This window comes from Bos indicus, chromosome 1 (assembly GCF_029378745.1).
Source record: "Bos indicus isolate NIAB-ARS_2022 breed Sahiwal x Tharparkar chromosome 1, NIAB-ARS_B.indTharparkar_mat_pri_1.0, whole genome shotgun sequence".
NCBI classification, from domain to species: domain Eukaryota; kingdom Metazoa; phylum Chordata; class Mammalia; order Artiodactyla; family Bovidae; genus Bos; species Bos indicus.
This window is the reverse complement of record NC_091760.1, coordinates 66555368-67627702: the sequence shown is the minus strand read 5'-3', so window position 1 is coordinate 67627702 and position 1072335 is coordinate 66555368. Positions and strand designations below refer to the sequence as shown.

At 39.5% G+C, this 1072335-nt stretch overlaps 21 protein-coding genes, 1 long non-coding RNA gene, 1 other non-coding gene and 3 pseudogenes across 75 annotated transcripts; 13 read left to right on the top strand and 13 right to left on the bottom strand.

The window, feature by feature from the left end:
* Window positions 1-11753: 11753 nt before the first annotated feature.
* Window positions 11754-21558, bottom strand: DTX3L (deltex E3 ubiquitin ligase 3L). Its single transcript, XM_019956218.2, has 5 exons — window positions 21369-21558; window positions 20143-20348; window positions 15399-16934; window positions 14778-14995; window positions 11754-13917 (listed from the first exon to the last, which is right to left on the bottom strand). The coding sequence occupies exons 1-5, from the start codon at window positions 21556-21558 to the stop codon at window positions 13848-13850; spliced, it is 2220 nt and encodes a 739-aa protein (XP_019811777.1). The 3' UTR covers window positions 11754-13847.
* Window positions 21559-21616: 58 nt separating this feature from the next.
* PARP9 (poly(ADP-ribose) polymerase family member 9) lies at window positions 21617-51246 on the top strand. 8 transcript variants are annotated; one of them, XM_019956097.2, is made up of 11 exons: window positions 21617-21726; window positions 27317-27396; window positions 28355-28388; window positions 30331-31181; window positions 33871-34098; window positions 35356-35571; window positions 39003-39066; window positions 42809-43174; window positions 46559-46695; window positions 47355-47529; window positions 50431-51246. In XM_019956097.2, exons 2-11 carry the CDS (start codon window positions 27382-27384, stop codon window positions 50799-50801), a joined length of 2457 nt encoding a protein of 818 aa, XP_019811656.2. In that variant the 5' UTR covers window positions 21617-21726; window positions 27317-27381; the 3' UTR covers window positions 50802-51246. The 8 variants fall into 8 exon arrangements, with proteins under 8 accessions (XP_019811656.2, XP_019811484.2, XP_070655400.1 ...); XM_019955925.2 differs by having other exon boundaries at window positions 28355-28496; XM_070799299.1 differs by having other exon boundaries at window positions 21619-21726; window positions 27320-27396.
* Window positions 51247-62966: 11720 nt separating this feature from the next.
* Window positions 62967-66223, bottom strand: LOC139177626 (uncharacterized). The gene is made up of 4 exons (XM_070774265.1): window positions 65206-66223; window positions 64686-64805; window positions 63796-63825; window positions 62967-63315 (listed from the first exon to the last, which is right to left on the bottom strand). The coding sequence occupies exon 1, from the start codon at window positions 66221-66223 to the stop codon at window positions 65450-65452; it is 774 nt and encodes a 257-aa protein (XP_070630366.1). The 3' UTR covers window positions 62967-63315; window positions 63796-63825; window positions 64686-64805; window positions 65206-65449.
* Window positions 65460-136417, top strand: KPNA1 (karyopherin subunit alpha 1). The gene is made up of 14 exons (XM_019955797.2): window positions 65460-65615; window positions 93513-93646; window positions 99497-99604; window positions 104585-104684; window positions 106925-107019; window positions 115023-115154; window positions 116159-116247; window positions 116594-116693; window positions 117244-117407; window positions 118829-118907; window positions 124230-124355; window positions 126282-126409; window positions 131397-131575; window positions 132933-136417. Exons 2-14 carry the CDS (start codon window positions 93518-93520, stop codon window positions 133118-133120), a joined length of 1617 nt encoding a protein of 538 aa, XP_019811356.1. The 5' UTR covers window positions 65460-65615; window positions 93513-93517; the 3' UTR covers window positions 133121-136417.
* Window positions 100098-100204, top strand: LOC139185254 (U6 spliceosomal RNA). The gene has a single exon (XR_011568852.1). It is a non-coding gene; the product is annotated as a U6 spliceosomal RNA (small nuclear RNA).
* A 6921-nt stretch (window positions 136418-143338) lies between the features above and the next one.
* WDR5B (WD repeat domain 5B) lies at window positions 143339-147782 on the top strand. Its single transcript, XM_019955689.2, has 2 exons — window positions 143339-143405; window positions 143838-147782. The coding sequence occupies exon 2, from the start codon at window positions 143939-143941 to the stop codon at window positions 144929-144931; it is 993 nt and encodes a 330-aa protein (XP_019811248.2). The 5' UTR covers window positions 143339-143405; window positions 143838-143938; the 3' UTR covers window positions 144932-147782.
* Window positions 147783-148227: 445 nt separating this feature from the next.
* On the bottom strand, window positions 148228-189463 carry FAM162A (family with sequence similarity 162 member A). Its single transcript, XM_019955507.2, has 5 exons — window positions 189307-189463; window positions 168668-168793; window positions 164524-164632; window positions 150934-151042; window positions 148228-148450 (listed from the first exon to the last, which is right to left on the bottom strand). Exons 1-5 carry the CDS (start codon window positions 189338-189340, stop codon window positions 148358-148360), a joined length of 471 nt encoding a protein of 156 aa, XP_019811066.2. The 5' UTR covers window positions 189341-189463; the 3' UTR covers window positions 148228-148357.
* LOC109555003 (small ribosomal subunit protein uS8-like) lies at window positions 162105-162565 on the bottom strand. The gene has a single exon (XM_070799768.1). The coding sequence runs from the start codon at window positions 162527-162529 to the stop codon at window positions 162137-162139; it is 393 nt and encodes a 130-aa protein (XP_070655869.1). The 5' UTR covers window positions 162530-162565; the 3' UTR covers window positions 162105-162136.
* A 1113-nt stretch (window positions 189464-190576) lies between the features above and the next one.
* On the top strand, window positions 190577-211381 carry MIX23 (mitochondrial matrix import factor 23). Of its 2 annotated transcripts, XR_011566480.1 has the most exons (6): window positions 190577-190681; window positions 199645-199770; window positions 202640-202786; window positions 204692-204808; window positions 207373-207432; window positions 211080-211381. XR_011566480.1 is itself a non-coding variant. In XM_019955445.2 (5 exons), the coding sequence occupies exons 1-5, from the start codon at window positions 190631-190633 to the stop codon at window positions 211128-211130; spliced, it is 435 nt and encodes a 144-aa protein (XP_019811004.1). In that variant the 5' UTR covers window positions 190577-190630; the 3' UTR covers window positions 211131-211381. The 2 variants fall into 2 exon arrangements, 1 of the variants encoding a protein (XP_019811004.1); XM_019955445.2 differs by lacking the exon at window positions 204692-204808.
* A 14563-nt stretch (window positions 211382-225944) lies between these two features.
* On the bottom strand, window positions 225945-236734 carry CSTA (cystatin A). The gene is made up of 3 exons (XM_019967704.2): window positions 236523-236734; window positions 227559-227660; window positions 225945-226194 (listed from the first exon to the last, which is right to left on the bottom strand). Exons 1-3 carry the CDS (start codon window positions 236586-236588, stop codon window positions 226066-226068), a joined length of 297 nt encoding a protein of 98 aa, XP_019823263.1. The 5' UTR covers window positions 236589-236734; the 3' UTR covers window positions 225945-226065.
* A 1075-nt stretch (window positions 236735-237809) lies between these two features.
* LOC109562555 (SRA stem-loop-interacting RNA-binding protein, mitochondrial pseudogene) lies at window positions 237810-238148 on the bottom strand (annotated as a pseudogene).
* Window positions 238149-252235: 14087 nt separating this feature from the next.
* Window positions 252236-535812, top strand: ILDR1 (immunoglobulin like domain containing receptor 1). 13 transcript variants are annotated; one of them, XM_070797854.1, is made up of 14 exons: window positions 252249-252324; window positions 253522-253564; window positions 299292-299452; window positions 310235-310294; window positions 349599-349656; window positions 401386-401481; window positions 464686-464831; window positions 507878-508048; window positions 509356-509505; window positions 515674-515793; window positions 516066-516212; window positions 522960-523091; window positions 523310-524145; window positions 528588-535812. In XM_070797854.1, exons 8-14 carry the CDS (start codon window positions 507883-507885, stop codon window positions 528627-528629), a joined length of 1593 nt encoding a protein of 530 aa, XP_070653955.1. In that variant the 5' UTR covers window positions 252249-252324; window positions 253522-253564; window positions 299292-299452; window positions 310235-310294; window positions 349599-349656; window positions 401386-401481; window positions 464686-464831; window positions 507878-507882; the 3' UTR covers window positions 528630-535812. The 13 variants fall into 13 exon arrangements, with proteins under 13 accessions (XP_070653896.1, XP_019810239.2, XP_070654111.1 ...); XM_070797795.1 differs by lacking the exon at window positions 299292-299452 and having other exon boundaries at window positions 252236-252324; XM_070797893.1 differs by lacking the exon at window positions 310235-310294.
* On the bottom strand, window positions 265565-354918 carry CASR (calcium sensing receptor). 3 transcript variants are annotated; one of them, XM_019954497.2, is made up of 7 exons: window positions 354363-354918; window positions 297374-297797; window positions 294629-294935; window positions 289607-290491; window positions 275937-276167; window positions 270201-270324; window positions 265565-267982 (listed from the first exon to the last, which is right to left on the bottom strand). In XM_019954497.2, exons 2-7 carry the CDS (start codon window positions 297559-297561, stop codon window positions 266460-266462), a joined length of 3258 nt encoding a protein of 1085 aa, XP_019810056.2. In that variant the 5' UTR covers window positions 297562-297797; window positions 354363-354918; the 3' UTR covers window positions 265565-266459. The 3 variants fall into 3 exon arrangements, with proteins under 3 accessions (XP_019810056.2, XP_070652999.1, XP_070653057.1); XM_070796898.1 differs by having other exon boundaries at window positions 354697-354918; XM_070796956.1 differs by lacking the exon at window positions 354363-354918 and adding an exon at window positions 354048-354210.
* CD86 (CD86 molecule) lies at window positions 399298-466169 on the bottom strand. 8 transcript variants are annotated; one of them, XM_070798507.1, is made up of 8 exons: window positions 466009-466166; window positions 451095-451154; window positions 429915-429964; window positions 415843-416178; window positions 413725-414030; window positions 410681-410827; window positions 403326-403371; window positions 399298-401155 (listed from the first exon to the last, which is right to left on the bottom strand). In XM_070798507.1, exons 3-8 carry the CDS (start codon window positions 429958-429960, stop codon window positions 401059-401061), a joined length of 978 nt encoding a protein of 325 aa, XP_070654608.1. In that variant the 5' UTR covers window positions 429961-429964; window positions 451095-451154; window positions 466009-466166; the 3' UTR covers window positions 399298-401058. The 8 variants fall into 8 exon arrangements, with proteins under 8 accessions (XP_070654608.1, XP_070654487.1, XP_019810789.2 ...); XM_070798386.1 differs by having other exon boundaries at window positions 415843-416199; window positions 466009-466165; XM_019955230.2 differs by lacking the exon at window positions 451095-451154 and having other exon boundaries at window positions 466009-466169.
* Window positions 535813-535937: 125 nt separating the features above from the next.
* LOC109554059 (solute carrier family 15 member 2-like) lies at window positions 535938-604213 on the bottom strand. The gene is given in 23 exon segments (XM_070797235.1): window positions 535938-538690; window positions 538692-538814; window positions 539145-539249; window positions 541896-542042; window positions 544984-545080; window positions 548437-548547; window positions 550383-550429; window positions 550581-550745; window positions 551695-551829; window positions 552402-552483; window positions 553808-553896; window positions 554606-554638; window positions 556092-556136; window positions 556226-556315; window positions 556486-556572; window positions 556985-557067; window positions 565029-565106; window positions 565382-565472; window positions 567849-567948; window positions 569584-569725; window positions 570391-570478; window positions 572521-572694; window positions 604119-604213. Coding segments are annotated over 22 exon segments (2130 nt in total). The 5' UTR covers window positions 572659-572694; window positions 604119-604213; the 3' UTR covers window positions 535938-538636.
* Window positions 601852-645180, bottom strand: SLC15A2 (solute carrier family 15 member 2). 2 transcript variants are annotated; one of them, XM_070797039.1, is made up of 22 exons: window positions 644986-645172; window positions 643065-643152; window positions 642115-642256; window positions 634709-634801; window positions 631841-631940; window positions 629684-629774; window positions 629328-629405; window positions 624503-624585; window positions 623738-623824; window positions 623475-623564; window positions 623341-623385; window positions 622029-622061; window positions 621222-621310; window positions 619814-619895; window positions 617397-617531; window positions 616308-616472; window positions 616110-616156; window positions 614358-614468; window positions 613588-613684; window positions 605035-605181; window positions 604119-604223; window positions 601852-603787 (listed from the first exon to the last, which is right to left on the bottom strand). In XM_070797039.1, the coding sequence occupies exons 1-22, from the start codon at window positions 645088-645090 to the stop codon at window positions 603611-603613; spliced, it is 2190 nt and encodes a 729-aa protein (XP_070653140.1). In that variant the 5' UTR covers window positions 645091-645172; the 3' UTR covers window positions 601852-603610. The 2 variants fall into 2 exon arrangements, with proteins under 2 accessions (XP_070653140.1, XP_070653186.1); XM_070797085.1 differs by lacking the exon at window positions 634709-634801 and having other exon boundaries at window positions 644986-645180.
* On the top strand, window positions 643754-668192 carry LOC139185802 (uncharacterized). The gene is made up of 2 exons (XR_011569326.1): window positions 643754-645044; window positions 666992-668192. It is a non-coding gene; the product is annotated as an uncharacterized lncRNA (long non-coding RNA).
* Window positions 656163-717470, bottom strand: EAF2 (ELL associated factor 2). 2 transcript variants are annotated; one of them, XM_070798740.1, is made up of 6 exons: window positions 717266-717470; window positions 704248-704342; window positions 694227-694363; window positions 692041-692186; window positions 682441-682698; window positions 656163-657266 (listed from the first exon to the last, which is right to left on the bottom strand). In XM_070798740.1, exons 1-6 carry the CDS (start codon window positions 717369-717371, stop codon window positions 657259-657261), a joined length of 750 nt encoding a protein of 249 aa, XP_070654841.1. In that variant the 5' UTR covers window positions 717372-717470; the 3' UTR covers window positions 656163-657258. The 2 variants fall into 2 exon arrangements, with proteins under 2 accessions (XP_070654841.1, XP_019809633.1); XM_019954074.2 differs by lacking the exon at window positions 656163-657266 and adding an exon at window positions 661748-662175 and having other exon boundaries at window positions 717266-717468.
* A 95-nt stretch (window positions 717471-717565) lies between these two features.
* On the top strand, window positions 717566-763131 carry IQCB1 (IQ motif containing B1). 8 transcript variants are annotated; one of them, XM_019953477.2, is made up of 15 exons: window positions 717566-717684; window positions 718164-718245; window positions 722885-722996; window positions 723222-723384; window positions 725755-725884; window positions 729454-729547; window positions 734490-734589; window positions 740692-740870; window positions 743589-743698; window positions 744296-744405; window positions 748618-748760; window positions 750372-750520; window positions 759995-760126; window positions 761563-761719; window positions 762559-763131. In XM_019953477.2, exons 3-15 carry the CDS (start codon window positions 722897-722899, stop codon window positions 762786-762788), a joined length of 1797 nt encoding a protein of 598 aa, XP_019809036.2. In that variant the 5' UTR covers window positions 717566-717684; window positions 718164-718245; window positions 722885-722896; the 3' UTR covers window positions 762789-763131. The 8 variants fall into 8 exon arrangements, with proteins under 8 accessions (XP_019809036.2, XP_070653458.1, XP_019809184.2 ...); XM_070797357.1 differs by having other exon boundaries at window positions 718164-718397; XM_019953625.2 differs by having other exon boundaries at window positions 759995-760130; window positions 762559-762787.
* LOC109553769 (pirin pseudogene) lies at window positions 752662-758578 on the top strand (annotated as a pseudogene).
* Window positions 763132-781492: 18361 nt separating the features above from the next.
* On the top strand, window positions 781493-857855 carry GOLGB1 (golgin B1). 11 transcript variants are annotated; one of them, XM_070796579.1, is made up of 22 exons: window positions 781493-781640; window positions 793130-793224; window positions 794626-794778; window positions 794977-795129; window positions 797112-797240; window positions 799980-800105; window positions 802801-802905; window positions 804012-804125; window positions 805173-805575; window positions 806625-806740; window positions 817550-817664; window positions 820246-820319; window positions 823322-828519; window positions 829370-831281; window positions 838503-838681; window positions 848576-848741; window positions 848929-849066; window positions 851539-851694; window positions 852591-852688; window positions 853134-853268; window positions 856097-856202; window positions 856462-857855. In XM_070796579.1, exons 2-22 carry the CDS (start codon window positions 793132-793134, stop codon window positions 856594-856596), a joined length of 9804 nt encoding a protein of 3267 aa, XP_070652680.1. In that variant the 5' UTR covers window positions 781493-781640; window positions 793130-793131; the 3' UTR covers window positions 856597-857855. The 11 variants fall into 11 exon arrangements, with proteins under 11 accessions (XP_070652680.1, XP_070652607.1, XP_070652502.1 ...); XM_070796506.1 differs by having other exon boundaries at window positions 802783-802905; window positions 851539-851682; XM_070796401.1 differs by having other exon boundaries at window positions 802783-802905.
* Window positions 857856-862602: 4747 nt separating this feature from the next.
* Window positions 862603-897805, top strand: HCLS1 (hematopoietic cell-specific Lyn substrate 1). The gene is made up of 14 exons (XM_019952977.2): window positions 862603-862761; window positions 865650-865733; window positions 866290-866363; window positions 873243-873372; window positions 875556-875666; window positions 877473-877527; window positions 890716-890826; window positions 891679-891734; window positions 892346-892415; window positions 893008-893219; window positions 893649-893753; window positions 894263-894506; window positions 894607-894675; window positions 894874-897805. The coding sequence occupies exons 2-14, from the start codon at window positions 865650-865652 to the stop codon at window positions 895008-895010; spliced, it is 1458 nt and encodes a 485-aa protein (XP_019808536.2). The 5' UTR covers window positions 862603-862761; the 3' UTR covers window positions 895011-897805.
* On the bottom strand, window positions 896902-916320 carry FBXO40 (F-box protein 40). Of its 2 annotated transcripts, none has more exons than XM_070797136.1 (6): window positions 916069-916320; window positions 915847-915957; window positions 912453-912574; window positions 906026-906063; window positions 903095-905017; window positions 896902-900433 (listed from the first exon to the last, which is right to left on the bottom strand). In XM_070797136.1, exons 4-6 carry the CDS (start codon window positions 906026-906028, stop codon window positions 900215-900217), a joined length of 2145 nt encoding a protein of 714 aa, XP_070653237.1. In that variant the 5' UTR covers window positions 906029-906063; window positions 912453-912574; window positions 915847-915957; window positions 916069-916320; the 3' UTR covers window positions 896902-900214. The 2 variants fall into 2 exon arrangements, with proteins under 2 accessions (XP_070653237.1, XP_019808402.2); XM_019952843.2 differs by having other exon boundaries at window positions 915852-915957.
* A 4428-nt stretch (window positions 916321-920748) lies between these two features.
* Window positions 920749-928959, bottom strand: ARGFX (arginine-fifty homeobox). Its single transcript, XM_019988687.2, is given in 4 exon segments — window positions 920749-921084; window positions 921087-921498; window positions 922759-923011; window positions 928853-928959. Coding segments are annotated over 4 exon segments (930 nt in total). The 3' UTR covers window positions 920749-920926.
* A 254-nt stretch (window positions 928960-929213) lies between these two features.
* Window positions 929214-929915, top strand: LOC139178981 (ras-related protein Rap-1b-like; annotated as a pseudogene).
* A 28168-nt stretch (window positions 929916-958083) lies between these two features.
* POLQ (DNA polymerase theta) lies at window positions 958084-1063858 on the top strand. 4 transcript variants are annotated; one of them, XM_019988416.2, is made up of 30 exons: window positions 958087-958900; window positions 959363-959542; window positions 963620-963750; window positions 965215-965371; window positions 967440-967548; window positions 972762-972981; window positions 976084-976231; window positions 978324-978470; window positions 979787-979999; window positions 988468-988610; window positions 989673-989877; window positions 990165-990307; window positions 999171-999364; window positions 1000242-1000366; window positions 1001621-1001864; window positions 1013596-1016693; window positions 1019454-1019597; window positions 1022204-1022400; window positions 1025982-1026222; window positions 1032801-1032994; window positions 1034753-1034890; window positions 1036205-1036379; window positions 1039190-1039316; window positions 1039954-1040075; window positions 1042530-1042714; window positions 1047519-1047630; window positions 1052635-1052759; window positions 1059738-1059891; window positions 1062247-1062362; window positions 1062848-1063858. In XM_019988416.2, exons 1-30 carry the CDS (start codon window positions 958720-958722, stop codon window positions 1062959-1062961), a joined length of 7782 nt encoding a protein of 2593 aa, XP_019843975.2. In that variant the 5' UTR covers window positions 958087-958719; the 3' UTR covers window positions 1062962-1063858. The 4 variants fall into 4 exon arrangements, with proteins under 4 accessions (XP_070644786.1, XP_070644770.1, XP_019843975.2 ...); XM_070788669.1 differs by lacking the exon at window positions 978324-978470 and having other exon boundaries at window positions 958086-958900; XM_019988470.2 differs by lacking the exons at window positions 958087-958900; window positions 959363-959542 and adding an exon at window positions 964609-964704 and having other exon boundaries at window positions 959573-963750.
* The last annotated feature ends 8477 nt before the right edge of the window (window positions 1063859-1072335 follow it).

The window sequence follows — 1072335 nt, the reverse complement described above, 5'->3', positions numbered from 1 at the left end:
AAAAGGAGACACCACATGTCCAACCACCTCCCAGAATCCTCCTCTCTGCCATCCATCTTGGCTGAACAAGGTGTGCACCACCAGGAAGGACTCTGAGTCAGAATGATTGGCTAAAGACAACCAGGAAACTAATCCCATCACCATGAAACCGGAGACTTTGAGCCACGTGGCAGAGCAGTTCTCTTAGGTTCCCTTACCCTACTGCGCTCTGCCCAGGCACCCTTTCCCAATAAAATCTCTTGCTTTGACAGCACATGTGTTTCCTCAGACAATTCATTTCCAAGGGTTAGACAAGAGCCCAGTTTCAGGTCCTGGAAGGGGTCCCTCTTCCTGCAACACAGTGGTGACTGTTTCCTTTCAGGGCATTGGCAGCTTTCACTCCAAACCATAGCTCAAATTAGCACCCTCCTCTAACCAGTTTGGGAATCCAGAACTGGGCAAACAGTTTTATCTTTTTCCTTACACAATCTTTTTACAAAAAATAAAAACAGAGTGAAACTGAAACTGTAGTAGAAGTTGTGGTAAGCCATTTCTGGATTTTTTTCAAGAATTGTTTTAATTATCAGCAGTATATTTTGTCACACAAGGTCTGCTCAGCGTTCCTTCTCTATCATCACTGGAAAAAATCTATCAGAGGAATTAGGATGTCAGATCTTAAAAGACAAGGAAAAAAGTAATTCTAAGAGTAACAACTTGCAAACATCATTAGCCCCTGAAGTACTTTGTCTTTTCTCCTCAGTTGTTTTGCCCACTTCCACTTGTTGAACCCACAGCCTCCCTCCTCCAGCAGTGTGCTTGCTGCTGCTAAGTCACTCTTACTCTCTCTCAATTCTTTGTCCCCATGGGGTGTTTGCTTCCTGAAACTCACTTCCTTCCGAGAAAGCAAGCATCCTGTCAGGGCTGCAGACTCCAGCAGAGATGTGGCCACATTTACATGGCTGTTCTTTGTGTCTCTTGCCAACCAAGAGTCACAGATGATCTTAATAGAACAACCCATATCTGCATTTTGGGCTGAACTTCCCTTTCTCTGCTTCATCTAAGTTCCCACTTTCAACTTCTCTACAAACTTATATAATCTAGCGTCAGCCTCCCCTTTCAAGTTCTCTACAAGCCCGCAGCAGTTCCCCCCGCCGCCCTGCCACCCATTTCTCCCACTGAAGTATATACTGGGAAATGGGTGGCATTCCCATCTGTCCTGAATCAGAGTTGTGAGCACCTCATACCCAACTCTTTGCCTCACTTTTGCTCCCAAAAATGCTTCTCTAAAAAGGATGTGACCTGAGAAGTGAGGTAAGCTACCTTGCCTTCTACCTCTTCAATTTCAGTCCTCAGAGCGTCACCTGATGGACACACACCAGGTGGTGGACTTACTCCCTGTGCTCTGGTCCCTTGTAGAAGTTTCATCTTCAAACTTACACAGGGATGTCTCCAATGCCCCCACTCTCTCAGTATAGTAATTCCTAATGTATATTTTCCCCAAATAAAGTCATTTAAGGAGATCAAGGGCTTCCCTTGTGGCTCAGCTGGTAAAGAATCTGCCTGCAATGTGGGAGACCTGGTTTCGATTCCTGGGTTGGGAGCATCCCCTGGAGAAGGGAAAGGCTACCCACTCCAATATTCTGGAGAATTGGACCGTATAGTCCAATTGGAGACCAATTTGAGACCCCAATGGGGTCTCAAAGAGTTGGACCCTGCTGAATGACTTTCACTTGACTTGAATGGCTAGACCAGTGAAGCTAAGCTCTGCATGCCAGATTGGTGAGGGATACACTGAGGATACACTTCAGTTCAGTTCAGTTCAGTGGCTCAATCATGTCTGACTCTTTGCGACCCCATGGTCTGCAGCACGCCAGGCTTCCCTGTCCATCACCAACTCCCAGAGCCTACTCAAACTCATGTCCATTGAGTCAGTGATACCATCCACCCATCTCATCCTCTGTCATCCCCTTCTCTTCCTGCCTTCAATCTTGCCCAGCATCAGAGTCTTTTCCGGTGAGTGAGTTCTTCGCATCATGTGGCCAAAGTATTGGAGCTTCAGCTTCCGCATCAGTCCTTCTGTCAGGTGAGTGTATGCTCCTCAGTTTTTGTCTTGTCACAACAAAGATTTGGAGTGATGGACATTAAAGCCCCCTCGGCATGTCATAGCTCTCGGGGCTTGGACAGACTGTGTTATAGCTCTCAGGTCTCAAACAGACCATGTTATAGCTCTTAGACAATCAGTGTTACAGCTCAATTTTATTTAGAAGATAGCAGGAGAATCCATCCTAGAAGCGTGAAGTCATGCCAACCCAAAGACACGAAGAGAAGAGAGTTGAGGAGTGTGCCAGTGTGCGTGGGTGGGGGTTGGGGGGGGGAGGGGGGGGGAGAGAGGGAGAGGGAGAGAAAGAAAAAGAGCGCATGCACACAGTTGGGGGGTAGGGGGGGAGCCCTTTGGCTCCTCTTTTTATATATGTTTTTCTTCCCCCTGGGCCTGCCCTATGCAAATTGGGCTTAGTCAGGAGTACTGTTCTACCTGAAGTCCTCACTCCAGTCCTCGGACCTTTCTTTGACCTTCCTCTGTTCTATTTTTGTGGGCTTTTCCCTTCTTTGTCTTTAGCCACCACCATTTTGGACTCCTTTTCCCTATTCTAACTACCTAACACTTCCAATGAATATCCAGGACTGAGTTCCTTTAAGATTGACTGGTTTGATCTCCTTGCAGTCCAAGGGACTCTCAAGAGTCTTCTCCAACACCACAGTTCAAACTTATGTGGTCCAAATAGCAAAGTGTGATAGTGAGGGTGTGAGGGGGAAATGGGATCTCTCATGTGGTGGGTGATATGTTAACTTCCCCTTGTAATTTTGCCACTTTTCCCTTATCTTCTTTTGCTTTTGCTTAATTTAAGGGTATATCAATTCAAGACTTTATATCATCCAAGTAAAGTGTTTCTTTTTGTCATTAATGTGTGCTGTTCTTTCTCCTTTATTAATTCTCATTGCCTTGAAGTCCATTTTGTCTTATACTATAACCACTTTAATTTAGTTAGTCCTTGCTAAGCGTTACAGACATTTTGAGTAGGTTGGCTGCTTTCTCAGAGGCAGTCTCCCCTTCCTTGTTAGGAGCAAAGTGCTTAGGTAAAGCAAATGCCCTTTCAGACACACACTTGACTCATGGTTGGGCTAAGTCAATTTTACTCATCTTATTCCCTTCTTATAGAATTGGTTTAGGCATGACCATTTTATCCAGTTCTAGGCAAAGAGATAGAAAGGGAATTCTGCTTCTAGAAAATACTTTTTTCCCCCCTCCTTATATAGAGACACAATGGGAAATCCCTTGTAAGGGAATCCCTTACATTTTGGGGGATGTAATCAGTTGGGATATGTTGATGGGAGATACTGCAGCCATTTTGTAACCATGAAGGCCAATGCCTCAGAAACACTGAGAATGGCAAATTGGAGAGAGAGAAAGAGTCCAAATCCTTGACGGTGTAATTGAGGTACAGAATCAGCCCTAGAACCACCTACCTCCAGATTTCTTACTGAGTCAGTAAATGTCCTTGTTGTTAAAACTTCTTTTAGTTTTATATTCAGTTGCCTACACCTGAAAACATCACCTAGTCTTGGCAGAGGCAGTTCTCTGCAGGCTCAGATGAACTTCCAGTGAGGGATGCAGCTGTGACCTGTCAGCAGCAGATGTTTCTAGCAACTGAGAGAAAGGTTAGTCATTCCTAAAATGGTGTCTGGATAGACACTCTTGTATCCTCTTCAAGATATTGATAGTTAGGGCAATATGATAATTGAGACCTGGGTCAGACAGACTTGGGTTAAAGACTTATTCTGTATTTTACCAGCTATGTGACCTTGGACAAATTAATAAAAATCTACAAATCTTGGTTTTTTCATCTTTAAAAAATAAATTTAATAGTACTTGCCAGTAAAATTTATTTTCAGGGTTATATAGGATAAAAAGATGAATATATAACCAGTATCACATACTGTCTGACTTCATATGTTTAAATTATGCTGTTATATAGTAAAAAGAAAGGCCTATTAATTTATTGATATTTTCAAAGAACTGGCTTACAGATTTATTGATTTTTTCCTTCTACTCTTTCTATATTTTTTATTGCATTGATTTCTTCTTTTATCTCTATTATTGTCTTTCTTTGGTTTGTTTAAAGAGCAAGGTTTAACTTGCTCTTTTTCTAGTTTCTTAAGACAGAAATTTATACCATTGACTTGAGACCCTTCTTTTTTTATTATAAGCACTAATGTTATGTTATAATTTTCCCGCTAAGCACTGCTTGAGCTGCATCCCATCCTTTGTTTGATGGAGAAGGTAGGGAGAGGGTGATGAGGAGAGGTGAGGTGAAGGCTTCCTTCTGGGGTTCCCTAGAAAATACACTGGCTGGTCCAGTGGTTGACACTTGTTGCTTTCACCACTGGACCTGGGTTCAATCCATGGTTAGGGAACTAAGATCCCACAAGCCACAAAGTGTGGCTGAAAAAAAAAGAAGAAAGAAAGAAGAAAATGCACTGGAAATAATGGTTACCAACTCTTGCTCCAAGATTGTATCAGTTATATACAAATGGTTAATAGTAGATTTTAGCCCTTAAAAGTCTATCCTTTGTCTTCTTGATAAATCACAAAGTTTTCATTCACTTAACTTAATGAGTAAATATGGCTACTTCTGGCTTTAAATAAGGAAAGCATGTAATTGAGAACTGCAGTTTACAGGTGTAGACCATCAGACAGAAGTAAGCACTAGTAGTGTCAGTCATGTCTGACTCTTTGCGACCCCATGGACTGTAGCCTGCCAGGCTCAGCTGTCCATGGAATTCACCAGACAAGAGTACTGGACTGGGTTGCCATTTCCTTCCCTGGTGGCTCGGTAAAGAATCTGCCTTCAGCACAGGAGACTGGGATTCCTCTGGCAAAGGGGATGGCAACCCACTCCAGTATTCTTATCTGGAGAATTACATGGAGAGAGGAGCCTGACCAGTCTATGGGGTCACAAAGAGTCAGACAAAACTGAGCGACTAACACACACACACACACACACACACATAATTGGGTATGACATTTTGAAGCATCTTGTCATTCCATTGAATGAAGGCAGATCAGCAACTGGGAACAAGAGCCGTCTGCTCAATCAATCCATTGTCTTTCATAGCCCAACTAGAGAGCCTTCTGAAGAAATCCGTGGTGTCCTTCCTCCTTGCAGTATCAAATTCAAGGTATTTGGGTATTACATTTTCATTGGTCTGAAAGTACAGTCTTGTGAATTAGTCAACATACAAGAAGGTGTGTATGTTAAAACCCTTACATTCTAGAAGTCTTTGTTCCATCGAACAGGTTTGGTACATTTTTTATTTCTGTTAGTCAGTCATACACCTGAATTAAAATAAATAAAAAATCTCTATCTTCCATATCCATCTTCCCTAATTGACATAACCAGTGAAATCAAGGCACGAATGTAAACAAATTTCAGTCTGTATTACTCCCTTGGGAATTACCTGGTGGTCCAGAAGTTAGGACTCAGCACTTTCACTTCTGAGTGCCCCGGTTCAACCCCTGGTCAGGGAACTAAGATCCCACAAGCTGTGCAGTGTAGCTACAAAATTATTCTATTTTTATATTCAGCAATGAACCTAACTTTTAAAAATTCTTGGCACAGTGAGTGCTGAGTACATTATTCTAGTTATCTTTTGCTGTTTGATAACCCTCCCCAAAATATAGTGATATAAAACAATGACGATCACTTGTTACTATCATCTTGCAAGATTCTGGACTCAGGTAGACAGTCTTCATCAAGGTCTCTCATATGATTGTGGTCAGACTGTGGGTGAGGCTGGAATCATCTCAAAGGCTGTTTTATTCACACAGGTCTGGTCCCTGCTGCTGCTACTGCTAAGTCGCTTCAGTCGTGTCTGACTCTGCGACCCCATAGATGGCAGCCCACCAGGCTCCCCCGTCCCTGGGATTCTCCAGGCAAGAACACCGGAGTAGGTTGCCAGTTCCTTCTCCAATGCATGAAAGTGAAAATTGAAAGTGAAGTCGCTCAGTCGTGTCCAACTCTTAGCGACACCATGGACTGCAGCCAACCAGGCCCCTCCGTCCATGGGATTTTCCAGGCAAGAGTACTGGAGTGGGTTGCCATTGCCTTCTAGGCTGGGATAACTACAAAACTGAGGCTCCTCTGGCATCACCATGAACACGTGATCTCATTACGTGGTCTCTCCGGCCTGGCAGCTTCAGGATCACTGGACTTCTAACGTGGCAGTTTAGCTCCTAAGGCATGTGGAGAGGGACAAGGAGGGAAAGAGAAAGAGAGAAGAGAGAGACCAATGTTGTACCAATTTTTATGACTTAGCCCTCAAGTTATGCAGTGTCTGCTATCCAACATTCTATTCATTAGAAACGAGTCAAAGTGAGTCTCTAAAGCCATCTCACATTCAAGGAAAGGAGAAATAGACTCCACCCCCTTATAGGAGGAGTATTTATAAGAACTTGTCAACATATTTTAAAGCCAAACCTTCTTTTGAGCTGAAAAGCAATTGAACTTCCTTTATTTCTTTCTTAGCTGGTGGTGTATCCTGCCCAAGAGATCCTGTTTCCATGCACATTCCAGAAAACTTACAAGGAAAATGACAAGAATCAACATTTAGTTGGGCTTCCCAGGTGGCTCACTGGTAAAGAATCTGTCTGCCAATGAAGGAGATGTGGGTTCAATACTTGGGTGGATAAGATCCCCTGGAGGAGGAGATGGCAACTCACTCCAGTATTTTTGCCTGGAAAATCCCATACAGAGGAGCCTGGCGGGCTACAGTCCATAGGGTCGCCAAGAGTTGGACATGACTGAAGTAACTTAACACACAGCACATATATAATTTGGTATTATTCCTTTAATGTAACATGTGTGTGTGTGTGTGAAGTCACTCAGTTGTGTCTGACTCTTTGCGACCCCGTGGACTGTAGCCCGCCAGGCTCCTCTGTCCATGGGATTCTCCAGGCAAGAATACTGGAGTGGATTGCCATTTCCTTCTCCAGGGGATCTACCCAACCCAGGGATCGAACCCGGGTATCGAACCCGGGTCTCCTGCATTGCAGGCAGACGCTTTATCCTCTGAGCCACCAGGGAAGCTCTAATGTAACATGATTTAACCAAATGTCTTCTATTTCCTGCATCATCTTTATATCTTCAGTGTATCACTAGAGTATATATGTTATTTTGATATACCACAGATAGTTTCTATATTTCAGCACTGTTGGGATCTTCACTTCTTTTGGTATTTTAATATCATAAAACAAACATTATATATGTCTACTTTTGTTTTTTTATTAAACATTATTTCTTCAGGATAAATCTCATTACTTAGTGGGATGGGGTGCTGGAACATACTCATGATTCTTTCAGTAAAGTGCCATTTTACCCTTCAGAAAGACTGGCTTTCTTTACATTGCTGTCATTAACGCATGGTATCTGCTTTCCTCAAGCCTTGCAGGCTTTGAGTTTTATCACTTTTCAGAAGTTTTTCTTGTTCTATTTTAGGTACAAAATGAAACTTCACAGTAGGTGTATTTTACAGCTATTTTACCAACAAAGTTGGCTGCGTAGTTTTAAAATCATGATTTAAGATCATGTTTCTTCTTGTATGATTGAATTTTAATCGTTTGTTTGATGGGCAGTTAGTATTTTTGCCTATTTATATGCGCTCTTTATTCTTCTCAGTTTGAACTTCTGTGTTTGTGTGCAAACATTTTCTCCATTTCTCTGGATTTTTAAGATCTTAGCTTTATTGATGGATGTTCATTCCATCAAAGCTAAAACTAAGTAATGAACCTGTCCATCTTTTTTTCATTTCTATTCTATCAAAAGTCAAAAAGTGATTTCCCCTAGTGCTAGTCTGTTCACATTCATGAGAGTGTATTTGTTTTGGCTTTTAAGTATTTAACTTTCATTCCACCTGGAATTTTTTGAAGAGTATTGGGGAAAGTGTGAGTCTTTTTAATATTCTCATTATTGATATTTTCTTATACCAGGAGTGTCAAATTGGTTGCTGATAGATTTCAATGTCTGCTAGGACAAATTCTTCTCATAAGTCCTTTTGAATCTAGAATACTTTTTGATATTCTTTTCCATTTATATTTCAACATAAAGCCAAAATCACGTTAATTCTATGAAGCATTTTGTTTCTAATCAGTGGCAGGTCACCTGAATCCAATAATGTCCTAGGCTGAGTTGAGATTGAGTTGCGCCCTGGTAAGGCTCAGTCTACCTCAGTTTTGCTCCTGTCTTTTCAGGATTTTCAGCAGAAATCTCCCTGGTGAGTCCAGAATTCTAATCCTTGTCTCACAAGATTTTGGAAGACTCTGTTCTGCTTCAGAGGCTTTCTGCTTCTGTTTTAAGAGCTCTTGACTCATGCATCCCCAGAATTTAACAGATGCCCTAAAGGAACCTCTCAGATCTCCCATAGCTCTGCTGGTCTGTTTCCCAGCAGTGGTCTTCCCTGGCTGTGAGACATGGAATTATCAGCCTCGGGCCCATGCCCAGAATCAGCAACTAACACCTGGGTGAAGTGGCTGCAAAATTCAGCCCTCCCTCTTCAAAATTCTCCCTTTCTGGGGTCTCAGCCTCTCCAGTTCTTCTTGACTTAGCAGCTCTCTTTTACCTTAAAACAAACGATTTCTCTATTGTGTTTCAATTTTCTGTTTGTTTTAGGTATGAGTGCTGGCTGTCACTGGCTAATCCATCCCACTTGAAAAAAAGTTCATTTCACCTTAAACGTTTTAATTGTTTTTTCTTATATTTTATTTATTTATTTTTGGCTGTGCCATGCAGCATGTGGGGTCTTAGTTACCCAATCAAACCCATATTGATTACCCAATCAAATTTGCCTTGAAAACACGGATTCTTAACCACTGGATTGCCAGGGAAGTCCACCCTCTTATATTTTAAAAACCAAAAAAAAAAAAAAAAAAAAGTTAAATTGAGATATAATCGACCAACAACATTGTATAAGTTTAAGGTGTACAGTGTTATATTTGCTTGGCTTGATACATTTATATACCATGTATTTATTGTACACATATACACACACACACTTATATATGTCTATTATATACATTTGTATATAGACTGTAGGAGCTTTGGGCTTCACTAGTGGCTCAGATGGTAAAGAATCTACCTGCAATGCAGGAGACCTGAGTTTGATCCCGAGGTCAGGAAGATCCCCTGGAGAAGGGAATGGCAACCCACTCCAGTATTCTTGCCTGGAGAATCCTATGGACCAAGGAGCCTGGCAGGCTACAGTCCATGGGATCGCAAAGAGTCAGACGTGACTGAGCAACTAAGCTTACAAGTACACACAGGAGCTTTAGCTAACACCTTTAACATTTACTTATTTGACATACTTCTATTAGGGGAGGAAAAATCTCTTCCTCTACCCATTTGAGGTTCTCTGCCTGGAGCCCTGTAAATAGGACTGATGAAATACAGATTAACAAGAGAAAGGCAAACAGAAGTTTATTAACATGTGCATCACACACGTAACGCATGGGAGTACCCAGAGATGAGAATTTCAAAGATTCGGTTAGAACTTGAGCTTATACAGCATCTTAGCAAAAGAACAATAAATTTTTAGAGGAGTAATAAGTCAAAGGAAAAGGACCTTGAGTCTCTATGGGCAGCAAATCATGGAAGGGCAAATGTATGGGAAAACTAGTGGTAGACAAAGACCAGTTAGTAGAATTTGTTATGAGATTTTTCCAGTGCCATCTCTAGGCTGCTATGGGTCTAAAGTTGTTTCCAGTGATTAAGCTTTGTTCTTCCTGGTAGACAGGGGAGGAGAGACACCATTTTAAATTTATGTCCTAAAAACCATGCTTCTCCTGAGCAAGTCTCAGTGTTATCTGAGGGGTTATATTCTGGGCTATATTCCACAGTTTGGTTCAAATAAAACTCTTTTCTATTCCTATTATAGAGTGTTGATTATTTTGTGGATAGAGGTATGTATCAGATTCTTTTGTGTATCCCTTGAGGAGGAACTAGGACCCTGACCATTACTGTACAACTGTTTCTTGACCTCCTTTCCTTTGTTTCTGCATCCCCTCACACTAATTAGCAACTATTTGACCCTTCCCTTTAGAACACAGGGAAGATCTGGGAGGCTGAAATGTTTTCCTTACCAACAAGAAATGGGGGACACGAAAAGGCTTTTTACCCAAGAGGACCCTACGGTGTTCTGCTCAGTTTTGTGGTGCACCTAGAGAGGGCATGGAAGTTCCATGACCTTTCCCCATATGCATCTCTTCCATCACCAACACAATGGACATAAGTTTGAACAAACTCTAGGAGATGGTGAAGGACAGAGGAGCCTGGAGTGCTGCAGTCTTGGGGTCGCAAAGATTTGGACATGACTGAGCGACTGAACAACAAAATCTCTTCCATCTGGCTGTTCCTGAGTTATATCATTTTATAGTAAACCGTAATCTAGTAAGTAACCTGGATTCCTGACTTCAGTGAGCTGCTCTAGCAAATTAATTGAGCCCAAGGAGGAGGTCTGGGAACCTCTGATTTTATAGCCATTTAGTCAGAAGCACAGGAACAATCTAGACTTGTAATTGGCTCCTGAAAGGGAGGACAGTTTTGTGAGACTGGGCCCTTACCTGTGGAATCTGATGCTATCTCCAGATAGTGTCAGATTTGAGTTGAACTGAAGGACACTCAGCTGGTGTTGGATTGCTTAGGGGAAAATCCCACACACTGAAATTGTGCAGAAACTGTCTTTAGGGAAACATCAACTATCTCAGTATTACTCATAATTCTCTTTTTTTCCTTTGGAGACAAAGGTGTCTTGATTTGCCAGAGCCTAGTGAGCCATCAATGGCACCCCACTCCAGTACTTTTGTCTGGAAAATCCCATGGACGGAGGAGCCTGGTAGGCTGCAGCCCATGGGGTCGCTAGAGTTGGACACGACTGAGCGACTTCATTTTCACTTTTTACTTTCATGCATTGGAGAAGGAAATGGCAACCCACTACAGTGTTCTTGCCTGGAGAATCCCAGGGACGGGGAAGCCTGGTGGGCTGCCGTCTATGGGGTCGCACAGAGTCGGACACGACTGAAGCGACTTAGCAGCAGCAGCAGCAGCAGCAGTGAGCCATCTGGGTAATGCAGTTTTAATGCTGGAAAGGTGAAATGAAAACTGTTGGAGCCAGGAGGGACAAGTGTGCTCTGATAGGTTACTATGTATGCTTTCTTAGGAGAGAAGAGGTGAAACCCTGCAGCTGACTTTTACTTTTGTAGTAACCTATGTGTTAAAGAGGAAAAATAATAAGAAATGTGATTTTTACAGTTGAACATGGCAGCAGTGAAGTTAATAGTAGTTAAGTCTATTGTGATACTACTTAGCAACAGCTACACACACAACTGGGCTTCCCAGGTAGCTCAGTGGGTAAAGAAACTGCCTGCAATGCAGGAGACACAGGAGATATGGGCTTAATGCCTGGGTCGTAAAGATCCCCTGGCGGAAGGCATAGCAACCCACTCCAGTATTGTCTGGAGAATCCCATGGACAGAGGAGCTGGGTGGGCTACAATCCATAGGTCACAAAGAGTTGAACATGACTGAAGCGACTGAGCACACATACACAAAACCAAGCAAAGGCATCTGCCCAAGTGGTATGCTGCACACTGAATGTATTGCAGGAAACACCCAGAATCTCAACCTTAGGAAAAAGAAAAAGGAAATGGAAAAGAACACAGACAATATGTTCCTAAAATGGAAATAACTTTATTTATAGCAAATATTGATAATAATACCTTCCACAGAGCAAAAGCAGTAATCCAAAGGCTCGACAACCACTCACACTATGAAACTTGCACACACGTTGCAATCAAGGATCCAGATCTTAGCAGGAACCAAACTTTTCTTTTTTGAAGCAAATTTAACTAACATACCCACAGACACAAAACAACTAATTATAACTCTATGACTTAAATGAATCACCAAAAACTAAACATCTAATCTGATTTGAAACATCTAATCTGATATATATATACCATTTACCTTAAATTTCCTCAACTCTCTGAACAAAATTTAAAATTTTGGGGTTTAAAATTTTTCAAATAGGATTTCCTCAGAGGAAATCTACTTTGAGTACTGTGCAGGAATCCATTTCTGAGAGAAGCTCAGAATAATGGGAACTCCTCAGGCTTCTCCATGGAGGAGAAGACCCCTATAGGAGGCAGTACAACTCTGGGCACAAAAGCCTTGGAATCACCCTAACTCCTTCAAATTACAGCACCGCTACTTATCATGGGATCTTTGTCAAGGTACTTACCCTTTCTGCACATCAGCTTTCTCAGTTATAAAATGGGGATACTAATAGTATCAACAGCCCAGATACAAAGTTCTTATAAAGGGGACAAAATAAATATACAATATCAACTATTACTGTCTGACCAAAAAATTATATGCATGTATTTTTAAGAAAACAGCATCTCATTCATCATTTTTGGAAAAACACTGGAACATGGATAATGAGATAGTTTGCTATTAAAACTTGTGAGCTGGAAAACCATTTAGAAGTAAATTTTGGCATGTTGACATTTCTTACAGTAGGTGCAACTCGAGCCTTTTCTCTGTTCAGTCATTATGAGAGAGAAATAATTTAAGGGAGAAAGCATGACATGGTGGGACTTAGCAAAAGGAAGGAGAAAGTGCTGTGGGGGCTACAGTTACTGAGAAAATGATAGTCTACGGGCATTTTTGTGATTTATCTGTTAAAACTCAAAGTAGCATAATATAAAAGTACAATAATATCCAGAGAGAAAAAATGCTCAGAGATGTGTAGCATTACTATGGCAGGGGAAGTGCACACCATTTGGCAGATTAGAAGGATCAGCAGGGAGCAAGGACAAAGTTTGGCCAGTCAGAGTTCAGAGGCCATGAGTTCTGGAGTAACAAACTCATTTTCCCCTATAAGTGGTGAGGACTCCAGAAATGGCTTCCAAAGCCAATGGCTTCCAAGAGCTCTGCCAAAGATTTAGGGAATATATATTTCTCTGCTGGGTTATTACCAACTTGAGTCAGGCAGCAAAAATTTATTAAGCATCAACTATACACTAGGTTCTGTGTCCCAAACACTGGTGGCTCAGATGGTAAATCTGCCTGCAGTGCAGGAGATCCAGGCTTGAACCCTGGGTCAGGAAGATCCCTTGGAGAAGGAAATGGCAGCCCACTCCAGTATTCTTGCCTGGAAAATCCCATGAGCAGAGGAGCCTGGAGGGCTATAGTCCATGGGGTTGCAAAGATGTGGACATGACTGAGCAACTTAAAGAGAGAGATTCCATTTATTACCAAAGGTTGCTCAATTTCTGTCCTGGCCATGGGATAGGCAGAGGAATGTGGTTCTCTAATTTTTCACAACCAAAACCTTCCTCCCCTCCCCTGCCTCCATTCAGATTAGGATTTTACTCTTAGGATAGAGTTTAAAGGGCAAACAAACCAAACTAAAGGACTATCACAGAGATAGCAATAAAAGGAGGATCAACTGGCATCGAGTACTTCAGCTGAACAACACAGAAGGTGATTGCAATTCACAGCACTTCACCCCTGTATCCCCAACAGTGATGACATGTGAATGAGGTGCAATACCTCTGCAGCAAAATTACAAAGATCTCTGGGGCTTTTTTCATCCATAAAATATAACACTCCAGAAATGACAACCTTGCATATACAAACCACTTCTTGAGATGAAAAAATGTTTAAGGTGTTTTTACTCAAGGATTTAGATTAGAATTTACTCTACTTCAACTGTGCCTTTTGGAAGCTTGGCTCAAGACATCCTTTTAATACAGTCTTTTTACTCAATTCCTTTATCTTTCAGCTCTTGTTTGACACGTTTCAGATAGTCAGGATCAGGATAACCATACCTGCAGAAGAAAACATGCCCTTAGCTTCACCACAGATGTTTTTTAAAAAATCTGTACAGTAGGTCCTTGGCATTAACATTCAGAGTTGCGGATATTTACAAACCATCCTGAAGGCCAATGACTGATAATCATTTGTAAGTGTGCTGAGGTGAATCATTTAGCTGGTGAATAGGTCTAGCTACCTGCCCAGGATCTGCCTTCTAACAAGACTTTAATTTCAGCTCATGGTTAAGCAATGATTCTCATAAAGTTATAATATACTATATTTCTATGGAGGGTAATCATTTTGCTATAGGAAGATTTTCAAATTTGGGGAATTAAGTCAGGATATATTCCCTTTTGAATACCAAGGGTCTGAGTTATTCTATCTGAATTTCATAAAGAGCAATTGGATTGCCCATGATACAACTTCCATTACCATTAACTAAGACTTTTCTAGAGTTCTATTAGTCAAGTGAATTTAGGATCTCTACTGGACTCATAGGAGAGGAGGGTAGAAGAAAGGGTGATCTTAAAAGAAGGCACAGTGACATTCCTAGGCTCTACCCTTCAAATAGATGTGGAATATTAAAATTATACCAAATTAAATCACCTTGGATACCATTTACTTGCATTCTGAAGATCCACTCCCCTTTGATGCAAAATTTATGAACTGTATGATACTTTGTGGTTGGAAGGTAGAAGGTCATGGGAACCAGTCTTTCTGTCTTTGAGATTATCATCCCTGATTAGCATCTGTCAAAATACTGCATCCAGTCTCACTGATATAAACTGTCTCCTTACAGTCACATCTTCAAATTGCCATGTTTTATGACCTCTAAATTCTATTTAGCAGCCATTCTGTTTCAAAAGGTTCTCACCTTTGTGATCCTCCAGTCCTGGATGTTTTGTGGTGGATATCATTCCATGTAATGACACCTGAGACTCCTAATGTTCGAGACTCCCCCACTGTGAAAATCAGTTTTTGGTCAAAGGCCCTACGAAGCAGACGCAAAACCTCGTTTCCTTCCTTGTTATCAGGCAAGTATGCAGTTCGCCGAATTCCAGAAAATCTCTCCCCTGGGTTTGGGTGTTCTTTCTGTATGAAGGCAAGAAAATGTCACATGAAAACATCCATGTCTAAATTTCACTACATGTGTAGATGTGTTCATATGCAGATAGAGCAAACAAAAAACAAGAGCACTGAAGGTCTGCTCATATTCCCCAGATAATTCATATTTCTCCTCTTTCCCCAAATTCATTCTGGGAATACAATCCTCCTTCCAATGCACAATCACCACCCATCCCTTCTCTGCCTTAATAGACAAGAAAGATACCTGTTATAAGTAAACCAAGTACTTTTTACTACTTAAAAAGTGAACTTTATAAATAAGCATTTAACTGTCTGGGAAATCTTCTGCCAATTGGTAATAGAACAGTCCCTGTTGCTCTGATAATCTCAGTTTACTGGAAAGAAATTCATGGAACTCAGAAACACTTACTGTCTGTATGCCTCCTTCAATATCATAAGTAATTTCAATGGTGCCACAGGATTCATAACCTGGAAGTGAACTTCTTACAACAAAGGTACTCATTCTTCCGTCTGGCTGATTCCCTTTCTGGACACCATAGGAAGTCTGGCACACAGGACAGACTGGCTTATATGAGAAGGCTGCCTGGATACAAGGGCTGCAGAATTTATGCTTGCACTTTGAAAGCACTTGTTTGTTGCTAATGGTGTTCAAACAGATGGCACACATGTCCTGTTCCTCATTCATTTCTGACACCTCAGAACTGGCGGGGTGCTGCAATGTTGGCGGAGCTGTTTTTGAATTATGACTATCAGTGTCCATGAGTGTTTCATTCCATTTCTCTGTAGCTGATGGAGACACCCCACATCTGTTTAAGACATACTGTTTTGCCTTTGTAAGATGATTTGGCAACCCAATCAAAGTCATTGACTCTCGATTTAGCACAAAGTGTATATCTGGATGCCTTTTCCTAAAATCATCAGAGAACTTTGTCCCAAATAAGTGTTTTCTCTCCTTGCCCAAAAGTTTCAGCGAAAGAACTTCTCTCGTAATCTGACAAGAGACATATTGATAGGTGTCGATGAAACTTGAATAAGCATGTATGGATAGATCCAAATCCTTGGTTTTGGGTTCAAATTGAATGCAGGTTTTCTGATTTATCCCCAAAATGTTACTTTGAGTGTTGTACTTTTTTTCTATCTTTGATATCTCCTGGGATAATTCTGCTTCTAAAAGCTTATAGTGAGCGGTATCAACCTCAATTCCCTTCATCATGTGCTTAGGAGTCAATATTTTCACAGGTGGCTTGACAAGACTTTCAAAATTCTTTGAGTCAAGAAAATCTTTGGCAGCTGAAATGTCATCTGCGGTCCCAAGGAGAGTTAATTCTCTTCCTTTCTCCTTTATGAGGAGCTTTGCAAAGTGGTGATTTAACTCCTCCTTGATTTTGGTTGCCTGCTTACTGTCTGCTACGGCAACACATTCCTGCTTCAGAGTCTCTACACACTTCTGAAATTCTCCAACAAAATTCTTGTGAGCTGCTTCGAGGTCACCTGATCGACTGGAGGTGAAGTCTAAATAGACCATATTCGGAGAACTTGCCTGACTTTTTATTTTTGTACCAAATTTTTTCTCTATGGAGGCTATTTTATCAGGGCAGGAGTGTGTAAAGTATTCAAAGAAAGCCAAGGGAACTTCAAAACGGCAGCTTTTTTCTTCTGACCTGCTTTCTGGTTCGAAGGGAGAAACACAGCTGTTCCTGTCCTGCTGACTGAGTGGCTCCCTCTCTGATGTCAAAGGGGAAGATTCATGTTTCTGCTCCCTTTCCAGGAGCAGTTCACTTAAGAAGCCATGTACTTTTTCAATATCTCTGAAGTTACTACAGATTTTCTCAGTTCCATCGTGGTCCTTCACTCGTTTGACGTTGGGGCAGTGAACAGTGATGAGGTCCCTTTGCTCTTTAGAGAACAGTTGACAGTTCAGTTCTGCCGTGACAGTAAGAAAGATCTGAAATTTTAAAAGAGAACAAATAATATATATTAAACATCCAGGTCTATGTTCTCCTCTCAGTAGAATGTCTAGAGATGAGAGAAATAACCACGACGACTTCTTTCAATTCCTTTCTGCAGAGCAGGCAATGTACTGCAGCCCAGAGGCACTCTTGCCCTGATAAAATAGCCAGCCCTGTTTGCACACTGGAATCGCCCAGGGAGGAAAAACAGCTGAGGCCCAGGCCCATCTTCAGAGATTGTGATGTAAATGTAGAATCTGGGCATTAACATTTCTAAAAATCCCAAGGACAGTAAGTCTGGATTCTAGAGCTGCCACTGTTGATTTGACCTTGACGAGTCGGGTGGAAGGTAGGTGAAGTGAGTGAAAAAGTGAAGTCGGTGGAAGGTAGGTGAAGTGAGTGAAAAAGTGAAGTCGCTCAGTCGTGTCCGACTCTCTGGGACCCTGTGGACTGTAGCCCAGCAGGCTCCTCCGTTCATGGGATTCTCCAGGCAAGAATACTGGAGTGGGTTGCCATTTCCTTCTCCAGGGGATCTTCCTGACCCAGGGATCGAACCCGGGTCTCCTGCATTGGAGGTAGACACTTTAACCTCTGAGCCACCAGGGAAGGAGGTTAGGTAGGCACTTCATTTTCTTGGTAAATTGTTATGTTTCTGACTAAAGGGTGTGAGCCTAGGAGGGGGCCATACATGTGAGGATGAAGTTTTTTCCTGTTATTGTTTTTTCTCTCCTATGCTCCTCCTTTAAAAAAACAAAAAACAAAAAACAAAACTAGCCCCCTAACTGCATGCAATGTTGCTAGTCCCTCTAAACCGTGGCCTTTAGAAACTCAAATATGAGAGAAACCCCAGATTAGGCAAAAAAAAAAAAAAAAAAAGGACAGTGGCAAATTGAACATAATATAAAAGCAAGATATTGTTTAATGTTTTGTTCTCCCTCAAAGTCTTTGCATAAGCTGTTCCCTCCTCATGTAACACTTTTCCTCTAGATCTTCCTTCAAAATGTTTTCTGAATCCAGCTACTTCTCACACCTCCATCAGGACCACCCAGAGTCCAAGCCAATGTCATCTGGCACCTGGCTCACTACAGCCCCTCCTAACTGGACTCTGACCTTCCACTTCCGCATTTTCCTAGACTCAGCCCTCCACACAGCAGTCAGAGGGATCCACGAGAAATGTGAATCAGCTCACTCTACCCCCCTGCTCGAAACTACCTAAGGATTCTCCTAATATCTAAGTTGAAATCCGAAGTCCTGACCTTCATCCCTCAAAGACCAGACTTCTGCTACCTCTTCAAGGTCCTCTCTCGCTCTCTTGTTCTCTGCCCTCCAGCCACACTGGCCTCCCTCCTTGAAGCTTCTGGGCTCGGGATATAAGCTCCTGTCTGGGTGTGTTGGGGGTGGGGGTGGCTGTGTCAGCTTTACACTTGTTATTTCCCCTCTGCCTAAAATCTTTTTCCCTTAGAAATCCACTTAGCTAGCTCCCTTACTTTGTTCATGTCTCTACTCAAAAGTCACCTCATTTGAGAGGTTTTTTCCCAATATCCTATTTAAAATAGTAGTCCTTTACTATCATTTATCCGATGGGGAAACAGTGGAAACAGTGTCAGACTTTATTTTTCTGGGCTCCAAAATCACTACAGATGGTGACTGCAGCCATGAAATTAAAAGACACTTACTCCTTGGAAGGAAAGTTATGACCAACCTAGATAGCATATTCAAAAGCAGAGACATTACTTTGCCAACAAAGTTTGTCTAGTCAAGGCTATGGTTTTTCCTGTGGTCATGTATGGATGTGAGAGTTGGACTGTGAAGAAGGCTGAGCGTCGAAGAATTGATGCTTTTGAACTGTGGTGTTGAAGAAGACTCTTGAGAGTCCCTTGGACTGCAAGGAGATCCAACCAGTCCATTCTGAAGGAGATCAGCCCTGGGATTTCTTTGGAAGGAATGATGCTAAAGCTGAAACTCCAGTACTTTGGCCACTTCATGCGAAGAGTTGACTCATTGGAAAAGACTCTGATGCTGGGAGGGATTGGGGGCAGGAGAAGGGGACGACAGAGGATGAGATGGCTGGATGGCATCACTGACTCGATGGACGTGAGTCTGAGCGAACTCCGGGAGATGGTGATGGACAGGGAGGCCTGGCGTGCTGCGATTCATGGGGTTGCAAAGAGTCAGACACGACTGAGTGACTGATCTGATCTGATCCTGCTTTATGGGCTTCCCTGGAGGCTCAGTGGTAAAGAATCTGCCTGCTAATGCAGGAGACGCAGGTTCAATCCCTGGGTCTGGAAGATGCCCTGGAGGAGGGCATGGCAACCCACTCCATGGGATTTTCCCAGCAAAATCCCATGGACAGAGGAGCCTGGTGGGGTACAGACCATGGGGTTGCAAAGAGTCGGACACAACTGAGTGACTAAACAACAACAAATTCTGCTTTGTTCTTCCTAGCAGACATTTATCACTGGTAGATATTTTATTCCCTATCTATATGATTACTATTATTATCTGGTTCCCTAGAACGTAAGGTCCCTGAGGGCAGGGTCTGCTTGTTCCTGGCTGTACCTTTGGCTCCTGTGACAGTGCCTGGCACATAGCAGGCAGTTGATTCTGATTTGTCAAATGTCTCTGCGTGGCTGGTCCCTTCTCATCATTCAATTCTCAAGCCAAAGGTCATCTCCTCAGTGACTTCTGATCAGAAATACCACAAACTCCTTCTCTTTCCTTGCCCCAGCCCTGTCACTCTCTAAGGCAAAATCCCTTATTTTCTTCTTAGCACATATCACTCTCTGAAATGACTTTAGTTATTTTGTTTACTTGCTTATTGTCTATGTACTTCTCCATCCCCAGCAGGGACCTGTCTGTTGTGTTCACCTCTGTGTACCTCTCAGCTTCCCTGGTGGCTCAGATGGTACAGAATCTACCTGCAATGTGGGAGACCTGGGTTTGATCCCTGGGTTGGGAAGATCCCCTGGAGGAGGGCATGGCCACCCACTACAGTATTTTAGCCTGGAGAATCCCTACAAACAGAGGAGCCTGGCAGGGTACAATCCATAGGGTCACAAACAGTCGGATACGACTGAGCAACTAAGCACAGCTGTCTCCCAATGTCTACAGCAGTGCCAGGCTCATAATAAATCCTCAGCAAATGGTCCTTGGACTGGAGAGGAAGTTGCAGGAACATTCATAGCTCCCTTCAATACCTACCTTCGGGAGACAGGAGTCCACAGCATTATGAATGTCCTTTACATTTGGAGGCTTCTCACCGTGCCTTGCCCCTTTTTGTGGCTGTGTTGAAGAAGACATTATGGTCTTCTTCTCTTCTGCATTTTCATTGGGTTCCAGGAAAATAGTCACAGGTTGGTTGTTAACCACAATTTGGTGCTTTCCTTTTTTCAACACGCCATCCTTACCTTCGGTGGAGACATTAAATATACACATACACATAGAAATGAGAGCAATTTCAAATAACCCTCTTACTCATGCATCTGTACCTTGCCCCAGCACCCTCACAGTAAGGGCTGCTCCCTGTATCCTGGAATGGTGGGTTAACTAGAGCATGAGGAGCCTATTCAAAACTCCAAAAAAAAGAAAGTCACTCAGTCGTGTCCAACTTTTTGCCATCCCATGGACCATACAGTTCATGGAATTCTCCAGGCCAGAGTACTCGAGTGGGTAGCCTTTCCCTTCTCCAGGGGAATCTTCCTGACCCAGGAATCAAACTGGGATCTCCTGCATTGCAGGTGGATTCTTAATTGCAGCTGAGTCAGCAGGAAAGTCCCAAAACTCCAAAGAAGGCAGCTTAAGTTATACTGTAGAAAGGAAAGCTTAATGCTAATGGAATATCATCCACTCATTAGAAGTCACATTCCTGAAACTGTCACCAGTTTCCCATTTCAATGTCATGGAATAATGCTCATCATAAATCAAGTGAGAAGAGCAGGAATCAAAGAGTAGATTCAGGTTTATAACTACATATATGTTTGCTGACACTCAGAGGAAAAGGCCAGGAGGAAATACACCAAAATATTCATATTGTTTTTCTCTGGGTGTTTTCTTCTTTATTATTTTCTCCCCTTTTCTTAGTATCTATAACTCTTGCAATTCTAAAAAACAAATCAATGGAATAATGATGAAAAACATCAAAGTGAAATACCTAAGTGACACAGGGGTCTGGGGGCGGCACGGGTGTTCTGTCAACACCGGGACCCCGACAAGTAAAAGCCAGGTCAGAGACTGGGCACTTCAGCGCTGTGTCCTCTGCGTTGGGGTTGCGTCTGTCAGCAGGAGCCCCCACTTACTGGCTCCCACCGAACGGTACCAGACTTTCTCCCACCCTCTGTCCTAGATAAGCTTGAACTGGGTCTGCATGGAACGCCCGGGGGGCCCCTCCAGGGACGGCGGTTGCCACCCAGCCCCGGCCCTCAGCTCACCCGCCCTTTTGTTGAACTGCACCCGGAAGGTGTTCGAGTTGGGGTCGCTGGGGTCCAGGGCCAGGACGGTGCACTCCCCGCCGCCCGATTCCCGGCTCTGGAAGTACTTTTCCAGCTTCCATTGGAGGCGCGTGCAGGGATGGGACGCCCGCACGAGCAGCGGGGACGGCGGGCAGAGGCTCGAAGCCATGGCTGTCGCTCGGGGATGGCGCCGCGAGAGGCGGCGACGCAGCTGGGCTGGGCCGGGGCCGCCCTGGGGCGCAAAGTTTCAGTTTCGCTTTCCCGAAGATCCTTCTCGGTTCCTGGCAGAGCCGCACCCCCTCCTCTCTTCGCCGCCCTCCTGGCCGCGGACTGCCCGGTGAGTAGGTCCCATTCTCTGTTCCCCGGGGGGTGGGCGCAGAGACTTCCCGGGGGTCCTCTCCTGCGGCCTCGCGCCAGGGGCGGGGAGAGGCGCGCGAGGGACTGGCGCCCAGTGCTGGGCTTCCCCTGGGAGGATGGAGACGGGGCAGATGCTCAAGTCAGAGAAAGTTTCTCCTGAGTTTGTGATTCCTTTTAACTCTTATTGTTACTGTTATTTGCAGGGAAAATGTAATTTACATGCTAAGTTCAGATTAAACTTACCTACATTCCAAAAAATTTGAATTTGTTCACCTGAATTATGCCATATCACCTGTTACCTCTCTCTCACGCAGTACTTTAGACTGGCTCTTCCGGCTTTTCCGCCCTCCTTTCTCCATTTAGCCAACAATGCTGAACTTCATGGGGGCTTCCCTGGTGGCTCAGGGTTAAAGAATCCGCCTACCAATACAGGAGACCCAGTGACAAGGGTTCCATCCCTGAGTGGGTAAGATCCCCTGGAATAGCAAATAGCAACCCACTCCAGTATTCTTGCATGGAAAATTCCGTGAACAGAGGATCCTGGTGGACTACAGTCCATGGAGTCGCAAAGAGTCAGACAGGACTGAACTGCAGGGCTGCCCTGTGTACTATGGAATAAAGGCGAGAGCCGAGGTACCACACCTCATCTGCTGGTAACTGGAGTCAGACTTGTGACTCAAGAAGCAAAATCTCTCAAAGCCCTCAAGAGGAAGTCTGAAGTAAAGCAGAATCTTAAAAGAGAGAAGGAGAGGGAGGGATGGGGCTCATCAAAGGCATAGGGACCACCGTATGTGAAGCACAGACGTAGCACGGAGGCTTTGGAAAGGATGTGATGAGTAAGGGAGATGACAGAGGAAGGGTCTAGTGGAATATAATGTGTCTAATAGACATATTGGGCTTCCCTGGTGGCTCAGATGGTAAAGAATCTGCCTGCAATGCAGGAGACCTGAGTTTGATCTCTGGGTTGGGAAGATTCCCCTGGAGAAGGAAATGGCTACCAACTCTAGTACTCCAGTATTCTTGCCTGGAGAGCTCCAAGGACAGAGGAGCAAATATAGTGTGAGCTACATATTAATTTAAGATTTTTCAATAGCTAGAATTTTTAAAGTACACACAGGTGAAAATAATTTTAATTTTATGTTCTTTTGGTCACAATATCCTAAATTAATCATTTCAGCATATAATCAATGTTAAAAACTTACTAAGGAGATATTTTACACTCTTTTTTGTCATCGTAGGTCATTGCAATCCAGTGTTATCTCACATTTGCATCATCTTTCAGTTGTGCTTAGCCACATTGCCACATTTCAAGTGCTCCAAGAGCTGCACGTGGCTAATGGCCCACACTGGACAGCACAGTTCTAAATGTCGAAAAGTCTTGAAGATCAATAGGGAGATATGGAAGACAGATAAGTAGGGCAAACAGGAGAGTGATTCATCAGATGTGCATTTTAGAAAGGTGGTGTTGGCAATGATGTGGAGGACACATTTCCATGCAAGGGTGAATGGAGGTGGAGAGGTCAGAGATAAAGTTTTTGCACATGTCTGGTAAGACTGTAAATGGGTGAGTCTTTATACAGAGCAATTTGGCTGTACTATCAGAATTATGACTGCATATTCATTCTTATTTTGCAGGTCCACTTCTAGGAATTTGTCCTGTTGATTGATTAGCACCTCTGTGAAGTGACCTATGTACTAAGTTGTTCTTTTCAGCCTTTTTTATAATAGCAAAAGATTAGGAACCACTTAAGTGTCCATAAGGGCTTCCCTGATGGTTCAGATGGTAAAGAATCTGCCTGCAATGCAGGAGACCTGGGTTCGATCCCTGGATTGGGAAGATCCCCTGGAGGAGGTCATGGCAACCCACTCTAGTATTCTTGCCTGGAGAATCCCCATGGACAGAAGAGCCTGGTGGGCTACAGTTCATGAGGTTGCACAGAGTTGGACACAACTGAGCAACTAAGCACAGCACATAGCAAGTGTCCATAAAAGGGGTTGCTGCTGCTGCTGCTAAGTCACTTCAGTTGTGTCCGACTCTGCAACTCCATAGATGGCAGCCCACCAGGCTCCCCCGTCCCTGGGATTCTCCAGGCAAGAACACTGGAGTGGGTTGCCATTTCCTTCTCCAAAGCATGAAAGTGAAAAGTGAAAGTGAAGTTGCTTAGTCGTGTCCAACCCTCAGCGACCCCATGGACTACAGCCTACCAGGCTCCTCTGTCCATGGGATTTTACTAGTAGTTGAATAGCTTACAATGCATCTATACGATGGAATATAGGCTAACATGGAAAGATCTCTAGGATACCTTAAATAGAAAAGGTAAGATGCAAAATAGTGCATATTAGATGCTACCTTTTGAGGATGGGCCCAGGCTCTGAGGAGCACTCTGCCCAAAGCTGGTGTCCCAGAGCTTCCTCCCCAAGAGGGCAAAGGCCCAGAGGTGAAGGAGAGTTTGGAGAGCATCAAGTAGTGCCATTTCATAGCACTGAAGTTCTGTGGGAGCGTTAGGTATGTAAAAGGGAGGCAGGGAAACTGAAATTTCAAAGAGATCCTTGGACGCCAGGCTGAAGAGCTTGAGCTTTACCATAGGCAATGGAGTCTGTTGAAGGTTTTGAGCAGACAGTGCTTCTCAATAAATGTATACTTTATGAGAGTTTTTTTTTTTTTTAATGCTACCTTTTGTGTAAAAATGCTCCTGGAAGGATATTGGCGAAGCTAATAGCATTGATTGCCTCTGGGAAGGGGATTTAGTGAGGGGAGTAGGAGGGAGCCGTTTATATGTTCTAAATTTGAACCAGTAAATGTACCTGGTAACTATTCAAACAATAAAGCATAAAATAACGTACATTTAAGTCTTTAAAGAGAATGTATTGCCATAGCTCAGTCAAGGAGCCCTGAAAGCTGTGAAGTGAAGTGTTATCCGTGGGCAAGGAGGGTAGGGCCACATCCTACCGTGATTTAGGTGGACATGGCCCTGTGATGAACTGAATATGAAACAGAAGAGAAGATTCTAGATTTCTGACTTGAGTAGATAAATGGTGTATTGTTTACCAAGCTGTGGAATCCAGGATATAAAGCATGGATTTTGGAGGGATTGGGTGAGGGTAGGTAGCAATGTTGGAGAAGGCAATGGCACCCCACTCCAGTATTCTTGCCTGGAGAATCCCATGGACGGAGGAGCCTGGTGGGCTGCAGTCCATGGGGTTGCTAGGAGTTGGACACGACTGAGTGACTTCACTTTCACTTTTCACTTTCATGCATTGGAGAAGGAAATGGCAACCCACTCCAGTGTTCTTGCCTGGAGAATCCCAGGAACGGGGGAGCCTGGTGGGCTCCCATCTCTGGGGTCACACAGAGTCGGACACGACTGAAGCAACTTAGAAGCAGGTAGCAATGTGGGGAGTGGAGATGAGATTATGGATCCAGATTTTTAGAGGCTATGTTGAGGGAACTATGGGACGTTCAGGTAGACTTGAAAAATTCAGCTCAGGAGAGCCATAGCCTAGAGTTACAGGTATGGGAATCATATTTGCAGCTGGTGAGCTGAAGTCATGAGAGTAGATGAGATCACATTTGGAGAGTATTTAGAAAGAGTTGAGATGTGCCTCTCATAAAATCCTGGGACAGCTGATGAAGGTTGAATCCAGTTGAAAGGTCTGTAAAGGCAAAGTGAGAGGTGACAAGAACCAGGGGAAGATGGCATTGGAGAAGCCTAAAAGCAGAGGTTCAGGAATCAGGTCATGAAATGAATGAAACTATAGAGAAGGGCCAAATAAAGAGTAGGAAAGAGGAGAGGAGAGTCCACTGGGGTTAGCCACCTGGAAAACACTGATGAGCAGTTTCAGAGAAGGCTTGGTGTGAACTGGGAGCCAGACTGCTGTGGGCTGAGCAGGCGGATGGACAGAGAGTCAACTCCTTCAGCCGCCCATGAAGAGAAAGGAACATAGTAGGACCAGCAATGAAAAGTTGGGAAGTCTTTTGTTGCTGTTGTTGCTGTTAAAATAGAAGAGATTGAGTGTTTGGGGCCATATGCTCCTTTCCTTGTTTCTAATTACTTTGGGGTTAAAAGAGTGCCGCCCCATACTGACCAGTCTGTCCCAATGCCTTAAAAACTCCCTGATGCCTCAGCGGCAAAGAACCCGCCTGCAATGCAGAAGATGTCGATTCCATCCCTGGGTCAGGAAGATTCCCTGCAGAAGGAGATGGCAACCCACTCCAGTATTCTTGCCTGGGAAATCCCATGGACTGAGGAGCCTAGTGGTCTACAGTCCACAGGGTCGCAAAAGAGTCGGACACGACTAAGAACTAAGCACAGCATAGCACATCAAAAGCAAAAACCCACCGGAAGCCCACAGCAGAAGCTCTCACTTTTCCTTCTTTTATGAAAACAGCAGTGCCCTCTGGAGGCAAAAATGTGTCCTCTCCTTGCATTTTAGGATAGTACTTGGACTTGCTTTTCCTGACATTTAATAATAGTGCTCTGATACTGCAGGTAGCTGTACAAAATTTTCCTTCTGCAAAAGCATTAGAAATGATTTCAGAGGGCCTCAGGCGACTATGTGGCAACAGGTGTGAGCAGCTGTGTCTTTAAGCACTTTTATTCTTATTCTCCCCAGTCTTTAATTATGTTAGAAAAATCATTAAAATGTGTTTTCCCAGGGTTTCTGATTTTTATCCACATAATCCCCTTTATAATTAGATCAGGGATATTTATCACAAATTCAATGATGTATATCCCCACAGGCACAAATACAGTTTCCTCTTTCTTCAGGCACTGTCCAGGGGTCTTTACTTATTCATAGGCTGGTTTTCTTTTTTCTTTCTCTTTTGACTTTCCCATGTTTTATTAAAAATCTTTTAGGGTTTAAATTTTTTATTTTGCTGTTGTCTTTTTTTCCTGAATGCAATAGTCAAATTGCACAAATTGCAATGTATTCTCAAGTCATTTTTAATTAATTAATTTTAACTGAAGGGTAATTACTTTACAACATTGTGGCAGTTTTTGCCATACCTTGACATGAGTCAGCCATGGGTGCACATGTGTCCCTCCATCCTGGACCCCACTCCCACCTCATCCCCCTGGGTTGTCCTAGAGCACGGGCTTTGAGTGCCCTGCTTCATGCATTGAACCCGCACTGGTCATTGTTTTACATACGATAATATACATGTTTCAATGGTATTCTCTAAATCATCCCACCCTCGCACAGGCTTGTTTTTCCTCATTGCTCTCTGAATGCTATGCTCACGTGTCGTCATCTTTCCTCTTCTAAAAATGTAAAAGCCTGCTTCATCCTTCAAGACCTGGCCCTAGCCTCACCTTCCCCATACAGATTTCCCTGCTGTAGCCCATACAGCTCTTTGCCTTCTCTGAACTGCCATTATAGTTTCAATTGGAAGCTCTCAGTAAAAGATAAAAGGTAAACAACAGAAGCAAAAACAGTGTTTGCATGTTCACCAATGGAATGAAAAATAACTCAAGATCAGAAATCATGTTTGGTCTTCCGGTTGTGTATCCTCACCAAATTCCCTAAGATGCTCATCAGTGCTTATGCATCCTTCTATTCATTCCTAGAAGGGGGCTGCCATATTTGGGAAACGCAAAACAGCAAACACTGAAAAACCTCAGAGACCTGGAGGATGGACTTTTCCAAGGTAAAAAGCATAAATATGTAAGTTATAGACTTTGGTCAGCACATCATAGTTCTTTCTAAGATAGCAAAAATTCTGGGATTTCCAGTTTATACTTGGCAATCTTGTTTGGTTTTAATATCCCAATAAAAGTTTTCTCCTTGCCTCATGTGAGAGATGGGGAACCAAGGATGTGCTAATATAATCAACAGAGTCAACATGAGGATGGGTGATTTTTTCAGAATGTTGCCTCAGTATCATTTTTATTTTCTCTGCTCAGCAATTCTACTTTTGTAGCATGAGGGGTGGTGAAGAAATGGCAATGCACCCCAGTATTCTTGCCTGGAGAATCCCAGGGACAGAGGAGCCTGGTGGGCTGCTGTCTATGGGGTTGCACAGAGTCAGACATGACTGAAGCGACTTAACAGCAGCAGGAGCAGCAGCATGAGGGGAGGAGGTGGAGGGAGGAGAAATAAAAATAAAGGACCAGGAAAAAGGCACCTCATTGGTTTATCCTGAAAAGTCCACATTCAGGCTTATGTCATTATATAAGCCATTGAAAGTGGGTCCTTTCAGGTTGATGGGGAGGTGAAGCTGATAGGCTTTTGTCCCCATTTCTTCTGCTCTGTCTAGAGGAACCCCACAAGGCTTTGGAGATTGGAGTCCTCTCTGAGAGTTTGGGGTCTTTTTGGTCTGTGACCTTTGAGCCTTTTCAGGTGGTAATCTCCAACCCTTCATCTCATCCAGAATTAAAAGTACATTGGCCTCTAGGGAAGAGGGGTAGAGTCAGTGTTGGCTGGAACACTTACTATTTCAAGTATTCCAGACGCATTGATCAAACAAACGTGTTCCCCTTCCCCTCTCCAACCCAGTGCTCTTAGGAAGATTTCTGTTGCTTTGTGTTGATGAAACTGTATTTGTCATCAGTAATCTGTCAATTATTCCGTCTCGATAATTTTGAAACCACTCTTGCTTTTCACAGGGTGTTGGGGCAGCAGCTGACAGTGAGAAACCAGGTAGGATCACCTCACTCTCACTCTTGCCTCAGAAAATCTTTGCTCACATCTTTCCTCAGTGGAGAAAGGGGAATACAGAAGGAGACTATCTCCCCCACCAGCGCTCAGGTGCGTGACTGCAGGGCCTTGTGGGGACCCGGCACATGTGTTCTCTAGGGCTCCTGTTGGTCCTGTCCTTTGCACACAAGATGGGAGACTCTTCTGACAACAGCCCTAGAACTAAAGCTGGCACGAGAGGTGACCCACTGATTGTCTTCTTGCTCAGCAAGGCTTGTAAGAGCCAGCCTAGCCTCACCCTAGGATGAGGCTGACCCCTTCGAGATTTTCAACCATGGCACAAGCCCATAGGCTCTGACAACTCATGTGCTGCTGCTTTGGGGTAATTGAGGCCATTAGAGGTCTTTCTAGATGGCTCAGATTAGAAATGGGAATTGAAGTAAAAAAAATAATCAGTTACTGTTGTTCAGTTGCTAAGTTGTATCTGATTCTTTGGGACCTCATGGACTACAGTAAGCTAGGCTCCTCTGTATTCCACTATCTCCAGGAGTTTCCTCAAATTCATGCCCACTGTATGGGTATGCTATCTAACCATCTCATCCTATGCTGCCTGCTTCCCCTTTTGCCTTCAATCTTTCCCAGTGAAATTACTACATTGTATCTATTTTAGGACACAGATTTTTTTTCAGGTCTCTGAAATAAGGCTGCTCCCTATCCACTGATAGGTTTAGTTGGCATCGTTTTTCCTTTCTTGGTGGCATATAGTAATACTTTAGACCCCATGAACTGTAGTTTCACAGGTCAGGTTCTCCAGGAAGCAGAAAATGAGATGGAGTTAGGGATGCTGAAGGCTTATTGTGAAAGGGAAAGAGAAGAAACCAGATTGGACAGTTGGAGCCATCAGACTGTAATGAAAATCTGGCAAAACTCTGCCAGCCTAAAGATTGCTCATGGGCAAAGTTGTACATCAGTGCCCTTATCCAGCTATTGATGGAGCCCCCTGAGAATAACGTGACCTGGGCTGGAAAGCTGAGGGGCTAACACCTGGAGGCTGTTGGCTAATCATCCTCCCCGCTTCACTAAAGGAGGATATGATCAGTTAGCGCATCATCTTGCTGCCACCTGCGGAAAATACTTTCTAGCCAATCAGTTTTATTTCCACCAAAATCATGCTACAAAACTAGAATATGATGAAGAATTATTTACTGTCCTGTTGTCAGTGCTCCTCCCGTCTCCTGGACCATGCCCCCAGGAGCATCCTTGACCAATGACTGATAGAAGCTGGGTAACCAGCTCTGTCACCCCGGTGATGCAATTCTAAGACGCATGGTCTACACTGCCCCTCTGTGGAGTTAAGCTTCATTTTCTTTGTAACATCCCCTTTATTCATTTCTTTCCTTTCCCTGTCTCACTTTCCCACTTGATTCTCCCCATCCCATGCCCCTGGTGTTTTCTGGGATAACCTCCCAAATAAATTTATACTCAACCCCTACCTCAGAATCAGCTTCTAGCAGAACCCAAGCCAAGATGTTGACAAAGGCAAACAAGTTATAAATAAAGCCTCCACATATTTTTGACTCATAATTAAGTCTAATACTTGTGCCTTAAGAATGGGTCTTCCCAAATGCGCTATTTTTATGTAGGTTTTTAAAATCTATGAACCTTGATAAACAGTTTCATACCACCGTTATTGCATCATGGTAGCTACCACCAAGTGGGTATTTATTGTATGGCAGGCTCACAGCTAAGCACTTTATGGTGATACCATGGAAAACTCTTAGATATCCTTGATCTAAGGAATAAGGGAGAAGCAGGAAGAGGCCTAGAAGTCATCTCTCTTTTTTGCATAGAGGAAGCTCAAACTCCTGGTGTGAAGTAGAATTAGATCCTTTTCAAAGGACCCCTTGCTCATGTCTTTATTTTTTTATCTTCTCTCCTTTTCCAGAGATTGATACTCTCAGAGGAAACTACAGTCAGCAAATTCCCATTAGTCATGACAACTTCAAAATTTTGAAAAATAATGAGAGTCTGCTGTGTGAAGTCCTCCAGAATAAATTTGGCTGTAACTTTACCTTGGTGTCTCCGGCCCCGAAAGGTAACAACGAGTCTCTACGAGTCTTCAGAAAAATGCTGACTCCCAGGGTAGAGTTATCTATCTGGAAGGATGACCTCACCAGACATGCTGTTGATGCTGTGGTGAATGCAGCCAATGAAGAACTCCTGCATGGAGGGGGCTTGGCCCAGGCCCTTGTGAAAGCTGGCGGCTTTGAAATCCAAGAGGAGAGCAGACAAGTGATTTCCAAATACGGCAGAATTTCAACTGGTGAGATAGCTATCACAGGAGCAGGGAAGCTTCCCTGCCAAACAATTATCCATGCTGTTGGCCCTCGGTGGTCATGGATGGATAGCCAGGAATGTATTGATAAACTGAAAACAGCCATTGTAAATATTTTGCGTTTTGTCAGCAGTAAAAATTCTATGAACATTGAGACAGTAGCAATTCCAGCCCTGAGCTCTGGGATTTTCCAGTTCCCTCTGAGTCTGTGTACAGAGATCATTGTGCAAACTATCAAAATGTATTTCCAAAACACGCCAATTGCCAATAATTTTAAAGAAATTCACCTGGTAAGCAATGAGGACCCTACTGTTGCTGCCTTTAAAACCGCTTCAGAAATCATCCTAGGGAGGAATGAGCTTGAATCCCTGGTAAGTCAAGGAGCCACCCAGCCTTTCAATACTATGGTTGTGAACAGCATGACTCTTCACATTGTCCAAGGCCTCATTGAAAGGCAGGAGGTAAGTCTTTATTGTATTCTCTTGCACTGCCAAAGGGGTTCCCTGAACTGTGTATTACCTAGCAAGTATGTTTTGAGCATATACTATTTCAAACATGGTTTAGAAAGTATCTTGTTTAGGTTAAGAGTATGGGTTTCAGAGCCAGACCATCTGGATTTCAATATTAGCTTTGCCATTTACTAACTGGATGACCTGAATTGAGTTACTTTACCTTTTGGTCCTCAGTTTCTTCATCTGAAAAATGAGGATAATAATAGCGCTTTTATCTCAGAGTTGGAATCAGAACACATAAACTGCTTAGAATAGAACTTGGCATGTGATAAGTATTTATAATTATTGTTACCATTATTCTCAAGCACCATGAGAAAATAGAACAATCTTTGATTCTAAAGAAGTAAAAATCTACTGTGTTCTTTTCATATAAAAAGATTCTCTAGTTGAAACGTCTCACTGGGGAGACAAACCATCTAAATATTTCTAAAGCAAGCTATCAGTAATAATAAACAAAAAATCTCAATACAAAGTGAATTCATAATATTTCAGAGTATGTACATTTTTGTCACAAGAGTGGAGTATAGTAGATCAAGAAGGATTATTTCAGAAGATACGAGTTTGAATTTGATCTCAAGTTATGATGGTTATGAATTGGCAGGAGAAGAGGCCTGGGTAGTTAGAATGACTTAGCAGAGAGATACAGAGAAATTGACAGATCAAAAGTTATAGGCTGGACCAGTCAGGAGTACTAGGTGGAGCTGCAAATTGTATGTGAGTATATGGCATCCGGTCCCACCACTTCATGGGAAATAGATGGGGAAACAGTGGAAACAGTGCCAGACTTTATTTTTCTGGGCTCCAAAATCACTACGGATGGTGACTGCAGCCATGAAATTAAAAAACGCTTACTCCTTGGAAGGAAAGTTATGACCAACCTAGATAGCATATTCAAAAGCAGAGACATTACTTTGCCAACAAAGTTCGTCTAGTCAAGGCTATGGTTTTTCCTGTGGTCATGTATGGATGTGAGAGTTGGACTGTGAAGAAGGCTGAGCGCCGAAGAATTGATGCTTTTGAACTGTGGTGTTAGAGAAGACTCTTGAGAGTCCCTTGGACTGCAAGGAGATCCAACCAGTCCATTCTGAAGGAGATCAGCCCTGGGATTTCTTTGGAAGGAATGATGCTAAAGCTGAAACTCCAGTACTTTGGCTACCTCATGCGAAGAGTTGACTCATTGGAAAAGACTCTGATGCTGGGAGGGATTGGGGGCAAGAGGAGAAGGGGACGACAGAGGATGAGATGGCTGGATGGCATCACTGACTCGATGGACATGAGTCTGAGTGAACTCTGGGAGTTGGTGATGGACAGGGAGGCCTGGCGTGCTGCGATTCATGGGGTCGCAAAGAGTCGGACATGACTGAGTGACTGATCTGATCTGATGTGGCTCTGTGCCAGGGGCTGTGGAGGATACAAATTGTAACTTAGCCTTTAGCCAGGGATAGTAGGGCACAAAGGTGAGGGCACTGACAGGGAGGGGATAGAGTCAAGGTAACAGTGAACCAGGTGCTTCTGGATTAGTGCAGCTTCTCTACCAGGCAGAGAGCACCTTGACGGTGGGGATTGTCACTTGTTCATCTCTGTAGCTCTGGAGCTGGTCTCTGGGCATGCATGTTGGTGTCCAACAAGTTACTGACAAATAACTGAAAGGAGGCAGCAGAGAGCAGGGGCTGCAACAGAGGAAGAGAAAGAATATAAGGCTATATTCTCTATTATCCCCATGATCCGTGACTCTCCTGTGGCCATAGTCAAACAGGATTAATCACAAGTGAAAAAATTCCATTTATTGCTTACAAGACAATTAGAAAGAAGACTGAGGGGACCCCAGGAGATGAAATATTTATTTGATAAATCATTAATATGCCAATTTAAAATTAAAGTGGAAACATCCTGGTTGAATAGCTTATTTCTTTAACTAAAATTCTATTATATTTAATTATTACCAACATTAAGAATTTTAAAATTTGTAAAGGGTGCCAGTGCCTCCAACTTGCAAGTTCTGATTGCATTTTCAAAGTGACACATTCATTAATACCCATGAGAAGTACATAAGTTACCCCAAAAGGAGCCAAAGCCATCAAGATGAATTAGGGGGACCTGGGGACCCCCACCAAGAGGGAGACCTACTTCCCACCGTGAACTTTTTCATCTCATTTGTGCTTTCTTTAACCATGTGCCACTTACTTTAAAAAACACGAACTTTAGGGGGTAGAAATTTCCTTATAAATTTTATTTCCACTCTGTAAGACGACATGAACATTCACATAGAAACAGCGAAAAGTGAAGACAGTGGATTATAGAATGAAACCACTTACTGATGAAGCTTAAAACAAATCATCGAGAAGGTTCTGAATCTGGGAATATTGGGAGTATAAGCCAGCAAGGGGCTGACAGATGTTTGCAATAAAAATTGTATCATCTACATGTTTTACGTAATTTCTGATTAGCACGAACAGACTCATGGTAATCAAATGATCACTCTTTGGAAATTTTATATCTGTTATTAAGTGATAGTTTTATGGATTTAGGATCTTCAAAAGTATTTTTCAAAGCTCTTCAGGAAAATAAATATTTAAATTAGTCATTTAAGAAAAAGTAATATAACACTGAACCGTGTTCATTTTTTTTCCCTTTTCAGACAGATGTAATTGTTAATTCTATGTACCCCCGTATTGGTCTTAGAGCTGGGTCTGTGTCAGAATCAATTCTAAAAGCAGCCGGAGATGAAATAGAGTGGGAATTATGCCAAAAAATAACTAAGACAGTACTAGATTCCCAGTTGGTACTGGTCACAAGAGGATTTAAATTGTCTTGCAAATACATATACCATGTGTTATGGACTTCAGAATATTCTGAACAAAAACTGGTAAGGTCAAAATAAATTTATCTTTCTGTGTCTCCAAAGTCTATGTAATAGTCTGTTGAATTTCCATCATGTCATGACATTCATGTTATGTTATTGTCAAGTGGAATATTCCCTATTCTCTACTACTCCTGTGAATACCTGAAATAGTAAACAGATGTTGTGGTCACAAATTGTCTTAAGAAGTTTAATTTAAATTATCGCTTAGTCCATGTCTGAATTTTAAGTGGGCATGCCACAGATAGACACAGAAACATCAGGGCTCCCTATCTGTACCCAGTGGCCCTACAGGCCTCTTCTTACATATGGGCCAGGCACTCAGCCTCTCCCTATCTCCTGCCATCTGTTAAATCCCAGGAGGACCTGGGATCTCTCTTCCAGTACCATTCCAGTCAAATCTGTTACCTGTGAGGGCTTCTCTGTGGTAAAGTACCTGTGATAAAGCTTAGCTTTCTGGCTGACTCTACAACTGAGGGGCATAAATTGTATACGTTAAGGACTAGGGGGAACCCACTGAAATGTAGAGAAAGGGAAACTTAATCTCCTTTTCTGTCTTTGTCCATATTTATTTTATCACCATTTCTGATCTTCTCTTGTCTAGAGAGCCCTCAAATCCCAAATTGGTCATTCAGTCACTCTCTGCTTTTTCCAGTCACTCAGTTTTCCGAGGTCCTTGCACATTGGTATAATCTTGTTACATTAGTATAACTAACATACTAGTATATTAGTATAATGTAAGAAAGTTATCCAATAACCTTCCTACTACAGTGTTCAGTTTGAATGTTGAAATATTGATGGAAGTTTAAATCTGCCAAAAATAAATTACATGACAGATCTTAATGACTTTAAATAAATGTTGATCACTTACTTTAACCTCTCCATCCTTTATTAAAGCTCTTTATGTTGATCCAGAAGTGGCAGGTAAGTGGGGGATAAACTGAAGATTGGCTCTCTAATCTGGGGAGAAGGCTACATAAATTGAGGGCAATCCCGATGCCCAGATGCCCTGAATGGCACAACATGTACCAGTCAGTCACTTCAGTTTCTCAACCCTTTCATTCCTCATCATCTAACCTTACAGCTGTAATGGGTCCCCTACGGAGTGCTACCTTTCCTGTTCTCTGAGGAGGCATGGGCATGGCCCTGAGGAATAGTGGAGGTTGGCGTTATAAAATATGGGCAGGATTAAAGGGTAAGTGGGTAAGTGAAGTCTTATTTTTGACTCAAAATACTAATCTTAAATTTGTGTTTTTCCTAAAGCTATTGAAAGCTGCGATGAAGAAATGCTTGGAAAAATGCCTTGAACTAAATATGACTTCCATTTCCTTTCCTGCCTTTGGGACTGGAATCACTGGTATGAAGAAGAGTGAAATAGCAGAGATTATGTTTAATGAAGTTTTAATATTTGCCAGACAAAGTTTGCAACAATTAGCTGTAAAGTTTGTGATCTTCCCCGAAGAATTGGAGACATATAAGGTAAGTTAATATCTTAGAAGTGTCCTGTGGTTCATTCATATTCATTTACTCAACAACGTCTATTTAGTATCTCCAAAGTAAGATACAGCTTTTGTTAAGTGCTGTGGAGCATGATGATGGTCTAACTTGGTGAAATTTAATTTTTATAGATCATTCACCTCTGACCTAGTAAGGAGTGTCATTGTAGAAGCCATGTCTACCCCACTACCTAGCTTTTCTCTTGTCCTTTGTTGGCATTTATTCTTCCCTCTGCTCCTTAAAGGTATGCAACCTCCTAGTTTTGTGGGGTCCTTTGCTCCTCCCCTTCTCTTTCCCACTTTCCAGCCTGTCTCCATGTGGGTAGTTGCCATTTTCTCTCTCTCTACAAAAAAACAAGCTTAGACTTGTTCTAGTTTGCACTTTCCTGGAACAAGTGTAAATGTTCTTATTCCTCTTGCTGCCTTGCTAGAGGGGGAGGTTTGTAGTGTTAGCTGATTTCCATTGCTGACCTCAAGCTATCTATGTTACATCACTGAAGGAGGAATTGGAAAGAGACATTCACCGTGGAGTCTCATGAGCCAGTGTAAGCCAGCTCTAGAACACCACTGTCTCATCCACAGCTGACCTGCAAAACTGGTGAATTACCCAGTGATGCAGCTTAGCTTCTTGACAAAATTAAACAGCCTGTCATTCCAATGAAGTTCACCAGTTCCACCCACCACCCACTGAAGAGGACTATTACTAGGCCCAGATGGGTGCTCAGAATACATCCCTGGACTGTCCATAAAGCACCATATCCCTATAAGAGGAATTAGCCCCAACTAGAAAAGAAAATGGGGCTTCCCTCGTCAGTAAAGACTCAGTAAAGCTCAGTCAGTAAAGAATCCTCCTGCAATGTAGGAGACCTGGGTTTGATTCCTGGATTGGGAAGATCCCCTGAAGAAGGAAATGGCAACCCACTTCTTGTTCTTGCCTGGAGAATCCCATGGACAGGGGAGCCTGACAGGCTACAGTCCATGGGATCACAGGAGTTGGACACGACTTAGCAACTAAACCACCACCAGAAAAGAAAGTGCTTGTGCTCGTCAACATACAAGCAAAAATGTAAATGGCAGTTCAACAATACAGAAAACCATGGTCTGAGAGCTCCCCTGGGGGCTAATAACAAAAGTAGTTGCCATGAGTTGCATCAGCCAGGTACTGTACCCAGAAGAAGCTAGTCCTTATTGTCATCTCCATCTTACAAGTGGGACCAGAGATTAATATGTACATACCTAGTCCAGTGGCTGAGCCAAGAGTCCAACCTCTGTCTGTTGGTCTGACCCTAAAGCCTGTGTTCTGAAACACTAAACAAAAATATAGGGAAAAAAATATCATGAAGGATGATACAGCTTTCAGTTTTGTGACTCAAAGGAGAAGATTATCTTAAAAAGTAACTTATACTGTACCCTGAACAATGACCATTCCTTCAGGCTTTTTTCAGCGTTAACACTACATTTTAGGGCTTCCCTAGTGGCTCACATGGTAAAGAATCCGCCTGCAATGCAGGAGACTCGTGTTCAATCCCTGGGTTGGGAAGATCCCCTGGAGAAGGGAATGGCAACCACTCTAGTATTCTTGCCTGGGAAATCCCACGGACAGAGGACCCTGGCGGGCTATATAGTCCATGGAGTCGCAAAGAGTCGGACACGATTGAGTGACTAACACTTACTTACTACATAATATCCATGTGGAAGTATGACATGTGCATACACATATGTATACTCCTCTAGTCTTTTTCTAAGCACATCTTTTCCTCGTAAATGAGTCTTTCAACAAGGACTTTATGTTCAGAAAGAACAGAGGGTAGTTTGCACACTTCATGGGGGGCATTACCTTGGCAAGGTCCCTACAATCCAGAGAATGGATTTGTCAGACATCTAGAGTTGACCTGGCTCAGGAAGACCAGCGTATACTGAACTCACAATAAAATGATACTTATGTTCACACACTGATGAATTTCTAATTCATGAATAACAATGAGCAAATAACTCCCCAGCTGACCTATATACTGTGTTCATTAGTATTTCATGATGATAAGGCTCCTGGGTGGTGCTGAGTATGTACAAAAGGCAATGGATAGTCCGTCATTTGGTTATTTAACAAATATGTGTTGCATATCTACCTTGTGCCAGACATTACATCTCAGAATAAGAAACTCCTTACTAGGAACACTCCTCACATTCTTCACACGAGTTGTTGGTCTTTTGTGGACAGAACTGGGAAAACTGCCAAGTTCTTGCCATTTGGATCTGCATTTCCAACCTGCTTGTTATCCACACCTTCTAAATTTTTGGTCCTGATTAAGTTACAGTTTTCTTTCATTTTCAATTCAAAAGGCTTGCCTCATTGATTTCTAACCCAGGAATGCATACTGACTTTAAGTGAATTTGGAAAAAAGCTGGTTTTTATCCATTTTGTGTTTGACAGCTATTGTTAGTCCATTTATCAGCAGATAATATTATCTTGTTTATTTTGGAGGGCAGGGAAGCTCCTCCCTGTTATGACCACTCCAGGTACTAAATAAACATGAGGGCTTTTTTGCTCTGGAAATAGCAATTGCAAATATAATTTTTGAAGAAAAACTGCTACAGGTTAAGAAACTTCATTATTAAAGTTCAGATGAAATGAAGATTCTAGACTTTACCTCATTATCTACCATCTTTTTCAATGAAGAATTACTGCCAATTGCATCAACTTTAAACAAAGAAGACCCTGTGCATGGTGGTTCCAAACCCCAGGAGAGAGTTTTTTCAAATGGATACTATGATAAAGGATCTACATGGCAATATACATAAATCTCTGTGTGCATACTGTCATATAATAATAATTAAAACAATAGCTAACATCTTGAGTATTTACAATAGCCTGGGTACAATTTTAAGCACTTTATAAGAATTGATCATCCAGACTACAGTGTGGTGTGCATATAACTTTTAAAAATGAATTTGTTTTATTGATTACAAGAACATCTGCCACTATTTGTCTTCTTCAGTGATATATCCACACCTTTAGTTCAGTGCCTAATATATAATTTGTCATCGTTGTGGGGTGTGTGTGTGTGCTCAGTCATGTCTGACTCTTTGCAACCCCATGGTAGCAGGGCATTAATATCTATGAATGATTATATTTTGCTTTGGGATGTACATTCTCCTTTTTTATGCCAGATTTTAAGAGTTTTTCCTTTCCATTTTTCCTATACTTGTTTCCCCTATATGTTCTAATAGATTGTAGTGCTGCATTGGCTGTTCCCGAGGACTTTCTTAAAGGTTGCTTTAGATTTGTGACAGTGGGAATAGGGGATGACAGAGTGGGTGAGGTCAGGTATGGCGAGTGCAAGTAAAGAGAGGGATTTTAACGACAGTAGCTAAAAGCCCCACTTAGGACTCTCCGCTCTGTTTTGCTTCTTGCAGGCTTTCAGTGCTGAAATGGAAAAGAATAAGTTCAAGCTGCAGGGTCCCAGCAATTACTCTGGTGGTGAGTAAGAAACTCATGGGTCTAGAAATATAGTCTCCCACCATAGGCTCATTCTATTCTTGATCATCTGAAGTAATGGAGGGGAGAAAATGAATACATAAGCCACATATGTTTCATTGTGCTCCTGTCTGTATACCTGTGTGCTCTATACCTGGCCACGATTCTATTTTTGCTCATTCTAGTTTCATGATATGAACAGAGAGAGGCTAAGTTACAGTCACAGTAGGTAATCCACAGTGTAGGTAGTCCATTCACAAAAAGCTGGCTATATTTTTTCATGAGCTTACTGAACCAGTTAGTCTTTCTGTTTTGAATGGAGTGATGTCTAAATGGGGTTATTCATTAGTAATCATAGAAAATACATCTCAGTAATACCAGATAATAATAAGTAGATTAACCCAATGCTAGTCACCCTGAGTAATCAGTGGGATCATGATGGAAACTTTAAAAAACAAATAAAAATATGTATGGCCCAACTCTACAGATTCTAATTCAGGAACTCAGGGTCTGGGCCAAGCATGTATATTTTTCAGTGCTTCCTGGTCAGTTTGGCTGCTGAACCAGATTTGGGAATCACTGGATTAAACTAGTCCTGGTTGTTGTTGGAGAAGAATTAACTTTGTCTTATAACTTCATTCCTTTAGAGGAGTTTGTGTAGACTGAGATGGAATTGTGTCATGACAATTTAGATACGTAGTTCTGAAATAGTCTTTTTTAAAAAAGTAGATTTATTTATATATTTTTAATTTTTTGGCTGTGCTGGGCAACATGTGGGATCTTATTTCCCTGACCAGGGATCGAACCTGTACCTCCTGCAGTGGAAGAACAGCGTCTTCAAAAATGGACTGCCAGGGAAATCCCCTGAAATAAATTTGTAATCCACAACATTCTATAGATGTTAAGAACCCCAGACATTCAACCAGCAATAGAAACTTTTAGGACATTTTCCATTCAGATCAAGATGATTTGCTTATTCCCTTTAATATAGGAGTTAACTTATGGACGTTCAGTGTCCAGCAGTGTTGAAAATGAAGAAAAGGGAACTTTAAGAGCTCTGGCCTGTGAATGCACCTCTTATGAGCCCATTTATCTATCTGTATAATGATGATAATGACAGTGTGGTGAGAATAACTGGAGATTATATATGTAAAAATGTTCTGTAAATTATGCAGCATTAAACAAAGGCCAGGGGATAAATAATGAATGAGAATCTGATGGACAAACTCTTCAGGTGACCTAGAAGAGGGAGGGATGCCCTGTAGCTGGAAGGGTGCAAGAATGAATTCATGGACAAGACAGTTCTAAGTTGTGCTTTGAGGATGGCAAAATTTTTCTTTTTTCTTACAGAATCTTTTTTATTGTTATTAAACTTTATTTTATTGGAGGATAATTGCTTTACAGTGTTGTGGTGGTTTCTGCTATATGTCAATGTGAATCAGTCATAATTAAATATATACACACACACACACACACACACACACACATATATATATATACACATATCCCCTCCCTTTTTAGCCTCCCTTCCCAACCCTGGCAAGATTTTTCAATGGCCAGAGTTGGGTTGGTGGGGTTAGGGCACCCAAAGTGAAGAAAACTCACAGAAGCAAACAAACATTGTGCATATTTGGGAAACCACGGTGAATGCAGGGAACCTAGATAGGAGGAGTTTTAGGAGACAATAATATGGAAGAGGAACATACAAATGTCCCTATATCATGAATCTGAAAAATGGGGCCAGGCATTGCCATTTACTTCAGTAATTCTTGAGGATATCTGTAAAGGAATTATAGCACAGGTTAATAACTGACATTAATGATGATGATGACCTCAGATAATTAAGGAAAAGTTGGACTATTTAGGGAGGCAGAGAAGTATGCTTCCATTATAAATATTAAACTAACCAATACAATGAAATATGTTTTGGTGCTGAAAGAGACTCCATTAGTGTTTTGAACAATTTAGTTACCTGGAAGAGCAACTCTTCTCTCCTGATAATGATGGATAAATGAAATATCACCATGTATTTTTAAAATTTTCTCCTAAAAAGTAATATAAACTCCCAAATAGAACAAGGGTTTTTTTTTTAAAAAAGTATGTCATTGATTTAAGAATCTCTTGTCATTTCTTACAGTTGTATAAAACTTTGGCTTTTATTGTTACCAGAGGGAGGCCATTCTCCCCCTTCTACTTCTAGGTATGTCCTGGTACTTTTTCATAGCTCCTGATACCAGCCAGTTACTATATGAGTGGAAAAGATGCTAATGACCGCTAATGAGATCCTGAGGTCACTCACTGGGAAGCAAGATTTTGAGCACTGTAGTCAGGTTGCCTGCATCTACAAGCTTCCTGGACACCACTTAGTCCTATAACTATGGGCATGTTACTTAATAATATTTCTGAATCAATTTCCTCATTTGTAATATGGAAACTACGAATAGTACCTACCCATCTCATAGGACTGTGAGAATTGGAAACAGAATACATATAAAGTACTTAGAATAATGCCTAGAAATAGTAAGTGTTCAACTTACTTTTTCCCCCTCAAAATATGTCTCCAAGATTCACCCATGTAGCTAAAAACTCCATTTCATTGCTATGATATTCCATCGTTGAAGGACATCTGGGTAGTTTCTAGTTTTTTGTGAACTCCTTGTGCACATCTTCTGATAAACAGCTGCAAAAGTTTCTTTAAATAATATAATTATAGGAGTGGTTGTCCCAGTTTTACATCTGTCATGAATATATAGGAATTCCAGTTGCTCTATATGTTCTCCCAAACTCTTGATATTGTCAGACTTAGAATTTTTGCCAATCTGGTTATTTTTCATTTCCCTGATTATCAAAGAAGATGGGCATATTTTCACACATATATGGGCCATTTATATTTCCTTTTCTATGAAATTTTTTGCCCAACTGGCTACTGGTGTGCTTGTTTTTCTTAATAATTTGAGGGAATTCTTTATGTATTCTAGATACTGCTTCATCTAGCAATTCCCCCTTAGCTAGTCCACTGGCCCCCTCCTTTTTTTCAGTTTGGATTCAGTCACTCTAATCTATCAAAGATTCTTCTTCGTATAAATCTTTTCTCCTGTGGAGGCAGATTGTGGAGAGAGGTACAGTGGGTGCGTCGGAAATGAGTTCCATTTCCTTTTCCGGTGCAATATATACTGTGTTCAGTAGCAGTAGCTATAAAGCTCCAAATGCTGGTTATGGAGTTGCAAAATGTCCTGTCATAAAACAGATAAGATATAAAAAGGAATCTCAGGTTATGAAATTATGGGTATTTCTTTCTTTCATTATACTCTGATAATTTCCAATTTTTCCATAGTAAACATGTATATTTTTTATAATCAGAAATACATGACATTTTTTAAAAAACAATTTTCATTCTAAGTTCTATGGTTTTCAGAGATGTCTGATTTTAAACCTGGTGGTAATAAGAGTTTATGGAAAATCCTATCTAGTAAGAAATAATTGTTGGTTAACATCTAGGATGAGATTACAAGGTGAGCTCATCTGTAAATTGATCAAAGCAACACAGCAGGGGCAAGACATGATAAACTCTGTGTTCCCAAGGAGACTATAAGCTATGTTTTTAGATTTTCTTTGTACCCAACACAGCTCTCAGAGATAGGTACTTAATTGAAGCTGCTACTGTTAAGGATGCTTAGGGCAAACACTGGCTATGGTGGTTTAAAACCCACCTGCCCTCTGTAGTTTCTTATGATAGTGTTTTCAGTCCCCCAGGAGACCAGAGAGAAGAAAGAAAACAGATTTCCTGTCATCAGTCTGATGGGATCCTACTGGGAAAAGATAGATGAGGCCAAAGCGTGGATCCAGAGGATACTGAGCTCCAAGGAGTGCCACATCATTGAGGACAAGCACATCCTCTACTTTGGAAAAAAGGAACACGATGATTTGTCTGTGCTTCAGAAAACCTTATGCATCTCTATCTCAGAGATTGTCACCCTGGGAAAGGCACATTTAGAGATTAGAGGAGCTCCGGCTAACCTCATTGAGGCAGTTATAAACATTGAACAGATGCTATGTAAAGTTCAAGAGGAAATGGCAAGAACAGAGGAGCAAGTCCTTTGGAGTTTGTCAGGTGAGTAACTTTCTATTAAATTAGAAAGTCAGCTCTTCCAGCTTTTGAGTGTGAGCATTCATATATGTAAGTGGGTGAGAGAAAGAATGGAAGAAGAGAGAGAACAAACTATGCTGGGTCTGTTTTAGGCCATAAACTTTTTTTTTTTGCTTGGTAACCATAAAAGGCCATAAACTTTTATAACCATTTTTTGACTCTACCAGCAAGGTTAATTATTAGTAAATGAAAACACACACACACACACATACACAATTGGATTTACTGATGATGACATGGATTGCCTAAGAGGCAATTACATGCAAAACCCAGGGTATCCCAAGCCCAGGCTCTAGGAAAAAAAGTACATCCCTAATTCTTCAGATGGAACATTCAGATACAAACACATTCCACTTATTTAATTCATTTCTTTGAGTTTTATTGGAGTTATTTATTGTTGGCAGAGTTAAGAGCCCTAAAATTACTTACTCTGAGCCTTCTCACCAGCGTAAATTGTTCATCTGTACTATGAGATCCAGTCAAGCATCACTCATTCAATGGGGCAAAATCCATCAGGATAACTGTGAGAATTTGGGTCTCGAGAGATCCTTTAACTTAGTCCTAGAGCTCACTAGGAAATTATACCATTAAAAATATTGCCTTGGGAGACTGAGGCTAATTTTCTCATTTATTTGACTAATGTAAGCAGGTTAGTTATGAAACAGGAAGGTGAAAGTGCTGTGGACACAACTGGGTGAGGCGCCTGGCCCAGACTTGGGCCGTAAGGGGGAGGTGTTGCAAACGGAGAAGTGAAGACTAGGTGGGAGTTAGTAAACAAAGAAAGAACTTCCAAGAAATCAGACCATCGCTAGGCCTAGGTTATGCAAGACTTTATAAACCACATGAAAATATTCAAAGTTTTTCTTGAAATACGTGGAGAACCTTGAATGATTTTAAGCAAAGACAAGGTCAAACTTGTATTTTAGAAAGATCATTGGTTGTAATGTGGAGAATGAATTTAGTACAAAAATTCAGATGTATAATTTCAAAGAATACCCTATTCTCGCCATGTGTTTGTAAAAATAGTTCAGGCAGATATAGTCGAAGTGAGTGGGAGTTCACAATAAATGTTGAGTCTATATTCCACAGAAAACCCAGTGTCGAAAAACACGGACAAAAGTAATATTCAAGAATGAGACCCAATATTATGATTTCTACTGAGCTTTTGAAATGTAGTGAATGTGGGTCTTTAAACTGACATTGATACTTCTTAAGAGAACAAGATTGAAAATAATACTGATCGCCTATAAAGCTTGTGACATTAAGTTCGTTCATAAAGTTGGCCTACTTTCCCAGCTACTGGCAATTTAGTCATGTAACTCCCCTGCTGTGCTGCAAGGTGGCATTTTTTGGCAGTTGGTGACTAAGCATATTATTCCACAGCAGTGTTTCAGAGGTTCATAAACCCTTAGCCCCTTCTAATCAGATTAAGATCTTCATTAACAAAATGGACAATTTTGAAATGAGTTCTTACTATAGGGAACATCAGCTGTCCACATGAACAGTATGTTTTAAATAATAGAAGTTAGGCACCTCCTCTTTAATGGTGCTCTTCTAATCTTTCCTGGTGAGTGTTCCTGATAGCAGGAGTTTGTGGATCTTTGAGTTTCCAGTGCTCAGCCCAGTGCCTGGCATGTAATAGGAACTCAGTAAATGTTTGCTGAACTCTGAGATGGTTGGATGGCATCACTGACTCAATGAACATGAGTTTGAGCAAACTCGGGGAGATAGTGAAGAACTGGGAAGCCTGGTGTGCTGCAGTCCATGGGGTGGCAAAGAGTAGGACACTAATTAGTGGCTAAACAATGGCAACAATATTATACTTGATAAATGTGAGTCATTACTCTCCAGATTTTTTTTTTGTCATTTGCCACTTAGTGTATTTCATTTTGGAAGTTACCTCAATTTTTAAATAATTGTGTTAATACATAATTTATATACCATGAAGTTCATTCATTTAAAGTATACAATTCAATGGATTTTAGTATATATACAGAGTTGTACAGTGATTGCTATGATCTTATTTTTTTTCATTTTTCACTGGAGAATAATTGCTTTACAGTGTTGTATTGGTTTCTGCTATACAACTCTCCACATTTAACTTACAGACTCTTCCTTTGAAATGTCCTGGCATGGGAGTTCTCTGCTATGGAGTTATATCCCTCCTGCTCTCTTGCTTTCCAGAGTTACAACTTGGCCCTCTCTATGAGTTTCTCTGAATTTATAACATGTTTTTTTTGTGGTTAAATTGAGCATACTCAATTACATAGTGTGCTGGGGATTAGGTCATTTTAGTATATTCAGTCTTACGTCAAAAAGAAAGTAAACTGAAAGAAAAGAAGCCTTTTGGCAGGTTTTCATTTGTTCACTCATGTATAGATATTTAGTCCAATAAGGAGCTCCTTTGGGCAATGAACGGTTGTCCCTTAAATGTAAAATTGGAATGAAGGAAAGAAATTAAGGAAGGAAAGAAGGAAGAAAAAGAGGGGAAAGGAAGGAAGGTAGGAAAGACATTACATCATAAACTCAGTCTCCAAATTTTGTTGTCCTTGGCTGGGTGGCATATGAATAACATATGTACTAAATGTTCTGCCTTGCCCCTTACAGAAAGCACTGGGGAAAGCCAGGTTTATAACCTTAGGTCTGTACTTACTAGCTTTGTGTTATTGAGCAAGTCATTTAACTAATCTGAGTTTCTATTTTCCTCTTTGTAAAATTGTGTTAATTATTTCAGTGGTGGTGTTGTAATACTCAAATGAGGTAGAGATATGAAACTGTTTTGAAAACTTTGAAGTGTTACATAAATGTCTTATTGTTTTCCATCATTCCTTAATATTTTCTTATGTTTGTCTTTTTTTGTTGATTGGCATCCTGGCTAGAAATATAAACATTTCCTATTAGCAAAACAACTATATGTCATCATTACGGCATTGATAGGGAAAATATATATTAATGCTCTTTTTCCTCTTACCCTCTCAACTTCATAATCTAAATCAATCTGGGGACAAATTTATTACCCACCCCCCCATTTTATCCTATGATTTCTCATGGAATTATAGCTGTCATTGCATGCTGTAAATACATGAGGCATACAAATTAAACTGCTAATCTTCTCCTCCAAATTTTTTTATAATTTATTTCATTTAATTTCTGCTTATTTATTTATTTGGCTGGGCTGTGCTGCTTTTGGGATCTTAGTTTCTCAACCAGAAATTGAACCCAGGCCCTGGCAGTAGATACACCGAGTCCTAACCACTGAACCACCAGGAAATTCCCTCATTTAATCTCTTTACAAAACTTTTCCTCTCATAGATCACTGAGACAAAGTTTTATGTTACTTACTTTTAGGGCAGCACACTGATCAGCAACCAGAAAACCAGAATCAAATGAAGGAAAATACATTTCTGAAATGGCTAACGCTTTCAGCTCCAGAAATTCAGGATAAAAAAAAACAGTTTGAAGACTGTGGTTTGCGAGTTATAAAGGTATACTTAATTAAGGGAAGAATTTGACTCATCTTGCTATCATTTGGTTCCACAGCCAGAAGAAAAACTTGCCCACTGATGACTAAGCTAGTTGCTCATTGTCCTGCAATCCTAGGAGTTCGTCTGAAAGGAGGGCAGGGATGGGTAGGGATGAGGGGTATTGTTGGAATCAAGTGGTAGAAATGATGTTAGGATGTATAGAAGCATAGATCAAGACTCAGAGAAAACTATCTGCCTATCTTGAAACAAAATGTTTTATTACATAAAATATATGTGTATATACATCACATAAAATATATATGATAAAAGAAGCATTTATCACACTGTATTGTAATTGTTTACCTATTTTTATCTCTCACTAAACTATAAGCTTTAGGACAGCAAAGACTGTGTCTGCACTTGTCCATTTCATTACTAGTTCCTGGCACATAGCGACAGCTCAGTGAGTTTTTATTAAAGAAGGGATAGGGAATTTTGAAGAGATAGAAGTCAAAATAGGAGAAAGTTGGAGTCAGGAGAGACTCTTCTGCAACTTTATATGAAAAGCATATCACATGCAAAGTAATAAACACATAAATAAATAAATAAACACAGTATCAGGCAATTTAAGTAGCATTTCTCCAGCATCTTTTTCAGTTTTTCATTTCCTTGGGCTGTAGGTAGAGAAGATAGACAATGTGCTTCTCATGGCTGCCTTCCAAGAAAGGAAGAAAATGATGGAAGGGAGACCCTCTGGAAAACCTGTGAGCTACAGGTTGTTTCAGCAAGTCCCACATCAGTTCTGCAAAATGGTATGCAGAGTCGGCTTTCACCGAGTGTACTCCATGCCCTGCGGTAGGTGTCAGCCCCTCATAGTTGGCTTACTGTATGTGGGAGTTGGTGAGCAGACATCAGCAGGTGACTCACCACTAATAGCATTGTTGCTTCAGTGAGGGCGTCATTTACACCTGGGATTTAGTGGTAAAGTCATTTGGAAAGGGTAATATTTAAAATTTATCTTTTATGTATTTCGTGGCTGGTGCGTTTTATTTTGATGAAAGTGTTTGCAGTAAGAACTACAGTTCACTGTTTTTCCCCTTTCTGTGTTTGTGGCCTCTCTACAGAGAGCACCTTGGAGCTTTTTATTCTTCTCTTATCTTGACAAAAAATTATCAACGGTACCAAACCATCTTCCTCCTTAATTAAAAGAGCATTTTTCTGAATTTAATAAAGTTGGTCTTTTCTCTTCCATCCTTTTCATTTCCTGTAGCTGCTAGGGAATGAATTAGGCATCATCTGGCAGGTGAAATGAATATTTTAAGTTCCTTCCCAGTTATGGGAGTCCTATGTATAGTAGCTTCTATGTCTCAGTTATACAAAAATATTGCATATTTTACCTCTGTATTTTCCACTTTAAATCTCTCCAGATGAAGGTAAGAAGTTTTTGTAGCCATCACAGAGGATACCTGGCAATGCAGCTTGGTTTTGCCTGGTCTATTAAAGATGTAGCTCTTGATCTTTACCTTTCAAATATGTAGCATGATCCTTGTTGTAGAGCCTACTCCAAGTCTTGATTTCTGGAAAGCATAGGGTCTGGGAATCATCTTCTCTTTGCCCCACAGAAAACATAAGCAATACCTAGGGTAAAAATTGAATATGAACAATTTTTCACCTAGGAATACAAACTGATAAATGAATCCCCACCAAGAAGTTTTTGAGTATAACCAGGAAAGTGATAATCAGTATGGTCCTTTCATTGGCAAAGTCTTAAAAATTCATGACTCCCATTTCCTTCTAAACCCATTGTAACTGGCTTTTCTGCACTCCACCACTGCTCCTTCTATTTTAACTTAAACTACTCTAAAAACATCAAGATCCTCCTATTTTCCAAATCCAGCAAGTACCTTCTTTTCAGTTCTGTGACAGGTACTGCTAGTTGCCTACCCAATATCTATATATATTTCTTCTCCAAACAGCAAAGACACACACCATTCTCCCAAGGAAGACAGTCCCAGACACTCATCTTGTTTCCTCAGTCTCAAGTTCAGGCAGTCTTCTCTTAAAGCTTGGAGGCAAAGCAATTGTCCTAATACACTCATTGTATAATGATGTGAGAGCGAGCAGGAAAATTGCGATAAGAACTCCCCATTTCTAAAGGGAAGAAGGAAAACACACAAGTCACTGGTCTGTACCACTAACCACATGCTGCTGAACTGGAAGAGTAAGAATTCTATTCGGGGAGTGAAGTAAGACCCTTGTTTGCACTCCGGGGAAATCTTCATTTTGTATGCTGCCTTTGGTCACTTCTAGGTGCACTGCTTACCAGGGCTTGCCCCAGGGGTCTAGAATGCTCCCAGGCTACTGATAGCTGGACTTGTAGGGTTTTTTTTTCAGCCATACAGCTCCTTTAAAAACTAAGCAGCATGAGGCCTGTTTGTTTCTGGCCAAGTTTGTTCTTTTTAATCCAGCCAAAGATCCTGCCTCCATCTAGTCTTTAAGCCTCAAGATACCAGTCTTTTACCTACTGGCCTCTGTGCTCGTCTCCCTAGCCTTTAGCTTAACAGCCACTACCTTGAGGCAAATCAGACAGTAGATTCAGTGGGGAGATACTACTCATAATGTGACTTGTGCCTATGTGTCTGGTGAGAATGCTTAACTGCAGGTGCCTGAAAGAAGTGTCCTCTGCTAGATAAACCACGCTTGTTGTTCAGTTGCTCAGTCATGTCCGACTCTTTGCAACCCCATGGACTGCAGCATGCCAGGATTCCCTGTCCTCCACTATCTCCAGGGTTTGCTCAAATTCATGTCCACTGAGTCAGTGATGCTATCTAACCATCTCATCCTTTCCTGCCCCTTTCTCCTTTTGCCTTTAATGTTTCCCATCATCAGGGTCTTTTCCAATGAGTTGGCTCTTCGCAATCGATAGCCAAAGTATTGGAGCTTCAGCTTCAGTGCCAGTTCATTCAGTAACTGCCTCAGGGCTTGGTCGGAAGTCAAGCTGTGGGGTTGGGATGTGATGGGGTCAGGCTCTGACTGTGTCTGAGGCCCAGTAAACCTGATATTTTTTTTTCTCTAATATTCAGCCATCTTCTCTAACAGACAGGCAGGGTTTTAGCCCCTGGCATTGTATCCAAACTCTAGGACACTTGCTCATACACAGTAAAGTGACTGCAAGCTGCAGATCTAGAGATGTTTCTGTTCCTCACTGTGGGTGTGTCTCGAGGGCCAGAACTAATGGGGCAGGTGAATGATTACATGGCATGATTTCAGGGATACCAGGAAAGCTGCCCTGGGTCTTTGCTGCTGCACAGGCTTTTCTCTAGTTGCAGCAAGCAGGGGCTATTCTCTAGTTGCAGTGCGCAGGCTTCTCATCACGGTGGCTTCTCAGGAGCACAGGCTCTAGGGTGTGTGGGCTTCAGTATTTGCGGCTCCCAGCTCCAGAGCATAGGCTCACAGTTGTGACACACAGGCTTAGTTGCTCTGTGGCATGTGGGGATCTTCCCTGATCAGGGGTCAAACCCATATCTCCTGCATTGGCAGGAGGACTGTTTATCAATGAGCCAGGGGAGAAGCCCTATTAGTGATAATTTGCCACCACTGAACAAAACTTTGGGTGTCTTTGCTTCAGACACAGGGACTTGAGATCAGGAACTGGTGAGTATTTGGAGGACTAGGGAGTGAATACATATTAGTACCCAAATAGGCAATACAGTTTGTCAGATCATAATAATCTTTAAATATTTTTTCTCTTATCAGACCAAAAATATGGAGCTGGAATATACTTCACCAAGAACCTCAAAAACATAGCACACAGGATCAAGAAAACATCTGCCACAGATAAGCTGATCTGTGTGTTTGAAGCTGAAGTACTCACAGGCTTCTTCTGCCAGGGTAGTCAGTTAAATATTGTTCCCCCACCATCGCATCCTGGAGCCATAGATAGCTATGACAGTGTGGTTGACAATGTTTCCAGCCCTGAAACCTTTGTCATTTTTAGTAACACACAGGCTGTGCCCCAGTATTTGTGGACTTGCATCCAGGATCATGTACAGGGTTACTCAGGACAAATGATGCTCTCTCCACAGCAGTCTTACGGGATATTCTCAAGTGGCAGCTCTGTTGATTAACCTCTACATTATTTTAACAACAAATAAGACCTTGCTTTGGAGGAACTAATCAAATAATAACCATCGGTGACTCAAAGAATGGTTTGAATATGTCAAATGGGTTGTCTTTATGGGCTGACTGGGTGATTGAAGGCTCAGCTACAAACCAGCATCTTAGTGCCTTCATCTTTGTCTCTGTCTCTTGGGGTTGGGGTGGATAGATACCAACTAAAACACTTTCAGGACTATTCCCTCTCCTTCAAGTTGTCTTTTCATCTTCTTTACTGTAGGTAACAGCAAATATGCTTTATATGTAATGAAGACATTTTCCAGTATATAATCCAAATCCTTTTATTTTGTAAAATGATAATAGTGTAACATATTAAGACAGCAAGATGATTTCAGATTTTCCAGAAAATCTTACAAAGTGCTTTGGATATCAAAATAAACACCTTTATTAAAGTAACTGGCTCTGAAAATTATGTGTAAAATGAAATTATTTGGAGTGGAAGGATACCAGAAGGCTGATATTCTACTGATCCCCTTTTTGGATCAGTAGAGCTTTTTCAACCAATGCCATGCAAGCACCATGAGGCAAAATTATTAATTCATCCAATAAATCTTGGTCACTAGATGTGTTTCACTTTCCAGGTGCTGGACAAGACAAATGTCTTCCTAAAGCTTCCAACCTAAATAATCATAAAGGCAGCTATGGACAGCTTAACAAGTGTGACTTGGTATAACAAAGAGGAATTACAAATTCTTTGGAAAAATTTGAGGAGGAGAGGGATATATGAATCTGGGGTTGGGAGGAAGTCCTTCTGAAAGAAAATGAAACTTAAGTTGAGACCTGAAGAATTTTTAAGTTAGGTAAATTAAGGATAGAGCACACTGGGAGCAGAGTCGGAAGAGTATCTTGTGCAGAGTTCTTAAAAAGCCTGAATCTACTGACTGCGCTCATACTTGACTTCAGATTTCTGCCATGTAGTAGCCAGCTAATCTCAGCAGGTGTCTCTTTCCTATTCTGAGATCAATATTTCTCTACACTTCCAGACTTTCCTGACCCTCCTATCCTCAACCTCTTATCTAGAATACTTCTTCTTCCTCATCTATGTTAACCAGCATTCTTCATCTTGAAAGAAGCATATCTATCATCTCATATGGTACTGTCCTTGAATTTGGGGCAAGAGGCATCCCACCATGGACTTCCAGTTTGAGAGGATTTCACTCTGACCTCCATCTGGCCATGCCTATCTCCACAAGGTGAGGAATACATGGGGTCAAGAGAATGTATCCATTTGGGACCTGCACACCTCACTTCTAAGCCACCTACTAGGTACCTGGAAATTCTAATTTCCTGGCTAAATATTTAAAGTCTGTTTCCAGGGCCTGATTGGGCCTCTTTCTCAGGTATTTCCTTCCAAGGGTGGACTGTTCCACAGCCTACATCAAGAATGGTCATGGGGTGACTGTTTTCAGGAATGGAGCTTAGACATGAGGGCTGATGTGTTCACAGGTCTATGCATGAGGCTGTGATACAGAGCCAAGGGTGAGAGGACTGATCTGAAAGATCGAGCTTATGTTTAACAGAGATTTCAAAACATGATGGAGAACAGGCAGTGTTCACAAGGATAAGGAAAAAAACAAAATTCATACCAAGAAACATATTGAAACTGTAGGCCACCAAAAAGCTGAACTTAAAAGCAGGCAGAGAGGACAGTCATTCAAGTCACCTACAAACGAACGACAATTAGACCGACAACATATTTCTTATTGTAGGCAGTATAACATCCTCCCTCTGCCCTTGCAAACATGTCCACACCTTAACCTCCTGAATCTGTGAATTTATTACCTTACATGGCAAAAGTCATTTTGCAGATGTGATTAAAGTTACCCTTCAGATGGGAAAAGTTCCCAGGATTCTCCAGCTGGGCCTAATCTAATCACCTAAGTGATGGCAGCATGAGAAGAGTTTGATGCCCTGTGCTTGTTCAGAGATGTAGGGGACCATGTGCAAGGACCAGTGAGAAGCTTCTAGGAGCTAAGGGTGGCCTCTAACTGACAACCAGCAAGGAAACTGAGCTCTTAATCCTTTAACTGCATGGAACTGAATTCTGTCAGTACCTGGAGTGAACAAGGAAATGGACTCAAAAGCTTCCAGAAAGGAGTGAAGCCTGCTAACATTTGATTTTAGCCCAGTGAGTCCTACACATGACTTCTGACCTATAGAACTATGAAGCAGTATAGTTGTGCTCTTTTAAATCCCTGAAGTTGTGCTAATTTGTTATGGCAGTAATAGAAAACTAATCCTGAAGCCTGAAGGCATTAGTGTAATATTTTCAAAGGGCTGAGAAAAATGAACTATTAACCTAGAATTCCATAATTAGCCAAACTTTTATTTTGCCATAATTTTTGCATAAAGACACTCTCAGACCACCAAGAATGGAATTTACCAACAGTAGATAAACTTTCATTAAGGAATTTAATATTTAAAGGATACAATTCAGGGAGGAGGTGGAAAACACATCTAGGCTGCAAAAAGGCAGGATAAACAAAAAATGATAAATATGTAAATGGTAAACAGTCATTGTCTATAAACAACTAATAATTTGCAGATTAAATAAGACTGAAATAGAACACTAAAAAAAAGAACCATGTAAAAAAGTAAAATGGTAAAGTAATGAATACAGTTAAGTAGTTAAAAGGGATTTTAAAGTCCTTGTGTTGTTTAAGAGATTAGTATTATTAAGTTTATTATGTAGATTAAAATTTAAGGACAGCCACTGAATGAAGTAAAGTACCTAACTTCTAAATAGTAGACAAAAACTAAAGTAGTTTAAAAATCCAAAAAAGGGCAAACTGGAAAAAAGGCAAAAAAAAAATCAGAGTTAGTTTAACCATGATACCAAAAAATAGACAACAGTACAAGATAGGAAAAGTACAGATGCTCATTTACATAAATAGATTCACAAATTCTAATCAAAATATTAAGAAATTAATTCAGTTCTGTATAAATTATGGTCGAGTTGGGTTTATTTCAGAAATGTAAATATAGGTTAACTTTAGAATATCTATTGATGTAACTCACTATATAACTATATTAAAGGGTATGTTCATTTGAATATATATGGAGAAATCATCTGATAAAGAATTTATAAAAGGATATCTACCAAAAACCTAGAGCAAGCATCATATTTCACAGTAAAACATTACAGTGATTCCCTACAAAATCAGGAATGAGACAATGCTGCTTCCTATCACCATTTATCTTCAGCAGTGTATTAGAGCTCCTGTCAAGCACAGTAAAGAACAAACCAAAAGACTAAAAATGGAGAAACAAAAATGTCATTAAATCACTGGAAATATGATTGTCTATAGAAAGTCCAAGAAAATCTGGAGACAAATTACTAGAATTAATAAAATCATCCTGCAAAATTCTAAATAGGAATTTATATAAATCAATTTCATTTCTATGCATGAGAAACAGTAAATGTAAAAGCTTTTTTTAAACTTATAGCAACAAAAAATAATACAACTAGAATTAAATTTACAAAAGATATATAAACATTTCATGAAAAAAATGACAAAACATCATTGAAAGGAATCAAAGATGACCTAAATAATGGAGAGATATACTATATCTCATTAAGAGGAAGCCTCAATGTAATAGAGATGTCTATTCTCCAAAAACTTAATCTCATCAATTCAATATAATTTCAATCAAAATCTTAAGAGGTTTGCTTCATAGGAGCCGAAGGAGTAATTATAAAAAATATTAAACAAAAAGGTCCAAGAAGATCCAAGGCAATTTTAATGAAGAAAAACAAAGTGGAGGTGACTTGACCTGTAATGTACTATGACTTATTATACTACTACAGTTATTAAGATTTGTTATTGGTGTAGGGATAGACAAAGATACCAACTGAACAGGATAGAAAGCTCCAAAACAGACCTGTGCCAATATGGAAACTTGAGAATATGTGTATTTTGAATACATATATCAAATATATATGTATTGCTGCTGCTGCTGCTGCTAAGTCGATTCAGTCGTGTCTGACTCTGTGTGATCCCATAGATGGCAGCCCACCAGGCTCCCCCGTCCCTGGGATTCTCCAGGCAAGAACACTGGAGTGGGTTGCCATTTCCTTCTCCAATGCATGAAAGTGAAAAGTGAAAGTGAAGTAGCTCAGTCATGTCCAACTCTTAGAGACCCCATGGATTGCAGCTTACCAAGTTCCTCTGTCCATGGGATTTTCTAGGCAAGAGTACTGGAGTGGGGTGCCATTGCCTTCTCCAGTATATGTATTGACTACCCCCCAAATATGTAAATTTATACGATAGAGAAGAATTACAGTGAAACAAATTAACATGCTGGTTATCCAAAACTGTCTAATAATCATTGAAGAGGCCCAAAGGAGTCTAGAAAAGGATGAACCAACTGAACCTGAATTATTCAATATTATATGCATGTTGTGACAAAACTTCAATAAATAAAAAACCAATTTGTTAGAAATAAGACTGTTTCAGACATTAAAAAAAAAAAAAAATCCTTAGGAAAAAGCAGGGCCTCAGTGGTAAAGAATCTGCCTGCCAATGCAGAAGACACTGATTCAGTCCCTGATTTGGGAAGATCCCACGTGCTGTGCAGCAACTGAGCCCATGTGCCACAACTACTGAGCCTGTGCTCTAGAGCCCTGTGAGACAACTACTCAAGCTCATGTGTCATAGGGCCCGTGCTCTGCAACAAGAGAAGCCACCGCAATGAGAAGCCTGTGCGCCACAACTAGAGAGTAGCCTGCGCCCTGCCACAACTAGAGAAAATCCTGAAGACCTACCTCAGCCAAAAATATTTTTTTAAAAAAGAAAACATAACCAAATTAAACAGAATTTTCTGAATTTCTTCACTAAACTGTAAATTCATTTGGAATCTAACTTCAACTTCACAAGTTCAAATTACTTCTATGCTTTAAAACCATTTTCCCTGCGGAAGAGAGATCTAACTTTTGATGACATACAATGTGCTTCAGAGTGTTTTAAGAACAATGGGCATTTTAGATATGGAGATGGTTAATTTACATGTATGGATGTGAGGGGGAGGGCAATGGCAACCCATTCCAGTACTCTTGCCTGGCAAATCCCATGGACAGAGGAGCCTGGTAGGCTGCAGTCCATGGGTCGCTAAGAGTCGGACACGACTGAGCGACTTCACTTTCACTTTTCACTTTCATGTATTGGAGAAGGAAATGGCAACCCACTCCAGTGTTCTTGCCTGGAGAATCCCAGGGACGGGGGAGCCTGGTGGGCTGCCGTCTGTGGGGCTGCACAGAGTCGGACACGACTGAAGCGACTTAGCCGCAGCAGCAGCACGGATGTGAGAGTTGGACTATAAAGAAAGCTGAGCACCAAAGAATTGATACTTTTGAACTGTGGTGTTGGAGAAGACTCTTGAGAGTCCCTTAGACTGCAAGGAGATCCAATCAGTCCATCACAAAGGAAATCAGTCCTGAATATTCATTGGAAGGAATGATGCTGAAGCTGAAACTCCAGTACTTTGGCCACCTGATTCGAAGAACCAACTCACTGGAAAAGACCCTGATTCTGGGAAAGATTGAAGGAAGGAGGAGAAGGGGATGACAGAGAATGAGACGGTTGGATGGCATCACGGACTCTATGGACATGAGCTTGAGTAAGCTCTGGGAGTTGGTGATGAACAGGGAAGCCTGGTGTGCATGCTGCAGTCCATGGGGTTGCAGAGTCGGACACAACTGAGCGACTGAACTGAATTGAATTTACAGATGCAAAGGACCTGACTGACAAACAGTTGATTTACCAAAGTAAGTCTGTATATACAAAATTGGTAGACATTTGGGAGAACTGGAAGTAAATTCCTACAATTTTAAAAACCTGCTGCACTAATAATTAAAAATCCTAACTCTTCTTTGCTCAAACACTCATTTTGTACCAACAATAGCAAGAATTAGTACTATGCAGGCAGAGGAACAGAGCTGCAAGTCAAAAGTAATCTTATGTTTGGCTATATTCAGTTTTACCATTATGTAAAAGAATAGATATCATAAAGTTTCAGGCAGTTCAGAGAAATATTGATGAAAAAGGAAACAAGAAAGTATAAAAATATTCCATTGTATCACAGGACAAAAACATATCATTGTTTTTAATGAGATAGAATATCTTTTTTTTTAATTTATTTGTTTTAGTTGGAGGCTAATTACTTTACAATATTGTAGTGGTTTTTGCCATACATTGATATGAATCAGCCATGGGTTTACATGTGTTCCCCATCCTGAACCCCCCTCCCACATCCCTCCTCATCCCATCTCTCTGGGTCATCCCAGTGCACGAGCCCTGAGCACCCTGTCTCATGCATCGAACCTGGACTGGTGATCTGTTTCATATATGATAATATACATGTTTCAATGCTATTCTCTCAAATCATCCCACCCTCGCCTTCTCTCACAGAGTCCAAAAGACTGTTCTATACATCTGTGTCTCTTTTGTTGTTTTGCATATAGGGTTATCATTACCATCTTTCTAAATTCCATATATATGCATTAGTATACAGTATTGGTGTTTTTCTTTCTGGCTTACTTCACTCTGTATTATAGGCTCCAGTTTCATCCACCTCATTAGAACGGATTCAAATGTATTCTTTTTAATGGCTGAGTAATATTCCACTGTGTATATGTACCACAGCTTTCTTATCCATTCATCTGCTGATGGATATCTAGGTTGCTTCCATGTCCTGGCTATTATAAACAGTGCTGCAATGAACATTGGGGTACATGTGTCTCTTTCAATTCTGGTTTCCTTGGTGTGTATGCCCAGCAGTGGGATTGCTGGGTCATATGGCAGTTCTATTTCCAGTTTTTTAAGGCATCTCCACATTGTTCTCCACAGTGGCTGTACTAGTTTGCATTCCCACCTACAGAGTAAGAGGGTTCCCTTTTCTCCACACCCTCTCCAGCATTTATTGTCTGTAGATTTTTGGATAGCAGCCATTCTGACCAGAGTGAGATGGTACCTCATTGTGGTTTTGATTTGCATTCTCTGATAATGAGTGATGTTGAGCATCTTTTCATGTGTTTGTTAGCCATCTGTATGTCTTCTTTGGAGAAATGTCTGTTTAGTTCTTTGGCCCATTTTTTGATTGGGTTGTTTATTTTTCTGGAATTGAGCTGCAGGAGTTGCTTGTATATTTTTGAGATTAATTCTTTGTCAGTTGCTTCATTTGCTATTATTTTCTCCCATTCTGAAGGCTGTCTTTTCACTTTGCTTATAGTTTTTTTCATTGTGCAAAAGCTTTTAAGTTTAATTAGGTCCCATTTGTTTATTTTTGCTTTTATTTCCATTACTCTGGGAGGTGGGTCATAGAGGATCCTGCTGTGATTTATGTCGGAGAGTGTTTTGCCTATGTTTTCCTCTAGGAGTTTTATAGTTTCTGGTCTTACAGTTAGATCTTTAATCCATTTTGAGTTTATTTTTGTGTATGGTGTTAGAAAGTGTTCTAGTTTCATTCTTTTACAAGTGGTTGACCAGTTTTCCCAGCACCACTTGTTGAAGAGATTGTTTTCTCCCTTGTATATTCTTGCCTCCTTTGTCAAAGATAAGGTGTCCATAGGTGCGTGGATTTATCTCTGGGCTTTCTATTTTGTTCCATTGAACTATATTTCTGTCTTTGTGTCATTACCAGACTGTCTTGCTGACTGTGGCTTTGTAGTATAGCCTGAAGTCAGGCAGGTTGATTCCTCCTGTTCCATTTTTCTTTCTCAAGATTGCTTTGGGTATTTGAGGTTTTTTGTATTTCCATACAAATTGTGAAATTATTTGTTCTAGTTCTGTGAATAATACCCTTGGTAGCTTGATAGGGATTGCATTGAATCTATAGATTGCTTTGGGTAGTATACTCATTTTCACTGTATTGATTCTTCCAATCCATGAACATGGTATATTTCTCCATCTATTTGTGTCCTCCTTGATTTCTTTCATCAGTGTTTTATAGTTTTCTATATAAAGGTCTTTTGTTTCTTTAGGAAGATATATTCCTTAGTATTTTATTCTTTTTGTTGCAGTGGTGAATGGAATTGTTTCCTTAATTTCTCTTTCTGTTTTCTCATTGTTAGTGTATATGCAGGGGATTTCTGTGTGTTATTTTTATATCCTGCAACTTTACTATATTCATTGATTAGCTCTAGTAATTTTCTGGTGGAGTCTTTAGGGTTTTCTATGTAGAGGATCATGTCATCTGCAAACAGTGAGAGTTTTACTTCTTCTTTTCCAATTTGGATTCCTTTTATTTCTTTTTCTGCTCTGATTGCTGTGGCTAAAACTTTCAAAACTATGTTGAATAGTAGTAGTGAGAGTGGGCACCCTTGCCTTGTTCCTGACTTTAGGGGAAATTCTTTCAATTTTTCACCATTGAAGATAATGTTTGCTGTGGGTTTGTCATAGATAGCTTTTATTATGTTGGGGTATGTTCCTTCTAGTCCTGCTTTCTGGAGACTTTTTATCATAAACGGATGTTGAATTTTGTCAAAGGCTTTCTCTGCATCTATTGAGATAATCATATGGTTTTTATCTTTCAATTTGTCAATGTGGTGTATTACATTGTTGATTTGCGGATATTAAAGAATCCTCGCTTTCCCGGGATAAAGCCCACTTGGTCATGATGTATGATCTTTTTAATATGTTGTTGGGTTCTGTTTGCTAGAATTTTGTTAAGGATTTTTGCATCTATGTTCATCAGTGATATTGGCCTGTAGTTTCCTTTTTTTGTGGCATCTTTGTCTGGTTTTTAGTATCAGGGTGATGGTGGCCTCATAGAATGAGTTTGGAAGTTTACCTTCTTCTGCAATTTTCTGGAAGAGTTTGAGTAAGATAGGTGTTAGCTCTTCTCTAAATTTTTGGTAGAATTCAGCTGTGAAGCCATCTGGTCCTGGGCTTTTGTTTGCTGGAAGATTTCTGATTACAGTTTCGATTTCTGTGCTTGTGATGGGTCTGTTAAGATCTTCTATTTCTTCCTGGTTCAGTTTTGGAAAGTTATACTTTTCTAAGAATCTGTCCATTTCTTCCAAGTTGTCCATTTTATTGGCATATAGATTCTGATAGTAATCTCTTATGATCCTTTGTATTTCTGTGTTGTCTGTTGTGACTTCTCCAATTTCATTTCTAATTTTGTTGATTTGATTCTTCTCCCTTTGTTTCTTGATGAGTCGGGCTAATGGTTTGTCAATTTTATTTATCTTCTCAAAGAACCAGCTTTTAGCTTTGTTGATTTTTGCTATGGTCTCTTTTGTTTCTTTTGCATTTATTTCTGCCCTAATTTTTAAGATTTCTTTTCTTCTACTAACCCTGGGGTTCTTCATTTCTTCCTTTTCTAGTTGCTTTAGGTGTAGAGTTATTTATTTGACTTTTTTCTTGTTTCTGGAGGTAAGCCTGTATTGCTATGAACCTTCCCCTTAGCACTGCTTTTACAGTGTCCCATAGGTTTTGGGTTGTGTTTTCATTTTCATTCATTTCTATGCATATTTTGATTTCTTTTTTGATTTCTTCTATGATTTGTTGGTTATTCAGAAGTGTGTTATTTAGCCTCCATATGTTGAAATTTTTAATAGTTTTTTTTTTTTTTCCTGTAATTGAGATCTAATCTTACCGAATTGTGGTCAGAAAAGATGATTGGAATGATTTCAATTTTTTTGAATTTACCAAGGTTAGATTTATGGCCCAGGATGTGATCTATCCTGGAGAAGGTTCCGTGTGCACTTGAGAAAAAGGTGAAATTGTTTTGGGGTGAAATGTCCTATAGATATCAATTAGGTCTATCTGGTCCATTGTGTCATTTAAAGTTTGTGGTTTCCTGGTTAATTTCTGTTTAGTTGATCTATCCATAGGTGTGAGTGGGGTATTAAAGTCTCCCATTATTATTGTGTTATTGTTAATTTCCCTTTTCATACTAGTTAGCATTTGCCTTACATATTGCGGTGCTCGTATGTTGGGTGCATATATATTTATAATTGTTATATCTTCTCCTCGGATTGATCCTTTGATCATTATGTAGTGTACTTCACTGTCTTTTTTCACAGCCTTTATTTCAAAGTCTATTTTATCTGATATGAGTATTGGTACTCCTGCTTTTTTTTTGGTCTCCATTTGTGTGAAATATCTTTACCAGCCCTTCACTTTCAGTCTGTATGTGTCCCTTGTTTTGAGGTGGGTCTCTTGTAGACAGCATATTTAGGGGGTCTTATTTTTGTATCCATTCAGCCAGTCTTTGTCTTTTGGTTGGGGTATTCAACCTATTTACATTTCAGTTAATTATTGATAAGTACAGTCCCGTTGGCATTTACTTTGTTGTTTTGGGTTCGTGTTTATATACCCTTTCTGTGTTTTCCTGTCTAGAGAAGATCCTTTAGCACTTGTTGAAGAGCTGGTTTGGTGGTACTGAATTCTCTCAGCTTTTGCTTGTCTGTAAAGCTTTTGAATTCTCCTTCATATCTGAATGAGATCCTTGCTGGGTACAGCAATCTGGGTTGTAGGTTTTTCTCTTTCATCACTTTAAGTATGTCCTGCCATTCCCTTCTGGCCTGAAGAGTTTCTATTGAAAGATCAGCTATTATCCTTATGGGAATCCCCTTGTGTGTTATTTGTTGTTTTTCCCTTGCTGCTTTTAATATTTGTTCTTTGTGTTTGATCTTTGTTAATTTGATTAATATGTGTCTTGGGGTGTTTCACCTTGGGTTTATCCTGTTTGGGACTCTCTGGGTTTCTTGGACTTGTGTGACTATTTCCCGGAGAAGGCAATGGTACCCCACTCCAGTACTCTTGCCTGGAAACTCCCATGGACGGAGGAGCCTGGTAGGCTGCAGTCCATGGGGTCTGGAAAGTCGGACACAACTGAGCGACTTCACTTTCACTTTTCACTTTCATGCATTGGAGAAGGAAATGGCAACCCACTCCAGTATTCTTGCCTGGAGAATCCCAGGGACGGGGGAGCCTGGTGGACTGTCGTCTGTGGGGTTGCACAGAGTCAGACACGACTGAAGTGACTTAGCAGCAGCAACAGCAGTGACTATTTCCTTCCCCATTTTAGGGAAGTTTTCAACTATTATCTCCTTGAGTATTTTCTCATGGCCTTTCTTTTTGTCTTCTTCTTCTGGGACTCCTATGATTCAAATGTTGGGGCATTTCACATTGTCCCAGAGGTCTCTGAGGTTGCCTTCATTTCTTTTAATTCTTTTTTCTTTTTTCCTCTCTGCTTCATTTATTTCTACCATTCTGAGACAGAATATCTTTTTAAAGTTCTATCATATTTATATTCTCCTTTACAAAATTCCTTAATTTATGTATCTTAAGAATATATTATAATATTCAGTTCAGTTCAGTCTCTCAGTCATGTCTGACTCTCTGCAACCCCATGAACCGCAGCACGCCAGTCGTCCCTGTCTATCACCAACTGCTGGAGTACACCCAAACCTATGTCCATTGAGCCAGTGATGCCATCCAACCATCTCATCCTCTGTTGTCCCCTTCTCCTCCTGCCCTCAATCTTTGCCAGCATCATGGTCTTTTCCAATGAGTCAACTCTTCACATCAGGTGGCCAAAGTATTGGAGTTTCAGGTTCAACACCGTCCTTCCAGTGAACACCCAGGACTGATCTCCTTTAGGATGGACTGGTTGGATCTCCTTGCAATCCAAGAGACTCTCAAGAGTCTTCTCCAACACCACAATTCAAAAGTATCAATTCTTCAGCACTCAGCTTTCTTCACAGTCCAACTCTCACATCCATACATGACCACTGGAAAAACCATAGCCTTGATATGCTGTCTAGGTTGGTCATAACTTTCCTTCCAAGGAATAAGCATCTTTTAATTTCATGGCTGTAATCACCATCTGGAGTGATTTTGGAGCTATAATATAGCTTACAAAATTTGAATATGCAAGAGTTTCTAAAAAAAGTTAAAATAAGTTGCCAAACCAGACAGAAACAAAAATATTGTTATGAAAAATTGTATTCTTTCTCAAATTATTTTCTTAATTAGTCATGTTCAGAAAAGAGAATTTTACTCCACACTGCTTGTGGAGTAGAAGTAGGCATAACCACTTGTGAAGTAATTGGACAATATCTAGTATATTAGTTTTACATTGCTATGGAACAATTATCAGAAACGCAGTGTCTTAAAACACATTTATTATCTAACAGTTTCTGTGAGCTAGGGTTACAGGCACACTTGAACTGTTTCCTCTATTCAAGGTCTCACAAAGTTGCAATCAAGGTGTTATGTTGTCTTCTCCTCTGGAGGCTTGATTGGGAAAGAATCCACTTCTAAGCTCTTTCAGATTGTTGGCAGAATTCATTTCCTTGTGGCTGAAGTGTTGAGGCTTCTGACTGTTGCACCCAGGTTCTAGAAACCATCTACACTGCCCTGCCACTAGGCCCTCTCCATAGGCAGTTCATGAAAGCTTGAAACGTGAAAGCTTGCTTCTTCAAAGGCCAGTAGCAGTGTGTCTAGCTCCAGTCAGCTAAGATAGTGACATATAATGCAATGTAATCATTTTTACCATATTCTATTGGCCAGAAGTAAGTCATAGGTCCTGCCCACACTCAAAAGGCAGGGCAAAAGCAAGGGGCAAAGACTATGGGGGCCATGTTAGAATTCTGCCTACCACATCTAGTAAAGTTTAAGATGCAGTGTCTTAGGATCTAGCATTTTCCCTGTACCCATGAAGATACATACAAGAACATTCATAACAGCATTGTTTGTAATAGCAAAACCATTGTTCTATAATGTAAACATAAAAAATTTTTAAATACAAAAAGATTTAGTCAGAGAGACATTAGCTAGCAAAACACTATGTATGGTACAATAACATTTTTGTAAAAGTAACATATTTATAGGAATTCTGCTTCAGCAATGGACTACTGTTATCTTGAACAAGTCTTCCCACCACTGATTACAGCTGGGCAAAATATAATAAACATTAAGGCACTGAGGAGCTTACCACAGCAGTCAGAACTTGTAGATCCAAGATCTGGAAGAAAGGAAAGGGAACCCATCAGAAGTGAGCATGATATTTGCCATTATCTTTCCACCTGAAGTTATTGCTAATTCTGAAAGCAGTGGCTGAAAAACTGTGTAGAGTTTTTGGCTGTCTCATGGGGTTGAAGAGCCTGAATCAAAAGGAAGAGTGAAGTGAAAGTCACATTTGACTCTTTGTGACCCTGCAATTCTCCAGGCCAGAATACTGGAGTGGGTAGCCTTTCTGTTTTCCAGGGGATCTTCCCAACCCAGGGATTGAACTCAGGTCTCCCACATTGCAGGCAGATTCTTTACCAGCGGAGCCACCAGGGAAGCCCAAGAATACTGGAGTGGGTAGCCTATCCCTCCTTCAGCAGATCTTCCTGCCCCAGGAATCAAACAGGGGTCTCCTGCATTGCAGGAGGATTCTTTACCAACTGAGCTATCAGGGAAGCCCTGAAAAGGAAGAGTGGCCCTAGTAAATACTCCAGACTTTTGGTCAGGACCCTCATGGGATACCCTAACTAGGAGAAAGGGTGAACTGGAAAGAAACTAGTTTTCACAGACCCTAAACTCCAGCTCTGAATAATATTAATATTAGCTCCTGATTGGAATAAAGTGATCTGTCCTCAGCTCCGCTGTGGTGAGACATTTGTTATTGTTTAGTGGCTAAGTCGTGTCTGACTCTTTTGCAACCCCGGGCCAAGTCTCTCTCTTAGAACACATTCCCTTTCACCAGGGCCCTTGATGGAACTCAACACATCCTAGAAAACACACCTTTAGTGGGAAATACTGATGTGGCAGAAAGACATCCAGGACAAATGAACACTGCATAGTATGGTCCTCTCTCCCGCTCTAATGTTACAGACTTACCCCATTTCTTTCACCCTGCTTCTCCGTGTGTGTTTTAGGTTGATTTGATAAATTGTTATATGTGAGACTTCATATTCTGTGACATCTGCTTGGCTGCTTTCAGTCTTTCTTTAGAAGCCACTGCTCAAAAAGAATCCCCCAAAGAGAATTCCGTCAAATTTAACAGTAATAATTATTTGCCCCAAATTTTCGTTGGAGAGTATTTGTTGAGAGTAAAGCCAGCATTCATGTTTCATTTAATTCCTTAATGAATTCTGGTACTGCTCAGTGCATTACCAGGCAAAGAGGACGGGACAAAACCAAAAAGGATATACCCATAAGTTTTCACAAACGTGCTGCACATGAACGCCTTAGCCATGAGGCGCTGACTTATAACTCTTGTAAAAATCCCTCAGCCTTCATTCATTCCATTATTAATTCAATAAACGTGCATATAGACAGAGGTGAGCGAAGATCGACCCGCCGCCCTGGAAGAGCTTCGAAGACAAGATATAACTTTGCAATTCAGCCTAAGAACTACCGTTTCATTGTCACTCCAGCATGACTCTCCAACCCTTGTCATTAACTGCCAAACTTTTCGATCGGACCTTCTCCCGGACTCCGGACTTTCCACTGGTTCCCAGCTAACCGCCAGAGCCTCCAGAGAAAGAGTTGAAAGACTACATCTCCCGGCAGCCTCTGCAGCAGGGTGGTGGTGAGGCACGCGCAAGTGCGCGGCCCGGCCCCCGCGCGCAGGCGCACTGCGAACGCCGGCTGAGCTAGGTCTAGCTGTGCTGGGTGCGCGGCGGCGGAGGCGACGAGCAAGGCCTGGTGAGCGGCGCGGAGAGAGAGCCAACTCTTTCGAGGTTGTGTAGAAGACGCACGGCAGGCGAGCGAGCGAGGCGGAGGCTCATCCCAGAAGTGGCACCGGGATCGGTTGCCTTGAACCTGGTGAGTGCGGGGCTGTGGCGGCCCCCGACCCCTCCCCCTCCCGCCGGCGGATCCGGCAGTCCTCGGCGGGACCCGGGAGAGGCCCCGCGGCGAGGGCGGGCCGCCGACTGTGCTCGAGCTCGGGTTCCTGGGCCTGGGCACTCGCGGCGCGTCCGTGCGTCACGGCCCGGTTGTCCTAACGGCCGCGCGGCAGGCGGAGGGGACGGTGGGGGTGGGGAGCGCTGGTGTGTTCGCCATCGGGAACGCCGGTGGAGGCGAGGCGGGGCGGGGCGGGCTGGCGCGGCAGCCGGGCTGTTAGCGGCGCCGGGGACTGCGGGGCGCAGAGGCTGCGGGGCGGCGAGGAGGCAGCGCGGAGCCGAGGAGGCAGCGCGGAGCCAGCGCCGCGGCCCCACACAGACGGGCGGGGGGGCGGGGGTGGGCTGCGCAGAGTGTGCGTGACTGAGGCAGGTGAGAGCAGGGGGTGGGGGTGTGTGTAAAAACCGTAACTGAGGCAGTAGGGAACGGTCAGGTCTCGGAAATTGACAAGTTACAGCCAGAGCCGGAGGTTTGGGGCGGGGTGGGGGGGGGCGGGGGAGTGGAGACGGGCGACTGCAGTTTACAGATGTCATAACAACATGGGCCTGAAGCGGCTGACAGGGGTGTGGTAATTATAGGAATGACAGAACTTAGTCTGCACACAGCGTGTGTCAGTGGTGATGCGAGGGAAGCTCAGAATGGGAGGAGAGAACTGAAGGATGACTGGAGTCCGGGAAGCCGTCATGAAGGAATATTTTCGGTTTGAATGGAAGTATTTAATGTTCCGCTTTTAAGCAAACGATGTCAAGATAATTGGATTTTTAAGGTTTAAATTCTGAATAAACAATTTGGAAGTAATTTTTTCTAAGCGTACTATTAAATAACATTTCTAACTTTTTCAGTCCTCTTTTCCTTTAATAAACACTTCCTTAAAAACCTGTTTCTTAACAGTAGATGAGTAAGTGATTTTTCCCCCTTCGTGTTACTTCAGGGCTCATTGTTGACATTTTCCCCTTGTTCTTGCGTTTGTGATATTTTGAAAGTAATTCACAAGCTATTCCTCTTCCATTTTAAAGATTGAAGAGATGAAATTTCAACTTCAAAGGAAAGGAAGGATGAACTCCGTTGTACTTTTACTGAAATAATTTATTCTTTGATGGCACTGTTGTGTTTAACACCGGATTTTTAGTTGGAGAACTTGAGAGAAGTTAAAGGGGTAACTTTTAATGAGCTTTTTTCCAGATACTGTGCTGAATACTTTCTGTAGAGTAAAAGGTTTAATGCTTACAGAACTCTGAAGTGTCTTTTTTTTCCTTTTCTACAGATTAAAGCTTTGAGGGTTAGAGAAGTTAAGTAACTTGCCTAGGTGTTCCAGCTCTTGTTGGAATCAGAATCACTGCCATTTTAGGAATTATTTCTACTCTCCTTTCATACTTATTGGTTGTGTTTTCTGTTTTTGGTCCATTCATATGCTTAGAGACTGGGGATGTGGATGTGATCAAGACATTGTTCCTGTCCTCATGGAATGTATAGTGTTGCAGAGAAGACTAACAGATAATGACTATAAATATTGACTGTGTAACATTTTATTGGTCATTATAATTGAGCGGGAGCTGTACTAAAAAGCAAAGGAAGTTCAAATGGAATCAAACGTAAGCCTTGAGTGTTTACAGTCTGGTAGAGAAGCAAAACATGCATTTTTGAAAACCTAGACTAAGCTAAATGATAGAAATTAACACTTCACCTGAAGTCAGTGTACTTGCATTATGTTACTTTAGATCCTTATAGAAATTCCTTCACAGAACTGTGAATTAATATTTTGTACTTTGACTTTTATCTAGGATTGGGACATGAGAAAAGGAACATGAAAAAACTCTTCCTTGCTACCCAAGACACTGTTTATAATTTATTTACTGATACTTATAAAGTATAAACCTTAAAGAGAAGTTCTTTTAAGCCCTCAGTGACAGGCCTTTTTGTTTTCTTTCTTTGCTTTAAAAAAAAAAAAATTAAATGACTGCTTTTATTAGATCATTTCTATTTGTAAGCCATCCTGTTTCTCTTTATACTTTGGCTGTTAGAAGGCTCAGGGCTGTGTTCAGCTTTGGTAATTTTACTAATTTTCCTTTGCTTTAGCTGTGTTATAAACTATACCAGATAGTCTGGAATTGCTGCTCTCAGTTGTTTCCTGGACTACTTGTTCTCTGTTGCTCTCAATTTTATTTTTACCTTTTCCCTCTCATTTGAGAGTAGGGTTTATTTATTTTATCTACAGTATGTTAGCATAATGTTTGTTGAATTAATGATAAAGTCTTGATGATTTATGAATTTAAGTCTGTCAGATTGTTTCCAGAAGTATGTATGCTTTGTATAAAATCAATTAAGACTTTTGGCCATGCAAGTAAAAGTGACTGACATAATGATAAAGATAATTCCCTGTTAACTCTCTTTAAGGTTTTTGTATTTTGCAGGGTATTCTGAATTCAGCCGTAATAATGGAAGAAAACATTGAAAATGGTAAACAATTCAATTAGCTGATTGGGGCTGATTTCACTCTATTCTTGCTGCAGTAAGCAGGAGGTGGCCCCAAGCCAGCTGGGAGCCAGATAGGACCTTCATTAGAAAATTTTTAAGTCTTTGCAGTGACAGAGCAGGGATGAAGACTGATGGAACATACAATTTTTTGTTTGTTTGTTTTTGAAGTTGATAATGCTCCTACACAACAGACCTTAGTGATAAAATGGTTCTGATCGAATGTATTAGACTAATTGGAACAGTGTTTGAAAGCAGGCAATAATCCAAAATGTGGATAATGAGGATAATCTCCTTCACATAATAAGAATATGCTGCACTTCATATACAAAGATAAGTCTGCTTACTCATCATGATTGATTTTTCAGTGTGAGGAGGGATATGTGCTGAGTTGTCCATGAGTCTTTGTATTCTGTGACCAGCAAGGCAGCTTGGGGTCAAAATGGGGGTTTTTAGCTAGGGAGCAGAAAGACAAGCAAAAGTTGCTCTAACATCTGTTGATGGGTCAAGTACTACATCAGGTGTTTTCACCTGATTATCCTTGCAAAACCACATTGAGAAGGTGGTTACATGTAGAGGATGGTTAAGTAACTTGTCCTACTTCACGGAGTTAAGTGGTGGAGCTGGGATTCAATTACAGGGCTATTTGTACTATGTTCTCATCAATTGTTAAAGCTTGATTTTGTTTTGGTTTGCAGTTCAGTCTTCTGCTCCTCAAACTAGATATAGTTTAACACCAAGAAATAATACTGTGAAGATCTAATTTACTAAAAGCTGAAAGGCCATTGGAATTCCTTGCTTTACTGGCAATAAAAATACAATTTTTAAATTAGAATAGTATCTGTAAAACAACCGTTCCCTGTCCCAGCCTTTACACTTTAGAGGCTACTTATTTATTTCTTTTAGCTGTTTCCTCTTTGATATTTATAAATAACTTGCTTCTATTGCTGTTTCTCGATACAGCAGTTTTAGACATTATCTATTGACTTTCCACATTTACACTTATCCTTTAAATATATTTATTTAGATGTTTATTAAGTCAGCGTTTAGTTATAACTATGTAAATAACTATAGCAGGACAATGCAGTATATTATGATATCATTTATTCTTTTAACCAGTATTTGTTTTTCCAGGAGTAATACCTATTTTCCCTTTTCCATTTTGAGACAGCTGTCCTAGAACCTTCTATCCTTTTAAAGCAATCTGGACTGATTACTTTCTAGGCTTATTGCACAGCTGTCACCCTGAAACTTCTCTTTATGTCACCTTAAAATTTTTGCTCTGATATTGGATCTCCTGTTTTCCATGTTTGTTTTTTTTTCACTTCCAGAGAAAGGGTACCTGGGAAGCAAAAACTTTATGTTTTTAAGATCTTGCATGGCTGAAAAAAAATCTTTATTTTACCTGTACATTTCATCAATCATTTGTCTGAATATAAAAATCCAGGCTTAAAAAGTTTGGAAGTCATAGTTTCATTGTTTTCTGCATTCTAATGTTGCCATTGAAATCCATAGCCATTCTTACTCTTCATTTATATGTGACCTTCCCTGCCTTTTTCCCAATCTCCAGAAGCTTTTAGAGTTTTATTTTAAACCCCAGAAATTCCATGATGTGTCTAGATTTTTTTTTTTTTTTTTTTTTTAAGGGCACTCAGTGGGTCCTTACAAGCTGGGGATTTGTGTCCTTTAGTTTTGGGAAATTAATTATTATTATTAGGGCTTTAGGTAAAAAGAGTTACGCTTAACTATGCTTCCCATTTTTGGACACCATCATCAGACTATAACAGTCCTCTTTCATTTCTGAGCCCTACTTCCATTACCTTTTCTAGTAGGTACCCACTGCATTATGGCTGATATATTCCTTGATTATATATGAATCATGAAATATGTATTGTGTTGTATGTATGTATATTTAGTTTTTGTATTGTGTTATGGGCCTTGTTTGGCTTCTTACTGTTTTTACTCAGCATTGTTTTGGAGACCTTTTTGTTTTGTGTGTACATATAATTCTGTGTAATGTAGAATTCCATAATATGCACATACCACATTTTACTTCTCATTCCCTAATCACTGACACCTGAGTTGCCTTTCTGGCATCACAAGTACACTGTGGTAAATATACTCTTATTTGTACTTCCTTATGGATCTGTGTGAGAAGTTCTCTGGGATATATGGCCAGGAGTGGGATTCTTGGGTTATAGAATAGGAGGACTAGCTTATGTGCCTTCTGGCAGTGAGGAGGCTTCTTGTCTGCCTGTATCTTTGCCAGTATTTGGTTTTATCCAACTTCTTTCTTTTTGCAAATCAGGTATAAAATGATGTCTTGTTTTAATTTACATTCTCTGATAATTAATGAATTTGAGCATCTCATATCCATTCAGGTTTTCCCTTTTGTTGATTGTCTGTTTTGTCCTTTGTCTATCTTTCTTTTGGGTTTTCTTTTCTTTTTTGTTTTGGCTGCACCCTTCTATGCAGCTTGCAGAATCTTAGTTTTCCAAACAAGGATTAAACCCAGGCCAGGGCATTGAAAGCCTAGAATCCTAACCATTAGGCCACCAGGGAACTCCCCTTCCTGTCTTTCTTTTTGGTTTGCAGGAGTTCCTTGTGGAGATTTATTGGTTATAGGATTGAAAAATACCTTCTCTTGGCCTGTCATTTTTCTGTTGGTTTTGTCCATGGTATCTTTTATTGAATGAATATTCTAAATTTGATGCATTGTTTCTTTGATAATCTCTTGCTTATTTGATTTTTTGTCTCTCGGGATTTGCTTTATTTGGGTATTAGAATTTTTTGGTCATTTAAAAAAATTTTTCTTTTCCTTCCTATTTTCCATCACTTAGTCTTTTTGTTGTGTTTCTTGAGAGATTTTTTTTAAAATGTTACCTTCCAACCCTTCTATTGAATTTTAAATTCCTGTTCATATTTTAATTTCTTAGAGCTCGTTGTTATGATATCTTTCTATTTTTTGATAGATATGGGGCTTTCCAGGTGGCAGAGTGGTAAAGAATTTGCCTGCCAGTGCAGGAGATACAGGTTCAATCCCTGGGTCAGGAAGATCCCCTGGAGTAGGAAATGGCAACCCACTCCAGTATTCGTGCCTGGAAAATTTCACGGACACAGGTATCTGACTAGCTGCAGTCCATGGGATTGCGAAGAGTTGAACACGACTAGTGACTGAACACAGCACCTCATTCTACCTTTAGAAATGCCTGCGGGGGCCTCCTGTCTCTGAAACCTCCTGCTTATGGGCTGTATGAATCAGCTTCTTAGAGGTGCTTCAGTTCAGTTCAGTAGCTCAGTCATGTGACCCCATGGACTGCAGCACACCAGGCTTCCCTGTCCATCACCCAACTCCCAGAGCTTGCTCAAACTCGTCCATTGAGTCAGTGATGCCATCCAACCATCTCATCCTCTGTTGTCTCCTACTCCTCCTGCCCTCAATCTTGCCCAGCATCAGGGTCTTTTCCAGTGAGTTATTTTTTTGTATCAGGTGGCCAAAGTTATTGGAGCTTTAGCATCAGTCCTTCCAATGAATAATCAGAACTGATTTTCTTTAGGATTGACTGGTTTGATCTCCCTGCAGTCCAAGGGACTCTCAAGTCTTCTCCGACACCACAGTTGAAAAGTGTCAATTCTTCCATGGTCAGCTTTCTTTATGGTCCAACTAGAACCATGACTAGAAAAAAACATAGCTTTGACTAGACGGACCTTTGTTGGCAAAGTAATGTCTCTGTTTTTTAATATGCTGTCTAGGTTGGTCATAGCTTTTCTTCCAAGGAGCAAGCATCTTTTAGTTTCATGGCTGCAGTCATCATCTGCAGTGATTTTGGAGTCCAAGAAAATCTGTCACTGTTTCCATTGTTTTCCCGTCTATTTGCCATGAAGTGATGGGACTGGATGCCATGATCTTAGTTTTTTGAATGCTGAGTTTTCAGCCAGCTTTTTCACTCTCCTCTTTCACCTTCATCAAGAGGCTCTTTAGTTTCTCTTTGCTTTCTGCTATTAGGGTAGTGTCGTCTTCATATCTGAGGTTATTGATACTTCTGGCAATCTTTTTGATTCTAGCTTGTGCTTCTTCCAGCATAGCATTTCGCATGGTGTACTCTGCATATAAGTTAAATACGCAGGGTGACAGTATATAGGCTTGACATACTCCTTTCCCAATCTGTATACCAGTCCATTGTTCCATGTCTGATTCTAACTGTTGCTTCTTGGCCTGCATACACATTTCTCAGGCGGCAGGTAAGGTGGTCTGGTATTCCCATATCTAAGAACTTTTTACAGTTTTCACAGTCAAAGGCTTTAGCGTAGTTAATAAAGCAGAAGTGGGTGTTTTTCTGGAACTCTCTTGCTTTTTCTATGATCCAGTGGATGTTGGCAATTTGATCTCTGGTTCCACTGCCTTTTCTGAATCCACCTTGAACATCTGAAAGTTCTTGGTTCATGTGCTGTTGAAGCCTATCTTGGACTGCAAAAGATCAGTTTTTATCCCCAAGAAAGGCAGTGCCAAAGAACGTTCAAACTACTGCACAGTTGCACTCATCTCACATGCTAGCAAAGTAATACAGGTGCTTAGGCTTCAGAATTCGCCACTTCACTAGTAAAATATTAGATCACCTGTTTTAAGGCTTCTAAAAAGTTTTTGACATCTCATCTGTGACCTTTGATGCTCTCTTTTTGTGTTCTATCTTTGTAGTTCATCCTTTTTTAAAAAAAGTTATTATTTTGGTATGGATGAGTCTACCAAATCTATCATTTTATTTCTTAAACTCTTTATCTTCTGGTCCCTTCATTCTCTCCATGGTATTTGAGTGTTGTATAATCAGTACTTTAGTGTTGAATAAAATTAAATTTCTGAGCATTAAGATGTTAATATGTTTTGGGAGGAAAGCACATACATCCTAAAGTGATAAATCTTAATTTAAATTTATGAGAACACTTTTAAGTGTATACATAGCAGATATATTAAAATCAGTAATGAATATGAATTGGATAAACACAAGTCCCCCCTGCTCCCATGAAGGAGTCCTTTATGGCTTTTTTGGGGAAAGATTTCTGTTAAAAAAAAATCTAACTTATAAGGGAAGAGGAAGTTTTCACTGTTCATAAAGACCTGAAGTATTCAACCAGAGGGCTTCCCTGGTGTCTCAGATGGTAAAGAATTTGATGAAATAGCAACATGTTGATTAAGTTCTAGCCAAAAGTAAGGAAATTTAATGTTTTAGTTAGGCTGGGAAGCCTTATTGTAGTAAATTATATGTTTCCACCTTTACTTTTTGAAAGTTTTTCTTATTGTATAGTTAGTATATTACCTACTATAGAAAATTTGGAAGATAAAAGAATATTAATTTCCATTTAAGATTTTTATGTTATGAAATATTTTTAAAAATACAGAGAATGGTACAGATTGGGGTTTTGTTCCCACCACCCAGATTCTTCATGTGTTAATATTCTCTTTTTCTTATTTCCCAGTATATTATGATTATGTCTCATAGTCAAGCCCTCATTTTGGAATTTTTAGGTTTACAAGTTTTCAAGTATCAGTCATTCTGCTGTCATCATTCTTATATATAATATTGATTTTATTTCCTTTGGGTACATTCCAAAAGTGGAATTACTAAGTCTTGGGGTGTAAATTCCCAAAATCTTTGGTAAATATTTTCCTTTAAATGTTTGGATATTGAGAATGTCTTCATAGAGCCTTGCACAATGGGAACCCATAGATACTGGAAGGTCGAAGGTTATAGTAAACGTCTCAGTTAAAGAAGGTCTGAAGCTGAGACATGAAAGAAAGGATGGATTTCTATTAGATTAATAGGGTTGAAACTGTAAGATGTAATCAAAGATAAGCAGCTAAGAATTGTATTTGTAGCATTGACTTCTCCCAGAAGAGACTTATTGCAGGGTTTTTTCAAAACTTGCCCCCATTGAACACAAGAATGTTGTCACTAAAATAAGATCCTCTAATGATTTTACAGGGAAGATATGGGTAGGATATTTTAAATTTCATTTTTCTTTCCTAATTTTTATTAAAATATTTTTAAGGGACCTGTTACTACTTGACTCTAGAAGTGAAAATCACTCAGTTGTGTCCGACTCTTTGCAACTCCATGGACCATACAGTCCATGGAATTCTCCAGGCCAGAATACTGGAGTGAGTAGCCTTTCCCTTCTCCAAGGGGCCTTCCCAACCAAGGATTGAACCCAGGTCTCCAGCATTGCAGGTGGATTCTTTACCAGCTGAGCCACAAGGGAAACCCACTTGACTAGACGTTGACAACAAATGAATAATAAATACTTACAAATGGGAGAGCATATACTCTGGAATGCAAACTCACACCTCTCCATTCTCTAATGAAAAAATAGATTCCAAAAATATTCACCAATGAACTGAAAATTTTTTATACTTAAGATTCATTTATGGTTAAATTTATAAATCTGCAACTTGTTTATTTTGTAGTCCTACTTTCTTATAGTTTTGGTTTTTTAATATTAAGTACATGTCATGTTTTCTTATAAAATTATGCTTTATTTATACAATGGAATTAAATATACTAACATTTTATAGTGTTGCACAAAGAATATTGTGAATTTTAAATATTTACAGTGGTTAGCATGTGTTTTGGAGAAGGCAATGGCACCCCACTCCAGTACTCTTGTCTGGCAAATCCCATGGATGGAGGAGCCTGGTAGGCTGCAGTCCATGGGGTCGCTAAGAGTCGGACACGACTGAGTGACTTCACTTTCACTTTTCACTTTCATGCATTGGAGAAGGAAATGGCAACCCACTCCAGTGTTCTTGCCTGGAGAATCCCAGGGACTGGGGAGCCTGGTGGGTTGCTGTCTTTGGGGTCACACAGAGTCAGATACAACTGAAGTGACTTAGCAGCAGCATGTGTTTGGGATTTATTGACTGCTTGGATTGACTCAGGGTACTGAATATAGTGTATACCAATATAATAAAAATGTATCTACACCCAGTGTGTTTTGGGTATAGATTGGTGATGAAGAGTGGTGATGAAGAGTGGAAAAAATATTGAATGAATCAAGGCCAAAGGAACTTGTAGGACAAAGGAGTTCAGATTTGATCTAAGAAGTGCTAAAAACTCATTCTAGGTCCTTTAGTTCAGTTCAGTTAGTCGTGTCCGACTCGTTGCGACCCCATGAATCACAGCACGCCAGGCCTCCCTGTCCATCACCAACTCCCGGAATTCACCCAAACTCATGTCCATCAAGTCAGTGATGCCATCCAACCATCTCATCCTCTGTCGTCCCCTTCTCCTGCCCCCAATCCCTCCCAGCATCAGAGTCTTTTCCAATGAGTCAGCTCTTCGCATGAGGTGGCCAAAATATTGGAGTTTCAGCTTCAGCATCAGTCCTTCCAATGAACACCCAGGACTGATCTCCTTTAGGATGGACTGGTTGGATCTCCTTGCAGTCCAAGGGGCTCTCGAGAGTCTTCTCCAACACCACAGTTCAAAAGCATCAATTCTTCGGCGCTCAGCTTTCTTCACAGTCCAACTCTCAGATCCATACATGAGCACAGGTTCTTAGACATTGAAATTATGCAGTGACAAAGTGTTAAGATTAATTTGAGAGCTGTGTGAAGGATGAATTAAAAAGCAAACAGTCTAAGGTTAAGGAAGGGTGGTTGAGAGCTGTTGCAGTTATGCAGCTGTACAAAATTGGACATGACTTAGCAACTGAACAACTACAAGTTATCTATCTGTATGATAGGCACCTAAATCAGACTGGTGGCAGTGAGAATAGATAGGAATAGATAAACACTTTGGATGGAATAATAGGCAAATTTTGATTATTTTAACTAAATAGACATGAAGGGGAAATTGGTAGATTTCATTTTGAAAGAGTACATTTCTGTTTTACCACCAGTTTTGCATCTTGCTTTTAACTTTATTGCTTTTGGGGCTTTATTTTCCTAGAAAACAAGGAAAATTGGGCATAATGTCTTTAAAGGCTTCTGGTTCCTGAGAGAGTGCAAAGTTACTGACAATAACTTAAGTTTTTAAATTAGTCACTTAGGTGATAATATCCTAAAGATGTTTGCTTAGTATAAAGATAATTTTCTCATTCTATTACATGTTCATTTGATTATAAATCTCTATAGAAATGATTTCACTTCTTTGTTACCTGAGCTTTCTTCAATCCAACTGCAGCTTACATTTCAGTTGTGTTTTGCATTGAAACGAAAAGAGTGTTAGTCGCTAAGTTGTGTCTGACTCTTTGAGACCCTATGGACTGTAGCCCACCAGGTTCCTCTGTCCATGGGATTTTCCAGGCAGGAATACTGGAGTGGGTTGCCCTTCCCTTCTCCAGGGGATCTTCCTGACCCAGGGATTGAACCCTGATCTCCTACATTGCAGGCAAATTCTTTATCCCCTGAGCCATAAGGGAGACAAAATTATTTTGCATCTGTTTCCAGTAAAACTTTTGCTCCCACTATGGAGATTTTCAGTTGCATGCAGATGCGTATCAGAATACACTTGGTAATTTTTGAAAGAAAGAACAGCAATAGAGACCTGGTGTTTGTCAGACCTGTTGCTTCAAATTTTTGAAAGGACAGTTGTGTCTGCTTTTCAAAAAACCTCCCACGCGGCAAATATAATCTCCTCATTCCCATGCTCAGAGAGAACTCAGTCTCATTTATTTCATTTGCAAAGAAATCCTTGATTTTTTTTTTAAAATGTTGACTATTAGAGCAATTTTAGGTTCCCAGCAGAATTGATTGGAAACTACTGAGTTCCCATCTACTGCCTACCCCATATACACACAGTGTCCGTTACCACTTACATTTTCACCAGAGTGGTACATTGGTTGTAATCCAGTGAACATTGATGCATCATTATCACCCAAAGCCAGTAGGCTACATTTAGGTTCATTCTTGGAGTTGTACACTCTGTGTGTGGGTTTTGACAAATGTAAAATGACATATATCAGCTGTTACAGTATCCAACAGAATAGGTTCACTGCCTCCAAAATCCTCTTGCACTCTGCTATTCATCCCTTAAACCCCTGGCAACTGCTGATCTTTTAAATAGTTTTGCCTCTTTCAGAATGTCATAAAACTGGAATCATGTGGTGAATACAATATCCACCCAAAGAGGGAGGAGGGTATTTTATTAAATAATCAATCTCATGTATGGATACCGACATTTTTAAGAAAACTAATAATTATTAAGAATAATACACTGTGACCAAATGTGTTTATTCCAGGAGTCAACAATCATTGTTAAGAAATGTATTAATATCTCGTCATATTTAATGTGTCAGAGGAGATAAACAATGACCATTTTAATAACTGCCAAAAAGACATTTGATCTAATTCAACACACATTCAGGTTTTTAACTTTAATGAAATAGATATGGATGGTTGGTACTTAACATGTGATTTTTTAAAAACTATCTCTACTATGACACAACTGGAGCTATCATAAATTGCTGGTAGAAATGCATGATATTATAGCCACTGTAGAAAGCAGTTTGACAATTTCTTGTGAAGTTAAACTTATACTTAAAATGGTGGTGGTTTAGTCGCTAAGTCGTGTACGACTATTGCAATCCCATGGACTGTAGCCTGCCAGGCTCCTGTCCATGGGATTTTCCAGGCAAGAATACTGGAGTGGGTTGCCATTTCCTTCTTTTTTTTTTTTTCCCCATTTTACAGCCAAGAAAACTATATTTCCTTCTCCAGTGGATCCGTATGACCCAGCAGTCTCACTCTTATGTTTTAACCAAGAACGATGAAATCACTGATCTAAGCAAAAGCTGTATATGAATGTTTATAGTAGTTTATTCATCATCACCCCAAACTGCAATCTAGATGTCCATCACTGGTGAATAGATAAGCATATTGTGAAATACAATGGAATATAATTCAGCAATAAAATGAATCAGTTACTAATAAATACAACAATATGAAGGTAGCTCAAATTAGTTAATACTAAGTGAATGAAGCCACATGCAAAATGCTACATTTTGTATGGCTCCATTTATTTTACATTCTGGAAAATGAAAATTATAGGGACAGTTTGCTTGGGATTGGGGCAAGTGGATTTATTACTGAGGGACCTGACTGAAGTTTTTGTAGGTGCGAAAAATGTTCTCATCTTCATAGTCATGATGTTTACTTAAACAGCAGGTTTTACTGTGTGTAAATTTTGTTGCTGTTGTTCAGCTGCTCAGTCGTGGCTGACTCTCTGTGACTCCATGGACTGCAGCATGCCAGGCTTCCCTGTCCACTACCTCCAGGAGTTTGCTCAAACTCAGCGTCCATTGAGACTCAAGAGTCTTCTGCAATACCACAGTTTGAAAACATCAATTCTTCTATGCTCAGCCTTTACAGTCCAACTCACATATCCATACATGACTACTGGAAAAACCACAGCTTTGACTATATGGACCTTTGTGGGCAAAGTAGTGTCTCTGCTTTTTAATATACTGTCTCAGTTTGTCATAGCTTTCCTTCTAAGGAGCAAGTGTGTTTTAATTTTGTGGCTGCAGTCACCATCTGCAGTGATTTTGGAGCCCAAGAAAATAAAGTCTTTCACTGTTTTTCCATTGTTTTCCCCATCTATGTGCCATGAAGTGATGGGACCAGATGCCATGATCTTAGTTTTTTGAATGTTGAGTTTTAAGCCAGCTTTTTCACTCTCCTCTTTCACCTTCATCAAGAGGCTCTTTAGTCCTCTTCGCTTTCTGCCATAACGGTGGTGTCATGTGCATGTCTGAGGTTATTGATGTTGCTCCCGGCAGTCTTGATTCTAGCTTGTGTTTCATCCAGTCCTGTATTTTGCATGATGTTCCCTGCATATAAGTTAAATAAACAAAAAAATACATCCTTGATGTACTCCTTTCCCAGTCTGTTGTTCCCTGTCCTGTTCTAACTGTTGCTTCTTGACCTGCATACAGGTTTCTCAGGAGGCAGGTAAGGTGGTCTGGTATTCCCATCTCTCTAAGAATTCTCCAGTTTGTATGTAAATTATACCCCAATAAACATAAGCTTTAAAAAAAAAAACCCAAAAAACAGTGTCAAGAATGTCATCTGAAAGTATCAGAAACAGAATTCAGTAGCTGATTTAATTCAGTGGCTGGCTTTAAAAAATGAACATATAATAATGAGTAATTTTCCTATAAACAAACAATGACCAATTAGGATATAATGGAAGGAAACATTACTTTTATCATTGTAACAAAAGAGCTAAGTGGAAATACATAATTTCTGACCAAACAGATACAGTATTGTAAATGTGTTTCCTTAATCTATGAATTGAATGCTGTCTGAATATCAAAGGATTGTTTTCCCCCTCTTAAGACAGAGAAGATTATCTGAACCAAAGATTCTCAATATTTTGGTGTCAGATTTACATGGACTGAGGATGCTGAAAAACTTTTATATTATTGTCTATCTGTTAATATTTATTGTTTTAGAAATAAAGATTACATTTTAAAACATAAGAATATACAACAAACATTCCTTTAGGCACCAGACTGCTGATGCCATCTCATCACCATACCTCTGAATAACTTGTGAGTGAAAGTGAAAAAAGCATATAACTGAGAGTATTATGGAACTAGTGTTCATGAGAAACATTTTTTTTTCACATGTTATCCTGTCAGATATGGAAAATTTTGAATCAGCCTTGGGTAAGTGATGGTGGTGGGGAACTGTTGCACTCATTCACTGGTACGTTGGTGCAGTATTTTAGAGGGAACTTTGACAGTATTAAAATTTTAAATGAACATATTTTTAACCTTGAGATTCCGTTGTTTTTATTTCATTTATGGCTATAATTACAAATACATGAGAGAGAATATTGGTTACAGCATTGTTTGTAATAGAAAATTGAAGTGAAGTGAAAGTTGCTCACAGTTGTGTCCTACTTTTTGCAACTCTATGGACTATACAGTCGATGGAGTTCTCCAGGCCAGAATACTGGAGTGGGTAGCTGTTCCCTTCTCCAGGGGATCTTCCCAACCCAGGGATTGAACCCAGGTCTCCCACATTGCAGGTGGATTCTTTACCAGCTGTGCCACAAGGGAAGCCCAAGAATACTGGAGTGGGTAGCCTATCCCTTCTCCAGCAGATATTCCCAACCCAGAAATCTAACCGGAATCTCCTGCATTGCAGGAGGATTCTTTACCAACTGAGCTATCAGGGAAGCCCCATTGGAAAGTTGAAGTCAGGCTTAATTGTCAGTGATGTGTCTGGTCTAGTTATTATGCTATAAAAATTACTCTGTTGTTAAAAATGATAAAACTCTCTAGGAAAGTTGAAAGTTGACACAGAGTGCAAAACTGGGTATAGAATTGCTCTGTCAGTATACAGTAATAACTGAAAGGGTATGTATGTGTTTGTATAACCAATTCTTGAAAAGATATATGGAAAACTTGATAGTGGCTACCTTTAGAAACAGTGAGGGAGATACACTTTCATTTTTCTTTTTATACCCTTTCATAGTGTTTGGATTTCTTTCTTCTTCTTCTTTTTTTTAACGCTTTGAAATTCAAAGACACAGGTGCAGTATATGAATGGTAGAAATTATCAGAATGTTGGAGTCATTTGTGAGTTCTTTGATACCAAAATTTAACCAAAGAAGTAATAAAGAAAAAACCAAGAGGCCTTTGCATTTCTCATGTGTACTTACTTCTTTTAAAGAACAGTTGCTCTAATGAAACATGACTTAACTACTATTCTTATCAATTCTTTCTAAGGTTGTTCTTTCTAAGGTCTCCACCTTTGTGGGTCTTTGTCTTTTAGCTCCTGTAGTCCTATCTATGCCTCACAGCCTTCCTGAAACACCATCTTGTCTATGAAGCCACCCCTGATCAGTTTAGTCAGATGAGATCTTTTTTTGAACATTTAGAGCTATTTATAGCCATTTCATTACACAAATATCAGGTGTGATCTATATATGGGCCAGACAATCGAAGTATGCTTTCATATGTTACTTCTCTTCACCTTACGAAGTATGATCTCCATAGTGCTAATAAGAAAACCCAGATTCACAGAGTTTTAGTATCTTCTCTACATCTTGGTGCTTAGAAGTAAGTTTGAAAGTAGGGCTTCAGTGCCAGACCTCTTCTCTGGACTTGCTTCTTATGTCACTTTAATAAAAAGCAAGTGAATAATTAAGTTTTGTGTGACCATTTCTTTCCTCTTTAGAATTTTTCTAGCTTAAAATTTTTTTGAAATAATTTAAATCTTATAGATGAAATGTACAAAGCCCACCTGTTTACCTTTCATCCACCTTCCCCAGTTGTTCAGTTCGCCTTCTGCTCCATTTATGTTATCATTTTTTCTCTCTCTGTATGTGTATGCTGTGTTCCCAACTTTGCCTTTCCTTAATTGCTTGCCCTTCCAGCTCCATGTTGAATCTAGGCTTCTAGTTATTTAAATCTAATTGATTTTGCTTGTAAACTTTATCCGGATCTTGCCATGTTTCTATACTACTATATCTTTAACCTGAAACTTCTGATTCTTTAATATGGATGTCATTGCAGCACTGTTGATATTATGCTGTCCTGTGATATTTCAGAACCAAAATGCTACTTGCCTTAAGAATCAACACCATTAGTTATGATTCCTTCAGAATTATTTGCAAATTCTCATCTGCATTGCACCAGTCTTTCAGTCTATCTGACAGAATACCATTGGGTATATGTATTAGTCTGCTTGGGCTGCCATTAAAAAAGTACCACAGATTGGGTGATTTAAACAACAGAAATTTATTTTCTCACAGTTCTGGAGGCTACATGTCTAGGATCAAGGTTCCAACAGGGTTGGCTTCTGGTAAGGCCTCTTTTCCTGACTTGCAGATGGTCACCTTCTGTCTCTTTGCTCATATAACTTCTTGTCTGAGCATGGGGCAGTGGGTGTAGGTAGAGGTCTCTGGTGTCTCTTGCTCTGGTAAGAACACCTACACTATTGGATTAAGGCCCCGTCCTTATGACCTTATTTGACCTTAATTATCTGTGAGCCTCCTGAATCCTTCCCTATAAAGGATGAGAATAATAATTCTTGCCCTGTACGCTTTTTTGTTTTTTAAAGAGATTCAAGTAAAATAGGTGATGTGACATAGGACACTATCAATCAGTGATTCTCAAACCAGGCTTGCATCAAAATCATCTTAAAAATAACTGTTTCTTTGACTTTTAAGTCTGATAGCATAAGAACTCTGCAGACCTGGTCACTAGAACAACAGAGGAAAACTATTAAAAAGCAACTTCTTAGAGATTTGGAAATAGGTCCTAGGGCATACAGTAAATGGGCAACTTCTGCTGGAAGGAATGTTTTCTTCCTAGGAGAAGCAGGATATCAGGATTTCTCATCCTACCCCCAGATGCCTGCTCTTGAGGGTAAGTTTTGGGCAAATGTGTTGGAGAAGTAGGGGGCTACCTTCTGTCTAGCCCCTACTTGTGGAATAAAGGGTTACCTTGGTAACAGAGCTGCTAGGGAATAGATTACCTTTTCTGTAGGTTGTAAAGTGGTAGCTCTATGTCAGGAGAAACAGTCTCTGTTTGCTACCTGTCCCCCACCAAATACTCAATTCTTAAATGGGTGTCACTCCAAAAAATGTGCTGTTGTCCACATCCTCATCTTGAGAGCCTCTATTCAGAGATTTTGCTTGGGGATAGGTTGGAGGAGAAGGGGACCACAGACGATGAGGTGGTTGAATGGCATTACTAACTCAATGGACATGAGTTTGAGTAAACTCCAGGAGTTGGTGATGGACAGGGAGGCCTGGTGTGCTGCAGTCCATGGGGTTGCAGAGTCAGATATGACTGAGTGAACTGAACTGAGAGAAGCAGGTCATAAAACATAGCTCTTAATCTCTGCCTCAAGGAACTGACTTCATTTGCAGTAGAGCTGGAGAAGTTCAAACCTAAGAGTACTTTCACAAACAGTGGAGATTGTTTGTGAAAACTGCCTCCCAAAGGCAGTTGGGACGTTTATAGATTCAAGAAGATACAAACTAAACTTCAGGCCATTGAGTTTGCCAGCAAGAACCTGGGATAAGAGACAGCTGGAAGGGGCCTTTCTGGAGACAGTGAATGTCAAACACTGACTTGAAACTACTCCTTCAAAGGAGCCTGAATCTGACTGGATTCCTCTGTAGCACAATTTGTGCCTGAAGCTGTTGTTTAAAAACAGTAGAGTGATCAGCTGGCAATTAGTGGAGGTTAATATCTGGGAGTAGTCACAGAAAGAGTCCTGACAAATTACTGTTAGGGCAAGATGACTTTGGGCATATCTAGGCTATTTCCCCACTGAGGATCAACGTCAGAGGTTTAACATTCCAAGCGGCTGGGTGTGTGTGGTGGGAAAGTGGACTTCTTTAAAATAAAACAGCAAATTGCTAAACAAGTAAGCAGATAAAAATATAAAACCTCATAGATGGAGGAGTGTACTCAGAGTTGCCACATAGTATTATAAAAGATGGTGAGTTCCCAGTAAAAAGGTAAAAGATGTGCAAACAAAAACAAAGCCCAGGAAAATATGGCTGATACACTGGGAAAAACAGACAATAGAAACTGCCTGTGAGAAAAGATGTTGGATTTAATAGAAATAGGCTTTGAAGTTATCATTATAAATGTATTCAAATAATCAAAGGAAACCTTCATCAAAAAAGTCAAATATGATGACAACCTGTGTCAAATAGATACTAACAATCAAGGGACAGAAATTCTGAAGAAGAACAAAGTGGAAATTCTGGAGTTGAACAGTACTATAACTATGAAAAGTTAGGGGGCTCAATAGTAAGATTTGAACTGGTGGAAAGATAGAATTAGTGAACTGGGAATAGATCTATAGAAATCCAAAGAAAGGAGAGGAAAAAAATGAATAAAATTGAAAAGCACCTCAGAGGAATGTGGGGCACCATTAACTGCATCACAGTGTACATAGAGTACAAGAAGAAAAGGGGAGAAAAAAAGTGGAAAAGTATTCATGGAGATAATGGTTGAAAACATCTCAAACTTATAGAAAAAGAGTGACCTACATATACATCGAAAGAACCCAAAGAACTTCAAGTAGGATCAATGTAAGAAAATCTGCAAATGGACCTGCCACTGTGACTGTTGAAAATAAGAAAAGGAGAGGAAAACAGCCAATTATTTACTTAGAAGAACCCTGATTTAAAAAAAAAAAAAAATAGCTGACTTCTCATCAGAAACAAAGTCCAGAAGGTGGTAGAGTAATAGACAAATACTGTTAACCCCAATTTTTTTATATCTTGCAAAGCTGTCTTTTAAAAATGAAGGTATGATACTTTCCAGATACACCTTCTGAGAGACTTTGCTACTGACACACTTAACTTGCAAGATGGCTATAGGACGTTCTTTAGGCTGAAAGCAAGTGATTGTAGGTGGTAGTTGTGGTCTGCATGAACAAAGAGCACCAGTAAAGGTAATTATGTAATTTTAATGGGAAATAGATGGGGAAACAGTGGAAACAGTGTCAGATTTTATTTTTGGGGGCTCCAAAATCACTGCAGATGGTGACTGCAGCCATGAAATTAAAAGATGCTTACTCCTTGGAAGGAAAGTTATGGCCAACCTAGATAGCATATTCAAAAGCAGAGACATTACTTTGCCAACAAAGGTCCGTCTAGTCAAGGCTATGGTTTTTCCTGTGGTCATGTATGGATGTGAGAGTTGGACTGTGAAGAAGGCTGAGTGCCGAAGAATTGATGCTTTTGAACTGTGGTGTTGGAGAAGACTCTTGAGAGTCCCTTGGACTGCAAGGAGATCCAACCAGTCCATTCTGAAGGAGATCAGCCCTGGGATTTCTTTGGAAGGAATGATGCTAAAGCTGAAACTCCAGTACTTTGGCCACCTCATGTGAAGAGTTGACTCATTGAAAAAAGACTCTGATGCTGGGAGGGATTGGGGGCAGGAGGGGAAGGGGACGACAGAGAATGAGATGGCTGGATGGCATCACTGACTCGATGGACATGAGTCTGAGTGAACTCTGGGAGTTGGTGATGGACAGGGAGGCCTGGCGTGCTGCGATTCATGGGGTCGCAAAGAGTCGGACACGACTGAGCAACTGAACTGAACTGAACTGAACTGAAAAGAGAGTGTAAAAGCACATATTTTTTCCTTCCCTTTTCTTAAAACTGATTTTAAAAGCAGGTGTGTAAAATGTGTGTACAGTAAATCCCCTACATACAAATGAGTTCTGTTCTGATAAGTCCAATTTGTTCATAAGTCCAACAAAGTTAGTCTAGGTACACAATTAACACAACCATCTTTATATCAACAGTACTATACTGTAATACGTTTATAATATTTTTCATAAAAATAATACATGAAAAACAAAAAAAATGAACATTTTTAATCTTCAGTACAGTACCTTGAAAAGTACAATAATAAAGTGCAACAGCTGGCATACGGGCTGGCACTGAGGGAACAGGAAAGAAGAGTTGCTGACTAGAGTAGGGAGAGGAGGTGGGAAATGGTAGAGCTGAAGGATCGTCAGCAGTAGGAGATGGAAAGCATGCTGCAGTTTTACTCACGCCTGACATTGATGGCACAGGTTCTGGTTCCTTGCTGGATTCCATTCAGTCTACCTTCTTAAAAAATTATCCAGTCATGTCTGGGTAGTAGCTCTGTTCTTCTTGTCGTAGGTGACACAGTATCACTGGATTGCATTCTGAACAGCTGTTGCAACCTTCATATGTACTGTTCTACATTCGTGTCCTTGCCTCAAAACCTTAACAGTGCTTTCTCAAATAAAGAAAATCCCCTTGCAGTTTCCTGCATTGTGAATCTCTTCAGTTCTTAAGTTACTTCCTCTGCTCTCTCAGTTATTTTCACTTTTGTTTCTATCATTATTGCTTGGTACTTAGTTTCTTAGCAGTACCAGCTTATGTCACTGCTGCTTTTACATTTGCTTCTGGACATCCTGGGCTTGAAATAAAGATACTAAGAAGAATGAGTGCCAAAGAATTGATGTTTTTGAATTGTGGTGCTAGAGAAGACTCTTGAGAATCTCTTGGACAACAGGAAGAACAGACTAGTAAATCCTTAAGGAAATCAGCCCTTAATGTTCATTGGAAAGACTGATGCTGAAGCTGTAATACTTTGGCCACCTGATGCAAAGAGCCAGCTCTTTGGAAGATAGAATCTTGAGTCTGGTGCCTTAGACCACTTGGCCATCCTGACATGACACTGAGCCAGCTTTTTGGAAAAGACCCTGATACTGGGAAAGATTGAGGGCAGGAGGAGAAGGGGATGACAGAGGACGAGATGTTTGGATGGCATCACTGACTCAATCGATGTGAGTTTGAGCAAATTCCAGGAGGCAGTAAAGGAAAGGGAAGCTTGGCATGCTGCAGGCGATGAGGTCCCATAGAGTTGGAGATGACTTAGCGACTGAACAACAACAACATACAGTACATCTGAACAACAGCAACGTACAGTACAGTACAGTGAAGTACATACACAGAAGCACAACCATTTTTAACAGATGCACACATGTGACAGTGTACACCAGAACGTGAACTAACTTACATGATTGGACATGTGAATACATGTTTGCAGCTTGTAACTTCATGTGTAGGGGCCTTAATGTAATGTATTCTTGGGCCTGTAGAAATGTAATATATTTGAAATGTATCTGCTAATAACAGCTCAGAGTAGGTGAGTGGGAACAAACCTATGTTAAGCTAAGGAAATAACATAGATGATAAAGTAGTAATAACTGTTGTTGGGTTTGTAACATTATATAACAACAGTATGATAAAATGGGAAAAGGGATAGAATTATATAACATAATGTTTCTATATGTCCTTGGAATTTAAAGAGTGTTAAGTCTGAAGCTGATTCTGAGAAGTGAAAGTGTATGGAAAGCCCTTGAGCAACTCTTAGGGGGAAAAAACAAAAAAATACAGTGAAAAATCACTATAGAAATTTTTAAGTGCTTCATTAAAAAGTACTACAAAAGAAAGCAGTAATAGAGGAACAAAAGACATGAGACAGAAAATAAAAAATGAAAAAGCAGTCATCACGCCAACTGTATCAGTAATAACACTAAATATGAATTGATTAAACAGTTTAATTAGAAATGCAGAAATTGTCAGACTGTATCCAACTATATACTGTCTATAAGAGACATACGTTATTTACCTTATATTATTTTTTGGCTGCATCGTGGCACATGGGATCTTAGTTCCTTAACTGGAGATGGAACCCATGCTCCCTACAATGGAAGTGTGGAGTCCTAACCACTGAACTGCTAGGGAAATCCCTGAGACATATTTTAAGTTCAAACATACGGATACATCAAAGGTGTAAGTATGGAAAAAAATAGGAAGAAGCTGGAGTGGCTATACTAATAACAGAATAGATTTTAAAACAAAGAATGAACACGTGTACACCCGTGAGTGGCTATACTAATAACAGAATAGATTTTAAAACAAAGAATGAACACGTGTACACCCGTGGTGGATTCATGTTGATGTATGGCAAAACCAATACAGTGCTGTAATTAGCCTCCAATTAAATAAATTTATAGTAAAAAAAACAATGTTACTAGAGATAAAGAGAGACACTTTATGGTGATAAAAGGGTCAATCCACTAGATAGGTCAAAGTTATTATATGTACCTAATAATAGCATCAAAATACATGAAGCAAAAACACAGAAAAGAAAAGGAAATAGTTCAACAATAGTGGTTGGGAGACTTCAATTACTGTACTTTCAATAATGGACAGAACCACTTAGCATAAGGTCAGCAAAGAAACAACACTATATATGGACATGAGAGGGGTGGAGAGGGTGAGGTGTATGGGAAAAGTAACATGGAGACTTACATTACCATATGTACAATAGATGGTCAACGAGAGTTTGCCATATGGCTCAGGAAACTCAAACAGGGGCTCTGAATCAACCTAGACGGGTGGGATGGGGAGGGAGATGGGAGGGAGGTTCAGAAGGGAGGGAATATATGTATACCTATGGCTGATTCATGTTGAAGTTTGACAGAAAACAACAAAATTCTGTAAAGCAATTATCCTTCAATGCTGCTGCTGCTGCTAAGTCGCTTCAGTCATGTCCGACTCTGTGCGACCCCATAGACGGCAGCCCACCAGGCTCCCCCGTCCCTTGGATTCTCCAAGCAAGAACACTGGAGTGGGTTGCCATTTCCTTCTCCAATGCATGAAAGTAAAGAGTGAAAGTGAAATCGGTAGTCATATCCAACTGTTAGCGACCCCATGGACTGCAGCCTACCAGGCTCCTCTGTCCATGGGATTTGCCAGGCAAGAGTACTGGAGTGGGGTGCCATTGCCTTCTCCATATCCTTCAATAAATAAATTAAAAAAAGAAACAACACTATAAACCAACTAGACCCAGCAGATGTGTATAGAACACATCACCACCTAGCAACAGCAGAACATATATATTCTTCTCTAGTGCGTGTGGGACATATTTTAGGACACACCACGTGCTAGGCCCCAAGACAAACCTAACACATTTAAGAGGATTGAAATAGTACAAAGGATGTTCTCTGACCACCGTGAAAAGAAATTAGAAATGAAAGCAGAAAGGAATTTGGGGAACTCATATGTGGAAGTTAAGGAACATGTTCCTAAATAGTCTGTGGGTCAAAGAAGAAAAAGAAAGGAAAATCAGCAAATACTTTTAAGATAAATGAAAATGAAGTTAGCACCTGAGAAAACTTAGGGACTACAACTAAAGCAGTGCTTAGAGGGAAATTTCTAGCAATAAATGCCTAAATTAAGAAAGAGGAAAGATATCAAATCAATAACCTAACCTTCTTTAGTAAGACACTGGAAAAAGAAGAGCAAAATAGAAGGATGGAAGTAGTAAAAAGGTAAAAATTAATGAGCTGGAATATAGAAAAACAGTAGAGAAAATTAAGGAAGCCAAAAACTGGTTCTTTGAGAAGACCAACAAAATTGAGAAACCTTAGCTAGGTTGAGAAAGAAAACTCAAATTACTAGAGTCAGAGATGAAAGAAGGAACATAACTAAAAATAAGAGGATGATAAAGGAATCTTATGAACAGCTGGTACCAGTGTTACATGCATTTGTGCATGCTTAGTGGTGTCTGACTCTTGGTGACCCCATGGACTGTACCCCATCAGGCTCCTGTGTCCATGAAATTTTCCAGCAAGAATACTGAAGTGGGTTGCCATTTCCTACTCCAGAAAGTTTTATAGCTTAGGAAAAATGGACACATAACTTAGATAAAATGGACACGTTCTTTTGGAAAGACTAAAACTGAAACATAATCTGAGTAGACCTGCAACAAGTGAAGAGATTGGATTAATCATAAAACCTGCAAAGAAAAGCCCTAGCCTGCTGAATTCTGCCAAACGTTTAAAGAATTGACTAATTCTTCACCAACTCTTGGAAAAAACTGAAAGGAGGAATACTTCCCAACATATTTTATAAAGCTAATATTACCCTGGTGCTGAGGACATCATAAGGGGAGTACAGACCAATATCTCTTATGAATATGAACACAAAAATTCTCAATAAAGTACTAGCAAATAAAGTCAGCAACACATAAAAAGATTTATACAGCATGACCAAGTGGCATTTATCCCAGAAATGTAAGGTTCACAAACCAATTATGTAATATATCAGTAAATAAAAAACGAAAGTTTTTGCAACAGATGGAAAAATTTTTTTGACAAAATTCTAATACCCTTTACTGATCAAAACAAAAAGCATGAAAAAAACTACGCATTAAGAAAGAACTTCCAAAAAAAAAAAAAAGAATGAACTTCCTACACGTGATAAAAAGAACATCTATGAAAATTTGGAAGGTGACATCACACTTGGTGTTGAAATACTGGATACATTCTCGTAGGATCGGGAATGTAAGACAAGATTGTCGACTCTCCACTTCTATATGACATTGTATTGGAAGTTCTGATCATGGCAGTTATGCAAGAAGAAGAAAAGGAATTGGAATGAAAGTAGCAAAACTGTCTCTGGCAGATGACATGATCTTGTATGCAAAAAATCCTAAAGAATCCACTAATAAAATACTAGCATTAACAAGTTCAGTTCTGCAAGATTGTGGGATACAAAAATCAACATATATAAATTGATTGTATTTATATAGATTTGTTATGAACAATTCAAAGGTGAAATTAAAATAATTCCATCTACACATAAAAATACTTAGTAAATTTAACAAATGTAATATACTCTGAAAACTACAAGACTTTGTTGAAAGACATTAAATATCTAAATAAAAAAAAAATTGTCTTCATGGGTTGGAAGATTAACATTAAGGTGGCAGTACTCCCCAACTTTTGGAGAAGGGCATGGCAACCCACTCCAGTATTCTTGCCTGGAGAATCCCATGGACTGGGGAACCTGGCAGGCTACAGTCCATGGGGTCACAGAGAGTTGGACACCACTGAGCAACTAACACACACAAACATACACATGCATTTTAGCTCCATGTTAGTATGTCTGTACCTAAAGTAAGCATTAGAGAAATACAGCAACTCTCATGATATTTCTTGGAGAAGGCAATGGCAACCACTTCAGTACTCTTGCTTGGAAAAATCCCGTGGACGGAAGGGCCTGGTAGGCTGCAGTCCATGGGGTCTCGAAGAGTCGGACACGACTGAGGACTTCACTTTACTCACTCCCCAAATTGATTTACTTATTCCATGCAGTTCATATTGGAGTGCCACCTGACTTGTAGAACTTGACAGACTGATTCTAAAAGTCACATGGAATTCTAATAGTCACATGGAATACACTCACAGTGTATCCCTCCGTCCAGGTGAGTCAAAACAGTTTAAAAAAAAAAAATGAATAAAATATGATTCATACTTCATGATGTTAAGACTTACTTTAAAAAAATTGGTAATCAAGGCTTTGTGGAATTGGCACAAGGATACACATACACATCAAGGGAATAGAATTGAAAGGTGAGAAATAATCTGTAATTGACTGATTTTCAGCAAGCGCATCAAGACTATACAAAAGAGAAAGAATGGTTTTTCATTTTTCATTAGTGCTGGAACAACTGGTAGCCATATGCAAAATAATGTAGTTGGATCCTTAATGTCAAACCATACTTAACTCAAAATGGTTGACAAACCTAAATTTAAGAGATAAGACTCTAAAACTCTTAGAATGAAACTGAGGGTTAAGAATTGCTAAGTATGGCACTAAGAACATTAAAAACTTTTGTGCTTCAAAGTATAACATTGGGACTACCCTGGTGGTCCAGTAGTTAAGAACCCACCTTCCATTGCAGGAGATACAGGTTCAATCCCTCATTAGGGAACTGAGGTATCCCACATGCTGCAGGGCAACTAAGTCTGTACTGCCAATAGAGAGAAGCCTGTGTGCTGCAACGGAAGACCTGATGCGGCTAAAAATAAAATTTAAAAAATTACAAAGTATACTATCAAGAAAGTGAAAATTTGACAACCTGTAAAATGGAAGAAAATATTATCAAGTCATATATCTGACAGGGACTTCTATGTAGAATAAAGAACTCTTACAGCTCTGTGGTAAAAACGACAACCCAATTTAAAAATGGGCAAAGAATCTGAATAGAAATTTTTATGGAGGATGTATAATTGGCAAACAGATTTAAAGACATCTATCCCACTAGAATGGCTAGAATCAAAAGGTTGTGATACTTTGCTATATACCCGAAACTAACAAAATTTTGTAAATCAACTATCCTTCAGTTAAGGAAGCAGCAGTTAGAACTGGACATGGAACAACAGACTGGTTCCAAACAGGAAAAGGAGTACGTCAAGGCTGTATATTGTCACCCTGCTTATTTAACTTCTATGCAGAGTACATCATGAGAAATGCTGGGCTGGAAGAAGCACAAGCTGGAATCAAGATTGCCGGAAGAAATATCAATAACCTCGGATATGCAGATGACACCACCCTTATGGCAGAAAGTGAAGAGGAACTAAAAAGCCTCTTGATGAAAGTGAAAGAGGAGAGTGAAAAAGTTGGCTTAAAGCTCAACATTCAGAAAACTAAGATCATGGCATCTCGTCCCATCACTTCATGGGAAACAGATGGGGAAACAGTGTCAGACTTCATTTTTGGGGGCTCCAAAATCACTGCAGATGGTGACTGCAACCATGAAATTAAAAGACGCTTACTCCTTGGAAGGAAAGTTACGACCAACCTAGATAGCATATTCAAAAGCAGAGATATTACTTTGCCAACAAAGGTCCGTCTAGTCAAGGCTATGGTGTTTCCAGTGGTCATGTATGGATGTGAGAGTTGGACTGTGAAGAAAGCTGAGTGTCGAAGAATTGATGCTTTTGAACTGTGGTGTTGGAGAAGACTCTTGAGAGTCCCTTGGACTGCAAGGAGATCCAACCAGTCCATTCTGAAGGAGATCAGCCCTGGGATTTCTTTGGAAGGAATGATGCTAAAGCTGAAACTCCAGTACTTTGGCCACCTCATGTGAAGAGTTGACTCATTGGAATAGACTCTGATGCTGGGAGGGATTGGGGGCAGGAGGAGAAGAGGATGACAGAGGATGAGATGGCTGGATGGCATCACTGACTCGATGGACATGAGTCTGAGTGAACTCCGGGAGTTGGTGATGGACAGGGAGCCCTGGCGTGCTGCAATTCATGGGGTCGCAAAGGGTCGGACACGACTGAGTGACTGAACTGAACTGATCCTTCAGTTTAAAAAAAAAGTTGTGATAGCAGGTGTTGGTGAGGATGTGGAGAAATTGGCAACCCTTGTACACTGCTTTTGTAAATGTAAAATGGTGCAGCCACTTTGGAAAAATAGTTTGGCACTTCTTGAAATGATTAAATGGAGTATATAGATATGTACCCAAGAGAAATGATAACAGATCTGCATAAAAACTTGTCCATAAATGTTTATGGAAGCACTTTTCAGAGTAGCCAAAAAAATGGAAAGAACCCGAATGTCCATCATTTGATGAGTGGATAAATATAATGGAGTATATCTATACAATGGGATATTATTCAGTCAAAAAGGAATAAAGTACTAATATATGCTAAAACTTGGATGAGCTTTGAAAATACTATACTAAGTGGAAGAAACCATTCACAGAAGATCAGACATATTCAATTCATATGAAATATCCAGACTAGAAGCAATAGCTTTTTGAGGTGGTGAAAATCTTTTAAAATTGACTGGTGTTGATTGCATATAATTGTGAATATGCTAAAAGACACTGAATTGCAGACTTTAATAAAGCTGTTTAGCTTTTAGACATTCCTGGGCATTTATATGTTTAAAAAAGTGAACTATTAAAGTAACAGAGCTCTAGGATTCCTAGTAAGCTAAGCTCCTCTCTTTCCTCTCATTTTTGTAGAAATCATGACTACCCCAGGAAAGGAGAACTTTCGCCTGAAAAGTTACAAAAATAAGTCCCTGAATCCTGATGAGATGCGCAGGAGGAGGGAGGAAGAAGGACTACAGTTACGTAAACAGAAAAGAGAAGAGCAGGTAAGTCCTTTACCCATACTAATTTTTCTTAAAGAACTTAATGTTCTGTTTCAATCCTGGCTGCACCTTCCTGTATCTTAATTTTAGTAATGTGTAATATATATGTATATCCCCCTCCCAACAATAAAATCAACTTATTTTAGGGGTATGGGAGTGGAGGTGATGTAAAGTAGAATATAAGAATGAGGTTCTCATGTTCCCAATTACTATTTAATTACTACTTAATATTTTGGCCTGTTTGTTTTATTTTTCTAAAGTTACAATTTCTTTTAAGATTCTGTGTGTGTATTAATGAATTCTCAAGTGACCAATTTGAGAATTAGTCCCTTGCTTTTCCTTCTAAAGTTTAATTTGAAAATTTATCAACATGTACAGAAATAAAGAATAGATAATGAATCTCATAAACCCATTCTTTGGGTTCATTGTTTGTCAACAGTTTGCTGTACTTGCTTTGTGTCTATCTTCATATTTCTTTAGTATCTAGTATTTTAAACAGAATTTCAAGAAGTCAGTCTTTTCACCCCTAAATTCTGTATTATTCATAATGACATTTAGGACAAGGATTTTGATCATTTTTAACCTTAGAACATCTGCAGGAGAATCTGACACTCACCATCATTTTACCTTTCTCTAAAAATCCTTAGGACAAATGGTCCATCACTTTTGGCCAGGAAATTAAAGGTAGAGCACTTAGGTTGTTTTATTTATTTATTTTTTTTGGCTAAGACTTCAGTTTGGAAGGACCATTTGACCCCCACACTATAAAAAGCTCCATAAAAGGAAGGTGAATAGTCAGTACCCTTCATACATGAGAAATAGGTAATCTCATAGGTAATCTGTTATAAATATTTTACAGTTACACTGAGTTATTCAACATACACTATTCTTTTGCATAACACTGCACTGGATAATCCAATTATTTGAAGTCCAGGTACAGCAAATTAAGTTCTTAACAGTCTGCTTTACCATCTTTTGAAAGCAACCACTTATTCATAAAAGAATGCATTTCTCTTGGTTTCTTGTTGCATCTTTATTCATCTCTGTGTCTTATTTGAAGTGGAACCTTTTCTTTGGATGAGCTCTTACTTAGCTTCTATTTTGGGGATAAATTGTACTATTTGGGGGTAACAGCACTGTTACATATTCACATGTAAATATGAATTACATGTATGTATGCACACAAGAACAAGTATAGATCTGAATATAACCAGTAGACTATGCGTTTTATTTAGCATAAAGCCATTTGAAGATGATGTAATGGCAGTCTGCGAATAACAGTATTTATTTTATACTGTTTTCTTCTTGGTGATAGGAACTTCATGTTATTGGACTTCATTGTAAAATTTATATAAACAAAATAAGTTTTTCATATTTAATTGTCTGAAAGCAGATTCTCTGTCAGTGGCAAGTATGATCCCATTTACCTGACTAAAAACCTTTGTAGTTGATGTTCTGTCATCTTCATTGTATGACATCTGGAACTGTGATAGGGCCTTAATACATTTGTATGATAGGGTTTTGGAATATTATTGTATTTAAAATTTTAATTTTGTTGTTTCATATGTGCCATCTTATGTAGGGAGAACTGGTAAAGCAAATTAGGCTTCTTACTATCACAGCAGTACTTGTTTCATGCCTAATTTGTAAAATAGTAAACATCAGTAAAAATTCATTTAAGTACTGTTTCTCTTTCCACAGTTGCTCAGTCATCTATCGGGAAAAGACACAGGCTTTGGCCAGCTGTGCAGCTAGATTTGAGGGTAGGACAGAAATTAATGCTGCCAAGTACACAGAAGATAACAGCAGAGCTGTTAGAGCTTTCCTTTCAGCAGACTAGTACTTAGTATCTGTTATTTAGGAGGCACTATATAAATGACCTTTGTTTATTTGATGCCAGTAGAACAAAATTTTAAATTTATTAGTTGATGTCATTCTGATTGAGCCAGTTTTATATTTTTTTATGTATAAAAAGATGAAATTTATAGTTACTATTAAAATATTTTGAAATAAGCAGAATCTTGCTAACTCAATGTGAGTAGGTAACATAATGCTGCTAAAAAGTTTTAACTGTAATAATAAAGAATGAAGGTTTGCTTGATGTTTTTAAAGAAATATCTTGTAAAGTAAGCAAGTTGATAAAAGTTGTAGACAGCCAACTTTTCCCATGTTGACAATTTCATGGTATATAAGTTTATATGGTATGTACAACTTATATGGTAAATAAATCATGATTGTTTTGGTAGTTTCTTTTTTAAAACTGATTTTTTGAGACAGCAAGGATGGACTTTGAAGGCATTGTGTGGAGTGAGATAAGCCAGAGAAAGACACATATTTATATGTGGAATCTAAAAGACAAAAAACCTGAACTCCTAGAAAAAGAGATCAGACTTGTAGTTACCAGAGGTGGATGATTAGGGGAGGGAGAATTGGAGGAAAGTGATCCAAAGGTACAAACTTCCAGGTCCAAGATACATAAATGCTAGGGATACAGTGTACATCATGACCATAGCTAACATTGGTATATGATATTTGTAGGAAGGATAGATAATTTTTTTTCCATCTGTGAGTCTCTTTCTCCTTTGATATTTGTTTTTTGTTTTAGATTCTACATATAAGTGATAACATAGAGTATCTATTGTCTTTCTTTCTGACTTATTTCACTAAGCATAATCCTCTCTAGGTTCATCCACTTTCTTGCAAATAGCAAAATTTCATTCTTGTTTCATTTTTTGAGGAACTTCTGCAGTGGCTATACCAGAGTCTCTTTTGATACTTTAAATGTGTTTGATCCACACTCAGCGGCTTCCATTGTTTCCAGCAGCAAGTTTTCTGTTGGTCTTACCTTTGTTTCCCTGCTTGTGAAATGTCTTTTACCTTTGGCTACTTTGTCTTTTATCTTTTTATTCCTGAGTGTAAACAGTTTGATATAATGTCCTATCATGTTTTCTTCATATTTCTTCCTGGAGTTCTTAGAGATTTTGGATTTGTGGGTTTGTATTTTTCACAGATTTGGAAAAGTTTTGGCCACTGATTTTCCAAATTTATTCCCCTACCCCCACCTTGAGGCTCCAGTTGCAAGTACAGTAAGTACTTGATGTCACACAGCTGACTTACATTTTGTACATATTTTCTCAGCCTTTTTTTCCATCTCTTTTATTTTGTGATGTCCTTAGATTCCCTAATCTTTTCTTCTACAGTATCTGCTCTTAATCACACCCAAATTGTATTTTTTATATCTAGGTGTTTGATTTGCTTTTTTAAAATATTTTTAAAAAATCTCTCATCATGTTTATACTTTTTTGTAGTGTTGAACATATGGAATATATTTATAACTATTTTAACTCCTTGTCTAGTTCTGCCATCTTTTGCTTTTCTAGGTGATTTTGATTGATATGATTGCCTTTTCTTTTCCTCATAGGTAGTCTTTTCTTCTTGTGTGCTTGTAGTTATTGATTGAATACAGAGCATTGTGATTTTTACCTCCTGTTGTTTGAGTTTTTGTATTCTTTTAATATGTATAATTCTCTGAATTTGTCATTGCATGTAGTTAAGTTACTTGAAACCAGTTTGCATATATAATCTAGGACTAATTTACCTTTCTGCTGAGTCGATACCCTTCTGAGTATTCTACTCAGTGCCCCAAATATTAGGTCTTCCCAACCCAGGGATGGAACTTGGATCTCCAGTATTGCAGGTGAGCTCTTTACCATATGAGCCACCAGGGAATTATTCACTTTTCTATTCCAGCCAGGTGAAACATGAATGATTTCTTAACCTGTGTGACCTCTAAAATTGTTCTGCATGCTCCTTGAAGGCAATTTCTTTTCCAGCTTTTGACTGTTTCCTCATACCACCTGTGCTTGTCAGTACAAAGCTAATTAAGGGGAACCTTCTGCAGGTTTTGGAGTTCTTTCTTTTGGTTGATTTCTTTGTCTTAAATAACCTGCCTTTAGATTGTAGATATCTTGGCCTCCTTGGTTCTGAATGCCATCTCAATTGAGGGGGCTGCTTGACCCTGTTAGGTTCACTCTAACTGCTGTAGCCTAGAAACTCCATCCAGGCAATCTGAGGCAATAGGACTAATCTTGTTTCTCTTCTTCTGAAGGATCACTGCCTCTGTTGCCTGTAATCTGGTGTCTGATAACTATTATTTTAGGGATTTTGTCTGCTTTTTTTAGTCATATAGGGCGAGAGGATAAGTTGTTGTTACTCTACCATGGCTTGATGAATAAGTGTACTTCCTAGTATGTAATGGAAGGCACTGTAGTGGGTTTCTTTTAATTAGAACTATTCTCCTTTGCCTCCACAAATTAATAGGTGCTTTAAAAGTAGCGTTCAAGCAGTCATCATTTGTCATCATTGGTTGCTGGACAGATTGGGAAGGTCAGGAAATCTTTATCCACCATCCATTAGGATTAGGAGGGAGGTATTAAGTTAGGCAATGGCAGCCCACTCCAGTACTCTTGCCTGGAAAATCCCATGGGCAGAGGAGCCTGGTAGGCTGCAGTCCATGGGGTCGTGAAGAGTCGGACGACTGAGCGACTTCACTTTCACTTTTCACTTTCATGCATTGGAGAAGGAAATGGCAACCCACTCCAGTGTTCTTGCCTGGAGAATCCCGAGGACCGGGGAGCCTCGTGGGCTGCCGTCTATGGGGTCGCACAGTCAGACACGAACGACTGAAGCGACTTAGCAGCAGCATTTTTATCCTATTTTTCCTGATGTATTGGTACGTCTGTCCTGTCAACTACTTAAGGAGTGAAATGACCAAGCATGCCCTGCTTCTTTTTCAACTTTACTTTTTTATGTGTCGTGTAGTGTCAGGCCTCTATTGGTAAGTTTTACCTCATCAAGTGTTGGTGATAATATTAAGAGGGTAACAGGCAGGAAGGCCAAGGGTCTCCAAAAGGAGGAAATAGCCTGCAAGTGTCAGACATTTTTATCTCTCTTAAGCGGCAGGAGGAAACAAACTAGCAATATTTTTTCCTTCTCTATACAAATTTAAAAGGAGGTTTCTCTTAAAATACTGTGTTGCCATAAGGACACCTGGTTTCACCTGAAGTTAACTATTCTCAAACCTAGAGATAACCAGTGCCTTTTTCTTATGGAAATGTTTGTCTTAAGCTATGCTAATGTACTATGCATTTATCTCCAAACTCTGTCTTCAAGTCAGAGTTCCGCCTCTTGGCTCAAAACCTACTTGACAAACCAGTATGTTATACTCAGATATTGTTCCCCTAATCTATGTAAATGAAACTATTTATTTGGTGGTCTGCCCTTCTTCAAGATTCAAGTTAATCATTTTATGGCCCAGGATAAACCATTTGGTGCCAAGATTATTCCAAAATGCATCTTATGGGTGAGGGGCCTGGTGCCATTCTGAATTTTAAGACATTCCTTTCTTTCATTAGCAGACTGCTAGTGACTATATAACGTCCAGCTGAAGACTAGCGGGGGGGTACTCTTCTGCCCCCTTCTGATGCCTATGTCAGAAGCTTTCTCTATCTCCTTTATACTTTAATAAAACTTCAAAAGCTCTGAGTAATCAAGGCTCGTCTCTGGCCCCGGATTGAATTCTTCTCCTCCGGGGGCCAAGAATCCCGGTGTCTTTGCGTGATTCAACAACAACCTTTCAATATCTTGTAGTTGTTAATTGCATTAGATTATAAGACTGGAGAATTCTGAAATAGTTCCTCATCAGAAAGGTTGAAGGAGGCACAAACATTAGAATTTTAAAAATGATTTTCAAAAAGCTCCGTCTTTATTGCCTTTTAAAAGTGGGGTGCCTAGTGTTTGAATGTTGAACTACCTTGTGTTATTTTAGTTTAGTAACAATCTTTTATTTTTCAGTTATTCAAGAGAAGAAATGTTGCTACAGCAGAAGAAGAAACAGAAGAAGAAGTTATGTCAGATGGAGGCTTTCATGAGGCTCAGATTAATAACATGGAGATGGCACCAGTAAGTAGGATAATGAAATAAATGCTTTTTACTTTTTTCTGATGAAGATACGAGGTTTAGATCTTTTTTAGAGTTTAAAAAAAAAGGTAGGGGAGTTTCCTGGTGGCCTAGTGATTAGGATTCTGGGCTTTCATGGCTGTGGCCTACATTCAGTCCATGGTTGGGAAACTGAGATCCTGGAAGCCATGAGGTACAGCCAAGAAAAGAATAAAAAAAATAGGTTAGATGGCTACAAAAAGTACTTGGTGTTTCATTTTTAAAAGGAAACTGTATCTGTAAACTCACGGTTCATTAAGTGTTTATTATATTTTGAATAGCATGCAGTTGAACAGAATAACTAAATTATGAGTTAATTCAGCTGTTGAAACTTTAAAAGATAGTTATAAAATTATTCCTTAGAAGTTGATAACAAGGGCTTTGCTATTCACCTGAAACCATCACAATATTGTTTGTTAATCAGCCATACCACAGTACGAAATAAAAAGTTAAAGATGTGTTTGCTTCGGCAGCACATACACTAAAATTGGAACGAGACAGAGAAGATTAGCATGGCCCCTGTGCAAGAAGGACATGCAGATTCGTGAAGCGTTCCATATTTTTTGCATTTGAATCAGTTCTAATGAGGTGGATGAAACTGGAGCCTATTATACAGAGCGAAGTAAGTCAGAAAGAAAAGCACCAATACAGTATATTAACACACATATATGGAATTTAGAAAGATGGTAACGATGAACCTATATGTGAGACAGCAGGACTCACAGATGTAAAGAACAGACTTTTAGACTCTGTGGGAGAAGGCGAGGGTGGGATGATTTGAGAGAATAGCATTGAAACACGTATATTATCATATGTGAAGTACATCAGCAGTCCAGGTTTGATGCATGAGACAGGGTGCTGGTGCACTGGGATGATCCTGAGGGATGGGATGGGGCGGGAGGTGGGAGGGGGTTCAGGATGGGGAACACATGTACACCCATGGCTGATTCCTGTGAATGTTTGGTAGAAACTACCACAATATTGTAAAGTAATTAGCCTCCAATTAAAATAAATGAATTAAAAAAAAAAGTTAAAGAAAAAAGTTGATAACGAGGCATGCTTTAAAGGAATTCCCAATTTGTTACTCATTCAGAGTACAAAATTGGGCATATTCATATGTTTTAAAACATTGATTCTACATCACAACTGTTGAAATTTTCTACTATAACCCATTTTGTAACTTTATTGAGGGTTACATAAACTTATCTGTAAATTATGCTTTACTTATATGGATATAACACTAGTCTAGGTTTTCAGTTTATTTTGATCAATTGTATATAATGTTTTAACAAATCATATATATATATACATGATTTTCAAAAAAAGAAAAATCTTTTTCTCTTCTACCTTACCCAATTTCTTTCCCCGCTGACAGCCACTGTTACTAAATTCTCAACTTATTCCTTTTGAGAAAAATCCCTTTCTTTTTGACAAATAATAGTATATTATGCACAGTATTTTACAGTTTTTTTTTTCTCTTTCAGTTTTTATGGACCAGCTTTCTTTTGGGATTAGAGCAGTTTAAATTGCTTTGAAATCTGTGTAAACGTGTTGCCAACACTATCATTTTGTGGTGAATTCTTACAGACTCTTCAGGAAGTTGAGCTGTCTTTTTTTTTTTTTCCAAGTAGATGTTAAATGATTATGACATATTTTGTGAACTGTATTAGGGTTCTACAGAGTTAATAGAACACATTTGGGGATTGGGAGAGAGGAAGAGAGAGATTGGTTGATCCATTGATTATTTGAGTTTTCAGTAATTGGCTCATGCAATTGTTGGAGCTGGTAAGTCTGAAATTTGTAGGGTAAGCTAGTAGGCTGGAAATTCAGGTAAAAGTTTGAGACTGATTTCCTTCTTTTAAGAAATCTCAATCTTTGCCCTTCAACTAATTGAATAAGGCCCATGCACATTTTGGAGGATAATGTGTATTGATTAAAATGTTAATCACATCTAAAAAATAACCTTTAGACAACATTTAGACAACGGCAACATTTAGACTGGTGTTTGTCCAAATGGCTGGGTACCACAACCTAACCAAGTTAACACATAAAATTAACTATCCCAATCTACTTCTTGTCATTGTGCCATCCATATGCAGGTCTTTAAACTGAGTCTCAGATAAAGACGATGACAAGATCATACATCCTCATAACATAATATAGCTGTCCTTCATGCAGCTAAAGATCTACTAATCTTTTCCTCAGAAGGGGAAAAGTCCTTGAGTGATGGTTATTTCACTCTTTGATATCCTTTAACTTGCTATGATGTAAAGTTAACTGTATTTAAATACTGTGAATGTAAAGTCAATATATCTTACATGATAAAGGGATAAGAGAGGGAAGAAAACAAAGATATTTGTGAAAGCATAGTCTTAACAGGATCATGTAGGCACTTTTGTTTATTCAGGAATCAGACTTATAAGTTTCAAAGTTACTTTGAAAAGTTACTTTTCTGACTCTTAAGAGCAGAATGCTTCATTCTCCCATGGGTTATTCTTGGACTCCCATGGACTGCAGCATGCCAGGCCTCCCTGTCCCTCTCCATCGCCCGGAGTTTGCCTAAGTTCATGTTCATTGCATCAGTGATGCTGACCAGCCATCTCATCCTCTGATGCTCTCTTCTTCTGCCTTCAATCTTTTGCAGCATCAGGGACTTTTCCAATTAGTCGTATGTTCGCATCAGATGACCAAAATACTGGAGCTTCAGCTTTAGCATCAGTCCTTCCAGTGAATATTCAGGATTGATCTCCCTTAAGATTGACTGCTTTGATCTTCTTGCTGTCCAAGGGACTTTCAGAAGACTTCCCCAGCACCACAGTTCGATGGCATCGATTCTTTGGTATTCTGCCTTCTTTATGGTCGAGCTCTCACAGTCATACATGACCACTGGGAAGACCATAGCCTTGACTATACGGATCTTTGTCAGCAGAGTAATGTCTCTGCTTTTCAACACACTGTCTAGGCTTGTCATCACTTCCTGCCAAGAAGCAATCATTTTCTGATATGGCTGCAGTCACCACCTGCAGTGATTTTGGAGCCTAAGAAGAGGAAATCAGTCACTATTTCCACCTTTTCCCCTTCTTTACCGTGCAGTAATGGGCCGGATGCCATGATACTAGTTTTTTAAATTTTTGGTCTTAAGCCGACTCTTTGACTCTCCTCCTTCACCCTCAAAAAGAGGCTCTTTAGTTCCTCTTCACTTTCTGCCATTAGAGTGGTGTCATCCGCATATCTGAGGTTGTTGATGTTTCTCCCACCTATCTTGATTCCAACTTGTAACTCATCCAGCCTGGCATTTCTCCTAAGCGTATAGGTTAAACAAATAGGGTGACAGCAGACAGTCCTATTGTACTCCTTTCTCAATCTTGAACTAATCAGTTTTTCCATATAGGGTTCTAACTATTGCTTCTTGAACCGTATACAGGTTTTTTAGGAGACAAGTAATATGGTCTGGTATTCCCATCTCTCTCAAGAGCTTTCCACAGTTGGTCATGATCTACATAGTCCAAGGATTTAGCGTAGTCGATGAAACATAGATAGATGTTTTTCTGAAATTCCCTTACTTTCTCTATAATCCAGCAAATGTTGGCAATTTGATCTCTAGTTCCTCTTCCTTTTCTGAATCCAGCTTGGACATCTGGAAGTTCTTGGTTTACATAATGCTGATGCCTAGCAGGTAAGATTTTAAGCATGACCTTACTGGCATGGGAGATGAGTGCAATGGTTAGCACTCATCTGATTGTTAGCACATTCTTTGGTACTACCCTTCCTGGAAATTGGACTGAGGATTGACCTTTTCCAGTCCTGTGGCCGCTGCTGGGTCTTCCAGATTTGCTGACATAATGAATGCAAAACCTTGATGGCATCCTCCTTTAGGGATTTGAATAGTTCTGCTGGAATTTCATTGCATCCACTAACTTTATTAACAGCAGTGCTTCTTAAGGCCCACTTGACTTTGCATTTCAGAATGTCTGGCTCTGGGTAACTAATCACACCATTGTAGTAATCTGTTTCATTAAGATCTTTTTTATACAGTTCTTCAGTGTATTCTTTCCATCTTTTCTTGATCTCTTCAACATCTATTAGGTCTCCACCATTTTTATCCTTTATTCGCTATTCTTAAGTGTTAGATATTGCTTACCAACCATCTAGCATTTACAACTTAGTGCAGTTTTCCTCTATTTATCTTATTATTACCTTTCATGAAATGATAAGAACTTTATTTCATTGTGACAAGTGATCCTGAGAAATAAGTTTACTAATGCTGAGGATGGGTTTTGGGAAAGCACTAAAACAGCAAGAGACTAGTGGGAAAGTGAAAGGTTTTTATAAAGCAAGACAATAGAAACTTTAAGAGTCAGCTGTTGAATTTGGTAGTGGCTAGAATCTGTGATTTATACAAGACTACTGTGTATTCATTCAGTAAATATTTGTTGAGCATCTACAGTATGCCAGCCATCAGGGATAAAGTAGTAAGATAGGGTGTTTGGCTTTCGTGAAGCTTATAGAATACTGGGGGACCTAAACAATAAACAGGTAACTAAGAAGAATGATAGTGAAAAGGGCTGGGTATAGGATTAAAGTGGAATGATGTGGTAGAGAGAGAGGAGCTGCTTTAGATTTGGAGGCCAGGAAAAGCCTTGTTTTAGAACTTAACATTTAATCTGAATGCAAGGAACAGCCAGCCATGTGTTGAGCAGGAGAGGAAGAAGAATAAATGCCTTATCTTAGTGTTTACTATTAAGGTTACTTTCTCAACAGTTGTGAGTTTTTTAATGATAGACAAAGATTTTTGGCTTCATTGTATTATTAATCATCTCATGCATTTATACATGCAAAGATTATGCTACCTTTCTGTAACTCAGTAACTTGGCCACTTATCTTTGTTTTCCTTTGAATTTAAGTTAAAATTTTATTATATATGCTTTTTATTTGTGATTCCAGGGTGGTGTTATTACTTCTGACATGATTGAAATGATATTTTCCAATAGCCCAGAGCAACAGCTTTCAGCAACACAGAAATTCAGAAAACTGCTTTCAAAAGGTGAGTTCTGAATATGTTAAGTATTTTTCATTTATGTACAGAATATTACTTTCCCATAATCTATTTTTTACACATAGATAGCTTGCTTTGGAGTATGTCTATCAACAGAATAAAAGGATGCTTATAGACATGGCTAGTTTTTTAATTTCTTTTTTTATTTGTGTGATCTTACCAGTACCAGAAGGTAGCATTATTTTCCTATCTGAGGCATTTTATAAAAGGTCTTAAAGTGATAAGAGTAGCAACATTTCATGTTAATTTAAAATGAGAAACTCCACTCTCTTTTAAGAAAAACTTAAAGTATCACTTGGAAGAGTAGTGATTATTGATTTTAATGTTAGCAGTTTATTGCTGATTTAAGTATGGATTTATTAGTGGAGAGGATAACTGCCTTTTTTTTTTTTTTTTTGGGTATAATTAGAGTAGGATGAGATGTGATACTTCTTGTCTTCTGAGCACGTAAGAACTCTGGAACTCTAAGCCATATGGAAATATTGATAGTAAATACTTAAAATAGTTGGCCTTCCTTCCTGCCCCCCAATAGTAGGTTATGGTTATTTGGAATCATTAGTGATAAATTAATATATCTCTTGAAGATAACCAGAATGAAAACGTAGCACCATGGAAAAAGATAATTGTTTTGTGCACAGCAACCTGTAAAAATACCTCCCTCCCCCCCACCCCCTTCTAAAAATGTCTTACCTCTTTTCAGCATGCTGAAATGATTTTCTCAGACAGTGTGGTTTTCTAAGGCTTTTTGCCACATTGCTCCTTCCCTGCCTGTATTCTGGTTTGCCAGCCATTCTTAAAATGTGATAATTAGAATATGATACTTATTACATTCTTATTACTCTAAAGTGTGTGGGAGATTGTCTTCCTTGTCTTGAAACTATATATGCCAATAATGTACTTCAGGCTAGCATCATTTATTTTGGTGGCCATGGCATAGTAATGTTTCATTGTCTTTTCAACAGTCTATACTCCCTAGTGGAGAAGGCAATGGCACCGCACTCCAGTACCCTTGCCTGGAAAATTCCATGGATGGAGGAGCCTGGTGGGCTGCAGCCCATGGGGTCGCTAAGAGTCAGACACGACTGAGCGACTTCACTTTCACTTTTCAGTTTCATGCATTGGAGAAGGAAATGGCAGCCCACTCCAGTGTTCTTGCCTGGAGAATCCCAGGGACAGGGGAGCCTCGTGGGCTGCCATCTATGGGGTCGCACAGAATCGGACACGACTGAAGTGGCTTAGCAGCAGCAGCATACTCCCTAGTACTTTCCTTTATGAACTGTTTTTAGGTTTTGTCTATGTAGCCATGTGAATTTTTTAAATTGCGTTAAAATATCAATGTTACTTTACCCCTGTTGTTTTATTGCCAGCTTATTGTTGGCTTATTGTTCTTTCTATATGTTGTTTCTATATGTTGTTTCTGTAATCTAGCATATTAATGACTTCATTTTTATTGTAATCATCAAATTTATTTGTTGTGTTTATATGAATGGTTGATAAAAATGTTGAACCAGGCAGAGGATATGTCATTAGAGCTTGCACCAAATTAACATTGAACCATTAGTCATCTCTTTCCAGTGAGTCCATTGACTTGGCTGAGAGTCCCTAGTAGTGCTGTTATCCAGCTTCTTACAGAGCCACATGAATGTCATCAAAAACTTCGTCAGATCTGTTGCTGAAATTACAATGCTAATTGTTTAGGACATTTCTTATCTATTTACCCAATACATTTCTGTTGACTGACTTTATTTATAAGATACTCTGTGTCATAAATGAAAATGAGATTAATTTGGCAAGTCATTCTTATTTTTGCTGGCACCTACTTATCACTATAGCTGTAAAATTAGATCCTGTAAAATCAGAATCTCCTAATCCAGTTTCTTAAGACAATTTATATTAAAAAAAAAAAAAAAAAAAAAGACTTAACAGTGGTTGTCTTTTAATGTTTTCCCCCTACTTTGTAAGTTTTCTAAAATAATAGAGGCAGTAATTTTTAGGAATTCTGCCCATCATTTCATGTTAAGGTGTCCCTTATTTTGAAATCTTTTAAGCAACCCTAGTTTCAGAGTGACCGAACTCAATTTTACATTTTCTTTTTCTTTTTTAGATTTCCAACATGAAAGAGATGCTTAAATTGAGGGAGGGCTATTATGAAGTAAGTTTGAGCTTTATAAAGTCCTTGACTTGAAATCAAAGGATTGTTTTTCTTCTTTTATTTTATGGGGAGACAGAACCTAATCCTCCTATTGATGAAGTCATCAGCACACCAGGAGTAGTGGCCAGGTTTGTGGAGTTCCTCAAACGAAAAGAGAATTGTACACTGCAGGTGCGGACCATTTTCATTTCTTGCCTTATATTTTAATTTCCATTGCAAAGTTATGTTTTGTATACAGATTTGTTACTTATTTTAATCTAGTTGAAGGATTAATTTTTTGATAGTGATGTTCTTGACAACCCATTGCAAGCTGCTTTCATTCCTTGTAAACATCCAGGTCCTTGGTTTTACTGTTTAAAATTCTTGTCATTTTTACTCATGTAAAAGATTATATTTTATGATGACTATGGATCATACTTAGCTGGTAGGGAATTGTTTGCAGTAGAGGACGACCTATTAAGGACCTAATGCGGACTCTGTAAAATTTGGTTTTGAAGGATTTTTAGATTATACTTGTTGGCTTTTTTGGGGCTTTGTAACATGGGCTAGATCAGAGACTCACTGATTCCCAAACCTGGTTCTAATTAATCTTCTCCCCCGCTCACCCCAAAAGAGTTGACAAGAACGTAGCCTTTTTGGGAATCTGGGTGCCTTCTCCTGTGTTAATTTACTCTGTCAGTACTGTTGTATAGGAATTCCAAGAGAAAATTCTATAACTTTGGTGTTAGATAATTTTTACAGTAAAAGAACCATGAACTGACTTGCATCTTGGAAGTTAGCTATAAATTTAAAAATACTATATTGTTTCTGAATAGTCAGATCTTAAGTAAACTGGTAATCTTTCAGTAGCTAGACTTCCTTGTAGTAATTAGCTGAATCAATTTCTGTGTTATTCTTTAACAAATTTATGTGATTCCTAAATTCTCACTTATAGGATCTTTTCTGAGGGATTCAAACCTTTTAGAAAGATTCTGCAACTCTAAAGATCAGTTAGGTCCCATGCAGATTACAAAATGGCTTATTTTTCCAAGTAGATACTTGCTAATAACAAGTTAATCATAAAGATAACTTTCACCCTCTTGTATAATTACCTTTGCCTTACTCTAAGGCTGCAGTAAGGACTGGGGTATTTTTTAATAAGTAATAGCTCCTCTCCCCAGGTTCCTTACTGTCCAGAGCACTATTGATAATTCATAAGCTTGATGCTTTGTCTTGATATTTTCTCTCCTTTCTTCCCATCCCATCTTTGTCTTTCTTTTACTCTTTGTTGCGGTGATGAGTTCCTTCCAGAGGAAAAACAAGAAATCCAGAAAAGGTAGAGTACTTCAGTGTCCCATCAGTTTTCTTCTCCAGTTTGACACTTACTGATTCCCAAGTTCATTTGAATTAAGATTCTGTTTTGCTAGCTGCCTCCTGGATTGTAATTCTGATCCCCATGTAAGGCCAGGATCACCATACACATGGAAAATAATCAGGTTCACCTAGAGAGCAAAGAAAGAGGACTTTTCTCAGGAAAAAAAAGGAAATCCAGACAACCAACACTGCAGAGATCAGAGCCTGAGCCCCTAAGCAACCTGTCAAGAGAACCACAGGGACCAAATGAAGAGCCTTACTGCAGTTTATCATTTGAAAAGCTTTATAGGAAGAGGGAGGTAGGGAAAATTACCATTTTGTTTATGTGAAAATATGTTTCTTTCCTGTCCCTGACAGCAAGAGTAATTTTGAGATCCTAAATTTACTCTTGGACTTGGTTTTTAGTAGATGGTTGAAGAGGTCCAGTTCCTTAATGGATTCATTAAAGGAAGGTGGTACATCTAGTCCTAAGATGAAAAATGTCAGAGAATTGGATCTTTCCCCATTCCTACCCTCTCCAGTCCTCTCTAAAGAGCGCAGTATATTCTCTCAGACAATTCCATCTCCTAGCTAACACTTGTAAATTCTACATCATTTTGATTTTGTAATCCTGGAGTTTGTATCTTAACATATCTGAAGATAAAAGCCTTCAGAAATCTTTAATTTGCTTGTATCAAAATTCTCAGATTCCTCCCTTGTACAGACTATTTATTAAGCTGAAAGATGAAGAAATGATTCCTCTGGAAGTGACCACCTCATGATTTTCACCTTAGCAGTCCAAAGACTGAGAGAGAAAACAAACCTGTCATCATCCTCAGATTTTCTTCTGTGTACATTTAACATAGTATTCTTTCTCCAGTGTGACTAATGGGTAATCTTGACTACCCCAAAAGCAGGAGGAATAAATATATTCCAAGAGGCTTCATGGTCAAATAATTAGGCATACTCTGGGAAACTTGGAGAGTACTCCTTGCTCTGTCTCCTTGGAGAGCACTAGGATGTGAGTTGTCACTGATACTCCTACTGCATATTGGAAATTTGAATAGTGTGTCTTTTGGAATGAGATGTTTGCCATTTCTCTTCCAGAAAGAGAGTAATAATACATAGTCATGATAGCTTAACTCACTAATAAATCCTTGGACAAATGTAATCCCTTCATTCCATATACAAAGAATTGTGAATCTTAGTGAAGGGTCTCTTTACTGTCTTTCTGGCTTTCCTCATCCCCAAACCAATGGGGTGTTGCAAACCAAGGTGATAAAAATGCCTGCTTTTGGCAGTGCTACCTAAATACTCACTTGCCCTCAAATGAGATGATCATGGATGGAATCTAGGACTTTGGAAGCAGACTATGCCATTTAACTAACAGCGTTCTCAAGCTTGGTAACATGTGGGTCTCAGAATACTTGAGCCCTTGACATGAGATTGGTCTGCCTCATGGTGTATTCCCTGGACCCACTTTGTTTGCATTTTTGAGTCCAGGTCCAACATTTTTGTACTATCCTTTGCAGTGCTGAGATGTATTCCCAAACCTTCTTATAGAAACTTACAAAAATAGCTAGAATATAAGTAAATTGCCTCTTAGTTCCAGTCATTAAACAGATATTCCTCTTAAAGTTGTAAATTTGAGTTAAATTAGTTTTCCCATTTCTACCTTTCTTGTTAACACTACAAGCTTAATGTGATAAACTGCAGTAAGCCTTCATCCTCCTATGTTTTTCCCATCTTCATTGAGCCCTCTACCTATCTTGAAAGGTTGCTCAGATGACTCAGGCACTGTTCTCTCCAGAGTTTGATATCTGGGTTTATTTTTCTGATGTGAGCCTCTCTTTTCACTTGCTCTCCAGGTGAGCCTGGCATTTGCTAGGAACCAGAGTGGAACCGGCAAAGTGGCCAGCAACAGAGTCCTGATCCAAATGGAGAAAGGGAGCCAGGCGTACTTCAACCTGGAGTGGGAAACTTGATAGGAGGTCAGAAGTACTTCAGTTTTGGATTCTCATTTTCCTTATTTAAGGAACTGGGCACCAAAAGGTAGAGATTGAGAAGAGAAAGAGAGAACATAACAAATCTTCAGTGTGCCCTTCAGATTTCAGTTGTAGGCTTATTTAGAAATTTCTGGACAGTGAAAAATAAGTGGAATTAAAATTTGTAAGCAGTCACAGCTGAATGACAGGTTGTTTCCTCGCATGATGCCATTCTTAGAACACTAAGAATATAGTAGTTTAGAACAACAAAGAGGAGTAAAGATTATAGTTATTTTGGGTATTACTTCTGATGGTACCATTTCTTGGATTTTTTTCATTTCATCATGTTGCTGAGTTTTTCTTGAGTTGCATGGTTACTTAGATTACCTTTTCTGGCCACTTCTGTATAACTTTATGCAGTTGTTTTTGTTATCAACTCTCGTGTTAGAATCTAGTCTGGGACCTGAGGCTGAAACATTCACCACACTCAAAAAGTAATGACTGTAATACCCAGTGAAAGAGAAACATAGTTCAAAGTTCACCCAGTTTTTTAAAAACATACTTACATATTAAATACATGTAAACACAAGAAGAAAGTTGCTTCTTGCAGCACTTTAATAGGAGTTTAACTCATGGGGAATTCTCAGCCTGTCCCTCCCTTTCTCTCTCTGTTTCTGTCTCTTACATACATACATAGATGTCACACATACACACTGGTGTAGAAAATTGTACAGAGCTTGATAAGTTTTTACAAGGTAAACATCACAGTAATCTTCACCATTTGTGTGTGTGTGTGTGTGTGTGTGTGTGTGTATATTTTAACGCCTCATTAATCCATGAATATGATTTGGTTTTCAATGGCTCTCTGGTTATAGTTATTCATCTCCTTTTGTCTCCAGTAATGGCAAAATTACTTTCTGATTTCCATTCTCACCAAGAGAGTCTTTGACTCTTCTTTGGATTCAGGTTATAATCATTATGTACTTCTTAGTAATAAACACAACTCTGGTACATTCTTTTGTTGAAAAGTCCTAATTTCCAATTTTCTTCCATTCATGTTCTGGCTATTATTTGCTTATTCTCCATTTTACTAATCATTATCACTCTTATTTTTTTTTTCTCCATTTTATTCACTTCATTGGCATCTAGAATTCTTTCTCTGGGAGACCTTTGGTGCTGAACCTCATCAAACAGCAGTTTGAATTTTGGGAGCAATTAGTATTCTGATTTCTTCTCATTGATAACTCTGTGTGTGTTGTGTTCAGTTGCTTCAGTCACGTCTGACTCTTTGTGACCCTATGGACTGTAGCCCGCCAGGCTCCTCTGTCCACGAAATTTTCCAGTAAGAATACTGGAGTGGGTTGCTGTACCCTTCTTCAGGGGATTTTCTCAAGCCAGAGATTGAACCCTCATCTCCTGCATTGCAGGCAGATTCTTTACCACTGAGCCTCCAGGGAAGCCCTGATAACTCTTTAATATATTGTTTATTTACTCAGGTTGTTGTTACCATTTCTTTTGCATCAAAATCTCATTGCAAACCTTTTCTCTCTTTGATATAGATTGCTGTCTGTGCTGATTTTATTCATTTTTTACAGGTTGCTTTTCCTCAGAGTTTTCATTTTTTTGACTTGTTCTCAGATGCTGATGACTCTGTTGAACTTGGAGGCTTCCTTCTTGTAGGAGAGTTTGCTTTTGTACTCACTTCAAATGTCTCTCTTAAACTAGTTAATTTTCCTAGTAAGCAAAAGAAACTACTTTGTAGGTGAACTGTGTTCCTTTCAGCTTTTCCTAAATAATCTGGCATGTCATTAATCGAAATTACTTGCCCTGGATACCAAAACCACAAGCAATTGAAAGGCTCTTGTCATTATTACAGGTTTGTTTCAGAGAGGAAACTGATTTGGTCCATAAGCCTACTATCTATCTATCTTGTTAGTTTCGACTTACATTACTCAAATCATTAGTGATCATTGGATATTTTGCTGATAGTTTCCTCATTAATAAACTAGAAAACCAAGGCGTCTCTGGCTGGGTTGTTGTAAGGAACAGCTAAGAGTATGTGAATAATCCTTTTAAAATATAAAGGCCTGTATAAATGTCAGGTTTCAACTCAGATTGAAAAGGGCTAGAACATTGGTTTGGGTAGTAATTTAATTACAGAGGTGATTTAAAATGAGTTTTTATTTTGTTATATTCAGTGTTTCAAAGTCTCCTGAACTTATCAGTTCAGTTCAGTCGCTCAGTTGTGTCCGACTCTTTGCGACCCCATGAACTGCAGCACGCCAGGCCTCCCTGTCCACCACCAACTCCCGGAGTCCACCCAAACACAGGTCCATTGAGTCAGTGATGCCATCCAACCATCTCATCCTCTGTCTTCCCCTTCTCCTCCTGCCCTCAATCTTTCCCAGCATCAAGGTCTTTTCAAATGAGTCAGCTCTTTGCATCAGGTGGCCAAAGTTTTGGAGTTTCAGCTTCAACATCAGTGCTACCAGTGAACACCCAGGACTGATCTCCTTTAGGATGGACTGGTTGGATCTCCTTGCAGTCCAAGGGACTCTCAAGAGTCTTCTCCAACACCACAGTTCAAAAGCATCAATTCTTCACTCTCAGTTTTCTTTATAGTCCAACTCTCACATCCATACATGACCACTGGAAAAACCATAGCCTTGACTAGACGGACCTTTGTTGGCAAAGTAATATCTCTGTTTTTTAATATGCTGTCTAGGCTGTCATAACTGTCCTTCCAAGGAGTAAGCGTCTTTTAATTTCATGGCTACAATCACCATCTGCAGTGATTTTGAAGCCCCCCAAAAATAAAGTCAGCCACTGTTTCCACTGTTTCCCCATCTATTTGCCATGAAGTGATGGGACCAGATGCCATGATCTTAGTTTTCTGAATGTTGAGCTTTAAGCCAACTGTTTCACTCTCCTCTTTCACTTTCATCAAGAGGCTCTTTAGTACTTCTTCACTTTCTGCCATAAGGGTGGTGTCATCTGCATATCTGAGGTTATTGATATTTCTCCGGGCAATCTTGATTCCAGCTTGTGCTTCCTCCAGCCCAGCGTTTCTCATGATGTACTCTGCATAGAAGTTAAATAAGCAGGGTGACAATATACGCCTTGATGTACTCCCTTTCCTGTTTGGAACCAGTCTGTTGTTCCATGTCCAGTTCTAACTGTTGCTTCCTGACCTGCATACAGGTTTCTCAAGAGGCAGGTCAGGTGGTCTGGTATTTCCATCTCTTTCAGAATTTTCCACAATTTGTTGTGATGCACACAGTCAAAGGCTTTGGCATAGTCAATAAAGCAGAAAGAGATGTTTTTCTGGAACTTTCTTGCTTTTTCCATGATGCAGCAGATGTTAGCAATTTGATCTCTGGTTCCTCTGCCTTTTCTAAAACCAGCTTGAACATCTGGAAGTTCATGGTTTACGTATTGCTGAAGCCTGGCTTGGAGAATTTTGAGCATTACTTTACTAGCGAGTGAGATTATAGTAAGGAGTTATCATGCAAAAAAAAGTCCCTTTAACTGTGGTGCTCCTAGTCTGGCCTCCCTGCTGCTGTAATATCAGTGTCCTAACTGGCTATCAGACCACTTTATTTCACATTTATAGGTTTTTTTTTTAATATCCCCTTCTTTAAGTGTCTTCTGCTATGAATTTACTGACATTCATTCATGTATCTTTGGACTGTGCTAATCAAATTGCTTTCCTGTTTCTTTCATTTTCCCATACCCCAAGTGATTGATTTATTTTTCTATATGACAGCTACCTTTCGGTAGACCCAAAAGCTTGAGAATCACAGCTCCATTTTTTGATGATTTTTAAATTGAGATTCTCATTCAAGTGGCATATCTCTAAATTTTTTTGCCCCCACATGTATGCTTCATTAAAGAATATTAAATAGGAGACAGAACAGGAGAAGGAAGTAAAGCTGAAATTTAATTAAGAACTCTAAATAGGATTTTGAGAGTTCATTCTTGGATTTTAGGAGTTCATTCTTGGATTTCATCTTATTGAGCTTAAGAGTCAAGGTACCATAGAGATGTGTACAATTAATAATGTGCTGTATTTTTTGTTGGCCATAATTTCCTTCATACCTTTTGTTTACCAGTTTATTAACCTTTAGGAATGCTGTTTTTAAAAAAGTCTTACCTCTGTGCCTTGGTTTGAAGGCTGCTCATTTATTGGAATCTCTTATGGTCTAAAGCTGCCATTTCTGTTAGTTGTATGCCTGTTAACTCCTTTTGGTCTGCTTAATCATTTAAATTGTCTTCTGCCTTTTTCACTCTGCCTATATTTTATACATTTTACACTAATATTGTTTCCCCATTTCACTTTTCCTATTTTATAGAAATTATTTAATTTTTTATTAGATAATAAACATGGTATAAGGCTAAAGGTTACATAAAGGTTTTACTCTAATAAGTGTTTATCCTTCCTGTACTTGTTTCTGATTCACCTAGACCTCTCTATGTAAGTAGCAAATATTTACAGTTTATTATGATTCCTTTAAGAGATATCCTGTGCAATAAGTAAATTAATGCATATATTCTTTCTTAACCCTTTTGAAAAATACAGTACGGTACCAAACACTCCCTCATTCTTCTTATGGTCTCATGTCAGCTCTATCTTGATCTGAAATTTTAGACACCCAGAGTTCCTGATGAAGGTTATTTCTTTGGGAATTCTTCTATTAAATTAATATAGTATTTACCTGATAGATTATATTCAAATAATGATCTCAGATTCTTTTTTCATGCATAGAAAACATTCTTTTTTTTTTTAAGAAAACCTTATTGTTGTAAGTAAACCTATTAAATTCTACTAAGATAATGAAATTATTTTTATCTTTATAGTTTGAATCAGCTTGGGTACTGACAAATATTGCTTCAGGAAATTCTCTTCAGACCCGGATTGTGATTCAGGCAGGAGCTGTGCCTATCTTCATAGAGTTGCTCAGCTCAGAGTTTGAAGATGTCCAGGAACAGGTAAAAGATGAAACAAGTAAAGAGAAGCAGGTTAAAGAATACAGTTTTTCCCTGAGTCTTATATTCAAGAGTCTTAGTGTTACCACTTGGATACGACAGTCCATGGTTCTCACATGGAGTGTTCCAGAAATCTAAACGTAACCCAAATAGGACGTTTCATAGTGAATATAGGCAGAACATCTCCTAGAAACATAACCGTTTTTCTATTCCAACCCTGAAATTCTTGAAGTCTTATACATTTAAGACCATGTAAGGTCTTACATTTTTTTTTTGTAATACTCTTTGGTGTTGATTGAAGTAGCAAGTCTTTGTTACTTTTGGCAGAAAATCACTTAGAAAAAATGCATTTTTAATTACTGCAAACTTTGTCAAACTCATAAATACAAATTGTTACTAAATGAGTATGATTTTATTCTACAATTTTATTAAGGTATAATCAACCTACGGTAAACTGCATATGGTTAAAGTGTATAATTTGTAAGTTCTAACATATGTATTTACCCATGAAAGATTATAGTCAAGATTGCTAGTATATCAACCTCCCAAAATTGAGTCAAGTTTTCTGCATTTTTATTGCTCTTAATTTCTTGGCTCACTGTTTTCTTTTGTAAGCAAGGTTAAAATACATTTTAAATCAGCTGAGTAAACCATTTGGATCTCTGCCATGTTCCAAGGGCTGCATGGAGTGTTACTTAACAATAAGACCCCCTAACGTAAAGAATATATATAAGAACTGGTACCTCTTTTTAATGACTTCACTACCATGAGTATATTCACATGTATACTTTTAATATTACTGATCTTCTACCAGTCCCATAACAGTTTCATTTGACTCCCTGATGAGTGATCTTAGAGGTGTTAATAGTTAATGTCCATGTACAATATGTTGATTAGCTACTGTATTATTTTGTAAAGAGTTTTTGTAGTATGTTTGCATCTTTTTTGAAAGAACTATGAAAAGATTAAACTCTGCAGCCTGTCATTAATGAATAATTCTTTCACAGGCCGTCTGGGCTCTTGGCAACATTGCTGGAGATAGTACCATGTGCAGGGACTATGTCTTAGACTGCAATATTCTTCCCCCTCTTCTGCAGTAAGTTTCTTTCTTTTTTGTGGGTAATAAAAATATGGGAAGTTCCTCAGAAACGAGTGCATCTTTGGAAATCATTTTGGATTTCCTAGTGTTGCTTTTCATTACAAATATTTTCTCACTAACTTGTTCAGCTCATTTCCTTGGGCACTCTCTCTTATTCAGGTGTGTAAAAAGAAGTGCCAATATTCTGAATTCTTTGTGTTAGAATTAAACTTTATTGTTCTGGAGAAGAGCTGTTTGAAGACATCTGTCTATCAATAGCATTAAGTGGTTAAATATTTATCATATGCTATCAGAGAATTGATGCCCATTATATCATTTACCAATTGCATCATTATGCTTATAGGTTATTTTCAAAGCAGAACCGCCTGACTATGACCCGGAATGCAGTATGGGCTTTGTCTAATCTCTGTAGAGGGAAAAGTCCACCTCCAGAATTTGCAAAGGTAAGGATTATGCTTGTGGGAAATTGGCAGAAAAAGTACAGTTAAAAGAGTGTAGCAACCAATGTTAATGTGAATAGAAAGAATAATTTTTGATAAACTAAAATGTTAGAATTTTGTTTCTAGAAAACTAGGTCTTTGTTTTTGTTTGAATTTGGAATAAATCTTCACTGCCTGTAGAAAGCTCTGAACTAACCTTAAATGTGGCATTTTTTTTCATAACAAAGTATCTAAAATGTAGAATTTCCTAGCTTTAGCACTTAGGGAAATTACTTTATCTGTGATCCACAGAGAGTATTTTGATAAGGAATCCCACCCTTAGAATTGGTATATATTAAACTTTGCTCTTTGAAATTGTTTTCCTTGGGCATTGACTATTTCATCAAAGTAAACTGCAAGGTGGAAATGTCATTTGGCCACTTATTACGCCATCTCTAGAAGGATTAATCACTCCAGAAGTCACCAGGTGTGTGCCTGGTTGCTTTCTGGATCCCCACTCCTCACTTGCTTTTATTTTATTGAATTTCATAATCGTGTCACCTTTCCTTTACAGGTTTCCCCTTGTCTGAATGTGCTTTCTTGGTTGCTATTTGTCAGTGACACTGATGTACTGGCTGATGCCTGCTGGGCCCTCTCATATCTATCAGATGGACCCAATGATAAAATTCAAGCAGTCATTGATGCAGGAGTATGTAGGAGACTTGTGGAGCTGTTGATGTAAGATATCTTTAAGAAAGTGTGTTCTTTTGTCTCTCCTACTAGTATTCTAGTTGCTGATACTCAAATATTAATGTATTATACTGATTTGTTGTGCTTTGTGCTACTGTCCTTTGTTACTTTGTTATATTCACATTAAATGTTTGTTTTTTTGTTTTGAGGGTTATAAAGAGCCTCTCACTTGTCCTCTGTAAGCAGCCCTTCAGCAAAAACATTTGGAAAACTCTGATCTATTTAATTCTAGCTCATACTTAGTATTCTGAGACAAACCACTGGATGGCAAACATCTTTTGTCTCATGTAGTCTAGGCTCACTTAGTCTAAGCTCTTTAAAGCTTAACCTAGACTAATGTCAGACTTTGACTTTTATTTTGCTATATCTCTTTGGATCCCTTTCATTTATGAAGTAGAAGATATACTGATGGCATAACTAATTTGAGACTGTATTAATCAAATTTTTAGAAAATAACTATTGAAGGAAAAATTAGAGTGATAACATAATGGGGAAATAGTATAATTACAAGCCATGTGAAATTTATTGGAGTAAGTACAAAATAGATGGAAGGAAACATTGTCCCAAAGATGACACATCGAATGGATTAGATAATATAATATATAGAGTATAAAACTCTGGGATGATAGCTGGCTACAGACTGGGTACAGATCAGTAGCATAATGCTTTTGTGTATTAAAAGCAGTGTAATGCTGGAGGAGTCACAAGTACAGCATTCAGAATCTGGGAAGTAATCTTTTGTACTCTTTAATCACTTTTACTATATATTTTTACCATTTCTTGTTGGTCATCATATCTTAAATGTGAAGAAACTGGCATAGTTTTGAGAAGAGTGATCAATCTCATTAAACAGGAGAGAAAAGATATTTAAGGAAAGTTAAAGGATATTAACTTATTTAGCCTGAAGTCAAAACTTAATATCTGTCCTCAGATATGTAAAAGATTTTGGAGGGGGTTTTCAGACCACCAAGTTAGCAGAAGTTTAGTAAAAAGAGTTTAGTATTTGAAGTATGGAGCCTGACTCATTTTCAAGGTAGTTCAACTGTTGACATGTTTTTATTTCTGTGAAAATGAAATAATTTGTAAAACTTTAAAAAGTGGTATATAAATGTTACTGTTGCTGTTATCTCAGCAACCATGGAAACCAAGAGGAAATGAAACCTGTTTTAAAGAATGAGAGGGAAAAGTTGGACTCTAGGTGATGAAATACTTGGGAAAGGTTTTTAGAAAAGATGTGTAGCTTTTATCCAAAAATATTAAATAAGGGAAAGACAGTCCTTCTTGGATACACCAAAAACATTTCCTCATCCTGATAGGGTTCCTTGTACCTTTCTGGTTTTAGCTCTAAGGAAAGGAATTTGCAGATGTTACTGTTGGATATAAGACATCTTTTCTTTTTATGGTTGCAGGCATAATGATTATAAAGTGGTTTCTCCTGCCTTGCGGGCTGTTGGAAACATTGTCACAGGAGATGATGTTCAGACACAGGTATGAATAAATGGTAACTTTTTTTTCCTTCCAAAATAGCACATTGACCACCCCCCCACCCCTCTCCATGAGTATGTTTCTGTTACAGTATTTTTAACTCCCTATTATTGGGGAGAATTGATACTTTGTTTCATTAATGTTTGTTAAATGTTAGCTTTGGCAGCTACTTTCAATACCTTCACTACTTGTATCTCTGTCTTGATCTACTGCTTGTAGCAGTCTTGGGTTCCTGAGGAGCCTGGTGGGCTCCTTGGGGTCACAAAGAATCAGATACAACTGAGGGACTGGCCACACACACAATAGTGCAACTTATCCTTTTGGTTAGGTTTATTTCTCACTACTTCTACTTGAAGGGATTCCTGTGAGCATCAGAAGTTTCCAGTAGCATCCTTTCTTTCAGCTTCATCTCCTCTTCCCTGGTAGCTTCCTCCTTTCTGTACATGGTAAGTTTCCTAAGTGAGGAGGATCTTCCCTCCCAGTTCATAATGTGATCCTCTAATCCACTCAACTTTTATATCAAGATATGTCACTCATGGTGGATTCTTCTAGCTATTTTTATTCTTGATCCCTCAGATGCATTGGCATCATCTTTAAAATTATCTTCCTAGGCTTCTGTGATGTTGAAGTATTTTGGGTCTCCTGCCTCATTGACCATTGGTTTTTCTTTAGCAAGCTCCTTTACCTGTTCTTTTCTCTTTATGGGATTATCCTCTGTAGGGGATTAGGTTTCAGCTTTAGCTCTTTCTTAACCAGCTCTGACTTTCAGCAAGACATTTAATGTCTTTACTTTTCTAATCTATAAAATTAAGGAGACTTTGTTCTCAGTTGTCTTCCAGCTCTTAATATTTACCTTAAAATGATTCTGTCCACAGAGGAACTGTTGTTTTTCCTGGTATATCTGGCCCTCTGCTTATTTACGTTCCTGTCTTGGTGAATGACCCCAGCGGTCACCCAAGCCAAAAACCCGGACATTAGTTTGGTTACTGCCTTTCTTCTATCTTTCTTATCAGTCCCTAATGATGGTCATCTCTACTTACTCCTTGCAGTGCTTAGTTCACACATTTCTTACTGTACTATTCCCATGTCGCCAGAAGGATGCTTGTAACATGCAAATTTGATCGTCTCATTCTCTTAAAATCTTTTTATAGCCCCCGATTGTTCTTGGATAGTGTTCTAATATCCTTTAAAGTCTGGCACCTGTATAATGAAATGCTATGCAACAGAATGAAGAACCTATTAAGCATGTTTTAATACACAGAATGTTTTTCAGGTTCTGTTGTTCAAAAAGGAAAACGAGACACAGAATAGTGTGTAGCATACATTACTATTTGTGTAAGAGTGGTGGAGAGGAGAAAAAAACAATACATGTGTGTTTGTAATTGCATAAAATTTCTCAGGAAGCACACACAGGAAGCTAATAACATGGTTGTCTCTGTGGTTAGCTGGGGTATAGGAATGGAAAGGAAGCTTAAAACTATATAGTCCTTTTTATTTTCTGAATTTTAAAACCATATCAGTGTATTTGCTATTGAAAGTTTGTCTACCCCTTCCCATGCCATGCTCTATGCTTTTGCCATGTCATGTTTATTCCTGTGTAATAGCTGTGACACACCCGGATTCTGAGATTTAACACAGAGCTTGCTTCCCTTGGCATGGAATATATGTCTCCATCCCCCATCCCTGCTCTGACCAGTCCCTCACACAAACTCGCACTCTGCCATTAATGTCTTGTCATTCTTCAAGTCTTGCTATTAATTTTCTCTGAGAAGCTAACTCTTAAATTAGGTACTCCCTCCTTTGTTTCATCTGTCATAGCACTTACCACTGTATAACTGTCTGCTAGATTGTAAGCTTATAGAAGTGGAACTGTGTCAATCTTGTTCACTTTTGTTCTTCTATAATTGTCCCAGGCACAATGTATAGAGACTCAAAAAATATTTACCACATAAATGAAGTTCTGAATCTATATATAGTTCTGATCTCTCTCAAGTTCCAGTAACATGTTTCCAGTACCTGTCTCATTTATCTTCTCACCCACAAAGTGAGTTCCAAGTTTTGATTTTTCCCACTTCAATTAATGGTACGATTTATTCACCCACTCTTGAAACTTTGCAGTCATGTTTGGTGTCTCCATCTCTCATACTTTTATTTGATAGCAAGTCAGCAGGTCTTATGGGTTCTTGCATTTTTATTGAATTTTGGCTGTGCTGGGTCTTTGTTGCTTTGTGTGGTCTTTCCCTAGTTGGAGCACACAGGGGCTGCTCTTCATTTTGGTGTGAGGGCTTCTCATTGCAGTGGTTTCTCTTGTTGTGGAGCACAGGCTCTAGGTGTGCAGGCTTCAGTAGTTGTGACATACAGGCTCAGTAGGTTGCGGCTCGTGGGCCCTAGAACATGCAGGCTTCAGTGATTGCAGCATGCAGGCTCTAGAGCCTGGGCTCAATAGTTGTGCACAGCCTTTGTGGCATATGGAATCTTCCCAACCAGGAATCAGACTCGTATCCCCTGCATCATTGCAGGCAGAATCTTACCCACTGCACCCCCAGGCAAGTCCTTTCATCGTTTCTAGGTCCACACCTGATTACCTTAGTTTGGGCCCTGTTTTCTCACATACAGTGGTTGTTGCTATACCTACCGTATTTATCCTCCTGCTCTCTCAGGCATTTACCCCTCTCGGTGTATTCTTCCTGCTGCTGCTGCTGCTAAGTCACTTCAGTCGTGTCCGACTCTATGCAACCCCATAGACGGCAGCCCACCAGGTTCCCTCGTCTCTGGGATTCTCCAGGCAAGAACACTGGAGTGGGGTGCCATTGCCTTCTCTGGTATTCTTCCTAATAACTGCTTAATCTTTTCTAAAATAACTGTTCACAGTATTTTCCTCCTAGAAACATTGAGCTTTAATGGCTATGAGATAAAGAACCTTGAAAGACTTAGGAATTTGCACTGCAGTGTTTTAGTTTCATTTTTCTTTCTAGCCTCCTGTTAATTTTTTGGGTACAGAACCTTTCCTTAATAGTTTCAATTCAGTACTTTGTGGTAGCCTACCAGATTTCATTTCTAATCCTTCCATATGTTGTATCCTCCCTCTTCTTTGCTTATAAAATTCTGTGTTTCAAAGTGTTTCCCCCCACCCCCTCCCATGAAGTCTTTTTTTTTCTTACTATTCTTTCTCAAGTAATTCTTTAACTTCTGACATACTTGTTTTCCACACCACATCAGCATTTAACATATTGCTTTGTGACTTTTTTATACTGTTATTTGGAATGACGGTACTTGTTAAACTACAAGTTTTGTTACTTTTTGAGTTAATAGGCAAAAATTGGCTTCATTTTAATTTTCATTTCTTTGTGAGGTAATTTGCTATTAAAATTGTAGTTTCTCTTATCAGTTTACATACTAAAGACAGCAACCTTTTCTGTTGCAAAAGCTTTTTCACATTGCTGTGCATTTTAATTTTCATGAATTTCTTGACATACAAAAATTTCTATTTGGTAAAATTTTAATTTTTCCCCTATAATTTCTTTTACTGTTTTTAATGCTTATAAAGTCCTTCACTGTCCTCCAAACCAGCTGTTAACTGCCTAATTTATATTAATATTTTCTTCTGCTTTATGGTTTCTTTTTTATATTTACTCTTTAAATAGGTTGCAAATTTATTTTAGTAACTGTTTGGGGTTAAGGATTGATTTAAAATTTTTTTTCAACTAGTTACCCCTTATTCTAGTTGTCCTTGTTGTTCAGTCTGTCACTTAAATCATGTCCAACTTTTTGTGACCCCATGAATTGCAGCATACCAGTCTTCTCTGTCCTTTACTATCTCCCTGAGTTTGCGCAAACTCATGTCCATTGAGTCAGTGATGCCGTCCACCCATCTCATCCTCTTTCACCCTCTTCTCCTCTTGCCCTCAATCTTTCCCAGCATCAGTGTCTTTTCCAGTGAGTCAGCTCTTCGCATCAGGTGGCCAAAGTATTGGAGCTTCACGTTTAGCATCAGACTTTCCAGTGGATATTCAGGACTGATTTCCTTTAGGATTGACTGGTTTCATCTTCTTGCAGTCCAAGGGAGTCTCAAGTCTTCTCCAACACCAGTTTCAAAGTGTCAGTTCTTTGGCGCTTAGCCTTCTTTATGGTCCAACTCTCACATCCATACATGACTACTGGAAAAACTATGGCTTTGACTATATGGACCTTTGTCGGCAAAGTGATATCTCTGGTTTTAAATACGCTGTCTAGGTTTGTCATAGCTATTCTTCCAAGGAGCAAATGTCTTTTAATTTTGTGGCTGCAGTCACCGTCCGCATTGATTTTGGAACCCAAGAAAATGAAATCTGACAATTTCCACATTTTCCCCATCTATTTACCATGAAGTGATAGGACCAGATGTCATAATCTTAGGTTTTTGCATGTTGAGTTTTAAGCCAGTTTTTTTCACTCTCCTCTTTGATCTTCATCAAGAGGTTCTTTAGTTTTTCTTCACTAGAACCATCTATTAAATAAGACTACTAGTCAGTTAATCCTTTCTTGAAGAAAAAAGTATATATACTTAATTCTTGATAAATACTTGCATTTGTTTCTAGACTAGATATGCTGTTCTCTTCTTTAGGGGCTTCCCTTGTGGCTCAACTGGTAAAGAATCTACCTACAGTGCAGGAGATGTGGGTTCGATCCCTGGGTTGGGAAAATCCCCTGAAGAAGGGAAAGGCTACCTACTTCAGTATTCTGGCCTAGAGAATGCCATGGACTGTATAGTCCGTGGGGTCACAAAGAGTTGGACAGGACTGAGCAACTTTCACTTTTCTTTGATGATTGATTCTTGAGCCTGTCACATATCATTTTAATCATTATAACTATGATTTTAGTTTCCGGTAGAGTAGATTCCCTTGTTCACTTATATTTGTCTTACTTTCTTCACCTTTGTAAGCTGTTTAATAGCTGGGGGCATGTATTTTCAATCTTTGTATCCTGTAAAGCACCTGGTATTCTTAACTAAGTATATATTGATTTCTGAGACCACTTATTAATTTCTGGCCACTTACTGGAAAGATATTTTAATATGCTATAGGCATAGTAAAGTGAATAAGGCACAGTGTGCTATATGTTATGTTTAGCAGTTGTGAGTATATATAATGAAATTGCTTTGATAATCTTAGAAATGAATTCTTATTAGCAGTGAATACTTTTTTACATATATAAAGTTAAGTCTAAAATTTCAAGGAGAGATTATTTTTTTTTTGCCTGTATTTTCCTAAAATAAAGTATGTGAGTTAGAGATTTACTTCTGTTTGGATCAGTACAATAAGTAAACTTTTCAAACTTTTCCTTTAGGTAATTTTGAATTGCTCAGCTCTGCAGAGTTTGTTGCATTTGCTGAGTAGCCCAAAGGAGTCTATCAAAAAGGAGGCGTGTTGGACAATATCTAATATCACAGCTGGAAATAGAGCACAGATCCAGGTAATCTCATATCACGCTTCTTTATTCTATATTTTTATTATTTAAGGGTTTTTTCAGACAGCATTTAAAGTGTATATTTGTGTGTGTGTGTATATATATATATATATTTTTTTTTCATTATTGCCTTGGAGACCACTAATTTCCACTGCTATCTTATTCAGTCTACTACTTAGTTTTTTTATTGCATTGTAGAGGTTAAGTCTTTTGAAACTTACACTTAGGCTTTGGTTTTTTCTCTTTGCCTTAAATATTTGATAATTTGCCAAGATCTGAGACGTAGTATCTTGTATTTTCAAAATGTTTTGATGGACTTTATGCTAAGTAGATTGGCTTTTTACTCTTGCCAGTAAACATTTATTTATTTTTTAATATTTATTTTTTAATGGACTCGTGTTAGATTGCTTCAGTTTTTCACGACTCTTTGGGGACCTAGTTTTCTCTAAATGGTTATCTGCCCTTGATTTTTGTTCTTATATTAGTGGGAGAGTGACCCAACTGAGATACAGTAGGCCAAATGTTTCAGGATAGACCATGAGAAAGGCTGAAACAACAAGGTAGAACAGATGTACCATAGACTTTGAGCTGAGTAGAATTGTAGAAGTCATCTAATCCAACATTCTTGATTAAAGATGAAACTGAGGCTCAGAGAAATAAAATGATTTGCTCACAGATACCTTCAGTAAATGACAGAGCCAAGATGAAGCATCTTTTCACTAAACTTTACTGATTTCCTTCAGTGGTACAATAGAAAGAGTTCTTGACCAGGAAAACATTGTTAGTCATCCCCCAGAAGGCTGTAAGGGACTGAGATTTACAGCTATGGCAATTTATAGCATGTTTTTAGCTGTAGTTTATTGTCTGCTACCATCAAGCTCTCATGTAGAATTCCTCAGTTTTTTGATAAAGGAAATGATAACCCATTTTAGGTTCTTGAACTGAGGAGAAACATGAAGAAAGCAATTTGAGGAAGACTACTTTAGTATATGCTGCTGCTGCTAAGTCGCTTCAGTCGTGTCCGACTCTGTGCGACCCCATAGACGGCAGCCCACCAGGCTCCCCCGTCCCTGGGATTCTCCAGGCAAGAATACTGGAGTGGGTTGCCATTTCCTTCTCCAGTGCGTGAAAGTGAAGTTGCTCAGTCATGTCTGACTCTTCACGACCCCATGGGCTTCAGCCTACCAGGCACCTCCGCCCATTGGATTCTCCAGGCAAGAGTACTGGAGTGGGGTGCCATTGCCTTCTCCTTAGTATATGAGAGGGACTGAATAAAAGTACTCTAACAAAGGGCTCTTCTGGTAATCTGGGTGGGAGGTTGTGGCTTGGAGTAAAATAGTGGCAGTGCTAAAGGAAAAGATGAATTTAGGATGTTCTGAATTGAGAATGTAAGGGAGATTTGGTGACTGATTGAATTTAGAATGAATAAATAAAAACAAAACAGCCTTTTGAACTAGAGAGGTTTGAAAAAAGACCTGATAGAGCAGATGACATGTTTAAGGTGGATAGCAGATGTACACTGAGCCCTCAGCCACCTTGAACTGGGATTCCAGTGAGAAATGGGGACTGGAGCTGTAGAACACACATGTGAGAGTGGATGCTATGAAAGAAAGGAGAATGGCAGAGGAACAGAGAATTGAACCTTTAAAATTTGTTATTGTGAATAGAATAAGAGAGAACAATAAAAGAGAAAAGAACCCATGTAGAAGAGAAAACTAGGAGATTACAGGGTCACAAACTTCAGGGAGGATGTTAGTGTAACTAAGTATAGTCAAAAAGTTTGAGATAATGAGGAATTAACTCCTTCTGGTGTATCTTTAATAGGGGAGGGGCGACATTAGTAAAACTAGCTGAAAAGTTATAAGTAGCATCATGAACATTTTTACAACTCTTGTAATTTCCTTTTCTTTAATTTTTTTTCTTTAATTTCAGACTGTGATAGATGCCAACATTTTCCCTGCCCTCATTAGTATATTACAAACGGCTGAGTTTCGGACAAGGAAAGAAGCTGCTTGGGCCATCACAAATGCAACTTCTGGAGGATCAGCTGAACAGATCAAGTAAGTACTAGCCAAGTAGTGTCTTGTAAAGAAAATCATTCTGTTTCCCAGTTACGAATGCTCAACTCTGGCCTCTTGGAAGATTGTTATCAGTTTCATAATTAGACTGAAATGTATATTTGATTTCTTAATATTTCGCCCATTCTTTATTGCTAAAGATAATTCTGGGATGTGAGAAGGAAGGCATAGTTGAGGTTTGAGGCCATCGAAATACTTATAGGGGTGGCTTGAGCCTACTCTGAAAGCTGCCTAATCAAAAACATTATGGGTAGTCCAGTAGGTTACTTGTAGAATTCTTAAGAGTGCAACTTTAATAGCTAACTTGCTATTTCTTATTTAGATGTCTTAATAATAGAAATGCACAGGCTTGAAAGAGAAGTATGAAAGTGCCAAATTCAGTAGAGGCAAGTCTCCTAAAGTACTATTATTCAGTAAAGGGAGAGATCTGTATTAAATTGAGACTTAAATGGCCCCTAGAGCAGCAACTTAAAACCTTAATGGCTAGAGAATCCATAAATATGGATAGGAATCAATTCCTCTAAAGAATATCATATAATCAAATGCTTAATTATGGATATATCCTGCCTTAATGTACTTTGGGGAATTCAAATGAGGAGAAGATGGTTACCAATGAGTGTTAAACCATTCACCTTTTCTACATATGTAACATGGGAGAAACATAGCTACTTCTGATATTGTTTCTTTGTGGATTAAGTGTAGGTGCTCAGCCAGTGCTGAGTTTTAGTGCTGTGTTGGAATTTCAACAAAGTAGTCCTAAGATTTCAGAAATTGATCAGTTATAGAAAATCAGAAGTATATACCTGAAATAATACAATTTAAATAGATTAACACGTGCAGTAGCTATTTCAGTAAAGTTCATCATGTATAGGTTAGCCAAGGGAACTTCAAATGGTCTTTAGAACGTATTTGTATGAGATTGGGTCTTTTTTAATCTTCAAAATTCTGGTTTGGAGTACTATGATTTTTAAATATGTCACCACCAGATGGCAGTAATATGAAGTAATATAGAAGTTATTAGAACAGTTGATGGGGCTTCCCGGGTGGCTCTCGTGATAAAGAACCTGGCTGCTAGTGCAGGAGACGTAAGAGACGTGGGTTCAATGCTAGGTCGGGAAGATCCCCTAAAGGATAACACAGCAACCCACTCCAGTATTCTTGTCTGGAGAATCCCATGGACGGAGGAGCCTGGTGGGCTACAGTCATGGGGTCGCACAGAATTGGACATGACTGAAGCAACTTAACATGCACACATGCAGAACAGTTGACAGTCAAGTTTTATGTTCAGATTCAGATTTATAATTATTGTCACTATATATTATACCAGTATGTTTTCTTAATTGACATGTATATATTTTAAAGACATTTAAAAAATACTATGGTATCCATCCGGAAGTATTCAGGGTGTTTTGCTCTGTTAGGAATGGAATGGCTTCTATCCCTTTTTAAAATTCAGCATAGGTATTTGTAATAATGAAGTTAATTATCAATCTCCTAGCCATTTTTTCTTAATTAAAGAGTTATATTGAAAGATTATTATGAAAATATTACAGTCTAAATTATAGAAAATAAACTGACTTTATTATTGATAAAAGACATCTATGTGGCTTTTGCTTATTCTTGAGAAGACAAGATTTAGATGCAAGAACCAGTTAAGAATAACTTGGGAAGTATTCATAATTTTAGGTTAAATATAATCAAATGCTAATACATACTACAGTTCTTAAAACTGAAGGATAAATAATGTTGCCTGGAATTAAAGTTTCATAGAAGAGATGAAATTTGCCATTTGAGTAGAAATTTGGTAGTTTTGGAGGAGAGAATATCATGAAGGAATGTGCACAGTAAATGTTATTGGAAGAGGCAAATCAATCTCTCTATAGGGGATGAGGAATTTAATGATAGATAGACTTTGAAAACTGAGATGAAGGCATTAATCTTGGATATTGGGAAGACTTTGGAGTGTCTTTAATATTAAAAGTGATATGAAGAAGACAGTGATTTGAGGAGAGGAAAGACAGCAGTTACGATGCCTTTGTAATATTAATAGTTTAGTACATAGTGATGGCCAAAATTAACGGTAATAGCTGCAAGGACTTGGACTTGCCTCGCAGTCCAGTGGTTAAGACTCCACTGCTTCCACTGCAGGGCATATAGGTTTGATCCCTAGTGGAAACTAAAGATCCCGCATGCTGTGTGAGCAAAATATGTATATAATAGCTGTAGCAGTGAGGTACAGGTCTAAATATAGGAAAGAAAGCTATAGGATTTGGTAATAGATCGAAAAGGAAAGGAAAGAGCCAAAGACTGAAGAAAAAAGTGATGCTTTTGATAAAAATTAGGACACAGAAGAAGCAAAATCCTGTCTTAAGAGAGATGGTTTAAGACACGGTTAAGTTTGTTGCTCATCAGAAATTTTCTTAATGAAAGCCTTTCCTGACACAGAGCCACCTAGCATCAGTGATTGCTTTATCACTGACTGCTTTATCCAAGTGTTTGACATACACCATTCACTGGAGCCAGTTCCAGACTTGAACCATGCTTTTCTCAAAGTGGCATCTCCCAACAGCCCACCTCCCCTGGTCCTCTGTTTTGATGAAGGTTACTTTGGAGAAACTTGTATCAATAGTGAAACACCACTATGGTGGTCTTTAAGTCTCCAAAAATGAGTGATTGCAGCAGAAAATAGCACCTTAAATTCCTCTGATCTTGTAAGGAGGTATAATTTAAATGGCTAGAATTGGGAACCCAGAACTCATTGAATGAACTGTGTCAAAATACAAGAAGTACTAATACCATGCTTTTGCAGATAAAATCTGCTCACATCTTCAAAACTCTGAATTTACTTATTAGCACATTTTTTCATAGTTTTAAAATAGTTTTAGTCAGTATTTATTCATTTAATTATATACAAGTTCTAGAAGTTTTTTTATAACTTAAAATTTGTTTTTAATCCCGAATCAAGTTTTCAGTACACTGGTTTTCATAATAAGAGATTTTACAACCAAACAGTATTACAAAAGTAATGAGGTTTTAAAAGAAAATATAAGGATTAGAGGTCACCGAACTAAGATTTCTAGTGGGGAGAGGAGATCACATCAAACGTAGACCAGGATCAAGCTTGAGGACAGTTTGGAGATTCTGAACAAGTCTCTGAAGTATCCAATTGCTGTTGCCTGTATAGGCCAGTGGAGTTTAATTGCAGACATGTAAGTCATCTGTTTAAGTAACTACTTTTAAAATTTTGCTGGTGTTTAATGACAGACTTAGTGTGGTTCCCAGATTTTTCTACTTGAGGAAACTGAGACACAGAGAGATCAGATAAGTTGTCCAAAGTCATCCTGCTTATATGTAGCACAGCGGGATATAATAGTGGTTATCTATGGATACTTTTTATTTTTCTTTATACTTTTCTATGATTTTTCAAGTTTGCAGCAACTAATATAATCTAAGAAGGCTTTTTTTTTTTTTTTTAAGAGAAACAATTATATAGATATGTTGAAGGAATGGTTAACAGGTTTTAGTGACTAAAAACTGTGCTGTAAAGGAAGGGGAAATGGTCAGAAATGGCTATAGGCCTATGTAGTCTGTATTTGAGTGACCTAGCCTGTCGAAGAACATATCATCTAAATTATCAGTAAATATTTAAGTAAAATTATGCATGATACTATTAAAGTCATTCCATAGTAAATAATAAAGCTAAATATGATATAAATTTAAAACAATTAAGGCTTTTAAAAGAAGAGAAAAATTGAGATGATAGTAAAAGTTCCTGTATACTTTGTAAATTTCTTCTAGTAAAAGCTTGCTTTAGTATGGTTACATTTGTTACAGTAGAACCAGTACTGATACATTATTAGCTTAAATTCATATTTTATATTGAGGATTATTATTTGTGTTGTACAATTACAGATTTTGATGAATTTTCCCACCATTGTGTATCATTCACTGCTCTAAAAGTCCCCTCTTCTTCACCTGTTCATCACTACACCCTTAACCCCATCCCTAAAATCCCTGGCAACCACTATTCTTTTCTGTTGCCTTTATAAAAGTTTTATATTTTCCAGAATGTCATATATTTAGAATCACACAGTATGGAGTCTGTTCAGACTAGTTTCTTTCATTTAGCAATATGCATTTAAGGCTCCTTCACATCTTTTCTTAAAAGATAGCTCGTTTTATTTTTATCACTGAATCCCTGGTGGCTCAGTGGTAAAAAATCCACCTGCCAATGCAGGAGACATGGGTTTGAGCCCTAGGTGGGGAAGATCCCCTGGAGAAGGAAATGGCAACTGACTCCAGTATTCTTGCCTGGGAAATTCCATGGACAGAGGAGCCTGGTGGGCTATAGTCCTTGGAGTTGCAAAAGAGTTGGACACAACTTTGTGATTATATAGGAACAGTATTCCATTGTCTGGATACACTATAGTTTATTCATTCACCTGAGTTAGGAATAAAACTCCTGTAGATATTCTTGTACAGGGTTTTGTGTGGACATAAATTTTCATCACAATTGGGTAAATATCTGGGGGGTGTGATTGCTGGGTCATATGGAAAGCTTTCTTAAAAAAAAAAAACAAACTGTCAAGCTGTTTTTCACTGTGGTTATCTTTTCTGTTCCCACCAGCAAAAAATGAGATGTTGTCTCAAGCAAAAAAAAAAAAAAAAAAAGGATGTTGTTTCTCCACATGCTTGTCAGCCTTTGGTATTATCAGTGTTTTGGATTTTATCCACTTTAACAGATGTGTGGGGTCATCAGTTTTGATTTGCAGCCTCCCGATGACACATGTTGAGTGCCTTTTCATGTTTATTTGCTATCAGTGTCTCTGGACTTTTTTGGACAAGGTGTAGGTTGTATGGTTCAACGAGTGTCTACTTTTATTTCTTGAGTGAATTTGAGGATTTTCCTTCCACCAAAAGTTTTATGAAATTAAAAGCTTTGTTTGACTAAATTGTTCTATCAATTTAGGTACCTTGTAGAACTGGGCTGTATCAAGCCACTCTGTGATCTCCTCACAGTCATGGACTCTAAGATCGTACAGGTTGCCCTGAATGGCTTGGAAAATATCCTGAGGCTTGGAGAACAAGAAGCCAAAAGGAATGGCACTGGCATTAATCCTTACTGTGCTTTGATTGAAGAAGCTTATGGTAAGCGAGATTAATAGATGTCCTGAAATTATTTTTTTCTTTTTCTCCGTACTTTTCTGGCCTGTTCACATCTGTCATTAGCAAACTCATACAAAAAATTTCTCCTATAAATATTTAGTATGCAAGATTGGAAAACATGCATTGTAGATGTGAAGAGAAGCAAGTATCCTAAGTTTAGCCCTTTTTACATTGGACTGTTAGGATCTTCTGTTCCCTGATGCTGCCTGCCATTATGATACTTTTGTATTCTTCTAGTACATCTGAACCTCAAGAGCACCCATATCTACTGTAGACAACACCCCATTCCACTCCTTTTCTAAGATTTTAGACTTCTGATTTTGCATTGCATTTCCCAGTTCCTGTGCTTCTAACTGTAAAGATTTCTAGTTTCATTAGAAGCAGTTGAGTCACGATCTGCCTTTTGGTTTCCTCATTCTTCCAATCTCAGTTCTAACTGTACCTTTAATCATTGGTTTACCATTGTACTTGATAACTTTTACGTTCCCTAAGTGCACTCTAAGGTCTGTTTATTCCTAAGATTGGAATTAGGGGTCATACAGCACAGTCATCTTCAGATTTATCAGATAATGCAGAATTGTTTTCTAAAATGACTTTAACAGTTTACCACTTCGTAAAAGGCTTGATTGTAAAAACTATATTCCTGCATAGTGTAATAAGTTTTGAAATGTATAAAAAGACAAATATTCCTTTACCCAGATATTTTGCTATAGATATCTTGTTAATTTTTGGATGTGTGTGTGTGCGTGTGTGTATGGTTTTTAATATGTATATGTATTTTTTTTTTCCTGAGCACTGTTAACATTTATTTCCAGTATTGCTGTAGCCTTTAGATTGCTTATAAGCTGTAGGTAAAAGAAAGCCTAGCTCAGATGTACTTAAACTTAGTAAAGGGAGTATGTGTTGGCTAGTTCTGCTTGGACTTCTTCCTTAAAGCAATATAAATTGATTCTGGCTGATTGATTTATGGATGTTACACCTTTGTTGAAATGATAATGGTTAGCTCAGAGCCTGGATAGCTAGAACCAGAGCTAAGAATAAACTTAGGCCACAGACATAGTCCAGTAGGAAAACTTCTGCTTCTGGCCTTAGGCGCAGGATGATGTGACTGTTACAGAAACTGCTGCTTCTGGGGACTGGCTGTTGCTTGCACACACATTTAAGATGTCAGTTTGCAATACTTCTTTTCAGTTGTAACTGGAGGAGTATTTTCTGTGTTGTTGCAAAATGCTTATGAGAAGTAAGTAGAGAATCTTCCTTTACATCAGAGAAACAAACATGGCAAAATACAGTTTTATTAAAAATTCCTAACAGATTTTTAAAAAATTCTTCATTTTAGGCCTGGATAAAATTGAATTCTTACAGAGTCATGAAAACCAAGAGATCTACCAGAAGGCCTTTGATCTTATTGAGCATTACTTTGGGACCGAGGATGAGGACAGCAGCATCGCACCGCAGGTTGACCTCAGCCAGCAGCAGTACATCTTCCAGCAGTGTGAGGCGCCTATGGAAGGTTTCCAGCTTTGAAGCAGTCTCTGCTTTCATGTCCCTGTGTCAGCCCAGGCTGCCCAGTCAAGTCCTCTGTGGAGCCCACAGTCCTCATGGAGCTAACTTCTCAAATGTTTTCCATAATACTGTTTGCGCTCATTTGCTTGCCTTGCGCACCTGCTCTCTTACACACATCTGGAAAACCTTTGGCTCTCTGTGGTGGAATACCCTTCTAATAAAAGGGTAATAACCAGAACGGCCCACTCTGTTATGGAAAACCCTAGGCTTTCGAGATCCGCACTTACATATTATAGAGTCATGGGAATATGCACATGTTAATGTGGCTCCCTTTTTTTTTGTGGGGGAAAAAGAGGACTCCTCATTCCCTTTAATGTGGGAAAAAATACTGACATTAAAAGATGAGACTAAATCTTTACTTTGAATTTCACACAACTGCTTGCAACAAGGGAAATGTTTAGACCTGTTGTGTACTTCAGAGTACTTTCAGGAGTTCCTCCACAGTGAACCCTTGGATTAACTGGTGGCTTTTTCTAGCCACATTTGCATTAATCCTTACTGAGATTGGATGGTTTTATTTCCTCTATTGATGCCATTCTCCACAGATAGTAAACCATCCGCTCCCTCACCTTCAGCCTTCAGTGAATGTGCTTCTAGTTGTCAGGAATGCTGAAGAATTAACTTTGACTCTTAAATGTGATACTGGTTTGAAGATTCCCTTAGAGCAGAAAGGAGAGGGGCACATATTAATTTGTATGGCTATTGCTTCTCTTTGGTCTTACATGTCTTAGGATTTGGAAGTGGTACAGTTCTAATACTGGTATGAAGATTTAGAATCCTTAGTGATCAAAACCGTATCCTGTAATTCAATAAAAAAGTTAAAAACAGAAAAAAAAAAAAACCCTCTAATTTTCCCAAACTTAACCAGTGTGACTAGGGCTGTTTCTGCATTAAAACAAATGTTTCAGGCTTTGTGGTCCTGATCAAGGTCCTCATTAAATTGGAGTTCACCCTAGGTGCTGTTCCCTTCTGTGACTGGCAAATAAATACGCTTCTAAAGGTTACTTAGGGATTATTTTTTTTCCTTAGTTAGGTGCAGCTGGATTCTAGTGTATTCATGCTGCACATAAGTAGCATCCTTATTTTCAATGACCATCTTCTGGACAGACCTGTTTAACCCAAATAAGGGCAGTGATCTTTTTCTTATGACCTCATTGTTCCCTAATCATTTCATCTCCTACTAGTACTGCCCAGTCAAGTCCTTTCCATAAAATAAAAAGTTTCTACCTTCTGGCTCATTTAATGACTACAACCTCTACCTGCAAATGGCGCTTCCAGTACTGTCTTCAGTGATCCACATTTGTGCTCGGACTGGAATGAGAAAAATAAGCTTAATTGCCAAGAGAACTGCAACTGAGTTCAATACGATTTCTTGGTGCTAGTTGGCCATCTTGACTCAATGTTGGGACATATTATCAGAGAAGATTTTTTGTTGATGTGCTGTTCAAAATGAATTCTGAAGGAAAGTTGCTCAGTTCTTTTTCAGAGAATATCCTTTTAAACCTCTTTAATCTTGTCCTCTTCTAGAATTCATTATAACCCCAAAGTGTAACTATTTGAAAGTTCCCCTGACAAGCTGTTATATCTCTGGTAAATCCTGCTGAACATTAGGGATATTCAGAGCTTTCATACCTCATCATGTTGTTTAAACCACCAACTTACGTGATCTGATTTAAACTTTAATAAGAAATCCACTTCATTCAAAATAGAAAGATACAAAGACAACATTTATCAGCCAAGTGTGTGACGCATTCTTCGCATCTAGTCTGTAGTTGTGTCTGTGCTCTGGAATGGATACCGTCTGCTGATGTCTGTTACTGATGGAGCAGCCACTGCAAAACTAGTCAACTCCATCTATAACTGTTACTTTTTCTAGTGCTGCTTTGTGCTGAAAGAACATTTTAGTTTACTGCACTTGACCTGTAAAAGACTTTCTTTGTAATTTTAGGGACAAATTAGGTGGTTAATTTAAAGAAAAACTTTCAATGTTGCCTTTACATCACATTAAAATATAACTTCTTTCAGAAGGGTAATAGAAGCACTGAATGATAGTAAAACTCTTGTTTTTAGCTTTGACATTTTTTGTGGCTGAGTTTTTTTAAATTGTAAATTACTGGTAACATCATTTCTCTAGGATGTTTTAAATCATGTCCCTTCTATTAGATAATTTTAAAAATTTCATCTTGTTTTGATAAATCAATTTTAACGGAAAAAATATAAAACGAAGTTTCCCCAAATTAGCAAGCAAAGCATACACTGGGAATTTTTGTTAGCAACTGCAGGTGTCTCAATGAATGAAGTAAAACAAAATCCATTTAACTAATGTGGTCTATTGTCTGTCTGAAACAAGAGGAGTTTATCTTGCTCTGTCCTAGAAGTTCGTGAGCCATGAGATAGCTAATTTTTTCTTGCAGTTAAGTTTTTAAAATATAAAAGTTGGAATTGATTAAAAGTTAAATCCCATCATAACTGTTGGAATTGATAAAGCAGCCTTTTTAGTAACAGAGGGACATTTTAGAAGGTAGCTGTTAAAAAGTCCTGTTTTTAGTTCTCTACCTGGCAGATTGTGTTAATTTACTTTCACTGAGATGTTAGTCATTACAAAAGCATGCTAATTTCAACACAGGAAAACTCTTCTGCAGTTTTATATACCGCTCTGGGGGAAAGTGGCTTCATTTTCCTTTCTCCTTTTTTATTTCCTCCTCTAAACTTTCAAAGTGTATTCTTTGAAATGAGAACTTTATTTGGGGGGGAGGGTGTGGCGGGGAAGCACTGATAACATTTGGGATGTAAAGACACTTTGTATCTGAAGGATCAGCAGGTAGATATGTGTTAGACTGAAAGACACCTAGAAAGGTAAAGGTGATAGGTATGAAGAATGTGAGATTTAGGAGACACAGTTCTCCATGGAACACTTCATGTTGTCACTAAGTAATTAGAACCTTTTTACACTTTGTCAGCTGTACTGTTTTTGAAAATTCTGTTGCCCTAGGATTGTACCTTCCATCTGCCAGATAAAGCTGAATGGACTCTGGGTTGATTTTCATCGTTATTGTCACAGATAAAAACTTTTGAGTTACCCCATAATAAATCTGAATTATCCCAGATTGTTGCTGATTTTGCATAAGAAAAAATATGTTGTATATTTTATTAAGCAGACTTTGTCAGCTATCCTCTGTTGTACATGGCCACCCACGGGCAACTATGAATTTACTTCTCCAGTGCTAAATAAATATTTCAGTTATTTAACCCCCCCAATTTGAGGTTGCATTATGAAAGTTTTCCTCAACTTAAAGAATTTTTCATTTTGTGAACATTTTAATATCAAGAGGCAAGTCATTAAAGGTATTTAAGGGCTTGGGACTTTCTGCATATATTGGAAATTGTGATGTCTAAGGGTGATTTTCAGTAAAGAGGGGATCCACTTGTAGGAAGAAGTATTATTTGCTTTTCATATTTACTGTGTTCTACCTCCTGCATTCCAAAATTTGCTCAGACAGGTGTACCTATTGTGGAAGTCTCATCTGAATTTTTTTGCCATCTGAAGCTGTTAGCTTCTGTTAGAACCATTTTTCTTCTATTATGAGGTAAGCAGAGTAAATATATCTACCCAGTTGAGAAATATTCGTGGCTACCTTTTTCTGTCATCAGAAGTTAAAAACTTTATACATGTGTGTGTATATTTTTAAAGTAATTGAAACCAGATGTGGCACTCCTAGTCCAGGAAGTCTGCTTTGATTTGGGTAGTATTCTGTAACATGCTTTATTGTCAGGAAAAGGCAGTAACAGTGGGTACCAGAGCAGCATAAAGGTGTGATAAAACAAATACCACTGTATGCTGGTTTTTAAAATGTCAGATTGCTACTGGACATAAAACTCATCTGGAAGTTTGGAGTAAGGAGAAAGGATTAAGGGTAGATGAAGCTCCATTCTGTTTTCAGCTAGGAGTAGACAAAGAAATCCTAGCCTGTTTTCTTACAGGTCAGATAAAGGGAACTCATCTTTATTGGAACCTCTCTAGTCTTCCAGGTGCCTGGTTAAGGACTTTCACTTTTTCTCATTTAATCCTCATTTTATCCACCTCTTTGAGGTGGATAATTTGTCATTATGGTGACAAAATCAAGACTTAGGAGAATTTACTTTGCCTCAAGGTCACAACCCTTAGACACTGTCCAAAGGTGGGGGAAAGCCCTGCAGTTTGTGTGTCTTGAAGAAAGCAGCAGTCACAAGTGTTCTGTGCCAAGAATTCCCAGAACAGGACACTGCGGCCACAGCTGGGCCAAGTTACTTGTTTTGTCGGGCCATTCTTTCTTCTTATCAGCACCTTGAAATGACTAAATTGGGTATGAACTGCTTTTAGGCTACACAATCCAGAGTGTAGAGACTCAATCCAAACATCTTTCCTTTTCTGTGGTGCTAAAATTTCCTATGACTTGACAAGTTAAAAATAACATGATTCATTGAGTTTAGTAGCATAACTGCTAAACTCAGAAACGTTTCCATTCAACAAATTCAAATGTAGAAAGCAAAGTACTGACACAGAGGGAAAAGGCTTTGGAATGAAGAATGTTACCATAGAAAGCAGTGCCATCCATGGATGTGAATTTAACACAGCTGACTTCCTAAAGGATTATCAACCCAAGGAGTGTCCAAAGTTTAAAAAATGACCTTTTAATGTATGTTGTTATGTTCTGCTTACCTCGTCATTTTGACCACTCTATGTCCTTTTTCAAAGTGTTTTTACACTTTGATTTGGAATGGTTCTAATGATTCTTTGTACTTGAATGTGGTTGGTCAGGCCATGGATGAGTGCCTTGCACACAGCAGACATTCAATAAATATTAAATGACTGAAGGAATGTGCATCTATGTGATATTAGTAAAGGGTACGGGGCTTCCCTGATAGCTCAGTTGGTAAAGAATCTGCCAGCAATGCAGGAGACTCTGATTCGATTCCTGGGTTGGGAAGATCCCCTGGAGAAGGGATAGGCTACCCACTCCAGTATTATTGGGCTTCTCGTGTGGCTCAGCTGGTAAAGAGTCCACCTGCAAGGTGGGAGACCTGGGTTTGATCCTTGGGTTGGGAAGAAACCCTGGAGAAGGGAAAGGCTACCCATTCCAGTACTCTGGCCTGGAGAGTTCCATGGACTGTATAGTCTATGGGGTCGCAAGGAGTCAGACACGACTGAGTGACTTTCACTTGGTTACAAAAGAAAGCTCAAAGGGATTCTTTTATGCTGCTGTTTGAAACCAGGATGAACAACTCTTAAAGCTAGTGTCTCAGCATGTGTTTTATATGTAGTTCCCTTTCTGGAGACTTAATTTGACCTTAAATTTACAAAACCAAACACTGTCCTAACACAAGTTTTGTTACATAAAGAAAAAAAACTCAAAAATGCCTTCTGAGAAAAGTTAATGGGTATATTTTATAGGGTAACTAATATTACCAACCCCATGTTTATATATACACCAGAAATAGCTCATCAGTCTCTTTTGGCATACTCTTAAGAAAAAAATTTTTGGCCGATTATATCCACTGAATGTGGAAGCTCGTGGTTGCCTTAGACTACTGAATTTTTCATTTTTACACATTGCATATATTGCTGCATGAGAGTATTTTCTTTATGCATTCCTCCAATTTAACTGACAAATCAGTATAAACAGAAAGATGTACTTATTCACTGTGATTGCTTCTCTACCATTTTTGAGAGATTTCACCAGGTATTTTTCTGAAAACAAAAGTCTTAAAACAGTCTTAGTTCCTGCAGGCTACACGTTTATCCACAGTACACACTTGTTGGGTTTACAAATTTATTAAGGCTCCCTTAGATGACTGTTACCCCCATTTCATTCGCCGTTTTGGGAAAAAGTATTCTTCTAATTTTAAAATCAGTATGTGGTCATTTCTGTGATCTTCAATCGTTTTTCAAAGAATAAAATTACTCTCTAAATTCCTTTATCTATACCCACTTAACCTGAGGAAGCCAAAGGAGCCCAGAGGCTCAGTATGGACCACTGCCTTATATAACACACTTGGGCCCAGCATTATTTATGGGTAAATAGAAACGCAGAAGGCCACAATAATGGAGAGGGGTCTGGACAGGCTGGAGTGCAAATTAGCACACACACTGTAGAATCTTTCAAGATTAACTTCTGATGATGAGAGCCCTCTTGGGAAGTCCACATTGAATGTTCTGGTTTGCTGAGGGCAGTCCTGGTTTTTAAATCAACACCTGTTAATTATTTTAGTGCCCTCTTTTACTTTAAAAAAGTTTAGATAAGTTATATGGCCACCCCATATTTAGCCCAAAGAGATTTTCATATATTTAAATTGGTGGTGGTCTTAAGCAACTGGGTATGTTCAGATTTCAATTATGCTTGATTTTTGAGGTCTGGGTTTGGCAATCAGACTTACTATGAAGGAAGTCAATCAAGTTGTTCTGTAGTATAGGAATCACCCCCAGGCAATGTTAAGGTTTAGCACTCATACCTACCCTCCCAATTTTTTTAAATATAAAAAAAAAAATGACCCATCTGTGGTAGTATTTGTGTCTGTCTTTTTAATTAAAAAAAATTCTACAATGTCGTGCTGGGCATGACATGGCAACCTAGTTGTCCATCAACTGACGAACGGATAAAGAAGATGTGGTAAATATATACAATGGAATATTACTCAGTCATTGAACAGATTTAGGTCAGTTCTAGTGAGGTGGATGAACCCAGAGCCTACTATATATAATGAAGTAAGTCAAAAAGAGAAAAACAAATACTGTATATTAACACATATATGTGGCAATATTTCTACTCAGACTAGCTCCAACTTTACTGGATGGCAAGGAGCAAAAACCTTTCAACCACAGATGAGACTTTGAGTTCTAAAACTTTTATGGGAAATTTAAAGAAACTTTAATGGGAGAGAAACTTACAAAATCACTTATCTGGTGAAGACTAAACATAGCAAAAAGAGAAATTAAAAACGGGACCGAGTAAAGAACATTTCTTGTGTGTTAGTCGCTCAGTCATGTCCGACTCTGCGACCCTATGGACCACAGCCCGCCAGGCTTCCTTGTTCATGGGATTCTCCAGGCAAGATACTGGAATGGGTAGCCCTTCCCTTCTCCAGGGGTATCTTCCTAACCCAAGGATTGTACCTGAGTCTCCTGCCTTGCAGGCAGAATTACTGTCTGAACCACCAGGGAAGAACTTGAAGAGTCCCAAATACAAATCTCCAGTTAATGGTTTCAGTCACTTTGGATTTACTTATATTAGTAATCCCTGTTCCTACATACTCCACAGTTGCTGATGCTCCCCTCTTCCCAAGGAAGTAAAGCTATGATACTCTTTGTTCTAATTCATAATGAGTACAGTATCAGAACTATATGTGTTAGAACATGACTAATGAATAAAGATTTAACTATAGTTTTTTCTTTACATGAGTTCTGGATACTATTTATAGAATGTTCCAGATACTGAGAAATGAATAATGGAAATTTCTCCACTGAAATTTTAAGAAAATGATGAAAAATTATTTCTGGATATTCCTGCCAACACATTCTTAATTGTGTGCCCGCTTATCCCTCATGCTTCTGACGTTTCTAGTGGGGTAGATATCCTCAAGTACCAGCACCCATCCTAGCCCTCATACTGTGCGTTTACCTTAATTACTCAACAGACATGAATCTAAGCAAATTCCAGGAGATGGTGAAGGAGGGAAGCCTGGAGTGCTGCAGTCCGTGGAGCTGCAAAGACTCAGACATGACTTAGCAACTAAACAACAATTTCCTTTCTTTACTCTGTGTTGGAAAAATACAGATTTTACTTATATTCTTTGAAACAAAGCCTATGCTTTATTCTGTGAAGTGCTTTTAAATTTTTTTATGAATTTAGAGTGTTTCTAAGCTTCCCAGTAACAATCACACTAACCCTATCAAACAGGAGGAGGAAAGAGGCAGGAGGTGTTTAATCAGTTTAAAATAATGTATAAAAACGGATGCTCCAAACCATTTTAAAGATGCTCTTCCCATTCTCGGCACCTTATTGTGTTTGTACCATTAATTTGCCCTAGCTACGACAACAACTGTCTAAATTCCAAACTAGAGTAGTAGGGTGTTGAAGTAATGAGGTTTTTACTAGTTTACTATAGGTGTAATTATGCTGTGGTGCCTTATAAAAACAAGACCTTCAATTATCCCCAATAAGTATAGATAGGGGACAGTTCTGTTTCCAAATGCTTCAATTCTTGACTGACAGAAAACAACATGAGACATATTTGCCTCTTGACTTCAACCGGCTAGCAGGAAAGCCTTTCAAACAGAACACAAACAGCTTCTCTCGGGCACTCTTTATTGAGCAATTAGGATTGGCCCTCCCTACGGGGGTTACACAGCCTAAGACTCAACCAACCACAGATGAAACATCCTCCCCCCTAATATCCATAAAGTTTCAAAACGCAAAACTTGCTTCATCTTGGCAACTATTTACATAGCATTTATATTAAGTATTTTAAGTAATACAGAGATGACTTATAGGGGAGGATATAAGTAGGCTATATAAAAACACCACATCATTTTATATAAAAGAGGAGCATCCAGTGGATTTTGGTATGCTGTGTGGAGGGAAGGGAAGGGGCGGGGGGGCCCTTGAACCAATAAACCGCAGATACCAAGGGACAGTCTATAAAGGATTGGAGAAACTAGGCAGGCTTTCATTTTGGGTAAACCTGTTCTTGAGCAAAGAATAATTTACACCTGGAAAGCGCTTCCCTGGTGGCTCAATGGTAAAGAATCCGCCTGCCAATGCAGGAGACACAGGTTTGATCCGACCCCAGTATTCTTGCCTAGAAAATCCCATGGACAGAAGAGCCTGAGGGCTACATCTATGGGGTCGCAAGAGTCAGACACGACTTAGCGACTAAACAACATCTGAAAAGCACGTATCCTTCACATATTTCACAGCCACTAATCACTTGTTAAAACTAGGGAGGGCTGGCTAAAGCTTAATTGCTGCTGCTGCTGCTAAGTTGCTTCTGTCGTGTCCGACTCTGTGCGACCCCATAGACGGCAGCCCACCGGGCTCCCCCGTCCCTGGGATTCTCCAGGCAAGAATACTGGAGTGGGTTGCCATTTCCTTCTCCAACAAAGCCTAATTACGAGTAACTTTACACTTTTTTTTTTTGGGACTTCCCTGGTGGCTCAGATAGTAAAGTGTCTGCCTACAATGAGGGAGACCTGGGTTCAATCCCTGGGTCGGGAAGATCCTCTGGAAAAGGATATGGCAATCCACTCCAGGATTCTTGCCTGGAAAATCCCATGGACGGAAAACCTGGTAGGCTACAGTCCACCGGGTCGCAAAGAGTCGGACACGACTGAGCGACTTCACTTTCACTTCACACATTTTTTACTCCATTCCGCCTTTTCTGTTCCAAACACCTAGCAGATCTGAACTTTCCTTGTCTTTGGAAAGTTAAGCCATAGGAAGTGCTAAAACGTTTGCTCATTTCCCCCGGCACTATCATTTCAGGCTACCTAGGCGCTAGCCTTCAAAGGCCTCTAAAACATATTTTTTAGCCTTCCCGAACACTTGGGGAACACATTTACACCTGGGCATAAATTTGGCTACGTTGCCCTCGCCTACTTGCAGGCCTTCGAACCCGCCACCAGGCTCCACATAACTGCTGGAGAAGAGAACGAAAGCCACCTGTGCAGCAAGGAGCTTATACAGAGTCACCGGCGCTGAGTGGGCCCAGGAAGGCTAAGAAACGCGCAGTGTGAATGGCTTACATCCAAATCCATGCCCGCAGGCATCTCAAAATTTAGTTCTTTCTCGTCCCACGGTTTCGCGAAAGTCATGAATAGTCTCCGAAATACAGCGACCCACGCTATCCAGCAAGATCTGGAAGAAGCCCTTCCTGCAGACGCCGGAAGGAAACCCCAGCGTCTGCTTCTGCGCAAGCGTAGTGATGACTGGATGGCATCACTGACTCGATGGCCGTGAGTCTCAGTGAACTCCGGGAGTTGGTGATGGACAGGGAGGCCTGGAGTGCTGCGATTCATGGGGTCGCAAAGAGTCGGACACGACTGAGCGACTGATCTGATCTGAAACAGACTTCTACAAGCCTCCTCGGCTCGGAAGCGGTGGGAGGGGCATCCTCTGCGCATGCGCTCTACGCTCCCTGCGCATGCGCCCAGCTCCCGGCTGTCATGCGCACGCTTCATTCCTTACGCAGCTGTTTGGAGCGTCGGCAGCAGGTGTGGGCGTTAGGAAATCGTGTGTATGCAGGTTTTTGCTTAGCTTCTGAAATCTTGTTTTTAGCGGCGATTATTCATGCTCAAAGTACAATGTCTAAAGTGAGGGAGGTAGGGGTGCTGAGTACTCAGATATTTCAGAGCTGGGGGGAGAAGCGGTGAAAAATATTTTCTGTAGATTTTCCCCCCCACACCCCACCGCTTGCAGCTTTGAAGCGCGTTATGTAGTCACAAAACACCCACCATTAATACCTTACTTGCCGACAGCGCACGGGACCGTTTTAATAGTATTTCTGAAGTGTTTGTTTCCAGAAGAAGCAGCGAGGAAAAAGTGAAGTGGTCCAAGCTGTGCTGCTGAACTAGTGTATACCATCGTTTAAAGACGATCCAGAGATTAGTCACTAAAAGACTTTGTTTGTTTTTGTTTTGAGTCAGATGTTGTTTATCTTCATTTTGCTGTGTACAAAGCCAAAATACGGACTGCTTGGTTCAAAACCGGACATCTAGCCAACCTACAGACTTCGAGCTTCAGAGTCATGACTACAGAGCAGTCAGGAAATGCGAAAGCAGAGCCGGCTCTCCCCTCATCTGCCAATCAGAGCAAGCCAGTGTCTGAAAAACCAAACTACGCTCTGAAATTCACTCTGGAGGGACATACGGAAGCAGTATCATCAGTTAAGTTTAGTCCTAATGGAGAATGGCTAGCAAGTTCTTCTGCTGATAAAGTAATTATAATTTGGGGAGCCTATGATGGAAAATATGAGAAAACACTTAAAGGACACAATCTTGAAATATCAGATGTTGCCTGGTCATCAGATTCCAGTCGTCTTGTTTCTGCCTCAGATGATAAAACTCTAAAAATTTGGGATGTGAGGTCTGGAAAATGTTTGAAAACACTTAAAGGGCACAGTAATTACGTTTTTTGCTGTAATTTCAATCCACCGTCCAACCTCATCATTTCAGGATCTTTTGATGAAAGCGTGAAAATATGGGAGGTGAAAACAGGCAAGTGCCTTAAGACTTTGTCTGCTCATTCTGACCCAGTTTCTGCTGTTCATTTTAATTGTAGTGGGTCATTGATAGTATCAGGTAGCTATGATGGTGTCTGTCGAATCTGGGATGCTGCATCAGGTCAGTGTTTAAAAGCACTTGTTGATGATGATAACCCTCCTGTCTCTTTTGTAAAATTTTCTCCAAACGGTAAATATATTCTCATTGCAACTTTGGACAATACTCTTAAACTGTGGGATTACAGCAGAGGCAGATGCCTGAAAACATATACTGGTCATAAGAATGAGAAGTACTGTGTATTTGCCAGTTTTTCAGTTACTGGTGGAAAATGGATTGTCTCTGGTTCAGAGGATAACCTGGTATACATTTGGAATCTTCAAACTAAAGAGATTGTACAGAAATTGCAAGGTCATACAGATGTGGTAATCTCAGCAGCTTGTCATCCTACAGAAAACATCATTGCGTCAGCAGCATTAGGAAATGACAAAACAGTTAAACTGTGGACAAGTACTTACTAAACCCTTTAGAAATCAAGTGGTAGAGTCAAACTGGCCAAAAAAAGATTAGGTATTTTAAAAGATGGTGTTCTCTCAATTTTGGCATGTATTTTGTTTTGTTTTTTAACATTGTCTTGCATTATAAGAATTTAAGACCTGTTTCAAGATCCAACCAGTCCATTCTAAAGGAGATCAGTCCTGGGTGTTTTGGAGGGACTGATGCTAAAGCTCAAAGTCCAATACTTTGGCCACCTCATGCGAAGAGTTGACTCATTGGAAAAGACCCTGATGCTGGGAGGGTTTGGGGGCAGGAGGAGAAGGGGACGACAGAGGATGAGATGGCTGGATGGCATCACCGACTCAATGGGCGTGGGTTTGGGTGAACTCTGGGAGTTGGTGATGGACAGGCAGGCCTGGCGTGCTGCGATTCATGGGGTCGCAAAGAGTCAGCCATGACTGAGCGACTGAACTGAACCGAGCCTCAGTTTGCAAAGTTAGACAGTTGGAAATGCAAGTTTAGATCCCAGGGTTTCTGACTGGAATCTTGATATCTGTGATTAATCTCTTGTGTCTGTCCTTGAACAGATTCTCATTCTATTCGTTTCAATGACTATTCTAGAGGATCATTGTATTTGGTAAAATTTAGAAGTAAAGCTCACAAAACAGGATGACTGATTAAATGAGGGGAACAAGGGAGTTTGGAATAACTCCAAGGCATTTGGTTTAGGAGATCAGAAGAGAATAAGCCTGGGATGGTGGTGGACTGGAGATTTGTCAGATGCTACTTCCACAGTTTAAGTGACAGCCTCAATGATGGGATGTGAAATGGTCTGTGGAATCGTTTGTAATTTGGGAAAAAACAAGTAATGGTTGTATTTGTTCTGAGTCTTTTTACCAAGATAAAAAGTAAAAATAAACCAAATCAAAATTAATAAAGGCATTTTACTGTGAGAGGCATTTACCTCTCACTACCATGTCAGACTGCCCTCTCCTGATTCTCAGGGCAAGCTCGTCTGAGTAGTAAAGCCTCTTTCTTATTATGTCTGAACTACCCGCTTCTGCCCATGCTACAAACTCAGTTCAGAAATCACCACTTGGTGGAACCATCACTGCCTGCCTGTGCTGTAATGGTTTCACAGGCTATGTGTCCAGTAGATGATGAGCTCTGTAGACTCTAAGTATGTTTATTCATCTTTGAATTCTCAGTTTTTGTATATAAAAGGGACTCAAGTAATGTTTGATTAATGACAATGAATTATACATCCATCACAACTTGTTGCCTGATTTCAATAAATTTTGGAGTCAATTCCCCATACTATTATTTTTATTAAAACTTAACAAGTACCTAGCCATAGCCTCACATGTTAATTCATTCAAACAGGGTTTATAGGAAATATAAATTGGAAAACATTTTCTGCCCCCTTTACCTGTAGAGACATGATAAACATGAAAAAATGATTCAGAAATTAAGCAAAAAATAGTAACAATCACTTAATTGAAAGTGGGTACTATAGAATACAAAAGAAGACAGTTTTGTCCTTGTTGCTTATAACAGTGCTCATGAAATCTGATTTGCTTGAGAAGTAAGCAATATAAGATACTATAATTACTAGTAGAGTATGTGACAGCTCAGAAGTTAATATGTGAGGCTACTGGGAGAAGTGGGATCGGATGGGGGAAGGTCTTAAATTCTGGTCAGAAAATTTATATTCAACCCCCAAAGAGGCAGTCACTATTATAACTTAACTAAAGAGGACAGCTGACACAAAATGATGATATAAATTCTTGCTGCATGGTAGGATTTTTGAGCTTTGACTTAAACATTTTACAACAATAAATCTTCAAGAATACAACACTTAAAAAATTTTTTAAATGCTTCTTTGTAAGTTAAAATGGTATTGTTTTATGAAGAAAAATGACTTAAAAAATACATTAGATTTACCCATATTTAAAATCTACATTTAGATAAAATGTAAGTATTCCAAAATATTAATCAAGGAAGACTAATCTGCTAAAATGTATATAATGTTTTTTGATGATAAATTTGCCAAGTGATAAAAATCAAAGAGCTTGGTATCTAAAAGCTAAGGTCAAAGTACTCTATATAGATAGTTATCAGATGGATTATGAAGCTGTATAGTACATTAGATTTTACTATTTTATTAAACTAAGTTCCCAAATACCTGCATATATCATTTAATCTGATATAACCCTCTGAATGTTTATAAGGACTTGCCATCCCTTAAAACTCATGCAGCATGTGAGAATAAATGAAATACTTAAATAGAAACCAGCATCCATAGCTAAATATGAGACAACTTGGCATCCCCGTCAGACTAAATAAGATATATATGAGGTACAAATGCTTAGTTTTCAACAACAATAAAATACATTTGATAGCTTTTCGTAATTGAGAAATTTAGTGTAAAAGAAGGAAAGGACCAGTTAGGAATTCTAAGCTACAGCACAGAAGAGGCAACTGTGCTGGTCCCAAGTAACTCCATGGTGCTGGGATTTCAAAATCCTCAGAAACTTGTGGCCAGAATGCCATCATCACCTTGCCAGGACCTATCCAAGACTGTTCTCCTAAAAGCCTCTGTTTACCAGAACACCTGACAAAGGCAGAGTGTGGTCTGGCTGCTTCCCAGAGCTCTTGAGAAGCACCAGGGCATTCGGGGAGGTTAGCTCTTCGGCGTGCACTCGGGCAGCGTGCCCCCAGGCAGTGTACTCAGCTGTCCCTCCTAACCTCTCCGGAAATAAGGACACACAAACCATCTGGCTGCTGGGGAGATGTCACTTTGGTAATGGGAATTAAAGTAGGATATGGGACCTGACTATAAAGAAGAGTTAATAATAAAGTTCAAATAAGTCATCTCATTTTTCATTCTTTCATTTTCTTGAAAAAAGCAGGCTGCATTTAACCTAGATCAAACTGTAGTGTTGGAGAAGACTCTTGAGAGTCCCTTGGACTGCAAGGAGATCCAACCAGTCTATCCTAAAGGAAATCAGTCCTGGGTGTTCATTGGAAGGACTGATGCTGAAGCTGAAACTCCAGTATTTTGGCCACCTGATGTGAAGAGCTGACTCATTTGAAAGGACCCTGATGTTGGGAAAGACTGAAAGCAGGAGGAGAAGGGGACAACAGAGGATGAGATGGTTAGATGGCATCACCGACTCAATGGACATGAGTTTGGGTGAACTCCAGGAGTTGGTGATGGACAGGGAGGCCTGGCATGCTGCGGTTCATGGGGTCGCAAAGAGTCAGACACGACTGAGCAACTGAACTGAACTGAAAGTTGTAAAATATAGACAAGTCATTTCTTTAAGAAAATTTATTTGTAGCTCTAGAGTGGAAATAGGGAAGCTCATACACCACATTCTTTTTAGTAAGGCCTATTGCTGCAGCATTATTTCTAGGTCTTCAAAATCCAACCAACGATATATCTGCTACTCTGTTTTGGCCTTCATAGCAGCTTCTTCTCTCAGACGAGCTTTCTTTTCTAGGTTCAAGCTTGTTAAAGTCTCATTTCTTCTGGCAGCCTAAAGTGAAACAAATGTGAACAAGTGATTATTTATGCCGGTTCGGGGAGGATGTCATTACCTGACGTGGCAAGTACAGGCATGGTGGAATGGTTCACTGCTTGTGCGCCAGGCACAGCAGCCCTCTCCATGTGCCTTCTGCCTCCTCTAATGCTCCCAGTATGGCAGTCCATCCATTCACGCACAAGAGAAATGCCATACCTCTGCCTTCTCTTCCTTTCTGGCCTCTCTCTTTAAATCTTCTAGCCTCTCTTCTCCCTTTATAATATATTCCCTTGTCTTTCTCTTTTCCTCTCTTTAGCATTAAACACCTTTTTCTTTGCATTTCTACCCCCTTTCTTCCTCCTCTCACTTTTCTTTGTTGCTACCATTTCTCCATCCCCAACTCATGTGTATACTTTCACACCCTTCTAGTTCCGTATTCCTTTTACCACAAACATTCAGCTTTGGGGATCCCAGATTTCACCAAGTACTACCCTTGATGACTCCCAGCAGTGTCTACCTTGGCACTCCATCCTCTGAGAGTGAAGAGCAGTGGAGGAGATGCAACCTTCTTCCCTTGCTTCCCTCCCTCTGACTTGTTTAATCTCTGAAGCTTACATAAACAGTCTAGTTTCAAATTTTCATATCAAATGAGTGAAACCAGCACCCTATAAGGTGGTGTTTTTCTTCAGAATTAAGTATGGAGAGGGGCGCAGAATCAGAATGGTTAGATGATGAAGAGGACAAAACACAAGGGCTAATTTCTCTCTTCTAAATCACAGTAAGTTCAGAAGTTAGTCATTACAGTAGCATTTACCAACTTTTCAGAAACGGACAGTTCCATAAAAGAGAAATAATATTTTTGGTATAGGACAGGAGAGGAGCTCTTTATACAGTGCATACCCTTTCATGAGGCTGGGGGGATCCCAGGGAGTGATCTGTTTCTGGAATATTTAAACTCAGCTAGCATCAAGTAGACAAAAGCAATGCAGATTTCTCAGAGTTCTTAGAATCCCTATATCCTGTTTTATATGCTTCTGTAGGTTCAGTCTGAGAGCATGAAAAGTCAAAGAGGGAGACAGGAAAAAATACTGAAGTAGGGTAGGAACACATTTGTCAAAAGAACTTCACCCAGGCCTCCACACTTGCCCTTCATGCTGTCATAACATCAGCCTAAATGGTTGGTATTTTCTATTCCAAGACTCTCAAGCGAATCAGAAGTTCACTTTTACTCTGGACTCACTGCGCATAAGGAAGTCAGTTATCACTGGGTTTGCAGAACCTTTGTAGATTCTTGACAATAGATATAAGACATTTCTTTCCATGTGGAAGCTGTGATATATAGCATTAGACATGGGATTTAAATAATGGCTTGGCCAGTACTGCTGCATAGAAAAATATCTGTATTTTAATCACAAGATAGTTGTCGGCACACTTGGCTCTACCTTTTTGTCTTACCACTTACTAGCTATGTGACATTGGAAAAAGTAACGTCTCTAAGTTTTGGTTCTTCTTTTACAAAACATGGATAAGAGAACTGACCTCTTAGGTTCTCACGATTACTGTGGTGATTAGTAAGCTGAACAATGTGCTGTGCTCAGATGCCTCAGTTGTATCAGACTCTGTGCAACCCGATGGACTATAGCCTGCCAGGCTCCTCTGTCAATGGGATTCTCCAGGCAAGAATCCTGGAGCGGGTTGCCGTTTCCAACTCCAGGGGATCATCCCAGCCCAAGGATCGAACCCGGATCTCCTTCACTGGCAGGGGGATTCTTAACCACTAAGCCCAAGTTTAACAATACCTGTTATAAACTGAGCACTCAGTAAGTGGGAATACTTTTCCTGTCACCTCAATTAGGTCAAGATTCAAACTGTGGCTCTGCTATTAGGGAGATGTGTGTGAACTTGGGTAAGTTACTAAGCTTTCTATGCTGTTTCCTCATTTATAAATGAGGTCCTAATAATAGTATCTACCTTGCAGCATTGTTGTAAGATTTAACTGAGACAACAACAAGGTACCTGGAAGACGGTAAGACATAATAATGTCTGGATTTGTGGACCTGAATGCCTGTGTACTGCTTAGGAGCTTAGACAGATGGCCTAGTTGGAACATCCAAGTAGAGAACAGTGCTAAGAACACTTACCAAGACTAAGGCAGAGTGAGGATCAGTAAGTCCATGCACTGTGAGTGCTTTACAGACATACAAGGAGATATCAGTATATATGCCAGTGTCACACATCTTGTTTCACATTCCTTATGACACCTGTGGCAACTAAACCCTTCTAACTATTTTAGTTCTTCAGCATGCCAAAGTTAGGATTTGCTATTTACCTCCAGGCATGATAATCTCAGGTGTGGTCCTACCATATTTTATTTTGTTTCTTATCATTTCCTGTATAGGAAGTGACTTCCTCATCACAGACAATAAAGAGTTAACCCCTGATTTCCTCTAGGTCTTTTGTGGAAAATACATAAAGATAGAGGGGAGGTCCACTCTTACCTTCTTGCCCTCTATAACCATCAATACGCATCCTGCCACTGTCAAGGCAATCATTACATAGCTGATCTTCACCCGGACCTTGTTCTTTGCAGCATCGAGCATCTCAAACCTAGCAATGCAGTGAGATCATGAGAGAGAGTTAAAGTTTCTGAGTTGCCAGAGGATATAAACCTCTGTGTCCCACAAATCAGGAGTGGAGTGGTGCCCATAAATATAAAAAAAGGAGGTGAGACCCAAAGATCTTGTAGGTCTTTGGGGAAGTCTCCCCCAAAGACCTACGAGATCTTTGTGGAAGATGGAGCATTTTCACAATTCACTTTATATTTTTATATAAATCACGATAAAGGGGTGGAGATGAAGATAGTGGGACTGAGGACTTCCAGCTACATACTATGCCAATGATGGGAAAGAATTTAGAGGATCAATTTATCTTCACAGTTTAATAAACCTTGCTTGGACATCAGGAACCAGCTGCACTAGCTTTGGCACTGCAGCTAAATATCAGTTGGATCCTATTGCTTCAGTTTATGCAAAAGTCAACAACTATAGTTTAATTGGAATAGGCTACACTCAGACTTTGAGGCCTGGTATGAAGCCTCCATTGTCTGCTCTGGTAGATGGGAAGAGTATAATGCTGGAGGTCACAAACCTGGGCTTGTTCTGGAGCTGGAGGATGAGAGAAACCTCCAGGAACGGGTATCAGAAGATCTGACTTTAATATATTTGCAGTGTGACCAACAGGAGCCCCATATACCCAAGGTGATCAAAACAAAGGATGATCTAAATAAGAGCTGTATTTTAAATATTTAGATAGTTACTTATTAGTTGGTTTCTAGTTGAAAGGGTTATCTATCTAGTTACCAATGCTGCAGTTGTGCAGTCACCTATACATTGCTATGCTATGCTAAGTCTCTTCAGTCATGTCCAACTCTTTGTGACCCTATGGACTACAGCCCACCAGGCTCCTCTGTCCGTGGGATTCTCCAGGCAAGAATATAGAGTAGGTTGCATGCCCTCCTTCAAAGGATCCTTGCAACCCAGGGATCAAACCCATGTCTCTTGCGTCTCCTGCACTGGCATATGGGTTCTTTACCACCAGCACCACCTGGGAAGCCCATACATTACTTCAATGCATTTAACTGTTAGAGGTGCTATCTGCCAACAATAAAACACACTTTTATGAAAACTGAAAAAAAAAACCACCCAAAACCAAGAAAAATCTCAAACAGCCTAACCAACCACCTAAAAGAACTAGAATATGAAGAACAAACAAAACCATAGCAGAAGAAAGTAAAGATCAGCAAGGAAATAAAATAGAGTTTAAGAAAGACATTGAAAAAAATCATTAAAACCAAGAGCTCATTTTTTGAAAGGATAAAAAAAAATCAAAAAACTTCTGGCTAGGGTAAACAAGAGAAAGGATCCAAATAAGAAATAAAAGGATAAATAATAACCAGTGCCACAGAAATACAAAAAAAAAAAAAAAAAACACCCAACCATTAAGAGTATACTTTAAACAATATATGCCAACAAACTGGATAACCTAGAAGAAATAGACAAGTTCCTAGAAACATACAGCCCAAAAATGAATCAAGCAGAAATAACTAATCTGAACATACTGATCACTGGAATTGAAATAGAGTATGTAGTACTAATAAAACAAAACTCTCTTCAAACAAAAGTCCAGGACCAGATGGCTTCACTGGAGAATTCTACCAAACACAGAACTCACAATGATCTCTCTCAAATTACTCCAAAACATTAAAGAGGGGGGTACGCTCCCAAAGTCATCCCATGAAGCCACCATCACCCTCATACCAGAATCAGACATATAAAAAGAAAACTACAGGCCAATATCTTTGATAACTATAGGTGTAAAAATACTCAACAAAATATTAGGAAACTGGATCCAACAACACATAAAAAGGATCACACACCATGATCAAGTCGGATTCATCCAGGGTCGCAAGCATGGTTCAACATATGCAAATCAATGTGATACACCACGTTAACGAAAGACAAAAACCATGTGATCATTTCAACAGATATAGAAAAAGCATTTGATAAAATTCAGTATTAATTCATGTTAAAAACTCTCACCAAAGTAGGTACAGAGGAAATTTTTAAAAATAATAAAAATGCTTAATAAAAGCATTTATGACAAATCCATAGTCAACCAAATACTCAACAGTGAACAGCTAAAAGTCTTCCCACTAAATTCTAGAACAAGTCAAGGACATTTGACTCACCACTTCTATTTATCATAGTGCAGTCTTGGATTGGAAGAATTAATACTGTTAAAATGGTCATACTACCCAAAGCAGTCTACAGATTTAATGTGATTCCTATCAAACTATGCATACTATTTTTCACAGAATTAGAACAAATAATCCTAAAATTTATATAGAGCCACAAAAGACCCAGAATTGCCAAAGCAATCCTGAAGAGAAAGAACAAAGCTAGGGGCATAACACACCAAGACTTCAGACAATACTACAAAGCTACAGTAATCAAAACAGCATGGTATTGGCACAAAAACAGACATGCAAATCTGTGGAACAGAACATACAAACCCACACACCTATAATCAATTAATCTTGGACAAAGAAGGCAAGAATATACAATGGAGAAAAGTCTATTCAGTAAGTGGTTTGGGAAAGCTAGACAGCCTTATGTACATCAGTGAAGTCAAAACACGCCCTCACACCATACACAAAAATAAACAAACTCAAAATGGCTTAAAGACCTAAATATAAGACATGACACCATAAAACCCCTAGAAGAGAACACAGGCAAAATATTCTTTGACATAAATCTTACCAATGTCTTCTTAGGTCAGTCTCCCAAGGCAAAAGAAAGAAAAGCAAAAATAAATTGGACTGAATTAAATTTATAAGCTTTTGCACAGTAAAGGAAACCACACACAAAACAGAAAGGAAAAAAAAAAAAAAAAAAAACACCCACAGAATGGGAGAAAATATTCACAACTGATGTGATCAACAAAGGCTTAATTTCCCAAATATACAAACAGGACATACAGCTCAATATCTTAAAAACCAACCAATCAAATATGGGCAGAAGACCTAAGTAGAAACTTCTAAAAGAAACCATCAGGCACAGAAAAACACATCAAGAATCATCAAGAAAACCACAATGAGGTATCACTTCAAGCCTGTCAGCATGGCTGACATCAAAAAGACCACAAGTAACAAATGTTGGCAAGGATGCAGAGAAACAGGAAGCCCTCATGCACTGTTGGTGGGAATGAAAACTGATACATCAGTGTCTCTTTTGTTGTCTCGTACCTTGGGTTATTGTTACCATTTTTCTAAATTCCATATATATGCGTTAGTATACTGTATTGATGTTTTTCCTTCTGGCTTACTTGACTCTGTATAATAGGCTCCAGTTTCATCCACCTCATTAGAACTGATTCAAATGGGTGGGAAGATTTGGGAGAATGATATTGAAACATGTAAAATATCATGTAAGAAACGAGTTGCCAGTCCAGGTTCGATACTCGATACTGGATGCTTAGGGCTAGTGCACTGGGACGACCCAGAGGGATGGTATGGGGAGGGAGGAGGGAGGAGGGTTCAGGATGGGGAACACATGTATACCTGTGGCAGATTCATTTTGATATTTGGCAAAACTAATACAATTATGTAAAATTTAAAAATAAAATTAAATTTAAAAAAAATTAAAAAAAAAAAGCAAACAAACAAAAAAAATAATAATAAAAAAAACTGATACAGCCACTAGGGAGAACCATATAGAGGGTCCTTTAAAAACCAAAAAAAAAGTTACTATATGATCTGGCAATCTCACTCCTAAGCATATATCCAGAAGAGACAAAAACTCTAAAAGATACATGCACCCCAGTGTTCACGGCAGCATTTACAACAGCCAAGACATGGATGACACAGTCACACACACACCTATACACATACATAGACACACATGCACACACATAAAATGGAATATTACACAGCTGAAAAAGATAATGGAAGTTGCCATTTGGAGCAACATGAATGGACCTAGAGGTTATCATACTAAGTGAAGTCAGACAGAGGAAGACAAATATCGTATGGTATCACTTAGATGTGGAATATAAAATATGAAATGAACTTACTTACAAAATAGAAATAGATTCACAGACACAGGAAATAATCTTATGGTTACCAAAGAGAATGGAGGGGGAGGGATAAATTCAGTTTGGGATTAACAGATACACACATATATTAGATAAACAACAAGGATCTACTATGTAGCATAGGGAACTATATTCAATCTCTTGTAACATAACAGAAAATAATCTGAAAAAGTATGTATTATGTATAACTGAATCACTTTGCTGTAAACTAAAACACCACACTTAAATCAGCTATACTTGAACTTTAAAAAAAAAACACAGTAAGACTGCACAAATTTAAAGTAGGAAAAATAAGGGGAAAAAAAGTATGAAGATGAAAAATCGAGCCTGGAACAAGGCAAAATAAAGAAAAAAAGCCAAAAAAGGGCAAGACATGGTAATCTACACTTGCCATGGTAGGCCCAGTTTTGGCTCTGTAGATTCACTTTAGCAGCCAGTGCTAAAATGAACCAGTATCTATTTCTCCTTGAGGTTCTTAAGAAAATACTATATGATATAATGACATTCTGAATAATATCCTGACAATGTGCTGTGCTGTGCTTAGTCACTCAGTCATTTCTGACTCTCTGAGACCCCATGGACTGTAGCCCACCAGGCTCCTCTGTCCATGGGGATTCTCCAGGCAAGAATACTGGAGTGGGCTGCCATGCCCTCCTCCAGGGAATCTTCCCAACCCAGGGATCAAACCCAGGTCTCCTGCATTGCAGGTGGATTTTTTTTACCATCTGAGCCACACTGCAATGAGCTTCATAAGGTTCAACACAAAGCGCAGAAAGAAAACAAACATGGGAGAGGTAAACAATGTGCTCTTTATACCCAGCTTTTGCTCTCTGCCTTGAACCAGGAAGAGATTTCAGGATACCTGGCACAGCAGAAAGATCCTTTAGGCAATGCTCCCGTAACATTTATCTTTTAACTAATGTTTTGGTAAAACTGAGTGACAATGAACTTGAGACTGTGCTCTTTGTCAAGTGCCTCCTATAACTGGTCTGCTGAATACAGACCTATGTACCTTGACAGAAAGTTTTGGGTTGGATTACCATTCTTATGTGAAAGCTAAACGGCCTAACAGGGAAGAATCTAAACAGAAGGCTGCTTCACCTTGGTGATTCTGTGGGTAGGCAGTGGGTCCCAGTTCTACTACCTGAGTGTTTGATGAGCATCAGGGCAGGGTATGTGGAGTCCTAATGGGCTCAGGATAGAGAACTAGCCTACTCAGTAGTATGTAGGGAGTGATTATATCTAGATGAATGAATGTGAGTGCTAACTTTTTTTCCCTCCTTATATTACTTTTGAAACTAGAGAGAGGAAAGTACTTCAAAAATGCATGGAAGGAGGTACAGGGTCCAGGGTGTTGCAGATGGTAGGAGAAGAACCCTGAAAGCATATATACACTGATGTAAGAGCTTGGATCCAGTGAGGGAGCAATGTGGATGGAGTCCTCTAGGCACTGAAGGTGGGCCTGCAGGGTGGGAGGAACCAGGGACAACTGCTAAGAACACTGAATTGCTCTATTAAGAGCATCTGAGATCCCACCAGCCACAACTACTCATGTTGACAAATGTTTTATGTGAACTGGTATTTCCAACTGAAGTGTTGTAATCCTCAGGAAAAGTGATGTACTTTCCATTTGAGGGGACATAAAAAAATAAAATGCATTTAAATAAGGCCACAAGGTTGCCCTCCATTCTACAGGGAACAATAAGAACCAGTATGTTAAGCAGTGCCTGTTCAGAATTACCAGCACAAGGGTAAACGGTGGCCCAGGCCCAGAGAAGAGACTGCTAGGGTGACTCGTGAGATCGTGCTTTGGGCTTGATGGTGTCCTGAGACCACCTACAAGTCAGACTATAGCAGGTTTTCCTTAGTAAAGTGTATAAAGCACCTTAATAGGCGCTGAGTACATAATAGGCCATGAGTACATACCAGCCTGATTTCTGCTGGGATATGCACGAAGAAATTACAGTAGAGATAAGAATTTGAAGTCATACTTATTTCCAGCATGCTCTCCCAGAAGAATACAACTGTCACTTGAGCTAAGAAGGACCAAGGCTCTCCTGCTGAAATAATTCTAGTGAATATAATGTGTTATTTAATTTGACAGGCAAAAAGAGAAGGGCGCTGTTAAAGTTGTTGTAAACAGAAAGCAAAACCTACTTATCTTCCTAGAAAAAGATACCCTGAATTAACCCAGAACTTCTTCAATCATGACTTGATTCAGAAGCCAGAAGGCTCCAGAACAATTCCTTACTGGAAGAGAATGAATGTCCAGGAGCTTTGTTCCAAGTACCTGTCTCTGAAGAGGATGATGTCCCATGGGGAGACTGCAACTATTTCTTAGAATCTCTTTTGGCCAAGATGCAAACCATGAGGCAAGAGCAGTGGTTCTCAACTTGGAATGATTCCCAGGTCTGAAATGAACTCTGGGGCTCCTGGGTTGTGTAGCCAGACTCCAGGAATCAGCTCTGCCTACCAGTAGTCTGGTACTAATCCCAGGATCTGCTTCACCTGCCTCTGGGTGGGCAACAGGCTCAGATTTATCAGGACCCTATCACTGGCCAGCAGTGGGCCACCACTAGTGCCAGGGCTCCCCAGGGATCTGCAATCATGTACATACAAATACAATTGGCGACTCAGATAAAAAGAGGCAGCAGAGGAATATGTTCTAGGAGAAGGAATAAGATAAAACCCTAGAAGATGAACTAAGTGGAGATAGCCTACCTACATGAGAAAGACCTCAGAGTAATGATCATAAAGATGAGCAAAGAACTTGGAAGAAGAATGGGTGCACAGAACGAGAAGTTAGAAGTTTTTAAACGAGAAAACACAAAGAATAACCAGATGTGAAAAATACGGTAGCTGAAATGCAAACTACAGTAGAAGGAATCAACAGTAGACTAAATGATACAGAAAAATGGATCACTGAGCTGGGAGACAGAATAGTGAAAACCACTGCCACTGAGCAGAAAAAAATGAAAAGAAATAAGGACAGTTTAAGAGACCTCTGGGTCAACATCAAGCCCATTAAATTCACATTATAGGGGTCCCAGAAGGAGAAGAGCAAGAAAGTGTTTCAGAAATAATTGAAGAGATAATAGCTGAAAAGTTTACTATCCTGAGAAATGAAAGTCATCCAAGTCCAGGAAGCACAGAATCTCATACAGGATTAACCCAAAGAGGAACACACCAAGAATACTGTAATCAAAAATCAAAATGACAAAAATTAAAGATAAACAGAGAATACTAAGAGCAGCAAGAGAAAAGTAACAAATTACATAGAATGACATTCCCACAAGGCTATCAGCTGATTTTCTAGTAGACTCTGCAGGCCAGATGGAAGTGACACGAAATATTTAAAGGAATGAAAGAGAAAAGCCTACAACCAGGAATAGTCTACCCAGCAAGGTTCTTATTCAGACTTGATGAAGAAATCAAAAACTTTACAGACAAGCAAAATCTAAGAGAATTCAGCACCACCAAAGTGGCCTTAACAAGAAATGTTAAACGAACATCTCTAGGCAAAAAAGAAAAGGCCACAGTTACGAAAAAGAAAATTATGGAATGAAAGAGCTCACTGGCAAAGGTAAAGTTAGGAAATCATTCACATACAAAGTTAGTAAAGGTAGGAAATTATACATATACAAAGATAGTAGGGAGATTAAGAGAGACAAGTAGTAAAGATCATCTGTATCTACAGTAAGCAGTTAAGGGATACACAAAACAATCAGATGTAAAATATGGGCTTCCCAGGTGGCACAATGTAAAGAGTCTACCTGCCACGCAGGAAACGCAAGAGACGTGGGTTTGATTCCTGGGTCAGGAAGATCTCCTGGAGAAGGAAATGGAAACCCACTCCAGTATTCTTGCCTGGAGAATTCCAAGGACAGAGAAGCCTGTTGGGTTACAGTCCATGAGGTTGCAAAGAGTCAGACATGACTGAGCTACTGAGCATGCACACATACACACACATGAGATCAAAAACAGTAGTCATTAGGAGAGGAATGTACAAACTCAGGTGTTTTTTTAAAATGTATTTGAAACTAAGAGATGAGCTCCTTAAAACAATCACATATATACGCAGACTGTTACATGAAAACCTCACGGTAACTGCAAACCAAAACTCTATAATAAATATACACACAACAAATAAAAAGGAATACAAAATACACTAATTATACTCATATTAGAAGAGATGAGAACAAAAGAAGAAAGAAAAAAAGACCCACAAAACAAATCCATACTACACATAAAAAACAAACAATAAAGGCTTGTTGTAGAGCATCAGTTCAGTTCAGTTCAGTCACTCAGTTGTGTCCGACTCTTTGCAACCCCATGAATCGCAGCACGCCAGGCCTCCCTGTCCATCACCAACTCCTGGAGTTCACTCAAACTCACATCCATGGAGTTGGTGATGCCATCCAGCCATCTCATCCTCTGTCGTCCCCTTCTCCTCCTGCCCCAAATCCCTCCCAGCATCAGGGTCTTTTCCAATGAGTCAACTCTTTGCATGAGGTGGCCAAAGTATTTGAGTTTCAGCCTCAGCATCAGTCCTTCCAATGAACACCCAGGACTGATCTTCTTTAGGATGGACTGGTTGGACCTCCTTGCAGTCCAAGGGACTCTCAAGGGCCTTTTCCAACACCACAGTTCAAAAGCATCAATTCTTTGGTGCTCAGCTTTCTTCACAGTCCAACTCTCACATCCATACATGACCACTGGAAAAACCATAGCCTTGACTAGATGGACCTTTGTTGGCAAAGTAATGTCTCTGCTTTTGAATATGCTATCTAGGTTGGTCATAACTTTTCCTCTAAGGAGTAAGCGTCTTTTAATTTCATGGCTGCAATCACCATCTGCAGTGATTTTGGAGCCCCCAAAAATAAAGTCTGACACTGTTTCCACTGTTTCCCCATCTATTTGCCATGAAGTGATGGGACCACAGGCCATGATCTTAGTTTTCTGAATGTTGAGCTTTAAGCCAACTTTTTCACTCTCCTCTTTCACTTTCATCAAGAGGTTCTTTAGTTCTTCACTTGCTGCCATAAGGGTGGTGTCATCTGCATATCTGAGGTTATTGATATTTCTCCCGGCAATCTTGATTCCAGCTTGTGCTTCTTCCAGCCCAGCATTTCTCATGATGTACTCTGGATAGAAGTTAAATAAGCAGGGTGACAATATACAGCCTTGATGTACTCCTTTTCCTCTTTGGAACCAGTCTGTTGTTCCATGTCCAGTTCTAACTGTTGCTTCCTGACCTGCATACAGGTTTCTCAAGAGGCAGGTCAGGTGGTCTGATATTCCCATCTCTTGAAGAATTTTCCACAGTTTATTGTGATCCACACAGTCAAAGGCTTTGGCATAGTCAATAAAGCAGAAATAGATGTTTTTCTGGAACTCTCTTGCTTTTTCCATGATGCAGCGGATGTTGGCAATTTGATCTCTGGTTCCTCTGCCTTTTCTAAAACCAGCTTGAACATCTGCAAGTTTGCAGTTCACGTACTGCTGAAGCCTGGCTTGGAGAATTTTGAGCATTACTTTACTAGCGTGTGAGATGAGGGCAATTGTGCAGTAGTTTGAGCATTCTTTGGCATTGCCTTTCTTTGGGATTGGAAAGAAAACTGACCTTTTCCAGTCCTGTGGCCACTGCTGAGTTTTCCAAATTTGCTGGCATATTGAGTGCAGCACTTTCACAGCATCATCTTTCAGGATTTGAAATAGGTCAACTGGAATGCCATCACCTCCACTAGCTTTGTTCCTAGTGATACTTTCTAAGGCCCACTTGACTTCACATTCTAGGATGTCTGGCTCTAGGTGAGTGATCACACCATCATGATTATCTGGGTCATGAAGCTCTTTGTACAGTTCTTCTGTGTATTCTTGCCACCTCTTCTTAATATCTTCTGCTTCTGTTAGGTCCATATCATTTCTGTCCTTTATTGAGCCCATCTTTGCATGAAATGTTCCCTTGGTATCTCTAATTTTCTTGAAGAGATCTCTAGTCTTTCTCATTCTGTTGTTTTCCTCTATTTCTTTGCATTGATCGCTGAGGAAGGCTTTCTTATCTCTCCTTGCTATTCTTTGGAACTCTGCATTCAAATGGGAATATCTTTCCTTTTCTCCTTTGTTTTTCACTTCTCTTTTTCTCCCAGCTATTTGGAAGACCTCCCCCAGCCATTTTGCTTTTTTGCATTTCTTTCCCACGGGGATGGTCTTGATCCCTATCTCCTGTACAATGTCACGAACCTCCATACATAGTTCATCAGGCAGTCTGTCTATCATAAGGAACTATATTCAATATCTTATAATAACTTATAATGGAAAATAATAGATGTGTGTGTGTGTGTATATATATATATATATATATATATATATAACTGAATAACTCTGCTGTATACCTGAAACACTGTAAATTAGATATATGTCAATAAAAAATCTAAAACATTGACAAAAAAGCAGTGAGTATATACATATACATGATTACGTTAAATGTAAATGAACTAAATGCTCCAACCAAAAAATACAGACTGAATGGAAGAAAAACAAGACCCATATATATGCTGCCTAAAGAGACTCATTTCAGATCTAGGGACACATACAGACTGAAAGTGAGAGGATGAAAAAAGGTATTTCATGCATGTGAGTATTGCTACCTAAAGTAGCAATACTCATATCAATCAGACAAAATAGACTTTAAAATACTGTTACAAGTGAAAAAGAGAGACAGTATAATGATCAAGTGATCAATCCAAGAAAACATAACCATTTTAAATATATCTGCACCCAACACAGGAGCTCCTCAATATGTAAGGTAAAAATTAACCGACATAAAAGGAGAAATTGAGAGTAAGACAATATTAGTATGGGACTTTAATATCCCATTTATATCCAGACAGAAAATCAATAAGGAAACACAGACCTTGATAACACATTAGACTAAATGGACTTACTTGATACATTTAGAGTATTCCATATGAAAGCAGCAGAATACAATCTTTCCTTTTCTTTTTTTTTTTTGTCCTCTGAGGCATTTTATTTGTATGTATTACATCCCTAGAAAAAGAATCCAAGGATTTTCCCTCCTGTATGTTTTCGTCTTGCTTCTTCATGGTCCATGATGCCAGCTGAGGTTGTCAGTACAATGAAACCAAACTGACGGGATGGGAGCAGGTTATTCTGCCATTTTTCTAGATCTTTGAGTTGCACATCAAATCTAGGGCTGATCACTCCACACTTATTTAGCCTGCCTGTGAGGTTCACAATAATTTTCCCAGCCCTGTGATCATCAATGATTTCAAATTCGCCAATGTAACTATGCTTCATCATCACTGTTAGAAACCTGACGATGACTTTGGAGCACGGCCTAATAAGGACCTGGCGTTTGCCTCTCTTTTCGGCATTGTTGATACTCTTGAGAGCATCAGCCAGGACATTCATACGCACCATTCTGGCGGCACGGAAAGATGGCGGAAAGAGAGAATACAATCTTTTCAAGTGCACATGGAACATTCTCCACGACAGGTCATATGCTGGGTCACAGAGCCAGTTTCAGTAAATTTAAGAAAACTGAAATCATATCAAGCATCTTTTCCAACCACTATGAGACTAAAAATCAACTATAAGAATAAACTGCAGAAAACACAGACACGTGGAGGCTAAGCAATATGCTACTAAACAACCAATGGATCAGTGAAGAAACCAAACAGAAAATAAAAAAACCTAGAGACAAATGAAAACAAAACCACAACAATCCAAAACCTCTGGGATGCAGCAAAAACAGTTCTAAGAGGGAAGTTTTTAAACAATATAAGTTTGCCTCAGGAAATAAGAAAATCTCAAATAAACAAATTAACCTTACACCTAAAGCAACTAGAGAAAGAACAAACAAAACCAAAAGTTAGTAGAAGGAAAGAAATTATAAACGTCAGAGCAGAAATAAATTAAACAAAGACTAAAAAAAAACAACAGCAAAGATCAATGAAACTAAAAGCTGGTTTTTTGAAAAGATAAACAAAACTGATAAACCTTTAGCCAGACTCATTAGGGAAAAAGAAAAAGTGAGAAGGCCTAAATCAATAAAATCAGAAATGAAAAGGGAGAAGTTACAGCCCACACCACAAAAATACAAAGGATCACAAGAGACTATTATGAAAAACCATATGCAAATAAAATGGGAACCTTGAAGAAATGGACAAATTCTTAGAAAGGTACAATCTCCCAAGACTGAACCAGGAAGAAATAGAATATATTAACAGACCAATAACTAGTATTGAAATTGAACTGTATTTTTAAAACTCCCAACAAATAAAAGTTTAGAACCAGATAGCTCCGTGGGTGAGTTGTAGCAAACATTTAGGGAAGAGTTAACACCTCTCCTGCTGGAACTATTCCAAAAAATTGCACAGGAAGGGATACTTCCTAACTCATTCTATGGGCTACCATCACCCTGATACCAAAACCAGACAAAGATACCAACAACACCAAAAAAATAACAGACCAGTATCATTGATGAACATAGATGCAAAAATCCTCAACAAAATACTAGAAAACCAAATCCAACAATAACTTAAAAGGCCCATACACCATGATCAAATGGGATTTATCCCAGGGATGCAAGGATTTTTCACCACCCACAAATCAATCAGTATGATACACTACATTAGCGAAATGAAGAACAAAAACTATACAATGATCTAAATAGATGCAGAAAAAGCTTTTGATAAAATGTAATATTGGTTATGGTAAAAACTCTCCAAAAAGTGGGCACAGAAAGAACATACCTCAAAACAGTAAAGGCCATATATAAAAAAGCCCACAGCTAACATTACACTAAACAGTGAAAAGCTGAAAGCATTCCCTCTAAGATCAGGAAAAAGACAAGAATGCCCACTCTTGCCACTTTTATTCAATACAGTTTTGGAAGTCCTAGCCATGGCAATCAAAGAAGAGAAAGAAATAAAAGGAATCCAAATTGGAAAGGAAGAAGTAAAACTGTCATTGTTTGCAGATGACATGATACCCATACACAGAAAATCCTAAGGATGCCACCAGGAAAACTACTAGAGTTCATCAGTGAACTGGATAAAGCTGTAGGACCAAAATTAACATATGGAAATGTTGCATTTCTACATGCTAACAAAAAAAATATACAAAAAGAGAAATTAATTTAGTTACTTTCTATAGCTAGGAGAGAAAATCAAACCAGCTGACTTCAGAGTGACTGACAGCTCTTCACTAGGCACTACAGAAGAGCAACGACAATGCACTGATTTTCCAGCACTGTTTTTATTCCAGGTACTTGTCAAGAAGTAAACGTTTAGAAAAGTGGAAACTTTTAAATATGGCTGAAAGGTTTTAAATAGACTCAGAGGAACTGCTTTTCCTTTAAAATAAATTACTGAAAAATAAAAGCTGCTTACAACCCTAAATTCAGCACTCACGAGACAGTCTCTGGAATTTCATCTTCCTTTTTGAAGCGACCTGACCATATTAGAATCTTCTTCTCCCAATCCGTAGGCTTATGCAATGGCACTCTGTGGCTGTAAGTGTCTGAGAAAAACAAGAGAAAATATCTGATTTATATGAGATTGACTCCCAAATTTAGCAACAGAAAAATGCTATTTGTGCTTTTTAGCTATTCACTAAACAGAATTATTGAGAAATCTCAAGTTAATTAGAGCTTTATTTGAATGGAATTTCTTAGGTTGCTCATTTATTTCTTAAATGAAATTCAAAAATTTTCTAAGGACTGAGATGAAATAAAAGCGTTTTTTTCCCAATATAAGCCCCAGCTTATACTGAAAGCTGACAGAACACCATGAACAAAGATACAAAGGTGAGAAGGATGAACTAAGAAGGGAACAGCATGGGAGCCTGTTTGACTTAGGTAGAATTTTTAAGTCTGTAAGGTAAAATCGGATTATAAAAGAACCTGAATGGCAGGCTAAGGCTTTTAGACCTGACTCATGAACTATTGTACTTAGTTTAATCTGCACAGTGGCTGGAAAGAGAAAGGATAGGACAGAGTGGACAAGACCAAATAGGAGATTATAATACAAGCTATTACAATACAAGGGTGAGCTGTTATAGTCTCAACTAGAGTGGTAACAGTGGGAAGAGAGACAAAAAGTCAATCTGAAAGAATTTGGAGATTAACATAAAGACAGATTCATGAAGAACCTCAAACTTGGATGATTAAAACAAAAGCAGTATTGTTAACCAAAATAAGGCAACTGAAAACAACCAGTCAGGAGAGGAAAAAGTACTAATGCCATTTTAGATCTACTGGGTCTAAATTCACGCCATCTGGGTAAGTTTCATTAATGAGTTGGGAGTGGAGACAACCACTGGTGCAAAGAAAGAGCCAGTGAGGATGACAGGCGCAGAAGAGCAGGGGCTGAGCTTTGGTGCATGACCCAGAAAGGACAAAGAAGCAGCAGAGGAAAATGCAGCAGCGGAAACAGGCAGAACCACAGACTATAAAAGAGTCTTTCAAAGGAAGGGGAAGTCATTGAAGACGAGAAGCAGAAAAAGGGGATCACAGAATATCAGAGTTACAAAGGACCTTGGAGATAATCTCATCTAACTTTCATGTACTGCTGACATCTCTCTTGCAGACAGACCATCTCCTTGACTACGTCACCTTTGTTTAAGCTGCACCTTTCACTTAATCAGAAGCCAACAGCAAGAGGAACAGAAAAGTCACTAGGGAAAAAAAATCCATAAAGAACCAAAGGCAAGCAAAGACATTCAGAAGTACAGAAATAGTATTGCTGTAAGGGAGAAGACTCTTGAGAGTCCCTTGGACTGCAAGGAGATCCAACCAGTCCATTCTGAAGGAAATCAGCCCTGGGATTTCTTCGGAAGGAATGATGCTGGGGCTGAGGCTCCAGTACTTTGGCCAGCTCATGCGAAGAGTTGATTCATTGGAAAAAGACTCTGATGCTGGGAGGGATTGGGGGCAGGAGGAGAAGGGGACGACAGAGGATGAGATGGCTAGATGGCATCACTGACTCGATGGACGTGAGTCTGAGTGAACTCCAGGAGTTGGTGATGGACAGTGAGGCCTGGTGTGCTGCAATTCATGGGGTCGCAAAGAGTCAGACACAACTGAGCGATTGAACTGAACTGAACTGAACTGAATCTTTTAGCACTTGGTATTTTCTCTATAGCTTATTTTTACTTTATGTACTACATGCTCATTAAAGACAATTCAGAAAGTACAGATGTAAAAAGAGAAAAAGATAAAAACCATGCTTAATTCTCCTCTCATAGTATGAGCACTATCTTTATTTTGGTATGTTTCCTAAATCTTATCACCATACATAGGTACATATATGTAATTTCTATATGTACCATTCTTGGGCTTACACACAATATAAAATTTTGTACCCTGTCTTGTTCATTAACATTATGACAAAAACTTTCCATGCCAGTATGTTGTATTTATAAGCACCATTTCCAACAGTTGCACAACTCATCAAGTAGATCTAATGTATAATTAATCATTCCCAGATTATTTAACATTTAGACTAATTTCTCATTTTCCTTTACATGTGTGTATAAATATATAGAGATACACATATATATACATATATGTAAACAAATGGGAACAGCTTTACAATCAAAGCTTTTTCCACATAAAGGGATTATTCCTTAGGATAGATCCCCAGAAGTGAAATACCAGGTCAAGGGGTATAAATACTTTTAACTTCTTAATAAATATTCTTTGAGAACAGTTCTTTTCCACCCACCAGTACCTATCTGGCCCTAGTGTAGGGCCCAGAAGAAGCAATTCCCATGAAGAAGCAATGAGCAAGTAGTTCCTGGGGCCATACAGTTTAAATATTATGCTTCTTCCTTCCAGTGCTGACAGTGACAGAACTTGGAGTTAGGGATAGGACTAAACATGGCTGAAGTTAACGTACAAGCCAGTGCATAGCCCTAAGTATATTATACCCAAATGTCATTTTTGATTTGGTTCATCTTTGAGGCTGACCAATCCAATCCCAAAGAAATGCCAAAGAATGCTCAAACTACTGCACAATTGCACTCATCTCACATGCTAGTAAAGTAATGCTCAAAATTCTCCAAGCCAGGCTTCAGCAATATGTAAACCGTGAACTTCCAGATGTTCAAGCTGGTTTTAGAAAACGCAGAGGAACCAGAGATCAAATTGCCAACATCCACTGGATCATGGAAAAAGCAAGAGAGTTCCAGAAAAACATCTCTTGCTGCTTTATTGACTATGCCAAAGCCTTTACTGTGTGGATCACAATAAACTGTGGAAAATTCTGAAAGAGATGGGAATACCAGACCACCTGACCTGCCTCTTGAGAAACCTGTATGCAGGTCAGGAAGCAACAGTTAGAACTGGACATGGAACAACAGACTGGTTCCAAAGAGGAAAAGAAGTACGTCAAGGCTGTATATTGTCACCCTGCTTATTTAACTTATATGCAGAGTACATCATGAGAAATGCTGGGCTGGAAGAAGCACAAGCTGGAATCAAGATTGCCAGGAGAAATATCAATAACCTCAGATATGCAGACGACACCACCCTTATGGAAGAAAGTGAAGAAGAATTAAAAAGCCTCTTGATGAAAGTGAAAGAGGAGAGTGGAAAAAGTTGGCTTAAAGCTCAACATTCAGAAAACTAAGATCATGGCATGTGGTCCCATCACTTCATGGCAAATAGATGGGGAAACAGTGGAAACAGCGTCAGACTTTATTTTTGGGGGCTCCAAAATCACTGCAGATGGTGATTGCAGCCATGAAATTAAAAGACGCTTACTCCTTGGAAGGAAAGTTATGACCAACCTAGACAGCATATTCAAAAGCAGAGACATTAGTTTGCCAACAAAGGTCCATCTAGTCAAGGCTATGGTTTTTCCATTGGTCATGTATGGATGTGAGAGTTGGACTGTGAAGAAAGCTGAGCGCCAAAGAATTGATGCTTTTGAACTGCGGTGTTGGAGAAGACTCTTGAGAGTCCCTTGGACTGCAAGGAGATCCAACCAGTCCATTCTGAAGGAGATCAGTCCTGGGTGTTCTTTGGAAGGACTGATGCTAAAGCTGAAACTCCAATACTTTGGCCACCTCATGCGAAGAGCTGACTCATTGGAAAAGACTCTGATGCTGGGAGGGATTGGGGGCGAGAGGAGAAGGGGACGACAGAGGATGAGATGGCTGGATGGCATCACCGACTTGATGGACATGAGTTTGAGTGAACTCCGGGAGTTGGTGACGGACAGGAAGACCTGGCGTGCTACAATTCATGGGGTTGCAAAGAGTTGGACACGACTGAGCGACTGAACTGAACTGAACTTAATATTTACTTTGGTGCATCTATCATCTACAGAAAGCTCTAGTCAAATCCTTGAGGTAAGAGATGAAAATGACAAACGGGAAAAATGAAGAAATCACTGCCACATGTAAGCACAACTATATTACGTACAATTTGGGAGGCCTGAACTACATGATAGGGACCCCTGTGACCACCTCTCTTAGGTCCTTTTGATTCCAGGTTGTTCTAGTCTTTGGGAGCTGCCTAGTCCATAACTGGAAAGACAAATAAAAACTTACGTTGGTCTGGAGGCTTTGGACTTTCCTGGGGTTTGCTGCAAAATCCATTTGTTCTCTTCAAATCAGAGTTTCTGGTAAGCCTTAAAGATGAGAAAGCGTCTCTTTCACATGACCTAAAACAACTTCCTAGAAAAGAGAAAAAAAATGTTTCAGATAAAGGAAATTTGATATCTTACAATAAAAAATGCCTGCAAAATACATATTTCATTTATAAAAATTAACTCACTTAAAAAATTAATATCCTACTCTATGTAAGATACATGTACTATATTTAAAGCACTATACTTAGTGCTATCTTAAAATATGCATGTTTTGCTGGTTAGGAAATTAGGAATTTACAATATATTTTATTGGCTTTAAGTTTTATAAAAGTACTTCTCACATGTTTTATAACAATAATGATTCTGTTATGAATCATTAGTGTTAGTATAACCCTCAGTGTTAGCATGAACATTTTTAATCAATAATTAATCAGAATTCAAAGCAGAGACAGCCAGAAACAGTTCTGATGAGGGTAAAAGGGGATAATTCTGAGTATGGGGGTGGGGAGTCATACAAGAGGCTAGGGCTGATCCTCAGTCAAAGGATCATCACAAAAGAGCCCTAGGGCCCTAGGATGTGGAAGGGAGCACTACAGAAGAACGAAACAGAAAAGAAAGCTGGAAAGGCAGCAATAATAAATCTGATCAAGATCCTGATGCTCCATGATGCTCTGGGTGACAAAGAATGGGATACCCACCCAAGATTTGCCTTTAGTGTGACAAGAATGAGGCCTCACAGCTTTGTGCTTAAAACTTCACAGAATTCAAGCAGTTTTAAAAAGCTATTTGTTAATGGATAAACACTCTATACCTTTGAAGTTCCAGAAGCCTAACAGAGTGTCATTGTAGCTTCAGAGTTTGAAGCAGTAAGGGGAGGAAAGAGAGGAAAGAGCAGTAAAATGTGGTTACAGGACTGGACCTCCCAAAGTTGGTGAGAATCATAATTACCTTGCTTTTTCTTTCTCTTGCTATTAAGAAAATCTTTAAACATAGCAATCTTAAAAAAAAATCACTGTGGACTTCTCATGGACACGTTTATATTTGTGTAAAGATTTTTAAAAGAACACTTTTATTGATACATAATTTCACATTAAAAATTCATCCTTTTAAATGTGTAAAACAAAGAATCACCTTCTGCTTCAATATTCTGCTAGATAGGAATTAATCAGAGAGAGAAGGGGGTAAAAGATGGAGGAGGGAGTTAGCTTTGCTGTCCACTAACAACTGGACAGAAACTTCCTTAAATGCCTTTCACCAATAAGTTTGCCAGCTTTTGCTGAAGGGCTCTGTGTGCATTTAGGGGGCATGCTATGGGGGTGGGTATGGAAGAAGCTGTTTGCATTGTATTAGCTCTGAGTAAGGTTTTTTTTTTAAAAAAAGGCAAGCCCGCTAAGTGAGGGTTTCCACGGAACAGACAGACCAAACAGTAACAGTCCTCTGGGGGTAGGGGTTTGCAGAGCTCCAAATCCATTCTGCCTTTTTCAGTGTCTGCTATATTTTTCAGAGCTACATGATTTCAAGGTATTGGTTTCAAAGTATTACTGTGAAGCCAAGAGGAGACAGGAATTAACATTCCATGGACCTTGCTGTTCTTACCATGACTGAGTCATTTTCTTGGACAAATGCTACACAGATTGTCACAACTCTCTGGTTATTCCCTAGAGTTCTGAAAAAGTTGACTCTAAGACTATGGTCATATTTTCATTGCTTTTATATAGGGGTGAATTTTCAGAGGTCCTATTTTCAGAGTGAATTGTCAGATTCACTAACATACCTTAAACTGGAACCTCTATTTGTATCAAGATTTGTGGTTGCCTGCAGTCTGATTTCTTTCACAAGAGGCCTCATTTATTTCAGTTTTCCAGGCAGCAGTCCCAGAAAGCTTTGCCTGGGTCTGAGTAACCACACTACCAGTGCCACCTAGTGACAGCACGTGTACGCTGTAAGAAAAGTAGATAAATCATAATTGATCTTAGTTTGTTTCCACATTTTAAATGTAGATAATGTAGTATTTACTTCAACAAGGCTGGATTTCAAGTTTAAATGGAAAATACACGTAAGCGCATTTGGCAAGATGCTTGAAACATGGCAGGTACTCTAAACGTTAAGTTTGCTTCCTTAAACACTAATCTTCAAAACATTTCCAGAGCACTTCAATTTTATCCCTAAGATGGTCAGAATTTCTGACCAAGGTAGTTTTAAATTGTTATCAGGGCACGGATAAATTCCATGAACCTCTTCTAAAGTTCTTCATAGCTTTCAAGATTAAAACCAAAATATTTAATGCTGTGATCTCAAACTTCAGGATGCATCAGAACCACCCAAATGGCTCGGTAAAATGCCAATCATAAGCACACCTATCTCCAGTTTTAGAAACAGTTTTGGGTTGAATCTGCATTTTTAACAAGCTCTTCGGTGAAGCTTCTACTGCTGCTTTGAAACCGCACTTTGATAACTACAGGGTTTTGCATTTTTTTTTTTTTCAGTTCAGTTCAGTCGATCAGTCCTGTCCGACTCTTTGCAACCCCATGAATCACAGCACGCCAGGCCTCCCTGTCCATCACCAACTCCCGGAGTTCACTCAAACTCATGTCCATCGTGTCGGTGATGCCATCCAGCCACCTCATCCTCTGTTGTCCCCTTCTCCTCTTGCCCCTAATCCGTCCCAGCATCAGAGTCTTTTCCAATGAGTCAACTCTTCGCATCAGGTGGCCAAAGTACTGGAGTTTCAGCTTTAGCCTTTAGGATGGACTGGTTGGATCTCCTTGCAGTCCAAGGGACTCTCAAGAGTCTTCTCCAACACCACAGTTCAAAAGCATCAATTCTTCGGTGCTCAGCTTTCTTCACAGTCCAACTCTTACATCATACATGACCACTGGAAAAACCATAGCCTTGATTAGACGGACCTTTGTTGGCAAAGTAATGTCTCTGCTTTTGAATATGCTGTCTAGGTTGGTCATAACTTTCCTTCTAAGGAGTAAGCATCTTTTAATTTCATGGCTGCAATCATTATCTGCAGTGATTTTGGAGCCCCCCAAAATAAAGTCTGACACTGTTTCCCTATCTATTTGCCATGAAGTGATGGGACCACATGCCATGATCTTCGTTTTCTGAACGTTGAGTTTTAGGCCAACATTTTCACTCTCCTCTTTCATCAAGAGGCTTTTTAGTTCTTCAATTTCTTCCATAAGAGTGGTATCATCTGCATATCTGAGGTTATTGATATTTCTCCCGGCAATCTTGATTCCAGCTTGTGCTTCTTCCAGCCCAGCATTTCTCATGATGTACTCTGGATAGAAGTTAAATAAGCAGGGTGACAATATACAGCCTTGATGTACTCCTTTTCCTCTTTGGAAACAGTCTGTTGTTCCATGTCCAGTTCTAACTGTTGCTTCCTGACTTGCATATAGGTTTCTCAAGAGGCAGGTCAGGTGGTCTGGTATTCCCATCTCTTGAAGAATTCTCCACAGTTTATTGTGATCCACACAGTCAAAGGCTTTGGCATAGTCAATAAAGCAGACAAAAGATGTTTTTCTGGAACTCTCTTGCTTTTTCCATGATGCAGCGGATGTTGGCAATTTGATCTCTGGTTCCTCTGCCTTTTCTAAAACCAGCTTGAACATCTGCAAGTTTGCAGTTCACGTATTGCTGAAGCCTGCCTTGGGGAATTTTGAGCATTACTTTACTAGCGTGTGAGATGAGGGCAATTGTGCGGTAGTTTGAGCATTCTTTGGCATTGCCTTTCTTTGGGATTGGAAAGAAAACTGACCTTTTCCAGTCCTGTGGCCACTGCTGAGTTTTCCAAATTTGCTGGCATATTGAGTGCAGCACTTTCACAGCATCATCTTTCAGGATTTGAAATAGCTCAACTGGAATTCCATCATCTCCACTAGCTTTGTTTGTAGTGATGCTTTCTAAGGCCCACTTGACTTCACACTCCAGGATGTCTGGCTCTAGGTCAGTGATCACACCATCATGATTATCTGGATCGTGAATCTCTTTTTTGTACAGTTCTTCTGTGTATTCTTGCCACCTCTTCTTAGTATCTCCTGCTTCTGTTAGGTCCATATCATTTCTGTCCTTTATTGAGCCCATCTTTGAATGAAATGTTCCCTTGGTATCTCTAATTTTCTTGAAGAGATCTCTAGTCTTTCCCATTCTGTTGTTTTCCTCTATTTCTTTGCATTGATCGCTGAGGAAGGCTTTCTTATCTCTCCTTGCTATTCTTTGGAACTCTGCATTCAGATGCTTATATCTTTCCTTTGTTTCCTTTGCTTTTCACTTCTCTTCTTTTCACAGCTATTTGTAAGGCCTCCTCAGATGGCCACTTTGCTTTTTTGCATTTCTTTCCCATGGGGATGGTCTTGATCCCTGTCTCCTGTACAATGTCATGAACCTCCGGCCATAGTTCATCAGGCACTCTGTCTATCAGATCTAGTCCCTTAAATTTTTTTTTTAAACCATGGTAAAAAACATATAACACAAAATTTACCATTTTAACCACTTTTAAGTGTACAGTGCTATGGCATTAAGTACTTCACATTGTTTTGCCACCATCATCACCATCCGGGGCTTCCCAGGTGGCTCAGTGGTAAAGAATTTGCCTTCCAGTGCAGGAGACAGGGGTTTGATCCCTGGGTCAGGAAGATCCACTGGAGGAGGAAATGGCAACCAACCCCAGTATTCTTGCCTGGGAAATCCCATGGGCAGAAGAGCCTGGCAGGCTGCAGTCCATGGGGGTCGCAGAGAGTTGGACATGACTGAGCACGCACACACCACCACCATCCATCTTCAGGACTTTCTCATCTTCCCCAGGGGACCACTAGTTTAATGTGACCCTTCCCACACCATCCTGTCCTATCCCCTTCTGGCAGGTACTGAGACAGAAAGGAACCAAGTTAACTGACAGCGAGCTCTACTGTCTAAAGAGGAAACAGAAAAAGAAACAATACTTATCTCCTTAGGTACCATCCTTTCCCATCCCTCTTAATTAGAACAGAGGAAGTTTAGAAAAATAGAACAGAGACAGTTTAGAAAAGTAAAAGACAAGTTGCCTCTTAGCTCAGTTCAGTTCAGTTCAGTTCAGTTGCTCAGTCGTGGCCGACTCTTCGCAACCCTATGAGCTGTAGCACGCCAGGCCTCCCTGTCCATCACCAACTCCTGGAGTTCACTCAAACTCATGTCCATCGAGTCGGTGGTGCCATCTAGCCATGTCATCCTCTGTTGTCCCTTTCTTCTCCTGCCCCCAACCCCTCCCAGCATCAGAGTCTTTTCCAATGAGTCAGCTCTTCGCATGAGGTGGCCAAAGCATTGGAGTTTCAGCTTCAACATCAGTCCTTCCAATGAACACCCAGGACTGATCTCGTTTAGGATGGACTGGTTGGATCTCCTTGCAATCCAAAGGACTCTCAAGAGTCTTCTCCAAAACCACAGTTCAAAAGCATCAATTCTTCAGAGCTCAGTTTTCTTTAAAGTCCAATTCTCACATCCATACATGACTACTGGAAAAACCATAGCCTTGACTAGACAGACCTTTGTTGACAAAGTAATGTCTCTGCTTTTTAATATGCTGTCTAGGTTGGTTACAACTTTCCTTCCAAGGAGTAAGCGTCTTTTAATTTCATGGCTACAATCACCATCTGCAGTGATTTTGGAGCCCCCAAAAATAAAGTCAGTTCAGGTTAAAACAAAAATGTTACCATGTACACCTACTTACTGTCAGTCACACAAATGCACGTTTGGAGACAGTTATTCATTCAAAAAATAGTACTTGTCAGGTATTATTCTAGGCAATATAAAAAACAGATGAAAATTTATGCCAGATGAGCTTATATTCTACTGGAGGAAGGTGGGGGGGAAGTATATATATAGTTAGATAGTAAATGCCAGAGAGAAAAAATAAACAATGGGGAAACAAAATGTTTGTGTGCTTAAAATGTGGTGTGTGTGTGAGAGAGAGAGATTTTAGATAGGGTAGTAAGAGAAGTTCTCTATGAGAATGGCATGAAGGAAGTCAGGGAGCTAGCATGCAGGTATCTAGTGGAAGGATACTCCAAACAGAAATAACAGTAAGTGCAAAGGCCCTAAAGTGGTTCCAGGGACACAGCGAGGCGGCCAGCATGGCCAGAACAGAGGAATAATGAAGAGAGAGCGGGACTTGAGGTTACAGACACACCTGGGATGGAAGAATAGGGACTTCAAGGCAAGAGAGGTTTACCTAGATCAGAAAATATCTCCCAACCTTTTCTTACTACAACTTCACACTGGATGCCAGTAATTTTTCTCTCCCTAAGGTATAAATGGTATTAAAGCATAAGTAAACATAATATTATACATATTAGAAACAACAGACTATTGGAAAAAATGATTTAAAAACCCAGCATCACTTAAAAAAATATATGAAGTCTTGATGTGATTTTGGTACTTATTCTGCAACTACAATAAAATTGAAGCATAAAAGTTTTACTATCATTATTAAGACTACTTTTCTTTCTCAAAGAGATAAGAATTTATTGCCCCAGACATCCAAGCCAAAAATTTTCCATCCTCTGGTGGATCACAATTAAAAACAAACAAAAAACCCAAAAGAAAAACAGCCCTTTAACCCTCTGGCTTCACTTGCAGCCTGTCCCTGGGTGACCGAATCTGTGTCCCCAAGGCCTTAGCAGGAAGTCAAGCCTCACTGTGCCTGTAAGGCTCTGACTGTCAAATGGCTTGTTAATCTTAAGAGTAGCTGTCCTTAAGCTTTAGTATGCAACACAATCACCCAGAGGACTCGTAATACATTCTACTGGACCCCGTTTCCAGAGTTTCTGATTCAGTAAGTGTATGTGGAGCCCGAGAATTTCCAACAATATCCCAGGTGATGCCAATCCTGTTGGTCTGGGGGCTCACAATTTGTAAATCAGTACCTTAGAGTTATTACTGCTACCTGGAGGCTTTAGCGGGTTAGTCTCAATGAATCTGATTCAAGTACTGACTTCTGTCCTGCTGTTCTTTCCTTTCCATTCTTTTCAACCCCATGAAGGACAGTGTAGAGCAGTGGGAATGCTCTTTTCTTCCCCCTCAGAATCATTCAAGACTCTCCCAGAGAACAGTCAATGATGTTACCTGGAATATGACCAATCTCTGAGAACCAGTGATGATAAATGAAGGTTCAATGAATGCTGGTGGAGAAAGACACTTTTATAAGATTATCTAATTTAGTGTTTCTTAACCTGTGTGAGGGCTTCCCTGGTCGCTCAGCTGGTAAAGAGTCTGCCTGCACTGCGGGAGACCTGGGCTTGGTCCCTGGGTTGGGAAGATCCCCTGGAGAAGGGAATTGGCTACCCACTCCAGTATTCTGGCCTGGAAAATTCCATGGACAGTATAGCCCATGGAATTGGAGTCAGACACGACTGAGCAACTTTCACACACACTAGAACCTGTGTGAAGATCAGCTGCCAGGTCTCTTGCAAGTATGTTGCTAGGTATGAAGTTTGTGTTAATTACTTAGTAATGACAAATGTACTGCGGGTTATGTAAAATGATAAAATTAGAGGTAATTGGGTAAGCAATACACAGAACTCTGTACTATCTTTGTGACTTTTCTGTAAATAAAATTATTCTAAATAAAAATATTTTTAAACATGGGCCTAATTAGATCTTATTGTTTTTACTTTATACAAACTATGAAAAAAATGTATATTTACTTAATATTAAGTATTTTAAAAATTAGAGAAGATTTTATGTAATCTCATTAAAAATGTCAGTCTCACTCATATGCACTCCAGTATGCTCTTGGAATAGGAGAGAAAAGGAAATGGGGTATAATAGGAAATGTGCCCAATTCAGGGTAGACCAAAAATGTGCAGGTGAAGGTCATCTGCCTAGGGTACCTTGGTGGAACTGAGATGAGAAAATGATACATGATGATATATATCTTGTCATACTTTGCTATTTTCAAATGTTGTTGCCATCTCCTGTGAGCTTGTTACAAGTGCAGACTTTCAGCTCGCACCCTAGACCTAATAGAATTTGAATCTGTATTTTTAATGAGATATCCAAGTCATTCATATGAACATTCTATTTCCAGAAGCAAATAGCCACATTCATTCAATATTTTGATGCATACCTATTTTGTGCCGGACATATGGAAACCAATACCATATACTCTAAAGTCTATAATAGTGCTATTCAGCCTCAGCTGGGAGCTTCTTGGAAATACTTCTCAGACACCAACCAAAATTAGAATCTCCTGGGGTGAGGACTAGAAAAATGTTTTCACAAGCCCTTCAAGTGATGTTTATGCACACTAAAATTTGAGAAAGATGGATTTCAAAGTATACTGGAATCATCACAGAAAAACAAACAAACAAAAAACCAACCAACAGGGCCATCCCAGATCAATTAATCCCAATTTCTGTGAACAGGACTCTGGTATTAGTATTCATAAGAAAGATTTTCTAAGTGATTCTAATGCACTGCCATGTTTGAGAACTGCTCTTCAGCACAACTAGCTAGAGTCCCTTCTGAACAAAGGCTACAAGAATGACCAAGGCACACCTGCACACACATGCAGAGCTACATGTCTCTAGCTGTGTTCAAAATCCCTCTTTTCAATGATATAAAGCCACTTTCAATAACATGGATCAAACTAGAGATTATTACACTAAGTGAATAAGACAGAGAAAGACAAATAATCATATGGCATCACTTCTACGTGGAATCTTAAAAATGATACAAATGAATATATTTACGAAACAGAAACAGGCTCACAGACGTAGAAATAAACTTATGGTTACCAAAGGAGAAAGGGTGGAGGAGGGATAAATTAGGAGTTTGGGATTAACAGATACACACTATTATAAATAAAATAGATAAAAAGCAGGGACCTTCTGTATAGCACAGGGAACTATATTCGATGTCTTGTAATAACCTATAAAACACAAGAATCTGAAAAATAACATATATACATATATATACGTACAACTAAATCACTTTGCTGTATGTTTGAAACTAACACATTGTAAATCAACCATATATCAAAAAAAAAAAAGGCTCATAAAATGGATGAGTTATTAAAATTTCATTGTGGAAATCAAAAACATTCCCATTCTCAAATTATTTATGAGGAAACAATGTTCCTTTTTCATGTTTCATGGAAAGATTTTTTTTATCTAAATACTTAGCCGGTTCTCATGCTAGCCCACAAATGCCTATTTAATCCTTCTTGAACTGAAATAGGATACTGCTTGTCCTGAAATGTTTGTTGTGATAGGAAATGGCAAGTCTGAGGAAAGAACTCTGAAAGTTTGTTTTGTGAATCAATTGTAAGTCTCAAGTGGAAAAAACTAAATGTATGTTTATCCTGAGGATGGCAAAGTTTCTAGATGTAAACTATCAATACTACATTTTATATTATGATAAAGTCATATGTCAAATGTTTGTAGCTGCTCAGTAGACCTACTATAAAGAAGAATAAGGTAGTGTAATTATATTACACAGAGAAATTGGAACTCTTATTCCCACTCAGAGCTCATTTAGAATAGAGAACCACAGGACTGGAAAAGGTCAGTTTTCATTCCAATCCCAAAGAAAGGTAATGCCAAAGAATGCTCAAACTACCGCACAATTGCACTCATCTCACACGCTAGTTAAGTAATGCTCAAAATTCTCCAAGCCAGGCTTCAGCAATATGTGAACGGTGAACTTCCTGATGTTCAAGCTGGTTTTAGAAAAGGCAGAGGAACCAGAGATCAAATTGCCAACATCTGCTGGATCATAGAAAAAGCAAGAGAGTTCCAGAAAAATATCTATTTCTGCTTTATTGACTATGCCAAAGCCTTTGACTGTGTGGATCACAATAAACTGTGGAAAATTCTTCAAGAGATGGGAATACCAGACCACCTGATCTGCCTCTTGAGAAATTTGTATGCAAGTCAGGAAGCAACAGTTAGAACTGGACATGGAACAACAGACTGGTTCCAAATAGGAGAAGGAGTTCGTCAAGGCTGTATATTGTCACCCTGCTTATTTAACTTATATGCAGAGTACATCATGAGAAATGCTGGACTGGAAGAAACACAAGCTGGAATCAAGATTGCCGGGAGAAATATCAATAACCTCAGATATGCAGACGACACCACCCTTATGGCAGAAAGTGAAGAGGAACTCAAAAGCCTCTTGATGAAAGTGAAAGAGGAGAGTGAAAAAGTTGGCTTAAAGCTCAACATTCAGAAAATGAAAATCATGGCATCCGGTCCCATCACTTCATGGGAAATAGATGGGGAAACAGTGGAAACAGTGTCAGACTTTATTTTGGGGGGCTCCAAAATCACTACAGATGGTGACTGCAGCCATGAAATTAAAAGACGCTTACTCCTTGGAAGGAAAGTTATGACCAACCTAGATAGCATATTCAAAAGAGAGACATTACTTTGCCAACAAAGGTCTGTCTAGTCAAGGCTATGGTTTTTCCTGTGGTCATGTATGGATGTGAGAGTTGGACTGTGAAGAAGGCTGAGCGCCGAAGAATTGATGCCTTTGAACTGTGGTGTTGGAGAAGACTCTTGAGAGTCCCTTGGACTGCAAAGAGATCCAACCAGTCCATTCTGAAGGAGATCAGCCCTGGGATTTCTTTGGAAGGAATGATGCTAAAGCTGAAACTCCAGTACTTTTGTCACCTGATGCGAAGAGTTGACTCACTGGAAAAGACTCTGATGCTGGGAGGGATTGAGGGAAGGAGGAGAAGGGGACGACAGAGGATGAGATGGCTGGATGGCATCACCGACTTGATGGACATGAGTTTGGGTAGACTCCGGGAGTTGGTGATGGACAGGGAGGCCTGGCGTGCTGCGATTCATGGGGTCGCAAAGAGTCGGACACGACTGAGTGACTGATCGGATCTGATCTGATTTGCTTTCTACATTGGAAGCAAAGCTGGGCTGCCCTAAAAGCTGACCACAACAAAACAAATGAAAAAGACTGAAACACTAACATGCTCTGAGCTTCTTCAGTGATGAGACCTTAACAGCTTGATATCTCATGTCTGCAACTATTCTGACAAATGATGGATTTCTTCTGGCTTCAAACACTGACTTGCCCTATTCTTGTATGTGACATAGAATTTTGGATCTGGCTGCCAGGCAACCAATGCTCACAAGCCTTGCTGCTGACATGCTGATGTTGTGCTGAGAACTTAAGTGATGATAGTGGCCTAATGCACTCTGGTTCAGCACTCTGTGTTTGTCTATGCTTCTCCACAGTGACAGTCCTTTTGTCTGCCAAACCCCAAAAAGATTTTGGGGAACAGGCAAAGCAGTTTTGAGTAGGAAACTAAAACTAACCACGGTGACTCTGGCAGATAAATCTGAGTGCAGAATGCAGGACTGGCTAGGAGTGTGGGAGAAGTAGGACAAAGGGAGCAGAAGTGGGTAGACATAAATGTGGAAACATCCTCTTAAGCGGTGTCACAAGTTCAAGTGGGTTGTGTACAGGAAAGAGGATACCTATAGGTATCAATGGAAAGAAACTAACAGATGTGGAAAATACTAGTAAGGAAAAAATGGGCAAGACACAATGATATCATAAGTTTTGTGGGCTGGCTAGAACTGTAATTAACATTTGAAATGTTACTTTCATAGAAAAAAATTCTTAAAAGTTCAAAAAATAGATTTATAAATAAACCTTTGGAACCTGGCCAGTTTTTAAGCTGAGGTGGTGGAGGTTGCGGGGTGGTGGGGGAGAGTGGGCAGGGACTCTTATGGAAAGAAAAGTATCCATGTATTGGGTGGGCCCAATTATCGGTGATAAGGGGCTACTCCATGGTAATCATTTATCCTCCCATCAACATCTCAGCTAACCCTAACCCTAACCCTAACTCCCAACAGTGGTTATTTGAAATTCTCTCTACCTCAGCTGTTGACCTAAATAGGTTTTGTGACAGAACAGATTCCCTACCTCTGCGTCTGTTTCATCCATCCACACAATTCTTCCTTCATTCTGAACCGTTCCATCTGTGATCCTTCTTGCTGAGAGATGCTGTACCAAAATTCTCATAACCTCTAGATCTATCTTTTCCACTGCCTTTTTCTTGCCAACTACTGTCTCCCCACTCTTAAACAAATCAAAAGAATCTGTTATATTATAAAAGTAATGCTTGCTTATAATGGAAAATTTGGGAAACTAAAAATACACATGAAGAAAAACAAAAGCATCTATAATCACACCATCTGGGGGTAACAACTTGGTGTATTTTTTCCCAGACATCTTCCTATACTTATACACAACATATACATTTTCCATTACCAGATAATTCCATATCTTGCTTATGTCACAAACACTTTACCAAGACATTAATTAAAAAATACTTCTGATACTGCATAATATCCAATGGATATAAACTGAATTCAATCATTCTCTATAGCTGGATTTATTTCTCATTTTTCACTATTACAAGTAATATTCCAATGAATTCAGTTCAGTTCAGTCAGTCAGTCATGTCCAACTCTTTGCGACTCCATGAACCACAGCACATCAAGCCTCCCTGTCCATCATTAACTCCCGGAGTTAACCCAAACTCATGTCCATTGAGTCGGTGATGCCATCCAACCATCTCATTCTCTGTCATCCCCTTCTCCTCCTGCCTTCAATCTTTCCCAACATCAGGGTCTTTTCAAATGAGTCAGCTCTTCGCATCAGGTGGCCAAAATACTGGAGTTTCAGCTTCAACATCAGTCCTTCCAATGAACACCCAGGACTTATTTCCTTTAGGATGGATTGGTTGGATCTCCTTGCAGTCTAAGGGATTCGCAAAAGTCTTCTCCAAAACCACAGATCAAAAGCATCAATAGTTTTCTACATAATCTTTAATGGCATTTCTGGTTATTTTCTTATATAGAATCCTGGTAGTGGAGGGCTAAAGGATACAATGGTTAAAGGACATGAACTCTTTTAAGATTCTTTTTTTTAATATTTTAATTTTATTGGAGTATAGTTGATTTACAATGTTGTGTTAGTTCCAGGTGTACAGCAAAGTGATTCAGTTATACATATACATGTGTGTGTATATTTTTTTTTAGAACCTTTTCTCATATAGGTTATCACAGAATATTGGGTAGAGTCCTTAAATACAGTAGGGTGCGTGTGTTGATTCTAAAACTCCTGATTTATCCCTCCCTCCAACATTTCCCTTTGATAACCCTAACTGTGTTGTTGATATCTATAAGCCTGCTTCTGTTATGGAAATAACATTTGTACTTTTTAAAAAAAATTAGATTCCACATGAGTGATATATTTGTCTTTCTCTGACTTACTTCACCTAGTATGATAATCTCTAGGTCCAACCTTAAGATTCTTAAGTGCTTTCCAGAAAGGCTGAATCAATTTACACATCTGCTGGTAGTTGATGAGAATTCCTGACACATTATACTACAGTGGCCCTGAGGGTCCACTATCTGGAACAAAACATTCACTTGTTCTCAACAGCTCCTATAAATAAAATACCATCTCCTTCCTTTCATAGCTCAAGTGACTGACTAAGTGGCTTGTATTTACTACCCTGACCCCATCAACACACATTAACTACAATGTTCCTTCCCCCATTTACTAAAGTTGCTGTAAACTAGTGATCTCTTTCCAGTCATATGAATATGTCTTTTCGAATCTTATCACTAACCTATTAGACTCTCCTCTTCCCAGCTTTGATCTCATCCTTCTACAAGGCCTCAGTCCTCCTGTGCATTACACTGCCATATTCCCCCCTTCATCTCCGACCTCTGGGGTCTACTTTCTTTAATATCCTCTGCCACTTCCTATTGTCTACACCATGTCAGGCCTCCAGGGTTCAATCTTTGCCTCTATTTCACACTACTTATGGAGGGCTCCTCCATCCTCTTTTAATAATCAGCTCAAAACTGTTGACTCTCATATATTTCTCTAACTCTACTCTTCCTTTGTCTTCAGGTCTTTAATTGAAAGGTTCCATCCTCACCTATAACTCAATGCCATCTCCTACTCAATAGTGCACCATCCTCTCTGCCAAATTCCCAAATTTCCAATTTCCCAAATGCCAAATTCCTTCCCAACTCTCTTATCTCTGACAATGGGGCAATACTCCTTCAGTCCTCCACTTTAGTCTCTATGTCCTTCCTTACATTACTCTATGTCTCAAAGTCATATGAATAGTTTCTTCAAAACACTTCCTAGATAAATTCCTTTTTTATCATTTCCACATTACTTCACCCATGGATTACAGTAATATCTTCACAGGTAGCAGCTACCACGTTAATTTTCCAAAAATGTTTTTTAATGACTTTTGCTTGAAGGTTTCCTTTTTGTCCAAATTCATCTGGTTAAAATCTTCAAAGGCCATACTTTATCTCCTATTACCTCCTGCAATCCAAGATAATCCTTTCTCCCTACTGCCCTTTCTCCTCCAACACCCTTTCCATACTCTCTACTGCCCCTTTGCTCATGTCACTCTTCCATCCCTTTTGTTTCAAAGGAGCCTTCAGTAGATAACCCTAACATACACTACTTTTCCTTTCTCTGAATGCTCGGGAGGGGGCTGGTGGGGAAAAGCCCTGATTTGTAGCTTTTGCCAAAAACCCTCGCCGTGGCAGATGTCTAGGTACCAATGTAACAAGGCTAACTGTGAAACTAGAAAGAGATATGTGTAAAGTTAAAAGGAACCCAATCAGGACACCAGAGCAGCATTTAAAATCTGTTCTGCAATCTAGCACTTAATATCTACTATCTTGTATAGGCTCTCCAGATATATTATATACATCTGTTTATTGCAATAAGCTCTAGCCTAGGAAGAATGGCAGTCCACTCATTCTAGAGCTTTCATAGAGAATAGGGCACACAGTGTTTGCTTGATAAAAACCGTTGGCAAGACTTGGAGGGAGTGATAAGCAAAGCCAAAGACTAGAGGCATAAAATGGTAAAAATGGGCATGTACTCACTTAGGGCTGATTAGCAAGAACAAACAAAAAGTACAATGAAGGAGCAGAATGTACAGTAAGTCCCCAACATAAGAATCTTCAAGTTGTGAACTTTCAAAGATGCAAACATGGCCCTGTAGGCCAGCTGTTGTATTGTACCACTGTACTTTTCAAGGCACTGGACTGTAGTATTAAAAATGTTTTTTTGTGTTTATTTTGTATATATTATTTGTGTGAAAAGTATTATAAACCTATTTCAACAGTATTATATAGCCAATTGTGTTAGATGGGTACCTAGGCTAGCTTTGTTGGGCTTATGGGTAAACTGGACTTGGGACGGAACTCATTTACATGCAGGGGACTTACTGTAGTAGAAATAAAATCAGAATAGGAGCTGGGAGATATTCCCAGCTTTGTACTTGTGTGACCCTTCCCAAGTCAATTTCCTTCTTTGGCCTCATCAGTAAAATTAGGGTACATGACTTCTAAGTTATTTCTTGATTCTAATGCTTTGGCATGAGTTAAACTGACAAGGAGGCTGTTCATGGCCCACTTCATTGGCATAATAATAATAAAAAATTCATTTTTAAATCTCCTATTAAGTCAAAGGAGTTTAGGGCAGCAAATACTTTTTGAAGGTGTGAATAAACATACTTATAAGACCATTTCATTCCTTTGGGGTAGTAATTATTGTATAGAAAGTAAAAACAATTATCTTTAAAATTGTTTTTTTTTTATCTTTAAAAAATAATACAATATTAAAAAATTATTCCAAAAAATATCTACTGTCTATCTACTATGAGCTGGACACTGGTAAGTGGTGAAGACAGAGTAAAAACAGACCCACTTTACCCTCATGGTACCCACAGTAGCATGGGTCACTAGCCACCTAATTACAAATCATCATAGAAGTGCTTTTTACCTTAGCACAGATTGCTCTAAGTAATGGATGCCAGTGATTACACAGTGGAAGTGACAAACAGATTCAAGGGATTAGCTCTGATAAGACAGAGTGCCTGAAGAACTATGGATGAAGTTTGTAACATTGTACAGGAGGCAGTGACTAAAATCACCCCCAAGAAAAAGAAATACAACAAGGCAAAATGGTTGTCTGAGGAGGCCTTACAAATAGCTGAGAAAAGAAGAGAAGCAAAAGGCAAAGGAGAAAACCAAAGATATACCTATCTGAACACAGAGTTCCGAAGAATAGCAAGGAGAGATAAGATAGCCTTAGGGAACAATGCAAAGAAATAGAGGAAAACAATAGAATGGGAAAGACTAAAGATTTCTTTAAGAAAATTAGAGATACTAAGGGAACATTTCATGCAACGATGGACTCAAAGGACAGAACCAGTATGGACCTAACAAAAAGAAAGAAAGTGAAGTCGCTCAGTCGTGTCTGACTCTTTGTGACCCCATGGACACCAGGCTCCTCTGTCCATGGGATTTTCTAGGCAAGAGTACTGGAGTGGGTTGCCATTTCCTTCTCCAGGGAACTTCCCGACCCAGGGATCGAACCCAGGTCTCCCACATTGTAGACAAACGCTTTACCGTCTGAGCCACCAGGGAAGTCATGGACCTAACAGAAGCAGATGATATTAAGAACAGGTGGCAAGAATACACAGAAGAATTGTGCAAGAATACACAGAAGAATTGTACAAGAAAGGTCTTAATGACCTGGATAATCACAATGGTGTGACCACTCACCTAGATCCAGACATCCTGGAGTGTGAAGTCAAGTGGACCTTAGGCAGCATCACTATGAACAAAGCCAGTGGAGGTGATGGAATTCCAGCTTTTAGGTTTTTCATTTCAGGATATTTCAAATCCTAAAAGGTGATTCTGTGAAAGTGCTCCACTCAATATGCCAGCAAATTTGGAAAACTCAGCAGTGGCCACAGGACTGGAAAAGGTCAGTTTTCATTCCAATCCCAAAGAAGGGCAATGCCAAAGAATATTCAAACTACAGCACAACTGCACTCATATCACATGCTAGCAAAGTCATGCTCAAAATCCTTCAAGCTAGACTCCAACAGTATGTGAGCCAAGAACTTTCAGATGCAAAGACAGATTTAGAAAAGGCAGAGGAACCAGAGATCAAATTGCCAACATCCACTGAATCACAGAAAAAGCAAGGGAATTCCAGAAAATATCACTTCTGCTTCACTGACTACACTAAAGCCTTTGACTGTGTGGATCACAACAAACCGTGGAAAATTCTTAAAAAGATGGGAATACTAGACCACCTGATGTGCTTCTGGAGAAATCAGTATGCAGGTCAAGAAGCAACAGTTAGAACTGGACATGCAACAATGGACTGGTTCCAAATTGGGAAAGGAGTACCTCAAGGCTGATACTGTCACCCTGCTTATTTAATTTATATGCAGAGTACATCATGTTAAATCCCAGACTGGATGAAGCTCAAGCTGGAGTCAAGACTGCTGGGAGAAATATCAATAGCCTCAGATATGCAGATGACACCACCCTAATGGCAGAAAAGAAAGAGGACCTCAAGAGTTTCTTGAGGGTGAAAGAAGAGTGTGTAAAAGGTGGCTTAAAACTCAACATTCAAAAAACTAAGTAACTTCATGGAATCCAGTCCCATCACTTTATGGCAAATAGGTAAAAAATGGAAACAGTGACAGACTTAATTTTATTGGGCTCCAAAATCACTGGGGACACGACTGCAGCCATGAAATTAAAAGATGCTTGCTCCTGGGAAGAGAAGCTAGACAGCGTATTAAAAAGCAGAGACGTCACTTTGCCAACAAAGGTCCCTACAGTCAAAGCTATGGTTTTTCCAGTAGTCATATACGGATGTGAGCGCTGGACCATGAAGAAGGCCGAGTGCCAAAGAACCAATGCTTTCGAACTATGGTGCTGGAGAGACTCTTGAGAGTCCCTTGGACTGCAAGGGGATCAAACCAGTCAATCCTAAAGGAAATCAACCCTCAATATTCACTGAAAGCACTGATGCTGAAGCTGAAGCTCCAATACTTTGGCCACCTGTTGCGAAGAGCCAACTCGTTGGAAAAGACCTTGCTACAGGGAAAGATTGAGAGCAGAAGGGGGAGACAGGAAGAGTTGGTTGGATGGCATTATCAACTCAATGGACATGAGTCTGGGCAAACTCCAGGAGATAGTGAAAGACAGGAAGCTTGGTGTACTGCAGTCAATGGAGTCACAAAGAGTCGGATTCAACTGAGTGACTGAACAATAACAAATGGATGCCAGCTATGGATCCTCTCTTCTCCAGACAGGCATACAACCATAAAAATTCGAATGTAATTTCCAAGGTTCATAGGCCCTCTTATCTGTGAAGAGGTCCAAGAACCAAAAGTTAACAACACTGATCTATTTCTACAGCTACATTGACAAAACAAAACCAAGATCATAAAAGTCTACATTCTTTTTGTTTGTTAAAGGAAGTATAGATTTCCAACAGAAATGATTAAAAATAAGGGTCCATCATCTAAAGGATTAAGCTCTGGCTTTTTGAAATTTCATTCACCTAAAGTACTGCTGCTAAGTTGCTTCAATTGTGTCTGACTCTGTGCGATCCCATAGACGGCAGCCCACCAGGCTCCCCTATCCCTGGGACTCTCCAGGCAAGAACACTGGAGTGGGTTGCCATTTCCTTCTCCAATGCATGAAAGTGAAAAGTACAAGTGAAGTCGCTCAATCGTGTTTGACTCTTGGCGATGCCATGGACTGCAGCCTACCAGGCTTCTCCGTCCATGGGATTTTCCAGGCAAAAGTACTGGAGTGGGTTGCCATTGCCTTCCAAACAATATTCTGGATAAGTAAAGTATGCCTAGATTGTGTTTCTATCTGATCTACCATTCCTTTAGTAAGGCTGACAGTTAAATCACTCTTCTTACTTGAAAACTATTTGCATATGAATGACTGCTTCAGTTTCAAAGTAAACCTGCATTTGATCACTCTTCCATTTCACACCAAATAGACCCTGTCAGCCATGAGAAATACATGTACATACATATCTGAACAAGCAGCTCGAACAAAACAAAGAATACAAGTTCCAGAATTTGAGGGCACTGACTCATCTCCTGACTCTAATATTTTATGATGAAGTGAACTGGGACAAGTCATCTAACCCTCAGACCTTTGTTTATTCATTTGTAAAATAGGGAGGGGATGATAAGAGTTACCTAAGAGGGCTACTATGAATAATCAATCATATAAAACAATGCAGGTGAAAGTATTTAGACATAAAATGGGCAAAAGTGAGTGAAAGAGCAGATTGCTTGGAGTTGCTCACAAAATATCAGATATTCAGAGATCCTTTGGAAAGAGTTGCTCATATAACATCCTTAGAGGATCTATCTGGAGTAAAACAAATTGTCCTTAAAGTGCTCAAGGAATTTTATTTTGACTGAGTGCTCAATAGTAAAGTTCTTAAAAGTTTGCAAGAGGTTTTGGAATCCTTATAGTGCATAAATGTATTAATATTCTCAAGGCAAGAACATGAACTAATTAAAAACATTCAGTCTTGGTTCCATAGTCAAAGTCCCTTTTACAAGACATTTTTTAGAGAGCAGAGATTCTTTTGCTTACCTTACTAAAAAGGTTAACTGGATGTATACAAAAGATTTTAAGCAAATTAGTTCATCAAAACTGAACAAATCAATCTTCTTTAGTGGAAAGGGTATTTGTTTTAAAGGAAATAAATAATATTTAGTTTGAAACAAGTTTTCCTGCCTATTCTCCACTGAAATGCGAAATAAGCCATGCAAAGGATAACTTTTTCTACGTTATTTCATTTACATTTGCAATGTTCATTTACATTATCTCAATCACTAAGTTTAAGGCGATTCTCTCTTTAAAATGTGAATTAAACAACTTTTTGGTACTAAGGAATCAATCATTACACATTATCAAAGTTCATGAACAAGACCAAAAGAGTGATTTGCCCCGGTGCTAGAAAACAGTCAAAAGGCAAATACTCTTGATTTCTAAGCCCCTAGTAAGCAAAGGCTCTGTTGGTTCCCAAGAAGGCTAATTAAGTTCTGACTCCCAAAAGTCATTATACAAATGTCTACAAGGAAAACAAAACGCATGTCCTGCGTTTACGTAACACTTTCCTCTAAGAAATTCAAAGTACTTTATTGTAGAATTATTTAAAAGAAATGTGTCCTCTCCCCACTTTAGGAAACCAAATACTACTATGCTGGGAGACCTTAAATCTCTTGCCAAATCAGATACCAAATGGGTAGGAAACCCCAGACTAGAAATTTTCTCTGAGGGATAAACTCTAGAGATGGTTGGGGGTGGGAGTGAGGAGGACACTAAGACTCATGGAAAGCTGAAGCACCAGTTCTAGGAATGGCAGGTGCATTAAGAACTGACTCACAGGGCCTGGGGGGGTCGCGAAACTGATCGTAACGAGGGCTCATTAAGTTGGAGGCAGCTGGGTGAATGTAGAGCCTGGTGCGAGGGTCACTCCTGTCTAGTACGCATGTCTGCTTACCAATTCCGCGCTCAGCCCCTGCTCTCTCCCACTATTACTACCCTGCAAACAGGATCCCGAACTACCTGAGGGGAATGCGTAACAGAACCAAGCAACTACCAGGCCTAATTGGGCTGCAGGCTTCCTTCACCCAAAGCGGCCAAGTTGGCTTCCCGCCCACCCTCAGCGCCGCCCGCGTCTCACCAGCCACCAGGCGCAGGCCGCGGAGGCTCCCCATGGCCGCCTACTCCGCCGACCAGCACAGTGCCCCAAGGCCGGCGGTGGCGCGGGCGAGCTCAATGTCACCGAGCGCCGGGAAAGTGAGGACGAGAGCTCCGTGGGCGGGGTGGTGGGCGGGGCTTGTGGAAGGTGAGGGCAGAGCCGGAGGGCCGTGCGTGGCAGGGTGGCGGGCGGGGCGTGCATGACGTGAGCGTGATTGCCGGCCCCTGTGGGCAGGGCCTTAGCGATGAGCGGAACGTGCGGGTCGTGCGTAGCGCTCAGACCCGGCGGGTAGCTGCCTCGTCCCGCCCCGCACGGTCCAGCGTTTTGGCCGAGGCCTTAAGAATGCTCTTTCGGAGTCTTGGTTTCTAGTGCCATTGCAAAGTAATCTCTGCACCTAGGAAAGTACCCGTTTAAAATAGAAAAAAAAGTAAATGCTTATTGGAGGACTTTTGTGAACTGTAGACCCCGAAGTCACACTGCCTAGATAAACCAGTATTTCAGTACAGTTTTTTCAGTGTTTTCAGTGAATATGTACATGCCTTTCTCAAAACTACATAATTGGGTTCTTAGTGACGAGTGGCTTTGGTCTCTTGTTGGCTTTGGGAATATCAGGCCACCTGAGAAATTCACAAGAAAGTGAAAGTTGCACAATCGTGTCCGACTCGGTGATCCCATAGACTGTAGCCCGCCAGCCTCCTCTGTCCTTGGAATTCTCCAGGCAAGAGTACTGGAGTGGGTTGCCATTTCCCTCTCCATTTTCTTTTTCACATACATGTTTCCTATTTTGTTTTCTATTTGCCTATTTTTATAAAAACATTTTACTATTTCTACACCTAAACATTCACCTCTTACCCCATACTGCCAGAAGTGTCTTTTCTTGACATTTCTTGCTGGAATCAAATTCTTAAAGAACAAAAGCCCCTCTGCTTTAGGGACAGGATAAGAGAGTTAAGAAAAATCTTACTTCTACGTAAGAGTTCCTCCTCGAATCATCTGGTCGGTGGGGTCATTAAACAGTTTCCCTTTTTGTAAGAAAATGGGATTGGCGTCAAATGATCCCTTCAAGTTCTGACATTCTATCTATGCACTGGGGCCAGTTCCAGGAGGACAGGTTCAACGCATAAGAATGAAAAGAATGATAGCAGCGTTACGGGTTTCAGTGTGAATGAGGATAAGCGGAAAAGACAAACCTTGAACTCAGCTTTCTTGCTGAGATTTCCCTCTCAGTATTTTTTGTTAGGCGGCGCCGCGGACACCTTTGCTCCGCGGTGATTGGCTCGGGGCGGGGACCTCGTGTTTGTCCAATATGGCGGCGCCCAGTGGCGGTGTGAACTGTGAGGAGTTCGCCGAGTTCCAGGTGATGGGGTTTTCCTCACGTGGCAGGCGTACCCCTCCTTTTGTCCCCGGACCCTGTTCCCTGCTCTGGCCTGGGAGGGATATGCGGACTAGTTGTGGCTGAAGCGGGCAGTTCAAGACTCCTTTTTCGAGCCATTGGAGGTCATGGGGGCGCGAGCTTGGCCTTAGGGAAAGAAGCTGCCGCGTTGGGGTCATGATTCTCCCTGCTCCTCCCAGTCCTTGAGTAACTGCACCCAGAAACTCTGGTGGTTCTGCGGTGGCAAAGCCGAGCTCGGCCGGGTGGGTAGAGATTGTAACAACCTTCTAGCCATTCTTTGAACTCAGTTCTTAGCTTCTGTCATTCCCCTCCTACTTTAAGCTGAGCATTTGCAAGAAAGAAAGTGAAGGAGAGCTTGTTCACTTGATAAAACAAAACAAAAAAATCTTGTTTTACTATTTTGATGAGGCAGAAGTTTTGGTGTCTTGGAGGGGCGATTAATTCTAGTACCTGCAATGGTGCTCTGCCTTCCTAACCATTAGAGAAAATACATTTAAGAAAAAGGTTGTATCTTTTATATATTAAAACACCAGAGGTCCAGGGCTAATTATTAACCCACGAGTTAAAGAACAAAGGGTCTAGATTTTGACCAAGGTGCTATGAAAGTTCTACTACTGTAGTCAACAATTTGCTGCTGTCTCGATAAACGGTTGAATTTAAGTTATGAAAAGGGTATTTTAAACTGGAGATACTGAAAAATCTGTTCATGTATCATTGACCTCTGTAGTAAGCTTTGTTCTTGGAGCCGTTTTTAGGGAGAGATATTCTGGAAGGTAATCTCAACAGATTGAATTATTTGACAAACATCGTTTGATCAAAGAAGTTTGTGTGGGGTCTTTCCACCATTATATACATCCTTTTCACCACTTAAGCTGCACAGATTAGATCAGCACAACAGCAACAGGCTTCAAATGTGATCAGAGTGCCCAAGAGATACAAAAGTTGTAAAAATATTAAATAAGATAGAAAAAAGACTTGGCTTCTAACATATATGAAATGTTTAAGATTAACTGGCACATTTGTGGTCTTGGTCTTGTCATATTAGCCCTATAATCTAACTTAATGAGCTCAAATAATTGAGCAATGCTAGCCTTCAAGTTTGTTAGAAACAGCCCTGGTTAGGGAATTAAATGTTCCAGGTTCTAGTACTGCTCCTGCAATTAACAGCTTTGGGACCTTGAGCAAATCGCTTAACCCCTTCCATAATTAACTTTTGAATCTGTAAAATAAGATAATGTTAAATAACATTTAAAACTGCTTCCACCTTTGTGTTTATTTGAATCTCTAAAACCAAATTTCTGAGGATATCTTTGAGCTGTTGAAACATCCAACAGTGCTTGAAGTACACTTTTGATTTTCCTTTGGACAGTCAGATTATATATTGTAAGTGGGGCAGAAGCTTAACTGTCTTGGAGAACCATTTTATTTGCAGAGATGATATAAATAAAAACATCATAAAATGAATCTCATTAATGAAACCTGGAGAAGTTTTTAGATTGTTTTTCTTTTTCAAACGTGTGATTTATAATGGAGAATTTGTTGTTCATTTGCTAAGTCATATCCAACTCTTTACAAATAATGGAGAATACCCTTGGTTGAAAGTCAGAAGATTTGGTTTTCCAGATCTGGCCTTGGCATATCATTTTACCTCATATTGAATGAATATAAGAACATTTGCCCCTATTGCTTCAGAGGCACAGAAATGTAAAAAATATATATTTTAAAATGTAAAAGTTTTGTATAACATTTAGGTTTTAATGGATTTTATAAAGTTATAAACTGTGATAACTGGCACAGTCACAAATTATGAATCAAAGTTTATATTTTTAGAACTATGAAACCATTACATTGTGTATGTAAATACCTTATATATGAAAAGCCCTGCACTGAATACTGTGAAAGAGAAAAAGAAAATCATGTATTTTTATTATAAAGATTTAGGTACTTCCCCCCCCCCCCCAGAATTTTATTATGAAGATGTTCAAACACTGTAGAAAAATTGAAAGACGTTTACAATGAATACTCGTGTACCCAGTATCTGGATTTTATAGTGATTCACTGTATCTACTAAATCACATATCTGTCCCTCAATCTATCCATCAATCCACATTTTTAATTTTTTTTGATGCATTTCAAAGTAAGTTGCTAGTTCATCACTATCCTCATATGACCCATTTGTGGCCACAAAGGGAGAGAGGTCTCTGGTGTCTTTTCCTCTTACAGTGACATCAGTTCTATGGGATTAGTGTCCCACGCTTTTTGACCTTATTTAACTTTTTATTGCTTCCCTAAAGGCCCTGTTTCCATGCAGCCACATTGGGTTTTAGGGCTTCAACATATGAAAATGGGGGCAGGTTGGGGGGAGGGCATAGTTCAATCCGTAACAGATATCTGCTAGGTACCAGACACTTGGAGAAATTGAGAGTAAAACATAAAAAGAGCTCAAGTCAGGGTATAAAACATGTAGAAGATGTTTAGACTATGAGCACAGTGTTATAACTGTTCAGAGAGAACTAAGTCAAAGAGATGTTAATTGAACTGGGTCTTTGGTAGATAGAACCAGGGTAATTCTCGGTAGAAGAAACCGTATATAGGCAGAAAGGCAGAAAGTTTTATGTGTTGCGGGGGAAATAGAAAATTGCTGGAATTCTGAATTTGCACAGGGGCATATTTGGATTACACAAAAGATTGGAACCAGGTTAATGCATCTAATTTCAGAATTGTATGACTAGGTGTAAACTACTTAACATAGCATACAAGTCTTTAAAATCCAATCCCAAAGTGATTCTGCTTAGTTAAATCTCTTACCACTGCCCTTATTCATACATATTCTCTCTGCCCAACCCCTGCCACTTCCAATATAGATTTGAACTTTGCTGTCTAGCCATATAGGCCTGCTTTTCCCTGACCACATGATGTTTTGTCATTTGTGCTTTTTTCCCACTTGACACCCTGAAATACCTTCTTCCTGAGACCCAGTGCATGTATTACCTGAGCAGAATCAACTGAGCATTCCTAGGCTATGTAAGTTTTCATATTTCTGATAGGAATATTAACTTACAGGATTAATTTTGAGTTGGTTGGTAATTAAATATAGACTGAATAGGCTATTTTCTAGCATCCATGATGGTTTCTTTTGCAACATGCCTAGCTGCTCTCTGTTCCCGTGCCTGGGAGTGCAGAGGACTGCAGACGATTCTGGCAGTTGCAGGCAAGTCTGTATTTCTGGCTTGCAGGAAGCACACTGTGAACATTGTTGTAAAAATGGAGTTTGAGGAACCACGCACGTCTTCTAAAAAGAGCACCATGTGAATGGGATCTACTTCTGGGTACCTTCAGGCAAAGTGAGGAGAAGAAAGGTTAAATTCCAAATCATTCTATGGAGCACATTTTAATTTTACTGTCATGTAATAGACCTTTTACCTCTCCTTATATACTTTGAAAGCTTCTTAAAACAATAAAATGGATTTACCTAAGAATTAACCTTAGGAATAGAGTGTAGTATAATTGTAATTGTAGGGAGAACAGGAAGTTTTCTCTACCCCTCCTTGCTGCTAGACATGCTAGTCCTTCAGTACTGAAATTGCCTTCCAAGAGGGCGAAATGAATGAAAGATAATGTATGAAATACAATTCCAAGATAAGTGCCAGAATAATTTTAAAGGGTCAGTCTAAAATTAGAGATTCGTGATGTATCAATTTCTTCTTGTTTTGAGGAGGGTGAAAGGAGAAGCTAGAGATACTACAAAGTTTGAAGAGTTATCTTTTTGCTGTGCTTTGACACTTGGAAGCTAATTTAGGGTTCCAGCTCCTATACAGAGAGAGCCACTGAACTGTGTATATTTCTGTATTATCTCTGTGGACTTGTGTTGCAGTTCATTGTACGATGTCTGCTCAAGGGTGTCTTCTTTATATTTTCTTGGCGAATTTGTGAGAAAGAAGGACTGTCATTGGAGCTAGTATCAGGTAGGCAGTCAGTAATTCATTTTGAATGATACACATGGTTTAATGGCAGGATTTATGTGCCTGCATTAACCTTATCTGCTCTCAGCCTGTGAGGTCTGCTCAAGCTTTTCTCTAGACCTTGGAGCTGCCTGAACAGCCCTGGCACTTTTTGTAATAAAGAAATTTGTGCCTAGTGACGTAGTTTATAGTTCTTTTCTTTTTCTTTTTGCAATTTTGAAAGAAATTCCTTCCTAAGTCTTACTCCCTTTCCCCTCCTTGAGCTTTTCTAGTATCTTTTTTCCTATCTTAAAAATAGCTTACGATTCTCAGCAATTCCCGAACGAGTACATTATCAGTTTAGAGATTGTTATTATATCATCTTGAATTCAGTACTGTCCAGTAGAATTTTCTGTGGTAGTGGAAATGTGTCCTGTACAATATGGTAGCCACTAGCAATATGTGGCTCTTGAGTACTTCTTGAAATGTAGCTCATGCAACTAAAAAACTAATTTTAAATTTAATTTTAACTAAAATAACCTCATATGGCTAATGTCTACCGTATTAAAAGCCAAGCACTCGGTCCTATATTGATGAATCTTTAGCACACAGAGAGAGGGCTGATATATTTGAAAATTCACATTTTAGTTTCCATTTGTAAGACTTAAATTGTTTGATTCATTACCTAGTTAATGCTGCTAAATTCACATTGTTAAAAGGAACTTAATAGTATATCCAGATTGTTTTATCAGAGGGAAAGTTGGCTGTATTGCTAATGATTGTACTCAAACCTGAAGTTCAAAGTAAGTCATAATTCTGGGAAATGTGAAGATATATAATCTTTCACCTGCATTACTATACCAATCTCCTAACTAACCTCTTTGTATCTACTCTTATTCCTGTCTAATCCATTTTCCACATGTTAATACTTGAACCTAAGCAGTCATTTCAGAATACAAACCCTATCATACAACTCCACTGTATTTAAACACTTCATTGGTTCTCTATTTGCGCTCAGGAAAAAGACTAACATCCAATAAGGTGACCTATAATGGTGGGCCTCATTTTACACCATACTTTGTCTTACCCTCTATACTTAAGCCATGTTAACTGTTCAGTCCATTAAACACTCTATTTTAATGACTCCTGTAAAGATGACCTGTAATTTCCATCATGTTAAATCTAAGAAGTTAATTTCTGCCCACATCTTTATTTACTTCTAGTAACATTCAACAGGCTTCCCTGGTGGCTTAGATGGTAAAGAACCAACCTGCTGTGCAGGAAACCCGGGTTCCATCCTTGGGTCTGGAAGAGCCCCTGGAGAAGGGAATGGCTACCCAACCCCAGTATTCTTGCCTGGAGAATCCTGTGAACAAAGGAGCCTGGCGGACTACAGTCCATGGGGTTGCAAAGAGTCAGACACAACTGAGTGACTAGCATTCAACACAGTTGACTGTTCCTGCCTTGAAACTTCTCTTCTTTTCAGTTCTGTGACATCACAGTCTTTTTCCTGTAGTTTTATTTTTTAAATTTTATTTCTTTATTATTTTGTTGGTTGGGCTGGGTCTTTGTTGCTGCATGTGAGCTTTCTTCTGCAGTTGTGGCAAGTGGGGGCTACTCTCTAGTTTCAGTGCATGGCTTCTCATTGCCGTAACTTCTCTTGTTGCAGAGCACAGGCTCTAGGTGTGAGGGCTTCAGTAGTTGCAGCACGCAGGCTCAGTAGTTGTGCCTGGCAGGCTCCAGAGTGCGGGCTCAGTAGTTGGTGCAGGAGCTTAGTTTGCTCTGTGGGGTCTTCCTGGACCAGGGATCGAATCCCTGTCTCCTGCCTTAGCAGGCAGGTTCCTATCTACTGTACCACCAGGGAAGTCCTCTTCTGTAGTTTTAGATGCTGGAGTTCCTTCTTGATTGTTAACCCCCTTTATTAGCTATAGTCTCCTTCAGTGATCTCTTCCTGTTTCATGGCGTTAAAGAAATTAATTTGGAGAATTCCCTGGCTGTCCAATGTTTAGGACTCCAGGTTCTCACTGCTGAAGGCCCAGGTTCACCAACCTCTTAATCAAACTATCTTTATCTCTTGCCTGGACCACCATAGTAGTCTGCTCAATGTTTCCATTCTCAACTTAGCAGCTGAAGTTGTCTTTTAAAATACTGTTATATCATTCCCTTGCCTAAAACCCTGTTTCCTTTAGAACAGAATCCTTAATTGTTTCTGTGGTCTCTCCTGTCCTTCACTTTCTCATCAACTCTGCTCTCACCTAATACCACTTTTTCACTTACTCGCTCCCAGACCACTTGCCTTCTTTTTGTTCTTCAAACATCCCCAAGTTTGTTCTTGCCCCTTAATTTTTGCCTTGTTCCCCAAAATGTCCTTTTAGTTGCCTTATTTGTGTCATTCAGATCTCAGTTCAAATGGTATGTCCTGGAGAGGTCTGTCTTGATCTCCCTGTATAATGTATTAGCCCCTCAACCCCACTGTTCATCTCATTACTACAGTTTTCTTTTTTGCAGTACTTTTCTGCACTGAAAGTGTCTTGTTTATTGGGATACTTGTTTATTGTCTGTTTCCCCCATGAGAATTTTGCTCCATAAGAGCAAGGACCTTTTCTGTTTTACTCATCATTATAGCCCTGGTGTTTAGAATGGTGTCTAACATGTGCTAGACATTAGTAAATATTTTTTGAAGGAAGAGTGAGTTAATGAATGAACTCTGTGCTCTCTCTCTCTAATTGCTTCGTATGTTTGAAGAAGAAAGATCGCTGAGGACTCTCATCCAAAGAAAGCTTTATCTGGAAGGTATAAACTTTGTCCTCAGGATCAGTTTGATTTAGACAGGAGGAAAGATGAGAGTTTAAAGGTTTTTTTGTTTTAATAGGCAAGTTGTGGGAGGTAAAGTTTGCCAGGAAGGTCCCTGTCTACTACTTAACCAGTTTTTGCCTCTCTAAATAGTGCTGCCACTGTTTGTTTGGAATTTGCCACTTATTGACGTTATATATCCTCTACTGTGTATAAGACATTATTTAATGTGATGCTTGCTTAGTATGTTGAGATTATCCCCTAAGAATTCCAGATTACAGAGAATCTTGATACCGTTGACCAAAATAGAAAGATACAAGAAGAGGTGATACAAGAAGTTGGTTTTAGACCTGACATTTGCCTCTTTTTATTAGTTTAAATTATGAGCCTTTTACAAGCTGTTTTACTTCAAAATTGGATTCTGGAAAAGGACATTAAACTACTAATTAAAGAATAATAGGCTAGTCAAATAAGTTGTGATATCCCCACTGAATGGAATATTTATGTGTGTATTAAATATATCTTCAAGATAGCAAGGGCAAGTGCTCATGGTATAATTTCATAAAGTAGGACTTTTAAATGTTATATAGTACCACATTTTAATAAAAATATTTGCAGATATGTATAGAAAAAACTAAATAATGGTTAACAATGGATAATTCTATTTTCTTTAAATTTTTTTCTAATTTTCTAAAATGATTATGTAATTAATACTTTAATCATAATAAAAGCTTATTTTAACAAATGGATGATACAGCAAAGGGAATATAGCCAATATTTTATAATAACTTTAAATTTAGTAAAATCTATAAAAATACTGAATCAATACATTATATGTTTGAAATTAATATAATATTATAAATAAACTATAATAAAAAATAAGTTGACATAATCTTATGGTTAAATAATTTGTAAAATTCACACTCGTGCCAATTTTCAGATGAAAAACTGTCATTTTCAGTATGCCCAATAAATAAATTGAGGGAAGAAATGAAGAAGTTGATTTCAATCCTAGATTTAAGTTTGGCAAAGAAATAGGTTCATATATTGAAGGAGGTAGAGAATCAAGCAAAGATGGTTTAATACACATTAATATTAAATGTTAACTTGTTAGATGTTTTCAGTATTATATTGAAAAAAATATATATATATACCTAGTATTATACACTTCTATTTTCTTGATGCTTTTCAGTGATTGTTTTGTGGGGCTGGGGTGAGGTGGGAGTGTATTAAAAGAGAAAGAGAAGGGTATATAGTAGAAATGTTCTAGAGTTGATATTATCTGGAGTCAGGAGGTAGCTGATGCTCAGCCTTCTCTAGTGACAAGTGAGAAGAAGTACCCTAATCAGAATGTGGGGAGAAGGGACTACGCTGGGTTGGGGTACTCATCAGAGTCTTTCTAAGTCCTCTGCCCTTTTGGTGTTTGTACTTTGATGATTGTTTTTTTGAGAGTTGGAGCCTCTTTTAGAGGGGAGAGATTCTTGGGAAATGTGAACCTGGGTAACTGAGAAAAGGTAAAGCTAATTTCTGCTTGTTGTATGAACAAAAAACCACAAAGAGATTTGATTCCTTTGCTAGCAGCATACTTGTTTTTGTTACAAAAATAATATATACTCATAGTAAAAAACTAAAAAACAAAAAGCCTAAAGGTGGGGTGGGGGTGGGGCCTAAGAGAGTATAGATTAATTTCTGCATGTTAATCACTGCTGATGGTTTTTTATATATCTTTATAGAAGTTTTCTATCTAGCACCACATTTTAGAGAGAGCGACAAAGAGGGAATAGAGCAAGCAATTATGTTGGATTGTTTTGGACAAGTTGAAGTAATCAAGTTCCTTAGAATCCTTTTTGGCTGTATGCTAGAGATAGAAAGAACACACAGTATTTGCTAAGCACCATGTGCCAGCAAATGGGGTTTACAAATGAATAAAAAAATCTTTACGCTTAAGACAGTCACATTTGGGCCAAGGAAACAGAGTTGTGCCAAGTGTTAGAATTACTATTACATAAACTACCTGTCAGTCTTTTCATAAAGATTTTTCTGTGGTTGTACTGTATATAGCATGGTTTCCCCACTCCTAATATACAGTGTTGTAACATATCCAAGAGCTTTAATTATTAATTTTTGCTTAACTGGTCTTATCACTTAACTTTCCATTCAAATTATTATTCTTTTATTTTAAATATTATATAGGAATTACTCAAGGTGATGAGGACGATTGATGACAGAATAGTACATGAATTAAACACTACGGTTCCAACAGCTTCCTTTGCAGGGAAAATTGATGCCAGCCAAACCTGTAAACAACTTTATGAGTCAGTAAGTCTATCTTTTGAGTCTTTTGTGCTTCCTTTATGTCTTTCTTTGCAGGCAAAATAAGAAATCAATTGGCATATAATTAAACTGTGGAAAAAGAATGGAATCTTCACGTTTTCTTGCCCACACCTGAAGGTGTGTAAAAGTTTTGATCTGGTTTCTACAAACTAAAGAAAATGTGTGATCTTAAGCAATAGTCTGGGAAGATATGGTTCTAAGAAATGGGGAGATATGGTTCTAAGAAATGAAAACAGTCTCCCCTTGTGGGCAGACTCTAACTTAAGGAAACCTTATAGATCAAAGAAAACAGGAGAGAATGAAACAGTCAAGTAAAACAGTGAGATAAAAGTGGGGTCTTTGAATGAATCAGTGTTAAAAAAGCTAGACAGCTGATATAAGGAAGAATTAAAACCCTTCACACTTTCTGTATCTTCTTTCTTCCCTTACTCATCAGGAAAGGGAAAAGAAACATTTGGCAGGATAGAAGGAAAAGCCACAGATAAATTGTCCTACCAAGGGTACAGGTTCAGTCCCTGGTCAGGGAACAAAGATCTGGCAAGCTGTGCAGCCAAAAAAAAAAAAAAAAGATGAAAAGATGAAAATTTTAGACCGAAAGAAGTTCTCAAAGCTGTGGTAAAATAAAATAAAACTGGGAAGTTCTAGGTATACCCACTTTAGACTCGTTTTGAATCATTCTCGTGCCCCACCCCAAATGTCTTCATTTCAAAATTGCTTTCCCCAAATCAAAGGAAATATGGTTATGATATGATTATCCTTCAGGATTTTTCTCCTCTAACCACAGTTTTACCATACTGAGTTTCTTAATAAATATTATCTCAGTTCCTTTGATAAACACTTTATATATCAGAAATAATTCTCATGTGACCAAATCCTCAAGCATCTGATACTGATGAGCCAATAAGCCTGGTTTTGTGTTATTTTTTTCCTCTGGTAGGTTTATGTCACACCAACTATTACTCTTATCTGGTGTCCTCATTTCTTTGACATACATGCACAGAAGTCCATGAATGTTCCTCTTGCATACTCTTAGGTTTGAATCTTATTGAAGGATGATCTTGAAAATAATTGACAATACTGAGTAAAAGATGATTTACCCCGTCCTTCCTGTTTACATGGTTGTGGGTTCACAGAGGATCTCATGTGAAGGAAAAGTAAGCAGGTGAGGGTAGGAGCATAGTCAGCATCCAGAAATGTATCCACAGGGAAGGTGCCACGTTCAGGAGGGGAACTGGAAGAAAGCCCAAATGCGGAAGGAAACTGATGAGAGACCAAAAGAGAATTCCTGAATATTTAATAAAATGTATACAACCTGGTGGGCTGCCGTCTATGGGGTCGCACAGAGTCGGACACGACTGAAGTGACAGCAGCAGCAGCAGCAGCAGCGTACAATCTGAATTTGATTTTAAAATGTAGATAGAAAAATGAGAATATTGTGTTAGACTTCTAGTTGATGCTAATGCTGTTTGGCCAATTGCTGGCAGAGTTAGACAAAATATCAAAGTAATTAAATAGCATTTAGCATCTGAGTAATATATTGAGTCATGTTGCCTCTAAATTTTAGAGGTGGAAAGGGGTATTAGCAATTATTTACTCATAATTCAATAATTTTACAAAAGAGGGAACTGAAGCCTGTAAAGCTAATTATTTAGCCAGTCTTACACAACCTCAGGGAGAGTTTCTTAACTCTGACGGTTATTCTGTCTGGGGGAGAATAGTTCTGTACCCTCAATGCCTCCTTTAATTTTCTGTAATTATACCTGAAGGAGTTAATAAGTAACAGACGTAGCATACTAGCTAGTAAATATGGGCCTTGAGGCTGTCCTTGTGAATCCTAAATGTTACAATGAAAAGAATTAGCATATTAGAGAAATTTATTATAGGTGGGATTAATGTCTATTAGGCAATTCCTTTTACATGAGTACAACTTATAAGTAATGTACTTTTAGTATTACTCTCTAGAAATATAAAGATTTGTTCTTTCTTGATATCTGTTAGACCAGTAGTTCTTAATCACAGGGTTCCAATATAATCATTCAAGAGATCTATTTCAAATAACTTATGAAGAATGCTTATAGAATGGTTGTCAGTCCTGTGTTTTATATATTTAAGATATATATAATGGTTAGGTTATTTCTATTACAACTGTCACTAGCATAGCATTAAGGTATTCTCCCTTTGGACTGAAAAAGGAATGATACAACGTGATTACCTGGAGCAAGCCAGCATTTAAATTTTAGTTGGAGGTGAACCACTGTTAGCACAATTGATGGAATCAACAATCTCTACTTCATTTACAGTTTTTCCTGGTTGATACTTTAAAATCCTGAAAAGAGTTCTGTCTGACATAGGTAAATGTAGCATTCTTTTTCTTTATTGTAACTAAAGACTTCACTACATCACTTACTTCATAACTTTTTGCACTTGTTGACAATGTGAGGCTGGAAAAAAAAAAGAAAGGACAAAAAAAGAGAAAGAGCAGCAATAGTAAGTGGCTCAGAAAGTGTGTGTGAGTAGGTATAGGGTAGATGAACACACAGATGCAGTAATGGCAGAGAAAGGGGTTCAGAGAGAAGGACACTGAGATGAGAAGCCCAGCAGGAGGAGTGTGGGAAGAGAAGCAGGGAGGCCTGGGAGCATAGTGAGGAAGAGGACAACGCAGCCTCTCACTTCCACCCTCAGAGCTCCTGCCTTTGATCTAGCTCATTCAGCACAAACTTCTCTTCCGTAGACTCAATTTTAAAAAATTATTTTAGAAAGTCTTACATTTCTGTAGTCTAAAATTAAAAAATTCTGAAATGTGACAAATTGGTGTGATTTTTTTCTTTCCCTTTTTCTTTCTTTGTTCTTTTAGTTGATGGAGGCCCATGCCAGTAGGGACAGAGTCATAAAAAACTGTATAGCTCAGACCTCATCAGTAGTAAAACAGCTCCGAGAAGAGAGGGAAAAGAATTTGGATGATTTAACGTTATTAAAGCAACTTAGAAAAGAACAGACAAAGGTAAGTTGAATAAGGTTTACATTTCTAAGGCAAGGTTTCCAAACTTAGCCTTCAAAATAAAAGCAGTTTTTAATATGAAAAATCCAGAGTAAGATATGCTTATTACTTAAAATGACCACGAGGTTAGTACTTCATTCGTAATGGGCTTTATTTTATTGCACTTCAGTATTAATTGGTAAATTAATGTGTATTTCATGATTGTATGTAATGTAGCAGCCTTAGCTAAAAGAAGCACGTAATCATGTTATTTCCATTCCTTTATATATTCTACAGTTAAAGATATAAGGATTAATACAGATCAACATCATGTTAAAATATGTGGAAATCACATCTGTATCTATATTTTGAGTCTTGAATTGAGAAGAAACATTTAAAAAATATATTTACAGTTTAAAAATATTTACCTCTGGTTTCATCTGTAGAAACCTGCTAAATGTAATACAGATGTTTAGCTTCAGGATATTACCCTCTTCAGCTGTAAAAATATAGTACAGTACTATTTAAATATAACCAGGTACACTAGAACCTCCTTATGTTTATTTCTTTGCTATGGAAAAGATGGTATGAGTCTTTGACTCTTTTCAGACTCTCCTTTGTTTCTATTTCATCTCCCATCCCTGCCATTTTCCCTTTTAGGAAAACACCGAGCGTCCACTGAGTGATATGTCAGAGGAAGCCTTATTTTCCTAAAGTCAGCTATAATGTAGATGAGTGTGGACTTCAGAGTAGAGTTAATGAGGCAGAGCAATTTCTTTATAGCCCTTAAATGTGGCATGTCAAGAAAACAGTGGAAATGTATACCATATTTTATTTTCTGGACTGCATTACTGTCTTTTGGTGAGGGAATAGCTCAAGGGGTAACTTTATTCTGATACAATTTCACACTCTCAGAAAAGTTGCACAAAGAGTACAAGGAACTCCTATGTACCCTTTACCTACATTCACCTTTTGTTTACATTTTGCTCCACCTGCTTTACAATTTATTCTCTCCACCCTTCCTACCTTTTCCTCCTTGCCTCCCTTGTTCCCTGTCTTCCTCCCCCTCCCTCCATACACATTTTTTTTTCTTACCATTTGAGAATATACACATTATACTCTTTTACCCCTACATATGTTGGTTATTCCCTAAGAACAGGGGCTTTCTCTTACATGCTGTTGCTGCTGCTTAGTCCTTCAGTCAGGTCCCAACTCTGTGACCCTATGGACTGTAGCCTGCCAGGCTCCTCTGTCCATGGAATTCTCCAGGCAAGAGTACTAGAGTGGGTTGCCATGCCCTCCTCCAGGGGGTCTTCCCAATCTATAGATCAAACCTAGGTCTCCTGCGTTGCAGGCAGATGCTTTACCACCGAACCACCAGAGAAGCCCTTCTCTTAACATGACTGCTGTATAATTACCAAAATCTTGTCTGCATTTTAAGATGGCATAATAGGTGACTTACTGGTCCTTGCATGTTGGGTAACTGAAAATCCAGTGTGAGATAGAATCATGTTTTCATACTGAACAAGTTGTGAAGTTTGCTCTTTGTTTAGTGGATGTAGCGAAGGGGACCTTGCTGTCTCTCTCAAGTCTTGTCTTTTGCTGCACACAGGTGAGTGTGTGCACTTTCTTAGTCATCCTACTGATGCAGTATGTCTCACTGGATACAGGATTCATCTACTACCTTTACTGTTCCCTATGTTCATGATGACTGCTTCAGCCCTATGTTTCACACCTGCTCATTCATTAGTCAGCAGGGGTTTCTTCAGTGAACTTGGGCTGTAAAGGTCATCTTAGGAGGCGTTTTGGAAACCAGCCAGTGAGTTATGAAAGGTAATTTTCTAGCCTGTGACATTGCATGGGACTATAATAGAAGGTAACCATGGGTAGTACTTGAGCAAATAAGGAAACTTGGATTTTTTCTTCAAGTTTGCTATGAAGGTTATGGAATCAGAAAGAGGCAGCTCTTAAAGATGTTCCAGCTCTACCTCATCATTTTCTATATGTGGAAACAGACTCAGAGATACTTCCCAGAGTCACAAACTAGTAAGTAGTGGGACTGGACTTGAATCCATTTCTTCTAACTCTGAATTCAGTCGGTGTTTTTACATTGCTACTGCTAAGTCACTTCAGTCGTGTCCACTCTGTGTGACCCCATAGACGGCAACCCACCAGGCTCCCCCATCCCTGGGATTCTCCAGGCAAGAACACTGGAGTGGGTTGCCATTTCCTTCTCCAATGCATGAAAGTGAAAACTGAAAGTTAAGTCGCTTAGTCGTGTCCGACCCTCAGCGACCCCATGGACTGCAGCCTTCCAGGCTCCTCCGTCCATGGGATTTTCCAGGCAAGAGTACTGGAGTGGGGTGCCATTGCGTTGTGACTAATAATCAAATTCTGATTACTTTAGTGAATAGTTTATTTGCATACACTGCCAATCTGAAAGTTCCCAGTTCTTTACCCTAACTAACCCTTACCTCAAAAAAGCCTTGCTGGAACTATGTATCTGCTGTCACCTGTTCATAGCTTTTGAGAGGAATTTTACCTGTGTAAGACCCAGAGTCTCAAAAACAACTATCTCAAAGGTAGCATTTTGTTGGTGTCACTGAAATTGTATTAGAAGCTGGCTGTAATGTCTGCCATGTTCAAGAATAGAAGAAACATTGATTATAAAGGCAGATTGCTCTGAGGAAATCCATCTACCACTTGGAGGTTTTGTAATCTTGTTAATTAATATGAAACTTCTGAATTTCAGTTTGTAAAATGGAGTTGATACTTAATATCTTTTATTTTATTTTGGAGGGTAAGGATTAAATTGTATAATATATGTAAGAGGTAACATATTGACTGATATGAAGTAGCAGATTCTTTCCTGTTTGAATCTCTGGGACTCCATATTCATTCCATTAATTCTCTCTACAATATCCACCCAACCAGTGGTTTCCACCTTTTGTTTAACCAGTATTAAGAGAATCCAGGGGATGCACAGTCTTATGTGTCAGTACATTCTCTTTTTGGACAGCTGGGATTGTTCAGATATTTTCTTATTGTGAAAATCTGTCTCCTTGTAGCATGTAATTACTGATCCTTAATCATCCCTCTGGATAAGTCTAAACCTATTTCTACAGGACACCCATTTAAATATTTGAGAACAATTCTAAACACTGTCTTAGTGGCCTATTGTAACACTGTTCTTTGAAGTTGTTACTTCTTTGGCAGAAAATCTGGGCTTTGACAGAGCAGTGAAGCTTTAATGATTTCTGTGTCTATATAGCTGATTAAAATCTGAAACTGAGATTGTTCTCGTTGAAGCAGGCAGGCTTCCTCAGGCTTGTTACTACTCCGCAGCACAGCAGACATGCTGTCCTTCCTTGTTCATGGTTTCAATCCTATATTCTGGTGCATACTCCTGATACCAAGTTTTGAATCTAAGAAGGGAGTTGACAAAGAGCATTGAAACAGTACCACATCCAGTCTTATTAGTGTTAGATGCACATTTCTCAAACCTGTCTGAGCTGTACTCCTAATTTATGGTTAGGTGCTTTGGTCTGGGTCCCCACCTCTTTGTTGCCCAAATCTTGTCTAACTTTCTGGCATTCTTTCCCCTAAGTCTCCTGGCCTGAGAACATCATCCTGCTGTTAACTTCTTGGCTGCCTCAACCTGTAGTTCATACTTTTTTTCTGCTAATTTTCCTGTTTTCTGCTAATTTTCCTGAATACTTCAAGGTTCTCCTCCTGGAACTAGTTAGCTTCCTTTCTGTCAAGTCTCTCTGAGCAGAGGTAACTAGGAGTATGATGGGCCCTGCCATCTGGACCTGGCAGTGGGATTAGCTACTTTTTTGATGGAGTTATTAGGTTGGCAGTTAAAAAGAAAGTTAGAAAGACTTTTTAGCATTTTAGACCTCAGACCTCTGGCCGTATGATTAAGGTATGGAAAATCCATCCCTTTCTCAATTACTTGAGCCTTTTATATCCCCCTTCTGTTTTTCTTCCAATTTCTTTTTTCTTTTATTCAAATCAGGTTGCCACCTCCTTGTCCTTTTTTTCTTTTGTTTCTCTGTGCTATCTTTGCAAATCTATACTGTAGGATCAATAAGTCAAACTGGAATTACTGAGTTAAAGGACATGGGAATTTACATTTTTGCTAAGTCTTACCAAATTGCTCTCTATAGAAGTTACAACAATTTGTACTTCTACAAAAAAATATATGTGAGTGTATCTTTCCCCATACCCTCACTAATACTAGGTTTTATTGGAATTATCAGGTTTCTTCTTTAAAAAATGTTTTTGGTCATGTTATGACTTAATTTGCATTTCTTTTTGCATAAGTAAGAGTGTACATTTAAAAATAGGTTTATTGGCCATTTGTTTTTCTTCTGTTTTTCTTATTTTTTTAAAGCTGTCAATAATATGCAGCAGTGCTTGAGAACTAGGGCTTTATAAGATTTTACAATTGATTAAATACAAGAATATCAAAGAAGGTTTTGAAATCTAACCTAAGTATTGACAAAAAATGCAGGAGCAGCAGCTGGTTTTGTTAGGAAAACATTATAGAGTTTGGTTTTAGTTCTTTAAATTTTCATAACTTCATTTTTGTTTTCCTTTTCTTGCAGTTGAAATGGATGCAGTCAGAACTGAATGTTGAAGAAGTGGTAAATGACAGGAGCTGGAAGGTATACAATAATGTTGATTCTTGGAGGGAACTAGGAGGGGAAACAGAACTAGCAAAAGGAAACAAACCAAGGGGAGGAGGGAGTAAAGATAGCCTTGGGCATGTAGGAATAAAGATCCTTCATTTAGAAGCAATTGAAGGTTTTAACTTTTTAGGGGGATGGGAGTTGCAGTTAGAATCCGAATAGAGCCATCTTATAAAAAAATAGCCTTACAGTCTCATGGTAGAATTGCATGGTTGTCATGGTAACATAATTGGAGACATTCTATATGATTCCTAATATTAATTGTGGGCTATTTGATATTTAGAGTTATTAGTTGTTAACTTAGAACCTTCAGTCAGGTTATTTAAGTTAGGTGATTAGTTATTTCCATAAATTTTCATATCATTAACTACCCTTCACAGTTGCTTCTTTTCTAACGTATCTGATCATGAAACTTTTTTTGTATATCGTTTCATATAGTTTCACTGGTTTCCGATAATAGGGCTTTTTATGCCTCCTAGATTCACATGCTCCTTATTACCACCTGCTCCTGCTGCTTAGTTGCTTCAGTCGTGCCCAACTCTGTGTGACCCTATGGACTGTAGCCCACCAGGCTCTTCTGTCCATGGGATTCTCCAGGCAAGAATACTGGAGTAGGGTGCCATGCCCTCCTCCAGGGGATCTTCCCAACCCAGGGATCGAACCGAGGCCACCTGCATTGCAAGCAGATTCTTTACCACTGATCTACCAGGGAAGCCCTATTACCACCTGCTGCTGCTGCTGCTGCTAAGTCGCTTCAGTCGTGTCTGACTGTGTGCGACCCCATAGATGGCAGCCCACCAGGCTCCCCTATCCCTAGGATTCTCCAGGCAAGAACACTGGAGTGGGTTGCCATTTCCTTCTCCAATGCATGAAAGATAAAAGTGAAAGTGAAGTCACCCAGTCGTGTCTGACTCTTAGCGACCCCATGGACTGCAGCCTACCAGGCTCCTCTGTCCATGGGATTTTCCAGGCAAGAGTACGGGAGTGGGGTGCCATTGCCTTCTCCACTATTACCACCTACATGATTCTAATTAGGAATTAGATTGGGGGACCAGGATCCTAGGACTTTACATGTAGTTAAAACCCACAAAATTCTTACTTTTTAGTTTTCTGGAAAAGTATGTTTACATGTCCTCTCTAACACTTCAAAGATTCCCAAAGGGCAAAATCTATTAAATCTGAAAGAATGAACTGAAAATTGTTTTATCCTTTGAAATTAACTGATGGAATTGGGCTGAATCCAAAGGAGGTCAACAGAACCAAAAACTGGAGTGTACCAACTTGCAGAGCCCTGAATAAACTGCAAAATACAAATTGACTTTCTTTGCTTTATCACATTTATTTATCCTATCCTTTTTGCTAAGATTTCGTACTTCTGCCCTTTCCACCTATGTGATAAGATGTTTGCTCCTTGAAAGATTTTGGCAAAATTTGTCCATTTCTATTCTCTAGAGAGATAATATTTACTCTTGGGATGGGATGGGGGTGGGTACAATGAACATCTAGTTTGGAAAACCCAGTGCAGGGATTGATGTATGTAAAATGTAGTAGGAAGAGTGAAGCATTTTTGGATTTGGTATTACTTTAAAAGAAAATATGCTCCATCCACTCCACATATAATGAGGCTATTTGTTTTCAAGGGAAGAAATTGTAGCCATGGTCCAATAGGCCAGCAAAAATGGTTAAGAAGTTATTTAGGAGAAGGATTTGGAGAGGCTCAACCAGGTTGTGTACATCATCCCAACCAGTGTGTCAAAACCACTAATCTGAAGCCTCCTCTGGTCCGAGCATTGGGAACTCCAGGGACATGTCAGAGCTAGGAGCTGTAAGACAAAAAGGCCAGAAAAAGTCTGTATTATTTCTTCATGTTCTAATTGTGAGACACATATGCCAAAGAGCATGTAACATGTCGAATGTAAAGAATATTAGTAAAATGAACATGTATCTACTACCCAGTTTAAGAAATTGAATACCAGTACCCTATATAGATTTTTCTTTTATTTTTTTGCTAGTCCATTTTAGCCAACATGGGTTGGTTTCTTTGGGGGGTTGGTTTCTTTGGGGGGTTTTGGGGTTTTTTTTTTTTAACCTAAAAATGGTTTGTTCCTTACATCAGTAAAGTATGAAGGTAAATTCTGAGAAAAAATTGTTTTAGATTTTTATAATTTTTTTAATTGGAATACAAAATTCTTTAGACACATTAATTTTTTAAAAAATATTAAAAGATATACAGTAAAAATTCTACTCTCATGCCTCTCTAATTTTAACCACCTCCTTTCTCTTTCCTCTGAAAGGATGTATATGCTTTCAGATATTTGTAACTTTAAAATTTTGTTTGTATGTGTACACACATATATGTATATTTTCTCCTTTATCAGACAAATGGAAGTGTGTTTTTCTTAATATATCTTGGAGGTCTTTTCAAATTAGGGTGTAAAGAGATTTCTTATTCTTTTTTTATGTTTGCTTTATATTCCATCAAATGGCTATACCAAAATTTTTATTTAACACAGTCCATATAACAAGTAATCTTAGAATGTTTTTAACATATATATTTGTTTAGTTTTTAGGAAGCAAGGTAAACAGAACAAAACATTACATAAATTTATACAATTTAGTAAAAGACTGGGCTCCCTTCGTAGACTGGACTTCCCTACCTACATGGTAGAAGCATCTGGCACTCATTTAGAAAAGCATGATAGATAGCTAAATAAAATCTACATTATAAAAGAATTCTTAAAACAGTTTTATCTTAATTTAGATATTTTGTCAAACTGTCCAAAATATGTTATATGGAATTAAAATATTTGTGATGTACTAAATAAGCTAACTTGTGATGATTTTTGTCCTTGAATAATTTAAAGTTTATTAAAATAATGAAAATTATTTTATAAATGAATATCAAGGCATTCTGTGCTCTTCACTTCAGTTCAGTCACTCAGTCATATCTGACTCTTTGCACCCCCATAGACTGCAGCACGCCAGGCTTCCCTGTCCATCACCAACTCCCAGAGCTTACTCACACTCATGTCCATCGAGTCAGTGATGCCATCCAACCATCTCATCCAGTCATTCCCTTCTCCTCCCGCCTTCAATCTTTCTCAGCATCAGGGTCTTTTCTAGACTAGGCACTGTGCTTTTAGTGCCTAGTAAGTCAGTTTGAATTGGTGAGGAAACACCTCTGTTTCCTAAACCTGTTGACTTGGGGCAAAGAAGGTTATGAAGTGAAGTGAAAATCACTCAATCGTGTCTGATTCTTTGCGACCCCATGAACTATACAGTCCATGGACTTCTCCAGGCCTGAATACTGGAGTGGGTAGCCTTTCCCTTCTCCAGGGGATTTTCCCAACCCAGGGATTGAACCCAGGTCTCCTGCATTACAGGCAGATTCTTTATCAGCTGAGCCACAAGGGAAGCCCAAGAATATTGGAGTGAGTAGTCTATCCCTTCTTCAGCGGATCTTCCCCACCCAGGAATTGAACCAGAGTCTGCTGCATTGCAAGCAGATTCTTTACCAACTAAACTATTAGGGAAGCCCCAAAGAAGGTTATATTCACCTGAAATTTCAGGTCTAATTTATACAGGATGACTCAGTGACCTTTGTTTCTGTTCACATGTCTTAGGTGTTTAATGAACGCTGCCGAATTCACTTCAAGCCTCCAAAGAATGAATAAAAAGATACTTTTTTTTTAAGATGGACCGGGTCATCTCATAAAGAGTCAAGCATGACAGACGTCAACATGGTGGGCTTCCCAGGAGGATTTCTGAGCCAACAGTCCAAGACCTTTTGTTGATTTCAGCCCCACTTAGCCAAGACCTCACATATAAATAATTCTGATAATTATGGAGAAATCAACTGCTATTTTATACTGATTCTGTAAAAAAAAAAATGTTTTGTAACTATTAAAATAATTTTCTGACTCAATGTACACAATTATTTCATTGTTTTCCCAGTTGAGACAGTAAGTTCTTCTAAGAGTATTTGAATACAATTTCAGTATGTAATTTGATTTATATTGTATCTTTTTGAATTTTACAAATTTATTGATATCAGCGTAGACCTTTTTGGTCGTTGATGGTTTTATCTCTTATTTATTTCTTTAGGTTTATCGCGCATAAGTTAAAGGGCAATAATATGGCCTGGATACTGTTCAAGGAAACTTTCTTAGTACCTTATTTTTATATGCAGAAACTATTGTTGGTGGAAATATTTTCCTGGATAATGTTTCTGTGGACAGTGAAAAGGAAAGCAAAGTAAAGCAAATTCAGAAAATGGAAAAGTAGAAGAGGGCTTGCATGGTGGACTTCTAGTATAGGGTGATTGTATCCATTTTATGTTGCTGTTTAACAAATTTAACAGCTTAAAGTCACTCCTGTTTGTTGTCTTACAGTTGTGTAGGTCAGAAGGCTAGGAAAGCTTGTCTGAGTTCCCTGGCTGGGGTCTCACAGGCTGCAATCAATTTGTGACTGGTTCTTGTCTGGAGTCTCCAAGGGAAGAACCTGCATCCAGGCTCATTCAGTTGGTAGAATTCAGATCCTTTCAGTCCTAAGACTGAAGTTCTTGATACCTTGCTGGTTCTCATCAGCCACTCTGAGCTTCTAAAAGCCATTCACATTTCTTGATGCTATGGCCTCCTCCCTTTTCAAGCTAGCAATGGTGCATTGAACCCTCATTCTTGGAATCTGACTTCCTTTTCTGCTATAAGCCAAACAAAACTGCTTTTAAAGGGTGTATATTAGTTTTACCATAATAATTTTCCTTTGTATTAACTTAAAGTCAACTGATTACAACCTCAATTATATCTGCAAATCCCTTTTTCTGGGTAATGTAACATCACAGATGCAGTGTCTCTTATTCACAGTCTGAGGAATTAGAGTGGGGCATCTTGGAGAGCCATTCTAGGAGTCTGCCTGCTCCTGCTGCTAAGTTGCTTCAGTCGTGTCCAACTCTGTGGGACCCCATAGACAGCAGCCCACCAGGCTCCCCCGTCCCTGGGATTCTCCAGGCAAGAACACTGGAGTGGGTTGCCATTTCCTTATCCAATGCGTGAAAGTGAAGTCACTCAGTAATGTCCGACTCTTAGCGACCCCATGGACTGCAGCGCATCAGGCTCCTCTATCCATGGGATTTTCCAGGCAAGAGTACTGCCTACCACAGTTTAAATGCAAGCCTCCTGGCTCTGGCACAGTTAGATCAACCCTCCCAGCAGGGTTGTGGATAGGCTTGTGTGTTCAGTATGTTGACTGTCGGGTTGTGCACTAGAGCATTTTGAGCATTTACCATGGATCAGATACTGTTTAGTTGTTGAGGATATTACAAAACCTACTTTTGTGAAGATTATATTATAGTCTTTCAACAAGAAAAAAGTTTCCTAGTGCCAGCAATGAAAAGGATTTTCTATAGGACTTGCCTGTTATTGAATGGTACATGACAGAAAAAGTGAAAGAAGTGAAAGTCACTCAGTTGTGTCTGACTCTTTGCAACCCCATGGACTGGAACCCTCCAGACTCTGTCCCTGGAATTCTCCAGCCAAGAATACTGGAGTGGGTTGCCATTCCCTTCTCCAGGGGATCTTCCTGAACCAGGGATTGAACCTGGATCTCCTGCATAGATTCTTTACTGTTTGAGCTACTGAAGAACCCACATGACAGCTGATGTTTAATAATTATTAGATGTATGAGTGAACTGAGTGGATTCATGCAAGAATAAAAATAAGACACAACAAAGATGTCCCCAGGGAATTCAGAACCAGAATCCTTGGAAAAGATTCATAACAGCCTTTCCAGCATTTCACGTCTGCTCTAGCTAATCCAATTTTAGCAGGATGCTTGAATCATTCCAATATTATGAAAATGCAATTATGGTATGGATGACTTTTAGTGTAAATGAATATTAGTGTATTTAGTTTGTGATGAATGGCATTTAAAGCCTCCAGTTTTTAAGAAATGGGTGGTACATTGCTTTTGAAAGTTGATTTGTGTGCTGAAACAGTGTCTTGCATGTAACTGCTGCCTTACAACAATGTATTGATTTTGTTGCTTGAAGGATAGGTAAATGTTAGTCACTCAGTTGTGTCTGACTCTTTGTGATTGCATGGACTATAGCCCTCCAGGATCCTCTCTGCATGGAATTCTCCAGACCAGAATATTGGAGTGGGCAGCCATTCCCTTCTCCAGGGGATCTTCCTGACCCAGGGATCAAACCTGGGTCTCCTGCACTTAAGGCAGATTGTTTACTGTCTGAGCCACCAAGGAAGACCCTGAAGGATAGGTAAGATTTAGCCAGAAAGAGAAAAAACAGAAGGTACAAAAGTTCAGAGAAGAGTTTGGCCCTTTCACTGCAAAATAGAAGATAACCATAGAGGAAATACCGATGATAATCCATTTGAAATTCTTTTAACAAGTATTTGAGTACCTTCCACATCCAAATTCTAGGTACGATTAGTCACTGCTAATAGTGCTAATCAGTTTCACTGCTAATCAGTGAACAAAACAGATTAAAAAATGTTTTGCTCTCAAAGAGCTTTCTTTCTCAAAGAAACTAACAGACTTTATTTTCTTGGGCTCCAAAATCACTGCAGATGGTGACTGCAGCCATGAAATTAAAAACTCTCTTTGGAAGAAAAGCTATGGCAAGCCTAGACAGTATATTAAAAAGCAGAGACATTGCTTTGCTGACAAAGGTCTGTCTAGTCAAAGCTATGGTTTTTCCCGTAGTCATGTATAGATGTGAGAGTTGGACCATAAAAACAGCTGGGCACCAAAGAACTGATGCTTTTGAACTGTGGTGATGGAGAAGACTCTTTAGAGTCCCTTGGACAGCAAGGAGATCAAACCAGTCAATCCTAAAGGAAATCAGTCCTGAATATTCATTGAAAGGACTGATGAGGAAGCTGAAGCCCCAATACTTTGGCTGCCTGATGCAAAGAGCTCAGAAAAGACCCTGATGCTGGGAAAGATTGAAGGCAGGAGGAGAAGAGGACAGAGGACGAGATGGTTGGATGGCACCACCAAGACAATGGACATGAGTTTGAGCAAGCTCCAGGAGATTGTGAAGGACAGGGAAGCCTGGTATGCTGCAGTTCATGGGGCCACAAAGAGTCAGACACAACTGAGTGACTGAACAACAGCAACAAAGCTTACATGTAGTAAGGGGAGACAAACAATAGAAAACAATTACATAGTATGCTAAGGGGTGACAGAAGAAGGCAATGGCACCCCACTCCAGTACTCTTGCCTGGAAAATCCCATGGACGGAGGAGCCTGGTGGGCTGCTGTCTATGGGGTCGCACAGAGTCGGACATGACTGAGCGACTTCACTTTCTCTTTTCACTTTCATGCATTGGAGAAGGAAATGGCAACCCACTCCAGTGTTCTTGCCTGGAGAATCCCAGGGACAGGGGAGCCTGGTGGGCTGCCGTCTATGGGGTCGCACAGAGTCGGACACGACTGAAGCGACTTAGCAGCAAGAGGTGATAAAGTTCCACTCCCTCCCCACCAAAAAGCAAGAAATCAGAAATGGAGATTGCAAATGACTGTTTAGCTAAGAGAATATTATAATGCTGTTGATCTTTGAAAAGTCAATTGATTTAGAGAATGAAATGTATCAAATAAGTATAGTAATAAAAAGGAAGTTTTAGGGAATTCCTTGGCGGACCAGTGGTTAAGACTCTGAGCTTCCACCACAGGGGATGCAGGTTCCATCCCTGGTCAGGGAACTACATCCCACATGTGGTGGTGCAGCGTGGTTAAAAAAAAAAATAAGTTTTCTAATAAGTAAGTCTCTTTTCAAGTTATGCTCCAAAGATACTAGTTTGGGAAACAGAGCGATAATACACCTAGTGCTGCTGCAGTGGACTCTGCTTCCGTGCCACACTACCTAAGTAAGAGCATCCAGGAATAACTTGTAAACTGGGAGATTAGTCAAAGATGTGGTCTCATTTCAAATTAAGAAAAATGAATATTCTGCCTAGAGATGGGTGATCTAATTAAATACATTAGAGATCATTTAGGTTACTCATGATTTCGTGTGCACTTAGCCTTCTAGATAAGCCTTGATAGTTTCTTTAAAAAAAAAAATAAGCTTATTTAGTTGAGTATAAACACTGAAGAGTAAAAAAACCCAAAAGGGTCTAAAGTGATCTCTCCTAATAGTGACAGCATTTCCAGAAAAAGCCTAGTTTACCCACAGCATTATGGTGGGGAGGAAAGTCAAAATGTTAATAAGAGGTTTGAACTCAGCTAGCTCCCAGCTCCTGAGTGCAGTGACTAGTTGAGGGCATCCCTGGGTTGAAGTCCGACCTCATTGAAATATTCCACCATGCAAATACACTTCTCTCTTTGCTCAGTTGTTCAACCTACATTAAGTTTCTCTCTCTTTCCCTAATCGATTGTTCTTTACCTTTCTGAGGACAAAGTGTTCCTGTCTGCCTATCCATCCATCCATCTCCTCGTCTATATACTTGTCATGTGGATCAGATACCATATCAGAGCCCTTTCTAGGGAGGACTCTGGCTCATAGCTCCCACTTACAGAGCACTCCTTGGTAGCTCACTTTATACCATGCTGATTGGACCAGGGCTGAGCGATTGACCCAAGAACTGGCAAACCTTAAGCTAGCCAGTGTCCTGTGACAAGTCCTAGAACAAAAAGTTGATCAGGACAATCAAATTCTTCAAGGCTCTGAACTGATAAATACTGAGAAAATGATGTACTTAGCAGTGGGAGGTGAAGCTTGAAGGAGAGTGGTGATGAGGTACAACAGGGGCCAGGAAAGCCCACTGTTCTGAAAAAGCAGGGGCCCCACGTGGCTCAGTGGTAAAGAACCCGTCTGTCAATGCAGGAGACACCGGAGACAGAGGTTTGATCCCTGGGTCAGGAAGATCTCCTGGAGGAGGAAATGGCAACCCACTCCAGTATTCTTGCCTGGAGATTCCCATGGACAGAGGAACCTGGTGGACTACAGTCCAAGAGTTGCAAAGAGTCGAACATGACAGCACACACACGTATGAGGATGCACGCCATGAAGCGGAGAAAAGGATACAAAATAGAAGAGAGAATGTCAGTTGGAGCTGGCAGAAAGGTGGACAGAAACAGAGAAGCAGAGAGCTTGGGGAATAGCTGAGACCCATGAGTGATCAGCCCCTAGAGTAAAAACCCACCATCACAGCTTCTCAGTTCCTTAGAGCTGCCTTGGATCCCGGTTCTGGCTGTGAGATCCGTTTATATTCGGGTCCCTCTTCTCCATGAGACCATGAGAAAATGCCTGGTTGATTGGCATTTTCTAGATTTCTCGGTAGATGCATCTTTATGATAAATCCCCACATGACATTAAAAAGTTCTTTTGAACCAAAGGAGTCTATCAAGAACATTTCCAGTCAGTCAGTGGCCAAGCAGTATCTTCTTGTTTAAATAGTCCGTTGACATTAGGATATTTTTCTTCATCCAATCAATACTTCATCAAACTGTTGTTGAGAGCACCATGGATGTGCTGGATAGCCTCTTGGGAGAAACTCCCCATGGTGTCTGAACTTCAGTTCCAGCAAGGAAAGATCAGATTAGCTTCCAGGTTGAGTTTTGGCTTTTAAATGAGACACATGCCAGAAATTGATCAATACACTCCCTTAAGTAAGTAAAGCAATCCTGTTTTCCAGGAAAGAACAGGGTAGGCATTGACTACAACCCTGGGTAGCCTCATGCCCTCTGAATCTTCAGTTGACCCAATACATCATTTAACCATGTCTATGGCAGAGAATTCTGGAAATGCCTGACAGATAGCTGGGGTTGAGGCCCTCACCTTTGAAGGCAAGAGTGCATTCTCTCAGTCTCTTTCTTTGGGGTTAGGGAAAATAATTCTCACCATAAAGAACAAATTCTTTAAAAAAAAAAAAAAAGAACAAATTCTTTCTCCCAGATTCCACTTCAAATTTGGCAGGGCAAATGTTTCAGAAATGTAATTTTTTTCCTTTGCTTGCTGTGGTATTGCTAAGAGAAGACATGTCGTTTGGGGGGAAAATCTGATCCTTTATTTGGATAAGGCCTTTAATGAAATGGCCAACCAACTTTTGAACACCCTTTCCATCAACAGTTTATCCAGTTTTAGGTCTCTTTTCCTTTTTGTTACTCTGGGAATCCCAACAATTTTGGAGGAATAAATCTACTTGCTCAAGTACCACCTCCTTAGCCTTTAAATAAGCCACTCCCTTTTCACAAAATCATCTATGTTAAAGCTGATTTTAAACTATTACAGTTGAATACTTTTAAACCAATTTGCAAATTATTATGATACATTTAAATGTGGAGCAATGTATTTTCCTTTCTTTTATATTGATCTTCATTGGAGTTTTACAATGTTGTGTTAATTTCTGTGGGACAGCAAAGTGAATCAGCTGTACATATACACATATCCCCTCTTTTATGGATTTCCTTCCAATTTAGGTCACCACAGATCATTGAGTAGAGTTCCCTGTGCTATATAGTATGTTCTCATTAGTTATCTATTTTATTTGTTGTTGTTGTTCAGTTGCTAAGTCGTGTCCAACTCTTTGGGACCCCATGGACTGAAGCACGCCAGGCTTTCCTGTCCTTCATTATCACCCAGAGTTCGCTCAAACTCATGCCCATTGGGTTGGTGATGCCTTCCAACATCTCATCCTCTGTTGTCCCCTTCTTCTCCTGCCCTCAGTCTTTCCCAGCATCAGGTTCTTTTCTAATGAGTTATCTCTTCGCATCAGGTAGCCAAAGTATTGGAACTTCAGCTTCAATGTCAGTCCTTCCAATGAATATTCAGTACTGATTTCTTTAGGATTGACTGGTTTGATCTCCTTGCTGTCCAAGGGACTCTGAAGAGTCTTCTCCAACACCACAGTTCTAAAGCATCAATTCTTCCAGGCTCAGCCTTCTTTATGGTCCAATTCTCACATCTGTATGTGACTACTGGAAAAACCATAGCTTTGACTATATGGACCTTTGTCTGCAAAGTGATGTCTCTGCTTTTTAATATGCTGTTTAGTTTCATCATAGCTTTTTTTTTCGAGGAGCAAGCATCTTTCAATTTCATGGCTGCAGTCACTGTCCACAGTGATTTTGGAGCCCAAGAAGATAAAGTCTGTCACTGTTCCCATTGTTTCCCCCATTTATTTGCTATAAAGTGATGTGCAGACATTACTTTGCCAACAAAGGTCCGTCTAGTCCAGGCAATGGTATTTCCAGTGGTCATGTATGGATGTGAGAGTTGGACTGTGAAGAAAGCTGAGCGCTGAAGAATTGATGCTTTTGAACTGTGGTGTTGGAGAAGACTCTGGTGAGTCCCTTGGACTGCAAGGAGATCCAACCAGTCCTTTCTGAAGGAGATCAGCCCTGGGTGTTCTTTGGAAGGAATGATGCTAAAGCTGAAACTCCTGTACTTTGGCCACCTGATGCAAAGAGTTGACTCATTGGAAAAGACCCTGATGCTGGGAGGGATTGGGGGCAGGAGAAGAAGGGGATGACAGAGGATGAGATGGCTGGATGACATCACTGACTTGATGGATGTGAGTCTGAGTGAACTCCAGGAGTTGGTGATGGACAGGGAGGCCTGGCGTGCTGCGATTCATGGGGTTGCAAATAGTCGGACACGACTGAGCGACTGAACTGAACTGAACTGATGTAACTGGATGCCGTGATCTTAGCTTTTTGAATGTTCAGTTTTAAGCCAGCTTTTTCACTCTCCTCTTTCACCTTTATCAAGAGGCTCTTTATTTGCTCTTCGCTTTCTGCCATAAGGGTGGTGTCATCTGCATATTAGAGGTTGCTGATATTTCTCCCTGCAATCTAGAAATCTGCTCTCTGGGCTGGTGGCTGCACTGGCTCTACCTCTCTTTCCCTGGCTCAGGAGCTAGCAGCCAGTTGCGACAGTGGTGGGGGCTGGGCCATGGGCTGCACACAACCGCTCACTGCCTCAGCGTGGGCAGCCCAGCCAGTCCCCAGGCGGCAGCTCACATATGGCTAAGCCCAAGCAGCCTGCCTGTGGGGCTCCTGCTCCTGCACTATCCACCAATAAAAGGGAATAAACTGTATCTATTTTATACATAGTATCAATAGTGTATACATGTGAATCCCAGTTTTCAAATTCATCCCACCCGGCTTTCCCCAAAATGTATTTTTCAACATTTCGTGAATAAAAAATTATTTTCATACTATTTTTATTTTACCTGGCTTAGACAGATTTGGATCACACTCCCCTCTGCACCTCCCCCTCCCCCACAAGACTTATGGGATCTTAGTTCCCCAACCAGGGGTGGCTTGTGTCCTTGGCAATGAAAGCACAGAGTCTTAAACACTGGACTGCCAGGGAGATCCCTGGGTCACACTTTCCATTTTCAATTCTATTAAGGCAGGTACTTCAGTTAAACCATTTTCTCTTTTCCTTTATAGCATAGAAGTATTCAACCCTAACTAACATTAGAATCACTTCAACTGTTTTCCAGAGATTCTTATTTACTTGGTCTGCAGTGGGACTCCAACGTAGATTTTTTTTTTAATTTATAAATTAAGTGGTTCTAATATGTAGGCAAGATTGAGAATCACTGCACATATTACTTGATCTTCTTTCCTACTTATTCCTATTTATTATTATGTTCTCTTTAACATAGAGTCTACCTAACCAGCAACATGATATATGTATCCATTTACTCCAGTTTTTTTTTCTAATTTTATTTTATTTTTAAACTTTACATAATTGTATTAGTTTTGCCAAATATCAAAATGAATCCGCCTCCATTTACTCCAGTTTTTAATTTCTGACAGTGAAGTGCAATAATTGTCTTTGCATAGATTCTGTGCGTCCTTCATTAGACTAATTCTTACTTTTTAAAATTTTTATTTATTTATTTGGTTAGTTTTATTTTTGGCTGCACTGGGTCTTCGCTGCCGTGCAGGCTTTTCTCTACTGGTGGCGAGCAGGGGCTGCTCTCTAGTTGCAATGCTTGGCTTCTTGTTGCAATGGCTGTCTTGTTGCAGAGCACAGGCTCTAGGCACACAGGCTTCAGTAGTTGTGGCGCACGGGCCTAATTGCTCCAAGGCGTGTGGGATCTTCCCAGACGAGGGATCGGTCTGGTGTCTCCTGCATTGCAAGGAGGATTCTTACCTCTGGACCACCAGGGAAGCCCCTAGGCCAATTCTTAAACCGGTGGTATAGGCTTTCTATACCAAGATCAGGATAAAGCAAAAATAAATCTAATAAATCTGATTATGGAGTTTCAAATATCTTTGATCAGCTCTTCTGTGTATATAGCTATAGATATTTGTGTCCTTGTTTTCACTGTTCAGAAAATGATTCTTATTATTAGGCAGGTAGAATCATCTGTGGTAACCCTGTTACCTAAGAGCCCTGTGGCATTAATACTAGCCAGGCAGTGGAGATCTTTTAGTTCATTTATTGAACTAAATCTCTATGTAGTAAGAGCTGAAAGCAAAGGAATAGGACAGTTTCCTTATCCAGAAGCATTTAGAGTTGTCAGTGGTTACCAAAAAAAAAAATCGCTGTATTTCAAGTTCTCTCGAACCTCCTTCAGGGTCAGAAGAACTAAGCAAATGAATTCTAAGCTTGTCTTAGTGAAGTGTAGGGATTAAGAGTATTGGTCCTGGAGGCAAACAGCCTGGGATTTTATCCTTACTTTACTTACTAGCCATGAGGCTGTGGGCAAGTAACTTAACCTCTGTATGCTCAGTCTCTGTAAAGGGGAGAAAATAATAATAGTTACCTTATGAGGTTGTTATAAGAATTAAATGAATTATATGTGGAAAGTCTTTAGGGCTCTGGCATATAATAAGCACTTAATACATACTATATTATTATCTGGGGGTGGGGGATTGGCGAGTGGCACTAGCTGAGTAGTGAGCAGAGTGCAGAACACACTGGGAGACATTATTCAGGGCATCTTTATAACAAATACCCTCGTCTCTTTCCCCCTCTTCCTTTTTCTTTTTTCTCCCTCTCATCTCTCTCACTTCTTCCCCTCTCTTTCCTAAACAATTCAGTCCAAAATCCATTAGATAACGCCAAGGAAGGATTACAATGAATAGTTGTATGTCAATAAAGTAGAATATATACATGAAATAGAAAAATTTCTAGAAAGACATAATACTAAAATAAACTCAGGAAGAAATAGTCAGTCTAAATAGATCTATAACAAGTAGAGAGATTCTATTAGTAATCAAAAACTTGCCACAGAGAAAAGCCCAGGCCCAGACAACGTCACTGCTGAATTCTACCAATCATTTAAAGAAGACTTGATACTAATTTCACATAAATTCTTCCAAAAAATAAGAGAGGAACACTTTCCAACTCATTCTATGAGACCAGTATTATCTAGATACCAAAACCAAAGCCATCAGAAGAAACCCACAGACCAGTATCTTTTAAGAATTCAGAAGCAGAAGTCCTAAACAAAATACTGGCAAACCAAATATAGCGTGTAAGAAAGAATTGTACACTATGACCACATGAAATGCATTTCAGAATGCAAAGCTGACTTAACATTCTCAAATCAATTAATGTAACATACTGTATCAGTAGAATAAAAAGACAAAACCACATTGTCATCTCTAGAGGCAAGGAAAAAAGCATCTGACAAAATCTGATGTCCTTTCATCATAAAAAACACAACATATTAGAGAATATCCTCAACTTGATAAAGTGTGTCTACAAAAACCCCTTAGATAACATCATACTTAATGGTAATAGACTGGATGTTTTCCCCGAAAGGTCGAACAAGACAGGGATATTCATTCTCACCACTTCTACTCAACTTTGGAGATTCTAGCAAGTACAATTAGGTACTTAATTAAAATAAAAGGTATCCAATTTGGAAAGGAAGAAGTAAAACTATCTTTCTTTGTGGATGATGTGATCTTGAAGTATATGAAAATCCTAAGGTATCTACCAACAAACAAGTTCAGCAAGTTTGAAGATTTCAAGACCAGTACATAAAAATTAATTGTATTTTTTATACTTGTACAACTAAAAACAAATATGAAATTAAGAGAACAATTCCATTTACAATAGCATCCATAGAATAAATTTAACAAAAAGAAGTATAAAACATATACTCTGAAAACTATAAAACATTCTCAAAAGATATTAAAGAAAGTATAAATAATTGGAGAAGCATCCTTATTTGTGTATTGGTAGGTTTAACATTGTTAAAATTGCACTACTCCCCAAATTGATCTACAGATTCAACACAATTCCTATCAGAATCCTAGCTGACTTTTTTGTAGAAATGTATAAGCTGATTCTAAAATTCATATGGAAGTTCAAAAGATCCAGGGGAACAAAAACATTCTTGAAAAAGAAGAACAAAGTTGGAGAACTCAGCACTTGTTGATTTCAAAACTTACTGCTGCTGCTGCTGCTAAGTCACGTCAGTCTTGTCTGACTCTGCGTGACAAAGCAACAATAATCGAGAAAGTGTGGTGCTGGCATGAGATATACATGTAAATTAGTGAAACAGAATTAAGGTCCAGAAATGAACTCATGTGACTGTAATCAGCTAGTTTTCAACAAGGACACCAAGACTAATGTGGGAAAGAATAATCTTTTCAACACGTCATGCTGCAAAAATTAGATAATCATATGCAAAAGAATGAAATGGAATCCTTACATCATACTATTAATACTTATAAAATTAACTCAAAAGGATCAAAGACTCAAATTAAAAGCTAAAACAACACAACTCTCAGAGGAAAACAGGAGAAAATCATCATGAACTTGAGTTTGACAAAGGATCCTTAGATATGACACCAAATGCAAAAGCAACAAAAGAAAACAAAGATAATTTGAATTTCATTAAAATTAAAGTCTTTTGTGCTTTAAAGAACACTATCAAGAAGTGCAAAGATGGGACTTCCCTGGTGGTCCAGTGGCTAAGACTCCATGCTCCCAAGGAGGGGGCCCAGGTTCAGTCTCTGGTCAGGGAACTAAATCCCACATGCTGCAACTAAGGGTTTGCATGCTGCAGAGATGGTCACCTCAGCTAAGACCCAGTGCAGTCAAATAATAAATAAATACATAAATAGATATTTTAAAAGATTACTTATAAAAAAGGAGTGCAAAGACAACAAGAAAATTGAGAGAAAGTGTTTGCAAATTATATATCTGGTAAGGTACCTAGAGCCAGACATCCTGGAATGTGAAGTCAAGTGGGCCTTAGAAAGCATCACTACAAACAAGGCTAGTGGAGGTGATGGAATTCCAGTTGAGCTCTTTCAAATCCTGAAAGATGATGCTGTGAAAGTGCTGCACTCAATATGCCAGCACATTTGGAAAACTCAGCAGTGGCCACAGGACTGGAAAAGGTCAGTTTTCATTCCAGTCCCAAAGAAAGGCAATGCCAAAGAATGCTCAAACTACTGCACAATTGCACTCATCTCACACCAAGCCAGGCTTCAGCAATACGTGAACTGCAAACTTGCAGATGTTCAAGCTGGTTTTAGAAAAGGCAGAGGAACCAGAGATCAAATTGCCAACATCCGCTGGATCATAGAAAAAGCAAGAGAGTTCCAGAAAAACATCTCTTTCTGCTTTACTGACTATGCCAAAGCCTTTGACTGTGTGGATCACAATGAACTGTGGAAAATTCTTCAAGAGATGGGAATACTAGACCACCTGACCTGCCTCTTGAGAAACCTATATGCAAGTCAGGAAGCAACAGTTAAAACTGGACATGGAACAACAGACTGTTTCCAAAGAGGAAAAGGAGTATGTCAAGGCTGTATATTGTCACCCTGCTTATTTAACTTCTATGCAGAGTACATCAAGAGAAACGCTGGGCTGGAGGAAGCACAAGCTGGAATCAAGATTGCTAGGAGAAATATCAATAACCTCAGATATACAGATGACACCACCCTTATGGCAGAAAGTGAAGAGGAACTAAAAAGCCTCTTGATGAGAGTGAAAGAGGAGAGTGAAAAAGTTGGCTTAAAGCTCAACATTCAGAAAACTAAGATCATGGCATCTGGTCCCATCACTTCATGGGAAATAAATGGGGAAACAGTGGAAACAGTGTCAGACTTTATCTTTTTGGGCTCCAAAATCACTGCAGATGGTGACTGCAGTCATGAAATTAAAAGATGCTTAGTCCTTGGAAGAAGAGTTATGACTAACCTAGATAGCACATTCAAAAGCAGAGACATTATTTTACCAACAAAGGTCCATCTAGTCAAGGCTATGGTTTTTCCAGTGGTCATGGACGGATGTGAGAGTTGGACTGTGAAGAAAGCTGAGCACCGAAGAATTGATGCTTTTGAACTGTGGTGTTGGAGAAGACTCTTGAGAGTCCCTTGGACTGCAAGGAGATCCAACCAGTCCACTTGAAAGGAGATCAGCCCTGGGTGTTCTTTGGAAGGAAAGATGCTAAAGCTGTAACTCCAGTACTTTGGCCACCTCTTGCAAAGAGTTGACTCATTGGAAAAGACCCTGATGCTGGGAGGGATTGGGGGCAGGAGGAGAAGGGGACGACAGAGGATGAGATGGCTGGATGGCATCCCCGACTCAATGGACGTGAGTTTGAGTGAACTCCGGGAGATGGTGATGGACAGAGAGGCCTGGCGTGCTGCAATTCATGGGGTCGCAAAGAGTCGGGCACGACTGAGTGACTGAACTGAACTGAAGGTACCTTATATCCAGAATATGCATAAACTCCTAAAACTCAATAATAAAAAGACACATAGACCAATTTAAAAATAGACAAATGATCTGAATAGACATTTCTCCAAGGAAGGTATACAAGTGAATAATAAACTCAAGAAAAGATGCTTGTCATCATGGAAATGCAAGTAAAAACCATGATAAGAAATCATTTCACACCCAGTAGGAAGAACAGACTCAAAAAGTCAGCTAAACAAATGTTAATGAGGATGTTGGAAAAGTCCAAACTCTCACACACTGCTTTTGGGAGGGTAAAATAAGGCAGCTGCTTTGGAAAGCAGTTCGTAAGTTCTTTGAATGTCACTCTTTGAACACAGAGTTGTCTTGAACCAGTAATTTTACTCTTACGTATATACCCAAGAGAAGTAAAAACATTTGTATACAGAAAAGCATGTAGACACATGTTTGTTGCTGTCTCAGTTGCTGAGTTGTGTCTGACTTTTAGGTCTGTCATAGCTTTTCTTTAAGGAACAAGCATCTTTTAATTTCATGGCTGTAGTCACCGTCTGTAGTGATTTTGGAGGCCAATAAAAGATAAAATCTGTCACTGTTTCCATCTTTTTCCTCATCTGGAGAAGGGAACGGCAAACCACTTCAGTATTCTTGCCTTGAGAACCCCATGATTAGTTGCATTGCTGCTGCTGCTGCTGTTGCTAAGTCGCTTCAGTTGCATTAGGCCTCAGTAATTTTTCTAAGATTTCCAGTTGATATCAGTTTGCATGGAATTTCTTATATCTCAAGATATAAATTGATTTTGAGAAAGAAAAGGTAATTATTATTAAACAAAATAGACGAGAACTAGTTGAAGAGATTAATTTATTGGAAAAGGAATGCTTCTTTGTTGATAGCTACATTTATTCTTAGCAGGAGTCATTAATCAGGTGCCAGAGGAAAGAATCGACCACTTTAGGAACACTCTGCTAGAAGCCAGCCAGCTCATCATCCTTGGTTTTGTCAACTTGGTAGCCAGTAAGTATCAAAGAATGACTTTGTTGAGGAAGGCTTTTGAATACTTTAATGTGAATATAACGATTATCACCTGTTTGTATCTGGAAGTTGAAAAAGAAAAAGGAGATTGATTTATTTGTGTGGATCCATATCAAATGAAAAATCTACAAACCCGTAAAGACTTCGCTGCAATAAATTCTTTGGAATAGCATTCCTGGACCACCATTTTTACACCCTTGGTTCCATGGACAGAGGAGCCTGGCAGGCTACATTCATGGGGTCGCAAAGAGTCAGACAAAACTGAGTGACTAACACTTACATAAACCTACACTTTATTTTATGAGAGAAAGGGCAGGCTAAAGACATGGCAAGAGGCACAGGTCATGTGCACAAACGAAATCCAGAGTTACGTTTTATTTTCAAGGATGCACAGATCAAGAAAACAGGTGGCAGCCTTTTCTGTGATTCTATGTTCTGACTCCCAAATTGGGATACTTTGTCACATAGTTTGAGAAAGAAGAAAATCAGAATTGCCCTAGGAAATTTGGGATGTGTTGTTCCCATATCTATACTAGAACTTGCTTTATAAATGCCCAGAGGTAAAACTGAGCAGGGCCCAGGGATGGAGAGTCTAGTTTTCCTTCTAAAATAAAGGAATCTTCCTGGGAAATCATTTGTATGAAGACTGACATGGTAGTTTGGGCATGAATCTGGGACCTAGAAAACTATGATAAGAATTTCCACTTCTGTTTTTGGTTTGGACAATGAAAGTTCTAAAATATTTATTTATTTGGCTGCCCTGGGTCTTAGTTGCAGTAGGAAGGATCTTCGATCTTCATTGTGACATGCAGGTTTTTCAGTTGTGGCTCACAAACTGTTAGTTGTGGCAGATGGGATCTAGTTCCCTGACCAGGGCTCGAACCTGCGCCCCCTGCATTGGGAGCACAGAGTCTTAGTCACCGGACCATCAGGAAGTCCCCATGTATTTAAATTATATTAATCAAAATGCTTATTTAAAGGGCAAAAGTGGTTTAAATTATTTTCTCAGCTACTGATTCAAACCATTCCATAAATCCATTCAGTTCTGGCACATAGAATCACAAAGCTTTGAGACAGAAAGAGCTTCAAGATAGCATCTGGTCCAGCCCCACATCCTGAAGATCCCATGTGAAGAAGCCATGGTTATGAGCTAAACACACTCTGAATTCTGAATCTTTTTCTTTACATCTTCTGGAAATTAAGAATCAGTAGAAGAAAGCCTTCTAATTTCACAAGAAAAAGATGATATAAATATACCATCATCTGCCAAGTTTGAGAGTTACCACTTGGGAAGTATCATGCTAGGTAGGTGTCCTGATTTAGGACAAGGAGAAGGAACAAATGATAAAGTAAGGGTGACAGGAAACATCACATAAAATGAAAGATACAATATCTTTTAGTGCAAAAGTGAATGTTGAAGTCTAACCTTAATGTAGTAATTTATTCCAGCAACCACTTGAGTTTTATATTCTATAGCTGTAAATTCTTCATATGTCTCATTTGTTTTTTCTTCAAGCTGTGGTTTAACCTTTAGAAAAGAGTATGAAATAGAAGTCATATTTTTATGGCAAGACAAGAGAAATTTAAACAACAAAAAATCTTCTCTGCCCGTTGGCCTCCCTTTTCCTGGCCCACACTGTGCATTGTGTGTCTGCATTATGCATTGCCCAAACCACCGCAATAGCAGGAATACCTGCTCAACCATAAAGAGCAACATTCTCTTAGCATCAACAAGACAACTCCTTCAAAGATAACATTCCTCCTTGATCTTGTAAGGTGTCACATGACATACCATATTGCTGCTTAGATCTGGATTAAATAAACTGTCAACTAAACATCATTTGATGCACAGCCCTTGGTCTCAAAAAACTTATATACCTGTGCCTTGACTTCTAATAGGTGGAACATTAGATGAACTTTCTGAGATGCTCTTCCTGGGTTATAATCCTCAAATTCAGCTCAAATAAAATTTCCATTTTTTTCTTAAATCAGCTGATCAATTTTTTGTCAACAAGAGGGAACAAATTACCAAAGCTGTATTGAACTCCATGTATGTGATTTACAAATTTGTTAAAAATGTGTTTACAAATAGTTGAATACATCTTTGATTAATAAAAGTGGGACACCAGTAATTCCTACTAAGTACAAAATGTTTTTATCTTGAAATAATTTCAGGGACTTTCCTCGTGGTCCAGTAGTTAAGACCTTGGCTTCCAGTGAAGGGGATACAGGTTTGATCCCTGGTTGGGGAACTAAGAACCCACATGCTTTATGATCAAAAAACCAAAACGTAAAACAGAAACAGTGTTGTAACGAACTCAATAAAGACTTCAACAAAAATTGTCCACATTAAAAAAATATCTTAAAAAAAAATTTCAGACTCAAATTTGCAAAAATAGTATAGCATATCTCAAGGTCCTTAGTTTAATCACATCTGCAAGTCCCTTTGCCATGGAAAGTTTCAGGGATTAGAGTGTGGCCATCTTTGAACGCCATCCTTCTGTCTACCAGAAGGGGATACAAGCTTAGATGCCAGCATTCCTGAACCAAGCATGAAAAGGCAGCTAAAGAATCTCAAATGGAATATGTAAGATTTTACTAAGTCCATCAGTTTTCAGTACAGGGTACCCCGATACTGAATTCCTGCTCTCAGCTGGGCATGATACAGTAGTGCCCACGATGGTTTCTCTGACTGTTTCTGCTAAGAGTAGAGTTCTGATCTTCTGTCTGTGTGGAGGACAAGAAACAGCTTGTCTTTCAGGGTGGAGAATAGTGAGAGGGAAGGACCTAGGCACAGTGGAACTGCTTCTCAGCCTTCCATCAGTTCTCGGGGTTTAGCTGCATGCCTCACTCTTGTCTTCCCGTTTCTGGTGTTGCTAGTGCTTGAGCCATTTTGGAGTTCTGCACCATGAATCTGCTTGCTTCTGGCTCAGACATTCCCCTATGTAGCTTAGGCTGTCTAGATGACTCAGGTCATTTTACATTGTTCGTGTTTTCCATCTTTCAAAGTTTTGTTGAAAAAAAAATCCACTAAATATTGTTGATATCTCTGAGGTGTTTGCCTGCCTCTCATTGTCTTCTTATTTGTGGATATGACTTTCCCCTCCAACCCTTTCTTATCACTTAGAGGGAAAGGAAACAAGTGTGTGTGTTTGATATACCTTGTTTATTGGGAAGTTGCCTCCCTGCCCATAACTGAACATTTTATGTGCATATATGGCTTCAATCAGGCCTCCATTGCATCTAGGGTTCTCCCAAGACCATCTGGTCCTTCCTTCAGTGGGCAAATGTTTTGAATCCTTTTCTATTGATGCCTCAGTTTGGATACCAGAACTGTTTTCAAAGACCTAGATATCTGGGGAGTTCCCTGGCAGTGCAGTGGTTAGGACTTGGTGTTCTCATGGCTAGGGCCTGGTTTCAGTCCCTGGTCGGGCAATGAGAGCCTGCAAGCTGCATGGCACAGCCAAAAAAAGACCTAGACATTTGCAAATTCTTTGAGCTCTCAGACCTTTTTTGAAGGGCAAACACTCCATGGACCACCAGCCATTTCTACTGTATAGATGGAAAATCTCCAGAATAGATGGGGAAAATGTGATTGTTTTTGGGGGATGGAAAGTGAGGTTGCAAAGCAGAGAAAGGAAGAAAACAAATAGTGAAGAAAAAAGAGAGAGAGAAATGGGAAGAGATAGGGCACAGGAGAGAGAAGAGAAAAGTGGCCAAGTGTGCAGAGAGAATGAGCTAGGGAAGAGTTCAGTGTCTTATTGCTTCCCCCATCCTCACACTTTGGAGCCAATACTGGGTAACTGTTACGTTAGGAGCTGAGTTGGGAAGGGTTAATCTTGACACTAAACCCTGAATTATCTATTTAAGCTTCACTTTGCGGGTGAGAAACCTGAGACTGTGAGAGAACATGACAGCTAAAGGCTGAAAAATACCTTGAATAGTGAGTATCTGATTTATCTTTTTTTGAACCCTGTATCAGACATTTTTATTTCTTATTGTCCCAGAAACACATCCAAATCTGTAATTTGGGTCTTTCCATCGTATCTATAGGAAAAGGCAATGGCACCCCACTCCAGTACTCTGGCCTGGAAAATCCCATGGATGGAGGAGCCTGGTGGGCTGCAGTTCATGGGGTCGCTAAGAGTCAGACATGACTGAGCGACTTCACTTTCACTTTTCACTTTCATGCATTGGAGAAGGAAATGGCAACCCACTCCAGTGCTGTTGCCTGGAGAATCCTAGGGACGGGTGAGCCTGGTGGGCTGCCGTCTATGGGGTCTCACAGAGTTGGAGACGACTGAAGTGACTTAGCAGCAGCAGCAGCACCCTGACTGCAGGTTCACTGTACTTACAACCTGTAGCCCTGCTCCTTCTTACCAGCAAAACAGATTTGTATTGCTCTATTGTTGGATGCTATGAACCTGAGTGATGGGATATCAGGTGAGGAGGAGGAAAAAGGCAGAGTAGAAAGGAACTGATCATGAAACCTAAAGTTTCAGAAGGCAGGTTGGTGTTGAAAGTCTCAGGTTCCTTGCCTGTGAAGTGAAGCTTAAATAGATAATTCAGGGTTTAGTGTCAAGATTAACTCTTCCCAACTCAGCTCCTAACGTGACAGGTACCCAGTATTGGCTCCAAAGCGTGAGATTGGGAGGGGGGGTGGGTGCTAGGAGAGTGAAGACCAGTGGGGAGTGGTGATCCAATGTGGTGGTAAATAGACAGACCTTAAGCTGTGAATAGTTGCCCCTTACTTTCTTCAATCTGCTATGCATGGTGGTGGTTGAGGTGCTGAAGGGAACAGTATAGGCTGGGGTCCAAACCAGGGGAAGGATGCTATCAGGGAGGAGCAGCTGATAAAGTACAGTCACCCCAGAGCTGTTCAAGCTTTTCTTGTTGCTGCAGAGGATGAATCCTGGTGAGCTGTTAATTCTCTGGGATATGAGGATTTCAGCCTTGCTGCACCAAAGATGCAGGCGTTTCTCCTACCTTCTCCAACCTGTAATCATCCTGCAGAAACACACTTGGGCTATGCATAATTTAGGAAAAATGAATAGAAAGATTATGGTGGCAGCATGGATAGGCCATTTTGGGGATGTTTTAGAGAGTAACAAAGGAGAGTTTGGGTAGCAGCATGAAAGTACAGTGGTTTGGTGAAAGGTGACTTGTGGACATTTGTCGCCTATGTTTTGAGGGCTGGAGAAGTATGGGGCAAGGCAACCAGCATACAAGAAATAATGGCACCTGCCTTAAGAAAGGAGGACAAAGTCTTAGACTAGAGAGAGGCACGCTGTCAGCAAGGAAAAGTAAATCAGAGCGTTCTCACACCAGATGGCTGCAATCTTCTAAGAGAAAGGACTGAAATGCCATCTGGTCAGGCCATGGGGATTGGGAGGACTGAGAACCTGAGGAGAGAGGAGGTCCTGTTCCACTGCTGTGGGGTTTCTAGAAAAGAACCCACAGGATGTGACCGGAAGGCTAGCTGGCAGCCCCAGGGCCCTGCAGCTGTTGTTAACTGGTGTGAATTTGTAGATTTGAAAAGGGGGAGTTTTCTGTGATTCTACATCTTCCTTGAGCAAAGTTCTCTGAAGCTGGAGTGGAAGCTGAGGAGGAAGTGGTGGCAGTGGGAGTGACCTCTGATTGAGGACTGGAATGCCAGAGCTCACGGGGTCATGGAAATCAGGGTGGAGGAGGGGAGGAAACCACCCACGATGGGGTCCAGCTGGGTGAGCCATCGAGTGGGCTGAGGCATGCGCTGATGCAGATGGAAGGGTCAGTGCCTGAAGGGCTCTGGTGTGGCTGAACCGCAGCTTCTCTGTACGTGGGGGCAATGGAAGAGCTGATTGATGAGGAGGCTGTGGTCAGAGAGGAGAACACACATTTGTGAGTGAGTAAGAGCCACAGCATGCTAAGCTCCCGGGTGTGTCCATAATGGTGTGCAGATGGGGTGTTTGTCTGTTGTTTTTGTTGCAGGTTTTGTGTGGTGTCCTGGCAGACAAAAGTTATGATCTGTGGGTATGCCAGGAATGGTATTCAGCAGCCAGGTTTGACCTAGGGGTGTGTGTGCACATGTGTATGTTTTGTGTGTATGCATCTGCCCATGTGTAATAATAGCTCTTATTTCTAAAAATGAAAATTATTGCTATAACATTTCTTTCCTGTATATAAACATACTCAGAATTCTCACCCAGTGATTTTTCACATATAACATAAGGTAATGGATCAGCCAGAATGATCCAGAGGCTCTAGCCAGTGGGCCTTCATTTGATCCTTAATTACATATATTAAGTATTAAGTATTTACATACTAAGTAATTAATCACACATGTTAATAATTTACATCTTAAGTAATTAATTACATATATTAAATACACATATTCAGGGATGGGGCCATGTTCGAGTCTTTGTTTCCTTGTGTGTATCCCTTTTCTCCAATTTATTTTACAAATTTCCCTGAGGGTAGGACCAGGTTAATATCCCTTCTCTTCCTATAGCAATTCACTCAGTACTGTGTATATAATTGATTTTCTCTTTTTTTAAATTTTAATTTTGGCCACACAATGCAACTTGTGGGATCTTAGTTACCCGACCAGAGATTGAACTCAAACCCTCAGCAGTGGGAATGCTGAGTCCTAACCACTGGACCACCAGGGAGTTCTCAAATCAATGTTTTCTGAATGCAGAAACCAGGGTTGTTTTCCCTCATAATAGCTTGTCTCCCCAGATAGGAAAGAAGATAGAAGAGAGGTAGAATATTGACGGAGGGGCTTTATTCCTCTGTACTCTGGAGAAGGAAATGGCAACTCACTCCAGTACTCTTGCCCAGAAAATTCCATGGATGGGGGAGCCTGGTAGGCTACAGTCCATGGGGTCACAAAGAGTCAGACACGACTGAGTGACTTCACTTTCTTTCTTTCTATAGTTCCTTTTGGAGAAGGAAATGGCAACCCAGTCCAGTGTTCTTGCCTGGAGAATCCCATGGACAGAGGAGCCGGGTGGGGCTACAGTCTATAGGGTTGCAAAGAGTCAGACACGACTAAGCAACTAACACACTCTGGACCCAAGTACCATTAACAGCCTTCAATACCTGATACGACCCATTACCATCCAATCTCTCTTATCTTCAGAACAGAGAAAGTCCTTTCTTCTGCCTTCAAAAATGTTCAAGACTTCTCAACCCCAAGCCCTTTGTTTGGCTTTCTTCTCTTTCTGATTCAAGCTCTCTCTTTCATTCTGATGTCAAATTCCTTGAACCTGTGGTCATCATTTTTCTTTGATGCTTTCCCCTTTATGTGTGATGACCTCCCTCTCCCCTCTTTGCCTCCCCAATGGGTGCTTCCTTCAGCTCAAATTCCACTGAGAAGCTCTCTGATAAAAACAGAGAAAGCTGATAAACTTCATTTCCTCCAAGTATATCTAATTTTAATAGGTGAATTTTTAAACTAGAAACACATTAAAACATCAAAGGAATAAGACTTCAAGGTAAATGACAGGAAAGTGGAGGTCTTCCCTGGGACCCCATCAAATCCCATTAAGTATGTGATTACCTACACATACCCATTTTCCTGGCCCAGCCCAGGAACCTAAATAATTCTATAATCTTGGAGAAGGTGTTGATTAAATTTCTTCACCTAAAAACTGGTTGGAGTAATATCTGCCTCTTGGGGTTTTTTTGTGGGGGGAATGAATGATATAATTGAAGTGCCTTCTAAACTCTAAAATGTTTTCTAAGCTGACTATCCCTCAGTCTTCCAGCCCTTAAATGGGAATTGTCGCCTGAGGCTATTTCCTGTAAGCCAGGGAAAGTGAAAGTGAAGTTGCTCAGTCCTGCCAGACTCTTTGCGACCCCATGGATAGTAGCCTGCACCAAGCTCCTCCATCCATGGGATTTTCAAAGCAAGAGTACTGCAGTGGGTTGCCATTTCCTTCTCCAGGGAATCTTCCCAACCCAGGGATCAAACCCAGGTCTCTCACATTGTAGACAGATGCTTTACCACCTGAGCCACCGGGGAAGTCTGTGAGCCAGGGAAGACAAGTGATAATTGGGAGTTTAGTACTGGAGGAACAGAGCTGCCATGCAGGGATTATTCACTTGAAAGTAAGAACGTTTGACCAGTAATCTCTAAAGTTTTTCCTGGTTCCAAACCTATGATTATGAAAAAGCACTTAACTGGAAAATGTTTTATATTATGCTCTAGATTTTTTGACTTCCCTAAATGGGTTGTAAACTTCCTGAGGGCAGGGGCTGTATCTTATAGTCCTTATGGATCTTCTATAACTTTTAACACAATGCTGGACACCTAAGAGATATTCAAGAAATGATTCATTGATATTCATTTCTCCTATTGATTTAAAAGGGAGGCTGGCTGCTTGCACAGAGAAGGCAAGTTTGCAACATTGTCTCCTCCCAGTGTATTCCCCCCACTCCACAAGCTTCATCATGTCTCTGCCATAAATCTGGAGATAGGCTAGCTTCTTGATTAGATGGTTATTAACCTCTTTGAATCTCAGTTTCATCATCTGAAAAACTGATGTGATGTCTTCCCTCCTTGCCCCAGGGATTATAAAAATCATTTAATGAGAGGCTGAATGAGGACAAGGCTATCAAAACTGCAAAACATCTTTCTGGGCTGATGTAGCTACTCAATAACTAACTCTTATTCTACCTCTCTGACAGAGTTGAAGCCCAAGGTGAGCAGGAAGAAACACATTTTCAACTTAATTTATATATTTAAGGTGTGGCTTACTGATAGATATTATTAATAATGCAAGGCCTTCTTATAAGTTGTTACTTAAAAAAATTATACTTGCAAACCAAGATAGGCTTTATAAAAATAATTATAATTTTCTGCACCTTCTATCTTTCTTTTCTTTTTTTTCCCTATATTTCAAATATCTGTTATTCCCAACCCCCTTACAGCTCTGGTCCCTGAAGAGTCTCAGGAATTTTCCCAGGACAGTAATGATCTCAAGCAAAAATCGGAAGTAAACAATTGTGATGCCTCACTTATCCACGTTCATTTCCAAGTCATTTCTTTTTTCACCTGTGCTTCGCTGCATTCAGGATCTTAGTTCTCTGACGAGGGATCAAACCCATGACCCCTGCATTGGAAGCATGGAGTCTTAACCACTGGACCACCAGGGAATTCCCTCCAAGTCTTTTTTATGAGTTGCAAGGCAAGTGGTGTTATTTTTACTTCACAGAAGAAATTGAGAGTCTTTTGCTGCCCTCTGATTTTTGCTGCCCATCTCCTGTCAATTTCTCAGAATACCCTGTATCTCTAGTCCTGCAGGCAAGTGAGGTCATGGACCACAGTCTGGGCATCACCAGAGCTGATTAGAAATGCAGAACCCCAGGCCTACCCTAGATCTACTGAGTCAGAATCTGATCTTTTAACGAGACTTCCAGGTGATCCATGTGCCCATTGAAGTTTAAGAACACTGAAAATATAGGGATTCCAGTGAAGACATTCATGACTTAATATTATCTTCTTCAAGAAAGGATATGTGAGAAGGTATTTACTATTTTAAAAGTACAGTTGAAAGGAAAATACTTAGCCCCACAGAATTCCAAGCAAAAGAGACCGGCTCTGTGCTCCAACATAGAGAATCCCATCTCTTCCATTTACACATAAAGCTAATCTTTACCAGTGTCATAGAATGAAAGGGCAGGAAGGAATGACATAGGAAATAGGGCAATAATTAATAAATCTAAAATAGTAATTTATATATTTTTTATTTTCATAAAAATGCAATATAATTTTTATTTGATAGGTGATAACAAATCAGACAACACTTAGAAAAATATATTAACCTGCTAAACACATTGAGTTCTATTTTCACCATAATTAATTTTGAAATCACCATAGACTATGTCACTTCTCTATTAGTGTAATCTCCCAAATACTAAAACATTGTCCATTGAGACAAATTTGTAGGAAGTTTGTAAGTGGATCATTTTTATGATTTATTCTACATTTAACTCATAAAATTTTTTTTCCTATAGTGCATTTAAAGTTTAGTTCGTCGATAGTTAACAGCCTCAGACTTTAATTACATGTTGGCTACCCTTGGTGAGGAAAGACAAATTTCATCAGAAGCTGAATTAGTAATCCTAGAATCATACATTGTAAGAGCTTTAGAGATGATCCCATAAAGACTCTTCTTTTACAAATGGGGAACCTGAGCCTCAGAGAAGGGATGTGACTTGCTCAAGATTACTCTCAGGATTATCAGAGATTTCATCTGAAAAAATTTTCAGTTGGAAGGAAGTCCAAACAAAACCACTCATTTCCCCACCTTCCAGTTTTCCTGTTCACCGACACATTTAGCCCAGGGCCAACCTAGGAACCAAGATTTGGGATCAAACCTTTCCTTGGGCTGCATTCACTCACCATGTTAGCAATCTCCTGGATTTCTGGAGTGGCAGGTTTGGCTTCAGTTAAACCTCCAGGGATCATTTTGGCTAACTGTGTCTTTTCTGGGCAGGATGCTGGCGCTGAAGTGATCAGGTAAGGGTGGAGATTCTGGTTTTTAAAGAGGCTGTTGTTCACAAGCTCCGCCTATAGAATGTTTTGTTTTCCTCAGAGAGTAAAAAGCACAGGGAAAATGAATATGCCTTGAAGTAAGACTTCTTGCTTCCTCTGTGGAAAACGCTAAGAGGACTTGGGAAGAACGAGGGGCCAGGGAGGAATGAATGGGTGTGTACAGGTGTTGTGTTGGAACAAGAGTCAAACTTTGTGTTCTCATGGTTTCATCCTGTTGCCTCTGAAGTATGAAATCCAAAACCACAACCAGACTTTCCCAGTGCTTAAAACCTCTAACAAAACTTTATTTTTTCAAGGAATACTTTTCCATAATGTCAAGGCCGATTGTTTAAAATGGACTTAACTTTATTAAAAAAAAAAAAGTAAAAGATCTATCTTGAGAACCTTGGCTGGATATTTGTATTTTACTTGTTTTTACATTTCTAGAACTGCTTAAAATACAGAAAAACACAAAGTATAAAACAACAAACACCTTTATTCCTATCATCCAGAATTAAAACTTTTAACATTCGGTCATATTGCTTCCCATCTGTTTTTTTTTTTTTTTTTTGGTAGCTGTTTTCAAGAAATAAACTATCACAATTTGCCACTCCCTTATCCCCAGTCTTGCCCTCTGCACAGGTAAACTACATTTTGAGTTTGGTATCCTTCTAGCCCATTTAAAAAATACTTTTATTTAGTGTGTTTTTAAAAATCTGCTTAAATTTTGTACTGGACGTATGCTCTGTATTATCCCTTTTTGCTATTCAATATGTATTTTTAGTCATTCCATGTTGATACAGGTGATTCTTACCTGATCTTCCCAGGAGTCAGCCATGTGGAAAGCAGCATATCCTCTGTTCTCTTTCTAGAGCTTATGCTCTGTTGCTCTTAGATTCCCTCTTGATTCTCAACAATTGCTTTTAGAAGCAGAAACTTCCTCAAAGCACAGGTTGCTCTTGTCCTACGATTTGTCCTAGTTGTTTTTAAGGTAAAATGAATGCTTCTTATTGACAGGGGAAGAGTCACATAAGGAAGTGCAGAAAAACACAGCAATTAATATCTCTGTGCTAACTGTTTAATTAATTAAACAGAGTTAATTAAATGCATATTTATTTAAGTTTTATTTACCTTGTTTAATAGGCAGTGATGGTCTCAAAAATCTTTCTCTTCATCAGATGTTTGATCCCTTTGTAAATCTTTGGGTTTTTGAGCTTGAACATGGAGCTTTACTCCATCAGTAACATGATTTTCCTGTAGTAGTGTGGTGTGAAGCTCTTCTTCTGAAGAAAATTGAATCCAATCCATACCTCTGTGAAAACCAATCTCGTTGTCAAAAGGTACAGTGCAATTTCCCACGTGGCCAACTTGTACAAAGTGCCCTCTCAGCTCACTCAAGTGGTCCAGGGAATTTATCTGACAAATGCAATGGACCAGCTGATGTTCAATGTTTGTTGGCAGCTCCATAGCTCCCCTCACTGCCCAGGACACCATCTTTAGGTTAATATACATTTATTTTTAAGTACCTTTAAGATAGTATTATTGGATTGGGGGATATCAATTATTCAGGCTATTTTTACAGAACTTGACATACTCATAAGTTTTGTATTTCTTGTCTTCCACAGGAATTATCTTTTATGGGAGATTTCCCTTGATGGGGGCTGGGTTTTGGGTGGTTGTCTCTACTAGGCCACAGTGGGCATATAGTCCCCAGACAAGGTCTTATTTTATTCTAGGCTTAGGACTCTTAACTCATGAAGATATTGAGAATTTGGGCTTATCTCCGGCTTTTGGTATAGGCCTGGGACTCTGGACTTCCTCAGCTAACTCTGCTTCCACCCACGGTTGGGGTGAATGTGTGGATACATCACTTAGTCTACATCCTATCATTTCCACTCCTAGCTATTGACCTAAAAGGAGTGAAAACATATGCCCACACAAGACTTGTGTACAAATGTTCACAGCTGCATTATTCATAATAGTTCAAAACTGAAATGACTCAAATGTTCATCAACTGGTGAATAGATTTAAGAAACTGTAGAGATTATCCAGCCTCACGGTCTCATGAGACACTTGCTTTGTCTCCCTGCTTCAATTTCCAACCAGTAAAACATCTGTAACTGAACAAGGCTTCTTTTTCCCAGCACAATAGGATGCCAGAGAGTCCCAGACATCTGTACATCTAAAAGTGGGTGGACTGAAGTAGATAGAGGAGGTAGGGCTGAGGGGACAGTGGGAGCAGTGTGTGCCATCCCAGACTCCTGGCTGCAAAGGGCTGGGCCCATCGCCCCAGAAAAGCCAGGAGGAGCAGGGGAGGGGGCCACAGGTCTGTGGCCTCCCGACTCCGGCAGTGCTTACAGCCACAGAGAGCTGGGCGGCAGCAGCAGTGGGGCCTCTAATCCTGTCCCTCCAGCCATGGAGGTGCCTGCAAGTCCAGATCCCTGCCTGCAGCTGTGGCACCCCTGAACATCAACCCCCAGAGTGCCTGTGACCCTGGCTCCCCCCACCCCATGTCCCACTGCAGTGGTGAAGCCTACAACCCAGGAAACCCCAGACAAGGTTGAGGCACCAGCCATCCTGGAGCCCCAGTGGCTTCTCTTGTTGCAGAGCACAGGCTCTAGGGGGCTCAAGGCTTCAGTAGTTGCAGCTCACAGGCTTTAGAGCACAGTCTCAGTATTTGTGCACACGGGCTTGTACATCCCCGTGGCATATGTGATCTTCCCGGACCAGGGATTGAACTCATGTCCCCTGCATTGGCAGGCAGATCCTTAACCACTGGTCCACCAGGGAAGTCCTTAACATTTTTCCTTAGGAAAGAATATGCAAACAGGAGAAGCCACTGCAATGAGAAGCCTGTGTACCACAACTAGAGAGTACCCCCACTCCCCACAACTAGAGGAAGCCTTTGCACAGCAATGAAGACCCAGCACAGCCAAAAACTAAATTAATTAATTAAAAATATTTTTTCCAGCTCCTTCTTAAGGTATAACTGGCAAATAAAATTGTAAGATATTTAAAGCATTCATTGTGATGATTTTGTATATGTGTACCTTGTGTAAGGATGGCAGCATGGAGTTAATTAATACATCATACAATACAGAGTTCTCAACAACAGTCCAATATTGCTCATGGATGCTCATGCCCAGTCATCTCGTAACTGACGGTCTACACCCTTCCACCAGCCTCTCCTTGTTTCCTGTGTTCCCAGCTTCTGGCAACCACATTCCATTCTCTGTTCCTATGAGTTCAATTTTTTCCCCTTACATCCCACATACAGGTGATATCATGTTGTATTTGTCTTTCTCTGTTTGACTTTATTTCATTTAGTAAAATGGTTTTTACATTCATCCATGGTATCACAAATGGCAGAATTTCCTTCTTTTTAAAGGTTGAATAATGTTCCATTATATATATCTTAATCTATATCATCTATCTCATATTATCTATCTATATTATCTCTCATAGATATATATATCTATAATATATTATAGATAATATATGATCTTTATTCATCTGTGGGTGAACACTTAGATTGTGACAGTACCATGGTTGCTGTGAATAATGCTGCAATAAATATGGGAGTATGGTTGTCTCGTCGAGACAGTGATTTCATTTCCTTTGACTATACACCCTGAAGTGGACTTCTGTATGTATACATAATGCTGTAATCAACATGGGGATGTAGGTATCCTTTCAACACAGTGATTTTATTTTCTTCAGAAAAGCCCAGAAGTGGAATTGCTGGATCATATGAATTGGAATTCAAGAATAAATCTCTTAGCAACCTGAAGCTTTTCTCACTTCAAAAGGGTTGCAGCATGTCATCTTCTCCTCCTTCTCTGCAGGACAAAGGAACTGATTTCACCAACCACAAAGGCTTTTCAGAACTCTAAACAATGTAGAAAAGCTTGTCTGACCCTTGCTTAAGTAGCCTGATTTCTGAGTTGCACTGTGTTATTGCCCTTTGAGGGGACAGGGAAGGGAACTCTAGGGGTTTACACACCCTGAATATCCGTCAATTGACCTGGCAGTATTGGAGTCGGCTCCGTCAGTTGTTATGACTAACGATAAAAGCCAGGGTGGGGTAATATTATGCAATCAGTGTTATTGCACCTCTCCCTAGGGAGGAAATTCTGTCCTGCCTGACGCACTTGGATCATAGGTGTCTTCCAGCATGGCTTTCCGTCGCTTTACACCTTGTAAAAAATGGCACATACATAAACTTAAGGCTGTGCTCTCAAAGGTTTCTTGATAAATGTTAATTTGTGAGTTTGACTCTGCATGGATTAGTGTTGCGGGTTCAGCTTAGTAGTGACCCTAACACGTAATCTGGGGACCCCTACACCAGAATCCCCTGGGATGCTTGTTCAATGCAGATTCTGAACTCTTTCCCACATTTATTAAATTACACTCTCTAGAGTGAGCCTTAGAATCTGCATTTTAAGAAAGATCCCCAGACAAGACTTGTGAGCTTTAAATTTAGAGACCTAGCAAATAACAGTGTTAGTATGCTTGGTTTACAGGTGTGGTAGGGGGTGAAAAGGTGGAAATCTGGATGGCCAGTCCAGATAAAACAAATGAAAACAGCCCAAGGCAAGAACTAAGGCAGATGATCATGTGTTGTTCAAATTGAATTAGTTGCAAGTTGATTCCGGGTTTCATGTAGTAGCACATTCAGCTGAGGGCATGTTTTGAGCCAGTCCTTAAAAGTGTTTGTTCTTAGACTTCCCGGTGGTTCAGTGGTTAAGAATCTGCCTGCCATTGCAGTGGACATTGGTTTGATCTCTGGTCCAAGAAGATTCCACATGCCACAGGGCAACTAAGCCCATGCGCCCACAACTGCTGATCCTGTGCTCCTAAAGCCTGCGAGCCACAACTACTGAAGCCCTTGAGCCCTAGAGCCTGTGCTAGGCAACAGCAGAAGCCACCGCAATGAGCAGCCTGTGCACAGCAACTAGAGAGTAGTTCCTGCTCACCGCAAATAAAGCAAGCCCGGACGCAGCAATGAAGACCCAGTGCAGACAAAAATAAAATAAATAAATAAAATTATTACAAAATGAGAAAAAAGCGTTTGTCCTAGCTCAAAGGCCATGGCCCCAATCCTAGCTGAGGATTCCATGACTGGGCAGGTAGAGCTATTTAATCAATAGAGGACAGAAGTTGGCCATAGCCCCACCACAGTGTTAATCAAAAGACAAACAATATTTCTCTGCTATCTGTAGAATCCCTTTGCCTTCTATGTCATTTCCATTTTAACCTTCCTAGTATTCCTTTTCTCCTGCACTGAGCCAACCACCTAGGAAAGAAGGTAAGGCAGGGTTAAACATTAAATCTTCTCTTATTTTGCATTCAATGTTATTTAGAAATACTGTATTTTTATAGAGCACTTTCTAATGACTGAAACAGCATTAAAGAGAATGAATGAGGTTTTGCCATAATATTACTGAAGTCTTGGAAACCTCTAACTTAAAGGCTCATTGCACAGAAACCCAGGGGCAATATTGCTAGGAATTACTCAAATACACTGGCAGTTTATGACTTTACAAGGTCTTTCAAATTCACCCTTCACGATACCTGATTTCACAGGAATGACTCTGTTAAAACTGTCACCACCCCCTTACTGGATTATTGCTGATGCTTCCTGGCTGGGTCTTATCCTTCTAGTTCCTCCTGAAAATCAAACTCTTTCTCATTCACTTTAAAAAATGTTGCTCCATAACTTGGGAATTTCCTGTCATCTATCAGTATTAGTTGCCCAGTTACATCCGACTCTTTGCAATCCCATGGACAGTAGCCTGCCAGGCTCCCCTGTCCATGGCATTCTCCAGGCAAGAATATACTGGAGTGGGTAGTCATTTCCTTCTCCAAGGGATCTTCCTGACTTAGGTATTGAACCCAGGGCTCTCACATTGCAGACAGATTCTTTACCATCCAAGCCACCAGGAAAGCCCATCTACCAGGGAAGTTATCTATCAAATCCAGTCTAAATTCTTAAAATTACACTCAAATACTCAAGGTCCTTCTTGAGCCAGCCTCCTCCTTCAGAACTCCCCTCCAGGTGAGTCCTGGTGTCTCTCACTCCTCTTTCTCATCCTCACTTTTGCCTTCATGTTCTTGCTCATACAATGCCCCTTCGCATGGGTATTAATCTTCTTTTTCATAAATTTACATTCAGTACTGCTTTTAAAAGGCTTCCCAGGTGGCGTTAGTGGTAAAGAACCTGCCTGTCAATGCAGGAGACATAAGAGATGAGGGTTCGATCCTTGGGTCAGGAAGATCTCCTGGAGGAGGGCATGGCTAACCCATTCCAGTATTCTTGCCTGGAGAATCCCATGGATGGAGGAGCCTGGTGGGCTACAGTCCATAGGTCACAAAGATTCGGATGCAACTGAAGCAACTTAGCATGCACACACTGTTTTCAAAAACCACACCATCCAGAGCTTTCTGGTTCCCCTTAGGTTTGGGTTGGCACTATATATTCCTGTTATTTCAGGTATTAACACATATTTTGTTTATATTCTCCACAATCTGATTGCAATCTCTTCTATGACAAACACTGTTTTGGCTGCTACCCACTGTATTTCCTAGGTTATCAAACACAGCATCTGCCCAGCAAACATGTGAGAAAATTCATAGGTCTCCCGATTTCCTTTTGGGAGAAGGGGTCAACCATCCAACACAGACATCTGAAGTCCTTGAACATCATTGACCGAACATGTCTTGGTCAAGTTTTCCATTTTTTAGTTGAAATTGCAGCTCACTTTGAGTTCACAGTGCTTGTTAAGCATAGGACTGGGACTAGACTTAACTACCAGTTTATGTGTGTTAGTAGCTCAGTTGTGTTTGACTCTGCAACCCCATGGACTGTAGCATGCCAGGCTCCTCTGTCCATGAAATTCTCCAGGCAAGAATACTGGAGTGGGTTGTCATTTCCTTTTCCAGGGGGTCTTCCTGACCCAGGGATCAAACCCAGGTCTCCTGGGAAGCCCTTAACTACTAGTTTAAATAATTTTAAAAACCCTAAAGAAAGAGAAAATCCAGTCAATCACTTTGCCAGCAGGCTGTAACACCTTCTGGTGTCTGTCTGTTTATTTGTATCTCCCTAATGATAACACCCTGCTTATTTAACTTATATGCAGAGTACATCATGAGAAACGCTGAGCTGGAAGAAGCACAGGTTGGAATCAAGATTGCCGGGAGAAATATCAATAACCTCAGATATGCAGATGACACCACCCTTATGGCAGAAAGTGAAGAACTAAAGAGCCTCTTGATGAAAGAGAAAGAGGAGAGTGAAAAAGTTGGCTTAAAGCTCAACATTCAGAAAATGAAGATGGTGGCATCTGGTCCCATCACTTCATGGGAAATAGATGGGGAAACAGTGGAAACAGTGTCAGACTTTAATTTTGGGCTCCAAAATCACTGCAAATGGTCATTGCAGCCATAAAATTGAAAGACGCTTACTCCTTGGAAGAAAAGTTATGATCAACCTAGATAGCATATTCAAAAGCAGAGATATTACTTTGCCAACAAAGGTCCGTCTAGTCAAGGCTATGGTTTTTCCAGTGGTCGTGTATGGATGTGAGAGTTGGACTGTGAAGAAAGCTGAGTGCTGAAGAATTGATGCTTTTGACGGTGGTGTTGGAGAAGACTCTTGAGAGTCCCTTGGACCGCAAGGAGATCCAACCAGTCCATCCTAAAGGAGACCAGTCCTGAGTGTTCATTGGAAGGACTGATGTTGAGGCTGAAACTCCAATACTTTGGCAACCTCATGCGAAGAGTTGACTCATTGGAAAAGACCCTGATGCTGGGAAGGATTGAGGGAAGGAGAAGGGGACAACAGAGGATGAAATGGCTGGATGGCATCACCGACTCAAGGGACATGAGTTTGGGTGAACTCCGGGAGTTGGTGATGGACAGGGAGGCCTGGCGTGCTGCGATTCATGGGGTCGCAAAGACTCGGACACGACTGAGCGACTGAACTGAACTGAACAATAACACATAGTTTCACATGTACAAGAATGGTAAGGGTCACATTCTTCTTTTCTTGTTTTCCTTTTCTTCTCATCATATGGATAAGCTAGGCTTATACTTTCTGGATAAGCTGAAGATATTTTCTGTGTTTTCATACAGAAAATGGTTGGACTCTAGAGAGATTGACAACTTAATGGCAAGAAAACCAGGGCACCCCTGACAACGAAGGGTAGCCAGAGCCTTGGCAATATCTGTCTTGAGCTGCAACTGAGGATGAGCCAGGAAGCAGGTCAGAACTGAAAAACCTGTGGAACAACTGAAGCATGTTTAGAAATGGCAAATAGAACCCTTGTTTGGCCTTGGTTGTCATTCCTTACATATCTGCGTTTAAATATAATTCATACAACCCTAACCACAGCCTTCAATTTTCCATCTTGAATTGATTCTCTATTCCATCCTGCAATATTCTAAAAAGGATTCCAATCAGCCAGGCCAAGTCCTTACAACATATCAATGAGATAAACGTGTACCATTTGTAACTGAGAAGCCAGGGAATAGAGGAGGGAAGAAAAATAAGGGCAAGAAGAAAAAACAATTGAATCAAAAGTGAGGTGATTACACTAAAAGTTGGCATCTCTAAGGGAGGATTAGTTGCTAGGGACAAAACACAAAATCATATTGTTTCCTTAATTAAAACCCTTTGATAGCATTCCATTGTCCTTAGAACACAGTTGTCACAAGCCCTTTCTGATCTGGCTCCTGTTAAATTCTCGAGTGCCTTCCCTGTTGCCTCTCTGCTCGTGTTGAAAGCCTTTTCCTGTGATTCCATTTGGCTGGCTGATACCTCTTTATCCTTCAGGCCTTTTTTGGGCCAAAGTGTGTCCTCCAAAATTCATGCGAGGTCCTAGTCCCTAGTGCCTCAGAATGCAACTGTATTTGGGGAGAGCATCCTTAAAGAGGTAATTAAGTTAAAGTGAGGTAATTAGGGTGGTCCTTAATCCAATATGACTGGTGTCCTTATGTATGTGGCTAGTCACTCAGTTGTGTGTGACTCTTTGTGACCCCACAGACTGGACAGGCTCCTCTGTCCATGGGGATTCTCCAGGCAAGAATACTGGAGTGGGTTGCCATGCCCTCCTCCAGCCGACCTCCCCAACCCAGGGATCGAACCCAGGTCTCCTGCATTGTAGGTGGATTCTTTACCATCTGAGCCACCAGGGAAGCCCACCATCCCTGATAGAGGAGGACTGGTCTTCTGTCAAGGGTATAGGAGTAGCTGTGCTCCCCTGCTAGAACTTCCAAACAAGCTCTCAAGTTGTCCTTATAAGAAGAGGAAATTAGGATTCAAACATACAGAGGGAAGACCATGTGAAGAAAAATAAGGTGGACATCTACAAGCTAAGGAGAGAAAACGCATTTCTGCTGTTAAGCCATCTTATCTGTAGTCCTGCGTGTGGCAGCGCTGGAAAACTAACACAAGACCTAAGCCCTTGGGACGTAACCTCCTCTAACTTCTCCCCCCACCAACTTCCCCTCCCCTCCCCAGCTTCTTCTCTCCCTACTGCCGACTGTATACTCCTATGGTACATTATGATTGTAACTTCTCCATCAGAACTCTTAGCACAGTGTATTGGAATTGCTGGTTTTGCTTTTGGCAGATTGTTGGCTTTGCTTTTGTTTTTTGGTCTGTGCTTCTAGCTAAACCATAAGCTTCATAAGCAGGGACCTGTCTCTTGTTCACCAGATCATCCCCAGTGCCTAGCATAGCGTCTTACACATTCCAGGCATTCAATAAATAGTTGAATGAATGAATTGAGGATGGTTAAAATCCTACAAGTTAAACTAACTTAATTAAAAGTCACTTAGACCTAGAGGTGATATGTGTGTATGCTCAGTTGTATCCAACTCTTTGTGACCCCATGGACTGTAGCCCACTAGGCTCCTCTGTCCATGTGATTTCCCAGGCAAGAATACTGGAGTGGGTTGCCATTTCCTTCTCCAGGGGATCTTCCTAATCCAGGGACTGAACCCACTTCTCTTTGTGTCTCCTACATTGGCAGGGAGATTCTTTACCACTGTGCTACCTGGGAAGCTCAGGGACTCAGAATGTAATTTTGAGGCTTTCTCTGAAGATTCAGTGTCAGAGATCAGTTAAAGGAACATTAGCCAGTTCTTACACAAGTCGTAGAAATCATCCCCCTCCACCACTCTGGTTACGCAGCAACCCTGAAACCAAGCAGAAGACATCAGAGGATGGCATCACTGATTGACAGAAACTACCCAAATGGAGCTAATAAATGATTCAGCTAGAAAAAAAAAAAGGTGCTTATAGGTGAAGTCAGGCCCAGATTTGGCAAAACAGGTTCTTATCCTCCACATCCATCATTCTTCACCAGACATGTCTCAGCCCAGCACCACTCCTCCTTGGGAACATCACTGCTCATCCTCTGCTCTGCAAGCCTGAGCAAGAGGGTGAGGCTGTCTGACAGCCCGACCAGAGCTCTGAGGGTAGAGTCAGGAGCTAGGAAGTCCAGAACAAGTAGTCAGACTGGATTTTTACCCAACAAGCTCTTGATGACTCACTTAACCTGTGAACCAGGACATACATAACCTGTATGACATATTTTGATTACTTCCTGGTTCTGCAGTCAGTTGTGAAGAGACAGGACAATTTCCTCTTTGGATCAGTAATTACTGTACATATGGTTTGCCCTGGGTTGGAAAGATCCCCTGGAGAAGGGAAAGGCTACCCACTCCAGTATTCTGGCTTAGAGAATTCCATGGACTAAGTTCATGGAGTCTCAAAGAGTCGGACACAATTAAGCGACTTTCACTTTGCCAACTTTGCCAGCTATGGTTTGCAAAATATTTTTCTTAAGCACAGTAATATATGAAAATTTAAAAAATAACCAGGAGCTTGTTTTCCATGGGACAGCCAAGAAATTTAATTAGTACAAGATTTCTTTGGTGAGAAAGGAAGCCCAAACAGGGCTGAGATGATCTCAGGAGATGTTTCTTTTCTTTCTTATTCTTGTTAAAGATCTTTGTTATTTTTTAAAATCTTTTTATTGAGGTATAGCATATGCTTGGTGCACAAATCATAAGCTCAATAAATGTTTTCAGTTTTTTGAGTAACATTATTTATCTGGTTAGGAAAACAACATATGTGAGTTGTAGAAATATTTTAAAATGTGGAAAGAAAATAATTATTGTTAATAATACCATTCACAGTCCCAGAACACAGATCCCTTTTAACTTTCCAGCCTTTTTCCTTAAATAGAGCCTTAAATGGGCTCTATTTAAGTGCGTACTTTACAAAATTGTGATTGTACAGTTCATATTGCCTTTATTATTTTGGTGACTATTTTTCTATATTATCACATATTCTTCTACAACTTGAGATTTAATAGCTTCATAGAATTTTATCATGTGATTCCTCTATTTAAACAATTCTCCATTATTGAGCATTTAGGTCATTTCCATTTTCTGCCTATATAATTAATGCTGCATAAACATTGTTCAGTATAAACTTCTGCCCATGTATGTTTATTGACTAGAGGATGCTAGCATTTCAGTTTCTTTAGTGAAGATGATCAGATGCCCTGATTTCTTGGGTTGGGTTTAGTTTATACTTTTAAGTCCCAGGATGCTTGGTATTAGGGAAATACAGGGCCAAAGTAGAGAGGATATTCAATTGAGAAAAATGGCATTGGAAGTAGAAAGTAAACTTGCAAACTTATTTCAGTAAATGGGATAATGAGAGATACAAAACTTGTGCAAGCAAGGCATGTAAGAGCCTATGTAAATACTTAAAAATAAAACAATGGTCAGATAGTATTTCAGATACTTGTCTGTATTTTTGCTCTTATACATTTCCCTTGCCCATTCAAACTAATGGCCACCCTGTCCTCATTGTCCTAAGGAAGGGATGTTCCGTGGCAGAAAGCAGAAGTCTGCTAGACTTTCTGGCTTCTGTTTCTAAGAGGTTACATTCCAGAACAGGGAGAGGTAGACAAGGCATTTGTCTGAAACCTAAGGGGGACTTGAAAAAGTTGTCCTGGCCAAGGGGAAGGGAAGTGATCAATGAACAGAGATCTCAGGGGTCTGGAGTAAAGGACCGTGGTAGCAAAACCCAAAAGAGGAAGTAACTTCAAGCTGCTTTCAGGCATGTGGGATGCTAGGCAGCCTTGCAGAGATCCGTGTGCCCAGGGGCGGGGTGGCAGCAGAGGGGCAGGCTGACTGGAATGGTGGACAGCTCTGCTTGAGACTTGGAGCCAGATGGTGACCCTTCTTCCCCCACCTTTGTTGTTATATAAGGCTCTAGAACAATGGCACAACCCAAAGTAAGAAAGGGGAGCCCCCAGAGAGCTAAGGCTGTTGCTCTATCAGATGAGAGCTCAAAGTAGAAATAGAAATACAGAAACTCAAGTTATATTTCCTTTGATATTTGGGCTTATGGTTTGAAATTTATATCCACTCATTTGTTTTTTTACTTTCTGTAAAAATTAATAAAAAGTTCCAAAATCCTAACTAATGGGAAACAGTGTCATTCTTAGCTACATTGCTTCAAATCCTGGCATATATTTTTATGGGGCAGAATTGTAGGACATAAGCCACATAAAATCTGATAATATCATGAAGTTATTTTAAAAGTATCTGACATTCCTTCACTATTTCAAGGGAATGAATCAGTGATTTGGGTACTTAATTAATTTATAATAATCAGAAGCTTTAGAACTTTAAAATATGCTTTAATTTTTATTAATGTTCAGTGTGCATTAATGTGTTTTATAATTCAGTGAAGTCAAATAGTGACTTATCAGGGTCTCTATTGTTCTGACATGATCTGTGAGTCAGTCTTGGGGTTTTAAGAGCCTGAGCTCCACTCTCTCTGGCTGTCTTGCAAAAATAACATTACTCATAACCAGCTTTGTGATAAGGATTGGATAGAGAACATTACAGGTAAGATTATCTGGTAAATTCCCAGTAGAAAACTTCTATTTGGAGTCTTTTAACCTGGTTTAATTGGCCAAATAACTCCTTCAGTTCAGTTCAGTCGCTCAGTTGTGTCCGACTCTTTGCGACCCCATGAATCGCAGCGTGCCAGGCCTCCCTGTCCATCACCAACTCCTGGAGTTCACTCAAACTCACGTCCGTCGAGTTGGTGATGCCATCCAGCCATCTCATCCTCTGTCATCCCCTTCTCCTCCTGCCCCCAATCCCTCCCAGCATCAGAGTCTTTTCCAATGAGTCAACGCTTCGCATGAGGTGGCCAAAGTACTGGAGTTTCAGCTTTAGCATCATTCCTTTCAAAGAAATCCCAGGGCTGATCTCCTTCAGAATGGACTGGTTGGATATCCTTGCAGTCCAAGGGACTCTCAAGAGTCTTCTCCAACACCACAGTTCAAAACATCAGTTCTTCGGTGCTCAGCTTTCTTCACAGTCCAACTCTCACATCCATACATGACCACTGGAAAAACCATAGCCTTGACTAGACGGACCTTTGTTGGCAAAGTAATGTCTCTGCTTTTGAATATGCTATCTAGGTTGGTCATAACTTTCCTTCCAAGGAGTAAGCATCTTTTAATTTCATGGCTGCAATCCCCATCCGCAGTGATTTTGGAGCCCAAAAAGATAAAGTCTGACACTATTTCCCCACCTATTTCCCATGAAGTGATGGGACCAGATGCCACGATCTTAGTTTTCTGAATGTTGAGCTTTAAGCCAACTTTTTCACTCTGCACTTTCACTTTCATCAAGAGGCTTTTTAGTTCCTCTTCACTTTCTGCCATAACGGTGGTGTCATCTGCATATCTGAGGTTATTGATATTTCTCCTGGCAATCTTGATTCCAGCTTGTGCTTCTTCCAGCCCAGTGTTTCTCATGATGTACTCTGCATAGTAGTTAAATAAGCAGGCTGACAATATACAGCCTTGACGTACTCCTTTTCCTCTTTGGAACCAGTCTGTTGTTCCATGTCCAGTTCTAACTGTTGCTTCCTGACCTGCATATATGTTTCTCAAGAGGCAGGTCAGGTGGTCTGGTATTCCCATCTCTTTCAGAATTTTCCACAGTTTATTGTGATCCACACAGTCAAAGGCTTTGGCATAGTCAGTAAAGCAGAAATAGATGTTTTTCTGGAACTCACTTGGTTTTTCGATGATCCAGCAGATGTTGGCAATATGATCTCTGGTTCCTCTGCCTTTTCTAAAACCAGCTTGGACATCTAAAAGCAGCTAACTTTTTTCTCTTTCTCAACAATTTAAAGACGTTTTATACAGATGGACCATCACTGTACATTCCCTAAATTTTATTCTTGTATTGATAGCAATTATAACCAGTTACATGGTCATCAAGCTGATTAGATCTTGTCTCATGGTCTTAGGGGAAGTGGAAAGAGGGATAAATGCAGAAACCCTTGCTTTCACTTATGTTGTGGATTCTGACCACGAGGAAGAAAGGACTAAGTTGTAGTCAAGTCCATGTCTTACCTGCAACTCTCTGGTTCACAAAGTAAGCTTAAGTTAGCCAACCTCCCTTACATCGGAGTTCGTGGAAAACTGATGTTCTTTTCCAGCAGAAAAGAGAAGTGAAGCTTTTAGGGGGCTTTCCCACTGGGAGTTTTCAAGTCCAAGAGATTGTAAGGCAGTGATTTTCAAATGCACGAGGACAAGCCTGGGAATCTCCATGTGGTGAGTTGAGAGGAAGGACATGCAAAGTTGAAAACCCATATTTGTGTATGTTTGGAGGACCAAAAATAGCTACATTTAAAATATCTTGAGCTACATATGGTACGTGCTGTGCTTAGTTGCTCAGTCATGTCCAGCTTTTTGTGACACCATGGACTGTAGCCCACAAGGCTCCTCAGTCCATGGGGATTCTCCAGGCAAGAATGCTGGATTGGGTTGACATGCTCTCCTCCAGGGGATCTTCCCAACTCAGGGATTGAACCCAGGTTTCCCACATTGCCGGCAGATTCTTTACCATCTGAGTCAGCAGGGAAGCCCAAGAATACTGGAGTGGGTAGCCAATGGAGTGGGTACCCCAGTTGGGGTAGCCAATCCCTTCTCCGGGGGATCTTCCCGACCCAGGGGTCTCCTGCATTGCAGGCAGATTCTTTACCAGCTGGGCTTCCAGGGAAGCCCACATGTGATATGACATCTTTCTAATTCTTATCTAATGGGATGTGAGTAAATAAAGCTTGAGAAACTGCTTTAGGTTGCAAAAGAAGGTACAAGAAGGTGTAAGAGAGATATAACCCCAGTGTTAGGTAAGTAGGGACTCAAGAGCAGTTGAATCAACAGAGACACAGACCAGGAAGGGAGCTCAGGGATCCTCCAGCCCAGCCCAGCCCAGCCCAGTTTGTAGTCAGCAAACTACAGTTGAAAACAAAAAATCAGAAGAAGAAGAATATTTCATAACATGTGAAAACTATGCAAAATCCAAATTTTCGTGTCCATAAATAAAGTTTTATGAGGACACAAGCCATGCTTATTTTTTTGTGTGTAATGTCTATTGCTGCTTTTGTGCTACAGTGACAGAGTTGAGTGGCTGTGACAATGAGTCGCCCACAAAGCCTAAAACATGTATTATCTGACACTTTACAGGAAATTTGCTGACCCCTGATGTAGCTCAGTGTTCAGGCACAGAAAATGAGGCCAAGACAGGGGAAGTGGCTTGCTCAGATGGCTAAACAGTAAGTAGGCTCTTAATATTACTCATAATACTTCTTTTCAGTCTATATCTTTTTAGTTATTACTTTGTTGACAGTTCTCGTCTCCCTTTAAACCTCTTCTAGCTCTAAAGATCTTTCCTAGTAGGATGTTCTAGAATGTACCCATAACTGTTTTTAACAAAGATAGGATATGTTTTATTTCCTTCTAATGCCCTTTTAAAGGATATTCAGGATTTTGCTAACCTTTCTAACTGAAGCATCTTGTGACCTGCATGAAATGTCTTTATCAATTAGTTTCCAAATCCACCCTTTAAGGACTTTAAGACCATTGGGATCTATTGCCACCAAGTGACTAGTGGCACTTTGGTTATGCTTACCCGGCTGAGCTGTCAGAGAATTATAGTATAACAGGTTTTCATGGTTGGAGCCAATATTAAATTTCAACCACTTAACATTGAACATTGGCTATAGAGATCATAATGTTGTCTAGTCAACTGTTAGAAATAAAAACAGAGGTTTTGTCCCCCCTACCCCCGTCTTGCTTCGTTTCTTAGATAAGCATAGTCCTTAGTGCTTCCTTTGTCACTTTTAAAGCCAGATGTTAAGAAATGCAAAATTAAAAATACAAGTGGGTGCTATTTTCAAGACTTCAATCGTCATTAATCATGACCCTGTTATTAGACTATATCACAGTTTTCTAACTCATTATTTTGTTGTCAATTAAGTATCACTCAAAGGTGTTTGTATAGCAAAAGCCCTTCCAGCTTGCTGGTATTCACTGTTTTATTAAAAGAGAAGTTGGTGACTTCTAACTCTGCTTATAAATCATCAGGATAAGAACCTGCTCGTCTTTACAGCTTTTTCTTTCTCTCATATTTGGGTGAATTGTGTGTTCATATTTTGCTTATTTTTATACTGGGTCTTTGGTCTTTGTTTTCCATGATTTCTAAAAATAATTTATATATTAGAGATACTGCCCATTATCTGTGATAAATGTTGCAAATATTTTCCCCTCAGTTAGTGATTTGTCATTTGATTTTACTTTTGGTGTTCTTTTTTGTGATGTGACAGTTCTCAATTTTTATAGTCAACTTTATCAGTTTTTTACTGAATCTAGATTTCAAATCATATATAGAAAGCCTTTCCCACATTTGGGTTATAAAGGATTTCACCATATATTTCTTCCAGCATTTTTATGATTTTATTTTTTACACTTAGAACTGCTGATCCATTTGGAGATTCTTCTTCTGTATAATCTGAGGTATGATCCAATTTGATCTTTTTAAAAATGGTTACCTAGTTGTCCTCCGATCATATATTTGCCCCAGTCATTTTGAGATGCCACCTTTATCACATTCTAAATTTCCATATGTACATAGGCTTAATTCTGGAGTCTATATTCTATTGCACAGTTCTGTCTACTCACGTGCCAGTATGAAACTTTAATTATAGAAGTTTCATAATTTAATATCTGGTACAGTTTAAGCTACTTTTACCTTATAGTTCTTCTCTTTCCAGTTTTTTTAAAAAGATATTCTTGCACGTTTATTTTTCCACATGAAGTTTAGAGTCATTCAATTTATAAATTGGGAAGAGCAGACATCTTTTTAATGAGAGTTGTTATATTTAAGGGCATGAACTATCTTTCCATTTGTTCAAGTCTATTTTGGGGTGTTTCAGTAGTGTTTTAAAGTTTTTCTCATGTTAATCTTGCACATTTTTGTTAAGTTTATTTCTTAGAGTTTATTTTTTGTTGTTGTTGTTATTGGAAATTGGACTTTCTCCTCTATTATATTTTTGAGCTGTATATTGTTAGTGTACCTAATGACTATTGATTTTTATATGTTAGCTTTATATCCTGCTAACTTTAGAATTCTTTTATTGCATGGTTACTTTTGCCATCGATTCTCTTAAGATTTTGTGACTATAATATTATGTAATGTGGAAGCTCTTGCTTTAGAACTGAGGTTATGTATTTTATTACATTAAGGAAATATCCATTAATTCCTATAGTCTGAGTGCTTTTTTAATGTCAGGAATAGGTGTTGATTTTTGTCAAATATGTTTTCAGCTTTTATGGTGATAATCATAGGATTTTTCTACTTAGATCTATTAATATAGTGAATTATAGTAATGTATTTTCTAATAACAAAACACCCTTGTATTCCCCAGCTAAATTCATTGGGCATGGTGTATTGTTATCTTAATGTGGTACTGCATCCTGTTCAATAACATTTTAAAATTTTTACTTCAGTGTACATAAGTGATATTGCTCTGTCATTTTTCCGGGGTTGCTTTTGTTGGGCTTAGAAATCAACTTGATGCTTAATTCTTGAAAAGAATTTGAACTTTTTCTTGTTTCTAGAATAATGTATTGGGACTATCTGTATTGGAAGATGTGATGGCATTTCCATTTGAAACTGAGTCTGGTGCATTTTTGAGGATCGCTCTTTGATAAATTTCTCTACTTTTTAATATGGACATCAGTCTGTTTAAACTTTTTACCTCAACTAGAGTCAATTTTTTTTTTTTGCCATACCACACAGGTTGTACAATCTTAGTTTCTTGGCGCTTCCCAGGGATTGAACCAGGGCCCTTGGTAATGAAAGCACAGAATCCTAACCACTGGACCATGGGACTCTCATGGAATCAATTTTGATAGACTGTATTTCATCAGACTTTTCAAATGTATTTGCATAATGATGTACAAAGAAGTTGCTTAAATTTTTAAAAAATATTTTGTATGTTTCCATGGTTATTTATCTTCTGTCATCTATCATTTTGTTTGAGTTTTATTAGTTTTTCAGAGAATCAGAATTTTTTTTTTTTTAATGAAGTGAAGTCGCTCAGTCGTGCCGGACTCTTTGCTACCCTGTGGAGTATAGCCCACCAGGCTCCTCTGTCCATGGGGTTTTCCAGGCAAGAATACTGGAATGGGTTGCCATTTCCTTCACCAGGGGATCTTCCCAACCCAGGGATCGAACCCTGGTTTCCCGCATTGCAGGCAGATGCTTTAACCTCTGAGCCACCAGGGAAAGAGCACACCTAGGGCTTTTCCTGTAATTCAGTTATTGTCCACTAGGTGGTAGCAGATGCCTTGGCTCTACAATTCACAAGCTCAAATCAATTTTCTGCTTAAATTCATTGTATTAATAGATTTAAACTATTTTTCAAATAAAAATTAACGTTAATTAACCATTTAAATAAAAACTTAATTAAGTATTTCTTTTGGGATTGGAAAGTAAATTGACCTTTTCCAGTCCCGTGGCTACTGCTGAGTTTTCCAAATTTGCTAGCATATTGAGTGAGCACTTTCACAGCATCATCCTTTAGGATTTGAAACAGCTCAACTGGAATTCCATCACCTCCACTAGCTTTGTTCGTAGTGATGCTTCCTAAGGCCCACTTGACTTCACATTCCAGGATGTCTGGCTTTAGATGAGTGGTCACACCATCATGATTATCTGGGTCGTGAAGCTCTTTTTTGTACAGTTCTGTGTATTCTTGCCACCTCTTCTTAATATCTTCTGCTTCTGTTAGTTCCATACCATTTCTGTCCTTTTTGAGCCTATCTTTGCATGAAATGTTCCCTTGGTATCTCTAATCATCTTGAAGATATCTCTAGTCTTTCCCATTCTATTATTTTCCTCTATTTCTTTGCGCTGATCACTGAGGAAGGCTTTCTTATCTCTCCTTGCTATTCTTTGGAACTCTGCATTAAAATGGGTATATCTTTCCTTTTCTCCTTTGCTTTTTGCTTCTCTTCTTTTCACAGCTATTTGTAAGGCCTCCTCAGACAACCATTTTGCTTTTTTGCATTTCGTTTTCTTGGGGATGGTCTTGCAATGCCAAAGAATGCTCAAACTACTGCACAATTGCATCATCTCACACATTAGCAAAGCAATGCTCAAAATTCTCCAAGCCAGGCTTCAGCAATACGTGAACCGTGAACTTTCAGATTTTCAAGCTGGTTTTAGAAAAGGCAGAGGAACCAGAGATCATATTGCCAACATCCGCTGGATCATCGAAAAAGCAAGAGAGTTCCAAAAAACATCTATTTCTGCTTTATTGACTATGCCAAAGCCTTTGACTGTGTGGATCACAATAAACTGTGGAAAATTCTGAAAGAGATGGGAATACCAGACCACCTGATGTGCCTCTTGAGAAACCTATATGCAGGTCAGGAAGCAACAATTAGAACAGGACATGGAACAACAGACTGGTTCCAAAGAGGAAAAGGAGTTCGTCAAGGCTGTATATTGTCACTCTGCCTATTTAACTTATATGCAGAGTGCATCATGAGAAATGCTGAGCTGGATGAAGCACAAGCTGGAATCAAGATTGCCAGGAGAAATATCAATAACCTCAGATATGCAGATGACACCACCCTTATGGCAGAAAGTGAAGAAGAACTAAAAAGCCTCTTGATAGAAGTGAAAGAGGAGAGTTAAAAAGTTGGCTTAAAGCTCAACACTCAGAAAACTAAGATCATGGCATCTGGTCCCATCACTTCATGGCAAATAGATGGGGAAACAGTGGAAACAGTGTCAGACTTTATTTTGACAAATAAAAATCCAAAATCACTGCAGATGGTGATTGCAGCCATGAAATTAAAAGACGCTTACTCCTTGGAAGGAAAGTTATGACCAACCCAGACAGCATATTAAAAAGCAGAGACATTACTTTGCCAACAAAGGTCCGTCTAGTCAAGGCTATGGTTTTTCCTGTGGTCATGTATGGATGTGAGAGTTGGACTATAAAGAAAGCTGAGCACCGAAGAATTGATGTTTTGAACTGTGGTGTTGGAGAAGACTCTTGAGAGTCCCTTGGACTGCAAGGAGGTCCAACCAGTCCATCCTAAAGGAGATCAGTCCTGGGTATTCATTGGAAGGACTGATGTTGAAGCTGAAACTCCAATACTTTGGCCACCTGATGCAAAGAGCTGACTCATTTGAAAAGACCCTGATGCTGGGTAAGATTGAGGGTGGGAGGAGAAGGGGGCAGTAGAGTATGAGATGGTTGGATGGCATCATGGAGTCAATGGACATGAGTTTGGGTGAACTCCTGGAGTTGGTGATGGACAGGGAGGCCTGGTGTGCTGCAGTCCATGGGGTTGCAAAGAATCAGACACAACTGAACTGAACTGAACTAAGTATTTCTTTATTAGAAACCATATTGACTGTTCACACACATATATATTTTAAAGTCTAAAAGGCAAGCTATACAAAAGTGTTTTTCATTCTACTGTTAGCTAATTCTATTCTTATCTATGGACAGGCTAGAATGCTATTTTTACATTCCTTCTGGTGTTATTTTGTTTTTCCTATCTATCCATAGAAAACTGGGTAACACATGTTTCTTGCAATTTCCTTCTGCTACTGGTTCCAGAGTGGTTCTGGTTCTGGATGTGGGGCCTCCAGGAACAATTTTCGTGCCCACTTTCTTGTCCATAATTTCCATTTCTTATTTTCAAAGTTTCACTTTTATTCCTTCTATTGACAAAATCAAGAAATGAAAATCTCTGACCTGCTGAGACCAAAATCCCCATTCCACCAGGTTACTTTCTTCAATTAGACAGCAGTAACTTTCCACTGATTCATAGGATGACATCAGATTTTTTCCCATCAGCTTTCTAACTGGAAACTCATTTAAACTATTTTACATATGATGATACTTATCTTGCCACATTCTAACCACAAATCTGAATTGCTACAATTAATTTTTGAAAGAAAGTTCTATGCATAGAGAGCATTTTCAGCTAAAATGTAAAGTTTCTGTGCAATAGCTTAACAAACATTTATAAAGTTTAAAAAAATAAATTATTGGGCTTTCCTGGTGGTCCAGTGATAAAGAATCCACCTGCCAATGCAGGGGACATGGGTTTGATCCCTGGTCTAGGAAGAGGCCACATACTGAGGTGCAACTAAGCCTGTGGATTGCAATTACTAAGCTCACATGCCCAGAGCCTCTGCTCTGCAACAAGAGAAGCCACCACAATGAGAAACCCGTGCACTGAAACAAAGAGAGTGTAGCCCCCTCTCCCTGCAGCTAGAGAAAGCCTGCGTGCAGCAATGAAAACCCAGTCCAGCCAAAAATAAATAAGTTCATCAAAAAAATTTCTTACATTTATTGGAAAATTTCTACACACTCAGAAAAATAGTGCAATAAACACCCCACATCACCACTCAGATCAAGCAATTATTATTATTTTGGTGAGCGTTTCAGTATATATCTGTATTTTTCAGTTCAGTTCAGTTCAGTTCTTCAGTCATGTCCGACTCTTTGTGACCCCATGAATCACAGCACGCCAGGCCTCCCTGTCCATCACCAACTCCTGGAGTTCACTCAAACTCACGTCCGTCGAGTTGGTGATGCCATCCAGCCATCTCATCCTCTGTCATCCCCTTCTCCTCCTGCCCCCAATCCCTCCCAGCATCAGAGTCTTTTCCAATGAGTCAACCCTTCCCATGAGGTGGCCAAAGTACTGGAGTTTCAGCTTTAGTATCATTCCTTCCAAAGAAATCCCAGGGCTGATCTCCTTCAGAATGGACTGGTTGGATCTCCTTGCAGTCCAAGGGACTCTCAAGAGTCTTCTCCAACACCACAGTTCAAAACATCAATTCTTCGGTGCTCAGCTTTCTTCACAGTCCAACTCTCACATCCATACATGACCACAGGAAAGACAATAGCCTTGACTAGATGGACTTTTGTTGGCAAAGTAATGTCTCTCTTTTGAATATGCTATCTAGGTTGGTCATAACTTTCCTTCCAAGGAGTAAGCATCTTTTAATTTCATGGCTGCAGTCACCATCTACAGTGATTTTGGAGCCCAAAAAGATAAAGTCTGACACTGTTTCCACTGTTTCCCCATCTATTTGCCATGAAATGATGGGACCAGATGCCATGATCTTAGTTTTCTGAGTGTTGAGCTTTAAGCCAACTTTTTCACTCTCCTCTTTCACTTTCATCAAGAGGCTTTTTAGTTCCTCTTCACTTTCTGCCATAAGGGTGGTGTCATCTGCATATCTGAGGTTATTGATATTTCTCCTGGCAATCTTGATTCTAGCTTGTGCTTCTTCCAGCCCAGTGTCTCTCATGATGTAATATCTGTATTTTTAAGAAACATTTAAAAGTAGTTGCAAACACTGTGCTTATTTACCCTTAAACACTTCAGCCAGCATCCCCTAAAAATAAGAACATTTTCTTACCTATATTATCACCCCTAAGAAAATTAACAATACTTCCTTACTTTCATCTAATAACCAGTTCATATTCTCATTTCCCAAATTTCATTCAAATTCGAATTTCACACACTTACTTTTTGTTTCTTTTTAGAAATTTATAATCTAGAAAGCCCTTTACAAATGATACTGACTTTTCAAAAGGACAAGAAAATTTGTCTTACTTTTCCTTGTCTTACTTTTCATTTAATTCTAAAAGCAGATTGTCACTAAAAGCCCACTTGCCACTGACACGGTAGTAAAGGTAAGTTTAACAGTTTCCTCCTGCTACTGCAGTAAGTTACTCCAAGTGCAGTGGCTTCAAACATCACAAATTTGTTTTTTTCTAATTCTGGATGTCAGGAGTCCAGAAAGGTGTCGACAGGGCTGTATCCCTTTTCTGGAGACCCTAGGGGAAAACCTGTTCCTGATCCTTCTGGCTTACTAGCAGCCACCTACATTCATTGACTTGTGGTCTTCCTCCATCTTCAGAACCAGCAGCAGAACATCTTCGAATCTCTCTTTAAAAAAATTATATATAGTTTTAAAAAATTGGAGCATATAGTTTATTTACAATATTGTGTTAGTTTTAGGTGTACAACATAGTGACTCAGTACCTTTAAAGTTTATACTCCATTTAAAGTTATTATAAAATAATGTCTTTATTCCCTGTACTGAACAATGAATCCTTATAGCTTACTTATTTTATATATAGTAGCATTTTCAAGAGCTTCCCAGGTGGTGCTGGTGGTAAAGAACCCGCCAGCCAATTCAGGAGACATAGGAGATGTGGTTCCATCCCTGGGTTGGGAAGATCCCCTGGAGAAGGAAATGGCAACCCACTCCAGTATTCTTGCCTGAATTATCTCATGGACAGAGGAGCCTGGCAAGCTACGGTCCATGGGGTCACAAAGAGTTGGATACAACTGAAGCAACTTAAGCACAGCACAGCATTTTCAAATTTCTGCCTCTGACCCTAACTTTCTTGCTTTTCTCTTCCATTTATAAGCACTCTTGTGATTACATTGGGCCCACTTGAATAATCCAGAACTCTCCCTATATCAAGATCAGCTGATTAACAATTTTAATTGCATATGCAACTGAATTCTCCCTTGCCATGTAACATAACACATTCACAGGTTCCGAGGGTTAGGTCCCAGATAAAATTGGGGGCCATTATTCTGCCTGTGATAAGAAGTGGCTAGACAAAGATTCATCAGTTACTTGCATGCATCCCACTGCAACCTTAAATATCTGTTTGTTCTGCATTGGAAGTTTTGGGGCTTCCCAGGTGGTGCTAGTGCTAAAGAATTCGCCTGCCAATGCCGAAGCCATAAGAGATGCGGGTTCAATCCCTGGGTTGGGAAGATCCCCTGGAGCGGGAAATGACAACCCACTCCAGTATTCTTGCTTGGAGAATCCCATGGACAGAGGAGCCTGGCAGGCTACAGTCCGTAGGGTCATGAAGAGTCGGACATGACTGAAGTGACATTTAAGCACACACTCCATTGTACCTTGGCTTTACTAGTGCTTAAATCATAGCTAAAGTACTTCAGGTAAGGGTGTGTTTGTTCCTGTTTTCTCTACCTGCCTCTCTGATTTCAATGAAGTTGTGTAACTCTACAAAAGAAAGAAGCAAACAATAAATTATTTTGCTTCCCTGTATTCCCTTCTCTCCAGTGAAACTTAATCCATGTTATTCTGTGTGGACACATGATTCTATGTCCTGCTCTCTTCCTTACTGTTATTTCTAAGTTTGATTACTGCTTTGACCTCATGCACATGCTGTCATATCTGATGTGTGTGGGTGGGCTCTTCTGCAATGGGATCATAGTGTAATTTCCTCTGCCGTCCCCCAGGTGATGGGTGTCTGGACGCTTTCCTGTCTGCATCTGCAGTGCGTCTGTGCTCCCCTGGTTGCAGGCCTCCCTGCACATGACCAGGGGCATAGAGGTCATGTATCCAGAACACATAGGTACTAATTAATTTTGCTGCCTGTTGGCTTATTTCCCTGGGAGTATATTCATAAAAGAAAATTTACTGGCACAAAAGTTAAGAGGGATCTGTTAAACCAATTGCCTGAGGATAATTCAGAAAACTTGAGCAGCCCACAGTTGGTTCAACTAAGGATAAGATCATAATAGATCACTTCAAGATCCAGGAAGACTTGTGTTTCATCAAGCTCCAAGAAGGCCTTTCTGATATGCTCCAAAGAGTTGCTTTTTGAAGCTCATTGTAAAGGTCTTACATTAAATTTTTTTTGGTTTGTTTTTCAACTAAATTTTTAGTTGCTTGGTAGACTTTCAGGTTCCTTTTGTTTGTGTGTTTGATGTACTAGCTTCTCTTGTGATAAAAAACAGCCAAAGGATAAAAAAGAATCCACCAGTCAAGAAACTGTGATGAAAGGGCCACTCAAGTTATTGAAATCTTTGGTGTGATTTTTTTTTTTTAACTGGTGGATTCTTTTTTATACTTTGGCTGTTTTTTTAAATTTAATTTTTTATTATGGAAATTTAGAAACACACAAAAAAATAGGAGTAGAAAACTGAAGCTTTAACAGCCATTGACTTTCTGGTGTTCTTTCTTATCTTTCTCCCTACATACCTGTTTTCTCCCCCATTGTGGTTTTTAAAGCAAACTCCAGGCATCCTATGATCTCACCCCAAAATACTTCAGAGTGCATCATGTTTTGTTAAATGACCACAATGCTGACAACAAATGAGGTAAAATGTTAATAATAAATGAATCTAGGTAGAAGGGGTACAGATGTCTTTTGGACTGCTTATTTTTGCAAAATTTATATAAGCTTGAAATGATTTATAAATAAAAAGTAAAAAAAAGTGCAAACAAAAAATATGACTGTAATATGATCACATTTGATAATCTAAGAAGCAGATTTTTTTCCTTTACTGTAAGTCATGTTCCTAGAAAAAAATCCAGAAAAATATTAAGAAGGAAATAAGTCATTCATAATTCTAACACCCAGTCGTAATCACTGTTAAACAATTGTGTATTATGTATCCAGGCTATTAAACGAACCCAGACACACAAACTTTTGCATATCATTTAAAAAGTCCAACAGTGCTAATGAGTTTATAATCAAATTCCCGCCCTCCCACCCCTCTGCAGTCCCACCCTGGAGTTCTTGCCCCTGCTTGCTCTCTCTTTTATCTGTTAGCAGCCTCTCTTTCATGGCAAAATGCCATCTGCAGTTCTGTCTTCACGTATCTTTCTGATTTACCACAGCTGTTAAGATGAAAGGGAATCAAATTTTGCTTATTTTTTTCTCAGCAAGATGTGTTTTTCATTTTGTGTTTGATCTTAAAAAATGCTTTGTTTGTGGGCAGTGGATACTGCAGACTGGCTCATGCATCACCCACCTTCCTCTAGCACGCCGTCCTGTACTCCAGAGGCTGGAGAGCAAAGGCCACTTTCCCAAACTTCCTGTGGAAGAGTTCTGCATGTGACTGATGGGAATCTTGGAAAGGTGATATGAATGGGGCCAAGCACAGTGGCAGAGAACTTTGGTTCCTCCAGCTGCAATGAAGGTTCCAGTGTCTGGATCCCTGTGTCATGAGTGCTGAGTGCTTGGCAGGTAGTAAGTTATTTTTTGCCAAACAACCCTGTGGAGGAATTAGGAATTTCTTTGGCAGTGGAGGGCAAGGAGAGAAGAGCCTGAGACCTGCCTGGTAATTCCCAGGCCCCAGGGCTTTCTCATGAGAGATCTGGCAGGCCTGGGAGGGGCCTCGTGGTTGGGACAAGGTGATGCAGCCATGAAAATCACTGTGGATTCTATGCCCTGGGGACACAGAAGCCTCAGAGGATGTCAGAATGGAGGCATAACAATTACTTGAGGGCTAGATAAGAATGTTTTCAGAGGGACTTCCCTGGTGGTCCAGTGGTTAAGACTTCACGTTCCAATGCAACGGGTACAGGCGCAATCCCTGGTCAGAGAGCTAAGATCCCACATGCCTCGAGGGCAAAAACTCAGAACATAAAACGGAAGCACTGTTGTAACAAATTCAATAAAGACTTTAAAAATGGTCCACATCTAAAAAAGATAAAAGAAAAAAATGTTCTCAGAGATGTCAACAGGAGCTGTGGATGTTTGGGGAACCCTACCTCCTCACACTATAGAAACCTTCCTGGAAAGGGGAAGGGAGAAACCTCTGAACAGACCCCTAAAAATCTAAATTGATTCAGAAAATTCTGAAATTCGAGAGAAAACCCCAGTTTGACTAAAATGAAGTTTCTGTCATTAGGCTGAACGGGAATTTGAGAAGGAAACCGGGATGTGACAGAAACATAATGCAGATTCATAACCGAGACCCTGACTGTGTGTGAGAGTCGTGTCTGCTACGAAGGACAAAGGACAGTGACGGTCAGCCTCCCTTTTTGACAAGAACCTGGGGGGAGACCACTTTATTTGCAAGCACTCGGTGACGTGGAGCTCACCGTGAATGGTGTGTTTTCCCTGGGAAACCTCTTCCTCCAGCTCAGCCGTGAGGGTGAGCCACTTGTCAAAGCAAACTTGGGAAGGATGAGTGTGTGGCATTTTGCATTGCAAAGTAGCTGTTTCCACTTGGCTGCTTGGACCAGCAAAATAAAAATAAGATAAAAGCTTGTATTTAAAACAACCAAATAGAAAAATTAAAACTAAGGCCATCAAATGTTCAGCCTTTTTTAAAAAAAAGTCCAAGTAAAATGTTAAATGTAAGTCTTCATTCTGCTCTGGGCCTTGCTCAGAGGTGTGATCAGGGTGGGAGTGGCAGGCTGGGTCTGGTTTGGGGAAGCAGATGCCGCAGGTCCTCCTGTGTGAGACCTTCTCTGTGTCTCCTACCTGACGCCCTCTAGTGTCTTTTCATCCAGATTGACAATTGTAATTTCCACAGGTCATTTTTTTTTTTAACTTTCAACTTTAATTTTTTGAATCTTTTGGCCTCGTCGTGTGGCATGTGGGATCTTAGTACCTGACCAGGGATGGAACCTGTGTCTCCTGCATTGGCAGCATGGAATGTTTACCATTGGCCTACCAGGGAAGTCCCTTCCACAATTCATTTTCACTTTAAAAATCAAGGAAAGGTGGCCCTTTTGGAAGAAAATGGTCAGGAAGTCATCAAGAACGGTAGACTTTGTGGTGTCACACAGGTTTGACTGGCTTAAAAGCAGCATTTAGAGAGATCTGAGAGTCAGCTGCCAGACGGGGATGGTCTTCCCTTGGTTGGACATCTTGGTTCTGACACCACAGAGGTGGGGGGAGCATGGGTCCCTTAGGGGACTGATGTTCGGCTTCACCATGAGCTATGGTGTTCAGGACCCCTTGGACTGGGCCGTAGAGTTCTTGGGCTTATTATGGAGAAAGTTAGTGTGATCAGTGGGTTTGTTGTTAAAGTGTGAATGGTTAAATAAATGTGTTGTTTTCTATTTTAAATAAGTGAAAGAAATTACAATATCAGTAATAATATTAACTAATATTTATTGCGTGCTTACTATGGGCTAGGCACCATGCTAAAATACTTTACATACATTTATCTCATTTAACCCACATAAGAGCTCTGCGGGAAAAGGATGATTATTACCTCCATTTTAGACACAAAGAAGCTGGGGCTGAGTGAGGTCAAGGTTCCCTGCCTGTGGTCACCCAACTTGTGAGTGACAAACCCAGCACTTGACCCCAGGCCTCTCTAGCTCCAGAACTGACTGTTCAGCAGTATGCCATTCAACGTTCAATCTTGTAACTACCCATGGGCAGATCCCACTGCTGGAGGGAACCTAAGTATGGCATTGGGGGGTGCCAAGAGTAATATCCCATGAGAGCTCTCTTGGAACCACGTGTTCTTACCCCAGAAACTGGTAGGAGGTCAGAGACTGGGAGCTTATTCTTCACAGGGAAAGGCATGGATCTGACTTCAGGAAGCGTTTGGGGTGGAGAAAGAGGGAGCTTCTGGATCCCTGGGCCCTGAAAGGGCTCATTTAGGGCTTAGCTCATTGGGGTGTGGGTGGTGGGGCGGGCAAAGAAAACGGGACTCAATAATACTGCCTTATATCAACCAGACTGGGACATTTTTTCCAGCTTATATTTTCCACGGACTATTAAAACAAACACATTTTCTTAAGGATAAAGCTACATATGACAATATTAATTACAGATACAGCTCATTGGATTCATGCAGGCTGAGGTGATTCCTGAGATATTGGAATCTAAACGTGGCATCACCATCACACTCTGGACAAGATCAGACATACTGCTGGAGGATGGATGCTAACCTTCTCCATGTCACGTGACAGCAGCAGCAAGTAGGAAACCACATATTTAACATTTTTCATAAATAGGAGGGGACACATTCATCTTACAGCTCTGGACATTTCAAGTTCTTCCCACTGTCAAGGTGTTGGGCAGCGCTGGCGACATTCTGTCTTTCGCACTCAACTCTAGTGGTGCCCATAGGAGGTCCTGTCACTCTGCACAGGTTTGTTTTTGGACCAGGCTGTCTGCAAAGTTCAGGGCAGACGTTTCAACATTAAAAACAAAAATCAAACCAAAACAACAGCAACAAAAACAACAAATAAGACCCTAGGGGGAATAGGTGGGTATCTTAAAGCCATGGTTTTATCTCTGGACTGTTGGATGGGATAGAACAGAAGAGGAGAATGGAAGCAGGGATAGGAAAGGCGAACCTGACTATAGGGATCTCAGCACTCTGATAAACCTAACCACAGAAGCACACCGCTCCCCTCTTTTTAATTTTAAGGGGGACATTATTTCATTCACTGTCGTTTATAGCAGTGCAACTAAGTTCCAAGCATTTGGTGGGTCTTATCCCTCCTTCCTGGAGGAAGGGGGTGGGGGTGGGGGGGCAGTTCCTCATCCCTTTGGAGAAGGTCATCCCGGGGAAACTGCCTGGATTCCCCCTGAACTGGCTTTCTCCTTCCCTTTTAAGAACGCAGCATGTTTTCCGTAACAGTGCTGCCTCCGCCACTGATGACAAAGCTCCGGGAATTAGACACTACAAGTGCCGGGGACATCTCTTCGGGGTCCTCCATCTCTAGCTGGTGGTCCTCACCCACAGGGCCCTGCAGGCCTGTCTCCTGGGAGGTCAATTCTGAGTCCGTCTCTCCGCACTGCAGCGGGAGCAACGCCTGGTGTTTGGTCAGGGCGTCATTGTTTTTCTGGGCCTCCAGGGAGGTCTGGTGCGTGGAATTCCTGTGAGCCACGGCGGTCTTCTGAGGCTCGTCAAAGCTCAGCGAGAAGGTGACGGTGCCGCTGCCGAAGATGACCTTCTGCTTGCATCGGGGCGGCTGCTGCGACTGTGGCTGCGGCTGTGGGGTCGAGGGTGGCCGCGGCTGTGGCTGCTGCGCGTTGTGCGGGCTCAGGGCCAGCGGCTGCGGCTGCTTCTGCCTCTTCGGCTGCTGCTGAGGGAACGGGTCCTCGCTGTTGCTCTTGCTGCTGATGGAGGAGGAGGGGGTGGATCCCGTGGAGCCCCCTAGGCTGCTGGACCGCTGGCGGGAGACGTTGCTGCGGCGCAGCGTGGCTCGGGCGGCCACCTTGAAGGCGTGTGCCGCGGTGCTGCAGCGCACCTCCTCGATGGTGTTCCGGGAAGGCTTGAAGAGGATGATGTAGACCTTGTTGAAGAAGATACAGGCCAGCAAGCCAAAGCTGGCCGCCAGGATGGCGATCACCTCCACGGCAGAGACGAACTTGCCGTAAGTGCTGGCGTAGGCGGGGATGAAAGAGATCCAGACGATGAAGAAGATGAGCATGCTGAAGGTGATGAACTTGGCTTCATTGAAGTTCTCTGGCAGCTTCCGGGACTTGAAGGCGAAGAAGAAGCAGATGGCGGCCAGCAAGCAGGTGTAGCCGATCAGGAAGCCCAGCGCCATGAGCGAGCCCTCGTGGCAGGTGATGAAGATGATCTCGTCCTCCAGCTCGTGGTTGCGGTAGCTCGAGGGGGGCGCTGTATTGAGCCAAATGGCACAGATGACAATCTGCATGAAGGTGCAGAGGAAGACCAGCAGGAACTGCAGGTTGAGCCCCCACCACTTCCGGTGGAAGCTGGTGGGAATCTTGGCCTCAAACACCAGGAGGACCCGATTGGTTTTCACCAGGATGCACGAGATGCAGAGCACGAAGCTGATGCCAAAGGCCGGCTGGCGCAGGCGGCACGTCCAGTCCTGGGGCTCCCCGATGAAGAACAGGGAGCTGGAGAAGCAGCAGAGCAGGGAGAAGAGAAGGAGATAGGAGAGCTCCCGGTTGGTGGCCTTGACGATGGGCGTGTTGCGGAACTTGATGAAGACGCCCAGCACGAAGGCTGTGAGGAAAATGCCCAGCACAGCAAAGAGCGTGAGTGCGATCCCGAAGGGCTCGGTCCACGACAGAAACTCGATCTCCTTGGCGATGCAGGAAGTGTGGTTCTCATTGGACCAGAAGTCATCAGGGCACTTATCACAGGCACTTGCATCTGTAAAGTGTCGCAGTGAAGGGGTTAGTACTGCGTGGCAGAGACTGAAATTTGTGAGTTTGAATGTGGTGATGAGGGAACTTTAAATTTGCTTTATTGATGAAATAATTGTGATTTTTACATTATCAGATAATGTACTGAACCCTGACTTATGCTTAATAATAAACTGAATTTCATGTTTCTTTGATGGTTCTATTATTTTTTTCTTTTGTGCTGTACTCAGTCACGTGTGCCGTGGTCAGTCATATGTGCTGTGTGTTCAGTCATATGTATTGTGCTCAGGTCCCTTCAGTTGTGTCCAGCTCTTTTCCACCCTATGGACTGTAGCCCACCAGGCTCATCTATCCATGGGATTCTCCAGGCAAGAAAACTGGAGTGGGTTGCCATGCCCTCCTCCAGTTTGTATATATGGGGGATACTTTTTGAAAAATTTTTAAATTTTATGTTGCAATATAGTCGATTAACAATGTTGTGATAGTTTTGAGTGTATAGCGAAGTGATTCAGTTTATACACATACGTGTATCTATTCTTTTTTCAAATTGTTTTCCCATTTAGGTTGTGACATAATATTGAACTGACTTCCCTGTGTTGTACAGTAGATTGTTGTTGGTCATCCATTTTATATATAGCCGTGTGTACATGTCAATTCCAAACTCTAGGAGGGCTACTTGCTTCCTTTAACACTACTTGCTGATGTACAAACCATCATTCAGCAAGCACAGAATGATCAGTCTTGCCAGACAGGTGGCTGCCCTGCACACTGGGGGTCTGGCACTGTCCACCAATTTTCATAGTGATTCACACTCAGTCTGACTTATTTTGGACATAAGGATGGGCTTTGTAGACACACCAGAGCAGCCTCTTAGATCACGGCAAAGTGCTCAACAATTCTGACCTGTGCCTTCCTCACTCCACATCAGTGGCTTTCTAGTGAGGGTGGCTGTAGACTCGTTTGACCAACAAATGTTTATTAAGCCTGTGCTGTGTCTCAGTCAGTGTGCAGTTTTGGGGGGTGAAAGGAGCACGGACTTTGCAGTCAGTGGTCTGGATGGGAATTCTGGCCCTGCCATTTATTAGCTGTGTGACTTTGGTCAGGCTCCTTAACCAATCTGAGCCTCAGTTTCCTCATCGGTGAAATGGAAGCAATAATAACTCCATCATGGTAGTGAGGATGAAATGAGTTAATAATAATGAGAAAAAATTATATTTAGTATTTATAGAGTGCTTCCAATATGCCAATCAAATATTTCTCTATAACTTATCATGTGTTTTACCAGTTTTATCTAATTTAATCCCCCAAACTCTGTAAGATAGGTTTATTATTATTCTTACTTTATAGATGAAGAAACTGAGGCATAGGAGAAACATAAATAAGGTAGTAAGTCCAGTGCCAGGTACTCTGTAGACAATCTATCTTGACCTATTAACTCTGAAGCCTGGAACACACATCTCTGGTTCCTAAGAGCTCATTCTGTTGTTTAGCTCTATTAGCCCAGCTTTGAATTTGATGTTACATTGTGTTGCCTACAGCATCTTCTTGCTGCTGTCATCCAGTCTCTTACTCATTTTAGATGGTGATTCCCTGATATGCTCTCTAGCACTGCTGCTGCCTTAATTAGGGAACAGACACAACATCTATTCAGGATCACTGAGCTCTAAGAAAAGAAAAACAACATTGGAGTGCAGTATCGAAGTAAGATGGAGGAGGCAATGGCACCCCACTCCAGTACTCTTGCCTGGAAAATCCCATGGATGAAGGAGCCTGGTGGGCTGCAGTCCATGGGGTCGCTAAGAGTCGGACACGACTGAGCGACTTCACTCTCACTTTTCACTTTCCTGCATTGGAGAAGGAAATGGCAACCCACTCCAGTGTTCTTGCCTGGAGAATCCCAGGGATGGGCGAGCCTCGTGGGCTGATGTCTATGGGGTCACACAGAGTTGGACACGACTGAAGTGAATTAGCAGTAGCAGCAGCATCAAAGTAAGAGAAAGATGTGCAACAGATGTGTTTGTAAACTTTTACGGTATTACAGAGATACCTAATATTCTGATTCTGTCCCCCTCAGTGTGCAGCCCAGTGTGATGCTCAGATTGCACCTTGTTAAATGAGAAACCGTGCTAAGCACCATCTCAGCCCAGCCCTTTCAGGGACTTTGCTGAGCCCAGGGCCCCACAGTGAAGGGAGCCCTGCATGCCCACCAGGGGTTGCTCCTTTACCTGTCTCGTCGCTGTACTCCCCATCAGGACATTCCACACACTCAAAGCAGCAGGTGGGCTCCCCCTCAATGATTCCTTTCCTGGTCCCTGCCAGGCAGTCTCGACTGCAGTTGGAGAAAGGCACCTGAGGGCGGAGATCACAACAGAGAGGGGCTGCAGCTGTGGGATCAGTCTTCCAGCTCCTCTGACACGTGTCAGAGGGAGGAGCTGGGCACTAGCACCAGTGTGGCAGGGTCAGGCCCAATCCAGGTGGAGGAAGGGCCAGTGGCCTGTGTTCCTATTATCTCTGAAGGGGACAAATGCCTATGGGAAAGTGCATGCACACACACACACACGCAAACACATCTCAGTGGAATTTGAGGAAGATTAATTGTTGTGAGTCTACACAGTAACAAAATCCTCCATAAATAGCCTTCCCTTCCATCCTCTACAAGTCCCAGAATAATATACTCCTCTTTCCACTTACTTCCTCCCCACCACATAGTCGTATCTGAGATGACCATCATCCTTGTTCACCACAAGCAAGTAATACTAAACTTTCAAGGAACAGAGCAATCTTATATTACACAAATTCTAGCAAAGATCAGGAAAATATATATATTCTTAAAGGAGCACCTTCCAACTAATTCTTGTAAGCCCAGTATAATAACCTTGATTCTAAAACAAGACAAGGACAGTATAAAGGCCCATCTCACTTATTAGGTTGTCTTCAGAAGTAGAGCTGAGTTGAGGATTTGTGTCCAAGTGATTTATAAGGAAAGTTCTCCCAAGGGAATCAGGAAGAGCATGGAGGAAGTAGGACATAGGAGGGAGGAGAATAAGCAAGGCTATGATCCTGAGCAAAGTCCCTCTCACTTCTGCCTGATCCCCCGGGGGAGCTCTGGATTGTAGGTTAGGCCCCAACGCTGTCCTGACCTGAAGAAAAGGGCTAGACCTTTCACACTTCCACAGCACTCAGAGCAGAAGGGAAATGTAAATTCCTAGGCTCTTCTGAGGCTCTCCTTTGCCTCTCTGAGCCTGTAGGCAAAATGGGTTCCATTAGCCTGCAGGCAGTCTCTGAAAAAGAATATGAAGTTCTGATTATTGGAAGTAAAAATGTATAGAAATCCTGGAGATACATGCGAAGGGTAAGGACTCTGAAAGGATCTGGAAAGAATACAACTACTTTCTACTACTTGAAAACAGGTGAAAGTACTAAAATAAACTCAAAGAGCATGAAAAACAAAATACACCATGATCATGCTGAGTTTCTGCCAGGAATGTAAGCAAGTTTAATATTAGAAATTCTGTGTCACTCACTGTAATAATAAATTAACACAGGTAAACATGATCATCAATGGATGAAAAAATATTTGATGACATTTAACACAAATTGGAGAAGGCAATGGCAACCCACTCCAGTGTTCTTGCCTGGAGAATCCCAGGGACAGAGGAGCCTAGTGGGCTGCCGTCTATGGGGTCGAGAAGAGTCGGACACGACTGAGCGACTTCACTTTCACTTTTCACTTTCATGCATTGGAGAAGGAAATGGCAACCCACTCCAGTGTTCTTGCCTGGAGAATCCCAGGGGTGGGGGGAGCCTGGTGGGCTGCCGTCTCTGGGGTCGCACAGAGTTGGACACGACTGAAGTGACTTAGCAGCAGCAGCAGAAGCAGCAGCAACACAAACTAGTGATAAAAAACTTAATGATGTTTGACAGAAAACAAAATTCTGTAAAGCAATGATCCTTCAATTACAAAATAAATAAATTTTTTAAAAATTAGAAAAAAACCTAGAGTAGGAAGAAATATCTTTACCTTGAAAAAACATCTCCAAATTGTTAGCATACACATCAATCCATATGACACAATATTATTCAATTTAAAATAAATAAGGGTGCTTATTTAAAATAAGGGTGTGTATGCCCAGCAGTGGGATTGCTGGGTCATAAGGCAGTTCTATTTCCAGTTTTTTAAGGAATCTCCACACTGTACACCTGTGGCAGATTCATGTTGATGTACGGCAAAACCAATATGATATTATAAAGTAATTAGCCTCCAATTAAAATAAATAAACTTAAAAAAAAGTAAAATAAGGGTGCTCAGTATCACCACTATTATTATATATTACACCAGAGTTCCTAGTTAGTGGAACAAGAAAAATATGGGCAAACAAATTGGAAAGGGCTAAAAAAAACTGTTATTTTTAATAATAATGCAGATAACATGCTTGTCCACATTAGAAATAATTGGAGAGCAGCCCCAGGCTAAAATGCCACAGACTGCCACTGTTAGCTGAGTTTCATTAGTTTTTCTTAAAAAAAAAAAAAAAAACAAAAAAACTTCACCTTTTGATGTATGCTATTGGTTGATTTCTAGCTTCTTAAATGATTGTTTTTGACGATTTTGCCCAATCTACCATTGCTTCACCATTCGGAAATCCTGCTTCCATCTCAATCTTTGATCATGCCAGGTAACTGAGTATTTATTAGGTATTTACTACCTAACAGTCTATGTGTATCAGAGACAGTAAATATATCATAAGAATGCAAAAAGCATACCTTTCTTGAATTAGGGAGCAAGTCTTCATTTTTGTAGCCCCAGTTACAAAGCCTTGAATAACCCTTGATACATGGTAGGGTTCATACTATTTTCAAAACATCTCTTTAAGAAGACTATCCCCCTTCCCACTACTTGCTTAAACTGGAGACATCTTACAAAGTTAAACACATGGAAAGCAGTAAAATAATTATCATTGTTTCCAGCAAAAACGAAATAACTGGCTTGACAAGGAATTTTAAAACACTTGAACAGATGATCAGCAATATTTTCTAATGAAAGAGGAATAGAAGTGGCAATACCAGATCTGATGATCACCGAGACTCTCAGGGCCCTGGTTTGAAGGAAGGAAAGGATAAGCTACATCTATGAACACTGTGAACCGTGAACTTTCTGATGTTCAAGCTGGTTTTAGAAAAGGCAGAGGAACCAGAGATCAAATTGCCAACATCCTCTGGATCATGGAAAAAGCAAGAGAGTTCCAGAAAAACATCTCTTTCTGCTTTACTGACTATGCCAAAGCCTTTGACTGTGTGGATCACAATAAACTGTGGAAAATTCTGAAAGAAATAGGAATACCAGATCACCTGATCTGCCTCTTGAGAAATTTGTATGCAGGTCAGGAAGCAACAGTTAGAACTGGACATGGAACAACAGACTGGTTCCAAATAGGAAAAGGAGTACATCAAGGCTGTATATTGTCACCCTGTTTATTTAACTTCTATGCAGAGTACATCATGAGAAACGCTGAGCTGGAAGAAGCACAAGCTGGAATCAAGATTGCCGGGAGAAATATCAATAACCTCAGATATGCGGATAACACCACCCTTATGGCAGAAAGTGAAGAGGAACTAAAAAGCCTCTTGATAAAGGTGAAAGAGGAGAGTGAAAAAGTTGGCTTAAAGCTCAACATTCAGAAAACGAAGATCATGGCACCCGGTCCCATCACTTCATGGGAAATAGATGGGGAAACAGTGGAAACAATGTCAGACTTTATTTTTCTGGGCTCCAAAATCACTACAGATGGTGACTGCAGCCATGAAATTAAAAGATGCTTACTTCTTGGAAGGAAAGTTATGACCAACCTAGATAGCATATTCAAAAGCAGAGACATTACTTTGCCAACAAAGGTTCGTCTAGTCAAGGCTATGGTTTTTCCTGTGATCGTGTATGGATGTGAGGGTTGGACTGTGAAGAAGACTGAGCGCCAAAGAATTGATGCTTTTGAACTGCGGTGTTGGAGAAGACTCTTGAGAGTCCCTTGGACTGCAAGGAGATCCAACCAGTCCATTCTGAAGGAGATCAGCCCTGGGATTTCTTTGGAAGGAATGATACTAAAGCTGAAACTCCAGTACTTTGGCCACCTCATGCGAAGCGTTGACTCATTGGAAAAGACTCTGATGCTGGGAGGGATTGGGGGCAGGAGGAGAAGGGGATGACAGAGGATGAGATGGCTGGATGGCATCACCGACTCAATGGACATGAGTCTGAGTGAACTCCGGGAGTTGGTGATGGACATGGAGGCCTGGCGTACTTCGATTCATAGGGTTGCAAAGAGTCAGACACGACTGAGCGACTGATCTGATCTGATGAACACTGTAATGTTTGCTGTTATTATGTGCTTGTAAATTCACTGCAAATTCTACTGGATCACGATATGTATTTCATACACTGCTGGTCCAACTTTGTTGACATTTTATTTAGGATGTGACCACATCTATGTTTATAGATTGGCCTATAATTGCTTTTTCTTGTACTGTTATTGCCTGTTTTTGATATTAAGATTATATTGGCCTTTTAAAATGAGTTTAGTAGCTTTCCTTCTTGGCTTCTGTTAGGCTGTGAGTGGCAAAAACCTCAAAATAACAAAATAACAATGGTTCAATCTACACCAATTAGAGACAACTGTGTGCATCAATGGAGGTAAAAGATAACCTGGATGAGTCAACAACAGCAGGGGACAGATAATAAATAACACAGCTGATCAATTTAGACTGTAGTCAATTGATACTTGTGATAATTTAGACAAGAGTATATTTAATGGACAGAGGAACATACCCTCTGGAATCCCCAAAGCTCTATTTGAAAAAGGGTCATGACATGTTTATAATTGAGAATTCATTCTCTGAGATAGAAACTATTAAGACTTGCATACTGTGGATGAGATTTGCTATCTATAGGAGAACTTCTTATAGGTAACTTATCCTTTAAATTGAGAAACAGTGAAATTGTAGTATCTCATCAGAAACCCATCAACCTATGAAGCATTTGGTAAAAAGATGAAGTTGAATTTTTGGTCATGTCATAAAAAGTGGTCCAGGATACCCAAAGGTGATAATAGAAAGTGTTAGTCCCTCAGTTGTGTCTGAATCTTTGTGACCCCATAGACTATAGCTCACCAGCCTCCTCTGTCCATGGGATTTTCCAGGCAAGAATACTGGAGTAGGCTGCCATTTCCTACTCCAATAATAGAAAGGCAAATGCAAAGAGAAATGTAGCAGTTCTCATCCAGGCTTTTTGGAAGAGTTAGAGAGGATGCCCGGTCCAGGGTTTGTTCCTACAGAGGATCTGGGTCCTTAGAATATACTGTATTCTAGGACACAATTATTGTAGAATGGTTATTATTTCAGCCTATCATGTATCTTTTCCTTAAGTGCATATTCACTGGGAGTAATGTGCCTCTGGTTATTAATCAGGCTTCTAGATGAAGTGATACCTCATGGAAGGAGGCCATGATCACAGTCACAAGCATCCTCCTATTTGCTACAGGTCTCCCATAGAAGGAGAATAAATTGTCCTTTTGATTTATAGGCCAGTCCTAAGCTATTTTGGGTAACAGGGAGCTACCTCTGTATGAATTGTCCATGCCCTGTCTTGAGTGATGCTTGTGTTTGCTTAAATATTTTGCTCTGGTTGGGGAAAGTTTTAGCCAAAGAAACTATTATTAGCCATGGAGTCAGATTTGTAAAGAATAAAATTGTTTCAATACAATAAGCATGGGGCTCTGGTTCTGAAAATTCTCTTTAGGACTCTAAACACTCATGGATTTCACAGGGAATCCTGACAACGCAGTTAGTGAATTGATGGAAGTGGACTCGTGATTCTGCAACTCCAGTGGCAAAACCCAAGGCCCTCCCAAAGCCCAGCACAGTTTCTTCCCGTGGTGGAGGCATCTAGCATCCTGATGGACAGCACATACCTCCCTTGAGAATCCACTCCACAGAATTTTTTCATCATTGATGAAGAGTCTCTCTCCTTTCTTGGCATAGACATTGTAATATCCAACTTCCTTAAACACTATGGAGCCGTCCTCTGGGGAGAGGTGCCAGTTGATGATGGAATAGTTCCCTGCCAGGTCTCCACATTCATCGAAAGTTACTTGCTCCCCCATATTGCTGGTAAAATTTAGGTGCCGCAGGTGTTTCAGGACCTAAAGAACAGAGATGAATACTCTTAACACAAACCACAAGGCTGCCACATACGGTTATGTAGGTTGCACAAGGACAGTAAGCTATCTTGTTTACAAAGTGCAAGGGACATGACTTGAGGAAGAGGCACCTTTTTGTAATTTATACTAAGGTACTTAGATGTGTTAGTGGCAGCCTTGGTAAGCCATGAGCTTTATTTGGTATGCGAATTGTGTCAGATGGTCCAAAAAGTTGTTTGGGTTTTTCATAAGATGTGACGGAAAAACCCCAATGAATTTTTTGGTCAACCCAACAACTGGGGTAGGAAACATTTTCTTGAAGTCAGAAAAGGAAAAGGAATACATCTTGCCATGGAACTGGCCAAATCAAGGCTTTTACAGGTGCAGCATCATCTGGTGGTGCCCAGGAGGGAAAGGGTTGTAAGCCAGAGCCATCCCTGGTGTCTTCTGAGATGGGCTTTGGAAAGAGTAAGTACTCTTACACTCTGCACCATCTTTCTCTAAGCTACTGCTTCTGTGGAAGTGTCCTGCTGCCAAAGTTCACAGAGAGAAGGGTGGAAGGAAGAAGGAAAGAAGGCTATGAGCGGAGCTTTGGCCATCACTGCTATAATCATGGCCAGTTATGGGGTGTTATGAGTCACAAAGCCCTTGTACAAAAAATTAATGATAATAATCACCAAACCTTACTAGTCATTTTATTACCTTTGAGGCACAATGCTGAATGCTTTATATTTGTTATCTAATCTTCACAACAAATAGTACTATTAACCCTCATTTTGGGACTTCCCCAGTGGCTCAGTGGTAAAGAATCTGCCTGCAAAGCAGGAGACACTGGTTCAATCCCTGGGTGGGGAATATCCCCTGGAGGAGGAAATGGCAACCCATGCCAGTATTCTTGCCTGGGAAATCCCAGGGACAGAGGAGCCTGGGGGGTGGTGGGGAGGGCTACAGTCCATAGGGTTGCAATGAGTCAGACACGACTGAGCATGCATACACTCCCATTTTACTGATGGAGAAACCGAGGAAACAGGAAGTAGCTAGGCCCGAGTACACAGCTAAGAAGTGCTGCCAAGCCTGCACTTGTATTGGCTCTGCTCCACTGCATCGTTAGGCTCCTGCCTCTGCTTCTTGTGCACCCCTGACTTGGGTCAAGAGGAAGCAGTGGGCACTCAGCAGCTTATCTTTCATGTGGGAACTGCCCAGGGCCAGGAGGTCACTGAGGCACCGAGAGAGAGTGATACATACACACAGTCCAGACGGGAGAGTAGGGGTGCTCACTTAACACTGTGCCTCGTGACTACAGGGCTTTCTCACTCTCTGGCTCTGAGTGCGTTTCCTCACCAGCAGGATGAGAGGGCTGGGCCCTAGAGACTGCAGGAATCTCCAAGTTCTAGTTTGAACTTCTCTCTGTTCTATGCTGTGGTGGCCCTAGGAATACATTAGAAGTACCTCTCCCATTTAGCATAACTTTTAAGGTACATGAAAAACCAGCATCCAATCTGACACCAAGAAAATCTGGGCCCTATTATCCACGTGTGTGATGAAGGAAGGGCAGCTTTCATCTTCTACTCCACTCTAGAGATGATACAGCTTTTAAAAAAAAAACAATTTATATCTGTATTTGACTGTATTTTAAAGCCAACATCTATTGTAAGGAAAATTAAATAAAGAAAAGGAGCCACCTGAACTTGCTCATAAACAGCCCTGGGGTGAGTGTGGGGACCGAGAATGTGGCTGGCCACATGTGCATAGAGACACAGCACCTGGGCGCCTCAGTCACCTGCTGTCTGTGTGGTGACCCCTTTAGTGCTCTCATTGCTGCCCTGGTGGAAGTTGGCTGCTCTGGTTTTTGTCCCAGGCTTGTGGGGGATGGGGATCCCTCACTCCTTACTGCCTGGTTCATTTGCTTTGCAACCAGAGCTGCTGAGTTATCCTCAAAAAATAAATAAATAAATAAAAGATGGAGAATGAATCCTACTAAGGATGTTCTCCCAAACCTTCCTCAATGATCACCAATCTTACATTTTCCCTTCATTTTTACTGAGCCCTTAAAGTAGTCCTCAGAGAGATGGTGCCACAGACATGCTTCTTTCCTATATTAGGTATCTCCAACTCTCCTCCCTTGGCCCCCTTGCTCTCAGGATGACTTGTACACAGTGAGGGTACATCCTTTTGTTTCTACTCAGATGTCCTGACACATCTCCTTCTCTCCGAGGAACATGCATTCCTTCTGCTCTATAAGACTGACCCCTCATGCAGCACTCAGAACCTCATTCTTCCCACCTACTCTGGAACTTTTCTGACATGACCAGCCCACCCTTCTCCATTCTATAACTATGCCTCTCCTACTTCCTAGTGGGGATCGTCCATGGTTTAGACGAAACGTGCTTCAAACTTCTCTAGGTACCTTCCAAAGCCTTTCATACTTTGGTCCCATGTATCTACCACTACCTGTCAGTGCAAATGTTTTATCCTTGTCATATCCTTTCCACATGTCATGCTAACTCTGTCTTTGCCCTGATCTGCATAAAAGGTAAGAAGAGTGACGAGAGAGGGGACTACTTCTTATTTACACTTCCTTTCTGCCAGGCATTGTACTAATGCTTTGCACACATCATCTCATCTGACCCTCATAACACATCTATGGATAGGGACTATTAATATCTTCATTTTATAGATGAGGAAACTGAGGCATGGAGAGGTCAAGAAACTCATTGAAGTCATAAGCTAGAAAGTTCTCCAGCTGTGATTTAAACTTGTGCTTTTCTGCTACACTCTCTAGACACCAGTATGAATTGTTGACAGCATGGATGGCAAGTATTTGTCAGAAATATTTCCTCATTAAATATATTTTTTAAAAACATCATTCTTGTTTGAAGAATACTTTAAAAGGCATATGCAACAGTAAAGATAGATTATTTAGCATACATTTTCTTTTGCCTATGCAAGTTTCAATTCCTTGGTTCTTATTTTCCAGACAATTAGCTCCTCCTCTACTTTTCTCAGTCTACAGCTTCTCTGCAAGAAACTCTCTGGGCAACAGTGGGTGAATTGGAAGGGGAACTGGAATAAGATCATTTCACAATTAAATGGTCATCTTCCACGTTAATCAGACTGGACAGAAAAGTGACTCAAAGATCATCACTGTCTATAATTATTCTGTATTGTTGTTGGCATAGGCTAGTGATTTCTAGCATATCCTACCTTAAAAGAAAAGGGAACCAATCAAAATCATTAAAAAAATTTTGATTAAAAAACTCATTGTAGGGGCTTCGCTGGTGGTCCAATGGCTAAGACTCTGTGCTCCCAATATTAAAAACTAAGTTATATGTCAATTAAAAACCCATTGTAAATTCAAGGTTATATTTTTATACTGTTAGAATCAATCAACAAACAAATATTTATAGAATATCTACTGTGTGATTTGAATTGGACTGTGGTAGTACAGGATGTCGGAGAAGGCAATGGCATCCCACTCCAGTACTCTTGCCTGGAAAATCCCATGGACTGAGGAGACTGGTGGGCTGCAGTCCATGGGGTAGCTAAGAGTCGGACATGACTGAGAGACTTCACTTTCACTTTTCACTTTCATGCCTTGGAGAGGGAAATGGCAACCCACTCCAGTGTTCTTGCCTGGAGAATCCCAGGGATGGGGGAGCCTGGTGGGCTGCCGTCTCTGGGGTCGCACAGAGCTGGACACGACTGAAGCGACTTAGCAGCCTCAGCAGCAGCAGTACAGGATGTAGTAATAAAGTCCTCAAGGAGTTTACATATGGATTAGAGTGATAAGATATAAGACATATTAGATGATAGAGCCAATAGTGCAAGATAAAATACAGTTAATGCCTAACTTATGGGAATCAACTCTGAGCACAGAGGAATTCAGGGGAGATGGACATTAAAAGGGGCTTAATGCAGGCTTGAGGCATGGGAGAAATTTGGGGTGGTAAAGGACAAAGGAAAGGAAGGTGTTAAAGACAGTGGGCACAACATGGGCAAACAAAGTATTATGGGGGCAGTGAAGAGACCAACTTCTCAAAATCTGTCTAAGTGTTAGAGAACAAGAGGAAATAAAGTTGACAGGCAAAGGGCAGTCAAGGCAAAGAGACTAGATTTCATATCAAGAGGCATAGGATCAGGTAATAACAAGTGTTGATATGAATGAAGAGAAATTAGAATCTTCCATACACTACTGGTGGGGATGTAAAACGAAGCGGCTACTTTTGAAAATAGTCTGGCACTTTCTCAAAAAGTTAAGCATAGAGTTTCCATACAACCCAGCAATTCCACTCTTACGTATATACCCAATAAAAATGAAAACATAATTCCACGCAATAACCATACGTGAATGTTCATAACAGCAACATTCATAATAACTAAAAAGTGGAAACAGCCTAATGCCGACCAATTAGATGAATGGGTAAATAAAATACAAGCAAATACTATTCAGCCATAAAAATAAAGTACTGATAGATGCTACAACATGGATGAATCTCGAAAACATGCTAAGTGAAAGAAGCCAGTTGCAAAAGACCACATATTTTGTGACTTCACTTATATGAATGTCCAGAAATGTCCAAATATACAGATACAGAAAGTGAATTTGTGGTAATTTAAGAATGGGGGGAATGAGGTGAGAGGGAGTGATAGCTAAAAGGTACACTGCTGCTGCTAAGTCGCTTCAGTCGTGTCCAACTCTGTGCGACCCCAGAGAGGGCAGCCCACCAGGCTCCCCCATCCCTGGGATTCTCCAGGCAAGAACACTGGAGTGGGTTGCCATTTCCTGCTCCAATGCATGAAAGTGAAAAGTGGAAAGTGAAGTCGATCAATCGTGTCCGACTCCTAGCGACCCCATGGGCTTCAGTCTACCAGGCTTCTCTGTCCATGGGATTTTCCAGGCAAGAGTACTGGAGTGGGCTGCCATTGCCTTCCCCAAAAGGTGTGAGGTTTATTTTTTTTTTTTAACTTTTTACTTTATATCACAGTATAGTCGATTAACAGCATTGTGATAGTTTAATGTGTATGGCAAAGTGATTCAGTTATACAAAGGAAATGGAAAATGAGATTTCTTTTTGATACAGTGAAATGTTCTAAAATTGATTGCAGTTATGTCTGCACAACTCAGTGAATATACTAAAAACTGCTGACTTGTACATTTTAATAGGTGAATTGTATGGTGTATGAATTATATCTCAATAAAATCTGTTTCAAAAAAGAAAGCAAGGAAAGAGATTTAAAATATACAAATATGACTTCGCTGGTGGAGCTGACATTCAGCAGCAGGTAGAGACCTTCATACCAAGATGACCTCCAGGATACTTGGTGCTGAGAGTTTACTAAGGAGAGCTGGTAACTCTAGCCTCAGACGGGACAAGAGATAAAAATGGGCAGAGGTAAGACTTAGTGCAAACATCTTATCCAGAAAAGAAAGCACCCTGGGACCTTTGTGGCTGGAAATTTATTTTGTTGTTGTTGTTGTTTGGTTGCTAGGTTGTGTCCAGCTTTTTACAACTCCATGGACTATAGCCTGCCAGCTTCCTTTGTCCATGGAATTTTCCAGGCAAGAATACTAGAGTGGGTCGCCATTTCCTACTCCAAGGAATCTTCCTGACCCCAGCATAATAGAATAGATATTAAATCAATACTGCTGGGTTTGTCAAATGGTGCCCCAAATGAGGTTTTCACTGACCTGAGGATAGATGAGAAAAATAAGGCCAATGTGATATTAAAGAGTAAATAGGCAGGAGGACCATAAAAATTAGGTTTTTTTAATAAGACTTTTACGGTTGGAACTTAAAACTATATATTAAAAAGCAAAATATTTAAAATTATACTGTGGGATTAAGGGCTAACACAATTTCTCCTTTTGAGGTATAAATGTAACCTAAGTTCTTGTTTCTGATTTAAAAAGATAAACAAACCTTCTGAAAGTGAAAGTGAAGTCGCTCAGTCGTGTCCAATTCTTTTCGACCCCATGGACTGTAGCCTACCACACTCCTCTTCTGTGGTCTTTTTAGAAAATTGCAGTTAAATATTATATTTTGCATGTTATGTTCTTGGTTATAGGCAAATTTAATTCTCAGTAACCGTTAAAAAATGGAGTAAACTGACTATAAAACCCCTACCACTTTCTTGAGGAAAAAGAAAGTTGGAATCACCATAGAGTAATAATGTTGGAGTGAAAGCTGGGAGTTGCCGGAAGAGAAGGGTAAGTCCCAGACCACAGCTGTTCCATATAAGAATGATGAAGGGATCAATCAACACCTAAAATGCAGGACAGAAGTCTCTTAATATAGTGAGTGCCAGAATTATTCACTTGTCTGCAATAAAGTAATTCACAGTAATTACATAATGCATGATCCTTTATTTTTTAATAAAAAGGCCAAATATATTAAAAAGTAGTTCATTATGCATAGGCAGTGTCTTAAGCACTGCATGCATATTGACTAATGTCATCTCATAACAAACTCGTAAGTTTCAGATAGAGGCTTCTATTTCTCAGGTGAGGAAAATGAGGCACAGGCACATTAAGTGACTACTCAAGGCCATGAAGCTGTTAGGTAGCAAATGGGATTTAAATCCAGTTAGTCTGGTGCTTGCACAGAATCAGACACGACTGAAGTGACTTAGCATGCATGCCTGCATTGGAGAAAGAAGTGGCAACCCACTCCAGTATTCTTACCTGGAGAATCCCAGGGACAGAGGAGCCTGGTGGGCTGCCATCTATGGGGTCACACAGAGTCGGACATGACTGAAGTGACTTAGCAGCAGCAGCAGTCTGGTGCTAGAGTCCGAACTCTCCGACATTACAATATATACTACCTATATAAGGGTGCTGTGTGCTGTGCTAAGTCGCTCAGTTGTGTCTGACTCTTTGTGACACCATGAACTGTAGCTCACCAGGCTCCTCTGTCCTTGGAATTCTCCAGGCAAGATTACTGGAGTAGGCTGCCATGCCCTCCTCACCTATAGAGGTATAGGAGTCAGATTAAATCGCCTAGCTATTAGGTTGTCTATCTCTAGCTACAACAGTGTGACTAATGTGAAATTTAGGTTGAGAAGATGGACATATTTTAAAATGGGATAGTAGAGACATGTATAATGCTGGTGGAGACACAAGAGGCAGTAACTGGAAGTGTTCCAAACTGAACGGCATTCAAATCTCCGTGCATGACCTGCCCTCCCTTGGAGACTTTCTGTTGTTTCCCCTATTTAATCAGCTTTATTGACATATAGTTTACGTAGGATAAAATGCACCCATTTTAAGTGTAGAGTTCTGAGTCTTGGTGAATATGTATGCCTGTGTAACTACCACTACTGTCACCCCAGAAGGCTTTCCTGATGTTCCTTTCAAGTCAACCTTCACCCCATTTGCAGCCCTGGGTCACTGCTGATTTGTTTTTTTTCTATCATTAGAGATAGAATATCATATAAATTGCACAAACAGTTTGTACTCTCTTTTTTTCAATATGGATTTTTTTCATGATGTTTTTGTTATTCATCTGTGTTGTTATATTTGCCTTTGCATTTGACATTTCCTTCAAGGAATAGATCCTTTCCATACATCGTACTGTGCTGTGCTTAGTCGCTCAGTCATGTCTGACTCTTTTCGACGCTATGGATGGTAGCCTGCCAGGCTCCGCCGCTGTCCATGCGGATTCTCCAGGCAAGAATACTTGAGTGGGTTGCCATGCCCTCCTCCAGAGGATCTTCCCAACCCAGGGATCAAACCAGGGTCTTCTGCATTGCAGGCGTATTCTTTACCATCTGAGCCACCAGGGAAGCCCTCCATACATCTTATCCATCCTTAAAGGTCCATTCAGATATCATTTACTTTCTCCTCACTTCAGATATCCTGACTTGCACAGTACTGTAGTGTTTCATCCTCATAGCAGGTATATAAGTAAGATAACATAAGTGTTGCATTTTTGTAGTCAAAACTTGCACCTTGTCCATTAATAATCAATTATCAGTTTATTAAGTCATGTCTTCAAGTCATCTCTTTAGGCATCTTTAATATTTCTTCTGGTATATTGACTTGCAAGTTAGGTACTTAAGCACCTGATTTTCTGGATCATATCAATAGCTTTTGTATCAGCAGAGGGAGAGATGGAAACCATTTCACCCTTAAACGCAATGATAGGGAATCTTTACTGTCAATTCTTTTTATTTTATTTTTTTTAAGTCTTCTGGTGTGGGCCATGTTTAAAGTCTTAACTGAATTTGTTACAATATGACTTCTGTTTTTTTCATGTTTTGGTTTTTTGGCCAAGAGGCATGTGGGATCTTAGTTCCCTGACCAGGGATTGAACTCACACCCTGTGCCCTGGAAGGCAAAGTCTCAACCACTGGACCACCAGGGAAGTCCCTGATAGGGAATCTTTAAAGTGATAATCACTGACCCACAAAAAGGCAAATAAGTTAAAAAATAATTTAGATATTTCCCCCAGAGAAAACACTCTTCTTTTAGAATTTTATTTTATTTTTTAATTTTTATTTTCTTTTTGGCCAAGCCATGCAGCTTGTGGGATTTTAGTTCTCTGACCAAGGATTGAACCCTAGCCCTCAGCAGTGAAAGTGTGGAGTCCTAACCACGGAACTGTTGGGGAATCCCCACACAGACACACTTTTTTTTTTTTGAGAATTTTAAAAGAAGGAACTAATAGTTCCATTAAAAAATGAAATACAAATTTTACTTGAGATTATAATTCTGTGTAATATGCTTCTAAATTATTTTATCTGGGGAGAAATATGAGAAAGAGGGCTTCCCTGATGGCTTAGCAGGTAAAGAATCTGCCTGCAATGCAGGAGACACAGGAGATATAGGTTCAATCCTTGGGTTGGAAGAAAAAGAAAAAAAAAAACTGAAGGAAAGACTTAAACATAGAAGATAATATATAGACAGAAACTGACAGAGTCAAAAAGAAAACTAAATGCCAAGAAAGGCATCCTAGAAGAAGGACCATGCATCACTTATTATGTATTATTATGTATCGTCTATTGTGTGTATTATCATGCATTATCTAGTATGTGGTAATATTTCCATCTTGTGGCCTTTTGGGGTATTTCCTCTTAAGGATTTTAAAGTCAAATTATTGTTCATTATAAGCATAAATGGGAATCACCTCTTGGTATGTACTCTAAAGTTCAATTGAATTAAGCCAAAGACTAGAAACTAGACTTTCCAGCATGTACATATGACATAACTTCTTAGCACAGAGGGAAAATGGGATGGACTGCATGAAGCCCTCTGTTCACAAAAACGAGGGACAGCTCACATAGAGAAGAAGAATCTATTGCTTCATGGCCACTTCCTGTGCTGAATGTAAGGAAATCCAGGAACAATTCCTTTCTCTAACCTCAGTCATGTTTTCTTATTTCCCCTCTACTGCCTCTGGCTCTTACCTCAATTCATCCCCTCCCTCCCAGACCCCAGTGGTACCAGCAATTCCTAGAAAGATGAATTCCATTTGACTCTTGTTATCACCACCATTCTTTCATCATGCATACCTTTATTGGGGCTGTGTTACTCGGCTTATGGGATCTTATTTCCCCAACCAGGAATTGAACCCGGGCCCCCACAGTGAAAGTATCCACTCCTAACCACTGGACCACCAGGGAATTCCCATGCATGCCTATTTTTGACTAGTAAGTGGCTGGTATAAGGTGGGAGAAAGCAGGAACCGTGCCTTGTGCACAATCATCCTGAAAGAAGGAAGCAGGTGGTTCCTTACCTATTTATGTACATGATGTTCCATTCAAATTTGATTATTAAATCAAATTTAATATGCTCATTCAATCAGAGTTTAGACTGTCCTGGGAATGTGACCCAAGCTCATCCAATCAGCGTCTAGAATATCCTGGCCAGAGTCATTGATTCAAGGCTGGGTTGTTGGGTTGAATAATTGTCTGCAAAGGACTCTCTCTATGTTGTGTTGTCAGGTCAAATCAACTAGATTGCTATTCATTCATTCATTTTTTTCTACACATATTCAGGTGTCAGAGGTTCTAGACCCAGTGCTGAACAATACAGACATAGTTCCTGCTTTTATGAAGCTCAGAGAACAGCAGAGGAGTCAGAGGGAAGAGAAAGCTGAGGAGTTGTGAGAGGAGGCCTTGGGGGTGTCTGTGGAGGTCAGGAGGGAATTGTATGCTGGGTGCTGTTACCTGTTAGTGTTACTTTAAAGGCATATGACTTGACTGATAAATTTTATGGGGAGAAAAGATCAACAAAAGAAGAAAATTGTGATTGACCTTATTTAACTAGGGCTCCTCTTCCCTGGTGGCTCAGAGGTTAAAGCGTCTGCCTGCAATGCGGGAGACCTGGTTTCGATCCCTGGGTTGGGAAGATCCCCTGGAGAAGGAAATGGCAACCCACTCCAGTAGTCTTGCCTGGAGAATCCCATGAACGGAGGAGCCTGGTGGGCTACAGTTCACACGGTCGCAAAGAGTTGAACATGACTGAGCGACTTTACTTTCACTTATTTAACCAGAAGTTTTGTTGATAAGAATCTATTTTGGTCAATTGAGGAGCTGTAGAAGATTAAATTGGGTCTATATAAATGGTAAAAGTGAAGAAGAAAGAATGGTCAGAAAGTGTGTGTGTGTGTGGTGGTGGTGAGGGGTATAACTAGAATAGACTTCCAGAAGAAAGAGAATTTTGAAAAAAAGTTAAAAGTTCATGGTGGACAATGACAGAGGAGACAAATATTGACAGCTCTTCAGGTACAAGTACTATGCCCAAAACTAGTAAGTGCTTTGCGGGGAGGTATGAGGCAGATTGGCTTAGAAGAGAATTGAGAGAAGGTGGGGGTGGAATTCCAGGATTAGACTGTATAGATTGTACAGGTGATATGTTTCCATGCAGGTGTTAATAATGAGAGTGAATAATTGTTGGTCCATCTCCTGACAGACCGAGACATGGCGAAGATCTTAAATTGCAGAACGCCCACCCAACCACTGGGTTCCTGAGGCTTAAAGGAGACTTTACAGCAAGCACACAGGACACTTTGCCCAATGCCCACATGTTGCTCCTCCCCAGAGCACTGACCCTATTTTCCTGTCTCCTCTCCTGGATTGTACCAGACCTCATGTGAACCAGGAGGACATATACTTACCTGTCCTAGGGTCAGCTGAGGTGTCTGTGTAGTGGCTACTCTTTATTTTTGCCACTTAGCTTTTCTTTCCTCCTCCTTTTGCTAATAGCATTCTGATTGCCCTTTGGGGATCCAACTCCCCTCTTATGCTCAGTCTAAGTAGTTTGGGAGAACTCCATTCCTAACTTCATGAATGGACTTGTGATCTCAAGCTGTCTAACCAGTGTGGTTTCTAGGACTTTTCCAAGAAATCCTGGGAAGTAAGGGTAACCTAGCAGTAAGGATTTTATGAGCCTGAAGCTGCTGCAGAGGTGGAAAACTGCTAACCCCAAGGGATAAGGAACAAAGAGATGAAGAGAGAGTCTAGTTTTACTTGGAGTCTTTCTGAGATTTTCAGTATCGTGAGATATTAATAATGTTTATGGTTTTGTTTAAGCCAGTTGGTTTGAATTTTCCACTGCATGAAACTGAAAGTCGCACTCTTGACTATAGCTTGATTCTTTTTTTTTCTCATATGTCTGTTTCAGCCTTGAACATCCAGATTTGACTTCCTTGTCTGGGAAAAGCGTCATTTAACAGCAGACCTGTCAAACTACCCACTGGAAGCCTCTTTCCCCTTCAATCCCACCCTGGGATTTTTCTTTAGGGTTTTTTTTTTTTAACCCATAGGCTTCTCAGGAAGGAAAGGAAGAAGGAGAAGGAGACATGAAAGGGAAGAGAGAAAGACACTAGTATTTACTAAAAGATGGTCTATTCTTCTTTCTTGAAACTCCACTCCTTAATATCATGGTTTCTAAAGTCTTTTTTTTTTTTTTTTAAGTGTGTTTTTTTTCAAGTGTGTTTTTATTTTTTATTTATTTTATTTTATTTATTTATTTTTTATCTAAAGTCTTTTTGATCTTTGACCTTCATTAGAGCTCCTTTTTCTTTGTCAGGCAGTGTGTGGGGTGCAATGTGAGGAAGGAAACGTTCAGTCCCTCATAACATTTAGCCAACAGTGATGTCTGAGTGAGACTTTTCATACACGAGGGCTGAGAACCTGTAGGTCCTCCTGGCTCATTCTACCAGCCTAGACAGTCACTCCTTATTCTATGAGAATTGCTAAAGTGACGGACATAGGATGTACACCCTTTGTTTCTTGGCAACTTTTCCCACGGGTTTGAGGTGGTTGGGTTCTGTATGTAAAGCTATTTTCATTATCAATTTTTACCCAGTTTATTGATTAATTTGAGGCATGTTGGACTCCTACTTAAAACAATCACCACCTGTTCAGAGTTTGAAAATTTACTAATTGCTTTCACATAGATCATCTCATTTCCTTTTCCAAAAAACTTGGGTGGAAAGTAGGCTGGGTATTACGGTCATTTTACAGATGAAGAGACTGACTTAGAGCGGTGTCTTTCCTGAGATGATGCAGACAGTAAAAGGGAGAACCATAGCTGAAGCTAGATGCTGAGTCATTCGACCCATATTCAGGGTTCCACACTCTCCCCTCACTACCCTCTCATCATGAACTCTGATAGTTTAGTCTATCAGAGGAAAATACAAAGAGAGCGTAAAACATGGTCTGACTGAAAAATCAAAGTACATATGCAAGACATGAATGGCTTCATGGGATATGTCAGGTCAGACTCTGATCTTCAGAAGCTCTATGAAATAAAAGAAGATTATGTCTCTCCTGTGTATAATTCAAAAATACAAAACAAGTCTAAAGAGTAGAGGTTCCACTGAAGTTTGGATTATTTTTTATGATAACTACTTCAGGGCTTCTTTTTGAAATATCCAGCATCTTTTTAAGAAGAGTTTTTTTTTTTTTTTTTCTTCTGTGCCCTTGATTTACTTGTGTCCTAAGCTTAGTTGACTTTCTTGGGGTCCAACACATTATATTGTGAGTAATATAAAGGCAAAAGAGGTGGCTGAACATAGTGACACTAATTTTATGGTTTTATGCCCCTTAGCATATGGGATATAATAGGTACTCAAGAAATATTTGTTGTCTACAAGGGAACAATATCTTTAATTTAAGCACTATAAAGACACTCCGCCCAGTACTAAATCTGTCCTGGGATATTTAAAGATATTTAGGGACCATACTCCAGGTATTTTGAACCACTAGCCTAACAAATAGCTGAGCTCAAGGCTTGAAACAGAGAATCAAATTAAATTACTGTCAGTTTTCAGAAGTCAGTTGCCCAGATGTTTGAAAAGGATATTTGACTCCAAGGCTACATCTAGTGACCTCATTCAGGTATTGACTTTTTGAGGTAACCACTTTAATCTGTCTTGCTTGGATCAGTCCAACTCTGCTTATTACACAGTGAACTGCTATCTAAGAGAAGGAGGTACCTGCCAAGCTTCAACCTTCTTGATATCTGCGCAGGAACCGTTGGTGAAGAGCCCTCTCCCAGGTATGCAGGTGTATATATCTTGTAGGGCATGAGCAATGGAGTAGACGGCTAAGTAGACGTTGTAGGATATCCGTAAATGTGTATAATCCATGTAAGGAGTCTCGACACTGCTGATGTTCTCCTCCCCAGTGCACAGAGGTCGGAAGGCAGTGGGACTGTTGCTTAACCTGGCACCTCCTTCTTCGTGACCTCTCAGGAAGGTGTCCACCGGTAATGGGCCTTTAGCACCCTCTTGCAGGTGGCAGTTAAATGTTTCTTCCCAAAACTCCTTGGCAAAACCATTGTGGACAGACTTCCTGGGGTGGACTTTCTGCAGGAATTCCCGGAAGCCTGGGATCTGCCCAGCTTTCAAACCAAACCCAATGGTGCCTCCGACCACATGGAAATACTCGGGCATAGCAATCAGGGAAGAGCTGGCCCAGGCCTCGCTGGCCAGCCAGATCCTGCCTGTGATATTGCGCCGGACGATCTCTTTGATGAGGGGTTCCAGGTCTGGGCCGCTGGAGAAGACGACAATGACTTTGGCGGTGGAATTCTGGATCACCTCCACCACCTGCTGGATCTTTTCCTCATCAGAGTATTGGGAGATGAGCTCGCTGAAGTCGATGCAGATGTCCCTCTCCTCAGCTTCCTCTCGAAACTTCTCGATCCCTGGCCGGCCATAGTCATCGTCAGCTGCAATTGTGCCCACCCAGTTCCAGCGGAAGTACTCGATGATGTCAGCCATGGCCGTGGCCTGGTGTTCATCATTGGGTATGGTGCGGAGGAAGGACTTGAATTGATTCTTGTTGCTGAGGAGTCTGCTGGAGGAGGCATAGCTGACCTGGAGAGAATACAGATTGAATGAGTGAGGGAAGTGCCAGGTGGACCACAAGGTGGTGTGGAGGAGAATCTTTGAGCATTCACTGATCTAATACATCAGACATGCTGGCCATGCTGGCCACTGCAGACAGAATAAAAGCGTGAGGACAACCAGAATCTGTTCCTCTCCAGTGTGAGCACTCAAGCACCTGCCAGTCTATCAAGGAGCATTCTAATTTCTAGTAGGTGATCCTTCACATTGCTCCCTTCAAAATGGGTCTGGAACTTGCCAGGTAGTCTAGTGGTTGGGAATCCACCTGCCAATGCAGGGACAGGGGTTCGATCCTCGGCTAGGAAAGATTCCACGTGCCCTGCCTGGGGCAACTAAGCCCCTGAGCCACAACTACTGAACCCGGGCTCTAGAGTTCTTGAAGATGCAACTCCTGAAGCCTGCACACCCAAGAGCAAGTGTTCTGCAACAAGAGAAGCCACCATAATGAGAAAACCACGCACCACAACTGGAGAAAACCTGTGTGCAGGAACAAAAACCCACCATAGACAAAATAAATTAAAAAAAAAAAGGATCTGGCTATAAAGTCAACTCAGCAACCATAGGATCTGCTTATCCTGTATGCACTGTTCCATAATTTTTCCTTTCTCTGTGCTTCTTCATTGGTTACAATAGCTCCATGTACATATCTTCTGTCTGTGGGGTCCACACTCTCATTTGAATATTTTAGCTTCCCCTTTACTATAATGAAGACTTTGTCCGTGACTCACTTCTGGAAGGAGTCAGGTTCCCTTTGGATTATGAACCTAAGGCTCTTTAGAGGAGCCCCAGGGGTTTCCCTTTCTTATCTGCCTAGTTTCTCTCTTCTAGTCTCCAGCTATTCCCTCTCTTTCTTCCCCTATCTTCCCACCTACTCTACCCCTACAGTACTTTAGACAAAAGTACCCACAATTGCAGTCATTTCTAAGAAGTGCTTATCATTTAGGCTCAATTAGCCATTTAGGTTTATTAGGCTCAATTCCCCTTCATCACAATACCAATGAGGCGCATGACCAAATATAGTCAGAAAAACATCCTTTCCTGTCCTGGCTTCTCAGTGAGCTCAACCACCACTGAGAGCCCTTTCCTCTGCAGTTTCAGGTGGTGGTCGAGGCCGCTTGACAGACTTTTTAAAAAAAATATTTATTTATTTATTTGGCTGTACTGGCACACAGGATCTTCAGTCTTTAGTTTTGGCATGTGGGATCTAGTTCCTCGATCAGGGATCAAACCCGAGCCCCCTGCATTGGGAGCTTAGACTCTTAGCCACTGGACCACCAGGGAGGTCCCTTGACAGGCTTTTGATGCGGGTCTCCAAAACTTGGAGAGGCTGAAAAACACCCTGGAGAAGCTGTCTTGATGTATTTCCACTTTCTAGGACATAGCCAGTTCTATATTTGAGCATGGGAGTGGGTCACCAACAACTGAAAGCCAAGAGCTTTGGTGGTAAAAGATCTTTGCCTAAAGGGGTATCCAAATACCATGTAAAGCATTCATTAGTGCAGAGCTTCCAATTTCTTTTCACCTTATGGCAAGGTGGGGTGAATGGAGGAGAGTGACCAGCTCTGACCACCCTAGACCCCACCCACCATCCCAGACCCAGAGAGGATTAGTGTCTTAGCTCATCTGCAGCACCCTTGGGTATTCTGGCTCATCAGTGAGGAAGTTCCAAGTTACTGGACCATTTCTTCTGAAGGACAAAGCATTTTTTACACTAAATGGAACTTCTCAGAAATGAGGGAATGGTAAGAGCTTTGATTTTGGGAATTATAATGTGAAAGTGACACTTTTTTCTTTCACTGAAACAACCTCCTTCCTGTTCTACTATGAGATCTCATCAGGCAGGTAGTTAGATTAATTGTTGAGATGCTATTGTTTTTAGAGAGCTCCATTTGCAGATTCAAGTGACAGAAAAGTCTATTCAGGCCTTTTGTAAATTCATTCATTATTGTTCACTTCTTGATCTTCTTTTGAAAAATGGGCCAAAAGGGTTTCAAAGATTTAAAAATGACAAACAAACATATCCTTCATGGATATGTTTCTTTTAAAGAATGCATTTACAATATTTGTCTACTTTTAGAAAGGCAAACTATAAAAGTGGGGATAAATACCACTTCATTACCCACTCCTCCCCCCAAAAAGCCCCTTAAAAACACACAAAACTTTTTTGTTGTAAGAGGGAAGAGTCTCATGAATGATTCAGAAAACTTCTAACCACAACTTTTTTCCAGCCAGCCCACTTGTTCCAGCCACTTGGTGGCGTGAGTGGCATTAGAAATACAACTGGGGCCTCTGTAATGGCACCCCACTCCAGTACTCTTGCCTGGAAAATCCCGTGGACGGAGGAGCCTGGTGGGCTGCAGTCCATGGGGTTGCTAAGAGTCGGGCATGACTGAGCGACTTCGTTTTCACTTTTCACTTTCATGCATTGGGGAAGGAAATGGCAACCCACTCCAGTGTTCTTGCCTGGAGAATCCCAGGGACGGGGGAGCCTAGTGGGCTGCTGTCTACAGGGTTGCACAGAGTCAGACGTGACTGAAGCGACTTAGCAGCAGCAGCAGTCCTCACCTTGCAGGGCAGTGGTTCCCAGTTCTGCTGTGTGTTAAACTCCTCTAGAGAGCTTTCAGAACTTCTGATGCCCAGGCCGCATCTCACGTTAATTAAACAAGGATCTCTGGTGGGTGAGTCCTAGTCATCAGTATGTTTAAACCTCTTGAAGTGATTCCAACATGCAGCCATGACAGAGAACTGGGGCCACAGATATACTTACATTGGTTTGACTGATAATCATTATGGTTTCCTCAACACTTTTAAAATTCAAGTTCAACTTAACTTGATCTTTCATCCAAACCACAGTGAATTAAAACCCTCCCCTTCATGTTCTTTATTTACTTGATGGCAATTACATCTTACATCTGTTGACCATGACAACTTGCTTTAACTGTGTTTTAAAGTATTACGGCACAATATGCCAAATATAAAGATGCATATTTGCATCTTGCCCAACACATTTACTGTTGCGGGCTTTGTTAGATCATTTTGGCACAAAGATTACAGAGCCAGGGTTTCCCCATGGGAAACACCTTTAATTCCCTGAAGTAAGGATTTGGGAAATGATGACAAGACTTTGTCAGTTGCCATGTATATAAAAAGGGATAATGGCTATCACCAAGGAAATGGAAACCTTCCAGCCTAGAAATGTCAATTAGCAAAGGTACTCTTGCAAATTTTAAATACTAGATGTTGAAGAAAATAATTTAAAGTGTGATTTATAATTACATTTAAAAATTGATATCAGAGATGCAACCCAGTTGGGCTGATTCTCCCATCCACGGACATTTAGGTTGTTTCCAATTTTTCACTATTATAAAATGATGTCACAGACCTATAAATATTAACACGAAAAAAGGTTTGCTCTATAGACTTAATGGGAAAAAAATCAGGTCACAAAATGGCATTTAGAGTTTGCTGTCTTTTTTTGGTGAAAAAAAACATGCAACTTCGAACAAATATTTATTAAAGCAGTGAATTGTTAGTATCTGAAAGTGTAGACATCTATTTCCCTATCTAGGCTGAGCTCTTGCACAGTAGACACTGCTTATTCATATACATTGTACAAGTACTTGTTGAATGAAACAGGATATTTTCCAGTTCTAGAATGTGCAAGATAATGATTAAGTTCCGGCGAGAAAATATGCTCTACTTTCCTCTGAGCTAAACTTTCAGCCAGAGGAGAGAGAGACAGAGACTTTTCAGGGAATAGGATTTACGGTGGATATTTTTGGTTTGAAAGGTGGGATTTACAGCATTTGGTCTTACTCCTTTTAGGAAGGGCAGAAGAATGGCCATAAACACTAAAGTTAAAAAAAAAAGTTTTATGTTTGAAATAATTTTGGAAGAACTGTGAAGGTCTAGTAGATGTTGATGACTCTGGGGTCTCAGAAATCCCCAATGGTCATGATACAGATAATTAAAAGATCTTTGGTGCCAAAGTAATGCCAGAGAAAGGAAAATATAACAGCAAACTGTATCAACACTGGGTGTGGCATCCTCCGAGCCTGCTGTTCCTGATCCCTGCCCTCATCGCCCCATCTAAGGCAGCATGGGTACCTGGGGGATGTAGAAGAGCCCCAGCAGGTTGGCCACTGCTGTGGAGATGCCCGAGCCAGTAGCTCCCACCACTGCGATGGTAGAGGGGATGTGCTCTGAGCAGTTGCAGAACTCATCAAGGTTCAAAGAGTCAATTTTGTTCTGGGCCACAAAACTCAGGGTGGCCTCCAAGGCTTTAGAGACGGTGTTACAAGTGTCGAATATCCTGTATCCCAGGGTCATGTTGGGAAGAAGGGCTGGACTGCTGTTTATTTCCTCTATGGCAAATATCATAGCTTGTAACCAGCGAAATCCTCGGAAATTATACCTGGAAGAAAGAAGAAATGGAAGAAAGCAAGAGGCTTTCTGGTCAACTTTTTTTAGAGTACAGACCGGGCAAAGCTGGGTTTGAACCTGCTCTGTAACTCTAGTTTCATGACATTGCCTTTTCTGAGACTCAAAGTCCTCTCTGTAAAACAGGGATAACACCTACCTCAGAGGGAGGCTGTGAATATGAGATAACTACACAAAATTCTCAGTGTGGTGCCTCACACAAAGTTAGGAATCAATAATAACAAGGACTGTGGTTAGTAATAGAATGAATCATTTTTTCTGTATCATCCAGTAAAGAATTTGAAGTAGCTGATATGAAGTATTTTAATAACAGTAATACAGAGATTTTAAAAAAAAGGATCAGTGAAAATATAAATAGATTAGGATTTTAACACATAGGAACCTAAAACTAGTTTCAGGTTTGCAGTCACAAATTTAAACTATGACATTTCTGGAGGTTGAAGGGGAAAGAGAAATGAGTGATCTCATCTTCATAAACAAACAAGCAAACACATATTATGCGTAGGAAGCTGTTCACAAACAGTGGTTACTTCTGGGTGGTAGAATGATGAGTTTTAACATCGTGTGCTTTTTCTGGTCTCTTTTATACTTTGTATTTTTAAAAATGAGCATGCATTACTTTTCAAAGAACATTATTTTAAATAAAAATCAGGCAAATGAACAAAGAGAAATAGGGTCCATGACATAGGTTTTGCCCTCCCAGGACACAGCACATAGTGAGAACTTGGTAAGTGTTCTCGATCTGTATCAGTGCCCAGAGAAGAAAACCTAACGATTTCGCAGGTTCTCTCTTTGTATTGTGGGTTTCATGACTTGAACTCAGTGGCAGGGGGAAAGAAATATAAGCTGTTATACTTCACTGTATCAGTTAGCTTCCCAAAGTTCCTGGTCTAACTTTTAACGTGACATTTTCTCTTAGTAATATTTCTTCATATTTCCTTCATTTGTTTATTTTTAAACCTGAAAAGTTATGAAGACATATTATACAATTTTTCATTACACAAAACATCTATACTGCTAAACTGATTTTCCTATCTTTGTGTGTGTGTGTGTGTGTGTGCACGTGTGTGCTCTGTTGCTCAGTTATGTGTGATTCTTTGCAACCCCATGGACGATAGCCTGCCAGGCTCCTCTGTCCACGGAATTTTCCAGGCAAGAATACTGGAGTGGGTTGCCATTTCCTCCTCCAATCTTTCTTTAATACAATTAATATATACATATTACTTCAGGGCAAGCTCTTACGTGATCTCAGCTATGTATGTGGTACCTGCACAACTCTGTCCTCTAGGGTACAACAAAGAGGATATGTGTCCTCATGGATTGTGTGACGGTTATAAGCAGCAGCATCAAAACTCTGCACTTAGCTTTTCTGCACTCATAAAAAAATGTGAGAATGTTATCTAATTTGTGAACCCTCATTAGAACATGAGCAGAAAACCAGTTTTGCTGGAACAATTGTAGCTTTCATTTTCATTTTCTAGCTATCAGAAAGACAAAGGAGAAGTGCTGGATCCCATCTGGAAGTTATAAGTTTCAAGAGAAAGTGCTCTTCTCTCTCAGAAGATGGGTCAAGGCTTGAGGTGCAGTAACGGTCTCTGATGTTCAGATTAAGGGTGGTGATATACAGCCTACTGTCCTCTGCAGAAGTCAGACACTATTTGAAGGAATTGTGCCCAGTGTTAGATGCCATAAGAGGAGTCATGATAAATTAGGGAACATTAGACAGAGGGCATCCAGAGTGGTGAGGGTCTGAAAATCATGCCCTGAAATAATTATTTAGAAAACCGAGACTACTAGGTCTGGAAAAAAAATGATTCAAGAGGGCATGTTAGCTGTCTTCTAATGGCTGAAGAGAGAGTCCATGAGGGAGTTAGATGGATTCTGTGTTAGCAGGGCGATTTCAGCTTTCTATAAGACTTTCTAATAGGAGTGGTTCCAAATGTTATGGGCTGCATTTTGAAGATGCCTGGGTCATGCCAGTCACTGAAGCTTCTTTCAACTTTAAAATCCTTAAAAAAATCAGAGTGAGGCAGCCAACCCTCAATTATGACCATTGGGAGCACTTAAGGTCAATGGGAGGTTTTACTACTCAGGTTTGCAAAAACCTACAATAAATTTCTTTCTAGGTACTTAATCTTCCATTAAGCAACACTGCTTCCAGATGAACAATCATGACTCAGTTACCCAGTGACCGAGCACAGGCTCCAACAGCCAATGGGTTTTTCTATTTAATATCTTTGACATTTGATTTTTAGAAAAATTTCTTTTAAAAAAATGAGGGGAGGGGATAATAAGCAACAGCATGATGACTAATCACCATTTTTGAAAAGAGAACCAACTTTGAAAAAATTATTTTGGGTTTGGTACAGCTTTTTTCTAACCACCCAGAGAAGAAGCAACTTCTGACTTTACCTGATACACTCCACGGACTCCGGCCTCGACTTTAGATCCTGATCTTTCACTGCAACCCCAAAATGAATAGGAAAGAGCCCCCCGAGGATAATGTCCCCTTTCTTTTGGGCTCGCTGGTCAGGCCCATAGGCGGAAGTGCACCAGGTAGAAAAAGCCAAGAGGATCCAACAGCAGCTATAAAGTGCCATAGTTCTGCTTTCTCTCCAGGAAGAGGGACTCAAGCGCTGGTGGTCTGGGGGCCCCTGAGGACTTTCCCCCTTGGTGCGACTCACTCCCTGCAGTGGGGGCACATGTCTACAGAATTAATAGAATGGAACCGTGGGGTTTGACTTTCCATTTCTGCCTTCTCCATTGCAGACTAGTGAAGTGGGTGGCTCTTGAGTCTTCAGAAGTCACATCATGCAGAGACCGTGTGTAGTACTTTCTAAAAAAAAGAGAGGCAAAATGAATTCAACTAAGCCTCAATCCCATGTTAGGATGACTGCAACAGAAGTGGCTCAGTATTTCCATTTAGAGAGGCAGGTGGGGAGGGCATTGCTTAGAGGCTCATGTTTATAGCAATTCATGTAAGATACAGAAAACTTCACTTGCCATATTCAGAGCAGAACTGTGTTTAAAGAGGCCACTGATAAACTAAAGCTTCACTGATGTTGCCACTGAATTTTAATCCATTCATTCTTCCCTATGAATAATGCTTAGAACTGGCTTAGTGGTAGCTGTTCCTTGTATTATAATATTATTAATGCTCTTTTATTCAGCATACATGTTTTTATGGAAAATATAGAGTGGGTCATATTTAAGTTTAGATCTGACTATAAGTCAAACAAAAATGTCAGAGAAGGCCACTTATTTTTATTTATTATGGTAGCCTCCCATTTTGGGGCCTCTTCATCCCAGATCTATGGTTTCGGTTTGTAAAATGATACTCCATAAACCTTTGAAGAGCAGTTCTTGTAAAGGATGCAGATAAATCAAGGGTCTGATTATGTTCTACCAGACTCTACAGCTGGATCTAGGGAATGGTCCTTCTGCCTTAGCACCATTATCCTAGTAGGAGCTCTCTGCTTCTCACTTTACACTCTGTCTCACCCTTTCTGTGGGTCAACTTCCAATCACCAATTACGTGTTGATTACACAGCCTCTCCTGAGGCTCAGGCCAGGCTCAGGCCCAAGCACTGTAACTGTGAGCTGGGCATCTCCACCCCAATGTCCCACAGGTGCTTCCAACTTGACAGATTCTAAACTCACCTTCCTCTCAACCTTGTTCCTTCTCCTCTGTTTTCTGGCTCAACAAATGACATGCTATCCACAAAGACACAAAATAAGGACTCCTCACTACCTCCTCTCTCTTCTCATGACTGTCTTTCACATTCAAATAGTTACCATGTTCTATAGACTCTACTTCCTAAATGTCATTGGAATGCACCTGCTGTTTCCCATTCCCAAGGCCATCTTAAGTCCACCAGCATTTCTTATCTGGATTTGTGCAATTATTTCCTAACTGGTCTTCCTGTCTCTGGTTTTGTCCCTTTGCAATCCACCTTTGCCAGTCTTTGGATGCCATGGAACAAGTGGTTTGGAGCACAGGCTCTGGAGTTACACCTGGCTTTGAATCATAGTTCCAACCATTTGACTTTGGAAAAGTTACTTAACCTCTGAACTCAATAAAATAATGCATGGAGAGCCATTAGCACAGTGTAACTAGTAAACTCACAGGAAACACCAGCTGTAATGAATACCTTTCCAGTCTCACTCTTGCTAGTCTTCCCTTTGAACTCCACACTGCAGCCTCACTGAACTTCCATTATATCCTCAAGTACAGGCCTTTTTAAAAATCCTTAGACCTCACATCTGCCATTCCCCTACCATGATCCCTCTGGCCTAAACTTTGCCTGGAAAACATCTTCTTGTCTTTCAGCTTTCAGACATCCATAACTGAACTCCTGTGGGCCAGACACAGCCTTGTACCAAGATGTGTGTCCAGCTTGGGAGTGGAGCACAGGTTGGATTTCTAGCCACACTAACCCCTCAGTTGTGCAGTGAGCAACTCAGAGGACTCTTCAGGGTCTCTCAGATTAGGTAGGTCCACCTGTTACAGTTTTTTATATCTTGTATCTTGGAGTTCCAGTCTTGAAAGACTGATCATACTTTATTATAATTAGATGCATAAATGTCTGATTTCAGACTCCAAGCTCTTAACCATGGTCATATACAGCCCCAGCCCCTTAGGAGCCCACCTCCTTCTCCAGTAGTCACTCTAGCAGAGGGTGCTGAGCCCCCATTGGAAGGAGCACCCCAGCAGATACTCAACATTCACAGAATTGTCTCCAATAACGTCTGAACATCCATGACCACCCTAGTTCTATGTCTCCAGTCCTGCTCTCAGACTTTTGGCTTCATTTCTTGTCCTTGGTCATTTATTCATTCATACATTTAATAAGTACATGTGCTAAGGACTGGAAATATAAAGGTGCCGCACACAAGGATGTTCTCTACCCTCAGGAGCTCCTCAACCAGTGGGCAGAATCTACTTCAACATTCAGAGGTAAACTACACGCGCACACACACACACAATAGTAACTTTGTTTCCAGTGATTACATTCAACTTTGCTCACCAGCACTTAGCACAACGTCTGAAATAGGAATTGCTGAATAAATGTTTGTTGATTGAATGCATATACAGGAAAGTACTTTGGAAAAAGATAGAAACTAGCATCATGTCAGGTCCTTTAAACATCCAAAGTATTTTGAACCTCACAATGGTGAAGAGGGCAATACCAATTCCACTTTCTAGATGGGGAAATGGATTACTCATGTGAGAAATTCTGGTGCTTGAATTAAGAATGACTCAAGAACTCAGAATTTTAAGAAATCCTGTGTGGTGTACTTTATGAGGAAAGGGGACATTATAACTTGCTAGGGGAAGTCTCTGAGACCTGTTAGATTTTTCCTGTGAAAGATTAACTACCTGGAGAAGTTTATTAACTTCATTAGTACATTCAACAGAAAATTTATGGCAAGTAATAGATAAAGTAGAGATTTTGGGTCAATTTACAGCAGTTAATTCCACGAGTCTAATGTGGTTTCCAAACTACCCTTTTTAGTCTAATTACCGGGGTCTAATTGTTTCAAAGCTGAGAATCATTTTATACCCTTCTTCCCCCTTACCTCCCACATCCAAATATATTGTTCCATTGACTCTACCATCTCTTTCCACTCCGTTTTTCCTTCTTGATTCTTGTTGCCACTGCTTTAGCTAGACTACCATTGCCCCACCACCCCCAACTTCTTTGTTGCAAAAGTTTTCTTTTATTTCCACCTCATTCCTCCTAACCCCTACATATTGACAATCACAGAAGTATCAAGTGTGATCCTAGCACAGAGGATTAACTATTGGGTTCATCATTGTGACTTTAGCTTGTAATAATTCGAATGCAAAAGTTCTGAATAATCACTAACATTTCAGTTGTAGGATCTATGGTAGGGACTTTGAATTGTATCCCTCATATTATACTCCTTTTATGGCACAGTAAAATAGTTTTTACCTGGATAAGGTTGTTCAGAATAAAGACTACTTTCTCCATAATTATGTGTGGTCATATAACTACATTATAATTATGTGTGCCATATGACTACGCTTTAGCCAATGGGACGTAAGCTGAAGTACCCTATAGCAGCTAACTATGCTTAAGAAAACTACGAAACTATGCTTGAGAAAGAGTTGGTGTTTGTTCTTTGTTATTTCATCTCCCCCTATGCTTAAGAAAGAGTTGGAAATTATGCTTAAGAAAGAGTTGGTGTTTGTTCTTTGTTATTTCATTTCGCCCTTCCTCTGTTCTGCTGCACGGAGGTGGATGTGACAGCTGGAGCCTATCTTGAACCATGAACCATATCCCAGGGAATGATGGTGCCATGACCTGAGGATTTCATAAAGCAGAATCTCAGGCTGTTCCTGAATTTTTACATGACAGAGAAAGAAAGCTTCTAGCTGGTTAAGCTATGTTATGTGTATGTATATATATATATATATATATATGTTATGTATATATATATGTATGTATGTATGTATATATATATATAGGCAGCTATGTTAACAGTTGGTTTCTCTTGGTGGTTCAGTAGTAAAAGAATCTGCCTGCCAATGCAGGAGATGCAGGAGAGCCCAGTTTGATCCCTGGGTTGGGAAGATCCCCTGGAGGAGGAAATGTCAACCCACTCCAGTATTCTGGCCTGGAAAATCCCATGGACGAGGAACCTGGTGGGCTACAGCCCACAGAGTTGCAAAGAGTTGGACACAACTGAGTGATTAAGCAGCACATGCACGATATTAACAGTGTCTTATCCAAGAGTCACAAATAAACTCATTTGTTCTCCTCACTATAAGTTCATTTCACCTAAATCGTATATAATCATGTTTACCTCCTGAAAAAAGTATCTCAAACACAAGCTGAAGCTAGTATTTCTTCTTTATCTCAATGGCAGACAGAAGAAGAAGAAATGACTCAGACTAGCTGGTTTTAATTTAGAAGGTCCTTGAAGTCGTGAGTGTTTCAGTACTTCCAGGTGATTGATTATCATTGAGCTCCTCATCCAAGAGACTTGGGATGGGAGGTCAGAGCAGACTGGTCTATGGTTCCACAAGTTCATGAGCTTCTAAATTCATGCAATTACTTATTCAGTCAAAAAACATTGATTGAGCTCCTCTATTTGCTAACCAGTCCATCCTAAAGGAGATCAGTCCTGGGTGTTCACTGGAGGGACTGATGCTAAAGCTGAAACTCCAGTACTTTGGCCACCTCATGGGAAGAGTTGACTCAATGGAAAGGACCCTGATGCTGGGAGGGATTCGGGGCAGGAGGAGAAGGGGATGACAGAGGATGAGATGGCTGGATGGCATCACCGACTCGATGGACATGAGTCTCAGTGAACTCTGGGAGTTGGTGATGGACAGGGAGGCCTGGCGTGCTGTGATTCATGGGGTCGCAAAGAGTCGGACACGACTGAGCGACTGAACTGAACTGAGGGAGTGCAAGGTATTAAGGAAAGAAAGTTGAGATTGTTGTCGTCAAGGCGCTCAAGGTTTAAAAGGAGACAGGATGGTGTATTATAATTACAGTGATACAAATGCTAAGAAGAAGAATGAATTAAGCATTGAGAAATTACACAGGGAGGCGTGACATTCTTTCTGGTGACTGCCTTGAGACAAAATTAATTCACAGTGGGGGCTGGAAGCTTCAAGGGGGTGGGGCCTGTCTCTTTTCCCCATTGTAAACTGGCACCAAGCACAGTGCCTAGAACTTAGTAGATGCTCCACAGATATTTGCTGAATGAATAAATGAAGCATAACCAGTTAAAACTAGGGACTGGTTGGGCAATTCTAGGATGGAACAGGGAAGGGGTTAACCCACAAGACTGAAAGTTCCCAAGGGAAGGGGCTTCAGGATCACAGTTGCATCCCCAGCATGGAACCAGGAACCTGGTACTGAATGGGTGCCCCCAAAATACCTGTTGAACTTGGCATTTGTCCAAAAAGTTGGATGGCTCATCCAAATTCCAGAGTCAAGGACAAATTAACACAGGACAGTGAGGCGAGGTTAGGGGGTCAACCCAGAAACACTTCAATTTTCATAAAAGAAATCTTGGCTCTTTTAAATGGCTTTAACATTTTGAGAAATTCTGTACTCTAGAGGAGAATGGTTTTGTCCACATTTCAATGAGAGAAAACAGAGGCACAGACCTTCTGAACATAAAATCACTTAGTAAATGAGAAGCACAACAAGCTCAGAAACTACAATTTCTCAACTCCCAGCCTGCAGAAATAAGAATTCTAGGTTGCCTAGAAAAAAGGTGATTATGGAACCCAAATAGATTTCCAATAGAGATCACTTATCATTTTTCTTCCTAGGGCAAGTACACGGATTTGTCTCTGGTTTATTGTACTGTAATCTTTGCCCTCTTTCGTCATTCTGATTTTGAAGAATACTAACAGTAAGCTGTGAAGCCACCACTGCAGAAAGATGAAACGTGTATGTTTTAATGGGGGTGAACAGGAAGGAAAAACCTGAGAAAGTTCAACTGATAATCACAAAACCCCATGGAGCTGGTTCTGGTTACAGACTTTTTACCTCTTGCTGAGGACACATCCACAATGTGGGTTATTATAAGCACCTGATACACATTTGCCAAAGAATTAGAGACCTCTTATCTGTGATCACCGATGTGACTGATCTCAGTTCTGTGTCAGACTTCACTCTTTCTATATGAGAGCAGGGGACACCTTGTTTTACCATGAGGGCCCTCTTTCAGCACCGCGGGAGCACAGACTGCTGGGTCACACTCGGCTGCCTTTCTCCAGCCCTGCTCGCCACTGCCCACCAGCTGCACAGGTTCTTACCCTCCATCTCCCTGACGACAGGTGTGACTTTTGAAGAGTCCATGCCTCATTTAGCTCTGGTAATGGCTTAATTGAGTCGGAAAATGCAAGGACAGGAGCGTGATAAAAAACCAGCTGAGTTGGGTTCCTGTTAGTCATTGGAAAAAACTACCAGGGAAGGGACAAGAAAGGAAGGATGGACTGGAGTGGGGAGGAGCAGCATGGGGTGCCGAGCAAAGTGGGGCAGAGAGCTCAGACAAAGCAAATAAAGAAGATTAATAGGAGAGGAAATGGACATTCATTAATGTTGTACTATGAGCTCCTTGATGCAGGGTCTGGGACCTGGAGGGGTTCCGTGAATGACTGAATGACTATGTGTGTGGAGGGCCCAGGGCATGATACACTGTCTTAGAAGTTTACAAAACTATTGCAAAAAGAGACAGAAGAAGAAAAAATAGAATGAGAGTTGAGGGGGGTGAAAATTCCAAGTTAAAAAATGACAAGAAATGCTCATTTCTCTGGTTGAGAATCTCGTGAGTTGAAAATAAGTGGACACTGGCTTTGGGCTTTGATTTTGCCTGTTCTGTTCCATGGCAGAACTGAATGAGTTCCTGGGGGTGTGAGACACAAGTTACGAAATTCCTTGTTCTGAAATGTTTCCTTTAAGAAAGCTCTGCTGATAGATGTGTGGACACCCTCAGACTTAGTGAAATGTTTCAGGTGAAAAGTAAAGACATGCAAGTCATGTTTCTATAGAGAAAATGCCAGAGCCTCAAGTCCTATGTGAAAGAACTATTTCTGTTGAGTAATGTCTCAGTATTGCCTTTCAAAATCTCAGGGAACCCTGACAACCCAGGGTGGCATTTTTCAGCTTTGTTCCCCAAGATGATCTGCCACCACAAAGTATTCTTCGGGTAAAATAAGGTTGTGTATTTTATGCCACAAGGGCACATTCACCTCCCCAAAGCTCTGATAAGTCTTGCAGTAAAGAAAGCTGCTTCACTTTAACCCACTCATTTCCAGATTTATTTCAGCCTGGGACACTTTTCTCCCTTCAGGACACTTGTTACAATGCTGTGAAGTACAGGCTGGAGAAGTGCTGATGTAGGTGAAAGCATAAAACCCTTCACCTGAGCCTTTCCCATTCTCTCTGGATGCATTTTTGAATGAGGAGGTATGTCTGCCTCTCCCTGGACCTAGCATTTTTTGTAACCCCAGCTATGAAATTCCAAAAGATAATACCGGGGAAAGGAAGGATTGAGGTGGAGAGGTGAGCACTGACACATATTAGAGTCATTTTCTGGTTTTGAGCATATATGCCTTCTCTCTCCTCCTAAGGGAATATTTCTGCTGAACTCAATAAACTTGCACACCCAGCCCTTCTCTCTCCTACTTGCAGCTCTTCTGGCCTCAAAACTGTGTCCCCCTACAAGACCATGGGAACATGCATTGGTGTGCTGGCAAACCAGCTCTTTGAAGGCCAAGTGAAAAACAAAAACAAACCCCCAAATGCCCTGATTTGTAGTGTTTACTGAACATTCCCACCATGGCTGAATTCAAGCTACCAATGGCTTAACAAACAACTTGCATAAATCCTGGATATTTAACCACGGGCTCTTGTGAAGCACTAGAATCTACTGAAGCATACCACTCGGACACATCTCTAAGTAAACGGAATCCTGGTCTTTGGCAAAACTGCCCAAATTACTTTATAGACATTATGAATCTTTTATCTGCTGTTTCCCTCTCTGCTCCAACTGCGAGCTGCAAGGAAGCTGCAAGCCAAATTTGTGGCCTCATTCTAGCTAAGATAGACGCTGCTGCTAAGCTGTTAAGTCACTTTAGTTGTGTCCGACTCTGTGCGACCCCAGAGACGGCAGCCCACCAGGCTCCCCCATCCCTGGGATTCTCCAGGCAAGAACACTGGAGTGGGTTGCCATGAAAGTGAAAAGTGAAAGTGAAGTCACTCAGTCATGTCTGACTCCTAGTGACCCCATGGACTGCAGCCTACCAGGCTCCTCAATCCATGGGATTTTCCAGGCAAGAGTACTGGAGTGGGGTTGCCATAAGTTTGCTAGATGATACCAAATTGCTTTCAGAAGTGATTATACTTATCTTTTTTACTTATCTTTTCATGGTCACCATATTATCCAACTAGATTGTTAGCTATTTAAGACAGAGATAGATCTGATACTATTTTTGCCTAGAAACATTAGGCATTTAATAAATATTCATTAATTAATTGACTCACTGATTGGTATTAAAAAGAAAATTTGAGGGATTCTTTTGGTATTTTCACAATAAGAAGATGATCCATGGGAAAATCAAATGTAAGAATGTTTCGTTCACTACCACAGTTGTTGGGATGGGCTTGATTATGATCCTGAGGAAAGCTTAAATTCTTCAAGATCAAAGACTAGGTGCCTTTTCATCCAAATGGAATATTGTGATAAAGGTACGTTGGAGCAATGGATTGACAAGAGAAGAGGCAAGGAACCAGACAAACATTTGGCTTTGGAGTTCTTTCTTTCTTTCAACAAATATACATTCAGAACAGTTAATTCATAGAGACCTTAAGCCAAGTAACATATTTTTAGTAGCTATGAACCAAATCAAGATTGGAGACTTTGGACTTGTTACATACCTGAAAAATGATGAAATGTGGACAAGTAAAAAGGAAACTTTAAGATACATGAGCCCAGAACAGCTTTCTTCCGTGAAAGACTATGGAAATGAAGTGGACATCTATGCTTTGGGGCTGATTCTTACAGAACTTCTTCATATATGTCCCACTTATTTAGAAACAGCGAAGTTATTTGACGATCTAAGGAGTGGCAACTTAGACGTATCTGATGACCAAGAAAAAGATCTTGGAGAAATTACTCTCAGTGGACCCCAAGAAACGACCTACCACATCTGAGATACTGAAGACTTTGAAGGAGTGGAATAATGTTACAGAAAAAAGGAAACGAAACACATGTTAGATACTTAAAAAAGTATCCTGCTTCTGAGAATTCCATTTTCCTGTCAGTGTCTAAAATCTGCTTGGGAATATTGATGGTATTTATCTTCTATTTTCATTTTTTCTCTTAATTTTTTTTTTGCCACATTTGAAGAAAGGTTTACATTTTTTCTTACTTCAGATAGAAACTAGAAGCGTGCATTTTTGTGTTCTAATATTATTTGTGGTATTGCTTTTTCTTATTTCTTACTGCTCTTGTTTCACTCCAATTTCCTCACCATGTTAAATCTTTCATTTTTATAAACGGTGATGGGAATATAAACACACAAACAAATGCATGAATCTGGTGTTTTGCTGCAGGCAATAAGTGTCCCCAGGTGAAACTCCCTGTGTAAGTAGGAAGAAGGGGCCTGGGAAAGTCATTATTTCCTCACTGAGTGAGTAGATTTAAACAGACTGGGACACCAGGACATTAGTTTAAAATAAACTACAGAATTTTAGAGGTAGACGGGACCTGGGAAGTTTATCTAGTTTATACTGAAGCCTTCTGACTCACTGATGTTTGGATTGTGGTGGCCAGTTTTATCACGCATAGGAACTTGAACTCAGAACTCACTGAAAAAACTCATTGTAAGGTTTAGTAATGAAAAGGAAGTAATTTTCTTTCTTTCTGTCTTTTTTCTGATTTGTCAGTGTACCCTAATATGTCTTAGTATTATTTTAGGTCTTTGAAAGATTAAACTTACTTTCAGTTACAGTCTGAAATCTATTGTGGGAATTCTCATAGTTTTAATTGGACCTCAGGTGCACAAAATTGGATTAATCCATGGTTGGTGACACAGCCTCATCATTGGCCCTTGGTCCTTTTTTATTTCTTTATTATTTTGATTTTTTTTTTCTGTTCTTATATCTTTCCCATTTTTTCATCAGAGTTTTGGTCTTTTCTTCTCAAATTTTAAGAGTTCTTTATATATTACAGATTAGCCCTGTATCTGTGATATATGTTGCAAATGTTTTCTAATTTGGCAGCTCTTTTTTGATTTTACCCTACCATGCAATTTAAAAAAACACTTTCATGTAGCCAAATTTATGAATTATATCTTTTACTGCCATTGGATTTTGAGTCAATGTTAGAAAGCTTTTCCTTACATTGAGTTTATAGAGAAATTCACCATATTTTTTCTAGTTTATTAAATTATTTTCAATCAATTTCTTTTTTACATTTAGTTTCCTAAAGAGTGTGGAGTTTATTTTAGTATACGGTGTAAGGTATGGATCTTTTTTTTTCCCCTGCTGTATCCCTGTCCATCTTTTATTTATTTGTTTATTTTTGGCTGCACTGTGTTGTCATTGCTGCACAGGCTTTCCTCTAGTTGTGTTAAACTGGGGCCACTCTCCAGCTGCAATGCGGGGGCTTCTCCTTGCAGCGGCCTCTCCTGTTGTGGAGCACTGGCTGTAGCGTGCACGGGCTCGGTAGTTGTGGCTCCAGGGCTCTAGAGCACAGGCTCTATAATTGTGGTGCATGGGATTAGTTGCTCTGTGGCCTGTAGGATCTTCCTGGACCAGGGATTGAACCAGTGCCTCCTGCACCGGCAGGCAGGTTCTTAACCTCTGAGCCATCAGGGAAGCCCTAAAGTTTGAATTTTATCTCTTTTCCAAGTGGCTGCCTCCTTGTGCCAGCAATAGTTATTAGAAAGCCCATCTTCACTTCCATGATTTAAAATACCACATTTATTATCTCCATATTTATTCAGATATACTTCAGGTCTTTCTATTCTATTCTACTGGTCTATAGGTCTATTTTGGCAGTTAGGTTCAGTTCAGTTCAGTTGCTCAGTCGTGTCCGACTCTTTGCGACCCCATGAATTGCAGCACGCCAGGCCTCCCTGCCCATCACCAACTCCTGGAGTTCACTCAGACTCATGTCCATTGAGTCGGTGATGCCATCCAGCCATCTCATGCTCTGTTGTCCCCTTCTCCTCCTGCCCCCAATCCCTCCCAGCATCAGAGTCTTTTCCCATGAGTCAACTCTTCGCATGAGGTGGCCAAAGTACTGGAGTTTCAGCTTTAGCATCATTCCTTCCAAAGAAATCCCAGAGCTGATCTCCTTTAGAATGGACTGGTTGGATCTCCTTGCAGTCCAAGGGACTCTCAAGAGTCTTCTCCAACACCACAGTTCAAAAGCATCAAGTCTTCGGCATTCAGCTTTCTTCACAGTCCAACTCTCACATCCATACATGACCACTGGAAAAACCATAGCCTTGACTAGATGGACCTTTGTTGGCAAAGTAATGTCTCTGCTTTTGAATATGCTATCTAGGTTGGTCATTACTTTCCTTCCAAGGAATAGTACATTATTTTCATTATGGGAACGTATAGTATAGTTTCACCTAGTACAGTTTGATACCTGGTAGACTGGTCCACCTTTGTGGCTTGTATTTCTTAGTGTGTTCCAGCTATTACTGCATGTTTTTCCTTAAGAACTTTAGCATCAACTTGTCAGTTCCACAAATAGCTTGTAACTATTTTTACTGGGATTGTGTTTCACCTTTATGATGATGAATTGTCCTATCTAAGAACAGAAATGCCTTACCTTTTGTTTAGGTCTAATTTTCGAGTGTTTCATCGTTTAGGTTTTGCACATTTTTGTCAAGTTTATTCCTAAGTATTTAATCCCCTTTGTTATTATAAAGGATCTTCCTTTACAATTATGTCCTTAAGCTGATCATTGTTTGTGTCTGTGAAAGCTATTGTGTTTCATATATCAATTATATATCAGATACCTTGCTGAGTTCTTTTACCATTTAAATTTGCTTTACTGTTCACTGATTCTGTAGTATCTTCTACAGATATTCTTTTTTCTTTCTTTCTTCCAACCAATTTTTTTTTTTTTGGCCACGCATGTGGAATCTTAATTCTTGTAGCAGGGATTGAACCTGCACCCTCTGCAGTGGAAGCACAGTGTCTTAACCACTGGACTACCAGGGAAGATCCTATTATTTCTTTTTTTTATTGAGACATAATTAACACATAACATTATATTAGTTCCAGATGTGTAACATAATGATTCATTTGGCATTTGTATATATTGTGGAATGATCACACAATAAGTTTCATTAACATCATCACCATTCATAGTCACAAGCTTTTTTTTCCTTGTAATGAAACTGTTAAGATCTACTTCATTAGCAACTTTCAAATATACAATACAGTATAATTAACTATTGTCCCCATGTTGTACATTACATTCCCATGACTTATTTATAACTGGAAGATTGTACCTTTTGACCAATTTCTTTTATTTCTTTATTGACCCACTTTTATTTCTTTATTGACCCACTTTTATTTCTTTACTTCTGAGTTACTTTTAATAATGAATAAAATCTATCATCCAGAACAAAGAACATCAGTAGAAACCTATGTTCCCCTCTTGTATACTGTTCTGCCTCCCTCCCACCAAAGAAACCATCACCCTAAACCATGCATTCATCATTTCTTTGCTTTCCTCCCCACCCTAACCCCCCAGAACACCTGCCTAAAGACTTTTAAAATCATAATAAAGCCTGGGAAGATGCACATCAAAATGGTGAGTGATTAGATCTCAGTGATGAGATTTGTATTTTTCCTTGGTTGTTTTTGTTTTTGAAAAAAAAAAAGTATTACTTTTAAATCAGAGGAAGGCAGTATTGTAAATTTTTACTTAAAAGGATGGCAATACAAAACAAAAACATTTACCAGGAATGAAAAATATTGCAAAAAAGAGATTTTACTAAGATTTTACCATCTAGTTTTAGTATATATGGGCTTCCTGGGTAGCTCAGCTGGTAAAGAATCTGCCTGCAGTTCAGGAGACCTGTGTCAACTCCTGGGTTGGGAAGATGCCCTGGAGGAGGGCATGGCAATCCACTCAAGTATTCTTGCCTGGAGAATTCCCACGGACAGAGGAGCCTGGTGCACTACAGTCCATAGGGTCACGCAGAGTCAGACATGATGGAGTGACTAAGCATGCACACACTCAGTATATATACTCTGAAATACATTTTGAAGATATGCCTATGGATACTTTTACTTCTTCATATCCTCCATATTTTTTTTTCTTATTTTTAACTCTCATTTTTACTTCATCTCACTTCTATCTCTATCTCTCTCAAAATAAACTTTTTTTTTTTTATTCCTTTATTTCTCATGTGTTCCCCATCCTGAACCCTCCTCCCTCCTCCCTCCCCATACCATCCCTCTGGGTCGTCCCAGTGCACCAGCCCCAAGCATCCAGCATCGTGCATTGAACCTGGACTGGCATCTCGTTTCACACATGACATTTCACATGTTTCAATGCCATTCTCCCAAATCTTCCCACCCTCTCCCTCTCCCACAGTAAACTTTTAATTTATATCTAAGACATTAGATATGTACAAATCATAAGAAAACTGGCACAATGTAAACATATCCATGTAGGCAGCATTCAGATCCAGAAAAGAACCAGAATCCCTGAAGTCTCACTCATGATTCCTCCCAGTCATTACCCTTCACCCAAGGTAATCAGCAACCTGACCCCAGAGAAGGGCATAGCTACCCACTCTGGTATTCTTGCCTGGAGAATTCCATGGACAAAGGAGCCTGGTGGGCTACAAGTTCATGGGGTTACAAAGGATTGGACACAACTGAGTGACTAACACTTTCACACTTCACAACCAACAGCCTGACCTCTTAAGATTACAAACCAGTGTTCCATATTTTTGAACTCTGTATAAATGGAATTATACAATATATACTTTTTTGTGTCTGCCTTTTGTCCAACATTGTTTTTGCAAGATTCATCTGCATTGTTATATGTAACCACAGTTTGTTCTTCTCACTGTTATATAGAATTTTATATGATTATATAATACATTATCCACCTGTTGATGAACTGTTTGGAGTTTTAATGAATAGTGCTGCTGTGAATATTATTGAATATGCCTTTTGGTGAAATATGTTGAGTATATACCTAGAAGTACAAATGTGGGGTCATAGAGTTTGTGTATGTTTAGCTCCAGTAGGTAATGCAAAAAGTTTTTAAAATGGTTGTAACCAGCTTATCTTCCCATCAGCAGCATATGAAAATTTCCACTGATCCATACCCTTGCCCACCCTTGGTATTGCCAGTCTTTTATATTGTGGTCACCTCTTGCTTTCCTTTTATATAGTGATATTGTGTCCATCTGTATTCCTAAAAAGTATTAAAATTGTTTTTAGTTTTGAACTTTATACAAGTGTATCATGCTGTAATCTTCTGAGACTTACTTTTTTGGCTTAATATTATATCAATAAGATTTGCCTATATGACTATGTTTTACTACGGTTCATCATTTGACTGCCGTATAATAGTCCACTGTGTGAATATATCACACTTATGCACTTTCCCACTGATGGGCATTTGGACTGTTGCAGTAAATGGCAATCCTTTCCTTCAAGTTTGCTCTAGGACTGTGCAGGACTCATGCAAGAGCTTAAGAAATTCTAAAGAAACTTGAAATGGATAACTGCTTTTAGCTTCTTGCACATTTATTTGCAAGGCCAAAAATGACATACCCTCAGTATTCTATCATCCTGCTTTCAAGAAGATGTTCTCCTCAAAGTTAATGAAAGTTACATACATTTAAAAAATTAGGGCTGTTTCCTCTTGCTTATTTTACCACTGCAATGAAAGACCAGAGGTAGATCATTTAAAGGTAGAATAGAGTGGCTTCATTTTTTTCCAGGCTTAGCAACCTAAATTTCTTTCAAATGTTTCTGCTAAGGGTTATCTCAAATATTTTCTAAAGAGATAGTACACTCATATCCCATGGACTTTCTCTAACTCTTTTATGTCATTTTTTAGAGTATGCTAACAAAACTTGGTACCATGGTTGAGACTGACCTCAGGTTGGGGTGTACCACATCCCAGTCCTCCCATGACAGATCTCAGGATGCGTTTGCTGCCTTTTGCCCATAACTCCACACTCTAGCTGACTCACATCCACATTCTGTCATTTAGGTCCTCCTCATTTTTCTAATACACATTTGATTGAACAGTCCTATCCAAACTTACATTTGTATGTTTTAAATCCCCAAATATATCACAGTGCAACCATTAAAACTGAATATTATGTTATTATTGAAGAACTATTGCATCCTGTTAAGTTCATTTTGGATTTTGTTCCTATTTTTTAAGGACCATGTCTCCCTGTCAGGAAATGCCAGGAAAATTTTAAGGACTGAATAACTGGCCTCTCTAACTCTGTACAGAAGACTCATGAGCCATTATTAAAAAAAACAAATCCTACAACATGCCACCTTCCATTGCTCCTGTGAGAAGATGCTCCACTGTTAATGACACCTGCTGCTCTTCTGGAGAAAGCCTGTCTCAAAGTGATAAACTTTCCCCAAATAAATCACATCTATGTTCCTATAAGCCTGACTTTGAAGCTGGAATATGCGACACATCCTCCCACATGGTGGAAACCCATTCAGTTGATTCTCTGTAATGTGGTACCCCTTAGGCAGAACTGTGACTGTATAAAGAGCTTCATATCTATCAGGCTGGGTGCAGGGCAATGTGAGGTCCTTGGATCAGCAGCAGCAGCAGCATCACCTGGGAACTTGTTAGAAATGCAAGTTCCTGGTCCCATCCCAATCTACTGAATTAGAAATTCTGTGGGTGGGACCCAGCAACCTGTGTTTTAACAGGCCCTCTTGGTGAATCTATTGTACACTTAAATTTGAGAAACACTGCATAAGCTCAAGTGAATAGTCTATTCTTTGCCCTGAAAAATCTGTTTCCTAAAATATGATTTTCAGAATGAAACTTTCCCCCCACAATACTATAATCACTTCCCCCAACTCCTGTCCATCCCCACCAGCATAACCTAGGAAAACCAAAATGCACAGGAACAACAACAGTTTCCCGTTAATTCATTCTTCAGTTTTCTTGAAATTTTTCTCATGCAATAATTGCTAACATTTTATGACACTAGTATTCCAGGAAACACAATTCAGAAATCATTGCTCTCTTGCTAGGGTAACTTTCTGAAATGCATCCATAAGCAGTACACATGTTCTGTGAACTAGAGAAAATGGCCATTTACCACAGAACGGCCACTTCTTGCCCTTTCTCCCAAGAAATGGAGGGGTTTCCATTCTATCTGGTTTCCATTCTCCTCTACCTTTCCCTGCAGAATCTTGGGAGCTCTATTTTTAAACCTAAATCTTTCATTATTAACCATTTTAAGATTTGCAAAATTTGAGGTACATACTCCTCACAGCCAGTACATTAACCCCAGAAGCCCAGGAAGGGGGAGGACCCTGTTCACACTGGGCCATTAGAAGTCACCTTCACAAACAGTCCCTGTTTAGCATCATTGGTCTCTTCTGCTCTCTCTCAGAGTCCTTCCAGGGGCTCAGAAAGGCCTCTCTTCCCCAGGAACTGTAACAGTCCTGAACACTCCAAATCCCTGGCCATCCAGTATCCTCTAGTGCTCTCTGCTGGCCCCTGAGCCAGTGAGGGGCTCCTGAAGAGCTGGTCAGGGTAAGAGGCAGCCACCAGAGGCTTTACAAAGAGCTCCCCCCATCTCAAAAAAGGTCCTCATTCCGTTTTTGAAATAAAATTCTATTCTCTTATTTTTGTTCTCTTCTCTCTCTCTTTTTCTTTCCTTTGTCTTTTGGAAGTTTTTAACTTTTTAAAAAATCTTTCTGATGAAAAATAAAGCTCTTTTACAAGTTACAGGTAAGGTTATTATTCCTGCTCTTATTCAACAGTGCTCATGTGTCGATTACAGTAGACCAAGGGTCAGCACACCAAGCCAGTGTTTTTATAGATAGTTTTCTTGAAATACAGGCATGCATATACACTTGCATATTATCTGTGGTTGCTTTGGGGCTAAAAGGGCAGATCTGAGTAGTGATGGTTTGGTCCATCCAGAGACTATTTGGTCCACAAAGCCTGAAATGTTAACTGTTTGGTTCTTTACAGAGAAAGTCTGTTGACCCCTGGATTACATGGAACATGGAGAAAACTCTACTTTTGCCATGACAGTATGCTGACAGTTTTGGAAATAGTTATGTGCCTGGTGTGAGCAATGATTTCTGCAGGTTAAAAGGAGCTGACTCCACTAGCCTTCTCAGAGAAATGAGTCCAACAGTCTGTCCTGTGGCCAGAGAAACAGGTCACTTCTTCCCCCTGGTTGCCATCTGACTCAGGAGGCGTCAGGGGTGGTATTTGTTTACCATCTGTTTGTATGAACAGAGTAGAGTGGGTTGTCCAGTGGGACTCTCCCCACAGTGAAAACACTTTAGCTAAGGATGGGAAGTCCAAGCTGAGAAGCTGAATCACCACCAGCAGCAATTTCTGCCCCCATCAACACTGCCAGATGAGTCAGTTCTCTGGGAGCCAGCTATCTTCCTGTGAAGATGACTCTGAGGGAGGGTATGACTGCTGTGGGTTTGGTTGGGAAACAGAAGTACCACTACCTCCTGTGTAGCCCAAGCTCGATCTGGTGGGGGAGGGGTGGGGTGCTGCAGGCCTGAAAGAGAAAGCCCAGGGCTTCCAGCGAGGGAAGAAACGTCCACTCTGGAGGCAGCCTTAATTCTGCTCCTTCATACTTGTTGTTGCTGTTTAGTCGCTAAGTCGTGTCCAACTCTTTTGTGACCCCATGGATTGTAGCTTAGCAGGCTCCTCTGTCCGTGGAATTCTCCAGGCAAGAATACCAGAGTGGGCTGCCTTCTCCTTCCCTAGGGGATCTTCCCTTCCCTTTCGCTTCCCTTCCTGAACACAGGTCTCCTGCACTGGTAGGTGGATTCTTTATCACTGAACCACCAGGGAAGACCCTCCCTCATTGTTGGATGGGAGCAAATTCCCTGGTGATGTTGTTCTCTTGAATTTTCCTTCCTCACTCTCTTCTCCTCCCCTACTTCAAGGCCCCACTTCTTAATATCCTGAGGCCCAGAGCTGGGTGCCTGGGCTGAGATTAGAGAACATCAGAATTAGAAAAGGCTGATGTAACACCCTTTGGCCAAGGAACACCAGGATGGGGCTGGAACTAGGATGAGGAAGGAGAGGCAGCGAGGGTCCAAAATGTAAAAGGCGCTGCTTGCTATGGCGGCCCACCCTGCTCGAGGAACACCCCTGCAGTTGGACAAGGGGGTTCATTACTCACTGCAGAGATGTAGACTGTTAGCAAGGACTTAACAGGGTTAGGGCTTGTGTGTGGTGATTTGGGAAAGGGTTTAAGGAAGCAGAGCTTGCTTGCTGTCAGGAAGCAGGGGTCCTTCTATGATTGTGTATCTTAGTAAATTTTGTCTAGAAGGGGGAAAGACTAGAGTGAAGCTGAAGCTCACTCTAAAGAGGCAGCAGTCATCTGAGCCAGGATAGGGAGATGTTTGGTCATTTCTGAGGTTTGGACAGTGTTCATTTTTTTTTTTTTTTTTTTTTTCATGTCCAAATGTGACTGTGGAGTGGAAACAATGTTATTATTATTTTTTTTTTTTCGTGTTCAGATGTGATCACAGAGTGGCCTTATTTTTGTCCTTATCCATCACAGTCACAGAATGGCCATGTTGGACGGTATTATTCTATGAAGTGGTTTATGTGTAACAGGAGAACACCAGGGCCTCATTGATAGTGCTACCCTGCTCCTGGCTAGCAGCAGCTGTTTTTCTCTCTTTTACAGATCACTTCACTTTTTTTCAATGTCACAAAGTCACTGGAGAGTGGCAACAGAGAGAACTTTAGAAACCAACTGGTTCAAAGTTCTCATGTTTAAGCTCAGGAAATGAAAGCTCAGAGATGTTACCTGCCTTACTAATGTCACACAGCCAATTAGTGTCACAGTTGGCACTGGGATCCATGTTTCTTGACTCTGGAAGCACTGAATACACAGGCCCTACCTCCTTAGCAGCCTCATCCGTAGGTGCAGGGAGAGCCTACCCTGCTTTCCCTCTTTCTGTGCTCCAGCCTGCCCAGCCCTTAAGTTCCTCCAACAGGTTCTTTATCGTCTTAGGCCATACTCACTAGCTATTTCCTCTGCTTGGGATGCTCTTCCTCCCCTCTGATTTGTACCTCTTGCTTAATCCATTCCTTCTTGTCCTTAGGGATTGGTTCAAACACCACTTCTCAAGAAGGCCCCTCCTGATTCCCCAGGCCTCGCTCTCTTGTGCTCCATGCATCATTCTAACACTTCCCTGCCAGAGTCCTTCTGAGTCTCCAAGCAATCAGGGGTCTGGCCTATCAGGTTCCCTGCTCAGGACATAGAAGATGCTCACTGATGAATGGACACTTTACCCTAGGCCTGCTGGAGGCTCTGATACTAGAATTCTTTTTGTAGTAGAGTTAAAAAAAAGGATTCTGAAACATTTTCCTGGGGCTTCTATATAAACAGTACAGTCTTATTGCAAGTAAAGAATACAACAGACTAAAGTAAAAATGCTGAGGTGTTGCAAGGAGGTGGAGGGTGAATTTGATGATCTTATTCCAATGTCGTCTTTCCTGCGATTGCTATCTGGACATGCGGGTGTTCTTGAAAGGCCTCCTTGTGCAGCCAGGAGCCCTTCACACCCCTGAACCAGAGAAAGGTCCTGGAGTCTGCAGCTGTAACTACATCATTGTCTAAAATGTCAGAAGAGAATATAGAGTAGACTGGCATGGAAAAGCGTAGAAACTTAAGATAGTTCAGAGAGCTCTGACACATACATATTATTTTTTGCAGGGGAGAGAGGGTATATGAATCTAACTGAGATTCAGCTGATGAAAACTATGGCTCCTCATCCCAGAAACATGCACATAATTCTATATGTCTCAGGGGTTTCATGTACCTGAAAAACAAGGCGAGGTGACTTGCCCACAGAGGTAGAGCCCGAATGGAAGGCTTGCTTCCTCATTCCTCATGGAGCATCCTTTCCCTTACACCAAAACATTTATTCTATTATGAGCAGCAACAGGGCGTAACCTTTGAAGGCACAGGTTCAGGACGAACCTGGGATTCAAATCTCTGCTTCAACAACTACTGTTGGTGATTTGGGGGCAAATTGTTTAATTTCCGTGACTCTTTTTACTCATCTGTATAACAGTACTGGAATAACAACAGCAGGGTTGCTGTAATGGTGATCTTAAAATAACACGTGAGAATCTGGCAGAGAACCTATCACATAGTAAATGCTCAAGAAACCTTGGTTCTTATATGATGAAGATGGTGACTCCCCACTTGAATTGAGCAGAACTGTCAGTTTGTCAGGGCTTCCCTGGTGGCTCAGTGGTAAAGAATCCACCTGCAATTCAGGAACTTCAGGAGACCTGGGTTCAATCCCTGGGTAGGGAAGATGCCCTGGAGGAGGGCATGGCAACCCACTCCAGTATTCTTGCCTGGAGACTCCCCATGGACAGAGCAGCCTGGCGGGCTGCAGTCCATGGGATCGCAAAGGAAACCACTGAAGCGACTTAGCCCGCATGCACACCAGTTTGTCATTTCCCTCTGGTCCTAGAAGTCACCTGGCTTAGTTCACTTGCAGCATGGGTACCTTCAAACAGCAAGTGTATGATGATGAGACAGGACTGCTTCAGGAAGCCAGGCAAGCCACCCAATAGCTTGATTAGAGAAATGGAACTGTCCCAGATGCAGTTAGCATCTTGTCCACAGGGTGGATGAGATTAGCTGTGTGACACACTCTTAACATGAGACCATGGTCAAAACATTTGCTGACATCTCTAAGGTGACACAGGGCAGATGGTGACACTCTGGAAGCTGCAGAAAATCTGAACTGACGGCAAGCAGAACAAACAAGCAAAGTCTGCTATTGATTCCATAGGGAGTTTCCAAACGCGCAAAGCCATCAATTTGACAGGTGAATGCAACAACTCGGAAGGCTGCTAGCGAAGAAACCCAGAGAAAGCCCTTAGGCTAAAGGAATCTGGTGGAGGACACAGTGGTCTAGAAGGGGTCTGGAGACCCTGGTCCTAGTCTCGGTTTCGCCCCTGCTCCCGGAGACCAGCTGCTGCCCGCACCTTGGGCGTTGGTCTGCTCATCTGTATGCTGGCTGAGTTGAGCCGTGGGTACTGAGGATCCGTCTACACAGGCGGAGCCTCAGTAGAGGCTGGATTTAGAATGGCCACTCTTCCTGTCCCCTCCCCTCGTTTGTGACAGGGTCCCTCTTCTCCTTCCCACCACCGCCCACCACCTGGGGACTCAGCCACCGTCCTGTGGCCAACGCCAGGCGGTGAGAGAACGCCCCACCGGACGCGGGCTTGCTCGTTTCTCCGCCGTCAGCAGCCAGCCCGCCGCCCGAGCGCCGCCCTCGGCCTTTCATCCTGCGCGTCGGCGCCCGCATCCGCGGCGGGGCCGGCTGTGCTGGAGCAGAAAGATTGAGGATCGATTTTCAGCCCCATCCCGGCCGTGGCGTCAGCAGGGAAGAGAGGCTGTTTTGACTTGTGATGCGGTGGGGCTGGAGGAGAGGCGCTCCGGCCTGGCCCCGCGGAGAGGGGACGCTGTCTTTGAGCCTCCTGGTCCAGGCTGGCCACTCCCCCAAAGGGCCGGCCCTACGCGCCTCTGCTGGGCTTGGAGGATCCCGGCCAAGGGTCCTAGCTCCTCCAGGGGTTATCGATATCGTAAGACCAGTGACATACTATAAGCAGAACGAATATGTAATTAGAACCCAGTCATACCTGGGCCAGAAGGCATCTTAGAATACGTTTGGCTTAAATCTCTCATTTGTAAGTAAGTACAAAACTTTTTTAGTGTGACTTTTTACAAGAGAAAGTATAACAACAGAAATGAAATAATTCATATTTTAAGTCAAGACAAGAAAAATTTAAACAAAAAAATTTTCTCTGCCCGTTTTTGCCTCCTCTCTGCTCTCTGTTGTGCATTATGCCTTAATCAGACCTCCCCAGTGGCAGAAATACCCTCTTAGCAATAAAAATTAAGTTTTCTTCTGGTATCAGCCCTATAGCTCCCCAGACAGTAACATTTTTTTCTCAATTCTGTAAGGACGACCTTACAGGTCACAATGTTCTACCACTTGCCCTGCATGTGCAGACATCTTGATGAACTTTATGTACAAATGCCAATATATTATCTCCCTTAAAGATATCAACTAGTGGAGACTGGTCAGATGATCTGGAAAGATACTGGGCACCGCATAATGGAAGTTCTTAGCTTAAATACTTACTTATGATCCTATTGATGTTACTTGCTATATTACTTTTATTTTGCCAATTTTATACGGTTATTATTTCTTGCATTACCAAATGTGTGACTGAGCCTCCAGTAACATTAACAACGATTAGGTGACTTGAAACAATTGACCAAATTGGAGAAGGCAATGGCACCCCACTCCAGTCCTCTTGCCTGGAAAATCCCCTGGGCAGAGGAGCCTGGTAGGCTGCAGTCCATGGGGTCGCTAAGAGTCGGACACGACTGAGCGACTTCACTTTCACTTTTCATTTTCACGCATTGGAGAAGGAAATGGCAACCCACTCCAGTGTTCTTGCCTGGAGAATCCCAGGGACGGGGGAGCCTGGTGGGCTGCTGTCTATGGGGTCGCACAGAGTCGGACACGACTGAAGAGACTTAGCAGCAGCAGCAGCATAGTCCTATAAGATCAATGATTGTAATAGTGTAGCTCTAGATACAGAAAGAAGCAATAAGAGAGAACCATTTTTCTTGGATCATAAAAGACCAGTAAACTGGTGATTCAGAGGCTTTTGACTACTGTTAAAAAGTAGCCAAGTCCAGTAACAGCACATGGAGTGGCCTATCAATAAAGTCCTCACCTGACCTGGGAATGAACATTCCTAACACCATGGGACGAACTGGTCACAAAATGCCACCCAAACCTTGGTCGAAATTAAGACTGAAGGGAAAGAAAGGAAGTGCAAGTGCTGGTTGCTTCAGTTGTGTCTGACTGTTTGCAATGCCATGGACTGTAGCCCACCAGGTTCCTCTGTCCATGGAATTCTCCAGGCAAAGATACTGGAGTGAGTAGCCATTCCCTTCTCCAGGGAATCTTCCGAACCCAGGGATCAAACCCACATCTCCAACCCACATCTCCTGCATTGCAGGCAGATTCTTTATCATCTGAGCCACCAGGGAAGCCCATGAAGGGGAAGGGATGGCAACATAAAGAATGTTGCCCACAACCTAGTGCTACATGAATCCAGTCATTGGCCTATGCGGGGCTGCTGACCTAAACACACCCTGAAAGGAATTCAGGGTGAAGTTCAGGATGAAGCACTCTGTGCTCTGGGAAAACTGACAGAACTGGCCCTCAGATACAAATTTTCAGGAGAAATTTTTTATGAACCTGGATTCTGGCATCTTCTCATGCTTAGGAAAGCACTAATATAGTTAACTAAGATGTCTGTTCCTCATGCAGCAACCTTCGACCGAGATGTGTGCTTGATTGCATGTACCTCTTTCACCAAAATCACATACTTCAAATCACAAAATACCCCCTTACTTCTTCAGAACAGTTCTCTGAGCTCTCTGAGAGACTGTCTTCCGGGTTATAATCCTCAGTTTGGCTTGAATAAAATGTTCTATTTCTTTCTTAGATTGACTATTGGTTAATTTATTTTTGTTGACAGAAAGATGCATCCCACTGGAACATTTACATATTATGTCCAAATGATACAAAATTTTACATTTAGAAAGGATATTAGAGGTCTTCCAGCTCACTCCCTCATTTCAGTTATTGTGACTTAGTGGCAGAGAAGAGCATCATCTTAATAGAAATGCAAATAAACCCACACACTCCAGAAGAAAGTAAAAAATTTTTTCTTCTAGTGTATGTCCTGATTTTGAGGGAAAAGTGTGTATGTGTGTGTGTGTTAGGCACTCAGTCATGTCCAACTCTTTGCAACCCTATGGACTATAGCCTACCAGGCTCCTCTGTCCATGGGATTCTCCAGGCAAGAATACTGGAGTGGGTTGCTATTTTCTTCTCCAAGGGATCTTCCCTACCCAGGGACTGAACCTGGGTTTCCTGCATTGCAGGCAGTTTCTTTATCATCTGAGCCACCAGGGAAGTCCCAGGGAAAAGTACAGAGGCTTGCAAAAAGTGTTTAGCAGACTTAAAATGTATTTCAAATTTAAGACTGTTTACAATAAAATATGCATTTAGTATAGAGTATCTTTATAGTGTTGTGGGATCATTAAATTTTAACCTCCAAGTGTTTGTCTATCTTGTAAGGACCTGACTGCACACAGGCAAGGCTGTGTGAATAAATCGTGGTCACCCTAAGAATCTGAGGATGAGGTCATTCATACCAAAATGCTAATATGTGACTGAGAATTGCAGAGAGGATAAGTTAGATGGTATCCGAGGGATGTATTTGAAAGGAGTGGTGTGTTAGGGGGTGGAAGGTGTGGACAGGGGCACAGCAGGGGTGGCACAGTGTGGTTCTGTTCTTAGGGGACAAACTTTACATTGCAGAATTGTTGCTCTAGCACATGTAAGAAGTGTCAGACCTCAATAAACAGACACAGCTCTGGATCTGTTCTAATCAGCCCCTTCCTCCTAAGTCACCAATCCTTCAGTCCCTTGGGTTTTCAGGGTCTTGATTCCAGCAAGAGACAGATACAAAGATGGATCTATTTATGGAGAGAGCGAGAGGTGTGATCTCAATTTGAGGAGCTCAGATTCCTTCCTTTTCTTTGCATCTGGCAACACTATTTCTAAATAATGGAACTCCATGACCAACAAGTGAGGACTGGCATGCAAAGACAGTATCACAACAGAAGACTGTGCAGTCCTAAAAACACACAAGAAAACTACCTAGAGACGTGGAACAACACTCATGATATGTTGTTAAATAAATTTAAAAAGCAAATTTACAGAACAGTATATACAGTGAAATTAATTTGTTCTGAAAATATGAAGAGACAAAGGAAGGAAATATGGAGACTTATTAACATCCTTGTGAGCTAAATTAGGGAAGAGATTATTAGTGACAGTTCCACAATGCTGAAAACAAACAACAGGAAAAACAAAATTACTTGAGATTCATGGGGATTAAGCAATTTACTTGCCCAATATTATATAACTGGCAATCGACAAAGCCTTAGCTGGAACCGGATTTCACATTCTTGATTCAATATTCTTCCACTGCACCATTCTAATCCACTCCTTCTCAGATCGTTGGTGTCCCTCTTATGTATATATATTTCAGGAAGGGTATGTTCCTTTCACGTAGCCATACTGACATGGCCACGGGGTCATTTGGGTGCCATCCTCCTGGCTTCCTGAATCTCTCATGGGCAAGTGGTGTTGGCAAGCTGCCAGGCACTTTATGCACACACTCTCTGCACCTCACCTCTCAGAGCTGGTGGGGACCTTGAGAACTACTTAGCAAATGAGAAAACCAAAGGTTAATAAAGTGAATAGTGTTTACCCCTGGCTGGGAATGGACACTCCCAAGGGCCTCTTCGAGTCCCCATTACCTCACTTTGTAGAATCTACTCTGAAATAACGCTGTTGTCTTTTGAGGCCATCCCAGAAGAACAACCCCACCTTAAACTTGGAAGAAAGAGGCCAGGCAATTCTCCTTTTCTGATAGAATTCTCAGTTGATGTGCATGGGTTAGGACCTCACGTACTTGTAGCCCACTAGGCTCCTCTGTCTATGGGATTATCCTGGCAAGAATACTGGAGTGGGCTGCCATTTTCTCCTCCAGGGCATCTTCCTGACCCAGAGACTGAACTCTAGTTGAACCTGCATTGGCAGGCAGATTCTTTACCACTTGAGGAACCCAGGAAGCCCCTTGGGTCAGAAAGAAGGGGTTTAATAGATGTGGATGCAGATGTTTTGAGTGGAGAATGTGCTAGCTTACTGGATCTCAAAATATTTGGGAGCTAAATAGACAAACAAGAGAGAGGTGAATAAAAGGTATTTGCCAAAGCTGTTCATTAAATCCTCTTAACAATTTCCACAAATGTTTTTCTCACTCATAGGACAAATTTTGTGAGACTTAGAAAGGTGAAGCAACTTGGCCAAGTCACACTGTAACAAATGATAGAGAAAGAATTTAAACCTAGAGTGAATTGTTCCCAGAAGACTTCACCGGTATACTGGAGATTTTTGCTGTTTTTATTGTTGCTCTGGCCATCTGATGCAAAGAGCCAACTCATTGGAAAAGACCCTGATGCTGGGAAAGATTGAGGGCAGGAGGAGAAGAGGGAGACAGAGGATGGGATGATTGGACAGCATCACTGACTCAATGGACACAAATTTGAGCAAAATCCAGGAGACAGTGAAGGATGGGGAGCTGGCATGCTGCAGTCCATGGGGCTACAAACAGTGGGACATGACTTAGTCACTGAACAACAAAAACAATTGTTACATCTTTCTAGCTATAATAGATCAGTAAAGATTCTGTATCTTTAACAAAAGACTTGACTTTGGGTGGCTTAATAAAAACTGCAGAATTAGAGTCTCTGCCATACCAATTGGATTCATTCTTCATTTTTGTCAAATGAAAGATTAATAATTCTAAGCTTCCTCCAATCCATGCTACTCTGTGCAGTGGGAGTGATCTTGGAATACAGGAATTTGGTCATTTCATGTTCTTGTTTAAGTTACTTCAATGGCTTCCTTTGCTGTGAAGGTCAAGACCACAGTTGTTGTCATGGTCTACAAGACCCTGCCTGTTTCAGTCCCTGCCAGCTCCCAACCTCATTTTCTGCTCCACAGCCCATCACTCTCATTCCTCCAGCCATGACTATGTCCTGTTCTTCCAGCCTCTGGGCCTTTGCTTCTGTCATTCCTTCCCCTGGGAATCTGCTTCTCTTTATCCTCTGGTATGTTTGTCCTGCTCGTTATTTGGATCTCAGCACATCTATCATTTACTTAAGGAAAATTCCCCTGAATCCTCCCTACCTGCTCCCCATCCACCCACACCTGATTAGGTCCCCTAAGCTGATCTCATAGAATTATACTTTCCCATCATTACATTTAAGTTCTAACAGAATATTCATTTCTGTAATTGTTTACTGCTTGTCTCCTTCGCTAGACAGTAGGCTCCATGGGGATGAGGGCTGTTTGGTTCTCTGTTGTATCTCCAGTGGACACACAATGCCTTACATATAGTAAACACTCAATAAATATATGACGAATGAACACCAACAAGGACTTCCCTGGTGATGAAATGGTTAGGAATCTGCCAGCCAATGCAGGGGACATGAGCTCTATACGTGGTCTGAGAAGATTCCACATGCCACAGGGCCACCCCTAAGCCTGTGCACCAAAACTACTGAATCTGTGCTCTAGAACCAGGAAGCTGAAGTTACTGAGTCCACATGCTGAAACTGCTGAAGCTCAGGCACTCTAGGGCCTGCGCTCTGCAACAAGAGAAGTCGCTGCAATGAGAAGCCTGCACACCGCAACTAGAGAGTAGCCCCTGATCTCCACAACTAGAGGAAGCCTGTGAGCAGCAGTGAAGACCCAGCACAGCCAAAAATAAATACATAAATAAAATAAAAAAGAATTAAAAGTAGAATACAAATAAAAAAGCAGACATTCCAAATGGTGAAATTATATCTGTAAATTACGTTTGAGTAACTGTAGATCATTACTGCTGAGGTACTCTTTCATGTATCAAAGTCACTGATGACATATACATCGACACCTTTCTTAGAGAGTCAATAGAGTCCAATCGTTTCTTAATAATAATACCAAAAGTAATAGCTAGCATTTACTGAGCACTTCTGATGTGCCAGACTGTACCAATACCTAAAATTTAGCCCAACTCAACCACCTATTAGGATGGTACATTTATTACTCCCATTTTTATAGATGAGATAACTGGTAGTTTTAAGTCTTCCCTTTTTAAATGCATCATGGGAATTCAGATTCCCTTGTTCTGAGAAAGGTGATTTGATGAGTTTCAAATGTCAAAAGAACTTTCAGGTAAATAGTAAATTGGCCAGATCCTTTAAAAATTCCGAGATAGATACTCCAGACTGAGATCACTCATACCTTTACCTGCACCGCCTACCCTCACTGGCTGCTAAAAGCTAGAAATGCCAGGGGTAATGAGTCAAACAGTGTCCCCACTGGCCTTCTCTGATTCTCCTTGTCCATGTTCGGGTATTGGAAAGTCAAGTAAAATGAGCATAAGGCCAAGGGCAAAGCAGCCTTGAAGGGATAATAAACCTGCAACCTGAGGAGAGCAGAAGGGAAGAGAATGGACCTACCCACTTATGCTTTGATGATGTGATCATGGAGTGACAGTGTTTGTAGGAAGTGCGCCTATCAAAAAACAAGATTAATTTGACAAACATACTTAAGTAATAGTGCCTTGTATTTGTACAGGGCTTGCCAGTTTGTAAAATAGCTGTCACATCCATGACTTAATTTGATTCTCATAACAGCTCATGAAAAGTGGACATTATGAACATCTCATTAAAGATGAGCAAACAGAGGCTCCATAATGGTAAGGTCCCTGATTGAGGTCACACCCTCAAGTCAGGGCACAAGCCTGGCTCAGTTCCAGAGTTTATGGTTCCCTAGGCTTCTGCTACTCTGTGCACACAGCCTTCAGAGACAGCTCTCAGAGGGCAGCTCTTGTTGATGCTCAGAACAATTCTGATATGGGTGCCCCTCTTGGAGCCAATTTCTGAGCTGTCCAAGAAAACCAATTACACCCGACTTGGCAATAAAATCTTGTTACTTAGCTTAATCATTACCTTCACCAGACTTAGCTGGTTCTTAGCAACTTGGACCTATTTCTGAAAATAAAATCCTCTTTCAAAGATGGAAATTTTGCCAAAACTCATATTCAATGAATGGCAAATACAGAGAAATGCCTGGAATCACGTTTACCAAATAATTAGTGATAAACTTTTAGGTATTTATAAGCAATCTTTTAATTTTTGTTTCTTTTTCTATATTACTTGAAATCACTGTAATAAACCATGTTTCATTTTAATGAGAAAAATAGAAAGGAATTTCTTAAATGAAGAAAAAATGACAGAAGCAAATATGCCAAAATAATAACAGCAGCTAATTCTGAGTTGTAGATATAGTTGGTTGTCATTTGTGTATGTTTTCCTTAACCCAATTCCTCAACAATCTTTTGAGCAACAGAAGCATCATGGAATAAGTGGAAAGCCTTTCAAAAGCCTTTTCTTAAAAGGAGACCACACTCATATGGCTGTGTACCCAACAGCATGTTGGTAGAAAATCAGTAAGTTATTTTGTACTTCATTCGTAGTCCAACTGTCCAGCTGCACCCTTGGGTCCCACCAGGAGGCAGAGGGCTATAATCATAACAAGGCCCAGCTCACACATATGTGCAGGCAAGGATCTTTCTCCATTTGTTAGATGGTGCAGCTTCCATGTTTGAGAAAGTAGCAAAGGCAAGGCTAAAACTACTTCCTCCTTTCTTCTACCCTCCCCCTTACAGGTCCAGAAAACTCTGGTTCATGTCCTTCCAGTGATACAGATTAGTCTCTTGGTGATGCATTCCACACTCCTGAGGTTAATAAATGACTCTGAAGAAAAGCAAGTCATTTATCATGGGCTTTTGTGTGACCCTCAGTCCAGTCCATGAAAAAATACTGTGCTATGGGCACTTTTGAACAAGGCTTTGGCCTCACTGACCCAATGCCACGTGTCCAGTTAGGGGACACGTTCTTTTTTGGTCATTTTCATTCCAAGGACTCCTTAGCAGCCAAGAGAGATTTTATTTGGCTAAATTTTGGCCGTTAGAGTCTAACCTGTAAAGTGTTTCTATATAGTCCAAGTTCAAAGTGAATGACAACTGAACTTACTTGAATAGTTGGTCACTGTTCCCTGCTGGTCTAGAGTTGGGACTCAGATGTGGCATTAGATGATCCTGATGTTTCCAGCCCAGCATTCCCACATCCCACCCAGCCCTCTATCTCCCAGAGGTTTATAAACATTCTTAACGAAGAGGGAACAATAAGGTTGTGTCTCTATCCTCTTGTCCGTGACACACAAATGAGAAACAGGAGAACTGGGTTCTCTTCTAACTCTGAAACTGCTTGTCCACCACTTCCTCTCCCATTTAAGATGCCATAAAACTACTATGGCATATTTTAGAGAGGATCTGAAGAAAGCTTTTTTCCCCCTTTTTTAGAAGACAGAACAAAATAAAGATTTTAATGGGTAAAATATATACTCTCCATTAAAGAATCTTCAAATGGATACTGTAGGTAGAAAAAAAGAACATAGTCATAGTAGAGTAGAGTAGACTCAACAAACCTAAAAGAAAAAATGACAGACTCTGGCGCAGCAATCAGAGGGACAAAGAGATAAGGAAACAGTGAATAAAACAACAAAAATGCAAAAATGCAGGTCCTTCTAAAAGTCACCTTGGAGTTTTTCAGAAGAGGGGATGACACAGGATCAAGTGTTGAGCTAAATGTGAGCAGACAATGCCCTGATACAGGTGCGGGACAACAGGCAGAATCTGGTTGAGAGCAGCAACCACATGTGAGCAATGAGAAAGGCATCTTCAAGTGGAGGCTTGTGCCTCTTAGAAACCATAGTGAAATAGTCAGGTGCCATCCTCAGCAAGTCATCCTAGAGTATCCTTGACCTTTTCTTGCTGAGGTCGTCAAAATGGCAGAGAATAAATGATTTCAGTAGTTCAGACAGGTGATTTTTTTCAAGTATTTTTTAAAAAGTCTTTATTGAATTTGTTACAATATTGCTTCTATTTTCTGTTTTGGTTCTTTGACCTTGAGGCATGTGGGGTCTTGCTCCCTGACTAGGGATTGAACCCTCAACCCCTTTACTGGAAAGTGAAGTCATATCCACTGGACCACCAGGGAAGTCCCAGATAGGTGTTTCAGACACTGGCTTAGTAGCAGCGCATAAATAGGAAAAAAAAAAAAGAAGAGTCTATAATGCCTCATAAAGACAATATGAGCCTCAGGGTCAGGTGATTACTAAAGCAATGGATCGTTAGCAAGGACCAAGGGAACCAAGAACCTTATCAGCCTCGTCTTGGCCTAGACTTCATACGTGGTATGGTGTCCATGTATATGTACTTCACTCTTAGAGAAGAGGACCCAGACAATGAAAGCTTGGAAAGGAAACCATGGAGAGGAAACAACTGTGGGACTGCTGAGAGTTTGCCTGGAGAAAACAATTCTCACTTGGACCATGATTGGGATCTTCAGGATGCTAAGAGAAGTCTTAGACTTTTTTTCTAGATGAGTATGGGGAATAGGGCTGGCCAGACAGGCAAAAATTCCAGGGAGACAGATATTGGTGTGATGTAAGGAAGAATATTCTAACCATCAGAATTGCAGAGCAATGCACTAGGTTTCCAACAGAAGTCAAGTCTCTCATTACAACAAGAAGGACTATTCAACAATGGAAATAATACCTCCCAAAGTGAAGATGAGAAAGTCAGAAAGAGGCTAGATGATCAGGTGAGAGGGAAACAGAGAGGTCGCTGGCACAAGGGTGAGTGCAGACATTAGATGCAGGTCCAACTAGAAGAACTTGCAACTCTAAGAACCATCTCAAATTTATACTGAGCATTTTTCTCTCTTGAAACTTGAAGTTCTTTTACCTCTAGTCTCACAAGATTCAGTGAATCACAGACAGTGTTAGGCAACTTGCTTAAAAATTGTTTGCAGCCAATTCAGATCAAAACTCTTCCTAGGGACTTGTTTCTTGGTCCAGTGGTTAAGAATCCGCCGGACAATGCATAGGACATGGGTTGGCTCTCTGGTCTGGGAAGATTCCACATGTCTCTGAGCAACTAAGCCCATGTGCCATAACTACTGAGCCCATGAGCTGCAATTACTGAAGGCCACACACCCTAGAGCCTGTGCTCCACAACAAGAGAAGCCGCTGCAATGAGAAGCCCGCCCACTGCAATGAAGAGTAGCCCCACTCACTGCGACTAGAGAAAGCCCTTGCGAAGCAATGGAGGACCTAGTACTATCAAACAAAAACAAAATAAACAAAGAAAACCTTCCCAGGAGCTCCTAGTTTGGGCCTCTCATGAGCCCCAACAGTGATGCTGTCCACAGGGCAGCACAGCCTTTCTGTGCGCTTGTCAATTGGTGGCCAGCGGGCTCTGGGTCTCTGAGAACCATCAGTGGCTTCAAAAGGTTTAACCTATTGCAGGTTAAAGCAATGAGTTATATTGTTGTTAGTGGGGGTGACAGAAGTCGTCCTTTGCAAAAGTAGACTTAATATTCTTAGTTTAGAAATCATAACATTTACTTTGACAATGCAAATAACATTGAAGGAGAGTGATTTAAAAATTTTTTAAGGTATAGCTTTTGAATGGATTTCTCTGGTGGCTCAGAGGGTAAAGCATCCGCCTACAGTGTGGGAGACCTGGGTTCTATCCCTGGGTTGGGAAGATCCCCTGGAGAAGGAAATGGCATCCCACTCCAGTACTCTTACCTGGAAAATCCCATGGACGGAGGAGCCTAGTAGGCTACAGTCCATGAGGTCGCAGAGTCAGACATGACTGAGCGACTTCACTTTCACTTCTACTTTTGAATAGCTGAAAAACATTTAGTTTAAAAGAGCTTTTTATGGAATTTAGAAAGATGGTAACAATAACCCTGTGTACGAGACAGCAAAAGAGACACTGATGTATAGATCAGTCTTATGGACTCTGTGGGAGAGGGAGAGGGTGGGGAGATTTGGGAGAATGGCATTGAAACATGTATAATATCATGTATGAAACGAGTCGCCAGTCCAGGTTCGATGCACGATACTGGATGCTTGGGGCTGGTGCACTGGGACGACCCAGAGGGAGGGTATGGGGAGGGAGGAGGGAGGAGGGTTCAGGATGGGGAACACAGGTATACCTGTGGCGGATTCATTTCGATATTTGGCAAAACTAATACAATATTGTAAAGTTTAAAAATAAAATAAAATTTTAAAAAAAGAGCTTTTTGGATTGCTTTTTTAATGCTTGCATTTTTTTCCCTTAATGCCTTAAAAATATACAACTGTGATATGTTCCCTTTGACACATGGTACTATTTCCGTTTCTCTTGAAACATTGGGCATAATGTCATTTACTCTACGATCTGGGCTCCAGTGAGCTGGCAGGATCAGATGTATCAGTCTGAGAAGCCAAGCTTTATTATTAAAATGAAGCTTCATCATTAAAATAAGCCAAAGACAAAACAACAACAACAAAAACACCCAAACCCTTCCTAAGAATATAATTCTCTATGGTTTCTATGCACTTATACCTATGAAGCTACTTGAGTTTACCCAGAGACAAGATACTATATAAATCTAAGACAAGTTTTTCAGATTTTATACAGTAAATAAATTGAATCAAGCAGTCCTAAAAACAAATTTGTGAAATAAAGTAAATGACTGAATTCTGTTACTCTGGTTGACCTTTGGCAAGTCACTCCTGCTGTCTGGGCCCCACTGGACCAGCGAAGATCACCTCTGCAGATCTTTCCAGCTCTGACACGTTGTACACTACCAAAGCTAGAGGCAGCTTTAAGACGTGACGCCCCAGAGAGCCAGCTAGCCCTTGACTGGGAGGTGGTTGGCAGCAGGTATGAGAGAGGGGGGAAAAACTCACACCCTTCTTATTTTTATCAGTTGCTTATTCACCTTGTTGATGAGTAAAAACCCAAATTTGAAAGCGCCATATGATTCCAGTCCTTTGTGTAGAGTAACTCTTTGGCTCTCTTTGGCACTTCTGGTATTGCCTTCCCTCCAGCACGGCAAAGCCCCAACCTCCTCCTCCTCCAATGACTCTCCCTGTCCCACCCCTGCCACCTTGCAGGCCTGAGCCCAAGTCAAAGCCTCTGACTTCTGGAGTTGCAGCTCCTGAAGTGAGGAAGGTGACTTTGAGCCTTGTTTGCTTGTAATACTTCCCCCTTTCCTTTCTACTTTAAGACTAAATCCAGTTTATCTGCTTCATAGGAAACTTGCATTAAGCCTGTCACTTCTTAGAGCTTGGCTTTTTGGTTTATACAGCACTTACTGTCTTACCTGGCAGAGGCCCATCACTATGTGGAACAGATCTTCACAAGGAAGATCTTGTGGTTTAAAAGGCCATGGTGCCACTTCTTCCCAAAGCTACATGGGTCTGTTATCCTTCCCCTCGGTGTTCTTTGTGGGATGCAAACTGAATGATCAGCCCCACCTGATGTGTTTGTTTACTCATGGCTCCCGTCATACTTTTCTGTGAATTCCTTACACAGAATTGTTCATTGTCTTGAATCTCCTGCATTTCCCTCTTTTTCCATTCTCCCATGTTTGGAGGTAGCTGACTGTCATCCTCCAGGGATGATACTCATGGTTAGCTGCTGTCACTCTTTGGAGTTTTCCTCCTTCCTTCTCAGGCACTTTAATAATTTTGTTGCCTTGTCTCTGTTCTGCCCACTGTTAGGATGTTTTAAAGAGAGTATTAGGACAGTTTTTTCAAAGCATGATTCCAAACCAGCAGCATCAGTATCACCTGAGAACTTCTTAGAAATGTGAATTCTCAGGTTCCAACTCAGACCTTCTGAGTTATAATCTCTGGAGTGGGACCCAACAATGTGTGATGCTGATACCCATCCATTGCATTATGACATGGCTTTGGTTGGGGACTCACAACTACTCAAATCTTTCCCTCAAGATTTCAGAGGAAAACGCACGTGCAGAGAATATTAGTTGGGCTTTGCCGCTCAACCCCAATGTCAAACTCTAGTGACTGAAGGGTGGCCCACACAGAGGATCCTCTTTCTCCACTATGTTAGCCTAAGTAATCTAGACTAAGGCAAGCAATCCTGCCTCTTCGTTCGAGGTTAACTTTGAGTTGAGTTCTTTCCAATCAAGTACGAGAAAAGTGGACTCCAAAATACACAGAGACTTGGTGCTAGAGGTGCTGAACACAGCATGTAATGATAAAATGTTAAAAGCCTTCCCTTTAAAATCAGGACCAAGACATTAACATTTAACATTTTGCCTGAAGTTTTAGACAGTTTAGTAACTTAGTGAAAAGATATAAGTGTAAGGTTTAGGAAAAAAAATAAAATTATCATTAACTATAGACAACATAATAGTCTTAGAATCTATGTTCAAATAATTGGAATTACTAAGAGAAATTAGCAAAGTTACTAGACATACTATAATACAAAAAAGTCAATTGAATTTCTATTAATCATCAGTAACAGAAATATATACTTTATAAGCAGATATTATTTATACTAGAAAAAAGTAAGTTTCTCAAAAATAGAATGAATTATAGATGTGCAAGAACTTCATGGAAAATTTCAAACATTATGGAAAAACTTTGAAGAAAATTTAAATAAAGGGAGATCTCTTTTGTGTTCATGGGTATGTTGTGATATCAATATTGTTATGATGTCAATTCTTCCCAAATAGATCTATAAATTCACTGCAATTCTAATAAAAGTCTCAACAGGCATATGTGTGCATGTGTGTACTTGATAGTAGGTATGTGTGTTGCATGCGCACAACTTGACAAACTTCTGAAAATTATACGGATGAGCAATGGGCTGAGAATAGTCAGTACTCCTGAAGAAGGATATAGAAGGGAGACTCACCCTACCAGTTGCCAAAACAACATTATGCTGGAATAATTGAGACAATTGATAATGGCAGAGAAGACAAATATTACAGAACAGAGAGCCCCAAAGCAGATTCATGCAAACATGGATGATTCATGAATAACTGGCAGCATTTATACTAGTAGGAGAAAGGGCAGACTATGCAATAAGAGTACTGGGACAACTGGTTAACCATGTGGGAAAAAATCAACTGGATACGTACTCAGATTATACACAAAAATCAATTGCAAATGGCTTGAAGATTTAAATGTGATAGACAAAAAATTTTTAAATTTAGGAGAAAATATAGAATGTCTTTATAACCTTAAATATAGAAAGATTTCTTAAGTAAAAAAAGCACAAACAACAAAAGAAAAATGATAAATTCAACTATATTAAACTAAGAACTACCATTCGTATAAAGGTCCTATAAAGTGAAAAGGTAAGCTGCAAGTAGGAAGAGGATAGTTGCAGCAATGTAACTGAAAAAAAGTGGTATCCAGAACATACAACATCCCTATTGTAAGAAAAATAGAAATCTCCCAATAGGAAAATAATGGGCAAAAGACATCAACAGACAATTCATAGAGGAAAAAATCAGTTGACAAGGAAAGAAACATATACACATTTATAATCAAATTAAAATCACAATTTGGCGGCAACTTAACTGTTGGCAATGATGTGAATAAATGAGAAGTCTCATACACTAATGGCGGAAGTCTGAATTGGTAAAATCACTTTGCAAATCCATCTCACATTATCTAGTAAACATGAAAATGTGCATACCTTAAGCCCAGCACTTCTACCCATAGGTAAAATACACTAGAGATTTTTGGACAGTATGTCAAGGAGTCATGTACAAAAATATTATAACAACATTTTTTTTTAAACAACAGCAGGAAACTACAAATATTAGTTGCTGGTCGACAGGAAGATATATACATTTTAGTACACATGAACAATAAAATTCCATATAGCAGTGAAAATGAATGAACCATAGCTATTGCCATTAACATGTATTACTCTCACAAATAAAATATTTTAAAAAATGTACATTGAAGAAGAATGCAAAGACCATGACTCCATTTATACAAAGTTCAAAACAATGCAAATTAAACAATTTAGGGATTGTTTAGGGAAACACTGGTGTTTCTCATAAAGGGTAAAATATGTATTTTTTAAAACATAAATCTCTCATCCTAAAAAACGAGCATTAACAGTAAACCAGAAATTATGGACTGTTTTCCTATGGGAAAAAAAACAGAAAAAGAACTTCTACATCATGCTGTAAATCGAATATTAATAAAACCAATAGAAATCCTAATAAAAACATTAACATAATCACAACACACATTATATTCTTAATAAAAAAATACTACTGCAAATGCTGGGCTTCCCAGCTGGCACTAGTGGTAAAGAACCCTCCTGCCAATGCAGAAGATATAAGAGATTCAGGTTCGATCCCTGGGAGCATCCCCAGGAGGAGGAAATGGCTACTCACTCCAGTATTCTTGCCTGGAGAATCAAATGGACAGAGAAGCCCGGTCGGCTACAGTCCATGGGGTCAAAAACAGTCAGGACATGACTGAAGTGACTTAGCATGCGTGCATGCTCTACAAACATGAGAAAAGAGAAAGACAGCTTTTTACGAGAAGGTTTAAAAAAGGTTGAGAAAGCTGCCTCAGGACAAAATGCCTGAAGATCAGGGCATGTGTAACAAGCACTTTCCATACAGGATATGATGCCAAAGTTAGCCAAGGGGAGAACTTGGCGTGGATGAGCCTGATGAGCAGAGATTCAGAGCATGCCGCATCCAGCTGTGTTAATATACTCTGTGGTCAATTGCTGATCCTTGGTGATACAGAACATTTATGTGTGGGTAAAAATATTGTATAAACAATGTGACATCTGTATATATTGACACAATTTTTTAATTTATTGCAATGTAAATATTTACTGATGTTTGTTTATTAAATATTTATTGATTGTATATGAACCAGCATTTATTACAATAACACTAAGTTGTAGCATAATGAACAATTGAACACGTGTATCCCATAAAACTATAAGGTAAGGGAATGTGAAATACAAATTTGGGAGTGGAAAAACGAGTAGGACTTGATTAGAGGCACATACGGGCCCCCAGAAACTAATTTTCTTAAGCTGGATTTTAAGTAATCAGGAATCCATTCTATTATTATTTTTTAAACTATCATGTTTTTGCTGACTGTATAGAGCTTCTCCATCTTTGGCTGCAAAGAATACAATCAATCTAATTTCAGTGTTGACCATCTGGTGATGTCCATGTGTAGAGTCTTCTCTTGTGTTGTTGGAAGAGGGTGTTTGCTATGACCAGTGCGTTCTCTTGGCAAAACTCTATTAGCCTTTGCCCTGCTTCATTCCTTACTCCAAGGCCAAATTTGCCTGTTACTCCAGGTGTTTCTTGACTTCCTACTTTTGCATTCCAGTCCTCTATAATGAAAAGGACATCTTTTTTGGGTGTTAGTTCTAAAAGGTCTTGTAGATCTTCATAGAACTGTTCAACTTCAGCTTCTTCAGCGTTACTGGTTGGGGCATAGGCTTGGATTACTGTGATATTGAATGGTTTGCCTTGGAAACGAACAGAGATCATTCTGTTGTTTTAGAGATTGCATCCAAGTACATCTGTTGTTGACCATGATGGCTACTCCATTTCTTCTAAGGGATTCCTGCCCGCAGTAGTAGATATAATGGTCATCTGAGTTAAATTCACCCATTCCAGTCCATTTTAGTTTGCTGATTCATAGAATGTCGACGTTCACTCTTGCCATCTCCTGTTTGACCACTTCTAATTTGCCTTGATTCATGGACCTAACATTCCAGGTTCCTATACAATATTGCTCTAAGCATTGGACCTTGCTTCTATCACCAGTCACATCCACAACTGGGTATTGTTTTTGCTTTGGCTCCATCCCTTCATTCTTTCTGGAGTTATTTCTCTACTGATCTCCAGGAGCATACTGGGCACTTACCGACCTGGGGAGTTCCTTTTTCAGTATCCTATCATTTTGCCTTTTCATACTGTTCATGGGGTTCTCAAGGCAAGAATACTGAAGTGGTTTGCCATTCCCTTCTCCAGTGGACCACATTCTGTCAGACCTCTCCACCATGACCTGTCCATCTTGGGTGGCCCCACACGGCATGGCTTAGTTTCATTGAGTTAGACAAGGCAGTGGTCAATGTGATCATACTGGCTAGTTTTCTGTGATTATGGTTTCAGTGTGTCTGCCCTCTGATGCCCTCTCGCAACACCTACCGTCTTACTTGGGTTTCTCTTACCTTGGATGTGGGGTATCTCTTCACAGCTGCTCCAGAAAAGTGCAGCCACTGCTCCTTACCTTGGACAAGGTTGCCCATCCTGACCTTGAGCGTGGAATAGCTCCTCTTGGCCACTGCCCCTGACCTCAGACTTGGGGTAGCTCCTCTCGGCCACTGCTCCTGACCTTGGACATGGGGTAGTTTCTCTAGGCCGCCGCCCCTGACCTTGGGCATAGGGTAGCTCCTCTCGGCTGCGTGGTCTGTCGCAGCTGCTGCAGCAAAAACAAGACCGGGAGCTGACTGTGGCTCAGATCATGAACTCCTTATTGCCAAATTCAGACTGAAATTGAAGAAAGTAGGGAAAACCACTAGACCATTCAGGTATGACCTAAATCAAATCCCTTATGACCATACAGTGGAAGTGAGAAATAGATTTAAGGGACTAGATCTGATAGACAGAGTGCCTGATAACTATGGACGGAGGTTCGTGACATTGTACAGGAGACAGGGATCAAGAATAATCCCCATGGAAAATAAATGAAAAAAAGCAAAATGGCTGTCTGAGGAGGCCTTACAAATAGCTGTAAAAAGAAGAGAAGTGAAAAGTAAAGGAGAAAAAGGAAAGATATAATCATCTGAATACAAAGTTCCAAAGAATAGCAAGGAGAGGTAAGAAAGCCTTCCTAGCGATCAATGCAAAGAAATAGAGGAAAACAACAGAATGGGAAAGACTAGAGGTCTCTTCAAGAAAATTAAAGATATCAAGGCAACATTTCATGCAAAGATGGGCTCAATAAAGGACAGAAATGATATGGACCTAACAGAAGCAGGAGATATTAAGAAGAGGTGACAAGAATATACAGAAGAACTGTACAAAAAAGAGCTTCACGACCCAGATAATCACGATGGTGTGATCACTCACCTAGAGCCAGACATCCTGGAATGTGAAGTCAAGTGGGCCTTAGAAAGCATCACTACAAAAAAAGCTAGTGGAGGTGATAGAATTCCAGTTGAGCTATTCCAAATCCTGAAAGATGATGCTGTGAAAATGCTGCACTCAATATGCCAGTAAATTTGGAAAATTCAGTAGTGGCCACAAGACTGGAAAAGGTCAATTTTCATTCCAATCTCAAAGAAAGGCAATGCCAAAGAATGCTCAAACTACCACACAATTGCACTCATCTCACATGCTAGTAAAGTAATGCTCAAAATTCTCCAAGCCAGGCTTCAGCAATATGTGAACCATGAACTTCCAGATGTTCAAGCCGGTTTTAGAAAAGGCAGAGGAACCAGAGATCAAATTGCCAACATCCACTGGATCATCGAAAAAGCAAGAGAGTTCCAGAAAAACATCTATTTCTGCTTTATTGACTACACCAAAGCCTTTGATTATGTGGATCTCAATAAACTGTGGAAAATTCTGAAAGAGATGGGAATACCAGACCACCTGACGTGCCTCTTGAGAAACCTATATGCAGGTCAGGAAGCAACAGTTAGAACTGGACATGGAACAACAGACTGGCTCCAAAGAGGAAAAGGAGTACATCAAGGCTGTATATTGTCACCCTGCTTATTTAACTTATATGCAGGGTACATCATGAGAAACGCTGGGCTGGAAGAAGCACAAGCTGGAATCAAGATTGCCGGGAGAAATATCAATAACCTCAGATATGCAGATGACACCACCATTATGGAAGAAAGTGAAGAGGAACTAAAAAGCCTCTTGATGAAAGCGAAAGAGGAGAGTGAAAAAGTTGGCTTAAAGCTCAACATTCAGAAAACGAAGATCATGGCATCTGGTCCCATCATTTCATGGCAAATAGATGGGGAAACAGTGGAAACAGTGTCCGATTTTATTTTTCTGGGCTCCAAAATCACTGCAGATAGTGACTGCAGCCATGAAATTAAAAGATGCTTACTCCTTGGAAGGAAAGTTATGACCAACCTAGATAGCATATTAAAAGGCAGAGACATTACTTTGCCAACAAAGGTCTGTCTGGTCAAGACTATGGTTTTTCCAGCGGTCATGTATGGATGTGAGAGTTGGACTGTGAAGAAAGCTGAGTGCCGAAGAATTGATGCTTTTGAACTGTGGTGTTGGAGAAGACTCCTGAGAATCCCTTGGACGGCAAGGAGATCCAACCAGTCCATTCTGAAGGAGATCAGTCCTGGGTGTTCATTGGAAGGACTGATGCTGAGGCTGAAACTCCACTACTTTGGCCACCTCATGCCAAAGAGTTGAGTCACTGTAAAAGACCCTGATGCTAGGAGGGATTGGAGGCAGGAGGAGAAGAGGATGACAGAGGATGAGATGGCTGGATGGCATCACCGACTCGATGGACATGAATTTGGGTAAGCTCCAGGAGTTGGTGATGGACAGGGAGGCCTGGTGTGCTGCGATTCATGGGGTCACAAAGAGTCGGACATGACTGAGCAACTGAACTGAACTGAACTGACTGAAACTATCATGTAAATTATCTCTAGTATGAATGACAAATTTCATAATAAGAAGCCAAGCAAAGGATGTTTGATGCTTTCATAGTAAACATTAGTAAACTAAATAAAATATGAAGTTAGTTATATAATTTACTAAGAAAAAAACTTGACTATTTTTGTTTAAAAACAAAAGTTGCTAACTGTAAAATAGGCATGCAATATAAAAAAATATAAAGAAGAAATAGAAAATTAAAATTACCCAAAAAGTCCATCATCAAGAACTTCCCTTTGGTGACTCTATACAGATATGCTGCTGCTGCTGCTGCTAAGTCATGTCAGTCATGTCCGACTCCTAGCAACCCCATGGATGGCAGCCCACAAGGCTCCTCCACCCATGGGATTTTCCAGGCAAGAGTACTGGAGTGGGGTGCCATTGCCTTCTCCGCTATACAGACATAGATGTATAATTTTACAGAAGTGGGATCATCATATATTCCAGTCTGCAACCTCATTTATTTATTGCCATAAATACAGAATAATCATATTCAATGTCTTTATAGTACTTTATGGAATATATGAATCAAAATGTACATAGCTAATGATGTACTGCTGGGCATTTAAGATATTTCTTATTTTTTACTATTACAAACAACATTTCAATCAACCTAGTTTTAAACACTTCTTTTTAACACACGACAGAGATTTCTTAGGATTCATTCTCAGAGGTGGAAATGATGTATCACAAACTATTTTTTTGGGTAGTCAGGGATAATATATATATATATTTTATAGAGGAAATGCTAATTAGTATTTTGTTTTTCTGAGGTTAAACTGTTCCATCTACAACTTAGGTCCTAGAGAAAAAGGCAGGTGTCAGAAAACTCCACACCCCTCTCAGAAGAGTGTGTGGTGAAACTCATTTGTTTGTTTTTTTCATAAAAGAACTGAATTCCTTTTGTGGGGGATTGCTTTTAAATTATGTGAAACAACACTTCCGGAAGGCCCAAAACAGAAGCTGAAATGATCAGACCAAGGATTACCAGCTAAATGGAGAATATAAATAGTTGAGAGACAAGGTGGGCCCTATTGAAACAGGAAAGGGAAATGCAAAGGGGCTGGTGAAGGAAGCAGCAGACAGATGGTGAGAGTGGTGAGAGAAGAAAGAAAAGCTGAGGCAAGAATGAGGGCTCTTTGCAAAGACGGCTTGAGGCCTGATGGAAGGGGCGGCAGTGTGATGAGTGCAGGAGATCAGTGTGAGTCAACAGCACAGGCGGTTTGGAAGTGACTTGGTCAGAACATCAAAGCACAATAGGCCAATGAGAAAAAGTGAATGAACTCTTGCACTAACCAACCCCTCTCCCACGCACCAAAAACCCCCTAAGACAACAACAACAAAACCGAGAAGATAGAATTTGGTGTCTGGAGAAATGCTTGTTTGTGGGGGAAACTGTAAATATAAAGTGGGAGCACTGGTAAATAGGAACAAAGACCACACGTTCAAACAACGAACAGCCACTTTCCTAATTAAAAAATAAACAAATAAATACAAAATTAAAAAACCTCAATGTCAATTTAAAAAGTAATTATTATATACAAAAAAAAGATACAAGAAAATAAAAAATCAGTCTTAATTCTATTCCTTTAATCTCACAAACTCTTCATAGTTTTTATATATACTACATATCTGAAATCCTATAGTATGTTATTTATTACATAATGAACACATTTCTATACCACCAAATGTTCTTTTTTTCAAATAATTTATAATGACTGCTTGGCATTTCGCTGTCGGTATGTATCATACTTAATTTAGCCAATTCCTTTCTGTTGGACATGGAGCCTGTTTCAAATTTTTCATATTATGAAAATCGCTGCGCTGAACTTCCTTGATATCCCAGGTGGCTCAGTGGCCAATGCAGGAGACTCAGGAGAAGCCAGTTTGATCCCTGGGTCAGGAAGATCCCCTGAAAGTAGAAAATGGTAACCCAGTCCAGTATTCTTGCCTGGAAAATTCCATGGACAGAGGACCCTGGCAGGCTACAGTCCATGGTGTTGCAAAGAGTTAGACACAACTGAGCACAGCACAGCAGAACTTCCTTAGGGTTAAATCTTTACACTTACTAATGATCATTTCCTTAGCATAACTTTAGGCATGGAAATTGTTAAAGTGTAAGAACATTTTAAAACTTTTAATATGCATTGCCAAATTGCCCTCCAGAAAGGGTGTACCCATTGACACTGTCACAACCATGTATACGAGAGCTTTGGCAAAGTCATATTTTCTGAAGGATGGAAGAAAGTTCCCAGAAACAAAATTTTGATTATGAGCTTTTGAATCTAGCCTGTTCTACTTGCTGGCCATAGACCTCAGGCAAGTCATTTAACCTCCTAAACCTCAGTTTCCCCACTGTATTGTGATAAAACCTAACTAAAGTTTTTGACAGGCTTAAACAAAACAATATCAGATCAGATCAGATCAGTCGATCAGTCGTGTCCAACTCTTTGCGACCCCATGAATCGCAGCACGCCAGGCCTCCCTGTCCAAATGCTTAGTACCACGACTGATAACATTGTAAATCCTGAGGAAACAGTAAAGGGCAGTCCTCAGAATGACTTTTATCCTAGGGTTTCACTCGGAAATCTTCCAAGAATATGGAATGAGGCTCCAAGGTGAAGGAATGGAGGTCCCAGGAGACACTGAAGGAGGGTGTCGGGATCACCCCAGAGTTGGCTCATAACCAGGGTCACAAAAAGCCTTCTGAATGAGAAACCTGACTGAATCTAAAATCATGGACTAATGGAGGTGCAGTTTAGCAGTGCAGCTCCGTGAGGCAGACACAACCAGCACTTTCATACTAATGGACAGGGAGGAAATGAAAGCATCACAGAAATCTCACCCTTCACTACGAGGCCCAGCTGCTCAGCAGACCCTTTACAAATCTGGGGGAAATTACAAAAGGACCATTACAAGCCCTGAGACGTGTAAGCCATCAGAGTCACTTTATAATGCCACCCATACAATATCAGGAATAATGACCTCAGAAGAAAGAGGGAGGGAGAAAGCAAAGGAAGGGAAGAGGAGGAAGAGAAGGGGGAAGGGAGTGGAGGGCAAAAAAGAACCAAAGTATACAGACCAGATGAATGTGTCCCACTGTATTGGCCCCAGGAGGGTCTTGTTAAGGGGGAAGTGGCCCCAAAGATGTACAAGTTAGAAGTGGGCAGGTGAGACCTCTTGACAGATACTTGAATGAAGACAAGGATGCACAGTGAAACTGAGAAGTAAAACAAAGGCCATGAGATTTGAAGAAATATGAAAGGAGAGGAAGATGTCTAGAAACCTTCAAGAAGATCCAAGGGTTAAAGGGCACTGCAGGTACTTGGCTGCCCAGTGCAGAGCCCCATGGAAAAGTGCCTTCTCATGACACTGTGGACATGAGCAAACCACCCACAACTGCACTGCAGGGAAGGGCATTAAGAAGGGTTCAACCTCACCTATTTAACACCTTCTCATTGATGTGGCTTGATTTTACCAAATTAGGCAGGGACATGGAGAAGGAAATGGCAACCCATTCCAGTATTCTTGCCTGGAGAATCCCAGGGACAGAGGAGCCTGGTGGGCTGCCGCCTATGGGATCGCACAGAGTCGGACATGACTGAAGCGACTTAGCAGCAGCAGCAGCAGGCAGGGACAGGAGTAGACTGGGAGGATAGGAAAGGAGGAGAGCAGGAAGGGGGGTAAGGCAGGCAATTAGTCGCCATCACAGCTGTTCCAAGGGGGACTCAGAGATGTAAGAGACGGGCCCTTCCTTTAAAGAGTTCCAAGTCCAGATAGGAAGATAAAATCCCTTGGTATGAAAATGCAAACATATAGGCTAAATGGCCAGATAAGAATAAAAGATGTAGAGGGGTATGGGCTGTGGCAGGACAAAGCTAGGAAAGCTTCCTGGTGTAGAAGGCCTGGATGGGATCTGGATGGGGGTTGAGAAGAGGGGCATTTTATACTGGGGAACTAAGCAGCTGGGGCAGGACTGAGAAAGCATGTCACGGGAGACTTGGTGACGTGTACCACTGTTCGAAAGAGGTAGGACAGTAAAATGGAAAGTAAATTGTTCCTCTCACTCACTGGGAGTCCTAACACCTCAGTTTTCTCACCTCTGAAGTCAAGATAACAATGTCCTTTCGGGGTTGTTGCAGGATGAAAAAATAATATGAATAGAGTACTAATACCATTACCGGCACCTGAAAAGTGTTTAGAAAGTGATAGATAAGTTTATTATATTACTACTCCTGGACATAACAACACAGCATAGAAATAAAGGGACAGGAGAATGAAAATCTAAAAAGCAAGCTGAAGATATCCAGAAATGAAAATGTTCACATTAAAAAGATGCAACATAAGGGGTGTTAAAAATTAAGGCATGGATTACAGTTGGACTACTTAATGTGTGGTCCATGGATCAGATTACCAGCATCAGTTTGGGAGCTGTAAAAGGTGGACCTTTGTCTTCTCCCCAGACTTACTAACTCAGAACTTCTAGGGGTGGAGCTCAATAATCTGCATGTTAATAATATTGTTTTTGCTGTTCAGTCACCCAGTGGTGTCCAACTCTTTGTGACCCCATGGACTGAAGCATGCCAGGCCTCCCTGTCCTTCACCATCTCCCGAAGTTTGTCCAAGTTCATGTCCATTGCATCAGTGATGCCATCCAGGCATCTGATCCACTGACGCCCTCTTCTACTTCTGTCCTCAATCTTTCCCAGCATCAGGGACTTTTCCAATGAGTCGGCTGTTCGAATCAGATGACCAAAATACTGGAGCTTCAGCTTCAGCATCAGCCCTTCAAACGGGTATTCAGGGTTGATTTCCCTTAAGATTGACTGGTTTGATCTCCTTTCTGTCAAAGGGACTTTCAGGAGTCTTCTCTAGCACCACAGTTTGAAGGTATCAATTCTTTGTCGCTCTGCCTTCTTTACAGTCCAGCTTTCACAATATAATATATTATTTCCAAAGAAACTTTGGAAAGAAGAGGTTAGCTCAAAGTAGATATGCCTGACTTCAGTTAGTTTTGTCCTCAAAACTAATCTTTTCACTTGTGCATGAGGGTTATTAATTTATAAAAAGAATCTTAGAGATTCTATAAGGAAAGTAACAGTATAGAAAAGAATTAATACTCAATCTTAATTATAGTAGTAGAAAATAGCCACAGTAAGTAGAATAAAGTTACGGTAGTTTATGTTATTTAATCATGATAATTAAATTCTAAAAAACCTTTATGTTTTTAGAGCTTTGAAGATTTGAGAATTGTAAACATAAAATGATTCATTCAATTCACAAAACAACCCTTTTGTGGTAGGTACTCTTGTCATTGCCAGTGTATAGATGAGCAAAGTGAGACATGGAGAGGTATCTAAGCCTAAAGGGCTAATAACTGGCAGAGTCAGGATCTGAACCTAGGTCGTGAGACTCTAAATCCACGCTTCTAGCCGCTAGTCTGTGCTGCTTCACCCCCACCATAATTTATTTAACCTCTACGTTATTATTGGACACACAAGTTTTTTCTAGTGTTTCACTGTCTTTAATAAACACTGTGAAGAACATATCTGGGTATAAGTTTTTAACCATATTTCTGATCATTTCTTTAGGACAGAAATTCTGAAACTGAAATCCTTGGTCAACCTTGATCAACAATTTAAAGGCAGTTATTTTACAGACATTATGTTATAAGAATAGCCATTTCCTCACTGCACCAGCATTATCTTTACAGTCTTAGTATTTTTTTTTTTTTGGCTGCACCATGCAGTATATGGGATCTTAGTTCCCTGACAAGGGATGGAACCTGCGCCTCCTGCACTGGAAGCACAGAGTCTTAACCACTGGACCGCCAGGGGAGTCCTCAGTCTTGGTATTCTTGATCAACAAATTGGTATATCACTTTAAAAAAATTCTTACTTCTTTTATTAAGTAAAGTTAAAATATTTATATATGTTCACCTACTATGTGCTTTTCCTCATTTGAAAACTCTTACTATCCTTTGCTCACTTTTTTGAATCCATGGTTTTAAATTCTATGAGCTCTTTCAATATTGAAACTTTTAACCATCTGGCATACTTGCTGCAATAGTTTTTAGTTTATTTTCCTTTTAATTATGACTTTCTATATATGTGTTTTAAATGTTTATGTAATAAAATCTAACAAAATTTTCCTTTATGATTTTCTGTTACTTTTTCACTTTGAAAGAACTTCCTAATTCTTGTAAAATATCCTCTGCTTTCCTCCTTCACCTCCAAAAATAGAAACTTTCCAAACCTCAAGTTTTAACTTGAGGTTACTCTTTTGAGTATATTTACAGTAAGAAGGGGCGGCAGAGGGTTAGATGGTTAGATAACATCACTATCTCAATGGACATGAATCTGAGTAAACTCCGGGAGATGGTGGAGGACAGAGGAACCTGGAGTGCTGCAGTTCATGGGGGTCACAAAGGGTTGGACATGACTTAGCAACTGAAACACAGTAACAGTAGTAAGAAGTTCATTTTTTTTTTTTTTTTCCAGAAAGCTAGGCAAGCCATGTGTGTTCATTTTTTTTTTTCCAGTTGGACCTCCTTTGAGTTCCACTAAACACGCACAGGACTGGGAGACAACCAGAAAATAGGACGAGGAGAGGGCTAGCAATGGAGTCAGGAGAATTAATCAGCTCTGTCATTTACAGCTGTGCTTCCTCTGGCAAGTCACTCTACCTTTCAGTGCACTAGTTTTCTTATTTGCAAATGGAGATGATGACACCTGTCCTGCCCATCTCCCTCATTTATCTTGTGAGATATTCTGAGGATCAAATGTGTTAATGATACAAGAGTGCTTTGTCAGTCACTGACTACTACACCAGCCTATATATTAGACTTGTTCACTCAGTAATCTCCTCCAGTATACCAGGTAATATGCTGGATTCTGGGGTTTCAATGTTAAATAAGACATGCTGTCTGTGCTTGATGACCTTGAACAATGTGTATTAGGTCAGTTAAGTCCTTTAATAATCAATGAGGTAGATAATATTAATAACCCCAGTTTATAGATAAGGAAACTGGGACATAAAGAGGTTGAACAACTTGTCTAAAGTTACACAATCAGTAAGGTGTCGAACGGGGAGATAATCCAGGCAATCTAACGATAGAGCCCAGACTTTCAACCAATGTACTGCACTGCCTCTCCAAAGACAAGGCTGAAAACTGGCTGACAATTGCATAGAGCCAAACTTTAGCTGAAATATTTTAATTTTTAAGCGTGCAGAAAGAGAAGGGCACCTGGCTTCCTCACTACCTTCTCCTCCTGGCCTCTCAACTGGGAAACACTAAGGACAGAAGGGTCCCTGTGGGCAGTGGCTGCAGGTGATGAGCAGACTGGGACCTGAGCCTGAAGGTGCTCATGAGCTGACAGACTTGTGGTCTGAAGCTGCGCTGGAGACCCTCGGCTTGTGTGTTCCCCTCTCACCAGCTCTCTCAGATCAGCTGGCACTCCCTCCTCTCCCTGGGAACCGTCTTCCACAGAGGCTACCAGACTGGAGGTCTGGGTAACACATCTGGCGTCTCTGAGTGAATGGTGGCAACTCAGTGTCTGACACGCAACTGGAGCTCAACTGAAGCTTGTTGAACTAAACTATGTCAAATTACAGAATATTTAGAAAGACTGAAGAAATGATCATTCTTTCAACCATCAATCTCTATTATGAGCAGAAAAATAAAACTTTTCCCCCCCTCAGTATAAGCAGTTCACCATTATTAGGGGGAACAACTAGAGTCTCTTTGAGCTTGCTTCTTTTTTTCTACATGAAAAACAATTTAAATAAGAAACATGCACGTCAGGAACTCCAGCAACAAAAACATGGATGAAAGAAGTCAAATAACTCCATTTTGCTATTTGATAGTAATTTTGCTTGTGTGTATTGAAAGATTTGTTGAAAGAAGAATATCTAAAATTAGCTTCCTCTCAGCAGGTATCATATTACCTTTGCCCCCATCACTGATAAGCATTCCCTGAAGGTGGAGGAAAACAGTTTCCAACTGAAAACTGTTTCCAACCAGTTCCCGGGGAGAAGGGGTGGTGTGTGTGTGAATCAGTCACAGATAAGAAATACATAAAAGTCAATTAATTCAGGTTACTTAAACAAAGAAATCCTCATTCATCTTACTTTTTCCATGTAAGCCCCAGAGATGAGCTGCGGCAAAGGATACAGGCCAGGTAAGCAGCTAACAAATGCCAAGCACTGTATTAAGCACTTTTCATATCTAGTCCATAAGGAAATATTACCTCAGTTTTACAGATATCAAAGGGATTTGTTGTTGTTATTAATATTTAGTCACTAAGTTGTATCCAACTCTTTTGCAACCCCACGGACTCTAGTCCACCTGGCTCTTTTGTCCATGGAATTTTCCAGGCAAGAACACTGGAATGGGTTGTCATTTCCTATTCCAAGCGATCTCCCCAGCTCAGGGATCAAACCTGCATCTCTTGTGTCTCCTGCATTGGCAGGCAGATTCTTTACCACTATGCCACCTGGGATATCCACCAGTAAAAGCTGAGGCTCACAGAGCTTAGATACATTGCCCAAGGTCACAGAGATGGGAAGTCCACTTTTAACCAAACTCTAGACCATCCATGGCAGAGGCAGACCGTTTTTCCCCTTCATTTCACATTTTGCCACCTTACTCCTTGAAAGTGAAAGTCATTCAGCCCTGTCCGACTCTTTGTGATCCCATGGAATAGTCCATGGAATTCTCCAGGCCAGAATACCGGAGTGGGTAGCTGTTCCCTCCTCCAGGGGATCTTCCCAACCCAGGGATCAAACTGGGGTCTCCTGCATTGCAGCAGATTCTTTACCAGCTGAGCTACCAGGGAAACACCTTATTCCTTCAGTTCAGTTCAGTCACTCAGTCGTGTCCGACTCTTTGCGACCCCATGAATCACAGCACGCCAGGCCTCCCTTGTCCTTCACCAACTCCTGGAGTTCACCCAAACTCATGTGCATCGAGTAGGCGATGCCATCCAGCCATCTCATCCTCTGTCGTCCCCTTCTCCTCCTGCCCCCAATCCCTCCCAGCATCAGAGTCTTTTCCAATGAGTCAACTCTTCACATGAGGTGGCCAAAGTACTGGAGTTTCAGCCTCAGCATCAGTCCTTCCAATGAACACCCAGGACTGGTCTCCTTTAGAATGGACTGGTTGGATCTCCTTGCAGTCCAAGGGACTCTCAAGAGTCTTCTCCAACACCACAGTTCAAAAGCATCAATTCTTCTGCACTCAGCTTTCTTCAGAGTCCAACTCTCACATCCATACATGACTACTGAAAACACCATAGCCTTGACTAGATGGACCTTTGTTGGCAAAGTAATATCTCTGCTTTTGAATATGCTATCTAGGTTGGTCATAACTTTCCTTCCAAGGAGTAAGCGTCTTTTAATTTCATGGCTGCAATCACCATCTGCAGTGATTTTGGAGCCCCCAAAAATGAAGTCTGACACTGTTTCCACTGTTTCCCCATCTATTTCCCATGAAGTGATGGAGCCAGATGCCATTATCTTCGTTTTCTGAATGTTGAGCTTTAGGCCAACTTTTTCATTCTCCTCTTTCAGTTTCATCAAGAGGCTTTTTAGTTCCTCTTCACTTTCTAACCTTATTCCTTGGCCCTGCCTAATTTAAAGTCGGTGCATCTCTCTGTCTTCAAGTAATCAGACAGTTGTTCAAGCAGCTGAATCCAAAAGAAAAGAATTCAATCAGCATTCCCCAGGATCCACATTTGGAGGGAACAGGCATAAAGCTCCTAGCAACTTTTCAGTAAACACTATCATCCACATCTGGATTATTTTCAGTCTTATGAATGGATGATGTGGCTACCCAAACTATACTGTATTATAAAGTATGTGTGTGTGTGTGTGTGTATTTCTGTGTGTGTGTTAGTCACTCAGACTCTTTGCAACCCCATGGGCTGTAGCTCACCGGGCTCCTCTGTCCATGGAACTCTTCAGGCAAGAATACTGGAGTAGGTTGCCATTCCCTTCTCCAGGGGATCTTCCCAACTCAGGGATCGAATCTGGGTCTCCTGCATTGCAGGTGGATTCTTTACAGTCTGAGCCAATAGGGAAGCCTGTATTATAAGGTAGGGAGCACTTAAATCCTCTAATTCTCACTGGCTTTAATAAACATGCTTCAGCCAGAGGTTATTGGATTGTGGGAGGACACTTGAGAAAAGAGAAGGAAAAATTCAGTCATGCTAATGTCAGGCAAGAGTTGCACCAAAAGTATCAGACATAAGCAACCTTTATATGTGCCACTTTATGACAATGGCAAATGAATTAAGTCTAATGTTCATCCACCTGGAACTAAAAGCCTCCCAGAAATGAGAGAAAGAGAGAGAGAGAAAAGGAAAGAGACAGGGAGAATGAATAAGTGAAACTCATTACAGATGAACTAGACCTTCCTGATCCTATCAAAGTTATGAGATGAAAGGTGTCAAAAGGTCTCTTAAATCAAAAAGACAGCTTTTTGGAGATACCAATCATTAAGTCCTCAGCATATAAATTAAATATCTGATTCCCAGTCCTGCTTGACACCTGGCTTCCTTTTGTTTATCCTAGGAACACCTGGATGACAGTACCAAAGGATGACAGACCAGAATCCCACTGCTCTCAACTAGTAAGTAATTGAGTTCTGTGGCATCTACCTTGCAGTTGTCTCAAGCACTTGTCTCCTTTTCTTCATGGTTCAGGCCATCATCACTATCATCTGAATGGCTATAATCTCTTTAAATGATTGGTTTAGTTGCTAAGCTGTGTCTGACTCTTGCGACCCCATGGACTGTAGCTTACCAGGCTCCTCTGTCCATGGGAATTCTCCAGGCGAGAATACTGGAATGGGTTGCCATTTTCTTCTCCAGCTTTAAATGACTGCTCTGCTCCAAACTTAATCCCCTTTCACCCAGCATCCACATGCAGCCAGAATAACTGTGCTCTAAATAAAACTGCTCCCTAAGTCACTTCTTTATGTAAAACCCTCCAGTGGCTCCCTTAGCCCTAGGATAAAAAATAACAGCCAGCAACAAGTGGGTGCATAATCTGTGCCAGGTACTCCATGACTTAACCTCAGGTCCTGCAACAACCTTATGAGAGATATACAACCTTCATTACCATTACTTATTACTAAATAAGTAATTATTATTTATTTATTACTAAGTGACTTGATCAAGACCCCACGGCTGGAAAGTGGCAGAACCACGATGCATACCTGGGACTGTCTGACCTCAGAGCACATGCTTTAACCACAATGCTATCAGTGTGATGGCATGCAGGTTCTGTGACCTGGCATGTCTGCCACTCCAGCCTCATCTCTTAATGAGCCCCTCTTTGTTCCTCATGCCTCAGCTCTTCGAGCCAGTTGCACGTCCTGGACCTTGACACTCTGTTTCATGCCTGTTTGTTCTGGCACATGAATTCGTCTTCTAGAATGCCCTCTTCCCTTTGTCTATCTTTTGGAATGTCTCATCTTTCAAGATTCAGCTCAAGTATTAACTCCTCCATGAACCTTTTCCGGCAGAAATGACCACTCCTTTCCCTTGTGTATCACTGTTCTCTACTTATGCTTCCATTACAGCAACCACAATACTTCCCCACCCTTACACAGATGAGTACGACTCTCTCCTCTTAGACTTCTATGAAGTCTCATCATCTTACTAATCCATCTTACCCATAGTATCTCACAGAGTGCTAGGCACATTGAAGGTTCACCGTCAATGTTGAATGAATAAAAATATTTGTTTGCACATGAAATATGATGCCTGGTCAAAGCTCACCATGCCATTACATTGTGAGATTTATATTAATTTTACTTTATTGCATCAATGCAATTAGCAATTTTTTTCTTTACCTAACAACTGTATATGAAACTTGAAGAGATACATGCAGCTTTAGGGCAACTAAAATCAAAGCAGTGGATAGGAGTGGAGAGAAGACACTGTAGCTGACCTGCCACACCTGTTTTCACCTGGGAAAGTATTCAGTGACAATAATGAGCTATCACCACACAAGCCAAATTTGGTATGGGAGTTATGCACATATCTACCTCAGCAGTGTGATGATTCACATTTGAAGCACAATGCATACATTTTATTGTGCACAATAAAATAAACTGACAGACTAAAATTAATCTAATACAATTTGTAAAGTTTAAAAAGAAAAAAAAAGAAAAGCAAGAACATCAGCAATGGAAAACCATGACCAACTCAGGACAGTACAAACGATGCTGTGATAACAAAGCATCTCTCCCAAATTCCAAAAATGTCAGCTCTACATCTGTACATATGCAGTATTGCAAACACTACATCTGCCTTCGTGATTGTTGTTATTGCTGTTCAGTCGACCAGTTGTATCTGACCCTTTGTGACCTCCTGGCTGCCCAGGCCTCCCTGTCCCTCACCATCTCACCAAGTTTGCCCACCTTCATGTCCACTGCATCGGTGATGCCATCCAGCCATCTCATCCTCTGACGCCCTTTTCTCCTTCTGCCCCCAATCTTTCCCAGCATCAGGGACTTTTCCAATGAATCGGCTGTTTGCATCAGAAGACCAAAATAACAAAATGCCTTCTTGATTACTGGCAACCAAATGGAATTCCTAACTGATTCTGATCCTGCCTCAAAGCCACCTACACCCCCAACATTTCCACTTACTCCCGAATCTCAGCTCAAGGGAAACTTCCTTGAGAAAGCCTTCCCTGATCTCTAGGGTAGTCTATATACACTCTCAAAGACCTTTATTTCTTTCCTTGACAAAGGTTATCTTAGTTTATAATTACATATATTCAATACTCAGTTATCTTACTACTGGTTGCCTCCCTGAAGCATCTATAAACCCCAGGAGATCAGAGACCTTGCCTGGTTTCATTTATCAACTTTCCCTCAGTGACTGGTACATAGCCAGGCACTCTGCAAACATTTTGAATGCATAAGTGAATGATGAATGGATTCCTTCACCTCTTATTTGTTTATTGCCTTGTTCTAAGAACTGTACCTGATTCCTTACCAGTCTCAAGGTGGTACTCAAACCATTCCTCTTCATTATTCCCCCACCTTACCACAAGGCTCAGTCCTTATTTTCTAATCTTCTCTCCCAATCCCCTCTTCAAAACGGTTCTTAAAAATGGCAGTTTCTATCCAACCTGAATTTCCTGAACTGTGTGGGGTCAAGGTCACGCAACATGAAAAAATGAACACAGCAAAGGAAAACATCGTGACGGGAGTAGCTATTAGGTTATTTTAAATAGTCTACACAACTCCTAAAAAAACAAAACCCATTAATTCAGTAAAAATAATTTTTTTTTATTTTTTTAAATTTTATTTTATTTTTAAACTTTACATAATTGTATTAGTTTTGCCAAATATCAAAATGAATCCATCACAGGTATACATGTGCTCCCCATCCTGAACCCTCCTCCCTCCTCCCTCCCCATACCATCCCTCTGGGTCGTCCCAGTGCACTAGCCCCAAGCATCCAGTAAAAATAATTTAAACCACTTCTATTTTATCACAAAGACAAAAGTGGCTTGATTTGTTGATTTTTTTCCACTTCCGAATGTTTTGTCCTTGCATAGAAAAAGCCTTGGAAAGTAGTTACTTGTGCTGGTTGTCAGCAAGCCGACTGTGTGGTCTCCCAGCCACATCATCTGGGGGTCCTTCCTAAATGACAGGGTCCTGTCTCCACAATTCTCCTCTTCAGGGTCTTGATCTGCTCCCCCCCTTCTAATCCCCTAATCCCCTCTAATTCCTTCTTCTATCCCTTCCCCTTTCCTCTTGACTACCACAAAGCTATGTCTTGAGCCCCTTCACATATATAAAAATCCACCCTATTAGGTTCCTACTAATGAAAAATCCTATGCCTGTTTCTTTGCTGGTCCTGGGTGGAGGCCACAGAAGTAATGAGAGGTGTGACTGGCAAAGCTCTGCTTTCAGGAACAGGAACTAGTGAAGTGTTAGCTTTTGGAAGTCTAGAGCATTTCAGGAAATTTCCTTCATAAATTTTCATTCTACCAGACTACTTAAATTGCATTTGGAAAGTCCAGTTTAAGGAAGATAACTGGTAGTATAAAATTCTTCAGGGACCCTTCCCCAAAGCTCCTTTCTTCAAATCTCTGGGAGAGTTAAGGCAAGTAAAAGAAATGTCCTCTTGGCAGTGGACTCACTACCCCAAGGGCTACTCTGGTGAAAGAGACGTTTAAAGAGATCAGGGGTGGGGCCAGCAAGGAACCCTAGAGATTAAGGGATGCGGGCGGTGGCGGTGACGTCATTTTCTTTGGATACTTTTTTAGGCAGGAGGTGAGATAAAGAATCAAAAGGAGGGGACGGAAGAAGTAGGGTGCAAAAAGATATGGGTTAAAAAACAAGCGGGTATAAGTAGACACAAATGCTAGTATAGGAATATCTCTTGAAGTTATATATTTTTTTTATAAACCATGTATTGAAACTACAATTTTAAAAAATAAATAGTAAAAGACTATCAAACTGGTACTTTTTTCTTCCTAAGAAATATGGTGTATGGTGAAAAGGCCTGGGGACTGACACCTTAATTGGGGTCAGTGAGGCTAGGTCCCCAAGGCAGCTGGAAGCTTGGGCCAAGTATCCTGAGAGGGGACTCATGGCCCATGAGGATGGATTCTGACACAGTACCCTTCCATATGCATATACTCCAGAAAACTGCCTGTTCCCTGTTGACACACGGACAGGGAATACTTTCTGACCATGGTCACAGGCAGAAACAAGGCGGAGGCAGAAGACGGCACCCCACAGCCGCGTCTTGGTACGCACGCACTCCCGTGTATCTAAGAGGGTGACCCATTGCCGCTTCTGAGGAGCGGTAAGCCTTGGGTCCTGTAAGCTGGACCCTGACGTCCCCCGTGCCCTACGCTCAGCGTCCCCAGGGCTGAGCTGGTCCAGCTTGCGCCCTTCGCTTAGCCCCCTGCCCGCGACCCCCAGATCCTCCATTCCGCCTCCCCACCCGGGCCCTTTCTGCCCGCCCTCCTCGCGGTCGGTGGTCCTACCTGGCGTCCCGGCTCGGGCTCCCTCACTCCGGGCAGCGCCGGCCCGTCGGCCGTGGGTCTCCACGAGGCGCGCTCAAGATGGCCCGTGGGGCCCACTCGCGATGGCAAGGTCACTGGCTCGGAGAGGCGCCAGTCCTCGGGTCCTGCCGAAGCAGCCCCCGCAGACCCTCTGGACCGCCGCCGCGGCCCCTGCCTCGGAGCTCCGCCCCTCTGGCGCCCGCCCCCTGGGGGTCCCCAACTGCAGAGCCCAGCTCTGCTCCACTCCTCTGGCGGGGTGCTCGCTAACCCTCCACCCGGCAGCCCTGGTTCCCTCACCGGCTTCCCAGTCGTGCTGAGCTGAGTCCCCGGGACCCCGGCGCCGAGGACCGCGCGTCGGGTCTGGTTCTCCCGGCCACCGGCCACGCTCTCGCCTCCTGTGCTGTTCTTTCCGGTGCTACCTTGGGGTTCTCGGACCCCAGATCCAGCTCCTCAGGTCGGAAAGAACCCCTCTTCCCTCCTTCTCCTTGGAGATGCAGAGAAGTTTAAGAGGTTGGGGGCTTACGACTCTGCCAACCTTCTCTGTACTAGAGTGGGGAACTTTTTTTTTTTTCCGATGAAAGGCCGGAGAGTCAAGGTAAAATAAATACAAATCGTGGACCAAAATTCTTACTCATTCTGCAGGACTCAGTTCTAAGCTGCAGAAACTCCTCGGTGTTTGCAGGCAGCTCCCTCCTTCCACTTTCTTGCGCAAAAGGGCACTTCGGTCCTCCCTAGGCGGAGGCAGACAGACACCTGTTGGGTGTAATTTCCTCTGCCCGACCTGACCGTGAGCTCCTAGGAGACCGCGACCAGCCGCCCCTGCTCATTCCTGTCTCCTTCACTGGCATGGCACCTGCCACCTATCGGGGGCGTGAATACTTTATAAGTAAGTGGAAAATTAATTTCTTTTGTAGAAAGCCAGTTATTTCCTTTTATCCTCAGATAACACATACTGTTTTACGTGAGCAATTTGCTAGTCTCTATAAAGAGCCACAAGAGTTGTTATCCTCTTTGATGCAGAGGATGCATTAATTCCATTCTTGGGGAATTTTCCAGAACAAAAGATACTTATGTGTAGATGTTCATAGCAGGATCTTTTTTTACAGAATGTCATAATTTTAAAAAACCACAAAAGCAAGAAACAAAGCCAACCTTGTCAACAATAGGAACTTGGTAAAATAAAATACTTTCATATTTTGGGGTAACTTAATGAGCTATAATATAGTCGTTAAAATGATAAACATCAAGGCAGGAATGCCTCAAAATGTTTTTAGAACAAGGAGGGAGTATTTATTTACTTATAAAGCTAAAAAAAAAAAAAAAAAAGGAAAATATGAAGCAATGTGATAAAGTGTTTACAAAATAACATTAAGCCAAAAGAGTAAAAAATTGCATAGTTACCATGCTTAAAAATGTCAAGTAAAGAAAAATGCAGATTTTTTTCTCAGTAAACTGGGGTTAACACTTACCTTAAGGGGTTCTTGGAGCATTAAATGAGGTATTGGAGAAAATTACCTGATACTCAGCAAAAAGTTTTCTTTTTCCTGCTCCAAAGGGACAGACACTCATGCCTAGAGTCACAAATACATTGTCATCCTAGCTCAGTTCTGCTGGTTTGACCTCCTTCCGTTCAAATGTAGGGTAAGAGAAGGAGTTGAACAAATGTGGAAGCGCCAGGTTAAAGTGAAAGGCAGAATCCAGTTAATAAGAATAAACGCCAAGTCCTGCCTCAGGCCCAAATCTCCAGCAGTACAAGTTCACAATGGGGGATTTGGCTCAGCAGCAGTCCACATCAAAATATCTTAGAGATTTTAGTTGACTACCAGCACAGCCTGGTCAGTGCCCAAAGGAGGAATTAATTCAGCCCCAAGCTGAATGACACTGCAGTCTTAGCCTGAATTTATACTCTTCAGTCATCAACTTACAACCAGAGCAAAACGTTCAAATATCCTTAAGAAAATCACTCTGAAGAGCTAGAGTTACTTCCACTTTAAAGACGAAGAAACTGGTTAAGGTGTTTAGAATTGGGCAGCTAGGAAGTGGCAGAACTGTGACCTGAATCTGATCAGGGTGAACACTGTCCAGGTGCTTTGCTAGTGGGTCCCCGTCTGTACACCTCCCATCAGAGGTATAGGCAATGCTTTTGAGTGGTACATAGACAATGATGTTAAATAACAGTGGATCACATGGTGAAAAAAGTTATGCTGTCTTCAATTCTGTTCAACCTATAGATGTTAAGACTTTGCTGACAAAGGTCCATCTTGTCAAAGCTATGGTTTTTACAGTAGTCATGTATGGACGTGAAAGTTGGACTATAAAGAAAGCTGAGTGCCAAAGAATTGATGCTTTTCAACTGTGGTGTTGGAGAAGACTCTTGAGAGTCTCTTGGACTGCAAGGAGATCCAACCAGTCAATCCTAAAGGAAATCATTCCTGGATATTCATTGGAAGGACTGATGCTGAAACTGAAACTCCAATACTTTGGTCACCTGATGCAAAGAACTGACTCATTGGAAAAGACCCTGATGTTGGGGAAGATTGAAGGCAGGAGGAGATGAAAGCAGGGGATGACAGAGGATGAGATGGTTGGATGGCAGCACCGACTCGATGGACATGAGTTTGAGCAAGCTCTGGGAGTTGGTGATGGACAGGGAAGCCTGGTGTGCTGCAGTCCATGGGGTCGCAAAGAGTTGGACACGACTGAGCAACTGAACTGACTGATAGATGTTAAGAAAAAGGTATCATTCTATGGTGCTCTTTGGAATTTATCCTTGAAGGGAGTTAATGTAATTTACTCCAAAATCAAGTCTCTTCAGTGACCAGATCCCTGGGAAGCTGATTTTAAAAAATGTCATATTCTCTGGTTGGCAGCTTCTAGCCTATTTGGTGTTTGACTTCCCACAGTATTATTCATAACAAACAGGCATCTAACCTCTGCTTCAACCCGCAGAGTGAGGGGGATGTGGTTAACACCCTTAAGGGAGCCCTTTTGAATCTTCCTAGACAGCTCTGATAGTCAGAAAGTTCTCGTTTGCTTTGAACTGAAACTTGCCTCACCACACCTTGCATCCACTGATTATAACAGAGTATAAGGCATTACTTCCCAAATGTCGGGCACTTATGTACCACCTCCACGTTCTGCCCTTTTTACCATATCTATTACTGGTTCATTTAGCTCCTTAATATCTTCCTTTCAAATTACCCAATTTTCTTAGCCAAGTAATTTCACCTTAATTGGAAACTACATCACTCTGTAAGTGAGAAAGATACACCAATTAGAAAGTAGCAGCATCAGAAGGAAGAAGGAGTGATGTTAATTTCTGCTTCAGAACTGATGCTTGGCAAAAGTGTTGATCCTGAGGCAAGCTCTCTCTTTATTAGAACAAATTAGCAAATGTTTGGGAGAGAATGGATACACGTATATATAGTATAGCTGAGTCCCTTCACTATTCACCTGAAACTATCACATTCTTTGTTAACCAGCTATACCCCAATACAAAATTAAAAAAAAATTGTTTTAATACATGGGAAGTGAAAAAGGTCAATAGCAGTTTAAAAATTACCTTAGTGTAGGAAATTTGCTTTGCAGCCATTTAGCCTAAAATTTATAGTGTACAGACCATGTTCCGCCTGCCTTAGAGTTCTAGAATATTTTGCACATGACCTATCTTAGAGGTCACCTGGGTCTATCACCTCAAAGGGCAGAGATCCTCTTAGGAGCTTCTTTTGCAGGTCAGTTGGAGAAAGAAGAACTTTCAGAAGTCCCCATCAAGGAATAATGGCTTCCACTTGGATAACTGCATTAAAGGAAAGCTCAACCAGTTGTCAGCTCTTTGGCTAGGAAGTTCTTTCCTGAGGCATTAGTGATGCCTTTCTTTCTCTCACGTTCCACGTCCAGTCTGTCTGCAAGTCTGTTGACTCTGATTTCCAAATACATCCAGAGGCATCTTATTTTCTCTACCTCCATCACTACCAGTTCCTCTAAGCCAGCATTATCTTATCCTTAGAAAACCTTCTAACTGGTCCGGCATCCACCCTTGCCAAGATCTCTGTTCTTCACATGGTATCTGGACTGATTGATAGATTTAAAACAACTTGGATATGTCATTTCTCTGCTCAAAACTTTGTGTGCAATGGCTTCCTGTCTCATTCAGAGTAAAGCCTAGTAAAATCCATGCTCCATGGAAACCAGCATTATCTGGTTCCTGGCTATTTCTTTGACATCATCCCCTACAGTCTTTCTTGGCTCCACACACACTGGTTCCTTTACTAGTTTTTGAATGTGCCCAGCACATTCTGCCTTGAAGTCTCAGCATTTTCTCAGCCTGAAATACTCTTCTCTCTCACTTCTTTTCTCTCTAAGCGTTACCTTTGCAGAGATGCCTTCCTTTGGGATTCTTATCCTTTAAAAGCAGAGCCTCTCTTCCATCCCACTTTATCACTATTTTTTATCCTGATTTACTATTTTTAAAAGATGTTATAAACTTTACTCATGGCTTGAGAGCAGTAAATTTGGGGTCATAGAGAGGTTAGAGCAAATCATAGCACAAAAAACAACTTAAAAATGAATATTAAATACTCTATTCCTTAAAAACACTTAAGGAATTCAGCTACTGTGAATTTCTTGTTGGCTGTCTTTCCTCCTCGGTTCCCAGTCTCCTGTTTCACTACTGTTGGGTTTTCTCACAGTCTCACTGGTAGCCCAAATTCTCTTAGCATTCTAGTCCCTCTCAGGATGCTCTAAAAACTTGAGTGGGTCCTGTCTCTTTTGCTCGTTTTTGTTTTAATTAACTAATTTCATTAAAGTGTAACATATGTTTAGAAATATGTACAATTTGACCAGTGCTCATACACTTTTCCATTCTCTAAACCCTGCAGAGAGTAATCACTAGCCTGACCTTTAACACCATATATTATTTATATTTCTACTAATGGGATCATCCTGTAAATACTCATTTATGTCTAGCTTCTTTCACTCAACAATTTGTGAGCTTCAACCATACTGTGCTTTTTTATTGCTGTGTACTATTCCATTGTGTGAACATGTCACAATTTATTGATTCATTTTACTATTGATGGGCATTTGAATTGCTCTCAGTTTTGAGCTATTACTAATAATGCTGCCATGAAATTTTTTTAATATCAATAGAAATGTTTAATGTACAAGTACAAGAAGAGTTTTATAATAAAAAGATTTCCATCCAGTGATAATTTATCTTTCATTTGACATCTCTAAACCATTGCTATTGCTATGTTTGGAAATATTTATGTAACTGAATTGATATAAATAATCCAAAGGAATGCTATTTTTGATGTACAAGTGAATTTTCCTCTTAAGTTACCTTGGATAGTATTGGGTGCATTGCTTTTTATTTTTAATTGGAGGATAATTGCTTTCCAAAGGTATGACAAATCTAGATAGTGTATTAAAAAGCAGAAACATCATTTTGCTAACAAAGGTCTGTATAGTCAAAGCTATGGTTTTTTCCAGTAGTCACATACAGATGTGAGAGTTGGACTGTAAAGAAGTTTGAGAGCCAAAGAATTGATACTTTTGAATTGTGGTGTTGGAGAAGACTCTTGGGAGTCCCTTGAACTGCAATGAGATCAAACCAGTCAACTCTGAAGGAAATCAATCCTGAATATTCGTTGGAAGGATTGATGCTGAAGCTGAAGCTCTGATACTTTGGCCACTTGGATTGAAGAGCTGACTCACTGGAAAAGACCCTGATGTTGGGAAAGATTGAGGGCAGGAGGAGAAGGGGGCAACAGAGGATGAGATGGTCAGATAGCATCACCAACTCAATGGACATGAGTTTGAGCAAACTCTGCTGCTGCTGCTGCTGCTGCTGCTGCTGCTAAGTTGCTTCAGTCATGTCCGACTCTGTGCGACCCCATAGACGGCAGCCCACCAGGCTCCCCCATCTCTGGGATTCTCCAGGCAAGAACACTGGAGTGGGTTGCCGTTTCCTTCTCCAATGCATGAAAGTGAAAAGGGAAAGTGAAGTCGCTCAGTCCTGTCTGACTCTTATCGACCCCATGGACTGCAGTCTACCAGGCTCCTCTGTCCATGGGATTTTCCAGGCAAGAGTACTGGAGTGGGGTGCCATTACCTTCTCCTAAAACAACATGAATCAGCTGTAAATATACATATGAAATTCTTGTTTATATCTCTTCTGTTGAGCAATATATAGGAATAGAATTACTTGGTTAAAAGATTTGCATATGTTTAGTACTAGAAAATATTGCCAAAGAATTTTCCAGAGTGGTGACACCAATTTATATTTCCACCAGTAGTAAATGAGAATTCTTACTTATCTCCTTTCTAACACTTGGTATAATCTTTTTGAAAAAATCACTCTTTTGTATATAAAATGATGTCTCTTTGTAGTTTTAATTTGCATTTCCCTGATAACCACAGAAGTTGTACATTTCATATGTTTACTGACTATTTAGATATTCTTTTTAGTGAGGTGTCTGTATCTCCCTTCCCTCTTTTAAAAATTGGGTTATGTCTTTTTCCTTATGTATATATTTTTTTCTGATATTCTGGGCTTATATTCTAGGCTTTTTGTCAATTACTGATATTAAAAATATCTTTTTCAATTCTGTGGTTTGCCTTTTCACTCTAGATTGTGTCTGACTGGCCTATTTATCTATTCTTTTGCCAAAACACCACACTGTCTTATTTATCATGGCTTTATAATCTCATACAGTAAGTTCTCTAACTTTATTTTTCTTTAAGATCATCTTGGCTACCCTTGGGCCTTTGTATTTCCATATGCATTTTTAGAATCAGCTTGTCAACACACACACATACACATACACACACACACACACTGATTTTTCATTGGGATTCCATTAAATCTCTAGGACAATTTTGGAGAAAACTGACATTGTTAAAATATTTAAATTTCTAATCCACAAATACTTTTTCTTCCACTTTAAGTTTTAATTTCTCTCATAAATAATTACAGTATTTTGTGTATAAGTCATGCACATATTTTGCTAGATTATGCCTAGGTATTTGGTACAAAAAGTTGCAATTGTATTTGGCATCCTTTTAAAACTGTATTCTTAATTGTTGTTGATACCTTGTTATATTTAACTTCTTAGGATACATCACCTCATCACCTGATATACTGTGTTTTTATGTCATTGTTTATCTCTCTAAAAATATAAATTATGTGAGGATAGATAATTTTGACCATTTTGATCACTTCTTTATGTCCAGTACCGTAACAGTGCCTAACACATAATAGACTTCATATGTGTTTATTGATTTGGATCAACTTATATTGAGCTGATATCTTCTTGCAACTCATACTTCCTTCCTCCAGAACAATATGGAATAACTTTCCTTCCTCTTGTTTATGATGGGTCATCATCTATACCCAGCACTATTCCCTTCCCAAAGCCAAGTGCCTCAGTTCCTTCAGCAGTTTATCATGACACAGCTTTTAAAGACTCGCTCATTAAATTCTCTCTCTCCCCTTAGTGCATGCTCTGGTTTGCCAATATTTGTTTTTAGTCTGGGCTCCCTGAATTGATCTGATCTATATATGTGGCAGAGAAGGCAATGGCACCCAACTCCAGTACTCTTGCCTGGCAAACCCCATGGATGGAGGAGCCTGGTGGGCTGCAGTCCATGGGGTCGCTAAGAGTCAGACACGACTGAGCGACTTCACTTTCCCTTTTCACTTTCATGCACTGGAGAACGAAATGGCAACCCACTCCAGTGTTCTTGCCTGGAGAATCCCAGGGATGGGGGAGCCTGGTGGGCTGCTGTCTATGGGGTCGCACAGAGTCGGACACGACTGAAGTGACTTAGCAGCATATATGTGGTAAATTTAGACTATTACTTGCTTGAGCTGGATCATTTTTATTTGCTGTCACAATATTGATGCATAGTAAAATTGTGGTCAAATGGTATCCCCCAGCCTGTATTTTTGAAATAAAACTCAATTCTTTTAATAAATATGAAGAACTATTGCCAGAAGTGCTTACACACTGAAGCTAAAAAAGTTTAAGCTTTAGGATCTTCTATTTGTATGACCCCTGTGAATGTAGGGAGAAGTTGGGAGTCGGATAAAAAGATTTAGCTCCAAGGCTGGGGTGATTTCTTTATCATGCTAGTAAATATTCACTTTTTATTTTATTTCTTTATTTTTCTGCATTCACAATTTTTTAAATTGAAGAAGCCCTTCCAAATTCTATAGGCTTCAGGCCCCACAAAACCTGCATCTGCTCCCATTAAACTTTAGCCTAGCATTCCAGTTCATTGAGATCATTTTGAGTCTTAATCCTATCATCAATCATATTACTAAACTCTTACGTATCTAGAAAATTTGATAAACAGGTCCTCTTTTATATTATTTTAGTAACTTAAAATCTACAAACCTAGACAGTGTTAAAGACCAGGCCCTTCAGCTCTTTACTTATTTACAGCTTTGGGTGAATACCAATCTCTTTACCAACCCTCTGTAGATATCTAGTATATACTTGCTCAATCAGCTGCAGAATTTCTGACCCTATTATTATCTAGCTCTTATTTTACCATACAAGTGACATTACTATCATGAGAAACTTGCCAACAAGGAATCTAATACCATCCTTCTTGTTATAATCCTAGTTATTCTGTAAAAACAGAAATAACATTCATTTAGTTCAACTTGGTAAACTCCATGACTCTTTATTCTAAATACTAAAAAGAAAAATTTTAATTTAAAAAAATTTTTTGCTTGAATTCAGCACCCTACCTTGTTTGTCTTTGTGTCCAGAATCCATTTGTTGCCCATTATTTGAAAATAAGGAGATTATTTGCCTTCTTTATCTATCCTTTATGGTTTCTCAGTGTTGCATACAGGGACTTTTGGATTATACCCTTAATTTTTCTACTTCATGAGAATGAGGTTTTCTGGAATTTGAGGAGTCAACCTGTTCATAGGGGTTTGGTGTCTTTATTATCTTTCTATCTACCTCAGACCTTTCTTTCTAATGTTAATTCTTCCCTTTTCTATTGGAAGTCCATTTTGATTAATTGAGAAGATAGAAGCAAACAGATCTAGAATAGTTTTGGCTTTTCTGCACCAGTAAACAACTACTTAGGCATTCTCTTGGAGGAAATTTAGTTTTCCTCTCTTTGCTCCAGTCCCAACAGAGCGTCTTTCTTGAGCCACAATCCTTTAGGAATATTAGAATTGCTAAACTTTTCAAATTTACCAGGTTCTATTGTCCTAACCCAACCTTTTGCCACAGTTTCTCATGACTCAGCACTGACAGCCTTGCTATAAATTATTTTTGAACTAGCTATTCAATTCCTTTTTCATAAAGAGTTTTAATCTCATTGGGAAAAAGAGACCACACTCATGCAAGTATCAGAGAATTAGGAAAAACCCCCACACAATGAAGTCTTTTGTTTAGCGGAACTGGCAAGAGTCCTAGGACAGACAGACTCCTCTCTTCAAAGAAATATAATTTGCAATTTCAGACAGCTCTGTCTGGACCCAAGCTGTTGACCATCACTCTTCTCTAGCTTCCATACCCGTAAGAACATTCCTTCACCTTCCTAACTCCAGGTACTAGTCTTGATGTCATCTGTAATAATATAGGGATAAGTTGGGCCAGTGGTAGATGTGCTGAAGAGAATATACACTCTTTCCTGACCTCTGCTTCTCTTTCCTCCCTCTGATTCCACCTTTGCTTTTGTCTTTTCTCTCAAGTTTCCTCCTTTTCCAGCTTGGAGGAGAAGGGGGAGGAATGGAACTGAGCCAAAGAAGCAATTTGCAAGTTTTCTTCATCCAACTTTATGGTGGCATCAAAGGAGAGCTAGCAGAAAACTTTTAAAAAATCATTAGAGGAAAAATAACCTCAGATATGCAGATGACACCATCCTTATGGCAGAAAGTGAAGAGGAACTAAAAAGTCTCTTGATGAAAGTGAAAGTGGAGAGTGAAAAAGTTGGCTTAAAGCTCAACATTCAGAAAACGAAGATCACGGCATCTTGTCCCATCACTTCATGGGAAATAGATGGGGAAACAGTGGAAACAGTGTCAGACTTTATTTTTTTGGGCTCAAAAATCACTGCAGATGGTGACTGCAGCCATGAAATTAAAAGACACTTACTCCTTGGAAGGAAAGTTATGACCAACCTAGAGAGCATATTCAAAAGCAGAGACGTTACTTTGCCAACAAAGGTCCATCTAGTCAAGGCTATGGTTTTTCCAGTGGTCATGTATGGATGTGAGAGTTGGACTGTGAAGAAGGCTGAGCACCGAATAATTGATGCTTTTGAACTGTGGTGTTGGAGAAGACTCTTGAGACTCCCGTGGACTGCAAGGAGATCCAACCAGTCCATTCTGAAGGAGATCAGCCCTGGGTGTTCTTTGGAAGGAATAATGCTAAAGCTGAAACTCCAGTACTTTTGCCACCTCATGCGAAGAGTTGACTCATTGGAAAAGACTCTGATGCTGGGAGGGATTGGGGGCAGGAGGAGAAGGGGACGACAGAGGATGAGATGGCTGGATGGCATCACTGACTCAATGGATGTGAGTCTGAGTGAACTCCAGGAGTTGGTGATGGACAGGGAGGCCTGGCGTGCTGCGATTCATGGGGTCGCAAAGAGTCAGACACGACTGAGGGACTGAACTGAACTGAGAAGGAAAAAAAGTGAACAAAGAAAACTTGACCAAGAAACAAAAAGCAGAAAATAGAAAAACAAGACCCAAAAAGAATCATAGTAAATAGAGAACATAGAAGAACATGACTGGAATAGATTCAACACATTACTAATCATAATAAATTATTAAAAGGAAGAAAACTGCAAGTATAGTTTAAAAGAATCCAGCTATATATGTTGTTTCAAAAGACACACCAAAAATAAAATAACACAAGAATATTTAAAATTATCGAATTAAAAATATATCTGATAAAAAGACTCATAGACTTAGAAAATGAACTTATGGTTGCCATGGTGGTGGTGGGGAAGGGCCAATTATGGGGTTTGTGATGGTCATATACACACTGCTATATTTAAAGTGTATAACCAACAAGGACCTACTGTATAGCACATGGAACTCTGCTCAATGTTATGTGTCACCGGGGATGGGAGGGGAGTTTGGGGGAGAATGGATACATGTATATATATATGGCTGAGTCCCTTCCCTGTTCACCTGAACTATTGCAACATTGTTAATTGGCTATCAGATCAGATCAGTGGCTCAGTCGTGTCCCACTCTGCGACCCTATGAATCGCAGCATGCCAGGCCTCCCTGGCGTAAATACAAAGTAAAAAGTTGAAAAAAAAAAAAAGAGGAAAAACACTAAATTTTAAAGTATATATATATATCTGCTAAGTGCTTACAAAAAGAATATTAGTAACAGAAAAGGCTGAATTAAAAGCAAAAAGCATCAAATGGAAAAGTTTTTACATTTTGTAGAAAGTATAATCCATCAAGAAGACAGGGAAATTTTCAATTCTTATGCATCTATCAAGTTAATTTTGAAATAATCTTGTGGGTGTTTTTTACAACCTTAGGTATAAAAATTAAAATCAAAACAAAGTTTTTTTGTAAGTGAACTTAATTTTTGTTTCAAGTGTTCATGCTTCTAGATAGCAGAAATGTAATCTTATTCAGTTTAGGCTAATGTCAGTGAGTTCAGATTTTCCATATTCCATTTACACTACCTTACAAATTCTTGGAGTTAAATTTGTGTTTCAGGGGACATACTTAATGCTGGGGTAGTGGAACATTATTTTCTGTCTATTCTAGCATCTGCTGAGATGCTTATTCCTGATTGTTTTCTGATCATTAGTCCATGCAGATTAGCGAGGCAGTATTTTTATCCTCATTTCAAGGCCTTTTCAGATCTGACTCTCTCTTGGTTACTTCCATGTCCCTCTTGGAAAAATTTTGGAAGCTCCTATTGTATGAAACATTTGCCTGGTCAGTGAATGCAACCGTCTCTACTGCACAGCTTCCATTCCATATTTCATGCTGGAGAACTTTCAGTTTTTGCCACTTCTTCAAGGTTCACCCAGGAAGCAAAATGCAGACCTTTCTGATCTTAGATTCTTCAACTCTGTCTGGAGTTTTTAGTGTGTCCTCTAACCAAAGGAAGTTAGCCCAGAGTAGGGAGTGGTAAGGAAGCTGATCAGTTTCTCAAGGAGGCACATCAGTCTCCAACTTCCTTAATTCCTTTCCAGTCTCCTGATCCTAGCCTGAGGAACACTAATCTAGTCTGAGGTAGTAAAAGCTAGCCATTGTAACATCAGGAATTCTTGCAAATTTATTTTATGACATTGGGTTGCTAATTCATCATGATTTAGACCTTTGAAACCCAAGCATGTGCAACTCAAAAGTTTTTGACTGATATTGGACTTTTTTTGCTTCTGTTTTTCTGTATTAGCCTTCCTCACTCAAAGAAATGAATGATTCAAAGTCTAGTTTGAACTACATATAAAGCAGATAGCTAATAATAAGGACCTACTGTAGATAGCACAAGGAACTCTTCTCAATTCTCTGTATGCATAAAACTTTGTAGTCAATAGAGAATATTAATTCCTTTTAGTCATTTCTAGAACATATTTTTTAAGTTAACCATGTATTAAATCACAAAAGACTCTGATGCTGGGAGGGATTGAGGGCAGGAGGAAAAGGGGGCGACAGAGGATGAGATGGCTGGATGGCATCACTGACTCGATGGACGTGAGTTTGAGTGAACTCCGGGAGTTGGTGATGGACATGGAGGCCTGGTGTGCTGCAATTCTTGGGTTGCAAAGAGTCGGACACGACTGAGTGACTGAACTGAACTGAACTGAAATCATATAAAAAAAAATCTCAACATTCCCCAAAGTAGACCTCATAAAAACCACATTTCTTAAGTATAATAAAATAATGAAATACACAGACATTTAAATTCTCTATAGTTGGATATTTTTTAATCTTTTTATTTGAAGTATGGTTGATTTACAGGGTTGTGTTAGTTTCAGGGTTACAGCAAAGTGATTCAGTTATACACATATAATATATGTATATTTTTTCAGATTCTTTTCCCTTATAGGTTATTTAAAAATTGGGTATAGTTCTCTGTGCTATATAGTAGGTCTTTGTTGGTTTTCTATTTTACATATAGTAGTGTCTCATATCTGGAGGAGGGCATGGCATCCCACTTCAGTATTCTTACCTGGAGAATCCCTATGGACAGAGGAGGCTGGTGGGCTACAGTCTGTGGGTTGCAAAGAGTCAGCCATGACTGAGGGACTAAGCATAGCACATAGAAATCCAGCACAGTGTCTCATATAGTAGCGTCTACAGTTGGACATTAACAAAAATTATTCTAAATAAAACTTAGGTTAAAGAAGAAGCAAAAATTGACATTATAGATTATTTAGCAGTAAGTAGAACATACAAAAACCTGTTGAATTTAGCCAAAGCATTATTCAGACAAAAGTGTATAATCTTAAATTTTCTTCTTGGGAAGAAAATAAAAGCTAAACATAAAGTAGCTAAACATTTAAGTCCATAAAAGGACAGTAAATTCTCTAAAAATGTAGAAGACAGGAATTAATAGATGTTGAAAACGGAAATGAACAAAATACAAACATACAAAAAGAAATCCAGGGCTTCAGTTAAATCAGATACTATTTTTTCTGGAGAAAACCAATATAATAGATAAATGTGGTCAATCAAAATAAGACAAAAAAAATCACAAACTTGTTAGAAACAAAAAAGAACACATAACTACAGTGGTTTAAGGAAAATCATTATATCAATATATTTGACAATATAGATAAAATGGAAAAATTAGTAGGAAAACGTAAATGATCACAATCAAGCTCTTGACTTCTAGAATGACAGAGTAAGAGCTCCTGAAAATCTCTTCCATAAAAGCAATTGGAACACTGGCAAAAATGGAGAAGGCCAGGTTTTTAAAAATTCTGGAAATTCACTACTGTCGAATAACAATCAGAAGAGTGCTTACTTAAGAAAACTTTCTGAACCTTAATTGGAATGGCAAATCTTGTGGCATTTTACCTTGCCTTGATCCTGTCTCCCTCTCCTCACCTGTGCCTTACACAGCTTTTCGAGCGAAGAGTCATGCAATTATGGTAGCTGTGAAAATCAGCAACCTAGGAGCTATTGAGTGAACAAAAAGAGTTTGGAACTCCCCAAAACCCTATTTCTAGAGAATAATCACCATTTTACATGCCCAGTAACTTGTTTAAAGGCTCCATTCTCAGGGATTTCTTTTTTATTTTTTTAACCTCACTCTGAGCTCATCCCTAGTTCTGGCTTCTGGACATTTGTTGAAAACAATCAGCAGTAATTAACATTATAGCTGCCTGATGTGGTATTACCAGCCAAGGCTAAGAAGAAGTTGAAAAACTTTTAAAAAGATGAGGAGTAGGATGTCACAGGGAACTTTAAAAAGTTGCGACATATGTGGAATCTAGAGGGTTGCATCTATGTGCAGAGCTATGCATACGCTCAGGAAAGATCTGTGAAGGCTTTAACTTCTCATTTCTGGGCTTGAGACTGTACAAACAGGAAGCAAAGGCTAAAACAGAGTTGTAAACTGCCCGTGGGAGCATTGAAGGCATGCCCCAACACTCAAAGTCCTTCAGCAAAGGCTGAGAGCCATTTAAGGAAATCCCTGTCCAGTCATAAACTGACACTAAACTAACTGAGCAGAGATTTCAGTGGCTGCACACCACAAAGAATACAGACTTTACAGACCAGGAATGTTAGCAAACAAACAATACTTATCAGCAACAACAAACTTTGCAAGGAGCAGGATTTGATTTCCAGAATTTACACACTATGTCTTCTTAAATGTTCAGTTCTCAATAACAACAAAAAATATATAAGATATACAAAGAAACAGGAAAGTAAGGTCCATACAAACAAAAAAAAGCAGTCAATGGAAATTGTCCCTGAGGAAGCCAAGACATTGGACTTCTTAGACAAAGATTTTTTAAAAATTAGCTATTTTATACATGTTAAGAGAACTAAAGGAACCCATGTCTGAATAAAATTTGAGTTGTGTCTTCTCAAATAGAGAATATCAATAAGGAAATAAAACTGTGAAAAGAAACAAATAGAAATTCTGTCACTTAAAAGTAAAATAATTGAACTAAATTTGTTAGTGGATAGACGCAACAACATATTTAAACTGGCAGAAGAAAGAATCAGCAAACTCAGAAACAGATTAATTGAAATTATTTATTTTCAGAGAGAAAAAGACTAAAGAAGAAATAAACAGAGCCTCATAGATCTGTGGAATAATATCAGGAATATCAATATACACATAAAGGGAGTGTCAGAAGGAGAGCAGAGACAGAAAGGATATAAAGGATGTTTGAAGAAGTAATAGTGGGAAAAATCTCAAATTTGGTTTAAAAACACATTAATCTGCACATTCAACAAGCTCAATGAATCAAAGTAGAAAAACTCAGATAAACCATTATCTAGCCATAATAGTTGTGGGGCCCTATACTGAGGTCTTAGGGCTATAACTCCAGAATTAGCCACGTTCCATGATAACCATTGCCACGAGCCATCCTGTTTGTTGTGAGCCATCCTGTCACTAACCAGCCAGCTCCCATCTCCATATTAGGCAAAGTGGGCGCCAAAAGACCACTGACCAATGACTTAACACCACCCTTCCCCTTAGAAATTTTCTTTGTCTTCCGCGAGGACCCACTGGAGGGTAAGTCTGGTACCAGCAGCCGCGGTAATTCCAGCTCCAATAGCGTATATTAAAGTTGCTGCAGTTAAAAAGCTTGTAGTCTGATCTTAGAAGCGGCTGGGCGGTCTGCCGCGAGGCGAGCCACTGCCCGTCCCAGCCCCTTGCCTCTCGGCGCGGCCTTGATGCTCTTAGCTGAGTGTCCTGAGGGGCCCGAAGTGTTTACTTTGAAAAAATTAGAGTGTTCAAAGCAAGCCTGAGCTTTCACGCCAGTCAGAATGGCGGCAGTCCAAAAGTCTACAAGGAATAAATACTGGAGAGGATGTGGAGAAAAGGGAACCCTCTTACATTGTTGGTGGGAATGCAAACTAGTACATCACTATGGAGAACAGTGTGGAGATTCCTTAAAAAACTGGAAATAGAACTGCCATACGCCCAGCAATCCCACCGCTGGGTATACACACCGAGGAAACCAGAATTGAAAGAGACACATGTACCCCAATGTTCATCACAGCACTGTTTATAATAGCCAGGACATGGAAGCAACCTAGATGTCCATCAGCAGATGAATGGATAAGAAAGCTGTGATACATATACACAATGGAATATTACTCAGCCATTAAAAAGAATACATTTGAATCAGTTCTAATGAGGTGGATGAAACTGGAGCCTATTATACAGAGTGAAGTAAGCCAGAAAGAAAATCACGAATACAGTATACTAACTCATATATATGGAATTTAGAAAGATGGTAATGACAACCCTGTATGTGAGACAGCAAAAGAGACACAGATGTACAGAACAATCTTTTGGACTCTGTGGGAAAGGGAAGAGGGGGATGATTTGGGAGAATGGCACTAAAACATGTATAATATCATATAAGAAACGAATCGCCAGTCCAGGTTCAATGCAGGATACAGGAAGCTTGGGGCTGGTGCACTGGGATGACCCAGAGGGATGGTATGGGGAGGGAGGTGGGAAGTGGGGTTCAGGATTGGGAACACGTGTACACCAATGGCAGATGCATGTTGATGTATGGCAAAACCAATACAATATTGTAAAGTAAAAAAAAAAAAAAAAAATTTCAGAGACTAAAATTAAAAAAAAAAAAGGAAAGAAATTTTCTTTGTTTTGAGACTATAAATATTGGCCATAAGCCAAACTGTTGGCTTTCCCTTGAGCAGCCCACTGTTTTAATAGCATCCTATTGGCTCCTCCTGATCTGTCAGGAAGCTGGCTCGCTGTCTTTGCAGCAGCTCTCACTATCTAAGCGCTTTCTTCTCAATAAATTCTTTCTCTTCTAAGATATGCTGCTGCTAAGTCACTTCAGTCGTGTCTGACTCTGTGTGACCGCATAGACGGCAACCCACCAAGCTCCCCCGTCCCTGGGATTCTCCAGGCAAGAACACTGGAGTGGGTTGCCATTTCCTTCTCCAATGCATGAAAGTGAAAAGTGAAAGTGAAGTCGCTCAGTTGTGTCCGACCCTCAGTGACCCCATGGACTGCAGCCTACCAGGCTCTTCCGTCCATGGGATTTTCCAGGCAGGAGTACTGGAGTGGGGTGCCATTGCCTTCTCTGCTTCTAAGATGTACTGTGTCTCAAAATTCTTTTTCCCACCCATGCTGACTGCCTTGACAACAATCATACTGTCAAAAGGCAAAGACAAAGAGAAAATAATTAGAGAAAGGCGACTCATCAAATACAAGAGGCCCTCACCAAGGTCACCTGCTGATAGAATTTTCAGAAACTACAGAGGCCTTCAGGCCCCACATGATATAAGGCATAGGTATGGTATGTTCAGTTCAGTTCAGTCATTCAGTCATGTCTGACTCTTTGCAACCCCATGAATTGCTGCACGCCAGGCCTCCCTGTCCATCACCAACTCTTGAAAATAGATCATAGACCTAAATATAAGAGATAAAACAATAGAGTTCTTAAAAGAAAACATAGCAGTAAATGAACACATGAAAAGATGCTTAATATCATCAGTCATTTGGGAAATGAAAATCCAAACCACAATGAAATACAACTTCATTCTCACTAAGATGGCTATATTAAAAAATGAACAATAATAAATACTGATGAAGAGGTGAAGAAATTAGGATTCCCATAAATGGCTGGTGGGAATGTAAAATGGTGTAATTTTGGAAAACAGTTTGACAGTTCCTCAAAGTGTTATAGATTTATCAGATCACCGAGTAATTCCAAATATATATACATATAAGTATATATGTCTATAACTATACCCAAGAGAATTGAAAACATACCTCCACCAAAAACTTGTACACAAATATTCATAGCAGTATTACCATAATAGCCAAAAGTGGAAACAATAATGTAATAACCTGAGAGTATAAAACTAGATTCAAAGGAATTTCCTGGTGGTTCAGTGGTTAGAACTTGGCACTTTCACTTCCAGGGCCCAGAGACCGGGGTTCAGTCCCTGGTCAGGGAAATAAAGTCCTGCAAGCTGCACAGCCAACCACTCCCCTCCCCCTACCCCCCACAAAAAAACCCAAAAAAAGTAAATCCAAGAAGTCTATTAATTTATTTTGTGATAAATGGACAACTGCTAATGTTTCTTTGAAAAATAAAATGAAATCACACTTTACAAGTATACAAAACTAAATTTCATATAAATTAGCTAAATAGAAAAAAATATTAGAATAGAACTTCTGAGAAGATTTTTGTAATCTTGGATGGGTAAGGCCTTTCTAAGGTAGATTGAAAAAAAACACAGGTGTCAAGAGGGAAATACAGAGGGAACTGACTACATACAAATTAAAATTTTTTGTATAATAAAAAGCATTAAAAAAGGGAAGGAAATAATTACAATACATTTAATAGGCAATCTATTTTTGTAATATTTAGAGGATTTCTACAACCGATGGGTAAACTATGAACAATCTAATAGAATAATGGGCAAGGTATGTAAACAGGCAATTCACAGGTGAAAAAAGCAAATGGCTAGTAATATGAAAAGACAGCCTTTCTAGCAGTTGTGGAAATGTAAGTTAAAAAAATAATAAGATATCTTTAACCATCTGATTGACCAAAATAGCTGTAAATTTTGTAATACCCATGTCTGCAGAAATGTGGAGGAATGAGTATTTTTCTTAACAGTTAATGGGAGTTTGAGTAGTATAGCCTATTTGGAAGGTAATTTGGCATTATCTACCAAAAGTTCAAATATGCATATCTTTTGACTTAACAGTTGTGCTGCTGAGAATACCAGTCTTAAAAACATCTCTCTCCAGAGAATAAGTGGAAGTTAATAGAGAGCTTCTTTTGTGTAGAGAAATTAGGATTGCCCTCATTTTGATAGAAATAGAAATGACTTTACCAATATTAGCAAAAGTTAAAAAATTTCATATCATCTGAACTGGTAAATTCTATCACAGGCAATTTGTCATGAAGAAATTATTGTAACTATGAAAAAGTTTTTTACTTAAAGATATTCATAGCCTCATCATCCTTAATAGGTAAAATTTTGAATTTATTTAAAAGTCTAAAACAGGAAAATGTGAAGTAATCCATGGAAAATTTGCTCAATAGAATATTATGACACCACTGAAAATTATATTCACGAAGATAATTTATGATTAACATAGAAAGTGCTTCTGAGATTGTATTTTACAGAAAATTCAAGGCACAAAATTTTTATGAATTTTCATCCCAATAGTGTTAAATAAGTACCTTCCTGCCTGTCGCTTGGAATGAGGCCTTCTAGCCTCATCTACCTGTTTTCCCTTCCCTGCCTCCTCAGCTGCGGAGTTTCCCTTGTGTCTGCCTCTGAGTTAGTCCACGCTGCAGCCAGCCTCTCAACTGTTTCCTGGCTTTTACCTGTCTTTCAGGTGGCTCAGTGATGAAGAATCCACCTGCAAATATAGGAGACCCAGGACACGCGGGTTGGATCTCTAGGTTGGGAAGATACTCTGAGAGGAAATGGCAACCTGTTCCAGTATTCTTGCCTGGAAAATTCCATGGACAGAGGAGCCTGGCAAGCTACTATCCAAGGTGTTGCAAAGAGTTGAATGCAACTGAGCACTCACACACCCTGTCTTTCAGCATCTGTTGCTGTGGTCCTAACTCCTGATTCATTCTACCTAGGCACCACCATTCTTTCTGTATTCCCCAAGGCTTCGGAATACAAGGTGGTTGTCTATAATAGGCTCTGACTGAGGAGTTAGGGATAACAGAGGGCAATTTGAAAACAGCACTGGAAAGATAATCAACGTGAATGTATAATACCATCGCAAGGAATGGGCCGTGCTCTCCCCTCAGTGGAATTCTGGAAAGTGAAAGTAAAATTCGCTCAGTTGTGTCCAACCCTTTGTGACCCCATGGGCTATACAGTCCATGGAATTCTCCAGGCCTGAATACTGGAGTGGGTACCCTTTCTCTTCTTCAGGGGATCTTCCCAACACAGGGATCGAAAGCGGGCCTTCTGCATTGCAGGTGGATTCTTTACCAGCTGAGCCACAAGGAAAGCTCAGTGCCAACTATTAAAATAGTAATGTGCTTTCTTCTCTTATTGAAAAAACTATGCATCTTTGAATTGAGGAAATATATGGTGGGTGGTTTTAATCATACATGCCTCCTGTGGTTGATGGTCTGCCAAGAGCTCTGTATTCTGAGACTGGGGCTAGGTTCAGCGACAAGGATCCTCGCTGCTGTCTCTGGTGGCCCAGGGTCAGCCTCTTAGTTAGTGTTAATAGTCATCATTAAATAGGTTTATATGCTGAACCTATTTCCACAGGCAGGAGAGGAAATCAAATTCTCTAACCTCAGAATAGGGACAGCTTGGGCTGTCTCAGAACCACATTAGGCAAAATAAAACAAAATTGTGCTTTTCTGTGAAATGGTGCTGTCCTCATATCCACGAACTGGAAGAAAGATGACTCATGTGACTCCGTGCCCTGGTCAGTCATGTCCACAGGCTGCCAGTAGTCAAGGACAGGGCAGGAAACGACCTTGAGTGGCTCCCCACAATTTGCTGCTGGAGAGGTAAGCAGCCGGTGTCTTCAGGATATTTAAAGGGTCTGCAATCTTATTAAACTCCTGCTAATAAGCGCAACTTCCTTATTTATCAGGATAATACAGTCCAGGATTAGAGAGAGAGAGCCTAGTCTTCAGCTTTCAGGAAATAAACTTTTTTCCTGTATTACCCCACAGCTGTGAACCCAAAATTAATCATTTTACTTTTTTAGTATCGACCTTAACTGTGATATACCAAGCTCATATCTGAGTGTTTAATTCTATCTCAGTTCTCGATTTAAAAAATTATTGTCAGCTGATTACTAAGAAAACCATGATAATAAATATCAAGCTTCCGTTCTAAATAGTAGTTCAGGCTACTTTGAGAAGAAAAATTCTGGCCTTATTTTTCTTTGTGGTAGAAGAAAATCTTCTTGAATTTCAGATAATCTGTTGATTGGGTCCATCAAAATTTCAATCAGAATATCTAGGATGGTGGCTCAGTGGTAAAGAATCAGTCAATGCAGGAGACATGGGTTCAATACCTAATCTGAGAATATCCCACATACCACAGAGTAACTAAGCTTGTGTGCCACAACTACTGAGGCTGTTCTCTAGAGCCCTGGAGCTGCAGCCACTGAAGCCCGTGTGCCCTAAAGCTGGTGCTCTGCAACAAAAGAAGCCACTGTAAAGAGAACACTTCACACTGCCGCTAGGGAGTAGCCCGCACTCACCACAACTTGAGAAAAGCCCACTCAGCAATGAAGACTTAGTACAACCAAAAATAAATAAAATTATAAAATAGGTCAATAATCATGTCTCATTAAAACAGAAAGAATATCTAGGATGACTCTTACCCTTTCATGTAGGGAGTTGTGCAGACTGTTTCTCTCTTCCTTGAGAATCCTTTCTTACTCCATGTTACAGACTGGTTTGGGACCAAGTGCAGTTCAGAGGAAGCCTCCTGGGCTCGCCCCTGAGCAGAGTTCCCTGCAGAGCTGAAGCTTCCATTAAACACTCAGGGAAGCAGTCAGAGGCGGTGGCCTTGCAGGCAGGTCCCCACTCCATCCTCTTACAGTTTGAATTTGGCATGGGGAATCCACTCCAGTACTATTGCCTGGAAAATCCCATGGACAGAGGAACTTGGTAGGCTATAGTCCATGGGGTTGCAAAGAGTCGGACATGACTGAGCAACTTCACTTTCACTTTCATGATGAAGCAGGTGGCAGGATAGAGAAGATACTTTCTGCTGTTCCACTGGGAAAGTTAAAACATGTGAGTTGATGGAAGACCACCAGGGCATGAAATAGAGCTTAGGTTAGTAAAGAAAGCTCCAGATGTGGGCCCTGAGACAGGGTCAGTGTCCAACTCTCTGCGACCCCATGAATTGCAGCACGCCAGGCTTCCCTGTCCATCACCAACTCCCGGAGCTTACCCAAACTCATGTCCATCGAATTGGTGATGCCATCCAGCCATCTCATCCTCTGTCGTCCCCTTCTCCTCCTGCCCCAAATCCCTCCCAGCATCAGGGTCTTTTCCAATGAGTCAATTCTTTGGCATGAGGTGGCCAAAGTATTGGAGTTTCAGCTTCAGCATCAGTCCTTCCAATGAACACCCAGGACTGATCTCCTCTAGGATGGACTGGTTGGATCTCCTTGCAGTCCAAGGGACTCTCAAGAGTCTTCTCCAACACCATAGTTCAAAAGCATCAATTCTTCGGTGCTCAGCTTTCTTCACAGTCCAACTCTTACATCATACGTGACCACTGGAAAAACCATAGCCTTGATTAGACGGACCTTTGTTGGCAAAGTAATATCTCTGCTTTTGAATATGCTATCTAGGTTGGTCATAACTTTCCTTCCATAGAGTAAGCGTCTTTTAATTTCATGGCTGCAGTCACCATCTTCAGTGATTTTGGAGCCCAGAAAAATAAAGTCTGACACTGTTTCCACTGTTTCCCCATCTATTTCCCATGAACCCAGTGCTTTTAATTTCTTCATTTAAACAAAGAATATACATATTGCTTTCTGGTTCTGTGACAAGGTCTGTTTAGGAAGGTGGAAGATAAGTAAGTCCAGCAAATCTTTTCTTTTCCATTGCTGGGGGCCTTAGCTGGACGTGACTGTCTTCGAATGTTCCTGGGTCACTCTTTGTAGACTTATCACCAAGCCTCTGAAAGCCTCTGTGGAGTCATAAGGACCACATAACCATTTATCTCAGAGATACAGACTTACTATTTGAGAGAGGCCTTGGTAATAAAAGCACAGCTAATCAAACAATAAAACACATATTGGGTACCTGAAGGCAATGGCACCCCACTCCAGTACTCTGGCCCAGAAAATCCCATGGATGGAGGAGCCTGGTAGGCTGCAGTCCATGGGGTCACTAAGAGTCGGACACGACTGAACGACTTCACTTTCACTTTTCACTTTCATGCATTGGAGAAGGAAATGGCAACCCACTCCAGTGTTCTTGCCTGGAGAATCCCAGGGATGGGGGAGCCTGATGGGCTGCCGTCTATGGGGTTGCACAGAGTCAGACACGACTGAGTGACTGAACTGAACTGAATGTGTGCTCAGCACTGAGATGGGTGCTGAAAAAATTAAATATTTAAAAGTATAATACTTACTATGGTTTTTCTAGTAGTCATGTATGGATGTGAGAGTTGGACCATAAAGAAGGCTGAACACCAAAGAATTGATGCTTTTGAGCTGTGGTGTTGGAGAAGACTCTTGAGAGTCCCTTGGACTGCAAGGAGATGCAACCAGTCAATCCTAAAGGAAATCAATCCTGAATATTCAATGGCAGGACTGATGCTGAAGCTGAAATTCCAATACTTTGGTCACCTGATGCAAAGAACTGACTCATTAGACAAGACCCAGATGCTGGGAAAAAGGGAAGTCAGGAGGAGAAGGGGATGACAGAGGATGAGATGGTTGGATGATATCACTGATACGATGGACGTGAGTTTGAACAAGCTCTGGGAGTTGGTAAAGGACAGAGAAGCCTGGCATGTACAGTCCAGGGGGTTGCAAAGAGTTGGACACTACTGAGCAACTGAACTGATAATGCTTACCACGTATTAAATATTTAAAAACCCTAGAATTCTTAATAAAACTGGGGGGGGGGCAATACCAAACGAGGCCTATTATTCACATTTTATGCATGAGAAAGCTGAGGAGTGTATGGTTAAACAACCTGCACAAGACAATGTGGCTTTGGAGCAGAGATTTGATCAGAAATGCCAGGCCCTGAGTTCAAGAAAGACACTGGAAGGCACTTTCCTGTCATTTTAGGACTTCTAAGATCCTGAACTTGAGTGGACTCCAAGAGATGGTGGAGGACAGAGAGACCTGGTGTGCTGTAGTCCATGGGGTCACAAAGACACGATTTAGCCACTGAACAAGATCCTAAAACCCTGAGGATATAATGGTTTGTTTCCCAGATGATGGTGGCAGAGAAAATGTGGATTCATTGACTGCATGTTCTGTTTTTTTTTTTTCACAGTCCACATATATTTAGGTTTGGTTTTGTGACAAGATCTCTCTTATTTTTGTGAAGGCCTTTCTCAAAGTATGGGAGGCATTCACATGCCACTGCTTCACACAGTGCTCAAAATGTACTTTTATTTACTTCTCTATCTGTGTGTTCATCTAAGCATTTATCTGGATCGGGTTCATCTGACAACTCCAGAGTGATTTTTCCACCCCTACCTGCTCCAAATCCCTTACGCTAGGAGTTTTTATTTTTCTGTCACCTGTTTATTGGCTCAGTTTTCTCAGAACATTGTTTCTCAGAGAAAGAGTGACCCAGGCCATGCTAAGTCAGCAGGGCAGCCAAGAGAGAGGGAAGCAGAGTCAAACTAGAGTCTATCTCTGTTCAGAAGGAATGGTGTCAGGCAAAGTAACAGCTACAGGGATCAGACAGTCATGATGACAGCTATTGTGGAGGTAAGCCAGGTGCAGAGGAAGCTCCAACACTCATTCTCTCTCACAGCACCTTGCTTTTCTCTTGCATCATATTTGCTACAATATGAAATGAGTGTGCTTATTTACTTACTTGTTTCATGTATGTTTTTTCCACTAGACTGTGAGCTCCACAAAAGCGGGGGTCTTATGTGCTTTATTTACCACTGTATATCCAAGGTCTATCACTGTGCCAGGCACAAGGAAAGTACTCAGTAAGTATTAACTGAATACATGAATGAATGCCTGGCAGCCATCCCATCCCGAGAAGGACCTGGGATTATATCTCATAGTAGATGTAATGTTGAAATGTTTAATGGAAGATTAGATACAGGTAAAGATACAGTTACTGAATTATAAGGACAGAAAACAATGTCTAGAGGCAAAACAACTGGGGGAATACAGATGAAAAGAGATCAGGAGGATAGTGTGGGAAGGTCTAAATCAATTAATCAGAGTTGTAGTAGGGGAAGGAGAAATTTGGAGAAATAACATATGAAAAGATAATTGATAGCTCACTGGAAATAAAGAGACAACAATATACCAACTTAAGAAGTTAAGCAATATAGATAAAAAGAAATTTATACCTAGGCACATCAAAATGAAACATCAGAAAGACAAAGACTGAGAAGATCTTAAAAGAAGCCAGAAGGGGAAAAATATTAATTAAATTAATATTTTTCATATTAATTGTATTAATATGAAAATTATTAATACAATCAAGAAAGTGGCAGCTTGCCAGTTGACTTCTCAACTTAACAAGGAAAGCTAGAAGACAGTGAAGTAGGATCTTTGGTGAAAAAGAAAATAATTGCCAAAGTAGAGTTTTATATCTGTCAAGAATAAGGGTAAACCAACAGTAACAGAGAGTTTTTCAACAGCAGACATCAGTAAAGAAATTCTAATGTTTGTAGTGATGGTTTGACTGGAATGTAGTTTTTAAAACTTAATTTTAAGTTAATTAATTATTTTTTAACTGCACTGCAAGGCATACAGGATCTTAGTTTTCCCACCAGGGAGCAAACCCATGCCCTCTTCAGGGAAGAGTGGACTCTTAACCACTGTACCACCAGGGAAATCCTTTGACTGGAGTGTACTTATCTCTAAACTCATTAAGTTGTATACACTAAATATGTATAGTGCCTTGTATGTCAGTTGGGCTTCCCTGGTGGTGCTAGTGGTAAACAACCCGCCTGCCAATGAAAGTAGATGTAAGAGACGTGGGTTTGATCCCCGAGTCAGGAAGATCCCCTGAAGGAGGGCATGGCAACCCACTCCAGTATTCTTGTCTGGAGAATCCCATGGAAAGAGGAGCCTGGTAGGTCACAGTCCATAGGGTCACACAGAGTTGGACATGACTGAAGTGACGTAGCACGTGTATATGAATACAGTTTGTATGTCAATTATATCTCAATAAAATGGTTTTTAGATAGAAAAAAATTCTGAAGCATGTATTTCAGATAGTCAGAAAATAATCCAACAGGGAAGGTCTCCAATATAAGAAGAAATAAGGATGAGACTTCTCTGGCAGAAAAGGTGGGAAAAATAGAAATCCCAAAATAAGATGATAAAGCTATATAAACTGAAATGTATCAATAATTACAATAAAGACAATAATAATTGATAAAGTGAATTTATAAACTAAAAATAAATATTTAGACACATCTAAAATATAAACATCTTGGAATGTGAAGTCAAGTGGGCCTTAGAAAGCATCACTATGAACAAAGCTAGTGGAGGTGATGGAATTCCAGTTGAGCTATTCCAAATCCTGAAAGATGATGCTGTGAAAGTGCTGCACTCAATATGCCAGCACATTTGGAAAACTCAGCAGTGGCCACAGGACTGGAAAAGGTCAGTTTTCATTCCAATCCCAAAGAAAGGCAATGCCAAAGAATGCTCAAACTACCGCACAATTGCACTCATCTCACACGCTAGTAAAGTAATGCTGAAAATTCTCCAAGCCAGGCTTCAGCAATATGTGAACCATGAACTTCCAGATGTTTAAGCTGGTTTTAGAAAAGGCAGAGGAACCAGAGATCAAATTGCCAACATCCACTGGATCATGGAAAAAGCAAGAGAGTTCCAGAAAAACATCTATTTCTGCTTTATTGACTATGCTAAATCCTTTGACTGTGTGGATCACAATAAACTGTGGAAAATTCTGAAAGAGATGGGAATACCAGACCACCTGATCTGCCTCTTGAGAAACCTATATGCAGGTCAGGAAGCAACAGTTAGAACTGGACATGGAACAACAGATTGGTTCCAAATAGGAAAAGGAGTGCGTCAAGGCTGTATATTGTCACCCTGTTTATTTAAACTTCTATGCGGAGTACATCATGAGAAATGCTGGGCTAGAAGAAGCACAAGCTGGAATCAAGATTGCCAGGAGAAATATCAATAACCTCAGATATGCAGATGACACCACCCTTATGGCAGAAAGGGAAGAGGAACTCAAAAGCCTCTTGATGAAAGTGAAAGAGGAGAGTGAAAAAGTTGGCTTAAAGCTCAACATTCAGAAAACAAAGATCATGGCATCTGGTCCCATCACTTCATGGGAAATAGATGGGGAAACAGTGGAAACAGTGTCAGGCTTTATTTTTCTGGGTTCCAAAATCACTGCAGATGGTGACTGCAGCCATGAAATTAAAAGATGCTTACTCCTTGGAAGAAAAGTTATGACCAACCTAGATAGCATGTTGAAAAGCAGAGACATTACTTTGCCAACAAAGGTCTGTCTAGTCAGATCAGATCAGATCAGATTAGTCGCTCAGTTGTGTCCGACTCTTTGCGACCCCATGAATCGTAGCACGCCAGGCCTCCCTGTCCATCACCAACTCCCGGAGTTCACTCAGATTCACGTCCATCGAGTCAGCGATGCCATCCAGCCATCTCATCCTCTGTCATCCCCTTCTCCTCCTGCCCCCAATCCCTCCCAGCATCAGAGTCTTTTCCAATGAGTCAACTCCTCACATGAGGTGGCCAAAGTACTGGAGTTTCAGCTTTAGCATCATTCCTTCCAAAGAAATCCCAGGGCTGATCTCCTTCAGGATGGACTGGTTGGATCTCCTTGCCGTCCAAGGGACTCTCAAGAGTCTTCTCCAACACCACAGTTCAAAAGCATCAATTCTTTGGCACTCAGCTTTCTTCACAGTCCAACTCTCACATCCATACATGACCACAGGAAAAACCATAGCCTTGACTAGACGAACCTTTGTTGGCAAAGTAATGTCTCTGCTTTTGAATATGCTCTCTAGGTTGGTCATAACTTTCCTTCCAAGGAGTAAGCATCTTTTAATTTCATGGCTGCAGTCACCATCTGCAGTGATTTTGGAGCCCAGAAAAATAAAGCCTGACACTGTTTCCACTGTTTCCCCATCTGTTGCCCACGAAGTGGTGGGACCGGATGCAATGATCTTCATTTTCTGAATGTTGAGCTTTAAGCCAACTTTTTCACTCTCCTCTTTCACTTTCATCAAGAGGCTTTTGAGTTCCTCTTCCCTTTCTGCCATAAGGGTGGTGTCATCTGCATATCTGAGGTTATTGATATTTCTCCCAGCAATCTTGATTCCAGCTTGTGTTTCTTCCAGTCCAGTGTTTCTCATGATGTACTCTGCATAGAAGTTAAATAAGCAGGGTGACAATATACAGCCTTGATGCACTCCTTTTCCTATTTGGAACCAGTCTGTTGCTCCATGTCCAGTTTTAACTGTTGCTTCCTGACCTGCTTACAAATTTCTCAAGAGGCAGACCAGGTGGTCTGGTATTCCCATCTCTTTCAGAATTTTCCACAGTTTATTGTGATCCACACAGTCAAAGGCCTTGGCATAGTCAATAAAGCAGAAATAGATGTTTTTCTGGAACTCTCTTGCTTTTTCCATGATCCAGTGGATGTTGGCAATTTGATCTGGTTCCTCTGCCTTTTCTAAAACCAGCTTGAACATCTGGAAGTTCATGGTTCACATATTGCTGAAGCCTGGCTTGGAGAATTTTCAGCATTACTTTACTAGCGTGTGAGATGAGTGCAATTGTGCAGTAGTTTGAGCATTCTTTGGCATTGCCTTTCTTTGGGATTGGAATGAAAACTGACCTTTTCCAGTCCTGTGGCCACTGCTGAGTTTTCCAAATGTGCTGGCATATTGAGTGCAGCACTTTCACAGCATCATCTTTCAGGATTTGGAATAGCTCAACTGGAATTCCATCACCTCCACTAGCTTTGTTCATAATGATGCATTCTAAGGCCCACTTGACTTCACATTCCAGGATGTCTGGCTCTAGGTCAGTGATCACACCATTGTGATTATCTGGGTCATGAAGAATTTTTGTACAGTTCTTCTGTGTATTCTTGCCATCTCTTCTTAATATCTTCTGCTTCTGTTAGGTCCATACCATTTCTGTCCTTTATCAAGCTCATGTTTGCATGAAATGTTCCTTTGGTATCTCTGATTTTCTTGAAGAGATCCCTAGTCTTTCCCATTCTGTTGTTTTCCTCTATTTCTTTGCATTGGTCACTGAAGAAGGCTTTCTTATCTCTTCTTGCTATTCTTTGGAACTCTGCATTCAGATGCTTATATCTTTCCTTTTCTCCTTTGCTTTTCACTTCTCTTCTTTTCACAGCTGTTTGTAAGCCCTCCTCAGACAGCCCTTTTGCTTTTTTGCATTTCTTTTCTATGGGAATGGTCTTGATCCCTGTCTCCTGTACAATGTCTCGAACCTCCGTCCATAGTTCATCAGGCACTCTATCTATCAGATCTAGGCCCTTAAATCTATTTCTCACTTCCACTGTATAATCATAAGGGATTTGATTTAGGTCATACCTGAATGGTCTAGTGGTTTTCCGTACTTTCTTCAATTTCAGTCTGAATTTGGCAATAAGGAGTTCATGGTCTGACCACAGTCAGCTCCTGGTCTTGTTTTTGCTGACTGTATAGAGCTTCTCCATCTTTGGCTGCAAAGAATATAATCAATCTGATTTTGGTGTTGACCATCTGGTGATATCCATGTATAGAGTCTGTCTAGTCAAGGCTATGGTTTTTCCACTGGTCATGTATGGATGTGAGAGTTGGACTGTGAAGAAAGCTGAGCACCAAAGAATTGATGCTTTTGACCTGTGGTGTTGGAGAAGACTCTTGAGAGTCCCTTGGACGGCAAGGAGATCCAACCAGTCCATTCTGAAGGAGATCAGCCCTGGGATTTCTTTGGAGGGAATGATGCTAAAGCTGAAACTCCAGTACTTTGGCCACCTCATGCAAAGAGTTGAGTCATTGTAAAAGACCCTGATGCTGTGAGGAATTGGAGCAGGAGGAAGAGGGGATGACAGAGGATGAGATGGCTGGATGGCATCACTGACTCGATGGACATGAGTCTGAGTGATCTCTGGGAGTTGGTGATGGACAGGGAGGCCTGGCGTGCTGGGATTCATGGGGTCGCAAAGATTTGGACATGACTGAGCGACTGAACTGAACTGAACTAAACTGAAAATCTAAAGATACTGAGAGGTTAAAGGACAGAAAAGGATACAGTATGCAGATACCAATCCAGAACAGCTGGTATGTTACTTAACATCACACAAAGAAGATTTAAAGGCAAAAAGAATTATTGCATGTAACGAGTATCAGTCCATAATAATGATAAAGGGTTTAGTTCACAGAAAGATACTACAATTTAAAATTTATAATATTCCTAACTATACAGCCTCTTAAATATACAAAGAAAAAATGACAGAATTACAAGGAGAAATAGAAAAATGCACAATGAGAGTGAGAGATTTTGTTTCTCTTAGTAATTGATAGAACAATAATTTCCCCCAAAATTCAAGAAGGATTTAAATGATTTAACCACCATGACTAAGAGATTTTTACATAATGAATTTGTATAGTACACTGTACCCTACAACTGAAGAAAGTAGTTCCTTTTCAAGCCCAAACAGAACACATGAAAAAGTTTGACCACATACTAGGCCATAAAGGAGTCACAATAAAACCAAAGGCTGAAAATTATGCAGATCATGTTCTCTGACCACAATATAATGAAGCTAAAATTAGTAAAAGCAAAAAGAAACAAAAAAAACTAAAAAATCCCTAAATGTTTAGATAAGAAACACATTTATAAATAACCCATGTGTCATATAAGAAATAACAATGGAATTTAGAAAATATTTTGAACTGAATAATAATGAAAATACTTCATAGCATATTTAGAGGATACAATTAAGACAGATTTTAAAGGGAAATTTATAGCCTTAAGTAGATCAGAAAAGAAAAATGAAAAGATAATATACAGAATGGGAGAAAATAGTTGCAAACAATGTGACTGACAAAGGGTTAATATCCAAAGTACACAAACAGCTCATATAATTCAATATAAAAAAACTTCACCCAATCAAAAAAATGGGCAGAAGATCTAAATATGCATCTATCCAAGAAGACATACAGATGGCCAACAGACACATGAAAAGATGCTCAACATTGCTAATTATTAGAGAAGTGCAGATTAAAATCACCATTTTCATTTATTTTGAATGTGAGGTATTGCCTCACACATGACAGAACAGCTACAATCAAAAAGCCTATAAACAATAAATGCTGGAGGGGGTGTAGAGAAAGGGGAACCCTCCTGCTCTGTTGGAGGGTATGTAAATTGGTGCTGCCACTAAGGAAAACTGTGACAGTTCCCTAAAACACTAAAACTAGACCTACCATATGATCCAGGAAGCCCATTCCTGGGCATATGCCCAGAAAAGCTGAAAACTCTAATTCAGAAAGACGCACACACTCCAGTGCTCATAGCAGCACTATTTACAGCACTATTTACAATAGCCAAGACATGGAAATAGCCCAAGTGGCTATCAACAGAAAACTGGTTTAAGAGAATATGATACATATATATATTCGAATATATATACACACAATGGAATATATATATATAATGGAATATTAGCCATAGAAAAGAATGAAATCCTGCCATTTGCTGCAACATGGATGGACCTAGATAATATCATACTAAGTGAAGTAAGTCAGAGAAAACAAATATATGATATCACATATGTGGAACCTAAATTTAATACAAGTGAATCTATTTAAAATATAAACAGACTTACAGACATGGGAAACAAAAACAGGTAAGCAACAAGGGTTTACTGTTTGGCTGCTGCTGCTGCTAAATCCCTTCAGTCGTGTCCGACTCTGTGCGACCCCATAGACGGCAGCCCACCAGGCTCCCCCATCCCTGGGATTCTCTAGGCAAGAACACTGGAGTGGGCTGCCATCTCCTTCTCCAATGCATGAAAGTGAAAAGTGAAAGTGAAGTCGCTTAGTCGTGTCCGACTCTTAGCGACCCCATGGACTGCAGCCCACCAGGCTTCTCTAGCACAGGGGACTAGATTCAGTATCTTGTAATAACCTATAATGGAAAACAATCTGAAAAATATATATAACTGAATCACTTTGCTGTACACCTAAAATGAACACAATATTGTAAATCAACTATGTCAATAAAAATGAATAAAACATTTAAAATATTTTTAAAAAGAATAAGTGGATTCTCAAAATCATGCTGAGTGAAAGAATGCAATAACCAAGGAATACACAGTGTATGATTTTATTTACGTAAAAGTCTTGAAAATCAATCTGCTACCTATAAACTAATCTATAATAAAAAAAGCAGATCAATAATTATCTGGGATCAAAAGGGATCAAAAATGAATGGGATAAAAACTGGGATCAAAAGCCCACAATTCCCCCCAAAGGTAATTTTTATCCTACCTTTGTGATAAACCTTTTCTTTTTTGATTTGTGGTGTTACAGTCTATGCTTGCACCCTAAGCAATATACTTTAATTTGCCCAGGACTCTAAATTTTATATAAATAGAATTAGATTGTATGGTTTTTTCATATGTGACTGATTTCTTTCACACGATATTGCATTTCTGAGATTTATAGTGTGTATGTATGCCTATAGCACCTTCCTTTCGGAGAAGGCAATGGCACCCCACTCCAGTACTCTTGCCTGGAAAATCCCATGGACGGAGGAGCCTGGCAGGCTGCAGTCCAGGGGGTCGCTAAGAGTTGGACACGACTGAGCAACTTCACTTTCACTTTTCACTGTCATGCATTGGAGAAGGAAATGGCAACCCACTCCAGTGTTCTTGCCTAGAGAATCCCAGGGATGGGGGAGCCTGGTGGGCTGCTGTCTATGGGGTTGCACAGAGTCTGACACTAAGTCACTGAAGTGACTTAGCAGCACCTTCCTTTTAGTGCTGCATGTTGTTCCATTGTATGAATTTTTATACACGGTAGACTTCATGGGGCATGCAACCAGGGCAGTAACATAGGGCCCCTGATGGCAGCCTATTTCCTTCCCCCCAGGAATACTGTGTTCTATGAGCCATCTCTAGGGATCTCTGAGATAACTCCTGGCTGCTGTTCCAAACTTGCTGCCCATTATGTTAACTATGACTGTTACCTCTGACATTAAGGGGGGATTTATTGGTAGCTCAGCTGGTAAAGAATCAGCCTGCAATGCAGGAGACTCTGGTTTGATTCCTGGGTCGGGAAGATCCGCTGGAGAAGGTTTAGGCTACCCACTCCAGTATTCTTGGGCTTCCCTGATGGCTTAGCTGGTAAAGAATCTACCTGCAATGCAGGAGACCTGGGCTGGGAAGATCTCCTGGAGAAGGCAACAGCTACCCACTCCAGTATTCTGGCCTGGAGAATTCCATGGACTATATAGTCCATTGGGTCTCAAAGAATCAGACACAATTGAGTGACTTTCACTTCATTTCACTTCTGACGTTTAAGTGCTGCCCTGGTCTCTGGTATTTCAGAACTGTGTCGTCCCCATTGATACTGTGAAGTCCACTTCTGTAACAGTGTCTTCTACTGTCAGTCCTGGCCGGTGGAAAGTAGATAGGATTAGACTTTTGATGTGGGGCCCCCTCTCACCAGCATGTTTCTTATCAGCTTGGTTAATGAAGTTGTTTTCCAAACCCTGCTGAGAAACACAGACAGTGATAGGTTGTCAGGTTTCTAAGCTGGCTTATTCTAGCATTCCAACTTCCCAAAGCCCTTTGAGATTTTCCTCCACATTTTGCATCTCTACTTCATTTGCTAAGTACATGTCATGTTTTTTTTTTCTAATCTTCAAGTGCCATCCCACTGGTGTGTTAAAACTGTCACTCAGGACCCTGTAATAGCCAGATGTTAAATCCCTGATTTAGATTTTTATTCTGCCTTCTTGATCCAGCACCCCCAGGATCCATTCCCAGTTCCTGCCAATACATGCTAGCCAGATTTGACAGCTCTTTAGAAATATTTTCTAATATCTAGCAAGCCTGGTATTCCCTCAGTCAGATTTTGCAGAGTCTTGGTCTGAACTATGTGTCTGGTGGCCAGATGGAGGTAGGAACAGTTCCTGGAGAGGATAAGGATTGCCTTGAAGGTATGGTTGCCAGATTTAGCAAAAAAAGAAAAAAAAAACAGGATATAGGAGATTAGGATACTAAAAAAATTGCTCATTGTTTATCTGAAATTCAAATTGAACTGCACATCTTGCACATTATCTGGCGACTCTATTGCCTCATTTGAGGTTTCTTTATATCCTTTCAGCAACGGAAGTTCTCTCTTCCAACAAGAGAGAGTTGGTCACTTCTTAGGCCCTGAGGTTTCAGGCAATTCAAAGCTCTCATTAAATCTTCAGGCTGGTCTTAAGCTGTGCGCCTCCCCTCCAGCTGCAGGATATGAGGGTCTTTTTAAATGCTGTCCAGGAAATACTCTGACCCTTTCACTGCTTGAAGTTGTTGATTAATACAGCTAGGCCTGTGATTTTCTCTCTGCAAAGAATCAATAGTGATTACCAACAACCATCTGATTCCACTGCCCTTTCCTTATAGTTATTGTTGCTCCCATACCCCTCAATAGCCTGACACAATAGTACCTGAATTTGTCAGCACATTAGAATTATCTGGGAGCTTCTAAAAATATTGGTGTCTGTGTCCTACCCCAAGAAATTGCGATGTGGTCAGTCTTAGGTGTGATCTTCGTTAGGAATTTTTAAGAGATTGCCCGGTGACTTTAATGCTAGGACATTGCGCCAGTTACTACATCCCCTTGCACCTGTATCCCTTTATAGCTCACTACAGGTAAGTCTTAGTGATCTACTACCACCAGCATCTAGGCAGTCTCAAAATCTAGTCCTTATTGTTATCCAGCTGGTGAGTAATCCAACCACAAAAATCTTACCCTTAGTGGCTTACCAGATGGTGCTAGTGGTAAAGATTCCTGCCAATGCAGAAGACTTAAGTGACACAGGTTTGATCCCTGGGTTGTGGAAGATCCCCTGGAGGAGGGCATGGCCACCTACTCCAGTTATCTTGCCTGGAGTATCCAGTGGACAGAGGAGTCTGGCAGGTGACAGTTCATGGGGTCGCAGAGAGTCGGACAGGACTTAGTGACTTAGATCGCAAGCACACTACATCCTAGGATCTTCCTGGTATCAACTATCTTTAGTAGAATTTCCTGAAGACAGGGAATCTTATCCAAGTAACTTTCCATGAATCCTGTCAGTAAAAGAGAGTGTGAGGAAGGCAGGAGCAGGGCAGAAATGAAAATCAGCAGGAAATGTGGTCCTAGCTGGAGACTAGCTATAGAATCTGACTCCATGGGGAGCTCTACAGCAAAGATCTACTGCAGAGTTAGCTCTATCTTGAGGCAAGGGGGCTGACCTTTTGTATGCCTACATGAGTTAATAATTGGCTAGGTCTGCTTCCAGAGGGGATGACAGAGGGCTGGAGTGTGGCTTCTTAGCCAGGGTAGGACTAGGATGAGGTGAGGAAAGCAAGGTTAGAGGGGTACCAAGATCTCAGTAATCAGGATGAATTATATTTTAATGCAATATTTTATCTTTTTTATTGGCATATAATTGCTTTACAATATTGTGTTAGTTTCTAGTGCACAACAAAGTGAATCAGCTTCATATTTACATATATCCTCTGCCCCTTGAACCTCCCTCCAACTCCCCCCAATGTAATATTTTAAACAAACAAAATTAACTCCCCAAACTCACAACGAACAAAGCCCAATTTTAAATAAAGAGAATTAGGGGAGGAGGTTCCTACTTGGCCAAGGGCAAGTCTTAGAGAGGGCATCTGTGGCTTGTTGTCGGTTGACATTCACAGCATCTTGGGGATCAGCACAGTTAAAGGGGGACTGGGCAAAGCACCAACAATATCCAGTACACTGTCTTTCCCCAATTCCATGTATTTAAGTTTGGGTTGACCCCATTCCCCTAGTATTTTGGGGAGGGAGGAGAGGAGAATAATACTTGGACCTGCTTCATAAGGTCAGAAATCCCTGGCCGTGGTTACTATTTTAAGGATGAATGTGGGACCCAAACAAGCCCAATCAACTTCCTCTCAAGAATATTTCTGCTGGAGCTAACAGAAAAGATGCTCTGGACAGCATAAGTTAGAGTTCTTTGTGGCCGTACTTCTCAGCTGCACTGAAGGAATCTGCCCATAACAGGAGAAGAAACCAACATACCGAGAAATCTGGGCCAAAAATGAAGCTAGGGAGACAGAGACTGGCCTGAAAATACTGATTGTGCTGGACTCAGGTGAACCAAGAGTTTTCTGTTTTATGATGTTTCAATTTGGAATATTTTTTATTTCATAGAACATAAAGTCTGACCTAAGGAATAAAGCCAACCTGAGGAATAAAGAAGGGGTAGGAGAAGAGGAGCGGAGAAGGCACTGGTGACCCACTCCAGTACTCTTGCTTGGAAAATCCCATGGACAGAGGAGCCTGGTGGGCTGCAGTCCTTGGGGTCGCTAAGAGTCGGACAGACTGAGCAACTTCACTTTCACTTTTCACTTTCATACATTGGAGAAGGAAATGGCAACCCACTCCAGTGTTCTTGCCTGGAGAATCCGAGGGACGGGGGAGCCTGGTGGGCTGCCGTCTCTGGAGTCCCACAGAGTTGGACACGACTGACGTGACTTAGCAGCAGCAGCAGCAGCAGCAGCAGGAGAAGTGGAGAGGGAGAGAGACAGAGAAACATAACTGGAGAGGTCCAAGAGTAGATTTGTTTCAGGTGTGGCGGGAACAGGGCCTCCATGTTATCGCCAGGCTCTATCTCCTAGATCTGTTCCTAGGACTGGCTCCATTTTCAGGTTAAACATGAATCAGACAATAAGCTCAGGGACAGATTCTCTGGTTTCCCCAAAATCTTCTCACCTCTCTTGGCAATAGTTCCATGATTCTTGAATCAAACATCTGTGTCTGGATTCTCTCTTTCTTAAGCATGAAATATTCCCTATTATCACCAGTTCTTTCCCCTCCAAGTCTTTCCTCTTGATCACTTATATGTAAGTCTTAGCGTAGGACAATTTGGGTTTGGACGGCACTTCTCTAAGTCACCCCACTACTGTAACATACTTGCTCACTGTTCTGCAGCTCTCATATTTTTTTTCTTCTCTAAATTCTCATACAATCACATATCATACACATTCCTTTTGGTTCTCCTTTCTCTTCTTAAAATGAGTTCTTTAACTTCTACAAGATGATGCAGCTCTTCTTCTTCTTCCCAATGTAAGCTTTTATTTTTAACACAGTGCCTGGCATATACTGTGCTCAATAAATAGCTATGATGAACAACAAATTCTTACTGTATAGCACAGGAAACCATATTCAATATCCTGTGATAAGCCATAATGGAAAAGAATATGAAAAAGAATGTATATATGATTAACTGTGGAGAAGGAAATGGTAACCCCCTCCAGTGTTCTTGCCTAGAGAATCCCAGGGACAGAGGAGCCTGGTGGGCTGCGGTCTGTGGGGTCTCACAGAGTCGGACACGACTGACGAGACTCAGCAGCAGCAGCAGCATGTATAACTGAGTTGCTTTGCTGTTCAGAAGTAGTTAACACAACACATAGTTCAGCTATGTCAATTAAGAGAAAATTTAAAAAATAAATAACTATTTGGATGATGACGCTGACAATGGCAATGAGGCAGCATCGATCCCTTACATAGGGTTGAGAAGATTTGACGATTGTTTCCAATGCTAAACACCCTGATAGAAGATTTTCTTCATATCTTACCTATATTTCCTGCTGTCAACAAACCATTTCTATTAAGTTCTTAATATAAGCAATTACTCAGGGAGAATCAAAATTCTTAAAATTCTCATTGATCTGTCATCTTGTTTAAGTCTTGCTACAGTATTTTTTTTTTTTTCCACCTGAAACTTTAAATCTCTAGAACATTCACACGTGTTAATATGCATGGCTGGTTTGGACACAGGAACAGGATTTATTTTTAATGTTAAAAAAGCATTCCTTCTTTTTAAATTGATAATGAGAGTCTCAAGTAATACTCTGAGACTGTGACTCCAAGACAGTTCAACAAATAAAATCTAGAGGGAAAAAAGTACGAAAGGACTGATTTAATTGTTTGATTTGGCCTTTTATTTTTTTTTAATGGAATGGGCTTGATGTTTTCCCATCAAGTGGACACAGCTCAACTGTTCTTGCAGAGGCTGTGAAGCCTGAGGGTAAATACGTGATGTGCGCAGTTAAACAGTGGCAGGTGAACTGGTGGAAACAGCATGTAGCTAGTTTCTGTTACCAGTGAGCACAGCAGCCACACCCTGACCTGTTTTAATAATGAGCCTCAGATATATGCTCTGGTTTGCAAATATGAATTTTAGAAAGAGTTTTAATTTTTTGGTAACCTGTGTTCCAGGAGCGCAGAGCCCTGGCTTCCTGCTCTGTGTCTCTGGTCTCTCATGTGTGAGGTTAACCTCTGCCCTAACCCCACGCTGGATCGATGATACAGAAAAAAGATTTTTTTCACCTTGGTAACTAAATCAAAGACTGTGATCGATTAATCTGTTTTCAATCTACTGGCTGTGCCTGAATCATGTAGCACTCCTAATATCCGATGTTAAGATTTCTTTCCTCCCATTATGATTTAGTGCAGAGAACTCCTGTTGTCCATCTCTCCTAAAGCAGCTCACTGAAGTTTTAATTTTCCTGCACTTGCATCTGCTTCTGTAATTGAGTCTATTTGATCCTGCCTTTAGTCTGATGAGCATGAGCATCGGAATCTAGTCTGGAAATGATAGGAGGCTTCTCCTAGTTCATCTCCTTAGCTAATTGTGTCAGTTTCCCGGTTTGTTTTTTTTTCTCCTGCACACCTCTCCCCCAACAAACCATCCTCTGCATAACTACCCTTTAAGACTAAGTCCTCCAAAATCTTAACAGGGAGCCCCTGACCCTTGAGAGATCCCGCTTTCCCTCTCAGCCCAACTGCTTAGAATCTTATGTTATATTTAGTAAGGACAGACCTCTGCCACCATGAAAGAGAAGTAGATATTGTTGCATGTCTGGAAATAATCTTGACCAAAGGAAATATAAAGGGTGTGTTAGAAAGATGTGTTTGGCCTCAGACAGTAAGGATTGAGGGTCCCTCGTGCATAACATGATTGCATGAATCATCTCAGTCCTGTGTTGAGATGCTGAGAGAGGGACTTCTTCAAATGAGGCTGATGTGGGAGGTGTTGTAGGAGCATTTCTGGCTTTTATCAGGGTGCAAAGGGACTTCTGGGCTGAGTGCTATATGAAAGACCCCACACCCACCCCTGTTACTTCATGATGGCTTCCTGTTCCCATTTCTCCCACTACTAATGCTTCCTCACCACCACCAGCTCCACCTTGCCGTAACAAGACACCCAGTTGCTGGTTTGCTGAGGCTCCTTCCCTTTCCTTCCCTGCCCTGCCCTTCCTCTCCTTTTCCTTCTTTAACTGTATAATCCTTGTATCTTTTGGATTGCCCTTGATTCTATGAGGTAGGTAGGAAGGTGTTATTAACCCTATATTACACATAAGAAAATGTAGAATCAGAAGGATTAAGGAATTTGCCTAAGGTCAGGTCTACTTGACCCAAAGTGCATGCTCTTAGTGCATCATACGCTGTCAATGTCCATTTCCCAGATGGTCTAGCTAACAGGAAGTGCAGAAAGGCACAGTAAGGTGGAAAGTACCCTTGACTGAAGCTGGGGAACCTGACTTCTGGTCATAGCTCTTTTTAAACTTAAAGAGGAATCCTTCTCCTCTGCCCTCACTTGCCATATAAAATGGAAGGGCTCTACTTGATGCTTTCTATGTTTCTTCCATTTCTAATAGACTGTTAGGACTATTTAGTGACTCTTTATATATTTAGGAAATCCATGGGTACACAGCATTTAATCTCAAAAACAATGATTCACAATCAGATTGTGGGAAGAGAAGCCACTTTGCCACATGTGGTATCAAGCTGGCATGACTGCCAGGGTGGAGAGCTACTTTCTGAAGTTAGTTCATGTATATTTTTAAAAGGCATCTTTTCATGCTAAAAACACTCATAAGGTACTGAACACTCTAATCTTTGTCCAGTTACACTTGTTTATAAAAAATACTTCGTTGATCTTGTGTATTAATGTATATGAATGGGGAAAGAACATAATTGATGCCGGATGAGGAGACTGGGTACTAGTTTTCTCTGAAAGCATCATTAGTAGAGAGCCTTGATCCAAGACATAGCACCTATGGTTTCCCCAACTCTGTGATTCTGATTGAGACTCTACTTCGGGACACTATACATACTGAGATGTATTGTCCTTGTCCACTAAGGAAAATTTACTTATCACTATAATCTAAAGTGTAGCTTAATAAGAAATAATGTGAAAAGTACAAAATCTTATATGCTTCTTCATTAGATGTGAAAACTACTGATTCTGATCTCTTTTGTTTCCTTCATTATCATACCTTTTATCCTTCATGCTTGTAAATGCAATGTTAGCAGAAAAATATTTTCTTCAGAAAGTTATAAGGAACAGATAGATAACTGCCTACATAAATTAGAAACATTTCATTACATGCTGGCAAACTTAAAGTGTAGCAAACCTTAGAGATGTTGCTATAAATGGATATTTTTCCTTTTCTAGCCTAATTTAACCTTGCCACCACCCCTCCCATCTCTGAATGAATCTTCACTTTCCCATCTTTCCAGACCCTGCTTCCCAATTCCTGTGGTACACAGCCTCCATCTCTCATGAGGGCCAAGGACTATTTGATTTCTTTTAAGCTCTTAAATTATATGGTTTCATGAAATGAGAGGTTTTACTTTAGTTAATAAGGATCTCTACTAAAATTGAGGGGTAGATACAGAGTAGGTACCACTATCTCCTGTGTAGAGTCCAGTATGTACTCTGTAATCCTGCTTCCTGGTGGCTGAGAGGAGCTGGTTCAGTGTGAATGCTCTGAAATAATGGGTTCTGAAGGCTGAGATGGTGGGGGTATGATTATCCTGGGTGGCCAGAGGCAGCTTTTTTAAGGGAGTGAATCCAAGTTATTCTTAGAGTGGGAAACTAAAGTTCTAGCTTGGGAGGTGGAGCTGATCATCAGATCTAAGTTGTATGGCAAGAACAGGAGGTGATTAGGTGGCTGAAAGCTAGGATGTTTGAGGAGAATTTGGCAGATAGAGCATGAATCTGCCCAGATCAAGAAGTTTAGGAGTAGGGCTATGCAAAAGAACACTTGCTTATTTAGTGGCTTTAAGTTCTCCTTGGGAAATCTGGAGCTGCTCAATATACCAGCTAGCGGCCAGAGTTGTGCTTGGTGGGGAAAGGAAGTATTGGGACAGGAATGAATTATTGCTGGAATGGGTATTCTTTGGTCACAAGATATTGTGTTAATTGTGTGCAGCCTGGGTAGTGGTAAGGTATGTGGCCCAAGAGAAGTAGTGGTATTTGAGTCGAGCTCTCATGATGAACAAGAGTCTCATAAGCAGAGGGAGATGTGGAGAAATATTCCAGAGTCACAGAATAGCACAGGTGAAAACAACCAATATAATACAAGCTATATTTTGGAAACTATTAGTAGCTAAATATGGCAGCATCGTGGATATTCCAATATGAGAAGAGGGGAAAAATAAAATTGGTAAAGAATTAGAGTCACATTGTTGATGACTTTGGATTTTAGGCCAAAGGCAGTCAATGGTAAAGTCCTTGAAAATTTTGAATAGTGGAGTTCCAAGTAAGAGGGTAGATTAAATACACAGATCTAATTCTGTTACCTCCTGAAATTCCACTAAAACTAAAGAAAAAATTGATTTTAAATTTCTTTTTAAAAATTTAGATTTACGTATTTTGACTGCACTGCATCCTTGTTGCTGTGCATGGGCTTTCTCTTGTTGTAGTGAGCAGGGGCTACTGCAGTTGTGGTGAGCGGGCTTCTCACTGTGGTGGCTTCTCTTGTTGCAGAGCATAGGCTGTAGAGTGTAGGCTCAGTAGTTGGGGCTCCTGGGTGCTAGAGCACAGGTTCAATAGTCGTGGCACACAGGTTTAGTTGCCCTGTGGCATGTGGGATCTTCCCAGACCAGGGATCAAACCCATGTCCCTTGCATTAGTAGATGGATTCTTCATCTTTGGACCACCAGGGAAGTCCCTGTTTTTTAATTTCAAGTACAAGAATATGAAAGGAGACCACAGTTTGGAATCTGAAAAATAGATGGATGCCTGGTAACTAACTTAGCAAGGAAGGATAGCCAAATCTTTCCTGTCAGTGCGGAAACCAAGAAACAACCCAGTTTATACCCTAGGGTTATCAAAAGCCTCAGGAAATAGCAAGACTAACCAATTGAGAATGAGGTTGAGGGCCAAAACAAGGAAGACTGGGTAAAGGTTTGTGAGACGCTGAGCTCTCTTTTCCCACTCTGCACTACTGGGCAACTTTCCTCTCCTGCCCTGGCAGAAATCTGAAGTCTTGTTAGCTGGAGATGGAAAAGCAGAAGATGTTAGAAAAAGAGACATCTCACACATTTGAGAATGGCATTACCATACTGAAAACATATGGACAAAGTAAATTTACATAGAGTGAATAAAGATTGCAGACATCCCACCACTAGCACACACACAGTCACATGTGCACATATCCCCCTCTTCTCTTAATTTTCTCCCAAAATTCTGATAGAGAGACTTCCACCTTTCAGGCAAGATATTGGAAAACCACCAGCCCAACAGGAAAGACCTAAAGATGGTTTCCCAATGAAGCCCTCCTACTATTATGCCCCTTTTGCTGATGAGGAAACATAGGCACAGAGATGTCAAAATGATTTACTGAAGGTCATTCATTTAGTATTTATTTGTAAGTATAAGTATGTATGAATATACATATTACATATGTGTATGTATATGTATATTCATACTAAACACTGACACATACACTTATATATAAGCATAGTGTATCAATGGAAAGATGCATAACAAGCTGGAGATCAGCACTGTCTTCATGTGGCTAAAGAAAAGGAATGTGAGGGAGACCTTCCTACTTATTGCCTTGTTCCTTTTGATGTTTGAACAAAATGTAGGGTAAAAGTCAATAGACTGGGATTATTTTGTTGGTGATAGTCATGTTCTCAGGATGAGGAAATAAGAGCCTGAATGGGAAAAGAGTGGGTAGATGCTAAAGCTGGAGGAATCTTTGCCTGGCCTGGTGATGACCAGAGGTGGCAGGTGGGTGGGAGTGGGCAGTGGGTGCCAAGAGAAAGGTCAGAGGGCAGTGGTCAGAGATGACTCCTTGCTTTCTAGTCTGGGTTCACAAATGTGAGGACACTGAGTGGACGAAACTGGCTTCAGAATGACAGAGGAGGGTGGATTGCAAAAGAATAATAAGTGACAGGGATGGTGGGAGGGGGACTAGAGTCAGCGAGAGTAGCTCATGCTTTCTCTGACCATGCATTTGTCCTGTCACGTGCCTCATCACCCGCAGATTCTGGACTTACGGGATGATGGGATGGCTCCTGGAAAAGTCAGGGATGGGTCTTCTGGAGGCACCACCTTTGGAAGGCTGAGGGAGTGTCGTGTAAGATGGAGCGTGGACACTCAACTGGCAATCAACCAAAATGCTGCCTGTCCCCTGGCCAGAAAACACAAGGCTGGGAAATAAAAGGGCCGAAGGGGCCACGATTCACAAAATTTTCCCCAGCTCTGTCACTTACTAAGTTAATGATCTTGGGTAAATCATTTTGACCTCTCCGTGGTTATGTTTCCTCATCAGCAAAATGGGCAAAAGAGTCCAGTACCTTCATCATAGGGTTGCTGTGAGGATTAAATGGGATCATGAGTTTAAAGGTTTATAAGAGTGCCTGGTACAAAATAAACACCAGTAATATTAGCTAGTACTGTTATCACACCTCATGAGTACTTTTCACCTTACTTGGGGTTCTTTCTCCCAGACTTGGAACACGGAAGGCCTAGAGAATTTAATACACAAGAGGAGATGCTTTCACCAGGGTATGCTAATGTTCTGTTCAGTCCTTATACAAATAATTTTGAGGTGCTATCTTAGGTGCCTGAGATTCACTGGTGAAGAAATTAGACACATCCATGCCCTCATACAGCCTGGACAATTTTCTTTTTTCCACAATTTCTCTGGCTCTTCTCATATGCCCTGTATTTATTTTCAATTGGAATATAATTGTCATATAACACTGTATTAGTTTTAGGTGTACAACATAACAATTTGACATAGTATTTATTAAGAGATCACCTCAATAATTTAACATTAATCACCACACATAGTTACAAAATTTTCTTCTTGTGATGAGAACTTTTAAGATGTACTCTCAGCAACTTTCAAATATACAATACAGTTATATGCATTTATTTTATAATCAAAGAATTTTCAAGAAATACATTTTTACACTAAGCTTGTGTTTAATGTCGGAGAAGGCAATGGCACCCCACTCCAGTACTCTTGCCTGGAAAATCCCATGGATGGAGGAGCCTGGTGGGCTGCAGTCCATGGGGTCGCTAAGAGTTGGACATGACTGAGCGACTTCCCTTTCACTTTTCACTTTCATGCGTTGGAGAAGGAAATGGCAACCCACTCCAGTGTTCTTGCCTGGAGAATCCCAGGGATGGGGGAGCCTGGTGGGCTGCCGTCTATGGGGTCGCACAGAGTCAGACACGACTGAAGCGATTTAGCAGCAGTAGCAGTAGCAGCAGTGTTTAATGTACATACAATCACACATTACATGGTATAAAACATTACAAACTGAAAGGCAAGTATCCCTTCCTTAATTTCAGATTTCCCAGTTACCCTGAGAAAAAACATCCCTTATGTCTTAGTACCTAGATAAACACAGAATCATGTAAGACACCCTTACTAATCCAATGGTAAAGGAAAGGGAAGAGGAAAGTGTTTGGTGTGAGTTGGGGCTTTTAGTTAGGTGACCAGAGACTGGGCTATCTTAGCACTATCAAGAGCAAAGACATACCTTAGGAGGATACAGGGAGTGATATCAGACTGTAAGTATTGCTGAAGTAGAAAATTTAGACTTTTACATCATTTTAATGGACTTCCCAGGTGGTGCTGGGGGTAAAGAACACACCTGCCAGTGCAGGAGATGTCTGAGACAGGGGTTCGATCCCTGGGTCAGGAAGATCCTCTGGAGGAGGGCATGGCAACCCATTCCAGTATTCTTGCCTGGGGAATCCCAGGGACAGAGGCGCCTAGAGGGCTACAGTCCATAGGGTCGCAAAGAGTCAGACACGACTGAAGCGACTTAGCACACATCATTTTAATGGAAATTTATTAAGAATAGATACATGTGTATGTATAACTAAACTACTTTACTGTACATGCAGAAACACCACAACATAATCATCCATCTTCCAATATAAACTAAAAAGTTAAAAAAAACACACCACATTTAGTCTAATGAAGATGCTTAAAGCCTAATGAAGACAAGGCAGGGTAGAGCACACAGCTGGAACTATTACAGGTTCAAGCATGGCTAGCGTAGGCGTCTACGACCCTTCAGGGTCCTTTATGTAGAATAAACACGCCACGACTGAGCAACTGAACAACAACAACAAAATGTAGAATAAGAACTACTTTTCCGTAGCGTGGGCCTCCCAAAGTTCTCTTTAGGTTTGGACTGAGGCTTCTTCATCCGTCAGTGATGCTGTCTTAGAGCCAGGGTCTCCTAACTCATTTCTACTGGGCTAGTATATTCCTCTCCCAGGCCCAGTTTCCCTGTTGTTGAGAGCTGACACATAGACAGTCCCCAGAGCCCTGCTCTGGGACAACCGGTATCTCCTTAGGACATCTATGGGTTTAGTCAGCCTCTGGGCAATGTGCATCTTGGCCCTCTTAATTCTGTTGCAGCTCCTTCACTCTCAGTCATTTATTGGAAGAGACCTAGGCCTCCTTCCATCACCCCGTTATTAAGATGATAGCTCTCCCTTCCCAGCTCTGCTTCCAGTCGGGTGAAACATTACAACAAGCTGGCTATCATCAAAACCCCTCCCAACCTGCAAGGAAACTGCTGTCGGCCTTAAGTCCATTTGGTTAGACTGTCCATCTGTTGCTCTTCCCAGGGCTTGTTGAAGGCCTGCACACACTGAACATTCATGTGCATTTCTATTGGTCAAGAGCTTTCATTTTTTTTCCTGTTTTGAGTATTGTGATCTCTCTACTGGCTCTCTCACAGTGGCCCCAGGCCACTGTCTCATTTTTTTTTTCCCCCAAGAAGAGAAACAGAGTTTATTATGCACACCATTCTTCTGCTTTATCCCACAGTCTTTGCTAAGGCTCAGCAGTAGCTTCTTGGGCAGGTGGATCCTCCTTAATATTAGCCTCGGCCCCGATGGTAATGGCTACAGAACTGGTTCCTTCTCTGTCTCTAATTTCCCGGATTTTGAGTTGGTCTGCTCATTGTTGTCAGCACACTGGACCATCACTTTCCTTACTGACCCTCACAGAGGGACCAGAACCCCTTAACAGAGTGTGGAATTTCCTCAGTAATTACATTATTATAGGACATATTTCTCTATACTTCAAAACATTATAAGGCCATAAAATACATAACTCCCACCCAGACTGAAAAGGTAGTTGTTCAGTCACAGGTATACAAGATGGAATGAGGGTTAGTATTTGAGATTCAGAGTAGATAAAAGCCACAATTCCAGGAATTGGGAGTTCTACATAAAACATAATTTATAAAATTAAGAAAAGAGACCAAATGGGAAACAAGAGTTGTTAATCTTACACATGATTCCTGAGCCAGGAATCAGTTAGGTGGGTTTGACCCTTGAGTGTGTTCTGAAATGAAAAGAAACAGTTAAAATCTACTCCTGGCATTGAGAGCAGAGCTGGCATGGTAGGAGGCTATTTTACTTGGAGGGAATTCTGAAGCCCCCACTAGTATTAATAGTAATATTTTCTTGCCTTCTGGGAAGGTTTAGAGAGACAAGAAAAGGTCAGTCAAAACTTGAAAAGGAAAGCATATAAGAACAGTTACATGGCGTTTACTCTTTAATTAAAAATCTGTAGCACTTTTGTTGTCTGAGGCTGTCTTTGAAATGTTAACATCACACTGGACTTCATCAGATCTTTCAGGTTCTTGGAGTTCTACTCTGGAAAAATAGAGAAAAGAATTCGGTGAGATTTCACAGTAGAGCCACTTTCTTTTTCTAGCTTTCAGCAGTGGAGCAGAACATAGGAATGAGCAATGGCATTGCAATAGCAATGAGGAGAAATAAACTATTGAAGAGATGTGCCATCCATGCTTCCTATTTACTCTCTCTGACTTTTGTCTGGGCCTGCCACTGCCCTACGCTGATTCCCTGGTGCCTTCCCTCTGTAGGCTCTTCCAGACCTTTTCTGAACTGGCTTTGACAAGGCAGCACAGCACCTGGGCTCCATCCTGGATTCTGAGACTCACAGTAGCTGGTATATCCAGGTGAGTGCAGGGCACACGGGAAGCAATGTACCCTGGGCTCATGACTATGTCTTTTTTTGACTTAGGGTTGCTTTAACCTCATGACTGTGTGACTAGTGCCTCAATATTCTTGACAGCCCAGTTTCTCATGGGGGGTGGAGGTACAATCTGACTGCCTCATTTTGTAAAAAGGTGGATTGCCAGGAATCTTTGTGTATTCTTTCATGCATCCATCCATTCTTTCAACAAATATCTATTTTAATAACCAAGATATGGAAACAACTTAAGTGTTCACTGATGATCGATAAAGAAATTGTCACACACACACACACACAGAGTAGACTATTACTCAGCCACAAAAAAGGAATGAAATCTTGCTATTTGTGACAAACATGGATGGCCCTTGAGGGTATCATGCTAAGTGAAATAAATCAGACAGAGAAAGACAAATACTGTATTATTTCACTTACATGTTGAAATTTAAAAATAAAAAATAATTAAAATCAGGCTCTCAGATACAAAGAACAGACTGATGGTTGCTAGAGGTGGGGTTGGGATAGGGAGGTGGGAGAAATGGTTTATTTAAACTAAAACAAACTAACTTTTTTTTAAATAGGAAAATAAATTTAAATAAATTACATTAAAAAAACCTGAAAACTTGAACCCCTTAAAAAAGAAAAAAGCACCTCACCAAATTCTGCATTCCATATCCCTCATATGTGAACAAAAGATAATGGAAAGGATACACAAATTTCTCCCTATGCCATATTTAGGGTTACTTAAGTGCTGTCAGACACGACTGAAGTGACTTAGCAGCAGCAATGCTGTTCTTATTTGGATTTGATTAGGTAAAGTATCTAGAAAGAAAGCTAAATAAGTGAAAAATAAATACAAATCAAACAAACTTAAAATTGTTGCTCAGCTGAAAGCAAAGGTAAGAGAGACTAAAACTCTGATGAACAATGTTTATTTTCCCACAAAACTCCTTTCAACATGTTATATACTTATCAAACCATTAGATTGTAAATTCTATAAATAAGTCCCATCATCTTTCAATGAATATTCACCATGAAAATTACAACTACTGAAAACTGTTAGTATTAATAAGAAGCTACTTTCTATAGATTCAAGTGTATTTGCTGTTTCAATTTCACAGTTAAAAAAAATTATTGAGTACCTACTATACTATATGCCAGACACTCTGCTAGGTTCTAGCAGCACAGTGATGACCTTCACTGATATATTCCCTGCCCTCTGTAGAGTTTAATTTGGTTAAGTTTATAGTGTGTAGTCTTATAATTATACCAATATATAAGTATAACCTGGTGTTATAAAGAAAAAGCACAGGGATCCATAAGATACTATAACAGGATGACATAATCTAGTTTGGGAAGGGTTTTTAAGAAAGTGCAACTTAAGCCAAGATCTGAAGAATGAGGTGAAGAAGTGGCAAAGAACATTCCCAGCAGAGGGCACAGCAGATGCAAAGACATTGAGGCTAAAGGGTACCTATTATCCCTTCTCACTTATGTATTTATTCATTCCACAAAAGTAGGAAATCCACTGGTCCAGGCATTGTGCTAGGTACTGGGGTTGCCATGGTGAATAAGATGCATTCTATGCTCATCACATCAGACCCTTTTGGTATTATTTTTTTCCTTGAGCACGACTGAGCTTGCCATGCCCCTTGGGCATTGGGCACAGGGCACACTGCCATCCATTTATAGCCAGGATATTTTTCTCCAAGTCCAAACTAGTCTCACTTTCCTTTTCCTCTCCATAAATGCTGAGGTCCCAGCATGCCTCAAACATAGACCCTCTGGGGATTGTACCTCTTTCAACAATGTTGTAGGGTCAGAACTCACCTTTTCGCAGTCTGTTCACTCTCTTTCTCCTCCACTTTGATGATTTCTGAAAGAGACAAAACAACTTCAGAAAACGTATTTCCCATAGATACTAAAAGAAGGAAAGTTTGAAGAGGCTCCTAAGTCCTAGGACCCAGAGAGAAATTGTTGCCATGTATGTGGAATAGATGGTTCCTTGAGGAAATTTCATGGGGACTGAGAAGCAGCTTCTTTCATCCCAAAAGTAAATGCCTTCTTTTGCTCATTGTGCCTTAAGTTCTAACTTTGGGAATAGGTTTTACTTATAGCTCTATTCTTTACTAAAATAAAAATGCTACTGAGAGGTATACCACATATAGTTTTAGCAAACATTTAATGATGGGGGAAAAAAGTTTCCTGTCCTTTTTTGAAAGTAAGGTTTGGAAGGAGGAGGAAAAGGAAATATTGAATGTGCTGACACCTTACTGGGTTATCCAACTGGTGCTACTAAATAATACACAGTATTGCATGGCCAGAATCAAGTGGGAAATCTCTAGTGAGCTAGACCTCCCAAGGCCTGACTTCCTACTGGCATGGACTTACTACTGATGCAACTAAGGGAGAAAATGTCTCTGGGTTGACAGTTGTGATGGTGCTATTATCCCACTGAGAGCCTTACAGCAGGGGTTGTTAACCCGGGGGTCCATGGAGGAATTTAGAGACCACAGCGGTCCTTTCAACAATCCTGATGGTTTTGAACACTTTCTATTTTTAGTGGTTCTGTTTGTGTGTGTATGTGTTTGAAAATAATCAGCTTTATTGAGATAAAATACACAGTAAAATCCAATCATTTTCCATACAGATTTTGCTGAGTCTAACAAATGTATGCAGTCACGTAACTACCACTATAACCAAAATATAGAACATTTATATAAGCCCAAAGCATGCCCTCTAGCCCTTTTCAATCAATTTCTTTCTCCCACCCATCCCCTCCAACCACTGATCTGCTTAATGCCACAGTAGTTTTGCTTTATTCTAGGATTTCATATAAGTATGATCATAAAATGTGTAGGCTTTTCGTGCCAAGTATCTTTCACATAGCATAATGCTTTTGAAATTTATTCATGCTGTTTCATGTTACCAGTGGTAACATTCCTTTCTATAGCTCAGAGATATTTCCTTGTATGTATATGCCACCATTTGTTTATCCATTCACCAACTGTAAAAATTCAGGATGCCAGGTTTTTAGTATTATGAAAAAAGCTGCTATGGACACGTGTGTGTGTGTGTCTCTGTGTAGACATATGTCTTTATTTCTCATAGATAACTACCTAGGATTGCCGGGTTGTGTAGAAGAACATGAGAATTTCATTTGCTTCATATCCTCTCCAACACCTGATATTTATCAGTCTTTTTAATTTTAGCCATGTTAGTGGGTGTATGGTGGTAGTTCATTATGGTTTGAATTTGTGTTTCCCCAATGACTAATGACATTATGACTGTGTGACTGTTGCTTATTGGCCACTTGTATATCTTTTTATGTGAAGTATTTATTCAAATCTTTGGCTTTGTGACTTTTGTTATATGAATTATCTTATTGAATAGTATCACACAATTATATATTCTGACTGTAAGTTCTTTATTATATGTATGTTTTGCAAGCATTTTGTCATAGTCTGTGACTTGACTTTTCATTTGCTTAATAAAGTCAAAGGGCGAAATTTTAAATTTTGATGAAGTTCAGTTTACCAATCTTATCTTTTTGTAATACAATTTGTGCTTACTGTGTCCTAAGATTTGCCTAACCTAAGCTCACAAAATTCTTCTGCTATGTTTTCTTTCAAAAGTCTTTTAGCTGTAGCTCTTATTTTAGGTTTATGATCCACTTTGAGATATTTTTTGGGTGTCCAGGTTCACAGTTTACCATGTGGATACCTAACTGACCCAATACCATTCAACAAAACACTATCCTTTCAGCATGGAATTAACTTGGCACTTTTGTCAAAATCAGTTGACAAAATCATGTGAGTTTATTTTTTGCCCTTCTATTTTGTTCCATTGGTTGATTTGCCTGTCCTTTCACCAATGTCACACCATCTTGACTCCTATAGGTGTAAAATAAATCTTGAAATTAGGTAGTATAAGTCTTCCAGCTTTGTTCTCATGTTTCATAATTATTTGGGCAATGGCACTCCTTTGCATTTCCATATAACTTTTAGAATAAGCTTTTTAATTTCCTCTAAAGAGCCTGCCAGGATTTTGATATTGCATTGAAACCAAATATCAATTTGAGAGAATTGGTATCTTAATAGCTAGTCTTCTAAACCATGAGCATTGCATAATTCTCCGTTTATTTAGATCTACTTTGATTTCTGTCAGCAGTAATGTTTTTCAGTTTTCACCCCACCCCAGTACTCTTGCCTGGAAAATCCCATGGATGGAGGAGCCTGGTGGGCTGCAGTCCATGGGGTCGCTAAGAGTCGGACACGACTGAGCGACTTCACTTTCACTTTTCACTTTCATGCATTGGAGAAGGAAATGGCAACCCACTCCAGTGTTCTTGCCTGGAGAATCCCAGGGACGGGGGAGCCTGGTGGGCTGCCATCTCTGGGGTCGCAGAGAGTCAGACATGACTGAAGCGACTTAGCAGCATATATATATATATATCTATATATCTATATATATATATCTATATCTATCTTGTACTTGTTTTTTTAACATTTATTCCAAAGCCTGTAATATTATTTGATACTACCTTAATTGGTATTAAAAAATTCAATGTACAATTGTTTGTTGTTAGTATATGGAAAAACAATTGATTTTTGTGTATTGACCTTGTATCCTGCGACTTAGCTACACTCAATCAGTTCTAATAGCTTTTAATGGATTCCTTAGGCTTTTCTATAAACATACTCATCTTACTTGCCAAAAAAAGAGACAGTTTTACCTCTTCCTTTGCAATGTGTATGCCTTTTATTTCTTTTTCTAGAGTTGTAGCACTGGCTAGGACTTCAGCACAATGTTGAACAAAAGCAGGGAGAGTGACACACTTGCCTTGTTCCTAATCTTAGGTGAAAGCAGTCTTTTATCATTAAATATAATGCTAACAAAAGATTTTGGTAGATGTCCTTTAAATTCAATTCAAAAGCATCCCTAGTTTTATGGGAGTTTATCTTTCTTTTTAAATATTATGAATGTGTATTAATTTTCCCAAATGCTTTTTCTGTATCATATTTGGTAGATATCCCCATGATTTCTCTTTTTAGTTTTTCAATATGTTGAATTTTATTGCTTGTTATTTGGATGTTGAACTTACCTTATATTATTAGAATAAATCCCACTTAATCATGTTGTCTAATATTTTAATACATTGCTAAATTTCATTTGCTAATTTTGTTTAGCATTTTGGCATCTATGTTCACAAGAGCCATGTGTGGTTTTCTAGTCTTGTAATGTCTTTTTCTAGTTTTGCTTGGTATTAGGGCTCCCCCTGCCTTCAGAGCAGCCTAGAAACTGACTCCAGCCAGGAAGTTGTGGACAATCACAGGGCTCACCTCATCTTTTCCCTTCTCTTAGGGGCTACAGTTTTCTGTAGCCTGTTGTCCAATGTCTGAAAACAGTTGTCACATATATTTTGCTGATTCTAGTTGTTTACTGCAGGAGGGCAATTTCTGTAGCAGTTAATCCTTCCTGGGAGGAGAGAGAAGTCTGTGTCTTCTATATAATTTTAAAAGAGCTTTAATTGTTAGAAAAGACTCTAATTTCCTTCTACCTTCTTATAACTTTTGTCAATAAGATGTCCTTTAGAGCCTCAGTTAAGTATGATCTTGTACCCCATGGCAGTTTTTCGATATTTAAAGGCAGCACTTGCATACTCCTCAAGGCTTTTTGTCCTGGCTGAGCATTCTCAGTGATTTCTTATTTGACTGATCTTCCAGATACTTTATAAATCTAGTTAAGTTCTATTTTTGTCAAAGTTCTCTTAAAAATAACAGTGCTTATAACTGAATATAGTACTTCAGGGTATCTGTACACTAACACAAATAATTACGTTATCCTTTCATACTCATGACAAAATCACCATCATTTTGAAAAAGGCTTGTTTTAAAATGAAAGCAGCAATAAGAAGACGGATTCTAAACTTTTGGATTTGATTACAAATTTAGCATTTTGAAGGATAGATTGATGAGGTCTCCTGGTTTCATTTTTTAAGCTCTGTGAAAGTTTCTGTTTTGGTTTTTTTTTTGGAAAATACATTTGTCCTTTAAGAAATCATTCTTGAAAGAGCTGAGACTGTCCCAGATTTGGTGGAGGGGGGCAAGTTATAAAAACTGGAGGTTGCTAAGCACTATTATAATACAAATTTTAGTCACACAAGACACAAATGAGGAAGTAAAACTTTAAGAGGAGCTATTTTAGTCTTTCTCCCCAATAGGTAAGCTGACAGGGTAACTTCTGATTGGGAAAAGACAGTAATTTAAGGTTGTAATTTCTCATGCCTTCACTGCCCTATTTGACAAAACCAAAATAGAGAAGAGGGATAAGAAACCAGCTAGAACAACCATGGTCTTTCCCTTTTATTCATTTAACAACCTAAAAAGGGTAAATATGTATGGCCAAGGAAGAGAAAAACTGGAATTACCAAACAAACACTGGAAAGGGCTTTTGACACTGAGTTAGTTGGAGAGCTGTGTACTCTGAGCAAAGGAATATTGGATTAGGAGGAAGCTGCATTGTTGGAGAAATTTCTACTCATCAGTAAGCTTGTTTCTCTGTAGGTAGGTCATGACTATTTCCATACTTATTGGCAGAATTTGGTCCCTTGTGGACTGAGATTCCCATTTCCTTGCTTGCTTTCGTGGTCAGCTGAGGACCGTTTCCAGTTTCTAGAGGCCATCCACATTTCCTGGCTCAGGGCCCCTTCCTCTGTCTTCAAGAGCAGCAGTGGTGGGTTGAGCTTGTCTCAAGCTTTGGCTCTCTTCTTCCATTTTATCTTTCTAATCCAGATAGGAAAGTTTCTCTGATTCACATGATTAGATTGGGTCTACCTGGATAATCCAGGATAATCCCATCATTCTGAAGTCAATATACTAATCATATATGAAAAATCTCTTTTTCCATGTAAGATAACTTATTGTAGATTCTGGGGTATATGAGGTGGATATCTTGTTGGTGGCATTATTCTGCCTATCATACAGCCAATACCAAGGGTATCCACAAGCAAGTGCAGACATTGCTGAAGTTACAGAACCCACTTTTACAGACATCTCATATCTATGTGGCTCGGTTCCTTAGTACCTCGCCCTTCTCCAGTGATATCAAGGCTATTCTCTTTAACCAAATTTGCTGGCACAGGTGACTACCTGACCAAACGATGTTTCCTACCAGTATTCTCTGTCATATTCTTGAGAGGCTTGTTGTATGTACTATGCTCTTTCCTGTGGTTTTCTGCCCTTTAACACTCATATCTCAATCTGACCATCTCAAATGCAACAGATAGCTTCTTGAACATCCTTCCAGCACTCTCATATGTACAGACACGTCCCCTTTAACTTTCTCATCTAGTCTCCTGAATTTTTCTGACTGCTTCTTAGGGGAAGAGACATTTTTACTTGCCTTTTCTCCATCCCTTTGCTTTGTTTCATTTGTAAGCTAGTTGTGTGTGGGTTCTCACTCACTAAATCACGACCAGCTCTTTGTGATCCTATGGACTGTAGCTGGCCAGGCTCCTCTGTCTGTGGGACTTTTCTCGGACATTTCCTCTTGCAGGAAACCTTCCCAACCCAGGGACTGAACTCGTATCTCCTGCGTCTTCTGCACTGGCAGGTGGATTTTTACAACTGAGCCACCTGGGAAGCCAGCATAAGCTAATCATTCCATTGCAAAAGCAAATTTAGGAAACAGCTTATTTCCAAGCAGAAGGTTGCATCTGCACATTTACCTAAATCTAAATGGCAATGAGATTAAGAGAGAAATAGAAGTTAAAAACTCTCGTTTTGAAAAGTCAAAGCCTGGACAAACATGATACATCTGTAACCTGACCCTGCGCTGTGAATTTTACTTTTATATCACAGAAATCTCTCAGCACACTCTGTGCTTTGGCAGTTTGAAAGGCTCTGCCATATGCTTTGTGTCAATGTATTAAAACTGGATTATCACTTCCAAATTTACTGTTTTTGGAATACAACAGGATGAAATGAATGACTACTGATGTCATCTATTTATTTTCTTAAAATCTGTACCTGCACTCTTAAGATGCTGACCAGAAGCATTACTTATCTTGTGCTTTTTACCATAAATGAGTGAGGAGGTTTTACCTTAATTCTTAGCACCAACCAAACTTTTACTGGAGGCAATTAGTGAGAATAAAGTCCAACTTTATCTTACAACATCATCCAAACCAGCCCTAATCACAAACAGGCATGGAATTCTTATAAAGGCAGGGACCACTTTGCCCACATTAAACATATAACATTTTTACAACAGAAGTCAATGAGGAGGCTACTCAATGCAGTGTTGTTTACAATAGAAAACCTATAGGAGCAACCCAAATGTCCAACAGAAAGGACGTAGTTAAATCAATTAAGGTGTATCCACATAATGGAGTGTGTTGGGGCCATTTTGAATGATGCTACAGAATAATACTTAGTGGCACTAAAAATTTTCTTCCTACATTTAGTATAAAACAGTTTGAAAACAGTATGTTACATTATCCAAACTGTGAAAAACAGTCTTCATAATACTATCCCATTTGTGGAAAAATAACAGATTAATATACAGAAAAATCTGGAAGATACACACTAAAATGTCTGCATAATCATTTTTTTTCTTACTAGTGGAACTTTAGGCAATTTTTATGTTCAGTGTATGTGGTAATGGATATGTCCTACTTGGTAATCATTAAGAATTAATATTCTATTTTAAAATCAGTGGGGCGTAATTCATCTAACTTACTTCTTAGGAAACCAAGACTTTTAATAGATGAGAAGGAAAATCTTATGGTCATCTAATCCTCCCCTTCTCCCACCAAACAGCCTTGCTTGAACACCATCAGGTCCATAATCATGAATGTTGAGGAGTGTTTTCACCCTTTTAGTTCAATGAATTCTCACAGTGACCCCATGAAGTAGGTAAACCAAGGAATAATTAGCTTTGTCTGGAAATGAGGAGTACATTTGTAAACCTCAGATTAGAAATGTTGTCTTTCCTGGAAACCCAGAGCCACCTTATCGGCTCTTACTCCCATCTATATGGGCTCCCGACCCTGGGAGAATCTTTTCCTCCAAACACTTGCTGACTCTTTGCCAGCCTGGGCTCAGCCAGGGAGCTCCAGAAGGCAGCTGATCGGGAAACAGCTGCAAAGTGGCAATCTGCAGAGAGGACAAGCACTGACTCACCACATTCATTAGAGGGGCCAGGCTGCTTCTTCTTCCTTTTCTTTAGTGTTAGAAACACCATCCCACTCACGACCACTGTTACAAGTAGAGCTGCAATCCAGAGGATGTGGTCTGGGACAGGGGGGCTTGGCACAGGTGACTTTGCATCTAAAAATGAACCCAAGTTTGCAATCAGCCAGGAAGGTTGATTATGAACGTTTTTATAATTACTGCTCTTCTCTTTCTTTACATGCCAGCATCTCCTCAGGGCTCTACTGCCAGAGGAGCCTGAAACTCACATGATTTGGGGCATAGAGAATCCTAGTCTCAGGGCCTCAGCAACTGACTGAGAACCAAGCCAGTGACTCTGATCCATTGCTTGGACTAGCTGTCTTGCCTTCCCTTCCCAGAGGCTGGGATGACAGTGACCCTGATCTAGAAGAGGGTCAACTTGGCCCTTGGTTTTGGAATCTGGGCAATGTATGTACACTGAGGCTCTGAAGGTACAGTCAGCTGGGCAGCATCCTACTTCCTCAACCCCCTCCATGGTTCTGAATTTTCCCTTGGAATAAGTCCTCTGTCCAATATCATCTGAGTATCAGGCTCCAGACACTTCTCACCCCGACAAACATAACAGCCCTCTCACAGGCCTCCAGTCTCCACATTTATTTGTTTTTCCCCCTGATGTCACAATGGACTTTCTCAGCATGGCTTTCAACATGTCCCACCTACTGGTAAACCTTTGATATTTCTTAATGCCCTGAGGAATCAGGGTCAGAATCAGCTCCGGAGAAATCAGGACTTACTTCCTTGCTCATGGATGGCTAAAGTTCCAAGAAGTTAGTAAAATAGACTTTGGAAGGGAGAAATAGAGCTGAGTGGCCCATTTTATAGACATTTATGAGAACAAGTCTGGTAGTTAATCTCAAATAACAGGAGACTAGGACCAGTTGACCTCCCATTAGCTTAGGGGCAGTTTGTGGACCTATACCGTGTTCCTGGGACCTTAAGAAAAGGAGTTGTTGGCACTGCAGGTCACATTCAATACTTTTTGAGTCTGTCCCAGTTTAACCTCACTTGAGCCTGTCTGGCATCCCAGTAAAGGAGGGTAATACTTGTTGTCATGGAGGCTGCCACCTTTGGATACCCCAGAAATGTTCCTTGATGTGGAGCCTAACCTATCTCTGATCTAGCCAGAGAATAGGGACCCAGAGAGGCAAGCCCCATCTTCCTGAGGCAGCTGGAGCTGAAACATTTCTGAAGATGGTGGCAGTGAGGAATGTTTTGGTAGCAGTTGAGAAGCAGCAGAAAGGTGAGCCATGATGAGGCTGTAGTGGTAGAAGGACCCTGTACCTGTGGGAGTCATGGCAGAGAGCTGCAGGGTGTTTCATCTTTGGTGATGGTGGCAGCGCCAAGAAGTTGCTAAATCTCAGGACAGTGTGGGAGAGGCTTCTAGCAGCCCAAGAGAGGCTATAGTAGAAGCAACCAGGACAGGCAGGGTGACCATGCCATTTACTTAACTGTTAAGAGTCAGAGGTGATCAGAAGGAAATCAGCATCAGGAGAGAGGACTGGCCTACTGGTACAGCTAAGCTGGCTGGTAGGGGTGGGCTCCAGGGGGTACAGAGGTTAAGAATCCACCTGCTAATGCAAGGAACATGGGTTTGATTCCTGGTCCAGGAAGATTCCACATGCGTTGGAGCAACTAAGCCCATGTGCCATAACTACTGAGTCCCCACTCTTGGGGCCGCATGCCACAACTGAAGCCCATGTGCCTAGAGCCCCTGCACTGCAAGGAAGAGTAGTCCCTGTGTGCATCTGCAAAGACCAAGAGCCACCCAAAATTAAATATATATATATATATATATATATATATACACACATATACACACACACACAAAATACAATGCATCTCGAGGCCAAGTCATATTTAAACAATGAGTCACCAGGAGAGCGGAGCTGTCAAAGCCAGAGGATGGAGCAAGGAACTGGAGGGATGCTTAGGACGGGGCAAACCAAGGGGCCAGAGCTGGAGGAGGGGGCCAGGGCAAGCAGAAGGCAGATGGGTGGGGGGAGGGTTGGGACTGGAATAAGCAGTGTTGAAGGCAGTGTGGGTGCAGATTGCCTTTATTTCAGAAGAATTTTTCAGTTACCACTCCTCAGAAGCGGAGCCTCAAATGAGCGGCAAAGCCAGGAATTTAAGATAGCAGGCTCCTATTAGTGGGCACTGCTTAGTTTCATCCCTTTCCTCCAGTGAGACTGGTCCTATACTACACCATCCACATGCCACAAGCATTTCTGCTTCTGAGTGTTTCCTTGACACATGCGTACTGATGGCCACCATTACCTGTGCCCACGGCAGGTGCTACTAATTGATTGTGGCCCTCTAACCACCCAAGTCTGGATGCTGTTTCAGAATTTCCAGAAGCTACCACAAGTACCTGTCATCTCTTTACCACGCTTATTCAGCCCAGTTATTTCTGTTACGGTAATATAAGATCCCATTTCCTTTAGGAAGCCTTCAATGACCCTCAAGGAACTTGCCTATCTCTGAATGCCTGTAAATCTTATTGTCAGTCACTCTTGTTTTTAAATTTAGTTGTATATTTCCACAGGATATAATTTAGATTTCAATTCAGTCTTTTTAAATCCAGTTTACCATGTGTGTACATCATGAGGTTCTGGTTCTATGAGAAGATCCCTGAGAGCAGAGAGTATGTTTTATACTTTCTGGTTTTCTCCTCTGCCACCAACAATGTCTAGAATGGTCCTGTATTCATAACATGTATGTATGCACATGTGTGTGTTTTAATGAATGAGAGAATAAAGGCAACCCAAAACACCAGGCCAGTGTCAGGGCTAAGAATATGCATTCTCAAGTGCACCATAGGTTCATAGCCTCCTGGACCTTGTAGAAACAGGAGCTGTCTGTCTAGGTCCTTCCTTACAGTATCCTAAAATGGCCCAGTTGGAGGCTTCCTGGCAAGCAGGGGACATTGGATGATCTGCCTTACCCATCTGTGTATTATACATGATAAACAGAACAGTCTGGGGAAGCAAGCTTACCTATATTGTAAGGTTGGGATAAAATTATCTTCGTTGGCTCAAGTTGCAGGGCACAGAATATGGTCACATTTGTTTCAGGAGGGATGGGAAAAGACACGCTGATAGAAACATTGTATAGTTCTGTGATATTACTTTGAGATTTCTTCATGACAGCATCATAGGTGCTACTTGAATTTGTAGTGTTTAGACTCACATACATCCTCTGAGGTTCTGGGTAACCTTGTATAGATGAGCAGGTCAAATTGATGATGTTAGACTTTTCTGTTTGGTTAGCAATTAGTCTTATTTCTGGTTGACTGAAGTTAGCTGAAAGCAGAATAGAGATATAAAAAAAGAAAGAAAGAAATCAGTTTCAATTTGATGTATCTGGAATGGAATAGCAGATAACTAGGTACTCTGGGAACTCATTGGGAGTATGCTTGGCAGTCTTAGGGTGTGTAAATTGTGGGCCTTGGCCCATGGTGAGAGCCATGTAATGATTCCACATTTATTTTCAGGAATGGAGTTCGGGGCCACCATGCTTCCTGCTTACCCCAATCAAGGAGGTGCTCTCTGAGCCACAGGAGGGCTAGCCCCTTCTGCCAGCCAAATCCCTTACTCTCCTTCTCTAATCACTAGGTACTGTGCAGGTTCTACATACTAACTCATAGTTGAGTGTATTGTTTCTATAATTTCAGTGATTTGTGTGCTATCTTTACAAGTTTTGCTCTATCAACCCACTACTTAAGCATTCTGCTTGTATGTGATGTGGCAATAGAAGGTAGATTGCCAAGGTGTTGCCTACTTTAAACCTCATTAACAATAGTTATTCTGGATCTAGTAATTCTGCGCCTGGGTATCTATCCAGATAGAGATTTACACAAAAACTTGTACATGAATGTTTATAGCTGTTCTATTCATAATAGCCCCCAAATGAAAACAACCCAATGTCTTTCTATGGGTTGAATGGATAAACAAAAATGTTACTATTCATAGTAACAAGGAACAGACTTTTGATACATGTGACAACTTGGATGACTCTCAAAGGCATTATGTTAAATAAAAGAAGCTGGTTTTAAAAGATTACATACTGTATGACTTAATTTATGTGATAGTCACAAAAGATAAGTCTATAGGATGCAAAACAGGGGTTATGGGTATAGAGAGCATATGATTAGAAGGGCATAGCATGGGGAAATTTTTTTTTAGGGTGATGAAAATGATTTGTATCCTGTTTATATTGCTGGTTACTGACCTCTGGTGGCTCAGATGATAAAGAATCTGCCTGCAATGCAGGAGACCCAGATTAGATCCCTGGGTCAGGAAGATCCCCCGGAGAAGGAAATGGCAACCCACTCCAGTATTCTTGTCCAGAGAATCCCGTGGACAGAAGAGTCAGGTGGGCTACAGTCCAAGGGGTCACAAAGAGTCGAACACGACTGAACGACTAACACTTTCACTTTCTTTGTATTGCTGGTTACATATATCTGTACCTAAGTTCAAATTAATAGAACTGTACACCAAGATAAAAATGATTAATTTTACTGTATTTTAATTTTAAAAATTCTGTAGTGACATTTAGGTTTTTTCAAGGTCTGGAAAAATAGAGGAGTTGGTTTGTCAGCTTTTGGATTGTGTGCCTTGGGTTATTTCCCTCCTGTCTTCTGGGCTCATGATTGGGCAACAAGCAAGTTGTAAGCAACCTCCAGGAGACTGAAGGGAAATCTCCAATTAGCCAGCTGTCACCCTTGCAAACTCCAGGCAAAGAGCTCCAGGCAAAGATTTAGTGGGTGAGAAATCTTGGACTAAAAGAAAAAATGAATGTAAAAGAGATTAGAGACCTATATGGTTCATATAAACTTAATAATGTCCAAATCACCCATGGTTTTCACTTAGCTGCATTACCTTGGATTAGTTAGCTCTAGCTGGTCCCTAAAGCAAATTCTTACAGATGCTTCAGAAGTAAACCATAAAAAGTACAAAGGATTTTTAGTTCCCTACTCCCAAGCCCTGCATTCCCCTCAGGAGGGCTTCCCAGAACTGGCTGTCCTCTGCGTCTCTCTTGAGGTACCCCTTTCCCCACCTATTGCAGTCTCATCTAAGAAGGCCTGGGATCTGAACACACCATTGACTACATACCCAGCACTATCAGGTCAGAACTCATCTGGTGGATGGAAACCAATCCTTGGGACCTTCTATGATGGATGAAACATTGATACGAGCCTGTGTCTTTGATTTGAACGTTGTGGAGTCTCAAGGTCCAACTGTCCTGGTCAAAGCTTGTGCGGCCTATATACTTGGGATTAACATTATTGGGCTTCTCTTGGCCTTTGAATAGCTCATAGAGAACCAACTTATTCTGATCCTGCCAAAATATCACCAGTTCGTCCAGGCTGAGGTTTTGGGTGTTTGGAAAGTGGCATGGCAGTTCTCCAGTCTCGTTGAAGAAGGCATGACTTTTCAAGGAAGCAGCACCTGAAAAAGGAACAGTGGAAACTGGGGAAAGAGAAACAAGAGGGAAAAATAAAAATCCCAGAAACTCCATTTCTCTTTATACAATACCTAGTTACTATCTTCTCAGTAATGATCTTGAAGAAGTAGATATTAAACTCTGGAACCGTGCATACACACTGGTATGTGGAGAAAGGAAGGGGTTTTTGTCCTCATTCTACTGCTAACTGGTTGACTTTGTGCAAACTGCAACTCCTATGGAGTTTTCTTATCTGTTTAATGAATGAGTGGACTAAACATTCTGAGGTTTCTTCCAGTACTGTGGTTCTGTGAATTTAAATGCCAGAACAGGAAAAGCCAGCAGAATTATATAACTCATTCACCCATTGGTTACCTTCCTATAATCTGAATGTTAATTCTTTCCACTGTAGCTGTTATAGGCTCCAGTACTTCTTCACCATGACTGAAAGTTTCCCCTTCCCTTTCCTATTCCCTAATTCCTTGGCCTGCTATGGAGAAAAGATTTCTGACCATGGTAACAAATGTGATATCCTTCCTTTCATTATGCCTTGTAGCTGGGTATCATAGTGAATAACATCTTTAAAATTCAAATAGTTCCCTTTATAGAGCTTCCCTCATGGCTGCTTCTCCCACAGCCAGCTCCTTCAAGGAGAAAAACAGTTTGGAAATGACACAAATTGTCAACCAAGGCCTCTATTCTGTAACCTCTCTAAGCTCTTTCAGAGATCAGAAAGAGAACTGGGCAAATATAATGGTTGTTTTGGGATGTGGTGGTCAAAGACCATTTTAGGTACATGAATGAAATGCTGGAAATGAATCATAAGTGGGAAGGTGAGGATGTACTTTTGGAGTATTGGGGAATCCCCAGGTACCACAAACTTGCTCTCCTCAGCATGCATGCATTTGCTTTTGGAAACTTTTTCAAACCCTAGAGAATGTGCTGGGAGGGTTCAGAGAAAGGCTTTCATTCCTGAGGGCATATTGGGGTTTATATTTGGGCCACATAACTCCTTAAATGCAATGGATTATAGGTTTTTTGTAGAATTTATTCTGGATCACAGAATTACTTGAAACTTGCCAAGAAATTAAGTTGTGGTTAGTGAGAAGTACAGGGTTAGGTGGTGAAATGCTGTTTCTCAGTTAACGTGAAGTTAGATGCCACTTTGGGAAGGGAATTAGGATGGTTCTAATTAAGCTTCGTCATTCCAGACTTCAGTAAAGGGATGTTGACATTAAGGAGGAAAGGAGAGGTAGGTTGGTGAGGGAGATGAGAGATGTTACTTGAGGTGTTCTTGGGTGGTGGTAGGAGAACTTAAACTGAAATGATCAATGGGTTTCTCTTCTTAAGGGAAATGGGTTTTTCTTGCTAAAAGAGAAATATTAGTGATATGCACTTGGCAAAACTGAAGTGTGTGCAGAGTAGCCCAGTGAGAATGGATAAGCAAGGAGGGGGTTGGGGTGGTCTTGAACTCTATGGGAAGGGACTCCAGGCATCAGTGAAAGTCTGAACAAGTTCGAATCATTGCTTGTTGCATTATACTCACTAGAACACTGTGAAGCCTTTGAAAGTATAAAGTACAGTCTCTGTACAGCATGCATTCTCATATTGGAGAAGGTGGGAAAATCTACCCGGGTACTTGGAACAGTGAAAGGGGAACTTAAAGACGACTTTCTGCATTCAGTAACCTTACCAGGCACTCCTGGGATAATGCTGTTCCTTTGCTAAACTTTGAACGATAATTGCAAGGACTGATGTTGAGGCTGAAACTCCAATACTTTGGCCACCTGATGCGAAGAGCTGACTCATTGGAAAAGACCCTGATGCTGGGAAAGATTGAGGGCAGGAGGAGAAGGTGATGACAGAGGGTGAGATGGTTGGATGGCATCATTGACTCGATGGACATGGGTTTGGGTGGACTCCAGGAGTTGGTTATGGACAGGGAGGCCTGGCATGCTGTGGTTCATAGGGTTGCAAAGAGTCGGACACGACTGAGCGACTGAACTGAACTGAACTGAATGATAATCTAAGGGTGCCACCTGCTGTAAAAGCTTCTAGCAACTATCTCTGGGAAAACTCATGCTGGTTTTACCACACATTTGCCATATGATATAGAGCAGATGACCTAGTAGAGAAACCAAATACATAGTTGAAAATTCTGTCAGTTAACTGACATGGTATATTATTACTCAGCAGTCAGTTGTGCCTCTAGCTGGGAAATTACTTTGCCTTTGGCTTCTTCTGTCTTCCTGATTTAGGGTTGCATCTCCACACAGCCTCACAGTAATTCTTCTCCTGCCTGCCTGCTCTCTCCACTGACGGACGCGTCCATGACCCAGGCTCCCTCTCTCAAAGATAAGAAGGAATTTTTCTTCCACCCATCCAACCGCTCCCTTCTCATCTAACAACCGAAAGTGTGGTCTGTAAATGCAGTATCTCTAGCCCTACCCCAGACCTTCTGAGTCTGCATTTGAAATAGACCTCCAGTTTGAAAAGCCGCAGTAGAGTATTTCTATCTCTGTCTCCAGTGGAAAAGAGTGATGATGAAATAGGAAAAATCTGTTTCCACCCATCCCTCCCCAAACCTTCTCTCTTTACCCTGGAGTGGAAACCACTCTGAAGTCCCTTTTGAGTGGAACTGAAAGTATTTCACAACTTAGACTCCATAGTTCCCCACCAACCACTGGCTTCCATGACTTAACTCGGAGATATGCATACTAATCACTTCTCTGACGATATAGGGAAGATTTAGCTCAAAGTCTGCTCTCTCTAAGTGGCTTCAGGCTTCCCTGTTATGACCCTAAACTTAAGGCCACCCAGATACTGTACTCACTGGGCTCCCCTGGAGGTTAAACATTGAGATTCTCTTCCCTGGCACTTGAGTCATAGAAATGGTCTGGGTCTAGTTATAACCGGCTTCCCAGGTGATGCTAGTGGAAAAGCACCCATCTGCCAGTGCTGGAGACATAAGGGATCCCTGGATCAGGAAGATCTCCTGGAGGAGGAAATGGCAACCTGCTCCAGTTTTCTTGCCTGAAAAATCCCCTAGACAGAGGAGCCTGGCAGGCTACAGTCCATAGAGTCGCAAAGAGTCAGATATAATTCAAGTGACTTAGCACATAGCACATGTTAGGAGATGGTCACTCAAGAATCCATCTAGACACCTCCCAAATCAGCTGGAGACATTTCTTTCAAAAATGCCTCTATCAGGAAGACATTGCTGATAAAGTCCACTTTATCAGCTGAGGATTGTCACCAAGATACTGTTTGGCTGTCACACAGAAACTATAGTCTTCTAAACTTGTGAGGTCTCTGACCCCAGCCAGGACTTCAGTTTTCCCCAGCTACTACCCAAATGCATATCTTATGTTTTCTAGGTCATCTCTTCCTCATATTACTATGCTTATCTGTATTCATGAATTTCCCTTCTTTTACTAAACTTACTTCAAAGCTCTACCAGTGTCATTCCATTGTCATAAACTCTTTTATGTCTTCAGCCTCTTCATCAAATGTTTCCCATAAGGTTGTGCTTTTGCCCCCAGCCACTACTTGTTTCATGACACTTTACAGGGACCTTTAGTAACACTCTTCCCCCTTTGAGGTGTTCTCTTCTTTCACTGCTCTTAGCTACTAATCATTTGTCACTACTTCCTTACTCACTGAAGATTTTTGGCATTAGATGCAAGGTCTTTCTAATCAATTGTTCCTATCAAATATCAAAGGTGGCTTTGGCATGGATAAGTTTACCAGCAACCATGCCTCAATGTTCTTTGATCTTTGCCCCTTGAAAGATCTTTATCCACAGGCTATTTCAGCAACTCCTTTCCCGTGACATAATCCTAAATCTTATTGCTAAGAACATCTCTGTCCCTATAATCTTAAACCTCAATGTGCCAATCTCTGTCTGCAAGATACCATCTTCCAAGATTTGCTCTTGATTACCTTCATCTGTTCCTCAACTTCCTCATGACTTCAACTCTATCCAGTCTATACCCTATAATGCAGGGCTTTCCAAAAGCAGTCTCTTAATAGTATGACTAAGATACTTAATTTCATCTTACTTAATTTTAGATAATTTAAATTTAAATAGCCACATGTGGTTAGTGGCTATCATATTGGATAGTACAGCAATAGAGTACTTTTTCGATCATTCCTTTGCAAGCAACTTCCACAAACGTGCCCTTTTGTGCAGATTTCATTCCAAGAGGAATCTACTTTTGATCTACATATCTGTTCTTGTGACTGAATGTTTGAACACTCCTGGAGAAAATTATTCAATTAATTAGACTCGTGACATTACAAATCACGTGTCTCTAGTTCACTTAACTTGGCCTCTGGGCTGCTCACTCTACTTGGTAAACCCTTTCCCTTCCTCCCAGCAGTTATTTCAGCAGTACCCTCTGCTACTGCTTGTAGTTCCTCTTTCTCTTAGAGTTAACTTTTCTGAAAGACTAAATAAAAGACCTACAAGACCTTTTAGAACTAACACCCCAAAAAGATGTCCTTTTCATTATAGGGGACTGGAATGCAAAAGTAGGAAGTCAAGAAACAGCTGAAGTAACAGGCAAATTTGGCCTTGGAATACGGAATGAAGTAGGGCAAAGACTAATAGAGTTTTGGCATGAAAATGCACTGGTCATAACACCCTCTTCCAACAACAAAAGAGAAGACTCTATACATGGACATCACCAGATGGTCAACACTGAAATCAGGTTGATTATATTCTTTGCAGCCAAAGATGGAGAAGCTCTATACAGTCAGCAAAAACAAGACCAGGAGCTGACTGTGGCTCAGACCATGAACTCCTTATTGCCAAATTCAGACTTAAATTGAAGAAAGTAGGGAAAACCACTAGACCATTCAGGTATGACCTAAATCAAATCCCTTATGATTATACAGTGGAAGTGAGAAATAGATTTAAGGGCCTAGATCTGATAGATAGAGTGCCTGATGAAGTATGGAATGAGGTTCGTGACATTGTACAGGAGACAGGGATCAAGACCATTCCCATAGAAAAGAAATGCAAAAAAGCAAAATGGCTGTCTGGGGAGGCCTTACAAATAGCTGTGAAAAGAAGAGAAGCCAAAAGCAAAGGAGAAAAGGAAAGATATAAGCATCTGAATGCAGAGTTCCAAAGAATAGCAAGAAGAGATAAGAAAGCCTTCTTCAGTGACCAATGCAAAGAAATAGAGGAAAACAACAGAATGGGAAAGACTAGGGATCTCTTCAAGAAAATCAGAGATACCAAAGGAACATTTCATGCAAACATGAGCTTGATAAAGGACAGAAATGGTATGGACCTAACAGGAGCAGAAGATATTAAGAAGAGATGGCAAGAATACACAGAAGAACTGTACAAAAATATCTTCACGACCCAGATAATCACAATGGTGTGATCACTGACCTAGAGCCAGACATCCTGGAATGTGAAGTCAAGTGGGCCTTAGAAAGCATCACTATGAACAAAGCTAGTGGAGGTGATGGAATTCCAGTTGAGCTATTCCAAATCCTGAAAGATGATGCTGTGAAAGTGCTGCACTCAATATGCCAGCACATTTGGAAAACTCAGCAGTGGCCACAGGACTGGAAAAGGTCAGTTTTCATTTCAATCCCAAAGAAAGGCAATGCCAAAGAATGCTCAAACTACCGCACAATTGCACTCATCTCACATGCTAGTAAAGTAATGCTGAAAATTCTCCAAGCCAGGCTTCAGCAATATGTGAACCGTGAACTTCCTGATGTTCAAGCTGGTTTTAGAAAAGGCAGAGGAACCAGAGATCAAATTGCCAACATCTGCTGGGTCATCAAAAAACAAGAGAGTTCCAGAAAAACATCTATTTCTGCTTTATTGACTATGCCAAAGCCTTTGACCATGTGGATCACAATAAACTGGAAAATTCTGAAAGAGATGGGAATACCAGACCACCTGATCTGCCTCTTGAGAAATTGGTATGCAGGTCAGGAAGCAACAGTTAGAACTGGACATGGAACAACAGACTGGTTCCAAATAGGAAAAGGAGTTCATCAAGGCTGTATATTGTCACCCTGTTTATTTAACTTCTATGCAGAGTACATCATGAGAAACGCTGGACTGGAAGAAACACAAGCTGGAATCAAGATTGCTGGGAGAAATATCAATAACCTCAGATATGCAGATGACACCACCCTTATGGCAGAAAGTGAAGAGGAACTCAAAAGCCTCTTGATGAAAGTGAAAGTGGAGAGTGAAAAAGTTGGCTTAAAGCTCAACATTCAGAAAACAAAGATCATGGCATCCGGTCCCACCACTTCATGGGAAATAGATGGGGAAACAGTGGAAACAATGTCGGGCTTTATTTTTCTGGGCTCCAAAATCACTACAGATGGTGACTGCAGCCATGAAATTAAAAGACGCTTACTCCTTGGAAGGAAAGTTATGACCAACCTAGATAGCATATTCAAAAGCAGAGACATTACTTTGCCAACAAAGGTTCATCTAGTCAAGGCTATGGTTTTTCCTGTGGTCATGTATAGATGTGAGAGTTGGATTGTGAAGAAGGCTGAGTGCCGAAGAATTGATGCTTTTGAACTGTGGTGTTGGAGAAGACTCTTGCGAGTCCCTTGGACTGCAAGGAGATCCAACCAATCCATTCTGAAGGAGATCAGCCCTGGGATTTCTTTGGAAGGAATGATGCTAAAGCTGAAACTCCAGTGCTTTGGCCACCTCATGGGAAGAGTTGACTCACTGGAAAAGACTCTGATGCTGGGAGGGATTGGGGGCAGGAGGAGAAGGGGACGACAGAGGATAAGATGGCTGGATGGCATCGCTGACTCGATGGACGTGAGTCTGAGTGAACTCCAGGAGTTGGTGATGGACAGGGAGGCCTGGCGTGCTGCGATTCATGGGGTCGCAAAGAGTTGGACATGACTGAGCGACTGATCTGATCTGATCTGAAGCAGTGATTGCTGTCTCCACCCCTGCCTCTGTCTCCACCTCACTGATGAAACTTCCCTGGCAAATGTTGTCATTGTCTTCCCCCCATTGTTAAATGCAGAACACTTTTTAGACCTTATCTTATCTGACCACATTGTTGAACACTGCACTGTCGGCTGCCTCTCCTTCTTGAAACTCCATTCTTTCCCAAACTCTGACATCCTGGTCAATTTCCTCTCATCATCCCTTAAGTAGTGACTAGGGCACGGATGGCTCTCCAGGAGTTTTCATGACTGAGATGATATTTCTGTTAAGACTAGCTTTGCTTTGATCTCATGCTCACTGTGGATCCCATATAGATATAAATACATACACAGTTATGTATATATATTATAGGTATATAATATATATAAAAATATATATTATATATATATTTTATAAAAATATATAAATGTATATTTTATATTTTATAAAATATATAACTATATTTTATATTTTATAAAATTTTATATTTTATATATTATAATATATATTATATATTTTATAAATATGTATTTTATATTATATTTATATTTTATATATAAAATAAATATTTTATATTTAAATAAATTTATATTTAAATAAATATTTATATAAAATATATATTATAATATAATATATTTTTATATATTTTATAAATATATATTTAAATATAAAATAAATATTTTATATTTAAATAAATATGTAATATAAATATATATTTTATATATAATATATATAAATTTATATTTATATAATTATATATTTATATTTATAATTATATAATATATATTTATATAATTTATATATTAATATAAATATATATTTTTATAAATTATATGTATGTTTTATATATTTTTATAAATATATATTTTATAAATATATATTTTATATTATATATATTATATATATAATAAATATTTTATACTTAAATAAGTCTCCCTACTTATACCCTTGTTCCCAAATCTAATTCCTTAAGCCCAATTGATCCTTAAAAATGCATCTCAGATAGTATAACACTCCTGTCCAAAAGTCTCTGATGACTTCTCATCATTCTGAAAATTATATCCAAATCCTTTCCCATCACGCTGAGAACTATACCCCAATCCTTCCCGTGACCTATGAAGTCTTATGTAACCTGGTACCTTGCAGACGTCTTCCCTTCACTTACTCTGCCCCAGCCATACACTGGCTTCCTTGTCAATCCTCCAAAAGGCCAGGCACACTCTATTCCAAGGCCTCACCACTTCAGTCTTTTTGCACAGCCAAAAAGACATTGCAGTCTTGAAATGGAGTTGCAGTCAAGGATTTGCTCCCTTCACCGGCCAGTCACACTCTTTTACATATTTGTATCTGTAGCCCAGGCACCTTTGTTTTGCAGTTTATTTGGGGCCTTGGGCAGAGGTCTTCAGAAGATGCCTCTGCTGAGGCTGCCTTATGTTTGGAGACATTTTCACCTTGCAGGCTTACTTTTCCCCAGCAGACCCAGTATTTCCATTCTGAGCCCTTCCCCCTCATCCTTCCTTTCCACCTCTCCCCAGGGTCCATAAAACTGCTGGAGCCTTTTGATCTGAGTGCCCTCAACAGCCTGAAGACCCCCATGTCTGTACTGATCTACTTGATTCTTGACTGGTCTGCTGCACAGAGAGAGAAAGAAATGAAAATGTGGAAAAACAGGTTAAGAGTTCAGAGGAGTTAGTCTGAGAAGTACTGCTGCTGCTGCTGCTGCTGCTAAGTCGCTTCAGTCGTGTCCGACTCTGTGCGACCCCATAGATGGCAGCCCACCAGGCTCCTCCATCCCTGGGATTCTCCAGGCAAGAACACTGGAGTGGGTTGCCATTTCCCTCTCCAATGCATGAAAGTGAAAAGTGAAAGTGAAGTCACTCAGTCGTGTCCGACTCTTAGCGACGCCATGGACTGCAGCCCACCAGGCTCCTCTGTCCATGGGATTTTCCAGGCAAGAGTACTGGAGTGGGGTTTCATCGCCTTCTCCGAGAGAAGTACTAGTAGTTCCTAAAAGAAGAGAATGGGAGGAATGGTAGAGAAACAATATTTAAAGAGATAAAGATTGTGATTATTCAAAACTGAGAAAGACACAAGTCCTTAGATCAGAAATGCATACTCAGTACCATGACAATAAATGAAGATAAATGACAATAAATCTGCACCTAGATATACTATGGTAAAGCTGCTAAACAAAAAATATCAAATACTTTTTCAAATTTACAAAGAAAAAGAGAATCATTCTTTAAAAAAAAAAAAAAAATGAAGAAAGAACACCTATAAAACAATGACAATTAGAATGAAAACTCCTCAGCAACCATAAATCAAATAAGACAAAGGGGGCAGTTACTTCTGAATGAATAAAACACACACATACAAATAAAGCAAATTACAGCATTTTGACTCACTGGACTAATACAGTTTCAAAAATTATAAAACTGAAAGGAACTTAGGAACTTGAGAAAGTGTGTATGAAACAATACTGAATAAAACATTCAGGGATTTGCATGTATATTGTGGTCACAACTATACATAACTATTTTTACTCTCTTGCCTGTTAACTTTATTGTAAGGACCAGAGAAGTGATTTTTAAATGGTACAGGGAGCTGAATACTTTTTAATAGAGACATCTACAGGGAGAAGGAATGAAAGAAAGTGAAAATGAAAAGAATGGGTAAATACTGTTAGAGGATGTTGAAAGAGTTTTTCGTAATTTTGAGATCCTGGAATTTGGCCCTATGGCTGGCAATGGCTATAAAGGAAGGGCTACAAGTGTTTTGTTTCTGTGAATCTCAGCATACCCAGGGGACTGAGTTGCATACTTTGGAGATGGTATTAAGATCTCTCACAAAGGAAAAACAAGCTACAATCTCTCAAACTCTTGCCTCTTTCTAAAGTAGTTTGTTTGCCATTGGAGCCTCTCTGTTACCTACAAATATCACCCCTGCTCTCAATCAACCCTATACTTACCCTATTCAGTGACCATCTTCCACCAAATTAACTTGTCAGACAGCCCATTCTCTCTGGAATCTACTAAACATTAAAATGATCCACTACTTCAGAAGTAAGATTCTCCCTACTGGGAAGCATACATGTATTTCAAAGACCCCTGAAACAGTACCTTAATTTTAAAGTAGTGACTCCAAAAGGAAAACCATGAGGCTTCATGACACTTCTTTGGGAATTTGGGAATTAGGTCTGAACTATCTATCCACCTCTGTGATTATAGTGACCACTATAACAGCAAGAGGAAGTGGGAGTCAAAGTAACCATATAAATATGCAACCACCCATATAGGAACCTGGACAAATCTGGGGGAAACAATAAACCTTTACACCAGATACAAAACGAAGGTTTGAGCCAATTTTATGTAAATCTTAAAAGTGAAGGAATAACCCCCAACTACTCCTGGTATATAAATTGTTCAACCAGAAGTATTGTTCAAGAGAAATGAGAAGCCCTAGGACCCAGAGAACCTCCAGACAATAAGAGAGCATCCTTCAGAAGTCAAACTAAGAAGAAGCTTCCTCCTGATGTGTAAACTATTGATTTCCCAAATACCACTCTGACTCCAGATTTAAGTATTACTGGAGGTGCTGGGATTGCAGCAGACAGAGCGGGACAGTTAGAGGTACCTTTGCTACTGGCAGCTCAACATTCCTTTAGCTTTATAAGCACAGATTATAATCTAAACACAAATTATAATCTAATAAATACAAATTAGAATCTAATTCTGCAAGAAGGCTGCCTTCTTGCCCTTTTAGGTTTCAAACTCTCATTCAATTTTTGCCTCATGGGCAGAGTCAGCAAACACACTGTCTGATTTCCATGACTAGGGGAAGACACAAAACATATTAGGGGGAAAAGGAGAAACAGAATTATTTCACTGCACTGTTTCATATCTGCTGTCAAATGAATTATTTAGCCCTGTGTTTTTGCTGGGTCAATTGCATCCCCTTTCTCCCTTTGGACGCCTGCCTATGAGCCTGTCACTGCTCACCAGCCCAGTAAGCAGAGATGTGCCCTGAGAAGGAAGATGAGATTCAGATGGATTCCTTTTCATTCTTTACATAAGAATGAAATCTGTTTTGTTGTTGTTGCTATTTTTAATCCTGTGTGAAGTACTGGCAATGTTATCTTCTAATCAAGTGTCACTGTCTTCTATCCCACTTTAAATTTGTACTGCCAAAAATATAACCACTATTCTCTCATCACCATAAAGCTTAAATGACTTCCATTTGGGGGAGTGAGAGGGAGAGGGTGGGAAGATTTGGGAGAATGGCATTGAAACATGTAAAATATCATGTATGAAACGAGATGCCAGTCCAGGTTCAATGCACGATACTGGATGCTTGGGGCTAGTGCACTGGGACGACCCAGAGGGATGGTATGGGGAGGGAGGAGGGAGGAGGGTTCAGGATGGGGAGCACATGTATACCTGTGATGGATTCATTTTGATATTTGGCAAAACTAATACAATTATGTAAAGTTTAAAAATAAAATAAAATTAAAAAAAAATATTTAGAAATTCAAAAAAATAAAATAAAATAAAATTTCAGTATTGATAACTCTTTTCAGAAGTTAGGAAGTGTCCAAGCAGTTTCAAATGCAAAGCCAGGGCAAAAGTGACACCTGGACTCAATTTTGGTAAGGTTTCTCAGTTTTATTTTCACTTTCCATACGCAGAGTCAGAAAGTTTAGGGGGAAAAGGGGTAAATGATATCTCAATTCAGACTTTTCTGAAAATTTGTCTTTAGGCCATTTTTTTTCTTCCCTCCCAAGTCATAAGACCTGGGGCTGGTCACTGTATGAGAAAGACCAGGGCCCAAGCTGTAGGGACAGCTAAGGTATTGACTGCAGGGAACTTGGAGGATGTATTTGATGGGAAAATTGTGAACTTGACTGAGGCACAAGCCACATGATCTATCAAACCTGTTTAGGTGCCCAAGGGACAAATCCTACTATTATGGACAGTTCCCTAGAAAGAGTTAGGAGAAGTAGCATCATGTCAAGATGAAGTGAACAGATGCTGTATCTATACTGCTGAGTATGAATTCAAGCTCTGCCACTTATTAGCAATGTTGTCTTAAGCAAATTACTTAACCTCTCTGGGCTTTAGTTTGTACATTTGTAAAATAGGGAATCATAACAAGACCTAAAGCAGAGTTATGATGATGTTTAAATGAGTTAATATCTATAAAATGCCTAGAACAGTACCTGGCACAAAGTGTCTGTAAGCAATACATCTGTGTGCTTGTCAAATAAAACAATTAGAAGTGGGATGGGAAGAGGTTCTTGCTGGATAATGTTGTCCAAAGCTTTGCTTCAACCCCTTTCTCTCTGCCCCTGCTCACACATAACTTCTACCTTCCCAAGAGTTAAAATAGCAAATCATATTGGTCCTGGGAAGTGAAAGCTAGTATTATGACCTTTAGCCCATCTGTAGATCAGGTAACATGTCTATAGCACAGACACAGCAAGCTCCAGGGTGCTAAGCAGAAAGCACTTCCCCAAAAGCCTGTCCCAGCCAGCATCGATCTGAGGGAGACTCTTTGTCAACCACAGCAGGATGAGGTCAGTGGCCAAGGGTCTTATGTGTGGCCACGGGAGGAGGTGAGCTCATGGCCAGTCTAGTTAGTTAGGGGCAGCCTGTGTTCTGCTGCAGTCAAACAGCAGGTGGGCTACCCCTCCCCCGTCTGCCCCACACCAGGACCGGGACACTTCCCTCTCAGTGCCCAGGGTGGGGAAGACAAGCCGCAGGAAGGGGCTGGGTCAGGAGAAACCAAGGGCATCCAGTCCCAAGATGGGTGGCAGGAACCTTGGCCAGCCCCAGTTTACAGAAGAAACTAAACTCAGACAAAGCAGCAAACAGGGAAGGTCTGAGTTTTCTGAGGCCTGACACTACTAAATTTATTTTGAGTGGAGAAGGGCTCTTTAAGAAAAAGAATACAGAACACAAAACAAAATGCCCATGGCCACTGCAACATTGCTCAGCACGGGGAGAATGTGGCAGAGAGACAAGTCAAGAAATCACAGTGGAAAGAGACAGTGGTCTTAACTTATTGTAGTTAAAATATCTTACTAATGAAAACTTTACTAAGACCTAAGACCCATGACCACACTGTTAGGGCTCCTCCTGAGGTCTTGGAGTGGTTTGGAAAGAGCTGTGCAGGTGAGAAGCCCTGAAGCTTAGCCCCTTAGCTTGATAGTAAATCAGCTGATATGATTAGCTGAAGGGCATTTAATCAGGTGGTTGCAGGGCTGGGTGCCTTGATCCTCCCAGTAATAAGTGCCAACTATGTTCTATGGGTGAGAGGTGGGGAGAAGGACAGGGGAAGGAGGTGGTGGGAGAGGAACAGTTGAGAAGAAGAAAACCAATGATGGCTGGTAGCTGGAGACTTTTAGAAGCCAGTTTGTCATTTCCCAAAGGTGTGAGAATGCCAGCAATGGGAACAGAGGAGCAAAAGAATTAAGCTTCAGGCGTGTCAGAATAGGGACCTTCCCGTAGCTCCCTGGGCACTGCTGGACAGTCCAGTCTGCCCTCCTCTGTGCATCTAGAACCACAGGTGTAAGATGGCAGAAGGCGTGGGCTCCATCTCAGGTTGGACCCGCCATCAGCTGAGATACCTGTTCTCAGTTGTGATGCTTCCTTCTTCTTCATGAAAGTCTTTCTGGCTTGTGGTCTTGTGTACACTGAATAGAAAGTGAGTAAACCCCATCAAGTCTCAGGCCCCAGCTTGCAGCTCAGGTTCACGGGGAGACAGTAGGAGGATTCTAGGACTTTATAAAGCCAAAAGTGTGCTTACCAGAGAGCAGGAGGGCCATCACGATTAGAGTGTTTCGCAGTCCCATGGTGCTACAGTTAAAACAGAGAAGATAAAACTCGATTAGAAAACGAAACCAAAAAAGTGACAAAGTGGAGTTTGAAATTCACTTCGGCCCATGGGTGGGGCAAAGATGATACAGTGTGATCATCAAAACCATTTTCTTTTTCTCCTAACCCTACAGACATACCCTATTTCCCAGCCCCCACCCCCACACAAGTAGGCCATGTGACTGGGTTTTGACCAGTGGAATTGTGAGCAGAAAAGATGGGCGTTACTTCCAGGTACCACAGCGCTAAAGCCTCTCTCTTGCCTCCATCCCCTGCCTTCTTTGATGCAGAGGATCCAGAGGAGCAGTCCAAGCAGCCAGAAGATGGTAAAGCCTCACTATGAAAGAAGCTGATTGGCTGAACAAATTAATAAAACAGCTCTTAACACCCCACAGTGATCTGTATTGGACTGTGATGTGAGCAAAAAATAAAATTTTGGTGTGTTAAGTTAATGAAATTTTGGGAGTTGTTTACTGCAGTAGCTGAGAAAGAAATGGCAACTCATTCCAGTATTCTTGCCTGGGAAATCCCATGGTGAAAGAGGAGCCTGGTAAGCAACAGTCCATGGGGTTGCAAAGAGTCAGACACAACTGAGCAACTAAAACTGCAATAGCAGCATTATTATCTTGACCAATAAATGGGTATGGTAGGACAAATAGAAAGTATTTATGGCTTCCCTGGTAGCTCAGTTGGTAAAGAATCTGCCTGCAATATGGGAGACCCTGGTTCAATTTCTGGGTCGGGAAGATCCTCTGGTGAAGGGATAGGCTACCCACTCCAGTGTTCTTGGGCTTCCCTGGTGGCTCAGCTGGTAAAGAATCGCCTGCAGTGCAGGAGACCTGGGTTTGATCCCTGGGTTAGGAAGATCCCCTGGAGAGGGAAAGTTTACCCATTCCAGTATTTTGGCCTGGAGAATTCCATGGACTGTATAAGTCCATGGGATCTCAAAGAGTCACATATGACTGAGCAACTTTCACTTTCATGTTTAGAAATCAATTTTTTTTTTTGGCTTCCCTGTGGTTTTCAAACAGTAATGTGCATAAAAATTATCTGGAGGATATGTTAAAGCAGATTCCTGGGGCTTTTCCACAGAGATTCTGATTAGTAGATTGAGTGAAATCCATGACTCGCAAACTCACAGATGATAGTGTTGCAGTGGGCTCCTTAACCACTTTGATAATCCTGTACTAGAAAGTGAAAGGGAAGTCGCTCAGTCGTGTCCGACTCTTTGCGACCCCATGGTCTGTAGCCCACCATGCTTCTCTGTCCGTGGGATTTTCCAGTACTAGAGTGTTCACTTAATCTATGTGATGGAGCCAAGGAAAACGATAAGTATTGCTCTATAACCTCCATGCTCTCTCTTTTCTTTTCCTGCCCTCCATCTTTCTTTATTCACCCATTTACCCCAACTTAGACCAAAAGGCTGTAGAGTGGCTTATAGGGAAGCATAGAATAGGGAAGATGACCAACATTACAAACAGGGGAAAAGCAAACCAAATGCAGGAATACAAAATGGAGTCAAGTACAATGCCAAAGCTAAATGCTTACCATAGAAATCTGCCCACTTTGTATGGTATGGGTCACAAGTTTGGCTTGTTAACTTTTTAACAGCTAAGGTGAAAAGGAAAATCTAATTGGTGAATCAATTTCCAGATCTGTCCATGAGATAAAGATAAACCAATGCTCAGATGAAAGTATACAACTATTCCTGATCCAATAGCAGATATTTCTTCCCTGTGGGTGATTTGTCTAGAATCCATCCTTGATGCCTGTGGGTTATGCTAGACACCCTTCCTTTCCTTTTCCATAATACCCAATGTATGACTTTAGGCTGAAAGTATTTGTTATGTTTCTTTCCTTCTGGACTGTAACTTCTTTTTTTTTTAATGAAAAAATTTTAGTAGATCATACCTGCTCATAGTACTACATTTGAAATATAAGGGCAATAAACAGTGGAAAGCAACTCCCTGCCAGCCTTGTCCCCTAGCAGTTTGACTTCTCCCCATAGCAATAAGTGGAGTGACCACTATTACCTGTTAGCAGTTTCTTGCCTCTACTTACAGTTATTTGAGACAAAGTGAAATGAAAACTGAGACCCATTTTTTTTCATTTAATTATAAAACACAAATGTTAGCACACTATAATGCAGTTCTGCACACTAACCACTCCCTTGGAGATTTTTCTGTGTCCACACATACTGGGTATCCTCATTCTAACAGTTGCATAGTATTCTGGTGTTTTCAATCAGATGTCAATAATTTACTTTACCAGCCCCTATCAATAGACATTTGGGTTTTTCCAATCTTCTGCTGCAATGAAGAACCTTGATCATATGCCAAATCATATATGTGAGAGTAAGCTATCTTCCTAGGAGCAGAATGGCTTGACCAAAAAGTTAAAAAGCAAATTCAATTTTAATCTTCACACATATTGAAAAATTGTTCTCCCCTAAAACTAGATGCTTACGCTCCCACCAACAAAATCACAGCATGAATGTCCTTATTTTCATATAGATTTTGCCAACAAAGATTTCTAATTTGTAATCTTTACCAATCAGTTCGGTTCAGTTGCTCAGTCGTGTCTGACTCTTGGCAACCCCATGGACTGCAGGACACCAGGCTTCCCTGTCCATCACCAACTCCCAGAGCTTGCTCAAACTCATGTCCATTGGGCCAGTGATGCCATCCAGCCATCTCATTCTCTGTCGTCCCTTTCTCCTCCTGCCTTCAATCTTTCCCAGCATCAGGGTCTTTTCCAATGAGTCAGTTCTTTGCATCAGGTGACCAAAGTATTGGAGTTTCAGCTTCAGCATCAGTCCTTCCAATGAATATTCAGGACTGATTTCCTTTAGGATTGACTGGTTGGATCTCCTTGCAGTCCAAGGAACTCTCAAGAGTCTTCTCCAACACCACAGTTCAAAAGCATCAATTCTTTGTTGCTCAGCTTTCTTTATAGTCCAACTCTCACATCCATACATGACTACTGGAAAAACCATAGCTTTGACTAGATGGACCTTTGTCAGCAAAGTAATGTCTCTGCTTTTTAATATTGATCTTTACCAATGGGGAAGGTTAAAATGACATCTTATTGTAATTTTTAAAAAAATCCTTTTTTGTTGTCATGAAAATATAACTTAAAATTTCCCATCTTACTCATTTCTAAAGTGTATAGTAATATTAAACACATTTACATTTGTTGTGCAATCATCATTACCACCCATCTCTAGAACTCCTTTCATCTCCAAAATTTCATCTTGAAATTTTGTACCCATTAAACACTAACTCCACACACTCCTCCACTCCCTCTGTCCTTGAAAAGCATCATTCTACCTTCTATGTCCGTGAATTTGACTACTTTAGGCACCTCATATAAGTAGGCTCATACAATGTTTGTCTTTTTGTGTCTGGCTTATTTCACTTAGCATAATGTATTCAAGATTCAAGCATTTTGTAGCACGTGTCAGAATTTCCTTCCTTTTTAAGGCTGAATAATATCCTATTGTATGTAAATGCAACATTTTGTTTATCCATTCAATTGTTGATGGACATCTGAGTTGCTTCCTCTTTTTGGCTGCCTTGAATTATGCTATGATCATGGGTGTACAAGTTTCTCTTCAAGACATGGCTATCATTTCTTTTGGGTATGTACTCTAAAGTGGAATTACTGGATCATATGATAATTCTATTTTTAATTTTTGAGGGAACTGATTTGTAGGAGCTCTTTTATATTTAAAAAATTAGTGCTAATTAGTGAACAATTTGGAGAAAGCAATGGCACTCCACTCCAGTACTCTTGCCTGGAAAATCCCATGGACGGAGGAGCCTGGTAGGCTGCAGTCCATGGGGTCGCTAGGAGTCGGACATGACTAAGCGACTTCACTTTCACTTTTCACTTTCCTGCATTGGAGAAGGAAATGGCAACCCACTCCAGTGTTCTTGCCTGGAGAATCCCAGGGACGGGGGAGCCTGGTGGGCTGCTGTCTATGGGGTCGCACAGAGTCGGACACGACTGAATGGTTTAGCAGCAGCAGCAGTAAACAATTAGAAAATTTGTATTTTGTGACAGTAAGTTGCAAATATATTCAGTTGCCAAAACACATAGTAGGTGTCCAATCTGTGCACCTCACGCTCTCTCCCAATTGTTCTGCCTTCCTTCCAGTGATTTTAATAAGTTTCAGAACACAGACACTATCTGTTGGGCCAAAGCTGACACCAGTCAGTGGTAGAATCTGGAAAAATAATTCTCTTTTTTAAAAATTGAAGTACAGTTGATATATAATGTTGTGTTAATTTCTGGTGTACATCAAAATGATTTAAAAGACGCTTACTCCTTGGAAGGAAAGTTATGATCAACCTGGATAGCATATTCAAAAGCAGAGATATTACTTTGCCAACAAAGGTTCGTCTAGTCAAGGCTATGGTTTTTCCAGTGGTCATGTATGGATGTGAGAGTTGGACTGTGAAGAAAGCTGAGCGCCGAAGAATTGATGCTTTTGAACTGTGATGTTGGAGAAGACTCTTGAGAGTCCCTTGGACTGCAAGGAGATCCAACCAGTCCATTCTGAAGGAGATCAGCCCTGGGATTTCTTTGGAAGGAATGAAGCTAAAGCTGAAACTCCAGTACTTTGGCCGCCTCATGGGAAGGGTTGACTCATTGGAAAAGACTCTGATGCTGGGAGGGATTGGGGGCAGGAGGAGAAGGGGACGACAGAGGATGAGATGGCTGGATGGCATCACTGACTCGATGGACGTGAGTCTCAGTGAACTCCGGGAGTTGGTGATGGACAGCGAGGCCCGGCGTGCTGCGATTCATGGGGTCACAGAGTCGGACACGACTGAGCGACTGATCTGATCTGATCTGATATTCTTTTTCAGATTATTTTCCATTATAGTTTAGTACAAGATACTGAATATAGTTCCCTGTGATTTACAGTAGGACCTTCCTGTTGATTTCATACATAGTAGTTTTGTATCTGTTAATCCTAGACTCCTAATTTATCCCTTCACCTCTTCTTCTTTTGGTAACCATAAATTTGTTTTCTATATGTCTGTTTCCATTTTATAAATAAGTTCATTTGTATCATAAAGATTCCATATGTAAGTAATAGCATATGATATTTGTCTTTTCCATGTCTGAGTTACTTCATTTAGTATGATAATCTCTAGATCTATCCATGCTGCTACAAATGGAATGATTTCATTCTTTTTTATGACTGAGTAATATTCCACTATATATATATATATATATATATATATATATATATATATATACACATACACACACTACATGTTCTTTATCCACTCATCTGTTGAACATTGCTTCCATGTCTTGGCTACTGTAAGTAGTGCTGCTATGAACACTGGGTACATGTATCTTTCTGAATTAGAGTTTTCTTTGAATATATGCCCAGGAGTGGGATTGGTGGATCATAAGGTAAAGGAGTTCTCTATTTGATTCTTGTGCACTTCATCATCCTAAATCACTACCAATATCCTATTTATCATAGATTCTGAGGACTGTGAACCCTGTAAGTCTGAACTCCTAGTTAGTATAAAAATCTCACACTGTTTGCAAACCAAGTATCAGTATGCTTGATGCAATCAAAGTTTTTTTTTTTTTCTTCCCTGGGTGATGTGTCAAATAGGACACACCATCAAAATTATACTTTGGTATAAATTTAATGAATCACCTTTAATTCAAATAATCACATGAAATCTGTATGGTCGTGGGAAATCCTGGACAGATGGTCCCTGTAATTCATTCAGTGGGGAGGAGCACTGGGTCTGAGAAGGACATCAAAATTATTTTTTGCTTCTCTATTTGGAATCTCTGTCTTCTCCTGGGTGAAAAGCTGCCTCTCCTTAACTTCCTCTCATTGATACTGGTATCATTCTCTCAAACTTTGCAGAATAAGCCTAACAGAGAAAAGAGAATAAGCCTAAGCCTAACACACTTCTATCAAAGCCTTTTATGGATTTTGGGGGAGAGAGATCATGTTTGTCCTCAAAATCCTGCCCCAGCAGTGATATTCCTAATAAACTTCCCTAACATTAACTTAGAGACTGCACACCCATCCTGACCAACACTTTAGATACCTGGTTTACCAGAGGCCCTATTAAAACATAGGGCTAAAACACTTGAGTGTCATGATACTCTTTTATACAGTATAAATGTATAAAAATATACTCTTTTATACATATGAAAAATTTCTCTCATCTCTAGCCATGGAGTGTGTGTGAGGGGCCAGTTTTCTTCAATGTCATTGGCTATGAGGCAGAGCAGAAATGTCACTGCTCCCTGTGCAATGAACTCTTAACCACAACTACGAGTCACGACTTTCTCCAGAGGGCCTGAGAAGTAGAAACTCTAGCTTTTGGAGGGAGAGAGCAGAAAGGGGATTGGGAGAGGAAAGAACCTAAGAATTTACAGGGGAGATTCTCTGTGAGGATATTTCTGTCAGTTGTGAGCAGAATGGGTAAACTGGTCAAAAACCTAGAACAAGTTTCAACGTTCTATTTAGCTGGAGGTTCACCTTCAAAACTAAAGAAAAGCACCCATCAGACACTACTTTCTCTCACTTTACATACCTGGCCATCATAGAATGTGAGTGAGAGTCAACTCAATGACCAAGTATATTATTCCTCACAATAAGGTGAGATTTTCTTTCCCCATGTTGCAAGTAAAGAAATGGAGTTTCTTCCCTGCATTCTTTTTCATTTTATTGAGATAACATTGGTTTATAACATTTTTTCACATTTACAACATTATATTTCCACTTCATACAACATCATATTTCCATTTCCGTATACAGTACAGTTTGCTCGTCACCAGAAATTTAGTTTCCATCCATCACTCATTGTGTTATTTTTGACTCTTGTATAGTTCCTTTAAAAGTTCCAGTTGGTTTCAGATGTGCTGTTGTTATTGCTTAGTCACTCAGTCGTGTCCAACTCTTTTGTGACCCTGGACACAAAAGCCTGGACGGTAGCCTGCCAGGCTCCTCTATCTATGGGATTCTCCAGGCAAGAATACTGGAGTGGGTTGTCATTCCCTTCTGCATCTTCCTAAACTGGGGATTGAACCTGAATCTCTTGTATTGGCAGGCAGATTCTTTACCACTGTGCCACCAGGGAAGCCCCAGGTGTGCGTTAGGAGCAAGGAAAAAAGATTTCAATTCTACCCACTCTCAGGGTAGCAAGGGAACAGCACATCCCTGGGGCCATGTGTGATGGCAGCTCCTGGAATCAGAGTGTGACACTCAGGGGACAGGCTGGCTAGATGTAGGATGGACCACAGTGTCCCTGTGTATCAGGGACATTTCTGTCCTGAGCTGCCATTCAGTCCACAAATATTATTTGAGCACCTATTATGTGCCAGGCAGAGAATGCTTCTCTCCACCCCAGCCCCGGACAGGTAATGAGTTTGCTGGCCTGGGCTGACCTCCAGACACATGTTACTGTGTTTCAGCTAAGCCTCACCTAGAAGAGTTCTGGGAACTACGTGCATTGGAACAGAACAAAGGGGATTAAGAAGAGTTCTTTTATGTTGCAAGTCTGCAGGAGGATGTGGGATCTAGCTCAGGCGAAAGGCAGTATGCAGATATGGCGAAGTGGTGTTGGCCAGTCACGGGGTGGGACAGGGGAGTACACATATGATGGCTCGGGAAGTGAGAGAAAGATTCCAAGGCAGAAGTTGGGGAGCAGCAAAAAAAGTTCCCTATTTCACTACTTTGTCTAGAATATTAGTGGTGATCAGGGCACCAGGAAAAATGCTGATAGGTTTCCTGGTGTCTAAGGAAGGTTGTTCATTGAGACAGTCTCATGCAAACATGTAGTGAATTTACTCAGTGTCAGGCTTTTTCTAGAGGTTGTGAGGGAGTATAAAGATGTGCAGGCCTTGATCCCTAACTCAGAGCTAAAAAGAAAAACAGAGTGTCCACAAATACCTACCATTCAAGCTCCAGGCCAGCATGGAAGGTGGACTCATTCATCTCCTCCCAGCACATATGAGAGTCCTTCTCCGAACAAAGCAAAAGATGCCATAATTTCCATGGAGGGAGGACTAGGTTGGCCTCAGCCCAGGTTCAGACCCCAATCCTTTGTTTTCTTCCAGCTTGTACTGTGGCTGGCCCAGCAAGCGTGCTGGATGGGCACTGCCAGCTGAGTGAGAAGACAGTGAAAGCCAGGAGCAGGACAAGCCGCCCAGGGCCTTGACTGGCGTCAGCGTGACACGCTGTGTCAGTCACTTCTCAGGGCACCAGAACCGGAAGCTCTACCCTTAGAACAGCTATGATTACCTTGGAGGTCCTTGGAGGAATAGGGTAGGCTTATTTCCTTTTTCACAAAGTTTCTGAACTGCAAAATAAGAAGGTTGCTGGGAATTGACTGTATCTGAATTTTAACTTCTGACAGGGTGTCTCGTGATATGCTTGAGAGCAGTAGAGAAATGTGGGGATACATATTCATACAGATACTTGGCTGTGCCCCTAGGTTGTTCATTCATTTAACAAATATTTTTGGAGCCAGGCCTTGTGCGAGGTGCTGGGAATAGAATGATGGGCAGAACCGGAAAGGACTCCTCTTGCTATAGTTGCTTATAGGTTAGTAGATGAGCAGGATGATGATCTTACAAATAAATGTAAAATTACAATGATGACGAGTGCTACAGAGGAGAGCTTCATGGTGCTTGGAGGGCCCATAATAGGTCTAGTCTAAATTGAGATTTGAAGAATGATGTGATAAGTTAAAGATGGACACATATTCTTTGCTACTCCTCCCTCCTACCCCTTTGTGACCTCTAATTTCCTCTCCTTGAGTCTGGGCGGGCCTTAGAGATTTGTTTGACCAATAGAGTGCACTAGAAGGGATGTTTAGGACTTCTGAGGCTAGATCAAAAGAAGCCTTGCAGTGTCTGTCTGTCTTGGAATGTGGGGCTCAGAGCCACTATACAAGACGTCCCACTACTGAGACCACCATCATGGAAATGCCACGTGTAGGTGTTTGAGTCAACAGTCCCAGCTGAAACAGCCTTCCAGTCATTTCTGCCAAACCACCAAACATGGGAATAAAATCCTGAATCCTTTAAATCAGAGGTCAGCAAACTGCAGCCTGAAGACCAAATCAGACCACCACCTATTTTTACAAATAAAGTTTTGTTGAAATGCAGCTATAACCACTATAATTATTGTCCTTGACTGTTTTTTGTACTGCAGTGATAGAGTTGAGAAGCTGTGACAGAGATCATATGGCTTGCAAAGCTGAAAATATTTTCTATCTGGCCTTTTATAGGAAAAAAAAAAATACTGACCCTTGCTCTAGATCAGCACCGTCCAATAGAAATATAATGCAATCCAAATATGTAATTTAAAAATGGCTGGTAGCCACATTAAAACATTTAAAAATAAATAGGTGAAATTAATTTCAATAAGATATTTTATCTAATCTAATATCTAAAATACTATTTCAATATGTGATCAATATAAAAATTATTAATGACTATTTTACATTATCTTTCCTGTACTAAATCTTCAGAATCACCTGGGTATTTTATATTTACAACACATCTCATTTAAGATGAGCTACATTTCAAATAATCAGTAGGTATGTGGCTAGGGACTACTGAATTAGATAGTATACATTTAGACTAGCCCATTCATCAGCTAAGTGACCAAGTTGATGCCATGAGGACCAGAAAAATCACTCAGAAGGCTGCCAAAACTTCTGACTCACGTGTTATGAGAAAGAGTAAAATATTCATTGTTCTAAGCTGCTAAGTTTGGGGGCAGTTTCTGATGCATCAATAGGTAAGCAGAACAGATTGAATAGGTGCTAAGTAAGTGAAGGTTGGTGGAGTGACTTAGGAAATGCTAGGCAATGGGACCAGCACGTGCAAAGGCACTGAGGGCACATGAGAGAAGGTTGATGTGGATAGAGGGGTGGAGGGCAAGATTGAAGAGGTCAGCAAGGGCCAGACGATGCTTATCTTATCGGTCAGTTAAAGATTTTGTTCTTTATTCTGAGAGCAACATGAACAGCAGAGGAGTGACATAATCAGGTTTGCATTTTGAAGATGATTGGCTACTTTGTAGCAGATGGATAGTACAGAAGCCATGGTAGAGGCCACCAGACCAATCAGTTGGCTATTGTAGTCATCTAAGTGAAAGAAGATGGCTTTTTGTTGTAGGTTGTGGTGGCAAAAGTAGATAGAAATGGATAGGTCCAAGCAGAATTTAGGATTATAACCAACAGGATATGGTGATGGATTAAATATGGGGGATGAGAACAAGATATTGATTGATTCATTCACTCACCAACTATTAGGAATCATTCTTGTTTAATAGGCTGATACTAGGTGGGTACTGTGGGGCTCTCTGTGTTTTACTTTCTCATTTTTACATGTTTAGTAAAACTATGAATGAAAGCACAGAAGTCATACTTCTGCTTTCAAATGTGCAGATGTACATAAAAGTGTGCACAGGAATAAGCCAGATAGCTATTGGTCAGTTGGTCAGCTGAAAAGAGAGTCTGATACTAGCATGCCACATCTCAGGGTACACATAAAGATCTACACTTAAGTGAAGTAGAATAAGTAGAAAATAGAGAAGAGCTTATCTGCAGTAAATATAAAAGTCATACAAATGTTAGCGTGGCAGGGCTAACCAAAAGTTAATTTGCTCTTAGTGTAGAATGTGGTCACTGTGCTCTGTGCTAATCAGACCACATCATTTGTGGTATCACATTCAGTGAGGTCTGTTATACTTGAATGATCATGGCAAATTAGAGTTTATCAAGGGATTCACCAGGGAATAATGAAAGTATGTCAAATGAGGAACAATCGAAAGGCCTGGGGGTAACTAACTTGAAGCAGAGAAACCTGCAAGTGCCCAAAGCTGTCTGCAAATATTTAAGGGCCCTCCCACAGGAAGACACTTGCACTGTTGTTAAAGGGACAGTAGTTCCAATACTGAAAGATACAGGGAGCCAGATCTCAGCTTCAGGTGATGAAGAACTTTGAATAGAGTGCTACAACCAAGGCCTGGATTTTCTTGTGAGCACCAGAACTGCTCAGGCAAAAGTAGAGTAATAATGAGGAGGAGACATTTTAAAAGAGATTCTTGAATTGAGTGGGTGGTTGAACTGCATAACTTTTCTTAAGTTTTCCTTGAAGCTGCTCATTACATTCCCAGAAAGGAGGAAAAATAAGGGAGAAAATCTGGACTCACCCACCTTTCCAGGGAGAAAATCTGGACACACCACTTTTCCCTACCCCCACCCAATTTCATTCCTCCAAGTTTTAGCAGAGTATATAGTCGCAAAGAGTCAGACACAACTGAAGTGATTTAGCACAGCACACATAGTGTGGTGGTCTTCCCAGGCGGCACTTGCGGTAAAGAATCCACTTGCCAGCACAGGAGACACAAGAGACTCAGGTTCGATCCCTGTGCTGGGAAGATCCCTCGGGCATGGCAACCCACTCCAGTATTCTTACCTGGAGAATCTCATGGACAGAGAAGCCTGGCAGACTACAGTCCATAGGATTGCAGAGAGTCAGGCATGACTGAAGCGACTTAACACACACACACACACACACATGCACACAGTATGGTACATTTAAAGGATCCCAGGTCTGTGGAGGACCTTCTCAGTTGACAAGTGGTCCAAGGTTTCAAAAGAGATAGAGAAGTAATCCTATGGTCCAGAAGGGTGGGGTAAAGACGGTGATATCTAACCTGGGACTTAAAAGTAGGTCAGTTTTGGTCTCAGAACTGTACCCTGGTGACAGGAACAGAGTGAGCTAGGAATGTTAGTGCTTGCTGGAGAAAGTCAAGTTCAGTTAGAACAGAGGAGGCTTCTATTCCGTGCTCCCAGCCCACTCAGTCTGATTCTCCCACTCCAGAGAGCTGTCAGCCTGGGCCATTGCATAAGAGGATCTTTCTCAGAGAATTTCCATCTTCCTTTCATATTAGCAATTATTTATTGTCCAGAACTTGATGTGATGGCCATCTGCCTTTGTCCTTGAAAGGCTCTGCAAGCTTCCAACAATTCTTCCCCAGACGGCCCTTCAGATAGATTCCTGCGGAAGTACTATCCTAGGCATTCAGTTAATGTGGCTCAGGAAACTACTGCCTCCAATGAACTACTTTGAAATGTTTGATTGCGTTTAACTGGATACATATTTCAGCCGTATTCTTGAGGTACACACACATGTATAAGAACAGGATAGCTGAACATGGCCTAGAAAGTCAGATAAGGAATTTATATTTGTTTTGATAGAAAATTGGGAGTTTGGGATTAATAGTGTGGGAGCAAAAAAATTATATAATGAAAGTTTAAAGAAAATAAGCTTGTCGGTGGCCTGAAGGAGGCAGTGAGGGCTGGTATGAGGGCAATTAAGAAAGCCAATATTAAAAGCTTATAGACTTGAGATGAAGATGCTGAACCAACTTAGGGGAAGCAGGCATGACAGGAAAGAGATGGGCCTGCGTGATGCCTTGATGGAAATGTGAACATTTCCTGGTGTCCGGTGGACACGGGAGATGACTAGTACTGATACACATCACCCATCCTCAGCTCTGCTTTCCTTGAGCTCATCTCCTTGCTGAGGCTGGATCATATGTCTGACTTGGTTTCCAGTCCCGGAGCAAATCCCCTTGGGTCCTCAATGATGGAGAATTTCCTTACCTACCACTGCTTTCATTCATTAATTGTCATCTTCCTCACCATTTGGGAGCAGTGTTTCCATACAGGTACAAGGGGAGTAGCATCAAAGAGGCATAGGTACAAAGAAGAAATGTCTAAGTAGGTTCATAAGGAGCAGGGGATGCTTTTCTTCATTTCCCAATATTGTACGTAACTAAAGCATTAAAACTAAGAGTCCATTCCCTTACTTGCCCAGAAGAAGGAGCATAAGATGGCAGTAGTGATTAACCTTTCCCATCCCCCAACAGCAAGTCTGTGTATAAGACAGATACCCAGTTTTTCTAGTCATATCTAGAATCGGACCTTTCTGAGTCAAGAAATATGTTTTTTTGATTTATCAATGGTTTTGGAAACCATTTCCCCCCTTTTGCCAAAAAGTTCTTATGGGTAAGCACCATGCAAAATTTTCACAAGTTCCTCTCTCTGAGTCTGTGCACATCCAGTCAAGGGCTCTGCCTGCCATGAATAAGACCCACAGAACTTACCAAAAGGCAGCCATGCCAATTCTGGCCCCCTAAGGAAGCCCCTTCCTGCTCTCTCAGAACCAGAATCATGGTCAAAAAGAGAAAACCAGTGTTTCAAGGGCACAATCTGAGGGACATCCCCTTCTCCCCATTCCACACGCTAGCCCTACCCTGGTGCTTGGAATTCCCAAATTACTCATTCCTTGGGTAAAGGCATTTTTGAAAGCCCCTATTAAAATGCAAATGCTAGCTGGAAAGGAAAAATGTCTTTTGTTTTTAGCTATTAAGAGTTAAGTTTAATTTCTCTAGGAAATGGAACTTGGAAAGAAATCATACTCATGAAAGGAAGGAGAAGAACAGGGAATGGGACCTCTCGCATCTTGACTGGGAGATGGAAAGTGCTGGATACAATTTTCTTTGTCTACGTATATTCAAAATGGCATCTCTCTCCCAAACTCAGCCTAAGTAAACTATGATGGGCAGCTCAGAAAGTCTTTGCATTGATTAGAGATGAGGACAAGGGTCTAATAAAGGCTTAGGTGCTCAGCCTAGGGCCCTATCCTTCCTTCTTGCCTGACCATGAAAGGTGAAGTATCCATACTTGCCTGGACTCTGAATGACTCCAGAAACTTCCCCACCTCCTCATTTGTTTCAGACATACTTGTTCTTGTTCTATGTCCTTATAGCTTCCATCTTCTGGCCCAGAGACCCCTAAACTCAACTCCTACTTCTATCTGATTTTTGAAACATGGTATTTGAAACTTGAATTTCTCCTAAGGAATCTAGCTTAGCCTGTCTTTTCACCTTTCATGTTCTCTCCACTCCCCATTCTAGCCTCAATTCCATGAAATCCAATCCTCACCTCCATTATGAGGGGACATCTGTTATCTGGGAATATTGTAGTAACCAAAATATCAAGCTCAAAGACGTTGTTCTTGAACAGTGAGCACAATCACAAAACCATTTCTTCTTTTCAGAGCATTGTTGCTCTGAATGTTACAAATTCAGAGCATTGTTGCTCTGACTGTTACACAGTCATTTTTAGTGTGACTATTTAATTAGGACTGTTTTCCTGTTAGGCTAGAAGCTTCAAGAGAACAGGGGCCATGTCTTTTATTCTCCTTGTTAGAAACCCAGAACCTGGGACATAGTAAGCATTCAAAAAATATATTTAGGACACATGAATGAGCAGAGATTTATAAAAGCTTTCATTATACACAGGATAGCTCATGTAAATAGTAATATCTGTAACAGCAAACAGAAAATATCACACTCTGAACTGGTGCACATAATTAAATAAACATTTTAATCCAGAGCCTGAGTCCCAGGACTGAGGTTGGGAGGAAGAGATCGACTCCTCAGTTCTTACAATTTGAGGAGTGGGAAGTTCCCTTGGTCAAAACTTATTTTCACCTGTCTCTCCAGAACCTTCACTAACTATTAGTGGAGGCACTATTTTAAGGCTATTTGCAAATGCAAATAAGTTCATGGTATACAGAACACGATAAACCGCTGCCTGGGCTCTTTTTGACCCAGGACTATTTATTTCCAAATAAGCTATTTGTCTCTGGTGCCAGGTGGGGCTGATACTGGGATGGGGCACTTGGATGGGAAGAAGAAATGGGCGAAGGTTTCTGGACAGGGGGAGGGAAAGACCAAACAAGAAAGCAGAGGCTGTTTCAGAGTGTGAAGGTTTGGTCCCCGTCCTCTGGACTTCCCACTGGCACAAGGGGCTCGGGCAGGGCCAGCATGCTTGGATAGCTTCTCCTGGAGCATAGCTGTTTGGAGCCCACAGCACTGCAAGGCCAGGAGTGGCTGCCAGTTGTTTGGTAAGTGGTGCCTTCTATTTCCTGCCTGTTATGTCTCTCACCTCGTCAAAGCAGACAAAGGGATCCGACTAGAAGAGACACATTTTTGTCATGTCCCATCTCCAGTGTAGACAGTCCAGGAACCAAGCCTGATGGTCAAAGGATTTAATCACATACCCCTCACCCCTTCTTACCCACTCCCTTGCTGGCTGTCAGCCCCAACTTTGAACATCTGTCCCAGATGCAGCCTGACCCCACACCACACTCCCCCAGGCACACGAGCCTCATGAGAACATACCTGTCACAGGTGCCCATCCACTGCAGCTCCAAGAGACCAGAGGCATAAGCCCAGGGGCATTCCCAAGGAACACAGAAGCAGGGATCAAGAATAAATGAAGAGGAGCCTTTGTGAGCTCCCCATACCTCCTAACACTCCTTGTAGAGAGAGAAATAATGTCAGGGCTGAGGCTAGATCTCAAATGCAGAAAGGGGAACTGACTAGAGAGAAATAACACCACAGACAGGGGCAGTGTTCTCTCTGGTTCCAGATAACTTCTGCTGGCAGGTGGGCATTTCCACTGATGAGAATGACTACAAACACACTCCTGAGAGCTAGTGACTGTAAAGCCCTGAGGAAACCCCCCGAAGACAACCCAGCCACAAACATGGCAAAGACACCTTCCCTGACAGATCATAGAGGTCCATAGGTAAAAAGAATCAGCTCAGTTCAGCAAATGTTTTACTGGGCAGCCACATGCCAGACGCTGTGTCTGGCTGAGCAGGGCTGCAGGAGACAGCCCCTCAACTAGAGAGAGCAGAGACACCTAGTGCTTCACCTGTCTCTTTGCCCCAAATCACTCACTGAGTTCCACTCCATAAATCCTGCTAGCAGTCAGTGAACACACATAGCCCCTATTTTCAGATTATCTTAATCTAATCCTAGTTGTGCTCGCCTAGAATGTCTCTATTACCTTGGTCCACTATTCCTGGAAGTGGATGGTACTCTTTGTTTTGGCCACACCAGGTGGCAGGTGGGATCTTAGTTCCCAAACCAGGGATGGAACCCATGCCCTCTGCTTTGGGAGCCCAGAGTCTTAAGCACTGGACCGCCAGGGAAGTCCTAGTGGATGGTACTATTGAGTTTGGGGAAGAGTCACAAGAAGAAGTATGAAAGGTGTGTGAATTCCACGTGCATCTTTCCAAACTCTGCTTAGGCAGAAACAGGCTTCACATATATAATCCTGCCCAGCACATGGCTTCTTTTTTCTGACCTTATCAGGCCTTACAACAACCTCTGCGCAATTTGGGGACAATTATGTGCCACTTCATCTGCAGCATTAGAGTCCAGAGGAGAGACAGCCTGCCTCTGAGCAGGGCTCCCCCTTCTCGTAGAGACTGGTGGTGCCCCATGAGGCTGGAGACATTGAAAGTGACAAAGTGAAAACTGCTTGGTGTTGACTGGGTGCAAGAGGTCCAGGGGAAGTAGCTCCAGTTTTGGAACTGGTGGTCAGTCCAAGGTCAAATCTTGGCTTGATCCACTGGACGCTGGGCAAGTTATAGAATATCTCCCAGTCTTCTCATCTATGAATTGTGACTAGTAATCGCCTCCTTGCTCTGTTGTTGTGAAAAGCAAGCGAGGTCTTGCATGTAAATAACCTGGCACATAGCATGCTCTGCTGCTATTTAGTCTTCATCACTGCTTTTCCACCTTCCTTTTGGACTTTCCAATCCTCACTTTGACCTTTCCACAAAGATCTTCCTTCCGTCACTGGGTGGATGATCATTCTTCCCCCAAACAGGTTTGTAAACCCCTTCACCTTCCACTGTGGCCTCTCAAAACCTGTGTGGGTCCTGGGCCCTCACTCACGTTACTTCCCCTCAGCCACTTTATGTGCATACCTTGGAAACTTCATCCTTTATTCGAATAGGCCTCACCTGGGGTTTTCCTCTGGATTTTACAATCATATGGTTTTTAATTTGAAAGGGTCTATTTGGTTTCCGTATTGTAACACATGAAATTACCCCACCTATCAGAGCACAGCAAATTATTCATATTCCATGTAGTTTTCAAATTTTCTTTTCTTCCTTGTACTCAGCAATCAAAATATAAGACTGACTAAATTGGAAAGTCCTACTATCAAAACATTTGGAATAATATTTCCCAAACTTCAGTCATTCTGGCCACTAGTCTCACTTCATATCTGTGCAAAATCTATACTATTTTTTGTACAATATTTTTCTCTTCACTTACTTTAAGTAAATTTGTTTAAAAAGGACTCCTTATGTCGATATTAAAAATTTTTAAAAGCAGTATCATTTGCCATAAATAAAGGATAAGTAAAAATAACAAGTCACACTAGACTTCAGAATCAAAGATATGTGTGTTCAAATGCCACCTCCTATAGTTAATAGCTGTGTGTTCTTAGGGAAGTGACTTAACTTCTGTGAGTCTTAGTTTCCTCACAGAAGTAATGCTAAATATTTTCTAATCTCATTGTGAGAGTCAGATAGGATGACATAATTATATACATAGTACTTAGCACAGATTGTGGCATGTAGTAGTTTCTTTTAAAAAAAAAAAAGTGGTTTTTTTTTCATTTCCTGTTTTCCATATCCCTTCTTTCATCTGCTAACTTTAGTTCTTGCTTAGAGCAGCCTCCTCGGAAGCTGTAACATGGAAGTGCAGGGAGATGAGGCAGGCAGCAGAAATAAAGGAAAGTACAGTGTCATGGAATTCTCCTACTCCATGACTTAGAGATGCAGAGTTGTTTAAGGGACCTCAGAAGTCATTCCAGTCTCTTACTCAAGCAAGGAATCCCCTTGATATCATCTCTGATAGATGGAGGTCCAGTCTTTGCTTTTTCACTAATGTTGGAAAACTCACTATCTGATGAGAGTTCTAAGAGAAAAGCCTTCTTTATAATAATCCCGTCATCCACCTTTCACTCCTCACTCCCAGAAATACAATCTACTTGTCCCTGTCATCTTTTCTAAAACTACCAGAATATATGTATCTATATCTAGATATAAAATCCTCCAAATAGTTGAAAGCAAATATTATAAATTTCCTTAATAGTCTCTTCTTGCAACTAAATATAATCAGCTGTTCCTCATATGATTTGTTCTCCAGAACCATAATCAACTGGGGCGTCCTAGTTGGGGCTAGTGGTAAAGAACCTGCCTGCCAATGCAGGAGACATGAGAGATGCAGGTTGGATCCCTGGGTTGGGAAGATCCCCAGGAGGAGGGCACGGCAACCCATTCCAGTATTCTTGGCTAAAGAATCCTGTGGACAGAGGAGCCTGGTGGGCTACAGTCCACAGGATCATAAAGAGTTAGAGCTGAAGTGACTTAGCACACATGCACACATGCACCCTAATCAACTCAGTGGCTCTCACACTGGCACCCACCTCCCTGAGTTTGTCAGCTATCTTTTTGCTCACATAATGAAACAGGCAGTGACAAGATCACTTTTGTAAATGGGTCAGAGATCAAATTAGCCTATATACATTTCCACTGGGAGGTTGGCCGACCATGACTTTTTTTTTCACATGTCAAGTCAGATCACCACCCTCTGGCCCCATCTTGTTTGTATATCAGTATTTGGGGCCAGTGTTCAACCAGTCAAAATTACTTTGAATCCCACATATTTCATCCATTGTAAATTAGCCATCCTTCCAAGTCCGTGCCACTTGAAAATCTTATAAGGAAGCTCACCAAGGCTCATCAGAGCCAAGGATACAGAGGGTTCAACAGTGATGGTGGTCAGCAGTTTCAAATGCTGAGAAGAGGTCAAGCAAAATGAAGATCAGTTCCTTGTGTCAATGAGGAGGAAGTTGCTGGTAACCTCAGAAATCTGCCTTCTGTGTGGGGCTGCTTCCTCTACTGCTTTCCTCCCAGATGTTCTTAGGTCTGAGGAGGCCGTGGCTACCGGGAAAGCAGCAGGAGGGGAGTGGCTTGTAGATAGTAGCTGAGTGGAGGAAATGGACCCCTTCCCCATGTCCTTGCCCAGCTTGCTCAAGAGATGTTCCTTTGGGACCATGTAGTTAGGGTCTACTCTGGGAGGCAAAGCTAGAAACCTGTGGCATTTGGAAACATCCAAACATTTAGCTGAATTTTCCAGTTCCAGTTGTATTCGTTGTTTTATATATATGGCTTTCTGTGGCCAGGGGTCAGGAGGCACTCTAAAAGCATTCCAGGTGGTGGTGGTGGTTCTGATACTAGCCAAATAGTTTCCACAAATAATTGTAGAGGCATAATTTATTGAAATATTAATTAGTGTTTGTTTTCTGGGCTTCCTTGATACAGAGATTTTTTACAAAGGAGAAAGCAGAAGAGACTTAAAGTCAAAAGCACTTTTGGACTTTTGTGAAAGCCCCTGGAAAAGACAATGTAGGTGCCCTAGAAGGTGAGAGGCGAGACAGAGAGTGCTTTTGAGATGCAGAAGGGAGGGAGAGAAGGGCAGAGGTGTGTGGGGCCTGTGCATAGCGGGATCCAATCAACCCACACACTGCTCCCAAGGGCACAACAACCTCAGGGGAGATGGTTCATGCAGGAGACCCATCCTCAGTGAATGACCTCATTCCCCACTGTAGCGTGGGGGCAGAGAGCTGCCAGACTTCACAGACCACTGTGGGCTGGAGAATAGGGATGCTGATAGCAACCAGTACAGACCAGGACTTCCACCACTTTTTAGGTAAGCTTCTGAATTCTGACTGGGCCACAAGCAGGGGAGGGCACCCCTGTATGATCAATCTGGAAGGCAATTAGTCCTGAATATTCATTGGAAGGACTGATGCTGAAGCTGAAACTCCAATACTTTGGCCACCTGATGCGAAGAACTGACTCATTTGAAAAGACCCTGATGCTTGGAATTGAAGGCGGGAGGGACAAGGGGATGACAAAGGATGAGCTGGTTGGATGCCATCACCGACTTGATGGACATGAGTTGAGTAAGCTCCAGAAGTTGGTGATGGACAGGGAAGCCTGGTGTGCTACAGTCCATAGCGTTGCAAAGAGTCAGACACAACTGAGCGACTGAACTGACTGACTAACTTGTCTATCTGTCACAGTGGGGGCTCACAGGTGGGATTAAGAAATAAGAAAAGTGATGATGTCTTACACACTTGGACTCATGAACAGAGCTTCACACCCTATGTGTAATGTAATCCAGGCATGGGGGCCCAGGATTGAACTGAAAACAGAGTTTCTGAATTGTTGTTTATTTAGAACAGCTGCAGCCCAGGGTTGGGTCCTATTCTTATTGCCAGCCTTGCTGCACAACCTCTAATGATGCAGGAGAGTTAGCCATCCCAACATCTGACTCTACTTTTAATGAAATTCTGCTGGATTCACAGACAGGTTCCCTAATACCACCTGAGAGAGAGAGAGAGCATAAAACATCTGCTATGAAATTTACCTCTTACTGCTGTTGTAAAATTGTCTTTTTAGAACCCTCCCTACTTAAGGCATAAACATCCTGACAATAAGAGAAAGAAAAGACAAGACACAGACTGGAAGAAAACATTTGTAAAACACAAATCTGATAAAGGACTGGTATCTAAAGTGTACCAAGAACTCTTAAACCTCAAATATAAGAAATCAACTCAATTTAAAAATGGCAAAAGATCAGATCATACAAAAGTCATCAAGGATATACTGATGGCAAATAAGCATATGAAAAGATGCTCAGCTTCATATATCATTAGGGAATTGCTGATTAAAACAACAATGAGCTAGTAACTGCATACCTGTTAGAATGGTTAAAATTCACCAAACTGCCAGTGCCCAGTGCTGATGAGAATGTGGGGCAACAGGAACTCTCATTCATGGCTGGTAGGAATGAAAGGTGCTTTGGAACAGTTTCTTATAAAATTTAACATAAGCCTACCATATGACCCAGCAGTCATGCTCCTAGGTATTTACCTGATGAACTGAAAACTTAGGTCCCCACAAAAACCAACACACAAATATTTACAGCAGCTTTACTCATTATTGTCCCAAACCAGAAGCAACTAAAATGCCCTTTAATAAGTGTATGGATAAGCCAACTGTGATACATCCATACAATGAGATATTATTCAGTGATTAAAGCATGAGCTATTAAGCCACAAAAAGACATGGAAGAACTTTAAATTCATACTTTTTGATGAAAGAAGACAGTTTGAAGAGACTCTATTCTGTATGATTCTGACTAGATGACCTAGAAAACACAAAACCATGAGAGACAGTATGAAGATCAGTCGTTGCCAGTGTCCATGAGGAGGGATGAACAGGTGGAGAACAGGGGATTTTGAGGGCAGAGAAACTGCTCTGTGTGATACTATAGTGGTAGATACAGGTTATTATAAATTTGTCAAAATTCATACAACACAAAGAGTGAGACAAAGTATAGAACAGAAAGATGATAGAAAGTATTAGTTGCTCAGTTATGTTCAACTCTTTGCGGACATGATGTTGTCTGCCAGGCTCCTCTGTCCATGGGATTTCCCAGGTAAGAATACTGGAATGGGTAGCCATTCCCTTCTCCAGGGATCTTCCTGACCTTGGCATTGAACCCAAGTCTCCTGCATTGCAGGAAGATTCTTTACCATCTGGGCTACCAGGGAAACCCCTATTAGAAATTCATCAAAATTCATAGAACACAAAGGGGGAGACTTAAGGTATGGACTTTAGATAATAATATATCAATACTGGTTCATTAATTGTAACAGATATACTACACTAATGCAAGATGATAATAATAGGGGAAATGGTCTACAAAACAGGGGTCATATGGGAATTCTCTGTATTATCTGCTTAATTTTTCTGTAAATCTAAAACTATTTTAAAAATAAAATCTATTAATTAAACACACAGACGTACTAACCGCATACATTGATTCCTGGTAAAGCAACCAAATGAATGCTGTGACATTTTAGTGGGCTTCTAGACTAGTGGGTAAGAAATTAGCATCAATTTCACAGTCCAAAGATTCACTTCTCCGTGTTGCACACTTGTAATCAGATGCCACACATAAAATGCTGCAGTGGAAAATCTCCAGGTTTGTATTTCTGCCTTCTATTTTGACATTTTTTTTATCTTTCTGGTGTGAAACTGTTTTTTATGTCAGTTCCTTAGGTAAATCAAAGGAAAAGCCCCCATTGTTTTCTAAGGGCCAGATCAATTAAAAATAGCTTTCAGTTCCATGTTTCTGGAGGAACATTCTTAGAAATAAAATGTTTCTTTTGGAGGGGATGAAATCTTGACTTATACTTGAAATAAATTTTATATAGTTAAGTATTGTTGAGTATTTTCCTCTGAACCAAAATTCTGCAGCCTCAGTATTTATATCCTGCAAGTGGGTTGACAAGGCAGGTGAGACCCTCACCCTTATAGCCTCTAACACGGCTCCCCTCCCATCTTAGGCTGGCTTGTTTGATCTCTCTAGATGCCCCTCCTTTACTCACTTTCTCATGATGCAAATTCACACCTATCATTCATGCGTGCTAAGAAAGAGGCCTTGTGTGTTGTTTCTTAACTTGTGTTTGATCAGCTTCTGAACACCAAAACTAGGATGCATAATATGCTTTTGCCTAGATGTCCTCTAAGAAGTCAGAAAGGCAAGGGGCACCAGCGGTTATTTGCAAGATTCTATCAAGTGAATGCAAAAGATTCTTGTGGGCACTTTCTCTCAAAATCACGCGGTGGCTTAACAAAACATACCCTAACTTCAGCAGCAAAATATGTTTCTTTGTATTGAAGATTACATTAGCACATACTGAAAAGCAGGTTAAGGAAAAAAAATTGTTGAAAGGGTGTCAGGATACATCCATTTTAGAGAAAGAAGTTCTGTTTTACCAGAGATGGGGGTGAGCTTCAGATAAGCTGTTCTTTGTTGGGCTGGGGTGAGTGAGGAAGGGGAGTGAAAAGTTGTAGTTGAATCACGCGAATACACCGGGATTCTTGGTCCCTGGAGGAGAAGAATTCAATCTGGGGCCAGAGACGAGGCTTGATCGCTCGGAGCTTTTGTGTAATAAAGTTTTATTAAAGTATAAAGGAGATGGAGAAAGCTTCTGACATAGGCATCAGAAGGGGGCAGAAAGAGTACCCGCTTGCTAGTGTTAACAGTGAGGTTATATAATCCAAAGAATGCCTGGAAGTTGTAAAGACCTCATCAGACCTACTCCCATAATTTACATTTTAAGATAACACTGTCCTCAGGCAAGATACATCCTTGTAAAGACCAGGTCTACTCCCATAATTTACATTTTAAGATAACAGAAGGTTGAATCCAAAGACTGTCCTTAGGCAGGATACATTATTGTTATATAATCCTAAGGAATGTGGAGAAAGAAAAAAGTTTGTCCTTTCTTCCTCCTTGAGAATTCCAGACCCCTCTCTCCTTGGGGACCCCTAGACTCCCTATCAACCTGCCTAGGAAATGACTCTCTCAGGAGGAAGATGGAGTTGGGTACAACAACCCTGGCATGTGAGGAACCACCCATCCCATACTCAGGATCTGAGAGAGATCCATGGTCTGGTGGAGACAGGGCAGAATGGGATGGGGACAGGCTTCAACACACCCAGAAGTCAGGAGTTTCTGAGAAGTGTGATGTCTGCAGTGTGAGGAATGGCGATATTTGTCTCTGTGGAACAAGGCCCTTCACTGGGGGACCGGTCCTGGCGACGAGCTGGGAACTGGACTGCGGGTGAGAAGCAAGGTGAAGTCACAGAGCAACTGCAGCTTAAGGGACCGAGGAATCCACACTCACTTAGTGGACAGAGACCAGGATCAGAAGCAGCAAGATAACACCCAGAACACCCCTTCCCACCTGCCTGCCCTGTGTACGCACACCTCCTGGAAGGACTGGGCAGAGCGTCAGGGCTGCTGCCAGAGCATCCATGGGGGCTGGCAGTGACTATAGACTCTAGTGGCAGCCAAATATGCACATTTTATGTTTCACCTGTGTTCCCAGCCGTCTTTGTATCTCAGTTAACATTTCCCATTTTCCAATAATTCTTAAAAATCCACAGATGGATTTAGAATTCCTACTTTTTAATTTGCCTTCATTCATCAACAAATGCTTAACCAGCCTTGATTGGGTGCAGGCCTTGGGCTAGCCCTGGGATCCAAGGTGAGCCAAAGCCAAGGGTACCTGCCCTCCCATATCCTGCAGGAGACCTGCACAGTCTAATAATGTCAAGGCACATGCGTGCTAAGTCGCTTCAGTCGTGTCCAACTCCTTGCGACACTATGGACTGTATCCCCCCAGGTTCCTCTGTCCATGGGGTTCTCCAGGCAGGAATACTGGAGTGGGTTGTAATACCCTCCTCCAGGGGATCTTCCTGACCCAGGTATTGAACCTGCGTCTCTTATGTCTCCTGCATTGGCAGGCAGTTTCTTTACCACTAGCGCCACCTGGGAAGCCCCAATATTGTTAGGGTACTTGCCAGCAGCTGATTTTCTACATAAACAACTTCAGTTACATATGATGCCCTAATGATCAGGTACCATCTAAAGAGCATGAAATAGATTCTAACTAGATTAGGTAGGCCACAATTAGAAAAAATTTCCCCAGGCCCTCCATCTCAAGGATAGGCCATCTAAGAGATACTTCATATTTTAAGTAGTTACAGTGTCTGCATGACTATTAATCATGGGTGGCCCCAATTGAGAGAGCTCACTTGAAGGAGGGGTAGACTCAGTGATCCTTAACTAATTTAGTAATTCTGTACTCTAGCTATTCAGGTTTATTACAATACAATCTTACAATCTCAGGGCTTCTTCTGATAGCTTACACAAAAGATGGCCTATTAGTTAACAAATAACAAAACTACATAAAATCTTTCCAAAAGGAATAAAATCTATACAGTGGCAAGTTAAAAGATTGATACAATAAACTGCCAATATTGGTGATGGCACTTTTCAGAATCTAACGAAATGAATATCTGATTCCAAAGTGATATTCTTTCAATCTTAGCATTACCTGGGAGTATTGAACCTCAACTCAGAAGATTGTGATCTCTGAATTTAAAGTGGCCCCTTGCTTAAGAATAGGTGCTTACACATTTTGAGAAACTGTTGTTTCTTTCTCAACAGTTTCTGAAATGACAAAGCATTTGACATTTGTCATTTCCTTTATAACCTCAGTTAGAAGAAATAAAATGAGGTAATATTCTAAAATGTAAAAGTTGCTAGAAGAGTTACTTCCATATATTTTTTCCTATGTGTGCAGAGGAGAGAATATAAACATAACAAAACTAACACATTTTAACAAACGGCAGCAGATTTCAACTTTAGGGAAGCACAAAAATCTGTGAAAGCACCTTTTTATGCAAAATATTTATATGAGTATAAATAAAATGGGCACTACAAAATAAAATAAACTAGACTGGGGCATACAGAGCACAGCTAATATGACTAAGCTTGTTAAAAAAAAAAAAAAAAAAAAACCACTGGATTTTTTAAAGCTTCCATTTCACAGCAGGGTTGAGGGAGGAGGCACTGCATTACCCAAAGGCTCACTTCCCTGTGTCATCTCTGTAACCAAAAGCAAAGCACAGAAGACTTCTGCGAACCTTTAAAATATGCATTTGTCAACTTGGATTTGCAATTTTCAAGTTGGTAGTGCAGAACCATAGAAGTGTAATTTTTGCAGTTCCCTTCACACACCTTTATCTGGAAAATTCTAAAGGTGCACCACCACACGGATGTGTTGGTACCTAAAAGAAATTTTCCAGTAAAACACGATGTTGCTCTTCCTACTCTTCAGCAATGTGAGTAAAGCTTTTTTGGAAAAGTGCCCTAAATAGATTCCCACACATCTGGTTTAAGATGAAAAACAATTGCAAATAAGACTTGAGCTGGTTAGCTACAGTTTTAATGTGAGGAGTTGGAATTTTTAAGAAGGATGGCACTTGTAAATCAGTTCCATCTTCATGTCTCATGGATTGAAGACAAAATATTGTATTTGTCATCACACTTGAGTTGCATTTTCACTGTGCATGGCCTATTTGCATACAAACAAAAGAGATTATTTTTAAAAGAGGTTTTCTGTGTTTTTGTTTTGGTCCTTTGGGATGACTGTGGTAAGACAGGACCAAGCCATTTTCATAACTTGGATTTCACACGTAAGTTTAAATGACCCCCTCACTTCCCCTTCCTCACCATCCACTTCCAATTCATTGGCGGCCCATGTTAAGATCTTGGTCACCACTCGTCAGGACTATTGCAACAGACTCCAAGCTGATTCCTTCTCACTATGCTTTACCCCAGTGGTCCCCAACCTTTTTGGCACCAGGGACTGATTTTGTGGAAGACAATTTTTCCACGGACCAGGGTTGGGGGATGGTTTCAGGATGATTCAAGCACATTGCACTTATTGTGTGCTTTATTTCTATTATTATTACATTAGCTCCACCTCAGATCATCAGGCATTATTAGGTCCCAGAGGTTGGGGTCCTCTTCTTTACCCTACCATTATCTGTCATCAAGAACAATCTGATTTATGGAACGTCCTTGCTTTAAAGACTTACTCCCTGTTCCTCATGGATAGTTATCACACTTCTTACTTAGCAAGACCCATGGGGCCCTTCACAGCCTGAATCCAAGTTTTCTCTTCTGCTTTTATTCATCAGCTCATATAACTCACCCTCTAGTCACACGAACTGTTCTCTAGTCTTGGACCCTCACAAACCCTTTCATGACTCTTTGCCTTCTTTACCTTTGCACAAACTGTTCCTTCTGTCTAGAATGCCTTTCCTGCCTTCTCTGTTTGGGAAAATTCTTGTTTTCCTTCAAGATTCAATCATTCCACGGTTCACAGTTGAAACCTTTTTTATTTTTTTGGCCATCCTTCCCTCCTCTTTTCACAATATCTCTATCATCCTTGCTCCAAAATCACGTTATGTATTCTTCCATTATAACAGTTTCCTCATTGTGCTACAGTCTCACTGCTCATATGGCTCTCCTGTCCTGTCTTCCACAAGTGCAGGGGACATGTTTCATTTCCCTTTGCATTCCCTCTGCTTAGCAAAGGAACAGGTCCAATAAATGTCCTTAAAGCTAACATCTGTTAGCTGATTGCTTATGAGCTAGGTGCTCTGCTAAGTACTTCAAATCTCTCACTTCATTTAATCCACACGGCAAACATACAAAGTTTACAAGAGGAAACCGTTTCAGAAGTTAGGCCACTTTCCCAGGGATACACAGCTGGTGATCTCAAGATGTTGGTGAGATATAGAATTGAATCTTTTGTAATTTCTAGCTGATAATGCTATGTGACCATCGTTAGAATGTCAGGTGTCAGCGTACTTTTTTGGTGTGGTTTGGCACTTTTTGAGTAAGTCTCTCTACTCTGCCCCTTACTAATTTTGTGATGTTGAGTGACTTACTAAACCCCTCTAAACCTCAATTTCCTCATTTTGTTTTCAATGGGGAAAATAATACTCGGCTCACATGGTTGTCGTAAGGATCCAGGGACGACACCTTACGTACGTTCCTAGCCCTGTCTCAGCCATCACAGCTATCACTGTCCCTGTTCTGAGCCACACATTTCATATTCCTCCATTAGCTCACTTCATCCTTTTCCTCTGAAAAACAGAAACTGTTAAAACTTCTAACTGATGAATTAACTGAGACTTAGAGAAGTAAGTAACCTGCCCCAAAGTTCCTTTAATCTAAGCAAATGTTTCTCCTAAAGTTCTCCTAAACCCCCCCACAACTGAATGAGCCCCTCAGATCGATACCTAAGTAGTGTGTAAAGGGATAATTCTGCCTGAATGTGTGAAAATTCTGATAACTGGGTTTCAGCTTGTTTTTCTTTTTTACACATTATTTTCTTACAACTATGAACATTTATTAAGCCTAATTTACATTTATATATTTTAGGTGGCTTTTTTTGTTTGTTTGTTTGGCTCTCACTTTATTCACTTGCCTTGAGCCTGGCCTTCTCTCATCTGTAATTAGGAGGTCTATTATAGCAACTTCTGAGTTATAAGTAAGAATTCATTTGCTAGAATTCACCTAGAAAAGGCAGAGCCAAAGAAATTAAAGACTTCATTTCAAATATTGGAAATAATAAATTTTAAAGAAAAGAATGTGAAGCCTCAGATATTTCATTTTCACAAGACTTTGCATCCTTTATAAATGCTTATAACCCTCATAGCATTGGTAAGTACCAATTTTACTTTAATTTACAGATGAAAGTGCTAAAGTTTAGGAAGCTGGATAGCTTCCCCAAGGTGACACTGCTAATAAGTACAAAATTACTTATTAACTTATTATTTGACACCAGACCTGACTCAAAACTCAAACATTTATCCAAGACACAGAACTACAGACAAAGGGAAAACAGCCACTTTTGTGCTCCTGGGGTTCCCTCCCACATGTCACTCTTATAAAAATGTCATCATATTTGATATTTATACCACTAAGCTGAACTCTTTGAGTGCAGAAATCATGTATACTCATCTTTGGTATACTTCTAATGTGTGGCACTGTGCCTGGCATTGGAGAAGGAAATGGCAACCCACTCCAGTGTTCTTGCCTGGAGAATCCCAGGGACAGGGGAGCCTGGTGGGCTGCCATCTATGGGGTCGCACAGAGTCAGACACGACTGAAGCGACTTAGCAGCAGCAGCAGTGCCTGGCATAAAGGTATTGAATAAACTGAAAAAAATTACTAAGAACAGAGAAATAGGCAGTGGTCAAGTTTGCCTGTATATGCTTTTTTAAGGCTTTTGATACAGTCTTAAATTCCAGAAAAGTTATAGCCATTCACAATCCCACAATCAGTGGTATATGACAGTACCATTCTTCATATATACACTGAGCATTTTTACCCTGACCTCCTAATAAAATATAAGTTGTTAATTTGATAAATGAAAATATCTCATTGGTGGTTCACTGTCATTTTCCTTAATACTTAGTGAGGATGAGTATTTTGTGTCTTTTAAAATTACATTTTAAACTATTTGGAAACAAAGCTTCAAAGGTGGTTGGACAAAAGAGTACAGGGAGGCCCTTGCACCTTTCCCCCAGTTTCCCCCAGTGGTATTGTTTTACATAATGCTAGTACAATGGCAAAATCAGGAGACTGACATCGGTTTAATCCACAGAGCCTATTCAGCTTTCACCAGTTTTAGGTTTCACATGTACTCCTTATGTGTGTGTATGTAGTAGTTCTCTGCCATTTGCTCACACACATAGATTCATGCAGCAATTGCCATTATCAGGATACTGAACTGATTCATCACCCCAAGACTCCCTGGTGTTACCTCTCTGCAGCCACACATGCCTCTTCCTTTCCCCACCACCCCTAGCCATGGCAACCACCAACTGTTCTCCTGTCTGTGACTCCATTATTTCAAGAATGTCACATAAATGGAATCATATAGTAGCATTTTGGGATCAGCATTTTCACTTAGCATTATTGCCTGGAGAGTTCTTCAAGTTTGTGTGTGTATCAGTAATTGATTCCTTTTATTGCAGGGTAGTATTCCATGGTACTGGAGTTTCAGCTTCAGCATCATTCCTTCCAAAGAAATCCCAGGGCTGATCTCCTTCCGAATGGACTGGTTGGATCTCCTTGCAGTTCAAGGGACTCTCAAGAGTCTTCTCTGATGCTGGGAGGGATTGGGGGCAAGAGGAGAAGGGGATGACAGAGGATGAGATGGCTGGATGGCATCACTGACTCGATGGACGTGAGTCTCAGTGAACTCTGGGAGCTGGTGATGGACAGGGAGGCCTGGCGTGCTGCGATTCCTGGGGTCGCGAAGAGTCGGACATGACTGAGCGACTGATCTGATCTGATCTGATCTGATTCCATGGTACATGTGGGCTCCAGTTTGTTTAATCATGCATCCATGGAAGGACATTTCCCCCCTAGTTTTTGACTATTAGGAATAAAGCTGGTATGAATATTCATGTACTGTTTTTTGTGTGAACACAGGTTTTCATTTCTCCAGGATAAATGCCCAACAATGCAGTTGCTGTGTTATATGATAAATGTATGCTTAGTTTTGTAAGAAATTGCCAAACTGCTTTCCAGAGGGGCTGTACTATTTTACAGTCCCAATAGCAATATCTGAGTGATCTAGTTTCTCTACACCCTGCCAGTATTTGGTGTTACCATTATTTTTTACTTTATCCATTCTAATGTGTGTGTGCTAATATCTCAATGAGGTTTTAATTTTCATTCCCATAATGGATAATGATGTTGAATGTCTTTTCATGTGCTTATTTGTCATCTGTATATCTTCTTTGGGGAAATGTCTTTATATCTTTTGCCCACTTTCTAATTGGATTATTTGTTTACTGTTTAATCTGATAAATGAAAACACCTCATTGATGTTTGAGTTGGCATTTCTTCAATTTCTACTGAAAATGAACATTTCTTGTTATTTATATATATTTTAAATCACTTAATTATTAACTACATTGGGTTGCTTTTGTCACTTCATAATTTTGTTTTCTATTCCCAGTTACACTATAAAAATTATATGTCAGCTTTTTGTTCTATACTCTCCATGCTGCCTTAAAACTATCAGGTTCTTGCTGATAGTTCTATTGTTTAGTTGGTTGAAAATAGTCATAAGATGGAGGTGATGATCTAGGTTTTCCTTTTGGGTCCTTATTATTTCAGGTTTTATCCCATGATTATTTCCTGTCTGGTACTGACTAATTTATTTATTTCACTAAATGCTCATTTAACAAATTTTTATTAGCTCCTTAGTAAAGTCAAACCTGATAAATTTGATCCTCAATAATAAAGAAGTGTGATATTTGGGTTGCTTGGCAAAAAGTATCCTGAGGCTACAGAAAGCAAATTTTAGGTTCATTTTGACTTTAAAGCTTTCTAAGAAAATGCTTCAGTACTTCCCTATTCCAATTCTACTATGCTTTTTTCCTGCTTATTGACATACATTATGAATGATCCCCCAAATTCCACTCAGGCTTGTCTTTTCCTTTACATCATCAGATTCACCACAGGCTTACAACATCCCCTTTACAACATCAGATTCATCATAGATTTCATCTCTGGGAAGCTTTAAATAACACATTTCTTAGGGCTTAAAAAAAGAGAATGTAATCTGTGTTAGAACATGTAAAATGACAGCTGGAAAAAGCAGAGGAGACACCAGGTCTGTCTGGCTCACTCCAAGGTGTCTCCATGTGGCTCTTTCTGGGCAGCATAGATGAGCTTGGTTCAGTGAAGAGGTCCCCTCTCATCACTCAGTGTTTTGTGGGAGTGGTCTATCTGCTGTCTCTCTTCTCAGCTCTCTAAGACCTACCCCTCTACTTAGCTGAGTGCTCCGCAAAGGTCGCCACAGACCTCTGGACTGATATTTTCAGTCATTCTCCTACTTCACCTTTCTGCAGAATTAACACTGTGACTACCCTCTATATTGTGGAATATTTTTCTCCTCTTAGCTTAGGTGACCTAATCCTTTTTTTGGTTCCTCCCTCACCTCTCTGAAATACTTATTCATGGTTTCTTCCTCTGACTATCTGCACTCTCACCAAAGGATTATTTACACCCACCAAATGGATTAGATTGTTAGGGATGTGGTAACAAAGTACTGAGTGGCTTAAATGGAAATTTGGAAGCTGGAAGTCCAAAATGAAGTTATCAGCAGTGCTGATCCCTTCTGAGGGTTATAAGGGAGGGATCTGTTACAAGGCCTCTCTTCTTGGTACATGGCTATCTTCTCCAGGTTTCTTTACATTGTCTTCCCTCTATGCCTGCTTCTGTGTCTACATTTCCTCTTATTTTTAAACATATCAGTCATCTTGGATTAGGGCCCACCCTAACAACCTCATTTTATCTTGATTATCTATGCAGAGACTCTATCTCTAAATACAGTTACATCCTGAGGTCCCATTGAGAAGAATGGTACTTTCATATACTACTGATTATGGGGTTGTGAATGGCTATAATTTTTCTGGAAAGCAATTTAAGATTACAAATTTTGAGGGAACACAATCAACCCTTAACCCTCAGTCCCTAGAATCACTTTTTCTGTATCTCAGGTGCTCAGTGTAGAAATTCAGTAAATATACTTTGTCTTTCTGTGGCCATGTCCTCCTCTTTTTTTTTTTTTTTTTTTAACTGAAGTATAGTTGATTTACAATATTGTGTTAGTTTCAGGTGTATGCCTGCCCTCTTCCTTGTATCTCTCTCCTCTTTGGGTTCCAGTGACACCATTTTTTTCCTACCTTGTTCCACTCTCTCGAGGCCCTCCTTGATGTCTAATGTGGACTCTTTATCTTCATATACCTCCCTCGATTTTGAAGTTTTCCAGGTTCTATCCTTGGCTGCTTCTTACTCCACCATCCCCTCTCCCTAGCAATCTCACCCACAAAGAGAATTTCAACTATAACCTATACTGAGGCTGAAGACCTTTAATGTTTTCTGCAGCCCATACCTCTTTCTTGAACTTCACACCTGTATATCCGCTTGTCTGCTTGGACATCACCATCTAGCTGCTCCAAGAGATCTCAAATTCAGCATGTTAAAAAATGAATTCAACTTCTGTCCTCTTTCCCCATGGCCCAAACCCATCCACATTTTGGGAAGGATGCCACTATATATACTTAGATCTCTCCTTTCAAGCTCAATATCTGTCAAAAAGCAAATTCTGCCAATTCTAGTTTGTAAATATGTCCCAAATGCGTCCTCTCCTCTCTGATCCCACCATAACTGCCCTGGTCTCATGTTCTCAACTCTTCTCCTTGAATCAGTTTCCTATAGTCTTTATAGTCTAATAATTTCCTAAATGATTTCGTTGTTACCTTAAATCAGTTATGCATTCTGCTGCCTGTGGAATTAAAAAAATTTTTTATGGTATTTTTGCTTGTTTATGGTTCTTCAAATGTAGGCTGTGATTTTGGGATAATCACAATGGATGCCTGGGCTTGTGGGGGTGGGGGCAGGGGGGTGTCTTTGTTCTGGCTCCTCCCAGGGTCCACCTCATCCTCTATGAGAACTATCTGTCAGGCATCTTCTTGCAGTATATCTGCAATTCCACACACCCCATCTGTCTGTTTGATCACCCCAACCTTGGGGGGGTGGGGTTTGTTTAAGTTATGTAGACTCCCCATGAAGCTCACAGCTTGTGGCCTATAAAAGCCTCAGGAGGGTCTCTGAGCCATCTTTTCTCTCCTGCAATAGCTCTTTGCTCCTGGCTTCATCTCTGCATCTAACTCAGGTCTCAGCTGCTTTACCCTCATCCTTCTTTCCAGCATTTGACTTCCTGCTGTGATCAGAGTCATTCTCTGGAAGTGGCTGGACTTGTCCTTGGACTCTGCCTGTTTCATGTCATCTCCCCTGGGAGCCCAGCCTAGGGTTGCCCTGAGATGGCTGGATGGCATCACTGACTCAATGGATGTGAGTCTGAGTGAACTCCGTGAGTTGTTGATGGACAGGGGGCCTGGCGTGCTGTGATTCATGGAGTCGCAAAGAGTCGGACACGACTGAGCGACTGAACTGAACTGAACTGAACTGAGAGGCTCAGAGCAGACTGAACACTTACGCTGGACAAAAATCTTCCTGAATTCTAGTCCTAGCATTGGCATCAAGTAGCTGTATCATCTTGGACAAATGACCTCCCTTCTATTTCTTAATCCTAACTGTAATAGTAATTAACAATATTAATAGTCACTGAGTACTTTTCAAAGCAAGGTTCTAAGTTACTTAGAACCTTACATGGATTATCTCATTAAAATCTCACACTTATCACAATTATCCCCATTACACAGTAAAACACTAAAGAATTTCGATTGTTAAGCAACTTGTCCAAAGTCACACACCTAGAAAGTGAAAGAGTCAGGCACAGAAACCCCAGCACTTTGGTTCCTAAGTGTGGCCACTTAACCCCTGCACTGTTCTTCCTTTTACCATGCAGCTCTCTCTAGAGCCATACTATGCATTTGCAAAATAAGGAAATGAGCATTCTGATCTCTTCCACATAGAATATTTTATGAAAACAGGCTTATCAGGAACTAGTGATTTATGGGTAGAGAGAGTATGTTTTTGAGGAGTCAAGAGACAGTCAAGAAACAAAAAAGTTAATCAAAAATGACCCAAGCCCTAACAATGAAACTCCACAAATTATGAGTGATCATGTACCACTGGACAGCTGACTGCTTTTCTGAAAGAAGCCAGCTATTGGTTATGTTTTCTTAAATATCTAGCTTTATTTTTCTGCCTGCAGATGTGATCCAAATTCAAAAGCACAAAGTAGAAAATAGAAATCATCTGTATTTCTGACTAACATTGTATATAGGTATTATGTGTAACAGTAGTAGCAGTGTACATTCTGGGTTTTTTGTTTTTATTTTTCTGTAAGCGAAACACATGAAGAATTGTTCTACATTAGAAGTTTTTAATGATTGCATGGTATTTCATTATGGATGTTCCATAGTTAACCAACTACTTATGTTTAGACATTTAAGTTGTTCTAAGATTTTCCCTATGAGAAACAATGGCAAGAAAAATATGCTTGAATCCTTACAATAAATTCCTAAAAGTTGAACTACTTGGTTAATAGGCATATATATTTTCAGAGCTTTTGGTATGTATTACTAGATTATCATCTAGAAAGATTGTATTATCATCAGCAAGTAACAAGGGTATAAATGTTCCTCCCTCCTTAGAAATCATAGGATTCTCGCTTGCTTTTCAAAATATTTGTCATTTTGCTAAAAGAAAAATGTCATTTCACTCTTAATTTGCATTTCTTTTATTTCAGATGGGACTAAACGATATTGGCCATTTATATTTTGAAGTTTCCTGCTCATGACCAATTTTCAAGCACTGTGAAACAAAGAGAATCTTAACATCAACAACGTACACAGCGGCCTTTGGTTCTATACACATCTGTAGCATAATTAAGAGGTATCACTTCTATGGTTCCACAAAATCTGTAAATTCTGAAATTGCTTACTTCTTATGTGGGCAATAATTTCACTGGAGGGAAAAGAAGTCTTTACTTGGGAATTAAATTCTAATCTTCTGAAATAAAAGCAGAAAAGCTATCTACCAAACCAGTAAGCATTGGGTAGATGAGGGTTATGTAGATTTTCAAAGAACAATAATAACCAGTAACCCCAGCTGCCACCATCCAAGAGAAGGGTATGTGTGACTTTTTCCAGTAAGTCACAGCCATGGGGGCCTGCCAGGGCTTGGAGATACCCTGTGGTGCAGGGCAAAATGGAAAGAAAGATCTCAGCTTTACTCTTTCTGACCATTGTGATGTTTAGTTAATTATTTAGCTTCTTTAAGCCACAGTTTTCTCATCTATAAAACACAGTGATGATATCATCTGTCTGAGAGTCATGGCAAAGATTAAAATATAGTGAAATCACAGTAAACTTAGAGTATATCATGCATATTTAATACCCAGTAGCAAATTGAATTATTCCACCTCCTTCTGCTACTTTGCCATGCTCAGAATCTCCCATGGCCTGTTTGTGACTCACTATCTGGATTCTGTATTTTCTTCTTACACCTCTTCTTATTCCTCTTCCTTTTTCGTGGCCTTTCTTCTACTGTTTCTATCTCATTCGCCACCCCCAGGCCAAACTGAACTTGGTGTCCACTGAATTTACTCCCTGACATTTGTTATACCTGTACAGACATTTAAAAGTTTCCTGATTCATGAAATCAATAACTGCAACATTTAAATATTTAAAAAGCAAATCTAAAAAATTAAATTATGTAAAAAACCCCTAACAGCCAATAAACATTTTGATATGTCCAGTAATTCACAATCTTTAATTAGTAGTCAAATGTTTTTGGTAGGAATTTTTTTAAATCTCCCCTGCCTTGGAGGTATGGGATCAACTTAGAGTGGTAGAGCAAGAAGGGAAGAATGCCTTCAAGACGTTAGCAAACCTTCCATAGCATAGATGGACCTTTCTCCCAAGTTTTCCTGCCACATAAATATGCCCTTAACACATAATTAGCATTCTTGGGCAAGAAGGACAGAAAACAGCACCATCCTCAACCTCAGCCCGATACTGAGGTCACCTAATTCATAACTGTCTTTCAAAGAATAAGAATGATCACTCACCATTTGAAACGCATTTTCGTTATTTCTGCTGTTGGGGTTACTTCTGGGAATGGACTGCGCTTGTCTGTCCGTCTGTCTGTCTGTGCTAGTCCGCTTTAGAGTGGCAGGAGGAGCAACCCCTCCTACATCCGTGAAAGCCTTCCTCCTCAATGACTGTATAATCTGTAACTTTCTGTATTAAAGGCTGTTCCTCTTTTTTTCTACAGATTTTGCCAACACTTGTGGAAGAAATTTAACCCTTTTCTTGCATTTGAGTGTTTTCACCTAGGTCTAAATGTATTTAAAAAATAATAATTCCGTGGCTTGAGTTCCTAACATGGCATTAAGATGAGATTAATTAAAAATCTCCCCTCTTGAAACTCCCTCAAAAAGCCTAAAAATTAACATAATTAACAAGAGGGGGGAAAAAGACCTCTGCATTTATAAAATGGAATAAAAGAATATCCTATAGATTATGGTAAGACAATAGAAAGTATGATTTAGTATGGATGTGTATTGGAAGTGGGTAGCCTCCCATTGTGATTTCTACCACCAAGATGACAGATTTCACTGGACTTCAGGGACAAGGGGATGTTCTCATGTAAGATCTGCACAACCAAGGAGGGCAAACAAAAACCACCGCTTTTATTAGGTCACTCCTATTATAGCCAAAGATTAAACTGGTCAAAGAAAGGATCCTGAAATAGAGACCTGGAAAAAAAGCAGTATCCTAAAATTAAAAGATGTGCTCTGTGATGACTAGATGGGTGGGTTGGGGGAGGGGAAGGAGGGAGGGAATATATGTATATTCATATAGCTGATTCGGGCTTCCCGGTTGATACTGGTGATAAAGAGCCTGCCTGCCAATGCAGGAAACATAAGAGAAGTGGGTTCAGTCCCTAGGTCAGGAAGATTCTCTGGAGGAGGGCATGGCAATTCACTCTAGTATTCTTGCCAGAAGAATCCCATGGACAGTGGAGCCTGCCAGGCTACAGTCCATAGGGTCACACAGAGTTGGACACAACTGGAAGCAACTTAGCATGCACAAGACACAATTAAGGAACTCAAAGGGTTCAGACTGTCAAAAATATTTTTAAGAATATGATTTTCATTTCAAGAAATCACCATGAACATTTTAAATTCCCAAAACAAGGAAAACTAAAAAAAGGAAAGAAATTCAAGTGGGATGAATGCAGAGAAAGCTAAACCAGTTTGGCCTCTTAATCAACACTAAATGTCAGAAAGCCACAGAATAATAGACATAAATTTTGAGGTAGTGTTCTCTACCCAGATAAGATGGTGGTTAAATGTGAGATCAATAGGAACATATTACTACAGAAAAACTGCAGCAATAAAAACACTACCACTAAGATAACCTTCCCAAATAAATTATTTAAATATGTATTCCAGAATAGTTAAAAATGAATTAAAATTGAAAGTCTAAGAATGGAAAAGCTATGGTTAAAGAAAGAAAGCTTAGGAGAGCTTGAAAGTCAGTAAAACATATAGAGATAACACTAAAAATAATTGTTGTAAATTAGTTTAGAAGATCAGAATGTTTAGAAAAAATCATTAGAGATAGAGTACCTGTATTTTTATAGAAGTTTGAAAGTAACAGGTGATAGGATTTTGAGAAGATGGCAGAGTAAGAAGCACCAGGAATCTCTCTCATTACTGAGACAATTGCAAAGGCAGCCTTTGTCTGATTTAACTATTCTGGAACTCTGCAGTCTATTGAAGGCTCTCAATTTTCAAGGGAAGGTTTGGGCTGTAAACTGTGGTTAATTTCTATACATTTCAGCTGTTGGCACAGAAGCAGATACTCATCTGCCACTCCCAGCTCCACTGCAGGCAACTGTGCACGGTTCCTGGAGCTGCTTGCACAGAGCTTGCATGAGTCAGAATGGACAAAAACAAGGCCCTATACTCCCAACCTCTGGGGTTTATGCTCTGATCCCTGATGGCTGCTTCTGATACACAAGCACAGAAAAGAGATGAGAAGCCATTTTGTTGCACTTCCTCCTCCAGCTGAAATGGCCTACAGAGAGGATTTAAAGGACTGGTCCCCTTTCTCTTCCTTCATTTTTCTCTTTTTCCCCTTTTTGGAGCCAGACATTAAAGACGAAGAAATTCAAAAGCAACTGCCTATATGGGGAAATTGTGAAAGGCAAAGATTCACAAGAGACCTGTGAGAACCTTAACTTTATACCTCAGTCTGATCCTTAGCACAGAGACAAAAAGGAAACAATGTGAAAGGTAGACAATCTGATCTCCAGGGTTAGTACATTATTAAGATTCAAATGTCCAGTTTTCAGTAAAAAAAAAAAAAAAATCATATCCAATGTATATAAAGAAATATAAAGTATTAAAAGAAAAAAATAAATCAACAGAAACTGCTCTTAAATACTTCACGGCACATCTACTAGACAAAGACTTTAAAGCAACTGTCTTAAAGATGCTCAAAGAACTAAAACAGGATGTAGAGAAAGTCAATAAAATGATGTATGAACACAATGGAAGTGCTGGTAAAAGAGTTACAAAACCTAAAGAGAAACCAAAAAAATTATAGAGCTGAAAAGTACAATAACTGGTATTTTAAAATTCACTAGGAGTCAAACCAAAATTTGAGTAGGCAGAAGAAAGAGTCAATGAACTTAAAGATGAGACGAAAAAAATTATCAAGATTGAGAAACAGAAAAAAATAAAGATGAAGAAAAATTATTAGAGGCTAGGTTACCCAAGGAACACCCTGACATTAATCAATATATTCATTGTGGGAGTCTAGAAGGAGAAGAGAGGGAAAAAGGGGAAGAACACTTCACAAATTTCATGAAAGACTTAAATAAAAATATTCAAGTAGTTCAACAAACTCCAAGTAAGATGAACTCAAAGAAACCTATACTGAGACATATAGTGAAACTTCTGGAAAGCAAAATACAAAGAGAAAATGTATTTATTTATTTTTGGCCATGCTAGGTCTCTGTTGCTGTGAGGGCTTTTCTCTGGTTGTGGAGAGCAGGACTGCTGTCTAGGTGTGATGTGGAGGCTTCTCATAGCAGTGCTTCTCTTGTTGCTGAGCATGGGCTGTAGGAATTCAGGTGTCAAGAGCCCAGGCCCAATATTTGTGGCTCATGGGCTTAGTTGCTCCCAGGCATGTGGGATCCCAGATGAGGGATCAAATTCATGTCTCCTGCATTGGTAGGTGGATTCTTTACCACTGAGCCACCAGGGAAGCACCAGAGAACCTTCAAAGCATCAGGTGAGAAAGACTTGTCATATACAAAGTGTTAGTCACTCAGTCATGCCTGACACTTTTCAACCCCTTGGACTGTAGCCCACCAGATTCCTCTGTCTACGGGATGCTCCAGGCCCAGAATACTGGAGTGGGTAACCATTTCCTTCTCTAGGAGATCTTCCCGACTCAGGGATTGAACCTGTGTCTCCTGCATTTCAGTCAGATTCTTTACCTTCTGAGCCATCAGGGAGGCCCCTTTAGGGTCCTTTATAAGATTATCACCATAATATTAATACTTTTTAGAAACCTTGGAGGCCAGAAGGCCATGGGCCAATATATTCAAAGCACTAAAAGAAAAAAGAAAAACCTATCAACCAACAACCCCATATATGGAAAAACTGTCCTTCGAATGTAAGGGAGAAATTAAGTCATTCCCAGGTAAACAAAAGCTGAAAGGATTGTTTACTACTTTATTTTCTCCACAAGAAATGCTCAAGGGAGTCCTGCAGGGTAAAATAAAAGCAAACTAGAAGTAACTCAAAGTTGTACAAAGAAATAAAGATCTCAGTAAAGTTTAATAAACTGGCAATTCTAAAAGCTAGTATCATTAGAACTTTGATTTGTAACTCGATGTTTTGGGTTTTTTTTTTCAAAATAAATAAAACAGAATGTACTCTTATTTAAAAGGTGGAATATTAAAAAATTAGCTGTAAAAGATATGCATCAAAAAATACCTCACAGAAATGTTGAAAATAAAAAAATTGAAAAATATATACCATGCAACTACTAATCGTAAAAAGATTGTAGAACAAAATATTAATGCATTTAAAACACTTATTAGTTTGTATTTTGGGCACACAATGAATAAAGATGTAATTTTTTGATGTCAACAACTGAAAGGGGTGGTGACAGAGCTATAAAGGAGCAAAGTTTTGTTTATTAAAGTTAAGCAAATATAATTCAAATTAGAATGCTACAATTTTTAGATGTTTAAATATAGTCCCCAAGGAAACCACAAAGTTTGGTGGTTATATATACATAGCTATATATAGTTATATAATATATATAAAATGATATAAGAAAGAAATTTGAGCATTTCACTGTAAAAAAGAAAATACAACTAAACACAAAAGAAGACAATAGGGTAGGAAAAGAAGGACAAAAAAAATCTATAAGGCACATAGAAGACAAATAGAAAAATGACAAAAGTAAGTCTCATCAGTAATTACTGATAGTTGAAGACTTCATTAGCCACTCTCCATAATGGGTAGAACAACCAAACAGAAGATAAGCAAGGAAATAAAGGACAGTAATATAAGCCTACCAGATCTGATGAACATACATATAACATTTACCCACAACAACAGCATTGATCTTCTCATTAACACAAGATATTTTCTAGGATAGACTATAAGTTAGGCCTCAAATTCACTTTCAGTGAACTTTAAGAGATAGATATAATACAAAATATGTTCTCAAACCACAATGGAATAATGTTAGAAATCAATAACAGAATCAAAACTAAAAGTTTGCATATTTATAGAAATTAAGCAACATATTTTTAAGCAATCAGTAGAGCAAAGGGGAAATCCCAAGGGATATTAGAAAACCTTAGAGATGAATGAAAACAAAACACATCAAAACTTATGGAATACAGTGAAAACTAGAACTAAGCTGAATATTTATAGCTATAAACACTGATGTCAAAAAACAAGGATCTTAAATTGACAACATAAGGAACCAGAAACTTTACAGCTTAAGTAACTAGAAAAAGAAGAACACACTAAACCCAAAGATAGCAGAAGGAAGGAAATAATAGCAATAAGGACAGAAATAAATGAAAAAAAGAATGTAAAAAATAGAGAAATCAATGAAATCAAAATGTTGTACTTTTAAAAGATAAAAAAAAATTGACAAACTTTCAGCTAGTTGGATTAAGAACATGGAAGATCCAAATTACTAAAATCAGAAGCAACCGAAGGGTCAAAGAAGGAATTAAAAAAGGAATAAAAAATAATCTTGAGACAGACAAAAATGAAAACACAAATTACCAAAATTCATGGTATGCAGAAAATGCAGTTCTAAGAAGGTAGTTGATAGGAATTAATGTCCATATTAAGAAAGAAAAGAAGTTCTCCTTTAAATCTTTAAGAACGTATCAGTAAATTTTAAAATTGTGCTATGTTTGTCGTCTATTTTACTTTACCCATGCTTCAAACACAGTACATTGTTATTATTTTGCTTTATACAATCGCTTATTTTTTAGCACATTTAAATCTAAGAAAAAAATTTTATTTTCTTTTATTTATTCATTATTTCATTAAATTTTTTGTGTATACATTCATATCTCATTTTATTGCACTAGGCTTTATTACACTTTGCATATGCTTCATATTTTACAAAATGAAGGTTTGCAGCAACCCAGAGTTGTCAGATAACGGTTACCATTTTTCAGCAAAAAATATTTTTTACTTAAGGTATATTCATTTTTTAGACATTATACTAATGAACAATTAATAAGCTACAATATAGTGTAAACATAACCTTTATATGTACTCGGAAACCAAAAAAATTGTGTGACTCACTTTGTTGAAGTGATTTGAAATCAAATCAGCAGTATCTCTGAGGTATGCCTGTCAATTCTAACCAATAAATATTCCTTCACCTAAATGACTGTTTTTTTCACATTTCTTGGGGATGAATTTTATCAACATTTATCTGAAATGATATTTCTCCATCATTTCTGAAGACTATATTTTCTGAGTGAGGAACTGGAGGGAATTCCTTGGTGATCCAGTGGTTAAGACTCTGTGCTCTCACTGCCAGGGGCCTGGGTTCAATCCCTGGTCAGGGAACTATGATCCCACAAAATGAGCACTCCTACCCAAGGGAAACAAAAAGAATTGGAATTAACAGTTTTTTTTTTTTCCTTTCAGCACTTTATTTTTTATTTTTTAAAAAAATTTTATTGGGGTGATAGTTCATTTACAATATTATGTTACTTTCAGGTATACAGCAAAGTGAATCTGTTATACATTTATCCACTCTTTCTAATATTATTTTCTGAGGTCAGGCCATTATAGAGCATCGAGTGGAGTTCCCCATGCTGTTCAGTAGGTCCTTATTAAGTATCTGTTTTATACATTGTAGTGTGTGTGTGTCAATCCCAATCTTCCAATTTATCCTCCCCCCCCACCCTACCCCATGTAACTGTAAGTTTATTTTCTACATCTGTAGATAAGTTTATTTGTAGCCTTCTTTTAGCTTCCACGTTTAAGTGATACCAAGTGATATTTGTCTTTGTCCATCTGACTTACTTCACTCAATATGACAAGATTCTGTCCATCTATATTGCTGCAAATGGTCTTTCAGCACTTTAAACATGTTACTCCATTGTGTTCCTACTTAGTTTCAAGTTTCAGGGGGAGAAAAAAATCTACTGTCATTCTTTTTTTTTTTTCCTGGCTGTGTCATATGGTATGTGGGATCTTAGTTCCCTTACTGGGGATAAAACTCAAGCTCCCTGCAGTGGGAGCATGGAGTCTTAATCACTGGACTGCCAGAGCAGTCCTAAATCTGCTGTAATGCTTATCCCTGTTCTTCTGTAGGAACATTTTTTCCCCTATTTTTAAGATTTTCTCTCTGCTTTTGGTTGTCAGCACTTTGAATATTAGTATGGACGGAACTGTTCCCCTCCAGAGTTATATGTTGAAATTCTAACCCCAAGTACATGGAATGTGACTATATTTGAAGATATGGTCTTTAAATGAGGCTGTTAAGAGGGTTCCTAATCCAATCTGACTGATATCCTTATAGGAAAGGAACGTTTAGATACAAAAAGAGACACTATGGGTGACAGCCATGGACAAAGTGATGACCACGTGACCAGATAGCAAGAGGCTGGCCATCTGCCAGCCACGAGGAGATGCCTCAGATGAAGCCAACCCTACCACACCTTGATCTTGAACTTGGAGCCTTCAGAACTGTGAGAAATTAATTTCTGTTGCTTAAGTCACCCAGTCTGTGACATTTTGTTATAATAGCCTAGCAAATACAAATACCAACCATGCTGGCACCCTGATCTTGGACTTTCCAGACTCCAAAATTGTGAGAAATAAATTTCTGCTTAAGCCACCCAGTCTAAGGAATTTTGTTATAACAGCCTGAGTCAACTAGGACAGCCTCATAATTTTTTGTTTAAAATCAGATGTTTTATACAAAATAATAGATGTTGAGGTAAATATGTTTCGTGCTTAGAGTTGAACATGCCTTCCTTCTGCTAGGTCCTTAGCCATGTGGGAGTTGTGTTAATTTTGTCTGGAGTTGAGTTGGGTTTGAAGTTTGTTGTTGATATGGCTCACCTCAGTGTACCATAGGCTTCAGATTTCTCTAATGATACCTTGTGTGGGCCCACACAACCAACACCAGGGTGTTTCTTCACATGTCTGCTCGACACACGGTTTTAACTCATTGTTTTGAGTCTTCCCTTTGAACTGCTCCCCAGGAAGAATCTGTCTTTTGCAGTTCTCCTAGCTATCAGTTCAGTTCAGTCACTCAGTCATGTCCAACTCTTTGCTACCCCATGGACTGTAGCACGCCAGGCCTCCCTGTCCATCACAAACTCCCAGAGTTTACTCAAACTCATGCCCATTGAGTTCGTGATGCCATCCAACCATCTTATCGTCTGTTGTCCGCTTCTCCTCCTGCCTTCAATCTTTCCCAGGATCAGGGTCTTTTCCAATGAGTCAGTTCTTCGCATCAGGTGGCCAAAGTACTGGAGTTTCAGCTTCAACATCAGTCCTTCCAATGAATATTCAGGACTTATTTCCTTTAGGATGGACTGACTGGATCTCCTTGCAGTCCAAGGCATTCTCAGGAGCCTTATCCAACACCACAGTTCAAAAGCATCAATTCTTCGGCACTCAATTTTCTTTATAGTCTGACTCTCACATCCATACATGACCACTGGAAACACCATAGCTTTGACTAGACAGACCTTTGTTGGCAAAGTAATATCTCTGCTTCTTAATATGCTGTCTAGGTTGGTCATAACTTTTCTTCCAAGGAGTAAGCGTCTTTTAATTTCATGGCTGCAGTCACCATCTGCAGTGATTTTGGAGCCTCCCAAAATAAAGTCTGTTACTGTTTCCACTGTTTCTCCATCTATTTCCCATGAAGTGATGGGACCAGATGCCATGATCTTTGTTTTCTGAATGTTGAGCTTTAAGCCAACTTTTTCACTCTCCACTTTCACTTTCATCAAGAGGCTCTTTGTTCTTCACTTTCTGCTATAAGGGTGGTGTCATCTACATATCTGAGGTTATTGATATTTCTCCTGGCAATCTTGATTCCAGCTTGTGCTTCTTCCAGCCTGGCGTTTCTCATGACGTACTCTGCATAGAAGTTAAATAAGCATGGTGACAATATACAGCCTTGATGTACTCCTTTTCCTATTTGGAAACAGACTGTTGTTCCATGTTCAGTTCTAACAGTTGCTTCCTGATCTCCATACAGGTTTCTCAAGAGGCAGGTCAGGTAGTCTGGTATTCCCATCTCTTGAAGAATTTTCCACAGTTTATTGTGATCCACACAATCAAAGGCTTTGGCATAGTCAATAAAGCAGAAATAGATGTTTTTCTGGAGCTCTTTTGCTTTTTGATGATCCAGCAGATGTTGGTACTTTGATCTCTGGTTCCTCTGCCTTTTCTAAAACCAAATTGAATATCTGGAAGTTCACAGTTCATATATTGCTGATGGCTTGAAGAATTTTGAGCATTACTTTCCTAGCGTGTGAGATGAGTGCAATAGTGCAGTAGTTTGAGCATTCTTTGGCATTGCCTTTCCTTGGGATTGAAATGAAAACTGACGTTTTCCAGTCCTGTGGGCACTGCTAAGTTTTCCAAATTTGCTGACATACTGAGTGTAGCACTTTCACAGTATCATCTTTTAGGATTTGAAAGAGCTCAACTGGAATTCCATCACCTCCACTAGCATTGTTTGTAGTGATGCTTCCTAAGGCTCACTTGACTTCGCATTCCAGGATGTCTGGCTCTAGGTGAGTGATCACATCATCATGATTATCTGGGTTGTGAAGATCTTTTTTGTACAGTTCTTCTGTATATTCCTGTCATCTCTTCTTAATATCTTCTGCTTCTGTTAGGTCCATACCATTTCTGTCCTTTATTGGGCCCATCTTTGCATGAAATGTTTTCTTGGTATGTCTAATTTACTTGAAGAGATCTCTAGTTTTTCCCATTCTATTGTTTTCCTCTATTTCTTTGCACTGATCACTGAGGAAGGCTTTCTTATGTCTCCTTGCTGTTCTTTGGAACTCTGCATTAAAATGGGTATATATTTCCTTTTCTCCTTTGCTTTTCGCTTCTCTTCTTTTCTCAGCTATTTGTAAGGCCTCCTCAGACAGCCATTTTGCTTATTTACATTTCTTTTTTTGGGAGGATGGTCTTGCTCCCTGTCTCCTGTACAATGTCACAAACCTCTGTCCATAGTTCTTCAGGCACTCTGTCTCTCAGATCTAGTCCCTTAAATCTATTTCTCACTTCCACTGTATAATCGTTAGGAATTTGATTTAGGTCATACCTGAATGGTCTAGTGGTTTTCCCTACTTTCTTCAATTTAAGTCTGAATTTGGCAATAAGGAGTTCATGGTCTGAGCCACAGTCAGCTCCTGGTCTTGTTTTGCTGACTGTATAGAGCTTCTCCATCTTTGGCTGCAAAGAATATAATCAATCTAATTTCAGTGTTGACCATCTGGTGACGTCCATGTGTAGAGTCTTGTCTTGTGTTGTTGGAAGAGGGTGTTTGCTATGACCAGTGCATTCTCCTGGCAAAACAAAAGGTAAAGCCTTTACCCTGCTTTATTCTGTACTCTAAGGCCAAATTTGCCTGTAACCTCCAGGTGTTTCTTGACTTCCTACTTTTGCATTCCAGTCCCCTATAATAAAAAGGACATCTCTTTTGGGTGTTAGTTATAGAAGGTCTTGTAGGTCTTCATAGAACTGTTCAACTTCAGCTTCTTCAGCATAACTGGTTGGGGCATAGACTTGGATTGCTGTGATATTGAATGATTTTCCTCGGAAACGAGATCATTCCGTCATTTTTGAGATTGCATCCAAGTACTCCATTTCAGACTCTTTTGTTGACTATGATGGCTACTCCATTTCTTCTAAGGGATTCTAGCCCACAGTAGTAGATATAATGGTCATCTGAGTTAAATTCACCCATTCCAATCCATTTTAGTTCACTGATTCCTTAAACGTCAACTTCACTGTTGCCATCTCCTGTTTGACCACTTCCAATTTGCCTAATTCATGGACCTAACATTCCATATTTCTATGCAATATTGCTCTTTACAGCATCGGACTTTGCTTCCATCACCAGTCACATTCAAAACTGGGTGTTGTTTTTGCTTTGGCTCCATCTCTTCATTCTTTCTGGAGTTATTTCTCCACTGATCTCCAGTAGCATGTTGGGCACCTACCAACCTGGTGAGTTCATCTATCAGTGTCCTATCATTTTGCCTTTTCATACTATTCATGGGGTTCTCAAGTCAAGAATGCTGAAGTGGTTTGCCATTCCCTTCTCCAGTGGACCACATTTTGTCCCTTCTCCAGTGGACCACATTTTGTCCCTTCTCCAGTGGACCACATTTTGTCAGTATTCAGCAAGAATACTGAAGTGGTTTGCCATTCCTTTCTCCACCATGATCCATCCATTTTGGGTGGCCCTAAATGGCATGGCTCATAGTTTCATTGAGTTAGACAAGGCTGTGGTCCATGTGATTAGATTGGTTAGTTTTCTGTGATGGTGGTTTTCAGTATGAATGCCCTCTGATGGAGAAGGATAAGAGGGTTATGGAAACTTCCTGATGGGAGAGACTGAGGGGGAAACTGGGTCTTGTTCTGATGGGTGGGGCCATGCCGGGGTCCTGCCCCGACTGATCCAGGGTATTCGAAGCGGGGACGGCGTCGGCGACCTATTTATTTAAATATTTTATCAAAGATATAAAGAGTAATAGGATGAGGATAGCTCAGTAGGAAAATTCAGTGGAGAAAAGAGGCTGAGTAGCTTGGTTTACGCGGGAGACCAATAAAACTTCAAGACAAGAAGTTTGCACCACTTACGTAGGCCGCAGGCGTCCTTCCGTTCTCCCGAAGGAGAGGAGACACTGAGGCCTCCCCGGTCGGATCTTAGAAGCCCAGGCATAATTAGTAAGCATGGTGGGTTCCGCGCTCCAGATGGAGACTCAACCAGAGTGAGAGAGAGAGCGACATGGGGAGACCAGTATTTCGAGAAACTGATCCCAATTCTTTATTTTCCATGGTCTACTTTTATACACTGAGATGTTATGCAAAAGTCACGCAGGGTCAGCAGTCCTGACTTTTACCAAAGTCAGGTGCTTCATACAAATGTATACAGAGGTCTTAGGGGTGTTACATCATCTTCTGGCCAGGGGGGCCTGCTGACAATTTACGACCCTCTCCTTGTGACAGCGGTCAGTCAATCAGGACACTTATTTCTCCAGGGCTGATTATTCTCAAAACAGATGCCACCCAAGTAAAGTTACATTCCTACAGGGTGAGGGTGTAGTGGGTTTTAGTTAAGGAAAGAATTTACTTAGCCTAAGGTCTAACGTGATTAATATCAAAGGTTAATTCTATATATTCATTAATGTGTGTAAAGGCAGGGGATATGGAGACTTAGCAACAAACATTGGCTCAACAAATGAAAAACCCTTCACCAACACAATTTCTAATTAGCCCATTATACTTATACTAATAGTTTTCTAACTTCTGTAAAGAACCTGTTTTTAGAGGGTTTAAAGCATCTTGTGCCTCTCACGGTTGGGAGGCTGTGAGCGATCACATGTGGCTGGACGAGCCTGTCAGGCAGGCTAGAGAACCTTCAGAGGAGTTTGTAGGTTAAAACACTCTTATCACGCCCAGGAATTATTATTAACTGGAGCTCTAGGTTAACTCCTTCTCCGAAAGAGGTGGTGGGGGACAGCCCCCCGTAAAGTCAGAGGTGTAGGTAAGAGCACAAAGTAGTAAAGTAGGCAGGCTCTGGTTATGGGGGCAGATGCTCGAGGAGTTCCAGGGGGACTCCTGAGGCTCGATCCCGCCTTTGCGTATGTCGAGCCTCCTTCCTCATGACCTTTGTCACGGGCGGAGTACCTCACTCTGGCCCCCAACAGGGCCATGCTCAGTAAATCTTTAATCCAATTTTCCTAGCTATATTCTTATTTTCAGTTAAGTTCAGTTCAGTCGCTCAGTCGTGTCCGACTCTGCAACCCCATGAATCGCAGCACGCCAGGCCTCCCTGTCCATCACCAACTCCAAGAGTTCACTGAGACTCACGTCCATCGAGTCAGTGATGCCATCCAGCCATCTCATCCTCTGTCGTCCCCTTCTCCTCCTGCCCCCAATCCCTCCCAGCATCAGAGTCTTTTCCAATGAGTCAACTCTTCACATGAAGTGGCCAAAGTACTGGAGTTTCAGCTTTAGCTTCATTCCTTCCAAAGAAATCCCAGGGCTGATCTCCTTCAGAATGGACTGGTTGGATCTCCTTGCAGTCCAAGGGACTCTCAAGAGTCTTCTCCAACACCACAGTTCAAAAGCATCAATTCTTCAGTGCTCAGCCTTCTTCACAGTCCAACTCTCACATCCATACATGACCACAGGAAAAACCATAGCCTTGACTAGACAAACCTTTGTTGGCAAAGTAATGTCTCTGCTTTTGAATATACTGTCTAGGTTGGTCATAACTTTTCTTCCAAGGAGTAAGCGTCTTTTAATTTCATGGCTGCAGTCACCATCAGCCGTGATTTTGGAGCCCAGAAAAATAAAGCCTGACACTGTTTCCACTGTTCCCCCATCTATTTCCCATGAAGTGATGGGACTGGATGCCATGATCTTCGTTTTCTGAATGTTGAGCTTTAAGCCAACCTTTTCACTCTCCTCTTTCACTTTCATCAAGAGGCTCTTTAGTTCCTCTTCACTTTCTGCCATAAGGGTGGTGTCATCTGCATATCTGTGGTTATTGATATTTTACTTAGTGCTTATCAGAGTGGTTACAGAGGAGGGGTGTGAGGAAGGCAGAGTTCTCTGATGTTCTCTTTGTTTCAGTTTTAGGCAGACATTGTGAACCTCATGGGCTTTCACTAGTGTTCCCATCCCTCCTTCAAATCTAGTGCTGGGCTAGAACCTACTCTTGAGTTTTTCCTAGGGGTAAACACTGTTTTTCTATTTTTTTCCCCCTAGTGGCAATGGGCTTCCACCAGTGCCTCACAGACACAGTTTCTGTTTCCATTATCCCTGCAGATTAAGCCTTTTGTTCCCTAAGGAAGATAAGATAAATGGGTTTGGGCAGAGTTTTGGCAGCAATTTCTAATCCCCATCACTCACTCATTCCTGTGAGGAAAATTTCCTCAAGATTTTCTCCAGTTTTCCTTGTGAGCTCCTGGTGATATTCTTACAGAAAAACCCTGCAAGAAGATGAGAACTCCCAGGGGCTTCACTGTATCACACAAACCTGCACTCAGTCTTTAGCAACTTATTACAACTTTCCAGCTGATTCTTGTTGACATGAGGCATCTGGAGACCTCTACCCCAGGTAATTGGCTTCCTGGATGGCTCAGTGGTAATAAATCTGCCTGCCATTGCAGGAGACACAGGACATGCAGGTTTGATCCCTGGGTCTGGAAGATTCCTGGAGGAGGAAATGGCAACCCATTTCAGTATTCTTGCCTGGGAAATCCCAAGGACAGAGGAGCCTGGAGTGCTGTAGTCTATGGGGTCACAAAGATTTGGACACAACTTAGCAACTGAGCATTCATGCACACCCCAGGTAATCAGATCCTGTTTTTCCGTGTAGGAGCTTGTCTCTCCCTAAAATTTGGGTTCCCTTTTTGCCCGGTCATGGCAGTTCTAAGAATTCAAGAGTCTTCATTGGTTTGTAGTTTATCCATCATTTTCTTATTGTTAGGGTGGGAAGAAGTCTCCTTATAACTTTCTACATCTTCTGAGTTGAAACTAAAATTAATCTCTGTAATTTTTCATGTACAATTTCTGGGCTCAACAAAAATGACCGGATACACAAGTTTGCTGAACAGAAGGTTAGTATACAAAATCAACTTGACTTCTATATGCCAACCACAAATAATAGAAAATAAAAATTTTTAATGATACAGCTTGCCATCAAACAATGTCAATAGAAATAAACCTCATGAAGATGTATGGCATTTCTACCAAGAAAAAAACCCCTAAAGGAATTATTAAGATAAATTGAAAATATAAAAAAAAATGGAGATATTAGAGGGCTCAAAATATAAAACGTTAAATTTCACAAATTGACCTATTGATGAAAGGCAATCCCAATTAATAGCCTAGTAGGTTTTTTTCTGGAAATTATTGCACTGATTCTAAAATGTATGTGGAAATGCAAAGAGCTAAGAATAGTCTAGTCAGTCTTGGAGAAAAAATGAGGTAGAAAGACTTGCTGTAGCAGATATCAGGACTTTTTATAAAGTTCTGATTAAAAGAATGTGGTACAGGCACAAATATAGACAAATAAATAGACCAGTGGAAGAGAATAGAGAATCCAGAATCAGACACACATGTATCATACTTGATTTTTTTTAATGTTGACACTGCTGAGCAATGGAGAAAGGAATTAGTTTTCAGTGATTGGGCTTTGTCAATTGGATATTCACATAAGAAACGATGAAATTTAACTCACCCTTCCACCCCTTACCTAATTCACACCTTAATTCTATTTGTATAATAGACTTTAAAGTAAAAACCAAAATATAGTCCTTCTAGGAGGCAACAGAGGACAATATTTTCATGAACCTAGGGAAGGCAAGTATTTCTTAAATGAAATACTAGAATCTTAAGCACATTAAAGGAAAAGATTTACAAATTTATATATAATAAATAAATAAAAACATTAAAAAATACATTTGTTCATCAAACAAATCATTAAGAGAGCAAAATGGCTAGTCAAAAATTAGGAGAAGACATTTTTAACCACAAAAAGGACTATAACCCAGACACAGGAGAAACTCCTAAATATCAAGAAAGTGATTGAAAAATAAGCGTAAGATTCAACTAAAGCCAAAAGTAAGATATCCAAAGGCCAATAAACATATGAGAGAGTGTTCAGTTTCATTAGTTGTTAGGGAATGCAAATTAAACCACAAGGCAATACCATCACACATCTACCTATAGAGTTATACTTGAAAAGACCATTGGTTCCAAATATTGCCACGGATGCTGAGCAATGAAAACTTTCACACACTGATATATGGGTATGTGGGTAAATTTGGAAAAAATCTTTGTCATCTTACAGAATGATCTCTGTTCGCTTCCAAGGCAAACCATTCAATATCACAGTAATCCAAGTCTATGCCCCAACCAGTAATGCTGAAGAAGCTGAAGTTGAACGGTTCTATGAAGACCTACAAGATCTTTTAGAACTAACACCCAAAAAAGATGTCCTTTTCATTATAGGGGACCGGAATGCAAAAGTAGGAAGTCAAGAAACACCTGGAGTAACAGGCAAATTTGGCCTTGGAATATGGAATGAAGCAGGGCAAAGACTAATAGAGTTCTGCCAAGAAAATGCACTGGTCATAACAAACACCCTCTTCCAACAACACAAGAGAAGACTCTATACATGGACATCACCAGATGGTCAACACCGAAATCAGATTGATTATATTCTTTGCAGCCAAAGATGGAGAAGCTCTATACAGTCAGCAAAAACAAGATCAGGAGCTGACTGTGGCTCAGACCATGAACTCCTTATTGCCAAATTCAGACTGAAATTGAAGAAAGTAGGGAAAACCACTAGACCATTCAGGTATGATCTAAATCAAATCCCTTATGATTATACAGTGGAAGTGAGAAATAGATTTAAAGGCCTAGATCTGATAGATAGAGTGTCTGATGAACTATGGAATGAGGTTCGTGACATTGTACAGGAGACAGGGATCAAGACCATCCCCATGGAACAGAAATGCAAAAAAGCAAAATGGCTGTCTGGGGAGGCCTTACAAATAGCTGTGAAAAGAAGAGAAGCAAAAAGCAAAGGAGAAAAGGAAAGATATAAACATCTGAATGCAGAGTTCCAAAGAATAGCAAGAAGAGATAAGAAAGCCTTCTTCAGCGATCAATGCAAAGAAATAGAGGAAAACAACAGAATGGGAAAGACTAGGGATCTCTTCAAGAAAATCAGAGATACCAAAGGAACATTTCATGCAAAGATGGGCTCGATAAAGGACAGAAATGGTATGGACCTAACAGAAGCAGAAGATATTAAGAAGAGATGGCAAGAATACACAGAACTGTACAAAAAAGATCTTTACAACCCAGATAATCACAATGGTGTGATCACTGACCTAGAGCCAGACATCCTGGAATGTGAAGTCAAGTGGGCCTTAGAAACATCACTACGAACAAAGTTAGTGGAGGTGATAGAATTCCAGTTGAGCTATTCCAAATCCTGAAAGATGATGCTGTGAAAATGCTGCACTCAATATGCCAGCAAATTTGGAAAACTCAGCAGTGGCCACAGGACTGGAAAAGGTCAGTTTTCATTCCAATCCCAAAGAAAGGCAATGCCAAAGAATGCTCAAACTACCACACAATTGCACTCATCTCACACGCTAGGAAAGTAATGCTCAAAATTCTCCAAGCCAGGCTTCAGCAATATGTGAACCGTGAACTTCCTGATGTTCAAGCTGGTTTTCTAAGGCAGAGGAACCAGAGATCAAATTGCCAACATCCACTGGATCATGGAAAAAGCAAGAGAGTTCCAGAAAAACATCTATTTCTGCTTTATTGACTATGCCAAAGCCTTTGACTGTGTGGATCACAATAAACTGTGGAAAATTCTGAAGGAGATGGGAATACCAGACCACCTGACCTGCCTCTTGAGAAATCTGTATGCAGGTCAGGAAGCAACAGTTAGAACTGGACATGGAACAACAGACTGGTTCCAAATAGGAAAAGGACTACGTCAAGGCTGTATACTGTCACCCTGTTTATTTAACTTATATGCAGAGTACATCATGAGAAACGTTGGACTGGAAGAAATACAAGCTGGAATCAAGATTGCCAGGAGAAATATCAATAACCTCAGATATGCAGATGACACCACCCTTATCGCAGAAGGTGAAGAGGAACTCAAAAGCCTCTTGATGAAAGTGAAAGTGGAGAGTGAAAAAGTTGGCTTAAAGCTCAACATTCAGAAAACGAAGATCATGGCATCTGGTTCCATCACTTCATGGGAAATAGATAGGGAAACAGTGGAAACAGTGTCAGGCTTTATTTTTCTGGGCTCCAAAATCACTGCAGATGGTGACTGCAGCCATGAAATTAAAAGACGCTTACTCCTTGGAAGGAAAGTTATGACCAACCTAGATAGCATATTCAAAAGCAGAGACATTACTTTGCCAAAAAAGGTTCGTCTAGTCAAGGCTATGGTTTTTCCTGTGGTCATGTATGGATGTGAGAGTTGGACTGTGAAGAAGGCTGAGCACTGAAGAATTGATGCTTTTGAACTGTGGTGTTGGAGAAGACTCTTGAGAGTCCCTTGGACTGCAAGGAGATCCAACCAGTCCATTCTGAAGGAGATCAGCCCTGGGATTTCTTTGGAAGGATGATGCTAAAGCTGAAACTCCAGTACTTTGGCCACCTCATGGGAAGAGTTGACTCATTGGAAAAGACTCTGATGCTGGGAGGGATTGGGGGCAAGAGGAGAAGGGGACGACAGAGGATGAGATGGCTGGATGGCATCACTGACTCGATGGACATGAGTCTCAGTGAACTCTTGGAGTTGGTGATGGACAGGGAGGCCTGGCGTGCTGCGATTCATGGGGTCACAAAGAATCGGACACAACTGAGCTACTGATCTGATCTGATGAAGATTGAATACATGCTTATTCTACTGGTAGTCTACTGTTGCATAATAGCAATACTGTTTTAGTAACTTTAAATAATATATATTCTCTTATTCTTTCTGTGGGTTAGGAATTTGACAGTAGTTTAGCTGTAGAATTTTGGGCTCAGGGTTCTCAGAGTTTAGTTAAGATATCAGCTTTTCTGAACACTTGACTGCTGCTAGAAAATTTCCTCCCAGGATAGCTCACTCACACATCCATTGGCAGGAAGCCTTGCTTCCTCAGTGTGTGGGCCTCTCCATAGGACTACCTGAGCATCTTCATAATATTGCAACTGGTTTCCCCCAGAGGAGACAAGGAAGAAACTGTAATGCCTTTTAGGACCTAGTCTCAGAGGTAACACAGTGTAACTTCTGTTATTTTATTCATTAGAAGTGAGTCACTTAGTCCAGTCTATACTTGAGGGTCATGAATTTAGGCTCCCCCTTTTGAAGACAGGAGGGTCAAAGATTTCATGGACATATATTAAAATCACTACACAGAAAAGGGAATCTATTACACTGTTGGTGGGAATGCAAATTGATATAGCCACTATGGAGAACAGTATGGAGTTTCCTTTAAAAACTAGGAATAAAGCTACCATATGACCCAGCAATCCCACTATGGGGCATATACCCTGAGGAAACCAGAACCGAAAAAGACACATGTACCACCAGTATTCACTGTAGCACTATTTACAATAGCTAGGACACAGAAGCAACCTTGATGTCCATTGGCAGAGGAATGAAAAAGGAAGTTGTGGTACATATATACAATGGAATATTACTTTGATACAAAGAGGAATTTCCTTCAAAAAGGAATTTTGAGTCATTTGTAATGAGGTGGATGAACCTAAGAGCCTATACAAAATGAAGTAAGTCAGAAAGAGAAAGACAAATATCATATATTAATGCATATATGTGGCATCTAGAAAGATAGTACTGATGATCCTATTTGCATGGCAGCAAAGGAGACACAGACATTTTGGACACAGTTGTGGGTAGGAGAGGGCGGGATCATGTGAGAGAGTAGAACTGAAACATACACATTACTATGTGTAAAACAGCCAGTGGGAGTTCGATGTATGACTCAGTGACCCAAAGCCAGTGCTCTGTGACAACTGAGAGGGGTGGGATGGGAAGGGAGGTGGAAAGGGGGTTCAAGAGAGAGGGGACATATATATGCCTAATGCTGATTCATGTTGCTATAAGGCAGAAACCATCACAATATTGTAAAATAATTATCATCTAATTTAAAAAACAAAATATAAAATAAAATCACCACACATACCCTATAAACTGATCATTTGACCCTGAAATATAGAAGCAAAAATGGGTTGGTGTGTGGCCTCCAAAACATTTGTAAGTATTTTATACCATCATTATTCATAATAGCCAAATTGTAAAAATAAGCAAAGTATCTATCAACAATATAATGGATAAATAAATTGTGGTATATTCTAACAATGGGAAACTATTCAGAAATGAAAAGTAATAAATTACAGATTAATAAATTATAGGTACATGCAAAACCATAGAAGAATCTCACTAATTCTTTTGCTTGCTAACTTTTTGCTCACTAATATTAAGCCAAAAAGACAAACTCAAAAAAACTGTACTATTATTTCCTTTATATAAATATTAAAAGAGGCAAAACCAGAATGCAGTGGAAGAAGTCAAGATGGTGATTACCTCTGGAGAAGAGGAAGGAGGGAATGACTAAGAGGGGTAATGAGGAGGACCTTCTGAAATGGGGTTAACTGATCTATAACTTGCCCAGAATAGTGGTTGCAAAGGTGTGTTTATAGTGTGATATTTCATTGAGTGATACACCTTTTATTTGTGCAGATTTCAGAATTGTTTTATACTCTAAATTTGGAAAAATTCTAAACGCTACTAAGAAAGGAAAAATAAAAATACTCTTCAGGCAAATTCAAAACAAGTCTTTGTGCTAGATTTGGCTTGCAAGTAGCCAGTTTGTAATATCTGCTTTAGTCCAGGGTTGGTAAATATGATATTCAGTTGGCCTCAAACTATATGGGTTACAGTAGCCTTTGACGGTATCATAAATCTATTCCTGTAGAATTTAGAATAGTTTAATGTTGATTCTGGAAGAGAACTTCTGGATCATTTGATCCACTGATTTTGCAAATCAGGCAGAGGCAACCCCTTAGATATTTCACAGAATAGTTTCTCAGAACACAGTTTAAAAACTACTGATCTAGTTTAACTCGCTTTTACTACAAATAAAGAAACAGGCTTAGAGAACATTTGCTGCTGCTGCTGCTGCTGCTACTAAGTCGCTTCAGTCGTGTCTGACTCTGTGCGACCCCATAGATGGCAGCCCACCAGGCTCCGCCATCCCTGGGATTCTCCAGGCAAGAACGCAGGAGTGGGTTGCCATTTCCTTCTCCAATGCATGAAAGTGAAAGGTGAAAGTGAAGTCGCTCAGTCGTGTCCGACTCTTAGCGACCCCATGGACTGCAGCCTACCAGGCTCCTCCATCCATGGGATTTTCCAAGCAAGGGTACTGGAGTGGGGTGCCATTGCCTTCTCCGAGAACATGTGTTACTACTGTTATAATTGTTTAGAGCTATTACTTCGTGGTAATGACCTGAGATTCACTGCCATTTGAAGGTACTGTACTGCCCTGATGGAGAAGCCAAAAAAGGGGCAAAGTTACACCTCTCAGAACCATGGTTTTTGAAGTAGAGACTCCTATTCTGTCACTTGAGGTGGTGGCAAAGCAAAGTTACTAAAGAGAAGCTGAGGTGGGAGATGTGTTGGAAAGTGTTTCATTTAGGGACTGCCCTGGGGAATACCCTGATTGGTAGCAAATACATGGGGCATTCTCTGAGCCAGCACACCCTTCAATTAGCTTCTCAACTCTGGCTGCACATTAAAACCACCTGGGAACTTAAAAAAAAAAAAAAAAAAACCTGTTTCCTGGGCCTCCCTCATAGACTATTGAATCAGAGTCTTGAGTGTGCTGCAAAGAACTGGATATTCTGACCCTTATTGAGCTTTACAGAGATGTGCATGGACTGAGCTCATTTTCTCAGAGGAGCTCTGAGTTTACACAGCAAACCAGGCCTTGACAAAAGAGAAAGAAACGTTAGAAAAGAAAAAAAAAATCCCTTTCATGGTAGCAAAACTGTGGGCTTTCTGCCTTGGTTGCTATGACCTGAGAACATGGACCTCTTCTCTATGGCTCCAGCCTCAGGAATGCAGACACCTTCTCCCCTCCTTAGAAGAAAATATTGAAAGAACCAGATTCTTAGACCTTTCAATGACAAGTGTGATTACAGAATGAGTTTCATGCTTTGGCAGAACATGGAGTCTATCCCTCTGCTCAGAATCAGCAGAGCCTGGCAGGACCCTTCTCTGAAGGAGGTCAGTTACGTGTTGGCTCTGTTTTTCTCTGTCCAGTGAAGGGACCCTGACGTCTCCTAATCTGGCTTCTTCTCACCTTTGAACTGCAGAATGCCAGAGGTGGGAAGGACCAAGAAGGTTATCTTATGCAGTTTCCCATTTGATAGATAAAAACCTCGAAGCCAAAAATGGCTTACATAGAGTAACACTGAATGCCAGTGGAAATGTCATGACACAAACACTTGGTCTGATTCTACATCCAGTGCTCACTCTCTTTTTTCGTCTTGAAAGTAAATAACTCTTACAATATCAGTTATAAAAAATAATATAACTGGTACTACTTATACCACCTAAATGTAGCTGATTTTATACTTTTAGCATATTTGTTTCAGATATTTAAAGAAATAAAACATCACAGATTCAGCTAAAGTCCCTTCCATTTCTCTCCTCCCTCCCTCTCAGGAGTAACAACACCCTAATGCTGGTGAATCCCATTTCCCTGAATGTTTTTATACTTTGTTCTACATATAAATGAATCTTCCATAACACTGCATGATATTGTTTTGTGTCTTAATATTTGACAGAGAAGTATCTTGCAACATCTTTATTTATATGGTATTATATTTTTAATGTTCATCTGTGGTATATATCTAGTTAATTAATTTTAACAGTGCAATATTATCTCATTCCATTTATAAGCCCCATAGTATTATTTCCCGCCAGTAGAAAGTTGTTTCCAAGTTTTGCACAAATTGCTTTGCAATGAACACCCTTGCACATGTGTGCACAAGAGTTAGAATATCTATGGAGTGGAGACCTAGAGGGGAATCACAAGATCCTAGGATATGTGCATCTTTAACTTTACGAGGTTTTGTCAAATTGTTCTCCGCAATAGTTAAACCAATTTACACTTCTCACATCTTTACCAATACTTGGTAGGTTTAGACTTTTACATTTTAACCAATTTGTTATATGTGAAATAGCATTTGTTGTTGAGCATCTTTTAATATGTATAATACTATGTCAGTTCAGTTCAGTCACTCAGTCGTGTCCAACTCTGCGACCCCATGGACTGCAGCATGCCAGGCCTCCCTGTCCATCACCAACTCTCGGAGTTTACTCAAATTCATGTCCATTAAGTCGGTGATGCCATCCAAGCATCTCATCCTCTGTCGTCCCCTTCTCCTCCCACCTTCAATCTTTCCCACCATCAGGGTCTTTTCCAGTAAGTCAGTTCTTCGCATCAAGTGGCCAAAGTATTGGAGTTTCAGCTTCAACATCAGTCCTTCCAATGAAGGACTAAGTCAGAATACTAAGAATACTAAGTCAGATTTCCTCTAATGTGCATGGGATTTGCAAGGTCTTCTTATTGCAGTGGCTTATTTTGTTGCAGAGCATGGGCTCTAGGGCATGCAGGCTTCAGTAGCTGTGGCATGTGGGCTCAGTAGTTGCAGCTCTCGGGCTCAATAGTTGCAGCATATGGGTTTAGTGGCATCCGGTCCCATCACTTCATGGGAAATGGATGGGGAAACAGTGGAAACGGTGTCAGGCTTTATTTTTCTGGGCTCCAAAATCACTGCAGATGGTGACTGCAGCCATGAAATTAAAAGACGCTTACTCCTTGGAAGAAAAGTTATGACCAACCTCGATAGCATATTCAAAAGCAGAGACATTACTTTGCCAAAAAAGGTTCGTCTAGTCAAGGCTATGGTTTTTCCAGTGGTCATGTATGGATGTGAGAGTTGGACTGTGAAGAAGGCTGAGCACCGAAGAATTGATGCTTTTGAACTGTGGTGTTGGAGAAGACTCTTGAGAGTCCCTTGGACTGCAAGGAGATCCAACCAGTCCATTCTGAAGGAGATCAGCCCTGGGATTTCTTTGGAGGGAATGATGCTGAAGCTGAAACTCCAGTACTTTGGCCACCTCATGTGAAGAGTTGACTCATTGGAAAAGACTCTGATGCTGGAAGGGATTGGGGGCAGGAGGAGAAGGGGACGACAGAGGATGAGATGGCTGGATGGCATCACTGACTCGATGGATGTGACTCTCAGTGAACTCTGGAGTTGGTGATGGACAGGGAGGCCTGGCGTGCTGCAATTCATGGGGTAGCAAAGAGTAGGACATGACTGAGCGACTAATCTGATCTGATCTGATCTGATGGGTTTAGTTGCTCCGAGGCATGTGAGATCTTCCTGAACTGGCATTGAACCCATGTCTCCTACATTGGCAGGCAGATTCTTTATCACTGAGTTACCAGGGAAGCCCTGCAAATATATATTTTAAAGTCATATTTTCCAAATGGATGTTGCTGGTTGTACAACCACAAGTGACATAAATATATTGACCTTGTTTCCAGCAACATTTCTTGTTAGTCCTTATAAATAATTTACAAATTCTCTTCAATGTTCTGTGTGGATAATCATAAAACTGTGAATAACAACATCTTTATTCTTCATTTTCAGGCTTTTACTTTTTATTTTCTTATTATACTAGTTATGCATGTCACTTCAGTCACTTCAGTCGTGTCTGACTCTGTGACCTTAGGGACTGTAGCCCAGCAGGCTCCTCTGTCCATGGGATTGTCTAGGCAAGAATACTGGAGTGGGTTGCTGTGCTCTCCTCCAGGGGATCTTCCCAACTCAGGGATCTACCTTGCGTCTCCTGCATTGCTGGCGGATTCTTTACAGCTGAGCCACCAAGGAAGCCCCATACTAGTTTTAATATCCTGTAAAATGTTGAATAGGAGTGGTAATAATAAATGTTATTTGTTCTTAAACTCCTTTCACTAGCTTGTACTACCTCCTGCTTTTAGCCCTACTCCAAGATAAACTGTCTTGTTATATCCCACTAATCCAGAAGATTTCTCAGTCTCTACTAGTCCAGACCTCCCTATACAGGTATGCAGCTTCTACTAACTTCATCTGATCAATCACACTTAATAAAGATGTCCAACCATCCACAGGAGTTTCATTTGGATGGTCGACTATTCTCTAGGGTGCAATGTGTCTGAAGTGACTCAAAACTTTTCTATATATCTATGTTCTTTAAAGGCATCATGGTCCACCTAGGCTCAACAGTCAGAAACATATTCTTCTCTCAGTTTCCACATCTAACTTATTAGCAATTTTGTCAATTCTGTATTCTAATTGGAGAAGGAAATGGCAACCCACTCCAGTGTTCTTGCCTGGAGAATCCCAGGGACGGGGGAGCCTGATGGGCTGTCGTCTCTGGGGTCGTACAGAGTCGGACACTACTGAAGCAACTTCGAAGCAGCAGCATATTCTAAATATCTGCCAAAGTATTTTCTCCTCTCCTTTCCCAACACTAATGACTGGTTTAAGCCCTCACTGACTATAGTAACAGTTTAATAACTGGTCTCCCTGCCTTTCATCTCAATTTTCACCTACCATTCTTTTTACTGCTGCCAAGTTTCTTTCTAAAGATAAACTTTGGAAAGTCTGATCGTGCCTTACCCAGCTTGAAACCCTTCGCTGTCTTCCCAGTGTCTATTACATGAAGGCTTAGTTCTCCACCCGGTCATGCAAGGCCTTTTATTTACCCTGGCTAGCTCTCTGACATACTTTCCTACCACTCCCCCACCTTGTTTTATAGTCTAGCAGAACTCAAGTGCTTATAATTAGTCTTTGCTATTTCCTGGTCCCATGATTCTTGACCTGCTGATCCCTCTGCTTGGATTACTCTGGCAAAATTTTATTTGTTTTCAAACCCAGATTACATGTCACATCGTCCAGAAACTATGGATTAACAGCTCAACAAATATTTATTGAGCACTACCTATATGCTAGGTGCTATGCTATATGCTTAGCATATAAAATGAATGACACACTTCAAATGGTACAACATTGGTTAGCAACTTTCTTTTCTTGCCATCCTTTAGCTTGAACTGTCTGAAGCTAATTTTTATTTACATGTTCTTTTCTTTTCTCCTTTCTTAATAAATATGCACATAGATGTATAAATACGACAATATTCTCAAACACAGAGGCATTTGCACGTATGGATTCAGTATTCAGAATAGTCATGGATACAGTTTCAACTCAAAAGTACATTTATACATGGTGGGATCATAAGCTCAGTACTTGGTTTTAGAGTCTGGACTAGAGAACACAAAGAAGCACAGTATGGCTAGAGTAGTAACTAAGGGTGTGTGCTCTGAAGATAGGTTGCCTAAGTTTGCATCTCAGCTCTGTTACTTACAAGCTGGGTGACCCTAGGTAAATAACTGTATCTTTGTGCCTCAAGTTCCTCAGCTATAAAGTGGGGACAATGATAGTCTTTGCCACAGAGTATAGTTGAAAGAATTATTGAAGTTAAAATGAAAAGTGCTTAGAATACTGCCTAGCACAATATAAGTGTTTAATAAATAGTAGCTATTATTATTTTGCAGATGAGGATACTTTTGTCTCAGTCACTATCAGCAGGTCAAGTGATTTTTTACTTCTATATCTAGCCATGAAAGAACTTGTTCTGAAACAAACGTATACTCTTATCTAATCTTTATTGAATGAGTGGCACATGGTGGCAAAATCATTGGCCCAGGAGAGCTCATGGCAGTGGAATAGAATTTTTCTTTGTTTGGAGCTAAATAATTTAACTGGAAAGAAACTGTTCTTTCCACATAGAGTCAACTATACACACTGAGACACAAGTAAGTGAGAGTGTATGGTGGTATAATAGCTAAGATCACAAGGTCTGGAATCAGACTGCCTCACTGAGACTCAAAATCCCACCACTTACCAGCTTTGTCACCTTGGGCAAGTTACTTCTTTGTATCTCAGCTTCCACATCTATAAAGTGGGATTAATAATAAGTTTCTATTTCATACAGTTATTGTGAGAATTTAATGAGATAGTCCATGTAAAGTACTTAGGACATTACTTGGTACATAATACTTAATAAGTGGTGAAGAAAAAAGATACACCATAGTAGGCTAAGGACCATATAAAGTTAACCTAAGTGTTCACTCCAAGGGAAGCAGTGGAGGTAGATGTTCAACTGACCAAGTGATTCCCAAAAGAGAACAAGGAAATTTTCTAATTCTACTGCACTTGGCATAACTTTTGTTAAAGGTGTTTTTTTGTTGTTATTCCTATGGATATACATACATTCCTATGTATCCCAGAGTTATGTTTGGATTAGACCACCAGGCTTTCCCAAAACACATTCCATGGGACATCTGTCCTAAGATATGTATGAGAAAAAAGGTTATATGGTTGAACAATGCTGGGAAATACTGTGTGACATATTCCTTTGGATATGCAAATGTGTAGTAGCAGCCCTAAGGGTTTGACAGGTCCTGAAAAAATGTTTCATTTAGCTTAATCCAGCATTTCTTGAATATATTTGATCAAAGAGCCCTTTCCCCCATATACTATTTATTAGCATTTCATGGAACTACTGTTCTATGGAATAAATATGGGGAAATGCTGACTTCAATGAGTATCAAAATGACCTTAATACCAAAGCAAGGGCTAAGCAAGGTAGGTTTAAGAAGAAGGCTCATACGTTTTTAGAATGGAATTGAAAATTTCCCTAGAACAATTCTCTCAGCCAGGAGACACAGAAATCCTTCAGGGTCACAAACTGTAAAACACACACAGTGTTCCTGGGAGCATGTACAGGGGACCTGGGAGGTGGTGGGGGAGAATCCCTCACTCACATTGCACCCTGCCGCTCCTGCTATTCTAGATCCCACTGTGGGCTTTTAAACATCCTGTACTATCTGCCTTTAGCCATGCACTTCCTGATTATACTTCCTACTTTATAGAAGAGAAAAGGCTACAAGAAAAACACTTAAAGTGAAAAGGCCCTATTGGGGAACCAGAGGCCAGACCCAGGAATAGAGGGGAAGGAGGAGAGTTGGAAAGAAGAAACTGGGTTGAAACCTCCAATCAGATTCAGGACAAGGATGCTCCTCTGGGTGGCGGAGAGAGGAGGGACTCCAGTAGTGCCAGGAGAAAAGGAACCTTCCCAGCAAAGTAAAACATGAGATATACTTTAGGAGAAATAATATTGACTTCTAAGGTTGGTGAGCAGAAGGGCAGTTCCCTGAGGGCAGAAGCCATCTTTAGTGGTAGTGGTAGTCACTCAGTCCTGTCTGACTCTTTGCAATCCCATGGACTGTAGCCCACCAGATTCCTCTGTCCATGGAATTTTCCAGGCAAGAATCCTGGAGGGGGTTGCCATTCCCTTCTCCAGGGGATCTTCCTAACCCAGGGATCGAACCTGGGTCTTGTGTATTGCAGGCAGATTCTTTACAGTCTGAGCCACCAGGGGAGCCCAGAAATCATGTTTAACAGATCTTTATAACTATTTTCTTCAGGTAAAAGGTGGTGGCTAGGAGAAAGGAGAATTGTGTTCTTTACATAATGAGGAGCACAGTGAGAAATCCCCAATAAAGGAGAGGTGTATAAAATGGCTGTCTATTTGTATTGGCCAATGTTTATATTACTTTCCAAATTAATGTCATTGGTTGGCTGCTTCCTGAAGGTAAGCTGCCTTTCTCTCTGTTTTGCTTTATCCCTACACGTGGTTTCCTACCAGGGAAGGAGAGGCTGGGATTACATCCTAAGTGGCCTGATGCAAAGAGACTTAGAATCCGTGGCTGAGGTCTGCAAGGGGCTGCTGAGCTGCATGCAGGATGGCAAATAATAAAAAAGGACTAAACCAACATTAACGATGCCTAACTATGGGTGGTGGGAGCAGCATTTTTTTCTTACTTCCATTAATTCATATTTTTCTAACTTTTTTATCATGAACATCCTTTTCTTTTACAGCTTGGAAGATTAAGTCTGTTTCTCTAGTTCATACCCCGCATCTTTATTTCGAGAAAATCTGAACAATCATTGTATGTAAACTTCCTATAAGTGTGGTTTTAGTGGGGGGAAAAAGAATTTCCCAAGCATGTATGAGTGAATGGAAACATACGGCAGGAAATATTCCCTAAAAAGTTATATCCACAGAATTTTACAAACGGGGAGAAATTTGCTAGGCGTAAGATATCCCGAGAACTTCTGGAAAATATGGTAACAGGCTCCGTAGACAAAGCGGAGAGTGGCAGGAAACGCTGTTTCACTGAGGAGAATCACCTGGCAGCCTGCCTGGGGGCGGAGGCAGGTATGAAAGGTGGCCGCGGGCGGGGGCCGGGGGCGGAGCAGGAAGCCCCGGCGCTAGGAGCTGGAGGCGGAGCCGCGAGGAGCGCCCCAGGTGGGCAGGAGGCGGCGGTACCTGCCCCGGGCCCAGGGTCGGTCCACCGGCCGCGCTGCGCCGAGTGAGGGCAAAACGGAGGGATTTCTTGGCGAAGTGGTGCGTCGTGGACGGGTCGCTGATGAAGAAAGACACAGTGTCCCCGCAGTCCCTGAGCTGAAAGGGGCCGGAGAGCGCCGGTATGGGCTCCGAGCTGCCCGCACCTTGGCTGCTGCTCTTCACCTGGCTCCCAACAGGTGAGCCATGGGAAAATGGGTCCTAGCCAGGCCCAAGGAGAGAGGAAGCCATTGTTGCCTGGCCTAACAGAGTTGGCCGCAGGCGGGACAGAGGAGGCCTGGGCCGCGCTCTGGTGGCTCTTGGCATGGGCGCCAGGATGTGCGGAGACTGGATCGAGTTTCTGCCTGTGGGAACCTGTTTACTTTTATTAGCTTAGGCCTTTACGAAACAGGTGCAACTAAGAAAGAAACTCAGAGCCTCTGGCCTCCTCCTGCTCCCTAGGCACTTCTTGGTCTCTAAAGCCGGAGTGATAGAGGCAGAAACACTACTCTTTCAATTCCTAATTACTTTTTCCTTTCATCTGATACTTGCCATAGGTTTTAGATACGGTGACAACCATATTGGCTCAGAAATACACTTAGTTCGTTCCTGAGAGGTATATGTATCCTCAGTATATGATGGAAAGTTCTATATGATTCAGAATCTATTACTATTTTATAGGATCACAACAGGAGGTTCTTTGCTAACCATGTTCAGTGTCACTTTTCTGCTTTGTATCCGCTCACTTCCCTAACTTTACCCCATGATCATTGTCTCCCCATCAAGTGTTCATCCATCCACCATTTTCATTTCCTTAACCTCCAGGCCAATCCTCTGTGCTTTGAAAGCATGGTTTTGTGTGTCTCAGTGTATCAGTTGGGGAAATAGCAGGCCATGATCTGCATGAGTGAAATCAGGTGGGAAGAGAGAGCATAGTGAAAGAATGTGTAGGTTCTTTCAGCCCTTTTCAATTGAAATGTAGGTGTGACCTTGCAAACTGGAACCTGAGTTCCCTTGGAAGTTCTGCCCTGTTCTATTTCATTTTACCTTTTTTACTTCCCTCTTTTAGGAATAGCCACCCTCTCACCTCTTAGTTGTCAGTGGGAGGTCAGCTCAGTTTGCTCACAGACCAGTTTGAGTCTTGTATTTCTCTTCGGGAAAAGATGTAATATGAAGGTACAGGAAGAATTCCGTTTCTACAAGTTTGAGAGGACATGAAGATAGCTCAGATGTAATCAGATCTCATTCAGACAAGATTCTATAATTCTTTTTAAGCTTAATGCTGAGAATGAAAGGGAGGGAGAATTGCAAAAGGCTAGAAAACTGTTATCCCTAAGGTCTTTGGCTTACCACATTTTCTGTAGAATGTGGGTCCTATAAATTGTCTGAAGCTGAGGAGGGTGAATGTTGGACACTCATGATACACAAGGAAATGAACTGAACTGTACCGACATGGAAGTGCCCGAAATTCTACTAGAACAGTCACCAGCTTAGACTGTGAAAACAAATTCGTAAAAATCCCACAGTTTTGCACAGACTTCTCTCCTGTGCCTCACATGTTTAGCTCAAACTCCATAGCAGCTAGGGATTTCTGAAGCTCCTTGAGCTATCTTTTTAGGAAAGTTGAAGTCTACTCTCACTCTCGCCCTGAGCATGCCATCCCCAGAATTAGGACTTGTAGCCAGCAGTCATTTAGGAAAAAAGAATAAGGAAAGAAGCCTTACAGACAAAAATCCCATTAGGGTATAAACCTCAATCCTTAAATCACCAGCATATTTTAAAAGCTGTTCTGTTTTTGTGAGGAATATTGAGCACTGAATATTTTTCAAATACAATGACCATAACCAAAGGGTATATTCGTAAAGTAAACAAATTGCTAAATGGACAAAGTCTTCGGAAAGTAGAGCTCCATGTGTTCATGAACCAGCCATGCTGTGTGAGTAGCCAGGATGCTGCTGCTGCCGCGTTGCTTCAGTCGTGTCCGACTCTGTGCGACCCCATAGATGGCAGCCCACCCGGCTCTCCCGTCCCTGGGATTCTCCAGGCAAGAATATTGGAGTGGGTTGCCATTTCCTGCTGGGGTGGTCAAATAATACAGATTGCTGTGTTTGCCTGGTATTCATTAAATGGAAGCCTACCTGCGTTACACATTTTAAAACCAGAGAATGCTAAACACAGAAAAGTCCTAAGTCCAGAAGAAATATAGTTTGCATTGTGACATGTACACACATATATGAGATTTATAAAATAGGAGCAAGAGGTATACACACACACACACACAAAAACAGTCACTATGTTGGATTAAAAGTATTAATTTAATAAATATTGCTTTAGTAACATTTAAATTCGTAGAAAGTAATCCCCAAATTAGCAGCAACTTACTAGAAAAATCCAGTAAGTTGATGTTTTTTTTCAAGATCCACTGCAAACTGAGGTATGAACTTTGGAAAACCCTGCACTAGAATGTATTCATTTTGGTCTATCACCTTTTTGTCTTCTGTTTCTAAAGAAGAGGCAGCCCAGCCCTCTGATTAGCATCCAAGTTTCTGCAGTTGCAAAGTATGGGTGAGTAATGAGATTATGTCAGAAGTGGGTACACTGGCTAGTTGGTGTGGCTTGGGCTTCTGACGAAGCCTCTGAGGTCAGGAAGTCCTGTGAAGTTACCATAGTCTTTATGTTTGGAGCTGTGGCGAGATCAGAGGGTTTGTGTGTGTAATTCTCTGAACTTTTTTTCTTTAAAAAGGAAGAAAGTTTTATCACACAAGTAATATTTGCTTCTTAAAACAGACTATTAAGATAAGGCTAAATTAAGTTCCTGCAGCCCTTTGCATTAATGGCTAATAGCGCTTGTTACCATCATCCAAACTCAAACTTTATTCCTAGAAAGAAAAGTTAGTTTTTTCCCCCAGATTCTAGAAGGTTGTGTGTCATTTGTGCTTTTGTGACTTTTTAAAAAGATCTTAGAAGGGTGTTAACTTATAGATCCATGTAGCTATCAACTTGTGTTACCATTCTTTGGGAAATCAGACAGCTGACTTCTAAAGAACAAGATTCTTAGCATCTAAACCATTAGCTTTCATTTGGTGGTGGTTGTGAAGGTTGGGATCATACTGAAGATCTAATACATCTTGTGAAGTTGCTCAGTGATGTCTGACTCCTTGCAACCCCATGGACTATAGCCTGCCAGCCTCCTCTGTTCGTGGGGTTTTCCAGGCAAGAATACTGGAGTGGGTTGCCATTTCCTTCTCCAGGGGATCTTCCTCAACCAGGGATTGAACCCAGGTTTTCAGCACTGCAGGCAGACTCTTTACCACCCGGGAAGCCCTAATATGCCTTGGTCCCTGATATAGTAAATAGTAAAGTGGAGCTTCTCAGGTGGTGGATAAGGGACTGCGTACTGCTCCTCTCCCTTGCCCCACCCCTCACCTCCTGTGAGGCTCCCTGAAGTACCTCTCAGAATGCGGTGCTCTGGGAACACAAGTAGAAATCACCCCCAGTCCTTGTCTTCCCCTCCCAGCCAATTTTACAGATAAGGAAATCTGTGCAGAGAAGTCAGATGTCTAAGGTTGACACAGTGGAGTTGGTTTGAGGGTTGGGATGAGGATCCTGGCATCCTCACTCTTAGGCCATGCTCTTACATCTATTTCATACCATGGAGCAGGTTTGTTCTGTCTCATTGAATCCTGGTAGAAATGGAAATTGACTACCTCTGGGATGTCTGCATGTATGTGTACTAAGTCACTGTAGTCGTATCCAACTCTGTGACCCTTTGGACTGTAGCCCACCAGGCTCCTCTGTCCATGGGATTCTGTAGGCAAAATTACTGGAGTGGGTTGCCATGTCTTCCTCCAGGCGATCTTGCCAATCCAGGAACTGACCCCATGTCTCTTATGTCTCCTGCGCTGGCAGGTGGTTCTTTATGACTGGCACCACCTGGGAAGCCCCTGGGATGTCTAACCAGATGTTAATTATTAAACATCTTGCCCCAACAGCAATGCAGTGGGATGAGATGGTGGGTAATTACTGTACTGTTTGCCTGGGTTTCTTTCAGCCTAATACTTTATTTCATTATTTGAAGTCCTTAGGGGAGAAAGAAAATTGTGTGTTTTAAGAATTAAAAAGACTGATCATGTCTTTCTCTGGTACTCATTTCTAGATCTTCCAAAATACAAATCTTAGGTGGGTCAAGGAAAGGATTTGACACTTTCTTCATTTCCCAAACCCAGTACCATGTTCTGTTGCTTAATCCCAGCAGCTTAACCATCTCCTTACCTCTAGGCCTGCTACTTCTTTGTCTAGTTCCAACCATTCTCCACACAGATGATAGGTTAACCTACCTGGGTTAATTTTTCCCACCTTCACTGTAGTGGGCTTCCAAGGTGGCACTAGTGGTAAAGAATCCATCTGCCAATGCACGAGACATAGGAGACAAGGGCTCCATCCCTAGTTCAGGAAGATCCCCTGGAGTAGGAAATGACAACCCACTCCAGTATTCTTGCCTGGAAAATTCCTTGGACAGAGGAGCCTGGCGGGCTGCAATCCATAGGGTTGCAAAGAGTCGGACACGACTGAAGCAACGTATAGCATGCATGCACCTTCACTTTAATGCTCTAAGAACCTCTACTAGATCCCCATAGTCTGTATGAGTGGATTAAAGCTCTTTGGAATTCAAGACCCACTCATTCTGGCCTCACTAACTTGGGCAGCTATGTCTCCACTGCTATGAGCATCCTCTTGTACCCTTCCCACCCCCAACATACTCTCTTCTTCCTTGCTTTTTGTCTGGCCATATTACAAATGGTTAACTTTAACCATTTATTTTCTGTACTTTCAGAGCACTTAAAATTTGTTCCAGGCAGTTTACCCTTTCTTGTACGAATTTGTTTATTTGCCAGATGTTTAATGTATACCATGTACCAGACATGCTCTCAAACAAAAGTAGACATGGCCTTGGACTCTATGGTGTTTATGGTCTGAAGGACAAACAAAGAAATGTGGAAATACAGCTATGACAGGGACCATGAGAAAGAGATACAAGGTACAACAAGAAGTTGTAATAGACGGATTTTGCTCATTTGGGAGGCCGTCTCTGGAGAAATGACACTTGAGTTGACAGCTGAGGTGTAATCATCCCAGACAAATTAATAGCATGTGCAAGGCTGCTGAATAGGAGCTCAGTGAGAATGAGGGATGGCAAGAATGTCTCCATGACTGAGAGGAGGAAGCCTTTCCATGTGGTGGGAAGGAGGCAGGGGTGGGTAGGACCAGATCGCGTAGTCTCATGGATCATGGTAGGAGGCTGTGTATTTATCCTGAGAACAGTGCACAGCTTTTGGAGATATTTAAAGAGAAAGAGTTGGGAGGTGGACAGCAGTGTGCTATCCACATGGAAGAAAACCAGAGTGTGTGCAGGTACCAGTTAACTGAAGCAGTATCCAGGCTGGAAGTGATGGAGCTTGTGCTGGGGTGATGGTGAAAATGGAGAGAGAGGGATCCCAGAAATAGTAGGGAGATAAATAAAAGCAGTTTGATAATAGATTTTGTAGGGAGTGTGAGGGAGAAAGAGATGTCAAGGACAAGACCTAGTTTTCAGTCTTGCACATTGACTGAGATGGGAAATAGGGAAGAACCCAAGTTTGAATAGGAGGAGGAGGATTTAGATTTGGGGCCCAATTTAGATTCTGAAACAGCCAAGAAGAGCTATGAGGAGGATTTGAGCCTGGGTGTCTGTCTTGGCTCTTATTGTAGAGTAGCAGGACTTGTTATACAAAGCTCTACCAGTTTCTGAGCAATCCTGTAAAGCTCAGCCATGACCAGATGTACCTTGTTTATGCATTTACTTGTTTATTATTGACTTGCCCACCAAAAGTATAAGTTCCAAGAGTTCAGGGACCTTGTCTCTCATCAGCTACTTTACCCCCATCATCTGAAACAGTGCTTGTCTCATAGTAGGTATTCAATAAGTGAGTGAGTGAGTGAGTGACCTCTGGAGGCCCAGGGCACACAGAAATTTGTCATTCTGGTGAGACTTAAATTTGCATGTGCGCTGAGATTAGCATGTGGGTACACGGTTGAGTCACTGGCCTGAGCGAATGACTTTGGGAAACCCCGCGCATCTGCCTCTCAGGGCTTGTTGTCCTCTACTCATAATAACTAAAGGATACCAAATTCAAACCACCTGAGAAGCTATTTTTTTCACTTAGTAGGTTATCAGAATTTTTTTTAAGATTGATATTCTCCCCTGTTGGAAAGATTGTGGTGATACATGGGAGTGTCACACACTGCTCATGGGACTATAAATTTCTTTACTGAATTATTTATTAAAAGCCTCATCCCCTTTGACCTAGCAATCTCACTTTGAGAAATACATCCTACTGGAATAAAAAAGGACTTTTGTAAAGAGATACCTAATATAACATAAAGGTATTCACTTCAATAATTTATTTCGGCATTGTTTGTGATAATGCAAATTTAGAAGTACCTAAATGCCCATCATTAGCAAAAGGGGTAAATTATGGTTCATCCATGTAGTGACTTATCACGCAGTCACTAAAAAAATTATATCTATTTATACTGATAAAGAATATAATGATATTTCATTAGTTTGAAGAAAAAACAAAATTGTGAGTCAATGCACATGATTAATTAAAAAAAAACAGTGTAGGAAAAGATGTGGAGGATAGACACAAAATTATGGTGCTTCTGGAGACTAGAGTTCATGGTGAGTAAGGAGGAACTTTTTACTTTATACCCTTCTCTATTGTTTAAGTTTCTTATTATTTATCTTATGAAGAAAAAAAGGGATTTCTCTACAAAATGATTGAAGTAAATTTGTAAATGTCCCTTAAGGGGTTAAACCTCTGCCATTAGGAAACTTACCTAGAAGGCAAGTGGTACAGTGGAAATTGTAGGATTTGGGATTTTAGAGGTATAAGCGTAAATTTAGTCTTGCTATTTATTAGCTGTGTGGCTTCAGCCCAGTTATTTAATCTACCTGAGGATTTTCCTCATCTATGATATTGAGATGAAAATAAGGCTGATCTCATAGGGATTTGCCAAGGTTAAAGGACATACTGTATAATAAACCCTCAATACCATGCTGACCAACATCGAAATGCTCAGTAGTTACATTTTCCTCCCCAGGGCAGCCATAGGCTTCTGCCACTCCAAGCCTAACACTGTTAAGTGCACCCAGATCTTTGTTAACCGTGTAACTCATAGACGTACTTCCTTCTGCATCCCAACCAGTTTCTTCTCCCCTTTTCTCCTGTCCTAGCTCTCCCTGTCCCTTAACTCTTGTCCGTGCATTGCCAGGCCCTCTTCCTCTGGATTCTTTTCCTGTTTGCACTGTTATCTAAGGAAATATGACAAGTACCGATGGTAAATATACTTGGGGAGATAGCTTGCCCTGACATAAACTCTGATAGGATTAAATCTGTGTACTTTTGTTAACCTGCTGACTGGAGCAGAGGTGCCTGGGTGCCTGAAAAACAGGAATCAAGACCTTCCATCGAGGCAGCAGTAGGCTACTGCCTCTTGCTGGGAAACACTTTGCTCTCCGCCCTGCCTGCCACTCCCTTCCAAGCAAGACCCTTCGTGTGAAAAGGAGGGGAAATGACAACCAGTCCCCTGAAAATGATTTTTAGTTAAAAAAAAAATTTTACCTAGATCCCTATGCTGTATAGATAATAATTTCTAGAAACTTATTAAACATCTTTCCCACTCTACTACATGGGGAAAACAGGCTGAATAAATAAATGTGCAAAGATATGCATCTATTTGGGAACACATGGCATTGAATTGTAAAGATACTCTTCTTTCTTTGGTATATTCTCCTTCCACCTTAACGCAGAATGATAGTCCCCGCTCTGCGCATCAGCGTAGTCTTGGAAAGTACCTCATGGCGGGAAACTGAGAATCCCCTTCCCCTTCTCTCCTTCCCATGGGCTCCATTATCTCATCTGAAGTCACCTTTCCACCCTTACATGACAGATCCCTCTTCCTCTTTCACAGAGGAGACCAACTGAATGGGTTTGCCAGGTAAGACACAGCTTTAAAAGCTTTTAGTGCAGTAACTCATTTTGCAAAAAGAAGGCAGTAATGACTGCTTACATTTGTATTATTTTAATTCTTTCAAAAATGCTTTTACATGCTATTCTCAGTTGATCTCAACCTCTTAAAATGGACAAGATAAAAAATGATACAAATAATAGCTGACATTTATCAAGTGTCTATTATGTGCCAGGCTTTTTGCTAAATGCTGGACATATTTATCTCCTTTAGTCCTCACTATTACTTATTCAAACACATATTATCATCATCCTAATTTTGCATGTAGACAAACAACCTTAGTTTGGAAATAACTTATCAGGTCTTTTAGCTAGTGGGGGAGTGGAGGCAAAATTTGAACCCAGAAAACACAGTTTCCAGAATTTAAGGAGAAAAGTATAAAGACAACTAGGAAATTAGATGGTGATAAACTGGGGAGAAGGAGATGCCACATGATGAAGAGAATGAGAACAGAAAGAAAATCTAAGAATTTGATAAGTCAATAGAACTAAGTTTAAAAGATCAAAGATGCAACCAGGACATGTATAAACAGAACACTTATCTTTTTAAATCTCTTCATATTTTCAGCCCAGATTCTGCTGCCCTTAGTCTTTTCTTGAAAACTTTACCTGCTTGATAGTGTGCATGCCCAATGTGGTTAATTTTACAGAGAAATTAGAGGCTAAAGGAGAAGATGGGAAGTTTCTGACTTTGAAATGGGCTGTCTTGCTACTTCCCTCCCCTTCCTCCCAATCTGGAAATTCCTCCTGCTTTTTGAGAGTCCAGTTCCTGACTTCTGCTTGGAAGGTCAGGCTTGCTTGCTTGGGAAAGATTGAGTTTTGGTGTGAGCAAGACTCCAGTTCAAAATACTGAGACTGAGAGGGCTTGGCTTATTATAGTCTCTGAACTTCTGCCCACAGCTATGGCCAGGACTGACCCCACCCTAGGGGTCTTTGTGAGGACTGGAGACAGTGTATGTTTATCACCTGGCACACAGTAGATGCTGAGATCCAGAGCAGCAGCTGAGAAGAAGGGAGAAAGGTTTGCTGGTCGGTCAGTACCTTTGTCCTGAGAGACGCCCTCGCTCTCCACATGGGACTGGGCAGAGGGTGAAGGTCTGGGAACTGTGCAGGGTGCTGTGGGGCTAACAGACCCCTGGAGGGAGTGTGAGTGAGTGCAATATGGTCAAATACATGGCAACCTGTCATAATTCAAGGCTTGAAATTCACTTAAGGGATGAAATTAAAGAAAGGATAAAAGAGCAGCAAAGCCAGTTCTGATGGTAAAGGTGAGTCATGTCACCCCACGTGTGGTTTGTCCATAATAAGGGCATTCATGGAAGAGAAGCTGAGTGAACATTTGGTAATGAAGGTGATCACCCTTGTCCCCATTCTTCTGCCTCAGGGTGTCAGATTCAGCCATCTTCAAAGTTACCCCAGAGTAATTTCTGGCTCCAACCAAATACTTATCTCTGACTCCTGGCACACCCGTACTATCCACCCCACCCCCCGCCCCCCACGTATATTCTACCTCTATACAAATAACGTTGACTGGAGTCCTTTGAACAAACTGTCGTTTGTATCAGATTACCATTCGACAAAATCAAGGACACATAGTTTACTAATGACGGTATTAGAGTAACTGCTGCCTGTACTATATTAAGTATTGCATGTGTAGCTTGGCCCCATGCTCTGATTATGTGCAAGCTATTGAATACCAAACATCTTCCTCTATTTAAAAAATAGCTTGATTCTGCTCAGGGCAGAGTCTTGGTTCCAACCACTTTAGAAAATGAACGACCACAGACAAGCCACTTGCCTTGTCCAGTCTCAGGTTTGCTGTGTATGCAGTGGCACAGCTTGTTTCTCCCTGGGGCTCATAAAGATAGTGAGTAGAAGGAAATATATGAAAGTTCTTTGTGAGTCTAGGATTTTGCTTAGATTGCCAGTCAGTTTTTTTCTCTCTATTTCAATCAATGCAAGTTACTGATCAAAATAAGCTAATGTTGACAATGCCATCCTATTTGTTGTCAGATCTTACTGCAGCTGCTTCTTCTGTTCAGTTAAAGCTGTGTTGGGTAAAAGCTCCAAGGTTTAATCCAGGTCAGTTCTGGGAAAAAAGAGGTGGTGAAGGTGGAGAAGCAAAAGTAAAAAAATCAGATTATGAAATAATCCATGTTAAGTTTCAGATACTAGTCATTAGCTCTTGATTCTTATTGGACTGACTGCAGGAATCCTACAGCTAATACAGACAGCAGCTCTCCCCACCCTCCCCACCCCCCCACCACAAGCTCCTCAAGGCTTATTTTCAAAATGATGCTCTTTTCCCATTCACAGCTAAATAAGAAAGTCATCCATCTTCCTAAAAACACCACTTTCACCTTATTATTCCTTTTCAGAAAAACCTTCAGTGATTATCCATTAACTAGAAACAGATTCTGGAGTGCAATTTACACACCACCCCATTTGCCTACTCCCACTCCCCACCATCATCTCACTTATTTATCATCTAATTTATCACCGTAAAGCCAGAGGCCCCAGCTGGACTGGTTCCTTCAGATTCCCCAAGGAACGGCCTCTTCATGATAAGTGCCTTTGCTCACTCCTTTCTTCTATCGTGACTCAATGAGTCTCTCTGCCCTCTTCCTGTTTTTCACATATCATCTTAATCCTACCTTGTTTTTAGAATCTATCGTAACTCTCTCTTCCTTCTGTGATGGTTCCCCACCCACAGGTCTCCCCCGACACTTCTGCAGACCCTCTCTAGCATGGCTATCACTGGCACATCCTCATTACAGCTCAGCCCTGAAGAGGGCTCAGGTCATTTCTGGGGACCAGGGTCTATCCCAAGCAGCACAGCATCTTGCTGTCTCTCTGTGGACATGAGAAAAGTGGATGCTGATCCCATCATAAACCATGGTGTTCTGTATTAGGAGGGTTGTGTCTAGGTGAGGCAGGACCCAGCACCATGCTCATGGCTCTGGCCATTGAGCCAGGCCCATCCAGCGGCTCTGAAAGGTGGGGGGGTGACTGTTTTGTTTGTGGGAGTAACTCAGTCAAAATGAACACAGCTCCACTTGAGAACTCTATTGGAGAGACTTCTAACTTGAACCCCTTTCTCCATGGCCCTCAGAATAAGGGAGAAAGGAAAAAGACTCATACACTGTCACCACCATGGCAGCATATATGCCAGCACCTTGCCAGTTACCATGGCAGGTGCCAGAAGTGTGGATTATTTCACTGCATTCTTGCAAGGACCTGATGAGGTTAGTACTTATACAATCTCTCTTCATAGCTGAGGAAACACAGGCTCAGAGAGAGTAAATAACTTCTCCAGTGTCCAAGTGAGTAGTACAGTTTGATTTGAACCCAACTGTATCTGAGTCCAAAGCCTGGGTTTAATTTAGCTAGTCTATACCAGTGGTCCTCAAAGTACGGTGCCCAGAGAAGTAGTATCAGAATCTCCTGGAAATTTATTAGATGTAAGTTCTTGGGTCCCACCCAAGTCCTACTGAATTAGAAACTCCCGCTGACAGTGATCTGGGCTGTCACAAGTCCTCCTGGTGATGTATGCTCAAGTTTGGGTACTATTTCTCCACATGAAACCTGCTGTAAGAAGGCCCCTATAACTGGGCCTAGAATCCATATTGACACAGGAACATCTGAAGATGCTGGTAATGTGTGGACCTCTGACCATGTCAAAGTCCCACCTGACATTTCTGTGCCACCTGGTTCCTCATCAACACAGACTTGGAGCTTTAAGTATATCTGTAGATTTGGAAGGTAAGGGGAGAAAGTTTTTAAAAGTAAAAGAAAAATTGTTAGTTCCTTCAAATCTTTTGTGAAAAAAAATTGTCAGTCTGATCATTTTTTTTTTAATTTGTTTTGTGCTTATGTTGGAGCAGTTGTACTGCCAATTTTCACTGTCATTCATTCCATCATGTATTCAACATGAATGAACGTACATTTGTTGGGTGCTAAGGGCTTCCTGGTGGCTCAGAAGGTAAAGATTCTGCCTGCAATGTGGGAGACCTGGGTTTGATCCCTGGGTTGGAAAGATCCCCTGGAGATGGGCACCCACTCCAGTATTCTGGCCTGGAGAATTCCATGGACAGAGGAGCCTGGCAGGCTACAGTCCATGGGGTTGCAAAGAGCTGGACATGACTGAGTGACTTCACTTTTTAAGGAGGTGACAGGTGCCAGTATGAGGCTCTTGTGTTTGAACAGTGAGCCAGAAGCAAGCCCAGTAGGCCTCCAAGCCTACAGTAGCCAGGCCATCCCCAAGAAGTGTGAAAAGTGCTGCCAGAGGTAGGGCAGGGCACTTTGGGAAAACAGAGGAAGCCCCCTCTTCCACACTTGCAGTCAGAGGAGGCAAGGGTGCAGCTGAAAACCTAAGAAATAAATCTTGCTTAGCCTGGTGAAGGGAGTGGAGTAGCAACTGGTGATGTGGAAGAGTGCTCCACAAGAGATGTACACCTGGGATGACCTGCGGAAGACATTGATCCTAGCACGAGAAGGACGGAGGCAAGTCTAGAGTGTCCAAAGCCCTCTGTCAGAGTGGGGCATGAAGGGAGATGAGGCCCCAGAGAAAGGCTGAAAGCAGACCTGACTGGTCTCCTAGGCCAGGGTACAGAGGTTGAACTTTATCCTTAGGGAAATGGGAAAACATTTTAAGAAGAGAAGTGACATGAAAAAATATCTACACTAGCAAAGTCATTCTTTTATGGCCTTCTTTTAATATCGTTTCTTTATCATTGTTGGATGTGTCATCACTCCATATGGACTGTAGCCAACTTAGGAGTCATGATTCTTCCTCTTTTTTCCCTCCATCTCCTCCAGGGTGTCTGTAATATCCACCACAACCCCGCCCAGGCTGAGTAAGACAATTGCCTGTGAGCTGCTCCCAACCAGCCAGGCAGTGTGTTTGCTTATGGACATTGCTTTTCTTGCCCCATGAATAGAAGGAAGTCACCCCTTAGAGTCCTTCAGCATTGTCTTCTGCTCTTGGCTGCAGGCTGCATGTCCTTGCTGGTGACGGTCCAGCACACGGAGCGCTATGTCACCCTGTTTGCCTCCGTCATCCTCAAATGTGACTACACCACCTCTGCCCAGCTCCAGGATGTGGTGGTGACGTGGCGCTTCAAGTCCTTCTGCAAGGACCCCATCTTTGACTACTATTCTGCATGTGAGTGCCCTCCTCCCCACTCTTGCCCCCCACTCTCCCAAGGCCCCTCTGTGAAGTACTGCCATTAGGGTTAGGAATTATTTAGGATCACAAATCCTTATAGTGAGAAGAAGCCAGAAAGATTGCTTATTGCAGTTCCCTCATTTTATAGATAGACAAGCTGAGGCCAAGTAGATGACATAACTTATTCAGGGTCACATACCATTAATTTATTTTAAAATTTCTGTTTCACTTTGTTCAAAAAGGAATGAAGGCAGCTTAGACATTAAGTAAAAAGGCAGAGCAAGTCCTGCATCCTAGTTAATGCCTGGTGCACTCGTATCCCCCACCCCACCCACTAGCCACAGGATGAATGAGGAACGGTCATTTGTGAGCCTCCAGCCCACTGCCACATCCCTGTCTAGGGCCAGCCTTCCGGTAGACAGTCATGCCTCAGTGACTGGGAGCGCACTGGCCACAGGTAGCCTGCTCATTGTAGGCATCTCTGAATGCTGCGTGGCTCTCCCCTACACTTAGCCAAGTCCTCCCTCTCGGTGACAACTGCCCCACTCATGTCATTCTTGCTGTCTTGAACCTAAGTCCTTCTCTCACTGCCCACCTCTGCCTCTCTCAAGAAACAGAAGAGCCCAGACTCCCACCACCGACCTGGGACAATTGACCTTTAGAAATTTGGAGAATAGAAGTAGACCCTGTTCACCCTGAGCTTCCCAAGATGAGGCAAAGCAGGGGGAGGCATCAGCTTTACCATTTTTAGCCCCGACTAGTATCTTACAATATGAGCTCCAAAACCTAACTTACTGAGCCACCCACAGAGCCTCACCTTGTTCCCAAAACACCCCCTTTCTAAACTGAGGCATTGTTTCCTGGGGGCTACTCTTAAAATGCATGCATTAAGTGGGAAAGTAGGAGGGACCAGGTAGAAGACATTTATCATCAGCAGATTTAACAGCTCTCAAAACGTATATTGAGAGGGCAGGTTAGAGGAACCATTTGGGAGCAGATTCTGGAGTCACTTTGGAAATGAGGCAGGGGACATTTGGATGGAGGTGGTGATTCAGTTCAGGATTTGGAAATTTTGGCCCAGTAGAGGGGTCTGGAGTCTTGCTGCTCAAAGTGTGAGCAATGGTTTCACCTGGGAGCTCATTAGAAACGTAGACTCTCAGATCCCCATCTTTGAGAAGATGCCTAAGAGATGCAGAGACTCAGGAAACACTGAGAACCTTCACTGCTCCAGGGACCACTAAGGTCACCTTTCTTGATGGGAATTCCTTACTGCTGTGTGACTTGCCCATGTCCTCTTTCTCCAGCATACCAAGCAGCTTTATCCCTGGGCCAGGACCCGTCCAATGACTGCAATGACAGCCAGCGGGAAGTTCGCATCGTGGCCCAGCGGCGGGGGCAGAGTGAACCTGTGCTGGGGGTGGATTACCGGCAGCGCAAGATCACCATCCAGAATCGTGAGTTTGGAGGCAGCTGGGGACTGGGGGTGGAGAGCTGTGTAGATACCAGGCCTAGCAGGCTGAGTCATTGTGGGGATTTCCCTTTTCTTCTGTTGCTTGATGGTCTACTTGGTCACTTTCATTTTTTTGAGGAAAGTGCCAAATGCACAGAATGTGCCACCCCCTCTGAAGTCAGTACCCTGGAAGTTGGGCTCAGACAAGAGGACGGCCTACAGCTTTGGCTAAAGGTCTGGGACTGGGTGTTTTCCTTCACCTTCCTGAGATTCATGGCTAACATGTGGCTCAGGCTCCCTTGATTTCTTCCAGAAAGTGCTCTCAAGGCCTGCTCAAACCCCAGATGCCTGAGTTCCCCTCTGGCTACCCCTGTTTCCCAAATCTATGGAGTGGGGGTTTCTAAGTAGATGGCCACTTATGGACCCTTGCCCTTCACTGGTAGAGGAAAGAGCACTGGGTGTAGAATCAAAAGACGGGGTGGTGATCCCATGCTTCCACCCCCTTGCTTAGTGACCGATTCTTTTCTCTGGCCTCTGTTATCAAATCTGAAAGATGGGCATAATGGTCTTTGTCTCCCCACACTGAAGTAAACATCAAATACGACATCTGAGAGCTACATCTGAAGCATATGTGTTCTTTGTGGGAGTACAAGGAGTAGACTCAGGTGTCAGACTCAGGTGTAGGTCCCTGTTCTGTACTCACAGGGGTTGTGAACTTGGGCAAGTCCCTTTCATTTTTTAAGCCTCAATTTCTGTAAGGTGGGACTTGCCATAGTACTTGTCTCATGGAGAGTTGTCAGGATTAAGTGAGATGATGTGTATAAAGCACTTAGAAAACCACATGTGTGCGGTGAACTTTCATTATGACCATTTAGCACACCTGTGAATGAAGGGTCAGCGCCCCACATTACTGGGGGGAATGGATTCCATGTCCAGTGGATTATTGGCACAGAATTCAGAGCCTATTTAAATGAGCTTTATCTATAGTGTTAAATCAGAGAAGGCAATGGCACCCCACTCCAGTACTCTTGCCTGGAAAATCCCAAGGAAGGAGGAGCCTCGTGGGCTGCAGTCCATGGGGTCAATACGAGTCTGACACGACTGAGCGACTTCACTTTCACTTTTCACTTTCATGCATTGCAGAAGGAAATGGCAACCCACTCCAGTGTTCTTGCCTGGAGAATCCCAGGGATGGCGGAGCCTCATGGGCTGCCATCTATGGGGTCGCACAGAGTCGGACATGACTGAAGCGACTTAGCAGCAGTTCAGTTCAGTTCACTTCAGTCGCTCAGTCGTGTCTGACTCTTTGTGACCCCATGAATCACGGCACGCCAGGCCTCCCTGTCCATCACCAACTCCAGGAGTTCACTCAGACTCACGACCATCGAGTCAGTGATGCCATCCAGCCATCTCATCCTCTGTCGTCCCCTTCTCCTCCTGCCCCCAATCCCTTCCAGCATCAGAGTCTTTCCCAATGAATCAACTCTGCATGAGGTGGCCAAAGTACTGGAGTTTCAGCTTTAGCATTACTTCCTCCAAAGAAATCCCAGGGCTGATCTTCAGAATGGCCTGGTTGGATCTCCTTGCAGTCCAAGGGACTCTCAAGAGTCTTCTCCAACACCACAGTTCAAAAGCATCAATTCTTTGGCGCTCAACCTTCTTCACAGTCCAACTCTCACATCCATACATGACCACAGGAAAAACCATAGCCTTGGCTAGATGGACCTTTGTTGGCAAAGTAATGTCTCTGCTTTTGAATATGCTATCTAGGTTGGTCATAACTTTCCTTCCGAAGAGTAAGCGTCTTTTAATTTCATGGCTGCAGTCACCATCTGCGGTGATTTTGGAGCCCCAAAAAGTAAAGTCTGACACTGTTTCCACTGTTCCCCCATCTATTTCCCATGAAGTGATGGGACCGGATGCCATGATCTTCGTTTTCTGAATATTGAGCTTTAAGCCAACTTTTTCACTCTCCACTTTCATCTTCATCAAGAGGCTTTTGAGTTCCTCTTCACTTTCTGCCATAAGGGTGGTGTCATCTGCATATCTGGGGTTATTGATATTTCTCCCGGCAATCTTGATTCCAGCTTGTGTTTCTTCCAGTCCAGCGTTTCTCATGATGTACTCTGCATAGAAGTTAAATAAGCATGGTGACAATATACAGCCTTGATGTACTCCTTTTCCTATTTGGAACCAGTCTGTTGTTCCATGTCCAGTTCTAACTGTTGCTTCCTGACCTGCATACAAATTTCTCAAGAGGCAGATCAGGTAGTCTGGTGTTCTCATCTCTTTCAGAATTTTCCACTGTTTATTGTGATCCACACAGTCAAAGGCTTTGGCATAGTCAATAAAGCAGAAAGAGATGTTTTTCTGGAACTCTCTTGCTTTTTCCATGATCCAGTGGATGTTGGCAATTTGATCTCTGGTTCCTCTGCCTTTTCTAAAACCAGCTTGAACATCAGGAAGTTCACGGTTCACATATTGCTGAAGCCTGGCTTGGAGAATTTTGAGCATTACTTTACTAGCGTGTGAGATGACTGCAATTGTGCGGTAGTTTGAGCATTCTTTGGCATTGCCTTTCTTTGGGATTGGAACGAAAACTGACCTTTTCCAGTCCTATGGCCACTGCTGAGTTTTCCAAATGTGCTGGCATATTGAGTGCAGCACTTTCACAGCATCATCTTTCATGATTTGAAATAACTCAACTGGAATTCCATCACCTCCACTAGCTTTATTTGTAGTGATGCTTTCTAAGGCCCACTTGACTTCACATTCCAGGATGTCTGGCTCTAGATGAGTGATCACACCATCGTGATTATCTGGGTGGTGAAGATCTTTTTTGTACAGTTCTTCTGTGTATTCTTGCCACCTCTTCTTAATATCTTCTGCTTCTGTTAGGTCCATACCATTTGTGTCCTTTATCGAGCCCATCTTTGCATGAAATGTTCCCTTGGTATCTCTAATTTTCTTGAAGAGATCTCTAGTCTTTCCCATTCTGTTGTTTTCCTCTATTTCTTTGCATTGATCACTGAGGAAAGCTTTCTTATCTCTTCTTGCTATTCTTTGGAACTCTGCATTCAGATGCTTATATCTTTCCTTTTCTCCTTCATTTTTTGCTTCTCTTCTTTTCACAGCTATTTGTAAGGCCTCCCCAGACAGCGCTTTTGCTTTTTTTGCATTTCTTTTCTATGGGGATGGTCTTGATCCCTGTCTCCTGTACAATGTCACAAACCTCATTCCATAGTTCATCAGGCACTCTATCTATCAGATCTAGGCCCTTAAATCTATTTCTCACTTCCACTGTATAATCATAAGGGATTTGATTTAGATCATACCTGAATGGTCTAGTGATTTTCCCTACTTTCTTCAATTTCAGTCTGAATTTGGCAATAAGGAGTTCATGGTCTGAGCCACAGTCAGCTCCTGGTCTTGTTTTTGCTGACTGTATAGAGCTTCTCCATCTTTGGCTGCAAAGAATATAATCAATCTGATTTCGGTGTTGACCATCTGGTGATGTCCATGTGTAGAGTCTTGTCTTGTGTTGTTGGAAGAGGGTGTTTGCTATGACCAGTGCATTTTCTTGGCAAAACTCTATTAGTCTTTGCCCGGCTTCATTCCATATTCCAAGCAGCAGCATGGTGTTAAATAAATATTGACTGGTTAAAAGTGGGGGGAAAAAGTGGGAGAATACACCTAGCAGGCTACTCAGGGTACCCATAGCAACAATCTGAAGAAATCAGTGAATATTCGATGACTGTTTTAGAGATAGATCAACCTAGTTTAAAAACTGCTTCCAACTTTGTGTATAATACTTTGGCTGCAGTATGTAAGTCTGATCTGTTTATATTCAACCTCTGACCTTCCCAAGTCAGCCCTTGAGCATTCAGCCTTATGGAACATCTGTCCTTTTCCAGTTTTTAGGTGCATCCTCAGAGGTTCAGGGTGACTACTCTATCCAGAGCCCAGAAACTTAACTCTGATCTGACCCCAAAGTTTAAATTTTCCTTTACAGATTTTGAAGGACGAAAGTCCCCACAGGTGATAGTCTCTGATTTTCTGTCATTTTCTTTTTCTTTCTAAATGAATAACACTGTCCACTACCCCTACTCCCAACCACCTTTGGGTCAAATTCTGCCTCCTTATCCCCATGGGAAAGTGGTATTTCCCCTGGGTTTTAATTTCTATCTCCGGGATTGTTGTGACTTCTTGGAGCCCTTGTTTTCTGAAATTTTTATGCCTGTGTTTGCATCATTTGAGAATACCCTGTCAAATCAGTTCTAATGAATGCATCAGAATCATTATTCTGATATCCATGAAATAATCTTTGTCTCTAGTAAAATTGGGGGAGATTTATAATACACATTAACCTTGGAGGGGGTGTTTCCTCCAAAGCACTTTCACCATTTTTCCAAGTCTGGGGTAAGCTTGTTTCTGGGAAAGGCAGCAGGTTGGAAAATCATGAGTAGGAAAAAAACTGTAGGGATTGACGTAGAAAGAGAAGGAAAGAGAAGTCAAAGTTAGCTCCAGTGGTGCATGACCTTGCATGTTTGTTTCATTTCCTCAATAAATATTTCTTAACCAACAGATAAAAAAGAATTGCAACTATGACTGCCAAGTAAGCAGGATCAAATCTATAACTAAGGTCTTTAAGGATTTGAAGGTGTCCTCTGGTACTTTGTGTGGCTAAAGTAGCTTGGACATGGGGGCTACCCTGATGTCTCTGACTAGACCTTAAGCCCTTTCAGGACAGACACAGCACAGGTCTTGTTTGAGCTTCCACAGAGTCTGACATAGTGCTGGACCCACAGAAGGTCTTTAGAGAACATTTGCCTTTATTAAATGTGAACATAACCTTCATCTATCTTAATGGGGTAGAGACTTGGTGCTCACAAAACTCATTCTTTTCTTGAGTAACACTTATTCTGAAAATATTGGCATTTCATCCTTACTTGTTCCTCAAGTTCATCTCAACTGTCCCATCAAGATTCAGAAGTGTATGTTCACAGCTGGTGAGGAACCCAAGCTGTGGATTTTCCTACCCAGTTTGGAGAAGACATTAGAGCTTGGTGGTTGAGGGCACCAGCTTTGAGGCAAGACTTAAGTTTGAACCTACCTCTCTTTGTTACCTCTCTATGTTCCAGTTCCCTCTAGTCTTAGTTTCCTCATCTGATATGCAGCTAATAATCCTACCCCTTGTATCAGGATTAAATTTGATTTCGAGTAAGCAAAAGCCCCAACTATTAGTGACTTAAACAATAAAAAGTTAATTTCTTCCTTGGTGGCTCAGTGGTAAAGAACCTGCCTCCCAATGCAGGCAGAGACTCTGGTTTGGTCTCTGGGTTAGGAAGATCCCCTGGAAGAGGAAATGGAAACCCAATATTCTTGCCTAGAAAATTCCATGGACAGAGGAGCCTGATGGGCTACACAGTCTGTGGGGTCACAGAGAGTCAGACATGACTGAGCAACTGAGCACGCACACATACAGGTGTAAATTTGGGGCTAGACAGACCAGAACTAGTGTGGTGGCTCTGTTCCATTAATTCCTCAGGAACCCAAGCTCCTTCCTGCTCACTAAGAATGTCATCTCTTTCCTTACGGTCCAAGATGGTAGCCATCACATTTGCTTTCCAGATAACAGAGTGGAGGAAGAAATGAAGAAGAAAAGAGCAAAGATGTTCCCAAACTGTTTTCAAGAAGGTTCCTGAGAGCCGTCATGTGACACTTCTGTTTATATTCTGTCCACCAGAACCAAGTCACATGTCCATGTCCATCTGTAAGAGAGGATGACAATTAGTGACTTTATTCTGGATAGCTATGTATTGATACATGAGCAAAAATTCTACGACCATGAGAGAAAGGGAGGATAGACATTGGGAGGTAACTGGTAACCTCTACCTCACCCATTTAGAGAGTTGTGGAAGGAAGGAAGTGGGGTGATGTATCCTAACTCCTTTCAGGGTACCTGGTAGAGCTCACTAAGTGGTCAGTTTTACCACCTTTATACTGTTCAGAGGAAGAAGAGAATCTCAAAGGAAGGAATAGAGGCCTTTCTCTAACTATGAGAGGCCCTTTTAGGATGTGGAAGTATAATGCTGGGGACCTGAAGCTACCAGAAATCAGAAACCCATGCCCTCTCCTTTAATTGCTGGCACCTTCCCCTCCTTCACTGCAGGAGCAGATCTGGTGATTAATGAAGTGATGTGGTGGGACCATGGAGTGTATTACTGCACCATTGAGGCCCCAGGGGACACGTCAGGAGACCCAGATAAGGAAGTGAAGCTCATCGTCCTGCGTAAGTGCTCTTGGAGATTTCTATTTGGCCACCCCCACTGGGACACTTTTACATAAAGGGAAAAAAAAACAGAAACAAGCAAACCTAGGTTATTGTGGTCGGTAGCCAGCCTCTGAAGTACTTTACCAAAGCTGAATTTTTAATTCTGCGTGTATATTGCTCATCCTTAACTTATAGGTCAAGAGCTGTGTAGATCAGACCTTTAGCATGTTACAAGCTAAAGCATGCCCCTGAAGATTTAGTTCGACCCTTGCTTGGCTTCCCCCCTGCAGACTGGCTGACCGTGATCTTCATCGTCCTGGGAGCCCTCCTCCTGCTCCTGCTGATTGGAGTGTGCTGGTGCCAGTGTTGCCCCCAGTACTGCTGCTGCTACCTCCGCTGCCCTTGCTGTCCCAACCGCTGCTGCTGCCCCCAGGAAGGTGAGGGGGACAGATGAGCAGTGGGATGGGGCGGGACGGAAGCCTAGTGCCCCAGACATATCAATTTCACATGACCACGTCAAAACCTTGCATTCTCCCAGGTTCTTCTCTATGCCCTTCTCATCACAGGCTCAGAGGTCTTTGGGCTCAGTTCAGAAAATGATGCTTAGGGAAGCCATAGAGCCAGGCGGGAAGACTTATGCCTGTTCACCTTCTAGACTGCCTAAGGCCCCCTTCAGATGGGTCTGTCCACTGGAGTCCTTTCCTCAGCAGCCCTGATAGGCCTCTGCTTCAGTATTTTCCCCCAACTCTGACCTTGCTTGGACATGAGGTGGCTGGAGGGAGTGGTTTGCATGGAACAATGAGAGAGAAGGCCACTTCCTAGAGATGACTTGAAAAGAACAGATCAGAAGAGAGAGAGGTGTTGGAGCGGGTGTCCTCAAACTTAAGAATCTCCTGGAGGGCTTGTTAAAACTTGGTTGCCGGCTCTATCTTTGGAGTTTCTGATTTAATCGGTCTTGCGTGGGCCTGAGGATTTTTATTTCTCAGAAGTTCACACTGCTGGTCTAGGGGCCACACTTTGAGAGTCTCTGTTTTAGACAAAGGAAAGAGAAGGCAGAAGATCTTGTTCTAACAGTGATCTTTCTTTGGGCTTGAATTTGGCCTTTTATTAATAAAACAGAATTGTGACATGCCCTAAAACATTTGGTGAAGACAAAAGAAGAAAGTTTATTCCACAAAGATCTTTTCTTACTGAACGGATGGAGCAGAATCAGCAGCTTTAAAGGAAGGATTTTTTTGTGTTTTTAAAGTAGCATTTCCTTTTCCTGGTGGTATAAGTAAAGTATTACCTTGTAGGAAATCTGAGAAATTCAGGAAAATGAAAAAACTGATCTGAGCACCCAGATATAACCACTGTTATCATTTTGGTCCATTTGAAGGATATTAAAAGAAACCCAGAAATTGGCTTTTAAGATAGAAACAAAACCTAATCTATAATGTCAGGAAGCTCAATGGTCCGAGTCTGGTTTCAGGCCTGTGTTCTGAGGTTGCTGTCTTATAGGAAAAGAGAACTAACTTTTATTGGATGTCTGGTGTGTGGGGCCTTTGCATATATTTCCCTTTTGAATCCTCACAACCCTAGAAGGCAGGTATCATTGTTATTTAACAATAAGGAGACTGAAGGTCAGAGGAGTCACACAAGGTAAGTAGCAGAAACAATGCGGTGTTGCATTCGTTCTCGTCTGACTTACAGTATGTGAATTTCCCACAACAGAGGCTGCCACAGCCTGTCTGTGTAGATCACTATGGGATTGGCTGAGATGCCAATAAGCTCCTTCAAGAGACAAGAAATAGCAGAGAACTCGGTATTGGGCCATGGAGCTCCTTGCCTTTCTATCCCTCCTCTGGGAAGGAGGTCATGTAGGAGTCACTGCTCCCGGTGCTGTAATATAAAGACTGAGATGAGAGAAACTCTCCCAGGATACTTTCTCGGAATCCCTAAGTCTGTGGGGCACTCAAAACAGGCAGGGGCTAGGGACACAGTCAGCACCAGCGATAAATGTGTCTACTGTCCGTAAGCTGATTAACAGGTTCTGGGAGAAAGTGGTTTCTCCCAAGTGGTTAGATTTCATTTAGAAGAACTGGTGAGATAAGGAAATGTGGGCCACAAAGAAAGATCCTTGAACTTGAGCAGATGAGGTCACTTTCAAAGTGAGTCACCTGGGGAGTCTGTCCTGAGAAATTTGGTGACAAGAGGAGATTACACAGAGAGGGCAGGACTTGTCAAGTTAAGCTCTTGGATGGGGAAGAGGGTGGATGTGATCGTTGATTTTTTTTTTTTTTTTTTAAATAAGGTAACCCTAAGCAAGGCTATGGTTTTTCCAGTGGTCATGTATAGATGTGAGGGACTGTGAAGAAAGCTGAGTGCTGAAGAATTGATGCTTTTGAACTGTAGTGTTGGAGAAGACTCTTGAGAGTCCCTTAGACTGCTAGGAGATCCAACCTGTCCATCCTAAAGGAGATCAGCCTGGGTGTTCATTGGAAGGACTGATGCTAAAGCTGAAACTCCAATACTTTGGCCACCTGATGCGAAGAGTTGACTCATTGGAAAAGACCCTGATGCTAGGAGGGATTGGGGGCAGGAGGAGAAGGGGACAACAGAGGATGAGATGGCTGGATGGCATCACCGACTCAATGGACATGAGTTTGAGTAAACTCTGGGAATTGGTGATGGACAGGGAGGCCTGGCGTGCTGCGACTCGTAGGGTCACAAAGAGTTGGATACAACTGAGCAACTGAACTGAACTGAAGCATACTTGTAGATGGAGAACCAAGGCCAGTAGAAAGAAAGAGAAAGGAAGCATTGTGAAGTGAGGCAGCAACTGAGGAGGGATGGAGTCAGTGGGAGTGACATCAGGACTACCTTTCACTGTAAGAGAGGGAAGGAAAAGGAAGCCTGCCCTCTGGAGAGAGAGAGGAAGTTGTTAACACAAGGAATATGATTAAAGTGTAAGGGAAGAAGCTGGGGAAGTGAGTTGACACCAGCCTGTCTCGATTTCAGCAGATCAAAATTCTAGACACACAAGGCAGCTTCAAGAACGATGTCAGTGATTCTTGAGCTTCTGTGACCACAGCCCACCCCCACAACCTGCCCCAGCTTTCCAGTGAGAGGACCAGGGAGAAGTAAAACAAAAATGACACCAAAGTTTAGTAACCCCACTTCAGCTGAGGGAAGTGGGGCCTAGACAGAGATTTCCACAATTATACACAGCTTGTTAGTGGTAAGCCTTGGACTAGTCCTAGGTCTCTTGATTCCATGTCCAGGACTGGTTCCTCTTCCTTAACAAAGACATGTTATCAGCTGAAAGTTCATACTGCGGGGAAGACATCAGAAGTGGGGAATGTTTAAACTGCTGCTCTGGAGGAGGGAAGCAGGGTTGCTGAATCAGTCAAGGAGATCTACGCATATTGGAAAAATGGCTATTTGAGGTTGGTTGTCTGACAATGGAATCATCATGTGCCCAGGAAGCATGGACTGGTAGTTCCTGAAAGCTGAAATAGCAAGGGTTCAAGGGGTGTGAGATTCTAGGGTGTTTCTGAGGATGTCCTTGAAAGGACTGCCAGTCAAATCAGTATACTGTGTATACTGCCAGTATATATAAAAAAAAAAGAAAAAGGACGGTATGACCTATGGCTCATGGAGGGCGAAGAACTCTCTGTAAGAGTGGAGAGGGGGTGGTAAGGAGTGGAAAGAGTTGGAGGTCCTCAGGGTGATTCAGGCACCATGGGTGATTCACACAGAGGTTTCTGGCTGCGGGTCTCTGGTGGAAGGGAGGTGTTGAGCATTATTTCTGTCACAAAGGGTGATCTTAAAGCACATGCCCCGGGTTTTCCTCAGAAATGAAAATGAATATGCTTTTGATGCTTTAGTCTCCAAATGTGTACTTTTTGTCTTCTATGGGATCTAAGGTGAAAGTAGTGACTTATATTAACCATTTATTGTAACAACATGAGCCATGACCCATTGAATATTTGCCAGTATTAGGCATTTCATATGTATTACCTCATTTAACTGCAACAACTTTATGAAATAGATATTATTATCCCTGGGGCTTCCCTGTTGGCTCAGATAGTAAAGAATCTGCCTGCAATGCAAGAGACCTGGGTTCGATCACTGGGTCAGGAAGATCCCCTGGAGGAGGAAATGGCAACCCACTACAGTATTCTTGCCTGGAGATTTCCATAGACAGAGTGCCTATCGGGCTACAGTCCATGGGGTCACAAATCAGTCAGACATGACTGAGTGGCTAACACTTTCACTTCACTACTTATTATCCCCAGCTCAAAAATGAGGAGGTTGAGCTAACATACTGTGGAGACTCAACTGAAATTACACAGCTAATACATGCTGGGATTCCAGTGGAAGTCCCAGTGACTCTTAAAGCCTGTGTTTATGGAAACCTATCCCTGAGGACCATAATTCTCAGAATGTTGTTGAGAGTTGAGAATCCACAATAGTCAACTCCAACTCCTGCCTTAAAGCTTGTTGAAAACATGGATTTTCTCACCTTGTATTTGACTGAAGGCCAGTCTGGGAGTGGGATCCAGGAGTCTGTATATTTAACTATCTCATTAAAGGTGATCAAGACAGATTTTACACCACTGAGGTTCAGAGATAACTTATTAGGAGTCATTTAAGGCTTTGTTTGGCACCCCACTCCAGTACTCCTGCCTGGAAAATCCCATGGACGGAGGAGCCTGGTAGGCTGCAGTCCATGGGGTCGGGTCGCTGAGGGTCAGACACGACTTGAGCAACTTCACTTTCACTTTTCACTTTCATGCATTGAAGAAGGAAATGGCAACCCACTCCAGTGTTCTTGCCTGAAGAATCCCAGGGACGGGGGAGCCTGGTGGGCTGCCATCTATGGGGTCACACAGAGTCGGACACGACTGAAGTGACTTAGCAGCAGCAAGGCTTTGTTAATTTCTCCATGTTTCTTATTTTGTTGCCTGATTCCCCATTAGGTGAGCAACAGAAAGCCTGATAGTCTAGACTTCCCCATCGAGCTATTTTTTTAGGGACAGGCACGCAAGGTAGAAGCTCAGAGACTATATTTTTTCACTCCAGTGCATTAGGGAAGGAAAGGACCCTAGAAAGAGATGGTGGCAGTTAAGAAGGAAGCAGGTGAGTTAATCTTGGGAATATGTGAAAATCTGACAGGAAGCCTGATGGAAGATCCAGAAAAGTCTCTAGGAAGTCATCTCTGCAAAGGGTCCCATTAATTAAGAAGTCATTTGGAGAGCAAGAAGAGAAGCCCAACTCTCCTTTTCCTTCCTATTGAATTGGAGGAGCTGAAAAAGGAAATGGCCCAAAGATGCAACAGTACCATTGGGAGGAGATCAAGATTCAGTTAAGAGGGGTAGGGGGCAGCGAACGTTGTTCCCAATGGGATCAGATGTCCTGAGGCCCTGGAAGCAGAGATTAGTCTGGAGTGAGTTTTGAAAGGTGTGGTGCTGAGGAGAGAAAAATAATGTGAGAAGGTACTGCTGGGAAAGGGTTTTTTGTTTGTTTTTTGGTTTTTTTTGCTTTATCACATAAAGGAGTCTGGGGACTCTGCAGTTTGGCAGAAAGTGTAGAGGCTTGACAGACAGACACAGGGTCACACACTGCCTCTACTGGTCGGTCACCAGCTGTGGGACATTGGGCTGGGAAGGTAACCTCTCTAACTTTCTCATCTGACGCTCACATTTAAGAGATTTCTCTGAGGATTAGTTAACTCATGTAAAGTGACTGGCCCGTATTAAGGAGGGCATTGTATGTGCTGAAGGTGGCATGTTATATGGAATTGGGGGAGGCACGTGTTAGCAAGAGAGAGAGGAAAGTGCTGAGTAGGTGAACTTGTCTTCAGAGGGTCTGGTGTGCTGTCCTTAGGCATGAAGGTGTGGCAGGTGGGTGAGCTGCTCTAAGCCTGCATCTGGCTTCATCCAGGCTGGGCTGTGACTCACCATTAGGGCTGGAGCTCCACACAGGTCTGCGGGCTTGGCTATAACCACTTCTTGTTGTGTTGGAAGTTGGTTTTATACTGGAGCCATTGGATAGCCTTCCAGATGACCCTTAGCTGCTGGCCTCAGCAAATCCCCCACCCTATGCTGGGTCCAGAATGCCTGTCTTTTTCCTCCTCCTACTATGGTAAGAGGAAGCTCTGGCAGAGCTCTGTGGCTTTAGGGGCATTCAGAGGGTTGGGGAACCCAGGAAGAGGTGAGAGTACCATGCTGGGGGCCTAAAGAGGGCACTTCCTGCACTTAAGCACACAAGTGGATAGACATGGGACTGTTTACATGCATGTATACACAGGGACCTTGGGAGACATGTGCACTCGGTCACAAGATAGAATCACGTGAGCAAAACAACTAAATGCATTTGTTTTTAATTTGTATGTGCTGTGGGTTGTGTGCTTCAGATCAGCTGCAGAGGGGACTGGAGAAACATTTCTATGGACTCTTGGGCTGCTTTTTTTTTTTATACTATTTTCTTTGCCCTGAAAGGAAATGGTATTTCCCTTCTCTCTTCTCTGCCTCTAACCCACCCATTAGAGATTCCCCTTACTTAGGGAAAACCCCAACATTTAATAAAGTGAGGAGAAGTGTAGAAAGGATCTACTTCAGGTTTTTGCATTCTCTGCCTTATTCCCCGTGGTTTTCTCCCACCCAGGGCTGGCCTTACCAGCTGGAAACATTCATCAGTCCCTTTCCCTTTACCAGTAATTCTGCGCATTGACCTCAGCATCTGTGTCCTTTTCTTCCACTCTGAGCAGGTGATCCTCCCAAGAAGCCCCTGACTCACCGCCTCCTGTAAGCCCTTTGCATCTGTGCCTTCTATATTTGGCCTATAGCCTGAGATTTCACTGCCTGCTAAGATCTACATTTCTACCTATACATTTTAGGTGACCTTGGAAATTGGCAGGACGATGAAATGATTTCAAGACTAGGAAGTCAAGTTTCAGGAGGATATTTCCTAGGGTGCAGGAACTGCAGTCTTGCCAGGGAATTTATTCCCAGCGTTTTGACAGAGGAACAGTGGATTCACTACTTCCCTTAACTCTTCCACCCGTGTAAGAGAGGACACAGTAAACTTCAAGGAGAGAAAGTGGCCTCTTGGCAAGGCTGCCGGGTGGAGAGAAGTGAAGTGGGGCGTGTGGGCCTTGCACTGGCTCAGGGTCTGCGTTTCTCCCTTTTCCCCTGCAGCCCTGGCCCGCCACCGCTACATGAAGCAGGCTCAGGCCCTAGGCTCTCAGATGATGGAAAAACCCCTGTACTGGGGGGCGGACAGGAGCTCCCAGTTTTCATCTTATCCAATGAACCCACTGCTGCAGCGAGGTAAACCCTGCCAGAGATTTGGGGTGGGAGAGGGTAAAGGGCAAGGGTAGGAGCGTGGGCTGCATCGGGGCCTTCATGACCAAATAGTGGGCAACTTTGTGATGGAAGATGGGAAGGCGTAGATTCACGCTAAATAAGGTGGCACTTGGGGGCCCTGATTCTGAGGAGTGTGTTTTGGACGAGCAGTTCTGCATGTTCTTATTCTTATTTTCATTCAGATTTGTCCCTGCGATCCAGCCTCCCCGAGGTGCCAGTGACCCAGGCAACCGCTCACCCTCCCATCCCCAATGGTGTCCTAGAGTATTTGGAGAAGGAGCTGCGGAACCTCAACCCATCCCAGCCTCTGCCACCTGACCTCCAGGCCATATCTGGCCACCCCTGCAGCATCCTGTCCTCCCTGGGCTCTGAGGTTGTGGAACGCAGAGTCATCCACCTGCCTCCCCTGGTCAGAGACCTGCCGGCTTCCCGGAGGACCAGCAGCTCCTCCCGCCAGCAGTGGCTCCCCACACCGCCATCTCCCTCCAGACCCTGGGATCTGAGGGAGGGGAGAAGGCAGCACCGCTGCTCTGATTTCCACCAGGAGCTCCGGGATCCTGAGGCTCAGTGCTGGGAGTTGGAGCAAAGGGAGCTGGACCGATTGCGGCGTGGGAGGCACCGCGGCTTCAGGCATCGCTGGTCACCCAGGCGCTGGTCGGACAGGGACAGCCTCAGCGACGGTGACGGCCCCTCATCCAGTGAGGCCCACTGGCGGCCCCACCGCCCCCCTCTCCGGAGCCGCTACCCAGAGAGAGATCCCCGCAGGCCCAGCCTCAAGGAAAGCGCTCAGGGGCACCAGAGGCGCAGGCCCCGCAGCTACTCCCCTCCCCTGCCCTCTGGTCTCAGTTCCTGGAGCTCCGAGGAGGAGAAGGAGAGGCAGCCCCAGAGTTGGGAGACCCGCCGCCATCGTCGCTCGTGCTCCCCAAACTGGCCTGAGGAGAAGCCACCCAGCTACCGCTCGCTGGATGTCAGCTCAGGCAAGAACGGCAAGAAAAAAGGGAGTGTGAAGAGGCGCTTGGTGAGCCTGGGGCTTCCTGCTGAGGGTCGGGAATGGGCAGTAAGGACTCTTCATCCAGGCTGACACAGGCCACCTCATATGCCTCCATGGAGGGCCCCTGGTCCCTGTTTTGCACCGCTTGCCCTCTGGGCTCCGTGAGACACCTCTTATAGAGTTGGAAGGAACTGTGAGTGCTCAGGGCAAGCTTGATGCTTCAGGAGGGGCTCCTCGCCCCCAGCCTGGCTCCACCCCTCATCACAGTTCTCCGAGGCCAGTCGGGCAGGGTCCCCCCATTTCACAGGTGAGGAAACCAGGCTCAAAATAATGAAGTACCTTGTGAGTAGTGGAGCTAGGACTCCAGGACAGGCCTTTAGGCTTAATCTTTACTTCTTGTCATAGCTGCCTTGCTTTACTTAGCAACAGCCTCCATTCCCCAAATTAGAACAGTGGGACTGACAGTGTGCAAGGGCCTGCTGTATTTGAGGATGCAGCCCTTTGAGACTCCTCTGGAAAGTATCATTACAATGATTTAGAAACAGACCCAAAACAAAACAAAACAACTTGATATCCCAAATATGGGTCAAAACTTTAGGATTCTGTGAACAGGCAAGGTGCCAATGTCAGAGCCTGAAAGGGACACAAAAGGAAGTAGGCTTTTTAATGCCTCTGAGCATAGACCCTTTTCCACTGTAAGATGTGACTTTAAAAAGTCATTTTATAATTAATATACCTCAATGATAGTATTCCTTCTATGTTGTCTCTTTGCAAATTATGCTGGTTGTTGCTCAAAAATATTCATGAATTGCCTTCAGAACCAACTTACAAGCTACCCACAAAAATCTGTTTCTTTATTCATTCAAAAATCCTTTTTCTGTTTTGTTTCTGCTGAGATAAAGGAATGCGGAGCAGGTTGTGAGGGAGGTTCTCAGAGTAGAGGGATATTAGAGGAACAAGAATTTTAATCTCTCATGCACATTGACTGATACAACTCTCATTTGGAAATGCAGGTTCTGCTGTGCCTTGTTTTAAAATCAATCATCTGCGTAGTGTGTGCAAAGACAGAGACCTTGTGAGTGCCTCAGTGCTGGTCTTTCTAGGGAAGAACCTTGGTGAAAGAGTGATTTGTGAGGAAGATAGTGAAGGCCCACAGGCATTTCTGAAATAATCGATGGCAATTATATTCTCACAGATGTCCCAAGAGAGAGGCAGAGAGTAATAATGAAACTAAGTGGCACTGAAAGTGAAAGGAAAGTGAAGTCGCTCAGTCATGTCCGACTCTTTGTGACCCCATGGACTGTAGCCTACCAGGCTCCTCTGTCCATGGGATTTTCCAGGCAATAGTACTGGAGTAGATTGCCATTTCCTTCTCCAGAGGATCTTCCCGACCCAGGGATGGAACCCAGGACTCCCGCATTGTAGACAGACGCTTTACCGTCTGAGCCACCAGGGAAGCCAATGACTATGGACATTTACACAGTGTTTCATTTAATCCTTTCAACACCCTGTTCGTTTACAGTAGATACAACTCTTCCATGTTACCAGTAAGAAAATTACATCCTGAAAGAAAATACAAAATCAATCAAAGTCAATCACTGTTACTTTGGTCATGTGATTACTAGATGGTCTCTTATCTTCACTGTAACAGAGAAAAAATTAAAAGCCAGCTTCAAACCCAAATCCTATTTTCTTCTAAGTTAAAGAAGAAATTTAAATTTTCCTTTATTTTCTTCTAAATTATATAGTTTCTTGTAAGTGAAAGAGGGGGAAAGTGGGGTATCAGTTATGTTCTGGATATTGGAATAAGCCATTTCTAAGTCTATTTCACTTAATCCTTGCAACTGCCCTGTGAGGCTTAGTAAGATTAAGTAAAATGCTCAAGGTCACACAGCCAAGAGGGAGTGAAACCAAAATTTGAACAAAGCCCTTTAACTCTCAAGCCTGTGCTCTTTTCAATTCATGCTGCCTAATTAGAAGAAAATCTGTGGGGCAATGTTTTCTTGTGACATTTATTTCTTCCTTATTTTCTGAAAGTATTATAGCTTCCTTTATAGTACACCTTCCTTTATAGTACGCCTTTCATCAGGGTGTACACAAAATAATTCTATCACAAGCAAACCAAATTTTCAATTGTAAAGTTGCTTGTGAGAGGAAAAGTCACTCAAGATAATTCTAAAGGCCTTCATTATTTTGGATTTCTCTGAGCTTATCTCCAAAAGAGTTCTCACTTCAATTTATCACATTCAACTGTCCACTCATATTCTGAATGACCAGAGGCCCAGGACCAAAGCTTGATTGATTATTTATTTTTTAAATTTTATTTTTAAACTTTACAAAATTGTATTAGTTTTGCCAAATATCAAAATGAATCCGCCACAGGTATACATGTGTTCCCCATCCTGAACCCTCCACCCTCCTCCCTCCGCATACCATCCCTCTGGGTCGTCCCAGTGCACTAGCCCCAAAGCTTGATTTAGAAGGGTGATTGGTTTGGAGGGCACCGTGTTTTGTTTATAACTTGAATTTTGAATGCCTTTGTAGTTGTTATTATTTAGTAAGTTGTATCCGACTCTTTTGTGACCCCATGGACTATAGCCCACCAGGCTCTTTTATCCATGGGATTTCCCAGGCAAGAATACTGGAATGGGTTGCCATTTCCTTCTCCAGGGGATCTTCCTCAACCAGGGACTGAATCTGTGTCCCCTACATTAGCAGGTGGGTTCTTTACTTCTAAGCTACCAGGGAAAGCCCCTTGAATGCCTTTAATGGAGCCAAAATTTCATTCTTTGCTTCTCTCCTTAATGGGGCTGGAGGCTTTCAAAACACCTTCTAACCTTTAAAGTCTTTGGAGCTTGCAGCTAATTTTAGAAGTTATAATATATTTGGGCCACTAGATGGTGATCTTTAATTATATATAACTTGAAGTTTCTCTACTCAGGTTGATAAAATGTATCACTATTTTCTTAAGATTTTTTTAAAAAGATCTATTTATGGCCATGCTGGCTCTCGTTCTTGTGCCAGGCTTTCTCTAGTTGCAGTGAGCAGGTGCTACTCTCTTCTGTGGTGCATGGGCTTCTCATGGCTTTGTTTGTTGTGGAGCACTGGCTCTAGAGTACATGGGCTCAGTAGTTGAAGCATGTGGGCTCTAGAACACAGGCTCAGTAATAGTGGCTTACTTGCCCTGTGGCATGTGGGATCTTCCCAGACCAGGGATTGAACCCACATCCCCTGCATTGGCAGGTGGCTTCTCAACCACTGGACCACCGGGAAAGCCCTCAGGCTTTCAGCAGGTACAGCTTTACCATAACTTTTTGCAAAATACTTATTAAGAATATTAAATATTCAGATGCTCTAGTGGCTGATTTTGCTGATGCCTGATCCCCAGGCTGGGGAGCCTGACATGCGGCTCAGAACACTCACTCCTGTGGAAGAACTTCTGCAATGTAACCATTCTCCAGTTTGTGGGTCACTCACCCAGTGGGGTATGGGATTTGATTATATTGCAGGTCTGCCCCTCCTACCTGTCTCACTGTAGTTCTTTATGTGTTTGGTTCCAGTTTTTTTTCTTATCGATGGTTTTTCTGGAAATAGTTGTAATTTTGGTGTGCTGATGACAGGAGGTGAGCTCTGGGCCTTTCTACTCTGCCAGTTTGGCTACTCTCTCCCATCCCACATCATTTTGATTAGAAACCATGTCCCCTAAAACTTTCTTGATAAAATGGAAATATACAAAATTTTTGACGCAACATGAATGTAGTACATACATGTACATTTTGAACAGTATGTTTTGAGACAGATACCTTGCCATTCCAACAAGAAAGGTCACATTCATTGATGACAGCTGTAGATATTCAAAACTAGAATAAAAATAATCTCCAGTACATAGAGAAATATGAGAAATGAAAACCATACTCTCTGAAGCCCTTGTAGCACAAGATGAAAAAACCAAAAGATCAAGTGGAATAACTTCTGAAGAAAAGTCACTGAGTTTGGTCAGCAAGAGGTAATTAGTGATCTGAAAAAATAACTTCAGAGAAATTCCATGGTATGAAACTGAACTTTTTAGACAAGGTTGAGAACAAACGGCTCAGGAGAATATAAACAGAGAAAAGAGAACTGGGCCATGTCTTCATGAACAAATGATAGAGGTGCTGATGAATGAACAGAGTATCTTTTTTTCAAGAGATTTAAAGATGTCAAAAATCAGTAAGAGGCAGAGTGAATGAGAAGTTTTCAGAAGTTAAAGATGGTTGAGGGAGGCTCAGAAAGGTAGGAAGAGCAAGAAACCAAAGCCAGGGGGAGAAACTGGCTTCACGAAGAGTCAAGAAGTAATGTTTTAGATTCAGAGCTGCTGTCCCAGCAGCCACCACTCACTGAGGATTTGCACCTGAACCAAGCCCTTGTGTATTGAGTACATAGACAATAGAGCACAGCTGACTGGATTTTTGTGTTCTTATATTCCCCAGGAGAGAGAGAGCTCCCATAGTGGAAGGAGTGTGGTCATTTAGTCACCGGGCACAACACTGCTTCTGTGGCGACTTCTCAGCTCCTGTGTGTCACCAGCAGCATCTAGATTTCCACGTGGCTTGAGATGGACACCGCAAGTTTGTATCTAACATCTTTGGCTTAGATTCTGAGAATCAGATGGTATAATTTTATAAACAAAGTTTGAGGAGTCAATGACTGTTGTTTTAACCTTGGTACACACTCTGCATATTCAGGTAGTCAGACTTGTAATGAATCCTAATTGGGATGCAATCCCTCAGGAACTTAGTAACCTGAGTCTTCAACTGGGTCACACTGCTCAGAACTGTGGCCATTCTCAAGGTGAGAACTCGGGAGTCTTTAAGAGGAAATCAAACATGTCTCAGAGCAAGAAATCTATGGAGCACTATAGGGAAATTTCCATGGAACCTTGTCTCCCTCAATAGCATATCTAGAGGATCCCTTCATGTTATGAGTCCACTTTACTGCCCCCAAGACTGGTCCTGAGTGCCTTTGAGGGTTCACGCAGAGATGGCACAGGGAATGTTCCACAATGTGCCCTCTCACAGGCTATTTATTGCGAGTGTACAAAGTCACAGAGAAGCACTTTTGCACCAGTTTTATTCCTTTCCTTTGTTTTCTTCTTGCTTTTTTTCTTTTTTTTGCCTATATCTGTATATTTTTTTATATAGTATGTATCCATTAAAATCACTTTAAATGCTTTTGGGGAATAGCATAGTACATAAATAAATAAGAAGTGAAAGGTACTGGCTTGAGGATTCTGTCCTAGATTTTGATGCACTTGAAATTAAGCCTCCCCGACTAAGGCTCAGAGAAGAGCCAGACCAACCCGATAGCTATGGAGCCACCTTTCTCTTGGCACCATTTAGCCTTGTGGGGTGGGGATTTCTCAAGTAAAGGCATCCAGACAGGTTTTGCCACTCGGTGCCCCAGGAGGAAGGCTCTGTGCCTCTCTGTAACAGGCCCTACATCTCTCTCATTTTCCTTAGCCCCCTCTGGTGTCTTCATGAGTCCATTTGTGCTTCAGGTAGAGACTCTCCTCCAGCAGACCATAAGGAGATGTCCTAAGATGAAGTGTGTGTGAATGTATGTGTATTCCTCAACAGTATCTTTATGTGTATGGCCTTAAGCTCATTTTTGATCCTTTTGTACTGACATGTATTTTTTCTCCATCCATTTTTCTCATTAATTACATATTGGAGAAAACTGGTTAAATGCCTGCACTGGGCAAATGTTTCTTTGAGATTATTTTAATATCCATAATGTAACTGAGTCTAAATTGGAAAAATAGAAAAAAATTAAAATTTTAATAGATAATTCAGTAACTGAGAGACTTCTGGTCTGGACAAGCTGATATAGACCTCTTTTCCTCTGTTCCTCCTCACTAAACACAACTTTATAAATCCTAGAAATGTTACAAGAGACAAACAAAGAAGAAATCTGAAGAGTGCTAAGAAGAAAGTGAGCTGGTTTGGGAACCCAGGACCAGATGACAACACAGAGGCAGGGCATCTTGTGTCCCCCAACCAGCAGAAGGCAGCCACCCAGACCTGGTCTTTTCTGACTTCCCATCTGGCAACAGAAGGTAGTTTCGTAGCTTGTTCTTTCCCCTGGATCTAGTGGAAGCCCCTCTTACAACTTCAGAGAAGGGGGACCTACTGGGAGTCCTGTCAAAAATAAATGACCAGGGGAAGCATTCTCCTTCCCTGCAGAATCAGAGATTCCTCTTTTCTATGGGGAAATGCTGATGTGGATGGGAGGACCCAGTAAGCAGGTGGCCCAACTGGAGAAAGCTCAATTGACCCCAAGGGCTGGAGACTTTCCTCCTCTGCCCAGAGATACGAGGGCTCTCTGGTGGAACCAGGAAAAAGAACCTGTCACAGCTAGTAGCCTTATAGCTAGCAGCTGGGTCCAAGAAATCACTTTATTCTCCTCCCTGCCCAGAGAACTGGGTAGCTGGAGGTGGGGGGAGGGTTACTAACTGAAGACTTTCCCCACCTACCTCCCTCACCCAGAGGTATCTTGGCAATCCAGCCGGAGGAAATTTCAACCCTCAGGCAGTCACAAAGTCTCTGAAAATTAAACAATTACTGTAATCAGCCCACAAAAGTAGGCTAAGACTCATATGTTAAACCTAAATAGAGTAACTTCCTGTAAAATATTTAAATAGAACTCAGATTTTCATAACATAATGGACAAAATGTCCAGGATATAAATCAAGAAACAAGAAAAATCACAACTTGAATGAATGTCAACACCAAGATGAATCAGATGTTGTAATTAGTCTGATAAGAATTTAAAGGCAGGCATTATAGAAATGCTGCAATAATCAACTACAAATTCACTAAATACAAGTACAAAAAATAACAGAAAATAAATAGAAGTTATGCAAAAAAAAAAAATTATAGAACTGAAAAATAGAAATTAAAGACTTACTAGATGGGCTCCCAGTAGAGTGGAGATGATGAATCAGTGAACATGAGTACAGAACAACAGAATTCACCCAATATGAATAATAGAAAAGAGAATGGGAAAAGTGACCAGAGCCTCAGGGACCTGTGGACTAATAACAAAATATCCAACATTCATATCACTGGAGTCCAATAAAGTAGAGGGGAAAGAGGGAAGAATGAATAAATATTTGAAGAAACAATGACTGAAAACTTGCCAAATTTGATGAAAAACATCAACATAGAGATTCAAGAAACTCTAAACAGGATAAATCCCAAGAATCCATGTCAATACACATCATAATTAAACTTTTGAAAACTAAAGACAAAAATTCTTGAAAGCAGCCAGAGAAAAACAATGAAATCCCTGTAGGGAAATACCATATGAATGGATTTCTCATGTGAGATCATGAAAAAGGAAATGTCAAATTTTATTTTTTAAGTCCTGAATGAAAACAACTATTGACTCATAATTTTGTATCTGGCAAAACCAGTTTTTAGAAATGAAAGGAAAATAAAAACATTCACAGATGAATGACGACTAGAAGATTTTGTGACTAGCAGATAAATCCTGGAAAGACTGGATAGAAGTTCTTCAAATAGAAAGAAAAGGACAAAAGGAAACTTAAGCATCAGAAAGCAAAAGAAAAAATAGGATAGAAATATGAGTCCATACAATAGACATTCTTTTGAGTATTAGTATTATAATTTGTTTCCATCATAAAATATGATTTATAAAACCCCAAAGAGGGGAAAAAAATCTCACAAAAGAAATGGGAGTTATACAGTGAGTTAACAATAATAGGTAAAGGTGAGGAAGGTAAAGAAGCCTAACTGGAAGTGATGTTTCTATACTTCATTTTAAGTAGTAAACAGTGTGATACAAAGTACAGAATTAGAAGTAGTATCCAGAGCAACCATATGAAAACTACAGAGATGAACTTAGAAGTGCTATAAATAAATCCAGATGAAATCCGAAAACATGTTCAAGTAACCTGCAGAAAGGTAAGAAAGAAAATAAACAACGACGTCCAAAAGAAACAAGTAGGAAACAATAAAATAGCATCCTAAAGTGCTAATAACATATCAATATTTGCCTTTGTTGTAAACTGTCTAAATATGCCTATCAAAAGACAGATTAACAGCAGATTAAAATATGTTTTTAAAAAACTAAATCCAACTATATGTTCCATATAAGAAATTCACTTTGTATTCAACCACAGGTAGCCTAAAGTAGGATGGAAGAGATACACCATGTACACATTGATAATAAAAATTAGAAGGAGTGACAGTATTAAAATCTCCTAAAGTAGACTTCATAGCAAAGAAAATTATCAGAGACAAAAGAAATATTATATAATAGTTAAGGGATCACTCTGTCAGGAAGACACAATATACTAATGTGTATAAACTAAAGCATAGAGCTTCAGATACATGAGGCAAAACTGTTAAAGCTGAAAGGAGAAAGAGAAGACTCTACAATTATTGTTGGGAACCTTAACACTGCTCCCATTCAGTAACTGGTAGAAGTATTAGGCAAAAACATCTGAGCAACACAATCATCAAGATCTAATTAACAAAACAGACCATCCAACAACAGTAGAATATAGTTTTCTCAATTTCTGTCGAACATTCACCAAGTAGAAAAGAAAAAAAAAAAACCATAAAATATACCATAAAACAGACCTTGACAAATTAAAAAATTGAAATCATAAAGCTTATATGTCCTGACTACAGTGGAATCAAACTGGAAATCTGTTAACAAAGACAACAGGAAACTCTCAAAATACTTGGAAACGAAGCAACACACTTCTAAATAATTATGGGTAAACAATAAGCCTCAATGAAAATTAAAAAGTATATAGAACTAAATAAAAATTAGAACACAAAGTATGTAGGAGGCAGCTAAAGCAGTATTGAGAGGGAAATTTATAGCACCAAATGCTTACATTTAAAATGAGGAAAGGTGTAATATAATTTAAATTATTTCCTCCAGAAACTAGAAAGCACAATAAACCCAAAGCAAGCAGAAGGAATGAAATAATAAAGAGCAGAAAATAAAATTGGAAATAGGAAAACATTACTGAAAAAAAAAAAGCCCAAGAAAACAAAAAGTTGGTTCTTCAAAAAAAAAATAATAATAAATTTGATAAACCTCTAGCAAGACTGACAAAAATAGAACACATATCACCGGTATCAGGAATGAAATAGGATATATCATTCCTGATAGTGCAGCTGTTAAAAGAAAATAAAGGAATACTACATACAACTATATGTTCATAAATATGACATTGTAGGAAAAAACAGAACAATTCCTTATGCACCACAGACTGCTGCAATTCAAGACGATGCAATAGAAAACCTGGATAGCCCCATGACCATTAAGGAAATTGAATTTTTAATTAAAAAGCTTTCCAAAATGAAACTCAAGGCCCAGATGGTTTCACTGGACAATTCTATCAGACTTTTAAAGGGTAATTAAAACTAACTTTATACCTCTTCCAGAAAATAGAAGAGGGGGAAACATTTTCCACCTCACTCAGGAAGACAGCAGAGCCAGACAAAGATATGGCCAGAAAAAAAGAAAACTGAAAACATTCCTCCTGAACTTAGGTGCAAAAATCCTTAACAGAATATTACCAAGTATTTTAAAACACAAAAATAAGTATATACCATGAACAACTAGGATTTATTCTAGGTATGCAAGACTAATTACCAGAATAGTCAAAACAATCTTGAAAAGTACAATTGGAAGACTTATATCTTCTCATTTTAAAATGTACTACAAAGCTATCATAATTGAGATAGTGTGATACTGACATATAAGGACAGACATATTGGTCAATGGCAAATAACTAAGAGCCCAGAAACAAATCCTTACATTTATGGTAAATTGATTTTTTGCCAAAGCTATTTAGGCAACTCAGTAGAGAAAAAATAGAAAAAATACAAACTGCTGCTGGGTCATTTGCATAGCCACAAGCAAAAAGGTGGAAGCATTGCATACACAAGCAGTTAACTCAAAATGGACAGCAGACCTAACTGTAAGGGTTAAAACTACAACATTTAGAAAAAACTAGTCAGAATCCTTTGCGTCCTTGGATTAGTTAAAGAGTTCTTAGATATGACATCAGTAGTATAACCCTTAAATGAAAAATTTATAAATTAGACTTCATCAAAATTTAAAACTTTTGCACTTCAAAAGACACCATTAAGGAAATGGAAATACAAGTTACAACTTAGAGAATATGATGACAAATCATATTTTTTTTTTTGCAATTCGTCTCTTTTTATTATTATTATTTTTAAACTAAATTTATTTATTTTAATTAGAGGCTAATTACTTTACAATATTGTATTGGTTTTGCCATACATCAGCATGAATCCACCACGGGTGTACACGTGTTCCCAATCCTGAACCCCCCTCCCACCTCCCTCCCCATACCATCCCTCTGGGTCATCCCAGTGCACCAGCCCCAAGCTTCCTGTATCCTGCATCGAACCTGGACTGGCGATTCGTTTCATATATGATATTATACATGTTTCAATGCCATTCTCCCAAATCATCCCCCCCACCCTCTCCCACAGAGTCCAAAAGACTGTTCTATACATCTGTGTCTCTTTTGCTGTCTCCCATACAGGGTTATCGTTACCATCTTTCTAAATTCCATATATATGCGTTAGTATATTGTATTGGTGTTTTTCCTTCTGGCTTACTTCACTCTGTATAATAGGCTCCAGTTTCATCCACCTCATTAGAACTGATTCAAATGTATTCTTTTTAATGGCTGAGTAATATTCCATTGTGTATATGTACTACAGCTTTCTTATCCATTCATCTGACAAATCATATTTCTAACAAAATATTTAGAAAGAATAAAGAAACAAAGAATAAATCTCAAAACTCAAGAAGATAAACAACTTAATTTTTAAAAATAGGTAAGATTTGAATAGAGATTTTACCAGAGAAAATAAAGATGGCTAATAAGCACATGAAAAGATGCTGCTTATTAGTAAAATAGAAATTAAAATGACAATGTAACACTACTTCACAACCACTAGAATGATGATAATAAAAGACAATAGTAAGTGAAGGCCTAGACATGGAGAAGTGGAAATTGCTGATTGAAATGTAAAATGATGTAGCCATTTTAAAATGCCTTTTGGCAATCAAAAAAAACATATCAAACATAAATTTACCATGTGACCCAGCAGTTTCATTCCCTGGCATATATCCAAGATGAACACTCTATTTATGTGAAGACTTATACTTGAATGGTCATGGGGGTCTTATTTTTAATAACTAAAAATGCAGTTAAAAAAACCCACAAAACCTAAATTTCCCTCAACTGGTGAATGGATGAACAAAATATAGTATATCCACACAATGGAATTCTATTCTGTAGTTTAAAAAAAAAATAACTGATAGGTGCTACAACATGGATAAACTTCAAAAACATGCTCAGTAGAGGAAGCCAGATGCAAAAGACCACATATCATATGATCCAGAACAGGTAACTCTACAGAGACAGAAAGTAGCTTAATGGTTGCCTGAGCCAGGGGTGGAACAGGAATTAACTGCAAGTGGACAAGAGGTTCCTTTTGGGGGTGATGGAAGTATTCTAAAATTGGATTATGGTGATGATTGTACTAAAAATCATTCAATTGTACACTTATAAGGAATGAATTCAATGATAAATCTACTATGCCTCAATAAAATTCTTTAGTAAATGAATATTATTCCAAAATGTTTTCTATGCATATATAGAGTGATAAAAATTCTTTTAAAATGTGTTCAGGTTTCCGAGGTGGCTCAGTGGTAAAGAATCTGCCTGCCAGTGCATGAGACACAGGAGTTGCAGGTTGGATCCCTGGGTTGGGAAGACCCCCTGGAGGAGGAAATGGTAACCGACACCAGTATTCTTGCTTGGAGAATCCCAAGTTCAGAGGAGCCTGGAGGGTTACAGTCCATAGGATCACAAAGAGTCGGGCATAACTGAGCACATATGCAACAGAAACCCATATTAAGAGGGATTCTGACCCACTGTTGCATATCAAGCAAAGAATATTTTTCAGAATTGGAAAAACAGTTGTGAAAAGTCTGGACTATGCCCTGTGAAGAGTTATGAAAAAAGCTGAGAATCTTTAGCTTGATGAATGCTTACTTGAGGCAACATGAAAATTCTCCCCAAATAGCAAAGAGAGTACTGCATAAAAGAGAGGTTTATGCTTATTCTAATTAGCCATAAAGGAAAGAACCATGGTAGGCAGTTTCATAAAGAAAGCTTTTAGTTCAACATAAAGAATTGTCTGCCAGTTTTTCCCAAGTCACTATAACTTATGAGGCTCAACAAAGAGTCTTATGTTTTTGCTGAAAGATTTCTCAGAATCTTTAATATCAGGTGTTAAGAGGATGTAATAAAAATAATTTGTCTGAAGAAACTATTAGCACTGTTAATATCTCTGAGACAGTAGTTCATAGAACAGATGGAGTTAAAGCTGCTGAAATGGGGACAGAGTATTTTCTGAAGAAGAAAAGTCAGGTTCACATCAAGATATTTGAGGAGGGACTTGCCTGGTGGTCCAGCAATTAAGACAACACACTCCCAATCCAGGGGGCCTGGGCTCAATCCCTAGTCAGGGAACTAAATTCCTCATGCCATGACCAAGAGCCAGATTGCCACAATGAAGATCCCAAGTGCCAACTCAGACCCAGCCAGTCAAGTAAATGAATAGATAGACATACATCATTTTAAAAAGGTTATCTGTGGAAACTGGATAGTGTTGCTGTCACTTCGGCACTTCTGAAAACTTGGTAACCAGGACCAGAGTATGAAAGCTTGGGAAAATGGAGCAACTTTTCTTGTTATGTTTACAATGTGAGACTGATTCAAAACAGTTCTAGATGAGAATAACGGAGCAAAACCAATGGAAATGAGACTTTCTAGGACAGTTATTCTGAACTTTTCCCCCAGCAATACTTTCCCCCAGAAGTCATTATATTCCCATGTCTGTCCACTGAGTCATTCACTGTGTGCAAGGTATTATTTCTCAACTTTTTCCACCAACACAGCAACAAACAAATAAAACCCTGTCATATTCTATCACTTCTTCCTTCAACTCCAGATTTTCTTAGAATCCTGATATGGGACCGTGTCCCACATTGAGCACTACCATTTTAGAAGCTCAAACCTAGAGTACTGGGTTTACTAGAGTATTAACTTTTTTTTTTTTTTTAATAAATAGGGCATTTAAAATTTGGGGGGAAAGTAAAACAGGAAAAAATATCAAAACAGATCCACTACTTTGAAGCTGAAGGAAATACCAGTAAGAAAGGAAGTTGTTTTCATAAAAAATACTGTTATTATTAAATATTTGTAGCAATAAATACAGAGAAGACAATGGCAACCCACTCCAGTACTCTTGCATGGAAAATCCTATGGACGGAGGAGCCTGGTGGGCTGCAGTCCATGGGGTCGCTGAGGGTTGGACATGACTGAGCGACTTCACTTTCACTTTTCACTTTCATGCATTGGACAAGGAAATGGCAACCCGCTCCAGTGTTCTTGCTTGGCGAATCCCAGGGACGGGGGAGCCTGGTGCGCTGCCGTCTATGGGGTTGCACAGAGTCGAACACGACTAAAGCGACTTAGCAGCAGCAGCAATGAATAAGATAATATAATAAGAAAAAGGTGGGCCAACAACATTGAAAATGAGGGTTGGAAAATGATAATTAGTGTCTATACAGTTGTCCACAGGTGGGCATAATCTAGAGTTAAAACATTATAGTCCCTAAGAAAAGCGTATACTGTACAAGAATTGTTCATCAGGACTTCTACAGTTTATACTTTGCTGTTTTGCAGAACCATGTTTACTGTCTTTAATTTGGTTTCCAAGGACCTATCAATACTGAGAAAGGGGTTTTTTGATTAGTAGATAAAATACTGTAATTATCAGAAAGATATATCTTATCCTGTGTGTTAATAAAATATCATTTTGTCTTTTATTATTTGTACTGAAAAATTTACTACAGTCTTAGTGAGCCTGAATAGCTGACAAGTCAGGCCCTGGATGAGATCACACCAGACATACCAATTCTTGAAGTCCTTATAAACAACAAATACACTGTTAATGAAGACATTTGAAAATACCATTTCTCTGTTATTCTGAAATTTGGCCCTAAATCAGCACTTCAAAAGGTGGGGTCATCTGCTCTAAATGGCAGGTAAAAGAATTCATACAGAACTTTGATAACCACAAAGATCAATCTCAATTATACATTTGTGTTTTTGGAGATGCCAGGCTAGCTGCAGCAAAACCACATAAGGTTTACTGAGTTCAGTGACATATAGGAAGACATAAAGTCTCAGGGACCTTGCTTTAATGTACTGAAAAACCCAGTCCTAGAATTGCCTCTATCATCAGAGAAAAGTGAAGGAGATCAGTTCATTGTGATGCTACTTCTCTCTTCCAACCAAGTTGCAGTAAAAAATGCTTGAAGATGGTGATGGCCAAGACCAGAGGCAGGAACTGGGGTCTGGGCAGAGTCTAGGGAACCATTAGAGCCTTGTCTTCTTGGTTTCCAGGTTGATCATATTTCCTTGGATTTGGGGGGGTCTGCTTATTTGCTGACCCCTGAACATCCTCTGGCTTTAAAGGAACATAGTAGTATCCCATGATGGAGAAGATCAGGCAGACCACCAGCATGAGGCAGGAAAAGAAAATGAATTCGGCCCACTGTAGGAAGAAATACATATAAGAGAAAATATGGAAAACCTGATACTAAACTGATCTTTCTAAGATGAAGACTGAAGAGCAGACTGACCCAGGGTCACCAGTTTTGGAACAGCTTTGGTAGGAAAAGACAGGACTAAGTGGCCTCTCCTCACATGGGCCTATGGTGGCCATTATTGCAGCTTACATGCCTATTTTCATGGCAAAGTCTATGTTTAAGACAGAGGGCTGAGTGGGGAATGTGGCAAACCAGAGGGGTGGGGGAAGGGCAGCAGAGGAAGATGGAGGAAAATCCTTGGGTAGACACGTGCTCCTGCTTCTCTTAGTACATACCTGGGCCAGGCCACTGAACTGTGCCACAATAATCACGATGATATTCCCAAATGCTATAGTCAACAACCAGGCCGCCTGGAGTACAGACTTCATGCTAGAGGGAGCCTAGAGAGGACACAAATCTGTGAGTAAAGAAACTGTCTACACCACCCTCTTGTACCAAGCATCTATCCAGAAAAGGTCTCCCACCCAAACTTCCAGATTTGAACTTCCCCCTCTAAGTTCAGCATTCACATTGATTCAGGGAATATGTTTATAGTAATTGAACATAGTAAAATGATTCAGGTAATAATGTTCATAGTAACAACAAGATGGCACTCTTAACTGAATATTTTAATTTATTATATCATATAAACTTCATTATAACCCTAAGGGAAAAGTTCTATTACTATTCTTATTTTACACATAAAAATAGCTTTAGAGAGCTGAAAATTCACTGCTGAAGGTTACACAATAGGTATGCAGCCAAAATTTAAACATGGGCAGTTTGATTCCACAGTCCTTATTTCTTCATGTTTAAGTATCCCTTTCTGGATCCCAAACAGCATGGATCCAGCCTGCCATGTTCCTGGAGGTCAAGCTGATTCTCTGCTTAAGATCATAAGGAAGCTAAGGCCCCAAGTAATGGAGGTCTTGGCCACGGTCACATGACCAAGACAGTGTCAGGATTAAAACTCCATCCTCTGAGCAGTAGCTCCACCTCCACTTTCCACTCGCAAAAACCTACCTGAGGTTTTTTGTATTTCCATACAAATTGTGAAATTATTTGCTCTAGCGCTGTGAAAAATACCATTGGTAGCTTGATAGGGATTGCATTGACTCTATGGAAATACAAAAAACCTCGAATAGCCAAAGCAATCTTGAGAAAGAAGAATGGAACTGGAGGAATCAACCTGCCTGACTTCAGGCTCTACTACAAAGCCACAGTCATCGAGACAGTATGGTACTGGCACAAAGACAGACATATAGATCAATGGAATAAAATAGAAAGCCCAGAGATAAATCCACGCACCTATGGACACCTTATCTTTGACAAAGGAGGCAAGAATATACAATGGATTAAAGACAATCTCTTTAACAAGTGGTGCTGGGAAAACTGGTCAACCACTTGTAAAAGAATGAAACTAGAACACTTTCTAACACCATACACAAAAATAAACTCAAAATGGATTAAAGATCTAAACGTAAGACCAGAAACTGTAAAACTCCTAGAGGAGAACATAGGCAAAACACTCTCCGACATACATCACAGCAGGATCCTCTATGACCCACCTCCCAGAGTAATGGAAATAAAAACAAAAATAAACAAATGGGACCTAATTAAACTTAAAAGCTTCTGCACAACAAAGGAAACTATAAGCAAGGTGAAAAGACAGCCTTCAGAATGGGAGAAAATAATAGCCAATGAAGCAACTGACAAACAACTAATCTCAAAAATATACAAGCAACTCCTACAGCTCAATTCCAGAAAAATAAACGACCCAATCAAAAAATGGGCTAAAGAACTAAATAGACATTTCTCCAAAGACATACAGATGGCTAACAAACACATGAAAAGATGCTCAACATCACTCATTATCAGAGAAATGCAAATCAAAACCACAATGAGGTATCATTTCACACCAGTCAGAATGGCTGCGATCCAAAAGTCTGCTGCTGCTGCTAAGCCGCTTCAGTCATGTCCGACTCTGTGCGACCCCATAGACGGCAGCCCACCAGGCTTCCCCATCCCTGGGATTCTCCAGGCAAGAACACTGGAGTGGGTTGCCATTTCCTTCTCCAATGCATGAAAGTGAAAAGTGAAAGTGAAGTCGCTCAGTCGTGTCCGACTCTAGCGACCCCATGGACTGCAGCCTACCAGGCTCCTCTGTCCATGGAATTTTCTAGGCAAAAGTACTGGAGTGGGGTGTCATTGCCTTCTCCGTCCAAAAGTCTACAAGCAATAAATGCTGGAGAGGGTGTGGAGAAAAGGGAACCCTCTTACATGTTGGTGGGAATGCAAACTAGTACAGCCACCATGGAGAACAGTGTGGAGATTCCTTAAAAAACTGGAAGTAGAACTGCCTTATGACCCAGCAATCCCACTGCTGGACATACACACCGAGGAACCAGAATTGAAAGAGACACGTGTACCCCAATGTTCATCACAGCACTGTTTATAATAGTCAGGACATGGAAGCAACCTAGATGTCCATCAGCAGATGAATGGATAAGAAAGCTGTGGTACATATACACAATGGAGTATATGCAGCCATTAAAAAGAGTACATTTGAATCAGTTCTAATGAGGTGGATGAAACTGGAGCCTATTATACAGAGTGAAGTAAGCCAGAAAGAAAAACACCAATACAGTATACTAATGCATATATATGGAATTTAGAAAGATGGTAATGATAACCCTGTATGGGAGACAGCAAAAGAGACACAGATGTATAGAACAGTCTTTTGGACTCTGTGGGAGAGGGAGAGGGTGGGATGATTTGGGAGAATGACATTGAAACATGTATAATATATATGAAACGAATTGCCAGTCAAGTTTCAATGCATAATACTGGATGCTTGGGGCTGGTTCACTGCGACGACCCAGGGGGATGGTACAGGGAGGGAAGAGGGAGGGGGGTTCAGGATGGGGAACATGTGTACACCCGTGGCGGATTCATGTTGATGTATGGCAAAACCAATACAATATTGTAAAGTAATCAACCTCCAATTAAAATAAATAAATTTATATTAAAAAAAAAAAAAAACCTACCTGAGAATAAGAAAACTCAAGTCCTGTGACAGAGAATATGACCTCCCCAGCTGTAACAAGGGCATATTGTGGTAGCTGCCATGCGACAGACATTTTGTTGGCTGGGATGTATTCCATCTTCCAGGCCTGAGGACCCTGACTGGTTCTCTTAGTGAGGGAAACAAGAAATGGGCTTGTGAGGAGTCTCAAGTAAATATTCCTGGCCTATGGCATTTATGGTCTTGTATCCATCTCCTCATTGTATTGTCATTCTTGTGGTACCATGAAGAAACTGAGCAATTTCTACACAGTTTCAGGTTTTTGAAATTCCTTTTGGTAGCACCACTCACTTGGCTGGCTTCAGTCAATCAGATACCATTATTACAGAGACCTTAAATGGCAGACTATTTGATACTATAGTATCCCATCATTTTTACCTACTGGGTATTTTGATTCTGGCTAACATTTTAAATGTAAAATGGCATCTGAATTATATAAACAATGAATTTTTAGAAAAGCATATACTTAAAAAAGTTTAATTCTTTGTTCAATTTTTTATGTAAGTACAATTAAAATATTTCTCACATTTCCATTTAAATATTTATTTTACTAAAATTACTTTTATCAGAATAGTATCAGAAATTATTTTCTTGGTAACTCTTACAATGAAGATTTTCTTGATCAATTTTTTAAAATCCATATCAAATACCATCTACTACTTTGTATCTTATTTACTGGCCATTATTTTTAAACTCAAACATAAAAATTTTGTCAAAAAGATGAAATTTTCCTATAAAATTTCAGTCAAAAAGAATCTTTTCAGGGTCAATATTTTGTTATTAATGTTACCAAATATACATGATTCTACAATCTTTTTTTAAAAATTACTTTCACTATATGAAGGTTTTTAGCTGAGTTGGTTTTCTTGTATATAGATTGTATTTAGTAATATTTATTATAATAAATAAAATGGAATTTTTGAAATTATATATTTTCCTTGGAGTAAAACCAAGTTATTAGGTAAATGTTATTAGATAGTAGGTATAATATCTGGATATATCATGAGACTAATAATAGCAGAGTCAGAAAGTAGACAAGTGGTTGTTTAGAACTGGGGAGTTTGGGAGGAAATGTTGAGTGACTGCTAATGAGTATGTGGCTTCTTTTTGGAATGAGGAAAATGTTCTAAAATCATACAACTCTGAATTTATTAAAAACCACAGAATATATATTATTAAAAATATATTCTGTGTGTATTGAATATACAATATATATTAAATGTTACCTTTACATTTAAAACCATTATATACTTTAAGTGGGTGAAATGTATGATATGAATTATATTTCAATAAACTATAATAAAAATGGAATACTAAAGATATCATGCTAAACTAATCAAAATTAATAAAACTTTATAGATGATTCTCATCACACTTTGAGAAATTTTCATCTTTTTCTTATTCATGGTCCTCTTTTTATATTTAATACAATGTCAAAAGTCATGAATTAAAATTGGAATCAAGGTTGACATCAGAATTAAAATTCAGAGGTATCATGCCTAATTGCTGACACAATTGCTTTTGAGGGACCATAGCTACCTTTGTGGGAGAAGGCAATGGCACCCCACTCCAGTACTGTTGCCCGGAAAATCCCATGGATGGAGGAGCCTGGTAGGCTGCAGTCCATGGAGTCGCACAGAGTCAGACACGACTGAAGCGACTTGGCAGCAGCTACCTTTGTGTAGAGATTGACATTTGCCACCAGTCTTGGTATTTCAGACTGTCATATGCTACTGCTAAGTCACTTCAGTCGTGTCCAACTCTGTGTGACCCCATAGACGGCAGCCCACCAGGCTCCCCCATCCCTGGGATTCTCCAGGCAAGAACACTGGAGTGGGTTGCCATTTCCTTCTCCAATGCATGAAAGTGAAAAGTGAAAGTGAAGTCGCTCAGTTGTGTCTGACTCTAGCGACCCCATGGACTGCAGCCTACCAGGCTCCTCCATCCATGGGATTTTCCAGGCAAGAGTACTGGAGTGGGGTGCCATTGCCTTCTCCGTGTGATACGCTAGCAGATAAGTTTTCTAGGAGCTAGGGAAACCACATGTGGAGTCAATCAAGAAGACCAAAATAATTTTTGTTTTCTTGGTGCCATAATGAGACTGGAGCAGACCATGTCACCTCACAGCAATGACTCAAGGTAAATTATGTCTACCATTCCCCAAGACCTTGGGCCTCTTGCCAGTGTTCTTTTATGTCCTCTAGTAAGATCTTAGGAGTTTTTTAAAGTCACTATAGAAGCTATCATCCTACACTAGAAATAAGTGAGAGAGTCAATTCCTAGGTAGGTTGATAAGAAGTCCAGGGTCCCCAAGGAGGAGAAAGGGGTCTGGGTCTCTCAAGGAGGAAATAGGGGTCTGGAGTTCTCAAGGAGGAGAAAAGGACAACCTCCCCCACCCCACCTTTTTTTTTCTTTAAGCCCAGGGCTGATGATTGCACTACAAAACAACTCATGTTGCTCAAGGATATGTTTTTGCTTAAACTCTGTAACAACAATGTATCCTGCTTGAGGACCTGTTTCTCCTTGAGAACCTTCTGACTAATTCTGTCATTTTAAAATGTATATTATGGGAGTGGGTCTGGTAGATCTTTCTGTTGTTAGTTCTAATCCCATTATCTTAAAATGTAAATTGCAGAAGTGGGTCTGGTAAGACCTTTACAACCTTGAGACATTCTTTTGATTTACTGTAATAACCAATTGAAAAAATATATAGCTTCCTTGCTAAGATTAGCAAGGGGGGCACTCTTCATCCCCCTTCTGATGTCTATGTCAGAAGCTTTCTCTGTCCCTTTTTCACTTTAATAAATCTCTGCTACACTAAAGCTCTTGAGTGATCAAGCCTGGTCCCTGGTCCTGAAGCTAAATCTTCTTCAGAGATCACGAATCTGACATTGTTCACCATAAGCCATCATAAGTATGTGATGCTGTCTTGCCATAGAGTAAGATACAGATAGATATAGATTATATATAAATTTAGATATGGTATAATTACATAGATATAGATACAGATAAATGGAAGAATAGAGTGAGAATGGTCATGAGCTACTTACATTTGTAATAACAAACAGATAAGCTGCACCAAAGTCTAGTAGACCCAAATTCAGTGAAAAATCCTCATTTTTTGTTCTACAATGCACCACAGGATATCTGGAACAGGACAAATTTAGATTAGAAGAAACATTACAGTTTAGAAAAGCACTTCCATTTCTGGTGGAAGGAGTGATTTCGTCTCTCTATTAATGGCGAATCAAGCAGCAAAGCTACCCTTTCTCTTTGAGGAAAGGAGTCTCAGAGTGAATTATTTTCATACCAACTTCTTTTCTATGCCTGATCTGAGATTTCACTGCCTGTTTGGTATGCTTTTTTAACCTTAAACCTGAATGCAAAATGCACAAATTGCCTTCCATTGGGAACTTCAGACTCTAAGTCTTCTCATCTAAGTCTTATGAATTTTTCTTTTCTGAGTATTATGAATTAGTGGAATAGGATAAAACAGTGAATCTGAAAGGATAAGCTCAAAGTAACAAGGTGTTCATAGGAATTACCAAAGGGTAGGAGTGGGAGCCAAAGATAAACTGGCAAACCTCCGGGAGATGGTCTTGTTAGGTATTCAGTATGGCCTTCACTGAGGCAGGAATCCCTCAGAAGAAATGGAGTAGCCATCATGGTTACTCCAAAAGAGTCCAAAATGCAGTACTTGGATGCAATCTCAAAAACGACAGAATGATCTCTGTTCGTTTCCAAGGCAAGCCATTCAATATCACAGTAATCCACGTCTATGCCCCAACCAGTAATGCTGAAGAAGCTGAAGTTGAACGGTTCTGTGAAGACCTACAAGACCTTTAGAACTAACACCCAAAAAAGATGTCCTTTTCATTATAGGGGACTGGAATGCAAAAGTAGGAAGTCAAGAAACACCTGGAGTAACAGGCAAATTTGGCCTTGGAATACGAAATGAAGAGGGCAAAGACTAATAGAGTTTTGCCAAGAAAATGCACTGGTTATAGCAAACACCCTCTTCCAACAACACAAGACAAGACTCTACACATGGACATCACCAGATGGTCAACACTGAAATCAGACTGATTATATTCTTTGCAGCCAAAGATGGAGAAGCTCTATACAGTCAGCAAAAACAAGACCAGGAGCTGACTGTGGCTCAGACCATGAATTCCTTATTGCCAAATTCAGACTGAAATTGAAGAAAGTATGGAAAACCACTAGACCATTCAGGTATGACCTAAATCAAATCCCTTATGAGTATACAGTGGAAGTGAGAAATAGATTTAAGGGCCTAGATCTGATAGATAGAGTGCCTGATGATATGGAATGAGGTTCATGACATTGTACAGGAGACAGGGATCAAGACCATCCCCATAGAAAAGAAATGCAAAAAAGCAAAATGGCTGTCTGGGGAGGCCTTACAAATATCTGTGAAAAGAAGAAAAGTGAAAAGCAAAGGAGAAAAGGAAAGATATAAGCATCTGAATGCAGAGTCCAAAGAACAGCAAGAAGAGATAAAGCCTTCCTCAGCGATCAATGCAAAGAAATAGAGGAAAACAACAGAATGGGAAAGACTAGAGATCTCTTCAAGAAAATTAGAGATACCAAAGGAACATTTCATGCAAAGATGGGCTTGATAAAGGACACAAATGGTATGGACCTAACAGAAGCAGAAGATATTAAGAAGAGGTGGGAAGAATACACAGAAGAACCGTGCAAAAAAGATCTTCACGACCCAGATAATCATGATGGTGTGATCACTGACCTAGAGCCCAGACATCCTGGAATGTGAAGTCAAGTGGGCCTTAGAAACATCACTACGAACAAAGCTAGTGGAGGTGATGGAATTCCAGTTGAGCTATTTCAAATCCTGAAAGATGATGTTGTGAAAGTGCTGCACTCAATGTGCCAGCACATTTGGAAAACTCAGCAGTGGCCACAGAACTGGAAAAGGTCAGTTTTCATTCCAATCCCAAACAAAGGCAATGCCAAAGAATGCTCAAACTACCGCACAATTGCACTCATCTCACACGCTAGGAAAGTAATGCTCAAAATTCTCCAAGCCAGGCTTCAGCAATACGTGAACCGTGAACTTCCTGATGTTCAAGCTGGTTTTAGAAAAGGCAGAGGAACCAGAGATCAAATTGCCAACATCCGCTGTATCATCGAAAAAGCAAGAGAGTTCCAGAAAAACATCTATTTCTGCTTTATTGACTATGCAAAAGCCTTTGACTGTGTGGATCACAATAAACTGTGGAAAATTCTGAAGGAGATGGGAATACCAGACCACCTGACCTGCCTCTTGAGAAGTCTGTATGCAGGTCAGGAAGCAACAGTTAGAACTGGACATGGAACAACAGACTGGTTCCAAATAGGAAAAGAAGTTCGTCAAGGCTGTATATTGTCACCCTGCTTATTTAACTTCTATGCAGTGTACATCATGAGAAACGCTGGACTGGAAGAAGCACAAACTGGAATCAAGATTGCCAGGAGAAATATCAATAACCTCAGATATGCAGATGACACCACCCTTATGGCAGAAAGTGAAGAGGAACTAAAAACCCTCTTGATGAAGATGAAAGTGAAAGTGGAGAGTGAAAAAGTTGGCTTAAAGCTCAACATTCAGAAAATGAAGATCATGGCATCCGGTCCCACCACTTCATGGGAAATAGATGGGGAAACAGTGGAAACAGTGTCAGACTTTATTTTTCTGGGCTCCAAAATCACTGCAGATGGTGACTGCAGCCATGAAATTAAAAGACGCTTACTCCTTGGAAGAAAAGTTATGACCAACCTAGATAGCATATTCAAAAGCAGAGACATTACTTTGCCAACAAAGGTTCGTCTAGTCAAGGCTATGGTTTTTCCAGTGATCGTGTATGGTTGTGAGAGTTGGACTGTGAAGAAGGCTGGGTGCCGAAGAATTGATGCTTTTGAACTGTGGTGTTAGAGAAGACTCTTGAGAGTCCCTTGGACTGCAAGGAGATCCAACCAGTCCATTCTGAAGGAGATTAGCCCTGGGATTTCTTTGGAAGGAATGATGCTAAAGCTGAAACTCCGGTACTTTGGCCACCTCATGTGAAGAGTTGACTCATCGGGAAAGACTCTGATGCTGGGAGGGATTGGGGGCAGAAGGAGAAGGGGACGACAGAGAATGAGATGGCTGGATGGCATCACTGACTTGATGGACGTGAGTTTGAGTGAACTCCAGGAATTGGTGATGGACAGGGAGGCCTGGCGTGCTGCGATTCATGGGGTCGCAAAGAGTCGGACACGACTGAATGACTGAACTGAACTGATGGCCTTCACAGAAAGCATAATTTCAGTATATCTGCGCAGAAAAACAAGAGACTGAGGAAAGGAGGCAAAGGCTGAAACTGAGCAGGAGTATGTGTATATTTACAATTAGCTGAGATATACCTAATCTGTCCACCTATACACAAAGAAAGTAAAAATCAGTTGTTGATAAAAGTAAAATGTCCACAGGGTAGTTCTCTTACTCTCCTCTTTGCACAGTTCTGTAAGCAGACACACCATAGTCTTCATCAACAATGAGGGATGTATCTGTACCCAGGGAGACATTGACTTCTTCATGCAAAGTGTTAACAAACCTAAGGATAATAGAGACATTGTTAGAGATTAGACAAACTCTCCCACCTGATAAATGGGCAGGGGCCTTTTCTGTTTTGTTTATTGCTGTATGCCCAGTGCCTAGAACAGAGGCTGGTACCTAAAAGGTACATGATATATATTGTAAACTGAATGAATAAATGAACTCACACATAAGTAATTAGTAGTCTTAGCTGTCCCTATCTTTTTCTTTTCTTGGGTGTTAGCTTTTTGTCTGCTACACTCTTACCTGATCTCGGCTAGGATAACACTATTGTGATCACTCACAGCAGTCTGAATCTCCTCAACTCACCACTGGTGCAACCAATTTCTCTCCCTTTTCTAATGATGGAATTCATCAATTGAGACTCCATAAGAAAAATAATTATGTATATATATATACATACTAGTATTTATATAAAACTGATACTTCATCCTCTTATAAATGAAGTCTGATTGCTTTATGCAAAACTCAGACTCCAGCTCACAGCAGGTTGAGCTTTCATTGTTCTGAGTCTTCAGACAAACTTGAACACTTCCAGAACCACTTTTTTAGTCTTTTGAACCTGAGCCCCTAAATTGGTCCCTCAGTTTGGGTTTTCGGCAGCATTTGTGTTAGTCCCTGGCCCATGGGATTAGAAGGGCAGTTCCCTCTAAAACCCTTGATGTTGATTCCTGGGCTTTCAATCATCCTGCACCAACCCAGAAATTGCTTCATTTCATCCTTTCTGGAGGTTCCCATTGCTCTTTGACTCAGGGAAGTCTTGGCCTCACTGTTGTATGACTTATTTGGATCTGTTTACTTTTTCTGAAGCATATGTGCTGCTGCTGCTAAGTCGCTTCAGTCGTGTCCAACTCTGTACGACCCCATAGATGGCAGCCCACGAGGCTCCCCTGTCCCTGGGATTCTCCAGGCAAGAACACTGGAGTGGGTTACCATTTCCTTCTCCAGTGCATGGAAGTGAAAACTGAAAGTGAAGTTGCTCAGTCATGTCTGACTCTTCGCAACCCCATGGACTGCAGCCTACCAGGCTCCTCCGTCCATGAGATTTTCCAGGCATGAGTGCTGGAGTGGGTTGCCATTGCCTTCTCCCTGAAGCATATGTAAAAGCAGATTAATATGACTGTTCCAGCCTTCAGTGACTTTCAACTTTTCGTTAAAAGTTCTCCTCTAAAATGCTGTTCTCTACAGCAACCATCTAATCTTGATGGCCATAGACACATGCATCTATATCATGTCAGATTCCTGCCCCAGTGAGCAGGTGACCTCTTCAGGGCTCCATCTCTGTAACTGTCCCATGGTGCCTAACAAGACATTCAGCTTTATCTAGATTCAAAACCAAGCCTTTTGAATCCCGGTATGTTACCTTTACTAAACCATGATGCTTGTATATGTTTATTTTAAACTTTACTTTAAAAACACAGTACTATAAAAGATGTTCAACTACCAGGAATGAAGGGAGGATTATTTGCTTACTTCTAAATTTCTCTCTGGTGATCACAGAGAGAAGAGTACTCAATTATTTTCTTAAGAGCCAGATAAGTGGATAATATGCAGCAGAAGCAATTTATGTGGCAGAGCAAAGAAGGCATTCATAGACATAGGGTCATCTTTGAGTACCACATGAAAAAGCAAGCCAAAAGACTTGGTTTTGAATCTATGCCTCTTGCTTCCCTGGGAAATGTGTTCTGACACCAATGCTCCTGATATTCTAGGAGAGAGAATCCTAGTACGAGACAAGCAGAATGTGAAGCTTTTTTATGTGAAGCCCCAAAGCTCAGAAGAGACCCCAGATTCAAGAGAACAGAGAGGCCTGGGTCTCCTTGACATCCAAACCTCATGGCTGTCATCCCATCGGTTGTTTTGTTTTCTTCATCCTTCACCTACAATAGAGGGAAGTAAAAATCAGTTACAGGTGACTAGAGGGAACTGATAATCATAAAATTTGATCATCAGATATATCCTTGGTAAGATATTGATGAATCAGTCTTCATACTCTAAGATAATTAGAAACTAGGCCATTCTTCAACTTACCATCATGCTAGAAATACTTTCCCCATCTTCTCGAATGATCAGAGTGTACCACATTTTCTCCTCCACAGAATGCTCAGTGTAGACAGACACATTGTGATATTTCAGTTGAAAGTGGAAATCCTGGCTTTTTGTCTTCAGGTGGAGTTTGGAATAGTGTGGCATATTCTGCAGAATAAAGAGCCTGTCACATTCACCTTCCTCCCCACCTTGAACACGGCAGTCTCATAGTAACCCAGGGCAGGTGACCTCATCAGATACTTTCAACGTTACCCTTTAACCTCATAATTCCATTTCTAGGAATATACTATAGGAGTAATTAGAGGCATGAATGAAGATTTATGAGTAAGGATATTCATTATAGAAATATGTATAATAATAAAAAATTAAATGCCTATTAAGAAAATATTTTACTAAACAATGATATATCCATAGAATGGAATATTATGTATCTATTCAATTCACATTCTCAAAGTTTATCTGAGGACATTGGAAAATCCTTTTAATGACAATCGTGCTAAGGAAAAAATCAAGGTCAATACAGCATATAGTGTTTCAAGACTTTTAAAGTAGTTTGTTTACTCATTTATTAAAAACACGCTAAAGCTAACTATGGTTATCTCTGTGTGATGGATTTATAGGTGATTTTTTGGTCTTTTGACACAGTCCCCAGTTTTCAACAGTAAATGTATATTACTTTTATTATTTAAAATATTTTTAAATGAATATTTCAGAATATGTATAGTATAGAAGTGAAAATATGTAAGCCAAACTCTTCAACAGGGTGTGTGTTAGGAGGCAGTTTGAAATAATAATACAAATTACAACCTACTGAGAGCTTACAATGTTCCAGACACTTTGCTAAACACTTTATATATAATATTTATTCTTATACAGTTTATGACATAAAAAGTATTGCCATTTTACAGATGCTAAAATTGAGACTTATAGATAAAATAACTTCTTCGGGGTCTTACAGTTAGGGAGTGGCAGAACCAGGAGCTGGACTGGGGCACTTTGCCTTCATAGGTGCATGCTGTAAACAAACCACTGTATATGCTGCTGCTTTGGCACATAATCTGAATGTGTTTCTAATTCACTCATGTCCATACATCACCTGAAAGGATTTGATGGACTCTGCCAACAGAGTATTATTTTTGTCACCCTGCACTGTTACTTTGATCTCATCATCTGCCAGATTCAAGACTTGTAGGAAAATCTCTTGGGAATTTGGCTGGCATGTGGCCATTTCCTTAGGAGAGAGAACATGTATTAGAAATACTAGAAAATAACCCTTCAAATACAGTGAGAACACATACTTCAGTCTTATTTCGATAGCCAAGTTTATCTAGTCAAGAGGACACAGTTTTCTATCTCTAAAGAGCATTTGGCTTTGAAGGCTCTAAAGGCAGTTTGGAGGAGGAAATTCCAGCTCAGTGTAGCAAGCACTGATGCCAGGTAACAAACTCCATGCTTTTCGACTCAGTTGTGGCCCCGTACATCACTTCCCAATAGTGGCTACTCAATCTGCCAAAATATATTTAAATGTCTGGTAAGGTATGAAAGAAATGGTTCTATATCTTGTATACTGGTGTTTGGAAATTCCTAGACAATGTACTCTACATCACTTAGGTGGGAGGTGGGCTTCATTTTGCACTGCTGCTCTACCTCTATATCTACTCATTTACCACAAACACCTATTATGCACCTTTTTAAAAACAGCTACTGTGGTAGGGCCCAGTGAATCAAGATTGAACAAGTCAGAGAAATGAACACAACAGATTTCATCCTGCCCTCATGGAGCTTAAGATTTACTGTACTCACATTAATTTTTATCTCTACAGCAGCAGCAACTGCAAAGCCCAGGCATGCTAGGATCATACCAACAGCCATTTTCCTAAGCGATCTGAAGAGGAAACAGAGAGGCAGTCATACCTAAACTGCAGACTCTAAAGAATAAAATCTAAACTTCCTAAGCTTACTTAATTTGTTCTCAATTACTTTCAAAGTATTTCCTAGTACTCCCCTTCATATATCCTCCTTTCTACCTTTACTTGAGTCACACTGAACTGTTCTTTGTAACACACCAATTTTTCCCTCTTTGTTTATGATTGTTTTTCTATCCACTATGTCATAATTACAAAAATAATAGTAATATAACCAGATTCATTGAACATTTACCATATACCTGTCACTGTATATTATTACCTTCTTTTCCTCTTCTTCAGAAGACTTTCTTGACCCTAGCCAGTCTCTTCCATCTCTGCATTTCCCTGGCACTTTGCTTCCATTCTTAGAGCACTTAACATAATTCATCATTTTCAATAATTAACCTTGCATATTTTCTAGCTCCTTTACTAAAAAGTAAATTCGTAAGGAGCAAGATTTGTGCTTCTACATTTCTGTAGCACTTGGTACTGAACTCAATAAACTGCTCAATGAATGAGTAAATGACAAAAGGTCATTTGAATATGGTAATGGCTATCAAAAGGAAATTGCTACTAAATCAGAAAATATGGAAGACTTAAGATCCTCCTCTGTCAAACTTTCCAAAGAATAACACTTCTATTTAGAATGGGGGAAAGCAGTAATTAGGGATAATTCTGTCCTCTTCTGAGGTCCCTCATTTGTTTCATAGGGACAGTAGGAGATTTAAGGGGATTAGTTTTCATCAAAGGCTTCGGACTTCTTTGAAGAGGCAACTTTCGAGAACAAAGCAACAAGTTGGTTTTGGAGCCTAATCTCATATATTTTTGACTTTTCATAAAGTATAGCCCTAATTCTTCAACATCGTGTATGTAAGTCTGCAGTAATGGATTGGACTCTCTGTGAGAAGTATTAATTAGATCTAATTCCTGTTCTCCAGTATTGTGGTTGTGCTTAGTCACTCAGTCACGTCTGACTCCTTGCAACCCCATGGACTATAGCCCGCCATGGGATTTTTCAGGCAAGAACTACTGGAGTGAGTTGCCATTTCCTTCTCCAGGGGATCTTCTTGACCCAGGAATCGAACCCACAGCTCCTGTATCTCCTGCATGCAGGCAGACTCTTTACCTGCTGAGCCATCAGGGAAGCCCTGTTCTCTGGCATTAATAGGCATTTAATTTATCATGGATAAACAGAGGCAGAAAAGTGATAAAACAAATCATCACAGAAACGATAGTGACTCATTATCAAACTGGACAAATATTGAGTCAGGCTGGAGCAACAAAGGGATGGTGAGCACTTACGTGAAGTTAATGCCACACTTGGAGACTAGACGATAAATGACAAGGTCAAACAGTGGGATGAAAATAACAATCAAAAAGGGACTTAGCACCTGTAATGCCATGGTAAAAAGATTAGTTCCAAGTGTTTTTCTATGATGAGTGTGAGCATGTGCTCTCATTCACATGTGTGCACACTCTCTCACATCCAAACACACTTTCGTCAACGATGTACAGAATGACTCCACATCTTTCAGTCCCTTTACACCCAAGACTCTATTTCCCCTGCATAGCACATTAGCTTCCAAATATCCCAAGGAACCAGTTTCACTCTAAACCTACTTCTATCAATTGATTGGGAGCTCTTCCCTCCCATTTCATTTATCTCCCCCAGTTCCACAGCTAAGAGGAAAATGTCATAGTCAGGAGAAAGGAAGGAAAGAAAGAAGAATTGAGATTGTTGAAGAAGCAGTTAAAAATAACCAGGAGTCACCAAGAAGCAGAGACTCTGTTGCTTACACAACTAAGTTGTACACTTTATTTGACAATATTGCCATGATACTTGACATGGAAATAAATCCAGTGTCTACACTTTCCTTGTGAGCTCAAAACTCAGTCTCCCTGGAGTTGAGTGGGAGCTACTTACTAACAGAGAATGTAGAAGAGAAGTGTAGGGCTTAAGAATATTTTCATCCCTATGTTTAGCCCTCCTCAGCATACAAGGAAAAAAACATCAAATTATGGTTGGTAATCCTCCTACTACATGTTGAGTTATAGATGAGGGAAGAAATAAGTACCTGGGAATATAGAGAAGTCTCTTACCTGTATCTGGTCAGGCTGAAGCACAAAAAAACCCTGAAACATGATAACAAATCACATTAAGATAATGGCCTAAAGACAAACAAAGTCTAATCAACAAAATCAACAATATTGATAATTAGCAGGTGAGAAGCATAACATAATATCCATCAGGTCTTTTGTTCAGGACCACTATTATCCTCGTAAGGGTATGTGGGGGAATAGGCTAGAGATGGCTTTAGGCTATGGCTTCTGAAGGCAGATGGGCATAAGGGAGAATCTTATTTTCTGTGAGCTATGCTTTCTTTAACTTGAAAGAGACTAGAGTTAGTGTGTTTTTATTAATCCCATTAACTGCAGTCATAGGCGGTAATAATGTGAAGGACAAAAAGGTATGATGGTTAGGTGACGTCTCTCATTGATAGAGTGTTTCTAAAGTTGTTCTCCAGAGGGTCAAAAAAAAAGACAACCAGGTAAGTCCTGGACAGTCAGAGGAGGGGTAAAGGTGAAATTATATTAGGGAAGCTTCAAACAGGCCGGCTGATAAAACCCTGGCGTTATACCTCTCCACCCTCTTCATAACTGAGATGGCAGGAGAACAGACAATAATCTAGACAGTGGGAACAAATGAGGGAAGAGTTTGTCAGTGTATGGAAATTAGAAAATTTTTAAATTATGTTTAAAATTTTCCCACTATTTCTGTATCTATGTACAAAATATCCACCTCTGGATCCTCTGTTGTGAGCCCTGCCTGAGGTGGGTCAATTGTGTTGTGTTCTTATTGCTCAGTTGCTAAGTTGTGTCCAACTCTGCCACCTAGTGGACAGCAGCACGCCAAGCTCCTCTGATCTCTGTCTCCCAGAGTTTGCTCAAATTCATGTCTATTGGGTTGGTGATGCTATCTAACCATTTCATCCTCTGCCCCATTCTCTTCTTTTGCGTTCAGACTTTCCCAGCACCAGGGTCTTTTCCAAGAAGTTGGTTCTTTGTATCAAATGGGCAAAGTATTGGAGCTTCAGCTTCAGCAACAGTCCTTCCAATGAATATTCAGGGTTGATTTCCTTTAAGAATTGATTGATTTGATCTCCTTGCAACCCAAGGGCCTCTCAAGAATCTCCAACACCACAATTTGAAAGCATCAATTCTTTGTCACTCAGCCTTCTTTATTGTCCAACTAGTTGTGTTGTAGCAGCAATCAAACCTGCTGTGCCCTGGTCAGGCTTAGATAAAATATCCATGGCCAGGCTTTATCACTTCATTTGCTATCCTCTCAATGCTTCCTGTATACACTGAAACCTTTCCATCCTTACATTTCTGATTTCTAAAGATAAGATTCTGTCTTTTATTTCCAGACTCTCTTTACTTTGTCTACTCACTCAGTATCTTCATGCTAAAGGCATCTCTTTTACAATTTTATGTCAGTTTTCAGGCAAAAACATAAAGAAAATTTTCCTTAGTGTGGATTAAAAAGAAAATGATAGACTTTGGAAAAAAAATGTCTTCTACTCACCAAATTCCCATTCATTCTGGTGGCTTGCAAGGTCCATCGTGAGCCCTACAGCAAACAGATGCTATTAGAGGAAATCCCTTTCCTTTGAAAGAGAAGGGGCTGGAAGAGGTAGTTTTCAAAAGAACTATTCTTACCTGCTGATCCAAAAGCGCCCAGAACATGGGCAATGGGATATAAAGGAACAGTACCCTGGTCAGTGCCTTCACATCCATAATGAGCTGCTTCTGCAAAGAGGAGGAAGAAGGAATAGGCTGAATTGGCAGTTAAGAATTTCTTGCTTAGTAGAAATGGCCCAGAACAGTAAGAGAAGAGGTCAAATACAGTAGGAGAGAATCAGTTTGGTTATTAAGAAAAACTCTATGGAGGCATCAGATGTTTCTGCAGTTCAACTTACTGGGTATTTCTCAGCTGCCCAGTCCAGCCAGTGTTCTCGCTTGGGATTGTCCCCAGAATGGTTCTTGAAACGGCTGGAAATGGCAAACTAGGGCAGAGCATAGATATCAGAAGAGAGGAAAAAGCAAACAAAAAACCCATCCCCTGCCTTTTCCATTTCACTTTATCTTCCCTTAGACACACATACTCTTGAGTGACTTAATCTAACCTTTTGATTTCATCACACATTGAATTTCAGAATATTTGAAATATAATTTCAACATATATAACTACATTTCAGAAAACTTTTGCCAGTTTTTAAAAATGATTATATTATTTTTAGCTTAAAGGTTAAATAGAGGCATCGAGTGATGTTTGATCAATCCCACTTTCTAAAAGTCACAGAAGCAGCGCAGAGGTCATTGAGAAAAGTGTATAGCCATGTTTAAAGGCCTATAGGCTCAGAACAGCATTTCTTTTCTTGTGATTGAAAAAGGCAGGCAAACAAGTCATGAACTTACCCAGATACATTTGACCACTTGATTCAGTATGTTTCCTTCAGGAGGTGATTTTCTGTATAGTTTACTTCCCATTGCAAACACAACTGCAGTAGATGAACAAAGTTCTTAGCTTCTCATTTAGCACATTGAGTTGTCAACACTAAGGACACACTGCTGAAATGTAGGAATGATTGACACATCTCATAAAGGGTGGAAACTGACTGATGCTCCCTGACTTTGGAGTCATAAAAACTATGGGAGCAAGAGAAAAATAAAATGGTCAATGTGTAGACTTTCCTGTAATCACAGAAATGAAAGTCACCTCTGAATTTACACTGTTCTTCTCCATCTCTACATCTGATACACTACCAGCTTTCACCAACCCTCTCTTTTGAGTGTGTTTCCTGCCTGTCCCTTCTCTGCATCACCAGGACTATGACTCATTTTGAACCTCACAACTTCTACCCCGAATTTTCAAAATGGCCACCAACTAGTTTTTCAATCCCTGTTTGCTTCTCCTCCTTCTAATCTGCTGCCAAATTAAAATGTTGTTTCCAAGACCTATCTAATAAACCCAAACTCCTGATATGGAAGGCCTTCCCAAATTCATTATTATCCTGATGGGTATTATTATCATTAACAATCTCTTGAAGGTTTATTATTATATGTAAAGTGTTAAGCATTTTACATAATAGTACTGATTTAACCTGACAAAGCTTTTACACATGAAAAAAATCAAGGATTAAAGAAGTCAAGCAATTTCTACAAAATTTTACAACTGTGAAGTGCCAGAAACTGCATTTTTGACCTTAGGCCTGTTGCCTCAAAAATTTATACTCTTAACCAACATAAAGCATGTCAGTCATTCATTCTTGCATCATATACTTTGCTGGACATTTTGTTGTTTAGTCAGTCAGTCTGACTCATTTGTGACTCCACGGACTGTAGCCCACCAGGCTCCTCTGTCCAAGATTTCTCAGGCAAGAATACCGGAGTGGGTTGCCACTTCCTCCTCCATGGGATCTTTTCAACCCAGGGATCCAACCTATATCTCCTACATTATAGGTGGATTCTTTACCAGTGAGCCACTGGATAAGCCCTTTGCTGGATACTACAGAGAATAAAGATATAAAAGACGTGACCCTGTCTGCAATGGAGCTCCTCTCAACTTCCCACTTCCTGCTTTTCCCTCATTACTCACCATTTGGTACTCTGTCCTCTAACCACTGTTCGTCATTCCTACTAACAATTCTGTTTTATTTCTGCTCTTGAACTCATTCTGTTTCCTTTAACCCTCATCTTTAATCACATCTCCAAAGCTATCTTTAGATGAATTAAATTTTCTTAATTTCTCCTTTATTTTCCAAATTGCCAAAATAAGAAATTACTTTTACAATTATAAAAAAATAATTTTGTTCATGTTTGTCAATTTTAAGTAAAATCTGTGGGAAACCTCCACCATGGTACCATCTCCAATGTACTTTCCTCCTGAATGGATTTCCCAGCTCCAGCAAGATGCCTCTCTAGCAGCTACTCTATCAAAGATGCCTTCCTCAGTGACCAGTAGCAATTTCCAATGTCCTTACATCTAGAAGGCCTGAATCACTTTACTTTTCTCTATCTCAGCTTTTAAATTTCTCCAGTCATCTCAGTCAGATTCACTCTACCACTTTTACTTTATTCATCCTCTCAGTTTCACCAAACTTCCCCAAATAGTATGCTTTACCTACCACAGTCTTCTTATTGTTGATAGAAAAAATAGTTCCGAGAAAGAATTCTAATCCTGTGAGACATGTCTGCAGATAAAGAGGTATCTAGACAAGTGGAAGTTTATGGACAGGAAGTAGACTGCTCTTGAAACTAAGAATGATCCTAAAAAGGGGCTGAAATTCTCAGGAATTCTGGTCTAAAAGTGACAAAGGAGTGATAAAAAGAGACCTTGACAGGGTTACCCTTAAATTTCAAGACCACTTAACTACAGAAGGTAAATAGGGACCTTGAGTTTCTTTACCATCTCCTCCCATGAGCGGACACTGTTGCCTCTTACTTCACAAACAAAATGGAAGGCTTCAAATGTAAACTCCTCAGCTTCTTGCCACCACATCTATGAGTTTCTGTAAGCACATCTATTCTTTCCTCTCAGTTAGGTGAAGGTGATGTTCTTCCTCCTGTGTAAAGGTAGTTGTGCCATATGTGCTTTCATACTGCTTACACTGTCTCATCTTACATCTTCAGCATCTTTCTTCACTGGAGTGTTTCTAATAATATTCAAGCATTCTCAACATCCTCTCCTGACTTCATGTCACTTTCAGTTATAAATACTTACCATCTTCCCTTTCATCCCTCTATTCACTTCCCAATCTGCTTTAATTAGTCTTGAATCTCCACCAATCTATCATAACTGATATCATCAAATCAATGATCTTTGTGTCCCTATATTTAATAGACATTAAAGCTGGGAAAGCATTATCTTGCTTTCCCAGTCAGTAACATTTGTTATTCTGAATGATTCCCTTCTTGAAATCTTGTTATCCAAGGCAAAACTACTATCATTTTGGCCATTTTTTTCCAGTATTATTTATGGGTTTTTCCTCTTTGCTTATCTTTTTTTTTTATTAACCCTTTACCTAGTTCAAACACAAAATTTCACTCAACACATTTTTGTTGTAAAGGAAATACAACAACTTATAAGTAAAGGCTGACTTGTATAAAGGTATGCTTAATACTGAATAATCTCATTTAATATGAATAATATAAACATATAAAGACTTGACAATCTATATACTGGAGAAAATAATCAATATTAAATTTTCACTACATTAAGACTCATTCACATACAAATTTGAAACATTATTCCAAAGATTTATGTCAGAGGTTGTCCCCTAGACATTTGATTCTGGCATTATTGAAATCACAGTGGTTCTTAACAGTTTTTTCCCTACCTGGACAGCCCTTCCCCAACTGTTCTTTAGTGAATCTTTATTTGAATAGTTACTCATACCTTTGCTGTACCTCCTTTTAGATATGTTTATTTCTGCATTTATCAAGTGAAGAAAATTTAATTGTTCACTTTTCTGTATCTTTACCAGGACGACAAAATTTCTTGTGAAACAATTACTATGACCTGTTTATAGTGCCTAGCTCATTTGCTTGTCTTTTAAATACCTGGGTTCCTCAGGGTTCTATCCTTACTGTCTCAGTTCAGTTCAGTTCAGTCACTCAGTCGTGTCCGACTCTTTGCGACCCCATGAATCACAGCACGCCAGGCCTCCCTGTCCATCACCAACTCCTGGAGTTCACTCAGACTCACATCCATTGAGTCAGTGATGCCATCCAGCCATCTCATCCTCTGTCGTCCCCTTCTCCCCCTGCCCCCAATCCTTCCCAGCATCAGAGTCTTTTCCATAGAGTCAACTCTTCACATGAGGTGGCCAAAGTACTGGAGTTTCAGCTTTAGCATCATTCCTTCCAAAGAAATCCCAGGGTTGATCTCCTTCAGAATGGCCTGGTTGGATCTCCTTGCAGTCCAAGGGACTCTCAAGAGTCTTCTCCAACACCACAGTTCAAAAGCATCAATTCTTCGGCACTCAGCTTTCTTCACAGTCCAACTCTCACATCCATACATGACCACTGGAAAAACCATAGCCTTGACTAGACGGACCTTTGTTGGCAAAGTAATGTCTCTGCTTTTGAATATGCTATCTAGGTTGGTCATAACTTTTCTTCCAAGGAGTAAGCGTCTTTTAATTTCATGGCTGCAGTCACCATCTGTAGTGATTTTGGAGACCAGAAAAATAAAATCTGACACTGTTTCCCCATCTATTTCCCATGAAGTGATGGGACCGGATGCCATGATCTTAGTTTTCTGAATGTTGAGCTTTAAGCCAACTTTTTCACTCTCCACTTTCACTTTCATCAAGAGGCTTTTTAGTTCCTCTTCACTTTCTGTCATAAGGGTGGTGTCATCTGCATACCTGAGGTTATAGATATTTGTCCTGGCAATCTTGATTCCAGCTTGTGCTTCTTCCAGCCCAGCGTTTCTCATGATGTACTCTGCATAGAAGTTAAATAAGCAGAGTGACAATATACAGCCTTGACGTACTCCTTTTCCTATTTGGAACCAGTCTGTTGTTCCCTGTCTAGTTCTAACTGTTGCTTCCTGATCTGCATACAGATTTCTCAAGAGGCATGTCAGGTGGTCTGATATTCCCATCTCTTTCAGAATTTTCAGTTTATTGTGATCCACACAGTCAAAGGCTTTTGCATAGTCAACAAAGCAGAAATAAATGTTTTTCTGGAACTCTCTTGCTTTTTCGATGATCCAGCGGATGTTGGCAATTTGATCTCTGGTTCCTCTGCCTTTTCTAAAACCAGCATGAACATCTGGAAGTTCATGGTTCATGTATGGCTGAAGCCTGGCTTGGAGAATTTTGAGCATTACTTTACTAGCGTGTGAGATGAGTGCAGTTGTATGGTAGTTTGAGGATTCTTTGGCATTGCCTTTCTTTGGGACTGGAATGAAAACTGACCTTTTCCAGTCCTGTGGCCACTGCTGAGTTTTCCAAATTTGCTGGCACATTGAATGCAGCACTTTCACAGTATCATCTTTTAGGATTTGAAATAGCTCAACTGGAATTCCATCACCTCCACTAGCTTTGTTCATAGTGATGCTTTCTAAGGCCCACTTGACTTCACATTCCAGGATGTCTGGCTCTAGGTGAGTGATCACATCATCATGATTATCTGGGTTGTGAAGATCTTTTTTGTACAGTTCTTCTGTATATTCTTCCCACCTCTTCTTAATATCTTCTGCTTCTGTTAGGTCCATACCATTTCTGTCCTTTATCGAGCCCATCTTTGCATGAAATGTTCTTTTGGTATCTCTAATTTTCTTGAAGAGATCTCTAGTCTTTCCCAGCCTATTGTTTTCCCCTATTTGTTTGCACTGGTCACTGAGGAAGGCTTTCTTATCTCTCCTTGCTATTCTTTGGAACTCTGTATTAAAATGGGTATATCTTTCTTTTTCTTCTTTGTTTTTTGCTTCGCTTCTTTTCACAGCTATTTGTAAGGCCTCCCCAGACAGCCATTTTGCTTTTTTGCATTTTTTTCCCTTGGGGATAGTCTTGCTCCCTGTCTCCTGTACAATGTCACAAACCTCCGTCCATAGTTCTTCAGGCACTCTGTCTATCAGATCTAGTTCCTTAAGTATTTCTCATTTCTACTGTATAATTGTTAGGGATTTGATTTAGGTCATACCTGAATGGTTTAGTGGTTTTCCCTACTTTCCTCCATTTAAGTCTGAATTTGGCAATAAGGAGTTCGTGATCTGAAACATAGTCAGCTCCCGGTCTTGTTTTTGCTGACTGTATAGAGTTTCTCCATCTTTGGCTGCAAAGAATATAATCAGTCTGATTTCAGTGTTGACCATCTGGTGATGCCCAGATTAATTGTGATTAATTGCTGTTAATTCTTTAGGTCTTATCTTCCATTTCATTTCTTTAGGCCAAGCTTTTCTGAGCCTCAAAGCCTTAAATATCCCTCCTATTTATTCCTATAGCTTCCTCTGTATTTCCCCAGTTGTGACAGTGATCATACTATACTGAAAATTCCTGTTTACATGTCTGTTTCCCTTCTCCTGCTAGACCGCATATATTCTTTGAAAGCATGAATGCTGTAGCTATCTAATCCACCAACGTGATGCCAATAACTAGAACAAAATCTAACACATAAAGGCTCATTAAATAAATGTTTGTTGAATGAATTAATGAGTGAAAAAATCTAATGAATAAATTATAGTGAAATGTCAGAGAACTGAATTATTAGTACCCAGAAAACTGAAGTAGTTGACTAACAATGACAGCTAATACCTGTTTGAGTGAGTGAAGTCGCTCAGTCATGTCTAACTCTTTGTGACCCCATGGACTATAGCCTGCCAGGCTCCTCCCTCCATGGCAAGAATACTGGAGTCGTTTGCCATTTCCTTCTCCAGGGGTTCTTCCTCACCCAGGGACTGAACCCAGGTCTCCTGCATTGCAGGCAGACTCCTTACCATCTGAGCCAACAAGTACTTGTTTAATATTTCATAATTTATAGAACATTTCCGTTATAATATTTCTTTTGATCTTCATAATTACTCTGACATGTAAATAATATTATTGTGCAATGATTCAAAGAAAAGGGCATAGTACTAATCAGAGGAAAACTAATCAGAGGAAGATAATTTGGCTTTGAATAGAGAAGCAAACAGAGACTGTATTATCACAGGGCTCCTAGAATAATGCATAAATTTCTTGGAATTGAAATTTCAATCTGAGTAATACTATTAGCCCCATCCCTTGGTTGAAAATAATCAGATGGAACATTGAGCTTTTGGGCTCTTTATCCTCTAATGAGCTTTTTATGTGTTTGGACTGGATATCCTCCAGGGGGGATGTCACCCAAAGGCTCAGTGTGAGAACAAGTCTCCAGGTCAATAATTAGAAACAATCATGTCCAAGTTTTCCCTTAGACTGTGTAAACTAAGCAACACACACATTCCTCTTCCTCTTCCATTGCTGGATTCTTGGTGGTAAAGAGAATAAATGCCATTTGATCTATGTAGCATCAGTTTCCCCCTATTTATACAAGTCCTATTTATTTATTTGTTTTTAATTTGAGTATAGTTGCTTTACAGCGTTGTGTTAGTTTCTGCTGTACAACAATGTGATGCAGCTAAATGAATACATATATCCCCTCCTTCATGAGCCTCCCTCTCACCACTCCCACCCATTTAGGTCATCCCAGAGGGCTGAGTTGTGCTGCCTACGCTATATAGCAGCTTCCCATTAGCTATCTATTTTACACACGGTAGTGTCTATACATATGTCAATACTACTCTCTGAATTTGTCCCACTCTCTCCTTCCTCCTCTGTGTCCACAAGTCCATTTTCTATGTCTGTGTCTCTATTCCTGCCTTGCAAAGAGGTTCATCAGTACCATTTTTTCCCTATATTCCATATATATGTTATATATATGCATTAATATACAACATTTACTTTTCTCTTTCTGACTTACTACATGCTTTATGACACACTCTAGGTTCATCCACATCACTACAAATAATTCAGTTTTGTTCCTTTTTATGGCTGAGTAATATTCCATTGTATATATGTATCTTATCTTCTTTATCCATTCATCTGTCAATGACATTTAGGTTGCTTCATGTCCAGGCTATTGTAAATAGTTCTGGAATGAACACTGGGGTACATGTGTGTTTTTGAATTGTGGTTTTCTCAGGGTATGTGCCTAGTAGTGGGATTGCTGTGTCCTGTGGTAGTTTTAGTTTCTCAAGGAAACTCCATACTGTTTCCCTCATGGCTGTATCAGTTTCTATTCCCACCAACAGTGTGAAAGGGTTCCCTTTTTTCACACCCCCTCAAGCATTTATTGTTTATAGATTTTTTGTTGATGGCCATTTTGATAGGTTTCCCCTACTTATCCAACTACTCTTATTCTCTTTGCTCAAAGGAAACTTCTTGGGAGCATTGCAGAGCAGGGCAGAAACAGCTAAATCCAGAAACTTTAAAAGGCCCAAAGAATTTAAAACACCTTCTAATTACTAGATAAATAGTTATTAGATAAAATAAGCTGGTTTGAGTGGAAGGATTATTTTCTTTGCTTCACGATATACTGCAGTATAGATGAGTACGTCTCAACCATGCCTACAATTAGAATCACCTAAATACTTAAAAATTTACAGATACCAAGGCCGTATCCTACCGAGATCCTCCTTTAATTGGTCCTACATGGGGCATCCAAGGATCAGTCTTTTTAAAAGATCTTTAGGAAACTTAGTTATGTAACCTTCAGTATTTTTTTTTTTTTTGAGATTTCTGACTTTATTCAGTTAATTTATCTACAATGTCTAGGTGAAACCCCTAAAATGACATTTACCTAATAATGGCCATCATCAAAAATTCTAATAGGTTAGTGTGAGTACTGAATGCAAAAGTTTGTGAAAAGTGCTTACATCATGCTTTCCATGTGGAAGGCATCAGTGGTTATTAGTTTCCTTCACTGTACTTACCAAGAGCTATCAGCATAAGCAGTCCTGGAACTCCAAAAGCCAGTGCATAGCAGTCCTTCCCAAAACACTGCACATCTCCTACAGGAAAAAATAAAGCCAAATTATTCCTGAATCTTAAGTCTTTGATGTTCTATTCCATAAGCTCAGGTTTTTGAGGTCATAGACATAGCCATCCTCTTTCCTCCCATCACCTAATCTGTAATCCTTCTTTTAGGGTAGACAATTCAAGATTAAAAGAAATACACTCAGATTTTCAAGCCCTTATAAAAGAGGATGGACAGTAAGAAGCCTTGAACAGATTTCTGGCTGGCCAGAATAAAACTTATACAGAGGTCCTCAGAAAAGATCCCAACCTCTCAGCATGGGTGTGACAAATGTAGAAATCAAGCTCCCTGCATTGATAGAGAGGTAGAAGACTGAGAAGTATCTAGTCCGTTCCTCTGCCTGAAAAAATAAATAAAAAGGACAAATCATCAGTTCAATGTGCCTACTCAGTCCCTCCCAACCTCATGTTCAGACTAAGTGAGAGGTACATACACTGATTCAGATATTGCCTCCATGGTTTGTGACTATCATATTAGATATTTTAATTAGATATCTTGCTGACCCCAGACAAATATTTCTCTATCTTTCAAACACTAGTATAAGCAAGCATCTTTAATATTTTTTATCACTTTATCTTGGCAAAAATGGTTATCTTTTATGAAAGTGAGTGCAAGCGTTAGTAGCTCAGTTGTGTCTGACACTTTGCGACTCCATGGACTACATATAGCCCACCAGGCTTCTCTCTCCATGGAATTCTCCAGGCAAGAATACTGGAGTGGATTGCCATTTCCTTCTCTAGGGGATCTTCCCAACCCAGAGATCAAACCTGGATCTCCTGCATTCCAGGCAGATTCTTTGCCATCTGAGCCACCAGGGAAGTCCTATCTTGTATACTACATCTATGCTTTGTGTTAAGTAAGTAAGTAAGTAAAGTCGCTCAGTCGGGTCTGACTCTTTGTAATCCCATGGACTGTAGCCCACCAGGCTCCTCCGTTCATGGGATTCTCCAGGCAACAATACTGGAGTGGGTTGCCATTTCCTTCTCCAGGGGATCTTCCCGACCCTGGAATCGAACCCAGGTCTCCCACATTGCCGGCAGACGCTTTAACCTCTGAGCCACCAGGGATGAATTGTGTTATATATGTATTTTTGCATTAAATGTCTGTTTCTTTCAGTAGGTTGAGAGTTCTAAGAGGCCAGAAATTGTATCTTACTATTTTCTGTAATCTCAACTATCATTACTATTATAGCACCTGATTTATATTACAGACTCAGTTCAGTTCAGTCACTCAATTGTGTCTGACTCTCTGTGACCCCATGGACTGCAGCACATCAAGCCTCCCTGTCCAACACGAACTCCCAGAGTTACAGACTCAGTAAATATTTTTTAATGGAATTAAGTGAATGAATAACTGAGATAAAAATTAAATAGATTTTGTGGAATGTGTGGTAGGAATAGGACTAGAACATGATTCTAGTAAACTGTTGATCAAACAGGATAATTTTCCTAATGCTTCCCTAATGCTTATGGGAAGTCTGCCAGAGAGTAGAAAAGGAAGTCTGTGGGCTTGAAAGTGACTGGTGGAAACTTGAATGTGGGTTTGTCATATTTCTGGAATATCTTTGTGGAGAGCTTACAAAATTAAGTAACTTTCAAATAAAGTTGTTGACACTTTATTTATTATGCACATCTGTGCTTCATTCTGACTTCCCATATCTTTTTCTGACACATCAGCACAATCTCCATTTTCTATATATGGTGTATTTTGCTTCCTCTTCTGGTCCCCACTTAAATCTGTTCTACTCACCCATGTGTATAGTTCATTATGCATAGAATTCCACTTGCCAGAGGCTGGTTATTTCTCCAGGTTAGCAAGCAGTTATATTCTATGGACCCTTGGGCAGATGAAGAATATAAAATAACTCAAATGTTCTGATGGGTTAGAGGAAGGAAGGAAGACAAATCACAGAGAAAGAACAGAAAAACAGATACACGATAAATAGCTATAGAAGAGGAAATAATACATAAACAAAATCAAAAAGGAAAACTGAGAGGTAAAAAGAAGTTAGAAATGTTGTCTGATCCAAGAATAGACTACTTCCCTTTCCTGGTTGTCACTGCTTCCTTAACAGACCCATTTTTACATTTATTCATACTGATTTTTCCCCACTGACAATGGAAAGTATTTAGGAAAAGAAGAAATGATTATCCAGACATGTTCATCTAGAGAAACTCATTCTGTTTTATCCCAAATGGTCATTTTCCCCTTTCATAGAATCCTGAAGCTAGAGATGCTCAAATCATCTCCACACTACTCACCACCTCCCATTCCCAAAGTGATGACCATGTATTTTCTAAAATACCTCAAGTGAGAGCAAACTCACTACTTTTAACTATTTCAAGTTTTTCTTTCCATCAAGCAAACAGCTGATTTTCTATAGCTTTCTTTTATTGATCTTTGGATTAATTACTGACATCCTTCCAATATCTATAGACAGTTGTAATATTCTCTTTAATCTTCTCTTATCCAGGCTAAATATCTCCTTTTCCCTCAACCTTTCCTCATAAGATACACCTTTTAGTCCACTTGCCACCTTGGTCACTTTCCTTTGAAATGTTTCCGTTTTTCTCTCTATTAATGACCAGTACCCAGCACTGAACACAACTCTTCAGATATGATCTGATAGTGAATTACTTCATTCTTGGCAAATGGCTACCTGTTATTTAATGCCTGCTCTACTTTTTTTAAAACATACAAATGACAGGACTCTTACATGTTTTTCTTCAAACTGGTCTCCACCAAAAGCTGCCACGCAGGGTTTGATACCTCCTGTTCCCAAAGCTATTAGACTCAGGCCGACCATTGACAGGACTCTGAAATGGAAAGGTGAGAGTACTAATCATACTGATACTAAATACAACTGTAGAAATGGAATATAGAGCTATAAGTGAAAAAATATGTGTACAAGGGCACGACCTCCCTCACATTTCTATACTAGGAGAGACTAGGGAGCATTTACAACCTTCATAATCCTTGAGTTTCTGCCAGAAAGTATCATTACATGGGAAGATTTTGTCCCTGATACTTTCATTTATGTCATGTGTGCAACATATAGAAGCAGATACTCAAAGAACTCCAGAGTTAAGGCACTGGTTCTCAGTTTCATTATAATCAAAGGACACTTCCATAAAAGTCCTTGTGAACTTTTATCCCACATATCCTTAGTAACTACAAAATTAAATTTTAAGTTAGTCATAACTAATAGGAGATATGTCAGTGATTTCTGATGGGACAACAATAATAAGGTATCTAACATCCTAAATCTCAAACAAAATTCTTAACTCATTGGAAAATACACATATAAACATATGATAAACAAGAATATATATTATCTGCTTCTTGGACAAGACTAATTCTCTCTACTAACTGAACCAACAGAAATCAGAACTTGATCACATGGCCAAGCACATACACCAAGGAGAGATAGATGATTGTCCTGTTGAAAGAGTTAAATCAATCAGTCTACAAACAGAATTCAGATATTTGAGTAATATAGACTCAGAATTTATACTGTTCTCAGTGCCAGAATAAATGAAGCAGGAGGAGGAAGAGTTGGAGGAGAAAAGAATTATCTGAGAAATGCAAACAGATTTTCCCTCAGAGATTTTTAATATTAATTACTAAGTTCAAGGCTACAAGAAATCATGCAATAAAGATACTTTTTAGCTTTATTCAACCTAACATTTTCCCAAACTTATTTAACTATGAGAGCTTTATATTCCTACATACCATTCACCAGATCCTATGCAATCAATTTTCAACAAAATGGACTTTGAGAAATGCTAATTTAGACAATTCCAGAGATGACAACTCCACAGAAAATATCTGAGTGATGGATACCTGAGATCCATCTCTGGTCCAAGAGGATGATGTTATAGGGGACAAGTATAACATTATCCCTAAACATCTCTTGGTACTATTTTCAGAGACTTAAAATATATTGAAATGAATAGACTGTTAGTCTAACTCATGAAAATATTTATTGTATTCTTAAGAAAGAAACTATAGAAAGAAGTCAGAAAAGAGAAAGAGATGGTAAAAGAGCTGCAAAGAGGGACTTATAAGAAGATACTAAAAAGGTTGAAATGACTCAATCTGGAGGAGAGATGGATAGTATATCAAATTACTATTAATACATTGAATTTTACATTTTGTTGTCAACTATCTCTGTCACCTGAGATCAGAACAAGAATTGGTCTTAAACTTCAGAATGGTAGGTTAAAATTAGATACAAGAAAAAACCCCTCCTGATGGAAAAGGGGATAAAAATATTGGAAACATTGATTATGAAGAGACAAAACCTTTCTGTATTGTCAGTCTGACAGAGATTCTTATTTGTCATGGATGACACAAGTATATTCTTGCTTGGAAGCAAGAGGCTAGAAGTGATAGTCTCTGCGCAATTATTTGATGAAACTTCTTGGAACATGACATCCTATTGTCCTTACTTGAATTTTCCCAACCATGAGTCAGCAATGACTGCTCCCAAGATGGGAGTGAAATAACAGAGGCTGCTGAAGGCGTGGTACACAGACGTGGAAGTGTCTTCACTCCAGTGCAGGTAATACAGGAAATACAGGGTCAGCACAGCTAAGCAAAAAAAAAAAAAAAAAAGAGAGAGAGAGAGAGAGCCAAAACAAAATAGATACATTAAAATATTTATGGAGGAAAAGAACATTTGATAAGATCTTTGAAGGTGATCTTGACCTTTAACAGTCCAATCTGTGAAGCAACTGAGGAGTGACTGTTGGGCAGTAGAAGGGCCCTTGGGAGTTGTGGTTGTAAAAGGGGCTGTGCTTAGTCTACAAACAACACTGCCTTCAGTCTTTGTGCATATATCACCATTTAGGTCAATCTGAAAGATAAAATGGGGCTTCTAATATCCCTTCCTTCTCCTTCCCCCCAAAATTGGACATGACTTAGTGACTAAACCACCACTCTCTTTCCCAGCAACAGTGTAATCCATAGACCTGAAGGACAGAAATAAAGAATGGAATGCCCTTGATGAGAGTTTTTCCACTTATATTCTCATAGGCTTTATTCTGGTTTCCAATACTCCTTTCTGGTTTTGGTCTTTATGAGTTAGTAGGTGAAATCCCATCAGGCATTTGTGGGGACATCTTCACCAAAGGAAAGGACAAACTGGATGAAGGCAGAAAGAATAGACAAGGGAAATAAGTGCATATAAGATAGGTTGTTACAAACATAGGGTGAGAGTGTGTGGAGAAAAGTAGGACTTGGGGACACAAAATTACCTTTCATGCCATAATAGGAAAAGCGCTCACAGAATTCATTCACCACAATGAAGACAATACTCAGTGGATAGTTGGAGCCACAGATTTTCTAGGAAACAAAAAGACACTGGTTCAAGCATGAACAATATTTCCCCGCTTAGACCATTATACTGTTTCACAACAGAAAAAACCATTTAAGTCACCATGATAGGTCATGCAAAGCAATGGTCCCTACTCTTCATGAAATAGCCAGTATCATACTAAAAGTGCTTGCATTGCTGATCCAGCAGTCAGAGAAACCATTCTGAATACTCCTCTGTCCATCATTCATTTAATATGGAACTGCTAAGGCATTTCTTGATACTAGACACCAGGACTTGTTCATCTTTCCACAAGCACTAAATGGAAACCCTGGGGCACTGGGCAAGAGAATAATCATCCTTATTTCTAGGAATATAACAAAGAGTTGGCCTCTAGAGCATGTGATATCCAGGAAGTTACACTCAGATGTTAGTACCCTGCTTAGCTCCACTGTATAGATTAATCTTTCCGTCTCCACTTGCGCATTCATTGTGCTGGGAAGAATCTTAGCAATATGAAGACTTCCTGCCAGGCACAGAACCCGGTACATATTCCTAAAGGTAAGATGATTGGTTCCCTTACCCTTGGGCAGAGAATTCCTAAATCCTGTCAAATCAAATGTCCATTCTTTCTATGAATTAGAGATTCTGTAACATTTTCACACTAATCCTTTTGGGCATTAAAAGTGAAGTCGCTCAGTCGTGTCCGACTCTTGCAACCCCATGGACTGTAGCCTACCAGGCTCCTCTGTCCATGGGATTTTCCAGTCAATAGTACTGGAGTGGATTACCATTTCCTTCTCCAGGGGATCTTCCCGACCCAGGGATCGAACCTGGGTCTCCCACATTGTAGACAGACACTTTACCGTCTGAGCCACCAAAAGGACTATGCTATTCAATGCACTGTATCAGTCAGAATAAAAGGAATACCATGTTTTATTTCAAATCCCTACCCATTATGATAGTCCAACCAATATGAGAGATGGAGGTATGTGTCCTTGGTTCAACTGAATCTTGTCATGAGATTTTCTTTTAGTTGCTTTTTCAAATACACAAGATGTATGTATCTATATATATGTATAAGTAATGTATAAGATGTATATGTACATACATCTTTGTAAGCAGCCTTAAATTCTTTGGGACCAGAAGATATATGACTAACTAAATGAATGATAAATTAATAAATTAATGTACTCATTCTTTTATCCATATGGATATATAAACAGCCCTCCAAAATATGAATATATATTAATATATAATAAAAAGTTGCTTGAAAGACATAATGAATAGTCTTTTTATTTTTCCAGTTCACAGCTTAAGAATCATGCAAGCTGAAGTTTACTTAACATGCTTCTACTAGCTATGTAACACTGTCACTAGCGGTACTCAGATACTGATCCAGTCATTGTCACTACACCTGCCTTTCTATTTTAGTTTTATTATTCAAAAAACTACCATATCTAGGATACTGCTTAATACTACTTCTTTGCTTGTAGTGAGAACTCAGTAATACTTGCTGTAGGCTCTCTTCTTATAGGATTTTGATATGCGGATTAAATCCCAAGTGTATAAAGTAAAACATTATTGTTACTTCCTTGCTTCTCTGTCCTTTTGCCTATTGTAAACTGGAACACAGTAAGAGAGGCCAGATCTATTCTAAAACTTCTCTTGGTATCCAGCATAGACTCTGTGTATAGGGGAAATTAAGGGCTGAGTTTTGGAGTTTTTTTTTGGTAAAGAAAGAACAATCATGTACAGTTCTCTAGAAAGAGTACTTGCCAAGTTTTCATGGATATGCAAATTGTTTTTTCTTAGAAACTCACAATATACAATGAAACAACAGCCAAGTCCTGGATACCCACTGAAGAACTCTGACCACCTCCTGCTGCCGCTTCCTCTCCTAAGTTAAAGAAACTCCTGTTTAGATCTGGTTTACAGGTTCAGTCTAACTCCAAGAGAGAAAAGTTTTTAATATCTAATACAGCTCAACCTGACGCTGCAGGGATCAAGGAGGAGAACCAACAGACTACATCTCTTCCTGTCAGAGGCAGAGATGAATCCCAGGACTCACCGGAGATAGTTTCTTTGGAAAGTTGGAGGATTGAGGTGGTACCTCTTCAGTGGAGACAGGTAAAAAACGAGTGTCCTTGGATTCATTTTTCTGGAAGGGATTCATGGTTGGCTCCTCACTCTCTCTCTCTTCAAGCATTTGGCTTTGGTAGGCAGTTGGGACAGCTGCCAGCTACTGTGAAAAAGGAGGACTAGGCTTAACCCTGTGTCCAGTGAGTGTCCCACTTCAGAAGCTGCCTGCAAAGCAAAAAGCTGTAGAAGAAAGGATTGGGTCTCAAAGGCTAATTTAAAAGAATTTTTACATAAAAGGTAGAGGTCAGGAAAGTGAGACTAACAAATCATGGAATGAGACAATATAATGCTGGAGAATTGCAAATAAGGGAAAATAGTTAAGAATACAATGCCTGAAGCATAGCCTGGAGCATAGATTTCTAAAATCGATTTCAGGGTGATAAGAGCTGCCATTTACTGCACAGCTACTGTGGGTTTTTCCAGTAGTCATGTATGGATGTGAGATTTGGACTATAAAGAAAGCTGAGCGCCTAAGAATTTATGTTTTTAAACTGTGGTGTTGGAGAAGACTCTTGAGAGTCCCTTGGACAGCAAGGAGATCCAACCAGTCCATTTCTAAAGGAAATCAGTCCTGAATATTCATTGAAGCTGAAAATCCAATATTTTGGCCACCTGATGTGAAGAACCGACTCATTGGAAAAGACTCTGATGCTGGGAAAGATTGAAGGCGGGGGAAGAAGGGGACGACAGAGGATGAGATGGTTGTATGGCATCATTGACTCAATGGACATGAGTTTGAGTAAACTCCAGGAGTTGGTGATGGACAGGGAGGCCTGGCGTGCTGCAGTCCATGGCGTCACAAAGAGTCAGACATGACTGAGCGACTGAACTGAACTGTGGGGAAGGTTTATACACACACACACATTATATCTACATATTCTAATTCTAACTATCCTCATTTTACAGGAAATAATGTCTCAAGAGGTTGTGTAATTAGTCCAAAGTCAGGTGGCCAGTAAGTAGCAGATCTGGAATTTTCACTATGCCATTACAGATAGATTAGTACCAGTAATGCTTAAGGTCATTACTTAAGAATGACATCAATGGAGATAGAAACAGAAGAACATAGACGAATTGCACTGAAGAAGGAAAGTTATTTCCAAGCTGAATTTGGACAGACCACAAAATGTTGAATTTTGGTTTTCAATATTATAAAGTTCAGCTAGAAGGAAAATGGAGACTAAACCAAAAATAAGCCAGGAAACAGGTGAATCCATTATTTTATTTTAGAATAGGATATCCTAAGACTTTATCCATCATCAGAGATGGAAGGAATCCTAAATCTAAAGGAGAACATGTGTTTAGCAAGGTGTATGAATACAAAATCATCACATAGAAATTAATTGTATTTAAATATCAGCAAAAACAGAGAGAAGAGAGAATTTAAAAAATTATACCAGCTAATGGCATAAAAAATACCAAGGAATAAATCTATTCAAAGACATTGATACTAAACACTAAAACGTTATTGAAAGAAATTAAAATGTCTAAATAAATGGAGACACATACCATGTTCATGATTTGGAAGGCTCAGTAAAGATGTGAGAAATTCCCAAACCAATCTATGTTTGCAAGACAAAATTCAACAGGTTTGTGAGTGTAGAAAATGATGAGTTGATTTTTAGAATGCATATGGAGATACAAAAAGCCAAGAACAGCAAAGGCAATCTTGAAGAACAATAATGGCAGATTTGCACTACTCAGTAGGAAACCAATTATAAAGCTATAGTAATTATAACAGCATAATAGCTCAACTGGAATTTTATCACCTCCACTAGCTTTTTTCGTAGTGATGCTTTCTAAGGCCCACTTGACTTCACATTCCAAGATGTCTGGCTCTAGGTGAGTGATCACATCATCATGATTATCTGGGTTGTGAAGATCTTTTTTGTACAGTTCTTCTGTGTATTCTTGCCACCTCTTCTTAATATCTTCTGCTTCTGTTAGGTCCATACCATTTCTGTCCTTTATCGAGCCCATCTTTGCATGAAATATTCCTTTGGTATCTCTGATTTTCTTGAAGAGATCTCTAGTCTTTCCCATTCTGTTGTTTTCCTCTATTTCTTTGCATTGATCGCTGAGGAAGGCTTTCTTATCTCTTCTTGTTATTCTTTGGACTCTGCATTCAGATGCTTATATCTTTCCTTTTCTCCTTTGCTTTTCACTTCTCTTCTTTTCACAGCTATTTGTAAGGCCTCCCCAGACAGCCATTTTGCTTTTTTGCATTTCTTTTCTATGAGGATGGTCTTGATCCCTGTCTCCTGTACAATGTCACGAACCTCATTCCATAGTTCATCAGGCACTCTATCTATCAGATCTAGGCCCTTAAATCTATTTCTCGCTTCCACTGTATAATCATCAGGGATTTTATTGAGGTCATACCTGAATGGTCTAGTGGTTTTCCCTACTTTCTTCAATTTCAGTCTGAATTTGGCAATAAGGAGTTCATGGTCTGAGCCACAGTCAGCTCCTGGTCTTGTTTTTGCTGACTGTATAGAGCTTCTCCATCTTTGGCTGCAAAGAATATAATGAGTCTGATTTCGGTGTTGACCATCTGGTGATGTTCATGTACAGAGTCTTCTCTTGTGTTGTTGGAAAAGGGTGTTTGTTATGACCAGTGCATTTTCTTGGCAAAACTCTATTAGTCTTTGCCCTGCTTCATTCCATATTCCAAGGCCAAATTTGCCTGTTACTCCAGGTGTTTCTTGACTTCCTACTTTTGCATTCCAGTCCCCTATAATGAAAAGGACATCTTTTTTGGGTGTTAGTTCTAAAAGGTCTTGGAGGTCTTCATAGAACCGTTCTACTTCAGCTTCTTCAGCATTACTGGTTGGGGCATAGACTTGGATTACTGTGATATTGAATGGTTTGCCTTGGAAATGAACAGAGATCATTCTGTCGTTTTTGAGATTGCATCCAAGTACTGCATTTTGGAATCTTTTGTTGACTATGATGGCTACTCCATTTCTTCTGAGGGATTCCTGCCCGCAGTAGTAGATATAATGGTCATCTGAGTTAAATTCACCCATTCCAGTCCATTTTAGTTCATTGATTCCTATAATGTCGACATTCACTCTTACCATCTCCTCTTTGACCACTTCCAATTTGCCTTGATTCATGGACCTGACATTCCAGGTTCCTATGCAATATTGCTCTTTACAGCATCGGACCTTGCTTCTATCACCAGTCACATCCACAGCTGAGTATTCTTTTTGCTTTGGCTCCATCCCTTCATTCTTTCTGGAGTTATTTCTCCACTGATCTCCAGTAGCATATTGGGCACCTACTGACCTGCGGAGTTTCTCTTTCAGTATCCTATCATTTTGCCTTTTCATACTGTTCATGGGGTTCTCAAGGCAAGAGTACTGAAGTGGTTTGCCATTCCCTTCTCCAGTGGACCACATTCTGTTGGATCTCTCCACCATGACCCGCCCATCTTGGGTTGCCCCACGGACATGGCTTAGTTTCATTGAGTTAGACAAGGCTGTGGTCCTAGTGTGATTAGATTGACTAGTTTTCTGTGAGTATGGTTTCAGTGTATCTGCCCTCTGATGCCCTCTTGCAACACCTACCATCTTATTTGGGTTTCTTTTACCTTGGGCGTGGGGTATCTCTTCACGGCTGCTCCAGCAAAGCGCAGCCAATGCTCCTTACCTTGGACGACGGGTATCTCCTCACCGCCGCCCTTCCTGACCTTCAACATGGGATGGCTCCTCTAGGCCCTCCTGTGCCCGCGCAGCCACGGCGTGGGGTTGGTCCTCCTGGCCACGGTCCCTGGCCTTGGGCGGGGGATGGTGGGCCTTAGAAAGCATCACTACGAACAAAGCTAGTGGAGGTGATAGAATTCCAGTTGAGCTATTCCAAATCCTGAAGATGATGCTGTGAAAGTGCTGCACTCAACATGCCAGCAAATTTGGAAAACTCAGCAGTGGCCACAGGACTGGAAAAGGTCAGTTTTCATTCCAATCCCAAAGAAAGGCAATGCCAAAGAATCCTCAAACTACTGCACAATTGCACTCATCTCACACACTAGTAAAGTAATGCTCAAAATTCTCCAAGCCAGGCTTCAGCAATATGTGAACTGTGAACTTCCTGATGTTCAAGCTGGTTTTAGAAAAGGCAGAGGAACCAGAGATCAAATTGCCAACATCCACTGGATCATGGAAAAAGCAAGAGAGTTCCAGAAAAACATCTATTTCTGTTTTATTGACTATGTCAAAGCCTTTGACTGTGTGGATCACAATAAACTGTGGAAAATTCTAAAAGAGATGGGAATACCAGACCACCTGATCTGCCTCTTGAGAAATTGTATGCAGGTCAGGAAGCAACAGTTAGAACTGGACATGGAACAACAGACTGGTTCCAAATAGGAAAAGGAATACATCAAGGCTGTATATTATCACCATGTTTATTTAATTTATATGCAGAGTACATCATGAGAAACGCTGGACTGGAAGAAACACAAGCTGGAATCAAGATTGCCAGGAGAAATATCAATTACCTCAGATATGCAGATGACAGCACCCTTATGGCAGAAAGTGAAGAGGAACTAAAAAGCCTCTTGATGAAGGTGAAAGTGGAGAGTGAAAAAGTTGGCTTAAAGCTCAATATTCAGAAAACGAAGATCATGGCATCCAGTCCCATCACTTCATGGGAAACAGATGGGCAAAAAGTGGAAACAGTGTCAGACTTTATTTTTCTGGGCTCTAAAACCACTGCAGATGGTGACTGCAGCCATGAAATTAAAAGACGCTTACTCCTTGGAAGGAAAGTTATGTCCAACCTAGATAGCATATTCAAAAGCAGAGACATTACTTTGCCAACAAAGGTCTGTCTAGTCAAGGCTATGGTTTTTCCTGTGGTCATGTATGGATGTGAGAGTTGGACTGTGAAGAAGGCTGAGCACCGAAGAATTGATGCTTTTGAACTGTGGTGTTGGAGAAGACTCTTGAGAGTCCCTTGGACTGCAAGGAGATCCAACCAGTCCATTCTGAAGGAGATCAGCCCTGGGATTTCTTTGGAGGGAATGATGCTGAAGCTGAAACTCCAGTACTTTGGCCACCTCATAGGAAGAGTTGACTCATTGGAAAAGACTCTGATGCTGGGACGGATTGGGAGCAGGAGGAGAAGGGGACGACAGAGGATGAGATGGCTGAATGGCATCACTGACTCGATGGACGTGAGTCTGAGTGAATCCTGGGAGTTGGTGATGGACAGGGAGGCCTGTCGTGCTGTGATTCATGGGGTTGCAAAGAGTCGGACACGACTGAGCGACTGATCTGATCTGATCTCTGATCTGAATTATAACAGAGGGAACTAACACTAAGACAGACAAGGCAACCAATGTAACAGAGCAGAGTGCAGAAAAAGACAATTGAGGCATCACTGAGGACAAGCATGACACTGCAGTGCAGTGCGGAAAGTGACAGTGTTTTCAGTGAAAAAGAACACCATCTGGATACTCATAATATATTTACCCCTTATTTTACATCATGCATAAGACTCAGTTCTATATAGATTATAGATCTAACTGTTAAAATTTAAAAAATAAAGCTTTTAGAGGAAAACATAACAGAACATCCTTATGACTGTATAAGCCAAGGTTTTTTAAATAAAACATTAATGGCAATCATAGAAGAAAAACAACATATATGGAACAGTATTAAAATTAATAACCTTTTTTTCCACTTCAGTCAGTTCAGTCGCTCAGCACACTAGGCCTCCCCGTCCATCACCAACTCCAGGAATTTACTCAAACTCATGTCCATTGAGTTGGTGATGCCATCCTGAGAGAGTCAATTCCCAGGCAGGTTGATAAGAAGTCTGGGGTTCCCCGAGGAGGAGAGGGGGGTCTGGGGTTTTCAGGGAGGAGGAAAGGACAAACTTGTTCTTTTTTTTTTTTTTTCTCTCTCTACATTCCTTAGTCTTAGTTATGTAAAATGTTTTTTTTTCTTTAAGCCCAGAACTGATGATTACACAACAAACAACTCAGTTTAAACTTTGTACTAAGGATTATATAACAACAATGTATCCTGCTTGAGGACAGTTTCTCCTTCCTGAATACCTTCTGACTGACTAATCTTGATATCTTAGAATGTATATTATGGGAGTGGGTCTAGTAGGATCTTTCTATTGTGAAGTTCTAATCCTGTTATCCTAAAATGTAACTTGTGGGGGTGGGTCTTGTAAAGTTTTCACAAACTGGAGACATTCTTTTGATTTATTGTAATAACTAATTTTAAATGTATATAACTCCCTTGCTAACACTGGCAGGGATGCAGGGGGCCACTCTCCGTCCCCCTTCTGATGTCTATGTCAGAAGCTTTCTCTGTCCCTTTTCTTTAATAAAACTCTGCTACACAAAAGTTTTTGAGTGATCAAGACTGGTCCCTGGTCCCAAAGCTAAATCTTCTTTGGAGATCATGAATCTCCAGAAAAGGCAGAGGAATCAGAGATCAAATTGCCAATATCCTCTGGATCATAGAAAAAGCAAGAGAGTTCCAGAAAAACATCTATTTCTGTTTTATTGACTATGCCAAAGCCTTTGACTGTGTGGATCACAATAAACTGTGGAAAATTCTGAAAGAGATGGGAATACCAGACCACCTGACCCGCTTCTTGAGAAATCTGTATGCAGGTCAGGAAGCAACAGTTAGAACTGGACATGGAACAACAGACTGGTTCCAAATAGGAAAAGGAGTACATCAAGGCTGTATATTATCACCCTGCTTATTTAACTTATATGCAGAGTACTCATGAGAAACACTGGACTGGAAGAAACACAAGCTGGAATCAAGATTGCCAGGAGAAATATCAATAACCTCAGATATGCAGATGACAGCACCCTTATGGCAGAAAGTGAAGAGGAGCTAAAAAGCCTTTTGATGAAAGTGAAAGTGGAGAGTGAAAAAGTTGGCTTAAAGCTCAACATTCAGAAAACGAAGATCATGGCATCCGGTCCCATCACTTCATGGGAAATAGATGAGCAAAAAGTGGAAACAGTGTCAGACTTTATTTTAGGGGGCTCCAGAGTCACTGCAGACGGTGATTGCAGCCATGAAATTAAAAGACGCTTACTCCTTGGAAGGAAAGTTATGACCAACCTAGACAGCATATTCAAAAGCAGAGACATTACTTTGCCAACAAAGGTCTGTCTAGTCAAGGCTTTTTCCAGTGGTCATGTATGGATGTGAGAGTTGGACTGTGAAGAAGGCTGAGCACTGAAGAATTGATGCTTTTGAACTGTGGTGTTGGAGAAGACTCTTGAGAGTCCCTTGGACTGCAAGGAGATCCAACCAGTCCATTCTGAAGGAGATCAGCCCTGGGATTTCTTTGGAGGGAATGATGCTGAAGCTGAAACTCCAGTACTTTGGCCACCTCATGGGAAGAGTTGACTCATTGGAAAAGACTCTGATGCTGGGACGGATTGGGAGCAGGAGGAGAAGGGGACAACAGAGGATGAGATGGCTGAATGGCATCACTGACTCGATGGACGTGAGTCTGAGTGAACCCTGGGAGTTGGTGATGGACAGGGAGGCCTGGCATGCTGCGATTTATGGGGTAGTGAAGAGTCGGACACGACTGAGCGACTGAACTGAACTGAACTGAACTGAACTTGAGAACTCGCTCACGGCTGTCAATATGTGAAGGACCAGCTGCTCCATTCATACTTCTCCTGTGGCTCTGACTTTGCCTCGCCCGTTAGTGCCCACTGCTGCTGCTGCTGCTGCTGCTAAGTCGCTTCAGTCTTGTCCGACTCTGTGCAGTCCCATAGATGGCAGCCCACCCGGCTCTCCCGTCCTTGGGATTCTCCAGGCAAGAATACTGGAGTGGGTTGCCATTTCCTTCTCCAAAGCGTGAACGTGAAGTCTCTCAGTCTTGTCCGACTCCTAGCGATCCCATGGACTGCAGCCTACCAGGCTCCTCCATCCATGGGACCTTCCCGGGAAGAGTACTGGAGTGGCTTGCCATTGCCTTCTCTGTCCAGTCGCCAACTCAGCCTGAACCAGCTGCGCTTGCTGCTGCGAGTGCAGTCACTACGGACTCCGCCTCGCGCCAGCCGAGCGCCGTCCCACTGGGCGCTGATTGGCTTCCTGGAGAAGGGCGCCCCGCCCCTTGGCCGCGAGGCTCCGTGTCCCTGCGCCAACTTCACCGGTTGCGACGCACGTAGCCCCCGGGAGGCCATGCCTCTGAGGTAACGCGCTGGGAGACGAGTTCTTTGGTGGAGCGACGCGAGGCGGGAATAAAGTAGCCTACTTCAAGTGGCGTGGGAAGGAGGAGGCCCCGGGATACCCGGAGGGCAGGACCACAGGCTTCTGGACCAAGCAGCCCGGCTTTTAGGGGCTCTTTGAAGGAGAACTGGCCTTTTTGAGGAGATGTGGTGTGGAAACTGAGGAGGGGGAGGGCCGGAGCGTGGGCGTGAGGCCTGATGTCCGAAGCGTGGTAGCGCCAAAGCCGAGTCTAGAATCCGGAGTAAAGAAGCCCGTGGCCTCAGAGCGCAGTCTATGGACCTGGCTGGAGGCGACGCCGTTACCTCAGCAGTTGTTATTTGGATGGGGGGGAGGGATTGAAGTGGGGAAGGGGCTGTTAAGAAAGGTGAGTAAAAAAGGTTCAGAGTCAGGATCTGAAGATGCTTAGAATCAGTTGCAGCTAGATTACGTTGGGTTGCCTGCCTTCATTTCTTTTCTTCACAGACATCCTTGGCGGCATTAAGGACACGGCCTCTTAAAAAAGATTCTGAGTAGATCAAGGTCAGAGCGTGTGGCAGGGTAGTAGCATTAATCATTGAAAAATAATTGTCTTTTTTTCCCCCCCGTCAAAAGTTCATGACTTTAAGGGTAAAGAAGAGAGATGTGCTATAGTAGAGGAGAAACACAAAAGAAAGTTTACAAATGGTTGCCTTAACAGTGGTGGCTTTTAAAGGTGATAGTGTAATCAGAAAACTTCCTTACTTAACTGCTATCTTCACCAAATTTTTTATTTATTGTTCCAGGCAGGTAGATGAACGTGGCTCCCTCAGCCCATCAGCTTCTCTAAATTCTGCTTTTTTAAAGTATACTTAGATTGTTTCCTGTGGTATTAAGCACTCAGGTTCTGGACCCAGAATCTTTGAAACTTTACCCTCATACTCTACAGTGTGACTTGTACAAACCAAAGTTTAGTATGCTCATCATTAAAATTGGGGGAAAAAATAATAGTACTTATACTTTACAGTTGTTGAGAGATTAAATGAGTTAGTGAAGAAGTGAAAGTTGCTCAGTCGTGTCTGACTCTTTGTGACCCAAAGGACTCTTTTTGAGCCCACCAGGCTCCTCTGTCCATGGAGTTCTCCAGACAAGAATACTGGAGTGGGTAGCCATTCCCTTCTCCAGGGGATCTTCCTGACCCAGAAATCAAACCTGTGTCTCCTGCTTTGCAGGCAGATTCTTTACCCGTTGAGCCACCAGAGAAGCTCAGATGAGTTAGTATAAGAAAGCATTTAAAATAATTTGTGCCATAAATAAAAGCTCTGAAAAGTTATTATTTTTGAGACTTTAGTGTCATGCAACATTAAAAGCCATCTTTGGTGGCTGCTTTCTTTTCTAAATCTTGAATTATTTTATGAGGTAGGAATTATGATTTTGTTTACAGGTAAGAAGACTTGTTCATGGAAGCCTAGTCCTCTGACTCTCTGGTCATTATTCGTATCTATTGGCATTTAACATATATATGCATATTTTATTTTACCTATGTGTATATATGGGTGTGTGTGGACACTTTTATTTCCTAACCAGAATGTGAGTGGGGAATCTGTACTATATAAAATCCTAGACTTTTACATCTAACATAGAGCCCTAGGCATGTTTGGTTACAATGATGATGTTTCAGTGATGTTTTATTATGGTAGCCAGAGAGCAGGAACAGTGTTTTAAGCTGACTTTACTTTAAAAAGGCTTCCAACCTTTTTAAATCTGAGGTTTCCATTTTATAACAAGGAGGAAAGTAGAGCGTCAAGAAATTGAAGTTTTGGAATACCCAAGTTTGTGCATTTAATCATTCTTTCAACCTGTATAAATAATAAGTACATACCACATTCCAAGCACTAGTCTAACCTCTGGGAATATAGCAGCGAACCAAAGAGATAAGAAGGCAGCCACCAGGAATGGTATGAGTTTTGCCCTTGTGAAGCTTACCTTCTAATGTGAATTTTCTCTAAACATATATTTAGATGAACAATATTGTTTTAGCCCAGGAAGAAACAAATTAATAAACTAAATAAAATTAAAAATATATTGAAGTGATATTTCAGGTTGCTTCTCTTGTATCCATTCATGATAAATTACCTCAGGAATTTATGACAGCTATGTGCATTTGTTCTTTTTTCACCAATCTGTAACCATATCTCACTTTATAGCTTCCTATCATATACCATTCAGAAAAATAACTTACATATGCATTGAAGATAAGTTGTAAATAAATGAAGATATAAGTAAAATAAAATCATAAAAAGAGTATAAAAATTTAGGAGATTATATTTTAGCTCTTAGGGTAAGGAGGACCTTTCTAAGCATGACACCAAAGGCAGAAGTCATAGAGGGAAAGATTGTTATGCTTGACTACATAAAAGTCACAAAAGTATGGTAAAACCATAGAGAAGATATTATGGCTTAAACTGAAAACTTGTTAAAATGTATATATATGTACACACATACACGCATCCATGCATCCATCTATGTTGTTCAGTTGCCAAGTCATGTTCAACTCTTCGCAACCCCATCGACCACAGCACATCAGGCCTCCCTAACCCTCATCATTTCCCGGAGTTTGCCCAAGTTCATGTCCATTGAATCAGTGATGCCATCCAATCATCTCATCCTCTATCTCCCTCTGCCCCTTCTGCCTTCACTCTTTCCCAGCGTCAGGGTCTTTTCCACTGAGTCGGCTGTTCACATCAGGTGGCCAGAGTATTGGAGTTTCAGTTTCAGCATCAGTCCTTCCAGTGAGTATTCAGGGTGGATTTCCTTTAGTATTGACTGGTTTGATCTTCTTGCTGTCTAAGGGACTGTCAAGAGTCATGCATATATATATGTACACACACACACACATACATACATATTTTATATGTAAGAATAGAAAAACACCTATGCCAGAATTTTGTAGTTACTTAAAGGTAAATTTTCTTCACCAGTCTCAGAGGCCATGAATTTATGGGTGACATTATCTAATGGGCTTTTAAGAGAAAGTAATAAGTATAGGAGTGGAGCACTATCCTTTGAGGTTGGAGCAATGAAGATTACATGCCCTTTCTTTCAGTGAAACTGGCCAAGGTAGTTTATTGGATTAAAGGGATTCTTTTGATCTAATGTGACACATTTCTTTTTTGATTATAGTTATATTTGTTTGTTCATGTCTATTTAAGCGCCTATCTAACCATACGCTAGAATAATAGGAAGAAAATACTTTCATTATTATGAAGAGTAACTATAGCAATCAACTTTTTGCTGTTGTCGTTACTTTTATATCACAGTATATTCAGAACATGGATAAAATTAATGGCCTTTATACAACTTTCCCCTAAAATTACATAGCTAGTAAAAGAATTATGAATGTAATCTCTTTCTTATTTCCTGTTGTGACACACACTCTCATCTAGAATAATTTTCACCCTACTTTCCAGAAGTAAAGAAGCAGAGAAATTGTCATTTATTTATCAGATAAATACTAATGGAACATTTACTGTGTGTCAGCACTATTTTAGACACTGAGTGTGTAGTGGAGAGCTAAATAACATGGTCTCTCCCCTCATGCAGTCATAGAGTAGAAGCTGAAAATTTTTCTTTATAAACATTCCAACTAATAAATGAAAAGGGTATGATAGAATAGTGCTGTTTTGCAACCTTTAGTAAATTATCCATCACTGTAAACATATCAAAAAGACAGCTAGATATTAAGTACCTTATCATAATGGCTCATCATAACCTCACATATTACATGTATATGCCAAAAATTCAAGCAAGAATCATTTTGACCCTGGATCACCAACTACCAATTTGTAGAAACTCAGAAGAACATTTAACTCCACCCCATGAATGAAGTTAGCAAAGCTAGACTATGGGACGTTCATAGGACAATTGACATAGTTTCATCAACCAATAAATCGCGAAGGGGAGAAAAGGTAGAGTAGAAACCCATAGATGAAAAGAAATTTAAAAGGTAACCAATTATAATTTGTGGCTTTTATTTGGATCTTGATTCAAATAGTTTTAAAAGTTCAAAAAAATTGGAAATGGGAGCACTAACTGGATGTTTATAAAATCAGGGAATCATGATTATTTAGGTTAGATAGTGGCTATATTTTATTTTTTTTAATCTATAATCTTTTGGGAATATACTTTGAAATATTAGAATCTTAAAAAGTCAAAAGCTTAAAGATGGCGGAGGAGTAGGACGAGGAGAACACTTTCTCCCCCACAAATTCATCAAAAGAGCATTTAAACGTCGAGTAAATTCCACAAAACAACTTCTGAATGCCGGCAGAGGACATCAGGCACCCAGAAAAGCGACCCAACTCTTTGAAAGGAGGTAGGAAAAAATATAAAAGACAAAAAAAGAGACAAAAGAGGGAGGGACGGAGTTCCGTTCCCGGAAGGGAGTCTTAAAAAGAGAGAAGGTTCCACACACCAGGAAACCTTCTCACTGCCGAATCTGTGCCGAGCTTTGGAAGCACAGAGGGCAACATAACAGGAAGAAAAAATAAATAAACAATTAAAACTCGAAGATTGGGAGTCCTACGGTAACTCCCCCAGTGGAGAAGCAGCGCAGACGCCTGCATGCGCCATTAGCAAGCGGGGGCTGGGCAGGGAGGCGCAGCGGGGGCTGCATCGCTTAGAGTAAGAATCTGGCCTGAATACCCTGAGCACATCGCTTAGAGTAAGAATCTGGCCTGAATACCCTGAGCACTATCTGAGTGAAATAATTTGGGCTAGCAAACCAGACTGTGGGATATCTACCACGCGAAAAGCCAGCCCCAACCTAAGACACTGCCAGGCCCGCGCACGGAACAAAGAACTGAACAGAGATAGCCGGCTGCAGACCTTCCCCCTCCGGTGACAGGCAGCCAGAGCCAGAAGGGGGCAATCGCAGCCCCAGAGAGACATTATCTATAAAACTGTAAGCAGGCTTCTTTGCTAACTAAAACTTTTTGGGGCTCTGGACGGTTAACATCTGCCTGAGAAGGTGCGCTGGTTTTACACCCAGATAACTGAGTGGCAGGGAGGCGATAAGTCGCAGCATTGGCGCTCGCCAAACACCTCATCACCTGAGCTGCTCGGACTTGGGAAGAGCACAAAACTCAGGCCCAACTGAGTCTGTGCCTCTGAGGACTACCCGAGTGCCTGAACCTGAGCGGCTTGGACCTGGGAGGTACACGCAACCCAGGGCCAGCCTCGGATTGTTCCCGGCGGAACAACCTAGAGCCCGAGCAGTGTGGGCAGGGAGGCTACACGCGCCGTGAGCGGGGGCAGACCCAGTGTGGCTGAGGTACTGCGAGCGCACGCCAGTGTTATTTGTTTGCAGCATCCCTCCCTCCCTCCCCACAGCGCGACTGAACAAAGAGAAGAAATACAGCTCCACCCATCAGAGCACAGACACAAGCTTCCCTAACCAGGAAACCTTGACAAGCCACCTGTACAAACCCACACACAGCGAGGAAAAGCCACAATAAAGAGAACTCCACAAACTGCCAGAATACAGAAAGGACACCCCAAACTCAGCAATTTAAACAAGATGAAGAGACAGAGGAATAGCCAGCAGATAAAGGAACAGGATAAATGCCCACCAAACCAAACAAAAGAGGAAGAGATAGGGAATCTACCTGATAAAGAATTCCGAATAATGATAGTGAAATTGATCCAAAATCTTGAAATTAAAATGGAATCACAGATAAATAGCTTGGAGACAAGGATTGAGAAGATGCAAGAAAGGTTTAACAAGGACCTAGAAGAAATAAAAAAGAGTCAATATATAATGAATAATGCAATAAATGAAATTAAAAACACTCTAGAGGCAACAAATAGTAGAATAACAGAGGCAGAAGATAGGATTAGTGAATTAGAAGATAGAATGGTAGAAATAAATGAATCAGAGAGAATAAAAGAAAAACGAATTAAAAGAAATGAGGACAATCTCAGAGACCTCCAGGACAATATTAAACGCTACAACATTCGAATCATAGGGGTTCCAGAAGAAGAAGACAAAAAGAAAGACCATGAGAAAATACTTGAGGAGATAATAGTTGAAAACTTCCCTAAACTGGGGAAGGAAATAATCACCCAAGTCCAAGAAACCTAGAGAATCCCAAACAGGATAAACCCAAGGCGAAACACCCCAAGACACATATTAATCAAATTAACAAAGATCAAACACAAAGAACAAATATTAAAAGCAGCAAGGGAAAAACAACAAATAACACACAAGGGAATTCCCATAAGGATAACAGCTGATCTTTCAATAGAAACTCTTCAAGCCAGGAGGGAATGGCAAGACATACTTAAAATGATGAAAGAAAATAACCTACAGCCCAGGTTATTGTACCCAGCAAGGATTTCATTCAAGTATGAAGGAGAAATCAAAAGCTTCTCAGACAAGCAAAAGCTGAGAGAATTCTGCACCACCAAACCAGCTCTCCAACAAATACTAAAGGATATTCTCTAGACAGGAAACACAAAAATGGTGTATAAATTCGAACCCCAAACAATAAAGTAAATGGCAACGGGATCATACTTATCAGTAATTACCTTAAACGTAAATGGGTTGAATGCCCCAACCAAAAGACAAAGACTGGCTGAATGGATACAAAAACAAGACCCCTACATGTGTTGTCTACAGGAGACCCACCTCAAAACAGGGGACACATACAGACTGAAAGTGAAGGGCTGGAAAAAGATTTTCCATGCAAATAGGGACCAAAAGAAAGCAGGAGTAGCAATACTCATATCAGAAAAAATAGACTTTAAAACAAAGGCTGTGAAAAGAGACAAAGAAGGTCACTACATAATGATCAAAGGATCAATCCAAGAAGAAGATACAACAATTATAAATATATATGCACCCAACACGGGAGCACCGCAGTATGTAAGACAAATGCTAACAAGTATGAAAGGAGAAATTAACAATAACACAATAATAGTGGGAGACTTTTAATACCCCACTCACACCTATGGATAGATCAACTAAACAGAAAATTAACAAGGAAACACAAACTTTAAACAATACAATAGACCAGTTAGACCTAATTGATATCTATAGGACATTTCATCCCAAAACAACGAACTTCACCTTTTTCTCAAGTGCACATGGAACCTTCTCCAGGATAGATCACATCCTGGGCCATAAAGCTAGCCTTGGTAAATTCAAAAAAATAGAAATCATTCCAAGCATCTTTTCTGACCACAATGCAGTAAGATTAGATCTCAATTACAGGAGAAAAACTATTAAAAATTCCAACATATGGAGGATGAACAACACCCTGCTGAATAACCAACAAATCACAGAAGAAATCAAAAAAGAAATCAAAATTTGCATAGAAATGAATGAAAATGAAAACACAACAACCCAAAACCTGTGGGACACAGTAAAAGCAGTCCTAAGGGGAAAGTTCATAGCAATACAGGCACACATCAAGAAACAAGAAAAAAGTCAAATAAATAACCTAACTCTACACCTAAAGCAACTAGAAAAGGAAGAAATGAAGAACCCCAGGGTTAGTAGAAGGAAAGAAATCTTAAAAATTAGAGCAGAAATAAATGCAAAAGAAACAAAAGAGACCACAGCAAAAATCAACAAAGCCAAAAGCTGGTTCTTTGAAAGGATAAATAAAATTGATAAACCATTAGCCAGACTCATCAAGAAACAAAGGGAGAAAAATCAAATCAATAAAATTAGAAACGAAAATGGAGAGATCACAACAGACAACACAGAAATACAAAGGATCATAAGAGACTATTATCAACAATTATATGCCAATAAAATGGACAACGAGGAAGAAATGGACAAATTCTTAGAAAAGTACAACTTTCCAAAACTCGACCAGGAAGAAATAGAAAACCTTAACAGACCCATCACAAGCACGGAAATTGAAACTGTAATCAAAAATCTTCCAGCAAACAAAAGCCCAGGTCCAGACGGCTTCACAGCTGAATTCTACCAAAAATTTAGAGAAGAGCTAACACCTATCCTGCTCAAACTCTTCCAGAAAATTGCAGAGGAAGGTAAACTTCCAAACTCATTCTATGAGGCCACCATCACCCTAATACCAAAACCTGACAAAGATCCCACAAAAAAAGAAAACTACAGGCCAATATCACTGAAGAACATAGATGCAAAAATCCTTAACAAAATTCTAGCAATCAGAATCCAACAACACATTAAAAAGATCATACACCATGACCAAGTGGGCTTTATCCCAGGGATGCAAGGATTCTTCAATATCCGCAAATCAATCAATGTAATACACCACATTAACAAATTGAAAAACAAAAACCATATGATTATCTCAATAGATGCAGAGAAAGCCTTTGACAAAATTCAACATCCATTTATGATAAAAACTCTCCAGAAAGCAGGAATAGAAGGAACATACCTCAACATAATAAAAACTATATATGACAAACCCACAGCAAACATTATCCTCAATGGTGAAAAATTGAAAGCATTTCCTCTAAAGTCAGGAACAAGACAAGGGTGCCCACTTCCACCATTACTATTCAACATAGTTTTGGAAGTTTTGGCCACAGCAATCAGAGCAGAAAAAGAAATAAAAGGAATCCAAATTGGAAAAGAAGAAGTAAAACTCTCACTATTTGCAGATGACATGATCCTCTACACAGAAAACCCTAAAGACTCCACCAGAAAATTACTAGAACTAATCAATGATTATAGTAAAGTTGCAGGATATAAAATCAACACACAGAAATCCCTTGCATTCCTATACACTAATAATGAGAAAACAGAAAGAGAAATTAAGGAAACAATTCCATTCACCATTGCAACTGAAAAGAATAAAATACTTAGGAATATATCTACCTAAAGAAACTAAAGACCTATATATAGAAAACTATAAAACACTGGTGAAAGAAATCAAAGAGGACACTAATAGATGGAGAAATATACCATGTTCATGGATTGGAAGAATCAATATAGTGAAAATGAGTATACTACCCAAAGCAATTTATAGATTCAATGGAATCCCTATCAAGCTACCAACAGTATTCTTCACAGAGCTAGAACAAATAATTTCACAATTTGTATGGAAATACAAAAAACCTCGAATAGCCAAAGCGATCTTGAGAAAGAAAAATGGAACTGGAGGAATCAACCTACCTGACTTCAGGCTCTACTACAAAGCCACAGTTATCAAGACAGTATGGTACTGGCACAAAGACAGAAATATAGATCAATGGAACAAAATAGAAAGCCCAGAGATAAATCCACGCACATATGGACACCTTATCTTTGACAAAGGAGGCAAGAATATACAATAGATTAAAGACAATCTCTTTAACAAGTGGTGCTGGGAAATCTGGTCAACCACTTGTAAAAGAATGAAACTAGAACATTTTCTAACACCATATACAAAAATAAACTCAAAATGGATTAAAGATCTCAATGTAAGACCAGAAACTATAAAACTCCTAGAGGAGAACATAGGCAAAACACTCTCTGACATACATCACAGCAGGATCCTCTATGACCCACCTCCCAGAATATTGGAAATAAAAGCAAAAATAAACAAATGGGACCTAATTAAACTTAAAAGCTTCTGCACATCAAAGGAAACTATTAGCAAGGTGAAAAGACAGCCTTCAGAATGGGAGAAAATAATAGCAAATGAAGCAACCGACAAACAACTAATCTCAAAAATATACAAGCAACTCCTACAGCTCAACTCTAGAAAAATAAATGACCCAATCAAAAAATGGGCCAAAGATCTAAATAGACATTTCTCCAAAGAAGACATACAGATGGCTAACAAACACATGAAAAGATGCTCAACATCACTCATTATCAGAGAAATGCAAATCAAAACCACTATGAGATACCATTTCACACCAGTCAGAATGGCTGCGATCCAAAAGTCTACAAATAATCAATGCTGGAGAGGGTGTGGAGAAAAGGGAACCCTCTTACACTGTTGGTGGGAATGCAAACTAGTACAGCCACTATGGAGAACAGTGTGGAGATTCCTTAAAAAACTGGAAATAGAACTGCCTTATGATCCAGCAACCCCACTGCTGGGCATACACACTGAGGAAACCAGAAGGGAAAGAGACATATGTACCCCAATGTTCATCGCAGCACTGTTTATAATAGCCAGGACATGGAAACAACCTAGATGCCCATCAGCAGATGAATGGATAAGAACGCTGTGGTACATATACACAATGGAGTATTACTCAGCCATTAAAAAGAATACATTTGAATCAGTTCTAATGAGGTGGATGAAACTGGAGCCTATTATACAGAGTGAAGTAAGCCAGAAGGACAAACACCAATACAGTATACTAACGCATATATATGGAATTTAGAAAGATGGTAATGATAACCCTGTATACGAGACAGCAAAAGAGACACTGATGTATAGAACAGGCTTATGGACTCTGTGGGAGAGGGAGAGGGTGGGAAGATTTGGGAGAATGGCATTGAAACATGTGAAATGTCATGTATGAAATGAGATGCCAGTCCAGGTTCAATGCACGATGCTGGATGCTTGGGGCTGGTGCACTGGGACGACCCAGAGGGATGGTATGGGGAGGGAGGAGGGAGGAGGGTTCAGGATGGGGAACACATGTATAATTTTTTTTTAAATTAAAATTGAATAAATTTTTTTATAGGAAAAAAAAAGTCAAAAGCTATTCTGGTCTTTAATAACTAGAGTAAAATGATGCACTTTTCTTGGGATGGTGTCATGGACACAGAGTTCTTAGTGTTCATTTTAAGATCTGATACATCAAGACAGGAACTAGTCAGGTGTTCATACTTCTTTTCATTATCTCAAACATATTTCACAATTCTTGACACACATAAAGATTTACATTTCAGATGAGACATTAAGACAGTTTGACAGCACAAGAGAAATTTCTTACCTTGACTAGCAGGTAAATACTGCTGAGAAATTGTAGGTAAGATAGAGCATAGTCAGGTTTTGTATTCATGAAGACCTCATCTGAACCTCAATTAGTTAGTAAATACAACCGTTCTTTAGACTCTCAGGTCCTAAATATACTATACTCTCTAGATTCTTTTATCAGAATAAAAAGTGATTTACAACATATTGTCTGAATAAAGAATTTTTAGGACCCTTTATTGATCTTGTTTAGTTTCCTTTTAAATTAACAGTAATGCCCTTCCTAAGGAGAGGCTCAAATTTTGGTTTATATATTTCAACACTTAGAGATGAGATATATTATTCTATCTGTATTTAAGTAAATATTATTTTATCAAAGTTTATAATCTGCTTTACAATCATCATTCTCATAATTAGTGAGCTTCTCCATTCCCAAGTTCTTTGTTTTTATTCATCATTTCTTATCTGGATTTCATCATCACAGCTTTTGCAAGAGGTTCTCTCTCAAACAGGCAGTCTTCCTTAAGTTTATGAAAGCTATCAGTGGTCTTAAAAATTCAACCATATTTTGGTATAATTTTTTCTTTAGAATATGTTAGCAACTGCTCCATTATCTTCTGCTATTGAGTGTTGCTGTGGAAAAGCATGACAATCTGGGATTTTTGTTTTTTCTCTTCTCAGTAGGTCACTGGTTCTTACTGTATGGTCCCTGGATCAGAAGCATTAACATCACATGGGAATACGTTAAAATACAAATTTTCAGGCCCTGTTTTATAGCTACTGAATTGGGAACTTTTATTTCCTTTTTCTGCCTGAACACTTGAAAATTTCTTACTTTGAAATTCAATAGCCTAATCCAAGATATCTTAGAATTGAAAGGTATCAAAATTTCCTGGATTCATCTTTCAGTGTGTACTCTGGCTGGTCACAAATACCTAGTAAACAAATTAATCACTTGGCTTTTATGACTGGATGGTCATATATCTCAGGATAGTTTTAATTTATGCCTGTTATCCCAATATGTTTATTACTAGTGCCCACTTTTACTCTCAAGACTGTCCTAGTTTGAATGATAGATGATTATTTGTGATCAGTGAGACCAATAGTTTGCAAAATACCTATGACTGATAAAGATGCTATATGAATTCTGTGAAAGCCCTGATAGGAGATTCAGAGTAGAGGCTCATAGGGGTTTTGAGCAAAATCGTGCCTATTTTGAAAAGTAATCATCCTCATTTTGAGAGAACTCTTGACTTGCTAGTGGGCTGTGGTAGAGACTGAATCCTCATTTGACTGTAGAACACCAGCTGCCCCACATGAACTGAGTGTCAATCTACCAAGCCATAGAGTCAGGCTTGCCCAGTAACACTCCTGAGTCATGTGGTATATTTGAGACTGGGCTTGAGCAAGCGTAAATTGTATGAGCAGGCAGCTCTCACTCCTGGTGTGCTACTCCCATTGCATTGCCATCCTGCCCTCACTCTATGCTTAAGCCACATGGAGTGTTCTCCAGGGCCAGTTAATTGAAGAATAAAAAAATCTGAGCCTGATTTAGACACAGGTTTGAATGAAAGCTGGAGATGACTTCTGCAATGCAGCAGGCCCACCAAAGAACAGCCCTTCAGTAAAAGAATAGGAAATTCTGTCCAATGGAGAGAATTTTAAATAGGACATCTCATTGCTCATTTTGCCTGCAGGAAAGCTGGCCTATGGAGCAGCTCTTATACTAAAGCATGGATGGGGCAAATGACTTGGCAGGGTAGTCAAGGACATGAACAAGATACTGATGACTGGTAACAGTTTGGTCTGGTGAAGGAGGTATGTGAAGGGATTTCTCAGAATGAACTCAGGTTGTGAGATAGGTCCTATGTAAATGCTCACCAAAGAGCCTTTACTTCAGAGAAACTTTGTTTACCCAGGTAAGCAATGATGACCCTCCTTATTTCAGATCTAGGGAACCTGTGATCAGTTATTCAGCACCAAGAATTCCTATGGGTCAAACTGTTATGATTACACATATCAGCCCTTCTGCCTATTAAAATAACCAGGGCAAATTTTTTTCTGGTAATTTGATGCTCTGTATCATCTATGCTACTACATGCTGTCATCATCCTTATTTAAATCATAGAATCTATTTCAATATCAGTATTGTCCACCTTCCTCTCTGATCTATAGAAGACAGCCACTATGGCGTGTTTCAAATATGTTGTCATTACCTTCATTAATGTATTTCTCAATGTTCTTATGACGACCAGGTCCTTGGGATAGGGATAACTGAGAGGGTAATACATAACAAATCCACTCTGGCATTCTTATCTCCCTAAATCTTTCTATTCCTTCCTCTATTGTGGATTCCTGGCATCTCAACTCAGCCTAGGTGAGAAATAAATGTAATTTTCAATCTACAAAATGATAAAATAATTAGAACTCTACCAACTGCTTTTGATAGTACATGAATGCAGAATCTCTGGTAAGTGCACCTATATAATAATTTTTGGGCTTCCCTGATAGCTCAGTTGGTAAAGAATCTGCCTGCAATGGATGAGACCCCGGTTTGATTCCTGTGTTGGGAAGATCTGGACAAGGGTTAGGCTACCCACTTCAGTATTCTTGGACTTCCCTTGTGGCTCAGCTGGTAAAGAATCTACCTGCAATGTGGGAAACCTGGGTTCAATCCCTGGGTTGGGAAGATCCCCTGGAGAAGGGAAAGGCTACCCACTCAAGTATATACTTTTAGCCTAATTAAAATTCTTTCCCCCTATTTCTAGTGTAATACCCTCATAATTCAGTTCCATGTATATTCCACCAGGGTTTTGCTGATAAGCAGTAGTGGAATTTGATAATTCTGGCATGCAAGGCTCTTGCTCCCAAAATTGACTGGGTAGTTGGCACCACAAGCATTTTAGGATCTGCCTCTCACTGAAGATGTGGAGGAGTAAAGGAGAGTTCGGCAGGGAATGAGCTGGCCTCATTCCCTGGAGATTTCCTGGTAATCTCCTCAAGTGGGGTCATTTCAGGATCTTCAGGCAAGGTTGGCACCATCAGTCAAGGGTAAAGGGACTAGACTTCTGGTAGCAGAGCTCATTGGTATCTGCAGTTAACAGATTCCTGGAGTCATCTGAATTCTCCTAGAATGATCATTCCAATTCCCGTGTTCCTGATATCCTCTTCTCTTTTCATTCTCACTTTTCCCTGTTTGTTCTCTTTTCTGTTCTTGTCTCTTTCTGTTGCTCTTTTTGTTTCACTTCTAAGCTGTGTGTCCTCATGCTTGAACTTTTCTCTCTGTATTTGCTCATCTGTTCTCTCAGCTGACCACATTCTTTTACAGGATTCTAATCTCACCCGTGTGTAATTTTTGCTCACACAAAAGTTTCCATACCTCCACCACCACTGACCCCTTAAAGCCTACACATCATTCAGTTTGAGTGTCCTACACCATATGACTCCCTGAACCTTTGTGTCCATTCTAAATTGAGAGATTTTGATGAGCCCTGCTTGGGCAATGTTCACCCTTGGTCCAAACTCCAAGGATAGTAGAGTCACTTATTACCCAGGGCTTTCCCTCTTCTGGGTTGTTGTTGGTCAGGTTCTCTAAGAGAGAGGTTTGGGCAGGGAGAATCTTGTGGAGAATGTAAAGGAAATATAAGATATGATCCTAGTCTTTAAGGAACTTAATATCAAAGACTCAGAGCCTGCTGGGCCTCATTAATAGAATTCTGGCTCCTTTTGAGTTTCTGTAATTGAATATTGCAGAGAATATAGATGAAGTTAGCCCAACGGAAGTTTACACCAATAACGTTCTGACTTACTGAAGACCTGAACTTCCTTACAGATTAAAACTTAACATAGTGATTGTAGTATTTATGGAGTACTTTGTGTATCCTCAATGCTTTGCACACATTTTGTTTTAGTCTCTTCACTGAGAAACTCTATTGACAGTTATTATGACCATTTACTTTAGTCTCTGACGTATTAAGAAACCTTGCAAAATACCTACAGTAGTAAATAGAGATTCAAAGTAGAGTTTACTAATCCAGAGTCCATGTTTTTTGTAGTAATAATACAAAGCTGTCTCCCTAAACAGAGCAATAAGAAATTTACCTTTATAATCCATCTCAAGTCCTGGCACCTCTAAGGGCACTAGAGTAATGCAGAAACCTGACGTGTTAAAGGCAAATGTTCCGGCTTTCTTTGGTATGGCATAACCTAGGAAGGAGTACTCATGCCGCCATTCAAGCTACATGTTGCAGCACAATCTACGTACCACCATACAGGACTCCTAATTTCTCAGGGACTCCACAAGACCTTATAAACCCTTCCTAGATGCCAAGCATTAATCTCACTGTTACTAAGACCTCTAGTATAGACTGTTAAATAAAGTAAAGGTCAAAAAAAGGACAATTACATTGTATTTGAGTTTTTAGAAAGTAAACTCACAGGAATCCCTAGGTTTTCTTTTCTTTCCTATATATCTCAGACAGGGTCCTGGAGAACCTACAAACTGGAACCACCAATGGTGCAGCCAAAAAAGACCTCCATAATGAGTGTTCACATAGCCAAGGAACTAGAAAAAGAACAAGATAGCAGAATAGAAAACGTTTTTTGCAATACCAACCCTACTGCAGCCAAACACCTCCATTATGGTGTCTATGGGACTGCTGCTGCTGCTGCTGCTAAGTCGCTTCAGTCGTGTCCGACTCTGTGCGGCCCCATAGACGGCAGCCCACCAGGCTCCGCCGTCCCTGGGATTCTCCAGGCAAGAATACTGGAGTGGGTTGCTATTTCCTTCCATTTCATGGAGTGGGTTGCCATTTCCTTCAATTTCATGGAGTGGGTTGCCATTTCCAGAGTGGGTTGCCATTTCCTTTCCATTTCATGGGACAGAGTAGGGAGTTAAACTTTGATCCCTGAACCAATGCTGGAATCCGATTCTCCCACTAGCGTGTGTTCACAAGGTCAGTGGTAGGTAGCAAGCAGTATTCTAATTCCACTACCTCTAGGGTAGTGTCAGCATGACCAGGCAAGGAGCTGAGAGCTTCCACCTTAAGCTTCCTCCTTAAGCTAGGAAGCAAAAGGAGGTGGTTGAAGCTGATACAAGTCAGCACTTGTTTTCCCTTTTGCCCTTGTGTTGGAAAGCCCAGAGGTTTGCTGAACTTCTTCCTCTACCAGGCAGCAAAGAGATGGAATGAAGTGGGCATATTGGCTGTCCACTTTCTCCATTCTTACCATCTTTCCATCCCTAGTTTAAGTAGAGCTCATCAGAGAACTGAAGTTCAACACCCACCCAGTAGCAAGAGGTGAAAAGGGTGGTGTTAGTGGCACTCTAGTCTCCCCTCTGCTGTCATGGGGCCCATAAGGGAGCTGAACTTTAAACCCAACAGCAATGAGATAGTACTCATTGGTATCATAGGAGCCAGGGTTGTCATAGGACCATTGGGGAGCCAAAAATCCACCCCCCACCTGACCTGAGCAGTACACCTAAATAAGGTAAATTCTTTTCAAAAAAGAAAAAGATTAAGTAGCATGCAGAGTCTAACAACAAAAATGTACAAGATATAATTGAAAATAACTCACCAATCTAAGAACCAGGAAAATCACAACTTTAATGATAAAAGACAATTAGGAGATGCCAACAATGAGGATCACAATAAACTGTGGAAAATTCTGAAAGAGATGGGAATACCAGACCACCTGACCTGCCTCTTGAGAAACCTGTATACAGGTCAGGAAGCAACAGTTAGAACTGGACATGGAATAACAGACTGGTTCCAAATAGGAAAAGGAGTACGTCAAGGCTGCATATTGTCACCCTACTTATTTAACTTATATGCAGAGTACATCATGAGAACCGCTGGGCTGGAAGAAGCACAAGCTGGAATCAAGATTGCCGGGAGATATATCAATAACTTCAGATATGCAGAGAACACCACTGTTATGGCAGAAAGTGAAGAGGAACTAAAGAGCCTCTTGATGAAGGTGAAAGAAGAAAGTGAAAAAGTTGGCTTAAAGCTCAACATTCAGAAAACGAAGATCATGGCATCTGGTCCCACCACTTCATGGCAAATAGATGGGGAAACAGTGGCTGACTTTATTTTTCTGGGCTCCAAAATCACTGCAGATGGTGATTGCAGCCATGAAATTAAAAGACACTTGCTCCTTGGAAGGAAAGTTATGACCAAACTAGATAGCATATTAAAAAACAGAGACATTACTTTGCCAATAAAGGTCTAGTCAAGGCTATGGTTTTTCCAGTAGTCATGTATGGATGTGAGAGTTGGACCGTAAAGAAAGCTGAGCACCGAAGAATTGATGCTTTTTGAACTGTGGTGTTGGAGAAGACTCTTGAGAGTCCCTTGGACTGAAAGAAGATCCAACCAGTCCATCCTAAAGGAGATCAGTCCTGGGTGTTCATTGGAAGGACTGATGTTGAAGCTGAAACTCCAATACTTTGGCCACCTGATGCGAAGAGCTGACTCATTGGAAAAGACCCTGATGCTGGGAAAGATTGAGGGCAGGAGGGGAAGGGGATGACAGAGGATGAGATGGTTGGATGGCATCACCAACTCAATGGACATGGGTTTGGGTGGACTCCAGGAATTGGTGATGGACAGGGAGGCCTGGCATGCTGCGGTTCATGGGGTCACAAAGAGTCGGACACAACTGAGCGACTGAACTGAACTGAACAATGAGATGATTCAGATGTTGGAATTATCTGACAATGACTGTAAAACAGCAGTTGTAAAAATATTTTAACTAGCAGTTACACACATTTTTGAAACAAATGAAAAAGTAGAAAGCATCAGCAAAGGAATAAAGCTATAAAAGAGAAATTATGAAACTGAAAATTACAGTAAATGACACAAAACTCACTAGATGTGCTCAACAATAGACTAGAGATGACAGAGTAAAGAATCAGTAAACTGAAAAACAGATTAATCTTAGCTATCCTGTCAACAAGAGCAAATGAACAGAGACTCAGGGGCATGTGAGACAAGAAAGAAAAAATCTAACATTTATGTCATAAGAGACCCAGAAGCAGAGGAGAAAGAGAGTAGGGCTGAAAAATTATTGAAAGAAATAGTCAAAGGATGAAAAATTTTCAAGTTTGATTAAAGACAATAATCTACAGATTTAAAAAGATTAGGAAATCACAAAAAGGATAAACTAAAATAAAAAATTCAAGTCATGACACATCATTAACCAAACTTCAAAAAGCCAGAAAAAAAAGAAAAAGAAAAAATTTTGAAAGCAGTTGCAGAGAAAATGACACATTGTCTATAATGGAAAAATGGTTCAAATGACAGCAGATTTTTTTGACATGTTAAGTTGGTTATGCAAAGTGATTCTACCCAGGCTGTGCAGCTCAAACTCGTGACTGCAGCGTCTGCACCCTGGATAGCAATTTTTTTAAACCTGAAACAAAAAATAAAGTAGTACAACATTTTCAAAGTGCTGGAAAAAAAAACTGTTAATCTTACATCTATATATAGGGAAAATATACTTCAGGAATGAACAGCAAATAAAGGCATTCTTAAATGAAGAAAAACTAAGAAAATTTGTCACCAGCAGACTCACCAGTAATGAATGACTTAGAAGTTCTGTAAACAGAGAGGAAATGATGACCAAAGGAAGCTTTAAGATATAGTTGAGTTTGAGGATGACTGAATTACCCCAGCTAAAATAAAATGGAGATCTTTGGCAACTTAAAAAGGTGTCAAAGAATTGGTGTTAATGTTTATGTCTATGGATGTGGACGACTCCAACATATTATATACTTCTACAGCCTTATCTCCCACTACTTCTATGCACACACTCTGCTCCACACAAATTAGGCTACTCATCATTTTCCCAATGTTGTGTTTTCCTGCCTCTTAACCTCTGCTTGTGCTGGAACCTTGCTACCTGGAATGCTCTCTTATCCCTCACTTCCATGTCCAAATTCTAGTCACCTTCAAAGTGAAGCCTAAAACGATATCTGTTCCATGAATCCTTCCTCAATTCCTGTGGCCAGAAGTAAACTCTCCTCATGAATTTTTGTGACATTTTGTAATTTCCTTGGCATAGGTGACATTCTGTCTTCAGTAAACAGGACTGAAATAATGTACATGAAAAGTAAATTGCTAAACAAATGAAATTAATTTATTAAACTGGTTTTTATTTACATGATAGCTATTTATGTATATGCCTTCTCTTCCTTCTGCAGGCTCCTTACGAGTAAGGACTCTATTCCCATTTAGTTCTCCCATAGCTTCTGATATAATGTCTCTCAGGTTAAAAGAAAAAAAAAAAAAAAAAGGTCCATTACATTGAATTAAACCATGGAAGCAAAAGGATTCAGGAAAACTTACATAGAAATTAGCAGAACCCAAGTTTCCATGTGCTTCCTTTAGGTAAAAAAATTTTTTTTCATTTTAGTTTTATCTAATTGTAATGAAGAATGTACAATCAAATCACACTCTCCTGGTTTTCCTTTTACTTCATAAATCACCCATTCTCAAAATTTTCTGGATCCTCCTCTTCTAGATCTCTAATGTTGTGAAACTCCAGGAGTACTCCTTGAAGCCCTTCTGTATAACATTTATTATAACATTCTCTATGACATTTAGTCTATCTCATTCCATGGCATGCCTTTAAATACCATTTATAAGCTGATGACTTTCAAGTTTACATACCCAGCCCCAGTTGGATACCCTATTGGGATCTGAAGTTCGACATGCACAAAACTCTTAGTTAGTTAATACCCCAAATCAATTTTTACCCTAGTCTTCCCTAGTCTCAGAAAATTGCACCAATATTCATCCTCATTACTTGAGCCTTCAAATCTGTCAGAATTTCTCTCTCTTTCAAATCATGTATGTAGACTATACTCAATTCATGTCTGTCCTTCCTTAATGATAAATTCCAAGTCAAACCACTTCTCTCCATCTCCACTGCTACCACCTTGTCCAAATAACAATCATTTTTACTTAGACTCTCTTTGTTTACAATATTTCCTACTTACAGACAATTCTGTACTTACCAACCAGTGAACTGAGAGAATCAGATTATGTCACTCCCATGTTCTGAACCTCCAATGGTTTCACATGGGACTTAGAATAGCATCATAATGTCTTACCATGGCCACAAAGTGCCACATGATCTGGTCCCTAGCTTCCTGGGATGGCATCCTCTACCTGTTCATACTTGACTGACTTACTCCAGTCCTGTTGTACTGTCCATATTGCTCTTCCTCAATACTCATGACTTCCTCAAGCCCCATGCAGTCTCTAAGACAGCCAGTCAAGATAAGTGAGGTAAGCTTGCACACAGGTATAGCAGATTATTCATCTTTTTTTTCCTAACACCTATATGAATGGAATAAATGAAACTCAAAAATGAATTTTAAAAAACTCTAAATTTTTGAGGTTTAACCAACAGGTGTTTAAAATGTAAACCTATATTGTAATATAGTTGCCTAAAACATCTAATGTTACTTAAGGCTGCATAAAACTTAAGTTTACATACCCAGCCCCAGTTGGATACCCTATTGGGATCTGAAGTTCGACATGCAGTGTATTGTTGGGAGAAAGACAGGTTCTAGTTCTTCTGGTCCAACCTCGTCTGGAATGTTGTATGTATTTGGCTTCAGATAACACATATTAAGAGGGATTCTTATCTACCATTGAATTTCAAGCAAAGGATATTTTTCAGAATTGGAAAAACAGTTGTGAAAAATCTTCAGTTTGATAAATACTTAATGACTGATATAATGTCTCTCAGGTTAAAAAAAAAAAAAGGTCCATTACATTGAATTAAACCATGGAAGCAAAAGGATTCAGGAAAACTTACATACAAATTAGCAGAACCCAAGTTTCCATGTGCTTAATGAATACTTAATGGAGGTGACATGAAAATTCTCCCCAAATAGCAAAAAGTCTGCTGCATAAAAGAGGGGTTTATGCTTATTCTTGTTAGCCATAAAGGAAAGAACCAATGGTGAGGGGTTTCAAAGAAAAACCTTTTAGTTCAGCACAAGGAAGAATTGCCTGCCAGTGTTTCCCAACTCCGTGTTCTGCAGAACACTATACCATGTGAGGCTAAATGAGGTGTTTTATGTCTTTACTGAAGCATTTCTCAGAATCTTTAATATGCAAGTCTTAAGAAGAGGATAGAATATGCTTCATTTCCAAAATTTATTTAACCATAGAAACTTTTATTCACAGAGCACTGTTAATATCTTTTGAGACAGTAGTTCATAGAATAGGTGGAGTTAAAGCTGCTTCAAAAATGAACATATTATCTTCTGAAGAAGCACAGTCAAGTTCACATTAAGGTATCTGTTGAAAATGGAGTGTTGCTTTCACTTCTGTACTTCTGAAAACTTGGTAACTGAAACTAGAGTATTAAAGCCTGGGAAACTGGAACGACTTTCTTTGTTATGTTTACAGTCTGACTGACTCAAAACAGTTCTAGATGAGAATAATAGAGCAAAACCAATGGAAATGTTTGAACCTTTCCTCCAGAAATACACAGTAGTCATGATATTCCCATGTCTGTCCACTGAGTCATTCATTGTGTCTAAGGTAATATTTCTCAACTTTTTTCACCAACACAGCAACAAACAAAACCCTGTCATGTTCTACCACTCTAACCCCCAGATTTTGTTAGAATCCTGATATGCAACCATGGCCTTCATTGGGCATTGCCATTTTAGAAGCTCAAATGTAGTGTTAAGATAACCTTTTTTAAAAAATAAGTCATTTAAAATTTGTCAAAACAGTAAAAGTTATCAAAACAGATCCACTGCTTTGAGGCCAAATGAAGTACTAATAAAATGGAAGTGAAAGTCCCTCAGTTGTGTCCGACTCTTTGCGACCCCATGGACTATACAGTTCATGGAATTCTCCAGGCCAGAATTGGAGTGGGTAGTCTTTATCTTCTCAAGGGGATCTTTCAGGGCTTGAACCCAGGTCTCCCACATTGCAGCCAGATTCTTTACCAGCTGAGCCAAATATTGTTGTTATTACATACTTGTTGCAATAAGCAAGACAATGTGATAATAAGAGAAACCTTGCCTGACAACATTGAAAAGACAGAGTTGGAAAGTTATAATTAGTGTCTTCTATACAGTTGTCCACAGAATGGTATGATCTAGGGCTGAAACAATGTAGTCCCTAAAAAGAGTGTACACCAGAAGACTGGCTCATCAGGACTTCCACAGTTTATACTTGTTCTGTTTTCCAGAACCATGTTTATTCTCTTTAATTTGGTTTCCAAGGATGTTATCAGTACTGAGAAAGGGCATTTGGGTTAGTAGATAAAAGACTAATTATCAGAAAGATGTATCATCTCCTATTTGTCAGTAAAATTTAATTTTTCTCCTACTATCTGTACTGAAAATTTTACTAAGGTCTTATCAGACCTAGATAGCTGACAAAGCAGGTCCTGGACCAGATCACACCAGACATACCAATTCTTGAAGTCCTTGTAAACAGTACAATTAACTGCTAATGAAGAACATTAAAATGCCATTTCTCTGTTAATTCTGCAATTTTGCCCCTGAATCAGCACTTCAGAGAGTTGGACAATCAGTTCTAAATAGCAGATAAAAGAATTCCTACATAACTTTGATAACCACAGAGACCAATCTCAATTATACATTTGTGTTTTTGGAGACAGCAGGTCAGCTTCAGCAATGCTACACACTGTTTACTGAGTTCACTGACAGATGGGAAGACATAGAGTTTCAGGGGCCTTCCTGTAATGCACTGAAAAACCTAGTCCTGGAGTTGCCTCTATCATGGGAGAAAAGTGGAGGTGATCAACTTGGATATGATGCTATTTTTCTTCTAACCAAGCTGGAGTTAAAAATGCTTGAAGATGGTGATGGCCAAGACCAGAGTAAGGAACTGGGGTCTGGTCAGAGTCCAGGGAGCTATTAGAACTTTGTCTTCTTGGTTTCCAGGTTGATCATGTTTCCTTGGATTTGGGGAGTCTGCTTATCAGCTGACCCCTGAACATCCCCTGGCTTTAAAGGAACATAGTAGTATCCCATGATGGAGAAGATCAGGCAGACCACCAGCAAGAGGCAGGAAAACAAAATGAATTCGGCCCACTGTAGGAAGAAATACATTCAAGAGAAAAATATGGAGAACCTGAAACTAAAGGGATCTTTATAGGATGAGGAATGGAGAGCAGATTGACACAGGGTCACCAGTTTAGGAAGAGCTTTGGTAGGAGAAGACAGGGCTCACTGTTCTTGACTCACATGGACCTATGTGGCCATTATTGCAACTTACATGTCTATTTTCCTGGAAAAATCTGTGTCTAATTCATCTCAGGTCAGAGGGTTGAGTGGGAGACAGAGGGGTTGGGGAAGGGCAGCAGAAGAAGATGGAGGGAAATCCTTGGGTAGACACGTGCTCCTGTTTCTCTTAGGTACATACCTGAGCTAGGCCACTGAACTGTGCCACAATAAGCACGATGATATTCCCAACTGCAACTGTCAACAACCAGGCTGCCTGGAGTACAGACTTCATGCTGGAGGGAGCCTAGAGAAGACACAAATCTGTGGGTAAAGAAATTCCCTATACCACCCTCCTATCCCATGCATCTACCCATAAAACTTCTCCCACCCCAACTTTCAGATTTGAACTTCCCCCACAAGTTCAGCTATCACATCGGTTCAGGGAATGGTAATAATGTTCATAGTAACAACAAGATGGAGCTCTTAACTGAATATTTTAATTCATTGTATCATATAATCTTCATTACAACCCTAAGGGATAATTTCTATTACTATTCTTATTTTACACAAAAATAGCATCAGAGAGATGATAATTCACTTGCTGAAGATTACACAATAGATATTCAGCCAAAATTTGAACTTGGGCAGTTTGATTCCATAGTCCTTATTCTTAATGTTTCAGTATCCTTTTCTGGATCCCAAATAGCATAGGGATCCAGCCTGCCATGTTCCTGGGAGTCAAGTTGATACTCTGTTCAGGGTCATAAGAAATCTAAAGCCAAAAACTATAGAGGTCTTGGCCATGGTCACATATCTAATTAAGGCAGTCAAAGTGTTGGTTGCTCAGTTGTGTCCAACTCTTTGTGACCCCAGTGACTGTATCCTGCCAGGCTCCTCTGTCCATGGAATTCTCCAGGCAAGAATACTGGAGTGAGTAGCCAATCCCTTCTCCAGGGGATCTTCCCAACCCAGGGATTGAACCTGGGCCTGCAGCATTATAGGCAGATTCTTTACCATCTGAGCCACCAGGGAAGCCCATGTGAGGCAGTGTCAGGATTAAAACTCCATCCTCTGAGCAGTAGCTCCATCTCCACTTTCCACTTGCAAAAACCTACCTGAGAATAAGAAAACTCAAGTCCTGTGACAGAGAACATGACCTCCCCAGCTGTAACAAGAGCATATTGTGGTAGCTGCCATGCGATGGACATTTTGTTGGCTGGCATGTATTCCATCTTCCAGGCCTGAGGACCCTGATTGGTTCTCTTAGTGAGGGAAACAAGAAATGGGCTTGTTAGGAGTCTCAAGTAAATATTCCTGGCCTATGTCATTTATGATCTTACATCCATCTCCTGATTTTATTGTCATTCTTGTTGTACCATGAAGAGATTGAGCACTTTCTACACAGTTTCAGGTTTTTGAAATTCCTTTTGATAACACTGCACTCACTTGGCTGGCTTCAGTCAACCAGATACCATTATTGCAGAGCCCTTAAATGGTAGACTATTACACAATTTCAGGTTTTTGAAATTCCTTTTGATAACACTGCACTCACTTGGCTGGCTTCAGTCAACCAGATACCATTATTGCAGAGCCCTTAAATGGTAGACTATTACACAATTTCAGGTTTTTGAAATTCCTTTTGATAACACTGCACTCACTTGGCTGGCTTCATTCAACCAGATACCATTATTGCAGAGCCCTTAAATGGTAGACTATTTTAATACTGTAGTTTGGAGTCCAAACATTTGACCTACTGCATATTTTGATCCTGGTCAACATTTTAAATGTAAAATGGCATCTGATATATGAAAAATTATCAGAAAAGCATGTACTTAAAAAAGTTAAGTACAATTAAAATATTTCTAACATTTTCCATTTAAATATCTTACTAAAATTACTTTATCAGAGTAAATTATTTCTTGGTAACCCTTACATTAAAGATTTTCCTGATCAATTTTTAAATACCTGTATCAAATACCACCTGCTATTTTGTCTTCTATTTTCTGGCCATTATTTTTAAACTCAAACTTACACATAAAAATTTTGTCAAAAAGATGCTATATTCCTATAAAATTTTGGTCAAAAAGAATCTTTTCAGGGTCAATTTTTTGTTATCAATGTTACCAAATATACATGATTCAACAGTCTTTTTTCCCTAAAACTACTTTTACTGTATGCAGGTTCTCAGCTGTATTTGATTTTACTGTACAATAATTGTAATGAAATTTTTGAAATTATATATTTTTATAGGAGTAAAACCAAGTTATTAGGTAGCAGGTGTTATTAAATAGTAGATGTAATACACGGATATGTCATGAGATTAAAAATAGAGATAAAATATCAAGTTCAAAAGTCCTGAAATAAAAAGTTCTTGATGTTGAAATGCCTTTGATTTCCTTATTTGGAAATAGAGTTGTTGCAGATATAATTAGTCAAGTTATAATTAAATCATTGGTATGGGCCCTAATCTAATATGACTGATGTCTTCGTAAGAGTCAGAGTCACTGCATTTAAAATGCAGTAAGGGAAGTGTTGCTTTCGTTGATATTGTGAACATTACTGGGCATATATTTGGGTTTTCTTAGCCTCAGAGAAGACCATGACCTGAGGTTGTAAATAAAAGTCACATTCTTAAATACTCACAGACAAATATAATAATTAAGTAAACAAAGTAGATTGAATGGGAATGATACAAACTATGGTAAACTGTCTAAAGCATACAGCCACTATAGCACCAGCCAAGTGACATGGTAATACTCGTTACAAAATTTTCTGATCTAATAACAAAGAAATGTTAGGAATCCAGTTTCTTTGGTGAAATTGCTTGAATTTTAAATATTGTCAATTAATAATTATTATCATTTTTGTCAAGACTGCAACCAGACAAAACAGAACTACATGAGGAACTGGGCCCTCAGTACCTCTAATTTATGATCTCTACTCTAGATGGTTATTAGATCCTCACATTCAGAAACAATATATATAGCCTCTAACTTGAGCAGTATACTATAGACAGAACAAAGAAAAACTGAAATAACACCAGGAATGCAAGTGTTATGAGTTGAGTTGTGTCCCCCTAAAACTCATATGTTGAATTCAAACCCCCATTACCCACCTGAGAATGTGACCTTATTTGGAAATAGAGTTGTTGCAGATATAATTAGTCAAATTATAATGAGGTCACTTGGGTGGGCCCTAATTCAATATGACTGGTGTCTTCATAAGAGAAATTTGGACATAGACAAACATACAGGGAGAATTCCATGAGAAGATGAAAGTGAAGACTGGGGTGATTCTTCTATACACCAAGCAACACCAAACATTGCCAGAAAACCACTAAAAACTAAAGGAAGCTAAATGAAATGGATTCTTTCTCACAGCTCTCAGAAGGAACCTACTCTACCAACACCTTGGTCTTGGACTTCTGGCCTTCATGACTGTAAGACAATAAATTTCTGTTGTTTAAGCCATTCAGCCTGTGGTATTTTGTTACAGTGGCCCTAGAAAACTAATACAGCTAGGCTGCTTTAACAGCAGAAAATCAATTAATGAACCATATCAATAGAAAATCACATGATTTTCAGTAGACATGGAAAAAGCATATGACAAAATTCAATGCCTCCTCCCACTTTCCTAGTAAAAAACATACAAACAAAAAGCACAACAGACTAGGAATAGAAGGGAACTTAACCTGATACCCAATCAATGACACCTGTGAAAACTCCACAGCTAACATACTCAGTGATAAAAGACTGAATGCTTTCCCCCTAAGTGGATGTCTACTCTCAACACTTCTATTCAGTATTTTATTGATGGTTCAAGCAAGAGCACTTCATTAAGAAACAGAAGTAAAAGTCATCCACTGAAAGAAAGAAGTAAAGCTTCTTTATGCAGATAACATGATCTTGTATGTATAAAGTCCTAAGGGATCCACTAAAAATCTATTAAAACTAACAAACGAGTTCAGTAAGGTTGCAGGACGTAAGATCAGTATCAACTGTATTTCTACACATTTCCAATCAGCAATTTAAAAATGAAATTAGGGAAATGATTCCATTCAGTTCAGTTCAGTTCAGTTGCTCAGTCGTGTCCGACTCTTTGCAACCCCATGAATTGCAGCATGCCAAGCCTCCCTGTCCATCACAAACTCCCAGAGTTCACTCAAACTCATGTCTATCGAGTTGGTGATGCCATCCAGCCATCTCATCCTCTGTTGTCCCCTTCTCCTCCTGCCCCCAATCCCTCCCAGCATCAGGGTTTTTTCCAATGAGTCAACTCACACGAGGTAGCCAAAGTGTTGGAGTTTCAGCTTCAACATCAGTCCTTCCAATGAACACCCAGGACTGATCGCCTTTAGGATGGACTGGTTGGACCTCTTGTAGTCCAAGTGACTCACAGGAGTCTTCTCCAACACCACAGCTCAAAAGCATCAATTCTTCAGTGCTCAGCTTTCTTCACAGTCCAACTCTCACATCCATACATGACCACAGGAAAAACCATAGCCTTGACTAGATGGACCTTTGTTGGCAAAGTAATGTCTCTGCTTTTCAATATGCTATCTAGGTTGGTCATAACTTTCCTTCCAAGGAGTAAGCATCTTTTAATTTCATGGCTGCAATCACCATCTGCAGTGATTTTGGAGCCCCAGAAAATAAAGTCTGACACTGTTTCCACTGTTTCCCCATCTATTTCCCATGAAGTGATGGGACCAGATGCCATGACCTTCATTTTCTGAATGTTGAGCTTTAAGCCAACTTTTTCACTCTCCACTTTCACTTTCATCAAGAGGCTTTTGAGTTCCTCTTCACTTTCTGCCATGAGGGTGGTGTCATCTGCATATCTGCGGTTATTGATATTTCTCCCGGCAATATTGATTCCAGCTTGTGCTTCTTCCAGCCCAGCGTTTCTCATGATGTACTCTGCATATAAGTTAAATAAGCAGGGTGACAATATACAGCCTTGACCAAGCACTCCTTTTCCTATTTGTAACCAGTCTGTTGTTCCATGTCCAGTTCTAACTGCTGCTTCCTGACCTGCATATAGGTTTCTCAAGAGGCAGGTCACGTGGTCTGGTATTCCCATCTCTTTCAGAATCTTCCACAGTTTATTGTGATCCACACAAAGGCTTTGGCATAGTCAGTAAAGCAGAAATAGATGTTTTTCTGGAACTCTCTTGCTTTCTCAATGATCCAGCGGATGTTGGCAATTTGATCACACAGACCACAGCCTGGTCTAACTCAATGAAACTAAGCCATGCCGTGTGGGGCTACCCAGGACGGGGCGGGGGGGGGCGGTCATGGTGGAAAGGTCTGACAGAATGTGGTCAAACTGGAGAAGGGAATGGCAAACCACTTCAGTATTCTTGCCTTGAAAACCTCATGAACAGTATGAAAAGGCAAAATGATAGGATATTTAAAGAGGAACTCTCCGGGCTGGTAGGTGCACAATATGCTACTGGAGATCAGTGGAGAAATAACTCCAGAAAGAATGAAGGGATGGAGCCAAAGCAAAAACAATACCCAGTTGTGGATGTGACTGGTGATAGAAGCAAGGTCTGACGCTGTAAAGAGCAATATTTCATAGGAACCTGGAATGTCAGGTCCATGAATCAAGGCAAACTGGAAGTGGTCAAACAGGAGATGGCAAGAGTGAACGTCAACATTCTAGGAATCAGCGAACTAAAATGGACTGGAATGGGTGAATTTAACTCAGATGACCATTATATCTACTACTGTGGGCAGGAATCCCTTAGAAGAAATGGAGTAGCCATCATGGTCAACAAGAGTCCAAAATGCAGTACTTGGATGATTTTGTTAGTAACAGCAAAATAAAGAATAAAATACTTAGGAGTAAATAAAACAAATGTAAAACCTATATTCTAAAAAGTATAAAAGCATTGTTGAAAATATTTACATCTTGAAGAAGACCTAAAGATAAATGGAAAGACACTTCATGTTCACTGATCAGGAGACAATATTGTTAAGGTAGCAAAACTCCTCACAATAACCTCACAAATTCAATGCAATCTTTATAAAAATTCTCAGCTGGCTGCTGATTCCAAGTTGATCCTAAGATTATATGAAAATTCAGGGAACCCATAATAGCCAAACCAGTCTTGAAAGGGAAGAATGAACAAAACTGAAAGACTTATACTTCCTGATTTTTAAATTGACTACAAAGTAATAGTAATTAAGAGATTATGGTATTGGAACAAGAATAAATATATAGGTAAATGGAATAGAATTGACTCCAGAAATAAACCCTCACATTTTTGGTCAGTTGACTTTTGACAAGAATGTCAAGACCATTTAGCGGGAAAAGAATCTTCAACAGATTGTGCTGGGACAACTGGATGTTCACATACAAAAGAATGAAGTTAACCCCCAAGCTCATACCATATGCAAAAATTAACTCAAGATAGATTAAAGTCCTAAATGGTGATTTAGTTGCTAAATCATGTCTGACTCTTTGCAGTCCCATGTACTATAACCCACCAGGCTTCTCTGTCCATGGGGATTCTCCAGGCAAGAATACTGGTGTGGGTTGCCATTTCCTTCTCCAGGGGATCTTCCCAACCCAGGGATCGAACCCAGGTCTCCTGCATTGCAGGCAGATTCTTTACCAAATGAGCTACATATAGACGTCCTAAATGTAAGAGGTCTGTCTAGTCAAGCTATGGTTTTTCCAATAGTCATGTATGGATGTGAGAGTTGGACCGTAAAGAAAGCTGAGCACCAAAGAACTGATGCTTTTAAACTGTGGTGTTGGAGAAGACTCTTGAGAGTCCCTTGGACTGCAAGAAGATCCAACCAGTCCATCCTAAAGGAGATCAGTCCTGGGTGTTCATTGGAAGGACTGATGTTGAAGCTGAAACTCCAATACTTTGGCCACCTGATGCGAAGAGCTGACTCATTGGAAAAGACCCTGATGCTGGGAAAGATTGAGGGCAGGAGGATAAGGGGATGTCAGAGGATGAGATGGTTGGATGGCATCACCAACTCAATGGACATGAGTTTGGGTAAACTCTGGGAATTGGTGATGGACAGGGAGGCCTGGAGTGCTTCGGTTCATGGGGTCACAGGTCGCAAAGAGTCAGACACGACTGAGCAACTCAACTGAACTGAAATGTAAGAGGTAAAAACAATAAAACTTAGAGGTAAATATAGGCATTAATCCTCAAGAGCTTATATATGGCAATGGTTTCTTAGATGTAACACTTAAAGCATATGCAACCAAAGAAAAAGTTGATAAACTGAACATCATATAGATTAAAAGTGTTTGTACTACTTCAGGGGGCACCATCAAGAAAGTTAAAAAGACAATCTTATGAATGGGAGAAAATGTTTGCAAATTGTATATCTAATAATGGACTTACATTTAAAATACATAAAGAATACTTGTATGCTAAGTTGCTTCAGTCTTGTCCAACTCTTTGTGAACGCTATGGAATGTAGACTGCCAGGCTCCTCTGTCCATGATTCTCCAGGCAAGAATACTGGAGTGGGTTGCCATGCCCTCTTCCAGGGGATCTTCCCCAACCAGGGATTGAACCTATGTCTTTTATGTCTCCTGCACTGACAGGCAGGTTCTTTACCACTACCATCACCTGGAAAGCCCTTACAAGTCAATAATTAAAAGACAACTCAATTAGAAATTGCACAAAGAATCTGAATAGACATTTCTCCAAACCTGATTACAAATGGCCAATAAGTACATTAAAAGGTGCTCAACATCATTAGTCATCAGGAAAATACAAATCAAAACCACAGTGAGATACCATTTCATACCTACTAGAATGGCTATAATTAATAAGACAGAAAAATAAGTGCTACAAAGAGAATATTGCCACTTTCAACTCATGGGAATGATAAATGTGCGTTCACTTTGCAAAAGGGCTTCCCTGGTGGCTCAGATGGTAGAATCCACCTGCAATGCAGGAAACCTGGGTTTGATCCCTGGGTTGGGAAGATTCCCCAGGAGGAGGGCATAGCAACCCCCTCCAGTATTCTTGTGTGGAGAATCCCCATGTACAGAGGAGCCTGGCAGGCTACAGTCCAAATGGTCGCAAAGAGTCAGACACAACTGAGCGACTAAGCACATGGCAGTTCCTTAGATGGTTAAACACAGAATTACCATGTGACCCAACAATTCCACTCTTAGTTATATACCCAAGAGAAGTGAAAATATATGCCCACACAAACTTGTACATGAATATTCACAGCAACATTATTTATATCAGTCAAAAGGTGAAAACACCAAATGTCCATATACTGATGAATACATAAACAATATGTGTTATATCCATGCAATGGGCAATAAAAAGAAGTGAAGTACTGTTATATACCCTGAAAAGACCCTGAAGCTGAGAAAGATTGAGGGCAGGAGGAGAAGGGTACAACAAAGGATGAGATGGTTGGATGGCATCACCGACTCAAGGGACATGAGTTTGGGTAAGCTCCGGGAGTTGGTGAGGGACAGGGAGGTCTGGCGTGCTGCAGTTCATGGGGTCGCAGAGTCAGACACGACGGAGCAACTGAACTGAACTGTTATATACTGCAATATGAATGAACCTTAAAAATAAGCTAAATGAAAGAATCCAGACACAAAAGACCACATAGTATATCATTCCATTTATACTAAATGTCCACAATAGGCCAGTGTATGAAGAAAGTAAACAAGTAGTTGTCTAGGGGTAAGAGGTTTGGGAGGAAATAGTGAGTGACTGCTGATGAATATGAGGCTTCTTTTTGGAACGAGGAAAATGTTCTAAAATTACACAACTCTGAATTTTTTAAACACCACTGAATATATATTATTGAAAATATATTCTACATATGTATTGAACATACAATGCATATTGAATATGTTAATACATTTTAAACCATTATGTACTTGAAGTGGGTGAATTGTATGGTATATGAATTATATCTCAATAAGGCTATAATAAAAATGGCATACCAAAAATGTCATGCTAATTAAATTAATTACAATAAATAAAATGTTACAGATTATTCTCATCACCCTTCTAGAAGTGTTCCATCTTTTTCTTATTCACTATCTACTTTTTATATTTAATACAGTGTCAAAAGTAATGGAATAAAATTAGAATCAAAATTGACATCAGAGGTCTAAAACCCTGATGGCTAAACAACTGCTTTTGATGGGCCACAGTTAATTGATCCCCCAAACTTTGTGTAAAGATTGACATTTGCTACAAGTCTTGGTATTTCAGACTGTGATATAATAGCAGATCAATTTCCAAGGAGCTAGGAGAACCACATGTGGAGTCAGTCAAGAAGACCAAAATAATTTGTGTTTTCTTGGTGCCATAATGAGACTGGAGCAGACCATGTCACCTCATAGCAGTGACTCAAGATAAGTTATGTCTACCATTCCCCAAGATCCTGTGCCTGCTACCAATGTTATCTATTTTAAGTCCTCTCTGGAGACCTTAGCATCTTTTCTAAAGTCACTATAGAAGCTATCACCATACACTAGAGATAAGTATGTGATACTGTCTTGCCACAGAGTCTTCTTTGGATCCAGGATATATATATAGATACATATAGATACAGATACATATAGATATATATAAGTTTAGATATGATATAGTTATATAGATACAGGTATATGGAAAGAAAGAGTGAGGATAGCCATGGGCTACTTACATTAGTAATAACAAACAGATAAACTGCACCAAAGTCTAGTAGGCCCAAATTCAGTGAAAAATCCTCCTTCTTTGTTCTACAATGCACTGCAGGATATCTGCAACAGGACAAATTTAGGTTAGAATAAACATTACAATTTAGAAAAGCACTTCCACCTCTGGTGGAAAGAGTGATTTCATCTCTCTACTGATGGTGAATCAAGCAGCAAAGCTACCATTTCTCTTTGAGGAGTCTTAGAGTAAATTATTTTTTTGCAAGGTTTTTTCCACACCTGATCTGAGATTTCATCGCCTGTTGGGTATTTTTTTTTTTAACCTTAAACCTGAATGCAGAAGGTACAAATTGCCTTCTGTTGTGTACTTCAGACTCTAAGTCTTCTCATCTAAATCTCATGAATTTTTCTCTTCTGAACCTTATGAACTAGTGGAACAGCTTAAAACTGAATCTGAATGGATAAGCTCAAAGTAACAAGGTGTTAATAGGAGTTACAAAAGGGTAGGAATGGGAGCCAATAATAAACTGGAAAACCTCCAGGAGATGGCCTTCACAACAAGCATGGTCTCAATATGTCTCTGCAGAACAACATGAGACTGAGGAAAGGAGTCAGAGGTTGCAAAAGAGGAGTCTGGGTATATTTACAATTAGCTGAAATATATTAGGTATATAATTAGGTGTAACTTCTATACCTAATCTGCCCACCTATACACAAAGAAAGTATTTAAAAATCAGTTGTTGATAAAAGTAAAATGTCCACAGGGTAGTGCTCTTACTCTCCTCTTTGCACAGTTCTGTAAGCAGACACACCATAGTCTTCATCAACAATGAGGGATGCATCTGTACCCAGGGAGACATTGACCTTTTCATGCAAAGTGTTAACAAACCTAAGGATAATAGAGACATTGTTAGAGATTAGACAAACTCTCCCACCTGATAAACGGGCAGGGGCCTTTTCTGTTTTGTTTATTGCTGTATGCCCAGTGCCTAGAATAGAGGCTGGCACATGAAAGGTACATGATATATATTGTTAACTGAATGAATAAAGCAACTCACACAGAAGTAATTAGTAGTCTTAGCTGTCCCTATCTTTTTCTTTCCTCAGGTATTAGCTTTTTGTCTGCCACATCATCACCTGATCTCAACTGGGATGACACTATTGTGATCACTCATGGCAGTTTGAGCCTCCTCAGTAACCCAGCTTAGATGCACCTATTTCTTTCTGTTTTCTAATGATGGAATTCATCAATTGAAGCTCAAAAAGGAAAATAATTATGTATATATAAATACATATTAGTATTTATATAAAACTGATACTTTATTTTATAAATGAAGTCTGATTTGCTTTACACAAAACTCAGACTCCCAACCCACAGTAGGTTAAGCTATCATTGTTTTGGGTCTTCAGACAAACTTGAACTCTTCCAGAACCATCTTTTTAGTCTTTTGAACCTGAGCCCCTAAATTGTTCCCTCTGTTTCAATTTTTGGTACCATTTGTGTTAGTCCCTGGCTCATGGGATTAGAAGGGCAATTCCCTCTAAAACCGTTGATGTTGATTCCTGGACCTTTGATCATCCTGCACTAACCTAGAAATTGCTCCCTTTCATCCTTACTGGAGGTTTCCATTGCTCTCTGACCCAGGGAAGACATATTTTGATCTGTTTACTTTTTCTGAAAATCATGGAAAGGCAGATTATTATGACTGTTCCAGCCTTCAGTGAAATTCAAATTTTTCATTAAAAGTTCTCCTCTAAAATGCTATTCTCTATAGCAACCATCTAATCTTGATGGCCATAGGCACATGCATCTGTCTATTTTATGTCAGATTCCTGCCCCTGTGAGCAAGTGACCTCCTCAGGGCTTCATCTCTGTTAACTGTCCCAGGGTATCTAACAAGACCTTCAACCTTATCTAGATTCAAAACCAAGTTTTTTGACTCCAAGTATGTTACCTTTACTAAACCATGATGCCTCTATAGGTTCATTTTAAATTTTACTTTAAAAACATAGTAACTATAAAAGATATTCAACTTCCAGTAATGAAGGGAGAAATATTTACTTCTAAATTTCTCTCTGAGGATCACAGACAGGAAGTACTTAATTTTTTTCTTAAGAGCAAGATAAGTGCATAAAATTCAGTAGAAGCAATCCATGTGACAGAGCACAGAGGGGCATACATAGACACAGGGTCATTTTTGATTACCATTGAGAAAGCAAGCCAAAAGACTTGGTTTTGAATCTGTGCCTCTCAGTTCCCTGGGGAAATGCCTTGACACCAATCCTCCTGACATTCTAGGAAAGAGCATCCTAGTACAAGACAATCAGAATGTGAAGTTCTGTAGACAGACACATTGTGATATTTCAATTGGAAATGGAAATTCTGTTTTTTTGTCTTTAAGTGGCATCTCGAATAGTGTGGCATATTCTGCAGAATGAAGAATATGGGGTCTCTTCTGAAGCCCCACAGCTCAGAAGAGACCCCAGATTCAAGAGAACAGAGAGGCCTGGGTCTCCTTGACATCCAAACCTCATGGCTGTCATCCCATTGCTTGTTTTGTTTTCTTCATCCTTCACCTACAATAGAGGGAAGTAAAAATCAGTTATCAGTGTCTAGAAGGAAGTGATAATCATAAAATTTGATCATCAGATATGTCCTTGGTAAGATATTGATAAGCCAGTCATCATACTCTAAGATAATTTGGAAATTAGGCCATTCCTCACTTACCATCATGCTAGAAATACTTTCCCCATCTTCTCGAATGATCAGGGTGTACCATATTTTCTCCTCCACAGAATGATCAGTGTAGACAGACACATTGTGATATTTCAATTGGAAGTGGAAATTCTGGCTTTTTGTCTTCAAGTGGAGTTTGGAATAGTGTGGCATATTCTGCAGAATGAAGAGCCTGTTACATTCACCTTCTACTCCACCTTGAACACTGCAATCTCATAGCAAACCAGGGCAGTTGACCTCATCAGATATTTTCAACATTACTCTTTAACTTCATAATACCATTTCTGGTAATCTATCATAGGATGAATTACAGGCATGAATAAAGACTTATGAGTAAGGATGTTCATAATAGGATTACTTATAATAATTAAAATACCAATAAGGAAATATTTTACTAAACTATGATATTTCCACAGAATGGAGTATTATGTATCCATTAACACCACATACTCAAAGTTTATCTAAGGACACAGGAAAATGCTTTTGATACAGTTTATCTTAAGAAAAATTCAAAGTCAATACAGCATATAGTGTTTCAATACTTTAAAAAAATTTGTTTATTCATTTATACAAAACTGCTATCTATAATTCATCTCTGTGTGATGGACTTATAGGTGGATTTTATATCTGTTAACACACTCCTTAATTTTTAATAATAAATGTATATCTTATTAGAGCATTTTTAAATGAATATTTCAGAATATATATAATATAGAAGTGAAAATATGCAAGCCAAACTCTTCCACAGGGTGTGTGTAGGAAGCAGTTTGAAATACTAAAACAAATTACTACCTATTGAGAGCTTACAATGTCTCAGACTTTATGCTAAGCACTTTACGTATAATATTTATCCTTACAACAGCTTATGACATAAAAACTACTGCCATTTTACAGATGATAAAACTGAGGCTTAGAGATACAAATAACTTGTTCAAGGTCTTATAACTACAGAGTGACAGAATCAGGAATTGGATTGGGGCACTTCGACTTAACAAATGCATGCTATAAACCACTGTATTATGCTGCTGCCTTGGCACATAATCTGAATGTGTTTCTAACTCACTCAAGTCCATATGTCACCTGGAAAGATTTGATGGACTCTGCCAACAGAGTATTATTTTCATCGCCGAGCACTGTTACCTTCACCTCATCATCTGCCAGATTTAAGACTTGTAGGAAAATCTCTTGGGAATCTGGCTGGTGTGGGGCCATTTCCTTAGGACAGAGAACACATGTTAGAATTACCAACAAATCACCCGTGAGATACAATGAGATCATATACTGCAGTACTATCTTGATAGCCAAGATTATCTAGTCAAGAGGACACAGTTTTCTACCTCTAAAGAGCATTTGGCTTTGAAAACTCTGAAGGCAGTTTGGAGCGGGAATCTCCACCTCACTGTAGTAAGCACTGATCAGAGCAGTTCAGTCGCTCAGTCATGTATGACTCTTTGTGACCCCATGAACTGAAGCACACGTTTCCCTGTCCATCACCAACTCCTGGAGTTTGCTCAAACTCATGTCCATTGAGTTGGTGATGCCATCCAACCATCTGATCCTCTGACATCCCCTTCTCCTGCCTTCAGTCTTCCCAGCATCAGGGTCTTTTCCAATGAGTCAGCTCTTTGCAGTAGGTGGCCAAAGTATTGGAGTTTCAGCTTCAGAATCAGTCCTTCCAATGAATATTCAGGATTGATTTCCTTTAGGATTGACTGGTTTGATCTTGCAGTCCAAGGGACTCTCAAGAGTTTTCTCCAACACCACAGTTCAAAAGCATCAGTTCTTCAACACTCAGCTTTCTTTATGGTCCAACTCTCACATACATACATGACTACTGGAAAAAACCATAGCTTTGATTAGATGGACGTTTGTTGGCAAAGTAATGTCTCTGCTTTTTAATATGCTGTCTAGGTTTGTCGTAGCTTTTCTTCCAAGGAGCAATCACCTTTAATTTCATCATTGCAGTCAACATCTGCAGTGATTTTGGAGCCCAAGAAAATAAAGTCTCTCACTGTTTCCCCATCTATTTCCCATGAAGTGATGGGACTGGATGCCATGATCTTAGTTTTCTGAATGTTGAGTTTTAAGCCAGCTTTTTCACTCTCCTCTTTCACTTTCATTAAGAAGCTCTTTAGTTCCTCTTCACTTTCTGCCATAAGGGTGGTGTCATCTGCATATCTGAGGTTATTGATATTTCTCCTGGCAATCTTGATTCCACCTTGTGCTTCATCCAGCCTGGCATTTCACATGATGTACTCTGCATATAAGGCAAATAAGCAGGGTAACAATATACAGCCTTGACTTACTTCTTTCCTGATTTGGAACCAGTCCGTTTTTCCATGTCCAGTTCTAACTGTGGCTTCTTTACCTGCATATAGATTTCTCAGGAGGCAGGTAAGGTGGTCTGGTAGTCCTATCTCTTGAAGAATTTTCCACAGTTTGTTGTGACCACACAGTCAAAGGCTTTGGCATCGTCAATAAAGCAGAAATAGATGGTTTTCTAGAACTCTCTTGCTTTTTTGATGATCCAACAGATGTTGGCAATTTGATCTCTGGTTCCTCTGCCTTTTCTAAATCCAGCTTGAACATCTGGAAGTTCTCGGTTCATGTACTGTTGAAGCCTGGCTTGGAGAATTTTGAGCATTACTTTGTTAGCATGTGAGATGAGTGCAATTGTGCAGTAGTTTGAGCATTCTTTGGCATTGTCTTTCTTTGGGATTGGAATGAAAACTGACCTTTTCCAGTCCTGTGGCCACTGCTGAGTCTTCCAAATTTGCTGGCATATTGAGTGCAGCACTTTAACAGCATCATCTTTTAGGATTTGAAATAGCTCAACTGGAATTCCATCACCTCCACTAGCTTTGTTCATAGTGATGCTTTCTAAGGCCCACTTAACTTTATATTCCAGGATGTCTGGCTCTAGGTGAGTGATCACACTATCGTGGTTATCAGTGTCATGAAGATCTTTTTTGTATAGCTCTTCTGTGTATTTTTGCCACCTCTTCTTGATATCTTCTGCTTCTGTAGTCTTTTCCTACTCCAGGGGATCTTCCTAACTCAGGAATTGAACCCACATCTCCTGCATAGCAGGCGGATTCTTTATCAACTGAGCTATCAGGGAATCCCCCATAAGCACTGATGCCAGGTAACAAACTCCATGCTTTTTGACTTGGCTGTGGCCCCATACATCATTCCCCAATAGTGACTATTCAACCTGCCAAAAGGTATTTGAATGTTTGGTAAGGTATCAAAGAGATGATTATATATCTTGGATACTGGTGTTTGGAAATTCCTACATCATTCAGGTGGGAGGTGGGCTTCATTTTACACTGCTGCTCTACTCCTATATCTACTCATTTGCCACAAATACTTATTATGCACTTTCTGTAAAACAGCTACTGTGGTAGGGCCCAGTGAATCAAGATTGAACAAGTCAGAAAAATGAACAAAATAGATATGATCCTGCCCTCATGGAGCTTAAGATTTACTGTACTCACATTAATTTTTATCTCTACAGCAGCAGCAACTGCAAAAGCCAGGCATGCTAGGATCATACCAACAGCCATTTTCCTAAGTGATCTGTAGAGGAAACAGTGGCAATTATACCTAAACTGTAGGTGCTAAAGAATAAAATCTAAACCCCCTTAGCTTACCTAATTTGTTCTCAATTACTTTCAAAGTATTTCCTAGTACTCCCCTTCATATATCCTTCTTTCTACCTTTACTTGAGTCACACTGAACTATTCTTTGTAACACACCAAATTTCCCATCTTTATTTATGATGGTTTTTCTATCTATTATATCATAATAGAAAAAAGAATAGTAATATAGCCAGAATTATTGAACATTTACCATATATACCAGTTACTATGTATTACCTTCTTTTCCTCTTCTTTATAAGTTTTTCTTGACACTGGCCACTCTCTTCCATCTCTGCATTTCCTGGCACTTTGTTTCCCTTCTTAGGCTTAACATATTAACTTAACATAATTCATCTTGTGCAATAACATTGCATATTTTCTAGCTCCCTTACTGAAGGATAAACTCCTTAGGAGCAAGATTTGTGCTTTTACAAAGCACTTGGTGCTCAATGAATGAGTAAATGGCAAAAAGTCATTTGAATATATAAAATGATGATCAAAAGGAAATTGCTATTAAATCAGAAATTATAAATGACTTAACACCCTCCTCTGTCAAACTTTACAAAGAATAACACTTCTATTTAGAAAGGGGGAAAATAGTTTCTATCCCCATTCTTATATGAGGTCTTTCATTTGTTTCATAGGGACAGTAAGAGATTTAAAGGTATTAGTTAATCATCAAAGACTTTGAACTTCTTTGAAGAAGCAACTTTTAAGTATAAAGCAACAAGTTGGTTTAGGAGACGAATCACATACTTTTGACTTTCCATGAAGTGTACTCCTAACTTTTCAACATCACATATGTAAATCTGCAGTAATGGCTTGGAATCTCTAAGTTAAGAATTAATTAGATCTAATTCCCATCCTCCAGTGTTAATGGGCATTTAATCTAATGTGGATAAACAGAAGCAGAAAAATGATAAACCAAAATAAATCATTACTAAGCAGAAAAGATACTGACTCTTTATCAAACTGGGCAAATTATGAGTCAATTTGGAGTAACACAGGCATAGTGAACACTTGTGTGCATGCTTGTTAAGTTGCTTCAGTCATGTCTGACTCTTTGTGACCCCATGGACTGTAGCCTGTTGGTCTTCTATGTCCATGGGATTCTCCAGGCAAGAATACTGGAGTGGGTTGCCATGCCCTCTTCAAGGGGATCTTCCTGACCCAGGGATTGAACCCGTGTCCCTTATTTCTCCTACATTGGCAGGCAGATTCTTTACCACTAGCGCCACCTGGGAAGCCCATAGTGAGCACTTACGTGAAGTTAATGCCACACTTGGAGACCAGACGATAAATGACAAGGTCAAACAATGGTATGAAGATAAGAACCAAAAAGGGATTTAGCACCTGTAACATGATGGTAAAAAGAATTAGTTACAAGTGTTCTATTATGAGTGTAGCATGTGCTTTCATCTGCATGTGTGCATACTCTCTCACATCCAAACACACTTTCATCATACAGTGTACAGAATGATTCCGCATCTTTCAGTCCCTTTATACCCAAGATGTATTACCCCTGCATAGCACGTTAGCTTCCAAATATTCCAAGGAACAAGTTTCACTCTGCACTGGCTTTTCTGTCAATTAATTAGGAGTTCTTCCCTCCCATTTGCTCTGATCTTATCCAGTTTCACAACCAAGGGAAAAATGTCATGGTCAGGAGAAAGGAAAGAGAGAAGAAGGAATTGGGGATTGTTGAACAAAACAAAGAGTTAAAAATAACTGGAAGTCACCAATAAACAGGGCTTCTGAATTCATTGCTCACACAACAAAGTGTTATATTTCCTTTGACAACATCATACTTGACATGGAAAAAAAAAATCCAATGCTTACACTTTCCCTGTGAGTTCAAAACTCCCTGGAGTTTTTGCAGGAGCTACTTGCTTAAGGGAAGATATGAAAGAGAAGTGTGAGGCTTAAAGATAATATTTTCATCACTATGTTTAGCCCTCCTCAGCATAGAAGGAAAAAAACCATCAAATTATGGTTGGTAATCCTCCTACTACACATAAAGTTACAGATAAGGGAAAAAATAAGTACCCAAGAATATAGAGAAGTCTCCTACCTGCATCTGATCAGGCTGAAGCACAAAGAAACCCTGAAACATGACAACAAATCACATGAAGATATTGGCATAAAGACAAAAAAAGCCTAGATCAACAATCTTGTTAATTAGCAGGTGAGAAGCATAAGATAATATCCATCAGGTCTTTGGTTCAGAGCCACTATTATCCTTGTAAAGGTATGTGGGGGAATAGGCTGGAATAGAAGCTCAGACTATGGCTTCTGAAGGCAGATGGGCATAAGGGAGAATCTTATTTTCTGTGCACTATGCTTTTTTAACTTGAGAGAGAATAGAGTCAGGGTGTTTTTATTCATCTCAGTAACTGTAGTTGTGGCGGTAAAGATGTGAAGGACAAAAAGGTATCATGGTTAGGGTGAAGTCTCCAATGGACACACAGTGTTTTTAAAGTTTGACCCTTCAGAGGGTCAAAAGGAAGACAACCATGGTAAATCCTGGACAGCCAGAGGAAGGGAAAAGATGAAATTATATTAGGCAAGCTCCAAACAGACTGGCTTATAAAACCCTGGCATCATTCCACCCTGCCTTCTTCACAAGTGAGATGGCAGGAGAACATACAATAATCTAGGCAGCGGGAATAAATGAGAGAAGAATTTGTCAATGAATGAAAATTTTAAAAAGAGAAAATTATATTTAAAATTTTCCCATTATTTCTGTATCCATGAACAAAATATCCCACCTCTGGATACCTGCTGTGAACCCTGCCTGAGAGGCTGGGCCAACTGTGTTGTCACAGCAATCAGTTGTGCCCTGGGGTGCCTGGTGGTGGTGGTTTGGTTGCTAAGTCATGTCCAACTCTTGCGAGTCCATGGACTGTAGCCTGCCAGGCTCCTCTGTCCATGGAATTCTCCAGGCAAGAATACTGGAGTGGGTTGCCATTTCCTTCTGCAGGGGAGCTTCCTGACCCAGGAATCAAATCCAGGTCTCCTGCATTGAAGGCATATTCTTTACTGACTGAGGTAAGAGGGGAGCTTTGGTGGGGCATAGTTGGAAGGAAACATCCATTCCCCAGGCTTCATTTGCTCCCTATCTACTCCCTATCACTATCCACTCCCTATCACTTCATTTGCTATTGTCTCAGTGCTTCCTGTATACACTGAAACCTTTCCATCCTTACCTTTCTGATTTTCAAAGATAAGATTCTGTCTTATAATAGTCACTTTGCCTATCCAGTAACTTCATGCTAAAGGTATAATCTTATGTCACTTTTTAGGCAAAAACACAAATAAATTTTCCCTTAGTGTGGATTAAAAATAAATGATAGACTTCTCTGGGAAAAATCTCTTCTACTCACCAAATTCCCATTCATCCTGGTGGCTTGCAAGGTCCATCGTGAGCCCTACAGCAAACAGATGCTATTAGAGGAAATCCCTTTCCTTTGAGAGAGAAGGGGCTGGAAGAGGTAGTTTTCAAAAGAACTATTCTTACCTGCTGATCCAAAAGTGCCCAGAACATGGGCAATGGGATATAAAGGAACAGTACCCTGGTCAGTGCCTTCACATCCATAATGAGCTGCTTCTGCAAAGAGGAGGAAGAAGGAATAGGCTGAATTGGCAATTAAGAATTTCTTGCTTGGAGTAGAAATGGCCCAGAACAGTAAGAGAAGAGGTCAAATAATAGTAGGAGAGAATCAGTTTGGTTATTAGGAAAAACTCTATGGAGGCATCAGATGTTTCTGCAGTTCAACTTACTGGGTATTTCTCAGCTGCCCAGTCCAGCCAGTGCTCTCGCTTGGGATTGTCCCCAGAATGGTTCTTGAAACGGCTGGAAATGGCAAACTAGGGCAGAGCATAGATATCAGAAGAGAGGAAAAAAAACAAACAAAAAACCCTTCCCCTGCCTTTTCCATTTCACTGTATCTTCCCTTAGACACACATACTTTTGACTGACTTAGTCTAACCTTTTGATTTCATCACACATTGAATTTCAGAATATTTGAAATACAATTTTAACATATGTAACTACATTTCAGAAAACTTTTGCCAGTTTTTAAAAATGATTATATTATTTTTAGCTTGGAGAAGGCAATGGTACCCCACTCCAGTACTCTTGCCTGGAAAATCCCATGGACGGAAGAGCCTGGTAGGCTGCAGTCCATGGGGTCGCTAAGAGTCGGACCTGACTAAGCGACTTCCCTTTCACTTTTCACTTTCATGCATTGGAGAAGGAAATGGCAACCCACTCCAGTGTTCTTGCCTGGAGAATCCCAGGTACGGGGGAGCCTGGTGGGCTGCCATCTATGGGGTCGCACAGAGTCGGACACGACTGAAGCGACTTAGCAGCAGCAGCAGCAGAGGCATCGAATGATGTTTGATCAACCCCACTTTCCAAAAGTCACAGAAGCAGTGCAGAGGTCATTGAGAAAAGTGTATACCCATGTTTAAAGGCCTATAGGCTCAGAACCGCATTTCTTTTCTTGTAATTGAAAAAGGCAGGCAAACAAGTCATGAACTTACCCAGATACATTTGACCACTTGATTCAGTATGTTTCCTTCAGGAGGTGGTTTTCTGTATAGTTTACTTCCCATTGCAAACACAACTGCAGTAGATAAACAAAGTTCTTAGCTTCTCATTTAGCACATTTAGTTGTCAACACTAAGGACACACTGCTGAAATGTAGGAATGATTGACACATCTCATAAAGGGTGGAAACTGACTGATGCTCCCTGACTTTGGAGTCATAAAAACTATGGGAGCAAGAGAAAAATAAAATGGTCAATGTGTAGACTTTCCTGTAATCACAGAGATGAAAGTCACCTCTGAATTCTCCGTCTTCTATCTCATCTCTACATCTAATATATTATCAACTTTCACTGACCCTCTGTCTTCAGTGTATTTCCTGCCTGTCCCCTCTCTGCATCCCCAGGGCTATGACTCGTATAGGACCTCACAACTTCTACCCTCTATTTTCAAAATGGCCACCAAGTAGTTTCTTAATCCCTGTTCGTTTCTCCTTATCTGCCGCCAAATTAAAATCTTGTTTCCAAGACCTACCTAGTAAGTCCTAACTCCTGAAATGGATTTTCCCAAATTCATTATTATCCTGATGGTTATTATTATCAATAATGATCTCTTGAAGGTTTATTATTATATGTAAAGTGTAAAGCATTTTAATAGTACTGATTTAAACTGAAAAGGATTTTACACATAAAGAAATCAAGGGTTAAGGAGTTAAGCAAGTTGTACAAGATTGCACAGATGGAAATTGCCAGAAACTACACTGTTTTTCATTATTTATTTTTGAAATCACTAAACTTTGTTCGGAGAAGGCAATGGCACCCCACTCCAGTACTCTTGCCTGGAAAATCCCATGGACAGAGGAGGTTGGTGGGCTGCAGTCCATGGGGTTGCTAAGAGTAGGACACGACTGAGTGACTTCACTTTCACTTTTCACTTTCATGCATTGGAGAAGGAAATGGCAATCCACTCCAGTGTTCTTGCCTGGAGAATCCCAGGGACGGAGGAGCCTGGTGGGCTGCTGTCTATGGGGTCACACAGAGTTGCACACGACTGAAGTGACTTAGCATGGCCTTCTTATTGTTGATTAAAAAAAAAAAAGTTCAGATAAAGAATGCTAATCCTGAGAGACAAGTGGGCAGATAAAAAAGGTATGTTGACAAGCAGAAAATTTTGGATGGGAAATAGACAGCTCTTGAAACTAATAATGATCCTAGAAAGGGGATGAACTTCTCAGGAATTCTGGTCTAAAATGGACAATGGAGTGATAAAAAGAAGGTCAGGTGATCAACTTGACAAGGTCACACTTAAATTTGAAGGCCACTTAACTGATGAAGATGGGTAGGTACCCTGAGTTTCTCTAACATTTACTTCCACTAGTAGACATTGTTGCCTCTTACTTCACAAAGAAAATAGAAGGCTTCAAATGAAAACTCCCTCAACTGCCACCAAATCTATTAATATTTGTATCCATACCCAGCCCCTCCTCTCTCCAGTTACGTGAAGGTAATGTTCCTCCTCTTGTGTAAATACAATTCTACCATGTGTGCTTTCGTATTGATCATACTGTCTTGCCTTACATCTTCAACATCTTTCTTTACTGGAGTGTTCCTAATAATAATCAAGCATGCTTAATATCCTCTCCTGACTCCATGTCACCTTTCAGCTATAACTTCTTACTGTTTCCTCTTTCATTCATTTTATTCACTTCCCAACCTGCTCTAATTATTCTTGAAACTCCACCAGTCTACCATAACTGTTATCATCAAATCAAAGACCTTTGTGTCCCCATATTTAATGGACATTTTTCACCCTTATCTTGCTTTCCCAGTCAGTAACATTTGTTACTCTGAATGATTCCCTTCCTGAAATCCTCTTGGTATCAAAGGTAGAACTACTATTCCTTTGGACATTTGTTTTTAGTCTCATCTGTGGGCTTTCCCCTCTTTACCTGACTTTTTTTGTTTAACTGCTGAATCCTTTACCTAATTCAAATACAAAATTTGAGTCAACACATTTTCATCTTAAAGGAAATACAACAACTTATAAATAAGTGCTGGCTTGTATAAAAGTATGCCTAACACTGAATAATCTCTTTAATATTAATAATATAAACATATCAAGAGTTGACAATCCACATATTGGAGAAACTAATTACTATTAAGTTTTCATTACAATAAGACTCATTCCCATACAGATTTGAAACATTATTCTAAAGGTTTATGCCATGGAGATTGTCCCCTAAAGATCTGATTGCGTTATTACTGAAATCACCCTGGTTTCAAAATGCCACGTTCTGTTTTATACCTCTTCATTTGCGGTTTTTTTCCCTACCTGGAGAGCCCTTCCCCAACTTTTCTTTAGTGAATCTTTATTTGAATGGCTTCAGCGCAACTTATTTATTGCCTTTGCTGTACATCCTTGTAGATATCTTTATTTCTGCACTTATCACAGTGAAGAGAACTTAATTTTTCACCAGGACAACAAAATTCCTTGTAAATACTTGCCATAACTTGTTTATTTCTAATGCCTGGTGCTTAGCTCATTTGTTTGTCTTTTAAATATTGGTATTCCTCAAGGTCCTATCCTTGTTCTCCTTTATCATACTCTTAGTCATTCCATCTATTTTCCTGACTTAATTGCTATCCATATACTAATAGCTCCGGCTCTATATCTATAGCCCAGACATTTATTCTGGACTTTAAACCTGTATTTCCAAATAAATATAGATTTAAAAGTTTGGTACTCCCAATTAGATGTTCCAAAAACATCTAAATGTTACATGTCCAAAACTAAATTCATTAGTATTGCCCCAAACCTAGTCTCCCTTAGAGCATACTCCTACTATCCACCCATTTGCTCGTCAGAGTGCTGCATTCAATACTGGCTTATCTTCTCTCTTACTTTCACACATCTAATCATGTCAAGTTTGTCAGTTCTGTCAGTGCTGAAGAAGGTGAGCCAAGGTAGGCACTCACCTTGAGCACAAAATTTAAGGAAGTACCCAAAATTCAATAATCAAGACAAAGAGTATCCTCTGTCTCACCCTTAATCCATTCTTTTTCCACATTACAGTCAGAAATACCACTGAAAAATAAACATCTAACGATCATACCTCTATTTAAAACCCTTTTGAAGCTCCCTACTATTCTCCTGATAAAGTTCTAATTCCTTAATAAGTTAAAAGCCTTTCATTATCTGGTTTCTGTCAGTTTCTCCTCTTTCTCCTCTGTTCCTTCAAGGCCTTCAAATATGTCATACTATTTCTCAACCCTTTGTCTTATAGATACCATGTCTATTTGTTTCACTTTCAATCTCTTCTTTGATTAACTGCTGTTAATACTTTAGGTCTTACCTTCCCTATCATTTCTTTAGGCAAAGCTTTTCTGAGCCTCAAAGTCTTAGGTATCCCTCTGTGTTCTTATAGCTTCCTCTGTATTTCTCTAGTTGTGACAGTGATGATACTATATTGAAAGATCCTGTTTACTTATCTGTCTCCCTCTTCCTGCTGGACCAAATAAATCCTTTGAAAGCATAAATTCTGTAGCTACCTAATTCAACAACGTGATCCCAGTACCTAGCACAGAATCTAACACATTAAATGTTCATTAAATAGATGTTTGTTGAATGAATTAATGAGTGAAAAAATCAAATAAATGAAATTATAGTGAAAAATCAGAGAACTGATTTATTAGTACCCAGAAAACTGAAGTAACTAATGATGACAGCTAACACTTAACATTTAACATTCAATTAAACATTTCATAATTTGTAAACATTTCAAAAGCATCTCTTTTGATCTTCATAATTACTATGATATGTAAATAATATTGTGCAATGATCCAGAGAAAAAGACATAGTACTAATCAGGAAAACTAGGAATATATTTGGCTTTGAAGAGAGAAGGAAGCAGAATGTATTATCACTGGGCCCTAAACTAACACATAAATTTCCTTGGAATTGGAATTGCAACTTGCCTGAGTAATATTATTATCCCCCAAACTCTGTTTGAAAATAATCAGCTGAGCCTCTGGGCTCTTTATCCTTTATTGAGCTCTTTATGTGTTTGGACTGGATATCCTCCAGGGGGGTGTCACCCACAGGCTCAGTGTGAGAACAGGTTTCCAGGTCAATGATTAAAAACAATCATGTCCAAGTTTCCCCTTAGACTGTTTAAACTAAGCAACGCATATATTCCTCTTCCTCTTCCATTGCTGGCTTCTCAGTGGTAAAGAGAATGCCACTTGATCTAAGTTGCATCAGTTTTCCCCTACTTATTCAACTCCTCTTATTCTCTTTGCTCAGGAGCAAACTTCTTGGAAGCATTGCAGAGCAAGGCAGAAACAGCTGACCCTAGAAGCTTTAAAAGTCCCAAAAAGTTTTTACATCTTCCAGTTACCAGATAGTTATCAGATGAAATAAGCTGGTTCAAGAGGAAGGATTATTTTCTTTGCTTCATTATATATTGCAGTGTAGATCAGTACATCTCAACTGTGACTACAATTAGAATCAACTAGATACTTAAAAAATTTTAGATGCCACAGCCGTATCCCACAGAGATCCTGATTTATTTGGTTCTACATGGCATCCAAGGATCAGTCTTTTTAAAACTCTCAGGAAGCTTATTATATAACTGTGGGCACTATTTTTTTTAAGGCTTCTAACTTTATTCAGTTAATTTATCTACAATGTCTAGGGGAAACCCCTACAATAACACCTAATAGGTTTGCATGAGGACTAAATAAAATAGTCTGTGTATAGTGCTTACTCATGCTTTCCACGTGGAAGGCATCAGTGGTTATTAGTTTCCTTCACTGCACTTACCAAGAGCTATCAGCATAAGCAATCCTGGAACTCCAAAAGCCAATGCGTAGCAGTCCTTCCCAAAACACTGCACATCTCCTACAGGAAAAAACAGAACCAAATTAATCCTGAATCTTAAATTTTTGATGTTCTGTTCTGTAAGCTCAGGTTTTTGAGGTCATAGACATAGCCATCTTCTTTCCTCCCAACACCTAATCCATAATCCTTCTTTTGGGCCAGACAAATCAAGATTAAAAGAAATTCGCTCAGATTTTCAAACTCATATAAAAGGAGAAGGTGGACAGTAAGAAGCCTTGAACAGATTTCTGGCTGGGCAGAGTAAAGCTTATACAGAGGCCCTCAGAAAAGATCCCAACCTCTCAGCATGGGTGTGACAAATGTAGAAATCAAGCTCCCTGCATTGATGGAGAGGTAGAAGACTGAGAAGTATCTAGTCCGTTCCTCTGCCTGAAAAAAAAAAAAAAAAAAAAAAGCCAAAACAGGACAAATCATCAGTTCAATGTGCCTCCTTGGTCCACCCCCCACCTCTTCAGACTCATTAAGAGGTACGATTCAGATACTGTCTCCAAAGTATGTGAATGTCATATTAGATATTTTAACACATATCTTGCTGACCCAAAATAAACATTTCTCTATCTTTCACACCCTAGTACAATCATCTTTAACATTTTTTTACCCTTTTATATTGGCAAAAATGATCATCTTGTATACTATGTCTATGTACTGTGTCCTATAGTGTTTATTCTAGTATTAGTCTCTGTATTAAATTTCTGTTTCAGTAGGTTGAGAGTTCCTTTAGAGCAGAAAAAAAAAAAAAAACATTACTTTCTGTAATCCTCACAAGCATCACTAGCATAGCACCTGTCTTATCTTAGATTCAGTAAATGTTTATTAAACTGAATTAAGTTAGTGAATGAGTGGCTGAGTTAAATAATAGATTTTGTGGAATGTGTGGTACGAATAGGACTAGAATATGGAACAGTTGAGTAAATTGTTGATCAAACAGAATAATTTACCTAATGCTCATGGGAAGTCTGCCAGAGACTATTAAAGAAAGTCTGTGGGCTGGGCAGTGGCCAGTGGAAACTTGGAAGTGGGTTTGTCCTATTACTGAAATATCTTTGTGGAGCACTTACAAAATGAAGCAGCTTTCAAATAAAGTTGCTGACACTTTATTCATTATGCACTTCTGTGCTTCATTCTGACTCCCCTGACACATCAGCACAATCTCCATTTTCCATTTATGGTGTGTTCTGCTTCCTCTTCTGGTCCCCATTTAAACCTGCTCCATTCATCTATGTGTAGAATTCATTGTGCATAGAATCCCACTTGCCAGAGTTTGGTGATTTCTCTAAGGTGAGCAAGCAATTATAATCTATGAACCCTTGGGTAGATAAAGAATATAAAAAAAAAAAAAGAATATAAAATAACCCACATGGTCTGAAAGGTTAGAGAAATGCAGGAAGACATGATACAGAGAAAGAACAAGAGTAAAAAACAAACATGATAAAAGAAACATGATAAATAGCTATAGAAGAGGGAATAATACATGAAGACTGTCAAAAAGGAAAACTGAGAGGTAAAAAGAGGAAGCTAGAAATGTTGGTTGATCTAAGAATAGAGTATTTTCCTTGCCTAGTTGTCACTGCTTCCTTAACAGGTATGTTTTTACCTTTATTCATACTGTCCCCCCATCCCCCATGGACAGTGGAAAGTGTCTAGGAAAAGAAGGAATGATCATCAAGACAGGATCATCTAAAGATATTCATTCTGTTTTATTCCAAATGGTCATTTTCTCCTTCATAGAATCCCAAAGCTAGAGATGCTTATATCATCTCCAAACTACTTATCACCTCCCATTCCCAAAGTGATGACCATGTAACTTCTTAAATACCTTAAGTGAGAGTGAACTCATTAATATTTGAAGTTTTTCCTTTCACCAAGTGAAAAGCTAACTTCCTATAGCTTTCTCTCATTGATCTTTGGTTTAATTACTGACATCCTTCCAATATCTATATAAAGGGAGTAACTCAGAAGGTAAAGAATCTGCCTGCAATGCAGGAGACATAGGTTTGATCCCTGGGTTGGGAAGATCCTCTGGAGAAAGAAATGGCAACCCACTCCAGTACTCTCACCTGGAAAATCCCATGGACAGGGATGCCTGGCGTGCTGCAGCCCATGGGGTCACAAAGAGTTGGACACAACTGAGTGACTAAACAACAACTTCCAGTATCTATAGATAGTTATAATATTCTCTTTTAAGTCTTATCTTATCCAGTCTAAATATCTTCATTTCCATCAATTTTTCTTCCTAAGCTGCATCTTTTTAGTCCTGGTCATATTCCTTTGAAATGTTTCCATTTTTCTCTTCATTAATGATCAGTACTGAACCCAGCACTGAACACTACTCAGATATGTTCTAACTACTGGATTACTTCAGTCTTAGCAAATGGCTACCTGTCATTTAATGCCTGCTCTAATTCTTGAAAATACAGAAATGACAGGACTCTTACGTGTTTTTCTTCAAATTGGTCTCCACCAAAAGCTGCCACACAGGGTTTGATACCTCCTGTCCCCAAAGCTATTAGACTCAGGCCGACCATTGACAGGACTCTGAAATGGAAATGTGAGAGTACTAACCATACTGATACTAAACACAACTGTAGAAATGGAATATAGAGCTATAAGAGAAAAAAATATGTGTACAAGGGCACGACCTCCTTCACATTTCTATATTGTGGGCACTTCCCAATGGCTTCCTCCTGGGAGAGACTCAGGAGCACTTATCTTCATAATCCTTGAGTTTCTGCCAGAAAGTATCATTACATGGGAAGATTTTGTCCCTGATAGTTTAATTTACCTCATGTGTACAACATATAGAAGCCGATACTCAAGGACCTCCAGAGTTAAGACTGTTCTCAGTATCATCATAGTCAAAGGGACATGTCAATAGAAAGACCTTGTGAACCTTTATCCCACATATTCTTAGTAACCACAAAATAAAATCTTAAGTTAGTCATAACTAATGGAAGAAATGTCAGTGATTTCTGATGGAACAACAATAACAAGGTATCTCAGTTCAGTTCAGTTCAGTTGTTCAGTCGTGTCTGACTCTTTGCGACCCCATGAATTGCAGCACGCCAGGCCTCCCTGTCCATCACCAACTCCCGGAGTTCACTCAGACTCACGTCCATCGAATCGGTGATGCCATCCAGCCATCTCATCCTCTGTCGTCCCCTTCTCCTCCTGCCCCCAATCCCTCCCAGCATCAGAGTCTTTTCCAATGAGTCAACTCTTTTCATGAGGTGGCCAAAGTACTGGAGTTTCAGCTTCAGCATCAGTCCTTCCAAAGAAATCCCAGGGCTGATCTCCTTCAGAATGGACTGGTTGGATCTTCTTGCAGTCCAAGGGACTCTCAAGAGTCTTCTCCAACACCACAGTTCAAAAAGCATCAATCCTTCAGCACTCAGCTTTCTTCACAGTCCAACTCTCACATCCATACATGACCACTGGAAAAACCATAGCCTTGACTAGATGGAGCTTTGTTTGCAAAGTAATGTCTCTGCTTTTCAATATGCTATCTAGCTTGGTCATAACTTTCCTTCCAAGGAGTAAGCATCTTTTAATTTCATAGCTGCAGTCACCATCTGCAGTGATTTTGGAGCCCAGAAGAATAAAGTCTGACACTGTTTCCACTGTTTCCCCATCTATTTCCCATGAAGTGGTGGGACTGGATGCCATGATCTTTGTTTTCTGAATGTTGAGCTTAAGCTAATATCCATTAAATCTCAAACAAAATTCTTAACTCAATGGAGAATACATGTCTAGCCACATTATAAACACAAATATAGATAACCTGCTTCATGAACAAGTCTAATCCTCTCTGACTGAACCAATAAACGTCAGAGCCTATCAAGATTCTCTGGCATCATAAACATCAATAACTTAACAAAGAGGGACACAGCAACTGGAATATATGGAACTACACATAAATGGAAATAATTCAAGCTTTGAATATTAATTCTACAATATACTATAAAGAAGTATCATGGACATTTTTTAAAACTCTGTTAAAGTACAATGTGTGGATGGGTAAACAGGTGAAGGAATACGGAGGGCATGAAGATTTTCATGTCTTCAAGCATATGTAGAGCTTCTGTGAAAAGGATGCTAACTGAGCATTCTACAAGTCTCCAAATATTTAATAAAAACACATGAGCTCAGATAAAGCAGGAAAGAGTTCAACTAGTTAAATATTTTTTCTTAACCAATTTGGTATAATAAAATAGTGACCCAGCAACCCCACTGCTGGGCATACACACTGAGGAAACCAGAATTGAAAGAGACACGTGTACCCCAATGTTCATCGCAGCACTGTTTATAATAGCCAGGACATGGAAGCAACCTAGACGTTCATCAGCAGATGAATGGATAAGAACACTGTGGTACATATACACAATGGAATATTACTCAGCCATTAAAAAGAATACATTTGAATCAGTTCTAATGAGGTGGATGAAACTGGAGCCTATTATACAGAGTGAAGTAAGCCAGAAAGAAAAACACCAATACAGTATACTAACGCATATATATGGAATTTAGAAAGATGGTAACGATAACCCTATATGAGAGACAGCAAAAGAGACACAGATGTATAGAAGAGTCTTTTGGACTCTGTGGGAGAGGGAGAGGGTGGGATGATTTGGGGGAATGGCATGGAAACATGTATAATATCATATAAGAAACGAATCACCAGTTCAGGTTTGATACAGGATCCTTGGGGCTGGAGCACTGGGATGACCCGGAGGGATGGTATGGGAAGGGAGGTGGGAGGGGGGTTCAGAGTGGGGAACACGTGTACGCCCGTGGTGGATTCATGTTGATGTGTGGCAGAACCAATACAATATTGTAAAGTAATTAGCCTCCAATTAAAATAAATATAAATTAAAAACAAATATGACCGCAAAAGGCAAAAAATATATATACATAAAAATAAAAAATAAAATAGTGAGTGAAGTCGCTCAGTCGTGTCCAACTGTTTGTGACCCTGTGGACTGTAGGCCACCAGGCTCCTCCGTCCATGGGATTCTCCAGGCAGGAATACTGGAGTGGGTTGCCATTTCCTTCTCCAGGGGATCTTCCTGACCCAGGGATTAAAGCCAGGTCTCCCGCATTACAGGCAGACGCTTTAACCTCTGAGCCACCAGGGAAGCCCAGTAAAATAGTAGGTTGTAAAATAAAGAGACATCTCTAGTAAGATAGAGAAACATCTATAATGAATCCATGAAACATTTACCTGTCCAATGGAGGAAAGTGGTTCTTTTCCAATGAGGAGGTTTATGATTACATGATATCTACATGATTTACATGATTTTACTTACGTGTGTAACATTTGTCCCCCCAGTATTGGTAAGGCACCCATGGACTTAATCACATGGCCAAGCACATACACCAAGGAGAGATAGATGATTGTCCTGTTGAGAAAGTTAAATCCGTCAGTCTACAAACAGAATTCAGAGATTTGAGCAATACAGACTCAGAGTTCATACTGTTCTCAGTGCCAGGATAAATGGAGCAGGAGGAGGAAGGGGTGGAGGAGGAAAGAACTATATGAGAAATGCAAATATAAATAATAATGGCGAATGAAGCAAACAGACTAGAAAAAGGCACAGTAACTCTTCACCCTATAGCATTAGGGACATCCTTTTCTCATGCTTTCTGTTTTTTCCTACCTACCCCACACAGAGAATCCCTGATCTTGTACAGATATATCATGAACAGATTTGATCTGTAGTGAGAGATAATGTTTTAAGAAAGGAGAACCAGAAGAACAGGATATGTTTGACCTCAGGTTTTTCCCCAAGAAATGAGAAAGAATCACATAAACAGGAAAATAAGGGAACAAAGAACTTTCTTTAAACACAGTCACTGGGATAAAGAGGTAAAGGGTTTAATTTGAATACTTAGGTTATTGTAATCCCCACCACAGTTTCCTCATGGACTATTTCGCAAGGGTAAGAAAGGAGCCAGGGCCTTTGAACATACTGTTCAGTGATACATAGCTCATGCAGTTGATAGGGACTTACTGTTATGTTGTTCTTTCTTTCTTTTTTAACTTTTTATTTTATATTGGAGTATATTATATTGGAGTATTTTATATTTTTTATTGGAGCATAGCCAACTAACATTGTTTCGGGGGCACAGCAAAGAAAGGGACTCATCCATACATATATGTGTATCCATTCCCCCCAAACGTTATATTGTTTTTCAAAAAAAGATCTGAATGACAACTAGTAAGTGAAAGAGTGAGGAATTCCAGTAGGAACCTGCGTTGAGATACACACACTGAAACACGGCATGCAATCAAATATACAATATGTATTATGTGTATTGGGACACCAGAATTCTCTTTACATATAAGTAGAATATTAGTACTAGAAGGAACCTTAGAAATTATATAGCTTACTTCTGCAAATTTTAAAGTACCATGTGCTAAAGTGGAATACAAAAAAATGGAATGAAGATAGCAAAGAGAGGCTGGAGATGCCAGAAACCTCAGGATGTGGATTTCTCATTCTAAATGCTAAATATTCCTAGGTTGGCTCACCAGGGAAAGGATCTTAGAGGGTTTATAATGGGAAATAGGAGATAAGAAAAAGGAAGGGACAGGCTTTCCTAAAAGGCCTTGTAGTGTCTTCTGTAGAAAAGTTTTCTTCATTGGAACAAAAAGAATGAATAGAAAGAAACGGAATAAAAAGTAACTGAGAAAAGGCCAGCTATTATGAACACAAAATAGATGATGTATGCTAAATCATCACAGAGAAAAAACAAAAGGAGTCTGAGCTGGAGTGATAGTCTGTGTTGGGAGATCAGGGCAATATCAGATTGTTGGACTAAACAAGTGAGAGAAGTGTAATTGCCTTAAAAGAAAAACAAGCCTACCTTCTAGGTAAAAGATTCAAGGAATTAGTCTAAAATATGAAGAATATAAGTGAGGAAGCTAACAGCAGAGAACTTTAACAGAAAAAGAGAGAAGTCAAGAGAGACTTGGAAATTCTGCATTTGAAATGCAGTTGTCATTGGGGATATTACAGTCCTAACCACAGGACAGAGATCTGCTTCAGCCAGACTTCAGTCTTCCATTTGCAAATGAGGAAAGTGAAATGCACAGAAGTCAAAGGACATTTTTAAAGTGCCATGCTAATTAGGATTAGAATTAGGTCTAGAACTTCTTTCTTACAGTCCGCATTCTTTCAGTTTTATGAACAAGTTAATGTGGAAAAAGGAAAGGGGAAAGAAAGAAGTTTTAAATTTTATTTCTCCATAAGAATATAAAAAGCCAGAGACATTTTAAATTAGAGTTTAGGAACTGAGAAGGAGTATGTGCAATAGGCAGAGACCTACTGTGACAAAGGAAGAGACCTAACATAAAGAGGGTCAGCTCTGACTAGACAAAAAAGATAGGGGGAAGGATATGCTATAGACCCACTCAGAGAAAGAGGAAGTGTAGAAAAGACATCCAAAAGTATTTGGCAAAACACACTTAAGAGAGTGACTTTTAGTGATTGCTATGATCAGGAGACCAGACTGACAGGCACAGGTCACAGGTATAAACCAACACTAGGGACTATGACTAAAAATGTTATTCTCTCTTAAAAGCAACTTGGCATCAAAAATAGCATCTGAGCATGTAGTTAACCTTCTCAGTAGATACTTATAGAAACAGTAAAAAGCCAGTATCCATGTTTAAAAAGTTGTTTTTCATTGTGTATCTATTGGCTACTTTCTCCTACATGTAGCCCTGAAGGAAGTTTCACCTCTCTCCTGACACAGTGAGTTCCTTGTACAAAAGTCAGGGACCGTGGGTGCCCATTTTCTCTTAACAAAGCTAGGATTCTGGGACTTCATATAGAGGAAGTACCTTTAATATATGCTGTGTACTAAATTCAGAAAATTGTGGTTTGAAGGTCTGAGCAATGTTTCTAATGTTACGGGAAACTTTTCATCCTGAAGCTAACTTCTGAAGAAAAGGAAAGGAGTTTGAAATATTTGTTTGTTCATGTTTTTGTCATCATTGTCTTTGGACATGTGAGCTCACCACACCCCCACACATCCCTAAAGAACAAGTTATTCATGTTTTCTCCAACCCACTTTCCTCTGAAAGAGATACCTATTCATTCCTCAAAGAATTTTGTTATTTTAAAAGCAACCACAATACCCACAACAAAATAAAAGTCATCTTCACACCTGCCCACACCTACCCTGCCCACAGTCTTCTGCCTGTGTTCATCTGAGGGTGATATATTTACTAACTGAAATGTTTTTTGTGGGCCTCCTATGTACCAGGCACTGTTTTAAGTGCTGTGGATAAAAAACTATAAATGAGGCTGTTTTCTAAGTGTTTGGAAGAAGATATTAGATTCATATACACATAGTTATTATAAGAGAGAATTTGTCATGTGAGGGTGAAAAATACGGAGTTCAGAGAATATTAGATTAATTCTGGTTAGTGGTGAAAAGTAAGGGGCAGAGGATATTCCATTGCATAGGTGGCATGTGAACTGAGCCTTAAAGAGTTTGGATGTGGAAGGCTGGGGAAGAAAGAGATTTCATGAAGTAGAAACTATGCAAACAGACATGGAAAAGAGATGTTCCTGGCTATTATTAGGTAAATATTAGTATTTGGTTCATCTATTGGACATTCTTGAAAGGGAGTAAGTATGACAGTAAGAGCAGAAAGGTAAGTTGGATGAGATTAGTAGACAACGTGTAAGTAGAAATGTTTAGCAGGGTAGTAATGTGAATGGAGATTTCTTTTAGGAAAATTAATTTGACAGTAGTGCAAGGATTCAATTATGAACAACGATTATGGGAAACAATGAAAACGTCACACATATCCATTATAATAGTCCAGTTCAGAGCCTAAATACAACCAAAACTAGAGTAGTTGTGACTCAGTGTTGAGGTAGGAGGAATATGAGACATAATATAGAAACAGAATTGGTAGAATTTAAAAGCTGATTGGATGCAGAAGTATAGGGAAGCTAGGAGAGAGGATAAGGTGGAATATCCAGGAGATGAATGCTAATGTGCAGTTACAATGCACACTTGGGGCTTGAGTGATAGGTTAAGATTATAGAGTTTGAGGAGACATCAGCATATAGCTAAAACTGACACACAGAACTTGCTAAGGGAAAATCTGGAGAAAGGGAAAAGGGTAAAAGGTATACACTGGGGAAATGCCTACATTCAGGAAAGAGTGAAGTAAACAAAAAGCAAAAAAAAAAAAAAAAAAAAACAGCCAAATTTGGAAGAATCCAAAAAAGTAAAAGAACCAGAAAATACAGTGTTAGAGAAGCCCAGGAAGTTTCAAGAATATAGGAGCAATAAACAGACTAAAATGCTCAACATGAATAAGAATTTACAAAAGATCACTCAGTTTGATGGCATCATTACCAGTGATCTTAGAAAGAGGAATTTCAATAGGATAAAAAGATGACTTATACTATTATTGCACTTACCATAATCTGTTCTGTATTAAAGCTAGTTGACCATGAGCAATGTGAAGCAGGTATTATGTCTTATCTGCTTATCCCTCACAGTTCTTTGGACAAATAGAAGCTGCTCAATAAACATTTATTATATTAAAATCAATGAAATTAAGTTGAATCTAACTGGATTATATTGCACTGCACTATATTATTCTGCCCTAAGATGTCACCACCCTTATGGCAGAAAGTGAAGAAGAACTGCCAGTCCAGGTTCAATGCACGATACTGGATGCTTGCGGCTAGTGCACTGGGACGACCCAGAGGGATGGTATGGGGAGGGAGGAGGGAGGAGGGTTCAGGATGGGGAGCACATGTTTACCTGTGATGGATTCATTTTGATATTTGGCAAAACTAATACAATTATGTAAAGTTTAAAAATAAAATAAAATAAAATAAAAAAGAGCCTCTTGATAAAAGTGAAAGAAGAGAGTAAAAAAGTTGGCTTAAAGCTCAACATTCAGAAAACGAAGATCATGGCATCTGGTCCCATCACTTCATGCAAATAGATGGAGAAACAGTGGAAACAGTGGCTGACTTTATTTTGGGGGGCTCCAAAATCACTACAGATGGTGATTGCAGCATGAAATTAAAAGACGCTTACTCCTTGGAAGAAAAGTTATGACCAACCTAGACAGCATATTAAAAAGCAGAGACATTACTTTGTCAACAAAGGTCCATCTAGTCAAGGCTATAGTTTTTCCAGTGGTCATGTATGGATGTGGGAGTTAGACTATAAAGAAAGCTGAACGCTGAAGAATTGATGCTTTTGAACTGTGGTGTTGGAGAAGACTCTTGAGAGTCCCTTGGACTGCAAGGAGATCCAACCAGTCCATCCTAAAGGAGATCAGTCCCGGGTGTTCATTGGAAGGACCGATGTTGAAGCTGAAACTCCAGTACTTTAGCCACCTGATGCAAAGAGCTAACTCATTTGAAAAGATCTTGATGTTGGGAAAGATTGAGGGCAGGAAGAGAAGGAGATGACAGAGGATAAGATAGTTGGATGGCATCACCGACTCAACGGACATGGGTTTGGGTGGACTCCGGGAGTTGGTGATGGACCAGGAAGCCTGGCGTGCTGCGGTTCATGGGGTTGCAAAGAGTCGGACACGACCAAGTGACTGAACTGAACTGAAGGAGTGATAATGAAGAGTGTGAAAGGAAGACAACAAATATTAAGTGATTCTTTTAAATTTTTGCAGGTAGTGACAATAAGACAAAGAAGATAGAAAAAGAAAGGTTAATAATATTTTTTTGTTTACAGCCATAAGATATTTGCCATTATTTCTAGGACAAGACTACCTCTGAAGAAGAATCTGAAGGCAAGAGATGGAAATATTGAGGGTACAAAGATACCAGTGAGAGTGACCTAGGTGATGGTGATACATATGTAAAAATTCATCCAGTTGTACATTTAAGCCTTTCAGATTTGTATACTTTATTTAAGTTATACATCAATAAAAACAAATTCAAAATAATTAAAATTACCTCATGAAGGATTGAGATTGAGGGTACAAGGAGAGATGGCCAAATTTCCTCTGAAATAGTCAGGAAGCTATTGTTTACCAAATCCCAGAGCTATACTTTTTACAAGGCAGTCATTTAAAAAATAAATTAAAATACTATAAATATGAATCTTTTATTCTGTAACTGAATGAAGACCATACCATGGCTTATGCTTTTTTCTGCATATAATGCCATCCTTCTGTCTGGATGGACTCGGTGACTACTACTACATAAGGAGCACACATAGACCTCAGGCACCTGCCATCTCTCTCCCAAGAAACTATTTAGTACTGTGTTGTGGCTGTAGCACTACATTAGGTGCTGAATAAATACTTTAGAATAATGGATATATCTAGCCCAAAGTGAGATAGAAACCAGTGTTTACTAAAGAGGATTCCTTGGAACACTCGGTCTACAAGATACCCTGAAAAAATATTCCACAGTCAAACAAGTTTGGGAAATGCTACATATTATAACCTTCTCTGGAGAAGGCAATGGCACCCCACTCCAATATTCTTGCCTGGCAAATCCCATGGACAGAGGAGCCTGGTAGGGTGCAGTCCATGGGGTCGCTAAGAGTCCGACACGACTGAGTGACTTCACTTTCACTTTCATGCATTGGAGAAGGAAATGGCAACCCACTCCAGTGTTCTTGCCTGGAGAATCCCAGGGACAGGGGAGCCTGATGGGCTGCCGTCTATGGGGTCGCACAGAGTCAGACACGACTGAAGCGACTTAGCAGCAGCAGCAGCATAACCTTCTCTTGGAGATTTTATAATATTAATTAGCATGTTAAACAGAGAAGGCAATGGCAACCCACTCCAGTGTTCTTGCCTGGAGAATCCCAGGGATGGGGGAGCCTAGTGGGCTGCCATCTATGGAGTCGCACAGAGTCAGACACGACTGAATCGACTTAGCAGCAGCAGCATGTTAAAGGCTCTAAGAAGTCATGCAGTAAAGATACCTTTTTAGCTTTATTCATTCTAGCATTTTCCCAAACTTATTTGACTATGAGAGCTTTATGATCCTACATAACATTCTTTAGATCCTATACAACAAATTTTCAACAGAATGCACTTTGAGAAATGCTAATTTAGACAATTCTGTAGATGACAACTCCACAGAAAATACCTGAGTGATGGATACCTGAGATCCATCTCTGTCCCATGAGAATGATATTATAGATGACAACTATAACATTATCCCCAAACATCTCTTGGTGCTATTTTTAGGGACTTAAAAGATATTGAAATGAATAGACTATTAGTCTAACTCATGAAAATATTTATTATAGTTTTAAGAAAGAACCTACAGAAGGAGATTAGAAAAGAGAATCAGAGATGGTAAAAGAGCTGAAAATAGGGACTTTATAAGAAGATACTAAAAGAGTTGAAATGACTCAATCTGGAGGAGAGATGGATAGTATATAAAATAACAACATTTAATTATACATTTTCTTGTGGGTAGCCATCTTACCACCTGAGATCAGAACAAGAATTGGTCTTAAACTTCAGAACAGAAGATTAAAATTAAATACAAGAAAAAAAATAAAAATATTGGAAAAACTGATAATGAAGAGATAAAACCTTTCTATATTGTCAGTCTGACAGAGATTCTTATTTATCATGGATGACACAAGTATATTCTTGCTTGGAAGCAAGAGGCTAGAAGAGATATCTCTGCATGTTTAATCTGTGAAGCTTCTTGGAAATGTAACCTCCCATCATCCTTACTTGAATTTTCCCAACCATGAGTCAGCAATGGCTGCTCCCAGGATGGGAGTGAAGTAACAGAGGCTGCTGAAGGCGTGGTACACAGATGTGGAAGTGTTTTCACTCCAATGCAGGAAATACAGGAAATACAGGGTCAGCACAGCTAAAGCAAAAAAAAAAAAAAAAGAGAGAGACAAAACAAGGTAGATATATTAAAATTATTTATGGAGGCAAAGAGCATTTGATAGGGTCTTTGCAGGTGATCTTGATCTTCAGCACTCCTATCAGTAGTAACTTCTGAGCAGCAGAAGCAGGGTCCCTCGGAGTTGTGAGGGTGAAAGGGGCTATGCTTAGTGTGTGTGTGTGTTACTCAGTCATGTCCAGCTCTTTGTGACCCCATGGACTGAAGCCCATCAGGCTTCTCTGTCCATGGAATTCTCCAGGCAGGAATACTGGAATGGGTTGCCATTTCCTTCTCCCACGTATCTTCCCAACCCAGGGATTACACCACGGTCTCCCGCATTGCAGGCAGATGCTTTATGGACTGAGCCACTGCAATACACCTCCCTTCAGTCTTCATGCACATAGCATCATTTAGGCCAACCTGAAAGATAACATGGCCTGATGTTATCTTTATCTAATATCTAATAATCCTTCCTTCTCCTTCCCAGCAACAATATAATTCATAGGCCTAAGGAACAAAAATTAACAATGGAATGCTGATAATGAGTTTTTCCACTTATATTCTCATAGGCTGTATTCTGGTTTCCACTACTCTTTTTTGTTCTTGGCCTGTATGAGTTAGAAGGTGAAATCCCACCAGGCATTTTTTGGAAGTCTTCGCCAAAGGCAAGGACCAGCTGGATGAAGGTAAAGAGTAGATAAGAGAAATAAGTGCATATAAGACAGATTGTTACAAACATGGGGTGAGAGTGAGTGGAGAAAAGTAGGATTGGGAGACACAAAATTACCTTTCATGCCATAATAGGAAAAGCGCTCACAGAATTCATTCACCACAATGAAGACAATACTCAGTGGATAGTTGGAGCCACAGATTTTCTAGGAAACAAAAAGACACTGGTTCAAGCATGAACAATATTTCCCTATTTAGATCATTATACTGTTTTGCAACAGAAAAAAACATTAAGTCACCATGATAGGTCATGTGAAGAAGCAATGGTCCCTACTCTTCATGAAATAGCCAGTATCCTATTAAAAGTGCTTGCATTGCTGATTTAGCAGTCAAACAAGCTATTCTGAATATTCCTTTGTCCCTCAAACATTAATATGGAGCTGCTCAGGCACTTCTTGATATAGACACTAGGACCTGTTCATCTTCCCACAGGTACTAAATGGAAAGCCTGGGGCACTGGGGAAGAGAATAATGATCCTTATTTCTAAGAACATAACAAAGAGTTGGCCTCTGGAACACTTGATGTCCAGGTAGTTACACTCAGATGTCCGTACCCTGCTTAGCTCTACGGTGTGGATTAACCTTTCTGTCCCCACTTGCCCCATTCACTGTGATGGGAGGAATCCTAGCAATATGAAGGCTTCCTGCCAGGAACAGAGCCCAATACAAATTGTTAAAGATTAAGATGATTGATCACCGTAAACTTTGGCAGAGATTTCTTAAGCCTTTTCAAATTAAATGTCCATTTGTTCTATGAAACAGATTCTATAATATTTTCATGCTAATCCTTTTGGGCATTAAAAGGACTATGCTATTGCATGTACTGTATCAGTCAGAATAAAAGGAATATCACGTTTTACTTCAAATCCCTCTCATTACGATAGCCCAACATGAGAAAGGGATGGAGATACGTGGCCTTGGTTCAATCAAATCATGAGATTTTTTATTACCTTTCCTTATTCATAAGATATACATGCATTTTTGTAAGTAGCCTCAAATTATTTGGGACCAGAAGATATACAACTAAATAAATGATTGATAAATTAATGTGTTCATTTTTTTTATCCACATAGATATATATGGATATACATAAACAACCCTCCAAAGTATTAATATGCATTAATGTATGATAAAAAAAACTTTCTTAAAAGACACAGTGAATAGTCTTCTTACTTTCCCGGTTCACAGCTTGAGAATTATACAGCCTGAAGTTTGGTTAACACGGCTTCTATTAGCTATGTAACACTGTCACTGACTGTGTTAACGTACTGCTCCAGGCCATGTCACTAAACCTGGCTTTATACTTCAGTTTTGTTATTCCAAAGAAACTACCCACCTCTAGAATACTGCTACTTCTTTGCTTGTAAGTAAGAATTAAGTAAATACTGGCTAGTATTACTATACCCTCTCTACTTAACAGGATTTTGATATGAGGATTAAAAAATAATTGGGAAATGTTTTAACAAGTATTAACATATAAAGTAAAACGTTATTACTTCCCTGTTTCTCTGTCCTTTCGCCCACTGTAAACTGAAACACAATAACAGAGACTAGATCTATTCTAAAACTTCTCTTGGTGTGCAGCATAGACGGTGTACAGGGGAAACTAAAGGCTGAAGTTTTGGAGGTTTTTTGGTAAATAAAGAACAATCACACACAGTTCTCCAGAAAGGAGTACTTGCCAAGTTTCCCTGGACATGCAAAGTGCTTTTTTTTCCACCCCAGAGAAATTCAGAATATACAATGAAATAGAGCCAAGTCCTGGATATCCACTGAAGAACTCTGACCACCGCCTTCTGCTGCTTCCTAAGTTGAAAGAAACTCCTGTTTAGATCTGGTTTATAGGTTCATTCTAACTCCAAGAGAGAAGAGTTTTTAATACTCTAATACAGCTCAGCCTGAAGCTCCAGGGGCCAAGGAGGAGAACCAACAGAGTATGTCTGTTCCTGTCAGAGGCAGAGATGAATCCCAGGACTCACCGGAGATGGCTTCTCTGGAAAGCTGGGGGGTCGAGGCGGTACCTCTTCAGTGGAGACAGGTAAAAAAAGAGTTTCCTTGGAATCATTTTTCTGGAAAGGATTCATGGCTGGCTCCTCTCTCTCTCTTCAAGCATTTGGCTTTGGTAGGCAGTTGGGACAGCTGCCAGGCTACTGTGAAAAGGGGGACTGGGAGGGGAAGAGGGGGTGGCTTCAGCAACCAGTTTTAACCCTGTGGGTGTCGGGCTTAAGTAGCTTCTTACGAAGCAGAAAGCTATATGGAAAAAACAAAAACTATTGGGTCTCAGAGACTAGTTTAAAAGAATGTTTATGTAAAAGGTAAAGCACAGGGAAGTGAGATACTGTAAAATGCTGGAGAACTGCACATGAGTGAAAAGTAGTTAGAAATATAATGCCTAGAACATAGACTGGAGCACAGATTTAAACACTGATTTCAGAGTAATAATAGCTGCCATTTATCACACACCAATTGTGTATATGTGTGTGTGTGTGTGTATACACACATATATTATCTTTATGTTCTTATTCTTACTACCATCCTCACTTTACAGGAACTAATATCTCAAGAGATTGCAATTTTTCCAAAGTCATGTGGCCATCAAGTGGCAGATCTGGAATTTTCACTATGGTGTTATGGATAGATTAGTATCAGTAATGCCTGTGGTTATTACTTAGGAATGGAAGCTATGGAAATAGAAACATAGGAATGTAGGAGAATTGAAATGCATTGAAAAGGGAAAGTTATCTCTAAAATGAATTTGGAGAAATACAAAAAAAATGTTAATTTTTGGTTTTCAACATAGTAAAGTTCAACTGGAAATGTCTTATAAGCAATTAAAAAGGTGGAGCTAAAGAAAACAAAAAGAAAAGTTCAGTGATATACATTCGGGAATCATTCTTCTTTTAAAATTCATTCTCTGTGTTGTAACTTTCTTACTTCAAGATAAACCTATCCTTTCATCTGTAAATAAAATCTGATTTGTGTAAAAATTATGAACCAGTTATTTTCTAGGTACTATTACAAACACCATTTTTCTTAATATTCAGTGAATGGACTTCCAAATGACTCCAGAATACATTTAGTTCTTATCAGAGGAAGAACAGGATCAGACATGATTGTTAAATAATTATTATTTTTGCAAAGTCAAAGAGGTAAAAGAACAAAACAGTATGGCGCCCATTTAGTTGTCAGTCAAATGGAAAAGGAAAGAATGGCTAGAGAGAAATAAGATAAATAAGGACTAAACCAAAAAAGAAGTCAGGAAATAGGAGAATGCATTATTTTATTTTAGAATATGAGAACCTATGATTCTATCCCTCATAAAATTCTTACATTACCTACTTGAGTAATCTATTGACAAATAAGACCAGGATAAACTCTATTCTTTCCTCCCTAAACTCTGTCTCAGACTATGACCATGTTTCTTTCTCAGCTTCTGTTACACTCCTCATCCTGTTTCTCTCCCGTCAACCTTTACCCAAAGAGTCCAGCTTCATTTCTGCTTGTGACATTAATGATTAAGCTGTAGTTATTCTTTCAGAAAGTACTGCCCTTTCTGACCTAGTTTGGTTAATGACTGGATACAAAACAAATGATCAGTCAGAAGTTACTAGCCAAGTTAACCACTAGAGGCACAGATGCCTTTAAGATCTAATTATATCAATGGCTCCTCCTGCTCTGGCCCTGTACCTCTGAAATAGCATTTGATATAGCAGAGCAGATGGAATAGCACCTGTATGCAAGGCACCAACTCATTCGTGCTCATAGGTGCCCTAAATACCAAACTTTAGCGTATTGGCATTGGATCTTTGATACTTGTTTGTTTAAGTGAAATTTTTCATTGATTATGGCAATACAATGCTAAGCATTCATAGAATCAAATAATACCAGAGATGGAAGAAATCCTAATCTTGTGGCATGTAAACTTCCCTGATGATAAAAATCACTTATGGATATTTATATATATTTATATTTGTACATGTACTTATGTATCAATATATAAATTTCCAGGGTGACACACACACACACAAATCTAAAGAGGTAGCTAAGAACTTGTATTTTTAACAAGCATCTCTGGTAATTCTTATATTAGGGATTTGGTGAACACTGGTTTGAAATCCCTCTGCTAATCTAGCCTGAAGAATATTACAGATGAGCTCAGACTAGAATCCCAGACTCTAAGACCTATTCTAGAGCCTTTTCTATTTTATCAAGATGCTTCTTGTATAGCATCATTTTTGCTAAGTTGAAATCAGAAAGATAAAAGGGAAAAAAATCAAAGAAAAAAGCAATTCATTAACAGAAATGAGTAAAAACTCTTCACAGATAAAAAAGAATAATAGAGTAAAATAATCTAAAATATCAATTATGAGTAAAAATATTTGTGACTCAATGATTATGACAGAAGAGAGTGATATTTTACAGTCATGTACAGAAAGGAGGCTGAAAGTCTCAAATGATAGATACTTATATAGTCATAGAGAAGAGGCAAATATGAAATTAAAAGAGGACATGTTTAGCAAACTATGAATACAAAATCATCACATAAAAAGACTGTATTTAAATATCAGCAAAAACAAATAGAAAAGGTAATTTTAAAATTATACCAGCTCTAATAGCATAAAACATACCTCGGAATAAATCTATTGAAAGATGTTTAAGACATCAATACATGCTACAATTAAAAAATAAGTTAAAAAAGACATCAGTATTAAACACTCTAAAACATTATTGAAAGAAATTAAAGACCTAAATAAACGGAGAGACATACCATACTCATGATTTGGAAGACTCAGTAAGATGTCAGCAATCCCCAAATCAATCTATAGTTGCAACAAAAAAATCCAACAGGTTTTGTGAATGTAGAAAATTAAAGGTTGATTTTTAAAATTCATATGGAGATGCAGAAATATAAGAACAGCAAGGCAATCTTGAAGAACAATAATGGAGGATTTGTATTATCCAGTAGGAAATCTATTATAAAGCTATAGTAATTATAACAGAGTGGAAATGACACAAAGATAAATAAGGCAACCAATGCAACAGAACAGAGTTCAGAAAAAGACCCACACACATACTTTGGCTTTATTTAGGTCAAACATGATACAGCAGTGTCATGGGACAATGACAAATGGGACAAATGACTATTTTCAATTAAAAAAAATACCATCTGGATACTCATATGGAAAAAAATGTTTACCTTTATCTTACATCATGAATAAAAACCATAAAAGAAAATAATATATAGATTACATTAATATTCAGTTCAATTTTGTCACTCAGCCGTGTCCAACTATTTGTGACCCCATGGACTACAGCACGCCAGGTTTCCCTGTCCATCACCAACACCCAGAGCTTGCTCAGACTCATGTCCATCGAGTCGGTGATGCCATCCAACCATATCATTCTCTGTCATCCCCTTCTCCTGCTTTCAATCTTTCCCAGCATCAGGGTCTTTTCAAATGAGTCAGCTCTTCCCATCAGGTGGCCAAAGTATTGGAGTTTCAACTTCAGCATCAATCCTTCCAATGAATATTCAGGACTGATCTCTAGGGTTGACTGGTTGGATCTCCTTACCGTCCAAGGGACTCTCAAGAGTCTTCTCCAACACCACAGTTCAAAAGTATTAGCTCTTCGGTGCTCAGCTTTCCTTATGGTCCAACTGTCAAATACATGACTACTTGAAAAACCATAGCTTTGACTAGATGGACCTTTGTCAGCAAAGTGATGTCTCTGCTTTTTAATACACTGTCTAGGTTGGTCATATAGAGAGATTAGATTAATTCTACATAGATTACAGATCTGTTGAAGTTAAAAAAAATACAGCTTTTAGAGGACAATGTAAGAGAATATCTTTTGGACTGATTAGACCAAGATTTCATTTTTTAAGCTAAGATTCTTTTATTTATTTTTTTTCTAATTTTATTTTATTTTTAAACTTTACATAATTGTATTAGTTTTGCCAAATATCAAAATGAATCCGCCACAGGTATACATGTGTTCCCCATCCCGAACCCTCCTCCCTCCTCCCTCCCCATACCATCCCTCTGGGCTGTCCCAGTGCACCAGCCCCAAGCATCCAGCATCGTGCATCGAACCTGGACTGGCAACTCATTTCCTACATGATATTTTACATGTTTCATTGCCATTCTCCCAAATCTTCCCACCCTCTCCCTCTCCCACAGAGTCCATAAGACTGTTCTATACACCAGTGTCTCTTTTGCTGTCTCGTACACCGGGTTATTGTTACCATCTTTCTAAATTCCATATATATGCGTTAGTATACTGTATTTATGTTTTTCCTTCTGGCTTACTTCACTCTGTATAATAGGCTCCAGTTTCATCCACCTATTAGAACTGATTCAAATGTATTCTTTTTAATGGCTGAGTAATACTCCATTGTGTATATGTACCACTGCTTTCTTATCCATTCATCTGCTGATGGGCATCTAGGTTGCTTCCATGTCTTGGCTATTATAAACAGTGCTGCGATGAACATTGGGGTACACGTGTCTCTTTCCCTTCTGGTTTCCTCAGTGTGTATGCCCAGCAGTGGGGTTGCTGGATCATAAGGCAGTTCTATTTCCAGTTTTTTAAGGAATCTCCACACTGTTCTCCATAGTGGCTGTACTAGTCTGCATTCCCACCAACAGTGTAAGAGGGTTCCCTTTTCTCCACACCCTCTCCAGCATTTATTATTTGTAGACTTTTGGATCGCAGCCATTCTGACTGGTGTGAAATGGTACCTCATAGTGGTTTTGATTTGCATTTCTCTGATAATGAGTGATGTTGAGCATCTTTTCATGTGTTTGTTAGCCATCTGTATGTCTTCTTTGGAGAAATGTCTATTTAGTTCTTTGGCCCATTTTTTGATTGGGTCGTTTATTTTTCTGGAGTTGAGCTGTAGGAGTTGCTTGTATATTTTTGAGATTAGTTGTTTGTCGGTTGCTTCATTTGCTATTATTTTCTCCCATTCTGAAGGCTGTCTTTTCACCTTGCTAATAGTTTCCTTTGATGTGCAGAAGCTTTTAAGGTTAATTAGGTCCCATTTGTTTATTTTTGCTTTTATTTCCAATATTCTGGGAGGTGGGTCATAGAGGATCCTGCTGTGATGTATGTCAGAGAGTGTTTTGCCTATGTTCTCCTCTAGGAGTTTTATAGTTTCTGGTCTTACATTGAGATCTTTAATCCATTTTGAGTTTATTTTTGTGTATGGTGTTAGAAAGTGGTCCAGTTTCATTCTTTTACAAGTGGTTGACCAGATTTCCCAGCACCACTTGTTAAAGAGATTGTCTTTAATCCATTGTATATTCTTGCCTCCTTTGTCAAAGATAAGGTGTCCATATGTGCGTGGATTTATCTCTGGGCTTTCTATTTTATTCCATTGATCAATATTTCTGTCTTTGTGCCAGTACCATACTGTCTTGATAACTCTGGCTTTGTAGTAGAGCCTGAAGTCAGGTAGGTTGATTCCTCCAGTTCTATTCTTCTTTCTCAAGATTGCTTTGGCTATTCGAGGTTTTTTGTATTTCCATACAAATTGTGAAATTATTTGTTCTAGCTCTGTGAAGAATACTGTTGGTAGCTTGATAGGGATTGCGTTGAATCTATAAATTGCTTTGGGTAGTATACTCATTTTCACTATATTGATTCTTCCAATCCATGAACATGGTATATTTCTCCATCTATTAGTGTCCTCTTTGATTTCTTTCACCAGTGTTTTATAGTTTTCTATATATAGGTCTTTAGTTTCTTTGGTAGATATATTCCTAAGTATTTTATTCTTTCCGTTGCAATGGTGAATGGAATTGTTTCCTTAATTTCTCTTTCTGTTTTCTCATTATTAGTGTATAGGAATGCAAGGGATTTCTGTGTGTTGATTTTATATCCTGCAACTTTACTATAGTCATTGATTAGTTCTAGTAATTTTCTGGTGGAATCTTTAGGGTTTTCTCTGTAGAGGATCATGTCATCTGCAAATAGTGAGAGTTTTACTTCTTCTTTTCCAATTTGGATTCCTTTTATTTCTTTTTCTGCTCTGATTGCTGTGGCCAAAACTTCCAAAACTATGTTGAATAGTAATGGTGAAAGTGGGCACCCTTGTCTTGTTCCTGACTTTAGAGGAAATGCTTTCAATTTTTCACCATTGAGGATAATGTTTGCTGTGGGTTTGTCATATATAGCTTTTATTATGTTGAGGTATGTTCCTTCTATTCCTGCTTTCTGGAGAGTTTTTATCATAAATGGATGTTGAATTTTGTCAAAGGCTTTCTCTGCATCTATTGAGATAATCATATGGTTTTTATTTTTCAATTTGTTAATGTGGTGTATTACATTGATTGATTTGCGGATATTGAAGAATCCTTGCATCCCTGGGATAAAGCCCACTTGGTCATGGTGTATGATCTTTTTAATGTGTTGTTGGATTCTGATTGCTAGAATTTTGTTAAGGATTTTTGCATCTATGTTCATCAGTGATATTGGCCTGTAGTTTTCTTTTTTTGTGGCATCTTTGTCAGGTTTTGGTATTAGGGTGATGCTGGCCTCATAGAATGAGTTTGGAAGTTTACCTTCCTCTGCAATTTTCTGGAAGAGTTTGAGCAGGATAGGTGTTAGCTCTTCTCTAAATTTTTGGTAGAATTCAGCTGTGAAGCCGTCTGGACCGGGGCTTTTGTTTGCTGGAAGATTTTTGATTACAGTTTCAATTTCCGTGCTTGTGATGGGTCTGTTAAGATTTTCTATTTCTTCCTGGTCCAGTTTTGGAAAGTTGTACTTTTCTAAGAATTTGTCCATTTCTTCCACGTTGTCCATTTTATTGGCATATAATTGTTGATAGTAGTCTCTTATGATCCTTTGTATTTCTGTGTTGTCTGTTGTGATTTCTCCATTTTCGTTTCTAATTTTGTTGATTTGATTTTTCTCCCTTTGTTTCTTGATGAGTCTGGCTAATGGTGTGTCAATTTTATTTATCCTTTCAAAGAACCAGCTTTTGGCTTTGTTGATTTTTGCTATGGTCTCTTTTGTTTCTTTTGCATTTATTTCTGCTCTAATTTTTAAGATTTCTTTCCTTCTACTAACCCTGGGGTTCTTCATTTCTTCCTTTTCTAGTTGCTTTAGGTGTAGAGTTAGGTTATTTATTTGACTTTTTTCTTGTTTCTTGAGGTGTGCCTGTATTGCTATGAACTTTCCCCTTAGGACTGCTTTTACCGTGTCCCACAGGTTTTGGGTTGTTGTGTTTTCATTTTCATTCGTTTCTATGCAAATTTTGATTTCTTTTTTGATTTCTTCTGTGATTTGTTGGTTATTCAGCAGTGTGTTGTTCAGCCTCCATATGTTGGAATTTTTAATAGTTTTTCTCCTGTAATTGAGATCTAATCTTACTGCATTGTGGTCAGAAAAAATGCTTGGAATGATTTCTATTTTTTTGAATTTACCAAGGCTAGCTTTATGGCCCAGGATGTGATCTATCCTGGAGAAGGTTCCATGTGTGCTTGAGAAAAAGGTGAAATTCATTGTTTTGGGATGAAATGTCCTATAGATATCAATTAGGTCTAACTGGTCTATTGTATCGTTTAAAGTTTGTGTTTCCTTGTTAATTTTCTGTTTAGTTGATCTATCCATAGGTGTAAGTGGGGTATTAAAGTCTCCCACTATTATTGTGTTACTGTTAATTTCTCCTTTCATACTTGTTAGCATTTGTCTTACGTACTGTGGTGCTCCTGTGTTGGGTGCATATATATTTATAATTGTTATATCTTCTTCTTGGATTGATCCTTTGATCATTATGTAGTGACCTTCTTTGTCTCTTTTCACAGCCTCTGTTTTAAAGTCTATTTTATCTGATATGAGTATTGCTACTCCTGCTTTCTTTTGGTCCCTATTTGCATGGAAAATCTTTTTCCAGCCCTTCACTTTCAGTCTGTATGTGTCCCCTGTTTTGAGGTGGGTCTCTTGTAGACAACATATGTAGGGGTCTTGTTTTTGTATCCATTCAGCCAGTCTTTGTCTTTTGGTTGGGGCATTCAACCCATTTACGTTTAAGGTAATTACTGATAAGTATGATCCCGTTGCCATTTACTTTATTGTTTTGGGTTCGAATTTATACACCGTTTTTGTGTTTCCTGTCTAGAGAATATCCTTTAGTATTTGTTGGAGAGCTGGTTTGGTGGTGCAGAATTCTCTCAGCTTTTGCTTGTCTGAAAAGCTTTTGATTTCTCCTTCATACTTGAATGAGATCCTTGCTGGGTACAATAATCTGGGCTGTAGGTTATTTTCTTTCATCATTTTAAGTATGTCTTGCCATTCCCTCCTGGCTTGAAGAGTTTCTATTGAAAGATCAGCTGTTATCCTTATGGGAATCCCCTTGTGTGTTATTTGTTGTTTTTCCCTTGCTGCTTTTAATATTTGTTCTTTGTGTTTGATCTTTGTTAATTTGATTAATATGTGTCTTGGGGTGTTTCTCCTTGGGTTTATCCTGTTTGGGACTCTCTGGGTTTCTTGTACTTGGGTGATTATTTCCTTCCCCATTTTAGGGAAGTTTTCCACTATTATCTCCTCAAGTATTTTCTCATGGTCTTTCTTTTTGTCTTCTTCTTCTGGAACCCCTATGATTCGAATGTTGTAGCGTTTAATATTGTCCTGGAGGTCTCTGAGATTGTCCTCATTTCTTTTAATTCGTTTTTCTTTTATCCTCTCTGATTCATTTATTTCTACCATTCTATCTTCTAATTCACTAATCCTGTCTTCTGCCTCTGTTATTCTACTATTTGTTGCCTCCAGAGTGTTTTTAATTTCACTTATTGCATTATTCATTATATATTGACTCTTTTTTATTTCTTCTAGGTCCTTGTTAAACCTTTCTTGCATCTTCTCAATCCTTGTCTCCAGGCTATTTATCTGTGATTCCATTTTAGTTTCAAGATTTTGGATCAATTTCACTATCATTATTCGGAATTCTTTATCAGGTAGATTCCCTATCTCTTCCTCTTTTGTTTGGTTTGGTGGGTATTTATCCTGTTCCTTTATCTGCTGAGTATTCCTCTGTCTCTTCATCTTGTTTAAATTGCTGAGTTTGGGGTGTCCTTTCTGTATTCTGGCAGTTTGTGGAGTTCTCTTTATTGTGGCATTTCCTCACTGTGTGTGGGTTTGCACAGGTGGCTTATCAAGGTTTCCTGGTTAGGGAAGCTTGTGTCGGTGTTCTGGTGGGTGGAGCTGTGTTTCTTCTCTCTGGAGTGCAATGAAATGTCCAGTAATGAGTTATGAGATGTCTATAGTTTTGGGGTGACTTTGGGCAGCCTGTATCTTGAAGCTCAGGGCTGTGTTCCTTTTTTGCTGGAGAATTTGCTTGGTATGTCTTGCCCTGGAACTTATTGGCCCTTGTGTGGTGCTTGGTTTCAGTGTCGGTATGAAGGCATTTGATGAGCTCCTGTCAATTAATGTTCCTTGGAGTCAGGAGTTCCCTGGAGTCAGGGTTTGGACTTAAGTCTCCTGCTTCTGGTTATCGGTCTTATTTTTACAGTAGTTTCAAAACTTCTCCTTCTATACAGCACCATTGATAAAACATCTACATTAAAGATGAAAAGTTTCTCTACAGTGAGGGTCATTCAGAGAGGTTCACAGGGTTACACGGAGAAGAGAAGAGGGAGGAGGGAGTTAGAGGTGACTCAGATGAGATGAGGTGAATCAATAGTGGAGAGAGTGGGCTAGCCAGTAGTCACTTCCTTATGTGCACTCCACAACTGGACCACTCAGAGATTTTCACAGGGTTATACAGAGAAGAGAAGAAGGAGGAAGGTAACAGAGGTGGCCAGAAGGATAAAAGGGGGGAATGAATAGGAGGGAGACAGATCCAGGCAGTAATCAGTTCCCTAAGTGTTCTCTACCGTCTGGAACATACAGAAATTCACAGAGTTGGGTAGAGTAGAGAGGGGTTAGGGAGGAGACACAGGCGACCTGGTGGAGAAAAAGGAGAGTCCAAAGGGAGAGAGAGCAGTCAAGCCAGTAATCTCACTCCCTAGTGAAAAATGGGTCCTGAAGATTGGGTCCTTAAAGGTACAAAATTGGTAACAAATACATAAAAGCAAAAATTAAAAATCTAGAGTAGAGTTTGGAATTTCAAAAATACGATGTTAAAGAAAAGAAGAAGGAAAAGAAAGAGAGAAAAAACAAACAAACAAAAACAAACAAGGTCGCGAAAATTATAAAGAAAGTACAGGTACAAAATTGATAACTAATACCAGAAAGCATAAATTAAAAATCTAGAGTAGAGTTTGGAATTTCAAAAATACAATGTTAAAAAAAAAAAAAAGAAGAAGAAAAAAATAAAGAGAGAAAACAAACAAACAAATACAAACAATGTCACAAAAATTATAAAGAAAATACAGGTACAAAATTGATATCAAATACCAAAAAGCATAAATTAAAAATCAGATATACAATGTTATATAAAAGAAGAAGAGAAAGAAACAGAGAAGAAGAAAAAAAAAAGTCACAGAAATTATATAAAAAAAAAACTATAGGTACAAAATTGATAACATATACCAAAAAGCGAAAATTAAAAATCTAGAGTAGAGTTTGGAATTTCAAAAATACAATGTTAAAGAAAAGAAGAAAAAAACAAAAACAACAAAAAAAAAACAAGGTCAAAAAATTATAAAATATATATATATGAAGTTTGCTTAAGAAGAAAAAAATAGGGTCTTTTTTTTTTTTTTTGCAAAGTAATAGGTTATAAAAGTGAAAATTAAAGGAACAATAGAGGACTTAAAAAATTTTTTTTAATTAAAAAAAAAAGAAAGAATGATCGTAAAAATTATAACAATATATCTAGGACTTTTTTGTTTTTTGTGTGTGGGTGTTGTGGGTTCAGTTCATTTTTGGCTAGTTCCTTGGTCAGATTTATATTTCTCAAGATCTATAGGCCCCTTCCTATGTAGTCCGTAGTAACCACAGGGTTTTGATCTATTGACTGTAGCTTCCAAGGCGTTTCCCTCTGTTATATCTTCTTCTGTTTGCTAGTCTCTTCAGTATCTGGTTTCCGCCCTGACACAAAGGGCACGGTTGGAGGACACTTTTTTTTTTTTTTTTTTAGGCTTACTTGTTCAGTCGCGCTGTGGGGAGGGAGGGAGGGAGGGATGCTGCAAACAAATAACACTGGCGTGGGCTCGCAGTGCCTCAGCCACCCTGGGTCTGCCCCCGCTCACGGCGCGTGTAGCCTCCCTGTCCACACTGCTCGGACTCTAGGTTGTTCCGCCGGGAACAATCCGAGGCTGGCCCTGGGCTGCATGCACCTCCCAGGTCCAAGCCACTCAGCTTCAGGCACTCGGGTAGTCCTCAGAGGCACAGACTCAGTTGGGCCTGCGTTTTGTGCTCTTCCCAGGTCCGAGCAGCTCAGGTGATGAGGTGTTTGGCGAGCGCCAATGCTGCGACTTATCGCCTCCCCGCCACTCGGTTATCTGGGTATAAAACCGGCGCACCTTCTCAGGCAGATGTTGACCGTCCAGACCCCCAAGAAGTTTTAGTTAGCAAAGAAGCCTGCTTACAGTTTTATAGATAATGTCTCTCTGGGGCTGCGATTGCCCCCTTCCGGCTCTGGCTGCCTGTCACCGGAGGGGGAAGATCTGCAGCCGGCTATCTCTGTTCAGTCCTTTGTTCCGTGCGCGGGCCTGGCGGTCTTAGGTTAGGGCTGGCTTTTCGCGTGGTAGATATCCCACAGTCTGGTTTGCTAGCCCAAATTATTTCGCTCAGATAGCGCTCAGGGTATTCAGGCCAGATTCTTACTCTCAGCGATACAGCCCACGCCACGCCTCCCTGCCCAGCCCCGGCTTGCTAATGGCGGATGCAGGCGTCTGTGCTGCTTCTCCGCTGGGGGAGTTACCGTAGGGCTCGCAATCTGCAAGTTTTAATTGTTTATTTATTTTTTCTCCCTGTTATGTTGCCCTCTGTGCTTCCAAAGCTCGGCACAGATTTGGCAGTGAGAAGGTTTCCTGGTGTTTGGAACCTTCTCTCTTTTTAAGATTCCCTTCCCGGGACGGAACTCCGTCCCTCCCTCTTTTGTCTCTTTTTTTTTTGTTTTTAATATTTTTTCCTACCTCCTTTCGAAGAGTTGGGTTGCTTTTCTGGGTGCCTGATGTCCTCTGCCGGCATTCAGAAGTTGTTTTGTGGAATTTACTCAACGTTTAAATGCTCTTTTGATGAATTTGTGGGGGAGAAAGTGTTCTTCCCGTCCTACTCATCCGCCATCTTGGCTCCTCCCTCTAAGATTCTTTTAAATAAGACATATAGCAACCATAAGCGATTAATATATGGTATAGCATTAAAATTGATAACTTTTGTTCACCAAAAGATACCATTAAGAGTAAAAAGACAACTCACAAAGTAGTAGAAAACAGTCATACTACATATATTGGCAAAGGATTTGTATCCAAACTACATAAATCACTTCAAAAATCAATGACAAAAAGACTCATATTCAGATTGTAAGTCTTTTGCAATATAAATAATACGGCAGTAATAACCTTGCAAATTAGTCAAATGTATCTGTAGAATGAATTTCTGGAAGTAATATTTCTGTGACAAAAAGTGTTTCATAATTTTTAGAACTGCCGATTCATTTCCCTGTTTTCTATTGAGTTGTTTGTCCTCTTCTTATAAGCTTATAAGATCTACTTTTATATCATTTATATTAATTCTCTTCTGCCCTCTACGTTGCTAATAGTTTTTTACTGATTTTGTTTGTGGACTTTTAAAATGTAACTTAAAAGGCACAAATCTTAAGTGTAAGACTGTAGTATTTTCTACATATGTATAACTCACACAACCACCACCCAGATAAGATTATATATTTTTTTTAATAAATATTTACTTACTTATAATATATATAATACATTACATACATTATATATTATACTACGACTATGAATTGATGATAAGGTGATGGAATTCTAGTTGAGCTATTTCAAATCCTAAAAGATAATGCTGTGAAAGTGCTGCACTCAATATGCCAGCAAATTTGGGAAACTCAGCAGTGGCCACAGGACCGGAAAAGGTCAGTTTTCATTCCAATCCCAAAGAAAGGGAATGCCAAAGAATGCTCAAACTACCACACAACTGCACTCATCTCACACGCTAGTAAAGTAATGCTCAAAATTCTCCAAGCCAGGCTTCAGCAAGACGTGAACTGTGAACTTCCAGATGTTCATGCTGATTTTAGAAAAGGCAGCAGAACCAGAGATCAAATTGTCAACATCCACTGGATCATGGAAAAAGCAAGAGAGTTCCAGAAAAACATCTATTTCTGCTTTATTGATTATGCCAAAGCCTTTGACTGTGTGGATCACAATAAACTGTGGAAAATTCTGAAGGAGATGGGAATACCAGACCACCTGACCTGCCTCTTGAGAAACCTGTAAGCAGGTCAGGAAGCAACAGTTAGACATGGAACAACACGTTGGTTCCAAATAGGAAAAGGAGTACATCAAGGCTGTATATTGTCACCATGCTTATTTAACTTCTATGCAGAGTACATCATGAGAAATGCCAGGCTGGAAGAAGCACAAGCTGGAATCAAGATTGCCGGGAGAAATATCAATAACCTCAGATATGCAGATGACACCACCCTTATGGCAGAAAGTGAAGAAGAACTAAAGAGCCTCTTGATTAAAGTGAAATTGGAGAGTGAACAAGTTGGCTTAAAGCTCAACATTCAGAAAACGAAGATCATGGCATCCGGTCCCATCACTTCATGGCAAATAGATGGAGAAACAGTAGAAACAGTGTCAGACTTTATTTTGGGGGGCTCCAAAATCACTACAGATGGTGACTGAAGCCATGAAATTAAAAGACGCTTACTCCTTGGAAGGAAAGTTATGACCAACCTAGACAGCATATTAAAAAGCAGAGACATTACTTTGTCAACAAAGGTCCATCTAGTCAAGGCTATGGTTTTTCCAGTAGTCATGTATGGATATGAGAGTTGGACTGTGAAGAAAGCTGAGTGCCATGAATTGATGCTTTTGAACTGTGGTGTTGGAGAAGACTCTTGAGAGTCCCTTGGACTGCAAGGAGATCCAACCAGTCCATCCTAAAGGAGATCAATCCTGGGTGTTCTTTGGAAGGACTGATGTTGAAGCTGACACTCCAATACTTTGGCCACCTGATGTGAAGAGCTGACTCACTGGAAAAGACCCTGATGCTGGGAAAGATTGAGGGCAGGAGGAGAAGGGGATGACAGAGGATAAGACGGTTGGATGGCATCACCGATTCAATGGACATGAGTTTGGGTGGACTCCGGGAGTTGGTGATGGACAGGAGGCCTGGTGTGCTACAGTTCATGGGGTTGCAAAAAGTCGGACATGACTGAGTGACTCAACTGAACTATGAATTTTGCCAGTCCCTTTGAAGAAGCTGCCAACCTTTTTAGAATATATTTTTATAATATTTTTTTCCATTCTTGAGTTGCTAATTTTCATTCATCTTAACACATTGAAAATTATTAATCTAAATTTTACATCAATGGTATGTAAATAATATAATTACTGAATTCTGACATGTCTAAGAGTGCCGTCTTACCAAACTGTGGATGATAATACTTGATGAATAAGTAATTCATAGGTCACACTCATACCCTTGTACAGATGCAATTTTACTAACTTTAGAGTTTCAGTGTAGTGTTCTGGAATCCTTCAAAGCCACTGATTTTTGTTCCTTTGTAGCCAATTTACTTTCACTACTTTGATACTTTTATTATCAGTTTCATCAAACCACTCAGAAAGGTCAAGCTAAAAGAATAATGAGATTATGTTAACTAACTTTAATAATCATTTCATATAAACACATATCAAATCATCACACTATACAGCTTAAAATTATACAATGTTATATGTCAATTATTTCTCTATAAAGCTTGGAGAAAAAATATATGTGCTTAGAATCATGTGAAGATTGTTCTGGCAGAGAATGTCATATCTGAGAACTTGTCTCATCCACAGCTCCCTATATTTTAATGTCTGAAAATGAATCAAATAAGGAGATAACTGAAGCAAAGAAGATATTATCTCATTCCTCTCTAAGCTACTCATATTTAAATGAGTGGGGTATAGAGAATGATATACTATGTATTCAATCCATCAAAATGATCTTTAAGAACATGTTTAACTTATGTGGGAAATAATAAAAGGGGGAAGAGATGAGTTATGGAGTTCAGAATGGCAGTGGCTAAAAGACAAGGAAGGGAAAAGCCTGTGAAAATAGAACAAAGGAAGGTCCGAGACCAGAGTGAGGGCCTCAGGTAGAAAAAATAGCACTCCTGGCTAGCCCAATTTACATAGGGCAGGCCCGGGGGGAGGAAAAAACATAAAAAGAGGAGCCAAAGGGCCAGAGGCCTCCCTTTCACCTCTCCCACACACGTGCTCATTCTCTCTCTCTCTCTCTCTCTCTCTCTTTCGTCCCTCTCTCTTCTCTTCATGTCTTTGGGTCAGCATGCCCTCATCCCTCGAGGATGTATTTTCCTGCTATTTTCTAAATAAAATTGAGCTGTAACACAAAGCTGTAACACTGATCTGTCTAAGAGCTATAACACGGTCTGTCCAAGACCCGAGATCTATAACATGGTCTGTCTGAGAGCTGTGACGCGCTGAGGGCTTTAACATCCGTTGATTCAAATTTTTGTTGAGAGGAGACAGAACTGAGGAGAATACACTCGCCTGACATCTATCAGTGTACACACACATACATGTATGTATATTTATACATACATATACTTATATACATATATATATAGCTAGAAAACTTCCTATGATAAGAGGTAATGTTTAATAAAATTTTTTTTCATAATTTCCAAAACTTGGAAGTAACCAAGATTCCTTCAGTAAGTTAGTGGATACATAACATTACATCTACATAATATAATATTATTTGCACTAAAAAGAAATGAATAAGACATGGAGGAAACTTAGGTGCATACCAAGCCATGAACAAGACATCAAGGAAACTTTAAGTACGTAGGTGAAAGAACCAATCTGAAAAGGCTGCATAATGTCTGATTCCAATTATAAGATATTCTGGTAAAGGCAAAACTGAGACAGTCAAAAGATCAGTGATTGACAGGGGTTGGGATATGGAGGAATGAACTGGCAGAGCATAGGATTTTTAGGGCAGTGAAACCACCCTGTATGATACTACAATGGTGGACAAAGGTGCAATCATACATTTGGTAACACCCATAGAATATACAACACAAAGAGTGAACTCTAATGTAAAATACGGACTTTAGATGATGATGTGTGAATGTAGGTTCATCAATTATTTAAAAAGGGACCAATCTGGTGCAGGATGTTCATAGTAGGGGAGATTATGCATGTATGGGAAGAGGAAGTATATGAGAAGTCTCTGTACTTTCTGCTCAATTTTGCTGTGAAACTAAAACTGTTCTTCAAAATAAAGTTTATTAATTAAATAAAAAACTTGCTGTTCATTAGTGACTCTCCATCTGGTGTTTATATTTCCCTCAAATTCAAAAATGTTACAGGTATAAAGATTAAGTATTTATCTCATTAACATAACTGCTTATTTTTATCTTAAAAGCAAAATAAAAGGATTAAACAATATCAAAGAGATAAGAAAATGATAAAATATGTGAGCAATAACAATTTCATTAAAACAACTACTTAGCTTCATCTTAACCCTCAATTTTAGCTTAATTTTCAACCAAAATTTAAGGAATATCAGAAAGGTTCAGAGACATAATTAAAACCAGGACGTTTATTACAAATCAAGTTTTGACATTTCACAATTGAAGACAGGAGTGTGGTAAAACAGAACAGTGAACTTGAACTTTAGAACACCTGATCTGCCACTGGTTAACTAACAATACATGGGCAAGTAACTTAAACTCTGAGTTTGTTTTCTCATCTGTAAAACTTCATGAGAGTTTTGTTAAGATTAAATAAAAACACATGAAAATGCTGGTACCCATAAAAGGTAAAAAATGTAACATCAACTGAAAATTCTGAATCAGATTAAATTTATTATCAAAGTTAGGATACATTTTCCTCAGTCTTAGAAATTTTTATTCCTAAGATAAATTATCACATCTTGCAAATTTTACACTTATAGCTGAATATTTCTTCAGTCATCACTGTCACTTCCTGATTCACTCAGCTGCAAATCATTTCCTAAAATAAAAAAAAGCAAAACTCTAGTAATCAAATATTTAATATTTTAATGTTTTTTGATAACACAGATATTTTGCAATATATAACCCCAAGGTGATCCTGTTTAGTCAGCATTACATTCTTAAATTATAGAATAAGCAATCTGATTATTAGTCACATCAGTAGTAACTAATTAATAATGCCTGTAAAGAAAAGACAAACCATTAATCTTCAGCACAGTTTTAGTATCACTTGGTGTCTATTTTAGTCTTCTTTCACACACCAACATCACCCTTCTTTTATACCACTGACTTAATTACATAAGAAATGAGAAAATGTAGTTTAGTATAGGGGTTGCCAATGGCCGGGGCCAAGAACAGGTTTTGGTCCGTGGCCCGTTAAGAGCTGGCCACACAGCAGGAGGTGAGTGGCGAGTGAGGGAGTGAGCGAAGCTTTATTTCTGCAGCCACTCCCCACCTTCACATTCCCTCCTGAGTTCTGCCTCTTGTCAGATCAGCGGTGGCAAAATAACTCTAATGTGTTGTGCTTGAATCATCCCAAACCATTCCCCCCACCCCTGACACTGACTGTGGAAAAACTGTCTTCCACAAAACTTGTCCCTAGTGCCAAAAAGGTTGGGGACCATTGGTTTAGAAGATCAGACTATTTCGAAGAGTGAAAGAGAGTTGTGTAATTATTTCAAATTCAGTCATTAAGTAGTATATGTTAAGAGTAACTCATCATTGAATCTTTCGTAATTCATCCACGTGCTTACAGCATGGAACTTATATTCCAGTGGAGGAGACAAACAATAAACACATATATTATGTAATATTTATCCTAAGTAGAGATAAATATTATGCAATTTAGACGGGTATGGAAAGAGGGTGGGAGGTAATATTTTAGATAGGGGAGTTAGGAAAGCCTCCTCAGGGTGGGACATTAGAAATCCAAATGTAGGGAGAGACGCATGAAAATACATGAGTATGGAGGAAACTGTCCAGGATCAGGAAAAAGCAAATATAAATGCCCCAAGGCGGAAGCATGCTTTTTGTGTTCTCAGACAGCAAGAATACCACTCTGGCTAGACTAGAAAGAATGAGGAAAAGAATGTTAGGAAATAGGTCATAAAGATATCCAGAAGACCACAGGAGAAGGACTGGTAACTCACCAGCATTCTTGCTGGGAAATCCCATGGAGAGAAGGGTCTGGTGGACTACACTTCATGGGGTCGCAAAAGAGTTGGACACGACTTAGTGACTTAACAACAAATAGTGTGTAGGTCATGGTAGAACCTTTGAATTTTGTTTGAAATATAATGGGAACTCAATTCATTGTAGCTCAAGCTGGTAAAGAATCCTCCTGCAATGCAGGAGATCCTGGTTCAATTCCTGGGTCGGGAAGATCTGCTGGAGAAGGGATAAGCTACCCCCTTCAGTATTATTGGGTTTCCCTGGTGGCTCAGCTGGTAAAGAATCTGCCTGTGAAGAGGGAGACCTGGGTTCAAGCCCTGATTTGGGAAGATCCCCTGGAGAAGGAAAAGGCTACCCACTCCAGTATTTTGGCCTGGAGAATTCCATGGGCTGTATATAGTCCATGGGGTCTCAAAGAGTCGGACACGACTAAGCGACTTTCACTTTCAATTCATTAGAAAATTTTAAAAAGGCAACTGACTTAAACACTGTATATCAGTGAACAGACTATAATGGTGTGGAAGAAATATGGAATCAGGGAGGACATTTAGTTATGAGTCTATACAGTTTCTCATGTAAGATAAAATATTGTCTTTGAGAGAGACAAATACTGTATGATTTCATTTATATGTAGAATCTAAAGAACAAAACAAATGAACAAATGTACAGAGAAACAGAGTGACAAATACTGAAACAGGTGCCAAAGTGGAGGTGGGTAGAGTGAGGAGAGAAAAAGGTGAAGGAGAGCAAGTTGTATAAACTCTCAGTTATAAAATATATGTTACAAGTTTGAAATTTACAGTAGGAAGAATATAGTCAACAACTATGTTACATCTTTCTATGGTGATGGATGACAACTAGACTTTTCATTGTGATCACATTTAAATATATAGATGTAACATATATATTTAATAAATATATTGAAACTCATAGAAAAAATCAGGTTTGTGGCTACTGAAAGTAGGGGGTGGAGGATGAGGGAATTAGCTAAAAGGCAATCAAAAGGTACAAACTTCCAGCTATAAGATAAATACTAGGGATGTAATGCATAACATGATAAAAATAATTAACACTATTGTGTGTTATAAAAGAAAACTGTTAAGAGAGTAAATCCTAAGAGTTCTCATCACAAAGAAAAAAAGTTTTTTTTCCTATTTCTTTGATGTTTTATCTATATGTGATGATGGATATTCACTAAAACTTTTGTGGTAATCATTTCGGGATGTATGTAGTCAAACAGTTGTATACTTTAAAATTATACAGTGCTGTATGTCAATTACATCTCAATAAAACTGGGAAAGAAGAAATAATATTGGTTTTAGACTCAGGTGATTCAGGTGAAGGTGGTGATCAGTGGTCAGATTTATAATTTGCTCTGAAGATAGAGCTTACAGGCCTATCAACAGTATTAGACTTAGTGCACAAGAGAAAGAAAAAAGTGAAGAATGACCCTCAAGTCTTCTGGTCTTACCAACTGGATAAATTGTGGTATCATTTACTGAGATGAGAAGCAGCAGATTACAAGACTATGTAAGAAAAATCACAAGTTCAATTTTTAAAATGTACATTTTCAATACCTAGTAAATATTCAAGTATATATGGTATATACAATTGTATATATAAATCTGAAGCTCAAGGTAAGGCTAGACCTGAAAACTATCTGGGAGTCATTGATTATAGGGGGTTTATTTGGAGCTATAGGATTGGATAAATCTTTTGGGTAGTAAATTTAAATGGCTAAAATTTTTTTCTATTTTTAAACTACTCCACAATCAACAAAAGCTGATATATTCTAAAATTAATATCCAAATTAATAGGAATAGTTTTTAGGCTCTATATAACTTGTAAGACAACTTAGCCCATTGCATGTACTCCAGAACTAATTATGTGATTTGATAAAGAAACCTGCTAAAGGTCTCACAGGACCATTTTGTCATTTTCAAGGCTCAAGTTTCTACTTATTATGCAACTATTGTATGGCATAAGAATGTTCAACTTTATGTGATATCGGTACAATGAGATTCTCAAGTGACAGAAACCCAAATGTCCTGAGTTCCACTTTTCTTAATAGACTTCATTCTACGGAGGTTATAAGCACAGTATTACAAATGCTGTTGGTTGAAATGTTCAGTTATGTAGATATGAGATTAGCCTTTGAATATGAGATGCTTAGTAAAGAAAATAGGTTTTCAATTAAAATGGTAATTACAACTTGGGAAAAAGAGTTTACCCATAGCAAATGCATTCTGATACCTAAACCAATGTTTCTCAATGAGAGCAATACTGCTCCTTTAGTAGATGTTACAGAAATGTATGTGAGAGATTGCTTGTCCCAGTGACTTGCAGACTGCTTCATAGATTGCTAGTGGCACACTGTGGAAGGGGAATTTTGGAAGCTTAAATATCTACCAAAGCAAGAACTGCCATGCACAATAAAGAACTCTTCTATATTCTGCAAAACTTTTGAAAGTCCAGTTGGATGTTCATGTACTTTTAAGATCTGGTTGTAATTTTAAGGCCAGGACTAATTGCATTCTTAGACACTAAAAGTATTCTTTTGTATAGATTTAAAATTCTCTAAAATTTACAAGGGCTTCTCTGGTGGCTCAGACTGTAAAGAATCTGCCTGCAATACAGACCAGGGTTCAGTCCCTGGGTCAGGAAGATCCCCTGGAGAAGGCAATGGCAACTCACTCCAGTATTCTGGCCTAGAGAATTCCTAGACAGAGAGCCCTGGTGAGCTATATAGTCCATGGGGTCACAAAGAGTTGGACATGACTGAGTGACTAACACAGACACACAAAATTTATAAGGCTGTAACTATCATCCTTGATAGATAAACTAAAAGAAAACTTTATTTTTTTTCAGAATCTTACAAAGATTTTTTAAAACTGTTTTTGAAAACACAGCAATTATCTATGCTGCTCAATGTCTGTGGGTCAGCAATACCGCCCTTCAAAATGTGTCTGTGTATGCAATTCTATGAATATAATGTATATACTTTCCTACTCCTTATTTTAACAAGTTAAATAAGAAATATTACGAACATATGAGTTGAATATTGTCTTGCTTCTCTTAATCCCACATATAATCATTAAAAGTAAGGGCAAACATATAGCACTTTGTTACATCTTCTGGCCATGCCTGAACAAAATAGAATATATATTACCTTACTATAAATGTTTGTCTTAATATTATATTAATCATTTTCAAAGATGTATATCTTTTAGATGATATCAAACTATTAAATTCATTTCATGTTAGTAAAAGGGATTTAAATTATGTTATGAAAAAGGGTGTTGAGTCTGCTAAGGTTGAAATTGGATGACTATAGTAACAGTAAAAAAGGGTTTATTTCCTCTTATTAGGAAACCTACAGTTTGGATAAATTATATCAAGAAAAGAAATTCACTATTTTTTTAAATTCCAATTCGTTATTACTGGTATAACAAAATAGCTGCTGATCTCTCCATAACATTTTTATATCCAAAATATTTCTAAATTCTTTTATTATTTCTATAGCTTGTTGATTCCTTTGGATTTCCTATGTAGACAATTATATTATCTACAAATAAGGATTATTTTATTTCTTGTTTCCAATTCTTACTTTCATTTCCTTTACTTGTTTTATTGTATTTTTCCAGAACCTTCAGTACAACATTGAATAGACACGGGGTGGTCCTAAATGGTGGAGGAATAGGATGGGGAGACCACTTTCTCCCCCAAATATTCATCGGAAGAACATTTGAACGCTGAGCAAATTCCACAAAACAACTTCTGAATGCTGGCAGAGGACATCAGGCACCCAGAAAGGCAGCCCATTGTCTTCGAAAGGAGGTAGGACAAAATATAGAAGATAAAAAGAGAGACAAAAGAGGTAGGGATGGAGATTCGTCTCAGGCACAGCACTGTTTATAATAGCCAGGACATGGAAGCAACCTAGATGTCCATCAGCAGATGAATGGATAAGAAAGCTATGGTACATATACACAATGGAGTATTAACTCAGCCATTAAAAAGAATACATTTGAATCAGTTCTAATGAGGTGGATGAAACTGGAGCCTATTATACAGAGTGAAGTAAGCCAGAAGGAAAAACACCAATACAGTATACTAATGCATATATATGGAATTTAGAAAGATGGTAACAATAACCCTGTGTATGAGACAGCAAAAGAGACACTGATGTATAGAACAGTCTTATGGACTCTGTGGGAGAGGGAGAGGGTGGGAATATTTGGGAGAATGGCATTGAAACATGTAAAATATCATGTATGAAATGAGATGCCAGTCCAGGTTCGATGCACAATACTGGATGTTTGGGGCTAGTGCACTGGGACGACCCAGAAGGATGGTATGGGGAGGGTTCAGGATGGGGAATACATGTATACCTGTGGCGGATTCATTTTGATATTTGGCAAAACTAATACAATTATGTAAAGTTTAAAAATAAAATAAAATAAAAAGAGAGAAGTTTCCAAACACCAGGAAACCCTCTCACAGGCGGGTCTGTGGGGAGTTTTGGAATCTCAGAGGGCAACATAACTGGGAGGAAGAATAAATAAATAAATAATTAAAGCCCACAGATTACGTGCCTAACAGCAGCTCCCAGTGGAGAAGCAGCCCAGACACTAGCATCCGCCACTAGTAAGTGGGGGCTGGACAGGGAGGCGGGGGCTGCATTGCTTAGGGTAAGGATCAGGCCTGAATGCCCCGAGGGCAATCTGAGGGAACTAACTTGAGATAGGAACCCAGACTGTGGGATAGCCAGAGAGAGAGAGAGAGAAGAAAAAAAAAGAGAGAGAGAGAGAGGGAAAAAAAAAAAAAAAAACTATCCCGGGAAAAGCCCTAACCTAAGACACTGCCAGGCCCGCTCACAGAACAAAGGACTGAACAGAGCTAGACAGCGGCGTACTGGCCCATCCCCTGCCGGAGACAGGCAGGCAGGCGAGGGCAGCCAGAGCTGGAAGGGGGCAATCGCAGCCCCAGACAGGCATCCTCTACCAAACTGTAAGCAGGTTTCATTGCTGACCAAGAATTCTTGGGATTTTGGACGGTTGACATCCGCCAGGATGGTCACAGCCAGAGATTAGCTCCCCAGAAGAGACACATGGCACACCTGAGAAGGCGTGCCCATCGTACACCCAGAAAACTGAGCGGCTGGGACAGGGGAGGTGATAAGATGCACCCCCCCACCTGGGGGTGACTGTTCTCGCCAAGCACCTGGCCACCTCAGCTGCTCGGACCTGGGAAGGGCACAAAACGCAGGCCCAACCAAGTCTGCACCTTTGTGGAGTACCTGAGAACCTGAACCTGAGTGGCTTAGACCTGGGAAGTGTATGCAACCCAGGGCCCGCCTCAGACAGTTCCCAGCAGAGCAACCTATAGCCTGAAAACTGTAGACCATGAAAGCACACACACCGTGAGCAAACCCAGTGTGGCTAAAACACTGCAAGCACTCGCCACACACGCCACTGATATTTGTTTGCAGTGTTCCTCCCTCCCCAAAGCACAACTGAACAAGTGAGCCTAAAAAAGTGACCACCATCGCCCCCTTGTGTCAGGGTAGAAATTAGACACCGAAGAGACCAGCAAACAGAAGCTAAAATAAACAGAGGGAACCGCTTTGGAAGTGACATGTGCAACAGATTAAAACCCTGTAGTTAGCACCGACTAACTACACCGACTAACATAGGAAGGGGCCTATAGATCTTGAGAAGTATAAGCCAGAGAGCCAAACTATCTGAAAATGAACTGACCCCACACTGTCTGCAACAGCTCCAGAGAAAGTCCTAGATATATTTTTACTATTATCATTTTTTGAATTAAAAAATTTTTTTTTTACTTTTTAAGTCCTCTATTAATCCTTTAATTTTTGTTTTTATAATCTATTGATGGTGTCATCACTCACGTAGAGCCAGACATCCTGGAATGTGAAGTCAAGTGGGCCTTAGCATCACTATGAACAAAGCTAGTAGAGGTGATGGAATTCCAGTTGAGCTATTTCAAATCCTGAAAGATGATGCTGTGAAAGTGATGGACTCAATATGCCAGCAAATTTGGAAAACTCAGCAGTGGCCACAGGACTGGAAAAGGTCACTTTTCATTTCAATCCCAAAGAAAGGCAATGCCAAAGAATACTCAAACTACCGCACAATTGCACTCATCTCACACGCTAGTAAAGTAATGCTCAAAATTCTCCAAGCCAGGCTTCAGCAATACATGAACTGTGAACTTCCAGATTTTCAACCTGGTTTTAGAAAAGGCAGAGGAACCACAGATCAAATTGCCAACATCTGCAGGATCATAGAAAAGGAAGAGAGTTCCAGAAAAACATCTATTTCTGCTTTGACTATGCCAAAGCCTCTGACTGCGTGGATCACAATAAACTGTGGAAAATTCTGAAAGACATGAGAATACCAGACCACCTGACCTGCCTTTTGAGAAACCTGTAAGCAGGTCAGGAAGCAACAGTTAGAACTGGACATGGAACAACAGACTGGCTCAAAATAGGAAAAGGAGTAAGTCAAGGCTGTATATTGTCACCCTGCTTATTTTACTTACATGCAAAGTACATCGTGAGAAACGCTGGGCTGGAAGAAGCACAAGCTGGAATCAAGATTTCCAGGAGAGATATCAATAACCTCAGATTTGCGGATGACAGCACCCTTATGGCAGAAAGTGAAGAGGAACTAAAAAGCCTCTTGATGAAAGTGAAAGAGGAAAGTGAAAAAGTTGGCTTAAAGCTCAACATTCAGAAAATGAAGATCATGGCGTCTGGTCCCATCACTTCACGGTAAATAGATGGGGAAACAGTGTCAGACTTTATTTTTGGGGGCTCCAAAATCATTGCAGATGGTGACTGCAGCCATGAAATTAAAAGACACTTACTCCTTGGAAGGAAAGTTATGACCAACCTAGATAGCATATTCAAAAGCAGGGACATTACTTTGCCTACAAAGGTCCATCTAGTCAAGGCTATGGTTTTTCCAGTGGTCATGTATGGATGTGAGAGCTGGGCTGTGAAGAAAGCTGAGCGCTGAAGAATTGATGCTTTTGAGCTGTGGTGTTGGAAAAGACTTTTGAGAGTCCCTTGGACTGCAAGGAGATCCAACCAGTCCATTCTAAAGGGGATCAGTCCTGGGTGTTCTTTGGAAGGAATGATGCTGAAGCTGAAACTCCAATACTTTGGTCACTTCATGCGAAGAGTTGACTCACTGGGAAAGACTATGATGCTGGGAGGGATTGGGGGCAGGAGGAGAAGGGGACGACAGAGGATGAGATGGCTGGATGGCATCACTGACTCGATGGACATGAGTTTGAGTGAACTCCAGGAGTTAGTGATAGACAGGGAGGCCTGGCGTGCTGCGATTCACTGAACTGAACTGAACTGATTACCTTGCAAAAAAAAAAAAAAAGACCCTATTTTTAAAGCAAACTTCCTATATAAATTTATAATTTTTGTGACTTTGTTTTTTTTTTTTTTTAATATTGTATTTCTGAAAATCTAACCTCTACTCTAGATTTTTAATCTCTGCTTTTTGGTATTTGTTATCAATTTTGTACCTTTAAGAACCCAATCTTCAGTACCCATTTTTGTTTGGGAGTGAGATTACTGGCTTGATTGCTCTCTCCCCCTTTGGACTCTCCTTTTTCTCCACCAGGTTGCCTCTATCACCTCCCTCCCCCTACTCTTCCCTACCCAACTCTGTGAATTTCTGTGTGTGTTCTGGGCTGTGGAGAACACTTAGGGAACTGATTACTGCCTGGATCTGTCTTGCTCCTTTTGATTCCCCCTTTTCTCCTCCTGGCCATCTCTGTCTCCTTCCTCCCTCTTCTCTTCTCTGTGTAACTCTGTGAATATCTCTGAGGGGTCCAGACTCTGGAGAGCACACAGGGAAGTGATTACTGGCTAGCTTGCTCTCTCCCCTTTTGATTCCCCCTCTTCTCCTCCTGGTCACTTCTATCTCCCTCCTCCCTCTTGTCTTCTCCATGTAATTCTGAGTGAACCTCTCAGGGTGTCCCTCACTGTGGAGAAACTTTTCATCATTAACCTAGATGTTTCATCATTGGTGCTGTATAGATGGAGAAGTCTTGAGGCTACTGTAAGAATAAGACTGAAAACCAGAGGCAGGAGGCTTAAGTCCAAAACCTGAGAATACCAGAGAACTTCTGACTCCAGGGAACATTAATTGATAAGAGCTCATCAAAAGCCTCCATACCTACATTGAAACCAAACACCATCCAAGAGCCAACAAGTCCCAGAGCAAGACATACCACACAAATTCTCCAGCAACACAGGAACATAGCTCTGAGCTTCAATATATAGGCTGCCCAAAGTCACACCAAACCCACTGACATCTCAAAACTCACTACTGGACACTTCATTGCAGAAGTGCCAGCTCCACCCACCAGAACACCTGACACAAGCTTCCCTAACCAGGAAACCTTGACAAGCCACCTGTCCAACCCTACCCACAGCAAGGAACCTCCACAATAAAGAAGAACCTCAAACTGCCAGAATGTGGAAAGGCCACCCCAAACACAGCAATATAAACAAGATGAAAAGGCAGAGACCTACCCAGCAGGTAAAGGAACAGGATAAATGCCCACCAAACCAAACAAAAGAGGAAGAGATAGAGAATCTACTGATAAAGAATTCCAAATAATGATAGTGAAAATGATCCAAAATCTTGAAAACAAAATGGAGTTACAGATAAATAGCCTGAAGACAAGGATTGAGAAGATGCAAGAAATGTTTAACAAGGACCTAGAAGAAATAAAAAAGAGTCAATATATAATGAATAATGCAATAAATGAGATCAAAAACACTCTGGAGGGAACCAACAGTAGAATAATGGAGGTAGAAGATAGGATAAGTGAGGTAGAAGATAGAATGGTAGAAATAAATGAAGCAGAGAGGAAAAAAGAAAAAAAGAATTAAATGAGGACAACTTCAGAGACCTCTGGAACAATGTTAAACATCCCAACATTTGAATCATAGGAGTCCCAGAGGAAGAAGACAAAAAGAAAGACCATGAGAAAATACTTGAAGAGATAATAGTTGAAAACTTCCCTAAAATGGGGAAGGAAATAGTCACACAAGTCCAAGAAACCCAGAGAGTCCCAAACAGCATAAACCCAAGGCAAAACAGCCCAAGACACATATTAATCAAATTGATAAAGATCGAACACAAAGAACAAATATTAAAAGCAGCAAGGGAAAAACAACAAATTAGACACAAGGGGATTCCCATAAGGATAACAGCTGATCTTTCAATAGAAACCCTTCAGGCCAGAAGGGAATGGTAGGACATACTTAAAGTTATGAAAGAGAGAAACCTACAACCCAAATTACTGTACCCAGCAAGGATCTCATTCAAATATGAAGGAGAAATCAAAATCTTTACAGATAAGCAAAAGCTGAGAGAATTCAGCACCACCAAACCAGCTCTCCAACAAATGATAAAGGATCTTCTCTAGACAGGAAACACAAAAAGGGTATATAAACTCGAACCCAAAACAACAAAGTAAATGGCAATGGGATCATACTTATCAATAATTACCTTAAATGTAAATGGGCTGAATGCCCCAACCAAAAGACAAAGACTGGCTGAATGGATACAAAAACAGACCCCTATATATGCTGTCCACAAGAGACCCACCTCAAAACAAGGGACACATACAGACTGAAAGTGAAGGGCTGGAAAAAGATATTCCATGCAAATAGAGACCAAAAGAAAGCAGGAGTAGCAATACTCATATCAGATAAAATAGACTTTAAAACAAAGGCTGTGAAAAGAGACAAAGAAGGACACTATATAATGATCAAAGGGTCAATCCAAGAAGAAGATATAACAATTATAAATATATATGCACCCAACATAGGAGCACTGTGATATGTAAGGCAAATGCTAACAAGTATGAAAGGGGAAATTAACAATAACACAATAATAGTAGGAGACTTTAATACCCCACTCACACCTATGGATAGATCAACTAAACAGAAAATTAACAAGGAAACACAAACTTTAAATGATACAATAGACCTGCTGTTAAGTCTCTTCAGTCGTGTCTGACTCTGTGCGACCCCAGAGACGGCAGCGCACCAGGCTCCCCCGTCCCTGGGATTCTCCAGGCAAGAACACTGGAGTGGGTTGCCATTGCCTGCTCCAATGCATGAAAGTGAAAAGTGAAAGGGAAGTCGCTCAGTCATGTCCAACTCTTAGTGACCCCATGGACTGCAACCTACCAGGCTCCTCTGTCCATGGGATTTTCCAGGCAAGAGTACTGGAGTGGGGTGCCATTGCCTTCTCCAGATACTATAGACCAGGTAGACCTAATTGATATCTACAGGACATTTCACCCCAAAACAATGAATTTCACCTTTTCCTCAAGTGCACATGGAACCTTCTCCAGGATAGATCACATCCTGGGCCACAAATCTAGCCTTGGTAAATTCAAAAAAACTGTAATCATGCCAATCATCTTTTCTGACCACAATGCAGTAAGATTACATGTCAGTTATGAATTGCACTCATCTCACATGCTAGTCACTAAGAGTCGGACTCGACTGAGTGACTTCACTTTCACTTTCATGCATTGGAGAAGGAAATGGCAACCCACTCCAGTATTCTTGCCTGGAGAATCCCAAGAATGGGGGAGCCTGGTGGGCTGCCCTCTATGGGGTTGCAGAGTCAGACACGACTGAAGCGAGTTAGCAGCAGCAGCAGCACATGCTAGTAAGGTACTGCTCAAAATTCTCCAAGCCAGGCTTCAGCAATACGTGAACACTGAACTTCCAGATGTTAAAGCTTGTTTTAGAAAAAGGCAGAGGAACCACAGATCAAATTGCCAACATCCACTGGATCATGGAAAAAGCAAGAGAGCTCCAGAAAAACATCTATTTCTGCTTTATTGACTATGCCAAAGCCCTTGACTGTGTGGACCACAATAAACTATAAAAAATTACCTTCAAGAGACGGGAATACCAGACAACCTGACCTGCCTCTTGAGAAACCTATATACAGGTCAGGAAGCAACAGTTAGAACTAGACATAGAACATTAGACTGGTTCCAAATAGGAAAAGGAGTACGTCAAGGCTGTATATTGTCACCCTGCTTATTTAACTTATATGCAGAGTACATCATGAGAAATGCTGGGCTGGAAGAAGCACAAGCTGGAATCAAGATTGCCGGGAGAAATATCAATAACCTCAGATATGCAGATGACACCACCCTTATGGCAGAAAGTGAAGAGGAACTAAAAAGCCTCTTGATGAAAGTAAAAGAAGAGAATTAAAAAGTTGGCTTAATGTTCAACATTCAGAAAACAAAGATAATGGCATCTGGTCCCATCACTTCATGAGAAATAGATGGGGAAACAGTGGAAACAGTGTCAGACTTTATTTTTTGGGGCTCCAGAATCACTGCAGATGGTGACTGCAGCCATGAAATTAAAAGACACATTCCTTGGAAGAAAAGTTATGACCAACCTAGATAGCATATTCAAAAGCAGAGACGTTACTTTGCCAACAAAGGTCCATCTAGTCAATGCTATGGTTTTTCCAGTGGTCACGGATGGATGTGAGAGTTGGACTGTGAAGAAAGCTGAGCGCCACAGAATTGATGCTTTTGAACTGTGGAAAAGACTCTCGAGAGTCCCTTGGACTGCAAGGAGATCCAACCAGTCCATTATAAAGGTGATCAGCCCTGGGTGTTCTTTGGAAAGAATGATGCTAAAGCTGAAACTCCAGTACTTTGGCCACCTCATGCGAACAGTTGACTCATTGGAAAAGACTCTGATGCTGGGAGGGATTGGGGGCAGGAGGAATTGGGGACGACAGAGGATGAGATGGCTAGATGGCATCACTGACTCGATGGACGTGAGTTTGAGTGAACTCCGGGAGATGGTGATGGACAGGGAGGCCTGGCGTGCTGCAATTCATGGGGTTGCAAAGAGTTGGACACGACTGAGCGACTGAACTGAACTGAACAAGAGAAAAACTATTAAAAATTCCAACATATGGAGGCCGAACAACATGCTGCTGAATAACCAACAAATCACAGAAGAAATAAAAAAAACAAATCAAAATATGCATATAAATGAATGAAAATGAAAATACAACAACCCAAAACCTATGGGACACTGTAAGCAGTGCTAAGGGGAAGGTTCATAGCATACAGGTTTACCTCAAGAAACAAGAAAAAAAGTCAAATAAATAACCTAACTCTACACCTAAAGCAACTAGAAAAGGAAGAAATGAAGAAACCCAGGGTTAGTAAAAGGAAAGAAATCTTTAACATTAGGGCAGAAATAAATGCAAAAGAAACAAAAGAGACCATAGCAAAAATCAACAAAGCTAAAAGCTGGTTCTTTGAGAAGATAAATAAAATTGACAAACCATTAGCCAGACTCATCAAGAAACAAAGGGAGAAGAATCAAGTCAACAAAATTAGAAATGAAAATGGAGAAATCACAACAGATAACACAAAAATACAAAGGATCATAAGAGACTACTATCAGCAACTATATGCCAATAAAATGGACAACTTGGAAGAAATGGACAAATTCTTAGAAAAGTACAACTTTCCAAAACTGAACCAGGAAGAAATAGAAAATCTTAACAGACCCTTCACAAGCACAGAAATTGAAAGTGTAATCAAAAATCTTCCAGCAAACAAAAGCCCAGGACCAGATGGCTTCACAGCTAAATTCTACCAAAAATTTAGAGAAGGGCTAACACCTAACCTACTCAAACTCTTCCCTGAAAATTGCAGAGGAAGGTAAACTTCCAAATTCATTCTATGAGGCCACCATCACCCTAATACCAAAACCAGAGAGAGATGCCACAAAAAAAGAAAACTACAGGCCAATATCACTGAAGAACACAGATGCAAAAATTCTTAACAAAATTCTAGCAAACACAATCCAACAACATATTAAAAAGATCATACATCATGACCAAGTGGGCTTTATCCCAGGGATGCAAGGATTCTTCCATATCCACAAATCAATCAATGTAATACACCACATTAACAAATAGAAAGATAAAAACCATATGATTATCTCAATAGATGCAGAGAAAGCCTTTGACAAAATTCAACACCCATTTATAATAAAAACCCTCCAGAAAGCAGGCATAGAGGAACCATACCTCAACATAATAAAAGTCATAAATGACAAACCGACAGCAAACATTATCCTCAATGGTGAAAAATTGAAAGCATTTCCCCTAAAGTCAGGAACAAGACAAGGGTGCCCACTCTTGCCACTACTATTCAACATAGTTTTGGAAGTTTTGGCCACAGCAATCAGAGCAGAAAAAGAAATAAAAGGAATCCAGATTGGAAAAGAAGAAGTAAAACTCTCAGTGTTTGCAGATGACATGATCCTCTACATAGAAAACCCTGAAGACTCCACCAGAAAATTACTAGAACTAATCAATGAATGTAGTAAAGTTGCAGGATATAAAATTAACACACAGAAATCCCTTGCATTCCTATACACTAATAATGAGAAAACAAAAAGAGAAATTAAGTAAACAATTCCATTCACCACTGCAACAAAAAGAATAAAATACTTAGGAATATATCTACCTAAAGAAACAGAAGACTTATATATAGAAAACTATTAAACACTGATGAAAGAAATCAAAGAGGAAGCAAACAGATGGAGAAATATACCATGTTCATGGACTGGAAGACTCAGTATAGTGAAAATCAGTATGCTACCCAAAGCAATCTATAGATTCAATGCAATCCCTATCAAGCTACCAACAGTATTTTTCACAGAACTAGAAAAAATACTTTCACAATTTGTACGGAAATACAAAAAAACCTCAAATAGCCAAAACAATCTTGAGAACTGAAGGAATCAACCTGCCTGACTTCAGGCTCTACTACAAAGCCACAGTCATAAAGACAGCATGGTACTGGCACAAGGACAGAAATATAGATAAATGGAACAAAATAGAAAGCCCAGAGATAAATCCACGCACTTATGGACACCTTATCTTTGACAAAGGAGGCAAGAATATACAATGGAGAAAAGACAATCTCTTTAACAAGTGGTGCTGGGAAAACTGGTCAACCACTTGTAAAAGAATGAAACTAGAACACTTTCTAACACCATACGCAAAAATAAACTCAAAATGGATTAAAGACCTAAACGTAAGACCAGAAACTATAAAACTCCTAGAGGAAAACATAGGCAAAACACTCTCCGAGATAAATCACAGCAGGATCCTCTATGACCCACCTCCCAGAGTAATGGAAATAAAAGCAAAAATAAACAAATGGGACCTAATTAAACTTAAAAGCTTTTGCACAATGAAGGAAACGAAAATACAGCCTTCAGAATGGGAGAAAATAATAGCAAACGAAGCAACTGACAAAGAATTAATCTTAAAAATATACAAGTAACTCCTTCAGCTCAATTCCAGAAAAATAAACGACCCAATCAAAATATGGGCCAAACAACTAAACAGACATTTCTCCAAAGAAGACATACAGATGGTTAACAAACACATGAAAAGATGCTCAACATCACTCATTATCAGAGAAATGCAAATCAAAACCACTATGAGGTACCATTTCATGCCAGCCAGAATGGCTGCTATCCAAAAGTCTACAAGCAACAAATGCTGGCGAGGGTGTGGAGAAAAGGGAACTCTCTTACACTGTTGGTGGAAATGCAAACTAATACAGCCACTATGGAAAACAGTGTGGAGATTCCTTAAAGAGATTCCTCTTACACTGTTGGTGGGAATGCAGACTAGTACAGTGTGGAGAACAGTGTGGAGATTCCTTAAAAAACTGGAAATAGAACTGCCATATGACCCAGCAATCCCACTGCTGGGCATACACACCGAGTAAACCAGAATTGAAAGAGACACATGTACCCCAATGTTCATCGCAGCACTGTTTATAATAGCCAGGACATGGAAGCAACCTAGATGTCCATCGGCAGACAAGTGGATTAGAACACTGTGGTACATATACACAATGGAATATTACTCAGCCATTAAAAAGAATACATTTGAATCAGTTCTAATGAGGTGGATGAAACTGGAGCCTATTATACAGAGTGAAGTAAGCCAGAAAGAAAAAAAACACCAATATAGTATATTAACACATATATATGGAATTTAGAAAGATGGTAATGATGACCCTATAGTGAGACAGCAAAAGAGACACAGATGTATAGAAGAGTCTTTTGGACTCTGTGGGAGAGGCTAAGGGTGAGATGATTTGGGAGAATGGCATTGAAACATGTATATTATCATATTTGAAATGGATCAGCAGTCCAGGTTCGATGCATGAGACAGGGTGCTTGGGGCTGGTGCACTGGGATGACCCAGAGGGATGGGGAGGGAGGTGGGAGGGGGGTTCAGGATGGGGAACACATGTACACCCACAGTGGATTCATGTCAATGTATGGCAAAATCACTATAATATTGTAAAGTAATTTAGCCTCCAATTAAAATAAATAAATTTATATTTAAAAAAAAACATTGAATAGACATAATGATATTAGTCCTCTTTACCTTCTTCCTGATTTTAATGGAAATGTTTCTGGAGTCTGTATAATATTGGCAGTAGTATTGCTTTTTGTAATGAACTTTTATAATATTAAGGAAATTTCCTTACAATCTTAAGTAAAAGTTTTAAAATTAATAAATATTGGCTTTTGTCAAAATCAAATTTGTTGAAATGATCATATGGCTTTATTCCTATAATCTAGTAATATGGTAAACTATTATTGATATTATTTCAGATATTGAACATATATTACATTTCTGTGATGAGCTTTATTGGTTTGTGATTTTAGCATGCTTGTTTTAATATCTTAGTAATTTTAGATTCATGTTAAGTGAAATTGGTCTATAATGCTTTTTGTCTTGTTTCTGTTCAGTTTTGGTATTGAGATTATCCTAAAATTATAAAAGAATTGAATTGCTTCTCCCAATATTCTACTCTCTGAAATAGTTTGTAGAAGAATTGTTTGTTCTTTGAAGATTTGTTAAAATTCATCTGTAAAATTATCTTCAGTTTTCTAGCATCTTGGGGATATGGAAATAGGGTTAAGGAGAAAGAGTCATTAATTGTTAATGGTTTCCTCAGATTTTCCACTCCTTTTTGAGTCATATTGGCTAAATTTTATTTTTCTTCCTAGAAAATCATCCATATGTGTGTTAGTTACTCAGTCATGTTCTACTCTTTGCAACCCCATGGACTGCAGCCCGCCAGGCTCCTCTGTCTATGGAATTCTCCACACAAGAATACTGAAGTGGGTTGCCATTTCCTCCTCCAGGGGATCTTCCTGACCCAGGGATTGAACCAGGGTCTCGTGCATTGCAGGCAGATTCTTAACCATCAGAGTCACCAGAGAAGCCAAAATCATTTGTGTTTATGCCAAATTTACTGAGATAAATTTTTTGTAAAGTTCGGAGAAGGCAATGGCACCCCACTCCAGTACTCTTGCCTGGAAAATCCCATGGATGGAGCCTGGTAGGCTGCAGTCCATGCGGTCACTAAGAGTCAGACATGACTGAGCGACTTCCCTTTCACTTTTCACTTTCATGCATTGGAGCAGGCAATGGCAACCCACTCCAGTGTTCTTGCCTGGAGAATCCCAGGGACGGGGGAGCCTGGTGGGCTTCCATCTATGGGGTCGCACAGAGACGGACACGACTGGAGCGACTTAGCAGCAGCAGCAGCATAATTTAAAAAATAAAATATATAATTTTAACCACTTTTTCATTCCTAATATTGTGTTTTTTTCTTTTTCTTTCTTCATCCGCCTTAGAAGTTGGTCTTTTTTTAGTTTTCAAAGAAGTAACTTCTAGCCTTGTTGATCTTCTAATGTTTCTTTGTTATCTATTACACTAATTTCAATTCTAATATACAATATTTTCTTTCCCTGCTTTAAGATACTATTGTTTTTCTAGTTCCTCAAGGTGAAACCCTCACTCATTTATTTTTAATTTTTTAAAAAAAGAACATTTTGAGACTATAAAGTTCCCTATAAGTACCTTTTAGGTGGTACCCCAAAACTGCTGAGATATTCTTGACATTACTTAATTACAAATATTTTTTAATTTCATTGTAATTTCCTTTTAACACATAGATCACTAGATATGTGCTCCAAAGTTTCTAAGCATGTATTTTGAACTATTTTTTGTTATTCATTTATATTCTCATTGTCTATAGTCATATGATGATTAATAAAATATGATTTCTTTTAAATGTGTTCATTTGTCCTAGTAGAAATTAATTTCATAAATGTTTTACATTCATATTCTTGAAAGTATACCTGCTTTTTATTTTTATATTGTAAGATTCTACATATTTACTATTAGAACAGGCATATTCAGTCTTTCAAGGCAATAGAAATAAAACAAAAATAAACAAATGGGATGTAATCAAACTTAAAAGTTTTTGCACAGCAAAGGAAACCATAAACCAAATGAAAAGACAACCTATAGAATGGGAGAAAATATTCACAAATGATGCAACTGACAGGGCTTAATTTCCAATATATTAGTATTCTTAATGTTCCAAACCAAAGAACCCAATTGAAAAATGGGCAGACGATCTAGAGACATTTCTCCAAATAAGAAATACAAATAGCCAATAGATACATTAAAAGATGCTAAACAAAGCTAATTATTAGAAAAATGCAAATCACCTCACATTAAACAGCCATCATTAAATGGTCTACAAATAAGAAATGCTGGAGAGGGTGTGGAGAAAAAGGGACCCTTCTACACTGCTTGTAAGAATGTAAGTTGGTGCAACCACTGTGGAAACCTGTATGGAGGTTTTTTCAGAAAACTAAAGACAGAATTACAATATGATCCAGCAACCCCACTCCTGGGCATATATCCAGAGGAAAACCATAATTCAAAAAGATATATGCACCCCTATGTTCACAGAAAGCATTATTCAAAATTGCCAAGTCATGGAAACAATCTAAATGTCCATCAAGAGATCAATGGATAAAGAAGATATGGTACATATTTACAATGGAATACTACTCAGTCATGAAAAAGAACAAAATAATGCCATTTGCAACAACACAGATGCAACTAGAGATTATCATACTAATTGAAATAAGTCAGAATAAAAGAGACAAATACCATACAATATCACTTACATGTGGAATCTAAAAGATGACACGAATCGACCTATCTAAGAAACAGAAACAGGTACTTTGTCAGTGCTAGTATTATGTGATAAGCAAAATAAACAAGATCACAGCCCTCTTGGAGCTTATAAGATAATAAATCAAACAACATATAAATTTGTAAATGACAACTGATATAAAGAAGATACTGCTCTGAAGGTCTATAACAAGGGGGATTTGATCTTGTCAGAAGAGTCAAGAAAGACTTTCTTGATCAAGTAAATCCTGGAATATAATCTAGAGAATAAATTATCTACATGAAAAGAAAGATATATTTCTAGCTGAATAGAGAGTTAGTGTAAGTCCCTGAGGTAGGCAGGTAGGTAGGACTTCTGTGTCTAGAGCTGAGAGGTGTGGGTGAGAGATGCAAATTTACAAGTTATATGTATACAAGTATTGATTGCAAAAGAAATATAGAACTTATCTGAGGAAAGATTATAGAATAAAAAGAAAAAAGGACCTAGAATTAAGCTTTGAGAAACTTCAGCTGTAATAACTGAGTAGAAGATTATAAACCAGCAAAGAAAAGACAGAAAAGTGTCTTGAAAGAAAGGAGAAAAGCCAGTAAGGCATTATGTCACAGAATCAAAAGAAAATGAATAACTTAATAAGAAGGTGATTTCTGTTAAATTATGGTGATTTGTGTTAAATAATGGTGTTATTTAACACAAATAAATTTTTATATTTTGTTATTTAACACAAATAAATTTTTAAATTTTTATTTATTATAAATAAATAATGGTGTTATTTAACACAAATAATTTGTGTTAAATAATTTATGTTAAATAATGGTGATTTCTGTTAATAAAAAAGAAGCAATTCTATTTAAATTTTAGGTCGTAATCAGTGTGGTTCCATTGTGAATTCTTACTTTTCCAATTACTCATGCTTATGTATACTTACTTAAAGTATTCATCAGAAGACCATTGTTGTCATGATGTTTATTCTGACCAGCCACTATCTCAGGAATCCTGCACTGTGGCATGATAGACATGGTAGGATGTTCTGAGATATAGTTCCCTGGATCAGGAGAGGATTTGCACTCTTCATCTTCTGAATCACTGGAACTGTCCTCACTGCTTGAAGATGATGAGCTTTTGGAATCTGATGAACTATCACAACTACTCATCTGGTCCATTAGACTAGCTTCTGCTTTCAGTTCTGAAAATTAAACAGAATTTAACAGTTAGGTCAAAATAATGTTAACTATATATTTAAATATATAGTTAATAAATAATGTTAACTATAAATATTAAATAAACATAATAAAATTTGAACGTGTCAGTTTCTAATAAACTTGATGAGGAATAAATAATGTATACATTCACAGCATTTTATGATTTTATTTAAAAAGCTCCTCTACTAGTACAAAATGAAAAGTAAAACCCCACTTCCTACCCCATCCTCAAGTTCTTTTAATCCTACTCTCCAGGAATAATCACTCCTAACAGTTTCTTGTCACCATATATGTTTTAAAATTCTGCTTGGAAAATGGCATTTTAGATTTTGACACCCAATTCACCTGTTGTTAGAGCTTGAATGTGGTCTTTGTTATCACCCAACCAAGAGTTTTCTGAAGGGGTAGGTTATAAGATATCCTGACTATGCTATTCCTCCTCTCGTCCTTTCTGAGGTCTCTAACCAGATTACCTTCCTCTTTTCATCTTTCAGAGTTCTCCTTTGGTTGTCTTTTGCATTGTTTCCTGGGTGTATAGTTTTACTTTGTGGGAAGAAGCAGAAACAGATAAGTCTATGTCATCTTGTCCCACAATACATTTTAAAAGACTGAACTTATACAGAGTGTGTTTTCTACCAAAACAAAATAAAATTTAAAAGTTATAAATGGAACCTAGATAATCTTAAAATATTTGAGAAGTAAATGCTCTTCTGAAAAACCCATGGATCAAGGAAGAAATAAAAAAGATTTTAGAAAATACTTCTAATTAAAAGAAAATGAAACCACAATTTATCAAAATCTGTGGAATAAAAATTAAGTACATTTTGGAAAAAAATTTAAAACATTAAATGATTATGTTGGGGGAAAAAGACGTTTCAATTAAGTGAACGAAGCTGTACGTAAGAAGCTAGAGAAAGAAGAGCAAAATTAAACAAGCAGAAGGAAAAAAAATTAAGAGCAAAAAACAAGAAAGAACCAAAAGAGTGAAAATATATGAAACGAAAATTGATTGCTTTTAGATAAATAATGTTGATAAAACTCAGCTGGGTTTATCAAGAAAAAAGACACTAAACATGAATTAGAGAAGGAAATGGCAACCTACTCGAGTATTCTCGGTTGAAGAATCTCATGGACAGAGGAGCCTGGCAGGCAACAGTCCATAGCGTCGCAAGAGTCAGACATGGCTTAGTGACTAAACCACCATCACCAAACATGAATTACTAATATAAGGAGTCAAAGAGGTGACAGCACTACAGATCTTACAGCATTAAAAGAATAGGAAGGAAGATTGTGAACTACTTTATGCCCATAAACATAGTAAATTAGATGAAATGGATCAATTCCTTGAAAGGCACAAACTACTAAGGTTCACTCAAGAAGAAACAGCCTAAATATCCCTAAAAATTAGGTTGTAGTTATAACCTTCCCCACACCCTGCACACAAATCTCCAGTGACAGAAGACTTCACTAGTGAATTATACTGGTTATTTAAGGGAGAAATAATACGAGCTTGATGCAAATTCTTCTGTATAATTAAGAAGGAAGGAATACTTTCCATTTCATTCCATAGGGCCAGAATTACTGATACAGAAATTCAACAGAGACATTACCAAACCAAACCAAACCAAACACCCAATGTCCTTTATGAACCTGGTCACAAAACTTTTAAGCAAAATTTTAGTAAATCAAATTTAATAATATATACCAGTGGTTTTCAACCAGCTACAATTTTCTCACCTAGGAAGACATCTGGGAATGTTTGAAAACATTTTTGGTTGCCACAATGGGGGGCAAGTGGTGATACCAGCATCTACTGGGTAGAAGCTAGAGAGGCTGCTAAGTACTTTACAATACACAAGTCAGCGCCTGACCAAGCACCATCCAATTCCAAATGCCAATATTGCTGAGGCTGAGAAGTGCTAATATTTAAAAGGACAATATATAATGACTAAGTGGGATTTTCCAAGGAATACAAACTTTTAAAAATCAATCCATACAGTTCACTTTGTTAAAACCTGAAAAATAAAAGCCATCTCAAAACAGCAGAAATTTCAACAGTAGTTCTTGACAAAAAAAAAAGGAAAAAAACTTTCAGCATCATAGAAATAGAAGTTAACCTGATGAAGGACATCTAGAAAGAACTTACTGCTGAAATCATACATAATTGTAAAGAACTGAAATCATATGTAACTCTAAAGGACTGAATATATTCTATCGTCAGTAACGAGGTTTTCCACTTTGACCACCTCTAGTCAATGCTGAATTGAAGGTTCTACTTGGTACAATAAGTTGTGAAAAAGAAGTAAGTATCAACAGATTGGAAAGGGAGAGGTAAAATTGTCATTATTTACAGATAACATGACTATAAATGTAGAAAATCTTAAGTTACCTTCAAAAAAAGTTCAAGAATAATGAGTTTAGCAAGGTTAAATATAACAAGGACAATATACAAAAATCAGTTTCATTCCAATCCCCAAAAAAGGCATGCCAAAGAATGTTTAAACTACCACAGAATTGCCCTCATTTCACATGCTAGCAAAGTAATGCTCAAAGTTCTCCAAGCTAGGCTTCAACAGTACATGAACCAAGAACTTCCAGATATTCAAGCTGGATTTAGAAAAGGCAGAGGAACCAGAGACCAAACTTCCAACATTTGTTGGATCATAGAAAAAGCAACAGAATTCCAGAAAAATATCTACTTCTGTTTCACTGACTACGCTAAAGCCTTTGAGTGTGTGGAACATGACAAACTGATGAAAATTCTTCAAGAGATGAGAATACCAGGCCACTTTACCTGCCACCTAAGGAACCTGTTTGCAGGTCAAGAAGCAACAGTTAGAACTGGAAATAGAACAACAGACTGGTTCCAAATTGGGAAAGGAGTATGTCAAGGCAGTATATTGTCACCCTGCTTATTTAACTTATATGCAGAGTACATCATGCAAAATGCTGGGCTGGATGAAGAAGAAGCTGGCCTCAAGACTGCAGGGAGAAATATAAATAACCTCAAATATGCAGATGACACTACCCTTATGGCAGAAAGCAAAGAGGCACTAAAGAGCCTCTTGATGAAATTGAAACAGGAGAGTGAAAAAGCTGGCTTAAAACTCAACATTCAAAAAACTAAGATCATGGCATCTGGTCCCATCATTTCATGGCAAATAGATGGGGAAACAATGGAAACAGTGAGAGAATTTATTTTGGGGGGCTCCAAAATCACTGCAGATGGTGACTGCAGCCATGAAATTAAAAGACAGTTGCTCCTTGGAAGAAAAGCTATGAAAAACCTAGACAGCATATTAAAAAGCAGAGACATTACTTTGCCAACAAAGGTCCATCTAGTCAAAGGTATGATTTTTCCAGTAGTCATGTATGGATGTGAGTGTTGGACCATAAATAAGGCTGAGTGTTGACGAATTGATGCTTTTGAACCATCAAAAGAAGTCTTCTTCTTAGAAGACTGTTGGAGAAGACTCTTGAGAGTCTCTTGGACTGCAAGGAGATCAAACCAGCCCATCCTAAAGGAAATCAATCCTGAATATTCATTGGGAAGACTGGTGCTGAAGCTGAAACTCCAATACTTTGGCCACCTAGTGTGAAAAGCCAACTCATTAGAAAAGACCCTGATGCTGGGAAAGATTAAAGGCAGGAGAAGGGGACGACAGAGGACGAGATGGTTGGACGGCATTGTCAACTCAATGGACATGAGTTTGTGCAAGCTCCAGGAGATGGTAAAAGACAGGAAAGCCTGGAGTGCTGTCGCATGGGGTCGCAGTCAGACATGACTGAGTGACTGCACAACAACATAGATAATTTTGACAAAATATTTGAAGGACCTGTATGCTGAAAACCATAAAGCATTTCTAAAAGAAATTAAATATTTAAATAAATGGAGAGAGATACTGTGAGGAAAAAAAAACTGTCCATATATACGTGGGTCTATTTCTGAACTTTTAATCTAACACATAGATCTATTTGTTTATATTTATGCCAACACCATATTGTCTTGTCAGCTTTATAATAATTTTGAAATCAGGAGTTTTAGTCTTACATCTTTGTTCTTTTCTTACAAAGTTCTTTTGGGTATTCTAGGACTCTTCCATTTTCACAAGAATTTTAGAATTAGCGTCTCAATTTCTTACAAAGCTTGTTGAAATTTTTATTGGGATTGCACTGAATTGTTTGCCATTTCCTTCTCCAGGGAGTCTTCCCAATCCAGGGATCAAACCCACGTCTCTACATTGACCGGTGGACTTTTACCACTGAGCCACTAGGCTCAATAATATATCTATATATTATATGTATACATCATGCATATTATCTAAATATATATATTATATATACATGTACACACATACATTATATATTATATAGATAATGATATGTATATATCTATGTATATTATACATCTATATATAGATAGATATGTATATATATAATGGAATACTGCTCATCTATAAAAAAAGAATGAAATAATGCCATTTGCAGCAATATGGATGGACCTAGTGAATTAAGTTAGAAAGAAAAAGACAAATACCAAGAAATTTGTATGCAGGTCAGGAAGCAACAGTTAGAACTGGACGTGGAACAACAGACTGGTTCCAAATAGGAAAAGGAGTTCGTCAAGGCTGTATATTGTCACCCTGTTTATTTAACTTCTATGCAGAGTACATCATGAGAAACGCTGGACTGGAAGAAACACAAGCTGGAATCAGGATTGCCAGGAGAAATATCGATAACCTCAGATATGCAGATGACACCACCCTTATGGCAGAAAGTGAAGAGGAACTCAAAAGCCTCTTGATGAAAGTAAAAGTGGAGAGTGAAAAAGTTGGCTTAAAGCTCAACATTCAGAAAACGAAGATCATGGCATCCGGTCCCACCACTTCATGGGAAATAGATGGAGAAACAGTGGAAACAGTGTCAGACTTTATTCTTCTGGGCTCCAAAATCACCACAGATGGTGACTGCAGCCATGAAATTAAAAGACGCTTACTCCTTGGAAGGAAAGTTATGACCCACCTAGATAGCATATTCAAAAGCAGGGACATTACTTTGCCAACAAAGGTCCATCTAGTCAAGGCTATGGTTTTTCCTGTGGTCATGTATGGATGTGAGAGTTGGACTGTGAAGAAGGCTGAGCGCTGAAGAATTGATGCTTTTGAACTGTGGTGTTGGAGAAGACTCTTGAGAGTCCCTTGGACTGCAAGGAGATCCAACCAGTCCATTCTGAAGATCAGCCCTGGGATTTCTTTGGAAGGAATGATGCTAAAGCTGAAACTCCAGTACTTTGGCCACCTCATGCGAAGAGTTGATTCATTGGAAAAGACCCTGATGCTGGGAGGGACTGGGGGCAGGAGGAGAAGGGGACGACAGAGGATGAGATGGCTGGATGGCATCACTGACTCGATGGACGTGAGTCTGAGTGAACTCCGGGAGTTGGTGATGGACAAGGAGGCCTCGCGTGCTGCGACTCATGGGGTCGCAAAGAGTCAGACATGACTGAGCGACTGATCTAATCTGATATTATATCATTACACATGGAATATAAAATATGAATACAAATGAGCTTACCTATAAAACAGATACAGATTCATAGAGAACAGACTTGTTGTTGCCAAGGTGGAGTGTGGGAGAGGGATGGATTGGGAGTTTGGGATTACCAAATGCAAACTATTATATATTATATATATATGTGTAACTGAATTGCTTTGCTGTATACCAGAAACTAACACAACACTGTAAATCAATTATATTTCAATCAAATAAATTTTTTAAAAAAACCCAATGAGATACCACTACGCATCTTATTAAAATGAATCCAAGCTTTGATATACATTAGAAAAATGTAAAATCATACAACCACTTTGGAAAACAATTTGGCAGTTGCTTAAAGAGTTAAATATACACCTACCATATGATCCAGCTATTTCACTTGTCGTTGTTCAGTCGCCCAGTCGTGTCCGACTCTTTGCAACCCCATGAACTGCAACATGCCAGACCTCACTGTTCCTCACCATTTCCTGAAGTTTGCCTAAGTTCACGTCCATTGCATTGGTGACACTTACCAGCGACGTCATTCTTTGAAGCCCTCTTCTCCTTCCCCTCAATTTTTCCCAGTATCAGGGACTTCTCCAATGAGTCAGCTGTTCATATCAGATGACCAAAATACTGGAGTTTCCACTTCAGCATCAGTCCTTCCAATGAGTATTCAGGACTGATTTCCCTCAAGATTGACTGCTTTGATATCCTTGCAATCCAAGGGGCTCTCAGGAGTCTTCTCTAGCACCATAGTTTGAAGGCATCAATTCTTTGGCATTCTGCCTTCTTTACAGTCCAAATCTCACAACTGTACATACCACTGAGAAGATCATAGCCTTAACTATACAGACCTTCGTTGGCAGAGTAATGTCTCTGCTTTTCAACACACTATCTAGGTTTGTCATAGCCTTCTAGCCAAGAAGAAACTGTCCTCTGATTTAATGGCTGCAGTCACCATCCACAGTGATTTTAGAGCCCAAGAGGAGGAAATCCGTTGTGCTATATCCACCTTTTCCACTTCCATTTGCCATGAAGTAATGGGGTCAGATGCCATGATCTTACTTTTTTTTAATACTTAGTTTTAAGCCGGCTCTGTCACTCTCCTCCTTCACCCTCATCAACAGGCTCTTTAGTTCCTCTTTGCTTTCTGCCATTAGAGTGGTATCATCTGCGTATCTGAAGTTATTGATGTTTCTCCCACCTATCTTGATTCCAGCTTGTAACTCATCCAGCCTAGATGTTGTGCTCAGTGTAGAGGTTAAATGAACAGGTGACAGCAGACAGCCCTGTTGTACTCCTTTCTCAATCTTGAATCAATCATTTGTTCCATACAGGGTTCTAACTGTTGCTTCTTGACCCACATATAGGTTTCTTAGGAGACAGGTAAGATGGTCTGGTATTCCCATCTCTTTAAGAGCTTTCCATAGCTTTTAATGATCCACACAGTCAAAGGATTTAGCATAGTCCATGAAACAGAGATAGATGTCTTTCTGGAATCCCCTTGCTTTCTCTATGACCCAGCAAATGTTGGCAATTTGATCTCTGGTTCCTCTGCCTTTTCTAAACCCAGCTTGGACATCTGGAAGTTCTTGGTTCATGTAATTCTGAAGCATAGCATGCAAGACTTTAAGCATGACCTTACCAGCATGGGAGATGAGTGCAACTATCCACTGGTTAGCACATTCTTTAGTACTACCCTTCTTGGGAATTGGAATGAGGACTGACCTTTTCCAGTCCTGTGGCCACTGTGGGGTCTTCCAGATTTACTGACATATTGGATGCAACACCCTGATGGCATCATCCTTTAGGGTTTTAAATAGCTCTACTGGAATTCCATCGCACCCACTAGCTTTATTAACAGTAGTGCTTCCTAAGGTTCTGACTTTGCACTCTAGAATGTCTGGCTCTGGGTGACTGACCACACAATCGTAGTAATCGGTTCTTTAAGATATTTTTTGTACAGTTCTTCATGTATTCTTTCTATCTCTTCTTGATCTCTTCAGTGTCAACTAGCTTTCTACCATCTGTCCTTACTATGCCCATAAGGCCTTCTTATCTCTCCATGCTATTCTTCGGAACTCTGTATTTAGTTGGATGTACCTCTTCCTTTTCCCTTTGCTTTTTGCTTCTCTTATTTCTTCAGCTATTTGTAAAGATATCCTCAGATAACCACTTTGCCTTCTTGCTTTTCTTTTTCTTTAGAATAGTTTTGTTTGCTGCCTCCTGTACAATATTACAGACCTCTGTCCATAGTTCTTCAGGCATAGTTAACTAAATTGAATCCCTTGAATCTATTCATTACTTCCAGTGCATATTTCACTTCTACATATTTACTCAAGATAAAATATTTGTCTTTTCAAAAATTTATATGTGATGTTCATAACAGTTTTATTTGTAAAAACCAAAAACTGGAAGCAACTCAAATGTCCATCTTCAAGTTGAGCAGATAAGCAAATTGTTGTCTATCCATAAAGAAGACCACTACTCAGCAGTAAAAAAGGATTGAACTATTGATAAATGCTTCAATAATGGATGATTATCAAAATAATTATGCTTAGTGCAAAAATCTAGACATAAAAAAAGAGGACATACTATATGATTCCACTGATATAAATGTCTAAAATAAACAAACCAATGATAGTGACATAAAGCAGATCAGTACTTACCTAGGAATGGATGGGGTGGGGAGGACTGGCATAGCGGTATTACAAATGACCAGGCAGAAACTTTTTAGAGTGATAAATAAGTTCACTGTCTTGGTTGTGGTTGTAACTTCGGGATGTACAAATATCAAAACCTAACAGACTGTAGTTTAAATACCTGAAGATTTTGTGTCAGATATACCTCAATAAAGCTGTTAAAACATGTACAAACACATGCACAAGTGATACTACATGGCTTCTGAGCCTGTGTAATTAAAAAAATAAAGATTTCACCTCCACACTTCCTTTCTCCTTTCACTCTCTCTCAACACTTATTCTTGGAACCTAGCCACTAGGTTGTGAGGAAACCTAGGCCACCTGGAAGGGCTATGTGTACTCTAACCATTAGCAACAAGAGTTCTGAGATTTTATTTTCCTTATTGTTTGTAAAGTGAACACTAAAATATTAGGGATCTAATACTATACTGGGCTTAGGAGGGGGCAAGAGGAAACAGTGATATATAAGTTATGAAGGCTAAGTGTAGAAGCAAATAAACTTTGGTGATCAGGATCTTGCTCCTACCACATTTAATTACAATAACACAAACACCCAAACTGCAGCTAGAAAAGAAATAGATATATAAGTTTCCTTACTTTCAAAGGGACTGTACTTCCCTAGAAACACCTTCCTGCTGAGAAGTGAGCATCAATTCAGAAGAACTTGCCTGCTGCTTTGGCTTCCTACATTTCCTCACTTCACTATTGGTTTGGCGACATCTTAGACATCTATAGTCTGGCTATACATAAAAAAACTTCAACAGGAAGATGCTGTGAAGACCTGAATTTGAATCATCATAACTGTCAAAGAGAAGAAAACTCCAATTACATGTATTTGAACTTGTTCCTCTGAATAATAAATAATAAATACTTGTTCCTCTGAATAATAAAAAATGTAAATTCTGTTATACATAGGCTCATGTACATAAAATCATTAAACTATGTTCTTCCCCTAGAAAAATCCATAATTAAAAACATGTTTTTAGAATATTATGGTTAGTTTGCTTGTCAATTAAAATGAAAGATTTCACTTAACATTTATTAATAATTTCTTATAAAGGGACATTGCATTCACATATATTTTACCTCTTTCAATATCGTCCATCGGAGATGCTGGGGACATCTTGTCTTCGGATGGAGAATGTTTTATAAGATTAGGAGTCCTAGCTGAATTTCGCATTTGTTGCTGCTGCTGTTCTATTCGATACTGAATTTTACTGCTTCCTTCAAACCTGCCATTAAGAATAGCAAAAGGTCAAAACCAGTATGATGACTGCAATATAACAACAATTTCAACTTACAAAGCTGCTAAAACTGACAGCTTGTTCTTTATTCTGCTGCTGCTGCTAAGTCACTTCAGTCGTGTCCGACTCTGTGAGACCCCATAGACGGCAGCCCACCAGGCTCCACCGTCCCTGGGATTCTCCAGGCAAGAACACTGGAGTGGGTTGCCATTTCCTTCTCCAATGCATGAAAGTGAAAAGTGAAAGTGAAGTCGCTCAGTCGTGTCCAACTCTTCGCGACCCCATGGAGTGCAGCCTACCAGGCTCCTCCGTCCATGGGATTTTCCAGGCAAGAGTACTGGAGTGGGGTGCCATCGCCTTCTCCGTGTTCTTTATTCTAGAGATCTTTAAAATGACATTCAAAGATTAAAGTATTAATTTAATTCATTATATAACAAATGTTTATTGAGCCCGGCTATATACATGGCATACACACAGGTTCACTGAAGGATACAAATGTGAATAAAAACAAAACCACTGCTCCAAATCAAAGACATAAGACATACACAAATGACTGAAATAAAATGAAATTATACATAAGTATACAAGAGGTACAATATATTCCATAAATTTTGAAACTTTCATCCTGTTAAAATTAAATCACTCCCACATTTTTCATTTTCATTTAAAACATTAAGACATGTTACTAAAGAAGATTTGTATACTTTCCTTTCAATACTTTTAAGAAAAGAGTATGTATAAATAATACAGTTATGCTTTGACTTTGTTGCTCCCATTTCCAGTCACCAAATCCTGCTAGTTCTTCCTTCACAAAGTATTTAGAACTTCACTTTTCTCTTCATTCCTACTCTCAAGAATCATGGTTTATGCATTTTTCTGTTTCCCACATGGTTTCATTTAAATCAATTTGCTTGGGATATTTACATTGCAAAACAAGAATGTAAGCATGTCGATCCCTGCTTAAAAGAACTTGAATACAGTATATAACCACCCCCAATAAGACACTGTACTAATTTCATAGTTAATATTGAAAGCATTAGCTCACCTAACTCTAGCTTCTTCCAGCCTCATTCCCCGTTTCTAATATTGGTACACAAGCAAAGAAACAAATTTCTGCTCTATTCAAGTAAGTCTTATTCATAGGTTCCAAATAATTCAGATAAATTCCTACCTTGATTATGTCCTCATGTTCTCTCTGATAATTAAATCAGTATCTTCTAAACTTTTCTACCAATAAAAATCATCTGAGAGGAGAGGATAATTAAAAAAAAAAAACAAAAAGCTTCCTAGGCCTCTTCCCTGATCAGTTGAGTTTGGGAACTCATATGTTTAACAAACACACAAAGGTAATTCTTATCACCAAATATGTTTGGGGAAAACAGTCCTAAATTTTATCCTCCTCTTAAGGTACATCAATAAGAGCTCCCTTAATGCTCTGGTGAACCATAACTTCTCCCTTCTTTTAATTCCTAGAACAAGTTTTGTCTATACTATTAATATTTTTATGGCTTTTAGAGCATAGCCCTTTATGCTACATGTTAATTAATCTACTGCCTATCCCCACCCCACCCTCCAAAATCTGAGTTTTTTTAATGCAATTATATGTTAACCCAATTAAAATGTAGAAGTTTTGAGGTTACTATTTGTATTGGAAATTCTCCCTTTTCTTGCTTCACGTTTTCTAGGTGCTTGATAAAATTTTACTAACAATAATGATATTATTTGGAGAGTGCATAATGACTCCTTTCAGTCCAGTTCTACAAACATATCTACAATAGAATAAAGATATAACTAAATATAAGAAAACATTTAGAAACAAAAGAAGCTTTTATATATCATAGGGAGAAATGGTAAAAACTTCTGGCTAAAGGATCTTCATCAAATTTAAACTTGCAAAAAAATCAAAACATCTTGCACCACATAGAAAAATCCTTATATAATAATGTGACTTAATCCAATAACTTTTTTCATTGACATTTTCTTAGCAATTTATGTGTTGATAAAATATTTCTTTCATTAACCACATACCTTGTTTTTTTTACAGTGATGTTGCTGCTGAGTTTTTCTAGACGACATTCCCCAGTATCATGGTTAATAATCAAAATGCATTCTTTTAAGTAAGGTTTCTTTGAACCTTTGAAAACAGTTACTGGTGCAGTTGAACCCTGTTTAAAAAGTTTATTATTATTGAAATTTTTCATAGAAATTCAGTTAAAAGAGACTGAGATCTTCACTTCCCTGGTACCTCAGCTGGCAAAGAATCCGCCTACAATGTGGAAGACCTGGGTTTGATTCCTGGGTTGGGAAGATCCCCTGGAAAAGGGAACAGCCCCACTCCAGTATTCTGGCCTGGAGAATTCCATGGACTGTATAGTCCATGGGGTTGCAGAGTCAGACACGACTGAGCGACTTTCACTTGAGACCTTCTGTCTTTTTCAATCTATATTGTACTTCAAGTCACCTAAGTTAATTACCTTAATTTACTACTCTAGCAATAAGGATTATAGTAAAAAACACAGATGAAGAGAGACTGACATCTCAAAATCGCTGTCTTGAGGAAAGAGACTAGAGGAAGTAGTTGTACTAAGCCAGTAAAGATTTGTTTCATAAATCTTTGTAGATTTGGTCTACAACAGGCAATTGGGATTCAATTCTAATACAGCCAATATACTTTACAATAAGGGGACAAAAGTTCTGAATTATATTCCCTACCCCTCTTCTTCCTTCTTTAATTTGTCAAATCTGAAATCTTATTAAAGTGGTGCTCCCCTATGCAGATTAAGTAAAATCAATGTATCAAGAAACATGTTGCATTAAACCAACTGATTAATTTTAGCACCCTTAAAAGTGGGCCAAGTAGACATTATATGCCTCATGATGTAATATAAAAGAAAGTACAAGGCACCATCTACAAAGCATTCTTGCCTGAGAAAAAAAAAACAACTTACAAAGAATCTAATTCTCATCAAGCCTTTAAAAATAATTACCAGCTTATAGGAAACATGAGGAGAGAGAAACAAGTTACATAATACCAGACAGAAGTTATTTGAAATCCAGAATGTGGGTATATCCTCTAGAACAATTAATCTGGCTTCTCCAGCAAACTGATGTCATAATAGAGGTCAGGGAATTTTACAGAATAAAAGAGATAAGAAACATAATATCAGAATGCAATATAGGAATATAAAATAGGTAAACATGAAATTGGATTAATTAGTCTTAATAAGGAGCCATATCCATTAAAGTCCTGATTTCAGTTTCTTGCAAATGGAGACATTTAAAACCTTAAGTGAGATCTTGGTCATATTTTATCTTCAAGATTATGAAAATTACTGATAAAACATGTGCAGAAGTCCACATGGTTTAAAATATGAAAATCTTATTTATTTATAAAGAGATATCAGTACTAGCCACAATAAAAAGAAAGAGAGAGAGACTCTAGTACAAAAAGCAGCAGCTGAAAACTGGCAGTTGATAAGAGGTCTTAATCATGGGATTTCTCAGGGTTTGTATCTAGTTTAAAGATATCATCCTTCCTCTATAATTTTCATTAAAACAAATGTGCATAGAAGTCTTACACATAAAATTTACCTTAGGAAACCAGAAAACTAAGAACAACAAATCATGGTCATTTTGTTTTGTATTAGAAGATGTTAACTTTCTTGTAATACTTTATGTAAAAATTCATTGGAATACTTTTTAATACCTGTCAGAAGTGCATTACCTCCTAGGAGTAAAATAAAAATGCATTTATAATCGAATGGAACAAAGGCTCCTATAACAGGACTTTTACTGCAGCAACTTACTACTGTGCATTAATTTGCACTAAATTTCAATCCAGATAAGAAAACATGTAAAAACCTATGCATTTACTTCATGGCCCATTGTCTCCCAGAGGTGAACACAGGTCTTTATTTTGTGTAACAGTATGAAATATTTGAAACTCAAAAACCTGTGTTTTATTTCAACTTTAGTGAAATAAGGTATAGTATTTACAAGTGTAAACTCAGTAATCTGTTTTAACATTGTACTTTGATAAAGCAGCTCTTCTCTAACTTCATTTTAAAATACGCAGATGCTCTTCCATCTTCCATCCCAGTGTATCTATCAAGCCAGATAAATCACTATTAGCTACTGTCTGTAGGCAATACACTAAGAGAGCATAGGACATCCTGCAGGCTCACCATGTGCTGTGGTTTGTGTTGGACACTTGCTATTCCATTCTCATAGCGATCTTAGGTGGTGGGTATAATTATTGCAGTTTTACAGATAAGAAAACAAACTCAGGACTGTTAAATAATGAACTCAGGATAGCATGGCTGGTGAGCGAAAGGAATGCTTTTTGTGTGTGGTTCTGAAAGTTCTTATGAATTTTAAAAAATTACTGAGTATTTTACTATAGTTTATTTTTGTTATCTATTTAGGAGAAATACTGCTGCTTCTTTGCTTTACTGTTTTTATCCCATATGACTCACTCTACCTATATTCGCATTAATCTCTTCTACTTGCCTACAGCATATCTTATGTAGACTGTGCACACTGACGGCAGAGTGTACTTAATAAAGGACTTTCCTATGTGCCCCTATATCAGTCTATAACCACTGTCTCCAGGGCAGATACAATGCTTTAGACAAATCTCTTTTGAAGCAAAGACTACAATTTTTAAGATGCCTACTAAATGAAAATAAAATTTAATTATGTCACCAGATAAAGCATTAGGCCAAGATTTCTGTATTTAGCATTTACTGTAGTTTAAATGTGCCTGAACTAGAGTTTTACTCTCAAAATAAAATATTTTATGATTCTCACAAAAAAAAATAAAATAAAATAAAATACGTAAACAATAAGGATCTACTCTACAGCAAAGGGAAATATGCTCAATATCTTATAATAACTTATAATGGAAAATAATCTGAAAATATAGATGGATATGTATAATTGAATCACTTTGATATATACTTGAACTAACACAACCGTGTAAATTAACGATACCTCAATACAAAATAAATGAATACATAAATATGCTATATAAGGATTTTATATGGATTTCTAGGGAGAAAAGTTGAAAAAAGACATTTTTGAAAGCATCATGAAAACATAAATATGGACCAGGTCTTATAATTAATTTCATGGTAAGTGATGGTTAGCATGGTCCTTAAGTGAAAGTAAAAATATCCTTATCAGTTAAGGATATATACATAAGCATTTGTGAATATCTGGGATTGCTTTTAAAATATGACAGGAAAAAGAAGTGGTAGGAGACTATATTAAAAACAGCAAAATGGTGATAATTCTTGAAACTCAATAAGTACATAGGAGTTCATTATACTATTCTATTTTCCATAATAAAAGGTTAAAGAACCCTGGCTCACTCCTAATAACCCACATTTACTGACATGCTCCTCTTCTATCCTTTGTTCCTACTTTCCTCAACCCTGAAGGAATTTTATGTTTCTCATTCTCTTATTTTATCCCACATATGCGTATCCCTAAACAATATATTGTTATAATTGCTTGGTTTTGAACTTTATAGAAGTGCATTTAATTTTTACAGCACTAATTATAATAATTTTGTCAAACACAATAGTAATGTTAAATCAAGTTAGAACAAGGTGACTTCTAAAAATCTGCAGCCCCACGGACTGTAGCCCACCAGGCTCCTCTGTCTATGGAATTTTCCAGGCAAGAATACTGGAGCAGGTTGCCATTTTCTACTCCAGGGGATCTTCTCCACCCAGGGATTGAACTCCTGCATTGTAGGCAGATTCTTTACCACTAGTTGCATTGTAGGTGGATTCTTTACCACCAGAGCCACCTGGAAGGCCCCCATAAAAGACTAAAGTGAAGTGCTGCTCAGTCCTGTCAGACTCTTAGGGACCCCACAGACTGTAGCCCGCCATCTCCTCTGGAGAATGGGATTCTCCAGGCAAGAATACTGGAGCCATTCCCTTCTCCAAGGGACCCTTCTGACCTAGGGATCAAACCCAGGTCTGCTGCATGCAGGCAGACTCTTTACCATCTGAGCCACCAGAAAGGTTAAAAGGGCATATCATATTTTAAAAGTTAACAATTATTAGAGAAGGCAATGGCACCCCACTCCAGTACTCTTGCCTGGAAAATCCCATGGACGGAGGAGCCTGGTAGGCTGCACTCCATGGGGTCGAGAAGAGTCGGACACGACTGAGTGACTTCACTTTCACTTTTCATTTTCATGCATTGGAGAAGGAAATGGAAACCCACTCCAGTGTTCTTGCTTGCCTGGAGAATCCCAGGGACGGTGGAGCCTGGTGGGCTGCCATCTATGGGGTCGCACAGAGTCGGATACGACTGAAGCGACTTAGCAGCAGCAGCAGCAGAGATTGTACACATGACCACAAGGAGGAGTATGAGATAAATTTTGTAACTGAGGCTGCCATACAAAAGGGATAGATTAGAGACTTCTGAGAGGTTGTGAGAAAACATGATGAAGCCAAAAGAAAGAAACAAAATTTTCTAAGACAAAACTATAGGAAGTTAAGCAGGCACAGCACATAGAAGAGGACACATCTGGAGTGGCCTACAAGAAAGAGTGAGATGTGGATCACTCAGGAGAAGCCCTGGTAAGGTACAGAGCCAGAAGCATGATCTTAACAAATATACCTACTTGGCTGGTAAATATATTTTTTAGATGTCTTCACTGAAAACAAGTGAGTAAGATATCCCCAAATAGCAACCCAAGGGCTCCATGTAACATTTAAGAGATTCACGTAATATATTCTCCTTAAAAATATCTGTATTCTTAGAATAGAAAACATTTTAAAATGCAATACTTTATTGTTACTCTGAGTTTCTGAAGAAGGAAGACTGGATAGAATTTTTTTTTATTGCTCCAAGCATTTACTTTACAGTACCAAGATCTGCACAGATACTCAATGAATGTTCATATGAGTAATATGAACATTTTTTATTATAAATAAAAGTTAAACAGGTTGTTCACAATCCCTATGCCTGCCTTCTATACTCTGAACAATTTTTAAAAAATATTTATTTATTTGGCTGTGTTGGGCCTTAGTCATGGCATGCAGGTTCAGTTACCCAGTAACATCTAGGATCCTAGATCCCCAACCACAGATCAAACCCACGTCCCCTGCATTGCAAGGCAGATTCTCAACCATCAGATCACCAGGAAGATTGCAAATAAAGTTTTTTAATTAAACTTTTTTGCTCATTAAATTGAGCACCACTCTTATTTTCAACTTCAATTTCTGACCTTACTTCAGGTCTGAAGAAAGGGGTATTAAACTACTAAGGTGCCAGCAAACTCCTAAGCATATGAACTCTCTTTGCTTCTGAATAACTGCTGAACACTTCAGAACGCAATTATCAGCTCACCTAGATTACTGCTACCCTCCTTCCTTCTTTCCTTCTAGTTTTGTTTTCCATCTCCTGACAGGCAAATCTGAGCACTTTGGATGGTGAATAACAGGAAAGGAAAGGAATCAGTAATAGAGTGGAAGAGCACAATAGTACTCCCAAAGTAACATGAGGGAAAACAAAGAAAAAAAGAAAAAAGAAGAGATGCTTCATAAACATCTTATTGAGATCTTATTCTCTTATTAACAAAAAGAGAAAACAAATTAAAACTTGGCTTAAAGCTCAACATTCAGAAAACTAAGATCATGGCACCCAGTCCCATCACTTCGTGGGAAATAAATGGGGAAACAATGGAAACAGTGTCAGACTTTATTTTTTGGGGCTCCAAAATCACTGCAGATGGTGACTGCAGCCATGAAATTAAAAGATGTTTACTCCTTGGAAGGAAAGTTATGACCAACCTAGATAGCATATTCAAAAGCAGAGACATTACTTTGCCAACAAAGGTCTGTCTAGTCAAGGCTATGGTTTTTCCAGTGGTCATGTGTGGATGTGAGAGCTGGACTGTGAAGAAAACTGAGTGCCGAAGAACTGATGCTTTTGAATTGTGGTGTTAGAGAAGACTCTTGAGAGTCCCTTGGACTGCAAGGAGATACAACCAGTCCATTCTAAAGGAGATCAGTCCTGGGTGTTCTTTGGAAGGACTGATGCTGAAGCTGAAACTCCAATACTTCGGCTACCTCATGCGAAGAGTTGACTCACTGGAAAAGACCTTGATGCTGGGAGGATTGGGGGCAGGAGGAGAAGGGGACGACAAGAGGATGAGATGGCTGGATGGCATCACAGACTCAATGGACCTGAGTCTGAGTGAACTCCAGGAGTTCACTCAGATAGGGAACCTGGCGTGCTGCGATTCATGGGGTCTCAAAGAGTTGGACACGACTGAGTGACTGAACTGAACTGAACTGAACTGAATATATATACATATATATATATATATACTATAACATAACAGAAATAAAAATCAAGTATATCAACTTTGAACTAAATGTGGATAGAATTCTCCTAATAAAAATAGAAAGTGCAAATTAGGTATAAAACTGAAACACAGAATATTCCATTAATAAAAGGTATACTTAAAAATGTAAGTAAATAAAAGTAAAAGACACTAAGATTCCATGAACATGCAAATAAAAAGAATGCAAAGGTGGCAAAATTAATATTAAACAAGGTGATATTTAAGCTTAAAATCACAAAAACAAGGTAAAAAAGGTTTATTATACAATGATAAAAGATATACTTCATTTAAAAGTATAATTGTAATAGGACATTAAAATAGGGCTCTAGTCCTAAAATAAGCTAAAGTCCCAAGAATGTGGTGGGCTACTTTCCCAAGTGAGCTATGTAAACTTAAAGCAAAGAATCAGACTATATTCATCTTGGAAGGGACTTTGACCAACAGAGTCAAAGGCATGTAGCCATCAGACATAATGAACTCTCACATGTCCAGGGTGTGAGAGCTAGAGTTGTTGAGCAACCACTAGACATACATTCATTGCATAATATGACGTGTACCTGGAAGTTTCCTGTGGGCTATTTCACTGAAGCCCACAAAAGTACCTCACAAGATAACACTAAACATATCCCAGACTTGGACAGCACCAGTGACAAATCATTAGTAGTCAAATATCTTTTTTCCTTTCAAAATTCAACATTTTGAAATTTTATAGCAGTCAAACATAGAGAGTTTTTTGTAAAAATGAGAGACTTGTAAATGCCCAATGCTGACTCCCTTAAGAGTGTTCATTTTTATTCAAACTATCAAAGAAAACCTAGAGAAATGAAAATGAGAAAATTTACCCTATCAAAGAACCACCAGAATCTTAAGGTATTCTTAAAAGAATAATAAAAGTTCTATTTTATGGAATGCCTCCAAGCTTCTAGGCATTTTCACCAAGATGATGAAAATAAGTTGATAAAGAAAACAGGAGAATCTAAATGCCTCAAATTAATAATCAATACATTTCTACAAACACCCACAAAATTAAGAAAAGTGAAGGAATGTAAAGCTCCTACCTAAAGTTCTTTAATGAAGGAGGAAAGTGAAAGGAATTTGTGTCCAACTCTTTGTGACCCCATAGACTATACAGTCCATGGAATTCTCCAGGCCAGAATACTGGAATAGGTAGCCTTTCCCTTCTCCAGGGGATCTTCCCAAACGAGGAATTGAACTGGGGTCTCCTGCATTGCAGGCAGATTCTTTACCAACTGAGCTATCAGGGAAGCCAAATGAAGGAGGAAAACACCACAAAATTTGAGAATATAGTTTCCAGTCTTATTCACAATTGTTTACAGACTGTATGCCCTGGAGGAAAAAAAAAAAAACTGCTCTTAGCAAACAGTAATTTTAACAATTCTTTTCCATTTCAGCTATGTGAGAGTCACAGTACAGGATAAAATTCAAATTCTTTTGCATTACACAATAGGCCCTTCTTTATCTGATTCCTAAATATCTTTCCATCTCCCACTATGTTCTTATAGGCACCCTTTCTTACCTAGCCATAGTGGCCTATATGTAGTTCTTCAAATGTAACAGACTTTTTTGTTGCTTTGTTGTAGCCCATATCTTTCTTTTCTCTGCCTAAGAAGTCCTTCTCTCTTTCTTTCACCTGGGTAATTTCAACTCATCCTCCAAGACAGCATTCCCAATGTCTCCTTTCCCTCTCCAGGCTGAATGATCCCTTCTTTGTAATCCCATAATATTCTGTGTATACCTTTATGATTGTTCCTTACATTATGAAACTTTAATCAATTATCTCCTATCTTTCTCATTAAACGGTAATATTTTTTAGGACACCTACCACATCTAGTCTACCTCTGTTTTTTGTTTTTGTTTTGTTTTGTTTTTGCTGTGCTGTATATTATGTGGGAAAAACCACCTGATGTTTTTCAATAAATTTTAAATTTAGGTTTTTCTTTAATAAACCTCACAAAGCAAAAAAAGCCTTAGATTACTGGGTACTTAATTTCCTAACTATTTTAGAGACACCAGAATCTGAACACTTTTTAATAACAGAGTAATGCAAAGGCTTACTTATCTACACTGTTTCACACTGAAATCTATTTTTAATTTCCTTCAGTTTCTAAGGGAGCATATGAGAAACATACAATAAAATGCCCCTATGAATTTAATTAACATTAGGGAAAACTTCACAGGCACCAACTGATACAGTCTGACATAAAAGTGAGGTCTCAATACATAGTGTTGGCTGCTAAAAAGAAAAAGATGGAAGGCTAGATAGAGGATAGAGAGCTTACTGGCTATATCTCTAACCATGACAAGCCATCTCATAAATGTATATAAGAGAATGTGGATGAACTGGCACAAAACCATTCCTATTACAAAAATTAAACAAGACAAAGGAAAAAAAATCTCAGAAAGTCTGGTGTTTTCTATGTTAAACTATCAATTTACAATCTTGGTTTTCTTTGAGAATAGATCAAATGAGTATAAAAGAAACAAGCTGCATGCTGAGAAATTTCTAAATCAAGGATTGAGAAAACTAGAGCATACAATGTAAACAATATTTGATAACATCTGAAGATTTTTGAAATGGGCAAAACTTTTGGTTAAGGCCCCCTGACCTAGTCTCTCTCTTTACCAACCCATTCCCTAAGTAAGTTATTGCTACAATCACTCCTAAAGCACAAATTTAACCATGTTATTTCTCTGCTTAAAAACCTCTGAAAGTGAAGTGTTAGTCGCTCAGTCATGACTAACTCATGCTCAATCTCTTTGCAACCCATGCTCTGTCCATGGAATTTCCCAGGCAAGAATACTGGAGAGGGTTGCCATTCCCTTCTCCAAGGGATCTTCCTGATCCAGGAACTGAACCCTTGTCTCCTGTGACTTCTGATTTGCAGGCATATTCTTTACCCACTGAGCCATCAGGGGAACTCTAAAAACCTCTAATGGTTCTCTAATAGCTATGGGATAAACTTCAAATTCTATATTACAAATAAAAGATTCTTTATAATCTGATCCCAATTATACCTTTCCAGTCTCATATCAATCATTTCTCATCATTCTGTAATTTACTACATGCATTCATTTAGTCACAAAATTCTAGTCCTTTCTCCATAGAAACCTTTCACATATTGTTCCTTTTGCCTAGAATATTCTATTCCTCTTATAACTGGTGAAATTCCACCTGTCCTTTAAGTCTTGGCCCAAATAGCATCTGCTTTGTGAAGCCTTTCAAGATTCCACCAGGCAGAGCATTTAATTATGTTCACATGCTTAAACAGAATTTTATCAGCGCTCTAATCTATAGCACTAGATGTTCATGTGCCTGTCTGCTATAACAAATTAGGACTAGGTGGCAGAGGATATGTTATTATTCCTAATTTGTAGTACAAAATCTGGTTCATAATACTGATTTAATAAATAAGTTTAGATCTCTAATTGTTTCACATCATTTAATAAGATAGTTCTTGAAAATTACAAAGTAAAGTTTAAGGTTTCAAGCATTTTAATATTGTTTTATTTAAGATAGATTAAGATTTTTTGCTTTGCTGTATTTATTAATTACTTTAACTGATCATCACTATATTAACTGTGCAATTATTTTCATTTAAATTTAGTAAAAATTCTATTAAAAATCTCTTCAGTTTAAATATTAATATATATACTCACTTCTATATTTGGTAAAGTAATTGTCACCTGTTCACCTTTGCCAACTTCAAGCTCTCCTTCACAAGAAGTGTCAATAGAGGCAGGTTTGAAGTCATCTAAAAATACATACAGATACAGTTTTTTATAAGATGGAATAATACCTGAAATATGTGGATATCAAAAAATGAGCATGTTTCAGAGTGATAAATCTTTTTCCGGCAGCCAGTAATTAAAATGGACTAGAAGAGTCTTATTATTAAAAATAAACAAATAGAATACAATCCAGTTTTTCTGTATATATAATTCTGAGAAAAAAAAAGAAATAACTACACTCTAAAACAGTATTCCTCAACATCATGATCCCTTAGAATCTGTTTATATCAAGATCATCCAAACTAAGATGTTCCACTGCTAAAAATCAAATAATGTCAGTGTCTTCACAATTTGCTAAAATCAATTGTCAGTAGAACATTTTCAACTTTCAGGTTTTTGTGGTTGTTCAGTTGCACAGTCATGTCTGACTCTTTGAAACGCCATGGACTGCAACATGCCAGCTTTCCCTGTCCCTCACCATATCCCAAAGTTTGCCCAAGTTCATGTCCATTGCACTGGTGATGCTTACCAGCCACGTCATCCTCTGAAGCCCTCTTCTTCCCCTCAATTTTTCCCAGTATCAGGGACTTCTCCAGTGAGTCGGCTGTTCATATCAGATGACCAAAATACTGGAGTTTCTGCTTCAGCATCAGTCCTTCCAATGAGTATTCAGGACTGATTTCCCTCAAGATTGACTGCTTTGATATCCTTGCAATCCAAGGGGCTCTCAGGAGTCTTCTCTAGCACCACAGTGTGAAGGCATCAATTCTTTGACATTCTGCCTTCTTTACGGTACAAATCTCACAACTGTACATGACCACTGGGAAGACCATAGCTTTGACTATACGGACCTTCGTTGGCAGAGTAATGTCTCTGCTTTTCAACATACTGTCTAGGTTTGTCATAGCCTTCCAGCCAAGAAGAAACTGTCTTCTGATTTAATGGCCGCAGTCACCATCCACAGTGATTTTAGAGCCCAAGAGGAGGAAATCTGTCACGATACATCCACCTATTCCACTTCTATTTGCCATGAAGTAATGGGGCCAGATGCCACGATCTTACTTTTTTTAATATTTAATTTTAAGCCAGCTCTTTCACTCTCCTCCTTCACCCTCATCAAGAGGCTCTTTAGTTCCTCTTTGCTTTCTGCCATTAGAGTGGTATTATCCACATATCTGGGTTATTGATGTTTCTCCCACCTATCTTGATTCCAGCTTGTAATTCATCCAGCCTGGCCTTTTTCATGATGTGCTCAGTGTATAGGTTAAACAAACAGACTGACAGCAGACAGCCCTTTTGTACTCCTTTCTCAATCTGGAACCAGTCAGTTGTTCCATGCAGGGTTCTAACTGTTGCTTCTTGACCTGCATACAGGTTTCTCAGGAGACAGGTCAGATGGTCTGGTATTTCCATCTCTGAACAAAGCTAGGAGGTGATGGAATTACAGTTGAGCTATTTCAAATCCTGAAAGATGATGCTGTGAAAGTGCTGCACTCAATATGCCAGCAAATTTGGAAAACTCAGCAGTGGCCACAGGATTGGAAAAGATTAGTTTTCATTCCAATCCAAAGAAACGCAATGCCAAAGAATGCTCAAACTACCACACAACTGCACTCATCTCACACGCTAGTAAAGTAATGCTCAAAATTCTCCAAGTCAGGCTTCAGCAATACGTGAACCGTGAACTTCCAGATGTTCAAGCTGGTTTTAGAAAAGGCAGAGGAACCACAGATCAAATTGCCAACATCCACTGGATCATGGAAAAAGCAAGAGAGTTCCAGAAAAACATCTATTTCTGCTTTATTGACTATTCCAAAGCCTTTGACTGTGTGGATCACAATAAACTGCGGAAAATTCTGAAAGAGATGGGAATACCAGACCACCTGACCTGCCTCTTGAGAAACCTATACGCAGGTCACGAAGCAACAGTTAGAACCAAACATGGAAAACAGACTGGTTCCAAATAGGAAAAGGAATATGTCAAGGCTGTATATTGTCACCCTGCTTATTTAACTTATGTGCAGAGTACATCATGAGAAACGTTGGGCTGGAAGAAGCACAAGCTGGAATCAAGATTGCTGGGAGAAATATCAATAACTTCAGATATGCAGATGACACCACCCTTATGGCAGAAAGCGAAGAGGAACTAAAAAGCCTCTTGTGAAAGTATAAGTGGAGAGTGAAAAAGTTGGCTTAAAGCTCAACATTCAGAAAACGAAGATCATGGCATCTGGTCCCATCATGTCATGGGAAATCAGATGGGGAAACAGTGGAAACAGTGTCAGACTTTATTTTTCTGGGCTCCAAAATCACTGCAGATGGTGACTGCAGCCATGAAATTAAGATGCTTACTCCTTGGAAGGAAAGTTATGACTAACCTAGATAGCATATTCAAAAGCAGAGACATTGTCAACAAAGGTCCATCTAGTCAAGGCTATTGTTTTTCCAGTGGTCATGTATGGATGTGAAAGTTGGACTGTGAAGAAAGCTGAGTGCCGAAGGATTGATGCTTTTGAACTGTGGTGTTGGAGAAGCCTCTTGAGAGTCCCTTGGACTGCAAGGAGATCCAACCAGTCCATTCTAAAGGAGATCAGGTCTTTGGAAGGAATGATGCTAAAGCTGAAGCTCCAGTACTTTAGCCACCTCATGCGAAGAGTTGACTCATTGGAAAAGACTCTGATGCTGGGAGGGATTTGGGGCAGGAGGAAAAGGGGACGACAGAGGATGAGATGGCTGGATGGCATCACCGACTCGATGGACATGGGTTTGGGTGAACTCTGGGAGTTGGTGATAGACAGGGAGGTCTGGCGTGCTGCAATTCATGGGATCACAAAGAGTCGGACACGACTGAGTGACTGAACTGAACTGAAGAGCTTTCCACAGTTTGTTATGTTCAGGTTGTTGTTTTCCCCTAAATTCTTCTTAAACCACCTTGATCTCCTACTACCACTTGTCTGCTGTCCTGTGGAAAAGTGAGAGAGTTAGTCGCTCAGTCGTGTCCGACTCTGCGATCCATGGACTGTAGCCCACCAGGCTCCTGTGTCCATAGAATTCTCTAGGCGAGAATACTGGAGTGGGTAGCCATCTCCTTCTCCAGGGGATCTTCCTAACCCAGGGAACGAACCCTGGTCTCCAGCATTGCAGGTAGATTCTTTACCTTCTGAGCCAACAGGGAACCAAGCAATTCTGCTATGCTAGCAGAATATGAAATGAATGAAAACACAGCAAACACATATTCATGGGGAAACTTTAAAGAAAGCTTATTTATTTTAACAGCTTGAGTTTCTTATGGATATATAAACCACTAAAAGATGTGTAAATTTAACCAAATCTGCCACTTCATAAGAAATTAAAATAAGCTTTCATTTTGGATTAAAGTATGTCATTAAAATATATCACCTACATGAACTTAGGATGCTGAGATATAAGTATTTCACATACTAAACAAGCTTAGAAACCTCAAAGAACACAAAGAGAAACTCCAACTAGATTAAAGATCTAAACATTAAGACGAAAAACTATAAAACTCTTAGAGGAAAATATAGGCAGAGAACACTTTGACATAAATCACAGCAGATCCTCTATGACCCACCTTCTAGAGTATTGGAAATAAAAACTAGAATAAACAAGTGTGACCTAATTAAACTGAAAAGCTTTTGCACAGCAAAGGAAATGATAAAAAAAGGTGAAAAGACAGTCCTCAGAATGAGAGAAAATAATAGCAAATGAAACAACTGACAAAGGATTAATATTCAAAATATACAAGCAGCTCATGTAGCTCAAGAACAGAAAAACAAACCACCCAATCAAAAAGTTGAAACAGACATTTCTCCAAAGAAGACATACAGATGGCTAATACACACATGAAAACATGCTTAATATTGCTTATCAGTAGAGAAATGCACATCAAAACTACAATGAGGTTATCACTTCACGCCAGACAGAATGGCCATCATCAAAAAATCTAAAACTAATAAATACTGGATAGAGTGTGGAGAAAAGGGAACCCTCCTGAATTATTTGTGGGAGTGTAAATTGATGTAGCCACTATGAAGAACACTATGGAGATTCCTTAAAAAACTAGGAATAGAAATACCACATGACCCAGCAATCCCACTCCTGCACATATACTCTGAGAAAACCATAATTGAAAAAGATATACGTACCCCAATGTTCATTGCGGAGAAGGCAATGGCACCCCACTCCAGTACTCTTGCCTGGAAAATCCCATGGATGGAGGAGCCTGGTAGGCTGCAGTCCATGGGGTCGCTAAGAGTCAGACACAACTGAGCGACTTCACTTTCACTTTTATACACTGGAGAAGGAAATGGCAACCCACTCCAGTGTTCTTGCCTTGAGAATCCCAGGGACAGGGGAGCCTGGTGGGCTGCTGTCTATAGGATCACATAGAGTCGGACACGACTGAAGCGACTAGCAGCAGCAGCAATGTTCACTGCAGCGCTATTTACAATAGCTAGGACATGGAAGGAACCTAGATGTCCATGGACAGATGAATGGACTGTGATATATATATATATATATATATACACATATATACATACACACACACACACAAGGGAATTTACTTAGCCATAAAAAGGAATGCATTTGAGATTTGAGTCAGTTCTAATGAGGTAGATGAACCTAGAGCCTGTTATACAGAGTGAAATAAGTCAAAAAGAGAAAAACAAATATTGTATACTAACACATATACATGGAATCTAGAAAAGTGATGCTGATGAACCTATTTGCACAGTGGCAACAGAGACACAGACATGGAGAACAGACTTGTGGACAAAGTGGGGGAAGGAGAGGGCTGGACAAATTGGGAGAGGAGCATGGAAACATATATATTACCATATGTAAAACAGATAGCCAGTGGGAATTTGCTGTATGACGCAGAGAACTCAAACCCGGTGCTTTGTGACAACCTAGAGGGTTGAGATGGGATGGGAGGTAGGAGAGAGGTTCAAGAGGGAGGAGACATATGTATACCTATGGCTGGTTCATGTTGATGTATGGCAGAAACCAACACAACATTGTAAAGCAGTTATCCTTCAATTAAAAATAAATAAGTTTAAAAAACTAAGATATGAAAATCACTTAAAACTAATTCACATCAGTATACATCAATGTTTGATAATAATTCTGATATAGAATTCCTTCACTGTTGTCATCTTCTGATTTTTTCAAAAGAGAAGCTGGTGTTAGGTACGAAGTTGGGCACGAGCAATGAGGGGTGGCCTATCCAAAAAGGATGCAAGCTGACCTCTAAAACAAAAATGTGGAACAATGGACTAAAGGGTTTAAAACAACAGACAAGTTACAGCTCAGTTCCACTCAAACAGACAGATTTTCTGTTAGACAGACACTCCCAAGACATGGGAGCAGGCTGATCCCAAAGCGGCTGTCTTCCTCATCCCTGTTGGCTTCCTCTTTTTATACTTCCTGTCTCCTCCTTTTGGTTGTGCCCAGTGCAAAATAGGGCTTGTACCTACCACCAGTCAAGGAAAGGAAATACAAATGGGCATACACTCAAGGCCAACTGGCAACTGCAAGTTATATAACAACAGACTCTGTTGTGTATGTCTTCTCACAATTTCATCTGTTATGATCAGATATATGTATGTGTAGAATATTTACGGACCCTTAAAGGGCTCCTAGCTGCCTAAGGTTACTTGGAGATGTGCCTGTGGTTAGTTTGTATCCACTATGTGCCAAGGGTGCTGTGTGCAGGAGTTGGAATAGTCTCTGTGGTTATTTTTGTAGCATATCTGTGAGCTCTCCTGGGTGTGTCTGGAATGGGGTTTAGTCCCTTGTTTCCAATTTTTGTTGTGATGAGATAAAAACCAAGGAAGAGAAATAAACCAACTTGGCATTCGTAATCCATATTTTCGTATAAAGGATCTTGATTTTTAGGATTTACAACTAATTCATGTTAAAACAACATCTGTGGGGGTCAAACAAAACATCTGTAAAGTCAAAATCTGCCAGTAGGCTATAAATCTATAATCTCTATTTTAGTGTTTAAAAACTGATTCTTTTTCTTTATATCATTACTTTCGATCTTCACAACAACATTTTGATTTTAATATTCTCACCCAAATTTTACTGATGGTGAACTCCTCTAAGTAATGAAGCCAGTAAAAGATAACTCAGGATCTTAAGCCACTATTCTTGTTCAGTCGCTAAGTTGTGTTCAACTTTTTGTGACCCCATGGACTGCAGCACGCCAGGCCCTTCTGTCCCCTGCTGTCTCCTAGAACTTGCTCAGATTCATAACCACTGAGTTGGTGATGCTATGTAATTATCTGTCCTCTGTCTCCCCCTTCTCCTTTTGCATTCCATCTTTCTCAGCATCAGGTGGCTGTTTGAATCAAGTTTAAGTATTGGACTTTCACCTTCAGCATCAGTTTTCCAGTGAACATTCAGGGTTGATTTCTTTTAGGATTGACTGGTTTGATCTTCTTGGCAATCCAAAAGAGTCTCAAGAGTCTTCTCTGGCACCACAGTTCAAAAGCATCCATTTTTCAGTGCTCAGCCTTCCTTATTATCCAACACTCACATGCATACATGACTACTGGAAAAACCATAGCTTTGACAATATGGACTTTTGGGGCAAAGTTATGTCTCTTCTTTTTAATACTCTATCTAGGTTTGGCAGTTTTCCTTCCACAGAGCAAGTGTCTTTTAATTTCATGGCTGCAGTTACCATCTGTAGTGATTTGGGAGCCCAAGAAAATAAAATCTGTCACTGTTTTCACTTTTTCCTCTTCTATTTGCCATGAAGTGATAAAACCAGATGCCATGATCTTAATTTTTTTTTAAATGTTGAGTCTCAAGCCAGCTTTTACACTTTCCTCTTTTACCCTCAACAGACTCTTTAGTTTCTCTTCAGTTTCTGCCATTAGTCTGGCATTTATTCATAGGCTTTTAAGGGCTATGAATCTGGCCCAGTCTGGCATTTTGCATGATGTACTCTGTATATAAGTTAAATAAGCAGGGTGACAATATACAGCCTTGATGTATTCCTTTCTCAATTTAGAACCAATTAGTTATTCCATGTCTGGTTCTAACTGTTGCTTCTTGACCTGCATACAGGTTTCTCAAGAGAGAGATAAGGTGGTTTGGTATTCTGATCTCTTTAAGAATTTTCCACAGTTTCAAAGAAGCAGATGTTTTTCTGAAATTCCCTTGTTTTCTCTATGATCCAACAAATGTTAGCTCTTCTTCCTTTTCTAAATCTAGCTTGTACATCTGGAAGTTCTCAGTTCATGTACTGCTGAAGACTAGATTGAAGGATTTTGAGCATATTCTTACTAGTATGTGAAATAAGTGCAATTGTATGGTAGTTTGAACATTCTTTGGCATTGCCCTTCTTTGGGACTGGAATGAAAACTGACCTTTTCCAGTCCTGTGGCCACTGCTGAGTTTTCCAAATTTCCTGGCATATTGAGTGCAGCACTTTAATAACATCATCATTTAGGATTTGAAATAGCTCAGCTGGAATTCCATCACCTCCACTAACTTTGTTTGTAGTAATGCTTTCTAAGTCCACTTGACTTCACACTCCAGGATGTCTAGCTCTAGGTGAGTGACCACACCGTTCTATATTATACTCTACCCTTCTATCTTCTTTGCTTTAGATCCACAGCTCTGAACTTTTGTATATGTGTGTGTCTCGGGGTTGGTGATAGGAGATGAGCAATAGTCGTAAGTCCCTTTGGGAATCTGATGAAAATTATAGACCAGCTATAGATCCTGTTTGCATAAAAATGCATTTATGAAAAAACATATCAAATACTATATAATTTCAGGGGATTCACAAGCCCTTAAAAGTCTATGAATAAATGCCTATAGTATATGAGATACACATAACATACAGAAATGTACTCAACACACCTGTAGCTTTGCTTAATGATAAGCTGGAATTTATAATCAATAAGTCTATCAACACAATTGTGAACTATTCTGAATCTACATTTCTAATGATTACTGTTGGAATTAATAAATTCCACTTTTTACTTGTTTATATTAAGTAGTATTATCTTTTATTTACCTCACACAATAAATTTCTTTTAAAGTATGCAACTTTTGTGTTTCAAGGGGTTAAATAGAGCTCTAAAATTACAGAATTTATTGAATAATCTCATGTCATACTTTGCATATGCTTTCTAATGTTTAAGTTGCTATGATTCCAGACTAAGAAGTTTATTTCTTTCAGTTTTTCTTGGTTTGGAAACCCCACTACTAATTTTATCATTTGTTTATTTTCTCTGGATTTCCTTCACCAGTATTATTTTCTTCAAGTTTACAACACAATTACTTATACCACATTAAGAGTAGAAAACCATTTCCTGTTTTGTTTTCAATACTTTTCTGTTACTTTTTGACTGTTTTGGCTGTAGCATCACACAATGTCAGTATCTTCACAAAGGAGCCCACAATTAGTATCATAAATTTATTTCCTGAGAGTTGAACTAATTCAACTAACTCCAAAATACATACCCTTTCCGTTATACTACACTAATCAGAAGAACATTACTGTGAATATAATTTCAATCGTATGTTCATTACTGTACTCTCTAATATTTTCTCACACCAAAGCTTAACAACCACTTTTTTAGGAATGGCTCCACTTGGTGCCTCACAGTCTTCCTGCAGTCACTGTCCATGAGCTCATCATTTTATGACTGCAAAAAATGGTGTCATTTACAAACGTAGGAATTTCAATCTTTATTCACTTATCTGGATATAAATTGCAAAACTAGTGCTAGCCCAAATTCAGCACTTGTTCTAGGGAGTCCTATTACTTAAACGCTTCTACCCAGTGAGGCATCTGCAGTTAAGCATTTGGTTTATCATTTATAGAGCACCCCACATCTTCCCTACCACATGCCAGCTATCTTTTGATAGGTTTTACTGCCAAGCCCTGATAAATGCTTTCTGAAAGTCTAAGTAAATTACATTTACTGGCACTCCTCATACACATTTGAATATAACCTTCGAGAATAACGGTGACTACTATTTATACTCTACCATGTACCAAACACCATGCTAGGTTGTTTATACTATCTTATTTAATTCTGAAATTCTGAAATGTAAATGCTATTACTATCATTTTACATCTAAAAAACTGAGACTGAAAACTCAGAGAATGTTCCAAAGTTATATTACATACATAGTTGGTGAAGGTCAGAATTCACATCCAGGTTTTTCCAAAACCTAAGTGTATTGAATAGGCATAATTACCCAATTACCTAAAAACAGATACTTTGCCAACAAAAGTCTGTTTAATCAAGGTTATGGTTTTTCCAGTGGTTGTGTATGCATGTGAGAGTTGGACTGTGAAGAAAGCCAAGCGCTGAAGAATTGATGCTTTTGAACTGTGGTGTTGGAGAAGACTCTTGAGAGTACCTTGGACTGCAAGGAGATCCAACCATCCTAAAGGACATCAGTCCTGGGTATTCATTGGAAGGACTGATGCTGAAGCTGAAACTCCAATACTTTGGCCACCTCATGTGAAGAGTTGACTCATTGGAAAAGACCCTGATGCTGGGAGGGATTGTGGGCCGGAGGAGAAGGGGACGACAGAGGATGAGATGGCTGGATGGCATCACCGATTTGATGGACATGAGTTTGGGTAAACTCCGGGAGTTGGTGATGGACAGGGAGGCCTGGTGTGCTGAGATTCATGGGATCACAAAGAGTCGGACATGACTGAGCGACTGAACTGACTGAACTGACTGACTTTCTTCCAAGTCACACTGATTTGAGTGTTTGTTATAAAGTAGGCCCACCCAGAAGGGGATTAAGAGGTACAAACCTCCAGTTACATAATAAACAAGTATTGAGGATATAACAAGTATTGAGGATATAATACACAGCATAAGGAACATGGTCAATAATATTATTATAACTTTGTATGGGGACAAATGGTTACTAGATTTATGGTGGTGATCATTTCATAATGTATGCAAATATAAAGTCATTATATAGGACACCTGAAACTAACATATATCAGCTTTGTTTCAATAAAAACCTTTTAAATAAATAAAAACTTTTATTTTTTAAAAAATGCTAATATATATTCTTAAAAATTATGATACTTTTAATATGTATTTCACAACCTTACCTGTTAAAATCCTTAGAAGATTATAAAGATATTTACATTTAGGGGATAAATGAAAGCTTTGAGCATTATGTAAAACTGATACTGAAAATATTTTTCAGTATTTTTCACATATCTATCAATTTAAGAATATTTCATAATTATAATAAAAAAATTAGAGAATGCTGAATTTATTGCTTCATTCTATAGATAAGATAAGCTCAGCAATTTAAAGTGAATTTTCTAAATTACATAGTTAATAGAAAAGTTGAAATTAATATATTATGTGTGTATTTCTGTTCTACTTCATTACTGAGCCTAAACATGAATATATTTTTTTAAAAATAGAAACAGTTCTCCATCAATCTCCTTCAGAAAAAAATATCTTTATGCATAGTAGTGATAATTAAAAATAATAAACATTTTTGTTTTCCAGAAAGAAAATGCATACTCTTTTAAAATAAACAAATGATGTCCACTTGCCTGTAAGAAAGTCTATAGTTTTCATCACTTACTCTGAATCTTTAATGGGGTAAGAATCACATGGGAAATGAACCAGTCCTCAAGGATAATGACTAGTTTTATTTTAATAAATCTAGAAAGGTTCTGTCTGCTTCAACAAGAAAAAAACTAAGGGATGAACACCTTTCTAATGTCTTCCACAGGATTAAAAGTATATTCAAACACCTCGGTTTATTGTGGTTACTACCATTGCTGTTCTGTTTATTTTCATTCTTGTAACTGGATCATCCAATACCTGATTCTGAAGACACAATTCCAGCATCCTGAGAACTTTTATAAACAAAAGACTTTAAGGCATATGCAAAGCACTTTTCGAAGTCTATTTCTTTTTCACTTAATTTGGGTTTTATGCCCTTAAAAAGATATACCCAAGTGTCATGAAAATCAAGTCTTCAGCAAATTTGTATAATCTTAAAACATAATTTTAAAAATTAATACTATGATGACTGGAAACCTGAGAAAGAAGAGGAAAGGAGAAGGAAGATATTATTTGAGAGAAAGGCGTGGAGAAACCAGATAAAACTCTACCAGACTTTTGGAAAATGGAACTGAAGGAGAGAAACTGCACAGCCAGCACTAGCTCTCTCTAGACAAAATGTGGTAAAGAAGGGTCAGTGTTGAAGATCTGTTTGCAAATATTCCCCCATTTATTCTATCAACTGGATATTAATTTTGCTTAATAAAACCCTTTCATAAAATGTAAAAATATATCCTTGGAGAGTTAAACCTGTAGGCTCTTGATATCTTCACTGTGAGTTACGATAATCAGATTGTGTACAACTAAGCAAACCTAAGGAGAATGTAAGTTTTAACAAAGCATGAAACACTTCAGAGCAAAAACTATAAAGATCTCTAAAACAGTCTTACGACAGAATGACTGAGAAGGGTGGAATGATGAGACACTAAGGAAGGATACTGTAGTAAGAGGAAGTGAAAAAAATACCTACTTTACGATTTTGCCACAGAAAAATAAGAGGTTATGACTCAATGATCTCAAAGTTTCCTTCCCACTCTATAATTCTATGAGGGTTATTATGCAAAGAATGAATGTTTTACATAACAAATCATAATATATTATAATTTCCTTCCTGGAATCTACACCATCCAACTATTAAAGCAAAAGAGTTTTATTTCCTATCTCAACAACATAAAAGAGGAAAATGTATCAAAAGTAGTTCCAGAGGACAAAAGAGCTTTCTAATAAATTAATAGTGCACCCTTCAATACTGTGATCATCAGTATTTGATAAATGACTCAATGAAATCAGGGGTCCAAAACAGATACAGATATTAGAATGATCCAAAAACCTTTCCCCAGAAATATACTAAATAAGAACCCCCATCAGTCAGAGACACCAAAACTGAAGACAGGAAAGAATATTTCCCTACCAACCTAAAGGCATTCTCCTTCCCATTTCCCTTTGCCCCCATCCACTTGTTACCTTACTACAGTTGTTCCTTCAGTAACACGCACGGGGCTGAGATTCACAGGTCCACTTACATGCTTAATTTTTCCCCACTAAATAGAGTACCTGTATTTTCATCTTACAGATCTTTAAATTAATGAAGAATGGGAGAAGTATGTGTTCCATTAGAGGTCACACACATGGAATCAAAACACTAGAGTCTGAGTCTGATTCTACCCAACGGTTTCCGCTTCTGGACCTCGGGTGAGTCGTGTATCGACTCCCTCGTTTCTGAGGCACAGACAGCAATAAGTGGATTTTCCACTGCGCGAGATCGACACCCCTAACCCCTACGTGGTTCAAGGGTCAACTGTACCTTCCTTTCCACCTCTGAATCGGCCACCAGTCAGCTCTGACTCCATCCATAGTCGCCTCTGCAGACCTATCCCACATAGCGTCCCTTTCTATCTGCTGTCGTGCGTAGTCGCTCAGTCGTGTCCAACTCTGCGACTCCATGGACTGTAGTCTGCCAGGCTTCTCTGTCCATAGGGATTTTCCAGGCAAGAATACTGGAGTGGGTTGCCATTTCCTCCTCCAGGGATCTTCCCAACCTAGGGATGGAACCCAGGTCTCCCGCTTTGCAGGCCGATTCCTTACCGTCTCAGCCACCAGGGAAGCCCTGCTAGTCTCCCTTAAATCACTCCACTCAGAATTACCCACACCTGCGGCTTCCATCTGCCTGCTTCCACCAACTCCCTAGCACTTTCCGGCTAAACCAGCGGGTCGCGCAGGGCACCCCATTCTCCCACAGAATAAGAGGATCTGTTCGAACACGACTTGGAGAGGGTTGTGCTTCTGCACCCCCAAAACCAGAACTCCTCCCTTTCCCCTCGGGCGTCCTCACTCACAGCGCACAGTGTGGAAGGCGCAGCGAGGCTGCTTCTCAAAACTGCCCCCTAACTTGAGAACTCGCTCGCGGCTGTCAATATGCGAAGGTCCAGCTGCTCCATTCATCCTTCTCCTGCGGCTCTGACTTTGCCTCTGCCGCTAGCGCCGACTACCAGTTGCCACCTCAGCCTGTTCGAACCAGCTGCGCTTGCTGAGGCTAGAGCAGCCACCACAGACCCCGCCCCGCGCCAGCCGAGCGCCGTCCCACTGGGCGCTGATTGGCTTCCTGGAGAAGGGCGCCCCGCCCCTTGGCCGCGAGGCTCCTGGTCCCTGCGCCAACTTCACGCGTTGCGACGCACGCAGCGCCCGGGAGGCCGCGCTTCTGAGGTACACCCTGGGAGTCGAGTTTTCTGGTGGAGCGACGCGAGGCGGGAATGAGGTAGCCGACTTGAAGTGGCGCCTGGGGAAGGAGGCGGCCCCGGGATACCCCGAGGGCAGGACCACAGGCTTCTGGACCAAGTGACCGGGCTTTTAGGAGCTATTAGAGGGAGAACCGGCCTTTTTGAGGAGATGTGGTGTGGAAACAGGAGGGGGAGGGCCGGAGCGTGGGCGCGAGGCCTGATGTCCTGTCTGAGGCCTGGTAGCGCCAAAGCCGGGTCTAGAATCCGGAGTAAAGGAGCCCGTGGCCTTAGAGCGCAGTCCGTGGACCTGACTGGGGGCAACGCTGTTACCTCAGCAGTTATTTCGCCTTATGTTCCTAAGGAAGTTTCTGGTGGTATTAGTGCCGGGATGGGGGAGGGGTTGAGGGGAGGGTGTTAAGAAGCGGGGATAAAGATTCAGAGTTAGGAACTGCAGGTATTTAGGATCAGTTGCAGCTAGGTTGCATTGGGTTGCTGTCTTCATTTGTTTTCTTCACAGAGATCCTTGGCGTTAAGGGCACGGCCTGGAAAAAGAGATTCCCAGAAGATCAAGGCCAGAGAGCTTTTGCTCTGGCAACTGGGTAATAGCATTAATTATTGAAAAATAATGTCTTGTTTTTTTCCGTCTAAAAAGTTGATGACTCTAAGAGTAAAGATGACAGATGTGCTGTATTAGAGAAGCACCCAAGAGAAAGTTTATGAATGGTTGCCGTAGCAGCGGTGGCTTTTCAAGGTGATTGAAAGCTCCTTTTCTTAACTGCTACCTTCTCCAAATTGTCATGTATTCTTCCAGGCAAGAACGTGAACGTGGCAGCCTTAGCCTATCTGCTTGTCTAAATTCTGCTCTTTTAAAGTGTACTAAGACTGTTTCCTGTGGTAGTTAAGCACTCAGGTTCTGGAGCCAGAATCTTTGGGTTTGAACCCCAGTTTCATACTCCACAGAGTGACTTGTGTGAACCAAAGTTAGGTATGCTCATCAGTAAAATTTTGGGAAAAAAAATAATGGTCCTTATAACTTACACTTTTTCAGAGGATTAAATGAGGTAGTACAAGAAAGCATTTAAAACAATGTCATAAAGTAAAAGCTCTCTGAATGGTTATTATTTCTCAGATTTGACTGTTATGTAACATTTTAGGGCCATCTTTGGTGGCTGCCTTCTTTTCCAAATTTTAAATTATTCTAAGAGGTAGGAATTATTATTTTGTTTACAGGTTAGAAAGCTTGTTCATGGAAGCCCAGTCTTCGGACTCTATATGTTTTTCATCCTTATCTATATTATGTATTTGGCATTTAAATATTTTATAGAATATTTTATTTTACATATGTATATGTATGAGTATGTGGACACTTTTCTTTCCTAATCTGAATGTGAGCCGGGAATCTGTCCTATATAAAATCTTGGTGACCCTTACCTTTGTCATAGAGCCGTGTGCTTGTTTGGTGATGACGGTAATGTTTCAGTAATGTTTTACTATGTTAACCAGAGATCAAGAACAGTGTTATAAGCCTGTCTTACTTTTAAAAAGGCTTTACAGCAGAAATCAAAAGTTTCCATCATATAACAAGGGTAAAAGTAGAATCTCAAGAAACTGAAGTTTTGGAATACCCAAGATTTGTGTGTTTATTCATTCTTTCAATCTACATAAATATTAAGATATTAAGTACCTACCACCCACCAAGTACCAGTCTATCCTCTGGGAATAGACCAGTGAATCAAAGAGATAAGAAGGCAGCCACCAAGAATGGTATGAGTTTTGCCCTTGTGAAGCTTACCTTCTAATGTGAATTTTCTCTAAACATATATTTAAATAAACTATATTGTACTAGCTAGCCCAGGAAGAAATAGATTAATGAACTAAATAGAATCCAAAAATATATTGAGGTGACATTTCAGGTTGCTTCTCTTGTATCCATTCATGATAAATTACCTCAGGAGTTTATGAAAGCTAGGTGCATTTGTTCTTTTTTCACCAATCTGTAACTTCATCTAACTTTATAGCTTCCTATCATATACCATTCAGAAAACTAACTTACATATGTTTTGAAGGTTAACTTGTAAGTAAATGAAGATACAAATAAAACAAAATCATAAAAAATGTAGAAAAATTTAGAAGATTATATTTTAGCTATTAGGATAGGAAGGACCTTTGTAAGCATGACACCAAAGGTAGAAGTCATAGAGGGAAAGATTGTTATACTTGACTACATAAAAATTGTAAATCTCTGGTAAAATGTAATTAAACTTTAAAAGATAAATGGCCAACAAGGATAAAGTGTTTATGAAAGTGAAAGTGTTAGTCCCTCAGTCCTGTCCAACTCTTCGACCCCATGGACTGTAACCTGCCAGACTCTGTCCATGGAATTCTCCAGGCAAGAATACTGGAGTGAGTTGCCATGCCCTTCTCCAGGAGATCTTCCCAACCCAGAGATCACACCCATGTTTCCTGCATTACAGGCAGATTCTTTACCTTTTGAGCTACCCAGGAAGCCAAAATGTGTTTACAGCCAATGTAAAAGATAAAGGGTGTCTAATCCATGTATAAAAAGCTTAAAGCTTCTACAAAGGAATAAGACAAGCTAATAGAAAAATTAAGGGGTATAAATAGAAAATATGTAAAAAAAAGAAATGACCAGTAAACGTGAAACATGTTGAACCTCCCTAATAATCAAAGAAACAAATTAAAACAAGATGATACCATTTTTCACCTAGCAAATTGACAAAAATGCAAAATATAACATTATTTACTATTAACGGCTTAGTAAAATGAGCACCTTCAAACATTGTTGCTGGAAATGTAAATTGGAACATCCACTTTGGAGGAAAGTTTATTGTCTAATGAAAAAATTTAAAAATATGTATCTTGCCATCCAGCCATATGACTTGAAGGGGAAAATTCATCCCACAAAGAACTATCATGAGTACATAAGACATGTACTTTGATATTCATTGCAGCATTCCTTATAATGGCATACACTCTGAATGACTTCCAATAGAGGAGATGCTTAAATATATTTTGATGCACTATTATGAAGGAAGCATAGCATAATACAGCCATTGGAAAGAATGAGATTAACTCTGTCCACTTTCTTGGAAAGTTGTATGCCTTCTGTGTGCCAAGAGTTGTGCTGGGCTTTTTAAAAAAATATTTCCAGAAAACTTGTTTTTTTTTAATAATTTATATTTTACCTAATAAGGAATGCTTTCTGGATGCCTGTATTATGACCAAAAATGTGAACTGTGGTGCCATTTATGAAGATCAATAGCATAAAAAGTGTTAGAAATAGGTTTTTGGAAATATGTTTCGTGTTTTTTACTCTTTTATGTGGGAAGGGATATAATGAACATTGAAATGGAAATTTGAGTCATATTGATACTTACTCTACCACATAGAGGAGGGATGGTGGAACGATGAAGGTTTCTTCTTCAAACTTTACTTTTTTTTAATCTGTAAAGTGGAGATGATTAAAGGCTCTGCCTCATAGTCCTGTTGTAAGGATTAAGTGAGATAATGCTTATGAAAGCACTTCACACGGCGCTTAATTCAAAGTAAACAATGTTATGTTGCTGCTGCTGCTAAGTCACTTCAGTCGTGTCCGACTCTGTGCGACCCCATAGACGGCAGCCCACCAGGCTCCGTTGCTGCTGCTGAGTTGCTTCAGTCGTGTCCGACTCTGTGCGACCCCATAGACAGCAGCCCACCAGGCCCCGCCGTCCCTGGGATTCTCCAGACAAGAACACTGGAGTGTGTTGCCATTTCCTTCTCCAATGCATGAAAGTGAAAAGTGAAAGTGAAGTCACTCAGTCGTGTCCGCCTCTTAGCAACCCCATGGACTGCAACCTACCAGGCTCCTTCGTCCATGGGATTTTCCAAGCAAGAGTACTAGAGTGGGGTGCCATTGCCTTCTCCCCAGGCTCCGTTAGCCTTTATTAATTATAAATAAATAACATCTGTACTTTTTATGGTTTCTTTGAGCTTTGAATGCCTTAAAACTTTTTTTAAAAGGTTTAGCAACAAATTAGGATATGGATTTTTTTAAGATAATTGATTTTGTTTACTATACTATTTATAAACAAGCTTTGGTTATTTTATAATAAAATTTATGAATTATGTGTTGGGAATCCCCAAGACTAACTTCAGGTTCAGTGATTTGCTAGGAGGGCTCATAGTTCTCAAGATATAATTATATTCATAGCTATGATTTATTATACTACGAGGACACAAAATAAAGTCAGCAAAGGGAGAAGGCACATGAGGTGAAGTTCAGAGGAAAACATGTACTCTCTACCAAGAGAGCCCTATCCCAAAGGAGTCACATAGAATAGTGCTTAATTCTTCCTGCAATTAATTGTGATAATGTGTTGAAGTGTAGTCTTACCAGGGAAGCTCACTAGCAACTCAGTGACCAGAGTCTTTATTGGAGGATGGTCATGTAGGTGTCCTCTGCTACCATATACCAGAATTCCAGACTTCAGGAAGGAAAGCAGGTGTTCAACATAAACCACATTGTTTTTACAAACAGTTTAGGCCCAGTGAACCACACTAATATTAAGAAATTGGTGGAAACCTCCTGAAATCCAAGTTCTTAGACACCAGCCAAGAGCCAACCTTATAAGGAGACCTTTAAAAATGATAGTAGTCTTAGGCCTGTGTTGGGCTTCCCCTGTGACCCAGTGCTAAAGAATCTACCTGCCAGTATAGGAGATGCAAGAGATGTGGGTTCAAACCCTGAGTTGGGAAGATCCCCTGGAACAGGAAATGGCAACCCAATAGCAACTCCAGAATTCTTGCCTGGAAAATTCCATGGACAGAGGAGTCTGGTAGGCTACACACAGGGTCTCAAAAAGTTGGACACGACTAAGCACACACGCACACACAGGCTTGGATTAGCTCTTTTCTGCACACTTTCTCTTTCATGATAAAAGAAAATGAACTCCTAACCTAGGATTGTTGTGCAGATTAGAGTGAGTGTGAAACACCAAGCACAGTTTCGGACTCTTAGTGCACAATAAGCAGTACCTACTGTAGCTGTTACACTAAGATATAAGAATCTCTAACTTTAGAAATCCAAGTTTCTTCCTTTAAGGAAGAAATGAGATAAATCTATCTTTCACTTTTCAAACCAAGCCAAGCTATTGCCATTTATGTTTCATACGTTATTTAGGGGGTGACCTAACTAAGGACTGTTGACCTTTATCTTTCTGATTCTGTTAAATATAGGTGGTATGAGAAATGAAGCCAACAGGTACAGACCCGAGAATCTTATCTCTGGCTGCTGAAGTTGCAAAAAGTCCTGAGCAGAATGTCCCTGTTATACTGTTGAAGTTAAAAGGTAAGAAAATCTTTTTTGTGATTGGCTAATTTGTTTAAGTAACAAAACAAATTCCATCATATTAGCATTTGTTTTTAATTTGTTCAGTGAAATCTTAACATTGTGATAAAGCAGTGATTTCTTCCTTTTTAATGTGTTTTTAGTTTTTATTCAGCCTATAGAAATACAAATAGCTCTTGGATTTATTGAGCATAAATAAGTATATCTTATTTCCTTTTGCCTTAGAAATAATAAACAACACACCTTTAGGAAGCTCAGAGTTGAAGAAAATCAAACAAGATATATATTGTTATGATCTCATTCAGTATTGCCTCTTGGTCCTCAGTCAAGATTGTTCTCGTATCCAGGGTGGTTGGACTACAGTTTCCCAGCTAACACAGATATTAAGGTAAAACGAAGCAATAAGTCAGCTTTTTGTTGAGGGATATAGTAGTAGATTCTTATTTTCAAATTTGTTTTCTTTTCTTAAAATCTTGCTAACAAACATTGACAGCTGCTTCCATGGTATGTTATGGATGTATATTGTTCCTAACTGTACTTGTGAATATTTCACTGTCTAAAATTTCACTCCATAAGCTCTGAGAAGATGGTGATCTTGTTTCATTCTCACCACTGAATCCCAAGGACCTTATAAACTCTTTACTGACTAAAGAATATTGAAGAAACAAAGAGATTAAGACACTGGCTCTACACTGGAAAAACTTAATGGTAGAGATGGGATGATAGTCATGTGGATTTATCAAAGAAGGCAGAATGAAAGAGGTGCTGAAATGAAAGGCATTTCAGGAGAGATACAGAAACTATTCATTTCACAGTATATTGATTTAGCTATCTCAAATTTATATTTCATTAGTAACCCAAATCATGCCAATAAATTTAGAAGTGGCATTTACTTATCTACTGCCATGCTAGAAATTAAGAGAAAAAGAGATCAAAATCTTTTTTTATATAGGCAGCAGTAAAATAAGCCAGATGTTCTCAGTGTCTAAGCCGCTTCCTAATTAACTGAAAATGTGCAGTACTAATTGGATCTTAGGTTTTGAAACTGCTTGCTCATAACTAAAGATAGATAAAGGCCAGATTCAAGGTATACCATTAGGTATACCTTAACAACTGTATGTAATATTTTTATACCTTAATTTTCAAGATTATTTCCTGAAGTAAATAAGGCCTTATGTCTTTGTTTTGTTAGATATGTTAGCTCATGGAAATATTGATTGAGCTAGACTCTTAGAAGTAGACTCCAAGTCTCAAGAAATCCACATTTGTGAATGTACAAAAATGTATTTCATTTATTAACATTTTCAGTAAAAATAGTACTTTTAATTAACTTGAGAAACAAAAGGGAAAAGAGAAACTGATGCATGTGGGTATAAGTCTCTGACCTTTAGAACCAATATGCAAAAGAAAGGATGTATTAAGTTTTTAGTATACACATATGTAGTAACTGTTACACAAGCCTCAGGCATCAGTACTTACTCATTAGAGTACAAACATAGAGATTGTTCTTGGATTGGGGACTTTTTTTGGTATTAGTTTGCAGAAATACTTTTTATTATTGAACCTTTTAAATATACTCATTTCATACCTACGGAGTGACTTTGTGTATGGTTTCAAGAGGACCCACCATTTCTCTAAATGACCTTTCATTGTATGCTGTGGAATGTGTCTACTAGAGTTTTTGCTGTTTGTCCTTCTGATGTAGGGAGTATGCAATCAGATATTTTGCAGGTTTTAGGAAAGGAGATCTCTTGGAAAGAATTGGTATAAAATTAGAGTGTTCCATTTCCTAATCTGTCCCTTGTAGACTAATACTATCCTAGCTATTTTTCAGCTGTCTGATGTCTAAAATGTATCAGTTAACACATATGTTGCTGCTGCTGCTGCTGCTAAGTCACTTCAGTCGTGTCCGACTCTGTGCGACCCCATAGACGGCAGCCCACCAGGCTCCCCCGTCCCTGGGATTCTCCAGGCAAGAACACTGGAGTGGGTTGCCATTTCCTTCTCCAACGCATGAAAGTGAAGAGTGAAAGTGAAGTCACTCAGTCGTGTCTGACTCTTAGCGACCCCTTGGACTGCAGCCTACCAGGCTCCTCCCGTCCATGGGATTTTCCAGGCAAGAGTACTGAAGTGGTTCTCAAGGTATTCTATTGCTTTTAGAGTGTGTGTAGCCCATTCACCGAAAACTTGGCCTCTCTCTTTATTGTGAGTCAAGTGTATTTTGTTTCCTGAAGAACTGACAAGTAAGTTTTTAGAAAATAGATGTCCTAGCTCTAAATATTGGAGAAGGCAATGGCACCCGACTCCAGTACTCTTGCCTGGAAAATCCCATGGACGGAGGAGCCTGGTAGGCTGCAGTCCATGAGGTTGCTAAGAGTCGGACACGACTGAGCGACTTCACTTTCACTTTTCACTTTCATGCATTGGAGAAGGAAATGGCAACACACTCCAGTGTTCTTGCCCCGAGAATCCTAGGGACGGGGAAGCCTGATTGGGCTGCCGTCTATGACCCGCACAGAGTCGGACACGACTGAAGCGACTTAGCAGCAGCAGCTCTAAATACAGGCAAAATTCATACCACTGTTTACTTATTAACAAAGTTGTTACACTAACTGTCCATTAAAAATTCTTTACTGGCTTGACAACAAAAGAAAGATACTAAAAATTCTCATTAAGACACAGTGTCTAGAAGCCTTAGCATTTGTCTAAAATTTGTAATTGGTGCAAACTGAGTCACAAACTTATGCTCTTATTTCAGCCATTGCTGTGTGGGCTTGGAACCAGGAGAAGATGCAGAAGAATTTTACAATGAATTACTTCCATCGGCTGCAGAAAATTTTCTGGTTTTGGGGAGGCGATTACAAACATGTTTTATCAATGCAGCTAAGGTATGTTTGTTTACTTAGGGATTTGTGTTTTGTAGCCAAAACTGTTTAATTCTTGAGATGATATTCCACATTGTTTTTCAGGTGTGCAATATTTGGCTGAAAGTACAATTAGAGTGGCTTCCAAGGTAGCTCAGTGATAAATGATCCACCTGCCAGGCAGGAGACGTGGGTTTAATCCCTGGGTCAGGAAGACCCCCTAGAGAAGGAAATGGCAACACATTCCATACTTCTTTCTTGAGAAATCCCATGGACAGAGGAGCCTGGTGGGCTATAGTCCATGGAGTCACAAAAGAGTCGGACATGACTTAGTGATTAAACAACAACTAGAGTATTGGATTTAAACATTTTAGCTACAAAAAACCTTTACAGTTGAAAATTTTACAGTGCTGACTGAAGCATATTGTATGACACTATGCTTTTTGAAGTATCTGCTTTACTACTCAGTTTTGAGCAACACCCATAGATATTTATTTCCATAGCATAATTTCTACTGTAATTAATAGTAGAGGAAAGTATTGTTCTCTAAGCCCAAGGCTTTTCTTTGTTAACTCCAATGGTAAAGAAGAATAAAGGTGAACTTTCTGTTGCTCATTCAGATCCTCTCTGGTCAGAATATTTCAGCCAAAACATTTGGGTTCATATCAGTCCAACAAATATTTCTTGAGTGAATTATGCTGAATACTATATGTACTTTTTTTTTTGACCCATGGATTATTTTGAAGCATGTTGCTTAGTTTCCAGATAGTTGAGGATTTTCTTGATATTTTATTGTTATCAGTTTCTAATTTAATTCTGTCATAGTCAGATAACATACTGTGTCATTTCAGTCCTATGTCTCCTGCATTGGCAGGCAGATTCTTTACCACTGAGCCACCGGGAAAGCCCTGGATCTGATTTCTTTTTCTGGCTGTGCCAAAAACTAACTCTGGATTCTTACACAAATCACTTGGTTTCATTCTTCCTCCGTTTCCTCCTTTGTAAAATGAATTTCCATCTCATGAAGAGCTCAGACCATTATGAAAGCTTTATGTTTTCATCAAAGCACTTTTATTTAATATTCCCCATTTAAAAGCAGTAATAATTATATTATTTTCATTCATATTGTCATTCAATACTTTCCATAATACTTTCCTATTTGTTACTATGGTGTTTGTATAGAGATAAAAATTTTTTTAGTATATCCATCAAAGGGAGTAAATCAGCTACAAAAAAAAAAAGAGGGCCCCTTGACCACAGAAGAAATTAAAATTGGTGGATAAAAAACATGGTGACAAGAGAAAGAGGATTCAGTGCACAGGCCCAGAAGGGCACAGAAGTAGTGTCCATAATCCAGGCAGGAAGCTACTGTCTGAGTCTATGACTCAGGTGCCAGTGGAGCAGGTGCTGGTGTGATGGACCAGCTGGTTGAGCAGGAGGATTGGCTCTCTTTGACTTCAAGGCCCAGCCTCTGCCTCTGAGCCCATCCAGGTCCTCCTGTAGCACTTGTTTGTTGATGGGTTATCATGGCATCAGCAGCACAGACTAAAACAAAACAGTTTGGACTTTGGTTTAAAATTAATTAAAATTCTGTTTCTGCTGTAAAAAAAGAATAAAAAGAAAACTGAACTTATGTATTAATTCTGTCTACCTAGTTGTTTGTCAGTCATAGTTCAGTTCAGTTCAGTCCAGTTGGTCAGTCGTGTCCAACTCTTTGCGACCCCATGAATCGCAGCAAGCCAAGCCTCCCTGTCCATCACCAACTCCTGGAGTTCACTCAGACTCAACGTCCATCAAGTCAGTGATAACCATCCAGCCATCTCATCCTCTGTCGTCCCTTCTTCTCCTGCCCCCAATCCCTCCCAGCATCAGAGTCTTTTCCAGTGAGTCAACTCTTCACATGAGGTGGCCGAAGTACTGGAGTTTCAGCTTTAGCATCATTCCTTCCAAAGAAATCCCAGGGCTGATCTTCAGAATGGACTGGTTGGATCTCCTTGCAGTCCAAGGGACTCTCAAGAGTCTTCTCCAACACCACAATTCAAAAGCATCAATTCTTCGGCATTCAGCCTTCTTCACAGTCCAACTCTCACATCCATACACTACCACAGGAAAAACCATAGCCTTGACTAGACGGACCTTTGTTGGCAAAGTAGTACCTCTGCTTTTGAATGTGCTATCTAGGTTGGACATAACTTTCCTTCCAAGTCATATATATATATATTTTTAAATTAGTTGGTATGTTGGTAGTGGAGTACATAGTAGGACATACATAGGATTTTATGGCCTAAACTGAAAACTTGTTAAAATATACATACATACAGGCATACATACATATGTGTATACACACACACACACACATACATACATACATATATTCTATGTTTAAGAATAGAAAAGCACCTATGCCAGAATTTTGAAGTGACTTAGGGATAAATTTTGTTAACCGGTCTCAGAGGCCATGAATTTAAGGTTGACATTATCTGATGGACTTTTAAAAGAAAGTACTAATTTTAGGAACCCAGCAGTATTCTTTGAGATTGGTAGCAGTGAAGATTATGTGCCCTTTCTTTCAGTGAAACTCGCTAAGGCAGTTTATTGGACTAAAGGGATTCTTGATCTAATGTGGCACTTCTTTCTTTTTTGATTATTGTTATATTTGTTAGTACATGTCTGTTTAAGCACCTGTCTAACCCTGAACTAGAATAATAGAAAGAAAATGCTTTCATTATTATAAAGAGTAACCATAGCAATCGTATTTTTGCTGTTATTACTTTTATGCCATAGTACATTCAGAACGTGGATGAGATTAATGGCCTTGATATTAACTTTGCAGTAAAATTACATGGCCAGGGAAAGACAGAACTGTGAATGTATTGTTTCTTATTTCCTACTTTGACACATACTCTAATCTAGAATAATTCCTCACTCTGCTTTCCAGAAGGAAAGAAGCAGAAAAAAATTGTCATTTATTTATTGGATAAATATTGATTTAACTGTGTGTTTGAACTGTTTTAGACACTGGGTGTGTAGTATGTAATGGGTGTATAGTGGAGAGCTAAATAACATGGTCTCATGCTCTCATGGAGTCATAGAGTAGAAGCTGCAGCTGAAATACACTGAATGCTTTATATATTGACATCTATATGTGCATATTGCAGTGATGTTCAACCCTGGCCGCATACCCAAGTCACCCACTTAATTGTGTAAAAAGTAGATGTCTAGACTTTTAACTTTGGAGATTCACATTTCAGTATGTTTGGACTAAAACCTGTACATAGGTATATTTTTAAAACTCCATAGATGATACTTATGAATGACTGGTATCAAAAAATCCCTAGTGTATCAACTTACAGTTCTTATGCTTCTTATATTGTCCCATTTGACCTCTGAATAGCAACCACTTCTGTTACATATTACTAGCCTTAACCACAGTTTTATAAATTAAGAAAATAAAAGCTTCAAGATTATATACCTCATAAATAACTAAGATCCAAAAACCTGGTCCTAAGACTCTCCGGAGAGAAGTCTATCTTTTTTATTAATTAAAACAATTACAGTGAAGTCAATTCTTGTGTGTGTGTGTGTGTGTTAAGGGTGAAGAAAAAGATGCATTACTACACTTTTTTGAAGTTGTGACTGATTCTCTCTTCTGGCTATTGGGAGGACATGTTCAACTCATCCAAAATGGTAAGAGAAAAGATTTTTAATGTAACTGATAGTCATTGTAGAGTCACCTGCTATCAGTTTGATTTTTTTTTTTCTAAAAACAAATACTTCATTAAATACAGATAAGTAAATACAGTTAAATAAAATTAAATACAGTTAAATAAAAGCACATTGAAATAACCCCATACACAAAAAGTAAAGGCAAATTTGGATGTTCCAGCTTTATTTTATTTTATTTTTTTTTGGATGTTCCAGCTTTAAACAGACAACATTAACAATAATATTACATTAAGGGGAATATTGCTAAAATAAAACTTTCTCCTTAGTTTTTTCTATGTAGCAAATTTAAGATAAGGCTTAATAATTTTAACAGTTTATTCTAGGGGAAAAGTTTTTTATGTTTGTTTCAAAGATTACAGTTGTGTTTTAGACTTAGTGTGACAGAAATCCTTATGTAAAGAGTATAGATATGATTTAACTCACAGCCTAACTATTGAGGTAAGATTAAGCTTTTATATGGTGACATTTTACTAAACTGGAAAGTTACTTTATAGGCTATTTCTATACTTACATTGAAAAATATAAATATATGTTAGTTTTATGTTTCCTTAAGACTAGAAAGTAATTTTTAATAATAAGCGTGACAATGTTCCTACCTTCTTGAAAGATTTACTCTAAGAAAAATGTAATGTATAGGAATAATATAAGAACATTGATATTTTTAGAAAGTAAAAATTGAGCTGAATATTAATATTTTATTTTTTGCTTTCAGAATTATGCATGTACATAATTTACAGAGTCAGTTCCATAAGGATTATTTAAAACACAGTCTTTGGCCCTCATACCTCTCTCCATTTCCCATTTTCCAAAGGCAATTACTTTCATGCTCAAATACTTCCTTTAAAAAAAAAAAAGCATTATCTGTTCATTTCCCTTTATGAAAAAAATATTATAAACTTCCCTACTATAAGAACTATTTTACCAAAATGTAAAGAGCTTAGCTACAGTATGGTGTAATACTAAAACCTAGTTAAAAGAGAGACAGCAGGAGACAGAATATGTGAAAAAAGTTTTAAATATGCCATATTCCTTTTCAAAATAATAACTATAACAAAAGTGACAGTATTTCTCAGGTCAATCTGTCAGTTTAAAACACCAATAAAATAGGTATTAAATAGGATGTCCAGTAAGTTTTTCTCTCAAAAGAACCACTTCCTTGGAGAAATGGCTGACTGTATATAGGTATGAGATAGAAAATACGCAAGGTAAGCCAGAGGTATCTTGAATACTAGATAGGAAGGAACCAGTCAAAGTCTGTTAGGATTTTGTGAAAAGCCAACATAAGGAGGCTTCTGCTAGCCAGAAATGGGAAAATTGAACAGTAATGAGGGTAATAACTACAGTGGATTAAAACACATCAATATAGTGAGATTATTAACTTTAACCTTTTTACTGTGGGAAGCAGAATAGTTTAACCCCTCTGTACTCATCACTGAGATTCAATCATTATTAACATTTCTCTAATCTTTTTATTACTTATTTCCAGCCACAACTAAAAAGTTAGCATAGGAGTCTGCTAGGGAACCAATTCATTTTGAAAACTGTTAATAAATAAAAGAGTCCATCATTTATACTGCCTTTTCTTACATATTGATGAGGAAAATTTTTTCTTTATAAACATATTCCAGCTAATAAGTGAAAAGGGTATGATAGAATCATGCTGTTTTACAACCTTTAGTGAATTAATTATCCATCACTGTCAACATCTCAAAAGGAGAGACAATCAGATATGAAGTGCCTCATTGTAATGTCTCATTATAACCTCACATATGACATGTATATAACAAAAATTCAAACATGAATCATTTTGAACCTGGAGCTCCAACTACCAATTTGTAGAAGGTCAGAGAAACATTAAATTATACCAGAGGAATGCAGTAAGCAAAAGTAAACTGTGGGAAGCTCAAAGGACAGTTGACATAATTTTGTAAACAAATGAACTGCAAGGGGAAAAAGGGTAGAGTAGAAACCCATAAGTTAAAAGAAATTTGAAAGATAACTAGTTACATTGTATGGCTCCTGTTTGGATCCCAGTTAAAGTAAACTTCTGAAAATTCACCAAAAAAATGGCAATGGGAGCAGTGACTGGATATTTGATAAAATCAGGTAATTATTTAGGTTAGATAATGGCTATATTTTATTTTTTAATAATTCATACATAATATTTTGGAAATATGTATAGAAATATTTCTGGGTAAAATTATTTGATGTCTTGGATTTGCTTTCAGATAAAATGGGAGGCAGGAAATAGATGGGGTAGGTGAAACAAGACTGGCCATGAGTTGATCATTGTTTAAGTTGAGTGACTAATAAATGCAGGGTCATATATACTACTCTTACACATGTTCTAAACTTTAATTTAAAAAAAATGGCAAATATCAGTTTTTGTTGGGAGACCAAATAGTTATCTAACTATACTTGAAAACAATATACTGCTGCTGCCGCTAAGTCTCTTCAGTCATGTCCAATTCTGTGCGACCCCATAGACGGCAGCCCACCAGGCTCCGCCGTCCCTGGGATTCTTCAGGCAAGAACACTGGAGTGGGTTGCCATTTCCTTCTCCAATGCATGAAAGTGAAAAGTGAAAGTGAAGTTGCTCAGTCATGTCCGACTCTTCGTGACCCCAAGGACTGCAGCCTACCAGGCTCCTCCGTCCATGGGATTTTCCAGGCAAGAGTACTGGAGTGGGTGGCCATTGCCTTCTCCAAAAATAAATCTTATAATACAATAAGATAAATGTTATTAAAGTAGAATAACTTCAACAAATTATTTTATCATATTTTTTCCAAAATAGAGAAAAGATATATAAACATTGCATACTACATGATTTCAGTGAATTCAGAATTAAAGAGTTATTAATAAACATCTTTGCTGCTGCTAAGTCACTTCAGTCGTGTCCTACTCTTTGCGACCCCATAGACGGCAGCCCACCAGGCTCCTCCGTCCATGGGATTTTCCAGACAAGAGTAGTGGAGTGGGTTGCCATTGCCTTCTCCGATAAACGTCATTAGGTAGACAAAAATAGAAATATACACTTATCCCAGCTACAGAGAATTTTTCTGCTATTGAAAAATAGAAAATAAAAAACCATAAAAATACTTAATAATATCAGAAGTTTTTTGAAGTTGTTAGATTTTTTAAAATGGTAACTAGTGAAATATTGGATTATGTAAACAGAAATGAAGAACAGTAGTAAGTATGTGAAAGAAATCAAATATGTCCCCTCAGGAGACTGAAAGAGGAAAAAATGTGTAGAAGCTAGGATAGTGTTCACAGAGCTGCCTTGCCAGCATAGCTGATCTCACTTTAATTAAAATTCTAGTCAGTTAATGAACAAAGGACTATTAACTGAAATTTAATGGGAACCTACGCTATTTCTAGACAAACCTAGATAGTGTGTTTTCATCCTGCTTATTTAACTTCTAAGCAGAGTACACCATGTAAAATTCTGGGCTGGATGAAGCACAAACTAGAAATCAAGACTGCTGGGAGAAATATCAATAACCTCATATATGCAGATAACACCACCCTTACGACACAAAGTGAAGAGGAACTAAAGAACCTCTGGATTAAGGTGAAAGAGGAAAACTGGCTTAAAACTCAACATTCAGAAAACTAAGATCATGGCACCTGGTCCCATCATTTCATGGCAAATAGATGGGGAAATAATGGAAACAGTGACAGACTTTATTTTCTTGGGCTCCAAAATCACTGCAGATGGTGACTGCAGCCATGAAATTAATAGACGCTTGCTCCTTGGAAGAAAGGCTGTGACAAACCTAGACAGCATATTAAAAAGCAGAGACATCACTTGGCCGACAAAAGTCCGTTTAGGCAAAGCTATGGTTTTTCCAGTAGTCCTGTACAGATGTGAGAGTTAAACCATAAAAGAAGGCTGAGGGCCAAAGAATTGATGCTTTGAAACTGTGATGTTGGAGAAGACTCTTGGGAGTCCCTTAGACTGCAAGATCAAACCAGTCAGTCCTGAAAGAAATCAACCCTGAATATTCACCGAAAGGACTGATGCTGAAGCTGAAGCACCAGTACTTCGGCTACCTGATGTGAAGAGCCAATTCATTGAAAAAGATCCTGATGCTGGGAAAGATTGAGGGCAGGAGGAGAAGGGGATGACAGAGGACAAGATCGCTGGATACATCACTAAGTTAATGGACTTAAGTTTGAGCAAACTCGAGGAGATAGTGAAGGACAGGGAAGCCTGGCGTGCTTCAGTCCATAGCATCACAAGGAGTCTGACATGACTTAGCAATTGAACATAACAACAACCCTGTTCTAGGACATTTTACAGTAGTCTGTGAGAGAATTGTTAGTTTTCACTTTACAGGGGAAGAACATTTTCTGAGAGGTTAAGTGACTTACATAAGCATATAGTGCCAGGTCTTCATAACTGGCTATTCAGAGCCTAAAAATTACAAACCAAATATTCCTCTGGGTAGTTAGTGATTTTATTATTATTTAAGACAAGGTATTAGCAAATATGGTACATTATATAACAATTAAATTTTTAAGTACATGAGCTGCTGATTATAATCATCTGAACTATTGCTATTCCTTCATATTCTCTTTTTCACAGAAAATGTGATTGTCTTCAATGAAATCACTGTTAGAAAAGGAGACTCAGTTTTAGGATATGTTATATTTTATTTTTAATTTAAGGGAAGATAATGATACATTCTTAGCTTACTGTTTATTTGTAATTGTCCATAAAAATGGAATAACTGCCTTATTATGGTTATGGAAAAAACAAGTATAACTTTATTGCAAAGTATATCAAGGCAGGAAGTTTAGCAGAAATGATTATGCTTTGATCTGGTTTTGAAAAGACAAGTAAATCCCAGTTGTATCATCATAGAATCGTAATCTTTCTTTTTTTCTCTTTTTTTAGTACTGAAAAGTGATGATTTCTTGCGCTTACTGCAAACTGATAATGTTCAAATAGGATCTATGGTCATGACTCTGCTACAGAACATACTGCAGATCAATAGGTGACTTGGCTTTATAAAATATATAGAATTTTTTTGTTTTTGATGAGAAGCATTGCCAGTTTTACTAAAATCAGTTGTATATGACTTGTATATAACATTTAAGAAGCTTTGTTATTACCATTGTATTTTTTTAATGAATATAAAAAATATAAAATACTGTAAAAGAAAGTTTATTACTGAATTTATATCTTATTTCAGAACTTAAGATTTTAGCCCTATCTCAGTCTTAGAGAAGAAAAATTACTGTGATATCTGAAGGAGAATATTGGGATCACGATAATAAATAACTAATCAAATAGCATCACTGACTCAATGGACATGAATCTGAGCAAACTTCAGGAGATAGTGAAGGACAGGGAAGCCTGGCATGCTGCAGTTTATGGGGTTACAGAGAGTCAGACACGACTTAGTGACTGAACAATCATGTACTTATATAGCAGACTGCAACCTCAGTATTTGCCAAGTGCTATGCCCTTCTAGAGTATAAAAGAAGTTATAGACAAATTTTCCCAGGTTAAAATAGAAAGGCAGAGTAAACACTGTTGAAATCATTGATTTTTTTCAGCTCAATATGGATTTGTTAAGTATCTAGTATATGTGCCAAGTATTGTCTATCATTGGATTTATAAAATCGATTAAGATATGAACCTTATCTTCAAATAGCTTACAGTATAGTGGAAGAGACTAATACATAAATACAACTATATAACAGGGTAATAAGGTACAATGTTAATTAAGTATTAAGAGGCGCTCCTAAACCAAACTGAGGTGGGGGATACTTCCAGGAGAATGTAACCCCTGAGATGAAACTGAGATAAATAGATGAGGAGAATGTAATACTGAGATGAAGGATGAGAAATTAACCAGTGAGGAGAAGAGAAAACAATATTCTAGGCAGAGGTAACAACATAAGCAAATGCACAGAAATAAGAAACAACATACAGAACGTGAAAAGTAGGCTAGAGTTCATAAGACAAGATATCATGGAAGAGAGAGCTGCACAAAGAACCCCAGAGATCTGCAGAATCCCCTTCAAGTTTTCAGTAGAGTATTGATCAGCACATGCATTTGAGGAAACTGCTCGATGTCTTGGAAACAGTAATCCAGAAGGATTAAAAGGAGCAGTACCAGAAACTCAAACAGAGCTAGAATGCTGCCTGATCCAGCTGCACAACTGGAAAACTTCATGAAAAATGGAGCATTAGGTAGAGTACTCAGGATAGTTTCTTCTTGGTAGTGGGGAATAATAGCACTAGACTGAGCACTACTGTAGATCATCTAAACAATAAAAGCAAGATCTGAAAGGATCAAATTATTCCCAGTCAGTTTCACTTCATGTGGTTATTGAAACTGCCTACATCTTAAAATAGTGTACAAAGGCAGGAAGTTTAGCAGAAATGGTCATACTTTGATTTGGCATTAATAAGATGAGAAAATCAAACTTGGGCCATCATAGAATCTCTGTTTCGATTTCTTTCCCCCCCCCTCTCTTCCTTTAGTAATAAAAAGTAATCATTTCTTGCAGGAATCATTTCTGCAAACTGATGATGTTCAGATAGGATCTATAGTCATAACTATGTATAAAATTCTAGAAAAGGTAAACTAATTTATAGTGACAGAGGTGTAAATAAGGTGCCAGGGAGGGTAAGTGGAGAAGGAGTACAGTGAAACAAAAGGAAACTTTAAGGGGTGATGGATATATTCATTATCTTTATTGCAATGGGGGAATGTCAAAACTTACCAAATTATACATTTAAATATGTGCAGTTTGCTGTATATCAGTTATACTGTAATGAAGCTGGTCAAAATAAAAAAATCATCATGTCTTGATGAACATTTTGATATGGAATGAAATAAAAGATGAATTCAGGTATGATACCAAGTTTTCTGTATTGAATAGTAGACAGTGGTATCAGTTCAGTTGCTCAGTCGTGTCTGACCCTCTGCGACCCCATGGACTGCAGCACACAGGCTTCCCAGTCTATCACCAGATCCCAGAACTTACTCAAACTCATGTCCATCAAGTCAGTGATGCCATCCAACCATCTCACCCTCTGTTCTTCCTTTGTCCTCCCGCCTCCGTTCTTTCCCGGCATCAGGGTCTTTTCTGAGTCAGTTCTTTTCATCAGGTGGCCAAAGTACTGGAGTTTCAGCTTCAGCATCAGTCCTTCCAATGAATATTCAGGACAGATTTCCTTTGCAGTTGACTGATTTGATCTCCTTGCAGTCCAAAGGACTCTGAAGAGTCTTCTCCAACACCACAGTTCCAAAGCATCAATTCTTGGGCACTCAGCGTTTTTTATAGTCCAACTCTCACAACCATACATGACTACTGGAAAAACCATAGCTTTGAGTTGGCAGACCTTCGTTGGCAAAGTAACGTCTCTGCTTTTTAATATGCCTTCTACGTTTGTCACAGCTTTTTTTCCCAAGGAGCAAGCATCTTTTAATTTCATGGCTGCAGTCATCTGCAGTGATTCTGGAGCCCCAAAAAATAGTCTGTCACTGTTTCCATTATTTCCCCATCTATTTGCCCTGAAATGATGGGACCAGGTGCCATGATCTTAGTTTTCTGAATGTTGAGTTTTAAGCCAACTTTTTCACTCTCCTCTTTGACTTTCTTCAAGAGGCTCTTTAGTTCCTCTTCGCTTTCTGCCATAAGGGTGGTGTCATCTGAATTTCTGAGGTTATTGATATTTCTCCCAGAAATCTTGATTTCAGCTTGTGCTTCATCCAGTCTGGCATTTTGCATGGTGTACTCTGCATAGACGTTAAATAAGCAGGGTGACAATATACAGCCTTGATGTACACCTTTTCCTATTTGGAACCAGTCTGTTGTTCCATGTCCAGTTCTAACTTGCTTCTTGACCTGCGTACAGATTTCTCAGGAGGCAGGTCAGATGGTCTGGTATTCCCATCTCTTGAAGAATTTTCCACAGTTTGTTGTGATCCACACAGTCAAAGGCTTTGGTATAGTCAGTAAAGCAGAAGTAGATATTTTTCTGGAACTCTCTTGCTTTTTCTATGATCCAATGGATGTTGGCAATTTGATCTCTGGTTCCTCTTCACATACTGTTGAAGCCTGACTTGGAAAATTTTAACCATTACTTTGCTAGCATGTGAGATGAGTGCAATTGTGCAGTAGTTTGAGCATTCTTTGGCATTGCCTTTCTTTGGATTGGAATGAAAACTGACCTTTTCCAGTCCTGTGGCCACTGCTGAGTTTTCCAAATTTGCTGGCATATTGAGTGCATCACTTTCACATCTAAATCACATCAAATCCTAAAATCATCTTTTAGGATTTGAAATAGCTCAACTGGAATTCCATCACCTCCACTAGCATTCGTAGTGATGCTTCCTAAGGCCCACTTGACTTCTCATTCCAGGATGTCTGGCTCTAGGTGGGTGATCACACTATCATGATTATCTGGGTCATGAAGATCTTTTTTATATAGTTCTGTGTATTCTTGCCACCTCTTCTTAGCCAAAACAGATTCAATATTGGTTTGTCCAACATAGATATGTTCAGCAGGTAGAGAAATAAGAGTGCATGCAAAGATTTGTACACACAAATGTTTATAGCAGCTTTATCTGTAATAGTCAAAGACAAGACAACTCAAATGTCCGCTGACAGTGAATAGAACTTGTGGAAGAGATCTGGACTAGAATTATGGACTTACGAATTATCAGGCTAAAAAGTATAGTTAAAAACATGAGAGAAGAGCTCAGTGAAAAATATGAATTGAGTAAGAAAAGAAATTGGCCCAAAATGGAATTCTAGGGAGTAACCTTTTAGGGGTGTACTGGAAAGCCTACAAAGAAAACAACAACAACAAAAAAAGGTCAAAAATCTGTAAACAGAGGATGGAAGAAGACCAGAATAACCTTTTTCCACAAAAGCTGAATAGTGGAAAATACCAGTTATAAACATTCATGGTTATTTTTTCTAACTGGACAAAAGTTTATTTATATTTTTGAGTAAGAGTCTGTTTGCATTGCTCTCAGATAGGAATCCTTGCCATTATTTGCTTTCTACAAGCCAACATCTGGTGTTTTTTTTTTTTCTTTTTTAAATTGGTAGAAAATTGCTTTACAGTACAGTGTTGGTTTTTGTCATATAACAACATGAATCAGTCATAATTATATATATCCCCTCCCTCCTGAACCTTCCTCCTGTCCCCACAGGTCACTTCTCTAGGTCATCACAGAGTGCCAGGATGGGGTCCCTTTGTTATATAGCAAATTCCCAGTGACTATCTGTTTTACACATGATAGTTGTAAATATGTCAATACTACTTTCTCAGTTCGTTCCACCCTCAACTTGCACCACTGTGTCCACACGTCATTCACTGCTAAGTTCATCAGTACCATTTTTCTAGATTCCATATATATGCATTAATATATAATACTTGTTTTTCTCTTTCTGACTTGTTTCACTGTGTATAAGAGGCTTTAGGTTCATCCACTTCACTACAACTGACTCAAATTCATTCCTTTTTATGGCTGAGTAATATTCTATTGTTTATACATATTCTTTTTTATTACATCTTTTTTAATAATTAAATTTATTTCATTTTAATTGAAGGATAATTGCTCTACAATATTGTTTTGGTTTCTGCCAAACATCAGCATGAATTAGCCATAGGTATACCTATGTCCTCTCTCTTGAACCTCCCTCCCGCCTCTGTCCCTATCCCACCCTCTAGGTTGTTACAGAGCCCCAGTTTGAGTTCCCTGAGTCACACAGCAAATCCCATTGGCTATCTGTTTTACATATGGTAATATATATATGTTTTGTGTTACTCTCTCCATACATCCCATCCTCTCCTTCCTCCCTACCCCACTGCCCTATGTCTATAAGTCTGTTCTCTTATGTCCTGTCTGCATTGCTACCCTGCAAATAGGTTCAACCGTACCATCTTTCTAGATTCCATATATATGCGTTGATATACAACATTTGTTTTTCTCTTTCTGACCTAGTTCACTTTGTATAATATGCTGTATGTTCATCCACCTCATTAGAACTGACTCAAGTGTGTTCCTTTTTATGGCTGAGTAATATTCCGTTGTATATATATTACCACAGCTTCCTTACCCATTCATCTGTCATTGGACACCTAGGCTGCTTCCATGTCCTAGCTATTATAAATACTGCTGCAATGAACATTGGGATACATGTGTCTTTTAGAATTGCAATTTTCTCGGGGACTATGCCCAGGACTGGGATTGCTAGGTCATACTGTAGATTTATTCCTAGTTTTTTAAGGAATCTCCATACTGTTTTCCATAATGGTTGTGTCAGTTTACATTCCCACCAACAGTGCAGGAGGGTTCCCTTTTCTCCACATCCTCTCCAGCATTATTGTTTTGTAGATTTTTTGGTGATAGCCATTCTGACTGGTGTGCGGTGATACCTCATTGTAGTTTTGATTTGTATTTCTGTAATAATCAGCAGTGTTGAGCATCTTTTTATGCAATAGCTACTTTTACAGAATTGTAAAATATCCTAATCAGTAGTAAATGGATAATCAAAGGAACATACCCCTAGAAAATCATATACTGCTTGGTGGGGTGAGTAAAAGGACGCCTAGTAATTCCTTTTGACTGTTTATGAGTTTCAGATAATTTTTCATGACATCAGTAATGCAACATGAAGTTGTTGTGTAATGACGGAATACTAAAAGAAAAATTTCCTCCTGAGTATATGATAATTGATTTTCTATAACATGTTTGTCTTCATCCATCATTAAGCAATGAACCATGTACTTACTGTCCTGTGATTTTCCTTTTATTATTGCTTGAAACTTTTGAACCATCTGTTTACTATTTTGCACATTAATCTTTCTCCAATAATTGATTGCAGGTTTCTTTGACTACTTTGTATTCACTATTTTACTTGGCATGGTGCCTTACATACAATAAGAATTCAATTAGTTGATGTAATGTGATATATTCTTGAAACTAAGCTAGCCACTTAAAATATTGGTTAATTTCCTGGATCAGTCCATAGATATTAAGTTGCTGCACCTTTTTTGTTTAATTTGTTGTGATACTGATCCATCATTTAGTAATGGTACATTTTTTATTCTTTTATTCTATTAGTGGTGATTTACTCAGAATAGAAGGGAAAATCCTGCATTCAATTTTAGATGAAGTTGTTTTCAAACTTTTATCAACTCCTAGTCCAGTCATAAGAGGTACTGCTACAAAGCTACTACTGTTGATGGCTGAATCCCATCAGGAAATTTTGATTTTACTGAGACTAAGTGCCTGCTACAAAGGTAATACATATATTCTTTCTTTTCTTGAGATTTTTAAAAAGAACATTTTTATTGATGGTATATGGAAAACAAAATACCTGTGTTGTGAAAAAGTCATTAAAGCATGCAGATAAAAACTCTGTCACAACAGGTAACAATTCAGGGGAAAAACTATATAATCCAGCCATCTTCATATCTCAACAGATGGCATATGATACTTTATCGATGAGGTTACAGTGAATAATTTGCTCCCTTCCTCACAAAAGATTGTGTGTTAAATATGCCATATAGTGTAATAACATAATGACCGAAAAGATCAGTGATCTTCCCTAACTTTATTGAGAAAATAGAGCTTTGCTTGAGAGCTTGACAGCCTTTTAATCTTTACATCATTTATTAATTACTCTTTACCTCCTATACTGCCTTTCCTCAAAGACAAAAAAAATCCCCATCACCCCCAAAATCATGTGAATAAAAATTCAGAAACTTGAGAAGGAAAGGGTTCAGTGTATTACCGTTACCTTATGATAGCTTTTCTTTAATTGAGCATTTACTATAAGTCAGATACTATTCTGCATACCTTATGTGTATTAGAATATTTAATATTCATAACAACCCTGTGAGATGTTTGCTATCCTCATTATATAGCAGTGGAAACAAAAGTGTGGAACATGTAGGTAATTTATCCAAAATCACTCAGTTGTTTTTTTTTTCCAACTGCTAAGCAAAGTTTAATGTGAGCTTTTATTTCTTTGTTAGGCAGAGTCATGAATTTATTACAATATATTTTCTTATTCAATATGGTCAAGAAATAGGTTTCTAGTTCATTAAGTATCTTATTAATATAGAGTTATATATTAATAATAATAATTTATATTATATATTGGAGAAGGAAATGACAACCTACTCCAGTATTCTTGCCTGGAGAATCCCTTGCACAGAGGAGCCTAGCCAGGCTGTAGCCCATGGGGTCGCAAAGAGTCGGACAAGACTGAGCAACTAACTATATTGTATATAAAATTTCAAGAATTAGAATACAATGTGATATATTTAATGGACTTCCCAGGTAGTGGTGGTAAAGAATCCACCTGCCAATGCAGGAGACACAAGAGATGCAAGTTCAGTCCTTGGTTGGGAACATCCCCTGGAGGAGGGCATGGCAATCCACTCAAGTATTGTTCCCTGGAAAATGCTATGGACAGAGGAGTCTAGCAGGCTACAGTCATAGGGTTTCAAAGAGTCTGTCGGACATGACTGAAGGGACTTAATACACACAGACGTGAGTGACATACCTTACTTGAGTCATTACTGTGAACTTTGTGAGAGAGAAGTCCCAGTAATAAAACTCTAGATGATACTATGCTGCTGCTGCTGCTAAGTTGCTTCAGTCGTATCCGACTCTGTGCAACCCCATAGATGGCAGCCCACCAGGCTCCCCCATCCCTGGGATTCTCCAGGCAAGAACACTGGAGTGGGTTGCCATTTCCTTTTGCAATGCATGAAAGTGAAAAGTGAAAGTGAAGTCGCTCAGTCGTGTCCTACTCTTAGCGACCTCATGGACTGCAGCCTACCAGGCTCCTCCATCCATGGGATTTTCCAGGCAAGAGTACTGGAGTGGGTTGCCATTGCCTTCTCCAGGTACTATGCTAGATACATATTCTTTCTGTAATTTTATTTCTTCTATAGAAATGTGAATGCCCAACAGAGTTCATTATAAAGGAATTCTATCTTAATCTGTCTCCCTTTCTTTCTCAACAGTAGAACTTATTCAGTTTCCTCAAGATATTTTACAGTTATTAATACTGTTGAGAACTTGAGTCTTAAAGTAGCAGACATGGAAAGACCCATATATTGCTGTGGTGTGCTTAGATACTCAGTCGTGTCCAACTCTTTGCAACTCCCTGGACTGTAGCCCTCCAGGCTCCTCTGTCCATGGGTATTCTCCAGGCAAGAATACTGGAGTAAGTTGCCATTTCCTCCTCCAGGGGATCTTCCCAATCTAGGGATCCCAGGTCTCCTGCATTGCAGGCGGATTCTTCAGCATCTGAGCCCCCAAGGGGAAGCCCAGTTGTACACTCCAAGCCCATTCTCTTGCTTATGTATATTGCACACATACATTATAATAATCATTCCTCCATGCCTTAGAAATAGTACTTATTTTGTAACTTACATTACTACTCAGTTTTAATTTGGGATGGAAGTGCAGTATTTTAATGTTATAACACTTCTATAATAAATGCTCAGGAGCCTATTAATTAACCCCATATCACATACATTGTTGATATTTTTATTTAATAATAACTTCCTTTAATTAATAGTAACTAATAGCCAGCTTCAGTACTTCCACAGGATAGGCATTTACTCAGTATATATTCAATATCTTTTAAAAATGTTCTCGTGTAAGGTATTTATGTTGGAACAGGAAAAAATATATATATAACTTTACCCTTTGACTTAGCATAATGATTCCACTCTCCTCCCTGTTTTTTCTAATTAAAGAGATTGACTAAGCAGATTTTGCATCAGATCTCACAAGTAAATACCTCAGAACTGTTAGGACAGTGGAATATCTTAAAGACCTCTATCTAGAAGTTTTTGAGAAAAAGAAAAAGAAAAATCATGTGATTAATCTTGTTATTTTCATTTGTTTCTAAACTATACATTTTAACCTCAAATTCTGATTAGATAACAAAATCATATTTTATTATTAATAGCTATGCCTTTGTTATTCCATTTCAGGACTTAGAAGTCTACTAAATAAACAAGAACCTGGGACAGAGTTTAGTCAAGAACTTAGACAGCTCATTGGTCTTTTAAGCCCTAAAGCCTGTCAGGAAGTAAAAGACCAGGTATTGAATTATAAAAATAATTTGCATATTTACTAAAATTTCAGTAAACAATTTAGTTTGAAAATACTGGCTAGTAGTAGTCTCCTGAATCTTTTATTTGCTTTCTCTTCCCCTTCCTTTACTTATTCTCCCCTAAAATCCAGAGCAGCTATTGTTTGATGAGAGAAGTTGTTTTATGTTCTAAATTTTTAACCCTAGAGCCTTTTTTTTTAATCTATACAGAGTCCTTCATACCCTTGTATCTTTGAATAAGTGAAGCTAAGCATCAGAATGGAAGCAAAGATGTTAAAGCATTAAATAAGCAAAATTGTGAAATCCCTGTAATGAGAATGGAAGTGATATTAATTAGGGAGAATTTGAAGCTGACCAGACTGCATCTTGAATACCTTTTAGATATTGCCTAACTGAGCCTCCTTTGGGAGATGAGGTTTAATATTCTTAGGCTGTTCCTGTCCTGGGTTTATACAAATGTTGCCTTCTGCTCAACTTATTAAAGATGGAGATTAATACTTGCCCAGGCTGATATTTTAAGAAGTAAACTTCTAAAAACAACTTGCCTAGGGATATCTTTAAATTAATTCTGGCCTTTAATTTCAGAAACAACATAAAGCAGCTTGCTTGATTCAAGCTTATTGGAAGGGTTTCCAGACTAGAAAGAGATTGAAGAAGCTTCCATCTGCTGTGATTACTTTGCAGAGGAGTTTCAGGTAAAAAATTTGGGTGAGAGGATTGATGATCTGAGAGGGCTGCTGCTGCTGCTAAGTCGCTTCCGTCGTGTCCGACTCTGTGTGACCCCATAGACGGCAGCCCACCAGGCTCCCCCGTCCCTGGAATTCTCCAGGCAAGAACACTGGAGTGGGTTGCTATTTCTTTCTCCGGTGCATGAAAGTGAAAAGTGAAAGTGAAGTTGCTCAGTCATGTCCGACTCTTTAGCGACCCCATGGACTGCAGCCCACCAGGCTCCTCCGTCCATGGGATTTTCCAAGCAAGAGTACTGGAGTGGGGTGCTGTTGCCTTCTCCCTGAAAGGGCTAGATATATCTTATTAGAGTATAGCTGAGTGAAAACTTAGAGTTTTTTTTTTTTTCTTTTTCAATATTCTAGTGTATTTCTTTCATTCTTGCTTCATACATTTCTGAGTGCCAGCACTTCATTAACCTTATTATACTTTCAAAAACAGAGGACATAACATAAAACAGGAATCTAATGTAACAAATACCTAATCCTATTCACTTAAGACTTTTGTGAGCCAGGTCTACAGAGGGAGCCAGTAATGGTCAATATCTCATTAAACCCTTAAAACCAAAAGTTGCCATAATTGTTCAAATGTAATTATGGTAAAAATGTGTATGAATATTAAAAAGCTTAAGTATATTAACCTGATTTTGCTCAGTAAATATGTCATGGATAGATTTGGCCATTGACGTATGACATAGTTTGACATTTATCTCTATTTCAAGTAGACTAAAAATGAAATAATGAAGTCATGGCCCAGTTTTTACATGACTACATCTAGATTCTTAGAGGCAATAAAAAGAACATACACACATGCCACACACATATGAGTTAGCACCTAGGTCATTGTTGATAAATTGGAGCCATCTCAGAGATGTTTTCATGTAACCTAACTTAAAGCTAAATTTGGTTCACTGAAGTGTCACTTGCATATTCCAGAAGTCAGTGTTTTTTTTTTAAGAAAACTGAAACTATTTTAATAACTGCAGCTGTGTTTCTCAGTTACAAACATGTTTTAAAATAGTGAACTAAAATAGGCTGCATGAAGAAACACCTGTGAGATGGCCCTGCTTTATCATTAATGACGTTAGGAGCTAAGTTGTTTGTATCTGTGTTTTCTTTCAGTTGCCTCTAAGAACCTGTGTGGATTAGTGGTAGGTATTGAAGCCACTCTGGCTGTGTCCCCTAATGGACATTCTTTTCATTGGTAAAAGTTCCTTCAGAGAAGACTTAAAAAGTTAACTGATATCATTGGGCATGAATTTCATTGGTAGCAAAAAAGCTACCAATGGAATTTTTAAACATGTAATTTTTAAAACATGTTTCAAGTGCCTAATATATTCCAGAGCCTATCCTAGGTATTGGGAGAATTAAACAGACTTGAGTTTGTATCCCTCCTCAGCAACTTATGGGCTGAATGATCTTGGACAAGTTTCCCTACCTCCCTTAGCCTCACATTTCCCATCTATAAGGTGGGATAATTGTCTGTGTAACTCACAAGATTAAAATAATAGAAAATTTTTTTAGCATGTTACTGGGCACTGAGAATGTGGTAGGGAGGAAAATGCACATTTTTTGCCCTTGAAGATTTACATATCTAATTAGGCAGACAGATCTATTAAATAAATAGTACACATGAGAGGCAAGTATAATCCATTCAGGCATTGCTCAAGGTTTATTGTATATCTTACCTGCTGTTTCTTTAAAAGTATTAATTATTTCTTTGGTGAAATAAATTTGGGAAATGATGGATATTTTGAGAGTCACAATATATTGTTTACAAGAATCTGAGATGTTCTTGGTATAGCTTTACCTTTGTAGTGAACTCAGGTAGAATAGTTACCACTCGTGAATTCTACCTACTATCATTTTCCGCTGTACATCCTCTTAAACAGTTAAAGGTGCCCCTGTGCCATGGATTCAGACCTTTAATGTTTAGTAGTTGCCAAATTTGCCAGTCTATTTTCCTTTGCAATATTAAAAAATCTATTTAAAAGTATCCTAGAATTACAGATTTTGTCCACTTAGAAATGTATCTATGGAATCTAATTAATAGTCCACTGTTTAAAATAGAAATTCCATTTCTTTATGTAGCAAGACCAGAGTGGTTATAAATATATCTCTTAAAAGGCATTTTCCATGAGGCCAAAATTGCTTAAATCTCACATTATAATGTTTTTAATTTTTTAAACTCCAGTTTGCTCCAGGCTTGAGCACCTTTCCTCTTCTATTAGTTGCAACAGTTTATGCAAATTTCTTTTGCTTCCTTTGTAGCTGGGCTTTCTGCAAAGGTTATTTCTGTCTCTTTGTGGTCAGGTCATTATCTCAGAGTAATTTCCCTCCCCCATGTTTTTTTGGGGGAGGGACTGCCCACCACTCATTATCATGGACCTAGATTCATCAGAGCTTTGGATTAAACAAGAGATATTCTGTTATACTCACACTCTTTTTAAAGCACTTTCTTGGGGCTTTCTTTTTTATTTAATCATTTTTCATGGTCAGAAACTTCATTTTCTGTTAAAATTTCATTTTCTGCCCTTTTCCTCAGCAAGGTTTTCTGAAGCAGCTAACAGCCGTCTTGGTTACTCTCAGGAAAGCTCACAATTTGCCTACCTCTAACATGGTGCTGGTATTTAAGTTATCTTATTTGTTTTACTTGTAGGGGAAGAAAACAGTTTTTTTCCCTCTATCTATTTAGGTTCATTGGTTGGAGTCATGAAGACTATACTGACAGAAACAAAAACAGATTAACAAAAGAAAAACAATTTCTTAACATGTGAAGCACACATCACATGGAAGAAACCTGACATGATGCATAACTTAAGGGGTGGTTAGAACTGGGGTTTATATAGTTCTTGCTTTCTGAGATGGCCCACACTCTGTCAGTGGAATGTGTTTCTCCCAGGGTTGTTCTAGCCTTTTGAGACAGACCGCGTTCTGTCTACGTAATGTGTATCTCTCTAAATAAATCCACTTCTTACCTAAAAAAAAGAAAAGAACTTGGGCTTAATTTTATATATATAATATATATATTGTATGTATGTATATATATATAAAGAATAATTTGTAGAGAAGTGACAGGTGAAAAGAAAAGGTTTTTAGGCTTCTAAGGACAGTGAACTGTGGGAAGGTAAGTATATTGGGGAAAGTAAATATGTTGGGGAACTAACTAATGAAAGATACGTGTTATTTGTGCAGGTTCGTCTTAGCATAACTTTCCATCTTCATGGCCAAACCTTGGGAGGAAAAGTTTGTGACAGTCCTCATTTCTCAGATGTTTCTGCTTTTAGTCAGTTAAAAGACTCTCTGGGAAGACTTCTTTCTGTGCTTCGTCATTCTCTTTTGCCCCCAGCTCAAAACAGTCTTTATGCCAAAGTGGCATATTCCACTACCTTTCAACTTCCCCTTGAAATTGATCTCAAAGGCATAACTGTCTCTCTTTGTTTGCCTTAGGGACAGTGATTATAGGCAGCAGTCACTCAGATAAATGTTGATTGAGTTAAATGAACAAAATCCTTTAAATGCTTCTTTGAAATTTTTATTTTTTCATAGTTTATAGAATTCCATCCAGTGAATGAACCAGAATTTATTTATATAACTCACTGTTGTAGGATATGTGCTTCTCTCGTGTCTCAATGGTAAAGAATCCACCTGCCAGTGCAGGAGATGCAGGTTCAATCCCTGGGTCAGGAAGATCCCCTGGAGTAAGAAATGGCAACCCACTTCGGTGTTCTTGTTTGGGAAGTCCTATGGACAGAGGACCCTGGTGGGCTATGACTTAACGACTAAACAGCAACAACATTGTAGGACATACGGTTTGTTTTCAACTTGTTACTATTGTAATGCTGTGGAGAAAATCCTTGAACATAAATATTGACATATGTATCAGATTTTTCCTTAAGGAGTATTAGAAATGGAATTAATTGGTTATGATTTTTAAGGTGTTTGATACATATTTTAAATATTTCTCCAGAAAAAAATTTGATGCATATATCCAAATATTTCTTCAGAAATGTTGTACACGCAGCACATGAAAACTTATTTCATCATATTCTAACTACACTTTAAAAATTTTTTTGCTCTCTGTACTTATATGATTACTATCAAGGTTAAGCCTTTTTTCATATACTTCTTGAGTAGATATATGATTATGAAAATTATGTGTACTTAATGTTTCTGTCATAGATCTAAACGAACAAAGATGTTAATGAAGCTAAGTAGACAGAAGGAAGAAGAGGACCACAGATTACAGCTGCAAATTCAAAGGCAGAGAGCCATGAGACTTTCCCGAGAAATACGGCTGAATATGCTTGAAATAGTTCATCCAGGTGTGTGGCATTATCAGTTTATAAGCATAAGATTGATAGGGTAGCTTTTGATAAACCAAATTTCCTAGCTACCTGATGAGTTAATTTTTAAATGTGGACCTTTACCCCTGTTTCAGCTTTTTCAGGTAAATCTTAATCTCTTCAGTCAAAAAAAAAGTCTTATTTTTTTCTGATTAGACTTACTAGTTGATGATGAGCAATCTCTCCACTAATTTTTCTTAATTTTCAGATAAATCAGTGAAACATAAAATTTTATGCTTAAAGATAGATGTCTTTGACATAAAGAAAGAACCCCTTGAACTTAAGTAAGATGTTAGAATATTGCTACATTCTGCTCTCAGAACTTAACTCATGCCTCAGTATAAACCTGGTGACACCTTCTTGCCATCTTTGACACACAAAGCTGAAATTAATATTAAAGTGTAGCCTGGGAAATCTGAGTCATTTCAAGATTCCTTTTTTATTCTTCTTCCCCTTCCTACTACTTATTCCTAGTATCCCTCAATAGCCTCTTACTTGTCTTCCTTTGCCTTAAATACAGATCTTTCCCAGGGTTCCTTCTTTACCCCATTATTCTCATATTGCTCTTCCTGGGGTATCCCATCCATAACTGTAGTTTCAATTACCAAATGAGTGCTTAGCATTCTTAAGTCTTGTCTGCATCCTCACCCTTTTTCCTAAGATCTAGATCAGCCCTACCCAACAGAACTTTCTACAAAATGAAATGTTCTTTGTCTACACTGTTCAGTAAAGTGTCAGTGATAGAGATAGCTGTTGACTTGAAATGTGGCTAGTGCACTTGAGGGCCTTAAATTTTATTCTCTTGTCTTTAAGTAGCCATTTGTGACTAGTGCTTACTACATTGGACAGCTCAGCTCTGTAGCCAGGTGCTTATTGATTAGCTTTACTTAGATAGCCACAAGCATCCCCAAAGCTAGTCATTATCTGTCCCCACAGATTTCCACTTCCTGTATTTCTAATCTCTCAGGTAATTGCACCAGCAGTCTACTCAATGTACCATCTGTGAGACATCCTGGAATTTTTTCCCCTCCTTCCACATGTAGTTCACTACTAAGTCCTATGAATTTTGGCACTATCTCTCAAATATATCCCTTTTAATTTTTAAAATTAAAATTTTTTTAAATTAAAAATTTTTAATTTAAAAATTAAATTAGCTACTGTGAACCCTAGGATATATGCTGACCAATTGCTAGAAACTAAAAAGAAAATTATCTGTAGAACCAAATGAGTGACTAAAGAGAAATTTAGAACCATGCAGAGTAGGTAACGTATATGCACAATGTGCCCTTTCCTTTTGGTGGTACTGAATGACTTTCTATTTACTTATGGTTCTTTTTTTCTAAATATTCTTGCTATTGGATTTTTAGTCCTTTCTCATTCCTGGGATTCAAAATAATTATGTGAGTCTTTTTTCTAAAGAAGATGCATAAACTGAGAAGGCTTTTGGAGCTCTTGTAAAGTAATAGAATTGGGAAAATCATATTGAAAATAATTAAAGGACTACAAGATTGTTACTTTGATTGTCCTGATTCTAGAATTTGAGAAAGCATAGAAGTGAGTATGTTGTAATAGTGTCTGTCATCTTTTTAGGTCAGGTGGAAAAACATAATCGGGAAATAGAAGAGAAATCAGCATTGATTATCCAGAAACATTGGAAAGGGTACAGGGAAAGGAAAAATTTTCGCCAACAGAGGCCATCTCTTACAGAATATAAAGCGGCTGTCATACTTCAGAGAGCAGTAAGTCTGATGTAGTAAAAAGAGCACTGGATTAGTAGGCAGAGACATGGGTTCAGACTTGACTTTTGCTGTTTACCTGCTGTAAAGTCTTGGTTAAGTCTTTTAACTTAGCTTTTTCTAAGCCTTTGTTTCTTCCTCTGTCAGAACCTCCTTAGGGCCAAAATGATTTAGATATTCAGTCCTTATTAATTTGATAGAACCTTGTGCATCATTTACCAAAATTCAGTTTGTTATTTGTTAATTTTTTTTGTTTTTACTTGAACTATGAGTCTCTCAAGGATAAGTCACTAAGTCTTATTTATTGTCAACTTCTCCCATATGCTTGATACATGAATGAATGTCTACCCTGTGTTTTTCACTCAGTTGTTCTGTGGATCAGATGACCTAATATATGGGAAAGTATTTTGTCAATTGTAAAGTCCTGTTTAAGTGCAGCATATCATATTGGATGTTTTCAATGTATAGATAATATATTAGGTATAATAGGATCATTATAATTCTTGAATTATAGAATGGCGTTCTTCAGTGATTTTCCTGGGGTTTATCTGGAGCATAGTAATATTTTATAGCACAACTCTATTTCACTTAATATCTAGTTTTCCTAATATGTAGTTATTTACTTACACATGGTTAATGTTCATATTAGGATTTCAGTCAAAGCATTTAGATTTATAACCCCTTATTGTAAAATTTTAGATCAGTTTCAGTTTTTCACAGTCATAGATTTTAAACAATCTCTTTGTTGATTTCTCTGGTTAAGCTTTTACAAAGTCTTTTTCAAACCATTCAAAAAACAGAGTCATACTGTACTCTAGGAGAAAGAGAAAGAGTCTGCTGCCTTCATCTTTCTCATTCAGGCCAAGTCTGCAACAGATGGTCCTGTTCTGTCACTGAATCACATCCATGCATGCTGTTTACCTTCTGCTAAGCAAGGCCGTCTAAGGATTAACCCATAGATACCAGTGTTAGCCCTGGAGGAGGGCATGGCAACCCACTCCAGTATTCTTGCTTGGAGAATCTCCATGGACAGAGGAACCTTGCAGGCTACAGTCCATGGGATCACAAAGAGTTGGACACAACTGAGCGACTAAGCATAGCACAGCACTAGTGTTAGAGACTGATGGTGAAAGGAGGAACCTCTGGATCCTTTCTAATACCTTCACCTCATGACTACCTCCTTTTTTTTTTTTTCCCCCCCTGTGCTGCTTGTCATATGGGATCTTAGTTCCCTGACCAAGGATCAAACCCATGCCCACTGCAGTGGTGCAGCAGAAGTGCAGAGTCTTAACCACTGGACTACTAGGGAAGTCCCAATTTTTTTATTTTGATTACATGTTGAAATGCTAATATTTTACTTATATTGAGTTATGCTTATGTAACTCAGTACATGCAAAATACTAACTTCACCTCTTTTTACCTTTTACCCTGTGTAAACCAACTAATTTCAAATTACACATCCTGACTCATGTAGACAACTTAGGGTTTTCTGTAGTAGTATAGTATTGGAATTAAATTTGAAGAATTAGCTGCCTTTACCCTTTTAATGCTCCAGGATTTTCTTTTCTTGCTTTTACATCTCTTAAGAAACTCAAAGGGGGCCCCCAAGAGCATGGGAGTACCAGGCATCAATAGGACCAAGCAGGGTCTGTGCTGGTGGTCAATTAGCAGAACACTGCCCTCCTTGGCTGGCTTTAGACTCCCAGGAGAGTCTCTGAGAGAGATGGCCAGAGATGCTTAACTGGTCCTCTGCAATTTGGTGCAAATGGCAGACAACTTTTCTTTTGCCGAGCACTGTGATCTGCTAAGCCTACAAATGCTCTCTTTTTATCCTTCAACATTGTGTCCTCTAAAGTTACCCTGTTAGTGCTCAGCCAGGAGCAGTCAGAGGGGTTGAAGCATGGGTCTGCAGGAGTATTGGCAGACCTGAGTTTTAAAATCTGGCTCCATTTTTACTGTTTGATGAATTTAAAGGTAGTAGACCAGGTGGAGAAGGCAATGGCAACCCACTCCAGTGTTCTTGCCTGGAGAACCCCAGGGACGGGGGAGCCTGGTGGGCTGCCGTCTGTGGGGTCGCACAGAGTTGGACACGACTGAAGCGACTTAGCAGCAGCAGGCCAGGCGGATTTCTTGATCACCCGCACTGAGGTTTTGAAACAATATCTTACCTCCTGAAAGGAGGGTGTAGCATAGCCCAGGAAGACTGCCATGGACATGTTGGTCAGTTGAACTCAGGAGGCCTGTACTGGATGATCTCAGGCTGGGGCATTGTGTATGAGGAGACGCCTTGCTCAGAGGAGCCAGTCCATGACCATCCACTCTGGGTTAATTTGAGGACCTCACAGAAGATATTGGAGCCTTGCTACCAGGAACTGAAAAGCAGTGAAATCCCTAAACCCAGTAAGGATAATGTGACCATTGCTGTCATTTCTGGAGAAGCCCTGGGAGTCAAGTCAAAGATTTACATCTACACACCAACCTTATATTTGGACGTCAAATTGGACAAAGGAGCAAAGCATTCCCAGCCTATTCCTAAAGGATGGACAAGCTCCCTTTGTACCATATCTGGAAATGTGTATACTGTACGGATAATATGCAACAAAAAACAGAACCTCATCACACAGCTGTGTTACGGGAAGGTGACAGTGTCCAGGTGGAGAATAAAGATCCTGAGAGAAGCCACTCCATCCTAATTCTTGAGGAGCCATTAAGAGAACCAGCTGTTCAGCATGGAAAAGTATACTTACCCTTAGAGAATCCAAAATGTGATGCTTTCTTGACTTGAAATTTTTGTAATCTTCTATTTATTGTCAGTGAGGTGCTGCTAATTTTCAAACATAACTTAGACCTTCATGAAAGGACACAGCCTCATATACTGCAGAGATATCAAAACTATGACGAGATTTTTTTTTTTATCCAGTCAGTTCAGTTCTTGACATTAGCCAATGCTATTTAATTGACAACTACAGTAAATCTTTAAAGTTCTTACCACAAGAATTCTGTAACTGGTATGGCGACAGATGTTAACTATACCTACTGTGACAGCCATTTCTGAATATGCACAAATATCAACATTATGTTGGACACCTGAAATTAATATAATATTGTATGTCAATAATATTGTACCTCAATTTTAAAAAATAAAGAAGATAAAAAGAACTAAAACTTCAAAAATGGTTGTGAAAGAGCCAAGCCTAAGAATATTTTGAATAAAGAGATTGTCATTCCTGATGGCAGCTTGCAATGGGTGAGGGAGATATAATTACATTCGTTTATCTGAAATTTGGTCTTTATAAATCATTCACAATCCTAGTTTAAAAACTTGTTTTATACTCCTTGGGAATCAGATGCTGGGAAAATAACTGTTTGCTGTTTACATGTGCCTGAGTTTGTTTGAAACTAAGAACTACAGAACGCATACCATTTTAGTGGTAGAGATTTCTCAGACCATTCTTGATTTCAGAAATGTGGAAAATGACTTTGAAAGAGCCAAAACCTGAAAATCAAATATTGGAAACGAGTGACAAGCACAAGGGCAGGTCTGACTGCCTTCTAGAATTTTCCATTTGTGGGATCCACCTATTCATATTCAGTGCATCCAGTTTCCAAAGCTGACTTTGCCAGTGCTTCTAAAGAATTCCACACTGATAAACATGGTTTTTACAGCAATGAATGTGAGATATTTCCTGGCACCAGCAAATAAACCTAATTATTGGTTCTTTTACAAAAAATAAGAAGCTCAGAAAGAAGGTGATGTTTGCTTGCATCTCCTCTCTAGAGCCAGAATGATAGCTAATTCTTGCTACCTGATTATAGAAGAAAAGTTCCATGTATACATATCCATTGAAGACCAACTGCAAAAGCACTTACTGAAACAAACCATTGGCAGTTGAAAAAAATAAACATTTGGAGATAGATATAATCTCAGAGAGTCCTAAAATAACAAAGAATGAAGAAGAGACAGAGAAAGAGATGTCAAGGTGAACTTTGTCTGATCTAAGGGCAAAAATTCCCCTGTTCTGGAAACTTTACTTTTGAGTTCCCAGCATAGCATCATAAACCTGACTTGGTACTAAAAACAAGAGGCAGAGGAAGGATAGGAAATACAAGGAAAAAAAATCAAGAAAAGGGAAGAACAGAAGAAAAGGAGAAAAATCTCTCAAGAGGAGAATGAAAACACAGCTGAAGACTTGAGTACTATAGTAAAAACATAAGGAAAGTTTATATACTGATGTGAAAACCTCCAGCCCCTTTTTACTTCTCAGTTCTCAGTGCTGTTACCCTGGCTTAAATCCTGTTGAAAACATTTTCTTGAGGAAATCTGAACAGTCCAAGAGAATAGTTAAACTCACTTTGAGGTGCTCCAATGAAACAGCCCAGTTCCGTAGCCCTAAAAAGAAGTACATAGTAGATTAACCCTACCCTCCTGCTCAGCATTTCTAAACAGCTGAAAGTATCACTGGACATCTGAGGAAAGCTAATGCCAAACAAACAGAATAATACTACTCGGTGGAAACAGCTATTGCAGGCATAAGAAAACATTTTAAATGTATTATTTTCTCAGAGAGCTAAAAGAAAATAATACATGAAACAAAATCAAGATGCTGTATAACAGGGAACAAATATAATAAAATTTGCCAGAAAAAATAATACAAGATATAATAAAAGGGATAGGAAAGAAGGATTGGGAAATCTAGAGAGCAGGGCAAAAAGAAAAGAGAACCAGTCTAAGAGGTCAAATATCCAAACATGTGAAACAGAGAAGAAAAAAAAAACTGGAGGAGAGAAAATAAAATAGTTTGATTTCCCAAAACCAAATACCATGTGGTTCAGTTCAAAAGGACTGAGCAACTGTCCAATACAATGACAGAAATACACTCACATTTATTTCACATTACTGTGAAATACACTGGGAACAAAAGTACTCTTCAACAACATAATTGGAAGCTAAAAGGTATTAGAGTTAGGCTGACACATGTTTGAGGGAAAATGACTTCCAATTAGAATTCTGCATCCAACCAAACCATCAGTTAAAAATAAAGATAGACTATAAAGATGTATTTATGCATCATAAATCTCTGAAACAAAGGAATAACTCAAGAAAGGAATCCAGAAAACACAAAGGAAAAATGAGAAGAGTCACCAAGATGGGATATCAGGATGACAGCTATACACCAAGCATAGAGAATGATTGATCCAGATTGGAGCAGGTCAAAAAGCTCCAGAATATATATCCAAGAAAATTAATTTGGTAGATTGCCTGATATGTTTTACTGTATGGTCAATTAGGGCAGAAGTTGTTATATATAATCAGTGATAAATACATATAAAAATAATCAATAACAGAATTATTCATTCCTTATTTTTCTAATGTATTAAAATATGCAAGGAAGAAAAAAGTAATCACATACTATATGATCATAAAATAAATAGCCTTTATGTAGGCATAATGTCAGAGAAGGCAATGGCACCCCACTCCAGTACTCTTGCCTGGAAAATCCCATGGATGGAGGAGGCTGGTAGGCTGCAGTCCATGGGGTTACGAAGAGTTGGACACGACTGAGCGACTTCACTTTCACTTCTCACTTTCATGCATTGGAGAAGGAAATGGCAACCCACTCCAGTGTTCTTGCCTGGAGAATCCCAGGGACGGGGGAGCCTGGTGGGCTGCTGTCTATGGGGTCGCACAGAGTCGGACACGACTGAAGCGACTTAGCAGCAGGCATAATGTAAACACTGAACATTAACATAACTAAAATTATGATTTAATAATATTGAATATTTAGAGATATAGAAAGTATGTGTGAAAGAGAGCTAAGTCCTTACCTTTCATATAAGAAAGTCAATAGATAATACCGATTACTGAAAAAAATCACAAAAATATAGATAGAAATAAATATCAGAAGAAAAACCTGAAAGAACTAAAGTTGAAACATAGTTTTGGCCACAGCAGTCAGAGCAGAAAAAGAAATAAAAGGAATCCAAATTGGAAAAGAAGTAAAACTCTCACTGTTTGCAGATGACATGATCCTCTACATAGAAAACCCTAAAGGCTCCACCAGAAAATTATTAGAACTAACTAATGATTATAGTAAAGTTGCAGGATATAAAATCAACACACAGAAATCCCTTGTGTTCCTATACACTAATAATGAGAAAACAGAAAGAGAAATTAAGGAAACAATTCCATTCACCATTGCAACAAAAAGAATAAAATACTTAGGAATATATCTACCTACAGACACTAAAGACCTATATATGAAAAACTATAAAACACTGGTGAAAGAAATCAAAGAGGACACTAACAGATGGAGAAATATACCATGTTCATGGATTGGAAGAATCAGTATAGTGAAAATGAGTATACTACCCAAAACAATGTATAGATTCAGTGCAATCCCTATCAAGCTACCAACGGTATTCCTAACAGAGCTAGAACAAATAATTTCACAATTTGTATGGAAATAGAAAAAACCTTGAATAGCCAAAGCTATCTTGAGAAAGAAGAATGGAACTGGAGGAATCACCCTGCCTGACTTCAGGCTCTACTACAAAGCCGCAGTCATCAAGACAGTATGGTACTGGCACAAAGACAGAAATATAGATCAATGGAACAAAATAGAAAGCCCAGAGATAAGTCAACACACATATGGACACCTTATCTTTGACAAAGAGGCAAGAATATACAATGGAGAAAAGACAATTTCTTTAACAAGTGGTGCTGGGAAAACTGGTCAACCACTTGTAAAAGAATGAAACTAAAACACTTTCTAACACTGTACACAAAAATTAACTCAAAATGGATTAAAGATCTAAATGTAAGACCAGAAACTATAAAACTCCTAGAGGAGAACATAGGCAAAACACTCTCTGACATACATCACAGCAGGATCCTCTATGACCCACCTCCCAGAATATTGGAAATAAAAGCAAAAATAAACAAATGGGACCTAATTAAACTTAAAAGCTTCTGCACAACAAAGGAAACTATAAGCAAGGTGAAAAGACAGCCTTCAGAATGAGAGAAAATAATAGCCAATGAAGCAACTGACAAACAACTAATCTCAGAAATATACAAGCATTGAAACATGTGAAATGTCATGTATGAAACGAGATGCCAGTCCAGGTTCAATGCACGATGCTGGATGCTTGGGGCTGGTGCACTGGGACGACCCAGAGGGATGGTATGCGGAGGAAGGAGGGAGGAGGGTTCAGGATAAATTTTAAGAAAAATTATTAAAAGTAAAAAAATAAATAAAATTAAAAAAAATAAATATATACAAGCAACTCCTACAGCTCAATTCCAGAAAAATAAATGACCCAATCAAAAAATGGGCCAAAGAACTAAATAGACATTTCTCCAAAGACATACAGATGGCTAACAAACACATGAAAAGATGCTCAACATCACTCATTATCAGAGAAATGCAAATCAAAACCACTATGAGGTACCATTTCACGCCAGTCAGAATGGCTGCAATCCAAAAGTCTACAAGTAATAAATGCTGGAGAGGATGTGGAGAAAAGGGAACCCTCTTACACTGTTGGTGGGAATGCAAACTAGTACAGCCACTATGGAGAACAGTGTGGAGATTCCTTAAAAAACTGGAAATAGAACTGCCTTATGACCCAGCAATCCCACTGCTGGGCATACACACCGAGGAACCAGAATTGAAAGAGATACGTGTACCCCAATGTTCATCGCAGCACTGTTTATAATAGCCAGGACATGGAAGCAACCTAGATGTCCATCAGCAGACGAATGGATAAGAAAGCTGTGGTACATATACACAATGGAGTATTACTCAGCCATTAAAAAGAATACATTTGAATCAGTTCTAATGAGGTGGATGAAACTGGAGCCGATTATACAGAGTGAAGTAAGCCAGAAAGAAAAACACCAATACAGTATACTAACACATATATGTGGAATTTAGAAAGATGGTAACGATAACCCTGTATATGAGACAGCAAAAGAGACACTGATGTATAGAACAGTCTTTTGGACTCTGTGGGAGAGGGAGAGGGTGGGATGATTTGGGAGAATGCCATTGAAATATGTATAATATATATGAAACGAATCGCCAGTCCAGATTCGATGCACAATACTGGATGCTTGGGGCTGGTGCACTGGGACGACCCAGAGGGATGGTATGGGGAGGGAGGAAGGAGGAGGGTTCAGGATGGGGAACACATGTATGCCTGTGGTGGATTCATTTCGATATATGGCAGAACCAATACAATATTGTAAAGTTTAAAAAAAAAACAAAAACTAAAGTTGATGTCTTTGAGCAGAGAGGACAGGATAACTGGGCAGAGAGCTGTAAATTTTTAACAGTTCTTCTATAACTGATACTTTAAACAATAGAGTTACATCAACAAATTTTTGGAAAACATCAAATTGTAAAATATATTAGGTTGCAGGTCATGCAGTTTTCTTGCAGCTCTTCAGCTCTATAGTTGAAGCACAAAAGAAATTGACAGGATGGAAACAAATGAGCATGATTGTGTTTCAGTAAACATTTGTAGACACTGAATTTCCCTTAATTTTCACATGTCATAAAATAATTCTTTTCCTTTTGAACTTCATAATCATATAAAATGTAAAAGGGCTTCTCTGGTGACTCAAACAGTAAAGAATCTGCCTGCAGTGCAGGCGACCTTGGTTCGATCCCTGGGTCAGAAAGATCCCCTGGAGAAGGGAATAGGTACCCATTCCAGTATTCTTGCCTGGAGAATTCCATGGACAGAGGAGCCTGGCAGGCTACAGTCTATGGGATCGCAAAGAATCGGACACAACTGAGCAACTAACACTTGCACTTCACTTTCAAAATGTAAAAAAATCATTCTTCTCCACCTACTCAAAAACAGATAGCAGCTGGATTTGATCTGTGGGCCATCGTTTTCCAACTTTTGCCTTTAATAATGTGAACGTAGAACAAAGGAGAAGAGTGAAAAAAATTGGACAAAATAATTTGTCTCCAAATCTTGCCTGTTACAAGATTTCTTATCTGGAGTTCATTCTGAAGAACAAAAGGAAGCACATTTGTTTACCAAACTTTTTCTAATACAGTGTCTCCTTGATCTTTACTATCTTTTGGCTAAGTAGAATTGGGGGTCCTTGTTTTCTGTAGACATAGAACCTGTCTTATGGAGATTGAGTGACTTGCCCAAAATCAAACAGGTTTATAAGGGACTAGAACTTAGACTAGAACTCAGAGCTGGTTCCCTGTTTATTTCTGTTTATTGCCTTCTGTAAAAATAATACATGAATATATCCTTATAAAATATTAAAACACTACAAAAGATTAAAAAGTTATTGTCCTCTGTCACATCTGTCATCTCTCCCTCTATACACACTGTGAGTTAACAACTATTACAGTGTTGTCCCTACTATATATTGTTGTAGAAAGAAAATAGTTCTATCAGTCAGGGAAGAAAAATCACAAGTTTTTGTTTTTTTTTCTGCCCCCCCAGACTCTTAAATTCCTAGCAAAATGCCGTAAGAAAAAGAAGCTATTTGCTCCTTGGCCTGGACTCAGAGAACTCACTGATGCACGCAGAATTGAACTGAAACAACAAGTGGATGACTATATCAGAAGACATCCAGTGTGTAGGCTTTTGTGTTACATTTTTGCAGTGTGTGATACTCACCAACAAATAAGCGTCTCAGTTGTATGTGTACATTTATTATTGGCATAAGGTAATGTAATGGCTTTATTGTAGCCTTACCATGGCATTACCTTGACTTTACTATGGCTTTGGAGTCTTATAATTGCGTGGACCATAAAGGTAAAGTCAATAGTAAAGGACACTTCACTTCAACTTAGTGGTTTTCCATACTGCATCAGCAAGACTGTTGGTACATCCTTATCAACATTAATTATTTTCACATCCTAATGAACGTGAAGTGGTATTGTGATTTGGGTTTATTTACATTCTCTAATAATTAGTGATTTTTAACATCTCTTTTGTGTTTATTGCTTATTTGTATATCCTTTTTTAGAGAAATTTCCATTGAAGTCCTTTACCCATTTTTAATCAGGTTTTTTTTTTGTTTTTTTTTTTTTAGTGTTGAGTTTTAGGAATTCTCTGTATATTCTGGATATTAATTCCTTATCAGATATATGATTTGCAGATATTTTCTTCCATTCTGTGGGCTGCCTTTTTACTCTATTGATAGTGTCCTTTGATGCACAAAACTTTTTCATTTTGATGAAGTACAATTTGTCTAATTTTTGTTGTTGTCTATACCTTCACAGTGTCATATTAAAGAAATCATTGCCAAATCTAATATCATAAAGCTTTTCCTCTATCTTGTCTTCTAAGAGTTTTGTAATTTTAGCCCTTATTGTTTAGGGCTTTAATCTCTATTTTTTATTAATGCACTGTGCATGATTCTGATGCATTCTTCTATTTAAAAAAGAACTACTGCTTTAGCCATGCTCTAGTACAGCTGTTACTCTGTGCCTGACAAGTAAGATGTTGGTTAGAACAAGGCAGCATCCATGATCCAGGAACTGGAATACCTGAGAAAACTGTAGTGTTAGAAACTTTATCAGTTTCAGTGTTGAGGCTATGTCATCCGTGTTCTAAATATTAATAATTAGGTCAGTTCCCTTTAAAGTAGCTAACTAGCCAGAAGAATATGATCCTTTGAATGATTCTGTCCCTTGTTCTGTGAAATTAGAAGCTATATTATGGCTTAGGTAAGTTTGAGAGAAGGAGTAAGATAAGAAGTAAGGCAAAAGTTTCTCAGGTGGGGTTCAGAACAAAGGGATTGGTCCTGTTACTCCTCCAGGCCAGTGTCTTTACCAAACTATTTGTAATTGTCACTGTGATTCCTCAATCTTACCTCTTCTCCCAGAATATTACACTATGTGAAGAAGTGAGGTGTAGGAGTATATCAAAAAGAATCTTGCCCACTTGCATGTTCAATGAAATCTGCTTTTAACTGAACCCACATGCAGCAACTACTGAAAGTGAAACATACTTTGATACATGTGTCCTTTGTGTGACAATTTTCTTCTGTCCTTTGTTCCCAGGGCTCTCAGATATCAGATGTGACCAGCAGGGAGCTCCATTCCCAAGCACAAGAACGACTGCAACGCTACTTCATGGGCAGGGCTCTAGAAGAGAGATCTCAACAGCACAGGGAGGCACTGATGGCTCAGATCAGCACCAACATTGAACAGTTGATGAGTATGTGCTCATTCCATTTTTGTTTCCTAAAAGGAACACCCTATGCAAGATTTTGGTGACAGCCATAATCTTCAGAAGGAAAGTAGCATTTAGTGGTCTATTAGCCCATTTCCTATATTTCTACTTCTGGATCATATCAGCACACAATGTTTTCAACTGATGCATATCCCGTAACCTTCCTGACTGCTTCCCCTCAGCCTTTCTATCATTCATATGTACCAACTCAGACAAAGTTATTAATTTCAAAGATGCTGAGCCCTACTAGCCAGACTCTGTTATAGAGTAAGAAAAGCTTCTTAAGCCTACTTTAAAAGTAGATAATGACAGTATTTTATGGTGCCATTTTATATTTTTAATGAATTGTTTTCACAAAAATTAATTCACCTGCTTCTCACAACTGCTGGTGCATTAAATGAGAGATCCCATCCATGAAGCCAGTGTTTCAGACAAGTTCTGAAACACTTTTATTACTTGTGGAGCAGAAAGGGTCAGGATCCTCTGTTCAGTGCCATTTACTTGTAAATTCTGTATTTTTGAATGGATGGGTGTCTAGAACTGAGCCTCTCATCTGTAAGAATTCTGCTATTTGTTTTTAAGTTCCTACTCTTATTAAATAAACCATCTAAAAAAATCTACCTCTTTATTCTTTCCCTATAAACACAGAAGGATGGGCTACATCTTGTGAATAGTCACATGCCAACTACAGCTGGCAAGAATAGACTCAGAGTTAGAATCTAGTTTCTGCTGCTGTTGTAGAGTTCCAGCTCTGCAGTTTCTGAGTTTCCCTTTGTTTGGTACAGAACTCTTCCACTCACCTGTTACATTTTTTGTTACTACAGAAGCACCAAGTCTGAAGGAGGCAGAAGGAAAAGATCCTGAACTCTTCCTGAGTAGATCCAGGCCTGTGGCAGCCAAAGCCAAGCAGGCCCATCTTACCACCCTGAAACATATACAAGCACCCTGGTGGAAGAAGCTTGGGGAAGAAGCAGGAGATGATATTGACATCCCAAAGGATGAACTTAGTGTAGAATTAGGAACTTTATTCATTGGTGGAACAAAACCACCTTAAAAGAGTTACCTGGAGGAATGATATATCTATATTTAAAGAGATTATATTGGTTCTACCTCTTACATGCTAGTAGACTAGTGTTATCCTCAACTCATGGCTTTCCAGAGGTTCTTCTCAAACAGGACTTGAAGGAAATAGGCAAAGAGTTATTTTCTACCTCAATTTCAATTCTTTTTCCACACCTCCATCCTTGGTCACACATACAAATTGGTATGGCTTTTATTATGAAACTAAACTCAGCATTGTATTCTGTTATTAATATATATTTGAAATGTGATATTTCTTTTTTTGTTTCTGTTTTTTCCAACTAAAGGTGTTTTCTCAATAAATATTTTCAACAATTGTTCTGAAAAACTTGTCAGGTTTACTTCAACTTTTCACATTTATTGATTTTTCTATTAAATAGGCTTCCCAGATAGTGCAGTGGTAAAGAATCTGCAGATAGTGCAGTGGTAAAGAATCTGCCTGCAATATAGGAGACACTGGAGGCACAGGTTCAATCCCTGGGTCAGGAAGATCCCCTAGAGGAGGAAATGGCAACCCACTCCACTTTTCTTGCCTGGAAAATCCCATTAACAGAGGAGCTTAGAGGGCTGTAGTCCATGGGATCTCAAAGAAGCAGACATGACTTAGCAAATGTGCATGCACTCACAGGAAACGTACTCTTGGAATTTATTAAGCTGAGAGAAAGAAATGGTCAATAGGAAAACAATTAACTATTTTCTACCAGTGTTTGAATTCAGCTTCTTTCTTCTTATTTCTAAAAGTGTATGTGAAGTCTCTCAGTCGTGTCTGACTCTTTGTGACCCCATGGACTGTAGCACGCCAGGCTCCTCTGTCCATGGGATTCTCTAGGCAAGAATACTGGAGTGGGTTGCCATTTCCTTCTCCAGGGGATCTTCCCAACCCAGGGATCCAACCCGGGTCTCCTGCATTGCAGGCAGATGCTTTATCCTCTGAGCCACCAGGGAAGCCATTTCTAAAAGTAACTACATTTAAATGTAATTTCTAAAAGTAACTACATTTAAAAAGTCCATTTGGGATTCAATGCCAGAAAAATTTCTGCTAATAAAACTGCATTCTTTCTATTAAACTAAGAGAACAATATAACTTACTATTTCCACTTTGGTCTTGTCTCCTAGGAGTCTCAAAACTAAAATAGTGTTTAATTTCTGCTATGATTCTTAATGTCTACATGATTATTAGGTTCTAGCCTAATAATTTTAAATTTTGCTATTATCTCTGTGTTTTAATACCAAAAGCCACCTCTATTTGTGTTTTGATAATACAGAATTTACGTTAAAATCAATTAAATCATTGACTCCATATCATAAGGAACCTGGAGTGTGCTTTTTCTATAAATGAGTAGAAATACCAGTACTATAATGTAAATCCCTCTGAAGTTTAGTAAAATTCTAGTCAAAAATCTAATGTAACTTTTATTCATAATTTAGAAAATGAGTAAAATTCATTTGTAACAATAAGCAGATGAGAGTTCTGATTTCACTTAGAATATAAAAAGTTCCATGAGAACATTTCTTCCATCTTAACAACAAAAAATTGCAAAGTAATCTATGAAAATCATTTTTCTTGAGCCTATCAGATAGTTGAGGCCTCAAGATAAATCAATGGGACTCAGTATCTATGAAATAAACCATTTTATCTTTGAGAGCACAAGAGACAAAAGTGGCTGGACAAAACTAAAATTTTAACAGATTCTTAAAGGTGAAGTATGAGTTGCATGTCAGAATATCTAGGAACTTTAGAAGTTAGAGCTCTACCAAATACAAGAAAGTTTGGGAGCAGGGCAGGAGACCTGAAGAGATACCTTTGTGTCATAGGCAAACAGGAGATGACAGGCTGCTACTGGGTGACATGCCCAAAGCCTCACCTGCTTTCCCAGACCCTTTTCTTAAAGGTCTTAGGCTGCTAAAGCAGGGGCAGCAAGCCCTCTTACATCTAAGGCTCAGACAAAATTCCATTGCATCTAAGGAAGAAACAGAAAACCTAGCTATCTGTGCTGGGGACGGGGTGATAGGAAATAGTCTACCATGATACAGGTGAGTCCAGTGTTACTAAGGGAAGTATGGAAATAAAAACCCTATCTTCTGGGAGGGAGGCAGAAAATGACATTGGGCCCAGAAATCCTACATCCACACAAAGCAGATATCTGGTAAGCTAATGAAAAGGAGCAAACTCCTGCTAAAAATCAACCACAGATATGAAGCAGTTTGACTACCATGGCATAAGAAAGCCCTATCTCCAACCCCAGGAAGAAGAAACTTGGCCTAAAATTTAGGAAGACCACCCAAGTCTCAACAACTAGCCTAGCACCAAGCAATAAGCAGCAGTATTAACCACTGGGGTAGGGAAGCATGTAGAGACACCCCTTCCCCGCACTCCCCCACCCCACCCTGTGGCAAAGGCAAACAGGGATGCTTGAAGATGGAAGTAAAGCAGGAACATAGAAAAAACTTAGCTTTTCAGACCCTACTATAAGCACAAGGTAACAGCAGCTAAAAAATACAGGCACTTGAAGCCTATAGTACATTGGAAATGAAAAGCCAGACCCGGCTAAACTCCTGAAGTTTAACTTAGCCTCCCTGCAACACTGCAGTATAATTCATTTTTTTCTTTTAATTTCTGACTTAAGGCTGTCTCACTTTCTGACTTAAAACGCTGCTATGTTTACTATAACAAAACTAGTTCAGTATTACTCAGATAAATGGAAAATAAGACATTTTAAAAAGTGATACTGTCAATTATTTGATCATCAACATTTGTCACAATCTAACTTTATTGGCTCCTTATTGTGAAATTCAGACTTAAATTGAAGAAAGTAAGGAAAACCACTAGGGCATTCAGGTATGACCTAAATCAAATCCCTTATTATTATACAGTGGACGTAACAAATAAATTCAAGGGATTAGATCTGATAGAATGCCTGAAGAACTATGGACAGATGTTCGTAACATTGTACAGGAAGTGGTGGCCAAAACCATCCCCAAGAAAATGCAAGAAGGCAAAATGGTTGTCTGAGGAGGCCTTAAAATAGCTGAGAAAAGAAGAAAAGTGAAAGGCAAAGGAAAAAGGGAAAGATATACCCAACTGAATAAAGAGTTCCAAAGAACAGCAAGGAGAGAGAAGAAATTAAGTGAACAGTGCAAAGAAATAGAGGAAAACAATAGAATGGGAAAGACTAGAGATCTCTTAAAGAAAATTAAGAGCTACCAAGGGAACATTTCATGCAAAGATGGGCACAATAAAGGACAGAAATGCTAAGGACCTAATAGAAGCAGAAGAGAGTGAAAGAGGTGGCAAGAATACACAGAAGAACTGTACAAAAGTGGTCTTTAAAAAAAAAAAAAAAGGTCTTAAACACCCGGAAAACCATGGTTGTGTGGTCACTTGCCTAGAGTCAGATATCCTGGAATGTGAAGTCAAGTGGGCCTTAGAAAGCATTACTACAAACAAAACTAGTGGAGGTGATGGAATTCCAGCTGAGCTATTTCAAATCCTAAAAGATGATGTTAAAGTGTTGCACTCAGTATGCCAGCCAAATTGGAAAACTCAGCAATGGCCACAGGGCTAGAAAAGGTCTGTTTTCATTCCAATCACAAAGAAGGGCAGTGCCAAAGAGTGTTCAGACTACCATACAGTTGTGCTAATTTCACAAACTAGCAAGGTAATGCTCAAAATCCTTCAACGTAGTCTTCAACAGTATGTGAACCAAGAACTTCCAGATGTACCAGCTGGATTTAGAAAAGGCAGAGGAACCAGAGATCAAATTGCCAACATCTGTTCAGTTCAGTTGAGTTCATTTCAGTTGTTCAGTCATGTCCGACTCCTTGTGACCCTATGGACTGCAGCATGCCAGGCTTGCCTGTCCATCACCAAATCCCAGAGCTTACTCAAACACATGTCCATCAAGTGGGTGATGCCATCCAACCATTTCATCCTCTGTTGTCCCCTTCTCCTCCCGCCTTCAATCTTTCCCAGCATCAGGGTCTTTTCCGATGAGTCAGTTCTTTGCATCAGGTGGCCAAAGTATTGGAGTCTCAGCTTCAGCATCAGTTCTTCCAATGAATATTGAGGACTGATTTCCTTTAGGATGGACTGGTTGGATCATAGAAAAGCAAGAGAAAAAAAAAAAAAATCTTCCTTGACCTACTCTAAAGCCTTTGACTGTGTGTGTGGATTACAACAAACTGTGGAAAATTCTTAGAGATGGGACTATCAGACCACCTTAACTGCCTCCTGAGGAATCTGTATGCAGGTTCAGAAGCAACAATTTAAACCAGACATGGAACAATAGACTGGGTTCAAAATTGGGAAAGAAGTATGTCAAGGCTATATAATGTCACCCTACTTATTTAACTTCTATGCAGAATACATCATGAGAAATGCCGGGCTAGATGAATCAGAAGCTGGAATCAAGATTGAGGGGAGAAATATCAATAGCCTCAGATATGCAGATGATACCACCCAAATGGCAGAAAGCAAAGAGGAACTAAAGAGCCTCTTGATGAAGGTAAAAGAACAGAGTGAAAAAGTTAGCTTAAAACTCAACATTCAAAAACCTAAGATCATGGCATCCAGTCCCATCACTTCATGGCAAATAGATGGGGGGAAAATGGAAACAGTGAGTGGCAGACTTTCTTTTCTTGAGCTCCAAAATCACTGTGGATGGTGACTGCAACTGTGAAATAAAACATGTATGCTCCTTGGAAGAAAACCTATGAGAAACCTAAACAGTGTACTAAAAATCAGAGACATTACTTTGCTGACAAAGTATATATGCTGACTTTCCATAGTCAAAGGTATGGTTTTTCCAGTAGTCATATATGGAGTGAGAATTGGACAATAAAAAAAGCTGAGCACCAAAGAATTGATGCCTTTGAACTGTGTTGCTGGAGAAGACTTGAGAGTCCCTTGGAGAGCAAGATCAAACCAGTCAATCCTTAAGGAAATCAACCCTGAATATTCACTGGAAAGACTGATGCTGAAGCTGAAGCTCTAATACTTTGGTCACCTGATACAAAGAGCCTACTCATTAGAAAAGACCCTGATGCTGGGAAAGACTGAGGGCAGGAGAAGAAGGGGTGACAGAGGATGAGATGGTTGAATGGCATCACTGACTCGATGGACATGAGTTTAAGCAAACTCAGGGAAGCCTGGTGTGCTGCAGTCCACGGGGTCACAAGGAGTTGGACATGACGGAGCAACTGAACAGCAACAACTTTATTGGATGTCTTGCTCACATCATAGCTCATTTTCTATACAGAATAGAGTACTAGAGTGGGTATAATACAAATAGAGGCCCAAAACATAACATTTATTTTTATAAACATAGAGTGAGTGTCTAGAAATAGAAATTTCTGCTAGTTAATAGAAATTCCATAGAAAAGCTATTCTGCATCCTGTTTTTCATTTTAGGAATATTCATATCTGTTTAAGTCATTTTCAAATTATGACAAAATAGAATCCAAAGGCATGATTGCTATTATAATGATTAAATTTTAAAGATTTTATTCACCTCATAACTGAAAGTTTGTTTGTGTTGACCAGCATCTCACTATTTCTCTCACCTTCTAGGCCTTGGTAACCACCATTCTACCTTCTGAGTGTGACTTTTTTTTTTTTTTTTAGATTCCACATACAAGTAAAATCATACAGTTTTTCTCTCTCTGGCTTATTTCACTTAGCACAGTATCCTCCAGGTTCATCTTTGTTGTCACAAATGCAGGATTTCCTCCCTTCTTGTGACCAAATAATATCATATTTATATTTTCTCACATCTTCTTTATCCATTCATCCATTAACACCTAGGGTTTTTTACAACCTGTTGATGATTATGAATAATGCTGCAATGATGTCTCTGAGATGCTGATTTCATTTTCTTCAGATATATACCCAAAATGGGAATTTCTGAGTTACATGGTAGTTCTATTTGGGGAATGGGAGTGCTGAGGAATCTCTATACTATTTTCCATAATGGTTAAATGAATTCACATTCCAACCATGTACAAAGGTTTCCTTTTCTCCATATTTTCTCAACACTTGTTACCTCATTGTCTTTTTTCTTTAATACAAAAGCCATCTTAACAGGTATGAGGTGTTATCTCATTGTACTTTTGATTTGCATTTCCCTGATGGTTATTGATATTGAGCACATTTTCATGTATTTTTTGGCCATTTGTGCCAAGAAGTTATTTAGGCACATAATGCTATCCACTGGAATTAATTCAAACTCCACAAGTTGAGGTCATCCCCAACAAAACTTCCCTCACTTCAGATGCCATAAATTCAGGTGTACCCAGGCTGCCCACACTTCTGATCAACTGACCACAAATTTGGGAGTTGATGCAAACCTATCAGGTTTCATAATTCACTAGAACAAACCAGAGAACTCAGGAAATTTTATACTTTTGAATAGTTTTGCTGTAATGATACAAATAAGATTCAGCCAAGTAAAGAATTTGTTGGGCAAGAGTTTGGAGGATCTCAAACATAGAGCTTCCATGCCCTCTCCCCATGGAATCAGGATGCATTACCCTCTCTCCATAGCACACTGAAGTGCTCACCAATCAGGATGTTCAACTGAGCCTTAATGTTCAGAGTTTTCACTGGAGTTTCATTACATAAGCATGATTAATTGTACTATTTGCCATGTGATTTAAATCAATCTTCAGCCCTGCCACCTCTCCAATGGTCAGGAAGTCAAGCTAATATATGGCTCAAAGCCATAACACCTTAGTCCCTTTACACCCACCACAAATAATAAACACACTCCTGTCTTTTGGGAAATTTCAAGGGTTTAGAAGCCCCATCTCAGGAACTCAAGGCAAAGAACATATCCTTTTCTATAAAACACCCACATATTAACTGTCTGATATAAAGAGAGATGTACCCATATCTGGGCATAAGCTGTATCTACCTTATTCTTTTCTGTTCTATACTGTATGCTGCTGCTGCTGCTGCTGTTAAGTTGCTTCAGTTGTGACCGACTCTGTGTGACCCCATGGACTGCAGCCTAACAGGCTCCCCCGTCCCTGGGATTCTCCAGGCAAGAACACTGGAGTGGGTTGCCATTTCCTTCTCCAATGCATGAAAGTGAAAAGTGAAAGTGAAGTTGCTCAGTTGTGTCTGACTCTTCTCGACCCCATGGACTGCAGCCTACCAGGCTCCCCCGTCCCTGGGATTCTCCAGGCAAGAGTACTGGAGTGGGATGCCATCGCCTTCTCCTATGATGTTTAGTCTGAGACACACAAAAAAGCTAGGGAAAGAAACCAACTTTCATCAAGAGATAAAACCATATTCAGAGATGACTCAGATATTGGAACACACACACAAAAAGATGTTAATAACTGTGATTAATAAAATAAAAATGTAAAAGTTGACAACATGCATAAAGAAATGGGGACTTTCAGAGATATAAGTTTAAAAATAGATTAGTAGAAATGCTAGGAAAAGTACAATATCAGAAGTTAAGTTCATTAGCAGTGCTTTGACAAGTTCATTAGCAGACTAGAATTGAATTAAAAAAATATATGAATTTGTCAACACATTAGTAGAAATGTTCCAAACAGAAACACCAAAAGAAAAAAAAAAAAAGATGAGGGGTGGAGAAGTAGGGAGAATAGAGCCTCCAAGAGCTATGAAACATACTAGCAGTATAACATGCAAGTAACTGGAGTTCCAAAAGCAGAAGAAAGAGAAATGAGGTAGAAGAAGGTAAAGGAAAATGGCCAAGGACTTTTGAAAATTAATGAAATGTAGATCCAGTAATCCCAGAGAATCTCAGCAGTATAAATAACATTTATGTTAAAAATGTAAAAGCACACCTAAATACATGATAGTTACATTGTTTCAAATCAAATATAAACAGAAAATCATGAGAGCAGAGGAAAAAGAAAAATCATATACCAAGGAACAAATAGAGTTTTGCTAGATTTCTCATCAGAAACTATACAAGCCTGAAGACAATGGAAATGACATCTTTAGAATGCTAAACAAAAATTATCAACTCAGAATTCCATATACAGCAATAATATCTACCAGAAAATGAAAGTAAAGATTTTTCCAGAAAAACAAAGCTGATCATAAAGGAAAAACTTCAAAAAATGAAGATCGTGGCATCCAGTCCCATCACTTCATGATAAATAGATGGGGAAACAATAGAAATTGTGACAGACTTTATTTTCTTGGGCTCCAAAATCACTGTGGACGGTGATTGCAGTCATGAAATTAAAGATGCTTGCTCCTTAGAAGAAAGGTAATGACAAACCTAAAAGCAGAGACATTACTTTGCCAACAAAGGTCCATCTAGTCAAAGCTATATCCGTATGGTATACGGATGTGAGAGCTGGACAATAAAAAAGGCTGAGTGCCAAGGAATTGATGCCTTCAAACTGTGTTGCTGGAGAAGACTTGAGAGTCCCTTGGCAAGCAAGATCAAACCAGTCAATCTTAAAGGAAATCAACCCTAAATATTCATTGGAAGGACTGATACTGAAGTTGAAGCTCCAATACTTTCACCACCTGATGAGAAGAGCCGACCCATTGGAAAAGACCCTGATGCTGGGAAAGATTCAAGGCAGGAGGAGAAGGGGATGACAGAGGATGAGATGGTTGGATGGCATCACTGACTCAACGGACATGAGTTTGAGCAAACTCCAGGAGATGGTCAAGGACAGGGAAGCCTGACGTGCTGCTGTCCATGGTATCGCAAAGAGCTGGACACAACTGAGTGACTGAACAACAACAAAGATTTTTTAAGACAGAAGAAACAAGATAGAGATGAGATCTACACAAAGAAAAAAGTGAGGGAAATTGTAAAAATTAAATATAAAAGAATTTTTCTTATTTTTAATCAATTTAAAAGTTAATTTACTGTCAAAAGTAGAGAATCTTAAAAGCAGCAAAAGAGAAATGACTTTTCATGTACAAAAGATCCTCAAAAAAATATCAGCAGAATTTTCATCAGAAATTTTACAGGCCAAAAAGCAGTGGGCCAATATATTTAAAGTGCTAAAAGAAAATACCTGTCAATGGAGAATCCTTTATCTGACAAAACTGTAATTCAGGAGTGTGAGAGAAATTAAGACATTCACAGATAAACAAAGCTGAGGAAGTTGATTATCACTAGACCTGCCCTGCAAGAAATGTTTAAGAGAGTCCTGGAGGGTGAAATGAAAGGACATTAGATAGTCAAAGCTGGTATAAAGAAACAAATATCTCTATGAAGGAATCTGGGTGATGGCAGGCATCTGATTGAAGACAACAGCATCTAAGAAAATAGAAACCCTACCATTTGGATGATTCGGTGTACATACCATGGATTCATGGCTGTGGTTTTTCCATAGACTCTTAGTCATTTCCTATTTAGGACTGTTGCAAAATAATTCATATATGTAAGCAATATGTAAAGTCTCAAAGGATGCCAGAGAGGTTATACATTTAAAATATGATCTAGGGGAGAAAAAAGCATTTATAGGAATCACTCTCACGGGTCACATTTAATTTTAAAATAAAAGCAACGATGTGGAAACATTAGGCCTGTGCATGTGTGCTCAATCACTTTGTTGTATCCGATTCTTTTGTGACCCCATGGACTGTAGGCCACCAGGCCCCTTTATCCATGGGATTTCCCAGGCATGAATATTGGACTGAGAGGCCATTTCCTCCTCCAGGGGATCTTCTCCATCCAGGGATTGAGCCCATGTTTGTTGCATCTCTTGCATCTGCTGCATTGGAAGGCAGATTCTTTACAACTGCACAACCTAGGAATCCCAATATTGGTCCAGTTTGTTTTAAAATTTGTTTTAAAATTTGTTTTAAAATTTAATATTTCTGACTTATAAATGTATTTTCTTGAGTTTGAAAATGTTTCAAATAAATGAGGGAAACATGATGTTCTCATAGACCTTATTTATTCTTTGCCAAAGTGTCAAGGGCATTCATGGCAGCATAGCTGTATTTCCATAGCTACTCACTCATATGAATTAAAGGGCTTAAAAATTATACTTCAAAACATTGTTTGCTATTTCTTAATAAAATTTTTAACATTCTACTTACTTCAATTTTTAAATGAGTTTTTTGAAGAGAGGTTCTATACTGACTGAAGAGTTGTGTTCTGTAGGCAAAAGTTAACTGACACATACCTAATGTCTGTAAGACTAAAAATTGTTTGGAGAGTTGTAAATCTGTATGAAGTAGTTGGATTAACGAGTTTCAAATTATATAACTCAGGCAACATAACTTTTCTTTAAAATTAACATCAATCTTTTCCCTTTGGGCTTCCCTGGTGGCTCAAGATGGTAAAGAATCTGCCTGCAGTGTAGGAGACCTCGGTTCAATACCTGGGTCGGGAAGATCCCCTGGAGACAGGAATGGCAACCCGCTCCAGTATTCTTGCCTGGAGAATCCCATGGACCGAGGAATCTGGCAGGCTACAGTCCATGGGTTGCAAAGAGTCAGACATGATTGGGCGAATAACACTTTTCCCTTTAGGAGTCTACAGTATAAAACAACAATTTTCAATGTGTTTGTTGCCCATGGACCCCTGTAAGAGGTGGTCCTGAGACCCCTTCAGTTACCAAAGGGTCAAAACTATTTTCATAATAATACTAAGATGTTATTTGCCTTTTATACTGTGTTGATATTTACACTGATAGTACAGAAGCAATGGTGGTGAGACTGCTGGCACAAATCAAGGCAGAGGAACCTGACTGCTGCAATAACCATTGCATTCTTCATAGCGATGCATTCATAGTATTGGAAACAAAATATGACCTTCACTTAAGAATGTTCTTAATAAAGGAGTAAAAATTAATTTTATTTAACTTCAACTTTAATATATTAATATGAATTCACATTTGAATACATATCAATGTTAATTAAAAATAAAATTACATAAACTGACAATTCAGTAAATCATATTTGAAAATATTATATCTATTGTATCTGTATGTAGGAAATACTATTTTTGTGTGTGCTTTTCATCATTTCTGCCCATTTGGTGATGATGTATTAGTAGATTGAACTCAGTCATGGTGGGTTTGCCTACACCACAGAAATCAGTAAATGGTACCCCTGAAGAAATATTTTCCCCAGATGTTAAACATTTACAAGCACATCACTGGATATAACTGACTCACTGGAAAAGACCCTGATGCTGGGAAAGATTGAAGGCAGGAGGAGAAGGGGATGACAGAGGATGAGATAGTTGGATGGCATCACCGACTCAATGGACATGAGTGTGAGCAAGCTCTGGGAGTTGGTGATGGACAGGGAAGCCTGGTGTGCTGCAGTCCATGAGGTCACAAAGAGTCATACAGGACTGAGCAACTGAACTAAACTGAACTGAAACAAAAGTTCAGTGGCATATGTGATTTTATGTGTCAACTTGATTGGGCTAAAGGATACCCAGACAGCTGGTAAAACAATATTTCTGGGTGTGTCTGTGAGAGCATTTCTGAAAGAGATTAGCATTTGAATCAATAGACTGAATAAAGAAAATCTGCCCTCACCAATGTGGGCATCTGCTGAGGGCCCAAACAGAAGAAAAAAGGTGAAAGAAGGGCAAATTCTTATTGTCTCTTTCTGAGCTAGGATGGCAGGCATAGTAGCTTCTGGGTCTCAGGCATTTCAGACTCTGGGACTTAATGCCAGCAGTCTCCAAGTTCTCAAGCCTTTGGCATCATACTGGGAGTTATACCATTGACTCCCATAGTATTCAGGCCTTTGGACTGGGACTAAATTGTACCTCTGACTTTCCTGGTTCTCTAGTTTGCAGAAGGCAGCTTGTGGGAATTCTCATCCTTTATAACCAATAATTGAGCCAATTTCTATACTCAGTCTCAGTTCAGTCACTCAGTCGTGTCTGACTCTTTGCGACCCCATGAACTGCAGCACACCAGGCCTCCCTGTCTATCACCATCTCCCGGAGTCCACCCAAACCCATGTCCATTGAGTTGGTGATGCCATCCAGCCATCTCATCCTCTGTCGTCCCCTTCTCCTCCTGCCCTCAATCTTTCCCAGCATGAGGGTCTTTTCCAATGAGTCAGCTCTTTGCACCAGGTGGCCAAAGTATTGGAGTTTCAGCTTCAACATCAGTCCTTCCAATGAATACCCAGGACTGATCTCCTTTAGGATGGACTGGTTGGATCTCCTTGCAGTCCAAGGGACTCTCAAAAGTCTTCTCCAACACCACAGTTCAAAAGCATCAATTCTTCGGTGCTCAGCTTTCTTTATAGTCCAATTCTCACATCCATACATGACCACTGCAGAAACCATAGCCTTAACTAGATGGACCTTTGTTGACAAAGTAATGTCTCTGCTTTTTAATAAGCTATCTAGGTTGGTCATAACTTTCCTTCCAAGGAGTAAGCATCTTTTAATTTCATGGCTGCAATAACCATCTGCAGCGACTTTGAAGCCCAGAAAAATAAAGTCAGCCACTGTTTTCACTGTTTCCCCATCTATTTGTCATGAAGTGATGGGACCAGATGCCATGATCTTAGTTTTCTGAATGTTGAGCTTTAAGCCAACTTTTTCACTCTCCTCTTTCACTTTCATCAAGAGTCTCTTTAGTTCTTCACTTTCTGCCATAAGGGTGGTGTCATCTGCATATCTGAGGTTATTGATATTTCTCCCGGCAATCTTGATTCCAGCCTGTGCTTCTTCCATCCCAGCGTTTCTTATGATGTACTCTGCATATAAGTTAAATAAGCAGGGTGACAATATACAGCCTTGACATACTCCTTTTCCTATTTGGAACCAGTCTGTTGTTCCATGTCCAGTTCTAACTGTTGCTTCCTGACCTGCATACAGATTTCACAACAGGCAGGTCTGTGGTCTGGTATTCCCATCTCTTTCAGAATTTTCCAGTTTATTGTGATCCACACAGTCAAAAGGCGTTGGCATAGTCAATAAAACAGAAATAGATGTTTTTCTGGAACTCTCTTGCTTTTTCGATGATCCAGCAGATGTTGGCAATTTGATCTCTGGTTCCTCTGCCTTTTCTAAAATCAGCTTGAACATCTGGAAGTTCACGGTTCACATATTGATGAAGCCTGGCTTGGAGAATTTTAAGCATCATTTTACTAGCATGTGAGATGAGTGCATATATAACTATTTATCTATTAGAAAAGACATAAGTTTCTCTTTTTCTGGAGAACCCTAATTCTGAGTCCTAACTAATATTTAAGTATATTAGGCAGTCCTGAAACCTAAAGGTTTTTTTTTTTTTTTTTTAAACCTAAAGGTTTAAGAACTCTTGATCTAACATAATCATTGCAGCATTAGTCTTTAGCAGTTGGTCCCTTCCCTAGTCTATTTGAGAATGTAAGGATACGCTATTCATAGACCCGTCATCAAATCATCTTGCCTTGCCTCTTTTCAGGAACCCAGTTATACTACTACTGCTACTGCTAAATAGTAAACATTTATTGTGTGATATATGCCTGACTCTGGTAAGTATTTCATAATCATCTCATTTATTCCTTACAACAAGCCTACAAGATAGGAACATTTATAATTTTCATTTTATAGATGTGAAAACTGAAGCTGTGAGACATTGACTGATTTGCCCAAGTTTAAAGCCAGGTCTAAACAATTCTAAAATGAACCCCTTATTCATTTCAGTTAATCATTTCCTCACTCACTCACTCTTTGGTACTTGAGATTTTTGTAGATATTTAATTAGTTGTGTGAAAATGTCCCATTTGTTTTACAGAACACTTCTTAAGAGTTGGGATGGTGTGCTATAATTTTTTTAGTCCCTTCAGTGTTACTGCAATGTGCTTAGTTGCTTAGTAGTGTTTGACTCTTTGCAACCCCCTGGACTGCAGCCTACCAGGCTTCTCTGTCTGTGGGATTCTCCTGGCAGGAACACTGGATTGGGTAGCCGTTCCCTTCTCCAGGGGATCTTCCCGACCCAGTAATTCAACTGGGGTCTCCTGTATTGCAGGAGGATTCTTTACCAGCTGAGGTACCAAAGAAGCCCATTTTATATATATTATTGCAATACTTATGCACTTTGAGGTGTTCAGTTAATCATTAAAGACTGAGTTCTCAGTACTTGACAAAGTGTCTATTATATCAGAGATTTTAAACTAGCATACTATTCATTTAGTGAATACCTAATAAGCATTTATGATGTAAAAAATCCTGTGCTAGACGCAGAAGGCAGATACAGTTTCTGCTAATGGAGCTTATGTTCCAAAAGAAGAGATAAACATTTAACAAAGAAATTGTTTAATGTGTGATGACCATTATTTTGCAGGAAATAATGTGTACCTAAGAGTCACTTAATCTGGGAGATGGTGAGAAGAAGCCACTCAAAGAAGTGAAACAAAAAATGAACTGATCAGCTCAAGGAGTAAAAGAAGAGTGTTTCAAGGAGAGAGAATGAAAAAATACTATATTTATTCAACCAATGTATTATGAAGAAGGTACTTGGTAGTTATTTGTTGAGTGTGGATTTGGCTAGCACACATGAAAAAGTGGTCTTGCCCTTCATTAAGAGACCAAGCAATTTTAAGTGCTTTGACTTATCATGTAATACACTAAAAAAAAAAAAAGCAGAATAGAAAGATTAAGTAAATCAAGTTAAAATAATAAATATGAAAGGAATAAACTGGCTTCATAGAATGCCCATATGACATGCAGAAGACAAGAGAGTGGAGGCGAGGTCCTAGATGGCTATCTCTAGAATATGCAACCCTCCACAATACACAAGTGTAAAGAAGTCACATAGCTTGATGAGAAAGAGTCTCCCAGGGAGAGGAGACTCAACACATGTCCCTTCAGGAGTCCTATAATGTGTCTTATTCCTGGATCTATAAATTATTCAGCCAAATCTTTCATTCATATTAACCAGTCTTTCCTATGTCTGTCAACTCAATTAAAATGTGTGTAAGGAAAGGAAATGAGCTTGGTTATCTTGAAGGCTGAGATGAATAAAGCAGGAGAGAAAGGCTAGGGCTGCACTTACTTCAGGAATCAGAAGACAGGTTGTTAACTGCTGGTTATATAAAACCTATTAATAACTTAGTTTTGACTCTTGGTTGAATATACTTTCCTAAACAGCATGCTTAGAACTCTAAAGTAGTAAACGCAGAAAATATCTTAATTGTTAAAAAAAGCTTCTAATAAAGATTAAGCAGAGTTCATTGAGCAGGACACACCTGGGACAATTTAAAGATGTATAGGAGGTCTATAGACTTTCTCACAATATCTTCTCTAAGTGCAAATTATCCAATTTATTATATCAGTGATGGTGAAGTGACTTTGTTCATCTTGGTGATGTTCTTAACTAGGAATATTGATGAGGGTAGGCTTTAGTGATACAGTCCTTGAAAGTACCTATGAAGCATATCAGAGATGTCTTTTTGATGTGTAACTTGAGTTCTAGTGGCCTCTTTGTGCCAGTATATTCTCATTAAATACAGTTGTCTCCTGAAGGACTTTTAGAGTACTCTCCAAAAGAGGGGCCTGCCACATTCCCTAAGATACATGATAAGAACATTCTTAAAATGAAGGGCTAGAAAAGTCTCCATCACAAAGCTTGCTTAAAGGCCTGAGATTTATTCTTAGATTCCAGGTGAAAAAATAAACCACATCAGTGCCTGACATATGGTTGGTGCTTAGTATTTGTTGAATCAGTGAAGAATGAGAGGAATTTTCTGAATGAATAGGAATTTTCTCTTTGATTTCAGATTCCTCATGCTCTTGGCTGTAAGTGCCTCAGGATAAGAAAGTCACCATTGCTCCTCATATGACTTCTTCATATATTGGAAATGCTCAGTAACAATTCATACAGAAACAGTAGCTGAGTTCCTATGGCATGAATGTTTTTTCTCCTCTACAAAATGCCACAGAGCAGCTCCTAGAAAGACCATGCCTAGGAGACAACTCTTGTCACCTCCCAGGCAAGGAAGCCTGGCCTCTTCAGCTCTCCTCTTCTCCCATGTGCTAGGGCTACTGCTTGGCCCTGCCCCTCTTTGGGCAAAATTACTGCTTGAGGATGCTCAGAAAGAACTGAAAACTAGTATCAAGACAGGAGCATAAGTTGGCAAGTATCTGTATCCCTCAGGCATCTCTGATGCCTCTGAGAAGCCTGTACCAGAACATCCACTCTGCACTTAAAACCCTCTCAAGAAACAATCTGCCATCCTTGTTCCCCATCCCAAATTTCATCCAGCAGGAGGTAAGGAGACACCTGCAGCTTCACAGATAGAAGAGGCCTTCAGATCCCAACCTCTTCCATCCTCAAAGATAGAACTATCCATAGGGACCCAGGGAGAGCAAAAACTGGAGCTGAGTTGGGAAATATACATCAAGTGCTGCTGTACCTCCCAAGTTTCAAGGAGACAAGAAGCTGAAACAAAAGTCATCAGGCCTGGTCTCAGTTTTCCTAAAGTCAGATCGGTCTCTCCATGGGTCTAGTGCTAATCAGGAGTGCTAACATTCCCATGAGGAAAAGTTCAAGAAAGCTCAAAAAAAGACAAAAGTTCCAGTTCCTGGAGACAGCCTCCTCTGACATCAGATCTAGGAGTTAATTAACATGAAGGATGACTACTAATACCAACATGGAGACAAATGGCCTGAAATCTAGCTGATGTCATATTGGCTTCCTTGGGACACCAGAGCAAGGCCCAAGTAGTTCACAGAGCAGTGGTCCCTCTGGTTTCATCATAGGTGGGACACCAGTTCCCATCTGCTGTGGCTGCATTCTGCAGGCAGCCCCTAGTCAAGAGATGGGCACCAAAGTATGCAGAGGTATCTCTGCACTTCCAGAGGAACACCCCTGACTCATTATTTCTGAGAACCAGGGGTTTCAGAAGAAAAATATTTTCTTAGAGTATTGGATATTTGGTACATTCTGGATCCTTCTGGGATTTTTGCTGATGTAGAGGAATATAGCCGATAAAGACCCAGACCTCTGTAGGCAAGTATACAAAGATATTTTCATACAAAGTCCAGATCTCATAATTTAGGCTTCTTCATCCCCTCTGGAATCCTAATTCCTAAGGATTTTATTTGATGCCTGTATTTAAATATAACTCACAGAGACCAGATACTTGAGAGGCCTGCAAATTATCAGGGGGAAATTTCAGCTGTCGATACAGTCAGCTGGGTGCCTTAACCCTGAACAGCTGCAGTTGATAATCAGCAACATTCCCCTGTTCACTGACCTCAAATAAAATCTTTGGGAGAGCCTGCAGAATAAGCCCTGCAAGCCCTGGCTCACCTTGGCCCTGGAAGGGCTGCCCTCTATGTTCCAAGTTTCAAGAAGTACAAGAGAAACAAAAGCCAGCATGCCTTGTCTTGGTTTTTCTAAAGCTGCAATCCCTTGAACCCACTATACCCCTTCTCTGCTTATTTTTCCCTAGGCATTTTGCCATCTACCATATTAAGGTTGATCCTTGAACAGTGTGGGAATTATGGGGAGGGACCCTCTGCAATCCTAAACCCCAGAATAAATCACAGTTGGTTCTCCCTATACCTGTTTCTTCCTTATAGGTGGTTCTGTATTCACAGGTTGAACCAACCACAGGCCAAACAGTGTAATATTTATTATTTTTTAAAAAAAATTAGTGTACAAGTGTATATAGTGTATAAGTGCAACACACACCTGTGTTGTTGAAGGGCCAACTGTTTTTCTCTCTCTTTGCTTTGTTATTTTCAAAAGGTCAGTAACTTTTCTTTCTTGACTGCAGCTATATGTACAGGTCCAAGAAAAGTACACAGTAATTAAAGGCGATTACAATTCTAAATGGGTAGTGAACAGAGGCCTTACTGAACCTCAAAGGGTTATGTAAGGATTAGGGTGAGGATGCATATAGTGGGCTCAGTGCCTGGTGCACAGTAAGACTCAACAATTCAAATAATACTCATCGTCGAGACAGTGCCTGAAATCACAGGAACTGGCTACTTCCCCTCTTTCCTTGGCGGCTTAAGGAGAGAATGATGTTTCCTGGGCTGTTACCGGAGCGCGTCACTGACTCCTGTTCCAGGAACCGAACCCTCAGCCTCTGCCTAAGAGCCAATTTAAGCTCCACTTCTTAAAAGGAATTTCCTAGTATTCACGGTTCTCTCTCTCAGTCATGTCCTTAGAAACACCTCTGACATACAGACGCCAGGTTCTATCCCGAGTTTCATTAGTAAGTCACTGTCTTTGGGCGAGTCACTTTAACCTGATTCTCATTTTTCATCAGTAAAGGGAAAAGGTCATATTAGACAACCTACTTTCCGGCTGTAATATTTTATGACTCCACGAGCAAAACTCATATCCCCACTCCCTTCTTACGTCTCATTCAACAATCCTAATGGCAGCTGATTTCTGCTGTGCAGTGTCTCTGCAAAAACCCAAGCCGTAATCTAAATCAGGCACGGTCAACCTAGCGGAGGAATTAGAAGAAATCGCCCGACCCACCTCACTTTGGAAACACCTGACCCTAAACAGAACGCCCGCCCTCCCAGCATTTCCGGCTCTTCCACAGATTTTCTTCCGGAACACTTGCTCGCGTTTGACTCCGCCCTTGCCCCGCTTTTCAGAGTCCATTGGCTATTTCTTTGAGGAAGCGGAGCATTTGCCGACATCGATTGGTCTCTTGCATTGTTGATGGGTTAGTTACAAACAAGGCGTGCCTGGTCTCCCTGGTAACGTCCTGCCGACCGTCTTGATTGGTCCATATCCTAATCCTATCTTCCGTCCCAACTGCGAGTGGCTGAGTCCCTTGGCGGGGCGCGGCGGTGGTAGGTGTCGCGTACGGGATTCCTGAGCTGACGTGGCTTAAATTTGGGAGGGGGCAGCTGGAGCCTCCGGCGACAGCCTCTTCCAGGTGAGTGGGGGACATTCCCCAACTCTTCGCCTTTTTGAGTCTTGTAACGGTCACCCCCGCCACAGGCCCCGCGGGGCTGCCGAAGCAGCTACACTCAGTCCTCTCCCCGTCCCGCCTCTCCTGATTCAGCCCAGGATCTGGCCCTTCTATCCGCCTCCCTTCACCTACCAGGCCTAGTTGTAATCGTCCACACGCCTGCTGGCCCCGACGATGGCTTCGGGGTCGCCCTATGCGGCCTCTAGACACATATCCACTGTCTGTCCCCTTCCCAGGAAGTTTCTCCTCCGGGAGCGATGGAGAAAGGCGTTCCGGACAGTCCTCTCCTCACGGCCTTGTTCCCTGAGCGGCCTTCTCAGGCTGACCTGCGTACGCAGCAGCCGGCGTCGGAGAGAACCTGCCCCGGCCCTGCGCTTCGGCCCTAAACAAACTTAGTTTCGGGAAGGAGAGGCGGGACCCAAACAAATCGAAAGTCTTGACAGCAGAGATCGCAGAAACGTTGGGGATAATAATGCCAAAGAGGGCCTATAGAACGATCCCGCTAATGAGTTGCTGGAGAGATTCAGAGAAGGGGACTAATCGTGCGATCCCATCAACACTAAAATCCCAGGAATCAGAGGTGGGCAGGCTGTAAGAGGAAAGGGAATCCTGAAGAGAGTTGGGGGTGTGTGTGTCGGGGCGGGGTGGGGGGGGGGGGTGGGGGCTTGATCTGGATTTGCTGGTGTGGATTGTGTTTATTCTGCATAACAGGAGTGACGTATAGGAGTGTGAAAGGCAGGATGAGCCGATGGACAACTGAGGAATTTTTGTCTGACTTAAAGAGTCCAGTTGGTCTGTAGGGAGAAGACAATTTAAGAGGGCCAGAGATATTTAAAAATCACTGGATAAGTACTTTCACTTTTGGAAATAGTTGGAAGTTTTCTGAGCTTTTAAAGATCTCAATATATACACACTGCTATTTTTAAAATGGATACCCACCAAGGATCTACTGTATTATAGCACAGGGAACTCTGTTTAATGTTATGTTGCAGCCTGGATGGAAGGGGAGTTTGGGGGAGAATGGATACATGTATATGTATAGGTAAGTCCCTCTCCCTGCACTTGAAACGGTCACATTATTAATCAGGTATATTCCAATAGAAAATGAAGTTTTTAAAAAAAGAATCTCACAGTTCTGAACAAGCTGGCAGTGAAGAACTCCATACAGATAGTCTGGAGGCCTTTTCAAAAGAATGAAGGAATTAAATTGGGATGGTCAGAATGATTATGAATGGTCAGAATCAGGAAATGTTCTTTGGGGAAGTGGCAGGATATGGTCATGGATTGATACCGGAAAAAACTGAAGAGAATTCAAAAACTTCAGACGTTGTACACTGTTACACAGCTTTTAATTTTTATCCTTTGACCATGAAAGGATCATTTATGCTTTCCTCTTAACCATGTTAAATTTGTTGGACTATATCAGTAGTTTCCAAACATTTTTGACTGTTTGCTCTATTAGTAAAACATATTTGAGCAACCATCCTCTAAATACTGTATGCTGCTGCTGCTGCTGCTGCTGCTAAGTCGCTTCAGTAGTGTCTGACTCTGTGTGACCCCATAGACGGCAGCCCACCAGGCTCCCCCGTCCCTGGGATTCTCCAGGCAAGAACACTGGAGTGGGTTGCCATTGCCCTCTCCAATGCAGGAAAGTGAAAGTGAAGTCGCTGAGTCTTGTCCGACTCTTAGCGACCCCATGGACTGCGGCCCACCAGGCTCCTCCATCCACGGGATTTTCCAGGCAAGAGTACTGGAGTGGGGTGCCACTGCCTTCTCCAAATACTGTATACTTAATTATAAATAGTATATTAATAGCACTGTAAATATATTATTTATAAACTATACAAAAACATAATAAAAAGGAAGAAAAATTCCTTCTCATTTTCTGGGACACTCCCAACCCAATCTAGAGATTACATAAAGGTGTTTCCTTACTTTTTGCAAAGTGTTTGCATCCCTAAGGACTTCCAGATGGGGAGAATCCTTTTTTATTTTTTGAGGACCTCCATTCCTCTGAGATGCAGCCTTTCTTAAAATTAATCATCTTTAGGATGCAGTTCTTTTTTTTTTTCTTCTGTTTGAATCTTAAAAGTGTCTTTCTTTCCTCTTTGTATTATTGGATTAAATAGAGATGCTGATTTTATTCTTGTTGATAAAAAATAAATAATTCATAAACTTCTCTAGCTTAACAACTATTAGAAATTAATTATTTGGGACACATCTCCCCACTGATCATTACATACCGGCCTATTGTTAGGAACCACTATTTGAAAAGATATTAGGATCTGTAATACTCCATTTTTAATTCAGCTAATAAAAAATCAGCAATACGTGCTTTTGGTAAAAGTAAATTCACTACAAAAGGATATCAAAACACACATCTCTTTCTGTGCTATATACTGATCCTTTTCCCCATTCTCTACTTCCCAGAAGTACGCACTGTAAATAATTTCTTTATTGTTAAGAAATTTTCTAATCATATTCAAGCACGTTTGTATTAAACATCTCTCTCCTTTTCTCTCTCACACAAGTTGAATAATAATGTAACTGTTACTTTCACTGTTACTGTTACTGTTACTCACTTTTTTTGTCTCTTTTAATATTAAAAGGTGGTTTTTCCTTATCCATAAGTATAAAAGTACTCTGTTTTCTTAAAAGGCTGTTCAGCTTTGCCTTGTAGAAATATCAAGATGTATTTAGCCTGTCCCCTACTGATGGACATGGAGACTTTTCAGTCATTAGCCATCCCAAATACCGCTGTAGTGAAGAGCGTGTACATATATCCTTTGTGCCGTCGCATGAACCCATCTATGGTATAAGTAATAAGGAATTTTCTGGGGCCCTACCACTCTGAGTCATTTCACTTTACTACTGTTGGAAAAAAAAAAAAAAAGTGGTTATGTAACTATAAGTATATATAAGCATATGGGTGCCCTCATGCCTGCCGAGCCCTATTTTCAGCCCTAATAAAGAATGTTGGGTGATGAGTTTGCTTAGAAAATAGGTTATCATCTGTGTCTCTACCAGTCAAGAAGCTTTGTTGAGCTATGTGACTGGGAAAATAGCCTGCCTATGCCGTAGTTTATTCACATTAATACTGGGAATATCCAAAGAACCTCCTTGGAGTTTTAATAATAAAATAAGTAAAATGATGAGGATAAATAATTATAAGTAAAGTGATTGGAGTAATACTTAGTGTATAGTACTGTGTATATAGATTATATTACTACCATTTATTTCTAAATTTCTTGAATGAAAACAGTATTTTTTTCATATCATGAAAAATAGTTTTTCATTTTCTAATTCTAAAATTATATCATAATATTGCATATGATTTTCCCAGCTATATATCACCATTCCTATTAGTTTCTCAAACTGGTTGAGGATCACCTAGAATTAAGGAAAACAACTGAGGGGCAATTAAACATGCATTGAATAAGTTTGAGGAGTGACCTGAAACTATAACCATTTTCTGTGTTGTTGTTTCAGTGGGAAATGTGATTAAATTCCAGAGCAAATGGTGTGTATGCATGTAGTCACAGACATACACCCACTGTCTTCAGTTAGTTTATTTTCCCATGCATTTTGTACTGGATTCTCTCTGGTTAGGGACATGCCATATATTTCTTTTTATATTTTTGTGATTCGTAGCATAATACTCCACACAGAGTGGATATTTTAAAAATTATTATTAGCAGCGAAGACTGAAAAAAGAAGACTCATTGAATTCTAAATGCCATCTCAACACAAAAGTGTTGAGATCCTGTGGCAGAGTTTGTAGAAGGTGTGGCCAGCACTGACGTTGGCAGATTGTTTTATTTGCCTGAATGTTTTATTGAACTCCAGCCTTGGCATAAAGTTTTTTATTTTATTCTTTTCCCAGGTTGCTATTTGTGATTTTGGTGCTTTATATAATAACAGCAAGAGCGCTGATTGTCCCGTAGTCACAGATATTCCTTAAATGAATTTATTACTATATATTTCCCCCTTTACTAATTTTTATATGTGCATTTACCCATTTCTGTCCCACAGTGAGCCTATCAGAGGCAGAGATCCATCTTTCTTCATTTAACTTAAGCATGGCTACTTGAGGCTCTCTTGCCCTCATGGCCCCAGCCTCTGAGCTGCCTAAAGCACTTAACTGTAGGTGCCCAGGATGGCCTTCATTTTATACTGCTATGAATTCCTTTAATGTCACCAGCTATAGAAATCACTCTTGCGTCATGGAGTCATAATACTGGGCATTAGGATGCTCCTTGTTAATCTTATTCATTTTAAGATGTGGAAACTGGCAAGTGACTTACTAGTATAATACAACGTTATGCTGGAGGCAGGACTGAAAGCTCAGTGCCTGGCTCCCAGTTTTTTGCTCTTCCTACTGTGCCATCTACTCAGGACCTCTCAGGATTGTTGAATCAGTCTTTGAGAAATTCCTTTTACTTTGGCCTGAGGTAATTCTTCCCTGGTACTGATCTTTCCCTTCAAATATAAAAATTTTTAAACAGTTGTGAGAGAACACATTTTCCATTGAATGAGCATTTATCTTATTCAATAATGCTTATTTAGCTGAGGGATCTTAAAAAGTTTTAGTTTCTCTGAGTGTCAGCTTTTTCATCTATAAAAGATGAGGATGATGATAATACCTATTTTGCAGATTTAATGATTAGGAAAAAATTGTATATAGAGTGTTTGATACAGATGTTCAGTAATTGTTACCATTAATATTATCATTATCCTATGTTCATCTGGATGTGTTGTTCATGTGCGATAATTCATAGGATGCTGACCCTTCTAGACGTCAAAATCTCATGTGTTGTAATGGTGGATTGGGGGCAGTGTTCACTTTGAGAAATATTGAGGATTTTAATTTTATATTTGGAAAATGAAAAAAATTCATATTTTCACAGTAGAAATTACATGTCAATCACATTCTGCGTGGCTAATGATGATATGTAAAAAATTTGATCTAGGCATACCATCCTGGGTGTTTTTCAGTTTCTGTTGAAGAACCGAGGCCTTTTCCCCACAGTCTGGGAATTGCACTTTCATGGAGCAGTTCAGTGTATTCCTCTGTCCTCTGCATTTCCTGGAATGCAGATCCTGGCAGCTGGATCCAGAGACTTTACCAGACTGAGATTCAATCCCTTTGGGAAGTCTATAGGTGGGGGTGTGTTGTTTCATCAAATGGCACATGATGTCTGGTTTTGCTCTTCTTTGAGGGTAGCAGCTCTTGATGTTCAATGTCTAGATCCATGAATTCATTAGAGTTGCAAAATATTAGACTAGATATTCCAGTTCTACCATTGTTTTCATTGTTACCTGGAATAACTTTATAAGTAGAGATGTGTCCCTTCATCTACTATTTGCTTCCTTAAGTGGTTAAGTCCAAATAGAAAAGACAAGAGAATCCTTGTACTTAACCTAGTTTTCACAATTCTTAGTTCAGATGATGACCAGTTTATTATTATGAACTTGTGGATTTTAATATTTTGGTGGATTTAAGTATCTTATGCAGTTTAATTCATATTCTTATTAGAAACTCAGTTGTTCCTTTGTCCTGTGGGAACCTCTTCAGTTTGTTTCTTGGGCCCCTTTAACAGGACTCTACATTAGTCTTTGATAGTTTCCTTGCTGTTTTGTGTGATAAGATGTTTCAGGCTCATTTTGTGCCATTTCCTGCTTCAGAACTGAAATCAGTCATTTTCTCTATGAAGCCCTCCTATTTTATTTTTAAAGTTACTTCTGTCTTTCTATTTTTTTAAATGGGAAATAGTGTTTTAAGACTCCAGTCTAGGCACTAGAGATACTTATTGCTTTTCAGTTTGTCATTGTTTTTTCGATGGACAGAGCTAGGAAAATGTATTTACTAAGGTAAAACACCCTGTAGGTTCATAGTAACACTTTTGCTTGAAATTCAAGATTAGTTTTTACTTGGGGGTTCTTAATTTCTTTTGTATTATATGTTTGTCTCCTTTTTCCCTAATGAATATATAATAGAATTACTATGCCCATAATTACTTTAAGTCCACAGGAAGCATGTAATAGTCAAGAAATAATAATACTGATCACCACCAATTTTGATTTTTTTAAATTTTATTGTTTCTTTTACATATGCTATTCATATTTTCCCCAGTTTTTAAAATTGGAGGCCTATGTGTTCTCAGAGCATAGAATCATTAAATAATAGTATTCTCTCTCCATCCTGGCCTTAGTTCTATGAGTAACATATTTAGTGCTTATCACCAGTCCTTATGATGATGTTTCTTTAGTCATTTTGGTTTCTCAAGCTCTCTTTCTTAACAGATGCCTTAGGAAAGGCTCCTGGGAAAATTTATCATCAATTTTCTTGCAAGTACATAACATTCTATCTGTGCTTCTTACATATGCAGGTCATTTTTGCTAAAAATAAAATCTTTAACTCGCCTTTTCTTTCCTTAAATATCTCAAATCTGTAACTCCATTTTTTTTTTTTTTCTGGCAAAAATATTACTGTTGAAAAGTCTGAGAGTCTTTTTGTTGTTGCTGTTGTTGGCTTATAAGTCACATGATATTTCAGCCTAAATCTCAAAGGATTTTAAAAAATTTTTACTAGAATGTCTTGCCGGTCGTTTTAGGTTGATATTCTCAGGTACCTGATGGCTTCTTTCAATATGTTACTTCAAATCTTTAAAAAATTTTTAGATAAGTGCTCTTGGACTTTGTTTTTTTGTGTGTGTGTTCGGTACCTTTGCTTTGGTTTTCTTTTTCAGGGAATCCTACTATCCTCATTGCCTACCTTCAGTATTTATCACTTCTCTTGATTCCTTCTTTACTATTTATTTCTTTGAATTTTTTAAAGAAACAAATTATTAGGAATAATTTTAAATTTATCATAGAAAGTATACAAAGATAATTCAGAGTTTACTGTCCCCCTCACGCAGTAGTCTCTAATGTTAACACGTTACATTAGTAAAAGGCATGTGTCGAAACTAGAAAACCAACACTGGTACACTACTAAATTCCATTCTTTGGATTTCACTCCTTTCTCCATTGATGTCCTTTTTGCTGGTATAGGATCTTGCCTCGATGTTCATGGCTGCTGACTGATCAGAGTGGTAGTTGCTAAAAGTTAGAATGGTTGTGGCAATTTTTAAAAATAAGGCAGCAATGAACTTTGCTGTATCAATTAACTCTCCTTTCATGAACAAATTCTCCATAACATGGAGTGCTGTTTGATAGCATTTTACACACAGTAGAAATTCTTTGAAAATTGGAGTAGATCCTCTCACACCCTGCTACTACTTTATCAACTGAGTTTATGTAATATTCTAAATTGTTGTCATTTCAACAGCCTTTATAGTTTGTTCACCAGTAGTAGATTCCATCTCATGAAACCACTTCTTTGCTCATCTAGAAGCAGCAACTCCTTATCTGTAAAAGATTTATCTTGAGATTGCAGCGATTCGGTCACATTTTCAGCCTCTACTTTTAATTCTATTGATAGTTCTCTTACTGTTTCCATCACAGTTGCACTTAACTTCTTCCACAAAAATCTTGAGCCCCTTAAAGGTCATCAGTGAAGGTTGGACTTGACTTCTCCCAAACTCATGTTAATGTTTGTGAAAATGAGACAAGACAAGGAGGTCGTTAATCACAGACCAGTAGGGAGATAAGGGTTAATTTATAAGATTTGGCATTATAAATTCTTTTGGCCTCAGCTCCCTTCCCTGGAGATAACAGTATTATTTTCTTCATGGTATAGAGAGAACATCTTTCATGTGAGTGTTTTAGCTCTTCCTTTTAGGAAGAAAAGGGGAGATCAGCACACTCTACCTGTACCTGCTGTTTTCTAGCTGTCTTTAGCTCAAAAAATAATCCTTATGCCAAGTGGCATATTTTGGAATGAGTGGAACATTCTGCTACCCTTTGGTTCCCCCTTCTTCCTTGGATGACTATGAATCTTGTGGCTTGGATATTTTTTCTATATCCATGTTTACTCTGGAGTTTGTGGGAAACTGTGTCTCATTATTTGTTGCTTGTTTGTTTTGGTAAAGACTGTCTATGGGTTTTTAAAATTTTGTTATCTAGTTGTTTTATCTATTTTTATATGGGAATTTAGGAAGATCCAAAAAGTCTACTGTCTGCTACTGCCATCTTCTCAGAGTCCCATCAGTTGGTTGTATTTTTTTTTTCCTGCTATTATTCTTAACAGAGTCTGAAAAATCTGAAGATAAAGTGATTATGTTTGGCAAGTTAGGTTCTATTGTGACTCCTCAGATCAGATCAGATCAGTTGCTCAGTCATGTCCAACTCTTTGCTACCCCATAAATCGCAGCACACCAGGCCTCCCTGTCCATCACCAACTCCCAGAGTTCACTCAGACTCATGTCCATCGAGTTGGTGATGCCATCCAGCCATCTCATTCTCTGTCATCCCCTTCTCCTCCTGCCCCCAATCCCTCCCAGCATCAGAGTCTTTTCCAGTGAGTGAGGTGGCCAAAGTACTGGAGTTTCAGCTTTAGCATCTTTCCTTCCAAAGAAATCCCAGGGCTGATCTCCTTCAGAATGGACTGGTTGGATCTCCTTGCAGTCCAAGGGACTCTCAAGAGTCTTCTCCAACACCACAGTTCAAAAGCATCAATTCTTCGGCCCTCAGCTTTTTATAGTCCAACTCTCACATCCATACATGACTGCTGGAAAAACCATAGCATTGACTAGACGGACCTTTGTTGACAGAGTAATATCTCTGCTTTTAATATGCTGTCTAGGTTGGTTATAGCTTTTCTTCCAGGGAGCAAGTGTCTTTTAATTTCATGACTGCAGTCACCATCTGCAGTGATTTTGTAGCCCAAGAAAATAGTCTCTCACTGTTTGCATTGTTTCCCCATCTATTTGCCATGAAGTGATGGGACCATGATCTTCTTTTCTGAATGTTGAGTTTTAAGCCAGCATTTTCACTCTCCTGTTTCACTTTCATCAAGAGGCTCTTTAGTTCTTCTTTGCTTTCTGCCATAAGGGTGGTGTTATCTGCATATCTGACGTTATTGATATTTCTCCCAGCAATCTTGATTCCAGCTTGTGCTTTATCCAGCCCCACATTTTGCATGATGTACTCTGCATAGACGTTAAATAAGCAGGGTGACAATATACAGCCTTGACGTACTCCTTTCCTGACTTAGAACCAATTTGTTGTTCCATGTCCAGTTCTAACTGTTACTTCTTGACCTGCGTATAGATTTCTCAGGAGGCAGGTTAGGTGGTCTGGTATTCCTATCTCTAAGAATTTTCCAGTTTGTTGTGATCCACACAAAGGCTTTGGCATAGCCAATAAAGAAGAAGTAGATGTTTTTCTGGAACTGTCTTGCTTTTTCGATGATCCAGCAGATGTTGGCAATTTGATCTCTGGTTCCTCTGCCTTTTCTAAATCGAGCTTGAACATCTGGAAGTTCACAGTTCACATACTGTTGAAGCCTAGCTTGGAGAATTTTGAGCATTACTTTGCTAGTGTGTGAGATGAGTGCAATTGTGCTATAGTTTGAGCATTCTTTGGCATTGCTTTTCTTTGAGATAGGAATGAAAACTGACCTTTTCCAGTCCTGTGGCCACTGCTGAGTTTTCCAAATTTGCTGGCATATTGAGTGTAACACTTTCACAGCATCATCTTTGAGGATTTGAAATAGTTCAACTGGAATTCCATCACCTCCACTAGCTTTGTTCGTAGTGATGCTTCCTAAGGCCCACTTGACTTCTCATTCCAGGATGTCTGCCTCTAGGTGAGTGATCACACCATCATGGTTATCAGGGTCATGAAGATCTTTTTTGTATAGTTCTTCTGTGTATTCTTGCCACCTCTTCTTAATATCTTCTGCTTCTGTTAGGTCCATACCATTTCTGTCCTTTATTGTGCCCATCTTTGCATGAAATTATGTTCCTCAGCACTTGTATATGACTCCTACATTGCCATTTCAGTAGTTAGTTATATATGGTCCTATGTTGCCCTCCTAGGAGTGATTGTCTCCTCCTTTCCTGTTGTACGCATCTTTTCAAAATGCCATATACTGCTTATCTTAGTAACCTGTTACAGAAACAAAGAGCTTCCCCGGTAGCTCAGCTGGTGAAGAATTGGCCTTCTATGCAGGAGATCCTGGTTCTATTCCTGGGTTGTGAAGATCCCCTGGAGAAGGGACAGTCTACACTCTCCACTGTAGTTGGGCTTCCCTGGTGGCTCAGACGGTAAAGAATCTGCCTGCAGTGTGGGAGACCTGAGTTTGGAAGATCTCAACCCACTCCGGTATTTCTGTCTGGAGAATCCCCATGGACAGAAGAGCCTGGCAGGCTACAGTCCATGGAGTCGCAAAAAGTTGGATATGACTGAGCGACTAAGCATAGCATAGAAACAAATGTCTTGCCATTTCTTAATTAGGGACCGTGGGTGCCCTAAACACTATTAATACTCTAAGTAAAAGAAAATGATAGCAGTCTAGCTTTATTCAAGTGCCTGTTTTGTGCTATAGCTTTTACATTTCTGTTTCTTCCTGCTGAGGATTTTAAAACCCAAATAATATTTTGTTAGCATAAAATTTACCATAATTGCATATGATAATGCTATGCACGGTCCAGCTTATTTTTATTTTTCCTATCAGAACATTAATATTCTCACTTTTAAGGGCATTATGGACTGGCAAGTGATACTGATCTAAATGAATTAATGATTAAATAAATAAGGAAGAAAAGAGAAAGAGTATGTGTGGGGGGCTGGTTTTCAGGTTCTGTTTCTTCTTAAGTGAGATTTGGTGGCTTGTTATCTTTCAAGGCCTACTTCATCTATGTTGATGAATTTATAGGCATAGAGTTATTTATAGTTTTCCTTAGGTCAGTAGTAATGTTTCTTTCCTCTCTCATATCTGATGTTAATAATTTGTGTCTTCTCCCTTTTTTTGTTGTCAGCCTAACTGAGCTTTGTATATTTTATTTATTCATTTCTTCGAAGAATCAACTTTTGGTTTTATTCATTTTCTCTATTTTTCTATTTTCAGTTTTATTAATTTCTGCAGGTAAAAAGAAAAACATTTGTTGAATGATGGAGTGTATTTGACAAATTAGAAGTGGACAGTAGTCTGACAAGGGAAAGAACAGTTAGAGTTCCATGTTTGCCCTTGAAATTGTGATTAAAGGAAACCTGTAAGCTTTAAAGATAACCTTAGGGATGTTATTTTGCACTAACCATTATGTATTTGTATTTCATTTAAAAAATATTAGTGATGGCGCTTAAAAATCTCTGTGTAGATATCACTGAAAAGAACAGTGTGTTACTACACTGTACATACTCAGAAGCCTGTTTAAAGCCGTCATGCTGTGTAATCTATGTGTGTGTATCACCTGCAGTTTTCTTATTTCACTTATAGATGATACAGTTACCATCATAGGAGAAACGTGTGTCCATTTGACTGATTCTTATGTTTTATTTTCTTGCAGAAATGCTGAGTCGACTGTCAGGATTAGCAAATGTTGTTTTACATGAATTATCAGGAGATGACACTGATGAGAATATGAGGGCTTCCTTAGAACCTGTGAGTAGCTCTGTTCTGATTAAGCTGATGAGATGTATATTCCCTGTCCTTCTGATGACAAGAATTTAAGATGAAAGAGTGTGAGCAGCCTCCCTCATGCTAGGTGGAAGAGAAGATTAAGAAAAATATTGAGACTTTGTAAATGATCCTTTTCCTGTAAGGTTGTAGCCTATAAGGCCCAGTAATGGACTTCCCTGCTGGCTCAGGTGGTAGAGCGTCTGTCTACAATGCGGGAGACCTGGGTTTGATCCCTGGGTCCGGAAGATTCCCTGGAGAAGGAAATGGCAACCCACTCCAGTACTCTTGCCTAGAAAATCCCATGGACGGAGGAGCCTGGTGCAGGCCACTGTCCATGGGGTCACAAAGAGTCGGACACAACTGAGCGACTTCACTTTTCAATGGAAATCAAGTCCTGGATAAGATTAGAAAGAGTGTCTTCATTTGTTCCCCTGGGGTTTGTTTAGCACTAGATTGTTTTAACTCAGGTATGTTCTCTTGTTACACAGGAAACGTCTGAAACAAGAAATGGAGCAACTTTCTGGTTTCAGACTGTTTGCCATTATAAACTCATCTAGCCCTTCTCTTATAGTTTGTATTGTAGTTTTTGAAGGTCACATAGGAATCAAAGTCCTTTCACTTTCTGAAAAGACAAGCAGTGTTCCCTGATGGTTAAGAGAATTTTATTCAACTACTCTCTTAATTTTAAATTTTGGGCTCTTTCACTTAATGTTATGTGATCTTTGCTTGCCTTTATTTTTCTCTTTGGTAAAATTAGTATGATGAGACTGTAAATGAGATAATGATTGTAAATGGTTAACATTTGCAAAGTAACATGTATTGCAATGGCTCTGATAATAATTATTGGATAATAATAATATTGGGTAATTATTATTGAAAAGGTGTCTTTTTAAAATTAAACCATTTTTAAAATTTTTATTTCCCCTGCCAGGTAAGTATGAGTATGTCTCTGTCCACCCCCACACAGCATTAAGTGCCTTATAGTGTACATGCACACTCACTTCACTCCCCCTCCCTACCCACCCTCCTCCTCCACCCTCAGCCATCCTCTACACCCCCTCCTTTTTTGCAACTCTGATCCATTCCAAACAGCTCTTCTAATAAAACCCAAGCACTATCTCTGGAGGGTTTTCCCCAGCCTAAGGAATTCAGTCCCAGAGAATTATACCACTAGACTGCAAGATTTACATAAGCCAAGCCCCGTTCTTGACACCTAAGGCCCCTTCTTTCCTCCAGCCCATACTCTGCCCTTGAACCCCCATCTCCTTGGAAAGATTTCTTAAGTAAGGACAAGAGATAAGATGAAGTTGGAATGAAGAAACTCCTGTTGGGAAGTTTATACCTTTTCATTTGTAAATTTGCAACTTTTTGTCTAAATACCAGGAATTACCCCAAGAATCTGACATGGAATTTAATGATAGAACACAAGAGGATGTTCTGGAGCGCCTGGCTTATGTAGAACAGTTGGTGGTGGAACTAAAAGAAATCATTAGACAGAAGGATGCTGAATTGCAGCAGAAGGATGAAGTTCTACAGGTACCATTGTCCTTTCTTGCCAAGCATTTGATAAAAGACAGACATAAGAGTAACTTCAGTTTTTCTCTTCACTTAGATTATTAGAGAATCTGATTTCCCTAGTACCGTAAGATGATGCTTACTGAGAATAACTTTTGTTATATACTGGATAAGTGATGAATAAACATTTTTGTATTTACCATCATTGTTCTCTGACAGGAAGAAAGAAAAGCTGCTGATAACAAAATAAAAAAGCTAAAACTTCACGCTAAGGCCAAATTAACTTCTTTGAATAAACACATAGAAGAGATGAAGGCACAAGGAGGGACTGTTCTGTCCACCGAACCGCAGTCAGAGGAGCAACTCTCCAAGGTATAGTGACTGGGTATAATATACACTTCCTCAGGAGCAAAAGCCTCTCATTGTAGCAGATATTCACTAATCACAAAAATTTATGAAGCTGAAGTAACACAGCACTAAATGCTATCCTTTTATTGAGCTCGCAGCCTAACTGGGCTATAGGCCAAGCACAGAATAAAAGGCCAACAAAAAACATGGAAGTTAAATATCAGTTGTAACCTACACTTGCAGAGAATTAAAAAGGCTAACAAGAAGAAGTAAATATTGAAGTGAGGCATTTAGCTTTTGAATCCTTGGTTAGAAGAGTAAACTAAGTGTTCTCTAAGGTTTCTCCCAGCTCTGAAATTCTCTAATTTAGTGACAGAATATGCTTTGTCTTCATGTGGCCACATAATAGTACTTTGAATAGTTTCATGCATTGTGGGCTTAATCAGCTGGATTATCTTGGGCTCCAGTAAGAGATGCCCTCTATCTAGGTTTATGACTGCCACCAACAAACAGTTTAAGGTAGAAGATAAGAGAAAGGAGTAAGCCAAGTGTTGGCTTTTGAGAAATTGAGCATTGTTCTAGTACTTGTTCTTACTGTCTTTCCCAAATATTCACATTCAGTCAGCTAGTTAGAGAACAAGAAACTTTTGACAAATTTGGTATAGAATAAAGAGAGACCAACCCCATCAGATGTACAATTACAGTTGGCTTAGATGTCACTCTACATAAGAGATCTTTTAATTTGTTTTAGCTTACACCGTGTTTTACTTTTTGACTCGCTAGTATTCTTATCCACAACGATTTTAGTTCTTGGGAAATGAGACTTAAATCAATTCTTTAGGCATAACCCTGGGGTTGCTAGTACCCTGGTTAGTCTTTCCTTCCTGGGTCTAATGCTCAGAAGATATGACTTTTCCTGCATTGATAGATAGCCTTATTTAGCTTCTCAAAGCTGATTTTAGAAGCTTCTCTTATTCTTCTCAAATAATGCCTTCATCTGGATTCTTCTTTTCTTACTTACTGGTTTTTTCCTCTCATTATTCTTTCTTCCCCCTGGCCGTGGTAGCACCAACCTGTCTCTCCCCATGTGACTTTGTTTCTTCTAACTTTTCCCTCTGCTATGTTGTTATATTTTTAAGTTATCCATTTTATACCTGCCCCCTCTTTTTTAAAGCTCTGAGACCTTAAACAAATCAGCATCATGTAGCTTCATTTCCTTCCTCTGTTAAATAAAAGGGTTAGATTAAATGATTTCTAAGTTTCAGCAGCTAGTCACAGCAGCTCTTTAACTATTGTTTACCCATGACAGAGCTTGATAGTCTCTGGAAAGTGTAGTTGAAGAAATGATGGCAATCCTCAGATACTTGACAGACTGTTATGTGAAAGAAAGTGTAAAGTTATTCTGTGTGGTTCCAATAAGCAGAATAGGTTCATTTTGGAGGGAGGAGTGGTGGTGAATTCAGTTGGGAGGCATCTGGTTCAGTCGAAAGAAGAGCTTTTGGGGGAAAAAAAAAGACTGTTGAAATATGTTAATTCCTCCCCTCCTTCTGTCTCTTTTATGATTTTTTTGTCCTTCACTTAGCAGCTGTGTTTTCCTGAATTCTGCCCTCTAGTTCTTCAAGGCAGTGGGATTATGAGTTTTATGTTAAGTTTTAGTCCTGTATGGCACTGACTGATTTTGCCCTCAGACTAAAAACTATAAAAATAGGAAATTTGGTGTCATTTCTCCCAGGTATCAACTCCCTTCTGGTATCCTCCTGCTTCTGGTTGCTCTCCATCGTTTTCAGATAGCTATTTGTCTATCTTGTCCAGTTTATAGTGAGAAAGAATGGGTCTGACAGGAACTTCTTGGCTGTACTCAAACTCAAAAACTCTAAGATTGCTTCCTTGTTGTTAGGTCAAGTGTTATTTTTTGCTCCCATTTATTGGATAACACTATAATCAAGGAGCTGTATAGGGCAAATTAGAGTCTTTTAAATAAATAACTTTATTTCCTGCGTTTTCAGCATGACAAGAGTTCTACAGAGGAAGAGATAGAAGTAGAAAAGATAAAACATAAACTCCAGGAGAAAGAGGAACTAATTACCAGTTTGCAAGCCCAACTTACCCAGGCACAGGCAAACCAAGCTACACAGGTAGGGGTATAAGTTACCTCATAATCATTAAGTTAACAAATCTCTATCAACTCCTTCCTTCCTTGTTCCCGTCCCTTTTCTTTCCTCTTGTCTTTCCTTCTCCACTAAGTCTAGTAATTCTACTAGACTGTGCATTGGTGTTTATCATGCATGGTTGATATTTGTAGATAGCCAGATATCTTTTTCAATACATGGTTTCACACATTTTATTTCAGAAGAGTTTTCTTGAATCATATAGCTTCTAGTATTTGGTCTGTTTTCTTCTTTAGGGACTTCTATTACCCATATGTTTCACCTTTGATTATCTTCCATATTTGTCACTTTCAGTTCCTTTTTATCTCTTCATTTTCAAAAGTTTCTTCTTTTTTTTTCTTCTTTAAGGCATTCTATTTCGTGTTTATTTACTTTTGTAAATTGTTTTGTGTTCAAAATAAATTGTTTTGTGTTTTGTGTTGTTGTTTGTGTTCTTTTCAGGACTCGTTTTGATTCAAAAGAATCAAATTTTTCCTGAATTTTGTCACCTCATTTCTGAATTTTTCTAATTCTGATTTTAAAACTGTTCTTTTGTGTCTTATATAATTTTCTTATTTTTTAAAAACACCTTTGAAATATATTGCAATTTTGACTTTGAGCTTGCCTATGGTATGCTTTTCTCACCTGCTTGGTTTTCTTCTTCTTTTTTTTTTTAATGATAACTTTGGATGGGATTTGACCTTGATCCTTTTTATGTTTCTTATTTTTGTGTGAAATTAATTTTCCTAAACTTATTGAAGGAGGCCTGATTCAGGAAAATGTTTTTTATTTAACAGACTTCTCTTTTTTGTTATTTTTGTGTTGTGTTCAAAGATAAGACAGGTGGATTTCTGAGGTTTCCTGGCCTTCCTCCTGCCCTTGTCTCTGATCTATACCAACATTGCTCGATAGTAATATAATGTGAGTCACATGCATAATTTTAAATTTTTTAGCAGCTATATTGCAAAAGATAAAGAAGAAACAGGTAAAATCAATTTTAACAATTATTTCATTTAGCCCAGTATATTAAAAATATACTTTTCAGATTAATATAAAAATTATTTTTATGTTAATTTACATTCTTTTTTCTGCACCAAGTCTTACATTTAGTATGTATTTTATATTTATATCTCAACTTGGATGCTAAATTTTCACTGGAAATACTTCATATGTGTTTAGATTTCATAAAATTTCCAGTTGAGAAAATAGACTCATGTACTTAAATTGTTCCATACTTATTTAGAAACTTCCCTGTCACTCAACTGAGGGCCAAACATCATTTTCCTTCAATATTTGCATCCATATTTAGAAACTGGCTAATTATTTAGGATAGTTAATTTGAAAAAAAATCAACTTTAAAGCAACATGTGTGAGAAATGAAAGCACGTGTTCACAAAAGGACTTGTATATGCATGTGCATAGCAGCTTTACTTGTGAAACCAAAAGCTAGAAATAACTTATCTGTCAGCAGGAGAATATTTAAATACACAATGGGATACTACTTAGAAATAAAAGGTATGATCTATGCATCAGTAGTGTATCTTTATTTTAAATTTAAAAGTATGTCTCTATTTTTGAACTAGAAAAATAATAAAAATAAATATATTTTAATTAATTAAGTATATTATGGTTTAATCATAATTATTTACATAGATGTCAACTATTATTCATACTCTCTTCATTAAGTATTCAGGTAAGCACATCACATAGGTGTATAGGAAAAAAATCATTTAAATTGCATCAATCCATTGACACTGGCTGGATAGCTGATGTGTTGATTGTAACACTAGGAGCAGCGTGCACACTTATTACTTGCACAGCGGTTCAACAGTATGTTGCATGATGCAGCAGGTAAAGTGTAATCATACAAAGTATAATCATACAAAAACATAATTGTATTTAGTGGAAAATAATTTATTCTTAAATTAATTAAAATGAACTAATATTAATAATTTAATTTCTCACTTACATTGGGCATATTTCAAGCCCTTGATAGCCACATATGGCTAGTCGATGATGAATTGTATAGCACATGTGTAGCCTTCTTGGTCTTCTATTTCTGTTATCCCTATTCTGCTTAATTTCTATTTCACACCTGGAAGTTTCTTCTTGGTGCAGTTTGTATTTTGGGTGGCCGTCCTAATGAGTTAGTTTTCAAACTTCAGGTGGGCCAGATTGTTTTGGCCTTTTTGTCCTTTTTACTGTGGACCCCTTTACTCGGCCAGAATCAGAGAATGGAAAATCTTTGCCAACTCAAGCTGTTGTCCTAAGATTGGCCAACTGTGCTTCCCAGTAAGAATTTATTGACCATTTGGGGGTTTTCCTGTTCTCAAGGCAATCAGATGTTGCTCTGATGCTGCCTTCTGCTATTGCACAGACTCTGATACCAGAGTCTTTTGGTGGTTTGTCTCTACCTACATGTATTTTAACGTTTGTAGTACTGCCTTCCTAATTTTACTGTAAATATTGTCCGTGGGTTTTCTAGTTGTACTGTCTGTTTCTGTGTGAGGAGTCAGAGAAATTGAAAAACCAAACCCTTGTTTTGGTTTCCCTCTGACAAGTAATTTTGGTAATTTTTTAAAAAACCACAGTTCATTCAATTCCCTTCAGTGTTAAATGGAAATTAGAAGGATATTGGTAGGTATTTAGGGCAAATGAAAAGGGAGGTCAGAGAATTAAGAGTGCCAGTTCTTTTGCTTAAATATTTGTTTCCTTCTATGTCTTCAGTCTGCTAAGAGTTCAACAGAGATGGAAGAATTTTTAATGATGAAGAAGCAGCTCCAAGAGAAGGAGGAACTCATTAGCACTTTGCAAACCCAGCTCAGCCAGACACAGGCAGAGCAAGCTGCTCAGGTAGGGTGGGAGGTATCTCAGATTCATTAGAGTAAAGAATCATGAAAGTTTAAAATTAGGGTGGGAGAGGGAGGGGGAATATTTATACTTGTATTGTTGTACAGCAGAAACAGAACATTGTAAAGCAATTTTCCTCCAATAAAAAATAAAAAAAAGAAAAAATAATGTAGCTCATGAAATATATGACTAAATGGAAAAAAAAGCTCAAGATTATTACATAACAAATCAATTCAGTCTATTTTTAAAACTTTAGTAGTACAAGTATAGTAGCTAGAATGTTACAGTAGAAAGTAGAAGGGTGTGGTAGAATAAGAAATTAGAAGTGTTATTACCTTGATGAATACACCATAGCCTAATTTATGGCTGTTTAGTTCTGTAGGCCCAGAAACTTGGTTTTAATAGTATACAAAGATTCAGTCTTTTAGAAAGGAATGAGCTTATGCTGAGTTCCAAAGAGACTGTTAGATAAACCAAAAGAAATACAAATGACTAAGTCCATTCTTCATAGTAAAATCTTAATGAGAATTTAAATTATAATCAAAGTATTATGTAATGAGAAGGTGGTACAAGTTATGTGGTTCGATGTTAAAAGGCGCCGGTACGTGACTTTCTTCTTTATAGTTGTTTCTGCTATAACCAGAAATTATTCTGCTACCAGGACCAGTAGTTATTTTCTGCTACTGTTTGAACTGCCATTCTCAATTCTTTCTATTTTTCTGAATTTCCCATTTGACCACTCACTCATATTTTTCCTTTGATAATGCTCGAATGACTCAAGAAACGTTTTTTTCCTCTCAAGTGCCCTTGCACAATAAGTGCGTTATCCACTGGGTGTTTGGTGTTTATTGATAACTTGTAGTATTAGTGGCACTGTCTATGGATGACCTGCTGCTGCTGCTAAGTCTCTTCAGTCGTGCCTGACTCTGTGCGACCCCATAGACGGCAGCCCACCAGGCTCCCCTGTCCCTGGGATTCTCCAGGCAAGAACACTGGAGTGGGTTGCCATTTCCTTCTCCATTGCATGAAAGTGAAAAGTGAAAGTGAAGTCGCTCAGTCGCGTCCGACTCGTAGCGACCCCATGGACTACAGCCTACCAGGCTCCTCCATCCATGGGATTTTCCAGGCAAGAGTACTGGAGTGGGGTGCCATTGCCTTCTCTGATGGATGACCTACTACTGTGTATAAATTTAAAATTGGATATTCTAAGATCTTAAGTTTTGTGTATTAGCTTTTATCATGTCCTTTTTTGTATACATTATATGATGTAGGATGGGGAAATACAGAATATTTTTACCGAGTGGCTTACTACATGGAAAGCCAAGGTGTATGGGTATACACACACACACACACACACAAATGTATTAACTGATCCATCATAATATAAGCCATTCAGAATGTTCAGAGCAAGCAGCAATACAAAGTATTTTGTGAGGTGAAAGAGGTTACTGTGCATATGACAACCAAGGAATCTTACATGGAAGACTCAGGATTTAAGTAAAACAATGATGGATAGATAATATAGTTTCAACAGGGTGGGGAAAGGGTATTCCAGTTGTGGGGAATGGTGTGAGCAAAGTCTCAGGAAAAAGAACATGGTACATTTATAGGAAAGGCTGTGTAGATATGTTTGGCTAATGAAGGACTCCAGTGCCTATATATTTGAAACACAGGATTTCAAATTTATAGTGACATCAAAATTCAGATAATGGTGGAAACCAACAAAATTCTGTAAAGCAATTATCCTTCAATTAAAAAATAAATAAATAAAAGATACAGTAGAGGAAAAAAAACATATGAAGATTTTTTTTCTTCCTGCCTTAGAAGGAGAGCCAAGTTTGGTTCAAAGTGTCACAAATCGAACAGTCAACAGTAATTGAAGGACCAGTGCAAAATGGGCAAGTGAAGAGCTGGTTGACATGCTCAGCCACAGATCTTAAGGAAGTGAATAAGCGTGTGTGCACACACACAGACACAGACAAACACACACACAAAACCTAAGAATGAAACAAAAACACTGATACCGAGCAACTCACAACCAGTCAGTTTATTTCCATTTCATTCAGTCACAAATGAGGCTAATCTAAAATCCTGCAAGTAATGACAGTTGAAAATAGCTGTCTGGAGAGGCAGTGTGGATTGGATGGAAGTATACCAAGTTCTTTGGTAGAAGCAATTCTCTGAAAATAAGACCTGAAAGAAAAATTTGTATTTCCAGTTGTAGAGAATCTTGAGTAGAAGATAACATTATTTTGTGGTTTATAGGGCATGAGAATTTCATTGAAAGTTTTTGACCACAAGTGTGATATTCAATGAATTGTCTAGGGCTTAACAGGAATCTAACTTTGTATGTTTAATATTCTAACCTCCTTAGATCTTTTAAAAATGTACCTCTTGTATATTTAAACACTGTCTTAACCATGCAAATACAGTTTTTATTCAAAATTTATATTTAAGCTGACTTCTGAATTTAATGGCAGGCTTTCTCTCACATTTTGAAGTTACCGTCAGGCCTAGCTCTCTTCCAAAAATCTCATCCTTTGACATTCAAAATTTAATCTGAAATATCTATTGTCCTATCAGTTCTCAGTGTCTGTGTTTGGAGAATAGTCTGTGAGTTTTGTTTGTGTGATAATTCTGGGAGTGTAACTTGTATAGTTTCTCTGGTGTGTGTCTTCAGTTGAGTTCCATGCAGCAGGTGGTCCGAGAGAAAGATGCCCGCTTTGAGACTCAGGTTCGTCTTCATGAAGATGAGCTTCTTCAGTTAGTAACCCAGGCAGATGTGGAAACAGAGATGCAACAGGTGTGTTGCTAAAACCTAGTAGAATGTTGTTTTGGTTAACATTTAATTAAGTTATCACAGCCACTTTTCCATCCTTGCCCACTGCTCTTCACTTGGTGTGGGTTTGCTCATTAATTGCCTTCTTTTTGATATTCTTCTCTTCTGTTGCATATTAATTATTTATTTTCCTTTACCTTTTCTCTTACCCCTCTAATCAGATTGTCAGTACTCAAAAGCTGAGTTTAACTGGCAAATGTGTGTGGTAGTCAGAAATTGGTTTCTCTTCTGTTTGCTCATTGTAGCTACCTTTGTACATTAGAAACCTGATCCAAAGCTTCAAATCAATGAAGTCAGTTTTAAACTTTAGAAAATTTAAAGAAAAAAAAGGAGTGATTTTGAAACCATAAAGCCTTTTATTAAATTGTTCTTTTTTTAAAAAAAATCATTGAGTAAATTCTGAAAATTGGCTTCATTGTTTTTAAGTTTGTCATCTACTAACTCAAAAGTATTTGTTTCTGTTTAATGTGTAAGGCAGTGTAGTACTCAGAAGCACTCCAGTGGTATTTTTCATGGTCGATCCACTTAATTGATTTTGAGTGAAAACTTCTTCCGTGTTCTAGACAGTCCTTCAGAGTACATCACTAAATAAAGTTTCAGAATACAGCACTTTTTAAAGTTGATTATTAATATATACATGTATTATTGACGTATTCATTCAACAAATGTTTATCAAGTGCATGTCCCATGCATGAAACTAGAAGAGAAATGGTTCTTGCCTGTAGAAGATGTTCTCATAGGTGAGTAGGATATATGTGTACCTACATTATTTAGGTACAGGATCTTGATTATATAATTTAAAAGTGGATATGTGTAATAAATATCTAATTATTAAAAAGGCTCCCTAATTCGGGGACTTGCTTGTGTCAGTTTGGTAGTTGGTGCTCTGGAGAAGACATTTTGGAGATTCTTTGTTGCTGCTGGTTGGGGAGAATGGCAATGTCTGATTCTTTAACTTGTCATCCCTAACATCCAAAAATCTCAGGACACAAGTCTACCTGACATTTTGAAAGTAATCAGGTAATGATGCTCATGTGTTAGCACATTGTATCTGAATGTTTCCTTCTCAGAAATTAAGGGTGCTACAGAGGAAGCTTGAGGAGCATGAAGAAGCCTTGCTGGGCCGCACTCAGGTTGTGGACCTGCTGCAGCAGGAGCTGACCGCTGCTGAACAGAGAAACCAGGTACTGCCTTGTGATCTCTGTTGCCTGCCTCGGGAGCATTCATTTCCAATTTAGTTTGCCAGGGAGCAGGCATAAAATCCTATTAGAAGCCTTCAGAGAATTAATGCCATTTATTCATTCTATCAACAAATTCCCTGTGCGTAATTGGTGGTGATACTATGATGAGCAAAATACTCAGCAAAATACAGTTCTTTCCCTCATGAAACTTATATTTTAAACCTTTTATTGTTGCTCTTTTCCTTTGTGATTTTAGGTCTAGGATCCTAGTTCCTTTAGAATGTATTGTTTTCCTTTGAAAGTCCATATTCTGTGCGTGTTCATCTGGGTCCTGCATGCTGCTGGAGAAAGTCATCTCCTTTCTTCTTTTCAACTCTCTTTGAGAACGACTGTCTTTGTTGCATAGAAACATGTTCTCGTATCTCCAGTCCTAACAACCCCTGACCTTGAGTCCCCTCCCTGGCTATCATCACACAATCTGGTTCAAATCCCAGTTGTGCTACTTATTAGATAGGTACTGTAGAAATATTTACATATGTGTGACTTTATGGTAAATTTCCCTTGTCTGTTTCTTTTAATACCTTGTAAGTATCTCTTTTGGCCTCTAATATTTTGTATTATACTGATCTGTTTAAGTGTGATGCTCCCACTAAACGCTGAGTTCCTTGAGAGCATGGACTGGATCCATTTATTCATTCATTTATTCAGTATTTATTGAGTACCAGGTACTTAGTATGCCATATATTATGCTAGGTGCTGGAGAACAATGATAAAACAGGCAAAGTCCATTCACTTATTGAACTAATTTTGTATTGGGAGATATGCATGTGAAAAAATAATGACACTGTATATATATACATACACACACACACACACACACACACACACACACTATTGTCAAAAGTATCAAGAAGCAACAGAGGACTTTTATGCAATTGGAAGTTTGGTCCTGAGTGTCTAGGCCCAGGCTTCACCTAGAAAGGGCTCTTCACTATGCTTATTGAAATGCAAGAATGAATTTATGGTTCATGAGGCTTTTTTTTCCCTTAGATTCTCTGTCAGCAATTACAACAGATGGAAGCTGAGCTGAGCACTTTAAGGAACACTATAGAAACAGAAAGACAAGAGTCCAAGGTTCTGATGGAAAAGATGGAACTAGAAGTGGCAGAGAGAAAACTATCTTTCCATAACCTGCAGGAAGAAATGCATCATCTTCTGGAACAGCTTGAACAAGCAGGTCAAGCCCAGGCTGAACTGCAGTCCCGGCACAGTGCTTTGGAACAGAAGCATAATGCAGAAATGGAAGAGAAGACCTCTCACATTTTGAGCCTTCGAAAATCTGAGCAAGAGCTGCAGTCTGCCTGTGATGCCCTCAAGGATCAAAATTCAAAACTTCTGCAAGATAAAAATGAACAGGCAGCTCATTCAGCCCAGGTCATTCAGCAGCTGGAAGGTCAGTATCTGAGTGCTTTTGAAGCCCACTTGTGTAGCACCTCAGTAGCTCCTACTTTAAAATTTCAGATATCTCTTAATGACATCATTTGCTTGTTAAACCAAGGAATCTATAGAAGGATTAAGAAAGGTGTCTTTTCTGAACCCTTTGTTGCATTTCTCCCATCTCTAACTGAAGTTATAACCTGACCTAATATTATAATTATCATTATAGTACTAAAAACTATTGATAGTAATGTGTCAAATTTTAAAATATGCTATGTGATGCATGACTGTGGTCTAAAGGGTTCATTAACTGAAATGAGTAGGATTTGAATTAGTTTGTGAAAAACTCAAGCCAAATCTAGTTGCAAAGGTAGGGAGACTAAATTATATGGAGTCAGCCTTACTTCTAAAGATGGATCTGAATGCTTTTCTTATAGGTGAAAATTTCTTTTTAAAGAAAATTTTTATCCTTTAAGGAGATTTAAGGAAAACTTATTTTTTAAATATGTTATTATTAAAGTATTAATAATACATGATTCTGATTTAGTTTAATTCTAATAGATTGGCATACAGGAAAGATTTTAGAAAACATTAAATTGAAGATCTGTGTTGAAGAAAGCTGAACATTAACCAAAAAGCCTTGCAGGGCATTATGTGGGGACAGTGTGTTACCTGAGCATGCTGTTCTCTTAACTGAACCATGCTGATGTTCAAAACTGTGCGATAGAATCTCAGTAGGATTTTTAATGCTTATGTGGAGACTAAAAAAAATAAAAAACATGTAGGGCATTTTCAAGGGAGAAAGGAAAAATGACTTTTTAAAAATATACCTAGACCTGTTTTATTTTGCCTATGAAGGAGGCTTACTGAGCTGTCCTTTGGTCCTTGAGAGTAATTAAACAGTTTATAAAAATGTTGTCACGTGAAATATGCTGGCATTGTATTTTAATTAAGATAATTGAACCAGAATAAACAGCATATGGTCTACCCTTGGAAGATAATAACTCATTAAGTTTTGGATGTAAGCCAAAGATCATTTCAACCTACTGATTTTCTTTTCTGTAGATCAACTCCAGCAAAAATCTGAAGAAATTAACCAATTTCTAAATAAGCCAACGTTGCTAAAACATGAAATAGCATCTCAGACTTGTTCGCCAGATGTTTCTCATGAGGGCACACAGGTAATTACGTGTGTACTTTTTATGAATAAGATCTGTTTGTCTTTGCTGTATGTGTACTTGGGTGTTCTAATAGAATTTATTCCAGAAAGCAGTATAAGCCTTCTGTCTTTTCTGCCTGATAAAATCCTTTTTTTTTGGAGGTAATTCCATTTGAAAGGAATCCTGAAAAGTGTCCCAAAATGAATAATGAGGAAAAAATAGATAGTGAACACCATGACCTCAGAAGATTTTCTAATTTTAAAGTCTTAATATGTTGTATTAGAGATAAGTCATTAATTTTAATCTTATAATCAGTTTTCCCAGTCAGGAGTACAATTTTGCTTTTGGTAGGCTGAGATTTGATCAGTTTTTCAGTATACAATTTAGTCCAACCAAACTTAAGTCTTTGGTTAAAATCATAATGCTCACATTAATCAGCCAATGGTAAAAAGTTTAATTGCCTATTTAAACTGCCTTCTTTAAAAATCTCTGGGAAGCTATGTTTTAATTGCCAGAAGCTGCTTATTAAGCTTGAATATCAGAGCAAGGAAAGTTAGTTTGATGACTTAGTTAGCTAGTGTCAAGCTGGGATAACTAGCTTAATTCATCTCCATTATAAGATTATACCCTTCCAAACTGACAGATACAATGGTCAGCAGAGTACCGCAGTCCCTGGGCAGTACTTTACACTGACAAAAATGTTTGTTTCCTGGTTTTTGCCATCTAGGCTTTCCAGTCTCTTCTATTCTCCCATTCTCAACTTTTTGCTCTTATGTTTTGTTAAGACATTTTTCAGCAACTCGAAAACATTCAAAGAATTTTATAGTGAACACTTGCATACCTACCACATAGATTTTATCAATATTTACTATATTTGCATTTATTCATCTGCCAATTCATCTGAATTTTTTATGTTTCACAGTAAGTTGTAGACATTAGTATATTTTTCTCTAAATATTTCAGCACTTGAGTAGATTTTAATATTTATGTATAGTTCTTTTTCTTTGAAGCATGATTTATAAAACACAAAATGTACAAGTATTAAATGTGCCATTCATTGAGTTCTTTCAAATGCATTACTCAAATCCCTATCAAGACATATCACCTTAAACAGTACCCTTTTGCAATCAACCCCATTACTCTCCTCCAGAGATGAACCAGTGTTCTGTTTTTTCACCTTAGATTAATTTTCCATGTTTTATAGCCTATTAATATAATCATATATTTGTATTCTTTTGTATAAAGCTTCTTTCACTCAGCATATTTTGAGGTTCATTTATGTTATTGCATATATCATAATTGATTCTTTGCTGAGAAGTATTTCATTTTATGAACGTAGCATTTTCTTTTTGCATGATTGTGCTATAATTTCCTTTTGATAGATACTTGGCTTTGGCTGTTATGAATTAAGCTGCTGTAGACATTCTTGTACAAGTATTTGTGTGGACATATGTTTTCATTCATCTTCGTCAAGTGGTAGTTGAGGAATCTCTGGGCCATAGAGTAGGAATGCATTTAGCTTTATAGGGAAATGCTGGATCTTTTGCCAAAGTGATTATAATATTTATGTGTGTGCTCAGTTGTGTCCAACTCTGCGATCCCATGGACTGTAGCCTGCTCAGCTAGGCTCTTCTGTCCATGGGGTTTTTCCCAGCAAAAATGCTGGTGTGGTTTGCTGTTTCTTCTTCGAGGGAATCTTCCCAACCCAGGAATCGAACCCGTGTCTCCTGCATTGGCAGGTGAATTCTTTACCACTGAGAACCTTCTTGCCTAATATATATGAGAGTTCCAATGGCTCTACATCTTCTCTAAGATTTTGTATTGTCAATTTAAAAATTTTAGTCATTCTAATGGGTATGTATTGGTAGGTCGTTGGAATTTCAATTTGCTTTTCTCTGATGACAAATGATGTTGAACATGTTCTTCTGAGATTCTTGGACATTTGTATTTCTTGTTTTGGTGAAGTATCTTTTCAAGTTATTTCCTCATTTTGAAAATTGAGATTTTTTTTTTTACCTATTTGTCAAGTTGTAGTAATTCTTTATGCACCCTAAATGCCAATTTATTATCAGGCATGTTTGGTGAATATTTTCTCCCATGCTGTGGCTTGCTTTTTACTTGTTTTCTTCATGATGCCCTTTAATTAGCAGTCATTTGCAATTTTGATAAAGTCTATTATTTATCAGTTTTTTTTCTTCTGGTTATAATTTTCTATGTCCTGTCTGTGAAATCTTTGCTTAACTGTAAGTTATGAACATACTTATTTATGTCTGAACATACTCTCTTATATTTTCTTCCATAAGCCATATAGTTCTAGTTTTCAGAGTTAAGTCTCTGAACCTCAAATTTTGTATGTGGTGTAAGATAAAGAATCAAGGTTGATTTTTTTTTCCTATATGGATATCCAGTTGTTTCAGCACCATTTCTTAGAAATACTTTACTTTCCCCATTAGATTGCTTTGGTAACTTTGTTGAAAGCAAATTTATGAGCTTTCTGTTCTATTGATCTGTCATTTCTTATGCCTGTATCACATTGTTTTCATTACTGTAATTTTGAATCAAGTAGTATAAATCCTCTGACTTTGTTCTTCTTTTTAAGATTGCTTTGATTATTCCAGGTGCTTTACATTTCCACAGAAATTGTACAGTCAACTTTCTCAAATTCTATTTGAAAAAAAACTGGATGGGATTTTGAATTAGCATTGTGTCAAATCTATAAATCAGTTTAGAGAGAACTGACATCTTAATACTACTGAACTTTTCAATCCAGGAGTATAGTATCTCTCTTCACTTACTAAGATCTTTATTTTTTTTAATTTAAATTTTATTTTTAATTGTTGAATATTTACAATGTTGTGATTGTTTTTGCCATTCAGCAACATTAATCAGCCATAGGTATACATCTGTTCCCTCCCTTTTGTAGCCCTCTCCCACCTCTCTGCCCTTCCCACCCCTCTAGGTTTTCACAGAACACCGGCTTTGGGTTCCCTGCATCATACAGCAAACTCCCACTGGCTGCTTTACATATGGTGATGTGTATGTTTCAATGCCATTCTCTCAAATCATGCTGCCCTCTCCTTCCTCCACTGTGTCCAAAAGTCTGTTCTAGATGTGTGTGTCTCCTTTGCTGCCCTGCAAGTAGGCTTATCAGTACTGTCCTTCTAGATTCTATATATTTGCGTTAATATACAGTATTTGTCTTTTTCTTTGACTTACTACACTCCTTATAATAGGCTGTAGGTTCATCCACCTCATTAGAACTGACTCAAACATGTTCCTTTTTATAGCAGACTAGTAATATTCCATTGTGTATATGTACCACAACTTCCTTATCCATTCATCTGTCTATGGACATCCAGGTTGCTTTCATGTCCTAGCTATTGTAACTAGTACTGCTATGAACATAGGGGTATGTGTCTTTTTCAGTTATGGTTTCCTCAGAATATAATCTCAGTCGTGGGACTGCTGGGTCATCTGGTAGTTTTACTCCTAGTTTTTTAAGGACTCTCCATACTGTTCTCCATAGTGGCTATATCAATTTGCATTCCCACAAACAGTGTAAGTGGGTTCCCTTCTCTCTGCACCCTCTCCAGCATTTATTGTTTGTAGACTTTGATAATTGCCATTCTGACCACTGTGAGATGATACCTCATTGTAGTTTTGATTTGCATTTCTCTAATAATGTATGCTATTGAGCATCTTTAATGTCTCTCAGCACTGGTTTGGAGGAGTTATGCATGTTTTAGAATTTATTCTGAAATAGTTCATATTTTTTAATGGTGTTGTAGATGAAATTTATTCTCTTTTCATTTTCCAATTGTTTGTTGCTTGTATGTAAGTATACAATTGAATTTTGCTTATGTGAACTTGATATTTATTGTATTAGTTCTGGACTCTTTGTAGATTCCTTAGGATTTCCTGCATAAACAGTCATGTCATCTGCAAATTAAGACAAGTTTACCCCTTTCTAATCTTTATGCCTTTATTTCTTTTTCATTCAATGGCTAGGACATTCACAACATTGTTTAATAAAAGTGGTAATATTGGGCCTTCTGGCATTTTTCCTGATCTTAGGGGAAAGTATCCCATATCTTACCATCAGCTGTGGTGCTAGCCTTAAGTCTTCCATGAATGTTCTTTATCAGATTGAGGTTGTTCCCCTCAATTCCTAGTTTGGTAAAAATTGATATTAGATTTTGCCAAATGCCTTATCTGCATTTATTGAAATGACCACATGGGTTTTCTTCTTTATTCTGTTAATGTAGTATAGTACTTTAATTTTTGAATATTAAACCAACCTAGTATTGTTAGGATAAACCTGACTTGGTCATAAAATATTACACTTTTTATTTATTACTGAATTTGATTTAATACTATTTTGTGGAGCATTTTTCTATATGTACTTATAAAGGGTTTTAGTCATGAAGGTTTTCCTCTGTTTTGTAGTGCTTTGTCAGATTTTGGTATTAGAGTTAATATGGCATCAAAAACACAGGTTGGCAAATGTTCCCTTCTATTTTCTGGGAGTTTTTGTAAAATGGGTATTATTTCTCAAGAGTTTGAAAGAATTCACCATGGAAACCATCTGGGTCTGGAATTGACAATGAATTTCTTCTGCAGATATGAGACTAATAAGATTTTCTTTTTCATCTTGTACCAGTTGGATTTTTGTTTTGTTTTTATCTATTTCATTGAAAATGTCAAATTTTTGTTATACTGTTGGTTGCAGTATTCTCTTTTTATCTTTTTAATGCTTGTATACCCTCTGTAGTGATACCCACCTCTACCCCAATCCCTATTACTGTTTTTTTAGATTAAGATATAATTAACATATAACATTGTAGAAATTTAAGGTATCCAACTTGTTGATTTGATACATGTATATCTTTCAACAGAGTTACCACCATAGCATTAGTGAATACCTCCACCATGATACATAATTATCAGTTCTTTTCTGTGGTGAAAACATTTAAGATCTAGTCTCTTAGCAACTTTGAAATATGTAACACATTATTGTTAATTATAATCAGAATGCTGGGCATTAGATCTTCGAAACTTGTTCATCTTCTAACTGCAAATTTCTACTGTTTGATTTGTGCTTCATTTTCTTGATCAGACTAAACTAGAAATTGACTTTTTAAAACAATATTGTCAAAGAACCAACTTTTTTTTTTTTCCAAAGAACCAACTTTTAACCTTGTTATGTTTCTTTGTTACTGGTCTGTTTTCACTTTTATTGTTTTTTGATCCTTGGTATTTCTTTCTGTTTATTTGGTTTTACTTTTCTTTTTCTACCTTCTTAAGGTATAACTTTATATCAAACACTTCAGATCTTTTCTCATTTAAACATTTAAAGGATACAGTTCCCTTTTAAGCACATGGTTTGATATGTTGTGTTTGTATCATTCAGTTTTTGAAGCATTTTCGAATTCTCCTTGTGATTTCATCTTTGATCATGGATTATTTAGAAGTGTGTTGTTTAATTATCCAGATATTTGGTTTTATTTATAGATGTCTTATTGTTATTATTATTGCTTTCTAATTTAATTTCATTATGATCAGATAACATGTTCTATATTATTTCAGTTCTTTGAAATTTATAGAGACTTGTTTTCTGACACTGCTTATGGTCTGTCTTGGTGAATATAGCTTGTGTGTGTTTGTATGTGTTCCAAGTCACTTCAGTCATGTCTGACTCTGCGATCCCATAGACTGCAGCCTGCCGGGCTCCTCTGTTCATGGGATTTTCCAGGCAAGAACACTGGAGTGGGTTGTCATTCCCTTCTGGGGATCTTCTCAACCCAAAGATTGATGCTGAGTCTCCTGCATTGCAGGCAGATTCTTTACCATCAGAGCTACCAGGGAAGCTATACAATATAATATTGTATAAACATCATTTAAATCATAGCATTATTTAGGTTATCTTTGTTTTGACTGATTTTTGTCTAGTTGTTAAAACTAGACTAATTTTTTTAACATTTGACAAAATTTAATATCTGTTCTGAATAAGTTCTTAACAAATTAAACATAGACAAATGTATCTCAATGTAATAAAGGCCATATATGACAAGTCCAGAGCTAACAATCAGGTTCAATGGTGAAAGGCTGAAAGATTTTCCTCTTAGATCAGAAACAAGACAAAGGTGCCTACTCTTACCACTACTCTTCAACATAGTAATTCAACATAGTAATGGAAGTCCTTGGAAGATCTGGAATGGCCAAGGATTCCAGAGAAAGAACAAAGAAGGAGGCATAAAATTCTGGAGTTCTTTTCAATTCTGTGTTTCAGAGATTTGGAGAGGGAATGAATGATGGAGATGGCTATTTTCTCTGCAAAGTCTGGAGCCTTCTATGGGGAAAACTACCTGGAGGCTTTTTCAACTCAATTCTGGAGCCAGGAGTAGGATGACTTGAGTTGGCTGACAAAGTCACATGCCCTTCTCTTGTGGCTTGGCTGGTATTTTGATTTCTATTTCTTGATTGAAATGATTGTATTTCTTCAGAAGAAATGGTTATTTCTTCTTGTATACAGAAGGTTATGAGATTCCTTAAGTTCGAGAGATCGGAAACCCAAAATCAGTTTCACTGGCCAGAAATCACAATGTCGGTTGGGCTGCAAAGGAGGCTTTAGGGAAGAATTAATGTACTTACTTTTTCCAGTGACTAGGGCTGTATTTCTTACATCCCATGGTTTCTGGTTGTTCTTCCATCTTTAACACCAAAAGTCTAGCATCTCATCTCAGTTATCAGGTTACCTTCCAACCCTCTCATCCTCAGCATATAATATATTGTTAAGTTTTGCTTTTTTGCTTCTTCCCATAAGCTTTGCTTTGTCATTGGAGTGTTGAGTTGATTCAGTATAATTACTGATATGAATGATTTGTCTTTCATTTATGCCATCTTGGGCTTTTTTTTCCTTCTGTTTTCTATTCCTGTCTTCTTCTATTTGATAAAGTTTTTTGAATTTTATTTTTACTTATATATTGACTTACTTTCCTTTTAAACAGCTGTATTATAGGTATAATTGACATATGATAATCTGCATACTTTTAAAGTCTAAAACTTAATAAGTGTTGATGTATGAAGCCATCACACTATTAAGAAAATGAACATATTCATCACCCCCAAAGTTTCTCATGATCCCTTTTAATTTTTCTCTTACATCTCCCACCAATCAAGTAACCACTGATCTTCTTTCTGTCATTTTAGTTTGTATTTTTTAGAATTTTTAATAAATTTTATGTGCTTTTTTTCCTTGACTCCTCACTCAGCATACTTATTCTGGTATTTATCCTATTGTATGCACCAAGAGTTCATTCCTTTGTATTGTTGAGAATATTGTATATATCACAGTTTGGTTATCTGTTTACTTGTTGATGGGCAGATTTGGATTATTGAAAGTTTTGGACTGTTTCAAATAAAGCTTCTATGGATATTCTTTTATAAATCTTTGTTTGGACCCGTGCTTTCTTTACTCTCAGTAAATACCTAGAAGTGAAGTGTCTGTATCATATGAGAGATTTTAAGACAGACATTGCCAGACAGTTTTCCAAAGTGGTTATTACCATTTTCTATCCCTATCAGCAGTGTTTGAGAGTTCTGGGGATAAATCTCACCTGGTAGTTATGTATTATCCTTATACTTTCTTGGATTCAGTTGCTAAAATTTTGCTTTAAAGTTTTACATCTGTGTTTATGATGAATATTTGTCTGTCTGTAATTTTCTGTAATATCTTTTCCTGGGTTTGCTCTCTGTGTAAACCTGGCCTTTTAGAATAAATTGGGAAGTATTCTTTCCTTTTCACTTCTTTGGAATGATTTTGTATAGACTTGGTGTTATTTTTTCCTTAAATGTTTTGTGAAAATTCATCAATGAAGCTGTCTAGTCTTGAAGTTTTCTTTGTGGAAGCATTTGTCTGTATAGATTCTGTTTGTTTCATAACTATTTGGCTGTTTAGGTTATCTGTTTGTTCTGGAGTGAGCTTTGGTATTTTAATATCTTTGAGGAGATTTGTCCATATTAAGTGTCAAATTTATAGGCAAAAAGTTATTCATAGTAGTCTCTAATTATTCTTTTAGCATATATAGAATCTGTAGTGACATTACCTCTTCCATTTCTGATATCAGTAATTTGTGTTTTCTTTCTTACACAGGTAAGACTGTCCAGAGGTTTATTAATTTTTAGTAATCTCAAAACCAGCTTTAACTTCATTGATTCTGTCTTGTTCTCTATTTTCTGTTTTATTGATTTCTCCTTTGATCTTCATTATTTCCTTTCTTCTGTTTACTTTAGACTTGATTTCCGCATTTCTTAGCTTCTTAAGGTGAAAGCCAAGGCCATTACTTTGAGACCTTTCTTGTTTCTAATATAGGCATTTTGCATTAAAAATTCCCCCCTAAAATCTACTGTAGTAGCATCCCACAAATTTGGTTGTATTTTCATCTTCACTCAGTCAAAGATACTAATTTCCCTTTTAATTTCTTCTTTGCCCCCTGGGTTACTTAGTTTCTAAATATTTGGGGGTGATACATCTAGAGGTCTTTCTGTTATTGATTTTTATTTTAATTCTATTGTGGTCAGAGCACATACTTTATATGACTTGACTCTTAGAATTGATCGAGACTTGTTTTATGGCCCAGAATATTGTTTATTTTGGTTAATGTTGCATATGTACTTGAAAATAGTCTGCTGTTGTTGGCTTGAATGTTTTATAAATGTCGATCATGTGAAGTTAGTACTATATTTTTGCTGCTTTTCTGCCTGTTTGTTTTCCCAATTATTGAAAGGAGTATTGAAATGTCATAGTTGTGGATTTATTTACAGTTCTATCAATGTTTGCATCATATATTTTCAAGCTGTGTTATTGGGGGCGTAAACATTTAGGATGTTTATGTCTTCTTGATTATCAAGTGACCCATCGATATTATGAAATGATCTTCTTTATCCTTGGTAACATTCTTTGCTGTGAAATGTACTTTTGTCTGATATTAATATAGTTATTCTACTTTTTTGAGGAATATTAGCATGGTGTATCTTTTTTCACTCTTTAACTTATTTTTGTCTTTATATTTAAAGCTTATATGAAGCGTAGAGTTTGAATCTACTTCTTATCCAATCTGTCAACCTCTGCCCTTTACTTGGAGTGTTCAGACCATTTTCTTTAATGTTGCCATTGATACCATTTTAAGTCTCTCACCTTGCTATTTGTTTTCCATTTTTCCAACTTTTTGCCTTTTACTTTTTTACTTTTCCTTCCTTTAAAAAAATTGATTGAATATTTTTTACGATTCTGTTTTTCTCACTTTTCAGCTTATTAGCTATAATTCTTTATTTTGTTATAATAGTGACTGCATTAGGGATTATGCTGCTATTGCTTAGTCGCTTCAGTCATGTCCAACTCTTTGCGACTCTACAGTCTGTAGCCCTCCAGGCTCCTCTGTCTATGGGATTCTCTAGGCAAGAGTACTAGAGTGGATTGCTATGACCTCCTCCAGGGGATCTTCCCAACCCAAGGATTGAACCCACATCTCTTATGTCTACCTGCATTGGCAGGCAGGTTCTTTATAACCTGGGAAGCCCATTAGGGATTATAGTTGCATTTTAATCACAGTTAACCTGCATATAATATTGTGCTGCTTCATGTATAGAATAAAAACCTTACAATTGTATACTTGTATTTCTTCATTTTGGGGACTTAGTTATTATTTTACTTATGCATATGTTATAAACAAAAAAACAAAAACAAAAAAATATAACATGTTATAAACAAAAATTTTTATTTTTGTTTAGTCAGTTATCTTTCAGGAGATTCAAATGATAAGAAAATAAATTTTAATTACCATTACAGTTACCATTTCTGGTGCTTTTCTTTAGGGTAGATCCAGAATTGGCAGTCTCTGTAAGGAGTCAAATGATAAATATTGTAGGCCTTTAGGCCATAACTTTATTTGCAGAAACAGGTAGAAGGCTCTAAACTTTGCCAAACTCTGGTGTAGTTTCTTATTTCCATCTTGTGTCATTTTCCTTCTGCCCAAAGGACTTCCTTTACTGTGTGTGTGTGCCCTCTTGAGCACACAAGTCTGCTGGTAAGGGCTTCTTATAGCTCTTGTGTATTTGAAGAAATCTTTATCACTCTGTTGTTTTTAATCTAAAAGCTAACTGTAGAATTTTATATTGATCGGTTTTTTTCTTTTGATACTTTAAGGCTATTACTGCACTCTTTTTTCTTGCATTTTGTTTCTTGGTAAGAAATCTACTGTCATTTTTGTCTCTTTTTTTTTATTTCCAGATTGCTTTTAGGATTTTATCACTGGTTTTGAACACTTTGGTTATAATGTGCCTTCACATAGTTTTCTTCACGTTTCTTGTGCTTGGAATTTGCCTTTTAAATCTGTGTTTATAGTTTGCTTCAATCTGGAAATTTTTCTGCCATTAATTAGTCCAATATTTTTTCTGACCTCTCTCTTCCTTTGAAGACTCCATTTACACACATACTAGATTACTTGAAGTTTTTCCAGAACTCATAATGTGCTTTTAATTTTTTGAATTCTGAAAATTTTCTTTCGTGTGTAATAGACTTGGAAAATCCAGGCTTTGGTCTTAAATTCAGAAGCCAGTGAACTAGAAATTTGTGTGAAAGGTTTCATCTTTCTATCTTCAGATGAAAAGCATTGCTTTAAAGATTACCTAGGCAGATAAGTAGATGCTATTTTTAAAGTATTTTCAAGGCTGGAGAACTTATAGAACACAAAAATGCCAGAGGCTGTCTGGACATTAGTATGAGAGTTTTGCACTGGAGAATCATTAATTTGTTGTCTTTCTACAATTTAGGCAGTCACTGAAGAGAGTATTGCCTTTTTGCAGAAGAGAGTGGTAGAACTAGAGAATGAAAAAGGAGCCTTGCTCCTTAATTCTGTAGAGCTGGAGGAGCTGAAAGCTGAGAATGGTACGTATAAATGAAAACCATAATTCTCTGACCTCTTAACCAACAACTTTTAAAACTGTATATGTATAACATGTAGATTCAATGATATTAAAGATCTTAGCACAGCTGATAGTTATTGAAGTTAGGATGAATACACATTAAACAATTTGAACACAATGCCAGTGTTTACATAAGTATAACATTTTGCAGTATGGGCTTTAAATGCTGCAGGAGATCTGTATTATATTCATTTTGGAGTGGCCAAGGAATCGTCTCAGATGTATGGCTCGAATAGGACCTTAATAAGACAATGACTTTTTAAATAGGTAAAATAGAGAAAGAACTTTTCCAGTAACAAATTTGTGGGATGAGGTAACAGAGATCAGTATAAGTAAAGATTTAGAGGTAGAAACCATTTTGTTTTTTGCTCATGCTATAGACTGCTTAGAACCTTATCCTTTTTCTCTAGCCTGGCTATTTCTTGAACTCATCTTTCAGGCCTCAATGAGGGCATTAACTTTTTGAGAAGTTGGTCCTAATCTCCCAAAGTTGGATTAATGATTTTTGTGCTTCTAAAATTCATTTTCAAGGGCAGGGGTCATTTTTTTTTTTTTTCATCTTTTGCTTTACCCTTTACCAGAAACTAGAATAGTACCTAGCAAATGAGTGACTGCTGAATAAAGTTTTGTTGGATTGAACTAAATTTAGCGCTTTATTCTATTGAACTATGTGTGAACAGTTAGTAAGAATGAAGATATACTTCCTTCCGTTTGTCACCTGCTTCACAAGGACCTTATAGCTTTAGTAACTTGTAGTTAATAATGCTTCACTTATCTAATTTATCCTGGAGTAACTGACTACTGTGCTTTAAGAGTGAGAATGAATACCAAGTAAAGTTCGTACAATTTCCTAAAGTCTATACCAAAATTTCCAACTTAACCATTGTACAGTTCCACTTAGCTATAAACTAAGGTATATAGGGATCATATACCTTTATTAGACTAGTCCTACCATTGCTGATAAAGAATACCACAAATTCAACTCATTATTCAACCCACTTAACCCACTTCTCTGAGGCCTTATCCATGATGTTTATTTTGCAGTTTTGCAAGCAGTCTCTGTCACTTTCATGTGGCTCATTATGGTTTAGAGGTTACATGAGTTCTGTTCTCTTTGCTCTTTACTGCAGGGGTCTCTGGCCCTAAGGTTTTCTGTATTAGTTTTCATGTCTGGTTACCCTTGTTTTATGAGTCATGTTCTATTAATAGTAATCTCACCTTTTGTGCTTCCATTTCTACCACTGTGCTCCTTCCTCAAATACTTGTGAAATGTCTGAACATATTATATACAGTCTTAAATTCATTTGTTTCATGAATGTTCATTTATTCATTCAGTGAATATCTGTGGTGCCTTTCCTATGTACTGGGGACTACTCTAGTTGCTGAGGATACTGCTCTGAACATATTAGAAGACAAGACAGGCCATAAACATGTATATACATAAGAAAATTTCAGAGAGTGATAAATACTAGGATGAAAATAGAACAGGCTACTGCACATGTGTCTGGGGGAAGGAGAAAGTAGTGTCCGAGTGGTCAGGGTAGGCCTCTCTGATCACTGGTTACCTGAATGATGAAAAGGGGACAGCCACACAAAAGAGACTGAACACATCTCATTCCAAGCAGGGAAGAGCAGTGTAAACACCCTGAGGTATGAATAAACTTGATATGTTTTCAGATAGAAGCAAGCCCAGTGTTCTTGGAAGTAGAGTGAGCAAAAGGGGAGCAGTATAGAGTTTGTAGAATAAGTGGGGTCAAATCATGTGGGTCATATTAAAACACTTGGATGTAATGTAAAAAATAAGCTTTTTTGTTTGTAATAAGCTTTTTTGTTTGTTTCGTATACTTGTCTTAGCTTCTCAGAAAGAGTATAAACTTCTTGGGGGCTTACTAACACTCAATATTTTTATCCTCCAAGGTACTACTACCCTTTTTAGATATCCACATTGTAATAAGACATGGGTGCAAACTCAGAAGACTGAATTCTGATCCTAGCTGTATGAACTAGCTGTAGGACATGTCCTTTCTTTGTTTCCTCATATGGTCATTGAAGAGATTGGATAGCTCCTTTCTATGCTAAAATTTGATGTCCTTATGAACATATGTGAAAGAACGTAGAAGACATTTTAAGTGCTATATTAATGCATGATGTATAATATGAACACAGAAAAGTTATAGATAAGTTACATTTATTTCCCTAGAATTCCCAAATTATGCTGTAGAAATAGCTGCTTTTCATCATGTGCTCTGGCTTTTTTTTTTTTTGCCCCCTTTAAAGCCTTCCACTATGTATTATACTTCACTCAGGTTAATCATTAACACCCACTACCCTTCTATCTTATATCTCATCTTTTCATCTTCTTTTGCCACTTCTTTATTTTAATAAAATAAGGGTTTTATCTCCCCCAAACTAGTCTGTTCTTTCCTCTTGGCTATTTCATGCATCTCAAATAGCCTCACACACAATCATACCTCTGTTTTGTTTTGTTTTTCCCAAACACTTCTACATTTACCTTCTAAGGCTATTTATTTTGTGACTTTCAGAAAAACTATCCTCTCAGATTACTCTCCTGGAGTCTCAGAAGAGAACTGGAGAGGTAGATAGAGAAGTCCATGAGGTAAGTGATGCATTCTTAAAATAATGAGAATATGAGCTCGATCAGGGAGGTGGTTTCAGGCCTAAGCTTTTGTACAGTTTTCTAATGTCGACAGAGAATTACATTACCTAGAAAGTGAGATTTAAGAGAGTTGTAATGGTTATTATTTCTCATTTACTCTCATTTGTTTATAAATATTTGGACATTTTATTTGTGTTGAACCAATGCAGGTACAGTAGCATTTATTTGGTATTTGATACTCTATTTTGCATGCTGGGTTATCATTTATCTCAACTTCTTTGCCCACCTCAGAAAGTTTCTCAGTAAAGAAATTAGGTGAAAATCTCCAGTCTCGCCCCACCACCCCCTTCTCATTTGGCACAGTTTCACTTAGGATTATATTCAAAAGGTATCCTTAAAGAATGGTGCTTTTTATAACCTGAAAATCATTATAAGAAATGTGTGATTGCTCAATATTCTGCTAAGTTAAGATAATTGTTGGCTGTATTGTGTTTAATTGTCCTTCCATTTAGGAAGTCAGTGATGGGGAATTTCCTGGTGGTCCAGTGGTTAGGACTCCATGCTTTCACTGCCAAGGGCCTGGGTTTGATCCCTGATTAGGGAACTAAGATCACACAAGCCATGTGGCATGGCCAGAAAAAAAATGAAAAAGAAGAAGTGAGTGATAGACTCATAAATGGCCTTGAGGAATAATGTAACTTCTTTACAATAGTGTCTGCTTGCTTATTGTATTAGAGTTCTCTAGAGAAACAGAATTAATAGGAAGTGAAATATATATAAACAGGCTTTATTTTAAGGAATTGGCTCATGTAATTGTGGAGGCTGACAAATTCAAAATTGCAGGGTAGGCTAGCACACTGGAGACCCAGAGAAGTTGCAGTTTGAATCTGAAGGTAGTCTGCAGGCAGAATTTCTTCTTTTTGGAGGAGGGCCATCTGTTTTTGGTTATGGCCTTTAACCAATTAGTGAAGCCCATCCACGTTATGGAGAGCAGCCAGCTTTACTCAGAGTCTGCTGGTTTAGATCTTCACTTTATCTAAAAATACCTCAACAGAAACATTTGGAGTAATGTTTGACCAATTATCTCAGTATTGTGGGCTAACCAAATTTGAGGCATAAAGTTAACCTCCACATTTACATTCAATTATGTTTTCATATGATGTTCTGTTCACAAAATTGTGAAAAGTGGACTCAATTTTGAAAATAATTTTAACATTATATGGTTACTGACAAATTATGAGAGTTTAGTAGTGAAAAATGAATCTTGTTTAGCCAAGGAAATGCTTAATGTTTTAAGATGCTAGCAATTAATGTCTAGTGAAAACAAATGCAAGAGCAGATAAGAAATATTAAGAAAAACAAAATATCCAGAAGGGAGAACAAATAGGAAACAGTGGAAAAGTAAGGGGAAAAGAGCTCCACAGAAATTGTAAAAGCAAGGGTGACTAAGATAATTCCTTGGGATAAGAGAGAGTGAATAGAAAGGGTCCATAGAAAATGTAAGCACAGTCTAAAGGGGAAGACTAATACCAGAAGGAAAAGTGCGAGTGGCTAGAAAGAGCAAAGTTATCCAGTTTCTGCTCTCTGATGTATAACATTGACTTTAAAAAAAAATCAAGCCAAAGTTAATTGAACTCTATAGATAGGATAGGGAGCAGCAGAGAATGAGACTAGGGAAGGAAGAGAGTGAGTGAAATGGCATGACAGATAGTTAGTAAAGAGGAAATAAGAATACTTAGGATATGAGAGAGACCAGGAAAAGGAGTTAGTTGTATTTCCATCTTCTGGCAAAAGTGATGCCTTGACTATATTAGATTTTTCATGTATGTAGGAATGGATAAATAGTAATGTGACATGAGGAAATTATAAAGGAAATTTTCCTCTGCTAAAAGTGTGTCCAGTTTTGGTTTCTAGAAATGTGAGTATAAGTAATACAGAGAGTGAAGAATTTTAAACGGTTAAAAGTGCTAATGAAAAATGATGAGATAATAACTTTCTGTAAAATAATATATAGTTCTGAAGTAATGATTTCTTTTCTTTTACTCAATGGCTGAAAATGATACCAAGATAATAGGTAATATTCATTGAGGGCTTACTGTGTGCCAGCTTCTGCTAGTGAATGGCAGAGATGTGAACTCTGGCAGCTGGCCTGCAGAGCTTGTGCGCTTGGCCACCACATTGTTTGACAATCCCCTAGTTTGTTTGTTTGTTTTTCCTTCGTATCAAGTTGGAATTTTTTGGGGGGTGGGGAGAAAAGCTGCTGTTGACAAAGATGGATATTTTATTATGTAAATGGTTCCCAAACTCATTTAATAAAATACTAAATTTACCATGAAATTCACTGGTTTTGTCCCAGGAAGACAATTATGGAAATAATTTATATGGATTGAGCAGTCTAATACAGTAAGCTTTGTAATAGTAACTTGGTTAATATTTTGTCACATGGGTCCGTAATTTCTTCCCAAGCTCCAGCAGAACTCTTCTTTGATTATTTTATCCTGGTACTTTATCTTAATCAACTTGTCTGATAATCTGTTTGTCTGTTAATAGCTATCTTATCTAATACTTCCTATTCCAATAAATAGTTTAGGAAAAGGAATCCTGTAACTTATTTCTTGGCATGAGATGAAACAAAAATTTATTTCTTGCTTTGCTTTTTATTTGTAAGTAGTTCTTAGGAGAAATAAGCAGTTTTAATCTGAAGAAAAAGTTTCCCAAGTGAGGAATATTTAGAAAATGAGTCCCAGGTTTCCTTAGGTCTTATGAATATGACTTGACTTCAGTGCTCAGTGCGGGATTGACAGGATGCCCTCAGAGGTCCAAGTTGGGAAATAAAAACTGATTTAAAAAGTATTTAGCAGTTTTGTGGTAGGAAAGTTTGGATGGAAAGTTTTTCGTTTTGTAAAATGCACAAAATACCAGTTTTTAGTTAGGCTCTTTCCTATAAAACATTTGATTGAGGTGCTTTCTTTTTTTTTTTTTTTAAAAAAAAAAAACAACAGGTGAGCATGGTTGATATTACCAGGCTCAACAAGAGCAGTTTTTCTGCTGAGGAAAGTGGACAAGATGCCCTGGAGAACACATTTACTCAGAAGCATAAAGAACTATCTGTTTTATTGCTGGAAATGAAAGAAGCTCAAGAGGAGATTGCATTTCTTAAGCTGCAGCTTCAAGGCAAAAGGGCAGAAGGTGACCCTGAGTTCCTTGATCAGAAAGAAATGAAACAGATAGAGAGTGAAGGAATACCTCCAGTTAAAATGACAGTGTTGCTTGAAGATACAGGGCAGCATTTTCCACCGACACCAGATAAAGAGAGCAGTCGCACAACAACTGAGAAAGGAGAGCAGATGAGCCCCGAACACCAGCATAGACCATCTGAGGAAATATCTTTAACTTACACCGGAGTGGAATTAAAATCAGCCGAGCAGGACAATGATGATAAACCCTCTTCTGCTGCCCCAGGTATTTGTCAGTGTCACCAGGATGAACTAGAAAGACTAAAAGGTCAAGTTTTGGAGCTTGAGGTAAACCTTCATAAAGCAGAAGAAATCTATGAGAAAAATTTAGATGAGAAAGCGAAGGAAATAAGCATGCTAACCCAGCTGATAGAAGAGTTTAAGAAAAATGCTGAAAACACCAACAATGCCTTTACTGCTTTGTCTGAAGAAAGAGACCAGCTTCTTGCTCAGGTGAAGGAACTTTGTGTGGTAACGGAACTGAGGGCTCAGGTACAGCAACTAGAAGTGAGCCTTGCAGAAGCAGAAAGGCAAAGAAGACTTGACTATGAAAGTCAGACTGCTCATCACGACTTGCTCACTGAACAGATCCACAGCCTCACCATAGAAGCCAAATCTAAAGATGTGAAGATTGAAGTTTTACAGAATGAACTAGACGGTGTGCAGGTTCAGTTTTCTGAGCAAAGTACTTTGATCAAAAGCCTGCAGAGCCAGCTGCAGAAGAAGGAGAGTGAAGTGCTTGAGGGGGCAGAACGTGAGAGGGAGGTCTCAAATAAGGTGGAAGAACTTTCACAGGCTCTTTCACAGAAGGAACTTGAAATAGCAAAAATGGATCAACTCTTACTAGAAAAAAAGAAAGATGTGGAAATACTCCAACAGACCATTGAGGAGAAGGATCAGCAAGTGACAGAACTCAGCTTTAGTATGACGGAGAAAATGGTTCAGCTTAATGAAGAGAAATTTTCTCTTGGGGTTGAAATAAAGACTCTTAAAGAACAGCTGAATTTATTATCCAGAGCTGAAGAGACCAAAAAAGAGCAGATGGAAGAAGATAAAGAAATTGTTTCCAGCATTAAACAGAATTATGATGAGTTGAGCCCAGCAGGACTAATAAGTAAAGAAGAACTTCAACGTGAATTAGACCTTGTAAAGAAAGAAAGTGAGCAGAGAAAGAGAAAGCTCCAGGCTGCTCTTATTAATAGAAAGGAACTTCTACAGAAAGTCAGTAGATTAGAAGAGGAATTGGCCAAAGTGAAAGATGAACCCAGCAAAGAGATCCTGCTCCATGAGAGTGAGAGGAGGGAAGTGGAGGAAGATAAAGAAAGCAAAGAAGACTTAGAAAAACGTGTGACTTCTAAGTGCCAAGAAATAGAAATGTCTTTAAAACTGATAATATCTGAGAAGGAAATGGAACTAGAGCACATTAGGAAGGATTTGGAAGAAAAGGCAGCAATAGAAGAACAGTTACAGGCTGTGGTCAAACAGATGAATCAGAATTTGCAGGAGAAGACAAACCAGATAGATCTGCTCCAAGCAGAAGTTGTTGAAAACCAAGCAATTATCCAAAAGTTAACCACAGGTAACAAGGATGCAGGTGATGGAAACTCAGCAGCACCTGTAAAAGAAGCAGTGGCCATCAGTCCACTTGGTGCCGGCAGTGGAGAACACTGGAAACCAGAACTGGAAGAAAAAATAGTCGACCTTGAAAAAGAAAAGGAGCAACTTCAAAAGAAGCTACAGGAAGTATTAACCTCTCGCAAGGTGATTCTAAAAAAGGCACAGGAGAAAGAAAGACATCTTAGGGAGGAGCTAAAGCAACAGAAGGATGACTATAATCGCTTGCAAGAACAGTTTGATGAGCAAAGCAAGGAAAATGAGAACATTGGGGACCAACTAAAACAACTGCAGATTCAAGTACAGGAATCTATGGACAGAAAACTCCCAGGCAGTGGCCAGCAGGAACCAGGCGCTGCCACTCAAGGTTTAGAAGAACCTTTATTCAAAACCACCAAACAGCAGCCTGTTCAATCTGTTTCAGAGTCTGACTTGCACCCAGACTGGCCTTCTCATCTTGGAGATACAGATGCTCTGCAGGGCAATGCTGCTATTGCCCAGATTAAGACCCAGCTGAAAGAAATAGAGGCTGAGAAAGAAGAGTTAGAGTTAAAGGTTAACTCTACAATAAATGAGCTGACTAAAAAATCAGAAGAAGTATTTCAGTTACAAGAGCAGATAAATAAACAGGATTTAGAAATCCAAAGTCTGAAGGCAGAGTCCTGTGAAGCTGAAGCCCACGCAGAAACCCTGAGGCAAAAACTGGAAAGCAGTCAACTAGAGATTGCTGGATTAGAGCAGTTAAGAGACTTGAAGCCTGAACTAGATGAACTGCAAAAACTCATAAGCAAAAAGGAAGAAGAAGTTAGATACCTTTCTGGACTGCTTAGTGAAAAGGAAACAGCCCTTACTAAAGTACAAACGGAGATAACAGAACAAGAGGATTTAGTAAAGGCACTGCGTACACAGCTGGAAATGCAAGCCAAAGAACATGATGAGAAGATAAAGCAGTTCCAGGTGGAGCTTTGCGAACTGAAGCAGAAACCAGAAGAGACTGGAGAAGAAAGTAAAGCAAAACAGCAAATACAGAGGAAGCTGCAAGCTGCCCTCATTTCCCGAAAGGAAGCACTAAAGGAAAACAAAGGTCTCCAGGAGGAGTTGTCTTTGGCCAGAGACACCATTGAGCATCTCACTAAGTCTCTGGCAGATGTGGAAAACCAAGTTTCTGCTCAAAATAGAGAAAAAGATGTATTCTTAGGAAAGTTAGCTGTTCTTCAGGAAGAAAGAGATAAACTCATTGCAGAAGTGGACAGATCTTTAATGGAAAATCAAAGTCTCAGTGGTTCTTGTGAAAGTCTGAAATTAGCACTGGAGGGTCTTACTGAAGACAAGGAAAACTTAATGAAGGAAATTGAATCTTTGAAATGTTCCAAGATTGCAGAAAGCACTGAGTGGCAAGAGAAACACCAAGAATTGCAAAAGGAATATGAAATTCTTCTGCAGTCCTATGAGAATGTTAGTAATGAGGCAGAAAGAATTCAGCATGTCGTAGAAACTGTGAGGCAGGAGAAGCAGGAACTTTATGGCAAGTTACGAAGCACAGAAGCAAACAAGAAAGAAACAGAAAAGCAGTTGCAGGAAGCTGAACAGGAAATGGAGGAGATGAAAGAAAAGATGAGAAAGTTTGCTAAATCTAAACAGCAGAAAATCCTAGAGTTGGAAGAAGAGAATGAGCGGCTTAGGGCAGAGGTACATCCTGCAGGAGATACATCTAAAGACAGTATGGAGGCACTTCTTTCTTCCAATTCCAACATGAAGGAGGAGCTGGAAAGGGTCAAAACAGAATATAAAACCCTTTCTGAGGAGTTTAAGGCCTTAAAGGCAGAGAAGGACTCTTTAAGTGAAGAGGTTCAACATTTAAAGCATCAGATAGAAGATAATGTGTCCAAACAAGCGAGCCTGGAGCCCACTGAGAAGCATGACAACCAGATGGCTGTCACTGAAGAGGCGACCCCGTCTGCTCCAGGTGAGGCTGATGAGCAAGATTCCCCAGGGATGAACACAAGGCCTGAAAATTTAGAATCCACTCTATCAGAGAACAGTGCCAAGCCTGACATATGTGAGAATGTCAGCTTACATGATGAAATTAATAACTACCTTCAGCAGATTGATCAGCTCAAAGAAAGAATCACTGAATTAGAGGAAGGCAGGCAGAAAGACAAGGACTTTAGCCAGAATTTAGAAAACGAGAGAGATGCTTTATTGAGTCAAATAGCGGCAAAGGATGGTGAACTAAAAATGCTTCAGGAAGAAGTAACCAAAATAAACCTATTAAATCAGCAAACCCAAGAAGAACTTGCCAGAGTTACCAAGTTAAAGGAGACAGCAGAAGAAGAGAAAGATGATTTGGAAGAGAGGCTTATGAATCAGTTAGCAGAACTTAATGGAAGCATTGGGAATTATTATCAGGATGTTACAGATGCCCAGATCAAAAACGAGCTACTAGAATCCGAAATGCAGAACCTTAAAAAGTGTGTGAGTGAATTGGAAGAAGAAAAGCAACAGTTAGTCAAGGAGAAAACTAAGGTGGAATCAGAAATACGAAAGGAATATATGGAGAAAATACAAGGCGCTCAGAAAGGACCTGGCAATAAAAGCCATGCGAAGGAACTGCAGGAGCTGCTAAAAGAAAAACAGCAAGAAGTAAAGCAGCTGCAGACGGATTGTATTAGGTACCAAGAGAAAATCAGCGCTCTGGAGAGAACTGTTAAGGCTCTAGAATTTGTTCAGACTGAGTCCCAAAAAGATTTGGAAATAACCAAAGAAAATCTGGCTCAAGCCAATGAACACCGCAAGAAGGCAGAATTGGAATTAGCTAGCTTCAAAGTACTGCTAGATGATACTCAAAGTGAAGCAGCAAGGGTCCTAGCAGACAATCTCAAGTTGAAAAAGGAGCTTCAGTCAAATAAAGAATCCATTAAAAGCCAAATGAAACAAAAGGATGAAGATCTTGAGCGAAGACTGGAGCAAGTAGAGGAGAAACACCTGAAAGAGAAGAAGAATATGCAAGAGAAACTGGATGCTTTGCGTAGAGAAAAAGTCCACTTGGAAGAGACATTTGGAGAGGTTCAGGTCACCTTGAACAAGAAAGACAAGGAAGTTAAGCAACTTCAGGAAAACCTGGATAGTACTGTGGCCCAGCTGGCAGCTTTCACTAAGAGCATGTCTTCCCTCCAGGATGATCGGGACAGGGTGATAGATGAAGCCAAAAAGTGGGAGAGGAAGTTCAGTGATGCTATTCAGACCAAAGAAGAAGAAATTAGACTTAAAGAGGAGAATTGCAGCGTTCTAAAGGATCAGCTTAGGCAGATGTCCATCCATATGGAGGAACTGAAGATCAACATTTCCAGGTAAATGAATAATAACTCTTTTAGCTCTTCCAAAGGAAATTGAAGGCAAAGGAAGTCATAAACTATTTCCATTCCCTTTAATATTATGGGACTAATTTTGGTGTAAATTTCCCCCCAGAAGATGTATTCCCTCTCACTTCCATCTCACTGTCTCGCTGTTTTTTGCAAATGACTTTCTGCTACAACTTGTCTTGGCATGAAAAATTAATTTACTTCTCTACCCATTTTTCTGTTGAGAGATCTCTTAGACTTTTTCCTTTCTTTTCATTTTCATTTCTACTGTCCTTGCCCATCTCTGAATTTTTACCATAGTGTAAATTTCTATACTCTCAAATTACTGTCTTAGCCTTTGAAATTATCTCCTCTTTTCTCTTTCCCATATTCCACATCAATTTATATTGCATATGCCTGCTGGAGTTATTTTCCTCAAACTCCAGTTTTATATCACTTTAGTTCAGGAACTAACAGCGTCCCCACACTATATTCTTTCATTTTAGTAGAATCCCTCTGCTCAGAGACAGGTTTCCTCATTTGCCTCTCATACCAAGGTTATTTCATTCAGGGGCCAGACAACAGCTTATCTAGAACCAAGTACAAATTGGGGGCACGCTTCAGAGTATCCAAACTCATGTCACTAAATTAACAACAGACTTTGGAGTTTATTTTTATATAAATTCTTAGATGCAATATACCTTTAATACAGAACATTCATAGAACTGATACCTCTTTATTAAAAACACCTTCAATTATGAATGTTTATTCATTTATAGATCTGAGTACCTGTTGTGTTTCTTAAGCATCAAGTACTTTTCCATTGAAATCTGTAATTAATGACCTTCTTTCTTTCTAGGCTTGAGCATGACAAACAGATGTGGGAGTCCAAAGCTCAGACAGAGGTCCAGATTCAGCAGAAGGTCTGTGATACTCTGCAAGGAGAAAACAAAGAACTTTTGTCCCAGCTCGAAGAGACTCAAAATCTATACCGTAGTTCTCAGGATGATTTAGCTAAGTTGGAATCAGAACTGAAGATTCTCAGAGACCAGTCAACTGATTTAAATAACTCTCTAGAAAAATTTAAGGAAAATAAAGAAAATTTGGAAGGGATCATAAAGCAGAAAGAGGCTGATATCCAGAATTGTAAGTTCAGTTATGAGCAGCTGGAGACTGATCTTCAGGCCTCCAGGCAACTGACCAGTAGGCTGCATGAAGAAATAAACATGAAGGAGCAGAAGATTATAAGCCTGCTTTCTGCCAAGGAACAGGCAGTCCAGGTGGCCGTGGCTGAACTGCATAGGCAGCATGATAAAGAAATTAAAGAACTGGAAAATCTGCTGTCCCAGGAGGAAGAGGAGAACACTGTCTTAGAAGAGGAGAACAAAAAAGTTGTTGACAGAACCAATCAGCTTATGGAAGCACTGAAAAACATAAAAAAGGAGAATATGCAGCAGAAGGCGCAGTTGAATTCCTTCGTTAAATCCATGTCTTCCCTCCAGGATGACCGAGACCGCATAGTCAGTGACTACCAACAGCTGGAAGAACGACATCTCTCCGTGATCTTGGAAAAAGACCAACTCATTCAAGATGCTGCCACTGAGAATAATAAGCTGAAGGAAGAAATCCGATGCTTGAGAAGTCATATGGATGACCTTAATTCTGAGAATGCCAAGCTCAATGCAGAGCTGATCCAGTATAGAGAAGACCTGAACCAAGTGTTATCAAAGAAAGACTGTCAGCAAAAGCAGCTCCTTGAAGCTCAGCTTCAGCAGGTCAAGGAGGTGAAAGGTGAATATGCTAAATTAGAAGCAAAGCTCAAGGAGTCTGAAGAAGCAAGGGAGGAGCTGCAGAGGTCCTCTCTTGCCCTCCAGGAGGAGAAACAAGATTTAGCTAAAGAGACTGAGAGCTTGAAAGTCTCTCTATCGCAATTAAAGAAACAGTTGACAGCCTTGCAAGAAGAAGGTACTCTAGGAATATTTCAGGCCCAATTAAAAGCCAAAGAAGAAGAGGTACAGAAGTTAAGTACTGTCTTTTCTTCCTCTCAGAAGAGAGTTATGGAACTGGAAGAGGAATTGGTTAATGTTCAGAAGGAAGCTGCCAAGAAGGTAGGTGAAATTGAAGACAAACTGAAGAAAGAATTAAAGCATCTTCATCACGATGCAGGGATAATGCGCAATGAAACTGAGACAGCAGAAGAGAGGGTGGCGGAGCTAGCAAGAGATCTGGTGGAGATGGAACAGAAGTTACTCATGGTCACCAAAGAAAATAAAGATCTCACAGCACAAATCCAGTCTTTTGGAAGGTCAATGAGTTCCCTACAAAACAGTAGAGATCAGGCGCATGAGGAACTTGAGGAACTGAAAAGGAAATATGAGGCCAGTCTGAAGGAGTTGGCACAGCTGAGAGAACAGGGCCTCATAAGCAGGGAGAGAGATGTTCTTGTTTCTAAAGCTGCATTTCCAGTGATTTCCACTGAGGATAACAGCTTGCCCCACCTTGAGAAACTTAACCAGCAGCTTCTGTCCAAAGATGAGCAACTGCTTCACTTGTCCTCACAACTGGAAGATTCTTACAACCAAGTGCAGTCCTTTTCCAAGGCTATGGCCAGCCTGCAGAATGAGAGAGATCGCCTATTGAGTGAACTGGAGAAATTACGCAAGTCAGAGGACGGGAGGCAGAGGTCCCCAGCCCCACCTGCAACCAGCCCTGCTGAAGTACAGAGTTTAAAAAAAGCTATGTCGTCACTCCAGAATGACCGCGACCGACTAGTGAGTGTTTAGTTTTTTCTTTCCGGTCTTCTTCTGAGAGTTTTTGAAACTTTCTTTAAATTGATTTTCATTTTTACAGAAAATGGTAAAAATTTTTATTCATTTTAACTTGGTATTCTGGGATGATCTCATATGCCCCACAGATTGTTTTTGGTCTTAGAGAAACATTATTTAAATTACTTTAAATCTTCCATTGCTGTTTTTAAAAAATTACAGATTTCCTTTGCACAGAACTCACCATGGATCACGAAAGGACGAAGAGATGGAGAGCTATTTTATATATTTTATACACACACACACACGCACACACACACACATGTTTCTGGAATTTGTCATAGTTTAATTGAATGAAAGTATTGGGATCACTTAAGTGCCTTTTCACACTGATAGTTTAGTAAAATCTGGTAGAATTAAGGATAAAGAGGAGTCGGCTTATTTTTGTACTTATCTAAACACAACCCTACTTTGTCAAAAAAAAAAAAAGAGTTAAATGTAAAAGGGATTAATTTAAATAATTTTACATGACTATTTAGTAAAGCTTTATTTGCAGACTGAATCATTTTCCCACTTTGCTTTATATATCCAATTTTTTTTTTTTAATCTTAGAGAAAGATAAGGAAGATCTCCAGTGTTAAATTTTTACTGCTTTTAAGAGGATCCCATAGTTTAATCCAGGTCTTTTTTTTTTTTTTTTTTCCCTGAAAACTTGCATATTATCAAAATTTAGAGGCAAAACTAGAACTGTATGAGCCCAGCCAGGCTGTCAGGATTCTACTTTGTGACATTATTCTTTTCACTCTCATGACAGTTTCTTAACTCTGTCTAGGCCATATACTCAAATGGGCAATAAATTGAGCTTCAAAAGGCTAAATTTTCTATTTTTAAATCCAGAATATGAAAATTCTAGTTTTTAAGATTGAAAGTGAAAGTGAAGTCGCTCAGTCATGTCCGACTCTGTGACCCCATGGACTGTAGCCTACCATGCTCCTCCGTCCATGGGATATTCCAGGCAAGAGTACTGGAGTGGGGTGCCATTTCTTTCTCCAGGGGATCTTTCCAACCCTGGGATCGAACCCAGGTCTCCTGCATTGCAGGCAGACGCTTTACCGTCTTAAGCCACCATTATTAGCCCAGGGGAAAAAATTAATTTCTCCTAAACTGTAAAGTCTTATGCAGATTTTTTTTTCTTGGTAGATAATATGTTCATTCATATTACATTTAATACTGAATATTTATAGACAATCTTTTTTCCCTTTTGTAATCTGAACAAAACCTCCCTTTTCAGCTACAATTTTGACATTAATACAACTTAGGCATATTTATTTTTATTTTTAAAATAGTTTCAGTTTAGCTGACTTTGTTCTAGGAGCTTAAGCTTTTGTCATTGTTTTCAGAATGCAAATGCAAAAAGTTTTCTTCAGGACCATATATACCTCACATATAGTTTATAGCAGAGGTCCCCAGCCTCCAGGCGCAGACTGGTATCTCCTTCAGATAGCAGTGGCGTGAGACTAGAAATAAAGTGCACGATGAATGAAACGTGCTTGAATCATCCCCAAACCATCCCCATTCCACCCGCCCCCGGTCGCAGAAAACTGTCTTCCGTGAAACTGGTCCCTGGTGCCAAAAAGGTTGGGCACTGCTGACTTATCCAGGTGTTGATTATCTTCTAGGTCAAAATCTTTTTCCTGAAAGCTGGTAGGATAGAGTCTGAATTAGCTATGTTTTATTCAATGAGTTGCTTTACTATTTTTAGCTATTGTAAATACTAGGGACTAAACTTTCCATCTCTTAACCCCTGTTCTATTAATACTTTTTTGTCTGCTGGGTATTTACAAGCCAAAGCATTTTTTATTTATTTGATTTTTTTCTTAATATATATATTTATTGAAGTACAGTTGACTTACAATGTTTTAGGTACACAGCAAGGTGATTTAGTTATACATATACACATATATTATTTTTGAAATTATTTTCAAAATACTGACTATAGTTACCTATGCTATAAAGCCAGCCTTTTTTAATTTCCATATAACTTATAGAAATGTTCTTCTGTTTCCTAAGACTCTAACTGTCTATGATTTTATTTCATTTAATCATCAAAGTCTGTCATTTCTTTTTTAAAATTTTTGTACAATTCTTAAAGGTTACTTTAAATTGATAAATTAAATTACTGTAAATTGATTTACAGTTATTACAAAATATTGGCTGTATTCCTGCATTGAGCCTATCTAGGGTCTATCATTTCTTTATTCATAGTGTGCCTCAAATATTTCTTTTTTCCTTTCCATCATCAACACCTTAGGATAAATTTTTAACACTTTACCCTTAAATGGTTATAATGTTGGTGCTCCCAGTTGTTACCCCTCCATTGCTGAATACATTTTTCTGAAACTACTCTCTTATTACTGCATTGTTCAGTAACCTTTAAAAAGTATTCTATCTCTAAAATATGCTTAGGATTCAAACCTCTTGGTCTGGTTTTAAGACCCCATGGTTTGTATCTGCCTGTCTTTCCAGCGTCCCCTTCCCTACTCTTTCTCTTATTGTCAGCCATCTGATCTGCTCACCCACAAACTGGTCTACTTACCCACATTACCATCCTCTGAACAAAAATGTCCTCTCCATTTTCCTTTTTTGGGCAAATATTCCTACTCTTTAAAGGTTGTTCCAGAACTTAGATCCTCTGGTCACATTTCCAGATCACTTGATTGTCTATTACCTTCTGTCTGTACTTTCCTCGTGCTTCTCTTTTCCTTTGTCCCATGTTGTCTTGATATATATGGGTGTGTGTGTTTGTGTGTGTAAAATTTCTATACCTTTGTATTTTTTTATTGCACCATTTAAATTTCAAACTCCTGGTAAATGTCATATCTTATACGCGTTTGTATTTCACATGGTTTTTAGCAGAAAGGTAGTTAATCATATGGTAGATAATCAGCAATTGTGGTGGATATTCTCTATCAGTGTGGTTGTTACTGAAAACACTGTTTTCTCTATTTTGTGAAATTGGTGTGTAGGGAGATTATAGGAACTTTTGAGACTGAGGCTTTTACATCTGCCATGACTGAATCATAAAGCCTAATTGCTACTGCTACTGCTACTAAGTCACTTCAGTCATGTCTGACTCTGTGCAACCCCATAGACGGCAGCCCATCAGGCTCCCCCCTCCCTGGGATTCTCCAGGCAAGAACACTGGAGTGGGTTGCCATTTCCTTCTCCAATGCATGAAAGTGAAAAGTGAAAGTGAAGTTGCTCAGTCGTGTCCGACTGTTCGCGACCCCATGGACTGCAGCCTACCAGGCTCCTCCATCCATGGGATTTTCCAGGCAAGAGTACTGGAGTGGGGTGCCTAAGCAGGGTTATAAATCACATGAAGGCCTGACAGTCTGACTCAGTGATATTGCATACAGGCCCTGCCAGTCTGCTGAGGCCCTTCTGCATACTTACTGAATGTATTATTAACTCCATCAACTCTTCTTTTCCATGCATCTTGTTCTCACTCTGTCTCATGAGCATTGAAATTTCTAGTCTCTCAGCCACTGGCTGCATGTATGATAACATTTCAATCACTGTCAGTTTAAATATTCAGCCCAGGCCAGCAAATTATCACCTCTGCCTAGACTAGGCTTCCTTTCTCTCAGGACCACCTAAGGGAGGAGCTCAGTTTGAAAGGAGCTCAGGTTACTTTGGTCCTCTTCTTTCCATAGTTAAAGGGAAGTTTCCCAAATAAAGTCTGAGGGTCTAAGTGGCAAGGAGTTAATAACCCAGGGGATTCTACTACGTGTAACTGACAACTCTGGAAACATTTTGGAGTTTTCATCACCCAAACTTCCTTAGGACTTTCCCATAATCAAAGGAAGCACTTGGGCAGTTCCTGTCTAAAGGATGGAGTGCAAATCTCTAGAGGTGCCTTTTCGTTTGTATGTGCACTTCAGTCTGAAAGTGATTTGAGGTAGCGTTTAAAGATATGAGGGGCTTCCCATCTGGGTCAGTGGTAGAGAATCCACCTGCCAATTCAAGAGAAGCAGGGGATGTGAGGGACTTCCCCAGTGGCTCAGCGGGTAAAGAATCTGCCTGCAATGCAGGAGACATGGTTTTGATCCCTGGGTTGGGAAGATCCTCTGGAGAAGAAAAAACCCACTCCAGTATTCAGGTTGCAATATGGAGTTGCAGAGAGTCTGACACAGTTGGGCGCAAGCACCTCCCGACCTATGTATTACTTTTATTTTCCTTGTCTCCTTTGTTTTTCCTGGAATGAGTAACTGTGTTTTTGTTGTTACTGAGTTTTCTTTGTACTTATCAATGTAATTTAACCCTAGATGTACTGTCATTTATCCACATTTTTCAAGATGTTTATTTTCCTGTATGTTTTGTCTTCAGGAAGAAAATTCTCTTGAACTCTCTTTTTTGCTCTTATATGAATCAGTTGCCCTATATTATTCCTAGGACATAATTTTCTTTCTAGAATATCTCCCTCCTGTTCTTTCCTGTGTTAGATCTCCTGTTTCTTATATTCTCTGTTTTCCTCCTCTTGGTTTTGTGCCATCATTTTGTTGGAATAAATCAGTAACTCTCCAAGAAAAGATACAGGGGAGGTAAATGTCTAATCATTTCCAGTGGTTTGGTGGAGCACAGAATTCTAGGCTGAAAATGATTTCTCTTCAAAACTGTGAAGACATTGTTCTATTCCCTTTTAGCTTACATTGTGGTTCAGGAGTCCAAAGATTCTGATCCTTTATCCTTTTTATGTGATCTAGTTCTCTCTCTGTTTATCTAGTTCTCTCTCTATCTTTCTCTCCCTCCCTCATGTCCCTCTCTCTCTCTCTGGAAATACAGTTGGACCTTGAACAATATGGCTTTAAAATGCATGGATTCACTTATACATGGGTTTTCTACAGTAATAAATACTACAGTACTCTAGGATCAGCAGTTGATTGACTCTGTGGATGTGGAACAGCAGATATAGAAGAACCACATATACGAGGGGCTGACAATAAAGTACACACGGATTTTCAACTCACTCTTGTGTTGTTCAGTGGTCAACTGTATATAGAATCTTTCAGTCCAGTATGTTCTGATGTTTCACAATAATGTGTTTTGGCGTGAGTCTATTTTTATTCATCACTCTGTCTAGTCCTTTGAATCTAAGAATTCATGTTCATCAATTTTGAGAAATTCCTTTGAATTGTGTTTTACTACTTTCCCTTGTCCTTTTTCTCTACCGCCTTTTTTTCCCCTGTGAAAATCCTGTTATTTAGATGTAGGGCCTTCTGGCTTGGTTCTATAATTTTCTTACCTTTTCTATTCTTTTTGTTTTATTTTGGGAAGGTTTTTCTCACCTCTGTCTTATGAATCCTGTATTGAAGTTTTCATATTTGTTATCATGTTTCTGATTTCTAAGGATTTTTTTTTTTTTTGGTCTCATGGATAGATGTTCTTAATTTATCTCTCCAAGTAGATTAGGGGCAATTTTGTTCTTTGAAATTTTCTCTTGAGTTTTTCTTTATAGTTTTAAAATTTCTGCTGTAATGCTTCTGATTTCCAATATTCTCTTAAATCTTTGAGTACATGACATGCTTTCCTCTGTTAATGTCTTCTGAATTACTTTTCTTTCAGTTTCTTTTTATCCCTGCCTAATGTTAGCTGTTCTTCAGGGAAGGGTTAATCAGTGGTTTATTCTTCATGTTCAAAGGTGGAGTCTAAAAAATGCTTGTGGGTGGGACTTCCCAACTGTGAGTTTCAGCTCATGGTTATCTTGCTGAGCTTTTTGAGGGCAGTCCCCATGTTGATATCTTTAGTTCCTCTTGGGTTAGTCAGGTTTTCCAAAGAAGACCTCTCCATTTCCTGCATGGATGGTTAAGGCCTCTGTGTCAGAACTCTTCAAGCTGAGTATGGGAATGTCTTCTAATATTCAGAAAGCATACATTCACTTGATCACTCTGGTGCTGGAGCAGTACCTTTACCTTCAACTGTTCCATAGTCCAGAGACACTCCTTCAGCCTTCTCTAAAGGATAAAATTCTAGTTGTCTGTCAGAGTAACAAAAAGTGTGAAATTGGGAGTGTTTTTAGGGATGTTGTTTTCTTAAGCATCTTTCATCTGATCCTGCTTATCTCAGCTATCACCTCCTCGCTACTCCCATCACCATCTTTTCCAAAAAGTACCTAGTGCTCTTAATTCCTAAGCCTTTTGAAGAGTCTGCCAAGTAAGTTCTGTTGGTTCTTGACTTTCCCTACTGCCATCTTAAGACTTGCCATTCCCAGATCTGTTAAGTCAGTTACCATTTATACATCTACTTTTTAGCTTCCAAAATTATTTTCGTTGCTACTGACTCCTCTCTTGTTGTTCTTGTTCATGTGTTTTATGCTTATAAAATATCTTTATTGTAGCTTTAGTGATATTTCCAGATGGGTGAAAGAGATACGTGTTTAGGGGCCCCCTCTTTGCCCTGACATCCTCACATTATTTCTTACTGCCAAGCTTTTAATGAACACTGGGGGTAAAGAGTTAGAAGATATATCTGCAATGTAATAGATAGGCAGGTTTGTTAATTAAAGGCAAGTTCATCATCATCAACACCGCCACTGATTTTTATATGTTAATTTTCTTGTCAAATTCTCATAATCTTTATAAGAGGTACTGTAATTATCTTCATTTTATAGGTGAAGGAAATTAAGGCTTAAAGAGTATGTGAAACATGCCCACTATGTGGGCAGGATAGCTGACTCCAAATTCTAACTGTTCTTAAGCACTGGGCCTGGGCATCACTGCCTTCTTTATAATCAACATCATCTATGGTAGAATTAAGGTTGATATTCATGAACCAGTGTTTAGAAGCCTAGCCAGGGCACATGGTTAAATAGAAAGCCAGTCTATCTTTATACTTTTTATCTTAGGGAGTTACCACCCCCAAGCAGCTGTAAGTCCATTGTCTATCCCATCTCCAGAGTTTTAAATCTAGAATCAGCTTAGGACCTCAGGGCCAGGGGACTGGGAAGTTGCAGTAGTTGCTGGGCTTTGCTGCCTTCATGGCCACTCCATCGGGAGATTCCCACCAGCCTGGCTGCGTGTATTTCACTACATTAGGGATTCATGCTGCAATTATGTCAGTGGATTGTTAGGTATTAGTAGTCTATTGTGATGTTGACTGACTTAACAGGGAGCTAGCTATGTTCATGAAATGTGATAAATCACCCTTTCACTTTCCTTTTGGTTAAAGCTGAAGGAGTTGAAGAATCTGCAGCAGCAATATTTACAGATTAACCAAGAAATTACTGAGTTACGTCCACTGAAGGCTCAACTTCAGGAATATCAAGATAAGACAAAAACATTTCAGATTATGCAAGAAGAGCTAAAACAGGAAAACCTCTCCTGGCAGCATGAGCTGCATCAGCTCAGGTATAGTAATCTCTGCTTTTTAACCCTTTCTGTTGTTGTTCGTTGTTGTTCAGTTGGGAAGTCATATCTGACTCTTTGTGACCCCGTGGACTGTAGCATGCCAGGCTTCTCTGTCCATTATCTCCCAGACTTTGCTCAAACTCATGTCCATTGAGTTGGTAATGCCATCTAACTATCTCATCTTTCGCTGCCCTCTTCTCCTGCCCTTAGTCTTTCCCAGCATTAGGATCTTTTCCAATGAGTTGGCTCTTCACATCAGGTGGCCAAATTACTGGAGCTTCAGCTTCAGCATCAGGCCTTCCAATGAATACTCAGGACTGGTTTCCTTTAGGATTGACTGGTTTGATCTCCTTGCCATCCAAGGGACTCTCAGGAGTCTTCTCCAGTACCACGATTTAAAAGCATCATTCTTTGGCACTCAGCTTTCTTTATGGTCCAACTCTCACAGGACTACTGGAAAAGCCATAGCTTTGACGATATAGACCTTTGTTGACAAAGTGATATCTCTGCTTTTGAATACACTTTCTAGGTTACCTGTCATAGCTTTCCTTCTAAGGAGCAAGCGTCTTTTAATTTCATTGCTGCAGTCACCATCTACAATGATTTTGGAGCCCAAGAAAAGAAAATCTGTCACTGTTTCCACTTCTCCCCCTTCTGTTTGCCATGAAGTGATGGGACCGATGCCATGATCTTAGTTTTTTGAATGTTGAGCTTTAAGCCAGCTTTTTTGCTCTCCTCTTTCATCCTTATCTAGAGACTCCTTAGTTCCTCTTCACTTTCTGCCAGTAGAGTGGTATCATCAGCATATCTGAGATTGCTGATATTTTCCCCAGCAATCTTGATTCCAGCTTGTGATTCATCCTACAGCCTAGCATTTTAAATGATGTACTCTCCATATAAGTTAAATAAACAGGGTGACAATATATAGCCTTGTGATAGTCCTTTCCCAATTTTGAACTAGTCTCTTGTTCCATGTCCAGTTCTGTTGCTTCTTGACCTGCATACAGGTTTTTTAAGAGACAGGTAAGGTGGTCTAGTATTCCCATCTTCTTAAGAATTTTCCACAGTTTGCTGTGATCCTTTTAGTTTTTTCTTTTATTATTATGAAATAATTATAGATTTGTAGAGAGTGACAAAAAAAAATAGTACAAAGAGCTTTCATGTACTCTTCATCCAGTTTCCTCCAGTGGTAATATCTTATATCACTATAGTTTGATTTCAAAACCAGGAAATAGTCTTTGGTACGATTCAAAGACCTTATGCAGATTTGACCAATTAGACTTTCACTCAAGTATGTGTATAGTTCTGTGCAGCTTTATGATATGTGTGGAGTCATGTAGCCGCCACTGCAACAAGAAGCACAGCTGGCCCGTCATCACGGATACGTCCCTTGTGCTACTAGTTTATAGTCGCTCTTCCTCTCCCTCCATCTCCATGTCCGTAACTTCTGGCAACCACTCATCTGTTTCTCCATCTTTATAATTTTGTCTCATTCTGAGAATTTTTTAGTATGTAACCTTTTGAAATTAGCTTTACTTATGTATAATGCCCTTGACATCTGTAACATCTTTGCATGTATCGATACTTCATTCTTTTTATTGATGAACAGTATTTCATGGTATGAATGTACTGCTTCAACCATTCATCCATTGAAGGCCATGTGTTGTTTCTAATTTTTAGCTACTGTAAATAAAGCTGCTGTAAACACTTGTGTATAGACTTTCATGTTGACAGTAAGTTTTAATTTCTCTGAGATAACTGCCCAGGAGTGCAAATTCTAGGTCATATAATAAATATGTTTCATTTTTAAAGAAGCTACAAACTATATTCCAGAATGACTGTATTATTTTACAACAATGTATGAGTGATCCAGTTTCAATATCAAATGCTGCATCTTCATCAGGATTTGATATTGTAGCTGTATTTTAGTTTTTAATAGGTATGTAATGCTGTTCCATTGTGGTTTGAATTTGCATAAGGGCTACTAATGTTGAACATTTTTTATGTGCTTATCTGACATCTATATATCCTTTTTGATGAAATATTTGTGTTTTTTCTGTTTTCTAATTGTGTCATTAATTTTTACTGTTGAGTTTTGAGAGCCTTTTTGTTTGTTTTTTACTCCAGATACAAGTGTTTTGTCAGATATGTGACTTGCAAATATTTTCTTCCAGTCTGCAGTTCATTTTTTTCTTCTTTCCATTGAGACGGTCTTTTTAATTTTGATGAAACCAGTTTATTGCTTATCTTTCAGATGCAATAATTGTTATTGCAATTATTATTATTGCAATATTATTGTAATTGTTATTGTTAATATTATTGTTATTGTTCTATCTTCAGGTTCACTGATATTTTTTTCCTTCATCGCTTTTTGAGTCCATTGAGTTAGCTTTTTATTTTGGATATTTTGATATTTTTTCATTCTAAAATTTCCGTTTAGGTCTTCTTTATATCTTCTGTTTCTTTGTTGAGGCTTTCTCTGTTTTCATTTATTTCCAGTGTGTTAGTTATTACTTTTTGAAGCATTTATATGATGGCCACTTTAAAATCCTTCTTTAATTCTGTATATATGTTTCCAACATCTGTGTCATCTTGGGTCTTGTAATCTGTTAATTTTGTTTTCTCAATCAAATTGTGATTTCCCTGTTTTTTAGTATGATGAGTGATTTTAAGTTGTTCCTGAACATTTTGGAGTCTTGTAAGTTTTAATGATCAATCTTCTTTAAATCTTTAGTAGGCTTCCACTAACACCATGCTGAGAGGGAAAGGGCGACACTACCAATTTACTGCTGGAGGAGTGGGAGAAATGTGGGCTTTCCCAGGTGGAGTGGTGGTAAACAATCCACCTGCTAATGTAGGAGATGCAAGAGACTCGGGTTTAATTTCCAGGTCAGGAAGTACCCTGGAGCAGGAAATGGCTACCCACTCTAGTATTCTTGCCTGGAAAATCCCAGGGAAAGAGGAACCTGGTGTGCTACAGTCCATGGGGTCAGAAAGAGTCAGACACGACTGAGCATACATGTACACAGTGGGAGGAATAAGGAAAAATGCATCTACTCCATCTTGTCTTGCCCTTTTCTTTTAAAGATGAATAACAATGCTATATGTTCTATTAGAGGAAAAAAAGATATGATAGGAACTGATATTTTTGATGGTTCATTTAATTCAGTGTCTCAGATTTGATACAAAAAGTAAAGGTAAAGAGTAAGTGCTTAACAGTATATAGACAGGTCCTGTTCTTGCAGCCTCCTTGTTGGGACTTTGTTACTGTTCGGTAAGACGGTGCAATGCACCTTAGTAAAACCAAACCTTTCAAGATTTGGTACTGAAAGGAGAATCTGTATGTTGGAAAGTGCTGCTGACCAAGCACCACCTGCTTTGCCTTACCTGCTGCTACAGGGCCAGCACAGGCAAGAGAATACAGAGAATATGAGGTGGAGTGTAGAGTCTGATCCAGCTTACACAGGGGCTACCCTGATGACAGTATAATAAAAGTATCAGTATATCAGTATAATAAAAATAATTATTGTAACATCCCTAGGAGAGCTCTTTAGCATTTTTAAAATTAATTACTAATTAGGCTGCATCAGGTTCTTTGCCTTTTAGCATATGGGATCTTAGTTCCCCAGCCAGGGATCAAACCTGTTTCCTGTGCATCACAAGGTGGATTCTTAACCACTGCACCATGAGGGATGTCCTCCTAAGAGAGCTCTTAATGTGTAAATATGAGAGATTTGTTCCTTCACAGATCCTAGATGCTTTACTAACATGGTATGTCAAAATAAACCTTAAGCAAAGTTTATGGAACAAAACACTTTTTCGAATTGGGTCATTTAAGTTTTATGGAGTGACATTACATCCAAAAAATTTTCAATTCAACATATTTACAGACTTTCTCATAAGTGAAAAAACTGAATTTCTCCTGTTTCTTCATTCTGTAATTGAATCTCCAGAAGGAAGGTGAATTACTCCACTTCAACCTCATGCCTTTTTTCCGGCAGGGAATAGCTGCCCCAGCTTATTCCCTATAATCGCAGTTCATCATCAAGAAACCATCTTCCTTCAGATGCACATTAAGGCCGAGCACTGAATTTAGGGCCCTCTGAAGGTGATTGGGAGCACAAGGGAGCATCACCTTGATGTCACCCATATAGTATCCAAATTAAGCACAAGCTGGAATCAAGATTGCTGGGAGAAATATCAATAACCTCAGATATGCAGATGACACCACCCTTATGGCAGAAAGTGAAGAGGAACTAAAGAGCTTCTTAATGAAAGTGAAAGTGGAGAGTGAAAAAGTTGGCTTAAAGCTCAACATTCAGAAAACTAAGATCATGGCATCTGGTCCCATCACTTCATGGGAAATAGATGGGGAAACAGTGTCAGACTTTATTTTTTTGGGCTCCAAAATCCCTGCAGATGGTGATTGCAGCCATGAAATTAAAAGACGCTTACTCCTTAGAAGGAAAATTATGACCAACCTAGATAGCATATTAAAAAGCAGAGATATTACTTTGCCAACAAAGGTCCATCTAGTCAAGGCTATGGTTTTCCTATGGTCATGTATGGATGTGAGAGTTGGACTGTGAAGAAAGCTGAGCACCAAAGAATTGATGCTTTTGAACTGTGGTGTTGGAGAAGACTCTTGCGAGTTCCTTGGACTGCAAGGAGGTCCAACCAGTCCATCCTGAAGGAGATCAGTCCTGGGTATTCATTGGAAGGAGTGATGTTAAAGCTGAAACTCCAGTACTTTGGCCACCTCATGTGACGAGTTGACTCCTTGGAAAAGACTCTGATGCTGGGAGGGATTGGGGGCAGGAGGAGAAGGGGACGACAGAGGATGAGATGGCTGGATGGCATCACCAACTCGATGAACATGAGTTTGAATGAACTCCGGGAGTTGGTGATGGACAGGGAGGCCTGGCGTGCTGCAATTCATGGGGTCACAAAGAGTCGGACACAACTGAGCAACTGAACTGAACTGAACTGAAAAGGAATCAGTGAACTAAAATGGACTGGAATGGGTGAATTTAACTCAGATGACCATTTTATCTATTACTGTGGGCAGGAATCCCTTAGAAGAAATGGAGTAGCCATCATAGTCGACAAAAGAGTCCAAAATGCAGTACTTGGATGCAATCTCAAAAACGACAGAATGTTCTCTGTTCGTTTCCAAGGCAAACCATTTAATATCACAGTAATCCAAGTCTATGCCCCAACCAGTAACACTGAAGAAGCTGAACGGTTCTACGAAGACCTACAAGACCTTTTAGCAGTAACACCCAAAAAAGATGCCCTTTTCATTATAGGGGACTGGAATGCAAAAATAGGAAGTCAAGAAACACCTGGAGTAACAGGCAAATTTGGCCTTGGAGTACAGAATGAAGCAGGGCAAAGGCTAATAGAGTTTTGCCAAGAGAACACACTGGTCATAGCAAACACGCTCTTCCAACAACACAAGAGAAGACTCTACACATGGACATCACCAGATGGTCAACACTGAAATCAGATTGATTAATTCTTTGTAGCCAGAGATGGAGAGCTCTGTACAGTCAGCAAAAACAAGACCGGGAGGTGACTGTGGCTCAGATCATGAACTCATTGCCAAATTCAGGCTTAAATTGAAGAAAGTGGGGAAAACCACTAAACCATTCAGGTATGACCTAAATCAAATCCCTTATGATTATACAGTGGAAGTGAGAAATAGATTTAAGGGACTAGATCTGATAGAGTGCCTGATGAACTCTGGACAGAGGTTCGTGACATTGTACAGGAGATAGGGATCAAGACCATCCCCAGGAAAAAGAAATGCAAAAAAGTAAAGTGGCTGTCTGAGGAGGCCTAACAAATAGTTGTGAAAAGAAGAAAAGCGGAAAGCAAAGGAGAAAAGGAAAGATAAACCCACTGGAATGCAGAGTTCCAAAGAATAGCAAGGAGAGATAAGAAAGCCTTTCTCAGCAATCAGTGCAAAGAAATAGAGGAAAACAATAGTTGGGAAGGACTAGAGATCTCTTCAAGAAAATTAGAGATACCAAGGGAACATTTCATGCAAAGATGGGCTCAATAAAGGAGAGAAGTGGTATGGACCTGACAGAAGCAGAAGATATAAGAAGAGGTGGCAAGAAAACACAGAACTGTACAAAAAAGATCTTCACAACCCAGTTAATCATAATGGTGTAATCACTCAACTAGAGCCAGACATCCTGGAATGTGAAGTTAAGTGAGCCTTAGGAAGCATTACTACAAACAAAACTAGTGGAGGTGATGGAATTCCAGTTGAGCTCTTTCAAATCCTGAAAGATGATGCTGTGAAAGTGCTGCACTCAGTATGCCAGCAAATTTGGAAAACTCAGCAATGGCCACAGGACTGGAAAAGGTCAGTTTTCATTCCAATCCCAAAGAAAAGCAATGCCAAAGAATGCTCAAACTACTGCACAGTTGCACTCATCTCACACGCTAGTAAAGTAATGCTCAAAATTCTCCAAGCCAGGCTTCAGCAAGACGTGAACCATGAACTTCCAGATGTTCAAGCTGGTTTTAGAAAAGGCAGAGGAACCAGAGATCAAATTGCCAACATGTGCTGGATCATCGAAAAAGCAAGACAGTTCCAGAAAACATCTATTTCTGCTTTATTGACTATGCCAAAGCCTTTGACTGTGGATCACAATAAACTGTGGAAAATTCTGAAAGAGGTGGGAATACCAGACCACCTGACCTGCCTCTTGAGAAACCTATATGCATGCAGGTCAGGAAGCAACAGTTAGAACTGGACATGGAACAGACTGGTTCCAAATAGGAAAAGGAGTACATCAAGGCTGTATATTGTCACCCTGCTTATTTAACTTATATGCAGAGTACATCATGAGAAATGCTGGGCTGGAAGAAGCATAAGCTGGAATCAAGATTGCCAGGAGAAATATCAATAACCTCAGATATGCAGATGATACCACCGTTATGGCAGAAAGTGAAGAGGAGCTAAAGAGCCTCTTGATGAAAGTGAAAGAGGAGAGTGAAAAAGTTGGCTTAAAGCTCAACATTCAGAAAACTAAGATCATGGCATCTGGTCCCATCACTTCATGGGAAATAGATGGGGAAACAGTGGAAACAGTGACTTTTATTTTTGGGGGCTCCAAAATCACTACAGATGATGATTGCAGCCATGAAATTAGATGCTTACTCCTTGGAAGGAAAATTATGACCAACCTAGACAGCATATTAAAAAGCAGAGACATTACTTTGCTGACAAAGGTCCGTCTAGTCAAGGCTATTATTTTTTCCAGTAGTCATGTATGGATGTGAGAGTTGGACTATAATGAAAGCTGAGTGCTGAAGAATTGATGCTTTTGAACTGTGGTGTTGGAGAAGACTCTTGAGAGTCCCTTGGACTGCAAGGAGATCCAACCAGTCCATCCTAAAGAAGATCAGTCCTGGGTGTTCATTGGAACATCTGATGTTGAAGCTGAAACTCCAGTACTTTGGCCACCTGATGGGAAGAGCTGACTCATTTGAAAAAACCCTGATGCTGGAAAAGATTGAGGGCAGGAGGAGAAGGGGATGACAGAGGATGAGGTGGTTGGATGGCATCACCAGCTCAATGGACATGAGTTTGGGTGGGCTCCTGGAGTTGGTGTTGGATAGGGAGGCCTGGCGTGCTGCTGCTCATGGGGTGCAAAGAGTTACACGACTGAGCGACTGAACTGAGCTGAACTAAAAGAATATTGTGTCAAGTTGCTATTATCAACGAAAGAAGAGGTGCACAGTTTTAAAGGCTTGTTTTTTGAAGCCACTTGTTCCTCTTGAAACTTCATGACAGAGATTCTGAAAGAAGACTTTCCTGATAAAGTTGACCCTTAGGGAAGAGAAAAAGAGGGAGAAAAAAATGATTTCTTGTCTATTGATTTTTTGGTTTCCTTAATTTTCTCCTTTTTCACCATTCTTTTAGCCTTTCTCTCTTTACCTTCCACATTTAAGCAGTTTTGAAGGAAAGAAAAATTATATATCAAGTGGCTGTGAGTAAATTATAAGAAGGAAAGGAAGACATTTTACTTCACCTTTAGAAGGAAGAAGACATGAAGACAGATTTGATTCACTGGCTTTAGGACCAGTTTCTTTGCTGAATATCTTTTTAAAATAGGATCCCTGTCTTGCTCTTGAAATACTTTCAAGAAATGAGCTTTCCAAATATGAAAAAGCTGCAACATCTCATTCAGGTTTCTGTGGCACTGGGGTTGGCTCATCAGAAGAGTATGGATTTATGCAATAACCTTTCTCTTCTACTTCAACTACTGGTTTGCTTATTCTGCTCTGGTTCCTGTGCTCTCTTACTTAAGGGGTAATGAGGTATAGCCCTTTTATGGCTGTTCTCTTAAGTAATCAGGCTTGTTCCTTAGCTCCTATTCTCCATTGAGGGTCTCTCCAGATTGTAACTACTTGTCCATCTTTCAAAAAAAAAAAAAAGGCTATTTGAAGCTTTGTAAAAGATCTGTGATCTTTTTTGTGCATTCTCACTCTTAAACTCTTCCTTTCTTATTCTCTCTCATTTTTCACAGACAAATATCAGAGAAAGTGTATTAGAGGATTTTCTGTGCCTTTTCCATATAGTGGCCTTGTAATAAAAATTTATTTTAGTTTCTAAGTTTTATTGTTCTGCCTTTTTGAAAAAAAAAAATCTGACTGTAATGCAGGTCACCTTTTGACACAGCAGGATTCTTTCATAATAGGTTTATGTCCTTTAGAAAAGAAAGGACCATTTTACCTTGCTTCTAGAGAAAAAGACAGAAAAGTCTGATGTAGTTCAAACACAGCCTTGTATTATTGGGAAAAATAGAGACTAGTCAAAGTAAAGAGATGCTGCAGAAATTTGATTACAGCCCCTTTTTTTTTCAGGCATAGTGTAGCGAGAAGTAGAACTAAAGAATTTGGCACAGAGGCAGTTTTGCTAGTTCTTCAGAAAATTAGCTGGAATCAAATAGAAGCTTCCCTCTTGGTCAAATGCAGGGCATAAATAAATAGCAGCAGTTTATATTTAAATCCTTCCCTCCAGAAACCCTGCCCCCCTCACAGGAAGTCATCAGATGGTTTGCCTAATAGAGGCAGATGGACATGTAGCTTCAGGAAGCTGATGCTTCCTGGGTAGTGGTTACCTCTGAGCAGCAATCAGCGTTGGAATTGCTCACCTGTGTTTGGTACGTGACATATGGTATCTCATTAAATCATCACAATAATTCTAAGGAGTAGATCATTTATTCCCATTTCATCAATGAAACTTAGAGAGATTAAGTAACTTTTACTCAGGGTCTCATGCCTAGTGTAGAACAGAGCCAGCATTTGAACTCAGCTCCTTCAGACTCTACAGTGGCACCCTCATAACCCTGATGTTGTTCTAAAGAATTACAGTGGTTTGCCATTCAGACACAACTGAAGTGACTTAGCATCAGCAGCCATTGTTTACAGAGTAAGTTTTATTCAGTATGGTGTTCAGTGCCCCACAGTATCTGACTTCTTTCCTCTTCACCTTCATTCCCTGCTCTATCCACTCACCACACTATGTGCTACAACAATTCCAAAAATCACTGTGTATATTCATTCATTCTTGTACTTTTGTTCTATTCTCCACCTGGAATGCTTTTCCCATTATGGAAACCTGACTCATTGTTCAGGGTTCAGATCAAATACCTGTTTTCTGTGAAATCTTCCCCAGTCCTGCCAGTTACAGTTCTCTTTTAAGTTCCTCTTCATCATCTTGCTGCACAATTCTATTTATAACATAAATTTCGCTCTGGTTATATATTTTCAACTATATCTCTACATCCCATTACATGTTTCGAATACGTAGTTATTCATCTTTGTCTCACAAGTATATTTTTGCCTATGCCTATTTCATATTTTCTCTAGGATAGAGAAGAATTCCTGGGAAATGCAAGAGAGGAGAATGAAGGAGCAGTACTTTATGGCTATCGCAGATAAAGATCAGCAGCTCAGCCATCTGCAGAACCTTGTGAGGGAATTGAGATCTTCTTCCTCACAGACTGAGACCCACAAAGTGCAGTACCAAAGACAGGTGAGTAATTCCAATGCTGATTGCTGGTTGGAGGAAACGTTTAGTTTCCTGCAAGCCAAGTGCTCATCTGCCACTATTAGGCAAGCCATCTGATGACTTCCTGTGAGGTGGGCAGGGTTTCTGGAGGGAAGGATTTAAGTATGCACAATGTTAGGAGAGAGTTTTATCAGTGTTTATATCCTGGCAGGCATCCCCAGAGACATCAGTTTCCCTCAATGGATCACAAAACCTAGTTTATGAGACAGAGCATCTTAGGACTCAGCTCAATGACAGCTTAAAAGAAATTCACCAAAAGGAGTTAAGAATTCAGCAACTGAACAGCAAGGTATGTGTTCCCTGCTAGCCTGAAGTTCAATTTCTTGTTTCCATGACTAGAAGCAAGAAGGTAAGTAGAAGCTGTTTAAGCTTAGGCTCTAGCTCTATTAGAAAACAAAAGTTTTACCTTTCTCAGAGCCTGGATCCCTCACCCTAAAGCACCAGACACAGGGCCATTTCTTTTTCCTCGCCTTTGCAGAGCCCTTGGGAGTGATTTGGAGAAGCCCATTCAATAAGAATGATAAAAGCCAACTCCTTTAGGAAGACATCCTACCCAACATCATCTTCCCATAACTTCTCACAAATCCTCCAGCAAGCTCCCCGGTATTTCTCACTAGTGTGTGGCAGGGAAGAGTCTCAGGAAGGAGGCTTGCATATGTGATTAGACAGAGCGATAGAGGTGAGGGGTCTGCTTTTCATTCTACTCCATTTGTAAGCTTCCTCACTGTGTATCTAATGTTGTGGAATTAAAGAAGCCAATTTGCTTTTTCCTGAACCCCAGGCTGGCCACTCTAGACACTCTAGGAAGCATGCTGGAGTAGATGGACCTCTTTCTATGGGAAGAGCTGCTTTGCCATCTGGTCCCTAGAGCAAAGGGCAAGGCAGGAAAAAAAGAAAATTATTCTCAGTGCCTTCTCATATCTGTCTTGTCCCCTCATCCATTCTTTGGCTTCTCTTCCTTCATCACCTGCTTCCCTCCCCTCACCATCTTATGAATCTTTATACTCCTGTTGTCTCTGACTAGTCAGATTATTCTCTGGCAGCACCTCACCCAGTTCTGCCTTCTTCAGAGGAACCCAGCTAGGTAGTTTATGTTAGTGCCAGGAGGAATTTGAGTGATCATTTAGACTCTGGGATCCAAAAATTAGCTTTCAGGAGGGCTATCAATATAAATGTCCAAAAATTATATACAAAATGATGTGTTTGTGAGTGTTAAGTTTCTCATCACAAAAACTCAGGCATTCACCAAGGGATCTGTGATCCAAAAATGGTAAAGATCAATAGGCTGTACACAGATGAGGAAATTAAGGCCCAGAGATATTAAGTAATTTGCCCCAAATGTTAGCAGCAGGTCAGTCTGGGATAAAGATGGTAATGTACATGGAAAACACAGTGCCTGGTTTGTGTAGAAAGAAAGAAGAAAGAAAGTGAAGTAGCTCAGTCGTGTCTGACTCTTTGCAACCCCACGGACTGTAGCCTACCACACTCCTCTCTCCATGGAATTTTCTAGGCAAGAATACTGGAGGGGGTTGCCATTTCCTTCTCCAGGGGATCTTCCTGACCCAGGGATCAAACCCGGGTCTCCCGCACTGTAGGCAGATGCTTTACCGTCTGAGTCACCAGGGAAGCCCCTGGTTTGTGTAGAAGGCACTCATTAAATGTTGTTAAATTCAACTAACATTGAAGTATCAGAGACTGATAACACTGTTAACTCTGGCAGAGTTAAAAAAAATTTGCATTTAAAATTTGCGTTTTTTAAAGTAGGTTAGTTGGTCACAGTGAATTGGTAAAATTACAGACCCTTTGTTGGGGGTGTTTTCTGGGAGTTTTCAGGGGGTGCTATGGTGGGGAGACTCCATAGCAGATCCTATCCAGTTCCTCTTTCAGCCTACTCAGTTGTTTCCAAAAAGTTCTGCCCTTCATAGCTCTTAACACCTCCTCTTTCTACAAAGTAGATCCCATCTCAACCTTGTTATATTTGCTTTCCTGAAGATTAGACTGTGAGTTACTCTGGGCATTTGTCTTTCTAGGATGGTACTTGAAACTGCAGTGAATAGCCAGTGAAACATTTTTCATGTAAATATTTTAGTGGGGTAAAACACCAAAAAGGCACACAAATCACAAATACAGTCTGGTATATTTTCACGAAGTGAGGACACCTGTACAAGCAGCACCTAGATCAAGAATGAGAACATCTCCATCCCTAGGGTTGATCATTCACTTATTCATCATTCAGCAAACAAATAACTATTGTCTACCTTCTGTGAGCCTAGCCATATGCTGGGTATTGAGGATACACAGTGATCCCTCATGGAGTTCATAGTTTGGGGATATTAAAGCTTCCACTAACTGGGTCCCAGCTAACTAGGAGCACTGCTTCTTGGGCTCTAGTATGGGTAGTAGCAGATGGGCTGTCAGCATAGAATGTCTCCTTTCCAAGCCGCCACCCTAATTCTTTCCATGGATGCTCAGACTTTGTTTATATCTCTACCTGATTGTGGGCCTTCCCAGGTGGTTCAGTGGTAAAGAGTCTTCCTGCCAGTGCAGGATGCAGGAAATGCAGATTCGATCCCTGGATCAGGAAGATCCCCTGGAGGAGGAAATGGCAACCTGCTCCAGTATTCTTGCCTGAAAAATCCCACGGACAGGGAGCCTGGTGGACTACAGAGTTGTAAAGAGTCAGACATGACTGAGCATGCACACTGCCTGCTCCTGGTGAAACAGTCCTGTGGGCTAGTGCTTATCGTCTCTCCTATTTCAGTTCTCTCAACTGCTGGAAGAGAAAAATACCCTTTCTATTCAGCTCTGTGACACCAGTCAGAGTCTCCGTGAGAACCAGCAGCACTACAGTGACCTTTTCAATCACTGTGCAGTCCTGGAGAAGCAGGTTCAAGAGCTGCAAGCTGTGAGTGAGAAGGTGAGGGGGTGGGGAAAGTGTTGGGAAATTGAGCACGGATTATAAAGCATAAAGCAAAGCATCGAAAAGGCTGATGTCTTCAGGCTGAAGATTAAATAGGTGTGATAGAAACAGTGAGGAGAGGAGTGAAGGAATAAGGTCCAAGAAAAGCTGAAGAGTGAATGGATTAGAAGGAAAAAGATCATCAGTGAGGTTCAGTTCAGTTCAGTCGCTCAGTTGTGTCCGACTCTTTGTGACCCCATGAACTGCAGCACACCAGGCTTCCCTGTTCCTCACCAACTCCTGGAGCTTACTCGAACTCATGTCCATTGAGTGAGGTGGTGGGAGAGAAATAAAAAAGTGAGTGGTAAACAGTGATGACTGAGGCTTTTGGAAGGCTTTTTGCTTCAGGTAATAGGAAAGCGGTAGGAAGATTTGGACCTGAGAAACAAAGTTGGCAGTGTTGTTGACACCAGTGGAGAGGAGAGGTTGTTGAAGTCGATGAAGACTGGGAATGAGTGGAGGGGAATAGGACATGGCAGGAAGAGGAGAGGGGAGGGGAGGAGTGGCTGAATCAGGCAGGGACCAGAGTGGCTTCTGGAAAGTAGATGAGTCTCCAGTAGAAGAAAGTGGGATTCAGTGACAAGCCTTGAAACTTTTGAGAGGAGAGATTCAAGAATGAGAATCTGGAGGAAAATCTAATGATGAGTTTTATGTAGGAGATTATTAGAGCAGAAGATTCTTACTTCTAAATCTGAACTTGAAGAGAGTGATAACACAGGTATTCCTCTCCAAGATTTCTCTTTTTTCTCCAGTGCCTAAGCAAGTTTTCATTCTGCCTTAAGCAAGTTCTCATTTTGCCTAAGCACAGTTTCTTGAGTGGTTTCATCACTGAATTACTAAACTTATTCTTCCAGGGGCCACTAAATATAGATGTTGCTCCAGGAGCTCCCCAGGAAAAGAATGGTGGTCACAGGAAAGGAGATGCTGAAGAACTGAGCGAGCCACAGCTAAGGTGGGGGAGCAGCTCTCAACCCTGGAGTGTGTGCTGTGTAGGCAGCATTTGGGTGGTCATCTAGTTAGAATGGGAGTCCATGGTATGGATTTAATGTGTCGTCTTTTCTTACTGGCCTCACAGGATTAATGTGAGGATTATAAAGTAACAATTATAATAACAAATTGTGTGTGAGTAGTGTATGAAACAGACCCTCCCTACTCACACATATTTTACTAAGATTATGATATTCAGATGAGAGATATTCAGAAGTCCTTAAAATCTCTTACGGCATTTCCCGCAGCTTTATTTAATCCTTAGACAGACGTTCTTTTAAAATACTCATTGTGTTTGTACAGCCTTCTATAAATGTCCATGCTTTATAACCTTGGGAAGACTTCGAATCCCTGTATCAGCAACTCTGTCCTGCATCTAGTGATGCTGTTGTTTTCCTTTTGTCCTGAAGCTTTTCTGAGGCCCAGAAGCAGCTCTGCAACACTAAACAGGAGATGAACGAATTGAGAAAACTGTTGGAAGAAGAACGAGACCAAAGAGCGGCTGCTGAAGCTGCCCTCTCCATGGCCGAGGAGCAGATCAGGCGGTAAAGGACTGAAGGACACAGCCTTTCTTCATTTCTGACCCTTTCTGATTCTCTGTGTGTGTGTGCTTAGTCGCTTAGTCATGTCCGACTCTTTGTGACCCTGTGGACTGTAGCCCACCGGGCTTCTCTGTCCATGGGGATTCTCCAGGCAAGAATACTAGAGTGGATTGCCATGCCTTCCTCCAGGGGATCTTCCCAACCCAGGGATCAAACCCAGTTCTCCCACATTGCAGGTGGATTATTTACTGTCTGAACCACCAGGGAAGCCCAAGAATACTGGAGTGGGTAGCCTATCCCTTCTTTAGGGGATCTTCCCAACCCAAGGGTCAAACTAGGGTCTCCTGCATTGCAGGTGGATTCTTTCAGCTGAGCTACCAGAGAAGCCCTTTTTGATTGTACTTGTGTGCATTTCATGGCCAGACTTGGGAATAAAAAGGATCTAGTTCTCATCCTGAGATGGGTGCTGTAGCAAGAGTGGGATCAAGGCAAGCCATGGTAATCCAAGCTCAGCCCATCCACAATTCCCTCTTTGGCCCTGATGCAGAATGGAAACCGAGGCAGCTAATCGAGCGCTGCCTCCCCAGACCTGGCACTGCTGTTGTCCTGTTAGCACCCGACACACTCCACAATGCCAATGGAGCTCAGTGGGCTTACCGTTTAAAAGCAGCTCACCAATGCTTACAAACCTCTCAGCCTTACTCAGCCTGGCCTACAGACCATGACAGACTGACCTGCATGGTGCCAGACCATGCTGTCTGCATCAAGGCTGCCCCTAGAAAGCTTATCTTATGGAGGAACAGACACAGAAGGGGTCCTTTGCAGCCAATCGGGCTCTCATGAGGAGAACAGGCAGGGTGGAGCTAGGCTGGGCACATTGAGTTTCTCTTTCCAGGCTCACAAATCAGATTAAAGTGTTCCTTCACTCCTGAGAAAAGTGTAGGCCCTGTAAAGACAATGCAGGAGTTTTAGGCTAATCAACATCCCTTCATGTGGAGGAAACATCAGGAGTAGAGTTCCAGCCTCCCCACACAATTAAGTGCATCCCTCTAGGCAAATGCTTGATCAAGTGTGTGCTGTGTTACTTGCAGCCCCTTGATACAATTCTCATGGGTTTTTGTTTGTTTTTGTGTTTTTTTGAAGGATAATTGCTTTACAGAATTTTGCTGTTTTCTGTCAAACCTCGACATGAATCAGCCATACGTATACATATGTCCCCTCCCTTTGAAACTCCCTCCCATTTCCTCCCCATCACACCCCTCTAGGTTGATAGAGAGCCCCTATTTGAGTTTCCTGAGCCATACAGCAAATTCCAGTTGGCTATCTATTTTATATATGGCAATCTGAGTTTCCATGTCCCTCTTTCCACACATCTCACCCTCTCCTGCCCTCTCCCCATGTCCATAAGTCTATTCTCTATGTCTGTTTCTCCACTGTTGTCCTGTAAATAAATTCTTCAGTACCATTTTTCTAGATTCCATATATATGTGTTAGAATATGGTATTTATCTTTCTCTTTCTGACTCACTTCACTCTGTATAATAGGTTCTGGGTATCTACCTCATAAGAACTAACTCAAATGCGTTCCTCTTTATGGCTGAGTCATATTCCATTGTGTATATGTACCACAACTTCTTGATCCATTCATCTGTCAATGGACATCTAGGTTGCTTCCATGTTCTAGCTATTGTAAATAGTGCTGCAGTGTACAATGGGATACATGTTTCTCTATTAATTTTGGTTTCCTTGGGGTATATGCCTAGGAGTGGGATTGCTGGGTCCTATGGTGATTTTATACCTAATTTTTTAAGGGATCTCCATACAGTCTTCCATAGTGGCTGTATCAATTTACATTCCCCACCAACAGTGCAGGAGCATTCCCTTTTCTCCACACCCTCTCCAGCATTTATTGGTTGTAGACTTTTTGATGAGGGCCATTCTGACCAGTGTGAGATGATATTTCATTGTAGTTTTGATTTGAATTTCTCTAATAATGAGTGATGTTGAGCATCTTTTCATGTGTTTATTTCCCATCTGTATGTCTTCTTTGGAGTCTGTTTATGTCTTTTCCCCACTTTTTGATTAGGTTGTTTGTTTTTCTGATATTGAGTTGTATGAGCTGCTTATATATTTTGGAAATTAATCCTTTGTCAGATGTTTCATTTGCTATTATTTTCTCCCATTCTGAGGGTCAATTCTTGTTTTTAAGAGAAACCATTGAGTGGATAAAAACAGCTTCTTCATTAAATGGAGAAGTTCAAGTATTAAATAAATAAGCAAGTTAAGCAAAAAATGAAACAGAAAGCAATAGAGGCTGTAGTTCAGTTTAATTGTAAAAACCCCACAAAAATCTTTCTTGAATTCTTTTGCCTATTAGATTTTAATAAACAGGGAAAAAAATTAAAAGAGTTCCTCTGAGCCAGGTGTGGCATAGCAGGAAAAAAAGAGCATGGGGTTTAGAGACACAGCTGGGTTTTGAATTCTGGCTTTACATCTTACTGGATGTACCATTGCGGACAAGTACTTTTTCCCTCTTTAAGTCTTACTTTGAAGATAATAACACCAACATTAAACCTGAGGATTAAATGTATGTAAAGCACCTGATCCGGCATCTGATACACAGTAGGCAGTCAGTTCTTGGTAATTATTACCATCTCTGCTGCTGCTACTGAAAGAAACCTGTCTACACTTTCACTCCTTGCATGGGGACGGAGCCATGGGAGCTGCAAGTCCCTTACACTGCATCCCATGGCAAGATGTCCAGGGTGATTTCACCTGATCAGCCTCTCATGCCATGAACCAATGCCTCTTTTTTTTTTTCCCTCAATTCAGGTTGGAGCATGGTGAATGGGACTCTCCCCGGTCTCCTATCATTGGCTCCTGCGGCTCCCAGGAGCAGGCGCTGTTAATAGATCTTACGAGCAGCAGTTGTCGGAGGGTAAGAAGGGAGAAGGCTGAAGAGAGGGCACTGTGCTATCAGACGGGCTGCCTGTGTTGAGGGCAAGGGGTCAAGGAGAAGGAACATGGGCCTGAGACTGGAAGGGTGTGGAAGGCTGAAGGAAACTATTGGGATGTACCACGCTGCTGGCCCCAAGGAGCTTTCCTTTCAGGATGCCTCTTCTCTGCAGTGGTTGGAGAAGGAAACAGGGCAGATCTCTCTAGGGTGAAACTCTCTGACTTCCACATTTTCTTTTCAGACCCGGAGTGGTGCTGGATGGAAGCGGGTCCTGCGTTCGCTCTGTCACTCCCGGACGAGGGTGCCCCTGCTGGCAGCTGTCTACTTTCTGATGGTTCATGTCCTACTCGTTCTATGTCTCACAGGCCATCTCTAAACCTAGTTCTCACCTTCTGGACCACTCCCCCCAGAACTTGGAATTCCCTCACCTCTAACATCAAAACCATCAATTCCAGTGGAACAGTCTTCCCACTTACAGGTCCTCTTCTCCAATTCTCCACAGAAAGTGCCTGTAAAAACAGAGGTGGATATGAGCACAGGTTAGAGCTGCAGGGGCCAGTGATTCTGCTTTCTCCTACTGCCCAGGGCCTGACACTTCTGCAATGGTTATTGAGCCCAATGTTTGTTCAGGTTTTGCAGGGCTCTGATATTTTATGGTCCTGTGAAAGATGCTGAGGAATGTCTTTCAGCCAGGAGGATGGTTCCAATAAACCTAATAATCGGAAGTCCAGTATCATTCTGATTGATACTTTCTTTCCCTCGTGTATCTTATATTTTCTCCCACTTCAGAGAGGACGTGGACCTGCCATAAACATGACAGGGGGAATGTTCCAGGGAATATTACCTCACAGGAGTATCTAATTAGGTCTCTGGCAAAATAGAGTCAGAGTGGAAGGACTCCCCAGGGGTGTTAGCTGTTGGATCACAGAGGAGGACAGCATCTCCTTCCCTGTCTGTTCAGACATACTTGGAGTCGTCCTGGACTGTACGGTGAGGATCCCACTGCTTATCCCTTGATCATCACATGTGTACTGAGGTATGAAGTGGCCTGTGCCTTTCCTTTCACTGAAAGGCAAGAGGAGCTGGCTATGGATGGTGGAATTCAATACTTATCATTCCTGTGTTATCTGGATAAGCCTCCAATGTGGGCTCTACACTGGTAACCCCTAAGACAGTACACTAGGAACCAGCCCTAGGTGAGGCACTGAATCCTAGCCAGGGAGTTCAGACTGGTGTGACAACCACCCCTAGCCTCCTGAAGTCCAAAGCTGCTTTGCAGTTGGTGACACTCAACTCCAGCTTCTCTGCATGCCATCTACCCTCTGTGGTAACAGGGAGCTGAATAAAATAGAGGGAGACTATAAAGAAGACAAAATATTTAAATCCAAGCCTGAGAATGACAGCCAGGTTTGAATTCCATTTGTGCCTATTCCCCAGCCCCAATCCTTACCGATTGGTTATTTTCTCCTTTTGCACATGTCCCCTGCCTGCTCTCACTACCCAAAGAGGAGAGAGAACTGGTGGACACACTGATCTGCTCTAATCCTTTGTTCTGTGATGACCAAATCACGGTCACAGCAACCCAGGAACTTTCCTGAACAACTGTAAAATAATAAAATTATTTTCAGAATGAAATACTGTGGTGGTGTGTGAATGTATGTATACACAGGAGGTTACATATATGTGTTTGCTTGCTGAGGGGAGGAAGGGACATAGAGGAAGTAGGGATGGGGTAGCCAGGAGTTAATATAAAGGTAGAGAGCTGTGCATATCCAGGCTTCCTTCCCACTGGCCAGCATCTGGCTGCATGCATCTTTCTAGGCTTAACTATATCTCAGGTGGTAAAATGGAGTGAGGAGATGCCATCCTAATACTGAAACAAACAAAGCTGAGCCTTTGGGCATGAGATTCATGTAGGTTTTTGCCTGAGCCTGGAAGAACTATCTGGTGCATATTGAAAATACTTGATCCCTAGGGATCCCTCTGGGTAGGAGTAGAGTAGGGAAGGTAAGTCTCATAGGGGAAAAGCAGAATGGGCAGTATTATTTATATCAAGTCCAGAAGCTCCAATACTTTGGCCACCTGATGCGAAGAACTGACTCATTGGAAAAGACCCCGATGCTGGGAAAGATTGAGGGCAAAAGGAGAAGGGGGCGACAGAAGATGAGATGGTTGGATGAAATCACTGACTCAATGGACATGAGTTTGCGCAAACTCTGGGAGAGAGTGAAACCTGGCCCACTGCAGCCCACAGGGTCACAAAGAGCAACTGAACAAAACATCAGGTCAGTGCTTGAGAAAAACTAACTCACTTTCTTGAGGTACAATAAGTTTTGAACCACGTCTATCTGACTTTAAAGCCCATGCTTGCTGTGTTTTACTGCCTCATTAGGAGTGAACTTGGGACATTTGCTAAAGAGAGATGGACTTGCTTTTTTTTTTTTTTAATTGTATTGAAGTCTAGTTCATTTACAGTGTTGTGTAATTTCTGCTATACAGCAAAGTGATTCAGTTATACATATTTTTCATATTTTCCATTATTATCACGGGATATTAAATACAGTTCTCTGTGCTATACATTAGGAACTTATCATTTATTCATTCTTTACATAATAGTTTGCAGTTACTAACCTCAAACTCCCAACCCATCCCTCTCCCGTCCACCCCTCCCCCTTGGCAACCAGTCTGTTCTCTGTGACTCTGAGTCTGTCTCTTTTTTGTAGGTAAGTTCATTTGTGCCGTATTGTAGATTCCACATATAAGTGATATCGTATGGTATTTGTCTTTCTCTTTCTGACTTAGTATGATAATCTCTAGATCTGTCTATGTTGCTGCAAATGGCATTACTTCATTTCTATGACCGGGTATTATTCCATTGTATATATGTACCATATCTTCTTTATCCAACATAGGCTTTCTTGTCATCACTGATTAAATACTTTGATTTCTCTAAACAACTGTACCTGGAAGGTGTGTCACAATATCTGGTCTGATTGTTTCTATTTTTGATGCAAATTTAGGATTCAAAATGGTCTAGAAAATTTTCCCCCTTCTACAAATTTACTCTTCCTTATAATAACTTTGGTGCTGCCATAATAAATAGGTTATCAGGTAGGAAAAGTAGTTAATCTCCACATTAGGTATAGAATCCTTAGATTGCCCTCCTCTGTATTTTGGACAAACATCCAGGCCCTGTTTGAATCTACTGGGGAGCTCACGACTGAGCAAGTCAGGTCAGAACTCAATGTCAATCAAGATTAGGAGAGGCTTGGTCAGATATGGTGACAAATACTCCCAAATTCTCAGTAGCTAAAACAGCAGTTATTCTTTAGGATTCTCTTTTAGTCAGATTCCAAGTCCCTCACACAATGAGTGGGGCTCTACTTGTGTTGTCATTTTCAGTTGGGGACCGTCAGCCAGGGCCCTAGGCTGCCAGAGGAGCGACTCCAGGGAGCTGCAGGTTGTCTTGTGTCAATTGGAGGGAAAAAAGCACAACCTAAAAGTTGAGAATTCTGTTTTATTTGGCAGACAAAACTGAGAACTTAAACCCAGGCCGCAGCCTTCCAGATAGTTCTCTGGAACTGCTACAAAAAGGTAACGGAGAAGCCAGGATATATAGGAGTAAAGACCGTGCAGATGATACCACCCTTATGGCAGAAAGTGAAAAGGAACTAAAAAGCCTCTTGATGAAAGTAAAAGAGGAGAGTGAAAAAGTTGGTTTAAAGCTCAACATTCAGAAAACAGATCATGGCATGTGGTCCCATCACTTCATGGGAACTAGATGGGGAAACAGTGGAAACAGTGTCAGACTTTATTTTTTTGGACTCCAAAATCACTGCAGATGGTGATTGCAGCCATGAAATTAAAGACGCTTACTCCTTGGAAGGAAAGTTATGACCCACCTAGATAACATATTCAAAAGCAGAGACGTTACTTTGCCAACAAAGGTCTGTCTAGTCAAGGCAATGGTTTTTCCAGTGATCATGTATGGATGTGAGAGTTGGACTGTGAAGAAGGCTGAGTGCCGAAGAATTGATGCTTTTGAACTGCAGTGTTGGAGAAGACTCTTGAGAGTCACTTGGATGGCAAGGAGATCCAACCAGTCCATCCTAAAGGAGAGCAGTCCTGGTTGTTCTTTGGAAGGAATGATGCTAAAGCTGAAACTCCAGTACTTTGGCCACCTCATGCGAAGAGTTGACTCCTTGGAAAAGACTCTGATGCTGGGAGGGATTGGGGGCAGGAGGAAAAGGGGACGACGGAGGATGAGATGGCTAGATGGCATCACCGACTCAATGGACGTGAGTTTGAGTGAATTCCAGGAGTTGGTGACGGACAGGGAGGCCTGGCGTGCTGTGATTCATGGGGTCGCAAAGAGTCGGACACAACTGAGCGACTGAACTGAGCTGAAAGACCCTGCAGACAGTTGAAACTACAAAAGATTACTGTTAACTAAAGAAAACCAAATTACTGTTTATTAAAGAAAAGCTATGACAAACCTAGATGGTATTAAAAAGCAGAGAATTACTTGCCAACAAAGGTCCATCTAGTCAAAGCTATGGTTTTTCTAGTAGGCATGTATGGATGTGAGAGTTGGACCATAAAGAAGGCTGAACACCAAGGAACTGATGCTTTTGAGCTGTGGTGTTGGAGAAGACTCTTGAGAGTCCCTTGGACTGCAAGGAGATCAAACCAGTCAGTCCTAAAGGAAATCAGTCCTGAATATTCATTAGAAAGACTGATGCTGAAGCTGAAGCTCCAATACTTAGGCCACCTGATGCAAAAAACTGACTCACTGGATAAGACCTTGATTCTGGGAAAGATTAAAGGTGGGAGGAGAAGGGGACAACAGAGGACGAGATGGTTGGATGGCATCACGGATTCGAGGGACATGAGTTTGGGCAAGTTCTGGGAGATGGTGAAGGATAGGGAAGCCTGGTGTGCTGCAGTCCATGGGCTTGCAAAGAATAGGACATGACTGAGCAACTGAACAACAACAAAGAAAACCAGATATCTCAAGTTAATGAATTTTCTCTGCACGAGAAGATTTAAGAGTCTGGGCTCATTGTTATGCATCTTAGCTATCTAGGGCTAGTGTCCTGTTCTTTCCCTTGCTGAGTCCCCTTAAGTGTGCCTTTGAGGTGGGTGCAGTGGCTAAGGACTTGGCAGGGGGCAGCTCATTTGTCTCCATCCTGAGTTCCCTTAGGGCTCACCTGTGGCTTGATGTCAAGGAGCATAGCAAAGTTCCTGCTGGTCTTGAAGTCTCCACTAGAAAGTGATGTGTTTTACTTCTTATATTTTGCTGGTCAGAACAGTCAGCCAAACCAAGACTGCCTTCAAGAGGGAAGGGAGGGACAGAAAATCTTGTGGATTAGTAATAGAATGCCACAGGGACCTTCCGTCATCTCGTACCACCTAGTTCTTTCAGATTTCTTCCTACTTCTGTGGTTGTTCAGACACTAAGTTGTGTCCAACTCTTTGTGACTCCATGAACTGCAGTATGCCGGGCTTCCCTGTCCTTCACTATATCCCAGAGTTGGCTCAAATTCATGTCCATTGAGTCTGTTACGCCATCTAACCACCTAACCATCCTCTTCCACCTCCTTCTTTTGCCTTCTGTCCTTCCCAGTAACAGGGTCTTTTTCAATAAGTTGGCTGTTTGCATCAGGTGGCCAGAGTATTGGAGCTACAGCTTCAGCATCAGTCCTTCCAATGAATATTCAGGGTTGATTTCCTTTAGGATTGACTGGTTTGATCTACTTGCAGTCCAAAAGTCTTCTCCAGGACCACAATTTGAAAGCATCAGTTCTTTGGTGCTCAGCCTTCTTCATGGTCCAAGTCTCACATCCGTGCATGACTGCTGGAAAAACCATAGCTTTGACTTATTGCTTGGGACTAAATCTTTCTGAATTAGCTCTGACTCCTCACCTCCCCCTAAAGAATATCTGAAAATTCCTCCCTCCATGTCTATGTCTTACCTTTCCCCTATGAGTTAACTCCCACATCTATTATATGTAACCCCCAGTTTTAAGTACTGTGGGTAATGTAGTGAGTTTCTTTTTAAATCCTCCTTTCAAAATCCACATAAAAATCAATTTTTTCCATTAATCCTTTCTTGATCCCTTCAGTCCATACCAAATTCTCCAAATTTCTTTATTATAAACAGATGCAACTGCCCATCTGTTTAGGGTACAAATGCTGTTCTACAGCATTCTTCTATGTTTTCTAGTTAAATATTTTGCTTCCCTGACCAGACTATAAATTCTGAGAGAGCAGCACTTTTTTTTAAGGACCTCCGGAACTCTCAAAGTCTTGCAAAAGAGCAAGCACAGAACATTTAATCCTTTTTTATTTAAATGCCTAAGCAGAAGGAACTGACTCAAACTTCAGGAAGCAGTTGTGAAGACAGAGTGGCAGGAAATGACAGAAAACCTGAATACGGAACTGAAATAGCAGCTTAGAGTTTCTTGCTCTGAAGTGGCAGCAGCTAGAAAGGGGTCGAGTGTCTTCGTGAGGAGCTGAGAGAGCAAACGCACAGTTGAAGGTGGGTACTCTGGGCAGTGGGTATACGGGAGCACAGGACAAGGGTTGAAATGAGACAATGCTACCTGGCTGTTACTCCTTGCTGAGAGGTGAAGTCATTGCTAGTAGTCGTTTAACCTTTTATGGCCAGAAGGCCAGCCTGGTGGTGAGTGGTTGTAGATAATGAGCATGTGAGGATGGAAATAGAAACACCGGAGCCCAGGGAATGGGATTCAGCTGCCATCCAGGTCTCTTGGTTTCTGCCGACAACCTGCAATTCTCTCTAAGGCCCCTTGCTTCTAAGCACTGAGTTGGGAGAAGGATTACTGGAGGTGAAGACAGTCTCTGCCCTTGGAGAGCTTATGGGTCTAACAGAGAGACAAAACCCACAGGAGACATTGCAACAGATCAGGAAGTAGTTGCTAATGTACACCAGTGCTGAGAACCAAGCGCCAAATGAAGTCACGGTGCTTCGACTAGGGCTGGTTTCTCTGTTTGTAGGATCACAGAATCCCAGAGGGTCAGAATACAGGGGACTTGATGGACTAGTGAGGTTAACCTGTTTTCCATTGGGAAAAACAGAGTTTCAGAGATGTTCAATACTTTACCAAAGTATTGATAAATGCCTGGTACCTGGCAAATGTGTACAGACTCTATCTTGACTCCCTAACCCATATTCTCACAGGAGCTTAGGAACAGAGCTGGGTGATCTGACTCCCAGTCCCTGTACTTTACTGAGGCAGCCTCATAAGTAGATCCTCGATCATGCCTGATATTCATGGCACCAGGCCTCAGCCAGTTACTCTCTAGGCTCCCACCTCTAAAAAGCACCTTTGGCTTCCCTATTCCCAGCCAGTAGCTCAAGGATGCTAAATTGGCTCTGTGTCAGGAACCTTTCTGTTTCAAAAATACATGAGGATGAGAGGCTTATGGGAGAGTCAGGCTGGGGCCTAAGAGGAGCAGTAAGAAAGAGGACAGGACCATCGGTCCTCACTGCTTCCTTATTGCTCATGAATATTTCAGAAACTTCTCTTTTCCAGTTTTATGTGTGAATTCCTTTTATGGCAGAGCTGCCCCAGAGCCAGGACCATAGGTCTTATCTACTTGCCCCCCATCCAGTACTGTCACCCCCTCGGGGGAAGCAGAACTGCTCCTGGCAGTGACTGGTCCCGCAGTCCAGCTGACTCGGTTCATACTTCCCCAGTGCCCTCTTTGCATCTCGTTAACCAATCTACCCCAGATTTCCCTTTGGCTGGTTTCCAAGGGGTTTTTCAAGGAGCTGGAGAAGGATGGAGTTTTCAAGTGAAAAGGAAAATTGGAGAGTCTGAGTGCCTGGCTGGAGAGACTGTAGATCTTAGGAGTGATTGTAAGAGGGGCTCCTTTAAGAGACAGTAAAGGGTATGGGAGTCTGAGCATGGAAGGGTGGGCCAGCTAGCAAGTGGTACCAAGGTCAAGAAGTCATAGACAAGAGCAGATGAGCATTGTCTGTTGTTTCCCCTTCACACCAAGACCCGGGACCCCACAGATGCAGAGCACCTGTGCAGCTCCTCCTGCAGGACTGGCAGGCCAGCAGAGACACTGGGGATGCCCTAGTGAAATGATAATTCAATTTAGCTGCTGCTGCTGCTAAGTCGCTTCAGTCGTGTCTGACTCTGTGCGACCCCATAGATGGCAGCCCACCAGGCTCCCCCATCCCTGGGATTCTCCAGGCAAGAACACTGGAGTGGGTTGCCATTTCCTTCTCCAATGCATGAAAGTGAAAAGTGAAAGTGAAGTCGCTCAGTCGTGTCCGACTCTTAGCAACCCCATGGACTGCGGCCCACCAGGCTTCTCCGTCCATGGGATTTTCCAGGCAAGAGTACTGAAGTGGGGTACTGTTGCCTTCTCGGGGGATGCCCTAGTGAAATGATAATTTGGCACCCCCTCAAACTGGTGTTCTCCAAATATTTCTTAAACACATCTATTTAGTTTAATAAAAGTTTAATGATTCTTAATGTTCAGAACAAGGGATTTTATATGCTCTTTTTGAACCAGTTACTGTCCTTAAAAAATAATATATCGTTGTTCTTGTTTAGTTGCTAAGTCATGTCCGACTCTTTGCAACCCCATGGATGGAGCCCACCAGGCTCCTCTGTCCATGAGATTTCCCAGGCAAAAGTGCTAGAGTGGGTTGCCATTCCATTCTCCAGAGGATCTTCCTGACCCAAGGTTCAAACCCACATTTCCTGCTTGGCAGGCAGATTCTTTACCACTGAGCCACCTGGGAAGACCAAAACATGATTAAACAGTTTTTAAAACTTGAACAATGAATGAATTAGTCTCAGCAAATAATGCCTCCCCATACACTGTTCAGTGTAGGAATTTCAGCTGAGAGCCCCTACTGATATGCAGCTGTACAGTGGCCAGTCTTAGAGTGGAGTTTAACAGATTGTAGACAGGAGTGTAGATGTTCACTTTATCAAGAACTGGGCTAATATATACCATGGCACCTATGAAAGAAGTCATATGTAGATATCTGAGTGGAATGACACTGTCATTCCAGGTATGTTCCATATCCCTCATTGATAAATGCTTTAAGCCACTGCCTGGGCTGGCCTCTTGACACAAGCGGGGGGTTTCAGCAATTTTGACAGCAAGTTATTTAGTGTTACCTACACCCATGACTTCTCTCCAGACTAAAGAACCCAGGCTACATTAGTTCGTCTTAAATATATCTGCATCGCCCTCCTCCTCTGAGCAAAAGTACTTTCCTAAAACTTTCATCTGCTTTGCTTCAGATTCTATTTTCTTCTAAGGAAAAAAAAAAAAAAAGTAAGAAACATTGGGCTACTAATCACTGGTTTCAGCATTCTTCTTTTCCCACCTCTTGATTTTTTTCATCTAATCATTCCTGTTTTCTTTCACCCTCAGATGTGGAAGTCTGTAGTAGGACATGATGTATCTGTTTCCGTGGAGACCCAGGGTGATGACTGGGACACAGACCCTGACTTTGTGGTGAGTGTGGAAATAACTTTACTTGGACAATAAGTGGCAAAGGGCAGGCATGTGGGCTACTCTGTACACTTGGAGGGGGCCTAGAAGAAGTCTGGGACTGGGCTAGCCCTAGATGGGACTGCCTGGCAGGACAGTTGTCTGCAATGAGTGGGGCCTGCATGATAGCCTGTGTTGAGACTGGAAGGAGGCAGGTGCGGATAGAGATGTTGTGACTGACAGAATTTGGAAGGCGATGCTGAGGAAGCAGATTAACTGCCAGGATTTGAGCTGGACGTGTATAACTTGCAGGGATTCAGGAGTTGTAGGAGACCTAAAGAAGAAAGTTTGAGGGATGCAGAATAGAAAGGGAGGTTTCCGAGCTCACTGCCTCAATGTTACCGTGGGGGTCTGGGAGGATAGGAGTGGAGAGGCGTCTGAGTAAAGCCGCTGACTGAAGGAAGCAGCTGATACAGGGCACGGGGGGGCGGGGGGGGGGGGTGCGTGTGTGTCAGCTGTGTGGCCCCTCAGTTTAGCACGTCTCTTGCCATCACTCACTGCTGAGTGCTGTCTTCTGTAGAATGACATCTCCGAGAAGGAACAGCGGTGGGGAGCCAAGACCATCGAGGGCTCTGGACGCACAGAGCATATCAAGTAGGTGCCAAAAGGACTGGGAGGAGGGAAAGAGGTATGGGAAGAGCCCAAGGAAAACTTGGAGACTCGGGAGAAGGAGAAAGAGAAATTCCTGTCTCCGTGTCTTTGCTTTTTCCTCTTTCTGTCCCCATGTGTCCCTCTGTGCATCATTGTGAATTTGTTTCATGTCTCTCCTCTTATCCCGCCAACCCTACTATCTGTTTTTATTTCCAGCTTCTCTGATATTTCCCCAAGTGGGTTTATAATTTTAACTGTTTCTCTTCCTTCAGTAAGACATGAGGAATTCAGAGAGGGAAGTGCTGACTTCACTAATTTATTATCTGTCTACTCATATATATATAATGTGTCTGTATTGTAGGGTGACATCAAATGGGCCAAGAAGGATTCAGTAAAATGTCAAGGGAAAGAACTTAGAATAAATGTTATTAATATAAATAAGAGGATAATATCAGGTCCCATACCTGGCCTAAATGACTTTTAAAATAAAAATTTGCATTTGACTACTTAACAGAAGCAGGAAGTGATGAATGGTAACATGAAGAAATATGACACTTGGAAAGCCTGTTGATTAAAACTATGTTGGCAATCTTAAAGATTATAACCCAATATTTTACCAGAAAAAAAAGCAAAACAAACAATAAACTCTGATACCACAAGAGAGAAGGAAGTTACACACAAATCCAGGGATTTCTGTGGGGTATAACGTGTATTAGTATTGTGAGATTCTCTCTTTTCCATGGATTATTCAGGGTTTTCTAACTAGGGCTATTTGCCTTGGATAGTGTCAGAATGTCCAATAGACACAATAAACAGTATACTAAGAGCAAAATTAAAAAGTAGATAAGTTGGCAAAATTAATCATTTTAAGCTCCACTTTAATGTCCTTTCCTCATAAACAACAGTGTTTCTACCTCATTTTCTTCTAGATTTTTTGTGGATGGTCACGCTGCACAAAGCATGCTATGAAAATTTGGCACTTGTTTATATAATTTGATAATATTTGGCACTATGAATTGTTTAATTGGACCTAAATGATTTATTTCAGGTAACTGTATGAATATCATATTTAAGGAAACTAGGCAATTCTGGAAGCAGTTGGAAAGTGAAAAAATGGAATTGGGTCATGCAGGAAGCGTCTCTGGTGCTCCTCTGTAGGCTCATCAAATCCTGCCCAAGTTAAGATGCCTTTCATTTTCTGAGAAAAGGCCACTCAGCCCTTGTATCCTGAGAGCTATTAAGATAAGCATACAAACTCTCCTTGTACCCTTCCCCTACCAGTGGCCCTCACATGCAGAGCAGGAGTAGAACATTTTAAAGAGGACCCCTAAACCCTTGCCACAAACTTATGGAAAGAGCTTGAGTTTGGATATCAGATAGATTTAGATTCAATTTACAGCTCTACTATTAATGGCAATGTGAGTTAGGCATATAAGTTCTCTGAAACTCAGCTTATTTGTTTATCCAATGAGGATGCTACTAGCTACCCTGCAGATATATGGTTAGAATTCAATGAATTAGCATGTAGCAATGTCTGTGGCCAGAGAAGTCAATGGCACCCCACTCCAGTACTCTTGCCTGGAAAATCCCATGGACGGAGGAGCCTGGTGGGCTGCAGTCCATGGGGTCGCTAGGAGTCGGGCACGACTGAGTGACTTCACTTTCACTTTTCACTTTCATGCATCAGAGAAGGAAATGGCAACCCACTCCAGTGTTCTTGCCTGGAGAATCCCAGGGACAGGGGAGCCTGGTGGGCTGCCGTCTGTGGGGTTGCACAGAGTCGGACATGACTGAAGCGACTTAGCAGCAGCAGCAGCAGCAGCAATGTCTAGTGCAGTACTTAGCACCCCCTGGCAGCTCAATAATGTTATATCCATTTCCTGTTAGTATAGATTAGTTGAATCAGATTTTCTTCCTAAAAAACCTAAAATAAACATATAAACAGATGACAATCTTCCTTATTTCTAAGTGGCATTTATTTGGACTGCTGTGTTATACAATCCAGTATATTTATTACTCTGACTGGTGACCCCTGGAGTTGTAAAATGTGGTGACCCTGGGTGTTTCCTTATTAGCCTAACTGGATCTATATCTGATAAAATAAATGGTGGGGACATTTACCCAGAAACCCACTCCTCTCCCATTTACCCAGGCTATTGAGGTGTAAAAGCCCAGTCTCTGCTAGTTCCTAGCCAGGTGATCTTGGACAGGCCACTTCCCTCTTTGATTCTCAAACTTAGCACTGGGATCAAAAAGGTCTCTAGAGGACCTTCCAGTTTTAAGTCTATAATACTCTGGGATTCTTTTTGTCTCATGTGGACTAGAACAACCTTTAAGGTCAGATGGGAATCACTAAGGTCCTTGGAAAGGAGAGGAAATAGAAGAGGAGAATAGTAGCTGCAGAGCTCAGATGATTCAAAGCAGGAAAAGGAAGTGATTGTGGTTCTCATTAATCTCACTACCATCCCCCATGATCTTTCCTTTTTAGGTCTGTGAAAATAGACCTAAAATAGTTTGAAGAGTGGTTTGGTAATTCGGTAAATAGTTCAAATGACCCTATCCATCCTTCACCTATTGTGTAGAGAAGTCCTGGGCCAGGCAGCTCCAATCAGTCTGGTGTTTCCAGGACCTGCTTGGTTTTCAAGGGTTCTTGTCTTCTCTCCATCTTCTTCTCACCAATTTTCCTCACTTATGTTCATGCACCTCTTTATGAGGCTGGATGTGAACACTGATCTGCTTCTTGTCACTATAGCTTAATTTTGCCTGTCCTAGAATTTCATGTAAATGGAGTAATACATAATGTATTTTTTGTGTCTGTCTTCTTTCACTCAGCATAATACTTTTGAGATCTATTCATGGTCTTGTGTGTATCAGTCTTTTGTTCCTTTCGAAGGTCAGGTAAAAATAAATAAAGCTGTCAAGTGAATGTGTCATGAACATTGAGTCCAAATCTTTTTCTTTACCTATATTTTTACTTCCCTTGGGAAATACCTAAAAGTAGGAGAATTCCTGAGTCATATAAAAAGTCTGTTTTAGTTTTTAAGAAACTGCTTTCTGAAAGAAATGTTTTTTCACTCCTACCAATAATGGATGAGTTTTAATTGTCTTTGTCTACACTTTGTATACACTTACTTTGTTAGTATTTTTAATCATTTTTGTAAGTGTGTAGTGATTTTAACTTGTATTTTTCTGCTGGTTAATTTTATTGAACATCTTTTCACGTGCCATTCATGTATTTTCATATGTCTTCATTTTGAAGTGTCTATTCAAATCTTTTTCTCATTTTTAAAGTGGGTTATTTGTATTCTTTTGAGTTTTAAGAGTTCTTTAAATATTCTAGATAAAAGTCTTTTGTGACATGTATGTTTTATAAATATTTTCTGCCAGATTATAACTTGCCTTTTCACTCTATTAATGGCTTATTTTAAAGATCAAAATATGTTAATTCTGATGAAGTCTAATTTTATCAAAATTTTTTATGGTCAGTGCCTATGTGTCTAGGAAATTTTTGCCTACCTCAAATTGTGAAGATTTTTTCCTATGTCTTTTTCTAAAAGACTTATAGTTTTAGCTTTTACATTTAAGTCTATAATTTATTTCAAATTTGTTTCTGTGTACGGTATGAGGCAGAGATTGAGGTTCATTTTATTTCCATTTGCAGATTTCATTATTCCCACATCATTAAAAGACTATTCTTTCTTCATTGACTTACCTAGCATCTTTGACCATATATGTGAAGGTCCATATCTAAACTATTTTATTGATTTATGTCTGCTCTGGCCCATACCATACTGCACTGAATGTTGTAACATTATTGTACTGTACCTTTTATTGTAGCAAAATGAAATCGGGTAGTCCTTCAACTTTGCGCTCCTTTAAAAAATAACTTTTTATTATCCCAGAACTTTTACCTTTCCACACACATTTTAGAATTAGCTAGTTGATTCCTACAAAAATTCCTGTTGGTATTTTGACTGGGATTACACTGAATCTATAGATCATAGATTTGGAGAGAACTTACATCTTAATGATCTCAAGTTTTCCAAGCCATGAATATGGGGTATGTTTCCATTTACTTAGATCTTCTTTAATCTTTTCAGAAATGTTTTTCAGTGTTCAGGTCTTGCACATATTTATTTAAAGTTATTCTAAAATATTTAGTGTTATTTCATGTGATGGTAAGTAGAATTTATTTTTAACTTTAAATTCTCAAATGTCTGTGGCTAGTATGTAGAAATAAAATTTCTTTTGATTGTAGTCTTGTTTTCTGGGACCTTGCTAAATGTACTGAATAGTTCTAGTAGCAAACTGATGTAGATTCTTTAGAACTTTCTTTGTCTATGGTCATTGTTTGTGAATAAAATCTTATAGTCTGAGTCACTAATTTTTGTGCTTTTACTTTTATCATAATAACAACAAAAAAAGTCTGTTCCTTCTCTTAGCTCATCTTTGAGGTCCTGGTTACTATAAACTATATTGCTTTATCAATTCCAAGGCAAGGTATTTTAAGACTTTAAATAGGTTTCTGAGAGTTAATGTGTCAAGTTTCTTAGGTATACCAATTAGGACATTGAAACATAACTTTTAGTTTCCTCTCTATATCTTGCATCTGATCACTATTTTCATATATTAATTATCTTTGTATTGTCAGAGTCTAATGGTACTTCACACTAAAAAAATTTAATAAACATTTAATTAATATTTATTTAATAATGGAATAATATAACACATTTATAGTAGCTTCAGCTATAGTCTAAAGAATTTGGTAAAAAGTTGGTCTTTGCTGGCCCCAACATTTTCATTCAAATTTTATTATCTGTTGTCATGATTCTCTGATTAGCCTCACTGCCAACTATTAGGGGGATATTCCTGAATCTCATTTTCTAATCCCTTTAAAAACTTGTTTCAACTATAATGCAGTTATGATTCATGCAACAGTGACTGGATTTATTAAAACTTTGCATATTTTCCCCCACTTGAAAGTAATGTCTAGTCCCATTTTCTTTATTCTTCATCTGAATACTTTGGTTGGGAAATATTGGTCATTTACCTGTTCTTGGCACCAGTAACTTTTTTGGACACAGACAGTTCTAAAATGTTGATGTTGTCAAACTAGCAACACAGGATCTCTGCCTTCCCTGCTGCCAGAGGGTTTAGAGCAGGCACAGGAACAGAGGGTTCTTCCAGCTCTTAGCTTAATTTCATCTGGGTCAAAGCCAATTTTCTAAAATTAACTTTGACTAAAGCTGAGATGACTTTTAAAAAAGACTTCTGGTGGCCTTACACTACAAGGCCACAAGATGGATCTATTCTTCCATGAAAGAGGAGAATTTTGCCTATGAGATGGCCACTCTAACTGTAAGCAAAATATCTGGTTTATATGAACTAGTAAATTTCCAGGAAAATTGCTATCTCAGTTCTCCAAACCTCCATTTCTCGCTGCAGGAAATTAAATTTTTTATTTTTTTAAAAATAAAATTCTCTTGCCCAAGTGTTTCTAAGAATCCCCAGTGGTCGTCATATGTGTCCAAGTATCAGTTCTGATTGTCACTTATTGGTCCTGGAGTTGGTGCTGGTGCTGAGCTATCACTTCATATCCTCAGGCCAAACAAATAGCCATAGATGTTCTGTGTATTGTGCTGTGCTTAGTTGCTTCAGTCATGTCCAACTCTTTGTGACCCTATGGACTGTGGCCCACCAGGTTCCTCTGTCCATGGGATTCTCTAGGCAAGAATACTGGAGTGGGTTGCCATTTCCTTCTCTCGGGGATCTTCCTGACCCAGGGATCAAACTTGCTTTTCTTATGTCTTCTTCATTGATAGACAAGCTCTTTACCACTAGCATCACCATGGAGAAGCCAATGGCACTCCACTCCAGTACTCTTGCCTGGAAAATCCCATGGACGGAGGAGCCTGGTAGGCTGCAGTCCATGGGGTTGCTAAGGGTCGGACACGACTGAGCGACTTCACTTTCACTTTTCACTTTCATGCATTGGAGAAGGAAATGGCAACCCACTCCAGTGTTCTTGCCTGGAGAATCCCAGGGACGAGGGAGCCTGGTGGGCTGCCATCTATGGGGTCACACAGAGTCAGACACGACTCACGTGACTTAGCAGCAGCAGCACCACCACCACCACCATGGTAAAGATGTTCTCTTAAGGATAGAGGTGTCCCAGACAAAGGTTATTAATTTTTAGTTCTCTCAGGAATAAGCAGATTTAGGGGCAGTGTGAAGGGCATTCATTTTGACAAGAAGAGACATAAAATACTTTATATGTAGATAAATTCCTCAATGATGTATTTTTCCTACTCAATGTCTTTAATGACTTCCTCATGTGCCATTAAAAAGTAATGTGCAATTTACTTAACTATTCCCCAATTTTCTCCACATAAAATGTTTCTTGGTTCTTATTATTAAATACAGTGTTTCAGTGAATATCATTAGACACTGCACTTTGCCACAGTTAAAATTATTTCCTTGGGATAGACTTCTAGAATGTGTGGGTAAAGGGTATATGAATCTTTTTGTGCTTCTTGAGGTAGAATACCTAATTGTTAGACAGCAAATCCATTCAGAGAGGAAAATAACTCTTCAGTTACTGGCCTCTAACATTCAGGAACATGAGTCTAAATATCAGAAGGTTATTTAGTGAACAAAATGACAGACTAGAGGATACTATTGGTTTATGAAGAGTTCGTATCAGGGTATATATGCCGGCCACACTAATCCCTTACTCCCAGACCCAGCACAGGTTATTTGGGACTTGTTTGTGACTATTGCTAAAAATGAACAGAACACACTGCAAAATTACTATTTTTCTGGCAAGGAGGGTTCATTGGCTTCTCTGTGCTAGACAAGTCTCTGTGATGTGTTTGCTTCCAGCATCCACCAGCTGAGGAACAAAGTATCAGAGGAGCATGATATTCTCAAGAAGAAAGAGATGGAGTCAGGGCCCAAAGCATCTCATGGCTATGGAGGTCGGTTTGGAGTGGAAAAAGACCGAATGGACAAGGTGAATTGAAAGAGGATATTTGCTTTTTTTAAAAAAAAAAAAAAAAACAAAACGATAAATCGAGTCATTTGTTGATTTTATGGTTAAAACTTACTCAAAAGTAAAACATCCATTTGGTTTTAAAATTGAATGTCCAGGGGCTTCCCTGGTGATCCAGTGGTTAAGATGCCGAGTTCCCAATGCAGGGGGCCTGAGTTCGATCCCTAGTCAGGGAACTAGACCCCACATGCCACGGCTACAGATCCTGCATACCATGACTAATACCTGGTACAGGCAAATAAAATAAGTATTAAAATAGAATGTCCACATATTATTTGTATCATTTTCCCCTGATTTCAACATGTAATACATAGATGGCAGAAAATGGGAGCCAAGAATTTAGAAGAACTGGCCTAGTGTAGGCTCACCTACACTGTAATTCCTAGACTGAAGAGACACGGAACACACATAGAGAAGGGGAAAACAGGTTTTAAAATCATTTACTGTTTTCAAATGCATGTGTATTATGTCTTTGCTGCAACTTCTTTTACTGTTTACTGTTTATTTAGTGGGGTTTTTTTTTAAACATTTTATATATCACTTATGATTTGCACATAGGTGTGAAAAATATTGATGGGGATTTATCTATTAGATGCCCTTGAATATAATATTATCTTTCCTTTATCCACTAGATACTATGAAAGTATGATACAAGAAAGCTTGTATGGTGAATCATATTTTTCCATTGATTTTCCTAACCTCAAAAATAGAGATATATTCCTATAAATAAAAAAATGTTTAATCTCCACAGAGAAAAAACAATTCAATGAAAACCTTTAGTCCACCCTCAAGAAGTCATTATGTAAAATGCAGTCCAGACACTGTATTCTCCTACAGAATTCCTAGGAAAAAGAAATGTAGATAAGCAGTCATTCATTCTTGAATTCAGCAAGCAAAGTTGACCTGCTGCTGCTGCTGCTGCTAAGTCGCTTCAGTCGTGTCCGACTCTGTGCAACCCCATAGACGGCAGCCCACCAGGCTTCCCCGTCCCTGGGATTCTCCAGGCAAGAACACTGGAGTGGGTTGCCATTTCCTTCTCCAATGTGTGAAAGTGAAAAGTGAAAGTGAAGTCGCTCAGTCGTGTCCGACTCTTCTCGACCCCATGGACTGGACTGCAGCCTGACCTACTCAGACCCAAAAATACTGCAAAGTGAGCTCCCAGGAGCTCATATAGGGCAGTGCTTCACATCAGTCTCTGTATTTATGTCAGCATGGAATTGGAAATGCAGGAGGAAGAGGAAGCTTTCTAATTTCTTCTTAGTTGAGACTCTTTAAGGTATCACTGTTTGGTTTGAATACTGTTGTGGTTTTCCATTTCATTCTCCAAGGGATCTTCCCAACCCAGGGATTTAACCTGGATCTCCTGCGTTGCAGGCAAATTCTTTACCATCTGAGCCACCAGGGAAGCCCATTTGGTTTGAAGTATTATTCAGTTCTAAGGTTATTAAAGCATCCATGTCAAAACATTGAAAGGGACATACCTTTCAAAACCAAGTAGAAAATGGTAGGGGGAAAAAGTGGAAGAGGGTGTTTAAAAAATAAAATTTTATGTCATGACTACGCATGGTATTGTCTACCAGCCCCATTTGGCATACAGAGTCAGTCACTTAATATCAGGGCTCATGTGGCACTTCGGAGCCTTGATGGTCTTACAGGAACAAAGATGCAAAACAAAATCACCTGGTTGTGTTAGAGAAATATTCAGTCCTGGCTATGGCATCTTGTCAGTCCCCTTAGGTCTCTCCTTGGTAACTACCCTCATTCCTATTTCGATACACAAAGCCCTTGTTTCAGCCTCTTTTGTTTCTAGTTTAAACACCACTCTGTCTATGCAGTCTCTATCCTCCTGGTTCCCAACCCATCTTATGGGAGTTTCCTAGAGGATGGGCTCCTAGTGGTATTAAAGAAGAAGCAGGATGTGCACGGCTCCAGAAAGACTTACGGTGCTCTCCCATTACATGTTCCTTGGCACTACTGTCAGATTATCAGTATAGTATATATACAGTATATATCAACATAGGTTATCAGTATGGCCCAGAATGAAATTTCTTGTATTCGTACATCCTGTCCTGTCTCTGCATCATTTTATTTTTCCTTTGGTCATTTTTTATCTACTTACTCATTCCCACCTTGATTTTTCTCAGAGTGCCGTGGGCCATGAGTACGTTGCTGAGGTGGAGAAGCACTCTTCTCAGACTGATGCTGCCAGAGGCTTTGGGGGTAAATATGGAGTTGAGAAGGACCGGGCAGACAAGGTAAGTGACAACACTCTCTCCCTGCACCATCCAACTCAGATCATGTGGGACTTACCAACAATACCTTGAATGTAGGCCTGTGCTTCTCCTGTGGAAAGATGGGGCAGTGGTCTCAAGGAGGGTCCATCGTGAGAATGGCTCCTCACAACTACCTCAGCGAGTTCTTTGGTGCCACTGTTGGAGGCCACATCCTGAGCTGAAAGGTGTTCATTTAAAAGACACGAAGACTTTCGAACTCTGAATCAGGAATCCCTAAGCCATTGGTTTTGTCAGTCCTGTGTGCATGAAGAGAAAAGTGGAAATTCCAAAGCTCCTCCTTTGGCCTAATAGCAAAGTCTTATAAATATTTATGCCTTTCAGGAAAACAGAAATATCAGCTGAAATATTATTACGATGGTAGCAAATAATCAAGTAAAACCACTAATTAAGGTTACTTTTAGAATGTAAATGTTACTTTTCACAGCATTTAGCACCAACTGGCTACAGTCCAGGTGTTTTTAAGGACTTCTTTGTACAAAGAGGAGTTGTGAAGAGAGAGAAAAAGAAAGGACAGTATGAGTACAGATGACAGAGTGGTCAGGAGAGTAAGACTGATAACTCATTCATGTTCTCATTGTCACACCTTAGTAGATCAGTTTCTTTGAGCTCATTTTTTATGGTGCAAAGTAGTCTCTCTGCCCCACAGCAGCACATAGAAAGGCTATCTTCACTGCTACCTGAGCTTTTAATTTTTTTTTTTAACTTACAGTTGTTAATAAGTGGGCCTGAATCCTTAAAGCTAAGTGTTAGAATGTTATTTGAATTGTAGGTTGTTAAAAAAATAAAGCACAGAAAAATTAAAAACATACTGTAAAGTAAAGGAGAACCATAGAGGATAATGTTTAAAAGCAGTAATGGAAATATGGAGCTTGTAATGTTCTTCTCTAATCAGGGTGGAATTTCCCTTCCATCTTGGCCCCCCTTCTGCCTTTGCCTACTTTTTCATTGTTATTTCTTTCATCTTCTGCCTCACCAGCTACAAACTATTCACCTTAACAGCCAGTGTGTCTTGTAAATAAAGAAAAAAATACATACTAATAGCTTTTAAAATGCAAAATATAGACTTGCTTAGAGACTCATAATTACTACGCCATTTGGGGACACAGCTATGTTAGGTATTTGCCAAGATATCCAGGCCCAAAGCAGCTAGGATCCAGATTCTCCTGGCTGCCTCTTATCCAACAAAATCCACATCTCTGGGTTTGAGCTGCTGTGTAAGAAAAGAGAAGTGTAGTGTAATCAGTCAGTATAGGATGATATCACTTAACATGTGCATGGTGCTTTATAGTTTACAAGGCACTTTTCTAGTTATTGTCTCATTTTAGTTTAGTAAGAGTTAGGAAGAAAAACACTGACTTAATGAGTGACCTACACTCTCTGTAGCTTTCCCATTTAGTCCTCACAATATCCCAAATATACTGGAATCATTTTACAGTTGAGTTAGTAAGACAGATATACCTATTTTTATTTCATGTTTGAAGAACCTGAGGTTCAGGAATATTAAAAAAGTTACACAACTATAAAAAGGGAAGTGAGGTTAGGATTTGGATCTAGATCTATCTGTGTGCAGAGCCTGTGGTCATTGCTCTGTATTATGCTGCCTTTACACCAGCCTGTCAGGGTACTATTTGTTTCTACATTGGACTCCTATACTCAGCTTTGAACCCCTATAACTAACTCCTGGGCTGAGTTAGGTGTTAAGGGTATGTGAGGGAAGGGGAAACATTAACTTTGACTCTAACTGATTCTCTCTCCTTTTCTCTGTAGTCAGCAGTTGGTTTTGATTACAAAGGAGAAGTGGAGAAACACACATCTCAGAAAGGCAAGGACCCTGCACTTCAACCTGACTGCTCAGACTTCAGCTCCCAACAGCCATCATCAACTCCCTTTAGTTCCATGACCCAGTTCCCCACCACTTTATTTTTAAAATCCAAGCCTGTGCTTGCTTCTTTCTCCTTTATTACTTTATTGCCCTTTGGCCATGCCATGTGACATGCATGACCTTAATTCCTGGACCCAGGATTGAACCATGCCCCCTGTAGTAGAAACATGGAGTCTTAACCACTGGACTGCCAGTGAAGTCGCTCCTTCATCACTTTCTACATCATTGGTCAATTTTTTTAGTCCCCTTTCCCCTTTAATGGATTAAAAATAAGATATTATACTCCTTCATTTTAAGAAGTTATTCCTAACTATTAATACGTATCTGTGACTTAAAATTAGTCACTATTTCTTCATGAGTAATACAGGAAACATGGAATAATTTAATTATATTTCTTCTACATTCTAAAATCTTTGTAAAAACTGGATAATTGTAATCCAGTATATTGGTTCCATCTGTTTGTTTTTAAACCCCCCCAAATTAATCATTATTATTACTAGGTGAATGCTTATTTAAACTGACCAATGTGTTTACCAACTCCCTAGCTCATCCTTGTTTAGTTCATTGTTTCCTCCTTGCTTCCTCTATTTCCTTCTTGCTAGAGTATATCCTTTGATAATTCTTTCAGTGACAGTTTATGAAAGAACTCTCAGACTTTGTCTGAAAAACAAATTTATTTTGATCCATTCTTCATTGTTATTTTCCCTTCATCATGTTGAAGATACTATTTCATCATCTCTGGCATTTCTCTTGGGTTTGTCTAATCAACATTCTTTTGTAGATAGCATGTCTTGTCTCTTAAATTTTTAATTTATTTTATTTTTTGGTCTCATGAAAAATTTTTCCTTTGTCTCTGATATCCTGAAATATCATCAGTCTCTGTCCAGGTGTTAGATCTATTTTTATTATTCTATATGAGACTTGCTGCTCCTCTTCAACCTGAGAGATAACTTTCAATATGACATTTTCTCTTTGGGTAGTGCTTCTCCTCTCTTCTCTTTTATTCTTTCTTCTGGAACTCAGGTGTGTATTAGAACTTTTCAGTCTCTTCTCTCTCATACATGCTAAAAAAACTTTATATTTTTATATCAGTTTTAGATTTATGACAAAATTGAGAGAAAAGTACATAGATTTCAATACACTTCTGCCCCTACACATGCATAGCCTCCCCCGTTATCATCATTATTGATCAGAATTTTTTTTTTTAAGTCAAGGATGATTCTACGTTGATATATCAAAATCACTCAAATAGTTTACTTTAGGGTTCACTCTTGGTGGTGTACATTCTGTGGGTTTGGACAAAAGTATAGTGACATATATCTATCATTATACTGTCATGCAAAGTATTTTCAGTGCCCTAAAAATCCTCTGTGCTCTGCCTGTTCATTTCCCTCACTCCCCAGCAACCACTGATACTGTCTCCATAGTTTTGCCTTCTACAGGATATTATAGGAGAAGGCAATGGCACCCCACTCCAGTACTCTCACCTGGAAAATCTGATGGACAGAGGAGCCTGGTGGGCTGCAGTCCATGGGGTCGCCAACAGTCAGACACGACCGAGCAACTTCACTTTCACTTTTCACTTTCATGCATTGGAGAAGGAACTGGCAACCCACTCCAGTGTTCTTGCCTGGAGAACCCCAGGGATGGGGGAGCCTGGTGGGCTGCCGTCTATGGGGTCACACAGAGTCGGACACGACTGAAGTAACTTAGCAGCAGCAGTAGCAGGATATTATATGGTTGAAATCACACACCATGTAGCATTTCTAGATTGGCTTCTTTCACTGAGTAATATGCATTTAAGTTTCCTCCATGTCTTTTCATAGTTTGATAGCTAATTTCTTTTTAGTCCTGAATATTATTCCTTTGGATGGATGGACCACAGTTTTTTTTACCCATTTACCTACTGAAACACATCTTAATTGCTTCCAAGTTTTGGCAATTATGAATAAACCTGCTAAAAACTTCTGTGCACAGGTTTTTGTGTAGATACACATTTTCCACTCTTTAGGATAAATACCAAGAAGTACAAACACTGGATCCTATAACAAGGGTATGTTAAATTTTGTAAGAAACTGCCAAACTGTGGGCTTAGTAGATACAAGCCTATTCAGATAATCTGTTTCTGTTTGTGTAAGTTTTGGCAGATGCAGCTTTCAAGGAACTGGTCCATCTTATGTATGTTATCAGATTTGTGGGCATAAAATTGTTCATAGTATTATTTTATTATTGTTTTAATTTCCTTGAAATCTGTTGTGATGTAGCCTCTTTCATTTCTGGTATGAGTAATTTATGTTCTCTCTTTTTTTCTTAGTTAGCCTGACTAGAGGCATATCTATGTTACTGATCTTCTCAAGTAAGCTTTAGGTTTTCTTGATTTTCTCTATTGGCTTCTTATTTTTAATTTCACTGATTTTTTGCTCTAATTCTTGTTTCTTTTTTCTGCTTACTTTTGGCTTAATTTGTTCTTCTTTTTCTATTTCCTAAGGTGGAAACTTAAATTACTGATTTTCAGATCTTTTTTATTTTCTAATGGATGTATTGTTTGCCCTGAGCACTGCTTTCACTGCATTCAAAATATTTTGATAAGTTGTGTTCTTTTTAAAAAAATTATTTTAATTTATTTATTTTAATTGGATGCTAATAACTTTATAATATTGTGGTGGTTTTTGCCATACATTGACGTGAATCAGCCATGGGTGTACATGTGTTCCCCCATCCTGAACCCCCCTCCCACCTCCCTCCCCATCTCATCCCTCTGGGTTGTCCCAGTGCACCGGCTTTGAGTGCCCTGTTTGGAGGATTGAACTTGCACTGGTGATCTATTTCACATATGGTAATATACATGTTTCAATGCTATTCTCTCAAATCATCCCACCCTCGCCTTCTCCCAGAGTCCCAAAGTCTGTTCTTTATATCTGTGTCTCTTTTGCTGTCTCGCATATAGGGTCACCGTTACCATCTTTCTAAATTCCATATATATGCATTAATATACTGTATTGGTAAGTTTTTCTTTCTGACTTACTCCACTCTGTATAATAGGCTCCAGTTTCATCCACCTCGTTAGAACTGATTCAAATACATTCTTTTTAATAGCTGAGTAATATTCCATTGTTTATATGTACCACAGCTTTCTTATCCATTCATCTGCTGATGGACATCTAGGTTGCTTCCATGTCCTAGCTATTGTAAACAGTGGTGCAATGAACATTGGGGTACACGTGTCTCTTTCAGTTCTGGTTTCTTCAGTGTGTATGCCCAGCAGTGTGATTGCTGGTTTGTATGGCAGTTCTATTTTCAGTTTTTTAAGGAACTCCACATTGTTCTCCATCATGGCTGTACTAGTTCGCATTCCCACCAACAGCATAAGAGGGTTCCCTTTTCTCCACACCCTCTCTAGCATCTACTTTTGTAGACTATTTGATAGCAGCCATTCTGACCAGTGTGAGATAGTACCTCATTGTGGTTTTGATTTGCATTTCTCTAATAATGAGTGATGTTGAGCATCTTTTCATGTGTTTGTTAGCCATCTGTATGTCTTCTTTGGAGAAATGTCTGTTTAGTTCTTTGGCCCATTTTTTGATTGGGTTGTTTATTTTTCTGGTATTGAGCTGCATGAGCTCTTTGTATATCTTTCAGATTAATTCTTTGTCAGTTGCTTCATTGGCTATTATTTTCTCCCACTCTGAAGGCTGTCTTTTCACCTTGCTTATAGTTTCCTTCATTGTGCAAAAACGTTTAAGTTGGATTAGGTCCAATTTGTTTATTTTTGCTTTTATTTCCATTACTCTGGGAGGTGGGTCATAGAGGATCCTGCTGTGATGTATGTCAGAGAGTGTTTTGCCTCTGTTTCCCTCTAGGAGTTTTATAGTTTCTGGTCTTACATTTAGATCTTTAATCCATTTTGAGTTTATTTTTGTGTATGGTGTTAGAAAGTGTTCTAGTTTCATTCTTTTACAAGTGGTTGACCAGTTTTCCCAGCACCACTTGTTAAAGAGATTGTCTTTAATCCATTGTATATTTTTGCCTCCTTTGTCAAAGATAAGGTGCCCATAGGTGCATGGATTTATCTCTGAGCTTTCTATTTAGTTCCACTGATCTATATTTTTGTCTTTGTGCCCGTATTAATGACTTGTCTTGATGACTGTAGCTTTTTAGTATGGTCTGAAGTCAGGCAGATTGATTCCTCCAGTTCCATTCTTCTTTCTCAAGACTGCTTTGGCTATTTGAGGATTTTTGTATTTCCATACAAATTGTGAAATTATTTGTCCTAGTCTCGTGAAAAATACCATTGGTAGCTTGATAGGGATTGCATTGAATCTATAGATTGCTTTGGGTAGTAAACTTATTTTCACTATATTGATTCTTCCAATCCATGAACATAGTATATTTCTCCATATATTTGTGTCCTCTTTGATTTTTTTCTTGAGTGTTTTATAGTTTTATATACATAGGTCTTTTGTTTCTTTAGGTAGATTTATTCCAGGGTATTTTATTCTTTTCATCACAATGATGAATGGGATTGTTTCCTTAATTTTTCTTTCTGTTTTCTCATTGTTCGTGAGTGTATAGGAATGCAAGGGATTTCTGTGTATTAATTTTATATCCTGCAACTTTTATATTCATTGATTAGCTCTAGTAATTTTCTGGTGAAGTCTTTAGGATTTTCTATGTAGAGTATCATGTCATCTGCAAACAGTGAGAGTTTTACTTCTTCTTTTCCAATCTGGATTCCTTTTATTTCTTTTTCTTCTCTGATTGCTGTGGCTAAAATTTCCAGAACTGTGTTGAATAGTAATGGTGAGAGTGGGCACCCCTATCTTGTTCCTGATTTTAGGGGAAATGCTTTCAATTTTTCACCATTTAGGATAGATAATGTTTGCTGTGGGTTTATCATATATGGCTATTATTATGTTGGGGTATGTGCTTTCTGTGCCTGCTTTTTGGAGAGATTTTATCATAAATGGGTGCTGAATTTTGTCAAAGGCTTTCTCTGCATCTATTGAGATAATCATATGATTTTTATCCTTCAATCTGTTAATGTGGTATATCACACTGATTGATTTGTGAATGTTGACAAATCCTTGCATCCCTAGGATAAAGCCCACTTGGTCATAATGTATGATCTTCTTAATATGTTGTTGAATTCTGTTTGCTAGAATTTTGTTAAGTATTTTTGTTTGTTTGTTTGTTTGATTGTACCAAAGAATTTATTTGGAGGGCAACAGTGAAGAAATAGACATAGAGAACAGGCTTATGGACACAGGGAGAGGGGAAGAAAGGGTGAGATGTATGGAGAGAGTAACATGGAAACTTACATTACTGTATGTAAAACAGATAGTCAATGGGCATTGCTCTATGTCTCAGGGAACTCAAACGGGCTCTGTATCAACCTAGAGGGGTGGGATGGGAAAAGAAATGGGAGGGAAGTTCAAGAGGGAGGGGACATATGTATACCTATGGCTGATTTTTTTTCTTGGCAAAACTCTATTATCTTTGCCCTGCTTCATTCCATATTCCAAGGCCAAATTTGCCTGTTACTCCAGGTGTTTCTTGACTTCCTACTTTTGCATTCCAGTCCCCTATAATGAAAAGGCCATCTTTTTTGGGTGTTAATTCTAAAAGGTCTTGTAGGTCTTCATAGAACTGTTCAACTTCAGCTTCTTCAGCATTACTGGTTGGGGCATAGACTTGGATTACTGTGATATTGAATGGTTTGCCTTGGAAATGAACAGAGATCATTCTGTTGTTTTTGAGATTGCATCCAAGTACTGCATTTCAGACTCTTTTGTTGACCATGATGGCTACTCCATTTCTTCTGAGGGATTCCTGCCTGCAGTAGTAGATATAATGGTCATCTGAGTTAAATGAGTCTATTTTCATCAGCAATATTGGCCTGTAGTTTTCTCTTTTTGTGGCATCTTTGTCTGGTTTTGGCATTAGGATGATGATGGCCTTATAGAATGAGTTTGGAAGTTTACCTTCCTCTGCAATTTTTTGGAAGCGTTTAAGTAGGATAGGTGTTAGCTCTTCTCTCATTTTTTGGTAGAATTCACTCTGAAGCCATCTGGTCCTGGGCTTTTGTTTGCTGGAAGATTTTTGATTATGATTTCTTTCTTTTTTTTTTTTTTTTGATTATGGTTTCTATTTCTGTGCTTGTGAAGGGTCTGTTAAGATTTTCTATTTCTTCCTGGTTCAGTTTTGGAAGGTTATACTTTTCTAAGAATTTGTCCATTTCTTCCAAGTTGTCCATTTTATTGGCATATAGTTGCTGATAGTAGTCTCTTATGATCCTTTGTACTTCTGTGTTGTCTGTTGTGATTTCTCCATTTTCATTTCTAATGTTGTTGATTTGATTCTTCTCCCTTTTTTTCTTGGTAAGTCTGGCTAATGGTTTGTCTATCTTATATATCCTCTCAAAGAACCAGCTTTTAGTTTTGTTGATTTTTGCTATAGCCTCCTTTGTTTCTTTTTCATTTATTTCTGCCCTAATTTTTAAGATTTCTTTCCTTCTACTAACCCTGGGGTTCTTCATTTCTTCTTTTTCTAGTAAAGTTAGGGTATTTATTTGATTTTTCTCTTGTTTCTTGAGGTAAGCTTGTAATGCTATGAACCTTCACCTTAGCACAGCTTTTATTGAATCCCATAGGTTTTGGGTTACCATGTTTTCATTTGTTCCTATGCATATTTTTATTTCTTTTTTGATTTCTTCCATGATTTGTTGGTTATTCAGAAGTGTGTTATTTAGCCTCCATATGTTTGTATTTTTAATAGTTTTTTTTTTCCTGTAGTTGACATCTAATCTTACTGCATTGTGATCAGAAAAGATGCTTGAAGTTATTTCGATTTTTTAAAATTTACTAAGGCTAGATTTATGACTCAGGATGTGATCTATTCTGAAGAATGTTCTGTATGCACTTGAGAAAAAGGTGAAATTTATTGTTTTGGAGTGAAATATCCTATAGATATAAATTAGGTCTAAATGGTCCATTGTATCATTTAAAGTTTGTGTTTCCTTGCTAATTTTCTGTTTGGTTGATCTATCCATAGGTGTGAGTGGGTTATTAAAGTTTCCCACTATTATTGTGTTACTGTTAATTTCCCCTTTCATACTTGCTGGCATTTGTCTTACATATTGAGGTGCTCCTATGTTGGGTGCATATATATTTATAATTATTTTATCTTCTTCTTGGATTGATCCTTTGATCATTATATAGTGTCCTTCTTTGTCTCTTTTCATGGCCTTTATTTCAAAGTCTATTTTATCTGATATGAGTATTACTACTCCTGCTTTCTTTTGGTCTCCATTTGCATGAAATATCTTTTTCCAGCCCTTTACTTTCAGTCTGTTTGTGTCCCTTGGTTTGAGGTGGGTCTCCTGTAGACAGCATATATAGGGGTATTGTTTTTGTATCCATTCAGCCAGTCTTTGTCTTTTGGTTGGTGCATTCAACTCATTTACATTTAAGGTAATTATTGATAAATATGATCCCATTGCCATTTACTTTGTCATTTTGGGTTCGAGTTTATAAACCTTTTCTGTGTTTCCTGTCTAGAGAATATCCTTTAGCATTTGTTGAAGAGCTGGTTGGTGGTGCTGCATTCTCTAGCTTTTGCTTGCCTGTAAAGCTTTTGATTTCTCTTTCATATTTGGGTGAGATCTTTGCTAGGTATACTTTTCTGGGTTGTAGGTTTTTCTCTTTCATCACTTTAAGTATGTCCTGCCATTCCCTTCTGGCCTGAAGAGTTTCTATTGAAAGATCAGTTGTTATCTTTATGGGAATCCCCTTGTGTGTTATTTGTTGCTTTTCCCTTGCTGCTTTTAACATTTGCTCTTTGTGTTTGATCTTTGTTAGTTTGATTAATACGTGTCTTGGGCTGTTTCGCCTTCGGTTTATCCTGCTTGGGACTAAGCAGGAGTCAGACACGACTGACTTCACTTTCACTTTTCACCTTCATGCATTGGAGAAGGAAATGGCAACCCACTCCAGTGTTCTTGCCTGGAGAATCCCAGGGACAGGGGAGCCTGGTGGGCTGCTGTCTATGGGGTTGCACAGAGTCAGACATGACTGAAGCGACTTAGCAGCAGCAGCAGCCTCAAGACTTCTCCATCCATAAAGCACTGATGATAAAACATGTAAGTTAATGGTGAAACAATTCTCCACAGCAAGGGAGACCCAGAGAGGTTCACAGAGTTACATAGAGAAGAGAAGAGGGAGGAGGGAGATAGAGGTGACCAGGAGAAGAATAAGGAGAGTCAAAATGGGAGAAAACAATCTAGCCAGTAATCAATTCTGTATGTGCTCCCCACAGTCTGGAACACCCAGAGAGATTCACAGAGTTACACAGAGAAGAGAAGAGGGAGGAGGGACCAGAAGGAGAAGAGGAAGGAGTCAAAAGGGGAGAGACAATCTAGCCAGTAATCAGTTCCCTAAGTGTTCTTCACAGCCTGGAACACCCAGAGAAATTCACAGGGTTAAGCAGAGAAGAGAAGAGGGAGGGAGGAAATAGAAGTGACCTGGGAAAGAAGAGGGAGAGTCAAAAGGGGAGAGAGCAATCAAGCCAGTAATGACACCCCTAAGTGAAAATGGATACTGAAGATTGGATTCTTAAAGGTACAAAATTGATAACAAATACCAAAGAGCAAAGATTAAAAATCTAGAGTAAAGGTTAGACTCTCAAAAATACAATATTAAAAATACAAAACAAAATCAATCACAAAAATTATAAAAATATATATATATGAAATTTTCTTTAAAATAGGGTCTCTTTTTGCAAAGCAATAGTAGGTTATAAAAATGAAAATTAAAGGAGTAATAAAGAAATTAAATTTTTAAAAAAATTAAAACGTGATAATAGTAAAAATATATCTAAGAATTTCTCTGGAGCTGTTGTGAGCAGTGTGGGGTCAGTTCAGTTTCATATAGTTCCTTGTTCCAGCTTGTACTTGTTCTCAAGGTCTATAGGCCCCCTCCAATGCTTAATCAGTGTTAACAACAGGGTTTTAATCTGTTGCACCTGTCACTTCTGGAGCAGTTCCCTCTTCTTTGTTTATGTTGGTTTCCTGTTTGCAAGTCTCTTTGGTGTCTAATTTCCACCCCAACACAAGGGGGCCAAGGTGGTCACTTATTTAGGCTGACTTGTTCAGTTGTGGTGTGGGGAGGGAAGAACACCGCAAACAAATATTGCTGGTGTGTGTGGGAAGTGCTCGCAGTGTATGGACCACACTGGATTTGCCCTAGCTCACAGCAGCGTGTGCTTTCTGGGTCTACACTGCTCAGGCTGCAGGGTGTTTTGCAGGGCACTGTCCAAAGCAGGCCCTGGGTTTTTTGCACTTCCCAGGTCTAAGCTGCTTGGGTCAGGTTCTCGGGTATGCCGCAAGGGCACAGATTCGGTTGAGCGTGTGTTTTGTGCCCTTCCCTGGTCCAAGCAGCTCAGGTGACCAGGTGCTTGGCAAGCGCACAGTCCAAGGGGGACGTACATCTTAATCACGTCCCTGGTCCTGGGCGCTCAGCTTCCTGGGTGTGCTGTGAGACTGTCTCAGGTGTGCTGTGTGTCTCCTCTGGGGAGCTGATCTCAGGCTGCGACCCTCCTGGCAGATGTCAACCATCCAGGAAGACATGGTTAGCAACTGGAAGCCTGCTCACAGTTTGGTGGAGGATGCTGGTCTTTGGGGCCGAGATTGGAGCAGCCCCTTGCCTTCTGGCTCTGGTTGTTGCACATCTGCCTCTCTGCCTCTGGTGGGGGTGGGGAGGGGCCTGTATGCAGCCAGCTAGCTCTCCTTTGGTATTTGCTCAATCCTTAGTTCTGTGAGTGGGCCAGGCTGCTAGTTGGAGCCTTTTGCAGGAAAGTTCTCTCTCTCTTTTTTTTCCCTCTCTGACAATCCCACAGTTTGAGTTGCTATCTCACTTTAGCTCCTTCAGAGCATTCAGGCCCAGACCTTACCCTAAGGACCGCTGATGGCACCCGTGCCTCCCTGTCCAGCGCCAGCTCGCTGGTGGCAGATGCAAATGTCTGGGCTACTTCTCTGCTGGCAGAGTTAGGCGCCTATTCTGTGGGTGTTTTTTTTTTTTTCCTCCCAGTCATGTTGCCCTTTGAGATTGCAAAACTCCCCACAGACTCGCCTGTGAGAGGGTTTCCTACTGTTTGGAAATGTCTCCTCCTTCACTACTCCCTCCCAAGGACAGGTCTCCCTCCCTAACTCTTTTGTCTCTCTTTTTGCCTTTTATATTTTGTCTCACCTCCTTTTGAAGAGAATGCCTTTCTCCGTGCCTGGTGACCTCTGCCAGCATTCAGAAGTTGTTTTGTAGAAGTTGCTCAGCATTCAAATGATCTTTTGATGAATTTGTAGGGGAGAAAGTGGTCTCCCTGCCCTATTCCTCTGCCATCTTGGGACTGCCACCCCGAGTTGTGTTCTTGATGTCTCTTAATTTCTGTTCTCTACTTTCATCTCTTTATCTTGCTATGTTGCATTCTGGGTAATCCTCTTGGATCTATGTTAAGTTCTCTAACTCTTCCTTCAGATGTATTTAATGATCGTTTAAGTCATCCACTAATTTTTCAACTTTATTTCATTTGTTTTTCGTTTGTACTTGTTCCCTTTGATTCTATTGCAAATCTGCTGATTCCTTTTCCTTAATCTCGTATTGCTTTCATTATATTTTTCCCTTTCTTTAAGCACTTTAGTTATTTTTAAAATACTCATTTTATAGTTTCTTTCACATTGTTATACTATTTGCAACTCTTGGGGACGCCAGTTCTTCTGTTCAACTAATCTATTTTCCATCATGGTTATTTATTTCTTTGATAGTTTATAATTTATTACATTTTGCAAATTTATTTCAGTGGGGAGACAGGGATATTTGTTATGTGCCCTGGATTGAGAATATTTCCCATCAGAGAAATTCTGCCTTTATTTCTGGCTGAGTTCCAGGGTCTTAATAGTAAAGACCATGTTCTCTTTACAATTATTGTTTTCCATTATGAATTCGATTTCGTAAATAGATACAGGTCTAGTCAGTCTTCTGATTTTTTTCTTATTATGGTAATGTATGCTTTTCAAGGACGTTTTCCATTTTATCTATATTTTCAAATATAGTGGTATAGATTCATTTATAGTATTCCCTTATTTTTTTTTCAACCTCTGTAAGATCTATAAGTGACATGTTCACTTTTACTACTGATATTATTAATTTGTAGTTTTTTCTTTTTAATTATTTTGCTAGAGGTTCTTTAATATTATTTATTTTTAATTTCAAAGAAGTATATTTACTTTGCTCATTTTCTCCATTGTTCACTTGTTTTTAAAATGTTATTGAATTCTGCTTTTCAGTACTTTTTTTTCTTTCATTTTAATGTGGGTTTAATTGGTTCTTTCTTGTTAAGGTAGAAACATAGAAAATTAATTTTAAACCTTTGCTTACTTCATGGGTACTTAAAACTATATGTGTGTGTGCTAAGTCACTTCAGTTGTGTCTGACTCTGTGCAATCCTATGGGCCATACCCTGCCAGGCTCCTCTGCCTTCAGGATTCTCCAGGCAAGAACACTGGAGTGGGTTGCCGTGCCCTTCTCCAGGGGATCTTCCCGACCTAGGGATTGAATGTCTCTTACGTCTCCTGCATTGGCAGGCAGGTTCTTGGGGACCTGGGACACCAGCGACACCTGGGAAACACCCTGTTTTTGCTACATTCCACAATGTTATATATATTTTAATTTTTTTATTCAGTTCAAAATATTCATTTCCTTTTCATTTCTTCTTTGCTCCATGAGTCATTTAAAAGTGTAATTGCTCATTTTCCAGAAATTTGGGGAATTTTCTTATTTTATTGTTATGAACTTCTAGTTTAATTCTATTATAATCAGAGGATATGATATCTCATACTCCAATCGTTTGAAATGTACTGAAACTTTTTATATGAACAAGTATATGGTCTATCTTGGTGGCTGGTATATGTGCATAGAAAAAATATATATCATGAAGTTTGGGGATGTAATATTCTATAAATGTCAATTAGGTCTTGTTGATAATGTTGTTTGGGACTTCTCTAATAGATCCCTTTTGTCTAAATTTTTTATTAATAGTTAGAAAAGAGTGTTAAAATTTTTGACTATGGTCATAGATTTGTCTCTTTCTCTTTCATCTTTGTTTCATGAATTTTGATTCTGATAATTTTGATTCATCATATTTAATCCTGATGAAGGACAAATTGCCCTTTTATCATGTGTTAAGTCTCTTATCATGCATTTTGTCTTTAAGTCCACTTTGTCTCATATTCATGTCATCTTTCTGATGCTAACCCTTTCTGTGGTATATATTTTCCTATATCAGTATTCAATTAATCTCTCAGCTTAGAATTTCTGTATAATATAAGTAGTATGAAACTGGATATTTGTATCTCACACATTCAGGTGCAGGCTTGGAGCTTACAAATCTCATAGGTAAAATCTTCTCCAAATGCTAAAAAACTAGAATTCCTCTTACCATTTCCCTGGACAAGTAGTAGACTTTTTCTAGAATTATTTTATAGAAGTGGGCAGAGCCTTACTTTCTTGTTCCAGCTACCTGTTCTTGTATAGAAACTAGAACCTCAGATCCTACATCCTATTCTCTAGGCACTAAATTTGTGACTGAAAACAGCTTGGGTTTTCTGTGTCAGCTCATAATTACCATCATATCTACTATTTTGATTCATCTGTTTGTTCCTGGAACCAGGAATTTTTTTTTCTTGTTTTCTTTTGAGATTTATTGTTTTTTTTTTTTTTTAAAAAAGATCATTATATCTTTCTCAAATTACCAAGTGTTTGCATAGAATTAGGGAAAGACATGTAGTTCACATGCATCTGTCTTTTTTTCTGGATGTCTCTCCTTACACTCTCTGTATTTTCTCCTTCTTTGAAGAAGGGAAAAAATTGAAATAATCTTCTATCTTGGAATGGAAATGAGGGAAAGAGTGGACATTGTTGAATTAAAACTTACAAAGGCTGGCTTAGAACTCCATTTCCCTTTGATTCGGGCCCCGCTATCTTCCCAGGCCCCATCACCCTGCACCCACCCCTCCTGACTCCTCTTCCAAGCACTTTCCCATGGACTGAGAGTGGGCTCTCACAACTGCTCCTTCCACCGCAGATTACTCTCGTGGCTTTGGTGGCCGTTATGGGATAGAGGCGGATAAACGGGACAAGGCAGCTCTCGGATATGACTACAAGGGAGAGACAGAGAAACATGAATCCCAGAGAGGTGAGTTGGGGCTGGAGAGGAGGGAGGCCATAGCGTACGTGGAGCCCTCCTTCTGCTCTTCCTGAAAGTTGACACAGAGGACCCAGAATACGAGTCATGCAGGAAGTGGTAGGGTGAAGAGTATGCATTACCTGTATGGGGGTAGGTGGGGGGAGACCCACAGGGATGGAGAGGAGAGCAGCAAGCTTAGGAGCAGGACACAGGAAGGTGACCAAAGAGAAGGGGTCATTGAGGAATGGGTGAAGACGGGCGGGCTGGCTGATGGCAAGAGTGTGATTTGGCTGTGAGTCTTAGGGGCCCCTCTGCTTCACAGAGAGAGGCCTTCTTCCCTGGGACACAGAGAGGATGGCTGGGGGGCTCACTTTAATTTTTTTTTATATTTTTTAAAATTTAAATTAAAATTTTTTTTACAATATTGTGTTGGTTTCTGCCATACAACAATGTAAATCAGCCATAATTATCCATACGTCCCCTCCCTCCCCTCCCCTCATCCCATCCCTCCAGGTTATCACAGAGTGCCTGGGCTCCCTATGCTATACAGCAACTTCTCGCTTTAATTTTTCCTGTTTCTTCCTTTTATATTTTGCCCTTTTCTGCCACTTCTCTCTCTTTTGTTTCTCTCTTCCCATGTCTCATATCTCCATTCTCTCCCAGGTATTTTTTTTTCCCATCCTTTTTCATCTTTTCCCACCCATTCCTCTGTCTATTCCTGACTAACATACTTCCTCATCGGTCTCTCTGTTTTCCTCATTCCTGTCTTCTGGTCCTCCTTCCCACTGCTCCTACTCCCTCTTCCCATACATTTCTAGCACTTAACTCCTCTTGTGACTCTCAGATATTTCCATCCTGCAGATTATGCCAAGGGTTTTGGCGGGCAGTATGGCATCCAGAAGGACCGAGTGGATAAGGTAAAGCACCAGAACACCAATGTCTTGGGAAAAGTTCCCTGACATACATGGAGAAGAGTGAGAGGCAAAGTGGGTACAAGGATGAGCAAAGCTAGGTGCCCTGCACTGTCCTCCTGCTCTTCCCATTGACTGCCCTCAGCATCTAATGGGTGTGTCTTCTGAAGCCTGAGCTTTATCAAGGAGAGTGAGGAGGTGGAGAGAGACAGGGAGGCAGACAAACTCCAGCGAAAAGTGTTTAAAACTTCATTGATTGCTTGGTATTGATTAACTCAGTCAGTAACCTAGCCCCACTCCATTCAGTCTTTCCCTACACCTCTTCATGTACTGCATGTACTTCATGTACTCCTGCATTCCAGGCAACTGGACTTAAAAGATGTGAGATTCCAGGAACACTGAGCTTTTTTAAAGGGAGAGCCAGTCCTACAAGCCTAGAACTTCTTCACCCATCTCTCTGAAGCAAAACAACAATATCTGAATACCCTAACTACTACTGAGCATCAAAAGTTTAGGGAGACCTCCTATAGTGGCCCCAATCCCTGCTACTGCCTTCTGGGTCACTATCGCCCCCTTCCCTCTCCCCACCACTGCACATACTATTCCTCTACCTGCAGAGTGCTGTTGGCTTCAATGAAATGGAGGCCCCAACCACAGCTTACAAGAAGACAACACCCATAGAGGCTGGTGAGTTTTAATTCCCTCTCTCTGTTCTCCTCAATCTCCTCTGCCTTCTCATTCTTTTTTTCTTCCTAGACTACCTACTCCAAGCATTTAACTACCTAGGTTAGCTGAGGTAGACTTGACCCCTACCCTCATCTTCCCAGATTCTTTCTCCTAAAAAAAAATTAGGTTAGGTGGATATCTGAGTGACACTGGGGAAAAAACTGTATGTAGAGAACACAGGGATGGGGGGAGCCATCTGGGAAGAACACAAAGGGAAAGGAACTTTGGATGGGGGACAGTGGGTAGATGGTGGCCTGAGGGTATATAGATTTAAGAAATGTGGACAAGGAAGGATGCAGGTTAGGGGACCAAGCTTTAGAAGGAGTAAGAGCCTGAGATCACATGGTCTGGCTATGTGAAAATCTAGGCTCCAGGGCTACCTTATCCTTCTCTAAGCCCCTTGTTCCTTCATTAATACCTCTTTACCTCCATTTCCATGAGTCCTGTCTTGATTTTCTCTTCTTCTGGATGTTTAACTGACTCTTCTTCTTTCCAGTGCTACTCTTCTACTTCTGACCCAAGACAACCCTAATTTTTTTGACTGTGTCTGTAGCTTCTAGTGGTGCCCGTGGGCTGAAGGCAAAATTTGAGTCCATGGCAGAGGAAAAGAGGAAGCGGGAGGAAGAGGAGAAGGCACAACAGATGGCCAGGCAGCAACAAGAGAGAAAGGCCTTGGTAAAGATGAGCCATGAGGCTCAGCAACCAGTGGCCACTAGGGAAGAGCCGGCGGCGCCAGCCCCATTGCCTAAGAAAATCTCCTCAGAGGTAAGTGCTCAGCTCTCCGGGATCCACATCCAGCATTCTTTGCCCAGACAAGAGCCTAAGGGGATCTGTATCCTTAGTAAAAAGTAAGACCCAGAACTCCCCTGTGTTAGCAAAATCTACAATTGTTATCCTTGTCTTCAGAAGATCTCAATCTAATTGTGTAATTAAGCTTCATATATACATATGAGAATGCTCAGTGGAAAAAACCCCAAGATTTACATGGTTCAACAAAAGATAGGTCACCAGGCAGTGTAGTCAGTTACTGCTGCAAGAACAAGAGGAAGGAGCTGTCATTTCAGGTTGGAGCCCATCTTGAGGAATGATAGATGTGATGATAGATGTGAATTGGCAGAGACAGGAAGGGGTGTTCCAGTACAGGAGAGAAGATAAAGTTTCTTGCTCACTGGAGAGATGCTTCATCCTTCACAGGCCTGGCCTCCAGCAGCGAGTTGTCCGTCATCAGAGCCTGGGCCTGTGAGAACCAAGAGGGAACAACCAGTACCTGCCCTGCCCTCAAGGCAGGATCCCCCAGAGGTAAGCAGACCGCCCCCCAATGATCCACATCTTTCCCATCTCCTCATGTCCTGCAGGCTGATCAACCACCCTGGTTTGCCTGGGGCTATCCTGACCTTAGCACTGGAAGTCTTATATTCTGGGAAACCACCCAGTCCTGGGCAGACTAGGACAGTTAGTCATCCTAGCTGTCATCTTTTCCCCTTTTAGATTTTGCTTCACTGTTTTCCTGGTCTTCCAAGGAATCTGACTTGTGTTCCATTTCCTTCTCCTCATACCTTTTACATTCCCCTTCGATTAACATCGTCTGTTGGTAGGTGTTTTGAGTGGATGGATGTGGGAAGAGGTTGAAGAAGGAAGAGGGGTGAGAGACTGTTCCCTAGGAGAGGCTGTTAGCAGGAGCCAGGAATGGACATGGAAGTGGAGGCATGTGGATGATAGGGCCCAGCAGTCCTCCACTGGGACGTTTTGGAGAGGCAGCTCCTGGTACACAGAAGTCACCTTGCTTCAAGTATACTGTCTTTTCTCAGGACAATGAGGAGGCCCCAGCTCTGCCCCCCAGGACTCCAGAAGTCTTCCAGCTGCAGGAAGAGCCAGTGTATGAAGCAGTGCCTGAGCCTGAGCCTGAGCCCGAACCCGAGCCTGAACCCGAGCCTGAGAATGACTATGAGGATGTTGAGGAGATAGACAGACATGAGCAGGATGAGGAAGCAGAGGCAGACTATGAGGATGTGCTCGAGCCTGAGGATCCCTCCTTTTCTTCCACTCTGGCTGGTGAGTGGTGGGGCAGAAGAATTCCCCCATTACATGGAAGGACCTGTCTGTTTTCCTTCTCCATGTTGGTAAGACCATGTTCATATTTCTCACTGTGCAGGATCATCAGGCCACCCAGCTGGGGCTGGAGCTGGGATCTCAGCTGTAGCCCTGTATGATTACCAAGGAGGTAGGTTGGGAGTGGTCTGAGGGGTCTGGTGCCTGGAGCCCCTTGATACATGAGAGGCGGGTGGATTCTGGGGGTCAGAATAGGGCCCCAGACTTGGCATCAAGGACAGGCCTCTTTCCCTTCCTGAGGTTTAAAGGGGGCACGGGGTGGAGGGATTTTTGCCTGACCATCCTAATAGTCTGTCAATTTTCTCCCCAGAGGGAAGTGATGAGATTTCCTTTGACCCAGATGATGTCATCACTGACATTGAGATGGTGGACGAGGGCTGGTGGCGGGGACGTTGCCACGGCCACTTTGGACTCTTCCCTGCAAATTATGTCAAGCTCCTCCAGTAACTGTTTCTGTCTTCTTGCTGCACTGTGACTTTGCATATCCCCAGTGGCTCTGCCTCCAGCTGCTCTCCATTTCTGCTGCAAGTGTCTGACAGGATGTCATGAGTTGCCTGAAGTTCTAGGCAGACTTCCCTCTCCCTCTCCATCAGGGTTTGGACAGAGACGGCATGAAGAAGGGGGGTCTCCTTCCGCTCGGTGTCTTCTCTATCCTGCGTACCCAGGATGATCTCAGGGATGCTTATCTTGTGGCCCCGCCTCCTTCCCTGTGAGTGCACCCTCTTACCCACACCCCTAACTCTGCTTCCCTTTGTGAGTGCTGTGCTTCCTGGCTGTTTGCATGGCAAGGTATGTCTTCCTAGTTTTCCTACGTGTGTTGTTTTCTCACTTTCCTTCTTTGCAGAGATATCTCTGACTCTTCTCTCTGATGGGTACTAAATTGGAAATAAAGTGGGACCATGGCTCACCTCTATTCTGAGGTAAATAGTACTTTTACGTGGCCCTCAATGACCCTAACTCTCATTACAGGTAGAAGTAATTTTCCTTCCCTCTTTCGCATATTCAGAAAAGTCCTTCCAACCATTGCCCATCACTCTGAACCCTGGTGTCAAGGGCTGTGCCTTTTCCTTAGACTATACTGATATCCAGTCCAAAAACAGATGGGCCTGGAGAATGGCAGTTAGGTTGGGAAACAGGGGCCAGGAAGGGTCTACATTAAGCAGTTCAACTTCTACTGGCTTCAGCAGTTGTGAGAGGCCAGCCACCTTCCACCTGGGAGTAAAGACATTTCTTTAGTGCATGATGTTGCCTGAGGCAGAAGCACAAATTAGGGGAAAAGAAGAGGAAAAGATTTGGCCAACAACAAAAGATTAAAACTGAAAGGGAACAATTGGACTTCCCTGGTAGCTCAGCTGGTAAATAAACTACCTGCAATGCAGGAGATCCCAGTTTGATTCCTGGGTCGGGAAGATCCCCTGGAGAAGGGATATGCTACCCACTCCAATATTCTTGGACTTCCCTGGTGGGTCAGATGGTAAAGAATCTGCCTGCACTGCAGAGGCCTGGGTTCGATCCTTGGGCTGGGAAGATCCCTTGGAGGAGGGCATGGCAACCCATTCCAGTATTCTTGCCTGGAGAATCCCCATGGACAGAAGAGCCTGGCAGGCTACAGTCCATGGGGTTGCAAAGAGTCAGACATGACTGAGCTACTAAGCACAAAAGTGAACAATGAGATGATAAAGGGATTTGGAGTCAAAGATAGTGGCCTCTACTAAAGAAAGTCTAGGCTTCCCTGTAGCTGGATGAATGAAATCAATGGCCATGTAAGAAGGTAGATTGAGTTTCTCTGTGGTATAGGGCTGAGGCTGGTAGAAGAGGTGAGGACCTTTGGACAGCCAGTGATAGGCAAAAAACAAGTCATCAAGCAAAGTATGGGGATGAGATCAGGACGCAGTGAGTTTATCTAACCCAAAGCCATTGGGATTGGCAAGGTCCAGAGTAGGAGACCCTAGGCAAAGCAAAATCAAATCAAAATGAAAGTCAGGATTTGGTATAGGGTTGGTAGAAGATGGGGGCTTTCCTGGTGCCTCAGATGGTAAAGAATCTGAAGTCCGTGCTATAACCAGTATCTAAACTTGGGTTCAGCTTTCAAAGATGGAGAAGACAGTGGGATCAAGGAAGAGCTAGGATTGGTGACTGAGACCCATAGTTGTGGCAAGACTTCATGAAAATCCTTAGAGTTCATTGGTGAGCTGCCCATGTGCTTAGGCACTGCAGCCCTCAGGCTTATTCCTTGGCTTTTCTTTAAGACACACACTCCTTTGTTGCCACAGTGACCTCTGCGCCAGTGAGACACATCTGTCTCTATACCTCACTTGCAAGATTCACCCAGTTAGACTTTGAAAGTACAAAACAGCCTTTATTTTTGCCTGTAGAGATATTGGGGTTTCCAGGGTATAGAGATAAGTCACACTAGATATATACAATCTCATTCTTTGCTTCAGTTTGATTAGACATCACACATAGATCATACTTTGGCAGTGATTTTCTTCTTACATCAAAATTCCACCTTGATTTTCACTTTTTCCTTCATTATAAGACAAAAGCTTCTTTTCCAGGTCCTTAAGGCAATAATCCTTTCTGCCTGGGTTCCACAGACCTTACCCTCCACATACAGCTGATCCCTACTTTGGACTGGATTTCTTGGTGTGATACTCTTCAAGGGCTGTGCCCACAGATATCTCCCCCATCCAGGTTCTTATTCTTGGGTCCATAGTCCCCTTTCACTCTCCTTAGCTGATTCTTAAGCTGAAACCATTTCTAGCTACCTTGCTTTTGTCAGATAATGCTTGCTGTTCCTGCTGCTCACTGTAGCTTCATCCCATTAATCAGATCACTGTCTCTCCAAAAGGCTTTCCTTTTTCTCCAATTGTCCTGTCACCATAAAATGTGCTTTTTTGTATAGGCTAGTGGATACCTGTAGTACTCTGATTTCCTGCTACATATATAATTTAATGCCTTATAAAATGTGTTTGATGGTGTTGATCCGCTCAGTGTTGCACTTTAGATAGAAACTGGGAAAGTAGAGTGTACCTGGAATGGTGGGGCCCACAGAGAGGTGCAGTCACTCTCCCGCCTGCCCTCCTGAACCCTGGGCTGCCCAGACTGTCAAGGAAGAGCCCTCTGCTCTCTTTCTTTCTCTATACTTCTCATCTGGCTCACAGTAGCCCCAGATTTTCATCTCCCTTAGTCTACAGCTCCCCTTGCTTTCTTTTTCTAATAAAACAAAACCCCAGAATGGATTTTCAGAGCTTGCTTTCTTTGTATAGGAAGGACTAGATTCCAAAAACTTGGACCTGATCCCTGGAGAACTCTTCCTGTTTTCCTCCACTTTACTGTTTAGTTGTTGCAATTACTCATTTTCACTGAATAAAACCTTAGCTCGCACTCTAGTTATATTTTTTAGAAAATGGCACGCCATATACAAATGTGAAGTATAAGCCAAACAATAAGGATTAGGAAAAGTAGAGTTACATTACTGACTAGTATCAAGCGGCACATTAAAATGAAAGATGAGGGTACTTCTACTCTGGCACTTGTTCTCATGCCTTCATATTGACTAGACTCTTTTACTGTTGTTGGTTAAATTCTTTGTTCTCTGCATCTCCACAGTACCCATCCTCCTTTTCCCTCTGTCTTGCTTGCTGACAATTTGCTAGGAAAATGGCATCAATTAACATGAGAGGGATATAAACATGGGGTAAGCAGTTCAACCATCCTGGCTTCAGCTATGCCTGGAGACCTGATAGGATATATTTTTTGCACATGACCCAAGGACATGAAGCCACATCAAACAAACTTAGCTTCATTTGGTTCCCAACTTAAAATCATCATGTGTCTAAAATCTATTTGGTAAATAAAGAGCTGCATGAAATCATGACTACTGTAGATGGTTATTGGAGAAGGCAATGGCACCCCACTCCAGTACTCTTGCCTGGAAAATCCCATGGATGGAGGAGCCTGGTAGGCTGCAGTCCATGGGGTCGCAAAGAGTTGGACACAACTGAGCGACTTCACTTTCACTTTTCACTTTCATGCATTGGAGAAGGAAATGGCAACCCACTCCAGTGTTCTTACCTGGAGAATCCCAGGGATGGGGGAGCCTGGTGGGCTGCTGTCTATGGGGTCGCACAGAGTCGGACACGACTGAAGCAACTTAGCAGCAGCATAGATGGTTATGTGAGGTAAGAATTTGCTATACTAAAAAGCTTACCTGACTTACTGCCATTGGCGTGTCGTTCGTTAGGGCAGTGGTTCTCAACCAGGAGTGATTTTGCTACTGGAAGATATTTCCAGGGACATTTTCGGTTGTTAAAGCAGTAGGGGAGCTACTGGTATTATTGAATAGAGGCCAAGGATGTCATTAAACATCCTCTAACACACAGGACAGTCCCTTATGACAAAGAATTATCCAGTCTAAAATGTCAGTACTTCCATGAAACCCTGCTTTGGGGGATGCCAGTTTCTCTTGTGTATTTTTATTTTACTTTTGTTCTCATAAGTTTTGACTATTTTTTACCAAAATCAGAAGTGTCACCCATTTTTCACAGAATGAAGTCATGCCCAGCAAGAGGTAAGAGCAATTACAGGGAATCACTATGTTTGGATGTCTTCCTTCTCAAGATTCCCCATGGTATACTCAAGTGGTGTCTAGGACCTAGTGACTGGTAGCACAGGACCTACGGTGGGCCTGACTTTTCCATATGCATGGTCTCCTTGGGCTACCGTGCGCCTTCTGGCATGACACTGGAGTTGGGGTTAGTGTCTTGTGATCATTTCACATAGCCCAGGGTGGTGCTGGCCCATACCTGGGCTCTCCCTAATCCAGACCGAGAATACAATTTTCAGAGGAAAAGAAGCTTGAATCTTAAGTCACTATTAAAATGTTCAAAAGCAGTCTGTGATTTTTGTCCTAATTTTCTTCATACATATAGCATCTCCTTTGGATTCGTCTCATTTTTCAAGACTGTCCTTCCATATGTTGCCAAGATTCTACACAACCATGTCCTCTGTGACCTCATTTCTGCCTCTTACTGTTCGACCTTCAGTGTCCCTGAGGCTGCTGTGCTTAGCCTAGGCCCCTATTCTGTTAGACTGTTTGAACTGTCTGAGCTTAGAGACAGTGGGGTAACTAAAAGAAGCCCTGGACTTGGCTGTCAAGACAAGTCCAGCTCCAGAAACTTCAGACTGTGCTTTTTACTCTGGGTGCCCTGGGAGGCATCTCAGTCCCTCTTCCTGTACTGCCTCTGCCCCATATCATTGAAAGCGCTCATAAACTGAAAAGTTCTCCACAAAAGCACAGGCCTATGCTGGTTATGGAATTTCACTGCTCTCTCAACTCCTAAGGTCGTGGGCTCATCTTCTAAATGGCCTCCAGTTACCTATTTACTCCGCAGATGGATTTATTTTAGAAAAAAAAAGTAGGGGGAGGGAGGCTATTAGTTATCAGTATGGCGATATAGCAATTATACAAGCCATGGCTTAGGAAATTCTTCCACCTTATGCAGCTACTCAGGCTTTGAAGGGCATTGCATGTTCGAAAACACCTAGATGAGAACATTTGCAATTTACAGAAGAAAGTCCTCAAAATCACACTCTGTCCAACTTCAGTAACTCTGAATAGGAATCCAAGAACAGTGGCTTCTGAGTCTTTAGTGCAAGATGTGTCTTCCTCGTGGTCTGGCTTTAAAGGTGGTGACTAAGGTCTCTCGGGCCTGTTCATGGGACTGATGCATGCTGGTCAAAAGAATCGGGTCAGTCTTGTGTTCTACAACATTGAAGGGACAGGATTTCAGGTGCTCAGACATGGAGGCAACTTCGTTAAACTCCCAGCTCTTGATTTTGGAGAAGAGGCTGCTGAATTGCCAAATCTGAGGAGAGATAGATGCATGAAAGTAAACCCTGAGTGTGATACCCTCAGGTCGGCTTTATTTAAATAGTTTGAAGAAATGCCTTTCTGTTCTTCCTGGTCTCAGATTCCAGAGAGTGTTTAGTGACTGCAGCATACATGTGTTAGTCCCTTCTCCAGCATCCAATTCCTAGACCCCCTTCCAACTGATAACCTTCCCACCCAGCCACATGTTGTGTGAAAATGACTAATACCAACTAATACCAATCGCTTATTGCTATACACCCTCACCCCACCCCACCCCCCAGTAAAATGGTTAGTTCTAGAATAGACATATGATTCAAATCAAGACAACCAGTGCTAGTGAGAGTCTACTCCAGAACTTTCGTCTGAGATACCAGGAAGTACATTCTTTTTTCCCCTATGTGCTTAAATTTGGAAGCTATTGTCACTTAGAGCTGCTAACAGCCCTCATGGACCATGAAGGGAGAACTGTTGTCTTAGAGTGGAGTCACTAGTGAGGAAGTAGAGATAAGAATTGATAGTAAAAAGGTCATTTGGGGGGCATTTTTGAGCAGTCAGATCAAACCATACCTGAAGCTATTTGGGCCAATAAATTCCCTTTATAGTTTATTATAAACTTTATTATAAACTTATGTGTAAAGTTTCTTATGTATAAAGAATACATTTATACATATAAAGAATACCTGTATAAAGAATATTCTTATTTATAAAGAATACATTCAAGTAGTCTTGTCTGGAAAATCCCATGGATGGAGGAACCTGGCAGGCTATGGTCCATTGGGTCGCAAAAAGTTGGACACGACTAAGTGACTTCACTTTCTTTTCTTTCTATATTTATGTATTTTAATTTGGTTTTATATTGCTTAAAAATTAAAGTATGCTAATTAATAAGAGTCTCACTAGAACAGAATCCTTAGGAGAAATCTAAAAGGCTAGTACTCAAACCCCTGCTGGCCTTTGGCACTTAGGATGGTGTCAAAGTAACGAGTTTTAAAATCTGGCTATGAAGATAGGCATAACCTGATATTCTTCAACTTTATCACTTCATCATCAGTTTCTTGTCATTGTTCTTATGTAAAAAAATGTGCCCTAGGATCTTAGAACTATTTCCCTTTTTACTTGAAAAAGCCATTTTAATATGAGTATCCTGTAGCTCCAACTAAACTGTCTTTCTTCCTTTCTACAAGGAAATCAATTTGTCCTGAATGATATTTAAGAGTTGTCAGCAGTGACTGAATTGGGAAAATTGTTAGTCAAAAAATAACAAAATCCCTAGTATGTAAATTAAATTATTTGCATTTGATTTTACAGAGGAAGATATTAGGTAGTTCCAGACTATACAGTTCCCGAAGGCAGGGTCATAGTCTCATTCATGTTTATTCCTAACACATGGTCAGTTGCAGTCAGTTATTTAACACATTCCCAGATTCATAAGGGAGAGTGTGATAATTATTTTTTGAAGAAGACTGCTCAGGGAATAAATAATAGAAAATATGCAAGATGTTTTACACATAATCAATAAAAATAGATGTAAACATCTCTTAACTCCCCAATGCCAGTTTGCATACATCCACATACTGAGAAGAAAGTCAACAGTGAGATTTTGGAATTAATGACCTAAATGGGCATCATACATTTGTGATTCACATTACTAACACATGTACCATAAGAAAGGGTGCTAAGGGCACCTTGGATATGACAAATTGGGGGTTTCACTTCTATTTGGTACAAGCTAATAGAACTTATAATACAGTTAAGTAAGCCTAGCTTTATCGGGAAAAGGGACTAAAGCTTTTCCAAGGGGAAAGATGCTTTGATTTATACAATATTTTAAAAATTAAATAAGCATTTGAACCAGGGGAAATCAGTGGATTATTTTAGAACTTCAAAATGAATTTAACAACAGCAAAAATTAGTTGACATGCAGCTGAGGAGAATCTGCTGGCATATTGTATCAATTAGAGTCTAGGCAGAAAACAGATGGCACACTCGGACTGGGTAATCTGAAGAGAATTTTTAAAAGGAATGACACATAAATGTGTGAGCAGTGTATAGGAAAACCAGAAGATTTAGGGCAGTACCTAGGCTACTGACAATCTTGAGTGTTACTACTCTAGGCCTGAATGGGAAGGAGGAGTTTATTAGAACCCAGAAAGGGTAACTGTGTGGAGAAAACCATCGGATACAGCTATCTTCAGCAGAGAGACAAGGCCAGTGCAAAGTGTCGAGAAGGGGAAAATGCATGCAGAGAGGAAGCCAGAAGAACACCTGCGGCAGCTCTCCCACCTGCCCATCTCCCATAGACACACTCCCATTAGACTAGCCCACCTGGAAGCTGGAGAGCAAGGGAGCAAGTTAAGGTAGTCTGCAGAGATCAGCCTCCTGGGGGACAGATCACAATGGAGAATGGATCATGGAAGCAAACAGCAGATATTCTGAACACATACACAGAGATAACATAGACACTTCCATCTGTACTACTATTCTTATGTTTATGGGTCTGTCTCCTGTACTAGGCTGGCTTCCTTGGGCTCACAGACTGTGTCTCATTCCTAGTAACCTAGTACAATTCCAGTGCCTAGTACACTGCTGGTGCATAGAAGGCTCTTAGTAAATAATTGCTGAATGAATGAAGTGAATAACTAAGTGAATTACTTGCCTTTCTGTGAACTCTCCAGGAGGTGCCTCCATGGGAATACCTCTTCTTCTTCCACTGCAGGAGGACCATCCCTCTCTCTTGTAACAAAGTGGCACAGATACTCCTCATCAGCACGGACACCTGGGAGAGCTGGGACAGGCTGATGCTGTCTAGGAACCCAGCAATGTACTGCAGGACCTCCAGGGGCAGGCTGGTTAGAGAATTCTGGTTTTTTCCTTCACGACCTGAGAAATGGTTGTTCTTCCTTCCCTCACTCAGCTCTGAAGCAACCTCCGGCTTGATGGCAAAGGTCTTGAGCTCCTGACTGTAGATCACTTTTGCCTTTTGCCCTGGGGGACGGAAATGGTTTTGAATAAAGGTACATCCCAAGTAGGCCAGGGGGCATCGGTGTTGGAACCAGCCGTTGAGACATGACTGAATGTCTGTGTGAACATTCTTGAAATGTAGGGGAAATTCATCCCTCCTGAAGAATTTGTTGCAGGTGAAAGTAAAGGCAGAGCTGCTCTTGTTGTGTCTCCTGGTCACACACTCACTGTGGAGCTCCACGTGGAGCCCATTCGCATTGCTGTTTGGGTTGGCAGTGGTTAAGAGGTCGGCCAGCACCGTCCCAGAAGAAAACTGTTCTGGCTCAAAACTGTATGTCTGTGTAGCGAAATCCATGAACAGCCCGTCAATGCTCCTGGACTCGGAGATGACGTGACCTTTGAGTTCTCTTTCCAAAGCACACAGGAGGGTGGTCTTGATGAGATCTGACTTGGGCAGGTCCTCCACAGTGATCCCTAAATCTGAAGTATCAACGGCTTTGTGCTCACTTGGCCTACAACTCATGGCATCACCTAGGCGAGCCCGCTTCCCACAGTAGCTCACTGGAACTTTGAAGGTGTAAACAGTCTTCACTTCCTGAGCCTCCAGGTTGCCGTAAACAAAGTCTCTCTCTTTGGGTGTACAAGCAGGCATCTGACCAAAGTGAATAAGCATCCTCCCATTGTGCACCAGGTACATATTATAGTCCTTTGCATCCACAGCTGTTTTCAGTCTTTCCAGAACACCATCCTGCCAAGGGGCAAGTCCTGTCTTTTCTATGGCTGCATGAAAGTCCTGCTGCTTCTGGTCTTCCTGTGGTTCTTTTCCTTTGGCAGCTCCCTCCTCTACCATTCTATTGCTGTTGGAAATCTGTTCTTTCTCTGGGCCATTCCTGCTTTTGCTGTCACTGCTGGCTGATGAGCTTGTTAAAGCTGAGGCCGCATGCTCTTTGCTGAACATATTTTCCCACTTGTCAAACTTGGCCAGGTCCATCCCTTCTTTGGTTTTGGCTAACGCCTCTCGTTCTTCTTGACTTAGCTCTACCACCTCCCCATTCATGGCTGACAGAGAGCAGCCTGTTACCAAACCAGCATCCTCCCCACCCACCGCTCCATCCATTTCCTCCCAGCTGGCTTCACCATTCATAGGAGGTTCCTCTTCCGTGGGTTCTCTAGTTTCTGGGAAAAGTTCTACCATTTTCAGAGACCTAAAAAGGACCTTCTGGTCCTGAAGGGCCAGGGCTGTGTCCAAGCATTCCTCATCGGGGGTCTCTTTCATGATGTTCTCATGAAGCGTTGTTTCAGAGTCCACGTTTGGCCAACGGTTCCACTCCATGGAGCAGCAGACCACGCTGGCAGGACACACTTGCAGATGCTTGGCCAGCTTGTGGCGGGACATGAAGAGGGGGCAGCCATATTCAGAGTTGAGGCATGGAACCTGCTCTAAAGGGCAGAGTAGCTCGTGCTCAGCCTCTTTGCACATGTGGAAGGTAGCACCGCAGGACAGGTGGCAGTTTATCACCGGGCAAGAGACACTGGGCTCCACAGGCATGTGGCAGTGACGGTTGAAGCATCTCTCACAGTGTCTGTGCTGCCCTGGCGGAGGCCTGCGTGTCCTACCCTAGAGACACCAAAGGCAGGGGAAAGAGAAAACAAGTGACTGCTGGAAGACAAGTGTCTGTGAGTGCTTAAGTTTTAATTGACTTATTTCCTGTTTATACATGCTGATTGTAGGAACCTTGGAAAATACAGAAAGTCATAGAGAAGAAAGCTGGAGAAGAAAACGGCAACCCACTCCAATATTGTTGCCTGGAAAATCCCATGGATAGAGGAGCCTGGTGGGCTACAGTCCAAGGGGTCACTAAGAGTTGGACACGACTGAATGAGCAGGCACAGAGAAGAAAGCAAAAACTTCATAATACCACAACCAGAAATAACAACTATAAATACTCTTTATTTTCCAGTAGTTTATTTTATCTATGTTCTAGATGTGTTGAAAATAGGGGGGAAAACACATACACACAGGAAAGTGGGCTACAGAATTGACAATTGCTATTTTTGAGTTGTGGATTATTGAGGATTTATGCACATTTAATTGTCTGAATACAATTTTTCTGCTTTAACTTGCTATTACGTTATGTCTAGGCTGTTTTATAAATTTTCCTTTGGAAACTTTTTTCACAGCGGCCATGTAATATTCCAGAGCAAGTGTTCTGTCATTCACATGATCAACCACCAGGGGGCAGGGCTGGGAGGACCCAAGGTGGGTCTGGTTTTGTTCACATCTGCGTCCTCAGCACCTGTCACAGGGCCTGGATCATTGTAAGCACTCAATAATATTTGCTGAATAAAGGAAGTGTTAGCCATTTAGATTACAACTGGATTTTTTTCTTTTTCATATATAAAGTTTTACTAAAAATCTTTGCTCATCAGTCTTTCTCAGGTCTCTGCTTTCCCCTAACTGTGTCGGTTTATTCTAGGTTCTGCTCTAGTACCTCTGGTTCAGCAAAAAGCCAATATATATCATTAGACCAAAAGGACAAACCTGCCAGCAGCTTGGGCTACAGGCTAAATGAGGCCACATCTGGACCTCTGAAAGGTGAAGTTCCAGTGAGCACGTGGTACTTACCATAGCTTCCAAATTCCTTCTGGCTTTGTATGATAACTCTAGGGGAAAATATAAAAGCACAAACATGAATGATCCATGAAAAAGTTATTTTATCTACTTTATCAGGGGCCAAAATGACTTCAAGTACTCTTCCATCACCCTGGAGGTAAGTATCACGGCCCCCCATTTTACAGCAAATATGCTCTTCTTAGGTTCACTTTTACTTTCTCTTCCTTTCAACACACACACATTTTTTTGCCAAGCCACTTGAAGATAAGTTGCTGATATTATTACACTTTATCTTACTGGCATATATACGCTTACTTATCTCTAAGGACTTCAGCATGTATTTCCTAAGAATAAGACATTTTCTTTTGTGACTACAGTAACATTATCTCACCTAAGAAAACTAAAAACAATTTTCTAATATCATGTAGCATGCTGTCTATATTCATATTTTCCCGATTATCCCAAAAATGTCTTCTGTGCTTTAAAAAACAATTTTCAGTTTTTGAGCCAGAATCCCAGTAAGGTCAACTTATTACATTTGTTTAAGTCTTTTTAGCCTCCTTTAATCTGGAAAATCCTCCTTAACTTTTCTTTTTTAGGAAAGACAGCCATGTAAAGTTAAATAAAATAAAATTAAAAAAAAAAGAAAAGACAGCCTTAAATCTCAAGGAAATTGTATGCTAGTTTATTCATGTATTCATTCTTCCATCCATTTATTCAACAAGCATTTTTTGGTTACCTACTATATATGCCAGTAAGTGAGCTTAAGGGTTACCTAGACTGCTTGTTGGAGAAGGAAATGGCAACCAACTCCAGTATTCTTGCCTAGGGAATCCTGTGGACAGAGGAGCCTGGTGGGCTGCTGTCCATAGAGTCGCATAGAGTTGGACACAACTGAAGCAACTTAGCATGCATGCATGCGTTGGAGAAGGAAATGGCAACCCCCTCCAGGATTCTTGCCTGGAGAATCCCAGGGACTGGGGCGTCTGATGGGCTGCTGACTATGGGGTCGCACAGAGTTGGACACGACTGAATCGACTCAGCAGCAGCAGCAGCAGCAGACTGCTCGTTAAAGTGGCTTTAAACACTATTGTTCATTATGATCAGCTGTAATGCTTCTTACATATATAGATTTGCACTGTTTGGCTATTTAAGTTAATCAAAATGAACTAGAATTAATAATTTAGTTCCTCAAGTCATGCTACATTTCAAGTGTTCAGTGGCCCCATATGGTTAGTAGCTAGTCTATTGGACAACATAGAATAGAATATTTTCATCTTCATAGAAAGTTCTATTGGACAACACTGCTATGGATGCTGGCTGTACCCGTGACCTGAGTGAAGTGAGTGTTCTGAAACTTACATTCTTAACACATTCCCTATCTGACTCATGTATTGCAAGTGTGAAAGAGAGATCATGCCAGAATGCTCTGTAATAGCCTGAATCAGGAGGCAGGTAAGAAGCTGCTAGCCAGAACATTAATAGGTTCAGGGCCAAGTAGAAGATAAATCAGCCAGAGAGAGAGAGTGCTGAGCAGAGTGGAAGGACTGTGACAGTTGGACTGAGAGGGAGCAGAATAGGTTCAGACAAAGATCTTTTGGATGCAAGAGTCCAGCCACTTCTTTCAACATACAATTTAACATTCAGGTGGGCTCCCGCCATATTCCAGATCACTCCTGGGAGGAAAAAATTCCCATTGTGGACTTGTGGGAATTTATAAGTATTAGGTTCAAGCATCTGGAATTTTGGTATTCAATAAGGAACCACTTGGGAATTCCCTGGCAGTTCAATGGTTAAGACTTTGTACTTCCAGTGTTGGGGGCATGGGTTTGATCCCTGGTTGGGGAACTAAGTTCCCACAGGCTGCATGGTATGGCAAATAATAATAGTAGTAAATTAATTAAAAACAACCCATCTGGGAATTTTTTTAAAAGGATAATTGGGGGTATTAATCAGTAGTAGTGGAAGGATGGGGTGGAAGGACCTGGAGTTAGAAACTACCATATGGAGAACATGCTGGAGGCTGAGATGGTGAGACAAATGACAGCAGAAGTAGACAAGATGAGACAGACAGGAGACATTACAATGTTACAAATAACGTCTTTGTTTCTGACTTGAGATGGGGGAAGAAGAAAAGCCAAAGATGATGCCAAGAAAGTGAATCAAGAAGAGAGATATTGGGTGTAATTCTGAGAAAAATGGAGGTCTAAGGAGGAAACTGTTTGGGGAGGAAAGATGGGCCCAGCGTGTATAACACAAGTTGCTTTAGGTCATGACAGATCATGTGGGTGGGAAGATGAGGGAGTAGAATAGAGAGATGCAGACTTGAGAATTATCCACTTAAAAGTGAGAGAAAGCCATAACTGGAGAAGTGAGCACACAGAATAGAAATCTGAGCCATGAAGTACAAGGCTAAGTGTGACCACTTTGGGGATAAGAAGAGGTAGAGCCAGAGAAGGAACGCCAGAGAGCTAAGAGAGTGGGGACTATGTTGCCAGATCTAACGGAAGGGGTGAGTGACGGCCTCCGATGCTACCGTGAGGTTAGGAGCAGTGATGACAGTGCCGCTGCTCATGGCAGGGCCCTGAAGAGCTCTTGCCAGAGCACGTGCATTTCAGCTGTGAGGTGGGACTTTTGGCCATTCACAATCTGGTGTTTGTTTGGAGTGGAGGAGAAAGCTATTAAGCACACACTTCAGTGTTGGCAGGGCCTGTGCCCTGCCTGGGAGAATGAGACCATCTGTTTTCTATTCATGACAGACATTCATCAAGAATGGACTCTGGATGACTCATGGTCCCCTGTTGGGTTTTAGGTGGGACAGAAGATTGGAGTAAGGCTATGTGAAAAAAGCTAACAGTACCAGGAATGTCCAACTTCATGTTTGCCAGCCAGATTCTGTGACAAAGTTGAGCCCATTTCCCAGCAAGGGCAACGCAGCCCTGACTAGTTCTGTGCACTCCCTGTGTGTGGTGAGAACTCTGCCCTTATCGGGCACGTGTCTAGCTGGAGGGACAACAGTAATAAACTCTAAGCTCAATCATTTCTTTTAAATTGAGGTATAGTTGATTTATAATGTTGTGTTAGTTTCAGGTGCACAGCAAAGTGATACATACATCTATATCTATTTTTTCATTATTTTGCTTTCTTGGTTATTACAAAATATTAAGTATAATTCCCTGTGCTATACAGTAGGTCTTTGTTGCCAATGATTTCTTATCCTTCAGCATTATAAAAGGTTCTTAGGAACAGTGGTTTTGAGGCTAGGAACACCTGTAGTGGAGCCTTATTGCTCTCAATCTCTGCGAAGTTATTTGAAACTATCCCTTTAAGAGAAAAGAAAAGCAATGCATGGAGGCAACAAAGTTGCTTTTGCTGTTGTTGTTGCTTTATGTTGCTATTTAAAGAGCTTCTGCCAGGCTCTGGAGCTACCCCAGATGAGTGACTTTGAGAGAGGACATGTGCTCAGCAAAAAGACACTGAGTGGAGACCACTCATTGGAGATGTTTGGCAGTGGAGGAAAGGAGAAAGATAAATATAGCCCAAGGGCATAAAATATCACATCTAAACCTTTTGTTGTATAGCTGGGGGAAGTTCAGTTAAGTTCAGTTCAGTTCAGTCGCTCAGTCGCGTCCGACTCTTTTCGACCCCATGAATCGCAGCACACCAGGCCTCCCTGTCCATCACCAACTCCTGGAGTTCACTCAAACTCATGACCATCGAGTCAGTGATGCCATCCAGCCATCTCATCCTCTGTCGTCCCCTTCTCCTCCTGCCCTCAATCCCTCCCAGCATCAGAGTCTTTTCCAATGAGTTAACTCTTCACATGAGGTGGCCAAAGTACTGGAGTTTCAGCTTCAGCATCATTCCTTCCAAAGAACACCCAGGGCTGATCTCTTCTAGAATGGACTGGTTGGATCTCCTTGCAGTCTAAGGGACTCTCAAGAGTCTTCTCCAACACCACAGTTCAAAAGCATCAATTCTTCAGTGCTCAGCTTTCTTTATAGTCCAACTCTCACATCCATACATGACCACTGGAAAAACCATAGCCTTGACTAGACGGACCTTTGTTGACAAAGTAATGTCTCTGCTTTTGAATATGCTATCTAGGTTGGTCATAACTTTTCTTCCAAGGAGTAAGTGTCTTTTAATTTCATGGCTGGGGGAAAACATCCCAAAAATACTCCTACTATGATAAAGGACAATTCAAAATTGTTGATATTCTAATTATTGCTGGAGAAATAGGGTGACCAAACATGCTAGTTTGCCTTAGACACTCTCTGAGTGAGCACTGAAAGTCCCAGGTCCTAGGAAACCTCTTAGTCCCAGGTAAATTTTGACAACTGATTGATCACCTTAGGTTGGAGCCAACTGGTGTTGCCTCAACTTAACCAAGTTAGATTTATCATAGGTTGTCTCATGATATGAGATGCCCTGTTCTCCCAATTTCTATTTCAGTGCAGTGACTGGATCCTTATCCTCCATGGGGTTTGCCTTACTTGCCAGATTGAGTGCTCTCTCTGCATTTTGGATGTCATACAGGAAGAGAAATAAGATATCAATGCTTAACATGTGCATTTATATAACATCTCATTTAGTCCTCACAATAATCTTGTGAGGTGGGTATTACCATCTCGTTTACTGATAAGGACACTGAGGCACAAAGAAGCTTAAGTCTGTCTGTCTTCATACTCTACTCTCCACTACATCACACTGTATCCATTGGAGATCCATATAGACCTCTGTGGTCCATCTCCATGATCAGGGGAGAATGTGAGCCCATGGCTATACTCTGTTAGGCAATAGCCTCTTTTCCTTCAGATGAGGTGCAGAAAGGTGTCTACATGTATTATCTTTCCAAATTGTAGAGGACCTGGATGCTTCACATTAGGAAACACCTTCATCCCAATGATGATTTTTTTCGGGGGTCCTCCTCTAGAGCCATCCCATACTGTGCCCTTTTGAACAGAAACAAGATGACCATCCAGGTCCTATGCCTTCACAGTTCAGGGAATACAAATGTGACAGGGACATTTTTTAGGGTTAAAAATGTTCACTTCCATATGGAGTCTGAGATTTAAAATGAAACATCTACCAAATCAAAGCATATAGAACTTCTTCACTGTGAAAAACCTGATGAAATTCTGTTTATGAAACAGAGTATGGTTACTTGGGTGACATTTTCCCCTTCAGTTTCCATGTCCCTATAGTCACCTTTAAATTCTTGCTTCCTGTCAGAAAAGGTAATTCCCTCCTCTTAAAAATGAACTTCAATCAAGTTTGGCCAAAACACTCTCCCCAAAAATATGTTTTAAAGTTCCCCTGTCTAGAGGACAAAATGCTATATAATTTATACTTAAATAGTTGAGAGATCTACACAGAACTAGATTTTACTAATTGTACTGGATGGAGTTTAAATAGAGTATGGGTAGATAGGGGCTTCCCACGTAGCTTAGTTGGTAAAGAATCTGCCTGTAATGTGGGAGACTTGGGTTCGATTCCTGGGTCAGGAAGATCCCCTGGAGTAGGAAATGGCAACTCACTTCAGTATTCTTGCCTGGAGAATAGTAGATAGAAGGATCAAGTGCAGTACATGAGTTCAAGGGATGAATACTTCTTTAAAGAAATAGAGGAGAATTTAGAACCTGACAAAGGAGCAGGAACTATTTGATGCAAGTTTGGTGCTCTGTGGATCACTCAGAAAGGAGTTAAATTAATAAGCAAAGGCAAGTCAGCTAGAATAATAGTCCTTAAAATATGGTACCTAGACCAACAGAATCAGAATCACCCAGGAACTGGTTAGAAAAGTACTGTATTGAGCCCCACCAGATCAGAACTACTGAATCAGACCTACCAGCTGATTGAACTGTAAGCTCAAGTTTGAGAGCTAGAAGAGCCTGATATTGTGCTCCAATCACAAAGAAACTAGTGCCCAGTTATGTGGGAAGGCCTGGGAGAAAGATCTGAAAAGGCAGTTGGCAAATCTATCCATTTCTTTCCATCTCCACCACAACTGCCCAGGTCCAAGCACCATCAACTCTCATCCAGTCTGGAGCAATAGAATTATAATCACTCTTACTCCTCCCATTTTGTGCCCCATAATCTATATTCATCAGCAAAAAGAGTGATTTTAACAACTTTTAACATTAGATCACTACTTCCCTGCTTAAAATCTTCAGAGGACCCCATCCTATCACAAGGAATAAGGTCCAATGTCCTTATCTTGGCCCACGTGGTCCTCCCTGAGTGTCCCTTGCTTGCCTCTTTTACCTCACCTCTCTCCCCTGAGCACTTGGTTCCAGCACTTTTTGCTCATTCTTCTGTAGGAACTTTGTACCTGTTCTTTCTTCCAAGAGAATTCACCCCCTGCGCCTTAATTGCTTATGGGTTTCTTCTCCCCATTTAGATTTTACCTTACCTACTACTTCCACAGAGGTCTTACCTGATATCCTCAATCTGAAGTAAATTAAAGAGGGGACTCCCTGGTGGTCTGGTGGACTCTGCTTTTTCACTGCCAAGGGCACAGGTTCAATCCCTGGTCAGACTAAGACCACGCAAGCTGTGCTGCACAACCAAAAATTAAAAATAATAAAAATAAATTAATGAACACATGTTCTGCTGGGTAATTTTTTGACAGGTTACTGAATCTCCGTAAAGCTAATTTATTCATCCATAAAATGGGCCTCATCATAACCCATAGGACTGTGTGAGGATCAAACGAGATAGAGTAGTGAATGTATCTAGTATACAGGAGTCACTAAACTGTCCTTTCTCTACCAAGCTCACTCTCATGGTCACCACCCTTGTCCAGACCTTATTTCTGCCCATGGCATCACGCCCACAGCCCTTGGCTGGCCTTTCCATTTTCAGTTCTCTCTCATTCCACTGGATCTTACATACCCCGCCAGTTTAAACATTCTCAAACCCCTATTAAAAAAATAAAATAAAATCTTTCCTCACTCCTTTTTGAATGTGAATCTCCCTGATTTCCCACAATTCTGGCCTCTTCTATTCGCCACAAAGGGCTTCCCAGGTGGCGCTAGTGGTAAAGAATATGCCGGCTAGTGCAGGAGATGGAGGTTGTAAGAGATGGCAGTTCGATCCCTGGGTCAGGAAGATCCCCTGGAGGAGGGCATGGCAGCCTACTCCAGTATTCTTGCCTGGAGAATCCCCATGGACAGAGGAGCCTGGTGGGCTACAGTCCATGGGGTCTCAAAGAGACGGACACGACTGAGCGACTAAGCACAGCACCGCACCGCACATATGCTGATTTGTTTTTTTGTTATTGTTCCGTTTTGTTTTAAAGGGAGAAAAAGAAACATTTTCAACTTTATTACGTAAATGATACGTTTCTGAATGCAAAAGACTCAGTGGACTCCAGTTATGCCAGATACTCTGAATGCTGCCAGGATTGTTTGTATGACTTTACAGCACTTGTTCTTCACCCTTGCAGTCACAGAATCAGAAATCTGGATCAGGCAGATAACCAGAAATCCTCTGCTCTGGAGTTTTGCAAACGTCAGTGTGCATAGGAATCACCTGAGCAGTCCTTTTAAACTGCAGTTTCTGATCTTGTAGAACAAAGGGTTATGAAAAGGGTCTAGTTTAACTTCTTCATTTTATACAAGAGAAACTGAAGCCCAGAGAAGGAGTGTCTCATTGACCATGCCCCACAAAATCTCTGACTAGAATCACATGCTTTTATTTTTTTCTACTTCACCTTGATGTTTATTAAGAAATTCTGTGGAAACCACAGTACCACACAGAGCTACCTGTGTGATAACGGCCAAGGGCTTGTGAGCAGCTTAGATGATACCAAGGGCAAAGCAGGACAGAGCCTGGAAGAATGAGGAAGAGGTGGTGACCAAGGGTCACTGGCCAGAAGGTCGTGAGAAGGCATATAGCAGGTATATTTAAATCACTGACTCAAACAAAAGAGAATGGGATTAACAGATAATAGTTTTCACATTCTTTACTATAAAGTTAGTAGACAATCAGGGTTGGTGTCAGGGAGATATTTTTAGGCAAGGGGCCCTCCCAGCACCCCTCACATGATGTCAGCGACTAACTATTTTGCCTCCTCATGTGGCTAGCCCTGGCAATAATTATTTATTCCCGAGCTTTAACTTTAGTGGAAGTGACAAGGTCAAGAGTTTAAGAACAGAGATTAACTGTTAACCTATTAACCAGCCAATTAATTTGTTACCTTAATTATACATTGTTAATCTGTTTCCCTACTGTGGAGATATTTAATTGTAGGGAAAGAAAATGTATAAAGTTAAATATTCAAATAATTCCTTTGCCTCTTGAGATTTTAACACAAGCAGTTGGCCGAGGAAAATTCCCACATGTGGTCCCATAATCCTGGGCTTTCAGGCTATGATTTCAGCCCATTCACTATACCCTAAAAACCATCCTCCCCCAAATCACCATCTACAGTTCTCTACCTACCCTAGAAATCTAGGTATTTAATTAGCTAGTTAATTCTCATAACTGGTGCTTGTATTACATAGTGTCAGTATTTTAAATTACTGTTTTGTATTGTTCAAGAAAATGCAAACTGGCCGTATTATTTAGGAGTAGCTCTGAGTCAACTGGTCTGGTTGGTTACTGCTAAGCTAATACACCATCTTGCTAGGACAGTAATCAGTATACACCTTGAAAACTTTGGTGCTCCAGAAACCTTGACAAAATTAAATGAAGTGAGGCAATTATACACCGTGAATTTGATTGTACCTAGCAAACAGGCATAATTATAACCCAGACACTGATAGCAAAGTTATGGGATGCATCTGGAGGTTACAGAGGCTGGCAGGAAGGAACCAGGAATTAGGGTGTCTGGTGGTAGGTCTCCTTTTCTTGGCATTGGTGGCATTAGCCAGTACACTGCAAAGTTCAGAGTGTACAGAATCATTTTTGCTGCACAGGCCACTTCCCAGGATGTCCTTGGCTGAACTTTAACTCTTATCACACTAAAGCGAGGTCCGGAGGAAAACAGGAAAATAAACACTGCACCCTTCTCCCTGCCAATTTGTTTGTACATGCAACACTATGAAGTTATTCCCAAAGCTGGAAATAACCTGTCTACACTTTAAAGTGTTTGATACTTTAAGTATCATTAATCATTTTACTTTTGTCCCTCAGGATGTGCAAGTTTCAAATTTGTGACAATTTTTTGTTTTACCTGCCTGTATATGTTTTTCAACTTGTGAAATACTTTCACTTCTATTCCACAAATATATTTGGATTCAAGAGAGCTGGGAAGGAATGAGTCATGTTTAGGAAATACTGTTAAATGAAAACAGGTTTTAAACTCTGCAGGCAGAATTTTAAAAATATATGCAGGAAATACAATTGTGCTAAATTAACCAGTTGTGTCACAGGTGATCAAAGTACATGAGAATGTCTTGCAATTAACACTGAGAATGTTGGTTGGGGAAAGATCACACATTTGGACTTCAGAAAACAGAAATTCTGGGTTCTGGGCCTTTCATCTGTTCCTTCCTCCCCCTCCCCTATCTTGAACCCCCATCAATACTGTGTAACCTTAGAGACACCACATAACTACTATGGTTGATTGCAGAAGAAAGAACCTAAGCTGTTAGAAAGCAGGTAATCTCCTGCTCTAAGATTTTAGATTCAAAGCAGGAGCTCACATATGAAATGAAAGCAGAGTTTCATTCTCTGAGCCAACCTTTTCTCCCTCATATGTAACTAGTTTGTTTTAACAACCCTCTTGCTCAGAGCAAAAAGGTGATGGGCAGCTCAGCCTCTGCGTCCACGTTCACCACTCTAAATTCCCCCTTGATGACCCTGCCTGCATCTAGAAAGCTTACCTTACCGGCACGGGCTGAGTCAGCATGTGCTGCACCTGCGTCCCTGGGCTGTGAGCAGGCAGACTGCCGGAGGTGGCTGGGCGTGCATCGGCTGCTGCAGAGGACCGAATTCTGTCGTGGAGGTAGGGAAAGGAGAAAAAACTTCAACAGAAATAGTTCAAGTGCTTCAAAGTTAAAAATAAAACTATATCACAAGGGCCAATGTGACCAGGCTCAGCTTACGGTTTTTTTTTTCTTTCTCCCGTATTTATCAACGCTCTATCTCTGCTGGAGAGGCAGTCACAGGTGAAGCTGGAAGGCAAATGGGGTTTTATATCAGTGGGTTTTCTTGCCCCTGAGGAAGGAGGAAAATCCTTTTAAGAAGGATAATTTTCAAGGCCAGAGCAGCCTCTCCGAGTCCTGTGCATACGGTTGGCAGATCCAGCTGTGCTCCCTGTGGCTGGTGGAGCGCTCAGGACAGGCTGCTGCTCTAATTATAACCGTGCTTTGCACCTAAACCTGTCACTGGCTGAGGCAGCAGCTTGTGAAAGTGACATGTGGTCCTCTGTTTCTCCTATTTCTCGTCATGACAAGGAAGTGGCTGTCCTCTCCCAGCCCTCTTCCTTCCCCGGTGGTTGGGAAAGGAAGAGTTTGTAATTCAGAAATCAGGCATCGTTTAAGTCCAGTGTGAGAAAACTAGAGGTGGTAGGAGGCTTAGCTATTAGTCCAACTCTCTCTTTTTTACAGTTGAGGAGGCAGAGATTTAGAGACAGTAAATTTTGCCTAGATCTTCTAGCACTATGTTGAACAAAAGGGCTGAGTGGTCATCTCGTAACTTGTTTTTTAGATATGTTCGTTTGTGTTGTATTCTACATATAAGTGATATGGTATGGGATTTGCTGTTCTCTTTCTGACTGATTTCACTTAGTATGATAATCTCTAGGTCCATCCTTGTTGCTGCAAATGGCAGTATTTCATTCTTTTGTGGCTGAGTAATATTCCATTGTGTATAAAGATACAGATAGTGCTGCTATGAATATTGGAGTGCGTGTATCTTTTCTAATTAGTACTTTTGTTTTTTCTAAATGTGGGCCCTAGAGTGGAGTTGGTAGTTCTATTTTTAGTTTTTAAGGGACCTCCATTTTGTTTTCCGTAGTGACTGCACCGATTTACATTCCCACAAACAGTGTGCAAGGGTTCTCTTTTCTCCATATTCTCTCCAACAAGTTATTTGTAAATTTTTTGATGATGGTCATTCTGACACATGTGCAATCTCATTGTGATTTTGATTTGCATTTTTCTAATAGTTAGCTATATTTAACATCTTTTCATGTGCCTGTTAGCTGTATGTCTTCTTTGGAGAAATGTCTACTCAGGTCTTCTGAACATTTTTTTATTGGGTTGTTATTTTGATACTGAGTTGTTTAAGCTGTTGTGTATTTTAGATATTAACACCTTGTTGGTCACATCATTTGCAAATTTTTTCCCATTCCATAGATTGTCATTTTGTTTTGTGGTTTATTTTTCTGTGCAAAATTTTTAGGTCACAGCTGCTAATTTTTGCCTTTTTCCCACTTTTGCCTTAGGAGATCAAAGATAATATTGCTATGATTTATGTCAAAGGATGTTTTGCCTATAATTACTTCTAGGAGTTCTTATGGTTTCAAATCTTTCATTTAGATCTTTAAGGCATTTTGAGTCTATTTGTATATATGGTGTGAGGGAATGTTTTAATCTCATTGTTCACATATAGCTGTGTAGTTTTGGTATCAGGCTAATACTGGTCTCACAGAATGAGTTAGGAAGTGTTCTGTTTTCTGGAAGAATTTATAAAGGATTGTTAATTCTTTAAACATTTAGTAGAACTTAGCAATGATACCACCTGGGCCTGGACTTTTCTTTGTGGAAAGTTTTTGATTACTAACTTAATCTATTTGCTAGTTAAAGCTCTATTCCCAGCATTTTTATTTCTTATTGAGTCAAATTTGGTATTTTGGTCTTCCTAGGAATTTGCCCACTTTATCAAGTTATCTAATTTGTTATACAAATTTTAAAAGTTATATAATTGTTCATCAGTTCAGTTCAGTCGCTCAGTCGTGTCTGACTCTTTGAGACCCCATGAATCGCAGCACGCCAGGCCTCCCTGTCCATCACCAACTCCCGGAGTTCACTTAGACTCACGTCCATCGAGTCAGTGATGCCATCCAGCCATCTCATCCTCTGTTGTCCCCTTCTCCTCCTGCCCCGAATCCCTCCCAGCATCAGAGTCTTTTCCAATGAGTCAACTCTTCACATGAGGTGGCCAAAGTACTGGAGTTTCAGCTTTAGCATCATTCCTTCCAAATATTCATTTATAAGGGGCTTCCCAGGTGGTACTAATAGTAAAGAATCTGCCTGCCAGTGAAGGACACATAAAAGACATGGGTTTGATCCCTGAGTCTGAAAGATCCCTAGAGGAGGAAATGGCAACCCACTCCAGTATTCTTGCCTGGAGAATCCCATGGACAGAGGAGCCTGGTGAGCTACAGTTCACAGGGGCACAAAAAGTCAGACAAAACTGAAGTGACTTAGCATGCACACACATTCCTTTATAATGTTTTTTATTTCTGGAAGGTTGGTAGTTACGTCCCACCTTTCATTTCAGATTCTAGTAATTTGATTCTTCTTTCTCCCTGGCCCCTTCCCTCTCCTCCACTCCTCTCCCCCTCCTCCTCCCCTTCTTCTCAATCTAGCTAGCTTTGGTTTCATTGATTTGCTCTATTGCTTTTATATTCTCTATTTCATTTATTTCCACTCTAGCCTTTATTTCCTTCCTTGTGCTTGCTTTGGATTGACTCTGCTCTTCTTTTGCTAGTTTCTTAAGGTAAAAAGTTATTGATTTGAAAGCAAAACTATGGAGATAAGGTTTAGTAGTTGCCAGAGGTTAGGGGAGAGGGAGTGACAAATAGGTGAAACACAGAGGATTTTTAGGGCATTGTAGTATCCTATAAGATACTGTAATGGTGGATGCATAACAATTACATATTTGTCAAAATCCATATAATGTACAACATTGAGAGTGAACCCTAATGTAAACTATGGACTTTAGAGGATAAAGATGTATTGGGGTAGATTCATCAATTATAACAAATGGACCACTCTGGTGTAGGTTGCTGATAGTGGTGGGAGGTTGTGTGTATCTGGGAGCAGGACTATATGGGAAGTCTCTGTACCTTCTCCTCATTTTTGCTGTGAAATTAAAACTGCTCTAAAAAATAAGACCATTAAAAATCAAAAGTAATTAAAAAAAATTTTTTTAAACCTCACAAATTGAGGGCCCATGTCTCTCCCCTAGATCTGCAGTCTTGCTCTGCAAGATCCCTGTGATGGCCCAGAATGTGATGGGTATCAGGACATTCAAACCTTCTACTCTCACTATCTCTATTAGTTTCCCCCAGTATATGCTGATCCCGTTATTGTTATTATATGCTACCAAATTATTCACATTATAATTTCTCCCATGTTTAATTACTTAGAAATTTTCTTTTACTTTCTAAATGGAGGGAGAGGTTAGAATTTCTAAGGAAATTACCTTTTGATCAAAGAATGCTATTTGCATGTTATTAATTCATTTGAGTTTGTTAAGATTTGATTTATGGTCTAATATTAGTCATTATGTGCTTGAAAAGAATGTGTATTCTCTACCAGTTGAATAAAAAAATCTACATACTTTCATTAAACCGAGCTTATTAACTGTATAGTTAAAATCTCTACACATACAGAATTTTTATCCACTTATCCTATGGATAAAATCATTTATTATGATTATGCATTTCAGTTTTCCCAAGAATTTTTATTAATTTTTAATAAAATTGATATATTTGAGGAATATGACAAATGTACAAATTCATTTGTGTACAAATGACACATTTGAAAAGACCCTGATGCTGGGAAAGATTGAAGATGGGAAAAGGAGACAACAAAGGATGAGATGGTTGGATGGCATCACTGACTCAATGGACATGAGTTTGAGTCAACTCTGGGAGTTGGTGATGGACAGGGAGGCCTGGCGTGCAGCAGTACATGCGGTCTTAAAGAGTCGGACACGACTAAGCGACTGAACTGACTGATACACATTCAGAATTATTATATTTTTCAGATTAATTGTTCCTTTTATTCTTTGTTTAATATACTTTTACTTCCAACAAAATGTTTTGCCTTAAAGTTTAATTTAACATACATAGCTATGCCAGCCTCCCTACTATTAAAAAAGGTTGATTTTGAGATCTTATTCTTTATAGGCTTTTATAGCTGTAGATTTCTTTCTAAGCACCTATTATAAGCATCATCCCATAAGTTTTGGATATTGTGGTTCTGTTTTCATTCATCTTTGCATGTGTCCTAATTTTCCATCTGATTTCTTCTTTATCCATTGGTTATTTGGGAGTGCCTTTTAATATCCATATGTTTGCAAATTTCCTGAATTTCTTCTATTATTGATTTCTAATTTCATCCCATTGTGTTTGGAGAACATGCTTTATATGATTTTAGCCCTGTTAAATTGATTATTTTATGGCTTCAAATGCCTTTTATTCAAAACATCTTCAGTGTCCATTATTCAAGTTATTAAGTTTTCAGTACAAAGTTCTTAATTTTCTTAGTTAATTCCTAGACATTTTATATTTTTCATTGAGAGGTTCTTATTTTGTTATGTGTTTCTTTATTATTGGTTTGAGAATTGCTATAAATTTTTTATGCTAACCATGTAGCTAGAAAACTTGCTTAGCTGTCATTTGAAATGTGAGTATATAAACCTGCTGCCATTAAAAGTGGATGACCCTTAGAGGCTGTTGACCTTTTAAAAACTCAAAGGTAGTTTTGGGAAGAGGGAATTTTGAAGTCTCATTGGCCATCTATGGGTCTGGAAAGGCCTCTCCAGCAAGAGTCACAGGGCTGATTGTATAGTACTGAGCTATATTTGGGGGAAACTCCCTAGTTTTTACAATATTTCTATGGAAATCAGAGTAACACTGGGCCAAATATTTGGGTTAAAAACAGACAAATGAAAGAGCATGCAAGAAGATCCTTTTTCTATACTGTCTGATATTTATTAGTACTTGGATCAGAGAAACCCAAAGTGCACTGTAATGGAGGGGTTCTGGAATTCCAGGCTGTCCTGTGGACTGTAGACTGCAAAGCTCCAGCTTGTCACACTGAAGGAGGTCTGCCCAGGAAATAAGCCTACAGCTGGATCAGCAAAGACTATAAGAGAAGAACTCTATTCTAACTGGGCCTTGTCGGTGAGAGATACTGATATAGAGAATAGAAGGAAGAGTTGGTGATGTCATCCTCATCAGGAACACTGTACAGTTCCATGATTTGGGTGATGTCAAATGCATCAGAGTACAAAGCAGGAACTGAGGCCACTAGCCTCTCCAGTTGAGGATCTTGCGTTTGGACATCACTTGTAGGAATCTCCATGATCATAGAGTCCCCTGCCCAGGGGAAAGTGTCTAAGGGCTGAGGTGAGAGGGAGTTATAGGAATCTGAAATTGCAAGGAGAAAAGAATGAGGGCTGGTTGATACTGTGGGCACATCCTTGGCTGGAAGGACCTGGCTTGGTGGCTTTAGTGATTGCTGCTCTTGCTCCCGCTGCTGCTTCTTCATTTTGAACCGCCGGTTCCTGAACCAAATCTGGAGTGGGGGAAGAGAGGAAATTATGGAAAATATCAATAACCTCAGATATGCGGATGATACCACCCTTATGGCAGAAAGTGAAGAAGAACTAAAGAGACTCTTGATGAAAGTGAAAGAGGACAGTGAAAAATTTGGCTTAAAGCTCAACATTCAGAAAACTAAGATCATGGCATCTGGTCCCAGCACTTCATGGCAAATAGAGGGGGAAACAGTGGGAACAGTGGCTGAATTTATTTTTGGGGGCTCCAAAATCACTGCAGATGGTGATTGCAGCCATGAAATTAAAAGACGCTTGCTCCTTGCAAGAAAAGTTATGAACAACCTAGACAGCATATTAAAAAGCAGAGACATTACATTGCCAACAAAGGTCCGTCTAGTCAAGGCTATGGTTTTTCCAGTAGTCATGTATGGATGTGAAATTTGGACTATAAAGAATGCTGAGGCCTGAAGAATTGATGCTTTTGAACTGTGGTGTTGGAGAAGACTCTTGAGAGTCCCTTGGACTGCAAGGAGATCCAACCAGTCCACCCTAAAGGAGATCAGTCCTGGATGTTCATTGGAAGGACTGATGCTGAAGCTGAAACTCCAATACTTTGGCCACCTGATGTGAAGAGCTGACTCATTGGAAAAGACCCTGATGCTGGGAAGGATTGAAGGCAGGAGTAGAAGGGGACGACAGAAGATGAGATGGTTGGATGGTATCACCAACTCAACGGACATGGGTTTGGGTAGACTCCAAGAGTTGGTGATGGACAGGGAGGCCTGGCGTGCTGCAGACCATGGGGTCACAAAGAGTTGGACACGACTGAGTGATTGAACTGAACTGAACAGTGAGCAATATTGTAAAAAAAATTTGGGGGCTCAGCAGACTCAAAGGTTGGAGTTGTTGTCTGTTGGCAGCGTTGTAAATAAGTGATTGCGGGGTTTTGCTAGAGAAGACCCTAAATGAGAGTCTGTCTGGATGATATCATTTCTCTAATGTGAATTCTATCGTGCCTCTGGAGTTCCAATTCCAGTGATACTATGTATTATCTCTGTAACCCAGTCACTTTGCTCCCAAACCTCAGTTTTCCTCATCTTTTAAACTAGATGATAATAAAGCCAACATGTATTAATACAGCTGCCCAGCTCAGTACTAGCACACAGCAGGGACTCAATAAATGAAGTGTTACTGTTTTATGGAGGGAATTTCCAGGCTGAATAGTAGAATGTTATTTGAAAGAGGGTTCAAAGCACATCTCCGATGATCAGACAGACCTTTACTGTTGACTCTGGTAGATTGAGTTTTAAAGCAAGTTCTCTCTGGAGGTTTTTATCTGGAAACATGTTGCAGCTAAACAGAGCCTCCAACTCCTTGTACTGTGTGTGGGTGAATGAGGTGCGTTCATGACTCTTCTTCCATTTTGCTGTGGAGCAAGAGATAGAGAGGAGGTGGTCACATAACGCAGTTCCCTTCCCACTCAAATCCCCCAGAACACCACCGCTGTGAACTACCCATGACTTCTCTCCCCTTCAACCAGGCTTGGAATCCAGATTAAGTAAATTCCCAGGTCTTGACTCTAAGAGGCTGAGTCCTGTGAAATTTAGTTTGTTCCTGTTGGGAAATGTTACCTCTTTAATTTTCTCTGTACTCAGTTCTGTCTGTCCTGCCTACCCTCAGGGCAGTGGACAGTGGTCTCCCTCGTCTTCTTTCCCACACTTTGTTTCTTTTAGAAACTGAGAAGGAACCTCATGTTCCCTACACCTGAATATATAACACATTCTTCAAAATGGTTTCCTCTTTTTATTTGTTTATTGGAAACCTAGTCTATCTGATCTGGAAAATGGGATTTTTCTTCTCCAGGCTTTATGAAGCTCTATTCACTCCTCTGGGAAGAGGTTCATAAAAATGAGATATAACTAAAGATGTGGAGACAATTGAAAAACTATGGAATATTTTTTTTAAATGGCAATGGAGAGAAGGAAATTTTCTAAGAACACATGATTAAGAAAATTTGCTGAAAAAGAGCTGTAGACACTGAATAGACTAATAACAACCTCCCCAAAACATAGGTAAGTTATAGAATTCAAGCCAATGCTGTGCTAATTCTCCTGTTATATGCCCATTTCAGTACAAGGAGGAAATCTTCACTTGGGCCTCATTTATGTATTTGAAGTTCCTAACATCAATACTAAAATCAGACAAGAAAAAACACTATCAGTAAAACTATAAGACTAACACCACTTATGACCATACATGGAAATACCTTTTATAAAATGTATTTAACATAATCACATATTTGTTGTTGTTTAGTCACTAAGTCATGTCTGACTCTTCTGTGACCCCACGGATTGTAGCCCACCAGGCTCCTCTGTCCATGGGATTTCCCAGGCAAGAATACTGGAGGGGGTTGCCATTTCCTTCCCCAAGGGATCTTCAATCTTTCTGACCCAGAGATGGAAGCTGAGTCTCCTGAATTGGCGGGTGGATTTTCTCCATTGAGCCACCAGGGAAGCACAATCACATATAAAAATGTACATATGCCTAAACTTATAGTATCTAATTTAATTTTAAAGTTCATAGACAAGTATTTTAAATCAAATATATAAAATATTGGGCTTCCTAGTTGACACTAGTTGTAAAGAGCCCACCTTCCAATGCAGGAGATGCAGGAGACCTGGGTTTGGCCCCTGGGATGCAAAGATCATCTGGAGTGGGAAATGGCAACCCTCTCCAGTATTCTTGCCTGGAAAATTCCATAGACAGAGGAGCCTGGCAGTCCACAGTCCATGGAACTGCAAAGAGTCGAACATGGCTGAGCACAGCACAGCATATAAAATATTAATTTATAAATATTTATTTTTCTACTCACAATTTACAAAACTATTCAAACTGTTTGCATTTATCTTAAATATCCATGTCTTCATTGACACTCTGATCCTATTAATTAAATAGTATAGTTTTACCAGGCACATAATCTTTACTTTGAAATAAATCTTTTTGTGATGAAGCACTTTTGTAATGTGTTTGTGAAATGCTATTACTAGAAATTTCGTTTTAAGTTACAAGAAACTTATATAATATTAACAGAACTGTTTTGCCCCAGCATTCATCCTGTTAGGGTATATCTGATCTCTACAACTTACTAGTTACCATATTCTTTAAAACAAGAAAATGTTTTGTTCATGTATTTGGGTAAGTTGTGTATGGAAATAGTACAAGATTGAAGCCATCTTCGTTCCCCAGCCACTTAATTACTCTCTAGAGTTCCTCTGTATACTAGAGTAGCCACTACTCAACACAGCTATCAAACACATAAACATACCTAGCTCCACCAAGGTACTGAATTTTTAATTTTATTGAATTTTAGTTTAACTTTAAATGCTGATATTTAATCCAGTTATTGGGAAGCTTTTTAGTATGCTTAGAACAGCTTGCATATGTGAATATACTCTTTCAACTGTAAATTTTATGAATTCTAAATGCAGAGTAAGTATTTCTGATGAAAATTTAGCATTTAGCTTGTGATATGCAAGTAAGTACAAATTATTCACTGGATTTCAAAGTTTTGATATGAACAAAAGAATGTAACTATCTCATTGGACTACATTTTGTCTGTTTAGCAAAAAGATGTTATGGGTTAAGATGTGAAATCTTATATATATATAATATCAGATTTTTAATTATGTTTTAAAAATAAAAGTAAAGGCTTTAAATTTATTATCTCTTTGTATATTAAACACAAATATAAAAGTAAATTAAATAAAAACCTCATAGATGATAAAATGGAAAAGATTAACCTTTGTGTATATGTTTAACTCTTTATATACTCTTAAATTATTATCAGCTTGCTCTGTGTTTTTTGTAATGTTATCCATTTTAATAAGGTTATAAAATTTTTTTTGCCTCCAAGATTTATACCTATATCTTGGTGTAATAATAAAATTCACCAATAATCATAAAATTCTTCTGAAAACTCATTTCTGATATTTATCACATGGATCTTGGAGCTGTTGATTGTGGCTTCCCAATTTTCTGTGCACAAAGATTCAGAAGGAAGATAGCATGTAATTATCAGGGCTCAAGACAAGGAGGAAACCACCACCCCTTCCCCAAACATCAATAAGGATACACTGTAAAGTTCAGAACATTCTGAGAAAAGCCATCTGTGAAGAGATGCTTTTAGACCTACAAAAGTTGAAATAATCCATCACCAGCCGATCTGTTACAGGTCATCCTTCAGACAGAAGGAAAATGTCATCTACCTGAAAGGACTTGTATCTGTAATATAACATCTCAAAATAAGACAACAAATATTCCGATTAAAAATCCTATTATTCTAGTTAATAGATTTGAATAAGCTTTTCAGCAAAGATGTATAAATGGACCTGTGGAAGATTGTAGAGAAACTGGAATGTTCATACAGCAACTGGAAACTGCAGGTTGGACTGTGAAATGATAGAGTCACTTTGAAAAACTGTCTGGCAGTTTCTTCCTAGGAATCTACCCAAGAGAATAAGAACATTTATCTATGCAAGGATGTATACCCAACTATTCATAGTAGTGTTGTTCATAACTGCCGTGTTGGTAACAATCCAAATCTCCTTATTGAATGAATACACTACGCAAACTGTGTATTCATCCAATGGAATGCCATTCAGCAATGAAAGTAATGGATCACTGATGCATTTTACAATTTGAATGAACCTCAAAATCACTATGCTAAAGAGATATATATTTGCTGAGACTGAATGATAGACTCATGAAATTATACTATCCTGTTTTTATTTTATTTTTTGGCCACACTGCACAACTTGTAGGTTCTTGGTTCCCCAACCAGGGGTTGAAACCAGGCTGCAGCAGTGAAAGCACCAAAACCTAACCCCTAGACCACCAGGGAACGCCTCTCTGTTTTTGTTTATAGTCAAAATTTTCTATATAGTAAAATGTTAAATAAACAAGTAAAATGTAATATTCAGCGATTATTTTTTCCAAAAGGAAATGGATTCATCCTGAGATGAACTGTTATGAGCAAGAACTATGTTTGTTAAGGTAAGTGCTGCAAGTGAAGTGGAGTTTGTTGTTCATTTACTCGGTTGTGTCCAGCTCTTTGTGACCCCATGCACAGCAGTATGCCAGTCCCTGTCTGTCCTTCACTATCTCCTGGAGTTTGCTCAAACTCATGTCGATTGATTTGGTGATGCCATCCAACCATCTCATCCTCTGTCATCCCCTTCTCCTCCTGCCCTCAATCTTTTCCCAGTGTCAGGGTCTTCTCCAATGAGTCGGCTCTTCGCATCAGGTGGCCAAAGTATTGGGGCTTCAGCTTCATCATCAATCCTTCCATGAATATTCAGGGTTGATTTCCTTTAGGAGTGATTGGCTTGATCTCCTCGCAGCTCAAGGGACTTTCAAAAGTCTTCTCCACACCACAGTTCGAAAGCATGGATTCTTTGGTGCTCAGCCTTTTTTATGGTCCAACTCTCACATCCATACATTACCACTGGAAAAACTATAGCTTTGACTATACAGACCTTTGTCAGCAAAGTAATGTCTCTGCTTTTTAATATGCTGTCTAGGTTTGTCATAGCTTTTCTTCCAAGAAGCAAGCATCTTTTAATTTCATGGCTGCAATCACCATCCAAACTGATTTTGGAGCCCAAGAAAATAAAGTCTGACACTGTTTCCACTGTTTCCCCATCTATTTGCCATGAAGTAATGGGACCAAATGCCATGATCTTAGTTTTCTGAATGTTAAGTTTTAAGCCAGCTTTTACACTCTCCTCTCACTTTCATCAAGAGGCTCTTTAGTTCCTCTTCACTTTCTGCCATAAGGGTGGTGTCATCTACATATCTGAGGTTGTTGATATTTCTGGCAATCTTGATTCCAGCTTGTGCTTCACCCAGCCCTGAATTTCACATGATGTACTCTGTATAGAAGTTAAATAAGCATGGTGACAATATACAACTTTGACGTACTCCTTTCCCAATTTGGAACCAATCCATTGTTCCATGTCTGGTTCTAACTGTTGCTTCTTGACCTTCATACAGGTTTCTCAGGAGGCAGGGAAGGTGGTCTGGTCTTCCCATCTCTTGAAGAATTTTCCAGTTTGTTGTGATCTACATAATCAAAGGCTTTAGCATAGTCAATAAAGCAGAAGTAGATGTTTTTCTGGAACTCTCTTGCTTTTTCTATGATCCAACAGGTATTGGAAATTTTATCTCTGGTTCTTCTGCCTTTTCTAAATCCAGCTTTTACATCTGTAAGTTCTTGGTTCAGATACTGTTGAAGCCTAGCTTGAAGGATTTTGAGCATTACCTTGGTGGCATGTGAAAGGCGAGCAACTGTGTGGCAATTTGAATATTCTTTGGCATTGCCCTTCTTTGGGATTGGAATGAAAACGGACCTTTTCCAGTTTGTGGCCACTGCTGTTTTCCAAATTTGCTGTTATATTGAGTGTAATACTTTAATAGTAGAAATTTTATTACAAAATGTAGTTTTCTAGGAATGTGATCACAGATTAGTTCAACTCTTCACCTTAGTTTCATCAAGCAAAGGGAATGCTCTCAATGTCTGTTTACTTTATAATAAGAATTGTAATGTATTACATGAATGTATTAATTTAAGTCATTACTACACATGAAACAATAATACATACCACATAACATGTACTGCATTAATGTTTTATTAATTTTGTTATTGTAGGATATTTGTTAGTAAAACGGAAATCTTTGCTTGAAGTTACAAACTACATTTAACATGGACTATGTAACTTCATCACATTTCTGATAATTAGTTCATTGCCCATGACTCTACTGATCTTTTATAAGAATTAACCTACTCAGCATATCAAGTGTAAATTAGGAAAGTGTTGTCAGTTAATTAGCTAAGTGGTTTTATAGAAAATAATTCTTCTATAAGACTTATTGCATGTGGGATGAGCACACACACACACACACACACACACACACTGCTATATATAAGACAGATGACTGATGGAGACCTGCTGTGCAGCCCAGGGAACCCTATCCTATATTCTGTGATAACCTATATGAGAAAAGACTCTGAAAAAGAATGACTATATGTATAAATGAATCATTTTGCTGTACACCTGAAACTAATACAGTATTGTAAATCAACTATACTCTAATAAAATTAAAATATTTTAAAAAATCTAATATGTTGAGGGAAAGGGGTTGCATATCAAAAGTTTCTTTCTTCAAACAAATATTTGATGGATTCCCACATATTTACTGAAATAAAAACTAAGTAATACTAAAAACAAAATCAAAAAACCATATTGCTCACTCCTATTTCCCAATATAATATGAACAGGAAGTATACTTTCTTTAAAACTAACAAATTTATACCTTTCACTGTCGAAGGCCCGGGTTTGATCCCTGGTTGGGGAGTTAAGATTCCACACGTCGTAGGTCGTGATGAAAAAAGTCCTATGTACAATAATATCAACATACATATTATAAAATGCCTAAGAATTCATTTTAATGAAATGTATAAGGACTAGATGAAATAAGCTATAAAATTGTTTTAAAGAGCATAAGTGATTGGAATAGAGAAATATATTCTTAAATGACTAAACATTAAAAATGTCAACTTCCCCTTCCAAATAACCATATAATTTCATTTTAATCTTAATCAACATCTAAGTAGAAATCTTTACTGAGCTGGACAAGCTGATCCTGAAATTGAGAAGAGAGGGCAAAACTTGCCCAGAGTCAGGCTTCTAAACAAACCAGCCCTGGCAGCTGCAGCAACAGGACAGACTTGGTGACAGAAGCATCGACACAGAGGGAGCTCAAGGCTCTTGGGTGCAGGGCCCCGGGGACGGTGTGAGAGGTACTGGCTCTTACAAGTTTGCACTATGTGTGAGTATAAGCTAGCAGTTCTTGGTTCAGGGGACATTGGAAAATTGACTCCCACTGTACACTTTATTCAAGGAATTTTTGTTGAAAATATAATCCTACCATAGAAGATTATTATAGAAAGCAAGTTAAAGTAGATGCAAAACAGTATACGCTTGAAATCTTGGATAATATAGAAATAGGCCATTTACAGTGATGATAGATTTGTACATGAAACATGGACAAGGCTTTGCTTTATTTTATTCCTACACAGCACAGTTCACATTTAATGATACACAAGATCAGAGAGAACAGATTCTTTAAGTTAAAGACACTGATGGTGTTCCAAAATTCTGGTTGGTAATAAGTGTGACGTGGAAGATGACAGAGTTGTAAGAAAGGAACAAGTTGAAGTCTAGCAAGAAAATGGAACAACTGCACGTTCTTAGACTCCTCTGCAAAATAGAAAATAACTGTTAATGAAATATTTTATAACCTAATGTGGCAAATTATCAGGAAAACTCCACTGTCTGGGGAGGCCTGCAAAAAGTCTCCATGTTGTCAGCTTTAATATGCTAAATGCATTGTAACTCTGAGCCAAGTCTGAAGAAACGTTGCCCAATACCACAGTGCTACCAGTTATAGACTACTTTGAGTAGTATTGGCATCTTTAACAATTTTGTCTTCCAATCAAGCACACAGAATGTCTGTCTGTGTATTTCTGTACTCTTTAGTCTCTAACCCGGGAAAATATCAAGATTCAAAACTGAAGTATGGTTTCTACTGAATGCATATTGGTTTTCACCATCATAAAACATAAAAGTTGAAAAATCATCAGTAGAACCATCATAAGTCAGGGACTGTCTGAACATATTTCAGAATTCATCAAGATACAACTTTGACTAGGAAAACTTTAAAATTGTTTACTTTGCCACCTGAATAAAATGAGAGTTCTGTTATTAACATACAATTTATAAAAATAAATCTGTGTATGTATTAATACACAACTACTCTCTCTATATAAAATGATATTTTTCCTGTTTACCCACAATATTGGACCACAATATTCTTGTGTGATATTTTGATGTATAACACATATATATTTTACTCTTTGTCCATGGCTCCTGGCTCACAACTCCCTAAATTCTTAGAATTTCCTAAGCCGTTAGAGCAATGGGAGCATCTTTTGTTATAATACTTCTGTCTTTTTTCCTCAGTTTTTGAAATTTCTCCAGAGCCATCAAGGTGAAATGAGTGTCTTGATATTCACATTAGGCTCCTTTCAACCGCAACTGACTTCATGTTAATGAAGTGACCTTAACTGACTTTGTTAATGAGGTGACTTTTAGAAATCTTCTAAAGATGGGGGACTAGTTGCCCAGGGAACCAACCCTGATTACAGGACTGGAACTTTCAACCCTACATCATGATTTTTAGGGAGGGAAGAGGGGCTGGAGTTTGAATCAGTCACCAATGGGCAGTGATTCAATCAATTAAGACTATGTGATGAAGCTTCCATTAAAAAACCAAAAAGGATGGGAGGGTTCAGACAGCCTCTACATTGATGAAGCAGATCACATCCACAGGCTGCCTAGCCAGATCTAAACTCATGAGCACAGAAGCTCCTTTGTTTGAGCCCTATGTATGTCTTCATCCAGCTGTTGATTCTTATTCTTTAATATCTTTTGTAATAAAATGGTACTCAGGTTAAGTAAATAGATTTCCTGAGATCTCTGAGCCACTTGCAAATTAATGAAACCCAAGGAGGGTGTCATGGGAACCTCTGATTTATAGCCAGTTGATTAGAAGCACAGACAACCTGGTCTTGTGACTGAAGTAAGGGCAGTCTTTGGGACTAAGCTCTTAACCTATGGAATCTAATACTTTCTCTGGGTAGATAGTGTCAGAGTTGAGTTGAATTGTAGGATACCTAGCTGGTGTCAGGAGAAACATGAGGGAAAAAAACCTGCATAACACATTATCAGAAGTGTCAGGATTGTATTCTGCCTTGGAAAAGAAGCTTTCTGTATTTTTCTTTCTCTTTGCTTCAGTCTTTCTCTTCTAGAAAAACATTCTCACTTGCTGTATATCTTGTGTTCTCAGTTTATCATAATTTGATTAGACATGGGCCAAAGGCACTTGATATGAAATTTATAACTTCCCTCTTTATGATGGGAATAGTTTTTGAATATATTTTTGAAAAGATATATAAGAGATATAACAGGGAATTCCCTGGCTTCCTAGTGGTTAGGACTCTGCACTTCCACTGCAGGGTTCCTGGCTAGGGCCAAACAAACAAATGAACAAAACCCCAAAACCAAGAGCACCAAAATCACAACTAGTTGTTGAACATCCATAGACAGAAAGACACTGGAACCCACCAAGAAAAGATACCCCATGTCCAAGGACAACGGAGAAACCCCAACAAGATGGTAAAAGGGGCACAATCACGATAAAATCAAATCCTATACCTGTTGGGTGCCCACTCCAGTATTCTTGCCTGGAGAATCCCAGGGATGGAGGAGGCTGGTGGGGCGGACACAACTGAAGCAACTTAGCAGGTTGCAGCAGCATACCTGTCGGGTGACCGACAAACTGGAGAACAATAATACCAAAGAAGTTCTCGCACTGTTGTGAAGGTTCTAAGCCCCACATCAGGCTCCCCAGCTTGGGGATCAGCAAAAGTGCTGAGAATTCCTAGGGAATCTGACATTGAAGGCCAGTGGAATTTGGTTACAGGACCTCCATAGGACTGGGGGAAACAGAGACTCCACTCTTGGAGGGCACAAACAAACCTTATGTGCACCAGGACCCAGGGGAAAGGAACACTAACCCCATAGAACAGTGAGTCAGACCTACATGTGAGTGTCTCAGGATCTCCTGCAGAGCTGTGGATCAGCAATTGCCCACCATGGGGACGGGGCACTGGCAGCAGCAGTCAGGTGTAAATCCTCTTGGAGGTTGCCAATAGCCATACCATAGAGCCTGCACACTCCAGGACTGGGTTACCTCAGGCAAAACAACTAACAGGGAGGGAGTGCAACCCCACCCATCAGCAGACAATTGGATTAAAGTTTTACTGAGCATGCCCACCAGAGCAAGACCCAGTTATCCCCACAACTGGTCCCTCCCATCAGGAAGCTTGCACAAGCCTCTTATCCTCATCCACCAGAGGGCACAAGAACTACAATCCCATAGCTTCCAGACCTAGTACCACAATCACAGAAAGCTAACCAAAATAAGAAATAGGATTGTGTCCCAGATGAAGGAACAAGATAAATCCTAGATAAGTGGAATGGATAAATGACCTGGAAGGCGAAATGGTGGAAATCATTGTTGTAAAACAGAATATAGAAGAATGAAAAGAAATAAAGACAGCCTAAGAGGACTCTGGAACAACATTAAATGCACCAATATTCACATTATAGGTGTCTCAGAAGAAGAGAGAGAGAACAACCCTGAGAAAATATTTGAAGAGATAATAGCTGAAAACTTCCCCAACATGGGAAAGGAAATAGTCAGCCAGGTCCAGGAAGCTCAGAGGGACCCAGGCAGGATAAACCCAAGGACGAACACACCAAGACACATACTAATCAAACTGACAAAAATTAAAGACAAAGATAAGATATTGAAAGCAACAAGGGAAAAAAGACAACATACAAGGGAAATCCCATAATATTATCAACTGATTTCTCAACAGAAACTCTACAAACCAGAAGGGAATGGCACAATATATTCCAAGTGATGAATGGGAAGACCCTACAACCAAGAGTACTCTACCCAGCAAGACTGTCCTTCAAATCCAATGGCAAACCAAAAGCTTTTCAGACAAAGTTAAGAGAATTCAGCACCACTAAACCAGTTTTACAACAAATGCTAAAGGAACTTCTCCAGGCAGGAAACACAAGAGGAGGGAAAGATCCACAAAAAATAAACCCCAAACAATGAACAAAATGATAATAGGATCACACATATAGATAATTACCTTAAATGTAAATGGATTAAAGGGCTTCCCTGGTGGCTCAGCTGGTAAAGAATCTGCCTGCAGTGCAGGAAAGCTGGGATTGATCCCTAGGTTGAGAAGATCCCCTGGAGAAGGGAACGGCTACCCACTCCAGTATTCTGCCCTAGAGAATTCCATGGACCATAGAGTCTATGGGGTCGCAAAGGGCTGGACATGACTGAATGACTTTCACTTTCTTTCAAATGGATTAAATGCACTAATTAAAAGACATAGAATGGCTGGGAGGATACAAAAACAAGATCCATATATGTGTTGTCTACAAGAGACCCACCTCAGACCTACAGACACTTACAGACTGAAAGTAAGGGGATGGGGGAAGGTATTTCATGCAAATGGAAATCATAAGAAAGCTGGCATAGCAATACTCATATGAGACAAAATAGACTTTAAAATGAAGACTGTTATAAGAAACAAAGATACTACATAATCATGAAGGGTTAAATCCAAGAAGAAGATATGACAATTATATACATATCCAACACAGGGGCACCTTAATATGTAAGGCAAATATTAACAAACATAAAGGGAGAAATTGACAGTAACACAATAATAGCAGGGGACTTTAATATCCCATTTTCATCAATGGACAGATCAGACAGAAAATCAATAAGGAAACATAGACCTTAAGGAGAAATATCATATGAAATTTTTTATATTTGGAATCTAAAAAAAAAAATGATACAAATGAACTGACAAAACAGAAAGAGACTCACAGACTTAGAAAACAAACTTATGGTTGCCAGGGAGGGGAAGGAATAGTTAGGGCCCTACTTTCATTTCACTTGGGAAGATCACGTGAAAAAAAAGAAGTGAAAATTGCTAAGTTGTGTCCTACTCTCTGCGACCCCATGGACTATACAGTCCATGGAATTTTCCAGGCCAGAATACTGGAGTGGGTAGCTGTTCCCTTCCCCAGGGGATCTTCCCAACCCAGGGATAAAACCCAGATCTCCTGCACTGCAGATTTTTTTTTACCAGCTGAGCCACAAGGGAAGCCCAAGAATACTGGAGTGGCTAGCCTATCCCTTTTCCAGCAGATCTTCCTGACCCAGGAATTGACCTGGGATCTCTTGGCATTGTGGGTGGATTCTTTACCAACTGAGCTATCAGAGAAGTCCTATTGGGAAGATCAGGTACACAGTGTTATAGATTCATGTATGTATATGTATGGCTGAGTCCCTTTGCTGTTCACCTGAAACTATCGTAACATTGTTAATTGGCTATACCTCAATGCAAAACAGAGTTGAAATAAAAAACAAAAACAAGAAAAGATATAATAAATAACTATTTTAAAACAAATCCAAAATACAATTAGAGGGTCCCATGTAAAGAGGGCAACAGGGTAGGAGAGTTACACTCACTGGCACCAGCTGGTATCTTTGAATCATCCTGGAAGTTCGTGCTAGAATCATCCATGTAGACAAAAGGGTCTGGCAGGGGATTCTCTTGGACTCTCTTGTTCATCAGGGGTGCTGATGTCTGGCAAGGGAAATCTTGATGAGAAAGAAGACACTGATGAAATCATTCATTCACTAGAAAGCAACGTTTTCAAGAGGACTAGGTCTACTGTAGCAATCTCTGACAAATAAGGTTAACCCCTGGAGTCTCCACCTCTGATAGAAATGATTCACATTTTATACCATAGAAAAATACTCCAGATGTATTAATCAAAAATGAAACTTTGGAAGTATTAAAAGAAAATGTGTGCCAAACCCTCAGAATGGGAGAAAATAATAGTAAATGAAACAACTGACAAAGGATTAATCTCCAAAATAAACAAGTAGCTCATTCAACTCAATACCAGAAAAATGAACAACCCAATCAAAAAGTGGGCAGAATACCTAAACAGACATTTCTCTAAAGACATACAGATAGCTAATCAACACATGGAAAGACTCTCAACATCACTCATTATTAGAGAAATTCAAATCAAAACTATAATGAGGTACCACCTCACACCAGTCAGAAGGTCCATCATCAAACAATAAATACTGGAGAGGGTGTGCAGAAAAGGAAACTTTCTTGCGCTGTTGGTGGAATGCAAACTGATACAACCACTACAGAAAACAGAATGGAGAGTCCTTAAAAAAAATAGGAATAAAACTACGTACCATATGACCCAACAGTCCCACTACTGGGCATATACCCTGAGGAAACCATAACTGAGAAAGACAGATGCACCCCAACGTTCATTGCAGCACTATTTATAGTAGCTAGGACATGGAAGCAACCTAGATGCCCATCGACAGATGAATAGAGAAGTTGTGGTGCATATACACACTGGAATATTACTCAGCCGTAAAAGGGAATTGCATTTGAGTCAGTTCAATGAGGTGGATGAACCAAGAGCCTATTTATACAGAGTGAAGTAAGTCAGAAAAAGACAAATAGCATGTATTAATGCATATATATGAAATCTCGAAAGATGATACTGATGAACCTATCTGCAGGGCAGCAGTGGAGATGCAGACACAGAGAACAGACTTGTGGGCTCATGGTGGGGGAAGGAGAGGGGGTGATGAATGCTGAAACATATAGATTACCATGAGTAAAATTAGACAGCCAGTGGAAATGTATTGTATGAGGCAGGAAGCTCAAATCCAGGGCTCTGTGATATCCTGGAGGGGTAGGATGGAGTGGGAGGTGGGACGGAGATTTAAGAAGGAGGGGGCATACATATACCAATGGCTGAGTCATGTTGATATATGGCAGAAACCAACACAATATTATAAAACAATTATCCTCCAATTAAAAATAAACTTAAAAAAATGTATGTCAACATCTTTGTGACAGAGTAAGGGGATATTTTCTTCAGTAAGATTGTTGAAACAGTCCATACATGAAAAGATGGACAAATTAGACAAGTAGACTAGGTCAAATGACCTTAGATTTCTCATCAGAAACTGAGGAAGACAGTAGAACAAAATCTCTAAAGTACTGAGGTAAAAGAATTGCCAACTAATAATTGTATATCTGGAAAAATATCTTTCAGTGAAGGACTTTCCTGGTAGTTTAGTGGTTAAGACTTAGCCTTCCAATGCACAGGGGTTGGGTTGCTAAGATTCCACATGCCTCATGGCCAAAGAACCAAAGTGTAAAACATAAACAATACTGTAACAAATTCAATAAAGACTTTATAAATAGCCCACATTAAAAAAAAAATCTTAAAAAAAAATGAAGGTGCAATGATGACATAATCAGATTAAGAGAAACTATCAGGTCTGTGGCCATTAGTCCTGTTCTTTAGAAATATTAAAGCAAGTTCTTCAGGCTAAAGGGAAACTTGGAACTTTAGGAGTGAAGAGCCACAGGAATAGTAAATATCTGATGAATATAATAATATTTGGAGATGTTTTCCATGTCAGACATCTAAATGCTTCATATACGTGATTCATTTAAACCTCAACAAACACATGGGGAGAAGTACAGTTGTTAGTATCCTCTTATAAATGAAGGAAAATTAAGACCTTAAAGTCTGTACAGCTAGACAAACTGCAAAAGAAGGTTTTATTAACTCCTGTGTGCAGAATATAAATCCCCACACACTTCCCCAGGAAGAGTATCCTGAGAGTCTACACCTTGTACGTTCTAAGTTGCCTCAGTCATGTCTGACTCTTTGCGACCCCATGGACTATAGCCTGACAGGCTCCTCTGTCCATGGGATTCTCCAAGAAAAAATACTGGGGTGGGTTGCCATTTCCTTCTCCAAGGGATCATCCCGATTCAGGGATCGAACCCACATCTCTTGAGTCTCCTGCATTGGCAAGCGGGTTCTTTACTACTAGTGCCACATGGGAAGCCTGGGTCTACAGCTTAAGCTGGCATATTAAACAAAGAAGCGTAGCTTTCATCAGTGCTTCCCCTGGTGGCTCAGTAATAAAGAACCTGCCTGCCAATGAGGGAGATACGGGTTCGATTCTTGGGTCGGGAAGATCCCCTGGAGAAGAAAATGGCAACATACTCCAGTATTCTAGCCTGGAAAATGCCACGGACAGCACTCACTCAGCAAATATTTATTGCCTGCCTTATACAGCCTGTTCTTATCAGCCTGATGATTCTGCAGTGAACAAAACATACAAAAACTGCTTCTATGATGGACCTTCTGATGATGAACAGTCTAACGAGGACTTTTCAAAGTCCAGGCTAGCACAAACTGGGGAAGTACGTGAACCCTGTGAAGCAGACACCAACCTTCATAACAAGGAGTCTCACATTTACTCCCTGAGCTTCAGAAAGCAATCAGATCACCTGATCTTTCTTCTGTCCTCAATTTACAATGCTGTATCAGTCCCCTCCAGTGGGGATGGAGCTGAGTGATTTGCCTCTTTTTTTTTTAATAATTTTGTTTTTGTTTTTGGCTGCACTGGTCTTCATTGCTGCCCACAGGCTTTCTCTAGTTGCGGTGAGTGGGAGCTACTGTCTAGCTCCAATGCTTGGGCTTCTCATTGCTGTGGCTTTAGGCACAGGCTTTAGGCACGTAGGCTTCAGTAGTGATGGTTCCCTGGGCTCTAGAGCGAGGGTTCAGCAGTTGTGGTGCTTGGGTTTTGCTGCTCCACTGTATGTGAGGCTGAACCCGCATTCCTTGCATTGGAAGGCCATTCCCATCCACTGTGCCACCAGGGAAGTTCCCGATTTGCATCCTTAATCTTGCTCCTTTGGTCTTTTAAATCCTTTTTGACCACTTAAACCCCACATTTTGGAGCCCTCCCCTCCACCACTTCCCATGCTCACCTGTCATGAATTCCCTTGGAGTGCCCATTTTCAAGCTGATTTATGTGCCTCTTTATGCAGTTCCTTAAGTGTGTCCTTATGGTGAAATACCCTGTATTTAAATATAACTTGATACCATCAGACCCTTGCACCACCCAGACACATCCCTATTGTCCCACCCTTCATTCATTCAATCATTTATTTATTCAATAAAAGTCTGCTTAGAGACTAACTAACTGTTGTTGGAAATAGTCATTATTCTCTTTACACTCAGACTCCCTACCTTTGACCAACCCTTTAAGCTGGCTCCTGTGTTCTTTGATACCACCATTTCCTTGCTTTTACACTTGCATTATTTAAAGTTATAGGTCTGTCTCTTTAAAACAGCAGTTCAACTGAAGACTTTTAACTTGGATTAGGTCCATTAATGTTTGATAGGATAATGATTAGTAATGTATGTGGACAGATTTCTACTTCCTTATCTCCTTATCTTTGTTGTTTTTTGTTTTCTTTTCTTTTTTTTTTTCACTTGTCCTGCCTTCTATTGGATTGGTTACATGTATTCCCTAAGTTATATACAGGACTTAAAATTCATTCATTTTTTCACATAAATACTTAAAATATGTTGACTTAAAAATTCAAACATTAATCTGTTTCTATATATTTCTTCCAAACAATAAAATGGTCTTTGAATTTTTAACAGACAATTCCCTATCTTCAGTCTTTTGTATTATTTTTGTATACTATTTTACCTCCTTTTAAAAAATTTTGTTGAAATATAGTTGATTTACATTGTTGCATTAATTTCTTCTGTACAGCAAAGTGACCCAGTTACCAAACTTGCTTTTATACCCTTAAAAGTCATCATTATTATTTTCATCATAAATATTTATTTAGATTTAACCACAGATTTATCAGGTTCTTTGGTCATTATTGCCTTTTTCATCCTCCTTTTTCCTCTTGGGCACAGTTTTATTCTTTCTGGAGTAGCATCATTAGTAGCTTTTTTTGTGATGGTCTACTAATTGTAAACATTTTAAAACTTCCTTTGCCTGAAAATATATTGACTACATTGCCAATCTTGCATAATAAGTTAGATAATTTATAGAACTCATTTGAGATGTCTGCTGGAAGGCAAACTTTTATTCTTTTATAGGTAATTTTTCTCTACTCTTTAGTTGCTTTTAAAAGAATTATGCTTTGTCCATAGTTCATATTTTTTACCTCACAGTATCTAGGTCGGATTTACATTTATCCTGTCCATATCTCACTATATGTCTTTAATCTAAACAGTCTTGACTTTCTTCAATTATGGAAATTTCTGAGTGATTAATTCTTTGAATATTGGCTTTTTTCTGTTACCTCTACTAGCTTCTTCTGGGATTGCCATTAGATTTATACTAGACCTTATCTTTCTTTTCTTAACATTTTTTAACTGCTGAGCTCTAGTTTAGCCATAATGCTCTATATTTTATCACTCTGGCTGATGCTTGCTTTAATTTTGATTTCTCTGTGGTGCTTTGCTCACCCACCCCTGCCACCATTTTCCTCAAAATGATTGAAGGTGTACTTATTCTTTCATTAGTTTTTTTCATTCATCCACTCATCACTTATTTTTCTCTCAAATTTATTAATTTTTAATTGACATAATAACATATTAGTTTCAGGTATAGACATAATGATTCAGTATTTGTAAAAATTTTGAAATGATCACCACTAATCTAGTTAACATCCTTCACCACACATAGTTTAAAAACTTTTTTTCTTGGGATGAGATTTTTTAGATTTACTCCCTTGAAAAGTGAAAGTGAAAGTTAGTCACTGTCATGTCTGACTCTTTGTGACCCCATGGACTGTAGCCCACCAGGCTCTTCTGTCCATGGAATTCTCCAGGAGTGGGTTGCCATTTCCTTCTCCAGGGGATCTTCCCGACCCAGGGGTTGAACCCAGTTCTCCCACGTTGCAGGCAGACTCTTTACCAACTGAGCCACCAATAGCTTAGCAAGGTTCAAATATGCAATACAGTATTACTAACTATAATAATGAATAATGTACATTCTGTACATTATTCATCACTTCTTTATAGAATGCCTACTGGGTGACAAGCACAATTCTGGCATTGGGTGGGGGAAGTTAATTAGGACTTTAATAGACTTGACTTCTACTTCAAATCACAGTAGCAAAACACTGGTTTGTTAGTCTATGCTTCTTTAGACTGCAGGAATTCTGACCATGGCCCTTCCCACTCCTCCCATCAACTAGCCCAGAGGGCTTAGGTTTTAGATTAAGCCACTGATCTAGAAACAAAAGACTAGATTCATATCTTGCATTGTGCCAGAAATAGAAGACAAGAAATGCACCATGTGACAAAAGAAATGTACCCGAAGTAAAGCAAGACAAAATAGGAAAGAGAAGATTTAGACATTAAAGAGATAACCCAGGAAATGGGATAAAAGTTGACAAGTGCTCCAGAAAGTGAACACAGTACAGAGAAGTCTCACAATTTATGCCAGCATCTTCCTCAAAATCTCTTATTCCCACTCAATACCTCATTCTTACTTCAGTATCTCTCAGTTATCTATATTTACCAATTTCTGTTTTTCTTCTCATTCTCGTGTACTCTGTACCTTAAATCCATTCAGTACCTAAGAACTGAGCTCAACTACAATTTGCTTAACATTTATTTCTGTACATTATTTATCATGCTCCGTGTTGTGTGCAGTGTGCTGAGTGACAAGCAAGAATTAAAATGTTTCTGCCCAGAAAGAATTTGTTATCTAGTGATTTGATTGGCTAATAAGAATATAAAAAAATAATTAAAAGGAACGGGAATTAAACTGTTTTTCCTTTTCCTCCCCACCCCCCCCATTCTGTTAAAATATGAATAAAACTCAGGAGTCACAGTGCAAGGCTAAGCACTAGCACTTTCAGTCACTTGGGGAGAATGTAAATTTCCTTAATCTTTTGGAAACTATTATAGGTTACTGTCATTAAAATTATAACTATTTTAAAATATTTATATGACATTCAAAATGTCATATAAGCTTTTAGCCCATTTTTTATATTTAAGAGAGTTTATAAAAATATGTAAAAGATGTTGTGAAAAAGAGAATATACAATAATACTTACTATGTATTATTGTCAAAATTTTAGAGTGAACCAGAATGTCTATTAGTAGAATAGATACATTGTGATACATTTACTATATGTATCACAGCAATAAAAAATGAATTTGGAAAACCTACCTTAAAGTATAAGAAATTAACATACCTAAGTTTCTTTACCTCCTTCAAGTGAATGCAACCTTTTTTTCCTTTCTTTCATGCTTGTGGGACCTTAGGTCTCTGACCAGGAATTGAACTCATACCCCCTGCATTGGAAGTACACCACTGGTCAGCCAGGGAGGGCTCTGCAAGCCTCTTATATGTAGTATTTTGTTTACTGCTATATCCCCAGAGACAAGCCCTTGATTTGGAACAAAGTTAAAAAAAACAGTTGTCTAATGAATGAATACATGGATGGATGATGGATGAGTTAATAGGTACTGATTGGGAAGATTCTATCAGAGCTTTTATTTTTAACGATATATTATACTTAAGAAAATTGTTAATAGGGATTATTTTAAAAGAATGGGATTCTGATGAACTTTTACTTTCTGCATTATATTTTCATTATTTACAATAATGAGAAAAAATGAAAGTTAAAAAAAAATCTCATTTGCTGAACCCTTTCCCATCTCTCTCCCACTTTCCAGCCTTCCAGGTTCTACTCTGGGTTTTACCTCAAGTGGATCCAGAGCAGAGCCTATCCCAGCCATCCCTCAGGCAGCTCCTCCCTCCTTTTCTCCACCCCTCTTCTTGGCTGGATGAGAAATACAGATGCCTCCTTTGCAGACAGAGGCCTGTCTGTGAAGAAGCAGGGCTGCAAAGTTGCCCTGGAGCACTGAAAGGAAAAGAATGTGCTGGGTGATGATGCCATCCAGGACATTAACAAGGATTTCTAGCCTCAGAAGTGAGCAAGGAGAAAATTGTTGGCAGGGATGGAAACACATGGCACGTACTGAAAGGGTGGAAAATTGTCTGAAAGGAGCAGTGTTGCTTGTTCTCCACTCTCATCCTGGAAAGAACCTGTGCAAGTTCAGTGGCATTGTTGTTTTCAGTCACTAAGTTGCCTCCAACTCTTTGCAACCCCATGGACTGCAGTGTGCCAGGATCCCCTATCTTCCACTATCTCCCAGAGTTTACTCAATTTCATGTCCATTGAGTCTGTCATGCTATCTAACCATCTCATCTTCTGCTGCCCCCTTCTCCTTTTGCCTTCAATCTTTCCCAGCTTCAGGGTTTTTTCCAAAGAGTAGGCTCTTTGCATCAGGTGGCCAAAGTATTGGAGCTTCAGCTTCAGCATCAGTCCTTCCAATGAATATTCAGGGTTGATTTTGTTGAGGATTGACTGGTTTGATCTCCTTGCAGTCCAAGGGACTCTCAAGAGTCTTTTCCAGCACCAGAATTCAAAAGCATCAATTCTTAGGCCCTTAGCCTTCTACATGGTCCAAGCCTCACATCCATAAGTGACTTCTGGAAAAACCATAGCTTTAACTACATGGACCTTCGTTGACAATGGTCTCTGCTTTGTGTGGCATGGTTGTTGAGGACATTATGCCTTCATTCCACTTAATCCATTTATTTATTCTAGGTGGCTGGTTCTCTAGGGACACACCCTTATCCTCTGGGCAGGTCCTGTTTTTGAAGGTCTGTTTGGCTCATTCTTCCTCCTTAATCCCAGGGTGGCTCTCTTCCATCTTTCTTCTTAGCTGGACAGGAGTCTAAGACTCCTCCTAAATGTTGCCTGTTGTTGCTGTTGCTGCTGCTACTGCTGCTGCTGCTAAGTCGCTTCAGTCGTATCCGACTCTGTGCAACCCCATAGACGGCAGCCCACCAGGCTCCTCTATCCCTGGGATTCTCCAAGCAAGAATACTGGAGTGGGTTGCCATTTCCTTCTCCAACTCATGAAAGTGAAAAGTGAAAGTGAAGTTGCTCAGTCCTGTCCGACTCTTAGTGACCCCATGCACTGCAGCCTACCAGGCTCCTCCATCCATGGGATTTTCCAGGCAAGAGTACTGGAGTGGGTTGCCATTGCCTTCTCCGGTTGCTGTTGCTAAGTCAAGTCAAATCTTTTGGGAACCCACTGACTGTATGCAGCCCTCCAAGCTCCTCTCTGACAAGGTCCTTTTTCAAATGTGAAAAAAGAGAAGGCAAAGATATAAAACAGGAATTTGGCACTTCTCCCAGGAATCAAACTTGTCCATAAAGTACTGTGGGAGGGTGGGTGGAGAAGAGGGGACCAGAAAAAGAAGGAAAAAGAGAGTGAGAAAATGTAGAAAAAAGGAGAATGGATTCTGGAACCAGACTGTGAGCATCTAGGCTGCTCTATAAATGTGTGTGTGTGTGTGTGTGTTAGTTGCTCAGTCCCGTCTGACTTTTTACAACCCCATGAAGCCCGCCAGACTCCTCTGTCCATTGGATTTCCCAGGCAAGAATACTGGACTGGGTTGCCATACCCTTCTCCAGGGAATTTTCCTGACCCAGGGATCAAACCCAGGTCTCCTGCATTGCAGACAGATTCTTTACCATCTGAGCCACCAGGGAAGCCCATAGATGTGTGACTTTGGGCAACTCCTGGTGGTTATAATGTTAAAGCAATTCATATCACTAAAACAACTAAATGATTGTTTTTATTGTTTATTTATTGCTGCATTCTGCCTTGGTGAATGAAATCCTCTTTATCTTTAAAGTTTTTATTGCTATTCCCGCTCTCATCCCAGGAGGAAGAAAAAAGACAAATCAGTCTGAGGAGATCAGGGCCCAAATATGAAACTCTAGGAGATTTAAAGTTCAGGAACCCTTCTCAAATGCTCACAGTTGATGTTCCTGGTGTAAGGAGTTAATATTTGCATCTCAGAGAACACAATACACTCAATAAAGACTTCCTTAGACTAGTTTCCAGATAAAATAGCAAAACTGAAAAATTTCAGAAAAGGAGGACGATTGGGTTGAAATTCAGATACACAGGAGAGGATAGGTGTTTCTTTCCTTCATCATTGTGTTCCAGGCCCCAACAAAATGCCTGATGCATAGTTATTTTACCCATGTCACAAATATTTGAGTGTCTGCTATGTGTCACACATTGTGCCAAGTTCTGAAGATAAAACAAGAAAATATTCCTGCCCTCATGGATTTACATTCTGATGAGGAAGTCAGTCTATAAACATATGAACAAATAATACATTTCAGAGAGTTATAGGTATTATGAAGGAAATAGAGCCAAGGAAGGGAAAAGACAGTGCTAAGCTGGCAGATGATATTTAGAAAGAAATGTTTCTCCAAGAAGGTCACTGTTAAAGCAGATTTGTTCAATAATTGCATGGATTGATACAATCTTTTTATTCCCTCTCATTTAATGAAAGAGATGGGTGGGCCTCCATCAACCAAATTTGGGGGATGACAAAATATTTTAGGAAAACCCTAAATCAGTGTTTAAAGATGATCTTACATATCTGAATGAGTCAAAAAAAATTCCAAATTCAAACAGTTCCCTGAAAACCTGTCTTAAAAGAAACAAGTTAGTTTACAGGAAGAGGAAATTTCAAAATCTTTTGGTGCCATCTCAGCTGCTGGGCATACCCTTTTTCCAGTGAGGGATGGAGGGAAGGACTAAGAGACAGGGATAATAGAATGGGAAAGTCTAACATACTTCTAACCAAAGATCTGGAAGAAAGAGACAGTCAGAATATGATTGAGCAGTATTTTAAATATATATATGAATTTTCCAGAGTGGATTAATCTAATACTTAGATTCTAGAGCCTGTTAAATCTCAAAAGATTAATAAAAATTCCTCATCTAGACACACTATGAACACTAAAATTCTCACATTATTTGAATTCAAGGAAGGAAAAGAAATATAAGCTGTATGGTAGATTAAAAATGGCTTTTTTTTTTTTTTTTGCTACTTTTTCAATTGAGAGGAGGAGACAATGAGATAAGAGCAGTTTCTCATTTGTAGTTATGGACTCCCGATTTGTCTTGGCAGGTTCCAGTTTGTTCTGATGCTTCCCTTTTTCACATCCAGGCTTTCTTCCCAAGTCTAGCCCTGCTGACTTGTAGGGACTGCTGACCTCCACCTCCAGAAGCAGAAGTAGAGCAGTTTTCACCATATCTCAGTTTTTAAAGGTCTAATCTCTGCAATAAATCTGTTATTCTATATCACTCATGCAATTAAGCCTTCCTGATCAAACCCTCATTGATACTCCATGTTTTGGATGATCATCCACCCAGGTAAAATTTTGGCTTTCTGTTATGCTAGAAGATGTGAACAGCTGCTACTAGGGGTCAACTATTGGTGGGTCTTGCCACCATACAATGCCCAAGGAAGAAAACAAGTTTTTCACAGTCCCCATTCATTTCACTTTACTCATTTATGTTACTTTTTTTTGGCCTTTGTGGGCATGGAAATGTTTAAATGTAAAGAAATTAATGTAAAATGTTAACAGCTATGGAGACATGGTAAGATTGAAATGCTATGGTCAGCTGAATTATGCCAAAGAGGCTTTTTTTGGTAGTCCCTGATCTCTCTTTCCTTTGCACCCTACATTGACTCCATAAACAATCTACTTTCAGTATAAATGCACAATCTGATCATTTTCACCATTTCCACTGTTACTAAAAAGGCACCAATATTTATTTAATGGAGAAGCACAACAGTCTTATAATTCATTTCCTTCATTCTGCTTTTGCTCCTGTACATTTTTCTTCTTTTCTCTTTTTATCTTTTTCATGTAAGACCCATGTCATCTTTTAACATAAATTGTTGTTGTTCAATCTTTAAGTCCTGTCTGACTGTGCAGACTCCATTGACTGTACTACACCAGGCTCCCCTGTCCTCCACAATCTCCCAGAGTTTGCTCACATTCAGGCCTATTGAGTTGGTGATGCCATCTAACCATCTCATTCTCTGCTGCCCGCTTCTCCTTTTGCCTTCAATCTTTCCCAGCATCAAGGTCTTTTTTCTTGTGAGTCCGCTCTTTGCATTAGGTGGCCAAAGTATTGGAGCTTCAGCTTCAGTATCAATCCTTCCAATGAATATTAAGGGTTGATTTCCTTTAGGATTGACTGGTTTGATTTCTTTGCAGTCCAAGGGATTCTCAAGAGTCTTCTTCAGCACCACAATTTGAAAGCAGCAATTATTCAGCGCTTAGCCTTCTTTGTGGTCCAGCTCTCACATATATGATTACTGGAAAAAATCATAGTTTTGACTATACAGACCTTTATTGGCCAAGTGATGTCTCTGCTTTTTAATATGCTGTCTAGGTTTGTCATAACTTTTCCTTCAAGGAGCAAGTGTCTTTTAATTTCATGGCTGCAGCCACCATCCACAGTAACTTTTGAGCCCCCCCCCCCCCCCCAAATAAAGTCTGTCACTGTTTCCATTTTCTCTCCATCTATTTGCCATGAAGTGATGGGACTGCATGCCATGATTTTAGTTTTCTGAATGCTGAATTTTAAGCCAGCTTTTTTACTCTCCTCTTTCACACTCATCAAAAGATTCTTTAGTTCCTCTTTGCTTTCTGCCATAAGGGTGGTGTCATCTGCATATCTGAGGTTATTGATATTTCTCCCAACAGTCTTGATTCCAGCTTGGCCTCATCCTGCCTGGCATTTTACAAGATGTACTCTGCATGTAAGTTAAATAAGCAGGGTGACAATATACAGCCTTGACATACTCCTTTCTCAATTTTGAACCGGTCATTGTTCCATGTCCGGTTCTAACTGTTGCTTCTTGACCTGCATACAGGTTTCTCAGGAGTCAGGGAAGGTGGTCTGGCATTCCCAACTCTTGAAGAATTTTCCAGTTTGTCGTGATCTACACAATCAAAGGCTTTAGCATATTCAATGAAGCAGAAGTAGATGCTTTTTTGGAATACTCTTGCTTTTTCTATGGTCCAATAAATTGATGCATGTTTTTTCCTAGTTCTTCAGTTGTATATGTGTGTGTGTGTTTCACAGCTGAGTGGCTTGTGGGATCTTAGTTCCCTAACCAGGGAATGAACCCCTGACTCCTGCAGTGGAAACACTGAGTCCTAACCACTGGACCACCAGGGAATTCCCTTTTAAAATTTTTATTTCTTTGAATTAAATAAAAATGAAAATATATGAATTTTTTGGAAGGGAAATTTTTTTTTTTTAATTTCTCCATTTCTTGCATTGCAGCCAGAGAATGAGATCAGTATATATTTACTTTGGTATTTGTTGACCTTCCTCTTTGGCTTAATTTATAGTTAATTTTTATAAATATTACATTGCTACATGCATGTTTGAAATGAAGAGTGTTTTGTTATTTGGGTACAGAATTATATATAAAAGCTACATACATACAGCTCATTCACTCACTGTATTGCTCAAAATTTTATATCAGAATTATTTTGCCTGCTTGCTCTATCAGTTTCTTAGTTGTATTAAACTCTATTATGTTGGTAGATGTTTTTCTTTCTCCTTTTAATCCTATTTTTGTTTTATATATTTTGAGCCTTTGTTTAAAGCTTGTACTTTTCTAGAAATTAATAAAAATAGCTCTCAGCCTCCCTCTCTCTCTCTCCAAGTGTCCCAGGCTGCCTGTGTGTCAAGATATTCCACAAGAGAGACTTTCATTATTTCACTGCATGCGCTGCTCAACCCTCTCTCCAATTTCTAATTCACACCTGGTCTGAGAGTGTGCTCTTGCCTAAGAAGATCTGAGCATTTTTCCATAGGAGACCAGGACAGAGGCAGAGACTCTGATGCAAAGGAGTCGCAAGAAAGGTGGCCAAGAAGGGTGAGGGAGAGACACAAAGATGGTAGTAGAAAGTAGTGAGATGCGCTCTGAACTGAGACAGACCAAGAGTAGGGGAGTGAGACAAGATGAAGGGGCTTGAGGGACCAGTGGAGGGTTGGCAATGCTTGGCTGTGCTAGGAATAGTATTTGGACAGAGAAAGTAATGTATAATTTTAAAAACCTGAAATATAAAATAGAGGTGGAGGATAGGTAACACACAAGATCCTGGGACAACTGAATTATAGATAAAAAAAAAACCCTGCTCCTATTGATTGCTTCTCATTAGGTTTTAAACCCTGTGCCAGTGTGTATAAGTGCATATTTTTATGAAACCCCTCCACTAATATGTGAGATTACCCCCACTTTGCTGATTATATCACTGAATCTCAGAGAACTAAAGTGAGTTGAGACTAGCTCTCTTTTCTTTGACATTACAGAAACAAATTTAGAGAAATGGAAGGGTAAGATGGAAAGCAGGGAATTGAGTCTTAAGTCCCATTCCAGTGTTCTTGCCTGGAGAATCCCAGGGATGGCAGAGCCTGGTGGGCTGCCGTCTATGGGATCGCACAGAGTCGGACATGACTGAAGAGACTTAGCAGCAGCAGCAGCATAAGTTCCAATTCCTTGGCCATCTGATGAGAAAAGCCAATTCACTGGAAAAGATCCTGATACTGGGAAAGATTGAGGACAGGAGGAGAAGGGGAAGATAGAGGATAAGATAGTTGTGTCACGCGAGTGTATGTTCCTCTGTTCTTTATACCCTTGTGCTCTGTTATTCTTTTCAAAGTTTGTGCTCTGCCCCCTTCCCTCCTGTTTCATGCTCTTTTCCTGAGCCCCATCCAGACCCACAAGGCTGCCTCTACAATCTTCTGGAGAGACAACCAGAAAATAGCTGGCCTTGGGAGGGAAATACTCTATAATATCCAACCTCTTAATTCTACCCAGCACTGGTCACACTGGAGATCTTGGGGACGCCCAAACTCCAGTCCGCGGGGTCCCAGGAGGTCATCACGCCTTGACCTGCCTAGGGATCGGTCTTCAAAAGGTTGTCACACTTCAACCTGTTCGGAGATCCTCTAGTCCCAGGGGTCCCAGGAGGTCGTCACGCCTCGACCTGCCCAGGGACCCAATCCTCGGGAGGTCATCACGCCTGGACCTGCCTGGGGATTCGATCTCTAGGAGGCTGTCACACCTCAGCCTGCCTGCGGATCTGCACCCTGACCCGGGGATGCCTGGCTCTCAGGTTGCAACAGTTCTGGGTAGGATAAGCTTCAGAAAGACTCACCCCTAAGGAAGTCTACCTATGGAAACAGAAAGAAGCCTATTACTTGTGGGACTGTGCCCAGTCTCAGCAATAACTCAGGAGCCCAATGAGAACCCCATTGCCTTTCTGGAGAGGCTAAAAGAGGCACTCCAAAAGTTTACCAACCTGGACTTAGACTCTTACGAGGGACGGGTGATTTTAAAGGACAAATTCCTGTCCCAATGTGCATCAGATATCAGAATTAAGTTACAGCAGCTACAACAGCAGGACCCTGCTGCCTCTTTAGATGAGATGGTCCAGACAGCCACCAATACCTTTTATAACAGAGAACGGGAGAAGGAGGCCAAGGCCCAGGAGAAGGAGAGAAAGAAAGAGACAAGGCATGCCCAGATGCTGGCTGCCCTCCAGAGAAGCCCTATGGCAAACCCCAAGTCCTTGAAGGGCAAGGCACAAGACAAATGCCTAATCTGTAGACAGGCGGGGCACTGGGCCAAAGAGTGTCCAAACCGTGACAAGTCTCCTAGAACGGCTTGCCACAAATGCCATCAACTGGGACATTGGGCGACACTCTGCCCTCGGGACCCAAGAGCCTCAAGGTCAAGCGCCAAGCCTACCCTCACGATGGTTCAAGAGGACTGAAGTGGCCCGCTCCAGCCAGCCCTCCTGTCACAGATAACCATCACGGGGCTGGAGCCGAGGGTGCAACTGGATGTGGCAGGTAGGTCCGAGAATTTCTTGGTTGACACAGGGGCTACCTACTCTGTCTTGATCTCCTACTCCAGAGCCTTCTCCTCCAAAACCTGTACCATTTTGGGTGCTACAGGAAAAGCAACTACTAAAAGATTCACCCGAGCACGTCTTTGTTGCTGGGATGTACAAATATTTTCCCACCAGTTTCTGGTGGTCCCTGAGTGTCCTATCCCCTTATTGGGAAGAGATATACTCACTAAACTGGGGACCACCCTTGTGATGGGAAGTTTTTCAGCCCCTAGAGCTCTACAGCTCCTGGTTACTACAGAAGAACCCATTACACCTTCAATAGAGAGGGATCAAAGACTATGGGAAGACAAAATTAACCCCCAGGTGTGGGACCAGGGGATTCCTGGACGAGCCCACCAAGCTGAACCAGTCATCATTGTCCTCCGAGATCCCACTCGGTTTCCTAACCAGATACAATATCCTCTCAAAAGAGAGGCTCGGGAGGGACTACAGCCTTTAATAAATAAATTCCTTGCTTGTGGGCTATTGGTCCCCACCAGTTCGCCATGTAACACCCCAATCCTCTCAGTAAAGAAAAAAGATGGAACCTGGCGAATGGTTCAAGATCTCCCGATCATAAATGAAGCTGTAGTCCCCCTCCATCCCACAGTACCCAATCCCTATGTAATCTTGGGAGAAATCCCACCCAGTGCCAAGTGGTTTACAGTCTTGGATCTCAAAGATGCATTTTTTGCATACCACTGGCTAAAGAATCCCAATATCTTTTTGCCTTTAAGTGGGAAGCCCCAGGAGAAAAATACCAACAGATGACTTGGACAGTATTACCTCAGGGGTTCAGAGATAGCCCCAACCTGTTTGGACAGGCCCTTAGCCAGGACCTCCTAGATCTGGACCTGGGACCTAATGGGAGAATATTACAATACGTAGATGACCTACTAATCTGCTCTCCAGATGAGAAAAGTGCCCAACAACATGCAATTCAGGTTCTAAACTTCTTGGCAGAAAGGGGATATAAAGTCTCCCATGCTAAGGCACAGATGGTCGAGACAAAGGTCACTTACCTGGGAGTTCAGATTACACACGGGTCCAGGAGGCTGTCCTCTGATCGGGTACAAGGAATCCTCCAGTTGCCCTCCCCCACTACTCAAAAACAATTGCGAGCTTTCCTGGGGCTAACTGGTTATTGTAGAATCTGGATACCCAATTATGGTCTAATTGCCCAGCCTTTATATGAAAGCTTAAAGGGACAAAATGATTCAATCCCACTGATGTGGGGAACTCCTCAAAAGGAGGCAGAGGCTACACTAAAACAGGCCTTAACTCAGACACCTGCCTTGAGGTTGCCAGACCCAGAAAAAGCATTCCAACTTTATGTCCATGAAAGAGAGGGAATAGCCTTGGGAGTGTTAACTCAAAGGTTGGGATCTGAGCCCCAGCCTGTAGCTTACTTATCCAAGAGGCTCAATCCAACTGCCCGAGGCTGGCCCCCCTGCCTTCGAAATCTTGCAGCTATTGCAATCATGATAGAAGATGCTTTAAAACTCTCCTTTGGGGGCAAACTATTTTTACCAGCCACCAAGTAAAACAACTCCTAAATGGGAGAGGCCATTTATGGATGTCTGATCAAAGAATCCTCAGATATCAAGTAATGCTGATGGAAAATCCAGGCCTCACTATATCCCCTTGTGAGGTTCTTAACCCAGCCACCCTCCTACCTACCCCCGAGGGCTCTCTCGCCTTTCACTCTTGTCTAGAAACCTTGGACCACTGGACAAAACCCCGAGAGGGATTGTCAGAAGATCCTCTGACCAATTCTGAGGAAATCTGGTACACTGATGGAAGCAGCTTTGTCTTGGGTGGAAAAAGAAGAGCAGGTATGCAGTAGTCTCCAATTTTGAGTCCATAGAGGCTAAGCCTCTGCCACCAGGTACTTCAGCCCAATTAGTTGTGCTCATAGCCCTGACTCGAGCTTTAGAGCTGGGAAAAGGAAAAAGAATAGCCATTTACACTGACTCCAAGTTTGCCTTTCTGGTGCTACATGCACATGCGTCTGTTTGGAAAGAAAGGGGCCACTTGACCACCCGAGGGTCCCCAATCAAATATGGTTCTCAGATTCTTCGACTCTTGGAGGCAGTCCATCTGCCCACTGAGGTTTCAGTTTCCTACTGTAAAGGACACCAAAAAGGGAACACGGAAGTGGCACGAGAGAACCAAGCAGCTGATCAGGCAGCTAGGAGATCAGCATTACAGAACCATGACCTAATAGGGATTGCCGCCTTAGTTCCACAGACTAATTTGCCAGAAACTCCTTCATATACTGAAGGTGAGACTCTTAAAGCTAAGAGCGAGGGCTTTCAAGATCATATGGGGTGGTTCCAAAAGGAGGGACTCCTTTTTCTGCCTGGAAACCTCCAATGGAAGTTGGTTAACTCCTTACATGCCACTACTCATTTAGGAGAAAAGGCCCTCCAAAGATTACTAGAAAGGTCCTTCAGAGGAACAGGCTTCCAAACAACTATAAGACAGGTGGTCTCCTCTTGTCTCACTTGCCAATTAAACAACCCCCAAGGAGCTCGAAGACCCCAGCTGGCCCAGCCCATCCAATAATGTGGGGCCTACCCAGGAGAGGACTGGCAGATGGACTTCACCTAGATGCCAGTTTCTCAAGGGTATAAATACCTATTAGTCATGATAGATACATTCACAGGATGGATTGAAGGCTTTCCCACCCGGACTGAGAAGGCTAAGGAGGTGGTAAAAAAAAAAAACTGCTCCATGAAATCATTCCAAGATTTGGTCTGCCCAGGTCATTACAAAGTGACAATGGGACATCATTTACTTCTAAGGTCACCCAAGGGGTCTCGAAAGCATTGGGCATTACTTATTATCTCCATTGTGCCTGGAGGCCTCAATCTTCAGGAAAAGTAGAAAGAGCCAATCAATTATTAAAATCAGCGATAAAAAAGATAACCCAGGAGACCTCCCTGGGATGGAAGGAGGCTTTACCAATAGCTCTCCTCCGCACCCGCATTGCCCCTAAGGAACAAGTTGGTCTTAGTCCTTATGAGATGCTATATGGGAGACCTTTTGTTTATGTCAATGACCTCTTCCTAGATCCAGAGGTTCAGACCCTCCAGTCTTATACCATGGCCATTGGGCAATTCCAACAGGATATACGCTTGTGGGGTATGAACCAGGACCCAAAAGATTCTAAAGAGTCACCATTATATGCTCCAGGGACTCAAATGCTAATTAAAGTCTGGAAAGATGGGTCCCCAAAGGCTCAACTCCAGCCCACATGGAAGGGCCCCTACCTTGTAATACTTTCTATCCCCACAGCAGTCAAGGTACCAGGACATGACTCCTGGATTCACTACTTATGAGTCAAGCTGTGGAAGAAAACAGAAGAGGACACTCGATACACCTGTGGGCCCCTGGGAGATCTCAGATACTTATTCAGAACTACCAATGAGTGCCATTCTAATGAACACCCCCAAAATCTGGTTTCTGGGGATAAGATTTCTCAGGATAACTCTAAGGAGCCAACGCAGCTTGACAGAGACTGTACTCCAAGACAGACAGGAGATAGATCTTCTGAACAAGGAGGGACTTGAGCCATCCTGGAGATGTGAATTTAAAATTGACCAATGACCCTACTAGTCCTTGTTATGCTATATGGATGATGCCTATGATTATTCCATGTACTGTCAATTGTCTATCCTGTTTTGTCTCTGCCCAGGTCAACCAGCTACAATATGCAGCGCCAGTTCAACAAAGGTATAAAACTACAGCTGACCACGGAAAATATCACACACCCTTGGACTCCACTATAAGGACTCTGAGGCTTGAGACTAGCAAGAGGGGGGAGGGAGGCCCAATACCCCTCGCCGTCCCAGTTCAGCAGGAAGTAGCCAGAAAGACCTTGACGCCCCTATTCCCAAAGAATTGGGCCTCCCATCTCTTGAGGGGGGAATGTTAGGTAGGTAGAATAGGGAAAAGGAGTCCAAAATGGCGGTGGCTAGAAGACAAGGAAGGTCAAAGGAAGGTCCAAGGACCAGAGTGAAGACTCCAGGCAGAACAAACAGCACTCCTGGCTAAGCCCAATTTGCATAGGGCAGGCCCAGGTGGAGGAAAAAACATATAAAAGGAGGAGCCAAAGCACTTTTTCAGGACTCTCTCTCCCACATGCATGCGCTCTTTTCTCTCTCTCTCTCTCTCCTGCTATCTTCTAAATAAGATAGAGCTGTAACACTGATTTGCCTAAGAGCTGTAGCACGGTTTGTCCAAGACCCGAGAGCTGTGACGCATTGAGGGCTTTAATGTCCATTGCTCCAAATCTTTCCGTTGCTCCAAATCTTTGTTGTGACAAGACAAAGAACCGAGGAACATACACTCACGTGACAGTTGGACAGCATCACCAACTCAATGAACTTGAGTTTGAACAAATTCCTGGAGATAGTGAAGGACATGGAAGCCTGGTATGCTACAGTCCAAGAGGTCACAAAGAATCAGACACGACTTAGTGACTGAACAACACCACCACCATGAAAAGATTATCACAATAAGTTTAGTAAACATCCATCATCTCATGTAAATTCAAACTTATATAGAAAAAGTTTTATTTTCTTGTAATGAGAACTCTTAGGATTTACTCATTTAACAGCTTTTGGATATAATATACAGCAATATTCATTAGATTTATTGTGTTGTATACTATATCCCTGAGAAGCACAGAATTTATTCAGTCTGGAAGATTCGGTTTTAGTTAATTCACCAGTTTAGCTTGTGTAAATTTCATTATTTTCATATAACCTCAGCAATTTCAATAGATAAATCACTCTTCAATATTTGTGCAAACTTATTAAAATAATCAGATGACATCTTTAAAAATATACCAATTGTTATCTTGGTATATTTCCCTTATAAACTTTCCCTTACGTCTGTGTTCAGCAGTATCAGTCCAAACCACTGTAGAACAGCACAGGTTCCTTAAAATTCTCGATATTTTTATAAAATATAAAAAAAAATCTTTTAAAATTCGAGACTAGACTGGTAAAATCAGAGAATTCCTTATCAGACAGAAATGTCAAATAATCATAGAACTAAGTAGAGAAGTAAGTGAAGCATTAGCATCAAAACTTTCCATAGTGATGTCTGCTGATCCCTGGTAATCTGGAGTGTGGATTTCAATAGATTATGTGTTCTGGGGGATAGGAATCTGGGGTTCCTAGCAGGTCCTGGGGTAAGATCTAAAATCCCCCATGTAGAGCCAAACCCCAAAAAGGACAGCCCCCCTCAGAAAGGAGAGCTGAGAAATATCTGTCCTGAAGACTGAGATGGTGAGTGTGGAAGCTGTGCAAATTTGGCTCTGGATGTCAAACATTATGCTAGTGGTAGTGCTTAATTGATCACTTATGTCCTACTCTCTGTGAACTTTTGGACTGTAGCCCACCAGGCTCCTCTGTCCATGGAATCTTCAAGGGATCTTCCCTACCCAGGGGATTAAACTATTGTCTCCTGCCCTGTACAAAACATAATAGAGGTTCAAAGATTAAGGTCTTCCCTTAGGCAAGGTTGAAGACTTTCCTCTCTGGTATTTGGAATTTAGGCTGCAGTTCTTGTTTTTGGATAGATCACTGGATGTGTGACACAGTCCAATTTTTAAACCAGATTTGAACAGGAGAATGGCCACGTGGCTCAGGTAGAAGTAGATCAAGTGTTTGGTTTCATGTGTCACATGACTTCCACTATGTGGTGCCAGCTGGGGCTGTACTTCTTGTCAAACTCCTTGATATGGGCTGCAATAACCTTCTCTATATTTAAAATGGGCAGTAATTGATATGTCTCCTAAGTATCTGGCAGAAATACATGCAAAAAACTTTTCAAGTGCTTTAATGCAGACCTTGAAGATTTACCACAGATAAAATTCAAGGAATCCAAGCTCAGACACAGTTAAAAGACAGGGAATCATTATGGTAACAGCACACAAAATATTTAACATTTTTGAGAAGTAAACTTCTCTCTTCTATTTTCTAAGAGCTTTAAAAATATTTATTTTTAATTGATTGATGATTGCTTTAAAATATTGGTTTGATTTCTGTCATACAACATGAATTCACCATAGGTGTACATATGTCCCCTCTGTCTTGAATTTTCTAAGAGTTTTTTAAATTAGAAATTTATGTTGAATGTTTGAAATAAACTATAAATTTTAAAATATTCTCTAGGCTTTTCAGAAAGATGACACAAATCATGCCTTTCGATTTCTTCCAAGTTATTTTTCTCAGTTGATCATAGTTCACCTAATAAGAATAGAATAACTTTGTGACAGATTTCTTTTGTTTATTCTTTTTACATCAAAGTGCTGGATTTATATTGGGAGCAATATTAGAACTTTTATATAGCATTTTCTCTGAACAGTACTTGTATGCGGTGAGGACTGTTCTAAGCACTTTACACCTATTAAATTAGTGCTCATAATAACCAAATATTAATAGTTGTTATTTTTATTATCTCCATCATAAAGAAAGAAAGTGAAGAAAGAAGTCTCTCAGTCGTGTCCAACTCTTTGTGACCCCATGGACTGTAGCCTATCAGGCTCCTCTATCCATGGGATTTTCCAAGCAAGAGTACTGGAATGGGTTGCCATTCCCTTCTCCAGGGGATCTTCCCGACACAGGGATCAAACCTGGGTCTCCCACATTGCAGGCAGATGCTTTACTTTCTGAGCCACCAGGGAAGCCCCATCTTCATCATATAGATGAGGAAAAGGAAGCTCAAGGAGTTAAGCAAGGATCACACAGCTACTAAGTCTTCAAACACAGACTGACTGTCTTCAGAGTTACACTCTGGACCCCTATGCTACACTGCATCTCAGAAAGATCTTCCATGACAACATGTAAATTCGGTTCAGTTCAGTCACTCAGTCGTGTCCGACTCTTTGTGACCCCATGAACTGTAGCATGCCAGGCTTCCCTGTCCATCACCAACTCCCAGAGTGGAATTTATTCAAACTCATGTCCATCAAGTCGGTGATGCCATCCATCTCATCCTCTGTTGTCCCCTTCTCCTCCCACCTTCAATCTTTCGAAGCAGATTTAACATCTAAATTAGGATCCCTTTTATTTGATAGTACTCTTTTTTTTCCTCCTGAGCATTAGTACAATTTAAAATTATCAATTAATTTTTCAATTAGTTTAATACTTGTCTCCTTTAGTCTCTTTCTCTTTGAGAGCAGGAACCATTTCTTGCCATTTCCCTGTATATACCCAGTGCCCCCTAGCACAGTAGACTCAGTAGTAGATGCTCAATAACTAGTTGGGTAAATGAATGAAAGCATAAAAGGTAACTAAGAAAAATGTTTCCTTCATGGAGTAATGACTCCACCGTGTGGAATTTTAGAATATTGTCCAAAAAAATTTTTTTTAACAAGATAGGTTTCATAGAACTGATTCTCCTATTACCCAGGCTTGTATTAGAGGTTTTGCTGTTGTTTGGTCCTTTTGAGATTTTTAGAGCTATAGGAAACCACCAACTCTTCAGGGCAGGCTTTCCCTTACTAGATTTGCTTGGTGAAACGAATTGTGCAATTAGGTGAATAGCAGGTATCAGCTTAAATCCAGAACTCGCTTGATTCTACCTTGCCAAAAGGTAAAGCATAGATCCATCAATAAGCTCTTGGTTCCGAATGATCACTCTGGCACATCCAGAGCCCCTTCCATGCAGCGTCTACTATCTAAGAAGTCTATCGATGGCAGTACCGCACTCGCCATCACATATTCCTTACAGTGTATAATGACTAAAGCATAAATTGTGTACAGAAATAACCTCTGCCCTACAATCATACACCAGGAGAGAGTAAACTGCACTCCATTCTAAATCCTAAATTTTACTGGTATAATGTTTGGCACATATTGTTCAGTGGTCAAGTCGTGTCCCACTCCTTGCCACCCCATGAACTACAGCATGCCAGGCTTCCCTGTCCTTCACTATCCCCTGGAGTTTGCTCAAATTAGTCGATGACACCATCTAATCATCTCATCTTTTGTTGACTCCTTATCCTGCATCAGGGTGTTTTCCAATGAGTCAGCTCTTCGCACATACAACCTATAATAACTATTTTTAAAACACCAATATGTTAAATAGAACTACGTCTCTAATCTACTTATTATGGGCAGTTCATTTTATGAAGTTAGTATGAAAGTGAAAGTGAAGTCACTCAGTCGTGTCCGACTCTTTGCGACCCCATGGACTGTAGCCTATCAGGCTCCTCCGTCCATGGGATTTTCCAGGCAAGAGTGCTGGAGTGGATTGCCATTTCCTTCTCCAGGGGATCTTCCCGACCCAGGAATCGAACCCGGGTCTCCCGCATTGCAGGCAGACGCTTTACCGTCTGAGCCACCAGGGAAGCCCTCCTTGCTATTTAAACTAGAAATGGACAAAAAGAAAAGTAAAAATTTTAAGCCAGTATGATTATAGTTAGAGATTATATATACTGAGCCTGTTTTTTCCCCCGTTTAATCTAGGTCCAACTCTGTTTCTATTACACTAACCATCAACAAGAGAGACGCAGGAGGTCTAAACCTAGCGAGAGCCGCTCTTTCCCCAAGAATTTATGGTCCTCGGGCTACTCTCGCCACTGGGAACTCTATGGTCCCGGGGCGGGCTGGGAGGCCTGCGTTTGAAAACCGTGGCGGGAAGATGGCGGCCGCATTTGTCGCCAGGGTCAGTTTTTCCCGAGTGGGAGGACGCTGGGACTCTGTGTTTCCCTGAATGGCGGAGAAGATTTCGCGATGAATATAACGCGCTGGAGTGGGAAACAGCGACGTTCAGCATCAGACTTAAACTCCTCGTCGGGAAGCGGCTTTGACGGCAGTGACAGCCCTTTGCTCCTTTCCGGGCCGGTGCTGAGCCCACCTCCGGGCCTGGGACGCAGCTTGAAGGATCGTGGGCGCCGGCCGGCCGGAGCTACAGGTACTCCCAGACACTCCGTGGGCAGCTCCGCCTGGCTACTAGTCGCGAGGTGTCCTTTCGACGCGGAGCTCGCTCGTTTGCAGGACCCGCTCGGCTCCTACTCCCTTTCTCAGTTTGTGACTCCGGCCCTGAGCGGCATGTCACTTTCTGTTGACAAGGAAGAGCTTTTAGTCCGTGTTCAGAGACCTCCTGGTATTAGTCTTCAAGTGGTTTCTGGGTTTTTATTCTTTTGACATTTATTTACAGAAACAACTTACTAGTTGGCCAAATCTCATCACCTGTAAGGGATTCACGCCTAATAGTGCCAGTACTCCTTACAGATACTTATATGGATGTGTTTTATGGCAGGTTATATATAACACGTAGGAATTTCAAAACTCAGTAGAAGGCTAATTACTGAAGTCTTACGTTAAAACTAACTACTTCCTTACTTTTTCTGTTTTTTGTTTTTTTCCCCAAAAGGGGAATGCAAGCAGACGTTTCCTGATGATCAAATAGACAAGCTGCTGTTGGCAAATTGGGGACTTCCTACAGCGGTTCTGGAGAAATATCACAGTTTTGGTGTAAAAAAGATGTTTGAATGGCAGGCAGAGTGCCTTTTGCTTGGACAAGTCCTGGAAGGAAAGAATTTAGTCTATTCAGGTATTCAAATTTGTGCAAATTAATTTCTGTACCATTTTTAAGGCATTATGAATGTAAAGAATGCTCTACTGAGGTAAGGCAGATGAAATTTATAACTAGATAAAGTCTTAAAATATATGAAAAGCAAAGTTTCATAATATGCATACCTAAGTTATGAAAATCCCATTATATGGTGGGGTGGGGAAAGGCAAAACCCCTGCAGTTTAAAGAGAGTTATCTGCTTGCCTTTCCTCTGAACAAACATTCATCCCAGTGTGAGCATGCAGTATGAGATGTAAATGTGTTCTTCCCACAGTTGATCTCAGTTGCCTTTCAGTGTGTGAACATTTTACAATACATATCTGTTTATAAGTTGACCTGCTCATACAGGAGTATATACATAAAACCCTATGTAATAATATACTTTATGAAAGGTTATATGGGCTTTCAAAAGTAATTTTGACTTATAAAACTTTTAACCATCGGTCTTTAGAATACTGACTTTAGAATCTAATCACTTGGTAAGATCAGTTTTCTCTGAAGTTGTGAGTTATCCAGATTTTTCATTATGGCTGCCAAAAATAGCTAGGAAATTTACTATCAATAGATATAAATTCTCAATGGGTATGTTGAGTTTGAATAAACTCCCGGAGATAGTGAAGGACAGGGAAGCCTGGTGTGTTGCAGTTCATAAGGTCCCGAAGAGTGTGACACGACTTGGTGACCGAACAACAAGATACAAGTTCAGGCTGTTTACTGGCTGTGTAACCTTGCAGGTTACTTGAGAGACAGGAGGAGAGAGGGAGTGAGAGCGCACATAGAAAGCATGAGTGCCTGGTTGTGGGCTTAGAAAAGTTTTTGGCACATAGGAAGTACTCTTTACTAACTGCTAGTGGCAGTTAGTGGTAGTTGTAGAGTGCACTGACAATTTCAATTGCTTAAATACTTGGGTGTCATTCATAACTCTGGTCACCAACTTGCATAAATTTATCACTGGGTCCAGTGTCTGTTACTTCATATATCTTGATTATGATCAATACTGTTTGTTCTTGGGTACATTACCTAGTTTACTATCATCTTCTAGATTATGCAATAGCTTTGTAACCAGATGTTCACGCTGGTTTTAGAAAAGGCAGAGGAACCAGAGATCAAATTGCCAACATCAGGTGGATCATCGAAAAAGCAAGAGAGTTCCAGAAAAACATTTATTTCGGCTTTATTGACTATGCCAAAGCCTTTGACTGTGGGATCACAATAAACTGGAAAATTCTGAAAGAGATGGGAATACCAGACCACCTGACCTGCCTCTTGAGAAACCTATATGCAGGTCAGGAAGCAACTGTTAGAACTGGATATGGAGCAACAGAGTGGTTCCAAGTAGGAAAAGGAGTACATCAAGGCTGTATATTGTCACCCTGCTTATTTAACTTATATGCAGAGTACATCATGAGAAACTCTGGGCTGGAAGAAGCACAAGCTGGAATCAAGATTGCCTGGAGAAATATCAGTAACCTCAGATATGCAGATGACACCACCCTTATGGCAGAAAGTGAAGAGGAACTCAAAAGCCTCTTGATGAAAGTGAAAGAGGAGAGTGAAAAAGTTGGCTTAAAGCTCAACATTCAGAAAACGAAGATCATTTCATCCAGTCCTGTCACTTCATGGCAATAAATGGGGAAACAGTGGAAACAGTGTCAGACTTTATTTTCTTGGGCTCCAAAATCACTGCAGTAGGTGATTGCAGCCATGAAATTAAAAGATGCTTACTCCTTGGAAGGAAAGTTATGACCAACCTAGATAGCATATTCAAAAGCAGAGACATTACTTTGCCAACAAAGGTCCGTCTAGTCAAGGCTATGGTTTTTCCTGTGGTCATGTATGGATGTGAGAGTTGGACTGTGAAGAAGGCTGAGCGCCGAAGAATTGATGCTTTTGAAGTGTGGTGTTGGAGAAGACTCTTGAGAGTCTTTTGGACTGCAAGGCGATCCAACCAGTCCATCCTAAAGGAGATCAGTCCTGGGTATTCATTGGAAGGACTGATGAAGCTGAAACTCGAGTACTTTGGCCACCTCATGCAAAGAGTTGATTCATTGGAAAAGACTCTGATGCTCGGAGGGATTGGGAGCAGGAAGAGAAGGGACGACAGAGGATGAGATGGCTGGATGGCATCACCGAGTTGATGGACATGAGTCTGAGTGAACTCCAGGAGTTGGTGATGGACAGGGAGGCCTGGTGTGCTGCGATTCATGGGATGGCAAAGAGTCGGACACGACTGACCGACTGAACTGAACTGAACTGAATCTTTTCTTTCTGCTCTTCCTTTGCTTCTGCAGCCAAAGTGAACTCTGTAAAGGACATTTATGAATTTGTCACTCCTTTTCACGTTCACCTAACTCACTAATCACTCTCCATTGCTTTCAATATAAATTTCTTACGTGGTAGGATTATAAAGCTTTTTTTCTTGTGACACTTTCATGTCTCTTTTACTGCCCTACTTGTGGCAACCTACTCCAGTATTCTTGCCTGGGAGATCCCATGGAGAGAGGAGCCTGGCAGGGCTACAGTCCATGGGATCATGAGAGTCTGACATGACTGACTGACTAAACCTACCTACCTACTTGTATTTTTTGTTTCAGGCATTCAATTACCATCTTCTGAATACACCAACTTTCCTTTAGATCTTTACACATGCTGTTTTTTTCTGCTTGGGATTCCTTTCTTTTTCCCTTTTTTGCTCCTTTGAAGTTCTGTTTGCTTTCCATAAACCCTTATAGCTCTTGTCCTTCAGCGTCTATCATAGCTTCTATTACAATGTATTTAAACTTTTTATTTCCTCACAGCAGGGCTTTTAACTATTCAGTACTTAAAGGAAACGATCTTTAGGTGTAAGCTAGGTACTCAGTAATATTCATCATTTATTGCTGATATAAAGATTTCTTTGTCTCTGTTTTTCACTGGGAGAGTATTTAGAAAGCTGGTTTAAAGTTGGGCATTTCAGGGTTATAAAGGTTTCAAATGATAGGTGGTGGTGCTTTAGTTGCTAAAGTTGTGTTCTACTCTTGCAACCCCATGGACTAGTCCTCCAGTTTCCTCTCTCCATGAGATTTCCCGGGTAAAATACTGGAATGGGTTGCCATTCCCTCCTCCAGGGGATCTTCCCAACCCAGGGATCAAACCCACATCTCCTTTATTGGCAGGTGGGTCCTTTACCACTGAGCTACCAGGGAAGCCCTAATGATAGTTTGTTATTGTTGTCCAGTTCAGTTCAGTTCACTTCAGTCACTCAGTCATGTCCGACTCTTTGTGACCCCACGCCAGGCCTCCCTGTCCATCACCAACTCCCGGAGTTCATTCAGACTTACGTCCATCGAGTCAGTGATGCCATCCAGCCATCTCATCCTCTGTCGTCCCCTTCTCCTCCTGCCCCCAATCCCTCCCAGCATCAGAGTCTTTTCCAATGAGTCAACTGTTCGCATGAGGTGGCCAAAGTACTGGAGTTTCAGCTTTAGCATCAGTCCTTCCAAAGAAATCCCAGGGCTGATCTCCTTCAGAATGGACTGGTTAGATCTCCTTGCAGTCCAAGGGACTCTCAAGAGTCTTCTCCAACACCACAGTTCAAAAGCATCAATTCTTTGGCGCTCAGCCTTCTTCACAGTCCAACTCTCACATCCGTACATGACCACAGGAAAAACCATAGCCTTGACTAGATGGACTTTTGTTGGCAAAGTAATGTCTCTGCTTTGAATATGCTGTCTAGGTTGGACATAACTTTCCTTCCAAGGAGTAAGCGTCTTTTAGTTTCATGGCTGCAGTCACCATCTGCAGTGATTTTGGAGCCCCCCAAAATAAAGTCTGACACTGTTTCCATTGTTTCCCCATCTATTTCCCATTAAGTGATGGGACCAGATACCATGATCTTCGTTTTCTGAATGTTGAGCTTTAAGCTAACTTTTTCACTCTCCACTTTGACTTTCATCAAGAGGCTTTTTAGTTAGCCTTGAGCTATTTAGTCACTGGATATGATTTAAAGCATTTATTAATGCACTGTATCAAATATTACTCATTTTTGTGATGATCTTGTGGAATAACATCTTTTAGCTCCTACAAGTGCTGGGAAGACTCTGGTTGCTGAGCTACTTATTTTGAAGCGGGTTTTGGAAATGCGGAAGAAAGCTCTTTTTATTCTACCCTTTGTTTCTGTGGCTAAAGAGAAGAAATACTATCTCCAGGTAATTTTTTGTTTTACGAAGTTTGAAATTTTGAAAGGCCTATTATTGGCAGCTTTGGTTTTACTCATTTGAAATAGAATTATAAAAGCAATTGGAAAATAAAATTTCTTTCTTTACATCTCAATCCATGGGATTACAAGAGAGTGGTACATGACTTAGCAAGTAAACACCACCAATGTAGCTTTAAAAGTTGACCATTTATGAGAGGAAACTTTAAAATTACTGCGTAAAAGAGAAAGGACAGTTAAATCAAGAGTAATTGGTGAAAAATATATAAAAACTTAAAATATTCCTTAGAAAATAGAGTGCTTTAATTAGCATATAAATGTGCAGATTAAGAATCAACATCTTAAGTGAATGGTAGGACTAAGCTGAAGCATGGAAAGGAAGTATGTTTGAGGAAGCATATCCCATCCTAATTGAGGGAACATTTGGGAACATAAGAGGATGAAGAACAGGCTCCATTGATGCTTATGTACAGCTCTAGTTGTGTGTTCTGTTCTGCTATTCTGCAAAAATGAATAGTAGCAGTATATATTTGTGTGATACATGGTCTTTTAAGGCATTTTTACAAGTATAATACTTCATTAAATAGAATAAAATTTATTCTTATTTCTGCCGTGAAAAAATATGCTTTTGGAATGGCAAGATTATTGTACTGGTAATCCAAAAAATCTGAGTTCTAGTCCCAGTTTTGCCACTAACTATGTCTTCAGGCCAGACATGTAATCTGCTGGATTCAATTTTTCATTGGTAAAATGAAACTATGGGTTAACTCAATAAATACTCAGAAACATTTTATTGAATGAATAGCTCTAAAATTCAATGGTTCTGTAAATTTTTTTAACGTTATTTCAGAGACCAAATAGCCAACAAAGCTGGTTCTACATGGTAACATCTTTTCAACTTAGACCAAAGTAGGAAAATGATGTAAGGATCCTTTTTATTGAGAAGGTATGTTAGTTAAAAGTTAAACTAAAAAAAAAACCACCCACTGCATTTGAGTTTTGAAACCCTTTATTTTGTTATATTAAAAAAAAACTAGGTTTTAGAGAGATAATGAAAATATTTTCCTCATGAAGTATAAATTTGTTTCTGAACATATTACATTAGTGTTAAAGAAGGAACTAGTTTCTTGCTTGTTTATTAGATAAAAAATGTTAGTGCTTAAGGTAATTTTTGTTTTCTTCTGTAAGGCTCTTTCTTCTATAAGGAACTTGTAGAACTCATTAAGTATGCCATTTTATTCAGCTCTGTCTTAATAGAAAATCCCTCTACTGAGTTTTGTCAATTCTAAATCTTATTTTTAGCGTTTGATTCTAAAAAGAACCAATGTGCCTTGACCAGGAATAAGCACCAGTTGTCTGATAAATGTCTTTTGATACTTATATCTATGCTTGGGGAAAGAACCAATTCAATATTCATAAATTTTCAACTCTTATTTTTCTGTTTTACTCAAATTAGAGTCTATTTCAGGAAGTAGGAATAACAGTAGATGGTTACATGGGCAGTACCTCCCCAACAAGGCATTTCTCTTCTTTGGATATTGCTGTCTGCACAATTGAGAGAGCCAATGGTCTGATCAATCGCCTCATAGAGGAAAATAAGATGGATCTTTTAGGTAAGTAAATAAGTGTATACTTTCTCTGTTTTTGATAGAATGGTGTGGAGCCATTATGATTTCTGTATATCTTATGTTTTATTCTAATGTGTGTCATCTTCTGGAGGTAAGAATTGGCATCTGTAATGTTAGGAACTCTGTTAAAAAACGTTTTGCATCCTTCTGATGTTATTGACTCTACTTACATGGCATCTGGTCCCATCACTTCATGGGAAATAGATGGGGAAACAGTGGAAACAGTGTCAGACTTTATTTTTTTGGGCTCCAAAATCACTGCAGGTGGTGACTGCAGCCATGAAACTAAAAGATGCTTACTCTTTGGAAGGAAAGTTATGACCAACCTAGATAGCATATTCAAAAGCAGAGACATTACTTTGCTACCAAAGGTCCGTCTAGTCAAGGCTATGGTTTTTCCTGTGGTCATGTATGGATGTGAGAGTTGGACTGTGAAGAAGGCTGAGTGCTGAAGAATTGATGCTTTTGAACTGTGGTGTTGGAGAAGACTCTTGAGAGTCCCTTGAACTGCAAGGAGATCCAACCAGTCCATTCTGAAGGAGATCAGCCCTGGGATTTGTTTGGAAGGAATGATGCTAAAGCTGAAACTCCAGTACTTTGGCCACCTCATGTGAAGAGTTGACTCATTGGAAAAGACTGGGAGGGATTAGGGGCAGGAGGAGAAGGGGATGACAGAGGATGAGATGGCTGGATGGCATCACTGACTTGATGGACGTGAGTCTGAGTGAACTCCAAGAGTTGTTGATGGACAGGGAGGCCTGGCATGCTGCGATTCATGGGGTTGCAGAGTCGGATATGACTGAGCGACTGAACTGAACTGAACTGAACTTGTATTTTTGCACTTTACAAAACATAAAGATTATCTTTGAGTCCTCAAGACACTTTTCATTGCTTCTTTCTTGATAAAGCTTACCACGAATAGAAGGAAATAATCTTCCATCTCTGCAATTAATGTATATGTATTCATTATCATATTCTGGTACTATGATATCTAGATCAGGCCTGGACCCAGAGACTACCATTTAGCAGACTGATGGTAGGGAGCTATAGAAATTAGCACTGTATTTGAGCTTGGGACTGTTCTGTCTTAATCCTTTTTTTTTTTTTTTAACCACTTGGGAAAGCTCACTATGTAGAGGTAGGAATAGGAAGAGAATGATTTTAACAACAATGGAAACTGCAAGAATATCAGTTATTCATGTTATCTTGGTGAACTTAAATGGTAAAATTAGGGTAGGATAGAGGTGGGGAGTGAAATAAAAAATTAATTAGACATGGGCTTTGCTCTGTCAAGCTTAGAGAGAGGAATCACATTCATTAGTTTGTATCAGAATTGTCAGATTGTGTTGTATCAGGTTAAGCGTTATATCCAGTACACTTAGCACAGTGCCTGGCACACTATATAGAATAAATATTTTTTGGATGAATGAATGAATTCTGAAATAACTCATCATACAATATGATTTTGAAAAAGCTTACTGATAAGGAAGAAGAACATCATGTGTCATTAGGAAATAGTCTGAAAGATCTGTATTTTCATAGGGGAATTTGGGCTGGGTCAGAGGACACCAGTGCACACATAAATTAAAATGTTTAAATGAGGCATTGGTTGATAACTAGATTTTTGGTAATTCTTGAGCATTATTCCAAATAGATAGACTAGTTTCTCCAAGTAGAGGAGAAGAGAATTATTATATTTATGTTTTATAGTAGGGTGAGTCCCTAGTCTACCATAATCAAACAAAACCATCCCCTTAAAATCATTTATTGCTTCTTGATCTGATTCTGTTTTCCTATGCACTTGCTAACATCAGGATGGTTGCCCTGGTTGTTTTCCCCATAGAAAAGTCAATCCACTGAATAATTTTCAAGGATGTCTTTAATTTTCTTTGTACATGTATTTTACAAGGTTGCCAGTTAAGCATCTGAATTTTGTATTACCTGCAATGTACTGTAATAACAATTATTTATAGTCTAAGATTAAGATACTCAGTCCTTCAAAATTCTTAATTGTGAGATTCTATAAAACTTAGTATCTGGAAAATCTCTTTAGGAATGGTGGTTGTGGATGAATTACATATGTTGGGAGACTCTCACCGAGGGTATCTACTGGAGCTTTTGCTGACCAAGATTTGCTATATTACTCAGAAATCAGCATCATGGTAAGTACCTGAAATAGTTAAGTTCTTGAGTTTCCAAACAATGTTGAGAAAGTGCAAAAGTGTTTAATAAATAGTTGTTAAATACATTAAAGGAGGGTCATACTTATTTAGAACAAACTCATGTACAGCAGTTTATTTTTTTTCCAAAAGAAGTACTTAAGTCTAGGAGTGATTTTAGATTATTTTGGTAGAATAATTTGATTATTTTCTAGAATGAAAACATTCTTAAATTTTTGCTCACCACATTTATGATAGAATTTTTAAAATCCAGTTTTTGTATTTGTTAACTATACACACATGTAAATAGTCAATGCTAATTATGAAAAATAACATTTCTTTGTCCTCTACTTTCCAAAGGTAACTATTTTCAACTCTTACTGCTTTTTAAAAAATTGACTTACAGTGATATCTCTAAATATAGTTACTTACGTTTTTTAGTTTTACACATTATATCTTGACTTTACTATGGAAAATGAAGATCTAGTTCTTTTTTATATTCTTTACTCACCCCAGCCAATTTCCTCCTTTACCCTCCTTAGTTTTTGTTTATCCTCTGATTATATTCCCATTCTTCAGATATGTTTATGCCCTTCAGTTCAGTTCAGTTCAGTTCAGTCGCTCAGTCACGTCCGACACTTTGCGACCCCATAGCACGCCAGGCCTCCCTGTCCATCACCAACTCTTGGAGTTCACTCAGACTCACGTCCATCGAGTCAGTGATGTCATCCAGCCATCTCATCCTCTGTCATCCCCTTCTCCTCCTGCCCCTAATCCCTCCCAGTGTCAGAGTCTTTTCCAATGAGTCAACTCTTCACATGAGGTGGCCAAAGTACTGGAGTTTCAGCTTTAGCATCATTCCTTCCAAAGAAATCCCAGGGCTGATCTCCTTCAGAATGGACTGGTTGGATCTCCTTGCAGTTCAAGGGACTCTCAAGAGTCTTCTCCAACACCACAGTTCAAAAGCATCAATTCTTCAGCGCTCAGCCTTCTTCACAGTCCAACTCTCACATCCATACATGACCACAGGAAAAACCATAGCCTTGACTAGACGGACCTTTGTTGGCAAAGTAATGTCTCTGCTTTTGAATATGCTATCTAGGTTGGACATAACTTTCCTTCCAAGGAGTAAGCGTCTTTTAATTTCATGGCTGCAGTCACCATCTGCAGTGATTTTGGACCCCCCAAAAATAAAGTCTGACACTGTTTCCACTGTTTCCCCATCTATTTCCCATGAAGTGATGGGACCAGATGCCATAATCTTCGTTTTCTGAATGTTGAGAAAACAAAGTACTGGAGATTAGTGGGGAACTAACTCCAGAAAGAACAAAGAGATGGAGTCAAAGCAAAAACAACACTCAGTTGTGGATGTGACTGGTGATGGAAGTAAGGTCCGATGCTGTAAAGAGCAATATTGCATTGTAACCTGGAATGTTAGGTCCATGAATCAAGACAAAATTGGAAGTGGTCAAACAGGAGATGGCGAGAGTGAACATCGACATTTTAGGAATCAGTGAACTAAAATGGACTGGAATGGGTGAATTCGACTCAGGTGACCATTATATGTTACTAGTATGAGCAGGAGTCCCTTAGAAGAAATGGAGTAGCCATCATAGTCAGCAAGAGTCCGAAATGCAGTACTTGGATGCAATCTCAAAAACGACAGAATGATCTCTGTTCGTTTCCAAGGCAAACCATTCAATATCACAGTAATCCAAGTCTATGCCCCGACCAATAATGTTGAAGAAGCTGAAGTTCAACGGTTCTATGAAGACCTACAAGACCTTCTAGAACTAACACCCAAAAGAGATGTCCTTTTCATTATAGGGGATGGAATGCAAAAGTAGGAAGTCAAGAAATACCCAGAGTAATAGGCAAATTTGGCCTTGGAGTACAGAATGAAGTAGGTCAAAGGCTAACAGAGTTTGGCCAAGAGAACTTACTGGTCATAGCAAACACACTCTTCCAACAACACAAGACAAGAGTACACATGGACATCACCAGATGGTCAATACTGATTATATTCTTTGCAGCCAAAGATGGAGAAGCTCTATACAGTCAGCAAAAACAAGACCGGGAGCTGACTGTGGCTCAGATCATGAACTTCTTATTGCCAAATTCAGACTGAAATTGAAGAAAGTAGGGAAAACCACTAGACCATTCAGTTATGACCTAAATAAAATCACTTACGAATACACAGTTGAAGTGACAAATAGGTTCAAGGAATTAGGTCTGATAGACACAGTGCCTGAAGAACTATGGATGGAGATTCATGACATTGTACAGGAGGCAGTAATCAGGACCATCCCCAAGAAAAGAAATGCAAAAAGGCAAAATGGTTGTCTGAGGAGGCCTTACAAACAGCTATGAAAAGAAGTGAAAGGCAAAGGAAAAAAGGAAAGATATACCCATTTGAACGCAGAGTTCCAAAGAATAGCAAGGAGAGATAAAAAAGCCTTCATCAGTGATCAATGCAAAGAAATAGAGGAAAACAACAGAATGGGAAAGACTAGAGATCTCTTCAAGAAAATTAGAGATACCAAGGGAACATTTCATGCAAAGATGGGCACAATAAAGGAGAGAAATGGTATGGACCTGACAGAAGCAGAAGATTTTAAGAAGAAGTGGCAAGAATACACAGAAGAACTGTACAAAAAAGATCTTCATGACCCAGATAAACACGACGGTGTGATCACTCACCTAGAGCCAGACATCCTGGAATGTGAAGTCAAGTGGGCCTTAGGGAGCATCACAACGAACAAAGCTAGTGGAGGTTAAGAAATTCCAGTAGAGCTATTTCAAATCCTAAAAGATGATGCTGTGAAAGTGCTGCACTCAATATGCCAGCAAATTTGGAAGACTCAGCAGTGGCCACAGGACTGGAAAAGGTCAGTTTTCATTCCAATCCCCAAGAACGGGAATGCCAAAGAATGCTCAGACTACCGCACAGTTGCAGTCATCTCACATGCTAGTAAAGTAATGCTCAAAATTCTCCAAGCCAGGCTTCAATAGTATGTGACTGTAAACTTCCAGATGTTCAAGCTGGATTTAGAAAAGGCAGAGGAACCAGAGATCAAATTGCCAACATCCATTGGATCATCGAAAAAGCAAGAGAGTTCCAGAAAAACATCTGCTGTATATGCCAAAGCCTTTGACTGTGTGGATCACCGAAGTGGGAATACCAGACCACTTGACTTGCCTTCTGAGATATCTGTATGCAGGTCAAGAAGCAACAGTTAGTACTGGACATGGAACAACAGACTGGTTCCAAATCAGGAAAGGAGTACATCAAGGCTGTATATTGTCACCATGCTTACTTAACTTATATGCATTGTACATCATGAGAAATGTTGGGCTGGATGAAGCACAAGCTGAAATCAAGATTGCCAGGATAAATGTCAATAACCTCAGATATGCAGATGATGCCACCCTTATGGCAGAAAGTGAAGAAGACCTAAAGAGCCTCTTGATGAAAGTGAAAGGAGAGTGAAAAAATTGGCTTACAACTCAGCATTCAGGAAACTAAGATCATGGCATCTGGTCCCATCACTTCATGGCAAATAGATGGGGAAACAGTGGAAACAATGGCAGACTTTATTTTTTTGGGCTCCACAATTGCTGCAGATGGTGACTGCAGCCATGAAATTAAAAGACGCTTGCTCCTTGGAAGAAAAGCTGTGACCAACCGAGACAGCTTATTAAAAAACAGAGACATTACTTTGTCAACAAAGACCCATCTAGTCAAAGCTATGGTTTATCAAGTAGTCATGTATGGCTGTGAGAGCTAGACTATGAAGAAAGCTGAGCTCTGAAGAATTGATGCTTTTGAACTGTGGTGTTGGAGAGGACTTTTGAGAGTCCTTTGGACAGCAAAGAGATCCAACCAGTCCATCCTAAAGGAAATCAGTCCTGAATATTGATTGGAAGGACTGATGCTGAAGCTGAATCTCCAGTCCTTTGGCCACCTGATGCGAAGTTCTGACTCATTGGAAAAGACCTTGGTGCTGGGCAAGATTGAAAGTGGGAGGAGATGGGGATGACAGAGGATGAGATGATTGGATGGCATCACTGACTCAATGGACATGAGTTTGAGTCAACTCCGGGAGTTTGTGATGGACAGGGAAGCCTGACGTGCTGTAGTTCATGGGGTGGCAAAGAGTCGGCCATGACTGAGCCAGTGAACTGATGGTCTTAGATGTTGGCTTTTATCAACATAATGTTTTTAGGATATGTCTCCTCAGGCAAGGGAAACAAAAGTAAAGATAAGTGGGATTACATCAAACTAGAATAAAAAGTTTTGCAGTGAAGGAAACTTTCAGCAAAACAAAAAGGCTGTATACTGAATGGGCGATCTTTGCAAATATGTATCCCATAAGGTATTAATAACTAAGATATATGAAGAACTCATATAATCCAACATAAAAACTGTTTAAGAAATGGACAGAGGATATGAGTAGACACTTTTCCAAAGAAGACTTACAAATGGTCAACAGGCAAATGAAAAGTTGCTCACCATCACTAATCCTTAGTGAATTACAAGTGAAAACCCTGAGATACCACCACACATCTGTCAGCATGACTTACCAAAATAGACATCAAATAATAAATGTGTCAAGGATGTGGAGTAAAGGGAAACCTTGTGCACTTTTGATGGGAAAATAAATTGGTACAGCCACCATGTGGAAACAGTATGGCAAACAGTATGGCAATTCTTCAAAAAATTAAAAACAGAATTACTGTATGATCCAGCAATTCTACTGTTGGGTGTTTGTCTGAAGAAAACAAAAACACTAATTTGAAAAAGATATGTGCACACTAAGGTTTAATGCAGCATTATTTACAATAGCTAAGATATGGAAGCAACCTAAGTGCCCACCAATAGATGAATGGTGTATTTATATACAGTGAAATATTATTCAGCCATAAGAAAGAAGGAAATTCTGCCATTTGCTACAACATGGATGGACCTTGAGGCTAGGACAGAGAAAGACTAATACAGTATGATTTCATTAATATATGTAATCTAAAAAAAAACCAGTAGTTTGACATTAATAAAATTTAATACACTATATGACCCAACACACTTTTATTCCTAGGTGTATATCCTGTAGAAATTTATGCACATTTGTACCAAAAGACATGCCAAGAATATTGTTAGCACTATTTGAAATTAATAGTATATGTCTTTTAACATCATTTTCATTTGTTTTTCGCAGCCAGGCAGATTTAGCCATTCCTTTGTCTAATGCTGTGCAGATTGTTGGCATGAGTGCTACTCTTCCAAATTTGGAGCTTGTGGCTTCCTGGTTGAATGCTGAACTCTACCACACTGACTTTCGCCCTGTACCACTGCTGGAATCCATAAAAATTGGAAATTCAATTTATGACTCTTCAATGAAGCTTGTGAGGGAATTTCAACCCATGCTGCAAGTGAAGGTAAGTCATTTGTTGTTGTTTAGCTGCTAAGTTGTGTCCAGCTCTTTGCGACCCCGTGGACTGCAGCATGCCAGGCTTCCCTGTCCCTCACTGTCTCCCATAGTTTGCTCAAATTCATGTCCATTGAGTTGGTGATGCCATCCAACCATCTCATTCTGTGTTGCCCTTCTCCTGCCCTCTGTGTTTCCCATCATCAGGGTCTTTTCCAATGGATCAGCTCTTTGCCTCAGGTGGCCAATGCATTGGAGCTTCAGCATCAATCCTTCCAATGAATATTCAGAGTCGATATCCTTCAGAATTGACTGGTTTGATCTTGCAGTTCAAGGTTCTCTCCAGAGTCTTCTCCAGCACCACAGTTCAAAAGCATCATTTCTTTGGTGCTCAGCCTTCTTTATGGTCCAGCTCTCACATGACTACTGGAAAAACCATAGCTTTGACTATGGGCCTTTGTTGGCAAAGTGATGTCTCTGCTTTTTGTTTTTGTTTTTTTTAATTTTTTTTATTGAAAGATAATTGCTTTACAGAATTTGGTTGTTTTCTGTCAAACCTCAACATGAATCAGCCATTGGTATACATATATCCCCTCCCTCTTGAACCTCCCTCCCATCTCCCTCCCCGTCCCACCCCTCTAGGTTGATACACTGTCTAGGTTTGTCATAGCTTTTCTCCCAAGGAGCAAGCATCTTTTAATTTCATATCTGTGGTCACTGTCCACAGTAATTTTTTACCACCTGTACTGTTGTGTTTTATTGCATTTTCTAGCATGTTGTTAACAATTTTTGAGTTAAGCTGGGGGTTGCAAAGTAGCTGGATGTGCATTACATATCCATTAGAAGGATTCCTGTTGTTAACCTAGTTGGTTCCATGAAATAATTGGTGGTGTTGGTGAGAGAGGAAATGTAGTTGTCTTCAATTTAAATGTAATCATTTCCTATAAGTGTAAATAATAAAATTTTATAGATATTTCTTTTTAACTGGAAAAGATTTTCTTATGGCTTTGTTTACATTAATGTGGAAAATTGACCTTTTATTAAGTGATATACGTACAATATGTGCCCTTCTTGGTTGCTTCAGTCATGTTTGACTCTTTGTGACCCCATGTATATGATAGTAGAAAAAACATTTTTGGGGGTCAGAAAGACCCATTTCTGATACTTTATATAGGGATACTTGATGTGGCTGTGATAATAGTTGAATTCTATAACTTCTCCATAGTATCTTCATCTATAAAATGGATATAATATTTGTCTTTAGTGTTTTAAGGATGAAATTTGATTTAAAAAATTGCCTAGCATCTAGAAAGTGGTTGATAAATACACTTTAAAACATTTAGTTCAGAGTATTTTTCTAGGGCTGAGTCTTCAGTCCTGAAGTTAAAGGACTGAATCTGGTATGAGGCATCTATTTTAAATGTAGATCTGTGCCTCTGAATACTGAAATAGTTAAGGGTAAGTTTAGAACTGGAAATAGGACTAAATTCATGTGTTTTAGTACACTCATAGGTGTATTTGTAGCTTCTGCATGCCTGGTATGGAATCTTATTTAGTTGCTTTGCTCTGTACTCCCAAATTTCATTCGATTGTGCCTTGGTTACCTCAATAAATGTATCAGTAAGCAAAGTCATTTACTCTCCTGTTAATCTTCTATTACCATGTCTCTGCCTCCACCCTGTTTAAATCCGTTTCAACTCTTACTTGGATCTATGCTTAAATCAAAAGTTAATCATCTATTTAAAATGGACATCAGAGCATGTAACCATTCTTCTCAAAAATTTGTGATGGTTCCTATTTCATGCGGAATGAATGCCAACATCTTTAAAGTAGCCTACAAGCCATATATGATCTGTCCCACTCCTTTACCCTGACTTCAGTTTCTATATTCTTTACTTCCTCCATAGCCTCTTTGCTATTCTGTATAATAGGCCAAGAAATCTCCCACCTCAGATTCTCTTTATGTGGAATGCTTTCCCCTCTAGGCATCAGTAGGGTTTATTCTTTGACCTTTGGACCTTTACTCAAATGTCACTTTCTCATTCTCATTCTCAAATGTTCTCTCATTCCTGGTTTCTATTTTCCTGTTTTATTTCTCTCCTTTGCACTTTGAGCATATTTTATGTTTTACTTATCTTGTTTTTATCTATTTCTTCCTACTAGAGTAGACACGTTCTGAGGGCAGAGCTTTTTTTCTGCTTTATTCTCCATCCCCAGGCCTTGAATAATATATGCACATGCTAAGTTGCTTCAGTATTGTCTGACTCTCGTGACCCCATGGACTGTAGCCCGCCAGGCTACCCTATCATGGGATTCTCCAGGCAAGAATAGTGGAGTGGGTTGTCATTCCCTTCTCCAGGCAATCTTCCTGACGCAGGGATCTAACCTGTGCCTCTTATGTCTCCTGCATTGTCACGCTGGTTCTTTACCACTAGTGCCACCTGGAAAGCCCATGATAATATATGGCACCCAGTAAATAATTACTTAATGAGTGAATGTATTGATCAATTAATCTAGTTACACACACTGACCTTCCACTTTTGGTCACCACTGGAGTGTTTACAAATGCTGTTTGTTCTGCTTGAAATGTGTTCCTTGTTCCTCAGTTACCTTTTATTAAGATAATGTTTTTCCTTCACATCTCTTCAGTTTCTCAGGGAAACTTTTTTTTTTCCTTCCATATCTCTCAGATTTATGGCAAATGTGAGGCTTCAAAACACCACAAAATTCTCTTTGATAGTACATATTATGATTGTATTTTACTTTTGTTTGTTTAGTACTTTATTGTTTCCCTACTGGGACCCAAACCCCTTAAAGATAGTACCTTGGCTATCTTTTACTCACCATTATATCCCTATTACTTTTGGGTTGGAGGTCAGTAAATATTAGTTGAATGAATATAAAAGATTCCCTACTCACCTTGCATCATAAGGAGGTTTCTTTTCTTCTCTCTTTTCTGTTTTTTCTATGTTTTATTACTGAATTTGTAACTGATTTTTATCATGCTTTTGAATATAAAAACCTTGCCATTGAAGCAAAATGAATGACTTTAAACTGATATGAAAATGTTTTGAAAGTATCACTAGAATGGCTACTTCTCTTTCTTTTTTAGGGAGATGAGGATCATGTTGTTAGTTTATGTTATGAGACTGTTCGTGATAACCATTCAGTATTACTTTTCTGTCCATCGAAGAAATGGTGTGAGAAGCTGGCAGATATCATTGCCCGTGAGTTTTACAGTCTGCACCATCAGGCTGAGGGTAAGTAGTGATGGAAAGGAAAGGAAGTGATGAAAGGAAAGCCTCCATTCTTAGGACATTTTCTTGAAAGTAATGTTAATAATTATATTAGCAAAGCATGGTTCTTTTCATCATTGCCACCACCTGGATGGATCCTTTGTAAAAGTATGTTTTTGTGACTAATCATCTCCTTATCCTCCTTATAGATAATATGTATACACATTCAGACTAACTAATCTTCAGAATTTCAGTATATTGGATTTATAGAGGTATATACTAAGGTTCTTCATTTAGGATCCATGGGCTTTGAAAAGTTGACTTCAAAGCCCCCTAAATTGTATAAGAGACTTCACATACACACATTTTTGTCTGGGGAAAGTAGTCATATCTTTTTTATATTTCTAAGCTCTTACTCTAAAGAGAGTCCCACGTACACACACACACACAGTATACACATGTAGTTTAAAATCAACTTTATTGAGGTATAATTTGTCTAGAATAAAATGTACCCACTTGAAGTGGAACTTAATGAATTTTAACAAATGTGTTCACCATTGAACTCCTCACTGTGATCAACATATAGAACATTTCTGTCACTCCAAAATGTTCTTTTTTGCTTTCAATCTCCTCCCTCTATCCCCAGCTTCAGGCAACCAGTCATATATTTTCTGTCACTCTAGATTAGTTGTGCCTTTTCTAAGAATTTCATATAGTAAATGAAGTCATATTATGTGTTTGTGTCTTTTGTGTCTGGCTTCTTTCACTCAGCATGATATTTTTAAGATTCATCCAGATTGTTACTTTTATCAACTCGTTTCTTTTTTATTGCTGAGTATTGATCTGTGCATATTGCTATAACCATTAGTGTATATTTTTACTCACTCTGGGGTGAGTAGTGTTTCCTCACCACACTAGATTGTGGCCCCTTGTGATCAAAGATAAGTGCAGGGAAGACAGGAACAGTTCTGGTTATAGAACTTTAGGATATTTTATGACTTTGTTATGTTGGTGGCATCTTGAGGATAGGTAATGGATATCTCAAGCCTAGCTTCAATTAGTAAACTTTGTATGAAGTTTATATTAGTAGACTTTGGTCCAATATTATAACATGTCTTTTAGTTCTCTCTTAATCAATGCTTTCTTACTATGCCAGCTTATATTTTTTTTGTGGCAACTATGATAACTTACATTCCTTAATGACCAGAAACATTATTTATATTTTCTTTGCATGAGCTTCTTATGATTTATAGCAGTGGTTTACAAATCCTAGGACTTGAACTAGAGTCCGGGCTGTGATGAACTTTTCACCAGAAAAGTAAAGACAAGGTAGCACATTTTTCATACAGATGACCTTTAAAATTTGAAATTATCTGTACTAATTTTTTTATGTTAAAATTACTTTTCTTTTTAAATAAGGGAACAAAGATAATTTTTTAAAAATTTAAATTGTTTTTAGAGAAGTAAAAAATTGGCAACCGTCTGTGGTCCTCAGAATTTTAGAAGTTTACCAAAAAGATTTAAAAATATATAAAATATAAGATATATTCTGTGAGAAAGTTTACTAGTTCAGAAATCCAAAGTCTAAGTTATTTTTAAAGAAAATAATAGTTCTTGCATCTAAGAAAATCTTCTGGGGAAGTTATACATAGAGGCAAAAAACAGAGGGTAATGTATGATTAATTACCACATTGGCTCCAAAAAGGCTAGAATTGTCACACAGAACTAAGCTCTGATGTGATTCTGACACTGCTGGTTTGGTGGGGGCACACGTTGAGCAAGGATTTATTTTAGGCTCTGAGTGATGGTATTTGTAATTTTCTCCTTCTTTCAGCTGGTTCTTTTGATCTCCTCCTGTGGCCTTGATCTCAACCTAACAGTGTTTCCTAAACTTTGGTACACATTAGAATTGCCTAGGGAAATTTAAAAATCATTATGTCCAGGTTGCATCACATCACAGAATCCAGGGGAGAGAGCCAGAAATCAATATTTTTAAAATATATCCAGGTGATTAATAAGTAGTTTCAGAACCATTGCCTTCTGTCATGACTCAGGCAGATAGCAGTAAAAGAGGTCCAAGGGGAGGTGAACAGTGTTGACAGTTTTTTTGTGACAGGATTGGTAAGATCATCTGAACTTCCACCAGTGATGCTGGAACAAAAGGGCCTCCTAGAAGTGATGGATCAGTTAAAACGTTCACCTTCAGGGTTGGACTCTGTATTGCAAAAAACTGTGCCATGGGGAGTAGCATTTCATCATGCAGGTATCCATATATTTACTATGTTATTATGAAGCCCCCTCCAAAAATACTTAAAATTTCTTTATTTTTATGTTTGATTTGCATTTGATTTCTCATTAACTACTTAATACTCTTAAATTTCCTTTTAAGACATTGTGGATTAAGATTAAACAGGAATAAAACACATGCAGGATTATTTACTTATCTGTATGGTATATAAGTACTAGATACAAGCTTCTTTGGTACCACTGGGGATGTGAATTCTAAAGTGATTATGTTTCTATACTTTGTTTCCTTAGAATTTAGGTTGAAGTGGTACTTGCTATCCTAATTTTATGCCACTCTGAATATTTCCTTTTATATCTAGGGGTATTTGTAATATTCTTACAAATACATCAAAATCGAATTAATTTTAGAATTTGTCATATTGTTATTTTGAAATAGTTACAAATGTTTAAAACCTCATACCTAGGTTGTCAAAATTGCAAGGATTATGACAGTCAGTGAATTAAATAACTTCTTTCACGGAGTGATCTGTCCATGTTGATATGTGCTAAGGATATGATTAAGAATATATTGTTTCTATGATTAGGAACTTAACCTTTTTAGTTCACATAAAAATTTTGTCATGCTACATAAAAATAAATTTAAAAAATATATATCTACACACAAACACATAAAAATATTTTCATTGTATATAAACTATAAAGCATGCGAATAAAGTGAATATTGGTGGACCCACCATTTAATTTACAAACTAAGAACCCCAATTCTCTTGATTTTTTAAAAAAATAAAAATAAAAAACAAGCAAGATAAGTGTATATTCTGTTTGCTGTTTTTCTTTTACTCATGTATTTGTCCTTCAGATATTTATTTATGTGCTTGACCACTGTGTTGGATACACTGTTAGATACTGTCTTGAGTAAAGCATGTCTGTACCTTCAGGGTGTTCTTTTCTAGAGCAGGTTTTAGCAAACTACAGTCTGCTAGTCAAATCCAGCTGTTTTTGTAAATAAAGTTTTATTGGAATACAGTCTTGCCCATTTGTTTTACGGCTGTTCCATGTGACAGTGGCAGAGTTGATTAGTTGCAACGGAGATCATCTGTCCTGCAAAATCTAAAATATTTACAGATAAAGTTTGACAGCCCCTGATCTAGAAGGAGATAGAACTGTACTAGGGTTGGCAGACTGTGATTACTTCTTTGTTTACAGTCATAACAGTAGCTTAAAAAATCTTTACAAGGTTGTATTAGATTCCCAGATCAATTTGTAAGTGATCAAGTGTAATGTTTTCCTCATATGTTTATAAATATATGCTATTATAATTTCTTTTTTTAGGTCTTACTTTTGAGGAGAGAGATATCATTGAAGGAGCCTTCCGTCAAGGTCAGATTCGAGTCTTGGCAGCAACTTCTACTCTGTCATCTGGTGTGAATTTACCTGCACGTCGTGTAATCATTCGCACTCCTATTTTCAGTGGTAGACTTCTAGATATTCTTACTTATAAGCAGATGGTTGGTCGTGCTGGCAGGAAAGGTGTAGACACAGTAGGTAAGTGAGTTTGAATTCTATGATAGTGTTGCTGAAGGATAGTGTCAGTCTACTTGAAATTGAATAGCAACCTATTTCTCATCATGTTATATTTCTTTGTTATCCAAAACTAAAGGTCACCTTTTGGATTTACTTACTATTTATATAGAGTATAATTTAAAATCTTCATATCGTCAACTATTGGTTTTTCTAGTAATGTAAAAAAATCTTTGTTAGAAGATTTTCTTTTGTGTTATATACAGTGAAATGATTCAGTATTATGTTTATCAGATAGCATCACATTAGCTGGAAGATGACCTTTAATTTCCAGTACCATCTGCTATTTTGTGCTAATGAAGGGATTGATTTTTTTGGTTATTAATTTTTTTAGTTGTCTGGTATTAGAGTTTAGGGATTCTGAGAGCTGGGAAGTACTCTCTCATACTTTTGAAATAGGAACTTCATGTACCCTCTTTCTCTTTCTAAATTGGTACTGACTCTGAAAACACATTTTCAATTTTTTGTATAGCAAGTAGTGATAATATTGCCAGCAGTGTAAATAAAACTTAATTTCTTAAGTAGTAGGGAAAGACTTGTTTAAATTAAATATCAAGACGGCAGCAAATATTCATGCCTGCTATATTTTTCTGGGTATGACTAAATTGTTGAGTCTTCTAATGTTTAAGAACTTTGAGAGGAATGTTCTCTGTCACACTTTCTTTTAGTTTGTTTTTCCATGTTCAAGCAATAGCATTTCTATCTTGTGGTATAAGATGGCTACTGCAGTCTCTGTTATCACATCTGCATTTCAAAATGGGCACATCCTGCCCTTTAAGGGCACTTCCCAGAAGTTACACATAGTATTTGTTCTTAGATACAATTGACCAGAACGTAGTCACATGTTTATATTCCCCAGATACAGGGAAGCTGATGAATATAATCTAGCTGAGTGGTCATCAGTTCAGCTAACATTTAGGGGTTTTATTAAAGGAAGAATGAAGAAGTGAAGTGAAGTCACTCAGTTGTGTTCGACTCTTTGTGACCCCATGGGCTGTAGCTTACAAGGCTTCTCTGTGCATGAAATTTTCCAGGCAAGAGTACTGGAGTGGGTTGCCATATCCTTCTCCAGGGGATCTTACCAACCCAGGGATCGAACCTGGGTCTCCTGCATTGCAGGCACACACTTTACCGTCTGAGCCACCAGGGAAGCCCAAAGGAAGAATGAGAGAATGGCTATTAGGGTGGACTATCAGTCTCAGTCCTAGTAGCAAATGATTCATCTATCTATAATCCCTGAGGGCCATTGGTCTTTTAATCAAAGTTTGTTGATTAAAAAAGCCTTGTAACTCATTGATTTCTATTACTATAGTCACCAAAGAAGTTTATCCTGCTTCAGTCTCTTACTTTAGCTACAAGATATGCACATTTGACCTAAATCAAATCCCTTACATTATACAATAGAAGTGACAAATAGATTCAAAGGATTAGATCTGATAGAGTGCCTGAAGAGCTATAGACAGAGGTTCATGACATTGTACAGGAGGCAGTGATCAGGACCATCCCCAAGAAAGAGAAATGCAAAAAGGCAAAATGGTTGTTTGAGGAGGCCTTACAAATAGCTGAGAAAAGAGGAGAAGCGAAAGACAAAGGAGAAAAGGAAAGATATACCCATTTGAATGTAGAGTTCCAAAGAATAGCAAGGAGAGATAAGAAAGCCTTCCTTAGTGATCAATGCAAAAAAATAGAGGAAAGCAATAGAATGGGAAAGACTACAGATATCTTCAAGGAAGTTAGAGATACCAAGGGAACATTTCATGCAAAGATGGGCACAATAAAGGACAGAAATGTATGGACCTAACAGAAGCAGAAGAGTTTAAGAAGAGGTGGCAAGAATACACAGAAGAACTATACAAAAAAGATCTTCTTGACCCAGATAATCACAGTGGTGTGATCACTCACCTAGAGCCAGACATCCTAGAATGCAAAGAAAAGTTGGGCTTTAGGAGCATCACTACGAACAAAGCTAGTGGAGGTGATGGAATTCCAGTTGAGCTGTTTCAAATTCTAAAAGATGATGCTGTGAAAGTGCTGCACTCAGTATGCCAGCAAATTTGGAAAACTCAGCAGTGGCCATAGGACTGGAAACAGTCCGTTTTCATTCTAATCCCAAAGAAAGGCAATGCCAAAGAATGTTCAAACTACAGCACAATTGCACTCATCTCACACACTAGCAAATTAATGCTTAAAATTCTTCAAGCCAGGCTTCAACAGTATGTGAACCGTGAACTTCCAGATGTTCAAGCTGGTTTTAGAAAAGGCAGAGGAACCAGAGATCAAATTGCCAACATCCGCTGGATCATTGAAAAAGCAAGAGAGTTCCAGAAAAACATCTGCTTTATATGCCAAAGCCTTTGACTGTGTGGATCACAGTAAACTGTGTAAAGTTCTTAAAGAGGTGGGAATACCAGACCACCTAACCTGCCACCTGAGATATCTGTATGCAGGTCAAGAAGCAACAGTTAGAACTGGACATGGAACAACAGACTGGATCCAAATTGGGAAAGGAATACATCAAGGCTGTATATTGTCACCCTGCTTATTTCACTTATTTACAGAGTACATCATGAGAACCACTGGGCTGGATGAAGCACAAGCTGGAATCAAAATTGCCAGGATAAATATCAATAACCTCATATATGCATATGACACCACCCTAATGGCAGAAAGTGAAGAAGAACTAAAGAGCCTCTTGATTAAAGTGAAAGAGGAGAGTGAAAAAGTTTGCTTAAAACTCAGCATTCAGGAAACTAATATCATGGCATCTGGTCCCATCACTTCATGGCAAATAGATGGGAAAACAGTGGAAACAGTGTCAGACTTTATTTTTTTAGGCTCCAAAATCACTGCAGATTGTGATTGCAGCCATGAAATTAAAAGACACTTGCTCCTTGGAAGAAAAGCTATGACCAACCTAGACAGCATATTGAAAAGCAGAGGTCCATCTAGTCAAGGCTATGGTTTTTCCAGTGGTCATGTATGGATGTGAGAGTTGGACTATAACGAAAGCTGAGCCCTGAAGAATTGATACTTTTGAACTGTGGTGTTGGAGAAGACTCTTGAGAGTTCTTTGAACAGCAAGCCAATCCAACCAGTCCATCCTAAAAGAAATTAGTCCTGGAAGCATTGATGATGAAACCGAAACTCCAATACTTTGGCCACCTGATGCAAAGAACTGACTCATTTGAAAACACCCTGATGCTGGGAAAGATTGAAGGTGGGAAGAGAAGGGGACTGCAGAAGATGAGATGGTTGGATGGCATCACCGACTCTATGGACATGAGTTTGAGTAAGCTCCAATAGTTGGTGATAGACAGGGAAGTTTGGCGTTCTTCAGTCCATGGGGTCGCAAAGAGTCAGACACAACTGAGCAACTGAACTGAACTGAACTGATGCAGATTACATTTATGTGTTTAAAAAGGATGGGAGGAAGAGACTAAAACATTCCAATCTTATTTTTAACTGCCTCTTTCTACCCTTGATTTCTCAGTTAGACTCAACTCTGGAGAGTGTTGTGTCAGTTTTTTTATACAGATACTCTTCTCTCAAGCCCAGAGGGTCTTTAAGATAATGTAGAAGATAAAGAGGTTTTATTTACCTTGCTACATTATTTGCTTGTGCTTATCTTTCTCATGAAGAAGAATAATTGGAATGTTGGCAGCCTGGATTAATATCAAGTAGTAAATCAGATAACATTCAAACAAAGACCATAACAACTTTGTTTTTGAGGTCTTGGAAACTTCTGATATTTTGACTTTGCGTAGTGCTCCACTTCAGGGCTTCCAATGGTAAAGAATCCACCTGCCAATGCAGGAGACTAAGGTTTGATCCCTTGGTTGGGAAGATCCCATGGAGAAGGAAATGGCAAGATCCCTTGGAGAAGGAGATGGAAACCCAATCCAATATTCTTGTCTGGGAAATCCCGTAGATGGAGGAGCCTGGTGGGCTACAGTCCATGGTGTCGCAAAAGATCTGGACACAACTTAGCACCTAAACAAGAACAATGACAATGCTTCATTTCAGGATGACATGTGGCTTGCTCAGAATTTCTTAAGTGTGCAAATAAATGGTTTCATGTCAACCATGAAGATTTAAATACCTGTTCATGCTCTTTGGACTATGTAGCATCTTGCTAACTTCTGTGCATTCTATAAATGATAATTTTCCTGGTGTTTTATTTAGATGACTGTTTAATCTTTCTGTGGATTTCTTGGAACCTTCCAATGTAGGATGATGGTGCTTTGTGCCAAAACAGTGATTTACAAGTTAAATGGTTTGTGGATCTATCTATATCAAGTCTATGCATGATTTGATTCAAATTGACTTCTCTATTATGAAGTGGATACAGCTTCCCTGCTGCTGCTAAGTCGCTTCAGTCATGTCTGACTCTGTGCGACCCCAGAGATGACAGCCCACCAGGCTCCGCCATCCCTGGGATTCTCCAGGCAAGAACACTGGAGTGGGTTGCCATTTCCTTCTCCAGTGCATGAAAGGGAAAAGTGAAAGTGAAGGCGCTCAGTCGTGTCCGACTCTTAGCGACCCCATGAACTGCAGCCTACCAGGCTCCTCCGTCCATGGGATTTTCCAGGCAAGAGTACTGGAGTGGGGTGCCATTGCCTTCTCCACAGCTTCCCTAGGCAAGTGCAAACAGGACCTAGAAATATATATTGGCATTATTTTTGCATTTTCATAAATCTTGATTATCCTGAAAAGTGGTTATCTATTTTGTTGAATCAAAGCCCAGAAGAGCTGTACACAGGTCAAAGTGGTTTTTAACCTATTGCTAATGCTAGTTGATCCATTTTCTAGATAGTTTTTTTGTTTTAAGTTAGGCTATTTTATAATTATTGTAAGTGTCAGGTGGTATATTCACTTCTCTTTGTTTTGATGGTACCTAATGTTTTTTGTAATTATACTTGGGATAAATAACCAATGGTTATCAAGTTTACAGTTCTTACATTTTTCCTGTCTTGATTCTCAATTTGGCAGTCAGTGTTGGGAAAGCATCATCTATATTTTCTCTCTGCCTAGGTGGTTAGAATAGTCCACCACAATCTACTTTTATTTTTATTGTTCTGTAATGCAAGTGGCCTTCATTTTACCTCTTGAATATCTTATTTACTGCTTCCTTTCCCCTACTATTGAATTCATTTGGGAAAAAAAGGGTTTTCTCTCGTCTTAATTGTTATAGTAAGTGTTTATGTTTTTACAAATTGTATATTTGAATATGTTTTTAATTAATAAGTGCTTTGACATATTTTTGTTCATTTGGCTGTCTCAGTAGCCTAAAGCATTTGAATTAGTGAGTTTTATATTGTGATTTTTAGGTATCCAGTAGTATTTTTAACTTTGTATTATCATCATGTATAACATTAATGGAGCTCAGATTTGGCTACTCACTGCACAATAGGCCAATAAGTCAAGTGACAAGGCGTGAGTCAAGGAAAGTGGCCTTATTTGAAACCAGCTAACTGTGAAGGAGAAGAATGTGAACTAGTGTCCTTAAAAACAATCTTAATATCTTGGTGCAAGCGTTTTAAAGTCAGTGTCAGGAAAGGGGCTTCAGGGTAAATGAGCAGCTTGTGCACAGTTCTCAGATTGGTTAGCATCAAGGTGAAGTTTCAAGCATCACCAATTTTCTGGGTTCAACTGGTTGGGGTCTATGTACTTGTAGTCAGCAGTTTTTATCTGGGAGTCTGCTTCTTATAAAACAGCTTAGGAATATGTGTCAGACCTTTTATCTATACCTTTCAAGGAACTGAGAGTTCAGTGACTCTGCTTTGTAGCTTATTTATACTCTAAATTGTTAGCAGTTTCCTAGGCCAACAGTTATTCTTTGTTTCTATGTCTTCACGTTTACTAATCATTAACTCTTCAGCCAGCCTTTTGAGACGCAAGGGGGGCCTGAGAGACTGAAGACCTATGTACTCAGTTGTGTCCACCTCTTTGTGGCCCCATGGACTCTAGCCTGCCAGGCTCCTCTGTCCATGGAATTTTCCAGGCAGGAATACTGTAGTGGGGTGCCATTCCCTCCTCCAGGGGATCTTCTGACCCAGGGATTGAACCTGTGTCTCTTGTGTCTCCTGCATTGGCAGGCGGATTCTTTACCACTAGCAGCACCTGGGAAGACTAAAGCAAAAGCTTTTTACTTCAAAGGACAGGGACACAGGAGATGGTATGCAGTTTCATAACTAGTAATAATTTGTATATACATTTTCCTTTATAGTTTTCAGAATATCTATTACTATTACATACTTAATTATTCAATGATAATAGTACTGTATGGAAGGAAAAAAAAACTTTTACCCTCTTAGGTTCTATGCCTTGTGCTTGCAAATTAAACTGACGAATTACAGAGTAACAGGAAAAAAAGCCATACATATTTGAGTTGCTGTTTAATTTTTTACATACATGTTGTCATTAATTGAAATAAAAATCCAAAGAAGCAGATAGATGCTGGGGGTTTATGTATCCTTTTAACAGAGAGTGTTAAATTGTAGAGAAGTGACAAGACAAAGGAAAGGGGGTTGGTCATAATTGAAAAAGACATGTGTACCCCAGTGTTCATTGCAGCACTATTTATAATAGCTAGGACATGTAAGCAACCTAGATGTCTATCAAGAGATGAATGGATAAAGAAGTTGTGGTACTTGTATACAATGAAATATTACTCAGCCGTAAAAGGATGCATTTGAGTCAGTTCTAATGAGGTGAATGAACCTAGAGCCTTCAATACAGATTGAACCTTCAATACTGATTGAAGTTAAGTCACAGAAAAAATGTTGTGTATTAATATGTATATATGGAATCTAGAAAAATGGTCTAGATTTTGGTCTAAATTGATGAACCTATTTGCAGGGCAGCAATAGAAATACAGACGTAGAGAACAGACTTGTGGACACAGTAGGGGAAGGAGAGGGTGGAATGAATTGAGAGAGTAGCGATGAGACATATACATCACCATATGTAAAATAGACAGCCTGCGGGAATTTGCTGTATGACACAAGGAGCTCAAACCTGGTGCTCTGTGACAATCTAGAGGGATGAGGTGGTGTTGAAGGTGGAAGAGGAGGAGACATATGTATCTATGGCTGATTCATGTTGATGTATGGCAGAAACCAACACAGCACTGTAAAGCAATTATTCTCCAGTTAAAAATAAATTAAAAAAGAAAAGGGGTTTGGGCTTCTAGGGGGTGGTACATTGTGGAAGGGTAGGTATGTGCTGGAAATTAATGCAAGTTAAGCTTTATATAGGAAGGTCTGTGCACACCTATGTCAGTGCTGAATTTTTGTCTCCAGTGATAAGAATTTTTCTCCTAGTATGAGAGGCAGGAAGGGGAACACATTCACAGAAATGTTTATGTCCTGCTTCTAAGAAATAGGGAGAGGGCAGAGAGCTCTGTGTTTGCTGCTTCTCAGTTGCCTTCAGGTCAAAATAATCCTTATGCTAAAGTGGAATATTTTGGTATAGCATATTGTGATCCCCTTCAATCCAAAATTCAGAAAATAAAACATTTGTGGTAATTCTATAACAGCCACTGTCATCTGTTGTCTCCTTTTAAACAAGAACCTCCAGAAGAAATGGAGCCTGGTTAACTCTTAATTCTAGCTCAGTGAGACCCCATGCTGGGCTTCCGATATCCAGAACTATACTATTAAAAAATCTGTGTTGTTTGAAGCCACCATGTTTGTGACAATTTGTTGCAGCACCAATAGAAAACTAATACTGAGAGGGATTGAGGAGAAAAATTCCCTCAGTGGAACAATCATGAGAAGCTTGTTCAAGGTTGTACTCATGGAACCTATCAGTGTCTGGTGCAAAATAAAAGCTAAACAATGATTTTTGAATCAATAAACATGTATTGATATCTACTAGGTGTTAGTTAATTTATGTATCTACTACGGTAAGAGCATTGCTTTTTGGTAAGAAAACTGAAGCTCATTTAGATAGATGACTAGTTTAGGCCACAAAGCTACGTGAAAGAAACTTAAAATTCAAATCAGAGCCTGTTTGACATGCTGAGGTCTCTGGCCACACAACATTCCTAATTTCTGTAACTATCACTTAGCCCCCTAAATGAATCATTCAAAACCTTTGTTCTAGTTACTTGTGCATCCTCAAAATTCTTGAAAGTGGTAGGTGAACCTCTTTTCTGTCTTAGAAGTAGGAAAGAAAATCAGCAATGGTATAAAAGGGATACCTGGAGTTCTTTAAAGGGTATACTCAATAAAAAGAAGAGGTTGGGTAGAATAATGAGAGCTAACATCTACTCAACACTTCCTATTTGCTAGCTGTGGTTATCACGGCTTCACTGCTTTAACACATTCATTCTTCAAAAAAAAAAAAAAACAAGTAAGACAATTTAAAATCTCTTTAGCTGATATGGACATGTGTTGGGATTTTGCAAATTTTTTTTTTTTCCATTACAGGTGAGAGTATCTTAGTTTGTAAAAACTCTGAGAAATCAAAAGGCATAACTCTACTTCAGGGATCTCTGAAACCTGTTCATAGCTGTTTGCAAAGACACGAAGGAGAAGAAGTAACCTCAAGCATGATAAGAGCTATTTTGGAGGTAAGAGGGAGTTCACTAAATTACCATTCACTTTTTTGTTCATATAGTACAATGGTAGAGCTTTAGTGTGTTAAAAATCTTAGGTTCCTGTTTCTTTATGAGATTATTTATAAACTTTCCAAGTCTGAATCTCTTTTATTTTATATAGTTATTTCCTGGAGATTAATACAGCTTGTACCATATAAATCTACTTCAAAATAGCAGTTTGAAACCCAAATGCCAGATGGTTCTGTTTATTTTTTAGGTGTTCTTTATTATTTTCTGAATTTTTTAAAAAAGATGACAACAGTGGACCTTAGTTCCTCCATACAGATAATGTGTGTGCTTAGTTGCTCAGTTGTGTCTGACTCTTTGTGACCCCATGGACTGGAGCCTGCCAGGCTCCTCTCCATGAAATTTTCCAGGCAAGAATACAGGAGTGGGTTGCCATTTCCTTCGCCAGGGGATCTTCCCAACCTAGGGATCAAACCTGTGACTCTTGCGTCTCCTGCATTGACAAGCAGATTCTTCACCACTAGTGCCACCTATTTATTTATTTATATATATATATATATGTATATATGTATATATGTATATGATTTAATTGTATTGTTAGTTCCTGCATTTTAGATAATGTTTCATCTAATTTCGTTTGTGCAAACATGTTGGATCTACTTAAAAAAAAAATATATATATACATATATTTGATATATTTGCTTTGGGTCTTAGTAGCAGCACATGGGATCTTCTGTTGAGGCACACTGACTCTCTAGTTGTAGGCTTAGTTGCTTCACAGCATGTGGAATCTAGTTCCCTGACCATGGATCGAACCCATGTTCCTTGCATTACAAGGTGGATTCTTAACCACTGGACCACCAAGGAAGTCCCTGGATCTAATTTTAAGGAAAACTTTCCATGTTGTCAATAGGTGTTATCTATTTTTGTAATAAATTATGATGGAAGAGTTAATAAAGAGTCTCTGCATTAAGATGCTGATAACATTTTATGAGAAAAAATAATTTATTTAATGAGGTCCTGTGTCTTATTAAAAAGTTGTAGAAGATTTCAAACTTCTTTTCTCAGATAATAGTTGGTGGAGTGGCAAGTACGTCACAAGATATACAGACTTATGCTTCTTGCACATTTTTGGCTGCAAGTATGAAAGAAGGGAAGCAGGGGATTCAGAAAAATAAAGATTCTGTTCAACTTGGAGCAATTGAGGCCTGTGTAATGTGGCTACTAGAAAATGAATTCATCCAGATTACTGAAGCTAGTGATGGAACAGAAGGTAAATATGACTTCTGAATTGCAACTTCCTTTTTTATCTTTAGTGATTTAGAGTATCTAAGAGTGTTTTAGTAAAAGAAAATTGACTTATCAACTCATTTTAAGTGAATCAGTGCTGTGTTCAGCAACATCAGACAAGTAGTATAGAGCCTGCTGATATATATCCATGCATTGGATTCTGTTTGTAAAATTGATCAGAGCCTGAAAGATTAGTTACAGAATGCCTAAAGACAATATTTTATTTTTAACATTTGATCCTTTTTTTCCCCACCCCCACTCCCAAACCAGGAAATGTGTATCATCCAACACACCTTGGTTCGGCAACTCTTTCTTCTTCACTGTCTCCAATTGATACTTTAGATATTTTTGCTGACCTACAAAGAGCAATGAAGGGCTTTGTTTTAGAGAATGATCTGCATATTGTTTATTTGGTAAGTTCTGTTTTCTTCATTATTATCTTTGTGAAAATGAGGAGGAAATACCTATAAAGAATCCTGAACAACAAAAATACCCTAAGGGAATATATTGTCTGCTTTCCTTGACTAGGATAGTACTGGTGGGAATAGAGATGAAGTAAGATGAAAAGTAATAAGCTAAATGTTCTAGTGACCTTTTAAATCTGCTTGCCTACTTGTCTGTTTTTTCTAGCTTTCTTTCAAAAGGATTTGAGATGATTTATTAAAAACATGCATTATACAGTTTGTAAGAACACAGCAAGGGGCAATGAGATATCTGGAAATTAAGGATAAGATCATAATGTAAAACTCAAGCAAAGATTGGTACATAAACAAGAACACCAGTAAGTCATGTACAGTTGTGCCCAACATTGATTCTGGGCTGTCTAGCAACTGTAGCAAAGAGTAAAGCTGGTTAGTCTTAATAAGATAAAAAACAAAACAAAACAAAAAAATAGAAGTATTGCATTTTATTGCCTAAGAGAAATGTAGTCCTAAAAATCACACTATGGGACTTACATTTTTGATAAAGTATTTATAATAAATGCGATGAGGAATTTTAAAAGCTTGTTTAAATTAGATAATCTTTTATAAATATTATTTTTTAAAACAAAGATTTTTTATAATAATTGGATAAAATACAGTTTGAGGTCATATTCTCTGGCAAGAACCTGACTGGAAATACTTAATTTTGCAATTAAGAGTAGATGTTGGGAGTGATGTAGGCAAGATGGTTGTAAAAGGGATCTCTGACTCTAGTCCTCATCAAAGATATGAATTAGCAACTATTCACAGTCAAGAACACTTTCTAAAAATCCTAGAACCTGGTTAAAACACTCTTTTAGAGTGCAAAAACTGAGAGCAGCCACATTAGAATCTAAGAGCAGTGGTTTTCACTTTGACTGTGTTGCCCCTCCAAGCAAGCACAGTGCCTTACTGGAGAATACATGGTTTCTCTAGTGGTTAAAAGAGAGTCAAGGTTGGCATCCAGTTTTCTCAGCATTCTGGAACATTCCTTGGGAAGGTCACTTCTGTCTCGCCTCACAGAGAAACCTAGGGGAATTGGCAAGGTTAGATAGACCACCAACGGTCAGCTAGGAACAAAGAAACAGATGGAGCTCACAGTGACCAGTATTTGGATCATGGCAGTGATACTGCATCTCTTTCTTAATCAGAAAGACCATCAAATGATTCCATTCTCTGTGGCATCAGAATGATGTCCCCATTTGATTGGGAAGCAGGGTGAGCAGTTCTCCCCAGCTGGCAGTCCTAACCTGTGCATAATTCTCAATGTATATACTTATAAATTTTTATTTTTTATAAGAATAAAAAATTTTTTATTCTTTTTTATAAGAATAAAAAAATTTTATTCTTTTTTTATAAGAATAAAAAATATCTGGGGGGAATTCATAGAGGGAAAAATGTAGTAACAGAGTCAGATTAAGAATATGATTTATGAGCTTTTAATAAAAAGTTATAATAAAAACTTTTAATTAAAAAAAGAAAAGAGAGGGAGCCAGGCCAGCAGCCCTGCCAGCTGCAGAGCTTGCCTGCAGCCTTGCCTGACCAGGGAGCCTGACTCTGGAATATAGCTTGGAATCCTGCATGAATACAGAGTTCATCCTTTGGGCCCACCCACCTGTGGAGCACAGTCTCTGCCTGTACCTGAACACGGAATCCAGCTAATGGCACCAACTAACCAGGGAGTACAGTTTGTTCCTGCTTGACCAGAGAACCCAAGGAGCAGCCCTACCCAACCTCAGAGCTCAGCCAACCTGCTTGACTATGTGAGCACAGCCATGGGTCATGCCTATCCATGTAACCAGGCTAGCAGTTTCACCTGACTAGGCAGCTCAGGCAGTAGTCCTGTTTGACTGCAGAGCTGAACCAATGGCCCCTCCAACCAGAGGTCCTGCCTGGTCCTTTATGAATTCTACCAGCTGGCTCTTTCCCCAGACTAGCCTGACTAGTGAAAATCTTTTCTCTGGCAAAGCAAACATGAAGATTGGAAGAAGTGACCACTTCCTCAAATGCACAGACACCAACACCAACATGCAAAAATAATGAAGAATAAGGGAAACATGACACCACCACCATCATCAAATAAATTGATAAATTAATAAAAACTTCAGTAACCAAACCTAAAAGAGATCTATGAACTGACTGACCAAGAATTCAGAATAATCCTTTTAATGAAATTCAGTTAACTTCATTAAAGAAAACACAAATAGGCAACTGAACAAAATTAAGAAGTCAATACATGAACAGAATGAGAAGTTCAACAAAGAAATAGAAACTGTTTTACAAAAGCCCCCACCCTACTAAGCCCCCCAAACCCACAAATCCCAGAGCTGAAGAATACAATGAGTGATCTGTAAAATTCAATAGAGAGCTTCAAAAGCAGACTTGATAAAGCAGAAGAAAGAATCAGTGAATTCAGATAGGTCATTTGAAATTATACATCCAGAGGAAGGGGTGTTGGGGGAGGGTTGGCTAGAAAGTATAGAGTGAAAAAACCCCACAAGACTTATGGGACACCATCATATATATTATTGAAGTCCAAGATGGAGGAGGGAGAGAAAATGACAGAAAGTCTATTTAAAGAAATACTGGCTAAAAATATCCCAAATATGGGGATAGATATGGACATGAAGCTAAGAGGACCTCAAACAGGTACAATCCCAAAAGGACTTCATCTCGATACATCAAACTGTCGAAAATCAAAGATGAGAATTTTGAAAGCAATAGGAAAAAAGACTGTTGTCAAGTACAAGCAAACCTCATAAGGCTGTCAGATTTCTCAGCAGAAACTTTGCACAGAGATTGGTATGATGTATCAAAATATTGAAAGAAGAAAACTACCAACTAAGAATACTATACCTAGCATGCTGTGTTTCTGAAATGAAGGTAAGATAAAGATTTTCTCAGACAAAAGCTGAAGAAATTCATCATCCTGGGCATGCATTTATAAGAAATGCTAAAGGAAGTTCTTCAAGCTGAAATGAAAGGATGCTGTTTAACAACATAAAACATGAATGTATAAAACTCACTGGTAAAGGTAAATTTATAATCAGATTCAGAATTCGGAATGTAATGGTGATATGCAAATCACATATACAAAAGTTAAAAATAAACATTGAAAATAATTATAATTTGCTAATGAATACATAAAATGTAAATTGTAATATTAACTGCATTAAATGAGAGGGGATGGAGAAGTAAAAATACAGTTTTTGTGTAGAATCAAAGTTATCAGCTTAAAATAGAAAGCTAAAGCTGTGTATACAATGGAACATCATTTATCTATTAAAAAAAAAGAAGAAACCTTTCCATTTGTGACAACATGGATTAACCTGGTGGGCATTGTGCTAAATGTAATAAACCAGACAGAGAAACATAAACTTTGTATGGTTTCACCCATGTGGAATATGAAAAAGTTGAACTCAGAAACAAAGTGGAATGGTACTTGCCAGGGGCTGGGGTCTGGGTGATATGGGGAGATGTTTGTCAAAAGGTACAATCTTTCAGTTACAGGCATACTTCCTTATTTTATTGTGTGTTGCTTTGTTTTATTGTGCTTTATAGATACTGCATTTCTTTTTTGGAAATTGAGGGTTTGTGGTAACCTTATATTGAATAAGTCTCTTGGTGCCATTTTTCTAACAGTATTGTTTTTATTTTTTAATTAAAAAATTTTTGTTTATATATTTTTGGCCATACTTTGTTGGCTTGTCTTCAACCAGGGACCAAACGCCAGTCCTCAGCAATGAGAGCATGGCATCCAAGTCACTTCACTGGACTACCAGATAATTCCCTAACAGCACTATTATTTTGAAAAAATATTTACTTGGCCTTGCTGGGTCTTCGTTGTGGCACATGGAATCTAGTTCCCTGACCAGGGATTGAACCTGGGCCCCCTGCATTGATGCAGAGTTTTAACCACTGGAACATCAGGGAAGTCCCAGCATTATTTTTGTTTTTTAGAATTAAAAAAAATTTTTTTTTAATAATATATTTATTCTAGTTGCACCGGGTCTTTGATGCTGTGTGTGGGCTTTCTTTAGTTGTGGAAAGTGGGGACTACTCTCTAGTTGTGTGCACGGGCTTCTCATTGCAGTGGCTTCTCTTCTGGAGCACAGATTCTAGGCACATGGGCTCCAGGAGTTGCAGCACAGGGGCTCGTTAATCGTGGCTCACAGGCCATGGAGCCTGCAGGCTTCAGTAATTGTAGCACATGGGCTCAGTAGCTGTGATGCATGGGCTTCTCTGCTCTGTGGCATGATGAATCTTCCTGGACTGGGGATTGAACCTTTGTTCCCTGAATTGGCAAGGAGAATTCCCATCCACTATACCATGAGGAAAGTCCCCAGAATTACTTTTAAATTAAAGTGTGTGCTTGGATTTTATTAGTCATAATCCTATTGCATACTTGAGACTACTTTTGTATGCACTGGGAAACCAAAAAACTTACGTGGCTCACTTGATTGTGATAATTGCTTTATTGCGATGTTTTAGAATGAACCTACAGGATCCCCAAGGTATGCCTGTGTAAGATGAATAAGTTCTGGGAATTTAATGTACAGCATAGTGATTATAGCTAGCATAGTGATTATAGCTAGTAATACTGTATTGTATACCTGGATTTGTTTACAGAGAGAATCTCACCATACACACACACAGTGGTAACTGAGGTAATAGATGTGCTAATCACCTGATTGTGGTAGTCATTTCACTGTGAATACATATATCAAATCATATTATTGTACCCTTTAAATAAATATATTTGATTTCATTTGTCAGTTACCTCAATAAAGCTGGGAGGAGGGAAGGAGCAAATATATGTGTTTTGATAGGCAAGTGAGTAGGGGGTAAATCTGAAATTATTGTAAGAATTAAGGCTTATCAAGAGACGTATTTCAATAAAAACACTGTATGGGGTGAGCACTAGGAGAAATGTCTGGACAGGGCCATTTTTCCCCCCTTCTAATGAACATGTGTATTTCTCCTGCACATGTGTACTTCATATGTTCAGAGTTCTGTGCCTGAGAATGTGGCTAAGAAGAATCTCAAAGCTGGTCTTACAGTTATTTGGCATGGCCTTAAAAATAAGTCTCACTTATTGTACAGGGGTTATGATTATGAGCTCTAGGGTCAGACTTCCAGTTTACTTCCATGAAAATTAGATTTAATGCAAGAGGCTTGCCAGGAGGCACAGTGGTAGAGAATCTGCCTGACAGTGTGGGAGATGCAAGAGACTTGGATTTGATCCCTAGGTCGAGAAGATCCCTTGGAGTAGAAAATGACAACCCACTCCAGGGTTCTTGCCTAGAAAATTCCATGGACAGAGAAGCCTGGTGGGTTACAGTCCATGTGGTTGCAAAGAGTTGGACACGACTGAGTGACTGAGCACACACGCATGCTATATACATTACTTTCTACCTGTTTTTCCCCTTTAACAATATATCTTGGAAAGCACTCTTTATCAGTTCATGAAGACTTTTATTCTTTTTATATCTGTATAACTCCATTGTGTATGTGGATATACTGTTGTTTATTCAGTCAGTTCCTGTGATGAATATTTGAATTGTTCCCAATATTCTGGTATGGCAAATGATGCTGCAGTGAATAACTTTGGTGCATAATATTGTAGTTTTTATGGAGGTGTATCTTTAGGAAAGAATCCAAGAAGTATGATTGCTGAATAAAGTGTAAAGACATGTGATTTTGGTTTTGCAAAATTGCTCTCCATAGAGTTTGTATCATTTTCCAATTTTACCAGTGCTATATGAAGTGGTTATTTTTCTACAACCTTATAAAAAAAGGTTTGTTGTCAAGCTTTTATATATTTTTTAAGCTTTTCTATTTTGTGTATACTTTTAATTTGCATTTTTATTATGGATAAATTTGAACATTTTTTTCTGTATATTTAAGGCAGTATGCTTTTAGTTTCTATGAATTGTCCATGTCTTTTGCACATTTTTCTATTGTATTTTTGATCTTTTTCTTAAGTTTTAACAGTTCTTTTATATATACTAAGAGAGTAGTTCTTTGTGGTGTAAATACTTTTCTCCTAGTTTTCCACTCAGCTTTTGATTCTGTTTATTGTGTATTTTGTATAGCATTTTAAAATATATAGTTGAATTCTGAACCTTAGAATCAGTGAGAAATGATTTGCTCTCTCTGGGATTATAAAGAAATACTCTCACATTTTCTTCAAATAATTATATGATTCTAGTCTCTCTCTTTTGAGCTCTGTTCCATTTAAAGTTTATTCTAATATATGGTTCTTCAATTTTGTCGTTTTTTATAATGGCTGTCTGTAGTCACATCTTCATTTATTAAAAAGGTTTGATTTATACACAATGACTGAAAAATTTTCTTCTGCTTTCATTTAACTTTTTCCCCCTGCAGTTTTTATGTTCTAGTATGCATTTGTATTTAGATACATTTCTAATTTCCATTTGTTGTTGGGTATATTTATATTTGTTGACCTGACAATAGACCAATTTTACTAATATGTACACTATTACCTTTGTTTTATTTTTTTTCTTTTCTTTTATTTTTTAACTTTACAATATTGTATTGGTTTTGCCATATATCAACATGAATCCACCACAGGTATACATGTGTTCCCCATCCTGAACCCTCCTCCCTCCTCCCTCCCCGTACCATCCCTCTGGATCGTCCCAGTGCACCAGCCCCAAGCATCCAGTATCATGCATCGAACCTGGACTGGCGACTCGTTTCATATATGATATTATACATGTTTCAATGCCATTCTCCCAAATCATCCCACCCTCTCCCTCTCCCACAGAGTCCAAAAGACTGTTGTATACCTTTGTTTTAATTAAAAGTTTTTATTGTATTATCTAGTAAGGCAATGGCACCCCGCTCCAGTACTTTTGCCTGGAAAATCCCATGGACAGAGGAGCCTGGTAGGCTGCAGTCCATGGGGTCGCTAGAGTCGGACACGACTGAGCGACTTCACTTTGACTTTTCACTTTCATGCATTGGAGAAGGAAAGGGCAACCCACTCCAGTGTTCTTGCCTGGAGAATCCCAGGGACGGGAGAGCCTGGTGGGCTGCCGTCTACGGGGTTGCACAGAGTCGGACACGACTTAGCAGGAGCAGCAGCAGCAGCAGTAGGGTTAGTTTCACTGTTCTTCTTTTCTGATGTTCATACCTATTCTTGCTTGCGTACCTTTTAGTATAATGCTTAGAATTAACTTGGTATTTTCATTGACATTGTTAAATTTATACATTAATGTGGAGGAGAACTGATTGACATCCTTCTTTTTTATTTGATTGGTCTTATTTGTGAAAAGAGATGTTTCTTTGAGTCTATTTTGGGGCTTTCAAGAGTGTTCTGAAAATTTTCTCATAGATAATTTGAGTTTTTTTGAAAATAGCTTTGTTGCAATACAATTCACATGGTATATCATTTAATATGTACAAGTCAATAATTTTTAGTATGCTCACAGAGTTGTGCAATCATTAGCATCTAATTGCATAACATTTTCATCACCCCAGAAAGAAACCCTATACTTATTAGCAGTCACTCTGCATTTTCTTTCAACCCTCTCATTCTCCCCTACCCCTGAGCAACCATTAGTGTGCATTCTGGTTTTCTGTAGGCTTTCTATTCTGTTCTTATTCAGTATATAGAATTATATAATTCATTATCTTTTACAGCTGGTTTCTTTCTCTTAGCATGATGTTTTTAAGATTCTTCCATGTTTTATCATGTATCAGTACTTAAGTTATTTAATGCAGAATGGTATTCATTGTATGGGTGGTGGTGGTGTTCAGTCTCTCAGTCATGTCCAACTCTATGACCCCATGGACTGCAGCGTGTCAGACTTCCCTGACCTTTATCATCCCTTGGAGCTTGCTCAAACTGATGTCCAGAGAGTCGATGATACCATCGTCTAGCCATCTCATCCTCTGTCACCCCCTTCTCCTCTTGCCTTCAATCTTTCTCAGCATTAGGAACTTTTACAATGAGTCGACTCTTGGAATCAGGTAGTTAAAGTATTGGAACTTCTGCTTTAGCATCAGTCCTTCCAATGAACATTCAGGGTTGATTTTCTTTAGGATTGACTGGTTTGATCTCGATTCCCAGAGACTCTGAAGAGTATTCTCTAGCACCAGATTTCAAAAGTGTCAATTCTTTGGCAGTCAGCCTTCTTTATGGTCCAACTCTCACACCCATACAAGACTTTTGACCTATTTGTATTTTTGAATCTGTAATGTGTCTCTTATAGACAGCATATAGTTAGATTCTGTGTTGTTTTTTTTAATCCAGTCTGTCAGTCTCTATCTTTGATAGATTATTTAGCCCATTCATATTTAATGTTACTGTTGATGTAGTTGGATTTACATTGTGCACATTTTGTCTCTTTATTTTCTATGTGTCTCATGTCTTCTTTTGTTCTCTTGTCTTTTTACTGGTTTCTTTTGAGTTTAGCAAACACTTTTGTGTATAACATTTAAACTTCTTTAATTAATTTTTCTCTATATTTTTTGAAGGTATTTTCCTAGTATTTACTCAAGTGGTTAGCATATACAGTTTAAAAATTTAAAAATTTAAACTAAATTCCACGACAAAGAGAAACATTATTCTTGTATATCTGTATTCTCATTCCTTTTTTGGGTGGCTGCTATTAGTATTTTTCTCATCTGTGAGTTGCTTGTGATTAAATGAAGTTTCCATATTAATAAGACATTATCATATTTAGAAATCCAAATATTGAAGCTTTTGTTTTTAATATGAAGTTCACATCCACAATTTTGTCCCTTTTATAATGCATGATGTAATGAAGATGTTTCTTTCCTTTAGGTTACACCTGTGTTTGAGGATTGGACTACTATTGATTGGTATCGATTTTTCTGTTTATGGGAGAAGTTGCCAGCTTCTATGAAGCGGGTGGCAGAGCTAGTAGGAGTTGAAGAAGGGTTCTTGGCTCGCTGTGTGAAAGGAAATTTAGTAGCCAGAACTGAGAGACAGCACCGACAAATGGCCATCCATAAAAGGTAAATATCAGGGAGCCTGGACTATTCTGTTTTTAACACAGTACTGGATATGCAGCAGATGTCCAGTTTTGACTGAATATAGTAAAATTTTCAACTTCTTGTATTTACTAAATTTATTGATATTTTAGTTTCTTCTTTGTAGCTTATAAGAACCCACTGTATATTGAGACTTTTTAAAGTAGAACATTTAATTACTTCTTCCCTTAAAGAAGATGTGAATCAGAACTGCCAACTTAGTGTGGCTTCATTTGAGGATATGGTTTGTATTACCCTTAGAAGTGATTCATTACCAGTAGAGAAGAGCCATTTGAAAGATTTTGAAATATAATAAAATTGCTTTTCTTAAAGCAATAGTTTCATATTATTTACGTCATACTCAAGTATAAATTTTTTAAGGATTATATACAAATACATATAATCCAAATATACTTGGATGATTTGTGGCACAGTTACCTTTCACATCAAAAGCCAATTGATTTGGTTTTTTATAACCAAATTTCGGTTGAAACATGATTTGATGATATAATTGTATATCAAGCATTCTTTTAAAAAATATTTGTGTGATCACCTTTCTTGAACTAAGTCTCATTTCTTAAAATTAGTTAGTAGTATTGAAATATGGAAGAAATCTTTTTGATATACAGATATTAGTTTTTTGCTATAGTGCCAACATATGTTAGAATTTACTTTTACAACCATTGAGCTCTTTGTCCACTAATGCTATATCCTATTAAGAATCTTCTCTCTTTCTCAGAGAGAAACTTTTTTGGTTCTTTCTTACCTTTTTTGGTTCTTTCTTGTTTCTTAGCATCTATATTGTGCTTTCATAGTAAACATAAGTGACCTCTTACTGTACTTTTGGTAATTTACTTTCTAGGTTTTTTACCAGTCTTGTGCTATTAGATTTAATCAGTGAAGTTCCCTTAAAGGAAATTAATCAGAAATATGGATGCAATCGTGGACAGATTCAGTCATTACAACAGTCAGCTGCTGTTTATGCAGGTCAGTTAAATAAGCGTTCCCACATTTATTTAAGACTCTGTGGTTTGAGGTCAAGTTAAGATCACTTTTTTTCAAATTCCATTTTACTGTAGGCTTCTCTAAAAGTGATGTGATCATGTCAAACCATAATTTTGTATAGTCCCTGTCATCATCAGAACACCTAAACAGTGACTGCTCTGGGCTCAGTGACCCTGCTGTAGAAGACTGGCAGCTAGCTGAGTGTCTGTATCTTGGTCCCTTTCTATCTGTTAGCAACCTGCTGACCATCTCTCTTCTTTCTGTTTTTCTTTTTCTGGGGGAGGTGTCTTGAAAGAAGAAGTAGACATAATTTTCACTTGTCTTGCTTTTTTCAAGTTACTGATTAATGCTTGTTATTGTAGAGGATGGCAAATGAAGAGGGATTTCTGAACTTCTAGCTCACTGTTCTAAATATTATCTCATCTTTAAGGAAATACTGGTCTTCCTTAATAAAATTAAGCTCATTTTTTCTAAGGTAGGCAAACAAGGGAAGTTCTAGATCTGATTTTACTAAGAAATCCTTAAGCCATTAGGAAGGCAATCCTGGGCTACTGGAGACTGTGTTTGTAAGTTTCATTGTGAAGGTGTGAACACGTGTGAGAGAGTACTGAGGGAAAGATGCTGAGAGAGGGTAGTAAGAAGGGAGAGACTACCTTTAACCCACTGGCATCAAAGATCTCAGATTACCTCTAGAATTAATGTTCTCATAGGGAAGTGATTTTCTTGATGATTTGACACTTGGCTGCTCTGGCCTCTTTATTTTAAGAGAGTATAGCTATCAACCTGGGCAACTTCTTTATATAAAGAAGATATCAATGGGACCTTTATTCTTTGGAAATAGTCCTCTTAGCACTTGACAATTTAAATTAGTTCTCTTGTTTTCTCTAGGTGGAAACCAGAGTACTTTCTTCCTTAAAGAAAATAAGGAAGAGTGAGAGAGAGAAAGAGAGGAATGAACTAGTGAGGGATTTTTGTTTGTTTTGTTTTTATGTGCTCTGCCTCAGTTTTTTTCGAATGTAAATTTATGATTAAGAATAAATAAGATAATAGTTAATGTGTCTAGCCAACTAGCTAGGCCCTTAATATAGGTCTACTCTACTATTAATTTACATTTTGGGCCTGTTAAACTTTATAGTTCTATAGGGAAAAAAACAAGTGAAACAAAACTACCTCAAGAAATGGAGAATTGGTCTAGAAAGAATTTTTAATTCAATAATTATTCCATGAATATTCTAGGGATGATTACAGTGTTTTCCAACCGCCTGGGCTGGCACAACATGGAACTACTGCTTTCCCAATTCCAGAAGCGTCTTACATTTGGCATCCAAAGGGAGCTGTGTGACCTGGTCCGGGTGTCATTACTTAATGCACAGCGGGCCAGATTCCTCTATGCATCTGGTTTTCTTACTGTGTCTGATCTTGCTAGAGCAGATGTTGCTGAGGTGGAAAGTGTTCTGAAAAATGCTGCACCTTTTAAAAGGTAAGAAAATCCCCTCATCTACATAGGTTATTAAATGAAACAGGCTAATTTGTAAGTAGAAGATAATTTGTTAAAATATTTTTCTCTTAGATAATATCATGCCATATTTGGTATAAGTGGAAGAAAATCTGGCTTCTTTTCCCCCCTCGAGGATTACTTTTTTTGTATATATATTTAAAATATATTTTATGACTTTAAAGACACTTTTAAAAGTATTATAACTTTTCTCCTAGAAAGACTGTGTAAAGCTAAGTTACCAACGCTTTCTGCTTTGATAGATTTTAGTTCTCAGTATATATCCAGGACTCATTTTAGACTTTACTTCAGGCAAGAACACTTTAATATTTACTCTTCTTGAATATTCTTTGGAACCCTAGTCCCTCAAAACCAGTTTATGAGAAGAGGACTCTTTGACATACATGTGTGTGTATGTGTGTGTTTAAAACTATACTCATTGAATGGGCTGGCCTCAGGATGTTATCAAGGAATAGGTTATTTTCTCAACCACTGTTCTTTGAACTCTCTGTTATATGGAATCTCAGCCAGATCCTATAGCTATTTAGGCACTTTCAAGTGTTAACAGTTTTATTTTCAGGTTTTAAAAATTTGTTCTAAATTAGAGCATTAATCTCATTTCCAGTTCAGTGCTTCTTTCCTCCCACTCACTTTAAGTGCAGATGCTCTCATTTAAGAACCTTGACACAGGGTCTGAAACTGATAACGTGTGGGAAGGGATGGGGAGGCATAATCAAAGGAAAGGTCTCACTACCCAGTGCCACCTCACATCATGGGCTTTATTCTGTGTATCTGGCAGCAATGCAAGTTTGGTTCTTGCAAGCTGGCCCTGGTGCAGCATGCACTGCAACCAGCTATAGTGGTATAGCTGCCTCTACCTAGATTTTGAAGGATGAAATTGCCCGGAGTCTTGAGGATGTGCAACCCGAGGAGAGGACTGCTGCAGTGGGAGGCCCACCGTGGAGTCTCCACTAGGACAGTGCATAGTGGGGGCAGGGCCATTCCCTGTGACCCCTAGATTGGAAGATCCACTAGTGTGCCATTTTGTCACTATGGGTGTGCCGCTGGCTAAAACCTACATAGTGTATGCTTTAGAACCTACTTATAAAGGTATTGATCTCCCCTGGAGCCTGTGATTTTCACAGAATCTTTGAATACATTTATACTTGCTTAGAAATATGTAATAAAAGACCTGAGGTGAAAAAATTTGTCTGTGGGCGTATCCCTGTGGTAACAACATACCAAATATCATGCTTAACCCTTTCAGGAAGTCATCTGAAAGCAGTACACAAAAAATTTAATCAGAAAAAAGTTATAAACACATTTTGAAATCTCTTCATTATGTTAAGGCTGTTATTGCCATGACTATGCCTCTTCTGGAAGCCCAGAATCATCATTGATTAAAATTAGTGACACGTAGTAATAGGACAGATCAATATTATCTGCCTCCTCATGGGACACACTGAAAAAGACACAACATTATTCCTGGAATATTCTTATCAGAAATTTCTACCTTGAATTTTACTGTAGGGAAACATCAGGCAAACCTTAATTGGGAGACATTCTATAAAATATTTGGCCTGTACTTTTCAAAAACATCAAGTCATAAAAACAAAGACTTAAAGCAGGCTAAAGAGGCATGACAATCAAATGTACCACCTTACTCTAGATTGAATTAGAAAAAGAACATAATTGGAACAATTGGTAAAATTTAAATAAGGTGTGTAGATTAGATACAGTGTTGTATTGATGTTAATTTTCTGAATAGAAACTAATGTATCTGGAGACTGGCCTCCCTTTCAGTGCTTGGAAAACCCATCCAGCATTCAGATTGTCTCAGATAGTTTGCCATTACCAGCAATCTGCAGTGAATTACCTTGTGCATGTGTATTTTCATATTGTTGATGACGTGTCTTCAGACTAAATTCCTAGACGTGAGATTTCAGAAGGTAAGTACATATATATAGCTCTAGTAGATTCCAGATTGCTCTGCAGAAGGGTCCAGCCAAGTTGCACTCTCACTAGTCTGTTCCCCTCAGCCTCACCGACAGAAGAGGTTGTTAAAAACTAAATTCAGTTTAAAACAAAATTTAAAATGCATGTAAAACCTTTGAGAGGATCCAATGCATTGGTGTTTATGATAACTATAAATAGGATAACTCCCAGTGTTTGGAGTGTGCGTCAGAGCCATAATCCCCAAGACCCAAACCAAAGACCCTATTGAATGAGTTGCTGCCAAGTGATCTCACATAATTAAGTTTCAACTTCACCAAAAGTATCAATCCAGGTACAGTGTTAGTGTTGGACATAGCACAGACACGTCCCTGTTCAGCTAAAAGTTTATCAAGAGCTGTCTTATTATCAAGAGCCAGAGAGTCTTAAGTATTTTTGTTGCATAGCTAGTGCTTTTGCAATGGAATCTGCAGTGTTCCCTAAGAGTTGAGGAAATGTTCCTGATCATATTCTTCTTTGTTTTAACTTCTAATCAGGGAAGTAGGGCCCTGCCAAAGGAAGAAGTTTGAATTGTGAATGCCTCCTGTTAAGCCTTTTCTAGAACAGTTACGGGTCACAGTTAGATAACCTAAGAGGCATATTCCATATGAGCCATGTAGGCTCATATAGGAGCCATATAGGCATTCATAGACCCAAGAAGAATGATAACCACCACAGACAAAGACAAGACCTGTCAGGGCACAACCATTCCTATTAAGCAAATACTGACAATAGATTCATTCACAGGGATTGTTGCACTTACCTGTTCAAGCCAGGGATCAGTCAGGTTTTTAGTGCATGTGGGAAGAGAATCTTCTATCCTGAAACAGAGTTATCCTGAATACTAAAGGCTATCTCTTCATAGTAATGGCTTGGGAGATACAGATGAGGATGTTATCTTTCCAGGCCAATGTTAGAGTGAAATTAGGAAAGAAAAGGAGAAAGGGTTTCATGTTTTGCTAAAGCAAGAAGACTTGAGTCTGGTGTCTTGGGTGAAAGCAGTAGACATTGATATCAACGATTTTTCTTACTCACTGTTTTGTTTCCTGTGTTGTGTAGGACCAGATGTCAGCTGGTCTTCCTTAGCTGTGAGATGTACTCAAGACTCAATATGTTGTGTAGTTTTCCTGCAGTGTCAATGGTCAGGAGCACTTGGTAACATCCCTTCTCACAGGGCTCAAGGGGTGCCTTTGTTTTTAGTGATAGCTACAAAGGTGCAAGGGCTTCCCTGGTGGCTCAGACAGTAAAGAATCTGCCTGAAATGTGGGAGACCTGGGTTTGATCCCTGGGTTGGGAAGATCCCCTGGAGGAGGGCATGGCAACCCACTCCATTTTCTTGCTTGGAGAGTCCCCACGGACAGAGGAGCCTGGCGGGCTGTAGTCCATAGGGTCACAAAGAGTTGGATACGACTGAGTGGCTAAGTGTAGCACAGCACAGCAGAAAGGTGGGAATGCAATTTTTCTCTCTTTAATTATCCTCATTTTTTTTTTTTTACCAAAGATAATCACAGTATCACAGTAAAACTAATTTGTTTGCTTTAAACTTGATCTGATTATTTAAGTGCAGCAAGAATAGTGATTAACCATGCAGGTCCTTTTTTAATACTGCTTTGCTGGAACCTTGTAAACAAGGTACCAGGTTGAGAAGTAGAGTAAACTTCATCTACACTTGCCATAGTCTTTATAGATTCTGCTGCCTTTGTATGAAAGTCACATAGGTCATTTCTCTGTTACTCAGGTTCAGTATTTTTAGTGTGAGCCTCAATTTTGATGACAGAAGTTTTAGAAAGTAAGTGAATAGCAGTAAGAAAATTGTTTACTTGTTACCCATTTCTTACTGGGGTCCCAGAGGATTGTCATACACAATTTTAAGATAATGAGTAGAATTATTAGTTAGGATTATACCAGGTTAGAGAAGGAAATGGCAACCCACTCCAGTGTTCTTGCCTGGAAAATCCCAGGGACGGCGGAGCCTGGTGGGCTGCCGTCTATGGGGTCACACAGAGTCGGACACAACTGAAGTGACTTAGCAGCAGCAGCATACCAGGTTATACCAAGTTTTTATGAACTTCACACAATTTCTGGAACACTTATATACCTATACAAATGCAACACAAAGAAGGCTTACTCTTACGTCTTATTTGATAATGTTTCCCATGTGATGTACTATCAAATAAGCCTAACGTCTTTGTTCCAGAGGCCCTCTGGAAAATTTCAAAGTTAGTTTGTAGTCAAAAGACTTCATTTAAAATTTGATTTGGGGAAGTTTGTTGAAGACATCAAATTGTTTGGACACTTGCCTAAATAGGATCACAGGTCAGTATGAAACAATAGTTGTCTATTTAGCAGATGAAGAAAAATTAAGTATTAGTTTTATATAAGTACACTATTGATAGTAAAACTTGATTTTTAAAACCCTTATAATAATTCAGTTTTAGCCAGCTTGATTACACATGGTAAAATCTTATCTCTCTTCAGCTTTTTGTATAACTTTAGTTTATCTTTTGTAACCAGAAGCTGTAATTCAGACAAAATTACTCTCATTTCCCTTAACAAAATGCATCTTTATTATCCATGCCTTTTCTTAGCCAAGAACACATCCTGCTTTCCTTGCATAGGGAGATGTTTCCTTTGTTGTTTCTTGTAGCTTTAATTATTGTATTAGAATTTGTAACCTTTGAAAACCTTAAGTTCTGGTGAAAATTTAGAAACTAAACAATTGTGGACTGCCTCTTATGCTAGGATTCTGCAGCTTGGCAAAATCATAAAGACTTTGTAACTTCTAGAAACATATGCTTTCTCATAGAAAAATTTCTCAGCATGGCACTGTTGACTGAAAAAAAAAAAAGCACAATATGAGAGTTTTGAGTTAAGGTCTATTTGGGACAAAATGAGAAGTATAGCCCAGAAGACAGTGTTTCAGATAGCTGAGAAACTGCTCGAATGAGGTAGAAGGGAAGGCCAGTGTCACATATGATTTTAGTGAAGAGGGTACGTGCAGTCAGGCACACATTTTGGCAGAGGCTTGCTGCTAGTCACGAGGAGCAAGGGTAACCGTTAATGGTTTTAGTGCTTTTCTAGATAGGAGGAGTTGTAAGAATTGGGCCCATAAACTCTTCTAACTATCTGAAGATGTGTTCTGTCTGTTTTTCCCAGAGCACTGTGTGCCTGGGAAATTCCTGATTTCTCCACCCTGAACTCCTTACAGGGCGTGTTGAAGGTCACATCTATAGCAACTCAGGATTTAATCTTTGTGGAGGTAGATGGAAAGTGCCTATACTTGGCATCACCAAACATGTTTACTAATAACCCCAAATTTTATCTCTAGTTTTTCAATAATAGGAAGCCAAAAGTAGATAAACCTACATAAGGTAATCTTTCACCTATTGTGTCTTATTTGGAATGATCTAAATGTTCAATAAATTTCCATTACTTAACCTAGTCTTGGCAAAACTTTAGAGTTTTAGACTAAAAATTCAGGAAGCTTGTTTGAAAAGTTCACCTAGAAAACTTTTAATTGTCCTTTTATTTATTTAATTTACTTGTTTTAAACCAGCAGTCCTCAACTGTTTTAGCACCAGGGACTGGTTTTGTGGAAGACAATTTTTTTATAGACCAAGGTGGGTGATGGGGGAGGTTTTAGGATGATTTAGGTGCATTATATTTATTGTACACTTTATTTCTATTATTATTACATCGGCTCCACCTCAGATCATCAAACATCAAACATCAAAACTCTAGGTCTTAGAGTTTGGGAACCCCTACTCTAAACAATTATATTTAGATTATAGTAAACATTTTGCCATGTCAAATTATTTTTCTTACTGACAAATTTGTCAGGTAGAATAAAAGTATTATAATAATACTAATAATTCTTAAGACAGCTCTGTTTTAATTAAATCAATAAGCTTAAACTAGTTTTTATTTATTATAGATTAATTTAGATAACATAATCTTGAAAAGCATCTGAGTTAGTTATATTCTTTAGAACTTTAGAATTGTGAATCCTTAAAACTTGTCTTTAAACCAAAAAAATAGAGCTCTTATTGTAGACAATACTATACTTCCAAAAAATTAAAAAAAAAAGATTACACTTCTGAGGAAGATTTTTAACTCTATTTAGGTTATGTATTTAATCTGGACTTGGTATCATGAGTTTCGCACAAGTGATGCCATTTGGAGCCTCTGGTTTTTCTCTTTGACAAACAGATTTTCACTTTTACTAGCCATATAGATGAAAAATTATGTCTTGGTATGGTTTTAATGTGCATTTTTATAAATATGCAAGATGGTAAATTTTTTTCAAATTTTCAGAATTATTTAAAGAAATATATGTGAATTATCTGGTTATATCTTTTCCTTATGTTTCTACGAAGTTATAGTCTTTCTCCTCCTTTTTTTTAAAGCATCTTAAAATCTTTTCTTTTTAAAACTGATTAGAGTTCCAGCCATTCGTTTGACGTGTACATTTCATAAATTTTCTCAAAACTTACCAGTTGTATTTTTACTTTATTGCATTATTTTTGCCATGCAGAATTTTCTTTCATTTATTTTTTAGCAATCTTTTTTTAATTTTTGCTTTTCAATTGTCATAGTTATAAAGTTTTTCATACAGTGAAATTAAAGAGGTATTCACATATTTTAGTATTCATAAGTTTGCATTTAGATTCCTGATGCATTTAGAATTTAGTTTTGTGTATCATGTTAAGCCTGGATCCAGTTTTACTTCTCAGTGGCTCTGATTTATAAAAGAGTTTATCTTTGTCCCGGTGATTTGAGATGCCACCATCATATATTAAATATCCGTATGTAATTAAGTCTATTTCTGGACTTTCTATTTTATTACTATTCTTTCTGTCAATTAATGAGCCAGCACCATGCTTTTATTTATAGTGGCTTTACTTTATAGTGTGTTTTTTATAAAGGCTGTATAGTGTCTTTTAATGTCTGGTAGGATAACTTCTACCTTATAGTTTTTTCAGTATTTTCCTGGCTATTCTTGCATGTTTGCCCATATGAAACTTAAAGTGCTTTTTGATATTTTATTGGAATTGGGTTGAAATTTAATAGAACTGATTTATCAGGAGTTTTAAAATATTTTCCTCATACAGATTTTTAGGAGTTTTAATTTTCTTCCTACAAATGTTATACATTTCTTGTTAAATTTATTTCTATTATATTTAATCATTATTCTGTTTTTAATTGATGGTTGTCTTCTGTGTTTTCTACATAGTTATTACTTGAGTATGTAAAGGCTATTGAGCTTTATGTATTTTTTATCCATACTTTTCATTGTTTAAATTACTTATCATTTACCATTAAATCAATTATCATTGATTCTCAAAGATTTTCAAAGTATGGTCATATCATTTGCAAATAGAGATATTTTACTTTTTCCCTAACAATTCTTGTGCTTCTGACAGATTTCTTTTGTCTGATTGAATTAGCTATTAATAATAGTGCTATAGGTAATGGTAGTAGATAGTGGTAACAGAGATAGTGGACATTTTTGCTTTGTTTATGCTCCCAGTGGAAATGCCTCTGCTACCGTAATAAGATACTGGCTTCAGGATTATGATGTGTGTTTGTGTGAAAAGTGAAAGTCGCTTGGTCATGTCCAACTCTTTGCAACCCCATGGACTATACACCCATGGAATTCTCCAGGCCAGAATACTGGAGTGGGTAGCCATTCCCTTCTCCAGGGGATCTTCCCAACCCAAGGTTTGAATCTGGGTCTCCCTCATTGCAGGCAGATTCTTTACCATCTGAGCCACCAGGGAAGCCCCATGTGTGTGTATGTACAATCATTTTCGGAAAATGGCCATTAATTGCAATTTTCTCAAATGTTTTGTATCAGGAATGGGTATTAAATTTTGTTAAAGAGTTTTTCAGCATCAATGGAGATAGTCTTAGGTTTTTTTTTCCCCTGTTACATCTGTTAGCACGTTATATTAATAAGATTTCCTACTATTCAGTCAGTTTTATATTCCAGAATAAATTTCAGTTGGTTGTGGTATATTATTTTTTACATGATGCTGGATTCTATCTGCTAATATTTAATATAGTATACTTTTACATTGTTACCCTTAAATAATATTAGTCTGTAGTTTTCATACATGTGTTCATGTGTGTGTTTGCACAATCTTTACTCAAGTTTTGATATCATTGTTTGATATCAGACTTGCTTCATGAAAAACAGGAAGATTTTTCCTTATATTCAGTACTTTTGAACTGTTTAAAGTTTTGATATGATTACCCTATGAAACAATCTTGATTGTGCCTTTTAGTGGGGTTAGTTCTTTGACCAGCTTCTCTGTTTTATTTTTTCAGAAATCAGTCTCTTTAAACTTTCTACATCTAGTGGGGCCAGTTTTGGTAACCTTTCTGAACAAAATTATTTATTTCATCTGGATTTTCAAATATATTTTCATAGAGATCTGTAAAAAAGTCTATTAGGAATTTAAAATATTTCATTTCTCTTTTTTGATTTGTTATTTTGTAAATTTCTACTTCCTTTTTTCCCTCAGATCAACTTGTGGTCTATTTTGTAAATTTAAAAAATCAAAGATTTTGTTTTACTCATGAGGTCTACTAAAAAAAAATCTACCTCATTCATTCCTTAGTTTTTAATTTTATTACTTCCCACTGCTTTCTTTTGTTTTACTTTGTCATACTTTTTGTAGTTTTTTTTTTCTAATTTTATTTTATTTTTAAACTTTACATAATTGTATTAGTTTTGCCAAATATCAAAATGAATCCACCACAGGTATACATGTGTTCCCCATCCCGAACCCTCCTCCCTCCTCCCTCCCCATACCATCCCTCTGGGCCGTCCCAGTGCACCAGCCCCAAGCATCCAGCATCGTGCATCGAACCTGGACTGGCAACTCGTTTCCTACATGATATTTTACATGTTTCATTGCCATTCTCCAAAATCTGTGTTGAACTAGAAATTTGTTGACATTTATGTTTTTATTGATAAATAAAATGCTGTGTTTTTAATTTTGATACTATAAATTTAGTACTGTGAATTTTCCTATGGTCACTTATTTTAAATGTAGCCAGACATCTGATATTTAAGGCTTTCATTATTTTCTTTATAGGAATTATGGAATTTGCATATTTTCCCTTTTTGGCTGGGTGGAAGTTCTTTTTTTGTCGTCGTTAGTTATTTCTAGTTTTATTGCATTGTAATCTAAGTGTGTTTTATAACATTTCTACATTATGAAATTCACTAACAGTTTGTTTCCTAATACAGAATATGATCAATACAAACTGGATAGATATATTCTCTATAATAAAAATGAGATATTTTCACAAAATCTACCTTATTGTGTTAATTATGTCTTATTCATTCCCCAATGCCAGTACTTCATCTGTCTTTGAATTATTTATTAAAGTCTACCAATTGTTAGTGTGCTTCTCTCTTTGTCCCCTTGTGTCTCTTACAGTGTTTGCTGATGGCTTGTTATTCAGAGTGTAAATATTCATAGTAAATATGACTGATAGACAGTTATCTTTATTGTGCTTTTGGTTTTGAGCATTAAATTATACCCTTCTTGGAGTGCCCCTCACTGCTTTCTTCTTGTTTCCCTTTGCCTGGAAATTCCTTTTCCCGTGCCTTTATTTTTAGCTTTCTTGAATCGCTTTGTTTTAGATGTGAATTTTGTGTACCACATTGAGTTGTAGTAGTGTTTTGCTTTCTGATACAAATTGAAAATCTTTTTTTGGGTGTATGTATGCTTTGATGATTTATAATGTAATTCCTCATTTTAATTTTTTAATAATTAAAAATAACAAATGAACATATGAAGATCTTTTTAATAGATAATTTAATTTTGCTCACATTGATATGAATAATATGTCTGGTGTAAATTCTCTCAAATTATTTTATAATTATGTATTATGTAATGTTTGCTATGTTTCTTTATCTAAGGGTGCTCTTTGGGACTTTATTTTTAAATTTAGAAAAGTTATATTTTTGTTTTATTGGATACCTTTTATTATCTGGTTTGTTAAGATTTTAATTGTATTCCATAATTCCTATCTATTGCCTTAACAGCAGTCACTGACATTGAACTTACTTTAGCTTTCTTTTACCCTCTACCTTTTCCTTCTATTTTCAAAGTGCATTATTTCTACCTTATCTCAATATATAAATTTTGTATGTTAATTTTCCACCTTTGTTTCCTTGTAGGGGTAGGAATGGAAGATTAATATAATCTACATTTTTAGTTATTCAGATTTTTACCATTGTTCTTACTGCTGAGGTGTTCCTTCCTGTCTTTGAACAGATGAAACTTATCCTCTAGTAGATTTAGATTTCATGAGGAGGGCTTATATAATATAGAATTCTCCAAGTTCTTGTATGTTTAAAATTGTTTTTCCATAACCTTAATATTTGAAGTACATCTTGGTTGGACGGCCTATACTTTCTTTTATTGTGTTTTTTGAAAATGTTATCTCTTTGCTTTGTGTGCTGTTTTTGAGATTTCTGATGAGAGTGTGATTCTTTTGCCCGTCCAGATATGTAGGCCTTGAGGTTTATTTTTCATATTTTTGATAGTTTTACTAGGTGTTTTAACTATTTCTTTGGAACAAAGTACTTAAGTTAGTGTCTTAAAAGCAACTAGTATTATGTATTATCTCAGCGTTTCTGCAAGTCATGAATTCGGGAGCAACTTTCCTCGTAGCTCCGGTTTGAGTTTCTCATAGGGTTGTAGTCATCTGAAGGATTGACTCAGATCTGCTTTTAAGATAACTCACACACATGCTGGCAATTTGGTGTTCAATTCTACACATGAGCTTCTCCACAGAGCTTCATGACACCCTTATGCCTTGATGGTTGGCTTCCCTCAGAGTGATTGACCCAAGAGAGAGCAAAATGGAAGCTGCAGTGTCTTTTATGGCCTAGCCTCAGTTTTTAATTGTGGATGAGATGCTAAATTGGTCCCTGTTCTCCTTTCTTCACTAGAAATAGAAGTTTCTTGGCTTCCATAATTTTTATGGAAAATTAAATTTCCCTCATCCTGTTCATCTTCTCTTTGTGATATTTCAGTTACATATATGTTAGACTATTCACGGTGTAGAATCTATTATTTTACTATGAAGAGCACTGATATTTTATCAGTCAGTTAGCTTGGCTGAACTCAAACTTTTCTAGGCAATAGTTCAAATCTTTGTTCAGTTGTGTAGACTTTTACCTGGCTGCTTGGAGTCTGCACACAGTTGCATAGTTTTGAGGTCAGCTAGATATTTGGGCAGAATTTATATGAAAAATTTTTGGTTCTCCTCTGTATCTCTCAGTTCTGAATTATCTCGCTTCATTTTGTATCTCTTGTAGTTACTCTGAGCTCTGTTTCACATTCTGTCGATAAACTCCAGTTTTCTGTTTAAGGATTCTGTCTTAGTGAGGCCTTCCCTGATGATGCTATTTAAAAATTGCAGAGCCACTCATACCTTTCTGGTGCTTCATTTTTTTTTTTTTTTTTTAACACAACTGTTATTTATCAACAGTTAACACAGTATGTGTTTTAACTTTTTTTATTTTTATTTTAACGTTTTTTGTTTTTAGAATGTAAGTTCTTTGAGAGTCTATATACTTTCTTCTTGATCTGTGCTATTTCTTCAGTTACTAGAAAAGCTCAGATTGATGCTTAATAAATACTTGTATTAATGAATGAATCAATGCATTAATTAATTTCATTTCCTGTCTCTTGTATAGTACTCGAAAGGCAGTGGATGAGGAAGAGGAAGCAGTTGAAGAGCGTCGAAATATGCGAACTATTTGGGTGACAGGCAGAAAAGGTTTAAGTGAAAGGGAAGCAGCAACCCTTATAGTAGAAGAAGCCAGAATGATTCTGCAGCAGGACTTAGTTGAAATGGGAGTGCAATGGAATCTACATTCCTTTCTAAATTCTGATACACACTCACTGACCAGCAGTGAGTCCGAAGTAAAAGAACACAAATTTATACCTCAAACTAAGAGTTCTTACAAAAGATTAACATCAAAGAAAAAAAGTGACACAATATTTAGTGATTCTGTTAATCACTTACCAGATACCATGCAAGATTTAGATAAAAGTAGAGAACATACAGATTCCTTTTATTATAAATTTCAGGATGGGAATCAAGAGTGTCATCATTCCATCTCCAGAGGGAAAAAACAGGCTTCTTTGAGTATTAAAAAAGGAAAGCTAGGAACTTCTCTGAATGAGGGGAAAGCAAGCACTTCGAAAGTTGTTCGGACTCTCTCATCACGGAAAACAAAAAGAGAAGCTTTAAATTTTAGTTCAGAAAAAGTGAGTACAATCTCTCAATCTTGGAAACATGGTAAGCATCGAAAACGATCCAGCGACAGTAGGCCTGTGAAAGACACAAAGATGCGTAGAATCAATTTACAAGAACGGACTATGTCTAATTCTATTCATTGTGAAGACTCTTTTACTTTAGATGAGATGAGTATGGAATTTAGAAGTCCAGAGCCATTTGCTAAAAATGTATCTTTCCGTGCTGAGAGAAGATGTAACATAATACCATTTGCATCACAAACAGAACAAAGTTGTTCTAGGAACAATAAAATACCTAATGATATTCTTGGGGAACACTTGATCACAGGATCTCAGAGTAAACATGTGATTCAAGCCACTAGTGTGGTCAGTGAAAATGGAAGAGAATTAGCTGTTGAATCAGAAAAAAAAAATAAAGTGGTGATACAAAATGATTCAAAAATCCAGAATGTTTATGTGAAACACCATGACACCCATCCAATTAACCAGTGCCTGGAAAAGCAGTTTAATAAAGAGACAAATACTCACATCAAACTGAATACAACAGTAGCAAAACAAATACCCTATGAGACAGACAGTAGTTATTTGAATAGAGACTCAAATGTTATTATGAAATGTGAAAGTACAAAGTTTAATGTTGAGGAAAATAAATCAAGTAATCTTAAGGCATCAGGAGATATCATAAGCAGCATTGAGATACCCAGTGAAGTACATCTACCAAGTGGAGCATTTGGTAAATTAAGAGGCCAGCCTGAGAATATTCTAAATACTCCTAGAGTACAAGGAAGAACAGATGCTTATGCAGCAGACAGAACTAAAAATAATTGTGTTTCTGACTTAGGTTTAGATCTCTGTGATCTTGAAGATAGTTTCTACCTGGATACTCAGTCAGAGAAAATAATTCAGCAGATAGCAACTGCAAATGCCAACCAAGAAGGACCCAAGGATACCAGCCTGGCAACAGGGATGATTCAGAAGAACCTAGACAAACAGAGCTCAATGAGCTCCTTTCAGAAAGAGCCTCATGTTGCTTTTCCAGGCGAACAGCATTCACTAGAAATGACAAATCATTTGAAACATAAGACTGTAGATGTTGTGAAGCAAAGCACTGATTCACATGAGGTTGATACCCTGACTCCAGAAAGGCCAATTTTTTATTCTCCAGTACTAGTAGGGGAAAATGGCCCATGTTTTAAAGGCAGTGAACTTTCTGTTACTGACTCCCAATTAAATAGTTTTCTTCAAGGTTATCAAACACAAGAAACTATGAAGCCAGTTATACCTGTGATTCCTCAAAAGAGAATTCCTACTGATACAGAAGTAGAGTGTCTGCCAGTTCCTGAAACAAGTTTGAATTTGAGTGGTAGTTTACTGTTTGACAGTTTCAGTGAAGACTACCTTGTAGAAGAACAACGACCTGATGGACAAGAAAAAGAACACCTTCCTTCTGAAATAACATCAGTCCATTTCGATGATTCTCTGTGTCTACAACCAGAGGGCATAATTAAAAAACCAGATATGAATGAGAATCAAGATAATCAGCAGCCATTGTCTTGTTTCAGTGATGAGTCTATTATATTTTCAGAAATCGATTCTGTCCAGATGGTTGCAGCTTTGGACAATGTAGACATAGTTCCTGTCCAGGAGAAACATAATACTGCAGAATCTCTAAAAATACTGAAACTGAGTGATCAAGTGACTGTAGGTAATGATGATTCCCAAAGAGAAGTAATTGGAGAAGAAAAAGATAAAAGGTCTCAAAAATCCAAGTTAACTGGCACAAGGCAAGATAATTCATTTCTATGGTTAGGAGCATCATTTGATTTAAGTCCAGGACTGCAAAGGATTTTAGACCAAGTGTCCAGTCCTCTAGAAAATGAAAAGCCAAAATTAACTGCTACAGACTTGCCTGGTTTGAATGGAGAAAATGCAGAGGTAAATGACAGACAAGTGATTTCAAATACGGAGCCAAATCAAGTACAAGGAATTCCATTTTCACCTAAAATTGTAGTAAGAGGCAATCTTGAGGCACTACAGAACGATGTCATTCATGGTGAAACCTCCCTCTTGCCTTGTAAAGAAAACTGTATAGTTCGTGATAATGGACTCATTCCTCCTACACCTATTCCTTCTGATTCTAAGTTGGCATTTCCAGATATTCTTGGAACATCTGTGAAACTTAAGAAAATTAGTCATGGTTTTAAACTTGGTGAAAGTTCTTCATTTTGCTCACCTTCCAATAATAAAAACCATGATTTACATCCAGAGAGTAGAAATGGTTTTAAAGATAACAGTTCTATTAGAGACACAAATTTTTCACCGCAGTTACTGCAGAATGGATCACAGTTAACTCTAGCCTCATGCAGTCCTGAAAGTTTGGCCATAATTGATGTAGCAAGTAACCAAACTCTCTTTCAAACATTCATGAAGGAATGGCAAAGCAAAACTCGATTCTCCATCTCACTGGCTTGTGAAAAGATCAGTAATTTGACATCTTCTAAAAGTGCTACTATTGGTGGTATGTTTAAGCAAGGTAAGATTAAAAAAAAATCTTTTACATTTGTATGTAAAATAGTGTGACTGAGACTTTGCAGAATTGGATATTAAATGTAATAAATTTGTTCAAAGTTTAATAAGTTTCTCCTGTGTAGGTTTACATGTAGAACAGCTTTGTTGTTCAGTGCAACTCTGTGTAAGAGATGGGGAACATCTGGACACATGGGTAGGAGAGCTGAGCAGTGACGCCAAGAGCGCAAAGCTGGTAGACTGAAAAAGTGTAGACCACTAGGACATTGTTTGTTCCTCTGGCTCTGATCTTTTGTTGTGTCTGGGGTCTATCAATCCTGTGTCTGCCTCCTTCCAAGTAGGCCAGAGAGCCCATCTGAACAGCCTTGCTATAGCAGCTCCCCACAGGAGTTCCATACCAGTGTTGTCGCCCAAGTCACTGACCCAGCAGCCAAGCTTATTGCGACTGGAGACACCACAGCTGGTGTGTCTGGTTCAGAGGCCAGAATTGGAACAGTGTTTGACAGCTTAATGCTTCAGGAACCTGTCTGTTAAATATAGCTCTTCTATGCCATTCTGGGCTTTGCCCTGGCTGAGGCCATAGGGCTTTTCTGTTTGGTTGTCTTGCTCATCTCTTTATTTTGTGAGGCTCTGTGGTAGTTTCTCATATATATCTGCTGCTTTAGCTCTTGGTCATGCCTAGTGTTAGTGTAAAGTGTGCTGAGCTTTACCATTAAACACATTTCTCTTAAGAAATCATATATATATACACATATATATGGAGAAGGCGATGGCACCCCACTCCAGTACTCTTGCCTGGAAAATCCCATGGATGGAGGAGCCCGGTAGGCTGAAGTCTATGGGGTCGCTCAGAGTTGGACATGACTAAGCGACTTCACTTTCACTTTTCACCTTCATGCATTGGAGAAGGAAATGGCAACCCACTCCAGTATTCTTGCCTGGAGAATCCCAGGGACAGGGGAGCCTGGTGGGCTGCTGTCTATGGGGTCGCACAGAGTTGGACATGACTGAAGCAACTTAGCAGCAGCACACATATATATGTAATAATCATATATATATAAAATATATTAGTTTGAATATGTTTCTAAAATTTAAGATGTATATTTTGAATATGGTTCAGCTTTTTTGTGGCACCATAATGATATGGTTTTAATTAATTAAAATATAAATGATTTACAATATTGAATTAATTTGGGGTATATAGTGATTTGGGTATATAGTGATTCAGTTTTTTATAGATTATACTCCATTTAATGTAATTGTAAAATAATGGTTCTATTTCCCTTTTCTGTACAATATATTCTTATGGCTGACTTATACATTGTAGTTTGTACTAATTAATCTTCTACTGTTATCTTGCCCCTCACACCTCCTTATCCTCAATCACTGATTTATTCTCTTTGTTTGTGAGTCTGTTTATCTTTAGTTATATTCATTTGTTTAATTCTTTAGGTTCCACATATAAATGATAAAATACAGTATTTGTCTTTCTGTATGACTTATTTTACTCAGGTCCATTCATGTTGTTGCAAATGGCAGACATGATGGTTTGTATTAATTATCATTGCTCATGGGGAGCTGGTGGGCTGCCGTCTATGGGGTCGCACAGAGTTGGACATGACTGAAGCGACTTAGCAGCAGCAGCAGCATGAATTATTTTCTCTTAAACTGTAATATCCTTATTCACTTATGTCATAACAGAAGTACGTAACAAATAGGCACTTTATTTTCAGTGTGTATTAGCTTGTTTGCCAAGACTTATCTCAAGTAGAATTTATAACTCCACTGATAGTCATGAATTCTGTACTGCAGTGTTGACCACAAAGCCTCACAGGACTCTTCCAGGTTTTCAGAGACTTGAAACTTTTAGTCAAATAATACCATGTATTCCTGTCTTATTTCATGACAGTAATGATTCAGTATTATGGGGGATAGCTGTAGTCAGCTTGACAACATGTTGTGGAAATCAAAGATTTGATGAAATTTCTTAAATCTCTGTATTATGAATCAATTTGTTCATAAAGTTCAGTATTTGTTTGCTACTCAACTCAGGAAGAATATGTGTTAATGACAAGTTTTATGTACCTTCAGTGTTAACTAGTTCTTTCTATTTTTCATCCAACAAACAAAATTGAGTACATTTCCTGTGCTAGAAGTTAGAAAGATTAAAAACTTTCCACTTAAATTTAACAAATATGTGCCAGTTATTTTCCAGGTATTGGGGATATAATTGTAAATAAGATAGATTAGTTGTTGACCTAATGTTTTTGACCAGCGTCTTTGGAATTGAAAATGTATTATGTTAGGAAAAATGTTGACTGCATATACAAAACCATACCTAATTTTTAACCAGCAGCAGCAAGACTCTTGGTTTTTCTAAGTGTTAAACTGTTAAAAACTGTTGGAGTTTCTAAGTGTTAAAAGTTGCTGAGTTTGCTGTAAATTTTTTGTGGTGTGCAAGGGTCTTTATTTTTGAGTTATAAAAATTCAAAATGCAGCTTTTGAAAAACTTGAAGTTAATTTTAAACTTAGTCATTATTACAGATCTCTTTTTAAGAAGTCTTTGGTAGATTTTTCATAGTGACAATTATCTTAATTGATGGGATGCCTAGAAAGATCTTATAAACATCTAAAAATGATTATCCATTTAATGCATATTGTAGGGGATCTGAAAAATTTGCTTATCAAATGGTTTTTATTATCATATTTAATGTTCAATTTAATGACTTTTAGAGATTTTTAACTATTTCACTTTGGATTTACATAGTTAGTTTCCCTCAAGAAGCCTCTATTAGAGATGATGGATTTCCTGTTAAAGACTGTGATGACATCTTACTGGTTGGGCTTGCAGTATGTTGGGGTGGAAAAGATGCTTACTATTTTTCACTGCAGAAGGAACAAAAGCATTCTGGTAAGTAATCACTATTTGGCTAAGTTATATAATTTTAATGCAACCTCTATGAGGATAGTGACTTTTTTGTTGAGAATAGTCTCCTGATACTTACCTAGACTTTATTTTTAGTAATAAGAAAACTCTTTTCATTTTTTAAAAAATCCTGGCTATTGTATACATTATTTCACATATTATCTGGAATAATGTTTTAAGAAGCACCCCCCAATCTCCCTTTCTCCCTTCTGCTTGTCACATGGAGCTATTAATACTATGTTTTCTTTCTGGGGGTAGTGGAGCCTTAAGGACGTGCTGGCCACCTAGAAAATTTGTTTCTGAAGACTGGGTCAAAGCAGTTTCTTTACAGGCTTGTTTCCTCCTATTTGGTATATCTGGAACTCATTTAGAGGCAATGATGAGCTAGACGTCTACAGTAGTTGAATCACACAGGCTTTGGAAAGGTCATAGAGTTAAAAGGATATGATCTAGAAATAATTTGTGAGCTGATTATGGTGGTTGGATACCTAGTTGATTATTAGGTTTTAGAAGCAGAATTAATAAGGAAACATTTTAAAAGATGCGTGTAATGTCTATTCCTGAGTAAGCACGAAACATTTTCAGTTGTTTTGTAGGAAAACATCGTACGGTGAGTAGTTACTTGAACTTCTTTTATTTTAGATGTAGTTTTATACATTTATACTAAACTTCCCTGTAAAATGAGTTCCTTTTTTAAAAATTTACTTCCAAATAACTTTTTTGTCTTTAATTTCACATTCTGAGAAATGTAGATTTATTTTTAGAATCTTAATGTTTAGAATTTTCTCCTACCTAATTAGAGCTCATTCCTGTTGAGGTATTTCAAATCCTAAAAGATGATGCTGTGAAAGTGCTGTACTCAATATGTCAGCAAATTTGGAAAACTCAGCAGTGGCCACGGGACTGGAAAAGGTCAGTTTTCATTCCAATTCCAAAGAAAGGAAATGCCAAAGGATGCTCAAACTGCCACACAATTGCACTCATTTCACACACTAGTAAAGTAATGCTCAAAATTCTCCAAGTCAGGCTTCAGCAATATGTGAACCATGAACTTCCAGATGTTTAGGCTGGTTTTAGAAAAGGCAGAGGAACCAGAGATCAAATTGCCAACATCCGTTGGATCATTGAAAAAGCAAGAGAGTTCCAGAAAAACATCTATTTCTGCTTTATTGACTATGCCAAAGTCTTTGACTGTGTGGATCACAATAAACTGTGGAAAATTCTGAAAGAGATGGGAATACCAGACCACCTGACCTGCCTCTTGAGAAACCTGTATGCAGGTCAGGAAGCAACAGTTAGAACTAGACATGGAACAACAGACTGGTTCCAAATAGGCAAAGGAGTACATCAAGGCTGTATATGGAGAAGAAAATGGCAACCCACTCCAGTATTCTTGTCTAGAGAATCCTGTGGACAGAGGAGCCTGGTGGGCTGCTGTCCATAGGGTTGCATAGAGTTGAACATGACTGAAGCAACTTAGCATGTATATTGTCACCCTGCTTATTTAACTTATATGCAGAGTACATCATGAGAAATGCTGGGCTGCAAGAAGCACAAGCTGGAATCAAGATTGCCGGGAGAAATATCAATAACCTCAGATATGCAGATGACACTACCCTTATGGCAGAAAGTGAAAAAGAACTAAAGAGCCTCTTGATCAAAGTGAAAGAGGAGAGTGAAAAAGTTGGCTTAAAGCGCAACATTCAGAAAACTAAGATCATTTCATCCGGTCTCATCACTTCATGGCAGTAGATGGGGAAACAGTGGAAACACTGTCAGACTTTATTTTTTTGGGCTCCAAAATCACTGCAGATGGTGATTGCAGCCATGAAATTAAAAGATGCTTACTTCTTGGAAGGAAAGTTATGACCAACCTAGATAGCATATTCAAAAGCAGAGACATTACTTTGCCAACAAAGGTCCATCTAGTCAAAGCTATGGTTTTTCCAGTGGTCATGTATGGATGTGAGAGTTGGACTATAAAGAAAGCTGAGTGCCGAAGAATTGATGCTTTTGAACTGTGGTGTTGGAGAAGACTCTTGAGAGTCCCTTGGACTGCAAGGAAATCCAACCAGTCCATCCTAAAGGAGATCAGTCTTGGGTGTTCATTGGGAGGACTGATGTTGAAGCTGAAACTCCAATACTTTGGCCACCTGATGCGAAGAGCTGACTCATTTGAAAAGATCCTGATGCTGGGAAAGATTGAGGGCAGGAGGAGAAGGGGATGACAGAGGATGAGATGGTTGGATGGCATCACCGACTCAATCACATGAGTTTGTGTAGGCTCCGGGAGTTGGTGAAGGACAGGGAGGCCTTGGTGTGCTGCAGTTCACGGGGTCGCAAGGAGTCGGACATGACTTAGCAACTGAACTGAACTGAACTGAATTAGATCATTATAAATCACCTAGCCCAAACCTTAATTTTTAGAATTCAAAACACTGCATCCATATAGCCAACATGACCTGGAAAATAAGGTCATGCCGAACTAAACTCTGAGGCTTTTGAGTCTTTTTCAGTGTTAGCACTAAAGATTGCTACTTCAAATGAATGTGTGTACTTTTTGCCTTAAAACTTTTTTTCTTTTTTTTAAGAAATTAGTGCCAGTTTGATCCCACCTTCTCTGGATCCAAGCCTGACTGTGAAGGATAGATTACGGCACCTTCAATCTTGCTTTCACAAAGAATCTGATAAAGAACGTTCTGTTATCATCTATGACTTCATCCAGAGTTATAAAATTCTTCTTCTGTCTTGTGGCATCTCCCTGGAACAAAGTTACGAAGATCCTAAGGTTTCTTGTCTTATCTCAACAATTTTTGTATACTTCAAAAAATATTTTAATGTTTAGGGTTAATTCTTAAATGACTTGGTATTTATTTAGCTTCAATACTGCAGCTTAAGTAGTTTAGGGTAGTCACTCCTTTGTCCAGTAATCCTATTCATCCAGAACAGATTATTATTAACACCAGATGCCTCTATGTAGATAAAAACAGAGATGTTATAAATTCCAAGCACTAAAGTTCATACCTTTTTCAGAGACTTAAATGTTTTCATTTTGGTCATATATTCTATATTTTCTGTGTCATAGTAAGTTAGAAATGAAAGGAGAACTGTGAGATTTAAATACATGATAGTAGGATATTTCAAATATCCATGAGAATAGAGACAGAAAATAGTAAAAGCATATATAGATATAAGAGATCACAAAGGATAGTAGTTAGAGGCCATTTAGCATAGGGATAAATGGCCTTATTAACCCGTAAGAACTTTCCCATATAATAGCAAACTGATACACTGTTTATAAAGATGACTGAATTATTAAGGAAAGAGTAACTTATGTTATTGTAATATACACTTATATGATTATATATAAACATATAATGCACTTTCAGAAGACATTTATCTATTGGATCATAGCCCTGAAAGGGATATCATTTTTTTCCCCTTTTTGAGACTAGAATACATGAGGTGTGTGGAGTATTAATTGAATTGAGATATGATGTTAATTGGTTGTTAACAACATAATTAATGGTAATAACATAATTTTTTAGCTTCTTTAGCTTTTTTGGCAGAGATTTTTGAGGGCATTGGGGCTTCCCTGGTAGCTCAGCTGATAAAGAATCTGCCTGCAATGCAGGAAACCCCAGTTTGATTCCTGCATCGGGAAGATCCACTGGAGAAGGGATAGGCTACCCGCTCTAGTATTCTTTAGCTTCCCTGGTGGCTCTGCTGGTAAAGAATCTGCATGCAGTGCAGGAGACCTGGCTTTGATCCCTGGGTTGGGAAGATCCCCTGGAGAAGGGAATGGTTACCCACTCCAGTGTTCTGGCCTGGAGAATTCCATGGACTGTGTAGTCCACAGGGTCACAAAGAGTTGGACACAACTGAGTGAATTTCACTTCACTTTGAAGGCATTATCAGGTAAACTAATGACACTGTCTTTTCCTATATTTCAAACCAGCCTTTGTTTATGTGATACATTTCATATAGTTTCTAAACTGACCTTTTACTCAATATAAAAGGTTATCATTTTTGATGTTTCAGAGTCCAAAATGAGAATATGGGTAATATGAGCTTCTTAAAGCTACAGTGGCTTCCCAGATTTATATAGCAACTTTGGTGTAAACCATTTGAAATATTCCATACTTGGTTTTACTAATCATAGCATTTTTGATGTAAGAGAAACTATTAATTTATAAAATTTCACTTTTATAAGAAACATTTGCCAACTTTTACATGAGACTATCTTATTCGATACCTCTAAAAGGGTTCTGATCACTAGTTTCTAATGGTGGGAGCCTGTTGCTGTATCACTAACAGTTCACTGGGTACCAGCTGGATATCCAAAAGTCAGCTCAATTCTGTCACTTTCTATCTGGAAATAGCATCAAATCCCATAGGCTAAGGGCTCAGTCCCACAAGCCCCCAACTTCAGGCACTAGTTGCAAGCCCAGCTTATTAACTGTGCTTCTGGTCAACCAGCTGTAAATAAATTAGATTCCCATAACCCCCTCCTTCTGCTGCTAAGTCACTTCAGTCGTGTCCGACTCTGTGCGACCCCATAGACGGCAGCCCATCAGGTTCCCCCGTCCCTGGGATTCTCCAGGCAAGAACACTGGAGTGGGTTGCCATTTCCTTCTCCAGTGCATGAAAGTGAAAAGTGAAAGTGAAGTCGCTCCGTCGTGTCTGACTCTTAGCGACCCCACGGACGGCAGCCCACTGGGCTCCTCTGTCCCTGGGATTTTCCAGGCAAGAGTACTGGAGTAGGGTGTCATTGCCTTCTCCGAACCCCCTCATCTCTTCATCTGTGTTGATCTGTGTCCTTTAATATCCTTTATAATAAGCCAGTAATCTAGTGAGTAAACCGGTTTCCTAAGTTCTGTTAGTTCCTCTAACAAATTAACCCCCTCCTTGAGTTTGGTTAATTTGTTAGAGGAGCTAACAGAACTTAGGAAACCGGTTTACTCACTAGATTACTGGCTTATTACAAAGGATATTAAAGGACACAGATCAACACAGATGAAGAGATGTATAGGACGAGGTTTGTAAGAAGAGATGTGGGGCTTCTGTCCTTTCTAGGCTTGCCACTCTCCCCGAGTCTTCATGTAATTACCAACCCAGAAGCTCTTTGAACCCTTCCTTTTGTGTTCCTGTGGAGGCTTCATTATATAGGCACAATTGATCAAATTATTGGCCATTGGTGGTCAGTTGCTCTTTAGCCTCTTCCTCTAATCAGGAGTTCGGGGAGGTGGAACGGAAAGTTCCAGCCCTCCTGTCACAGGATTGATTACCCCTGGCAACTTAGCCTGTGTTCTTAGGTGACTTAGGAGTATTCCAAGACACTACATTAGCATAACTAAAGATAACCTGTATCTCTTTTGCGAGAGCTCAGTGTGTCCAACTCTTTATGATCCTTTGGACTGTAGTCCACCAGATTCCTCTGTCCATGGGATTTTTCAGGCAAGAATTCTGGAGTGGGTTGCTATTTCCTCCTCCAAGGGGTCTTCCTGACCCTGGAATCAAACCCGCATCTGCTGCTTCGCAGGCATATTCTTTACCTGCTGAGCCATCTAGGAAGCCTGCCTTATCTCTGTTGGGAAGACCCAATTTATATTTCTTATTATAATATACAAGATTGTGCCCCCCCCTCTAAAACTGAATTCTTAGCCTATAAAAGAAGTAACTGAGTCATTTAGTAATGCTTGAAATTATGGACAAGGTTTAGATTCCTTCTTCTAAATCCAATTTCAAACTGCTTGAATCTAGTATTAGAAAATGCAGGACTTCTAGTATCATAGGGAAGCTAAGAATAGCAGTCAAATCAGAGGTTGGATGGTCATGGTGACAGGTCCTCATCTTTAAGAGAAAGTCTTATGCATCTAAAATACTGTATGTGAACTTGTAATGGTTAAATGTTTATGTCTCACTTCTTCCCATGTTGAAAATTAAATAAACCTAAAATTATATTGGCCCAAATTTATTATAACAGTAGGTAAGCCAAAGTCAGCCTCAATGGAAAAGAAACCCAGCTGCATTTTCAGAAATATGATTTTTGTTAGCTCAAAGGCATTTGATTTTCAAGCTGACTTCTGAAGTAAATCAGCAGGCACATTGCAGTAATGGAAAAATATAACTTTTTCTTCTTTGACGGTCACTGCTCTTATTGGTTAAAAAAAAAAAAGGTTATTTCTTATACCAATTATCCTTTCCTTATCTTGGTGTAGTTGTCCTTTCCTTCTCTCCTGGGAAATACTGCATAAGTATTTAGTGTATTAAGTAAAAATGAATGAGATTAAAAATGAGCTTTCTTTTTTCCCCTTCAGAAATGTCTTTGGAAAATCAAGAAAGTATTCTGATTGTTATCCCATTCAGGTGGCATCCTGGTTACTAGATCCAGATTCCAAGGAGCCGACTCTTCACAGCATAGTTTCCCATTTTCTTCCTCATGAGCTTCCACTCCTGGAAGAAATAGAGACTGGCCAAGGAATTCAAAGTCTAGGGCTGAATGTCAGCACTACGCATTCTGGACGATACAGAGCATCTGTAGAGTCCATTCTCATCTTCAACTCTATGAATCAACTTAATTCTTTGTTGAAGAAGGAAAACCTTCAAGGTAAAAAAAACAGTTCCTGGCATTTTTATGATGTTGTAAGACTGGGGATAGTTCTGTATTTAGCTACTCTGTCACAGGTGGATAAATTACACTTTTTTTTTTAAATAGAAGTTATACTTTTTATGCAGACCCTTTCTTTTGATTGTCTAGTGCAGGAGTCAACATAAATAATTTTGCTGTAAAAGGCCAGATAGTGACTAGTTTTGGTTTTGTAGGCTAGATGATCTCAGTCATGAATATTCAACTCTGCCATCATAGCATGAAAGCAGCTATAGATAGTATGAAAATGAGTGTTCCAATAAATCTTTATTTACAAAAACAGACATCTATCCCCAGATTGGCCATAGTTTGCTGAGCATTTTGTTCATTTATTCCTAATTTTATATTTGAATGTTATCGAATGGTTTTAGAAATACACTTAGAATGTATCTTTTATGGATTTAAAACAATGAACTATTTTCTTTGTAGAATTCTTTAACAGTTATTTTTTTCAGCAAAGTGTATTCATGTGAATCTTTTTTTCCCTTGTGAGAAATAGTGTGGATTTATTGTGCAGGCTGCTGGCCCAGATTGTCTACTTTGACTTCAGAGAGCATAATATATACTTATGGTGAAAATGATGAAGTAAAACAAGGTTGGCTTCATTGTGAGGAGATATAAACCATGGATTGGCTGATTAATTAACATTACAAACAGGAGACTGATGAATTCATGAAGAGTAGGGCTTGAATCTGTATTATGTATTTATGAGGGACCTTGGGCAGGCTACTTTAACTCTCTAAGTCTGGTTCTAATTTTGAAAGTGTTAAATTAGAGAACTTAGTACTTGTCACACATTAGGCACTTGTTGCTGTTCTTCCGTCGCTAAGTCGTGTCCGACTCTGCGACCCTGTGGACACCTATGCACCACGCTTCTCTGTCTTTCACCATCTCCTGGAGTTTGCTTGGATTCATTGAGTCAGTGATGCTATCCAACCGTCTTGTCCTCTGTCATTCCTTCTCCTCCTGCCCTCAATCTTTCCCAGCATCAGGATCTTTCCCAATGAGTTGATTCTTCACATCAGCATCAAAGTATTGGAGCCTCAGCTTTAGCATCAGTCCTTCCAGTGAGTGTTCAGGATTGTATTAGTTGATGATTATTATTACTTCTAGCACAAACCCTCTGTGCTGGTTATAAAGTTCCCCTGATACTACTGGAATAAAATAATACAAAAGGACAGACTGGCTTATTTGCTTACAGGAGACTTGATTAAGTGATATTAATTAGCAGCTCTTCAACAGGCATTGATTGGAGTATTTCAAACTCAGCCTTTCTAAGCCAATGTAGGCAGATAAAGAAGTTGGAGTACACAGCACACCTTCCTCAGGACTACTTCTACATTCATGGACAATAATGCTGAATGAACATAGCTAATTCCCTCTTAGTCTGACTAGTCTGCCTCTAGGATAGGCATCCTGGGTAGTCTGTATAATTTCTAGACACTGACATTTGATGATGGTGATATGAATTAGTCTGTAATTTTTTAGACATTTATTGCCCATTACCAGATTTGTAAGTTTTTCAGTCTAATTGGAAGGGGACTGTTCCATTACTTAAAAGATAATTTTTCACCTGTAAAAAAAAAAAAGACTGATATTCCTTTTCAGAAAAGTGTAAGAGACCTTCTAGATTTATAATTTTTAGCTTTCACAGTATGTTTTCTATGTACCTTCAAAGCTTTTTTTCCCTGCATATTTTCAGAAGTGGGTGACCTGGAGGTGTTAAATGAATTCTTGTACAGTGTTAAATATTTCTTATTCAAAGAATACATAGAATTGAAGTACATTGAAATAAGGGAAGTTTTGGGAGAGAATGTGGACAACCATCACATTTTATTTGGAATTTCAGAATACACTTGTTAGTTTTAGTAGGCCTCCAGAATCTTCATCTTTTTCTCTTCTCATCATCTTGCCTGTTGGGGAGGTGTATTCTAGCTGACTTTCTCCCAATAGAGAGCTGATTTTTGTTTGAGTATGAATAAATATTGATAGCAGAATGTGTCTTTGCTTAATTTGACCCCAAAGTACTGTTCTCTTCACATTGATCAATTAGCTCCTTTTAAAGTAGCTTGAACATAGATGAGATGATTTTTTTAGGTATGGAGTGAGTTGATTTCTCTCTTTTTCAACGGACCTCAGCTGCACAGATTTATATTAGTCATAATCTTATTTTTCATTACCTCTTCATCATTGGTCCATATAGGTCCTCTTTTTAGTCACTATTATTTTATTAATATAATGATTAACTGTTAACTCACATTAACAACTCAGACATTTGTCTACCTGGGTGCTCCTCTTCCCTTATACATCGTAAGTTTTATGTTTATCATTCCCTTATTTTCTTAATATGTAAAAGTCCAAACAATATATTATTTGGTTTTGCTTGTTTTTTAACTTTATAAAACATCTGTCACACTGTCTTGTTTTACTTACTCAGCATCATGTTAGGAAGATTCATGCATATTATTGCAAGTATCTATAGTTTACTTATTTTCACTGCTGTGTAATGTATCACTGTGTGTGTGTGCATGCGTGTGCACACATGCATGCACACTAAAATATATTTATTCATTTTCCTATTGATGAATGCTTAGATTGTCTCTAGTTTTGTTTTCTTTTATTTTTTGTTCTGCTATACCAAATAGTTCTCTATAAATATTCTTGTAAATTTACACGTCTCCTGCTACAATGGGTAAGAATTTCTTTTTGCTGTGGAATTGCTCCATCTTGGAAATGGGAGTATTCAACTTTTCAAGATTATGGTGAGCTGTTTTTCAGAATGGTTGTACAAAATTTGTCCTTTCAACAGCAATGTGAAAGAAATCTTTCTGATCACATTGTCTCTACTTTGCAAATTCATTGGTTGTAAAATGATTGTAATTTTTCTTTTTTGTACTTTATTTTTGGTAAGAGAGTTATTCCAGTTTCATGGAATGAGTTGATGAATATAGCTTCTTTTTATTCTGGAGGAGTTTATGTGTCATAGGCATGATGTATTCTTTGAAAGTTTGATAGCGTTTGCCTATAAACTTTGTTTGTGGAAGTATTTTTAACTACTACTTTGACTTCTTTAATAACTGTTCCGTTCAGTTCAGTCGCTCAGTCATGTCTGACTCTTTGCCACCCCATGAATCGCAGCACACCAGGCCTCCCAGAGTTCACTCAAACTCATGTCCATCGAGTCGGTGATGCCATCCAGCCATCTCATCCTCTGTCGTCCCCTTTTCCTCCTGCCCCCAATCCCTCCCAGCATCAGGGTCTTTTCAAATGAGTCAACTCTTCACATGAGGTGGCCAGAGTATTGGAGTTTCAGCTTCAGCATCAGTCCTTCCAAAGAACACCCAGGACTGATCTCCTTTAGAATTGACTGGTTGGATCGGCTTGAAGTCCAAGGGACTCTCAAGAGTCTTTTGCAGCACCACAGTTCAAAAGCATGAATTCTTCGGCGCTCAACTTTCTTCACCGTCCAACTCTCACATCCATACATGACCACAGGAAAAACCATAGCCTTGACTAGACAGACCTTTGTTGGCAAAGTAATGTCTCTGCTTTTGAATATCCTATCTAGGTTAGATTATTCAGTTATATCTTTTTGGTAATGTTTTAGTAGCCTATATATTTTTTAAAGAATTTATCTAAAGGTATTGCTGATTTTTTTCTTTTTTATATCTCTGGTTTGTTATATCTTTTTCTTTCATAATATTATTGTTTAATCACACTAGAAGTTTATCCAATTTTTCAGTGTTTTCAAAAAACCAGTTTTTACCTTTGATCTTTCCTGTTTTTGTTTTCTGTTTCATTGATTTCTGTGAACTTTTATATAATCTCTTTTCTTCTAGTTCCCCTGACTTTATTTGCAGTCCTTTTTCTAAATTCTTAAGTTTGATATTATGCTCATTACTTTTCAAATCATATTTTTCTTTTTCGAATTTAAGTATTTAAGGCTATAATTTCCTCAAAGTTCTACTTTCATTATATCTTACAAGTTTTGACATGTAATGTTTTCGTTGTTTTATCCTAAATATTTAAAATATTCTGGTGTGACATTTTTAGATGGATAAATTATAAGATTATTTCTAATTCTCAAGTAGTTGAAAACTTATTTTATACTTTTATTATTACATTCAATCTCTAATATGTTGTAGAGAATATGTTTGTATGATACCCATTCTTTGAAGTTCTTTGAGAATTGTTTTGTAACCTAAAACCTGAATTATTGTGTAAATGTTCAGTGTGCACATAAGAATATAGATATACTAATTCTGGATGCAGACTTTTATAAATGTCTGTTAATTCAGTGTTGTTTAAATCATTTATATCTAATTTTCCCTATAGTTTAGGCAATGTTAATTTTATGGCACATTTGAGACTACTTCATTAGGTGCAATCCCAGGGATTCTCCAGGCAAGAACACTGGAGTGGGTTGCCATTTCCTCCTCCAGTGCGTGAAAGTGAAAAGTGAAAGTAAAGTCGCTCAGTCATGTCCGACTCTTAGCGACCCCATGGACTGTAGCCTAGCAGGCTCCTCCATCCATGGGATTTTCCAGACAAGAGTACTGGAGTGGGGTGCCATTGCCTTCTCCGAGCAGCAGCGGCATACAAGTTTAATTGGTGTATTTTCCTGGTACATTAAATCTGTCATTATGTTTGACTAGCTCTACCACTAATAGGATTTTTATTCTTAATCATCTGGTTTTTTGGAATGACTATGGCAGCATCAACTTTCTTTTGATTAGTTGCTCGCCTCATACATCTTTTTTCTGTCCCTTTAAATCTTCTAGATCCTTATGCTTTAGATGTGTCTTATAAACAAAGTATAGCTTATTTCTTTTTCAAACTATCAGTTTTTTCCCACAAATTTGGCAATTTATAATTATTGATGTGTTTCTGTTCATTGTGATTATTGACATATCACACTTTCCTGCTGTTTGTTTGTATTCATCTTGTTTGATTTTGTATATAGTTTTTAAATTTTTATTTTATTTTTAATTGAAGGATAATTGCTTTACAGAATTTTGTTGTTTTTTGTCAAATTTTTTGTTTTTTCCTCTAATTTTGTATATACTTTATTCATAGCTGTGCTCTGTTGTGAGTCTAATGATTCTATAGCTGCAAGTCTTAGGGAATCAGTGGAGCGCTCCAGGGTTTGCTAGGTGGGGGATGCCTTCCTCTGGAAAGACTTTGCTCTGGCTTCAGCTTGTTACTAAACTACAATGCATTCAAGGCCTGCATTAGCTTTTCTTGGGAATTTTGGTTCAGAACAGGAGCCTGAGAATCAGCTTCTCCTTCTCTTGCTACTCCAAAGATATGTTATCCCCTCAACCTTTTTGGGGTAAGACTTCATTCACATTGCAGCCCTATTTCTTCCTACTGTCTGTGAATCCAGGCTGGCTTCCTATCACTCTTGACTCTTCTTTTTCTGACCCTAGTTCTTTGTTTCTCTAGTCGCATATCCCGTGAATTTCTGCTCTGACTCCAGGCCTGTGAAGCCAGGCTCTGACTGCCCATATCTTCTCCTGACCATCCGAGGCTAGTAGCTCTCACTTGTTTGTTTGCTTTTGGTGGTCTACTGACTGAGACCAGGAGCGCCTTAAAGAATATGTGTATGTGGAACTGGGGAAAACAGGCCAGGTTACACAGAGTCCTAGTGACCCATTAACACTGGAAGTAGAAATCTTTGCTGTGGATTTTTTTCTTAATAAATTTAGGATAGCATTTCCCATAGAGTGTTCTATGAACACTCACTTTTCATGATGTTACTAAATATTAAACAGATAAAGTGCTTTAGAGTCAAATGATTTCAGTCTTTTGATTAAAACAAACATTAAAATAGTTGTCTTTGTTCAGTTCTACTCAGAGCCTTTGGTATATTAACAGGCATCATGAACATCTAAGAGTAATATATAAATGCTGAAATTCATAGTATACAGTGTCTCTTAATCCCAACCTTTCTTACAGTATTTTTGAGACTAATATGCTAATGAACATACTAGGGAAACTGACTTAGAATGACTATTCTGTTGACAAATATCAGCAGATGGAAAAATACTCTGATTTCTTACTTCAGGAATCTTATCCTTTCTTATTAGAACACTGGAAAATATAAAATCTTTATATTTAGCTTTGTGCAAGTCTGCATACCATGGGACCAGGAGTATTGGAAATTATTTTGAGGAATTAACCTTTTATAGTCAGCTTAGCAAATAAAATTGGCTACCTTGTTTTTTACTAAGAGTAGAAACAGAAACATCATCTTGGGAGAAATGAAGTCACTTACAATTCAGACTGTCCATAAGGTTGCGTGTTTTACTCTCCGAATAGACATAGCTAGTAGTCCAAAGCTTAAATGGAAAAGTGGAAAGTACTCTAATACCTTTCACTGATGGTTTGAGAATGTGGCTCAGGAGACTGGATCTTGAAGGATAGTTTAGTAGCATCTCTGATTTTCCCAGAAAAATGCTATGTATATAGGTAATGATGCTGAACTAGTCACTTAACTGGTGAATTAATGTTTTTTGCTTTCTTTTTTTTTCTTCCAGATGTTTTCTATAAAGTGGAAATGCCCTCCCAGTACTGCCTAGCCTTGCTGGAACTAAATGGAATCGGCTTTAGTACTGCAGAATGTGAAAGTCAGAAACACATAATGCAAGCCAAACTGGATGCAATTGAGATGCAGGCCTATCAACTAGCTGGCCATAGTTTTTCCTTCACCAGTTCAGATGACATTGCTGAGGTTGTATAATGGGAATAGAGAATTTAGAAAGTCATTTTCAGAGCAAAAAAATGGTTTGTGTGTATATAGTTCGTAAATGTGTTTACCTAAACACCAATAAAATGAAACAATTGGTTAACCAGAATACTTTGGAGATGTATTCCAATATCTCCTTTGCATGTTTTTATTTATGAATAGGTAGGTAGTGAAGAAGTATCCCAGAATGTGTGTTTCATGGGGAGATTTGCCTGGTACAGAGGAAGCACTCAGTAAATATTTGTTGTGCAGATGAGGTCTGTAATATAGTTGTATAATGGTGTAGATGTTTCTCCATGAAGTTAGTCATTTCATGAACTCTTACAGCTTCCTCACTGCAAAATTAGATACTTTTCTTAGATGTTAGTGAAAAAGGGATTTGGGGACTCTTTGCTTTTTTAACCTACAATATTTTTATCGCCTTATATAAATTTTTACATAGTTTGTCCTTTTCTCCCCCAATAGTTTGTATTGTGTTTGTATTGTGTTCTTTCCCCATACTCCACAAAGGATGGTTGAGTTGTTTTGGAAGAGTTACTGATAGATGGGTGCTTATACTTGATAGCTTTGAAGTTTTGTTGTTTTCTAGATGTGATTCACTTTTATAGCATGTTGGTAAATATTTTAAAGACTCTTCTATTTATTCCTTAACTCCTTGAATTTGGGCCACTTTATCAACCCTTTACATCTCAGTAAAATACTTCATAGTAGAAATACCTCATGGAGTTGTGAGAAATAAAAAATAAGTGTAAACTACTTAGAACAATACCTGTCTGAAAGTAAATATTTATTAAATGTATAAAGGGCATAAAAATGACTCCCCCTTTAAGCCACAGAGTTATGTGTTTTTAAAAAATGAGAAACTAGCTAATCTTCTTCAGTTGCTAAGTCATGTCTGACTCTGTGACTTCATGGACTGCAGCACATAGGGCTTCTCTGTCTTCCACTGTCTCCTAGAGTTTGCTCAAATTTGTGTTCATTGAGTCAGCAACGCTATCTAACATATTTTAATGAAAGTATATAAATGAATGATTTGAGAGAGTCGATAGTGTTCTGAATTGCCTCAGTTGGAACCCCTCTAGTATGAACTAGTGAGTTTTAGGTATCCATGTTTTAGGGAACTTCCTCTGCCCTAGAGCCTAGATCTCTGTTCCTTGTAAGCCTTCTTTCTTTAGTGGGTGCTTACTGGCCACTTTCTAGCTTTTGTTATTGCTGCATTGGACCCTCTCCTGGCTTTTTGTTCAGGGATTCTCAGGATGTAGCTTTGTGGTGGTGGAATTATATGGCTTTTTGGATCCCTTCCTACTTCAGTATTCTCTGATTTTTGTGATCACACAATAGCCACAAAAGCTCCCATGCCTATCCTCTATGGGGCTTAAATGATCAAGTAGCCACATTGCTTACCATGTCAAGAAGTATTTGGGTGAGCTTACAATCCCCGGAGCAACTGAAGTCTCATTGCTGATACTTTATTTGTTAGTTGTTCAGCACAAAATATACGTTCTTGTGTTCTTGACTGTTAAGAGCCTGGGTTAGAATTAACCTGATACTGACTAAATTAGGGTATGGACAGTCTACCTAAGATTTTTATTGCCATTACTTATTAAATGTGTTATTTCCAAATTGTCCAAAAAAATTTCTTTCAACTATATAGAGTCTTTTCTTGACTACTTTAAAAAACGTTTTCTGAATTATAATACTTGTGATTTGATTCTTGACTAAAGGGGCATAAATTTTTTGCAGGTTTTATTTTTGGAACTAAAGTTGCCACCAAATGGAGAGGGAAAAAACCAAGGCATCAAGAAAACTTTGGGTTCTACCAGAAGAGGAAATGACAATGGACGGAAGCTAAGGCTGGGAAAACAGTTCAGCACTAGTAAGGTGCTCTTTGGGGCAGTCATAGGGCAGAATCTGAAATACTGTTAGCATTTGGTGTCTTGAAAGAATGCTGATGCAATCAAAATCCAACATAGTCTACCATTTGAATTTATCTAGACAGAAACAAATTGATTTCTGGTTTAGCTGCCCACAAACACTGTGGAGACATTCAAGTATGTAAAATCTGGATTATAATATGACTTAACAGTATGTCCTTCCTATCCTTAAAAGAGTATATAAAAGTTTGTAAATTCAGACCTATATAGACATTATTTAATTACTGATATGTACTACTCTTAGACAGACATGCCCTACTCTCCGACTGCAGAATATAGTTTTTATAGTCAAATGAACATGAACAAAGGTATGGAAGAATTTAAAAAATAAAGAAAAAGTTAATAGAAATTTTGTTTCTTTAATTTCAGAGCAAAATAGTAAGTTTTCCATGAATTTATTTTGAGAATCTAATCTGTTAATTTCTAAGTAAAATTGAATCACAACTCATGGAAACTGTATGCATGGGCCAAAAGAGAGAAAAGGCTTAATTTTACAATTTTACTGAATGAATTATCAATGGTTGAAAGTACAGCCACATGGAGAGACCAGTCCAAGTTGCCACCTTATATAGATTCCTCCCCCAACCTTGCATATCTCATGGGATCTTAGTTGCCTAGAAACCAGGGATTGAACCTGTGACCCCTGCATTGGAAGTGTGGACTCTTAACTACTGGACTGCTACAGAAGTCACATTCTGTAGAATTTTGACCGTAATATTATTAACTATGACTTGCCTCCCCTGGGGAAGTTTCCACAGCTTCATTCTGTAGCAAAACTTATTTGATTGCATTACCCTTTTATCTCACAAGTTTTTATCCTTGATGGCTCATTGAAATTCTGTAGCATAGAAAATTCAAAGTTTTAAAAATAGATTTCCTTGATACAAAATCCATGAAAGTATTATGGCAAAAAGGATAAAAAAAAGCAACTGGGAAACTTATAATCTCATGAGCAATGGAGAGGGAAAATGTAAAGAAAAGAGATGAGGTAAACACTTGGGTAGAGGGTGGGAAGCAGCTACTTTGCAAAGATTCAAATTGATATTACTCAACATTAACATATCTACATTTAATAATCTATAGTTATTGTGGATTTATCATAGTGATATCTAAAAAAAACAGTAATTTTATAATAGCTGAGTTAGATACAGGAGTTACCAAATTTAATTTTGAAACTGTAATTTTTGCTTAAAAGAGATTCTAGTTTGCTATGGAATTTGGACAAGGGTCTGATCTTACTTTATTATAATTTTTTTGGCAGGATGTTTTAAATAAATTAAGGGCATTACATCCTTTACCAGGCTTGATCTTAGAGTGGAGAAGAATCACTAATGCTATTACCAAAGTGGTCTTTCCCCTGCAGCGGGAAAAACGTCTGAATCCTTTTCTTGGAATGGAAAGAATCTATCCTGTATCACAATCACACACTGCTACAGGTAATGAGAAATCTTAAATGTGGATAATATCCAGGTTTGCGAAAAATATTCATATGTAATATTTGCTTATGATGACCAAGGAATTCAAGTGTTCGTCATTGGATTCGGTGAAGTTTTATAAACATTTATGAAAGACATGTGAGTGCTAAGTTGCTTTAGTCATGTCCGACTCCTTGTGATTCTATGGCCTGCGGCCTGGCAGGCTCCTCTGTCCATTGGATTTTCCAGGCAAGAATGCTGGAGTGGGTTTCCATTTCCTCCTCCAGAGGCTTTTCCCAACCCAGGGTTTGCACTCATGTCTTACATCTCCTGCATTGGCAGGCGGGTCCTTTACACTTGTGCCACCTAGGAAGCCCAGTACTGCATCCAAAGCTTGGATGGATATTACCTAGATAAAGAGATGAGATTTAGTCTAAAGATATATTTCCTTCTTTCAAGTACTCTATAGAATAACTTGGATGTCTGAGATTGGATGAGAGTATACACAGGAATTATATCTTTATTTGAATTAATGATCTTCTGACTTTAGTCCCAGCCCTCTCCTAAATCACCTCAGAGTCTCTCCAGGTTGAATCTAAGTAGGGCTGTGTGGCATCTGTATAATAAGGAGTGTCTTATTTTACTCAAGAGAAGAAAGTGGTAGAGTCCGTTGTGTGTCTCTCTTGGGATAAGTATGCATGTAATCTCATGAAGGAAAAAGCATTCTTTTTCTAGGTGGTGTACAACTCTACATATTTGCCAAAATGCAATGTGCAGTAGAAGAAAGGGCAGCATTATCTTCTTCGTAGAGGAGGCATTTTAGTTTGGTGGTATGGAATGTGGGCTTTGATACCACATTTTCACAAAGTTTGAATTTTGGTGCTTTGAATCTTACTCAAGGTACTTAACCTCTCGGTGCCTAAGTTTCCTCATGTATGAAACAAAATAATGAGAGTCCTACCTCACTGGGTGATCCTGAGGGTTAAATAGGCCAATATATGTAAAGTGTTTAGAATAGTGCAGGGTACATTATCAGTTGTTGCTGTTATTGAGACTGAGGGCACCATCAGGAGCTGCTTTTCTCTCTGCTTGCTTAGTCTCTGTTCTAAACAATTTCTCTTTCTCTTCTTCCCTATTTAGCTAACTTCTTGGTGCTTTTGCCTGTTTCTTGCCCTGTTTTAAATTTCATTTTGAAGCATATGCTAATGCTGTAAACTTATGCAAAATAAATCCTTGTTGGTAAAGAAACAAAGTCAACCTAGAGTTTTCAAAGCAAATTTATTTGTTGCTTATAAAGCAGAAAATCATCAATTCATTGTTTTTCTGATTGGTTTTCATTATACTATGCCTGCACTTAAAGAATATTGTAGAAACAGAAGCTTATGTTAGTACAGTAAATTCTGTCATTATAGAATTCATCTCCATGAAACTGTTCATGTTTTGTAATTTATTTTTGCCATTTTATTTGTCCATCAGTGCTACCTCATTAATTCAAAGACTAGACCTGAGTATTAAGTATTATCATAGAAAAGAAGACAGTGTACTTAAAAAGAATATTATGTTATCATAGAAAAGAAGGCAGAAAGAGACTTGGATTCTTTTATGTACTACTTGTTAGCTTTGTAAAATTGAATAGGCCATTTAATGCTGCTGCTGCTGCTGCTGCTGCTAAGTTGCTTCAGTCGTGTCTGACTCTGTGCGACCCCATAGACGGCAGCCCACCAGGCTCCCCCATCCCTGGGATTCTCCAGGCAAGAACACTGGAGTGGGTTGCCATTTCCTTCTCCAATGCATGAAAGTGAAAAGTGAAAGGGAAGTCGCTCAGTCGTGTCCGACTCTGAGCGACCCCATGGACTACAGCCTACCAGGCTCCTCCGTCCATGGGATTTTCCAGGCAAGAGTACTGAAGTGGGGTGCCATTGCCTTCTCCCATTTAATGCTAATAAGTATGTTAATGTCTACCATTAATTGAGCACTAATTTTTGCTAAAATTAAATAACAAGGCCATAATATTAAGAGTTTATTCAGTAAAACTGTATCTGAGATACTTAAAATGTCTGATTCATCAAAAGAAGATGGAATTATATGCAGAAGCTGGTAGACCCAAACTTTTTGAACAACACTTGTGTTTTTGGGAAATTCATCCAATAAGTAGATAAATAAAATTTAAAATATTTAGGGGAAAATAAAGCCATAAGCATTAAATCAAATTGGTTTCTGTTTCCTAGAAAATTTATTGGCCACCTGATTCTGGTTTCTAGCCATGTCAGTGCTGTCTACCATTGATTCTTATGATAAGTGATGAGGAGGAGGAGGAGGAAAACTGGCCAGGTGGTATTTAGAAAGTAATGCTGTGCTCACCATCCTTCACTGCTACTCCATCTCCTGCATTAGTTAACTCCTGTGGCCCCAGTTGTCCCTATTCAGGACTCAGTTGCTCTTCTGCTTCAGATCTTTCTGTGTCTTGTGCATTCCTGGCTTTTAAATTCTTCGACAGTCATTTCTCCTAAGATCCATTTGTTTTGTCTTTTACTCATTAGTTAACTGCTAGTGTTTTATGGTGCTACCTTCTGGTATTTGTTTTAGTGTGGAAATAGTATGATTTATCATATTACTTCTTATCATGGGATTGTTTCTGTAGAAGTTAATATAAAACACTGTATTATAGCTGATTCATATATTCACTTACATCGAGATTGTTCTTTAGTTTAAAAATAATAGAGCATGCATTTTAGGATAATTCAGACACAGTATTTATGTTAAAATAAATGTCAGATTTCCCCTCCTCCCTTACCCCTCTAATTTTATGTCTTCATTCTGCTTAATTTTAGGACGAATAACCTTTATAGAGCCAAATATTCAGAATGTACCAAGAGATTTTGAGATAAAAATGCCAGCAGTAGTAGAGGAAAGCCCACCTTCCCAAGCTCTAGGAAAAGGCCTACTTCCTATGGGCAGGTAGACGCTTATTTGTCTTCATTTGTGTTAATATATTTTTGGGAATATGAATGGCTCAAATGTCTTTATTTGTGTTAATATACTTTTGGGAATATGAATGGCTCAAAAACAGCCTATTGGGTAAAATAATGAAATTAGTTTAATTTTCTGTTCTAGGCATACACATTTCTATTTCAAGCACTACCCATTTCAAATCCTGAGTCTGTCTATGAAGAAACTAGTTGGCAGTAAAAAGCTGAAATCCTGGGTCCCTAATTATATCAACCAGCACTATATGCTTCTTTGTTAGATATTAAAGGGACAAGTTTAGCAATGTCTGAAATATCTCCCTTCCTGACATCTCCATATGTTCACTAAAGGAAGAAAAAGCACAGATCATTTATATTAGATACAGTCAGGTTTATTGAGTTGAGTGAAGCAGTTTGTGGGAAAGGTTATTACAGAAAAATACCTTACGTCCTGTTCAATTGAATGTTTGCTGAACAAGGTCTAGTATCTTATTAAGCTTTAAAGTGGGTTTCAAATAAGACTTTTACATTTCTTAGATGGAAATACTGACTTACTGAAAAGCTCAGACCCTTTTCATATGTTTGAGACTACCTCATGTCCAACTGATGGATGTTTTTTGCACCAACAGAGGAGGAAGAAAGAAGGACTGTGCCATGAACGCTGGGCGCCAGACAAAGGTGGAAGAGAGAGCCTCAGACAGAGGAATGCCCTTCTCGGTCAGCATGCGACATGCCTTTGTGCCTTTCACAGGTCAGGTGACTGATGATGGTTTTGAGCTTCTTATTGCTGTAGGAATGGTTTTCAAAGCACTGATAAAGCAAATTATGAATAAGACTCAGAAGAATGCATTGTTTCCTCCTTCTTTCCTCTCTTTGGTGGAGCCTATTTTTCCCTTTTTTATTGCCGGATTTGTAAGTCACTCATAATTGTCTTCATGATCTGCTCTGTGGGAAACTTCTGGGGCGTTTGCTCAGCATCCTGCTGAAATCATGTTATCCTCTGTCTTTGTCAACCTTTTTGTAGAATCCAGTGAATTTTGTTAGTCCTCATTCTCTTTGACTTCTCTACAGCATTTAGCATTCTGTCAACCCTCTGTTTCCTCAGTTTTTCTCCTCCCTTGACTTCTAAAGGCACTTTTTTTTTGGTCTCTCTGTAACTTGTTTTGCTCTTCGCTTCTTCTGCAGTTCTCCCCACTGCTGCTTCCTGTTGCATGGGGTAGCCCTCAAGGCTGTCTGTCTTCTGTCTGACCTCTCCTTAGCACTCATCATCAAAACCTTTTTAAGTCATGATCTAACTCCCAAAGCATCAGCCCTGTTAGTACACATATTTGCCCTTTTATCTTTTGCCATCTGGCAGGTCTGGGTGAGTGCAGTTAATCAGCTCAATTTATTTAGTTCTGTCAGAAGTTTATATTCTAAGGCTAAAATCACGTCTATGATAGTGTCATTGCCATTTGACAGTTTTCAGTTTTGCTTTTTAAGTATGAATTACCAGCATTTTACCATTGTAACTGTGTTAAAGTATTCAGTTACATGGTATTAAGTACATTCATGTTGTGTTGCAACCATTACCACCATTCATCTCCAGAACTTTTCATTTTCCCCAACTGAAAATCTGTACCCATTAAATATAACTGCCCCCTAACTCCCACAGCCATGGCAACCACCATTCTCTCTAGAATTTGACCATTCTCTATACTTCATATAAATGAAATCATATAATATTTGTACTTTTGTGCCAGGCTTATTTCACTTAGCATGTCTTCAAGGTTTATTCATGTTATAGCATTTGTGTCAGATTTTTCTTTTTTAAGGCTGAATAATATTTCATAGTATGTATTTATTCTTTAGTAATAAGATTGTGTTTAACACAACAGTATTTTATACTGCTTTTGTTTAAAATTTAAAAATTATGATAATTTAAATGTATGTGGATTTAACCTGAAAATATCTGCCAGTTGAATACACTGTTTAGTTAACTATCTAGAGTAAGTGTTGATGTATGGTTGGATTTAAGTCTATTGTCTTGTCATTTGTATTTTGTTCTATCTGTTCTTTATTCTTCTTTAAAAACTGTAAATGACTTTTTATTATTGTTTTATTTCTTTTAAATTCTGTATCTTAGATACTTTGGAGTTTACAATATGCATCACATCACAGACTAGCTTCTAATAATTTTATACCACTTTATCCATAATTTACATTACGGATGTTTTTTCCATTTCCCTTTTCTTGCAATAGGTTTAGCTCCTATAACTATTGTAAACTTGCTGTGTAGTTATTTGGGGGGGTGGGGCACAGTTACCATTTACTTCCCAGTAACAATATATGAATGTTTCTTTCTTCACAGCCTTGCCACAGAATGTGCTGTCCAACCTCTGGATTTTTGCAATATAAGTAGAAAAAAATTATTATTGTAGATTTAATTAGCATTTCTTTTATTGTCAATGAAATTAAGCATTCTTTAATATGCTTAAGGTTCTTTTGTTTTTATTTCTGTGAACTGCTCATTTATATTTTGTTCTTGATTGTACCTTTTTTGTAATATAGTAATGAGTCCTTTGTGGTATCATTTGCAAATATTTTTCTAATTTTTCTTTAACCTGGCTTTTCTTTATTTTGTTTTTTGCCATAGATAAATTTCTAGTCCATAAATAAATAATTTGAATCCCCTTAATAACTCTTCTGAACATACAGACCACCTGACTTGTTTTTTGTTGAACGACTTTCCTGCTCCCTTAAGATGCGCACACATTAGGAACCAGTTTCTTTATTTACTCATTCATTCATTCAATTAACATCCATTTGTTCTGACCTGTTAGGTACCAGGAGCTGAGTATTTCTATAGAATGCAAAGGAAGATTAAGTATCCTGTCCCTAGTAGCTAAGTGTTACGTGGGGGAGGCATGAAAGAACCTCTCTGACACATATGTCAGTGTTATAGGAACACTGAGGAAAGCACTACCACAGTGGTTGAGGGGCAGAGGTCAAAGGTAGCTTTATATGTATTACGTACCTTTGAAAGCCAAGCAGAAAAATTCTTACATGTTACAGAATTGAACTGAGTCAAATTAAGAGCAAGATTTTAGCTTTTGGATGCATGATCTCAAGGTTCTTTGTTGGAACTGAATTTCTGTCATCCTGTTCAGTACTATAAAAGTTGGTTTTGTCTTTGTGCCAACTTTTCCAAAATCATTTGTTTCAGGTGGTTTAATATTAGCGGCTGATTATTCTCAACTTGAGCTGAGGATCTTGGCTCATTTATCCCACGATCGTCGTCTCATTCAAGTGCTAAACACTGGAGCTGATGTTTTCAGGAGTATTGCAGCTGAATGGAAGATGATTGAGCCAGAGTCTGTTGGGGATAATCTGAGGCAACAAGCAAAGCAGGTAATCTTTAGTGAACATACTTAACAGAAATGGAGAGAATTTTTACTGATGCAAAAAATTTTTTAAACTGCCTCAATCATTTGCATTTGAGAAATGATTTCTCCCTGTTTGGATTTTTCATGACATTCATCTGAGCCTGTCTCATGATATTCATATATTCCTTTGTAGAGTCAATATAAAAAATCCAATAGACTTAGTCTTGTCACGTGAGTGTATGTTCCTCAGTTTTTGTCTCGTCACAACAAAGATTTGGAATGACGGACATTAAAGCCCCCTCACCATGTCACAGCTCCTGGGTCTTGGATAGACTATGTTATAGCTCTCAGGTCTCGAAAGGACCATGTGATAGCTCTTAGACAAATCAGTGTTATACAGCTCTATTTTATTAAGAAGATAGCAGGAAAATCCATCTTCGAGGCATGAGGGCACGTCGATCCAGACGCGAAGAGAAGAGCGCTCCAGCATGCGGGAGAGAGAGAGCTAGCTTTGGCTCCTCTTTTTATATGTTTTTCTCTCCCTGGGCCTGTCCTATGTAAATTGGGCCAGCCAGGAGTGTTGTTTATTTTACCTGAGGTCCTCACTCCGGTCCTCCGACCTTCCTTTGTTCTATTTTCCCTTCTTTGTCTTTTAGCCACTGCCATTTTGGACTCCTTTTCCTATTCTACCTACCTAACAGTCTGAAGCTACTTAGTATTGGGAAGGCCATATACATTAGTGATATTATGGTGGTGGTGATGGTAGATATTGTATGTGTGTGTGTGTGTGTGTGTGTGTGTGTGTGTTTCAAATCTCTAGCCTGTAAGCACACATATATTTGTCTTTCTGTATTCACACAGAAAGCCATGGTGCTTTTTATAGAAAGGTGCTCTCTGAATGTTTTTTGAAAAATATATATTGCTGAACTGTGGATTATAGTCAATAACTATTAGCTTTTTAGTATTTTGAGACCATTGATGGTTGGCTGATCTGCTTGTGAAATTTCATACTGCCCTTGGACCTTTCATGTAAGCCCATATTAGTTCCTGTTCCTGTTTGACTGTTGGGCACAGGGAAATGAAAGGCCACATTCACACCATTTCCTAGCCTGAATTAACACCATACTTCCTTACCACATGACCTATGGGAATTCTGGTGGTTTTCCCCACTTTCTTCAATTTCAGTCTGAATTTGGCAATAAGGAGTTCATGATCTAAGCTGTAGTCAGCTCCGGGTCTTGTTTTTGCTGACTGTATTGAGCTTTTCCATTTTTGGCTGCAAAGAATATAATCAATTTGATTTTTGTATTGACCATCTGGTGATGTCCATGTGTAGAGTCTTGTCTTGTGTTGTTGGAAGAGGGTGTTTGCTATGACCAGTGAGTTCTCTTCGCAAACCTCTATTAGCCTTTGACCTGCTTCATTCTGTAGTCCAAGGCCAAATTTGCCCATTACTCCAGGTGTTTCTTGACTTCCTACTTTTGCATTCCAGTCCCCTATAATGAAAAGGACATCTTTTTTAGGTGTTAGTTCTAGAAGGTCTTGTAGGTCTTCATAGAACTGTTCAACTTCAGCTTCTTCAGCATAACTGGTTGGGGCATAGACTTGGATTACTGTGATATTGAATGGTTTACCTTGGAAACAAACAGATCATTCTGTTCTTTTTGAGATTGCATCCAAGTACTGCATTTCGGACTCTTTTGTTGACCGTGATGGCTAGTCCATTTCTTCTAAGGGATTCTTGCCCACAGTAGTAGATATAATGGTCATCTGAGTTAATTCACCCATTCAAGTCCATTTTAGTTCACTGATTCCTAAAATGTCGATGTTCACTCTATCTCCTGTTTGATCATTTCCAATTTACCTTGATTCGTGGACCTAACATTCCAGATTCCTATGCAGTATTGCTCTTTATATCATCGGACTTTACTTCCATCACCAGTCACATCCACAACTGGGTGTTGTTTTTGCTTTGGCTCCGTCACTTCATTCTTTCTGGAGTTATGCTATTAATAGTAGTTTGCTTAACATAGCTATCAGTGGTAGAGCCAGGATAAGTTCAGAATACCAGAACTTAGACATTCTGACCCCATTATCTAAACATGCATACACTGATGCTAAATAGCTGCCTCTATTTAGTAAGTTCTTGCATGATTTAATAGTATTTATCCTATATCATATTTTTGTTGTTGTTGTTCTTGAATCACCAGGCACTTAACCATCTAATCTGGATCTCAGCATTGCCAAGGTTATCAGCTAAGCGATATCTGAGTTAGAAAGTGTAAAAAGACTAAAAAGAAAATAGGAGGGAATAAAACCATTCTAAATGTGATGTTTAAAGAAAAAGTATTTTGAAATTTTGATAATCCTTTTTTTGCAATTTTTCTTTTTAAATTTTATTTACCAATATTTATATAGAACTTGCTTTGTGTCAGATGGTGTCCTAAACATATGTGTATAATAACTCATCTAATCTTAACACCCTGGAGGAGGGCATGGCAACCCACTCAAGTATTTTTGCCTGGGAATCCCATGGACAGAGGGACCTGGTGGGCTATAGTCTATAGGATTGCAGAGTTGGACACAACTGAAGCTCCTTAGCACAATCCTAACAATCTCCTGATGTAGGTATTACTATTGTCAACTAAAAACAGATGCACAACTTGGAGAGTTGTGAGTTAAGTTTTATTTGGGGCAAAATGAGGACTGCCACCCAGGAGGCAGTACCTCAGATAGCTCTGAGAGACTGCTCCAAATAGGTAGTGGGAGGAATGTCAATATGTAAGTTTTTGGTGAAGGTGGAGTTCAATACCGTTAAGCACTCATTTTACAAACGGTTTTCTGCTAGTTACTAGGGTATGTCACCATGAAGGGATTTAGTGCTTTTCTAGATATGGGGAGATGCAAGGATTGAGATCATAAAATTCAGTTCAGTTGCTCAGTTGTGTCCAACTCTTTGCGACCCCATGAATCGCAGCACGCCAGGCCTCCCTGTCCATCACCAACTCCCGGAGTTCACTCAAACTCATGTCCATTGAGTCGGTGATGCCATTGAGCCATCTTATCCTCTGTCATCCCCTTCTCCTGCCCCTAATCCCTCCCAGCATCAGGGTCTTTTCCAGTGAGTCAGCTCTTTTCATGAGGTGGCCAAAGTATTAGAGTTTCACCTTTAGCATCAGTCCTTCCAATGAACACCCAGGACTGATCTCCTTTAGGATGGACTGGTTGGACCTCTTTGCAGTCCAAGGGACTCTCAAGAGTCTTCTCCAACACCACAGTTCAAAAGCATCGATTCTTAAAATCTGTTCATAAAAACATCTAACTATCTAAAGACCTGTCCCACCAGATTTGCTGGAGCACAGAATGCCTCTCTCTACCTTGAACTCTCTCAAGGGATGTTGACAGCTGTAGCAACATAGGCTTTAATTTCCATAGGGGCAGGTGGCAAACACCCTTGTTCAGTTGTTGGCAATGCGCTTGGCAAGTACCAATTTGTAGTTGACACTATCCTCATTCTCTACTTGAAGAAATGGAGATACGAGATAGCTTGTGCAAGGCCTCTTTTAAACAGTGGAACTAGGATTTGAACCCATGCAATACTTATTATTAAATTAGTTTGTTTTTTTGACCTATTTAGACCATTTTCCTACACTACTCTCAAAATTTTCTCTGGAGTTTGTATTTAACCCAAATGAATTCTGCAGTTGTGGGATTTCAGGTGGCTGTGAGATGAAGAGGATATTTATTTCCAAAGACATCCTCCTTATTATGAACCCTTATAATCTATTCTTTCTGCTTTTTTAGTCCCATTCAAAGATGAGGAGAGCAATGTTTATAATACTTCTCTTTTCTGACTTCTAGGCATTTCCTTAAGCAACAGGTTTTTGTGGTTTTTTTTTTTTAGGTAAGGAATATGATTTTATTCAGAAAGCTGGTTGACTTAGAAGATGGCAGACTAAGTCTCAAAATAACCATCTTGGGGGGAGTCTGGATCCCAGGTTCTTTTATAGAACAGAGAAGGGGAGGAGTTGAAGTAAAGACCATTATCTTGCAAATATCCCCAGGAATGGCCACCCTCAAGGAGGGAATGTATTAATATCTTCAAGCAGAGCAACAAGGTTCCCTGAGGCAGGCCTTTATGGAGAGGCTGTATTAATCTCTTCAGGCAGAGGGACAGGTCCCTGGCAGGTTATTATATATGATTATAATAACAAAAGTAATGAAAAACAAAGGGTAAAGTCAAATAAACAGATCCATCATGGAATCAGAATTGGCTCTTTCCTCCAACAGTACATGTCTTTGTCCCCACTGTACTGGTGTCAGAAAAAGCCTTGAGGGAAGCCAGTAGTAGTAGTAGTAGTGTTAGTTGACTCCATGGACTGTAGCCCACTAGGCTCCTCTGTCCATGAAATTCTCCAGGCAAGAATACCGAAGTGGGTTGCCATTCCCTTCTCCATAAGCAGCAGTTAATGAAGTATTATGAGGATTTGGAAGCTGCCTTGAAGACTTCTGGAAAAATGATAGCCAAAAATAAATCTTCCCTTTTAAATCACTAACATTGTTTTTTTAACACACACACACACTCATACTCATTCATATTCTGCCCCTTCTTTTCTTCTTCCCCACCTCAAAATGTATTGCTAAAAGGCAGAAGAGGCGTTCACTGGATACCAGCTTCTATGGATCTAACTCATGAAAGCAAATCTAGCCCTTCCTTTGACTTACTATGAAAAATTTACCAAATTTCTATCCTAATGAACTTCTTAGGTTTGCATTTTATGTGATTTTGAACTGTAATTTACATACTGAGTGTGATGAGTTCCTTTCAGATTTGCTATGGAATCATTTATGGAATGGGAGCTAAGTCTTTGGGAGAGCAGATGGGTATTAAAGAAAACGATGCTGCTTGCTACATTGACTCCTTCAAATCCAGATACACGGGTAAGGAAGTACTGAGTGTTAATTATCTTCTAGATACTATTCTTCTCAACTCTGTTTCCATATTATATTTTTTAAAGTTTGTGTTACAGAATTTTCTATTGACAGAAGTTTTCATCAAGCATTATTAATTAAACATCAGTAACTTTACTTATCATTATTTACAAAGATGTACTTTTTTCATAAAAGTAGGGACAGAAATGGAATAGCAAAATGAAGTTGATATATATACTACTGTGTCACTGCGGAAATCTTAAAAATCTAGGGATTGTCCTATGCTTTAGGATCTTCCCTGTAGCTCAGATGGTAAAGAATCTGCCTGCAGTGCAGTAGACCTGGGTTTGAGCCCTGGGTTGGGAAGATCCTCTGGAGAAAGGAATGGCAATCCACTCCAGTATTTTTTCCTGGAGAATCCCATGGACAGAGGAGCCTGGAGGGCCACAGTCCATGAGGTCGCAAAGAGTCGGACACAACTGAGTGACTAACACTACTATTACTACTACTGAAATAGTAAACCATTGATTAAATATACCATAAACTAAGACAGAACAATTGCTTTTATAGAGCAGTTTGAATATCATCATTTTAAATTCTCTCTTCTTTACCAGTATATTGAGGTAATTTGTATACAGTAAAATTCACCTCTGAATTTTGAGTTCTATGAATTTTGAGAGATGCTCACAGTCGTATAATCTATGCTACAACTAAGATACAGAGTCATTCCCCCGTCATCTCAAAAGGCTCTTTTACGTCCCTTTGTAATCAACTCTGTCCCCAATCCCCAAAAAGAAGCCTTATTCACTTGACATTATCTTGTACATAGAAAATCATGTGAATTCTACAAAAGCAACTACTATAACAAATAACTTAAGTTTAGCACAGGAAGTCAGTTATTTTTATATACTATCAATAAACAGTGAATGAAGTAAAAATAAAATCATTTACAGTAACATCAAAAACATGAAATACTTAGGATAAAATAATAGAGTATGTGCAAGACTTTATTGAGAACCCAAAAGCAATCCTTTGAGGTTTAAGAGAAATTGAGGAGTACTTAAGTAAATGTGAGGTTCACCATGTTACTTTACTAGAAGGCACCATATTGTTATGATGACAGTTCTCTGTAAATTTTTGTATAGATTCAGTGCATTCCCAGTCAAAATATCTTGACTTTGTGTCGAATTTGACAAGCTGATTCTAAACTTACATGGAAATTCAGAGGGTCTGGAATAACTAAAATAGTTTTGGCAGGGAAAGGTACAGTGTTGAGTACTTACTCTCCTTGGTTTCAAAATTTATTTAAAACTACAGTAATCAAGAATAGGCCTAAGGGAAGTTTTAGGGAACAATGAAACACAAGAGTATCCAGAAATATGTCTATATGTGCACGGTGAATTGATTTTCAGCAGAGTTGCTGTGGTAATTCAATGGAGGAAAGATGGTCTGTCAACCAAGTGCTAGAACAGCTGGATACCAGTATGGAAAAAAGATGAACTTCTACTTTTATCTTATACTATATTCAAAAAGTAATTTGATATGAAACATTAACATGAAAGTAAAAACTAGAACTATCAATCTTCCAGAAGAAAAGGGAGAGGAGCTTTGTGGACATTGAGGTAGACACCAGTTTCTTAGGTAATGATAATACTGAATTAACGATAAAAAATAAATACTGATAAAAGGTACCATTAAGAAAATACAAGGCAGGTGATGGACTGAGAAGAAATATTTACAGTTCCTATTATCTAACAAAGGACTTGTGTCCAGAATATATAAAGAAATCTGACAACTCAACTAAGAAGGTAAATAATGCATAAAATAAAGTTTGAAAAAAAAATAAAGTTTGAAAGATTTGAACCTATACTTTACAAAAGAAAATATTTGAATAACTACATCAAGTGTTATCATCATTAGTCCTCAGGGAAAAGCAAATTAAAACCACAAAGAGATACCATTACAGAAACATTAGAATGCTAACATTTTTTTAAATTGTGTCTCTTTTACATTGCTGACTGGTTGTAAAATGATGCAACCACTTTGGAAAACAGTAAGGCTCTTTCATTTGAAGTTAAACATACCTTTAACTATATGATTCTGCGGTTCTACTATTGGATGTTTTCCCAAGAAAAATGAAAACATATGTCCTAGGAAAGACTTATATGTGAGTGTTATAGCAGTTTTATTTATAACAGCCAAAGACTGGAAATGTTAAACAACAAAAATCCAAGTGAATAAATTAAAATTTCCTCAGTTTTATTGAACTGTAATTGACACACAGCACTTTATAAAAGGTGTACAGCATAATCATTTGATTTAAATACATCCTGAAATGATTACCACATAGATTTAGTGAGCAACTGTCTTTTCATATTGATATGACATTAAAGAAATAGGAGAAAAGATTTTTTCCTTGTGGTGACAGTCTCAGTATTTGCTCTCTTAACAGTTTTCATATGTAACATTCTGCAGTATTAGTTTTATTGTGTTGTACATTTCATTCCTAGTATTTATTTATAACTGGAAGTTTGCATCTTTTGACCACCTTCACCTGTTCCTTCTCCTGTTTCCCACCTCTTATAGCCACAAATCTAAATCTCTTTTTCTATGAGTTTGTTTTTGAAAAATAATTGACCTGCAAACTATGTTAGTTCCTGGTATACAGCAGTGATCTGATAGTTCTACACATTTTGAATGGTCACCATGATAATTCTAGTTGCCCATCTATCACCATGCAAAGATATTAAATAGTTATTGACTGTATTCAATAACTATTTAATTATTGAATTATTTAATTCAGTAACATTTCATACTTATAACACGTGTCTTGTAACTGAAAGTTTGTGTCTCTTAATCTCCTACACCTGTTTCTCTCCTCCCCATTCTCCCCCCGCTGGTAACAACCTGTTTGTTCTCTGTATCTATTACTCCATTTCTCTTTATCAACTGAGTAAATTTAAAGATCAAATTGGTTTTATTCCATGATTCACGAATTGAGCAACATCCTACCTAGCAATAGAAAGGAACTGCACTGAGCTGTAAAAAAGTTTTTTAAAGGTAGAAATGGGGTAGGCAGTTGAAGGAAATTATTAGCAAAGAATGTAGTATTGTTTCAGGCAAGGTCCCCCTCCTAAGGGCCTATTGGACAGATAACTTCACTAAAGCTGACCATGTAATTCAGATTGAATGGTTAAAGATTTTACTCCTGGGGGTGTTGAGACTGAAGTCAGGTTAGGTATTATGTCTTGGTCTGCTGACATAGGATTTGGCCTAAGTGACTTCATTTTGGGCCTACTATCTCCATTTTAACAGGAACAAATTATCTGTCAGCAGGATTATGGATAAACAAATTTTGGCATGTCTCTGTAGTGGAATGCTACTTAGCAAGAGAAGGCAGAGATAAGTGAGAGAACATACAGTGAAATTCAATTTTTATGAAATTCAAGAACATGAAAAAGATAAGGTGTATTAAAGTAGGTCCATGAGTGTTTGAGGCTGATAATGGGGAGCTGGCTGTGAAGTTGATTAAAATGTTTTGTATCTTGTAGTGGTTTTTACAAAGGTATATACATTTATTAAAGTGCTTATTGTATATACCTCAGCATTGATTGCTTTTTAAAGTAGTTCTTGCAGTCTGAATATTTGAAGGCCTCCTGCAGGAGTCAGGTAAAAGAATTTGTAGAAGTGCAGTCTTTTAAATCTCATCCTTTTTGCTCTTTCAGCTATATCACAGTAATTCTTCTAGAGAAGAAGATGAGAGTCTGATTGCTTTCTGAAATTTCTGTGGTAGTGGTCAGATATCACCAACAGCCTCACTTGCTGGGTTTTCTCACCTTCCTGTCAGCCACAATCTGTGCCACCCACACAACAGAAGTCTTTAAAAGGGGTTTTAATTGGGAAGTATTAGTGTTTATTACTTAGGATGAGCAGAGCTGAGAGAAAGCAGAAAGAGCACATGAGAATTTAGATAGATTGGCATTCTCTATACCTGAATGTGTTTTAAAGAGTATAGAAATAGAATATTTCAGAAGAGAAGAACTTTTCTAGCTCAGTGAGCAATGAGGAGATTGGCCTACCTGGAGCAAAGAATTTGAAGACCTAAAAGTGGAAAAGGATGAATTCTGGCGTAGGGAATAGTCTTTTAATTTTAAGGAATAGTATATATTTCTAAGGAAATGTTATAACTCATGCATTAGTTTCAGTTAGGTCTTATTTGAATCATAGCATAGATGGTAACAAGGAGCTGTTGGAATGTATTAAGTCTGAAAAGTGAAAGTGTAAGTTGCTGGGTCGTGTTCAACTCTTTGCAACCCCATGGACTGTAGCCTGCCAGGCTCCTTTGTCCATGGAATTGTCCAGGCAAGAATACTGGAGTGGGTAGCCATTCCCTTCTCCAAGGGTTCTTCCCATCCCAGGAATTGAACTTGGGTTTCCTGCATTGCACTCAGATTCTTTACTGTGTGAGCCACCAGGGAAACCCAAGCCTGGAAATTGTAAAATCAGAGTGAAAGAGGATTAATGTGATCAAAGAACAGAACCCTGTGAAAGTAGCATGGAATAGTCTTAAGGTCCTATAATAAAACCGCCTAGGTTTTAGTACCTGCTCTGTCATTCTAGAGCTTAGTTTGTATTTTTTGTTGGTGGTGGTGGTTAAAAAACAAAGAGATTAATGTCATTTCTAAAGTCCTTTTAGTGTCTAAGCTATATGAGATGATGAGTGTTAATTAAACCTATTGTGGTAATCATTTCACAGTCTATGTATACATGCCGTCTAAGCAAGCACTTTTTCAAATACATGTAAAGCAAGCTGTCATGCTGCACAATGGTGTATGTCAGTTAATTCTCAGTAGAACTGGAAGAAAAAGTGAATGAAGGTTTACATGCAAAATTTTGATGCTGTGATGTTAGTGTTAATCATTGTCAAGTTTTGGTTTGTTTCACTGTATTGAAACTAGTGAGTGAGATAAAGGATGGATGTTGATTGTAATTATTTCTTTATTTTCTTTGTAGGGATTAGTCATTTCATGAGAGAGACCGTGAAGAACTGTAAAAGAGATGGATTTGTTCAGACCATTTTGGGAAGGCGTAGATATTTACCAGGAATCAAAGACAACAACCCTTATCATAAAGCTCATGTATGTTGAAATTTCTCTGGATTTTTAACTTAATATTTTAATGACATATACTTTTGCAGCAAAGACTGAACCCTGCTAATGTCTCTTTTAGAGACTAGCATGTGAATTGGATCTTCTGTTTCATTAAGGACTTCTGAAGTGACGGTATATGCCCGTATTTGCTGACCACTGTCTTTAGGAGACTGATGTAAATATGTTCACTTAATAATATTCCAATTTAAGGTGTTCTGTTTTAGTAAGGCAGTTATTTATTAGCTTTGGTAATAAGTTATATATACACTTAATTCTTACACTTGCTAATTGTTCTTTGTTTCAGATATCATATACTAATTTGTCATATCACACCAGATTGCCAGTGTCTTCAGAGATTAGCCAGTCACTGAATTGTGGAATTTTTTTGTTCAATCCTTTTGTTTATTTTATTTAAAAAATACTGGCTCATCAGAGGTTACTAGGATACCCAAAATATTTAAAAATGCTATTTTTAATATCATTTAAAAGATTTATTGATGATATTTACTCTAATTATGACCAAAATCTCTTTGTGAAATCATTGGGATCCATAAAAGTATTCCATGTATTTTAGCATTTAAGTTCCTGTTATAGTCCAAAGCTTCCTGTTTTAACTGGTTGTATTTTGCCCTTACCCCATACTTTGATGTGTCATTGCCCACTACACATTGTATGTAATGAAAATATCCAACCGCCAAATTGCTAAACTTCTGTCTTGAGCTACACCCTCTCAGAGCAGTAATGCTCTTAGGAACTATGGAGGAATAATTGGGTTTTTGTTACTTCTTCACTCTCTCGCTTCCCGAATATCCACATACTAGACCTCAGGTATTTCCCAGACTTTTACCATATTTACAACTATACTCACTGTAGTTGATGCACTAGGGAAAGTAAGTCTTGAAATATATTGGAAGAGATAAAGCAAACACATATATGTATAGTCAATGATCTAGGCTCCTGGAGGAGGTAGGACTTGAACAGATGCCTGAAGACTAAAGGTTAGATTGCTGGGCATGAGAAAAAAAGATAATCACAAATGAATAAAAGTTTGGGTAAGGGTTGGCTAAAAGCCAATCTGATAGAAGTGGAGAATTTGAGTTGTCACTTGGGCATAGATAATTTTCTGCTGGTCACATGAAAGCAGCTATTCGAACGCTTTTAAAGGCAGGCTATTACTTGAAATCGTTGGTCTTTTTGATTTTAGCCATTCTGGTATCTGAATCTTGGTACCTCATTGTGCTTTTAATTTGCTTTTTCCCTGATGACTAGTGATGTTGAACTTCATTTTTTATATGTTTATTGGCCACTTGGATAACTTTTTGTGAAGTATCTGTGCAAGTCTTTTTGTTTTTGAGTTGGCTGTCCTTTAATTGATTTATGAGAGTCCTTCCATTTATAAGGGACTTTCCTGGTGGCTCAGAGGTTAAAGCATCTGCCTGCAATGCGGGAGACCTGGGTTCGATCCCTGGGTCAGGAAGATCCCCTGGAGAAGGAAATGGCAACCCACTCCAGTATTCTTGCCTGGAGAATCCCATGGACAGAGGAGCCTGGTGGACTACAGTCCACGGGGTCGCAGAGTCAGACACGATTGAGTGACTTCACTACTCGCTGGTGGCTCAGAGGGTAATAAAGCGTCTGCCTGCAATGTGGGAGACCCTTGTTTGATCCCTGGGTCGGGAAGATCCCCTGGAGAAGGAAATGACAACCCACTCCAGTATTCTTGCCTGGAAAATCCCATGGACGGATGAGCCTGGTAGGCAACAGTCCATAGGATCGCAAAGACTCGGACATGACTGAGTGACTTCGCTTTCACTTTCACTTTTACATTTATATTCCAGATATGAATCTTTTGCTTACATGGATTTATCGTTCTTTTGTATTATTGTAGTGCTTTCTATGACCTATTAAAGAAAGGTTTCTCTACCCCAATGTCAATTCTGTAGACGTTTTTGGTTCTGACTTTTAAATTTATGTCTACAATCAACTAGGAATTGATTGTTATACATTTAGCGAAATTGAGGGTCAAGTTTTCTCCCTACCCCTACAGTTGTACAAGCTGTTATTGAAAAGACTGTTTCCTTCCCCACCTCACCCACCTCACTCACCTCACCCCTGCTCTGCAAAGTCACCTTTGCCAAAAATTAAATCTACAAATATGGATGTGTCGATTTCTGGACACATCGTTTTGGTATTTTGTATTTACTCATCCTCTAAGCAGTGCCATATTGTCTTCCCAGGTGGCACAGTGGTAAAGAATCTGCCTGCCAATGCAGGAGATGCAAGAAAAGTAGATTCAGTCCCTGGGTTGGGAAGATCTCCTAGAGTAGGAAATGGCAACGCATTCCACTCTTTTTGCGTGGGGAATCCCGTGGACAGAGGAGCCTGACAGGCTTCAGTCCGTGGGGTCACAGAGAGTTGGACACGACTGAGCAATTAAGCCTCCATACTGCCTTAGTTATACAGCTACTTTATAAGATGTTTTGATATATGGTAAAGTAGGTTTTCCAACTTGCTTTTTACCCTCTGCCTGCCCCCCCAAGAATATTTGCCTATTCTTGGATTTTCTGCATTTTCATATAAATTCTACATAGAAGCAGCTTGTGAATTTCCATACAAAAACAAAACCCTGTTGGGATTTTTTAATTGCTGTTGCTTTGAGTTCATAGATGGGATTAAGAGATGTATTTATAAATTTGAGTTTTCCAGTTGATAAACATGTTATACATGCCCATTTACTTAGGTCTTTTAAAATTCTCTCAAAGTGATGTATAGTTTTGGGGAAGAAATCTTACAAGGTTTTTATTAAGTTTATAGCTAGATATTTGCAAAATTTAATACTCTTGTGAATGGTATCTTTAAAAATTCTTTTCCTTCCCTTTTTACATTTTTTAACCCTTTGCTGCTAGTATAGAAAGATAATTGTCTTTATTGTTTTTTTGTCTAGAAACCTTGCAAATATTACTTGTTAATTCCAAAATGTTATCTGTAGATACTTTCAGGTATTCTGTCTGCACAGTTATTACTTGCCCCTCCCCCAAATAGTTTTTTAACCACCTTTCCAAGTCTTATTCTTCTTTTAACTTTTGCTTGACTTACTAGGTAGTACAGTGTTGAATAGAATTAGTGATAGTGAACATCTTTGCCACTTTTCAGATCTCAGAGGGAAATTTTAAACGTTTTACCAGTAAGTAGAACTTCCCTTTAGGTTTTTAATAGTGCTGTGTCAGAAAAAGTTAGTTCTCTTATATATGTACTTGTAGGCCATAGAGTCTCCATCACAACTACTCAACTCTACTTTACTAATGCAGATGCAGTCATAGACACAGGCTTCCAGGAAAACTTCATTTACAGAAACAAGTGATAGGCCAGACTTGACCTGTAGGCTGTAACTGGCCCACCCTGGTCTGTTTCTTCTTTAAATGTAATCTGCCTTTTTTTCTTTAGGTTGCTTTCAATACAGTATTTTTCTTTCCTTGTGGTTTCCAGCAGGTATTCTGTGATGTACTTAAGTTTGCGTTTTTTTTTTTTTTTCCTCACCTCATGTACCTTTGTGTCTGGATGTGTGTTAATTGATCCTTTTTGGTGTGCTTTAGGACTTCTTGAATCTGTACCTTGAGATCTTTTGTTGATTTTGGAAAATTCTTAGCCATTTCTTCTTCAATCATTGTTTCATTGAAATCTCTTCTCTCTTTCTGGAACTTGTAATACAAAATTTTAAAACTTGTCTTTAATTCCTCCTTTTCATATCCTCTGGTTGGTATTTTCCATGTTTATATTTCATCATGATTAATTATGGATATTTTCTTCTAGCTTATCTTTAAGTTGCCTAATTTGCAACTGTTGAGCTTTTAAGTTCGGAATGATCTAGAACTTTTCCAGCACCCCAGAAAGCCTTTTTATGCTCTTTCCAAGTCAGTACTATCTCCCCACTGCACACATACACCAAACTACAGAGAAAGCACAGTTTAAGTGCTTTAAGTTATATTATTTTAATATTTTTGGTGGTAGAGTTTTTATTTTGCTCTTATGTGTATTTGATTCTGTGCTGAAATATTCAGTTTTGTATTTTCTTGATAGCATGATCATTTTATAGTCTAATAAGTCTGATAATCAGATCAGATCAGTCGCTCAGTCATGTCCGACTCTTTGTGACCCCATGCATCGCAGCATGCCAGGCCTCCCTGTCCATCACCAACTCCCAGAGTTCACTGAGACTCACGTCCATTGAGTCAGTGATGCCATCCAGCCATCTCATCATCTGTCGTCCCCTTCTCCTCTCTCCCCCAATCCCTCCCATCATCAGTCTTTTCCAATGAATCAACTCTTTGCATGAGGTGGCCAAAGTATTGAAGTTTCAGCTTTAGCATCATTCCTTCCAAAAAAATCCCAGGGCTGATCTCCTTCAGAATGGACTGGCTGGATCTCCTTGCAGTCCAAGGGACTCTCAAGAGTCTTCTCCAACACCACAGTTCAAAAGCATCAATTCTTCTGAGCTCAGCCTTCTTCACAGTCCAACTCTCACATCCATACATGACCACAGGAAAAACCATAGCCTTGACTAGACGAACCTTTGTTGGCAAAGTAATGTCTCTGCTTTTGAATATGCTATCTAGGTTGGTCATAACTTTCCTTCCAAGGAGTAAGCGTCTTTTAATTTCGTGGCTGCAGTCACCATCTGTAGTGATTTTGGAGCCCAGAAAAATAAAGTCTGACACTGTTTTCACTGTTTCCCCATCTATTTCCCATGAAGTGATGGGACCGGATGCCATGATCTTCGTTTTCTGAATGTTGAGTTTTAAGCCAACTTTTTCACTTTCCACTTTCACTTTCATCAAGAGGCTTTTTAGTTCCTCTTCACTTTCTGCCATAAGGATGGTGTCATCTGCGTATCTGCGGTTATTGATATTTCTCCCGGCAGTCTTGATTCCAGCTTGTGCTTCTTCCAGTCCAGCGTTTCTCATGATGTACTCTGCATATAAGTTAAATAAAAAGGGCAACAATATACAGCCTTGACGTACTCCTTTATAGCATGTAGTTAATACATCTCATACTTGTGTTCCTGTAGTCTGTTCCTATTGACTTTTATTTTTCTTAGTTTTCTATAAAAACAATTGTATTGTCTCTTTACTGGGCTTCCTCCTACTTGTTCGGCTCTGAGCCCAAATGTTTGTTATCAATCCTCAAGACCATCAAGTTCTGCTTAGCTTTTTATCTCAGCTGCCTCTTCGGCAATCTGTTGATTTCCCTAGGAAAAAGGGTGACCTCCATAGCTAGGGTCACATCTTTGGTTTCATTTCTCTCCTAGTTTTTTAGGTTCTGTAATTCTTTACTTCCTTTTTCCTGTCTGATTGTTTCAAAGAGGCATTTTCTGACCACCTTTTCTGGTTATCATCAGTGGGAGGGTTGGTCCTAATGACATAATCTCCCATTACCAGAAAGCTATGTATTTTTAATGTATGTGAAAATGCACTAGTGATGAGAAGGGACTGAGACTGGGACGCAAAGCTGAGACTGCCAAGTTTTCTTATTTTGGAATAGTCTCAGGGAAATACAGTATCATGAGAATGAGGTATATATTTTGGTTTTATTTGCTTATGTCACAGTACAAACTCAGCCCTGAATTTCAGTGACTTATAATAAGAGGCTTTATTTTTAATTCATGTTACAGTTTGGTTCTGGGTTGACTGTGGCTGTGTTCTGCATTTTCTTCATTCTAAAATTCAAAATGAAGAAGAGTCCCTATCTGGAATAAACCTTCTTTTTCTGATGGTGTTAGATAGCTTCCAAAACTCCTTACATGTGCTATATGTAAGTTTTGCTAACATTTTATTGGCCAAAACCAGTTAAGTCCGTGAGAGTGAAAAACACTTTGAATCACATGGCAATGGATGGAGGCTCCGGACTTCACAGAGAAAGGTAGCAAGTTATCACAATAATAACAATCCACTACACAAAGGCATATGGCTTTAAGAAAGGGAGTAATCAGTAGAACTTTGAAATTCAGTCCCTCTTAAAACAGTGACAGCCGAGTGTGTTTAGGATGGATTCATCAGCATTTGACAAAACAAGTTATTAATTTTTTTTAAGTCTATCTCTTTAACCAGTATTTAATATACTCGGAGATGGGTGTAGCCCAGGTGACAGGGAACTAGAGAACACCTCTCAAGTTACATAGATGCCTTCAGTGAGTAGACCCTTCCCATCTTCTGAGCCTTCTGGGGACAACAGGAGTGGTAATCATAGACCAATGACACCTTGAATATTGACCTAGATCCCAGTTCTTGTAGCCCCACGATGATCACTTTTAGCAGCTGTGGTTGCCTGCCAAGAAGCTCATGGCAGCAGTAGTTTCAGGGAAGTTCTAACTTAATACCTTGGGATTTAAGATCTGCATTTTCACCAGCAGCTAATGACTAGCTCCAGCAGCCCATAAAGAGCTCTGATTCATACCAGAGGGCTGCAGGCTTGCTGTGGCCAAACTCTATGTAGGACTAAGAGGCCACTGATGTGGGGGATTTTTGAAACATTCCAATTCTCATCACAAAGAGTGGTATTCCAATTATGTCTGTTTAGGATTAAGAGGAATTGTATTTTGAAGAATAGATTCTTTAAGGTGAAGTTTAGAACATTGATAAAATACTTTTAAAAATAATTTTGAACTTATAGATAGATTTTAAGTGTAATGTAGTTTTTACTTCCTGAGTGTTGAAACCTAAACTGAAGCAGTCTGACCTTCTTCTTCTGTTTAGTCTGTCCTCATGTTGAATGACAGCCCAGAATCTAGGGCCCTGGATCATTCTAGTTATTAATCTTAGGATGAAGCTTATAGTTGATGTCCTGGGTTACATCTGTTCCAGATTTCCAGTCTCGTTGCACATGTGAGCACTAATCTGTGGACACTAAAAGCAGTTATGAAAGTATGTTGGTGTATCTGATGGAGTACCTGTTACTTGTTGTTTTTTATAGGCTGAGCGTCAGGCTATCAACACAAGAGTCCAGGGTTCGGCGGCTGATATTGTCAAAATAGCCACAGTTAATATTCAGAAGCAGTTAGAGACCTTCCACTCAACTTTCAAATCCCATGGTCATCGAGAGGGTTTGCTCCAAAGTGAAAGAACAGGTTTGTTCATAAATGTGGCCCCTGTTATAACATGGTAAGACTAGTTACATCAGAAAAGAAAAGGGAAGATTACTTAATTTCTCAACAGTTCTCAAACATTTTGGTCTCTTGATGTCTTTACACTCTTAGAATTATTAAGAATCTCAAAAAGTTTTTGTTTATGTTCATTATATCTACCAATATATACCATATTAGAAATTAAAACTGATAATTTAAAAATATTTATTAACATTTACAGATAATAATAAACCCACCATGTGTTAACATAAGTAACATAGTTTTTATGAAAATAATGACATTCATTTTTTTCAGAACAAAAAAAATTGGTAATGAGTGGCTCTATTTTACTTTTCTGAAAATCTCTTTAGTGTCTGGCTTAAGAGAAGACAGATTCTGTTATATATTTTTGCATTCAATTTGTAGCAATATTTCCTGTTCTGTAACCTCTGGAATGGAAAACCCTCTGTAGAGTCTAGGATGATAAATGTCCCGGTTTGTGGGAGACTGATGGTTTCCCATGATGTGGGACTTCCAGTGCTGAAACCAGCATAATTGGTCACCTTACCTTACTGTATACTTATGAGAGAAGGAGATCATAAAAGGAAAATACTCCTTGGAGTTCCCTGGAAACACTTTTTTAATTTAAGGTGTGGTCTGTGAACCGAAGACGATCCCTGAGACCCTTTCAAAGCATCTGCAAAGTCAAATTATTCTCTTAATAACACTCAGAGGTTATTTTCCTTTTTTAGACTTCTTCTCTCAGGTGTGCAGTAAGGGTGACCAATTATCCTGGTTTTAGCACTGTAAGTCTCTACATAGAAACCTTAAAAAAATATGTGTATATATGTATGTATATTTTTATATATATATATATATATATATATATATATATATATATATATATATGTATGTGTATATATAAAACAAAGTAGTGAAACTGTCCAGAAATAAACTATAAATTTATGGTCAATTGATATTCAAAAAAAGGAACATGTTTCCTGTTCATGACCTTCCTTGAACACATGTACACATTCACACTTTTGTATTTGTAGAAAGAGGATATATGGTCAAAACTTATTTGGGGCAATAACATTGTACTGTGTGCTTTGGAGAATTTAGGAGGAAAGTTATCAACCTATGTTTGAATTTTAAATCTGCTAAGGAATGGAAGATAGGATATGTGACTGAAATAGTTACATGACTTTTCACAGCAGAATGATGCAGTGTCCAAATGAAGGTATAGATAGTATCAAGCTTTAGAATGAGTGGAAGACAATGTGGAGATGTCATTAAGAATGACTTCATTGTGTAATGCTGAGTTAAAGGCAGTAGTAGGTCAGGGAGATCAAAGGAAGCTGAGCCTGAGGAAGCTGACCTCACAGGGAACAGGAGGACCATGGCATTCTGTGTCAGAAGCTGAAGAAAGCAAGGGAAATCAAAAAGGACAGAGGTAGAGTGATCAGAATGCAGAAAAACTAACTCATCCAGACAGCCAATGATGCAAGAAAAGTGGAGTCCAATGGGGCAGATCAGATTTAAGCAAAACTGGCAAACATGCACAGCCTTTGCAGCCCTGGTATAGAAGCAACTTGCCATGCATCATCTGCCTTAGCTGTCTTACCCTGTGAGAGCCACCTCTGAGAAAATTTGGGCTGCAGGTAGTGGGAGTTAAAGAGTTCTCTGAGGGAAGTACCAGATACTGACGGAGATGGTTTCTGTGCTCTCCTGAAGAATAAGGAAATTTGGATGGCAGAAAGGAAGGACTGCTCTGAGAAATGGGCAAACGATGAAAGGGTGTTATTCCAAAAGTATTAATGTTGAAGCTTATTTTGGTGATCAGAGGGGCATAATCTAAACCACTTGGCCCACTAATTAGGAAATAGTGACTGAGTCTAGATTTTTAACCATTTTTGTATTCATGAGTTACTTTGAGAACCTGCTGAAAGTGTATAGATCGTCTCTACAGGAATTTGTATGTTCTCTGAAGTCCACAATTGGACACTGGGTTTAGAATTCCTAGTCTAGAGTGTGTGCTCCAATTAGGGACCAGTTTTACCATGATGACACTCTGGCCAGAAAAAGACATCATCAGGGAGTGTCAGTCAACTCCATTTATTGACATCTTTGTTAGAGTTCTCATTTCTGGGAGGAAGTCAGTGGAGATTTGAATTTACCTGATAGGCGGGCTAGGTGGCAACCAGCAAGCAGTTCTTTTCTTGATAGTTCCAAATTTTATGTGTTTTACTCTCTTAATTATAATTTCTCAAGATTTCTTAAATCTCTCTTTTAAAAAAACTTCTCCAAAGCCCAGTGACCTATTTACTGATCAGTTTTGCTGCTTTTTTCATGGATTAGGATTGTTGCCAAAGAAAAAACTGCAAGGGATGTTCTGCCCCATCAGAGGAGGCTTCTTTATCCTTCAGCTTCATGATGAACTCTTATATGAAGTGGCAGAAGAAGACGTTGTTCAGGTATTTTTGCAGTGTTTGTATGCATTCTGTAGAGAGCTAAGATACTAGGTCAGGCTAAGATACATGAGATTTCTGGAACCATTCTCTAGCCCCAGGATGGCTATAGAAAAGTAGAAATCTTAAGGGCAGAGAAAGAGCTCAGAGTGCTCAGCTTTAAACCCATTTTAAAAGAAATTCATGATGCAGGAATATTTTTGTCTGTGAGAAGTTAGATGAGAATTTGGAGTCTTTCCCTGAGGTTTTCAAAGCTCTGAGCATTCTAGTAAACCTGGCAGAGCTCCAATTCCTCAGTGCAGACTAGTGTGGGATGCTGGCTTTTTTCTGGCTTAGAGTGAAGAGCTCCTGTCGGCCTTATCACCTCAGTGGGTGGGCTGGCAAAGATTCTTTGCCCAGAGTTTGTTAACCTCTTTTTCTTCCTTCTTTTTTTTTTTTTTCTTTTTTTAGTTTTGTTTTCTTTGTTAACCTCTTTTTTTATTTTTTTGTAGGTAGCTCAGATTGTCAAGAATGAAATGGAAAGTGCCATAAAACTGTCTGTGAAACTGAGAGTGAAAGTGAGGATAGGTGCCAGCTGGGGGGAGCTGAAGGACTTTGACGTGTGATTGTAGGGAAGCCTGGTATAGGTAAAATCACAAGGAAAGAACAGAGATTGCCCTTTCACCTACTTTATGAAAATAGAAACCCCCTCAAGTCTTGATGAATTTAGGATAGTAATTTTATAGTGAGAGTTGCAAAATGTGCATCAGATTTTAATCCTCTATAATGTAAAAAAACTACTCGAGGCAAAATATCGAGTTTAATGTTTATATTCACTTTCAAAAAGAGTATCTGTGAAATTGCCTTTTATAGTTTACTGTGGCTTTAAACAGTTTCAGAACACATGCTTGAAATTATGTACTTAGCACTTTGGGTCTAATCTGCCTGGTTGAACATGAAGAAACATTTCTGCCTCAGGGGCATTTTCATCCCAACCAGGATTCAGACACTTGAAATACAGCAGGAGCTAGAGGCAGATAAGGATTTGGTTTAACATAAACCACCAGGGTTAGGTGATGTGTGTGATTTTCATCCAATATGAGTGTAAGACTACTGAAGTAGTATTTTAAAACAGCATTGGCAAGTAAATTAAGAATTCTATAACGTGGTAAGACTTGATATGGATGTAGTCTAGGTATGGATTTTCATGAATTGCCATTTCTTCTTCCTTTTCCTCTTGTAATTCATACAATGACTATATTTCTAATACTTAGGTATTATAAAACAAGCTACAAGCTACACCTCTCCAAGAAGTATTCTGATCTGTAAGATCGTATGTTTATATTGCATTATAAGATAACACTGCCAGAGAAGATAACACTTCCTCTAATCAGTCCCTTACTGCCTCTTTCTCTGTGGCATGGTGAGAATACTCATGATAAAAGATTGTACTTTATAATCCCAGTCAGAGCTGAATAACCAACTTTTTTTTTCTGTTAATAAAATTAATTTATTTCAGACTTTATACCAGCAGTTCAGTTTTTAAAATTGTGTTTGGTCTAAGCTTCAGAAGCTTGTGTATCTTATTTTATAATTGCTCACAATGTCTGTGTAACAGGAAGTGTTTATTATATTCTCAATCAGTTATTAAAGGGCTTTTTGATGTTTGTTAATCACAATTGTAAAAGACAGTTGCTTTATAAGCAAAATGTAATACACTATTAGTAGTTGGATATTAGTGCACATGATTGATCCTCAGACATTTTGATGGTTGGGGGAAGTGGGCAGAAGATGACAGAGGTAAGAGGAAAGTTACATCATTATTTCTTGAGTTTTTTCCATGTTTACCTGTACCATGTTTCTTAGAAAAGCTGTAGCGCTGTTGGTAATCTAGTGGCCTTGAAAATCCAGCACAAGAGAAACCTCAGTCTATTTACGTGAGTGTTCTTCAAATATGAGTGGAGGTGTATGGGTCATGTCCACCTCATTTTTTGCAGTCATGGCTCTGCATTTGTGGTTTTCTTCATCCTTTTTGACCTATCAGCTGAACTTAAAAAACAGGCCCTCCTTGCTTTGTGAGATTCGGTTATCGAAAAATTCCAGTTTCCCTGGCTTACCTTTGTAACACTAGTGTCCCTGCAACACAATTCAGATATCAGTTGACGTGGTATATTAACTTAGTAATTGCATAAAGTTCAAACTTCACTAATAGCTCTTCCGTCCACAAATCACTATGTTAATTCTAAATGCCCTTTGTGGTAGGTAGAATAATTCTTGTTCCCTCCCCAGATGTTGATATCCAAATTCCCAAAACCTGTGAACATATATGACATGGCAAAAGGACCATCACTTAATGTAATTAAGTTAGAGATCATGAGATGGGAAGATTATCTGGTTAATTTCAGTATGAACACAAAAGTCTTTTGGAGAGGAGGGCAGATGGTCAGAGTCAAAGGAGAAAATGTGACAGTGGAAACAGAGTGAGATTGATCATTGAAAATACTTCATTGCTGACTTTAAAGATGGAAGAAGGAGCTGTGAGCCAAGGAATGCAGACAGCCTCTAAAAACTGGAAAAGGCAATGGAATGTACAGCCTCCAGAAAGGACAGAGCCCTGCCAGCACCTTGATTTTAGCACAGTAAGATCATACTGGAGTTCTGACCTCCAGAACTGTAAGATAGTAGTTTGTGTTTTTGTTTGTTTTTTAGTTTTATTAAGATATAATTGACATGTAGCACTGTATAAGTTTGTGTACAGTATAATGACTTGACTTACACATATTGTGAATGATTTCTACAGTAAGTTTAGTTAGCATTCATCATCTCATTTAGGTACAAAAAGCGTTTTTTTCCTTGCAATGAGAACTTTTAGGCTTTACTTTCTTCAGTTCACTTCAGTTCAGTCACTCAGTCATGTCCGACTCTTTGCGACCCCATGAATCGCAGCATGCCAGGCCTCCCTGCCCATCACCAACTCCTGGAGTTTACCCAAACTCATGTTCATCGAGTCGGTGATGCCATCCAGCCCTCTCATCCTCTGTTATCCCCTTCTCCCCCTGCCCCCAGTCCCTCCCAGCATCAGAGTCTTTTCCAATGAGTCAACTCTTCGCATGAGGTGGCCAAAGTACTGGAGTTTCAGCTTCAGCATCAGTCCTTCCAATGAACACCCAGGACTGATTTCCTTTAGGATGGACTGGTTGGATATTACTTTCTTAGTCACTTTCAAATATACAATCCAGTACTGTCAACTATAGTCATCATTACATCTCTACTTTCTATATATAAAATGCTGTTTTATTTCTTTTTCTTGCCTGATTTCTAGTACTAGGACTTCAGGTACTATTTTTAACAGGAGTGGTTGAGAGTGGACACCCTTGTCTTAGTCTAACTCTTGGAGGGAAGGCTTTTAACCTTTCACTATTGAGTAGATTTTAGCTTTGGGCTTGTTATATATGGCCTTTATTATGTTGAGGTATAATCCTTCCATACCTAAGTTATTAAGAGTTTTTATTATGAACAGATGTTGAATATTGTCAAATTTTTTTCTGCATCTATTAAGATAATCATGATTTTTATCCTCATTCTGTTAAAATGGCATGTCATGTTTATTGATTTGCATGTATTGAAATGTCCTTGCATCCCAGGTATAAATCTCAGTTGATTATGGGCTATAATTTCTTTAGTGTGCTGTTGAATTCAGTCTGCTAGTATTTTGTTGAGGATTTTTGCATCTGTATAAATCAGAGATACTAGCTTGTAATTTTCTTGTAATTTTCTTCTCTTGTAGTGTCCTTTTCTGGCTTGGTATCAGGGTAATGCTGACCTCATAAAATGAGTCTGGGAGTGTTCCCATCTCTGATTTTTTTGAAGACTTTGAGAGGAATTAGCATTAATTTTTCCCTAAACGTTTGGTAAAATTAAACAGTGACATCATCTGCTCCTGGGCTTTTGTTTGTTGGAGGGTTTTTTAAATTACTGAATCAGTATTCTTACTAGCAATTACTTTGTCCAGATTTTCTAATTTTCATGATTCAGTCTTGGTAGGTTTTGTGTTTCTCATAATTTTTTCATTTCTTCTAGATTACCCAGTTTGTTGGAATACAGTTGTTCATAGCCTCTTACGACCCTTTGTATTTCTGTTACAAACATCATTTGTAATGTTTCCTCTTTCATTTATATATATATATTTTTTTCTATTTATTTTTTTTATTTTTTATTTTTTTGCTTTTTTTTTTTTTAATTAATTTTATTTTATTTTTAAACCTTACATAATTGTATTAGTTTTGCCAAATATCAAAATGAATCCACCACAGGTATACATGTGTTCCCCATCCTGGACCCTCCTCCCTCCTCCCTCCCCATGGCTGCGATCCAAAAGTCTACAAATAATAAATGCTGGAGAGGGTGTGGAGAAAAGGGAACCCTCTTACACTGTTGGTGGGAATGCAAACTAGTACAGCCACTATGGAGAACAGTGTGGAGATTCCTTAAAAAACTGGAAATAGAACTGCCTTATGATCCAGCAATCCCACTGCTGGGCATACACACTGAGAAAACCAGAAGGGAAAGAGACACGTGTACCCCAATGTTCATCGCAGCACTGTTTATCATTTATATATTTTTAAATTTATTTTAATTGGAGGCTAATTACTTTACAATATTGTAGTGGTTTTTGCCATACATTGACACGAATCAGCCATGGGTGTTCATGTGTTCCCCAACCTGAACCCCCCTCCCACCTCCCTCCCCATCCCATCCCTCAGGGTCATCCCAGTGCACCAGCCCTGAGCACCCTGTCTCATGCATTGAACCTGGACTGGCAGTCTTTTCACATATGATAATATACATGTTTCAATGCTATTGTCTCAAATCATCCCACCCTCGCCTTCTCCCGCAGAGTCCAAAAGACCGTTCTATACGTCTCTGTCTCTTTTGCTGTCTCGCATATAGGGTCATCATTACCATCTTTATAAATATATGCATTAGTATACTGTATTGGTGTTTTTCTTTCTGACTTGCTTCACTCTGTATAATAGGCTCCAGTTTCACCCCCCTCATTAGAACTGATTCAAACGTATTCTTTTTAATGTCTGAGTAATATTCCATTCTGTATATGTACCAGAAGTTTCTTATCCATTTGTCTGCTGATGGACATCTAGGTTACCTCCATGTCCTGGCTATTATAAACAGTGCTGCGATGAACATTGGGGTACACACGTCTCTTTCCATTCTGGTTTCCTTGGTGTATAATTTTGTTGATTTGGGTCCTCTCTCTTTTTCACTTGGTTAGTGTAGGTAAAGATGTGTCAGTTTTGTTTTATCTTTTTAAAGAAGCAATTCTTAGTTTTTTTTAACCTTTTCTATTATATTCCTGTTTTCTGTTTCATTTATTTCTGCTCTAATCTTTGTTAAATTAGATTAAATCTAATCTGCTAAATTTGAGCTTAGTTTGCTCTTCTTTTTCTAGTTTCTTGAGCTGTGGAGTTAGATTGATTATTTGAGATCTTACTTTTTCTTTTTAATTAAAAAATATTTTATTGCTAAAAAATGCTAACCATCATCTGAGCCTTCAGTGAATTGTAATCTTTTTGCAAATGGTAATGTCAAAGATCATTGATCACAGATTACCATAACAATCATAATGAAAAAAAATTGGAAATATTGAGAGAATTATCAGAGACACAAAATGAGTAAATATTGGAAAAATGTATCAATAGACTTGCTTGATGCAGGGTTGCCACAAACATTCAATTTGTAAAATATACAATATTTGCACGTCTTTTTTGTTTCTTAATGTAGGTATTTATTGCTGTGAATTTTTCCTCTTAGAACTAGTTTTGCAACATCTCATAAATTTTATTTCCATTTTTATTTTTCTCAAGATTCTCTTTTATTTCCCCTTTAATTTCTTCTTTGATCCATCAGTTGTTCAGGAAAGTATTATTTAATTTCCTTGTAGTTGTGAGTTTTCTGGGTTTTTTTTCCTGTTACTGATGTTTAGTTTCATACCATTGTGGTCATAGAAGATATTTAGTGTAATTTCAGTCTTCTTGTGTTTATTAAGACTTGTTCTGTGGAAAATGTACTACTTGTGCTTGAGAAGAATGTATATTTTGCTGTTATTGGATAGAAAGTTCTGTCTACGGCTGTTAGATCCGTTTGTTCAAATTCACGGTTTCCTTAATGATTCTTTTTGGATGATATATCCGTTGTTGAGAAAGTGGGGTATTAATGTCCCCAACTATATTTGTATTAGTGTATATTTCTCTGTTCAGTTCTGTTAGTTTCTGCTAACTGGATGTGTAAATATTTACAGTTGTGATGAACTTCTTTTTGTATCTTTTTGTAATGACTGTTTTTTGTCTCTTTATCGTATTTACATTAAAGTCTATTTTGCCTGCTATGTATAGATCCCCTGCTTTTGGGGGTGGAGTAGTGGAGGCATTTATCATTTGCTTGACATATCTTTTCCCATCCTTTTTAGTCTATGAGTGTCTTTAAGGCTAAAGTGAGGGTCATATGGTGTTCTTGTTTTGTTTTTTTTAATCCATTCATCTTTCGATTGGATAACTTAATTCATTTACATTAAAGTGATTATTGTACCCCAAAGTCTTCTGGTTAGGCAGGACTGGGAGCTACACTGAGCAGTGAATGGAGCTATGATTCTGCTCCCCTACCTGGACGGGGAGGTGGAGGGTGAGGGGAGGAAGACCAGGCTCCAGGACTGGAAGGGATCTTTGTTTGAGGTCCCAATTCAGGCACACGTGCACCTTACTGATTCCCTAGTTAGATTTCATCACTGTCTTGGCTCTGCAGACTAGCAAAGCCACTAGTTGGGACTACTACCTGGGCATTGTAGGTAGGACCTGGGTCTGTAGGATCTGAGTGCTCGTTGTTGCAAGCCCCTCCACTTCTTCATCACAATCTGATTCCCAGAGACAAGCCCTGCAGATTCCCTTGTTATTCTCATGAAGCAAGACCTGAGTGGGACTCCCAAAAAGGGACCCAAAACACTAGAACAGCTGGATGTCTACTGGGATCTCTTTTCTCACTGGGGAAACTGTAAGCTCAGGGGAGACCCATGCTGTGCTGGCGTAGGGTAGAGGCCACGCGGTCAGCATGTACCATCTCTTTTGATCCTTCTAATGTGGTCTATCTCAGTCTGTGTGGTACAGTGGGTGCTTTATTCTCACCCATCATGCTCTAGGATTTTCTCAGCAGTGTCTTATCCATGAGTAGTTTTCCTCATGAGGAGGAGTGCAGTTGGGCATGACTTATGTCACTATCTTGGTGACATCACCCCTAAATTTGTTTTGTTTTAAGCCAGTAAGTTTGTAGTCACTTTTTATAGCAAGAATTGGAAACTTAATACACGCATCCTAGTGAGTTACCAGTTATATCATTTCTTTCAAAGTTCGTCCATGACCGGTCACTGCACATCTGTCATTCACTTTACATACAGACAGTAAAGCATGTAACAATGTTGACTTGGGTTTCCCTGGTGGTTCATATGGTAAAGAATCTGCCTGTAATGCAGGAGATCTGGGTTTGATCCCTGGGTCAGGAAGATACCCTGGAGAAGAGAATGGCTACCTACTTTTGCCTGGGAAATTCCAGGGACAGAGGAAACTAGTGAGCTACAGTCCATGATGTTGCAAAGAGTCTGACATGACTGAGTGACTAACACTTTCAATGTTGACTCCTGGCCTCCCAGTGTTTAAATTATGTGATATTTTATAAGAATAGTTAACCAGAAGAATAATCTGGCTAATTAAGATACAAGTACACCAGCAAAATGAAAAATGATAACACTGTAAAGTGAAATTCAAATTGGACATAGAGTTAAAGAAGTAGCTGACTGGAAGTATTGACACTGATGGCACTGTAGATACCCTATATATGCAACTTGAAAAACCTAGTGAAGGCAAAATTATCAACATAATTGAGGGAAATGGTTGTCATTAAAAAGATGAAGATATCCTAGAGAAAGTGATTCTAGCAAAAAACTTTATCACTTATTAACCTACAGATTTACTGTAATTTCAATCCGTCTCAACAGGAGGTTTTTTTTGAGATAGATAATATCCTGAAATTCACCTACAGAAAAAAACTCAATACCTATTAAACTAAACTAAAAAAGATCATTAGGACATATTATAAAGATTGTAATAATTTAAGAGTTTGATAAGGACATAGAAATAGAGATTATTTGGGCAGACTGTTCATTTGCTATAAAAGGAAAAGAGTGTTTTTAAATGCAAGTAAATCAATAAAATCAAAAATATTTTTATAAGTTTATTTTGAAATAACTTCAAACCTAAATAAAAATTTCAAGAATAGCACAGAGACACTCACTCAGGTGAGAAACGACACTTAAGTTTTGTGAATTGGGCCAATTATGTCTCACATAGCAAATGGGTCCAATTTCAGATCATGTGTCACGCCTACTTGTCACGTCTCCTTAAATCTGGAACATCCATCTTTCCTGTACTTTCATAACCTTGGAAGTTTGAATACAGGCTAGTCATTTTATAGAATGTCTCTCAGTTGGGTTTTATCCAGTGTTTCCAGATGGTGCATTTTTGGCAGCATTATCACAGAGGTGATGCTGTTTTTTTCATTACATGCTTATCAGATGTACATGCTATTCCCTTACTGGTTATTGTAACATTTTCACCTGATTAAAATAGTGTCTGTCAGGTTTCTCCAGTGTAAAATTATACATATATGTGTATATGTCAATGTATATATAATGATTAACAAGTACTTTTCATGAAGATATTTTGAGACTGTAAATATCCTATTCCTCCATCCCATTTTAACTATTTTTAGCATTCACTGGTGTTTGTTGCCCGTGTTATTACTACAGTGGTTGCCAAAGAGAAATTTTAAAATTCTATCCACATTTATTGGTTGACATTTTACAGTAAAGAAAAGCTCTCTCTTTTCCTAATTAATCACTTAACATCAGTTGGACTCATGAGTTATTAACTTACTATCATTACTTTTGATACACCAATTATCCCTGATTTGGCCTGTATATTCCCTTCCAAGCTGACTTATATGTCCTTTTGACACATCCACATGGTTCATTGAGTATTTTCTGGCACAAAAACATGTTCCAACCTTGAAACCAGCTATTTCTTCAAGAAGCCCCAGTTCCTTTTAGCAGAGAAAAATGTTCAGAAATTAAAGTCTAGGTACTGGGTGTGCTCCTGGTTCCTTGGCTGATGCTCCCAGTCCTCTGTGTTTGGAATTAGGATATGCATGTGTACAACACACACACTTTTTTAATATCGTGTGTGTGTGTAAAACTCACACAGGTGGTTCAAATTCTAATACTACAGGGATCATTTTTGCTTTCCCTTTTATTTGTACTTCTCCAACAGGGAGAAACTGCTTCCTGCATCCTCAGTAATTTACTTAATTGCTCCGTCTCTAATCTCCTGATCCGCGGGGCTGGCTTCTGCCCTGTTCAGCCTGCCTCACACAGGCACCTGTTAGCCTGAGCGCTGACCCTGCTCCTCACTCCAGCTCTGTGCGTCGGGCTGTCCCTTTCACCCTGTTCCAGTGCGGTCCCTTTACGGGGCTGTGAGAAACAACTTGCTCAGGTTGGTTGACTTTCGGACTGAAAGAACAGGGAAAGAGAAGAGGAAGGAAGGGAAGAATGAGGGAGAAAAGGAAGGGGAAAAGTGAAATCAGTATTTTAGACATTGAATTACAAATCTACAAATCCTGAGTGATTGTAATTCAAAGAGGGTGAAGAAGTAAATGGATCCTTTTGAGAAGGTTCTGAAGGGGAGACTGGGTATTTGGATTTTTGAAGAGTTTGTCTTCATAGTTTTACTTTTAATCAAAAAATGTTCTTTAGGCTAGGGTTGGTTTGTTTTTCTGCCATCTTTGTACAGAACCAAAATTAGGAGGGAAATGGTGGTGGTGGGAAATAGTTTCTGAATAATTAGACAGCATTTGAAAAAATAAGATTAGTTTGCTAAGGCCA

What these genes read in the sequence shown, in the direction of transcription:
- HCLS1 (XM_019952977.2), top strand. Translation starts at nt 865,650, where the DNA reads ATGTGGAAGTCTGTAGTAGGACATGATGTATCTGTTTCCGTGGAGACC. An exon ending in AGAAGGACCGGGCAGACAAG is followed by an intron (nt 875,667 to 877,472) that starts GTAAGTGACAAC and finishes TTTTCTCTGTAG; the next exon opens with TCAGCAGTTGGTTTTGATTA. An exon ending in CTTTTCTTCCACTCTGGCTG is followed by an intron (nt 894,507 to 894,606) that starts GTGAGTGGTGGG and finishes CTCACTGTGCAG; the next exon opens with GATCATCAGGCCACCCAGCT.
- WDR5B (XM_019955689.2), top strand. Translation starts at nt 143,939, where the DNA reads ATGACTACAGAGCAGTCAGGAAATGCGAAAGCAGAGCCGGCTCTCCCC.
- SLC15A2 (XM_070797039.1), bottom strand. Translation starts at nt 645,090, where the DNA reads ATGAATCCTTTCCAGAAAAATGATTCCAAGGAAACTCTTTTTTTACCT. An exon ending in TGTCACACCCATGCTGAGAG is followed by an intron (nt 629,406 to 629,683) that starts GTTGGGATCTTT and finishes TTTTTCCTGTAG; the next exon opens with GAGATGTGCAGTGTTTTGGG. An exon ending in CTGTAGAGATAAAAATTAAT is followed by an intron (nt 617,532 to 619,813) that starts GTGAGTACAGTA and finishes CTCTGTCCTAAG; the next exon opens with GAAATGGCCCCACACCAGCC.
- FAM162A (XM_019955507.2), bottom strand. Translation starts at nt 189,340, where the DNA reads ATGGGGAGCCTCCGCGGCCTGCGCCTGGTGGCTG. An exon ending in GAAATTCCAGAGACTGTCTC is followed by an intron (nt 151,043 to 164,523) that starts GTGAGTGCTGAA and finishes CTGCATTGCTAG; the next exon opens with GTTTGAGATGCTCGATGCTG. An exon ending in TGGTTATAGAGGGCAAGAAG is followed by an intron (nt 148,451 to 150,933) that starts GTAAGAGTGGAC and finishes GTTTCACTTTAG; the next exon opens with GCTGCCAGAAGAAATGAGAC.
- POLQ (XM_019988416.2), top strand. Translation starts at nt 958,720, where the DNA reads ATGAATATAACGCGCTGGAGTGGGAAACAGCGACGTTCAGCATCAGAC. An exon ending in AACCCATGCTGCAAGTGAAG is followed by an intron (nt 972,982 to 976,083) that starts GTAAGTCATTTG and finishes TTTCTTTTTTAG; the next exon opens with GGAGATGAGGATCATGTTGT. An exon ending in AGCTAGTGATGGAACAGAAG is followed by an intron (nt 989,878 to 990,164) that starts GTAAATATGACT and finishes CTCCCAAACCAG; the next exon opens with GAAATGTGTATCATCCAACA.
- PARP9 (XM_019955925.2), top strand. An exon ending in AGTCCTTTGGAGTTTGTCAG is followed by an intron (nt 43,175 to 46,558) that starts GTGAGTAACTTT and finishes ACTTACTTTTAG; the next exon opens with GGCAGCACACTGATCAGCAA. An exon ending in GTGGTTTGCGAGTTATAAAG is followed by an intron (nt 46,696 to 47,354) that starts GTATACTTAATT and finishes CTTGGGCTGTAG; the next exon opens with GTAGAGAAGATAGACAATGT.
- CD86 (XM_019954979.2), bottom strand. An exon ending in TTCTGACCTGATAGTGCTGG is followed by an intron (nt 414,031 to 415,842) that starts GTATGTAGTCAA and finishes TTCTGCTTTCAG; the next exon opens with CTAACTTCAGTCAACCAGAA. An exon ending in ATCCCAACCTTACAATATAG is followed by an intron (nt 410,828 to 413,724) that starts GTAAGCTTGCTT and finishes GTTCATTTTTAG; the next exon opens with ATGCAAAGTCACCTGTGCCA.
- DTX3L (XM_019956218.2), bottom strand. Translation starts at nt 21,558, where the DNA reads ATGGCTTCGAGCCTCTGCCCGCCGTCCCCGCTGCTCGTGCGGGCGTCC. An exon ending in TGGACTCCTGTCTCCCGAAG is followed by an intron (nt 16,935 to 20,142) that starts GTAGGTATTGAA and finishes TTAAAATTTCAG; the next exon opens with ATCTTTCTTACTGTCACGGC. An exon ending in TTGAAGGAGGCATACAGACA is followed by an intron (nt 14,996 to 15,398) that starts GTAAGTGTTTCT and finishes GCCTTCATACAG; the next exon opens with AAAGAACACCCAAACCCAGG.
- CSTA (XM_019967704.2), bottom strand. Translation starts at nt 236,588, where the DNA reads ATGATCCCTGGAGGTTTAACTGAAGCCAAACCTGCCACTCCAGAAATC. An exon ending in TCCAGGAGATTGCTAACATG is followed by an intron (nt 227,661 to 236,522) that starts GTGAGTGAATGC and finishes TCTTTTCTAAAG; the next exon opens with GTTAAACCACAGCTTGAAGA. An exon ending in GAATAAATTACTACATTAAG is followed by an intron (nt 226,195 to 227,558) that starts GTTAGACTTCAA and finishes TTCAACTTCCAG; the next exon opens with ATACAAACAGGTGATAATCG.
- ILDR1 (XM_019954602.2), top strand. Translation starts at nt 494,961, where the DNA reads ATGGGCTCCGAGCTGCCCGCACCTTGGCTGCTGCTCTTCACCTGGCTC. An exon ending in CTTCACCTGGCTCCCAACAG is followed by an intron (nt 495,016 to 507,877) that starts GTGAGCCATGGG and finishes TCTTGGCTGCAG; the next exon opens with GCTGCATGTCCTTGCTGGTG. An exon ending in AGTGAAGCTCATCGTCCTGC is followed by an intron (nt 515,794 to 516,065) that starts GTAAGTGCTCTT and finishes TCCCCCCTGCAG; the next exon opens with ACTGGCTGACCGTGATCTTC.
- IQCB1 (XM_019953477.2), top strand. Translation starts at nt 722,897, where the DNA reads ATGAAGCCAACAGGTACAGACCCGAGAATCTTATCTCTGGCTGCTGAA. An exon ending in TGTTCAACTCATCCAAAATG is followed by an intron (nt 729,548 to 734,489) that starts GTAAGAGAAAAG and finishes CTCTTTTTTTAG; the next exon opens with TACTGAAAAGTGATGATTTC. An exon ending in CTGTCATACTTCAGAGAGCA is followed by an intron (nt 750,521 to 759,994) that starts GTAAGTCTGATG and finishes CTGCCCCCCCAG; the next exon opens with ACTCTTAAATTCCTAGCAAA.
- GOLGB1 (XM_070796401.1), top strand. Translation starts at nt 793,132, where the DNA reads ATGCTGAGTCGACTGTCAGGATTAGCAAATGTTGTTTTACATGAATTA. An exon ending in AGGCAGAGCAAGCTGCTCAG is followed by an intron (nt 800,106 to 802,782) that starts GTAGGGTGGGAG and finishes GTGTGTCTTCAG; the next exon opens with TTGAGTTCCATGCAGCAGGT. An exon ending in CATGAGCTGCATCAGCTCAG is followed by an intron (nt 838,682 to 848,575) that starts GTATAGTAATCT and finishes TATTTTCTCTAG; the next exon opens with GATAGAGAAGAATTCCTGGG.
- EAF2 (XM_019954074.2), bottom strand. Translation starts at nt 717,371, where the DNA reads ATGAATGGAGCAGCTGGACCTTCGCATATTGACAGCCGCGAGCGAGTT. An exon ending in TTACTTTACCAAATATAGAA is followed by an intron (nt 694,364 to 704,247) that starts GTGAGTATATAT and finishes CTTTTTAAACAG; the next exon opens with GGTTCAACTGCACCAGTAAC. An exon ending in ATCACTGTAAAAAAAACAAG is followed by an intron (nt 692,187 to 694,226) that starts GTATGTGGTTAA and finishes TCTTAATGGCAG; the next exon opens with GTTTGAAGGAAGCAGTAAAA.
- LOC139177626 (XM_070774265.1), bottom strand. Translation starts at nt 66,223, where the DNA reads ATGACATCTGTAAACTGCAGTCGCCCGTCTCCACTCCCCCGCCCCCCC.
- CASR (XM_019954497.2), bottom strand. Translation starts at nt 297,561, where the DNA reads ATGGCACTTTATAGCTGCTGTTGGATCCTCTTGGCTTTTTCTACCTGG. An exon ending in GGCTCTTCTACATCCCCCAG is followed by an intron (nt 290,492 to 294,628) that starts GTACCCATGCTG and finishes TATTCTCTCCAG; the next exon opens with GTCAGCTATGCCTCCTCCAG. An exon ending in GGAGTACAGCGACGAGACAG is followed by an intron (nt 267,983 to 270,200) that starts GTAAAGGAGCAA and finishes GACACTTTACAG; the next exon opens with ATGCAAGTGCCTGTGATAAG.
- FBXO40 (XM_070797136.1), bottom strand. An exon ending in CCTGGAGAGTTCACAGAAAG is followed by an intron (nt 900,434 to 903,094) that starts GCAAGTAATTCA and finishes ATCTCTCCTCAG; the next exon opens with ATTTGGCAATTCAGCAGCCT.
- LOC109555003 (XM_070799768.1), bottom strand. Translation starts at nt 162,529, where the DNA reads ATGGTGCGTATGAATGTCCTGGCTGATGCTCTCAAGAGTATCAACAAT.
- MIX23 (XM_019955445.2), top strand. Translation starts at nt 190,631, where the DNA reads ATGGCGGCGCCCAGTGGCGGTGTGAACTGTGAGGAGTTCGCCGAGTTC. An exon ending in AGGAGTTCGCCGAGTTCCAG is followed by an intron (nt 190,682 to 199,644) that starts GTGATGGGGTTT and finishes AATATTATATAG; the next exon opens with GAATTACTCAAGGTGATGAG. An exon ending in GTAAACAACTTTATGAGTCA is followed by an intron (nt 199,771 to 202,639) that starts GTAAGTCTATCT and finishes TTGTTCTTTTAG; the next exon opens with TTGATGGAGGCCCATGCCAG.
- KPNA1 (XM_019955797.2), top strand. Translation starts at nt 93,518, where the DNA reads ATGACTACCCCAGGAAAGGAGAACTTTCGCCTGAAAAGTTACAAAAAT. An exon ending in CAGAAAACTGCTTTCAAAAG is followed by an intron (nt 104,685 to 106,924) that starts GTGAGTTCTGAA and finishes ATGGGGAGACAG; the next exon opens with AACCTAATCCTCCTATTGAT. An exon ending in AAGAGAATTGTACACTGCAG is followed by an intron (nt 107,020 to 115,022) that starts GTGCGGACCATT and finishes TTATCTTTATAG; the next exon opens with TTTGAATCAGCTTGGGTACT.